We start from the raw sequence: 1,153,433 nt of genomic DNA on the forward strand, positions 1-1,153,433 counted from the left end.
AAGCCAGAGGTTTGAAGGTGCTCCTCTGCAAACCACCAGATTAGCTGGTGGGCCTCCCAAATTATCACCTGTAGCCTTAGTCACACTCATGATTGGAGACAAGACAGCAAAGCTTCCTGTCCTGGTTCAGGACAATGTCCCTGCTAACATTCTGTTAGGAAATGATCTAGTAGAGTTGGGGTTGATCTCGGATGGTCTTCCCATGACTGCTGCTGCAGTCACTAGGTCACAGGTGACACCGGGTCTGGCTGTGGGTCAGGTACCCGAGCCAAAGGCGAGGCCTAAGGCAAGAAGAAGGAAGACCAAGAAGGCCACCTCTGTGGAGGAAACACCTTCTCTTCCTGCTGTTCCGACAGCACCCATTGGGATCCATGCTCCGGACGGGCTGGGTCCAGTGGAAAACCCGAACTCAACTCCTGTGGGAGAAGAGACAGAAGACTCTCCTGTGGGAGAGGTTCTCAACCCGGAGGATCATCCCGACCTTCAATGCTTGTTAGCTGAAGGGGGACCCTCCCGGGCAGACTTCTGTAAGGGACAGAGAGAGTGCCACTCTCTCGAGGGACTGAGGAAACAGGCCCTGTCCCAGGCACAAGGAGAAGTGCCTAGGACATTCCGGATTTATTGGGAGGATGAGCTCCTTGTTAGTGAGCCCACTAAGCCTGAACCTGGTGCCCTCAAGAGGTTGGTGGTACCCCAGGTTTACAGGCCCTTCCTACTGCAGTTGGCGCATGAGGTGCCCTTGGCTGGTCATCTTGGGACCAAGAAGACTAAGCAGAGGCTCTCTGCCCATTTCTACTGGCCACGGATGGGAGTAGAGGTGGAGTCCCACTGCAGGACCTGCCCAACTTGTCAGTTGTCTGGCAAGACTGGAGGCAGTGTCATTGCCCCACTGCAGCCATTGCCAGTGGTTGGCACACCATTTGAGAGGGTGGGCATCGACATTGTCGGTCCCCTTGACCCTCCCACTTCAGGTGGACATCGGTTCATCCTGGTCTTGGTAGATCATGCCACCAGGTACCCTGAGGCAATACCCCTTCGGACTGTTACTGCCAAGGTGGTTGCCAGGGCTCTCCTGGGCATTTTCACCCGTGTTGGATTCCCCAAGGAGGTTGTCTCTGACAGAGGATCCAACTTCATGTCTAGTTACATGAAAACCATGTGGAAAGAGTGCGGGGTAACCTACAAGTTCTCCACCTCTTACCACCCCCAGACCAATGGTCTGGTTGAGAGATTTAATAAAACTCTCAAGGGCATGCTAGGGGCTTTGGAAGAACCCCTAAGGAGGAAATGGGATCTCCTCCTGCCATGCCTGCTGTTTGCTTACAGAGAGGTACCTCAAGAGGGTGTTGGTTTCAGCCTCTTTGAGTTACTCTTTGAACATCCCGTGAGGGGGCCCCTCGCCTTGATCAGAGAAGGCTTGGAAGCCACCCCTCCAGGTCCCGCCAAGCAAGTGGGGGACTATGTGTTAGGCCTCAGACGGAGGATGACACAGATGATGGGTCAGGCAACAGCAAATCTCAAGGCCAGCCAGGAATTGAATAAGTACTGGCATGACCTTAAAGCCTCGCAAGTGGATTGGACTCCGGGACAGGAAATCCTTGTGATGGAGCCTACCAAGCTTGGAGCTTCGGCAGACAAGTGGACTGGACCCTTCAGGATCATCTCCAAGATGGGCGAAGTCAATTATCTGGTTGACATGGGAGCCTCTGGGGTAGCCCCTCAGGTATTCCATGTCAACAGGCTCAAGCCTTTCCACCGGCGAGCAGAAGTCTCGTGTCTCTTGCTAGCTTCAGGGCAAGAAGAGGATGAGAGTGAGTCCCTTCCTGATTTGCTGCATAGCAACCCTCAGGATGGCTCAGTGGAGGGAGTACATCTCTCTCCGGATTTGACAACAGAGCAACAGAGGGCCTGCAGGGCTTTGCTCCAACAGTATGCCTCTCTGTTTTCACTGACACCAGGCCTTACACCGTGGTGTAGGCATGAAATTGACACTGGTGACAGTGTGCCTGTCAAAAGCAGGTGCTACCGTATGTCAGATACCGTCAGGAACCACATCCAGGCTGAGGTCGCCAAGATGTTGGATCTGGGTGTTATTGAACCCTCAACCAGTCCCATGTCCAGTCCAGTGGTCCTTGTCCCCAAGGCAAGTTCCCAGGCGGGTACCAAGGATTGGAGGTTCTGTGTGGACTACCGAGGACTCAATGCCATCACCAAAACTGACGCGCACCCATTGCCCAGGGCTGATGAGCTCGTGGACACCATAGGTGCTGCCAAATTTGTGAGCACCTTTGACCTTACCTCAGGCTATTGGCAAATAGCTCTGACGGACCATGCCAAGGAAAAGACGGCCTTCTCAACACCTGGGGGACTCTACCAGTTTAGGATCATGCCTTTTGGGTTGAAGAATGCCCCTGCCACCTTCCAGAGATTGGTCAACCATGCGCTCAGTGGGCTGGAAGCCTTTTGTGTGGCTTACTTAGACGACATTGCCGTCTACAGTTCCACCTGGGAAGAGCATTTGACACATCTGGATAAGGTGTTGCAGGCCTTGAAAAGGGCTAACCTCACTATCAAGGCCACCAAGTGCCAGATAGCTCAGGGGAAAGTTACCTATCTTGGTCATGAGGTAGGAGGGGGTCAAATCCAACCTCTCTCCAGTAAAGTACAGGATGTACAGAACTGGGAGACTCCCAATACTCAAACCCAGGTGAGAGCCTTTTTGGGCCTCACTGGGTACTATCGCAATTTCATGGCAGACTATGGGACCATAGCTGCACCCCTGACAGCTCTAACTTCACCCAAACAGCCTAGGAAGGTTAATTGGACCGAAGACTGTCAGAGGGCCTTTGATGGCTTGAAAGAAAGTCTGTGTAGGGCACCTGTGTTGTGTGCGCCTGACTACAGCCGACCCTTTATCGTCCAGACGGATGCCTGCGACACCGGAATTGGAGCTGTCTTGTCCCAGTTAGATGACAAAGGGAGAGAACATCCTATCATATTCATCAGTAGACAACTCAAGGGTAGAGAACTTAGGTGGGCTACTGTTGAAAAGGAGTGTTTTAGCATAGTTTGGAGCCTTAGGCGTTTTAGGACCTACCTTACGGGGTCTACCTTCAAGGTCCAAACAGATCATAAGCCCCTGAAGTGGCTTATGCAAATGAAGGGTGAGAATCCGAAATTGCTCAGGTGGTCCATTAGCCTGCAAGGGCTAGACTTCACCATAGAGCACAGATCATGGAAGAGTCACGATAATGCAGATGGCCTTTCCAGAAGGTATGTTGACCGTCTGGATGAGGGTGTCTATCCCGTGGGAGATTAGACACCCTCCACCTCAGTCTGGGGGGGGCGACTGTGATGCTGGAAATGCATCTGAGGGACAGGGCCTCTGAATCCTTGTCCTTTACTGCTTTTTATCGTGTGTTCCGTCATGTTTTCTGCCCAGGAGTCCATGTGGGACTCCTGGCAGGGCAGCTCTCTCTTTTGGTTTGGTGAACAGACCCATGGGATACCCTTATGGCACCCATGGGTAGGGGTACAACCCTGTGTCCCTAGTGTATGTTTTTGGGCACCTGTGGGTGGCCCACAGAGCAGGGTATGGGCTGGTGGCAGCTCCATGCTGAATTTGAAGGTGCTCTGCGTGTCCTCCATTTTGGGATACCCAGGCCCTGCCATTGGGATCAGTTGATTCCTGATAGGAAACAAGATGGCCCCTGTGGCCTCTTGCTTTCTATTGCCTGTTACCTTGTTTACCCAAAGTCCTGGGAAGCCCTGACTCTGTCCCTTCCCCCTGACTGGCTGTTGGGTGGAAGTTCCATATATGGTGTTGTTGTGAAGGCCCAGCTAGACTGACTGGAGCCTTCCCAGTGACTGTATGTTGTGGGTACCTCCTGTGGGTGGGACCTGGGTGAATGGAGTGTGTGACCAATATACACTCCTTGTTGTGGTTGTCTGGTTTCTGGCATGAGAGACAAAGACTGAGACAGCCCTGCCCGAAACTGGCCTGAATGCAGTGTGTAGTGTTGAATGGCTGGGTACTTGTCCCAATCCACATTCCTTGTTGTGAGTGTCTGAAAGGGAGGAGTGTGGCCTGAATGCACTGTGTGCCTGATTGGCTGACTGACTGCATGAATGCCCCTCTGTATGATTGGCTGCTGAGTGTGTGCCAGCAGTGTGGATGAGAGACAGAATAGTATATCTGGGGACCTCTCACCACTGTGCAGGGGGTTCAGGGAACGTTCAGAAGCGTTCAGAAGCATTCTGGAGCTGAGTCTCCACTCTAAGAGTAACTGGAACTGCTGATCCTCGACGTCCAGCTGGAAGAAGAAGACTTGCTGTGGCATTTGCTTCGACTGATCCGAAGGCTGCCGAAATCGTCGAAGACTGACCCGAGAGAGGACCTGGTAAGGTGCCCTCTTCCCATGCTCCGAGGGACCATCGAGCACCGCTCCATCTTCGCCGAAGTGCCCTGGAAGACAGACCCTCGAAAGGCTGCCGACCCAAGACGGGACCGCCGAGGAGATCGAAGTGAAGCACCCGGACATCGACGCCGTCGAAGTCCATTGCCGTCGACCAGGGTTCGCAGGTTTGTGTAACCGCTGGAGGCCCGTCGAAGTTGTGTTGCCCAGCCGTGGGAACCACTTGACGCCATGCCGCCGACGACCGGAGCCGTCCGCTCCTTTGCCTAAGAACATTCGAATCGAAGGTCTCCCTCGACCGCACCGTCGACCGCTTTATCCTGCCGGAGAAAGTCGAGGACGACCAACGCGCCGAGGAGAAACCTGCCGGTGGGTTTCCCGCCACCCGAAGACCACAAAGACTCGAACGACTCGACACCCTTGCTGGGCCTCCGTCTCCACAATCTTTGCGGTCCAGAACTATTGTCACCGAGGTGCCCCGCATGCCTCTGCCTTGCAGGACGCCGACGCTCCGACACCGACGAGCACCGCTCGGACAAAGCTGCCGCCTCATCGACGCCGTTCTACCTTGTTTGTCGACGGACGTTCGACTCCCGCTTGAAAGGGGGTCGCTCAAGAAGGATCTGTCGACGCCTCTTCGAAGAACTCGACTCCACCAGGTACATTGGGGGGGTAAAAACATTATAGGAGGGAATAAGACTTGCAGAACAATATATGGACTGGGCTTGTGCTATATCTTTATTTTACAGGTTGCCCAGGTGGGGGGATCTCCACACAGAACTGTGCCTAGTGGTAGGGGCCAGTATTCTGCCTATTGCTCAACCATCTTATTTTCTCTCCTCTCTCTATTGCTGGTTTCACTCTATTGATCTGTGTGACATTGTTACAGTATTGTTGATGCACTTTAATAAGATCTAATACAAAGGGTGGTACCACTTTAGAATTGAATATATTTGCCATTGTTGATTTTCCTGAGTACAAAGTGAGTTATTATGATAAGTGTATATAACCTTGAACATTGATTATATAAAGACTGTGTTCTAACCAATACAGTGTGTGGACATTCCTTTGTGGGGGCTTGGGGTACACTGTACTTAAGAACCAGCCCGCATCACCTCCTGAGAAGCTAGGCCTTGATTGCTCGTCCATTGCTACCGTATTAGAGAATCTTGGCCGGGGTCCTCTGTGCCTCTCCTCTACCATATAGAGAGCATAAGTACAGACACCCCCCACCGGTCGTTCCGTTTTCTCTCTTCACAACGGCCAATTAAGGATGGCATCTACTTTGTGTAAATCCATCTTGACTCCCTTTGGCGAGAGAACAAAACCAAGGAACTCAACTTCGGTGACATGGAAGGAGCATTTCTCAAGGTTAGCATACAGTTGGTGCTGGCAGGCAAAGTTTTTCAAGGACTGAGCGAACATGTTCCACATGATCTCTTTCAGAGGGGGAATACACCAGGATGTCGTCAATATGGAGCAGGGAACAGACATCGATAAATTCCTGTAATACATCATTCATGAAGTATTGGAACGCTGCGGGAGCGTTGCACAGCCCGAAAGGCATTACCTGATATTCGTACAGGCCATACTTGGTGCAAAATGCGTTTTTCTATTCATCCCTTTTCTTAACACAGATTTCAAGTTTGGCTGTGGTATAGATTTCGGGTAGCAAGCGTGAGCGCATTCGTCAGAAAAGGTCAGTCTCTTTGCACGCCAGTCTATGTGGGGATTGTTAGTTACAAACCATGGCATCCCTAAGATCAACAGGAACTGAGGAGCTTTGATGAGGTCAAACGTGATTGCTTCTTGATGTCCATACTGACACAGAAGGGTTAATTCTGTTGTGCATTGGGTTACTGGTCCCAAAGCAATTTCTGTACCGTCAACAGTAGTTACCTTTTCAGTTGTTGGTTTTGTGCATAAGGGAAGTCCCATTTCTGTTGCCAGATCTCGATCTATGTAATTACCAACTGCTCCGCTGTCTATATATGCCTCTATGGCATGCATCCGTGTCGGTCGTTGGTGATTGATCAAGGTTACTGGTAGGGCGAAATGTGAGGTCTGTGACTCATCCTTCTCGCTCGACAAGCGGACCTCTACGCTTCCCGGGCCTGGTAGTTTTCCGATTCCTTTCTATCATCTTCTTTCTCTGTAGCGCTGACCACCTTCCTTGGAGTTTTCACTGGGCATTCTTTGAGGTAGTGACCTGATTTACCACAGTATAGGCATAACTCTAGCTGTCTCCTCTTGTATCTTTCAATCTTGGTTAAAGGGGGGGTCATACTCCTCCAATCTGCATGGGTTCTGTGGTATTTTCTGATGGACGTTGAACATTATCTTTTGAACGTACGTACATGGCACAATTTTTGAGTCTACTTTGGTCTGTTCTTCGATCCTATAATCTGTGGTCCAACTGAACTACCAGGTTGATATACTCTGCACAGTCTTTAGGTGGGTCTACCACTTGAGCAGGGACATCCTTCAGGTCTCCTCGTAGGCCCCGATGAAACAATGTGGTTCTTTTATCTTCTGGCCACCCCGCTTCTACAACCACTCTATTAAAGGTGGCAATATAAGTCAGCAAATCTTGATTCCCTTGGCAGAGGTACAGGAATTTGTTATCAAGAGCTTGTCCATGCAAGTGTGGAGCAAATAGCTTTTCCATCTCTTGTTGAAAACCCCTGAAGTTCTGATGTAATGGGTCATCCCGGCTCACTAAAGGTACCGACCAGTCTGCAGCACTTCCACTCAAATATGATAACACGAAGGCCAGCCTCGTCTGGTCGTTTGGGAAGTCCCCAGGCCTACAAAGAAAATGGAGGCGGCAGTGGTTCATGAATGCTGCATACCTTCTGGGGTCTCAATTAAACCGTTCTGGTGGTGCCAGGGGTACTGCTCCTGGCAACTTTATCTGTACTGGATTGACTGATGATGGTGTAGCAATGAATGGGGTGAATCCGGGCAATGGAGCCTGCCCCGCCTGTGTTTGTAGTAGCTGTTTGCTTAGTTCATCAGTACGGTCTTTTGTGACTATTAACTCACATCTTAAGGCATTGGTTTCCTGCCAGGCTGTGTGTACCTCAGCGCTTAATTGTCCCAAAAGCTGGGCTAACTAATCAGTTTCAGATGTCTCCATAATGCCCGGGTGGTTAAGGTTTTAAGGCTTCTTGTTCTGTTACGCTCACCTGATATCCCCGGGGGTGTCTGGAAGGCTCTGAGATCTAGAACTCTGGATGCGTCGTTGCCCAGTGCTGAATAATGAATCTTAGTTATTTGTAGGACGAGCTATCTGTCCTGCATTTCTTGTGCAGGGGCGCTTGACGTTTGTTGGCGAGCTGCCCGAGTTGCTTCACTGGTGCAGTACGCCTTCCTTGGGCCCAGGCCTGCTGTGACCCCGAATCTGCTGGTAGGCAGGTAGGTTTGTTAATTGTAAGGGCCTCATTACACGTTGTGCGGTAAAAACCGCACATTAGCAGCATGGCGCTATTAACGTGTCTGCCGTCGCAAGAGGGCGCTAATAGCGCACGATCACGAGTACGCGGATACGAGCATAGCGCCATGCCGTTAATGACCCTACCGCCATGCCGGTAAAGTCCCCTAAAAGTCCCTTACCCGCTTCCACGATAGTGCAGATAGCACCTCCGCCCTCGCGCTACATGCAAATAGCGGTCACCGCTATTAGCGGTGACTGTTAAATTGCGGAACCGGAAATAGCGTCATCGCACAGGAACGGGAAAGAGCACGGCGGCCATCTTTAAAAACACAATCCATTGCCATCCTCTGCCCCAGGACCTGTTTCGAGTTGTGACCAGTGCAAAATCATCTGGGACACCTGCATCATGCCCAAGGCACAAAAAAAAACCTCTGACAGGCAGCGCAAGGAGAAATATACGCCAGAGGAACTGAACATGCTAACACAGACCCTGGCTGAGAATGCCGAGGTAGTGTTTGCTAATGACATGCGCTGGCCAACCTTATTGAAAAAAAAAGCCAAGCCATCTGGGAGGAGGTAGCTGTCAAAGTCAGTGCTGTGGGCACCAGCACGCGCACTGTGCGCGAATGCAGGAAGAGGTGGGACGACCTCAGACTGCGGGTGAGGGGCATCCTGACTGAAAACCATCGCATTGCCAGTGCCGATGAGATGGTTCACCTATCCGAATGAAGGAATGGGAGGAGACATGTTCCAACCTGATTGCCGTTGAATCCATTGAAGGAGTGGGCAGCATGGAGTTCGCCGTGGGTACCACTTCAGATGGAGGTGAGTGTACACATGACAGGATGCGATGTGAATGTACTATCCCCCCCATATGTGAGCACAGACTCCTCTCATGCATGGACACACATCCACACATGCATCCATCCCTCACCAAGTCAGTGTCAGACCCAAACATACACACATGCACACATCACCAGAGACAAGTTCCAAACACAACCATGCATGGATGAGGCACTGAACTGGCACATCACCTGCATCCACAACTACTAAGTCCCAATGGCCACAACTGCATCATTTATGTAATCTGCATTAAGTATATTGAAACGCAACCAATGCCACCCCCCTTCTCGTCCCTGACAACCTCACATACAGATGTTGAGGATGCCACTGATGCATCCCAGGCACCAGCTACGTGCAAGAGGCCAAGGGCACAGGAGCCGGAGGACACCCCAACAACATCCAGGGGCAAGGGGGGAAGGCCACACCTGACGAGCAGAAAACATCGCCACAGTGCCACTGCCAGGGCAGTAGTAGCTGCACCAGAAACTGCAGCCCCACCACCGTGGAGAACCCACTTGCACCAATGCCTGCCGCCGAGGGCCCACCATCAGCTGCGGCTAGCTCCGCTGGTGAGGCAGCCGCCACTGCCCCCCTATCCGATCCGAAGGACACCCTAGTGGAGCTTATGGTGATGCACACCCCAAGCCCCCCTAGAACCCCAGAGCCAGCCCCAACCCAGACCCCTGGGTCTGATGTGACTGTTGAGGGCAACTACCCAGCAATTATGTCCCCCATGTTACCTTCACCTGCTGCAGTGGGTGCATCAGAGGCCGCAGCATCCAGTACACGGTCACCCAGCACTGCCCCCCAACTGACCACCATCCTGGAGCGAATACATGAGCTGACTGTGCTGGTTGGCCAGCATGTCGAGGAGGCTGCCCGACTCCGGGAGAACAGCTTGGACATCTTCATTGTGTATGTGTACATTATTGGCAACAGGGTCCATTGCGTGCTCCCAAACATACACCAGTGCATTGATACCCATATCCATGTGACAGTAAGTAAACATGTTCCTCCGAATATTTGGTTGATCAGATGCTGTCTCACAGCATGTCCCTCCTGCCCATCCCCTCTTGCAAGACCTGCATCCCCTTCACCTCCGTCCTCATCACCATCATCATCCTCATCAGGTGCTTCCATTTCAACCTCAGGGGGCAGTGGCACATTCCGTCTGATACACATATTGTGCAGCATGACACATACCGTGTTGATCTTGCCCACCTTCTCATGTCCATACAGGAGAGCACCGCCAGACCTGCTAATGCACCTAAACCGTGACTTCAAAAGGCCAAAAGTCTGCTCGATCACGATGCGGGTTCGGTATGTGCACGATTGTATTCCTCCTCCTGCCTGTTCCGTGGGTTCCGTACAGGTGTGAGGAGCCAGGTCTTCAGGGGATAGCCCGCATCACCTGTGTGGGGGAAGGAACGGGGTCCTGTTACTGTTCACCTGAAGAGCGGCCTGTTCATATCACACAAATTGATATTGCATTGTGATTCAAGTACACAATTGACAGCATACATGCAGATGGTCTGGGTGTCAGCAACGTGCAAGGGGGAGGTTGACCCTGCAAGTAGACATGCCACATTGATGCCTCAAACAGTAATTGACATGTCCTGGGTGATGCGAGGTCTTCGGTGTCCCTGGGCCCAGGCAGATATGTTTCCACACTGCTGGTGTACTGCCATTCCAACATTGATGTTGCCATGCAGAGAGGCATCTCTTCAGTGGTGGAATAGGTGCGTGGGGAAATGCTATGGCTAGTGGTGATCCCTTTGCATGCATTATAGGGCACATTGCATTATTGATGTTGTGCTGGACTAATTCAGGATGCAATCTTGATGGCATGTGTGGAATTTTTGTATTTTGTGGCGTGGAATGTTGTGCAATTTGTATGTGGATGGATGTTTAATGTTACTAGACCTGGAATGTCATCTGTGTTGTGTAGCCTATACTTGCATGTCGGTTCATCTCAAGTACGTTGCCGCCTTCCCAGATGGACATTGCCGTACATCTGTATGTGCATTTTGCCCACATACGACAGGCTACACCCAGTTGGAGGACGTATCTCTCCCCCCCTTCACACCCAGTTGGAGTACGTATCTCTCCCCTCCTTCACACCCAGTTGGAGTACGTATCTCCCCCCCCTTCACACCCAGTTGGAGTACGTATCTCTCCCCCCCTCCTTCACACCAAGTTGGAGTACGAATCTCTCCCCCCCTTCACACCCAGTTGGAGTACGTATCTCTCCCCCCTTCACACCCAGTTGGAGTATGTATCTCTCCCCCCCCTTCACACCCAGTTGGAGTACGTATCTCTACCCCCCCCAGTCACATTGCCATGTACATGCCCTGCTACTCACCAAGTAGCCACGAATGTTGTCCGGTGTGTTGCTCCATGTAGCGTAGAATAGTTGAGTTCCGCGGGACCATGGAATCATGGGTTGATCCGGGAAATCGTGCACAGCAATGTGTGATTATCTTGTTGGTGTCACATACCATTTGGACATTGATAGAGTTTAATTGCTTCCTGTTTCATTGTGATGTGGGACCACCAATTCCACATGGGTACAGTCGATGGCCCCGATGCAACTTGGGATGCCTGCCAGTGAATAGAAGCCAACGTTTGTGTTTGCAATCTCCTGGGCAGTCCGTAGCATGGATATGTGTTCAGGTGCATGCTTCAGGAGGGCATCGAGTACCTGGTTCAGCGTGCGGGAGAATACTGGTTGTGAGATGCCATGCATCTGTCCCACTGTATGCTGGTAGGTGCCTGTGGCCAGGAAGTGCAGCACACTCACCACCTTCAGTAGCGGGGGGATGGCAGTTCTGATGTCTATGAGGCTCACAATGTCGTTGTGGATCATGTCCACGATGCTGGTGATGGTAGCCCTGTCCAGACGGTACAGGGTATGTATCTGCTCAGGGGTTAGGTTAAATGGACTGGCTCTGATCCTGGGGATTGGGGGGTGCCTCTGTGGTATGATTGGGTGCCGTGGTGGTGCTTGGTGTGCCTGTCTTGCCCTCCTCCTCCTCCTCCTGCATCTCCTTTGTGCTGCCTGTTGTTGTTGCAGCTGCACTGCAATGAGGTCTCCAGGCCATGTAATGCTGCCAATATTGCAACCATCTTGTTGTGGGAAGGGGTGTGGGAAGGGGTGTGGTGTGCTCCTTTTGAGCTGCCACAGTCTCCATTGCCTCCACCTGTGCTGATTTTCTCCACCTGTGGCAGGTGGGAACACTGCTCAGTTCTCTTAACAGGTGGTTCGCGATGGCGGTATTAGCGCCATGGCGGTAAGGGGTTTTAGGTGCTTTACCATGCCGCTATTAGCATGGCCGCTTGACTCGTGATAGTGTGCTATTGGCGGCATGGCGCTATTTACGGGATGGTGGGTCGCGCGCACGCGGACTGCCCGCTATTAGTGGCAGCCTACTTAGCGGTGCCGCTAATAGCGGTGAGCTGGGTCGTGATCCGCATGGGGATTTAACGTTACCGGTATTCCATTACCGTTAACGTTACATCCCTACCGCCTACCGTGTAATGAGGCCCTCAGTCTTTGTTCTGTTTATGGTGGGAATTCGTTAATGTCTTTTTCAGGTGCGAAGATCTTGATGCTGGAGTGCCGGATGGAGAGGCACGTTTCTAGGTAAGAGAAAGCGCGAAGCGCAGAGCCTTTATTGTCTTTTAAAGCTAACCTGTGTTTTCTTCTTCTCCTCACAGGCCGCTGTGGTGCTGCGAGTGGATGAGAGCGCAATGAAAAACAGGCCCCCGGAATCCGCTAAGGTAAGTACAACGCTGTGCGGTTGTTTAATATTGAAAGCGAATCTGAATATGTCTCTTTTCCTTTGCAGAAGTTGCTGTGGTGCTCTGGATAGAAGCGTGGCGTAGCGCGATGGAATTCAGGTAAGACTGATGAAATTCGATGTTTTGGAAGCACGCGTTCTAATATTGTTTTTCCCTTTCTCGTTATTGCAGGTTGCAATGTTCGAACAGCAGCTGTGGTAGCGGTTCGCCGGAAGTCCTTAAGCTAGTACTCAAAAGGTGAGTGATGTTTCTTCTTCTCTCGGTTTCTACAGATTGCAGACCAGTTGAGATGCTGAGTGCTGGATGGTGTTTTCTCAGGTAAAACAGAATAATCTTGTTCTTGTAGGATTACAGGAAGATGCTGAAGACCAGGAGCTGGACACGGTGAGCGTCATGCTGCTGGGTGCAGAATAACACGAAGCGTGTTCTGCAGTCAGGGTGTGGTTTATATAGCCCAGGTAAAGTAGTACCAGGGAAAGTAGTTCCAGGCCTGCCACACCCAAAACACTAGAGCGCATGGCTTGGTTCTTAGAACTAGACTGTGTGGGTGCTTCCATGTTGGATTTAAATGCCCATGTACATAAATGGGACCTAGTTTGAAAAGCCCTTCCTTCCTACATATGAGCCTGGTGCCAAATGTGCCAAGACTGGCTCCAGGAGCCCTTTTGCAGTGGTTTTAAGGCCCTCAGGGTTCTGTGGGAGCCTGCATGTGGCACAACTTGTGCCCCCTCACAGTGGTCATGACATTCCAAAGCACATCCCGGGTGCCACAGAGTCTGGAGTACTGTGAAGGCCTGGGACCACCAGGGTCCGTGATTGGTCCACGTATGGCATGCCTGTATGTGAGCAGATCTCCCATTGGGTCCTCCTCATTTTGGTGCGAAGGAGATTCTGGATAAAAGAAGACCCCAAACCCCATACAATGTCGATCTCTGGAGTTCTCACTGAACGAAGGATAGGATCCAAGTATCCTGAAACTAAGAAGCAGAGTCGAGGAACCGCTGGTGACCCGCTGGAAGGTTTGGCACCCTGATCCCGCTGTCGTCCCGTGGGGCCCCTTTTCATCTGGTCATCCTAGAAGGTCTGCGAAGACGCTTGGACCCATTGGAATAGTGGGACCAACTATTCTCGGCACCTTCATCAAACCATGCAAGTAAGCTCTCTCAGAAGTGTCCCTGGGCCAACCAATGGGCTGACCAGCTTACGCAGACTCTTTGCCCTGATACCACTACCGTTTGAGGAGGGCCTCGAAACTTGGTACATCGCTAGCTCTGTATTGACAGCACTCTCACACCAAATTTCATACACTTGGCGATCCCAGGTCTGAAATGAAGTGAGTGCGCCAGAACCGGAGTATACGTGGTTACTGTGTCACCCAGCCGTGGTGACGAACTTTGCAGGTGCACTGCATTTGTGCCCCTCTTGCCCCTGAAGCCTGCTGCAGTGAAACTGGCCTGATCCATCCACCAGAAGATGAGAAATCACCACTGTCCCGTTTGGGAATCATCGCTGTATCTTCGTCGCTGAAAGCCGCAGAGCTACCAAATTGCTGCACTTGAACCTGCAACGAAGTGGACTCGATTACAGAAGTTTGGTCCGGAGTGCGCCGGGGGTCAGTGAGCAATCGCAACCCTAACTGGTGGCCCTTAGTGCCTCCATCCATTTTTATGCACGTGTGGCCCCTGAGGGTCACTCTCCTTTCCACTGCTAGTGCAAACTAGCGATCTATTCCCAATCTTGGAATCAACTCTGCCCTCATGTGGATGCCATCCTCGAATAGTGGGAACCTATTCTTCTTCATCGCCTCACCTACCTTTCTGAGCTGCTATAGACCCCTGACGAGACCCCGTTTTGCCATTTGAACTACCGGCATGCGCCAGCAATGCAACTACATTTGAGCAATAGGCTCCACTCTTCTTTGGGATTGGACTGCCTCTTAGTTAGGAGTGTGTTGGATGCAGAAGGGGCTAAAGAATATTTGCACTGCCTGTTTCCTTCCCCTTTTAGGTTGTAGACCCATGTCATGCATTAACCCTTTAGACACCATTGGTCTTGTATATATGTATTTAGATGGGATTGTATTGGCTTAGTAGTATTACTGTGATCTGATTTGTGTGTTGAAACTCAAAAGCCTTGAAATAAATGTATTTGTATTTTTAAATATCTACACCTGACTGGGAGTGATTTATAATTGTCCTTTGCTCTGTGTTCATTGAGGTCTTTCAGTCACCCTCAACCCTCCTGAGACCTAGTCTTGACCGCTGCCTGTAAAAGCAAGGAAATATCGAGGTTGAGTACCACAAAAGGAAATACATCAAACACGGCTGTAAAGATTCACAGATCTTTAATACTGCGCAGTTACAAAGAAACACAGATCTGATACAGATAGCTATCTGGCTCTCGACACCCCGCAATGAGTACCAGCCAGTCACAGTGAGGAGGGAGAGGTACTGGACATCTAAACAGTCACATTATTTATACATATATTGCAATATTGTCCAGCCCTTCTACAGGTTAATAATCTGCGGTCTAGAGTTTGTGCCAAGTTCACATATAGCTTATACAATAATATGCACATGGATTACATAGGTTTGCGTTTCCAACAAGTTACAATGGCAAAGTGTATTCCTGGATTTAACAGTGAGCCTTAGCACATATCCCTTCACAATGTAGTTCTGCCAGTGTCCACGCTCAACATTTGCATTACATTGTCCTCGATGTGTGTTCGTGGATGAGGCTTGTTAGTGCAGACAATCCTTGGATCACAAGTCATGCTTGGGCCATGGTCTCATTACCTAGTCTAAACATTCGGCCCTCGGACAGTCTAACTATTAACAAGGTGTAAAGGTCGGGAAGGCTCGGTTGCAAGTTAGAAACACAATCCACATTTTAGAACAGAGAATCACATACGAACAGAAATCAAAATGGCGGACGATTCTAAAATGGCGGCGAAGTCGATCCAAAATCGGAACTTTGCAATGCGGTTTTCTTCACAGAGCGACTAGCTAAGGCCAGTATATCAGAAGGAGGCACGATATGTTTTCCCGTTTAACAAACCCTCCTTTTGGCCTAAGCCATGCACTAAACTACTATTAGTCACTTTACGAGTAACTCCACGTCTCAATGTCCATACAACCTGAATCACAGTCATCGGAGAGATCGATCGCCATAAGGTCTGTGACGGAAATTTTCCTCAACACAAATTCATTGGTCATTCTTTCTGGTGTGCGTACCTTTTGTCCTAATGTTCCCATAGTCTGTGCACAACATCCCCCTAACACTGAACATATGGCAGGAAGACATTGCATACAGCAACAGCAGAACAACAGAATACCCAGAATAATTAGTAAGACTGAAAGTAGCTTCCATCCCCAAGATCGTAAGAAGTCCCAGAACCAAGCGCTAAGATCCCAATTTCCCTCAGGAACGTGTACTTCTGAACTAAGGACGGGCAAATACTGTATAGCCTTAAAGATGGTTGGGGAGGAATCTGGTACAAAAACAAAACAAGCCAACCCCACTAATTTGCATACTCCACCACGCTCAGCCAGGATGACATCTAATGCCATTCGGTACTGTAGCGCCACTAACCTTATCACTTTCTGTTCAAAAGTCATGTTATAGAGTATGTCAGTGGTCCGGTTGATGGTTCTCTCCAGTATTCTCGCTAGTCTCCTAATATCCTCGGAATTTAGCATTTGCCCCCAGAAAGGTACGAAGGATTTCGCTACGTCACCCAGAACTTGCAACGAAGTATGGCCATTCTCATCCCGCCTTGGATGAGCTTTAGAGATTTCTGTGGTACTAGCTATAAATACCCCAGGTAACAGAATTCCTAAATAACAGGTTCCCTGTCAATCCCTAGGTAACCAAGGGAAAGCTTCATTACCGCAAACGAAGTAGACAGGTTCGCCTACATACAAAGGTCTGTCTTCACTGGTCAAGTTCGCAACATTGGTGCAACCCTTGAAATCACCCATTGACTGAGTACCATTCCTCTGTATGCAGAAAGAAACTGAGTCGGGACTATGGTTAACAGTATAGGAAGGTGGCGTGGCATCCCTATTGCCTATAGGAGCCATCTTGAAAGAGATCAGAGATTCAAAAGGTCAGGACAGTCTATCAGAAGGCCTAATAGAAGCAACATTAAGCTTGCTCCTATTTGCAAAAAGCGAGCATCCAAGGGGCGTTAAAACCCGTCTTTCAAACTCATTCAAATTTGTTCCATCAAAGTTCCCCGAGATGCTATCATTCCATCGGCCAAAGAACAGTGCCCTTAGAGAAGCATAACATGCAGTGGTTAGAGGCAAAGGATGAATATACCAGCCCAACCCCTTGTCTCCATGTTGCGGTAAATGAGAGCAGACCCAGCAATTAGACCTGTTCAAAATGGCATGTGTTGCATTCATTATAAGCAGTAGTGTGTTATTGTGGTAGCTCTGTCTGTGCTGAGAGTCTCTAGGAGATAGAGTGTGCAGATGCACAAAAGGTGTAGATACAATAGGTACATTTTCGGTGGGCAAAAGAGTTTCAAGAGGACGTACTTCTTCCATATACCAAAATCCCAAAGCAATTACTATTGTGAAACTGGTTAACATGATTACAAGAAAGCAATACGTTTTAAAAGACCATGGCCCTCATTACGACCCTGGCGGAAAGTGACTGACCTGACCGCCATAGCGTAAATAGCGTTTCCGCCATTGCACGACGGAGCAAAGTGCGGCTAATTCCGACCCATCGGGCACGAGCACTACGCCATGGCGGAAGTGCAAAGTCCGCGATGGCGGAAATGTCCCCAAAACGCCCCTCACCGCCGTCGTACGGCGCCCTAGGTGCAATTCCGCCACCCATCTTAGCGGTCACCGTAATGAGCGGCAACTGGAAAGTACGGTGACCGTAAACATACGGAAACGGAAGTAAAAACATGGGCCCGGAACGGGAAACAGCACGCCGTACACCTATAAAATCAGAATTCCCACACAACCATTAAAAATACTACCCTGAGACACATCCCAACCCGTCATCCACCCTAGTGAAAGCAATAGAAATGGGAAAAGTAGCGAAAAAAGCGTGTGACCACAAGCGGCAGGTCCACTTCTCCCGTGAGGAACTCACCGTGCTTACAGAGACCCTCCAGGAGAATGCTGCCGTCGTCTTCTCCACGCAAATGACCAGGACGGCACTTGCGAACAAGAAGGCCATATGGGCCCTGGTGGCACAGCGGGTAAGTGCGGTGGGGACCGCACCCCGCAACCCACAGCAATGCAGAAAGCGATGGGACGACCTGCGGATACGCATACGGAGCATACTATCCGCCAATCGCAACATTGCCACAGCTACCGGGGGAGGATCGGAATCACCCATCAAGTTGACCCCCTGGGAAGAAATCTGTGCCTCCACCATTGGAATGGAGAGTTTTGAGGGAGTCGGAGGGATGGAGAAAGGAGTGCAGACATCCGAAGAATCCGGTAGGTGGGCCAACTAATACAATGCCAAATCCACAATGTCCAATCATGTGAAGTACCATGTGTCCACATAGTGCAACAGTAACACATGTCCAGGAGAACGTCCACATACATTGGCCTGATAGCGCACTTTAAAACTCACATTAAATACATAAATAATTAAAAATCCTAAAAACACCCTCTACACGTGCAGCAGGCACACCCTAACTGCAGGCTGCAAAACAACTGCATCCTCATTCCACACAAAAAAGAAACCACCTCCAAGGCCCGACCCAAATCACCCTCAGGTACCACCCCAATGCATGTGATACATTGCCATTCCAATTTCAACAGACCCATGAATAACGCTCGCCCTCCTTTACTCCACCACAGGGTCCGATTCAAACGACGAGCTCCAGGACACCCCTACCAGCACACCTGCAAAGAGGGCCAAGACCAACGGCCAAAGACCCTCCACCTCAGCTGCACGCATCAAGACACGGCAGCAGCACAAATCAAGTGGCAGCACACAGGAGGGAACATCAACAGGCACCCCAGCAGCCAGCATGCCCACAACAGCACCACCACAGGTCCCCCCAATGGATGCCACAGAAGGCACTGCCTCTGGTGGCAGCAGCACCATAGGTGACACTCCATTAATGGCAGCATGCTCCGACACAGAAGACGGGGATGTCGAAGTAAGATCCATCCATGACCTGTCTCAATCCCCCTGTTTGTTTCATCCCGTACACCATGAGGATACCACGCAGGGGCACCCACAAGACGACGACTGGCCATCCCCCACAAGCCCTGTGGCAAGGCAACATGAGGTGACCAGCCCCTCTGTGACACCACCGCAAATGGCCATGGCACAGCAGAGGCAACAGTCCCTCGACCAGGTGATCGTGCAACAGCAGCAACTGGTCACGCTCCTCAAGGACCATGCTGATGAATGTGGGGGTACTAAGGCAGCCATAGAAACATCAACTGAGACGCTTAGGGCAGAAATGGAGAGAAGCACCGAGAGCCTGAGAGTACAAATGGAGAGAAGCACCGAGAGCCTGAGAGTACAAATGGAGAGAAGCACCGAGAGCCTGAGGGGGGAACTGCATGCAACGTCCAAAGACGTATGTGCTGAACTTGCCGCTGTGCGCCGTGTGCTCACTGAGCTCTCACAAACCCTTAGGGACATGCATGGACGTGAGCAGGCAGAGACATCATCCGTTGCAAGTTCCGTCCAGGGCAGCCCCCAACGTAGATCTGGGAGGAACCTGCGCTCCACAGGCAGGGGTGCCCCTGATACCCGGAGAGGGGGCTTGCAATAGCGTCTGCCCACTGACAATGAGCATCTTCGGACACTGGTGTTCGGGGGGGAGGTAGGAGGGTGGAGGGGGTGTGTTGGGCTCACTTGGGTGGCGGGTCGATGGGGTGTGTAACATAATCTCACATATGCTATAAAAAATGCACGATCATCCAATGAGATGTGTGGACATTGATCTTTGTGTACGAGGCCTTCATAGGCGTACAGTCCATATTGTGCATGTTCCAGACACACACAGTGCCACAAGTCCCGTGTCCATGTATCAGCCACCAGGCGTGAGTGCTAGAAGCATGAATCTATGAGAATCTGACGAATGTCACGGCCCTCCTGTGCCTCGCAGACTCCTTGAGGTGCTGCCACATCCCCACCCTCATCATGACCATCTTCAGGTGCTTGCAGTTCTGCGTCAGGGGGCATGGGCACATTTCTACGTACGCACATGTTGTGTAGCATGACACATGCCATGACCATCTTTGCAACCTTCTCATGGCGGTACAGGAGTGCCCCACCAGACCTGCTGAGGCAGCGGAAACGAGTCTTCAGTAGGCCGAATGCCTGTTCTATGACTACACGGGTACGTGAGTGGGCATGGTTGTAGTCCTCCTCATGCTGGTTCTGTGCGTTCCGGAGTGGTGTAAGGAGCCATCTCTTCAGTGGATACCCGGCATCACCTGTATGTGGACAATAAAGGATGTTTGTGGAATGACATTGCTACGTACGCACCCCCCCCCCCCTTCCTGCCAGGTCATTGCCGCATCACATACCCCACATTATCATGCATGAAATGAGACTCACCGAGTAGCCAGGATCTGTTCCCTGCGTGTCGCTCCATGTAGCGTGGTATAGTAGAGTTCCTCAAGACCATAGAATCATGGGTTGATCCAGGAAATCGGGCACAACAATGTGTAAAGATCCTGTTGGAGTCACACACCATTTGTACATTAAGGGAATGAAATTGTTTTCGGTTGCGGTACTGGGCCTCCATGGCATGTGGGACGACCAGTTCCACATGGGTGCAGTCGATGGCACCAATGCAACCCGGTATGCCGGCAAGTGCATGGAATCCCACTTTTGTGTTCGTAATTTCCTGCTCCGAGCGTGGTAGAGAGATGTAGTCGTCTGCGTGCTTCAGGAGGGCATCAAGCACTTGCAATAGTGTCCGTGAGAACAGTGGCTGTGAAATGCCATGCAACTGTCCGACTGTGTGCTGGTAGGTGCCTGTGGCCAGGAAGTGGAGTACAGACACCACCTTCAGTAGGGGTGGGATGGCGGTTGGGCTATCTATCATGCAGACAAGGTCAGCCTGTGTCATGTCCACAATGGCGGTTATGGTGTCCCGGTCCAAACGGTAGAGGGTGTGGATCTGCTCAGCAGTGAGGTTGAACGGATGTGCTCGGAGGCGTGGGATTGCGGGCTGCCTGCGTGGTGGTAGTGGCTGTGCTGGTGGGCCTTGCTGGCCCTGCCTTGCCCTCCTCCTCCTCCTGCGTCTCCTCTGTGCGGCCGGTTGTTGTAGTAGTTGGCGTTCGTCTTCTTCCTGAAGTTGGAGTACTTGCAGTGCTATCAGGTCCCCCAGGGCCAACATCGCCAGTCCTGCCGGTAGCATTTTGGAGTGGATGTGGTTGTGGGAGGGGGTTGGGTGTGCAATGTATGTGTTTTCAAGCTGTTTTGCCTCCACCTGTGGTGATTAATTCCACCTGTGCAAGCTGCAATCCCCTTTGGGCGAGCACGTCCCGCACACAACGCTGCAATTCGACGCATGGCATCTTGCCATTACAATCATGTATTTCATCCCGATGGCAGTGTGATATTGGTTCATATGTTCATTCTGCTATGGTCCCATTGCTTCACATACTATCTTTGCAGTCACGAACAAACTTGTGAAGGGTCAGTGGAATGTAGTACTCGATTAACGGTGGACCCTCATGCAGCACTGTACCGAGGTTCACCGACGGGCGGGGCGTCCCATTTGTGAGTGAAGCCAGTTGCCATTTTCACACACTGCCGCACTACATAGATGAATTTGTGATTTCAAGCGGTCACAGATGCCTTTTCGACGTGATGTTGCAAATGAGGAATTCGAAGGACAGCGCTTTCGGTTTTCAGCTAGCGGCGAGGAGACGCCCACAGGTCCGACTGCAAATATAACGTTCTATTGTTTAATGTCCTTGGGACAGGGGCCATGGCGAGAATGCAATGATTGATATGAATAGTATGGGATGCGCAATAGCGTAGTGGACGAAAAGGCAGGACGTTCCCAAATACATGTTACTTCACAACACTAGAATTCCGGGCTGGAGCACAGTGGATTTTGCAGACTGCATTACGCACAGACTCAATGGAAGTTTCAAATGTGATGTGAGTAAATAATCAGGCGTTTTCATACCGGGATGAGGGAATGATGTATGGATGCATGGACAGATGATTTGATGGAGAGTTTGCCATGTACAGGGCTTTTGGGAATCTATCCACCTCCCCTGCGCTATGTCATGCAGAGCTGCCATAGTGGGACCATCGTCTTTCTGCCCTTGTTGAACCCTCCCTGTCTCGACGCGCCTTCAGACACTTGTGTCTATGCACGTTACTAATCCCATCTAATGGATTCTGTCTTCACAGACGCATGCACACAAACACTCGTTTGTAATGGTGTTTTCACCTCGATTTTTATGCTTGTGATTCGCAAGTGATTTTTGGGTGGGAATAATCCTTTTGAGTGGGCTAGCATGCATATGGCTGTAGATTTAGTGTGATCATTGAAGTGAGTAATACAAATGTAGTTCTGATGGCCATACTATTCTTTTTCATTTCATTTGGGTGACAGGTATCTCCTCCCCTTTTGCCGCTGCCATCTGTATGCCACTCCTGCAGATGGCTTTTACTCCCGACACCTGCTGCTTCGTGTCAATCAGTGGAGCACCATTACGATCTTATGGGACGATCGCCAATGGGCCACATGCCCTTACGCAGTGCTAGTGGCTAGGAGCAACATATCGTCCTTTCTGCTGGACTAGTGCCTACCTAATGGGACGGCCCTGCGGTTCTAGGCGCTTCCGTGTTGCCTTTTTGAACGTGAATGTAGCCCCTGTGTACCATGATGGAACAGGGCGTCACACAAGCAGAAGCTGGTCATTTATTGCGGATGCAGCCCACAATACTGGAATGTATTTTGGGGTTCATGACCTAATGGCTGTATGGGCTTGGTGGTTTTGTGGTGCATTAAATTTCTATTCAGATATTAACCGTGTAGCGTTCTTCTTTGCAAGTAATGTAGCATATTCCTATTGGTGGAGCGGTGTATTGTAAGGAGATCTGCATTGGGTTCCGGCTTCTGAGTATAGTTGCGTGGTACTGTACTGGCCGCGTTTGCCTACGTAGCCCAGTGAGGTCAGGGATAGGGGCTGCCATTATGACTGTTTTAATGATGTCATGCTCAGGGGCGGGGGATTACCTTTTGTGTGACAGATGCCGGTCAGCCAGGTGGATTGGTGGAATGATGTGATTATCAGACTATGGCTGGTCACAGGTGCCTGTGTTTGCGTGCGTTTCTTGGAGGGGGACTGAGGTCATGTCCATTGGAATAGCTTCTGTATTCGTGCCATCTGTGCCCTGCAGCTCCCATTGGCCCTTCTTGAGATGAGCCTGGCTGCTCTGTCACTCTGCCAACTTGTGTGGTGCATGCTTATGCTGATGGTTGGTTCGTTTACTGGCAGGAGTACAGGGCTGGTGCAGTCTCACTCAGGATACTGCTTTGAATGTTGCCTTACACTGGTGTCAGTCGATGGGGGGGCCTGTTTTTGTTTGTCTCATTTTTCTGCTCATGTTGCTGTACTTGGACCTTCACATGCCTGTGCTGCATCAGTGCGGCAATGGTGCCATGGCAGATATGGATGCCCACTCACAAGGCACTTGGAGCCCCTGGATTCATTTGTTCGTTGGCATGCATGGGTGACTTGTACATTTCACTGGTTGCATTGTGTGTCTTCATTGCACCTACGAGGAGTTGTGCAATGTGGCCAGGGAGTGGTGTACAGGCACTCAGTAGGGCCGTTTACGGTTGATTCGCGATGCCGTACTTCTCACCATGGCGGAATGGTACTTTCCGCCATGCTTGATGGCGTTAGGTACATGTCCGCTAGGGTCGGAATTCGCGTACCGTTGCGCCATGGTGGTAATTACGGTTTGGCATGGCGCGCGTGCGCGTACTTGGTGCAGTTAGCGTTGGCGTTCACTACGGTGTCGCTAATGGCATCGTACTTTACGGTGACGGGTCATAATCGCACCGAGCGCTATTCGATGGCGGTATTGCATTTCCGCCATCGTTTTTCGATTTCCGCCAGGGTCGTAATGAGGGCCCATGTATTCAATTGTCCATTGTCTATAATGGCCGCACAATTACTTATTTGTTCCCTACAGGTGGAGGCGGTAGCAGGCATTGTTTCTTCAAAAACGAAAAACGCTGGAGTTCATTTGCTGGCGATCTCCTGATCGCGCGTTTTCTTAGTCCTTCCCTATCCCTGGTCAACAGTTTTTCTTTGTGTGCAAAAGTCAGGGCAAAAGACAAGCCCTATGATGATTTTCCTGGTGGCACAGTCGAACCGTGCAGTAAGTCTAGCTCTGTGGACGCAGATTGTACCTTGTGACTCCTGGTACGGTGTGATCTGCGAACAATGTGCCGTTGCTTCCTGATGGAAGTGGTGAATTCGCAACAGAACCTAATAGTGGTGAAAAAGGATCTGTAGGAGAGTGTGGAGATGAAGCGACTGTTTCCCCAGGCCCCACGGGCTCAGCGAGTGTCTCCGAAGCACTCTCAGTACTGCTCAATGCTGAGTGTTTGTTGGGAGCAGAGCAGGTAGGTTTCTCCGTATCTTCTGTATCGTGTGGCAAAGGGAAGGGAATCCTCTTGACATGTGACGCATGAATCCAGTGCTTCTTTCCTTCCACTCGGATCACCGTTTGTGTGGCCAGGAGGACCCGGTGTGGGCCTCTCCACCGGGGTGCGAGACAGGATGCTCGTTCAAACGCTTTCACAAGCACCCACTGCCCAGGTCGGATACTGTGACCTGGCCCCTCGTATTTTACTGGAAGGGCTTCTCGCACCTGTTTGTAAATCAAATACAGATTTTTAGTTAACCGGTCACAGTAATCAGAAAGAAGTACATGTTCAATATCCCTCAGGGCCCTGGGCTTTGGGACGTTCCAAATGTTAGCTGGCCTACCCATGACCACCTCATATGGGGAGAGCCCAGTCTTAATCTGTGGGGTGGTGCGCATAGATAGTAATACTATCGGTAAGGCGTCCGGCCATTTCAGTTTGGTGCCGGCACACGTCTTAGCGAGCTTGTTCCATTATGTCTCTCTACCAATCCAGCACTCTGAGCATGTCTAGCTGAATGGAACTGTTTATCGATCTGCAATCCCGCGCATATCTGCAGAATTACAGCAGCGATAAAATGCGGACCATTGTCCGACCAGATGACCCTTGGCAAACCAAACCTAGGAAAATATTCCTTAAGGATGGTTTTCACGGTTGTCATTGCTGTGGCATCTTTCACAGGAAAGGCTTCAACCCATTTACTAAAGGTGCAAATAACAACCAAAATGAATTTAAAATTATTACAATGCTCCATTTCAATAAAGTCAAAGTGGATTACTTCAAAGGGGACAGAAGGTGGACCAAAACTACCCCTTGGTCTCGATGTGCCCTTTCCCATGTTGTGCTGTAGACTAATCATGCAACTTTGGACAAAACGCTCAGCTGTTTTCGAGATTTTATCGTTCACCCAGACATTTTCTAACATCTTGCAAACTTTCCTTGCACAGATGTGGGTGGGCCCATGAGCCATTGCGACCATCATAGTAATGTATGCGTCTGGCAGCATCCATTTTCCCTCTAACTTATCTACCCAACACCCATCATCATCCAACCTCGCCAAACATTCAGCCCATTTCTTCTAGAGTGGCATCGGCTTGGATATTCTTTACAGATTCAATACCTTCATCTATGGTACAAACATTTGTGGCCTCCCTTACAGCGTACATTTCTGAGTAGAGATCAGTGGCAGTTTGTTTGGCTATCTGGTCAGTGAAAGCGTTCCCTTTTCCTACATCATTTATGATTTTCTGATGCGCTGCGCATTTCATGATCGCTAACTGAGTGAGAAGTGGAAGCGCTGAAAGTAACCATAACATCAAGGAGCCATATTGAATCCTTGTTCCATGTGAGGTCAAGAAACCTCATTCTGCCCAAAGTCTGCCGAAGTTGTGAACTACCCCAAAAGCATACTGACTATCAGTATATATCTTTACTCTAAGCACTTTGGAAAGTTCACAAGCTTGAGTCAATGCAATAATCTCTGCGGCCTGCGCAGAGCTACGCGAGATTCTTTTGGTTTCCACAATCGTGCTTAGTGTGGTGATGGCATAAGCAGCCGTGGATGTACCAACCGGAAGTTTGAAGCAGGAGCCATCGCAAAACAGCTCCCCTTGTGGGTCGTTCAAAGGTGTATCGTTCAGGTCGATCATGCCTTTAGTCTCTTGCTCTGTGGTGTAAAGGCAGTCATGTGACACTTCATCACTGCAAGCAATATCTTGCGGGAAAGGTAATAGTTCAGCCGGATTCAATACACAACACCTCTGAATAGTAATGTGCGGTGCAAACAAGATCAATTCATATTTCGTTAATCGTGCAGAGGTGAGGTGTTGTGTTTGTGTTCTATTTAATAGAACATCTACAGAGTGAGGTATCAACAAGGTTAAAGCATGGCCTAGGACCATACCCTCGCTCTGTTTTACAGACGCAGCAGCATCAGCGACAGCTCTCAAACATTTTGGCAAAGTGCATGCAACAGAATCAAGGGCGGAAGAAAAGTAACCGCACAGCCTATTCTTGCCTCCATGTTCCTCCATTAATACAGCCAAAGCACATCCATCACATTCATGCACATACAACTCGAAGGCCTTTTCATAATTTGGTGTGCCCAAAACTGGTGCGGAACACAGTGCAGTCGTCAGCAGATCAAACGCTTTCTGGTGTTCCAAGTTCCACGGCAATGGCGAAGAAATGCCCTTCTTTGTCAAAGCCAACATTGTTTTAATCACTAGCAAAAAATTGGGGATCCACTGCCTACAATAAGAAGCCATTCCTATCAAGGCTCTGACTTCCTTCTGCCTCCTTTGACAGGAGATAGCCTAAATAGGCGACCTCCTGTCGACAATATTGAAACTTTTTCAGTGAAGCTTTATGTCCATATTTTGCTAGGTGAATAAGCAACAACACGGTGCCCTCCTTACACGCACTCTCTGAGTCAGTTACTAAAAGAAGGTCATCCACATATTGATGCAATGTACAAGTGGTAGGCAACTCGAGTGTATCAAACTGCTCTTTCAAAGCCCTACTATAAATGCTCAGACTTTCCGTGTACCCCTGCAGCGCACGGGTGAATGTAAACAAGCGTCCCCTTAAGGTAAACGCGAACAGGTATCGGCTATCCTTGTGTATAGGAATGCTAAAGAAAGCATTCTTAGGATCTACGACACTAAAATGAGTAGCAGAACTGGGATCATAGTTAATATCGTTGTTACATCAGGGACAATATGGAAACTGTGGAGCAACAATCTTATTAATAGCGCGGAAACCAATGATAAAACGAAAAGGAATTGCATTATCTCCTTTCTTATACACAGGCAAAAACGGACTATTGCACAAACGACCTGCAATTTCTTCAATTACCCCACGGTGTACAAAATCGGAGACTATACACTTCAAACCTTGCTCACCATCAACCGAAATCTTATACTGAGGAATATGTGGCAACTTCACTCTGTGTTTCAAAATGATTTTAACAGGCTAGATTTGTAGAACACCGACATCATTGTCATCAATCGCCCAAAAACACTCCGGAACATCACTAAATTCCGGTGGCAAAGGTCTAATCAGGAACTGTGAGGCAGAAAGTTGCTGTGGTGAAATCGTCAAACGCACTCCATCCGAAGAACAATCAATCAACAGATTCAACCCCAACAAATTCTCTCCACAGTTCTTTGTCAAAAGAAACGGACAGTGATCCGTGAATGGACCCAGTGTAACCGGTACCGGCAAAGAAACCGGACTAACCACTGGTGTACCAGAAAACCCTACAGAAACATTGGTTTGCCCTGACAGTGGAATGTTTGGAACCTGTGAATGGTCAATGGAACACTTCTGCGCTCCTGTATCTATCAAGAATAGATGTTTCCTATTTCCGACTATCATTTCAACGTAGGGACCTTTCTGATTAACGGGAATAGGGGTTGGTTCCAAACCCTGCTTCGGGCAATCCTAGCAAAACAATATATTGTCAAAGAAGAAGGTCTTCAGAGAGATATGCAGTAGAAGGATGATCAAAAATGTTTCTATTATCCACACTCGGTGACTGATCGTCTTGTGAAAAGGGTTGTGAATTCTGAGAAAACTAGCTTCTACCAGGACCCTCTGACCCAGGGCAGCCTCTGGATCGTCTACCCATGGTACCAAATGTGTTATTCGACCTCTGCTGGAGGATCGGACATTGTGCTAGCCAATGACCCTCGTCTGCAATAAGCACATTGGTTCACGTGTACAGGGCCCAACGGTACATTACCCTGTGGAGCATACTGTCCCCTAAACTGTGTACTGCCCCCTCTACAACCTCTAACAATCTGTTGCAATAGAACTCCTTTCTCTTTTTGATCCTCCCTTTTTCACTATTGACTCGGTTTTCATAATACTGAGCCATATGCAATACTTCAGACTGAGACTTAGCTTGCCAAGTGCTCTCAGGGGTCATAATTTGCGACTGGATGTCAGGTAGCAATCCACACACAAATTTGTCTACAAATAGTCGTTTTCCAGACTCTGTGCTCCAATCTTGTCCACTAAAATCTGAAAACACTTGTTCAAACCAATTAAAGAATTCGGTAGCACCCTCAGACTTTCCTTGGACACAAGCAGTAAGTCTATCCCAGACAATCCTTCTCTCAGGGATTATGGCTTTTAGTTTTGTCAGTATTGTATCAGGCAAAGTCAGTATTACCTGTGGCGGTCTCTCATCAGCTGGTCTATCTCTATCTTGTCTAAGCATATTATCCCATGTGTCCCCTAATCCTGCTGCATCATCTACAGTCCTAATTTGTTTCCACAAATCAATGGGTAGGAGCACGGGAAATAACAAATCTATATCGCTCAGAGTGAATACCGGCGACTGCAAGACAGATCCCTGTTGGATTCTTTCTAATATCTGAGATGGATTGTCTGATGGTGTTCACTTCCTGTCTTGAGAACGGGACGTGTACAAACTGATACATAATGTGCAAGAATATCGCAGTAGTACCTGCTGCGATGTTAGCTGGAACCTCAGCTTTTGGGACAAATTCCGAGGAACCTCTCTCATAGGCAACTGAGAGATATGAAACTTCTAACTCTTACTGAGCAACAGAGCTAAATCGAGCGCTAAGGCAGCTGAAGGAGCGTCAGACGAAAAAGCTCTCTTGTAGATATTCAATAATTCTGCGGGACAACAAATCTTTCTTTTTATACATTCACCCTGTAGGTATTCTACCATAACCTGTATCACTTTCCTCTGCATTTCTGGCGTATAATGACTATACGTGTCATATACTTCTACGGGAGATATCGACATGTCTGAAATCCATCTAATTGCATCTTTCGCACAAATTCGTGTTTCCTCACTCATCGACTTACAAAGAGGTGAAGTGGGAGAATGGAACAAAAGGCTCCCACCAATCCCCTCACACCCCTGGCCTAGAGGATCGCGGCCCAGACACCCGCCACGAGAGGAGTTTGCCTATCTACCACACGACCAAATACCCTGGTACAGGAACATACGGATGTGCCCACCAGCCTGCCCACCAGCCTGCCCACCAGCCTGCCCTGCCCATGCCGACACCTGCGGCATGGATGAACTCGACTGAACCACTCAACAGTAAATGAACACATCGTTAGAGATGCCATGACGACCTAGCCAACGGTCAGCACACCCGTGCAAACATGCACACTGGACACCCCCACACCAATCCACACGAAGAACATATTCAGTGCTATGACGTAGGTGACGGACACACCCACTGACACGCATCTTTATTATTTTTCACATAGGTTTTTCAAAATGCAGAAACGCAAGACGCACAACAAACTCATCTAAAATGCTTGCTGACGCTTCTCCTACCCCGTGCATTGCAATGAGAAATATAACGAAGACATGATACTGGGGATAAAGCAATATGATACCATAACCTAAAGCGCCGTGCATCAAACATCCCCACCTATGCACCAGGCCCAAGTAGGCCGCAAGCAAGAGCCTCCATGAACATTGAACGAGCAAGAGTACAATTGCTGACCCTGCAGAATGAGCCCGGCGAGAACAGACAGTCAAGGGCACAATGTTGCAAACTCGCATGCCACAAGCCGAAGCCAAGGTCACACCTGCAAACTAAGCCAGACACACAGTGGAAAATGCAATATTAAATGTGCAGAATTCTGCCTCAACCACGGTCTACCTCACGTGACCAAGCCGAACCTGACAGGGTGCCAGGCCCAGGAGGAAGGAGGCGCCTGGATCCCACGTTTTGAGACACAGGCAGCAACAATTAAGCGACTCAATGGACATCTGCTGCGGTGGGAGTAGTCTGCCCTCCAGCATATGAACAAATCCTCGCATTGTCTGCACATACCCATAGTTATACATTGTTGCAAATGACAGGTGCACCGCGAGCTGGGAACAGCGATGGTCCCAGACTGGGGGGCTCGCGAGTGGACCAATCAGAACATGGGGCACTTATCACTGACGCCATTAACATTAGCCAATCCTCAGGGGTCTTCATGTAACAATTTTCATGTATCTAATTGAAGGGACAACCCAAGGATACCACCTGACTGACCCTCAACCACTAACAGCGTTCTCCATACGTATGCTATACTAACCCTACCACTCGAGGAACCAATCCAGAGTGGCGATAGGTTTTTGCTAACTTTCCCAGGTGACGCAATTAGCGCGTCATACTGAGGTAAAAAGGGCCTGCGAGCCCCACGAAGAGAGAGAGTGTCAGGACGGACGCGTACGATCCTTGACCCACCCTTGCCGTTTTGTTTAATAAACAGCAGAATCACCTTGCTTCTTGCGTGTGCCTCATACTCATTTTTGGGATACGATCTGCTTTTATTTTATTTTTTCCAAGTGCTCCCGTTGCGAGGAGGCCCGGCGGCGCGGCCCCCTCTGCCGCTGCCCCCTTTTGAGGACTACAGGACCATCGCGGAACTGCGAGAAGACCGGACAGCGCAATCCGGATATTGGCCTTCGGGAGCCGGTTGAGAAGTATCCCGCCCGTGGTTGGCGAGTGTCCAGACGTGGTCCAGACGAGGGGAGGTGGCGAGCTGCTTGGAGGGGTGCACACAGTCGAGCGGCCCCGCATCAAGAGAACTTGGTGAGTATGCCACGCCCAACAAGCAATGTGAAATTGTGAGGGAGGGGGGAGGAATAGAATACGGGAGGCGGGAGGTGTTACACAGGTGCGCGGCGAAGGTTTGATAAATTAGTGTTGACGGTGAAGTGAATAGTAGCTGGACAAGTGCGAGAGCATTCCGCTACGTTACGGAAGAGGAGGGGGCGGAGCACGAAAACATCACGTGCGGCCGCTCGTAGACACTGATTGGCCTAGGTCACGACCACGTGTAAGGGTGTGTGTGTGTGCGGTTTCCTACGATTTGGTGATTATTGATCAATGAGTAGATGAGGATCCCTATTGATCGAGCAGGAAACTCGATAGATAGATGACGTTTCCCTGTAGGAGGTAGCTAGCTGGTTGCCTAATACGGAAGATAATTGGCTGGTTAAGCCCTCCTGTCGAGGGGCGTATCACACGCGAGGCGACGCAGCGTGCGCAGTCCGATTATATTGTTGATTACCTTGTTCCAGGCGTGACAAGAGGACAGCTGTGGTGTTAACGGGGGTAGATTGCATGCGTATTTTGGACTTTTAAAAACATGTAAAGAACTTACCAGTAGTTTTGGAAGAGATCGGTGACGTCACCAGTAGGGCTTTCATAGGATATCTCGAACACAAGGCATTTTTTTTTTCGGAGAGTGGTGGGGAAGAGAATAATGGTAAGGGAGTGGAGACGGAGATAAACGGTAACGAGTAGATCGGGGCAAGGTGAAAAGGGGGACGTGGCTGCGCACGGAGAACGCCGGCCATGACAAGTGAAGAAAGAGGAGGAGGGGTAAAAGAAAGTGGGACGGCTGTATAAGAACGTCACACGGGGCACGCAGCCGCAGGGGGCTACGTGCGCCTCGGCCGCAGGGGGCCGTAAAGGTGTTCGGTAAAGGAAGAAAAGAAAGAAAAGCATATACAAATGCAAATGCTATATTTTACTATTTTTCCTTAGCGGACAATCGCAAGTCCCCAAAATTACGGGGCCAGGTAAAGATCTAAGATTGTATAGCATACACTGTTAGCAAGATAACCGCTACCAAATAGGGGTAGGATAACAAGTGAAGTGCTACTATGTCATACGGGACAGGATCGGGAGGGTGGGGGAACACCCTCACTACCCCGCTACAGCATATATGTAAAACACTGTCACCCCATAGGGAGAAACTGATCAAATATAGCATAGAATGGACACAGGGGACGGACAACAAAATGACGACACCATGGCCGCCTAATGGCAGTTTCGATCCATATACCCAACATTCACTGTTAACCCATCTGCATAACACATACAAGGGGAAGAAGTTGACACACCACGTGGAGGTGTTTAACTTATGGAGGATGTTCCAAGGGTCCAGACCAGGACCAAACGGGATGTTCATTATGGGGGAAACAACGGAAGAGAAGAAGATTAAGGAGGGAGAAGAGAATGGGGAAAAAGAGAGTGAAGGCACACAGAACACGGGGAACAGACAAGAGGGAGGAGAAAAGAGTAACAACCTAAACGAAAAGGAAATAAAAAAGGAACAGAGCGACGATATGCCCCTAGCGAAGGTAGTGAAAAAGGAGGAAGGGGGGTTATATCCTTTAACAGAACTACGAGAAATAGTACAATTAAGGGCGGCTGAGGGGTACTCGAACCTGGCATACAGCCCGCCACCATATACAGCTACAGGTGGCCACACGGGAGGGGAGCAGACTAGTACGACGGGATCAGCTCGTACGAAGATGCCCGCAGGGGAGGGGAGGACTGGCGAAGAGCAGGTCGCGGAAATAGGACATGATGAGTGGGTAGCTGCGCAGGTACTTTTAAAATTACGAGGTTCATTAACAGGAGAAGAGAAGGAGGCAGTAAGGAAAATGGACGAGGATAATACCAGCAAGAGTGAAATGAAAGGGGAAGAGGGGAAAAGAAAGGGGGAAGAGCTGTTACGACAAAAGGAAGAGATTTTGGAGGAACGATTAGCAGAATTAAGGGATGAGCAGAATGCACTGATCAAGCAGCTCGAGAGAGAGGAAAGAGAGAGAGCACGGGAAAGGAAAGAGAGCAAGAATGAGTTGGAAAAAATGAGGGAACCAACTGAGGAGCAAAAGAGAGAAGCCGAAAGGGTAAAGGCAGTAGCAGAAAGGGTATCCAGAGCAGCACTGCGTGACAAGAAAAGGGAGGAAGAAGAGAAAGAAAAAGAAATGGAAATATGGAAGAGGAGATTACTATCAGAAACGACAAAGAAATACGAAGAAGGGAGGATGATAGAGAGTATATTAGAGCGGGAAAGAGCGAGATGGGAAAGGAAGAGAGAAGAAGAAAGGATATTGGAAAAGATGAGTAGTGAAGTAATGGAGGAATTGAAAAAGAAAAGAGAGGAAATTGGTAGAGAAATAGCGGAGAAAAATGAAGGGGAAAGAGAAGATAGGAGAGGGGAGAGTGAAGTAAGGAGGTATGTACACAGAGACACAGAAGTAGCAACAACATCAGCACAAAGGGGAGCAATTGGTAAAGAAGAAGCGGGAGGAACGGATCTAATAGACTTAAAAACAGTAACGATTAGGGGGAAAAAGACAGATTGGGGGTTGCCATTCCTGGATGACTTTTGTAGTGAGGAAGAAGAAGGAATGGAGAAGGAAGGAAGAAATAGTGAAAGGGAAAGCCTAGATAAATTATACATCGCCCGGACAAATAGAGACTCACCATGGGCCTGCAGGAGAAAGGAAGAACTGGAGGGAAGTGAGGGGGAAGAGCAAGGAATGGCGGGAAGACAGACACGTGCAGCTACACCCTCATCATCCCGTCCAACATGCTCCACCACCCCACACTCATTACGTGCAACATGCCCACCTAAACTCGCGCCCTTCCCCCACGAATTGACACCCTATACAGGCAGGCTTAGAGACCTCCCTGGACGCAGGCAGGGAGAACGAATACACACGCCCACATTAAATAAAGGAAATGATAAAAGAAGGGGAAGAGATGGAGGAGAAACAGTTACGAGCAGGGGAAATATGGACGCAATTGACAATGTAGAAGACACGGAAGAAGAGGAGGGGTGCACAGACTCGATTTTGTGGAACCCAGGGGGTCAAACAGGACACAACTTAATGCCACTTCTGGAGAGAGGAGGGGTTAGACCACAATACGTCCCTTGGAAGCATGCAGACAAGGAGAATATAAAGTGCAGGCTCCCATCATTAAGTGGAGGTGCGGGAAAATGGATATATGAAATGGAAAAACACACCGCAGGACAGAAACTGGCAGTGGGGGATGTAAAGGGCCTTCTAATATCAATATTGGGGGATGCAGCAGATGACATCTGGAAGAGAGCAGGCTTCCCCGGGGTCACAATAACAAACACATCACACGATGGGGCACCATTCGCAAACTGCAGACATGCATTATGGCAAGCGCTGAGGGTACAGTACCCAGACACATCAGACATAGGAGCAATTACCTCACGCAAGATGCGTGAGAACGAAGATCCTGTTGATTATATCCAGGAAATTCAAGAGAAGTGGCGTATGGAAACTAGAGAACAATGGGACAAAACACCAGCAATATTCTATCATATACTAATACAAGGGCTCCCAGAAGCAGTTCAGAAACAACTGAAGAAGGTAGTGGGGATGGAAGCAAAAGCATGGCCAGAAATACAACTGACGATAGTACATCATTGTAGGACATGGCAAGAGAAGATGAAACAAAAGGAAGAGGATAGAAAAGCGGAAGACGCTAAATTGGTACAGAAAAAACTTACTAAATACACGATGGAAGGTGCACTAATAACTACACCTGCAACAATGACTCAAAACCCCACACAAGCAGTGGCTGCACAAGATCCCTCCCAAATACAATCATCACAGATTGTAGCACAACAGCTGCCACCACCCCAACCCTACACGACTAACATGGGAGGAGGATACTCAACGCCAGGAGCTGGATATTATAATTACAACAGGGGAAGGGGAGGAATGATGAGGGGAAGGGGATATGGCTATAACACACAACAGCAAGGGGGAGGATTCAGAAATTTCTACCCCACCGGGCAACCAGTATACCAGGACAATTCAGGGAGCTTTCCATGGCAGAACAGGGAACCACCGGTATGTTGGATTTGTGGATTATTAGGGCACATGTCACGCACATGTAGAATGAGACCAGGCACACCATCATGGGAAGAACAGGGACAACAGGGGCCTACAAGGGAACAGCAGGACATCCAACAACAGCAGGCACTGCAACCGGGAAATGTGCAGCAACAACTAGTAACACAACAACAGCCACAGACATATTCACTACCACAACAACAGGTAGCAATAACACAACAACGTCAAGTGCAGCAAGTACAGCAACCTGCCCAAATTCAAGACCATAACATAACCACTACCAATACACAACTACAGCAAACACAACTGGGAAGGGTGACGGTCCTGGGACACAACCCTTACACAGGAAGTGGTCAATCATTATACCCACAATAGGACAGCCCACAGACGACCTTGGTGTGTCCCATCTTGTCGGTAACACCTAATAGTGCGGAGGAACCACGCATAGAGGTAACGATAGGTGACAAAAAATTATCATTCCTTGTTGACGACGGGGCGACCCGGTCTTGCATAAGGGAAGGTAAATTTAAAATGTCAGGTGAGGCCATCAACACCCAAGGATTCTCTGGGGCTAGGGGGTTGGTTCCCTTTACTGATAACATTCCCTTATCAATAGGGGATTATGACATGTCCGTCCCGCTTTTATATTCTAGGGCCTCACCAGTAAACATACCAGGGAGAGACATAATGAGCAGGTTGAATATGACGATCTCCTTTCCGGAGAGCGGCATAATTTGCTCCGCTCCAGGAATAAACATGCTCACTGCACGACAAATTATGCAAGCATACTGTGGACAGACAGTGATTAGGGCTGAGCCAGTAGATGGCGAACTGTTCCAGTACGGAACAGACATGGCATTCGCATGGATGCCAGGAATAGAAGGAAAGATCTGGAGGAGGCCAACAGCCTATTTGTTTAGACCAGAAACACCAGCCAATGAACCAGAAGGAAAGGTGATTTCAGTGAGCATGGAGAGCATTATAGCAACTGCTGATTATATCGCAGTACATGCCCAAGACAGAGAAGGAAGAGCATGGAGGGCAGTGATAGCTCTAGCTGAGGGATGCAGGCTCACCCAGGTGTCAGACGAGGAGCTCTTTTCAGAAGAAAAGGAAGAAGGTGAAATGGTATTTATGATGAGTGTAGAAATATGGCTAAGAGTGACATACAGACAAGTGGCACAAAAAATTGCAATGGCACTTGAAACACCCACATCCACCCCAGTTCCCTTCTTTGAGGAGGATATGGCAAAAGTCCCAACATCATTATGGACTACTAGTCCCTATGACGTGGGGTGCATAAAGAGTATAGGGGGAGTAAGAATAAAATTGAAAAAAGGTGCAATACTCCCTAGAGTGAAGCAATACCCACTATCAAAAGAGGCAGATGAGGGCATATATGAAACAATATTGGCCCTTATAAATAATGGCATATTGGTACCATCAGAATCACCATGTAACACAGCCGTATACCCAGTACGCAAAGCTAAAGGAGGGTCTTGGCGTTTCATCCAGGACCTCAGGCCCTTGAACAACATAGTGGAAGCAGAATACCCCATAGCAGCAAACCCGGCCACAATATTGTGTGGCATTCCAGCAGAGGCATCACGATTTACAGTGATTGATCTCAAAAATGCCTTTTTCTCAATACCCCTGCATCCAGACTCACAAGATCTAACAAGCTTCACGTACAGAAACACAAAATGGAAACACACCAGACTGCCACAAGGGTACTGTGAGTCACCCTCAATTTTCAACAGAGTAATACAGATGGACTTGGGAAACATTGACTTGGAAAGCACAGTGTTGCAGTATGTTGACGATATAATAATTTGCAGCACAAGCGAAAAAAGATGCAGAGAGGACTCATTGAAGATGCTGACAATATTGGCTGAAAAGGGTTACAAGGTAGACAAAGAAAAGTTACAGTACTGTCAGGAACAGGTACTATACATTGGTCAGCTCATATCCCAATACGGAAGAAAGATTGCACCACAAAGAGCACAGGCAATATCAAAAACGCCGTTGCCACAAACAGTGAGGGAACTGCAGCAGTTCCTGGGACTGTGCAACTACTGTAGAGCATGGGTATTTGATTACAGCTCATACATAGGACCCCTACTTGAGGCATTAAGAGAAGCTAACAAAGGGGAGAAAAAATTGGGGTGGACAATGGAAATGAAAGAGGCCTTTGATGAACTGAAAGATGCAATATCAACTGCTCCGGTACTGGCCACCCCAGATTATGAACGACAATTCTTTATATTTTCACATTGCGACTCAGCAGTAATGAAAGCAGTGTTGGCTCAAAAAACAAGCATGGGTTACAAACCAGTAGCATTTTACAGTGGTCACTTGGATCCTGTGATGTTAGGACATTTCCCTTGCGAACAAGGTCTCGCCGCAGATGTCTTCGCGGTAGAGAAAGCATCATCAATTACAATGGGGTGCCTAACCACACTATTTGTGGAACATGCACTATTTGCAATATTGAACATGCCTAAGTCCACACTAATCATGCAGAGGGCGTCAGGTTATGAGATCATCTTATCTAGACCAGAATTATCAATTGTTAGATGCAGCACAGTTAATCCTGCAAGGTTTATAGAAGAAGTAATTGAGGAAGGTGACTATGCACATGATTGTACGCAGACTACCGAAATGTACTCATGTACTAGAAAAGTTGAAGAGGACGCGCTAAATGGAGGAGAGCTCTTGTTCATTGATGGGTCATCAACAATAGACCAAAGTGATGGGATAAGGAGAACTGGGGCAGCAGTGGTAAAAATGAAAGAGGAATTGGTGTGTGTGGCGGTGAAATGCGTACAATTACCACAACATTACTCTGCTCAAGCAGCAGAATTGGTTGCACTGATCTTGACGTTGAAGGAAAGCTTTGACAAAAGAGTGACTATATATTCTGACAGCGCATATGTCACGTCTTCTGTCCATTCAGGATTGTCCAAATGGAGGAGAAGAGGGTTTAGGAGAGCTGACGGCACCCCCGTGCAACATGCTCTCTTATTAGCTGAATTAATTGAAGTAATAAATGACCCCCAAGAATTAGCTTTGGTCAAATGTACCGCACACACTAATGGAGAAGATCATATCTCGAAAGGAAATGCAGCAGCAGACGCACATGCGAAGTATGCTGCATATTTTGGTGAGATATGGAACCCCCCAGAGTCAGAGAGAGGGAGGGGGATAGCTAAAGAGATGTTGATAAGAGAAGGGTACACCCATCTCCCAGCCACACAGATAATGGAGTTACAAGCGGCTGCACCAATGGCAGGAAAAAGAAATCTGGGTAAAACGAGGATGTACAATGTCGCCAACTGACGCACTATGGCGCCAGGGTAACACTGGAAAGTTGGTAATGCCATTGGCACTATTGAACACCGCCCTGAGCCAACTCCACCACCCAGCCCACACAGGCAAGGAAGTTATTGCAGCACGAATTAGGGAAGATTGGTTCTGTCCCGAGTTAAATTCCCATGTGACAAATTTTATCAGCAATTGCCTCACATGTCAACAGTTTACAGCCGGTCACACGCTGAAAGTGATAAAAAGGTACTATACCCCGGCCAGAGGGACCCTTCCTGCACATCCATATGGACTATGTTGATATGATCAACGTATGTCAAGGAAATAGATATATGATTGTAGTAGTATGCCCATTCTCCAGGTGGATTGAGGCAGGACCCTGCTCACATCCAGATGCATTTAGAGCAGCTAAATTTCTAGTGAGCGAGGTTTTCCCCAGGTGGGGAGTGTGCGAGGTACTGCGGTCGGATAACGGCCCGCATTTCGCTAATGAAATGTTCCAGCACATCACATCCCTACTGAACATCAAGCATAAATTTGCATGTGCATATCACCCGCAGGCCAACGGTGCATGCGAACGCCTGAACAGCCTACTGAAGGAGGCAATTGCAAAGATACAGCAAACAACAAAGAAGAGTTGGTTGTATTGCCTTCCGCTAGCTCTATTTGAGCTGAGGAATAGACCAGGCTCCGACCACCACCTCACTCCTCATTAGGTGGTGACCGGACGACAAATGCGCCTTCCTCTAACGCCAACATCAAGGGCATTCACAGACTATGTAAACACTGCAACTGTTCTTGGTGATGAAATGTACCAATATGTGTCTTCTTTGGTTACTAGTGTAGTGTTTGTGTCTCAACAGCTCGAGCGCACGCGGGGCGGGTCTAAGAGTTACCAACAAGAAGACGAGGACCAAGGACCGGAAAAGGAAAAACTGTGCAAAATTGCTAAAGGTGACCATGTGCTACTCAGCAATTTCAATAGAAAGTGGAACAGCCCACGCTTCACTGGTCCCCAACTTGTAGAGGAGGTATCTACGAGAGCAGTAAAGTTGCAGGATAAGCGTGCTTGGAATCACCTACACGATGTAAAGATCTGCAAACTCCAGACCCGCCCTAGCGTCACCAACAGGGCCATTGGAAGAACAGCAACAGCGTCACCCACGGAGGAGGAGACTTATACCACAGCTGACGACCTAAGTGTCTCCATACCCTGCCACCCCCCAGATTCCCCAGAGACAACTACTGAAATAGAAACTGGTAATTCCCATACCGCCCACCCCATGGTCACACGATCAAAGAGTAAAGAGACTGCCGCCAGTTGAGCCCCAAACCCTCTGCCCATCGACCCCCTACCCACTACAGTAACCACCCAATTGAAGGACATTGGGCCTCATTACGAGTCCGGCGTTAACCGAGGCGGTAAAACCGCCTGGTTAACGCCGGACTCGTATTACCATTCCGCCTCCGTGACTCCCGGAATTACCGGGGCATCACAACCCCGGTTTTCCGGGAATCACGGAGGCGGAATGGTGTAAATCCCCATTCCCATTGAGTCCTATGGGACTCAATGGGAATCGGGATCATGGAAACACCGGCAGCATCTTGTAATGCTGCCGGTGTTTCCTCGTCCGCCTGCAGGCGGGCGGTGTTAAACCCGCCAGGTCAGACCTGGCGGGAACATCACCTCCCGCCTGCAGGGGTCGGGATCAGGCGGTCCGGAAACAACGGTGGCGGCGGGTTTACCGCCACCGTTATTTCCGGACCGCCACGATCGTAATGAGGCCCATTGTCTTGCACATATACACATGTAAACACTTGAATGTTCTCCTTTTTTTTCTTTCTCGCACATGCAGGTACCGCGTATTATTGTATTGCTAAGAAAACAGATAACTAACAAAGTTCATTGCCCAGGAGTAGATGCTACCCTCAGACGATAACTACCCTGAAGCTCTATCACACCAATTTGTCTATCACATAAAAAGGCCAAAGTACCTGAAAAGAAGGAGGGTACGTGTCTACTACACAGCATTTATCTTGGCCATAGAACAATCAATGCCCCATCTTCACCAACACTTGCCTGCCCTAAGAGACAGATCGCTTAGATTGGCGTGGGAACAGCTCTTCGCCTGGGCACTGAACGACTACTTGATAGGGAGAGCTTGAAAACAACAACTAACACTAATAACAAGCCTATTGAGAATTTTCAGGCGGGCAACTTTAACGTCGCAAGAATAAGCTGCCGGACTGCAGCAAGGTAAGAGCAAAATGCCGGTGAGACTAGCCTCTGTAATAAAGATGATAGGGATTTTGATGATCACCGGGTTTTTGGCTGCCTCTGTATGGCAGAAAAGTTATGCTATCAATATTTTGGCTGTACCCAAACCTAATATACCCCCACCCACGGCTGAAACAGGTGTTACGTCAGGTGGTACTAGCAAGATTCCACATAAGGGAAATAGAGTTAAACGCAGCACATACTCAGATAATAAAGGTATTGATAACTACATAACAGATTTAGCACACGTCTCGATCAACATGTGGTACCAACACATGACCCAAATAGGTAAGCAGACAACAGAAGACAGCTGCTACGTCTGCTCATTGATCCCATATGCCATGAGCGCTTCTCGAACATTCGTTGCCACGGAAATAGATGAAAAGACAGCACGATGTATAATATACTTGGCACTGTTCCAAACGAAAGGGAGATTTCAAGGGACGGTGGTGAACCTGGTGTGGAAAACGCGAGACACATATCCATACGAAAACAACTTCCTCAAGACTTATTTGAGTTACCACAAGAGCAGTTTGCATGCTGGAGCATTCAGATACATGACAAGTGGCCCTGAAAAGGGAGAAACAAAGAAAGTAACACTACAATACCTACCATGTGACTGGTACGCCACTGAAGTTCCTGGTAAACAAGGATGTTGGGAAAGACCACTGGTAACAATAACAGGGAAGGTGTACATGGACAACAAATGGGACATAGGAGTGATTGGCAGCAACATGGTAACAAGGGAAAATATTACAACTATTGATGAACACAATAACAGATGTTGGACAATTTGGGTCAAGTACGTACCCATGCTGACATGGATGGAGAAGGATGAAGACCCAATAAGCATACTGCCGCTGTCTGCACCTAAGGTATGCTACCAACATAGAGGGGAAGTGGACGTGGGATACAACACCAACTGTGCAAGCGTGATGGAGTTACCTGAGGGGGGGCAGGAACAGCAGTATTAATGGACCATTACTGGGCCTGCGGAAACAAGGCATAGCACACACTGTCCCCTCTGTGGAATGGTATATGCACAATGGTACACGTTAATGTACCATCACTAGTGGTGCCCCAGAAACATGTGAATATGGCGAACTTCCCTAAAATGGATGAAGGAAACAAGAGAAAGAAGAGATCTGTAAAACCTCAGAAGGGGTCAGGGAACGAAAACAACAACAACAACAATGTCCTGAATAGAAAGAAGAGACAAGGAGAACCTCTGACAGGAAATTACCTATGGGGAAGGTCGGAAACAGCACTCACTTCAATCCCACCAGAACACAGACTATTCAGCAGAGCAGCAATGTTCTTCTCATCAATAATACATCCGGGACTACAAGCTTACGCAAACGCAAAATGGCTCCAGATAACTCGATGGGAGCTGATGATGACAATTAATTCTACAGTAAATGGATTCAATGCAATAAAAGAGGAACTGCGAGCAGTGAGGATGGTAGCACTACAGAACAGATATGTATTGGATCTCCTTACAGCAATGGAAGGAGGAGTTTGCGCAAAGATAGGACAATCATGCTGCACATTCATTCCTGCTAACGATGCTGACAATGGTACACTGACAGAAGCAGTATCACAACTGGCCAAGATGCATTCCAAAATGATGGAAGAAAGTAAAGGAGTGAAGAAGGATGACAGCTGGTTTTCAATGTTATGGTCATGGATGCCATCTTGGCTGTCGGACGGACTGAAGATTATAGTTGGATGCATAATACTGGCTGGAGCTGCACTGATCATAATAAGATTTTGGAAGGCCCGGAAGGCACGCACTACAGACGAAATGATCGAAATGGTTGGTATGCACCCCTTGATGCCGGCAGATGATGGCCAGCACACAGGCACAATAATAAAAGAGAGAGAAAAACTGTGCAAACAGATCATCACCAACCACCTGGACCCACCATCTGTGAAGCTCAAAAACCCAAGAAACCCAAGGAGCTACATAGGGAAATGGGTATACTGCACACCTGGAGGAACCTGTGTATATATGTATTGGTCATTTGAAGACCATGTCAACCACTATGGACATTTGGGAGGAGTAACTAAAATATGGAGAGTAAGAGGAGATAAGGAAAAAGATATGTTTGTGGTCGACAAGTCGACCAGAGGGGGGACTGAAGTGGGAGAATGGAACAAAAGGCTCCCACCAATCCCCTCACACCCCTGGCCTAGAGGATCGCGGCCCAGACACCCGCCACAAGAGGAGTTTGCCTATCTACCAGACGACCAAATACTCTGGTACAGGAACATACGGATGTGCCCACCAGCCTGCCCACCAGCCTGCCCTGCCCATGCCGACACCTGCGGCATGGATGAACTCGACTGAACCACTCAACAGTAAATGAACACATCGTTAGAGATGCCATGACGACCTAGCCAACGGTCTGCACACCCGTGCAAATATGCACACTGGACACCCCCACACCAATCCACACGAAGAACATATTCAGTGCTATGACGTAGGTGACGGACACACCCACTGACGCGCATCTTTATTATTTTTCACATAGGTTTTTCAAAATGCAGAAACGCAAGACGCACAACAAACTCATCTAAAATGCTTGCTGACGCTTCTCCTACCCCATGCATTGCAATGAGAAATATAACGAAGACATGATACTGGGGATAAAGCAATATGATACCATAACCTAAAGCGCCGTGCATCAAACAACCCCACCTATGCACCAGGCCCAAGTAGGCCACAAGCAAGAGCCTCCAAGAACATTGAACGAGCAAGAGTACAATTGCTGACCCTGCAGAATGAGCCCGGCGAGAACAGACAGTCAAGGGCACAATGTTGCAAACTCGCATGCCACAAGCCGAAGCCAAGGTCACACCTGCAAACTAAGCCAGACACACAGTGGAAAATGCAATATTAAATGTGCAGAATTCTGCCTCAACCACGGTCTCTCCTCACGTGACCAAGCCGAACCTGACAGGGTGCCAGGCCCAGGAGGAAGGAGGCACCTGGATCCCACGTTTTGAGACACAGGCAGCAACAATTAAGCGACTCAATGGACATCTGCGGCGGTGGGAGTAGTCTGCCCTCCAGCATATGAACAAATCCTTGCATTGTCTGCACATACCCATAGTTATACATTGTTGCAAATGACAGGTGCACCGCGAGCTGGGAACAGCAATGGTCCCAGACTGGGGGGCTCGCGAGTGGACCAATCAGAACATGGGGCACTTATCACTGACGCCATTAACATTAGCCAATCCTCAGGGGTCTTCATGTAACAATTTTCATGTATCTAATTGAAGGGACAACCCAAGTATACCACCTGACTGACCCTCAACCACTAACAGCGTTCTCCATACGTATGCTATACTAACCCTACCACTCGAGGAACCAATACAGAGTGGCGATAGGTTTTTGCTAACTTTCCCAGGTGACGCAATTAGCGCGTCATACTGAGGTAAAAAGGGCCTGCGAGCCCCACGAAGAGAGAGAGTGTCAGGACGGACGCGTACGATCCTTGACCCATCCCTGCCGTTTTGTTTAATAAACAGCAGAATCACCTTGCTTCTTGCGTGTGCCTCATACTCATTTTTGGGATACGCGGGAGGAGTTGGGGCCTCCCTGCCCGGAAGTCCACAGACGGCACAGCCGACCCCGGGAGAATTTCCCCCCGACAGAGGAAAGAACAGTTTCTGTACAAAAATAGCGCTCAAACTATCACCATCAGTTTCTTCATTCCGTAACCTTCCTTACTCCTTTCTATACTCAAAAACCCTCTCGACTTTCTACACAGTATCTCTTGAATACGCTTAAACATTCAAATCCCTCAACCCGTGTGGGAGATCTACATCATCCAGTCTGTTCCACATTACAGATAAATGAATTCCCAGTCCTTCAATAAAAACATTTCTCTCAGGAAAACTTTCTAGATTAGAGAGTGTGGCAAAAACATCAGATTGTTCACCCTTCTCCATGCACTGTCTAGCCCATGCAGTCAAATCGTGCTTTCTTTCTTTAGACACTGTATTGCGAGTTACAATCTTTGATTCCGCTCCCTTATCAACTACAAGTGGAACAGAATCACTCGGAAGAGGAAGAGTAGACAAATCTTGTACAATCGGTAACAAAGGTGCTATCACTGGTGCAGAAGACAAATCTACCAGACCCATAACAGTAGGCAAAGGCAGAGGTGCAGGTGGAGGAGCAACGATAGGAGGAGGAACAATAACCGGAGGAAGAGGAGCAATAGGAGGAGCTGGAATTACTACGGGAGGAGGAACGACAGCAGGAAGAGGTAAAGCAACAGGAATAGGTACATACGGAGGTGGCGCAGTGGCACCAGGCTTTCGTTCATTTAGAAGTTTGTCAATTAATTCATCAGACACATGAAAATCTTTAGACGGATATATTTTCTGAATGCCAAGTTGAAAAGCCCTATCCATATTTCTAACTGACTGATTGTTTACTTTGATCATACAACAACGCTTTCTCGGCATTGGACATATGTCGACGCGCATGTTTCTCTCTACTTTTAAGTTGCTGCATAGCTTCTTTCTTCCAATTTTTTAACACATCAAATCCTGCCGGTCTAGCTTTTTTCTTCAACAATATAGACTCGAAATATTCTATACGAGGAATCTCAAAGCTACCATTGGTTGGCCACTGAAGTTCGGAAGCATGTCTAGTTTGTCTGTGCCAAATATCATTAAACACTATACTACCAATGCCATGCTTACAGTACATAGTACAAGCCGGCGACCCCTCCTGTGGCGTCGGATGGCTAAATTCCAAAGATTGTCTGTCTCTGCGGAATAATGCCCTAAAGCAGCCAGACAATTTCTCCGCCAAATCAAATTATCAGGATACTTAAGAATCGGGTCACGACTCACCTGATCAAAATACTAAAGGAGGTCCAATCAGATTACTAAGGACAACTAAGGACCCTCGTGGTTGGTGATTTCGGCAAAACTGCCTGCCTCTATATATGGACCCTCGTCAAGATGCCGCCTCGGACCGCGGGCTCACCGTCCAGGGATCAGGTTGTGCAGTACTGTTGAGGTATCGCGTCTCATCCAAGAAGGGGCCCCCTTTCTCACCGTCCGAAACCCGGTCCGATAGCCGCGTCAACACTTGATATGATATGATATGATATGGCATTTGTAACGCGCCTATACACAAGTGTTTCAAGGCGCGATGAGGCAGGGAGGGGGGAACAAGGGGAAGACAGACAACGATCCTACTAGGCCAGGTATCATTCAGACCACGCAAGTGCAGGGGTAGGGGTAGGGAAAAGGCAAGGGGAAGGGGAGGGGGAAGTGCAGTACAAGTAAGTAGAATAAAATAAATAAATAAATAGGGCCAGCTGGTGGCAAGTGCAAGGTAAGTGCAGACAAGTGCTGGGAAGGGGGGGCTTTAGGGATACAGAGACAGTCCTGCAGTGCAGGGGATACCAGGGAGGCAGTGCAAGTGGAGGGTGGCTGGGCCCAGGACCGAGGTCGGTGAGAGTGGCCCAGTTGCAGATTCAGTGCAATTTCAGTGTAGAATTTAGCAGGGGAGAGGGACAGAGAAAGCGGAAGCAAAGAGGAAGGTTTTGAGGTGCTTCCGGAACCGGAGATGGTTCTCCTCAAGTTTCAGGGAGGCAGGAAGGCTGTTCCAGAGGAAGGCCCCTGCCGCGGAGAGAGATCTACCCCCAGCTCGTTGCTTTGAGAAGCGGCTGACCCTGAGGGAGTTGGAGACGGATGAGCGAAGGGCTCGGGAAGGAAGATATTTAGGAAGAGAGAGTTGAAGGTATTTTGGCCCCAGGCCCCAGAAGGCCTTGTGGATAATGCAGAGGGTTTTGAACTTAATCCTCGCAGCCACTGGGAGCCAGTGTAGAGATTTCAGTCCTGGAGAGATACGGTCCCTGGGCTTGAGGCCAAGGACAAGTGGCGCAGTTCTGTTCTGAATGAGTTGCAGAGGGCGGAGAGTGGTGGCAGGCAGATTAAGATAGAGGCTGTTACAGTAGTCCAGCTTCGAGAGAACCAGGGCTCGGGAGACAGTGAGCTTCTGGGGGAAGCTTCAACGAGATGGCGTCAATCTTGAGGGTCCCTATTCGGGCACCATCTGTAAAAGCAAGGAAATATCGAGGCTGAGTACCACAAAATGAAATACACCAAACACGGGCTATAAAGATTCACAGATCTTTAATACTGCGCAGTTACAAAGAAACACAGATCTGATACAGATAGCTATGTGGCTCTCGATACCCCGCAATGAGTACCAGCCCGTCAGAGTGAGGGGGAGAGGTACTGGACATCTAAACAGTCGCATTATTTATACATATCTGGCAATATTGTCCAGCCCTTCTACAGGTTAATAATCTGCGGTCTAGAGTTTGTGCCGAGTTCACATATAGCTTATACAATAATAGGCACATGCATTACATAGGTTTGCGTTTCCAACACGTTACAATGGCAAAGTGTATTCCTGGATGTAACAGTGAGCCTTAGCACATATCCCTTTACAATGTAGTTCTGCCAGTGTCCATGCTCAACATTTGCATTACATTGTCCTCGATGTGTGTTCGTGGATGAGGCTTGTTAGTGCAGACAATCCTTAGACCACAAGTCATGCTCGGGCCAAGGTCTCATTACCTAGTCTAAACATTCGGTCCTCGGACAGTCTAACCATTAACAAGGTATAAAGGTCGGGAAGACTTGGTTGCAAGTTAGAAACACAGTCCACCATTTTAGAACAGAGAATCACAAACAAACAGAAATCCAAATGGCGGACGATTCTAAAATGGCGGCGAAGTCGATCCATAATCGGAACTTTGCAACGCGGTTTTCTTCGCAGAGCCACTAGGCTTAGGCCAATATATCAGAAGGAGGCACGATATGTTTTCCCGTTTAACACGCCAAGCTACCTTGATTGGTCTGGCTTGTCCAAAAGGTTACCCTGTTCCAAGAAACTAGGCTGGCCTGCTGAACCTCTGCCCACCAGGTCAGAGTTCAGAAATCCATCTTAACAAGTACACATGCTGCAACAATGATTTTGCAGACTACTGGTGAGGCATATAGCATTAACCCACCAGAGTTATCTAGGGAGCGTAAACGTGACTTAATCACCCCAAATGTGTGCTCCACTATGTCTCTTGTGGCTGCATGTGCAGCTTTATATCTAACCTCAGCTGGTGTGGAAGGATTCCTGTATGGCGTCATCATGAATGGTGATAGCAGGTAGGCACTATCCCCTGAAAATGTTTACATAGTTGTTATTGGCACTAATGTCATGGTCTGTTGTTCAATGTGTGATGTACATGCATGCATACATGCGCGTGCCACTTCATAATCACCAATGAGCCAAGTGTTAACATTTTTCCCCAATTCCAGGGACCGGTAAAGTGTTGACTGGCAATAAATGTAGCTGTCATGCATGCTTCAAGGGAAATTGGCATTGACTTGCATGATCATTCCATTTGCATCACAGACAACCTGCACGTTGATGGAATGCCAGTGCTTGCGATGTGCTCCGTCATTCGGGCGCGGGCATAGCACAACATGTGTACAGTCGATGGCTCCAAGTACACCAGGAAAGTGTGCAACCGCATAGAAATCCTGGCACACTCTCTGCCTTTCCTCCAGTGTTCTCTGCATATATATGTGTCGAAGCGGACATGCAGGTGATGTTATGCAGGACAAGACCTGGTGGAGACAGCAGGATTGTTTGACCTGTGATATGCCACCAACTATGGCAGTGGTACTCTGGATGGAGCCAGTAGCAATGAAATGTAGTGCTGGCAGCTCATTTTCAAGGGGTGTAAGGGACTGGGAGCAGATGGTGGGTGATTCTAGGTCTTTCTCCCACTCCCTGACAAGGTCTTGGATGATATGGGGTGGGAACGGTACTTGGCATACACCTGATCATAAGGCATCACAAACAGCGTGGAGCGTATAGCAAAACTCTGGGGCCAGGGCATCCTCCTCCTTCTCTGTGTCCATGGACAATGGCTCCCATTATTAGAGCATTCATCGTGACTGTGCGACGTTCATATGGTGTGCATTGTGTGCTTTATACACTTTGCTATCATGTGGCGGTTGGATCACAGGGTATGCATGCGACTTTTCCCGACGTAAGGTTGCGCGTTGGATGGAATCCATGAATTTGTTTGGGTTTGCGGTGGATTGTGCGTGCCATTGCTTCGAGTGTCCCGTCCCGCAATATGCCCACATTATTCCTCATTCTGTGTCGATAATGGGGCATATGCATATTCCGGCCCCTAGTTTTTTCTCTGTGCAGGCCTCACCCACGCTCTGCGAGGAGTCTCACACAATGTGCTTGACTGCACGCACAGACGTGCCGGACCAGCCCCGGGTCCCTGCAAGGTCCGGAAAAAAGTCCTGTAAAGTCGATTCTATGAATCGACAAAGAAGGGGTTTTGGCGCAGAATGTCCCGCAAAATCCCTATTTTATCTGCAAAGTATTACATGAATCGGGCCCTAAGTGTGGGGGATTTTGGCATTGCTGCTGGATGAAAAGGAAAAGGTTCCATTTACCACAGGCATTTTTACAAATCGTTTTTTTCAAAACGGCAAGCATTTAGCAAGTGTGAAGAGAAACCCCATGTATCAAGCATTGTGTCTGTGATGTGTGAACTGTTTTTTTAAAAAAAAATCGAAACAGTGCATGTTTTGTTAATCAAAATGTTATCAAGTACTATTTATCTGTTTATTGTTGACGTTTTGTTGGTGCCACAGCGAAGGCAGCGTGTGTCTCTAGTAAAGATCTATTGAACATAAATTATAAATAAATATATATTCTGCCTATGCCCCTGCCTAGTTCTTGGCTCATTGTTAGCAAAGGGGGAGGGATCTACGTGGCTCTGTATGAGACATAGATAGGTCATGTTGAATCCTAAATAAATAATCTATTGTGGTCTTGTTTAATTGGGGGGGGGTCTCCCTATGTTGAGTATGGTCTCCCAACATAACAGTCCTTTTCAGTAGTTCACTTTCCTCCTCTACGGTTCCCTCTTGCTTTAAACCTACTTCAATCCCCCATGCTTCATCCGTCCCTACTTCTTATTTCCACCCTACATCTCTTCATCCTTTTCTCTCTAAGCTTCAAGAACGCATTGTCTGCATTCAAGTTTCTGCTTTTATTAACCTACGTTCTCTTGTACCTCCCTTTCAGTCTGGCTTCAGGCCACACCACTCTACAGAAACCACTCTTTTATCTGTCACTAACAAGCTTCTCTCTTCTCGTTATTCAAAACGTTACTCACTTTTTGTTTTTCTCCATGTCTCTGCTGCATTTGATAGAGTATATCCTCCAGGTACGTCATTTGGGGGTCACCTGGGGCCGCACATGCAACCTCTGAGGTCTCCCTTGATAACCCTGTAGTCTCCCTTTCTACCCCTAAAAAACATCTCCATTACACCTTTCATGGGCAAACTCCTGGAAACGCTGGCCATCTCCCAGCTTAATCTTCACACTGAATCTGTTGGTTGTCTCCATGACCATCAGTCTGGCTTCAGAGCTGCCAGAAGCACGGAAACTGCTCTCCTAAACATCCGTGAAGGCCTGCTCTCCAATCTTGATTCCAACACCCCATGTGTCCTCATCTTACTTCATCGCTCTTCTGCCTTCGACGTGGTCAACCATTCCATCCTGCTCAACCGTCTCTGTGATAACCTGTGCATCACCAGTCAGGCCCTTGCTTGGCTGATCTCCTTCCTCTCTGATCGACCCTCCCAGGTCCAACTCGGGTCCTTCCACTCCTCTGTCTCTACCTCTGGTGTCCCCCAGGGGACTAACCTCTCTCCCTGGCTGTTCAACCAGTACCTGGCATTTCTTGCACAACGCATTGCTGCTCTCTGCCTCAACTTTCAGTGCTATGCGGATGAAACTCATCTCATTTTCAGGCTCCCTTCAGCCACCTCTTCTCCTTCTTTCATCTCTGACTGTCTGTACACCATCCAGGAGTGGTGTGCCGCCAAAGATCTCTGCCTTAATGCCAGTAAAACAGAGATTCTCATCATTGGCACAGCTGCTCCCTCCTTTGCTGTCACACTCTGGCCGGCCTCTCTTAGCCCTCTTCCTGCTCCCACCTGTAAGGCTAAAAACTCGGGGTCATCTTCGACTCCACACTTTCCTCCTCTCCTCACATCTCTGACGTCTCTAAGAAGTCACACTACCAGGTGCACCTCCTCAGAGGCATTCTTCCTTTCATCTCCTTCCCCTAGAAGCTCGCTGTCTCCAGAGCTCTGGTTCTCTCTAGGCTGGACTACTGCACCATCTTCTTTCTAAATCTGCCTGCCTCTACTTTCCGCCCTCTGCAACACATCCAGAACAGGAGTGTGAGACTTGTCCTTGGCCTCAAGCCCAGGGATCGTATCTCTCCAGGACTGAAATCTTTGAACTGGCTCTCAGTGGCGGCAAGGATTACGTTCAAAACCCTCTGCATTGTCCACAAGGCCTTCTGGGACCTGGGACCTCAATACCTTCAACACTCTCTTCCTAAATATCTTCCTTCTGGAGCTCTTCACTCATCTGCCTCCAACTCCCCCAGGCTTAGTCGCTTTTCCAAGCAACGAGCGGGTGGTAGATCTCTTTCTTCTGCTGGGGCCTCCCTCTGGAACAGCCTTTCTGCCTCTCTGAAACTTGAGGAGAACCATCTCCGGTTCCGGAAGCACCTCAAGACCTTCCTCTTTGCTTCTGCTTTCTCTCCTCCTTTCCCCTGCTGATCTCCTGGCTGAAGCTGAAACTGCACTGGTTACTTAGCTACCATCTGATCTCTAGCCCAGGTCCTGCCGCCCCCCTACCAGCTGCACACCAGCACTGCCCCCCGGGCAACCCTTGCACTTGGGGACTGTTTCTGTATCCCTACAGCCCCTACTAGCACTTGACCCCTGATGTCTGCTCTTACCCTTGCACTTGCCACCAGCTGGTTGTACTTTTATTTGTTGTCTTTATTTATTGTGCTGTTATCCTATGTACTGCACTGCTCCCTCCCCTTTTTTCCCTGCCCTTTTCACCTTGCCCCTTCCCCTTCACTTGCGGGATCTGAATGTCAAATGGCCTAGTAGGATCGCTGTCTGTCCTCCCTCTGTTTCCCCTCCCTTGCCTCATCGCGCCTTGAAACACTTGTGTATAGGCACGTTATAAATGCTATATCATATCATGTGATGCCACTTCCTGTTTTGTCAAGGGGTGAAAGGTCATGTTCCAATACTTCCCATGATGTCACTTCAGGGTGCGGGGTCAAATAAAATCAGTTCCTGTGATGTCATCAGAGGTCAAGGGTCATGTGATGTTACTTCCGCTAGCCCTGGCATTTTGGTGAAATGACGTCCCTGCTATCCTCCTTCTCTTACCAAATTGGGTTTCAGCGGTTCTGTCCTTTCGCTCCTACCTCTCTGGACTCTATTTCTCTGTTTCCTAGGCCAGTCACTAATTCCCAATTTTTCCTCTCTTACACAGTGTTCCTCAAGGCTCGGTTCTTGGCCCTCTTCTTTTTTTCTCTTTACACCTCTCCCCTTGAATCCATTATTTTGTCCTTTGACTTTTCTTAAAACATGTATGTGGATGGTTCACAAATCTTTCTATCTTTCCCTTCTTTTACAGATTCTATTAATTCTTCCTTGTCCACCTGCCTCATTGCAGTTCAATCCTGTATGTCCGCTCACTACCTGCACCTCGATCTTTCAAAAACGAAGGTCCTTTTCTTCCCTGCCTCGACTATTCCTCCACCCCCCTTTCTCTCGGTTTCCCCTCTTCCCTTTCTATTTCCCCCTCTGCCTGCAATCTTGGCATCCTCCTCCATTCTTCACTATCCTTTTCAGCTCATATTTCTTCTCCCTATCGCTCTTGTTGCTGTCAACTGTTTAACATGAAAAAAGCTTGTCGGTTTCTTACCTTTCCCTCTACTAAACTCTTTGTCTCCTTGCTAGTCTTCTCTCGACTCTTCTACTGCTCCTGTCTCCTCCTCAGACTCCCTGTACCTCATCCTGCCTCTCTTCATTCTATCTACCATTCCTCAATTCGGGTACTCTGCTCACTCCCTCCTTGTGACTCTATCACTTTCACTCTTCACTCTCTGCACTGGCTTTCTTTCGAAAATCGTCTTCTTTTCAACTTTCTTTGTATTGTTTTTAAATGTCTCTATGGTCTTGCTCCTTCATTTCTCTCTTCTTTAATCTCCTTCTGCTCTCCAGCCCGGCCGATGTGTTCCCAATTCCTCTTGCTCTTAACTGTTCCCCATGCTCCCTGTGTCTCATCTCGTTCCCACTCATCTGCTCTTCTTGCCCCTAAGAATTGGAACTCTTCCTCTCTCATTGCATTCCACGTCCTCCCTTCCCTCTTTAAATATTGCCTACAAATCCACCTTCTATCTCATTGATCTATTGTTTTTCTGGTGTATCTGCTAATGTGTCTGTACCGCCGGTTACTATGTTGAGCGCATTCCACGTCCTCCCTTCCCTCTTTAAATATTGCCTACAAATCCACCTTCTATCTCATTGATCTATTGTTTTTCTGGTGTATCTGCTAATGTGTCTGTACCGCCGGTTACTATGTTGAGCGCTTAGGTATTGAGCACTATAAAATTCAATAAAATACAAATACAAAGAAGGGCACATATAAGTATGCTGGGTTGTAAAGTACAATTAGGGGCATATCTTATCCAAGACCCTGTAATTATGAGATTTCCAAACTGGAAATGTGGGAACGAGGCATAACATCAATTGTTTAGCTGCATAATAGTAGTCTACATGCAAAGAAACATCTTAGTACAAACACTTTGATTGTCAATAAAGCTAATAACATTGACAAGCTGGTGCCCAATGTTGTCCTCGAGCATCACTCCGTTTAAAATCATTAGTGTAAAATATGTAGAAACAGTGCTTCTGTGTTGTCTGCTGTCAGGTTTGACATGATTTGCCTGTCCTGGATTTTTTGCTCCTGCCATTTTGTTCTGTTTCACAATAGTGAAGTTTAATTTTCCAGTTATAAATGCAGGACTTCAAGTAGTAGATTTGGTAGGTGGGCTGGCCAGGAAGCCTGACAGCTCTAAAGTTGTCACTAAATTCCAACAAAGTTTTAAGTAGTGCAAAGTGATCCCTGTAAGGATATCTCTGGCCCCTCCATCGAGCCCTGGATTTTCAGCCATCAGCTGTTCGCATTCTGGCACTTGAAGATTTGCTTTTCCTATTCGTTTGGGCCTACAAAGCGTCAAACGCAAAGTGATTTTGGCTAAAAAGCAGAGACCTGCCACTAGTGAGCTACTTTCCTATTGCTACCTACTTACTATGGACCCCATTTGCAAGTTTGAAGGTAATTCTGAAGTAATTTCCGCTAAATTACAGCAAAACTCGATTACTGTCACCACCAATTGGCCCCATGGGGTTAACATTGGATTACAAGTGGTGGTAGCTCCCCATTTTTGGAGTACATAGGACTCCCGGGGGATTGTTGGCTGATTTAAGGCTGGCGGAATTGGTGCTGGAGGTAAATCCTCCACTTTACCTTCAGAAATCGGCGGATTTACTGTGTGGTAATTCCACTGGTATTAAATTTGGCCAGAAGTAAATTTGCCAAAAATCATAATTTACCACCACTTTTTCCCCACACCGCCAAACTTGTAATGAGGCCCAACATGTACAGTGATTTGGAACTCGAACTTTGTCCCTGCATTGTTTTTTTTTGCTTTATTGTATCCATTTTAGGTATCAGAATGCAAAAGATCATCTGGACTGGATAAGTTGCTTACACCAGACAAAGGACAATTTATGTTGTCTGCAGTAATGTGCTCAGCAGTTTGATTTATTTAGATTTGCAAGGTGCAACAATGACTCCTGGCCGCCAAGGGAGCTAAACCTAGGGTCCTATCTATGTCCATCTCAGGTGTGAGCAGTGCTGCCTGTGCTATTCCTTTCTCTGAATTCTGGTACTTTCGCGTTTCCATTATAAGAGCTGGGCTGCACGTGACAGAATGCGGGAAAGGGAGGCAGGGACTAACGTGCTATTTACACGTGGCTGTTTGGTGCTTTATCAATAAAGGTCCCTTGTGATTTTCGTCATTTGAAAGGTACATGCAGGTTGTTGTTAAGCATTATGTCAATACATTATGCAGTATTAAAACATAGAATGCATTGTTTTGCTTGCAAAACAAGCAGGCCGCTTTACGGATATTTGTTTTGCTCAACTCCACGAGTTCCCAATTAAAGTTGGCACGGTTTCCTCCAACCCGGGGTGGCGCAGGGGGACCGCAGTTCAGGCCCTACAGATAGTCGGGGAACACCCTCCATTGGACTCACAGCTTCCAATGACAGCCAGTGGTCGAAGTGAGCGGGAGCGGTGCTCCTCTACTTTTTTTAATTACCTTTTACAGCTGCTATACTTTTATTTTAAAAAGAAACCTTTCCGGAATGGTTTCGTTTTAAAATAAAAAAGTGTACGAAGAAGTTGAAACCTTCACTTTTAGTTCAGTGCACTAACGTTCCCTTAAACAGCAGGTGCAAGTGTTTGGGGCTTTGTATTGTGTGTGGGCGGAGACGTGATGATGGGGTTTGTGGGCAAGCCAGCAGAGAACATAGTTCCACTACTTTTTTTCGTGCACTTCGACCACTGGTGAGAGCAAGACGAAACGCGCAATTTGGTTTGACAAACATCGATATGTAGCTGAATTTGGGGAGGTATTAAACGGTGTATTCCTTTCCATAAATATAGTTTTTAATTACAGCTGCGAATGCACGCGCACATGAAGTTAAAGTGACAAGCTGTTCGCCTCACCGTTCCATTTAGGAGAACATGTTGCGCATTCTAGAAAAAGGAATCTCGAAAACAATACACAAAACACGTCACATTCACGTGGAGATGACGTCTAGCTAGTTTGCTTCTCACCACGTCTAGACGTCGCAAAGGGAAAATGGGATCCTCTTGTGTTTGGTTACCTGTAGCAGCGGAGGGCAGCGTCCATTTCCCAACACACCCGTAACCAAGCAATAGGCAGGCCACTAGGCCAGCAGAGAGGGAGCTAATCTCGAGCGCAGGCCTCGGCTGACAGACACTGGTCACGTGACGCGCAGGCACCGCAGCGCGAGGTATGCGAATAATTCCTCTCCCAGACAACTTGAAACAAGCACAGCAAGACACAATTGGCCTGCGTGTCTGCAAGCGCGTAGCTGTCTTCAAGTGATAGGCGGATTGTGGCAGGCGCTTGGTGATTTTGTGTAAGCAGGTAGAATTTCTGCAGCTTTCTGATCCCTGCGATGTTTCACATAGAAAGGATGCGCAGGCAGGAGTGTGACACACTGTCTGCTAAGATCTCTTTTGACACTCCACTTGCCAATGTCTATCACCTGTACCCACCTTCGAAGGTGGAAGGCGAAACACAAACTAATCGCACCCTCCCGCCAAAAAAGACGCAGCACGTCACCCACCTGTTGGGGGTGGATGCAGTGCCCCCGCGTGATGCCCGTAAGCCCCCACCCTCTAAGGACCACACAGCACACTTCCTTACAGTTCGGGCTTCCCGGTTGCTCTGACGCGGCTGGGAACGCCCCGTTTATTTATACAGCACGCGGCGGCGTGCAACGTCAGGCCGCCGCGTGCACGTCCCGTCACGGGGCAGCGCCACACTCCTCCTTTTTCGGGCAGACAAACAAATGCTTTACTACTATACACTGCAAACCACACAAACGCTTAACAACAACATTTTACACACCACTTGCCCAAAAACCCCTTTATTGTCAACCGCCCGGGTCCCCTTACTCAACAGTCCCCGGACTCAGGTTGATCAGCCACATGTCCCAGCACGTAATCGCTGAGGTAAGTGGGTTTCCCTCGCCCAGCCCTCTGGGGGTACCTCCCGCTTATCTCCGGCACGGGAAGTCCTTCCACAGACGTCCCCCGGACAGGGGATTCGAGTATGCTAGGGGAGCCACCTCCATCATCCGACATGTCCATCACGTCCAACTCCAAGGGGGGTTCAGTTCTGGGATCCCCAAGTTTCTTGAAGAAGCTGACATTCCAAGTGACGGCAGATCTTCCGTCAGAGGCAGTCACCATGGACCCTTTTACATCCACCACGTCCAATGACTCCGGCTCATAGGGGAGTGAGAGCTTCCCATGGGGGTGTCTGTTGCGGATGAGGACCTCGTCTCCGGGTTCCAGCCGTTGTGGACGGGGGCCCCTTCGCAAGTTCTCCTGATTGATCCTCATCCGCCGGTCCACCTCGACCTGTTGGTTGTCAATCACCCCAGGCTCTTTCTCCCCCACTTCGGGCAGCAGACCCCACGGGCAGCACTTGAACAGGGCCTCGGCCAGCGCCACCCCCGTGGATGCATGCGGTGTGGTGCGGTACACCCGCAGGAATTGATACAGAGCTCTTTGGAGTGACTGTACCTGCCCTTGTGCGATCCAGAAGGTCTTATTGAGTGTCCGCATTAGTCTCTCAGCATCTCCATTTGCCCTGGGCCACAGCGGGGACACCTTCCGGTGCTGAACCCCGCAGCTCTCCATCAGTTCAGAGAACCGTTCACTCTGGAAGGGCGAGCCGTTGTCCGAAACACAGTGTGTGGGGGAATCCATGGGCCGCAAACACCTTCTCCACGGCCACCACCACGTGCTCGAAAGCCACTGACTCCACAAACTCCACCTCCGGGTACCGGGAATACTCATCGACGATCACCAGGAAGTGGGTGCCTACGGTCGTTGATCCAAAGTCTGCATAGACCACCTCCCAGGGCCGCATGCTCCGGGGCATCGCTTCGATGGCCGGCTCTCGCTGCAACGGAGATGTCGCCTGGCACCAGACACAGGCCGCCACAAAGTCATCGACCTTCCGCTCCAGTTTGGGGAACCAAACCTTCAGCCGCAGCCTTGCCATGGTCTTCGCGGCACCCTGGTGTCCATGGTGGGCCAGGGTGATCACCTCCTTTACCTTAGACTGTGGGACCACTATCCGGTCGCCTCGAAGCAACAAGCCCGACGCTGAGAAGGACAGCTCTTCCTTGATCTTCCATAGCTGCTCTTGCCCTGTCTTGGCCTCCTGAGTCCGTCCTGCCAAGGACTCCAGCACTGACTTCCAGGAGCCCTGCTGCATGGAGTGCTTTAGGATTTGGAAACACTCGTCCTCGGCAGCTGCCGCCTCAAGCTCCGACAAGGGCATTGCGTTGGGCGTGGCCGCCTCCACCACCATTCGGATATGATCATCAGCCTCCTCAGCACAGGTGTCATATTCTACTCCCCCACGTGCTCCCGGATGCCGGGAGAGATAGTCTGCTGCATTGTTGGCCCCCCGGCCGATACACCAAGGTGACCCCATACTCCAGAAGAGCGAGCATCCACCGCTCGATTGTGGCCGGTGGCTTTGAAGAGGACCCTGCCAGAATGGGAAGCAGGGGCTTATGGTCGGTCACAACCGTCACCGGGCGTCCCAGGACATAGAGCCGGAAGTGCCTGCAGCCCCAAAGGACCGCCAGAGCCTCCCGCTCAATCTGTGAATATCTCTGTTCAGTCTCGGACAGCGCTTTGCTGGCGTACGCCACTGGCCGAACACCCCCATCACGGTCTACTTGGGTTAGCACGGCGCCCAGACCAAAAGGACTGGCATCGACAATGATCTCGGATGCTAACGCCGGGTCAAAAAAACGCCATTGTGTCCTCAGCTGCCAGGGCACCCTTGATGTCTTCGAATGCAGCTTGCTCATGTGGGCCCCAGTGCCAGGCAGATTCCTTCTTCGTTAGAGCCCTAAGGAGTTCAGACCTAGAGGCGAGGTTTTGAATGAACCGCCCACAGTCGGTGATCATGCCCAGGATGCTCCGCACATCGTACACCGACTCAGGCGGCTGCGCCTTCTTGATGTCCTGGACCTTCTTCGGGTCTGGCGATACCCCTCCCTCCTTGAATACGAATCCGAAGAATTTGATGGAAGGGCTCAGGAACTCACATTTGTCCCTATGAAGGGTGTGGCCTAGCACTTGCAGTCTCTCAAATGTCTTCGCCAGCCTTCTCAGATGGTCCACCTCGGTCCTTGCAAACACCAAGATGTCATTGCTGATGTTTATGTCATGATCTCTGCTTCCAAAAGATCAGGACTTGCCCGACTCCCTTGGAAGCAGACCCATAACCCCGGTTCCGAGCGCCAGCCAGTCCCAATTGGGACCTTTTGGACCCTGTCCTGGCGCCAGTGGCACCAGGCTCATAAAGATGCCCAGTCCCAGCGCTGGAAGCGCCAGGCTCATAATGCTTGGGTGGACTTACCTGCAGCAGACCATGCTGCTTACTTACCTGCCAGTTGAACCCCTGATCCTCTTCTGTTTGGGACTACTTTTCCTGTTGGGTGGGGCAGGAGCCACTCCCTAGGTTCAGAACACTGGAACTCTTCTGGAAAGCAGGAACTCTTTTCTTACCTAAGCGTGGCTGTGGAAGGAGACACCTAAGCACTACAGGAGGCTATTTAAACCACACCCGATGGATGAATCTTGCTTTGCGTTATTCTGCATTCTCTGCAGCAGAACGCTCATCGTGTCTTCTGCTTCTGATCCTGGGCCTAAGGGAACAAAGGCTTACCATCCTGGAATCCAGTCTTCAGCAGCACCTGTAAAGACAAAGAAAGAACAGGTTAGCACTACGGTCTTCAGTGGCAGCACATCTCTTACCTGGTCCATCGGCTGTCACCAACGCCTCGCGCTGCATTCCGGCATCTGAAAGACAAAGGCTTACCTACTCTTCGCATGCTCCGGAGGTCTTCACACTGTATTCCGGCATCTGAAAGACAAAAGCTTACCAGCTCTTCGCACGCTCCGGAGGCCTTCGGCGCTGCATCCCGCATCTGAAAGACAAAAGAAGGTGCGTTTAAAGACATTGGGCAACTTTATTACTCACGTGCCATTACTCCTTCCCACGCCGAATCCAGCGGGTATTCCAGCACCCTTCAGCTTCTCTAAAGCTCCGAACTTGTACCTGCAAGATAAAAGGGACAGTTAGTGCGCATCGTGAAGCAGGCTACAAGCGCTTACTTATGTGCTTCCAGGCGCTTCTATTCTTCACGCGGGTTCGATCATCAACTCTCATCAGCCCGCCATCCGCCATCGCCGGAACCCTGCAAAACAAGAGATAGCATTACAAAAGACTTTTAAGACATTTGAAGTGCCCAGAACTTACCGTTCGTGCAGATAACGACGGACAGCAGTCCTCTGAGGTCAAGAGGCCTGCACCCTTATCCAGTGAAGAAACTGGTTACGGCACCCTGCCCCGAGGCAGATGGAGAGCTCGGCGTTCACTTACCTAAGGTGAGGGCGTTAACCTTTGGGGTTCTACAGGAGAAGAGAAAGGGAAGAGGAGAGAGGCACCCAATAACCCCAGTTCATTAATCCCATATTTTCTATCTGCAGACATCTTACTCTTCGAGGCAGACATACAGTGCACAGAGGTCCAGCCCAAAGAGCCAACCGTGTGTTACACATCACCTTTGAAGATACGGCATTCACCCAGTCAAGACCGGCGCCTCTGCGGGAATCAGGTGAGCGTTACAGTTTAGCACACCCTCCAGATCTGCAAGGGCGCCTCGGATGGTATTCTAAATCACCTCCGCTGCCGGCGACACCCCGAAACTCAGTCTCTTGTAGCGGTATAACCCCCGGTGAGTGGTGAAAGTGGTGATATACCTCGATTCCGGGTGGAGGACTACCTGATGATAGCCCGCCCGGAGGTCCAACTTGGAAAAGAAACAAGCCCCCTGTACCTCTGCAATAATGCATCGATGGTGGGGGTGAGATGCCGCTCCCTCTTAATGGCCTTGTTGGGCAGCCTCATGTCTACACAGATACGGACAGAGTCAGGTTGCTTGGGCTTCCTCGCAACCACAATCGGGGATACCCAGGGAGTCGGGCCCTCCACCGTCTCAATGATGTCGAGGCTCACAAGGTTATCCAGTTCCTTGTCCACCTGCTCCCGGAGGTGGAACGGCACCCTGCGGTGTTTCAGGGCAATGGGCTGCACAGAGTCATCAATATGCAACCTCACCGGGTCACCAGTCATCCGTCCAATTCCACTGAAGAGGGTGGCATACTTGTCGAGCAGATCATTAATGTCCTCAAGGTACACTGAATATGTGAAGGTGACAACTCCGAGAGCCTCAGCGGCGGCACAGCTCAGGAGAGTGTTGGTGCTCACTGGCGTTATGTAGAATCGGGCCTTGATCTGCGAGCCCTCATGTTCCACCTTTGCCACGAATGCGCTGTCCAGTGGGATTGGTTCCAGTCCCCTAAATGCAAATATGCAAGCTTTCGGTGTGAGTAGCTTGGGGGGCGAGTCCAGAGCATCATAATGCCCCCTGGCCATCACATTGACCGATGCTCCAGTGTCTACCAGGACCGGGACTGGTGATTGATTGACTTCCACCACGCACCTCGGTTGTCTCCTGTTCTTGCCCCTCAGGATCCCCACACTGGAGACAAAGAAAATGTTCTCTTCCTCTTCCTCGTCGCCCTCCTCCACGTGGGCATCTTCCCTGCCCTGGTCCACCTGGGCCACGTTTGGTGGGCGTTTTTGGCACTGAAACCCAGTCCGAGCCGGGCCTCTCAGCACCATCACGGGCAGGGCTGCCTTGCACACCATTGAGAAATGGTCAGGCAGTCCGCACCTACCACACATTCTTCCGGCCGTTGGACACTCAGTCGGGTGCGGAAAGTCGTATCCGCATTTCTGGCAAGATTCACCTGCTCTTCCTGCTCTGTCACGGGGTCCTGACCCAGGCCTTCTCGATCCTCTACCACCCCACCACATGGCACACACCTCCTCAGACTTGACTGAGCGGGACCCCGCCTCCATCCTGGACGCCCGAGCCTCCGCCACCTCCTGGCACCGGCCCAGCTCGAGGATGCGGGGTAGGGTGATTCCCGGCTCCCTCAGTACTTGCCTTCTGAGTTTGCCCGAGGAGCAGGCCTGGATCAGCATGGTGCGTATCGTGTCCTCCGCATCTTCCCATGCGCATGCCAGGGAGAGGCGGTGCAGGCATCCATAGAAAGTGTCCAGCGTTTCATCCTCCTTTTGTTTGGCCAACAGCATTACAAATCTCTCATAGTCCGAGTTGGCAAGAGGGAGAAAGTGAGCCTGGAGGGCAGTCTTTGCCGCATCGTAGGAGTCATCCCCTGCTGGAAGCGACTCAAAAATCTCCTGGACCGAAGGCCCCGCCGAGTACAGCATTGTCGCCACCCTGCTGTCATCATCCGTCACCTGTGCGGCCCTAAAATACAAGGCGGTCAACCCACCTCTTCCACCTGGGCCCAATGCTGGACGGTGGGCCCGATACGTCGAACTCGGGGATGGGCTGCAGGGCCGCATGGGCACGTGCCTGGGCCATGATGGGAAGTCCTTGCTGAGCAATTGGCTGTGCCGGAGGCGGCACCGGAGCTTGACCACCGACTTGGGCTTGAGGGAGTTGTAGTGGAGCAGCCGCCTGTGGCTGCACTGGAGGCACCGGGGCCTGAGGGGCCTGTTGTTGAGCTGCTGCTTGACCCCCGTCCTGATCCTCCGAATCACTCATGGGCTTGAGCGCACAGGCACCCCCTCCTGGGATCTTGGGGGCCGCAACTCAATCACCCACCACCTCTGCACAGTCTTGGTGCCCCACCCAGGCAAATAAAAGTTCAGCCGGGGAAAGAAGGTGGAACTCCACAGGGTCTGCCACTGCAGCAGTCCACCCAGATGATGAAGAGGATGAAGATGAGGCCTCAACAGCCTGATGATGAAGGGGATGAAGAAGCACCAGCCACCTCGCTGTAGTAGCACCCAGTGGGTGTAGGAGTCCCAAAAATTGAGCCAAGAAAAGAGAATTGGGCTAAGCAGGCCCAGCCATTATAGCCCCTCTCCTAGCTTACACTCGACGTAGGAAGCCCAAATGTTAGAAAAAAATACAAAATCCGGGTATGGGCATGCAGGTATAACTGCCTGCTAGCAGTATATCCAAAAATTAGGCCTGGGTGCTACTCGCCGCCCAAACCGGAGCTCAGTGAAGATCCACGGCCTCGTAGACAAAATGGCCGCCAGCCGCGTGAGTGATGCATGGCCACGGCATGAAACGAAGCGTTCGTTCCGTTTCAGGAAAAACATTTTTTGCATATTTTCACCGCCGGGCCCGGGCATCAGCCTCCACTCGTCGCCACTGTTGGGGGTGGGTGCAGCGCCCCCGTGCGATGCCCGTAAGCCCCCACCCTGTAAGGACCACACAGCACACGTCCTTACAGTTCGGACTTCCCGGTCGCTCTGACACGGCCCGGAACGCCCCGTTTATTTATACAGCACGTGGCGGCGTGCAACATCACGCCACCGCGTGCGCGACCCATCACGGGGCAGCGCCACACCACCTACGTAGTATTTACTTATGAGTCCCTTCGCTTTAAAGTGTCAGAATACCGCGCACACACATCCCTTAGCTTTCCATTTCATACTTTGTTCGCGTCCCCATTGTGGGATTCAAGCCCTTTAATTAAGTGCCCCCTTTTTGCATACACATGCATAATTAATGGTCTGGCACTTAATGGGTTAACCAGTGGTGGAAGCGCAGAAAAGAAACTAGGGTACTCTGGCTGCATCCTGAAAGGCGGAAGTGGGCTGGTGGGAGACGTGGGATGTGTTGGAGGAGGGGGAGGAACGGGCTTAACCTATGGTTCGCCATCTTCATTGGCCCTTGTTGCATGATGGCTAGTCTAGAGATTGCCTGGATGAATAAAACATGACCCTAGATTCCTCCCCGACAGAAATCTCAAACCAACACGTTTACAAGTACACATCTTTGCTCCAACAGTGTATGCAAATTAAATAAGATACTAGTTGACAGACCTCTCTTTAGAACGTGTTAATAAGTGCTATCTGTTAATCATCATTTACACTAAAAAACATAATTAGAAACATAAACATATCGTGATTGCCATTGAATTAGAATTTCACAGAGCTCTAAACAATGCCGTTATCCTACATGAATAGTACAGGAAGTCAATCCAGCTATGACAGCTGATGTAAGTATTACTACAAGCTTTTCTTTTAATACATTATTTTATGTATACAATAAAGCGATTGGGCAAAACCGAATTTCAAACATTTGGGCAAGTCCATTCCCGTACTGTAAGCTCAGTACACTTTAGAATACACGCATTGCAAAGCCAACCGTTTTAGTTTTTGTGTAAGCATGGAATAGGCGTTGCAGGCACTGCCTCAACAGTACTACCTGGCTATAAGATGAAAACAGCTGGAAACATGGAGTACCTTGGAATATGATATTAATGTGATGTAATTAAGCGCTAAGCTAAGGCCCTGAGGCATCTAAGCGCTAAATGCCCAGCACATGCCTTTCTAATGCCTCTACACAAGCCAAAACGGTTGACTTTATGAATGTTTAAACAGGACCCCCGTGCAAGGAACAGATATAAATCAAGGGTTGAAGGCACACCTGGTTAAAACATTTTTATTACACCAGTAAATCACTCACAGCTGCAATTAAGCCATTAACTACTGTCTGCAGACAATTTAGAAATAACACTGCCTGGCCAAAGTTTGATGTTACTGCTTAAAAGAGCAATCTCAAGGAGATATGTTGTCAGAAAAGAAATCCAGAAGAATGTGTTTTGGGTGGGGAGGAGCAGGTAGTGGGTGGGAATTGCCACAGGGATCAACATTGCCATGGCAGGTAAATAAAACAACAATCTCAGGGTTCAACATAGCATGACAGGCATAGCAAAGAGCTTCATTCATTCTCCTGTGGGGCAGTGCTCTGGAAGGCCCAATCAACTTCGGTGACTGATATTGATATTTTATTTTTATCATGCTCATACACAAGTGTTTCGGAGCGCAACGAGGCAAGGGAGGGGAACAAGGGAGAACAAAACAACAATCTTACTAGGCCTAGTGACATTGAGAACATGCAAGTGCATGGGAGATGGAGAGCGGAAAGTGCAAGGGAGGGTAGAGAGGTGGAAAGGGCTGAGCAAAAAAATGAAAATAAGTAAAAACAATAAAACATAAATAAATAACAAAAAGCAACAAGCAGTGGTAGTGCAGCCAGCAAATGGCAAGTGCTAGGAATAAGGCAACAGACAGCCTAAAAAAATGCAGAAAAAGAGAGCGGGGGGCTTTAGGTTTACAGATACAGACCCCAGTGCAAGGGATTGCCCGGAGGTAGTGCGGGTGGATGGCAGGGTGAGCAGGTACCTGGGCCCTAAAGACAGAGGAAGACCAGGTGCACGATGCCGAGAAAAAAACAGATCAAAAGGGGGAGAGGAGGAGAGAAGGCAGCAGCAAAGAGGAAGGTCTTGAGGTGCTTCCGGAACCGGAGATGGTTCTCCTCAAGTTTCAGAGTGGCAGGGAGTCTGTTGCAGAGGGAGGCCCCAGCCGAAGACAGAGATCTACCCCCAGCTCGTTACTTAGAAAAACGACTGACCCTGAGGGAGTTAGAGTTGGAGGAGCGAAGGGCTCGGGAGGGAAGGTATTTACGGAGGCACAGCTGAAGGTATTTTGGCCCCACGTCCCAGAAAGCCTTGTGGACAATGCAAAGGGTTTTGAATTTAATCCTTGCAGCCACTGGGAGCCAGTGAAGAGATTTCAGGGCTGGAGAGATACGATCCCAGGGCTTGGGGCCAAGGACAAGTCTCCCAGTCCTGTTCTGGATAGGTTGCAAAGGGCAGAGAACAGAAGCAGGTATATCTAAAAAGAGGCTATTGCAATAGTCCAACCTTTAGAGAACTAGAACTTGAGAGACAGTGAGTTTCTGGAGGAAGGAGAGGAAATTAACAAGGGGGTTCTGGGAGTCCCTCTGCCAGACATTAGTCCTGGTTACGAGAGACTTAAGGAAGGAGAGGAAAGGCAGAATACCTCTGAGGAGGTGCAGTAGGAAGTTTGAATTTTTTTAGATATCAGAGATTTGGGCAAAGAAGGAAAGCGTGGAGTCAAAGATTACCCCGAGGTTCTTAGCCTCGCAGGTGGGTTTAGGAGGAGGGCCAAGAGAGACCGGCCAGAGAGTGACAGGGAAGGAGGGTGAAGGTGAGCCGATGAGGAGGATCTCCGTTTTGCTGGCATTCAGGCAGAGATCGTTGGTGGCACACCAATTCTGAATGGCAGATAGGCAGTCGATGAAAGTAGGAGAAGAGGAGGCAGAGGGAAGCCTGAAAATGAGTTGAGTGTCATCAGCATAGCACTGGAAGTCTGAGCAGAAAATGGCATTGCGGTGGGCGAGAGTTGCCAGGCATTGGTTAAAGAGCGATGATGAGAGGTTGGACCCCTGGGGAACACTGCAGGTAGAGAGGGAAATAGAGGAGAGGAAGGACCCAAGCTGGACCTGGGAGGGTTGATCAGAGTGGAAAGAGGTCAGCCAGGCCAGAGTGTGATCGGTGATGCCCAGGTTCTCACACAGACGATTGAGCAGGATGGTATGGTTGACCGTGTCGAAGGCAGAAGAGCGATCGAGTAGGATGAGGACATAAGGAATGTTAGAGTCAAGGTTGGAGAGCAAATCTTTACAGATGTTTAGGAGAGCAGTTTCCGTGGCTCTGACAGCTCTAAAGACAGACTGATGGTCGTGGCAACAGTCAACAGAATCAGAGTGGAGGCTAAAATGAGAGATGGCCAGCTTTTCCAGGAGTTTGCCCAGAAAAGAAGTAATGGAAATTGGGCGATAGATAGCCGGGCAAGAAGGATCAGCTATGGGTTTCTTGCGAAGAGGATGCACAAGAGAGTGCTTCAGAGGGGAGGGGAAGGCTCCTGAGGCAAAGTAGAGGTTGCAGAAATCAGGCAGGGCAGGAGCGAGGGTGACAATGTGGTCCTTTCTGGTTTTAGAAGAACATGGATGAATCTGTTTTGATGAGACTTTCATAGATCAGACTTTTCTAGGGACCTCGTCAGGGGAGAAAAGAGAAAAGGAGGAGGTCGGGGTGGCTGAATAAGAGTCTGAGTTCACATAAGGAGAGAAGAAAGGAGGGGGAGGGGAGGAGAGGGTGGACAGAATGTCCTGGGTTTTTTAGATTAAGTGAGAGGCAAGGGCCTTGTAAAGTGCCTGAGAGGTGACAGGAGGGGTAGAGACTGCAGCAGGACTGGCCAGCTCCTTGCAGATTTTAATGAGTTTGGCCGAGTTGTTAGATTCCACAGAGATATGGGCTTGGATGTGGGCTCTCTTCTTGGTGTGGACAGAGAGTCGGTATTGCCTTTGGAGCAGGCGAAAGGCCAGTTTGTCAGAGGATGAACCAGAAGCCATCCATTTCCTCTAAGCCACCATACACTTACGTTTAAGTGTAGCTAGGTCTTAGTGATACCAAGAATTGCACTTGGCTTTGGGCTTCAAACAGATCCTCATTACAGGGGCAAGAGTATCAAGAGTATCCGAAATGGAAGAGTAGAATATAGACAGGGCTGTGTCAGGATGTGAGTCAGCCAGAGGTGGGGGGGGGAAGGTGGCGGCGATACCCTCCAATGACCACAGATCATGGGCCGGATGTCCAAGAAGGTAGGTGGCAATGTTGGTGGTAAACTTGGCCTGGGGGGCAGAGAGGGAGAGATGAGAGGAGAGAGTTATCCCTCCAGGAGAGAGGAGTGGTCAGAGTGATGGGGAGGGGGAGGTCAGAGGTGATCAAGACATCAAGTGTGTGCCCTGCAGAGTGAGTCGGGCCAGAGGAGAGGATAGAAAGGGAGAGGGAGTCACGGAGGTCACAGAAAAGTACAGAGGAGGAACAAGGAGTGTCAAGATGGATATTGAGGTCACCAAGAAGGAGGAATTGAGTGGTTGAGGCAAGGGGGAAGGAGGAGAGTTCCGCCCACTGAGAGAGAAAAGAGGTGATCAGACCAGGTGGCCTGTAGATAGTAGCCACGGTAATAGTTGCTAGGAGAGAACGAGAGCCTGCAGACAAGGTATTCAAAAGAGGAGCATGTCTGCATGGGGATGACAGAGGCAGAAATCCACTCAGGAAAGATCAGGGCTACACCCCCTCTGGACCGGTTGAATATGGGTGCGGAGAGGATCTTGTAGCCATCTGGGAGGAGAGTGTCAAAGCTTGTGACAGAGCTGGCCATTAACCATGTCTCAGTAAGACCGAGGACATCAAGGTCAAGTTCTTCCAAGAGGTGGCAGATGTCAGAGGAGTGTTTGACATCAGAGCGAGAGTTGAGGGTGGCTAGGTGAAGAAGGTTGCCAGCCTTAAAGACCTTAAAGACCTTCTGGGAAGGGGTACAAATCAGGGGCATGCTCTGCGGAGGTGCAGAAGGAGCCAGAGGTGGGGCAGAGGAGGAGGGAAGAGAGGGGAACGTAGCCAAAGGGGGAGAGGAGGAGACAACAGGAGATGAAAGGAAATTGATGAGGCGAGGGAAACGCCTTTCAAAGAGTAGAAGATTGGCCTGAGGGCCTTGGACAATGACGGTGCCATTAAGGTAGACATTAATGATAACTTTAGAGGAGTCGAAGGGAGCCATGAGTGCTTTCCAACGGGTGCCACCATTAATGGGAGAGGAGGAGACAGTAAAAGATCATATGAAGAGTCATAGATCTGGTGAAGGAACGGCAAAGAGGATGTCAGTGAGTGTCTGCCTGGCGGAAGCGCTGGAATAGGTGCCAGCAATAGGGGGACCAGTGTTAGAGGCCAGGATATCCTTTTTGAACTTATTCCTACCAGACTTATTGAGAAGGGAAGGATACTCAATGGAGAAGATAGGAGAAACAGAAATTGCCATGGGAGTGGAAGCATGAAAATGAGGAGGGAGAAAGGAGGGTGGGGAAGGCAGGTAAGAGTGGAACAAAGAGAGCTGTGAAGTCACTGAGCCGGCAAGTTACAGAGAAGCAACATTTAAAAGCAAAGTGCAGAGCAAGTTAGCAGAGTATAGCAAGATTTGACCTTTAAACCAAAAAGCAAAAACAGAAAGATTTGACCTTTAAACCAAAAAAAACAAAAACAGCAAGATTTGACTTTTAAACCAAAAAGCAAAAACTGCAAGACTTATTTTAAACCAAAAAAGCAAAAACAGCAAGATTTGACTAAACCAAAAAGCAAAAACAGCAAGATTTGATTTCTAAACCAAAAAGAAAGAACAACAGGATTTGACTAAACCAAAAAGCAAAAACAGCAAGATTTGACTTCTAAATCAAAAAGAAAAAAACAGCAAGATTTGACTTTTAAACCAAAAAGCAAAAACAGCAATATTGGACTTCTAAACCAAAAAGCAAAACCATCAAGATTTGACTTTTAAACCAAAAAGCAAAACAGCAGGATTTGACTTCTAAACCAAAAAGCAAAAACAGCAAGATTTGCCTTCTAAACCAAAAAGAAAAAACAGCAAGATTTGACTTTTAAACCAAAAAGCAAAAACAGCAAGATTTGACTTCTAAACCAAAAAGCAAAAACAGCAAGATTTGACTTTTAAACCAAAGAGCAAAACAGCAAGATTTGACTTCTAAACCAAAAAGCAAAAACAGCACGATTTGACTTTTAAAGCAAAACAGCAAGTTTTGACTTTTAAACCAAAAAGCAAAAACAGCAAGATTTGACTTCTAAACCAAAAAGCAAAAACAGCAAGATTTGACTTTTAAACCAAAAAGCAAGAACAGCAAGATTTGACTTGTATACCAAAAAGCAAAAACAGCAACATTTGACTTTTAAACCAAAAAGCAAAAACATCAGGATTTGACATCTAAACCAAAAAGCGAAAACAGCAAGATTTGACTTCTAAACCACTGACAGCAACAGGGGAGGAAAGGAATGTTGGTTCTGCCACAGTCCCCCCGCTATACACAAATCTCTGGTGCGCTGAATGGCTGTTGAGACTATATATCTGCCAGTCAAATTAAGTGATATAGGACTGAGGTAGGGCTAGTGCAAAAATACTGTAATTCTAGGCGACGGTCTTTGGTGCCACTAACAGAGGAACGTGAGAATACACCATGTTGTCCATACATCATTTTATATGCACACGTGTAAGGATGCCTCTTTTTTCAAATAGTGTGAATGCTGTTATAAGGACTGCATTTTTTTCATTTAAGTCAGAGTGACAGTAAAGTATTCACCCATGATCACGCACTTTGGATGAACAGTAAATCAGGGATTATGGAGCAAGCTTCCCAGTCCAAGCAGCCAATCGCTGGAACTCCATACCCACTGCTCTCAGATAAGAACCCTCCCTCCTAGCATTCAAATCCGGAATCAAGGTCTGGCTGAACAACATGCCTCTCCAATAACCACCCCTGCTTACGCCAAACTCTTACTCTCTTTACTCTTTCGATTGCACTTCTGCCCAGGTTTAGCCATAAATGCTGCATGCCTCCAGACCTTCTGTAACCACAGGTCTTGGTAACATCATTTGTACTGCCATTGATTTGATTGATTTCCATGTATGTATCACAAGTCTTTTCCAGCGCCCAGTTACCTCAGGGTTCAGTGCGCGATATAAATAATAAACAAATACAAAAATACAAATACAAATGTAGGCACTTGAACACATGCCTGCAAATCTGTACTTGGTACAAAAATGTAAGTTTTGGATTTCAAGGCCTACACCAATACTGCCTCATAGATTCTTACTTGCTAAATATACATGCATAGAAAAACAAATAACAACATATAAATCCATATAGAAACATGGTGAGCCGAAAGAATATCATCCTGAATGGAAAACTCATTTCCAGGATTCAAAATAATGCAAGCTTGAAAAGTCTCCTATGTGACAGGGCTATGGTTTTGGCCCTGTCAGGGGAGGGAGGAAGCCCGACCGCGAACTTCCTTACCTTCTGCGGCACTAGTGCCAAAACGGGACCCAGGGCAGAGGCACCTCAGCAACCCCAGATAGGCAACCTCTCCGGAAGAGAGAGTAAAAGGGAAAACGTCCGCGCCGCAGCATTATGCCAGGAGGCCAGGCAACATAAGCCGGCCCGACACAGCGACCTCCCGTGAGACACTGCAGCATGGGTGCTGGCCATACAATGATAGCCAGAAGGAGGTAGGAAGTGGGGCACTGCAGAATGCCCAAAATCCAGCGCAGCGACACCGACAGGAGTGCACTGCCAGCAGAGGGTCTCTGTTGGAGCCTGCATTCAGGAAACACCCACTAAACCACGAGGGATTTTAATAATAAAGAAAAGCCTGCAGGTAGGCCCTGGCAGTGGCAACCAACTAGGCCACCAGGGATTATTTTTTGAAAGAGGCCCCCAGAGAAGCCAAACAAATTGGGAACAACAGTTCCCTATGAGCCATTACATTGCGCATGTGAGAAACGCAGCAAGATAGTCTGAGAAGGGGCAAGACCTACAAGCCCTTATAACGACCCTCAGCCCTCCATAAGGCCTTACCTTGCCCCACCCCTTGAAAACAGATAAGTGGATTGGTCAGGGCAAGTTGGCCAATCCTTGGAGGGGGAGGAGTATTTAATGATAAGTGTGACAAAATTCAAGTGTGGGTTAGTTGCTTAAGGACAGGAGATGCCTCAGTGGCCAAAAATATTTTTCATATTAAGAGGGTGTAAGTCGAGCCTGTCTCTGGGAGTGCATGTTTGGATGGATGAAATGTTAAAATTGGCTGACATGGAAAGAATGATTTATCGTTGGAAGAAAACATTGAATTATTTTGAGAAGATATGGAGTAAATTGCTGGACATGTACTATGCCTGTATATAATTTCTTTGTGGGGGGAGGGTGTGGCATATTGACTGTATATTGTTACTCTTGTATATTGTAAAATGCAAACATTGTTAAAAAAAAAAGGATAAGAGGTGTAGGATGACATCGGAGAGACTAGAGGAGGAGAGTGAGGATGGAGTGTGGAGGTAACTGGAGAGAGGGGTCTATTGAGTGGTTGTGCATGAGAGTAAGGAGGGAGTGTAGTAGGAGCAGAGTAGGAGAGATAGTTGTATTGGAGTAGTGACAGGAGGAGAGAAGAGGCAGTGGTAGTTGGTTGTATTAGAAATAGCGAGTAGTAGTGGGAGGGAGATGTAGTCGTAGTTGTAAGAAGTAGTTAGAGTAGCGGCTGTAAAGAGTAGACTATAGAGCGAGAGAAGAGGTGGTAAAGTAGAAGTAGTAGGGTGATAGTGATAGTAGCAGTAAAGGCTCAGTAGTGGTAGTAGGGATGGGGTAATAGTGAGAAGTGGTAGTGGAGTAGGAGTAGAGGTAAGAGCAGAGATGTAGCAGTAGTAGAGGAGAGGTAGTCATGATAACGAAACAAGGCAGTAGGCAGGAGGGAGGAGAAAATGACAGCGCAGAGAGTAGCAGAGTGATAGTTGGAGGTAGTGGTAGTAGTGAGAGGAGGAGTTGAGAAGAGAAGGAAAATCAAAGGGTGGAGGTAGGAAGGCGGAGTGTAACATCAGAGAGACAGTGGAGTCATGGGGAAGAGAACATATAGGAACACAGTATAGGAGAGGGTGAGGTGAGATAGTGTTTGTGTGACATGTCACTGTTACAGTGTGGAAGGAGGCACCATCCTTAAACCTGCCCCTAGAATACTAAGCAGGGCTAGAAGAGGGAAAGGTAGAAGGCTCCTAGGAAGGAAGGCAACCATCATCACAGGTAGAACACAATTATCCCTAGAAAGAATAAGGAACAGTAGGGGTCACCTCTCAGTAGAACTAACACCCGTTATGAAGCATAATCCGCTGCTTCGTTCCCTCTTGATATTGCATCTTCCCTTTTGGTGTGTGTCTGGCACTTTACCAATGCTACCTCATGCGGGTATGTTATTACTTCAATTAGTTCTCCTAATAGTAGGGAACGTTGTATTGGAGTTCCATCAGGTCTCCTGTACACTCTCCTGAGCCATCTGGCCAATCCTGAATGTACTGAAGAGGTGACATAGGCACTGTTGGAGTATATTGTCACTCTCTTTTCTATGCTGTGCTATAGAGCCAATATGAGGGCCACTAGTTCTGCTGCTTGTGCTGAATAATGAGGTGGTAGCCGGGCACTCACCACTACCTCACTTGTCCAATCCTCCTTCAATCTCACTACAGCAGCCCCCGTTCTCCTGATCCCATCACTTTGATCGATAGTTGAAGACCAATCAATATAGAGCACCTCTCCCTCCTCAAGTGCATCCTCCTCCACCTTGTGTGTCTCAGTGAATTGCTCTGTGTTTTTGGTACAGCCATGTGGCCAATCTCCTGGTTGATAGACGTCTGCCATGAATAATGCTGGGTTTACAGTTTTGCATCTTACTATCCTGAATTCTGATTTTGATAGTATGATCTCGTAACCTGATGCTCTTTGTGTTATCAATGTGCTCTTTGGTTTGTGCAGTATTGCAAACAGGGCGTGTTCCACGTAAAGAGTGGTTGTGCACCCCATTGTTATTGTTGATACCCGCTCCACTGCGAAAGCTGCAGCAGCCAATGATTGTTTGCACGGGTAGTGTCCTTTCATTACTGGGTCAAGCTGTCCACTGTAGTAAGCAATTGGCTTATGGCCCATGCTTATTTTTTGTGTCAGTACTGCCTTCATAACCACACTGTCAGTGTGTGAAAACAGGAAGAATTCCCTTTTGTAGTCTGGGGTCCCTAACACTGGAGCCTTGCATATTGCTTCCTTCTGCTCATTGAATGCTTCAGTCATCTCTTGTGTCCAGACCAGCATTTTAGCTCCTCTCTGAGCCTCTTTCAGTGCAGGTAGCAGTGGCCTGGTGTATGTGCTGTAATCAAAGACCCATGCTCTGCAAGAGTTGCACAACCCTAGGAATTGCTGCATTTCTCTAACTGTTTTAGGTTGTTGTGTGTTGTGTATTGTCTGTGCTCTCTTTGGGGCAATGTGCCTGCCGTCCTTAGATATTAGCTGTCCAATATACAGTACTTCCTTTTGACAGTACTGGCGTTTGGCCTTGTCTACCTTCTACCCCTCCTCTGCTAGTACTGTGAGCATGTGTACTGAGTCTGTCCTGCATTCTTATTCTGTCTTGCTACAAATTAGGATGTCATCTCCATAGTGTAGTACTGTGCTGTCTGTGGTGGTGTTTCCTAAGTCCATCTGAATCATCCTGTTGAATATAGATGGTGACTCGCAGTACCCCTGAGGCAGCCTAGTGTGTTTCCACTTCTGGTTGCGGTACATAAAGCTGGTCAAATCTTGTGAGTCTGGGTGTAGGGGTACTGAGAAAAAGGCGTTCTTGAGATCAATCACTGTGAAACAGGTGGCTTCTGTTGGAATGCCGCACATTATTGTGGCTGGGTTTGCTGCTACAGGATACTCTGCTCCTAAAATGTGGGTAAGAGGGTGTAAATCTTGTATAAAATGCCACAACCCCCTGTTTGGTTTGTGTAGAGGGTACACTGTGGTGTTATATGGAGATTCTGATGGTATCAGGATTCCTCTCTCAATGAGGGCGTTGATTGTTTTATAAATGCTCTCATCTGCTTCTTTGGTCAGCGGGTATTTTTTCCCTCGTGGCAGTATCATCCAGGTTTCAATTTATTCTTCACTTCCCCTATGCTTTTTATGCACCCTACATCATAAGAACTCGTGGTCCATGAGCTGTCGGGTACTCTTGCCAAATCCTCCTCCCAGAAAGGCAGTGGCGCTTCCAATGCCATTGCCATTTTCTATGCAACCACTCTGTACGTAATCTGTAACCAGAATCTCACACTCATTTCCAACATCATCTCTGTCTCCACTCTTTCTTCCGAAAACAACTCCTCATCTGTTACTATGGTCAGCCTGCATCCTTCTGCCACCGCAATTATTGCCCTCCATGCTCTCCCTTGGTCATCTGTTGCATGCACTGCAACCCAATTGTACAGGGACGAGCCCGCCCCAAATGTATAAAAGATAGGCCCCACCCCCTCAAACCGATGAAAACTTGTTGGGTTGATCAATGACTCTAATACTGCGAAAATCAGAAATTTAGTGCCTTTTAGAAAAGCGCTTTAAAGGCGATCTATTTTGTGGAGTCAGAATGTCATGCACAGTAGAGAATATGTTAAGTAGTACATGTTTATCATACATTATCAAACAATCGAGATTCGAAATTGAGCAGGGACCACATTTTGGGTAAAAATAAGTTGGTCAGACATTTCATAATTTGGTCGGCCATTTTTAATAAGACAAGTCAGGCAACTCTAAGATGGATGCTTGAGCATACAAAATGGTCGATTTCTGCTAGTCATGATGAGGTCAGTGGATAACTTTTTTTCATAGAATTTCATGAAGAGGCCACTGGTGTAGAAGGAGTTAGATGAAACATGTTCAGACTGGGTCTGAGTGACAGCTAAGGCAACCAACCAGGGATTGGAAAAGGGGTTGTCTTCAAATACCAAAGCCAATCAGGCTGTCTTATGATGATCATTGCATTACCTCACTTTTTAAGAGTATATAAGGAGCTGAAAACTGAGGGGATTTGAGAGTTCCAGATTTCTCTTCACCATGCCGTGTCCTGCTCTGCTGCAAAGAATAAACAGATGACTTTGAAACTCCAGTCTGAGTGTCTTGATGTGCTTCAGCCTCTGTTTCCTTATCCCAGGGTGCCAAGCCCCAGAGAAGGTGTTGGGACCTTCTGTACACAATCCTCTCTTGCCACAACTGCCTCGATGTCTATAGACACAAGTGTTCCCTCTTTCTCATCTAGTGGTGTCTCTGGTTTTAACAGGTACTCACCTGGCATCCTCCATACTTTCTGTGCTATTCCTGGCTTCCATGCAAGTGCCATGTCTGTCCCGTACTGGAACATTTTGGGGTCTGATGGCACCCCCCCTCTGTACCGTGTTCCCACAATATGCTTGTACAATCTGGCTTGCAATTAGCATGTGTAATCCTGGTGCAGAACATACTATGCCCTTGTCTCTGAACGAGATAGTCATGTTTAATCTGCTCATTATGTTGCGTCCCAGTTATGTTTACAGGTGCTTGTAGGGAATAGAGCAAGGATAAAGATAAGTCGTGTTCTCCTATAGATAAGGAGATGTTATCAGTGAAAGGAACCACTTCTCGAGCCCCAGAGAATCTGTGAGTGTTCATGGCATTGCCTGACAATTTAAATGTCCCTTCCCGAATACATGACCTAGTCGCACCAGTGTCAACAAGAAATGAAATGTTTTGTCACCTATTGCCACCCTTATGCGAGGCTCCTCCTCAGAATTGGATGTGACCGACAGTTTGGGACACAGTAAGTTCGTCTGTGGGCTGTCGTATTGAGGAAACATAGACAATCTGTTCCCTATGAAGGGGTTGTTCCCAACCATGGTGACCCCTCCCAACCTTCTGATTTGTACCGTTGCCACTGTGGCCAAGGGGTCTGGGGAGTGACAGTCCTTTATTTGTGCTTACTGTTGTGCTGCTTGCAAATATTGGGGTAGTGGTGCTGTCATTTGTGGTACTGTCATGGGTGATGCCATGGTTGCAGCCTGAGGCTTTGTCTGTACTGAATGTGGTATCTGTGGTTGGGTGTTCTGCATCTGTCCCTGTTGCTATATGTCTTGGGCATAATAATCATCCCGTCCTCCCTGGTAGCCCTGCTGCCCTTGATCTCCCCACCCTTCTTGTACCCTCCTAGTTCTGCATGCTCTGGAAATATGTTCTAGCTGCTCACAGGTCCAGCACTGGGGTGGTTCCCTGCTCTGGGAATCCTCCTGTAAAGTCTCCTGGTCACTGTGGCACCTGTTGGTTGTATCCCTGAAATCCTCCTGGGGTTTGATGGGATTGGGGCCTGAAGTCACACCCTCGTTGGAATCCTCCTCTCCTTCGATAACCCTGTTGGTATGTTAAACCAAAATCATATAGTGCCTCCTTATTATGAATATTGGCCTAAGCCCATTCGCGTTACGCAGAAAACCGCGTTCACAAAGTTCCGATTTTGGGATAACTTCACCGCCATTTTAAGATTCATCCGATATTTTGATTTCAACTCATGTTCCATGTTCTAAAATGGTGGACTGTGTTTTCGACTTGCAGTCGAGCCGAATGACCTTTGAGTTTGTTAATGTTTAGGTTGACCGAGAGCCGACTGTTTAACCTATGCAAAGAAACCTTCCGCTTCATACGAACTGCCATTGAAGTGTTGTCTGCGCTCACAAGCCTCATACTCGTATAAACACTGAAACAATGAGGAGTAAACTTCGATCGTATGCTTTAGCTGAACTGCATTGTAGTGACTCTTGGAATAAGGCTTACCGTGGATCTGAGAACCTACAGCATCATTGTATTTTCATGGACATGTAAACTTGTTTAATCCTTTGTATAATATTGTAACATCTGTCATGTGAACTAGGCACGAACTCTAGCCCACAAATTATTAACATGGAGAGAGGCTGGACAATATTGCTAAAATAGTATAAATATGTCTGTGTGTTTAGGTGTCCAGCACTCTCACGCCTCACTGTGTCTGCTGGTACACACTGCGAGGTGTTGGGAGCCAGATAGCTATCTGTTTTGCTTTGTAAACTGTACAGTAATAAAAGATACTTGTATCTTTTCAGCCTGTGATTGGTGTATTTCATTTGTGGTACTAAGCCTCGATATTTCTTTGGTCTTTCAGGTACCCACCCCTTCCCATGTACCCTCCTCCGATGGGCGGTGCATATTGTTGCATGGGGTGGTATGGCAGCTGTGGTTGGTATTGTAGGACTAGGACTAACTTCGCCTCATCTGCCTTTCTCTCTTCTGTCTTTTGTTTAGCTTTCTCCTGCCATAATCTGCAATGATGCACTATGATGAGCTGTATTTCTGGCCAGCCCTTAGCTTCCATCCCCACCAGTTTCTTCAAACATTTCTGTACTGGGTCTGGAAACCCTTGCACCAAGATATGATAAAAGATTTCTATCATCTTGTCCCACGGCTCTCGAGTTTCAAGGCACCAAAGCTCTTGAATCTCTTGAATATAATTAAGAAGATCTTCATCATCACACATCTTGTGTGACGTAATAGCCCCTATGTCTGACTTGTCGGGGTACTGTGTCTGTAATGCTTGCCATACTACTGCTCTACAATTTGGAAACGGTGACCCATAATGGGCTGCAGTTTGTATGTTGACCCCGGCGAAACCTGCCCTCTTCCATATGTCATCAGCTGCGTCACCCAATATCGAAACCAACAGTCCTTTGACATCACCCACTGCTAACCTGTGTCCTGCTGTCAACTTCTCCATTTCATATATCCATTTACCAGCCACCGCACCCAGTGAGGGTCATCAGCATATAACGTTTTCCTTGTCTGTGTGTTTCCAGGGCATGCACTGCGGTCTTGTCCCTCCCTTCTCTACCAGGGGCATCTGAGAGTATGCTGCTCTTTCTTCCGGTGTCCATCTATATTGTCTAATCTGGATAGGCCCTCTTTCATCCTCTATGCCTGTACATATGTCTATAGGTTCTAGTGCAGGTGGCCCCTGTAGTAGGTTGTGTGCTCTAGACAGTTGTCCCCTGGCGGGTGCTAACCTTTCCTCGTCCCTCCTACGCCCTGGAAGAGTCCTGTCCTCCCTCCCTTTTGCCCTGTAACTTGCACTCCCATGACGTCCCTTGACCCGTCCTTGTGAGGTAGGTATTGCTGTGCCCCCCTCTCTCATCATCACAGTGTTTTTTGTCATAGTCAGAGCCTTTGTCCATGCTGCTACAGAACTCTTCCGAAAAAATCAATTTCCGTGTGATTGAGCTGGAGTTATTCTTTACATTAAGATTGATGTCTGTCAGATTACATTTGTTCTCCCCCTCTCGTATCCCCAGACATGGAGCGCCCCTCTCTGCAGAACCATCCCTACGTATATAACGGCTGTCTGTTTCTCTTGCCTCTCCTTATGCCGTCTTTTCCGGTCTAACTCAAGTGCAATCTGTTCACCCACTGCCCTTATTGCTTGCTCCTCCTGCTCCTCCCGTGCCCTTTCCCTTGCCAGCTTCTCTAACTGTAACTTCTTCAGCCTTCTCTCCTCATACTTACACGTTTCCTGCACTAATATATTCCTCCTCCATTCTGCCATCTCTGCCTCTTTCTCGTCTTTCCCCTTCTTCTCCCACTCTTCACTCTCCTTTTCCTTCCACTCCCTTTCTATCTTCCCTTTCCTCTCCCTTTCCATTATCTCCAACTCCTACTCCCTTCTCCGTTCCCACTCTTCCTGTTCCAATTTCTCTTCCCTTCTCCCAGACATGCCAACATTTGTCAGGCCCTGAGAGGGAAATTTCACGACAGCAATCAGGAGAAAGTATTTTTCCCATAGGATTGCATTGGAGTTACAATTATTTTAGGCGGGAGACAGTAAAAAATAGCCCAATTTTTCATTAAAAAATTGGGAGTCTCCTGGCTAAATCGGGAGGGTTGGCATGTATGCTTCTCCATTCCCTGCCCTCACATTCTAGCCTTGCTTCTTTGTCCTGTTGTTGCTTCTTCCTCCATCTGTGCTGCTCAGTCATGCCTTCCCTGTTCCAATTTCAAACCCTCTATTGCTTTTGTTGTCCCTTCTGCTACCCCTGTTTTCTTCCCCTTTAATTTCAGGAGTATCTCTGCAGCTATCCATTTCTCCGCCCCTGTTCCCTCAAATTCTTTTTCATGTGTCGCAGCTCCTCCTCATTTTGGTCGGTGCTGCTGGCGGCTGGCCCTGTACCTCACTGTTGCACGACTTTGTTATATGGTGGTGGTTTGCATGTTGGGTTTGAATACCCATCGGCTGCCCTTAGTGTCCTCAATGGATATGTTCCCTGTTCATCATCTGCATCATCGGATATTACACTAGGCAGGACTGGAGGAGGTGCGGAAGGGTCAGAACCCTCTGCTTTCACCTCTTGCTGGTTCATCATCCATACCCCTTCTCTTGCCCCCTGTTGGAACATTCGCCAAAGCTTGAATATGGCCATGCGGTTTGCTAGTTTCTTCCCGTTGTATGTGCTCTGCAAGTGTGTCAGTAGTGATTGCAACACGTCCTTGGAGAAACTTCCGTTAGCTGGCCATGGGTTCCTGCTTTTCCCCTCAGTGTCCTTTGACCACTGCAAACTATATCTGACAATTTATTTTTTTATTAGCATTTCAGTATAAATGAATACAATACAACTTTTTAACTTTTCCTTCCAAGTGTTCATTTGTTCCTCTTTTCACCTAGCCGAACCACAAAAAAGAGAAGAAGAGCAGAAAGCAAGAGCCTAATTCTTTACAAGATGTCTCAAATTAAAACATTTCTTTAGCAGATCCATCTGCTGTGGTGTTGATTGTTGTACGTTCGGCTAGGTTTGAGCAGTTCCCAAATCCTTAGAAGCATTGTTACCTACGTTTGTAAGCCTTGAAATCAGTCTTTCCAGGTAAATACCTAGTCCTTTGACAGTTCTTTTATTCAGCTCCACATACAGTGCTTGCCACCATAAGGCCGTGTCCTGGCTACACAGTGGGAGTAAAATGGGCTGTAAATAGATTCCTCTTTCTATTTTTAATTTTCCACAAGAAATTAGCAAGTACTGTAGGGATTCTTCATGTACGTTGCAGAGATGGCAGTTAGCTGATTTTTCTAGGTCGTATTTCTTTAGGTTTTGTCTTGTCCATAAGACATTCAACCTGAAACACAACATCAAGTCCCTGTGCTTCAGATTTGGGCTCTTCCTTAAATAGTAAGGTAGCTGGTTGGAGAAATTATCAGGCTTTTTGATAGTGTATGTGATTTAGAGGCAGAATGGCTTGCCTCTGTTTGGGCTCAGTCTACAGATAGGAGTAGTGTTTTGACTCTTTTAGGTTGTAAACGGAGTGTTTCAGCCTTAGTTCCCAAGTTTTCCAGGATTGAGACACACTTTTCTCTCCACAACTTTAGAGGACAGAATATAGAGGCCTCATTTTCCTGTTTCAAGAGTTCATATTGGACTGGGCAATCCTGAAGTTCCACTTTTCTATATGTCATTAGTGCTTTTCAGATCACATGAGTATGCATTGAGTGGAGCCCTAGTTTGTGGCGGATTACACCTTTCGGCACAGAATTTGCTAGGTTTAGGAGTCTTCGCCAAACACGGGCCTATAGTTTGTCTCATATATTTCAGGGCAATCTCAGGCATGTATCTCTAGCGTATGTTATCACTGGGATTACTTTGCATTTGTAAAAATCAGCCACTGGTTGTAGCGAGAATTTCCCAAATTTCCTTTTCAGAACGAGAGCTTGTGCAATTAGTTGATCCATTTTTATGTCCAGGTTTGAAATACATGGTGTTTCACCATAATCTGCACTGACCATGATGCCCAGATACTTTGTGCTTTTTGTCACCTTGATAATGGATTGTTGCAACACCCACTTACATTTTCTTAGGTTTTTCTTTTGTCCTTTTTCAATAACCAGGATTTCTGTTTTCCCTGCATTGATCTCCTGTTGATTTTTGTCAACATATTGTTGCAAAGTGTTTAGCTTGTGCTGAAGATCTATGGCGGTAAAATAAAGCAGGATGAGATCATCCGCACATAGGAAATGAACCAGGACAGTTCCACAAATAAGCGGGTTACATGACTGCACTGGCTCAATCCACTCTTTAATATCCGAGATAAAGAAGTTGCATAGGATTGCCGCTAGGGGGCATCCTTGTTTCAAGCCTCATGTTGTTGCTGCTTCACTGAGAGTGCCTGTCTTGTCTAATCTGATCTGGAGGCTCGTGTTCGTGTGCAACACAATGATTGCCTCCAGCAGGTCTTGGGGGCATCCCTTTTTTCTTAGCTTGTACCATAAGATGCGGAGATCCACCCTGTCGAAGGCAGAGGCCATGTCGACACAAGCTATGTACATCTTCCTTTTTTTCATTCATTATTTTCATTTTCAGTAGGTTGAGTATTAGTATATTCAAACCATAATCTACCCTTTGGACAAAACCCGTTTGTCTCTTGTCACAGTTTCCTGTCGATGTTAGCCATTCATTCAATCTTTTAAGGAGCATACCTGCATAGAGTTCCACCAACACATCTAACAAGGATATCGGTCTATAGTTTTCAGGTTTTGAGCGATCTACCTTTTTAAAGATTGGGATCACAATTGCTTTCAGCCAAGAGACTGGTATTTTGTTGCTGTTGTTTATTTTGTTGAACAGATTTTCACACAGGTCAGCCCATAGGTTTGGATTTTGTTTTAGGGCGAAATTTGAGAGTCCGTTCGGTCCGAGAGCGTGGGATTTACTTGCTTTGTTTATTAAGGCAAGAATTTCATCTTTTGTAAACTCTATCTCCCAGGCTTTGGTATTTGCTTGGGGTCCAATATAATTTATATTCACGTCACTTGTCTGATACATTCTTCTGAAGTGGTCTACCCACTGTTGTTGATCAATGGGATTTATCTGTTCTGTGCCCTTTATGTTCACCTGTTTGTTTATTAAGTTCCAGAAAGCATTCACATTTTTGTTTTCTATAGCCATGATCATGAGCTCTGAATCCTGTTGGTAAAGTTATGCTGTATGAGATTTCACCCAATTTGGATGGGTTGCTTTCAGTACTTTTGCATCATTCACTGATGTTTTGTTCTTGGCCTTTTTCACAGCTCGCAGTGCCTGTGCTAGTTGTTTTTTCCTGTTAGATAACTCCTGAGCAAAGGAGTGTGGGTGTATTGTTTTCTTTAGCAAGGTTTGCCCATTTTCCCTAAACAATGTGAGACATGATTCGTATTCAACACCGCTCGTTGGTCAGGAGTTTATGGCCAAGCTTAGCTTGTCAGTAGATTTGTGGGTTATTTGCTGGTATTTAATTTTGTCTGTTATTTATACTCACTTTGTGCGGCCATATTTCTCGGGTATTTTTGCCCACCTCTTTGTTTTGATTGTTTGGAAAAATACATGTTAATATCAACAGACTATGATCGCTCTTTGCAGATGCCTGTATTTTCAGGGATTTGATGTTTTGATAAGTGACCGAGTCTACAAAGAAGTAGTCAAGGGTAGCACTGGCATTGAAAGATCTCCAGGTCTTTGCTCTCGGCCAGTCTCCTTCAACATTCTCATTAACCGTCTCGGATTTTAGTCTCTCTCATCCACTTCTGGGAGTGAGATGCCTTTTGCTGGTTGGGTTGGGAGTGATCCTTTTGTTCTTCTATGTCGCTACAATCTATATTGAAATCTCCACAGATGATAACTCGAACATCGCCAAACTCTGCACGCAGGTCGTCTATGCTTCTCATAAGTACCAATAAAAAGTTCTCTCTGTCTTTAGCTTTACTATTCCAGTAGAGATTGAAGATAGCTTTTATTTCCTTGTCTTCTTTCTGTTGATAAGATTCCTGCATTACCGTTATTTGGATAAGCGGCGAAGGCGTTATCGTCCATATCACTCTTACAGTTAGGTTATTTTTTACGATTGTCAAGATACCTGCCGATGGCCTTCCAGCTGCTCCTTTATATGCTTTGTTCAAATAACAAGCGTGGCCATCTAAGATTGGTGTGTTTAGTAGCCAACATTCTTGTAAGCATATAATCTCACATTGCAGGAGATCTTAATGTATGTTATCAAGTAGGTGTTTGAAACCTCTAGTGTTCCATGAAACAATCCGAATGACCTCTTGCTTCCCCTTTGCTTCACTCTATTTCTTTTTACTCATGTTTTCTAGGGATGACGGGAGCTAATCCCAAGATGCTGCTTCATTGATCTTAGTATTTACCTTGTTACTTGGCATCCCCCTAGCTATCTGTATGGAATTTGCTTGACCTTTGACTAGAATGTGCAGGGTATTTGGGCTTTGCAATACCGTCAGAGAGAACTTAATGGGTCTGATATCTTCCTTCTCCTTCAATGATTCAATTTTAACCCATTTCTTTCTCTCTTTTATCGAGACATTCTCCTCGCTTCGCTCCGATGATTTCTTATCTGTGTGTCTCTCTTCCATTTCTACAGGGGTTACATCGAAACCGAGGATTCACAGTTCCTCCTTTACTGACGTAATAAGATTCACAATAACCTTGGACAGGATGTGAGCGCATATACAGTCTGTTTCACGTTCATAAGGAAAGGCCACTATTTTAATGTCCTCTGATTAAATTACTCTAAGCTGTGGGACAGAGTGTAACAGTCTCATCACATTTGAACGATTCAGTATAAGGCCATCTTTTGTCTTTACAACATGCTCTCTCATAAGCTTGGATACAACTGAGCAATCCTTTTATGGGGTTGGTCCGTCCCAGGCTGCTTCTTTCTCTCAGCCTATTTGTTCCTAGTTTATACTGTGAGGTAGTTTGACTTTCTTTCTGTGATCTCTCCATTCTCGGATTGTCTAGCATTGCTTGAATAATTTGTTGTGGTTCCTTTTCCTTTGCTTTCTTTGCTTCCAGTTCTCGTTTGGTTTGCAAAGTTACAAACCGAGGTTTGTTCGGGAGCACAGACGAGGGATCCCTCTGTTCATCCCGAGACAGTGGGCTTTGAGGTGTTTCAACTTCCACATCCGTCGTGCATTCATCTTCATACACGACAATTGTAGTAATGAATCTTCTTCATTTTCAGTCACCTCTTCCAAATCAGACTCAGTCTGTTTGTTAGGCACTACAAATTGGCGTTCACTTTTTGTCAGCTTTTTTCTTCGACATCACAGTGGATTTTCATCCTATGGTGGATTTGGGAGTTCAGCTGCACCTGATCTCCAATTGGCTTTAAATTACAGATGACATTTCTGGCACCACCGTTTAGTGAAGGTTTGGACAGGGGTACGTTTTTTGTTTTTTTAGTTTGTTTTTCAACAGGTTTTCTTCTAGCTCCCATATCTTTTCCCTTTCCTTCTTGTTGAGACTTGTTGATCTCAAAGACAGTATAGACCACTTGTGAACTTTTCAAGTCTAGATTTTCTTCCAGTTTATTATCGTCTTGTGAGGGATCAGGGTTCCTTGACACTGCCATGGATGGCTCTTGCTCTTGTGTTTTTTATACCCTATTTCAGGGTTGATTGAACCAGATGACTGTTGATCAAGCTCAGCCACTTCGTCTCCTGAACATATTATCATTGGTCGTCTTCCATGATCTTTTTTCCAGCCCATTCTGAGGGGCTTGGGTGCACAAGGAGATTCCTGTTGTTCCATTTGTTACTATTTTTGTTGAGTCATGCTCAGTTGAGCTTGATTCGGGCCTGCTTGTGGTAGTTCCGAGGGTACCAGTCAAGTTGCTACTGTTTTGTCTTCGTTCTTCATTTTGATTTTTTATGTCAAGATTTTATCTCAATAGATTTGCAACATTACTAAAATGGTTTATAGCTGCGAGCATCCTCCATGAGGTCTATCAATGTTTTGAATATGACGTTCTCAGAGTCTTTCTCCCTGTTTCTTCGTTCCTTTGTCGCTTCTATGTAAGCCTCAATAAAGGTCAGTTTGGACTGCATTACCGCCAGCAAGGTGGTTTGATCGTGATAGTTTTTATGTAGGGCTTTGTAGAGTTTGAGGAACGGAGCCAAGGTGATAGTCAATATGGACCACACTGCTGCTTGGAGGTTTGCTAATTGCTCCCGTTGGATTAGAGGGTCGTGACTGTCCTCTTTTATGTGGGAGCTGTGTGGTTCCTTACAACGTCTAGGGTATTTACTTCTTCTTATGGGTCTCTGAGTGTAAGGTTGGCTTTGTTCGGAAGAAGAGCTTTGTTCAGAAGAAGAGTTGGTCCAGTTGTCTTCTTGTGTGCATGTTGGTTGGACAACTTTCTTAGGATGCTGATGTTGCTGCAATGCTTGCACTGAATTATTTAATTCTTCCGGCGAACTCCGTCTGTTTTGACATGTTTTACAGAAGAAGTGGCTCCAGAAGGCACGGCTTGTGTTTGATTTCATTTCTTTCCTGGCACCATTAACGCTATTGAGGTGTTAAGTTCGATTTTGTCTATTTGACGTTTTCCCATTCGACCTGGGGACATAGAAGTTTCTTCTGGTGATTCAGTTAGGGCCACATTTCTGACTCTTTGTACCTGTTCTTTGACTAATGGAGATTCAGGATCCTTTTAAGTTAATCTTCCATTTTGTCTTTGTCCACTTTTTCCACCTCTGTTGGCAGCGTGTCAATTGGTAAAGGCTATGCTTCGGGACTTGAGCTTATTGGTCCAGGTTAATTTTTGTTATTAAGCTTTGTTCCCTGATCACAGCAGCCCGAGATTATCAAAATCTCGTTGTCAGTCACTTCACGCCAGGAACATTTTTTACTTGAGCCAGGAACACTGTCTTATGTTTTTCATTTGTGTTTTCCAATTCCTGTCTGATTTTGTCTTTGGGCTTGAAATGCCACCTAATTGATTTCAAGTCTGACAAAGATTTTGTTCTTTGTTTTTGGCGGACTTCTTTTAGTTTCAGGTGCAGGGTGCATTGTACTGTTTGTTGCAGTGGTTATCTCCTTTGGTTTTAATGTATCCTTTGCACCCGTCTCACTAATATCTGTATCTTTTGAAATCGTCTTTGTCAGTTCATTTTTTACCTGCAGGTTTTTTTAGTTTTCCATGCTTTTCTGCATTTGTGGATCAAATGATGCACTTGTGTTTGTTTTACCCATGCTGATTTGCAGGTGCTCAGCCCCGTTTTCCTGGAAGAACCCCATCACATCCACATAGAGGGGGGATTCCGTGCATGGGGAGGAGTTTTTATCCTTCTGGAAATTTGTGCCACTGTTCCCTGCGTTTCCCACGAAGGCATCAGTCGTCAGCCCCTTCAATACACTGGCCGACTCCTCTCGGGCCAGCAAGGCCCCCATAGCTGCCCCCCCTTGCAAGGCCGCCAGGTCCAGCATCCCGGTCTGCACGGCACAAGCGCAGACTGCGCAAACTCCGATTCCTCTCCCACGACAGTAACGAACGGCTGCTGCGAGGGTCGCCAAGGGGCAAGGCTCCCACTGCAGGCACCCAGGGGAGGCATGGGGTTGATGTTGGGGGGGGGCGGGCTGGTAGTAAGTATTGTGTTAGGAATTAACGCCCATGCACCTTGCATTTCTTCTTCACACATATGCACTGCTGGCTAGTCCAAACGCCCCGAGCCTCCCGTGCCTCTCTGTGCGCATTCGGTTGTTAGAGAAGGCTGTAGGGGGTATTTCTCTATCCTGATTATGCCTCTATTTAAGTCACAAAAAGATGTTCGTAGTGGCACTTGATCACTGCTGTGGCTCGACCGAAGTTGGAGAGGCGTGCCTTGTTCAGCCAGCTCAAAGTCAAGCTCAAGGGAGAGACATTTTGTGCGGCTACATGTTCTAAGGGCGAGGTTAGCAGGGGGTATATTGGAGCTAAAGTCCATGTTAACACACTTCCTCTTATTTGCGGGCCCCTCTGCTGAGACTCGGCCGACACGAGCGAGGAGGAGTGAATGGGCACAGCACTAGACGCAGCAGCAGAATTCCTTGTCAAGCACTTACCCAGCTGCTGGCTGCTGCCTCACTCCATGAACACCACAAACACACTCGCCGCAATCCGCGTCGCTCCGTGACCAAGGGTGTTGTGGCCTTGAAGGACGACAGGACGCTGTAGTGAGTCTACTCTACTTTATTAAATAACAACTGGTGTGGATTGGTATATGTCCAAGTTCTCATCAAGCACGTACTTACAGTTCAGTTAAGTTCAGGACTTCCCCAGTTGGATCACTGAGGGAAATGGGGGCACTAGGATGGCACGCTGTAAGCTTCTAGGGCCCCCAGGTAGCCTCCTGTGGCTGTGGTGTTACACCCTAGAAGCTGTGATGTACGGCTGCTGGAAGTTCTCACTTTCTTGGCTCCTCATCAGGAGCAGCGCTGTGGTGCGACCGCTTCATCTGGCGGGCTGCCAGGTCTGAAGCGGGAAACGTTTTCCCGCGGAGCGTGGGCTCGCGAGATCACGTTACGTGCGATCTCGCGAGAACACGCTCCCGTGATCGTGTGATATCCCCACACACCTCCTTTGCTGGGAAAAAAGGATGGGTGGTCATTCCATGACGAAGTCTGAAAACTTGCTGGGTTTTCTTCTCTCTCTCTGAGGTCTGCTTAGATCTGTATATGGGGCAGGATTTCTGGAGTACCCTTGAGAAGATGTGGGTGATTCAAGTTCTCCTTCCCTTGCTCTTCGCTGTGACTCCCTGGGTGTAGTTGGAGAGTTGGGGCTTGAGAACTCGTTGCCGTGGTGTGGCTCCAAGACACCTCTTTCTGAGCGGCGAGGGTTTTCGGATGTCCCTTGGCGGTCTTGATCTTCTCCGGTGTCCCAGTGTGGTTGTTCCATGTCTTCCTTCCTGCGGTACATGGCCACTCTCTCCAGATTCCATTTCCTTCTGTCGCTGGTGCAGATGTGGTTTGACCCTCTCTCCATGACTTCTATGGGACTGCTGTACTTGGAGCCGGTCGAATTGTCTTTGTGGGGGCGGCGTATCTTCACCAGGTCACCTCTGTTAACTGCTGTGTGTCGAGCGGCTCGACGCAAGTCCCCTTGGGCCTTCATGGCTTCTTTGTTGCGCCGCATGCGAAACGCTACATCGTCCATGTTCACGTCTTCGTCGGCTCTCACTTGATGGAGCCAGGGAGGTACCAGTGAGGATGCAGCCCTTCTCCCCCTCAGCAGATGGAATGGGGAGAAGCCAGTGACGGCGTTGGGGGTGAGGCGATGTGCCGCTACTGCTTCCTTGACCGTCTTGTACGGGTCTGAGCCCGAGGCATGAGCCAGTTGTAGTGCCCCTTTGATGAAGCGGTTTGCTCGCTCAACCAGGCCATTGGCCTGTGGGTGGTATAGGCTTGCTCTCCGTTGTCGAATGTTGTTGAGCTTGAGAAACTTCTCCATTTCTCGGGAGACTAGCTGGACTCCGTTGTCTGTGACAAGTTCTTCTGGTAGACCTTCCCGCTGGAATACGGCGGTGAGTGTTTCAATGACTGTGCTCTTGGTGATGTCTGAAGTGAAGTCAGCTTCCACCCATTTGGAGAAGTAGTCAACCATGACTATCCCATATCTGTGCTCTGGGGGCATGTTGTCTAGGGGCCCAATGAAATCCAAACCTAGCTTTCACCACACCCCTTTGGGTACTTCGGTGGGCAGCATGGGGGCTTGTCTCACGGTTAGTCGCTTGTCACTGTTGGTGCACTCGTGGCAGCTTTCGACCATTTGTCTTATGTCCTGGTCCATGCCTGGCCACCAGTAGGCGTCGCGTATCCTGCGTCTGGTCATGTTGCATCCCAGGTGGCCCGAGTGTGCCCTGCACATTATCACTTTGCGGATGCCGCTGGGCGGGATGATTTGATCGCCTCTGAAGATGAGACCGTTCATGGTGGAGATTTCCTCGTTCACTTTCCAGTAGGGACGGAGGCCTTCGGGGATCGCTCTCTCGTTGGGCCATCCTTCGCGAACCCAGGTGCTGACGTGCCGTAGGGCCTCGTTCTGTTCGAACTCCTCCTGCCAGTGGCGCTCACTCAGGTCCATGTATTCGCCGTTCCTTAAGTCACTGATGGAGGCTACGACACACTCATCCTCCAAGAATGTGGTATCGGGGGCTCTTTGGCTCAGGAGTCTGGACATGCAGTCCGCTTGTGCGTTTTTCCACCCCGCAATGTGTGCTATTTCGTATGTGTATTCTTGAAGCTTTGCAGCGATCCTGGCCAGCCTCGGGGTGGCCATCTTAGTGCCGCCCGGGCTCAACATGTGGATGAGGGGTTTGTGGTCGGTGATCAGCTTGAATCTCGTCCCCCATACGTACGATCTGAAGTAGTCGACGGCCCATGCACATGCCAACATTTCCTTCTCGACCGTGGAGTAATTCTTCTCCGACGCGGATAGCGCTTTGGATGCAAACGCCACAATATTCTCAGTGTCTCCCTTCTTCTGGGTCAGGGTGGCCCCCAGGCCATACGCGCTGGCGTCTTTGGTAATGCAGGTGTCCCATTCAGGGTCGTATGGTTTCAGGCACGGCGCGTGTAGGATTCTCTTTTTGATTTCACAGAACGCCTCGTTCTGTTCCGGACCCCACGAGTAGGATGCCCCCTTCTTCAGAAGCTCCCTCATGGGAGACGTGGTCTCGGAGAATCTGGGGACGAATTTGGCATAGTACTCCGCTAGGCCCAGGAATGAGCATAGCTCCTCTTTGGACAACGGAGCCGGGGCTTCTGTTATGGCCTGCATGAGGTCTTTCTTGGGACTGACGCCGTCACTTGAGATGCAGTACCCAAGGTATTCTACCTTGTTCACTCCGAAGACACATTTTTCATGGCATAGGTGAATGCCCTCCTCTTGAAGCCTGCTCAAAACTGCCCTGAGTGCCTTGTCATGGGTCTCGTTGTCTTTGGCATACACAAGGATATCATCTTGAAAGAAGGAAACATTTGTGAGTCCTTTGAGTAAGGAGTTCATCATTCTCTGAAATGCGGATGCCGCCGACGACAACCCGAATGGCATACAGGTATATTGAAAGGTTCCGAAGGGCGTGATGAACGCTGTAAGGGGGCGAGAGGCTTTGTGCAGGGGAATCTGGTGATAGGCATCACGCATGTCCATCTTAGAGAAGATTGCCGCCTCTTTCATCATGAGGACGATTTCATTGATACTGGGGAGTGGGAAGTTATCTGTGATTACCTCTAGATTGAGGCTTCTTAGGTCGATGCAGATCCTAAGGTCGTTGCTGGATTTCTTTTTGATCAAAACTACTGGACTCAACCACTCTGAGGATTCCACGGTCTCGATGGTTCCTTCTTCGACCATCTTCCGAAGGTGGGCATCCAATGCGGGTCTCGCTGTGGCAGGTACTGCCCTGACTTTGTTTTTCACCGGTATGGCGTTGGGTTTCAGGCGAATCTTGTGGATATAGTTTCTCACCTTCCCTGGGTTCTCGGAGAACAGGTCTGGGAACATCTCCTTGAAGTTCAGCGCTGCTCCTGAGGAGACCATGAGGACCTGTTCCAGAGTGCTGGGATCCAGTTTCATGCTGAGTTTGTGTTGATCGTTCCATCCCAGTACAGCTGGGCCTTTGGGTGAGAAATACACTTTGGTGGTGGTGGACCTCCCTTTGAATTCGATCCGGGCTTTGATGTAGCCTAAGAGGTCGACAGTTGCACCACCGAACACCGTCGGCTTTTGCCTGGTCGTTCTGATCTCTACTTGTGCTCGTCCCATCATCTCCTTATACGTGTTAATGGGGAGGATTGTGAGGTCGGATCCCGAGTCTGCCATGACGCGCGTTTCCATTCTGTCAACTTTAATGGTGCAGTGGGGCTTTTCCCTCCTGGCTTGGGGGGCGTTGACCATGACAACCATGGGTCTGTCCTGCTGGTCGTCATCATCGCTTGAAGCGCAGTCACCATCGACACGGGAAACCATCTTCTCCCGCCACGTGCATGCCGGAGCCACGTGGCCGATGCGTCCGCACTTAGAGCACTCTTTATTCCTGGCGGGGCAGTCGCGATCATTCGCCAAGTGCTTGGTGCTGGCGCATCTATAGCATTTGGGTGCCTCCTTTTGCCTGGGGCCTTTGTCTCTGGGGCCGTCGCGGGACTGCTTGTCTCTGCGCCCTCTCCCTTGTAGCGCCGCAAGTTCGGGCGCGGGCAGGTGACTTCCTGCCTCTTTGCGTCTGCTGGAGGTTTCCTCCTCCGCCCTGGCAATTTGGATGGCCTTGTCAAGGGTGACCTCCTTTTCTTGTATGAGCGTGTCCTGCACTTTCCTAGAGTTGGTGTGAACGACGAGCATGTCGCAGATGACCTGTTCTGCGTTTTCGCCAAAGGCGCAAAGAGAGGCCAGCTCCCTCATCCTGGTGATGTAGTCGTCCACGGGTTCGCTCCATTCTTGTTTGCGGGTGTAGAACCTGAGCCTGTGCAGTACAACGTTCTCCTTGTTGGTGAACCTCTTCACAATGCGACGGGTCGCTTCCTTGTAGACGTCGTCGTCGTCATCATCGGCCGCAGGTATCTCCTTCAACCCAGCAAAAATGCGCTGTCCTTCAACCCCCAACGCATTTAACAGCATCGCCTTCTTCCTCACTGGGGCATACCGCGTGCCGCCTATCGCTTCCAGATAGGTGGAGAACAGGGGCTCCCACTGCATCCATGGAATTGCTGGTGTCCCCGGTGACGGGAGAAAGGCAGGGGGCGGTGTGGCGCCTTGCATGGTGGGGCCGTGGGGTCTTTAGTATCCTCGTCGCCAATTATGTTGTGGCCTTGAAGGACGACAGGACGCTGTAGTGAGTCTACTCTACTTTATTAAATAACAACTGGTGTGGACTGGTATATGTCCAAGTTCTCATCAAGCACGTAGTTACAGTTCAGTTAAGTTCAGGACTTCCCCAGTTGGATCACTGAGGGAAATGGGTGCACTAGGATGGCACGCTGTAAGCTTCTAGGGCCCCCAGGTAGCCTCCTGTGGCTGTGGTGTTACACCGTAGAAGCTGTGATGTACGGCTGCTGGAAGTTCTCACTTTCTTGGCTCCTCATCAGGAGCAGCGCTGTGGTGCGACCGCTTCATCTGGCGGGCTGCCAGCTCTGAAGCGGGAAACGTTTTCCCGCGGAGCGTGGGCTCGCGAGATCACGTTACGTGCGATCTCGCGAGAACACGCTCCTGCGATCGTGTGATATCACCACAAAGGGCAATGTTTTATGGTGAATACTCCACCGTGAAGGTAGCAGAAAGACTCATAGATGCAGCTCCTCTAGAGATTCCAACACCACAAACAGACTTGCCGCACTCCGACAATTTTATTCTTGTATGGTGGCAGGTTTTTGCACAGATGTTATATTGGTGTTACTGCTCCCACCATCAGATACATCATTAATGTTTTACGTGACCTCTAATTGAGGATTTTGACTCTGCTGCCAATGGAGAAAAGTTACAATGTAATGGTTATCACCTTCAATTGCTACGAGCCCCAGTGGCTCTGCACTATACATGGCACACTCTGCGTACCGCCCCTTCTTCACCAGCGCTGCAGTTCTCCGGCACACCACCTTAATCGTTTGCATGCGCCTTACGCACACCACCACTCGTTCACCTCTACCAATCCAAGTCCAATATGTCAACCCTCTGCACCGACCTATGGGTGACGTCACTAAGATAAAGTTTGAACAGGTAGGTAGACAAGTTGTGCACACATAGAACAATGACCTGTTGCCCCAATCCCACACAAGACTCCACAAAAAAACCCCAAAGCTGCTTTCCCACCTCTCCAGAGCAGAGTATACTTTTATTTCTTGTGACTAACTGCCCTCGCTGTGTCGCCTAATGTGTGAAATGCCTTTCTCCAGGAGACTTAACCAGCTAGCTCAACTTCTGCAATCTAGGATAGCTCCAGCTAATCCATACGGGGATACCGTCATCTATGCTCGAACTAAAACACCCAATTCATAGTAATACTTCATTTACATACTTCTATAGTCCAAGCCTGTCAAGTCTATAGTCCTGGTTTACCACCAGACTCTTTTACCTCGAAGACCGAAAGTTCCCTAGACATAGAAAAGAGACTTCTAGTATTTAAAGACTAATACTCTTTAAATACTACACAATACTATACATTACAATCAACACCTCCCCCCTCACGCACATATAACTCCCACCCTCACACCTTTAGTTGCTGATTGCCTGGACCAATACTTACATTCTGTGTTTGTGGCCATGGCTCGGCTGCTTGCTCCCCGTCAACTGCTCGCCTCGCCCTTTCGGTCTGCCTTGGACCCTACGCCAATCGCGGGCGGCACCCGCCGGCCTTTCTCTGGTTGCTCTTTTCTGTTTTTTCTCACAAAACCCACAAGGTTCCCACAGCCTTTCAGGTCAGGTGGCTAAGGAGGCAGCTTCTTGCCGGTCTGGTTCTATGAACCATCTCCTCTGCTAACAACTTGTTAAGATGGTCTCCTGGGCAAGCAGGGTGGGTTGCTAGGAGTCTGCAGATGCCGTACTCATGGAAGGCATTACTCCTACCCTATCCCAAAAGAAACTCAAGTCCAGACAAGTAGCAAGTTCAACTGAGGTTTATTACATCCAACAAACCAACAGGGATCAAATGCACAGAGGCAAATCCAGGCACAGCTCTAAGAACTCTGGCTCGCAGGCCAGTTTTGATGGAACATGACATCACAAGTACGTCACACCCTAGTCCCCTCGCCAGAAACTTTTCTCCACTCGGATTGGTTATGGAGTGGTAGTTCCCCTATAGTAGCCCCATAGCAGTTAGCGGATTGGATGTTACCATGTCAGGTGTCAGGCCTGGACCATCCCCGAAAACTGTTACTAATGGTTACAGTATGCAGACCTAATGATTGGTTAGTGGCCCCAGCTACCCACCCCTAGAGCCATAATTTGTGATTGGTCGAGCTGCGAGCCCCCAGGCCTGGGACAGAATCAATTCCCAGCTCGGGATGCACCTGTTCACTGTGCTATGTGCAACTATGTGTCAGTGTTATAACCGTGTGTAGACCATTATAGCCGTGAGAATGCTCATTTCCCAGGGCATAACTGTAGCTGGAGTGTAACAATTTTGTTGTGACCATTGTATGGTCCGTGAGACTGCTGCGCTTCCCAGCCACCAGTTCATGGCTCACTCTCAGCTTAGCTGGTTGTCGTGTTGAGAGACCACGTTTGTGAGGTCTGAAGCTCTGAATTAGATTGTATTTTATGGAAAATTGTGCACCTCTGCCATTAGTTTTACTTCAGTTCAGAAGAAGGAATGTCCCTTTGCAACATGACGACCTTGGCAGTGGCTCCATACCACACACGGCAGCTCTGGCCTGTGCGGTATTCCGCGTAGCTTCAGCTTCCTGAGACCATTATGGCCTACTATAATTTCCTAAGCCATGGTCTGGTTTCTCCTGTGTGTTCCTTCTGTATAACATCCATAGGTTAGTGTTTTATGGGTTTGTCAGGTCCCTTGACTCCTCCTGCCATTCCATAGGGTTATTTGCATGTAAGCATCTACAAGCATGTGCACGTGATCTTCTTGCTTCTGGCGGATTCTGCGTTGATGTGATGAGCTAATGACAAAATAATAAATGTGAGGGTATGTGCATGCCACTGTCCTCTACCTCATAAAACTGTATGCATGTGTTCTTCGTGTATTTGGGTGTGTGGGTGTCCCAAATGTGCAGATGGCACGTGTGCTTCATGTCTGATGCTGCTATGTCGTGTGGTCTGTAACGACTTGAGGCATGGCTTCTCAGCACTTTAGTTGATTCTGTCCATATAGTTGTCTCTGAATCCGTCTTGTGCGTCTTCATCCACTTTGGGTAATGTTCGCACTGCTCCTGGGTTGTAGGGTCGATTGAGAGGGTATTTCTCATGGTACTTGTCCATTGTGGGTGCAGTGGGGATTGGTGCGAGCTCGTACAATTGGTGGCCATATTGTCTTTGATTGTTCGTGCGGTTGGGGTGTCTTTTGGGATGCGGGGCATAGTTTGACCTCCCCTCTTCACAAGTAAGAGAGGAACGGCCCTAGCACCAAATTCCCCAAGATTCCACTTAGCCCTAAAGCCTACCTGAGAATCTCTCAGCCAAACTATTTGTGTTATCTACAATACACTCCCTGGTTCCTACTTATGAAGTCAGAGTGGTTATTTGTTGTGGACCTTGTCACACCTATTTAACAGCATGGTATACTTTCATCAGTTTAAGTTATGCAATACAATTAAGTTGTGCAAGAAACTCGGGTATGGAGATTCTTGTTTCCAACGTCCATCTTGTTCTTATGCAAGATAATAACTAGTTGGTTTTTCATGTCATGCTAGTAGACGTGGATATACACATATCTTTAAAAGGGAGATGTATTCCCTTACTGCCTTTACGTGCCACAGATGTGCTAGCTAATGGTGCTATGCCAGGTCTTTCCGTTGGAAATGCCCCATCGCATGAGAAAGGCTCCGCTGCTGTGCTGATTACACATGAAACGTGTCTGCGATGTCATTATTGTGCTGCCCGCATAGCCATGGATGTGGTGTGTGTGTGTGTTTCAGCCTGGCCGGGACTCGTAAATGGGCATTTCTTGATCATCTGAAGAAAATGCGTCCAAGGCGCTTTACATCTCCTTTGAACCAAAGGTACACGCTTTAAAAATCAAATCAACTTGTGGTTAGGCGTAGCAATGATTGATATCACACTTCCATCTCTGCCCTTAACCTCTCGCTATGAATGGCAACCGCTGATTAGAACCCCAGAAGCCAGTGCCTCCAGGTAAATGTACTGTGCTTGTAAGTGACCTCTTTTATTCACGCACCCAACAACCATTTCATTGACATATATCACACTCATTTGGCCTCAAAGTATACAGAGATGCGGCCAATACAGCTGTGAGAGGCATTATCATGTTGCCACTCAGGGCCCATTTCTCAACCTGGTCTTAAGTACCGAAAAGGTCGTTAAAAGGGTTAACGACCTTTTCGGTACTTAAGACCTATTCTGAAGGTGGCGCATTCTTCCAAAGTCGGGGCCCTATTCTCATCCAGGTGTTAAGTACCGAAAAGGGCGTTAAAAGACTTACGTTGAAGCTGCTTTGTTTGGTGTACACAAAAGTGTTCATATACATCACACAGGTGTATATGAACACTTTCATTTACACCAAACCTAACAGCTTTAACGTTGCATCCTGCAACGTTGAAGCTGCTCGCTTTAAATGAAAGTGTTCATATACACCATACATGTGTATATGAACACTTTCCTATACACCAAAGTAAGCAGCTTCAACATCCTGCAATGTTGAAGCTGCTCACTTTGGTGTATAGGAAGGTTCTCATCTGTGTTCTCGGCAGCATTTTTGTAAAATAATGAATGCTGCCGAGATTGGATTGCGCCGTTAGAACTAAAAACAGGCGCAATCCTCACAGATCACTGTCGTGCTCTACGAGGACGCCCAGGCCGACTTGAGAATAGTATTGGAGCCTGGGCATCCTCTTTTGGCGCAGTGAATCGTGCTGTTTAGCACCTTCACTGCGCCAAGTTGAGAATAGGGCTCTCGGAAGGAATGCAGCACTTTCCGAATACGTGTGGCGGTGGCTAGGATGGGTTGGAAACCAACCTAGCAACCGCTGCATTCCTTACCTGGCTTTTTGGAAGGGTATTCTTGTGGTATTCCTCCAGTTTTATATGTCTGCTAAAACCACGCACATATACTGTACCATTTTGGTGCTGTTATACTGGAGGAATGCCACAAGAAGCCTTGTTTGTTGTATATGAAAGTGTTCAGATACACCTGTGTATATGAACACTTTCATATACAGCAAAGCAAGCAGCTTCAACGTTGCATTCTGCATTCTGCAACGTGGAAGCTACTTACTTTGGTGTATATGAAATGGTTCATATACAACACACAGGTGTATATGAACACTTTCATTTACACCAAATCAAGCAGCTTCAACGTTGTAGTCTGCAAAGTTGAAACTGCTTACTTTGGTGTAAATGAATGAACACTTTCATCTACACTGGTGTATATGAAAACTTTCCTATACACCACAGTAAGCAGCTTCAACGTTGAAGCTGCTTACTTTGGTATAGAGGAAGGTGTTCATATACACCTGTGTTCTGTGCAGCATTTTTGTAAAATAACGAATATGTCGTTATTTTACAAAAATGCTGCCGAGATTTCAGGATTGCACGCGCTATAACTAAAACAGGCGCAATCCTGAAGGTGCATTGTCGTGCACTCCGAGGACGCCCAGGCCCACTTGAAAATAGTGGTCGTGCACTACGAGGACGCCCAGGCCCACTTGAAAATAGTGGTCGTGCACTACGAGGACGCTCAGGTCCACTTGAAAATAGTGGTGGAGCCCGGGCATCCTCATTTGGCGCAGTGAATCGTGCTCTTTAGCAATTTCACTGCGCCAAGTTATGCACTAATGTACAGGCCTGCCATCTAAAATGCCTCCCTACTACATGGCAAATCGACTTTTAATTTTATTTTGCAACCCCACTGATCATCTGTGTAAACATGTTTTCTTGGTACATATGTAGGAGACGTCATGCTGTTAAATGATCTGCTTGTGAAAGCCAGCCAACATGCTATACTTGCGAGCATGTTAGAGCAAGGCATTGTTAGTCCAGTGGAACTGGTTGAGCTTGTGTAATATCATCATTCGAAACCGTACATTGCCTCGTTTGAGCCCTCCTAGCGACCAATACTTGTAGGAGGCATACACATTTACCTCATTATATAAAGATTAGATTAGTAGTATAATGTATAATATCCAAGTGGTGCAATGTCCAAGGGCTGGCAGCCCTTCCTGAAAACACCTCTCTCATGCTCAGGAGAACAGGGTTTGACATCAAATGCCGAGGTAAATAAAGCAATACCTTGTGAGATTTGTGTAGGCCACCATCACATCTCTGATTCCATTTCTGACAGGCATTTTTATTAGATTGTGTCTGTCTATTAATAATATTTCCCAATACCGTCCCAACAACTCAACTGCCGTGCGGATTCCGACTGGGCAGCTCCATTTCCTAAATATTACACAAGAGCAAAGCTTATAGGCCTCTGAAACCCTTGATTTCATTTTGGCTAAAATGGTATTTGTACAACGGAGCCAATGTGCACCTATAATGTAGCCATATTCTGTTCATATTAATACTAGAACTGTTGCAGAGTGTTTGGAAAATGTTCACTTTTTGCTGCTTTCCCTCCATAGTACATCAGGAACTCCCTTCTTTTGGCTATTGTTTTGAATCTTTCCTGACCTGTGGAGGTAGGTGAAGCCTTGTTGCTCCCGTTACCTTGCCTAGCTCATCTGTTTTGGTGCACTGATCAATCACTATGGCTATCAGTGCAAGAAACAATGTTCTTCCTTGTAAAGTTCATTGTTTATTTTCCTGCACACATCATCTTCTGCGAAGTGTGGTAGGGAAATGTTCCTTTAACTTTTGTTTTTAGCAACCTTGTGGTTACTTGCATAATGTGTCTTGGATGGGCTTGTGGCAGCAGATACTTTTATACCATTTTCTTTTTTTTTGTTTCATGCACTTTTGCATTTTACTGCTTACTGCCAAATAGAGTACCATAAACTCTAAAATGGCAGTGCCACGAGATTTTCAACTGTCCTTTGGCCATCTTGTCTTTTGACCTTCTTTGCTCCCTGGAGTGTCTGGATTTTCGATATATGGTAAGCCCTTACCGGGCTTTATCGGGCAAAGTGACGATCTGTGTGCATGTCTGGCCAGATGTTAGGGGCTGGGGCTCTCTGGACCCAGTCCACATCCCTGCCAGGTGAGTCATTTGCTGGGCAGCTGCAGTGGTCAGAGGCTGTCCTGGATTGGAGAGCCCAAGCAAGTTTGAATGGTGCTGATTATTGCCATTGGTAGGTTGGGGTCAACTCCAGCCCTGATTCTGGATAAAAGGAGGACATCTGCAGCTGTTCTTCAGACACAAGCCCCTACGAAGGAGGGCAGCTCACGGATGACCCGGAACTCGTAGTTGGAAGATTACCAGCAGCCCTTTCTTCACTTGCCAGCAAAGCCCCGTCTTTGCAGACCTCCTGAAGACCTTCATCATTTTCAACCCTTGGACGGGTGGGAACAACTAATCCAAGGATTGAACATGTTATGTTATGTTACTTGCCATTTATATAGGGCCTTATATATCATTGGTATGACCTCAAAGCGCTGGTAGGTTGAATGCCCTCGGGAACCGCAGTTCATGTCAGTAGAGAGAGAGAGTATCATATAGTGCGTGGGCGTGTCGGATATGTGTGCAGCTTGTGCGGTAGGTGTGGTGCTGAGGAAATCAGTTGTATGTGTTCAGTCTGGAGGGTGGACACCCAAACTGAGTTCTGGCTGCATTAGGTCTGAGGAGACGCTTAAGCTAGCCGGAATGTGCTCAGCTAGTTGTGTTTTATTAGGATGAGGTGCTTGTGGGGTCATGTTAGAACGAGAACAGCAAGCCCGAATTTATCATGGTTCGGCTGTGTTCTAGTTGAGTGATGGTGTATAGGAGAGAGTAAACGTAGTAGTGTGATATGGTGGGTATCAGTAAAGCGTCTGTGACCAGGTACGAAAGCAGGACAGGGGGGCGTACATAGCGGCATGCGTATATAAAGCGACATGATGGATAGGGTGAATATGTGATACAGATAACATGGGGGTACAGGTACAAGGCATATATAGGAGATACGGATGTGTACCATCAGTCGCAGCATCCGTACCGTCGGCAGCATCTGCATCGTCCGTGCCATCCGCAGCATCCGTGTCATCCGTGTCATCTTTAGCATCCATGTCATCTGTAGCATCGGCACCATCCCTAGCATCTGCACCATCCACAGCATCCGCAGCATTCGTACCATCTGAAGCATAAGCACCATCCGAAGTGTCCGCAGCATCCATTACATGCACGTTCCTTCCTTTCCATGTGTTCCATCTGCACAATCCAGTCAATCCGTTCCATCCACTCTATCCGTTCTATCCACTTCAGTGGTTCCATCCACTCCATCCGTTCCATCCACTTCAGTAGTTCCATCCACTCTACCATTTCCATCCACTCCATCCATTCCATCCACTCTAACTATTTCATCCATTCCATCCACTCTGGCTGTTTCATCCATTCCATCCGTTTCATCCGTTCCATACACTATGAATGTTTCATCCTTTCCATGCATTCCATGCGTTCCATCTGTTCCATGCATTCCATCTGTTCCATCTGTTCCATCCATTCATTTCATCAATCCGTTCCATCCATTTTATCCGTTCAATCACTCCATCCGTTCCATCCACTCCATCCATTCCATCCACTCCATCCGATTCTATCCACTCCATCCGTTCTATCCACTCCATCTGTTCCATCCACGCTATCCGTTCCATCCACTCCATCAGTTCCATCCACACCATTCGATCCTTCAACTCTATCCGTTCCATTTACTCTGTCTATTTCATCCTTTCTATCCATTCCGTCCGTTCCATCCGCTTCATCAGTTTCATCCACTCCATCCGTTCCATCCACTTCATCTGTTCCATCCACTTCATCTGTTCCATCCACTTCATCTGTTCCATCCACTTCACCTGTTCCAACCACTTCACTTGTTCCATCCACTTCACCTGTTCCATCCACTCCATCCATCCACTCATCCATTCTATCCACTCTATCGGTTCTATCCAATCTATCCGTTCTATCCACTTCATCCATTCTATCTACTCCGTCCGTATCCGTTCTATCTATTTTGTGTGTTCCGTCCATTCAATCCGTTCAATCTGTTCCGTTCATTTGGTCTGTTCCATCCACTCCATCCTGTGCATCCGTTCCGTCCTTTGCATTCGTTCCTTCCTTTGCATCTGGTCTGTCTTTTCCATCCGTTCCGTCCTTTCCATCCGTTCCGTCCTTTCCATCCGTTCCATCCACTCCATCCGTTCCATCCACTCCATCTGTTCCAGCCACTCCACCTGTTCATCTACTTCATTTGTTCCATCCACTTCATCAGTTCCTTCACTTCCTCTATTCCATCTACTCCATCCGTTCATTTCACTTCATCCGTTCCATCCACTCTATCAGTTCCCTCTACTCTATCCATACCATCCTTACTATCTGCTCCATTCATTTAATCCGTTCTATTCCCCCTCCATTCCATCTCCTCCTCCGTTCCATCCACTCTATTTGTTCCATCCACTCTATCCGTTCTATCCACTCTATCCGTTCCATCCACTCTATCTGTTCCATCCATTCTATCTGTTTCATCTACTTGATTTGTTTTGCCTACTCGATCCGTTTCACCTACTCGATCCGTTCTATATACTCTATCTGTTCTATCCATTCTGTTGCGTCCATCTCACTTACTCTATCCGTTTCACGTGTTCTCTCAGTTTTGGGTACATTATCCGTTTTAGTCTTTCTATCTGTTCCCATCGACTCCCTTTGCTCTTTTATTTTCTTTGTTGAAACAACCTTGGATTTCATTTTATTGCGACTGTTCATTCGATTTGCTCTCAGCGTTGATTCCTTATGGGAAGAGCCATGTTTTCAGTAATTTGCGGAAAGACGGGTAGTCTTCGGTGAGTCGAATGTGGGGTGGAAGCGAATTCCATAGAGTGGGGGCCAAGGCTGAGAAGGAGGATCCTCCTAACCTGACAGAGTTGGTGTTTGGTATCACTAAAAGGAAGGCAGTGCTTGATTTTAGAGTATGCGGTGGGTGGTAGGGTTTAAGCTTGTCCTGTAGGTATAAAGGGCCAGTTTTATGCACTGCTCGGTGGGAGATGCATAAGGTTTTGAAAGTAACCCTTTGTACAACCGGGAACCAGTGGAGAGTTCTGAGAGCTGGAGAGGTCTGGTCTCTTGGGCCAAGGTCTAGAAGCATTTTGGCTGCAGCGTTTTGTGCTCTTTGTAATTTAATGAGGTGGTATGCTCGGACCCCAAGGTAGAGGGAGTTTGCATAGTCCAGTCTCGACATTACAATAGATTGAACAGCAGCGAATCTGTTGGGAAAGGAGAGGTATGGAAAGATGCGTCTAAGAATTTTGAGGGGGTAGTGGCAGGATTTAGAGACGTTGTTGATTTGGAGGGAGAGGGTTAGGTCAGAGTCGAGAGTGCATCCAAGGTTTTTTCCTGTGGTCAACGTGGTGGGTGGATTGCCCATGGAGTTGGCCCATGGTAGAGGTTGGGGGAGAAGCTTGGTGTTGCTGCACACCATGATTTCAGTTTTAGTGGGGTTTAGGAGGAGGTGGTTTATTGTCATCCATCGATCAATTTCAAGGAGGCAGGCTGTGAGGTCGGGCTGACAGTTGGAGTTTGAGTTGAGGAGTTTTAGGATTATTTGGGTATCATCAGTGTAGTTATAGCACAGGATATTGTGCGGGTGGATTATATCATGGAGGGTGGACATATAGAGGTTGAAAAGGAGGGCTGATAGGCATGCTCCTTGTGGAACTCTGGTATTGACTGGCCAGGCGGCGGAAGCAAAGGTGAAGAGGAGGGTTATTTGTTTTCTATTGTTTAGGAAGGATGGTATCCATTTGAGAGCTTTTCCACAGATTCCTAGGGAGTGGAGGCGGTTGAGGAGGATTGAGTGGTTGATTGTATCAAAGGCAGCGGAGAGGTCTAGAAGGATTAGTGAAGCGCATCCTGCAGAGTCTGCCGTGATCTTAAGATCATCCCAGATTGAGGTCAGAGTGGTTTTGGTTCCGTGTCGTGGTCTGAAGCCTGATTGTGCAGGGTCTAGGAGATTGTTGGATTCGACAAAGGCATGTAGTTGGGAGTATGCAGTTCGATCGATGAGTTTAGCAAGGAACCTGGTGTTTGAGATGGGGCAGTAGTTTTTGGGGTCGAGGGAAGGTTTTTTTAGAAGAGGCTTGACATGTGCAGTTTTGAAGGCGTCGGGGAATATTCCTGATGAGAGGGCGTCATTTAGGATGGTTCTTGCGTACTCTCATGCGCAGGTGAATGAGAATATTTCTTTGAGGCGGGGCAGGGGTCAAGTGGGGAGCCAGATGGTTTCCGGGCAGAGAGAAGGTTGAGAAATTTGTCTCTCGATATTGGTCTGGATAAGTCGAAGGTGGGTTGGGTTGAAGTTGCTGTGGCAGGCGGGAGGGGACTGGTAGGGCGGGTGGATTACGTGGCGGGGACAGGAGGGCCAATTTGTTGTTGAGAGAGTTTGTTCTGTCTAGAAGTGGGGAGAGAGTGAGTCGCAGAGTGACTGAGATGGGGTGGATTGGGTGGAGGTACATGGTGGTTTGGTGAATTCAGAGATGATTTTGTGGAGTTCTTGATGAAGGTACCAATCTCTGCTCGAAGACTAGCCACTGAAAGCACTCGGAACAGTCCCAGAACCATCTTGTGGGCTAGCCAGACTTCCTCGTAGACTACTTTGCTGCAACAGTCGCCATCCCCAGTTGAGCCTCGGGACTCTGCAGATCCTTATCTTATGGACCAGGAAGCGTTCCCCTGAAGTTGTAGCCCTCCACCACGAAAAGGAGCCTTTCAGGACTAGCTTCTTTGTTCTCAGCATAAAGATGGTCTTCTGCCATTTTGTTCAAGGGACCATCGCTGCTCGCCGCCTGCATTGCCTCCGATGGTTCCACTAAGGTTGGCACTGTAGTGGTGGCCCCAAAGTCAGTCTGGCCTGAGTGTCCAGCTGTCCAGAATCCAGAATCTAGTCTATCGGAACATGGAACCCTTAACTAGCCAGATCCAAGAACCTAATGCCTGAAGAGATCTCTGCACTCACAAACCCTGGGTTACCTCCAATAGAACCAAGGCAATAATCCAAAAGGTCCAGTGATGTCAGGAACGTATACAGTGATCCCTGAGTGAATCAGAGTACAGGGCGTGAGTACATATACCTGTTCTGGCCCCCCACCACATCTCCATCAGGTTCTAATGGTGTAAAGTCCTAGCCCTATATCTCCCTTGTCTAGCTATGAACTGTGCTTTTCTGGCTTGGTATTCTTCCCTGGGTCTACCCGAAGGTGGTTAGATTGGGAGAGGGTATTGTGAGGAGCCAGGAATGAGATAAGGACACAGAGAGCTCATGATTGTGGTCATAAACCTTTATTAAGTCAAAAAGGGGTTGGAAAATGCCTCACTAACCCTAATCTAGGAGATATTTCCCTACTCAAAACAAAAACAAAGGGGTCTTTTCTTTGTTAAAATATCCAATGCAAAAATATTTCCTGTGCCTGAAATCCAATCTGTCCTCCTTGGGATTCTCTTTTCACTGTATTACAATTTGGGTGCAGGTCGCAGACTCGCGGGTCACCTGCTATAATCCACTGCCAGGCTCCTTTCCACATTTACAACAATTCAAAAACTCAAGGGCATGAATCTTCCTTAAGGTTCTTCTCTTTCTGTAACTTGTTACACACACTTGACTTTGCCTGGTATATTCTCCTGCCAGGACTTCTATGCAGTCTTTCAAACACTTGTTTTGCAGTTTCTGTCAAATACTTAGCTTTGCCTGGTATAATCTCCTGACAGGACTTGGATGCAGTTACGTTTCCTTTTATCCATGAAATGATATTTGCACAATGTTGGCTTATCGAGTCTTGTTTGCTAAAGTTTGTTTCAATATTTGCTTCTTCTCTCACACATTGGGTCTCGACCCCTTTTCTAAGACAGTTCACTTTTACTTTGCTTTCTCTTCTGTGATATGGGTTCAGCGACCCGCTTGTAGCATGGTTTACAAATGTGTTAATCTCTTCACAAGCTTCACTTTGTGCGTATCTCGTGCTAAATGGCACTGTTTTTCAGGCAACCCGGTAACCCGTCCGTCGTCCCTGGGCTTACTGGGTACTTTAGGTGTCTCTCGCGTTTCTCCACTTCTGTTCTGTTCAATTTGCTGGTTCAGCGTGCATCGCAATAGCTGCTGCAACTTCACTGTGTTCTTCTTTACTGTGCCTGATTCCCACTTTTTTGCATTCTCAGGCGGCAGGCTTTCTGAATTTCAGCTTTTCTCTCTGCTGTCTGGATTCGCCTCCACATCGCTTCCCATGGCGTGACCGGTATCAGCACAGGTGGCGGCACAACTCAGCCTCTGCAGCTCTTCCTCCTGGCTGTGGCAGATTTAAATGAACCAGTATGATTGAACAACTTCCAAAGACTAGACCGCTGTATTGGTTTACCGGTCTTAGTCATCTTCATTGCTCTGTTTCTCTTTCTTGTCTGAGTTGTCACCATGCTGTTCCATGTGTGATTTTGAGGAAGCTGATGTTGGAACTCATTGGGAGTAATCATCACTACTTCTTGCCTCTTCCTCATCTCAGTTGTTGACACACTGTTCCTTGTGCGATATTGGGGAATACTTGAAGTAGACCTAGCAAGTGGTTGAGGGACAGTGTTACAATATGCCATCAGGGCATGAGGAATGGAGGGAGCATCCCTAAAAGGGAATGGGGGTATGTGACTTTCTCCTTTGATGTCGTATCATCTCCCTGAGGGTCGTCTCCCCCCATGTGATCCTGCCTCATATAGCCGCGCCTAGGGTCAGGATCAGGTAGTGGGCAGCTGCTGTCCCCTGGCCACATGAGGAGAAGCTACCTGCGGGAAAGGAGTGATGACAACATCACATTCATCACAGTATTGAAAAGACTTTCTACTTATTTTTTACTGATCTTTGAAACCGTTACAATAATGTATTGGCTCAAGCCAATACTTGTTCAACTTCCTAAAAAAGACTTTTAGCCTCCTGAAAAGAAGTATATTGAGATTTGTGACTCCAAGGGCCCTAGACCTCTTCTTTTCTTACAAAGGAAGGACTTTATAAGGATAGAACCCATGTTCTAAGGTGTTGTGTGGTGTTTGCTAACTTCTTTAACCTCAATCTGTTCGTTTTCAAAGTTTTGATTATTTACCTGGTTCTATTTCTTTATTCACTTGCTTTACTACACCTAACTTACATTGAAAAGTATTTCTAACTATGTTTAAAAGTCAAGTGTTAGGGCTCTTAGCAGAACACACCAAGGTGAATGTGTGTATATTAGTAGTGAATGTTTTAGTGATTCTTACCTGCCATTTTTAATTGATAAGAATTGTCTAAAACTTTAATAAATAACCGCAGTTGTATACATTCTGCAAAACTTGCCTCCTTAAGAGTGTTCTGTATGTGCTGTACTGAACCCTTCATCACTCTCCCGCCCTCCTAAATCTAAGCTTTGCTGTTCAGTCACATTATTCAGATAGTTTAGCTAGACAATTAGTGTTGGTCTCTGTTCATTAGAAGAGAGGGACATCTCAGAATCTGTCCACATGGCTGATTCTGAAAGTCCATCTTAAAAGTAGTCTTGCCATTGGCCAAAGTGAGTGCTGAGGTATGTTACTCCTGGAAAACCAATATTCATGTCCTTTTGTTGTTTTCCCCTTTTCCCATTGTTGTTTACAAACGTCATATTTTGCTGTTTTCATATTTTTCACATTTCACTTTTCACATTTCAAAATAACAAAAGGAAACAAGCAGTAATCACAGCTACTTAGAATTCAAGGCAATAAAAAACTCAACGTCCATGAATGCTCCTTTTTAGCGTTTCCCTGTAATGGAACCATTATTTACTATCTTTATTTATTTGGTTAATCTGTTCAAAAACCATATTCCTCGACACAATGGGCCTCATTAGGAGTTTGGAGGTAGCCATGCCGTTCTTACTGGCATGGCTACCCCCAAACGAGTACCGGGACCGGGTGCCAAAAATAGGGAATTACCCGGCCATGCCGACTTTAACGGGCCCGGTAATTCCCATTCTCAGGACCCAGACCCGGTACATCTCCATTCCCATTTGAGCCGCCATAGGGCTCAATGAAAATGGGGAGGATACTAACAATGGGCCCGTTAATGACAAGCCCGTTGTTAGCATCCTGGTCTGCTAGTGGGTCCCGCTCTGCACGTCTGGTCTGGCCAGGTGTCCAGAGCGGGACCCGCTGCAGACCTCGTAATGTGGCGGCCCGAAATGAATGGTGCCGGTCCCTTACCGGCACCGTTCATTCCGCGGCCGCCAGCCTCATAATGAGGCCCAATGTTTTTTATTTCTAGGCCATATTAGGTCATAATTATTTACATTAAAAAAAAATAGTAGAGCATTGGCACAGTGGTTCAAACCCAGCTCACACGTCCACTCCCTTTTTCAGAGTCACTGCCTGGTCAGCTAATTACCAATGTTCCAGGTCTGAAGCTTTTACAGGTATAAGTCACTATTCATCAGGCACCATCTTGGAGATGGAATTCATTGCCTATGTGGCCGAACAGTTGATAATGCAACACATTGGGCAGTGGGATTTGGAAACTAGTGAGGTGAAGGTAGCTTTCTTTTAGCCATATTGACAATGGGGATAAACAAAATAAATGCGCAGAAGGTGCTTTGCTGAGATTCAGCATATTACATAATCGTAAAGTGCACATTGCATAATGGCCAAGATTACAAATGTCAATGACAAGTTCTGTAGAGTTACCATCTCCCAAAATGCCAAATAAGGCCAGGGTAGATTAGGTTTTAAGCAGGGATGTCATTTGGGGGCTGCCAGGGATAGCAGCTGCTACCCGTGACTCCTACTCTGCTACCCCTAGACCCGTCCTTGTAATCTGTGGGACACTGGACAAAGAGGGAGAGCAGATATCTGTATTACACCTGAAAAAGGCATTTGTTAATGCAGCTAAATAAGCCACAGCTTTGTCCACCAGGAATCTAGATCTCATTAGCTGGAGAAATAACAGGAATGCAGGAGAAACCATGAAACCGCCATCACTAACAGGTTGGCAGTCCATTAGTGAAGAATGCCTGAATCATTGGGTTCAGATGTGGGCTATTTGTGCAGCTCATACCCAGAACTGTAGTGACAGGCTCTAGCTAGCTGTGAATGGGTAAGAGCAGCCAGCAGTACTCAGTGACAGCCCAGCATGAACGCAAATCTCATTAGTCTTTCTCGTTGTCTGCTTTGCACGTCCAGTGAGTCATTTGGCCTATGATGAGAGGGGTTTGCCCCTTGTGGCTTCTGCCACCAATCCTGCCTTAGTACTGTGTGATCTTATACAGATCTGCCAGACCTGCATTAGAAAGATGCAAGGTGAGATAATCAATTTACTGTTACGCTCACCTGGTATCCACAGGGACGCCACCCAGCTGGGTTACTCGCTGGTATGCTTCTCAGCTTTGCCCTGATGTGGTCTGCGGGGAAGGTTCTGCCTTGTGGTAGAATTGGGCGTGCTCTCCGTCCTGCCTTCTTTGCAGGGGCGCGTTGTCTTTCATGGGCGAGTGCGGTCCAGTTACTTCACTGACGCCAGCCCGTTTGATATTGTTCAGGAAGGTCTTATTGCTGTTCTTTAGTTTTGTTGCTATCCTGCATGACTTTCTTTGTTTAAAATGTCTCTTTTTTATCCCTTAGGTATGCAGAGCTTCAGTGCGGCGAATTGGCTTGGTTGAGCTCCGCTGGTAAATAATGGCGCATTAAGAGCGCTATGATGCAGTAAGTAAGCGCTATGTGCAGTGCAGCGAAGTCTTGCCTTTGCTAACCTGTGTTTTCCTTCCTTGTAGGTCGCGGTGTTCTTCAGCGCGAGTGGAATGTCCTTAGTGGTGCCAGCCGAGAGGCGACCAGCCAGGTAAGCCTTTTGAGCAGTTCGTAATTTGTAAATGTCTCTACAGCTTTCTTTAATGTTGCCTCTATCTTCCTCTTTCAGGTCGTTCTGTCTGGGAGACAAGCAGATTCGAGGAAGCTGTTCTCAGTAGCTGCAAGTGTTTAAAGATGAAGACTGCAGGTAAGATGCTGCTGCTAATGATGTTCCTTTTGTCTCCTTGCAGGTTCTGCTTCTCCGAGGTTCGAGGGAATAGCTGGACACAGTGAGCGTCACATTGCAAGTTGCAAAGTAACACGAAGCATGTTCTGCAGTCAGGGTGTGGTTTATATAGCCCAGGTAAAGTAGTACCAGGGAAAGTAGTTCCAGGCCTGCCACATCCAAAACACTAGACTGCATAGCTTGGTTCTTAGGAACCAAGCTATGTGGATGCCTCCATGTTGGCTGACAATACAATAAAGTAGTTCCCAAGCACATTGTTGTTCATGGTGTATGAGCCTGGCGCCATAGGCGCCAGGACTGGCCCCATGAGGGCTTTTGAAGAGGATGCCAGGCTCTAGAGGCCCGAGTCCTGACTCCACCTGGCCAATGGGTTTGCCATAGGGGGTTTTGGGCGAGGGTCGTGACAGCACTCCCCCCTAAGGCCCCTCCCATGGTGTTCCTTCTGTCTGGCCCAAGTTTGATTGGGAAGTTCTGATGGAATTTCCTGATTAGACGTGGTGTGTGGATATTCTCACTGGGCTCCCAGGATCTATCTTGTGGTCCAAATCCTTTCCAAACAACGATATAATATAGCTTGGTCCTAGAGTATTTAGAGTCCAAGATATCTTTGACTTCGAATTCTGGTTCGCCATCAACAAGTATGGGCTTAGGTGGTGTCCCAATCCGTATGCCGGGTTGCATTGGTTTCAGGAGGGACACATGGAATACCGGGTGGATGTGTTGATTAGGTGGTAAATCCAGTTTCACGGCTGCTTGGTTGATAATTGCCTTAATGGTATAGGGTCCTAAGAATCTGAGGTCCGGGTTCCCTTGATGGGTATGAATTTAGCGGCTAACCAAACTTTGTCTCCTACTTGATAATCAGGGGCCTTTTTCCAGTGTTGGTCGGCGAATCTCTTTTGTTTTTCTTTGGCATGAATAAGGTGTTCCTTTGCCCTTTTGAAAGCCTGAGTAATGGTTGTGTGTAGAGTCTTTACCGCTGGCAAATCCAAGCTGGCTGGAAGGTCTACTTCAGAGTTATGTGGATGTCTGCCATAAAGGGTATAGAAGGGCGTTTGTCCCGTGATTGATGCAAAGAATTGTTATATGCATATTCGGCTATCCATAGTAGATCTTTCCAATTCCTTTGTTCGTGGTGCAGCATGCACCGTAAATATTGCTCGAGTGTCTGATTGGTTGTCTCGGTTTGCCCGTCTGTTTGGGGATGGTGACTGGTAGATAGCCAAACGTCGATCTGCGCCATTGCACAGCATTATTTCCAGAAGTTTGAAACAAACTGGCTGCCTCGATCAGAGACCAGAACCGAAGGGAAGCCATGTAGCTTAACCACCCCCTCCAGGAACACTTTTGCTAAAGTGGCTGCGTCTGGGAGGCCTTTGAGAGGAATAAAATGGCCCATCTTCGAGAATAAGTCCACAACTACAAGGATGGTGTTGAACCCTTGGCTTGGAGGTAGATCAGTGATGAAGTCAAGGGAAAGAGTGTGCCATGGAACTGGAGGAATGTCCAATGGTTGTAGGAGACCAGATGGTTTTTGTTTCTGTGATTTATTTTCTGCGCAGACACCGCAGGACTGAACATACTGAATGATGTCCTTACGCCAGGTAGGCCACCAAAAGTTCTTTTTCACCTTAGCTAGGGTTTTGGCGATTCCAGGATGCCCTTCGATCAGTGAACCGTGATAGTTTGAAATAATATGCTGTTGTAATTCCTTCTTGGGTACATATAGGCAATCCCTAAAAAAGGGTAGGTGGTCCTTGATGGTATATTGTTCTCCTTGAGTTTGCCATGCGAGGTAGGCATCAGGATTCATTGTCCGTTGGATTTCTTTTCGTAGTTCTGCTTGTGTTAAGGCTGTCGTGATACCCAAGAGTTTGTCTTCAGGTATGATAGGTTCTGGGTCTGGAGTTGTTTATACTATTTCATCTATGCCCATGCGAGATAAGACATCCACCTTTCCGTTTCTGACTCCTGGTTGAAATGTGATTACATAATCATATTCGGCGAAGAAAAGGGCCCACCGTGATTGGCGCAAGGACTGGGCCTTGGCTGTTTTGAGATATTGAAGGTTTCGGTGGTCTGTGATGACTGTAATGGTGTGTCTGGCCTCCAGAAGGTAGTGCCTCCAGGCTTTAAAGGTGGATTTGATAGCCAGGAGTTCCTTGTCCGTGATGGCATAATTAATCTCTGGAGGTGAGACCTTTTTCGACCAGAAGGCCACAGGATGTAGCTGGCCGGTTTCCGGGTCTCTCTGTGAAAGGACAGCCCCCATTGCGAGACTGGACGCATCAGTTTCCACGATATAAGGGAGGTCTGGACGAGGATGTCGCAGGATTGGAGTGGAGGTAAACCTTCGTTTAAGTTCCTGAAAGGCTTCTTCTGCTTCTTCGGTCCAAGCAAACTTTTTATTGTTTTTTTGTAATAGTACTGTGATTGGGTGCACAATCTAAGAGACGTCTGGGATGAACCGGCGGTAGAAATTCGCAAAACCCAGCATGCTTTGTACCCCTTTCAGAGACGTCGGTGAAGGCCATTTCAGAATGGCATCTACCTTGTGCACGTCCATTCTGATGCCTCTTGTAGTAAGGATAAAACCAAGAAATTCTACTTCAGTAACGTGAAAAAAGCATTTTTCAAGCTTTGCAAACAAGCAATGTTGACAGGGCTTGGTGAGGACTGAACGAACGTGCCTGACATGATCTTGTTCCGAGGCTGAGTATACTAAAATGTCGTCTATGTACACTAAGGCGCACACATCAATTAACTCCCTTAAGACGTCATTCATGAAATATTGGAATGCCGCAGGAGCGTTGCATAACCCGAAGGGCATGACTTGATATTCAAACAAGCCGTACTTAGTACGGAAGGCGGTTTGCCATTCATCTCCTTTTCTGACTCGGACCAGGTGGTACGCTCCTTGAAGGTCCAATTTGGTATAAATCTGGGCATCTTTAACTTGGTCTAGCATCTCAGGGATAAGTGGCAAGGGGTAGCGGTTCTTCACGGTGATCTGGTTCAATGCGCGGTAGTCAATACAGGTTCTCAAGTCTCCTTCCTTTTTCAGTACGAAGAACAAAGGACTGGCTGCGGGGGACTTCGAAGGACAGATAAATCTGTTTGCAAGGTACTGGTCTAAATAGGATTTCAAATGAAGGTTTTCTGGTTCTGTGAGAGCGTAGATCCTGCCGCAAGGGATTTGTGCACCAGGAACAAGGTCGATCTGACAGTCATAGGGCCTGTGCGGCGGGCAATGTATTCGCTTGGTCCTTTCGGAAAACATCCTGGAAATCATGGTATTGACTTGGCAAGGTATTAGTTGCTCCCAGAGTTGATGCTGTCGCTCCGGGAGTCATGGGGATAAAGACGTTGGGTTTCTCCTCTTGGTAATAGCCGGCAGGGGAGCAGTCACCGGGGAAGGTTAATTTTCGTGCCCGCCAGTCTATCAAAGGGTTGTGAGCAACCAACCATGGCATCCCTACTATTAGCCTGAACTGAGGTGCCTTGATGAGATCGAATGAAATAGACTCCCGATGTCCATCCTGACACAGCAAGGTTACCCTGGCTGTGCACTGGGTTACTGGTCGGAAGCGATTTCTGTCCTATCCACGGTCGTTACCTTGTCCATAGTTGGCTTAGAACACAAAGGAAGCCCCATCTCTGCTGCCAGTTCTTGATCAATATAATTTCCAACTGCTCCGCTATCGATGTATGCTTCAACGGCATGCATTCTTGACGACTGTTGGTGGTTAATTAGGATCACTGGTATTGCAAAGTGCGAGGTCAGCAACTCTTTCTTCTCACTCGACAAACTGACCTCTACGTTTGTCGAGCTTGGTAGTTTCCCGATTCCTTAGCTTCATCCTTCTCTGTGGCCCCGACTGTTCTTCTTGGGGGTTTTACTGGACAGTCCTTCAGGAAATGTCCTGGTTTCCCACAATACAAACAAAGCTGTTGTTGTCTTCTTTTGTCCCGCTCTTGTTTTGTTAATGGAGGACGTATCCGTCCAATCTGCATGGGTTCTACATCATTTTCAGGTACACGGGGTGTGTTTTCCCTTGGTCGAACATACACGGTCCAAGGATCCGTCTTAGACCGGTCTGCCTTTCAGTCCTGCAAACGGTGGTCTAGCTGCACGACCAGATTTATGAATTCTGCACAGTCTCTGGGTGGATCAACCACCTGGGCTAAGACGTCCTTTAATTCGCCTCGTAAGCCTCGATGGAATAACGTGGTTCTTTTGTTTTCTGGCCACCTAGCTTCGGCAACCAGTCTGTTGAAGGTAGCAATGTACGTTAACAAGTCCTGATTCCCCTGTCGAATGGACAAGAGTTCATTGTCTACTGCTTGTTCCTGGGTATGGCGAGCAAAACGTTTTTCCATTTCTCTCTGGAACCCCCCAAAGTCATGTAATAGAGGATCGTCATGGGTTACCAACGGCACCAACCAATCTGCTGCACTACCACTCAGGTATGATAAGACAAAAGCTACCCGAGCTTGGTCGTTTGGAAATGCTCCAGGCCTACAAAGAAAATGAAGGCGGCACTGATTGATGAATGCCGCATACTTCCGTGGGTTGCCTGAGAACCTTTCTGGTGGTGCCAGGGGCACTGTTTCAGGTAACGTGATCTGTACCGGAGTGGGTGGTAAGGCGGGGTTATGCATCGTTGGATTGCTTCCAGGTAGAGGCGTCTGTCCTGCCAGTGATTGCAAGTATTGCCTGCTAATCTCTTCAATGCGTTCCTTGGTCACTATTAGGTCTTTCTGGAGGGCATTAATCTCTTGTCGGGCAGAATGAACCTCAGCACGAAGCTCTCCTAGTAATTGGCCCAATTGGTCCATTTCTGATGTCTCCATGGCGCCCAGGTGGATTTGTTATGGTAGGCTTCATGTTCTGTTACGCTCACCTGGTATCCACAGGGACGCCACCCAGCTGGGTTACTCGCTGGTATGCTTCTCAGCTTTGCCCTGATGTGGTCTGCGGGGAAGGTTCTGCCTTGTGGTAGAATTAGGCATGCTCTCCGTCCTGCCTTCTTTGCAGGGGCGCGTTGTCTTTCATGGGCGAGTGCGGCCAAGTTACTTCACTGACGCCGGCCCGTTTGATATTGTTCAGGTAGGTCATATTGCTGTTCATTAGTTTTGTTGCTATCCTGCATCCCTTTCTTTGTTTAAAATGCCTCTTTTTTCTCCCTTAGGTATGCAGAGCTTCAGTGCAGCGAACTGGCTTGGTTGAGCCCCGCTGGTAAATGATGGCGCATTAAGAGCGCTATGATGCAGTAAGTAAGCGCTATGTGCAATGCTGCAAAGTCTTGCCTTTGCTAAACTGTGTTTTCCTTCCTTGTAGGTCGCAGTGTTCTTCAGCGCAAGTGGAATGTCCGGAGTGGTGCCAGCCGAGAGGCGACCAGCCAGGTAAGCCTTTTGAGCAGTTCGTAATTTGTAAATGTCTCTACAGCTTTCTTTAATGTTGCCTCTATCTTCTTCTTTCAGGTTGTTCTGTCCGGGAGGCGTGCAGATTTGAGGAAGCTGTTCTCAGTAGCAGCGAGTGTTTAAAGATGAAGACTGCAGGTAAGATGCTGCTGCTAATGATGTTCCTTTTGTCTCCTTGCATGTTCTGCTTCTCCGAGGTTTGAGGGAATAGCTGGACAAGGTGAGCGTCACGTTGCAAGCTGCAAAGTAACACGAAGCATGTTCTGCAGTCAGGGTGTGGTTTATATAGCCCAGGTAGAGTAGTACCAGGGAAAGTAGTTCCAGGCCTGCCACACCCAAAACACTACACCGCATAGCTTGGTTCTTAGGAACCAAGCTATCTGGATGCCTCCATGTTGGCTGACAATACAATAAAGTAGTTCCCAAGCACAATGTTGTTCATGGTGTATGACCCTGGCCCGTAGGCGCCAGGATTGACCCCATGAGGGCTTTTGAAGAGGATGCCAGGCTCTAGAGGCCCGAGTCCTGACTCCACCTGGCCAATGGGTTTGCCAGAGGGGTTTTTGGGTGAGGGTCGTGACATTTACATGAAGTTGCCCTGCCTTTCAAGTAAACCATCTGTTGCTTTCTCAAGCAAATATATATATACATATATATATATATATATATATATATTACATGGCCACGGTAGTGGCCATGTAGTTATGGTTAAGTTGCTGTTTCCATAGGAAGAACACTTTTTAGGCGGCTTATAACTCGACTCCCACTGGACGAATACTCACCAAACTTTGCAAAAAAAGTATATGGGGCACTCTGAATTTATTTTAAAAGTTTGGTGAGAAATCGTCCAGGTGGAGGGGAGTTATAAGGGGGGTCCCAAAACATCCTTTTTTCCCATAGACTGAAAGGGGGAAACATTTTGCGCACAGCTACAGGTGAAACCGCTGGACGGATTTTGACAAAATCTGCGGCAGGTACAGGGGCTTGATCCAGAAAGCGTGCTTTTGTAAATTTTGTCACCATACATGCAGTACGTTCATCTATAATTATGAAAAAGTAGGTCTGAAAAAGTTTGTGATATCTATGTTCGCTCCGCGAGACGTCTTCTGCATCAGATGGTTTGGATGCGCTCAACATCTTGGATCCGCGTAAAGCGGAGTTACAAACAGCGTACACATGGTTTTTTCATTACCCTATTTTGCTGTGGCACAGAGCATTGGGAAAGATTCACACTATAAGAAATGGGTGATCTATGCATTTGTTCCTCGGCCGTCATGATGTAATTTCCATGGACACCTTGTACGTACAGTAAATGTGGGGGATAATAACGATAGCACTTCAATCCATATAGTGGGCAGGAAATTTGTAACACTTGACTGCATGTAGTGAATAGGAAATGTGTAACTCTTGAAAGCACACAGGTATAGGTAGGCAACATTGAAATTGACAACATGCCATGACCGTATTATTTTTTGTAAAATGCCTATTATTACAATCATTTGTATGCCGCCATGGGTGGCACATGCTACGGTGGTAGTGGCCAGGGGCTACAGTCTTCACTTATGGGTGATTAATGCACTTGATCTGGGGGTCGGTCGTCATGATCTAATGTGTATGGACATCTTGTACGCACAGTACACTTATACCTACTTACTGACGTATGTTCTACGGCCTCCTTGTACGCACAGAAAAGGAGGGGTCCAATAAGGGCAGTATTTGAGGCCGTGTATTGCACGGGGGAGTTGTTACATTTGTACGGACATGTCTGGTATTAGGGAACATTGAAATTGCCTACATGCTGTGTATACATTACTGTTTCCAATGCCTATTATTATTATAATATTATTATATATTATTATAACATGTGCCATGGTTGGCACATGTTACGGTGGTTGTGTCCAGGGCCTAGAGTCTTGGATGCATGGGCGTCGGCCGAAGGCACATTATTTCGTAAACCTCTGGGCAGAGGTACAGCAGGATAACACACCTATAGAGTAACCCCCACTACCACACATCACCAAGGTGGTTGTGGGGAGACCCTGCAGTCTTGGGTGCATGGCTAAAGCCCCTGCATGCAATACTGGAGTCATAAGCAGTGGAGTTCCAAGTTAATATGGGTGTGGTGGATTCTGGTAGTTGTTTTGATGCCCTAGTTTCTTCACTTCATGGCTGCAGACGATGGTCCGAAAAGTAAATTTATAAGCAGCTACTTTACAAGGACCATGTTTCACATATGCAGTGACGGTTGTGGATAGGACCTGAAATCCTTGCAACTTGTTTGTAAGGTGTAGGTGGTAGGTTACTCACCGCAGACGAAAGGCCAGCCTACAGGCACTGCAGCATATTACTACCACACATTAGCCGAGTACATTTACATGTGTAGAAAATGCCTGCCAATATACTTACTCCTTACTTTTTTTAGAATCCAGAAACTTTTTTTGTGTTTGGTTTTCGTACTTGGCGGAAGTATCACTTTTTCCATTTCTGTTATGAAAGAAAAAGGTGTGTTAATGTTTGCAGATTTTCCACATTACCACATTGCTTAATAGACAGTTTTTTTTTTTTTTTAGATCCTCATTTTTACTTTACAAACCAGTGTACTGTGCATTGCACTCAGTTTCTGTGTTTGCTTTTCTAATCCTTGGGTCTGGGGAAGAAAATCCTTGTGGGATTAAAAAAAACCTTCATTTCTTATGCAACTAAGTACTTCATTTTTCCTTTCAGTGCGTTCTTAATTGTTCGGATCAATGTTATGTTTGTTGCCTTCCTGCCCATTTTTATCAACAGTTAGATACCTGTAGGCTTATTCAAACTGGGCATTTGTTCCTACAGATTTTCGACACTCATTCATTTGTGTCGTTGACATATCTTGTTACCTGTATCTTTCCATTAATGTTTTCTTTGTTGCCTTCCTGCCCATTTTCAACTACAGTTGGATACCTATAGGCATTTTCTACCTGTGAGTTTGTTTCCAACGATCTGTGATAAGCATTTATTTGTGTCATTCTTCCATCCTGTTGGGTAGTTAGATACCCGTGGGCATATTCTAACTTTTTGTAGTCTTTCACTTACTTTGTTCACAATTTTGAAGTGCACATTATTTCGTAAATTTTGGCTTCAAGAACATTAAATAAGCATTTGTTAGGTTAGCTGGCAACCTCTGCTTTAGAGTACTGGTTCTATCATTACATTCAAACCATCCACAATTATTTTTAATGTATGCAGTGTAGTGACCTGCATTGGTTGTAGCTCCTGCATGCAACGTAGAAGCATAAGTATTATGTAGGCACTATGTGATTGTATTAGTAAGGTAGAGCGATTGTCTGAATTACAAATACTACTTAATCTGCCATGGTTTGCATTTTGTACAAGTTGCTGAAAAGGAATGCTCTCACAATTTGGTGTGGAAATATAAACAAATCGCTCATTTGGAATTTCTTCCTGTATCACTTTGTTACAGAGAGTGCATGTATGTTTCCACATGTACGAGAATTGTAAGATTTGATTCACAGGTATAGTTTTGTTTTCCAATACTAATAGTATGTACATTAGAAATTCTTGTGGATCTTCTTGTGAGTTCATAGTAAATCTCACCATTCCAGCACAGTCGTCCAATTGTTGCCTTACTCCATAAACACTGTGGGGGTAATTCATAGAATTCAGCGCACAAGTGGCGCACGCGGCTGTCGCACAGTGTGCGCGTGCGAATCCCTGCGCCAGCCACGTGCGCCAAAACCCATTTCTGCGCACAGCGTATTCATGGATTCCAGCTACCAAAACCAGCAGTGGCGCACAGTGGCGCAGCGACCCTGCAGCAGCGCCAGTTACGCCCCCAAGAACGCCTCTCGCGCAGGGAAAAGCCATCAAAATCCCCAATCCAGCGCAAAGGGCTGCGCTAACACTGTACCAGCACGGCAAGCGGGCTACGTGTATCACTGGGGTGCGCGGGAAGTACCTCACGTGATTTCAGCTGGGTACGTGCATTTCAGGGGTGCGCGGGAAGTTTCACACGCGATTCCATCAGGGTACGTGTGTTTCAGGGGTGCGCGGGAAGTTCCACACGCGATTTCAGCAGGGTACGTGTATTTCAGGGGTGCGTGGGAAGTTCCACACGCGATTCCATCAGGGTACGTGTATTTCAGCGGTGCTCGGGAATTTTCACATGCGATATCAGCAGGGTACGTGTATTCCAGGGGTGCGCGGGAAGTTCCACACGCGAATGTCCTGGCTACATGTATTTCGGGGTGCGCGGGAAGTTCCACACGCAAATCTCCTGGCTACGTGTATTTCGGGGTGCGCGGAAAGTATCACACGCGATTCCTTCAGGGTACGTGTATTACAGGGGTGCACGGGGAGCACCACACGTGAATTGCACATGTGGGTCCTCCCAGGTGTTCCCTCTACACCCTCCACAGCCCCTGCAGGTGGCTCACACCACAGGGGCCTACCCTGCACATGTCCTGCAGGCACCCCATCCACCATGGCCATGCCCCCCAGCCAACCCACATGTCAACTTGCACTACTGCCCACCAACGCATGTCCCCCTGCGCCCCCAGCCACCAGGGGCAGCCTCCACCAGGCCCCCACTCATGTCTCCCACCACCCCACCCCCCAGCAGTGCAGGGGCAGCCTCCACCAGGGCCCCACCCATGTCCAACGCATGTCCCCACCACCCCCACCCCCCAGCAGTGCAGGGGCAGCCTCCACCAGGCCCCCACCCATGTCCAACTCATGTCCCCACCACCCCCACCCCCCAGCACTGTGGGGCACCTGCCAGCAGGCCCCCACCCATGTCTCCCACCACCCCCACCCCCCAGCACTGTGGGGCACCTGCCAGCAGGCCCCCACCCATGTCCAACTCATGTCCCCATCACCCCCACCCCCCAGCAGTGCAGGGGCAGCCTCCACCAGGCCCCCACACCCATGTCTCCCACCACCCCCACCCCCCAGCACTGTGGGGCACCTGCCAGCAGGCCCCCACCCATGTCCAACTCATGTCCCCACCACCCCCACCCCCAGCAGTGCAGGGGCAGCCTCCACCAGGCCCCCACCCATGTCTCCCACCACCTCCACCCCCCAGCAGTGCAGGGGCAGCCTCCACCAGGCCCCCACCCATGTCCAACTCATGTCCCCATCACCCCACCCCCCAGCACTGTGGGGCACCCTCCACCAGGCCCCCACCCATGTCTCCCACATCCACCCCCAGCACTGTGGGGCACCTGCCAGCAGGCCCCCACCCATGTCTCCCACCACCCCCACCCCCAGCAGTGCAGGGGCAGCCTCCACCAGGCCCCCACCCATGTCCAACTCATGTCCCCATCACCCCCACCCCCCAGCACTGTGGGGCACCCTCCACCAGGCCCCCACCCATGTCTCCCACCACCCCCACCCCCCAGCACTGTGGGGCACCTGCCAGCAGGCCCCCACCCATGTCCAACTCATGTCCCCACCACCCCCAGCCCCCAGCAGTGCAGGGGCAGCCTCCACCAGGCCCCCACCCATGTCCAACTCATGTCCCCACCACCCCCACCCCCCAGCAGTGCAGGGGCAGCTCCCACCAGGCCCGCACCCATGTCCAACTCATGTCCCCACCACCCCCACCCCTCAGCACTGTGGGGCACCTGCCAGCAGGCCCCCACCCATGTCCAACTCATGTTCCCCACCACCCCCACCCCCCAGCAGTGCAGGGGCACCCTCCACCAGGCCCCCACCCATGTCCAACTCATGTCCCCATCACCCCCAACCCCCAGCACTGTGGGGCACCCTCCACCAGGCCCCCACCCATGTCTCCCACCACCCCCACCCCCCAGCACTGTGGGGCACCTGCCAGCAGGCCCCCAACCATGTTCAACTCATGTCCCCACCACCCCCACCCCCCAGCACTGTGGGGCACCTGCCAGCAGGCCCCCACCCATGTCCAACTCATGTCCCCACCACCCCCACCCCCCAGCAGTGCAGGGGCAGCCTCCACCAGGCCCCCACCCATGTCTCCCACCACCCCCACCCCCCAGCAGTGCAGGGGCAGCCTCCACCAGGCCCCCACCCATGTCCAACTCATGTCCCCATCACCCCCACCCCCCAGCACTGTGGGGCACCCTCCACCAGGCCCCCACCCATGTCTCCCACCACCCCCACCCCCCAGCACTGTGGGGCACCTGCCAGCAGGCCCCCACCCATGTCCAACTCATGTCCCCACCACCCCCACCCCCCAGCAGTGCAGGGGCAGCCTCCACCAGGCCCCCACCCATGTCCAACTCATGTCCCCACCACCCCCACCCCCCAGCAGTGCAGGGGCAGCCCCCACCAGGCCCCCACCCATGTCCAACTCATGTCCCCACCACCCCCATCCCCCAGCACTGCGGGGCACCTGCCATAAGGCCCCCACCCATGTCCAACTCATGTTCCCACCACCCCCACCCCCCAGCACTGTGGGGCACCTGCCAGCAGGCCCCCACCCATGTCCAACTCATGTCCCCACCACCCCCACCCCCCAGCAGTGCAGGGGCAGCCTCCACCAGGCCCCCACCCATGTCTCCCACCACCCCCACCCCCCAGCACTGTGGGGCACCTGCCAGCAGGCCCCCACCCATGTCCAACTCATGTCCCCACCACCCCCACCCCCCAGCACTGTGGGGCACCTGCCAGCAGGCCCTCACCCATGTCCAACTCATGTTCCCCACCACCCCCACCCCCCAGCACTGTGGGGCACCTGCCAGCAGGCCCCCACCCATGTCCAACTCATGTCCCCACCACCCCCACCCCCCAGCAGTGCAGGGGCACCCTCCACCAGGCCCCCACCCATGTCCAACTCATGTCCCCACCACCCCCACCCCCCAGCAGTGCAGGGGCAGCCTCCACCAGGCCCCCACCCATGTCTCCCACCACCCCCACCCCACAGCACTGTGGGGCACCTGCCAGCAGGCCCCCACCCATGTCCAACTCATGTCCCCAGCACTGTGGGGCACCTGTCAGCAGGCCCCCACCCATGTCCAACTCATGTCCCCACCACCCCCACCCCCCAGCAGTGCAGGGGCAGCCTCCACCAGGCCCCCACCCATGTCTCCCATCACCCCCACCCCCCAGCAGTGCAGGGGCAGCCTCCACCAGGCCCCCACCCATGTCCAACTCATGTCCCCATCACCCTCAGCCCCCAGCACTGTGGGGCAGCCTCCACCAGGCCCCCACCCATGTCTCCCACCACCCCCACCCCCAGCACTGTGGGGCACCTGCCAGCAGGCCCCCACCCTTGTCTCCCACCACCCCCACCCCCCAGCAGTGCAGGGGCAGCCTCCACCAGGCCCCCACCCATGTCCAACTCATGTCCCCATCACCCCCACCCCCCAGCACTGTGGGGCACCCTCCACCAGGCCCCCACCCATGTCTCCCACCACCCCCACCCCCCAGCACTGTGGGGCACCTGCCAGCAGGCCCCCACCCATGTCCAACTCATGTCCCCACCACCCCCACCCCCCAGCAGTGCAGGGGCAGCCTCCACCAGGCCCCCACCCATGTCCAACTCATGTCTCCACCACCCCCACCCCCCAGCAGTGCAGGGGCAGCCCCCACCAGGCCCCCACCCATGTCCAACTCATGTGTCCACCACCCCCACCCCCAGCACTGTGGGGCACCTGCCAGCAGGCCCCCACCCATGTCCAACTCATGTTCCCCACCACCCCACCCCCCAGCACTGTGGGGCACCTGCCAGCAGGCCCCCACCCATGTCCAACTCATGTCCCCACCACCCCCACCCCCCAGCAGTGCAGGGGCACCCTCCACCAGGCCCCCATCCATGTCCAACTCATGTCCCCACCACCCCCACCCCCCAGCAGTGCAGGGGCAGCCTCCACCAGGCCCCCACCCATGTCTCCCACCACCCCCACCCCCAGCACTGTGGCGCACCTGCCAGCAGTCCCCCACCCATGTCCAACTCATGTCCCCACCACCCCCAGCACTGTGGGGCACCTGCCAGCAGGCCCCCACCCATGTCCAACTCATGTTCCCCACCACCCCCATCCCCCAGCACTGTGGGGCACCTGCCAGCAGGCCCCCACCCATGTCCAACTCATGTCCCCACCACCCCCACCCCCCAGCAGTGCAGGGGCAGCCTCCACCAGGCCCCCACCCATGTCTCTCACCACCCCCACCCACCAGCAGTGCAGGGGCAGCCTCCACCAGGCCCCCACCCATGTCTCCCACCACCCCCACCCCCCAGCACTGTGGGGCACCCTCCACCAGGCCCCCACCCATGTCTCCCACCACCCCCACACCCCAGCACTGTGGGGCACCTGCCAGCAGGCCCCCACCCATGCCTCCCACCACCCCCACCCCCCAGCAGTGCAGGGGCAGCCTCCACCAGGCCCCCACCCATGTCCCACCCATGTCTCCCACCACCCCCACCCCCCAGCACTGTGGGGCACCTGCCAGCAGGCCCCCACCCATGTCCAACTCATGTCCCCACCACCCCCACCCCCCAGCAGTGCAGGGGCAGCCTCCACCAGGCCCCCACCCATGTCCAACTCATGTCCCCACCATCCCACCCCCCAGCAGTGCAGGGCCAGCCCCCACCAGGCCCCCACCCATGTCCAACTCATGTCCCCACCACCCCCACCCCCCAGCACTGTGGGGCACCTGCCAGCAGGCCCCCACCCATGTCTCCCACCACCCCCACCACCCAGCACTGTGGGGCACCTGCCAGCAGGCCCCCACCCATGTCCAACTCATGTCCCACCACCCCCACCCCCAAGGAGTGCAGGGGCAGCCTCCACCAGGCCCCCACCCATGTCGACCACCACCCCCACCCCCCAGCAGTGCAGGGGCAGCCTCCACCAGGCCCCCACCCATGTCTCCCACCACCCCCACCCCCCAGCACTGTGGGGCACCTGCCAGCAGGCCCCCACCCTTGTCCAACTCATGTCCCCACCACCCCCACCCCCCAGCAGTGCAGGGGCAGCCTCCACCAGGCCCCCACCCATGTCGACCACCGCCCCCACCCCCCAGCAGTGCAGGGGCAGCCTCCACCAGGCCCCCACCCATGTCCAACTCATGTCCCCATCACCCCCACCCCCAGCACTGTGGGGCACCCTCCACCAGGCCCCCACCCATGTCTCCCACCACCCCCACCCCCCAGCACTGTGGGGCACCTGCCAGCAGGCCCCCACCCATGTCCAACTCATGTCCCCACCACCCCCCAGCCCCCAGCAGTGCAGGGGCAGCCTCCACCAGGCCCCCACCCATGTCTCCCACCACCCCCACCCCCCAGCACTGTGGGGCACCTGCCAGCAGGCCCCCACCCATGTCTCCCACCACCCCCACCCCCAGCAGTGCAGGGGCACCCTCCACCAGGCCCCCACCCATGTCCAACTCATGTCCCCACCACCCCCACCCCCCAGCAGTGCAGGGGCAGCCTCCACCAGGCCCCCACCACTGTCTCCCACCACCCCACCCCCCAGCACTGTGGGGCACCTGCCAGCAGGCCCCCACCCATGTCCAACTCATGTCCCCACCACCCCCACCCCCAGCACTGTGGGGCACCTGCCAGCAGGCCCCCACCCATGTCCAACTCATGTCCCCACCACCCCCACCCCCCAGCACTGTGGGGCACCTGCCAGCAGGCCCCCACCCATGTCCAACTCATGTTCCCCACCACCCCCACCCCAACACTGTGGGGCACCTGCCAGCAGGCCCCCACCCATGTCCAACTCATGTCCCCACTACCCCCACCCCCCAGCACTGTGGGGCACCTGCCAGCAGGCCCCCACCCATGTCCAACTCATGTTCCCCACCACCCCCACCCCCCAGCACTGTGGGGCACCTGCCAGCAGGCCCCCACCCATGTCAAACTCATTTCCCCATCACCCCCACCCCCCAGCACTGTGGGGCACCCTCCAATAGGCCCCCACCCATGTCTCCCACCACCCCCACCCCCCAGCACTGTGGGGCACCTGCCAGCAGGCCCCAACTCATGTTCCCCAGCCAACATGTCATCACAATCTAGATCCCTGGTCTCTATGGTCAGCCTCCAAATGCAAAACACCCACCAGAGTATTGCATCCACCCACTCAGAAATGGCAATTACATGACAGAACACCAATTGCAAGTTTCGAAAGAAACACATGTCCCTCACATACACCTAATGGGTGTCAGTGAATCTCAAAACCCATATCATGATATGCATGAAACCAATGAGATGATACTACACATTAAAGGAAACATAAATAGATTAAAAAATAAAAAAACAGAAATGGGAATGTACAAAAAAGAAAAGAAGCATGTCCGTGAAAAAAAGCAAAACCAAAAATCATAATCCAAAGTAATGGTGTCCAAAGTCACTGTCCACAAAAGAAAATCCAATGGGAAATAATAATTGAAAGCCATTGCTCCATGGGTAAATTGTGAAAGAAAAATAAAATCCAACAGTGAACTATGTACAGACGAACAAGCCAGGGTCCATTATCCCAACAAAAGAAATGAAACCTATCTAACAACACTAACTAATAAAATAAACTATATACAAAAATGTGGCCAATGTCCAAAAGGTCCAAAATAAATAAAAAAAACAAAGGAAACCTAACACTAACTACATAACTATGTACAAGGGCAGCGGGCTAGTCTGACGGCTCACTTTTGGATGTCCCGGCCAGGGCATCATCGAACTCCTGCTCAATGTCCCGGAGGCGGTCCTCCTCCATGGCCCCGAGGGTCAGCAGGGCCGTCGACGTGTCCACCTCCAACCCCCTGCGGATTGCCTCGAGGCACTCGGCCCACCTCAGGGCCCTCCGCATGGAGTTCTCCGCCCTGACCATCGTGAGCCGTGCCTCTTCCGCCCGCTGCCGCTCCGCATCTATGGCATGGCCCAACCGCTGCCACACGGAAGACACTCCCTGTCCTGGGTCCTCCTGCCCTCCGGCCGATGCCTGCCCCTCCGATGTTAAAGGCCCCGAGCCTTCATGGCTCCCACCACGTTGCTGCTGCTGCTGTGCCTCTGCCTGTGCACTGCCTCCTGCTGCCTGCACATCCTCCGCCGGCTGGGGTGCAGTCGTTGATGTGGCCACCCCTGCTGGACGTCCGACTCCCGACTGTGGCAGGGATGCCTCCTCCACCAGCCTGGCCGCACCGTCAGAGGCAGCTCCACAGGGCACCCTTGTGACTGATGGGTGGGAAGATGGCACGGAGGACGACTGGTGCGTAGGGGGTTCAGTTGAGGAGGGGGTCGTAGCAAGCCCCATCAAACGGAGGAATCCGGCCTGGGTGACCTGTCCCAGTAGGCTGACGTGGTCAACGAGCCATTCGAGATGACGTGCAGTCTCCTCATGAAAAGACTGCAGGTCACCTCGCATGGCCCATTGACGCAACGCCACACCAGTCAGGACAGGCTCAAGCCGGACCCGGATAGCCACGTCCGCAGGCAGAGGAAGGCCAGTTGTCGTTTGCTCATCCCCTGCCTGAAAACGGGTCTGGACGTAGGCATTCCTGCTGGTGCAAGATGATGCAGGGACAGGATCAGGGACAGGATTGCACACAGGCACCTCCGCGGCGGCCTGTGCTGCCTCCTGTCCCTGGTCCTGCACTGCACCACTAGCACCAGTGGGATCCCCACCTCCAGACCCTGTCTCTGTTGCTTGCACGGCCTCCTCCTCCACCAAACCCCCCACCAACCTGGATGACTCCGTGCCATCTTCCCCCGTTGGGCCCTGTGGTGTCCCAGCTGCCCCTTCTGCTGCCGAGGAGTCCAACTCCAACCTCCGCCTCTTGGACCTCCCCCCGGCAGCTGCGGCCTGGGATGCGGCACCGGACTCCTCACTCCCCGACGAGATGACAACCTGGGAGGGGAGCCGGGCCTTGCGTCTCCGGCTGGCGATGGGATCCCCGCCGCTGTGCTCCACAGCACCTTCTCCGCCCTCTTCATCAGTTGGCGCTGCAGACAGGGAGAAATAAAACACAGGCATCAGGGCACTGTACAATGGACACATACACACATGACAGTTGTACATGAGTGGCATTGGCAAACCTCAGACATGCCATCACAATCCCCCACACACATGTCATTTCAACTCGCACACATGAGCCATACCACAGCCATATTGCAACTGCCAGCAGCATCCATACACATACAACAGCATGAGCAGGCAAAACTGAGCCAGACATCACATGCAACACAGGAAGTGCACCACACATGTACACACACCACCACACTTGCATGCATGTGTACACCTCTGCCAAGTGTCGCAGTGTTCAGATGGGCATCCATGTCACATCTGCCAATCAGGCTTCCACATCCCGCTGTCACATGCATCCATGTTGCATCACTGTTGCACCCTTGTCAAATACACACAAATGCACATGTACACAGTGCTGATACATGCAGCTGAAAACAACATACATGCATGACATCACGGACATGTCTACTTACATACACATTCATCCAAACATGTGTGCCCACACAACTGCATTTGGCATGCAAGCCTACACACACAAGCACCATCCATGTCTCACACATTACGGCCCTCGCATGTGTTAGCCCCACGGCCCTGTACACTCCCACCCATACTCGACCCCATACAAACAGATGTGCAACCTGCACACTACTGAAACATCACCACACGCACAGCTCACAATCAGGATGCATGTACACTTACCGCTCGACTCCAGACGGGTCTGCCTCTCAAGGACCTGGACGTGGAGCGCTGGGGATATGCGTTCCAGGACCCTCATTTGATCTTCCGACAAGTGGCCCCGGCGCCCCTTGGCATCCGCTGCCTTCAAGAGGCGCCGGGCCTTGTTCAGGGTCCTGGACCTGAAGTCCTCCCAGCGCTTCTTGACATGTTGGAAGTCGCGGACTGCCACCCCCTCCGCGTTGATGGCAGTCACGATGTCAGTCCAGATCCGAGTCCGTCCTTCCTTGTTGGCGCGGGAACTTCCGAAGAGGGCATCATATTGCCCCAGGACTTGCTCCACCAGGACACCAACCAGGGGCAGTAGTTCGGCCTTCTGGGCAGGAGCGTGGTCTTCTGTGTGCTTACGCGTGGCCAGCTTGATACGGAGGGATTTGGCACGTGAAAATTCGGCATGTCAGCGTGTAATTCGAGGAAAAGCCCTTAGCGCGTAAGCGCGTCTGCACGCATACGCAATTTCATTGGACAGAAGGCCCCTCAAGCGCAAGCGCCCCTGTGACATGACGCGCACAGGCGTGCATGGCCATTTCAGCGCGCGTGAATAACTGCACGTCCGCGTGTAATACGGGGAAAGGGCCCATGCGCGTAAGTGACGTGACGCGCGCGTGCGTTTCCCTCAGCATGGGTTAAAGGTGAGCGGGCCCAGCAGTTCGCTGTACGTGCCATTCGTGGAGACCGACGTGTGTTGCTGCTTCCTGTTGTTTCGCGCGCCATCACAACTTCACAGCTATCAAGGATGTATCTCTTCTTTTGGCGGGGGTATTGGCTACACGTGTTTTTCTGCATCGCGCTAGTCAGACGGTGAGTCGCACACGCTCTTTTTCCCACTGCGGGTGCCCCTGTGTATCGCACCCATTTTCGATGTCATAGTAGCCTGCGTGTCCCACGCGTACGCGTTATTCGTGTTACTGGGTGCCACCGCGTTCTGCGGGAGGTTGAATCCACGCACGTAGGCTGCAGGGTTGCGTGCACGGTTTTACTGCAGTTTTGGGGTGCCTGAGCGTTGCGTGACCCGTCACTACATCACCGGGGTCACATACAGCCTTGCAGGTGCAGGGGGGCTGTTAACATCTTGCTTCCCACCCCCTTCACCCCAATTGCCCAGGTCAATTGTGGTGTACACCTCCCATTGGCACTACTCCATCTGTGCCGGCACTACTACATCTGTGCCATGGTTGGGAGGCCACCAAAGGTGAGGGGCGCCTCAGCTGGGCGTCCTCCTCGTGGCGGGCGTGGTCGGGGACGTGGCCGTGGTGACCAGGGAGTAGGAGGACTCCAGGGTGTCCAGGGCGGCCACAGAGGGGGAAGAGGCAGGGGTGCGCCACTTGAGCACAATGTTGTGCCATGTGTCGGTGCAGTCATGCCACCACCCCCTGTGGTTCCGGGGGATGCAGCTTCTGCATCTGGCACTGGCGCCCGTGTGACCCGGCATTCCGTTCCATCGACTGCCACGGGCCCAAGGGTAGTGGTAGCTGCAGGTGCAGCTGTGGACACCGCCACCCAGGCTCGGGGTCTGCCAGCGCAGGCTGCGTTGGCACTTGAAGAGCCCTTGGTAGTTCTCCAACAGGCCAGGGGGGAAACCATAGGGGCAGGCCGGGCTGCTCAGACCAAGACACGTGTCCCTGGGGCAGTCATGTCATCTGCTGCCCCGAACAGCCAGGTGTTGGCAAGCGCAGGGGCAGATGCACCCAACAGCACCCCGGTTGTGAGTCTGCCAACCAGGACCGTTGCGGTCAATTACCCTGCCACAGCTGGTGTTGCTGCGCAGGGTCCATTAGTGGGCACCCAGCTGCCACTGACACAAGTCAGGCCTTTGGTCATCCCTCCACCTGCCACTCCATTGGCTCAATCCACCGAACCCACTGGCCATACTGGTCAGGGCGGCATTAGCCAGCCAGGGTCTGCGCCACAGTCCAAGAGGAGGAAGGTTGCACCTGCAGCAAAGGCTGGGACCCCACACACAGCCACGACCTCCTGCACGTCGAGGAAGAAGCCTTTCTGTAAGCAGGAACTGGACTTCCTCGTGGACTACGTGCGGGGCCACAGCCGTGACATGCTAGTGGGTGCCAATAGTCAGACTACAGCTGCCCAACGTGACACCCACTGGAAGCATGTTGCGGAACATGTCAGTTCATTCGGCCATGAGGTGCGCACGGCGCAAGAGTAAAAAAAGCGTTGGAATGACATCAAACGCAGCACTAAGGCTAAGCGTGCCTCTAATTACAACTTGACTCTGGTGACTGGCGGTGGGCATGCACCAGAGGAGGAAGAGCTCACTCCGCATGAGGCACTCGTTGCGGAGTTCATACCACCTGAATTGGTCGAAGGAGTGGAGAGATGCTGGACTTTGATGCCCAGTCCAGTGAGTGTTGATGCGTGTTTGTTGAGGACGTGTGTGTTTCACTTGTGGGATGTGTTGTGCATGATTGCCGCTACATGTGACGTGTACATGGTTCTGATGTGTAAGTAATGCAATGCTTCCGTCATGCATGTCTCCTCTGCCTGCGGGGACTCCATGTAGGCATGCTCCCTTGCCCCTCCTCCGCCACTCTGCACCCCAGTTCCACCTTTGCACTGGTTGCCAATGTGTACTTTCTTGTTCATGCGTCCTGTGTAGATGCTAACTTCCAGCGTAGAATCTGCCAAACGTATGCCGTGTGGTACAGCCTTAGTACTTGATGCAGGGTATCTCACTTGTACTGTGCATAGGTCAGATCTCCCGCAGGGACATGAGTGCCCATTCATGCTCCATGTGCATTGCACGCATGCCCCTATGTGTCCTTGACTGGATGATCACTGTAATACAAGTCCTTGGTTACATACATTACCTGCCATCTCATCAGCCTTCCCATGTCAACTGTGGCTCAGTCCTGCGTTGCACACATGTTTAGGGTCTGACAATCTGTGTGGCTCACAGGCCTCAGCCTGTTCAATGGCCAATGACTCTGTCCAACTGTTGTTGTGTCTTCTTCACACATGGGCGGAATCCAGAGTTTTCATCATGTGTCCTGCTTACTGTCCCTGCATCATTTGCAGTGTTGTCACTTGAATCACATTAAGCTGTTGATGCCAGTCAACACTGCCTGTCAATACACAGGTGTATGGTCAGCCTTTTGATACCATGCTAGGCATCCCTGCTTTGGTACTGGGTGGAGGGATGCTTGGCTTCTAGATATGGTACACATTGAATGCACAATGCACGTGATGTCTGAATTTGACATTGCACTGCCTTCACATTTCCTGGCACACACCATGGAGTCCTTGTACATGTAGGTAGTGAGTGGCGTTCACATTTTCTGCACTGCATAGACCCACTTCCATGGAAACTGCCACCTTTCAACAGGTCTGATCACAGAAGCAATTCAAAGCTGACCCAGCATGCATGGCAGGTTATATGTTGTGTGTCACATGTCTGCCTGATGCATTTGCTGTCGGTGTGTGTGTGTGTTGTGTGCTTCTGACATGTGTAGTGACCTTTTTTCTCTCTATTTTTCAGGTGATGACGCAATGGAGGCGGAGGATGGAGTTGTCATGCCAGACACAGGGTTGTCACCACTACATCAACCCGGCACTAGTGGGGGTCGTGGGGTGGTAGGCCATGAAAACCCCCAAGTGCTACAGTCCATCTTGTCTCTGGCTGCCTATGAGTCCAGCCTTGTTGACGACTCTGACGTCCATGTTGAGTTGGATGAGCATCAAGTCCATGTGTCAGGTATGAGTGATTCTGATGTGGACACTCAGCTGTCTGCGACAACTGCACTGAGGGATCAGACAGTCTTGGTTCCTCCGCCCGTGGTGGATCGGGACGCAGGGTCACCCTCCACACCAGTCACTGATGTGCCTGGGACATCACGTCGACGGGGGCATGTAGTCGTGCAGCCGCGGGCGGTGCCAACACAGCGAGGACCCCCGGTCCTTGGGTTCCGCAGGGGTCAAGCCCGGCAACGCGGTCGCCGCGCGTAACCGCAGAATACTGAGTGGGAGCAAGACATGACTGCCAATTCAGAACGGCAGGGGGTAGCAATGGAGAACATCGCTGAGAGCATGGAGCGTGTGGCCCGATCTGTGCTCCCCCCTGCTAGGCAGGTGCTTCTCCAGCAGCAGGCGGCACGGTCCACGGCCCGCTCGCTCAGGCTGGGCATGGCGGCCTCAGACAGGGCACGCCAGGCTGAAATGTCGTCTCTGCGTCAAGCAATTGCTGCTCACGCAGAGGCGCACATGGATGCCCTGAGGGAGGAGTATGCTTCCCTCAGATCCACTCTGGGTGTCCTTATGATGTCCCAGAGGCAGCAGGCAGAGGAGAGGTTTGCACAGCTTGAGCGTACCATCTCGGCTGAGCTACAGGCTTGCCGGGAGGTGCAGCGGTTGTCCAGCCAGGCCTTGCAGGAGGAACTCCGTGTTACACGTGCTACCTTGCAAGAGGAAGCACGTGTATCACGTGAGGTTCTGCATGCAGACCTACATCACATCGCCACACAGAACCAGGCTCACCCGTCCGGCAGACTTGCTGCCGACGAGGGGCAAGCTGCGGCTAGGCGTGGCCAGGCTGCTGTGCCACGTCCTCCTTTCCAGGATGAGCCAGACTCGGATGACCATCTATCTCCCACATAGGTCAGGCTGTGCAGGCGTTGAGCCCATGGAGGTTTTTTTTTTGGCTCAGCATCATCGCATGTGGATGTTGAGCAGCACCCTGTACCTCCCCCCTCCTGGGTGCCTCCCCTCCCCCCCGGGTCGTATGTGGCCATTTTTGATTTTTCTTTTAGTTTAGTTAGTTAAGTTTCTGTTTGATAGTTAGTTTAATTAGGTAATGTAGGTTTACCATAGTTAGTGTAATTAGTTAATAGTTACTATAGTTTAAAATTGCCCGTCTATTGTGCTTTCATGTGACGGTGCGGTGCTTTGTGGCTTTTGAAGGCATCCACTGTCTGTTCCAGCTGGGCCCTTCAGGCTTGTCTTGTGTATGTGTTTGCTGCTTGGGGTCCTTGACTCACATATGCCACTCCTGCCTCCCTTATCCATGGGCTCGCAAGGATGGTTCGGTGTCACAAACTTTTACACAAGGGCCTTGGACTGTCATATCTGTGGCATGTCTGGTGCTGTGTGACTTGTGTTTACACCCCTAGTGGGGATGATTTTGGTGTTATTGTCCACTGTTCAGCTTTTGCTAGATGGGGTGTTTCATGATTAATGTGTACATTCATTGCTATGCATTGTGTAGTATGTTTCTTATCTTTACTGTACACGTGCGTGTTGCAATTCATGCTGTAGATAGTGTTACACACTTTGGATGTGAAAGACGGACTGATGGTGTGATTTATGCTGTTACTCTCTGACATGGTCAAGTAATGAGATGCCTGAAGAGACACACACAGATGACTTTGAAGCATTAATCATGTGTTTCATGCCCTTTCTGCAGGGGGATGAGCCTCCAGAGCACCTTAGCCAGCAGACATGGCCCATTGGACGACGGAATTCTGGACACGTTTATTGGTGCCCACATGCACATGTGTGCACAAGCAGAGGCACAGGGATTGCAGACCTACATCCTAGAACTGCTGACTTGTTCCAAGGAACTCCAGGCAAGGTGAGCAGCAAAGGGGGGCCACAACAGAGCAAAGCTTGCACCAGGCGAGTTGCACATGCAGGCTTAGTCACAGCACTGAGGGTGAGCTTGGACGAATATTGGTGTTGAAGCACACAATGCAGCTCAGATGTGTTGGTGGACTGATGGCTGTTGATTGTAAGGTTGTCTGGGACACCTGCAGGGGCAGTGGCACATGCCCTCCAGTACACCAAGGTCCATTGGGGCACTTGTATCAACCATGTAGCCTTCCGAGACATGGAAAGGGGCAGCTCACAGGGACATACAGCAAGGGACATACTCGGGTGCAGTGCATTTCATTTCCATGTACTTTATGATAAATGCACTGCCAACTTTGTTTCGGTCATGGTGGTACGCAACTTGCTCTGAAGTCATGGCTTGCTATATGGGTCTGTCTGCTTACCCAGGGAAAATTGCACGTTGTGTGAATTGTGACACATTGGTGTTCCATTTGCCACGCACCCACCGGCGGCTGACTTACTGCATTGACTGTGTATGACCCGTCACAGGGGTAATGTTATATATGGGTACGAAGCATCTACATCAGATTGTCTGTTTGTAGAGTAGTTTGTTGCTATGGGGCATGTTTGGTGGTGTGTTTTTGTGTAATTGGCACGTACAGGTTGTTGACTGTGGCTCTCTTTGCAGCATTGCAGTGCTCCTGTAACCGGACCTGAGAGTGCGCAGGCAGGAGGCCAGCACTCAAAACCAGAGCTAAGTGTCTTGTTGTTTTTCTTTCAAACTGCTCTGCATAAGCTTGCTGGGGGGTGCACTAATGCATTGATGTATGTGTGATTCAATTTGGTATGTTTTTTTCCCGCTAATCGCCCGGAATCCTATGCAATTTTGAACCCTGTACCCTCTACCCGGTGTTCCTGCTTCCCGTACCTATCCAAGCAACGTTCCCTAACCCTCTTTCCCCGCTGGGGTTGCAGATGCCTGTGTAAGCCCCAAACTTGCAGGCGCCAAAACCCTAGAGGGGGTGGTTGGTTCGTACCACTCCTAAGCCTGGACTACAAAAGGCCATGACAATGATGTCCAAGTTTGTTTGGATTGTGTATGTGTTCATGCAGGTAGTACATTTTCGTGCATTCCCTACTTTCATGTGTCATTCCTCCTCCCCTCTCCTGCCACTCATTCCAGTTATCCAGTGTGCCAACACCTGTCCCGACTGCATATCCCTGAACCTCCTTCCCCACTAGGGTCTCAGGGGCCTGTGTGAGTTTGACCTTGCAGGCACCCGGGACACGGTGGGGGTGGTTGTTTCGTGACACTCCGCGCCTGTACACGGGACCTGTGACAGTACACTTCCGTTCATGGTGCATCATCCTATGTTCTGTACCACACATGGTTCACATCCTGTTGTGACATTGTTTTACTGCGCTACCTTGGTTGTTGCATCATTGTGGTAGTACTTGGCCTTTGTGAGGTACTGCTACGTCAAGTCATCTACTGGAGGGTGTTCGGGTTCGTTTTTATGCCTTGGATTTTGTGATTTTGGAAATGAGTGTGGATTCTGAGGGTGCAGGCACCTTTTTACACACAAGGTGGGAGATGGTGACGAAGGGTAAAGGTGATCCTGTGGCCAGGTGGAATTGAGGGTTGAAGGCTCCATGACCCAGGTGCAGTTGTTCAGTGGGTCATGGTCATTTGTGAGGGAGGAGGGGGTTGTTGTTGATAGTTGCCTTGCCCTGCAGTGTGATGGGAACTCTGACATTGTAATGGTGGTATCCTATGTACATGTTGTGTTGTGCTGATCAATGCCTGTTCATGTGTTGTGTTTACCTTTCAGGTGCAAGGGGATAGTTGTGGTTTGACATGCTGGGGTGCACACATGGTGAATGTTCACATGTGATGTGTAGAGAACACTGATGGTCACTTGAGTGCACATCCATATGTTGAGTGCATGTCCTTGCAGACCCACACACTTGCACTCTGATGCACTACATGTACTCCCACCCTTGCATATCCACGTGTACACTGTTTGCCTTCTGGTGGCCACTGTGTCCCTGCAGCACATGTTCTGTGACCAATTATGGATCCTGTACATGCCTAATTTGCTTTTTGATGTGGTCTGTTGCTTAGATGTGATGCTCAGGGTGTGCATCACACACAATGGCTGTTCATTGTGATGTGCGCTGAGCAGTGTGTTGCAGGAGTAGGACACAGCACACAGAAGCAGCAGTGTTGATTTTGCAATGCACAATGTGCATGCAGATAGGCATTCATTGTTATGTTACGTCTACAACTCTTGTAATGCATTTGGAAATGACTTATTTTGGGTGGGAGGTTGTTGGTCAGTCATTTCATCTGATTCCAGGTCAGGCATCATTGTCTGATGCCACTGTACATTTTGGACATGGCAATGTGTACCTTATTGTTACTGTGTTGGTGTATGGGTATTGCTTGCCATGTCATGTTGTGGTTTGGGAGGGTTTGAGTGACATAAAAGTGATGGCCATGGCCTGTTTTGCAGGTGTGTGTGATGCACTCCTTGCATGTCAGGGTCATCCGCTTCTCAGAGCAACTAGCTGGGGGTAGATCTCTCTCCGCGGCAGGGCCCTCCCTCTGGAACAGCCTTCCTGCCTCACTTGAACTTGAGGGGAACCATCTCCGGTTCGGGAAGCACCTCAGGACCTTCCTCTTTGCTTCTGCTTTCTCTCTGCCTCTCCCTTGCGGAATTCTTCACTGGAACTGCACTGGATCTGCAACTGGGCCACTCTCACCGACCTCGGTCCCTGGCCCAGCCACTCTCCACTTGCACTGCCTCCCTGGCAACCCCTGCCCTGCGGTACTATCTCTCTATCCCTACAGCCCCCCCTTCCCAGCACTTGTCTGCACTTACCTTTGCAGTTGCCACCAGCTGACCTATATATTTGTTTTTTGGTCTACTTCCCCTGTACTGCACTCCCCCCCTTCCCCTTGCACTTTTCCCTTCCCCCTACCCCTGCACTTGCACCTAGTAGTACCGTTGTCTGTCTTCCCTTGTCCCCCCTCCCTGCCTCATCGCACCTTGAAATACTTGTGTATAGGCCATATCATGTCATATGTCATATGTGTGCCTTTTGGTCACACAGGATAGCTTGTGTTTAAGTAGCTAGGGATGCAGACTATGTGGCACTTCCATGGCAACTATCTCAGGGTGGTAGGGTTGTGACAGTTGACTGTCTCTTTGTCATCATCGATTGTCACCTGGTATGTGCCAGGCCTGTGTGCACTCCGCAGGGGTGGGAGTTTAGGTGAAAAATGTGGCCACAAGCTTGGTCCGGGCTTCCTCGCCCCGTGCCCTGTCCCCTCCCATGGGCAGCGCCTGTGCTTGTGGTTGGGGATGTGGGGGCACCACCATGTCCACCGGGACACCCTGCCGTGTTCCAACATTGTGCAGGACACATGCTGCCACAATGATCCTGCACACTACTGGTGGTGCATAGAGTAGTTGCCCGCCAGAGTGGTCAAGGGAGCGGAAACGTGACTTGAGCACTCCGAATGTGCGCTCCACTATGGCCCTGGTTGCAATATGGGCGGCGTTGTATCTTACCTGGGGTGGTGTGGTGGGGTTCCGGATTGGCGTCATCATGTGGTTGCTCAGAGGGTAGGCACTGTCCCCTGGGGAGGTGATAATAGTTGAGATTATTAGGGTTTGGGTATTTGTCTGTGTGTGACTTGCATGCATGTGCAAGGGCATTTCTACTCACCTAGGAGCCATGTGTCGCCATGCTGCCCAGCTTCCAGGGCCCGGGTCAGGGCGGACATTCTGTATATGAAACTGTCATGGGTGGAGCCAGGGTAGTTTGCATAGACAGAGGTGATGATTCCCTTTGCATCGCATACCACCTGTACATTGATGGAATGCCAGTGCTTGCGGTTTCGGTAGATGTGCTCAGTGGCCCTAGGTGGACGTAGGGCCACATGGGTGCAGTCTATGGCACCGAGCACTTTGGGGAAGTGTGCCACCCTGAAAAAATCCAGGACAACGGCCTGCCTTTCTGCGGGTGTTTTGGGCATGTATATGTGCCTGCGGTCTGAGGGGCGCGCTGTCATGATTGCCAGTACCTGGTGTAGGCAGCGTGACTGCGTGGCCTGTGAGACCCCCCCACTATGGCAGTAGTCCGCTGAAATGACCCAGTGGCCAAAAAATGCAGGACATTGAGCACCTTCTCCAAGGGGCTCATTGCTAGGGAGCAAAGGGTGGGGGATGTAAGGTCATCTTCCCACTCCCCGACCAGGTCTAGGATGATGTGGGGTGGAAACCTATACCTGCCATAGACCTGGTCATCAGGCATCCCAAAAAGGCTTGAGCGTGGTGCGAGAATGCGTGCCCTGGCTATTCTCCTCCTCCTGCGGTGTCCCACGATCAGTGCTGCGACAAATGGGGCATTCATCGTAGCTGTATATACGTGTTTGTTGTTTGCGCGCACTTTTGTACTGTGCGCGGGGACGCTTCCGCCTGCCTTTGTGTGGTGGACGCGTTGACGCCTGTGTGCGTCTTTTGCCGTGCCCGGGTTTCCCGTATTCGGATCCATGAATACGGGTTGTTCGCGTGCGTGTGGGCGTTCCGTGTAGTTCCCTGCAGTACTTCCCCAGTTACGCCTTCTTTTTCACGCGTTGTTCCCCATTTCGCGTGTTACGCCCACTGTTCCGCCCACTTTGGTTGTGTGCGCCGCACTATGTGCGCTTTTGCTGTGCGCGTAGCGCACGCCGTGTATGCCTGCGTGCGCCATGGATGGATTGGGCACACGGACAGCGGGAAGCACGCACAGCGTCTTCCTTGAATCGCACGCGTGCACGTGCGCTGCGTTTCTCACGCTTGCGCTCCCTTGCGCCTGCTTGCGCATGGATTTTCGGCGCATGTTTGTTCCATGAATCGGCCCCTGTATGTTTTGTCAGGATTGCTTGTTGCATTTCTATGCAGTACTAACATTTGCAAACACAATTGGTCTGTGCTGTGCAGGTAAATATTGTTAACAATTGGTGGCATTTGAAATAGAATATTCATTTCAACATTTGCATAGCAACTTACCCCACTTTCATTTGTAAATTTGAATGGGCCAGCAAGTTCTGTACCTGAGTGCATTTTCCGGTTTTTCTGTTGCTTCTTTGCCGACGTGCCTGGTTCACATTCCCTAATAGGTTCTTCTATGTTTGTGGCAATTGATGAAACTTTAGCTTCTTTTCTTTTTTTTGCAGAATTTCCTGTTGCATTCTGTTGCATTTCTGTTTCATTTACTTTTCTTTTACCACGTTTCACTTTATCTGGAACAGGGTATTGTTTCAGATGAGGGGTGTACAGTGAACGCAATCTATTGTATTCTAGAATGCAAGGAATATCAGCTTTGACTTTACTTGAATCAAAGTTAATTAACAAAAGACCGTCAAGTGTACATAAGCGTGATAATGCTACGTAGGTCATGCCTTCCTTAAATACTGTCTTTCCTATATCTATCAATGCTTTATTTAGGGTAAGACCTTGGGATTTATGAATGGTAACTGCATATGCAAGAGTTAGAGAAAATTGCTCTCTACGTACATACATGTCTTTGAAGAGAAGAAATCGAGCAATTGAGCGCCCTATCCTTTTTACTTCTGAAACTTTATCAAAGCGAATATTTACAAACTGAATGCTGTTATCACGTGGGTATGACTGAAAGCCAACAACTGTGCCTAGTCCTCCATTAACTAGCCCTGCTCTACGTTAAGGTTACATTTAAGCATTACTCTACAATTGAATGATAATTTCAATACTTTTTCCAACCCAGCTGTGTTGGAGATTGAATGTTCTAAACTATTTAGTGTTGTTGGGGCTTGCTCACACATGGGTACTGTCAAACCATGTACGTCTAGTTTGTCTGTGGTGCTAATTTCTATTATTGCTTGCATTTCTTTCTTTAGCATTGTTTCATTGAATTTGAAGCAGCTTGCAAGAGTTGTCATTAAGGCCATACAATTGACATTTTTGTGCGCTATTTGTTCCATAACATCAGTTGCGCATGCATTATCGCCATAAAGTGCATGTATATGCCGCTTTTTCAATACAGCTTGTGCTTCTTGCGATAATAGACCAACTGTAATACTTTTTAAGATGTTGGCATAAGTGAGATCTGCAGATTGCCGCATGTTCTCAGTTAATTCTCTGTATTGGAACTGTTGCCAAAGGTTAACATTACCTATGCTACGAACAGTTTTCCGGCAGAGTTTGTGGCCTAAGGTTTTAAAAATCGGTTCACCTTTTACTGGTGTCAATTGTATAAGATCTCTGAAAATGATAATGTGTTTCCCAGCAAAGAGTTCTTCCTTATTACTTTTAAGTACTTCTTGCAATCTGAGATGAATCAAAGCCATTAGATTGGAGACCATGCTCACTTCATCTATTAGTAGCATTTTCATTTTCTTCAATACTCTCTGTAATTCCATTGCAGCTTCTGCAGAAAGTTTGTAGTAGTCTAACTTATTTTGATGCTCTACTGGAAACAGTAGTATTCGGTGTAAAGTCACACCGCCTATGTTGTAGGCCGCTAGACCTGTGGGGGCTGGTACAAAAAGCTGCCAGTTTGTTGTTTGTCAATTGCTGCAGGAACTTGCTAATAATTTTGATTAAGAATGTTTTCCCTGATCCAGCTTCCCCACTGACGTACAGCAGTATAGGTTTGTAATTTTGGCAGGTACATTCTTTATTTTCGTGCTGTATGCCATGCACAATTTGTTTTGTTACCTCTTCAAAAATGGTGCGCTGATCGTTGTTAAACTTTCCTTGTTGCACAGTTAAGTCCTCTGTATCTTCTTGATACTGATACATGGTGTTCTCTACCTCTGCCATAGCTACTTCAGCCTCATTTGCTATCAGTGGTTGTCCTAATGGCTCTTGACTTCCTGTTACAGAAGGTTTTCTACTGTCGGAAGAGTCTTTATCTAGTTGGGCCTGAATTTCTTCTTCTTGTTGCTGCTCATTGTGTAACATTGTTTTGTACTGCGTAAAGTTAAAATCGGTGATAGTGCTTTCATTTGCTTTGAAAGCATCTTCATAGCACTCATAATTATCTAGTATGTCTTCCTCTTTTCTCCATGGCTTGAAAAGTTGTAAAAGAGACATGTAATATAGTTCTTTCTGTTGAAGAGTTTTTAATGACAACTTCACATGATTAATTAAGCTTCGTTTGTTAAGTTTCACTAAGCCCCCTTCACAATCGGTTACTCTATATCTATGTTTACTTTTATCGGGTTTTACATTATTTTTGTATGCAAAGTTTTGAGCTATGTGGTACAGTCACATGCTTTCCAGAGTGGTACTCCTGTTCGGATAGTATGTGTCCAGTAAATTGTTTTTCAGAATGTCTTGGCTGTTGGGATCATTTCTGGCAATAGTTTCTATGTCCTCATATGATTTTAGCACTCTTTTTCTTGATTTTGCAGGACCAAGACTGAGCCATACTATGGTGTCTGATTTTCCGTACAAAACAGTGCCGGTTAAATGATCTGCTGCTTCATAGGCCCCACATTCTCTATGAGAGAGCATTTTTATGCCTAGGCTGTACAATTGCTGTGATAATGTTTTGTCTGATGCTAGGTCATCCCAGAGGTCTTGAAGCTCTGTTTTTTCTGCTTTTGTTAAATAGGCTGTAACATATAGTGCAACAGCAGTTGAATTGTCTGCAATGTACTCCACATCTATGTTTGCATTCCATAATAGGGTAATGATTGCATTATAATCATTGATATATTTTGATTCTTCACTTCTTTTTATGTAATAAGTGTTTTTAGGTGATTTACCTTTAACACTATGTCGAACTGAAGACATGAAGTTGTTTACTTCACCTGTTTCTGTAACTGGTCTGGGGAAACCAAAGCAGCATTTGGTGTAGTATTTATCTTTGTTTTTGTATTTACAGCGAGAATATTTGCCACATTTGTGTCTTTGAAATTGTAAAATCTGCCCATGCAGCTGACTATGACTCTGTTGTGAAGGGATTTCACATGTGACATATTTTTGGATAAACTGCAAAACAGTGCTATCACTGTCGTGGCCAAATTTCGGTGCACCTTTGATCCATAACAGCATGTGAATATGTGGTGCTCCTCTCGCTTGATATTCTTTTCTCTAAAAGAAGTGTTGCACTTCTCCAAGGGGAGGAACACTTTTATTGCAAATAAAGGGTAGCATTGCAATGAAACGATGATGGAAATATCTTGAGAAATTAACTGGATCTAGAGAGCAAAGTTCTCCAGGTCTTAATATATCTATGTTGTTTCTGTTGCTGTTTGCTATGCGTAGGAACTCATGCAAATCTCCCCATGCGTATTCTGCACAACTTAGCGTAACAAACCAAGTTGGTGGTCCAAGGTTTCTGATCATGCAATGCACGTCTCTGTGCTGTCCAAACCAGTATTCCTTTGTACTGCGCATGTTTGCAAACAAATTTGTTATACTTGATTGTAAAACCTCATATTTTTCTTGCACGTTTTGTATTAACTGCGTAGCTGACATATTTTGAAAGTGCGTTCCAGATTTAAGAATGTGTGCAACTCCATAACATAGTGTTGCTAATTCACTTTCGTACAGTAGGTGGAATATGTATTCCACATTTTGTGTAAATCTGGGATCTTGGGAATACATTCGTAATGAGCAGTATTCTGATGCCCCAATCTGAGTGTGTCTATCATCGTACCTCCCACCTTTGCCAGTAGGAAATAGCAGTGGAAAAGCACGTGCTTCTATACTTTTTTCCCAAATACTCATTGGTGACCCTTTGGTTTGTCGCATTTGGTAAGTTTCTAGTGCATCATCTATACTTTCATTGGAATGCAATGGATGAATTGTGTAATGGTCTAACAGAGTGGATACTGTAGCTGGATCCAGAAGTTTGAATTGTCCAGTTTCTGATGGCTCTTGAATTATTTCAGTTGTTTGCCTTAAGCTTTCATCAATATTTATCTCCTAGTAGTACTCATTGTTGTCTTTTAGATATTGCAATACTTGTGTAACTTTGTGTAAGTCTACTAATTGTTGCCAATTTCTTTTGTCCTTTGTTGGTACTCCATTTACCAAGATTATTAAAGAATGCTCTATTGAATGTTCCACTCCTAGAGTGTGTACATTTTCCGTTAGATCTAATGGCAAGTACACTACTTTGCCACAAATGCCTTTCACCAATTCAGAGGGAGGTAAATTTGCTGTTTTTGGATGATGGCATATAATTGCTTGAAATGGGTGAACTGTTTGAATTATTATAATCTCATACAAATTGAGCTGTTGCAGGATCTTTGGTAATGGAAAGAATTCTAAATTATTTGTAATTGCACGTGAAGGAGTGTGGTTGTTGTCTAATTTTGCAGTACATTAACTGCAACATATTAGACGTTCAGTTACTTCATATTTGCTTTCAGCTAAAAGGTACAAAGCTAATTCAAACCATTTAGAGTCTTCATTGTTTTCTATTTTGTATGCTATGTCCACATTTTTGGTGTTCCTTTTGTAAAACGTTCTGCGGCAACATACACACACATGGTTTGGTACTTCAGCCGATGACCTTTTAAATTTTAGTATTTCTTTTCTGTATGTGTGCAATAGAAGGTTGCTATGTGCAGAATTGTCGCTACTATGCTCTAAAACTGTTGCATTTTCTACGTGGCTCTCACTTCCAAAATACTTTTTTTTTTTAATCAAAAACTTTATTTGATTTTTCAAAAACATGAATAAACATAACAAATATCTTTACATTACAGGGAAGGGAAATGGAAAAAGGAAGGGTAAACAGCACCGGGGAAGAGAAGGGGAAAGGAAATAAGGGGCCATGGCTCTCAGGGCCATCAAGTCTACTATGAGGGAGCACATGAAACAACTTGTGCGTGCCAGGCTCGCGAGTCTGGCGTCGCCTTGTCCAGATAGAGCACCCTGCTCGTTACATCTCGTCGGGAGCTTAGCCATCCTGTTCCCATCTCTGCCATATTTTATCTGCTTTTCGCGGGCATCCTCTCGCAGCATACACCCTGTGTTCCATTATCACACAAATGTCCACGTCCGTGACCCATTGGTCATAGCAGGGTGTTCTCTCAGAACCCCATAGCTGTGCAATGTTCCTTCTAAGGACTGCTGTTGCGGTCGACCAGAGCAGTTTCTCATAGCGGGTCAGATCGCTTTCGTCAGAGATCCCCAACAGGAGCTGTTTGGGTCCCCTTTGCACTGGCTTGCCCATGACCCTGGAAAGCTTGTCACAACACTTCCTCCATAACTGCTGTATTTTGTTGCATTCCCATATAATGTGAAAGAATGTACCTTCCTCCCGTTTGCAGCGCAGGCATCGTGCATTCGGGACTCTGCCCCAGCGGAAGAGTGCCACTCTGGGATAGTAGATGCGATGTAGGATTTTGAGTTGGACCAGACGGAGTCTCGATGAAATGGCCACTTCCCGGGGGTACATTAATGCTTCTGTCCAGTCCTCAGGTTGAAGTGGGCCCACTTCTCGCTCCCATCTGGCTTTTAGGCTAATCAGTTCAGGCGTGGCAAAGGATGTGATTACAGTGTACATGGTTGAGGTAACTTTCCGCTGTATTTGGTCTTGGACAATGTTGCGTTGCAGCAGGGTGCAGTCTGGAATATCATTGATGGCTTGTCGGTGGGCTTGCAGTGCATGTTTCAGTTGAGTCTAGTGGTATTCCTCCGCAGGTAGAAGGGTGAATTCAGAGTGCAGTGTTTCAAACGTGACCAGTGTCTCCTCCCTTATTACGTCTCCGACTCTGGTAATACCAGTTCGGGCCCATGCCGGCCATTTGGGTAGCTTCAATATTTCGGGGAGGAGGCTGTTGTTCCACAGAGGTTGGGCTAGAGTCAATTTTGCATCCCAGCCTATGTAGCGGTGTGCTTCGGTCCAGATGCGTGTGATGTGCGTGTCCATGTTGAGAGCAGGTGTGTGGCGCCGGTCGCGATACAGAAGTTCCAAGGGGGAGGTTCCTCTCTGGGTGATGATCCTTTTGATGTGCGGCAGGTCTCTGTCCCCATGGAGCATGTCGTTTACCACCGCCATCTGACTGGCCCAGTAATAGGTCTGCAATCTGGGCAGCCCAATCCTACCCTCCCAGATGGACCTTTGCAGGGTAGAGAGAGCAATCTGCGGATGACCTCCGCTCCACAGTAGCTTACGAAGGATACGGTCTATCTTAAGGAATTCATGGTGTGGGATGTGCAGCGGAGCATTTTGCAGGATGTACAAAAACTTGGGGAGTGCGATCATTTTGAATAGGGCTGCTCTGCCCATCAGAGTTAGTGGCAGGGAGATCCAATGGCGAGTGTCCTCTGCAAATCTCGTCACAACAGGGTGGAGCTTCAGCGCTGTGTAGTCTGTAAGGCGCTTTGTGATGATTACCCCCAGGTATTTAAACTGTTCTGTCGCGATCTGGTAGGGGCAGTCTATGGAGCCGGCGGCTGCCATGTTGCCTATGGGGAATAGGATCGATTTGGACCAATTCACGCGTAGACCGCTGAAGGCTCCGTATCTCTTCAACATCTGTGTAACTCTGTGGCAGGAGTTGCGTGGGTCTTTCAAGTAGATAAGCAGGTCGTACGCATAAAGCGAGACTCTGTCCTCCCACGTCTCTGACCAGCGGAATCGTTCCCAGAGCAGTGTGTCACGTAGGAGAATGGCCAGGGGCTCGATGACCATTGCGAAGAGCATCGCCGACAGGGGGCAACCTTGTCTAGTGCCTCTGCCCAGACTGAAAGGCTCCGATCGCCAGCCATTAACCCTAGCCCTGGCCGTCGGACATCTGTACAGTAATTGTACCCAGCTCATAAAGTTTTCGCCAAACCCCATGTGCCCCATTATGTCCCAGATGGCCTCCCATCTCATTGAATCAAAGGCCTTTTCGAAGTCGATTGCCAGCAAGGCCAACGGCCCTTGTATACTGTTGGCTTTCTCCAGTGCCGCATGTAGTCTGTGGAGGTTCATGCGCGTCGATCGCTGGGGCATGAAGCCGCACTGGTCCTGATGGATCAGAGAGGATATCACCTGTTGCAAACGATCTGCCAGTATTTTAGCAAGAATTTTGGTTTCACTGTTTATGAGTGAGATGGGCCGGTATGAGTTGCAGTCGTCGGGGGGCTTGTCCGGTTTGGGCAATACGATTATTGTGGCTTCTCTTAAGTCTGGAGATAGGATGCCCGGTTCTTTTGCATGTTGCTACGTTCTCAGTAGGTGAGGGGCAATTACGCTGGTCCCTACCTTCCGCCACAATTCTATCGGAAAACCATTTGGGCCTGGAGACTTGCCAGTTTGGAGGGCAGACATAACGCATGACACCTCATCCTCTGTTATATCCCTCTCCAGCAATTCTTGTTGTGCCTCATTCAGAGTGGGGAAGTTAATTTCATCTACTATTGACGTGTCCATGCGGGTGGTGGGTTTCTTATAGAGTTCAGCATAAAAGTCTGCGAAACCCTGCCATATTTCCTGATCTGACACTAGTGGACCTGGGCCCCCTACTCGCAACTGATGAACGTGGCTGCGTCCATGCTCCTTACGTTCCAGCCACGCAAGCATCTTGCCAGCTTTGTCGCCTGTTTCATATATACGTGCCCTCATTGCAGTGTGTGCGTGTTTGGCGTTGTCAAGTGCTGTGTTCTGGAGCCGCTTCTGTGCTAGGAGTAGGGCTTGGTTCGTCTCAGGCGTGTCCTGGGTAATATGTGATTCTTCTGCCAGTTTAACCTGTTGTTCCGCCTCGTGTATCTTAAGTAAGTGCTGTTTCTTGTATGCGGACGTCCAAGATATGAGTTCCCCCCTTAGTACTGTTTTGTATGCCTCCCATAGTGACCCAGGGTCTGCTGCAGACTCAGTGTTTAACTCGAAATATGTTTCGGTCGCTTCTTGAAGTTTAACTATCAGATCCGGATTACCCAGATGGTAATTATTCAGACGCCAACTAGGCGGGGGGGTCGGTCTAGAAGTTGTGATTTTCAACACCACCGGGGAGTGATCAGAGATGCCTCTGGGTAGTAGGTATGCTTATTGTGCTCTGTGCAAGTCAGTTGATGGGATAAAGAAGTAATCAAGTCTGGACAGTGAGGCATGAGCCCCAGAATGGAAGGAATATTCCCTGGAATCAGGGTGGAGATCTCTCCATACATCACATAAACCCAGAGCATTCGTGAATGTGGCAAGTTTGGTATGTATGCCGGGGTTTCTATTGCGCAAATGAGAACGGTCTAGGGTTTTGTCCATGACTTCATTGAAGTCCCCCCCTATTATCGTAATGTCGGAGGAGTCCTCCGTGATCACGGGGGAAATGTCGGTCAGTAAAGGCGTTAATAGGGTTGGTGGTGCATAGATAGCAAGTAATGTGATGGAGTTTCCCCAGAGCATACCCGTCGCATGTATGTACCTTCCTCCGGTATCCTGTGTCACTGTGTTCAAGTGGAAGGGAAGGTTTTTATGTATCAGTATCAGGACACCACGAGAACCCATTGTGAAGCCTGCATGGAGTGCGAGTCTGTAGTTTTTGCGTTTACATAGGGAACATTCTGTACCTGCAAGATGTGTTTCAGCTAGAAAAACTATATCTGGTGCGTGCCTTTTCAAGTATTGCCCTACCAATCGGCGTTTGATTGCATTGCCGAGCCCGTTGACATTCCAGGCTAAGAATGTGAGTGTTCTGGCTGTGTTGGACCTAGTGTTATTTGATGCCATAGCTGTCTACGAACGAGAAGGTGTGCGCCACCGGTGGCGGCGCCAGGCGCCGAGTTTCTGTGCGTTCATTTGCTATTACCCCCTTATTTGACTTTAATGTATTGCGTGCTTGACTGGCCCTTTCCCTAACTAAACATAACAAACCCATAACCCCCCACCCTATACTCCTCCCAACTAGAAGCATCGGTCGCCCCAACAAGAAAACACAAGTTGTCAACCGGACAACTCACATGAAACAAACTAAATTAGAGGTACAAGTTACTCCTCCGAAACCCAAATGCAAAGTGCCTTCTAACTAAATTCCAAGGAAGGCTCTTCCCAGGGGGGTTCTCTTTCTTGCGCCTTATGCTGGTGTTTTACATGGTGGGACGCCTCCCGTGACCCAGTCGGGGGTTTGGCCTAGATGCGCCCGTTTGTTGCCACGGAGCGCTCCATCTCTTCGTTGCAGGGCGGGCTATTTCTTCAGTGTTCATCCTGTTCCGCAGCTGGCACCGGAGCCCCCCGCTCCTCCCGCTCCGGGTCTCTCCTCGGGGAGGCCCGCCGTGACTCGTGTCGGGCTCTGCCTCTCTGTCTCCGTGGTCTCGTGGACCAATCCCCTTCAATATGCACCTCGGCCCACCTCCAGGCTTCCTGTGGGTCCGTAAAGTGAACTGTCGAACCCTTATGGTGAATTTTCAGTTGGGCCGGGAAGAGGGGGCCGTATTTCACTTTTAACTGCGCCAGTTGTCTTTTAAGAGGCTCAAAGGATTGCCTTGCACGTTGCACCTCTCGGGTATAGTCCGGGAAAAAGGCTATTCGCGACCCATTGTGTGTGATCGACCCATGCGAGCGCGACATTTGCAGGAGAGCATCCCTGTCGCGATAGTTAAGTAATCTGGCGATTATTGTTCGGGGCGGAGCGCCTGGGATCGGTCTGCCCGAGGGCATCCTATGGGCCCTCTCCACAGAGAAAAACTTTGAGAAAGAGTGGGGTTCGAAAATGTCAGAGAGCCATTGTTCGAGAAATAGTTCCATGCACTGCCCCTCCTCTCCTTCTGGCAGGCCCAGAATGCGAACATTATTGCGGCGAGACCTTCCTTCTCCCTCATCAACCTTAGCTTCCAGGGTCTTCAGGCGGGTCAGGGCTTGGGCCATCTGCCTGTTGATCCCAATGATGTTATCCTCTGCTTCTGAGATACGGTGCTCGGCCTCGCAAGTTCTAGAGGTTAACTTTTGTAAGTCATGCCTCAGGAAGGAGACATCTGCTGCGATGCTGTCCATCTTAATCTCCAAGGAAGAGCGGGAGCTGGCTATGGCTGCCATGACATCCCGCAAGGAGAGGGACTCATCTTCTGGAGGGGGGTTTGTTCGTGTTGTTGCTCCCGCGAGGGCCGGGGCTGTCACAGCCGCAAACTGGTCCATGCTACTTTGGGTAGATGCTTTCCTTTGTCTGTCTTTCCCCATCTTGGTGTGCGCTGGACACAGCGGTGGGGGGATCAGCGCCTCCGTTGGTGCCGCTCCTCAGTGCCTCTCCTCGGCGGTTCCTCCCCCCAATTATGCACTATATTGCGGCTTGTCCTACAACGGGTGCAGATGTCAGGTGGGGCTTGTGTTATGGGACTCTACCCAGTTGGGGCCGTGAGCAACCCCCGCGTAGAGCACCAGACGGATCCCCCGGTTTCTGCTGGGTACTTTCCTCTTTGTTGGCTTGCGCTGTCCCTCCGCACTCTCAATCCCTCTGGCCCAGGTATTCCTTGGGATGACTGCACGGTGGTGGCGGGAAAGGCCGAGGGAGAAGGGGGCCACTTACTTGCTTGGTGCGCTCCGAAAGCGCCTCTGGTACAGGCGCAGGTCTCCTCCCGCAGGTCACTCTCCGCACGGCACTACAGCCCGAAATCATGGGGTGGAGGAGAAGACCCGCCACGCACGGGGCCGTCACCAGGCTCCGTCGGCCATCTTGGGCCTGGGTTGCAAGTTGACGGCTCACAAGTTGTAGTCCAGCAAGCTTTGTGTTCTGGCGGCCAGGAAAGCACCAGCGGTCCTCCCAGTTAGAGGTATTGGGATTTCGGGAGTGCCAGTGTGCAGGAAGCAAGTGACATCCTGGAAGTGGGTGTACTTCCCATGTACATCCGAATAGTAAATGTTTATTTGCCCCGGCGCAGTCGGGGGATGGCGTCCAGCTCAAAATGACCACCGGCAGACCAGCTCTGCGTTGTATACCAGCAGCCGAGGACCATTTCACAGCTATCGCTCGCTCCCCTCAGGCGCAGCAGCCACGCCGAGTATGGAGGAGTGCAGTCCGCGAGAAGAGGGGGCACCAGCCGACTTCGCCGGGGGCGGGCGGAGTCGCACTCACCCTGCGATGATCTTTTTTCGCCCCCCCGGGGGTGCACCAGCCCCGCGGGTCTTCACCGCTAGTGTTCGCTTTCCCCAGCTCGATCTCCGCCGCTCAGGCGCACGTCTCTCCCGCTCCCGAAGGGCGCCACGGGGACTTTGCACCCCCCGATCACGGGGACAGCTCCAGCGGTGTCTGCAATACACCGTTTCTCCAGCGGTCGGGCGTCGGAGTGCAGCTCGGCTCCTTGTTCTCGGTCCTCCTGCTCCGTTGCAAAGCAGCACAGGGGATCTCCCTCGCTGCAGGCTCCAGGAGATTTTCGTCCGTTACGGGAATCGGACCGCAGCGGCCATCTTGAAGACGGCTTCACGCGTCCTTCGCGCCGAAACTTCTCCTCGCTCTATCACCCCACGGATTGGGGTTTCTGGGCTGAAAGTTGACACAGAGCTTCCCCCAACAGCCTTTAAGCTGTTCCTGGAGTTGCGGGTCGTGTCGTCCCACCAAACAGGATGATAACTTCAGGATATTGTTGGCGGCAAGAGGAGCTCACGGGACTCACGTCTCCTGCGCTTGCATGCTGGCCACGCCCCCCTTCAAGTCCCAAAATACTTTTTTTTTAATACGGTCCATTTCTTCTTGTAAGTATTTGGGTGTACCATGCAGAAGAGTGGTATTTAAATTGCCTAATTCTGAAGCTGGACTTTTTGCACAATATATTTTATACACTAAATTTCTTACTTTAGAATGATGTACTGATATTCTTTTGATATCATGGAAGGTACTTTTGCAAATAGGCCCAGAAATGCAGGCTAGTGAATGTCCTTTTAGTCCTGTGTGTTTTCACACTACACAAATATCCATATTTTGCAGCACTTTGATTTTATTTTTGTCTTTACCTTTTACATATTGATTGAGGAACAAACGTAGTGATTTGAAAGCTTTATTTGGAACGGCACACATTGATGTGCACGGCCATTTGTATACTGGACGGTGTGGTTCTGCTGAATCGAGAGGTAATTCTGAGTTTTCAGAAGACAGTTTTGGAAGCAGTGTTTCTTGTTCCATGATGGTAGTATTGATTTTCTCATACCCACGTCCACTGCTATGGATGGCAATTGTGTTTGTTTGATTTTGTTTGTATACTTCTTCATTGAAATATGGCTCTGTGGTTGTTGTGTGACTCCATTCACCACCACAAACATGCAAAAAATTATTTTTGTTCACATTACTGAGTTTCATTTGTAGTTTGGTACTTACTTTTGTTAGTGCTTTCATCCTTTTTAACCCTAATATGAACAACTTCCTTTTCAGAAGGATTGCACTGTCCACGAGTGCTTGCAGAATTAACTTTCTACGGTATGTTTTAAGGGGTGAGGATGACTTTGGTCCTCTTCTTAGTAGATTCTGAAGGACTCTGTGACGAAACATTTTTGCTAAAATACTTTTTTTACTATGGGTTCTTCTTACACTATCAGGATTATTAGGAACATTGTTAGCTGTACTGGCAGCCGTTTCTTTTACATCATTTCTGTGTTTTGTGATACTTTCTGATGGAGGATGTACAGTTTCGGTAGTTGAGACTTCTTTTATTATGTTACCCAATTGCATTAGGTGGTTTGTTCCAAGATTCTCCCCTAACTCTACAACAGGTGGATGCTTACATTGGGTACCTTTATTTTTATTTGCTCTAATTCTGCATTCCTTTCTACGGAGCTGCTTTTTGGTAGGCATTCATTGGTGTCTGTTGAGAAAAAATATATTCTTTGGTCTGTTGTCCAATGTATGTGTGCTGTGTGCATGTGTGCCTAAGTGTGATGGGGGAAACTCTTTGGCACGGTGTGTTAACGTACAGTGACCTCTAACTATCATTTGGTAAGGCTACTTTACTGTTTGCATAGTAGTACAATGTGCTTTAGATGAGAGTACACAGTGCCCTACTTGTGCCGAGAACCATTATTAATAAGCAAAATGGCAAAAACGTGCTACCACCACTTATTTTGACAATCTAACCTTCTACGGATGTCCTATGTCATTTCAGTACTTTACTTACTTTTTTGTGGAAGATGCTAAGGTTTCTTCGGATATGTCGTCTGCAGTGTAGATGTTGTTGATTCTCAGGAGAGTAGTCTTCACTGTGAATTAAAAAAACGATATCAATTACTTTGTGTGTTTGCAGCTGTCATGATACTGCAGCCTTTACTTGTACTTCTTTCGTCATACGATTCAACTTTCATGTTTCAAACCAATCCACGTGCACATTTCATTTCACTTCATTTCACTTCTCTCTGCGCACTCTTTGTATACTACTTTCAATATGGTACTTCAAAGTCCTTCAAAATATCTATCTTTTTTTAGGGGGTTGGAAATGCCTTGTTCTTTACCAGGTGTACTATGAATAGGAGAGAGGTTTGTAAGCGATAGAGCAACGTAGTAGATGGGCAAACTTTTTGTACTTCTTAATGCAAAGCACAATGTCCAAAAATCGGGAGACCCTCCGAAGGACATGTCAGCACCACAATCGGGAGCGATTACTATTGTCATACGATCACATTGCAAGTAGCATTACTGTTGGCAGTACAGAGGACAGAACTTCCCCATTTTCACATACAAAATTAAGGTCTGCCCTAAATTATACTTCTCAACTCACACGCTTTTGGCGGGTGTCACCTGCCTTGTAATGGGCAGACTCACCCGCCAAGCCTCCTGCACGGCCATTCATTCCAATGGGCGTGTCACCCGCCAAAAACAAAATCAGCTCATTTCACCCGCACTTCACACAAAAATGGTTGAGAGCTATGCCTAAATAGGCATGCTTGCAACGTATGTACAGGTTATGCAGAAGAAAGTAAGAAAGTCGTGCAAATTATTAATGGCAAATCGGCTTTCTTGCACTTTACAAGGGGGAGCGTTGTTATGTGCTTGCTATGGAAATTTACCGGTATTATTTTGTCTATTTTAAATTATAAGGCTTCCACATGTACTCTGATTAGAATGAACATACCTGCACTCTATACTGATGCATGTGGTCATGAATGGAGCTGTATGTAGAAATTCACAATCCTTGCACAATAGCTTGTGAAGTAGGTGCTTTGCAATGGTATGCGATTTCCATTAAGAATTATCGACAGTCATTTTGAAGTGCGCAATGATGATGATGGAGTTAAAATTAGCGAGGTTCTATGTGATTGGTGGCTGATTGTGCACCCGCTTAGTTGTGTCCAATGATGGACCCGCTTTGGTACCGCTGTAGAAAGGGTGGAAGGACTGGGTAAGTGTTACGTGCCGCACGTAGGCAATGCTTGTCCGCTGGTAGGGCGTGTCACATATGGGTTTCTACAGCTAATACTGCATGGAAAGACGCCTGTAGCCATCAGCCAATCAGATGTTCACATTACTCTTTTGTGTTGAAAGACGGTGCACACACTAAAAATGGCAGAGGTGCAGAGGGTCCGTGTTTTGCTGCTCAGAGACATTTTTGTGCAAGGCTTATAACACTATGCCGAGAGTAGGCATGTGGCACACCATTTCCATGTGCAACGAGTGGAGGTGGTCTGGAGCGCTGACACTGATGCCAATGCTGCGGCAATTCTGCAAGTTTGCAGAGACGTGCGTAGAATGACCACTCCTCATGGGGTATTTTGCACTACGGTGATTGCCACTTGGGATACCTGACTTCACGTACTTTGTTGGCAGATTTGGCACAGTTGGTTGAATCAATCATGACCATCTTCCCAACATCCAAAGTTATTTTTTCTGCTTTACTCCCCAGACTACAATGGAACAACACTTCTGTTTTCTGTCCAGATCAAAGCAGCAGGAGGTGCATCATCAATCGTGGCATGCGTGCATTCATGCTGCGAGTTGGTATGTTTTTTTGTATCCACGATAACATTGCTCTGAGCAATGCGCATTACTTTGAAGGAGATGGCGTTGCACTATCCTCTTTGGGAAATGCGATGTTCTTTTGGAACATAAGGCTTGCTTTAGAGAAGGTTCTGTAATTTTTTCAAAAGCAAAGCAAGGACAAAAGCTACAAAAAAATGCATAAAATACCACATGTCTCTACGATATGTGGCCAAAAAAAAAAATGGCTCTTCTCAGAGCCTACCTTTAAGGGGAAAAGGGGGATTAGTACTTTAATGTACCGTCGTCACGCTCTGCTCCTCTACATGTCCGCAAACATGGTGGTAGTTAACTGCCAGCACATATCACCACCGGGGACTGAAGGGTGGAGCCACATGTAAATGAGAATGAGCTAGGGATTGGGCCATAAAGTTCAGTAGGTGTGTTTTGACCAACGTACTTTAGTAAGACCGTCTTCTTCCTCACAGGACACCACACAACCATGGCTTTCCATGCTCGAAAACAGATTGTCTGGATTGTGGGTGACTCATGGATAAATTGGTTGAAGGTGCATGCCGAAAGCTGCAGTTTATCTACAAATCTCGGATTTCCACATGCGGAAGTGCACTGGCATGGCGTGCGCGGCATGAGATGGCTGGACTTGGTGCCTCTTTGTGTTACTTTACAGAGAGAGCGTCCTCCAGATATACTCATCATTCATTGTGGCTGAAACAGTTTAGGCCACGTATCTGGAATTTCTTTACAACTTGCCATGAAGGAAGGACTCGCGAAGCTCATGGACATGTTTCCAAATTGTCAAATACTTTTTTCCCGTGTTGCCCAAAGACAAATATGGTTGCGTTCTACTGCATTTGGTCCACAAATGGAGAAAGTGAGACGCAATGTGAATAAGGCTGTGTATGCCTTTTTAAGAGATGTTGGTATGTCCTCTTTTCACAATGAAAACATTTTGTTGCGTAGCAATTTCACTTTCCGCAGAGATGGAGTCCACCTCACATATGCAGGCAATCGGATGTTTCTTCACAATATACAAAATGCATTGCACCCGCTTTTGCAATCACACTAACCTATCTGACAATCCGTTTCACCCAATCCACTCCTTTTCAACCCACACAACACACCACCAAAAGGCTCTTTTCAGAGCCACCACTTACTCCCAACGTACACTTTATTGCGTTTGCTCCGCTTGCACCCTCCCTTTTTGCCCTCTACGACTGTCCGCAAACTTTTGCTGAACTCCGCAGGGCTCTACGGCCTTCACTTCATAGTTCTATTGTTACACTGAGAAAGGCGGCTCTGAAAACAGCCTTTTCTCTCATTTTTGTTGTTTTTACACTCATTTATTAACAGCACTCCACACACTAGGAGAAGAGGCGAGAGGAGGGTAAGGAAGGGACACCAGCCGCGGGGATAAGAAAAGGCAACTGAACAGATACATATTAAGGGTGATCTTTATTTAGGTAAGGAGCAAATCTTCTGGTGCTCGCTGACTGTAGCCTCGAAAGCACTTTGAAGACTCTCCCCCCTGCAGAGTAATGCGTCACAATACGTGCACACTACTGTTACCTTCGAAAGGTAAGGGTCCACAGCATTGCGAATGGCTTGTGAAGCACCTGGAAGGAGGCGCTCCCCCACAGGAGTGTCTCTTGTGGTGGGAGGATCGGATTCCACCGATGCTGTGGAGGAACTCAAACGACTACGCTCTTCACATGGCACCACCTTGCGAATGTCCGCAGTGTGGAAGGAAGTGAGGTGGCGCTTCATGGTTGTCGTACCAAAACTGTACACTTCAAATCTCCTGCATCACCACCGTGAGGCAGACATTTGATGTTATCAGTGATGTCATCAATGATATTTGTGATGTCATCTTTGATGTCCTGGGTGTTAGTTTTATCAATGCATGTAGATGGTGCGAGTTATGGTTGCTTAGCTTACCATAATGAGGGAATGTGCAGTGGTTTTTGGTTTCACTGTGAAGTCTAACATTCCTTTAGTTCATTTTTTTTACTGAATGTACATATATATGTATGGCAGGGAACGAAAAGAAAGGGGCTAAACAAGTGATGCTGTAATTGATGTCATCATTGGCATTTGAGATGACATCTTTCATGGTCAGGGGTTTTTCGGTTTTAATTTGAAGCATAAAGGGGAGGTGGGAGTTTTTTTTTAGTAAAGTGTACAGGTTTTTGTTGGGGCAACTTAACCATAACGTCCCCTCAAGTTTTTAGTACTCTAATATATATATATATATATTAGAGTACTTAGTAATGTATCCACTGAAGGTAAAAAAGAAGCTATGGGAGGCTGACTGGATTGACACTATCGAGTGAGTCAGGAGGAACCACTTATTCTCGGGCTTATTGGTAGATGCCAGACCCTAAAACAACCTGCCACACTATTTGAGGAGATGTCCGAGGCATTACTGTCGTAGCCAGTGCTTACGCCCTTCGCTTTAATTTGCTCCCTACAAACAAAATTTTGGGTGCGCGAGGGGGCATAGCACGCAATCTAAGATGCTGCAGATTCTGTGGAACGGAGAACTCTACAGAAACTCTTCAACACTTGTTGTTTAATTGATGTGAATTGTCGAGGACACGCCAGATTCATTGTTCACACCTTTTAAGGGAATACAAGGTCGCCCAACCTTGCTGGGTTTGGCAACGTATCCTCACAGACAAATCCTTTTTTTTTAATTTCAATTTTTATTAGTTTTTAAAGTAGAGGTTTCAACATTCAATTACAAACATTTTCCACAAAAGGTTGTATGAAGAGTATACAAAACATTGCTCATAACATTTGGAATCATTGTGAAGCATAAAGTTTTCTCAACAACATTTCCAATGCTGTCCACCCTATGTTCGCCCCCCTCCCCTTTTTCACATATTGCCAACGGGAAGGTCGGTATAATTCAACTTTTTTCACATCAGGGCCAATATTAGAACCATAACATTGAGCAGAGGCACACATTGATACATTTTGATTTTGCAGACATTGTCAACTGTCATATAGGATGTCTATGACTTTTTGGCATGATGCGCACACATTCTTCTATGTAATGTATTTGGCTCGAAATTCTGACCATTCATTTTCAATGGAGATGCAGTCCCGGTGAAGGGCTGCGGTCAGGTTATCCATTCTATAAATATTTCGGGAGACACCTATCCATTCCGTTTTGGTAGGGAGCGTAGCCCTCTTCCACACCATAGTGAGACAAGCCTGTGCGGCCATCAGTAGGCCTTGTATCATTTTGGGTACTTTAGTGGTTGTCTCTTCTGTTTCGATTAGACCAAATAAGATCAACAATGGCTGTTTCTCCCTTTCGTCATCATCTAACTCTTTGATCCAACTAAGAACTTCTGACCAGTAAGTTTGGGCCGCCTTGCATCCCCACCACATATGCCAATAATCAGCCTTTCTCCCACAGCCCCTCCAATAGTATGGGCTCACTCCCTGATACATTTTGGCCAACCTAAGTGGGTCATACTGCCATCTGTATATCAGGTTAATGGCATGTAATTTGTACTGGCAAGATATGGATGATTTTGCTGTTCTACTACATATTTGTAACCATAGTTTTTGTGAAATCTGTCTACCCATATCTGCTTCCCATTTACTCTTCAGCGTGAGGGATGGTGTGATACAGACCTCAATCAGTGCTGAGTACATTGCGCTTATTAGGCCTTTTGAGCTTGTGCAAGTACTGAGGATTCTTTCGAACGGGGTGAGGTCCCTTTGTAGTTGGCTCTTCCATATCACCCATGTCATAACCCCCTTAAGTCTCAAGTGTAGGAACACTGAGAGTGGGCCTATGCAGAGTGCTTCTTGAAGCTCTTGAATAGTAATAAAAGTGTTGTTCCTCCACAGTTGTCCAGCTCTTTCTAGTCCCGCCTCATACCAGGCTTTAAAGCTCCCGGGATCGCGTCTCAGATCCCTGGTACCCATAGATTTCCCAGGTGGGAGGGCCATAATTCCTTCCATTCCCTTGCCTGGTGTCCACACTGCCCATATCGTTCCAATGATGGTGTGAGCTTTAATACTGTTCTGTAATTGGGGCCCTGGAACCCAGAGCCATTCTCCTACAGTGAATGGGCGGAGATGGTAGTTGTCTAGGGCTATCCATTGAGGGTCTGACTGCTGTCTGACGTGCGGGATCAGTACACGTAGTTGGGTCGCTCTGTAATACATTTCTATATTCGGGAGGCCTACCCCTGCATTGTCTTTTCGTAGTTGGAGCAAGGATCTGGGGACTCTGGGCTTTTGATTTTGCCATAGGAAAGCTAGTAAGGATTTCCTGGTGGCGGTGAAGTATTCTTTGGGCATTCTAATGGGGAGCATTTGGAACAGATAGAGTATTTTGGGCAGTATTACCATTTTTATAGCGTTTAGGCGGCAGCTCCAGGAGATGGTAAGTCTGGACCACCTTTCAATATCTCTTTGAAGGGCAAGCGATAGTGGGGGGAAGTTAGCTTGGTATAGGGGTTCAAGTTCCTGGGTGACGTTGATACCCAGGTATCTGAGTGTGGAGAGGCTGACCTTCAACCCTAGGAGAGTGAATCGTTCCACTTCAGAGTCTTTACTTTTATCGATCAGGAGGAGTGTTGACTTTCCCGTGTTAATTTTGAGGCCAGCTAGTTCGCCGTATTCTTCAATTATACATATTGCTGCCGGAACTGAGTTTAGGGGATCAGTTAGGTGTAAGAGAATATGATCAGCATAGAGGCCCAGTTTATATTCTCATTCTCCTACTTTAATTCCTTTAACCCTGTCATCATGTCTTAGTTTCTGTGCAAGTGGTTCGAGGGACAGCACAAACAGTATTGCGGACAGTGGACAACCCTGTCTTGTTCCCGTTTCCAAAGGAAACCACCTAGAGTAGCCGCCGTTCACTGTCACAGACATTGTAGGAGATGTGTACAGTGCCTTAATGGCACGACAGAGCTTTGGTCCCAACCCATTCCAGACTAATACTCTTTCGAGGAAGTCCCAGGCCACCCTATCAAAGGCCTTCTCGGCATCTAAGGACAGAAGAGATGGGTCTCCTCCCATTCCTTGTGCTTCATGTATCAGATGGAGTGTTTTTCTCATCGTGTCAGCCCCTTGTCTCCCGATTACAAAGCCGACCTGATCAGAGTGTATCAATCATGGTAGATGCATTTCAAGCCGGGCTGCGATAACCCTTGCGTATATTTTAGCATCGATGTTGAGAAGAGAGATGGGTCAATAAGAGCTGCAGTGTTTAGGGTCTCTGCCTTCCTTTGGAATGACTGCGAGGAGGGCCTGAGCAAAAGATGGGGGCGCTTGGCCTGTTTCGAAGATGTGGTTGAACAGGGTTACCAAGAAAGGGGCAAGAAGTGTAGAGAACGTCTTCCCCCAGGGCCTTTCCTGTCTTTAAGCGCTTTATGGCGTCAGTAACCTCCTCTTCCGTGACTGGTCTATCTAGGGATTCGGCCTCCATGCGTGTCAATGTGGGGAGCCCTGCATCTTTAAGGTATTTATCAATACTCCCTGATGGAGGGGGTGGGTTGCAGGTATACAAGTCTTCATAGAAAGAGGCAAATGCTTCTTGTATTCCCTCTGGGGATGTCTCTGTTGCATCTAGAAGGGTGCCGTCTGTCCTCTCTATGGAATCGACCCATCTTTCTGCGCTCGGAGACGAGCCGCCAGGAGGTGCATCTTCTTTATCGCCTTTTTCATAATATTTTTGTTTTAGATATTGCAGGGTCTGGGCTTCCTTGCTTATGATTAATATTCTCAATTCTTCCCCGAGTTCTCTGGCTTCGGCAATGTATTTGGATCTGTCATGTGGGGATGACTGTACCAGTTTCTCCACCATGTAGAGCTTTTCCCTAATATTCTTTTCTAACAGGGCGCGTTCCCTTTTTTTCCGAGCCCCTTCTTTAATGAGGACACCCCTCCATGTAGCCTTGGCTGCCTCCCATATGGACACCTTCCCAACCTCGCCCGTGTCATTAGTGATGAAAAATTGTTTAATTTCATTCTCAAAGTCTTCTCTGAAGACTGTATCGGACCATAAGGATTCATTGCATCTCCATTTAGTGTTCCAGTGGGCAAGGTCATTCCAGCCTATATCCACAGAGACCATATTGTGATCTGACCATGCAATAGGATGTATGTTTGCAGTGTGTAGTATTCGTAACAGGCCTTCAGAGAGGAAGATATAATCAATATGTGTGAGAGTGTCATGAGGGATGGAATGGAAAGTAAAACCTATGTCTACTGGGTGTAGGTGGCGCCAGCTATCAGTGAGGTTGTACAAGTTGAGGGTTATTTTGATTTCAGCTTCTTCTTGTGACTGTGGTGGGTTTTGTGCGTCCGTTTTAGTTTGCCTATCCAAAGAGCTGTTCATCCACGTGTTGAAGTCTCCTCCAAAAACTGTGTGCCCTTGTGCCATGCTAAAAACTTTCTCGGTAGTTTTGTGGAGGAATCTTTTCTGCCCTTGATTGGGTGCATAGAGAGTAGCAAAAGTGACAATTGTGTCGCAAATGTTTCCTACAACTACCAGAGCTCTTCCCTCCGTGTCAGACCAGGACTTAAGGGTCATCATACAGAGGTCTTTGCGAATTAGGATCCCCACTCCTGCCTTTTTTGAGATTCCAGAGCTCCAAAGGGAGAGACCTACTTCACGGCATGGGCTCGCTCTCTCCTCTCCTCTTTGGCAACGTGTTTCTTGAAGAAACAGAATATCTATGTTGGATCGCCGGAATTCCCTGGCCACCATAGATCATTTTGTGGGAGAGTTTAGGCCCTTTACATTAAGTGTGCATATGCGTAGCTTATCATTTCGGAATGTGGATGACATCTTGAGCATTGGGTATATGCTTAAGTGACCAAAATGTCTGTTTTAGTACCTCTGTTGTGCTGAGTAGCCATGTGATTGATTCCCTACCATTGGGATGGGTCATAATAAGCCCAGAGAGGGTCAATAATTGACCCATCTGGTCCCTATCCTGTTCCTTCATGGTTCTATTTTATATTCCCCTCACTTTCGACCCCTCCTGTCCATAAACTCTGAATTGTTCTCTCGTCCCTCCCTCCCCTCTCTCCCCTCCCCCCCTTTCTTTCGGCATCCAATCCAGCCAGGTTAACATCACCCAGTCATTCTCGGACCACCAGTGGAAGCCGCATAACAAGCGGTCCTATTATTAATATAACAATATTAACATTGAGCCCCCAACATATTGCTGGTATTACAAAAAACCATTATCTTGACACAAACTCTGACCCCGGTTTTAGTTATCATGTTGGCATCTGCCCTGCATCGGGTCCCCGTCAACAAACCCCGAGGACCTCATCGTAGCCGGGTGACTTTCGTGTCTCTTATGTCTCTCCCTTCCCCTTTCCAACACCCCTAGTTCTTCAGAGTTGCACAGTGTTTTGCCCAGCACCTGGTGTTTCATTGTTGGGCACCGGTCTCCAGTGCTCAGCTACGATGTTACCGTGATCTCCTCGTCTGGTGCTTGTTGTGTAGGCAGATGGAGTAGTTGGGAGGAGAGATTAATGTTCCATATCTGGAGAGGTATTCATCCTCCTAAACTTTCTGGATCCCTGGATCCTTTTTCGCCGCGGACCCTTGATGCAGCATTCTCTGTCCTCATCCTTCCGTTCACCTGAGGATATTCCTTCTCCCTGGGTGCCCAGTAAGTCCGACGTACAGCTGACGATATCCCTCTCTGAGATGAGTTTCGTTGTAGATCATTCCCACTCAAAAGTGAGTGAGAATGGGTAGCCCCAACTATATTTTATGCCTTTGTCCTTGAGCATTCTTGTAATCGGTAAGCACTTTCTTCTCATCGCCAGTGTGAGGGAGGATAGATCTTGATAAATGGAAATGTTCGGATCTCCCAATGCCAGCTGCGGTGTGTGTCTGGCCTTCTCTTGGATTCGAGCTCAATCCGCATAATTGTGAAATCGAGCTAATACTGATCTCGGGCCGCCTGGTCTGCTGCCAGCTCTGTGAATGCGGTCAATTTTGGGTTTATCTACTGAGTCATCTTTAAAGAGCAGCTTCAGTATGGGTGTAAGGTTTGTTTGAGATCAAGTTCGGTCTCGCCCTCCTTTTCCGGGATACCAAACACGTATGTTGTGGCGGCGTTCTCTATTTTCGAGATCATCAACCTTAAGCAGATTTCTTCTTCTTTGTATTCAGTCTCTGCAGTTCTATGATCCATCTGGGTCTCCAAGGTGTTCAGGGAGGTTTGGTTATGTTCAACTTCCTCCAGCCTCTCCTCCATTTTATCTATCCTGTGTGTGATTTTATCTATCTTGTTTCCGATGTCGGCTCTCATGCTCCTCATTTCGGTGAGTAGGTCAGCAACGTCCGCCTTGGTTGCGGCCGCATCAGATCCCGATGTCAACATATTGCTAACACTGGGCAGTTGCGGGGGTTCGTGAGGTGGTGAGAATTTAGTATTTCGCCAATTTGTTCTTAATATCCATGGACAGCGGGTCCCCAGTATTGGGATGGACAGATCTCTGCTGTGTGCAATAGAGACTAATGAGCTGTGATAACCATATATCATGAGGGCGCCTATATGTTTCAGATTTGTCTCCCAGTGTCCATAAACAGCAGGGTTGGGGTGAAGATGGTATTTCCCCTAGCAGCCAACTTCTTGCCTATGGCAATCTGTTACGAGGCACGTTGCCTGGTCTCGTGTGTATTTGTCTGGCCAATATGTAGATGGTCACTTTTTAGCCATAGAGCAAGCCAGGTGATTCCAGGTTGTTTCCAGGATCAGAAGTTGTCAGTTTTTATCTGCGTTTGTTCACTGTAGGTATTCCCGATGAGCGTGGACCATGTGCAATGGCGTGTTTGGTATGCGGTCAGTGACCAGCCGAAGTAAGGGAAGTATAGGGGATCCGAGGAGGGCACACGCCCTGTACCACAGGGGCCCAACCCTCAGTCCCACGTTGTAACGGCAAGTTCTTGAGATGCCTCCTGGATTCAAATTAAGAGCGTTCCAAGGTACGCTGAGGCCCTTTACTGTAGTTATATAATGTCCGACAAGCTGCAGAGGAATTCTGTGGTTCTGGGTATTAGAGTTGAGGGGGGTACACGGTGCGCCTGAGGAGGGCACACGCCCCGGTCCTTAGGGGCACAGCCCTCAGGCACGCGTATTAAATTATCGTCCCTTGAGATTTCCTGGGATGTCGGCTGCGTCGTGGACAAAGGCCCTGTATGTTCATATATGGTGGAGTGCCACTTACCGATGTTCCTTATGGCTGGGCAAGCTATTACAGCCTGATAGGTTTGATTGTGCAGTGTTACTGATAGTGATCTGCGTGACTGCGGGGGTCTGGGTCCTTGAGGGGGCGCTGGGGGTTGTTGGATTGAGTATTCTAGGCCACAAATGTCCCTTGTGTAGGCCTATATCTGCCTCCTCTTGTCTGCAGTTCTGCCCCCCTGGGGGTGGGCGTCCTGTCAGCAGGATTTTGGGCACAGAGGGTGATTGTGGGGGAGAGTGATTGCTACCTAGTGCGTTCCAAATGTAATTACCAATTTGGTGCTGGCGGTACAGTGTCACGCTATAGGAGGCCGCAAGGATTATTTTTTCCCTGTGTGCGCTTACGCCTGGGGTTCAAATTTGTCCCTGCACGGCTGAGCGGTACTGCGGATGGTATGTTGTAAGGGCCCCCACATCAGCCAACTCGAGATGCGTGCATGAGGCCGCCAGGCGTGGAGGGGGCCAGGTTGGGTCCAGTCGCGCTGGTGCGGTATCAGCTACTGGGCCCAGTGATTGGGAGGGTCGGGCTGCAGTTACCTGAGCTCCGTGCGGCCTTCTCTGTTGAACCTCTCCTCCGTTGCTCAGGGCAGGCCGCTCCGGCACAAGTCTGCAGAGTGCGACGCAGGCTCCCAGTGGGCGGGTTGGACAGCCACGCTATACGTCTGCGGGGTGCTCCAAATATGCGTCTCACCTGCTGGGATTCACCCGTACAGGGCCACAGAACGGTGACGCCGTCTTCCTGCTCGGTGCAGCAGTTTGTTCATGTGCTGGAGTCTCAGGCAGCGCGCTGAGCTGCGTGTGTGGGCCTGTCACGCAGGGGATCACCAGGGCTCCCGTTGGGATTATCTTAGCCAAAACTGATCCGGTTTTCGTCGGGTTTTTTCCTGGGGGCTGCCCGGCTCCTTTAGGCACTTCAAGTGGTTGCTAGGCTGGGGGGGTCTCGTGGTGGGGGCTCAGTCCACGTTTACGGACCAAAGTGCGGAGCTCAAATGAAGGATGCTTCCATTCATACGCCCCTGGTGGCCACCCGGACAAATCCTTTTAATGGTCACTGGCAGCTATACATTTTATGAAAGAGGTTTTAGTGCTTAAATAAGAAATCCATGTTGGAGAATGGTGTTTAAGATGTCATTTTGTTCAATACAGGAGAAGTCTTTTAGTATTCACTAAGCGCAAGTCTTTTTAACCAATTATTAACATACTCATACATGTGGGGTTTCACTATTAGGTTCCATTTGCAAAGATAAATTGAAACATTTTCTCAAAGGGTTGATGTTGGGCAACATACTGAAATGTGTTATCTGTTTGTTTGTAAATAACTTCTTTATGTGATTTTATCAAACTGTCAAAGTGCAAAAGCATGTTTTATCTTGCCTGTAGTTTTTAATTTTTCTTGCTTTTATTTTTGTGTGTATATGTGAAAAGTTCCTAGTGAACAATAACACATTAAATAAATAAAAAATAAATAAATATATATTTGGAAGGCCACTTCAGCGACAATGCACTTGCTTTGGGAACAAGAGGATGCGACATGGGTTCAGTTCCAGTTCTTGTGCTTAGAAGCAGGAGGAGGCTGGCATTAAGCAACATATAAAGGACCAAAGAAAATAATAAAATTGGCCTTTTCTAGGGGTGATGTCATGGAGCTGCTGCTGCTGTTTAAAATTTAAAATTAATAAAAACTGCAATTACTGTGGCCTGCTACACATCCTTCCCTTTTATCTCCCATCTAACCAAAATAAACGGTGGGTTACTTACCAAATAAGCAAAACAGAAAGGTGATGGCTGGAAGGTTTCAAATCATTCATAACCACTGGCACAGCTCTGGGCCTGAGGTGTGTGCTTGAGGCTCATTGTTATGGAGGCTGGACCTGGAGACTTAAGATGTACTAGTGACTTACAGATGTTAGGAGATGGTGTTTGAGACACAACGGGGGTCATTCCGACCCTGGCAGTAGGGGGTTAACGGCACCGGTAAGGATGCCGGTGCCGTTAACCCCCTACCGCCCTATTACGAGGTCCCTTAGCGGTTTTACCAGCCAGCCTTAGCGGGACCTGTTAAGGGACCATGGAGCTAAAAACCGGCCCGCAATTTGCGGGCCCGTTATTAGCTCCTTCCCCATTCCCATTGAGCCCTATGGGGGCTAAAATGGGAATGGGGAATGGTTTTCGAAATGGGAACTTACCGGGTCGCATAGGTCGGAATGTCGCAGTAAGTCCCCATTCCGACATCACGGACCCGGACCCGAGTTTGGAGGCAGCCATGGTGCTAATAGCACCATGGCTGCCTCCAAACTCGGAATGACCCCCAATATGTCTTGTAAGAGAGTTGAAATGCATTTAATGCAAGTATAAGATGTTCTGAGAAGGGTAATTGAGACTCACACTGTTGGGGTGTTGAAGGAAGCTACTGAAGACTGAATTTGCTAGTTTGCTTGTGGTTGATGGTGTTGGAGAATGCTGGAGACTTAAGTCACTGGAGGGTGGCACTTAGTAAACATGAAGGTTTCGGAACAAGGCATTGGATGTGTAAGGTGTTGGAGGGCAGGAGTGGGTGCCAGACATTTAAAACTGTTGACGGAGGGCCCTTAGCGACATGCAGTGGATGGTGTGGTGCCTGTGGTGAATGGTTGGGGGATGTTCAGGCTCTGAGTGACTGGTGGGAATGGTGGGAATGGGTTCCTGTGCAATGGTTCAAAGTGCACTATAGACAAGAATATCCCTGCACAAATTGTCCAAGTGTAAAAGCATGAAGTGGTGCAGTCTCTGATTGTCTTCTGGTTGGACTTGTGTTGGTCAGTTGCTGTTTCCAGTCTGTGTCCAGACATTTGGCAGGCACTGGATGTCTGCGCTTTGGGGTTTATGCCTCTTTGAGATGCTCTGTCTTTTTACAGTTTAGCCCGAGTGATGTACAATAATCCAGGTTGTGGTGTTGGACGTCTACTTAAATTCACAGTAATCTGGCAATATGGGCCTATACACACTGATATTAACACTATGGGCCTCATCACGAGTTTGGCGGTAACCCTTAAATCCGGCAGTAACGCTAATACCACTGCATTTAAGGGTCCGCCAGAGCACGAGGACAAATACCGCCGACACTTTTACAGCCGGCGCAAGTACAGCCGGCTGTAATAGCACCGGCTGTAATAGCGCCAGTATCCATTTGCGCTATTACCGAGCAATCACGAATCCGGCGTAATTGCTATTAGCGCCAGAAAAGCGGCGGAAAATACGCCAAAAATACCCCTAGCCAAATGCTGGAGGTAAAAGAACACAGGACACAGAAATAAGTGCCCAGGTGAAACCAATGCAAATCGGAGGCCTAAAAAGGACCCACCCACGCACAACACATCCTCCTCAACACCATTACACCAGCAGGAGCATGGAGGAGACAGCAAAAAGCGCCCAGGTGAAACCAATGCAAATCAGAGGCCTTCAAAGGACCCACCCATGCACAACACATCCTCCCCAACACCATTACACCAGCAGGAAGGAGACAGCATAAAAGGCCCAGGTGAAACCAATGCAAATCAGAGGCCTACAAAGGACCCACCCATGCACAACACACCCTCCCCAACACCATTACACTAGCAGGAACAGGGAGGAGACAGCAAAAAGCATCCATGTGAACCCAATGCAAATCAGAGACCTACAAAGGACCCACCCATGCACAACACACCCTGCCCAACACCATTACACCAGCAGGAGCAGGGAGGAGACAGCAATAAGGGCCGAGGTGAAACCAATGCAAAGCAGAGGCCCACAAAGGACCGGCCCATGCACAACACACACTTTCAAACACCATGCTGCCATTTGGAGCCGGGAGCCTTGGTGTTTGCATCTACCTGCTGCGCCTGGAGCTACAGAGGCCCGCCAACCAGGCCAGGGCCCTGGGAGCGCAGGTGATGGTGGGGATGAGGAGAAGGAGGAGGAGGAGAGCAGCACCAGCAAGGCGGCCAGCCATCCCCAGGGTCAGGCCAACACCCTGGGCCCTGACTGATGGACAGTTGGTGACCGAGTACAGGCTGGACAGGGCAACCATCACCCAGTTGCTGGACACAATCCAGGCTGACATCGGCAGCCGTATAGCTATCAGCACTGCAGTGTCCCCGCTCGTGAAGCTTGTGTCCGTGCTACAATACCTCGGGACTGGCAGCTACCAACACACCGTTGCCATGATGCATGGCATGGCCCAGTCCACCTTCAGTGCCATGCTGGGACAGGTGCTGGATGCACTGCTGCTCCATGTGAATGAGCACATTGCATTGCCAGCCATACAGGCACAGGTGAACCAGCTGAAGGGTCCATTCCATGCCATTGCCCAAGTCCCGAATGTCATAGCAGCCCTGGGCTGCACACATATAGCACTAGTACCACCCCAGGCACATGAGGCAGCCTACAGAAACCGTAAAAATTACCATTCAATGAATGTGCAGATGACATGTAGCCCTAACCTCATCTTCAGCCATTGCTGCGCCCGCTATCCAGGATCCACCCACGACTCCATGGTCCTGCGCAACAGTACCCTGTCAGCGTACATGGAAATGCACCGAGGCCAAAACACATGGATGCTGGGTGAGTACAAATGTAGTCCGAAATTCATGTTAAATGACATCTGATGGGGCTGGACATACACAGTGAAATCCCTGCATGCCAGCAGGAGACATAGGCAGCACCAGCACTGGAACATTCCCATCCAGGTACCTCGCACGAGAACCCTTGGACATGTTCAACACAGCAGAACACACCCAGTCTGAATGGCAAAGACATGTGGCAGCACCGTCACATATGGAAGCCCAACTACCACAAAGCCTCCTGTGTGTGTGTCGCAGTATTGCATCTCACCCTGACACAGCAGAGATATCCCACCAGGCCACCCGACAGTCACGCCAATGGTGTGCGAAAGTAGGCACATCCACAAAAGCACTAAACACAACTAGTTTGATTCACAACAATGTACATCCCTGAAACACTGACCCCTAATTGGCCAATCGCATGGCTGGAGAACTGTACATAATTGTGCCAATCAGCAAACGCAACAGCAGCCAAAGGGAATGCCAGTGACACATGGGCTAACAACATGTTGCATGCACAAGCGGATTGAAGGGTCCCCTCCTGCAGTGACAAGGGACAGAGTACTGTTACATTTAGAAACAGGGGTGTTGCAAGTAGTAAGTACTCCATTGAATCAATGCTACCCCTAGCACAGCACACACCACAAAGTAAGTGACCATATGATATCTAGTCCACATGTAATACATGAGTGTGATGCATATAACAACTCACATATACATGGATACACAGCTGCATGGCAACCTCACACCATGCATGTCCCGAAAGACCAAGGGTGGATGCCAACATTGCAATGAGATAGCATGACCTCTTCAACACAAACTTGATACTGCTGCCAATGTCACTGATGACTGAGACTTGTGCACCCACTGAAACAACCTTGTCCTCATACCTGCATTCTCTCCCCTGCAGGTGATTCTGGATATCCCCAGTACACATGGCTCATGACCCCTGTGCGTCATCCACACACTGTAGCTGAGCGGGCATACAACATTGACCATGGACGTACATGTATCTGCGTGGAGAGGGCATTTGGACTGCTGAAGGCACGCTTCCGGTGCCTAGACCGTACGGGAGGGGCATTGATGTATGCACCTGAAAAAGTTGGCAAAATGGTACTTACATGTGCCATGCTGCACAACATTTGCTGTCGCAGGAATGTGCCACTGCCCCCTGATGCTGATGTGCATCCACCTGAGGATGGGAGTGAAGATGATGATGTGCCAGAAGGTGTTGCACGTGTACACAGGAATGGGGTGAGGGAGGGGAGGTTGGCCAGACAAGGCTTGATTGAGAATTATTTTTGATATGGGTGATGGCTACATTTGACACATATCACTTGAACATTAAAGAACATTTTTTCACAATCATGACTGTCAATGCTTTGTATGAATTTTGCATGTGATTTATTAAATGTTTGACAATCCCCCCTCCCCCCAGTGAACACCCAGCACACAATCCCCCCTGCCCCCAGTAAACACCCAGCACACAATCCCCACCTCCCCCCAGTGAACACCCAGCACACATTCCCCCCTCCCCCCAGTTAACTCCCCATAACAGTGTAGGTAGGTGCATGTTCTCAGGGCACCCACAATGCCATGTCCATCTATGATGGTCGCGGGCGCTGTCCAAGTCCTGGCCCCTCTGGTGTGCGGGATCTCAGGTGACGCAATGAACGGCGCCTATGTGAAGGCTCCAGGGATCCCTCTGTGGGTGTAGTGGAGGTCGATGGGACTGACCCGGTGACCTGCAGCTGCTGGCCGAGAAGGTTGTTGGATTCCCTTGTCTGCTCTGCATATGCAGATACTGCCTCACACAACTCCCGTATCCTTTGGCCAAAACCTGTCAGGGCTGTGGTGCATTTCTCCACCACTTTCTGGGTGCACGCGTTGTCTCGGGCCATGTACTTGCAGCCATGCCGTATGGCTCCACTGATGGCCTTGATGTGCCAGCTGTGCACGTTGGCCGTGGACTCCACTTTTGCTTGTTTGGCCTCAATTATGTCCAGACGTCCCATCACGGCAGCTCCCGTGACGAAAGGTACCCCGGGTGTGGCGGGTACCGAGCTGGCAGCTGTGCGCTGCCTGGGTGGGGGGCTGCATGGGGACATGTTGGCAGCTTGGATGGGGCTGCTGCGGCCCGAGTGCCTATCTTCTGTGGTGCCATATGCCAACGTCAGGCTCTGGTGTGCGGACACGACACACATGGGGTGTGTGCTACCTGTGTGACTGGCTCTGGGCTCCCCTGAGGTGTGGCCATTCCTTCAGTGTCGCTGCATCTGGGTGAACGCAACAGTCCTGGCTGAGGTGCAGCTGGAGGTGTCTGTCCCTCATCGGGCTCTGACCCACAGGTGACTCCCTCTGCATCGAGTGTCTGCATGATGGGTTGGGGTGAGGTAGGCGCAGACCCCCTGCGGCCATGTGGTGCTGTAGCCATCTGGTTGGGCTGCGGTGTGGTGATGTGGGATGGCTCCGGTGTCAGTTTGCTTCCGGGCAGCCCCTTTGCGGGGTGGTGGTGCTGGTCGAGAAGCGCTGCCTCGGGCGCTGTGATGCAGTGGCTTCCTCACCGTCATCATCGTCCTGTGGTGATCGCTGTGTGCCTGTGGGGTACATAGGGTGTGGATTGAGTTCAGGGCGGCCTACATTAGTATAATACATTTCATGCCATCAAGTGGGATTGTAGGCAGTAGCAATCATGCATTGCACTTGCATTGTGTTCAATCCCCATGTTGTGATTGGTGGAATGTGTCAGTGTGGAGGGACACTGCACGGGCATGTTTGGGTGTCATCATCACATGCGTGATGGGGATGCACCGTGCACATGGTGCTGGTTGTTTAATCACGCACGCTCACACTCCACGTAGCTGTGCCATGGCCATGGATGTATGTCCCCTGGCCCTTGTATTGATGCAATGCACGTACAGGGGACTCTAGGGGGCACTACGGTACGGTGGTACAAAGGCTCAGTTATGGGTGTCTGCAGTGCCTCACACACATTGCATGCACATACATTCACTCAGGGTCTGCATGTGTGGTCCTTTCAGATCAATGCATTTGGGGGGGGGGCTCACCTGCAGCCTGCTGGATACCGGTGCCAGCCTCCGCTCTGCCGACTCCCTCTATGGTGCCCATGTTGATGAGCGCTGTCATCTTCTCCTCCCAGGGCGTGAGCTCGGGTGGTGGTGGTGGTGGCCCTCCTCCAGTGCCCATGCTTGCACTCCTGTGCTGGGATAGTATGCCACGTACTCTGACACGCAAGTCATTGAGGCGCTTGCGACAGTCCTCGCATCTAGGGCACGCACCCCACTGCAGACACCCTCTGGCTGATGTCCAGCCAGATCTGTGCACGACGCTGCCTGCTTGTCTTGCGCTGCTGTGCACCATGTAATTCCTCATGGTGGGTCACTGCCTCCTCCACAAGTACGGCCAGCTCCTGGTCACTGAATTTGGGTTTCCTGACCCTGTCCAGGGCTGACTTGCCCCTAGTGCGCTCCTGTGACATTTTTCACTTTTCCTGGGGGTGGATGGCTTGCAGGGGCTGTGATATTATTTCCCGTTCCTGCGTTGACACGTTTCCTGGGCGCTATTAGCGCTATTGACACGCCAGTAGCGCACGGTGCGCTGGATTTACGGGTTCTTGGGCGATTTCTACGGCGAGCGCTATTTGCATTAACGCCATGTCCTTGTGCGCGTGCACACCAACTCGTGATCTGGCGGACTTTCCACCGGTGGGTTTGGCGTTAGCAATAATACCTCACAACGGGAAATCCGCCGGATTACCGCCCAACTCGCGATGAGGCCCTATATATGGTGATCCATTCTTGTATGAAATGTACATCATGTTACAGTGATATCCTAACCATATTTGTCTTAGTGTACTGAGGAACAATGCTATGTGATGCCACTTCCTGTTTTGCAAGGGGTGAAAGGTCAGATGTCATCACTTTCTGTGCTGTCAATTGGGGGTGGCGTCAAATGACATCACTTACTGCAATGCCATCAGAGGTCAAGGGTCATGTAATGCCACTTCTGCTACCCCTGGAATTTTGGTGAAATTACATCCCTTGTTTTAGCACGCTTATATCAGTGACTTGAAGCCTGTTTTCATCTAAATAATATGTTACAGTAGTAAAATAGAGGGTCAGGTTGAACATGGCACAGAGGTTAAAATTGTTAAATTGTTTCACTTGCATTGAAGTCTTCCCAGACGTTAAATCCAGAAACGGTGAGTCTGGAGCAGAAGGTGTGTGTGTTCTCTGTGTGTCGTGTCTCCGCAACCACTCCAGTTTCTTTAATTTCTTTCTGGGGACCACCTATTCTGCAGTGTTGTTTCTGCTGGATTTCAGCAGTATTTCTTTGGAATTGCTTGACTATGGCATGTTTTGCTATGTGCCTGAACTGTCCTGTTTTTTTGTCTTTTTTTTTTTTGGAGTTGAAATTTTTATTTCAATATACAAACATCATAAGTAAACACAGAAATACAAATCATTAACAGTGTATACAATAACTAGTTCCGCCAATGAAAGAAAACGATAAAAAAGTAAAACAGAAAAGTAAGGGAAAGAAAGTCAGAAACCAAGAAAGGACAGAGAACCAGAAAGCATTTGGTTAGCCAATGGAATCACAATGCAAAATCAAAGAAATGACAAACATACATTTTAAGAAATAATTAATACAACAAGAGCATTTTTCAGCTTCAGAAACATCACATTGTGTACAGAAAATTGAATTCAACCGTAGACCTCCAGGAACCTGTTCCAAATGTACCAGAATTTCTCAATATCATCTGCATTCTTGTAAATTGCCTTCTCATTGGTTGAAATAGTCAAAAGCTCGTCTACTCATTCATCAATGTTAAAGGAGCTGTTCGACTTCCATGATCTCAATATCATCCTCTTAGCGACCATGCTGGCACGGAGTAACCAAGTTGTCTGCCCAAAAGAGATGTCATCAATCATTGATATGTCCCCTAGAATCAATAAGGTAGCCGAGAGGGGAATCGTACAACTCAAAACCAGTCCTAACCTCTCACATACGCACTCCCAGAATTTCTTCGTTGTAGGACAAAACCATATCAGATGACTGAGGAAACCTCTAGCACCCTTGCACTTCCAACAGAGTTCATTGTCCATGAGTTGTCTCTTAAACAACCTAACTGATGTCCAATAGGACCGAAAGAGAAGTTTCTTTTGTGATGCTCTAAGACCCACAACCAAGCTCACCAATCGGGTAATCTCACAGCAGCGCTGCCAAAAGATATCATCAATGTCTTCTCCTAACTCATCCGCCCAGATTACTGGCAACCTCGAATCTTCTTTCCTGAATGATTTTAGAAATCGTACATCGTAGCAGCCGGATGAGTAGCACTTCCACACAACTGTAACATAGACTAGGCAATATTTGGATCCAACAAATCATGCCCACTGAGGCAAGCAGTGACAATGGCTTTCAATCTTCTGTACTCAGCAAATGAACAACCAGCCATATCGTCAGTTCGACTCAGCTGTGTGTACGGGACCCAATTTCCTCCATCTATTAGATCACAGAGGTATTTTATTCCTGCCAAGAACCACTCTGTCCAGAAAAAAAAAAACTTCCCTTGACTTTTCAGGGCTGGATTCAGCCAAATGGAGGCATCCATGTGCAGGATGTGGTCTGCATTCATGCGCTTTGTGATGTCACACCAGCAATCTTGTAGAAAACTGGTCAAAGGATTCGCTCCCTTCGAATTATTTTTCTTTGAACTGTCCTGTTTTGAGTGCTACACTCAGGTTTGGCATGTTACACTGTTTTATGTTATGCTACACCATGCTATGTTTTAAAGCTGAAGAAATATGTGAAGCCATGTTGTGTTGGGATCAATGTGTCATTCTTCCAAAGCTTAATGCAAGTTGACAAGAATCTACCTGAGTGGTACTGTTTTTATACTTGAATCTGTATGTGCTAATTCACTTCTTTTGGGTGGGGACATGGTGGGGGAGAATATGATGTCTGTTTCCCTTTTTATTAGCTGGTTAGGTCATGTTATATTATGTTGTTGTGTCATTATGTTTTGCTTTGAATGTTTAATGTGCAAGCACCTCAAAACAGCCATAAAACAGGAAGTAACACCCCAAGAACAGGCAAAAAAACAAAAAGCAGAAGGTAGACCTAGACATCGAATTTGTTAGCTAGACCATACACCCCTGTTTTGACCTAACATTCGCATGATGGCCTCTATTAACAGTGCACAGTAAATGCAGCCCTGGGAGAAAAGGTTAATCAAAGGCTTGATCATATAAAGGATCTTCCATAAGTGCTCAGCCTCAGCCTAAGAGGATTCCTGCCTCACACAACAACATAACCGGTCCCATAAAGGTTCTGCTCCCTGGGATGCGGTGATCGAACTCCATCCCTGAGCTAAATGAGCCCATATTTCTTTCCAGCTTTCCCAACATACCATCTATAGAACCTGGCTGTTCGTGGTTGTTCGGGGCTTAGGGGAGTAAGCAGTAGGGCATGTCACACTGTTGATTTTGGGGATGTTTATAAATGCCTTGGCTCACCATGACACTGTGGAAGGCTAAAAGTCTGACCACTGCAGAGCAATGGACAGGTTTTATATCCTTAAGCACCTTGCACAGAAGCAAAGTCCTAGGGTTTTGGCAACAACAAAATAATCTCTTTGGTATTCATGACATAAATAGGAAGCTAAAAAAAACAAGGTCGTTTTGCTTGCTTTTCAGTGAGCTTTTTTCAAACTTGGCAAATTCGGATTTCTGACATGCAACCCCTTCCAACTTATGTTGGGGGCTAGGGAAGGGAGTAAGTAGAAGGGCTTTGTCTTCTGTGTCTTCTTGGGCATGACTTTAACATGCCTTGACTCACCATGAGATGAGTACGTTCCTGAAATACCTCTGGTGCAGTGAACGCCTTTCTCCAGCTTTCTCTCCTTTCAGCGCAGCACGCCGTAGAATACAGCTGTGCCCCACAATACATTTGGTCCAATTGTACACATGGCTCCTCCACTTTTCCTTCCAGTGCCTTCCTGAGCATCTTAACTATCAATCACCCTCATCCCAAATAGCTACATGACTTTGCTCCTCCCTAACACTACTGAATGTTCTATCCTACTCCTCCTTTTCCTCTCTGACAGGCAAAAAGCACGTTGACGGCATACCCTATGGCATTAGGCGCTATACAAATGCAAGATAACATAACCTGACATTGATCTTAAGCATGGTTTTAAGAGGGAGACCATAAACTCAAAAAACAAAAATGTATATTAGACTTAGTCCTCCGCAGTAGGTACAACCCTTGCCCTACTTCTCTGTGCCATTATGAATCCCTTTGATGCGTCCCTCGTTGACACACAGAAAGGTAGCCACCTTTCATGTGCCCCACTGCTTTAATGGGATGACACACGAAATAATATTTGGGAAGAAGTGATAGTCTTCAGCACCCTACCAAGTCGAAGTAACTAAAAAAATGCCTACGCAATGTGTTTTCTGTAACCAGAGCAGTGGCATAACAGACGCGGTGTAGTGTCCAATCTATTAAAAAATATGCCTGGCATTCAACTGAGAAAACATATACAAATCAAAGCGGCAATGCCGCTATGTAGCGTTAGACATTTTTCTTTCATATTGACATACTGACACTAGTCCTTTTGATTTGGTCTTGCCTTAAACTAGCAAAAATCCCTTTGTTTGCAAATATGTTTTTGATAGAAGCTCAGAATCACCATTTAGATCTCCTTTTCTGAGTAAGTGACTTATAATGCATAACTTGTGATTTATTATGTTAAGGTATTGACAGAGACAACCTCTTTTACTGGATTCTACATAAGAATAAACATGCAGTGATTTAATGAAACACACATAAATACTCGGCCAGTAGAAGAAACATTTTGTATATGCACAGTATAGACAACAAGAAAAAGAACAATGCCAGTATTGCCTCTGCAAGAACACACTCACGATTGTGTTGCGCAATAATACCAGTATTTGCCCATGTAAGAACACACATGTGATGTCTGTGCCCCGAAAATGCCCATTATTGTCCCTGTAAAAACACACCTATATATAGCCTGATAGCAGGTCCGACAGCGAGTAGAGCGCTTGCTTTGACATCTGTGCAGACCCTGCCAACGCAGGTTCGAATCCCGGCAGGGCCAAACTCAGCCTTGCATACTTCAGAGGTCGATAAATGAGCACCACACACCGTGGGTAATAATGAGCAGCCCTCATATACCTGAGGGGTTCCTAGCGCTTTATAAATGCTAAATTATTATTATTATATTACCTGTGATGGCTTTACCCCAGCGTGCCCAAGCTTTCCCCTTTAAAAACGCAACTGTGATTGATTTGCTCAAAAAATCCACGATTTACCCCTTTAAGACCAGACATGTGGGCGGTTTTGCCCTAACATTCCAGTGCCAGTTTTAGAACCTATAAAGGCACACCTGTGAAGGATTTGGCTAAACATGCCTCTATTGTCCCCTGTTAGGACACACCTGCAATGTCTTTACCACAATATACTAGCATTTACCTCTGTAAGACCACATCTGTGATGCCTTTTCCACGAAATGTTAGTGTTCCCCTCTTTAAACGGAAACCTATGATGTATTTGTCCCAAAAAGCCAGTAATTGCTCCTGTAAGAACGCACCAGAGATGGATTTGGCCCAGCAGGCCTGTATTTAGACCCATGCAAACACACCTGTGATCGCATTACTCCACACGCCAGTGTTTACCCCTTTATGAACACATCTGTGATGACTGTTCCCCAAAAGGCCCGTATTTGCCTCTGTAAGAACACACTAGAAAGGCTTTGGCCAAAGGTTCCAGTATTTGCCACTGTTAGAACATACCTGTGGTGGTGTTTTCCCCACTGTGCAAGTATATGCCCCTGGAAGACACACATGTGGCGGCTCTGCCCAGAAAATGCCAGTAGTTGCCCCTGTAATGACCCACCTGTAAAGGCTCTGCCCTAACATGCAATATTTGCTTTTCTAAGACTGCACCTGAGATGGATTTGCCCCAACATGCTAGTATTTGCCCCTGTAAAACCATATCTATATTGACTTTCCCTAGAATGCCACCATATACACATATAAGAGCACACCTGTGATGGCGTTGGCCCTGCATGACGGTATGTGTCCCCGTGAGAGCCTACCAGTAATGGCCTTGACATAACATGTCAATATTTGCGTATCTAGGAATCCACCAATGATGCTTTGCCACAACATGCCAGTTTTCTGCCCCTGTATGAACACACTCATCATGGTGTTGATCCAACATGCAATTATTTGCCCCGCTAGTAAACACCTGTGATGGCTTTGCCCCAAAATGCCAGTATTTGCTCTTTCAGAAAGACACCTCTGTGGTGGCTTTGCCTCAATGTGCCAGTATTTAACCCTCTAAGTACACAACTGCGATGGCTTTACCCCAATGTGCCACTATAGGCCTGTGTAATGACACATGTGATGGTTGTGCCCCAAAATGACAGTATTAACCTCTGTAAGAACCCAACTGTGATGACTAACCCAGCATGCCAGTATTTGCCCCTTTACAAACACACCTGTCATGACTTTGGCCCCACATGCCGTTTTTTGCCCCTGTAAAAACACACCTGTGAATGCGTTGCCTCAGAATATCCATATTTGCCACTTTAGGAACATATCTGTGATGGCACTGCCCAAAAATGCCTGTATTTGCCCCTGCAAGAATACACCTGTGTTGACTTAGTCACAATTCGCCAGTATGAGGACCTGTGAGGACACACTGATGGCTTTGGCCCTGGTGGCATTATTTGCATCTGTAAGGAGACACCTGTGTTGGCTTGGCTCAAATATGCAAATATTTGTCCTTATAAAGAAATTCCTCTGATGGCTTTCCCAAACATGACCGTATTCCCACCTGTATGAGCAAACCTGTACTGTCTTTTCCTATAATGCCAGTAGTTGCCCCTGTTAGAAACCCCCAGTGATTGCTTTGCCCCAGCATGCCACTATGTGCCTCTAAGAATCCACCTGTGATGGTTTTGGCCAAAAATGACAGTATTTCTGCCGCAGGCTAATTACTTTTCCCTGTTATTCCCGGTTATTCATCTTGGGAGGATAGCTCAAGGGCAATGTGCTCACCTTGGAAGCAAGACGACACCGAACAACACAGGTTCGATCCTCGGGTCTGCGCTTAGAAATCTCTGGGTATAAAGTGTGTTATAAATAATCTATCATATCAGTAACAATTTTGATCTAAGTAAATGGGGTGATATGAATATTTTAAACTTAATAGCATTGAATTTTGTTTTGTATTCCATAGCTAAAATGTGTGAGACAATTCTAAATGAAACCATTGGGTTTGCAGATTTATGAGGAGACCTTTTTAACATAATACATAATTCCTAAAAACCTAGCATGGACCGGGTAAAACATCTTTACATCACATGATTTACAGGTGTTGTTGAGTCCAATCAGATGGTGGACAATATGTGTATAGACAGCAAAAAAGCAACCAACTGCCAACAAATGTAGGCTCATAGGAGGGAGCAAAAATTGAAGAAATTGGAAATATACCAGAAACAATAACTGTAAATAACTGTAGTTGGACCTTGGGTACGCGTCTTACGTGGAGTATGAACACAACAGTTAAGGGTTATCCAGTGGTGGGGGGACAATTTATAACTCCAACTACATCTACAGATGACATTCTGCAAACATCTAATGCCACAACTTTCTAAACTATTACTTGGGTGAAATATGTGGAACAGGTAAGGGAAAAGGAATCGGAGAGCAAGACACCAATAGATGTGCAGCCTAACAAAGACAACGTTAGGAGGAATGTTCACAGGGCTATCATAGAAGCGAGTCAAGAAGACACGGAAAGTGAGGATGAGGTGGAGCTCCCTCAGTATTATGGATGAATAAGATGGGTGTGAATAAGAGGTTCTGGGGAGAGAAATTAGTTGACATGGTTAAATGGTAAAGTGCATACAAATGTTGAGGATGGGGTATTGTTACATATAATCTTGATAACATTGCTTTAATAATGTTACCTGAAGATGGTGACACCATTTTTAAACAACGGATAGTGCGGAAAATCCTTGCGCTGACAGTTGTCAAAGGTGGTGATATTGACTGGGGTCTGAGGGGACAAATGGAAGGGAACGGGTCAGTGTTGTCAAAAAAGAATAATATTCTCAAAATAGCAAATCCTATTAAATTTTTTGTAGCTGAGATTAGGAGATCAGGTTTTGGCAGTAGGACAACGCTTTGGATTTGTCCTGCACCTGTTAGGATTCAGCCTATGTCTAAAAAAAAAGTAAAGAGTTTGGTGTTCAGGTGTTTGTATAACAAATACCTGATCAGGTTGCTTTCGTAATTAATGCGGCGGTTGAAAATGTATGAGTGACAAATGGTCGCTTTATTTAAGGTCAAGGATTTTTTAAAGGGCACCTTGTCAAACCATTAGAGAAAGTTTGCCAATGTGTATTAATCTTTTTTTTTACCTCATTTGTAAGAGTGCCCCATGTTATTCAATGTAGATTTACCTCCTCTTTCATCAATCGACAGTGTATGAACATATCACTTTGTTCCATCAATTCATTAATAATTTCCTCCTAAACATAAAATAAACAGTAACACATTCTTGTATTTGGTCTTTAGTTTAATCTAAAACAATTTTTCTAAGCCGACATGTGTTTCGATCCTTTGGATCTTCTTCAAAGGCTTGTTATTCAAAAGTGCATTTATGTTTTCATTCTTCTCTTTTGATTGCTAGATTAACATCCATGTTTTAGTTTTCCATATTCCTTCCTCTTATTTGTTGTTCTTCCTATCCAAAAAGGTCAATTTTCCAAATACATCTGAACAGCTTTTCAGCTTTGTAAAAAAGTCCTCCGGCCTGTCAGCCTTCCTTAATTTCAAATGGTACCCAAACAAAAACTAGGTTAGCTACAAGAGGTTGAGAGAAAATTATGATCAGATGCTCCACCGACAGAGCAGAATAAATATGGAATTATTCCATTTCGGGAAGGGTAATGGATAAGAGGGTGGAGAAGGTAGCTACTGCGATTAGCTTCCAGCAACGCTTCAACCCAAAGTCCAGCACTCCCTTAACATTGCTCAAGACACTGTAGCCACTCGTTCTTCGAATATCGGATCTACCCCAAATAAAGTTGCACGCAATTAATCTATTCTGTCTTGCAATACCCTGTCGTTTAAATATTTGACTCACCTGGAAGGCTCATTGTCTGTCCTACAGGTATATGATTACAAGAAACATGGGGGAAAACTCTTGAGGTGCTTGATGGTGTAAGTTTAGTATGTGTGTGCCCACTAAACTGACCAAAGGCTGCCCATGTGGAGGACTTATAATAGGCATCAGAAATGCTTATGCTATAACAAAAAGTAAAATTGGACAAGCCCCGTCATGATAATCTAGTAGGCTTTGTTATGTTTGGGAAAGGAGAACCTCGATCCAACGTATATATTCTAAATGTATATGGCCCTGCTGGGAAAAAAACAATGGAGCATATATTTGATTCTTTAGGACAGATGTTGTCAGTTCCATCAAATAATGAAGCAAATTCTCTCTTCTTGGCTATTGGGTTCTAGACATTGGGTGGCCCATTGCTTCACTAGATGTTGATGGTCCACCAATAAGTGGGTGCAGTAGCCACATTAGAGATCTCTCTGGAGAAATGTAAAGGGAATTAAAAGGGGAAGGAATGGCTGTCATTTCTACACTGCTGGGAATTCAAAATGCTTAATGGTATGCCCACAGGCGATATTCTTACTGCCTCCAATAGGGTAACCCCAACTCAGCCTCTCTGATTACCGTAAATTGCACCTTCAGGAAGGCGTTCACACTCAATGTGACCCCACGTTTAGAGAGTAGTCCCGCTTCCTTATGCCTAGTATGGCGAACACATAAAACACCATAAGGAACATGTTGGATATGGTGGACCTATGAATAAATATGGAAAAGCTGGCCATCTCTCAGCTTAACCTCCACTCTGATTCTGTTGGCTGAAACACATGTTAACCACTAAGGGCATTGAGATATACTACAAGTACCTTGTAATAATATTGAGAAAATATTTGTATATAAATACCTTTGGAACAATTCCAATGTATGTGTGTTCATTGATGTCTGGCGCAACATTAGAATACTAACAGATTTAATTCAACTAAAATAGAACTTTGTATTTTTAATTAGTTCAAAGACGGCGAAGTCTTGAGTGCCTAAGATTCGAAGCGGGAGGATCCAGCATAGAATGCACAGGACATGAGCTCTGGTGATATGTGGCTTATGTTTTGACAGACCTTGAGTAGTACATTTAAACGTAACTTATGGATCCTGACTAATCATCTCAGACTCCACAGCCTCCACTTGTTGGGTAACAGCCGTTCTTTTCATGTCTTTAGCCGCGTACACTACAGGAGGATTTTGTGTAACTGTAGCCATTGGCACAACCTGTACTGAATTATAATCATTGCCCGTGTTAAGATGTTCGTTAGTGGATAGCCTAGACTCCTCAACAATTTCATTTTGGCTAACATCCTGAATCAGCCAACTCGTCAGGGCACCTTTTTTCCTTAAACAATTTTTTCTTTTTTTTTGGAATCTGCTTATAGCTCTTTGTACACGCAATTAACTCAGTGCTAATTCTACCCTTCTCCGGTTCCACACTACCAAAGGCAATGAGTCATAGCGCTTAGGACGAGTCTGTCTTCTTATTTGTCGCTGTTGTTTCCAGGTAAGGTAGATAGTGGCAACTTCACCATCTTCGGCTTTAGAGTCATTTTTTACCTCAAATGCTTCCTCCTGAATGGGAGTCAAATGTGGGTCATTTCCCAAAGAGGCAGGAGTAGCAGAAATCTGAGCCTGACTTTCAACTGCAGCAATTAAGTTGTCCAGTTCTTGGTCAGGGTATTCAATACTCGGCTGGCAAACATTTAAGTGTGTGACTTCCTAAAAAGGCACTTTCATAGCAAACTGAAGTGCCACTAGTTGGGCCTGCATTTCATTTTGGGAAGCACATATCTCAGATGTGGAATTAGCCATACAAGGATCTTCAGTAACAGGGCACATATTAGCATCCCACTGAGATGAACAGATATTGCAGGTTGAGTTTGTACAACTCCAGGTAATGTAGAAGGGTGGGCACAAGGTTTGGCAATATCAGTCATAACCATTTCAGGACAGATCTTTGTTCCCAGCGTGTCCCGTAGTGTGGTGTAGCAAAGAGCCAGCAGTGAGTTGTTATTATCAAAGGCTTCCATGGAAGGATCGGGGATATTTACCAGATTAATAGCCTAGGGCTCCTTGACCAGTTCTACACTCATAGGATCAGCCTGTGACATTTGACATAGGTATAGTGTGGATTCCCGCTGAAACAACAGAGTAATAGTCCCAGCTCCACCTCTCTCCATGGCTAGTTGACACGAGGAGCTTGTCGTTTGCATATTTGGCTGGTTGCCTTTTGGGCGAGTGGCAGTAGCCGCTTGAGCTTTCTTGAACGGTGCATTTTTCTATAAATTATAGGTCTTTGCTCGACCTCTGAGCTTTCCCGTCATAGTGAAACAGTTGGATGTGATTACAAATTAAAATTAAAAAGATGGTCGGATGAGCAGCATAACCCGCGGCAGCAGGGCTTAAACCAGCAACAGAATGACGGAGTGTAAGGGAATTGTAACAAATAGTTGCTCATGTTTAGGTCTCGAACAGCTATTAGCAATACAGCCACATAACGCGTGCCATATAGAACTGTTCAGCACATGCGAGTCTTCAAAACACAGGCACGTAAAGATCACAATGAAGCAAAAGAGTAATTCCAATAGAGGAAATGAGCAAAAGATTACTGCTTTACAGACACGGTGATGTTTCACTTTGGGTGCACGAAAGGAAAGGCTCCAAAGTCAGAAACAGATTAGTTGGCAAGCTGGAGAGATGTTAGTCATCCACTTAGTGACAAAGGGCATAGGTACAGTCAAAATGTACAGCTGTGCAACAGAGCTACCAGGAACACCAGAAACACTCAGAGCAGCGCTCTGCAGCGCTCCGCTTGCAGAAAGCTGTTTTAAAGATGAGCACCACCTCCACACACTGAAAACAGAAGGAAGACTGCTCCTCACCACAGTACTGCAACAGAAACCCTCCGAGCAGCACTCTGCAGCGCTCCGCTTGCAGAAAGCTGTTTTAAAGATGAGCTCCACCTCCACACACTGAAAACAGAAGGAAGACTGCTCCTCACCACAGTACTGCAACAGAAACACTCCGAGCAGCACTCTGCAGCGCTCTGCTTGGAGAAAGCTGTTTTAAAGATGAGCTCCACCTTCAGACACTGAAAACCGAAGGAAGACTACTCCTCACCACAACAGATCATCAGAAACACTCCTAGCAGCACTCTGTAGCGCTCCGCTTGGAAAAAGCTGTTTTAAAGATGAGCTCCACTTCCACACACTGAAAACCGAAGGAAGACTGCTCCTCACCACAGTACTGCAACAGAAACCCTCCGAGCAGCACTCCGCAGCGCTCCACTTGGAGAAAGCTGTTTGAAAGAGGAGCTCCACCTCCACACACTGAAAAGTGAAGGAAGACTGCTCCTCACCACAGTACTGCACCAGAAACACTCTGAGCAGCACTCTGCAGCGCTCTTCTTGGAGAAAGCTGTTTTAAAGATGAGCTCCACCTTCAGACACTGAAAACCGAAGGAAGACTACTCCTCACCACAACAGATCATCAGAAACACTCCTAGCAGCACTCTGTAGCGCTCCGCTTGGAAAAAGCTGTTTTAAAGATGAGCTCCACCTCCACACACTGAAAATCGAAGGAAGACTGCTCCTCACCACAGTACTGCAACAGAAACCCTCCGAGCAGCACTCTGCAGCGCTCCACTTGGAGAAAGCTGTTTGAAAGAGGAGCTCCACCTCCACACACTGAAAAGTGAAGGAAGACTGCTCCTCACCACAGTACTGCACCAGAAACACTCTGAGCAGCACTCCGCTGTAATCACTAAGTTGTTCATGTTTGAATTGGCTCCTTTTGCATTAAAATACCTCAAATCATTAAAGGTTATGCCCTACCACAGAAGAGAAAGCTGCATGTCAGGAGAGGAGGGAGAATCCATTAATGGAAGGGGGCCTCAACAGGGCTATTTCTGAAAGTCAATTTTAAAACCATGCTCTGGCCTGTACCTGTGAGACCCCCACCCACTGAAAACCATGATGTGCCTCTTCATTTCTCCTTCGCTCCTAACACACACTGTTTGGCTATTTTCTTTTCAAAAGCCCAAACTAATGGCTTCATCCACGCTTGATTCCTCAGATGTGTGAAATGGTATACCACAAGTAAATATATTATTTCCAATGAAAGTGAACAAAGAAATTGTACAATTCCCTCCATAAACATGCTTATTACATCCCATAGCAGTGTTACATTTAATGCACATATCAAATTAGCCGATTGTTAACCATTTTAAAAGGGTTTTTGAGAAAAGAAAATTACATTTTGGAAACCTGTTTGTCTGATCTTGAACCTGCTCATATTCGAAAAGCATCCAGGTAATTAGATGGTGACTTGCTAGTAATGGCATATGGGAGCAGCGTAGTACTGACTGTGTTGTGTATGACACAATGCCCATTCATTTAGCAGCAAGAATGACAGGAATAAGGGTTGTTGCATTGTGGTGAATAACTTAATTCCTCTAGAGTTGTCTCGTGGTTGTGTGAGGAGTGGCAAAGCCCTAGGAAGGAATGGTGTGGAGACCAGGCAGGAACACTCAGTGGACTCATGTTGCCCAAAATCGTAATTTGATGGCAGGGAGCTATGTTTACACTGTAACGTAAGCCGCTCCCCGCCGCCAATTTGTCATCATTTGCACTGCGGGGTGCAAATATAAAGGGAAAATGGTAGCATATGCGTACTCTACCTTTTGTTCTTCACATTTGCACTCTGCAGTGCAAAGTGAGTAAACGCTTCTCGAATGTTAGAGACGGTTTAATTGTAATTTTATATGCTCCCTGCCATGCTCGCATGGCAGGGAGCATGTACAATAGATCCCTATGAGGTCTGTCTGCTTTATGCTGCTGCATAAAGCAGGTGGATCCCATAGGTGTCACGTTTGACAACAGTGTTCCGGGGCAGGAGGGCGGGATGAGAGGCGGGGTGGGAAGTGACAGAGAGGGAGTGGAGTAAAGCAGTTTATGCCTGGGTTGAAGAAAATAAAGACGTGTTTAATGAGCACCCCGTCTCTATTTCCTACTGCGCAGCGAGGTGCACGATTGAGTTTGTGGTGTCAGTCAGCATTCACACTCACTCAATGATAGGGCCGACTCGGGAGCTGGGGTGCAACACCTCTTCTCTTTATTTGTCCCAAACCCGAACTGCCGCTTGCGCGGTAACCCCGCCCCTTCCCACCACGTGGGGCGCAGCCCACTAAACAGTGACGATAGAAAGAGAACTGTCCCTCTTATCAACAGTGAGGTAACAACACCACACCCTCCCGTCACTAAACAATTAGTTACGCCACCAAACTATTTCTTCGATGAGGCGATGAGGTTTCCTCCTTGTTCTCTGCGGTTGAAAATCCACTCTTGCAGAGGGCCCGGCCCATGGCTCAGGGCCCAGGTCGTTTTCAGAGTCCTCCCGGTCTCCCTCATAGGGAGCGTCTCTCTGGGAGAGAGTGTCATTCATGCTTGTGTCATTTGCGTGCTGGATGCTAGGCATCCTCCTGAAGTGAGAAGAGTTTCTCGTTATGGACCGACGGTCCCCCTCCGCGGTGATGAGTGATCCCTTTTTTTTGACAATGATGCGGTGGTTTTTCTCTGAAAGGAGCTACGTTTTAGAGCGCTGTTGAGGTTGTTGGACCACTACCAGGTCCCCGGGTGCCAGGTCGCTTTCCTTGGCCGTGCGAGTGGTGTCAGCAGCCTGTTTCATGTTTTTTTTTCATGAGGGTGTCTCTCTTCCTCATCTCAGCGTCATCCTCGTATTGCTCTTCATCGGCAGCTGCATGAGGTAGCCGCGTTCTGATCATGTGTCCGAACATCACTTCTGATGGGGACTTCCCAGTGGTGCTATGTGGGGTGTTCCTGTAGTCTCGCATGAGTTGGTACAGCAATTTCTCGATGGGTTCTCAAGTGAGGCGCGCAATTTGTGTCGTACGCTTGATGTTGCTCATGAACCTTTCTACTGTACCGTTTGCCTGAGGCCACAAGGGTGTTACCTTCCGATGACGAAAACCCATGTATTATGCAAATCTCTGGAAGTCTTGTCCCGTGAAGGGCGGTCCGTTGTCGGACTTAACTACTTTGGGTATACCGTAAATTGCGAACATCCGATCCAGTGCTGGGATGGTGTGATGTGCGGAAGTGGATGGAACTATCTGCAGGTCAGGATACCTTGAGTATTCATCCACAGCTACCAAGATGTATTCACCCCCTTCCATGGGCCCAAAATGATCGATTGCTATTTCTTCCCATGCTCCTTCAGGTAGCGCAGTCATGTTTAACGGTTCAGGTGTCGTGTGTGGTTTCATGATGGCACAGGTGGGGCAGTTCTGGAGTAGTTCTTCCACGGCTGTGTCTAGTTGGGGAAACCAGAATCTTTGTCTTAGCATCCGCTTTGTGGACACAATTCCCCTGTGTCCTTCGTGTGCTAGTTCTAAGTCAGAAACAGATTAGTTGGCAAGCTGGAGAGATGTTAGTCATCCACTTAGTGACAAAGGGCATAGGTACAGTCAAAATGTACAGCTGTGCCACAGAGCTACCAGGAACACCAGAAACACTCAGAGCAGCGCTCTGCAGTGCTCCGCTTGCAGAAAGCTGTTTTAAAGATGAGCACCACCTCCACACACTGAAAACAGAAGGAAGACTGCTCCTCACCACAGTACTGCAACAGAAACCCTCCGAGCAGCACTCTGCAGCGCTCCGCTTGCAGAAAGCTGTTTTAAAGATGAGCTCCACCTCCACACACTGAAAACAGAAGGAAGACTGCTCCTCACCACAGTACTGCAACAGAAACACTCCGAGCAGCACTCTGCAGCGCTCTGCTTGGAGAAAGCTGTTTTAAAGATGAGCTCCACCTTCAGACACTGAAAACCGAAGGAAGACTACTCCTCACCACAACAGATCATCAGAAACACTCCTAGCAGCACTCTGTAGCGCTCCGCTTGGAAAAAGCTGTTTTAAAGATGAGCTCCACTTCCACACACTGAAAACCGAAGGAAGACTGCTCCTCACCACAGTACTGCAACAGAAACCCTCCGAGCAGCACTCCGCAGCGCTCCACTTGGAGAAAGCTGTTTGAAAGAGGAGCTCCACCTCCACACACTGAAAAGTGAAGGAAGACTGCTCCTCACCACAGTACTGCACCAGAAACACTCTGAGCAGCACTCTGCAGCGCTCTTCTTGGAGAAAGCTGTTTTAAAGATGAGCTCCACCTTCAGACACTGAAAACCGAAGGAAGACTACTCCTCACCACAACAGATCATCAGAAACACTCCTAGCAGCACTCTGTAGCGCTCCGCTTGGAAAAAGCTGTTTTAAAGATGAGCTCCACCTCCACACACTGAAAATCGAAGGAAGACTGCTCCTCACCACAGTACTGCAACAGAAACCCTCCGAGCAGCACTCTGCAGCGCTCCACTTGGAGAAAGCTGTTTGAAAGAGGAGCTCCACCTCCACACACTGAAAAGTGAAGGAAGACTGCTCCTCACCACAGTACTGCACCAGAAACACTCTGAGCAGCACTCCGCTGTAATCACTAAGTTGTTCATGTTTGAATTGGCTCCTTTTGCATTAAAATACCTCAAATCATTAAAGGTTATGCCCTACCACAGAAGAGAAAGCTGCATGTCAGGAGAGGAGGGAGAATCCATTAATGGAAGGGGGCCTCAACAGGGCTATTTCTGAAAGTCAATTTTAAAACCATGCTCTGGCCTGTACCTGTGAGACCCCCACCCACTGAAAACCATGATGTGCCTCTTCATTTCTCCTTCGCTCCTAACACACACTGTTTGGCTATTTTCTTTTCAAAAGCCCAAACTAATGGCTTCATCCACGCTTGATTCCTCAGATGTGTGAAATGGTATACCACAAGTAAATATATTATTTCCAATGAAAGTGAACAAAGAAATTGTACAATTCCCTCCATAAACATGCTTATTACATCCCATAGCAGTGTTACATTTAATGCACATATCAAATTAGCCGATTGTTAACCATTTTAAAAGGGTTTTTGAGAAAAGAAAATTACATTTTGGAAACCTGTTTGTCTGATCTTGAACCTGCTCATATTCGAAAAGCATCCAGGTAATTAGATGGTGACTTGCTAGTAATGGCATATGGGAGCAGCGTAGTACTGACTGTGTTGTGTATGACACAATGCCCATTCATTTAGCAGCAAGAATGACAGGAATAAGGGTTGTTGCATTGTGGTGAATAACTTAATTCCTCTAGAGTTGTCTCGTGGTTGTGTGAGGAGTGGCAAAGCCCTAGGAAGGAATGGTGTGGAGACCAGGCAGGAACACTCAGTGGACTCATGTTGCCCAAAATCGTAATTTGATGGCAGGGAGCTGTTATGTTTACACTGTAACGTAAGCCGCTCCCCGCCGCCAATTTGTCATCATTTGCACTGCGGGGTGCAAATATAAAGGGAAAATGGTAGCATATGCGTACTCTACCTTTTGTTCTTCACATTTGCACTCTGCAGTGCAAAGTGAGTAAACGCTTCTCGAATGTTAGAGACGGTTTAATTGTAATTTTATATGCTCCCTGCCATGCTCGCATGGCAGGGAGCATGTACAATAGATCCCTATGAGGTCTGTCTGCTTTATGCTGCTGCATAAAGCAGGTGGATCCCATAGGTGTCACGTTTGACAACAGTGTTCCGGGGCAGGAGGGCGGGATGAGAGGCGGGGTGGGAAGTGACAGAGAGGGAGTGGAGTAAAGCAGTTTATGCCTGGGTTGAAGAAAATAAAGACGTGTTTAATGAGCACCCCGTCTCTATTTCCTACTGCGCAGCGAGGTGCACGATTGAGTTTGTGGTGTCAGTCAGCATTCACACTCACTCAATGATAGGGCCGACTCGGGAGCTGGGGTGCAACACCTCTTCTCTTTATTTGTCCCAAACCCGAACTGCCGCTTGCGCGGTAACCCCGCCCCTTCCCACCACGTGGGGCGCAGCCCACTAAACAGTGACGATAGAAAGAGAACTGTCCCTCTTATCAACAGTGAGGTAACAACACCACACCCTCCCGTCACTAAACAATTAGTTACGCCACCAAACTATTTCTTCGATGAGGCGATGAGGTTTCCTCCTTGTTCTCTGCGGTTGAAAATCCACTCTTGCAGAGGGCCCGGCCCATGGCTCAGGGCCCAGGTCGTTTTCAGAGTCCTCCCGGTCTCCCTCATAGGGAGCGTCTCTCTGGGAGAGAGTGTCATTCATGCTTGTGTCATTTGCGTGCTGGATGCTAGGCATCCTCCTGAAGTGAGAAGAGTTTCTCGTTATGGACCGACGGTCCCCCTCCGCGGTGATGAGTGATCCCTTTTTTTTGACAATGATGCGGTGGTTTTTCTCTGAAAGGAGCTACGTTTTAGAGCGCTGTTGAGGTTGTTGGACCACTACCAGGTCCCCGGGTGCCAGGTCGCTTTCCTTGGCCGTGCGAGTGGTGTCAGCAGCCTGTTTCATGTTTTTTTTTCATGAGGGTGTCTCTCTTCCTCATCTCAGCGTCATCCTCGTATTGCTCTTCATCGGCAGCTGCATGAGGTAGCCGCGTTCTGATCATGTGTCCGAACATCACTTCTGATGGGGACTTCCCAGTGGTGCTATGTGGGGTGTTCCTGTAGTCTCGCATGAGTTGGTACAGCAATTTCTCGATGGGTTCTCAAGTGAGGCGCGCAATTTGTGTCGTACGCTTGATGTTGCTCATGAACCTTTCTACTGTACCGTTTGCCTGAGGCCACAAGGGTGTTACCTTCCGATGACGAAAACCCATGTATTATGCAAATCTCTGGAAGTCTTGTCCCGTGAAGGGCGGTCCGTTGTCGGACTTAACTACTTTGGGTATACCGTAAATTGCGAACATCCGATCCAGTGCTGGGATGGTGTGATGTGCGGAAGTGGATGGAACTATCTGCAGGTCAGGATACCTTGAGTATTCATCCACAGCTACCAAGATGTATTCACCCCCTTCCATGGGCCCAAAATGATCGATTGCTATTTCTTCCCATGCTCCTTCAGGTAGCGCAGTCATGTTTAACGGTTCAGGTGTCGTGTGTGGTTTCATGATGGCACAGGTGGGGCAGTTCTGGAGTAGTTCTTCCACGGCTGTGTCTAGTTGGGGAAACCAGAATCTTTGTCTTAGCATCCGCTTTGTGGACACAATTCCCCTGTGTCCTTCGTGTGCTAGTTCTAAGTCAGAAACAGATTAGTTGGCAAGCTGGAGAGATGTTAGTCATCCACTTAGTGACAAAGGGCATAGGTACAGTCAAAATGTACAGCTGTGCCACAGAGCTACCAGGAACACCAGAAACACTCAGAGCAGCGCTCTGCAGCGCTCCGCTTGCAGAAAGCTGTTTTAAAGATGAGCACCACCTCCACACACTGAAAACAGAAGAAAGACTGCTCCTCACCACAGTACTGCAACAGAAACCCTCCGAGCAGCACTCTGCAGCGCTCCGCTTGCAGAAAGCTGTTTTAAAGATGAGCTCCACCTCCACACACTGAAAACAGAAGGAAGACTGCTCCTCACCACAGTACTGCAACAGAAACACTCCGAGCAGCACTCTGCAGCGCTCTGCTTGGAGAAAGCTGTTTTAAAGATGAGCTCCACCTTCAGACACTGAAAACCGAAGGAAGACTACTCCTCACCACAACAGATCATCAGAAACACTCCTAGCAGCACTCTGTAGCGCTCCGCTTGGAAAAAGCTGTTTTAAAGATGAGCTCCACTTCCACACACTGAAAACCGAAGGAAGACTGCTCCTCACCACAGTACTGCAACAGAAACCCTCCGAGCAGCACTCCGCAGCGCTCCACTTGGAGAAAGCTGTTTGAAAGAGGAGCTCCACCTCCACACACTGAAAAGTGAAGGAAGACTGCTCCTCACCACAGTACTGCACCAGAAACACTCTGAGCAGCACTCTGCAGCGCTCTTCTTGGAGAAAGCTGTTTTAAAGATGAGCTCCACCTTCAGACACTGAAAACCGAAGGAAGACTACTCCTCACCACAACAGATCATCAGAAACACTCCTAGCAGCACTCTGTAGCGCTCCGCTTGGAAAAAGCTGTTTTAAAGATGAGCTCCACCTCCACACACTGAAAATCGAAGGAAGACTGCTCCTCACCACAGTACTGCAACAGAAACCCTCCGAGCAGCACTCTGCAGCGCTCCACTTGGAGAAAGCTGTTTGAAAGAGGAGCTCCACCTCCACACACTGAAAAGTGAAGGAAGACTGCTCCTCACCACAGTACTGCACCAGAAACACTCTGAGCAGCACTCCGCTGTAATCACTAAGTTGTTCATGTTTGAATTGGCTCCTTTTGCATTAAAATACCTCAAATCATTAAAGGTTATGCCCTACCACAGAAGAGAAAGCTGCATGTCAGGAGAGGAGGGAGAATCCATTAATGGAAGGGGGCCTCAACAGGGCTATTTCTGAAAGTCAATTTTAAAACCATGCTCTGGCCTGTACCTGTGAGACCCCCACCCACTGAAAACCATGATGTGCCTCTTCATTTCTCCTTCGCTCCTAACACACACTGTTTGGCTATTTTCTTTTCAAAAGCCCAAACTAATGGCTTCATCCACGCTTGATTCCTCAGATGTGTGAAATGGTATACCACAAGTAAATATATTATTTCCAATGAAAGTGAACAAAGAAATTGTACAATTCCCTCCATAAACATGCTTATTACATCCCATAGCAGTGTTACATTTAATGCACATATCAAATTAGCCGATTGTTAACCATTTTAAAAGGGTTTTTGAGAAAAGAAAATTACATTTTGGAAACCTGTTTGTCTGATCTTGAACCTGCTCATATTCGAAAAGCATCCAGGTAATTAGATGGTGACTTGCTAGTAATGGCATATGGGAGCAGCGTAGTACTGACTGTGTTGTGTATGACACAATGCCCATTCATTTAGCAGCAAGAATGACAGGAATAAGGGTTGTTGCATTGTGGTGAATAACTTAATTCCTCTAGAGTTGTCTCGTGGTTGTGTGAGGAGTGGCAAAGCCCTAGGAAGGAATGGTGTGGAGACCAGGCAGGAACACTCAGTGGACTCATGTTGCCCAAAATCGTAATTTGATGGCAGGGAGCTGTTATGTTTACACTGTAACGTAAGCCGCTCCCCGCCGCCAATTTGTCATCATTTGCACTGCGGGGTGCAAATATAAAGGGAAAATGGTAGCATATGCGTACTCTACCTTTTGTTCTTCACATTTGCACTCTGCAGTGCAAAGTGAGTAAACGCTTCTCGAATGTTAGAGACGGTTTAATTGTAATTTTATATGCTCCCTGCCATGCTCGCATGGCAGGGAGCATGTACAATAGATCCCTATGAGGTCTGTCTGCTTTATGCTGCTGCATAAAGCAGGTGGATCCCATAGGTGTCACGTTTGACAACAGTGTTCCGGGGCAGGAGGGCGGGATGAGAGGCGGGGTGGGAAGTGACAGAGAGGGAGTGGAGTAAAGCAGTTTATGCCTGGGTTGAAGAAAATAAAGACGTGTTTAATGAGCACCCCGTCTCTATTTCCTACTGCGCAGCGAGGTGCACGATTGAGTTTGTGGTGTCAGTCAGCATTCACACTCACTCAATGATAGGGCCGACTCGGGAGCTGGGGTGCAACACCTCTTCTCTTTATTTGTCCCAAACCTGAACTGCCGCTTGCGCGGTAACCCCGCCCCTTCCCACCACGTGGGGCGCAGCCCACTAAACAGTGACGATAGAAAGAGAACTGTCCTTCTTATCAACAGTGAGGTAACAACACCACACCCTCCCGTCACTAAACAATTAGTTACGCCACCAAACTATTTCTTCGATGAGGCGATGAGGTTTCCTCCTTGTTCTCTGCGGTTGAAAATCCACTCTTGCAGAGGGCCCGGCCCATGGCTCAGGGCCCAGGTCGTTTTCAGAGTCCTCCCGGTCTCCCTCATAGGGAGCGTCTCTCTGGGAGAGAGTGTCATTCATGCTTGTGTCATTTGCGTGCTGGATGCTAGGCATCCTCCTGAAGTGAGAAGAGTTTCTCGTTATGGACCGACGGTCCCCCTCCGCGGTGATGAGTGATCCCTTTTTTTTGACAATGATGCGGTGGTTTTTCTCTGAAAGGAGCTACGTTTTAGAGCGCTGTTGAGGTTGTTGGACCACTACCAGGTCCCCGGGTGCCAGGTCGCTTTCCTTGGCCGTGCGAGTGGTGTCAGCAGCCTGTTTCATGTTTTTTTTTCATGAGGGTGTCTCTCTTCCTCATCTCAGCGTCATCCTCGTATTGCTCTTCATCGGCAGCTGCATGAGGTAGCCGCGTTCTGATCATGTGTCCGAACATCACTTCTGATGGGGACTTCCCAGTGGTGCTATGTGGGGTGTTCCTGTAGTCTCGCATGAGTTGGTACAGCAATTTCTCGATGGGTTCTCAAGTGAGGCGCGCAATTTGTGTCGTACGCTTGATGTTGCTCATGAACCTTTCTACTGTACCGTTTGCCTGAGGCCACAAGGGTGTTACCTTCCGATGACGAAAACCCATGTATTATGCAAATCTCTGGAAGTCTTGTCCCGTGAAGGGCGGTCCGTTGTCGGACTTAACTACTTTGGGTATACCGTAAATTGCGAACATCCGATCCAGTGCTGGGATGGTGTGATGTGCGGAAGTGGATGGAACTATCTGCAGGTCAGGATACCTTGAGTATTCATCCACAGCTACCAAGATGTATTCACCCCCTTCCATGGGCCCAAAATGATCGATTGCTATTTCTTCCCATGCTCCTTCAGGTAGCGCAGTCATGTTTAACGGTTCAGGTGTCGTGTGTGGTTTCATGATGGCACAGGTGGGGCAGTTCTGGAGTAGTTCTTCCACGGCTGTGTCTAGTTGGGGAAACCAGAATCTTTGTCTTAGCATCCGCTTTGTGGACACAATTCCCCTGTGTCCTTCGTGTGCTAGTTCTAGCACCTTCTGTCGCAAGCTTCTCGGAATCACTATTTTTGTTCCCTTTAGTAGTAGTCCTTCCTCTGTCTTTGCGAGTTCTTCCTTTACGGCTAATAGGCATGTGATGTCTCGTTTGGTGACCTCATTCATTGTTTCGCGGATTTGTTTTCGCTTGCTTCCATCGTCCTGTTTCTAGGCATCTTAGAATGGTCTGCATTCCTTGGTCTGTGTTAGACTCCCTTGTTATTTGATCCATGTCCAGTCCTTGTGGTGTGCTGCCGTGTACGACGTATCTTATGTACTGGTCGGCAATAGATTGTTCCGGTCCGCTCTTCTCTCTTGGGTGGCGGGAAAGGAAGTCCGCTGGGTTTTGTTCCTTCCCTGGCCGGTGTATGATCATGAATTGATAGTCTTGCAGTCTAAGTGCCCACCTGGCTATCCTTGGTGGCATTTTTGTTTGTGGATTTCCACAGATGAAGGTGAGTGCCTGGTGATCTGTCACTACTATGAATGGTTTTCTGTATAGGAAGAGATGGAAATGTTTGCAGGCCCAGACGACCGCCAGTCCTTCCTTCTCTGCCTGAGAGTAGGCTTGTTCAGTTTTGGAGAGGCTTTGGCTGGCGTAGGATACTATGTGCTTCTCCCCTCCCTCTTTGTCGTCCAACTGCGTAAGAATGGCACCTAATCCCACGGGACTGGCATCAACGATGAGTTCTCTGGTCTTCTTGGGGTCAAAATATGCCATGTTTCGGGCGTCCGAGATGCGGTCTTTAATAATTTGGAATGCTTCCTGGCACTTCGGCGACCAGGCAAACTCAGTGTTAAGTTTGGTGAGTGCTCTAAGAGGTTCGCTGATGGACGCAAAGTCTCGTATGTATCTGGTGCAATAGCTGGCAAGTCCCAAGTATGACCTGAGGTCTGAGGTCGTTGTGGGGGGTTCAGCTTCACGGAGTGCGCTAACCTTTTCGGGGTCAGGCGTCATGCCTTTTTCCGAAAATATGTGCCCAAACAATCTGAGTGTTTTCCTGCGGAATTCACACTTCTCTTTGTTCAGTGTTAGCTGGGCTTCTTCTAGCGCCATGCAGACTCTCATTAGCATGTCGTCATGCTGTTCCTGCGTCTGACCGAAGACTAGGATGTCATCGCTGTAGTTCAAGCAGTTGGGCACGTGTTTGATGACATTGTGAATTTCTGCTTGAAAGATTTCTGCTGCTGAAGATACTCCAAAACTGAGTTGCTTGTAGCGGAATAGACCTAGATGAGTGGCAAAAGTTGTTATGTATCTGGAGTTCTTGCTGAGCTCCAGCTGATGGTAGCCTTTGTTTAGGTCCAATTTGAAGAATATGGTCGCTCCATTTAGGAGGTGCACCATGTCCGTTATTCGAGGAGCTTGAAGTCGTTCTCTTAAGATGGCTTCATTGGGTCTCCTCATATCTACACATATCCGGATGTCAGGGGAGTCCCTCTTAGGCACCGGCACTATGGGGGAGACCCATGGTGTGGGGCCTTCCACTGGCTCAATGATGTCCGCTTCGAGTAATTTGGTCAGTTCATTTTCAACTTGCTGTTGAATGTTGATGGGGATGCCCCTGTAATGTTGTGCCACTGGCGTGACACGGTCATCGATGTGAAGTTCAATTTGTTTGCCCTTTAATTTCCCGAGGCCTTTGAACAGTGTTGGGAAGACTTGTTCGATGCTTTCTGTTGGATCTACGTATTTGTGCACCATGAGGCGGTATAATATGTGAATGAGTCCCATCTCTATGGCTGAGCGAAAGCTTAAGATGCACCCGCTCTCGGTAGTGGTCTCTAGCACGTGCATGGGGATGTTCTTCTCATGTTCTTTGTATCGGCAGGATGCCATGAAAAACCCTTTGCATGCTAGTGGTGTTTTTGAGCCGTATGGGTAGATGAGGGCTCGGGCTGGCTGTAGGTGAGGAGCGTTTGGTATGCTTTCATATACTTCCTCACTGATCACGTTCACAGTTGCCCCTGTATCTATTAGGAATTCGGCAGCTGTTTGATTCACTTGCATTCTTAGTATTGGGCTGTGTTCCTTTGCCGTGTTGTTTCCGAGGGCGTATAAATATCCCTTTTTCCGCGGTGTTTCTTGTTGTTTCTCCGGTCGGCGGGATCTCTCTTCCGATGATGCGCTCGACACGCTGTCTGACGGTGACTGTTCTATGAGGCACCTTACATATCTCCTGGGTTTTCTTCTTGTTCTTGAAGGGGTGGTTTTGTTCTCCCTCCAGTCTCTCCTTTCTGACCTTCTTTCCGATTGTTCATCGTGGTGTCGGTGTCGCCCTTGTTCGTGGAGTTGGTGCGCTGTCCTGTGGTGATGGGTGGGCTGGTTCTGCTCCAGCTCCATTTTGGGTTTTCCACTTCTTCCGGCTCCTCTCATTTTACTGCGAAATATCAGGCACACCGACTTCTAGTGGTTGTCGCTGCCACATGCGGAGCAGGTCTGGCCCATGGCAGGGCACGTTCCTTCATGGGGGTATTCATGTCCACGTCTGTAGCAGAAAGGGTCAGTGGTGACTCTTGCTGTCCCCTCCAACTTGTTGAGGCTTTCTTGCTTGCCGTGCTTGATCTTTTTGTCCTCCAGACCTTCCACTTGCGCTGCGAGGGCAGCGTCTGATCTTGCTAGGCGCAGAATTTCTTCTAGACTCCTCAGCTGTTGTAGTAGTTGTTTTCGGAAGTCTGTGCTTTCGCACCCCACTATGATTTGCGACCTGAGGGCCTCCTCATTTGAGTAGTTGTTGAAATCACAGTGTTTCATTTTTGCCCTTAGCCTCATGACAAAAGCGTCTATGGTTTCTCCCCTGTTCTGCTTGGTAGTGTGGAATACGTGTCGTTCATAATCCACGTTTGTGTGGGGTGTGAAGTATTCCGTGAGCGTTGTCTTCAACTTGGTGTAAGCGTCTATGGTGCCCTCCGGTATTTCGTCGAGGATGTCTCGCACGTTGGGACCTACAGCATGGTTTAGCAGGTTTAGCTTTTGTTCATCCTCTAGTGGTCCGGCCGCTTTTAGACATACTTCAAAGTCCCTCAGCCATCTTTTCCACCTTGACCCCAGGGTGCCTGTCTCTGTGAGGTCAAAATTTGCTGGTAACTGGGTTAGAAGGCTGTCCGTCATCTTTTTGTGCTCTTGTCTGGCTGGTGTTATGGGGACTGTAAGTGATTCCCTTCGGGCTGGGGTCACTGAGACTGCAGGTGACTCCTCTTCCGAGCCACTCATGGGTTCAACCCCACTTGCTTTTCTCACTTCTTTCGTGCCGAAATGTCTTTGGTGTGCGGTGGCGTCTGTACACCGCAAGGGGGCGCTGCGTTGCGAGTTTGCGCTCCACTTGTTACTGCATGGTAGTCGCTGCGCTGTCATTTTAAGATTTCTGCGCTAAGTCAAATGGCCTTATTTTTGCTCGTGTTGGGGCACTTGAGCTTACCCTTATTGGTGTGTGGGCGAGAGGTGGGAGGACCGTGTCTTGGTGGTTCCTCCGGTCGTCCTTTGCTAGCCGTTGCCGTCGACGGGAGGCCAGTGCTCCTCAACCGCCCGGAGAAGTGTATGCAGGGAGCCGACTGCTCCACCTGCGGGTGTTTCAGGAGGATTACGCCGATCTGCTTTGTCGCCGTTGGCGGGAAAAGCTTTTTTTTCTTTCCTCTCAGCCCGGAGTACTGTCACGCGGGGAGCCGCTTCTACTGCTCCACCCGCGGAATGCGCGCTTCGTCGCCACGCTGATACTCGCGTGGAGCCTTCTTTTCTTTTGACAGCGGGGAGCCTTCTCGCTCCAACCCGCCATCCTCGGGGTTCTCAACCCGCGGCTTCGGTGGCGCTCGTCCACGCAGCGAGCGTTTGGGAACTGAGGTGGCGGGCACGGCGGGGCACGTGTCCGCCTCGTCGCCAATGTGGTGTCCCACAGGTGGACCTCCTCACGCTGCCAGTCAGCATTCACACTCACTCAATGATGGGGCCGACTCGGGAGCTGGGGTGCAACACCTCTTCTCTTTATTTGTCCCAAACCCGAACTGCCGCTTGCGCGGTAACCCCGCCCTTTCCCACCACGTGGGGCACAGCCCACTAAACAGTGACGATAGAAAGAGGACTGTCCCTCTCATCAACAGTGAGTTAACGACACCACAGAGTTCAGGCTGTCCGTCACTCGGCAGCAGCAACATTACACTGGCGACGAGGCGCACTGAAGGTGCGCACGAACCCGGGTGCAGTGGTGAGTAGCATCGAAGGGAAACCGGCGGGCAGAATCTCTGCCCAGTCTACTGCGGTGAAGGAGGCGCCCCCCTCCCCACGACAAAGCTGAGGAAGGCTGACGGAGGCCCAGCAAAATGTGGGAAAGACCGGGCCGAGAGGCGGTGACAACAGGCAGAATGGTGAGAGGGAGGAAGGGAATACAAAAGACATGATGGTGCTCGTGCATCTGACGCCAATTCACAGACACACCTCTACCCTGGGAATTCCTAACGCCACACAAGTTAATCACGGTGCTCGTGCCTTTGGTAGCGGTGTAAAGATCTGAGCAGTGTTACTTTGCTCTTAAAGGGACAGCACATAGTAAAGAAGCAGACATGTCTGATCAAGAGGCACCTCAGACTGGGAACCAAGATATGCAAGCAAGGGGTCAGGATGCCCCTCAGGCTGCAATGCCTTATAGACTTCCAGATTCCTTGGCCGCCCAATTACCAGGGGTATTTGATGGGTCTGACATGAATAATATGGGGACAAGATGGGCCAAATGGATCAGGGATTTTGACTTACACATGGGGGCCACAGGACCTGTAGATGAGGAGACACAAAAATGCCTGCTCAAACTGGCGTGGGACCGGAGACCAGAGACATCATCGATGAGATGCAGCAACATCCATCGACTCTATTCAGGACCTCAAAGGTGCACTGTCGGCTTATTTCACACCACATACAAACATGGATTATTAACGCCACCTTTTCTACAGCACGCAGCAGGCGAAGGGCGAGACAATGGATGCCTACGTCATGCGCCAATGCATCAAGATGAAACATTGCGACTTTGCCAACTATTCCAACACAGAGGCCTTGCACTCCCAAATCATTGCAGGCTGTGAATCTCAGACCTTCAGATGCAAATGGCTACAAAAAGCCAGAACGCTTGATGAAATCCTTACGTTTGCAAGGGCAGAACTGGCAGTGGACACATAGGTCAAGAGTTTTAACACCACCACAGCCGCCGAGTCCATTCGCCGACTACAGTATAACAGAATGCAGGAAGAGTCCTTCTGCTACCAGTGCAGGTATGAATATACGCACAAAGGGACCTGTCCAGCGTTATGCCAAAGATGCTCCGCATGTGGTGAAGAAGGACATTTCAAATCAGTGTGTCGCCTAGCGAGAGAAAGAGGGCGAGACAGAGGGAGAGAATCTACATCCAGGTACAGGCCAAAGCCCCTGCTTGTGGCATCACAAGCATCCACTGTGGTCACTCACACGCAACCAAGACCCAAGGAACTGAACCGAAGGAGCTGGAATCAGGGGATGACAAATACAGGAGAGATCGAAAGGAGAGAAGGAGGTAAGTCACACACCCATGACTTGAGCGAAGATCAAGACGCCACGTGCATGATCTAGTTGCGCAATCTCCCTCAGACACTGACATCAGCTCCTCAGAAGGTGAACAATGAAGAAAGGATACATGTATGCATTAGGAAACGTGATCGCAACTGAACACAGCCAAACACTGCTGATGGGCTTGAACGAAAGAACAACAGAATTCTTGATAGACACCCATGCCACGGTAAATGTGATAAGTGAACAGATTTACAAAGAACTACAGAGACCATCGAGACTGAGTCCGGCGACCGTGGACATATATCCATATGGCGAAACCGCTCCATTGAAATGTCTAGGACAGTTTGAGGGCAGCTGCTGCTACAAGGCACAAATAAAAAAAATACTTATTCACGTGCTGGCTACGGAGAGTGAGAGCGGCTGCATAATCAGTTTCAAGACGGCAGTTGACATGGGCCTGATACATGTGTTGTACAAACTGATGGTGCACAAGTAATTAAATTGACCCAGTGCGCATGATCAAGGAACTATAACCAAATCTATTCAAAGGCGTAGGGAAGCTATGAAACAAACAAATAAAACTGCACATAGACGAGAGTGTCTCACCTGTAGCACAACACTACAGAGGAATACCGGTTAATATCCAACAGAAAGTGGAAGAAGAGCTTCACAAACTGTTAGAACTGTTAGAACAGGATGTAATAGAAGCGGCAACAGGGCCTACAACGTGTGTATCACCCATCGTACCTGTTCCCAAGAAGGGGTCGGAGGCCATCCGGTTGTGCGTAGATATGAGAAGGCCCAACCAGGACATTAAAAGGGAGAGACACATGGCACTGAGTATCACAGATATGATACATCTGCTAAACGGAGCCAAAGTTTTCTCTAAACTGGACTAACACCAGGGGCACCACCAGCTTGTACTGAGCCTGGAAAGCCAGAACATCACTACTTTTGTCACGCTTCTTGGGCTCTATGGATATAAGAGATTAAGCTTCGGGGTATACTCTGCCGCTGAAATCTTTCAGGCGGAAATCCATAATGTCATCAAGCACATACCCAACTGAATAAACTACAGCAATGACATTCTTGTGTTTGGGACAGACATCAAAAAACAGAGTGTGCATGGCACTGGAGGCAGCCAATCTTACCCTCAACCGGAAGAAGTGTGAATTCCCAAAGGGCATGCTAAAATTCTTCAGTCGTATCTTCACGGAGAAGGGCAGGACCCCGGATCCAGACAAGGTCACAGCGCTCAATGAGACACCACTGCCAAACAACATCTCTTATTTGGGGTCATTCCTGGGACTTGCGAGCTATTGTACGCGAAACATTAAAGACGTTGCCACCGTCAGTGAACCGCTTTGGGCATTGACCAAACAAAACGCCATATTCAACTGGTCAGAAGAGTGTCAACAAGCCTTCACCACGATTCGAGACAGGGTGGCTTGAGCCGACAACATGTCCTACTTTGACACAGAGCAAAAAAGTCAGAATTGACGGTAGACATGAGCCCCATAGTGCTGGAGGCAATCCTAGCACAGATCGATCCAGCTGATCCTAGTCATTCCCGCATTGTTGCCTATGCCAGCCAAAGCCTCTCAGCCACAGAGCAGGCCTACTCTCAGGCTGAGAAGAAAAGTCTCGCAGTGGTGTGTGGCTGTTTCTTTATGGGAAATCCTTCCGAGTATTGAGAGACTATCAAGCTCTATTGTTCCTCTATGGCAACCCAGAGGCCAAGATGCCACCCAGAATCGCGAGGTGGTGACTCAGGCTGCAAGACTACTCATTCGAGATAGTAAACTGGCCAGGCAAGGAGGAGAACCTGGCTGGTTTCCTGTCCCGGCATCAGAGGTGTGAGGGTACTCCTGAATCATCGACGGTCGATCGATACCTCTGTAATCTTGTCCAGCAGGTCACCCACAAGGGCATTGAGCCGGCTTACCTCACACAGGAATTGGAGGCAGACACAGTGTAGAGGAGGTCCCAAGCATGACCCGCACTCCAACCGTTCATTTTGAAGTACCCAGAACTTTCACGCCGAAATATGTGACGTATGAGGAGCAAATAAACCAGCAGAGACCCGCAGTGGGGTCCTGTCCGGTACCTATCAAAAGAACAGCACCTGTTGAAGTACCGACGCCTAAGAAAACCTGGACTATAAGGTATCCATTGAGAAAGCCATATCAACAAATGAAACAAAATGAAGAATGTCAGAGCACAGTCACTGAAGAAGCTAAAAAGATACTGAAGGAAGACGAATGGTGAAGTCACAAGAACCCGGACTGACTCACATATAGAAGATAGGATGAGCTGCGAATGACAAAAAGAGACGAAACCCCATGGATAAGGTACATCATGAACCTAAAGTGAAATAACGATGTCAAAATGTTAGAAGCTTATGCCATGGGCACGATGAAGATATTCAGTTAGTTTACACGTGTACATGTGCATGGACCGCAAGAAGCAAAGAATCGTGAGGCTTGCTTATGCTTAGAAGTAAGATAGATTGCGGCAAGCGCCACCTATACATATCTACCTCAAAAAGGAGCATTTTATCTAAGTATACTTCCACTATGCACAAGAGCAGAATCAACCAAAGGTTACTAAAGGTCTCAGCAGAGAAGCCCCTCAGCAAGCAAATCGAAAACTAAAGACAGAAAGAAACTCAGACGCATACAAATCGTGCCAAGAAGCCAAGGTCGTATCAGCTGAAATAGACCAACAGTAGATACAATTTATGAAGCAAAGAACAGAGTATCCTGTTCAGAAAGGTCAAGATAAGCCACAGAAGGCAGGTGGTGGGCAAAACTAAATCAAATACACGAATTGCATGGAGAATAAGACGATTTCACGGTGTCTGAAACATGTGACCAGCCAAGCGAGAAGGGATGAAACATTCACACCTACGCGTGGCCTTGCGCCATGCACAGGTATCTGAACTTTTCCAGACAGAGATGCAGTCTCGAGTCCAACCACAAAGAAATAATTGACACATGACCACCGAGGTGATGATTGATTGTAGCAATAATTGGAGGAAGGCTGTGGGAGCAGATGAGCTCCCTGCACCTGGTCGGCTATTCTGCAAGCTGCTAAGCTAGTGAAAAAGTATGAGTGGGGTTGGTGCCAACCCAATCATAATGGACCAAGTAATCTAGGGTCCTATAGTTAGTAGAACCAATGAGACGTTGTACTTTTAGTGATGTTTACAGTAGCCATTTTGAAGGTAGGGCTTAGATGCCCCACCTGACAGTGTTTTTCCAATCCCCTCACTCCGTTATCATATACAGATATAGTACCTATATTAAAGTTACCTTCTATAACCAATAGAATTGCATGCAACAATTTAAGCGTTACACGTCAGTAATGATGAGTTTTTAGGATAAAAAATGTGTTTTTTATGAAGTTCGTTGGAGTTGTTGAAGCAAGAAGGAAGATCAAGCGATTGGTCATGTTCACGAACTCTCAATTTTTTGTACTTGTCATTAAACAGACTCCCTTTGCCAAACCATTGAGTTGCCATTATTGATTGGATGTTAGAGTATTAATCTGCATCCCCATCCATCTCACGGGTGCTGCTACTCATCTTAAAGTGCTATTGGGCAACCCCCAGGTTTATGGGCCTGTTGGGGTCCTAGTGCACACTAGCGAGCCAGATAGTGTGCGAGGGACTACGATCCTGACAGTGGAGAAGGGCAAAAGAGAGGAGTCGCCTTGAGTCAGTGGATGTACGGAAGGAAGTAGACAGACTGCTACAGGTCAAAGAAGAACTAGGTCTTTCTGAGAACAACATATTGTTGAAGGGTCACAAATTAGTGATTCCGGCCTCTCTCAAGAGGAGAGTGGGAGAACTTGTGCATGAAGGGCACCGAGGAGTCGTCTCCACAAAGCACATGTTGCGCCAGAAGGTATGGTTTGGAGGTAATGCTCCACCTGTTGTTTCATCACACCAAACCGACACCCCGAACCACTATGCATGTCAGTACTCCCGGAAGGGGCATGGGAAGCTGTAGCGGCTGACTTCTTTGGGCCGATCGAAGGGGGGAAATACATGTTGGACATAATGGATGAATACTCCTGTTACCCGGAAGCTCAACTAGTGTCCTCGACTGCGACTCATCACATTATTACAGCGCTCGACCGCATCTTCTCTGCATATGGCATTCCTTGGAAAGTAAAAACAGACAATGGGTCTCCTTTCACAGGCCAAGACGTTGCAGGATTCCGTGAATACATGGGTTTCCATCATCAGAGAGTCACGCCGCTCTGGCAACAGGCCAATTGCATGGTCGAGCGATTTATGGCCAATCTGAAACAGGCCCTGCAGGTGGCTCAAACCACTCGTCAACCCTATGAGCAAGTACTCCATCAGTTGTTGAGAGACTACAAGAGCACACCTCATAGCTCCATATGGAAAAGCACGGCTGAAGTAATGTTTGGAAGGGAAGTGGGGACCATAACACCTCAATATGGACTGCAAGAAGGTGAACAACCAGATGATGCAGAATTTAGAGAACAGGACCGGTCCGCCAAACTCCGAATGAAGGAGTATGCCGATGGGCGAAGGAAAGCCAGAGAGTCTAAACTGGAGATAGGGATGTAGTGGCCGTGAAACAATCACAGACACACAAACACACCTCTGTGTTTAAAGATGAACCGCTAATCATCATAGGAAAAAAAAGGATCATGGTCATGGCCCAAAGTGACCATGGCGTCACCATTCGAAATTCCTCCCATTTTAAAAAAGTGCCTTTAACCAATCCTCAGAAATTAAGTGGAGATACCTGATGATTACTTCTCGGACAAACTATATCACACAGATCACAAAGACTTGGATGCTTCCGAAGTAGAGGACAGACCTGGACCGAGTGAGGAATAGCCTCAAAGCCTCATTCTTTTTTTTTTTTTATTGTATATGGTTACCAAAAAATATAACCTTTCACAAATCTCAAATCAAAATACATATTTAAAAAAAAAAGAATAGAGAATTTAAACAATTAACAAGCAAAGCATTCGCATCCAAACCAGTTCAAACAAAATTTAAACAATATTTAAAAGAATTTTACAGATCTATCTTACAGTCCTCAAGCATCTTGACAACAGCGATCATCTTTTGATGGGAGTGACCATCGATCAGGCTTTGCCAGAAATGGTGTCCAGTATGTTACATCAGACATAAATCTACTAAGAAATTGATGCCTGGGGTTTCTCGTGCCCTCACACTTCATCATCAGATGTTTGATTGATTGGTTTTCTGGTTTAGCACACGACTGACATAGACATAGACTTACTTAAGAGGCTCCCAAACCTCTTCTCGCCAGGATTTCCCCAGTGTGTAATATGTTCAGTCTCAGTCTGAAAAACTTATTCCATTGAAGAAATGGGCTGAACAGACTCATCATTAGTTGTTAGACCCCCTGTTGGGTAACTGTTTAATTTGGGGGGGGGTCATGTTTGACAAGGGTGTTCCAGGGTGGGAGGGCGAGATGGGAGGCGCGGCGGGAAGTTCCAGGGTGGGAGGGCGAGATGGGAGGCAGGGCGGGAAGTGACGGGGAGGGAGTGGAGTAAGGCAGTACGTGCCTGGGTTGCGGAAAATAAAGACGTGTTAAATGAGCACCCTGGCTCAGCCTATTTTCTGCCGCACAGCTCAGGAGCAGCGCCATTACAATAAGAATCTCCAGTGTCTGCGCCAGCATTTGTATGGCGGAGCGGAAGGAAGAGTTCAGCCTCCATTTCTGCCATACAAATGCTTGAAAATGGAGTCTGACATAAAGGAAAGGCGTTATAGTCTTACTCTAGGCTTTCACGCCTCTCCTTTGGAATACCCACCCCCCAAGAACATGAGATCCTTAGAGTTTTGTGTGAGGCTTTGGTCACCAGTTGGTGACCCAGAAATGCCCACGACACAGACACAAGGGAATAAGAATAAGAACTCCCAGAGTTCCAGTAACCAGAGATAAGCAAGGCCCCCACCCTCGTCTCAGCGCCAGTGATTGAGGAATTTCGGCACGAGCTTGTGAAACCCTGAAGGCTCCTGGAGCCAATTTCTTGCATGCAGTGGAACAGAGACTCGGGCTGAGCTCCTCACCCACTGCCTGAAGACCTTGACCTCTCAGAGACGTCAGATAAGTGGTGTGCAAGTGCAAGGCTGCGGGTTTTGGATGCACTGTTTTTTTAAACATTTGCACGTAAGGAACACCAGGGGAAAGGGAAACGCGGGGCATGTGATGATAACGCACATTTGTCATATGTGAGTATCTGTTTGTTGGCTTAATAGATCAATCTTTGCTTATACAAAAACCGCAAATACAGAGAAAGCATCCTGGTAATGACTCCAGTTGGTTACTCCAAACCTTTATGTTCTGGATTGTCACTCTTGTGGCGTCATGTTTCTGCAAGTTTGCGGCCTATGTTTCTGAGACTCTGGGAGACATTTTAGAGTGAGTTGGCGTGTACAATTAAAGGTGTAATGCCTCGATGCTTTCATTTTATGCTCCAGCCCATTCTCCTGATGATACAAGCTGGAGCCAGGGGCATGGAGGAGAGATAACATCTCCACCTTGCTTCCCTCCTCCGTCTTGTGTGAGCACTTCGTTTTACACCAGAAGTAGGGGTGGCCTGGGAACCAAAAGAGGCCCTGGAAATAATGTTTAAAGTGGCCACATACATTTTGAAGAAGCCCAACTCCTCTCCCATAAGAAAATGTGGAAATAAAAAAGGCAACCACACAAAAGAGGCCCTTGATGCACAGTTTTACTGCAGGCCTGTCCTCCACTGTCAGCATGAGATTTCCATTCAATGTAAACTGAATGCATTCCTACACAGTCCGCCTTACATTAGTGCCTGCTAATGAGCAGGCAGATTTGATAGGAAACCATTGGTAAACACTGCCTGCAAACCATAATTTGCAGACGTTTACTTTTTTACAAAGCATAGAGAGAATGTAAATAGTATAGTCATTTCACCTTGTTAGACCCCACAGCATGCAATTGCAAACCTTGGTGGTCCCATGCATGCATTTATTTTCAAATGCCCCCCCTATGTGTGTTCTGTTTTTGATATAGTGACAATTGTCGTAAATTGTGTCCTACACGGACAGAGAAGCCTGTGTATCTGAAAGGGTCATGACTAATGTGTTATACATTGTCAACACTGGGCAGCACTTAAGTTTCACAGAAAGTCCCTCCCTATCCAATGATTGTTTCCTAATCCTCTTTCCGGTTCCGCTAAACGCCCATTTTCTCCCTCTACCTAACCCTGTCATGATCTCTGCTTCCAAAAGGTCAGGGTTTTCCCAACTCCCTTGGAAGCAGATCCATAACCCAGGTTCCGAGTGCCAACCAGTCCCAATTGGGACCTTTTGGACCCAGTCCTGGCGCCAGTGGCACCAGGCTCATAAATATGCCCAGTCCCAGCGCTGGAAGCGCCGGGCTCATAATGCTTGGGTGGACTTACCTTCAGCAGACCATGCTGCTTACTTGCCTGCCAGTTGAGCCTCTGATCCTCTTCTGTTTGGAACTACTTTTCCTGTTGGGTGGGGCTGGAGCCACTCCCTAGATTCAGAACACTGGACCTCTTCTGGAAGGCAGGAACTCTTTTCTTACCAGGAACTCTTTTCTTACTTAGGCGTGGCTGTGGAAGGAGACACTTAAGCACTACAGGAGGCTATTTAAACCACACCCGGTGAATGAATCTTGCTTTGCGTTATTCTGCAACCTCTGCAGCAGAACGCTCATCGTGTCTTCTGCATCTGGTCCTGGGCCTAAGGAAAAAGGCTTACCATCCTGAATCCAGTCTTCAGCAACACCTATAAAGACAGGAAAGAACAGGTTAGCATTCCGGCATCTGAAAGGCAAAGGCTTACCATCCTGAATCCAGTCTTCAGCAACACCTATAAAGACAAGAAAGAACAGGTTAGCATTCCGGCATCTGAAAGGCAAAGGCTTACCTACTCTTCGGCGCTGCATCCCGCATCTGAAAGACAAAACAAGGTGCGTTTAAAGACATTGGGGAACTTTAATACTCACGTGCCATGACTCCTTTCCACATCTAATCCAGTGGGTATTCCGGCACCCTGCAGCCGCTCCGAACTCGTGCCTGCAAAATAAAAAGACAGTAAGAGCGCATAGTGAAGCAGGCAACAAGCGCTTACTTACGTGCTTCCAGGCGCTTCTATTCATCACACGGGCTCCATCTTCAACTCACTTCAGCCTGTCATCCGCCATCGCCGGAACCCTGCAAAACAAGAGACATCATTACTAAAGACTTTAAAGACATTTGAATGACTCGAAACTTACCGTTCGTGCAGTAAACGACGGACAGCAGTACTCTGAAGTCAAGAGGCCTGCGCTACCTATCCAGTGAAGAAACTGGTTACAGCACCCTGCCCCGAGGCAGATGGAGAGCTCGGCATTCACTTACCTAAGACATCTTACTCTACACGTCAGGCATACAGTGCACAGAGGTCCAGCCCAAAGAGCCAACCGGGTGCTACACATCACCTTTGAAGATACGGTAGTCGCCCAGTCAAGACCGGCGCCTCTGCGAGAATCAGGTGAGCGTTACAGAACGCAAAGCCTACCGCAAAACTCTCGCCCAGGCGCTATGGAAACCTCGGATACTGACCCCCTAGCCCGGTTACTTGGGGAACTAAGGGCAGAAGTGCATGCAGCTCGTCAGGAAACGAATGCTCTAAGAAGGGAACTAATTATTTCCAAGGAGAGAACAGACAATCTTGCTAGACAAGTGCTACAGTCACAAGCCGGACAGACCCCGTTACCCGCATCAGGGGCAAATCTTCCTTCAACATCCTCTATGAATCCAGTGCAGATCAACCTACCTGGGAATGTACCTCTGGCTCCGCCCGAACGATTTTCTGGTGACCCAAAGAGGTTTGCAGTATTTATCAATCAGTGCCGGTTGCACTTCTTATGCCGGCCAGCAGCCTTTCCAACTGATCAAGCAAAAGTAGCTTTTGTACTTTCGTACCTTAGTGGCAATGCGGCAGACTGGTCGATCCCTCTAGTTAATCAAGATGATCCGGTTCTCCATGATTTTCAAGCCTTTCAGCTTAGTATGGAAAAACTGTTCGCAAGACATTCACAGGGGCAGGCCTTGGACAATGAGCTTCTTTCATTGCGACAGGGTAATCAAGACCTTTTGGCTTATATTGCATCTTTCAATAGGCTAATAGTGGAAACTCAATGGTCTGAGGACAAAAGGATTACGCTGTTTTATAGAGGTCTACGTGGAGAGCTCAAAGACGTTTTAGCCCAAGTAGTGAATCCCCCACAAGACTGTTCGGATTATATAGACTTGGTCGTTCAAATAGATCACAGGCTGCAGAACAGGAAGGCCGATCGTTCCAAGTTTGATGCTCGAGTATTTTCCAAACCGCCAACTCCTTCCAAAGGAGTAGACTCCGGGGAACCCATGCAAATAGGGGGTCTGAAAGGTCCTCTAACACAAAGGGAGCGGGAAAGGAGGAAACAGTTGCAATTATGCCTATACTGCGGAAACTCAGGGCACTTTCTTCGAGACTGTCTGGTGAAACCTGCCAAGAAGGCAGTAGGAGCTGCAGTTACCAAAGTTACAAACTCTGAGCAGGGAAACGACCTCGCCCGACAAGAATAGAGGTCCTCTTGCCGAGCGTGAAAACCAGTTCCGTGACCTCGCATTTCGTGATACCTATGGTCCTCATTAGCCCTGATAATCCGGATCGATTACATGCAATTGAAGCTTACGTCGACAGCGGTGCCATCGGCAATTATGTGGATCATGAAATGGTTTTGAGGATGAATCTAACTCTTTGTCCCAAGGCTGTAAAGGACGTCATTACTACGGTGGATGGTACGGAGATAGCCTCCGGGCCAGTAACGCATACCACTCAAGAGGTGACGCTAGTAAGTCAAGATGGACACCATGAGAAGATCGTGTTCGATGTGATCAAGGCCCCTCAGTTTCAGATTATTCTAGGAATACCTTGGTTAGAGAAACACAATCCTCTGATCGATTGGCGAGCAAGAACGGTCCAGTTTCCAGAATGTGTCTCTACTTGTCACCCTCCACCTGGTGTTGCACTGGCCGCAATTTCTTCAGAGACTCCCCAGTTACCTCCCGAATACCTAGAATACCAAGATGTTTTCCGGAAGGATCAGGCTAACTCTCTACCTCCTCATAGGTCTTATGACTGCCAGATAGACCTGATACCTGGATCTACTCCTCCTTGTAGTAGAATTTATGCCCTCACCGAGCCTGAGAACCTTCACCTTCGACAATACCTGGATCAATACCTGGCAAATGGGTTTATTCGTCCTTCCAAGTCCCCTGCTTCTTCAGCTTTGTTCTTCGTTCCAAAAAAGGAAGGAGACCTTAGAACTTGTATCGATTATCGCTCCCTGAACCAGATCACCGTTAAGAATAGATATCCGTTACCTTTGATCCCTGAACTCCTGGACCAAGTCAGAAAAGCATGCATATATACAAAGCTGGATCTTAGAGGAGCTTACCACTTGGTACGAGTAAAAGAGGGCGATGAATGGAAGACGGCCTTCCGCACCAAGTATGGGCTATTTGAATATCAGGTCATGCCCTTCGGACTTTGCAATGCCCCGGCCGCCTTTCAATATTTTATGAACGATGTCCTCAGAGAGCTCATAGATGTATGCTCCTGCTCCCCCCCTCCCACTTCCTGGTCTTTCCCCTCCCTCCCCGCCTCCCTGCCCACCCACCCCCCCCTCTGATTGGCTGCGTCCTGCCTCCCCTCTGGCCTACTCGACGGCCGTTCCCCACGCTCGCTTCTTTTTCCAGCTGAGCGTGGAGAGCGGTCGCCGGTGGCCTGAGGGGATTAGCAGGCCTGGAAAGCCCTGCCTGGGCCTCCGTGAGTTGCTTGCTTTTTAAAAAAATAGTTAAAAGAAAGTTTATTGCCTTATTGATCTTCGCGCTCCCAGCGCGTGTGTTGCCTGCTCCTGCTCCCCCCCTCCCACTTCCTGGTCTTTCCCCTCCCTCCCCGCCTCCCTGCCCGCCCACCCCCCCCCTCTGATTGGCTGCGTCCTGCCTCCCCTCTGGCCTACTCGACGGCCGTTCCCCACGCTCGCTTCTTTTTCCAGCTGAGCGTGGAGAGCGGTCGCCGGTGGCCTGAGGGGATTAGCAGGCCTGGAAAGCCCTGCCTGGGCCTCCGTGAGTTGCTTGCTTTTTAAAAAAAAATAGTTAAAAGAAAGTTTATTGCCTTATTGATCTTCGCGCTCCCAGCGCGTGTGTTGCCTGCTCCTGCTCCCCCCCTCCCACTTCCTGGTCTTTCCCCTCCCTCCCCGCCTCCCTGCCCGCCCACCCCCCCCTCTGATTGGCTGCGTCCTGCCTCCCCTCTGGCCTACTCGACGGCCGTTCCCCACGCTCGCTTCTTTTTCCAGCTGAGCGTGGAGAGCGGTCGCCGGTGGCCTGAGGGGATTAGCAGGCCTGGAAAGCCCTGCCTGGGCCTCCGTGAGTTGCTTGCTTTTTAAAAAAATAGTTAAAAGAAAGTTTATTGCCTTATTGATCTTCGCGCTCCCAGCGCGTGTGTTGCCTGCTCCTGCTCCCCCCCTCCCACTTCCTGGTCTTTCCCCTCCCTCCCCGCCTCCCTGCCCGCCCACCCCCCCCTCTGATTGGCTGCGTCCTGCCTCCCCTCTGGCCTACTCGACGGCCGTTCCCCACGCTCGCTTCTTTTTCCAGCTGAGCGTGGAGAGCGGTCGCCGGTGGCCTGAGGGGATTAGCAGGCCTGGAAAGCCCTGCCTGGGCCTCCGTGAGTTGCTTGCTTTTTAAAAAAAAATAGTTAAAAGAAAGTTTATTGCCTTATTGATCTTCGCGCTCCCAGCGCGTGTGTTGCCTGCTCCTGCTCCCCCCCTCCCACTTCCTGGTCTTTCCCCTCCCTCCCCGCCTCCCTGCCCGCCCACCCCCCCCTCTGATTGGCTGCGTCCTGCCTCCCCTCTGGCCTACTCGACGGCCGTTCCCCACGCTCGCTTCTTTTTCCAGCTGAGCGTGGAGAGCGGTCGCCGGTGTCCTGAGGGGATTAGCAGGCCTGGAAAGCCCTGCCTGGGCCTCCGTGAGTTGCTTGCTTTTTAAAAAAAAAAAAAAAAAAAAAAAAAAAATAGTTAAAAGAAAGTTTATTGCCTTATTGATCTTCGCGCTCCCAGCGCGTGTGTTGCCTGCTCCTGCTCCCCCCCTCCCACTTCCTGGTCTTTCCCCTCCCTCCCCGCCTCCCTGCCCGCCCACACCCCCCCTCCCTTCCTCTCCCTCTGCCTATAACCTCCCCCCTCCTGGGCAGCCCTCTGCCCGGCAGCCCCTGCGGCTAAGGGCCCCAGGCCAAGGGCGACTCCCACTGTGCGGCTCCCTGTGTGTCTGCAGGTGTCCGCAGGGGACGCCAGGCGCCAGCTCCTCCGCACTCCGGCCCGGCCCACCCCACCTCACCTCACCCCCTTGATGCCTCGCCCCCCTAATCCAATTTTCCCGGTAAACTAGGGTGTTTCTCTCCTCTCGCAGGAATCTCAAACTTAGGTGGCCCTGACCCACTTCACATTACTGTTTGCTCTTCACTGTGTTAACCTAGGCTGTTTCTCTCCTCTCGCAGGAATCTCAAACTTAGGTGGCGCTGACCCACTACACATTACTGTTTGCTCTTCACTGTGTTAACCTAGGCTGTTTCTCTCCTCTCGCAGGAATCTCAAACTTAGGTGGCCCTGACCCACTACACATTACTGTTTGCTCTTCACTGTGTTAACCTAGGCTGTTTCTCTCCTCTCGCAGGAATCTCAAACTTAGGTGGCCCTGACCCACTACACATTACTGTTTGCTCTTCACTGTGTTAACCTAGGCTGTTTCTCTCCTCTCGCAGGAATCTCAAACTTAGGTGGCCCTGACCCACTACACATTACTGTTTGCTCTTCACTGTGTTAACCTAGGCTGTTTCTCTCCTCTCGCAGGAATCTCAAACTTAGGTGGCCCTGACCCACTACACATTACTGTTTGCTCTTCACTGTGTTAACCTAGGCTGTTTCTCTCCTCTCGCAGGAATCTCAAACTTAGGTGGCCCTGACCCACTACACATTACTGTTTGCTCTGCATTGTGGTAAACCAGTGCCCTCCACTCACTTCCTGTCTGCATACTCGTGTCGTTCGCCTCCCCTCCTACTCCATGGTGCTCTCCATCTCGCCTATCTACTCTAACTGCTTCTCCATTGACTATCCTGCTCTCCTCACTAAATCCGGTAGGAAAAAGTTTAAAAAGGACATCCTGGTCTCCAACCCAGGCCTCCCTATCGCTGACACCTACACGAGCGCCTGCTCCAAGGAAACTCTCACTGACATTCTCTTCTTCGTGCCTTCACCTGACCTATGGACCCTTCACATGGTCGCTGTGCTCTCTCCTTTCTCCACCTCTCCCATTAATGGTGGCACCCGTTGGGATGTCCTCTTGGCCCCCTTCCACTCCTCTAAAGCCATCATTAATGTCTATGCTAACGGGACCGTCTTGGTCCAAGGCCCTCAGGCCAACCTTCACCTCTTTGATAGACGCTTCCCATGCCTCATCAACTTCCTCTCCGCTCCCGCTGTCCCTCCTCCTCTATCCTCAGCTACCTTGCCTCCCCCCTCCCTCCCTACCCCCTCCCTTGCTCCCTCTTCAACTCCTTCTCTAACACCTCCGCAGGGTGTACCTCTGACCTGTACCCCTCCCCGGAAGTTTTTCAAGGGTGGCAACCTTCTCCACATTGCCACTCTAAATTCTCGCTCTGCCATCAAGCACTCCTCTGATATCTGTCGCCTTCTTGAGGAACTGGACCTCGACGTCCTCGGTCTCACTGAGACTTGGTTCACTGCCAGCTCTGCCACCAGCTTCGACACACTCCTACCTGACGGCTACAAGATCCTCTCCGTGCCCAGGCCCAACCGCTCAGGGGGTGGTGTTGCCCTTATCTTCCCTGAGTGGATTCCTGCCACTGTCACTCCTACGCAGACCTACTCCTCTTTTGAATGTCTTGTCTGCCGACTCTCTCTCTCTCTCCTAGCCATTCCCTTACCGTGGCTACTATCTATCGGCCACCTGGCCAAATTTCCTCCTTCCTCTCTGAGTGGGCTGATCTCTCCTCCTCACTCCTGTCCTCAACCACCCAACTTCTCTTTCTCGGTGACTTCAACATCCACCTTGATGCCTCCTGTCCCCCCACTGGTCTCTTTCGCGAACTCTGCAACTCTCTCTCACTCTCTATTCTCCCCTCTGGTCCTACTCACTCTGCAGGGCACACTCTTGATGCTCTGATCTCTTCTGACCTTCCCCTCTCCCTCCCTCTCTCCACTCCTCTCTCCTGGAGCGATCACTTTCTTCTATCCTCCCACCTCTCCCTCCCTACCCCACAGGCAAAGCCACCCTCTTCACTGCCACCCACCTTCTCGGTCATCCGACCCATGAAGCGTGTGTCAGTTGAGGCTTTCGCTGCCACCTTCTCGCCCCCTCCTCCCCCCTCAGCTGACTCCCACCCCGACACAGCCCTCTCCATGCTCTATTCCTCTATATCTGATACTCTCGATATCCTTGCCCCCGTCATGAGAATCCGCCTGAAGCCCAAAGCCAAATGTAATTCCTGGTACGACTCGGATCTCGTCACTCTAAAACGCAAGTGCAGGGTGGCAGAGAGGAAATGGCGTGCTTCATGTTCATCCTCTGACAAACTGGCCTGCCGCCTGCTCCAAAGGCAATACCGGCTCTCCGTCCTCACTAAGAAGAGAGCCCTTATCCAAGCCCGCATCTCTGAGGCATCAAACAACTCGGCCGAACTCTTTAAAATCTGCAAGGAGCTGGCCAACCCTGCTGCAGTCTCTACCTCTCCTGTCCCCTCCCAGGCCCTCTGCACTGCACTGGCCTCGCACTTCATCTCAAAAACTCAGGACATCCTGTCCTCTCTCTCCTCCCCTCTCCTCCCTCCCTCTCCTCCCGGCTCTTCCTCTTGCTCTCTTGCAGCCGCCCCTCCGCCCTCCTTCTCCTCATTTCCACCTTTTTCTGCTGACGAGGTTTCCAGACAAGTCCGATCTATGAAAGCCTCGTCTAAACAGGTTCACCCCTATTCCTCCAAAACCATCAAGGACCACATCGTCTCCCTGGCTCCTGCCCTGGCTGACTTTTGCAACCACTCATTCGCCTCTGGAGTCTTCCCATCCCCCCTCAAGCACTCCCTTGTGCACCCCCTCCTCAAGAAACCCTCTTCCGACCCCTCCTGCCCAGCCAACTATCGCCCAATCTCCATTACTCCCTTCCTGGGCAAGCTCCTGGAGAAACTGGCCATCTCCCAGCTTAACCTCCATGCTGAATCTGTTGGTAATCTTCATGACCATCAATCTGGCTTCAGAGCGGCCAGAAGCACTGAAACTGCTCTCCTGAACATCCGCGAGGACCTGCTCCTGAACCTCGATTCCAACACTCCCTGTGTTCTCATTCTGCTCGATCTCTCCTCTGCCTTTGACACTGTCAACCATGCCATCCTGCTCAACCGTCTCCGTGATCACCTGGGTATCACTGGTCAGGCTCTGGCATGGCTGACCTCTTTCCTTTCCGGTCGACCCTCCCAGGTCCAAATGGGCTCCTTCCTCTCTGACATCTTTTTCTCCACCTGTGGTGTCCCCCAGGGATCCAACCTCTCTCCCTGGCTTTTCAACCAGTATCTGGCACTCCTTGCCCACCGCATCGCCGCCCTCTGCCCCCACTTCCAGTGCTATGCGGACGATACCCAGCTCATTTTCAGGCTACCCTCGGCCTCCTCCTCTCCTTCCCTCATCTCCGACTGTCTGTCTGCTATCCAGGAATGGTGTGCCGCCAATGACCTCTGCCTTAACGCCAGTAAGACTGAGATTCTACTCATCGGCGCACCCACTCCCTCCTTCCCTGCAGCTCTCTGGCCGGCCTCCCTTGGCCCCCTCCCTGCCCCTACCTGCAAGGCTAAAAACCTTGGGGTCATCTTCGACTCCACACTCTCCTTCTCTCCTCATATATCTGATGTCTCTAAGAAATCACACTACCAGCTGCACCTCCTCAGAGGTATTCTTCCCTTCCTCTCCTTCCCCCAGAAGCTCACTGTCTCCCGAGCCCTGGTTCTCTCAAGGCTGGACTACTGTAACAGCCTCTATCTTAATCTCCCTGCCTCCACTCTCCGCCCTCTGCAACTTATCCAGAACAGAACTGCGAGACTTGTCCTTGGCCTCAAGCCCAGGGACCGTATCTCTCCAGGACTGAAATCTCTTCACTGGCTCCCAGTGGCTGCGAGGATTAAGTTCAAAACCCTCTGCATTGTCCACAAGGCCTTCTGGGGCCTGGGGCCTAAATACCTTCAACTCTCCCTTCCTAAATATCTTCCCTCACGAGCCCTTCGCTCATCCATCTCTAACTCCCTCATGGTCAGCCGCTTCACGAAGCAACGTGCTGGGGGTAGATCTCTCTCCGCAGCAGGGGCCTCCCTCTGGAACAGCCTGCCTGCCTCCCTGAAACTTGAGGAGAACCATCTCCGGTTCCGGAAGCACCTCAAAACCTTCCTCTTCGCTTCTGCCTTCTCTCTCCCTCTCCCCTGCTAAACCTGCTCAACTCCCCACTGAATTCTACACTTAACCTGCATCTGGGCCACTCTCAGCGACCTCGGTCCAGGGCCCAGCCACTCTCCACTTGCACTGCCCCCCTGGCTCCCCCTGCACTGTGGGACTGTCACTGTATCCCTACAGCCCCCTACCCAGCACTTGCTCTGCACTTACCTCGCACTTGCCACCAGCTGGCCCTTTTTATTTATTATTTATCATTTATTATTTTATTACGCCACTTACCTTGTACTGCACTTTTCCCCCCTCCTCCTCCCCCTGCACTTCCTCCTTTTCCCCTTACCTCTGCACTTGCACGATCTGAATGACACCTGGCCTAGTAGGATCGCTTGTCCGTCTTCCCCTTGTTTTCCTCCCTCCCCGCCTCGTCGCGCCTTGAAACACTTGTGTATAGGCGCGTTACAAATACCATATCATATCATATCATATGTGTTGTTGTTTACATTGACGACATCCTCGTTTATTCTTCATCGGAATCTGAACATCGGAAACACGTGAAAATGGTCCTCGAAAGATTGCGTCAACACAAACTTTTCGCTAAGTTGGAAAAATGTGTTTTCAACGTGACTGAAGTTGAATTCTTGGGATTCATATTATCACCTGGCAGAGTGCATATGGATTCAAAGAAGGTCGATGCAGTTCTCAAATGGCCATCACCATCCTCCGTAAAAGGTGTGCAAAGCATGTTAGGCTTCGCTAACTTTTACCGCAGGTTTATCCCCGAATTCTCTCGAATAGTCCAGCCCATCACTGCCTTGTTAAAGAAAAACAAACGTTTTGAATGGTCTACCGAGGCGGAACAAGCTTTCCAGGATTTGAAGACTAAATTTATCTCTGCACCAATCTTAAAACACCCTCGCCCCGAACTCCCCTTCATCGTGGAAACTGATGCTTCAAGCCTTGCCATGGGGGCAGTTCTATCACAAAAGGACCCGGTAACCAATCAGTTGCATCCCGTGGCATTTTGGTCCCGCAAATTCTCGCCTCCTGAAATCAATTACACGATTACTGACAAGGAACTTCTGGCTATCAAGTCTGCCTTTAAGGCTTGGCGGCATTATCTGCTGGGGGCCCGACACACCGTTACTGTGATTACGGATCACCGAAACCTGCAATATTTGAAGACCGCAAAAGCCCAATCCTCTAGACAACTCAGTTGGGCATTATTCTTTGCCGAGTTTGACTTCATAATTACCTATCGACCTGGTACAAAGAACGGTAAAGCCGATGCCCTTTCTCGGATGGGAGTGGAAGAACACTTGGTCAACCCTAAACCTGTACCAATCATTCCCGAACAAAGAATTCTGGGTGTAATCGCCACAGAATCCATAGAGGAAGTTAAGGATAAAGCCAGGCAACTTGTAACTCCAGCAGACATACAGAATTGGCATCTGCAGGGAAAGGACTTTGCAGTAAAGGACAACTTATTGTATTTCCAAGAACGATTATACCTACCCAGCACAGATTTACAGAAAAAAGTAATCTCTTGTTATCACGACTCTTTAATGGAAGGTCATCCCGGTATAGCCAAGACCTCAGAAAAGATCAAGCGCTACTTCTGGTGGCCGTCTTGGAAAAAAGATATCAGAGACTTTATAATGTCCTGTGGAGTATGCGCCCAAAACAAGAGTCAAAAGGAAAGACCAGCAGGCCTCTTACGCCCTATTGACATCCCACCTCGCCCTTGGCATACGCTTTCTATGGACTTCATCACCGATCTACCTCCATGCTCCGGATACAATACGATTCTAGTAATCGTGGACTTATTCTCCAAGATGGCGCATTTCATTCCGCTCAAAGGCTTGCCAACAGCAGCAACTCTGGCCCGAGAATTTCTCGAAAACATCGTCCGACTGCACGGTTTTCCTTCGGTTCTAATTTCGGATCGAGGTAGTCAATTTATTTCTCATTTTTGGCGAAGTTGCTGTCGGTCGGCTCAAATTGATGTGAGACTATCGACCAGTCACCACCCTCAGACCGACGGACAAACCGAGAGGACCAATCAAACTCTGGCACAGTATTTACGCTGCATGCTGCAACAAACTGAAAAAACTTGGAAAGATATCCTTTGGATAGCCGAGTATGCCTACAATAACTCTGTCCATTCGGGAACTGGGAAAACCCCGTTTTTTCTTTTGTACGGCAGTCACCCTCGAACCTCGGAGTTGGATCCCCTCCAAGATCTTGAAACACCAGCAGTAGACTACCTGCATTCTACAATCACCCAAGCCTTTAAGGAAGCTGTTTCTCACCTTCAAAGGGCTAAAGAACAATACAAGAAAGGAGCAGATCAACATCGGAAGGAAGCCCCTCACTATCAAGTAGGGGATCAAGTCTGGTTATCCACCAAATATCTACCTCTAAAAGGGCCACGCACATTCAACCCAAGATACCTTGGTCCCTATTCCATCACTACCATAGTAAACCCAGTAGCGGTCAAGTTGGACTTGCCCCCGCACATGAAGATACATCCGGTCTTCCACGTCTCTCTATTAAAACCCGTGCAACCTCAAACCCGACTAACCAAATCTCCAAAACCTATCCTAGTGGATGGAGAACTCGAGTTTGAAGTCAAAAGCATTCTTGACTCCAAGATCTCCAAATCTAAACTATTCTACCTAATTGACTGGAAAGGCTACGGCCCCCAAGAGAGATCCTGGGAACCTGCTGAATATGTCCACGCTCCTCGCCTAATCAAAAGATTTCACCGAACATTTCCTGACAAGCCAAAACCCCCGGAGAAGCCCGGTTTGGGAGGGGCCTTGAGGGGGGGTACTGTCATGATCTCTGCTTCCAAAAGGTCAGGGTTTTCCCAACTCCCTTGGAAGCAGATCCATAACCCAGGTTCCGAGTGCCAACCAGTCCCAATTGGGACCTTTTGGACCCAGTCCTGGCGCCAGTGGCACCAGGCTCATAAATATGCCCAGTCCCAGCGCTGGAAGCGCCGGGCTCATAATGCTTGGGTGGACTTACCTTCAGCAGACCATGCTGCTTACTTGCCTGCCAGTTGAGCCTCTGATCCTCTTCTGTTTGGAACTACTTTTCCTGTTGGGTGGGGCTGGAGCCACTCCCTAGATTCAGAACACTGGAACTCTTCTGGAAGGCAGGAACTCTTTTCTTACCAGGAACTCTTTTCTTACTTAGGCGTGGCTGTGGAAGGAGACACCTAAGCACTACAGGAGGCTATTTAAACCACACGCGGTGGATGAATCTTGCTTTGCGTTATTCTGCAACCCCTGCAGCAGAACGCTCATCGTGTCTTCTGCATCTGGTCCTGGGCCTAAGGAAAAAGGCTTACCATCCTGAATCCAGTATTCAGCAACACCTATAAAGACAAGAAAGAACAGGTTAGCATTCCGGCATCTGAAAGGCAAAGGCTTACCATCCTGAATCCAGTCTTCAGCAACACCTATAAAGACAAGAAAGAACAGGTTAGCATTCCGGCATCTGAAAGGCAAAGGCTTACCTACTCTTCGGCGCTGCATCCCGCATCTGAAAGACAAAACAAGGTGCGTTTAAAGACATTGGGGAACTTTAATACTCACGTGCCATGACTCCTTTCCACATCTAATCCAGTGGGTATTCCGGCACCCTGCAGCCGCTCCGAACTCGTGCCTGCAAAATAAAAAGACAGTTAGAGCGCATAGTGAAGCAGGCAACAAGCGCTTACTTACGTGCTTCCAGGCGCTTCTATTCATCACACGGGCTCCATCTTCAACTCACTTCAGCCCGTCATCCGCCATCGCCGGAACCCTGCAAAACAAGAGACATCATTACTAAAGACTTTAAAGACATTTGAATGACTCGAAACTTACCGTTCGTGCAGTAAACGACGGACAGCAGTCCTCTGAAGTCAAGAGGCCTGCGCTACCTATCCAGTGAAGAAACTGGTTACAGCACCCTGCCCCGAGGCAGATGGAGAGCTCGGCATTCACTTACCTAAGACATCTTACTCTACACGTCAGGCATACAGTGCACAGAGGTCCAGCCCAAAGAGCCAACCGGGTGCTACACATCACCTTTGAAGATACGGTAGTCGCCCAGTCAAGACCGGCGCCTCTGCGAGAATCAGGTGAGCGTTACAAACCCTTCCTTCTCCCCTGCACCGCCCATGGCTGACTTTTGGTGGCCTGTCTGTAGAACTTCCGGCATCCTATGAGAACCTGGGTTTTAGGGTCGTGCTTATGCGGCTTCAATGGTTACATTGAGGGTCTAACAACTAAATTCGACAGGCTGTAGGGATGTAATCATGGGCCAATCTAGCCATGATATCATGTTATGTATTTAGTATTTCTTTAGCTCACAAGAAATCATATAAATAGCTTCCCCTTCACTGTTCCAATATTATTAAGTGATCCCATATCACAAAATGGACCAGTGCATAATAATTCAAGCTGGTGCTGAGCAGAGAATTGCTGAATCAGCGGAATTGTGTTTTTTATTTTGTTCCTGCAAACTCCTCGACTTTCCATGGATTCTTTCAAGAACGTTTGAGGTCATCCAGGGGTAAAAGGTATGGCTCTGCAAGGGTGGGCAGGCTACTGCCCTCTCCCCCACAGTGCCCATAACATGCCCCCTGACCATCACAAAGTTGTCCAATCCTTTGTAGACATTGTTTACAGACAGTTACAGTTTCATCCTTTTTCAGTAGGTCAAGTCACACGCGAAAGCTATTAAAATTTCATTCTCCAACAATTAACACTAAGCAAAAGTCACAGAGTTTGATGGTGATGCTGATTGTTTCAGATTCAAATATTTTAGCAGGCGATATTATCAATAATTAACTGCCGTGTGGAGCCTACAATTATATCTCATAGGCATTCAGGACAAACCTAGACACCCTTAGCACTCAAGTGGCTTAATTTACAAAACGTTTTACGTGACGCAAATGCACTCTTTGCCGAAAAAGTGCACTCTACGCAATGCAAAACTAATTTGGCTGATTCATGGAATGAACTTTGCGCTGGTCTTTCGCACAAGGCACAATGCTTGCACGCTTTGAACGAGGCTTCAGGCAACGGCCAGAGCAAAGAAGAAGAAAGGGGCGGAATATGCAAATGTCCTAATTAAAGTAGGGTAATGAGGGATAACATGGGCATGGTGAGGGATGCGCAAACACGTCTCATCTAGTGCAAAAATACTCGTATTCACAGATGTCATTGTGCGTCCGTGCGAAGTTGAAAGGACCCACATTTTACTGCCACCCATGACCCGGCACCAAGTAGAATTGGCCAATGCAATCCAAAGTAGAAAAAGCACCATTCAATCCCATGTACATTATTCGATTATGCCTGGTCCTGCATTGCTCTCACTCATGCTACTTCATGGAAGGAGGAGTAGCCGAATGAGGAGGTGGAGGCCCTGATTCTTCCATACACACACAATTGTTTTTGGAATGCCAGATGAGGAAGTGTATGGCACATACAGCTTCCGACACGTCATCCTTGATCTGGTCATGGAGTGAGAGAATTACCTTGTGTCCCTCACCATGTGCTCACAGCCAGGGTCATCTTAAGCACTTTTGGGGCACTGGGCACGGACATCTTTGGGGGCCCCCTTCACCAAACCAAAGGAATTAAGGGATCAAGAATACTGGTCATGCCCCCCACACCCCACCCATCGCGCTCACAACCTGTAGGTTGATATACTGTCTTGCAGCATAATAAGCATGTTTACTCCCTTTAAGTCCCCTTCCCCTCTTCCTTCTTGCTATAATTAGAATGATAAACAAGTAGCATTTGAAGACCGACATTAGTAGTCTACAAAGGGGTTATTGTTCTAGTACATACAGGACTCCTTTTATCAATAACATCCAGGAAGGTAGATCTAGTATAAATGCGGGACCGTATGTAAAAGGTACACATAATCCATAATAGAGAACTCGCATTATCTGCCTCACAGAATGCAATAGTGCTCATGCATGGATAGAGACCACCAATTGGAAGGAAGTGGTACGCTACACATACCATAGCATGGATATTGGAGGCAGATTAGAAGCTACCAGGAAGGTGCCTTTATCCAGACAGACTGAGATTAGAAGTGGGATATGGTTTTCAAATCGTGTTGCCATTAGATATCAAGGGAAGGTGTGCGATATAAATATTCTCACTATTAATACACTGAAACCATGAATAAGGCTTTTATGAAGATCATATCATGAGAAGGAAATCAGTCAGAATGGCTGACAATTTTGAAAGGTTTAGGGACTGGCAATATTGAGAGGTCAGGCAATACAAGATTAAATGAGATGCCCAGGATCACACTTTGGTTAAGGGGTCAAGGTGTGAAACTGGGATTTGTGCCAACTCTGCAATTTCAACACTTTATTTTCCAGTTCTTATCATGAACTAAAACAATCTCATTTTATAAACAAAATGGACTTTGAAAGTACACAAATCACATTACCAAACATGACCAATTTTAAACAAAATAATATAGAAGGGTGTTATTCAAAATGGGAAGGATTCTAGGTTCATTCTCTCCATCATCAATGGAAGTATATAAGAACCAGCATACCAATCAATGTGATTTAACACATTTAATCTGGGTTTGTCTTTTATATTTTAAAGCTTTAAATACTTCCAAAACAATGTCTTGTGACTTTTTCATTTATAAATCTGCCTAAAAACCTTTCACGTTTACCAAAAAGCAAAAAATATTTTGTGTCAAACAAGCAGATCTTAAAATATGTTTGCCTGAGGCCTGCAACATATGGCCCACTCTCTTCTGTCTATCAAACCTTCCACACAAATGGCCTACATAAGAAGAAAGATCAAATAATGGGCTAAACGATACCAGCAGCATGCAAGAAGGCAAACCTCACAGAAGGCAGCACAGTTATGTAAGATATATTAGATGATGTGATCAGGATCACTGTATCGTCTGCTGGATACAAACATGAACGCTGTCGTTCCTTAGTCTTGAATTTGGATACTTATTCACCTCTTGGACTAACAGTTTATGCTACGGTTTATGCCATGGTTGGAAGCGATTGCCTAGGTTTTACAAAACTCTATCTGAACAAACCAATTTCTAGGCCTTCAGCATACGGATGATATGTTAGTTTTTATAGCAATCCCTATCTGGTACTAGTACATTGGTGATAATAGCAGATGTTGTTCTGCAAAACCAAGTACATATGCAGGCAGGTTTATCAACTTCAGAGATAGGAAAGGCTCAGTCCGCCTGGCTGGAATGTGATATTCTAATGTTGCATATGAACACATATTTCTGCAATGGGTGCTTCACACACTGAGCTAACTTCTGAACCATTGTGGCACTCAATTTATCAATAAGTATTTCACCATTGCCTATTGCACATGATCAACATAATTCCCACTATAAACAACTGTAAACCACAGTGGCCACAGAAAGCAATGCATGATGAATTGATCAAGGCAGAATGCACTTGCCAAAACAGAAAAGCAATGGGTTTAGAGCCTCAGCAGCACCCCATAAAATATCCTGATGTGTGCTATTTAAGACTGGTGAACAATGCAATCTTACTTCTTCAGATCAGCTAGACTTGCAAGTGCCCCTTTTGCCCTCCCATAAAAACATCTCTGCTCACAGCCAGTAACACCCCTGGTGAAAGTGCTCACTGCCTTTCATTTGTTGGCCAATGCCTCATTTAAACAGACCACAGCCATCGTTGCAGGCATTTCACAGCCCACACCAGGGGTGTTGCTAGGTCTGGAAAAGACCCGGGGCTACGCTGATGTCGGAACTGTCAGGACTGGGGGCTAGCTAACCTTTTGGTTGTAGCTCCGGAGATTCTATCCGGGGCTACAACAAAAAGATCAGTGGCTATAGCCCTCTTAGCCCCCCTAGCAATGCCTCTGGCCCACACAATTACGCTGTCTCCACCATGTCTTGTGCTGGATTATAGCACCTGTTCACAGCCACATAGACATGCTGCAAACCATGCAGGTAAGGCAAACAGTGGCTGAGAAATTCTATGCAGTTGCCCGCTTCCCACATTTACATGGAATTATTGACTGCACCCATGTTGCACTTCAACCCCCACAAGACACTGAATATATATATATATATATATATATATATATATATATATATATATATTAAGTGAAAAACCTTTGTTAAAGGGACGTTATGGTTAAGTTGCGCTACTAAAAACCTATGAAATTCAGTGAAAAAACTTTGTCAAAGGGACAAGTAAAACCGAAAAACCCTTGAAATTCGCCAGTTATGGTAAGCTAAGCAACCATAACTCGCGCCACCACCGTGCACTGCTAAGACTAACACCCAGGACATCAAAGATGACATCACAAATGTCATTGATGACATCACTGATGACATCACATGTGTATGTACTTTTCATGAAATATGTGTACAAGGGATTCTTATTATAATGTTGCGAAACAAGTGTCAAGGATCATTGCAATAAATATCATACCCTAATTAGTGCATTGAATGATGCATTGATATAAATAGCATTCTATTATGGGGTTCTATCTAGTATACTAAGCTACTCATACAGAAACATAACATTTTATGCAGTGTACAAGATGAAGGTATAATATTCGTAATGTTAATATGTTGAATAATGAAATGATAATTGTTTTCTTAATAGATTTTTGTGTACTGTGAAATATGTAATAAGTAGCTAATAAAACACACGTATTACATAATTGCATTACTATAGACAAAACACAAAGACACAAGAACACATACCAATATGGGTATTTACAGGGAAAGTGAAGTTACCAAACAAGCACAAGTAGTAGCAGAAACAATTCATAATTTAACTAATTTTCATGCAAATAAATGATTGCTCTGTTTCAAAGCTGCTATTTACCCTAGGTATATGTATCACTTGATGTGATTGGACCCTAAGGAAAGTAGTGTGAGTACAATGTATACAAATATGACCATATACAGGGAAAGTACAGCCATAAAAAAAAAAAAAACAACAGAACTATCAGAAAGTGCTCATAAGTCTATTGATTATCTTTATGCACAAAAAGGATGGCTGTCTTTCAAGTTTGTGTCTTCCCGTATGTATATGTTTCATATGATGTGACTGGACTCTAAGGGAATTACTGTAAGAACCTACTTGAAGGATACGTCTACATATAAAATAAAATTTTTAGTTTCTGACTGTTACTGAAGAAAACCATGTTGCCTAGATATGTCAGCAAAAGAAAAAAGAGTGTGCCAGACATGTGATGTCATGAGTGATGTCATCAATGACATTTGTGATGTCATCTTTGATGTCCTGGGTGTTAGTCTTAGCAGTGCACTGTGGTGGCGTGAGTTATGGTTGCTTAGCTTACCATAACTGGCGAATTTCAAGGGTTTTTCGGTTTTACTTGGAACCATAACGTCCCTTTGACAAAGTTTTTTCACTGAATTTCATAGGTTTTTAGTAGCGCAATTTAACCATAACGTCCCTTTAACAAAGTTTTTTCATTGAATTTCATAGGTTTTTATTAGTGCAACTTAATCATAACGTCCTTTTCAATAGATGAAGACCACTAACATCTTATGTCCTCAAAGTGGGAATGCCGGGTGGTAAAAAAAACAAAAAGATTTTCCTTCCTACACCGGGACGCCGGCGCCGTCCCGGTGTAAGAAGGAAAATCTTTTACCAAGATGGCCACCATGGAAAGGGAAGGCGGGGTGTATAAAGAACACAACAGGGCATGAGCGGGGGGGGAACAGGGGAGACACATGGGCATGAGCGGGGGGTGAGAGGGAACAGGGTACAAACGGGGCATGAGCAGGGGTGGGGGGGGAAAGGAAGGAAACACGGGGCATGAGTGGCGGTGGGGGGAACACGAGAGAGACACGGGGCATGAGCAGCGGGTGGGGAGGAACATGAGGGAGACACGAGATATGAGCGGGGGGTGAGGAGGAACACAAGGGAGACACGGGGCATGAGCGGGGGGGTACAGGGCACACACGGGACATGAGCGGGGGTGGGGGGTAAAGGAGAGAGACAAGAGGCATGAGCGGAGGGTGGGGGAACACGAGGGAGATGCGGGGCATGAGCGGGGTGGTGGGGTAACACGAGGGAAACACGGGGCATGAGCGGAGGGTGTGGGGGGGAACACGAGGGAGACACGGGGCATGAGCGGGGGGTGGGGGGCAACAGGGGACAGACACGGGGCATGAGCGGGGGGTGGGGCCAACAGGAGAGAGACACGGGGCATGAGCGGGGGGTGAGGAGAACAGGAGACAGACACGGGGCATGAGCGGGGGGTGGGGAGAACAGGAGACAGACACGGGGCATGAGTGGGGGATGGGGGAACAGGAGACAGATACGGTGCATGAGCGGGGGTGGGGAGAACAGGAGACAGACACGGGGCATGAGCGGGGGGGTGGGGTGCAACAGAAGAGAGACACGGGGCATGAGCGCGGAGTGGGGGGTACAGGAGACAGACACAGGGCATGGGTGGGGGCAACAGGAGACAGACACGGGGCATGAGCGGGGGGTGGGGGAACAGGAGACAGACACGGGGCATTAGCGGGGAGTGGGGGGAACAGAAGACAGACACGGGGCATGAGCGGGGCAGTGGGGGGCAACAGGAGAGAGACACGGGGCATAAGCGGGGGATGGGGGGGTACAGGAGACAGACACGGGGCATGAGCAGGGGGTGGGGGGCAACAGGAGAGAGACACGGGGCATGAGCAGGGAGGTGGGGGTACAGGAGACAGGCACGGGGCATGAGCAGGGGTTGGGGGGCAACAGCAGAGAGACACGGGGCATGAGCAGGTGGGGGGAACAGGAGACAGACACGGGGCATGAGCGGGAGGGCAACAGGAGAGAGACACGGGGCATGAGTGGGTGGGGGGAACAGGAGACAGACACGGGGCATGAGCGGGGGGTGAGGGGGTACAGGAGACAGACACAGGGCATGAGGGGTGTTGGGGGGCACCAGGAGAGAGACACGGGGCATGAGCGGGGGTGGGGGAACAGGAGACAGACACGGGGCATGAGCGGGGGTGGGGGGCAACAGGAGAGAGACACGGGGCATGAGCGGGGGTGGGGGGAACAGGAGACAGACACGGGGCATGAGCGGGGGGTGGGGGAAAAACAGAGACAGACACGGGGCATGAGCGGGGGTTGGGGGGCAACAGGAGACAGACACGGGGCATGAGCGGGGGGTTGGGGGCAACAGGAGACAGACACGGGGCATGAGCGGGGGTGGGGGGCAACAGGAGACAGACACGGGGCATGAGCGGGGGGTGGGGGAACAGGAGACAGACACAGAGCATGAGCGGGGGGTGGGGAGAACAGGAGACAGACACGGGGCATGAGCGGGGGGTGGGGGGTAACAGGAGACAGACACGGGGCATGAGCAGGGGGTAGGGGGCAACAGGAGAGACACAGGGCATGAGCAGGGGGGTGGGGGGAACAGGAGACAGACACGGGGCATGAGCGAGGGGTGGGGGAACAGGAGACAGATACGGGGCATGAGCGGGGGGTGGGGGGAACAACAGACACGGGGCATGAGCGGGGGGTGGGGAGAACAGACACGGGGCATGAGCGGAGGGGTGGGGGGCAACAGGAGACAGACACGGGGGGTGGGAGGAACAGGAGACAGACACGGGGCATGAGCGGGGGGTGGGGAGAACAGGAGACAGACACAGGGCATGAGTGGGGGGTGGGGGGCAACAAGAGAGAGACACGGGGCATGAGCGGGTGGGGGGAACAGGAGACAGATACGGGGCATGTGCGGGGAGGTGGGGGGCAACAGGAGACAGACACGGGGCATGAGCGGGCGGTGGGGGGAACAGGACACAAACACGGGGCATGAGCAGGGGGCGTGGGGGGCAACAGGAGACAGACACGGCACATGAGGGGAACAGGAGACAGATGCGGGGCATGAGCAGGGGGTGGGGAGAACAGGAGACAGACACGGGGCATAAGCGGGGGGAACAGAAGACAGACACGGGGCATGAGCGGGGGGTGGGGGGAAGGGAAGAGAGACACATGGGGCATGAGCGGGGGTGGGGGGAGGGAGAGAGAGACACGGGGCATGAGCGGAAGGTGGGCGGGAGGGAGAGAGACACACGGGGCATGAGCGGGGGGTGGGTGGGAGGGAGAGAGACACACGGGGCATGAGCGGGGGGTGGGCGGGAGCGAGAGAGAGACACGGGGCATGAGCGGGGGATGGGCAGGAGGGGGAGAGACACACGGGGCATGAGCAGGGGGTGGGCGGGAGGGGGAGAGACACACGGGGCATGAGCGGGGGTGGGGGGGCAGAGAGACACACGGGGCATGAGCGGGGGTGGGGGGAGGGAGAGAGACACATGGGGCATGAGCGGGGGGTGGAGGGAAGGGGAGAGAGACACACGGGGCATGAGCGGGGGGTGGGCGGGAGGGGGAGAGACACACGGGCATGAGCGGGCGGTGGGCGGGAGGGGGAGAGACACACGGGGCATGAGCAGGGGGTGGGCGGGAGGAGGAGAGACACACGGGGCATGAGCGGGGGTTGAGCTGGGGGAGAGACACACGGGGCATGAGCGAGGGGTGTGCGGGAGGGGGAGAGACACACAGGGCATGAGCGGGGATGAGCTGGGGGAGAGACACACGGGGCATGAGTGGGGGGTGTGCGGGAAGGGGAAAGACACACAGGGCAAGAGCGGGGGTGTGCGGGAGGGGGAGAGACACACGGGGCATGAGCGGGGGTAGGGGAAGGGAGAGAGACGCACGGGGCATGAGTGGGGGTGGGGGGGAGGGAGAGAGACACGAGGCATGAGCGGGGGGTGGGGGGAAGGGGAGAGAGACACGGGGCATGAGCGGGGTGGAGGGGAGGGAGAGAGACACACGGGCATGAGCGGGGTGGGGGGGAGGGAGAGAGACACACCGGGCATGAGCGGGGGGTGGGATGAGGGAGAGAGACACACGGGGCATGAGCGGGGGTTGGGGGAAGGGGAGAGAGACACACGGGGCATGAGCGGTGGGGTGGGCGGGAGGGGGAGAGACAAACGGGGCATGAGCGGGGGTGGCGGGGAGGGAGAGAGACACATGGGGCATGAGCGGGGGTGGGGCAGAGGGAGAGAGACACACGGGGCATGAGCGGGGGGTGGGGGGAAGGGGAGAGAGACACGGGGCATGAGCGGGGGTGGAGGGGAGGGAGAGAGACACACGGGGCATGAGCGGGGTTGGGGGGAGGGAGAGAGACACACAGGGCATGAGCGGGTGGGGGTGGAGGGGAGGGAGAGAGACAAACGGGGATTGAGCGGGGGTGGGGGGAGGAAGAGAGACACACTGGGCATGAGAGGTGGTGGGTGGGGAGGGAGAGAGACACACGGGGCATGAGTGGGGGTGGGGGGGAGGGAGAAAGACACGGGGCATGAGTGGGGGGTGGGTGGGAGGGGGAGAGACACACGGGGCATGAGCAGGGGGTGGGGGGAAGGAGAGAGAGACACACGGGACATGAGCGGGGTGGAGGGGAGGGAGAGAGACACACGGGGCATGAGCGGGGGTGGGGGGAGGGAGAGAGACACACGGGGCATGAGCGGGGGTGGGGGGAGGGAGAGAGACACACGGGGCATGAGCGGGGATGGGGGGAGGGAGAGAGACACACGGGGCATGATCGGGGGGGTGGGGGAAGGGTAGAGAGACACACGGGGCATGAGCGGGGGGTTAGGGGGGAGGGAGAGAGACACACGGCGTTCGTGTGCAGGTGGCAGATCCCACTGCTCGGCCCTCCGCTGGCCACCGTGTGCCAATGGCATGAGCGGGGGGCTGGAGGAACAGGGGAGACATGGAGCATGAGTGGGGGTGGGGGGATAAGAAGGACACACAGGGCATGAGCGGGGGTGGGAGGAACAGGAGACAGACACAAGACTTACTGTGCAGGCGGCGAGGAACAAAGATTGCAGGCATCTCTGAAGCCAGACGCACTGCACGCTTTCACCGCATCCAATGAGAGAGCACATCAGATGTCCGCAAACATCACGCAAGCAGCTTTCCCAATCACCGTCCTGTCCGCGAAGCGAACAGGGAAGTGTGTCCGCGAAGCAAACCCAGATATCACTAATTATTTTCACTTACATTTTTGTCATTTTCTTAAAAACTACTGGATGGATTTACACCAAATAAAGCAAAGCACGCTTGCGTGACCAAGCCACCACCCCTGCCGCAGATTTGGTTTAAATCCGTCCAGCGGTTTGGGCTGTAGGCGTGAGCAAAGATTTTTCCCATTACGTCTATGAGAAAAAAAAAGTTTTGGGACCCCCCTATAACTTTGCCCTCCCTGGACGAAACCTCACAAAACTTTGCAAAAAAATTCTGAGTGACCCAAATACTTTTTTTTCTAAGTTTGGCGAGGATTTGTCCAGGGAGAGCGAAGTTATAAGCTGCCCAAAAGTGCTTTTCCTAAGAAAAAAAAACTTAACCATAACTACATGGCCACTACCGTGGCCATGTAATATATATATATATATATATATATATATATATATATATATATATATATATATATATATATATATATATATATATATATATATATATATATATATACACGGATTACATAGCCACAGTAGTGGCCGTGTAGTTATGGTTAAGTTGCTGTTTCGCTGTTTCCATAGGAAGAGCACTTTTTGGGCGGCTTATAACTTCGCTCCTCCTGGACGAATCCTCACCAAACTTTGCAAGCATATGGCCCACTCTGAATGTCCTTGCAAAGTTTGGTGAGGTTTGGTCCAGGGGGGGCAAAGTTATAGGGGGGGTCCCGAAACTTCTGTTTTCCCCATAGACATAATGGGAAAAAACTTGGCTCACACCTACAGCCCAAACCGCTGGACGGATTTACACCACATTTACGGCAGGAGCAGGGCCTTGGTCCCGAAAACGTGCTTTTGTTAATTTCGTGTAAATCTGTCCAGTAGTTTTCTTTAAAATTACCAAAATGTAAGGCGCAAAAATGTGTGATATCTATGTCCGCTCCGCGAACAGGACACGGATTGGCCAAGCGGCTTACGTGATGTCCGCGGACATATGACGTGCTGCCCAATTGGCTGGGGTGAAGCGTGAAGTGCGTCCGATTTTTGGAGATGGTCGCCATCTTGGATTCTCGTCAGGTGTCCAAGGTCGGACTGGGACAAGAAATAGACCTGGACACCCAAAAAAAAGTGGGCCACCCCTCACCTCAAAAAAGTGGCCCACCCCTCGCGACCCTTGATGTCTGCCAACATCACCGGAAGTGATGCCATTTGACCCCACCCCAAAGTGACATCCCATGAAGCGATGAAACACGACCTTTCACCCCTTGACAAAACAGGAAGTGGCATCAAATAGCATTGTTCCTAAGTACTCTATGAAAAATATGGTGTGTGATATACATTTCATACAAGAATGGATCACCATATGTATCATTGATATATGTGTGTATAGATTCATATTGCAATATTGCACGTTGCTGGTGTATTTTTTTTTCAACAAAAAAAAATTGTTAAAAAAACATCAATTATTTATTTTATTTTCAAAACCGGCCCAGTAGTGGCCAGAAACCGGCTCCCACTCCACAGGGACGATTTCGGCCTGGCCACGGGCCAAAAGGCCGAGGTGCCAATCCAACCCTGCCGGTGTCCACGGACATCGCAGCAAAACATATTAAAAAAAACAACATTGCACTCATCAAACTGATCAAATAATGTTTGGGAAGGTGAGGGGTGATGAGGATGGGTTGGAATATGGCTGCAAGAAGCACAAAAACGTGTTAACTAAACAACATCTGAACGCGAAGAAAGCACGTGGCGGTGTAGACCACGCTCACGGAGTAAAGCGCATGGGCAGAACTACTTCACCTGCTCTTGATATATAACGCGCCAGTCAAAATGCGCACACACTTTCTTTTTCAAACTCGCATGTGCGCCTCATCCAAACACGGACACGCGTTGAAGAAAACACGCAGAAATGATTACCGTGCAGAGGAGTTAACGGAAAATACATAGCAGTCAAAACCACGCACACGCGCTGTAGAAAACACGTACCTGCAAAGACTGCACACACGCGATATACATAACACATAGCTGCAAAGACCACACACATGTGCTGTAGATAACACGTAGCTGCGAAGACCACGCACACGCGCTATAGATAACACGTAGCTGCGAAGAGCACACACACGTGTTGTAGAAAACACATAGCTAGAAAGACCACGCACACGCGTTTCCAAGCTCACACGTGCCTTATCCGAATACGCACACGTGCTGTAGATAACACGTAGCTGAGAAGACCATGCACACACGTTGAACAAAACCGCGCACAGGATTTAACGGAAAACACATACCAGTGAAGACCACGCACACGCGCTGTAGAAAATACATAGCTGCAAAGACCACGCACACGTGCTGGCGCTGTAGATAACACGTAGCTGCGAAGAGCACACACACGTGTTGTAGAAAACACATAGCTACAAAGACCATGCACACGCATTTCCGAGCTCACATGCGCCTTATCCGAACACGCACATGCGTTGAACAAAACTGCGCACAGGAGTTAATGGAAAACACGTACTAGTGAAGACCGCGCACACGTGCTGTAGAAAACACGTAGCTGCAAAGACCACACACACGTGCTGTACAAAACACGTAGCTGCGAAGACCACGCACATGCGCTGTACATAACATGGAGCTGAGGAGACCACGCACACGCATTGAAGAAAAACACGCAGAAATGACATGAATCCAAGCTCACATGCGCCTCATTTGAACATGCACACGTGCTGTAGAAAACACGTACCTGCGAAGACCGTGAACACGTGTTGTGAAGTGAAGAGGGGCCCTGTATGGAACCCTGCCTTCCCTTTCCATGGTGGCCATCTTGTTAAAGGATTTTCCTTCCTACACCGGGACGCCGCAAGCGTACTGCTTTGGGAAGAAAAATCTTTTTTTTAGCACCCCGGGTTCCCGCTTTGGGAACCTAGGGTGGTAATGGTCTTCATCCATTTAAAGGGATGTTATGGTTGCGTTGCACTATTAAAAACCTATGAAATTCAGTAAAAAAAAACTTTAGAAAAATCTTTTTTTTAGCACCCCAAGTTCCCGCTTTGGGAACCTAGGGTGGTTATGGTCTTCATCCATTTAAAAGGACGTTATGGTTACATTGCACTAATAAAAACCTATGAAATTCAGTAAAAAAAAACTTTGTTAAATGGATATTATGGTTAATAACCCCTGAAATTCACCAGTTATGGTAAACTAAGCAACCCTAACTCGCGTCACCACCGTGCACTGCTAAGACTAACACCCAGGACATCAAAGATGACATCGCAAATGTCATTGATGAAATCACTGATGACATCACATGTGTATGTACTTTTCATGGAATTTGTGTACTAGGGATTTTTATTATAATGTTCCGAAAAAAAGTGTCAAGGATATTGCAATAAATATCATACCGTTATTAGTGCTTTGAACGATGCATTGATATAAATAGCATTGTGTTATGGGATTCTATCTAGTATACTGAGCTACTAACGGAGAAAGATAGCATTGTGTGCAGAGTACAAGATAAAAGTATAATATTTGTAATGTTAATATGTTGAATAATGAAATGATAATTGTCCTGAAATGTTCGAAAATTCACAAAATGGGGGTGTTCTGAGGACGTTATTCGTATTGTGTGATTGCTTAGCTGTATGCAATGAGGGAATGGCACAGAGATTAAAGTGGACGCCGTCCACGGACACCGCGGCTATTCGTGGACAGGGCGTGGTACATCCGGGTTTTTCCAGGAAATCCAACATGGAAAGAAGACTGTACGGATCAGCCAATCAGATGTCGAGGTTGTGGATTTGTGTTGAAAGAGACTGTGTGTGGCGAAGATGGCAGAAGTGGAGAAAGTCAGGGTGTTGGTGCTCGGAGATATGTTTGTGCATGGTTTACAGCGGTACGCTGAATGCAGGCATGTTGCAAAGAACTTTGATGTGAAAGGAGTGGAGGTGGTGTGGAGCACTGTGCCTGATTGCAATGTACAGGGAATTGTACAAGTTTGTGCGGATATGGCCACGATGAACAGTCCGCATGTGGTAGTTTTGCACTATGGTGCTTTCCATTTGGGCAACGTCAGTGCCCCTACTTTGTTGGCTGATTTGGAACGCTTGGTTCAAGCCGTAATGAAGATCCTTCCAAATGCGAAAGTAATTTTTTCTGGATTACTACCTAGGGCAATATGGGACAATAGTTCAGTTTTTTTGTCCTCAGCAAAACATTGCTAGGTGTGTCATCAACCGAGGCATGTGTGCCTTCATGCTTAGAGCTGGTATGTTCTTCTGTAACAATGAGAATATTGATGCCAGTAATGCTGTTAATTTTAAAGAAGATGGCATTTCTTTATCTTTTACCGGAAATGCCTTTCTATTTTGGAATGTAAGGGTTGCTTTGGAGAAGGTTATGTGAAGATTTTAGGAGTAAAGTAAGAAAAAAAAAGCAAGAAAAAAAATATAAAATAACAGGTGTCTGTCAAGCATCTGTAAAAAAAAAAACGGCTCTTTTCAGAGCCAACTTCAAAGGGGAAATGGGGCACACTATTTAAATTTACATTCACCACGCTCAGATTTTCGATGTGTCCGTGGTCATGGCGGTAGTCCGCGGACATGAAAATCACTACGAGGGGGTTAGTATGTTCTATGTTACATGTATATGAAGTCAGGGATATTATGGTTAAGTTGTGCTACTAAAAACCTATGAAATTCAGTGAAAAAACTTTGTTAAAGGGACGTTATGGTTAAGTTGCGCTACTAAGAACCTATGAAATTCAGTGAAAAATCTTTGTTAAAGGGACGTTATGGTTCAAAGTAAATCCGAAAAACCCCTGAAATTCAGCAGTTATGGTAAGATAAGCAACCATAACTGCCGCCGCCACCGTGCACTGCTAACACTAACACCCAGGACATCAAAGATGACATCACAAATGTCATTGATGACATCACTGATGACATCACATGGCTGGCTCTCCCTTTTTTTCCTTTCCTGACATATCTAGGCCACATGATTTTCTTCAGTAACAGTCAGGACTAAAAATTGTAAATTACTATATTCGTAGACTTATCTTTCAAGTATGTTCTTAGAATAATTCCCTTATGGTCCAGTCATATCATATGAAACATATACATAGGAGAAGTCACAACCTTGAAAGACAGCAATCCTTTTTGTGCATTAAAATTATCAGTAGATTTATCTCCAGATGTCCTGGGTGTTAGAGTTAGCAGTGCACGGTGGCGGCATGAGTTATGGTTGCTTATCTTACCATAACTGCCGAATTTCAGGGGTTTTTCGGTTTTACTTTGAACCATAACGTCCCTTTAACAAAGTTTTTTCACTGAATATATATATATATATGTATATATCTATGTTACACAGCCACTTTAGTGGCTGTGTAGTTATGGTTAAATTGCTAATCCCATAGGAAGAGCACTTTATTGGGCGACTTATAACGTCACTCCCCCTGGACGAATCCTCACCAAACTTTGCAAAAAAAGTATATGGCCCACTTTGAATTTGAGTAGTGAGGTTTGGTCCAGGGGGGGCAAAATTAATTTTTTTCCCATAGACTGAATGGGGAAAGAATGTGCTCACGCCTACAGCCTGAACCGCTGGACAGAGTTTCACCAAATTTGCAGCAGGAGCAGTGGCTTGGTCCCAAAAGCGTGCTTTTGTAAATTCAGTGAAAATCCATCCAGTAGTTTTTAAAAAAATTACCAAAAAGTAGGTCACAAAAAATTAGTGATATCTATGTCCGCTCCGCGGACACACTTCCCTGTCCGCTCCGCAGACAGGACACCGATTGGTTAATTGACTTGCGTCATGTCCGCAGACATGCAACGTGTTCGCTGATTGGATGGTGAAGAGCGTGAAGTGTGTCAGATTATTGGAAACACCTGCCATCTTGGATTCACGGACATCTGCCGGTGTCCGCGAACATCGTGGTAAAAACATATTAAAAACACATTGCACTTGTCAAACTTATCAAATAATCTCTGGGGAGGTGAGAGAGGATGGGGATGGGATGGGATATGGCTGCAAGAAGCAAAAAAATGGGTGTTTTTTGCTGCGAAAGTCGGATGTTCGCGAACAGTCCTGAAAAGTTCACGGACACCTCAGCATTACAGGGTTTGTGAAATGCAGTTCTTGAATGGCTTATAACTTTGGCGCCACTTAATAGAACTGCATGAAATGTTGCATGTATATTTCTGACCTGATTCTGAATGGGTTTACAAAGTTCAGTGGGATTCTGTCATGAGGAGGCAAAATTAGAGGGGGGGTTCCCAAAATAATGTAATGGCTTATAAATGAGGTGCCATTTGATGAATCTACACTTAATTTGGCAAACTGATAATAGAACTAGATATAAATGTTTTTGAGAAGCTTGGTGAGATTTTGTCAAGAAGGGCCAAAATAGGGGGGATTTGCCAAAATAATGTAAAGGCTTATAAATGAGGTGCCATTTGACTTATCTACACTTCATTTGGCAAACTGATAATAGATCTAGATATAAATGTTTTTGCAAAGTTTGGTGGGATTCTGTCAAGAGGGAGCAACATTAGAGGGGGGTTCCAAAATATTGTAAAGGCTTATAAATGTGCTGCCATTTGACAAATCTACACAAAGGTTTGCAAAAAGATTATAGATCTACATATAAATGTTTTCGTAAAGTCTGAATAGATTTTGTCAAGTGGGGGCTAGGTTATACGACGATTGTATGTGCATACATTTGACATTTTTGAAAAAATAAAACATGGGTGGATTTCCAGCAAACTTGCGTAAGGACCATTCGCAAGGACCTAGAAGCATGGTTTTGGAAATGTGCAAGTGTTTTATTTTTTAACAAGTGTCATAATGTAGCTACAACAAATAGCGGTATACCTTTAGTGACTGAGGGGTAGCCTGTGGCCATGGGCAGTGGCCAGATTGTCTGGGTCATGGAATAAGGTCATGATCCAGACAATCTGGCTACTGGCCATGACCACAAGGGACAAAACATAGGATTAAAGTGGCCATGTCCACCTGGGACTGGCTTTGTGGTAAAATTATTCAAAATTAGGATATATTTGAAAGGGAAGAAACATGTGCTTGTGGTAATATGGTCATAGGGTTCTCTTTTTGTCTTCTGCAGGCTGCCATGGAAAGTGAAGAGGGGTCCTGTATGGAACCCCTGCATTCCCTTTCCTTGGCGGCCATCTTGGAAAAATCCTCTTTTTTAGTAAGCCGGGTTCCCGCTTTGGGAACCTAGGCTGCTAACAGCCTTCATCCCCCATTTCAGGGGTTAGAATGGGGGGATAACGGTCCAGAGACCTCGTTATCCACCCCCACTTCGCTTGGGCTGATAACTTGGGCTGCTGGGCCGGTATCCACCGTTCCAGTCCCTGGAACGGAGGATGAACACCACAATATTCTCATTAGCATAACACAAAATACAAATGGAGATTTTGGAAAATCTTATTGAGTCTATGTACTTTACTGAGAAATATAAAGTAGATGGAGTGTATATGTTTTTTTTTAGTTCTATTTTTTAACTCTGAAGGGTGGTTCCTAAAGGAACATTTATTTTGTTTTTGTATGCAATCTTTTTTTGGCAGGAAAGCTTACAACCAAAGGTGAGGAGGGAAATGAGGGAAGAGGCACCAAACACTAATATGGAGGGGCAGGTGCATAGGGGAAAATGTTGCACGTGTGTTATTTCTAAGGTAGGGGGCAGTGTTTCTCATGCTCCTTGATTACAGCAGTGGTTGTGTCTCGTGGGGAGAAGGGATGGCATTTATTTTAAGATAAATAGCAGTTTTGCTAAAGGTATGTACTGTGTACTAGATTGTTAATGGATGAGTAGGAATAGGTGTTGGAGCTGTGCAAGGGAAATTTTGAACTTGAAGGTTCCTAGATCAGTAGAAAATGCAGTACCGAACTGTCCGCGAAGCACAGATCTTATCATGAAGTGCGTACGTGTGCTCGGACACGTGTATCATGCCGCGCGTCAGCATATGGTCATGTGGCACTCTCTGGAAGGTCTGCAATGAAGTCAGATGTTAGTAGACATTATGGTGAATTTGCACTAATAAAAACCAATGAAATTCACTGAAAAAACTTTGTTAAAGGGACATTATGGTTAAGTTGGACTCATAAAAACCTATGAAATTCAATGAAAAAACTTTGTTTCGGGGACATCATGGTTAAGTTGCGCTACTAAAAACCTATGACATTCAGTGAAAAAACGTTGTTAAAGGGACGTTATGGTTCCAAGTAAAACTGAAAAACCCCTGAAATTCGCCAGTTATTGTAAGTTAAGCAACCATAACTCGTGCCACCACTATGCACTGCTAAGACTAACACCCAGGACATCAAAGATGACATCACAAATGTCATTGATGACATCACTGATGACATCACATGTCTGGCTCACTCATTTTTCCTTTACTGATATATCAAGGCTAGTAACAGTCAGGAACAAAAAAAAAATCACTATACTACAGTACAAGGTACTATATTTGTAGACTTATACTTCAAATATGTTCTTACAGTAATTCACTTAGGGTCCACTCAAAGCATATGAAACATATACAAAGGGGAAAACACAGACATGGAAGACAGCAATGCTTTCCATGTATGAAGATGATTAGTAAGGTTATCAACACTGTTTTATAGTTCTGTTGTTTTTTTTATTACGGTACTTTCCCTGGATATGCTCATATCTGTACACATTGCACTTACACTACTTTCCTTAGGGTCTAGTCGCAATATGTGATGGTTATACATAGGGAAGTAGTAGCTTTGAAGCAGAGCAATCATTTCTGTGCATGAAGATAATCAGTTAGGTTATGAAGACTGTCGGGTAATACTGCTGTTTTTTTGTTTACTTCAATTTCCCTGTATATGCTCTATTTGTATGTGTTGTTGTCTGTTTGTGTTTTGTGTGCAGTAATGCAATAATGTAGTAAGTGGGTTTGATTAGGTACTTATTAAATGTTTCACAGTATGCAAGACTCTAATAAGAAACCATTTATAATTATTGTATTTAACATGGCAAGATTATTAATATTGCATCTCCATCATGTCTGCTGCACACTATGCCTATGTTACTACATGTGTACCTTGGTATATTGGAAAAAACTTCATAATACAATGCTATTTGGATTAATGCATTACTTAATGCACTAATTACCTCATGATATTTATTCCAATGATCCTTGACAATTTTTTATTAACATTACAATAAAAATCCCTTGACCAGACTTTTCATGAAAGGTAAATGCACATGTGATGTCATCAGTGATGTCATCAATGACATGTGATGTCATCTTTGATGTCCTGGTTGTTAGTCTTAGCAGTGCATGGTGGTGGTTCGAGTTATGGTTGCTTAGTTTACCATAACTGGCGAATTTCAGGGGGTTTTCGGTTTTACTTTGAACCATAACGTCCCTTTAACAAAGTTTTTTCACTGAATATATTACATGGCCACAGTAGTGGCCATGTAGTTATGGTTAAGTTGCTGTTTCCATAGGAAGAGCACTTTTTGGGTGGCATATAACTTCGCTCTCCCTGGACGGATCCTCACCAAACTTTGCAAAAAAAAGTATTTGGGTCACTCTGAATTTTTTTGCAAAGTTTGGTGAGGATTCGTCCAGGGGGGGCAAAGTTATAGGGGGGGTCCCAAAACTTTTTTTTTCCCATAGACTGAATGGGAAAAAAGATTTGCTCGTGCCTACAGCCCAAACCGCTGGACGGATTTCCACCAAATTTGGACCAGGAGCAGCGGCTTGGTCCCGAAAGCGTGCTTTTGCAAATTTGGTGAAAATCCGTCCAGTAGTTTTTTTTAAAATGACCAAAAAGTAGGTAAAAAAAAATAGTGATAACTGTGTTCGGTTCGCGGACACACTTCCCTGTTCGCTCCGCGGACAGTGTCCTGATTGGCCAATCGTCTTGCGTGATGTTCACGGACATGCAACGTGTTCGCTGATTGGACGGCGTGGAGCGTGAAGCGCGTCAGATTTTTCGGTAGCGCCCGCCATCTTGGATTCGCGGACGTCCGCGGACAGCGCGGTGAAACTTTGTTCAAAATGTGTATTTAGTAGAGTGTGTTGGTGTGTAGGAGTGTTTGGGGAGGGTGGGAGTGTATGAGATAGGATGAAAGTTGTGTTTTTTATGTGTTAGACGTTCTTTTTGTGTTCGATTTGTTTGCGGACATCACGGGTCTTCTGAAATGTTCTAAATAAACTGACTGGGGGGTGTTCTAAGGACTCAATATGTGTCCGTTTTGTTCGCAAGCAAAGTGAAACTGTTCTAAAAACACTCGCGGTGTCCGGGGAGTGTTCGTAGGGGGTGTCCTGAGGACGCTGTCCGTATTGTTCTCTGTCAAGTCGAATGTGTTCTAAGAACACCCGCGGTGTCCTGAAATGTTCGCAAATAAACAAAATGGGGGTGTTCTGAAAACGTTTTTGAGAACACTCCCGGTGTCCTGAAATGTTCGTAGGGGGTGTCCTGAGGAGGCTCTCCGTATTGTTCTCTGTCAAGTTGAATGTGTTCTAGGAACACCCGCGGTGTCCTGAAATGTTCGCAAATAAACAAAATGGGGGTCTTCTGAAGACACTTCTAAGAACACTTGCGGTGTCCGGGAGTGTTCGTAGGGGGTGTCCTGAGGACGCTGTCCGTATTGTTCTCTGTCAAGTTGAATGTGTCCTAAGAACACTCTTGGTGTCCTGAAATGTTCGCAAATAAACAAGATGGTGGTGTTCTGAAGACGCTTCTAAGAACACTCGCGGTGTCCGGGGAGTGTTCGTAGGGGGTGTCCTGAGGACGCTGTCCGTATTGTTCTCTGTCAAGTTGAATGTGTTCTAAGAACACCCGCGGTGTCCTGAAATGTTCGCAAATAAACAAAATGGGGGTGTTCTGAAGACGTTTTTGAGAACACTCCCGGTGTGCTGGAATGTTCGTAGGGGGTGTCCTTAGGACGCTGTCTGTATTGTTCATTGTTAAGTTGAAAGTGTTCTAAGAGCTATCGCGTTGTTCTGAAATGTTCGTAGGGGGTGTCCTGAAAACGGTGTCCGTATTGTTAGCTGGCAAGTTCAAAGTGTTCTAAGAACACTCACATTGTTCGCGGACATTAAAAGTTTCCCATAGATCATAGTTGAAATGTTTGACTCTATGGATGTGATATGCTGCAGTGGTTGTTGCCAGGGCATAGAGTCTTGGGTGCATGGCCACCCAAGACTAAATGCCCTGGCAACAACCACCGCACCAAATCACATTCATATTTGCTTATAACTTTGGGTGAAAAACAAATGTATAAGGAACAAAGGTATTAGATACTATGGATGTGATATGCTGCTATGGTTGTCCTTATTATTGTATACTTACTGTTTGGTCTAGTAATGGGAGTCCATGTTTTTCTTCTTCATTTCTGTGATAAAAGAAAATAGCATGTTAGTATTAGTATTTTGTAATGACTTATTACATTGTATAAGCAATATACTTTTATTTTTTTTCGACCCTCATATTTAGTAGAGTACAAATCAGAGTACTGTGCAATTTGCTCAGTTTCTGTATTTGTTGCTAAAATCATTGGGTCTGTGTCTGTGGGAGAAGAATAAATCCATGTTGGATTAAAAAAAAAACCCTTTTTCTGTTATGCTACAGTTTATTTGTTTGTTTGTTTTCAGTGTTCACTTGTTGTTTCTGGCTAATGCTTTATACTTTGCTTTGTTGTATTTTTTTTGGAGCAGTAACGGATTCTTCATTTGTTTTGATATTATAAAATTTTGGAGCAGTTAGATACCAATTGGCGTATTCTAACTGTCTATTTTTTTAATATATTTTAGTGGTTTTGATTTATCTATTTGGATATTGTTAAATTTTGGGACAGTTAGATACCAATTGGCGTATTCTAACTGTGTATTTTTTGGCCTAATTTAGTGGTATTCATTTATCTGATTAGTTGTTGTAGAATCTTTGAGCTGTAAGATAGCTTTTGGAGTATTCTAACAGTTTAAATTATTTTAACACAAATTTCTAATTTTGGGACAGTTAGATACCAATTGGCGTATTCTAACTGTGTATTTTTTGGTCTAATTTAGTGGTATTCATTTATCTGATTAGTTGTTGTAGAATCTTTGAGCAGTTAGATAGCTTTTGGAGTATTCTAACAGTTTATATTTTTTAACACAAATTTACTTAAAGGTTTAAATACAGTTTATTTATCAAATTTTGGTTTTAAGAACATCAAATAAGCGTTTGTAAGATTTGCTGGTAATCTCTGCTTTAGAGTAATGGTACTATCATTACATTCAAACCATCCACATTTCTTTTTTATATATGCCGTGTAGTGCCCTGAATTGGTTGTGGCTCCTGCGTGGTAGATTATACCTATTGTTGTGAACGTTTTCTTACCAAGTGATATTTGACTATCTGTGAATCCAGTCAGCTTGCAGTTGTTTTTGGTACAATCTGCATTGTAACGTAGAAGCATTAGTATTACGTATTTACTATATGTTTGTATTACTAACGTGGAGCGATTATCTGAATTGCAGGTAGAGCATAATCTACCATGGTTTGCATTTTGTACAAGTTGCTGAAATGGAATGGATTCACAATTTGGTATTGATATATATATGAAGCGTTCATTGTGAATTTCTTCTTGTGTCACATTGTTGCACAGAGTGCATGTATGTTTCCACATGTATGAAATCTGGAAGATTTCCTTTATAGGTATGTTTTTGTTTTCCAGTACTTGTAGTAAGTACATTAAAAATTCTTGTGGATCTTCCTGTGAGTTTATAGTGAATTTCACCATTCCAGCACAGTAGTCCAATTCTTGTCTTATTCCATAAACACTATACGTGTTGTCAGGATTGTTTTTTGCGTTTCTATGAAGTACTAATATTTGCATACACAATGGGTCTCTAAAGTCTAAGTAAATGTTGTCAACAATTGGTGGTAATTGAAATAGAATATTCATTGCTACATTTGCATAGCAACTTACACCAACTATATTTGAGAATTTAAATGGTCCAGGTAGTTCTGTATCTAACTGCTTTTTTTGGAGTTTGTCTTCCTTCTTTAAAGAAGTACCTGGTTTACTTTCTCTAATTGATTCTTTTTTGTTTGTGGTACTTGATGAAGTATTAGTTTCTTTTACTCTCTTTGGAGGTTTTGCAGTGACGTCCTGTTGCATTTCTGTTTGATTTAGTTTTCTTTTACAACATTTTAGTTTTTGTGGAACAGAATATGTGTTTAGATGGGGAGTGTATAGTGAGCGAAGTCTATTATATTCTAAAATGCAAGGAATATCAGCGTTTACTTTACTTGCATCAAAGTTGATTAGAAATAGACCGTCAAGTGTACGTAAGCGTGATAGTGCTACGTAGCTCATGCCTTCTTTAAAGACTGTGTTACCAATATCTATCATTGCTTTGTCTAGGGTAAGACCTTGTGATTTATGAATCGTGACTGCGTATGCAAGAGTTAGAGAAAATTGTTCTCTGCGTACATACATATCTTTGAAGAGAAGGAATCTAGCTGTTGAGCGTCCTATCCGTTTTACTTCTGAAAGTTTGTCAAAGAGTATATTGACAAACTGAATTTTGTTGTCACGTGGGTATGTTTGAAAGCCAACAACTGTACCCAGTGCTCCATTAACTTGTCCTTGGTCCACGTCAAGGTTACTTTTAAGCATTACTCTGCAATTTAAGGATAATTTTAACATCTTTTCTAAGCCTGCTGTGTTTGAGATTGATTTTTCTAAATTATTTAGTCTTGTTGTGGCTTGGTCACACATGGGTAGTGTCATACCATGTACATCTAGTTTGTATGTGGCGCTAATTTCCATTATTGGTTGCATTTCTTTACTTAACATTATTTCATTGAATTTGAGACAGCTTGCAAGAGTTGGCATTAAGGCCATACAATTGACATTTTTGTGGGCTAATTGTTCCATAACATCTGTAGCACATGCATTATCGCCATAAAGTGCATTAATGCGCCGGGTTTTCAATGTTGCTTCTGCTTCTTTAGAAAGTATACCAACTCTCAAACTTTTTAAAATGTTGGCATAAGTTAGATCTGCAGATTGGCGCATGTTTTCTGTTAATTCTCTGTATTGGAAATGTTGCCAAAGGTTGACATTTCCAATGCTGCCAACAGTTTTACGGCAGAGTTTGTGCCCTAATGTTTTAAAAATAGGTTCACCTTTTACTGGTGTTAATTGAAGCAGATCTCCAAAAACAATAATGTGTTTTCCTGCAAGGAGCTCTTCATAGTCTGTTTTGAGTACTTCTTGTAATCTGAGGTGAATCAAAGCTAACATCAGGTTGGAGACCATGCTCACTTCATCTATTTGTAGCATTTTCATTTGTTTCAATACTCTGCGTAATTCCATTGCAGCTTCTGCAGAAAGTTTGTAATAGTCTAATTTGTTATGGTGTTCTACGGGTAATAGTAGTAATCTGTGTAATGTAACACCACCTATGTTGTAGGCAGCTAAACCTGTGGGGGCAGTGACAACAGCTGACAGTTTGTTGTTTGTCAATTGTTGAAGGAACTTACTAATGATTTTGATTAGGAATGTTTTGCCAGAACCAGCTTCACCACTGACGTACAGTAGTATAGGTTTATAATTATGGCAGGAACATTCTTTATTTTCATGTTTTACACCATATGCAATTTGTTTTGTTACTTCTTGAAAAATGCTACTTTGCTCATTGTTTAGTTTTGATTGTAGTATAGTTAAGTCTTCCTTATCTTCATACTGACACATGGTGTTTTCTACTTCTATCATAGCTAATTCTGCCTCATTTGTTATTAGTGGTTCTCCCAGTGGTTCTTGGCTTCCTGTTACCAAAGGTTGACTACTGTCAGGAGTATCCTTATCTAGTTGGGCTTGGAGTTCTTCTTCATGTTGCTGTTCATTGTGCAACATTGTTTTGTACTGTGTAAAGTTTACATCAGTTATAGTGCTTTCATTTGCTTTGAAAGCATCCTCATATGAGTCATAGTTATCTAGTAATTGTTCTTCTTTTCTCCATGGTTTGAAGAGTTGTAGCAGGGACATGTAATATACTTCTTTATGTTGAGGAGTCTTCAATGACAATTTGATATGATTAATTAAATTTGGTTTAGTGAGTTTAACTAAGCTGCCTTCACAGTCTGTCACTCTATATTTACCTTTTTTTTCATCAGGTTTCATATTATTTTTGTATGTGTAGTTTTGGGCTATTTGGTATAGACACATGTTTTCCAAAGTATTACTTCTGTTTGGGTAGTATGTGTCCAATAAATTGTTTTTTAAAATGTCTTGGCTGTTGGGATCATGTTTGGCTATTGTTTCTATATCTTCATATGATTTTAGAACTCTTTTTCAAGATTTAGCTGGACCAAGACTTAGCCATACTATATTTTCAGATTTACCATACAATGAAGTACCAATTAAACGATCAGCTGCTTCATAAGATCCACATTCTCTATGGGTGAGCATTTTTATGTCCAAGCTGTATAATTTCTGAGATACTGTTTTATCTGATGACAGGTCATTCCAGATGTCTTGGAGCTCTGTCTTTTTTGCTTTAGTTAAGTATGCTGTGACATATCGTGCAACTGCAGTAGAATTGTATGCAATGTACTGCACATCTATGTTTGCATTCCATAAGTGGGCAATGATTGCATTATAATCATTGATATATTTTTCTTCTTCTTTTCTTTTTATGTCATATGTATTTTTAGGTGACTTACCTTTAACACTATGTCTAACTGAAGACATGAGGTTGTTTACTTGACCTGTATTTGTAACTGGTCTAGGGAAACCAAATCGGCATTTGTTGTAGTATTTGCCTTTGTTTTTGCATTTGCGACGACAATATTTTCCACATTTGTGTCTTTGAAATTGTAAAATTTGTGCATGAAGATCACTATTTGTGGCTTCTGATGGAATTTCACAAGTGGCATATTTTTCTATAAACTGTAAAACAGTGGCATCACTGTCTTGACCAAATTTAGGAGCATCTTTAATCCATAAAAGCATGTGGATATGTGGTGCTCCTCTGGCTTGGTATTCTTTTCTCCAAAAGAAGTGTTGCACTTCTCCAAGAGGAGGAACAGTGTTATTACAAATAAAATGTAGCATAGCAATGAAGCGATGGTGAAAATATCTTGAAACATTAACAGGATCCAAAGAACAAAGTTCTCCAGGTGTTAGAATATCTATGTTTGTTTTGTTTTTATTTGATATGCGTAGGAAATCATGTAAATCTTCCCATGCATATTCTGCACAACTTAATGTAACAAACCAAGTGGGTGGGCCAAGGTTTCTGATCATACAACGTACATCTCCATGACGTCGAAACCAGTACTCTTTAGTACCAGGCATATTTGCTAATAGATTTGTAATATTTGATTGTAAAACCTCATCCTTTTGTTGCACTTTCTCTAATAATTGTGTAGCTGTCATATTTTGAAAGTGTGATCCTGATTTTAATATCTGTGCAACTCTGTAACATAAAGTTGCTAGTTCACTTTCAAAGAGTAGGTGGAATATGTATTCCACATTTTGTCTAAATCTGGGATCTTCAGAATACATCCCTAATGAGCGGTATTCTGAAGCTGATATTTGAATAGGTCTATCATCATACCTTCCTCCTTTGCCAGTAGGAAAGAGCAGAGGAAAAGCACATGCTTCTATACTTTTTTCCCATACTGATTGGCGATCCTTTTGTTTGACGCATTTGGTAAGTTTCCAGTACATCTTGTACGGTGTCATTACAGTGCAAAGGATGAATTGTATAATGGTCTAAAGTATTTGATATTGTAGCATGATCTAGTAGCTCAAATCGACCAGCTTCTTGTGTTTCTTGAATTATTTCAGTTGTATCTTTCAAGTTTTCTTCAATATTAATTTCTTTGTAATATTCATTATTCTCTTTAAGATATTGGAAGGCTTGTCTAACTTTATATAAATCTACCAGCTGTTGCCATAGTTTTTTGTCTTTTGTAGGTACTCCATTTACTAATATAATTAAAGATTGCTGCATTGGACGTTGCACTCCTAGAGTATGCACATTTTCTTTTAGATTTAATGGTAAATAAACTACTTTTCCACAAATGCCTTTTACCAATTCAGAGGGAGGTAATTTTGCTGTTTTTGGTTGAAGGCGTATTATTGCTTGAAATGGGTGTACTGTTTGAATTATGATGCTCTCATATAAATTAAGTTGCTGTAGAGGTTTTGGTACTGGGTATATTTCCAAATTATTTGTGATAGAACGTGAAGGAGTTTGGTTGTTGTCAAGTTTTGTAGTGCAATAACTGCAAAGTATTAAGGGCTCAGTTATTTCATATTTGTTTTCTGCTACAAGGTAGAGAGCTAATTCAAACCATTTAGAATCTTCATTGTCTTCTATTTTGTATGATAGGTCCACAGTTTTTGTGTTACTTTTATAAAAAATTCTACGGCAACATACACATACATGGTTTGGTACTTCAGCTGATGTACTTTTAAATTTTAGTATTTCTTTTTTGTATGTGTTTAGCAAAAGGTTGCCATGTGTAGAATTTTTGCTTAATTGGTTTAAAGCTATTTCATTCTGTAAATGGCTTTCACTTCCAAAATATTTTTTTGGGATATAGTGAATTTCTTCAAGTAGGTCTTTTGCTGTACCATGTAGAAGGATGTTATTTAACTTTGCTAGTGCTAAAGCAGGACTTTTAGCATAGTACAGTTTATAGACTAGATTTCTTATAGTTGAATGATGTGTTGATATCCTTTTGATATCATGGAAAGTGGTTTTACAAGTAGGTCCTGTAATGCAGGTCAATGAATGTCCTTGTAGTCCTGTGTACTTGCGCACTGGACAGGTATCTATATTTTGCAGTAATTTAATTTTGATTTTGTCTTTGCTTTTTACATATTTATTGAGGAATTGGCGTAAAGATTTGAAACATTGTTTGGGAATATTACACATTGACGTGCATGGCCATTTGTACACTAGACGTTCTGATTCAGTTGAATGGAGGGGTAATTCTAAGTTTTCAGGGCATATTTTTGTAAGAAGTATTTCTTGTTCCATTATGCTATTATTCACTTTTTCATAACCTCGACCACTGCTATGTATGGCAATTGTATTTGTTTGCTTTTGTTTGTACGCTTCTTCATTAAAATATGGTTCTGTGCTTGTAGTGTGATTCCATTCACCTCCGCTGATACTTAAGAAGTTCTTTCTGTTGATATTTTGCTTATTGAGAAGTCTTTTTTGTAATTTAGTTATTAGTTTTGTTAGTGGTTTCATTTTGTTTAACAGTAAAATAAATACATTTCTTTTGAGAAGAATTGCACTGTCCATCAATGCTTCTAAGATTAATTTCCTACGATAGGTTTTAAGCTTTGAACCTGATTTCTTTCCTGTTTTTATAAGATTTTGAAGGACTTTGTGACGGTATATTTTGGCTAAAATACTTTTCTTGGTATGCTTACTTTGCACTATATTAAAATTTGAAGAAGTAGTTTTATCTGTACTGATAGCTGATTTTCTGTTAATTGTTTTTTGGTTTGTTTTACATTTTGATAGATGAAGCAAAGTTGTTGTACTTGAAACTTCTTGTGTTTCACTAAATGATTGTATTAGCTGTTTTGTTTCAACTTTTTTTACAAATTCTGCTAGAGATTGATGCTTATGTTGGACACCTTTATTTTCATTTGCTCTACTTTTGCGTTGCTTTCTACGGACTTGACTTTTGGTAGTCATTCTTTAGGGTCTGTTGAAAAAAATAAAGAAGATATGGGTTGGGGTGTTCTGGAATGTATGTGTGCTGTGTGCATGAGTGTTTGAGTAAGATGATAAAGATGTATGTAATGGTGTGTGATTGTGCATTGGGAACTAAAACTAGTAGGGATAGGTATTCTTGAATGTATGTGTTACTAAACTGGGGTTCAGATGACAAAAAAAAGTAAGCTAGTGGTGTGGAAAAGTACAAATAGTAAATTTAATGTATACAATTAAAACAGTTGTTTGTTCTATAATATGAAAATTGTAGTGGTTCAGTTGGGTAATTTGTGTGTCCAAAAATAGAAATTTGTGGGCCATTCTGGCTGTAAATCGCTGTTTAAGACATGGACATTTTTGGACAAAATGGTACAAAATCTCTATTTTTAGAAACCGAAATAGCTCGTATTAACGTTATAGTTTATTTGATTAATAATACAAATATTATGGTGACATTTTACTTACTTTTTTTTAAAATTAACAGGTAACTTCTTACTTTTTCTTTCTTCTTTGAATTTGGCTGCTTCTTTTCAGGAAACTGGTCTTCACTGCAATTGTAAAAGCTTCAAATTAGTAACTTTGTTTGTATATAGCACTGTTTTTAATTTAGATATTGATTTTTTTAATTGAAATCCTCAGTGCCTTCTTTAAAACCATGAAACTAATTTATTTACATAAGATACATTGCATCAGTTCAGTACATATGATATGTTCTTAATGAACAAATTTTATTGAATGACTAACTGTAGCAAAAAAAATATCTTTACTATGTCTTGTGAAATGTATAATATATTAGTGAATACCACTATTTCTGTAAGTAAACTGTTCTAGGTAATAGCACCTCAATGTCATGTCTAATTTAAAGTAATTAAGTAAATATATAAATAAAAACAAAAAATATGAAATTGTATAAGTATTTTTATAAAGGTTTAAACATAGATTGTGTTTGCATGCAATTTTGTTTAAATATATGTAGTCTATATATTTCATTTAAAAAATGTTAGTTTAACATGATTTGAGTGTCTGTGTATAAAGAAAGTAAATAGTATAAAGGTTTATAAGTGACAGTTGATTTTAGGAAATTGAAAAAAGTACAGTAAATTCATTTTACAGATTTTACAAGGTAAAAGTCTGTTTGAAAATGTGTTCATCTACTATACAGAAAATATGCATACCTGAAGTTTGTGTTCATGCATATGGATATGCATGGAGCTGCAAGTAGAAATCTTGAAGACTTGTACAGTATTTCTGGTAGATGCTGCTTGCCAATGATATGGCACTTGTACTCAGAGAGATTCAGAGTACATTTGCAGTGCTGATCTATGATGATGCAGTTAGATGTAGAGGTCTTGAATGTGATTGGTGCATGGTCATGTGATTTTTGAGGTACATCCAATGATGGAATGGCAGAGAGAGTGTAGTGGAAATGGTAGAAGGGCTGTTCATGTTACGATATGTCCGCGGACATGGCGGTAGTTCGCGGACATCGGGAGTTACATCTGGGGATTTTTGGGTTCAGAAGTCATGCAAATGAGAATAAGCACTGAAAGGGATTGGTCAGGAAAGTTTGGTGGGTGTGTTGTGCCAGGAGAGATTTTCTCAGATACTCTTTTTGCTGAGAGAACAAAAGATAGCTATGGCTGTGTGTTTCAGAAAACAGATTGTTTGGATTTTAGGAGATTCGTGGATACATTGGTTGAAGGTGCATGCAGAAAGCTGTGGAGTAGCTGTAGATCTTGGATTCCCACATGTGGAAGTTCACTGGCATGGAGTACGTGGAATGAAGTGGTTGGACTTGCTACCTCTCTGTGCTACTTTGGAGACAGAGCAACATCCAGACATAATTGTAATTCATTGTGGAGGGAATAGTTTAGGACATGTGACTGGAATTTTTTTGCAATTTGCTATGAAAGAAGGACTTAGGAAGGTTATGGACATGTTCCCTAATTCTCAAGTGATATTTTCACGGATTGCGCAGAGACAAATGTGGCCTCGTTCTTCTTCATTTGGTCCACAAATGGAAAAAGCAAGGCGCAATGTTAATAAGGCTGTTTGTGCCTTTCTAAGAGATTTTGGCATGTCTTCTTTTCACAATGAAAATATTATGTTTTGTAGTACATACATTTTTCGCAGAGATGGAGTCCATCTTACTTATGCTGGCAATCAGATTTTTCTAAGAAATGTACAAAATGCATTGCGACCTTTTTTGGAATTACAACAACGATTTTGAAGTAGATGTTAAGCATTTACAATTTTTGACTTACAAACACCACCCAAAGGCTCTTTTCAGAGCCACCACTTCTTTCCAGAGAAAATTACAATGTTTGTGATGGAGTAGCAACCCAATTTTTTTAATGTTCGTGAACTGTCCGCGGACTTCTAAAAAATACAAAGAGCCCTGCTTCATTTATTTTCACTTCTATATTTTAACTGGGAAATGCGGCTCTGAAAAGAGCCTTATTTTTTTTTGATTTTTGTAATTTTGTATTTTTTTTGGTTTTTCAGACACGACACACTAGGAGAGGAGGGTAAAGGGGGGACACCAACCACAGGGATAAGAAAGGGCGAGCTGAGAGAGGAAGATGTAGAGTGGGTTTTATTTGGGTAGTGAGCAGGTCTTCTCATGCTCTGAGACGATAGTCTGTCTCAAAAGCACTCTGAAGTCGCTCCCCCCTGCAGAGTACTGTGTCACAGTACATACATACAACTGTGACCCTCGAAAGGTAAGGGTCATCAGCATTCTGTATGGCCTGTGAGGCAGCTTGAGGAAGACGCTGTCCCACAGAGGTGGTCCTTGTGGTGACAGGATCAGAAACAGAGGATGAAGTAGAGGAAATCAACCTGCTACGTTCTTCGCAAGATACAACCCTGCGAATAGCCCCAGAGTGAAATGACCTCAGGTGTCGCTTCATAGTAGTGGTCCCAAAGCTGTACTTACCGTGCTTCCCGCGACTGAGTATCATTTTACACTCATTGCAGGTAGCACGGTTCACACGAGCCTTAGGAACATTACCATGAATGGTAAATAACCGCCACACCCAAGACTCACGCCTAGTGCGGGTAGTAGGGTTTTCCTCTACCTCATTCTCATCATCCTCTTCTTCCTCCTCTGCATCCTCACTCCTGTTCCCCTCTTCAGGCCCGTGGTGGAGGGGTTGGGGGTGGTGCTGAATCAGGTGCAGCACCAAGTGGCAGTTCAGCAGCCAAGGATGCCATCTCGATGATGGTGTAGTCTGCAGGTGGCAGCAAAAATCACTGTGTTCTGAAGAATAGCCAGAAACACAATGGGAATAAGCTCTTGGGCGTGGTCTTTTATAGGGGTGCTTTTGCGCGGTTCGCGGACATGCGCACTGTCCGCGGACAGATCGAACACAAAAAAAGGATCGGAAAGTTTCAAAAGGTATATAGAAACTCAAGATTGCTATGTGGGACTTGTGCCACGGTGAGATTTTATTGAAAAATATTATGGATTAACTGAAAATGTACTTTTAAATTGTTCGGGGACACGAACAGTGTCCGCATTTCAGGACACACAATGAGCGTGGGCGCGGCCATCTGATCCGTTCGCGAACTAGTCCGCGAAAGAAGCGCCTGTCCGCAGGACACCAAGTGCACGGAGATTGGTTAGCGCATGCGCATTGATGTCCTACGGACACTGTTCGGGTTCTGAAGTAATTAAAAGTGCGTCACACGTGAAACAAACATTTCAGGACACCGCGTGTGTTCTTAGAACAGTTTAAACTTGATAGCGAACAGTAAGGGCAGATATAGTGTTCTTCAGGACACGTGTAATTTCGTTTATGTACATTTCAGGACACCAATTGTGTTCTTAGAACAGTTTCAATTGGGTAGCGAACACTACGAACATGTATAGTGTTCTTCAGGACACCTCCATTTTTGTTTACGTACGAACATTTCAGGACACCAATAGCGTTCTTAGAACAGTTTGAACTTGCTAGCGAACAGTAAGGACAGATATAGTGTTCTTCAGGACACGTGTAATTTCGTTTATGTACATTTCAGGACACCAATTGTTATGTTATGTTATGTTACCTGAACTTGTAAAGCGCACGGTCGCCCTAGGGCATCATGGCGCTGGTGAGGAAGCTATCAAACAGGAAGCACAGTAATAGTCAGAGAGCTAAAATAAAGTAGTTTTCAGGGCTTTCCTGAAAGCCAGATGGTTGGAGATAGACTTGAGTGGCAGTGGGAGGGTGTTCCACAGCCTTGCCGCAGCAATGGAAAAGGCTCTGCCACCGAGTCTTTCCCGGTTATACTTAGGAACCACCAAGAGATTGGTGTTCAGGGAACGAAGGTTGCGTTCCGGGATATAACGGACAAATTTGGTTTGAAGAAACTCAGCACCTAGGCCCTGGATTGCTCGGTGGACAATACACAGTGACTTGAACTTAACTCGCTGGGCCACTGGGAGCCAGTGGAGTTGACGAAGCACTGGCGAGATATGAGCTCCATAGGGGGAACCTGTGGCTAGTCTAGCTGCCAGGTTCTGTATACGTTGGAGACGTTGGAGAAGGCCCGTCGGCTGAGCGAGGTATAAGGAATTACAATAGTCCAACCGTGAGAGGACTAATGCAGCTACCACAGGGGGGCGCATAGCCTCTGGGATCATAGGAAGGACCCTCTTAAGTACCCTAATCTGGTGGTGGGCGGATTGGCAGACCGTAGAGACCTGATTTGTCATGGACAGGGAGGTGGAAAGAATGACTCCTAAGTTTTTTACTTTGTCCACTGGACAGGGCAAGGGGCCCAGTGAGGTAGGCCAGAAAGCAGGGGTCCATAATGACGGGCAGGGAGGGCAACCCACCAACATCACCTCAGTCTTGTCGCCATTAAGCTTGAGCCAATTTTGGTCCATCCAGACACCGACTGATGTCAAGCAGTCATGAAGAGAAGCTGAGACCTTGATATGATCCTGATCCAAACGGATCAGGATTTGGGTATCATCCGCGTAGGAATAACAATTAAGTCCATACGAGCGGATAAGGCAGACCAGCGCCCATATGTAGATATTGAATAGGATAGGAGAAAGAGAGGATCCCTGGGGGACACCACAGGTGAGGGCACAAGGGACAGAGAGAAAAGGGGGCATAGCAAGGGTCTGAGTGCGGTCTGCAAGAAAAGAGGTGAACCAAGCCAGGACTGATCCAGAGATCCCGATTTGTGCTAGACGTGAGAGAAGAATAGGATGGTCCACCGTATCAAATGCGGCGGACAGATCCAGCAGAATCAAAGCTCCAACACCACCTGCGTCCGCGAGTCTGGACATGTCATCTTGCACTGAGACAAGCACACTCTCTGTTCCTCTTCCTGGCCTAAAACCTGCCTGGGCAGGATTAAAGATCTTAGAAGATTCCAGAAAGGAGGAGAGAAGGGGCGTGACCAGAGATTCCAAGAGTTTAGACAAGAACGGGAGCAGGGATATGGGGCGAAAATTAGAGGGGATAGTAGGATCAAGAGACGGCTTCTTAAGCAGGGGAATAACCCTAGCAGATTTAAGTTCCGGCGGAACCAGACCAGACTGGCATGAATTGTTTATAGCCGCTGTGACGTCAAGCAGAATGTCTGGGGCAATAGTCTTCATCATACTTGCCGGAATAGCATCCTCTGGAGAAGAGGATTTAATTTTAAGAATCGCTGCTAGAACCTCTGCCTCAGTGAATAGAGGAAAGGTGGACCAGCTGGCAGGGGGGTCAGTGAGGGTGAGTGGCACAAGGTTAGTAGTGCCGGAAGATTGCATAGCGAGAGATTTGGCGATGTTAGATCGTATCACATCGATTTTCGTAATAAAAAACGATGCTAGGTCATTGCATAGCTTTTGCGATGGTTTAACCATCGAGGTAAGGGGTTCAGAGGAGGAGAGTGATTGAACAATAGAAAATAGTGTTTTAGGTTTACATAGAGCACTTTCAATTTGTTGGGCGAAAAAAGTGGCTTTAGCCAGCTTGACATTGGCTAGGTAAGTGGAAAGGCTGAGCTTGTACAAGTCTTTAAGCAAAGGGTCGTAACTAGCTCGCCATTTGCGTTCGGCTTGTCTAAGTAGCAGGCGGGCGTTTTTTAGCTGATCAGTAAACCAGGGCTGAGAGAGTAATCTCCGACTCTGGGTAAGTTTAGGTGGAGCGAGAACATTGGCGGCAGATAGCAGCGATGTTGAGAGCGTGGATAGAGATACAGGTCCCAAGGAGGTGCACTTAGAGACGATACAGGCCCCAAGTGCCTTGGGATCAACTGACCGCCAGGAGCGGAGTAACGTCTTGGGAGGGAGAGCTTTACAGACAGGAGTGACTAGAATAAACGGGCATGAAATCAGATGGTGATCAGACCAAGTCAAAGGCTCAATAAGGCCAGGGCCGAGTAGAGCATCGTTGGCAAATACCATGTCTAGAGTATTTCCATGCAGGTGGGTGGGTGCTTGGATCAAAGAACAGAAATGAAGATCAGAGAGGCTATCCAAAAGCAAGTTTAGTTCATCTGATCTTGGGGGGTTAAAATGCAGATTAAAATCACCTAATACCACGAGATTGGTATGCTGCAGGTTTAGGGCGGCAATAAGGTCAGCTAAGTCCTTCCCAAAAGTTCCCATAGGGCCTGGGGGGCGGTAGATAAGCAGAAGGTGGGTGACACATGATGTCGATAACACACATCGACAAAGGAGGGCTTCCATATTAACAGGCCGATTCATGGAATAATTAGCGCGGCGCAAGTGGGCAAAAACGTGCGAATCGCAGTGGAATAGCGAAAATCGCAGTGCAAGTGCGAAAATCGCACGAAAAGCAGCGCACGTCGATTCATGGAAGTCCGTGCGTGAGAAAACCAGCGGATGTGCGATAAAAAGTGCGCCGCGCACGTTGGCGCACAGGCCATCTAACAGCGTGCGCCAGGTCACAGCGAAAATCGCACAGGCCACAGTGAAATTCGCACATAGCGCGGCGCACGCAACAAAAGTAGGCGGAACATGGGCGTAACACTCGGAATGGGGAACAACTTGCAAAAAACGTGGGCGTCACGGGGGAAGTACAGGGCACAAGTGCGCGGAACGCCCACACGCTTGCCTACAACACGTATTCATGGAATAGAATAGGGCAAAAAAGCGCACGCTCAAACCAGCGCACAGGCACAAACACGACCGCCACAAGAAAGCAGGCGGTAGCGTCTCTGCGGCTGTAAGGAATGTGCGCCAAAAGGTGCGCCAACAAATAGCACCCATATACTACCATGATGAATGTCCTATACTGTGGCCCTCCAGGACAAATGACGTGCAAAGGGGTACCCACAAACACGGACACGCTGACAAAAAATATGTGTGCGTGTATACCGGGGTGCGCGGGAAGTCTCACACGCGATTTGGCCGGGTACGTGGATTTCAGGGGTGCGCGGGAAGTTCCACACGCGATTCCATCAGGGTAGGTGTATTTCAGGGGTGCGCGGGAAGTTCCACACGCAATTCCATCAGGGTACGTGTATTTCAGGGGTGCACGGGAAGTCCCACACGCGATTACAGCAGGGTACGTGTATTTCAGGGGTGCGTGGGAAGTTCCACACGCGAATAGGCTGGGCGCGTGTATTTCAGGGGTGCGCGGGAAGTTCCACACGCGAATAGCCTGGGCGCGTGTATTTCAGGGGTGCGCGGGAAGTTCCACACGCGATTCCATCAGGGTAGGTGTATTTCAGGGGTGCGCGGGAAGTTCCACACGCGATTCCATCAGGGTACGTGTATTTCAGGGGTGCGCGGGAAGTCCCACACGCGATTCCATCAGGGTACGTGTATTTCAGGGGTGCGCGGGAAGTCCCACACGCGAATAGCCTGGGCGCGTGTATTTCAGGGGTGCGCGGGAAGTTCCACACGCGAATAGCCTGGGCGCGTGTATTTCAGGGGTGCGCGGGAAGTTCCACACGCGAATAGCCTGGGCGCGTGTATTTCAGGGGTGCGCGGGAAGTTCCACACGTGATTACAGCAGGGTACGTGTATTTCAGGGGTGCGCGGGAAGTTCCACACGCGAATAGCCTGGGCGCGTGTATTTCAGGGGTGCGCGGGAAGTCCCACACGCGATTACAGCAGGGTACGTGTATTTCAGGGGTGCGCGGGAAGTTCCACACGCGAATAGCCTGGGCGCGTGTATTTCAGGGGTGCGCGGGAAGTCCCACACGCGATTACAGCAGGGTACGTGTATTTCAGGGGTGCGTGGGAAGTTCCACACGCGAATAGGCTGGGCGCGTGTATTTCAGGGGTGCGCGGGAAGTTCCACACGCGATTCCATCAGGGTAGGTGTATTTCAGGGGTGCGCGGGAAGTTCCACACGCGATTCCATCAGGGTACGTGTATTTCAGGGGTGCGCGGGAAGTCCCACACGCGATTCCATCAGGGTACGTGTATTTCAGGGGTGCGCGGGAAGTCCCACACGCGAATAGCCTGGGCACGTGTATTTCAGGGGTGCGCGGGAAGTTCCACACGCGAATAGCCTGGGCGCGTGTATTTCAGGGGTGCGCGGGAAGTTCCACACGCGAATAGCCTGGGCGCGTGTATTTCAGGGGTGCGCGGGAAGTTCCACACGCGATTACAGCAGGGTAAGTGTATTTCAGGGGTGCGCGGGAAGTTCCACACGTGAATAGCCTGGGCGCGTGTATTTCAGGGGTGCGCGGGAAGTTCCACACGCGAATAGCCTGGGCGCGTGTATTTCAGGGGTGCGCGGGAAGTCCCACACGCGATTACAGCAGGGTACGTGTATTTCAGGGGTGCGCGGGAAGTTCCACACGCGAATAGCCTGGGTGCGTGTATTTCAGGGGTGCGCGGGAAGTTCCACACGTGAATAGCCTGGGCGCGTGTATTTCAGGGGTGCGCGGGAAGTTCCACACGCGAATAGCCTGGGCGCGTGTATTTCAGGGGTGCGCGGGAAGTTTAACACGCGATTTCAGCAGGGTACGTGTATTTCAGGGGTGCGCGGGAATTTCCACACGCGAATAGCCTGGGCGCGTGTATTTCAGGGGTGCGCGGGAAGTTTAACACGCGATTTCAGCAGGGTACGTGTATTTCAGGGGTGCGCGGGAAGTTCCACACGTGAATAGCCTGGGCGCGTGTATTTCAGGGGTGCGCGGGAAGTTTAACACGCGATTTCAGCAGGGTACGTGTATTTCAGGGGTGCGCGGGAATTTCCACACGCGAATAGCCTGGGCGCGTGTATTTCAGGGGTGCGCGGGAATTATCACACGCGATTTGGCTTGGTACGTGTATTACAGGGGTGCGTGGGAAGTTACACACGCGATTAGGCTGGGTGGGTCCTCACAGGTGTTCCCTGTACACCCTCGATGGCCCCTGCAGGCAGCCCACAAAACAGGGGACTACCCTGCACACCTGCTCATGTCTCCCACCACCCCCACCCCCCGCCATTCAGGGGCACCCTCCACCAGGCCCCCACTCATGTCTCCCACCACCCCCACCCCCCAGCAGTGCAGGGGCAGCCTCCACCAGGCCCCCACTCATGTCTCCCACCACCCCCACCCCCCACCATCCAGGGGCACCCTCCACCAGGCCCCCACTCATGTCTCCCACCACCCCCACCCCCCAGCAGTGCAGGGGCACCCTCCACCAGGCCCCCACTCATGTCTCCCACCACCACCATCCCCCCAGTCACCAGGGGCACCCCACACCAGGCCCCCACTCATGTCTCCCACCACCCCCACCCCCCACCATCCAGGGGCAGCCTCCACCAGGCCCCCACTCATGTCTCCCACCACCCCCACCCCCCTGCCACCATGGGCACCCTCCACCAGGCCCCCACTCATGTCTCCCACCACCCCCACCCCCCAGCAGTGCAGGGGCAGCCCCCACCAGGCCCCCACTCATGTCTCCCACCACCCCCACCCCCCAGTCACCAGGGGCACTCTCCACCAGGCCCCCACTCATGTCTCCCACCACCCCCACCCCCCACCATCCAGGGGCACCCTCCACCAGGCCCCCACTCATGTCCCCCACCATCCCCACCCCCCAGTCACCAGGGGCACCCTCCACCAGGCCCCCACTCATGTCTCCCACCACCCCCACCCCCCACCATCCAGGGGCAGCCTCCACCAGGCCCCCACTCATGTCTCCCACCACCCCCACCCCCCTGCCACCATGGGCACCCTCCACCAGGCCCCCACTCATGTCTCCCACCACCCCCACCCCCCAGCAGTGCAGGGGCAGCCCCCACCAGGCCCCCACTCATGTCCCCTATCACCCCCACCCCCCGCCACCAGGGGCACCCTCCACCAGGCCCCCACTCATGTCTCCCACCACCCCCACCCCCCCAGTCACCAGGGGCAGCCTCCACCAGGCCCCCACTCATGTTTCCCACCACCCCCACCCCCCAGCCACCAGGGGCACCCTCCACCAGGCCCCCACCCATGTCTCCCACCACCCCCACCCCCCAGCAGTGCAGGGGCAGCCTCCACCAGGCCCCACTCATGTCTCCCACCACCCCCACCCCCCAGCCACCAGAGGCACCCTCCACCAGGCCCCCACCCATGTCTCCCCCCACCCCCACCCCCCCAGTCACCAGGGGCACCCTCCACCAGGCCCCCACTCATGTCTCCCACCACCCCCACCCCCCACCATCCAGGGGCAGCCTCCACCAGGCCCCCAGTCATGTCTCCCAGCACCCCCACCCCCCACCATCCAGGGGCAGCCTCCACCAGGCCCCCACTCATGTCTCCCACCACCCCCACCCCCCAGCAGTGCAGGGGCAGCCTCCACCAGGCCCCCACTAATGTCTCCCACCACCCCCACCCCCCAGCAGTGCAGGGGCAGCCCCCACCAGGCCCCCACTCATGTCCCCTATCACCCCCACCCCCCCGCCACCAGGGGCACCCTCCACCAGGCCCCCACTCATGTCTCCCACCACCCCCACCCCCACAGTCATCAGGGGCAGCCTCCACCAGGCCCCCACTCATGTCTCCCACCACCCCCACCCCCCACCATCCAGGGGCACCCTCCACCAGGCCCCCACTCATGTTGACCACCACCCCACCCCCCCAGTCACCAGGGGCAGCCTCCACCAGGCCCCCACTCATGTCTCCCACCACCCCCACCCCCCCAGTCACCAGGGGCACCCTCCACCAGTCCCCCATTCATGTCTCCCAGCACCCCCAACCCCCACCATCCAGGGGCAGCCTCCACCAGGCCCCCACTCATGTCTCCCACCACCCCCACCATCCCCTGCCGCCATGGGCACCCTCCACCAGGCCCCCACTCATGTCTCCCACCACCCCCACCCCCCAGCAGTGCAGGGGCAGCCCCCACCAGGCCCCCACTCATGTCCCCTATCACCCCCACCCCCCCGCCACCAGGGGCACCCTCCACCAGGCCCCCACTCATGTCTCCCACCACCCCCACCCTCCCAGTCACCAGGGGCAGCCTCCACCAGGCCCCCACTCATGTCTCCCACCACCCCCACCCCCCAGCCACCAGGGGCACCCTCCACCAGGCCCCCACCCATGTCTCCCACCACCCCCACCCCCCAGCAGTGCAGGGGCAGCCTCCACCAGGCCCCCACTCATGTCTCCCACCACCCCCACCCCCCAGCCACCAGGGGCACCCTCCACCAGGCCCCCACCCATGTCTCCCACCACCCCCACCCCCCCAGTCACCAGGGGCACCCTCCACCAGGCCCCCACTGATGTCTCCCACCACCCCCACCCCCCACCATCCAGGGGCAGCCTCCACCAGGCCCCCACGCATGTCTCCCACCACCCCCACCCCCCACCATCCAGGGGCAGCCTCCACCAGGCCCCCACTCATGTCTCCCACCACCCCCACCCCCCAGAAGTGCAGGGGCAGCCTCCACCAGGCACCCACACATGTCCCCCTGCCCCCAGGTCCTGACGATACTCAATCATGGCAGTAATGGGCAGCATACCCAGCACAAACACCCAGGCAAGGATTGCATCCACCCACATAGTGAATGCAATTACATGATACAACCCCAATGGCAAGTATGTAAATGAACACATGTCCGTCACACACACATACACAACGGGTGCAAGTGAATGTCAAAACCCATATCATGACATGTATGAAACCAATGAGAAAATACCACAAGTGAAAGTTAAAAAAACATGTATTAAAGATGAAAAATAAGTAAACAAATCAAACATACAACAATGGGGATAACAAAATAAATGGTCCATGTCCGAGAACAAATGTAAAAATAAAAAAAACAAAGTAATCCAAAAACAAATGTTGTCCAAAGCAATGTCATGTGGAAGGAAAATAATGAAAAACCATTTCCTCATGGTGAACACAATAATCAATAAAAAAAATGTTTCTTCAAAAAGCAAACTATATACACGAATATTCCAGGGTCCATGAGCCCAACACCATAAATGAAACCTACTACTACCTAATGAAAAAAATATCTACAAAAAAGTGGCCATTGTCCGAGCGGTCCAAAAAAATAAAAATGAATAAAGGAAACATAACACTAACTAACTAAATAACTATATAAAAAGGCAGCGGGCAAGTCCTGCGGCTCACTCGGTGATGTTGCTGGCCAGGGCATCATCGAACTCCATGTCGATGTCCTGGAGGCGGGACTCTGTCCTGGCCCCGAGGTCTCGCAGGGATAACCCCATGTTCAGCTCAAACTCCCTGCGAGCTTCCTCGAGGCACTCAGCCCGCCTCAACGCCCGACGCATGGAGAACTCCGCCCTGACCATGGTGAGCCGCTCCTCTTCCGCCCGCTGCCGCTCCGCACCTATCCGCTGGACCAACTGCTCCCACACGGAAGACACCACCATCCCAGGGTTGCCCTGCCCTCCGGCCGATGCCTGCCCCTCTGATCTTGATGGCCCCCGAGCCATGATGCCTCCCACGTCGAGCCTGCTGCTGCCTCCGACGCCACTGCCTCTGCCAGCACGACGGCATCCAGGCTGATGGAAACCACCGACGCCGTCGTGCACGTGCCCTGCCCGATGATGCTGTCACATCTTCCATCTGCTGGGGTCCAGTTGCTGTGTTGTCCACCCCTGCTGGACCTCCGACTCCCAACTGTGGCAGGGATGGGATCCCCACCGAGCTGGCTGCATTGGTCGGGGCAGGTCCACAGGGGGCCCTGGTGGCATCTGGGCCGGAAGACGGCAAGGAGAACGACTGGTGTATAGCCTGCACAGAGGAGGAGAGGGCCGCCAGATTGGCCAACACATGCAGCAAACCCCCGAACATGGCCAATCCCAATTGGGCCACGTAGGCACGGTGCACTTCGTGATGACGTGCGTGCTCCTCCCGGGAAGCATGCACGGCATCACGAATCACAGCCGTGCGCATCGCGACCCCAATCAGGACCTTCTCCACACGGCCAGGGGTTCCCACGTCCGCAGGTGGAGGGGAGTCAGGTGACATAGACATCCCCTCTACCTGCGGACGGGCCTGGGACGGGGCATCCCTGCTGGTGCATGGTGGTGCACTCACAGGGTCAGGGACAGCGACATGCACAGGCCCCTCCACGGTGACCTGTGCTGCCTCCTGCCCCTGGCCCTGGACTGCACCACTTGCACCAGCAGGGATGCCCCCACCAGGCCCCATGTGTGCCCCAGTGGCGGCCTCCTCCTCCTCTGTGCAAACCACCAACCTGGATGGCTCCTCACCGTCTCCCACCGTAGCAGGCCCCTGTGGGGGCTCACCCACCCCTTCCGCTGCAGCCGTGGGGCATCCCCGCCGCCTTGCTCCACAGCGCCGTCTCCGCCCTCTTCTTCACTAGCCGCTGCGTAGAGGGAGACAAAGAACACAAGCATCAGGGTACTGCACAATGGTCCCCTAGACAGGAAGCAATAGCAGATGAGCACCACTGTCAAAGTACACTTCCATCATGTCCCTCCACAACACATGGGTCAGTCCAGGCAAAACACACACAGTAACAGGCATGGTGCACGCCATGGACATTTCCATGCATGTCCAATGGACTCTTGAAACATTCAATGATATGTAACTCACATGCATCATGGCTCATGCCTATCACATGCACACACTTCACCTCAGTCACATCCATTTGGCCCCAAACACACCAAACACAGCGGATACAAGGGTAATTTGGCTGCTTCACTGAATCTGTGCATTGTCACACACATGTGTCATGCATCCATGGCATGCACAAGTCACAGACACGCAGGTCAGGCATACAGACATGGCTACCATATATGTACCTGGCATCAGCACCCATCCCTCACCCCCACCCATGTCCAGGTACAGAGACTGGCATGCTCTCATGTTCAAAATCTGCATAGGGCTCCCCTTGCGGCATTTGAACACATGCAACAACCATGTGGGTCACACATCACTGGTCGCACATGCATTACTATGATGTCCCTGCACACATACATGCATACATGGCCTATGGCACACATACAGGCAAGTATCATAGAACCAGCACACCGCAACATGCCCTGTCTCACACAGTAATGCTTGGACACTTACCGCTCAACTCCAGACGGGCCTCCCTCTCAAGGATCTGGGCGTGGAGCGCTGGGCGTACGCGTTCCAGGACCCTCATCTGGATGGAACTCATGCGGCCCCGGCCCCCCTCCACGAGGCGCCGGGCCTTCACAAGGGTCCTGGACCTCAAGTCCTCCCAGCGCTTCTTGATCTTCAGGACATTGCGGGTTGCCACCCCCTCCGCGTTGATGGCAACCACACAGTCGGCCCAGATCCTCTTCCGTCCTTCCTTGCTGGCGCGGGACGATCCAAAGAGGGCATCATACTGCCCCAGGACATGCTCCACCAGGACACCAACTTCGGTGGCAGTGAAGCTGGTGCCCCTCTGCCCCTCTGGCCTGGGGTTGCCACTGGTGCCAGATGTGGAAGTGCCCGACATGGCAACCCCAGAGGCAGGTGTGGGTGGGAAACTGGGTCCTGGGGCTGGGCTGTGGAGCGATGTAATCCCAGTCGGGAGTCTTCAGTTCCAGCAGGGGTGGACACAGCAACTGGACCCCTGCAGATGGCTGATGTGCAGGCACCAAATGGCAGGGCACGGTGGCAGCAGGCAGGCAGGCAGGCAGGCAGCAGCAGATGGCACGTGGGAGGCTGCTCGGGGCACTGGGGGGCAGTAACTCGGCCTTCTGGGCAGGAGCGTGGTCTTCCGTGTGTTTTCGCGTGGCCAGCTTGATACGGAGTGATTTGGCACGTGAAAATCCTGCACGTCAGCGTGAAATCCGAGGAAAGGCCCTTAGCGCGTAAGTGCGTCAGCACGCATACACTATTCTATTGGACCAGAGTCCCTCAGCGCGTAAGCGCGTCTGTGACGTGACCCGCACGGGTGTTCCCCACTCAGCACGTGATGACGCAGGACACGTGGAAATACTGCACGTCAGCGTGTAATTGGACAAAAGTGCGCGTACACGCGATTGGCCTATGTACGTGTATTTCATGGGTGCGCGGGCACTTACACACGCAAGTACGTCAGCGCACCTGTATCCCGTGGTGCGTGGGAATTTCCACACGATATTGGACTGGGAACTGGATTCCAGGGGTGCGCGGGTCACACGCTCGCCTAGAACACGCGCAAAGCATAAATTTGCGCACTTTAACAATAACAAGCTCAGACGCCAGGATGAACATACCGTTCCTAGCAGCAGTGGCAGTGGGCTACCAAAGGAGGAGGAGGAGGATAGTCAGGGCCAGAATATTCACACCCAGAACCAGCCTTTTCGGGATGCCTGATGACCAGGTGTATGGGAGGTACAGGTTTCCACCACACATAATACTGGACCTGGTGAGTGAGTGGGAGGATGACCTCACATCACCCACCCTGTGCTCCCAAGCACTCAGCCCCCTGGAGAAGGTCCTCAATGTACTGCACTTCTTAGCCACTGGATCATTTCAGCGGACAAGTGCCATAGTGGGTGGGGTGTCACAGGCCACCCAGTCACGCTGCCTACACCAGGTCTTGAACATCATCACTGCACGCCCATCAGTCCGCAGGCACATATATCTGCCCAGAACACCTGCAGAAAGGCATGCTGCCGCCCTGGATTTTTACGGTGTGGCACGATTCCCCAAAGTGCTAGGTGCCATCGACTGCACCCATGTGGCTCTACGTCCCCCCAGGGCATCTGAGCACATCTATAGGAACCGCAAGCACTGGCATTCCATCAACGTGCAGGTAGCATGTAATGCCAAGGGAATCATCACCTCAGTATATGCCAACTATCCCGGGTCCACCCACGACAGCTTCATTTACCGAATGTCCACCCTAAACCGGGACCTAGAAGCTGGGCGGCATGGCGATACATGGCTGCTTGGTGAGTATGTATGCCACTGCACATGCATGCATGTTGGATACTGAGCAAGGTCACAACCCCACCAATGATACCAATGACCACCTCCACAGGGGACAGTGCCTACCCTCTCAGCCCCCACATGATGACGCCAATTCGGAACCCCACCACGCCACCCGAGGTAAGATATAACACAGCCCACATTACGACCCGGGGCATAGTGGAGCGCTCATTCGGAGTGCTAAAGTCACGCTTTCGCTCCCTTGACCGTTCTGGCGGCCAGCTGTTATACGCTCCCCCAGTAGTGTGCAGGATCATAGTGGCAGCATGTGTCCTGCACAACGTTGCAACACGCCGGGGCCTGGCCGTGGACATGGTGGTGGCCCCACATCCCCAACCACATGCACAGCCGCTGCGCATGGGAGGGGAAAGGGCACGGGGGGAGGCAGCCCGTACACAGCTAGTGGCTAATTACTTCACATAGAAATCACACCCCTGTGGAATGCACACTGCCCTGGCACATTCCATCTGACAATCAATGATGACTCAACCTGACACTGATCCTGAATGTCTGGAGAATGAACCGTGAATACCATATCAGCCTGAGATTGTTCACCTGGAAGTGTCACAATGTGTGCATCCCTACCCACACAGACACCACCAATGCAGTTTTGTGGAGTTACACATTCAAGCAGCTAAAAAGAATACCCACTTGCAAAATGCAACAAGAGGACAGTGCCATGTCAGCCAACCCAACCCCAGCACCGCCACATGACACACCGTGCCATGTCATGCTATTTGCAGGTAAACAAAGTAATCCCCACAACATGACACTTGTGTCACTATGTACAGTGTCCCTATTAGAAACCTGCAACACCTGAAATGCTCACAGCAATGCCGGACCAACAACATACTTGAGCACGTACTACCATTAACATGACATCACAAATGTTACATATTAGTAGTCTCACCACCTGGAAATGCCTGCACTCCCACCACTACCAACTGTGCAGTGTTGGCGCCATGTAGAGTTGTAGGTGCACTGCTGCCAACATGGACCCCATCTCCAGACTAGAGGTCCTTGTGTAGGCCCTAGTCTGCTCCTCCATGGCTGCAAGCATGCGGGTGTGGTAGGTCTGGTTCTGGAGGATGAGTGTGCGGAGGTCCCCATGCAACAACTCACGGGATGCCCGGACCTCCGCCCTCGTTGCCTGCATCTCAGCTGAGAGCGTACGGGTGAGACGCTCCAACTGCTGTTCTGTCCTTTGGTGTGTTGAAGCCTCAAGCTCAACAAGAGTCGTCCTGAGGTGAAGGAGCTCCTGCCTCAGGGCTTCCCTGTGGCCCTGGGACTCAATGGAGATGGCCTCCTGCAGAGTCGCCAGTGCTGCCCGCCTGTCCCTGTTGGACCCCAACATGTCCTCCCTGTGTGACTGGCAGATGGAGTCGGTTGCCTGCTCTAGTCGCTCCATCAGCCTTTCTGGGGGGACAATGGAAGTGGCCACCCTATCCATGGCCTGAGCCATCATCTCGGATGATGCAGCCTGTTGGGTTGCCATACCGTAAATGGATTGCTCCCATGCGGTATTGCCAGGTGGCGTACGGCCACCACGTCGGCGGGCACCACACCTGTCTGGGGCAAGGCGAACTGCGCCTTGCTGTGCCGGCACTGCCTGAGGCTGCAGGACTGCATTCCCCCTCTGATCTGCTGGCCCAGGAACAGGATCAGATGTCGCGGAGTGTGACCCTGCATCCGTAACCACCAAAGGCGTAGCTGCCAACACTGACATCCCCATGGAGGGTTCTGACCCTGGTGCAGGTGGGTGAGACAGAACAGAATCCCTCCCTGGAACACTCACCTGCGACGGCACGTAGGTCTCATCCGAATCAACACCTGAGTACAGCTCGGGGGAGGTGCAGCCAGAGACACCCCTTGAGAGCACGACCTGCAGCACTTGTGGGTTCTCCCCCACCACCACACCACGTCCCTCACTGGTGGTTGGTCGGCCCTCGGACTCCTCCTAGGTCTGCACCATCTCCACAACCCCAGCAGTATCAGGTGCATCTTCCCCTGCAAAGACATGAAAACAAAGAAATGGAAACAGGCATTAGCACCATGGCACACAATGAGGGCTGAGAAGCAAGAGAACCAGTACTTGATTGACACATGTCCCACATGACTAAAACCCTCCCATGCATGCACCCTCACTGCGTATGAAGTGCAGGCAAATGGCACACACTGATGACACCAAGATGGAAGATGAACACATTTTCTGCATGCTGCCTGGCAGTGGCATCACACATTGGCCTGTGATTGCCAGGTGAAACACACATGCCATCACACAGATGGCATGTACCATTGCTATTGAGTGAAGATGGAGAGGAGGGCAGCACCTATTCATTCAGTCCAGTTCCCGCATGTAATTGCTTTTCTAATTCTAACAGGTCAGATTTTTCACCTGGAGCTGCCAGTCTGAAATGGTCCAATTGCACAGGGACATGTGTGTACAAATGATATCCAGGTAACAAAGTCACTCCACTTTACCATAGCCATGTCAGACATGTGACTAGTGGACAGCGACATGGCTAGTAAAAGTGGGGGAATGCAAACAATCTGACTGAATGAACAGTGAAAAATAAGCAACTATGTTGTGGCAAGGTGACACTTCAAGGGCAACTGGCGTGCAGTTGGGCTAGATGTCTACTGTTGGCAGAAGGGATACTGCTATGGCCAAATGCAGCTGCGCAGGAAGTATTGCATGAAGCACATGGCTGACCCATACGACTCAGGTGCACACACTCTCACCTGGCACACAAACAGAAGCCCTCACACACACACCATGCACATGGATGACACACACATGCATGTGCACTCACCGGACAATGTCTCGTAATCAGCCAGATCTCCCACGCCTTGGATCTGTTCCTCCGTGACGTAGGTCCCAGCGACTGACTCATGTGGAGTGAGTTCCATGTCTACTACTGGAGACCCACCTCCAGTCACTAGAGTTGCGGCATGACTTGAGGCCAGTTTACTCTTTGCCCTGCGCTTTAGGTCATTCCAGCGCTTATAGCAATCATTGGCTGTGCGCCTCACGATTCCAAGGGCACTTACGATGTCCGCAACGGTCTGCCAGTGTGCCTGGCGTTGTGCAGGTGTGGTCTTGGATCCTGCAACAATGACCATCTCGTTGTCATGTCCGGACACATACTCGACAAGTGCATTCAGTTCGTCATCCGTGAAGCTGGGCTTCCTGGACGGGCCGGACTGTGTAGCCGTGTCTGGGGCATCAGCCTGTGCCGGACGAGCACTCTTCCTCTTCCGCTTGGAAGGTGGTGGTGATCCTGAGTGTCCTGCGCCGCTCTGGACACTAGGGGCAGGAGCCCTGGTGGACTCTGTATCAGGAGTGTGGGATTGCACACTCAGCATGGGAGTTGGTGCAGGCATTGGCTCTAGTGTGATGGTGTCAGGGGGAATGTCAGCAGCATGGACTAGGACCGACACTGTCCTGGCTGGGTGTGTGAGGGCTGGGGTGGATGGAGCCGCAGCTGCCCCTGCAGCCTCTCCGCCCTGCCTCCTTGGTGCAGCAGATGACCTTGCTGCCCCAGATCCACGTGGCATGATGGCATCAACGTGCACCAGCGCACGTGTCGTAGCCCTGCTGACCTGGAAGTCAGCCATGGAGTCAGCCAGGTCTGGTGCCACAATGGGCTGGTCCAACAAGGGCTGAGCATGGATGGTGTCAGCCACATCAGCCTCAATGGGAGGGGGGGAGGGGGGATTATGGGTGCCCGTGACTGGTCCTCCACACATGGGGGGACAGGCTCACCCTGCAAGTTACGACCACGTCCCCTAACGGATCCACCACGGCCACCACTTGTGGCTCTTCCACCTTTGCCACCCTTACGGAATCCTCGCCTCCCAGCCATGGCACTGATGTTAATGTGCGTATGGGAGTGGATGTAGACTATTGTCCTGGGCAATTGGGGGTCAAAGGGGTTGGGTACCAGATGGTAATTGTACCCTAGTGCTCTAGCAAGGCTGAATGTAACCCCTGGGGAAAGATGACGGGTCACGCAACGCACAGGAGGCCCAAAAAAGGGAGATGACGTGCACGCAACCCCTCCTAGACCATGTGTGCAGAAAGAAAAACCTGCACTACGCTGTGGCACCCAGTAACACAAAAATGAACGTATGCGTGTCACACGCAGCCTAGAATGACCTCTGAAGGGGTAGGCTACACACGGGGCAAGCACAGATGTTAGATACGTGCGTGACTCACCGTCTGCCAGGTAAAAGAGCGTGAAAAATGAGCGCGTTTGGTTGGCAACACCCCCGCCAAAAGAAGATATGTACGCTGTCTGAGGAGACAGGACAACAGTAGAAGGGAACACTGTTTGAGGGAACAGGCCCAGGTAAACCAGTACAAGAGAAAAAATAGAAAAAGCTGTCAAGAGGTAACAGGGAGTACGAACTTGAAACACTGTGAAGTAAATCGCGTGTGAAACGACAAGAAGTACAGAATTCACCCACTCGCTCTCCACGAAAAGCAGTACAAGGAATTGGTGTTCTACACATACCTTATATGCAGGCCCACACGTACAGCGTCACTTACGCGGCGTGTACGTGCTAGGCCCATTCCCACCAATTACACGCTTTGTCACTTCTGCGTGTAGGTCCATTTGCACCAATTACACGCTTTGTCACTTCTGCGTGTATGTCCATTTGCACCAATTACACGCTTTGACACTTCTGCGTGTAGGTCCATTTGCACCAATTACACGCTTTGACACTTCTGCGTGTAGGGCTATTTCCACCAATAACACCCTTTGACACTCGGACGTGCCACGCAACTTTTTCCTACGCGTGCACGTGACTTCATAGACGCGCATACGCGTTTACGCGCTAAGGGCCTTTCATCGATTTACACGCAGACGTGTGGGATTTTCACGTGCAAAATCACTCACTACGTATCAAGCTGTCCACGCGTTCACACACGAAAGACCACGCTCCTGCCCAGGAGGCCAAATTACTGCCCCCCAGAGCCCTGAGCACGCTCCCACCTGACATCTGCTGCTGCCTGACTGCCTGCTGCCCACGTGCCCTGCCATTTGCTGCCTGCACATCAGCCAGGGGTGCTGTTGCTGTGACCACCCCTGCTGGAACCAAAGGCTCCCGACTGCTTTTCCGTCGCCCCACAGCCCAGCCCCAGGACCCAGTTGCCCACCCACTCCTGCCTCTGGGGTTGCCATGTCGGGCACTACAACATCTGGCACCAGTGGCAACCCCCGGCCAAGGAGGCAGAGGGGCACCAGCTTCAGTGCCAGGGAAGTTGGTGTCCTGGTGGAGGATGCCCCTGGTGGCTGGGGGGTGGGGGTGGTGGGAGACATGGGTTGTACATGGGTGGGGGCCTGCTGGCAGGTGCCCCACAGCGCTGGGGGGTGGGGGTGGTAGGAGACATGGGTGGGGGCCTGGTGGAGGCTGCCCCTGCACTGCTGGGGGCTGGGGGTGGTGGGAGACATGGGTGGGGGCCTGGTGGAGGGTGCCCCTGGTGGCTGGGGGGTGGGGATGGGGGTGGTGGTAGACATGAGTGGGGGCCTGGTGGAGGCTGCCCCTGCACTGCTGGGGGGTGGGGGTGGTGGGAGACATGGGTGGGGGCCTGGTCGAGGGTGCCCCTGGTGGCTGGGGGGTGGGGGTGATAGGGGACATGGGTGGGGGCCTGGTGGAGGGTGCCCCTGCACTGCTGGGGGGTGGGGGTGGTGGGAGACATGGATGGGGGTCTGGTGGAGGGTGCCCCTGGTGGCGGGGGGTGGGGGTGATAGGGGACATGAGTGGGGGCCTGGTCGAGGCTGCCCCTGCACTGCTGGGGGGTGGGGGTGGTGGGAGACATGGGTGGGGGCCTGGTGGAGGCTGCCCCTGCACTGCTGGGGGGTGGGGGTGGTGGGAGACATGAGTGGGGGCCTGGTGGAGGGTGCCCTTGGTGGCTGGGGGGTGGGGGTGGTGGGAGACATGGGTGGGGGCCTGGTGGAGGGTGCCCCTGGATGCTGGGGGGTGGGGGTGGTGGGAGACATGAGTGGGGGCCTGGTGGAGGGTGCCCCTGGTGGCGGGGGGTGGGGGTGATAGGGGACATGAGTGGGGGCCTGGTGGAGGGTGCCCCTGCACTGCTGGGGGGTGGGGGTGGTGGGAGACATGGATGGGGGCCTGGTGGAGGGTGCCCCTGGTGGCGGGGGGGTGGGGGTGATAGGGGACATGAGTGGGGGCGTGGTGGAGGCTGCCCCTGCACTGCTGGGGGGTGGGGGTGGTGGGGGACATGAGTGGGGGCCTGGTGGAGGGTGCCCCTGGTGGCTGGGGGGTAGGGGTGGTGGGAGACATGGGTGGGGGCCTGGTGGAGGGTGCCCTGGATGCTGGGGGGTGGTGGTGGTGGGAGACATGAGTGGGGGCCTGGTGGAGGGTGCCCCTGGTGGCTGGGGGGTGGGGGTGATAGGGGACATGAGTGGGGGCCTGGTGGAGGGTGCCCCTGCACTGCTGGGGGGTGATAGGGGACATGGGTGGGGGCCTGGTGGAGGGAGCCCCTGCACTGCTGGGGGGTGGGGGTGGTGGGAGACATGGATGGGGGCCTGGTGGAGGGTGCCCCTGGTGGCTGGGGGGTGGGGGTGGTGGGAGACATGGATGGGGGCCTTGTGAAGGGTGCCCCTGGTGGCGGGGGGGTGGGGGTGATAGGGGACATGAGTGGGGGCCTGGTGGAGGGTGCCCCTGCACTGCTGGGGGGTGGGGGTGGTGGGAGACATGGATGGGGGCCTGGTGGAGGGTGCCCCTGGTGGCGGGGGGGTGGGGGTGGTGGGAGACATGGATGGGGGCCTTGTGAAGGGTGCCCCTGGTGGCGGGGGGGTGGGGGTGATAGGGGACATGAGTGGGGGCCTGGTGGAGGCTGCCCCTGCACTTCGTGGGGGTGGGGGTGGTGGGAGACATGGGTGGGGGCCTGGTGGAGGGTGCCCCTGGATGCTGGGGCGTGGGGGTGGTGGGAGACATGAGTGGGGGCCTGGTGGAGGGTGCCCCTGCACTGCTGGGGGGTGGGGGTGGTGGGAGACATGGATGGGGGCCTGGTGGAGGGTGCCCCTGGTGGCGGGGGGGTGGGGGTGATAGGGGACATGAGTGGGGGCCTGGTGGAGGCTGCCCCTGCACTTCTGGGGGGTGGGGGTGGTGTGAGACATGGATGGGGGCCTGGTGGAGGGTGCCCCTGGTGGCGGGGGGGTGGGGGTGATAGGGGACATGAGTGGGGGCCTGGTGGAGGCTGCCCCTGCACTGCTGGGGGTGGGGGTGGTGGGAGACATGAGTGGGGGCCCGGTGGAGGGTGCCCCTGGTGGCTGGGGGGTGGGGGTGGTGGGAAACATGGGTGGGGGCCTGGTGGAGGGTGCCCCTGATTGCTGGGGGGTGGGGGTGGTGGGAGACATGAGTGGGGGCCTGGTGGAGGGTGCCCCTGGTGGCGGGGGGGTGGGGGTGATAGGGGACATGAGTGGGGGCCTGGTGGAGGGTGCCCCTGCACTGCTGGGGGGTGGGGGTGGTGGGAGACATGGATGGGAGCCTGGTGGAGGGTGCCCCTGGTGGTGGGGGGGTGGGGGTGATAGGGGACATGAGTGGGGGCGTGGTGGAGGCTGCCCCTGCACTGCTGGGGGGTGGGGGTGGTGGGAGACATGAGTGGGGGCCTGGTGGAGGGTGCCCCTGGTGGCTGGGGGGTGGGGGTGGTGGGAGACATGGGTGGGGGCCTGGTGGAGGGTGCCCCTGGATGCTGGGGGGTGGTGGTGGTGGGAGACATGAGTGGGGGCCTGGTGGAGGGTGCCCCTGGTGGCTGGGGGGTGGGGGTGATAGGGGACATGAGTGGGGGCCTGGTGGAGGGTGCCCCTGCACTGCTGGGGGGTGGGGGTGATAGGGTACATGGGTGGGGGCCTGGTGGAGGGTGCCCCTGCACTGCTGGGGGGTGGGGGTGGTGGGAGACATGGATGGGGGCCTGGTGGAGGGTGCCCCTGGTGGCTGGGGGGTGGGGGTGGTGGGAGACATGGATGGGGGCCTTGTGAAGGGTGCCCCTGGTGGCAGTGGGGTTGGGGGTGATCGGGGACATGAGTGGGGGCCTGGTGGAGGGTGCCCCTGCACTGCTGGGGGGTGGGGGTGGTGGGAGACATGGATGGGGGCCTGGTGGAGGGTGCCCCTGGTGGCGGGGGGGTGGGGGTGGTGGGAGACATGGATGGGGGCCTTGTGAAGGGTGCCCCTGGTGGCGGGGGGGGTGGGGGTGATAGGGGACATGAGTGGGGGCCTGGTGGAGGGTGCCCCTGCACTGCTGGGGGGTGGGGGTGGTGGAAGACATGGATGGGGGCCTGGTGGAGGGTGCCCCTGGTGGCGGGGGGGGTGGGGGTGATAGGGGACATGAGTGGGGGCCTGGTGGAGGCTGCCCCTGCACTGCTGGGGGGTGGGGGTGGTGGGAGACATGGATGGGGGCCTGGTGGAGGGTGCCCCTGGTGGCGGGGGGGTGGGGGTGATAGGGGACATGAGTGGGGTCCTGGTGGAGGCTGCCCCTGCACTGCTGGGGGGTGGGGGTGGTGGGAGACATGGGTGGGGGCCTGGTGGAGGGTGCCCCTGGTGGCTGGGGGGTGGGGGTGGTGGGAGACATGGGTGGGGGCCTGGTGGAGGGTGCCCCTGGATGCTGGGGGGTGGGGGTGGTGGGAGACATGAGTGGGGGTCTGGTGGAGGGTGCCCCTGGTGGCGGGGGGGTGGGGGTGGTGGGAGACATGGGTGGGAGCCTGGTGGAGGGTGCCCCTGGATGCTGGGGGGTGGGGGTGGTGGGAGACATGGGTGGGGGCCTGGTGGAGGGTGCCCCTGGATGCTGGGGGGTGGGGGTGGTGGGAGACATGAGTGGGGGCCTGGTGGAGGGTGCCCCTGGTGGCAGGGGGTGGGGGTGATAGGGGACATGAGTGGGGGCCTGGTGGAGGGTGCCCCTGCACTGCTGGGGGGTGGGGGTGGTGGGAGACATGGATGGGGGCCTGGTGGAGGGTGCCCCTGGTGGCGGGGGGGGTGGGGGTGATAGGGGACATGAGTGGGGGCCTGGTGGAGGGTGCCCCTGGTGGCGGGGGGGTGGGGGTGGTGGGAGACATGGGTGGGAGCCTGGTGGAGGGTGCCCCTGGATGCTGGGGGGTGGGGGTGGTGGGAGACATGGGTGGGGGCCTGGTGGAGGGTGCCCCTGGATGCTGGGGGGTGGGGGTGGTGGGAGACATGAGTGGGGGCCTGGTGGAGGGTGCCCCTGGTGGCGGGGGGTGGGGGTGATAGGGGACATGAGTGGGGGCCTGGTGGAGGGTGCCCCTGCACTGCTGGGGGGTGGGGGTGGTGGGAGACATGGATGGGGGCCTGGTGGAGGGTGCTCCTGGTGGCGGGGGGGTGGGGGTGATAGGGGACATGAGTGGGGGCCTGGTGGAGGGTGCCCCTGCACTGCTGGGGGGTGGGGGTGGTGGGAGACATGGATGGGGGCCTGGTGGAGGGTGCCCCTGGTGGCGGGGGGGTGGGGGTGATAGGGGACATGAGTGGGGGCGTGGTGGAGGCTGCCCCTGCACTGCTGGGGGGTGGGGGTGGTGGGAGACATGAGTGGGGGCCTGGTGGAGGGTTCCCCTGGTGGCTGGGGGGTGGGGGTGGTGGGAGACATGGGTGGGGGCCTGGTGGAGGGTGCCCCTGGATGCTGGGGGGTGGTGGTGGTGGGAGACATGAGTGGGGGCCTGGTGGAGGGTGCCCCTGGTGGCTGGGGGGTGGGGGTGATAGGGGACATGAGTGGGGGCCTGGTGGAGGGTGCCCCTGCACTGCTGGGGGGTGGGGGTGATAGGGGACATGGGTGGGGGCCTGGTGGAGGGTGCCCCTGCACTGCTGGGGGGTGGGGGTGGTGGGAGACATGGATGGGGACCTGGTGGAGGGTGCCCCTGGTGGCTGGGGGGTGGGGGTGGTGGGAGACATGGATGGGGGCCTTGTGAAGGGTGCCCCTGGTGGCGGGGGGGGTGGGGGTGATAGGGGACATGAGTGGGGGCCTGGTGGAGGGTGCCCCTGCACTGCTGGGGGGTGGGGGTGGTGGGAGACATGGATGGGGGCCTGGTGGAGGGTGCCCCTGGTGGCGGGGGGTGGGGGTGGTGGGAGACATGGATGGGGGCCTTGTGAAGGGTGCCCCTGTTGGCGGGGGGGGTGGGGGTGATAGGGGACATGAGTGGGGGCCTGGTGGAGGGTGCCCCTGCACTGCTGGGGGGTGGGGGTGGTGGGAGACATGGATGGGGGCCTGGTGGAGGGTGCCCCTGGTGGCGGGTGGGGTGGGGGTGATAGGGGACATGAGTGGGGGCCTGGTGGAGGGTGCCCCTGCACTGCTGGGGGGTGGGGGTGGTGGGAGACATGGATGGGGGCCTGGTGGAGGGTGCCCCTGGTGGCGGGGGGGTGGGGGTGATAGGGGACATGAGTGGGGTCCTGGTGGAGGCTGCCCCTGCACTGCTGGGGGGTGGGGGTGGTGGGAGACATGGGTGGGGGCCTGGTGGAGGGTGCCCCTGGATGCTGGGGGGTGGGGGTGGTGGGAGACATGAGTGGGGGCCTGGTGGAGGGTGCCCCTGGTGGCGGGGGGGTGGGGGTGGTGGGAGACATGGGTGGGAGCCTGGTGGAGGGTGCCCCTGGATGCTGGGGGTGGTGGGAGACATGGGTGGGGGCCTGGTGGAGGGTGCCCCTGGATGCTGGGGGGTGGGGGTGGTCGGAGACATGAGTGGGGGCCTGGTGGAGGGTGCCCCTGGTGGCTGGGGGTTGGGGGTGGTGGGAGACATGGGTGGGGGCCTGGTGGAGGGTGCCCCTGGATGCTGGGGGGTGGGGGTGGTGGGAGACATGAGTGGGGGCCTGGTGGAGGCTGCCCCTGCACTGCTGGGGGGTGGGGGTGTTGGGAGACATGGGTGGGGGCTTGGTGGAGGCTGCCCCTGCACTGCTGGGGGGTGGGGGTGCAGGGGGACATGAGCAGGTGTGCGGGGTAGTCCCCTGTTTTGTGGGCTGCCTGCAGGGGCCGTGGAGGGTGTACAGGGAACACCTGTGAGGACCCACCCAGCCTAATTGCGTGTGATAATTCCCGCACACCCCTGTAATACACGTACCTGGCCAAATCGCATGTGAGAATTCCCGCGCACCCCTGTAATACACGTACCCAGCCGAATCGCGTGTAGAACTTCCCGTGTACCCCTGTAATACACGTACCCAGCCAAATCGCGTGTGATAATTCCGACGTACCCCTGTAATACACGTACCCTGGCCAATCGCGTGTAGAACTTCCCACGCACCCCTGTAATACACGTACCAAGCCAAATCGCGTGTGACAATTCCCGCGCACCCCTGTAATACACGTACCTGGCCAAATCGCATGTGAGAATTCCCGCGCACCCCTGTAATACACGTACCCAGCCGAATCGCGTGTAGAACTTCCCGTGTACCCCTGTAATACACGTACCCAGCCAAATCGCGTGTGATAATTCCTGCGTACCCCTGTGATACACGTGCCCTGGCTAATCGCGTGTAAAACTTTACGCGTACCCCTGTAATACACGTACCCTGGCTAATCGCGTGTATAACTTCACGCGTACCCCTGATATGAACGTTACCCGCTTTGCGTTCCTTGTTTGGCAGCCCTGTAGACTGGTCCAGGGTTAGCACAGCCCTTTGCGATGATTTAGCGATTTTGATGGCTTTTCCTTGCGCGAGGGCGTTCTTGGGGGCGTTACTGGCGCTGCTGCAGGGTCGCTGCGATACTCTGCGCCACGGCTGGTTTGGGAGCCTAAAATCCATGAATACGCTGTGCGCGGAAATCGGTTTTAGCGCACGTGCCTGGCGCAGACAATCGCACGCGGACACTCTGCGCCAGCCGCTTGCGACACTTTTCTGCGAAATTCTATGAATTACCCTGTATGTGTATGTGAGCAAGGTATCTGGCTAACCGTGTACTTGTCTCTAAAAATAACTGCAATTCCTCCACCGCGCTTGGGGGGCGGGCGGTCATAGTGGATGATACGGTAATTGGGGGGGAGGGCTTGTACTACCGTAGGTGCCGAGCTCGGTGTCAGCCAAGTTTCGGTTAGGCATAAGAAGGCTGGTTGCCTATTTGTTAACAGGTCCCAGATTTCACCCGAATGAGCGGGAAGGGACCTTGTGTTAAGCAGGCACAGAGTGGGGGTATCCAGCGTGGGCTCAATGCTATGAGTACTTCCGGTGGGGGAGGGGGTGGGTGAGGCTGTGTTGAGGTTCCAGCCAACTGGCCACCTGGTGTTGGGTTGAGCCAAGGAAATTAGAAAATTTCTATCTAAGTAGCCCTTCCAGCATGTCCCCGCACGGACGGGCACAGACGGGCTTGCCTTAAGCGCGCCTTCGGCGCGCTGGCGGCGCGCCCGCTGCGCCCGCCCGCTGCGCCCGCCCGCTGCGCGGGCGGCCGATCCAGCACATAAGTGCCTGGAGCGGGATGGAAACGAGGCGGGAGGCGGAGGCTGAGCCCAGGGCAAAGAAAGAGGACTGTAGAGTCATCTGAGCCCAGGGGATTCCCCTCAGCACCACCGGAAGAATAAGCAGTCACTCGGAGCCTTCAATCGTTCAATAGCTTCATTCATCCAGGCATGTTAAAACACACTACTGCACAGTTGTTATAACAGGAGAACAACAATGAAATCAATAGCGCAATACTTTAAACAAAATACTTTAAACAGAATAGTTTAAAAAACCGATTTTAGGAGCTGTCCTCGAGTGGAGCAGCTTCCTCAATGTGCGCGGGCGGCCGATCCAGCACATAAGTGCCTGGAGCGGGATGGAAACGAGGCGGGAGGCGGAGGCTGAGCCCAGGGCAAAGAAAGAGGACTGTAGAGTCATCTGAGCCCAGGGGATTCCCCTCAGCACCACCGGAAGAATAAGCAGTCACTCGGAGCCTTCAATCGTTCAATAGCTTCATTCATCCAGGCATGTTAAAACACACTACTGCACAGTTGTTATAACAGGAGAACAACAATGAAATCAATAGCGCAATACTTTAAACAAAATACTTTAAACAGAATAGTTTAAAAAACCGATTTTAGGAGCTGTCCTCGAGTGGAGCAGCTTCCTCAATGTGCGCGGGCGGCCGATCCAGCACATAAGTGCCTGGAGCGGGATGGAAACGAGGCGGGAGGCGGAGGCTGAGCCCAGGGCAAAGAAAGAGGACTGTAGAGTCGTCTGAGCCCAGGGGATTCCCCTCAGCACCACCGGAAGAATAAGCAGTCACTCAGAGCCTTCAACCGTTCAATAGCTTCATTCATCCAGGCATTGTGTTCTTAGAACAGTTTCAATTGGGTAGCGAACACTACGAACAGGTATAGTGTTCTTCAGGACACCTCCATTTTTGTTTACGTACGAACATTTCAGGACACCAATAGCGTTCTTAGAACAGTTTCAATTGGGTAGCGAACACTACCAACAGGTATAGTGTTCTTTAGGACACTTTAATTTTTGTTTGTTTACGAACAATTCAGGACACCACGTGTGTTCTTAGTACAGTTTCATGTTGCTAGCGAACATTACGGGCAGATATAGTGTTCTTTAGAACACTTTAATTTTTGTTTCTTTACGAACATTTCAGGACACCACGTGTGTTATTAGAACAGTTTCAACTTGCTAGCGAACAGTACGAACAGGTATAGTGTTCTTCAGGACACCTCCATTTTCGTTTATGTACGAACATTTCAGAACACTCGCACTGTCCGCGGACACTTTTATTGTTTTAAAAAAAAAAAACGGAAACTATTCACAATACAATATAAAAATTAAACTTTATTTAACATATATTAATAATTTATGACAGAGAAGGTGAGGCAGAAACAGAAACAAAAACAGGAGAATTTGGGGTTTCAACATGATTGGTATTAGGTAAAGAAGGGATGGAAGTCTCATGAAAACGTTTTGGATTATAGAGAGGGTTTGGGGATAATTGACTGGGATATGGTGAGGAGGGACAAGTACATGTGGGGCAATGGTACGAGGTTTTTGGTTTGAAATGATTTTCTACAAAAGTTTTTAAATTATTAAAATTAGCCAACAATACATCCATTTTTTCTTCTATATTGTGAAGACTGTTATCCATAACAGGGTTTTCTGAAGTTTTTTCTATTTTGGTATGCTCTGTACAAAAAAATAATATATATGTTAAATGTATATAAAAAAAATAATAAATAAATGGTTTATATTATAAAGTGTTTACCATTAGTTTCACTATCTTGTGACATTTCTTCATGTGGGAAATTGTCCTCTAGCCATTCCAGAGTACTAGACATTTCTGTGAGAAAAAAAAAAGATAATATATTTTTTAATCTAATACAGAAAGTTTATAAATATATGAGTAAAATGAAGTACACGTACTATTTCTGGTAAGATAAGTCCTATGTATTCAGTGGGTCTGGTCTTGTTCTCAGTTCTGTTCTCAGTTCTGTTGTGTCTGTGAGGTAATTATGAGGTAATTATGAGGTAATTACGTTGGAAGCCAATTTATCTTCTTGTGGTATATTCCATTTCAGAACATATTGTATTTAAATGAATGGTTAGTGTGTTACATATATGGGTTACATTTCTTATGTATTACTATATATAATGTGTTTGTGTGCTGCTTTTTGAATTTGTTAAATGTTCCTATATTATGATATAACAATCAAACATACTCTCCCGCCACCCCCCCACAGTTTTTAGGTAGTGGTACTGTTTTCCGAACATGTCCGCGAACATTAAATAAGTTCACGGACATCAAGTTCATAAGAAGAGATCTAGTCAGTTCCATATGACATGTATATAAAGTCAAAGTCATTATTGTTAAGTTGTGCTACTAAAAAACTATGAAATTCAGTGAAAAAACTTTGTTAAAGGGACGTTATGGTTAAGTTGTGCTACTAAAAACCTATGAAATTCAGTGAAAAAAACTTTGTTAAAGGGACGTTATGGTTAAGTTGCGCTACTAAAAACCTATGAAATTCAGTGAAAAAACTTTGTTAAAGGGACGTTATGGTTCCAAGTAAAACCGAAAAACCCTTGAAATTCGCCAGTTATGGTAAGCTAAGCAACCATAACTCGCGCCACCACCGTGCACTGCTAAGACTAACACCCAGGACATCAAAGATGACATCACAAATGTCATTGATGACATCACTGATGACATCACATGTGTATGTACTTCTCATGAAATATGTGTAGAAGGGATTCTTATTATGTTGCGAAAAAAGTGCCAAGAATCATTGCAAGAAATATACCCTAATAAGTGCATTGAACGATCCATTGATATAAATAGCATCCTATTATGGGGTTCTATCTAGTATACTAAGCTACTCATACAGAAACATAACATTGTGTGCAGCATACAAGATGAAGGTATGATATTCGTAATGTTAATATGTTGAATAATGAAATGATAATTGTTTTCTTAATAGATTTTTGTGTACTGTGAAATATGTAAAAAAAAAACATGTATTACATAATTGCATTACTATAGACAAAACACAAAGACACAAGAACACATACCAATATGGGTATATACAGGGAAAGTGAAGTTAGCAAAAAAGCACAAGTAGTAACAGAAACAATTCATAACTTAACTGATTAGTTTCATGCAAATAAATGATTGCTCTGTTTCAAAGCTGCTATTTACCCTATGTATATGTATCACTTGATGTGATTGGACCCTAAGGAAAGTAGTGTGAGTACAATGTTTACAAATATGACCATATACAGGGAAAGTACAGCCATAAAAAAAAACAACAGAACTATCAGAAAGTGCTCATAAGTCTAGTGATTATCTTTATGCACAAAAAGGATTGCTGTCTTTCAAGCTTGTGTTTTCCCATATGTATATGTTTCATATGATGTGACTGTACTCTAAGGGAATTACTGTAAGAACCTACTAGAAGGATATGTCTACAAATAAAATAAAATTCTTAGTTTCTGACTGTTACTGAAGAAAACCATGTGGCCTAGATATGTCAGCAAAAGAAAAAATAGTGAGCCAGACATGTGATGTCATCAGTGATGTCATCAATGACATTTGTGATGTCATCTTTGATGTCCTGGGTGTTAGTCTTAGCAGTGCACGGTGGTGGCCCGAGTTATGGTTGCTTAGCTTACCATAACTGCGAATTTCAAGGGTTTTTCGGTTTTACTTGGAACCATAACGTCCCTTTAACAAAGTTTTTTCACTGAATTTCATAGGTTTTTAGTAGCGCAACTTAACCATAACGTCCCTTTAACAAAGTTTTTTTCACTGATATACACATATATATATATATATATATATATATATATATATATATATATATATCGCAATAGAAAAAACTGCCATTCAATCAAAGTGCATGTCTTCTGTGATGCCAAGTGGAACAAAATGCACTTGAATGCAAACTATCCAGGATGTTCGCACAATACATATTATGCCATTCCCCTAACCAACAGGGACAGGCATCGGGAACCTTTGGCAACCAGTGGCTTGTTGGTGAGTATCAACCATCACACGTACATAAACCCACTGATTTTGTCACATCCAATGCATACAACCTGAAAATGACATACCTTAAAAATATTTAATGTCTGTCATTGTCAGGGTACAGTGCCTACTCGCTATCACCATTCATGATGATGACTATCAGAAATCCCCCTACTTTAGCTGAGGCTCACCACAATTTAGCTCACATTGCCACCAGGGGCATATCGGAGAGCACATTTGGAGTCCTAAAATCATGCTTCTTTTGCCTCGACCACTCAGGTGGAGCATTGTTGTATGCACCACCTGTTGTATGCAAAATAATATTGGCTTGCTGCATCTTGCATAGTATTGCCATACGCCATGGCATACCAATAGCGGTGCAGGAGGGGTTGTGTCTGCAGCAACAGGCACTTCCCATTCCCTTAGCAGGCCAAAGACTGAGGGGACAGGGCATACGCAATGAGCTTGTGCAAACTTACTTCACATGAACAACATCCTATGTGGAAGACACACACCAAACACAAATCCTTGATGTGATTCAATGATGAAACATGACAACTACTGTTTGGCCATCAACAACACCCTGAGAAGGGCTGTCTTGGGTTGACAAGTGGTGTGGGCTCATTACCCCAAACATCTCCCCCATCAACATCCTTGACATAAATTGAAGAAAGCATGGGCCGACTCATTTGAAATTGATATTGCACTTTTGTAAGTCACTGTCCCAAGCATACTAATCCACATAACAAGGGCCACTCGGCCTCACAGACATTCCAGCGTCACTGGTATACGCTGAGTAAGAGGTCCCAGTTGCCGGTGCAATATTCCTCACCTTCATTGCCTGGCAACGCGTCACCGTGAAGGGACTAAGAAGCTATAGGTGACACTTAAGTCAGCAAGGCCTCCTTCCAGACAGGTTGCAGACTCCATGTGTGGATCCTGTAATTGACACGCCATTCCTACTGATTTGCACTACATCACCTAACCTGTCACCTGGTGACACAACAATCATAGTGTCTGACCAGGCCCTGCATGCAACACCACCAGATGTTTGATAATGGGATGAGGTTGAGGGACAGTGGGCAAAGTGGGAGTAACTGACAAAGAACCCAAATTACAACCTGTTGTGACAACCTACTGGCCATTCAAGTTACCCAGGCCTACCTCCCACCTGGATTTGTGCCACACTCTAATATGAAGCCCTCAGGCAACTCACCCCCTTCCTCTGGAAGGTGTCCACATGCAGATGCATAAACCATCAATGAACTCAGCAAACGAGGCCCTGCACTGCCACCCATTGCAAGCCTGTAGACTGTTCACTAACAGCAGCATCTCCTACAAGGCAGTCAGCCTGCTGCCCGACAGATGGCTGAACTACATATACTGTACATCATTAGGCCCATCACACACCAGAAGTGACAATATTAGTAGACTATTCTCTGCTGGAACATCAATGTAAAAGCCAGTAAACGGGCCTTTCCATCCCATGTCCAAAAACGCTTGTACCCCCAACAGCACACCGAACAGTCATGGTCACAGTTTGTGCAACAGCATTTGAGCCTCACATGCATAGAAAAGGTCAACCATGACACCAGGCTCTATACACCTTCCACTCACCACCCTACCTGAGACAGTGTGAGCAGATTCCCCTGTAACCTCTGCTGGTTGGCAGTGCATCCTTGATGGGCATACACCAGCCACCCCTCCCCTGCCACCTCAGAGCTCATGTATGCCTCTGCTACCCTAAACATGACCATCTCCCCATGATCATGATGTTCATCCAGAGCTTCCAGTAATCAATGTTATTACCTGAATACACCAACCTGATATGCGTTTTCATACCCAATGATATGAACTAAGTTGTCACTAAAAACGACAGAGCAGCTACATCGCACATAGCAACAGAGACACACACTAAGGCCACTTACATCAGCACTTCTCCAGCAATGTACGGCATACTTAACTCCTCATCAACATACAAACATGTGAAACACACAAATTGTGATGCTTGTTGCAGAACCATCCCCTTATGTGGCATTGAAGAGTAAGGTGTGTTCCATGCTCATGCATGATGGAATGGACACTTGACACAAATCATGGCCGGATATGGCATGCAAGGCCCACAGGATAGGAGTGTAAATGACATGGCCTCCAACAATTAAGGCCAGTAGATGTTAAAGAAAAAGTACACATTCCATCACTGTGCTAATAGTCAGCAAAGGGCATGAAGAAAGGGGTGTGCCAACAGGAGATGGGTATGTGGGGGCATGGGCAATGGCGTCTCTTGCTTAGTACATTGTAAAGACCCATCCTGTGGAGGCTCCACTGATGGGCCACCCTGACCGCGCAAGGCCAAAGCCTGATCCTCGTTGGTCACGCCCGCCCATAATATGGCTGCATGTATGAGTGCACCAATGGCAAGTAGGTCACAATGTTTTTCTTTTTGAGTTTCCAACATGTCAGCATGCATGCTCTTCTTGAGGCATCCATCTGCATGTTGAGAGTGTCCGTCAAGGAGGTCATCTCCATCCGGAGGTGCTCTCTTGAGGAATCCAGATGCAGATTCAGAAGGGCCCTCACGTGAGACATCTCCCACTTGCAGAGGTCCCATGAGGTCACCATCTCTTCATGCATGGGTTGCCTCAAAGAAGAGACCTCCTCACGAATGGCCTCATGCATTAGGTGGATTTCGGAGGTTATCGTGGCATTAGAAGAGATGAGATTCCCATCCAGACGATGAATGTTCCTGCCCATCTCCTGCTGGACCTCGAACTGTTGGGCTACTGTATGCAGCAAGACCTCCTCCCACTCCAAGTGGACAGCAGGCGCATGTCCCGCATGTGAGCGTGGCCTACCTCACTGGGATGAAACATTCTGACCTGTCTCAAAGAGCACACTGTCATGGACTGCCTGTCTACATTCATCCCACTCCCACCACCCTCCTATGCTGCCTCCAGGATGGGAGAGGGCAATGTTTCAGACACATACGCGGCAAATGATGCAGTGCTCCCCAACTGCCTGTCTCGCCTCAGACTCAGAAGCCTGTAGAAACACAAGGAGATCCATAGCATCGGGACTGCTGGGCGCTGGTCCGTCCACCATCCCCCTCACTTTGGCTGCATAATAATATTCGGCACCCTCCTCTGAGTATGGGCTGAAACTGGAGGGGGTTGTCACCAGGCACAGCACCCCGGGCTGTACTGGTGGCTGGTTGTGGCTCCTCCTGCACCTCCTCTGCTGCATCATCATCATCTAAACAAAGTTATACAACAATAGTCAGAGGCCCATCAAGCCAAACATGTAAGCAACAATTAAAAAGCACAAAGACATAATGGCCCAGATCCACATGCATCAGACATTTAAACTGCCCATTCAGTCATCTTCAACATCCATGTCACCCTGATCAGAAGCACTATGCCACCCCTGCCACTCCATATTTGAAATCCATGATGGTTGTGCAATCCTGATGAGCAAGTGATGAGGTATTCATTGAACTTGATCATGTGCGGAAAGTCTGCACAATGTGTTCGGAGGCCACTAACTGTGCTCTGGAGACATCTATGTAACATTCCCTATCCGTCCCTTTTGTTTCTTCTAAGAATGTGTGCGGTATAGTGAGCATTAGCCATTCACACACCCTAAAGGCAGCACATGATTCTTTACCTACAACACGAATGACACATGCAGGACAATGCCGCTATACTGTTGTCGGGCTGTCAATTAGGTATGGGAGAGTGTGGGCAGTGCACCCTGTGAAAGGGCAGAAATGACTGGGGCACATCCCAGAGCACACTGTGCCTAACATTAACTGCAAAGACTGTACACACTGAAAGGAGTAACGTAATTCCACTTGCACAACGCATCATTAGACATTTTGGTTATGAGTGTGCGAGTCCTGCCCTTCTCATGAAACACCAACCAATGCCATCTGCAGATGTGTTAGGCACACGTTGATGACATTCAATACAGAGTTCCAGCATCGCAGCTGTGATTGGAGGATTATGTGACCATGTATACACATTTCTGATAGGGATATGAAATATGGGACTTCAGGAGTACAGTACGATATTCCTGACTCCTTCATCAAATTCACTCATGCATTTTTAGTGAGACCAAAACATGCTACTGACATGTCATGGATGCTTTTACCTTTGGTAGACAACATCCCCAACACCCCTTCTCCATATTGCCCATGGGCATCTAGTTGTAAACCATCATATGCATCTCAACCATGTCTGAGGGAAGACCAACATGGACATCACTAGTGTGGACTTGCATGGACACCTAAGCATTGACACTACGAAAGTAGATAGAACATGACATGACTAATATGTATGCTGGCAGCATAAGTGCTGCAGTGAATGACATGCCCCCCCCCTACTTTTCACTGACATTGTACCTCTTCCTAGGGCACTGTCTGACCGGAGCAGTGAGGATTTACTCTGACATCATCCACTGCTAAGTGTGATGTCATGTGAGTGCACGTAGCATTGAGAGTGATCCCCACACAGGCATGCCACTGAGTCTGTGTTCAGTTACAAGTGTCATGCAGATAAGATTCACATATTGGTGTGTTACCATTGCCATGATCACATTTGCCATTAAGGAGTGGCTAAATGTCAATGACTGGCAGACCCAGTCATCAATCATCCAACATCCAAAATCCCTATCATGTGGACTGACTGCCCCTGTATGTTTAGCTGGATTGCATATGGCTGGAAGCAAATGACTCAGGACAACATCAATGCAATCATTCATTGTCATGTAATGTGTTGCACGAATGACCATTATCAGTCACATATGTCACTCACCTGATGCTGGACCATAGGTGTCCATGCCTCCCAAGCTAAACACCTGTTCACTGGTGACCTATTCGAATAGAGTGAGCTCCTCAACCTGTAGTGAGCCATCACCAGTAGCCAGAGCAGAGGCTGCATTGCTTCTAAGTTTATCCTTGATACGCCTTGTGAGGCCATCCCTGCCCTTGTGGACTTCCTCTTCTGTGCATCTTTCCACCCCACAGGCATTTATCTTATCAGTGACCTCCTACCACTTCTCCCTCCGCTGGGCCACGGTGAGAGTGCTGCCAGCCCAAGGGTATAGTTCTGCTTGTTGCTCGTCCACAAAATCTGTTAGCATGAGCAACTCCTCTTCAGAGCATGCTATTTTGGATTCCTGGGCCTTCCAATGACAAGTTGTTTACCCTGAATAGGTAAACAGTCAAGGATGAATAACGTTTACAACTTGTGGTGATTAAGCCTGTGGGACGATCCTAGGGCCATTCAGATTGATTATTTAGTTTAGGCAGGGGGTTTTAGGCAGAATTAAATGCAGTACCCCTTGGGAACACGACACACAATTAAGACTGTAGGTGTAAGCACAATCTCACCTTTGGTATAAGTCTGTACTACACAGTTTCGTGGTAGCAAGACTGAGCAGTCAGGCTTATCTCAAGAGGGATGTGAGCAGTACAAGATGTTACACAATGGACTTGCAATCACAGTGGTTCAAACAAACACTTATTCAAGGTTTCTTGGTAAAACAATATTAATTAATTTACACAATTAGTTAGAAAACATTCCACTAGCAATAAGCAGCTCAATATCACACTATAATACACTACAGTACTAAACCAATAGGTTTCTGAACAAGTTAGGCTCCCCTGAAGTGGGAGCAAAATGGCACTTCAGTAACTTTAAAAAAGGGTAAAAAGACAAAGGTTATAAGAATGAAACACAATTACTTTCTTAGGCAGGGCAAATAGTTTCAGTTCACTGCAATAGGCAGTTCAATTCAATAGGCCTGTGCCAAAGTCAATGGATCAGTATCTTGGATAGGATAGCACAGTTCTGGTAGAAAACGGTTAACTTTTTGCCAATGTTCTTAGAAGTAGTTTGTACGAAAAAGAGTTATATGTCAGATTAGGTGCGAACAAGACTCCAAAGTTGGGAAAGTTTCACAAACTTTCACCGCGGCAGAGAGGATTTCTCAACTGCATTTGCACAGTACCTTTTGAATGAAGAAAAGCTGTAGCTGAGGCAGTTGTTCCTGGCAGTTCCTGCAGATCTCGCTGTTCCTGAGCCTCAGTCGTGGGGACAAGAGGGAGGGCGTTCCTGCACTGCACAGGGATGGATCCACAAGCTTGGCAGAACGTCGGTTTAAGGTGTGAGTGACTTAAAGGCCACCAACTGGTATCCTTCTCAGTGGCTATCTGGTTTTCAACAGCACTCTGTAGAAAATTCGACCAGTATGGAGATGGTTTCCAGGAGGCTTGCGAGTTGGTTGTTCCCACCAGCTCAAGGAAAGAAGTCGTCCTTGAAGGAGTTTATCTGTTGAGGGAGTTCCAGGCAATTCGGAACTGCAGCAGGGCCTCACTGGGCAAACCAACAGTCCAGGAGTTGCAGCAGTCGTCTTCCTTCAGCTCGTCTTCGGTTCTTTCGTTTCAGTTTCAGTGGTCGACTCTGCCTTCCCATTCCCAGAGACCTGCTTTTAAACAATTTTCTCCCATTCATTCCAACCTAGCTGCCACTCACCCAGCAGGGTGGCTGTCCTTGCCGGACAGTCGGCCAGCCAATCACGTCAGAGTGCATTCAGGTCTCCTAGGAGACTAAGCACAGGGAGTTTCGGGCATCTCCCTCACATCCTGTTCACCCCAGACACTCAGGCGCCAAAGGGGGGCTTCTCATTATTAAACGCAGTTGGGACCTAACTAGAAGGGTTTAGACCACCATGATTGCAAATAGCCACCTGCAGGGACACAACCACATTTAGATACCACCACCTCTAACCCCGTACATGCGGCCAACTTGATTCAGTTGCCGTTTTGAATAAACGCTTGAACAAGCGTGCTGCAATTTTACTCCTGCCCGGGAATCTCTTATAGTTTAACGCATTTGGGACCTTATTATAAGGGCTTAGACTGCCACGATTGCAATTAGGCACATGCAGAAACATGACCTTATCCAGGAACCACCACCCCTAACCTCTTACACGCAGCCCACCTGATACAGCTGCCACCCAAGCGTGCTACCACCATAGCATTATGTTAAAACACGGGAGAAAGACTGTGAACTGATGCGGCGTAGCATTTTATTAAACGCATCACAAGCGCTGTGCAATGCTTTTCCCGCTAAGGAGCCCCTCATTATTGTACATAATTGGGACCTAACCTGAAAGGCCTAAACTACCACCAAACAATCAACCACCGGCTGGGACACAATCACATTTACTAAACACCACCTTTCACCCCGTACACGTAGCCAACTGATTCAGCCCCCACTTAAGCATGCTGCAACAGCCCCCAATGGTAAAAACAACACTCAGTCACGGAGAACTGCACATTATCACACATTAACAGCTGGTTAGCATTAACAATAGCTCACAGAATAACTTTTCCTACACTTGATTCTTTTCTCAACATTCCAATTTATTTCCAGTACAACCACTCTCCACATACTAAGGCCTTTTACCTACCGGGACTAGACAACTGACGTTATTGGTAAGCATGCCTAGCCCTACTTTAATTCATTACCCAACAGGCCCCACTGTACCAATGCTAACAGCAATCTCCAATTTTCCTTCCTTGACTTTCCCCATTTTTTCTCACACCAATCGCCTTGATATTATGACCCATGTCTTGCTCATTTCTCAAACTTAACAACCATTAAACATACACAAAATATATTGTGTTATGTGCATTGGGGCAATACGATGATTCACATATATGAATATCGTGATGAACCACACAGCTGTGGCATTATGGGAACCAAACCGTGGCCACCTAAATTTATGTTTAATAACGATGCAAAAATAATGTATTATGATGTGAATACTGCACATACGGGGCACCTGTCACGGAACCGATATGCATTTACATATACAATATGTACAACTTGGTCTCGCTGTATGTACCAACAACTATGATCATTCCAAATGTCACCATAATTTTAATTATCACAACTCACCTGGCACTCTGTCACACATGTCACCACCATGAACAGCCTTGAGAAAAACCTATGGAAAGCCCTGACAAACTAGTATATATGTCACATGAGTGACAATCATTGTGTGAAACATGGAGTAGAAATAATATTAAATCAATAAGGATTACAAACACTTACCAAGTGTGGAAATGCACAGTTATTCAAGAACAGGTATCACTTTGCCAGTGCCAGAGTATAACTATTGGATCTCAGTCACCCAAGCAATTCTCACATACATTAGGACAACAGGAGCACTGTCCTTCTGAGATCCCCATATAGGCGGCAGGCAAACAACGGAAGAAACCTACACAAGCACTTTGAGTGAACTGAATGATAGCACAGGGATCCACAGTTCTCAGAAGCTCCAAAACCTCCTTACCAATCATACAGGAACAGGATGCCTGCTGCTTACCTGAACAAGGAGTAGAAAATGGCCGACTACCTCTTATGCAGAAAGGATGATTGATGTGAAGACCCTATTCACTCCAAAGAGATCAGTGGAACATGCATTCCCTCCCAAAACAACGGCACCAGACAACCTAAGACAACTATTCATCAAATTGTAAAGATGCTATACTAAAGAAACAAATACATTTTGGGAAATATTCACCCTACAGACCTATATTGAGCAACACAAAATCCTGAGAGGACTGCGTATTATCATCTTCCCGGACTTCAGCAATCCTGAAGACATCGGCCTTGCAACACAATGGGAGAAAAATCTAACGCAGGGCTCAAGGAATATGTTGAAACGTCTTATAGAACATGCTGAGAGAGAACACCAGAGACTAATCAAAGAAATAGACCGTTTAAAGGCAGAAATTGATAACAGCAATGCGCAGGATAGCTCCAAAGAACGGAATTTCAAGATAATGGGCCTCATTACGAGGTTGGAGGTAGTCATGGTGCTATTAGCGCCATGACTACCTCCAATACCGGTACCGTGTCCGGTCCCGTTCAATGGGGACTTACCAGTCTATTCCTTTGCGGGACCGGTAAGTCCCCATTGAAAAAGCCATTCCCCATTCCCATTTCAGCCCCCATAGGGCTCATGGGAAGGTGCTAATAACGGTACCGCAAATTGCAGTACCATTATTATCTCTGAAGTCCCTTAACGGGTCCCTTCCATAACACCTGGTAAAACCAGGCGCTAAGGAAGGGACCCGCTAAGGGACCTCGTAGAAGGACGGTAAGGGATTACTGGCACCGGTGCCCTTACCGGTGCCCTTACCGGTGCCGGTAATCCCTTACCGCCCACCTCGTAATGAGGCCCAATGTATGAAATCCTCAAAAATCACCAGAATGAGGTAAAACTAAGGAAATGCCATAAGTTTGCCCGGGATGAACGTGATTACGAAGACAACAGAATATACACTTTTCCACCTAAATATGATGACAGTTACCGTAACACCTTGAAAGAAAGCATCCTCAACAGCGCCCGGCAAGTTCAGAAATAGACAGCGAGAACGAAGCCAATAATGAGGAATTGGAGCTCACAGAGACGGCAACGGTTACAGGCACTAACACTTAAGCAACAATGGAGGCAGGTCCAAGCTACACAAAAGGATATTGTTTTTTAGACGAGATCAAGAGATACAGAAAAGGCGCCAAGACTCTACTAAACACCAAGAAGGTGAGATTCCAGGAACCACTGGTTGGAGATCAAGCAAAAAGAGGAAAACAACCACGAGAGGCACAAGAGGTGGGATCAAGAAACCTAAGCAAAGAACAAGAAAACGCTGTCATGCTTACCAGATCGCAGCCAAAATTACAGCAACGGAACCCAAGTAGGTACATTTGGTACTCAGTCTTTCCAGCTATACCCCAAGCACAATGTAAATTAACATCTTGAACAAAGGGCTGTGTTTTGCCCCAACAGCAGCCATGGACCATGTGGAAGCCCACATAGAACTATTTAAATTCACAAGAAAATTTAAATTGAAAACATTTTTTGCTAAAAGGGTAAATTGGCAAACACCTACGCAAAAACACCGAGTAATAAGCACTATAGACCTGGAGAACTTGGACCACACACACTTACTGGTGAATCTTGACACAGAATCAACAGATAACAACATTGCTAAACCATCTGTGATGAAAGACCTTAACATACAAGAATCGAACTTAGACATACCTGAATTAAGAAAGAAATCAAAATTCACCCTGATTCTGTATGGAGACAATGCCATTGACATCTTCCAAATGGCAGTAACAAAAGACTTCCACCTACTAGAAGACAAAGCCAGACCTAACAAACATTATACCACAGGGAACTTGAAACCTGAAGAATTAAAGGTGCTAAAATCTCTTAAAGAAAACAAGAACATCATTATTAAAGAAGCCGATAAAGGTGGAAAACATTGTTATACTTGACAAGAGAGACTACATCAAAATGGCAAATCAACATCTACTAACACCAGGATGCTACAGGTTTCCCCCTTTCCTCCTTATTCTTGGAAATAGCAGTCAGTAAATCCTGTGGACTGGGGGTTATAGTTTCCTCTATAATTTCCCCTAGAGAGCCTCTTATGGTACTCTCTCTGGCCTTCACTGTCTGCTCCTGTTTCCTTTTGCTTGGAGGCCTGGGGGTGCTTGATACAACTCCAAGAGTTTTTAAGTCATTCCCCAACAGGACTCTCCCAGGTACTTCACTCTTCACACTAGCGGGTATCTTGACAGTCATGTCATTGCACTGGATGAGAACTGGTAACTGTGGAATCATTAGGACAGGGTCCCCAGTAATCTTACTGAGGTATTTGGGTGCCTTAGCAACGTCCCCTACCTTGAAAAAAGATTAATCCATTACAGTAATGCTGGCCCCAGTGTCTCTGATGGCAGGGGTCTCCTGACCATTCACAAGTACACTGTCTTTGTAATACTCATTAGTATTGTCTGGATGGAATTATAGACATCTAAGTTCTGCTGTTCCCACAGACCCAGGGACACCAAAGAAACACTGGCTAAGACTTTCATGAGTTCCTCAGCCAGTAGGTGAAAGTTTCGACTTTCCATTTGTACCTCTTCCTCTGGGGAGAATGCTAAGGAGACAGAGTGGATCTCTGAAGGTTTACCCTTACATCTGGGATCCCTTTTCACATTGTCAGTTGACCCACAAGCAAAACATTTTCCAAATGTTTTGATGAATGGGGGTTTGGTCTGACCTCACTCTGTTTTAGCACCAGAAGTTTCACTAGCCTGATTCGGTTTCCCAGGGGGTTTATCCTTCTTATGTTTGTGGCCCTCTTTTGGATTGGAGGTATTAGAATTTTCTTTGTTATCTTTCTTGTGCTGCTTTCCCTCATCCTTTTTCTGAGTAGTCCCAGAATCCTTGTGAGTAGCCCTGTTGGCAACTCAAAAGTCAGCAGCCTTCGCTAACTTCTTTGGATCCATTTCCTTAGAGTCAGCCAAGTGCTGTCTCAGCTCAGGAGAGCAGACATCATAGATAGATTCCAACATAAACAGATTTCTCATGCCTTCATAAGTGTTAACTCTGTAACCCTTAACACAATCATCTAAGCTTTTCAAACATTCACAGACCCACGTAGCCCAAGAGGTACCATCATGCTTTTTGAGGGTTCTAAACCTCTTAAGATACTGAGGAAGTTTTCCAAACCTAGATATCAAAGCAAATCATACTCCATCCTGTCTATTTCCACCACCTCCATTACAGCATCAGTTACAACCTGGGGTAGCCTAGACAAAAGCCAAGGAATCAGTTGATTCCCTGTAATTTCCTGAATCCCATAGTTATACTCAAAAGCAGCTAACTAATCCAAAAATATCAAGCTTAGCCGTATACATACTTACTGCATCTTTGGGCTTGCGAGGTCTCTTAGGACTGGGAGATCTAGAAGACTCTGGGAGAAAACCATTCTCAAGAGACAATTTCTTCATTTCAAGAGCATGTTGTAATTCCATTTCCCTTAATTTAAGTTCTTGATGTTTACTTTCTGTTTGGGCTGGGAGCCTTTTGAATTCTAACTCAAGTATCATCTTCTCAATAGAGACAAACTCTGGACTCAATAATGGACCTGGTAGGGTCCCTGTGGCTAAAGGTTGAGGCCTAAGAGCAGGTAGAGGTGCATTAGGGCCTACTCCTTGAGACTCCTCTGCCTCATCTAACTCTTCAATAACATTTGAGTTAGACTCTGAAACCTTGTCATCTTCATCATCATTTTCCACATTTGCTGCAGTAGTAGGTATAGCAGAGCTACTTCTCAGACTTTGAAACTCCAACAACTTTTCTATCAATTCATTATTTTTGCCTTTAACAGTGAGGTTCCTAGTTTTACACATTTCCCTTAGTTGATCAACTGTTAAAATGACAAGGGCCTCCTGTCTGTAGTTATCTATATCAGGCATGATAAAACAATTGCTGTTCTAGTGGTGCTTAGCCTTGTGAAGGTTTATTTGAACAAAAGTAAGAGCAGCACTCTCAATGTAACAACTATACTTTATCCTCACCACTTGCCACCAGTGTTAGGCAGAAATACATGCAGTACCTTTGGGAACACTACACACAATTAAGACTACAGGTGTAAGCACAATCTCACCTTTGGTATAAGTCTGTACTACACAGTTTTGTGGTAGCAGGGCTGAGCAGCCAGGCTTACCTCAAGAGGGATCTGGGCAGTACAAGATGTTACACAAAGGACTTGCAATCACAGTGGTTCAAACACACACTTACTCAAGGTTTCTTGGTAAAACATTATTAATGTATTTACACAATTTAAACTTTCCACTAGCAATAGCAATAAGCAGCTCAATATCTCAATATCACACTATAATACACTACAGTATTAAACCAATAGGTTTCTGAACAAGTTAGCCTCCCCTGAAGTGGGAGCAAAATGGCACTTCACTAACTTTAAAAAGGGGTAAAAAGACAAAGGTTATAACAATCAAACACAATTACTTTCTTAGGCAGGGCAAATAGTTTCAGTTCACTACAAAAGGCAGTTCAATTCAATAGACCTGGGCCAAAGTCAATGGATCAGTGTCTTGGATAGGATAGCACAGTTCTGGTAGTAAACGGTTAAGTATTTGCCAATGTTCTTATAAGTAGTTTGTACGAAAAAGAGTTATATGTCGGATTAGGAGCGAACAAGACTCCAAAGTTGGGAAAGTTTCACAAACTTTCACTGCTGCAGAGAGGATTTCTCAACCACATTTGCACAGTAACATTTGAATGAAGAAAAGCTGTAGCTGAGGCAGTTGTTCCTGGCAGTTACTGTAGATCTCACTGTTCCTGAGCCTCATTCGTGGGGACAAGAGTGAGGACGTCGGGAGGTTCCTGCACTGCACGTGGACGGATCCACAAGCTTGGCAGAACGTTGGTTTTAGGTGTGAGTGCCTTAAAGCTCACAAACTGGTATCCTTCTCACTGGCTATCCGGTTTTCAACAGCACTCTGTAGAAAATTCGACCAGTATGGAGATGGTTTCCAGGTGGCTTGCAAGTTGGTTGTTCCCACCAGCTCAATCGAAGAAGTCGTCCTTGAAGGGGCTTCTCTGTCGAGGGAGTTTCAAGCAATTCGGACCCGTAGCAGGGCTTCACTTGGCAAACCAATGATCCAGGAGTTGCAGCAGTCATCTTCCTTCAGCATGTCTTCGGTTCTTTCGTTCCAGTGCTCGACTCTGCCTTCCAAGTCCCAGAGACCTGCTTTTAAACAGTTTTCTCCCATTCATTCCAGCCTAGCTGCCACTCGCCCAGCAGGGTGCCTGTCCTTGCCAGACAGTCAGCCAGCCAATCACACCAGAGTGCATTCAGGTCTCCCAGGAGACAAAGCACAGGGAGTTTCGGGCACCTCCCTCACATCCTGTTCAGCCCAGACACTCAGGCGCCAAAGAGGGGCTCCAGCACTGAAGCCCACCAAAGGAAAACGAACAAAGGGACCAAACCTGGTTTGGCACACAGAGACAAACACTAGAATGACCTTTCCAAAAGGAAATGGCAAAAAAGTTGATCGGAACCTGTTTTTACACTGAGGGTGCTGTGTGACACACAAGAAAAAGATGATGTCCATGGAGTTGTCTAAAACTCCATATCTAAAGAACACAAAAGTAAAACACACATCAAAATACATGAAAGAGTGGTAAAAAAGGATCAGACTCTTTCCAGGTAAAAAGTAAATCCTAGAAATCTAGCAAAGTTGAAGGGGGTCTCAAAAAGTAAGGGAAATTAGCACATTTATGAGAATTCTCCCTAACACAGGGTCAGGCCTTTGGTAATCACATCGCGCAAGAGGCGTATAATCAAATGCAGGAAAAAGGCACTAACCAAAATGCTGAGCTAAATTTTTCCTGCAGCCCCATTCCATCTAAACATAGCCTGAGACATGTTCTTGACAACTGTCAAGAGTACACATTATCCGTAACCTCAATGAAAAGGAAAATTACAGATTTCTTTTCTAAGGGTCGAAGTCGCAGCCTGGGAATGCAGCAAATATGATCTAACGAATTCAGTACAAATGATGGAGTCAAATGTGGTAGGTGTCCTGGCTGAGCAGGAATCCTTATTACATGAATAGGACCCAAACAGTCTGCCTACCAGGCAAAATAATTAATCCTCAACAGCCTTCACCTTGAGTCCTATTTTTCTAACTTCTGCACAACCAGTTGCACAAGAATCACTAGCACAACAAGCTGACTAAATAGCAGCAAATATGTCTAAGGAGCCTCCCACAGACCAACCTCTTCCTTCAAATAAATAGCTTCAGCATGCAAACGCCCCAACTGAAACAGCTGTTAAGGCACTGAATTTCGGTTTAAATTCCTTGTAGAAGGTGTTTGAGCTTTTGAAGGGCAAAGTTCAGATGCACTCTTGACTACTTCTGGAACTTACTATGGAGGCGAAGTGCTGTGACTCGCATTGGTGGGCCATTAATCTGTGATAAAAGTAAGAGTCAAAGAGAGTCCGAGTGATATGAAGGCAGGACTAAGACAACAGGCTTCCCTTTTGTGCGACCTGCAGTTTAAAGCCCTGGTGGCTAATGATCATCTGGTCAATGTGGAGGGAAATCTGATCACCCTGATAAACTCTCCGCACTTGAATAAGAAACTGGTGGACGTGGGCCTCGACCCGCTAGAGGCAAAATACAAGAGAAATGAACTCGTATGTTCAGTCTGGATGACAGTCCTCTCTCACAATCTACTAGGGAGCATTGTGTAAGACTTGCTCACATTCTTTGTGATCTGGGTTTAAAGGAGAGAGAGCAGTGGAGAGAGAGGGGGTATAATGCCAGAAATAGCCTCTATAACTGTGCCAGAACTGTATAAAAACAAAAGTAAAAAGAAGAAAAGAAATCTTCAAAATGTAAAGAAAAGGGTCCGATTTCATATTTGCAAAAGGGCCCCAAAACAAAAAATCAAAAGATGCTGTGAGAAACCTGACAGTATTCTCCCACGTACTCCCCTGGGATTTTCCATTCAGGTGGCCAGAGAAGGGCCGTCGCTTTAGGGTCCTGACACTGGGAGTGGAAAAACGAGGCAGGATCACCTGAGTGGAGGGTCACAGAGGATTGGGAGGAGAATACCCAAGGGTGAGCCATGGTATCCCCCCTTTCTCCATTACACACCAACCCACTCTCCCTTAGCCTTAATGGGGTATTTTCAATCACACCCCATCTCACCCTCCCCATTTCCAGCAAGTACTGGGACGAGGAAGAGGGGATCGAAAGCAGTGAAGATGTCCCCCATGGTTCAAACTAATCATTCACACCTGACTCCAATCCAAAAGGTGTGGTTCTGTACAGGTGAAGGGGCGAGCTGGGGATTCATACTTGGCCAGAGAAGCCAAGGAGCTGCAGAAAGAAGGATCCAGAGGAGTACAGCGTGTCTAGACGCTGGCTCTGTGTTTGTGAGGGGCTGCAGCATGGCTAGGGAGCCCTGCCTCCAGAGAGTAGGAGTGAGGCAGCCGGTATCCTGCTGCCAGTGTTCAAGTAAATGCTAATTCCCTTGGGACATATACCTGTCCCAAGGATGTCTGAGGGGCAGGTGGTGAGACCCTGACCTCAACCCAATGCATCCAGGAGAGACTGCTCACCAGCGCTTTGCTACCCAGTGAGTTTCGCATGGGAGAGAGAGAAACTCGGGAGCGTGCAGGTGGTTGGAGAGTAAAATAGAAAAGGAAAATGTGTAAAGCGGTACGAAGCAGAAAGCAAGAAGGACAGCTTAATGAGACAGAAAGTAAGAAAGAAGGAACAAGGAAAGAGGAAAGGAGACAGGCACACTAGTAGTGCAGGAATAAAAGTGAAGTCCAGTCTAAAGGAAAAGGGTGCAAACGACAAGGAAAGGAGGAAGAAGTTCAGGTGTGCACGGAAGAGTGAAAGAAGTGTTCAAGAGGCATGATACGGAAAAGAACAGGTACAAGTGTACACAGCAGAAGGAGGAGAACATGCAAGATGCACAACACAGAGGAAGTAAATCAAAGGAAGGTGCAAGTGTACACAATAAAGTGAAAAGGAAGACAGAGAGAAAGAGAAAGACAAAGATGGTGCAAGTGTGCACAACAAAGTGAAAGGAACACAGAGAGATGAAAGGGGTGCAGGAAGCACCTGAAGATAAAAGGTACAAAGGAAAGCAAGTGTAAGAGAGGGATCGCGTTTAGGAAGAGCAAAGAGCCTGGCATTTTCGAAAGTCTCTGATTTTACCCCATGAAAGGATTTCATGTGAGAGAAACTGTAAACAAGAAAAGGGCACATCCTGACAAGCTGAACTTGTGTTTGAAACTAGAGGAGCCTAAGCCTTTGGAAGGGAACTCTTAGAGACCTACAAGAGACATGGTTGAACTGTGTGAAAAGAGACCTAAGCTTGGGGAAGGGAACCGTGAGAGCCCTAACAAGAACTGTGTGTTTGTGTTTGGAACTAATAGGATTGAAGCTTGGGGAAGGGACCCCCAAGAGACTTAGAGACAATTTGAGCTTTATTCATTTGGTACAAGAGCCCTACGTGGAATCTTCCCTGGGCTAGCTTTTTTTTGGAGTTGAACTATTTTGTACTGGCAGAACTACACCTATTGGTAAGATTACCTGAAACCAGCTGTGGTTTACATTTCTTTTTATTTGAACCGCTATTTTGTTTTGAAAAGAATTCCCACCACATTTTATCAGAGAGGGAGGGCAAGCATAGGTTTAGACACAGACAGATTTTGGTTTTGGACTTTCAGACATCAACGGCCTTTATAAGCATCAGTTGACGGAGCAAACCCTTTAGAGTTAGGGCCAGTTAGGTATTATACCAACCCGAACATTGTAGTAATTAAAGGTTTTGAAACTATAATACCTGACGCTGTGTCTCCCTTGATACCATGCCAGTCTCAAAATGCGCAAATGTAACAAATAGGATCAAAATTGAAATTCCTCTGTGCACTAAATCGGGTGCAAGATCAGGAGTTTAAAAGCTCGAGAAATGATAAAATCAAATCAAAGGATGTTGATCAGCAAACAGAACCTTGAGATCTGCAGGGTCAGTCAATCATATTTGTAACGGACTCAGAGCATCCCTCAACAAGCAATACCACGCTTCAACAAGGAAAAGACCCAATCACAAGGGAAAGATTTTGTCTAGGAATGCAAACCCACCCAATGGGAACCAATTTTCTACTGTGGAAAAAATAATCTCATAAATACTACTACAATAAAATCAACAGCAACTATCGAATCACAGACTGATGGCTCACATTTGGATGATCTCAGAACTGCAGGAATCACTAAAGACGATAAAGCTGATGATTCAAAGAACTCTTGTCATAAGTCGCAAAATTCCGATTTAGGGCCTTTGAGTAATTTGGAAAAAGAAAGCTGAATATCGAGGCCCCTCGGGCACAAATGAGATTATTAGCCAACCGTTTGCTTTCCTAAAAGTGTGGCTTAGAGAAACTGAAGTCGGGTGAACAGAAGTCGAGGTTTTGAACAGAAGTTTTATACTCTGAATAGTAAAAGAAATGCCTGACTTTTATCTTTTCTCAATTTATGATATTGATTATGTCCACTTTCCGTACAATGATTTAACAAATATTGTGTAAATTGGTTTTAAAACATGTATGGGGGCTAATGCACTTAATAGCGGAGGAATACTTCAGAAATTTGGGCTATGAGATTTTAGCTCATATCCCTGGAAAAAAGTGTGTTCCTATGATAATTTTAACAATAATAGAAATTCATTTGAATATTCAGAATCACTGTATGACGCAGAAAAAACCCAATCTGGAAAGGCAGTGAATGGGGTTTTTGATGACGTTTGGGCCTGCTCTCTTTTAGATAGTACGAGTAAAGTATGGTCTTTGTTGTCCGATATGTTAACACAAGTTATTCAGAAATTGAGTGAAAACAATACTATGCTTTAGTGAAACAGAGAGTGGACCTTCTCAGCTGGAACACGCAGGGTTTCAAGAGCTTCACAAATAAGGTAATGAGAGATGCAGTGTTTGATAACTTAATATTACTACAGGAAAACTGGTTGACAAAAACTATCAAAATGAACGGATTCACGATAGTTGAAGATTTAGCTACTAACCTCAATGGTGGCCATCCTGCGGGTGGACTATTAATAGCTACCCACAGTGCAATTGTAATAGATCTGGAAAAAATATCTACAGATCTCCAAAATATCCTGGCGGTTATAGTAGGGCTTAAAAAGGGCCTACTATTGGAGAGATTAATTATTGTGAACCTCTATTGGAACACTGCATGTTGTACTCTTAAAGTTTTCTTGGAGTCTTTGTCATCACTTTTGTTAAATGTCACCTCTGTTTATGGCCCCTTGGGGCTTGTGATAACAGGTGATCTGAATGTGTACTCTTTACAACATCATAGTGCAGAATGCAAAAATACTGCAGGAATGGTAAAAGATGGAAGAGTTTTTCGAAGATTGGGACCTTCACATCGTGAATGGGTGTATCAGGGGTCATTCAGATCTAAGACCAACTTGCAAGAATGGCTCCTCCAGTTCCATTATTGATTATCTAATTTTATCTGGAGACATGCTCTCTCTTTGTGATGTTATGTCAATAAAAAAGACTGGATATAGCTATCACAACTTGCTCACCAACTGTTGCTGCCAGCATTTGAAGCCCGGACTGAGCCCTTTGATAGTCTGGTTGTCAGTGCGGATGGGGACAGAATAGCAAGATTCAAAGCAGGTGGCTCAAAGTTAAATAGATAATTTGGATGGTATGTCAGAAGTGGAACTGGATAGTCTATACTACTCCTTGAACTTTGTAGAGTTTCTTTGGAACCAAAATATCCTTAAACGAATTGGAATCAAAATTGGTGAGATATACAAGCACACTTTTGATCAAGAAACTTGGAATCACAAAAGGGAACTAAGAAAGAGTATTTGGTCCTTTAAATCTAAATGTGAATCAAAGACAGTCTTTCAAAGGGAGAGGAAGAACAAATATAACGCCTATAAGAACTGCTCAAGAGCTCACCATTATTTGCGTATCCAAGAGATGGTAAGCTGGTGTTGAGAACCGTAGTAAATAAAAATACCTGCAATTTCTGGTTCTTGGTGAATCAAGAACAAGGGACCCAATGCCACCTCCAGACTAATCCAATAAATTAGAGTGTCTGGAAATCTCATGTGATGAGTCTATATATGAAGCCTATGGGCCTCATTACGAGTCCAGTGGTAACCAGGTGGTTTTACCTCCTCAGTTACCGCCGGACTCGTATTACCATTCTGCCTCCGTGACTCCCGGAATTACCAGGGCATTACGACCCCGGTGTCCCGGGAATTCCGGAGGCGGAATTCGGCAAATCCCCATTCCCATTCCCCATTCCCATTGAGTCCCATCTCGTGATGGTGCTGTGTTTCCACGTCCGCCTGCAGGCGGGAGGTGTTTAACCCGCCAGGTCAGACCTTCACCTCCCGCCTGCAGGAGTCGGGATCGGGTGGTCCGGAATTAACAGTGGCGGCGGGTTTACCGCCACTGTTATTTCCGGACCGCCCGACCTGTAATGAGGCCCTATGTCTGATTGTAAAAAGGGACACAACCAAGTACCCATTGAACATAATAAGGGACAGGTCGAAGTATCACAGAAGTTAGAAATAACAAGGGAGGAAGTAGCCTGATTGATGATTGAAGTCTTCGTCCTCGAGAGCTGTTAGCCCGAGTGGGCTAACTAACAGGATTTTAAAATCAGACGTTGTCATATGGTCAAGAATATTGTTGTTTACAAATATGATAAGCAATAGACAATACCCACGTACTTGGAAGACCGTTATCATTACTCCAATATACAAAAAGGGGGATCAGGGGCGATCAGGTGGATCCAGTCCACTATTGCCTGATTGCCGTTCTGGATATGGACAGCAAGATTTTTGCTGGCCATGTACTGTTGGGATTGGAAGCATGGGCCAACACCAGGGTCATTCTACACAAACAACAGGTTGTTTTTCGAAAGGGTCAGTCTACTGCCCTCCCTGGTCTGGTTGTTTACATCATATGTGGCAAAAAGCGTGGACCTACTTTATGTGGGGCTAGGGTAGATCAATCATAAGCCTTTCTCACTATTAACAGAGAGCCCTTATAGCTAAAGTTGAGGCAATGGGGACTTCCTGCAAGCCTCCAGGCAATAATAATCTACTTACATGAAAAAATACAGATACAAGTGAGGCTTGACGGTCAAGTACACTTAACCAGTGCAGTCCCAACGGAAACAGGGGTGAGGCAGGGGTGAATACCTTCCCCTTAATAATGCCCTGAGCCCTTATGCCTCGGGCAGACCCAAAATAATAGGGAACCAAACAGCACGCTGGATCACCTTTGTGGATAATATTGTCTTATTAGAATACACTCTGATAGGCCTCCAGGGTCTACTGTATGCTGTGGGGGAATACTCGGTAATTAACAATTTGCAAATTAATCCTGTAAAATCTAGCATCATCTGTTTCGGTCAATCATTTTTAAGTGAACCCTAAATAGTGAAATCATTCCCATCTGCAAAGAGGTTCTATATTTGGGCTTAAAAATTCAATCTTTCCCTAGTATTGCCTGTATACAGTCAAATATGAAGTAAAATATGGGTCAAATATGCTGCCAAATGAAAGGAATATTAGGAAGATATTGCAGATTCGCCATCATCCCACTTATAAACTTCTATAAAGGCAAGATCATTCCAACAGTGCTGTACGGGATGGACGTTGAGCCACTTGCACTTCTACATAGGCAAGGTCATTCCAAAAGTGTTGTATGGGATGGACATTGAGCCACTTGCCTGTACAATTAATTGGACCAGAATTGGGAGGTGGTGGAAAAAAGTTTTAAGTTTATCACTATCTCTACTGATGGCAAGTTTGAGATTCGAGTTAGGGTTAAACTCGTTGCAGGCTAGTCTAGATTTGAAGCTTGCAACCTCGGGGTCATCTTCGACTCCACACTCTCCTTCTCTCCTCATATATCTGACGTCTCTAAGAAGTCACACTACCAGCTGCACCTCCTCAGAGGTATTCTTCCCTTCCTCTCCTTCCCCCAGAAGCTCACTGTCTCCCGAGCCCTGGTTCTCTCAAGGCTGGACTACTGTAACAGCCTCTATCTTAATCTGCCTGCCTCCACTCTCCGCCCTCTGCAACTTATCCAGAACAGAACTGCGAGACTTGTCCTTGGCCTCAAGCCCAGGGACCGTATCTCTCCAGGACTGAAATCTCTTCACTGGCTCCCAGTGGCTGCGAGGATTAAGTTCAAAACCCTCTGCATTGTCCACAAGGCCTTCTGGGGCCTGGGGCCTAAATACCTTCAACTCTCTCTTCCTAAATATCTTCCTTCACGAGCCCTTCGCTCATCCGTCTCCAACTCCCTCATGGTCAGCCGCTTCTCGAAGCAACGAGCTGGGGGTAGATCTCTCTCCGCAGCAGGGGCCTCCCTCTGGAACAGCCTTCCTGCCTCCCTGAAACTTGAGGAGAACCATCTCCGGTTCCGGAAGCACCTCAAAACCTTCCTCTTCGCTTCTGCCTTTTCTCTCCCTCTCCCCTGCTAAACCTGCTTAACTCCCCACTGAAATTCTGCACTAAACCTGCATCTTGGCCACTCTCAGCGACCTCGGTCCAGGGCCCAGCCACTCTCCACTTGCACTGCCTCCCTGGCTCCCCCTGCACTGTGGGACTGTCACTGTATCCCTACAGCCCCCTTCCTAGCACTTGCTCTGCACTTACCTCGCACTTGCCACCAGCTGGCCCTTTTATTTATTATTTATTATTTTATTACGCTACTTACCGTGTACTGCACTTTCCCCCCCACCTCCTCCCCCTGCACTTTCTCCTTTTCCCCCTACCTCTGCACTTGCGCGATCTGAATGACACCTGGCCTAGTAGGATCGTTTGTCTGTCTTCCCCTTGTTTCCCTCCCTCCCTGCCTCGTCGCGCCTTGAAACACTTGTGTATAGGCGCGTTACAAATACCATATCATATCATATCATATCATCTCTGTACAGACACATGCTAGTCCCTTAAAGACACTCATTATATGAGGATATCGTTCTTCACCTAGAAAGAGGTTCTAGTTTGACATTACATAAGGTGAAGGAAAGTGCAATCAAAAAGTTGGAGAATTGCCACAGATCAGAAGAAGACCTCATAAAAAACCCCCTGAGGTAAAATTGGCAGTTCTGAGCAAAGATTGGATCAGTGCAATAGATCAAATGTGCAGTTACACTTTAGCCAACTCATTTTCTAATCTCGATAAAGCTAAGGGTTGTCTTCATTCATATTTAAAGCGTTTCCCCAATTCCCTTTGGAGAGTGTAATTTTTGGGATTTCGCCTAAATTTGGTACCGACGGGAAACATTTTTGCAATTCGTAAGAACATACTCTACAGAGATGATAATCGTAAATTGTGTGGGGAAACATCAATACAAAATGTAAAACATATCATGATCGAATGCCACGCAGTCCAGGCTCAGAGAGTTAAACACTTCATACGTTTCGTTGAAAGAGAACGGTGTTTAAACACTGAGGACTTTTGGGAGAGACTTTCGGTGGGACATGAAACACTCCTTTCTGTTGAAGTGTTGAGAATGCTGAATGATTTGGGTTTTATTAGATTGTGAAGAGATGTAGCATGGAAAGAAGCGCTATATAATTGCTTTATATTGTGTTGGGAGTATTGATTAGTCCTTTGTAAATGGTGTTTGTTTTTAATGTTTTATTTCCTTTGTAAAAAATGTTTATGTGAAAAGTCGATTGTATTGATTGAACCACATTAATAATTTTAAAAAGTGCTGCTTCCTGCTTTTGCCTTTCTCGTGAAGCTGTGGCTGTTCCTGGGTCGTAGGAGGTTCTGTGGCTTATTCTCTTCTAGCCCTACCGCCCCTCTGTTTAAGTTGTCCCTTGCATCCACGTGGTGGTATTGGTGTCTACTTCCCACGTTGGGTTGGTGGGCCCTTGTTACATGGTCCCCGAACTCCATCAGATCCCCTCTGATTCATGATAGGTGTAATGTGCAGAATTACAGATATCTTGCCTTCGCAGGTCTTTAAAACAACTTGCTCTGCGTGTCTGAAAAGTAAAATGTTCCACGCCCATCTTCCATGCAGAATTAGAGGTATCCTGCCTTTGGGTGTCTTAAATGCAACTTGCTATCCATGTCCAAAAAGCAAAATGCTCCACGTCCTTCATCCGTTAGTATTACGTGATGCCAATGCACTCTGCAAATGTGTCCCCTATTCACCCCCTATTCGTATTGCACCATGCTTGCATTGCACATGTGCAGGTTGTACCACGCACAGAAAAACACGTGGAAATCATGCGCTAATGGCCTTTCCCCTACATAACTGTCAAAGCTTCCACATTGAGTTCCTCATCCTGTTCCCAGTGTGAAAAACCTGAAGGTGTCTCACCCGCTAGTCCCCGGAGATCTGTCATCCAGGTGGCCTGGACACAGCCATCACTATTGGATCCAGTTCCTGGGGATGGACCAGTGGGGGAGGATCACCTAGATGGTCGGTCTTCGGGGAGTGGAAGTGGGACACCGACAGGTGAGAAGTGGTACCCACTTCCTTATGATACCCTCTTCCCATCCCATCCCATAGGATACTTCGAAGCTCTACCCCCCTTTCCGACACAAACACTTTCTTACATCATGAAAGACTAACACCAGAGCTGTTTACTTGACGTGTCCCGGCACAAGGGTCAGGCAGTGTTAGGCAATTGACCATAACTACACATACCTGACAGCCCTTTCCCTTCCCCACAGAGATAAAAGGCAGAGCACAAAAGCATACTTGGAGCAAGGACAAACGCATGAGGTAGCAGCTATTCCAGGACGGCAGTTCAATCAGAGAAGAAAGGTGGAGAGACCTTAAAGGACAACAAAGAGGGAAGGGCCCTTGCCATTTTCGACCCGAGCCCGCAAAGCCTCAGATAAAGGAATCATAAGACCGGTAACTACAACTGACGTGTGGTGTAACAGATGTCAACGGTGCACAGGACCCTCCCGCACTGATAACACAGGCGGGGAGACGTACTTGCTCCTGTGGTACCATCCTTGACTCGAGAGACAAGAAACGACAAGGAGGTCAGCACAGTCAGAGGGAGAACCGATAGATAACCGGGCTGTGTTGAGCGATGGTTGCAAACGGCAACTTGTAATGAACAAAGAACATGTGTACTACTGAACTTTGAAAATCAAGGGAAACACCAGCTACAGAGTAGTCCGGCACCACGTGTGCATCCATTCGAAAGACTCTGGTGGGTCCCCTTTTCTTGTGAATAATATATTTACAAGAGTCCATGGGAAAGGCCGACATACAGAGTTAAGGTGGTCATACGAGGGTCGAGACAAAATCACTTGTAAAATCGAAAGTCCTTAATCCATTATCAAAGTTGTGACAGTGTGAAACAGGCATGTGCGCCCGGCTGAGGGAAAACACTGTATGAATGATAAATGTGTAAAGCGTGACTGGGGGCTAGAAAGGTAACAGAAGTGAATCCCGCAAGGCATCAAAAATAAGTGAACTGTGTTAAACTGGCAAGTGTGAACCCGGCTAAGGGATGCCCGTGAATGAGAGCAAAACTTAACAACCCGTAAACATTGTGTCGATCAGCGTGAACCTGGCTGAGGGATGTGCACAGGAACAGTTGTTGGAAAAGATAGTAAGACTCTTGAATGTTACCAGTTTCTGAGATCTTGAACGGAAGGCTGTAGTGAACACAACTGAGGTAAGCCAAGGTTACAAAAGGATTGGAGCCCGGTTGAGGGGGTTCCACAAGTGAAAGGAAATCACCCTTTGGGAAGATTACTGAAAGGAACTTTTTATTTGTTGTTAATAGTACATCAGGTCCTCTGAGGTAAGAGGCTTGGTGTAAAAGAGACTTGGTCACAGAAGGCCCTAATAATTTGGAAACGAACTGTAAGCTTGTGCTGGAGAAGCCAAGAGTGTGCTGTGCTCAAGACTCCCGCCTTGTTCCGTGCTAAAAAATGTGGGGAAGGGAAACCCCAGTTATACCATCCTGACCTATCATTTTGTGAACACTTCTTTCTATTCTGATGAATATTATTCCACACTATTTTGTTAATAGGGTAATGCTTGGTAACAGATTTTTTGTATGCATAGGCCCTTTTTATTTGACAAGATGTCACTAGGACTGCCTTATTATTATTATTATTATTATTTTATGGTCGTAACTTGCTCCCATCTTAGATTTAGGTTTAGATTAGGCGTTTTCCCATCCATTTATACAGTTTAACAAACACCCTTGAACTATGATGACTTGTGTCTGTCTTTACTGTTGCCACCATGAGTTCCTAACACGGGTACTTTGAAATAGTTATGTGGAACTTAGCTACATTTCAGTGACAGAGGTGATGTGCAGTATGATAGTAAGTAGTGGATGATTACCGATGTATGTAGGTAGGTGGCCATTCCTTGAGAGGGATATGGCTATTTAAAATTGAGATGGAGTGTGATATGTACCCTTGAGTCAAGACTGATGTCTTGTTTGGATGACAGACTGCAGGTCCTCACATTGGACTCTACAGTATTTCTTTCTGTGCGGGCTTGGTACTCTCTTGAAGTCTCCTCATGTGACTTGTCAATGCCCCACCTATCTGTCTGTGGGTGTAAGAACACCCGAGAGGTGGATTAGGTCAGATATAATGCAGATGGGAAGAGCTAGGTCTTCAGTGCTTTCCGGAAGGCAAGGTGACCCTTTATGCGGCGGATGCTAAAACGGATAGAGTTTCATATTGTGGGTGTTGGACACAGAAGGAGGATCTCGCTATTCTGTTAGTTGGTGCAGAAGGGATGACAAGGAGGAGAGCTCTGCCTGTCCTCAGGTTTCTGTTGGGGCTGTAGTGGGAGAGCTTGTCTTGTAGACATTATGGGCCTGTGTTGTTCAGATCACAGTGGGTGTTGAATATAGCCTTGAGAGTGGGTTGACCGTCACTCAACTGTTAGCCAGTACAGGACACGGAGGGTGGGTGTGATGTGCGCTCTGGGGCCCAGGGCCCTATATTCACTTATAACCAGAGAATTTTGTTCATACTAAATCCTGATCAATGATTTAATTTTCATGCCTTGCGCGTGCAGCATTTATCTCCTGGTTAAACAGCAGCGCACGCCTCCCCAGGTCAGTGCTTTTTTGGCTTGTTTAACACAGCAGCGCCACAGATAACACTTACTTCTGTGTCCATTGATCTATAGATGTTTCATACACTAGCTGTAGCCTGCGTAACAGATTTCGGTTACCCTGTTAGAAATAATGCATTATGTTTGTTTTACATATAGACCCCACATCGAATATGGAAAATGGCATTCCCAAAATGTGTAATCGTGGACAAATAATGCCTCACTCTGTGCCTCGATTCTTGGCTGAAATGAGAGCACCTGGAAACACGGGTGCTAGATGCATCTAAAAAATCTGAAGGTCATTTGCCATCACTTCCTGTGATGTCATCAGTGGTCAAGGGTCGTGTGATGTCACTTCCGCTACCCCTGGCATTTTGGTGAAATTACATCCCGGGGGTTAGGGGGCGCTCTGCACATTTATCGCAGTGCAAGGTTGAGAAGGGAAAAGCAGGGTAGAGAGGAGCAGGTGCAAGTGATTAGGTTAGGCCATGGATGCAAGTGCCAGGATTGCGGTGGTGTGGGTCCACAAGCTCAGTGCGAGGAAGGGGGATGGGCTGGCTGGGGGGGCCTGGAACCCTGTACAACTCAGAGGGAAACAGGCAGCCAGTCACTGCGGCAGAGGGCGAAATTAGCAAGGGAGGGGGAGAGGGAAGGACGAGGAGAAAGGGAGGGTCTTAAGGAGCTTTCACAACTTAAGGAGATCCGGCTCAAGCCTGAGAGGGGCATGAAGACCATTCCAGAGGGACGCTCCTGTGGAGGAGTGCTATCTACCCCCCACTCTCTGTTTAGAGAAGCATCTGATCTGCAGAGAGTTGGAGCAAGCAGACCGAAGGGCTCTAGCAGGGAGGTATTTAGGGAGAGGGAGTTGGATGTAGCGGGGTCCCAGGCCTCAGAAAGCCTTGTAGATGATGCAGAGGGTCTTGAATTTGATCCTAGCAGCAACTGGGAGCCAGTGGAGAGACATTAGGGCTGGAGCGATGCAGTCCCTGGGCTTGAGGCTAAGGATAACTCTTGCAGTCGTATTCTGGACTAGTTGAAGGGGGTGAAGGGAGGATAAAGGAGGAATGAGGAAGAGGCTGTTGCAGTAGTCAAGCCTAGAGAGGACCAGCGCTCTGGAGACATCGAGTTTCTGGGGATAGGTGTGGAAAGGGAGAATGCCTTTGAAGAGGTGCAGCTGATAGTGGGCCTTCTTGTTTATGGTCTGTGATGTGAGGAGAGAAAGAGAGAGAGGAATCAAAGATAACACCAAGGTTTTTTGCCTCACAAGATGGTGAGGGGAGGGGTCCTATAGAGGGTGGTCAGAAGGCGGGAAGAGAAGTGGAAGCTGGGGTCCCGATGAGAAGGATCTCCTTATTACTGGCAATAAGGCATAGATCATTGGAAGCACACCATGAATGAATAGCAGTCAGACCGTCAGGAAAGAGAAAAGAGGAAGAGGAGGCAATACAAGGAAGCTTGAAGGACAGCTGGGTGTCGCCTGCATAACACTAGAAGTGAGGAGACAAAGAGGAGATCAGGTGGGCCAAAGGGGCAAGGTGTATGTTGAAAAGCTAAGGTGAGAGGATAGAGACTTGGGGCACACCGCAGGTAGAGATAGTGAAAGGGCAAAGAAAAGGGCCCAGTTGAAAATGGGAGGGACTGTCAGAGAGGAGGTCCAGTCCAGTGCAAGGCCCATGATGCCCAGGGTGTCACAGAGGCGATTAGTCAGGGTGGCGTGATTTACCGTGTCGAAGGCAGAGGAAAGATCAACAAGGATGAGAACAGAAACAAGAGTTGGAATCAAGTCTTCACTGGCATTCAGTAGAGCAGTTTCTGTGCCTCTAGTTGCTCTGAAGCCAGATTGATGGTTGCGGAGCCAACGGACCGATTCAGTGTGTTGGATCAATTGGGAGATGGCTAACTTCTCCAGGAGTTTGCCCAGGAAGAGGGTAGTGGAGATAAGCGGTAGTTAGCAGGGCAAAAGGGGTCGGCAGAGCGCTTTTTGAGGATACGATGCACAAGGGATTGCCTGAGGGTGAGCGGGAAGGAGCCAGTGGCAAAGGAGTGATTACAGAAATTGGCAAGGGAGGCAATGTTGTCCTTGATAGTTCTGGGGGAGCAGTAAAGCACCTCCCTGGAGGAGACTTCCATAGAGTGGATTTGTCTAGAGACCTCAACCGGTGCAATAGGCGAGAAAGAGGAGAGTAGAAGGGGAGAAGAGAGCGGGGCCAGTGGAGGCCTGTGAGATGTAGGGAAGAAGGAAGGGGAGTAGAGGAGAGTGAGGGTAGAATGCCCCGAGCTTTGGTTAGGAATTGGGAGGCCAGTAAGGTACAGAGGGTCAAGAGTGATGGCAGGGGAGAAGTGGAGACTACAGTGGGATTGGTGAGTTCCTTGCAAACAGTTCACCAGTGTTGTTAGTGGCCCCAGAGATGCCAGCTTGGATATGGACCCTCTTCTTCAAATGGATGGAGAGCTTGTATTGTCTTTGGAGCAAGCGGCAGGTCAGTCTGTCAGGGGATGTGCCGGATGCCCGCCATTTATGCGTAGCCACTTTGCACTTGCGTTTCAGGGAGGCTAGGTCGAAGTCATACCAGGTGTTGCGCTTGGACTGGCTTCATTTAGATCCTTAGGACAGGGGCAATGATGTCAAGGGAGTTGCTGATAGAGAGGTGAAGATTAGCAATGGCAGCATCAGAATTGGAGTCATCGGAAGGAGTGGAAGGGTGAATGAAAGCGGCGGCAAAAGCAGCAACTGACACTCGCTTCATTGGTTGAATGACAGAGAAGGAGACATGCAGTGCAGGCAGAGGCTTAAAGATCCAGATGAGAGAACAGTAGATCATGATCAGACCAGGAGAGAGGAGTAGTAAGAGGGTTGGAGATAGGGATGTCTGAAGAGATGAGAGCATCCAAGGTAAGTCTGGCAGAATGCGTCGGACCAGAAGAATGAATGGTAAGGGAAAGAACATCACAGAGACTGCGGAAGAGACCAGTGGCCAATTCAGGGGAATCAAGGTGGATATTGAAGTCACTGAGGAGGAGAAGCTTGGAGGTGGAGGCAAGAAGAGAAGATGTGAGGTCAGACCACTCTGAGAGGAAGAGGGATACAAGACCAGGGGACCTGTAGATGGTGGCGAGAGTGAGCAAGAGTGAAGGAGAAACACCAAGCCTGCAGATGAGGCATTCGAAGGAAGAGTAGATCTGAGTGGGAATGATAGTAGCAGGTATCCAATCAGGGAAGGTCAAGGCAACTCCGCCTCCAGACCGGTTAGGCCTGGGATTAGAGAGGATCTTGTGGTACTCTGGGAAGAGAGTGTCAAAAGCAGTGACAGAGCTGGCAGTGAACCATCTCTCAGTGTGAGCGAGAACATCAAGGTCAAAGTCTTCAAGAAGGAGACAAATATCAGAAGAGTGTTCAACAGAAGAGCGAGTGTTGAGGGAAGCTAAATGTAGCTGGTTGCCACCTTTGAAGGTCACTGCCGGTGCAGTTTCCAAGCCCTGCCCACCAGTCCATAAAGTCACCTGCCTCCCCTTGCAGGGTGAAGCCTGCGGGGGGTTAAAGGCACGGGTGTTTCTGCCTGCAGGGTGTTTGGTGCTTGCGAGGGGAGCGCCACTGGAACCTGCACAGCTAATTTTGTCCGAGGCATTTCAAAACAGGAGTTAATCATTTAACCTGGAGAGCTGACAAAGAGGATGCTGAGTGCTGAGTGCAAGAGACATTATTGCACTCAAAGTAGGTGAGAGGTTTGAGTGGTGGGAGCAATGTGACTGAATTTCTTTTGCAAGCTTCATGTTCACATTCTGTAGTGCTGTGCTTCGATCTCTGGGCATGCACTCATATGAGGACCGTAACATGATTTTCAAAAGTCTTTGAAAAACTCAAAGGCTGTCCCTTAATCGCTCTTTGACTCTCCAGCGTTTCAACATGCCCCCACTCCCTTAGACAGAACATATTATCAGTGAGGAGGAAAATGCATTCTGACCCCCTCACCCATCATCGGATACCGAAAGGAATAGGCCCAATAAATGTGCAACATCCGTTGAGGAGGCTCATAGCCTCATCAGTGAAATTTATCAATTTTTGGGCAATAAAAACATCCTTGTAAGCCTAGATTCAAGGGGGGTGGGCAATTTTACAAAGGAGGACATTCATGTTGCCAAGAACACCAAGGTATTTAACCATGATCAAGGCTTTGGCTCTGGCTCTGGTAATAAGGTCATGGTTGATCGAAGCGGGCCAGTGCAATGGGATTCAGAGGACCCACCAAAGTCGGTGGATAGCCAAATAATGCCTAGGGTCCATCCTTCCAAAACGCTCAAGCTCATACTCATTGAAAAACTGTACATACATGTGGACAAGGAAAACCTAAAAACCCAGGTCAATGGCAACCAAGGCATTCAAGCAGCCCCAATGATTATTCTGAACTCTATACCACTCTCTGGATTGATTACTATGTTATGTTATGTTATGTTATTTTGCATTTATATAGCGCCTTATATACCATTGGTATGGTCTGAAGGCGCTGGTAGGTTGAACGCCCTTGGGAACAGAAGTTCAGATCAGTAGAGAGAGTATAGAGAGTCAAAAGGTGCGTGTGAGCACCGGGTATGTGTGCAGCTTGTGCGGTATTCGTGTAACAGCTGCTTCTTAGCGGTAGGTGTGGTGGTTGAGAGATCAGGGGTATGTGTTCGTCCTGGCAGGATATATCCTGACCGGATGTGGCTGCGTTAGGCCTGAGGAGAATGCCTGGCTGGGGGGTGTAACCAGCAGTGTTTATTTAGAGTGATGTGGAGTAGGCGGCGGATGTTGGTATGGGAACAGTTATACCGAATGGTGTCATAGTATCTCTGTGTTCTAGCTGAGTGGTGATGTAAAGGAGAGAGTAAGCGTGGTGGTGTGATATGATGGGTTATATGCTTTTTCAAACGTTCTCTGCATTCCAGACCATACTATATACGTCACACGATTTTATGCGCTCCAGTCAATTCCATGCACTCCTATCCACTCCGTGCACCCTAGTCTGCTCCGGCACTCATGCATTCCAGCCGGCCCTGCGCACCCCAGTCCGCCCTGCGTACTCCAGTCTACCCCATGCATGCATTTTTGGCAGCTCCATGCGTGCACTCTTGTCTGCCCCACGCGTGCACTCCTGTCTGCCCATGCTCTACGCATTCAGCGTTCATCTGTACTCGTTCGTTTTATGTACTCATCCGCTATGCAACACGTCCGTTAACTCTGGGCGCTCGATCGCTCCAGGCATTCGTTGACTCCAGGCACTCATCCGCTTTATGCCCTCACACGTATTATCATTTTACCTGTTTTACACACTCACTCCCCTCTACGCACTCACCCCCACTACGCACTCAATCCCCTCTACGCACTCAATCCCTACTACACACTCAATCCATTATACGCACTCAGTCCCCTCTATGCACTCAGTCCCCTCTATGCACTCATCCCCTCTACGCACTCATCCCCTCTACGCACTCATCGCCTCTACGCACACATTCCTTTTACGCACTCGTCCTTCTACGCACACATCCCCCCTACGCACACATTCCCTCTACGCACACATTCCCTCTATGCACAAATCTCCTCTACGCACTCATCCCCTCTACGCACCCATCCGCTCCCCGCACCTATCCGCTCCCCGCATTCATCCCCGTCGAGCACTCGTGCATTGCACGCATTCAGCAGCAATATCCTGTTCTATATGTTCATCTCTACATTCATCTTTTCTATACCTTCCTCCGCTCCATACACTCATCCGCTCTATCCACTCGTCCACTCTATCCACTCGTCCGCTCTATCCACTCATCCGCTCTATCCACTCATCCGCTCTAAACACTCATCCGCTCTATCCACTCATCCACTCTATCCACTCATCCACTCTTTCCACTCATCCGCTCTATCCACTCATCCGTTCTATCCACTCATCCGCTCTATCCACCCATCCGCTCTGTACACTCATCCGCTCTGTACACTCATCCGCTCTGTACACTTATCTGCTCTATACACTCATCCTCGCTATACACTCATCTGCTCTATACATTCGCCAGGTCTGTACATTCATCTGATCAAGCGATCTACACACTCTCCGCACTTCTGTATTAATCCGTTATCCACAGTCATGCACTCTACACACTCATCCGCTCCACATATGTATCTGTTCTACACGCTCATTCGCTTTACGCACAACCGTTCTGCTCATTCGACTGTTTTACACACTCCTGTGTTCTACTCGCTTCTCTGTATTTACCCACTCATCCATGTTACACGTTCGACCGCTCTATACACCCAGCCGCTCTTCACACTCATCCACTCAACAAGTTCATCCATTCTATACACTCCTCTGATCTACATATTCATTCTATTTCCTCACTCATTCGAACTATATAGTTATTTGTTCTTCCACTCTGGCATTTTTCCACTCAGCCTATACATCTGTACCACCTGGTTCATCCATTTTAACTATTTCATCCACGCCATTCACTTCGTTCGCTCCTCATGCATTATGTCTATTTCAGGAGTTTAATTCTCTTTACTGTTTCCATATGATTTATTCTTATTAACCAATTCACATTGCTCTGAACTATTTAATTTGGTTAATTGTGATTGTCCTTCTAGTTTATATTAGGGGTTACTAGCTGCCAATTTCTCTCATCAGGTAGTTTGTTGGGCTGGTGTCATTGAGATGCTGTTATTCTGTTTGGGTTAGCTTGGTATGGGTTGGTTTTTTAGGGGAAGAGCCAGGTTTTCAGCAGTTTGCGGAAAGACGTTAAATCCTCAATTAGGCGGATGTGGGGTGGGAGTGAGTTCCATAGCGTGGGGGCCAAGGCTGAGAATGATGATCCGCCTAACCTGACTGAGTTTGTCTTAGGAATGACTAGGAGTCCGGCTGAACTTGATCTTAGGGTGCATGGGGGGTGATAGGGTTTTAGCTTGCCTTGAAGATATTGAGGTCCGGTTTTATGCAGCGCTCGATGGGAGATGCATAAGGTTTTGAAAGTTACTCTTCGGGCTACAGGAAGCCAGTGCAGCGTCTTGAGGGCTGGGGAGATGTGGTCTCATGGGCCGAGTGCAAGTAGCATTTTGGCTGCCGCGTTTTGTGCCCTTTGGAGTTTATTCAGTTGGTAGGCATGGATTCCGAGGTATAGGGGGTTTGCGTAGTCCAGTCTTGATATAACGATTGATTGGACCGCGGAGAGTCTGTTGGGAAAGGAGAGGTATGGAAAGATGCGCCTAAGGGTTTTAAGGTGGTAGTGGCAGGACTTTGAGACGTTGTTGACTTTGTGCGAGAGTGTTAGGTCAGAGCCAATGGTGCATGCAAGATTTTTCACTGAGTTGGAGGGGGTCGGTGAGTTCCCCATGGCTGGTGGCCAGGGTAGTGGGTGCGGAAGAAGTTCAGTGTTGCCACAGACCATGATTTCCGTTTTGCAGGGGTTTAACAGGAGGTGGCTTTGGGTCATCCAGAGTTCTATGTCAAGGAGGCAGGAGGCCAGGTCAGGTCGGGAGTTGGGTTCTGAGTTCAGGAGTTTTAGCATTAGTTGAGTGTCGTCGGCGTAGTTGTAACACAGGATGTTGTGTGAACAAATTATTGGTGGAAGGGTGATCAAGTAGAGATTGAACAGGAGGGCGGATAGGCATGCTCCTTGTGGGACTCCTGTGTCGACCGGTCGGGTTTGGGAGGTACCTATCTTTGAGGAATGAAGCTATCCATTTAAGAGCGGTTCCACGTATTCCTAGGGAGTGGAGGCGGTTTAGGAGGATTGAGTGATTGATTGTGTCAAAGGCGGCGGATAGGTCAAGAAGGATTAGTGCGCCGCATCCCGCGGAGTCTGCTGTCATTTAAGGTCATCCCAGATAGAGGTTAGGGTGGTTTCAGTTCCCTGACGAGCTCTGAAACCTGATTGTGTGGGGTCTAAGAGGTTGTTGGCTTCGACAAAGGCATTTAGATGGGAGTAGGCGGTTCGGTCCATGAGTTTGGCAAGGAACCTGGTGTTTGAGATGGGGCGGTAGTTTTTGGGCTCGAGAGGGTCAAGGGAACGTTTTTTTATTAGAGGTTTGACATGAACCGTTTTGCGAAAATTTCTTTGAGGGTTGTGGCTGGGCAAGGGTCTAGCGGAGAGCCAGATGGTTTGCGGGCAGATAGCAGTTTGAGAAATTGCTCCAGTGATATTGGACTAAAGGATTCGAACGTTGGTTGCGTAGTGGTTGCAGCTGGTGGGCAGGTCAGTATGGGGGGGGGAGTATTGCCTGGTGGATGTAAGAGAGCCAGTTTGGTGGCAAGAGTATTTGTTCTTTCGAGAGCTGTGGTGTAAAAGTGGAGGGAGAGTGAGTCGAACAGTGATTGTGAGGGGGTCGGGACGGTCGTGGTGCAAGCCGGTTTGGTGAATTCGGAGATGATTTTGTGGAGTTCTTTGCTCGGGTTTTTGCAGTTTAGGATTCGGGAGTTGTAGTGGGCTTTTTTTGCTTTCCGAATTTCGGCCTTGTACTGATAGAGGTGTCGGGCCAAGGTGGCCCTGCTCTCCTGGGTTTTGTGTTTCTGCCATTTTTGTTCTAGGTATTTATATAGTTGTTTAGTAGTCTTCAACTCAGGAGTGAACCATTTGGGAAAGAGGCCACGGCGGGTTGACGATTTGCAAGGGGGTGTGAGCCGCATCAGAGATGCGTTGAGCCATGAGTCAAAGGTGTCAGGGGTTAGTTGTTTATTGAGTTGGCAGGTAGGTGGTGGAGTTTGGAGGCGTGCGTCGGCTAGGTCCGGGACGATAATTAGTTTTTTCCAGCATTTGCGTAGATTCGGAGGTTCAGATTCGAGTACGGGAAGGGGGTTGGGTGAGTGAATGGCGAACGAGAGAATTAAGTCATCGGACCAGATGATAGGGGTTGGGGGGTTTAAATGAATCCGGGTGTTTGAGCTAAAGATGCTATCAAGAGTGTGTCCTTTATAGTGAGTCGGGTCATTTATGTGGGGATGGAGGTTAATTGCGTCAAAGCCGTCAACCAGAGAGTGTGTCATAGGGTTGGTGGGGATGTCGAGCCATATGTTGAAGTCTCCAAGAAGGATGAGGTTGGGATGGTTTAGTTGAAGGGTGGCAATAGAGTCGCAGAGGTTGTTTTCAAATTGTCTATCGTAGCCAGGGGGCCTGTAGATTATTAGGAAGCTGTGTGGGAGCGACGGGGAGAGGGATAGTTTAACGAGGAGAGATTCACAGGAAGGAATGGAAGGTTGGTTGTCGAGGATTGAGGCGTGGAAGAGAGACTGGCACAACCATCCCCTTGGCAACATTAGGGTCTGCCACATATGGATTGGGGGCAGAGTGGAGAATTCATGCTGATGGCAAGCGGCAAGAGTAAATCCAGCCCGACCACAACATCAAACAAAGTGCCTTAGGGAAGGGCGGACCCAGAATGGGGTTTCAGTAAGCCATACAATGGGTATTCTGGGTATTCTGGGAATATTCCAACATGGGTAGATCAAACAGGGATCAAATGTAGCTCCAATTCTGGTATCGATCCGCCCCACTGTAACTTCTTCCCACTCTTGCACCCTCATGGCGGATCAGTACTATGGGTCAACGAGGGTCCGGAGGGAGTGGGGGGCCCACGGGTTTATGCATGTAAATGCAATTTGTTTCTGACTGAATTGGCAATGATTAAAAAATTATTCCAACTATTGCTAGAGGAGCAGGAAAGGGAATGTAATTTATCTGTAGATTTATGGGGTGGGGAAGGGGACACAAGCCGAAATATATTTTGCTGAGTGCATCACTTGTCCACCCTGTGGCCCCTTCCAAGAATGCATGTCCTAACCCTCTGAGCTCAGGTCTCGTCAGAGGATGTAGTGTATGCTTGACGGAAAGCGACAAAATTAGAAGCACGCAGCGCGAAAAGGTGCCTTTGGACCTTCTAGCGCAAAGGAAGTGTGACTGTCTCTCAAATATACAGAAAGTAAATCCACCCATCCCAATCATACCTCCACAGATCTCTATTGGGAGGGAAGAAACGGCCCTAATACCAAAGCCAGCATGGGTGAACCATCTAGTGGAAAGGGCTATGCTTTAGTGAACCATAATGCTAACTACAGCAAGGGGACGATGTCTGGTACGGGAGGACCAATATACTTACACAGGGTCCCTAGACTGCCTCGATATTGTGTTGAAACCAGGGTGCGCTCTTGTGAACAAGTGTACTTATTGGATTCAGACATTCTGGGGTTGTTTATTTGTAACTGCGAAATGATCTAAAAGTGTACCAGGCGGCCTTATCGGGGGAAAGTTATGATTATGTCCAAATTGGTTTTGGGATCCAATTATGTGAAAAAGCATTTTGGGATTTCATAAGAGATGCTACCCCCAGCCAACTCCTCGATAGAAGTCTCATTGCATTGTGGGGGCCACACAGTTGTCTATCTTGAAAAGTGCCCCGGTTGGCCTGTGCATTCTGGTCCTAATACAATCCCGCTGGGTAATAGGACCATGGGAAACTAACCTGTGGACTTACTTGTTTTTACAAGCAAGGAGTGGTAGGCCTGTCCCACATCGATGCAGACTTTACTAGGGAAGCACGCTCCCTGGGGTCAAAGGAAGGCTAACATGGCATTGTATGTGAGTTGTTTGTCATGTGGATGAAATGTTTAATATGATATTGTTATTGATGTATTTGTGTCATGATGTACTTGTATGGACCTATGGCCGAAAATAAAGTTTTTCCTGATGAAGGTCTTCCGAGGAGGGATACAGGGGTGTGGTATTCCCCGTTGGTGGTGGAGAAGGGGCAAGAGGATAGGTAGAAGGAGGAGTGGAGGGAGAAGCGAGGAAGTTGATGAGAGACAGAAGATGCCTATCAAGCAGAAGGTTGGACTGAGAGTCCTGTGTCATGATAGTGCCATTCAGAAAGACATTAATGATGCACCTAGAGGATAAGAAGCCTGCCAAGAGTACTTCCCATCTGGTGCCACCATTAATGGGCGAAAAAGAGAAAGTAGAGAGGACAGATCTCATATGGGGAGCCCGTAGGTCAGGGGAAGCAGCGACAAAGAGGATGTCAGTGCTGCCTGGAGGAAGCATTGACGTAGGTGTTAGCAATGGACAGACCTGGATTGGGGACCAGGAGATCTTTTTTGAACTTTTTCTTTCCAGACTTGGGCAGAGGGTAGGATAGGTGATAGAGTAGCAGTTAGAATAGATAGGAGAGAGAGGGAGAGCACGATGGAAAGGAGAGAACAGAGAAATGGAAAGGAAGGGGAGAGAGATATAGAACTGCACAAGACATTTGTTTAGATCTCTTAAGTCCCAGTTGTGCAAATATTTTCCCTGGGATATCCAGGAGGGCAATCGGCTGATGAGGGGTCTTTCCGATTTCCCTTCTTTAATATCGGATTAAGTATAGATTGTTTCCATGATGCAGGGATTACACCAGCGAGAATGACCTTTTGAAATATTACATCTAAAATACCGGCCCACTGTTCAGGATGGGCTTTTAGAGTGGCATTAGAGAGTCCATCAGGCCCGGGGGCTCTAGATGAACTTAGTTTATTGATTTGTATAAGGATGGCAACATGATCAATAACTATTAAGTTCAATTCGTTTTTACAAGGACTCAGGATTTTGATAGAAGGAGACAGTTCAACAAATAGGGTAGCAAAATGAGTGATGAGTTTGTTTGCCTATTGCATTCAGTAAGAGCGATGCTGTGCCGGTGGTAGTTCCCTCTTTAAGTAATCCCCAGATCTGGGCACTAGATTTAGATGCCAGCGCTGCAAGCATGCTTTCACCAGCTTCTTAGATTTTGATTATTTTATGTTGTTTCAAAATGTTTTTGTAAGAGGTGCAAATGTTTGAGGCTTTTTTCGTTTCTCTATAGAAGTATGTGACTCAATGCTTTTTAGATCTCTTCTTATCCCAGCTTTCCTATTTTGAATGGCAGGATTGAAAGTGTGTTTTTCTGTGAAGATTGGACGAGGTCCACTTCGAGCTGTTTCAACAAATAAGTGCAGTGTTTCAGTGTAGGGGAGAGCTATTTTAGTATCCAAGGCATGAAGGTCATCATGTAACCTCTCTAATACTATGCCCAGTTTAGATGCTGCCCATTTGATCCTATTTCTGCCCTCTGAAAGTTCAATTGCAGGCCTATATTATTGTCATTGTGCGGAGGCCATTTGTGTCCACAAAGTTTCTAAGATGTTATGATCACTGTCTATTGTAGGCGTAATAGCAACATTCTGGACATGGTTGATCGAATTTGTCGAAATTAATGCATAGTCCAATATGACAGAGGATTTGTCTCTCTGACAAGTTGGGCAAGGAGGAGTATCACCTTCAATTGTTCCATTAAGCATTATAACATTTCTCTCTGACTTTAAGTTCATCCATCTAGTGGCTCTAGGTGATAACATAAACTCTTTGGCACTAATAGATTTTATGTTTAGATCTCCAACAATTAACGTTGTACATCCCTCTGATTCATTCCCAATGAGATCTAACATTTGGTTCAAAAAATTCATCATCAGATATCACAGCCGGGTCCCATTACATATTTAAGAAGGCTGTATGAGACCCCAGAGGGTTTAAGGGATTTGAAAAGTGAAGTTTTGAAAATTGTATTCACTGATGAGGGAGGCTCATAAAAGTATCTTACTATTTAGATCCAATTTTACTGCTAATTGTCATGACCCATAGAACTTGCCCTTTCTGGACTTCCTGGTCCTTGTCGCAACGGGGCTTGTATTCCTTGTTACTCCCAACATGGCCGTGCCAAGTGACTTGCCTCGCACCAGCCTTTACGTCGGACACGGCGCGTTCTATAAATTGGCCACGCCCCCGCGGCCCCGCGCGTCTCAACGCTATCATTAGGTAGTGACTAGACGTGTGTGTGCTGTTCGGCGAATTCACTATTCCTAGTTTCCTGGTCCCTTCTTCCTTCCTTCCACCTTTTCCCTCTAAATCTGCTCCCAGAATCCTCAACCCTAGCGACCGCTACTTTCTTCCTGGACATCCTGGAACTGCGACCTTCCTGGAACTCTGAACGCGCTCTGGAGCCGGACGAGACTCGAGCGAGCCTATACAAGACCCGATCCCTCCACAAGAGGAATCCTCCCGCGGAACAGAGCAAGAAGCGATCCCAGGTGAGACGGGGGGAGATTTACGACAGTTTGAGACGCCAAATGACCGACACTGATACTGCTATGGAGAAAGCAGTCCAGGACCTCATGCGTGGCATGCAAGAACTAATAACTGAAGTGCAGAACTTAAAAGCGGAGAATGCTGCGTTAAAGCAACTTGTTTTGTCTCGCGACTCCGCTAACAAGGAGAGCGTGTTACTGGGTGGAGTGGTAGACAAATATGATGGCTCGTCAAAGTCCTTACGTGGGTTCCTGGATTCCTGCTTGGTGCATTTTACTTTTAAGCCCTACTATTTTTCAACTTCCAGGGCGAAGGTGGGCTTCATAATCTCGCACCTCACAGGGAACGCATTGACCTGGGCCACTCCCCTAGTCAACTCTGGAGATGCCCTCCTGGATGATTATGATGGATTTATTCAGGCACTCAAAACTATGTTCGACCGCCCAGAACAGGTTTATAGTGCTCAGGAACGGTTACTTGATTTCCGACAGGGATCCCAGGATATGCTAACGTATGTTACTAGATTCAAACAACTGGCCAAGGAAGCAGATAGTTCCTCAGAAGCAAGTTTCACTCTATTTCGCAAGGGTCTAAATGAGGATATAAAGGATGAATTAGCCAGAGTGGCTCGTCCTAGCTCATTCCAGGCTCTTATGGATCTAGCCATGCAAATAGACTTCTGAATCCAGGAAAGAAAGGCTGAAAGAAGAAAGACCAAGATACCCTTTCAAAAGAACTCCCTTGAGACTTCTGTAAAGACCGATCCTGCCCCAACCCCTGACATAGATCCGGAACCCATGTAAATAGGAGCCTTCCGTGGACCTATTTCCACACCCACAAGAAAGGATGATAAGGATCCACACAGGCCTGCGCATGTATTGTGCCTCGGATAAACACCTTGTTAGAGAATGTCCTCTAGCCCCTCCACGGTGTTCGGGAAACGCCAGCTCCCGATCCTAGATGGAGCAAGGTGTCGGGAGAGAGATGTTTGCTCCACATCAATTCCATCCTTGAACTCTCCTGGACAAAACAATTTGGTGATACTACAGGCCTTCCTGTCGCCCTCCAAGAATAAGACCTATCCCATTCTGGCCTTGGTGGACTGCGGAGCAATGGGAATTTTCATTGATCAAGACTGGGTTGTTAGTCATCATATTCCGTACGAGACACGAAGCACCATGCAGCCGGTGGAAGTAATTGACGGAAGACCCCTCTCTTCAGGACCCATAAGCCTGCAGACAAAAGAGATCCAACTTTCCATAAACCATCACCAAGAGCGGATTACATTCGACATCATTAAGTCAGCCTATTACCCCATGGTATTGGGTATGCCCTGGTTACAAAAGCACAGTCCGTATATCAATTGGACAGCAGGATCACTATTCCTGGGCTCAGAGTTTTGTATGTCCCACTGTCTATCCCTGGATCCCTCCTCGACACCTCCTAAAGAACCACTAAGAGACCAGAAAACACCACTCATGGTTTCCAATATCATACAAGTCCCAGAGGGCTATCAGGGATATGCTGATGTATTTTCAACTGCCATAGTCCAGGCCTTACCCCCTCACAGACCTGAAGACTGTGCCATAGATACAGATCCCTCAGCAGTGATTCCCTTCGGCAGAATGTTCATTCTTTCCGACTCTGAGAAAAATGCCCTCTGAGAATACCTGGACACCAATCTTGAAAACGGCACCATAAGACCCTCAAAATCTCCAGTAGGTGCTTCCTTGTTCTTCGTTCCCAAGAAGGACACCAAGGAACTCAGACCTTGCCTTGACTATCGTGGCTTAAATCAATGCACCCTCAAAGATCGGTACCCAGTGCCCCTGATCTCGGATATCCTGGAAACTGTGAGAGGCGCCGCAACATTCACGAAGTTGGATCTCTGGGGTGCCTACCATTTAATCTGTGTCCGGGAAGGAGACGAATGGAAAACAGCCTTTAGAACACCCTTTGGTCACTATGAATATCTAGTCATGCCCTTTGGACTAGCTAATGCTCCCGCAGTCTTTCAACGTTTTATGGATAGGGTGTTTTCTGACATGTTATTCCTCTTCGTCATTGTCTATCTGAATGATATATTGATCTTTTCCAAGGATCCTCTAAAGCATGAAGAACATGTAAAGGCAGTGTTACAACGACTCCGTGAACACAAACTTTTAGCCAAACCCGAAAAATGCTTGTTTCACGTTACTTCTGTTCACTACCTAGGATTCATCCTTAGCCCAGAAGGAATTGGTATGGACCCTTCAAAGGTAAAAGCCATACTGGCTTGGCCCGCTCCCACATCTGTGAAACAAGTTCAATCCTTCCTGGGGCTTGCCAACTTCTACTGGAAGTTCATTTCTACTTTTTCCGAGATCGTTCAGCCGATCGTTGCTCTCTTGAAGAAAGACACCCCCTTTATCTGGTCTACACCGCAAGATAAAGCATTCCAACGATTGAAGACAGAGTTCACGCAAGCCCCCATCCTGGCCCAACCCGACAGAAATCGCCCAATCCTAGTGGAAACGGATGCCTCTAACTATGCCATAGGCGCGGTCTTGAAACAGGTACTTGAGGATAAACTGGAAAACCCCATTGCTTACCTCTCACGAACCCTGACTCCCAGTGAGACACACTATTCCGTCCTGGAAAAGGAACTGTTAGCCATCTGCCAAGCCTTCACTGAATGGCGACATCTACTTCTGGGTGCTAGATATCCAGTTCAGGTCCGCACAGACCATCGGAATCTTCAAATTCTACAGTCGTTGGAGTGCAGGAACAGTCGTCAGGCGCGTTGGGCCTACTTCTTTGCCCAGTACTAAATTCCAAATCACTCATGTTCCCGGATCACTAAACATGATTGCTGACGCTTTATCTCGACGTCCTGACTATGTAACCACTGAAGACAAGGCCTATCTTAAGATGTTTCCCCACACGATCTTTGTAGCTCAAGCAGTCAACCTCCTGGAAGAAATCCGAGTGCAAACCCAGTCCTCTGACCCCTGGAACGATATTTCAAGGAAGAATCCATGGAACCTAAGAGTTAAGGAAGGATATTTATTCAAGGACAATGCACTGGTCATTCCTACACAGAAATTACAACAAAGAATGATAAACCTCTGCCATGATACCCTTCACTCGGGACATTGTGGCATAACTAACACCCTCCGTCTTATACAAAGACAGTTTTGGTGGCCTGGAATGAAGACCGACGTACAACAGTACATCAAAGTTTGTGCTGTCTGCAATCAAAACAAACATGATAACAAGAGACCGGCGGGTCTTCTACTGCAACCATCGCTGCCAACAAGACCATGGGAATTCATTGCTACAGACTTCATTGTGGAATTACCACCTTCCCGAGGATACACGACCATCATGGTAACCATATACTTGTTCACTCATATGGCTCATTTTATGCCTCTGTATAAACTACCATCCTCCTGGGAACTTGCTGGAATCATCCTGGAACACATTTTCCATCTTCATGGACTTCCTTCCAAGATCATATCGGACCGAGGACCTCAATACGTCTCACAATTCTGGAAACATCTGTGTCGTATTCTAGGGATCCAACCCACTCTCTCATCAGGTTATCACCCACAAACCAACGAAGCCACGGAACGTGTAAATCAGACTCTAGAGCAATATCTTCGTTGTTTTGCCACCAAGTTTCAGGATGACTGGTCTCTCCTTATGCCCTTGGCCGAGTTTGCCTACAACAATTCCGATCACTCAGCAGTCAAGGTCAGCCCTTTCTATTGCAGTCAAGGTTTTTACCCGTCCGTTTTACGTTCTGTTCTTACACATCCCACACCAGTACCTACTCTCGACTCATGGATTGAGACTCTCATCAACATACACAAGGAAGCCAAGGAACAATTGGAAGAGGCCCAGACATGCACTAAGCGTTATGCGGACTCCAAAAGAAGACCAGCGCCTTCTTATTCTGTTGGTGATCAAGTCTGGTTGTCCTCGAAACTATAACCACGACATCTACGGCCAAACAAATTAGCCCCCCGGTACTATGGACCATTTTCCATAAAGGAAATCATCAATCCTGTCTCATTCCGGCTCAAGCTACCAGACTCCTGGAAGAGAATACACCCAGTCTTTCACACTTCTCTATTGAAACCCTACATCCGATCCACCCGGAAAACCTGTAGACCCAGTCCTGTGATTGTGGACAATCAACTGGAATATGAAGTGTCCAAAATATGCGATTCCATGTATAAACGGGGTCGACTTCAATACCTGGTTGAATGGAAAGGATATCCTCCTAGCGAGAGAACCTGGGAACCAGTTTCTAACCTAAATACCCCTCAATTGCTTAGAAGATTCCATCTCATACACTCGGGCAAACCTGGTGGAACAGGTTTTTGGAGGAGGCATACTCTAATGACCTATAGAACTTGCCCTTTCTGGACTTCCTGGTCCTTATCGCGACGGGGGTTGTATTCCTTGTTACTCCCAACATGGCCGTGCCAAGTGACTTGCCTCACACCAGCCTTTACATCGGACATGGCACGTTCTATAAATTGGCCACGCCCCTGCGGCCCTGCGCATCTCAACGCTATCATTAGGTAGTGACTAGACGTGTGTGTGCTGGTCGGCGAATTCACTATTCCTAGTTTCCTGGTCCCTTTTTCCTTCCTTCCACCTTTTCCCTCTAAATCTGCTCCCGGAATCCTCAACCCTAGCGACCGCTACTTTCTTCCTGGACATCCTGGAACTGCGACCTTCCTGGAACTCTGAACGCGCTCTGGAGCCGGACGAGACTCGAGCGAGCCTATACAAGACCCGATCCGTCCACAAGAGGGATTCTCCCGCGGAACAGAGCAAGAAGCGATCCCAGGTGAGACGGAGGAGATTTACGACACTAATAGGAGTCCAGGCTTGGGTCTACCCATAGCTTGTTTAACGGCAGGTACCCAAAAGGTTTCATAATTCACCCATATAGGTTCTTTAGTAAGCCAGGTTTCTTGGAGTGCAATGATGTCATAAGCAGCCAAGGAATGGTTTTGATTACTTTGCATTAGGTGTTTAAAGCCTCTGATGTTCCATACTGCCATCTTCAGGTTATCAAACAATGGATTTGTTTGGCATTAATGTGTTTTTCCATGGTTGGTTTCACTGATTGCTTTTTTGAGCCAGGACCATGTTGTTTCTCAGTGATGCTGTTGGGTGTCTTTAAAGTATACTTCACATTTTAAAAATTACCTCTCTTGCCCTCACAGTCAATAATTAGGAGTTCAATCGCATTGGAACATAAGGAGTCCAACCTATTACGGCTTGAGATATCTATGTCTCTCTCTCGTTGAATTCCTCGCTTTGCTGACAGTCAGCATAGAACCTTGATGGGTTAATTTCTCTCTTGCGCTCTATATCAGTTCTTTAATAATCTGAGATAATATGGTCAGTTTCACTGTGTCCATCTTTAAGTTGTTCATGAACTAGATGAATTTGATATCTTGTGATTGGATCAGTTTTAGTTTGGAGATTCCTTTGAACGCGATTAGTTTGGCCGTTCTATTATGAAATGGATCTCTTCTTTGTCTATTTTTCATTGGTAATGTTAGCATATCTGATTGCTTAAGAGCTGCCTTTCTTGTCGCATAGTCGTCTCTATTGGGAGGTAGTGACGCTGTTTTATGACATTCATTATGGATAGAATGCAAAAGCTCCCTGAGTTCGGAGCTCAATTGCTTGTTTATGATTTGATGCAAATTATCGTGCCCTAATTTGAGGGATGGGTTGTCAGGGATGTTTAGGAGCTTAGAGGGTCGAGTTCTCTTTTATTCCATGGTGAGAAAGTTAACATTTTCATCACTCGATTCCCAAATCTTCTTGATTCATGGGCACAGGAACTGTGGAGTGAGAGGATTCTTGAGTAGCTCTTTTTTGCGGTAAAGAGGAGATGAAGTAGGTCAAATAATTCATTAGATCCTCATTGCCTTCGTCCTGAGGTACAATTGTATGAGATGGTGGGGTATTAGGCGATCTATTTGAGGAGTTTTCACTCTTGGTTTGCTTTTTAGATTTGATTTGCAGTTTAGGAAGTGTTGAATCAATTTTAGTTCATGCTTTGACTATGGTAGGACATGGGGGAGTAGTCAAGGAGTCAATAAACCTTTTAGATTTGCTATTTGTTGACTTGAACGCTAGGGATTGGTTCTTAGTTTTTCTTTTGTGATGTTAGGTCGTTTTGTTTCCCGCTTTTGTAATTGAAAAACCTCAAACAATGGTTCCTGTGATTCCATGATTTCAACTATGTTTGAGGACAGCGTTGGATCAGGTTGTATTATGACATTTGATTGGTTTACAGTTTCTACGTTGCCTGTTGTCTGGGAACCAACGCCGATAGTCACAGCGGGCTGCAAGACCACACTAATTGTCAGGCGTGCTGGATTTGGTACAGCTGAAATTTGTTGATCTTTTAAAAAGAAATTGTGATGGTTATTTACTTCTGCAGCGATCCAATCAATTTTAGATGATGAAAGATTCAATAAATTGGTATGCAAATCAGTTTTGTTTTCCAATATTTCAAAAAGTTTTGTTCGTCTGTGTAGACCGCTGTTCGTAGCGGACAAGGTGTTTTCTTACAACGGAATGGGTGCTTGCTTTAGCCCAAAGGAGGGCCTCGGGGTAGGTTTTACAAATGACATGGGAGACGTTGCTGATAAGTTAAATGTTGAATTAGAAGACTCTGGGTATAAGAAAGGCAGATATCCACTTCAGTGCTGCATCCCTGATGGCAACAGAGTGGGGTATGTCTCTGAGGGTTCCATGGTAAATGGTGTCAAAAGCTGTCATGAGGTCAAGAAGGATTAGTGTCATACAAACGTCTGAGTCTGAGGTTCCTATGAGAATATCCAAGATGGAGAGTGGGCATGATTCAGTGCCGCATAGGGGTATGAAGCTTGACTGGGCGGGGTGTAGGAGAAGGTTTGATTCAGTGAGAAGTAAAAGCTGGGTGTGGGCATTTCATTTAATACATTAGGCTATGAAACAGTTGCTTGACATACGTCTGTTTTTGGCCGGTAGAAGGTGGTCAAAAGGGGGTTCATTGAGCAGGGGTTTGATGTAGGATAATTTGAAAACTTGTCATGATCTCTGCTTCCAAAAGGTCAGGGTTTTCCCAACTCCCTTGGAAGCAGATCCATAACCCAGGTTCCGAGTGCCAACCAGTCCCAATTGGGACCTTTTGGACCCAGTGCTGGCGCCAGTGGCACCAGGCTCATAAATATGCCCAGTCCCAGCGCTGGAAGCGCCGGGCTCATAATGCTTGGGTGGACTTACCTGCAGCAGACCATGCTGCTTACTTGCCTGCCAGTTGAGCCTCTGATCCTCTTCTGTTTGGAACTACTTTTCCTGTTGGGTGGGGCAGGAGCCACTCCCTAGATTCAGAACACTGGAACTCTTCTGGAAAGCAGGAACTCTTTTCTTACCTAGGCGTGGCTGTGGAAGGAGACATCTAAGCACTACAGGAGGCTATTTAAACCACACCCAATGGATGAATCTTGCTTTGCGTTATTCTGCATCCTCTGCAGCAGAACGCTCATCGTGCCTTCTGCATCTGATCCTGGGCCTAAGGAAAAAGGCTTACCATCCTGAATCCAGTCTTCAGCAACACCTATAAAGACAAGAAAGAACAGGTTAGCATTACGGTCTTCAGTGACAGCTCTTCACTTACCTGGTCCATCGGCTGTCACCAACGCCTCGCGCTGCATTCCGGCATCTGAAAGACAAAGGCTTACCTACTCTTCGTGCGCTCCGGAGGTCTTCACACTGCATTCCGGCATCTGAAAGACAAAAGCTTACCAACTCTTCGCACGCTCCGGAGGCCTTCGGCGCTGCATCCCGCATCTGAAAGACAAAACAAGGTGCGTTTAAAGACATTGGGGAACTTTAATACTCACGTGCCATTACTCCTTTCCACATCTAACCCAGTGGGTATTCCGGCACCCTGCAGCCGCTCCGAACTTGTACCTGCAAAATAAAAAGACAGTTAGAGCGCATCGTGAAGCAGGCAACAAGCGCTTACTTACGTGCTTCCAGGCGCTTCTATTCATCACACGGGCTCCATCTTCAACTCACTTCAGCCCGTCATCCGCCATCGCCGGAACCCTGCAAAACAAGAGACATCATTACTAAGACTTTAAAGACATTAGAATTACTCGAAACTTACCGTTCGTGCAGTAAACGACGGACAGCAGTCCTCTGAAGTCAAGAGGCCTGCTCCCCTTATCCAGTGAAGAAACTGGTTACAGCACCCTGCCCCGAGGCAGATGGAGAGCACAGCGTTCACTTACCTAAGGTGAGAGCGTTAACCTTTGGGGTTCTACAGGAGAAGAGAAAGGGAAGAAGAGAGAGACATTCAATAACCCAGTTCCTTAATCCCATATTTTCTATCTGCAGACATCTTACCCTTCGAGTCAGACATACAGTGCACAGAGGTCCAGCCCAAAGAGCCAGCCGTGTGTTACACATCACCTTTGAAGATACGGTATACGCCCAGTCAAGACCGGCGCCTCTACGGGAATCAGGTGAGCGTTACAGAACGCAAAGCCTACCACAAAACTCCCGTCCAGGCGCTATGGAAACCTCGGATACCGACCAGCTAGCCCAGTTACTTGGGGAACTAAGGGCAGAAGTGCATGCAGCCCGTCAGGAAACGAACGCTCTAAGAAGGGAACTGATTATTTCCAAGGAGCGAACAGATGATCTCGCTAGACAATTGCTACAGTCACAAGCCGGACAGACCCCGTTACCCGCATCTGGGGGAAATCTTAATTCTACATCCTCTATGAATCCAGTGCAGATCAACCTACCTGGGAATGTACCTCTGGCTCTGCCCGAACGATTTTCTGGTGACCCAAAGAGGTTTGCAGTATTTATCAATCAGTGCCGGTTGCATTTCTTATGCCGGCCAGCAGCCTTTCCAACTGATCAAGCTAAAGTAGCTTTCGTGCTTTCGTACCTTAGTGGCAATGCGGCAGACTGGTCGATCCCTCTAGTAAATCAAGATGATCCGGTCCTCCATGATTTTCAAGCTTTTCAGCTCAGTATGGAAAAACTGTTCGCAAGACATTCACAGGGGCAGGCCTTGGACAATGAGCTTCTTTCGTTGCGACAAGGTAATCAAGACCTTTTGGCTTATATTGCGTCTTTCAACAGACTGATAGTGGAAACTCAATGGCCTGAGGACAAAAGGATTACGCTGTTTTATAGAGGTCTACGTGGAGAGCTCAAAGATGTGTTAGCCCAAGTAGTGAATCCCCCACAAGATTGTTCGGACTATATAGACTTAGTCGTTCAAATAGATCACAGACTGCAGAACAGGAAGGCCGATCGTTCCAAGTTTGATGCTCGAGTATTTTCCAAACTGCCAACTCCTTCCAAAGGAGTAGACTCCGGGGAACCCATGCAAATAGGGGGTCTGAAAGGTCCTCTAACACAAAAGGAGCGGGAAAGGAGAAAACGGTTGCAATTATGCCTCTATTGCGGAAACTCAGGGCACTTTCTTCGAGACTGTCCGGTGAAACCTGCCAAGAAGGCAGTAGGAGCTGCAGTTACCAAAGTTACAAACTCTGAGCAGGGAAACGACCTCGCCCGACAAGAATAGAGGTCCTCTTGCCGAGCGTGAAAACCAGTTCCGTGACCTCGCATTTCGTGATACCTATGGTCCTCATTAGCCCTGATAATCCGGATCGATTACATGCAATTGAAGCTTACGTCGACAGCGGTGCCATCGGCAATTATGTGGATCATGAAATGGTTTTCAGGATGAATCTAACTCTTTGTCACAAGGCTGTAAAGGACGTCATTACTACGGTGGATGGTACGGAGATAGCCTCCGGGCCAGTAACGCATACCACTCAAGAGGTGACGCTAGTAAGTCAAGATGGACACCATGAGAAGATCGTGTTCGATGTGATCAAGGCCCCTCAGTTTCAGATTATTCTAGGAATACCTTGGTTAGAGAAACACAATCCTCTGATCGATTGGCGAGCAAGAACGGTCCAGTTTCCAGAATGTGACTCTACTTGTCACCCTCCACCTGGTGTTGCACTGGCAGCAATTTCTTCAGAGACTCCCCAGTTACCTCCCGAATACCTAGAATACCAAGATGTTTTCCGGAAGGATCAGGCTAACTCTCTACCTCCTCATAGGTCTTATGACTGCCAGATAGACCTGATACCTGGATCTACTCCTCCTTGTAGTAGAATTTATGCCCTCACCGAGCCTGAGAACCTTCACCTTCGACAATACCTGGATCAATACCTGGCAAATGGGTTTATTCGTCCTTCCAAGTCCCCTGCTTCTTCAGCTTTGTTCTTCGTTCCAAAAAAGGAAGGAGACCTTAGAACTTGTATAGATTATCGCTCCCTGAACCAGATCACCGTTAAGAATAGATATCCGTTACCTTTGATCCCTGAACTCCTGGACCAAGTCAGAAAAGCATGCATATATACAAAGCTGGATCTTAGAGGAGCTTACCACTTGGTACGAGTAAAAGAGGGCGATGAATGGAAGACGGCCTTCCGCACCAAGTATGGGCTATTTGAATATCAGGTCATGCCCTTCGGACTTTGCAATGCCCCGGCCGCCTTTCAATATTTTATGAACGATGTCCTCAGAGAGCTCATAGATGTGTGTGTTGTTGTTTACATTGACGACATCCTCGTTTATTCTTCATCGGAATCTGAACATCGGAAACACGTGAAAATGGTCCTCGAAAGATTGCGTCAACACAAACTTTTCGCTAATTTGGAAAAATGTGTTTTCAACGTGACTGAAGTTGAATTCTTGGGATTCATATTATCACCTGGCGGAGTGCGTATGGATTCAAAGAAGGTCGATGCAGTTCTCAAATGGCCATCACCATCCTCCGTAAAAGGTGTGCAAAGCATGTTAGGCTTCGCTAACTTTTACCGCAGGTTTATCCCCGAATTCTCTCGAATAGTCCAGCCCATCACTGCCTTGTTAAAGAAAAACAAACGTTTTGAATGGTCTACCGAGGCGGAACAAGCTTTCCAGGATTTGAAGACTAAATTTATCTCTGCACCAATCTTAAAACACCCTCGCCCCGAACTCCCCTACATCGTGGAAACTGATGCTTCAAGCCTTGCCATGGGGGCAGTTCTATCACAAAAGGACCCGGTAACCAATCAGTTGCATCCCGTGGCATTTTGGTCCCGCAAATTCTCGCCTCCTGAAATCAATTACACGATTACTGACAAGGAACTTCTGGCTATCAAGTCTGCCTTTAAGGCTTGGCGGCATTATCTGCTGGGGGCCCGACACACCGTTACTGTGATTACGGATCACCGAAACCTGCAATATTTGAAAACCGCAAAAGCCCAATCCTCTAGACAACTCCATTGGGCATTATTCTTTGCCGAGTTTGACTTCATAATTTCCTATCGACCTGGTACAAAGAACGGTAAAGCTGATGCCCTTTCTCGGATGGGAGTGGAAGAACACTTGATCAACCCTAAACCTGTACCAATCATTCCCGAACAAAGAATTCTGGGTGTAATCGCCACAGAATCCATAGAGGAAGTTAAGGATAAAGCCAAGCAACTTGTAACTCCAGCAGACATACAGAATTGGCATCTGCAGGGAAAGGACTTTGCAGTAAAGGACAACTTATTGTATTTCCAAGAACGATTATACCTACCCAGCACAGATTTACAGAAAAAAGTAATCTCTTGTTATCACGATTCTTTAATGGAAGGACATCCCGGTATGGCCAAGACCTCAGAAAAGATCAAGCGCTACTTCTGGTGGCCGTCTTGGAAAAAAGATATCAGAGACTTTATAATGTCCTGTGGAGTATGCGCCCAAAACAAGAGTCAAAAGGAAAGACCAGCAGGCCTCTTACGCCCTATTGACATCCCACCTCGCCCTTGGCATACGCTTTCTATGGACTTCATCACCGATCTACCTCCATGCTCCGGATACAATACGATTCTAGTAATCGTGGACTTATTCTCCAAGATGGCGCATTTCATTCCGCTCAAAGGCTTGCCAACAGCAGCAACTCTGGCCCGAGAATTTCTCGAAAACATCGCCCGACTGCACGGTTTTCCTTCGGTTCTAATTTCGGATCGAGGTAGTCAATTTATTTCTCATTTTTGGCGAAGTTGCTGTCGGTCGGCTCAAATTGATGTGAGACTATCGACCAGTCACCACCCTCAGACCGACGGACAAACCGAGAGGACCAATCAAACTCTGGAACAGTATTTACGCTGCATGCTGCAACAAACTGAAAAAACTTGGAAAGACATCCTTTGGATAGCCGAATATGCCTACAATAACTCTGTCCATTCGGGAACTGGGAAAACCCCGTTTTTTCTTTTGTACGGCAGTCACCCTCGAACCTCGGAGTTGGATCCCCTCCAAGATCTTGAAACACCAGCAGTAGACTACCTGCATTCTACAATCACCCAAGCCTTTAAGGAAGCTGTTTCTCACCTTCAAAGGGCTAAAGAACAATACAAGAAAGGAGCAGATCAACATCGGAAGGAAGCCCCTCAATATCAAGTAGGGGATCAAGTCTGGTTATCCACCAAATATCTACCTCTAAAAGTGCCACGCACATTCAACCCAAGATACCTTGGTCCCTATTCCATCACTACCATATTAAACCCAGCAGCGGTCAAGTTGGACTTGCCCCCGCACATGAAGATACATCCGGTCTTCCACGTCTCTCTATTAAAACCCGTGCAACCTCAAACCCGACTAACTAAATCTCCAAAACCTATCCTAGTTGATGGAGAACTCGAGTTTGAAGTCAAAAGCATTCTGGACTCCAAGATCTCCAAATCTAAACTATTTTACCTAGTTGACTGGAAAGGCTACGGCCCCCAAGAGAGATCCTGGGAACCTGCTGAATATGTCCACGCTCCTCGCCTAATCAAAAGATTTCACCGAACATTTCCTGACAAGCCAAAACCCCCGGAGAAGCCCGGTTTGGGAGGGGCCTTGAGGGGGGGTACTGTCATGATCTCTGCTTCCAAAAGGTCAGGGTTTTCCCAACTCCCTTGGAAGCAGATCCATAACCCAGGTTCCGAGTGCCAACCAGTCCCAATTGGGACCTTTTGGACCCAGTCCTGGCGCCAGTGGCACCAGGCTCATAAATATGCCCAGTCCCAGCGCTGGAAGCGCCGGGCTCATAATGCTTGGGTGGACTTACCTGCAGCAGACCATGCTGCTTACTTGCCTGCCAGTTGAGCCTCTGATCCTCTTCTGTTTGGAACTACTTTTCCTGTTGGGTGGGGCAGGAGCCACTCCCTAGATTCAGAACACTGGAACTCTTCTGGAAAGCAGGAACTCTTTTCTTACCTAGGTGTGGCTGTGGAAGGAGACACCTAAGCACTACAGGAGGCTATTTAAACCACACCCGATGGATGAATCTTGCTTTGCGTTATTCTGCATCCTCTGCAGCAGAACGCTCATCGTGTCTTCTGCATCTGATCCTGGGCCTAAGGAAAAAGGCTTACCATCCTGAATCCAGTCTTCAGCAACACCTATAAAGACAAGAAAGAACAGGTTAGCATTACGGTCTTCAGTGACAGCTCTTCACTTACCTGGTCCATCGGCTGTCACCAACGCCTCGCGCTGCATTCCGGCATCTGAAAGACAAAGGCTTACCTACTCTTCGTGCGCTCGGAGGTCTTCACACTGCATTCCGGCATCTGAAAGACAAAAGCTTACCAACTCTTCGCACGCTCCGGAGGCCTTCGGCGCTGCATCCCGCATCTGAAAGACAAAACAAGGTGCGTTTAAAGACATTGGGGAACTTTAATACTCACGTGCCATTACTCCTTTCCACATCTAACCCAGTGGGTATTCCAGCACCCTGCAGCCGCTCCGAACTTGTACCTGCAAAATAAAAAGACAGTTAGAGCGCATCGTGAAGCAGGCAACAAGCGCTTACTTACGTGCTTCCAGGCGCTTCTATTCATCACACGGGCTCCATCTTCAACTCACTTCAGCCCGTCATCCGCCATCGCCGGAACCCTGCAAAACAAGAGACATCATTACTAAGACTTTAAAGACATTAGAATTACTCGAAACTTACCGTTCGTGCAGTAAACGACGGACAGCAGTGCTCTGAAGTCAAGAGGCCTGCTCCCCTTATCCAGTGAAGAAACTGGTTACAGCACCCTGCCCCGAGGCAGATGGAGAGCACAGCGTTCACTTACCTAAGGTGAGAGCGTTAACCTTTGGGGTTCTACAGGAGAAGAGAAAGGGAAGAAGAGAGAGACATTCAATAACCCAGTTCCTTAATCCCATATTTTCTATCTGCAGACATCTTACCCTTCGAGTCAGACATACAGTGCACAGAGGTCCAGCCCAAAGAGCCAGCCGTGTGTTACACATCACCTTTGAAGAAACGGTATACGCCCAGTCAAGACCGGCGCCTCTACGGGAATCAGGTGAGCGTTACAAAACTGCTGGGAATGTGCCTGAAGGAAGGGATGTGTTGATGATAGATCTTGCAATTCTGACGTCACAGGTTGTGGAAAGGAGATTGTTCAGAAGAGATGGAGGGCAACGATGTCCAGGAGATCCTGAGGGATGGCTGCTGGCTAGTGGCCTAAGGAATCCAGAATGGGAGATGGGAGAGAAGAGCGGAAGGGTGTTGGGTAGGTCTGAGAGTATGGACGTGGGTGCATGGAATTGGTGCGGGAGCATGCTAATTCATAGCCGATGCTGTTGTTTGCTTCTACAGATATGTTGTGGAAGTGGTCATAGAGAGCATCAAAGAGTGTTTGAGTGTGGGATAAGGGGGGGAGTGCAAAGAGAGGCCTTGAAATCTGTACTGATATTATAGAGTGTCCTGCTGGTGTTAAGAGCGTTGGAAATTATGTTCCGGTGAAATGATTTTTTGCATTCTGATTTTCAGCTTTGTAGGTTTTAATCGGATGGGCATATAAAGTTACATTCTGAGGTTAATGTTCCAGGGGCCATTAGTTTTGAGTGCTGGGGTGAACCATCTGGGGGAGGGGCCTTGTCTGTTGGTGGATGTTCTGCTAGGAGTGAGAGGGCTAAGAGCTCTTCAGAGACATTGGTCAAAATGGCTGAAGGAGAGCTAATTCGCCTGGAGGGGATGGGAGTGTAGGGAGGCAAGCAGGGAGTCAAACAGGTCCATTGTTACTTTGACCATGGACCATGGCGGAAAGTGGGAGGAGGGTCCTGGGTTAGTCCAGGGGGAAGGAAAGTCTGCTGTCTTTAGGGTGAAGAAAACGTCTGCATATTCCGACCCGATTAGCAGCAGAGGAGGGAGCGTAGAAATCAGTGCAGAAGAAATGATGATTGTGTCCAGGGTGTGGTCTGCACAGTGTGTGGTGCCTGATGCCAGTTGAGTCAGGTGGAGGGCTCCCAGTTTTTCCAGGATTGGTGTGTCATGGGGTTATGCAGGATGCAAATCACATGTTGAAATCTCCTAGCAAGGTGAGGGATGTGTGAGTGACCAGGATGGCTGCTAAGGAGTTGCTAATTTTCTGTAGTAGTCTGTTGGTCTAAATATGAGCAAGAAGCTGTGAGTGAGTGTGGGGGTGATGTCAATTTTCACTAAGTGGGATTTGCAGTCTGAGCTGCATACTTGTTCCTCTAAGTGTGAAACATAGAGGCGAGATTTTTAGAGGATGTGAAATCCATTGGCACTGCTGGTTCTGTTGAACACGATAAGGGTGTAGCCCAGAGGGAAGGCCTTGGTGAATGGGCCAGAATTCCTGTGGGAACCAGGTTTCAGTGATGAACATGATGTCAGGTCCTTCAGAGGACGTTGAGTCGTATATGTTGTGGTTGTTTTTAGCAACATTTCTGGCCTTGAGTATGATGCATGTTATGTCCAACCTAAGATGGGCATTTGCTGTGAGGAGGGAAGGATAATGGGTGGTACTGGGGGATGGTGGTGGCTGACCACAGTTATGGTGTGCAAAGGTGTCATGGTCAAGAGGGTATGAGAGGGCTGGGGATGAGATCCCCTCGGGGGAGCCCCGTGGGTGATGGCAGTGTGTGTCAGAAGATGATTTGAGGGGGCAAGGTGGACTGGATTATGGAAGTATGTTGGAGGTGAGGGGTTACTGGGGTGAGTCTAATATATGTGAGTTCAGGGGAGTGGGCTAGTGTTCTGGGGAGTGGCTAGGAAGGCAGGGTATAATGGGAGTGCGTGTGAGAAGACACCAAGCGAGTCTATCCAATGTTGCAATTGCTATTATGGATTGTAATGGTACTGTTCACATTTTGTCAGAGGATGGGCTGCCACCAATGACCACGTTGAATCCTAAATCTGATCATAGTGTGTTCAGTTGGACTTTACTGATACTTTGCCCAACGGGTGATTATTTTGAAGGGTAAGGTCTACCAGGATCTTAAGGAAAAGTGCTGCTAAGTCTGTCTCCCTCTATCTGATTCCTGACTGTATCACCCATCACTAGCTCAGCTGTCCTTCACAGGGATGTTAGGATCGTGCCTTTGGGGACACCTATCTGTTTGATGCTCTATCTGCTTCTGTTGGTGTCTTGCCAGCAATGATGGCTATCTGTGTCCATGTGCCTTCTAGTCTGTCCCTGGCCAAGCACACTTACAATATTTGGGAGTTAGGGATGGTGCTTTCCTTCACCTCGTACCTGGTGTTATTCCCTTGTCTCCCACACATGGTCTCACCTTACCCTTCATTTCACTAGCCTTAACATGTACTTCTTCCACTTTACTAATGCCACTTTGGTCTCCCACTCCGTCTTTCCTCTTCAACACTTAGGTCTTACTTCTCGTCTACTTCCTCCCTTTCTGAACATCTGGCCTCACCTCCAAATATCCCTCTACGGCTATTTTCTTTGTTGACTAATATTCACTCCTTCCTCAATGCCGATACACTACCACTGCAATATTATGTAGTGTTATTGGACAGGTGTATGGAACAGTCAACATACTATAACACTCATGTCTGCCCCTTTAACGAGAATGAGCATAGTTGGTAGTGCAAACGTACATACTATGCCATGCTATGCAAACAATTGATAGTGATGACTTCATGGATTACAGGCTTTCATGTCTGTTTGTCAGGGATGACTATTTCAAGTTGTGATGTGACAAAGCTATGACTTTGATGTCACGGACACTTGCTGGCATGTGCAATGCACGTTACTCGGCCTGCACAAGTGACTTGTGCCATGGCATGTGTGTGAAATGTATGTGTAAGGAGTACTTGTCATGGTCATGTGGTCACAACACAGGTGACGGTTGCATGTGAATATGTATAGGCTTCATCATTGCATGTTGAGATTTTCAGATTACTTCTTGGACAGATCTTGCACAGATGTGACGTTTGTTTGAGTGTGTGTGTGAGGCTGTGGCCTTGTAAAATTCAATGCAGCATACTACTTTACCAATTACACAGACTACTCAATTCCTCTCCTCTATTCATTTTCATGCAGTCTCTGCTGCAACTGAAGAGGGAACATCTGATGAGGAGGAGCTGCAATCCATGGCAAGGGCCTCCAGACACCTAAGCAGACCCTGGCAACTATCACACACCTCCCCCGAGGGAAATGTTGCTGGGGCAGGCAGTTCATCTGATGTCACTGCTGCTGAGGTGCCTGACGTTGGTACGGGTGTGGAGGGTGAGACCTCAACAGCAGAGGAACAGGGGAGTTGTAACATCCCTACAGAGGAGCCAATCAGCGTGGAGGTCTCACCTGAGGTGTCAGGGTTGGGTGTGGCGGTGCAGGTGGAGGGCATTGTGGGCCTCTCCATGGTGTCAGGTGGGTGATCAGAGGAAGATGGGCAGGTTGAAATTCTGGGCCTAGAACAGGAGGATGTGCAGGACACCGTGGAGGAGTCAGCACATCCTACTGTCCCAGACCCATCTGCTGCCGGAATACCCTCCTTCTGTGATGCCTCCACCTAACCTAGTCCCACAGTGAGGATCGAAGAGGCATACTGTGTTGCAGAACTTCTAATGCTGTTGTCCGAAAAGGAGGCTGCAAGAAGTTATCCATAAAGCGATTGACATCATTCGTGGCCAGCTTGTCAGCCATCATGGGCAGATGTGCCACCTCTTTTTACTACTAGCAGATGCACTGCTCAGCCGAGGACTCATTGGACTGGCAATAACAACGCCCCCCCTTCCTCCACTTGCACAAGTGTGGCCTTCATGTCCCTCCGTCAGCATGTCTGTAGGTTCCTTTGCCTTTGGAGGTGGAGGTCTACGTCCACACAGAGGCAATTGAGGTGGTCCCATAGACTCCTCTGGTACATTCTGAGGAACAGTCTGTGGGTGACAACATGGCACAAGAGGCAAGTGGTGGTTAAGTACTACAGATGTCATTCATCGTATGAGAGGGAGTACTAGCGCCAGAATGGGCCTGCCAGGAAGAGGGAGTTGTTGGACAGAGAAGACAGGCCTATAGGAGACTGATGGCCAGGAGTAGGCACAGGGCATCAGTCATGAAAGGCAGGAGCCAAGGCTGATGATTCGGGCAACTGCCTCACTCCAGCTCAAAAACATGAGGCAGCAGGAGGAGCATAGGTGGCAGGCAACAGAGAAGGCAGCTGCCAGGGCCAGGGCTGCAGCATATGAGGGTTTGGAGCAGATGCCGGTTTAAATCCTGGAGGAGTGTCGCAGGGCTTCTGGGGACTTTGAGCGTACAACAAGGGAGACCATGCAGGCCCTCCAGGCAGCTACCAAAGCCCCCCTGCAGCAGGTTGAGTCTGAGGAAAGTGCAGCCTTGGCTAAGGCATTGGCGGACATTGATAAGAATTAGACCGAGGACTTGTTTTTTTCCATTGGAATAGATTTTTATTGAAAATTGATGTTTCCAGATATTTATTTTGCTTATATTTTTCCATTTTGTTTTCTGTATACTTCATAATGCAGTCATCTTACCACTTCTGTCACTTTGCTATCATTTTTTCATCTTTGCTGTGAGTATCGTTTTCTCTGACACTGATGTCTGTGTGCATTCGTATTTTGCTGCCCGTGTCACACTTAACTGTTTTGGTCATTAGATTTAGCATCCTCATGTGGCATGCATGTCAGGATTTAGAATGGCTCACTAAGCAACTCATACTTTACAGTTGACAGGTTCATGTGCAGCATATGTCCATGCATCGGGTTACTGTGCAGGCATGATTCTATTGTGCATATTACCGACATGCACTGTGTGTGCTGGATGCAGGTGTCAGGCTCACAGTCATGCACTTTAGGCCCAACATATGAACTTTTCATCCTTCTGAACTTCTGTGTCCAGTCATGGAGTCGATGCATGTGTAGCTGGACTGTGATGAGCATCCCTACTTTGCTGTATGGGTGTTAAGGTGGTGATAGCCCATTGTGGTTCATCATTGTGCTAGTCAAGGTGGTCTTACATTGCATTCCTTACACATATAGTCATGCGGTCATGCATGTTGGCAGTAGGGATGTGTGATTCTCTATGTAGTCCACTACTAACTGTGCCTTACGGTAGCCATATATGTTGCACAGAATATATATTTGATCTTGCGATGTGTCTGTTGCGAATTACCCCACTTGTCATACGGGGTTGTCAGTGTGGGGGGATGTAGGTGAGATATGTAGGCTAAGCCAGAGTTCAGAATACAATTCTTGTGCACCTCTGGTTAGTATCAGGCGCAGACATGGAGGTGTTGTCAAGTGGAAGCTTTTCTGCCTAGAGAGGCAGCTGTGTGTGACATTCAAACCAATGTACGTTTTCCTTCATGACATGAGTCACTGCACAGTGTGTGTGCACTGCACACTGAAACAGTGTTAAACAGAGTATATCTAGGCCCTTGGATCTCTACATATGTAGTGGTAGTTGTGGGGGTACATTGACACGTTACTCAAGTACACAGGTGATCATCTATGTACTGCGACATGCACAATCAGAATTTGTGCATCCTACTTACATCCATACTTCTCGAATTTCTACCAAATGCAGCAGTCACTTGTCTGATATTCACTCACAGATCACTGAACCACATCACCACTTCCTTGGCTATGATAGCATGTAAGTGGTATGATGGTCAATTGATTATACCCTATCAATGAGCCAGCATACAGTGCAGAGCCAATATGGCATAGTAGATTGATACTTAATGACATTGTGAGGCTCATGCATTTACCAAAGACACCTTTGACCATAGGCAGATGAGGACAGGTACACACGTGTGAAAGTGTACTCTCAAATATTGTATGTAGCAGGGATATGGGTGAATTGGCAAAACAACAGCTTTATATGGCAGCATTGACTTACCTGGTGAGTAGTAGGTTGTGATGACTGTCAATGTATGCTTCCATGTCAGATTTGTGGTCCCTTCTCAACTTGAGCGTCAATGTGTGAGATATTGCCATTCCACAAAACATGGGGGTTAGAGGCAATATGACGGGTCACATATCCTGTGGATCTGTTCCGTTTCAATGGGCTACCCTCCTCCTTCCATGATGTCTATTTCACCAGAGGGATAGAAAATGCACGTGTAACACCCTAAGCATCCCTCTGAAATTTGTAGTGCGGATGAGTGTGAGCCTAAGGGTGCTCCAAACTAAGCATGTGCAGCAGGTGAATGCATGGAGATACTAGCACAAGTGCCTTTGATGAGTGAAGTAATTGATTTCTCCATGGTGTACATCATGGGAGCTCAGCTGTGTAGATTTGGAATCTGCCTCACAAGTGTACAAGGGTGAATAGGGGTGAAATGAGCCACTCACATGTCTACAAACGGAAGCACCACACAATCATGAAGGTAAACAGGGGCAATCAAGAGATATACCTTGTGATAATCCTGCAGAGTCATCACTGATCCCTGTCCCGAGATCTCCTGCCACGTGGCAAGGGGACAACAGCCGCTATCTGATCCTGACCCTCAGGGTGGTAATTTTAGGGAGGATCACATGGGAGGAGACGTCTGTTGGGGGAATGTGGTGACCCCATCAGGAGAGATGCTGTATTCTTCTCTTCCCAGGGAGGACGACCCCATAATCCCTAACTTCTTGATGGCTTGTTGTCACTATTCAAATAACCCCATTGTAAAACCCCCAAACCCCTTCCTGCAAAACACTCTAGGCAGGGCACCATTCATACCTCATATGCACATAACACACACCTAACATTGCCTGTCTCTGATGTTTTTGTTCTAACCAAGAATCCTAAACAGAATCACTTCAAAAGTCCCTGTAGTCTTATGCACTCCAACTCCCATAAAGCCTCAAGTACTGAGGAAGAGGAAGAAGGAATTAATATGGATTGAAGGAAACACCAACCTAAACATGCAGACTAGTTGTAGCAAAGAAGTTTGAGTATGCAGGACATTTAAAAATGGTGTCTGCAATGCGAGAAAGGGGCAAGGAGAAGCAGGAAGCAGAACCAAGGGAGAAGGCAGCAGCACGGGAACAGACCATGCTGGAGAATGCAGGAACTTCCATGTTGCCGATCGCAAGCATTACCTATGGGCAATGTGCAAGTCCAAAGGAGACACAGCAGACCCTGTGGGAGAATTGCTGAGGCGTCGACTGCAGAGCTACTGGGAACACGGTCATGCCGAGAAACAGCAGTCTTATCGCCGGGTGAACACGGAGCTGGCAAGGGAGCTTGGAGAAGGTCTGCACAGTGGAAAACGCTATCCCAGAATGAAAACTTCACCACAGCAATGTGCAACGGGTCGGGGTTGCTACCAGACTCCAGTGAGTCTGCCCAGACATATTGAGGACCCCGGGGCATACCGAATAAGTAGAATACAAAGACAGAATTTGCACAAGTCTCCATGTATGAGATGTCAGTATGATCAAAGTTGGAGCAAGTATTGCCACAAACAAATGAATACTAAAGAAGAAGTTAAAAGACAGAACATGAACAAGTCTCCACATATGAAATATTCGTTTGGGGAAAGTTAGAACAAATAGTACCTCAAGCCAAAGAAGTATAGATACAGTGAAAGAATACAACTGTGCTATATTAGAACATAGTAAACTCAGAGAAGACGTTGTGGTGAAAGAAGCATATCAGGCAGCGAGCACTTGGGGGGAAGATACCTGGCAGAGAAGCACACCAGGGGATCTGCAAGACCCCATAAGGGGATTCCTGGCAGGGGAGTATACCAGGAAATCTGTTCGAAATACACAGAGGAATAACATATTGTGGAAATATACCTGGCAGGTGAGTATATTAGAGAATCTAAAAACCAGATGAAAGGAAGTCCTGGCAGTCGAAACACCAGGCGTGTTGAAGTTAAATACGCATGTTAACATTGTGGGACGATACCTGGTAGGAGAGTAAACCAGGGGATCAGATAAACCTACTACAGGGCTCCTGGCAGGGGTGTATACCAGGAAGTCCACTAAAGTCAGAAAAAGAAACATTCTTTCACAAAACACGTGGTAAAACAAGTATACCAGAGAATTTAAGAAAACAGCAAAGTGGAAGTTGTGAAATGGAATAAAGAACTTTTCCTTTTAAAATCAAAATGCCTGATGGAAGGGTATGCACAGAGAACTAAAGAGCACACAGAAGGATTTCTGATGGACAAGTACATCAGCTGTTCTGCTAACACATCTAAGAGTTTTATAAGAGAACCCTATATGGTACATCTTTGAGAATAGGACTCTCTTGGTTTGTGAACTCAATGCAAAGAAACCTAGAAAGAGCTGAATGGGGGACATATTGTTTACACAGAAACCTCCTGAACCAAGTATAAGGAATCAAAGAAGCCGTTGCTTGAAAAGGACACTTTTACCATCCTTAAGAAGTTGCTGCTTGAAAGAGACTATTTTGCAATCCTTCAGAAGTTAGTAGAAAGAGAAACTTTTGCCATCCTACCTGAGAAATCCAGTGGAAAGGAACCACGCTCTGGATCCAAGGATTTCTCCTTGGAAAATACTGTTCTGTTGGATTTATCTATTTGCTTTAAATGTGAACACTTTTTTCCAAGTCAGACATTTTGGTACTCCCTTAGGTGTTCATTTCTAGTGTGAAGGTCAGATTAGTATGTTTTGGACACAAGAACAGTTTACATAATTTTGATGACAAGACACAGGCTGAACATTAGTTTTAGTTCCCTAGGCAGGGAAACTCTCTTTAGGAAGGGGACAGAGAGGCCTTTATCCAACCCTTTCATTTTAATAAAGATGTCTAATGTTGAAAACATTACAACTTTGTGTCTGTCTTTCATTTCTGAGCCCCCACAACCTCCTTTGCCCTTTTGTGTTAAGCAGGCAGTGGGAAGGCTATTCTCTCAAGAGGGGTGTAATGGTGAACCAGTAGTAACCCAGATGAAAATGTCCAAAATTAAGGGAATACCCAATCAGGGTTTCATTAACAAATTTAGAGTTTAGACTAATCAAGGATGGATATTTTGTTATTTGCATCGGAAGCGGCTGCCTCTGTTGTTTCCTGTCTAAGCAGTGCGGCTTGACGCTGTAGTCTTACATGCATATAGGTGCCTTTCTCTAATGGATTGGACTGTCGTGTTGGAGCCGTGTCGGAGCCGGCTCAGAGCACTTGGAGATCTTGGAGTTTTGTGAACACTGAAGCCTTAGCAATTGAATCTGGGTGCCGTGCATCACAAGCCAGGAATTGGGAACCCCGGATAGCGAACTTCCGAGGCTCTAGTGTTGCTATTGATACATGGTACAGCGGTGGGTAAGGGAGTTAACTGCTCACCCCGTTATTTGGAAAGTAATACCAAGCCAGAAATACACACCCAGGCTCTGCAGGTAACAGGCTGACGTTTTTTTAGCCCTACAGTTTCCTTCTTTAGTATTGTTATCATTCCATTTAAGTGCAACATATACGTTGTTAAACATTTACATTGATGATCTGCCACCTTAAAGCAGCTACTAATTTGTCAGATACTACTAGATACCGCAGAGTGTGTACAGTGGTTCGGGGTCTGGGAGTGGGGAGGGTGGGGTGTCCCTCACTGCTGGCTGAGTTAGCTATCAAGGACCTGCTGTAGTTGGTGGTGTCACCCCACCTCCTTCCAAGTTGGGAGTTGGGAGGCGAGTTGAGAGCAGTCTCGGCATGATGAATCCTTTGGGACCAACCTAGCGGCCAATCCAGACCTGGATGCTTTAGTCTCGAGCTCGGAATCCACTGATGAAGAAAACTGATATCTCGAGGAAAGAGCAATTGCTATGCCAGTTCATTCTAATTCAGAAATCAAGGTCCCTCACTCCTCTATCAGAATGGCTGAAGAACAACATGAACTGAAGACGAGAATTGCAAGGGTTGTGGATGCAATTTTAGACAATGGTGGAGAACTCTCTGCCCACACAAAGGTCCCTCCATCTAATGCAGCAGGATTGGCTCAGATTATGGCAATAGAGGGGGCTCAGACAGGGCGCCTCTTAAATGTGTCATCCAGTGAGAGGGAGGATGTCAATTTTGGTGCTGCCACTTCATTTGTTGAAGCAGCTCAAATTCAAATGAGTGACTCTCAACTATCACTGCCGCCACGAAGCAAGAAGCCATTGAAGTGTTGTATAATGAGATCTACATGTTAAGAGACCAAGACCTAGCCAAACAGCAAAGAAGAAGCAAACAACCAAGGACACCAGTGCGTGGCCATATCCGAGGGGAGTTCTCCGATAGGAGCTCGGTAGTATTGAAACAGGGTCACCCTCGGTCTACTGCTCTGGCCCCTCTGTCAGCAAGATCTGTGGTAACTAGAGATCTGGGAAATGGCGTCTTGAGACAAGTTGATCTAAGGGGACCATTAGACAACTGGGTAAAAACTCTTGGCAAAGCAGATCAAGCCACGCCAAAAGAATTAAAAAATGCAGAAGGCCAAGAAGTGACATTATTCTGGGCTAATAATGACTTAAAATCATGGTGAAACAGAAAGATTGGTGAAAACACTAAAAGTGAAGGCCAAACCTTGGGCTTAGGTTACATTGGGGGTCCTCTTACAAGATCAGAAATGTGTGTTAAGCCTCCTTTAGATCCGAGTGTATTCACAGTGTTGGGTAACCTGGTTAAAATTGGATGAGATATTCCCAAAGGCGGATAGTCCTTTCCTTAACCGTACTTACTTGTTGGCTCTATTGAAGAGAATCCCCTTGCTTTCGGCAATTACTAGCAGAGACTGTTTACAGGTTGAGCTCCCAAAGTGGGATAGTGCCTCTAATTGGGCTCTTATTAAACTTAGCTCCCCTGTTTTTGCTGCTTTGTTGTTCAGAATTTCGTCATGGGATCCTCGGATAGGCAATGGAAGTCTTGGATCACCCCCAACCGTTTTGAAGCCTTCTTGGACGGCTTCAAAATATCATCACAAGGTAACTTTAAGGCGGGTAGTAAGAGATCACATATATATGATCCTGTGGTCCAAGAGAAAAAGAGAGCAATCAGAAGAGTGATTCGATGCCTCGGGGGACATTGTTTGACTCTGGAATTCCATTTAGTTGCTCTTAAACGTTTGAAGCAAAAATGAAAGAACTGGTTGAAGCGCTACACATTTAATTTGATGCAAAATGACAGAGCAACAATGCTTGAGACTTTGGTTAGAAAGGATACAAGGAATTTCTGGGATATGATCAATTCCATGCAAAAGACTCAAGGTTTCCTGCAGAGAAACCCAATTGCGGAGGGGGGCTGGATAACACACTTACAAAATGTCTATAGGGCTTCTGACCAACTGTTCTTGTGTCCATCAGTTAAGTTGGCTTGGGAATTGAATATGCCAAGGAATTGTTTTGAAAACCTGATTTATAAGGCCTCAAACTCTAGGGCAGTCGGTCCAAATGTTGTATCGAATGCACTTATAAAATCTGACCCGGGATTGTGATTGAAGGTGCTGTTTACACTGTTTGGCTCATTTCTGCGAGAGGGTGTTGTGCAGACTTCATGGTACACATCCATTATAGTTCCCATATGTAAGAGGGGAGACAGGGCTGTTCCTGAGAATTACCACCCTATCTCACACCTCGATAGCGAGAGCAAGATTTTTGCAGGTTTAGTCTTGCAGGATCTTGAGGGGTGGATTAGGAGAATGGGTTGTTTGGGTAGATTTCAGACTGGCTTTCGCAAGGGGATGGGTACGGAGTTGAATGGTTTGGTGGTTGGTTGTCTGAGAGAGGAATCCATTAGGGCTGGAAAACTGCCATTATTCTTGGCAGCCGTACATTTCTCGCAGGCTTTTGACTGCGTGAACCGTAACCTGTTTTTGCTTAAGTTGAGAGACTGGCAGATCCCGGGACCTTTGCTGTCAATTCTGATACATATTCATGAACACAACCTGTTGCGAGTAAGGTTTAATGGGCAGGGCGACCTGACGGAGGCCTTCAGTGTGCTGCATGGTCTCTGTCAGGGCTGTGCATTAGCCCTTGCCTGTTCAACCTAAACTTGGCTGATTTGGTAGATGCCTTGAAGAAGGCACTGTTTGCACCCCACCCCCCACCAGGATATCCACTGTGACAATTTTGTTCTTGATATATGACCGATGACATTATCTTGATGGATAGGACACAGTTGAGCCTCCAAAGGTTACTGGATGCCATTAAGGAATATGCTGTGGCCAATGAGTGATCTGTTAATGGGAAAAATACAAGTATAATAAGATTTTCATTTAAAAAAAAGAAAAGAAGGATTTTACTTGGCGTATTCACGTTTGGCTATTCTACCATATAATCATGCAGACCTTTTCTTGGTAAGGTTGTTAACTTATTATTTCAATTCCACAGGGAATGCAGAAATCACCAAGTATAACATGCAAAAAATAAACAGTGTCATTGATTCCAAACAAAGGTGATTGGGTGCTGGAGACACAACAAACTCCATTGTATAGCTTGACTTGGGCTTGAGAGGGTGCTGAACCCTTTGCCCCACCAAAATGTGAATATGTATTGATATAAATGTAGCTCTTCTTTCCTGCTCACTTCCTCCTCCACCCTTTATCCCCCACCCACCTCTTGGTTCCTCATCTGCCCCTGCTTTGTTCTAAAAATAAAATGGTGTGACTCAGGCTAACCCCCTTTTTGCCTTCTCTGTGTAACTCTGCTGCTCCAGTCTGTCTTTTCTGTGACCTTTGTTCCTTAATTTATCGGCCACCCCTTACATTAAATACCCTCCTATCTTTTCCTCTGTCCAATAGATGTGGCTTACAGGGAGGAGTGGTAAAGGAATGTCCAGTTACAGTCCTCTAACACCACATGCTTTTCAGAGGGCTATGGTGTTGGAGTTCTTTATTCTGTGAGGCATTTAATATAATAGAGGGCATGTTAGTGCATATGGACAAATGAGATGATGGGAGCATTAATGTGTGCAAACAGTCCATAGGTCTCATGAAGAAGAAACATGATTGTTGTGTCTGTGGGGTTTCATCTCGATCGCCCGTTTGTGAGGTGGAAGGATGATTATTACGCAGCTGTTCATTGTTAAGTGAAAATAGTGTATGTTTGTGGCAACGGAAGAATTGATAAAACCCAATATAAATCATAGATTTTGTATACATAGTGATCGTGATCATCTTCATCAGTCACAATCATTGTTGTCTTTCATAGCTGCTTCTGTCGTATGATCACGAATATCACCACATCGCATACTAAAATAAAAATATCGAAAATACTGGTTTAGTGGTAAAGGCAATCAGGGAGATGACATCTGGGGTCATTTGTGGCAATGGCTAGAGGTTTGAGTGCAGACATTCTTTTGAAACGGAACTTTGGAGAGTTGGGTATTACGATAACTATTGACTTGTAACCACAATTGTCAAGTTATCATGGTCACCTATGAATTGTGTAGTAAATCAAACAGAAGGAAAATGTTGACTTTGTGCAGAAAATATTTTACTGGCAATGTTTGCAAGGGCTCTGTTCTAGTTGGCTGGTGGAAATCTACGTGCTAAAACTGAAATGCCAGTACTTTTAGAAGATTGGGGAATCAGTCATTATCGTCTTGTATTGGTGATAGTTGATAAGTGTTTACAATCTTCAATTCTAAATCAAGTACTTCCAACATTAGAAAAATGGTGTTTTTTGGAAGACAAAGGTTTATTGGCAATGCCTTTGGAACTTCTCTCCCCCTGGTTGGTGGAGTCTTTTGTGAACATTTTTAGAAATAGGTCTTTTGGAAGTTTAATGATTGTTATCATGACCATCCTGTCCTGGTGGCACCCATTTTTTGATTGTGAGCACTGATTCTTGACATAGTAAATAGAACACATGGAAAATGGTGGTCATGTTGGAAATGACAGTTCGAAATCATGCTTGAAGGGAGTTGTCTGGCAAAGGCAGTTTGGGGAGGATTGTTTTTTCGTATGTTGATGGTCGCAATCATTGAGCTGAGAAAAAATAATCAGATGTACACGCAATTAGGATCAAGTCCTACCATGTTGCAATTTAAGTGAGATAGCAAATTTGAACATAGTATATTGTGAAAAATTGTTTACTGTTTGAAGGAACGTATAAAGGAATGGAACAGCTTTTTAAAATTCGATGTAAGGAGAAGACTTCTTGTTGGTATCTTGCCTTTTTTATTCTCATGGACACAAGTAGGCTTTTTAGCATTATAGGAGAGAAGTCTTGCTCTAAACTCACAGTGGAGCATCTGAAAATGTGAATCTTGAGCGAAATTGTGAAGCCGCAGTTTAAATACCGGGCTCAGAACCTGTGAGATTATCTCATTTGGTGCTTGACAAAGGTACTGGGTATGTTGGTCAGCTTGCTAATCAATCACAGGCATAAATGCAGTTCTTGCAAGGATGTGTTGGAACTTGAAGTTGTCAAAGGGCTTACGGGTAGATACGTGCCCACAAAGCCAAAGGGAGAAAAGTACACAAGAGGCAGGAGTGCAAGAGGTCCTGCAGACAAGAAAGTATAGGCAACAAAGGCAGGGAACAGAAAAGGGCAGGGAGTACAAATTAAACAAACACGTTAGGCTCCCTCTTGAGGTGTACACAGAAGGGGGGGAGAGTTTCCCACAGAACCAGGGAAACTCCAGCCTTCTGAGCAGGTTACTAGTATACAGCCCCACTCTGAATGCTCATGGAAAGGAGCAGCAGCAGTCAGGGCTGTCATTTCACCAAAATGCCAGGGGTAGCAGAAGTGACATCCCATGACCCTTGACCCCGGTGACATTATAGGAAGTGATGTTATTTGACCCTGCCGCCAAGTGACATCATAGGAAGCGATGGCAAATGACCTTTAGATTTTTTACATGCATCTAGCACCCGTTTTTCCAGGTGCTCTCATTTCAGCCAGATATAAGAACCAAGGCACAGAGGGAGGCATGATTTGTCCACGATTATCTATTTGAGGAATGGCATTTTCCAGATTCGACGTGGGGTCTATATGCAAAACATACATAATGCAGTATTTCTGACAGGGTAACCAAAATCTGTAACGCAGGCTACAGCTAGTGTATGAAACATCTATAGATCAATGGACACAGAAGTATATGTTATCTGTGGCATTATTTTGAAAAAGACGGCAAAAAACCAGTAGAAAAATGATGCACGAGCAAGGCCTGAAAATTAAATCATTGACCAGGATTTAGTATCAACAAAATTCCCAGGTTATTAATGTATATATGATTCAGGGGAGTGCACCTGATAATGTTATCTTTGCTGGAGTATAATACCTGGGAACGTTTTTTTCAGTATACCCAAGACACCCCCATCGTTTTTATTATTTTATTTTTATTATCTAAGCGTAATACTGGGTGCCAGAGGACTTAAAAAAAAAAAAAGACCCACAAGTTGCTTCCCACCCAGGGTCTCACTGGCAGACTTCAAGGCGCGTACTGCACACTACCCCTCTGTCAGACCCAGTGGTGACCAATGGTATAGCCCAAAATTTGGCAGCTCGTCTGCAAGCCGTGGTTAGGGGGCCCCCTCAAGCTCTTTAACAAAGCACAGGGCACGCCACACCCCTGGCCGGTCCAGACCACCACTTGTGGGGAATGTCCATGGTGATTATGCCGCAGCAGGGGCATGCACTACTGCAAGTGAAATAAATAAATATGTTTTTCAGTCAAAGCTTAAATTTTTAACGTAACATAGAGAGAAGGTGGCAGTGCCTGGTCCACGAATATACCAGCCACCAGTGGTGGCTGGTGAGTTGTTTTTTTGGAGGGTGTAAATATTTGCCACACGTATGTGATTGCGACTGAGCATATCGAGGGAGCCCGAACTAACAAAAATGGGTTGGGGGCAGCCGGGGGCTTCTTCTCCCTCCACAGAACACATGTTTTGAATAATGGGTTACAATGGTGCATTACAAAGCACCTTGTCTGGTAAAATGTGGCTAAAAGGCCAACAATCGGTTTTGTAGGGTGAAGGGTAAATCATGAAAAAAGTACAATAGATGCAAGTCCCCAAAAGTGCACAGGGCACTTCCCAATGCATTATCATGCTGGTCTCTGCAATATATGCCAGTATAAAAAACATTTGTATGCTGGCTATGCCCATACAATTCCATGCTGGCTCCACCAACATATGCCAGTATTCCCATATAAGACCATACTTATGTTTGCTTTAATACGTTTTTCTATAGTATCATTACTTGCACTGGGCACACAACTGGCTCTGCCAATATACGCCATAAGAACATATTCCCGTTGGTTTGGCCACTAATAGGAAAACCTGTCCAAACTGGTTCCAATGTAAGCCAGTCTAGACCCATAAAAAACGTATCTTGCTTGATTCATCATAGATGCTCAGTTAATAAATTAAACGTCATGCTACAGTGAAGAATATACAGGCCACTACGCCAAAACATCAGCCTAGCGAGTTAACACTATTTATCATGCTTGCTTTTTTAAAGATGAAGCTTAATAAATGTCATGCCACAGTAACCAATGTCTAGACTGACTGCACCAAAATTCCAGTCTAGCCAGGGAATGGCAGGCATGAACTTGCCTTCGCCCAAAAATACCAATAAAACATGCAAAGTCAATAAAGGAAGTGGCAAAAATGATCCAGTGAACTCCAGTCTCCTATGGCCTTACACACTCATGCATCCCCTTTCACCCACCGGTCACTCACCCATACATCTCCTCTCGCACTCGCTCACACTGGATTCACCACATAGGCACACGCCAAACCCCACTCAGAACATTCAAACACACAGTACCACATGTATGCTCATTCACCTACCAGTCACTCCCACACACATTCTCTTACATCCACTCATTGCATTATCTATACAGGCACACACCCATCCACTCATTGCATTCTCTGCACAGGCACACACCCAACCACCCAGAACATTCAAAAACACACATCACATCACTTCTCATTCACCCACCAGTCACTCACTCCTTCTGTTACATCCACTCATTTCATTCTCTACACAGGCACCCACCCACCCAGAACATTCAGAAACACACATCACATCACTTCTCATTCACCCACCATTCACTCACACCTTCTCTTGCATCCACCTGGTGCCTTCCAGGTTGCCGCTCTTTTTGCCCTCCCGCCTCTTTTCCTTTGCAGATGGGGAGCAGATGCAAGTGGATCTAGGTCAACTGGCCTAAGCACCAACCACCTTCTAAGCCCTGCCTCTTCCTTCCTGTTTTTAACTCTTAGATCAAAGGCCTCTCTCGCCAGGGCGTCCGAAGTGAAGGGCTGATGAAGAAAAGGGCAATTCCTGTTTGGACCTGTTCGGACCAGGAGTACCCAGGGCCTGACCCCCTGCTCAGATAGCAGGTAAGCATGCACCAACATGTGTTTACCCCCTCTACCCCCACAGGCCACCCTCATCCCCTCTGGTCCCCTGTGATGTTCCCTTGTGACCCCCACCCTTCTCTCATACAGGTGTTGCCTGTTTTGCTTGATGATTCTTCTACCCTGCTCTCCCCCCCACTTCTGCAGGAGTCTGTCCTGATACATTCTGGTTTCACCATTACCGTCTTCTGACCAATGCTGGATTTGACTTTTATGGACTTCATTGATTCACGGTGTGTCACCCTTTCTTAACTCTCATGCTGGACTTCCTTTGCATCTTCTACTCACGGTGGACCTGAATCATGCTATTCCCATCTTCATCTTGTTTCCTAGCTTGCAACATTATGTGTTACTACTGACTTCTGCAATTGTATTCACTCTCCCCTCTTGCTTCTCCGCTCTTTTTGACTGATTACTCTCTGTTCTCTCCTCCTCTCCCTTTCTCCCTTTTCCTATCTCCTCCCCTTACTTTCTTCTATGCACTTACTCTATCAGAATTGTCCCTGGACCTGGTATGATAGCAACCTTGTCTGTCTCCTTCCCCCTCCCCTTACTTGTATACCCCCCTCCAGCACTATCTGAAATGTCATCAGGCCTATTACGTTAGTCGCTTGTTTTGTTCCTCCCCTACCTTTCTGCACCCCTCACCTTTTGTTTTTCTCCGGCTCTACCAGAAATGTCGTCAGGCCTAGTACAGTAGTCGCCTGTCTGTTTCCATTTCCTTCCCACTCTCCCCCTCCCTTCCTTATCTATGTCTTAGCTCTTGCACTATCTGAAATGTCATCAGGCCGAGTACGATACTTAATTTCACATCCTTACTGTTCATGGCCTGTAGGAATGTCATTGTATTTTCCCTTGTTCTCTCCCTTGCCTTGAAGTGCTTTGAAAAACCTTGTGTATAGGAGCTATATAAATAAACTATCATATCATATCATATCAAATCACTCATTGCATTCTCTACACAGGTACACACCCACCTAGAACATTCAAAAACACACATCATCATTTCTCATTCCCTTAGCACCATTCACATACATACATATGACACGCACTTCACACATGCAAAACTCACATCATATTACTAAAAAAAAGCCTTCTTACCTTTTTGTTGCAGCTTCCGTCCGTCCTTCCAGACCCCCTCGGCTCCTCCGTGCTGCTCACAAACAGGAACCAGGAAGCTGCGAGAGCTTCCTGGTTCCTGCATGTGAGCTGCAAGGAAGCTGAGACAGAAGGGGTTGGAGCTGAACGTGGCATGTGACATGTGCCACATGTCACGGTCAGCTCCAGCCCCTACTGATGGGTGAGGACTGGGCGGGGGACCACCAGACCTGTTTTAAAAAAAAATGTATTTTCAAATTTGGGGTCGCAAGGGAGTCCAAGGGGTTGCAACTGTGGCCCACAGGGGTCGCAGTTGCGACCCCTGATGGCCCCCAAATGACATCTAAAGGCAGCAGTTGATGGCTGTGTCCGGAAAAGGCATGAACAAGGAAACAGTACTCACAAGACTGAATCTTGTGTGGGTCCACCAGGAACTGAACAAAGACTGCCTCCTGAAACAGGAGCCTGCACACTGTTAACAATGACACAAGGTACAATACTGAAATGCGACAAAGGAAAGGGGCAGAGATTGGCTGCTTCAAACCCAGTAGCCAAACTCGGAACAAAGGAATTACACAAGGCACACATGAAGACAAGAACTGTAATAGAAATATCCAGGGTAAAAAAGAAGTCAAAGTGAGAAAGGTTCAGGACAGAGAACCGAAAGAAAGAAGAAAGGCAAGAAAACTAGAATTTAAGTGCAGGGGTAAGGCGACTACAAAATGCAGACTGGTAGCAAGGAACAGTAATTCTGGAGTGGGATTACAAGGGCAGAACTGAAGACAGATAACAAGGAAACTGTAGCTCTGAATTGGGAAAACAAGGACAGGACTGAAGAATCAAGGAAGCAAAAGCCAGGTAACTTGGGCAATGGGAAGAGAACAAGGAATTGCAGGCAGCGAACAAGATAATTAGTTTTGGAGAGAAAGTGACTGTAGACATGGAACAGAGGACTGCAGACCCAGGGAGCAGGGCTGCAGTGTAGGGAGCACAGAGGTGCAGGGCAAAAGGCAGGGGAGTGAAAGCACAGTAGCATGGCTGCAAGACAGGGAGCACAGGGCTCTGGAACAGGGGCAAGTTCTAGAAACAACAGTACACAGCAGAAATTCAAGGATCAAAGCAACAAAGGGCTGGAAGTGAGCTCAATGCAAGAGACCTGTGGTCCTACAGGCAGCTGCTTAAATGCTGACCCACCTTGTGCTGAAGCAGGCTTACTAGCAGCCCCTGGAGCAGAACACCTGAAGGAATTTGGCCACCTCCCTCTCTGGTCCTGGGAAAGTGAAAGCAGCAGTGATCTCTAAGGTTTCTGGGGATTATAGTTCTAAGACTGCTGCAAAGAAATAGCCAGGGAATGGGAACTGCCACAAGGTGTATTATGGGACATATAGTTTGTCAAATGAAATAAGGACGTTCCAAAGTCTTGCAAATGGAAAGTAAAGACAGAAATATGAATAGTTATTGTCCGGGAAGGTTTATGGTGATGATTGAGTACCATATAACCCAAATGGGTGCCTGTGGAAGATCAACCAGAGACACTTTATGCAAACTCTTTAAGGAAGCATTCTGTTTTTCATTGTTTCCACTGCATGGGTGTCGTGTATAAGGGTGTATGTGACTCTGCAGCTTTCTTTGATAGATGCTCACTTTGAGATGCTACCTTTGACTCTAGACTGTGAGGCAATCATGTAAGCTGACACGCACATATCCAACGGTTACTTTGACCTTACCATCTTCCAGCCAATTTTTGTAGTATCATCTTTGTTCTGAAGATACAATATATTAGCACAATACCAAGCAAGATTGCTTATATTAGATGGTCTAGGCCACATAGATTCATCTGATTTTGTCTGTTTTTTTGGGCAGTGGGAAGAGCACATGACTAATGGACAACAAAACCACCATATAAGGAAAATAGTGAGGTTTATGACTGACTCACTAGTCGCAATACAAATTCTACATGATAACCAGAAACAGCTACTTTTTTTAGCAGCAGCATCCGATAAAGTGTTTCCTTTTGATACTTCATCACAAAGGGGTTGGTGGGCTGCACACTTCACAACTGTAATTTGTTTTGGTAAAATAATAGCATCTAGCAAGGTGGAAACAGAAGCATTATTTTCATGATAATGATTTCTCTTTAATATAGCGCTTTTGCCAAAGCACTGTACATAGAACATTTGCATATACAATTATCACTCAACTGATGCTGGTAGTTATTTAACAACCTCAGAAGATGAAAGTCTGAGCTGGTCTGGCTGGGATTTAAACCTGTGGCCTGAACATCACGTACGGATCTCAACAGTGAGTGCCTATCCAGCTGAGATATCTTAGTGGCTTATAGGAGAACTTGATTCTGTGAGAAAGTCCCTCTGCTTTAAAATCTGACCAAAATCATGGTCAATTCCAAAAATGTACTGTTTATCTGGATACATATTAGCACTGTTGATCAGAAAATATGCATGTTCTAGTCTGAGCTACTAATTCAGAAACCTGGGTAGAGAACACATTTTGTAACTCTGCACTTTCTATGACAGTCCTGGGGAAAAGACCACATATCCTGCAACTCGTTTCCCTTTATCATCACAGAAAAATTACTCATTGATGAAATAAATGAGATCAGCATTGTTTAAGGGTACATCAAGGTTGTCTTTCCTCAGTTGTGCAAGGTCATCAGTAATTGCTACACAGTCATGCAGCTCACCATCAATTGCACTGGGTTATACAGATATAGGATTTAAAGCAAGTTAGCATGTTTGAGTAATATGAAACAAATTCAACAATACCATTTCATATTTAGTTAAGTGAGAAAGTAAAAGGTGCTGTGTTTTAGTTTTCATTAATAATGCAGTTATAGCATCTGGTACCACAACTTCAAACGTGGATCCCAAAACAATATATTCCCATTATTGTACCACAAGTGCAGCTGCTGCAACAGACCAGAGGCGATGGGATAAAGCTACAGCCACTAAGTGTACTGCTATAATATTAGGAAACTGGACAATGATTTTTGCAATGTTTTTGGTTGAGAACTGCCAATAAAACTCTGTTCCACTAGTGGCAATAAAAAATCAATATCTGCTTATAATCTGGTAGCCATAGGGCAGGCATGTTGGAGAATACACATTTTACTGTGGTTCAAGCCTGTTCATCTTATGCTGACGATGGTAGTGGTAGTGGTGTGTTTAATGTTGTTTTTCATGCAAAGGTTCAACCAGTGCTGCACAACCTAGTATCCTTTGATGACAAGATCATATCATTTCTAAAAAAAAGTTGCTATCTGTGTGATCGTAGTGGGTTGGAGTACCTTTGGTATAGGCATTGCAGATGTAAGTTAATACCTGGGGTCCTTGTACAATGTTATGCCCTAGATAATGTTATCAACATACTTGTAACTTCTGTTTGGATGTTTTATGATCTTTGTGAGCTAGTTCAATTAACAACACCTGTGTGTATTGTTTGTAAGCATGACATGATAGTGAAGCCAGAAGGAGAGGGCCCACCTCCTGAACCAAAACAGATTTTTGTGGAAATATTACATCATCTAGTTTATTTTTCAAATAGCTGGTAAAACAGGGTTGGGGCACTGGGTACCACTTTGCAAGCCTTGTTCAGGTGTATTGTAACCCATGGTATGAAAAAGGCAATACATATCGTCTCTCAGGGTGCACCGAGATAGAGAAAATGGTGGAGCTGAGCTCTACTACAACAGAAAAGCAACTAGCTGAAGGAGGAATACTTGAAGATATGGTAGAAAATGTTTGGGACCATTAAGAAGGTGGGTAACACTACTTTGTTAACTGCACAGAGGTCCTTTATAAAATGGTAAGTCTTCTCCCTGGGCATTTTCATAGGGAAGTTAGGGGTACTACAAAAGCTGTTTGTTGGGACTGTTATCCCCTGCTTTAACAACTAATAGATCATGGGGCAGTCTCATTAACTACTTCCAGGAGTAACTGGTACTGTAGAATTCTTGACAGTCGGCTGGAGTGACCCAACCATACTTTGATGGATTCTGTGTTGGGGATATGTCCTATTTTATTGTTGTGCGAGGACCACAAACAATTGGAAACCTGGGCTAAAAATGTAGTCAATTCCCGGAGACAAGTGAACTGGGGAGTCCTCTTCCCTGCCCATCAAGCACCTATCATCTACAGACACTTCTCAGAGACAAAGCCAGAAGAAAATCAGGCGCCCAGGAGTTTCTTTTTCTCAGCAGTCTTTATTAGGTGCAGTTACAAGACACAATCTGCAAAAAAGCACTCAGTAACATTTTGCCTTCAACCTGCTTATATAAGCTATCTGGATGATGCAACATCCTTATGCAAATGACTACTTTGGCTAGAGCATGTTTCTGACAGGTCCTCTTAGCCAGATGAAACAACTCACTTCTCTATGATTGGATGACTTATCTAATGCACACCAAGACCTCATTAGCATAGTTGGCATACCCACTTTTCTTTGATGTACAAAACTGATAAGCTTATTTTTAGACTTGGCTGAACACACTGTGCTCTCATCCGTACAACATAGATAAATGCATCCAAGTTTCCCTTGCCTTTATTTGACTTCATCATTAATTTTGTCTGCTTTTCTTGCCAAGTTCCATTTTTGGCTAACAAACTTCATTACCTCACTGCAAGATGCTGTCAAATGTACCAGCCTCTGTTGTTTGTCTGAAAACTCTTGGCATGAGTCATAGGGGGGTCATTCCGAGTTGGGTGGTAAGGGTTTACGGGGACCGGTAAGGATGCCGATGCCGGTAATCCCTTACCACCCTATTCTGAGGTCCCTTAGCGGTCCCAGCAGGAACGGCTGGTCTGACCACCCATTCTTTACGTGACCCGTTAAGGGACCTTGGAGCTAATCATGGGCCAGCAATTTGCGGGCTCGTTATTAGCGCCTTCCCCATTCCCATTGAGCCCTATAGGGACTCAATGGGAATGGGGAATGGTTTACTGAATGGGGGCTTACTGGGTCCTCCAAGGTCGGAATGACCCGGTAAATCCCCATTCAGTCAGACCGAACCCGGACCCGGGTTTGGAGGCAGCCATGGCGCTAATAGCGCCATGGCTACCTACAAACTCGTAATGACCCCCATAGTCTCTCACACCTGCCTTAAAACTGAACACCATTTTGTGCCTGAGGTATCCATTTTGAAATATATTTTGTCTGTCATTGTATCAATTCTTCAGAGAACTATTATTTATGTATTTAAGAATTTCTCACTTTGTATCCCTTATTCATGATATATATTTATACACGCATGATAGGTGTGTGATATTTAAAGCACCCTTCACTTCCTGGGTCATTCAATCACAAATATGTGCAGGGCCATGCACACTTTTTACCTTTAATAAAGGCACTATAATCCTGATTTCTGCATAATAGAACCATTTGATCCGCCTATCATGTTATCTGTACTTAGTTGAGTACAGATAACAGTTAGTACTTAGTTGAGGAGGGAGGGGTTGGCACCTCCTATACACAAGTGAACTTCTATGGCATGGGTGTGCCTCCGGAACTTCCTGCAGGGTTGCTAACATATCTTTGGTGTTAGTAACAGGATGGGTTACCAGAGTTACCCACAGCATTAATAGTGGTGGATGAAAGAGGAATAATAAGCTTTCAAATCACTAGCTACAGTACCCCTAAAACATGATATAGAATGCCCATCTATAACACATTACACCTAAGGACATTCTTGATCATTGGGTATCAGGGGACCCATGATGAAGTTATCATTTTCCGGTGTTCAAATACTAACCTTTATTTGGGGCACCCATTGCCATGTTATTTGACAGGAAAGCTGGTGCATTTGGGTTGGGTAATGGGATGAACATGGGAGTCGGGGGTGAAACATTTGTCAGTGTCGGTCGTTACATTCTTTCTTCCACTGCCCCTTCTTTATGCAATGAAAACAGCTGGTGGGCTTCCAAAAATCTGTCAACTGTAGGTTCTGCACAGATCCCTCCTCTCCTCATTAACCATCATCTCCCCCTCCTCGCTGGTAATCTCTACCCCTCCAGTCAGACATCAGCCCTATGAGGTTCTGCAGCTGCAAAACCAAGCGTTTGTTCTCACAGTGTTCTTTCTTTTGCTATTGGCAAGCCAGACTGTCATTAGGCACCGTAAAAAATGCTGATAAAGGCCTTAAGCCGGTCCAGATATTTCCTGGGCAACTCCCCTTTGTACTGTTCAGAATTGTACATTTTTCCCTACTCAGTTTCTTTGGGGCAATACTCAGGAATATCAGCTGATAAACATATTTAGCACATACCAAGACTGTAACAATCCCAGGGTCAGTGACCGGCCAACAGCTTTGCTGGGTTAGCCACTGTAGGGCTTTTGTTAGCAATATCACATACATTAGTTAGTTCAGATCTGCCCATCAGGGTTAATAAAATTGAATCACTGTCTTGAGTTCCTCCGCAAACATCTGTCAATGTTTTCTATTGTTTGGAAACTTTTTTACTAGGTTCCCAATGTACCCCGGTGTCTATGGTACACGCATAGTAGCTACGTTGTTTCCTTCTTCCGAGTTCCCCTGGTCACTGTCTCTGAAGGGCTTGAATTATCAGTGTCTCTCTCCTGCAGTTGGTGCTTCCTGGGTAGGTAACAGAAAGCTGGTAGCTGGTTTGATGTACAAAACTGATAAGCTTATTTTTAGACTTGGCTGAACACACTGTGCTCTCATCCGTACAACATAGATAAATGCATCCAAGTTTCCCTTGCCTTTATTTGACTTCATCATTAATTTTGTCTGCTTTTCTTGCCAAGTTCCATTTTTGGCTAACAAACTTCATTACCTCACTGCAAGATGCTGTCAAATGTACCAGCCTCTGTTGTTTGTCTGAAAACTCTTGGCATGAGTCATAGGGGGGTCATTCCGAGTTGGGTGGTAAGGGTTTACGGGGACCGGTAAGGATGCCGATGCCGGTAATCCCTTACCACCCTATTCTGAGGTCCCTTAGCGGTCCCAGCAGGAACGGCTGGTCTGACCACCCATTCTTTACGTGACCCGTTAAGGGACCTTGGAGCTAATCATGGGCCAGCAATTTGCGGGCTCGTTATTAGCGCCTTCCCCATTCCCATTGAGCCCTATAGGGACTCAATGGGAATGGGGAATGGTTTACTGAATGGGGACTTACTGGGTCCTCCAAGGTCGGAATGACCCGGTAAATCCCCATTCAGTCAGACCGAACCCGGACCCGGGTTTGGAGGCAGCCATGGCGCTAATAGCGCCATGGCTACCTACAAACTCGTAATGACCCCCATAGTCTCTCACACCTGCCTTAAAACTGAACACCATTTTGTGCCTGAGGTATCCATTTTGAAATATATTTTGTCTGTCATTGTATCAATTCTTCAGAGAACTATTATTTATGTATTTAAGAATTTCTCACTTTGTATCCCTTATTCATGATATATATTTATACACGCATGATAGGTGTGTGATATTTAAAGCACCCTTCACTTCCTGGGTCATTCAATCACAAATATGTGCAGGGCCATGCACACTTTTTACCTTTAATAAAGGCACTATAATCCTGATTTCTGCATAATAGAACCATTTGATCCGCCTATCATGTTATCTGTACTTAGTTGAGTACAGATAACAGTTAGTACTTAGTTGAGGAGGGAGGGGTTGGCACCTCCTATACACAAGTGAACTTCTATGGCATGGGTGTGCCTCCGGAACTTCCTGCAGGGTTGCTAACATATCTTTGGTGTTAGTAACAGGATGGGTTACCAGAGTTACCCACAGCATTAATAGTGGTGGATGAAAGAGGAATAATAAGCTTTCAAATCACTAGCTACAGTACCCCTAAAACATGATATAGAATGCCCATCTATAACACATTACACCTAAGGACATTCTTGATCATTGGGTATCAGGGGACCCATGATGAAGTTATCATTTTCCGGTGTTCAAATACTAACCTTTATTTGGGGCACCCATTGCCATGTTATTTGACAGGAAAGCTGGTGCATTTGGGTTGGGTAATGGGATGAACATGGGAGTCGGGGGTGAAACATTTGTCAGTGTCGGTCGTTACATTCTTTCTTCCACTGCCCCTTCTTTATGCAATGAAAACAGCTGGTGGGCTTCCAAAAATCTGTCAACTGTAGGTTCTGCACAGATCCCTCCTCTCCTCATTAACCATCATCTCCCCCTCCTCGCTGGTAATCTCTACCCCTCCAGTCAGACATCAGCCCTATGAGGTTCTGCAGCTGCAAAACCAAGCGTTTGTTCTCACAGTGTTCTTTCTTTTGCTATTGGCAAGCCAGACTGTCATTAGGCACCGTAAAAAATGCTGATAAAGGCCTTAAGCCGGTCCAGATATTTCCTGGGCAACTCCCCTTTGTACTGTTCAGAATTGTACATTTTTCCCTACTCAGTTTCTTTGGGGCAATACTCAGGAATATCAGCTGATAAACATATTTAGCACATACCAAGACTGTAACAATCCCAGGGTCAGTGACCGGCCAACAGCTTTGCTGGGTTAGCCACTGTAGGGCTTTGGTTAGCAATATCACATACATTAGTTAGTTCAGATCTGCCCATCAGGGTTAATAAAATTGAATCACTGTCTTGAGTTCCTCCGCAAACATCTGTCAATGTTTTCTATTGTTTGGAAACTTTTTTACTAGGTTCCCAATGTACCCCGGTGTCTATGGTACACGCATAGTAGCTACGTTGTTTCCTTCTTCCGAGTTCCCCTGGTCACTGTCTCTGAAGGGCTTGAATTATCAGTGTCTCTCTCCTGCAGTTGGTGCTTCCTGGGTAGGTAACAGAAAGCTGGTAGGGGGGTTGGCAAGAATATGGATTTATCTGGAGGTGGCTACCTCCCCAGTTACCTCGTTTGGCATATTGGCACAAGGGCCTGTTGTGGGAAGCAGACCAGGGCTTTAAGGTTGGATTTGGAGTGGGTACTTGGCAGAGCTGTAGGATGCCAGGTGGCTGTAGAGCAGGTTGGGGTGGTGTCCGGGAAGCTTTCTCAGGAATGCAGCGCTGGTAGGTAGAAAGAAAAGACTGCTGTGTGTTAGATCAAACATTACTAAAGAATTTGATTATGTTTGCTGTTGTCTCCTCATCCTCATATCTTTTACTAATTGAGGATAAAGCTGAGTGGGTGCCTGCCCTGAATGGACATCTTCATTTACATTTAATTTACCATTTGATCTCATATTTTTGAATCATTTAATCCTCTCAATTTATATGCATTTAGCCTGTTTGATGCTGCCTCATACCAATCAGTATAAGTACCCCATTAATAGGACAGATGTTAACCTTTATAGATGTGGGAGCTCTCTTAAAATATGTGATATTCTCTATGTCGAACGTACCTTAGAGCAGCAATTGTTTATGCCTTATCTTTCTTACTGACGTTGGGGGTTCTAAATGGATCCCAACCATGTGTCCCACAAGAAAAGAAGACTGATATGAAGAAGTGGTGCCTTCCAACCACCCAGGTCTCACTCGATCCTTACCTCTTGCTGTTCTTCCTTTGCCTTCCTTCTACTCTCCTCCCTTCTCTTCGGGATAGGACAAAAATATCAAACCCCTTTACTGAGAACCAGAATATTGAGTGTTTTTTTGTCAAATGTTTGCATTTTCTCTGCACAAATATAGATGGCAAGTGGGGTAGGGGTATTCATTAGGAATAGGGAATGTGGGGGGCTGCGTGGGGTCTCCCCCGCATTTATTTGTGCAAAGAAGTGCAAATAAATGAGGGAAAAGTCCTGATTTTTGGGATTTGCAGTAAAGGATTCAGTATTTTCACATATATCCCTTCTCTTCCTCCCACTCTTCTCTTCCTCTCCCTCTCTCGCCCTCTCTTTCCCAACAATGTTATTCTCTCACCTCTATTCCTTACTTCTACCCTCCACTCTACTCACAGTACTCTCCTCTCCCACTACTCTCTACTACTCTTTCCTCTCTACCTCTTTCCACTCCACTTTCACTACTCTTTACTACTCACTCCTCCCACTACTCCTGATTCTCCACTCCCACTAATCTCCACTTCTCTCCTATTTCTTCTCCACTCTCCTCTCCACTACTCTGCCCTCAGTCTACACTCTACTACTATCGAATCGCCACTCCCATTACTCTGCACTACTTTCTCTTTCCACTCTACACTACACTCCTTCTCTCACTGTTAACTTCCTTTCAAACTCCCATTCACCATTTTCACTCACTCTCACTTACTCCCCTACACTCGCATGTAACCTCAGTCTCTCTCTTCATACACTGTACATGCACTCTCACATTCAAGTACCACTTTCTCTCATCAACCAATATTTCAGCTTACCTCACACGTTACCTGTAATTCTCTTTCACACTCTGCTCCAATGTCCTTCTTCCTCCTGTTTTCTCTGTCTGCCTTCTTCTACATTGACCTCACATGAGCACTCTACATTACACCTTCTTCCTACTCCCTTTGACCCTCCACCTCCCCTTTCCATTGGCTCTGAGTTGCTCGGACCAATTCTGCCTTGTTCTTCCTCAGGGGCTGGTTTACAGTGAGGAGAACCAATAAAGCAGCAATTAAACCCTGTCCCCTTTTGGAATGCTGATCTTCCGGTGTCCCACAAAGGCAGCCCGCTGTAATCAAAGTTTCTTTCAAAGCTGTACATGTGGATTACACTCTCTTTAGCTGATGGGCTGTATGTTCAGTTCTCTTCCGCAAGGAATTCTGGACTCAGGTCCGGAAAAGCTGAAGAGAAGGCATTGGCCAGCAGGTTGTATGGCAGGTATGGGGTGATCAAAAGTGGTGATTTGCCCTCCAAACTCACCCACCTTGCCTCTGGGAGAGGGCTGGCTCTGGCAAACACCATGTCAGGCTTCCTGCCCCATGCTGAGAGGTATCCCCATGGCCTCTTGACAGGGTCAGGCCACCGACCCTGTTACACTATTTAGTGTACGTGCAGTGTGCTGTAGTGCCTGTAGGTGGACTGGGCACGTCTTTGGACCTACAAAAGCTCAAACTGTTTTAAGATCCCATCTTCAACAAGTCTGTCCACGTTTACATACCAAGGTAAACCCCACTTTTCTGTGGTCCTGAGTGGAACATTTGGGGTATTTTAGAAAGGGCAAGCTCTGCTAAGTAACTGGGAGATAGGAGCGGAAGCCATTTATTTATGAAAGCCATGCAGAAGTGGAAGAGGAAAATATCTGGTAAGGGTGTTGCCCCTGGATACCCTTTCTTTCAATACCACTTGCCAAGTCATCAGAGCCTTTGAAGGAAGGGTAGACGTGGTCGAAAATAACTCAATTCACACATAGTCATATGATGCAGGTGTCTGATGTTATCCCCACAAGCTCGTCCCTCCTGTTTCGGGCTATCGTGAGCTAACTACACACCTTAGTGACTACTGACATACGTTTTAACAATTTACTCATTTCTGTCATCCCAACTGGCTGATTGCACTGATCTGACTGACTAATAACAGCCTTGACAGTGTCATGTTGTATGTGCCAATGCCTATGTGCATTTTCTGCATATCAATTCCTGCCCCAAATGTGTCCCGACACTACTCTACAGATAACAGATAATATGTAATATACTTCAAAAGCCTAAACCCCCTTTTCCCCACAATCAAGGCTGTGCTTGAGTGGTGTGCTGGCCCAAAGGTGTTCTGGGTATGTTCTATTTGAGTATTCCTGCGGGTTAGTTGTTCGTTTGTTCCTTGTGTTCTTAACGAGATATTCTTGTTGGTTGGGTGCCAGGTTTCCCCACCACCAGGCCACTAAATAACTGCCTGCAGTAACTTATTATAATGCAGAAATCCTAGCTACTGTTTGGATCAAGTCGGGGCTATTGTATGAATTTGGAATGGCATGCCAGTACTGAAGACTGTGGCACATTGCCGTTACATGTAGTATTTTATGATGACCTGACTTGAGGAAAGTGTCATTCTATGCAATATGTATGATGATACAGAAAGATGTCTCTGCTGGTAGAATGTCTGGTGTTTGTGTTTTCTTAAGTATAGTTTGTAGGTGGTGTTGATTGTGGCAGTGTGACCTGGGTATGGGCTTATTATGAGCAATAATGTCCAATATGTTTTAGGGCTCTATGGTGTGTAGTAAGAGTATTGTTGAAGGATAATGTGTAATAGGTTTTGGGCAGGGGCTTAAAGACATTTGTATTGAGTTTGTCTTTGTGTTCTATTGGCTTTTGTTTGTCTGTGGGGAGTACTGGTTCAGTTAGTGTGTTCGATGATGCCATAATTATGGTCAAGGATTCAGGTCAGGCGAGTTACCACGTGAGAGCATTAATGTTTAGGGGGCAAAGGTTGAAGCAGGTGGTTGTACTGTTGCTATTGCAAACATTTTTTCTGTTGGTAAATAATGTAGACTATGCTTTTTGGTGTGTAATTTGTAATGCAGACATTGTTTGCAATAAGCGAGTGTAATGTAGAATACGTTGCTGTTGCCTACACTGGTATTACACGTATTTTCTGTGGTATGGTGGGTCAGTAGTGCAGGCTGCGGCAATGTGCCAGGGTCCATTCCCCGGCATACTTCAATTTCCCGTAGGAATGTATGATAACCTGGCATACGAGCATCAGTATTCTGTGGAACAATGTATGATGATTTGAAAATGATGGTAAAGCAGGTAGTATGTCTCCTTTGTGTGTTTGGTATAGTTTGTGGGCAACATCATTTGTGAAAGTGTAGTTGGAGCATTGTTGTCTGCACAAAGATGCTAAATAATGCGTTGTAATAGTATGTCACAGAATGGCTGGGGACCATTTTCAAGTGGGGACTTTGGGGTAGACTCGTTTTTAGTCACTTTTTGGGTTATGTGTTGTACTTTGTTAAGTTTGGCTTATGGGCAGCGCAGGATATTTTTGTGTATTTGGCGATGATGTAGATTATGGTTTGGAGATACTGTTCTTTCATTGGGGATATTGTACTTTAATTGTGTACTGTTGCATGATAACATGCAAGAGGTGGTACTGTTTGCATTATACCTATGGTATTTGCTTTATTTCTTATTTGTATATGGTAATGTGCACACTGTTTGGCTTAAGAGCTTTTATGATAATTTGTGCATAGTAGTTGTGTACTTTTGGAACGGTGGGGCAATACATGGGTAGTGAGTTTGGGGTATTGAGTGGGGATGCTCTGAGCATAGTAATATAGTTTGCTCATCCAGAAAAATGAAAGCGAGATGCCACATAGGGATGCTGAGTGTATGGTGTTTTGACCCTTGGTAGCGGGCTATAGCAGGTGTTATTGTAATTTACAGTCATTATATAACAATCAGTTTCTGCTAGATTGTAGATCTTGGATGTGGGATAATACGCCTAAATACTGCACTATATGCTAAGATGCCACGTGATGTATTAGTCGAAAGGATTTTATATGATTAGAAAAGGAACTTGTATGTTGTGTGTTAGATTCAGTGTTACAAGATTAGGACAGAAAGATACATAAAAAATGTAGAAAATAAGGCACATTTTGTGAGGAATGGTGTAATAGTTTGTGTTCATATTAGTTGTGCTATATCATGTGTCTTGTGACTTTACTTCTCTTAATGGTGTGTTTTTGGTTTGATTTCAAAGTTTTTGAAAGTTGGGAGGAAGCCTGAACAATGCAGAAAACAATTGCAGAAATTGAAAAGATAAGTACTCTTTCTTAAGCATGCTGAGGAAGTTACGGATGTTGAATGTGAGCAAGGAAAAGATGAAGGAATTTGGTTGAGTAGATGCACAACTGCTGATGTGGTTTCGTGCAAGAAATAGAATATAGTTGGAAAAGAAGTAGCGAAGTTACAATAAATAAGAAGGATGTGCTTTAAAATAGGACAGAGCTAGTGCTCAGACAAATGTGAGTACATGCTCCCAAAACAAATTAAGTGACGTCAATTATGAAGCAGGATGTGCTAGTACTAAAGATGTTAATAGGTATAAAAGACAATCCAAGGTTTTAAAGAAGAAGAAAGTACTTCACACCTAGGTTGTGAGTAACTCAATGGAATTGGAAAAGGTCTTTAGAGACAGTAAAGTACAATATAGGAAAATATACAGATTAAGTGACCCTTGGACAATGCAGCAACTTTCAACAGCTAAAAAATATTTGGGTTTTGTTGTATGTTCCTATTTCCCCTGAAAAGCACTGAAAAGATCAATAAAGGCCATTCCTTCTGATTTCGCTCGATGGCCTCATTTGTTCTAAAGGAAGATTAATAAGAAGAATAATTTCCATTTTTTATTATTCGTTTAGAACAAATGAGACCATGGAGCAAAATCAGAAGGAATGGCCTTTTATGATCCTCTCAATGCTTTTCAGGGGAAATAGGAACATACAACAAATCCCAATTATTGTTTATATGTTGAAAGTTACCATCAATGAACAAGTATTGTTTTGCTATTGATGCATGTGGTTGCATTTATGAAGAACGAGATGGTTGTGCAATTGTGAAACAGCAAGTTGTTGAAAGGATATCATTGTATGATAATATTGCAAGATCAACTGCAGGGCTTCAGGCAAAGAAAGCATTATTAAAAAAAGTAGAAAAAGTAAAAAGGTCATTTAGTTTTTCAGTGAAATGGATTCGGTGAAATCTCCATTCGGTAAAATATTTTCGAAGAAATCACATAAATCCATTAGGAATCCCCTACAAAATAAGGGACAGGAAGATGAGATCATCAGAGAGGCGTAGCCCTTGAGTTCCCGGTTCATGATTGGACCAAGCATGGTGTATTCAAGTTTTGGGAGAGAAAATGGTTCTGATCTGGTGACTGAATTAGGAAGGGATCGGATGAAGAAAGGTTGGAAGGTTGGAAATCAGAAGGTGATTGACTGGCCACAGTCAGTCTCTCAAGAAGGGTAGATCGATGTTAATCACTAGTCTACAAGCAGAGGTTAGGTAGTGGGAGTCTTGAGCTGGAATGTTGCAGGCCATGGAGGTAATTGGGGGATCTCCACTTCCAGAGCTCTTGAAACTGCATGCAATTTGCTACGTGTGGGAGACATGGGAGCATATTGCCTCCATCTCTGTTTGGCTATAATGCTTTCTTCATTCCCATTACACAAGGACAGACGGGTAGCTTGAAAGGTGGAAGGCACGGTTTGATGACCTGGGTGTCAACTCAGTACCAGTGAAGCTATTGCAATTGGTAAGCAGTTTCTCTAATATATCAGATGTTCAAGTAAAATGTCAGGAGAGCTGTTCAGTGGTTGTTGTAAATACATACAATACGTGGGTACATAAGATGGGGAATTAGTGATAATGGAAATGCTAGAATGGATGGCTAGGAGTGTATTGGTCAGTAAGCACAAAGTAGCACCTTTGCCTTCATCATAATGGGAGTTTTGTATTCATCTTTCTCCCAAAAGGAAGCTCATGAGGTGGATGCACTGAGCGAGGTTGCTGCCTGAGGGATTTCCGAGATGATTATTTTAGACACCCACCACTGATTACATTTTGTATAAGCACTAATTAGGAACTATACATGGCTGATGCCCAAAAACATCACAGCAAGACCTGCTTTCAGGGCTGGGACAAGGTCCAATGTGACATAATTCATGTTGGGAGGGATGCAGACTAAGATTAAGTGAATTTGCTTTAGGGTGTATGAGCAGGTACACGGGGATCATGACCCGTTGGTGCTGAAGCTGCAGCCAGGGCCGTCACGAGGGGGGGGGCAGGAGGGGCAAACTGCCCCGGGCCTCGCGCTTGCAGGGGGCCTCGCGGCCCCCTATCCTAAATAGAAGGCAGCACAGTCTCCCGTGTCCATTATTCACAAGGGCGACTGTGCTGTCCCCTCTCTGCCCCTGAATTGATTTTGCTGTTTGTTGCAAATCCCTTTGGCTCCGCAACAAACATCAAAATAATGGGAGACAGCAGGGCTCAGAAGTGAGCTCTACTGTCTCCCGTCATTCAGATGACAACGTGGACAAGCTGAATGACAAGAGAGGACTCCTCCCTGTCAGTCAGTGTGTTCATGTTGCTCAGCATGACCACGCTGACTGATGGGGAAGGAGTTCTCTCCTGTCAGGCAGCATGTCTATGTGTCGCAGTGAGCTGGGGCTTTTCAGGGGTCCATGGAGGTAAGGTAAGTGTTTTTTTTATTTTCATTTAAATGTGTATATATGTGTAGTATATATGTGTATTTAAATGAAATGAGTATGTATATGTGCATGAATGTGTGCTTGTATGTTGGTGTTTATGTTTGTGTCAATGCTGTGTTTGGTATTATGTATGCGTGCATGCAAGGAGTTGTGTGACTGGTGGATGAATGCATGGGTGAAAGTGTTGTATGCGAGTGTGTGCGCCAGCCCCCACCCCTAAATTTAGCAGACCTGCGGGCCACTTAATTAAGGGGTGGGGTCATGGCATCAGAGGTGCACCTAGGCAAAATGTTCGGGGGGCAGCGGATTGGGACTAACATTTCAAATGTTGGGTGGGACCCTAAATTCAGAGCCTGTGGGGGAGGGGCAAACTTACTTGTGTGGGCACATCTAATATCTTATCACATTCGAATGAGACTATTCTGATGAAGCTTCAATGTTACAAGCAGCTAACTCTTGCCCTCGTTTCTGAACCGTTATACTTAAGGACTGCTATGAGATTGAGATATCTCATGTAACCACTTCCCTTCCAATCACTCCCCTGACATGCAAGTGCTAACCCCACATCACAATTTAAATTACCTAAAAATGTATGTTTGTGAATGCAGGTGCTAACAGTGAAATGTTTTATATGCTAGTAATTTCAGAGCTTTTTTACAGCGAAGCCCAGGCTCCGTTTAAAGTCTGTGCCTTGTTCTATCTGGCCACAGCTCTGTTGGTCAGCCTGGCAGAGGCTGGATGACAGTTTTTAAAGTAGATAGTGAGTGGGGCCAATGTGGGGCCAATAAGCCCATTGCGCTGTCGGTCTCCCCACTGAGGGATGATGTCTGGGTCTTTCCGCTTTTGCAGTTGAAATGGGCCCCCAACCAGCTTCCCCCATGTTGGCAGTCTTATGACACACACACCTACTGATAATCTGCATCTTTTAACCACCTCACTGTATTATTTTGACTTAATTATTGATTTAATCACTCCACAGGTGCCTTGGCCTATTTTTCCAAACTGTAAGGCCTGGGGTGGCCCACACACATTGCAAAGAAATGGGCCCCCACCAGCCCTGACACATCTTCAACCAGCCCTGCTCCCACTTCCCTCCCAACACCCTGAGCCCAGCTACGAAGCTGAATAGCAATTTCACCTTCCCTTTGGCCACTAGTCGTACCTTTCACCCCAGTTCAGAGGCTCTTTACTTTCATAATGCTAACCTCTTGAGAGGTGGGCCATCTAAAAGCTGAGTATAGTAGTAAGGTAAATGCACACCTAATTGGAGAAAGTATTGCGAAGTATTGTTTAAACACCCACAAGGAGTGATCTCTATATTCTTATGAGGTGCAGAGGAGGAATAGAGGGTTTTGGCACAACAACCCTATAGTAAATAAGAACAAAGGAAGAGGACCCAAGGTTGGAGTCCTCCCGTCCCCTGCACACTCTAAGTCTACGCAACAGGGGCGTAGATATTTTAGGGTAAAATTCAAAATATTTGTTTTTAGACTATCTATAGGCAAATGATTTGTCGAGACTATTAACTTAGAACAGAAGAACAATCGTTTTGGTTTATTAGGTGTTCAAAAGTGGAATGAGCACCTATTTATTAATACATAAAACAATGTGTAGTCAAGGCAGGAAAAACAAAACAACATTATAATGTCAACGTAAAGATGATTGATTGAGATTCCACTTTCTGTGGCTTGACGCGTTTCGAGGAGATTCCTCTTCTTCAGAAGCCTTTGTGGATCTACTGTCTATGCTGGGGGTCGCGTAACTAGTTAGCATGGAGGAGTCTCGTTCGTTATCGGAATTAACCAGACAAATCGCTCCACCAAAAAGCTGAGACCAGAAGTTAAGACTTTGGCTTCATCAAAGTTAGTCTGTTGATATCGCATGCATAGGCATTTGTACTCTGCATGTTTGATGCTGCTGCCACTCCATAACGAGAGTTACAGGCTGGCCACGCTTCGAGAGAGGCCTTCTGCCTCAAAGTGGGAGGGCTTCAGCCCTCCCTAGCCAGGGGCTGGCTCCACCCATGCAGCCAGGTCGAGTCAACAAAACCCAAAATATTGGGAGGGGGCTAGAGTCCGATCCGCTCAATGGTGTTGCACCCTATGTGTCTTTCACTGAAGTCCTGTTAAAAACAAACATTGGCAAAGCCAACAGTTTTGGCTTGTGCATAAGTATTATGCATTTGCCAGGCACTGCTATTAGATGCCCAGGTACTCAAACCAGTTTGCACCTGCTACCATCAACGGCCAGTTAATACCAATACATCAGTGCCTTTACCATGCCTACATAAAAGTCCAAACTGTTAGGATTGCCAATGCTTGTTTTGCTTTACCCATGTTGCACAGGACTGTGCATCAAAGTTAAAGTAAACATACTACTTGGCTAAATTGGCCCATATTGAATTTAGGCCAATCAAGCCAGTAAGAACACTTATGGTGCACAGTCTGTGGCATGGAATGTTAACTGGCTGCGAGGGCGTACATGGCAATAATGGCATATATTGGTGCAGACGGCCTGGACCACATGGGACCAACCAGCATGAATATATCTTTATACTAGCATATGTTGTGTGGGAACAACCAGCATGAATATATCTTTATACTAGCATATGTTGTGTGCAACGGCGGCATGAAATGCATTGGAAAATGTTCCTGTGCACAGTTGGTGACTTGCAACTATTGGGTTTTTCCATGTGCTTCCATACAAAACTGATTGCAAACTGTATGGATTTCTACCCAATGTTACAAAGAAAGTGCTGTAAAATGCATAATTGTAACCCAATGTTTCAAACATTTTCTTGGGAGTGAAACACCCCCTCAAATAACCCCTTTTTGGTTTGGGAACCCTCACTGTGCTCTGCCGATCCTGCATAATTGGCACAAACATTTAAGCCTCTTCAGTTCAGAAATTCACCAGCCTCCAAGGTACATCATCAATCTGTCACTGTGTATGATGTGTGTTTTAATGCGCACACAGGGCAAGGGTGCTTCTTAATGCTGGCGTCAGGCCCCACATGCTTTCATGCCATTCTATATATGTTTATGCCTATGATACAAATGTTAGTCTGGCATAAAACCTTTCTTCAGTAGAGAAATCTAACTTTGCTGTAGTTGATTTGCAGTTGTAATAATAAATCATATTTGGGTTCCTCCACACAAACTCAAGGGGAGATTTCTCGAGTCCCCTGTTTGAGAAGGTGCTGCCGCTGGGCCAGTGCGTAACATCAAAAGGGGGCCTCACAAAATGTTTTGCCCCGGGCCTCACCACATCTTGTGACAGCCCTGGCTGCAGCATATACTGAATGGTGAACCCCTTCATGTAGTCCATTATTTTGAATTCCCTGGTGTTCACTTTACCAGCAAACTTGAATGGGTCCCTCAATTGTATATCACATCAATGAGGAGGAGACAGTCACAAGGTGGGGTGTGAAGGTTAGTCATCAGTTTGGAGGTACATTTCTGGCGTTAACACATTAAGTGTTTTAAAAAGAAAGGTGGATCTGGTTGCTACGTATGGAGCAGATCTTTGCAGGATATGCTATGTGTTATTTCCTGGTAGTGGGGAGGCATTTACATTGAGTACTGATACCCCACAAGGGTCCTTGCATTTGGAATTTTCAATGGACCTCCCAGTAGATACTAGTCAACGCCCCTCCAGCATTTTGGCTGCAGCTATTGGTGAATCCTACGGCTGAGAAATACCAGGAAACATTAAAAAATATTCTGGACATGAATGCCCTTTTGGTATCCTTTGGTTAGCCTGGGTCAACCAAAGCCTTGCTATAACTTGGGCCTCTTTGATGAACCTCAGCTAATTACATGAGAGGTTGCTGAAGTGTTTATTATTATTATTATTATTATTTAATTCTTGAAGGGCGCAACCTGCCAGAAGGCCTCAGTGCGCACAAGTAAGGAAGGAACCAAAGAAAGAGCCAAGGAGATGGGGTAAAGAGAGGTGTAAAGAGATCAGAATCAAGAATCAGGATCAAGAGAGCAAGAAGGAGGACTCATCATCAGAGTTAAAACGAAAGGAACGTTTAAGGAAAGATTCCAAGACACTAAGAGTATGTAGCCTGATCAATAATGCTGGACCGTTTACCATGCTCTCCTGGTGCCTATAGAATAAGGATAATTGGGGTCATAGCATCCGGCACCCTGGGGAAAGCGGTGAAACTCTCAAACTCTCTCACGGCTAGGGTATGGGCGCCTCTCTCTGGGCTATTTGACACAAGACTTGTGGATCGGCTACTCGGGCTTCTTTTGGTGTGCAAGCATGTATACTGAAAAGGTTATGCACTTTCTAATATTTTGTAAGCAGCACACCTCTTGGAGGCATAGATATGTCTTACCATTGTTTAAAGGTAACATAGCCAGCACTTGTAGAGACACTGCAGAGATATTCCTATCCATAACTGATGTGGGAGTGCAAGAAGAGTTGTCTAATTTCTTTGAGCTCCCTGGTGTGAGAGAGGCAGACTCTATGGAGAGGCTATTTCTAGGGGCCTCGGTGTACCCCATTAGGAACAGTTATCCGCCACCGCTATGGCTTAGCTCTTGTTTTGTCTTTGTGCCTTTTGTAAATTGCCAGGAGTTTTCATAACAGAAGGGTAGTCAAAAATGTCATATGTGTTTTTATTGCTTGTGGCTGTGGGATTGTGTTTTTATTCGTGTAATGGCTATTGTGCCAAGTAATACGGATTCATTGATGAATGAGAACGTTTGGAATCAGTTTACAAAAGCAAAAAGAAGATATACATATTACAGAATATGAATATGCAGGGGAGTTGCTAGGTCTGGAAAAGACCCGGGGCTACGCTTATGTCGGAACTGTCGAGACTGGGGGCTAGCTAGTCTTTTGGCTGTAGCTCCTGAGATTCTATCCGGGGCTACAACCAAAAGATCAGGGGCTATAGCCCCCTTAGCCCCCCCCCTAGCAACGCCCCTGTGAATATGTTTGTGACATGGGTATGAGCATATTAGTTTAAGTGCACATGCATTACAGTGCTTTGTGTAAAGTGTGTTTCAGTGATTTCCGGCATGATATCATGCTGGGTGCTAAACAGGTGATGTTTGGTTAAAAAGATCAATTTTACAAAGAGCCCCTCTGTTGACTTCGAGGAATTGAACTTTGATCGGCTTCGAGTGACTGAGTACAGTGAAAGGTGACGTGAAAGGACAATTGAATCTGCTCTTTGGAGGTCATTTTGCACCACCTACTGCATGTCTGAGTGAAAATCAATCAAACTCAACCACACATTCCACACAATCCGTGCATCCCTTCCGGGAGCGTGTTTTTTTGTCTCAGATGTGTACAGTGCGTGAGAATGATACGTTTATTGAAGTCAATTCTGGGACCTAGCATGAGTTACTGGTTCAATTGTTGGCAGAGGGTCTGACAGTGTCAACGATGTGCATTGTATTTGCAAATATTGCTATTCAAAGTTTGAAGGGAAAGGAATTCCTAGCAGTCATGTTATGCAAAGTATGGATGTGTTTCCTGTTCCTGCTGTTTTGGAGCATTTGCATGTACATGAAAGTATTCTTCTGCAGACTGTACACACTTTTCAGACTGCTGTACATCTGCAATCAAAGTCATCTTCTTTATCTCTGCCGGGATGGCTCAAGGGCGAAACAGGAAAGGCTGTGTAACACCACCTCCGCCGTTGTAAGTAAACTCTTTGGCACTCAGCATAATATTGGGAATACATTGCTAGTTCTTGCTAATGGTATGCCTACTAAGAATAAGAACTGGCGATAGTTAGTGGACCTTTGTACAACAAAGACTGCTCTACAGTACCCAAAGGAGCATCATCTGTAATATGTTACTGTAAACATTGATGAAGACTTCTAAGCACTACAGTCTGCTAGTCACAATGAATTGTTGAGGAAGGGTCTATTTGAAATTATTGCTTTTTTACTGCAAGTGGCGATTTGTTTGTGCATTTTATAATTCATCCCTTGCACTCTGGTAAAGTAATGGGTGATATGACTGAAGTTTATGAAATGGCCACAAGAGGTGTATAAAGTGTGTGTGAAAAGAGTTTTGAAGCTTGTTGTTTCCCTACAGTTTTGCCAAATGTGCGCGCTGGTCAGTTAGACAAACGCTTGGCACGGCTATCAGCTTTAGAGCATTGTTCTACCAGAATGTGTTCACAAAATAGTAGATTTGGCCAAACACAGAGTATTTGTTTCATCTTTTATATGAGCGTGAAATGTCTATGTTGTGGTACAGTATGGTACATACTTTGAAAACTGGGACATGCTTTTCAAATGTCAATGCTACATAGTGCACTGGGCGATACAAAGCAGGGTTGGAAATTGAGATTCAATGAGCAGGAGCTAAAACTAGCTCCTCGGTGTCGAGCATCACCCTGTGGGCAGGAGCTAGCGCAGGGGAACCCAGGAGCTACCAGAGATTCTCCTTTAAACATTTGTCCATTTTTTATGAACATTTGTGTTGCAACGAAGCAAAAATACAATTATTACCCAATGATAAAAGGGACTGTCCAGTCAAGGTTGTATACAATAATCAAAGAAACTGCACGCATATGTTTACTGCGCCACAATATGATTTGAAAGACTTGAAGTTGTTGCCAAAAAATGAAAAAATTATTTATTAATAGCCCTTTGTTTGATGACACATGTTTCGGCACAATCCCTGTGCCTTCCTCAGATCAGGGCAATGTCTATTTGATGCCACAAAATTGTATAATTCAAAATGTGCAAAATGTCATAACGTGACGATACAGCAAAAACCCCCAAATTGGGGCAACACAAAAAAGAAATTATTATAGAATCATATGTTTAAACCATTCACATAAACACAAAAGACACAAATGGAACATTCATTGTATGATAAATTAGATCACATCCCGTAACATTACATGAAAGTCATATAGAATTCAAAAACAGCAAATCAAATAAATTAAAAAAGTTGTGTAAGTAAAAGACAATTGTAATTAAAACATACCATTCGGTCGTCGAAATTTCATTGGAAGGGGATGGATGTGGGGGTGAAAAATAATTGAAAATATAAGGTGGAGAAGCGGATAGGAGAAAAAAAGGAGAGAAAAAGACATCCAAATTAAACGAAATGTACTAAATAAAACTGCGGGGATATGTTCAATGTATAATCAGAGAAACCCAAGTGGGTCCAAAAAACTTACCCATCTACTTATTTGTCAGCTACACATTAACGTGGTTATCAAATGAGTCCCATCAGACTCTATTCGTCTTCTAAAAAGTAGAGGTAAGACATAAAGGTCTGTTTTGTGCATCAATAAATCTATGTGTACTATGTCATTTCAGCCAATTAATTTAAACAGATATATTATAACCAGTCCGTGAGTACGGTTACATGCTAGTACCGTTTAGTTTTAGTGTCGCATTGTTAAACTCTAACCGCCTTTGCGTTCATTTTCGCGGTGCTCCAACACGATTATTTCAGGGTGTATTAGATTACCTGAAGTGTGTACATGTTCTTTAAATTATTGTGACCATGCTCTGTCTTAGGTGTTCATGTTGGCGTGTATACAGCCATGAGGGTACGAAAAGAGTAATGCGGTTTCACCCGTGTAGGGGAGGGGGGGTGGGAATCTATTGCCGTCTGCAGTGCGGACCCTAGGCTGATTGGTGTGCTAAGGGGTGGGCTAGATAGCCCCCTTAGGGCTTACCTGAAAATTTAGGATTCACGCATCACGCGTCGGATTGACAGGATAGGAGTAGCCATACTGTTTCCTTTGTATATAGGATGTTACTATAGTAATCCTAGTGGTCCTACCTCTAGTTCCATCTTGTCACAGCTGTCGGCCATGCTTAAGAGCAAAAAACATTATTGTTGCTAATAAGTACGTACGTTATAGCGAGGATACTTGGGTCCTGCAGGAGTGCGTTCCTATGATACATTGAGAGATCATATATCTTGTTACATGACTTAATTACAGTATCTCAATTGATATTCCTGCAACGGAGGTAGTCAATATACACCTTATCCGGATGAGCTCCCAGAGGAGTGTTCACTCCTCCAGAGGCATTCTGGGAGATGTAGTTTCTTACGGCTCTGGAATCAGGGCAGTCATGCAAATGCCTTGCAAACTATTTCATAACACTGGGTCCGGTGTTCCTCATAAAAAATGTGAGTGTTGCTGGCTTTAAGGGAGGAATTTTATGTTTCTACGTGAGACGTATGCGAAACCATAGTTATAGTGTGTCATAAGGATTTTTTTCCCCCTAGATAATATTTGAAAAACTATTGTTTGTAGTTATCAGTTTCCATTGTTTGACGCTTACAATCATGGATATAAACATTGTTCCCAATTTACATCGTTACATCATTATTCTTAGTGCAAAATGTTCCCTTGGCGATCTGTTCAATGCAAAGAGCAGTCTGCAAAAATCATAGAAAGTATGACATTTCATTGTCTGTGTTGAGGCCAGTTTCCACACATCTGAAGAAATTGATGAGTTTGGCCTCCTCCTGGCGTAATAGCAGTTCCTGGTTGCCTCCTCTGCACCCCAGAGTCACTTTTTTTAAACCAATGAATTTGATATGTTGCTTGTTGTCCATTTGGTTTGCGTGCTGCCAATGATCAGCGAGAGGCAGATTCTTGTCCTGGCTTCCGATCACTGCCAGGTGTTCTCTAATCCTGAAACGAAGTTCACGGATCGTACTCCCTATGTAGATTTTCCTGCAAGTGCGGATGATTGCATATATGTCATGTTTACTTTTACAATTTATCTGTTCACGTATCCTGATTTGAAGTCCGTTGTCTGCTTTAAAAACATCTGTCGTCGGTGTAGCGTGTTTGCACATCGTGCAAGTGCCACACTTTCTAAAACCTGGACTCAATTCTTGTAGCCAGGTCACAGTTGCCTCTTTCCTCTCTTCTGGTAGTAGTGACGGGCTGAGACTCTGTTTCAAGGTTTTTGCTCTTCTGTAGATCATCGATGGGTGATCATGTATAAGTGCCCCAATATGGGGATTCAACTTAAGTAGATGCCAATATTTTCTGAGAGATTTCTTGATAATATGCTTGTCTGCACAGTATGTGGTAATAAATTGTACCTTGTCAGATGGAATAGGTTTAGCCCGTTGTGTCAAAGTCTGTATTCTCTGTATTTTTTGTGCTTTATTATGTGCAATCTCAATGCTCTTAGTCGAATAGCCCCTGGCTTGAAATCTTCTTGACAAAATTGCACATTCTTCGTTGAAATGAAATGATTCTTTACAGTTTCTCCTTGCCCTGATGTATTCCCCTTTTGGAGTATTCCTGATTACCGGTTCATGGTGGCAACTGGTGGCATATAGTGTAGAATTTACTTCCGTCTCTTTCCGGTATGTTCTGGTTTTCAGATGTTCTCCTGAAACATAGACATTCAGATCCAAGAAATGAATCTCTGTCTTACTGCAAATTCCTGTGAATTCAATGCCTAGTTTGTTATTGTTGATTGGAAGTCTGAAAGTTTCCAGTTCTTGTGGTGTCCCGTTCGATACGAAGAAAACATCATCGATGTATCTAGTCCATTTGACGACGTGTCTGTTGTAAGTCTCTGTAGTATAAATTAGCAAGTCCTCAAACATGCCCATTACTAGATTTGCCAGTGCCGGTGCATATTTAACCCCCTTGGCTACCCCCTTTTCTGTTTGAAAAAGATATTGTTGAAAAAGAAGATGCTATTATCTAGGGTGGCCATGAGCATTTCTTTTAGCATGCAAACGAACAGGAAATGAGATGCAGATTCCTCTTTAAAAATGTAGTCAACGGTGTCAAGGGCAAGATCATGTCCAATGGACGTATAGAGGGCCTTGACATCCCATGAGGCGAGATAGTATGTGGACTGCCAGTGAATACGTTCAATGATATGTATTGCAACAGTTGTATCTTTTAGGTTGGCTTTTACCAGTTTGACCTTGGGTCTTAATATGTTATCAATGTATTCTGATAATGGTTCCGTGGCCCAACCTATTCCACTCAGAATTGGTCTTCCTTCTGGGATGGTGGAGGAGGCCTTGTGCACCTTAGGAAGGAAGTAAATAGTTGGTAATGTCGGTTTGGGAATAAACAGAAATCTTTTTTCCTCATCTGTGATGAGGCCCTGTCGGTACCATCAGTCAATTAAATCCTTAAGGTCTTGGACAATCTTATTCTTCGGGTTACTTGTCAAAGCTTCATAACAGTTTGGAGTATTGAGATGATTTTGAGCCATCTTAATATAGTCCATACGATTCATAACAACTATATTTCCACCTTTGTTGGCTTCTTTAATGACCAGGTGTCGATTGGTTTTCAGTTTGTGAAGTGCACTCTTCTCTTGTAGTGCAAGGTTCTCCCGTTCTGTCTGACTGCGATTATTTCTCAGTTTATCTTGAGTCTTATATAGGTCTTTCGTGACTGATTTATAGAAAGCGTCTATCATATTGTCCGGAGGTAGTTGTGGTAAAAATTTGGATCCAGTGTTATGAAATAGTTTGCAAGGCATTTGCATGACTGCCCTGATTCCAGAGCCGTAAGAGACTACATCTCCCAGAATGCCTCTGGAGGAGTGAACACTCCTCTGGGAACTCATCCGGATAAGGTGTATATTGACTACCTCCGTTGCGGGAATATCAATTGAGATACTGTAATTAAGTCATGTAACGAGATAAATGATCTCTCAATGTATCATAGGAACCCACTCCTGCAGGACCCAAGTATCCTCGCTATAACGTACGTACTTATTAGCAACAATAATGTTTTTTGCTCTTAAACATGGCCGGCAGCTGTGACAAGATGGAAATAGAGGTAGGACCACTAGGATTACTATAGTAACATCCTATATACAAACGAAACAGTATGGCGACTCCTATCCTGGCAATCCAACGCGTGATGCGTGAATCCTAAATTTTCAGGTAAGCCCTAAGTGGGCTATCTAGCCCACCCCTTAGCACACCAATCAGCTTAGGGTCCTCACTGCAGATGGCAATAGATTTCCCCCCCTCCCCCCGCTCCCCTACACGGGTCAAACCGCATTACTCTTTTCGTACCCTCATGGCTGTATACACGCCAACATGAACACCTAAGACAGAGCATGGTCACAATAATTTAAAGAACATGTACACACTTCAGGTAATCTAATACACCCTGAAATAATCGTGTTGGAGCACCGCGAAAATGAACACAAAGGCGGTTAGAGTTTAACAATGCGACACTAAAACTAAACGGTACTAGCATGTAACCGTACTCACGGACTGGTTATAATATATCTGTTTAAATTAATTGGCTGAAATGACATAGTACACATAGATTTATTGATGCACAAAACAGACCTTTATGTCTTACCTCTACTTTTTAGAAGACGAATAGAGTCTGATTGGACTCATTTGATAACCACGTTAATGTGTAGCTGACAAATAAGTAGATGGGTAAGTTTTTTGTACCCACTTGGGTTTCTCTGATTATACATTGAACATATCCCCGCAGTTTTATTTAGTACATATCGTTTAATTTGGATGTCTTTTTCTCTCCTTTTTTTCTCCTATCCGCTTCTCCACCTTATATTTTCAATTATTCTTCACCCCCACATCCATCCCCTTCCAATGAAATTTCGACGACCGAATGGTATGTTTTAATTACAATTGTCTTTTACTTACACAACTTTTTTAATTTATTAGATTTGCTGTTTTTGAATTCTATATGACTTTCATGTAATGTTACGGGATGTGATCTAATTTATCATACAAGGAATGTTCCATTTGTGTCTTTTGTGTTTATGTGAATGGTTTAAATATATGATTCTATAATAATTTCTTTTTTGTGTTGCCCCAATTTGGGGGTTTTTGCTGTATCGTCACGTTATGACATTTTGCACATCTTGAATTATACAATTTTGTGGCATCAAATAGACATTGCCCTGATCTGAGGAAGGCACAGGGATTGTGCCGAAACACGTGTCATCAAACAAAGGGCTATTAATAAATATTTTTTCATTTTTTGGCAACAACTTCAAGTCTTTCAAATCTTATTGTGGCGCAGTAAACAGATGCGTGCAGCTTCTTTGATTATTGTTACAATCGGAGTGGGGGAACTCAGTGTCTCCGGTCTTCCTGCACGCACCATTGCGACACCACCTAAATGGTGACTAGAACTCAAGTCGCGGAGGTCCAAGAGTGATTCTTCCTAAAAAGTTCTCTGTCTTTTTATAAGGTTGTATACAAATATCTACTTTATTATTATTCAACAGACAGTTCTAGCACACTAGAAAATACACCCTGTAAAGGAATGCAGAGGACAGACAGTTTAATGAAGGAAAAGAGATGCACTCTGGATACTGTCAGGAGGCTAGTCAGTAAAATAATTAATTGCAATAGTTCAAGGATGCTTGGTTTCAGCACAAAAGGAGCAATGGGTCATAAAATGCCACTAGGGGCCTTCGGAATAGGACCAGCGGGACAGATCCAAAATGTATCTTGTGTTTGTAGAAGTTCTTGGTCCTCGACAGGGTCTCAGGGCGCTTTGCAGCTCCTGCGACAGAGTTCAAGATGGAAGACAGCTGCGGGTATCAGGCGGCAGGCAGTTCCCCGAGCAAGGCTGGATGGATGGCTGCAGGGGGGGTAGGAATCATTGTCTCAGTGCTGGTTGGTGGGTCTGAAGCACTGGTTGAGGTGTCTCGGACGACGTTAGCGACTGCGGCGTGACAACAGTCAGCGGTGCAGTCGGTTGCAGCTCGAGGGGCTCGATTGACTCGAAAATGTCCTTTAAGGTGGACGGGCCAAAGCTGAGGAGAGTGTTGGAGGCAACAGCTGTGTCCTTTATTTGGTTCAGAGACCCTCTGGCACTTGCCACCTAGAAGCCTGCTTGCTGAGCCCAGCAGAGCATGCTATGTGCTGGCTGGGTAAAGGTTCTGGAGCTACTGGATGGTCCTCTGGATTCAATATCTTCCTCAGTTCCCTGGAAGATGTTTAGGGGAGGGATATTGCTTGCCCCTTTCAAAATCCTGGCCTTCCTTCACTGGTGAAAGCTGCAAGGCAGACTTTACCTTCAGCCAGGAGGAATTCTTCGTGTTACTCCTTGCAAAGTCTTCAGATGATCTGTCTGTTGTGGATCAAAGGGTCAGTCTGGTTAATTGAGCTCTCTGTGGTTCTCAATTAAAGTGACAGGTCTCCCTTGAAGCTGTGTCAAGACCAGACATTTGGTCGTCGCCAAACCAAATACTTGTACCTTCTGAAAGGGGTCCCCCTGCAGGGATGACTACTGTAAATACAGAGTCCCAGACATGGCAGGCCACTCCCCTTGGTACTGGGAGGCTGGAGCTGGCTTCAGGTTGACACAGCGCATATCAAATGTTGGGGTTTTCCTGTTTTTTGTTAGTCCTGCAACCACGCCTCTCATGGGTCTGTTTGAATTAACTCTGATTAGTATGCAAAGCGGCCACTAAAAGGTAATAAAGGACATTGCGGATTCATGGGGCCTTTGTTAGTTAATTAGGCTGGCCATGGCAGGAGGAAGGTTTTGCCCTCCCCATTCTGAGATGTCTTGATGTACTCCTGGCGGTCATACCCCAACTAAATATTACATGGGGGATGGCACCAGTAGGCTCTGTCCACCCAGAGTACATAGGTCTATGTGTATGTCATGCGGTGACCATAGGAAAATGTGTGTGGATTAGCCACACACATTTTTTTGAGGTTTATCTACCATCATTCAATTTCATTTAAAAATTTTAAAAAGTCCAGGCGAGTGCACACCCACAGTGTCGATAGTTGAATTCCTCACATGCCCCCCAGCCTCAACATGTGAAACCCCACCCTACTGCATGTCTGGTTCATCATCAAGGCAAAGGTACCAGCTGAGGCCATTTGCATTTTCATGCTGGAAACCTGCCTTGTGCTGGATGTCAATATCTATCCCTGTAGGGATATGGCCCAACAGAGAAGCTTAGTGTCATGACCACTGTGAGGGGGCACACGTTGTGCCACAAGAAGGCTCCCACCAGAACCCTGAGGGCCTTAAAACCACTGCAAAAGGGCACCTGGAGCCAGTCCTGGCGCCTTTGGCACCAGGCTCAAATGAAGGAAGGGCTGTTCAAAATAGGTCCCATATATGTACATGGGCTTTTTAATCCAACATGGAAGCACCCACACAGTCTAGTTCTAAGAACCAAGCCAAGTGGTCTAGTGTTTTGGGTGTGGCAGGCCTGGAACTACTTTTCCTGGTACTACTTTACATGGGCTATATAAACCACACCCTAACTGCAGAACACGCTTCGAGTTATTCTGCAACATGCAGCGTGACACTCACCGTGTCCAGCTCCTGATCTTCAGCATCTTCCTGTAATACTGCAAGAACAAGAACAAGATTATTCTGTTTTACCTGAGAAAACACCATCCAGCACTCAGCATCTCAACTGGGCTGCAATCTGTGGAAACCGAGAGTAGAAGAAACATTACTCACCTGTGAGTACTAGCTTAAGGACTTCCGGTGAACCGCTACCACAGCTGCTGTTCCAACATTGCGACCTGCAATAACGAGAAAGGGAAAACAATATTAGAACGCACGCTTCCAAAACATTGAATTCCATCAGTCTTACCTGAATTCCATCGCGATACACCACGCTTCCATCCGGAGTACCACAGCAACATCTGCAAAGGAAAAGACAACCACACAGCTGTCATGATGCCTACCCCTGGAGCACCAGGCCAGGCCCAGCACCCCCGGGAGCAGGCATCATGCCGCCGGGTAAAAGCCCAGCGGCCCTTTATAGGGGCTCTTTGGACTTTGTCCTGGCGCCGTTGGCGCCAGGCTCATGTTGGACATCAGTCCTGGCGCCATAGGCGCCAGGCTCATAAGGGGAAGTGTTTGGTGCACTTACCTGAAGCAGACCATGCTGCACACTCACCTGATGCAGACCATGCTGCATGAAGAACCAAGCCAAATAGGCTTAGGAGGGACTATTTTTCTGAAGGAACTATTTTGTTACTTGGGTGGGGCTGTGGAAGAATACTCACCTGGAACTTCTTCCAAGGCTATTTAAGCCACACCCGGACAGCCACACGTGCTTCACGTTGTTCTGCATCCCAGCAGCTGAACGCTCACCGTGTCTGCTCCTGCACCTGGACTCCAGCCACGCCCGCCTCGAACCTGGAACAAATGTAAGGGAATAAGAGAAGAGAAAGGTGAAAACCAAGAACTATTTCAACCTTCTTACCTGCATCCGGAATCTTCATGCCAGCATTCCTTAAGGAAGACTTCCATTTAAAAGCACCTTGTTGCTTGCTGCAGCGCCGCGCTTCACTCACCTGTTCCCGAGACGCCACCCGGCTCCATCGCGGCTCTCAGTGCCTGTCGCCACATCTCTGCACTGCACCTAAGGGAGAGAAGAAGAAGAGACAAAAGGTGAGCAAGGGAACACAAGAGGAAAGCCGGATTTTCAGCCATATTACTTACCGGCTATTCTTGGTGAGCCATTCCACATCTCGGGTCGGCGCCACATCTCTGGCAGGTACCGCACCCTGGCCCCTATGGGGAAAGGACAAAAGACATTACTGGGGAATTATAAAGACATTTAGAGGGGTCGCCCTCATCACTAACTCACCTGATTTTACCCCGGCAATTTAACCCCTCAACTCATCGCCTTTGTTCTGCATCTGAAATAAAGGACAGAAAAAGACAACATAAAAGGAGGCTCACACTTGAACTTTTGCATCTTCATACTTACGGCGTATCGCTCAGTAAAGTCAAGTGGATTTGCCAGCGCCATTCTGAAAACCAGTGAAGTAACTGGACGAACGCGCGCCCCTGCACCAGAAGCAGGATGGAGAGTTCATCCTTCCAAACCATAAGGTGAGCTTAAACCAGGGGTTTTGGAGGAAGTCAGAGGAGAACGAAGGGGGAAAGGGGGAGCAAGCACATTATTCAGCAGGCAGTTAATCCCCTTTCTCATCTGCAGAAGGATATTCCTACGGGCCAGACAAGCAAGATTTGGGGGTCCTGTTCAATCGGTGGTTCGAATTCTGCGCATCACGCTTGAAGAGGCCACAGCAACTCAGACCAGACCAGCGCCTCCGTGGGAGCCAGGTGAGCGTTAGAGAACACGAAGCCTTCCTACAAATTCCCACCCAGGCGCTATGGAAACTTCCGAGACTGTCCAGTTGGCCCAACTACTGGGGGAATTACGGGCCGAAGTACACGCCGCTCGTCAAGAGACTAATGCTCTCAGGAGGGAAGTGATTGTAACAAAGGAAAGAGCTGATGACCTGGCTAGACAGCTTTTGCAAGGTCAAGCTGGACAAACTCCTTTGCCCGGTTCCGGAGGGAACCCCGCTCCTGTGCTTTCCAGTAACCCGGTGCAGATTAATCTACCTGGAAACATGCCGCTGGCCCCACCCGAACGCTTTGCTGGGGACCCGAAACGATTCGCCGTATTCATGAATCAGTGTCGTTTGCATTTCCTGTGCAGACCTGGGGCCTTCCCTAATGACCAGACCAAGTTAGCCTTTGTATTGTCATATCTCAGCGGCAGTGCTGCCGATTGGTCAGTTCCACTGGTAACTCAAGATGACCCGATTCTTCGTGATTTTCAAAGATTTCAACCAAGCATGGAAAGGTTATTTGCTCGTCACTCCCAGGGGCAGGCTCTAGATGACGAACTTCTATCTCTGTGACAGGGCAATCAAGACCTCCTTTCTTACATTGCAACCTTTAATAGACTAATTGTGGAAACTGGGTGGCCAGAGGATAAAAGAATCACGTTATTTTATCGAGGTCTACGCGGAGAACTTAAAGATGTCCTGGCCAAAGTTGTAAATCCGCCCCAAGAGTGCTCAGAATATATAGACTTAGTGGTCCAATTGGATCACAGACTGCAAAACAGAAAAGCAGATCGGTCCAAGTTTGAGACCCGGGTGTTAGTCAAGACCCACGCTAACCTCAAGGGGGCTGAAGCCTCAGAGCCAATGCAAATCGGAGGAGTTAAAGGACCTTTAACGCAAAAGGAACGTGAAAGACGACGGCAGATGCACTTATGTCTTTATTGTGGATCCTCTGGACACTTTCTACGAGATTGCCCGGCAAGGCCGCCCAGGAAGGTGGTAGGAGCCGCTGAAAAAATCCATGAAACCTCTGTATCGGGAAACGACCCCGCCCGACAAGCGTAGGGGTCCGCTTGCCGAGCTTGAAAACGAAATCTCAGACCTCGCATTTCACGGTGCCAATGGTCCTCGTAGATCCGGAACAGACTAAGCAGTTGCATGCAATAAAGGCATACATCGATAGTGGGGCTATAGGAAACTACGTGGATCGTGAATTGGTCTCCAGGATTAACCTCCCCCTGCGTCCTAAAACCAGCAAAGATGTCATCAGCACAGTCGATGGAACCGAAATTGCCTCGGGACCGGTAACACATTCCACAACTGAGGTAAAACTTGTAGGTCCGGACGGCCATCGGGAGGCAGTTGTGTTTGATGTAATCAAGGCTCCACAGTTTCAGGTTATACACGGAATCCCTTGGTTAGAGACACATAATCCTTGAATTGATTGGCAAGCGAAGAGAATAACCTTTCCAGAGTGTGCACGAACCTGCTACCCAGAAAATCTGAAGGTCAGTCTAGCAACAGTAACCTCTGTCTCCATGCAACTACCTGCGGAATACCAAGACTTTCAGGACGTCTTCCAAAAGGAACAGGCCAACACGTTACCTCCTCACAGATCGTACAATTGCCAAATCGATCTGGTGCCCGGTGCACAACCCCCTTGTAGCAGGATTTATGCCCTTACTGAGCCGGAGAATCTGCATTTGAGACAATATTTAGATCAATACCTAGCCAATGGTTTCATTCGCCCGTCAAAGTCTCTGGCATCCTCGGCTTTGTTCTTCGTGCCAAAAAAAGAAGGCGACCTTAGAACTTGTATCGATTACCGTGCATTGAAACAGATAACTGTTAAAAATCGTTACCCTCTGCCTTTGATCCCTGAACTCGTTGTCCAGGTGAAGGACGCTTGCATATACACCAAGTTATATCTCCGGGGGGCTTATCATCTGGTACGAGCTAAAGAAGGCGACGAATGGAAAACGGCCTTCCGTACAAAATATGGACTATTCGAATACCAGGTGATGCCTTTCGGGTTGTGCAACGCGCCTGCTGCCTTCCAATTCTTCATGAACGATGTCCTTCGGGAACTCATCGACGTCTGTGTTGTCGTGTATATCGATGACATTCTGGTGTACTCCTCTTCGGAATCTGATCACAGAAAACATGTCAGGGCCGTCCTTGAGAAATTGCGCCAGCACAAACTGTTTGCAAAGCTGGAAAAATGCGTTTTCCATACCACCGAGATTGAATTTCTTGGATTCATCCTGACACCTAAAGAGGTCCGAATGGACTCACGGAAAGTGGATGCCATCCTCAAATGGCCATCACCTAGTTCGGTGAAAGGTGTCCAAAGCATGCTTGGTTTTGCCAATTTTTATCGTAGGTTTATCCCACAATTTTCACGGGTGGTGCAACCCATCACTGCACTCTTGCGGAAGAATAAACGTTTTGAATGGACCGAGGAAGCTGAACAGGCCTTTCAGGAATTAAAAGCTAAATTAACGTCCGCACCTATTTTGAAACATCCGCGTCCTGATCTCCCATATATAGTCGAAACCGATGCATCCAGCTTAGCCATGGGAGCAGTTCTGTCTCAGAGAGACCCCGAAACCAACCAACTGCACCCTGTAGCCTTTTGGTCCAGAAAGTTCTCGTCACCGGAGATAAATTATGCAATCACCGATAAGGAATTATTAGCCTTTAAGTCCGCCTTTAAGGCTTGGCGGCATTATCTTCTTGGCGCCAGGCATACCATCACCGTGATCACTGATCACCGAAATTTACAATATTTAAAAACTGCCAAGGCTCAGTCTTCACGACAGCTCCGATGGGCTTTATTCTTTGCTGAGTTCGATTTTGTAATCACCTACCGTCCTGGCTGTAAGAATGGCAAAGCGGACGTGCTATCTCGAATTGGAGTGGGAGAAATGGACACAAACTCAGAACCTGTGCCGATAATTTGCGAACAAAGAATCTTGGGGATAACCACTGTACAAACCCTTGAAGACATTCAAGCATGGGTAAAACTATTCCTGGACTCTTCAGCCTTGCAGGATTGGATCAAAAGGGGGTCTGCCTTTTCAATGAACAATGGCTTACCTTACTTCCAAGGACGTTTATTTTTGCCAGAAAAGGAATTGCAAGAACTGGTTATTTCCCGTCATCACGATACTCTGATGGAAGGTTATCCTGGCATTGCCAAAACAGAGGAAAAAATTAAACGACAATTCTGGTGGCCGTCCTGGCGAGAGGATATTAAATCTTTCGTGATGTCCTGTGGAGTTTGCGCCCAAAACAATGGTCAAAAAACAAAACCGGCCGGTCTTCTTCAACCCTTAGACATTCCACCAGCACCTTGGCACACCTTGTCACTAGATTTTATCACGGACCTGCCCTCTTGTAATGGATACAATACTATTCTGGTTGTGGTGGATTTATTTTCCAAGATGGCCCATTTTATTCCGTTGAAAGGATTACCTTCAGCTTTTGTTCTTGCCAAGGAATTCCTCGAAAAATGTCATCCGTCTGCATGGATTCCCGTCCATACTAATCTCCGATCAGGGAAGCCAGTTCATTTCTCGTTTTTGGAAAAAGTGTTGTCAACTGGCACAAATCGACGTAAGACTCTCAACCAGCCACCAGCCACAGACCGATGGTCAGACGGAGAGAACGAACCAGACCCTTGAACAATATCTAAGATGTATGTTGCATCAATCGGAGGGTAATTGGAAGGACATTTTATGGGTGGCTGACTATGCATACAATAACTCGATACACTCTGGACTGGTCAGAGCCCCTTTTATACCCTATATGGACATCACCATCGTACTTCAGACCTGGACTCACCTTTGAGCCTCGAAATGCCCGCAGTGGACCATTTGCAATCTACGATTACTCAAGCCTTCAAGGATGCTACTGCACACTTACAACATGCGAAAGGGAAATACAAAAAGAATGCGGATCTGCATCGCAAGGAGGCGCCTCCATACCAAATAGGGGATCAAGTATGGTTGGCTACCAAACACTTATCGCTCAAGGGACTTAAGACTTTTAACCCAAGGTATTTAGGCCCTTACTCGATCAAAGCTATAATTAACCCAGTGGCAGTCAAGCTAGATCTACCAGCTAACATGCGGATTCATCCCGTTTTTCATGTGTCGCTTTTGAAACCAGTGCAACCAGGAACCAGATTAATAAAGCCACCAGAACCAATCCAGATAGATGGGGAGCCTGAATTCGAGGTGAAGAACATTTTGGACTCTAAGATCTCAAAATCAAAACTTTTCTATCTAATTGATTGGAAGGGGTACGGGCCTCAGGAAAGATCTTGGGAACCCAGCGACCACGTACATGCACCTCGGCTAGTAAAAAGGTTCCATCGGAATTTCCCGAACAAACCGAAACCTCCTGGGGAAACGGCCTTGGGAGGGGCCTTGGGGGGGAGTGCTATCATGATGCCTACCCCCGGAGCACCAGGCCAGGCCCAGTACCCCCGGGAGCAGGCATCACGCCCCGGGGTAAAAGCCCAGCGGCCCTTTATAGGGGCTCTTTGGACTTTGTCCTGGCGCCGTTGGCGCCAGGCTCATGTTGGACATCAGTCCTGGCGCCATAGGCGCCAGGCTCATAAGGGGAAGTGTTTGGTGCACTTACCTGAAGCAGACCATGCTGCTCACTCACCTGATGCAGACCATGCTGCATGAAGAACCAAGCCAAATGAGGCTTAGGAGGGACTATTTTTCTGAAGGAACTATTTTGTTACTTGGGTGGGGCTGTGGAAGAATACTCACCTGGAACTTCTTCCAAGGCTATTTAAGCCACACCCGGACAGCCACACATGCTTCGTGTTGTTCTGCATCCCAGCAGCTGAACGCTCACCGTGTCTGCTCCTGCACCTGGACTCCAGCCACGCCCGCCTCGAACCTGGAACACATGTAAGGGAATAAGAGAAGAGAAAGGTGAAACCAAGAACTATTTCAACCTTCTTACCTGCATCCGGAATCTTCACGCCAGCATTCCTGAAGGAAGACTTCCATTTAAAAGCACCGCGTTGCTCGCTGCAGCGCCGCGCTTCACTCACGTGTTCCCGAGACGCTGCCCAGCTCCATCGCGGCTCTCAGTGCCGGTCGCCACCTCTCTGCACCGCACCTAAGGGAGAGAAGAAGAGACAAAAGGTGTGCAAGGGAACACAAGAGGAAAGTCGGATTTTCAGCCATATTACTTACCGGCTATTCTTGGTGAGCCATTCCACATCTCGGGTCGGCGCCACATCTCTGGCAGGTACTGCACCCCGGCCCCTATGGGGAAAGGACAAAAGACATTACTGGGGAATTATAAAGACATTTAGAGGGGTCACCCTCATCACTAACTCACCTGATTTTACCCCCCCCCATTTAACCCCTCAACGCATCGCCTTTGTTCTGCATCTGAAATAAAGGACAGAAAAAGACAACATAAAAGGAGGCTCACACTTGAACTTTTGCATCTTCATACTTACGGCGTATCGCTCAGTAAAGTCAAGTGGATTTGCCAGCACCATTCTGAAAACCAGTGAAGTAACTGGACGAACGCGCGCCCCTGCACCAGAAGCAGGATGGAGAGTTCATCCTTCCAAACCACAAGGTGAGCTTAAACCGGGGGTTTTGGAGGAAGTCAGAGGAGAACGAAGGGGGAAAAGGGGAGCAAGCACATTAGTCAGCAGACAGTTAATCCCCTTTCTCATCTGCAGAAGGATATTCCTACGGGCCAGACAAGCAAGATTTGGGGGTCCTGTTCAATCGGTGGTCCGAATTCTGCGCATCACGCTTGAAGAGGCCACAGCAACCCAGACCAGAGCAGCGCCTCCGTGGGAGCCAGGTGAGCGTTACAACAGTGCTGTACTTACCTTAATGGATTCGGGGGCCTGTTTTTCATCGCACTCTCATCCACTCGCAGCACCACAGCGGCCTGTGAGGAGAAGAAGAAGAAAACACAGGTTAGCTTTAAAAGACAATAAAGGTGCTGCGCTTCACGCTTTCTCTTACCTAGAAAACGTGCCTCTCCATCCGGCACGCCAGCATCAAGACCTTCGCACCTGAAAAGAAGGAGAGAAAGACATTAACAAATTCCCACCATAAACAGAACAAAGACTTACAATTAACAAACCTACCTGCTGTTACGCTCACCTGGCTCCCACAGAGGCGTCGATCTGAACTGGACAGCTGCGGTCTCCACCAATGTGATGCGTAGGGCCGAGATAACGGACTGGACTGACCCACCTAGCTTCGTTTGCTTGGCTCGTAGGAATATTCTTCTGTAAATGGAGAAAGGGAATTAACCACCCGTGGGGTTGAGCGTAAATCCCACCACCCCCGCTGTTCTCCCCACAGATCACCTTTGATGCCCCCTCTTATAGTCTCACCTGATGGTTTGAAAAGATGAGCTCTCCATCCTGCATTGAGTGCAGGGGCACGTTGATAACCAGTTGCTTCACTGGCTCGAAGGAATTGGTGAGTTCCAGAACAATATTGACTCCGAAAAGTATGTAGTTCGTAAGAGTTCACATGTCTGACTTTTACTCTTGTCCGATTCCTTGCAGTTTGCAGCTTGACCCCAGGGAAGAGTTCCTTGTGGTAGCTGACGAAGTTCAGGTAAGGATTTGGCTTATCCTACACAGTTCAATAAAATAAGGCCAGCATGTAACCTGTGACTTGCTCCCTTATTCAGGTGTGGAGAGAAAATATGAAGTTCGGGGAATAATGCTTCCGGCGGTAAAATTAGGTAAGTCTATTGTGGTGAGAAGAGTTCCCCTTGTTTGTCCCTTCATCTCACCTTGTTGTCCTTTTGTTCCCCTTAGGGGCCGGGGTACGGCAAGGATGCAATGGAGACTGCGCCGACCCGTGAAGAGGAATATAGTACCCCCGGCGGTAATCAGGTAAGTCTATGGGGGTAGTTACTATTGCCTCTGTTTATTCCCTTGGCTCAGCTTTGCTGTTCTTATGTTCCCCTTAGGTGCCAGAGTGCGGCGGGAACGTGCAGAAGGATGCAGTGGATCGTGAGGATGCTGTGAAGGCCGGTGAGTTCAGCACGGCGCTGCAGCAGGTGAGGCGGCGTGCGTAAAATGTTTCTTTCTTCCAGCTCGAAGGCGCGGTGGATCCGGAATTCAGGTAAGGATCGAAGGTTTTGCTCTTATTCTAACCACTTCTCCTTCTGTTCCTCCCGTTTTCTAGGAGCTGCAGACTTGAGGCGGGCGTGGCAGAAGACTGGATGCTGGCTTGCAGACACGGTGAGCGTTAAGCTGCTGGATGCAGAATAACACGAAGCATGTGCTGCTCTTCGGGCGTGGTTTAAATAGCCTCCAAAGTAATCCCAGGTAAGTATTCCTCCCCAGCCCCACCCGAGTAAAAAATAGTCCCTAGTTAAAATAGTCCCTTCCAAGCCTCATTTGGCTTGGAGCCTGCAGCATGGTCTGCATCAGGTAAGTTCTGCTCTATGAACCTGGCGCCTATGGCGCCAGGACTGACTCTCCATATGAGTCTGGCGCCATAGGCGCCAAGACCGCACCCAAACAGCCCCTAGCAGGGGTTTTTGGGCTTGCTCAAAATAACTTGATGACTGCTTCCGGGGTTGCTGGACCTGGTCTGGTTCCCCGGGGGTAGGCATCATGACAGCACTCCCCCCAAGGCCCCTCCTAAAGTCGTTCTTCCCCGTGGTTTTGGTTTGTCTGGGAAATTTCAGTGGAATCTTTTCACCAATCGAGGTGCATGCACGTGGTCACTAGGTTCCCAAGTCCTTTCCTGTGGTCCGTAACCCTTCCAGTCGATTAAATAAAAAAGTTTTCACTTCACCATCTTGGAGTCAAGGATGTTCTTAACTTCAAATTCGGGTTCCCCGTCTATAAGGATGGGGTCTGGTGGCTTGGTTAGTCTTGTCCCTGGTTGCACTGGCTTCAAAAGTGACACATAAAAGACGGGGTGAATTTGCATATTAGCAGGTAAGTCCAACTTGACTGCCACCTGGTTGATAATGGCCTTAATAGAGTAAGGTCCCAAATATCTAGGGTTAAAGGTCCGCGTCCCCTTGAGAGGTATGTGTTTTGTGGCCAACCATACTTGGTCCCCTATCTGGTACTGTGGAGTATCACTTCTATGCCGATCAGCATCTTTCTTATATTTCTCCTTCGCCTGTTTTAAATGTGCAGTTACCTCCTTAAAGGCTTGTGTAATTGTAGCGTGTAGATGGTCCACTGCAGGCATTTCTAAGTGTTGGGGTGAGTCAAGGTCTGAGGTTCGAGGGTGGTGCCCATATAGGGTATAAAAGGGGCTTTGTCCAGTTCCATAATGTACTGAATTATTGTATGCATATTCGGCGATCCAAAGAATGTCCTTCCAATTACTCTCAGTCTGATGTAACATACAACGCAGTTATTGTTCAAGAGTCTGGTTGGTCCTCTCCATTTGACCATCGGTCTGGGGGTGGTGACTGGTCGATAATCTCATGTCGATTTGCGCCAATTGACAACATTTCTTCCAGAAATGTGAAATGAATTGACTGCCCCGGTCAGAGACCAACACGGACGGAAATCCATGTATGCGAGCAATGTTTTCGAGGAATTCTTTGGCCAGGATTGCGGCTGAAGGTAGTCCTTTTAAAGGAATAAAGTGGGCCATCTTGGAAAAAAGATCCACAATAACTAGAATGGTGTTAAACCCATTACAAGGAGGTAAATCGGTAATAAAGTCTAACGATAAGGTGTGCCATGGTGTAGGCGGAATGTCTAAAGGTTGTAAGAGTCCAGCTGGTTTTTTCTTTTGACTTTTGTTTTGGGCGCAAATGCCACAAGACATCACAAATTATTTAATATCCTTTTGCCAGGTGGGCCACCAGAATTGTCTTTTAATTTTAGCTTCAGTTTTTTGCAATACCTGGGTGCCCCTCCATTAGGGTATCATGATAACGGGAAATGACTAGCTCTTGTAGTTCCTTGTGTGGCAGAAATAGCCACCCTTGGTAATAAGGCAGATCATTGATGACAGAGTAGTCTGGGCCTTTCTTTACCCAGTCCTGCAGGGCTGTCGGATCAAAGAGTTGCTGGATCTTTACCTGAATGCCCTCTAGTGTCTGTAGAGTAGTCATGCCAAGAATCCTTTGTACGGAAATTATAGGTACTGGTTTTGGGTTCACTTCTGCCTCTCCCATCCCTATTCGGGATAAGGCGTCTGCTTTACCATTCTTCCAACCTGGTTGATAGGTTATCACGAAATCGAACTCGGCAAACAACAATGCCCAACGGAGTTGACGTGACGATTGGGTCTTGGCTGTTTTTAAATACTGTAAGTTCCGGTGATCGGTGATCACAGTAATGGTATGCCTGGCACCGAGAAGATAGTGCCGCCAAGCCTTGAAAGCGGATTTAATGGCTAATAACTCCTTGTCGGTAACCGCATAGCTTAACTCGGGTGCTGAGAACTTTCTGGACCAAAATGCTACTGGGTGAAGCTGGCCAGTTTCCGGGTCCTTTTGAGACAGGACAGCTCCCATGGCTAGACTGGATGCATCAGTTTCCACTATGTATGAAAGTTCAGGGCGCTGGTGCTTTAACACAGGTGCAGGCGTGAATTTCACTTTCAGCTCTTGGAAGGCATTTTCAGCTTCTTCAGTCCACATAAAGCGTTTATTTTTTCGCAAGAGTGCTGTGATGGGATGTACGACATGTGAAAAATCTGGGATGAATCTGCGGTAGAAATTGGCAAAGCCGAGCATGCTCTGTACACCTTTAACTGAACTTGGTGATGGCCACTTAAGGATTGCGTCCACCTTTTGTGAGTCCATTCGGACTCCCTTTGGGGTCAGGATAAACCCAAGGAATTCAACTTCTGTGGCATGAAAAACGCATTTTTCTAGTTTTGCATATAGTTTGTGCTGGCGCAATTTCTCAAGGACTGCTCGGACGTGCTTCACATGGTCAGATTCTGAAGAGGAGTATACTAGAATATCATCGATATACATGACAACACAAACGTCAATGAGTTCACGAAGGACATCGTTCATGAAGTATTTGAAGGCTGCTGGTGCATTGCACAACCCGAAAGGCATCACCTGGTATTCGAATAACCCATACTTAGTGCGGAAAGCAGTCTTCCATTCGTCACCCTCTTTTACACGTACCAGATGGTATGCCCCCCGGAGATCTAATTTAGTGTATATACAAGCGTCCTTCACTTGGTCTAGTAGTTCAGGGATCAGAGGCAACGGGTATCAGTTCTTAACAGTTATCTGGTTCAATGCGCGGTAGTCTATGCACGTTCTGAGGTCACCTTCCTTTTTGGGCACGAAGAACAAAGCTGAAGATGCAGGGGACTTGGATGGGCGAATAAAGCCATTGGCAAGGTACTGCTCTAAGAATTGTCGTAGGTGAAGGTTCTCAGGTTCCGTAAGGGCATAGATCCTGCTACAAGGGGGTTGTGCACTGGGTATGAGATCTATTTGACAATCATACGATCTGTGAGGAGGTAAGGTGCTTGCCTGTTTCTTTTGGAAGACATCCTGGAATTCTTGGTATTCTGGAGGTAGTTGCATGACTGCTGTGGTTACTGTGGCCAGGCCTGCGTTCTGATTTTTCTTTGGGTACCAGGTTTGTGCACAATCCGGGAAGGTTATTCTCTTCTCTCGCCAATCAATACAAGGATTATGTGTTTCCAACCAATGTATCCCCAGTATTATTTGGAACTGTGGGGCTTTGATTAGATCAAACACAATAGTCTCTCGATGCCCATCCTGACCCAATAGTGTCATCTCTGCGGTGGAATGAGTTACAGGCCCAGAGGCAATTTCAGTTCCATCGACTGTGGTGATGAAATCTGAGGTGGTTTTTCGGCAGAGAGGTAGATTCATCCTGGAAGCCAATTCATAGTCCTCATAGTTTCCTATGGCCCCGCTATCAATGTATGCCCTTACTGCATGCATACGCGATGGCTGCCCTGGATCTACGAGGACCACTGGTATGATGAAATGCGAGGTCTGAGTATCCTTCTTCAAGCTCGGCAAGCGGACCGCTGCGCTTGTCGGGCATGGTCGTTTCCCGAGTCTGACTCCATATGGCTTTTATCAGCAGCTCCGACCACCTTCCTGGGTAGTTTTACGGGGCAATCCTGTAGAAAATGTCCAGAAGTTCCACAATATAGACACAATTGCATTTGCGGTCTCCTTTCTCTTTCCTTCTGGGATAAGGGTCCTTTAACACCTCCGATTTGCATGGGTTCTGAAGCATCTGCTCCTTTGAGGTTAGCGTGGGTTTTGACCAACACCCTATTCTCAAACTTGGCTAGATCAGCCTTTCTGTTCTGAAGTCTGTGATCTAACTGGACCACTAAGTCTATATATCCAGCGCAGTCTTGAGGTGGGTTCACGACTTGAGCCAACATCCTTGAGTTCTCCTCTAAGCCCTCAATGAAATAACGTGATTCGTTTTACCTCAGGCCATCCAGTTTCCACTATTAACCTATTAAAGGTAGCGATGTAGGATAGAAGGTCCTGGTTACCCTGTCATAGGGACAAAAGTTCCATGCTAGTTTGAAAGCCCTGAAAATCCTGAAGAATTGAGTCATCTTGAGCAACTAATGGAATTGACCAATCAGCTGCACTGCCGCTGAGATATGACAATACAAAGGCTACCTTGGCTTGATCGTTTGGGAAGGCTCCAGGTCTGCATAAAAAGTGCAAGTGCCATTGGTTCATAAACACGGCAAACCTTTTGGGATCTCCGGCAAAGCGTTCGGGTGGGGCTAATGGAATATTTCCTGGTAGGTTTATTTGCACAGGGTTACTCGATAACACAGGAGCTGGATTTCCCCCGGAACCAGGTAGGGGTGCTTGTCCAGTCTGGCTTTGCAATAGTTGCCTAGCAAGATCATCAGTTCGCTCCTTTGACAAAATCAGTTCTCTCCTAAGAGCATTGGTTTCTTGACGGGCGGAATGCACTTCAGCCCTCAGTTCCCCTAGTAATTGGGCCAATTGGTCAGTCTCTGAGGTATCCATAACGCCTGGGTGGGAATTTGTGGGTAGGCTTCGCATTCTGTTACGCTCACCTGGCTCCCACAGAGGCATCGATCTGAACTGGACAGCTGCGGTCTCCACCAATGTGACGCGTAGGGCCGAGATGACGGACTGGACTGACCCACCTAGCTTCGTTTCCTTGGCCCGTAGGAATATTCTTCTGTAAATGGAGAAAGGGAATTAACCACCCGTGGGGTTGAGCGTAAATCCCCGCTGTTCTCCCCACAGATAGCCTGTGATGTCCCCTCTTATAGTGTCACCTGATGGTTTGAAAAGATGAGCTCTCCATCCTGCATTGAGCACAGGGGCGCGTTGATAACCAGTTTCTTCACTGGCTCGAAGGAATTGGTGAGTTCCAGAACAATATTGACTCCAAAAAGTATGTAGTTCATAAGAGTTCACATGTCTGACTTTCACTCTTGTCCGATTCCTTGCAGTTTACAGCTTGACCCCAGCGAAGAGTTCCTCGTGGTAGTTGACGAAGTTCAGGTAAGGATTTGGCTTATCCTACACAGTTCAATAAAATAAGGCCAGAATGTAACCTGTGACTTGCTCCCTTATTCAGATGTGGAGAGAAAATATGAACTTCGGGGAATAATGCCTCCGGCGGTAAAATTAGGTAAGTCTATTGTGGTGAGAAGAGTTCCCCTTGTTTGTCCCTTCGTCTCACCTTGTTGTCCTTTTGTTCCCCTTAGGGGCCGGGGTATGGCGAGGATGCAATGGAGACTGCGCGGACCCGTGAAGAGGAATAGTACCCCCGGCGGTAATCAGGTAAGTCTATGGGGGTAGTTACTATTGCCTCTGTTTATTCCCTTGGCTCACATTTGCTGTTCTTGTGTTCCCCTTAGGTGCCAGAGTGTGGCGGGAACGTGCAGAAGGATGCAGTGGATCGTGAGGATGCTGCGAAGGCCGGTGAGTTCAGCGCGGCGCTGCAGCAGGTGAGGCGGCGTGCGTAAAATGCTTCTTTCTTCCAGCTCGAAGGCACGGTGATCCGGTTTTTCAGGTAAGGATCGAAGGTTTTGCTCTTATTCTAAACACTTCTCCTTCTGTTCCTCCCTTTTTCTAGGAGCTGCAGACTCGAGGCGGGCGTGGCAGAAGACTGGATGCTGGCTTGCAGACACGGTGAGCATTACGCTGCTGGATGCAGGATAACGCAAAGCATGTGCTACTCTTCGGGCGTGGTTTAAATAGCCTTCAAAGTAGTCCCAGGTAAGTATTCCTCCCCAGCCCCACCCGAGTAAAAAATAGTCCCTAGTTAAAATAGTTCCTTCCAAGCCTCATCTGGCTTGGAGCTTGCAGCATGGTCTGCATCAGGTAAGTTCTAATCCATGAGCCTGGCGCCTATGGCGCCAGGACTGACTCTCCATATGAGCCTGGCGGCATAGGCGCCAGAACCGCACCCAAACAGCCCCTAGCAGGGGTTTTTCGGCTTGCTCAAAATAGCTTGATGCCTGCTTCTGGGGTTGCTGGACCTGGTGTGGTTCCCCGGGGGTAGGCATCATGACACCTGCCTACCAGCAGATTCGGGGTCACAGCTGGCCTCCTGAAGCAACTCGGGCAGCTCGCCAACAAACGTCAAGCGCCCCTGCACAAGAAATGCAGGACAGATAGCTCACCCTACAAATACCTAAGGTGAGAAAAGAACCCAGTGGGAAGGGAATCAGTCAGAGGGAGGTGGGAGATTCACCCATTAGAGACAGTTATCACAAATCGTCCCTTCTGTAATTGCAGATTCATTATTCAGCACTGGGCAACTACGCATCCAGGGTTCCAGATCTCCGAGCCTTCCAGACGCCCCTGGGGATATCAGGTGAGTGTAACACTTAGGGGCTCGTCTTAAATGGCCATTAACCATTGAAGAGGCTGGTGGTCTGTCTGGATCGTAAATTGTGGCCCAAAGTTGTAAGGTTTCAGCTTCTTTACGACCCACATGATCGTGTAAGCCTCTTTTTCAACAATGGCTACATTATTTTCCTTTTTTGTCAATCACCTGCTAATGTACGTGGCAGTTTGCTCTACCCCTTTATTTATTTGCATTTTTATTTTATTTATTTGCATTTTTTAAAGCGCTTACACAGCCCGGGACATCAAGGCGCTGCGCTAACACTACTCCAATCCCAAAATCACTGCCGTATGTCTTGATAATGAACTCCTGACCATAGTCTGGCACTTTCAGAACTGGGGCCCTGCACAATTCATCCTTTAAATCCTGAAAGGAGGTTTGAAAGGCGGGGGTCCAAGTTACAATCTAAGGCATCTTCTTAGAAGTTACATCATTCAGGGCATGCAAATGGTCCCATACCCCTTAATGAATGACCGGTAGTACCCGGTGAGACCTAGAAAGGCTCTCACCTGCGTCTGTGTGGTGGGCATGTCCCAATCCTTCACACACTGTACCTTTGCTTCTAGAGGTTGTTTCTTACCTCCACCGAACCAGTGGCATAGGTAAGTCACTGTGCCCTGTGCTTTCAGGCACTTCATGGCCTTGATAGTCAGACCTGCATTCTGCAGCACCTGAAGCACTTGTTTCAATCCATGGCGACACTGAAGTTTTCAGACCAGTTAAAACCTGGTTAACCATTGAGTGAAAGGTGTCAGGGGCATTCTTCAATCCGAAGGGCATCACAGTAAACTGATAATCTCCTTCCAGGGTTGAGAATGCCAACCTCTTTCTCACTCAATCTGTCAAGTCAACCTGCTAGTACCCTGCCGTGAGGTCAAAGGTACTCATGTACTTGGCAGCGCCGAGCTTGTCAATGAGTTCATCTGCCCGAGGAATGGGGTGAGTATTCCCCCTTATGACAGAATTGACCCTCCTGAAGTCCAAACCAAAGCAAACTTCAATCTTCACACCACTGGTCTTTTTAGGTAGCCTTACCAATGGGCTAACCCAGGAGCTTTGGGATGTTTCTATCACCCTAGGGACAGCATCTTGGAAAGTTCCTTCTTGATGGTGTCCCTGACCTTATTGGACATCCAGCTTACTCCAGCTAGCTTACTGTCTCCAGTGTCCATATCATGGGTGCACCAATCGGCGTGACCTGGAGTCAGAGAAAACAGACCAGCAAACTATCCCAGTAAATGGCAACAGTCTGTCAGTTGATGTTCTGACAGGTCCGTTGCAAGGTTGACACCTTCAACTGACCCATCTGTGGCTTCAGAGTGCTGGAGGTCTGGGAGGGGATCGATCTCATCCTCAGTCTCTCCATCAGTCACTAATGCTATGACCAAGTCATCCCAGCTATAATGGGATTTTAGCTGGTTGACATGAAAGACCCTGCACATCTGTTTAGGTCCTTTCACCTCACTGACTTTTTCCAGCACACAGTAAGACCCAGTCCACTTGTCCTGAAGGGTACTGGGTTTGACAGGCTCCATAATACACTCCCACTGTCCTGGAGAATAGACTGTCACTGTGGCCTTCATGTTGTGCCAGCGCTTCATCAGTTCCTGACTGGCCTTTAGGTTGTTCTGAAGAGAGGGTCCCAGGAATGCCCCTCCTCACCCCCATGAATATGACGGCCCAAAGAGTCAAGGACGCCCGAGTTCACTCATTATCTCGGACCACCCCCAAGTGCACCACTGACTGGCACGTATGCAGAGAGGTATTCTCTCAGAAAGCCATTCCAACCTTCTCCAGTGCATGTCCTCATGGTTACAGGTGACTCAATGGTAATTATGGATCCAGACACCATAATGGACTGCATTGACCAATGCCAAGAAGACACTGTGCTGACATCACTAGTGACAACACAGCATAGCTGCATTAGCCACGAAGAACACTCGCAACCATGCACATCTTACATAAACACTCACATGTATTCACAAAGAACATGCTTACACAGTTCTGTAGATAGAGGACAGACACATATACATATTGTCAAACCTTTTATTATTTTTCTCATTAGCCAAATGCAGCAATGCCAAACGCAAGGCAACAAGAGATCCAGAGCAAGCTTGCAGATGCTTATGGCAACTAACTCTATGGGACTACAGGCGTAGATATGGAGCATGCTAGGACCACATACAATTAACCTATAGGACACATAGCACAATATAAGTATGTAGAAATTATATTATAAGTCTAATGAAAATCACAGAAGGCCTTAAGCTGAAGAACACCAAAACGAGGGAAGCACCGAGCTCACAGCCAAGGTCAGAGATAAACAAGCACATTCCAAGCTACAAATGACAAGGGTCCAGCTGCAGGAAAACAGAATAAATCCTCATAAATGTATACCCAAAGAGCTCTTTTTTGTGGTCCACAACCACGTGATACAGCCAAACTAAACAATGGGCATTCCCCCGTGGTGGGAAGATGAGCCATTCTCAGCAACCCAGGTGAGAAGTGAAACAAATGTTGCAACATGGAGCACACTCTCATAGGCAAAGATGGTGTTATTACCAGATACATTTGGGACACATGTCACTTCACATCACCTTGAAGAGGTACACAGTGGGCTCAGAACCAAACTGGGTCCCAGTACTGTGGAGACCATTTCCAGCCAATTAGGAGAGAGAAATACAAGGGTGGATTGCAGAGGACAAGGGCCAATTGTAATTCTGCGACCCTGCAACAATTTAATAGATAGTTTTATGGGGAAGGGGTAGACTAGCCACCAGGCATGAGAAGGCCAATGAACCAAGATGCCTATAGGTAATCTATGGGGTATACTACTCCAAGCACCTAACCATAAAACGGGATAGGTTTTTGGGGGAGGGCCGAGGTGATGGTGCCATTTGGTATCAAAACTGTGAAGTGCGTCTTGTAAAATCAAGAATTACTGGAGAATCGTGATTGTCATGTATGGTCCCTGATGGCTTTTGTAATAAACAACAGTTCTAACTTTCCCTTGGCTGGGTCCTCCATTTATTCTGGGGAAATGGTTGTTGGGCCCTTGGGAGTCGGCCGAGTAAGCTCCTAGCCATCCCTAGACCTCTGGCATACTGGGTTTCTCTCCAACAAGTTGGTAGCAGAGGTTGGTAAGGCTATGCAACCTCTTATCCCGCTGCAGTGCCACGAGGGCTGCGGGACACCTCGCGAGTTTCGAGAAGACGGGGTAAGTGCACCCCCCATGCAAAGGAAGTCAGGAGCCAGCTTGCAAATATCCTGCCTGCGGCCCTTGAGGAGTCCAGCAGACCAGAAAGGTGGGGTAGCAGCTTTGGGATACCCGGCAGCCGAACAGCGTCAACAGATCATGGAGTGTAAGTATTGACACAGCCACACAACAACTGAGGGGAGAGTTAAAGTAACGGATGGTGCGATGGTAGTATCAAGTTTTGATGAGTATCATTGGAGTATTGTCAAGTATTGCATAGTAGTGTTGAGTATTGTCAAGTTTAGTAGGGAAAAGAGCGGAGGTAGGTGTCATTTCTGTGGTTGGGCCACATTCGGTCTTGAGGTAAAAGGTTCTGGTGAATAACCTAGACTATTGACTTAAGGGCGTGGATGGCAGAAGTTGTGTGAATTTTAACGCTTACCTGAAGCCTTGCGGGAGCGTTTGGACCGCTGGTGTAGTTGACTTTTCCGCACCACTCTTTGCCCAAACACGTACTGCGGAAAATGGGAAACCACTGTTGTGTTTGGAGGTGGAGGGGTTGGAATTTTGAGAAGACACTGGTTTTGGTGTGGTGGGTAGCATGCTAAGAACTCCCCAAGCGCAGCGCAGTTTCTGAAAGAAAAGGGAGTAATCACTATCATTGTGGGAGCATGCTGGACCCCTTTCCTCTCTATACACTGAATGGTGTCTCTCCTGGGGAATGGCTGGACTCACCTTCGGGTGTTGTCTTGAAGGTGGAATGGATTGATGCCAATGTCCAGTTACTTCACTGGGTGGTGCCTGTCCAGTCCTGCTGTGACAGCATGTCATAAAAGGTAAGAAAAGTCCCCTCCAAACGTGATTCTTTATGTGGTTTTAGCACTGCTTGTGCAAAAGTGTTCAATAGCGCTGCTTCATGCCAATGTAAAATGTTTGTATGGGGGCTGCGTTGTTTTGCTGGTTTAGCGCTTTTTTTCTCCTGCACGTGTGGGTCCTTGTTAGCATCCTGATGCAGGTGTGGGTTCTTCTTAGTGTCCAGATAATCCACAAGGTAAGTTTTGCCGGATGAGAACGTCTGCCATGTGATCCAACACTTTCCTGCTGTCCGTTTACTCTTTTCTTCTTCAGTTGCGGGTGTGGAGGTTCGGGATGCTGAAGAGAGCCCAGAGAGAAAGCATTGCTGGGCAGCAGGTGAGAGGGACAGCTGGAGCAGGAGCTCGGGCTCAAAATGAGGGACAGCTGGAGTGGGAGTGCAGGCTCTATAATGAGGGACAAGCTGGGTTGTGGTAAGCGTTCTGCTGTTGCTGAGTTGCTGCCAGAACAAACGCGAAGCAGGAAGTGGACCCAGGGTGTGGTTTATATAGTGCTGGGCCACTCACTGTCTGACTAGACCACTACGGGTACAGGAAGGCTTGGGACAATCAGGCAGCCATGTTGGTTGGAGAGTAGAGTTTCAGCTTACGCCTATAGCGTCGCAGAACAGTCCAGCCTTTCCCTAAGAGGCTATACCTGGGCCTAATCAGGTGTTGTGTGCAGGGCCTACTAGAGTTGGATGTAGTACAGGATGTGGCCCCGTATGTGGCCCCAACCCAGGTGGTCATTACATGAATATTGGATTTCCTGTGGGTTATGCGTTTTAGCTCGGGACATAGATGACCGCATCCCCATAAGGTTTAGCAAAGGGAGTTAGCCTAGATTGCGGAAGGTGATTCGTATGGTTAAGTCTTGTAGAGACATTTTATCTACAAGGCGATGCTGTAGGTTCAGATCGAAGACAAAGAATATTGGTATGCCCTGTTATGAGGCAGGAAGACAGCTGTGGGTTCATGTGGGTTCTTCTTTATAAATGTTTGTGTAAGTGAGACTTTAGCATTACACGCTCTGTAAGTGATCTTCAGCACTATATTGTTCAGAGAGTTGGTGACATCACCAATTAGGTTTGTGCATAGGACTTGGAAAGCACAAGGTGTTGTGGACACAGTGTTCAGAAACTTTAGATTGACAGAGGAGGTTGTCTAGTGGCGGTGTGCGGACGTGCATGTGCAAGATTGGTGGGTGTCCCTGAGGAGGCAGAGAATTGTGGAAGGGTGATGCACGGAGCATGCCTGACAGGTTGCTTTGGGCCCAGAGAGGTTCAAAGAAAGTTGAAAGAATTGCCATTGTATTGTGTTTTTTCCCAACAGCAGAGTATCAAAAACCTCGACTTGAGGTCAAGTAAGAATAAACACAATGTATCAAGGGAGTTGCGGGGGTGACATGCCCCTAAAACACTTGTCTAAGACCCTTCGACCTTATAAGTACAAGATTTTTAATTATAGCGCGGAATGGACAAAAAAAGCACTGAGGATAAATTGACTAAATCATGGCCACAATGCAGACATTTCTCCAAAGATGTGCAGCAACCACTATTGAAACACACAAAACTTTTAAGGTTGTTAATTATTATTATTAATATTATTATAAGGGAAAGAAATTAGCCAATCGTATGGCGATATTAGAACTCTGGTGGGTGTTCCAGGAGGGCAAGGGGAAGCAGCGAGACATCAATGGACGGTAAGACAACAGGAGATACCGGGGCCTGTGTCCCCGCCCTCCGTTCCCCCACCCTGGCCTGCGAGCGAAAAAGCAGAGGGCACAGATGATGAGCAAGGGCTTTACTCACTATGGGAGCTAAAGGCAGCAGAAGGGTATGCAAATCCAGTATTTCAACCTCCACCATATACCAAGGAGGAGAGGTAGAGAGGGCTCAGGCAGACAGACAGTGGAAAGGGAGCGTGCGGCGAGGTGCAGGCAAACAGTAAGGAGGGGCACAGACACAGTCTCCGGGAGGCTGAGATTCACAGAGATTTTTTGCAGTGATATGGACACGGACTCAGACCAAGACGCAAGGGGAAGTGGGGACGAGGAAAGCGGGCAACACAAACATAAGTCGACAGGAAAAAGTGCAGACAGAAGTGTGACATGGGATGTGGGAAAAGCACAGGGGATCTAAGGGAGACAAAAACGATCAGGTACAGCAGCCGAGGGATGCCTTATGCAACCTAGATTACCTGATTCCATATGTAAAAAGGTTTAGGGATCTCCTAGTGTGACAGAAAGCAGAGCCAGTAAAGGCGTACACTGACATTAAAGATGCAAGCAGACAAATCAGACAGACACAAGGAGCGAATGGGGAGATAGGGTTCACACAGTTTCCCCTATTGAAAAAGGGAGGGGGCAACCTCAATATATACCATCAAAGGACAAAGAAAAAGAAAACAAGTGTAGGCTAATTTTGTTAACCACGGGTGCGGGGAAATGGATATATGAAATGGAAAGAATGATGGCGGGCTAGAAATTAGCAGTGGGAGACGCAAAGGTGCTGCTAGTGGCAATTCTTGGGGAGGCCGATGATGACGTATGGAGAAGGGCGGTGTACCCAGGAGTAACCACCCAGGACACCGTGCATGATGGTTTGCCATTCGCAAACTGCCAAGCAGCCATATGGCAAGCTCCAAGGACACAATACCCAGATACATTAGACATTAGTGCGATTATAGCACCCAAAATGGGGGCAGATGAAGACCCCTTAAAGTATATTCAGACAATTCAAGAGCTTCGGCGCCTTGAAACACGAGAACCGTGGGTCAAAACAGTAGCGTTATTCTATCACATATTGTGCCAAGGGTTACCAGAACCTGTACAGAAGCAGTTTAAGAAATTAGTAGGCACAGAGGCAAAACCGTGGGCAAAAACACAGCTCACGATAGTGCACCACTGTTAGCTACTGCAAAAAAACACAAGGAAAAAACGCAAGAAGAAGAAGCACGAGGAAGCGAAATGAGTGCAGAGGAAGCTATCTAAATACGCCATGGAAGGGGAAGTACGGACAAGCTTGGGAGGACAAAGGATACCACAGCTGCAGTAAGCACCTCCGGGGGGGAGGATTCATGGGACAGGGGAATGTGCAGAACGGGTTTCGAGGAAGAGGGGGGCCTCTTAGCGGACAGGGGTACGGACCAAAGATACATCACAACCAAGGGGAATTTCCACTGGGGTTTCGAGGATACGGGCAGGAGATGCAGTAGGGCTCAGAGGGATTTTATGGGGGTTTCCAAGGGCAGGGGAGGGAGCCACCACAGTGTTGGGTGAGCAGACAGATAGGGCACATTTCAAGAGTGTGCAGAAGCAGGGGGATGCCACAGAATGGGGGGATGCAATACCAGCCAGCATACCAAGGTGAACATGAAGAGTATTGTAGACAGGACCAAATACAACAGCAAGGACAGGCACCGAACGCATACCCGCAGCCATACCAGCCCATGACACAGGCACCACAGATGCAAGCAGACACAGAAAAACGCACAATCAAATGATGGGACAATGGTACGTACAGACTCCATTGCAGCGCCCCCCATTAGGAACCCGGGGGAGGGTCACCATGGTGGGGTGAATAACTCATTTTCGGGTGAACGGGATGTCCTTATACCTTCAATAGGACAGACCACAGACAGACTTGATGTGTTCCAATTGGTCGATTACACCCAACCCTGCAGAGGAGCCAGGCATAGGGGGGACGATAGGCGACAAAACGTTTTCCTTTCTTGTTGACACAGGGGTGACTAAATCCTGCATCCGGGAGGGGAAATATTGGTTGTCGGGTGATGCCATGAATGCTCAAAGATTCTTTGGGGTTCCTTTCACAGACAATATTACACTTTCTCTAGGAGAACATTATCTATCCTTGCACCTACTTTACTCCCTTTAGACACCTGTAAACATTATGGGCAGAGACATTATGAGCAGACTTAACATGAACATTTCAGTCACGGACAAGGGGATAGTGTGCTCCACACCAGGGATACACCTTTTCAACATAAGGGAGGTCATTCAAGCTTATTGTGGACAAAGGATACAGAGGGGAGGTGCCTGTGGACAAGGGGATGTTAGAATATGGGACTGAGAGTGCAATAGCATGGCACTCAGGGATTCAGGGGAAGATATGGCACATTCCAAATGAGTAGCTGTTCAGACCAGAGATACCATTCGATGAAGAGGAAGGGACAATGGTCCCACTAGAATTAGAGTCAGTAGTAGTGGGAGATGAGTGGATAGCAGTGCATTGGACAGATGACACAGGGCAACCATGGCGAGCAGTGATCACCATAGCTCCCACAGTGACAGACAAAGAGTTGTTCAGGGACAACAGATCAGACCATGAGATGGTGTTCGAAATGAGTATCTCATATTGGGTGAGGATACATTACAGAGAGGTACCACATAGAATGGCGATGGCACTAAAGGCACTGCCAACCTTTCTGGGGAGGATTTGGCCAATGTACCCAGCATCTTATAGACCTCTAATCTCTATGATTTGGGGATTCTGAAGGGTGTGGGAGCAGTGAAGATCAAGATGAAGCCAGAGGGGATTATACTGTGAGTAAAACAGTACCCACTCAAGAGAGGCAGGCGAAGGGATCTGAGAAACCATTGTAGCACTAGTGAAGTAAGCCAATCTACTGTCATGACCCTTGTCCCTGGCCCTCACAGGCAAGTCAGCCTTCCAGTTAGGGCCAGGTCAAAGGCCTTAAAACCTCATCCAAGACTCTCTTGAAGTCAGTCCTGGTGCCTTTGGCGCCAGGCTCATAACCATCATGAAGACCAACATTAGAATGGGACTATTTACTTGGGACTATTTAACTTGGGGGGGTCAGCCAACATGGAGGCACACACATAGCTCAGTTACAAGGAACTGAGCTATGTCTTTTGGGTGTGGCAGGCCTGGGACTACTTTACTGGACTACGTTGGGTGTGGCAGACCTGGGACTATTTTACCTGGACTACTTTACCTGAGACTATTTAAACTGCATCCAGACAGCAGAACATGCTTTGCATTATTCTGCTGTGGGCAGCGTAACGCTCACCGTGTCCAGTTCTTTAATGCCAGCTTACCTGAAACCAAGGACCTGCAGAGAGAGAAAGAACACTACAAAACTTACCTGGAACAGTATCCTGTCTTCAATCCATCGCCGACTTCAGTTTCAGTTCCACTCACCTGAAGGTACGAACTCCATCATTCGACACTGCATGCATCCTGGAATACCATAACCTAGAAAGAGGAGAAAGAAAGACAGCATTAGTAAGCGTTTACTCACGTTTCCTCCCGAATGAAGAAAGCCATACAATTCTTACATCGGTAGTCATCTCCTGGTCAGTATCATTGCTGAAACATTACGTCGCTCGGCGAAGAACATTGCAACCTGCAAGGAGAGAAAAGACACAGGTTAGCAATATAAAAGGCGAAACAGCGCCGTGCATCGCACATTACTCAGCGGACAGCATCGCGCACACCGCGTTTTTGCCTACTGCCCCATGCTCATCTTCAAACTGCATGACAACACCAAAATACCTCTCCATACCTAAAAGGAAAGAAGCAAGACATTATTATTCGAACTAAGAGGAACATAAGAACTGCATATAAAGACTGTAAAGCAGCAAACCTACGGAGTCGCAGCAGGCTTGGATTCCCACAGGGGGGGCTTGCACCAGTGAAGTAACTTGGTCGCTGCTCGCCCCCCACATCTACGCGCCCCTGCCACGAGGAGCAGGACGGATAATCCACCTTTTAAAATATTAAGGTGAGGAGAGGGCCCAAGGGGGAGGAAGGAGTTGAGGCCGAGAAAGGGTGGGAAAACATAAAGACAATCTGGTATTGAATCCAGCTCTCCTATATTGCAGACCCATCTTTAACCAGAGGCCTTACCAAGGGACCGGGAGAGTGCTCGAGAGTGCAAATCATCCAACCAGGGCTGGGTGGCGTCCCCGTGGATACCAGGTGAGCGTAACAGAACGCAAAGTCTCAATAATATTATCCACCTGGGCGTCATGGAGACTTCAGAGACTGACCAGTTAGGTCAGTTGTTGGGACAATTACCCGCTGAAGTACATTCAGCCAGGCAAGAAACCAACGCTCTTAGGAGGGATTTGATTGTTACTAAGGATTGTACCGACGAAATAAGTAGACAATTGCTTCAATCACAGGCAGGACAGACCCCATTGCCTGGTAACATTCCGCCAGCACCTGTACCAACTTCTTCCACCAATCCAGTACAAGTAACCCTTCCTGAGGCAGTTCCTTTAGCTCCACCTGAACGATTTAAAGGGGACCCCAAGAAGTATGCAACGTTCATTAACCAGTGTCGTCTTCATTTCCTTTGTAGACCTGGGGCTTTTCCTAACGACCAAGCACGGGTTGCTTTTGTCTTGTCATATCTGAATGGCAGTGCTGCGGATTGGTCGGTACCATTGGTAAGCCAGGATAACCCGTTGTTACATGACTTTGGGGGTTTCCAGATGGAAATGGAAAAACTCTTTGCTCGTCATACCCAAGGCCAAGCATTAGACAACAAACTTTTGTCACTCCGTCAAGGAAGTCAAGACTTGCTTACATATATAGCAACATTTAACAGACTAGTCGTTGAAGCTGGGTGGCCTGAGGAAAAAAGGACCACACTATTTCATCGGGGTCTACGAGGAGAACTAAAGGATGTCCTTGCTCAAGTGGTTAACCCACCTAAAGACTGTGGAGAATTCATCAACCTTGTGGTGCAATTAGATCACAAATTACAAGACTGAAAAGCGGACCATATAAGGTTAGACACTCGAGCTGTGTATGTCCGGTCAAAGGATAATGTTCCACGTACATTGGAAAACACGGTAGAACCCATGCAAATCGGAGGTGTACGGCCCCCTTTAACTAAAACTGAAAGAGACAAGAGAAGGCAACAGCAATTATGCTTATACTGCGGAAAATCAGGCCACTTCCTCAAAGAATGTCCAGTGAAACCACCAAGGAGAACTTTTGGAGCCACAGAGAAGGAAGATAATAACAAGGAGTCGGAAAACTACCAAGCCCGGCAAGCATAGAGGTCCACTTGTCGAGCGAGAAGGATGAGCCACAGACCTCACACTTTGCATTACCAGTAATTTTGATCAATCACCAACAACCGTCTCGGATGCATGCTGTCGAAGCATACATAGACAGCGGAGCAGTTGGGAATTATGTAGACCAAGATCTGGCAGCAGAGATGGGGCTTCCCTTATACTCTAAATCGCCTACTGAAAAAGTTACTACTGTTTATGGAACAGAAATAGCTTCCGGACCAGTAACCCAATGCACAGCAGCACTAACCCTACTGTGCCAGGATGGACACCGAGAATCTATTGCATTCGATCTCATCAAAGCTCCTCCGTTTCGAATAATCTTAGGGATGCCATGGTTGGTAGCTCACAACCCTCTAATTGATTGGTGTGCCAAGAAGTTGGCCTTTTCCGATGATTGTGCTCGCACCTGTTATTAGCAAGAAAAGGGGAAAACAGACTTATGTACATCTGCTACTCCCAGTACGGTGGTGATTTTACTAGGTGTGACTAGTACTCTATCAAATGAATACCATGATTTTCAAGACGTGTTCCAGATAGAACAAGCCAATACTCTACCACAGCACAGGCCCTATGATTGTCAGATCGACCTCATACCTGGTGTGCAAATTCCTTTTGGTCGAATCTATGCACTTACTGAACCAGAAAACCTCCATTTGAAATCTTATCTTGATCAGTACCTGGCAAATGGATTTATCTGGCCATCTAAATCACCGGCAGCCAGTCCCTTATTCTTCGTACCAAAGAAGGAAGGAGATTTGAGGACTTGCATCGACTATCGCACATTAAACCAGATCACAGTAAAAAAACGTTATCCACTGCCCCTTATTCCAGAATTATTGGATCAAGTGAAAGACGCCCAAATCTATACCAAACTGGACCTTAGGGGGACGTACCATCTTGTTCGAGTGAAGAAAGGAGATGAATGGAAAACCGCCTTTCGAACCAAATATGGCTTGTATTAATACCAGGTAATGCCTTTTGGACTTTGCAACGCTCCTGCTGCATTCCAGTACTTTATGAATGATGTTTTGCAGGAGTTAATCGACGTTTGCGCCCTTGTTTACATTGATGACACCTTAGTGTATTCTGCTACAAAAGAAGACCATGTCAGGCATGTCCGCTCCGTCCTTCCTAAACTCTGCCAACATAAACTGTATGCTAAACTTGAAAAATGCTCTTTTCATGTCACCGAAGTGGAGTTCCTCGGTTTTATCCTCACACCACAAGGTATCAGAATGGATAGGCACAAGGTAGATGCCATTCTTAACTGGCCGTCACCAACTTTATTTAAAGGAATACAGAGTATGTTGGGCTTTGCAAACTTTTACCGCCGATTCATCCCAGATTTTTCCCAAATAGTGCATCCAGTTACATCACTATTGAGAAAAAACAATAAAAAGTTCCATTGGACCGAAAAGCAGAGAAGGCCTTTCAAGAACTTAAGAAAAATAATCACTTCTGCTCCAGTTCTACTGCATCCTCGCCCAGACCTCCCTTATATAGTTGAAACAGATGCCTCTAGCATGGCTATGGGAGCTGTTCTCTCACAAAGGGGCCCAGGAACTGGCCAGTTACACCTTGTGGCCTTCTGGTCATGAAAATTCTCACCTCCCGAACTCAACTATGCTATCACAGACAAAGAACTCTTGGCTATAAAATCAGCTTTCAAGGCATTGCGACACTATCTCCTTGGTGCTAGACATACTGTCACGGTCATAACTGATCATCGAAACCTGCAATACCTAAAAACACAAAGGCTCAATCATCCCGTCAACTGCAGTGGGCTCTTTTCTTCGCTGAATATAACTATGTGATCACCTACCGGCAAGGAATCCGAAACGGAAAGGCTGTCGCCTTGTCCTGCATGGGTGTTGATGAAAAGGTATACATAACTCCAGATCCAGTAGCCATCATTCCTGAAGACAAACTCCTGGGTCTTACGACAACATTGACACAGGGTGAACTCCAAAACAAGATCCAACTCTTAATGGATCCCACTTTCTCACAAAAGTGGTATACTCAAGGAGAATATTACACCATTAAAGACCAGTTACCATATTTTAGGAACCGTCTATACTTGCCAAGAAAGGTTTACAAGAGCAGGTTATTTTGGGTTATCACGCCTCCCTGATTGAAGGTCACGCTGGAATTGCCAAAACTCTAGCTAAAATAAAACGAAACTATTGTTGGCCCACATGGCGTAAAGACATCATACAATTTATCCAATCTTGTGGTGTGTGTGCACAAAACAAGTCCCAAAAGCAGAAACCAGCTGGTCTTCTCCAACCATTGGAAATTCCTCCCGCACCATGGCACACACTGTCCCTTGATTTCATTACAGATCTACCTCCCAGTCAAGGATTCAACACCATCTTAGTAGTTGTAGACTTGTTCTCTAAAATGGCACACTTTATTCCTTTTAAGGGTCTTCCAAATGCATCCAATTTAGCAAAAGTATTCCTGGAGGAAATTGTACAGCTACATGGCTTTCCATCGGTCTTGATCTCAGATCAAGGTAGTCAGTTCGTATCCAACTTCTGGAGGAAATGCTGTTCAATGGCCCAAATTGACATTCAACTATCCACAAGTCACCATCCTCAAACAGATGGCCAAACAGAAAGAAAAAACAAACCTTCGAGCAATACTTACTTTGCATGTTACATCAAGTGGAAAGAAATTGGAAGGACTTGTTATGGATAGCTGAATATGCCTATAATAATTCATTATACACCAGCACTGGACAAACACCTTTCTACACTATATATGGTAGACATCCACGTACTTCAGAATTGGATCTCCCAACCCCTTTGGAAATGACAGCGGTTAAAACCATACATACGACTATTTCCCAGGCCTTCAAAGAAGCAGCAGAACATTTACTCCAAGCCAAGAACAGACAAAGAAATTCGCTGACCAACATCGTAGTAAAGCCCCCGACTGTCAAATTGGAGACAAGGTCTGCTTAGCATCAAAATATCTACACATAAAAGGGACTCAGACCTTTCGTCCCCGATATCTGGGACCTTATTCTTTTGAATCCATAATAAATCCAGTGGCAGTTAAATTAGCCCTACCTCCCACTATGCAGATTCATCCTGTGTTTCACGTATCACTCCTGAAAATGGTACAACCTGGTACTAGGGATACAACACCACCAAAACCAATATTAGTTGACGGAGAACCAGAGTTTGAAGTAAAGGATATCCTAGACTCCAAATACACCAGGTCCAAACTATACTACTTAGTTGATTGGAAGGGATACGGCCCTCAAGACAGATCATGGGAACCTAGTGAATACTTCCATGCACCTCGCTTAATTAAAAAGTTCCATCAGAATTACCCAGCCAAACCAGGACCAGGCAGAAGTGCCACCGTGAGAGGGGCCTTGGGGGGGAGTGCTGTCATGACCCTTGCCTCTGGCCCTCACCAGCAAGTCAGCCTTCCATTTAGGGCCAGGTCAAAGGGGCCTTAAAACCTCATCCAAGACTCTCTTGGAGTCAGTCCTGGCGCCTTTGGCGCCAGGCTCATAACCATCATGAAGATCAACATTAGAATGGGACTACTTACTTGGTACTATTTAACTTGGGGGGTGTTCAGCCAACATGGAGGCACACACATAGCTCAGTTACAAGGAACTGAATTATGCGGTCTAATCTTTTGGGTGTGGCAGGCCTGGGACTACTTTACCTCGACTACTTTGGGTGTGGCAGACCTGGGACTATTTTACCTGGACTACTTTACTTGAGACTATTTAAACCTCACCCAAACAGCAGAACATGCTTTGCGTTATTCTGCTGTGGGCAGCGTAACGCTCACCGTGTCCAGTTCTTTGATGCCAGTTTACCTGAAACCAAGGACCTGCAGAGAGAGAAAGAACACTACGAAACTTACCTGGAACAGTATCCTGTCTTCAATCCATCACGCCATGATACCCCCGGGTCTGGGCGTATAACAAATGTAATAAAATAAAAAATAAAATAAAATAAATTGACGACTTCAGTTCCACTCACCTGAAGGTACGAACTCCATCATCTGAAACCGCATGCATCCTGGAATACCATAACCTGGAAAGAGGCGAAAGAAAGACAGCATTGCGAAGCGTTTACTTACGTTTCCTCCCGAATGAAGAAAGCCACACAATTCTTACCTGGGTAGTCATCTCCTGGTCAATATCATTGCTGGAACATTCCGGCGCTCGGCGAAGAACATCGCAACCTGCAAGGAGGGAAAAGACACAAGTTAGCAATATAAAAGGCAAAACAGCACCGCGCATCGCACATTACTCACCGGACCGCATTGCGCACACCGCGCTTTCGCCTACCGGCCCATGCCCATCTTCAAACTGCATGACAACACCAAAATACCTTTCCATACCTAAAAGGAAAGAAGCAAGATATTGTTATTCGAACTAAGAGGAACATAAGAACTGCATATAAAGACTGTAAAGCAGCAAACCTACAGAGTCACAGCAGGCCTGGATTCCCACAGGGGGGGCTTGAGCCAGTGAAGTAACTTGGTCGCTGCTCGCCCCCCACATCTATGCTCCCCTGCCACGAGGAGCAGGACGTAGAATCCACATTTTACAATATTACGGTGAGGAGAGGGCTCAAGGGGGAGGAAGGAGTTGAGGCCAAGGGAGGGAGGTGGGAAAACATAAAGACAACCTGGTATTGAATCCAGCTCTCCTGTATTGCAGACCCATCTTTAACCAGAGTCCTTACCAAGGGACCGGGAGAGGGTTCGAGAGTGCAAATCATCCAACCAGGGCTGGGTGGCATCCATGTGGATACCAGGTGAGCATAACACCTACTGCCATCAGAAACACCATGCAACACACCTGTGTAATGCAAGGTGCTCATGGTGGCAACAGTAAAGACCGACACAAATGATCACTGTTCAAGGGTGTTTATTAAATTGCATAAAGGGTTGGAAAAACGCCTAATCTAAACCTAAATCTAAGATGAGAGCAAGCTACGACCATCAAAATAATAATAAGGCAGTCCTAGTGGCATGTGACAAATAAAAGGGTCTATCCTAAAAAAATGCTATTGCCAAAACTTTACAGCTAAATAAATAAATAGTGTGGGTTGGTGTTTCACAATAAAAGAAAGAAGTGTCACAAATGATAAGTCAGGATAGGGTAGCCAGGGTCTCCATTCCCCACATTTTTAGCATGGGACAAGGCAGGACTCCTGAGCACAGCACACTTTAAGGTGTCCTTTGCACAAGGCTACAGTTCCGTTCTTAGGTATCGGGACCTTCGGTGGTTAAGTCTCGTTTCTACAAAAAGTCTCTTGCCATAGAAGTTCAGCTGTACCAAAACAATAAACAAACAAAAAGTTCCTTTGTCAATATTTTCACACGGGGTGACTGCTCTTCGCCTTTCAGATCTCCCTCAGCCGGGCTCAGACCCCTCTTGAATATGAATACCACGGCTTTAATTCAAGAGACTTCATCTTTTGCATTCTTAAATCTTAATGGCCCTCATTACGAGTTCGGCGGTAGCCATGGCGCTATTGGCGGCATGGCTGCCGCCGAAAATCACGTCTGGGTCCGGGTGCTCAGAATGAGGAGTAACTGGGCCATTCCGAGTTCGGAAGGCCCGGTAATTCCTCCCTTCAAGGACCGCGACCCGGTCCTTCCCCATTCCCATTCAGCCCTTATAGGGCTGAATGGGAATGGCAGAGGGAGCAAACAATGGGCCATTACGAGTTGGCCCGTTGTTTGCTCCCTCTTCCCCTTGTGGGACCCGTTAAGCATGCCTGGTTTGACCAGATGTTGCTTCCTGGGTCCCGGGAGGGGACCTTTTAATGAGGCGGTACGGGGTAAACGGCGCCGGCACCTTTTACGGCACCGTTTACCCCGTACCGCCAGGGTCGTAATAAGGCCCAATGTCTTTTTGAAATAATCGACTGCGGACATCCCTCAATCGGGATCACTCTTTGTAAATACAATATTCGTGGGGTTACTATACTTCACCCCATTCTGCCGGCATCCCTCAGTTGGGTTCACATTGCTAATTACAGAGTTCTCTCTGCTTTTGACCATACACGTTTTACTTCCCTTAGTTCCCTTTTATTCACGGGTCGAAGACTTTCAACTGCACAAGCGGTTTTACTCAACCCTTATATGACCACTTCGACCTTCTCTGTGAGGCTCTACTAGGTCCTTCTGATATCAGTAGTTTCATCAAACATAATGGGAAAGGGACAAGCCAGAGGTTTTTTGAATGAGCATCCATGTGGTGCCAGACCACTCTGCAGCTGATCTTTCCCTCCTGCTTGAAACAGTTCTTTGATTCACATCATGTTGCCGTTTGCAACCTTCGCTCAACACAGTTCTGTTTCTTTATCGGTTCACCCTCCGATTCACTGGCTGTGAGGAACTGCTGGGTCTTTCTTGTCTCCGGAGTCAAGGGCGGTACTACGGTAGCTGGCTCCCCTCTCTGCCTTGATCCTCAGCATAGGAGGGCTCTGTGTACTGTTGACATCTACTACAATACACTCTAGCTATTGTTCATGGTCTTATGTTTCCTTTTTTAGAGGCTTTGTGGGTCTGGGTTGAAAAGTGCAAGGCGACGGGGCGTTGTAGTGTTTTATACAGGATTTGCACCCTCTTAATCATATTATATAACGGAGGTCTTCAAACTATGGGGTGCGTCCACATCCAAGGGGGGCGCGAGAACCCAGCATGAAATGTAAAAAATCCATCTCTTGTATTTTCTTTTAAATTAAATGGAGGAAATGGGGAGAGCCGGCTCAGATGGTCGGATTGGCACCAATGAAAAAGAGGCCCGCAGTTACAGATGGATATTCATTACTTTAGTCACTGACTGTTTGAATAGTATGCAAGGGGGTGTCTTTTGTTAAAATATAAGCATATTGTGATTTTTAAAGAATATTTATTCAGCAACAATGGTCAAAACTATTAGCTGCATAGTGAAGTAACTCATCAAACTGGCCCACATTGGCCAGAAAAGTGGCCCATTTTAACTAGCCTACACTTGCATTTTCTATTTTTGGTACGGGCATTGCCCTATTGCCCTATAGGCCAGTCCGAGCCTGGCGGATCATCCATAATGGGCGATGGGGTGTCCACCCAGTGGCCCCCTCGCCCATTATGGAGGAACCAAAGACTCAGCCCAGTGAAACACTGAGCACTTTCTCAGCTGCTTTTTCCAGCTGAGGGAGTGCTCCTGGGCTGGCTGAACTGTCAAAAGGAAACAATGTTCCCCTTTGACAGTTCAGTTCCCCAGTCGCACATTGTCACTGAGCCATGCAAGGCTGGGGCATTTTGCTTCACCAGGCTTGCAAAGCTCATTAAAATGCTGGCTGGGGCACTGCATGTCTGTATGTGCGAGGGGGAGCTCCTGCACCTCCTTGCACATACTGACAGAGCAACCTCGAGCATTTCAGCACCCACACGCAGGCCCCGCAGAAGGTATGTTTGTGTTCATTTATTTTGCATTTTGCGTTTAAATATTGTGTATGGATGTGTGTATGCTTATGTTATGAATGAGTCTATGGTGATGGGTGCTTGTATGAATGATAGAGTGATTGCTGTGTGAATGTGTGTGTGTGTGTGCGTGTGGGTGTGGGTGTTTGTTTTGGTCCATTGAGGTAATTTTTGTGAGTGGGGGGTAGCGGTAGGAAGGAGGGTTGCACAACAAAGGCCTTTTTTGAACAATCCCCCTACCCACCTGCCAAAATAAGCTCTCCTTCTGAGGCACTGTGGAGCCCAGGGGACAGCAATGGTATTTTTCTTACTGGATATCTATCATAGATGTCCAGTCAAAAATACCATGTTTTCCTCCTTGGCCCCCCAGTGCCAATTGCAAACGGTTTGGCTTTTTACCCATTTTTTTTAAGGTATGCTCTAAAATGCAAAATTTTAACCCATTATTTAAAAAAGATTCACAGGGTTAAAACCCCAAACCACCCTTGATTGTTTCGGGCTCCCTCACTGCGCTCAGTCGCTATGGCATTTATGTGGGAAATATTTATGCCCCTCCACTTAAAAAATTAACCAGCTCCTCTGACTGTTTTGGGAATGGGGTGGGGGAGTCCAGGGATTGTGGTGGGAGCAGGATGAGCGGGAGCACTGGGATAGTGGTGGGAGCAGGGTGGGGAGAGCCCAGGGTCTGTGATGGATTGGGGAGAGCCCAGCGACTGTGATGGCAGCAGATGGGGGAGCCCAGGGACTACACTGGGAGTAGGGTGCAGTGACGGCACCCAGTAGTTCATAACGATTTGTACATACTATCCATTTGGCATTTTGGGGGTGGGGGCGGCCTGCCCAAATTTTTCTCAGAGGTGGGGGCAAGCCAAAATAGTTTGAAGACCACTGTTGTAGAAGCAGGTAATCCTTTATTTCCGAATCTAGTGACAATGTTGTGCAGCATCCAAATGGAGGTTGCCTGTTTCACTCATAGATTTGAAGAATGCTTTCTTCTCTATACCACTACACGCAGACCCACAAGACTTGACTTCATTTCTATATAGAAATAAGAAGTGGAAACATACAAGACTTCCTCAAGGGTATTGTGAATCACCATCCATATTCAATAGAGTCCTTCAGATGGACCTAGGAAACGTACAGATGGAGAGCACGGTCATACAGTACATAGATGAGATACTGATCTGTAGCAAGACAGATGAACAGTGCAGAAATGACTCAGTACACATGCTGACAGTATTAACAGACAAGGGATACAAGGTGGACAAGGCCAAAATGAAATATTGCCAGACAGAGGTACTGTACATTGGGCAGAGGATTTCCCAAAATGGCCAATGAGTGACGCCAGTGAGGGGCGGAGACAATACTTAAAACAGTAAAACCCACAACAGTCAGAGGGATGCAGCAGTTCTTGGGACTATGCAATTATTGCAGGGCATGGGTATTCGACTACAGCACATATACCAGACCCTTACTAACTGCATTAAAAGAAGCACAGAAATGGTAGAAAATAATATGATGGACAACAGAAATGACTGAAGCATTCAACAAGCTGAAGGAAGCAATATGCACAGCTGCAGTGTTAGGGATCCCAGACTATAAAAAGGAATTCTTACTATTTTCCAACTCCGATGGAGTGGCAATGACAGCAGTACTGACACAGACGTCTAGCCTATGGCACAAGCCACTAGCCTATTACAGTGGGAAGTTAGACTCATTAAATGAGAGGGCACTATCCATGCGAGCGAGCATTGGCTGCAGCCACATTTGCAGTGGACAAATCAGTGAGTATTACCATGGGATGCAGCACCACTCTTTAAGTGGAGCATGCTCTCTTTGCAATACTGGAGAGACCAATGAGCACACTGACAACACAAAGAGCATCGGGGTATGAGGTGTTACTATCCAACCGAGCTTTTAAGATAGTGAGGGATATTTATCGCTGACATTTTAGGGGAGGGTGACTAAGCACATGACTGCACAGCAAAGCTGGAAAAAATCAGTGACACTCGCAAAGTACAAGAGGACGCACTTGAGGGGGAAGACGTGCTCTACATTGATGTATCATCAACAATTGACCAAACATATAGGGGAACACATACTATTGTAATCGCATTCTTAAGTTTAAGCGCCCAGATGCCTCAGGGTTCGGTGCACAATATAAATAAATAAATAAAAATAAAATAAATAAAATACTGGAACAGCAGTAATGAGTCTGAGAGAAGACAGGACTAGTGAGGTAGTGACAAGCACAAGACTGCCATCACATTACTCAGCACAATCAGCAGAGCTAGTAATGTTAATATTGTCCTTAGAGTGCAGCAAGGGAAAGGAAATGATGATTTATTAAGATTCAACCTATGTGACATCCACATTCTGGGCTGTCACATTGGATGAGGAGGGTCTTCAGGCATGCTGATGAATCCCCGGTGCAGCATGCACTTCTATTGGGCAGTGTCAGAATCCAAGGTAGAACTTGAACTTGTACCATTAGTGTAGCCATCGAGTTCTTTCTACCAATTTAACCACCTATACAGACAAGGTAAATTACAGAGGGATCATTTAGTCAAAAGATAAGGAACAGCACACGAAGACCAGGCACTGCAGAGGGAAAAAGTGCAGGTTACTTGGAGAATCAACTCAATAATTCAGGGAAACAACAATTGGAGCAAGATCATAACACTGACCAGAGATAATATACCCTTTCTAACAGCTCTGGGTCTTCCAAAGGTATATGGCTGGATTGTAATGGACAATCTACAAGACAAAGAAATTAGATGAGGCAAGAAAAGGATGAGGAGCCAGAAAGGGGAACACAAGGAACAGAACTTACCACTTCTTGAGTTGGGAAATATTAATGTGGCCAGATGACACCCAGTGTATCATATCCCTACCCCGACGGCACGAGGACGCCTTATCAAAGAGAGGCAGTCTCTAGTCCAAATACTATCCTGGGAGCGCGAGGATGCCTAACGGCCTCACAGCGGGTTGTGGACAGTCTCAAGTTCCAACGCTCTCAGGTAATACACTGGGTGTGGTAGATCTTACAACAGACTGTAGTGATGGTATAGCAACAATCAAGATGGTGTAAAGAAGTGTTACTAGTCTGTACACAGAATAGACAAGGCAAGTTGATTCAGTACCCAGGGGAGTAGGCAGATTGAATCGTCAGACAAGCAATGAGTCCGGAAGCAAGATAGTTCGGTACACGAGTGAGCAGGCAGATTGAATCGGTACACAAGTGAGGAGTCCGGAGGGATGCTGGTTCGATACACGTAAGAGCAGGCATATGGAATTGGCAGACAAGTGAGGAGTCCGGAGACATGCTGGTTCGGTACACGGGTGAGCAGGCAGATTAAATCAGTGGATAAATGGGGAACCAAAAGGACAGTCCGAGTCTCAAAGGAGGGATACAAGGCGATGGGACAGGAGCAAGAGGGTATCACTAGAAGCAAAAATTAGGCAATGTAGAGCCGCGATTCATTCAGAATCAGAAGCGGAGAGGTGAGCAACCCGGAAGTATAAATATGTTGCCATGGAACTTACGTCCCGCCTTCAGGATTACTCTGTGTATGGAGAGCGTAATGAATGGCAGCGTCACCAGGGCAACCCATGTCCACTGATCCTATGGACCCAGTTATGGTGGAGACACAACGAGACATCAGGTGAGCACAGAATTAACAGACTTTTGTTCCCCTTGCAGTACCTAATGCCCTATATCCCGGGTTTGATTGATAAGGGACCAGTTGACATAGGAGGGATCCTGACAGTACCCCTCCCCAAAGATGCCCTCCTCTGAAGTGACCAGAATTTAGACATTAACATAGGGGTTGAATGTTCTGTACAGGTTCCCATGTCCTGTCTTCGGGACCGTAGCCCTTCCAGTCCACTAGATAAAGACGCACACCACGAGAAACTTTCATATCCAGAATGCGACGTACCTCATACTCGTCCGAACCCTGTACAGAAATAGGGGGCGGACGAACGGCAAGCGAGTGGTAGAATGGAAGGGCTTGAGGAGGGAGACTTGCAATACTGGACGGATCCGCCAAGAGACAGGCAGATCAAGACGCACCGTGACTGGATTTGTAAGAGCTGTGATAGGATAAGGACCCACAAAACGGCAAAAGTGAATGATGACCAGGTAAGCACAAATTACGAGTGGAAACCAAATCCTAGTACCCACTGTGTAGCAGGGAGCAGGAGCTCTGCGAGCATCTGCGTGTTTCTTATGATGGAACTTGGCTGCGTTTAGGTGGGTGGATACAGCATTTCGTACTTTAGTCAGATCACTATCACAAGCCAGTGCAGCAAGACTGTTCGAGGACAAGGATGGTTCCAGAGGAAGGGTACAAGGATGCCTGCCGTACATGCCATAGAAGGGCGAAGTACCAGTGGACGTATGCAGGGAATTATTGTAGGCGAATTCCGCCATGACCAAAACAGACAACCAGGTATCCTGGTGTTGGAGGATAAGGCAACGCAGATACTGTTCGAGGGTGGGATTCAGATGTTCAGTCTGGCCGTCAGTCTGCGGGTGGTAGGCCATAGAAAAATTATCCTTGATGCCCAGAGACTTAGTAATAGCCCTCCAAAACTTGGACGTGAATTGCGTTCCCCGATCAGAAATTATGATGTTCGGGAGACCAAAGAAGCGATACACCTGCCGTATTGAAATTAATCGACAGGACAGGGACATTAGGGACGCCCTTACATGGGACAAATAGGGCCATTTTCAAAAAAGAGTTGACAACCACCCATATAGTATTGTAACTGTGAACTTCGGGTAGCTCAACAATGAAATCCATAGACAAGATCTCCCATGGTTGGTCTGGAACGGGAAGAGGATGTAAGAGACCGATGGGTTTGGAGAGTACGTTCTTACATTGAGCACAGATCGCACAAGACTTTATGTATTCAGACACGTCTTCCTTCATGGAGGGCCACCAGCACCAGCGTTGTAACAGGTACAGGGCCTTACGTACCCCAGGATGTGCTGCGAACCTGGAGTCATGGCACCACTGTAGTGCCGTCTTGCGGGCATCCTGAGTGGGTAAGTATATTAACCCAAGATGATAGGGTAAACCCTTAAGGATTTTTAAACCAAGATCCTGCACTAGATTAGGATTGGAACGCACCCACTGTAATAAAGAAGAACGCAAAGGGGCTTTCAACACACAAGCACAAATGACCTGTTGTGGAAGCAGAAGGGGTTCACCCTCATGAGCACGTGAAGGAACGCCATGTATGCGGGAAAGAACATCGGCCTTAGAGTGTTTGGAACCAGGTCTATATGTGATCTCGAAATGATGCATAGAAAATAATTCATGCCACCTAGCGTGTCGGGCTGTGATACACTTCACAGATTGTAAAGCAAGAAGGTTTTGATGATCAGTGATGGCTTGCACTGGGACGGAAGTTCCTAGAAGATGGTGTCGCCAGACTAAAAAGGTGTCGCGAACAGCCAACAACTCCTTTTCAGTAATAGTGTAATTTGCCTCATACGATGTCAATTTCCTGGAATGGAAAGCCACCGGATGTAGTGTGCCTGTAACGGGACATTCCTGCGACAAGATCGCACCAACGGCCACATCGGAGGTGTCTGCTTCGACAACATAGGGCAAGGCAGGATTAGGATGCAACAATACTGGGGCCATAGTAAAGGCAGACTTAAGGAGATCAAAAGCATCATGTGCTGCCTGATTCCAGGTAAAAGTTGTTTTAGAGCTTGTGAGGGCGGTCAAGGGAGCTGACATAGAAGAGAAAGATTTAACAAAGCATCAGTAAAAATTAGAGCACCCAAGAAAAGACTGAAGTTGCTTTACATTAGAAGGCACCGGCCAGTCTAGAATAGCCTGGACTTTGGCATTCCTCATTTGTATACCAGGATCGGTGCTATCATAGCCCAAGAATTCTACTGAAGTGGCATGGAAAATACATTTTTCCAATTTGGCATATAGCTGATTCTCTCGGAGTCATTGCAAAACAGAGGATATGTGTAGAACATGGGAGTAGTATGTAGGTGAGTAGATGAGGATGTTGTCTAAATACACTACGACATACATATCCAACATATCTTGAAATACATAATTTATAAAATGTTGGAAGGTAGCAGGGGCATTGCATAGCCCGAATGGCATGACACAATATTCAAATAGACCGTATTTTGTTTTGAACGCTTTGTTCCATTCGTCACCAGAATGCATCCAAACCAAATTGTAAGCACCCCTCAAGTGCAATTTAGTAAAGATTTTGGAAGTCCCAAATTGATCAAGATGAACTGAGATCAAAGAGATTGGGTATGGGTTTTGGATGGTGATAGCATTCAGTTTGCGGTAGGCTATGCGTGGACGCAAATCGCCTTCTTTTTTGGGGACAAAAAACATGGGAGAAGCCGCTGGAGAACGTGATGGATAGATGAAACCAGTACTTCTGGACTTCTCAATGTACTGTTTAAGAATGACATCCTCTTTCTGTGTCAGAGAATAGACCATACCATTTGGTACATTGGCCCCTGGGATGATATCAATAGGGCAATCGCATGGTCTATGGGCGGAAGTACATTGGCCCCCTTGGGATTGAAAACATCTTTATACTTTGCATACCACTGAGGCAAGGAGACTGAAGAAACTGCTCCTTCAGTAGGTGCTATGCCCAACAAGGATCGACAGGGATTCATGAACTTGGTTGGTGATCCAAAGCAATGATCCTTGCAATACATTGAAACAAAACAGAGTTTCCCGGTCACCCAATCAACAGTTGGGTTATGTAGTTTCAGCCAGGGTAATCCTAGAATCATTCTGAATTGAGGTGCAGTTATTACGTCAAAACAGAAAGTTTCCATATGTCCCGAATCGGAAGTCATGGTTAAGGGTACGGTTTGTTTGGTAACCAATCCAGATAGCAGTGTGCTACCATCCACAGCATTAACCAATTCAGGACGGTCCTTCGGGACAAGAGAGATGTTGTTTTCCTGGGCAAATGAAAGATCAATGTAGCCCCTGAATCCAGTACAGGTTCACCGTACCATAGAGGACCCGTTGGGGATTTGAATGAGGCATGGATCGTGATCGGGGATATCACATTGGAGTCCGAATGCAAAAAACTCGGTAGGTGGACTCCATCCTCTACTGAGTTTTTGCGTTTACCGACTTCTTGGGCTTTTTGAGACATACCTTTAGGAAATGTTCCGCTGAGCCACAGTAGAAACATAGATTGTCGGCCTGTCTTCTCTCTCTCTCACTAGGTGTCAAAGGACCCCTAACGGCAACAATTTGCATTGGTTTGGGTTGATTATTAGAAGCGGGAGAAGGCGTAACCAGGACAGGAAGCGTGGGTCTCTTTTCTCCCTTTCTCTCTGCTCGTCGAGCATCGATCTGTAGAAGAAGATCTAAGAGCTCAAGATTGTTCTTGAGAGCCTCATAGATGCCTCTATAGAAAAACAAAGCTTTCTTATCCTCGGGCCACCCTGTTTCGGTGACAAGTTGACCTAGCGATGTAGGTAAGGAGAGGCGTGTCTCCTTTTTGCAAGTCCAGGAGTTCCAATTCAGTAGCCTGAGATTTGTACCGTGTGTCGAATACTCGACTCATAGCTTCCAATAAGGCATCACAATCAAATAGGAGAGGATTCCCAGCCTCCAACAAGGGATTGGCCGAAACGGCCACGGTACCAGCTAAGTGGGAAAGAACAAACGCGGCCTTGGTAAGGAATCTGGAAAGGCATTGGGATGGCACAAGAAATGCAAGCGACATTGATTCAGAAAAGTACGATAAACTCTAGGATCCCCATAGAATCGTTCAGGTGGTGCCAAAGGATGTTGTGTTGCCATAAGCACTGGAGCAGCAGCTCCAGGTGGAGATGGAGCCTGACCTGAACCAGAAGCGATGGCCTGAATAGGAATCGGATCAGCTATAGGAACCCTTGCATGAAGCTCGTCGATCCGAGCCTGCGTAGTAGCATGGGCCGTCTGCATGTCAGCACGCAGCTCTGCCACATGCTGCATTAACGCTGCCAAGGTCTCGTTGGTGTCCATTTTATAAGGCTTCTGATTATGTCAGAATCCAAGGTAGAACTGAAACTTGTACCCGTAGTCTAGCCGTCAAGTTATTTCTACCAATGTAACCCTCTGAACATACAAGGTAAATTACAGAGGGATCAATTAGTCAAAAGATAAGGAACACCAAATGAAGACCAGGCACTGCAGAGGGAAAAAAGAGCACATTACTTGGAGAATCAACTAAATAATTCAAGGAAACAAGAATTGGAGCAAGATCATAACACTGACCAGAGATAATACCCTTTCTAACAGCTCTGGGTCTTCCAAAGTTATATGGCTGGATTGTAATGGACAATCTACAAGACAAAGAAACTAGATGAGGCAAGAAAAGGATGAGGAGCCAGAAAGGGGAACACAAGGAACAGAATTTACCACTTCTTGAGTTGAGAAATATTCATGTGGCTAGATGACACCCATTGTATCCTATCCCTACCCCGATGGCACGAGGACGCCTTATCGAAAAGAGGCAGTCTCTAGTCCAAATACTATCCTGCCGGCACGAGGACGCCTAACGGCCTCAGAGCGGGTTGTGGACAGTCTCAAGTTCCAATGCTCTCAAGTAATACACTGGGTGTGGTAGATCTTACAACAGACTGGAGTGATGTTATAACGACAATCCAGGTGGTGTAAAGAAGTGTTCCTAGTCTGTACAAAGAATAGACAAGGAAAGTTGATTCAGTACCCAGGTGAGTAGGCAGATTGAATCGTCAGACAAGTGAGGAGTCCGAAGGCAAGCTGGTTTGGTATACGGGTGAGCACGTAGATGGATTCTGCAGACAAGTGAGGAATCCGGAGGCAAGCTGGTTCGGTACATGGGTGAGCAGGTAGATGGAGTCGGCAGACAAGTGAGGAGTCCAGAGGCAAGCTGGTTCGATACATGGGAGAGCAGGCATATGGAATCAGTAGACAAGTGAGGAGTCCGGAGACACGCTGGTTCGGTACACAGGTGAGCAGGCAGATTAAATCAGCAGACAAATGGAGAACCAAAAGGACAGTCCGAGTCTCAAAGGAGGGACACAAGGCGAGGGGACACGAGCAAGAAGGTATCACTAGAAGCAAAAACGAGGCAACGTAGAGCTGTGATTCATTCAGAATGAGAAGCGGTGAGGTGAGCAACCCGGAAGTATAAATAGGTTGCCATGGAACTAACGTCCCCACCTTCAGGAGTACGCTGTGTATGGAGAGCATAATGGACACCAGAATCACCATGGCAACCTGTGTCCACTTATCCTATGGAAACAGTTATGGTAGAGACACAACGAGACATCTGGCGAGCACCGAATTAACAGACTTTTGTTCCTCTTGCAGAACCTAATGCCCTTTATCCCCTGTTTGACAGATAAAGAACCAGTTGACATAGGAGGGATCCTGACAAGCAGATTGGTTGATGTGATACATTTCCAAGAGCAACTATCAATAGTAAAATGCCAAGCACACACAAGAGGGGAGGACCCTGTCTCAAGGGGAAATGAAGCAGCAGATGCGGAAGCAAAATGTGCTGCATATTTTGGGGACCTTCTAGAAATGGAGGCATCCTCACACACATGTGATTATGCAAGGGCAATGATACTGAAGGATGGACACAATATACTACCAGGGACACAAATCATGGAGCTGCAGGGACCTGCACCCAGGGAGGAAAAGGACACGTGGCCTAGAAGAGGATGTATAGTATCTCTGACAGATGCCCTATTGCAGCAAAATAGCACACGGAAAGTGGTTATGCCACTCGCATTATTGCACACAGCACTGACACAGCTACATTATCCAACACATACAGGGAAGGAGGTGCTTGCCGCCAATATTTGAGAAACATGGTTCTGCCCTAACTTGGCAGAACGTGTGGCCACATTCATGAGTAATTGTCTGACTTGCCAGCAGTTTACTGCAGGACATACATTGAGAGTTATGAGAGTGCCATACCTCCCCCAGTTGGTCCTTTCCAACACCTTCACGTCAACTATGTTGACATGATCCATGTCTGCCAAGGGTACCACTACATGATAGTGGTTGTATGTCCCTTTTCCCGTTGGATCAAGGCTGGTCGCTGTTCTAATCCTGACACCCTCAGAGTGATGATATTTCTGGTCCGCAAAGTGTTCCCATGATGGGGCGTATGTGAGGTCCTGCATTCTAACAATGGCCCTCACTTCACCAATGAGATGTTCCAACATATTACAAAGTTGCTGGGCATCCAACACAAATCCTCCTGTGTGTGAACACCTCAATGGCCCGCTTAAGAAATCTATAGCCAAGACTAATAAGAATTGGCTACACTGTCTGCCTCTAGACCTGTTCACATTGCTCAACAAGCCCGGGTCCAACCACCATTTAACCCCACACGAGTTGGTAAAAGGATGGCGCATGCAGCTTCCCCTGGCTCCTCCAACTAGAGCAAATAAGGATGCGCAGAACACTGCAAATGTATTGGATGAGGAAATGTATGATTATGTGATGGCTAGTGCCTCTTTTATCACTCGCCAGATACAATGACACCAGGAGTGGCATGAAATCGGCAGAGAAAGCGACAGTGTCAGAAACCCAGAGAACCTGCTCACGCAGCCACCTGTATGTCCAGGAGACAAGGTTATCCTTAGAAATGTCACTAGATTTTGGGATGCACCCAAGCTCACAGGTCCCCATATCGTCGAGGCAGTGACTGAAAGAATGATCACACTGATAGAGAAGACAGTTTGGAATCATATCAGTGACATCAAGCCTTGCAAAGCTGTGGCCTCACCTGGCAATGAGATCGACAGGGCCAACGATCCTCAGCAAGAAGAGCAAGGAGATACTTTGGAACCAGCACTGCCGAGTAGAGGACACCCAATGGTTACTCGCTCATGGGGAGCAGACTTAGGGCAAGGACTTCCTACACATCTAGTGTGAGTTTGTTATTTTTCTCTCTACACACATTCTTCGTGAAAGTGGTACTGTTTTATTGCATGATTTTTCATACTGTCCAATGATTCACACCCTGATACCTTCCAGAGCCAATTTGTCACTTCGTCAAAATGTCCAACAGATTCTGAGCATGTCCTCCTAGTGTGTATTACCACATTTTTATAGCAAATTTGGCTTAAGCTTCTCCAAAACTCAAACAAGGCAACCCATCTGTTCTTGCAGTACTCAGAGACCCTAGAATTCAAACTGTGTGGGAACAGTTATTCATCTTTGCCATAACAGATTATATGATCCCCAGGGCTTAAACTAAAACAATACTAAAACAATAATGCACAGTTTTCGTGCATTTCAGGTGGGCAGCTGATATCTTCATGCTGCACAAGGATCAACCAGCACAGGTAAACGGAAGGAGTGATTAGAAATATGCTCATCTTGTCTTGCCTCATATTTCCAAGTGGGGTTTTTGCATTTCTCTTTCGGCGAATATCCCTTGTATCTAGTGAAACCGCTGTATCCTCTACTAATGGTACCCCAAACCCAGCAGGTAGAATGACCATGTCAGGTGGACAGGGGAGCACTGTAAGCACGGTAATGAGAGGTAAGCACAGTGCTGACACAGACATGGGGGGTTTGACCTATATCTCACTGACATTGCTCGCTGGTCTAACAACATGTTGTATAAACACATGACCAAAGTAGATAAAGAAACCACTGAGGAGAGCTGCTATGTCTGCTCACTAATCCCTCATGCCATGAGTGCCTCCAGAAAACATTCATAGCAACTGAAATACCAGCCACAAGAGCACAATGCCTCATGTACCTATCCATGTTCATGCCCCGAGGAAGATTCCAAGGGGAAAACAGCAACATTGAGATGGATGTCTCAAACAACATTCCCCTATGAAGACACCTACATAAAGACTCTTGACATGATGAGCAATTTCTGGCATTTAGACCAAGCTATAAAATGCATAACTGATGGCCCGCAGAAAGGGGAGATGAAATCCATAACACAGAAGAAAATACCGTGCCCGAAGTGGGGGGTCAAGGAGATCGGAGGAGAACCAGGATATTGGGAAAGACCACAGATGGTCATGTCTGGCCAAGTGTACACATAGGAGGGATGGAATGATGGAGTAGTAGGAAGCAAAGCACACACTCTAGTACAATCACCAGTGAACACAGTGGAAGGAGAAAATGATAAGTGCCTGAAATAATGGGATGCAAGTGCCAAGTTGCTCACCTGGTTAGACATTGAAGCTGGACCGATGCCCATAATACCACTGAAGAAGCCACCATTGTGCTACAAGATTGAAGGTGCAGTAAAGGGTGAAGACAACATAGAATGTAGGTACACAGATAAACATCCAGCTATGAAGGTCGGCACAGCATTACTAATGGACCACTAATGGGCATGTTGATCCAAGGCATACAAGAAGCTACCACCAAACTGGGGAGGGGTTTGCTCGTTGGTGCACATCAATATGCAAGCACTGGTGGTGCCACAGAAAGACGTGAAGATAGACGACTTCCCAAAGCTGGATACTAATACGAGAAAGAAAAGGTCTGTGAAAGTAAATGAAAAAGGAAGAAAGAAATGGTTTGTGGAAATGAGTAGAGTGAAGGGAGACAACTATTTCTCAACAGAGTCAGAAGCATCATTAGATGATGTACCACCTGAACATAGGTTATTCAGGAGGACAGAAATATTTTTCGCATCAGTGGTTCCAGCAGTACAGGCGCATACAAACGCAAAATAGTTGCAGATAACCAGATGGGAGCTGATGCAGACAATAAACTCTACAGTAAATGGCTTCAATGCGACAAAGGAAGAGCTCCAAGCGGTAAGGTTGATGGCACTCCAGAACAGATATGTTCTAGACCTCCTCACAGCAATGGAAGGAGGAGTTTGTGCCAAGATCGGGAGTTCCTGTTGCACATTCGTTCCTGCCAATTACGGAGAGAATGGCACACTGACAGTAGCAGTGACACGATTATCGAAGATGCATGCCAAGATGGAGGAAGAAGCCAAAGGTACCGGAAAAGACCATAGATAGTTGGCGTACCTATGGTCCTGGATGACGTCATGGCTGGTGGACAGACTTAAAGTATTACTAGGGGCACTAATATTAGCACAAGTGGGACTGTGTGTGGTAAAGATCTACATTACACAATGATGCAAAACTACTGGCAAATCAATAGGGATGAAGGCGATAGGGATGTGAACATGGGAGAAGAAAGAGACAAGATAGTGGAAAAAAGAAATAGCCTAAGGACCACAATAAAAGAATGTCCGATGTTTCCGAAAGATTTCATAAAGCTTGACAACCCTTGCCCCTCCACACCCCCATGAACATGAAGGCTCAAAGAGTCAAGGACACCCAAAGTTACTCATTACTCGGACAACTGCCAAGTACACCACTGACTGGCACGTATGCAGAGAGGCATTCCCTCAGACAGCCATTCCAACCTTATCCAGTGCATGTCCTCACAGATACAGGTGACTCGACGGTAATCATGGATCCAAACACCATAATGGACTCCATGGAATAAATGCCAAGAAGCCACTTTGCTGACATCATTAGTGACAACACGACGTAGCTGCGTTAGCCGTGAAGAACACTCGCAACCATGCACAGCTTACACAAAAACTCACTCATATACACGAACATGCTTATAAAGTTCTGTAGATAGAGGACAGATACATAGCATACTGCCAAAACCTTTGTTATTTTTCTCATTAGCCAAGTGCAGCAATGCCAAACGCAAGGCAACAAGAGATCCTGAGGAAGCTTGCAGATGCTTATGGCAAATAACTCTATGGCACTATAGGAGTATATATGGAGCCCAGTAGGACCATGTACAACTAACCTATAGGACACATAGCACAATATAGGTATGTAGAAACTATATTATAAGTCTAATGAAAATCACACAAGGCCATAAACTGCAGGACACCAAAATGAGGGAAGCAGGCTAAGGCTGCACGAAGCGGGAAGACCAAGTCACAGCCAAGATCAGAGATAAACAAGCACATTCCAAGCTCCAAATGACAAGGGGCCAGCTGCAGGAAAACTGAATAAATCCTCATAAATGCAGACCCAAAGACCTCGATTTTGTGGTCTACAACCACGTGATGCAGGTGAACTGGACAATCCGTATTCATCCGTAGTGGGAAGACACGCCAGTCTCAGCAACCCAGACGAGAAGGGAAACAAATGTTGCAATGGGGAGCGTCCCTTCATAGGCAAAGGTGATGTTACTACCAGATACATTTTGGACACATAGTCACTTCATATCATCTTGGAGAGGTGCACAGAGGGCTGAGAACCGAATCGGGTGCCAAGCCTGGGGAAACCAGTTCCAACCAATGAGGAGACAGAAAGCCAAGGGTGGATGGCAGAGGGCAAGGGCCAATGGTAAGTCTGCGACCCTGCAACAATGTAATAGATAGTTTCAAGGGGAAGGGGTCTGAGGGGACTGTGTACAGGGTATCCAAACAGAAGCTCAACAAGGCTAAACCCTATTCCGTTCTGTGGCACCTCCCTGTAGGTGAACAGGAGGCATGGTAGGAGTATATCCTATTTTCTCCTCAGGTGCTCTTCCAAGCCACCTATCAGGCCTTTCAGGGTCTTGTTGAACCAATCAACAGCCCATTTGTTTGTAGATGGAAGGATACAGAGAACTGCATATCAGGATATCTGAAGTTGACTCCACACTCTTCCCATATAGCCTTCAGATATCCTGATATGAAGTTTGATTCCCCTGTCAGAAAGGACTTCCTTGGGGAATCCGACATGGGAGAATATCCCAACCAGAGCCTTCTCAGCTATGGGGGCTTTGATGCTCATTAGAGGTACAGCCTTGGGGTACATTGTGGCGTGGTCTACTTCCACTAAGATGTATCTGTTCCGGAAGCTGGTTTGAGGATCCAAAGGACCCACAATATCCGTATGTATTCTGTTGAAAGGCCACACAACCACGGGTAGTGGAATTAAGGGGGCCTTTGTGGCACCACAAGACTTGCCAGAATCTTGACAAAACGGGCAGGACCAGACAAATCCTTAACCTTTACGCCAAACTGCGACCGCTAAAAGTGTGAAGACAACCGGTCCGTTGTCTTAGTCACTCACAAGTGACCCGCTAAAGGAATCTGGTGAGCCAAATCCAAAACGAACTTCCTGTGTCACTGGGGAATCCCCAACGTCTGGTGCCCTGACCCTCAGAGTCTTTTGGCTCACTGCACAGGAGTCTATCCTCCCAGTACACTTTGAACAGTCAAGGGTCCTCGACATTTCCTTGGCCTGCTTCCGCAGACATTGCCAGAGTGGGCCACTCTTTCTGGGCTGTAAAGAAGTCAGTCTGATCTGGGCCCCCGAGCTGATGCAAACTCATCCAGCTTGGGCAGGCCCTTCAGATCTGCACCCACATGGTCCTCCACCTCAGGTTTCTGCACTGCACCAGGCAACTCTGAAGTCACTGACTCCCCTGCTACCAATGTATGGTCCTCAGTGGCTACTGCCCCCTCTCCCACAGGAATAGGCAACTCAGCAGTCTGTGGAACTGGACTAGGCGCTACCAGCCATACAGATCCTTCCAACACACTGTGGAAGCACTCCAGGCCCTAAGGCTCTGAGAGGGTTCAATCTGGCAATTTCTTTGGCCCTCAATCGGGTAGCTGCTGCGACTATGTCGGGATCTGGAAGATCATTACCCAACAGACATGGGACAGGGATGGAGTCTTCCACCGCTACATGGTGTTGGGTCGTTTCACCTCACCAGCTGAACTCTACCATCACCAAGGGGCACTCACTCTTTCCGTCGAACCCACTGACGGTACAATCAGGGCCATCAATATATTGGCCTGGCTGTACTCACTGCTGGATGACAGCAATGTCCCCAGCCACAGTGTCTCGGACCGCAGGGGTTTTGTGTCCATTGATATACACATGTTCTAAATAAAGTTAAGTATTATTTTGAACTGGGATCTCTTCTGGAGACATGGTACTGTTCCCACTCAGTGTAACCAATCCTCAATCAGCCACTCCTTGGCCTAGTGGGAAGTCCTCCTCTAGGAGGCCCTCACTAATGATGAACCTCTTCCATGAGTTCAACATTCACTACAGCTTGCTTGGGTAGGACCTTGCAAGCAGGATCCCCTTTCCTATGGTCCAGCTCCTTACACACAAAACAACCTTTGGGTGGTGAGAAGGCAGGTGTCCCAGTGTTAGGGGGGTCAGCGCTCTTTTCAGTATGTACAGCTGAACTAAGGTTTTGTGATTTACCTTTACTCTTTTGGGGACCTGACTTAGAAGAGGATTGGGTCGAACCTTTGTCCTTCTCATCCTTGTTTACTTTTTGTCTAAAGATTTCTGTTCCGATTTGCGTATGCACGCCTGAGCCTTTTTCTGGGCTCGAGTACACACAAACCTGTCAGCAGCCTTTCCAAGCTCCCTAGGGTATGTGATAGTCTTGTCCACAAGATGCTGGTGTAGGTCAACCTCACAATTCTTCAATACATGCTCACACGCAATCAAATTGTACATCCCTTTAAATGTGTCAACTGTGTTACCAGCCACCCACCAGATCAGATATTTTAAGTATGTGAACGCTTCAAATGTCTGCCCACTTTTCTTTCTGAGCTCTCGGAAGCTCTTGAAACACTGTTCTGAGGTTTTACAGAACTTCCTGAAGAGGGCAGCCTTCATGCTTTCAAAAATGGGCCTTTCCTCAGTAGTTAACTGAAGAATTGTATCAGTTCCTGCTGTCAGTAACCGACTCGTAGGGGCTGCAGCCCACAGTACCTCGTCCACCTTGTGTAGCTGAAAAGCCAGCTAGAGCACTTCAAACCAATCATAAATATCCTTCCCCACTTTATAAGCCTGCACTTAGTCTTTTGGGATGTGCCGCTGGGGCTTATCATGGGCACCCTAGTTTGAGCCACTGCTGCTGCTTTTGCTAGAGGTGGATCTGTTGGCCTCCTTCTCCTCTTCAAGCGCTAGCTTGTGCAGCTATATGGTGGCCCTGTCCTCCCCTATGGTGACCTTGTCCTGCTCTTTCTGCTCCTCTAGCACTAGTCTCCTCTCCCCCAGCAGGAGCTTTCTAGCCGCTACCTCATTTGGAGCCGGAACACCTACTGGGCCACTTAGAGATCGCGCTGACGCCTGGGACCTGCAGGATGCTGCACTAGCCCCTGACCTCACTGACACTTTATAGGGTTGAGAAACCATGCTTACCCCTGGCAGGGTGGTTGGCGAGAAACACAGCTCATGCTGTTTTCCTCGTCATCTTCCACTAACCCCTCCAGAAGGTCTTTTCCATTCAGGTGCACAGGGCCTAATCCGTCCCTTGGGGTCTTTCCCCCAACCGCTCTTGCATTCTACCCAAGCTTGGTGGCTGGTCCGCAACTTTAGGTTTATTAACCTCAGTGCTGTGGGTAAGTCCCCTCTCTTGACATAGGACGTGCAGGACATCCTTGCTCATGCCTTTCACAGTCTCTGTGTAAAGATCCATGAATATTACAGATACCTAGCATTGTCTAAACGTTGCCTGCAGCAATACTTTTATTGTTGGGTGACTAAACTGTGCACAAGGCTCCAACTAGATCCGACCACCTGCCACAAATGTGATGAATCAACTTCCAGGGCACCAGTGGTCCAGGGATGAAGATCGGTTTCTAAACCATCAATCACCCTCACACCTCTAGTACACCAGAAGTGATCCGAACAGAGTGAAAACACAAGAAATTATAAACCTCCTTGATAAATCGTGGTAATGTGGACGGAACACAGCGAAAATACAATTATTACCCAATGATAAAAGGGACTCTCCAGTCAAGATTGTATAAAAATATCTACTTTATTATTATTCAACAGACAGTTCTAGCACACTACAAAATACAACCCACCCTGTAAAGGAATGCAGAAGACAGACAGTTTCAAGAAGGAAAAGGGATGCACTCTTGATACTGACTGGAGGGTAGTTGGTAAAGTAATCACAATAGTTCAAGGATACTTGGTTTTAGCACAAAAGGAGAAAAGGGTCCTAAAATTTCACTAGGGGCCTTCAGGGAAGGACAAGGGGAACAGAAACAGAATGAACTTTGCGCTTGTAGAAGTTCTTGGTGCACCACAGGGTCGAGAAGATTTCAGGGTGCTTTGCAGCTCCTGCGACAGAGTTCAAGGCGGGAGACAGCTGCAGGTATCAGGCGGCAGGCAGTTCGGCGATCGAGCCTGAATGGACGGCAGCAGGCTGGCCTACACGGCGGTTCCAGTTCAGGAATAATTTTCTCAGTGCTGGTCGTAGGGTCTGAAGCAGTGGTAGAGGCATATCGGATGACGTTAGCGACTGCGACATGACAACAGTCAGCGGTGCAGTCGATTGGAGCTCGAGGGGCTCCACTGGCTCGAAAATGTCTTTTAAGGTGGACACTGGTTGATGCTTGTCGATGCACTCCGCCTAGCTTCTTCACTGGACTTGTGTCGTCCTTTAAGGCGGATGGGCCAAAGATGAGGAGAGTGTTGCAGGCAACAGCTGTCTCCTTGGTTTGGTTCAGAGACACTCTGGCACTTCCCACCTAGGAAGCTTGCTTGCAGAACCTAGCAGGGCATGCTGTGTGCTGGCTGGGTATCGGTTCTGGAGCTGCTGGATGACCCTTTGGATTCAGTATCTCGCTCTCTTCCCTGGAAGAAGTTTGGGGAGGGATCTTGCTTCCCTCGTAGGAAATCCTAGCCTTCCTTCACTGGCGCAAGCTGTAATGCAGACTGTACCTTCAGCCAGGGTCCAAATTAGTTATTCTTGTTACTCCTTGCAAAATCTTCAGATAATCTGCCAAAAGAGGGGCTTGACCCTCTTTTAAAGCCAAATGGGCCCGAGTGATTGTTGTAGGCTGAGCCTACCTTAATGAACCAATCCTGGGTCTCCACCAACAATCTTCTGTATGCGTGAGGTCATAACCAGAGTGCTTTGCAACAGCACTACTAAGTCCCACCCATCTTCCTGCCTCTCTGGTTAATTGAGCTCTATGTGGTTCCTGATTAAAGCGCCAGGTCTCCCTTGAAGCTGTGGCGAAACCAGACCTTTGGTCACCGCCAAACCACATACTTGTACCTTCTGAGTGGAGTCCCCCTACTGGGATGACTGCTGTAAATGCATAGTCCAAGACTTGACAGGTCACTGACCTTGATACTGAGAGGTGGGAGCTGGCTTTAGGTTGACACAGTGCATATCAAAGGTTGTTGGGGTTTTCCTGTCTTTTGTTAGTACTGCGACCAAGCCTCCTGTGTGCCTGTTTGAATGAACTCTGATTAGTATGCGAAGCTGCCATCAACAGATAACAAAGGACAGAGCAGATCCATTTAGCCTTTGTTAGTTAATTAGGTTGGACATGGCAGAACGAAAGTGTTAGGGAGAATTCTCAAAATGTGCTAATTCCTCCCAACCCTAGAGACCACCAGCTCTTCTGCTGAACTTTCAGACTCTGTACTTTTTAATTCTGTTTTTTTTCTGTGATTATTTCTTTGATTATGGAGTTTTAAGACAACTCTATAGGCATCATCTTTTTATTTTGTGTCACACAGCACCCTCAGTGCAGTGGCACAGGGAAGCCTTTTAGGGTGTCCCCAGGTTTAAATACCTTCTCTGGGATAAACTACTGTTTCCCTGGGAACGTAAGGTTAAATTGACTTTACTAGTCTTTTTAAATTCCTAGACCCAGCACACACTATCTTCCTATAGAGTGCTGGACGGGTTACCTAGTATCCCCTATGTCTAGAAACTCATATAGCAGTCAAATGCTACCCTTTCGTAATGAAATGGCTGGTGGCAGTGGTTTTACAACGAACTACCGTGATTTTTCGCAACCGCGAACATCGGTAGCTACAAATCGCGGGAGCCATGTTTTTCAAGATGGCGCCTTAAGCCCTTTTGTTTAAATGGGTCCCAGTCTTCTTTTTCACCATTTCCTTTTGAAAAGGTCCTTCTAGAGTTTGTCTCTGTGCGCCAAACTAGGTTTGGTCCCTTTGTTTCCATGCCTTTGGCGGGCTTCAGGATTGAAGATCGCCTCTGGCGTCTGAGTGTCTGGGGTGGGCAGGTAGTGAGGGAGGTGCCCGAAATTCCCTGTGCTTAGTCTCCTAGGAGACCCAAATGCACTCTGGCTTCATTAGCTGGCTGACTTTCCGGCAAGCTAGGCTAAAATGAATGGGAGAAAACTGTTTAAAAGGCGAGTCTCTGGGACTGGAAAGCAGAGTCGACCGCTGGAATGAAAGAACCAAAGACGAGCTGGAAGAGGACGGCTGCTGCAACTCCTGGACTGATGGTTTGACCGGTGAAGCTCTGCTGCAGGTCCGAATTGCCCAAGCTCCTTTCGACAGAGAAGCCCCTTCAAGGATTACTTTTTCCTTTGAGTTGGTGGGACCAATCAACTCCTAAGCCACCTGGATAACATTCTCAGAGCTGGTTAGGATTAACCAGGGGGAAGGACACCAGCTTGTGCGCTTGACGACAGCTACTCGAACTGAAGTGACTCCATTTTGTCAACGTTTTCCGACGATCCCATGCATGGCAGGAGTCCCACGATGTCGTCCCTCTTGTCCCCACGACTGAGGCTCAGGAACAGCGAGATCTGCAGGAACTGCCAGGAACCAACGTCTTCAGCTGCATCTTTTTTTGCTTCATATCAAGGTACTCTGTTAACCCAATTGAGAGAAAGCCACTCTCGCGGTGAAAGTTCACAGAACTTTCCCAACTTGCAGACCTAATCAGCTTTTGACCCAACATATGATTCTTTTCTGTACAACATACTTCTAAGACCTTTGGCAAAGACTTTACTGTTTACTTCAAGAACTGCTCTTTCCTATCCAAGACACTAGTCCATTGACTTTGGTCTAGGCCTACAGAACTAAATCGAGTCCTCTAGTAACTTAAACTATTTGCACTGCCTAAGAAAATAGTTGTGATCTATTCTGTTAACTTGTGCCTTTTCCCTCCTATTTAAAATGACTGAAATGCTATTTTTCTCCTATTTCAGGGGAGCCTAATTTACTCAGAAACGTATTAGTTTTGTGTTGAAGTTTATTTTTCTATAATATTAAGTTGCCACCTTCTATTGAATGTTTTCTAAATGATTGTGTAATAAATTAATAAGTGTTTTACCAAGAAACCTTGAGTATAAGTGTCTACTTGAACCACTGTGATTGTAAGATCTCTGTGTAACATCCTTGTACTGCTCACGTTCCCTCTTGAGATAAGCCTGGCTGCTCAGCACGCTACCACAAAACTGTGTAGTACAGACTTATAGAAAAGGTTGGTTTTGCTTACACCTGTAGTTCTAATTGTATGTGGAGGTCCCAGAAGGTACCGCATGCAATTCTGCCTAACACTGGTGACAAGCAGTGAGGATAAGTTATAGTTGTTACATTGAGAGTGCTGCTCTTACTTTTGTTCAACTAACCTTCACAAGGCTAAGCACCACTAGAAAAGCAATTGTTTTATAATGCTGGATATGGATAACTTCAAACAGAAATCCCTGATCAGTAGATCAACTGAAAGATATGTGTAAAGTCAGGTCTCTCTCTGTTAAAGCAAGGAAAACAAATTGATTGAAAAGATGTTGAATCATCAAAGTCTGAGAGGTAGAGCTATAACCCATACCCCTCAACAAATCTGTATAGTGTTGATGAGGATGATAATGATTTAGAGTCTAACTCTAATGTTATTGAGGAGCTAGAAGAGTGAGAGGAGTCTCAAGATGTTAGCCCCACTGTACCTCTACCTGCTTTAGGCCCTCAACCTATAGCCACAGGGGCCCTCCCAGGTCCAGTACTGAGTCCAGAATGTGTCTCTCTTGAAAGAATTAGACTTGAGTTAGAGTTCATAAAAGCTCCAAATGCAAACGGAAAGTAAACATCAAGAAATCAAACTCAGAGAAATGGAAATGCATCATGTTTTTGAAATGAAGAAATTGTTTCTTGAAAATGGTCCTATCCCAGAGTCTTCTAGGTTTTCCAGTCCTAAGAGGCCTTGCATTCCTAAAGAAGCTGTGAGTATGTATGAGGTGAGACTTGATATTTTGGATTGGTTGGCTGCTTTTGAATATAACTATGGGATTCAGGGTTTCACAGGCAATCAGTTGTTTCCTTTGCTTTTGTCTAGGCTCCCTCAGGTTGCAACTGATGCTGTAGTGGAGGTGGGGGAACTTGAAAAATTGGAGTATGAAAATGAGAAGCTAGCTTTAATATCTAGATTTGGGAGGACTCCTGCACAGTCCCTTAGGACCCTCAATAAGCATAATGGTGCCCCTTGCGCTACCTGGGTTTGCGAATGTTTGAAGAACTTAGATGGTTGGGTAAAGGGTTACATAGTTAACACTTTTGAAGGAATGAGAAATCTATTTTTGTTATAATCTGTTTTTGATGCCTGCTCTCCTGAGCTGAGACAGCACTTGGCTGACTCTAAGGAACTAGATTCCAAAATGTTAGCCAGAGCAGCTGACTCATGGGTAGCCAACAGGGCCACTCATAAGGATTCTGGGGCCACTCAGAAAAAGGATGAGGGGAAGCAGCACGAAAATGTGAATAAAGATATTTCTGATTCCAACCCACCAGAAGAGGCCCCCAAACCACATAAGGGTAGATCTCATGGGAAACCTGGTAGGTCTAGTGAATCCTCTGGTGTCCAACCAGAGGGAGGTCAGCAGAAACCCCCATTCCAGAGAGCATTTGGATTTGGTAAATGGTATGTCTGTGGGTCTGTAGACCATGTGAAAGGAGATCCCAGATGACAGGGTAAAACTGCAGGGATCAGCACTGCCTCCTTAGCCTTCATCCCTGAAGGAGAAGTACAAATGGCTAGTGCCCACTTTCACCTATTGGCTGAAGGACCCTTGCGTGTTCAAACCAATGTATCCTTAGAGCCCCTGGGTCTGGGTAAGAAACAGAATATGGAGTGGTACAACTACATTCCAGAGAATTCTAGAGGGTATTATATGGACAGCGTTCTTGTAAATGGCCAGGACACTCCTGCCATGAAAGACACTGGGGCCAGCCGAACAGTTGTGGGTGAATCTTTTTTCAAGCCTGAGGATGTTGCTAAGGCACCCAAAGGCCCCACTAGATTTGCTGGAGGCCCTGTCCAATTGGTTCTAATTTTATGGGAGGAAATGTCATTATAGGCCCCCTCCCTCCAATCCCTCTAGGTAGGCACACTATGCTCATCCCACGGCAGCCCATGCGCCTGTGGCAGAGGTGCCGGACAGCCTCGGGACGACACATACAAGTGCAACGTCCAGAAGAGGGCAGAATACAGACTCCATTTTGTGCTAAACCCCGACTCCATTTTGTATATGCCAAAGCAGGCCTCACAGGAAAGCCAGCCTACAGGCCTGCAGCTCTCCCCCTGGCGCCACGCACAGTTAGCCAGCTACTTCCCCCACCTCCTCCCTTCTGTGTCCCTGCAGCAGCCCGTTCTCACAGGAGACAAGGCGTGAATAGTTACTAGTTAAACACTGTTTCTCTCACCTTCCTCCTTCCATCACTGATCTTTGAATGATCGGACAAGAGCTGGGTCGGGAAAAAAATAACTCATCTCCACAAACATGTCTCTATGTATACCCACAAATGTATCCAGATGATATATAATTAATATGCGTACAATATAAACGGTGAGGCTATGGGACTAATGTAAATAGAGCTATCCTGTAGCACGATGACTATGGTAAATGTGAAGGCATAGCCTGCAATGAAATCAGAGTCTGCTTATTATCTGTTGTAGCTAAAGTGGCAATAACATGTTTTCACCTTTGTTCTAATGATTCACGTATACCCCCTCTAACCACACTGGGCGGAACTCTGCGAGCCACAGGATCTTCTCTCCCCTCTCCAGCAGCGCCACGCACAACAGTGCACCCCCAGCCCCCACCATTCTCCCTTCACAATGGTATGATGGCCAAAGGCCCTTGTCTTACTGATGCCTTAATGCAACAACTGTAACCTCTCACCCTTCTGCTAAGACCGCAACGACTACCCAACCCCTCCCTCCTGACACACGAGGTCTCCACAAACCTGCTTCCCTCCCATAGACTCCATTTAAAGAAATATAGACTACGAGACCCCTCAACCCACCGCCTTTTGATGTAACAGTTACACACCCCCATCTGTATGCGACCTCAGCTCACCCCAGATTGTTAATCCCATGTGTGGCAATATATTCTCTTCACACTAACAAACAATAAACCGTTTTCTCATGGGATCTAAGGGAATGTTTGATGAATGTGTCAATGAGATATTGTGCATAGATTAGGCACCTGGACCCATGTAGTCTCACTTTTACCGTCCAGGTCAAACGTCTAGCAATATAATTCTCATATGTCAAAACGTATAAATAATGTACCAGGTATGTGTGGCCACAAGGGCAAATGTTAGAGAGTCTATAACTTCATGATTTGGACATCACCTGACCCTGTACCCCACCCACATGAGCCCAGCTGACCCACATGCTCCACAAAGTAACCAGTTCTATGCCAGCCAATCCAGGAGCCCCACCCCTACAGCATGGATACAGCCCTGTCCCCTTCATCCAATGACCACAATTTTATGTATCCCCTATAGCACACATCATAGATGATGTGATTTTGTAATATAATGTGCATTTTCTGGTGTGTGGGCAGAGCGCTCTCGAAGTTTGCAGAGTTCTCTGCTTGCCCTATTTTACTTTTACTTTCACCTGCACTTGATCTTGGTCTCATTCCCTCCTGGAGTGTGTCCATTATTGACTCTCATTGTAGAGTTTTAATTACATTTTGGGGGACAGTCACTTTCATTTGGTGACCCCGGGACGTGAGTTCATCCTTCCGTTCCTTCTGGCACGAGACGTCCCTGACCACAGCGTAAACCCAGGGCGCGTCACCTCAAAAGAGCTGCCCGCCTACGGCTACTGGTACACCTAGACGTGCACACGCAATAGGGCGAGAGGGTACGGGTCCCGGCTTTGCAAAACCCACCGTACCGCTAGTCGGAGCCGGGTGTAGCCATTGAGTGTGGGGCGGTAACTTGACAGACCGTGTCCGAAGGGTCTCGGAAGACGGACACGTGAGTATCAAGTGCGAGCGACATTAAAAGGAATCATGGGGGAAACGGAAAAGTAGTGTAAGGAGTCAGATAAAGGGATATTGAGGATTGAGTGAAGGGGAAACTAGAGGCAAGAAAGGTTCATATAATAGAGGGAGAGTTCTTGGGCTTACTCTATTCTTTTTCTTTCTGCATATGGCCATTAGGACAGTTAAGGAGATTACAAGGTGAAAAGGGATACGGGAACCTGGCTCCACAAGGGGGTGGAAGGCAACGCCGCATAGTGCTATCTCGACTAGTACTGGGTATAAAGAGGAAAATAAGTGGAAACAGTAGGAGTCTTATACAAGGAGAAGACTCGGAATAGTATTTAGAAACGCTTCCTTGTTTTTCTTTTTTCCTTAGTTAAGGGGGTGGTGTATAACGGGTTAAGGTAGGAAATGGGCTGGTATATCAGAGAAAATATTGTAAGGGTAAATAGGGAAAGGTAGGGAGGATTTATGTTAAGTGTTATATGTGATATGTTTAATGGTCTTTGTTGTGTAATTGTCTGTTGCGTACAATGTACATGGATATGAAATGATAAAAAGCTATATTGCATAATTGTTTTTACACACTCTGTCATAGTAAGTGTGACGCATTGCAGATTACTAGATACAGTGTCATGGAGGTAACACACGAAGGAGTGAAGCATTGAAGTATTATAAATTGCATTGTTATATTGACTCATAAGGTTGTGAATTGGGAAGGCATTGTTAAGAGAGGGTGGATGCAGAGACAGCATTGTCGCACATTTGCCAAAGCTTGCCAGGATACGCAGAGAGAATAAATAAATACCATGACCAGTGGCTCACAGAGTTGAAAGGGGAAGGTTTACCCCTGATCTTGCCCCAAGGAGGGTCGTTTGAAAAGAATGTCCTAGATATGGTAGCAACCTGCCTGTTTGTGAAATACAAAGGCAAGTAGCTTCAGAATAGAAGAGAAATATTAGACTTGTGGAGGCTCTTCGAGGAAGTACCTCCAAGTAAGGCAAAGGAACAGGGCGCATCTCCCCTGGCAGCAAATAGTAGCGAAAAGGAGACAGAGGGTAAGATAGAGGTTGCACGATTATATCCCCTCCTGCCAAAACCAACAGCAGCGGAAGGGTATAGTGACCCAGTGTATGTGTCAGAACCCACATCCCCCTCCGCACCCCAACCAATAGCCCCAACACCACCCACATATGAGTGTCCAAGAAGAAGCGGACAGGTGAGTACCCCTGCAATAGATATCGAAAAGTTCACCCAGGATTTAGACTCACGATTAACAATGGCCCGGACAGAATTGTCACGATTAAGAGATACATGTGAACAAGGGAGCTCCCCTGCCACTAGAATAGAACAAACACAGATAACCCAACCACTTTAGAGGTCAACAGAGGAGGGGTGGAAAAAAGGAGAAATACTATTCCGAATTAATGATACCCCCATGAGAATAATATAAATAGACCAAGCAGTCAGCGAGGTGGGTGCAGAAGGGGGGGACATGGTGCCCGAAAGGGAGGAACAATATTGGTACGACATAGAAGAGCAAGAAGCAGAAGAGAGAAGGTTGGGATGTGCGACAGGTGGCAGGTCAGTAGAAATAGATCAGTCGTGATGGAAGAAGAATGGAATGGAAGGTTGAGGAATAGGATGGGACAAATGGCAGTGTTGGGAAAAAGGGAGTGAAGGTGAGTTTGGGGAAAGTAAGAAACAAATTACAACTACCACTAATACACTGAGGGCACGGAGACCCAATTATATACCCTGGGCCCAAATGGACAAAGCTAATTTACTAAAACCTTTACCACCGCTCTCGGGAGGTTAAAGTAAGTGGATATACGCATTCGAGAAAAACACTGGCGGGGTTCCGCTGGCAATAGGTGATGTTAAAAGCCTACTAGTATCGGTGGTAGGTGATCAAGCCAACAGGGTGTGGGCAAAGGCAGGGTTCCCCCCGGAATAACACTAGACTGTGATCGCCATGATTGGGCATCTTTTAACACACTAAGAGTGAGAGTATGGGATGCATTAACAGAAACCTTTCCAGACACGCCAGATTTACAGTCTGTAATGCACAATGAGAGAGGAGGAGGATGCCATGGCCTTCATTGTTCAGGAGCAGGAGATGTGGAGGGCAGAGACGGGCACAGCTTGGGATCAATCAACCTCCCTGTTCTATTTCATAATCAAGAGAGGGCTCCCGAAGGAAGTTCAGAAGACACTTGATAAAATAGCTGGGATAGAAGCCAAGGGCTGGCCGGAAATACAGAGCATTATAGTACACCATTGCAAACGAATCAAAGATAGAGAAAGGGAGATAGCCCAAAAGGGACTGGCAGACAAGGCAAAATTAATTCAAACACAACTAGTGAAGGTCACAGCAACAGTAGCCGCCCTCCAAGCACAAAGAGAACGAGAGGAGGAGGAAGGGCAGATAGCAATATAAGCAAGGATGGCCGCAAATTGGGCAGGGAATGGACAGGAACAATGGAATGGTGAGGAACAACATGGAGGGCCACAATGGCAAGCAAGGAGCGCCCGTGGAGGAAGAGGTGGGTATATGAGGTCCAGAGGGGGCTGGTAAGGGTACGGAGGCTATGGAGGACAAGGGCCCAGGGGAGAAGGACAAGGTGAATGCTGCAACTATGGGAGGTGGGGACATTTTTCAAGAGAGTGTCAAAGCCGCCCCATGAACCCTTATCAGAACGAACAACAGTATGGCCACCCGTACCAAGGAAGCCCACATGGGTTGCCTATGGGTGGCGGCAGGAGGGAAGAGCAACCTGATCCCAGGTACATGGATGAACACAGGGCACCTTCACAAACGCACAACACCCACAGTCCTGAAAACACATGGCCTTGGTTCACAGAAATCCCTTCATTATGACAGCAAATGGTGCCCACGCACCATTCAGGGGAGCAGCAGTAGTGTCAGATAATGTCTTTGACAATGGGGAGAACGCGAGATATTCAGCATAGGACAGCCCACAGAGAGCACTTGCATGTCCAGTGCTATCAACGACCCTCAATGCAGCTGAGGAACCACTGGTGGGGGCGGAGATAGGGAGCAAACAGTTCATTTTTATGGTAGACTCGGGAGCGGAAAACTCGTGCCTACGAGAAGGCAGGTTTCAAGTATTTAATCATAAAATGGAAACGCAGGGGTTTTCTAGGGTGGTGGTCGAGGTTCCATACACAGAAGAATTGGAGGTAACAGTGGGGGGGAAACAGTGCGAGCACCCCTACTGTATTACGAAGACTTGCCCATAAATTTACTGGGGAGGGATCTCCTTAGCAAGCTCAATATGACTATCTCATTCACAGAGAGAGGGATAGTGTTCTCAACTCCTGGGATATGTGCAATGTGAGCCATGCTAATAATACACACACAAGCCATAGCACAGCAGGTGCTTGGAATACATGTAGATCCAGACATGTTCATCCAAGGGTTAAAGGCCTTGGTGTGAGTTGTGCCTGAGTTAAAGCGCCAAGAATGGAGAGTACGAACAGAATGTGTGTTTCGACCCATAGCATTTCCCGAGATAGTGCCAGGGTTGGTGGTGTCCTTAGACTTACATGGAGTACAGGTATCAGCACAAAGGATAGCAGTGATTGCACTACACATACATGGATGTGAATGGCGAACAGTGTTGTGCATAAACGCCAACATAGCCTTGCAAGATTTATCTGACGTGGAGCTCTTCAACGACTCAGACAGCAATGGGGAAATAATAATGGAGATATCAATTCCCTGCGACATAATGATTCAGAACAGACAAGTACCAGTCCCATTTATGGCCGTAGTGAGCACACCACCAGCATTTTTTAATGAAGACATGCAACATGTACCAGCAGACTTGTGGACAACTTGCCCACATAACGTGGGATTGTTGCGTGAGGTAACACTTGTAAAAATAAAACTCAAGCTGGGGGAATTATTGCCCCGGGTAAAACAGTACTCCCTGTCACGAGAGGTAGAAGAAGGAATAAAGGAAACACTACATGCCCTACTAAAGCAAGGGATCATTGTACCTTCAAATTCTTCCTGCAATACTTGCATCTACCCCATCAAAAAGGCAAAGGGAGGACTTTGGAGGATGATGATCTACGCCCCCTCAATGACGTCATACAAAAGGAATTTCCACTTGTCCCAAACCCTGCATCGATACTGTGCAGTATACCCAAAGACGCACCATGTTTCACGTGGTGGATTTGAAGAATGCATTTTTCTCAGTACCACTAGATCCTGAGTCACAGTATCTGACAGCCTCTACCATGGGGGAGGGAGAGATATTAACATTGCAGATTGCCCCAGGGATACTGTGAGAGCCCAAGTATATTTAGATGAAGATCTTGGAAATATTGGCACAAAGAGCACGATCATTCAGTATGTAGATGACCTCTTGATTTGTGGAAAGAATGAGGATGAATGCAGACAAGATTCGGTAACACTATTGACATTACTGGGACACAAGGGCTACTAAGTGGATAGACAAAAGTTGCAATATTGTCTGACAGAAGTATTATATTTGGGCCAACTGATATCAAAAGATGGCAAACGAATAGTATCCGACAGAGCAGCTGCAATGCGAGCTGTAAGCGAGCCCAAAACAGTGAAAGAGATGCAGAAATTTCTCAGCATGTGCAATTATTGCCGTGCCTGGATATCAGAATATGCAGGGTACACAAAACCTCTCCTGCAAGCACTGAAGGAAGCACAAAGGAAAAACGCAGCAGTACAATGGACACAAGAAATGCACTCTGCCTTCAACACATTGAAAGAACTGATATCGACAGCACCCGTCATAGCAACACCAGATTATGAGCGCACATTTTATTTATTTTTGCATTGTGATGGGACACTCATGACGGCGGTACTGACACAAAAAACATTGTTGGGCCACAAGCCTCTGGCATACTACAGTGGTTCCATAGACACAGTGACGCAGGGACACTCGCCTGCGAACAAGCTCTCGCACCCGCAGCGTTCGCCTTTGAGAAAAGTGCAACAATTGTGATGGGATGCTCAGTTACGCTATACGTGGAGCATTCACTGTTTGCCATACTTGAAAGATCAAAAAGTACATTAACCACACAAAGAGCTACAACATACGAAATAATTCTATCAAGTGCTAACATACACATAGTGTGCTGTAAGACAGTGAATCCAGCCACATTTCTCACTGAAGCATATACATTGGAAGATATGCAAGAACATGATTGTGCCACATACAGGGGGGAGGATGACGGTACACCCACTGGAAATGAAGACGCACTGACAGAAGGAGAAGTATATTTTGTAGATGGATCAGCATCAATAAATTGTGAAACAGGAGAAAAACACATACGGGCGGCAGTGGTACGATTGAAGGAAGGAGAGTTTGAAGTGATTGTCCAAAAAAGAGTGCCCACCCATTTTTTAGCACAAGCAGCCGGACTAGTGGCGCTAATTGAAGTGCTGCACACAGTGAAAGGAAGTGCAGTAACAATATAAACTGACTCCGCATCCATGACCACAACAGTGCATGGGGGATTGGCCCGATGGGTAAGGAGAGGATTTAGGAGAGCAGATGGTTCCCATGTACAGCATGCAGAAATGCGTGTATAATTAATAGAGGCATTAAAGGAACCAACAATCATAGCAGTAGTAAAATGCTAAGCCCACACAAACAAGAAAGACGTCATCTCATTAGGAAATGCGGCAGCGGATGCTGCCGCCAAAGAAGCGGCTTACCTAACAAGGGAAACAACAGGTGAGAACATATTGCAAAAACATATGGAGGAGAGCAGGGCGAGGGGTACAACTCCATGCCAGTCTCTCAGATATTAGAGTTGCAGCAGGATGCACCAGCTGAGGAAAATGAACTATGGGAGAAAAGAGGATATAGTCAGTCACCAACTGAACTCCTCTGGCGACAGAACACCACAGGTAAAGTAGTAATGACAAGGAAACTACTAGAAATAGCATTCCAGTAGCATCACTTTCCCACCCACAATGCTAAACAACACATTGCCGCGGACATCCAGGAAAATTAGTTAGTGCCAGGGCTGTAAGAGCAGGTATCAAAAATGGTGCTAGAGTGTACCACATGCCAAACATACAATTCAGGAATGACTTTGAGAAAATTACGAGAAACATTACCTAGGCCAAATGGACCCTTTTGAGAACTACACATAGATATGCAGATATGGGAGAAAGATGTAATGGATCTCAGTATATGATAATGGTTGCATGTCCCTCCTCAAGGTGGGTGGAAGCAGGCTCCTGCGCACACCCAGACGTGAAGTGTGCAACAAAGTTCCTAGTAAGGGAGGTGTTTTCCCACTGGGGAATATGCAATGTCATACGTTCCAACAATGGAACGCATTTCGTCAATGATCTTTTCAAAGCAGTGACAACAATGCTGGGCATTACTCACAAATTATGCACGATTTACCACCCACAATCAAATGGCATTGTTGAGAAAATAAACAGACTCCTTAAATGTAGGCTGTCAAAATTATATTACACATTAAAGAAGAATTGGGTATATTGTTTACCATTGGCCCTATTTGAATTAAGAAACCAACCCAGTAAGGACCACCACTTGTCCCCCCATGAGATAGTAACAGGCAGATGCATGCACACAGCACACTCCTCATTACGAAGACAATCAGATGCAAACAGAAGTGCAACAGTGTTGGGGGAAGAGTTCCATGAGTATCTGAAACAACTTACAAAAGCAGCACGTATGATTGCAAAATAGCTAGCACCACCCTTCACACAAGAAAGAGCAAATGATACGGTAACAACAGCCACAGATAGCCCAAGCTGTCAGCTCATGCCAGGGGAGATGGTGTATGTGAGAAGCTTCGTACGTCAGTGGAATGCACCCAGATTCCATGGTCCATATGAAGTGGTGTGTTGCACACCTACAGCAGTGAAAGTGAAGGGCCTGAGATATTGGATTAATTTGTCCGACGTACGCAAAGCATATGACAGTGTAGGGCAAAATGACGAAGGGAACAGGTCAGAAGGAGAAACACAAATGTAAAAAGAAGAAACCGAAATATTTGATGAGACAACTGAAACAAACGAAAGGGAAGAATATGAAAATGAAATGATAAAGCGATATGTAAAATAATGTATATAAATGATAAATGTGAAAAGAGGAAAAAAATATATGTACATTTGAATAGTAGTTGCATTATAATAATAATGATGGTAGACAATTGCTCTCTCTCTCTCTCTCTCTCTCTCTCTCTCTTTCTCTCTCTCTCTCTTTCTCTCTCTCTCTCTCTCTCTCTCTCTCCTTTCGAATTTGTTGTTGAGATTTAATGATGATGTTTTATGGATAGACACAAGAATATGAATTGGGAGAAATTGTGCATAAAATATAAAGAGTTTTAAGTAACAGATACAATGAAAAAAAGTAATAAAATCGATGTATGCTTAACACGCTTTTATATCTCATTCTGAAGGAGTAACCATGGCAATGGAGGGGGCCCCCAATGTGAACAACAGTAGAGCAGATAGTAATAGGAGCAGAGAATTTAATTTAAGACAATATTCGTATGAGTGCGGGTTGTTTTTCTGTGCAGTACTTTTCTTTTCAATGTTGTTTGGTCTAGTAGTATATTGGGCCATAGCATTCATATCTATCGATCTTAATGAGGGGGTGGGGGGACAAACCTTGTTAAACTGGGCATCCATCTCATATGGGACGGGTTTAAATTGATCCGGGCACACGGGGGCCAGAGAAATGGCTCACATGATGACAATCACACAAGCAGTACTCCTGTTCCAGTAAATCCAACTGTCTATTATAATGAATCTGAGTTCAGCATATATGACAAGAATGACCCAGACCCGTAGGATTTATTTGGTTGCATGATGGCCCCTATCCATCTGTATCATCTACACCAGACACAAGTGCACAGTATACATCAGACCTAAACCGTATGGAAAACAGCGATGAAAGTATTGTCGAGAAATATGTTGCACTATATAATGAATGGGAAAAGGGGGGGCCAGATGGGATATTTCCATTACAGCATAGGGGTGAAGTAGGAACACTGGGGCGTCTGGGAGGGTATAGAATGAGAAAAAGGGGGACGGGACGGAAGAGATATGATGACTACCATGGGTGGGGACTAGATACAATAGAAGACCCACAACACCCACACCAATCTAACAAATGGTACGCTGACATGAGCACCACTGCAAAACAGACAACCAATGAGAGATATTATGTGTGCTCTCTGATACCCCATGCCTCAGGTACTCCTAAAGTACTGTTACCACTAGAGTCACCTGTTGCAGAGGCAAAGTGTCTCCATCATCTTGCACTATGCAAGCGATCACTGTTTCATTCGAAATGCTGCAGAATGAGAAGACGTGCTACGCAAAACTCCAAGGAGTAATATGCCTGAAAGAACCTGTCTTAGTGATCAAGGGAACAATATATACGGACCATAAATGGCAAAACGAGCAAATACTGTGTAAAGCAGAAGCATTACGAGAACTGTCAGACAAAAGGTGCACTGAATCCAGAGAACATGCACCCTGATGTGGACCCAACATATCACAAAGCTCACGTGGGTCACGGCCCTTGAAAAGCCATTCAAACTGCAGAAGGAGATATCCTATGAGCTGTGTTTTCACAGAGAAGGAAAAGTAAATATGGGCACAAACAAGAACTGTAGCAAAACGCTCATCATCCCAGACATGAAAAAAGGAACGGCTGCATTAATGGCTGGGTTTGCGGCAAATAGGCGTACTTGCACCTTCCACAGTCATGGAGGGGCACATGCTCGCTGGCAACGCTGCATTCGGCCCTGATGGTGATACCCGAAAGCCATATCCAAGGGGGGGCTCCAACACTCAAAGATCCAGAGCCCCTGCCAGCAACTGAAGACACCCCATATATGCCCTATCCGAGGAGAAACTGCAAAGCGCAGTCTCAAGAAAAAGAAGATCAAACTATATTTCCAAGGCATCCTCTGAACTTTTGGCACAGATTCCAAATCGGTTCTGACTGTTCAACTCCGCTGAGACGTTCGTTGCCTCCCTTGTTCCAAGCATACAGGCGCGGGCCAACACAAAATGGCTTCAGATTATGCGCTGGGAGCTGATCCAATTGGCCAACGACACAGAAGAGCGGTTTAATGTAATCAAGGTGGATCTAAGGGCTCTGCGGTTGATGACGATGCAGAACAGGTATGTTCTAGTCCTGTTGACGGCTATGGGTGGAGGTGTTTGCTGAAAAATCAGGAGCGCATGTTGCGCGTTCGTACCTTCTGCGGATGCAGACAATGGAACTCTTTCACATGTCATAGCAGCTATGCACAACCTTGGCGAATAAATGAAGGAAGAAGGAGGGGTGCAGCCCAGCACTTGGTTCGATAACATGTTTTCGTGGGTTCCTTCCTGGCTCGCTCGGAATGACTGTCAAACTATTAATACTCACCATCATTTTTCTACTTTTGATTCTTTGTGTGTGCCAATTAGGCCTTAGGTGCTGCACAAATGCTGTCCCTAATAGTGCAATGATGATGGTGACAATGGGCAGTGCAAAAGGAGTGGTACAGATGACACACGATGCACAATTACAAACAGGAGATGACACGGATCCAAAATATAGAATGACAGCCATATACAACACTGGATACATTGTGGACAGGTTATATCACACAACAATAAAAGAGCCCATGAATTAGCATGGTAAAATGAAGTATGGGTCGACCTGGAAGGGGATGGGGGTTGTATTTACATGACCTGCACCCCAGATGAATATGCCAGGGCAGGGGAGAGCCTGAGGGCAGTGTGCAGAGCATGGATGCCACGCAAGGGGACACCTGCATGGGATGAGGCAGTACAAGAGGAAGAAGAGCGTAAAAGGTTGGGTGAATTACAATATTTGTTACTTAAGTAACGAAAGGGGGGAACGTATGGGAGGAAAGGTCATTATAGGCCCCTCTCCTCTATTCCCTATACGTAGGCACACTATGCTCGACCCACAGCTGCCCATGTACCTGTGGCCAGAAGTGCCGGACAGCCTCAGGATGACACATACGAGTGCAACGTCCAGAAGAGGGCAGATTACAGACTCCATTTTATGCTAAACCTGACTCCATTTTGTATATGCCAAAGCAGGTCTCACAGCAAAGCCAGCCTGCAGGCCTGCAGCTCTCCCCCTGGCACCATGCATAGTAAGCCAGCTACTTCCCCACCACCTCCCCTCTGTGTCCCTGCAGCAGCCCCGTTCTCACGGGAGACAAGGCGCGAACAGTTAGTTACTAGTTAAACACTGTACCTCTCGTCTTCCTCCTTCCATCACTGGCCTGTGAATGACCGGGCAAGAGCTGAGTTGGGAAAAAAACAATTCATCTTCACAAACATGTCTCACCACTTGCTGTCTCTACCCTTAAGATATATACTGTGTATAACCCCCCAACCCCATGCCCCTTTTATGTAACAGATGTATGGCCCACAACTGTGTGCCACCCTGTTTCACCCACAATGCTAATCCCCTTTGTAAAGCTATGAATCCCCTCTTGTGTTTGTGTATAAGGGGGGCTGTTTCTAAGAGATGTAACAGAACGATCATTAATTAATGTGTCTATATCAATTGCAATGAATATGATTTTGTGATCTCCACGTCGGTATCCTACAATGTTGACTACATACTGTTCCCCGCCAAAGATCCTCACTAATTTATGAGATGCAAAGTGAGTTGTTTTTTATGATGTAAAATGTATGATCCACAGGCTCACTGGTTTCCCAACACTATGTATACTCACAAATGTATCCAGATGATATAAAATTCATATACGTACAATATAAACGGTGAGGCCATGGGACTAATGTAAATAGAGCTATTCTTTAGCACAATGACTATGAGATATTGTGCATAGATTAGGCACCTGGACCCATGTAGTCTCGCTTTTACCGTCCAGGTCAAACGTCTAGCAATATAATTCTCATATGTCAAAATGTATAAATAATGTACCAGGTATGTGTGGCCACAAGGGCAAATGTTAGAGAGTCTATAACTTCATGATTTGGACATAGTCTGACCCTGCACCCCACCCAGATGAGCCCAGCTGACCCACATGCTCCACAATGTAACCAGTTCTATGCCAGCCAATCTAGGAGCACCACCCTACAGGATGCATACAGTCCTGTCCCCTTCATCCAATGACCGCAATTCTATGTATCCCGTATAGCACACGTCATAGATGACGTGATTTTGTAATATAATGTGCATTTTCTGATGTTTGGGCAGAGCGCTCTCTGAGTTTTTAGAGTTCTCTGCTTGCCCTATTTTGGTTTTAGATAAACTTTACTTTTACTTTCACCTGCATTTGGTCTTGGTCTCATTCCCTCCTGGGGTGTGTACATGATTGACTCTCATTGGGGAGTTTCAATTACATTTTGGGGGACTGTCACTTTCACAATTCTGCCAGCTCTCATTCAGTGTAACAATATGAAAGTGAGGATTCCTGTCAGTATTCTGAATGAAGTGCCTCTGAGAGTCCTGTTGGGGAATGACTTAAAAACTCTATGAGTAGTGTCCAGTACCCCCAGGCCTCCCAGCGAGAGGAAACAGAACCAAACCAAATTGGCTAGAGAGGCAACATTAAGAGACCACTCTGAGCCTGTGGGAACCTCTTCAGAGACCCCCAATGTAAGCCCTTGTGTTAGTAAATTGACCTCTAACCAAGGCAAAACTGAGGCTAGAATAGTAGGGAAATGGCAGCCCCAACCAAGCTCCATCATTGCCCATCCAATTGTAAAGTTTTTGACCCCCTGCTTCTGAGGAAGAGGTGGATATACAAATTGGACCCCTCTCTAGGCCTGTGAGAGCTGGTAATTCTCAAAGCTGGTGGAAAGCCAGGAAAATAGTTCTAAGGCTAAACCCCGTAAGACTGTTGGATCTTCTATTGAAGACTCCAGTAAAAATCCTAGTATTAGGAGGGAAACTTCTAAAATAGGTATGGACAGATCACAGAGGAAGTGGGAGCATGTACCTTGCTTGACCACAACCCCTCAACCAAGATACCTGAGACCCAACCTGCTCTTGTGAGAGAGGTGGTGAGAAACCATGGAGGGCCCTCTAGGTCTAAGGTATTCCTTTCTAAGGACCCCTTGAAAAAGCCTGTTGTAGGTTCAGAGGTTGTTGCCACTTCTGAGGGACTGTTAGAACAGATCCCCTATACCTTAAATAAGAGAGATGTACCAAACAGAGTTTGTAGGTCATATAGCGTGCAAATGAAAACACCTGATAGTACGTGCCATAGAAAGGGTTACAAATGGTTGCTGGTGTACTCAGCAGGCCATTTAACCGACTTGCAACAGGAGATCCATCCTGGTGGGGATTAGATCCTCCTGTCCCTTAGTCTGGGGGGGACGAGTGTTAGGAGGTATTCTCAAAATGTGCTAATTCCTCCCTACCTTGGAGACCCCCAGCGCTTTTGCTGAACTTTGGGACTCTGTACTTTTTAATTCTGTTTGTTTTCTGTGTTTATTTCTTTGATTATGGAGTTTTAAGACAACTCCTTAGGCATCATCTTTTTATTTTGTGTCACACAGCACCCTCAGTGCAGTGGCACAGGGAAGCCTTTTAGACTGTCCCACAGTTTAAATACCTTCTCTTGGATAAACTACTGCTTCCCAGGGAATGGAAGGTTAAATTGACTTTACTAGTCTTTTTAAATTCCTAGACCCAGCCCACACTATCTACCTATAGAGTGCTGGAGGGGTTACCTAATATCCCCTATGTCTAGAAACTCATGTAGCAGTCAAATGCTACCCTTTCCCAATGAAATGGCTGGTGGCAGTGGTTTTACAACGAACTAACATGATTTATCGTGACCGCGAACAGCGGAAGCTAAAAATCGTGGGAGCCATGTTTTTCAAGATGACGCCTTAAGCCCCTTTGTTTAAATGGGTCCCAGTCTTCTTCTTTTTTTGCCATTTCTTTCTGTAAAGTTCGTTGTAGAGTTTGTCTCTGCACGCCAAACTAGGTTTGGTCCCTTTGTTTCCATGCTTTTGGCGCGCTTCAGGATTGAAGACCGATTCAGGCATCTAAGTGTCTGGGGTGGGCAGGTAGTGGGGGAGGTGGTTACCAGTCAAATGGTCGAAAACATTTGGTCGACAGACAATTTGGTCGACACCATTTGGTCGAATGCCAAATGGTCGAATTTTTTTTTTTTTTTTTTTACCCATTTTTTGTTTTTTTTTGGGGGGGTCCCCCCCCAACCCTCTTTTTTTCTTTTTTATTTGTTTTCCCCACACGAAAACCCACAAAACACATATATATAAAAAAAAAAAATTCGACCATTTGGCATTCGACCAAATGGTGTCGACCAAATTGCAGTCGACCAGTTTGTTGTCGACCAGTTGACTGGACACCGGGGGAGGTGCCTGAAACTCCCTGTGCTTAGTCTGCTAGGAGACCCAAATGCAATCTGGAGGGATTGGCTGGCTGACTGTTCGGCAAGGACAGCCACCCTGTTGGGTGAGTGGCAGCTAGGCTGGAATGAATGGGAGAAAACTGTTTAAAAGGTGAGTCTCTGGTACTGGAAAGTAGAGTCGACCACTGGAACAAAAGAACCGAAGACGAGCTGGAAGAAGACGGCTGCTGTAACTCCTGGACTGTTGGTTTGCCCGATGAAGCCCTGCTGCAGGTCCGAATCGCCCAAGCACCTTTCCACAGAGAAGACCCTTCAAGGACTTCTTCCTTTGAGTTGATGGGACCAATCAACTCATAAGTCACCTGGATACCATTCTCAGAGCTGGTCAGGATTAACCAGGGGGAAGGACACCAGCTTGTGTGCTTGACGACAGCTACTCGAACTGAAGTGACTCCATTTTGTCTGTGTTTTCCGACGATTTCATGCATGGCAGGAGTCCCCTGACGTCCTCCCTCTTGTCCCCATGACTGAGGCTCAGGAACAGCGAGATCTGCAGGAACTGCCAGGAACCAACGTCTTCAACTGCATCTTTTTTTGCTTCATATTAAGGTACTCTGCCAACCCGATTGAGAGAACGCCACTCTCGCCGTGAAAGTTCACAGAACTTTCCCAACTTGCACGCCTAATCAGCTTGTGACCCAACATATAAATTATTTTTCGTACAAACTACTTCTAAGAACTTTGGCAAAGACTTCACCGTTTACTTCAAGAACTGCTCTTTCCTTGACTTTGGCCTAGGCCTATTGAACTGAATCAAGTCTTCTAGTAACTGAAACTATTTGCACTGCCTAAGAAAGTAGTTGTAATCTATTCTGTTAACTTGTGCCTTTTCACTCCTAATTAAAGTGACTGAAATGATATTTTGCTCCTTTTTCAGGGGACCCTAATTTACTCAGAACGTATTAGTTTGGTGTTGAAGCTTATTTGTGTATAATATTAAGTTGCTGCCTTCTAGTGAATGTTTTCTAAATGATAGAGTAATAAATTAATAAGTGTTTTACCAAGAAACCTTGAGTATAAGTGTCTACTTGAACCACTGTGATAGTAAAACCTCTGTGTAACATCCTGGTACTGCTCACATTCCCTCTTGATATAAGCCTGGCTGCTCAGCTCGCTACCACAAAACTGTGTAGTACAGGTTTGCTTACACCTGTAGTCCTAATTGTATGTGGTGGTCTCAGAGGGTACTGCATGCAATTCTGCCTAACAGAAGATTTTGCCCTCCCCTTCTCACATTCTGTGACTGGATTGTCCCATTTCCTAAATCACCTCCGCCTTTCCTGATACACGTACATTCTGGGTCCTCGAGGTCTCAGCGTGCATTCTCATGGGTCCTGCGCGGGATGATGTTCAGGGGCAGAAGGGGAAGATATCACTCTGATGTGATGCCTTTGTTCTTGCAAAGGGAGATCAGATAATGCAAGCATCTTTGCAGACATGGCTTGCGTTTTAACGAAATGTGCATTCTGGGAGTGGTAGTCTTGGTTCACTTTAGTGGGACTAACACACCTCATAATAGTGATTTTAAAAGGAGAAGGAAAACGGAACTATCCAGTGACACTATTCTTGCACTGTCTGCCCTCCATTCCTCTATCTCTCACATTCTGCAGCATCCTCTCTCTCTGTCACTCCTTGTCTTTCGATTATTTACTCCAGTACCGCCTCTCTTTCTGTCTCTCCTGCCCTCTAATATATCCTGTAATGTGTCTTTTGTAAATAGAACTGCGTATAATCTGTCATGTTTGTCATATTGCTGCTTTAAAGTAAATATGCACACTACAGATGACGCAATAACAGTAAAAGATTTTGCTAAACACCGGATAAACACTGCTGTCGGCAGTTTTTGTACAGACAAATTGTGCAGACAATTGATGAACATAAAGGTATTTCTCATATAAAATACTGAAAAAACAGCACTGGAATTGAAATGAAACCAGGAAACCATATATATTTTTCCTGTATATCACACACGATATATAATTGATTTATTGAGCAGAAAGCCAGCATTTGTGATGCTAATATTCAATATCGCACCCTATGGATATTCTATACTTGTGTGACAGGCTTGTACATTTGGCACACTTAACATGCCGACAGGTGCCTCTACCTGTCGTTAGGGATGACACAATGCATTACGTACATTGGCACAGGTGTGATGCTAGCTGCACTTTCCTCAACCACCAAAATATTGAAAAACATCAAAAAGTGGTACTGGCAAAGTGTGCGTCTCAAGCCACATGAGGTTGGGGGCATTAGTGTTGCTAGAGGCCTGATGCGGCACTGCCTGGTTGGTACTCCATGCTAAACAATGTTGGTGTGGTATTTGCAGAGACTAGAATAAGAAAAATGGTCACGGTCCCTTGATGTCACACACTCTACTCTGTTGAATGCCACATGACCAACTACAAATCCCGACGTCCGGTCTCCGTGTTCACCTGCTCCTACGTCGGGCTGGTCTCTCTTCATACAAAGGGCGTCACAGCACACAAGTGCAGCCACGTTCAGCAGGCTGCGTACACGGGTGCGCAGCGCTGCTGTGACCGGGAATCACGCTCTTGCGTCTAATACGTGGTTACATTTCTGAGGCCTGAAATCGTGTAGCTCGCCCACCCACTACTAGTAGCTCTTGCTGTTACTTCTTTGTATTTAATAAAGACATTATTCCACAAAGAAGGTGGATAGTAAATGAGTAACCTTTATTGCCGCGAGCTGTGACCTTGGAATGAGGAAGCGCGCGCCTTCATGTTTCTGTAAACGGAGCTTCACGCAAATGCGCTGTAAATAGAGATTATGCAAAGACTGCCAGAGAGCTGAAAAGAATGCAGGGCAATCTTTTGTGTGGCTTCTGAGAAGAGACATTATCGGCGGGTTGTTTGACAAGTATTTGCCATGTTATTGCTTTTGTGTATAATATAAGGCGGAAGGACACTGCAGGTGGTGGCGGGAGGTGTGGCCTCCCTGGCCCCAGGGGTTGTCATGGAGCAAGGCTCAGCAGTGGTGTTTGGTGGAAGGCTCTGCTGCGTCTTCTTAAATATTTCGTAAGGGCGACTTCGGTTCCGTAACGAAGCAGTTGTCCAAGTGTATGAAAAGAAGTAGTGGAACTATGTTACTGGTCTGCACCCCCACCCCATCCACAAACCCCATTACCACGCCCCCTGCCACAACCCAAACACATGCGCCTGCTGTTTAAGGGAACGTTGAGTGCAGAGCACTGTAAGTGCAAGTTTCAACTTCTTTCCTGCACTTTTATTTTAAAACGAAACCGTTCCAGAACGGTTTATTTTTAAAATAAAAGTATAGGAACTGTACAACTTAATTAAAAAAGGGAGAGGACCACCACTCCCAACTGCCCCCACCCACAAGGCCCACTGTCCAAAGGTTTGATGATGTATGCCTGCCCTCTATAATCTGATTTAACCTTCCATTATAACTTCGCCCATTTCCATGTTAACAGGAAGAACACTGTTGAAAATATTTCACTTGGTTTGGTATAGTTGTACACATTATCATTCAGAGTTACAGGCCTGAGTCCTTGCTGGTTCCAGTATGTATATGTGAGTAGGACGGTGGCAGTAGGTGTACTCCAGTAGCACTCTCAAAGTATGTCCCTCCCAGAATCCCGTCACCATCCCCTCTTACCCGAATCCCGAAAGCTGTGGGCAAGTTGAACCCTTGCTCTAGCCTACTTTCCTCTAGGTGGCCGGGGTCAGCCATTCCAAGTCCCAAAGCAAAGGGTCGGTAGCAGCACATTTTCCACCTGTAAGTAAATGCAAAAGTAAAGAACATTAGGATAATGAATGCACCCGTGGAAGGCTTATTCTGTCCTTAATAAAACATGTTTTTATTTATAGTGTGACATAATTAATTACAAAAGCAGAATGGAGCCCTATTCACCTGGGCGCTTCAATATGTCCATACGGAAGAATTATTTGATTCAAGCCAACGATTTAGCTTAGAAGTATTATTTTTAATTTGAGATGTCAGTCAACACGTGTTTCGACCCTCTTTGGTGTTTTTCAAGGTGTGTGGTTCAATTTAGGCAGTCACTGCTGTGAGCGACAGGAGGTTCCGCGTGATCTGTGCTGATACAAGGACCTGTCTGGGCTGGAGGTCAGCTTCATGTGCCCTTGTTGGGCTATTGGGAGGATGATCAGGTGGTCAATTTGAGGCAGTGTATCTGCTGGTCGATCAGCTCTATTGCTGAGTGCTGTGTTGCTGTGTTGGGCCTGCAGAGCTGTGGCTGATGAGACTGCGATATTTAAAAAAACTTTTATTATGGTTATTATTATTATTATTATTATTATTATTATTATTATTATTATGGCATCCTTCCTTTCAATCGCATCCCCGGTCCCAACACCATAAGACAGGGTAATTAATTAAAACACAATAGAAATAGAATAGTCGTGGTGATGGAAATTGTATAAGATAAGGTTTGGGGCCACATATTAAATAAGTATACATGATAAATTCCTGAGCATGTTGTATTGTTATAATCATATTGAGTCTATTTATATTGTTCCTTTCTTGCTCTTCCTCTTGACGTTATTTTTAACAAAAACCTAGCACTCAAGATGCTGAACTACTGTCCACTCCATTTAAAAACATGTTAAAAATAATATTGTCAGTCCATTTATGCATTCTCAGATCGAAAAATTGACTTCCTATTAATGCAATCACGATAAGGGAATTAATGCCAAGTTCTGTTTGAATGGATTGTACTGAGGGTGGTGCTGGAGAGCCCGAACGAAGATGGCCACAGGTTACTAAAGCTCTTTGTGAGCTGGCTGCTGTCATACACATATCTCCCTCTCCAACCCCTGGAACGACGCAAACAGTATAAATATGGGAAGTGGAACCCCAGCAGGACTGGCCCGGAAAAAATGAGCCACATATGTAGATGCTACGAAGCCATCTGCACTCGCCACCGAAATGGGCTTCAACCGCTCAGAAGAATGCACAGTGATACGCGCAGGACTGCTCCCGCCCACCCTCGAAGATCAGGGGAGGAAAAGAGCTCTGAGACTGCAGGAATCCGACCCCTGCTGGCCCCACTCTATCCAGTAGCTACCGGAATCCACATCCTGGAGGGAACCCCTCCCCAGTAGCTCTGCCGAAGGCGGGCCTGCCTCTAACAATGCCCGGCCCCATCTCCGATGCAACCGCGGCACAGTCATGGTGACCAAGAAGGGACCGACGCTGTACCTGCAAAGGACAACAAATCAGCGCCCAACACCGGCACAAGACGATCGGACACTTCATCTAGACGACAACGGCGTAGGGCACCCCACCTTCCCCCGACCCGTGGAAGAGATTGAGGGGCGGCCCGCGCGAGGATAGAGGGCGCCCTGTCCTCCTTCTGAGAAACAACGGTGAGTGCGGGTCTGAGGTGCAGGCATTGCACGGCAGGGGAAGCGTGGGCCGGCCCCGGATCTAGTGGGGGACACACTTGGCCCAGGAGGGCACAACCATACACTACCCGACTCCCCCCAGCCACGACAGTCTGCGCTCCCCCGATCCTGGGGCGAGGCACAACTACACTGCCAAGATCCCCCTGACAGGAACTGCCTCGGACAGACCACGACCCCCCAGACTGGGCCAAAATCCCACCCGCAATACTGCAGCCCCCCGCCAGCATGGTCCCGGTTGCCAGGGGTACTTACCCATGGCAGCCCCAGGGGGCGGCGGCCATCTTCACCACACGCCTCGTGAGCGGGAAGCACAGAGAAGGAGAGTCACAATGTGTGTGGCCCAATAACGGTGCTGGAAGCAAACGGACAGTTTCAGGGACCCGGCATCACACAGGCTTCTTACTCAGCAAGCAGTAGCCCAATGTGAGCAGACCACAACATCTGCTACTGATCTGGAATCTGGCTCAATAATCCCACAGATCCCCAGCTACAGCCACGCAATACAGGATCCTGAGCTACATAAGGCCTAGTGTTGTCCTACTCACAAACAAGGAGTGCTAGCACTGCCCCCTACTCGGAGGCCCAGGACCCCCCTCCCAGTGCAGAGATCACCCCTTAGCAGGGTGGGAAGGGCCCCTTCACCTGGATGGAGGCATCAGGACCAACTCTTCCACCACCTGGCCTCCCAGACATTTTCGAGCGCTCGCCACTCCGAGACCAGTGACTGCTCAATTACCTTCAGGGCAGCACCCACGGGCATACCGGACTCAGGGCCGGCTTGGACGCCCCAACGACATAACCCTTCCGCGGCCCACATTAAGCAGGCGTACACTCCCGTGGCCAAACACTGCACGGATACGCATGGACTTACATCCCCTCTGAAGCACCCAAACCACCAACTCCGGCCCACAAGCATGGGGGCGACAGGTGGCGTAGCCAAAGCCTGGGCTGAAGACACAGGGGAAGCCTTGTACCTACCCTACCGGAGGTCACAACCCACTAGAACCCTGCACACAGTGGATCTGGGACACACTCACAACTGATGGCAGGAAATGCCTGGGGACTATGTTAAAGGAGACTGCAATCGAACGCCCAAACTCGTCAGGAGACCCAGTTACCGGGAATCCACACCAAGGAGCTCCATAAGACGCAAGGCAACAATGGACATCCCCTCGCAGCTCCAAGTCATCTTGGCAGAAATGAAGCTCATTGGGCAACGCATACAGGAGACCAACACCACAGTCCAAGATATCAAACGGGACGTCCAGGACGTCCAGACGAGGGTTGCCGCCCATGCAGAGAGAACCACTGACAATGAGCAGCGCCAAAGCTCGCTGGAAGTTAACCAGGACACAACGATGACCGGACTGGACGGTGTCATCAGAGAGGTCCAATGACCGGGCGCCAAGATGGAAGACCAGGAAAATCAATCCAGGCGGAACAAACTCAGATTGATTGGCCTCCCTGAGAATACTGAAGGCCCCAACCTGGAGTCGTTCATGTATAATTTCCTTCACCCAAGGGAGCTCATGATAGAAAGAATGCATCAGGCATATGGCGATATTAAAAGCATACAGAGCGGTCGGCCAGGTTAACATCGAAGGGGTGTCTATCAGACTATTTAATGACTACTCGGCCGAAGTCTGTCGCAGACGGAAGTGCTTCAATCCCCTCTTCGATGCACTAAGGGGCTGAGACATAAGGCACTACCTGAAATTCCCGGAGGTTTGGTTTGTCAAAATAGATCGACAGTGGCACTCGTTTGACGACCCGGAGGACGCTTGGAGATTCTTGATCTCAACCGAATACCCACGGGAATCTGATCTCAACCGAATACCCACGGGAAGCTGATCAAAGAGCACCGTCTTCACCGGCAACAGCATCTTCTGAATACTGCCGGCCAATGAACAGGGGCAGGAGACAGAGGGCCAGGAGGGGCCTCAGGGGACCGATCGGGGGTGGAAAGAGCCCACGTCGTGAACCTCCGCCTGGACTGCGACAAAGGCGATGCATCAAGAACTATTCTCAACATGACCCTGAACAATCTTAGTCTCATATGCTCTCATAAGTAGACACAGCACTTTTGGGATCCGTCAAGAGAACTTATTACCAGCTCTAACCAGCACAGACTGCACCTACATCCGGGGCAGGGGGGGGACTGCTAATTGACAAGTATGTGATCGACAGCGAGCCCATGGGGCCAAAGTGACCAGCTGGCATTCGAACCCCCACAAACATTGCTTATTCGATACCCATGACTTTGGTACCGCCGCTAACCGAGCCCAGGAACTGTCACTTGGCCTGGCCCCTAACCCACATACAACTGCCGCTGGTAACACAAGCCAGGCAAAGGACCCCAGCAGGCTTGTATCAGGGTAGGCCCCAATGAGAGGGCTATTCTTTATGCATGGAAACGAGTATGGCCACGTGCACTTGTGCTCGGAAACACCATGCATTGGCTCGTTTGCCTTGTGTTGGGTGCAATGGATATGCACCCAATGTTATAAGGGAGATGTTACTTTCTATAGTTTTGGTTTGGTTTAACGTTCAAGGCTACTTAGAACCTTGGGAGAAGGGGACGCGTTAAAGATATGGGAGGCTAGGCTCTGCTGTCACACCATACCATGCCCCATCATGCGAACATGCAGGCCAGCCACCACACTAAGGCTGACACTGCCAGACCTGCCCTGTCACTCTGATGACTAAAATCACACTGATCACTCCTAACGTGCAGGGGCTGGGGCACACCATAAAACGTAGGCAAGTCCTAAACAATCTGAGGGACCTTCAGGGGGACATTGTTTTTCTCCAAGAAACTCATCTGTATGAAGTAGAAGCAAAGAAGTTAGAGAGGGGCTGGGTCAGAGCAGCAGCCCACGCCCCCTGTCGGGGTAAACATGGGGTCTCTATTCTAGTCCACAAATGGGTGCCCTTCATAATTCACAACACAGTCTCCAACAGAGATGGGTGGTATCTTGTGGTTCAAGGTCTACTGCACCAACACCCACACTCATCAACATATATTCCCCTACGACCGATACCCCAGTGTTCTTTACTCAATCATTCGCAGCCTGCGCACCGTATATGAGACAGCTTACCATAGTTGGGGGGGACCTGAATATAGCCCTAGACCTGGACCTAGACAGACAGGGCAGGGGCCCCTCAGGCACACGTAGACCAAAGAAACTAATCACGCTCACCTCCCTGCTCACAGACCTAAGGCTGAAAGATGTGTGGAGGCTCACACACTGTACTTACAGAGATTATACCTTTTACTCCAACAGTCATCTGAGCTACTCAAGGCTAGATTATTGGCTGGCTCCTGACACGGTGTTGTATATGGTGGACGAGTGCATTATACTCACTATTACCGTTTCCGACCATGCACCCGTGAAGATTAAACTGTCCATGCCGGATGTACCCCAAAATCTCCCAAACTGGTGGTTAAACATGAGGGCCCTACCATACCCAGACTTTGTTGAACACATCAAAAGGGATACTGCTCTTTTCTGTGAAGCAAATGTTAACCCTAGGTACAATACCCTTGCATGCTGGGATGCATTCAAGGCTTTTACAAGAGGCCAATGTATCTCCAGATTGGCACATAAACTTAAACAGTGGTGTGAGGAGGAAAATCAATTAACGAGTGCAGTAAAGGCCATCGAAAAGCAACATAATAAAACACTGAAGCAACAAACGTTAACCCAGCTCCATGCCCTGTGAACAGACTCAAAAGAAATTACGACCGTCAGAGCCCAGATGTCCTTTTCAAGCTGGTCCCAAAGGTATTATTTGGAAAATGACAGACCCCTGCGCCTTACGGCACTCGCCCTGAAACAACGGCAGGCGACCATGACAATCGCTTCCATCCGGGATGGGGAGGGGAATGTAATCGTGGGTGACGCAGGTATTAACGCCAGATTTGCAGAATTATATGCAAACTTGTATGCAAAACCAAACACACTCCCACCACTGGCGATCCAGGGCATCGTAAATTCGATCCAACTGCCCACAGTCACCCAGGCGCAATGCGAGACATTAGACACCCCCTTGTCGATTGCGGACAACAGACGGGCATTTCACGCACTCAATCCAGGCAAAGAGTTGGGCCCTGATGGGATCCCTATCGACCTCTACAGAGCTATTGCCGACGACATCGCACCAAAACGGGACAAGGTATTCACAGAGGTGAGTGTGAAAGGCCGGCTCCCAAAATCTATGTTGGTCGCCAACATTGTGGTATTTCATAAAAAAGGGAGACCAGCGGACGAATGCGGATCGTACCGTCCAGAAATTGGAATCGATCCTGCCACTCCTGGTACATGCTGACCAGACAGGTTTCATACAAAAACGGGACTCGGGGGACAATGTACGCAGGCTGCTACACATTACCGCTGATGAGACGGACCAGGGAGATGCTATCCTTACAATAGATGCCGAAAAAGCAGTTCACAAAGTCCAATGGGACTTTATGTTCCTCGCTCTCGTGAACTATGGCCTCCCCCTGGCTCTGATCAACATGATACTCGATAATACACATACCCTGAGGCGACCATGACCACCAACGGCCTCACCTCTGCCCCATTCACGCTCTACTCAGGTACACATCAGGGTTGCCCCCTATCGCCCCTACTATGCGCTCTGTCTATTGAACTGGTGGTGGAGAAACTGCGTACAGACTCCGGGTGGCAGGGGCTCCGGAAAGGGGGGGTGAAACATCACGTGTCCTTCTATGCCGAAGACCTTCTCCTATACATAGGCGGTACACCCACCTCCCTCCCCGAGTGTGCTACCTCTTGCAGCGGTACAGGCCAATGGCCGGATACCGGGTCAACTGGGCCAAATCGGACATCCTGCCGCTACGGCCAGACATTCCCTGGAATCCGGGAGGAGTGGCTCCATTCAAGTTGCAGACAGATCATATCAAATATCTGGGGGGGAACATTATCGTGCACATTGCAGACCTAATGGATCTTAACTACCCACACACGGTCGAGCAAATCTTCTCAGACCTCATTAAATGGGACAAATTTCCTTTATCTCTGACGGGCAGGATCAATGCCGTCAAGTTGAACTCGATGCTCAAATTGATCTACCTATCGATGATGTTACCTTGTGGCCCCAACCCGGAATTGTACAGGACTATAGATCGTGCGCTCATGAAATTCATCTTGCGGGACAAGAAAGCACGTATCTGCTCACGGACTCTCACAGCGCCTAAAGCAGATGGCGGCCTCTCTCTACCATCGCAGAGAAGCTACTATCAGATGGCACAGGTCAGATGGGCCAAATAGTGGTTAAATCCTGATGACTGATCTCACTGGAAAGGCGTGGAGTTAACTCGGATGGCCCCACTGACACCGCTAGACTTCCTTGCCACCCCTCCAACAAAACTACCTCAGGCCCTCAAAGCACACCCAGTCATGGGTCCGACCATAAATCAATGGCACAAACTCCATTCCAATACAGGCATCAATATGAAGCTGGCACCCATATGAATGTCGATTAAGACCCTCCTGTCCCTTGACGATAAGCCCAAAGTACACCCACAGCAAGACACCCACTGGCCACAGGTGAAAATACTCCACCTATGTGATGGCCCCCAAATACACACGTTTGCGGAAGGCAGGAAAATCCTCGACCTGCATGCAAGGCAATGGCTACAGTATAACTCGGTACATACCAAGATAAAGGGCTATACTACAGGAGTCTCCAGACAGGCCTCCCCAGCTCCTTGCGAACAGGAGCTGGAGCGGCAGATAGGAACCCGCTCCCGGCTCTGCACTTTCTTTTTATTTGTTTATTTATACAGCGCTGCAGCCCATAGGCATCAGGGTGCTAACATAGAGACGTAGGACAACAAATAATGACGGGACAAGCAGGTTGCATCGGTCAGGTGACTGGTCGTAATTGGGTCAGGATGGTTACTTTAAGAGGGCCGTTTCCAGGTTTTTTCTGAATATCAGATAATTGGGCTCAAGTCGAAGATCAAGTGGGAGTCTGTTCCATTTGGTTGAGGCTAGACTGGGGAAGGCTCGGCCCAAGCCATTGGATTTGTTTACTTTTCTGGTTTGGATCAGCCCTTTGTTTCCTGATCTTAATGTTCGGCTGGGTACGTAGGGTCTAATTTGTTTTTTGAGATAAACGGTGGCGGATCCATATAGACAGTGGTGGACAAGGGACATGGACTTAAAGGAAATGCGGTCCTCTACTCCATGGCCATTCCTAATAACGTAGGGAGGAACTCAGCCCTCGCGAAGTCATGGCCGATTGACCTCGACGCTCAGATTGAGACAGGAGAGGTATACATTTTCTTCTAGGCCGCACCTGGGACCACACTGAATATAAAAAACAGAGAGATCCAGTTTAAAATCATTCAATGCCTCTATTACACGCCGTCTAAGATGCACAAATGGGCCTGGCCCGATCTTTGTTCTGTTGGCGCGGGTGTGTGGAAACAGGCACAATGGGGCACATACTATGGTTGTGCCCAAAAATTAAACAATATTGGCAAACAGTGATGGAGCAGATTTCCACCCACTTCCCAGACGTTGATCTAACAATGTCCCCAGAGGAAATGCTCTTCGGGGCAAATCACAGAGACTGGCACACAGACACCCTCATACGTAAAGTCATAAACACAGCGCTATTTGCAGCCTGCACACTACTGAAAATTAACATGAAAACAGCAACGCCACCCACAAAATCACAACTGTCCGGCATGCTAACTAAGACATGCTCTATTGAAAGGAGTGCGCTTAAGAGAACGAATCCCGCTAAAGCGGAACTTGCAGGCAAGCATTGGGAACTACTCGCCCCCACCATATGAACCCAAACACGCACGAGTACTGCACATACAGTGCACATACTGGTCCTATCCCAGCGACACACAGCTCCGGACCTACCCGCAAAACTGTGATAGTTCCCACATCCCACATCCCATACCGATGCACGCCCAGATAGGCATAAGCTATCACACCTACACAACCCTAATGGCCACCAGCACTCAAACAAAAAAAAAATACCCTAGTCTATTCCTGAGTAGCAGTAGCAGTTGTAGTAAGACCAGTTAATAGTTGGGGGGAGGGGAGAAGAGGGGGTGGGGTTATAACGAGTTTGGCCCATGAGTCAATGCCTCCGTCCAAGGACACGCTGTGACTAACGAAAGTGGACAATGGAGGGCACGGAACTGGAACCCCACCTTCCTCACAGAGGGGAGAGGGGCGGGGAAAGGGAGGGGTATAGGGACAGTTGGACATGAAAAGTACAATGTATCATTAAAACTGTGTATGCTGTATGTTGTCCAATATTGTCTACACAGTAAACTGTTTAATAAAAAGAAGTTTAAAAAAAAGGAATTTATAGTACGGAGGTCGACTTTGCCTGACCCAACATATTTCGCCATATTTTGGCCTGAAGCGTATCCAACCATTCTACCAAGAATGTCATAGAAGACTCTAGTCCATATAATATCAAAGGTACTATACTCTGATTGCAAACCATAATAATGTCTTTCAAACTATGCAATAGCCTCCATGTTGATTCATAAAGATGTTTTATTGTTATCATCGGCCAGTGTATTTCCTCTACATCTGGCTATTTGAAGCTCTGTCCTATTAGTCTTCGAAATAAGGATCCCGAGGTAAATGCAAAGCAACAAGTTCAACATAATTTTTTTATTATCTAGCCACCAGGATCAACACATTATTTTAGATGTGCTTATATGATTTTTAAGGCTGTGTTCTTCCAAATAGTTTTTCATAGCCATTATCGATCTTCTTAAACCGATTACTGTGCGATCAAGCACAATAATTTCATGTGCGTATCCTAGCCAGCCCACAAGCTTATCCCCAATCTTAGGGGGAACGTTCTGAATTCCGTTGAGCGTCTGGGGCATGTGTGAGATATATAGACATATAGATTAAAAAGAAGTGGGACCAGAACACACACTACTTGCTTTAGGACATTCGTGGTTGGAATGGTCCTTGAAAAGTGGCCACGGCTGTCCAATTGCACAGATAGCAAGATAGCTCGGAGTTTAGCACACCTTGAGGAATCCCCCAGTTATTAATCTTCTCCCACAACAGTCCTCTATCTATGCTGTTGAAGACAGCACTGCAATTTTCAATTCTTGTTTTTATAACTAATACCTTCTATATGGAAATATTTACGATCTTTGTAAAATAAGCGTGTAGCACTCGGCCTCAAAATAGTGTATTAGCTGTCAATACTTCATTTGCTAAACCCTGTGCTTGCGAGCTCTTCCAGTTTCGAAGGTAATTCTCAATGATATCCTCTGTGTAGAGATACTAATGTCAAACCTAGAGGATGAACATTTTGTCTGAAAGCTGGACAAAACCTTGTGTGATTTCTTGCTGCTCCCACACTTCTGAGTCGGAAAGTCACTGGCTCCACCCTCTCACCCGGAAACAACATGAAAAGCACCAGCGGGCAGGCAAAATGTGCCGTCAAGTGTGCTGCGGTCGGCGGACAGCGGTCTGGCAGGAGTAATTGGAGAACCAGTGAAAAACACAGACGAACAGCCTTACTGCTAATATTTTATCACTAGGAAATGGGTAGCAAGGAGAGAAAATGTACAGACTGGTTCAAAACAGAGGAAAAAAGCCCAAAGCATTTTATTGTGGGGTGCGGAACAATGCCATACAATTTGCAGAGTAATTTACCGCGTGGAGTGAATATGAATGAGCCCCCTCCCCATGGGAATGCTAACTCTATTATCATCAGAGTGAATCCCCACCATGCTAAAGTAACAACTTATTTAAAAAAAAATGGCGACTTGCTGCCCAATGAGAGGGAAAGAGAGCAGGCAATGTGACTTCTTCCTGCAGCTTGCACTACTTCACCAACAATTGACAAAAGCGAATTGTGGGATTTGTGCTAGAATCTGCAGAAAAAGGCATGAGTATCACAGGATATTGCGGCTTGCCAGGTAAATCAAATCGTGCTGGCAGAGAACAGTGCATACCAATACCTGGACACCTTTACTGGTGAACAGGATTAATGAAATTTGAGTGCAGTCACCAATCTCTCCAGATTGGGGGCTGTTGACAGTATAACACATTCTATGCCCTCACTTCAAACTATCTCAGCTAACTCTTTGATGTCTTCGTCTTTAAGGGCATTAAATAAACCTTTGAGGAAGAAATATGGGATGTGCAGAAAGAACCACACGCCTCGTTAGAGAGAATTGAGGGCCTGTTGATTGATGTTACTGCTCCTCTAATGACAAGACCTCAAAGTGGAGTAAGTAGCAGAGCGAGCAATATCGCTAAGAAGAATACAAAGAAAGATCGTTTGGATCAATTTGATATAAATCGCACGAAGATAGGAGGTTGGAAGTAAAGGACAGAGGTTGCCTGATTAATTCAACTATATGCTCGGTTTATGATAACATGAGTTGCTGAAGTAATAGGGAAGCTCTGATACAAGAGGATGACAAAACTGAGAACAGAAATCTCCACAGCAATAGAGAAGTACTAATACTAGAGCAGGAGGAAATTAATGCGTCGAGGTAGTGTGACGATCCGCTAGCCATAAACAAGTTGGTTTGCAAACTTACATCCACGACTATGGCGAAGGGACCGGGCAAAGCGAAGAAAAAAAAGAATGAAACCATCTGTAAACAAGAAGAAAAAACAAACGAGAAGCAAAAGTCCAAGTGCATTGCCTGGAGAATCATGAACTAGCTGAATCGCCAACTGGCCTCCTTTCAGTAGTGTTAAAGAAAGAATCTAGAAATTGAAAGGCGATGGCTTCCTGAAATTTAGATAATTGGGTAATCGAGGAAAATAAAACGACATCAGAGCTGGAACTCTCAAATCATTCTTCAGTATTATTGACCAGTATGGGCCACAATGAGAATGTGACTGAGGTGGAAATTGGTGATGAGCAATATGTGGAATGAATTTAACTAGATGAAGATGAAGAGATTAGTACGAATACTCCAACCCGAGACAACATAATGCGTAGCAACCAAAGTAACTGATCCACAGGCAGAGATTACTTTCACAGTGTTTGAAGGACACAGCATTTTTAGAACTAAAGACATCAGTCCGTTAAGGAGAGCATTTGTTCTTTCCATCTTATCAATGATTACATTGCTCCATACTTCAGATGATTTTGATTTTGTGGCAATAATAGAACCGGGTGACCTTCATAAATCACGTGTGCACTGCAAATCCAGCCATATTGTTAGATACATGACGTCTTTTGCACCAGAGGTTTTTGAAAAAGGGAATGACTTCTCTCTCCTAATGGCTTCCAATGATAGTGTAGTAGAACCAAGTCTGAAAATGAGACTAACATGTAGGCAACCAGGCAGAACGGTGGAAGCAGAGTGAAATTTGACATGGTGCCCTTACAGTTATAATCAGCTAATTTAAAGAATCCCTGACAGCATGCTTAAAGAGCTCAACATGATTACATGGAACCCGCGAGAGCATAGACATTTGGTCAGCAGTGACATTGGAGAAACGACTTTATGGGGCACTGATATTTTCTTTATACAACAAAGTTGGTTAACAAGGTAGAGATATATAAATGGTTACATTATATTGACCAGATTACCTCATAAGGAAACTGGAGCTCGTCATTATGGAGGTTTGATGCTGTAGATTTCGAACCGCTTTGTGGTAGAAGAAATTAAAATTGGCGGTGGATATTGTCAAACAATAGCAGCTATACCCTTGCTTTTGGTAAATCTCTATGACCCCCCTCTCCCCTTGTGGGAACTGTACAGAGTCAACATGTTAATCAGATGCCCCTTATAGCACAGTAAATGCTTCTGATGTCCCACATGCCTGATGTCTTGTGGGTTTAGGGATGAACTCATCCGCTGAGGTTTCACTTTAAGACTGAACACCAGATCCTGCTACAAAGCGTTGCTGAAGGGAGAGTAGAAATATAGGGCAGTACCCCCGGCCAAGCACTGCATGACAACTATCACACATATTACATGACCAGACCTGTATGTTTTGGACAGCTGGTAAGACTTCTCAGTTGGTTAATGGACCTGATGTTTGTACAATTTTGAGGCCACAAGTTTGATTTGAATATCAGCCTTTTATCCTTTCTTGCTTGAACAAAGCCTGTTTGGTTAAAGTAGTTCAGCAACCTGCTTTGGAAAATGTGCAGAGTCTATGCATACATATTTTGTATGTATGTGTAGTGGGGTAGAGCTATTAATGTATTTATTAGTCACTGATATATTATTAGATTTTGCAGAGCACAGAATTCACCAATGAGGGGGTCTCTTGCTCTATGACCAGGAGGGCAGAGGAAAGTCCAAAGAAGCAGATTTGATGCAATGTCCAGGTTTTTAAGGATTGACATATGTTCTTGGTTCGTAGTGGCAAGTGGCTCCTGGGCCGGTGAAAGGATTTTTCCTTTATGGGCAAAAGGTGATTTTTCTGCCCCACTAGCAACCCCATGTGTCCTGCCTATACAATCCCCTCATCCTAGATGTGTCGTCACCACTTCACTTGCATGTCTTGCCCACCACGTTCAAAAGCTTCAGTTTCTCCACCATGTGTTAGACCTCTTCATAACAAAGTAAAATTAAATCACTCTCTCTTCCACACACAATTTATAATATACATGCTGGATTAGAATCTATAACCAGATCAGGAAGGATTAGCAATACAAACAGGCGGAATCACGAAATATCTATGATATCAGTAGAATAGAAAATAATGATACTCATTCATCCTCTTCCCATACTCACTTGCCCCACCCACACACACACACACACTTTATTATTTATTTATTTAATTTATTGTGCATTTATTAGGCGCTTATAGAACAAGTCAATTCTGTTTCAAAGCACCCACAGAGCATCAGGGAGGGAACATGGGATTGGAAAACAATGAATACAGTGAAAGATAAAGACAAACCTACCATGCCTTGTGAGTATTCAGAACGTGCAAGTGCAGCGAGAAGAGGGGAAGTGGGGGGTGAGTGTAAGTGCTGCAATGTCCATGCTTGTGAGTAAGCAGCAGATGAAGTGCATAGTAAGGTAAGTGCTATTCGGTCTGGGGCTGCATTGGGTAGAAAGTGCAGGCCTGCTGATTGAGGCTGGTGGGTCCTAAGGCAAGTACTGAGAGGTAGACAGAGGCTGGGGCGATTAGGTATGGGAGGCCAGGTCCCCAAGGTACACATAAGGGCCCTGGCCACCAATCACAGCGACTGTGAGATTAGCAGAGGAGAGAAGAAGGGAAGGAGAAGGTTTAGAGGAAAATCTTGAGGAGCTTCTGGAATTTGAGGAAGTCCTGCTCAAGACAGAGAGGGAGGGGGAGGTTGTTTGATAAGAGAGAGCCAGCTGAAGAAAGTGATCAGTCACTGGCCCTCTGTTTAGCAAAATGCTTTACACACAGAGAGTTGGTGGCAGAGGACCGCAGAGGTCTAGCGGGAGAGTATTTAGTAAGAGAAAGTTGCAGGTAGCATAGTCCCAGGCCCCAGACAGCCTTGTAAATGATGCAGAGGGATTTGAATTTAATCCGTGCTGCAACCGGGAGCCAGTGAAGAGTTTTTAGGGCAGGAGATATTCAGTCTCTGGGTTTACGGCCAAGGATAAGTCTTGGTACCCTATTCTGGATTTGCTGTAGGGGTTGTAAAGTGGAAGAAAGTAGATTCAGGAGAAGGCTTTTGCAGGAGTCAAGCCTAGAGAGAACCAGGGCTCGGGTAACATTGAGCTTCTGGGGGAAAGTGAGAAAAGGGAAAAATCCTTTGAGAAGGAAGAGTTGAAAGTGGGACTTCTTGGCAATGTCCTGAGTGTGAAGGAGGAAGGAGAGCAAACAGTAGAAGATGACTCCAAGGTTTCTGGCTTCAGAAGGAGCAGGGGGAGAGCCCATAGAGGATGGACAGTGTGAGGGGAAAAAAGAGGGAGCAGGTATCCTAATGGGAATGATCTCAGTCTTGCTGGCATTGAGGCAGAGATTGTTGGAAGTACACCAGGACCTCGTGGTAGATAGGCAATCAGGGATGATGGAAGATGCAAGATGTCCAGCAGGGAGTTTGAAAAATAGTTGTGTGTCATCTGTGTAGCACTGGAAGTTGGCGGAGAAGGAGGAAATGAAGAGTGCTAGCTGAGCAAGGTAAGTATTGAAGAGCCAGGGGAAGGGATCTGAGCCCTGGTGGACACCACAGGTAGTGAAGGAAGTAAGTGAGGAGAAGGTGCCCAAAATTACTTTGGATGAACAGTCAGTTAGGAAGGAGGTAAGTTAGTCTAGTGCCCGCTCCGATATACCAAGTGTATCATGGAGTCATTTTATGAGGATGGAATGGTTTAACCATATTTAAGGCGATCGAGAGATCGAGTAGGATGAGGGCAGCAGGGAGAGTTAGAGTCCCGAGATGCAAGCATTTCTTCATGGGAGTTCAGAAGAGCGGTTTCTGTGCCTCTGTATGCTCATAACCCAGATTGATAGCCGTGGAGACCAGCAACAAGTTCAGTGTGTGAGGTAAGTTGCGGAAAGGCCAGCTTCTCCAGCAGTTTCCAAAGGAAGGGGGTGATAGAAATAGGGTGGTAGTTGGCGGGACAGGTAGGGACTTCTGAAGCTTTTTTCAGGAGGGGGCGCACAATGGAGTGTTTGAGGGAGGATGGGAAAGATCCAATGGCAAAAGAGTGGTTGCAGAGATCAGCGAGTGCAGGGGCAAGAGAGCCAATGTTATCTTTGATGCTTCTGGAGGAATAAGGGGTAACCTGTTTGGAAGAGACCTTCATGGAGAGGACAACTCTGGTGACTTCCTCAGGTGTGACAAGGGAGAAGGAGGAGAGAGAGGAAGATGAGGTTGAGGAGCCGTAGGAGGTGAGGGAGTGAGGGAGGGGTAGGGGGGAGGGTATCAAGGGTGCTCAGGATGTCCAGAGTTTTATTGGTAAAGTGTGTGGCCAATACGTTGCAGAGGGTCTAGTATGGAAGAAGGGAGAAGGAGACTGCGAAAGGGTGGGCTAATTCCTTGCAGATTTTAAAGATAATGTGGGCCCTTTTCCTGCCACAGATGGAGAGTCTGTATTTCCTTTGGATCAGGTGGCATGTCAGTTTGTCAGAGGGGGATCCTGAGGTTTGCCACTGTCGTTCCACAGCTCTGCACTTGCATTTCAGGGCTGCAAGTTCAGAGTCATACCAGGTGTTACGCTTGGTGGAGGGTTTCAGGCGGATCCTCGTGACTGGGGCAAGAATGTCAAGGGTGTTGGTAATGGCCAAATGGAGGTTGCTGAGAGCAGAGTCGGTGGTAGAGTCTGGGGATGAGGGGGAGGGGGAAATGAAGGTGGATGTGAAAGCAGCAGCTGACACTCGATTCATTGGATGGATGTTCATGGTTGAGGTTGGCAGGGCTTTTTGAGGGGCGGTCAAAGGGCGAGGGTACCCAGGTGCGAGCGGGCAATGAGGCAGTTTTCGGGGCTTTGCGAGGCAGTTGTCTGGTGTTTGTGAGCCACTTTAATTGCACACAGTGGGTGTTGTTGGAAAGAGGCTATCGCTTTCTTCCACCAACCACACTGACTCTCTGCAAGCACCCCCGATTTGGAGGGGGAACTACCGCTGGCTTTTCTTGCCATATCTTTGCTTCTCCCCTGCCTCCATGTGCATCCAGTATGCCTCCACTAAAGGAGGTGACAGAAATTGCTGCTCAAGTCACTGAAAGTGAGAGGGTGTTAGTTGCTGTTAGGATCTTTGTTATATCAAAGTGAGCTCTGTGTGGTGGTAGACCCTACACCTTCTCTTTTCACATATCAGGGATGGCAGAGAAAAAAACCCTTTGCTAGACTGTGTTCGCAGTCGAGGGAATAACATAGCTTTGGTGTCTCAGAGATGGAGAGAGAAGAGTAGTGAACCAGCCCATGCCACCTCCAAGCAGTTGGTACACTACCTAAAACACTACCTGGTGTTTCGGGAAATCCACCTAGTGCAAATTGTCTGACCAGGTTGATGACAGCCAACAGGATGTCATTGAGGCCAGATACAAAAATGGAGCCATGGCTCTGCCTCTCGCCCCCAGGCTGCCATTAGATGGAGTGGAGACAGGACCAGTGCAAGCACTAGGCAAATTAGGCAGTTACCTAGCGTGCTGGCCAGGAGGGGGCACAAAAGAACGGGTTTCCCCTCTGCTTCATGAAGTTCAAAAGAGGTGTAAACCAATATGAGTTAAAGTAGCTACATAATGTCCAACTGCAATTAGGGGGTGTCACAGTGCTCATATTTCTAGGAGTCTCTAACTTGACATTGGAAGCAGTGCAATTGCCCATTGAGCAGCAGAGTACATGGTCTGGCTCAAATGCATGGATGCCTAGCAGGAAGAAATGTTTATAAAATGACATCGTCAGGATCAGGGCACCCACACCATGGAAGTCGGAAGTCATCGTAGAACCGTCATAGAATTTCTGGTGGCAGAGCATGGGTCAGGCAAAGTACACCTCAGAGGTAGGACCCGTATCCATGTAATCTCAAAAAAGATCAAAATGTGCTCTGCTTGCAGGTTTTTACTCTGATAGGATTGTATTAGCGTAAACAACCTGCCAGATACAACCTTTAAGCAATGCTGGACGGGTGAAGACCCTGCAATTGATTTGTTGCAGTGTTTGCTCTCAAATGAAAGTCATATATTTTTATTCAAGCAACTTTAAAACTACTTAATGAATAAGTATACTTTATTTCCAGCACACACTCCATTGGAAAGTTACAATTCTTTGTATCTGTGTGATCTCACGGCTGCAAGCACTTTCTGGCAGTTCTTGAAAAGTTAACAAAGAAAAGATGGGCAATTCATTTGCAATTTTCTGTGTTAAGTTTCAAAGCAATACTGAAACGCACTGGCCAAACCTTGCTGTCCTTGCCAGCATAATTATATCCAGTGCAGGTAATACATCCAAGTTAAGCACTCTTGGTGTGAATATGTTCATGTGGAGGGTAAATGCGTAGCACCCAACCTGTCAATGTTTTATGTGAGTCTTCCGATGTGAAAATGCTGGTCAAACATTACACTTACAGTGAAAAGTATTTAACCAATTGAACATTTTGGAAGGTCACACTTGTAATTTGGTGATGAAAAAAATAGGTTGGCCCTTCCAAATTGACGTAAAATTGGGGGTGCTATTCAACATAGAGGATCTCTGATGAAACTTTGCCTGAAGTGCACTTGTTCTCCAAAGTGCCACATAAGCTGCACTGGCTTGTAATCTTAGGACTTGCAGCTTGGCTGTCCCCTCCCACCTCCTTGGATAGCCTGAGATTGGTTAGTGGGCATACTGGGCATGGCAGGGAGTGGAGACACTACAATGGGCAATGTTTTTGTATGTGTCTGTGTGTGTCTGTGTGTGTGTGTTGTGCTGGCCGAAAAAAGCCGTACTTACCACCCTATCTTCTTCACTTGGCCCTTCCATCCTCACACAATTAAGACTAGTAATGAGCTATTGACGAGACAGAGTGCAGAAAGCAGTCACATTGGAAACAGGGACCCCCTGCACCTGACCCACACCCAGCCAATACATGATCATTGGTAAGAGCTGCTTATTGTAGTAGTCGGTCATATGAAAGAAGAGCTCTCCACGCGCATGCGAGCTAGAAGACTGCATGGACCAAGAGGTAATGTATTACCTGTTCTATGCAAATGACACTTGCACTGTCACTGCCTATGCTGTGCAAGTTGTCTGCTGAGGGAGTTTGCCCTAGCTTTGACCATGCTGCACCTGTCCTAGTTTAGGAGGAAGACCTCAATTGGCCTTGCATATGCTGTACCTATACCAGTTTGTGAGGGAAGCTTGCAATACTATTTGTTGTGCCATAAATGTAGCAAACATTTGCTGCAAACAGTTGTTCTGCCAATGGTGTACTTGTGCATATTTGTGAGGGAATTGTACACTGGCCCTGACATGCTGTGCCAGTACCTGTTTCACAGGAATTGCACTGCCCTGCCAATGTTGTATTTATTTGAGAGGGAAGCTTGCCTGGCCCTGCCCATGCTGTCCATGTACCCATTTGCAAGGGAAACATATAATAGACTTGGCCATGCTGTACCTGTCCTGCTTGTGAGGGAAACATGCAACAGCTGTCCACTTTAAACCTGTACTTGTTTGTGAGGGGTTCTTGCATTGACTTTCTTTGTGAGACAACCTCCACTTGGCTATGCAGATCTGTTTGTAAAACAAGTTTACACTTGTATACATTCAGTTTCTGTTTGTGATGGAATGTTGCCCTGGCTCTGCCCATGCTGTATGTATACTTGGTTGTTGGGGAAGCTTGCAGTGACTGTGTGCATGCTGTACCTGTGTGTGGAAAGCATCAACTAGCCCTAACCATGCAGTATTTGATGGATGTTGAGGAAAGCTTTCAATAGGCTGGTCTATGTTGTACCTGTTTGAGGAAAGCCTTGAAGATCTTGCACTGGCCTGTGCCCTTCTTCTCAGCTCCACCACCACGCGGCCTGATTACACCCTGGGTCATGGTGGTGGAGCTGTCCTGGATCGAGGGTCTGCAGTGGTCTTCTCATTTTATGGAGAATCAGCTCCTTTTCCAAGATGGCAGAAGCAATGTCCGCATTGATGAAAGGGCTTTGCCTCAGCCCTACTTCCTGCCTTCAGTGCCTCTGATAGGCTGACCCCTGAATATGGCATGCTATTGGTGGGGAGATAGCTGGCGAAGCCAGCCCCCGTTGAATGACCCCAGTTAAGGACATCACCCCTGTCTGGCCTGTCATCATCCACTTCCCTTAAAGATCTTGCACTGTCATGTGCCCCTCTACTCAACTCCACCACCAGGTGGCCTAATTACACCCTAGACCATGGTGGTGGAGCTGTCCTGGATCGAGGGCCTGCAGCGTCCACCTCGCGTTATTTGGAGCAAGAGCTCCTTTTACATGATGGCGGATGTGATGTCCGCATTGATGAAAGGGTTTTGCCTCAGCCCTACTTTCCTCCTTCCATGCCTCTGATAGTCTGGTGCCTGAATATGGTGTGCTCTTGGTGGGGAGCCGACAGGCGAAGCAGGCCCTCCATTGAAGGACCCCAGATTAGGGCATCACCCCTGTCTGGCCTGTCCGGGCGCAGATGGCACAGCAGAGTCACCTCGTATGCCTCCTTTTTGTTCCTGTGTTAACATCTTAACCACGTCACTCTACACAAGGTTTCCCATTCTAGCTGATGTGCTGCACTGCACTTTTATTCCCTTTGTAAGGTAAGGAGGCCTTCCCCCTCCATTTCCCTTCTCTCCTCATTACCACTGGCCTCCCTTCTACACTACCCCCGCACCGCTGCACATTCAAGCTGCCGCCTTTTATGCTGCCTTTCAATCACTGCCACTTAACCTGGCCTCGAGCACATCCTCAGTGTCCCTGCTTCGGCCTGTTGCCTCCACATGTAGCAGTATGATCTTTCCGCCGCCCCCTCCCCTGTTAATCCCGTCCCTTCTATTTCACATCGCTATTGCCAAGTGCAGCCTTCGCTCCATTGACTGATGGGGACCTTGCATTCACTGTTCACAACAGAGCCTGTGGCTCACCCAGCGGTCCTTGCATTCTCGACATCCTCCACTCGACCCAGTTAACAAGAGGCCATTCCGGCTTGTTCCCACACTGTCACGCCTCGTGCTACACACTCCACTTGTCGAGGAATCAACAATCCATGTCTTGCTTATACTCTGTAGTTGCCCTTAACTAGTGGTGACATGTCTTAACTTGGCTGTCTGCAACCTTTGTAGCCCATATTGCACCTTCCCTGTTGTGACCTAGTAGCATTATGCTGCCTACTTAACTCACCTTGCTGTAACACACCTATGTAACCTAGCAGCCCTAGGCTGTATTGTCACTCTCAGCCTGTGCTATACAATCTATTATTGTATCTTCCTTTTGTACGTGCCTTCAGTTGTAACCACAGGTTTGACATTTCGCAGTCTGTGCTGTGTTTTGCATTTTACTTACCTGCATCCACTGGATTGACATTTCTCAGCCTCTGCTGTGTTTTGTTTTTTACCTACCTGAATCTACTGAATTTATATTCTCTCAGCCTCTGCTGTGTTTTGGATTTTACCTTCCTGCATCCACTGGATTGACTTAGGTCTTGTGTTTGCATTTTTAACTATGAGGTGATGCTTGATGTAGCCTCCTGCACCTTAGGGTGAGGCTTTCTATCTATTATTACTTTGCCTGCATACTTGATGTAGCCCCCTTCACTATGAGGTGTGGCTTTCCCAATCTGTGCACCCATTCTTCAGTCCAGCCTTGCGTTATGTTTGACCTGCAATATGATTTAATCTGCAGTTGGACTAGACAGTGGTCGACAATTTGAACCACTTCCTGCATAGTCACAATTTATTGAAAATTCACATTAGTATTTAAATATACTGTCTGTCTACCAAAATTCAATCTTTTGATTCTACATGTGATTTTTGTCACTGTATTCTTCTTACTGTTCTGCTATGTTTGCTCCACACATTTGTGTGGTATTATCATGTTATGTCATGTACCGATGTGTAAAAAATAATATAATGAATGCATCTCTATATTTTTGTATATGCACTGTAGTCCAGAAGGCTATATATCGCCTTCGGAACACCATCCACAGGAGGGAATGTTACATATAGGCATCTCTCCTCAATGGTCTTGGGTTCTTCATAAGCATGTTTTAGTGTCACCTTTCTGTCTACATATTCAATCAGTCAAGAATATGTCAACACATGTTGGGAGCCCACTTTTGTAAAATGCGTTGTGTTTGAACATGTTCACTTGCACTTAATGTACCTTTCTCCTCCCTCAGTTAGTATTTCTCCTTCCTCCCCACCTGCACGTCACTTCCCTCCCCTCTCCCCTGCATTTCATGTTACATCACTTGCACGATCCGAATGTCTCATTGCCTAGTAGGAACGTTTTTGTTTGTTTTCGTTATCCATGTTCCTCTCCTACTTGCACTCCCCCGCCCCCTACTTTTCATGTTTCAGCACTTGTATGACTCGAATGTCTCAAGGCCTACTAGGAGCATTTTTGTTGTTGTTGTTTTTCTTCATCCCTGCTGGCCCTACCTCTTAGTCTTGATGGTGCTTGAAACATCATGCCAGGTATAGGTGCATTATAAATAACCAATAAATAAATAAAGAAATGGCCCTGCCTGTTCTTTTTACCAGGGAAGGACTTGCTGGTCATATGCCTACAGTAACTGTATGTGCTGTATTTGTGAGGAAAGCTTGTACTTTTGAAAACTTGGTAGCACTGCTGCCTAGACTGTGACTTATGTGCGGCTCTGAGAGAATCTGGGCCTGCTGCTTCCCATGCCGTGCCTGATTGGTGTGTAATAGTAGCCTGAAGTGTTGCTGACCATGATGTATCTGTCCAGTTTGCAATGAAAGTGTGAGGGTCACTTGCTCTGATACACATATTGCACCTTTCCTGTATGATATGGACGTTTCAGCTTCTTCTACATGTGTTGTATTTTCTGTGTATGAATGACGTTTGCAATGTTTGTGCCAGTACTGTATATGTTTAGTAAACCTTTTTGTATTTTTGTATTTTTTTATTTATTTAAGTGCTTACGGTTTTATTACAAAACCTTTTGCACTGAAACTTTTTACAGAAGTGAAAGATACAGTAGAAATAAAATAAAGTAATACATTTCATCAGACATCATACATCATTCAAAAATAGGAAAAAAGCGTTTTCAAACAATATAAAAAAGCATGCTTTTTAAAATCCACACATTTCCTATATGTTTTCTCTGTGGGGGGGCAGATTTAGACTAGGGTATCTTACTTTGCTGCAGACCCTCCTCTATATCCAACATTCCTTTGGACTTAAGCCATATATGATGGGCAGCTGATGTCATCACAAGGGACTCTGCTCCACATAACATGCTCCAAAATTGATCTGTATCATGTGACCTATAACTTACGTACCATTTGATGTATAAAGGACCTGAGGCTATGCAGTGTGTTAATATGAGACGCACCGTCTCAGCTTCCAGTCTGCATAAGCGGAAGGTGTGTTAATTTCACTGTATGCTCAGCCAAGCTCCAGTACTTGCATAGACCTGAAGGATATCAAATCGCATCTGCATTACGAAGCATGTTAGGGCAGGAAGACACAAATTGATCAGGTACTTGTTAGGGGGTTGGGTGAACAGGCCCTGTTGGGTGTAGGCTAGATATTTTCACCTTTTAGCCAATTCTGCAATGGAAAGTACCCTATCATGGTCTAGAGTTTTGAGGCCCAATTTATTTAGGAATACAGCAACCTCATGCTTTGAGCATCTAGGTCAGCCATATTCAAATTAGTTTTGTGTGTTTCAAATTCTGTTTTCTACATAGGAACGAGGTCAAGTCCTGTGACTCTTCATGGCAGCGCTATAGAGAAGAAGGCATTCTTCAAGTCTATCACAGTGAAGTGGGTAGCTTACATCGGGATGCTGCACAGTATTGTCGCTGGATTAGGAACTAATGGGAATTCTACTTCACCAATTTAGTTCAAGGGACGCAAATCCTGAATAAACCGCCACAACCCCCCAGTTGCCTTTTTTACAGGGTACACTGTGGTGCTGCACTGCGATTCTGAGGGTACCAGAATGCCTTGCTTCATGAGTGCGGCGATTGCCTCATGAACACCTTTGTCTGCTTCTTAAGATAAGGGATACCATCTCTCCCTTGGTAAAGAGCCCCTGGTGTGACCTTTATTTTGACTGCCCCTATCCCTTTCAGTAGACCGCCCCAAGTCTTCTTCGAGAAATGGTGGTGGTGCTTTTCGCAACACGGCCATTCTCTGTGCACTTTCCAGTAATGTATTCTCACCCAGTATGTAATGCTTATGTCTAACCACCTTGTGGTCCCATTGTCCTGAAATAGTTCCTTATCTGTCACATCAGTCAACCTGTATCCCTCCCCCACTGCAATCACGGTCTCCATGATCGCCCTGTATTGTCAGTTCCATGCAATGCTATTCTCCCGTCTTTCATTATAACTGCCTTGAGTTCTATTGGGATCACCTTTCCTCCCCGTTCGTCTAAGTGGATCTCCGGTCTAAAAAAGAACTCATTGGGAATGCATAACAGCCTGACCTATATTCCTGGCAGCCACACTATCAATACTTACACTCCATATTGAAACAACTCAATGTCTACTGGCAGCCCCCTCTGTACCGTCAGCCCAAAATATGCCTGAATGAGTTCCCTTGCATTCATATAATAAATTCCGGGAGCACGCTATCCCCTGGTCTGTGAATGAAATGGTCATGTTAAGTCAGCTCATCATGTCTCTCCTCATTATGTTCACCGTTGTCTGTTGGGAGTAAAACAGTGGCATGGTCAGGTCATGTTCTCCTATAGAAAGTGGAAGCTTGTCGGTGAAAGGAACCAAATCTTTGGCTCAGAGAATCCCTGCTCATTCATGGTAATGTCTGACATTGGGTATCTTCCTTCCCTAATACAGAACCGATTCTCCCCATATCCATGAGAAAGGGAAAGTCTTGTTACCTATTGTCACCCCTATACATGGCTCCTCAGCCGGATTAGGTGTGACAGAAATAAATGAACACTTCGGGTCTGTCTGTGTGCTGTCCTATTGTCGGTATAATGACATTCCCATCCCTGTGAATGGATTGCCCCCTACAAAAGTCGCTCCCCCCAGCTTTCGCACAACTGTCGACATAGTCGAGTCGGCATCGTGCAGTCTACATGTATCATGGTTATGATTTTCTGCTGTGCTTGTTGTGATGTCTGCATGTGTCCCTGCATCTGTGATGCATGTGTCATGGGCTGATATGACTGCACTTGCATGTCCTGTGTGTACGCCTGTCACAGAGTGTATGTTTGCGCTTGCCTGTGAGCTTGGGCATAATAGTCAGTCTGCTCTGTTTGATATGTGCGTTGGTGTTGTATTCCCCCATTCTGGTGCATCCCACAACTGTTCCTACACACTCGAGATATGTGGCCCATTTGCCCACACACCCAACATTGTACGGGACCCCCCCATCAGTTTCTGCTGTCCCCCATGAAACCTCTCTACACCCTGTTGCATTTGACACCCAAACACTCTCCCCTGAGGTGCCCCTTCTCGTCCCTGTGACCACTGATTCATATCCCCTCGTCCTGCGAAGCCTCCCCCTGCTACTTGCTGTTTATTCTGTGCATGCTGATTAACTACTCCTTCTCCACTCATTATCGTTGCCCCTTCCATTGTGTACTTGTGTTTTCTCTCCTCACATTCTCTTGCATTAGTCTACAGTAGTGCACTATGGTTACATGAATTTTGGACCATAGCTTAGCCTCCATCCCCACAAGCTTCTTAAGCAGTTTTTTCACCTACTCGGAAAACCCAGGACAAAATATCTGGTAAAATAACCCCACTGTTTTGTCCCACGTCTCTCTCATCTCTAGGCGCCAACTCTCTTGAATCTCTCAAATATATTGAAGTGGGTTTTCACCCTCGCGCTTTTTGCCTGCAATAGTCGTGCTAATATCCGAGGTGTCTGGGTATTGCACCCTTAGAGCTTGCCATAAGGCTGCCCGCCACTTATTGAACAGCACGCCTTGGTGTGCCGTGTTCTGTGCAGTTACTCAGGATACACTGCCCTTCTCCGTACATCATCGGCTACCTCCCCAAGAATGGTTGAAAGTAAACTCTTCATGTCACCCTTAGCTAATGTCGCCCCTGCTGTCAGTCTTTCGAGCTTGCAAATCCATGTCCCACCCCCAGCAGTCAATGACAGTAACTTGCATCTTAAATTGTCCTTGTCCATTTGCTGCCATGGAATATACTGAGGCCGTCCATCACCCCTTTCCAATAATGGGAACTGTGTCAGTCTCGTCCCTCCGTCCTGTCTCCCCATGTGTTTAGTGGCAGTGAACGCCCTTGCCTTCTCTGTCTGTTTCTGTCCTGGCAGTGCCCTGAGACTCTGCGCATATGGAGTGATATCGTCGGTGCTGCGCAATCCACCCTTAGGATGCGACAGCCACCCTTCAATGTTCTCCTTGCCTCTGCCCATGTCTTCTTTGCCTCCCCATATTGTGTCTCTATCAGGGCTTGCTTCGCTGAAGCGGTGAGAGAGCCTTCCCTCTTTGTCGTCCTCACTCCCTTGTGGCTCCTCGTCGACCCATGGTACTACTGTCACAGTCTCCTCTCTCGTCCGCAAAGCGAAGCCTCCTTAACATTGGGTCTTTCTGCTGATTTCCCTTTGCTCCATTTCTAAGTCCTGCTTTGTCCCCCCCAATGAGGGTCCACTAGCACTCTTATCTGCCCATAGAACAGCAGTGCTGTTTTCTAACTCCTGTAGAGTTCCCCTAACCTTCTTCGTATTCTTTCACCATCCTCATCATCTAAACATGCCAAGTCTGTCTTAATCCACACCGCCCTTAAAGAGCATCTCTCTCTGCTCTTGTGTCTGTGCTGCTCGCATCTCCACTCCTATTTTTCCATGCGTTGGTGTTCTTTTACGAGCCGCTTGAGTTCCACCTCCTCTTCTCTTTTTTTATTTGCAAATGCTTTTCCCGCTCTTCTTCTGCTTTCCTCCTTGCTATGCCTCTAGATCTCTGTTTTATTTTCTCCTTTTCTTCTCTTTCTCGTGCTTCTGATTGCTCCCTCTCTTTTTGCAACCTTTTGCTTTCCTTCTTCTCTTCCCTTTCCCTTCTATGTACTTTATCTCCACCCATTCTTTAACTTCCTCCTCTGTGTTTCTTTACTACCCGGTAGTTCCTTCCCCAGTGCCCTGTCTCACTTGCGTCTTTCTTGTCCAGTTTGAGCAACATCTGGCTGCCTACCCATTAATTCCGGAACTCTCAATTCTTGGCCCCTGCCAAGCCTTGTCTTCCCCAGGTCATTCACCTTTAGATTTGCTTGCAGCTCCCTGCGCTCCTTACATACCCCGCTGTTATCTCGTGTGTCTTTACTTGCTTGCTTTGCGCCACTAAGTGCATCTCTGCAACTATATGCTGAAGGGGCGAATGTGAGATTGGTGTATTCTGCTGCTGCTGCTTTTGACTCCTTTACGGGGTAACATTCCTTACTTTCTGTTGCTGCATCTACATCTGCTGTCTGAGGAGGAGGAGGGGGAGCCGAGGGCCCTTCACCTTCCATGTCCCATTGACTCAGCATCCAATGCCGCTGGATCGAGTCCCCTTCCTTGTCTTGAACATTTTTCCATAACTCTAACATGTCCAGTCACTTGCTTAATGTGTTGCCTTTATAGGTTGTGTGCAAATAAGTGGTCAATTGTTGCTGCACACATTTGGAAAAGCTTTTGTCTTTGGGCCATGGCTTTGCCAACTTGCCATAGCAAACTGCAAGTCCATTCCGTCCTATACTTGCGTATTTTGTCTTGATACTGTGGCGGGGACTTGCATAAATGTTGGAGAGATGTATCCCTCATTTCGTCATCTTATATAACACTTGTCTATACTTAACCTCAAATCGGTTTTTCGAGATATCCAATTTTACCTAGCAATTTTTCAATCCATGATCTCAATACTGTCTTTCTAGTAACCCGTACTCAAATCATAACAGTGCAATGAAATCTTTTCCTTAGCCACTCCGGCTCACCACCATCACTACGGGAGTGCCCCACACACCGCCCCACTGAGGGCCTTCGCCCTGAAGGCTCAAATCACAGCTCCACTCATACGCTTCTCAAGCTCAGCACCAATGGCCCAACACTGAGTCTCAAAACCAATCAACAGTCTAATCACTGAAATCCACTTCCAGTGCACCCCAAGTCCAATCAAACAACATCACCGGTGGTGTCACCAATACCGTAGAGGAAATATTCTCGATGCGTGACCCTTTAGCATATATGTCTGCTTGTTAACTGCCCAAACACAACAACAAACATGACATAATATATACACTGCCATCTTCCTGCCTTACTAACAGGGTAAACCATTAAGTCACGTGGTCCCTACTCTATAGTGTCACCATATAGCAATACATCTCAGAAAGATAAATCAGGAAGCCACCTTATGTGATATAAGCTAGCTTCTCCCGCTAACACCTATTCACAGGTAAACCATATATAATCATCCATGAACCAAGATAAATTGCCTAACTCACAGGAAACCATTATTGTTTTTTTTTCAAAGTTTTCATCCGCAAGTTAAGCTGACTGTGTAAACTGATCACCCAAACCGACTGCCTAAAGAACTGGTAATCCTTACACAAAACAAAAACTGCAAAACAAAACATCAAGCGGAAAATTTCCTTCTCCCTGATTTAATATATATAGGGGTAACCTGTACTAAATCTCCGGTTCTTCACGTCAATAGATAAAGGTTATAGCAAAATGAACCAATAGATTGAGGATGACAGGATTCTATAATTCCTTATTCAATCATTTTATTTTATCAATATAAATATATATATATATGTTTAAATGCATCACAATGATTCTGCTGTACATTTCAGTGCCATAAAAACACTTTCTAAACCAATTTTATACAATCTTGGGCTGACACATTTTTCCGTCATTCATTCATACACACACTCTCATATACACAACAACTCTCCAATTTCTTGTGTAAATGGAATCTTATATTACACCATATTCAAAACAGATAATTGGGCAACCTATTCCGACCCTTTCTCTAATACATGTGTCAGTTTCCATTTGTTAATATTACAAACAGTTTTTCTGGTCAACACGTGTTTCGGTCATATATGTTGGGCACTACCATTCTTGCCCATCTGCTGTTCTAGACCTTCATCAGGACGTAAAGCGAAGATCTCATTATATCTTGCCCTATATCTTATGGACTGGAGTGAGCCCCATCATCTACAAAAACATACAATAAAATCTATAAAACCACTCATGGTGTTTTGTCATCCTCATTAATTTCTATGACATTAGCAACTCTCTCAGTAGTGTCATATATCTCACTCACCTCCGTCTCTAGTATTTGGAAATGTGGAAGATGTAATGGTATAAATCCCTTGCAGTTACCTCAGATCTAACCTATTCGGTCTGGTCCTGTGAAATAAAATGGGAGTGACCCGTTACTAGATAAAACCAATTCAACCGAGACCGCAAAATAATATGCAGAATTATGGATACATAGTTTTAATGATTACTTACAGTTGGGTCAACGGACACCATTTTCACATCCAATCCAGTGACCCCAATTACCTGCAGAGAGACACTTGGGGCCATCAAATCTTCCCCTCCGCAAGAGCGGAATACTCTGCTATAGCGCAAAATGTAATGTCTTTATTTTCTAACAGAATGACAGGGATCACTCTAGAAAAACATGAATTATCCAAGGTTCTTGTCTTCTGAGCGCGTGTCACCCAGTTTTATCCAGGTGTGACATCACAAAATCAATCTCTTTCCCTGAAACCTATCGTCATTCACATTGGTCAGTTTAGGTGAACTAAGTAAATGTTCTATAGGGGTTAATTCTACTGGATTCTGTATAGCCATATCTAGTGGCTCATCCTGGTATCACCCCGGCACGATTCAATGTATGATGTTGCAGGATTGCAGGGAGATCATTGGCTCCTGCAACATATTATATCTCCACGTAGAAGGTGACTCTGGATTGGGCAGAATCGATCCTCCTAACCCTGGGACCCTGGACAGTTACCAGGCTGAGTGTACCTTCTCAAGGTAATGAGAACTAACATGGAGGGGGGCTGCATGTTCCCTAATGTTGCCACCTCTGAACACCTAAGCCTGGGAGAGTGCATTCAGTTGGCAGTTTGTGAGCAACACTTGTATCTTTCCACCTCTGATTTGGTGGGAACAGCTTCTCTCCATCCACCTCAAGTAAATAGGCATTGTCCTGTTACTCCTGGTCACGTTTGTAGAGACCGCGAAATGGAGCTCTCTTGCCTGTAATCATGAGGAATTTAGTCTGAATTTCTCACATGTGGTTGATCATCTTGGTAACCAGGAACTTTCCCTGCTCACTACTCGTCCCTGGCTTGGTGCATTGTTTCTGCTTGCCTCTGGCTGCAGCGATTGTGTCAGCCCTTCCATGTATTCAAAGCCTTTTTCATTTCAGTGAGCCTATAGCTTCCATATTTGTCCTTGTGGGTTTTCCATGTTAGTGGAAGTCAAGCGCATGCAAGCTTGGTATACTTATACTGTGTGTCTTCTGGTATGGCTTTGCCGAAGAATGTGACTATATATAGAGAGATTGTCCATATGTTTGTCATCTACCTGCGTGAGTCTAATCGCCACTTGAGCAGAACAACTCTCTTTTTTGTTACCGGGAGTGGAGGGATAGCTTGTGGGACTTTGTTTTGTTCATATTGCTGACATTCCCCTCAACTCACAAGTCCCCAGTAACAAAAAAGAGGGTTTTTCTGCTCAAGTGGTGATTATACTGCTTTATAGGCACCATGGAGAACGTAAGTATAGTCTTGTTCTCCAATTAATTATTTAAAAAGCATTTGGACCTACCCTCTATGTTGGGTCAACCCACGAGTGGGACAACAGACAACACTGCCAACACCAATGATCTAGACACTATCAGAGAGAAAAAGAAAAAACGTGTACATCTCATGGCCAATTGATGTTGGAATATTTTAAAGCAGGAGTAATCTCGGAGGGAGTACAGGTCAAAAACGTACCAAGAGTGTTTCTAGACAACCCCAAATTTAAGATCAATATTAGTGGGGTGGGCAACAAGTGTTCTAGAGATTGGGTTATCATAATTGAAACTGCTGAGGAAGAGGCAAAAAAACAGAAAGATGAATTAGCTCTCTTGGAGACAAAACTACAAGAAGAGTCATTTATTCCAGATATAAAAACCCAACTGGAAAAGATCAATGAAGAAATCAAACAATTCAAGTCATTCACTATAGACAATAAAATTTGGAAATTAAAAATGGACATTGAAAACTATAAGGAAGAAAGGACATACCCAGTTTCTACCAACAGCTGAATACGAACCAAGGGAATTACAGGAGCCAATATATTTTGAGACATTCTAAAAAATATATGATTTTTTCTGATACCTCAAACAGTAGTGATTTAGACACTAGCAGGGTCCATCTGTGTCCAATAGGGGTGGCCAATACCAAAGAGGACAACAACAACCATTTTATCAAGGAAGAGGCAAAACGAGACAACCAGGCAACCATGCCATGCGCACATTACAATGGATGCCACAGATTCCACTTCAAAGCTTGTCATCCCAATTTAAGTGACCATATTCTCACCAAAGACAAATCCAGTTCCTTAGGAAAGGACTGAACCTTGTACCATGGACTAGAGCCAGTAGATTTCAAACTGAGGTTTAACTCAGGAATTCTTTCAGAATCCTCAGATTAAAATACTTTTTTCGAAATTCCAACAATGACAACTCGACTATCGATGTTGGCTCTAGCCTAAAACCTCTGTCAACGTTTGTCCCTTTGGCATCTATGATATCTCAGGAAATTCAAGCCTTTGAAAATAAGGCACTGAGAGAAACGGAAAAGATGTTTTCTAAGAACAAATATATTGACAATCTATCCAAGGTCGAACATGCAGTGTTAAACACCCATCCATCCTTTGTTATTAAGCTGGAGGATAAAGGCGGGTGGATAGTCCTCTGGACAAGATCGTTGTACAAATAAGAGGTCCATAAACATCTGGATGACACTACATTTTACAAAAAACTAGACAATAACCCCACTGCAAGGATAGCAGTTAAAATCAAAAGCCTCATGCGCCATGCATTCGCAGAGGGATGGATAAATGTAGACGAGAAATTATTCCTAGTTAAAATACACCCTATGACATCGGCATTCTAGTGCCTGCCAAGGCTCACAAAAATGACAAATGCCCACCAGGTGGACCCCTTGTCTCAGGAATAGGTTCTATTTTAGAATCTTTGTCTATTTATGCTGACCTTTTTCTCAGACCATTCGTACGCCAACTGAAATCTTTTGTCCAGAACACCACCGCTATGATCAAAATACTGGACCAAGTTGTAATTGGTGATAATGCCAGCTTAGTCACGCTTGACATGGAAGCACTGTATACCAGTATTCCGCAGATAGTTAGCATAGAAGCGATGAGCTCTTATCTCGATAGAAGATCATATCTTACAGTACCTTCCGAATACATCATTGAGTGCATCAGATTGGCACTAACAGACATTTTTTTCATGTATGAGGGCATGTACTATCAACAACACCATGGCACCAGCATGAGAGCCACTTTTGCCCCAGACCTTGCCAATTTATATATGGGCTATATTGAGCAATGAACTGTTTTCAACACAGACAACCCCTTCTATCTTTACATTACATCCTGGCATCGATATATTGATAACGTGTTTATGATCTGGAATGGTGGCCATGAAATGCTACCAGCCTTTTTGCAGTGGCTCAATAACCAAGATAGGTTTATTAACTTGACCATGTTTTTTGATTCACACAAAATTCCTTTTTTAGATCTTGAAATCTACAAAACAACAGATAAAAAATTGGGTACAAATGTGTTCAGAAAGCCAACAGATAAAAAATACCCTCCTAGATTATGGTAGTTTTCATCTTAAGCGACAATCTTCATTTTGGCCAATTTCTTTGCATTCGGCGCAACTGCACCACAATGGAGGACTTTGACATTAACAGCAAGCAGTTAAGTGCCAGACTGAAGGAGTGTGGTTACCCTCCCTTGGTCATCCGAAGAGCACAAAAAAGAGCATGTAATATCAATAGGCACACTTGTTTTACGACACAAGCTACACAACGAGTGGAAAAAATCACATGAGTAATGTCTTTCTCGCCCATATGCCATCAGCTGAGAAGAACAATCCTCCAAAATTGCAGTATTTTACACACAGATTACTTCAATATCAACAAACCACGGTTTGTGTTTAAACTAACACATAACCTGAAGGACAAATTGGTACTTACGTATGAGGAACCAACAGCTAGACAATTTACTCAACCTACTCTGTGGGCTTTACCTCCAGTAAAGGGGCACTTCAAATGGGGTAAATGTTCAGTTTGTGCCCTCACCAAAGACAGGAAGGTCGTGGAATTAAACGACCTATTGTGGAAATTAGATTCTTCCACCAATTGTCTTACTAAGTGGGCAATCTACGGGATCAAATTCTCTTGTAGCCTCCTGTACATAAGCAAAACTAAAAGAGAAATCCGTCAATGGATTTGCGAGCATCGCTCTTGCATCAAAAACCAAATTGCAGACAAACTGTTAGTAACCTATTTTAAGGAGGCTAAACATAATTACACCGTACTACTTTGGTTCGTCATTCAAACAGTGAAATGTCCCCCACAAGGTGGTGACAGAGACCTCTTACTGAGGAAACTCAAGCAAAAATGGATCTTTAATTTACAAACAGTGAAAAATTGCCTAAATATTGCAACTGAATGGAATTTATTAATTCACTAAATATTTATCAATATGTATGATTTAAGATTCATTGATGTTTTGAGGTTTTGCCCCATTCACCTTAGGGCTTTGTGAATATTAGGTTTACAGCCGTGCTGTGCTTAATGCTGTATTGCCATAGACAGCCATGAGGGGGTGTATTGAGTCATACTTCACATGCTTGCACACCCCAGGGTGTCGGATGTGTACGGTAGTGGAAGGAGCAAAATTCGTTCTGGCCCCGATGCATGGTTTTAATGCATTGCCATTTTGGATGGGTAGTCTGTCATCCCTTCCCAAGATGGCATCCTTTGGCTTCCATTGATGCACAATGACTAATCCCCCTCACTAACGTGAGAAGGGGGTTTAGATTCTATTAAAGACAAAGAGGCGAGTATTATGCATTCAATCTTTACTCTGAAACCACAGCAGCAAAGAAAAAAAAACTTTTACAAACAAAAAAGTTGTAAAGAACAGAACTAAATAGAGTTCACTGTCAATGTAATGGAGCTCCCCAATCCATCATGAGGACAGGTCATGCCCTGCAGGAGACCAATGAGCAGGGACCCTTCCTTATATAAGTCCATTACTCTAAACCCAACTCATCTTTCTGTAGCTGTCTTGAACCAGATGTCCACTGCACAGATCAGATGATAAACGATGGTGACAAATCCAGCGACGCTCTCGTACCACGCACTCCACATCTTGAAACTGTGAGTCACACTCCTGATCAGAACCTCAACTCGTAGCTGTAAGAACAACAAGCAAGAAGGGTGGGTGGATGGGAATAACAGCAAACCAAAAAAACGTCTTTCTTGAAACACCTGTGCATAGGCGCGCTATAAATGCCATAACATATTATATCAAGGGTGGGAGGGAGGGATAATACTCGCCTCTTTGTCTTTAATAGAATCTAAACCCCCTTCTCAAGTTAGTGAGGGGGATTCGTCATTCTATGGCAAGACAAGAGGCTCCTATTATGCAAGTTTAAAGCCCTTGCATCACATCAATCCCAACATTATTATTATACTCGTGATAATAAATTATTCCAATTATTCTTCCCTTGACCAATCAGCTGCTTGATAACATTTTCCCTCTCCTACACCGAAGCATGTTTAACTGAAGAACCAAAGGAGAATTACTACCCTTTTTTCCGAATAACCCACTTATTCCATTTGGTCAAATGGGGCAAGAGACCCCGCAAAGTGTTCCCACAGTAAAGCAACTGAGAGGTATAAGGATACTAAGACCCCCTGTAATCCCACTGAAACATTGTAAAACACTTAATAACTCATACATCAAAATGTTGTGGAAAAAACCCTGACAATATGAGGTGGAAACCCTACGCTGCCCCTACTGTTAACAAAAAAAATGACCCTCCCCTTCAGGGAGACATTAAACTGTCCCTATCTAGTGGCCTGAAATCGGAAAAACATTTTAACAGGAAGAAATATACCACCTGGATAACTTGGAAGCAGCAGCCCAGACAACCCTTCCTTATAAAACAAAATGCACTAGTCGGACACGATGTAAACGTCTCCTAGAAGAAAAAACACCTAGCTTATTTGGAGTCCCAACTAAAGGACCTGAAGACCCTGCAGACCAGACACTGCCTATCCATTGTTTACCCACTTCAGAACAGAGATAGGCCACGGGTAGAGAGGAACTATACCAGTAAACCCAACCGTAGATTCCTATAAGGCTGGGAGCAACCCCCTGCGAAGGCTCAAACCAGCTATGTCAATTGCATGCGCAGCTGAACCAAAAAACTATTGCTATCCTGGCAAAGGAGGGAACTATACTACCAGGAAATGACCAACCCTTTAGGAAACAGTCTGAAGGAAGCACACTGGGATCCACATTCTAACCTCAAGCCGGGGAACCTAGCATGCAAGGGACAAGGAAAAGAACCACTAAATTGTAACCCAAACGTACAACATCTTGGCCAAGAGAGTCATGTCTAACATTACGTTGTTCCTGTCCTGGAGATGTCTGACCTAGAACCTAGAGAAAAACTCCTGACTACAAGAGAGTCCACTAACAACTCCAGACTGCTGGCAAGCAGTATCTTCCCTAAGGAGGACGACCTCCGCCTGTGAAAAGCTGTCCCATCCTTACATTCTCAGCCCAAACTGTTGGTATTTGACCCAGGAAAGACCCCCGGAGAGGGAACAGGAAAGGGGCCGAGCCGTTCTAGGCATTGATGAGCTTGAGCCACTGAAGGAGCACAAATGTGACCTCAGGGAACAGAAACCAAAGTGTGAAACAACAGAATCTTATGAGGGAAATTGGAACTATGACTCAGCTGGAACTGACCATCTGCCCATCCATGTTAGTTAACTGAGGGAAAAACTCCCATCAAAGGAAGATGGATTACTTTCTTACAAAAGAGAGACTGCTATCCGGAAGAGCTTTCTAATCACTAGTACTCATAACCAAACAACCCCATAATTGCAGAAGGGACACCGCTAACTGACGACAAAGAAAACATTATCCGAAAACCCTCCTTGGAACTGAGGAGAGATATCACTAGTTTATTAACCTGATGAAGCATCAGACCAATGGGGAAAGGGCCATACCGAAGGGAGGACAATGCTAAGCTTAACCCATCAGTAGAACCAAGATAAGACTTGTGATGAGGAGGAAACAGAGGAACCACATCCCTGAGGTCCCACTTTATCATACTGTCCGCCGGGAGAAGGGCGCCCATAAGATAATAAACCCTTCCATTTAAAGATTTATACCAATAGATGTTAGAACTTGCAAGATCATTATATTGGACAAAAAATCCCCCCTCCTTCTCCCCCCCCATGTAGCAGGAGCATAGTTATTGCGTTCACAACTGAGAACCTATGAGGTCCCTTACATCTACACTATCATATTCTGCTTGCCTTACTAAGCTCTAGGGAAGGAGGCACAGGAAACAGACAAAAAGGGGAGGAGATACCCAAAAACTCCAAGAAAACTCTGGCCATCACATGAGGTATTAAGGAGATACTCTAGGTCAAGCAAGACCCCTGCCGGCAAAGTAGCCAATAAATTTGTGTTCAAACCCCTCGAGCAGAGGAGTAATAATGCGCACCTCTTGATGCGCTTTGTCGAGGACGGTAAGAGCCCAGAAAAACAGTGAAAGGAGCGGAGTCTATTCCCCTGAGGGGCAATATCCCAAAGAAAGCAACCTTATTTAATGTTCAAATGGGATGAAGGCACATGAGAAAAGTACTTATTCCGTTCTGTAGAAATAAAGGTGTTAATGATGCAGGTACCCACACATCAACAGGCCAAGCCAGAACCAAAGTCTGGGTGATCTGACCCAACACATTCTATAACCTTCCTTGACAATTCTCAAAGTCTTATTTACCCCCATTCCTGGGCCCTGCCCCTTTATTTGGACCCAAAGGATAACCTGAAGCAGTCCAATGCAGGAAGAGGACCACCCAAAAATGGGAGATCTAAGTTTAATTAGCCCTTTTTCTGGAGGTAAAACCCCCAGGCCACTATGTTATCAATATAGAAAAAGAAAAGGAACTGCGGGTAACAGTTACCAAATCCAAAAAGGAACTGTTGGTATTAATCCTATTCCTTTCCCTGCTTAGCCTAGGAGGGAAAAAGGTGGGGAAAGGGGTTGGAGGGGCAATGATGGGCTAAGGACTGAGTTGTCCTGTGAAAATATTAGTTAGCCAATGTACGTAAACAGCTGAAACTAGAAAATCTCACTTTTATTAGAAGAAAAAATGAAAATTCTATTATGGCTCTTAAAATATAACCACAAACTCCGCAGGTAAGGGTTACAATCCATCCAACAACTCATAATCTGGTTGAAATAGAGGGGAACATGAGAAAAAGATATTGTGCAAGCGCACCTCCAAGCTGCTCACCCTAGCAGGGTGTGGCACTCAGCAGCATACGAGGGGTTAACCTCGCCGAATAATGCAGTCAAAGCCAGAAACCGAGCAGGTCATGATATGCCTACTGCAAGACAAACCAGCTGTGCCAAAAATCTTCCAGAAGAAAAAACCCATAAAGATATAAATACATTTATCTTCTTAAAACATGCTGAAAACCAAACCATTTGTGTTCCTAGGTGCTTGTATGGAAATCACCCCGCGTACTGCGCGGTCTTGCCAGGAAGCAGGGGCGGACTGGCCTATAGGGAACTCTTTGGATTTCCCGGAGGGCCTCTGCACCCTGGGCCTCTTTTGTACATTATGTCCAGGACTGCTTTTGGTCACCAGAAATTATTTCCCGGACTTTTTTTAGTTCCCAGTCCACCCCTGCCAGCAAGACCTGACGTTGCCTTACAAAAGGCATCCCCCGCCCCCTGTGCAAAACCTGAAGCCAAGCTTTTGAAAGGTTTGCACCAGGGGCGGGGCGGGCTTTACACTCCGTTAACACTTTATTAAGTTGAAATAAAATTACAATAAAAGAAAAATAAACTAAAAACATTAAGTTCCACAGAAGATTTCAACTCAGGACCTCATGTTGTTGGGCCCAGCTCCTTACCACTTCCTAAAACCCCTAAAAATATATATATACCTGTAAATATGTGTAAGAAATGCCCCCTCTCCAACCTACATCACTGAAAATGAGGGAAAGCTAAAATAAACAAACACGCGAGCTGCGTGCCATAAATCAACTTTGTATAAGAAAAAATACAGTGACGAGCTGCGGGCCTGAAACCTAGCTTCCTGACAAGCCGCGCGCGCTCTTGATAAGGGAAAACAAACAACCACGCGAGCAGCGTGCAATAAATTCCTTCTTCATTACAAATTCACAGTGACGCGCTGCAAGCCTGAAGCCTAGCTTGACAGGCTGCGCGCGTCACTAATAAGGAATCCAAGCTAAAGAAACAAACGCGCGAGCAGCGTGTGATAAATTCCATCTATACTACCACATTATAGTGACGCGCTGCGAGCCTGAAGCCTAGCTTCTTTAGAGGCAGCGCGTGTCACTGATAAAGGGGAACAAAGCAACACAAACACGCGATCAGCGTGTAATTAATTCCTGGTGTAATAAACTTACACCATAATGACAAGAACATGCTGAGACGCAGTGCTCTTAAATTGGGGTGGGGGAGGGGGGTCTGGTAGATAAACAACACCCACCGGCGACCGCCTGAAATGAGTGCTTCAAAGGCATGGCACGCGCGGTGGGCAGCTGAGAGGAACAGTAGGTCTGAGGCAACTGCCTTAAACAAATAAATACATTCTGGTTAAAAGTGAAAAACACTGGTACATTTCCTCACAAGAGGATGCTATGAAAGCAAACACGCGGTGGGCAGCTGGGAGGAACAGTAGGTCTGAGGCAACTGCCTTAAACAAATAAATACTTTCTGGATAAAAGTGAAAAAACACTGGTACACTTCCTCACAAGAGGATGCTATGAAAGCAAACACTCCACAGAGAACACACTGAAAACAAAATAGCCAAGGCAGCACAGTAAAGAAAGGACTGTAAGGAGTAACTTAACTGTGGCATCAGCAGCAAAGAAAGAGGAGTTGGGTTTAGAGTAATGGACTTATATAAGGAAGGGTCCCTGCTCATTGGTCTCCTGCAGGGCATGACCTGTCCTCCATGACGGATTGGGGAGCTCCCTTACATTGACATTGAACTCTATTTAGTTCTGTTCTTTACAACTTTTTTGATTGTAAAAGTTTTTTTTTCTTTGCTGCTGTGGTTTCAGAGTAAAGATTGAATGCATAATAGGAGCCTCTTGTCTTGCCATAGAAACACAAACAGGAGCGCTTTGGCTTCCAGCCGATATTGACATCATGACCAGGTTTAATTAAGCACACCTGAATGCACGTCTGTTTTTCGAGGTCTCTCCATACAACGGAACATGCCGATAGTGAAAGGTAGGATTCCGTTTTCCCTTTTGTAGTTATCCGTGTTTAGGCTTCCCCGCTGCCACTACTTGACGGGAGTCTTGTTCACTATTGAGCTTAAACTTATGCTTGATACAAAGTTATCGCACAGTTTTTCAATATTAACTCATGCTAACTTCCTTGTCGACGCACGGAAAAACAAAAAACATGAATTTCGCTTGCTCTCAACCATACAGAACAAAGTAGAGTCCTCCATAGATGACCACAGGCATGCACATTATATTCCTGGGTCCCCAGGCAGATGCCAATCCCCTGCACCGAAAGCTTAATAGCAGCGCGAATAAAAGAGGTGACAAGATAAGAAATGCATTATCATTACCATTTAAAACAAATTTAAAATGCATCTCAGTGATGTACGGAGGACAAATTGCCTCGTCTCTCTTTTTCTTTCCTTAGTAACTTGGACTGCATCATCGTGTTCGTATCCGATGTGCCATCTACAATTCCCAGACCTACACACATAGTAGAAATGACAGGTGGGTAATCAGAAGTGTGCTCCCCCTTGTTTCTATTAGATTCCTGTAATAGTGGTCAGGCTTTTAATTCTTGTACATTATGTTTTTTTGTTTTTGGTCAAATAGCATCTGACGGGAGATGAGCCTCTCAACGTCTATACATTATCAATCCTTATGTGGCCTGAAGATGGCTTCAAGGGCATAAGCACACAAGGAACAGATGCGACTACACTGCGCCTCCCATTAAGCAAGAAACACATTTTGTGTTGACACCTCCAGTGGATTGATTTTTTGATATACATCATGAAATTCTCTTTTACCCGTGTCACTAACACCACTATAAACGTAGTCATGCATTAGTGATGTAATTATTCCTACTTTTGTGTAATGAAGTTCTTTGTTCCGCGATTCGCTGAGTTTTTATACATGTTTTTGAATAAATTGCCTTTTAAGTGATTCTGACCCTATGCAATTACTGATTGATGTACAGTAGTTGTGGAATGACCACACTAAATCTGACCCCCAACTGTGTGTAAAGGTGGGGTAGTTTGTGGGACTTTGTTTTGTTCATCTACCTGCGTGAGACATAAGCATGTGTTTCGTGTCTATATGCAATAAGCAAATGCATGTTCGTGTACCTTTGTGAATAGGTGGTTATGCATTTCATGTCTAAGTGTGGCTACGTCGTGATGTCAGTGATGATGTGATTGATTTCTTGATTTGTGGTCAGTCGACTTGTTCGATTGATGGCATCTCCATCTCCTCCAGATCATCAACTGGGCATGGCCTGAATGGCTGTCTGAAACATTTCTCATATCTGCAATACATTGATGATGGCGGTGAAGAGCGAGGTGTATCTATCGTGTCTCAGTCTTCGGGAATCGTTTCTGAGTCATAAGGGCCTTACTTGGACCTCTGTCACTAGCTCTGCTCCCTCCTTCCCCCAACCCCATTCTTGGGGACAAATGTAGTCAAGGTTGCCAAATGTGGCTACCTTTCACAAAATGGGCTACAACCACCACATCATCAGTATATTTTGGCTTAGAGGATATAGCCCTAATTACTCATGCTCGAGGAGATGAGGAAAGGGTAAAGCTATGAGGCGTTGGTGTAGGATTGGGGCAGTCCAGTGGAAAGGGGTGGAACAGGCAGATTGGTCATGGAACTGAGCGGGCTGTTCTGCAGCATGAAAGCTTCAGGGACTGATTCCTTCCAGTTTAGGGCTACTTTACTGTATTACAGTGCCATTTCAGCAATGGGTGGTCCAGTGCTTCTTAGTGGACAGGTATGTACAGTGGTCTGGCTGGAAGGATATTTATTTATTAATCAGTATATTGAGGAAGCGAGGATGTATTCTTTTTCACAAAGTGGGAATACAGTGTTATCTTATCTTAAAGAAACTTGTAGAGCGCAGCATACACCCACAGGCATCTTGGCACTAAGCTGAGGGAGGACCGTCCAATCCACAAGAGAACTAAAACAGGGACGTTTTCAGTGTTCGCCGAAACAATGAATGAGATTAAATATTGCGCAGGGGAGAAGGAAGCTGATTTTGGGCTTTTGCAGCAGCCACTGAGAATGCATGCCCACCCATACGAGCAAGCCTGACCCCCAGTGGCTGCATAGTCTTCAGGTCTTGTGAACGAAGAGGCCTGGATGCTATATACAAACCAAATTTATTCTGAAGGAATTCGGCCCCTAATCCATAAAAGGCCTTGTGCACTATGCATAGTGCTTTAAACCTAAGGCGTCGCTCAACAGGGACCCAATGGAGAGGCCGCAGCAGCAGGGACATGTGAGCACCCCAAGGAGGGCGAAGAACAGCCCTGGCAGCTGCATTTTGCAGCAGCTGGAGAGATCGCAAAAGATGTTTAGGAAGGGCCAAGTAGAGGGCATTACAATAGTCAATATTACTAATGACTAAGGAGGAAACAATAGGGGCGGGGAACGTACCAAGAATACAGGGAAGGACTTTCCGGAGTGTCCGTAGCTTAAAGCGGGCACTTTGGCATACAAGAGCGATCTGGTCGGTCATGGAAAAAGAAGCCAAGATTTGAATGTCTAGATCTTTCACAGAGGAAACCGGCTGACGGATAAGGGCCAAAACTCTGCAGCCAAAACTCTGGGGTCCAAAACAAAGAGGGAGTAGCCGTACCCACCACCAACACCTCTGTTTTTCAGCATTAAGCTTAGGCCAATTTCTCGCCATCCACTCACCAATGGCTAGCAAACAGTTTTTCAATAGAACTGCCGAGTCAGATTTGGTAAGATCCAACCGCACAATGATTTGGGTGTCATCGGCGTAGAAATAACATAGCCGGCCAAAAGCATGGATAATAGCCAAAAGAGGTTGATTATAAAGATTCAATAAAGTTGCGACAGAGAAGAACCCTGAGGAACACCACATAAGAGAGAAATCATCTGAGAATAATATGGGGGAAGTGAAACCACCTGAGAGTGTCCTGTGAGGAAGGAGGATAACAAAATTAGTACTTGGCCCGAGAGGCCAGCAGGGCAAAGCCGGGAGATCAGGGTAGGGTGGTCGATGGTATCAAAAGCTGCGGACAAGTCAAGCAGAATCAGAGCACCACCCCACCCTGGTCAACCAGACATGTTAGGTCATCCACAACGGAAACCAAGACCGACTCTGTGCCCCTAGCGGAAAGGAACCCAGACTGAAATGGATCGAAAAAATTAGAGGATTCCAGAAAAGTGCTAATAAGTGGAGACACCAGGGATTCCAGCAGCTTCATCAAACATGGGGGTAAGGAAATGGGGCAAAAATTGGACAGCACCGCCGGATCAGGGCCCGGCTTTTTAAGTAATGGAGTAACAATGGCCTGTTTCAGGTTGTCTGGGATGATCCCAGAAGAAAAAGAATCTTTAACAGCCTCCGTGAGATGTACCACAATGTCTCCAGAAAGATTTCTGAGCATAGATAGTGGAACAGAGTCCTGAGGGGAGGCTGATTTAAGGCCATTAAGCACAGCCAGCACTTCCTCCTCAGAGAACATTGGAAATGAGGACCACTGGGGGAGCAATATGGCGGCAGAGATGGAGTCAGAAGGGACGAGGCAGTTTTTCGATCCAGAGGGGCAAGATGAAACAATGCCTTCTCGGATCAGAGCTATCTTCTCTTGAAAGAAGGGAGAAAGAGAGTCACACAGTTCCTGGGAGGTAGAAATGGCAGGCTGGGCTTTAGACTGCACGGCAAGAGATTGAACAACCTCAAAAAGAGCCCTAGGCTGATTAATAGCCTGTTCAATTCTACTACTAAAGGAGAGTTGTTTTGCGACCCTAATAGCTTTTTGGTATTCTTCAAAGGTGGCACGTCGGAAAAGAAGACAATGCTCAGGCAGATGGGCATACCCCCATGTCCTCTCTGGCTGTCCGGGGCGAAGTTTGAGAATTTTAAGCTCAGCGGTAAACCGTGGCTCAGACCGGCAGGTCTTTATAGGACAATGTTTGAGCGGGGCCAGGCTATCGACAACAGATGTAAAAGTCCGGGAAATGGTAGCCAGTGTACAGCTAGTAGCCTTGTTAGGATCCTCAAGAATCAGAGATGTCAGATTTGGAAGAGAACGAGGACCAGAAGTAGGAAGAGACTTAATAGGCATAGAGGATGGGACCCCTGAGTGGTCCGACCAGTTAATAGGCACACATGCAAACACTTCCAGCCTTAGATGCGTTCTTTTAGAGAGTATTGAGCATGCGCACTGTTCACAGATTCTTCCCTGGTGGATGGTTTGGCTCATTGAGGCTAGGTTTGGCTTTGCATTCTGTGACTTGTAGTGTCCCTTTAAAATGGGCCCAGGCTGTAAATAAAGAAGTAGGATTGGATGCATTACCCACGCCTGATGTAGGGCACGCCCTGCAGATGGGATTCCTTGAGATTGCTTTAGGAATAAAATAGAGGTACGTATTTTCCTAAAATGATTATGCTTCTTATTTACTTTGGTTTCAGAGAGAAGTCGTACTTCATGCACATCTCATCCATTCAATGGCATGTTTAAATGTTTGCAGTTCTACTACCTTGGCCCTACTCAGGCAAAAAAAAAAATGTAGAGCTGTAACATTGTGCTGATTGGTCGACTGGCCTTTGGTGTAGATGTGTGCTGGTTTTTGGGGCCACTTGGGCTATCACAGTGTTTCCATTTCTGGCAAACCTGTAAGTAATCGTGCCCCTTCTCATGTGCATCATTGCATGCTTATTCAATGATCCATTATTCCATGCCACACTTCTGCCTTTACCCATCCATACAGCCTCGCTAGCCCATGCCCTTTCAATCATCCACCCACCTTCAAAATCTGTAAATCATCCCCACAGCACCACACAGGTGCACACTCAGCTGTCCTCACTCATGCATGCACACTCGCTCCCTCACTTGGCTTGGTTCATCATCACTCAGATGTACATTAATGGACCCGCCCTCCTGCATATCACCCATCTCCCTAGGTGTGTCTGTGTGCATGAACCAAAGAACAGCCCACATTATTCTCTTGATCAATGCGTGTTTTTTTTATTCCAGAGCCAAAAATCCCAGTTGCAACAATAACATTTTCTTTCTCCAAGGAGCAAACCCCTTGAACGTCCCTCATCCCTCCCTTGCTCCAACAGCAATATCCCCTTGTGTGCCCTTGCAGCAAAATGTACATCTAAAGATTCCATTGGTTTTGGTATGAGTGGCAGAAAAGTACACATTTTTTATGAATTCAACTTTTGAAATCAAATTAACTTTGATTTCTGAAAAACCTGTAAATGTATTTGTGTTTTTGATGATTATTTATACGAACAATGTTTTTCACTATGTCGGCATATTCGCTCTGTTTCCCAAAAGGCAGGTAGTTAGGGAAGTCTCTTTGTAATGCATACATCCCTAGTCACACTGGCTTCAATTAGTGGTTAGAGCAATTAGTTCTATACCAAATTTGGAGTGGCACTGAGCTCTGAGAACAGTCCCTGTTCTCACGGAAAAGGTAAGTGCGCCCTCTGGTGGATTTTTTGACAAATTACATGAATGGTCCAGATTGCGAGGTGGCCATGCTGCTTGCTGAAAGAAGCGGTGCTTCTTGTGGCTTGGGAGAAGGGTGCGCCTCGTCAGGAATTGTGAGTAATTGCGAAAATGGCGCTATGTGTTGTAGAGTACCACTCATGACCTTGACACAGTCGATTCCAGCGTGGTTGTAATTTGCTTGGAAAAGCGTCATGACAACTCTGTTTCTCCACAAACTTGATTTTGCGCTTGATTTTGTGGAGACCCTGATTCATGGAATTATTTGTGTGTAAAATGGGAATTTGCGTGCCTTTCTGCCCGCAAATCCCCGTTTCACACGCAACTAATTCCAGGAATCAAGATGTTTTTTTTCGGAAATGAGGACATTTGTGGCGTTTTTGAGCGCCACCAAACAGGTAGTGCATAAGTTACAGGATGACTTGTGGGACTCATGACATCTCTGTGACTACCCCCTCCTACAGAATGAATTATTCACTCTGAAGTTATGCAATGTTTGTAGGAAGCATTCTGCGCTCCATTATCCTTTGCATGGCCTCCAGGCGCTCTGAAAGATTTGTGTAACGGCCAAACCCGGAGGTATCACGCCGTTTGTACAGTAGAGGAGAACAGTGGGTGAATAAATAGACAATGGTGTCACACGGGAGATAGTTATTCATTTGTTAAGCAGCGCAGCCAGGTTTTCACACGTTTTTTTTAATGTTAAGTAGGACGGTTTGGTTCTGATGTTAGGGGGTAGTGAGTTCCAAAGACAAGGTGCAGTGCCACAGAAACGTGCGCCTCCTGCTCTGTTGCTTGTGAAGCGCCAAGTGTGCAGAGTGATGCTGTCGGGTGATCGCAGAGAGCGCAGATCTATCTGAGAAGGTGTTGGGTTGCTGCGTGCAGCAGATCAGAAGGGCCCTGAGCGCTGTGTTCAGACGTTTTTCTAAGTGTTCTGGGCTGAGAACACAGAACATTTGTGTGCAGAGCCCTGTGGTGCACCCGTGGTTGTCCCTATTTGATTGCAGCGGTAATCAGAAGGGAATGGGTCATGTCAGGCACAGCGTTGGGAAATGCCTGGGGAAAAATATGAAAAAGTACGCTCATTTAGTGCTTGTGAAAGTATGTGTGCTTGCCTGGTGTCCAGTGTAAGAATTAAGTGATCGCCCAGCCTGTGTTTCTAGCCTGTCACCCCTTTCCCACCACCCCTCACCAGTGGTGCAGCCAAGAGAGGGGACAAGGGGGACCACAGCCACCCTTATCAAATTGCTGCTTCCCCCACCCCCACCGGCCCGCCTGCCTCTTAGAGTTTTGCCACCCCAAGATTTTCAGGCCACCCCGATGAAAAATGCCTGGGGGCGCCATTTCCCTTCGCACTGAGAAAAGAGGTCACTTCTCCGACAATCGGTGGTGGCTGGTGAGTAGTTTTGAATGTATGTGCCTGATATGCATGAGTGACCGAGAGCAGAGGTGGAGCCTGAATCAAAGGGAGTCCAGGGGTGGTTCTCCCTCAGGGACATCTTGAAAAGAATGGGTTAAAAGAAAGAATTTAACAGCACTTTCTGTGACAAATTGGGTAAAAAGTCACACAGTTTGCAATCAATTTTAATGGGTAGTACCTGACAAAATCCAATAGATGTAAGTCGCAAACAGCGCAGAGGATCGTTTTCCAACACGTTTTAATTATGCCTTTGCCCACAACATATGCCACTATATAAAATATCGTCATGCTGGGTGTGCCTTTACATGTCCTTTCATGCTGCACCATTATATGCCAGTATTACCATATAAGGACTCAGAACCAGTAAAAAATGCAATGTCACAGAAAGAACGTGCATCCACGCCGACTATAGGTCAGTATACTAAGCAATCACAATTATGTTTGCTTTTATCCTTGATGCAAAGTACAGAAATGCCACGACACACAAAGAATATATGGCTAGATTCAAGCCAATGATTTGAGCCAGTCTAGTCATGTAAAAACACTAATCATGTTTGCTTTACCCTTGATGTCAAGTGAAAAGTAACAATTTGAATGCCACTGTGTATAAAAACTAAAGCATAAAAGAATGCCATGCCCCCAACAACCCCGCCCCTACATTGTGGGCAGGGGACGGACACGCATGCACACACAGGCACACAAACACTTTCACACGCACGCACATTCGCACATCACTTATACAACTCCTTGCACACACTTACACCAACAGACATACACACATACATGCATACATATATACTCATTACATTTAAAATAAAACACTTAATTGCATGCACCCGCCACATACACCTGCGCTGTAACAGGGAGGACCGCATGGCCTTTCCCTTCTCACCAGGATTTAACCTCTTAAGTGCCAAGGACGAGTATGCTCGTCCTTTTGCATAGACTTACATAATAGGCTGGCCCTTACATGCTTCCTGACAGGAGAGGACTCCTCTCCTGTCAGTCCGCATGTTCACGTTGCAGGTCTCAGCTAAGTGAAGGAACTCACTGAGAAGAGAGGACTCCTGTCAGGCAGTGTGTATACGCTCTTAGCGCAGTAATGCAAGGCAGCGGGTCCAGTCTCACCGCCGCCTCCCAGTATTATGCGCTATGTTTTTTTTACAGAGCCAAAAGGGCGCTGCAACAATGCATAGCGGGGGATGCACCCCTGCTGAGAGGCCGGATGCACAGTCCCTGCGCATATAGAGCACAGGAGGGAATGTACTGGCTATCACTCAGATGAGGTGGCGGCGTGCCACTCAACGAGGGGGCCGTGCCCACTTGCCCATGGTGGTGTGCCGCTATCCCCATTGCTTGTGCAGCCCTAGGTCAATCCAGGGCCAAACTGAACATATCAAGAAGCAAGAACACCGCCAGCATGTGCGCCACGGTAACTGCTCTCAAGATCTGTCTGCGTGTGCCATGTATGCAGCTGTGCAGTTCACCACAAAGCAACACCAGATCTCCGTCTGTCTAAACTTGTGTGAAGAACTGTTTTGAAAAACCTATTCCAAAATAGAGTATTTGCGAACAATGTTGGGTGCATTATAAAGCATAGCGAATACTTATAGATATACAGGCGATTTGTGCACAAATAGTCGCGGTATTCTGGAACAACAATGCCCACAGTCTCTGACCTATGTGATTAATACGCAACACCTCATACAACACATGCCAAAAGTATTATTTTCATTATATTTACTCACATATCATAAATACAATATGCAAAGGGTAAAGTGCAGGGTGCTCAGACATCTCTCTTAACATACACACATTATGCATACCTCATAAGGCATGCAATGCATACATTCCTAACACACATCAGACACGGAAGTATCACACCACATCCTGCATCTGGGCAAGACTAGTCTTGCCACATGATCCTTGCTAATAGCACTGCCCAACAACGCGTGAAAAGCCGCTAAATGTACAGGCATCACAAACCATGAAATGCAGACGTGTATACAAACATCACCCGCGGTGAAGCGTGGCATCACATTCGTCGTCTGACGGCACTGCCGTGTGCCTGCCTTTCTCATTGGCATGGTCGCAATGCCAACGTCTCAGGGAAACGGGCAGGGGAGCTCCATCTTATTTGCTACATAGAGCTAGGCCCCTTTTCTGTGGCCTGAAAACTCTGCTCACAAATGATCTGACGGGTCATACCCCACTCCAGCTGTGCGTTGAACTATTTGAACGAAAGATACGGCATTTGTGTTTATTTCGAGCACACGTCCATACAATCATCAGTCATAGAATATGAAACTATAAAATCATCATTTCAACAAAAAAAATGAAGGGAAATAATACAAAGACAAAATATGTATGTATAAAAACAGCGGTGTTATATTTATGTACGAATATAAATATACATAATATCTAACATAAAGATGGTTTTGTGCGGATAACCACAGCCTTCCACTAGTGAGTGCTATTATATGTGTGATCAAATATCTCAGTCCATAAAATCCTAATATCACATGCGGGCTATCTAGTATAAATAGAAAAAAAGCAGGAAAAAATCCTTTCTGACTCAAAATGACCCAACCCAAGATATCACAGTAGTGGTTGAAGTATACCATATGCTTTTAATCCACAGCCTCTCATTCTAAGGTGTTGCCTCCTAATCCAGCTCCTACTTAGACGCTAAATGACAGCAAACACCACGCCAATCGCACGTGTTGATATGCACAGCTTCTCCGCATCAGTGAGCATTCTAATCGCATATCTCTTGAAAGGAGCCTTGAGGAAGCGTTTGCGTTGGTCCTGATGAATCTGACATAGAAACATGAAATGGCGAGTGGACTCGGGACTTCCCGGGCAGCCATTGGGCTGGTTCGGCGATCCAGCCACTAGTTAACTCTGCGACTGGCAACCTGCAACATCTACACTTGGTAAAAAGGCTCTGGAAAATGAGGATTAAGGAATATCTCTATACCTTCTTACTCTGGGTGTACCTTAGCTCCCAGCTATATGGACATACATTTACTTCGACCACATAGCCTAAGGTTGCTCCTCAGTTATACTCTTCCAAGGCTGCTTTCCACCTTTGCCTAGCCTCACTCTGAATACTGCATGGATCGTCCCGTAGGGAAGCCATGTTTACTTTCTTTGCCATGTCCCGGACGTGTACAAACCATGGGTGAGATCTATCTCCAGGAGTACTTATGATACCCACGGCAGTTCTGCGACAATGGCCCAGACTCAACGTTTCCCCTAAACTGATCCAATATCGGCAAAAGGCTGCTCTCCATAAGGTTCCAGCTCTAATTTTACAACTCTATTTCTATGGGCAATACTACATTTAGATATCATTGTACTAGTGCGTACTACTTTTTGGTCGCTTTTCAGGGAGCTTTTGCAGAGTTGGCAAATTCGGATTTCTGACATACAACACCTCCCAAATGTTGGTGGGCGGACTAAGGAAGTAAGCGGAAGGGCATTTGCTGGCTGTGTTTTCTTGGGCATGGCTTCATCATGCCCAGGCTCATCATGCAGTGGGTACATTCCAGACATACCCCACTGGCACAGCTAACTCCTCCTCTACAGCTATCTCATCTCTTGGCACTGTGCCCCATCGAATACAGTTGAGTCCCACGATAAACTTAGTCCAATTGTACACAAAGCTCCTCTACCTTTTCCTTCTCAGGCCTTCCTGAGCAACTTACGTATCCGTCTCCCTTATCCCAACTATCTACTCGACTTTGCCCCTCCCTTCCACAACCTAAATGTAAAAAAATGTATTTATTGAGTTTTAGCCGAAAATTCAACTTTTCACATTACATTTCACAACACAACTCATACACACATTACATTCATTCAATTTCATACAATAAAATAAATTCATTTTATTTTTTTAACAAAACCTAATTCTTGCAACACTGTCAGGACTTCAATAGTTAGGTAAACTTCATGCCCAGCTATCAATCTCTCCCAGAAATTCTCTGAGGACAACCAATCTACTTTGTCTACGAACCGGCCAGCAACTTGGCTCTCGTCTCCCAAGACCCCCTAAAAATCAATCATTATGTGTTTTAAAGACTACTTTTTCATCTAGTCACAAAGAGAACAAACCACCTTGTGAATGTGTGTTCCGAATTGACTGAATTTCACCCGTAGAAAGCAAATTCAAGTGAAAACTTAGGCAAACCGACCTCCATCTTGAATTTGGAAAGCGCCTAAAATACATTAGAAGGAAGCCTCTTGGCTTATCATAGGTGTCAAAGGATTTCGTATATACCAAATAATGCATCTCTGCTATGGTCCGAATCTAGCCCATTCTGGCCAAGGCCTCCTTAACGCCCACAGGATTCGTGTCTAGATCTTTCTCTGAGCGATTGCACTCCTTCAAGATTTTAATCGCATAGTTCCTCAACTGTACTAAGACTAGGCTAGACCCTTTGTTTAGCAGAAGCCCAATGTCCTTGTACAGGGAAATCTTCTGAGGCACCAATATAAGTCTATACAACGAGATAGCTTTCCAGTCAATATGCATCTGCATGGATTGTAAGCCCAGCTCATACCTCAGGCTTGCTACCAGAAAGCTTTGCAGCAGACTCAAAACCTTCCTCCATAGTTTCCTATCTAGTCTAGCCCAATTCAAAGCTCGAGACAAAGGTTTTGTGTCCATTCCATAGAGCAACACAGGAATTAATTTAGTTGTGTAGAATCTTACTAAGGGATCTAATAGCCGAGGAGGCCTTGCCAACTGGATGAATAAGCAGCCCCAGTATTTGAAACAAATGAAGATTGTCCTTTGGTTGTTGGAGAGCTAGTTAAGTAAATAACCATACACTAGAAAAATGTACACTCCACTGTTGCCTCTGTGACAGGCAAAGCACTTTGACGCCATAAACTGTTGCAGGAGATGCAATACATATGCAAGATAACATAAGATAACATATAGGTAAGTAACTTTTGTCCACTTGGGAAGTCTAGCGGCCCAATTTATTGAAGTGCAACCTCAGGTAATTGAACGTTGTAGCTCCCTCTATTTTACAGTTTGCTGCTGCTGTGCCTAGCTGTCATGTTTTTTTTTTCTTTCAAGGAGGGGCACAAACCATTCCTTTTAGTTTTGGGCATTCACTGTTAATGCTTGCTCTCAACATTTGGCTCCAAAGACATGGCAATGGTATGCAAACTATTCATTTTTCTAGTGTATGGTTATTTACGTAAATAGCTCTGCAACAACCAAAGGACATTCTTCATTTGTTTCAAATGCTGGGGCTGCTGACTCATCCAGTTGGCATCTCCTCCCCTGGGCAATGTTCATGCTGCTGAACTGCTGTTAGGTTGATCAGCTTAACTAATGTTTCAGCAAATAAGATATGATCATTTCATCGTATACACTGTACCAAAGGGCGTGTGGACTCTTCTGTGACGCTCCATCCTGTGCTGCAAGCTTATGTAAACTTCCCCACCCACCTGAGGTGGATTTACCAGGGAAGTTACGCCCTCTGGCCACAACGGCAGTTGCCACTTCCGGGTGCTGGGAATGGGTGGTGGCCAGGTGAATATCACGAAAAATGTCAAAACAACCCTTATAATAGTGACAAAGCCTGTGCATGTACTAAAAGTACATTTTGGGAAAGAAGGGGACTTATTTTTATGCTTTCAAATAATCGACAGATAATGGGGAAGTTTGAAAGGCCAGAGCTGGAATGCGTGTTAAGGGTTCGTCGGCCACCTCAATTCTTCATGCTGGTTGCAGCTTCGATGCACGTGTTCCCAGGGCGTTTCTGTGGTGGTGTGTGCTCCTACGATTAAGCCACGGAACCATCTGGAATAGTGAGAGATGGACGCACGAAAGGTAGGCAACTCCATGGTTCTTACTGTGACTAGTGGAAATGCACACCTATGCTCTATGCACCAGCAGGCGATAACGCTATAAGCACCTGGCACGGATGGGAGTGGCAAGTATGAAAAGGCACTAGAAAAGCCACAGTTTTGTTTTTTTGTGTAGCCATGTGATAGGCATCTGATAGATTATCTCATACTGGCACTTCCTGGCAATAAGATAGTAGAAAACATGCACTTTGTCATTAACAGTTTGAAAAGGTTGTATGTACCTCGACATATGATCGCAGTGCCTCGCAAATGCCTTTTTAAAGCACCAAAACGGTTGGAAATGCAGATGCTTTTTTTTACAGACATTCAGTGTAAGGAACGGATGAAAGGGCAGACATATTGGCCCTCATAATGACTCCGACGGAAGCCGTGCCGGCAAAACCGGCTAGGCTGCCGCCAGAGTAATTTTTTTTCCGGCACCCGGGAATTGGCAATTCCCGGGGCATTACAGCCCCAGCGGACCCGGTGATTGCCCATTCCCGGCTGCCAGAAAAAAATGCTCCCCATTTCCATTCGAGCACCATAGGGCTCAATGGGAATGGGAATGGGGAGGCCGGATGCACCGGCAACAGTGTGAATGGTGCCGGTGCATCTGACATGGTCTGCTCGCGGGTGTCAGTTTGCCCGCCCAGTCAGACCAGGCGGGCGAAAAGGCACCCGCGAGCAGACCTCGTAGTTTGCCGATACGGTAACTACAGTACCGGCAAGCTTACCGGTACCATTGTTACCGGACCGGCAACCTTACAATGAGGTCCATTGGGCCTCATTAGGACCCTGGCGGAGAGGGTTTTACGCCAGCGTAGTGCATGGCGTACCTCTCCGCCATACTACGAGTTCCCGTAGCGCCATGGAGGTTTTCTCCGCCTGGTTTTACCAGCCGGAGAAAACCATGGCGCTACGGGACCTCGTAGTTAATTACGCCACCGTATTTTACGGTGGCGTAATTAACTCCTTCCCCACTCCCATTATACCCTATGGGGCAAGAATGGGAATGGGGAAGGGCAGAATGGGGATTGGGGATTTACCGCTCCGCCGAGGTCGGAATGGGGCGGTAAATCCGCCAACCCCCATGGCGCTATCGGCGGCTTTCCGCCATGCTTCGCGGTGCATTTAGCACTGCGAAATCCGCCTGGGTCCTAATGAGGCCCATTGTCTTAAAATTCAAGTGGCTATAGGCACACAAGTTTAAGACATTTTAATTACACTAATCATTGCTTTACCACTGAAAGTAAGTAATTACCTTTTAGAAGACTCATCAGAGATAACAATGGCAACTCCATAAAAACCCATAGTTTGATGTTGCTGCATGATAGAGCTTCCTCATAGAAATCCCAGTAAGGTTTGTTTTGGCTGGGGAGTAAAAGTAATGGGTGTAAAGGACCATAGGACTAGGATGGTCACGGGTGGTCGATGGGTGAGTAAAAAGCCAAACAACACCCATTGTATTGTATTGTATTTATTGAAGAAATGGGTGTAATTTACAAAATAAATTACTTAGAAAGTAGACAATAACCAAGAGCACAGGCAGTCCTAGGGTAAGGCGCTATTACATAAGCGCATTGTTTGTTTGAGTGACATATACCGGTTGGTGAAGGAGTCAGAGTTGGAAAATATACCAGGGACAGGGCCTGAAGGACATTGCACAATTATATAACATTTATATGTCCCTCCTTACATCCCATCTCTTGTCTATATTCCCTTCCATTGCCAATAGTTTTGACTTATTGGAAACTTTGACAGCAACACATAATAGCCAAAATAAAAAAAATGGATTCAAGAGAAGAAACAATGGGCGCCCTGAGCTGCGTGCGCTCACCACACAAAATAACTACGATAGTCACAGCAAATGCAAAGTACAAAAAAAACCAAGAAATAATGTATTATTGTTCTTGTGATTTTGATAGTTTGATTTCCGCCAACATGTGTTTCGACCTATTCAGTTATTCTTCAAGGCCATTGCCATTACACAAACTCCATATGGTTATTTGACGATGGAATCCAAATCCCAAAATGCTCATTGATGATAAACAAACTTCAAAGTCGAGTTTCAACTAAGCCAAAATAACAATGATATAGAAGCTGATGTTGCGCCTTGGCCAGAGCAAGCGGGACGCCTGTCTAGCCCACTGAGACTGTGCTGGGTTTAACAACTCAGTGCATATTTGTCAGTTCCTATCAACAACAGTTTGCTTGAATTCAGTGGTACTCGTGCTGGTCCCACCACAGAGTGTTGAACCCTTATGCTCCTTTTAATTAAGGTAACACATTGTACGATGGATGGGATGGAGAATAACTCTCACACCAAGCAAGAAGACCTACTCAGGAAGTTGGCAAATTGTCTGTTTTATTCTCAATTGTCTAAAACAGGGAGTATAATGGACATCAACGGATGTCGCACAGCACGATCTCAATGCATTTCATAAAGAAATATACTTTTATAGCAAAAACTCATCATACGTGACGTCATACTATGTGACAAACTACAAAAACCTATGCAGGATTGTGAGAGGATTAAGTGGAATATCTAAGTATAGTATACTTTCTATATGGGATAGGATTGTGATAAGGTCTCTACAATCAGGTGGGCAAGCTTACTAAAATTATAGCATTTAATGTCCAGATTCTACACACATATATATATATTGGGGGTACCCCCTGCAATCTATTCAATACGTATAGACAGCCTTATGATTACTTAGTCTACTTGAGTTAGGGAATCTGTACAGTTATAAAACAACTTGCATTTCTGCAGTGCTTCTTCGTCATGCAGTCTTCATTCCGCACATGATCTTCTCTATTCTTTACTTCGCCATCAGATTCTATATTGTCTGTGCATTCTCTTCCTTTTTCATATTTCTCAGCGTGTCACTCTCATCTCTTGTGACGTCACCAGCCTCTCCTTTTCTCATCTTCACACTTCTTCGGGGATCTCCCTCAGGAGACCGTCATCTCTTCGGGGATACATCATGTAGGGTTTTCTCAGTGGATACTTTATCTCAAAATCTCTTCACAGTATAGGTACCATTGCTGGCTTTGCACATGTCACATTTTTCGGTTTCCAACATATAGGCAGAATAGGATCAGGAATTCCTTTAGAGGCATTCAGCTACTCCTCTACATGCTCCCCTCTGGTTGATTTATCAACCACTCCTTCACCTGTCTCCACATCTTGGTATTCTTTCTTGAAAAAGTGCTTCTTTGGAGTCCAGATTTTCACTACTCCCTTCAGGGATCCTGCTGATTTTACATGTTCATCGACACTCCAGGTCATGTGGCTGCATTGTCCCTTTGGATTACAGTAGATCCATCCTCCCATGTACTTCCTGTGATTTCTAAGATGCAGGAACTTTGTTCCCGTTGGTGCTAAGATGATGGCCTCTATATATTTTCTGATTTCCTCATCTGTCAACTCCTTGGGTCCAAACCCTGATTCGACATCAATCATGATCTTCATTCCTACTGCCTTCTTTGCTGTCTTCTTAGACTGTGTGATTATTATCCTGATCACACAGAATCCAAATATCACCATCACCAATATTGCTCCCAGGAATTTTAAGATATTTGACATCCATTGTGGAACCTATGAGAAGATAGATGTGAAACAGCTGTCATCTGCAATATCTTCTGTCTCATCTTCCATCTTGTTGTGCAACTTTGTTAGCAACATTATGACCTCTGTCATGGTCCACTTTCTCGTCATCATGAGAAGGTGTGAACATGCAACATGATTCTCCAATTATGGCGCAAACACCTCCATCCATTGCTGTAATCATATCAAAGACGTATCTGTTCTGGAGGGTCATCAGCCTAATGGCCCTCAATTCCTCCTTGATCGCATTGAATCCATTTATAGCAGTATTGATTGTCTGCACAAGCTCCCATCTGGTAATCTGTAACCATTTTGCATTGGCCATCGTCTGGATCCCTGTCATGAAGAGTGTTGTGATTATTGCTGAAATCTGGCTGAACAACCTGTGCTCATATGGAATAGAAATCCAAACAATATTCTCTTTCTCAAATGGGCATCTGCCTTTGGAAACTCTTCAATGCTCAGGTCACTCTTCGGAATCACTAATGCTGGAACATGGATAGGCACTAGAGAGCATGTCCCTCCCCAATCCTCAGGCAACTTCATATAGGCTCTGGATCCACAGGCCCAGTATCGATCCATTAGGATGGCTGTCCCAGCTCCCATCTTGGAGACATCAACTATAGTCTTGCATCCTACATTAGCTCCCATGTACCGTTTTTCCTTTTCTTTGAAAGCACAATGTCGCATTTGTCAATAGGATCACCATCATTGGACCTGATTCATCTTCTACCCATGTCAACAATTTACCATGTTCGGCCCTGACTTTAAGCACTCACCATTCCATTTTTGTACTCCTCGCACATATTCTGACTTTAAAAAATGAGAGGATGAGACATCAGTCCCTCTTCCCATCCTTTCTTTGTTTTCACTTGTCCATAGACTAACATCTGAGTTTGTTCCCCAGCATCTAGGCACCCAAGGCCTTTCTTCCTTATCAGGACAGTTCATTTTCTTCATTTACTCTATAGCCACTTCATCCTGTCCTACCACGGAATATGTGAGCATCATACTCTGGGATTTCTTTGGCAATGAAAGTTCAGGCAGCATTCATGGCATAAGGTATGAGAGCAAAAACACAGCAACTCTCCTTGGAAGTTCTCTCTCTCCCCTTTTCATGTTTTGATACTACATGTTATTACCCAAATGTACTGTACTGTCTTCATATGTGTTAATCCCATTATCATCTTCCTCTGTACTTCTCCTGTGTCTAGCCAACATAATGGTTGCAGCCCACTGAAACAGCTTTAAAGCAGCTTTGCTGTGAGCAGAAAGCACTTGAGACCTAGTGTCATCTGTAATGGGCAAATCTACATGAGTGCCTACAGTGGGGAGAATCAAAGGAACTTCTGCTTCTTTTGGATCATAATAATAGAAAAGATGAATCATAAGAAACAAAAGGACACAAAGCATAACTGTGCATATGTATATTGCAAACCAACACAGTCATCCCCACCATTTGTGGCACTATGGTATCTCTTGAGTTTGCTCATTTTCTGAAATCCTGCCATTTTCAAGATTCCTCATTTTTGCTGTACTCATTTAAGGAAGGAAAAAACACTACTCCGGCAATTGCAGTATATTCAGTAATTGCAGTAACTCCTCTATGATTGCTATAAGTAGCCTCCATATTATAGGGCCCTTTTTAGGATCCTGTAAAAACGTGTGGATATCCACATCTCTTCTAACAAGTGCAGGATAAGCTTGGAGAATAAACACAAAAATAACAAGCACAATTCGATGCACATTACTCTCGGGGGGTAACCATAAACTCAAGCAAATGCGTATTCAGTAAGGAACGAATAGGGGTACTGTTCCCTCTTCCAGTTGTCAAAGCCAAATTCAGAATCGAACTCAGGCTAAATTACGATACATCAACAAATTTCAAAAGTTCATTTTCGAAGAATTCTGTGGCTCAAGAAACGAATGTGCATGCCTGCTATAATATCTATAACAAGTGTCCAATGAGAACCACAGTCCAAATGCAAATCTGCATTTATGAATCAATCCGCTGGTTTATCGTCCTTCTTCCTTGCCATCAATCGAGTCTGCACATGCTGACATTTTTCTTCTTGTCTTGCTTCGGGATCGATCGTTGGGGGTGTGATGGTCTCACCGGTGTAGAGTTTAACATCGTTGAGATGAATACAAGCTTGTCTGCCTTGAACTTTTACTGCTGAGGGAGTAATGTCCTCCACAACATAGGGTCTGACAAATCTTGGCTCATGCCACTTTCTAGTAAAGTTACGGATCAACACTGTACCTCCGGCAAATAGTTCAGGTGCTGATAATAATTTAGAAAATCCAGTTGCTGAATGGTTTTCATCTGTCTTCTGAGACCGCCCCCTTGATGCTTGAGTTGATCTGAAATGACAGAGATACTAGCAGTCATGCATGTCAAATATTAATTTAATTCCTTTCCTAGCAATTTCTCAGTGCTATGGGCATCACTTCTACTCCTCAATGGAGGAGTTAAAGGCATTCTCATTCATCTTCCTGTCGCTAACTCATGGGGTGTCAGGTGGTGATCAGATTCCTTAGGGCATATAGAGCTAGGGGTAGGCAATATATTCATCCCTTCTTCAGTGTCAATTTAAGCTTGCCGACTCTTTCCTTTAGGAGGCTGTTGAGTCTCTCACATATCCTGTTTGTTTGTGGGTGATAAGCAGAAGAAAACGTGTGCTTAATATTCAGCAATAATCCTATTTGTTCAAATAATTAACAAAATGTGGCCCATTATCAGATCTCAGCACCTCACACACTCCCCATCTGGGAAGGACTTCTTGTACTAAAAACGTCACTGCACAAGTGGCATTAGGGTGTGTACAAGGACCTGTTTTGATCCACCTGGAGAAGGGACACACCACCACTATCAGATACCTGTATCCATTACATACTTGCAGCATGTCAACATAAGCAATATGTAAATGCTGAAAAGGACCATTTGGTCAAGGAACAATTCCTCTAATTGTTTGCAGTATATGCCCAGCAGTAAACCTTTGACATATGATGCAATTTACTACATAAAATGCAACATGTTCTAACAGGTTCAGTATGAACCAGTCTTCCGCAATTGCTGCAGCAAGACTCTCCCTAGTTACATGCGTGGGGTAGTGCATCTGTTCAAGTGTTACCTTTAACAATGCTACTGGCATCACTTACTTTCCAGGATTGTCTTGTCACCATAATGCTTTGGTGGGGGAAAAAGAAAACCTCCTTCGTTTCCATAATTCCTGCTCTTCATATGGTGCACTGCTTTGAATCTCCATTAACTGGAGTGCTGTCCACATGGGGGTAACCCCTCCTTTTCTAACGTGCTAACCCTGCATGTACCGTTGATTTCACATGGGTGGAGTCACTGTACACCGTCACTTCCTGCCCTTTGTGTTTCTCGAGCACAAAAATAAGTGCTACCAATTCTGTCACTTGTGCTGAAAAGTGAGACGGTAGTCTTGCAGTTGCCAGAACCTCGAGTTCCCCATTTGCTATATGCCTCACTACAGCTGCGCCAGAATGCCTTTCCCCACTTGTCTGATCAATTTTTGAAGAACTATCAATAAAGAGAATCTCCCCTGTTGATAGTGCATTTTCTTTAATGCGTGGTATGTCATCATAAATCTCCTCATAGTTCGCACAGTCAAGCACATGCTCGTCCTCTGCCACTGGCTCATCCACGAAGATGGCAATATTCACTATTTTACACCTGACAATTTTAATCGCTGGATTTTATTTGATTACTTCATATACAGAAGCTCTCTGAGATGTCAATGTACCCTTAGGTTTCTCCAAAATGGCAAACAAAACATGCTCCACAAAAAGTGTTATAGAACAACCCATTACAATACTGGTATATTTCTCAATTGTGAGCGTGGCGGCTGCCAATGACTGTTCGCAATGAAAATTCCCTTTCATAAACAGGTCTAAAATCCCACTTTAATATGCTAGAGGTTTGTTCCCTAATGTAGTGCTCTGTGTAAGCACTGCTGTCATGACTGTCCCATTGGTGTGTGAAAATAAGAAAATCTCCTCAGCATAATTGGGAATTCCTAAAACAATAGCTGTACAAATTGCTTTCTTTAATTCTTCAAATCCTCCCTTCATTTCTTCAGTCCATTCTATTTTTTCCTTATTGACCGGTGCTTTCTTTAAAGCCTGCAAAAGGGGCCTTATATATGAACTATAGTCAAACACCCATGTTCTCACATTATTACATAGTCCCAGAAACTGTTGCATCTGCTTCAGCGTGTGTGGCTTTGCAGTTTTCATAACCGCCTCAGCTCTTTCAGGTGTTACCTTCTTTCCCTCTAATGCGTGTTTAACTGGCCCATGTACAACACCTCTTCTTGACAATACTATAGCTTCTCCTTGTCTACCTTATATCCCTTGTCTGCTAGAATAGTCATTAATTGAATCGAGTCTTGTCTACAATCATCTTCTGTTGTGCACCAAATCAAAATGTCATCTACGCACTTTATTACAGCGCATTTCAAATCAATATTGCCTAAGTCCATCTGAAGGACTCTATTAAAGATCGATGGAGACTCACAGTACCCTTGAGGCAGCCTTGTGTGCTTCGGGTGAATTTGACGAAATGAAAACAAAGTCAAGTCTTGTGAATCTTTGTGCAACAGGATTGAGAAAAACACATTTTTCAGGTCAATCACCATGAAATATTATGCTTCTACTGGGATACTGCATAGTATTGTCGCTGGATTAGGAACTAAAGGAAAACTCTGCCTCTACAATCTGGTTAATCTGTCTCATGTCTTGTATGAATCTCCGCGACCCTCCCTTTAATTTCTTCACAGCGTACACCGCGGTATTGCACGATGACTCTGACGGTACCAGAATACCCTGCTCCATCTGTGCCCTCATCTGCCTCTCGAGACATTGGGTATTGTCTTACTCGAGGTAAAATCGCTCCCTGTTTCAGCTTTATTTTAACCTCCCCTACTCCCTTAAGTAGGTCTACATCATAAGGGCCTTTAGTCCATAAAACTCTTGGCACTTTCTCCAAGTCTTCATCAAAAAATGCTGGGCGCTGTCACATTATCACCATGCGCTGTGGGATCTCCCTTTTCTCTATTCTGATCCAAAATGTAATGCTCATTAAGAACACCATTTCATCATCTGATGGATCATCTTTAAACATGTCATTGCCAGTGACGTCAGTCAATCTGTGCCCTTCCCCAATGGCGATCACTGTTCTCCATGGCCTACCCTCAACATCTCAACATCTGTTCCTTCGAGCATTGCCATTTCCCTCTCGTACTATGGCTGCATCTAATTCTAGGAGGATGGTCTGTCCCCCCTCTTCGTCCATAGGTACCTGTGGTCTAAACACAAATTCATCAGGTATCCTCATAGTCTTTCCCACTAAACCAGGTAGCCATGTTAACAGAAAGCTCACCCATTAAAGGAACATTTCGGGCTCTATTGGCGCAACTCGCAGAGCCATTTGCCATGTAAATGCCAATATAAATTCCCCCACATTCATATAGTGTATACCAGGAGTGGAGCACACTATACCTATGTCAGTAAAAGAAATTGTCATGTTCAGTTTTGTCATTAAGTCTCTTCCCAAAATATGAACTGGTTTCTGCCGTGAATACAACAATGGAACAGACATATCACACTCTCCTTTAGAAACTGGTAATTGATCAGTAAAAGTAACTCAACTTGTAGCTCCAGAGAATCCTTGAGCATTCATGGCATTTCCTGACATTGGATATTTCCCTCTCATATACATGAATGAGTTGCACCAGTGTCTGCTAGAAACAAAAAAGATTTGCCTCCTATCGTCACATCAACACTTGGCTCCTCTTGGGGGTTTGGTGTTATGGATGGTACTGAGCACATCAAGTCACCCCATGAGCTGTCCTATTGTGGATACATACATACCCCTGTACCACTGAAAGGATCCCCTCCCAACACAGTGACACAGCCTATTCTAGGTGTCAGTAATTGTCCTGTATTTGCATTCTGATGTATCTGCAAGGGGGCGTGCTGCGACTGCCCTTGCAGTGGATTCGATGGTGCTTGTTGTGATTGCTGTGGTCGCTGTGCATGGTACACTTGCAGCACTTGTGCCTGACACACTGTCTGATCTTGGGTGAATCCTTCCCTAGCTTGTGGGCTATATGCTGGAGGGTAAGCTGTCCCCTCTCTTGAGAATTGACCGTTTTGTACATATCCTTGGCTTCCACATGTGCGCACAATATGCCCTGTCATCCCACATGTCCAGCATATAGGAGGATCTCGTCTGACTAGTCCTCCTTGGTTGAACCCTCCTTGCACATTCTGTACATGCTGAAACCCATATTGAGTATTCTGAAAGCCACCCCTTCCTCTGTAGCACATTCCCCTTCCTAGTGGTATAAATCCATTCCCTCCTTGGTCTATCGGGCACTGATTATTGCCTGTGATGTACCCACTGCTTGCTGTGCACCTGACCCTTCTCCGCTCTTCAATACCACCCCTTCCATGGCATACTTTGACAATTCCTTCTGGACTAACTTGGCTTCCTCAAGTTTTCTAACATTGTCCTTCTTCCTATTTTTCTCCTGTGACAGCCAACAGTGATGCACTATAGTCAACTGTATTTCAGGCCATGTCATTAGCTCTTTCCCCAAGAATGGCTGCTAGAAGACCCATAATATCCCCTACCGTCAAAGTATTTCTTCCAATCATTTTTTCTAACTCATGAATCCCTTTTCCTGCACCTGCCGTCAGACTGGGGAGTTTGAACCTTAAATTATCCTTATCCACCTGTGGCCATGGAATATACTGTGGCCTTGCTCCCCCTTTTTTCAATAAGGGAAACTGCGTAAACCTCGACTCGTCTGCCTATCCACAGTAGGGAGAATGGTTCCTGATCGCCTCCTTCCTGGCAATGACCTTAGCCTGTTTACACATGTCGGTGACGCCCCCTTCTCGCTATACGATCGTCCTTTAGGGCAATCTGGATATGCTATTAGATCTGGCATCATTTCTTTAGGTTGCTTTAGATCAGACCATCTCACTTCCTTGTCTGCCCGCAAGCCTCCCTCATGCATCTCCTCCCTCTTCCCCATGGAAGAATTCTCTCTACTCGTCTGACATATCTAGTCCCCAACTAGTATGGCTCTCGACCCCTTCACACTTATCTAAATTCAGTCTACTTAAAGACAAGGCTCTATGCTCAAGACTGAATGGATCATTCTCTTTACTTCGTGATTGGAGGACTAGGGTTTGCTCTCCCTTCCCTTGGCTTACCGATTTGCCACCTTCTCTGAAGTCCTGATAGGCTTTATCAATCCTATCTCCGATGCTCCCTATATCGAAGTTCTCTTCTGAGGTTACTCTGGATGGCCCTGACGGTGCTCCCTGTAACGGGAGGAACTCCTCTATGTTGCTCCATTGTATTACTGGACTTGGCTCCATTAATTCCTTTTGAATGCAATCAATATGGCGTTCCTGCTGTTTTCTCTTTCGTTCCAATTATTCATCTACTTCTCTTTGCTTACTTACTTCCCATCTAACTCTTTCTTCTTCCTTTCTCATCCTATCTCTCCTTACCCCTGCTCTTTTTTCTTCCTCTACTCTTCATCTTTGTATTCTTCTATCTCTTAATTTCTGTGCTTCCTCCTCTTCTCTCTTCCTTTCTTGCTTATCCCATTCTTCTATTGCTCTCTGTCTGTTGTCATACTTCCTTTGCTCCTCTGCCCTTTCTTTCTTTTTCTGCTCTTCCTGATACATCTGTTCTTGCCGCTGTCTGCTCTTTCATTTCTGTTTGTCTTCTCTCAATCTCCTCTCTTGTTCCCTGTCTTTTTTATCCTGTTCGTCTTAATCTTCCCTTTGCCTAACTTCCTCAATGCTTTTCCCATGGTTCCATGTAATAATGTTGCCACAAAAATATCGCCATGCAAAAATATCGCCGAAAAATGGTCGTTTTTTGTGGCGACATTGTTGCATGGAACATGCGGGGGACACCCCCGCAGCCCCCACATTTTCTTTGTTTTTTTAAAATTTATTTTTTTGCCCCTGTATATATGGTCACCCAAATAATATCGCCATGACATTTTCCCGGCGATATTATTTACGGCGACCATATATGTGGTGATATTAATACCTGATACCTTTCCCATCTAGCTTGAGTAATATCTGTCCTCCCATCAATTTGTTCTGTACAAGTGTTAATTCGTCAGCTTTATCATTCTCTCCTTTCCATCTCTTGATCTCTCGTTCTATCTCTGTCGATACATTCGATCACTCGCTTTTCTCTTCCCTGATTTGGGAGACCTTAAAGATCTCCTCTTTTCTCTTAGTATCCTCTGAACTATCATCACTACTATAAGCAGGCAGTTTGTATATCGGATTACTATACCCCATTGCTGCTTTTAGTTCCTTTAGTGGATACAATCCTACATCTTGCATGCTATTGCTTTGTACCTCAGGAGAGACAAGGGGAGCAGAAGGCTCAACACCTTGCTCTTTACATTGATTAAGCATCCAATCCTCAGGTATCAGATCCTCTCTCTCTTCTGGGTACATTTTCCAAAGCTCTAAAATAGCTAACCTTTTCTCCAATGCCTTACCCCTGTACGCAGCATGCAAGTATGTGGTCATGTCTTGCAATACTGCTTTCGACAATGATCCCCCTTTCGGCCATGGCATGAACATTTTATCTGCTGTGCCTTTCACCCATTCTGCACTGTACTGTTTGAGCTTTGGCATATGTTTTGGCAATGTCTTACATAAATGCATCAGGGGACTAATGTCTCCCATTGAGACGAGTCTCAATTGACTGTCAATACTTAACAGTGTTTACACAATATATCTTTACGAAAACAACAAATATGAGTGCACTCCAACAATCGCCGCTCAAACCTCTATTTTTTGCAGTACCGACAGTTTCTCTAGATAGACTCTATGTTCCCGTGACCTTTTTTCAACTCTCCTTACACAATGGTCACTCTTCGACACCTTAATATACCACAAATACATAGACAGACAGGCTAGTCGACTCTTCACATTTATCCTCAGTGATCATCCTCTTGTTTCTGCCCCTAATTACACCCTGATCACAGGATTTGAGTTGTCATCTTATATGGACCTCTCCAATACGTAGCCTAAATTACTTCGACTGAAGTGTATGACAACTCCTTCTGAACCTCTTGGGCTAGGACTCTCGGGCCTTCTCTCTCAATTACGCACACAAATGAATCACACGTTACCTTTACCTGTAATTCTTTCTAATTACCCGTTTACTTTTAAACTACCACAATCCCATCCCCTCAGTTTGCCATTCTCCTTAGTCTACTCACCATTTGCTCTTTCAGCTCGAGGCCTTCGGTATCGGCTCCCCCCCTCCAATTGACCACTTTCGCCTTCCATCCGCAAAGCGCCTGTGGAAACGAGGAGGGATTTCGTCAAAGAGGGACCCGTCCCATCTGCCTTGATTTTCTTGCAAGAATTCTACATCGGCCGCTCTCCACAGGAAACCTCGCAATCTTACTTCTATATGTCAGATTCTCTAGTAGCACGTAAGCTGGTACCCCAGGTGCTGGCGGGTGGACTTGATTGTACCTCCCCACCCAATTAGCCCATTATCTCATCACTTATGCTGTCTGCCATTCAGATTGTCTTTGAACTTGGACTTGTAGTTGCTTCTCGTCTCTCGGAATATAAGGGAGTGTGAGCACGTTCTTATCAAGGTTCAGGCTTTCATGCCCAAATCTATTTCCATCTTGTACTCACATGATCAGAGACCATGAATCAGCCCATTTTATAGCATTTAATTGTCTTAAATGAAGAAACTTGGCTATCACGTTGTTCTCTCTTTGCAACTTAACAAGGGATGCCTCTTCTTCTCACATTCACTGTTCTTCAAGGACTGATAACCAATTTTGGCTGCTCTTAGCCTTTGACACCAGGCCAAGAAGTCTTTCTTTGGTCCATCTTCGAGCCTCGGCTTATTCTTTGCTGGGACACACACACAGCAATCAATCCTCCTTTCTCCACGGGTTAAGCTTACTAAAAATATAGCATTGAATGTCCAGATTCTACACGGAGATATATATTGGCGGCACCGCCTGCATTCTATTCACTATTTACTATGTATAGCCAGCCTTATGATTACTTAGTCTATTTGCGTTACGTCATCTGTACAATTATAAAACGACTTGCATTTTCTGCAGTGCTTCTTCGCAGATGCAATCTTCATTCCGCACATGAAAGTCTTCTCGATTCTTTACTTGCCCATCAGATTGTATATCATCTGTGCATTCTCCTTTTTCATTTTTCTCAGTGTGTCACTCTCATCTCTTGTGACATAACCAGCCTCTCCTTTTCACATCTTCACATCTTCACACTTCTTTGGGGAATCTCCCTCAGGAGACTGCCATCTCTTTGGGGATACATCATGTAGGTTTTTTTCAGTGGATACTTTATCTCAAAGGCTCTTCACGGTATAAGTACCATAACTGGCGTTGTACATGTCACATTTTCTGGTTTCCAACATATAGGCAGAATAGGGGCGGGACTTCCTGTTAACCCATTCGGCTGCTCCTCTACAGTGTAATGAATGGGCTTGTGCCAAATGTATCTTAACCCACAGAGATGTAACATGCATGCACAACATTGTTTTTACATCTCCCCCTCAGACTCTCCCCTGACCACGCTTCCGCATCCTTCGCCCTCCTCCCTCCATCTAGCTCCCTCGCCGTGCACCTTTTGGTGAACGGGCCCTTCACCTGCGACGGCCTATACCCTTCGTGCTTGTTCGCGCCATTTCTGGACCTCCTTTGCTGGGTGAGTGTTGTGCTTGGTGGAGCCACCTGGGCTCATACTTCATTAAATTTTCAGTTGGCGCTTCCTGTGCTCCATCACCGAGGGCAGGGCTCATACCCTGACTAAATTGATTGATTGATTGATTAAATTAGCCATGCTTCCTGCACATCGCTGACTGGTTCCCCACCCCCCATGACCACGCTTCCCTGTTTCTTGCCCTCCTTCCTTCCTCCCACCCACCCACCGGACTTCCATTGGTGAAAAGGCCCACTCACCTGCAAGTGTTTACACTCTCCAGGCCCGTTCACAGCAGTTCTGGACCTCATTATCTAGTTGATTTTTGTGCTTGGTAGAGCCACCTTGGTTCATACTTAATTTCATTTTATTTTGGCACTTCCTGTACTCCAGTGCCCCAGGCAGGGCTCATACCCTGGCTAAATTGAATTATTAATTAAATTAGATGCTTTCAGCACCGCTGCAACTGGTTCCTCTTCCCCTCGTTCCAGACCACGCTTCCCTGTTCCTTGACCTCCTACCGCCCTCGCGCCTGCCCTCCGCACTCCCATTGGAGAACTGGGCCCTTAGCTGACAGCCTTGCAGGCAGCCCCTGCCTGGCAGCCTCCTTGCGAAGGATCCTGAGGTAAAGGATAGCTCCAGTGGAAGCAGCTCCAGGTGGTGTCTGCCGTTGTCCCCTGGAGAAGCAAGTGCCTGCAGGCGTCAACCTGCTGTGACCAATCTGGTAGGCTGGTCATGGGGGCAGCACTTACTGCACACCACTAAACTGACCCAGCCCCCCCCCCCTGAAATCATTCCAGTACATTGTATTGTTTAGTCTCTTTCTTTGCATTACTGGTGTGTTTAAAACTAGGCCTTGTCCCTCTTTTTAGGAATGTTGAATCTGGGTGTTTTGCATTGCTGCTGTGTTAAAAACTATGCAGTTTTCCCTCTTTTTAGGAAAGGGGAACCTGGTCTTGCTTTGTGGTAGCTGTGATACTGTTAACTGTGTCTCATTAGGCTCTTCCCACTCCCTAGGTCCCCACCCCAGTGGGAGTACCTTTGTACTATTGAGTGTACCTGTCTGCTCCTCCTCTGTGACCCATCTCTGTGCATCCATGCTGTGCGGCACAGGGCTGTGCGTCCCTCCTCTCTCTTTCTCTCCCTCCTCATCCTACTTCCTCTCGCACCCTCTATGGTGATTTCCTTTTCCCACATCTTCTCTAACTGCTACTCCATCTCCTATCCTATCCCTCAGAGGTTTAAGAAGGTCATTTCGGTCTCCAACCCAGGCCTCCCTAGCTCTGATACCTATGTCAGTGCTTCCTCCAGACAGACTCTCACTGACATCCTCTTTGTCGTTCCCTCTCCAGACCTATGGACCCCTCATATGGTATATTTTCTCTCTCTTTCTCCTCCTCTCCCATTAATGGTGGCATTCGGTGGGAGGTCCTCTTGGTCTCTGTCCACTCCTCCAAGACCATCATTAATGTCTATCTGAATGGCATTGTCTTGGTCCAGGGCCCGCAGCCCAATCTCCTCCTTTTTGATGGGCATCTCCTGCGTCTTATCAACTTCCTTCCTTCTCCTGCTACTCCTGTTAGCACATCTCTGGCTCATCTGACACCCTTCTCTTGTCTGGCTACTATGCCACCCCCTTATACCACCTTTGCCCACTCTCTGTCCCCTCTGCCACTTCTTCAGGGTGTACCTCTAGCCTGTAGCCCACCATGGAAGTCTTTCAATGTTGCAACCTGTTCCATGTCGCTACTCTGAACTCTCGCTCTGCTGTAAAAAACTCCTCTGACATCTGCCACCACCTCGAAGAACTTGACATGGATGTCCTCGCTCTCACCGAGACAGGATTAACAGCCATCTCTATCACGAGTTTTAACACCCTCACCCTTGATGGCTACAAAATCCTCTCCAAACCCAGAACCAACCATCCCAGAGGTGGATTAGCTCTGATCTTTCTGGAGTGGGTCCCTTCTTCTGTCATTCCTAAGCAGGTCTACATCTCCTTTGAATGTTTGGTCTGCATGCTCTCTATCTCTCCTGGCCTCTCTCTGATGGTGGCCACCATCTCCAGGCCACCTGGTCAGGTCGCTCTCTTCCGCTCAGAGTGAGCGGACATCTTCTCTTCTCTCCTTGCCTCTACCTCTCAACTTCTCATCCTCAGAGACCTTAACATCCATCTGGATGCTTCTAATCCCTCCTCTGGGCTCTTCTACAATCTCTACTACACTCTATCTCTCTCCATTCCACCCTTTGGTCCCACACACTCTGCCATACACACCTTGGATGTTGTCATCTTCTCCGACACCCCACTCTCTAAGCCTCACACCACTCCTCTCTCTTGGACCAACCACTTTCTGCTTTCCTCTCGAAACTCTTTGTACCTCAGGCAAAGCCCACCCAGCACTGCCACCTACTTTCTCGGTCATTCGACCCATGAAGCGTGCATAAGTGGATGCCTTTGCCCCTACTTTCTCTGCTCCTCCTACTCCTCTGGCTGACTCACAGTCTGACACAGCCCTCTTTGACCTGCATCTTTCTATCTCTAACACACTGGACATCCTTGCCACTGTCATGAGAATCCGTCTGAAGTCTACCACCAAGTGCAACTCTTGGTATAACTCTGACCTTGCTGCCCTGAAACGCAAGTGCAGGATGGCTGAGAGGAAGTGGAGGTCTTCGGGCGCATCCTCTGACAAACTGGCCTGCCGCCGGCTCCACAGGCAATACAGACTCTCTGTCCTGTCCAGGAAGAGAGTCCACATCCAAGCCCACTTTTCCACAGCCTCAAACAACATGGCCAAACTCTTTAAAATCCGCAAGGAGCTGGCCAATCCTTCTGCAGTCTCCACTTCTCCTGCTCCCTCCCAGGCCTTCTGTATAGCCCTGACTTCTCACTTCACTACTAAACACAGGCCAACTTGTCCTTGCTCTCCTCTTCCTCTTCCTCTAGCTCTCTGGGCCCCCACTGGCCGTCTCTCCCTCTCCTTCGCCTTTCTCCTCTTTCTCTCTGATAACACCTGACGATGTTTCGAGACAAGTCTGATCTATGAAAGTGTCCCCCAAACAGTTGCTTCCCTGCTCCTCTAGAACCATCAAGGACCACATTGACACCCTCGCTCCAGCCTTGGCCACTTTCTGCAATCACTCTTTCGCCACTGGATCTTTCCCCTCTCTTCTCAAGCACTCCCTTGTGCACCCCTCCTCAAAAAGCCTTCTACCTGTCCTACCTGCCCAGCAAACTATCGCCTGATCTCTGTCACTCCTTTCTTGGGCAAACTCCTGGAAAATCTGGCCATCTCCCAGCTTACTCTCCACACTGAATCTGTTGGTTGTCTCCATGACCATCAGTCTGGTTTCCAAAGGCACAGAAATTGCTCTCCTGAACACCCATGAAGAGCTGCTTTCTAATCTTGACTCCAGCCTTCCGTCTGCCCTCATCCTCCTTGCCCTTTCCTCCGCTTTTGACACAGTCAATCATGCCACCCTGATCCTAAGAACCTGGGCATTATGGATCAGCCCCTGGAGTGGTTGACATCCTTCCTCCTGGACCATCCCTCCCGGGTCCAACTTGGGTCCTTTCTCTCCACCACTTCTTTCTCCACATGTGGTGTTCCCCAGGGCTCTACCCTCTCACCCTAACTCTTCAATGTCTACATGCCCCCTTTGGCCCACCTGAGCTCTCACTTTCAGTGTTATGCGGATGACGCTCTCCTTCAAGCTCCCCTCAGCCTTCTCTCCTCTATCGCTCATTCTTGACTGCCTATCCGCGATTCAGGATTGGTGCGCCTCCTTCGATCTCTGCCTTAATGCCACTAAGACAGAGATCCTTCTCATTGGGACCCCTTCTCCCGCTTTCTCTGACTCTGGCTTCCTTCCTTCGGCCCTCTTCCTTCTCCTTCCTGTGAGGCAAAAAACCTTGGTGTCATCTTTGCCTCCACTCTCTCTTTCTCTCCTCACATCACAGACCTTGCCAAGAAGGCCCACTGCCAGCTGCACCTCATCAGAGGTATTCTTCCTTTTCTGATTTTCCCCCAAAGCTCACTGTCTCCAGAACCCTGGTTCTCTAAAGGCTGGACTACTGCAACAGCCTCTTTCTCAATCTGCCTTCCTCTACTTTTCACCCTCTGCGACTAATCCAGAACAGGACTGCAAGACTTATCATTGCCCTGAAGCCCAGGGACCGTATCTCTCCAGCCCTGAAATCTATCCACTGGCTCCCGGTGGCTGCAAGGATGAATTTCAAGACCCTCTGCATCGTTCACAAGGTTTTCTGGGGCCATGGCCCACACTACACCCAACTCTCTCTTACAAAATACCTTCCTTCTTGAGCCTCTTGCTCAGCTACCTCCAACTCTCTGAGGGTCAGACGCTTCTTCAGGCAGAGAGTGGGTGGTATATCTCTCTCTTATGCAGGAGCCTCCCCCTGGAAGGGCCTCCCTGCCCCTCTCAAAATGTAGCCGGATCACCTGAAGTTCCGGAACCAGTTCAAGACCTTCCTTTTCTCCTCTGCTATCTCTCTCTCCCTCCCTTGCTGACCTACCTGTCTGCTGCGACGACTGGTTGCTTGGCCACCCTCAGAGTCTCACTGGGTACCAGGCTCCTCCATGATCAGTCTCCCTGCACTGCGTCTGGCAGGGTTGGATTGGCCCCCTCGGCCTTTCGGCCCGTGGCCGGAACAAAATCATGCCTGGGGAGTGGGGGCCGGTTTCCGCCCAGGACTGGGCCGGTTTTGAGAAGAAAAAAAAAAGAAAATTAATTTTTTTTTTTTTTGCAAAACCATAATTTTCCATTTTGTTCGTAGTGTCCTTAGCACCAAAACTATTTGATGCCACTTCCTGTTTTGTCAAGGGGTGGAAGGTCATGTTTCATCGCTTCCCGGGATGCCACTTTGGGGTGGGGTCGAATGACATCACTTCCGTTGATGTCATCAGAGGTCAAGGGTCGTGAGGCGAGGGGGGGTGGACCACTTTTTTTTGGGTGTCCAGGCCTATTTCTTGTCCCAGTCCAGCCCTGGCCTCTGGGCCGACTGCACTTTTATTGGGCTGTAACTGTAACCCCTACAGTCCCCTGCCTCCTTGCACTTACCCAGAGCAGTGCTGCCCTGGCCGCACTTAGAGCAATGCTGCCAGATTGCACTCCCCTCTTCCGTTCCACCCGCACTTGCACGATCTGAATAACACAAGGCCTAGTAAGATCGCTTGTCTTCTCCTCCCTCCCTTTGTCTTGTCGCGGCTAGAAACACTTGTGTACAGGCGTGTTATCTATATGTGCTAAATAAGAAGATGTAGTGTATCCATAGTTTTACATTTGTGAAAGCAATGTATCTGCTTGTTGGTTAGCACAGCAAGGAGGTCAAGGATTGACAAATCATACATTTTGACCATTCTCCTTTATTATCTTAATCAGGAATAATGTACCCTGGAGTAAATACCATGGCTTTTAAGCAGCACTAGCACTCAACGGGATTCATATAAGTGTAATGGCACAATTCCATCATTATTAGCAGGCCTTGTATAGTTTTTATTAGAGCAGTATTGCCCCCCTCTTCAATGCACACTTGTGCTTTAAATGGGACAGCAGAACCTGCCTATTCGAGGTGTAAGAGCTTAGAATGAGGATTTTTCAATTGCACTTGGGACAGTACATGCACTTCAGTTCTAAGAAGACCTGCTTTTAATGGCACAGAGTCTGGGCAGCATTTGGGTACACTGAAGCAGGAGCTTTTGCACCAGGAAAAGAGAGATTCCAGTTTTGCCCCACAGAGCATTGGAATTAACTCAATTCCAGGAGGAAGTAAGTAAAAATGCTACAAAATATCATAATTTGCTTCCCCGGAATGCGGGAGTCTATCCCTAAATAGGCAGAATTGGCAGCTTTGTTCAACAGTTTGTACCATTGTGAGAGGGGCTATGAATATAAAGGAGCATTTAGACAGACTTTCTTTGTTAAATGTTGGTATATTAAGTAAGGTAAGAGGGTAATGGGGCAATGCTGATTGATCTATTACTGTAACTGGTGGCTTTTCTCAAACCATTTCTTTTAGATCGATAAATATCAACGCATAGGTTTGCTGTGCTCCCCATGGCAAGAGCTGATGGTGATTCCCTGTTCCAAGAAATAGAGATTGGGGGCCAGAGGGGTCTAATAGACAGCAGCCTGAGATATCCCCAGAGTTGCCTTCCCAAACATCTGCAAATAGTGTCTTGGCCCCAGACCCAGGTCGTAAACTGGGCTGTATGGGATAAAGCAGCTGAAATGCGCCCAGGTGGAACTGGCGTGGATTAGAAAGGGTGATCTCTAGCACCTTTGAGCGCATGAGAAAGATGGCAAAGGGCACATGACAAACATGGCTGGCTCCATTCATTTGATGAGCCATTTCTCTTGGATGACCATTTATACTTTTGATGGGAAAGCACGAGCATGGTTGCTGTACATGAAGATGACGCACTGGCAGCAGAATTAGAGCTGTCTCTCGCTGATTTTGGGTTTGAGCAAAACATCTGTGTCCCCACCCACCAACTGGGCCACATATTAGATTGGGTCTCAATGAACAATGTGGATAGCCAGGACTTTCTGGTTACCCCCTGTCCTTGGTCCGACCATACCTTTGTGCACTTTTCAATTTTGGCTACGTTCCCTTTAAAAGTCAAAAACAGAAAGCCCCATACCACGCTGGCGAGGAACTTGAAATTTCTAACCCGTGAAATAAATTGAACCCTTAATCGGCTCTAATACCGGCTTTGGGGACTCCACACCTGTGTCTGATATGTCTAAAATTCTTATTGATAACCTAGACGCCATTACCAACTCCTTGGCCCCTTTAAAACCCAGAAACAACCTGGAAGGGAAGAAAAGCAAACCCTGGTTTTCATCGGACCTGCAAAAACTGAAATCAATGGGCCTCATTACACGGATGGCGGTAAGGGAATAACGATACCGGTAAGGGATTACCAGTATCGCTAAATTCCCTTGCTAATTACGACCCGGTCAACCGCTAATAGCGGCACCGCTAAGAACGGTGCCTCTAATAGTGGGCAGTTCACAGGCGCGCGACCACTCATGACGCAAATAGCGGCATGGTGCTAATAGCAGGCCATCACAAGCCATGCGGACCCGCAAATAGCGGCACGCATTAGGCCAAAAAAGGCCATACCGGCATCGCGGACCACCCGTTAAGAGACATGAGCATTGTTCCCACCTGCCACAGGTGGCCACAATCAGCACAGGTGGAGGCAATGGAGACTGGGGCAGCACAAAAGGAGCACACCACACCCCTTCCAACACCCCTTCCCACACCAAGATGGTTCAAATACTAGCAGCATTACATGGGCTGGAGGACATGATTGCATTGCAGCACCAACAACAACAGGCAGCACAGAGGAGGCGCAGGAGGAGGAGGAGGAGGAGGAGGAGGGCGAGACAGGCCCAGAAAGTCCCACCAGTGCACCTAGTCATACCCCAGCGGCAGCCACCAATCCCCAGGTTCAGAGCCAGTCCATTCAACCTCACCCCTGAGCAGATACACACCCTGTACCGTCTGGACCGGGATACCATCACCACCATTGTGGACATGATACACAACGACATTGTGAGCTTCATAGACATCTGTACTGCCACCCCCCTCTACTGAAGGTGGTAACTGTGCTCCACTTCCTGGCCACAGGCACCTACCAGCATAGGTAGGGCAGATGCATGGCATATCACAACCAGTGTTTTCACGCACACTGAACCAGGTCCTCGATGCCCTCCTGAAGCACACAAGTGAACACATATCCCTGCCACGGACTGCCCAGGAGATCTCTAACACCAAAGTTGGCTTCTATTCACTGGCAGGCATCCCAAGTTGCATCGGGGCCATCGCCTGTACCCATGTGGAGTTGGTGGTAACACATGACAATGAGGCAGCGTACCAAAACAGAAAGCAATACCACTCCATCAATGTCCAAATGGTATGTGACTCAAACAAGATAATCGCACATTGCTGTGCCCGATATCCCAGATCAACCCATGATTCAATGGTCCTGCTGAACTCAACGATACCGCGCTACATGGAGCGACATGCTGGACAACGTGCGTGGCTACTTGGTGAGTAGCAGGGCAAGCACATGGCAGTGTGATGTGGATAGTGATTGGGGGGAAGAGATGCATACTCCTACTGGGTGTGATTGGGGGGAAGAGATGCATACTCCTACTGGCTGTGATTGGGGGGAAGAGACACCTACTCCTACTGGGTGTGATCGGGGGGGCAGAGATGCATACTCCTACTGGGTGTGATGGGGAAGAGATGCATACTCCTACTGGGTGTGATTGGGGGGGAGAGATGCATACTCCTACTGGGTGTGATTGCGGGGGGAAGAGATGCATACTCCTACTGGGTGTGATTGGGGGGAAGAGATGCATACTCCTACTGGGTGTGATGGGGGGGAAGAGATGCATACTCCGACTGGGTGTGATTGGGGGGGAAGAGATGCATACTCCTATTGGGTGTGATTGGGGGGGGAGATGTATACTACTACTGGGTGTGATTGGGGGGGAAGAGATGCATTCTCCTACTGGGTGTGATTGGGGGGGAGATGCATATTCCTACTGGGTGTGATTGGGGGGGGGAGAGATGCATACTCCCACTGGGTGTGATTGGGGGGAAGAGATCCATACTCCTACTGGGTGTGATTGGGGGGGAGATGCATACTCCTACTGGGTGTGATTGGGGGGAGAGATGCATACTCCTACTGGGTGTGATTGCGGGGGGGAAGAGATGCATACTCCTACTGGGTGTGATTGGGGGGGGAGAGATGCATACTCCTACTCGGTGTGATTGGGGGGGAAGAGATGCATACTCCTACTGGGTGTGATTGGGGGGGGGAAGAGATGCATACTCCTACTGGGTGTGATTGGGGGGAAGAGATGCATTCTCCTACTGGGTGTGATCGGGGGGGAGAGATGCATACTCCTACTGGGTGTGATTGGGGGGGAGATGCATATTCCTACTGGGTGTGATTGGGGGAGAAGAGATGCATACTCCTACTGGGTGTGATTGGGGGGGAAGAGATGCATACTCCTACTGGGTGTGATTGGGGGGGGAGATGCATACTCCTACTGGGTGTGATTGGGGGGGAGAGATGCATACTCCTACTGGGTGTGATTGCGGGGGGGAAGAGATGCATACTCCTACTGGGTGTGATTGGGGGGGAAGAGATGCATACTCCTACTGGGTGTGATTGGGGGGGAAGAGATGCATACTCCTACTGGGTGTGATTGGGGGGGGGAAGAGATGCATACTCCTACTGGGTGTGATTGGGGGGAAGAGATGCATTCTCCTACTGGGTGTGATCGGGGGGAGAGATGCATACTCCTACTGGGTGTGATTGGCGGGGAGATGCATACCCCTACTGGGTGTGATTGGGGGGCAAGAGATGCATTCTCCTACTGGGTGCGATTGGGGGGGAAGAGATGCATACTCCTAGTGGGTGTGCACTGTCTGTAGTATAAATGGACATACAGATGTACGCCAATGTCCACCAAGGCAGCCCACAATGGACCGGACACAAAACCACATGCAAGTTGGAAGCTGCACAACAAAGGAATCAATCCAATACGCCAAACATGACATATCTATCCACATGCACATTGCACTTCATACCATACCCTATATGACACAAAGCAGCAACATACAGCCAATATGCAAAATGTAACTGTGCGCTGAACAACATCACAACAGATATGCGCCCTTGAGTGCATACTAATGGATCACCTGTAGCCATTGTACTGAACCACACCCGTATACTACTACTGAAGTGCCGCTTCACAGCATGGGGACATCAATTTTAGAATGGTAGTACACTAGCAGTGTGGTACAAACCTTGCCCGGGCCCAGAAACAGTAATGACCTGTCCTCACCCAGAACATGGCAATAACTGCCAGAGGCATGCATGGTGCATGTCCACTTGCAAGGACTAGCTCACCCTCTCACATTGCAGTTACACTGATCGTCTCCATGCATGCTGGGATTCGAGATGCCAATCGCAATGCAAAGTTGATTTGGGTGATATGTACAGGTTCCACTTGATGTAAACAGTAACACCTCCCCATTCTTGCACCCATGCAGGTGATGCTGGCTATCCCCTGAAGAGGTGGCTCCTTACCCCTATACGGAACCCACAGAACAGGCATGAAGAGGAATACAATCGTGCACATACCCGTACCCGCGTCGTAATTGAGCAGACATTTGGCCTTTTGAAGACACGGTTCCGGTGTCTCAACAGGTTGGGTGGGGCACTCCTATACGGCATGAGAAGGTGGTCAAGATCACCATGGCATGTGTTATGCTGCACAATATGTGTATCAGGCGAAATGTGGCAATGCCCCCTGACATTGAAATGCAACCACCTGATGAGGATGATGATGGGGATGAGGAGAGAGAAGACGGGGCTGCAGGTCATGCAGGAGGCGATGCCCAGGAGGGACGCACTGTGTGTCAGCATCTGATCAACCAAATATTCTGATTCACATGGTCCTACTCTGTTGAATGGATGTGGGCATTTGTCCACTGGGTTTTGTGGTGATGCGCACACTGGGCCCTGTCCCCCCAATAAAGCTCACATACACAATGATACGGTCCAAGCCTGTGTTTTAACTTGTCACCAGTGTGTTTAATATATTACGAGGTAAAGAAGTGCATGGACCCAACTACTCGAACACCCTTTCCCCCCTCCGCCCACAACACTCCCAAAACACCCTTTCCCCCCTGCCCCCACAACACTCCCAAAACACCCCTTCCCCCCTCCCCCACAACACTCCCAAAACACCCTTCCCCCCTCCCCCACAACACTCCCAAAACACCCTTTACCCCCTCCCCCACAACACTCCCAAAACACCCTTTCCCCCCTCCCCCCACAACACTCCCAAAACACCCTTTCCCCCCTCCCCACACAACAACCCCATTTATGGCAGGTACAACGTTGCTGCCTTGCTGTACATGTGTCAGCTACATCGGGCTGGCCCTATTTCCCATCCCCACTGCCACCATTAGGGGGTTGGAAGGGTGTGCGCCGCATAGATCGCAAGGACATCCGCCGGGGGCTCATCTGCCTTGAGCTGGCAGAGGAGGAGGTGCATGGTTGTTCTTGTTGCAGTGGGGGGTTCTGTCTGTCCATAGCATCAGCTATGCGTGTGAGGACCTGCCTCACTAGTGCCATTTCCTCGCAGAGCCTGTTGGTGCAGGCTTCCATGCCCTGTCTGATCTCCCTTGCATTCTCCCTGCACTCCTCCCTCAAGCGTGCTGCCTCATCAAAATGCTGGCCAACCAGCGCTGTTATCTCCTCCTGCCGCTGTCTGATGACGGCCATGTCATGGCCACTGTGCGTTGCTCATGGGGTGGGTGCCGCACCTTGTTCTATAGGTCCAGCATCAGGTGAGGACACCGGTGGAACTCCAGCTCCTTGCCACCATTTCATCGCCAGACTGGGCATGGCTGCTGGATTGTGATGTGGGGCGTGGGTTTGGTTCTTTTGATTGCTGGGGGGTGGGGGTGTGCTCCTGCATGGCCAAGTCACAAGTGTCCTCAACATCGGACAGCGGTGCTGTGGCTGCTGCCTCGCCAATGGAACTGTTGGCAGCAGACAGTGGCCCTTCCGTGGGTGGTTTGTGCGTTGGGGGGATCACTGGAGTGGGTGCTGCAACCATTGCTGCCATGGGTTCACGGCTTGGTGACGTGGCTGATTTGCTGTGTTTGGCCCTCTCCGGGAGTGCACTCCTCCCTGTGCCCTTCGATGTGCTCCCGATGTTGCCTGCATCCTTTCCCCTAGGTTGTTTTTTGGCGGGGGGAGCCTGTGTCGCAGTGTCCTGCTCATCGCTGTCAGTCTGTGAGCCTGTGGGGGACAAATAGGGGGATGGCATTGGTGATAGGTCAACGTGCTTCATGCAGATGTTGTTCATCATGCTGTTCTATGCATTTGGACTTCATTTGTGGGCATACAGGTCGTAGGACTGTTGGGTGGGTGGGTCATTCATGCATGGGTCTGGGTGGCACGTGTCTGTGGTGATGTGTGCATGTGTGTGTGTTGGGATGTGACCCTCACTTGGGCAGGGTTGTGTGCATGTATGTTTGTGGCCACATCCGTGCGCTGATTTAGGGTTCAGATTTAGGGGGATACCTCATCTTATACAGTGCAGTGTTTTATGTGGACACTCACCTCCATCTGACGATGTGGGCGCACCATGCTCCATTTCGCCGACTCCCTCTATAGTTTCCATACCTATGGTGCTCACGCAGGTCTCCTCCCACTCCATCAGTTTGATAGGGGATCCTCCACCACCTCCTGTGGACATGGCCAGGATCCGATTGGCAGCCAGGATGTTGCGTAAATGGAGGCGGAGATCGTCCCACCGCTTCCTGCAATCTTTCACAGTGTGGGTGGTGGTGCCCACCGCACTGACTTTGTGGGCCACCTCTGCCCAGATTGCCTTTTTCTTTATTAGGGTGACACGCTGCATGTCATTTGCGAACACAACCTCTGCGTTGACGGCAAATGTCTAAGTGAGCATGATGAGCTCCTCATTGGTAAATCGCTCCTTCCGCAGCCGCTCCGCTACTTTTTTGATTGCCTTGGGCATTGTCAGGGGGTCTTGGTTGATTTTGTATGCCACTGGTGTGGATGCAGGTCCTGGGGGCAGAGGATGGCAATGGATTGTGTTTGTAAAGATGGCCCCCGTGCTCTTTCCCTTTCTTGTGTGATGACGCTACTTCCGGTTCCGCTTATTTAGGGCGACCGCTATTAGCGGTCACCGCTAATGCTGTGTTGCAGGAGGTCGGAAGTGCTATCAGCACTTTCATGGGTGCCGCTAAGGGTCTTTACGTGGTGTTTACCGGCACGGCGAAAGGGTCAATACCGGCATGGTGCTAAGCTCGTCCCCTCGTACTCGTAATGGCACGCAATTAGCGGCCTCTCGCCTGCGCAGACACGTTGTTAGCACCATGCCGGTAAAGGCGGTATCTTACCGCCTACTGTGTAATGAGGCCCATTGTCTCTTAAGCTCTTCCATTTGTGGAAAGCCAACCAATCTCCCCAATTTCTGTATGTTTACAAAGCAGCTGCTAAAGTGTATAAATCAGAGATTTTGGCAGCCAAAAAAAACTTTCACAACTCAAGAATTCAGAATGCCAAGTCTGATGTGAAAGAATTATTTAAAATATTGAAGGAACAGGAGAACATTTACCCTCCGTTAGCTAATTCCTTAATTAAGGATGCCTCCTGGTGTAAAAAAATTGCAAAACAAGCTTAACGGCATTAGGTTGGACATAGTTTAAAAAAAGAAAAAAATAAACCTGCTTGTCTACTCCGACAGATGTTAGGCGGCAGTCTTTTGTTAGATGCCCCTCCATTCCCTAGTTTAATTATACACCTATCGGGGTTGAGGACCTGGCTACGGTTGTAGAACAGCTGAAAGCTAGCAGGTGCAAAGGAGACCCGTGCTCTTCAATGATAATTAAATCCTGTCCCCCCGTCCTCCTGGATGCTATCTGCAAATCCGTCAAGTCTTCCTTATCAGAAGGGTCCGTTTAGTGGATATGAAAAAAGCCTGGGTCACCCCCATACTGAAAAAACCTGGCCTTGATCCGGAGGTTCCCCTTAACTACAGGCCCATATCTAATACGCCGTTCTTATGGAAAATCCTTCACCGCATTGCATATAATCAAATTTCGAAACACCTCGACGAATTCCCCATCTTGAATCCCAATCAATCAGGTTTCAGAAGGGGTTTCGGAACTGAAACGTCATTACTGGAACTGAAATCAAGACTTTTGGAGCGATTGGATGAAGGTTTTCTGTCTCTCTTAATATCATTGGATTTGTCAGCTGCATTTGACTTGACTGACCACGCCATTCTGGTTTCCAGAATGGAGGAAGTGGCCAATCTTTCACCTCTCGTAGCTCAATGGATAGGGTCTTTTTTAGCCAATCGAGAAAGCAGGGTTTCTATGGATGAGGTAGCGGCTGCTCCGGTGCCAGTGGACTTCGGGGTGCCACAGGGGGCCTGCATCTCCCCATGCATTTATAACATCTTCATGGCTCCCTTCCTATCCCTTTTGGGGCAGGAGGGAGTCATGTTTTCTAACTATGCGGATGACACTCAATGTGTGATCCCACTGACTGGCTTTCATGCCACAGATTAAGGTGAACTTAATAGAGTCTACTCTCTGATAGAGAATTATATGGACGGTAATAATCTCTCCCTCAACAGAAGTAAAACTGAGTTGATGACTGTAGGCACCGCATCAATGCTAGTGAAGTTGCACCATGACTATTGCTGCTTTATGCTTGGTGAAGTGAAACTTTATCCACGGCAAAAGTAAAAATCCTAGCGGTTACTCTTGATCAACTATTGAATATGAGGTCTCACGTGGCTTGCCTTGTCTCGGCAGCTGTTTATTATGCGAAGCTGCTGGTGCACCTGAGACCTTTTATTTCCCAGGTTAATGCTGCAACCATAGCGAGAGCTATTATTTGTTCTAGGATAGATAATTATAGTAGTACTCTGGTGGGCCTACGTGAAGCAGACATCAATAGACTCCAGATCGTCCAGAATGGAGCAGTCCGAGTCTTAGTTGTCTCTCCCGTCATGACCATGTCTCAGCGTCGAGGCAGGCTCTGCATTGGCTCCCGGTGGAAGCTCGAATCCGCTTCTGCCTTTTGGTCATTACTTTTAAATGCAGATCTGGCCTTCTGCCCCTGTACTTGAAAAACCTCATCCGTAAAAAGGTTAATAGCAGATGCCTTTGGTCCAATTCTCAAGATCTGCTGTTCATACCTAGATGTAAAATGAACAAGGTTGAAAATTGAGCCTTCTTTGCTGGAACTTGCTACCTTCCGAGCTACACAGTCTTTCCTCCCTGAATCTTTTCAGAAAAAATCTGAAAACGTGGCTGTTTCCCTCCCTCCTATATGACTAGTTCTGTGTACTCTGATCTCACTTACTTCTTATTCCCCCTCTGTTTTTCTTGTTGTCCGTCTTGTTACGTGACCTAATGCCAAAGGGTCCATGGCTGCGCTATATAAATATTATAAAGTAAAAGTAAAGTACAGTACCTACATTTCTTAGAAAAGCTGTGCCCCGTCTGATGGAACAGGGCCAGCACTTGCTGGCAGTTTTAGCAAATGACCCACGGATTGAATGAGCCTTATGTCAGAGCATTCTTCCTACCCTCTTGGGCAGGTATCGATAGGGTTTCTGGTTTTCAGTATTTGTTTTGTCAGTTTGCTCTTTTTTTTACAGTGTTTTCACACTGTTAAAAGATATTTGTGGCATACAATTGAGTTCAACAGTTTGTTTCTAGTGTACATGAAACATGTGTTCATTGGTGCAGGTAAAATAACATTTGCTTCATAAACACAATGTCAACATGCAATGATAGGATTTTTGGGGATGACACCATGGACTAGATTCTGTGGCAAAAAAGAGAAACTATTAATCTTTCATTCCATAACACATTTCGGTTAATATAGCTTACATAAATATTTACAATTGTGGAGCAGAGTAATTCAACTGCTTGTGATGGAGACTGTTGTTAGGTCCTGGGGATTTAGTGACTCTCAGAAACACCTCTAACCACAAGAGAGGCAATGGTTCCCATGAATTAGCTTGGGTCTCCTTACCCTCTCCTCTGGCCAGGGTGTCTTAATCTGTGCCCTGGGGTCAGGATGTCATGTGGGAAGTGTCTGCAGGGTTGACAAGAGTAACCAAATAAATATTTGTAGCCAATTACCCTTATCCCCCTCTTGTAACGGTTACCCCAATACTACCTACCAGTTGAGTGTATAAGAGACGTGAGAACCAGAACAATTTCAGGGATACTACTTCCAGGCCCCCTTGAAGTCAAGGCTCATGAATTGATATACAAATCCAGGGTGGTGTGTTACCGTAATCAAGAATTCATGGCTAATCACCTAAACTACATACCTATGAACAAACTATTCTGTGAACAAACCACACAAACTTCTGTGACTGCTCCAGCAGTTGCAAGATGATCAATATTTTCTGGTGTATTGCTTTAAGCTTCGTGAAGTTTGCAGATGGCGTAAGCATGGCACACTCCATAGTGTGCACTGTGCCACTTCCCTCTTGGTGTGGAGAAGATGGCGAATCTCTGCCGTCAGGATCATGGTTGTTGTCCCTGGACCGCTTGATACAGCTGTGTCCATCACAGTTGCCACCAGTGCCCCAGGAGCAGTCTGCAAGTAAGTGCCAGTGGCAGGAACCCGAACAGTACCCCCTGTGCCCCCTCAGAACACTTCCCCACTGGGCAGACTCCGTTTCCACAACAACTTGGTTTATCTGGATAGTTGGCATGGAAAATTCACACTTGTGACGGGCGAACACGTTCCTAGATTCGATCCAGGCCCTATCCTCTGGAGCCTAATCCACCCAGTCAATCAAATATTGAATGGTTCTTTTTTTCATATGGGAGTCCAGTATGCGATTAACCTCATATTCTTCCTGTGACCCTACTGCAGGTGGCTTCTCTAGGTGTCTTTCTGGATAGCTAGGGAAATGTAAGACTGGGTTAATGAGCGACACATGAAAAACTGGATGGATTTTGTAATTGTAAGGAAGTATTAGCTGAAGGGTCGCTGGGTTAATGATAGTGTCAATGGCAAAAGACCTGATATTATCGGGGCTTCATTTATTTGGTGACTCGACCGGATATGTATGTTTCTTGTTGACAGCCACACAAGATCCTTTACTTTACGCTTAGGTGCTTCTTGTCTTTTTTTATTTGTGTACCTTTTCTTGCCGAATGTACTGATGTGGACTTGGTATAGGACAACGGCAGAGAACTGGGAGGAAACTCTGAGGACAGATGAAATGGCGTTTTTAGAAATGGACATATGATATGAGTCCTTGTACATGAATTCGGCTAGCCAGAGCAGAGCGACCTAATCGTTTTCTTTGTCAGACACATAGCAACGCAAATATTGACCAATACGTTGGTTGACTTGTTCTGGGTGGGTGGTAAACTGTGCTATGGTGCAAATCGATTGCCAGTAATCTGCTAACTTCTTTCCAAAGTTTAGAGACAAATTGTGATCCACAATCCCTGACGATGATGTCTCGGAGTCTATGAAGCCTAAAGATGTGTTGTACAAATTCCTGGCCAAGGACAAGGGCTGATGGGACACCTGGCAGAGCCACAAAGTGAGCAAGCTTAGTGAAGGAATTGTAATAGTCCCATTGGCCATATTTCCTCACATGGGAGGAAGATCCATGACCAAATCCATGGAGCAGGCTTTCCAGGGACCTTTGGGTATGGGGAACGGGAGTAATAAACCCATCACTTTCCCACGTGGGGTTTTGACCAAGGCATAGTTATGACAGTCTAGGATGTAGTCACGCACATCTTCTTTCTAATTCTTCCACCAGGCGAATCTCTCTATTTTGTGTTGTGTTTTACGGATACCAAAATGACCCGCTCCTTCATGGCACCAGTACAAGACAGTTTGTTGAATCGGTCTCGTGGTTGGCCATAACCTCTCGCTATGGCACAATAGTCCTTGGTCTTCATGATGACTCGGATCTTGTTGAAGTAAATCCTTGGTTAACTTTATAGTATAAGTGGTTCTAAGTATTTCTACATACTTGGTCATGATCGGAGAAGTAGCTGCTAGTATTCCTGGAGGTACTAAAGGTGGGCATGCCAAGGTTTCATTGTCCTTGCTGTGAACCCAGTATGTAAGTCACATGTAAATTGAAATGAGCAAAGAAGTGGATCCAACGGTTTTTTGTTTGGTTTATAGAAATTCCACATTTTTATGATCAGTGAGAACGAGAACAGGATGACCTTCTCCTTCAAGATGATGTCTCCAGACTGTAAAAGTGTCTTTAATGGCCAATAATTCTTTACTGAAGATACTGCAGTTTTGCTACGAGACATTTCGTTTTCTAGAATGGTATGCCACGGGATGAAGTCTGGTTTGCGGATCCTTTTGAGATAAGATTGCCCCTATGGTGTAATCAGTGGCATCGACTTCTGCCGAAAATGGTTGAGCTACATCAGGTAATTTCAATACTTGTTCAGTTGTAACTGATACCTTTCATTCTTCAAATGCCAGTTGTGCAGATGTCCCCCATTGTAAAGGGACTCCATGTCATAATAAACAGGTTAATGGAATTAGAATCTTGGAATAACCTTGGACGAATTGAAGATAAAAATTGGCGAATCCCAGGAACCTCTCTATTTCTTTATGATTCTGGGGTTCTGTTCCTTCCAATACTGCATCAATCTTTTTGGGATCCCTCTTCATCCCACTTGGGGATAGTATAGGTCCTAAATAAGTGATCCGCTCTTGATGGAATAAGCATTTGGACAATTTAGCATATAACTGATGGTTGCAGAGTCTTGTCAGCACTGATGTTACATCCTTGATATGTTCTGGAAGATTTTAGAGTAGATTAGTATATTGTCCAGATAGACTACGAAAAACACATCCAATAAGTCTATGGGCCTCATTATAAGGGTTTCGGTCCGGGAACTTCGGTACCGGTAAGCATGCTGGTACCATAATTCCCGGACCGGCAAACTACGAGTTCTGCTTGCAGCTGCCAGGTCTGACCTGGCGTCTGAACCGGCACCCACGAGCAGAGCATGTCAGATGCACTGGCACCATTTATAACGGTACCAGTGCATCCGGCTTCTGCATTCCTTATTGAGCACTAATATTTTCCGGTGCCCACGAATTGGCAAATACCAGGTCCGGCAGGGCCATAATGAACCGGTAATTGCCCATTCCTGGGCACCAAAAATAAATAAATACCGGTGGGCACGACTACCTCGTAAGGAGCCCCTATGAAGAAATTGTTGAGCAAGTACTGGAATGACGCTGGTGTGTTCTAGCAAGTCATCCAAGCAAGTTGGCCCTTGCCCTTCCAAAACCATCAAGGACAACATTGACTCGCAGCTGACTTGGTTGACCTTTGTAACTTCTCCTTTTCCACTGGAATTTTCCCAACTGCTCTCAAGCACTCCTTTGTGCACCCTCTTCTCAAGAACCCCTATGCTGACCCTGCCATTCTTTCAAACTACCGCCCAATCTCTATTACTCCTTTCCTGGGCAAACTCCTGGAGAAGCTTGGTACCTCTCAGCTAAATCTCCACACAGAAGAAATCAGTTGTTTCACCGACCATCAGTCTGGCTTTAGAGCATCCAGAGGCACAGAAACTGCTCTTCTGAACACCCGTGAAGACCTGCTCTCAAATCTTGACACTAACACTCCCTCTGTCCTCATTCTCCTTTTGATCTCCTCCATCTTTGACATGGTTAACCACAACATCCTGGTCTCATGGCTTTGTGACACTTTGGGAATCACAGGTCAGGCTCTGGCTTGGTTAACCTATTTTCTCTCGGACCGCCCATACCTGGTCGAACTTGGTGCCTTTCTATCAACTATGACCCGCTCAACCTGTGGCGTTCCCCAGGTTTCGAACCTATCCCTCTGTTTCTTCAGCGGTTACATGACTACCCTGGCACATGTATTTGCCACTTTCACCTGCCTGAAGATCGTTCTGTCTGTTCTCCCTTGTCTTCAAACCTTAATGTTTACTTGAAAAAAACCACAGAATCGCTGTCGGGCCTATTTGCTGTATCTAAACTGTTAAATGTATCATATTCACTTAATCTGCCTGTGCAGACCATTTATCGTCTCAGAAATTCAAGGGCTCTGAGCGACTGTTATTTTTTTTCTCCTTGTTCCCACCCTCCTTGAGCGCTTTGAAACACTTGCCTGTGTATAGGCGCTATATAAATAACCATTACCAAACATAAATATTAACACAGTACTAACTAACGGCATTACCAGATATTTAAAAATGTCCGCACCTGGTGTGGTACACGGTTTCCATCCATCACCAGGATATAACAATACCAGGTTGTAGCTCCTCTCAGATCTAGTTTTGTTTAAATCCGACTATGACTGGCTTCATCCAGTAGTACATGAATCAATGGCAAAGAATATTGATTCTTGATCGTAATCTCATTGAGTTGCTGGTAATCTACACATGGCAGTAATATTGTCTCCTCCTTATCTGGTATAAAGAATAAGGGGGCTTCTTCTGGGGAAGTGAAATGTCAAAGTAATCCCTTATCTAGGTTAATATACTGTTTGAATATGATGTTTTCTCGCTTGGCAAGTGCATAGGTCTTTCCATATGGTATCATGGAACCTGGTATAATTTGATCCGGCAATCGTTTGGCCGATGTGGTGGCAATTTATTAGCTTCGAGAGGGTCAAATACGTCAGCAAAGTCTGTATATTCCTTAGGAATTCCTTCATCTTGGCCTACATTGACATTAATGTTCATTGATGACGGGCAAAGGTCCCCGAAGAAGGTTCATTTTTTCCCCCAGTCTATGACTGGATTGTGGTATTCCATCCACAGACTCCCTAGTATAACCGGGAAATGAGCAGCAGTGAATAAATCAAAGGAAATAGTCTCTTGATGTAAGACAGAGCACACCATGCAGAGGTATTGTTTAATGAGACAGTGGGCCCGATGTAAAGAAAGTACCATCCACAGACAGAATTGGTTCGGTCGTAGTTTACTCGTAATGGGAATACGCTTTTTATTCTGATTTTTGTGTACTCTGTATTACTTGCATGATCATCTTCTTCTCAGAATTAAACCAATACTCCTTTTCATACTGAGTTAGTCTTTCTGCATGGCAATTACAAACTTCACCTTGTTTTTCTGATCTCCTTTGGGTAGAAGTTGGCAGTGGAGGATAACAGACAAGTGATTTAGGGAGTTCATCATTGGAACGGGATCAATCTAAAATGGCTGGGCTTATGTTATAATGTTGAAGACCGAATGGCACCTCACAATTAATTCCTTGTTTTCACGCAATTATCTTTCGTGCGCATGCACGCAACAGTCCCTTTCGGTTTTAGACACGCAGGACACACATTTCATGATTAGCACCACTTTTCGATACCGCAAAACTGAAACAGTTCATCATGCCCTGAACCTGCCAATGGTGCCAAAACATACCTTTGTAGCGGTGGGAAGGTTCACGCAAGCAAACCCGGGCAAGGGCACACAAAGCTCATGAAAATATTCGCTTGCTGCACGAAATTCTGGTGGCAGCAGGACAGTAATGGAGATGCCGCAGAACTCTCAGAAATGGAAACTTCGATTTACGGGTGGATTTCACCCAGCACTAATCAAGTTAAAATGTTCAGCAAATATGCATTTCACAATAAAACAAATAGAACCTATAAACCCAACACTGCTCAAAAAGTCCCTCCAGCAAAAAGACGACATGGCATAGTGTAACATAGCAAGTAAAACCAAAAATAATAAACATAGATTTTATTTTGAAGCATTGCAGGCATAGCAAAGATAGTATAGGCAGTATAACACAGCAGCATAGCAAACACATGGTATCTCGTAGCAAATAAGAAAAATACATATTTTACTCAGAAAAACAGGACTGAAAAGTTAGCATGCCCAAAAGATATATTACAGGATGTGCCCATACCTACACACCCACCCCTTCCAGATTTGGGATTTGCTCTTCTGGATCGTGATGGCCAAAATAAGAGTGGAGAGCTGAAGCTTAAGGTAGACCCAGAATCCCAGGGCAGGATAGCTCCAGCCTTCACACATTCACGTTCCTGCATTCAGCTCTACAGAAAATTGCTCTATTCTTTCATTACTAAGTGCTATGTCTTGATTAGAGGAAACATTTGGGCCCTTTATACTGTAAAACAACAGCAGGCTGGGATCTTAAACATGTCTGATCCTTTGAAGGAAATTCTAGCTTTGTGTTTTTTACAGTGATATCATGATGAGATAAAAACAGAATTTGAAGTACATTTTATTGTGTACACCTATGGACCTTTCATAGTAGTACTATGGATGAATCTGTGATGATTCCTTCCAGAAACCTGGTCTGGAACCATCCTCATGTGGCCAGGGAAAGGCAGATGCTTCCTGATCCTGATCCTGACCCTGGGTGTGGTGTACTGCAGGGGATCACATGGGGGGGGGGGCAGATTAGGAAGACTGGGAAACCTCCCTTTTTAACTTTCCCCGTAATCCCATACTTTTGATGGCTGTTTGCTAAACTGCAGGAGTTGAAAGAAACAACTTTGTTGGAAGGGACTACAAGTCACATAATCCCATGAGTACTGGGACGAGGAAGGGGGATAAAGAGGTATGCTGTAGCAGTAGTCAGACAATTAGGCCTATCAGCCCACACCTGAAGGAACCTGGAAGGGATAAAAGGCCCCCTCAGGTGTTGGCAATTGGAAGGAGCTGGACCTGTAACTGGAGTGCGAGCTGCAGCAATAGTGTAACGCTCACCTGAATCCCTCGGAGGCGCAGGTCCGGGCTTGGAGATTTCAGTGTCTTCTAGGGTCACGCGCAGGCCTCTGGTAACACCCTGGATAGACCCTCTCCTCACCGTAATTTTGACCTGGAGGGTGAGGTGTCTGCAAGCAGGAGAACAAGGGGTTAATGTATGTCTGGTTGGCCAATCTGACCTTCCCCTTTTCTGGACTCCCCACGTTACTCGTAGGCTGAATATGCTCACCTTATATAGGTGAAAGCGGAGCTCTCCATCCTGCGTCTGTGCAGGGGTGCTGATGCCAGTTGCTTCACTGGTTAATTGCCCAGCCTCTTGATGGCAGAGGATGAAGTCAGGGAGCAAGGCCGTCGTTAGCTGCACGAACGGTGATTGCTTGAATATGGAGTTTTATTTATATGACCCCTTAAATGTCTCTCGCCATTGCAGGTCCGGTATGTAGATAAGGTAAGCGAGAAGAATGCCGGAGCTCGTGAAGGCACGTAAGTAAAAGAATGTTATTCGAAGTTAAATGCACTTCTTAATGTCTCTTTTCCCTTTCGAAGTTAAATGCACTTCTTAATGTCTCTTTTCCCTTTTTTAGGTAGCTGTAGCAGTCGGCGTGGAGATGGACGCCGAGGTACGTGCCGGAGAATGGACAAGCCGATGACAGCTAGAAGGCACGTGAGTAGTGATGGCGTACTGTGCCCCTAATGATGTCCTTCTTGTTTTAGCAGGTGCGGACAAACAGCGCCTGACGAAGATCGAGGCGTACGTGGCACAGGTAAGCAGAATAATCACGGAGGTTCACTAACCAATGTCCTTTGTTTCCGCAGGATTGCCGGAGTATGAAGAGTGCGGCAGGCGGCTTCAGGATGCTCCGATGGACGAGGTAAGTGCTGCGCTGGTTTTGTCTTGTCCTAACCTGGTGTCCTTGTTCTCTTTCAGACGCTGCTGAAGACTGAAGACTGATCTTCCGGGAGGTAAGACTGAAGATTTCTTATTCACAGATGCAGAAGCTGAAGATTCTCTGGAGCTGACACGGTGAGCGTCCTGCTGCTAGTGCAGAATAACGCGAAGCACGTTGCACTGATCGGGTGTGGTTTAAATAGGCCACTGGAGTGCTTAGGTGTCTCCTTCCACAGCCTCGCCCAGACAAGAAAGAAGTTCCAGCTTCCAGAACAGTTCCAGTATCCAGTCCCAGGGAGTGGTGCTGGCCACACCCAGAAGGTAAAGTAGTTCCAGCCAGGAATGGATGAGGATATCATCCTACAGGTAAGTGAGCAGCATGGTCTGCAGCAGGTAGGTCCACCCAAGCACCATTCCTCTCAATATGAGCCCGGCGCTTCCTGTGCCGGGACTGGGTTCCCTTATGAGCGTGGAGCCACTGGCGCCAGGACAAGGTCCAAAAGGCCCCTGTTGGGACCGGCTGGTGCCTGGAATGGAAGTTGTGACCCTGTTTCCAAGGATGTTGGGCTGGGTCTGACTCCTTGGAGACAGGGGTCATGACAGCACCCCCCTTCAAGGCCCCTCCCAAGCTTGTCTTCTCCGGAGGCTTTGGCTTGTTGGGAAAAGTTTGATGAAACTTCCTGACTAGACGAGGTGCATGGACATATTCAGAAGGCTCCCAAGATCTCTCCTGGGGGCCAAATCCCTTCCAATCAATCAGGTAGTACAGTTTCGATTTGGAAATTTTGGAATCCAAGATGTTTCGAATTTCAAATTCGAGTTCTCCATCCACCTGGATTGGCTCTGGAGGATTAGTCAAACGGGTTCCGGGTTGCATAGGTTTAAGGAGAGAAACATGGAAAACGGGGTGTATCTTCATCCGAATAGGCAGCTCCAATTTCACAGCCACCGGATTTATCACCGCCGTGATCGTGTAGGGTCCTAAATATCTTGGGTTGAAGGTGCGTGGTCCTTTTAGGGATAAATGCTTTGTGGACAGCCAGACTTGATCTCCTACTTGGTATTGAGGGGCCTCTTTTCGATGTTGATCCGCTCGTTTCTTTTACATTTCCTTGGCTCGTTGAAGGTGAGCTGTGGCTTCCTTAAATGCTTGAGTTATTGTCGCAAGCAGATGGTCTACAGCGGGCGTTCCGAGAGCTTGAGGTGGATCCAAATTAGAGGTTCGAGGATGACTTCCATACAGCAGAAAGAAAGGGGTTTTTCCAGTTCCTGAATGGATTGAATTGTTGTAGGCGTATTCAGCAATCCAAAGGACATCCTTCCAAGTGCCCTCCGATTGTTGCAACATACAGCGTAGATATTGTTCCAGAGTTTGGTTAGTCCTCTCAGTCTGCCCGTCAGTTTGGGGGTGATGGCTGGTGGAAAGTCGTACATCAATTTGCGCTAAACGACAACAACTTCGCCAAAAATGGGAAATAAATTGGCTCCCTCGATCGGAGATTAACACTGAAGGGAAACCGTGCAACCGGACGATGTTTTCAAGGAATTCTCGGGCCAAAACGGGAGCTGTGGGTAAACCTTTCAGTGGAATAAAATGAGCCATTTTTGAAAAAAGGTCCACGATTACTAGAATTGTGTTGTATCCGGAGCAGGAGGGTAAATCCGTGATAAAATCCATTGAGAGAGTATGCCAAGGGCATGGTGGAATGTCTATTGGATGTAGCAGACCTGCTGGTCTTTCCTTTTGACTCTTGTTTTGTGCGCAGATGCCGCAAGAAGCCACAAAATCTTTAATGTCTTTTCTCCAAGTCGGCCACCATCTTTTGATTTTCTCTAGGGTTTTGCCCACCCCTGGATGTCCTTCTATTAGAGAATCATGGTAGCAGGTGATGACCTGCTTCTGTAAGTCAATACATGGCAAATATAGTCTTCCTTGGAAATACAATAGATTCTGATCTATCGTAAAATCTTTCCCTTTCAGTTGCCAATTCAATGAATCTTCAGGAGTTATTAGTTGACTGACTTTTGCTTCGATATTTTCAAGGGATAGAGTGTTGATCACTCCCAGTATCTTTTGTTCGGGGATTATTGGTATTGGCTCTGAATTAGCTGAGTGTTCGTCTACTCCTATTCGGGAAAGGGCATCTGCATTTCCGTTCTTATTCCCTGGCCGATACGTGATCACAAAATCAAATTCCGCGAAGAATAATGCCCAGCGGAGTTGTCTCGAAGATTGGGCCTTGGCTGACTTCAGATACTGGAGGTTGCGATGATCAGTGATTACAGTGACTGTGTGCCGGCCTCCCAGGAGATAATGCCGCCAGGCCTTAAAGGCGGACTTAATTGCCAGAAGTTCTTTGTCCGTAATTGTATAGTTGATTTCGGGGGCCGAAAATTTGCGGGACCAAAATGCCACAGGGTGTAATTGGTGTGTTTCGGGATCTCTTTGTGATAGCACAGCCCCCATTGCGAGGCTGGATGCGTCTGTCTCGACGATATACGGAAGTTCTGGACGAGGATGCTTTAAGACTGGAGCGGAGACAAATTTAGCTTTCAATTCTTGGAAGGCTTGTTCGGCCTCTGGAGTCCACTCGAATTTTTTATTCTTTTTCAGAAGGGCCGTGATGGGTTGAACTACTCGAGAAAATTCTGGAATGAATCTCCGGTAAAAATTAGCGAAGCCCAACATGCTCTGTACTCCTTTCACGGAAGTTGGAGACGGCCATTTGGTGATAGCGTCCACCTTTCTTGAGTCCATGTGAACTCCATTGGGTGACAAGATGAACCCCAAGAATTTGACTTCCTTTACATGAAAAGTACACTTCTCCAATTTAGCAAACAAACGGTGTTGGCGAAGTCTCTGTAGAACCGCTGCGACATGTCTTTGGTGCTCAGCTTCTGAGGATGAGTATACCTGGATATCATCGATATAAACAATTACGCATACATCAAGAAGTTCTCGGAAAACGTCATTCATAAAGAACTGAAAGGCGGCCGGTGCGTTACATAGTCCAAAGGGCATTACTTGATACTCAAACAATCCGTATTTAGTGCGAAAGGCCGTCTTCCATTCGTCACCCTCCTTAATGCGTACCAAGTGGTAAGCTCCTCTGAGATCTAGCTTTGTGTATATGCAGGCTCCTTTAACTTGGTCCAATAATTCGGGAATCAGAGGCAAAGGATATCTATTTTTGACTGTAATCTGGTTCAGGGCGCGATAATCGATACATGTTCTCAGGTCACCTTCTTTTATCGGAAAGAAGAACAAAGCTGAAGAAACTGGAGATTTCGAGGGACGAATGAATCCGTTAGCCAGGTACTGGTCCAGGTATTGCCTGAGATGTAGATTTTCTGGCTCAGTGAGAGCATATATTCTACTGCACGGAGGAGTAGATCCAGGTATTAGGTCTATCTGGCAGTCGTATGACCGATGCGGGGGCAAGGTATTGGCCTGATCTTTCTGGAAGACGTCGCGGAACTCTTGGTATTCTGGAGGCAATTGGGGGCTCTCGGAAGCGATGGCTGCTAGCCTGATATCGGGTCGAGGGTAGCAAGTTGGGGCGCATTCTGGAAACCGGATTACCTTGGCTCGCCAGTCTATCTGAGGATTGTGCTTTTCCAACCAAGGAATACCCAGGATTACTTGAAACTGCGGGGCCTTGATTACATCAAGCACGATCTTCTCCCGATGTCCATCTTGGCATAGCAACATCACTTCCATGGTGGTGTGAGAAACCGGTCCGGAAGCTATTTCTGTACCATCCACTGTAGTGATTATGTCTTTAACCATCTTAGAACATAGAGGAAGATTCATCCTGGTTGCCATATCTTGATTTACATAGTTACTGATCGCTCCGCTATCAATGTATGCTTTAATTGCATGCATGCGATCTGGTCGATCTGGACTTATGAGGACCATAGGCATTACCAAATGCGAGGTCAAGGAACTGGTTTTAACGCTCGGCAAGCGGACCTCTACACTTGTCGGGCGAGGTCGTTTCCCGATTCTAGTTTTTCAGCATTCTTATCGGAAGCTCCTACAGCCTTCTTGACCTGTTTCACTGAACAAACACGAAGGAAATGTCCGGAATTCCCACAGTAGAGGCACAGCTGCAATTGTCTTCTCCTTTCCCGTTCCTTTTGGGTTAATGGTCCTTTAACAACCCCTATCTGCATGGGCTCCACAGAATCAGTTCCTTTAGCGGAGCTCTGAGGTCTTGAAAATTTTTGGGTTTCAAATCTGGAACGATCGGTCTTCCTGTTCTGTAGCCGGTGATCTAATTGGACTACTAGGTCGATATAATCGGAACAATCTTGCGGGGGATTCACCACCTGTGCTAAGACATCTTTAAGTTCTCCACGCAGCCCTCTGTAGAAAAGCGTGATTCTCTTATCCTCAGGCCACCTTGTCTCAACCACCAGTCTGTTAAAAGATGCTATGGGCCTCATTACGACCCAGGCGGTAACGGGTTTACGGCAGCGTTAACAGCGCCGACCCTTACCGCCTGAGTACGAGGTCCCTTAGCGCCATGGCGCTTTTAACACCTGCTTTTAGCAGGTGTTAAAATCCATGGCGCTAAGGGACCATGGAGTTAATTACGCCACCGTAATTTACGGTGGCGTAATTAACGCCTTCCCCACTCCCATTATGCCCTATGGGGCAAAAATGGGAATGGGGAAGGGTAAATGGGGATTGGGGACTTACCGCCCCCGCCAACCTCGGAATGGGGCGGTAAGTCCGCCAACCACCATGGCGTAAACGTAGTTTACGCCATGGTGGTAAAGTCACGGCCCAGGCGGTAACTTACCGCCTGGGTCGTAATGAGGCCCTATGTATGCTAGGAGATCCTGATTCCCTTGTCTTAGTGATAGAAGTTCATTGTCCAAGGCCTGCCCCTGTGAGTGTCTTGCGAACAACTTTTCCATATTGGTCTGGAAATCTTGAAAGTTATGGAGGATCGGATCATCTTGTGTCACAAGAGGAACGGACCAATCTGCAGCACTACCGCTAAGATAGGAAAGTACGAACGCTACTTTGGTTTGGTCAGTTGGGAATGCGGCGGGTCTACACAGAAAGTGCAAGCGGCATTGATTGATGAATACTGCAAACCGTTTTGGATCACCTGAAAAACGTTCGGGCGGGGCCAAAGGCACATTCCCTGGCAGATTAATTTGCACCGGATTATTTGAGGTTGTAGGAGTGTAGCTCCCTCCCGAGGCAGGCAGAGGCGTCTGTCCCGCTTGTGTGTGTAACAACTGTCTGGCCAGATCATCCGTTCGTTCTTTTGAAACGATCAACTCCCTTCATAAAGCATTTGTCTCTTGGCGGGATGCCTGTACTTCAGCTCTCAGTGCCCCAAGCAATTGGGCCAACTGATCTGTGTCCGAGGTTTCCATTGCGCCTGGGTGGGAATTTTGCGGTAGGCTTCGCGTTCTGTAACGCTCACCTGAATCCCTCGGAGGCGCAGGTCCGGGCTTGGAGATTTCAGTGGCCCTCATTACGACCCTGGCGGAAAGGGGTTTACGCCAGCGTAATGCATGGCGTACCTTTCCGCCTTACTACGAGTTCCCGTAGCGCCATGGTGCTTTTTTCGCCTGGTTTTTCCGGACGGAAAAATCCATGGCGCTACGGGACCTGTTGTTAATTACGCCACCGTAATTTACGGTGGCGTAATTAACGCCTTCCCCACTCCCATTATACCCTATGGGGCAAAAATGGGAATGGGGAAGGGTAAATGGGGATTGGGGACTTACCGCCCGGCCAAGGTCGGAATGGGGCGTTAAGTCCGCCAACCCCCATGGCGGAGTTGGCAGCTTTGCGCCATGTACCATGGTGCAAATTGCACCATGGTCCTCCGCCAGGGTCGTAATGAGGGCCAGTGTCTTCTAGGGTCACGCGCAGGCCTCTGGTAACACCCTGGATAGACCCTCTCCTCACCGTAATTTTGACCTGGAGGGTGAGGTGTCTGCAAGCAGGAGAACAAGGGGTTAATGTATGTCTGGTTGGCCAATCTGACCTTCCCCTTTTCTGGACTCCCCACGTTACTCGTAGGCTGAATATGCTCACCTTATATAGGTGAAAGCGGAGCTCTCCATCCTGCGTCTGTGCAGGGGTGCTGATGCCAGTTGCTTCACTGGTTAATTGCCCAGCCTCTTGATTGCAGAGGATGAAGTCAGGGAGCAAGGCCGTCGTTAGCTGCACGAACGGTGATTGCTTGAATATGGAGTTTTATTTATATGACCCCTTAAATGTCTCTCGCCATTGCAGGTCCGGTATGTAGATAAGGTAAGCGAGAAGAATGCCGGAGCTCGTGAAGGCATGTAAGTAAAAGAATGTTATTCGAAGTTAAATGCACTTCTTAATGTCTCTTTTCCCTTTCGAAGTTAAATGCACTTCTTAATGTCTCTTTTCCCTTTTTTAGGTAGCTGTAGCAGTCGGCGTGGAGATGGACGCCGAGGTACGTGCCGGAGAATGGACAAGCCGATGACAGCTAGAAGGCACGTGAGTAGTGATGGCGTTCTGTGCCCCTAATGATGTCCTTCTTGTTTTAGCAGGTGCGGACAAACAGCGCCTGACGAAGATCGAGGCGTACGTGGCACAGGTAAGCAGAATAATCACGGAGGTTCACTAACCAATGTCCTTTGTTTCCGCAGGATTGCCGGAGTATGAAGAGTGTGGCAGGCGGCCTCAGGATGCTCCGATGGACGAGGTAAGTGCTGCGCTGGTTTTGTCTTGTCCTAACCTGGTGTCCTTGTTCTCTTTCAGACGCTGCTGAAGACTGAAGACTGATCTTCCGGGAGGTAAGACTGAAGATTTCTTATTCACAGATGCAGAAGCTGAAGATTCTGTGGAGCTGACACGGTGAGCGTCCTGCTGCTAGTGCAGAATAACGCGAAGCACGTTGCACTGATCGGGTGTGGTTTAAATAGGCCACTGGAGTGCTTAGGTGTCTCCTTCCACAGCCTCGCCCAGACAAGAAAGAAGTTCCAGCTTCCAGAACAGTTCCAGTATCCAGTCCCAGGGAGTGGTGCTGGCCACACCCAGAAGGTAAAGTAGTTCCAGCCAGGAATGGATGAGGATATCATCCTACAGGTAAGTGAGCAGCATGGTCTGCAGCAGGTAGGTCCACCCAAGCACCATTCCTCTCAATATGAGCCCGGCGCTTCCTGTGCCGGGACTGGGTTCCCTTATGAGCCTGGCGCCACTGGCGCCAGGACAAGGTCCAAAAGGCCCCTGTGGGTACCGGCTGGTGCCTGGAATGGAAGTTGTGACCCTGTTTCCAAGGATGTTGGGCTGGGTCTGACTCCTTGGAGACAGCGGTCATGACAAATAGTAGCAGAAAGCAGAAGGCACAAAGCTGGCAAACCAAGTAGAAGTGGGAGAACAAGAGGGACCCCGGAATGTGGATTCAGCAGATTTCACCTGCTTGTTTTGAGAGGATCCTCTTCCCCCACACTCTGAAATGCAGAGGCTGCACAGAGGAATGCATGCAGGAGAGCTGTCTTTCCCCATGTGACCCTGATTTCTGTGGTTGCCGTGCAGGGAACGTGTTGGAGACGGAGGCGAGGAGCAGTTGTCAAGCTGTGGGTCTCAGGAGGGGGACGGGCTCCATAAACACGTGGCCAGACCAGCGACACCTTCAGAGAGGAAGGGTGTGGGTCCTTAAGAAGCCAGAAGCAGTAGATGTGGCGGCAGAAGTCGTGGAAGAGGTACGACAAGCAGCGCAAGCGTTAAAGAAACCGGTGAGTGAAGCCTGCCATTCTAATACCTTGCGCAAGCATTGCTGGCAACAGTATTCAGTTGCCTATTCACTGGCGAGCTGAAGTTGTTTATTGAAGCTGTAATGCTTAAACAATGGAAAAGTAGCATATTAGGAAAGTCCTTTTACTTGGCTGATGAGCAAACGCTGCTTAAACCCATTGTTAAACCCTTAAGAGAATATTTATCTAATGGAGTGGTTGTGTGTCACTAATTAAGCGGAGTGCACATTGTGAAGGCCATTACTGAAAAACTAACCTTGATAAAACAATTGTTGAAACCTTTAACTTATGAAAACTACATCAAAGAGTGGTGTCTTGTGCCTAATTGTGATTCCCAAAGGAAGGCTGAATTCTATCCTTTACTTTCACACAGGCATACAATTCAATACACATTCTTAACCTTTGAAAACTATCTTAAGAAGTGGATGCTTGTGCCTAATTGTGATTCCTAAAGGAATACTGAACTCTATTATTTCCTTTAATGCTGCATACCTTTCATACACAAGACGTTCAACAGTTTAACAGTGTATCTACTATTGAAGAGGAGATACAACATTGCCCAAGCCAAGAGTTTCCCCATATTAAGAGTAGAACCAGCCTTTCTCAAAGTTAAAAAACAAACTAACTGCTAATGTGAATCTAATAGCAGTTCAACTGGCCTACGATACACGTGTGCAAGCATTGCCTGAAGCTAAGAGAGTGCACCAAGGCTTCTGGGTAATCACTTGGGCTAATAGCTGTCAGAAAGGAGAAGGTAAAGTTGGGGAAGGAAAACTGGCTGCTTGTAAAGAATATTTTGAAGTTGACACAACCTGTATTGCCAGAGACTGTGGAAGACAGAGAGAAGCGAGTCTTAAAGGCAAACCCAGGTTATTATTGTGGCAGACAGACAAGAAAGGCCAAGAGGCTGCCCCTTTTGAAGAGATCTTCAGAGGAAGAGTGCCTTGCGTACTTGAAGGTGTTGAAGTACTTTGAAGTGAGTCTTGCCTAAGATTGTCTAAAAATACAAAACAATGAAGTTATGAAAGTAGTCCAAAGTACTTAAATTGTGGTGGTATATCTGGTTGCCAGTAGATGCAAGATTGTATTAGCCTAAAGAAAGTGGAGTACTGTGAGACAAAAGTGACTGTTCTCATGGTGAATCAAGTAGAACTGACGTTGTTGAAGTGGAAGCGGCAGCACTGTAAAATCATACTGACAAATATACCATTGTGAATTCTAAAACTGTAACTAAGGAAATACTAACTGTTAACCAAGAACTATGTCTTACTGACAGTTGTAGACATTGCATTACTTTTGATCTGTGGCAAGTCTTCGTGAAGAGGTAACAAAGCATTGTGGCTGGAATCACCATTGCTGCCATCTGGTGCAAGTGGACAGTGGATATTTCACCCAGCAGAAAAGATTTGCTATCATTGGAACTTTGGTTGACAAACCTTGACTTTGACACATCAAGAACTGGTTTGAGACATTTCTTTCTTTGGTTGAACATTAACGGAATTGACATGAATCCTGGGCAAGGGAACTTACCAAGGAAATTAGAAGGTCATTCAGAAACTGTGAATGTGTTTTGTTATCTTGCATTGCCATATATTTTCTTTGTGTATTTGTTGCTTAGTGTGAGGGCCAGATATCCTGTGTTAGAGTGTATTCCCTTAGCTTTGGTTAGACAGGAAAATCCTCAGCAGAGTAGGGATACTGAGGCATTTTACTATATTTCTTTTGAGAATAAAATGGTGTGTTTTGATAAATCATCACTTGACACGAGAGGACCAAGTGAAGGGTCTCCTACCTGAGCATACCCTTATATATTCACACATTTGAGGACTCAGGTTGATCAATTCTATGGAGGATATTTTAATAAGATATTTAATTCTTAGTTTTGGTTCGCCCACTTTTGAGGTACTTAGGATTTCTTTAAAAACTGCTTCATAGATGAAAAATGCTTTTATTAGGTTTCTCTATCCACAGGGTATTAAAAGAGAGTACATATAGACGTATTTCTATTGGATACTTGTGTTTATTCGTCTTAAGAAGTAGTATCCAGTTGTTTCCAGTTTTTCTTAAGAGTTCAGTTCTCCTGTATTTTTTCTTCTGTTCTGGTCTTTATCATTATTTATCAGAATCCAGTTTAGAGGTTTTTAGGGATTCCCATCTTTTTTAGGGGGAGTCATAAATCAGAATGTCCGGCGAGTTTCAGGTCAATTATCTACTCATCTGGGGCTATTCCTGATATTGGAGCCACAAAAAGCCTACCGGTTTCAGTGGCATAGAGGCCACATTCATCAGGGCTGGGCAGACACTTAGAGGTTGATGTGTCAACATGTGCGTAGCTGGTTGGATAATGCCAGGGGATCCCACCTGCAGATGAGGGAGGGAGGGAAGAGGGGGTGGGAGGCAAGAGAAGATACAGAGAGCACCATTATAGTAGTTTTTATCACAATAGTATATTACAAAGGTGCTGTCGTGTACCAGACTTTGACGTGATCTTACCTAATTAAAGGGGTCCCCACGAGTATCCGTGTGGTTGGGAAGGTTTGATTATGTACTTCCCAAGAGAGCATGGAACACTTGTCATGCTCTGGAAACTGAAAAAAGAAAATAGTATTTTTAAACTTTTGCCAGAAGGGGCGAACAAAGTGACATTGCTTTTAAAAGCAGTTAAAAATAGATAGTGCTCAACTAAAAGGGTCATGTTGGAATGACCCCCGGCAAAATTCATACACAGGGCTCCAAAGGGTGTGCCGTACCTTCTAGAGGGCTAGGGTGGCTATACTGTGGAGTCTGCTATGCCTATCAATCATAGATACTCCCTCATCATTTTTATGGTATATACCCCTAAAGTGGAACATTTAACCCAAAGGGGAAAGGTAGAGGAAAGGGGAGAGTGGTCTCGTAAAAATCCTACTGTAGCCCAACGATGTAGTAAAGTCATAGTCAGGGATGCAAGACTGAAAGCCGGTGCGTTCGCGCCTGTTTGTTTGTTTCTTTGTCTCGCAATACTAGCAAGACCGAGCTTACCTTCTCCGCTCGAGTCGGAGTCCCAAAAAAGTCGGCTCGCGTAAGATTCCGGCCCGCGTAAGGTTGTTTGTAGCTGTACGTGTGTTCACGTACGGCCATGTTTTATGATGTATTTTCTATGCGTCCATCCTGCAACGCAGGGTAAAGCTAGGAAACAGAAAAAGGACTTGTTCCTGGTCCGCGCCATCTTGGATGAGTCTGCGCGCACATTCAGCGGGAAATAAAGCTCAAAAAATCCGCTAATTATTAAAGTATTGTGCTAAAGCCATATTCTATATGATTATTATATCTAAGAGTATGGCCCTAGGAGAGCAATTAGTTAAATGAATTAACATCATTAATACAGTTAGTTGGCATCATGCATTGGCATGAAGACTGTTACTGCCATTGTCAGAAAACACCCAAAAGACACGTAAAGTCCCGCCTAGGAAAACCACCAATCTAGAGGGTGCAGGTAATTATGAAACAGCATCAGTGCTGAAGAGACCAAACCTGTGTAGGTGGATTGTGTTTGATAAGTCCTAGAGTTAGAAAAAATTGGGTACAATCAGGACATATTGTTATAGATGGTATAAACCCAACTACATTCAATGATATCAAATGGTTCATAAAGTACAGCATAGTTTACAGACAACCATAACATAAACATGGCGGAATAAGCCAAGGTAGTTTTTTTCTTTTCTTTCACAAGGTAGCCAAAATCTGCCAGCTGGTTGGCTCATTCAGGCCCGTCTTGTCTGTTTTTAAGCGAAAAATCCATAATTGTTCTCTTTTGAAGAGTAGGTCATGAATATTTCCCCCTCTTTTGGGGACATTGACTTTTTCAATAATTGTCCATTTGAAGTCCATCACTCCATGCTGATATTCAACAAAGTGGGTGACCATAGGGGCAGTTAATTTCTTGGTGCGGATGCACGACCGATGTTCAGCCAGTCTGATTTTAATGGACCGGGTGGTCATTCCCATGTATCACTTGTCACAGGGTCAGGTGATTAGATATATAACGTTCTTGCTGTTACAGTTTGTGAAATTCTTCTGAAGCCATGGGTAGTGCCAACCGATGTTAATGGACTTAGTTCTGATAGTTCCTGTACATGCACTGCAGGAGCCACATGGTGCATGTCCCGTGGGTTTTGCCTGATTCCATAGGGTATTTACAATGGGTTCTCTTGGTTCTCTATAGGTGTGGATGAGAGAGTCTCGAAGGTTCTTCCCTCGCTTGATCGCGAATGCTGGTTTCTCAAGTTGTGACTCACCCACATTTAGGAGTGGCCACAATTTGATCACTTATTTTTTGATTTTGTTAGTTAATGGTGAGAAACTGAAGATCGTGGTAATTTTCTCTTCTTGTTCTTTTTCTCTCGTACATTGTTCCAAGGTGGTATCTCACGGAATATTTTTTGCTCTTTTTCTAGCTCTCTTTATCGTACATTTAGGGTATCCACGATCCTGTAGTTTACAGCAGAGTTGGCCTGGTTGTTGTTCATATGCCTGCAGAGTTGAGCAGTTCCTGTGGTACCTAAGGAATTGTCCAAAGGGTAAATTATTTCTCAAGCTAGATGGATGATAGCTCGTGTATTTCAAAAGAGAATTTCTCTCTGTGGTATTGTTATATACCTTGGTGTTTATTTGGTTGTTTCTTATCTCCAGACTCAGGTCTAGGAAATGAACAGATGTTTTACTATGTGTTTCAGAGAAAGTAAGGAAAGGGTTCTGTTAATTAAGCCAGGTAATGAAGGTGGTAAATTATTGTTCATTGCCTTGAAAATTCATCAGAACATCATCAATGTATCTCTTCCACATTTTTATATGTGTGCCCCAGGGGTTGGTGGTGGGGTAGATGGTCTTCTCTTCGAAGACCGCCACATATAAATTCACCAAACTTGGCGCAAAGGTAGCCCCCATCGCTGTCCCAGATGTTTGTCCAAAAAATGAGGTTTCGTACATAAAGTAATTTTTAGTCAAAGCAATTTCGGCTAGTTGCATAATGAGATTAATGGGCGTCTCGAGTGGTGGAATTGTTTCTCTAAGAATTTTTTTGATGACTTGCAAGGTCGCCATTTGCGGAATCTTGGTGTATAATTGTTCAATGTCCAGGGTGACAAGTATTTGACCTTCTATGTCAAAGGGGAGATCTTTGAGTAGCCGGAGAACGGCAGTGGTATCCTTCAGATGTGATTTCATTTCGCTCACTTTTGGTCTCAGAAAGAAGTCAACAAACTCTGACAAAGGCTCCAGAATGGAACCTATGCCTGACACTATAGGTCTTCCGGAGATTGGGGTGATTCCCTTGTGAATTTTAGGTAAGGCATAAAAAGCTGGTCTTCTTGGTGTCTTTGGGTTTTGATAGTCATATTCCTTTGTACTTACATGACTTTCTGCTAGGGCTTTTTCCAGGATTGGTACTATTATTTGTTTAATATCTTTCGTCGGATCTTTTCCAAATTGCCTGTAGCTTCTTCGTTCCTCTAGCAGGGTTCATACCATTTGTTTGTAGTCCTGTATGTCTAGAAGGACTGTGGCTCCACCTTTGTCTGCTGGTTTGATCATTATTTCCTCATTGTCGGTCAATGCTCGTAATGCCAGTCTTTCTTTTTTCGAAATGTTGTTAAATGTTTCTGGCTGCTCTTTCTCCAATTCTTCGATCTTCCTAAGCAATGCTTTTTCGAAAGTTATGGATTCTAGGGTTATTCCGTGCGGAGGTGGATAGAAGGTGGATTTCCCCCTAAGGTTGGTTGCACTTTTTCTGATTCTGTATAGGTGATATTGTCAAAGTATTGTTTCAGTCTAATTTTGCGGACTAGTTGTGCTACTTCGATTCGAGTTTGAAACGGATCATGTGTAGTGGTAAGGACAAAGGATAGCCCTTTTTCCAGAAGATCGTGCTGGTCTTGGGTCAATCTGTGACTGGAGAAATTCATCACTAGAGATTTTTCCCTAAGTTGTTTTGGAAGTCTTGAGTTGTTAGGAATTGGGTCAGTGTCTATCTGGGACACACTGGTACTTGGTCTCTGTGGCATCTCTTGTCTATCATGCATTAGATCCGTGTCCTCATTGTGCCATGTCACTGTTTTTTTCTTAAGGGCACTTTTTAGGGGGCCGTTGATATCTGTCCTCGTCTCTTGCTGCGTGTTACCCGTGGTGATTGGTTCTGCCAGGGTGCTTACCACTGTCCTCTTCCTCTGTTTCTGGTTTTTCCTTGTCCCCGATGAAAAAATTGGGGTGCTATGGGAGCATTACGATTAGATTGGTTGATAGAGGCCCTGCTAGTACTTGCTATACTGCTATTGCTTCCATTAGAGCCATTTCAAGGCAATGAATTTACCACCTTCATAACCTGGCTTAATGAACAGAACCGTTTCCTTACTTTCTCTGAAACACATAGTAAAACATCTGTTCATTTCCTAGACCTGAGTCTGGAGATAAGAAACAACCAAATAAACACCAAGGTATATAACAAGACCACAGATAGAAATTCTCTTTTGAAATACACGAGCTATCATCCATCTAGCTTGAGAAATAATTTACCCTTTGGACAATTCCTTAGGTACCACAGGAACTGCTCAACTCTGCAGGCATATGAACAACAATCAGGCCAACTCTGCTGTAAACTACAGGATCGTGGATACCCTAAATGTCCGATAAAGTGAGCTAGAAAAAGAGCAAAAAATATTCTGTGAGATACCACCTTGGAACAATGTACGAGAGAAAAAGAACAAGAAGAGAAAATTAACTAACAAAATCAAAAAAGAAGTGATCAAATTGTGGCCACTCCTAAATGTGGGTGAGTCACATCTTGAGAAACCAAGATTCGCGATCAAGCGAGGGAAGAACCTTCGAGACTTTCTCATCCACACCTATAAAGAACCAAGGGAACCCATTGTAAATACCCTATGGAATTAGGCAAAACCCACGGGACATGCACCATGTGGCTCCTGCAGTGCATGTACAGGAACTATCAGAACTACATCCATTAACATCGGTTGGCACTACCCATGGCTTCAGAAAAATTTCACAAACTGTAACAGCAAGAACGTTATATATCTAATCACCTGTCCCTGTGACAAGCGATACGTGGGAATGACTACCCGGTCCATTAAAATCAGACTGCCTGAACATCGGTCGTGCATCCGCACCAAGAAATTAACTGCCCCTATGGTCACCCACTTTGTTGAATATCAGCATGGAGTGATGGACTTCAAATGGACAATTATTGAAAAAGTCAATGTCCTCAAAAGAGGGGGAAATATTCATGACCTACTCTTCAAAAGAGAACAATTATGGATTTTTCACTTAAAAACAGACAAGACGGGCCTGAATGAGCCAACCAGCTGGCAGATTTTGGCTACCATGTGAAAGAAAAGAAAAAAACTACCTTGGCTTATTCCGCCATGTTTATGTTATGGTTGTCTGTAAACTATGCTGTACTTTATGAACCATTTGATATCACTGAATGTAGTTGGGTTTATACCATCTATAACAATATGTCCTGATTGTACCCAATTTTTTCTAACTCTAGTACTTATCAAACACAATCCACCTTACACAGGTTTGGTCTCTTCAGCATTGATGCTGTTTCATAATTACCTGCACCCTCTAGATTGGTGGTTTTCCTAGGCGGGACTTTACGTGTCTTTTGGGTGTTTTCTGACAATGGCAGTAACAGTCTTCATGCCAATGCATGATGCCAACTAACTGTATTAATGATGTTAATTCATTTAACTAATTGCTCTCCTAGGGCCATACTCTTAGATATAATAATCATATAGAATATGGCTTTAGCACAATACTTTAATAATTAGCAGATTTTTTGAGATTTATTTCCCGCTGAATGTGCGCGCAGACTCATCCAAGATGGGGCGGACCAGGAACAAGTCCCTTTTCTATTTCCTGGCTTTACCCTGCGTCGCAGGATGGACGCATAGAAAATACATCATAAAACATGGCCGTACGCGAACACGCGTACAGCTACAAACAACCTTATGCAGGCCGGAATCTTACGCGAGCCGACTTTTTTGGAACTCCGACTCGAGCGGAGAAAGAAACAAACAAACAGGCGCGAACGCACCGGCTTTCAGTCTTGCATCCCTGACTATGGGCCTCATTACGACCCTGGCGGTAAGGGGTTAACGCCAGCGTTAGCTGCGCCGACCCCTTACCGCCAACTACGAGGTCCCTTAGCGCCATGGCGCTTTTAACACCTGCTTTTAGCAGGTGTTAAAATCCATGGCGCTAAGGTACCATGGAGTTAATTACGCCACCGTAATTTACGGTGGCGTAATTAACGCCTTCCCCACTCCCATTATGCCCTATGGGGCAAAAATGGGAATGGGGAAGGGTAAATGGGGATTGGGGACTTACCGCCCCGCCGACCTCGGAATGGGGCGGTAAGTCCGCCAACCACCATGGCGTAAACGTATTACTTACCGCCTGGGTCGTAATGAGGCCCTATGACTTTACTACACCATTGGGCTACAGTAGGATTTTTACAAGACCACTCCCCCCTTTCCTCTGCCTTTCCCCTTTGGGTTAAATGTTCCACTTGGTGGTATATGCCATAAAAATGATGAGGGAGTATCTATGATTAATAGGCATAGCAGACTCCACAGTATAGCCACCCTAGCTCTCTAGAAGGTACGGCACACCCTTTGGAGCCCTGTGTATGAATTTTGCCGGGGATCATTCCAACATGACCCTTTTAGTTGAGCACTATCTATTTTTAACTGCTTTTAAAAGCGATGTCACTTTGTTCGCCCCTTCTGGCAAAAGTTTAAAAATACTATTTTCTTTTTTCAGTTTCCAGAGCATGACAAGTGTTCCATGCTCTCTTGGGAAGTACATAATCAAACCTTCCCACCCACACGGATACTCGTGGGGACCCCTTTAATTAGGTAAGATCACGTCAAAGAATGGTACACGAGAGCACCTTTGTAATATACTATTGTGATAAAAACTACTATAATGGTGCTCTCTGTATCTTCTCTTGTCCCCCACCCCCTCTTCCCTCCCTCCCTCATCTGCAGGTGGGATCCCCTGGCATTATCCAACCAGCTACCCACATGTTGACACATCAACCTCTAAGTGTCTGCCCAGCCCTGATGAATGTGGCCTCTATGCCACTGAAACCAGTAGGCTTTTTGTGGCTCCAATATCAGGAATAGCCCCAAACGAGTAGATAATAGACCTGAAACTCGCTGGACATCCTGATTTATGACTCCTCCTAAAAAAGATGGGAATCACTGAAAACTTCTAAACTGGATTCTGATAAATAATGAACAAGACCAGAACAGAAGAAAAAATAGGGGAGAACTGAACTCTTAAGAAAAACTGGAAACAACTGGATACTACTTCTTAAGACGAATAAACACAAGTATCCAATAGAAATACGTCTATATGTACTCTCTTTTAATACCCTGTGGATAGAGAAACCTAATAAAAACATTTTTCATCTATGAAGCAGTTTTTAAAGAAATCCTAAGTACCTCAAAAGAGGGCGAACCAAAACTAAGAATTAAATATCTTATTAAAATATCCCCCATAGAATTGATCAACCTGAGTCCTCAAATGTGTGAATTGATAAATCATCAAACAGTTGTCCGTCTCGCATTACTGACCCCTCACAACTAGGCCTGACTGAGTTGGAAACCATTTTGAATTCATGCATGTTAAAGAAAACAAAATGTATTCACTGCACATTTATATTCTGGTGCATGATCACAATTAGAAATGTAGGATGCTTGCATACTATGATCTTAAGCTGGACACATAAGGATAATGCCTCACACCTACTCTAGTTTGTAAAGACGAGCTTCAACGCCAATGATGGTACTTTCCTTGCCGATCTGCTGTATCAAGTTCTAATACGCTAGGCGTGTATTAGAACGTGTGTACAGGGGATTGAATGGAACACACAAGGCACTAATTAGTTTTGCTTTGATGAGATCATCAAAAACTATTATTCAATAATATTAATTCCACAAACCTATAAACAATTGTTGGGCTTACTCTTTTCTCAACAGCGGTCTCACTGTTTTCTTTTTTAGATTGTGTCTCACAGGACTGGAGCATAAAGATGATGCAACTTATCTCTGTTTTTGATGTAGGAGTCATTATCTAGTCCGTGAGATACTGCAGCATGCTGAAAAGGCTTGGGAATAACCAAACAAACAAAGAAATAAATAACTCACATTATTCAGAAAGCTGCATCAAAAAGAAGAGTATTAGTATAGCACAGGGGCCGTGCTCGGGAGCTAGGGCCCTGAAAAGTATACTCCATTGGGTACTGTAGGTATGATAGAGTACATCATCGAAAAGACATAGGGCCTCATTACAAGTGTGTCGGTCGGGTAACAACGGTGCCGGTAAGCCTACCAGCACCATTGTTACCAGACTGGCACACTACGAGTCTGCCTTGCGGGTGCCGTCCCACCTGCCAGAGTCAGACCTGGCAGGCAGAACGGCACCCACCTGCAGACTTTCACGGAAGAACCAGCACCGTTATTAACGGTGCCGGTGCTTCCATCATCCCCATTCCCATTGAGTCCTAAGGTACTCAAATGGGGATTAACAATTTACCGGCGCCTGACTTTCCGGATCGCCGGCAGGGTTGCCGCCAGACTTGTAATGAGGCCCATAGAAATTTAGTGAAAAAGCTATGGTTCACTGGGCGCTATGGTTAATTATTTCTTCAAAAAATTTTAAAATCATTAAAAAAGCAGTGTTAATGGGATGTTATTTATGGTTGCACCACCAAACAACATCTCCCTGCCACCAAAGTCTCTAGTTGTGCTTTCTAAAGCAACCATAACGCATCAACCACCTTCGTAAAAAAAACTATCAGAGTGGTGATAGAGTGATCTGCAGGGTGCTGCCGGGACTGCCTGCAATCTTTAGTGTTTCTTTGGTGCCTATTGAAGGAGGCGGTGGTACATGCTGGACCAGGCAAACTCACCTTTAATTACACCATTTGCGCATGGAGCGCCACATGGAGTAGTGACAGAGTGGTCTGCAGTGGTTAGCCATGTAATCCGGTGCAAACCCATAAGGTGAGGCCTTGGTAGAGTAACAGCACATTTCCCAGAATTGGCTGTAGTTTCAGCGGTGCTTTGCAGAGTGTAGACCGACCCCGATTTTTTCAATGGGCGAATTTATCAAGCTCTGTGTTTTTGCTCAGGATTTATGGACTTTATGACTACGCAAACTCAATAAACTTTCAAAATAACTTGCAAATTAACTGCTAATAATCTGACTACCCCGCCCACTTTGGTCACTCACTCTCTTTTTCACTTCCCACCTATACTCCTGTTTATATCGCAAACAGCGTTCACTCCTCATCAAGCATACTATACTACCAGGGGCCGCAGCCTGGCAATAGACTTGTATCCTACAAGGCAGGCCCCTGTTCTTTTTTCCTTGTGATGGCTGGGCGAGAGGGGCTTCAAAGGCTAAAAGCCTTGCAGCACCCAACCTCGCTAGGCCAAAGCGAAAATAAAATCATGGCAATGAGCAAGCATCAAGAGGTGGTAAGGGCCTGTCCTAGTGACACATTTATTGTAGATGATCTAGTGGCTGAGCTGTGGCACAACCTGGGCGATCATGGCCATGACTCAGCAGGGACGACTGGGATGATTTTGCACCTGCCACCCCGAACACCACAGGGAAGGAAAACACGCGTTGATTACGTTTTAATGAACAAATCCTGTCTCCGTGCAGTTAACATGGCCTCCCCCATAGCGGGTCATAAAATTACAGACTTCATCCCAAAATCCGGCTCCTGTACACAAATCCATCCTGTGAACCCAACTTGTGCAGCGACCTATGTTAAATGCTCACATGTAAATGATTTAAGCATGATTGAATGCACTTAATCTATCATCTCGGATCCTGTAGAAACATTGCTCTTGGCCAGTTTAGTCCAGCAAACCTGCAATGCTTGTGACATTGGATCCCATACAGAACTGACTAATCTGATTAAAAAAAAATACATGTCTGGGGCTTAAGAAGAAGCAGAGGAACATACCGGAGGCTCCCTCAAGCATACCCTCTGGGAGGTGGACGATCGCATACGCCTTACCTCCCCGACAATGTCCGAATTGAATATGATTCTCAGTTCTTTTGTGGACCTCTATGGCAACATTCAAGATGAAGTCAAGGCTCACACTCTCCTACTTTCTGAGATCAGCGTGAAACTGGAAATGCTGGGGGATGCTCACATCCTTGCTCCTGCCACTCGAAAGATAATATAACACAGATATCACATATATTAGTTAACACCACTCGAAACATAATAGCTGATGACGTAGAAGGAGGACAGGAGACTGCAAATGAATCGATTGAAGAGATTACCCGCTGAGGTGGTTTTTCACTAGGGTGTTGGTTCCAGTGGTGAAGGAAGGGGCAATACCGTGGCTTTTCCCAATAAGGGAAAGAAAACTGTCGGGTTCGAGGACGTCAGTTTGGAATCTGCTGACCCACTAGAAAAGACCTCTGATTCAGCTGTGAAGGATGGGTCCAAAGGTGGGGACAAGAAATGTAAGAAATCAAAAACCATAAAGTCTTGTAAGTACAAACGAGTCTCATCACCTACATTTTGTACCTAACTTAACAATCACAGAGACTCTAAATCACATGTCAGCCTGTGCTAGTGCAAAAGGGCCCCTACCGGATCCAATCCCTGTGTTGACTGAAACAGAGATAGCGGTGAATGGCCTGATGACAGTTAAAAGGGGTGCATCAGAGAACGGGGTATATCAGAATATTCCTGCCACCCATGTGGTGGTAGATTTGGCAGCCCAGACCTAAGGGATTTGGCCTGGAAATAAGACTAAATTACTTACAGTCCAGCATAAGCTCAACAACGGATGAACCGACCATTCCTCCTCAGGTGGTACAATCACTGTCCCTGGAAAACCACTCGTAGCACTTGTGAGAGTGTGCACAAGCTGTTCAGGAGAGTCTGCCAGAAGAGGAAAGACAGATGAATGTAGAGACTGGCTATAATTTGTATCTGAAAAGACTCCTTGGAAAGTTATACTGGCCAGATTCAAAGGGAAATTTTAAAAATCAAGTAAACGATCCTAGTAGAGTTCACTTACTGCGAGACCCCCATTGGCTGGGAGACCCTCAACCCTGAGTACCCAGGGCCCCACAATACTCAGACTGGTGATAGCGATAGTGGACTGGTGACTGAGGATTGATAGGGTTTCTCTTTTAGTCTCCAAGGGGGAGCAAGAAGCATTGATCTGCTCCCAGAGTCTGACAGTAATAATATCTGGGCAGCAGATTTTAGACCTGTTGCCAGTTTTACAAAGAAAACACCACCAGTAGAACATGGCAATAATAAGCTAGGTATAGCAAGTTTGTACAATAGTCAAATACCAATATGACTAAATAGAACAAATGTGTTGGATATTTTCGCTGAAATTGGCACCTTGAGAGCTTTATCCTCGTCAGACATAGATTGAGTTAAATTTGTCGATGGGATAAAGACAGACAATTTTGGCTCACTACTTTTTATGGATTTGGTGTTATCCAAATGTGACAGGCTGTTTCAACTAGGTTTGCAGGTGGTGCAGACAGAGGGCCACCATGTGGAGCGAAGGGTTAGGGATCTGTCAATGGTCTGTCAATTTCGGTGAATGCCAGGGAAGGTTGGAAACATGACATGGCCAGTCATGAGGGTATAGGTAGAGGGAGTCAGGATGATTGACAAGGGTTGGTGGCTGCCCTGTGGAAAAAGAGAGGTACACACGAAGGCCGAGCCTACAGTCTTTTATGCATTGTGGAACAATTGAAAACCATCTCTTGGAACACGCAAGGGAGTGGGCATTTATTAACTAAAATGGAATGCATGCCCTCCTTGTACAGTGCAGTTGTGTGTTCCTTCAAGAGACATGGTTAAACGTACTGCCTGTGTTTGATGCTTATCACGTCTTTACTCTGTAAGCGAGACTGAGTAATGGGGATCCACCCATGGGCAAACTCTGAATAGCAAGTCAAGCGAAATGCATCTACCCTTAAAAATAGCTAAATTGTTGAAAGAACTACCTTTACTGACTGTGACTACAAATCCCATAATTCCAGAAGTGCTGGGACGAGGAAGAGGGCTGAAGAGGCATGCTGTAGCGGTATTCAGGCATTTAAGCCTAGCAGCCCACACACAAAGGAACCTGGGAGGCATAAAAGGCCCTCTCAGGTGGAGGCAATTGGAAAGAGTGGAAGGAGCGGGTACTGTGACAAGAATGCGAGCTGTAGCAGTAGTAGCAGAAGGAAGAAGACACTAGGTTGGCAAACTAAGCAGATGTTGGGGAACAAAATGAGGGTCCTGTTCCCCCTAACTCTGAAGTGCAGAGGCTGTGCAGCAGAAGACGTGCGGGAGAGCTGTCTTTCTCCATGTGAGCCTGATTGCTATGGTTACCAAGCTGCAGACATGCAAGAGACGAAGCAAGAATAAATTGTCAAGCCATAGGTCTCGGGAGCAAGAAGGGCTCCCTGAACGTGTGGCCGGACCAGAGACATCTTTATTGGAGAAGGTTGTGGGTCCCCAGAGTTCCAGAAGCAGTAGATGTTGTGGCAGAAGTCGGAAGAGTGGTGTGTCCCAGCATAGCAAGTGTCTAAGAAGCCCGCGAGTGAAGCACAGCGTTCTAACACCTTGTGCTAGATTTGCCGGCAAAAGTATCAAGCTCCCTATTAACTTGCATAAGACTCAAAATGAGTAGAAGTTGTTTGTTGCATCTAAACTACATGAACAACGGAAATGTAGCACTCGAATATAAAGTGAAAGGTAATATACTTGCGTGAGAAGCTAACGTTGCTTAAATCCCTTTTTCAAGCATTTAAAAACATTTACTATTTAAAGGAGTGGTTGCGTGTCCCTAATGAAGGCGAGTGAACGCTTCTAAGACCATTACCGAATACCTACCCTTGACAATACAAGTATTACAATCTTTAACTTGTGAAAACTACATAAAAGAATGATCGCATGTGCCTAATTGTGATTCTCAAAAGAGGACTGAACTCTATCCTTCACTTTCACACAGGAATAATATTCCATACCAGTCTTTAAACCTTAAAAACTATATCAAGAAGTAGTCACATGTGCTTAATTGTGATTTCTTTCTATGGAAAGACTGAATTATTTTCTTTATCCTAACACAGTATACCTTTCATATATGAGGTTAAACTATTGAAAAGGAGAACAAGCATTGCCCTAGCCAATAGTCACCCCATACTAACACTGAAACCAACCTTTCTCAGAGTTAAGAAGAAATCTAACTGTACTGTGATGGTAATAACAGTTCAATGGCCTAAGATACAAGTGTGCAAGAATTAGCTGAAGCTAAGAGAGTAGCACCAAGGCTTCTGGGTAATTAATTGTGCTGAGAACTGGCAGAAAGATGCAGGTGAAGTTGGCGAAGGGAAACAGGCTGCTTGTAAAGACAATTCTGAAGTTGACACAACCTGTAGTGCCAGAGACTGTGGAAGACAGGTATAAGTGGGTCTTAAAGGAAAACCCAGGTTGTTATTGTGGCAGACAGACAAGAGAGGCAAAGAGGTTGCCCCTTTTGAAGAGAGTTATTCAGAGGAAGTGTGCCTTGAAGTGTGCCTTGCCTACTTGAAGTTGTTGAAGTATTCTGAAGTGTGTCTTGCCGAAGCCTGTCTAAAAGTACAAATTACTGAAGCTTTGGTGGTATATCTGGTTGTCAGTGGATGCAACAATATAGTAGTCCAAACAAAGAGGAGTACTATGAGACAAAGGTGACTGTAGTGAATAAAGTAGAAGTGACATTGTTAAAGTTGAAGCAGCAGCACTAAGAAGTCATCCTGACAAACATACAATTGTGAAACCTAAAATTGTAACCAAGAGAATATTAACTATTAACCAAGAACTGTGTATCACTAATAGTTGTGGCTATTGAATGTTTTTTGAACCATGGCAAGTCTTATTGAGGAAGTGACATAGCACTGTGGCCAGCATTACCATTGGTGCTATTTGGAGGATGTTAAAAGTGGATATTTCACCAAGGAGAAGATATTTTCTATCATTGAAACTTTGGTTAAAATACTTTAACACTGACTTTGAAATATCAAGAACTGATTTGAAACATTTATTTCTTTGGTCCAACACCAACTGACGTGACCTTGAACCCTGGGAAAGGTAAATTACCCCAACATTAGAATGTTGTTCAGAGACTGTGACTGTTGTTCATGTGAATTGTATTGCCATATTTTGTCTTTGTGTATTTGTTGCTTAGTCGGAGGGACAGTTATCCTGTTTTAGATTGTTTCCCCTTAGCTTTCATTAGGCAGGGAGATCCTCAGCAGAGCTGGGATAGTGAGGCATTCTTTAGTACATTTTCCTTAAGAATAAAATGGCTTATGGTAAAAAATTATCAAACAGTTGTCCGCCTCACACTACTGCTCCCTCACAGAGTAAAGTGGAAACTATTGGCTTTGTTTAAAAAAATAATTGTTTCCTGCCAGGATTCATTATATTACTACATTCATTTCAGCAGGGAGGGCAAGGATAGTCCTCGGATGACACTATCATTCATCTCTACCCTAAGACAACAGTGCAAAGCAATGTTATCTGATACTGATCAATATGTGAAAGATTTGGTGGAGTCTCCTGATTAAGTCAAACTTGCTTTGCATAATGCTGATTGATGCTGTACAATTGATCAGAAGGTAATTGAAACCAGAAGACACATACTGCTAGAATGCCCCACTTAACAAATAGAGAGACTGAGTTTTTTTAGAAATATGTTTTAAATGTAAATCGGGTGGACTGTGACAATGTGTGTAAGAGATGTTTAAGTGCCAATCAAATGTCCGATAGGATAGCGGTGTCAGGCTTTTTTAATGTGCTGAAATGGGGAGCGATATCGAAAGGGAAAATGATTAATTGTTTTTAGGCAGATGTGGGTTTCAACTATAACAAATGTTTTTAATAAGCTGTATGACTGTCAATTTGCACACTTGAGGATACCAAGGTTTTTTAAAGCAATTTGAGGGTTGTTTACTTTCTTAAATGATTTTAGTAGGGTTTATCTTTGGAACAATATGTTATCTGTGTGAAAATATAATTTTTGGAATCTGTATAAGAATTGTAAAGGTTTTCTTTTAAACCGTACACAATAAAAACATGTTTTTAAAGTCCTAGCTCGCCCACATTATATTCTAAACTAAATGACAAACATGTGCCTAAAATGTGTACTTTATATGAGCACCAAAAAGCGCTAAAGAAAAATAACAGTACCCCAAACTTGCTAGTCACTTTAAATTAGATGGGAAGACCAAAAACCAGAAAAGAACTGTAAACATTATTTTGAAGATACCATTTTCCATTTCACTCTGCACAACATGTGACCTCATGTGCAGTGCCTGGCAGTTGCCCAATAACTGTCCGGTTTGTGGGGTTGTGTTGTATTGCGCCTTTGACAAAATGGCCCTTTAACAAAGTTTTTTCACAAGCTTTACATACTTGTTAAGGTTAAACCAACAAAGAAATTAAAGTCTAGAAACCGAAATACAGATCTTTAGTTTGCAAAGTAATTCACTCTTTATGAAAATTTTAAAAGATATGACACCTAAATTAAGCATCATTGTAAAGTTAATGTTAACTTACCCTTCTTTTGTTTGTGTAGGTGTTAAGTTGTAAATTGTTGTTTTATTGTAGTAGTGAAAGTAATGTATTGTTTGCTTTGGCACATTTGAAGAATTTGAACAATATATTTCAGCTTTCACAATATTCTTTTCTGCTAATTATTTGCATGAAAATGATTTTAGAATCAAATATACCTTGACGAATAGCAAGACAGTTTACATTCTTAGACTTACGCCTTTTCATAAAAAACGCACAATTGAAGCTTAAACATTCAGTGAAAGTACTGATGCCAACACTACATTACACAATAAAAGTTGTCACAAAAGGAATGTAATCACAAAAATCCCAGTTGAAGAGTACCCTCAGGTGAAAAGAAACTGCAGTCTAGAGGAAGTCTATGTAAGAAAAATTGAAATGGTCAACAAGAGGTTTGTGGAAAGAGGATAAAACAAAGAAATTTTAAGAAGTGCATCGCAGAAATCAAAAATCAAATATATAATAGATTTGCTAAAGCCAATGTCAATACCTGCTTCCTGGGTGATGCGTGTCCGCAGTGGAAGAAATCACTGTAGGGTGAAATAGCAATATATCAGAGGAAAGGTATTTATCTGAAATACCCAAGAGGGCAAGGTATCAGATTTACCTGCTCCCTGGTCTACAGCAAGAAGGAAGAAGCTCTTGGTCTTGGGTGAAGCGATATTTCTTCTATCATCATGATAAGAGATATCAATATCAGGGATTAAGGTGACTCTTCCCCTACCACCTGTTTCTGCAATTAGCAATGGTCCTAGCACTAAGAGGCTGTGGAACAAGACCTTGCACCTAGAAGGGCCGTCTTGAGGGATAATAACATGGCATAAAATTGAACATAAGATAACCCAGGCAGGGTTGGGGGTGAGCTAAAGGGGATAGTACTACCAAGACAATATATATATATATATATATATATATATATATATATATATATATATATATATATATATATATATATATATCTCCCCTATGAGATACTAATGTCCTGCTGACCCTATATAAGCATAAACTTAATTGGTGTGTAAGGTGGTAGAGACCACAAGGAACGCCTGTCGAAGAAAACCCATAGCGAATCCTCCTCGGTTTATACATAGTGTGTCTGTTGTTCAGATGCCACTCTGTGAGTCCGGTGTTCAATGCGACAACAGGAGGTTCCTGTTTAGGTTCCTTTTCTAACATAACCCCTTGGCTGGAACACATCAATTATGCGTACACAGACAGGATGTGGAATAGAACAAAACTAATCTTCAGTTATGGAACAGTTAAAAAGATATTTGTGTAATACACAACCTCATTAATTGGAATTTATAGTACAGACTATTTGATGTGAACAGAATTGTGTTATGGTCACATGAAGTGAATCAATTTAGCAAGAATTAATTGGCAATGACATATTCAGATTTAAAATAAATGTGTTAGTTGTGCAATTTAATTTATAGTGCATGTAGCGATATGTGAACTTATCCACACAACATGGACATATGAGGTGAGTTAATTAATATGATCAGATTAACAATGTTATATATGCAAACATAAAATAAAAAGGTCAACATTACAATATAGAAACATAAAAAGAAATAATTTGAGAGCCAATTATCTAGAAGTAATGTTATATTAATCCCAGTTCTACTCTTACTCTTCCCATTATGACTGACCCTCCTCTACCTCCTTGGGTGGAAGAAGGGTCCCATAACAAGATTTGGTATACACTGATGCCACTTGGGTAAGAGGGAAGTTGTACCCCAGACGAGGTGCAGAGCCAATGAAGAAAAGCTTGCAAAAGGTTCCGCAAGTAGGCAGAGCCTCTCAGATGTAAGTACTGGGACGAAGAAGAGTATGTCTGGGAGTAATGAAGATTACCAGTAAGTAATTCAAATGTTATGGCATACAGCTTGAATGGCGACCATTTTAGTAGTCTCTGTTATCTAGTAGTATGAGTGTCTTCAGAAGAGGTTGCATAGAAATAAACTTTCAGAGCACTCGTGCTCTAACAGAAAAGTATGGATGAAGTTGAATGCCTGCAAGGAGATCTCCTGGAAAGACATTTACAAAATACTCACACTCGGACTACAAACATGGTCAAACAGAGGTTTAATGAATATTAGCTAGAAAAAAATAATGTAAAATATTCCATGAAAAATGCTCTTTCAAGGAGTCATTGTGCAATCTTCCTGAGACATCTTTTTCTACTAGAAAAGAAGATTCAACTGGGCTGAGAGCAACATGGAGGTCATCTCAGCACCACCAGAGACACTCTTTCCATCTGCCTGAGGATGTCAGGAGACCCACAAGAAGTATCCAGGATCAATCTAGGGACTACTAACGTGACCTCTGACCCCAAAACCACCATATTGGAAAGGCCTTTCACCTCCAAAAGGGGCTTCAACTGGGCTAAGAGCAACACAGATCTCATCTCAACACCACCAGAGACACTCTTTCCATCCGCCTGAGGCTGTCTGCAGAGGTCAGCCGACCTATAAGAACTATCCAGGATTAAGGATCAAGGACTGTTCATGTGGCCTTGGACCCCAAAACCACTATCTTTGAAAGGTTGTTCTACCTCCAAAACGGGCTTCAACTGGGCTGTGCACCACACAGAGCTCATCTCAACACCATCAAAGACATTCTTTCCATCTGCCTGAGCCTGCCTGCAGAGGCTAGGGGGCCTACAAGATCAATGTAACGACTCCTTACATGACTTCTGAACTAAAATTACTTCTGGGCACCTTTGGGTAAATAAACACTGTCCTTTAGGCGTCCATTTGCTCAGGTGCTCAGAGAAAAGGGAAGGCAGAGCTAAGGGTTGCTACTACACCCTTCTCTTTTTCATTCGGTCTTCCCTGCTAGGCCTAGTTTGCCACTGGCTACCACAAGAATGCCCCACATACAGCACACAAATAACATACAAAGCAAACTCCAGCACACCACTCCACTAAAATAACTAATTACATACACCTGCATTCTTCTCAACTGCCACTCTGCACCTGCTCACACAAAAGAAATTAATGAAATTAGCACACACTCCCCAGATGTACTCTTTCTTAATGAAGCATGGCTCAAACCCCACAACACACCTATTATCCTTGTCATGCTTTCCCCACTCAATCTCTTCCACCACATAGACGGCCCACACAAAATAGGTGGTGGCATTGCCAACATATATAAAGACACACTGACACTTAGTAATACTACACCCCATACACATCCTTTGAAACACTCTCTCACTTGGTCCCATCCATCAAACCTTTCTTCACCTCATTTATCACCCTCCTACACACAATCCCAACTTCCACACTACACTGAATTCAATACAAACAACCAGACCTCCCTCTGCACCAACATCTACCATGGCAACTTCATCCCCGGTAGTTCCCTTCAAGACCATCCTTGCTTCATTGACCCCGTATGACCTCACCACCTATCCCACACACATTGCCGGCAACACCCTGGATCTTTTGATCGCAAGCAAAAATGATGTCTCTTTGGATAATTGAACCTGGGTATCATGTTCTGTCCACTTTTCTATCCCATTTCCACTCACACTATGACACAAAATCCCACCTCCTGCCACACATCCCCCTCAGTCCCAGCCAGACAAACCCAACACATTGGAGACATAGCCTTAGCACCACTCATACCACTCCAACCCTCCCCACATGCATATCCCTCCATCCTATTCCATCAATACACCATCATCACACGGACACTCAGCAAAATTACACCCCTCAAATAACAAAAACTCCACAACAACCAGCACAAACCATGGCTCAACATTTCCCTCCTCTCAATCAAGCAGGAGGCTAGATGCCAAGAAATAGCCTGGCAAAAACACCCATGTCCCTCAACCAGGACGCACCTCAGAAACTGCACTAAAATCCAAAACAGCCACACGCAATGTCAAAGCCATCCATTATTTCCAAGAATTCAAACCCATCACCAAGCGTACCCAAAAACGATTTAACATCAAGTGCCTCTCTAAACCACCGACCACACCTTCTGCACCTCCATTCACTGCAGTGTGCAAATCCTTCATGAAATACTTAAACTCCAAAATACACACTGTCAGCACAGCCCTCCCCTCAGCTCTCCCACTCACACCCCCACTCCCAAACATTCCAACACATGGGACACCTTCCATCACAATGACACTGACACCCTCATCACCCTCACTGCCAAAATAAATCCTGCACATGACCTGGATGATGCATGCCCACCTCAAGATTCATCCAATTGCATTGCTCCCCTCTGGCTCAACATCATCAACTCCTGTCTTTCACATGAAACTATCCCCACTGCACTCAAAACTGGACAATTCTGACACCTCCTCAAAAGAAATCTCTCGACCCCACACTCCCTGAAAACTACCACCCCATTACTATCCTACCATACCTCAACAGAATCATGGAAGGCTTTGTCACTACCCAACTGCAACAACCCCTTCCAATCTGATTTTGACTTGGACACAGCACTGAGACCGCTACTGTTCACATCCTCTATGACCTCCACAGCATTGCAAATGACACACAGCATGACTCCTCGACCTCTCTTCAGCCTTCAACACAATCAACCACTCCTTTCTACTAGGCATCCTAGCCCACAGGATGAATCTCTCTGGCACCGTACTCGACTGGTTCGCCTCCTTTCTCACTGACAGGATACACTTTGTCTCCATGCTCCCTTATCGAACAGATCCCACAGGCTCCTCCCTATCTGCACTCCTCTTCAACCTATATGTTGAATCCCTTGGACAGACGCTTAGCAAACACAGCGTCCATTTCCAGCAATATGCAGATGACACAAAAATATACTTCCAAATGTCATCCCCGTCACAACTTCACACCCTCAAAACCTGTCTCTCCACCATCACCTACTGTATACCCACCCACTTCCTCAAACTCAATCCTTCCGAAAGCAGAATACCTCTTCATCCGCCCCTCAAAGCACAAACCCGACCTCATCCTCTGGATATAAGAACTCACCATGGACAACCTACACCTATCCCTCTCGACACTTGTGAAATCCCTTGGCTTCACCATCGACCCCACCCTTTCCTTCTCACACCACATAGCTTCCTGTAACCAAATCATGCAATCTACAACTGCCCCTCCTATGCAAAATCAGACGTATAGCTCCTCCTGACGGCTTCCATACCACAGTCCAAGCACTGGTTCTAGCTCAGCTGGACTGTGGAAATGCTCTCCCCACTGGACTCCCCAGCAGCACCCTTGCCACCCTGCAAGCCATACAACATGCAGCAGCAAAACACATTCTCCACCCACCCAAGCTTTCACACATCACCCCCGCTCATGCCCAGCTCCACCAGCTTCCCATACTCCAGAGAAGTGCCTTCAAAGCCATCCACCTCAAAACTCTATATTACCTTCATGACAAACTCAAACCCATCCCCCACACAAATACCAGACAAGCCAGCCAACACCTTCTACACAATCCACATGCACACAAAAACAAGCATTTGCCCACTGGGCACCCAGAGTATGGAACACCCTACAGGGCCTACACACTGCATCCTCCATCACCACTTTCTGAAAGAGCCTGAAAACATGCCCGTTTCCCCACACATAACCCTGCCCTCTGCACTGCTATCACTTGCCTATTCTAATCGTCCTATCCTTTCCTAAACACATGTTGTAACTTCTTTTTTCAAATCCCTCCTTTTGAAACTTTGAACCATGTAAGGCGCTCTGAGACCCTATGGCAAGGGTCAGCGCTAAACAAAGATTAAAATAAAATAATACATTAATAACATCGTCCCATGCAGTCACAGATTATGAATGACAGTCTACATGCGTCCGAAATCTGCAAGTTACCTTAATGACCATCCCATTTTATGTTTCGGCCGAAGAGTGAGGATTTCCAAGTCCTACAGCAAAGCACCTTCCTATGATATAGCAGAGTACAATAATAGACTCACTGAAAATAGACTTACACCACAAATACATATGATCTTCACGAAAGCTACATACAGAAGTTATCAAATGATTAAGAAAACTGCTATACATGACGCACTAGCATATCTTTAACTCTTTTAAAGAAAACAACACGTCAATGTTTCCTAACGTACTCATTTGCGAGTTTCTTGCATGTAAAGAGGCTGTGATATGCATTGCTTCAGTGGCCGGTTCTGAATAATTAGTCCTCCGCCTGGTTAGGAGTGGACTAGTGCGCTGACAACAGTGCCTGTACTCACGGAAAAGGCTAGGGCGCCATCTGGTGGATTTTGACCAATTGCAGAAATGGCCCAGATCGTGAGTTGGCTGTCAACATTGCTTTTTTTGTAACCCGTGGAGGCTGGTGGAGTGTCGGGGGCAGGTTTTGGGGTCAAGGGTGGAGAACGGCGCCGTTGGGGCAGAACTATTACACTACTTAACAATATTGAAGATATAGGATAGAATGGTAGTGTATACATATATCCTTTTCATGCCGGTAGTTATTTGGGATTCAGTTAAAAATACAAATTGCAAGTCGTCACTGTTAGGCAAGATTGTGTGCAATACCCTTTGGGAGACTACAGCAACCTTGACATCCTGCCAGTAGGAACCCAACCTTTGGTATAAGTCTGTACTACACAGATTGGTAGTGTGGCTGGGCAGCCAGGCTTATCTCAAGAGGGGTCAATGTGAGCAGTAGGGCAGTTACACAGGGATTCACAGTGACAGGTATTCAAATAAACACTTACACACAAGGTTTCTTGATTAAACAATTATTAATTTATTTAACAGTCAGTTCAATAAGCCTTCTTCAGAAGGGAGCAATATATAAGCAATACCCAAATACACTTCAAAATACACACTCTTAGTTTGTCTAAATCAGCAAGTACCCATTTGGGATGGCACACAGTTGGTTCCTACACCCTGAGGTGACTTAAAAAACTAGGACACTGTGGACATTAATATATCACTAGTGCATTTAGAGCAATACTGAGTTGGTGTCAAAGAAAAGGGTTTTGGGAATAAAACACAAGTTACACAAACATTTAAACAGTAAAAGTACTTACCTGAAGCAGGTAAGTACTTTTAACCCCCAATGCAAAGTAAAATAACCCTTTCCTGGAAGAGTGGTAAAATACAAAGTCAGAGCTAAGAAGAGTCTTTGATGGAGCCAGGCCAGCCAATGTCAATTGAGCAAATGTCTAGGTGAGCTGAAGCACTTCTTGTAGGTAAATAAAAGTCTTGCACAATGTTTTAGAAGTCTTTGTAGAAATAAAGAATCACAGAAGGGCCACAAGGCCTGTGAAGGGCAAATCTGCAAGAAACTCTGCAAAAGCAACCAAGACAAGTCTCAACTGAGAACAAGCAGGGCCACACAACAAGAGGTAAGTCCCCTTAGGGTCACAGTACCTTTGGTTAGAAGAAATGGTTCCAGCTGGCTTCTGTTCCTGCACAGCTCTGCATATCCTGTTGTTTCTGGACCTCAGTCGTGGGGACAAGAGGAAGGACGTCTGGGGACTCCTCCACTGCAATTGGAAGGTCAGCGGCAGCAATGGGCAAACTTCAATTCAGCTGCACTTGATGAGTTCATCTTGGGGTCGATTGGTCCCACCAACCCAAGGGGAGACGTCATCCTTTGCAGGGCTTCTCTAGACGAGGCGAATTCAGAGCTTCAGCACAGCAGCAGGGCTTCACTGGGCAAACCAACGGTCCAGGAGTTCCAGCAAGCGTCTCTTCCAAGTTCTTCTTTGGATTCCTTCGTCCAGTGGTCGACACTTCCTTCCAAGCAAAAAGCCTCACCTTTTATGCAGGTTTCTCCCATTCATTCCAGCCTAGCTGTCAATCACCCAGCAGCTTGGCTGTCCTCCAACAACAGCCAGCCGGCCAATCACCTTTGGGTGCATTCCTGTAAGCAAGGGGATTAAACACAAGGAGTTTCAGACAGCGGATGAAGAGTGTGAAGCAGATGAAGAGTGTGGAGCAGATGAAGAGTGTGGATCGGATGAAGTGTGTGGAGCGGATGAAGTGTGTGGAGCGGATGACATGTGTGGAGCGGATGAAGTGTGTGGAGCGGATGAAGTGTGTGGAGCTGATGAAGTGTGTGGAAACGATGATGTATATGGAAAGGATGAAGTGTGTGGAAAGGATGAAGTGTGTGGAAAGGATGAAGTGTGCAGATAGGACGAAGTGTGCGGAAAGGAAGAAGCCGATGGAACAGATGAAGTGGGTGGAAGGGATGAAGTGGGTGGAACGGATGAAGTGGGTGGAACAGATGAAGAGGGTGGAACGGATGAAGAGGGTGGAACAGATGAAGTAGGTGGAACGGATGGAATGCATGGATCGGACGGAGTGAATCGATCAAAAGGAATGCATGGAGTGCATAGAACTGAGGGAGTACATGCAACGGATGGAATGCATGGAACAGATTGAGGGCATGGAATGGACATTGTGCAAGAACGGTTGGAGTGCATGGAATGGTTGGAGTGCATGGAACGCATGGAGTAGTCACAACGGATGTCGTGGACTTAACGGATGGAGTAGAGGCAACAGTTTGAGTGGTGAAACGGATCGAATGATAGAATGGATAGAGGAACTGAACGGACAGAGTAGTGGGAACGAATGGAACTAACAGAACGGTTTCAGCGGATGGAACAAATGGAATGTATGGAACAGATGCAGTGTATGGAAGAGATGGAGTATAGGGAATAGATGAAGTATATGGAACAGATAGAGTACATGAAACAGATGGAGTGCATGGAAGAGATGAGTCCATGGAACGGATGGAGTCCATGGAATGGATGGAGTCCTTTGAAAGGATAGAGTACATGGTACGGATCGAGTGCATGGAACAGATGGAGTGCATGGAACGGATAAAATGCATGGTACGGAGAGAGTGCATGGAACGCATAGAGTGCATTGAATGGATAGTGCGCATGGAATGATAGGAAAAAATGGAGTGGATAGAACGGATGGAGTAGATGTTACGGATAGAACTGATGGAGCTGATAGACGGATGGAGTAGATGTTACAGATAAAACTGATGGAGTGCATAAAATGGAGGGAGATCATGGAACGGATGGAATGCATGAAACTGATAAAGCGCATGAAAATGACGAATACTTAGAACCGATGGAGTGCATATGACGGATGAAGTGCATGGGACGGATGGAATGCACGGAACGGATGGAGTGCATGGAACTAATGGAGTTTATGGAACAGATGGAGTGGATGGAACGGATGGAGTGAATGGAACGGATGGAGTGGATAGAATGGATGGAGTGGATGGAATAGATGGAATGGATGGAACAGATGGAGTGGATGGAACGGAAAGATCAAATCGAGATGGCAGAACGGTTGGAGTGGATAGAACAGATAGAATGGACAGAATGGATAGAGTGGGCAGAACCAAATGGAGATGGCCAAACAGTTTATGTAGATGAACGATCGAATGATAAAATGAATGGAAGGACTAATAAACCAAACAAAGAACCTGGTGAAATGTATAAACAGATGAAGCTGACTGCAGAGACTGAGTGAATACAACTGATAGAATAAATGGTTCAGATGCACGCTCGATCTCAAGCACCTACCTAAAACCACCATATCACATCACCACGCTTACTCTCTTCTGTACACCCAACTAGAACACAGCGATACTATGACACTTTCGGTATAGCTGTTCTCATACCAACACCTGCCACATACTCCCCATCATCCTAACTAAACACAGATGGCTGCAAACCCACCAGCCTAGGCATTCTCCTCAGGCCTAATGCAGCAAGAATCAGTCTCCGGATCACCCTGCCAGAACGAACACATACTCCTGATCTCCCAACCACCACACCTACCGCTAAGAAGCAGCTATCATACGAGTGCCACACCCACTGCACACATATATCGGTGCTCACACACACCTTATGACTCTCTCTCTCTTTCTACTGACTTGAACTACGGTTCCGAGGGCGTTCAACCTACCAGCACCTTGAGATCATACCAATGGTACATAAGGCAGTATATAAATGCAAAGTAACATAACATAACCTCTCTCACTTCATGCCCATGCCAGACATGCTGGAGCCAGAGGTGGTCCTCACTTGTGAATCCCACCAAAGAGAAAATGAACAAAGGGACCAAACCTGGTTTGGCGCTTAGAGTAAATCTCAAAAAGGACCTTTCAAACAAGAAATGGCGAAAAAAATAAGACCAGGCAATTTTGACAAAATGGGCACCCATGGGTGTCTTACTGCATCTACAATGGCAGTCCGCAGTACAAACACACAATGGTAGTAGAAACTAAACCACTGCCATTAGCCATTAATTGTAGAAAAGGGTAACATAAAAATGTCACCTTCTCTCTCTAAACCTTACCCCTCCCCTCCTGAACCTTTCTTTCTTAAAGGATAGTTCCGGGACTTTTTTTTTATTGTCCCTACGGGTCGGCCATGTGTTTGTAAGCATAAATCGGTAGATCGTAGGAAACTTTCCTATGGACCTTACCCGACTTTTCGCCCATTATCGCACTCGAAATCAGCCTCCATTTTGTGATAATCCTATCATTCCGCCGCATCGACCTGGCTCACCTGCCTTTGCGGCACTAAATCAAATCCCCCGCCCCTGAAACAGACTTTATCAAAACATTCATATTCCCCGCCTCTATCCGTGACGTGACTGAGCTGCGTAGGCAAACGCGCCCAGGCGTCTTCTACGCGACTCCACACAGACCCCGGAAATCAACACAGATCAGCTCACAATACAGCGCACCACAATTCGGAATATGAAACTGTACTTTGAAATCAAACCGCAAGATTGTAAATGTGGTAAAGTACATTTATTTGACATCAAATGTTTAGAGAATATTCAGCGATTTGCATTTTTATTTGCTCATGTTCCAAAAAGTTCGTATTGAGGAACGCGATGGTCCTTTGCTGTACACAGGGTCTTAGAGCATCTCACAATACAGCACCACAATTCGGAATGTGAAACCGTGGTTTAAAAGCAAACGGCAAGATTGTACATTTGGCAAAGTACGTTTATTGGACATCAAATGTTTAGAGAATATTCAGCGATTTGCATTTTTCTTTGCTCTCGATCCAAATTAGTTCGTCTTGAGGGAAGCGATGTTCGTGTGCAGTACACAGGGTGTTGGTTTACGATAAAAATAAGCTCTTCTGTCGCACTGATAATCGCATGGCTGTTCCAACAACGAGGCACTAGGCCACCACAACGGTAGGTATGTTGCATCTAACCGTTAGTACCGCGTAAGGGCATACTTGTACTTGGCGATCGTCCCATAAAATGGTCAGGGTGGTAACGTTGTTCACGCGGAGAAGCAACTGGCGGCTGTAGAAGCCGTCCGCCGGTGTCTGGTACTCGTGACACAGACAGTAGTGAATGATGTACCTAAAAACATAAAAAATGAAATTAGTCTCACCATCAGATCCTTATTAAAATTATTCATTTCATAGCGAGGACAGCGCTACTGGGTGTACACAAGTGTTTAAAGGCGTGGCGAGGCATGGAGGGGGGGGGGAGTGGAGTACAAGGTAAGTAGCATAAAATAATAAATAAATAGGGCCAGCTGGTGGCAAGTGCAAGGTAAGTGCAGAACAAGTGCTGGGAAGGGGGGGCTGTAGGATACTGAGACAGTCCCCCAGTGCAGGGGTTGACAGGGAGGCAGTGCAGGTGGAGAGTGGAAGGGCCCAGGACCGAGGTCGCAGACAGTGGACCAGTTGTAGCAGGGGAGAGGGAGAGAGAAAGCAGAAGCAAAGAGGAAGGTTTTGAGGTGCTTCAGTAAAAGCAGATGTTTCTCCTCCAGATAGTGCGCGGTAGAAAACACTATGCCACATAGAACGAACAAGTACAACTGAACCCGTCTTTAAAGCCACTGTATAGTAATGAAATTGCGGTATAAACTCATCAAAAGTTACTTACATTATATTTGCATTTTCCATTGTGTCTCTGTGTAGGGCAGACCCGAAACACCACTCCTTCTTTGCCGACGTTACTTCTTCTAATGAACGTGGCTCATCGTTTCGTTTCTGAAATTTTATTCATTATCTTTTCTTAGTCTTTCAGGATGGTCCCGGCCTGTCAAGGTCAAATCACAATAGAACCTTATATTGGGTCGTGGGCCGTTCCGCCACCCGAGCAAAACATCAAAGCAGCTGACCTTCACTTTGAGCGAGCACACATTTCTAGTTAGCTCCAGTTAGTGTAAGGGCATCTTGTCTGCGTGCCTTTTTTTTTATTGTCCCTATGGGTCGGCCATGTGTTTGTAATACGGAAACATTCTATAATTTTTGTAAAAATGATTTATATTACTGTTTGGTTTAATTGCAATGGGCCTGCAACATGAGGAGACTCGAGAGAACAGACAATCGAATTACAATCATTTAAACCGTGATGTGTATTTCTCAATGAGCTCTGCTTTAGGTGGACATGGAACAGAGGCAATGTTGGGTGGCAATGCAGTTGTCCCCTGCATAGGTTCGTTCACCACTCCATGTATGTGCCTATCGAGGACATCTACGATAAGTCTCTCAATAAACTCATATTGCATATCCTCAAACACTGGTTTGATCACCCATTGTTTACTTCTTTTAGTGAAGGCCTTATTGTAGCGAAGCGTCCCTAAAGTTCCGGTCGTCCTACTTTGTTGACGGCCAACATTATGGTTATGTGCCAAGACCGCTAGAAGAGTCCGATTTATCATGCCTTCCATGCCAAAATGCAATCTTTTGGGCCTGTACTTTAGGCACATATTGTGGAACACCTCCAAATCTCCTGTGTGGCAGAATTCCGTGAGTCCCCTCAAATCTCTTGTTATAGTTTTATCAAATACAATCTTTTCAATGGCCTTGTGAGTGGGTGATGAAGGAATCAACCACTTCTTCTTCCGTGCCTCCTCTGTGGACAAATGGCCATGTTCACATTTGTGGAAATGCTCATTTGTCGACCATCGATGTACGTTGCTACAGTGCAACATTACTGACCGCCATTTTTCCAGTAGAATTTCCAACGACCCTTCACATGTTTTTGAGCTCCACCAAAGATGGTTGCTGATTGACTTGGACCACTGTGAAATACCTTGCATATCTTTTTTTTTTCCTGCAGCCGACAATTTTTTATTGATTGATTTTGCAAGATGCCAAACGTCAAATTGGTGATTTATATTTTTGTACTGTTCTCTCATTGTCTTGGCAATTGAAACGTGTCTGTCCGTGGCTATCAGGTCGATCACCATTCCCCGCGATTGTAGTTCTTGCAATGATGCTACAAAGCCAACTTTCTCCATGGCCACTGAGGATGTACTTTGTGACACCTGCACGACCAACAAACTCACAATTTTCTTACTTTCCATGTCCTGAAAGTGGTAGGTGCAGTACTTGGCTGAAAATCCTGGACTGTCGCATTGTCCATCACCGGCTAGCCTGAAGCGTTTGCCCGCGAATGTACTTTCCATTGACATTTTTTCCATTCTCCAAGCTTCGCTGATGGCTGGAAATAGATAATCGGTTTGGTATTTGTAGAACTGAGTTTTCGCAATGAAATGGATTCCCACAAACTGAAAGAAATACTGTAACTTTTTAAAACTTGAACCACTAAAAAGTGCGGCCGCTGCACAAAGTAGATTGCCTGCTGGCAGTTGCCCCAGCATGGGTTGTGCAGACCATGCGAACGGATGATATTGTGTACAGGTGGCATGTATTTTAAGGTTAGTGCCTCGAATTGCACGAGTCACATTAATCAATGGCTCCCCACATACTTCCCCACCAACCCAATGCCCACATTTCATCATCATAATAATATCCATCAAACAGCTATCGAATACAATGAATTTGGCCTCTTTCCTTATACTGTCACTCTGCATCCCAGCTGGTTCGGCCTGTAACGTTGAGGACATGTCACTCGCATGAAAGGTACAATCTCTGATATCGTCTTCCGCTATGCTGAGTGATATTGATGGTGTTTCATTGTCGTCCACTTCATTCTCTTCCATTGCAACATCTGTTCCTTGTCCGGAGATGGGAGAAAAAAACAATGTCTTCAACTTTCGCGTGCTCTTATTTTTTGCGGGTGTGGATTCTGTGAATTGATCTACGACTGCATCCAAACTACCAGGAGGACATTCACTATCAATGGCTGGTGGTGGTATAGCTCCGTTGTCAATCACTTCATATTCTTCCCATTGGCACGATGCATCTCCAGTCTCAAGTCCCTGCCAAAAGGTTTGACAAGCAACATCTCTCGTTCGCTTCACTGTCTGTGTAGATCTAGTTCTTACACCCACTCGCAACTAGAGGACAGATTAGAAAAGGGATGTTCAGTTTAAACACAACTTACAGTATTGAACTATTGACAGTGAAAGACAACATAATATAGTGAACAGGACACTAACCTTCTTTTGCTTTCTTTTCTTTGAAACTTTCTTTCCTCGAACTTCAACATCTGGACGCTGTTGCTCCGACTCGTGTGTGCATGTCTCCACTTCCTCTCGCGCTGCAACGACTATACTTTCATGATAAGCACATCCATCACTCACTGAGGCTCCATCGACTCGCTGAAACATAGAACTTTCATTAGTATGTATAATAATATTGAAAACACAAAATGTACTTGGGGACCAATACCCATACGTACATCTCAATAGCAAAACACGAATGAACGCATTGTGTAGAACATTCAAACGACAATAGTTCACGCATTGTTGATCTAGTTAGATTGAACTGTCAAGATCCATACCTCGGGCTCCGCATAGACTTCCATTGATGATATTATTGAAGATGAGGCTTCAGCAACTCCCTGAAACACAGTAATTGCATTAGTATGGTTTTGTATTTTGTTTAAAAGAACATAAACTTTCTGCAGGCGTCAACGGCTCATCTAAATAGACCTGCACAAATGATCAGTTGTCTAAAATAAATAATGGATATCTAAATATGATTCGATTTGCTCCATCGTTGGAAGTGTCACCACCCAGAGATCTGCATCAACTACTAGGGGTGATGTTCTTGTTGAAGAAGCTCCGTCAGCTCCCTGAAACATAGTACTTGCGTTAATAAAGAAGGAAGTATAGCGGATGTAATCACGTCATTTGATCTCGCATGATTGATCTGTCAGTATCCATACCTCGAAATGCATAAGAACATCAAGGGACGCTGTAACTGCGGTGCACACTTCTGCAAGCTGTTGCGCCGACCCGTAACTGCATGCTCCCCCTTCCTCTTGGACTAATGCTCCATCGACTCCCTGAAACATAGGACTTTCATTAGTAATGAACACAATATTGAAAAAAGAAGACACATAGGAGGGCGACGACAGAAGGACATACCAATGGCTAAAAACGAAAGAAACATTGTGTGTAACAATCACGCTACAAGAATGCAAGATCTGATGATCTCCATCGATGGAACTGTCCGGAAACGTACCTCGAGCATCTGAGTGACATCTACGGTTGTCGTCAATGCGTTGGACTCCTCAGCATCTCCCTGAAAGACAGTACTTGCATTATTTTGGATAACAATAATTATAACTGAAAACAAAGACTAGAGGACGAGTACTGTGGTGTACCATTAGGTAAAATAATTACACGATCAATTAAAACTATTGATTTACATGCCTAAAACAAGTCAGTGTCAGAATAGCTAAGTAAGATTACCCGATAGGCGCTTGAAGTGGCTGATGACTGCAATAACGACACGGATGGAGAATCTTCAGCCTTCATATTGAGTGGATACATAAATGGGGAAATTATTGTTAGCTAATGCTACACACTACCGCAATGCCGAGAGATAAATACGTAAACTTGACTCACCAGTGGAGGGATGTGGACGAATAGAGTGGGAATAGCGGTTGAGAGCAATTTTCGCCTCGCTCGCGGTGTTTTCGTCCTTATTAGCAATGATGTGGAGTACATGTCTGGGCTAAAGTGCCTGCTGCAGATGCGGTATCGATCACCCCTCTTGTCCGAAAAGACTTCTAGGACTCTACTTTCTATCTCAGAGGCTGGATATCCGCAATATCGGACCCATTCTCTTATCTGATCTATTGTCTTAGGGAAAACATGCATTATAGTACCTTCAGATTTGTTATGGGTCTTCGAAGGGCAACCGCCAATGGAACAGGCAGGCATTATGGAAAGTTCTGAAAAGTAAAGATCAACAATTCTCTATGAATACCAATGTGTTAAAACATTAAATGACACATAAAAGGTTCAATGCAAGGTCCGTTTTGGTTCTTGGAACTATACACGTTATTCACATGCGGATAAGTATTTCAATAACTTTCAAAAAATAGAAAAAGTAATTTGACTAAACTCAGAACATGTGACTAGTTCCTTGCATGTACTGTCGTGAACGAAAAGAAAACATGGATGCAATTTGATGACTACTAGCAAATAGATATAAATTAAAAAATTGGACGCAAAATGATTATGGTACATGGACTTACCTTGACGAACAAACAGTTAGATGCAGGGATCAGAGTAGTTTCTTGTCGTAGAACAGGGAGCAGTTCACAGGTTGCAAACTGACGAGTTTGCTCAAAGTGGTCACGGAAGTTCACAGAGACGAAGAGCAGATAACCAGCACCTTCACGGGTTGACTAGCAAAGCGCAAAGAAGTTCTCATTAGAAATATGAAGTGGGTTATAAAGAATTCGAAACAGGGGTGTGTTTGTGAATGAATGACGTGTATATGTCGTGGCATTATGCGGTCTGCAGGGGGCCGTCCAGCGTGAGGGGGGATGCTTGGCAGGAGACACGGGGTCTGTAGGTAGACATGGGAACAACAACCCATGCTCTATAGACCACTTTGAAGTGTACATGGTCTTTGGCACCTCTTGGCCTTTATCGCTCCCTGACAGCTCCACTTGCCAGCACAAGTACCCCGGTGCGAACTGCCTTTGATAGGGCGGGGGGTGGATCGGGGCGGTGGTCGTGCAGACAAGACACAGGAAGACTCGTGAATGGAGACACACTTATGTGGATTGCAGGGGGCCGTCCAGCGTGAGGGGGGATGCTTGGCAGGAGACACGGGGTCTGTAGGTAGACATGGGAACAGCAACCCATGCTCTATAGACCACTTTGAAGTGTACATGGTCTTTGGCACCTCTTGGCCTTTATCGCTCCCTGACAGCTCCACTTGCCAGCACAAGTACCCCGGTGCGAACTGCCTTTGATAGGGCGGGGGGTGGATCGGGGCGGTGGTCGTGCAGACAAGACACAGGAAGACTCGTGAATGGAGACACACTTATGTGGATTGCAGGGGGCCGTCCAGCGTGAGGGGGGATGCTTGGCAGGAGACACGGGGTCTGTAGGTAGACATGGGAACAACAACCCATGCTCTATAGACCACTTTGAAGTGTACATGGTCTTTGGCACCTCTTGGCCTTTATCGCTCCCTGACAGCTCCACTTGCCAGCACAAGTACCCCGGTGCGAACTGCCTTTGATAGGGCGGGGGTGGATCGGGGCGGTGGTCGTGCAGACAAGACCAGTTTGCCGCAGGGCCTCACCAAGGAGAGGCCATCTAACTGAATGTAAGAGGATGGCTGCAGGATCTACTACATGGAATGCAGGGGGGTGAGTTTATAAATACCTCACCCTCCCAGGAGAATATACACTAGATTCATTTAAAAAATCAAAACAACCATTGTTAAAATATATGTTGGGCTTTATTTTAGATTTTAATTAAACATAAATAATAAACATTACACATTGTAAAGTTGAGGTTGCAGCACATCGAGGGAAAATCCGCGGTATTGTCCACTGTCACTGGGGAAATGTTGTCTAATGGCAAGTACCGCACAGGCAGGTATTACTCTCCGAACGCGGTGTCCGAGCCTCCCGTGAAGCCACCAAGTGAAGCAACGATAGGCCACCAGCCTGTACCACCTGTGAAAAAAAAAGATGCAAACTGTATTAAACTGACCAAACTTTCTTATCAATGTCGATTCAGGTAACACATGTCATTTTTCTTAGAAAAAAATTATATCTAGAAAATGCACTATATGGAACAAATTTACATGCGTTCGAATGATATGTAAATGTAATTTTATATGTGGGAGACGACCATGAAATAGTGGTGGCATCACTGACATCACAAACAGAGTATACTTACTCGTTACTCGGATTACGCGGACGAACAGTGCCGCGAAGTTCGTGCATAAGCACCATCATCATCCTCAACACGGTCCGTGAGAGGCAGGCTTCCCTGAACTCTGGCAGCTCGGTGATGCATTGCGGACTTTGCTCGCCTTCCTGCAGACTTTGCTCGCTTTCCGAAATGTAGGCCAAGCACCCGGAATTTTCACGGCAGCAGCAGTTCTCCTCCTCAGTTGGCATTAGCTCGCACCGATTGCACGTGCACCAGGTGGAGACGCCGTCCATGCGACATGGTCCAGGCTCTTCATCCGTTGACTGGTCCTCCCAACTGCCGTCCGAATCCCCATCGTTTTCACGTGCTTGACTTTCCAGTAGTTCTTCCTCGGTGTACTCGGGCTCGTACATATACGGCATTATTGTGGCCATTGTGCGGTAAAGATAGTAAAATAATTTACAGAGATGGTACAGGTGTTCACACGGGCTACAAGCGGCGAAGGTAGCTGACCAGAGCACTGAAACGAGTCACAGAATACTCAAAGTAACACAGAGAGAGGAATGGAATCGAAAATCTGCTGCTGTGTGTTGTGAAACGGTCTGTTTATACTTATTGGGGAAAGAGGCGTCCTGCCATTTCCATGGCAACACGTCAATAGCTGAGGCGCAGCGATTGTTGACACGAGACGTGCTTGAAATGGGCAGTACGCGTCTGCTGATGTCAGGCTCAGGGGCGGGGGATTTGATTTAGTGCCGCAAAGGCAGGTGAGCCAGGTCGATGCGGCGGAATGATAGGATTATCACAAAATGGAGGCTGATTTCGAGTGCGATAATGGGCGAAAAGTCGGGTAAGGTCCATAGGAAAGTTTCCTACGATCTACCGATTTATGCTTACAAACACATGGCCGACCCGTAGGGACAATAAAAAAAAAGTCCCGGAACTATCCTTTAAGCACTCATATCCCAGAGTCCCTGCACCACACTATCTACTTGTACCACGCTCTAGTCTGCCCCCCACTCTCCTGTAGCTTCGACACTGCACCCCTTTATCTGTGCTCCATTTCCCACTACACCCCTCCTTTAGGATGCTTGTACTCCTCAGCACCTGTGTTTGAGGTTATATCCTCTGCAGGCACTTTTCTCCCGTGCACTTTTCCTCAATTGAACTTGCTTACTTGACTGTACATCTCGTTTCAGCACCCCGGGCTTTTCTTCCTTTGCACTTTTATCCCTGCGCTATTCAGCACTTTCATCCCCGCACTATTGAACCTGTTCTCTCCTGTCCACTACCTACCTCCCTTCTCCTCTGCACAGCCAATATGCACCTTACTCCTGTGATGCACAGCACACGTCTCTCTCCTCAATCAGGTGCAAGACCTGCGGTTAGAGTCCAGGTTTCCTGGGTCCAGTGAAACAAAGGTCCTCCCCGCACGTTTTCTTGACGAGTCAGCAGTTTACCCACTCCGGACGCCACAACATTTATTATAAGCGTATTTTCTACAACAGAGCATCACTGAACTTGTCATGCACTGATCAGTGCGACCCACCTCTATTCCCCACGGCCATCTTGTGGAAATGGCTGAGCGAGTTAAGTCTCGGATCCCACTTCACACCCTTCGTCAGGCATGGTAGCAACTTCACTGTGAACATCTGAGCATCTGAGCTCCTGGGATCTGCTTGTGGTGACCACGTGTGCCAGTATGAGGGGCCCAGGTGCTGACTCAGGACCTCTGGAGGAACATGGTCTAGTATCTTCCTGGGTGGCTTTCCTTAAGGGGAGGAAACTCTCAGATATCCTCAGGGTAGTCGTCTTTTCCCTTCTCTGCGCAGCGTAAGGTAGTTTGTTCAAAGGTGGGCCATACGTGTGCAGTGTTGTATGTGAACAGGCAACGGGGAAGATGGGTCCTGGTTATTGGCTGCGGTTGCACCCATGCTTCTCAAGTGGTTTCCGCCCAAGCTCCAGGGGCTAGGAATATTTAGACAGAGGGATCAGAGTGTTCCCATCCATGAGGGAGTCATCCCCACCTGCACACCTGCTAAGGCCGGTGTATATGTTTGCCTCCATGCAGAATACTCTGTTCCCATTTGACCGATAAAGGGGTCAGGATCCCCGCGCATGGGGGATGGATGATGCGTCCCTCTCATGGCTGGAAGTCCAACGGTTTACATGTATTTATGCCAGTCTGCTGGAAAAACCACGCTGGCTGCGCGTTTATTATTTATTTATTTGTATTTGTGATATAGTCCGTTAAAACTTTTCACAAAAAAGGACAACATTAAATAGACTTCAATTTTACAGAATTATCTAAAACCCTAAAATGTGCACAATTACTACATTTCTACTTTGCATACACTACTTTGCTGCGCGTTATGCCTGTGGTGGCATTCGGGTCAGAACTATGTCTCCCTGTTCTCTTTGGCCTATGCCCAGGGTGAAAATGTAGAACCGCTGGCCGGTGTGTGTGCTGTAGTGATTTTTCACTTATACTCTTTCCAGGTGGGGTTCCCTCTGTGTCCTCCTTCCTCAACCCCTTGCTGTCATCCCTCGTCCACATGTTCCACCTGCGTACCCCTTCCTGCTTCTGTGACAGGATGATTTATTTAATCTTGTGCCATCCACATGCCACATTACCGTCGTATTCCCTGTGGGGCATTATCTTGCTGGCATGTTCTCGCCACCCTTTTTGGTGCCCAGTTTCGATGCCCTAATACGTTCACTGTTTGTATACCCTCCCTTTTCCCTGATGGCAATGTTTTTGCAAAAGATCAGGTCAGATGGATACCCATAAATCTCCTTATTGATGCAGAACGTGGTGTCCTTTGCTCTTTCAGAAGGTCAATGCTCTGTCCTGGACTCGCCCACTTTTCCCCCTGCTTCACCATTGGCCTAATCCTCCCTTTCAGACTCTGCTCTGATTACTGTGACTTCATTCACTCTGAACTGAGGGACTTTCAATTGAAGATGTGTGTGGAGAGGTTGCTTTACTGCTGCAGCTGCCTTTAGGTCTACACAGCCCCCACCCTAAAAACATATGCAAAACACTAGGATTCGTTTGGGGTTTGCCCTCCAAGCAGGACTTATAATCCTTTCAAGAGCTGAGAGAGCGTCTCCCTGTCTAGCAGTTCCCTCCCTCAGCCATTAGCTAGGTTTAGTATCTCCCCGCTGGATGGTTCCCGTATAAGGATATCACAGATTCCCAGCTCTGCAGACCAAGCATCGTATCACCCTTTGCTTCCTGGAATCTTCCCTTTGTTCTTGAGGCTCTACAGCTTGCTTGTTGTGGCCCCCTGGAATCTGTCCCTCTTAAGCACCGTTCAGACAAACTCTCTTCAGGGTCTCCTCGCCTCAGCTTGTGGTCATTGTTAGCTCTTTGTTCTTGAGGGTCTGGTTCTCAAAACTCGCTTCGTCTTTCTGACCCAGGTCTTATCAGATTTTCACATTAACCAGGACATTGTTTTGCCTATTCTTGTTTACATGTCTTTTGTAGCGAAGTTTGGCTCCCCATTCGTTAAAAATGAAGAGCCCCATTACATTTTCCTCTCCCTAACTGTTGCTTACAGGGTTTCAGTCTCGTGGGGTATGGGCTTTTTATCTCGTCATTCTGTGTCGACTCTCAATAGGTTTGTTAGCATTCTATTTGTTTGCCTTTCAAAGTTGTCCGGGGTCTCGCCACCAGGGGTGTGGCTGCTTCACGGGCTGAAGGGAAGAGGATTTCTAAGGCAGGCTTCTGTAGAACTGTGACATGCATGTGACTCGGACACATTAATATTATGCATGCAGTATTTGATTTTGCATCCATACAATGCCGGGTGTGGTGTCACGTGCCCCGCCAGTGGAAGGTCACGCGGCACACAGGAAATAAAGGAATCACTGGAACTGGCGTCAGGGCGCCAGTCCGGGTTTATGCAACGATCGAAGTAGTCTGTGTGTTCTTTAGCTGCGCCCAGCCTTCCCGCGCTGCGCACCAGAGGCCTACCCACCCGCGGCCTAACACTGAGCCCGAGGCTCATAGGGTGGGACATCAAACTGGCGACGAAGCGGAAAGAATCTGTGTTCTCTGCAACGCACAGCCGATCGTCTTTTCCCTCCGCGTGCCACCGCGACACAGAACCGCGTATCATCCCTCCGCCTGCTACCGCGGATGACCAACTACCTTGCAGAAGGCCGAAGAGCAGCAAGCTCTTCCCAACGCAACATCCCCGTCACATCACCCCAACACGAAAAAAAAAAAAGGAACTGGTCGACAACGCCAGTACCCGGCACGTCGGAGAATCTTTCTAACTACGACACAACCAGCAAGGCCGCAAACTTTCTAGAACATGTCCACCCCGAACTCCAGCCCCACGAGAGCCAACACCGGCCCATCATCCAGGAGAAGCCTCACACTGGACCCTCCGGATCTGGCGCAGACAACTTTCATGCCGCTGTTTGATCCTTTTACCACCGGGGCAGCCATTAGGTGGGAAATCTGGCTACAGCAATTTGAAATGCATCTAGATGCAAGAGACATTGCCATTGCGAGGAAGAAGCGCACTTTCCTCCTACTCAACATCGGAGCAGCCGCCCTGCGCCTATTTAACGCAACCCCAAATCGTGGCAACAACGATGACTACGACACAGCCAAAGCGGCGCTCACGAACATGTTCAAGCTCGATCTCAACCCGGATTACGAACGATTCCACTTTTGCATGGCACGACAACGCGAGAAAGAGACTGTCGACAAGTTCCATGCTCGCCTTCGAGAAATGGCAGTAGGTTGCGAGTTCCCCGACGAAGAATTTGCCATCCGTCTCCAAATCATCAATGGGATATCCTCAGAAAAACTAAGAAGAGCCATCCTGTCTGAGAGGAATATAAGACTCTCTCACATCCTGGAAATGGCGCGCCTCCGTGAACAAACTGAAGACCAGGTAGCGACCATAGAGGCCGCGATCCAGAGACTGCCGCTAGACAACCCTAGGCCCTCCGAGGATATCGCTGCCATCTCTAAACACCAGAGCAGTCGCATGAGACAAGGCCGAAAGCCCAGCACAGTGCAGGAACAAGACCGGAACTGCAAATGGTGTGGAGGCCCATGGCACAAAGGTGAATCCTGCCCGGCATGGGGATCCACGTGCAGGAAATGCAACCGCCTCAACCACTATGCCGCTGTATGTCTGAACCCGCCAAACAGAAACAATGAAGCGCAGCAGCCTGCACAAAATCGCAAGAAAAAGTTTGCACCCAGAGAATCCCGCCAACATGAGCGAAGAGGAAAAGCAAGAGCCGTGGATGACTCCCAAAGGTCTCCGGACACGAGCAGCAGCGACGACAGCGACGACAGCTCGTCCCCAGAAACGAGAAACAAAAACAGGCAGAAAAAGGGGAGTAAACGGACACACCGAGTACACTTGATCTCGGCTGTCGAGCCGCACCGATCACGACAGAAAAAGAGACCGTCATGCACCGTCCTGTCCAACGGAGCTCCGTTGAAAGTCGTCATCGACACCGGCGCTACAGTAAACGTTATGCCGGTGACAGCGTACTGCAAACTCCACCTGAAGCCCACTCTTCACGAGAAGAAAGTCCGACTCTATGCCTATGGGAGCAAGAAGCCTCTGCCTGTACAAGGGTCGTTCAAATCAGACTTCACATACAAAAACGCCAACCACAGAGCTCGCATCTACGTGGTAGACGCCGGATGTGAGAAGCTATTGAGCTGCCGAACCGCAGAGAGGCTGGAGCTGATCCATTTCGCATTCAACCTTCAACAGGATGAGCTTGATAGCCTGCTAAGACGACACAAGAAGCTGTTCCGAGGTATTGGGTGCTTGAAGGGAAGATCCATCAAGCTCCACATAGACCCAACAATTGAACCCAAAGCAGTTAGGCATCGCAGGATCCCGTTCCACCTAAGGGGAGCGGTGGAAAAAGAGTTAACCAAACTAGAGAAAGCAGGGATCATAGAAAAGATGTCAGGGCCTACCCCGTGGGTCTCACCCATGGTAGTGGCTCAAAAGCCCAAACAACCCGACGCAGTACGAATCTGCATTGACATGAGGCTTCCCAACGCCGCCATCGGGAGAGAACGTCACGTAACACCTACGATAGATGAGCTCATCGTAGACCTCACAGGGGTAACGGGCTTCAGTAAACTTGACCTCAGATCAGGCTATCACCAACTGAGACTGTCCAAAGAGTCGAGATATATCACTACATTCTCCTCTCACCTCGGCCTGATGAGGTATAAACGACTCAATTTCGGAACATCATCAGCCGCGGAAGTGTTCCAGCACGAAATCCGCAAAGTCATCACGGGGTTGGAAGGCACCAACAATATCAGTGACGATATTCTCGTATATGCATCAAACAAGAAAGACCACCACAAGCGACTAGCAGCAGTCCTGACAAGACTAGAAGAGGCAGGACTAACAGTCAACGCCGAGAAATGCGTGTTCAACAAGGAGGAAATATGCTTCTTCGGATACATTTTCAGCGCTAAAGGTGTATCTCCCGACCCGTCCAAAGTACAAGACATAAAAGACTCCAAAGCACCCCAGTCAGCCTCCGAAGTGAGAAGCTTCATGGGAATGGCGACGTATTGTGCACGCTTCATCCCGGATCTCGCCAGCACAGCGAGCCCACTCAGGGAGCTAACGAAGAAGGACCAAAAGTGGGAATGGACCACCTCCCACCAACAAGCGTTTCAACAAATTAAAGACACCCTATCCGAGTCCACCACCATGGCGTTCTTCAACACAGAGAAGCAGACTGAGCTTCTGGTCGACACCAGCCCGGTTGGCCTCGGGGCAGTCCTTACACAAACCGACATCGAAGGAAACGTAGTCCCCATCGCATTCGCCAGCCCGGCGCTCACAAAACCTGAACAAAATTATGCACACATTGAGAAGGAAGCACTAGCCATCTTGTGGGGGTGCCGCCACTTCAAAGTGTACCTGTTGGGCAAACAAGCAAAAGTCCTCACAGATCACAAACCCCTGATCCCGATATTCCGTGGATCCTCTCCCCACCCGCCTCCACGCATCGAGAAATGGATGTTACAGCTACAACCGTACAACATCGAGGTTGACTATCGCCCAGGAACAGACAACCCGGCAGACTACCGGTCCCGACACCCGCGACCCGCCACAGACAAAAAATGGCGCCAAGCGAAGGAGACCGACGAGCACGTCTGTCACATAGTAGCCTGCGCAAGACCACGAGCCCTGACCCTACAGGAAGTAGCCAGTGAGACAGCATCGGACGCCATCCTCCACTGCTACCATCCGATCAGGAAACTGGAAAAACTATCTCACGTCGATGGCTCAGCGCACCTTGGAGGCCCAAGTCAAGCTCAGGGTGCTATTCGGGATCAGGCACGAGCTCTCGATAGCCCCTGAGGGCATCATACTCAAAGGACACAGAATCGTACTGCCTGAGTCCCTAGAAGACAGAACTCTTCGCCTAGCGCACAGTGGTCATCAAGGCATAGTCAAAACCTCTGCATATCTCAAGTCTCGATAGTGGATGCCGAACATTCAGCAAAGAGTAGTGGAACTAGACGAGTCTTGCGCAGCATGCCAAGCATCCAGAAGACCAGAACACCCGGAACCGATCAGCAGCGCCCCAAGAAGCCGAAAATGCTGGGATGCTGTCAGCATGGACCACTGTACAGTGGCCGGCGAAGGGTACCTTCTCGTAGTGATAGACGAATTTAGCCAATACCCGGAGGTAGAACACGTGCCATCCACCAACGCAGAGACCACAATCCTCGCTCTAGAGAAGATATTCGCCACGCATGGAATACCGAGGAAGGTGAAAAGCGACAATGGACCTTCCTTCACTAGTCAAGAACTACGCAAGTACTTCAACGAGGTGAATGTCAAGCACCAACGGATCACCCCAAGGTGGCCCCAGGCGAACGGTGACGCGGAAAGATTCATGGGGTCACTCAACAAGGTCATCAGAATAGCCAAAGAACAAGAGCGCCCGTGGCTAAAGACAGTGTACCGGTTCCTGAGAACACATCGGCAAACCCCGCACTCCTCTACGGGGGTCAGCCCGGCAACCCTCATGCTGGGCATGCCCATACAAGCAGAACTACCCATACAACCCCAGTGGATAGCTCCGGAACCAGACATCCCCACCATGGACGCCACGCGGCGGAGGCGAAATGAGCGAGAAAGCGTCACCAGACGAGCTCGCCAACAGGGAGCTGACACCAGGAGACACCGTCATCGTCAGGAATCGAGCCCCACCTAAGAAAATGTCCCTCAACTATGAAGTCCAGCTATGGACTGTAAGTACCACAAACCACAGCATGATCACAGCCACCCGAGGAGGGGAGACAGTGATGAGGAACGTGTCCCATTTCAGGAAAGTACCCCCGGAACTGTGGGAAGAACAGCAAATACCGTTGAGGGAAGAAGCAGAGGTACCACACTCACCCCCCGGCCAAGTCACCCCACGAAGCCCAGTCACCCCCCAAACCTCGGGCAGTCCAGGCCAGCAAATAGAGCCAAGCCAAGCTGAGACTCCCATGATGGACGCCCCAGTGAAGAGGAACACCCGGTATCTTCTGAGAGAGAGGCCCAAACCGTCATCCCGCCTGAAGGGATACGTCGTGGACAGCATAGGCCAGCCGAAACACTGGAAAGATGAACTTAATGAATGATAATTTGGACACAGTCGTGATGTGAGACAAGGTAGGCCAAGGGCCAGTTAGTAATGTATATAATTAAATTTGTTTTCACCTGGGCAAACACCTCCAAGTTGGGGAGGAATGTGGGGTCACGTGCCCCGCCAGTGGAAGGTCACGTGCACACAGGAAATAAAGGAATCACCGGAACTGGCGTCAGGGCGCCAGTCCGGGTTTATGCAACGATCGAAGTAGTCTGTGTGTTCTTTAGCTGCGCCCAGCCTTCCCGCGCTGCGCACCAGAGGCCTACCCACCCGCAGCCTAACACTGAGCCCGAGGCTCATAGGGTGGGACATCACACCGGGTGCGCATGTGCATTATTCGTGTGGTGTGCAGCATAGGTGCCTTATTAAAACCCATTCATAAGTAGTGCTTATTTTGCTTTACTCTCGCTCAACGAAAAGGTCTCTGATGAAGAGGAGGCATCAATTAGAAATAGCCAGATTAGTATCTAGTAGCCCTCTCTCCACTCAGCTCCTCACTACCTCGTCACAGTCCTGCCACTGGCCCAACCTTCCCAGGTGTGTGATGCTTCTATCAGAGAGACACTGCTTTGTTAGCAGATGCAGGAGAACAGCAGGGTGTGATAACACGTATGCTTCTTCCGCTTGGGCGAGGTGTGAAACCGAATTGAAGAAGCATGGGTTCTACTTGCGTTTAGTTGAACATCCCTCAATTATAAGGACTGGGACTCTGTGTAACCAGGAATACTGGTAAGTGATCTAGGCATTCCAACTATTTTTTTTTCTTTTTTTTTTTTTATAACGTGCTGAATACATGTGTTCGGTCTCTTGTGTTTAAAGATTTGTATTATGATATAATCGTACATGGCATAACAACAGCAATTTATTAGTAGTATATACCTAAAACAAAGAAGAGTAACAGCATAATATTTAATTTGTATGATACATTATACAAAGGCCTAGTATGAGGATATGGTATTACTACACCATACTTTTACTTTTGGATGATAAAGAGAAAAGGGGAGGGTTGAGGGGGGAATATAAATGGACAAGACATGACGTACAAAAACAAGACATCCACGAAAGGAGTATTAGGTTTCCAGAGAGTGGATGGAAGGAGGAAAAAAGGAAGAGTGCATAACATACTTAATGTAAAAAGATGGGTAAACTGTTAATGGCTTGGCAAGAAATGTTGTAAGGGGTTTCCATTTGAGCTTATGCTTACATAATAAAGATGTAGTGGAGGCATTACAAGATTCTAATCTATGGGTATTGCAAATTACATTCCACCATATTTTATGATTAAGTTTATCTAGACTTTTGGAATTAGACTTGATGGTTCTTATGGCTAACATAATAAGTAAATCAAACAATAGCCTACCATATTTGCAAGTGATACTTGGAACAATAGTTACTACCTTCAAAGAGAATCTGAGGACCGAAGTCTAGCGACACATTAAACATGTTTTTGATGATTTTCCAAACATCTGTCCAGAACGCCAAAACAAATGTACAATCTAGGATCATGGGCCTCATTACGATTTTGGCAGTAGCCATGCCGCTACTGGCGGCATGGCTGCCGCCAAAATCGGGTCCGGGTTCCCAGAATGGGGAATTACCGGGCCATTCCGAGTTCGCAGGGCCCGGTAATTCCTCCTTCCAGGAACCCGGGCCCGGACCTTCCCCATTCCCAATTCAGCCCCCATAGGGCTGAATGGGAATGGGGGAGGGAGCAAACAACGTGCCGATTACGAGCGGCACGTAGTTTGCACCCTCTTCCCCTCACGGGACCCAGTAAGCACGCCTGGTTTGACCACGCGTTACTTACCGGGTCCCGCAAGGGGAGCTTGTAATGAGGCGGAACGGGTTTAACGGGTCCGCCTCCTTTAGCAGGTCCCGTTAACCCGTTCCGCCTCACTTGTAATGAGGCCCCATGTGTTTAAAGGAGCCTGGGGAGAGAAGGCAGCTCCAGCATTTGTCATCTAGTAATAGGCCATATTTGAAAAGAGTAGCAGGAGTCATGAAAATTCTGTGGTGAAAAAAGAACATTGTTTGCAGTATACTTGCTGAAGGAGTGATTTTAGATATATGATTCCAGACTTTGGCCCATTCAAGTTGATTGGTTGTGGTCACATAGTCTTGTTGCCAAGCCAGGAGGCAGTCTTGCAGAGTGTCAGACTCAGAGAATGGATTATGACAGAGAATTTTGTAAATTGAGGCGGCAGCACAAGTTGATTTGCAGAGGGATTGTATTCTTTCAGTATTAGGGAGCGAAATTCTATTAATAAGGGAGTCATAATTTTCAACAATAGCATTAATAATAGACAAAAACTGCTGTAAAAAGGAACGAGGAACTTTAAATCTCTCCATAAGTACATTAAAACTAATAGGTGCACCTTGAAAAATCAATTGATCAAGGTATTTAATGTTTTGAAATGTTGAAAAAAATTATTCGAAAATAATGTCGAATTACAAAAAAGTCGACTTTTTTGTAATTCGACATTATTTTCGAATAAATATTTTCCACATTTTGACTTTCGAAAATATTGCATTCGAAAATATGACTGGACACCTTCTATCCATGTACTACCAAAGAAGATTTTTGTTTCCCTCTGTCAGTGCGTCAAATCAATTTATTTCACCCTATATTTGGTTTAATCCCCTAATCAAAATTAATAATAAGTCACCTTTTTGGAGGCCATGGCTCTCTCGAAACATTTTCGAATTAATGTTAGTACAAGGTAAGTGTTCATATATGTTTTATTAAGCATTTTTGAACATTGATATTATTAACCATGTTTTATTAAGTATTTTTGAACATTAATAGTATGTACCATGAAATAGGTAGCTTTAAAATATATATATATATATATATATATATATATATATATATATATATATATATATATATATATATGTTAAATAAATATATATTTATTTTAAATATGAAATTCAAATAAATAAATAAATAATTAATTAAATAAATAAATAGCCAATTGCAAACTGGTAACGTTGAACATTTAGTATACTTTTTCTCCAATAGATGGCGCTATTGTATAAGAAATGAGATTGTTCATTTTGTTGATATATGGTAATTGAATTCTACGTAAGGTTGCGTAACTCTACGTATGCGTAGGCGCCATTTTTAAAGTTCATTCTTGCAGTGTTTCCATCACGTTCGGGTCTCCGTGCTTTCGTGTGGTTTTCTTTTTGGATTTTCAAGGATTTTCACCATTTTCCATGGATGCAATGTTTTTTTTTTTTACTGGATTCGATGGATGTATTGGTTTTTCCGAGCTATGGATTTTTTTTTCGGGTTGGATTGTGGATTTCTTTTCCTGGGCTTTCTTGGATTTTCAACTTTTTTTCCTTTCCGGATTTCACTGTTATGGATCGCACATGTGGATTTTTTTTTGGATGATATTTTTCCCTGGATTGCTTTTTGGATTTTGGGTTCCTTGGATTTTGCTGCTTGGTGTTTTTTATGGTTACTGCTTGGATTTGTCATGGTGGATTGGTGATTCTTCAAAAACGTGAGTATTGTTAACATTTTAAATTATACGCTATTGAATCTAGGTAGTTGTCTTTGTCATCTTGATTAAAATTATGTACTATTTGCTCAAGGCGTTGTTCATAGTGTCTGTATTTTTTCTTTTTTAACTCTGTGTTTGCAAGTGAAATCGCTTGTGAGACTCGAAATTCCTGATGCGATTGTTCATTGTGTAATTCTTTCAAAAAATGCCACAAATTGGGGTTACTTGTGTTGAAAGTTTTATTAATACGGCTGTGCCATCCCTCAAGTGAATTGTTTGTTCTAGGTCGCCCTTCCAAGGTTGCTTTGTAGCAATTCCATAAGTTTATATTGTATTTTGGCCTTCTTCTGGTGCCATTCCTAGTTAATTGTCCAATTCATGTATTTTCCATGTAATCTAACATGTCCGAATTTTCTTCCTCATGATTTTTAAAATAGTCAGTGTCAATTAAATGTTCATAGAAATGTATAACCTGATCTTCTTTCACAAATGCTAATCCGAATAGTTTTTTTATGTTATGTTGGAAAGTGCTGTCGTCTGTGTATTTTGTACTTATTCCAAGTTTTTGCAGTTTTTTACATATCGACTGAGCAAAATGAAAAAAGCAGCCTTGTATGCTAGAATCAGGGTACATTGAAGAAAATACCTTAATCTGTGCTAATTCAAAATCCATGATTATGTTTTTGGGTTTCGAATCTGGTACAGTGTCCTTGATTTTGTTCAACATGATTCTGTATGTTTCTTCATTTCATTTTTGTGGGCATTAAAACATAAACAAGTGGAATTAGTTTGTTATTTATTGTTCCATGTATTAAATAAAATTGTTGGAAGGGGTGTGGGCATGCTTTGAAAGTTGCGTCACCTTGCCACTGGGCACTTTCACTTAGATGCTTGAAATTGGTCGCAGTTGAAAATATCAATATTTTTTCCTCTCTTACTACAACGGTAGAATGGTGAAAATTTTCTCCATTAGCTGTCACTCTAAACACTTCTGGTATGGTGATGTCATTGGCCCTCATTACGACCCTGGCGGAGAACCATGGTGCAATTTGCACCATGGTCCATGGCGCTAAGCTGCCAACTCCGCCATGGTGGTTGGCGGACTTACCGCCCCATTCCGACCTTGGCGGGGCGGTAAGTCCCCAATCCCCATTTACCCTTCCCCATTCCCATTTTTGCCCCATAGGGTATAATGGGAGCGGGGAAGGCGTTAATTACGCCACCGTAAATTACGGTGGCGTAATTAACAACAAGTCCCGTAGCGCCATGGATTTTTCCGCCTGCAAAAAGCAGGCGTAAAAATCACCATGGCGCTACGGGAACTCGTAGTCAGGCGGAAAGGTACGCCATGCTTCACGCCGGCGTAAACCCCTTTCCGCCAGGGTCGTAATGAGGGCCATTGTATGTTGTAGGTGCTGGTGGCAGATTTTCCTTTTGCTGTTTCTTGCGGTTTACTGTTCGTTGCATATGTTTTTCACTAGGCATCTGCGCAGATATGTGTGAAGGTAACGTGTCACATACCGTTGATATTACCAAACTGCTTGCCTGACCGGGGTTTTCTATTGCCTTTCTTTTTAGCTCTTGGAGAAGTTTGTTTTATTACTATATTTGTTTTGTCCGGTAGATGGTTGTGTTCTCCCTTTATTTTTGTATTGGAACATTCAACTATAACTCGTACGGCACATTTTGATCGTCCATATTCAATGCATTTCCAGTACGAGCGTTCATTTTTTTCCAATTCCTTATTATAAATGTATCCTTTCAAAACCAGCTGTTTTCCTCCTTTTTGCGAGGTTATGTATTCAACCCTTTCTGTCATTTTCAATCTAAAATAACGGAAAAAAATGTTTTACTATGTTTGCCATACACTAATAATAATATATTTTTCGATTTAAATATCTAGTTACATATTTTTTATGTTATATTACCTGATTGTTTGCCTGACGTAGCCGAATCGAATCCACTGTAGTTCGCTCTGACTCTGGTTCTGTCAGGTAATGACAGTTGTCCACAACCGTCATCTGTTCCTTTTGTGTTTAGGCAAGGTTCTTTACTCGTGGGTGTCATCTATTGGCTTAACCCTTACTACTCTTGATTCTATGGGGTTTTCGTTAGTCATAATGTATTTTATTTACAGATTGGCAAATGGTTATGTGTTGGTGGTCGAGAGGGGGGTGGGTGAGTTTCGGCATAGAGGTAAGGGGGGCTGAGGGGGTAACCCCCTCATAAAAACGGACGATTACCAATACTTCACATCGGTATGTTAGTACTATTGTTCGACTTTTTTTTTCGACATTTTTGTTTCGACTAATTGTCTTTTCCTATTATATGTATATATTTTCGACATATTTGTTTTCGACATTTTTTTTCTCGACATTTTTGTATTTCGGCATTATGTTTTTGACATTATGACTATAAAACGGATAGAATGGTAGCTGTGCACTTACTACATTTTGTTTTTGATTTAATATAGAGACAGTCAGCTAAATTGAGGGGGGATACCATCGCTCTCTCCAGACATAACCATTGGGGGTACATCATAACATAATTCATGTGTAAACCACAATTGAGTTTGTTTCAAAACAAAAGCAATATGATATTTCCTATAATCTGGAAATCCCACTCCCCCCATTGTCCGTGAGAGTTTGAGTTTGTGAAGGGATAGTCTATGGGCCTCATTGCGAGTTGGGCGCAAAGGGTTTACCCGCACTGGTAAGGACACTGGTGCCGGTAAATACTTTGCGCCCTATTCCGAGGTCCCTTAGCGGGTCCCTCCTTTAACGCATGGTCTGACCAGGCGTTGTGGACGGGACCCGTTAAGGGACTTCGGAGCTAATAACGGTACCCCAAATTGCGGTACCGTTATTAGCTACTTCCCCATTCCCATTGAGCCCTAGGGGGGCTGAAATGGGAATGGGTAATGTTTTTTTCAATGGGGACTTACCGGTCCCTCCAAGGGGGGAATGGACCGGTAAGTCCCCATTGAACCAACCCGAAGGCGGTACCGGTATGGGAGGCAGCCATGGAGCTAATTGCTGCCATGGCTACCACCATACTCGGAATGAGGCCCTATGTTTCTTTTTCTTCCAGAGGAATTTGGTTAGACAGGAATCAATGGCTTTATAGAAATGAGATGGAAGAGAGACTGGTAGCATATATAGAAGGTATAGGACAATGGGTGTTATCATCATCTTAATGGATTCTAACCTACCCCACCAAGAGAGGTATAGAGAGGACCAGGAGTCAGTAATTTCTTGTATTCTTGATAAGAGGGCATCAGTGTTGTGTTTGATTATGTCTTTAATAGAGCCAGAAATATGAATTCCCAGATATTTGAAACCGCTTGGGCACCATTTCATACCTGTGGTCAAAATATGATGGTTGATGCAGTGAACATTAAGGGGGAGGACTTCGGATTTGTCTGTGTTTAATTTATATCCTGATACGTCAGAGAATTCAGAGATAATATGTAATATGTGTGGCAAGGAAGAGTTTGGGTCTCTAAGTAATAATAATAATATATCATTGGCGTATGCCGCTAACTTAATATGTACATCACCACAATTTATACCTTTATTGTTAGTATCAAGTCGTATTCTCTCCAAAAAGGGTTCTAGTGCTAAAATGAAAAGGAGCGGAGAGAGGGGACATCCTTGACGGGTGCCTCCATAGAGGGAGAAAAAAGGGGATATCTGACCATTGATAAAAATGGAGCCTCTTGGATTAGAATAGAGTATTCTTACCATATTTAGGAAGGGGGGCTCCAACCCATGCCACTTAAGGGCTTCAAACATAAATTTCCATTCAACTCGGTCGAATGCTTTCACAGCATCATGGGTGACCACAGCATATGCATCTTTGGAGTTCTTAATATGATCTATGGAATTTAAAATTAAACGTATATTAGAGGAGGAAAGTCTGCCTTTGATGTAGCCAACTTGATCTTGTTTTACTAGTTTGGGCATTACTGAAAGTAGTCTATTAGCCAGTATTTTTCGCAAACATTTTGCAATCTGTATTTATAAGGGAAATGGGTCTATAGCTCCGGGGGGGCTCAGGATCTTTACCATCTTTGTTGAATACTATAAGCATTGCTTCTAGAAATGACCCTCACACTTCACCATTTATAATAAATTGAGAGAATAGTTTGTTAAGCTTGGGTGCTAAGATATTAGTGAAATGCACATAGAAGTAACTAGAAAAGCCATCTGAGCCAGAAGCTTGAACTTTTTAAAGGCTTCTAATAGCCTTCTGGATGTCACTGATGGAAATAGGGGCGTTAAGTGGCTGGAGATTAGTTACTGGGTATGAAGAATGTGGAGCCGCATCCAGGAAGTTGTTGAATTGGTCATCATTGGGGGATGTTTCTGAAGAGTATGTTTTATAGAAATCTGAGAAAACTTTTAAAATATCCTCATCTAAAAATGTTCTTTTACCTAAGTTATCTTTTATGACTGTAATTTAATTTAATTTATTTTTCTTAGCTTTATATTTAAAAAGGTTATTGCATGAGTATTGGGTAACAATTTTATTATATTGAAATCTAAGTTTAGTGATAGAATGTAGAGTTGAGACTGAGTTGGTGCGTGAAAATTGTGATTCAAGAGCTTTGAGCTCTTTCAGAATATTCTCTGACTGTAGTTTGAGTTCTTTTTTCTTTTTGGCCATGAAAGATATAATGTGTCCTGGAAGGACTGCTTTATAACAATCCCAATAGTTAGTTATTGAGGTGTCTTGACTTGAGTTTTCTGAGAAGTAATAATTATGTTGTTGTATAATAAAGGAAGTAAAGGTCTCATCTTTGAGCAGAGCAGTGTTAAATCTCCATCTACCAGGAGTCCCTGACTTCTGTAGAGAAGATAGTTGTAGATGAAGCGGGGCATGATCTGAGATAGCTATACAACCAATCTTGGCATTAGTAAGATGATTTGTGAGAGATTTGGAGATGAATATGTAATCTAATCTAGATAGGGTTTTGTGAGGGTTAGAAAAGAAAGTAAATTCGGAGTCCGCAGGGTGAGTGATATGATAGGAGTCTTTGAGGCCTAATTTGGAAAGAAAGTTAGTAAATTGTGTATGGGACTATGTAGGCTTATAATGAACACTAGATTTTCTATCTAGATATGGATCTACAATCTCATTGCAGCCCCCACATACAATTAAATCATTAGCATTAGATAGGAAGACATGTTTTTTGAGGTGGACCAGAAGAAAGGATCCGGGGAGAGAGGTCCATATACATTGAGAACAGTAAATTCAATGGAATCTACAAGAAATTTGACCATTACCCATCTGCCTATATCGTCAGATTAATTTGCTAATATTTCACAATCAAACCTTTTGTTGATCAGAATTATGACACCATTCTTCTTCCCAATGGCTGCACTAGAGAAGACTTTACCAACCCAACAACGCTTGAGTTTAGCTGCTTCAATATTGGAAAGGTGAGACTCTTGAATGCAGGCAATGGAGGGTTTGTTTCTATTTAGGTGAGATAGAACTTTCTGCCTTTTTACCGGGTTGTGTAACCCTTTAACATTCCACGTTGTTACATTGAATTTAGGGGATCAACAAAATATATGACGAGACTTAAATATCTAAAAACAATGCATTGTAGCTCTGACATATTAGATATTATAATAAGCCAAAATATATAAGGTATCAGTTAAGCAAAGAGAAACTTCAAATAAGCACTTAGTATAGACACATAAGGAAGGATACGAATGGGAAATGGGGAGACTAACAAGATCAGCATGAAGAATATTGGACTTGGATAAGGAAGACCATATATGCAGGTCGATTTTCAAGGTTTTCAGTGTGCTCTGTAGGAATTTGACCGTGCTTTTGAGTTCTTGGACTCTTTCAGTGATGTCCTCTGCGTTGCTCACCCTTTGTTCTACTTCCAAAATTCTTGCCTCAAAGATAGACCATTTATCATCCATTTGCTGAAGTTTGACAATTGTTGCCTCCATAAAGGGCTTCAGAGCTTTGGTCTCGTCAAGTATGGCTCGCATGGTTGCATCTGATGTGTCATCTTTTGGCGTTGGGGACTCCATTTTTGGTCTCTTATTGGAAGTAGAAACTGAAGTTTCTTTAATTGGATTCTTTTTAGATGTCATAGTGAATATGACTAATGCGACATCTCCCTGTCTGAGATTAAAGCACATTCTTGAGAAGAATGGCCCTAAAATCCAAGATTAAGTATAGTAATGCTAAAGACCCAAACTTTAGCTCCAAATTTCTAGAAATGGCAGATTATTGAACACAATTATCACCTCAAGACAGTATACTGGTTTGCATATTTCAATGCATAAGCACTATCTTTTTTTCCTCTCTTTCTCTCTTGATTAATCGTTTTTTTCCCATGCTTGTGCTAACTTTTTATTTAGAAATTGCAACATGTTGGAGACTAGACTTTATGGGCCTTGCAAGGAAACCATTACTTAATTAGCTATTTCATTTCTTTTTCTTCAACAGGAATCAGCACATAAAAAAGTCAGTCTGTACCTTTAAATGTATGAAAACCCGGTCCTCCAGCGTGCATGAATGGTGCCGTGCCCGTGTTATGAGAGAAAACCAGGTCCCTTTGTTAAAGCGAGTCCTCTCGCTACGTGTACCGATCAGCTAACTAGAGCGTCGGGAAGCGCGTCACGCGACTTCCCGGCTTTGCAGGCCCTGCGCTCTCCACACGCCTCTCACCTTAGTCCTGGAGGACGCCGGACAGAAGTTCCCCACGGACCACCAGGGAAACCAGGACACGTAGGCACTAGGCTTTACATATTTTTAATTTACGCCATATTATAAAAGTTTAACGAAAATATTCTCTGGAGCGGGAGCTCGCCCATTAAGTGTCCATCCCGTAACAGTGCTTGGCCATGACCCCCCTGTGTTCAGTTTCTAAGCGCGGATCTGGGATTCAAACCGCTATTACTCTGCGCGCAGTGTCCCTGTGCTATCCTGCGTTAAATAAGACCAGCAACGGGTTCAAGGGAAGTCAAGGAGAGCAGCAGCAAATGAGTACCTGCAACCTTGGCATCAATGTGTACTTCATATGATGGATTTACAACAAACAGCACTCAGCACAGGCTCGCCTCTTGATTGGCAGTGAGATTATGGCATGTCAGTTTCCTGTTTTTTCTTTCATTTACCTTTTTCAATATTTTAAATTAGAGGAATTGTTGAGCCAACAATTAGCAATTTTTCCAACACTCGTTTGTATGTTCTCAGAAAGTTTGGGTTTACTTCTTTCCCCGGCACTACCTCCCACCAATTAACGGAAATGTAAATGACAAACAAGGCGGTATTGCAGAAACATGTCTTTAGTGCAAGCGCAATTAGCACACATTTTCTTTCGGTGCATTTTTGGATACTGGCAATGGAGTAGTGCACATATTGTCCTGTGCACTTGCAACGTTTCTTTAATACGCCCCACATTCTTTTGGCATGGCGCAATCCCAAACATTCCTCATAGGCACAATGTTTCTTCCTAACATGTCCAGCAGTGTTACAGAAACTTCGCAACATTGCAAATGCCATTACCGTCGGGGCAAAAGTTTACCAAATGCAAAACACATATTCGTCAATGGATGTTTGCACCAGTACAATGTTTGCCCTATACCAAGCACTAGTGTGAAGTGAGAAAATGCATTGAAAGGGGAAAGCCTGTTTTACAAACGTTTTATAAGCCCATTGAGAAACACTACGTAAATTACGCTCTGTTTTTCTCATTTGGGCACTTTTAGTCTCATTGCACTTATGCAAAGTTTATGTAAATGGGAATGTTCAGAAAAACAGCTGATTCCATACGTTTATATATTTTGTATACGTTCTAGCATCCCGTCAGTTGTTGACATAATCGCGATCTGCCAAGATTAGGGAGACAAAATACCATTGTTTACACTTCAACAGTAATGATGTTCTTACCTATTTGTTATCTTTGTATTTGCTATGGGTTCATTTTAATTTGCTATGCTACTAAATAATGTATTCCAGTTCGTCTTATAACATGAACTGTAAACATAGGCATGTTTTTTGGATCTTTGCTAGTCGGCCCGGCTTGTAGTCTGCAAAGCTGCATTCTGAAATATGACCAGTAGGTGGCAATGTGCACAAAGACTCTTGTTGACTAAGTGAGATAAATGTGACCTTAAGTATGCGGATACAAAGAAGTTAACCGAGGGATTCGTATGTATTTATTTATTGTTCACTTGTTAGGCGCCTGTCCAGAATGTAAATACCGTTTCAAAGGGCACACAGGGCAAAGGGAGGGAACAGAGTGCGAGACACATTAGTAAACACACGGCACGTCATCAGGCACTCAGTTGAGTGCGAAACGCGTTGTGTGCGGGTCGTGCTCACGGGCGTCCTGCCTCTGTTTTTGCCGCTGCTTTTCAGCCATATTTTGTACTTTTGTTTTTCTGGTAACATTAAATGCCTTCAGACCCACTGAGTTGTGAGTTGTGCTATTTTCTCTTTGACTATGGTCTTTCAATTGACCGCGCAGAGTGCGGTTCATTCTTTCCTCTTTTTGTCTCAATATATATATATATATATATTACACAGCCACGGTAGTGGCAGTGTAGTTATGGTTAAGTTGCTGTTTCCATAGGAAGAGCACTTTTTGGGCGGCTTATAACTCAGCTCCCCCTGGATGAATGCACACCAAACTTTGCAAAAAAAAGTAAATGGGCCACTGTAAATTGTTTTGCAAAGTTTGGTGATGTTTGGTCCAGTGGGGGAAAAGTTATAGGGGGGTCCCAAAACTTCTTTTTTTCCCATAGACTAAATGGGGGAAAAACTTTGCGCATGCCTACAGCCCAAACCGCTGGACGGATTGTCACCAAATTTGCGGCAGGAGCTTGGTCCCGAAAGCATGCTTTTGTAAATTTGGTGCCAATCCGTCCAGTAGTTTTCTTTAAAATGACCAAAAAGTATGTCCAAAAAATTAGTGATATCTATGTCCACTCCGCGGACACACTTCCCTGTTCGCTCCGCGGTCAAGATACCGATTGGCTAATCCGTAGCGTCATGTCTGCGGACATGTGACGCGTTCACTGATTGGCTGTTGAACAGCGTGAAGTGCGTCAGCTACTTTTGCTGCGCCTGCCATCTTTCATTTGTGTTTTGGTGTACGCGGACATCGCCGGTAACACATATAAAACAACACACCATTGCACTTGTTAAACTTATGAAATACTGTTTCGGAAGGTGAGGGTTAATGAGGCTGGGATGGGACGTGGCAGCAGGAAGTCAAAAAGTGGTGTTTTCTTGTCACCAAAGTCATACGGTAAATTGGAAGTTGCTGCTCAATATATTGTCCATTAAGTACAGGCGAAGATTTACTGCGTCTGTGTTACAATGTATTTAAAATAATATTGCAGTCAGACTGGCATCCTAGAGTTTGAAATCTGAGGCAGCCACCTGCACTGTTTGATGGAAACAGCGGGTCTGCAAGTGTATGGGAGTACGAGTTCTCATTAATGCATTCAGATATGTTGTTGCAAAGTCAGAATGGATTTTCATTCTGAGTGAAGGTCACATGCTTTGGTTTTTTGGTTGTGAGCTTAGTAGGCCCACGCATCCGACTGAACCCATAAGGGTCAATTGTTTTTTGACCTTGAGCGAAAGGGAAAATTCAGTAAGAATGCAGGGAGTGAAAGTTTGGAAAAAATACCATTTGATAAGGTTATGTATTCAAAACGTTTGTAAGACACATGTAATATCAGTTCAAGAAGATTCTTTGGTGCAAGTACATTGCTGTCTGAGTTTAACGAAGACAATGGAGACGGTAAATATCGTGTAAGTTTACTTTTGACGACTCTACACCGGAACGAGTTTTAATTTTTTATTACCAGAACAATAATTTTGGCAATGTAACTGAGGTAATATCTTTCTGTGTACTTGGCATTTTTTTTTTTTACTTATGGAGAGTGCAGATTCTCAGCGTTTGTAGGCTATCACTAGATTCACCCATGTTCAATGCTAATATTTCTTTAAAATGTCATGTATGACCACATCGATTTGTTTATCAGTTTCCACATTCTTTTTGTCTTTTTTGAAATTGTTTGGTAAAGGTTGGGTATTGATACGTATTTTCTGTTATGTATTCCGAGCAGCTACATTCTGCCGTACTGTGATTGCCATGGATTCCACATGCCAAGTGATGGCTTCTTTGCACGCCAGATGCATGTACTCGTGACGGCCCAGACCCATTTGTCCATACGCTGCAGTGGCCATTAGGAGTAACATAACATCTTTCATGGTGGTGTAGGCAGAAGTTCATGCCGACGTCTTGCAAATCACTGTGCGACCGAAGCAGTTGCTTTATCGAAAACGAATACTTTGTGTATGCGAAAAGAACAACGTGCGCCTCACGATTAACATTTTCGATGTCATCTTTGATGTCGTGGGTGTTAGTCTTAGCAGTGCACGGTGGTGGCGCGAGTTATGGTTGCTTAGCTTACCATAACTGGCGTATTTCAAGGGTTTTTCGGTTTTACTTGGAACCATAACGTCCCTTTAACAAAGTTTTTTCACTGAATTTCATAGGTTTTTAGTAGCGCAACTTAACCATAACGGCCCTTTAACAAAGTTTTTCCCCTGAATTTCATAGGTTTTTAGTAGCGCAATTTAACCATAACGTCCTTTTAACAACGTTTTTTCATTGAATTTCATAGGTTTTTATTAGTGCAACTTAACCATAACGTCCCTTTAACAAAGTTTTTTCATTGAATTTCATAGGTTTTTATTAGTGCAACTTAACCATAACGTCCCTGTAACACATTTTGTTTTTACTGAATTTCATAGGTTTTTATTAGTGCAACGTCACCATAACATCCTTTTCAATAGATGAAGACCACTAGCATCTTAGGTCCTCAAAGTGGGAAGCCCGGGTGGTAAAAAAAAAGATTTTTCTTCCCAAAGCGGGACGCCTGTGGCGTCCCGGTGTAGGAAGGGAAATCTTTTACCAATATGGCCACCATGGAAAGGAAAGGCGGGGTGTATAAAGAGAACACAACAGGGCATCAGTGGGGGGTGGGGGGGAAAATGAGGGAGACACGGGGCATGAGCGGGGGTGAGGGGAACAGTTGGGAGACAAGGGGCAAGAGCGGGGGGTGGGGGGGAAAGGAGGGAGACACGGGGCATGAGCAGGGCGTGGGGGGGAAAGGAGGGAGACACGGGGCATGGGCAGGGATGGGGGGAACAAGAGAGGGACACGGGGCATGAGCAGGAGGTGGGGGGAACAAGAGAGAGACACAGGCCATGGGGGGGTGGGCGGAACAGTAGGGAGACACAGGGCATGAGCGGGGGGTGGGGGGGAACAGGGGAGACACATGGGCATGAGCGGGGGGTGGGGAGGACAGGGCACACACGGGGCATGAGCAGGGGGTGGGGGAGCATGAGTAGGGGGTGGGGGGAACAGGGGAGACAAGGGGCCATGAGCGGGGGTGGGGGGGAAAAGGAGGGAGACACAGGGCATGAGCAGGGGTGGGGGGAACAGGGGAGACACGTGGGCATGAGTGGGGGGTGGGGGGAACAGGGGAGACACGTGGGCATGAGCGGGGGGTCGGGGGGAACAGGGCACACACGGGGCATGAGCAGAGGGTGGGGGGAAAAGGGCACACACGGGGCATGAGCAGGGGGTGGGGGGAACAGGGGAGACAAGGGGCATGAGCAGGGGGTTGGGGGAAAAGGAGGGAGACACAGGGCATGAGCAGGGGGTGGGGGGAACACATGAGAGAGACACGGGCCATGAGCGGGGGGTGGGGGGAACAGTAGGGAGACACAGGGCATGAGCGGGGGGTGGAGGGGAACAGGGGAGACACGTGGGCATGAGCTGGGGTAGGGGGGAACAGGGGAGACACGTGGGCATGAGCGGGGGTGGGGGGAACAGGGGAGACACATGGGCATGAGCGGGGTGGGAGGGGAAAGGAGGGAGACACGGGGCATGAGCAGGGGGTGGGGGGAACAGGGGAGACACGTGGGCATGAGAGGAGGGTGGGGGGGAACAGGGGAGACACGTGGGCATGAGCGGGGGGAGGGGGAACGTAGGTAGACATGGGGCATGAGCGGGGGGTGGGGGGAAAAGGAAGGAAACATGGGGCATGAGCGGGGGGTGGGAGCAACAGGGGAGACACGGGGCATGAGCGAGGGGTGGGGGGAAAAGGAGGGAGACACGGGGCATGAGCAGGGGGTGGGGTGGAACAGGGGAGACACGGGGCATGAGCGGGGGGTGGAGGAACAGGGAAAACACAGGGCACACACGGGGCATGAGTGGGGGGTGGGGGAATGGGAGGGAGACACGGGGCATGAACGGGGGGTGGGGGGGAAAGGAGGGAGACACGGGGCATGAGCAGGGGGTGGGGGGGAAAGGAGGGAGACACGGGGCATGAGCAGGGGGTGGGGTGGAACAGGGGAGACACGGGGCATGAGCGGGGGTGGGGGGAACAGGGAAAACACGGGGCATGAACGGGGGTGGGGGGGAACGGGAGGGAGACACGGGGCATGAGCAGGGGGTGGGTGGGAACAGGGCACACACGGGGCATGAGTGGGGGGTGGGGGAATGGGAGGGAGACACGGGCCATGAACGGGGGGTGGGGGGGAAAGGAGGGAGACACGGGGCATGAGCAGGGGGTGGGGGGGAAAGGAGGGAGACACGGGGCATGAGCAGGGGGTGGGGTGGAACAGGGGAGACACGGGGCATGAGCGGGGGTGGGGGGAACAGGGAAAACACGGGGCATGAACGGGGGTGGGGGGGAACGGGAGGGAGACACGGGGCATGAGCAGGGGGTGGGTGGGAACAGGGCACACAAGGGGCATGAGCAGGGGGTGGGGGGGAACAGGGGAGACATGGGCCATGAGCAGGGGGTGGGGGAATGGGAGAGAGACACGGGCCATGAGCGGGGGTGGGGGGAACGGGAGAGAGACACGGGCTATGAGCAGGGGGTCGGGGGAACGGGAGAGAGACACGGAGCATGAGCGGGGGGTGGGGGGAACAGGAGGAACACACGGAGCTTACTGTGCAACGCTCTGATGAACCGATGAACAAAGATGGCGGGCGTCTCTCACAATACGACGCACTGCACGCTTCACGGCAGCCAATAGCAAAGCACGTCAGATGTCCGCGGACATCACGCAAGCGCTTGCCCAATCCCCGTCCTGTCCGTGGACACAGATATCACACATTTTTTTCACTTACATTTTTGTCATTTTTACAAAAACTACTGGACGGATTTACACCAAATAAAAAAAGCACGCTTTCGGGACCAAGCCGCCGCTCCCGCTGCAAATTTGGTGTAAATCCGTCCAGTGGTTTGGGCTGTAGGCGTGAGCAAAGTTTTTTCCAATTATGTCTATGGGAAAAAAAGAAGTTTTGGGACCCCCCCTATAACTTTGCCCCCCCTGGACCAAACCTCACCAGACTTTGCAAAAAAAATCAGAGTGGGCCATATACTTTTTTTTGCAAAGTTTGGTGAGGATTCGTCCTGGGGGAGCGAAGCTGCTGGAAACAGCAACTTAACCATAACTACATGGCCACTACCGTGGCCATGTAATATATATATATATATATATCAGTGAAAAAACTTTGTTAAAGGGACGTTATGGTTAAGTTGCACTACTAAAAACCTATGAAATTCAGTGAAAAAACTTTGTTAAAGGGACGTTATGGTTCCAAGTAAAACCGAAAAACCCTTGAAATTCGCCAGTTATGGTAAGCTAAGCAACCATAACTCGCGCCACCACCGTGCACTGCTAAGACTAACACCCACGACATCAAAGATGACATCACAAATGTCATTGATGACATCACTGATGACATCACATGTCTGGCTCACATAGGAACATTTAACAAATTCAAAAAGAAGCACACAAACACATCATATGTACTAATACATAAGAAATGTAACCCATCTATACAACACACTAACCATTCATTTAAATGCACTATGTTCTAAAATGGAAAATACCACAAGAAAATAAATTGGCTTCCAACATAATTGCCTCACAAACACGACAGAACTGAGAACAAGAGCAGACCCACTGAGTACATAGGACATATCTTACCTGAAATAGTAAGTGTACTTCATTTTATTCATATATTTATAAACTTTCTGTATTAGATAAAAAAATATATATTTTTTTCTCTCACAGAAATGTCTAGTACTCTGGAATGGCTAGAGGAACATTTCCCACATGAAGAAATGTCACAAGATAGTGAAACTAATGGTAAACACTTTATAATATAAACCATTTAATTATTATTATTTTGTATACATTTAAAATATATATATATATTTTTGTACAGAGCATACCAAAATAGAAAATACTTCAGAAAAACCTGTTATGGATAACACTTTTCACGGTATAGAAGAAAAAATGGATTTATTGTTGACTAATTTTAATAATTTGAAAACTTTTGTGGAAGATCATTTTAAACCAAAAACCTCGTACCATTGCCCCACATGTACTTGTCCCTCCTCACCATATCCCAGTCAATTATCCCCAAACCCTCTCCATAACCCAAAACGTTTTGATGAGACTTCCATCCCTTCTTCACCTAGTGACAATCATGATGAAACCCCTGATTCTCCTGTTTTTGTTTCTGTTTCTGCCTCACCTTCTCTGTCATAAATTATTATTATATGTTAAATAAAGTTTAATTTTTATATTGTGTTGTAAATAGTTTCGTTTTTTTTTAGAAAAACAATGTAGGTGTCCGCGGACATTGCAGGTGTTCTGAAATGTTCGTAAATAAACGAAAATGGAGGTTTCCTGAAGAGCACTATACCTGTTTGTACTGTTCGCTAGCAAGATGAAACTATTCTAAGAACACACGCGGTGTCCTGAAATGTTCGTAAAAAAAAAAAAATTAAAGTGTCCTAAAGAACACTATATCTGTCCGTAGTGTTCGCTAGCAAGTTCAAACTGTTCTAAGAACACACGCGGTGTTCTGAAATGTTCGTAAATAAACGAAAATGGAGGTTTCCTGAAGAACACTATACCTGTTCGTACTGTTCGCTAGCAAGATGAAACTATTCTAAGAACACACGCGGTGTCCTGAAATGTTCGTAAAAAAAAAAATTAAAGTGTCCTAAAGAACACTATATCTGTCCGTAGTGTTCGCTAGCAAGTTCAAACTGTTCTAAGAACACACTTGGTGTCCTGAATTGTTCGTAATTAAAAGAAAATGGAGGTGTCTTAAAGAACACTATACCTGTCCGTACTGTTCGCTAGCAAGTTGAAAATGTTCTAAGAACATAATTGGTGTCCTGAAATGTTCGTACATAAACGAAATTGAACGTGTCCTGAAGAACACTATATCTGTCCTTACTGTTTGCTAGCAAATTTAAACTGTTCTAAGAACTCACGCAGTGTCCTGAAATGTTTGTTTCATGTGTGTCGCAATTTTATTTAGTTCAGGACCCGAAAAGTGTCCGTAGAACATCAACGCGCATGCGCTAGCCAATCTCCGTGCATTTGGTGTCCTGCGGACATGCGCTTCCTTCGCGGACTTGTTTGCGAACGGATCATATGACCGCGCCCACGCTGATCGTGTGTTCTGAATGCGGACACTGTTCGGGTCCCCGAACAAATTAAAAGTACATTTTCAATTAGCCATAATATTTTTCAATAAAATCTCACCATGGCACAAGTCCCACATAGTAATCCTGAGTTTCTTCACACATTTTGAAACTTTTAAAACTTTTTTTTGTGTTCGATCTGTCCGCGTCAGTGCGCATGTCCGCAGACCGCGCACAAGCACCCCTATAAAAGACCACGCCCTAGAGCTTATTCTCATTGTGTTTCTGGCTATTCTTCAGAACACAGCGAATTTTGCTGCCAACTGCAGATTTCCATCGCATCTTTGATGGCATCCCTGGCTGCTGAAATGCCACCTGGTGCTGCACCTGCTTCAGCATCACCCCCACCCCCTCCACCACCACCACCTCCCCAAGGGCCTGAAGAGGGGAACAGGGGTGAGGATGCGGAGGAGGAAGAAGAGGATGATGAGAATGAGATAGAGGAAAACCCTACTACCCGCACTAGGCGTGAGTCTTGGGTGTGGCGGTTATTTACCATTCCTGGGAATGTTCCTAAGGCTTGTGAGAACCGTGTTACCTGCAATGAGTGCAAAATGATACTCAGTCGCAGGAAGCACGGTAAGTACAGCTTTGGGACCACTACTATGAAGCGACACCTGATGTCATTTCACTCTGGGGCTATTCGCAGGGTTGTACCTTGCGAAGAACGTAGCAGGTCGATTTCCTCTACTTCATCCTCTGTTTCTGATCCTGTCACCACAAGGACCACCTCTGTGGGACAGCGTCTTCCTCAAGCTGCCTCACAGGCCATACAGAATGCTGATGACCCTTACCTTTCGAGGGTCACAGTTGTATGTATGTACTGTGACACAGTACTCTGCAGGGGGGAGCAACTTCGTAGTGCTTTTGAGACTATCGTCTCAGAGCACGAGAAGATCTGCTCACTACCCAAATAAAACCCACTCTACATCTTCCTCTCTCAGCTTGCCCTTTCTTATCCCTGTGGTTGGTGTCCCCCCTTTATCTTCCTTTCCCCTCCTCTCCTAGTGTGTCGTCTATAAAAAACAAAAGAAAATACAAAATATCAAAAATCAAAAAAAAAATAAGGCTCTTTTCAGAGCCGCCTTTCACAGTTAAAAAATAGAAGTGGAAATAAATGAAGCAGGGTCCTTTGTATTTTTTAGAAGTCCGCGGACAGTTCGGGAACATTTAAAAGATTGGGTTGCTACCCCATCACAAACATTGCAATTTTCTCTGGGAGGAAGTGGTGGCTCTGAAAAGAGCCTTTGGGAGGTGTTTGTAATTCAAAAATTATAAATGCTTAACACCTACTTCAAAATGGATGTTGTAATTCCAAAAAAGGTCGCAATGCATTTTGTACATTTCTCTGAAAAATCTGATTGCCACCATAAGTAAGATGGACTCCATCTTTGCGAAAAATGTTTGTACTACGAAACAGGATATTTTCATTGTGAAAAGAAGACATGCCAAAATCTTTTAGAAAGGCACAAACAGCTTCATTAACATTGCGCCTTGCTTTTTCCATTTGTCGACCAAATGAAGAAGAACGAAGCCACATTTGTCTCTGCGCAATCCATGAAAATATCACTTGAGAATTAGGAAACATGTCCATAACCTTCCCAAGTCCTTCTTTCATAGCAAATTACAAAAAAATTCCAGTCACATGTCCTAAACTGTTCCCTCCACAATGAAGTACAATTATGTCTGGATGTTGCTCTGTCTCCAAAGTAGCACAGAGAGGTAGCAAGTCCAACCACTTCATTCCACGTACTCCATGCCAGTGTACTTCCACATGTGGGAATCCAAGATCTACAGCTACTCCACAGCTTTCTGCATGCACCTTCAACCAATATATCCATGAATCTCCCAAAATCCATAGAATCTTTTTCCTAAAATACAAAGACATAGCTATCTGTTGTTCTCTCAGCAAAAACAGTATATGAGAAACTCTATTCTGGCACAACACAGCCACTAAACTTTCCTGACCAATCCCTTTTAGTACTCATTCTCATTTGCATGACTTCTGAACCCAGAAATCCCTGGATGTAACTCCCGATATCCGCGAACTACCGCCATGTCCGCGGACATATCGTAACATGAACAGCCCTTCTACCATTTCCACTTCACTCTCTCTGCCATTCCCTCATTGGATGTAGCTAAGAAATCACATGACCATGTACCAATCACATTCAAGACCTCTACATCTCACTGCATCATCATAGATCAGCACTGCAAATGTACTGTGAATCTCTCTGAGTACAGGTGTCATATCATTGGCAAGCACCATCTACCAGAAATACTGTACAAGTCTCCAAGATTTCTACTTGCAGCTCCATGCATATCCATATGCATGAACACAAACTTCAGCTATGCATATTTTCTGTACAGTAGGTGAACACATTTTCAAACAGACTTAACTCGTGTAATCTGTAAAATGAATTTACTGTATTTTTTTCAATTTCCGAAAATCAACTATCACTTATAAACCTTTATACTATTTACTTTCTTTATACACTGTAACGCTTACCTGGACTCTGCGGGGACACTCACGATGGAACTACGTAACACAGCTTTTCTCAATTAGTGTGCCTCCAAATCTCCCTTCAACATACCATGAAAGGTTCCTAGAACAAACACAAGAGAATTCTAAGAATTTTGACTAGCGCTTCAATGAAGTTAAACTAATCCAAAACACTAATGTCATTCTTCAGCTTTTCTCATTACCTTGGGAATTTGTGTTGTTAGCTCTCCATCCTGCATCGGTGCAGGGGCGCTAGTTCTGAAGAAGGGATATGGCGCTAATTATAGTGGCAAGGAAGGACGTTATTACTAAAGTTCAAATGAACTGGGAAGGTACTTCGAACAGATGTTCACACGGCTTGATTAAGAGTGTGAACCCTAGACGACTGTGCCTAAACTGAAGTAGCTGAAACTATTGGTCAATCCAAGGGACCCCCACTGGTGAATAGGGCTGGGAAAGATTGCTGAGTGGAGTACTTGGATGTGAGGAAAATTTCTACACACACGCTTTCGTGGAACCACCACAGGAAACGAATTTACCTCAGGAAAACGCTCACAACCACTGAACGTGCAAGCCTTTGAAAATAGTAAAATGCGTCATCAAAGGCTTGTTGCAAACAATGTGTGAAGAACACATACCAACTAAAACCAAAAGCTAAGAAAGCTCAGTAACTAATGAAGCGTAAAACTGGCTCCATTACATTGCGCGCAACATGTGTTTAGATAAATATTACAACGTAACACAGAACTTTACAATGCCATGAAAAACCATGACACTTCAGGGAAAATAAAAGATACTTGCGAAATATCCTGACTGAAACCCTTGAACCATGGAAGCCGCTCTGTGTCTGGAAAGTGACGGGGCTAACGGAGTGACAGGGAAGAATTCCGAGACTAGAGTTCCAAGACCCTACTGTGGAAAATTCTGTGACTGGAATTGTAGGAATTACAGGGAACTCCGGGGAAACAAATAACGGGAGCAGAGGGAACCAAAATGACAGAAAAGGAAGGGTGACTAGTGGCGCTGAACGTGACAGGACCTAACGCTGGACAGCGGTAAGCGTTGACTGGATTCTTTCCGAACGCGAAGCAGGGAATGCTCGAGGGGAGGGGCTTAAATAGGAGGAGAGAGAAAACAACTAGACCTACACTGCGCACGCTACCAGCATAACCCAGGCAGCCCTGTTGAGTGTCAAGATGTACTACCCATGCCTAACACTTCCTTGAGTTGTCTTTTCCTAACATCCACAAATGGTAGATTGAAGACCAATTCTTTTTGGAAGCAATTTTAGGAACCTTTGCCGTGATCATGACAGTATTCCCCCCCAAGGCCCCTCCCAAGGTGAAACCTTCTCCCTTTGGTTTGCTAGGATTATTCAAATGGAAGGATTTAATTAATCGGGGAGCGTGAAGGTTTTCAAGGGGTTCCCAGGTTCTATCCTGCGGCCCATAACCCTTCCAATCCACCAGGTAATACAATTTTCTGCGAACCATCTTAGAGTCCAAGATAGCCTTAACCTCGTACTCTGGTTGGTCACCTTCCACAATTACAGGAGCCGGTGGACCCTGAATTCGAGTATTTGGACTTACAGCTTTCAACAAGGACACGTGGAATACCGAATTAATTTTCATGTGTTTAGGGAGTGTCAATTTCATAGCCACCGGGTTGATGACCTTCTCAATGGCAAAAGGACCCAAAAATCTAGGAAGAAATTTCCTGGATCCCTTCAACCTCAGATTCCTTGTAGCCAACCACACTGAGTCTCCCACCTTGTATTCTGGGGAGTCTCTTCGTTTTTGATCAGCGAACTTCTTCTGAGCAGTCTTCGCCAAGCACAACTGTTTTCTGGCTAGGTGAACAGCGGTTACTATATTGTCATGCAGAGTCTTTATAGCTGGCATTTCCAGAGATTCAGGTGGATCATGAACCGAGGTTCGTGGATGTCTACCATATACAGTGAAGAATGGGCTTAATCCAGTCGAGGAGTGTACGGAATTATTGTAGGCATATTCTGCAATCCACAATATTTTTTGCCAAGAGTCGTCAGTTTGGTGAAGCATGCACCTGAGGTACTGTTCCAACGTTTGATTTGTGCGTTCTGTTTGTCCATCAGTTTGTGGGTGGTAACTTGTGGACAAACGTATCTCCATCTGAACCATCTTGCAACATCTTTTCCAGAATTCAGAGACAAATTGGCTTCCTCGATCAGACACCACAATGGAAGGAAAGCCATGCAGCTTTACGATGTTTTCCAAAAATACCTTGGCTAGGACCGACGCAGTAGGCAATCCCTTCAATGCCACAAAGTGTGCCATTTTGGAAAATAGATCCACCACCACCAGGATGGTGTCAAATCCTTCACTATTGGGTAAGTCTGTAATAAAATCTAGGGAGAGTGTGTGCCAAGGAAGAGGCGGAATCTCCAATGGTTTGAGAAGACCAGCAGGTTTCTTTTTCTGCGATTTATTTTGAGCACAAACTCCACAGGTCTTGATGAATTGAATTACATCCTTACGCCAAGTTGGCCACCAATACGATCTCTTGACTCTTTCTAAGGTTTTAGTGACTCCCGGATGTCCTTCCATTAGTGCACTGTGGTAGTCTGCAATCACCTGCTCTGTAGCTTTTGAGTTGGCAAGAAAAGTCGCCCCTTAAAAAAGGGCAATTCTTCCTGCACATAACAATGTTCCTTCTCAGATGCCCATTTTTGCAACTCTGCTGCACTGATATTGGCTTTGATTTTAGCCCTCAATTCTTCAAATAAAGAATCTGTAACATCCATGACTCCAAGCACCTTTTCAACTGGAATTATCTCCACCGGAGTTGTGGCACTGTAAGCTTCTTCTCCTTTACCAATTCGGGACAGAGCGTCGGCCTTTCCATTACGGATACCAGGCCGAAATGTGATAACAAAATCGTACTCAGCAAAGAAAAGAGCCCATCTCAACTGTCGCGAAGATTGTGCCTTTGCCGAGCGCAAGTACTGCAGATTCCGATGATCTGTGAAAATGGTAACGATGTGTCTAGCCCCTAGCAGATAATGTCTCCATTCCTTCAGTGCACACTTTATCGCCAACAATTCCTTATCGGTGACTGTATAATTCAATTCCGCTGCTGAGAACTTTTTTGACCAAAAGGCCACAGGATGTAATTCGTGCGAGATAGGATCACGCTGCGACAAAACTGCGCCCATGGCGACGTTGGATGCATCGGTCTCTACCACAAAGGGAAGATCCAATTTAGGATGTCGAAGGACCGGGGCTGCAGTGAATTTCTCTTTCAGTTTCTGGAAGGCCTCACCAGCCTCATTTGTCCAAGCAAAGGTCTTATTCTTTCGCAGCAACGACGTGATAGGATGAACCAGCTGAGAAAAATCAGACACAAATCGTCGGTAAAAGTTAGCGAATCCCAAAAAACTTTGGACTCCTTTAACTGATGTTGGAGCTGGCCAGGATAGAATTGCGTCAACCTTTCTGTTGTCCATTTTCACCCCGTCCAATGACAATATGAATCCCAAAAATTCTACCTCTGGAACATGAAAGTGACATTTCTCCAATTTTACATACAAGAAGTTTTCCTTGAGGATTTGAAGAACTGAAGTTACATGTTTGACATGTTCCCGGGGGTCGGCAGAAAAAATCAGGATGTCATCAACATATATCACAACACAGATATCCAGAAGCTCCCGAAAAATGTCATTCATGAATGACTGAAACGCTGCTGGAGCATTACATAATCCAAAAGGCATAACCTGATATTCGAAGAGCCCATAACGGGTGCGAAAGGCAGTCTTCCATTCATCTCCAGGTTTAATGCGAACGAGATGATATGCCCCACGAAGGTCAAGTTTGGTGAAGATCCTAGCTCCTTTCACCTGGTCCAGCAACGTGGAAATCAGAGGCAAGGCGTATCGGTTCTTTATAGTGATTTGATTTAGGGCCCTGTAGTCGATGCAGGTTCTCAGGTCCCCTTCCTTTTTGGGCACGAAGAACAAAGGCGACGCTGCTGGGGATTTGGATGGTCGAATAAATCCATTGGCTAAATACTGGTCCAGATACGTTCTCAAATGGAGGTTTTCCTTTTCAGTTAATGCATAGATTCGATGACACGGGAGTTGGGCTCCTGGAACCAGATCTATTTGGCAATCATAAGGTCTATGAGGGGGCAGGACTTCAGCTTGCTTCTCCTCCTGAAAAACATCCTGGAACCGTTGATATTCATAGGGCAACAAACCGATGAGACCCAATGTGATTTCTGGAGTGTTCGGCGGTAGTTCCTTTTCCTTAACATGTTCTGTCCCATTACAAGTTTCTTGACACTCTGAACTAAACACCACAGTCCTTGCACGCCAATCAATGACAGGATTATGTCTTTCTAGCCAGGGAATTCCTAGAATGATCTGGAATTGTGGCGCCTGAATAAGGTCAAAGGAAATCTCCTCCTTGTGTTCCCCCTGGCAGAGCATTATGATATCGTTAGTGCGTTGTGTAACTGGACCTGACACAAGGGGTGTACCATCCTCTCCAGAAACATTTTCTGCTTCCAACTTATCAGTTAACGGAATGCCCAATCTGCTTGCCAGGTTTAAATCCATATAATTGCCGATGGCCCCACAATCAATGTAAGCGTTTAGCGTGAATTTTTTTGTAGGACAATCCCGACTGAATAGGATGACTGGAATCACAAAGTGTGAGGTCGCCGAAACCTTCTTCACGCTCGACAAGCTGACCTCTATGCTTGTCGGGCACTTAAGTTTTCCGGAGTTTGCTCCTTCTTCTCCTGACTAACACCGCCCAGGGGTTTTCGTGAAGGTCTCACAGGACAGTCCTTCAGGAAATGACCAGCTTTTCCACAGTACAAACAGAGCTGTTGCTGCCGCCTCTTTTCCCTTTCAGCTTGGGAGATAGGACCACGAATGACACCCAGTTGCATAGGTTCGGCATGGTTTTCTGACGACACCCTTCCAGAGGTTTCCTTGGGGCGAACAAAATATGCCCGACTCTCTGGGCGACCTCGATCCATTCTTCGATCTTGAAGTCGGTGATCCAATTGGATGGTTAAGTCTATGAATTCGGCGATTCCTTCTGGTGGGTTCACCACTTGTGCTAGGACATCCTTCAGTTCACTCCGCAACCCACGGTAAAACAAGGTGGTTCTTTTCTCTGAAGGCCAATTGGTTTCTGCAACTAGTCTATTGAAGGTGGCTAGACCTTGGGTGTGGCGAGCAAAAAGCTTTTCCAGTTCACGTTGGAAGTCTTGAAAATTTCTCAACACCGGATCATCTCTATTGACAAGAGGAACTGCCCAGTCAGCCGCGTACCCCCCAAGGTAAGACAACACAAAGGCCACTTTAGATTGGTCTGTGGGAAACGTTCCCGGCCTGCATAAGAAATGTAGCCTGCACTGATTTAGAAACACTGCGAACCTTTTTGGATCCCCAAAAAAGCGCTCTGGGGGGGCCAAGGGAATATTTCCTGGCACGATTACTTGGACAGGTACTGATGGTGCAATTGGGGCTGAAACTTGGGGGTTCCCAGAAGGCAACGGAACCTGACCAGCTTGTGACTGTAATACTTGGCGGGCCAATTCCTCAGTTCTATCCCTGTTTACCACTAATTCTTTCCTCAGAGCATTAGTTTCGGAACGTGCTGCATGCACTTCCGCTCTCAATTCCCCCAACAATTGGACCAACTGATCAACCTCAGGAGTTCCCATGATGTCCAGGCAGAGTATGTTTCAGTGGGCTTCACGTTCTGTAACGCTTACCTGGACTCTGCGGGGACACTCACGATGGAACTACGTAACACAGCTTTTCTCAATTAGTGTGCCTCCAAATCTCCCTTCAACATACCATGAAAGGTTCCTAGAACAAACACAAGAGAATTCTAAGAATTTTGACTAGCGCTTCAATGAAGTTAAACTAATCCAAAACACTAATGTCATTCTTCAGCTTTTCTCATTACCTTGGGAATTTGTGTTGTTAGCTCTCCATCCTGCATCGGTGCAGGGGCGCTAGTTCTGAAGAAGGGATATGGCGCTAATTATAGTGGCAAGGAAGGACGTTATTACTAAAGTTCAAATGAACTGGGAAGGTACTTCGAACAGATGTTCACACGGCTTGATTAAGAGTGTGAACCCTAGACGACTGTGCCTAAACTGAAGTAGCTGAAACTATTGGTCAATCCAAGGGACCCCCACTGGTGAATAGGGCTGGGAAAGATTGCTGAGTGGAGTACTTGGATGTGAGGAAAATTTCTACACACACGCTTTCGTGGAACCACCACAGGAAACGAATTTACCTCAGGAAAACGCTCACAACCACTGAACGTGCAAGCCTTTGAAAATAGTAAAATGCGTCATCAAAGGCTTGTTGCAAACAATGTGTGAAGAACACATACCAACTAAAACCAAAAGCTAAGAAAGCTCAGTAACTAATGAAGCGTAAAACTGGCTCCATTACATTGCGCGCAACATGTGTTTAGATAAATATTACAACGTAACACAGAACTTTACAATGCCATGAAAAACCATGACACTTCAGGGAAAATAAAAGATACTTGCGAAATATCCTGACTGAAACCCTTGAACCATGGAAGCCGCTCTATGTCTGGAAAGTGACGGGGCTAACGGAGTGACAGGGAAGAATTCCGAGACTAGAGTTCCAAGACCCTACTGTGGAAAATTCTGTGACTGGAATTGTAGGAATTACAGGGAACTCCGGGGAAACAAATAACGGGAGCAGAGGGAACCAAAATGACAGAAAAGGAAGGGTGACTAGTGGCGCTGAACGTGACAGGACCTAAAGCTGGACAGCGGTAAGCGTTGACTGGATTCTTTCCGAACGCGAAGCAGGGAATGCTCGAGGGGAGGGGCTTAAATAGGAGGAGAGAGAAAACAACTAGACCTACACTGCGCACGCTACCAGCATAACCCAGGCAGCCCTGTTGAGTGTCAAGATGTACTACCCATGCCTAACACTTCCTTGAGTTGTCTTTTCCTAACATCCACAAAGGGTAGATTGAAGACCAATTCTTTTTGGAAGCAATTTTAGGAACCTTTGCCGTGATCATGACATACACACACACTCAAATCATGTTAAACTAACATTTTTTAAATGAAATATATAGACTACATATATTCAAACAAAATTGCAAGCAAGCACAATCTATGTTTAAATCTTTAAAAAAATACTTATAGAATTTCATATTTTTTTGTTTTTATTTATTTATTTACTTAATTACTTTAATTTAGACATGACATTGAGGCGCTATTACCTAGAACAGCTTAGTTACAGAAATAGTGGTATTCACTGGTATATTATAAATTTCACAAGACATAGTAAAGATATTTTTTTTGCTACAGTTAGTCATTCAATACAATTTGTTTATTAAGAACATATCATATGTAGTGAACTGATGCAATGTATCTTATGTAAATAAATTAGTTTAATGGTTTTAAAGAAGGCACTGAGGATTGCAATTAAAAAATCAATATCTAAATTAAAAACAGCGCTATATACAAACAAAGTTACTAATTTGAAGCTTTTACAATTGCAGTGAAGACCAGTCTCCTGAAAAGAAGCAGCCGAATTCGAAGAACGAAGAAGAACTAAGAAGTTACCTGTTAATTTGAGAAAAAAAGTAAGTAGAATATCACCATAATATTTGTATTATTAATCAAACATACTATAACGTTAATACAAGCTATTTCTGTGCCTAAAAATAGAGATTGTGTACCATTTTGTCAAAAAATCTCCATTTCTTAAACAGCGATTTACAGCCAGAATGGCCCACAAATTCCTATTTTTGGACACACAAATTACCCAACTGAACCGCTACAATTTTCATATTATAGAACAAACAACTGTTTTAATTGTATTCATTAGATTTACTATTTGTACTTTTTCACACCACTAGCTTACTTTTTTTTTGTCATCTGTACCCCAGTTTAGTAACACATAAATTCAAGAATACCTATCCCTACTAGTTGTAGTTCCCAAAGCACAATCACACACCATTACATACATCTTTATCATCTTACTCAAACACTCATGCACACAGCACACATACATTCCAGAACACCCCAACCCATATCTTCTTTATTTTTTTCAACAGACCCTAAAGAATGCCTACCAAAAGTCAAGTCCGTAGAAAGCAACGCAAAAGTAGAGCAAATGAAAATAAAAGTGTCCAACATAAGCATCCATCTCTAGCAGAATTTGTAAAAAAAAGTTGAAACAAAGCAGCTAATACAGTCATTTAGTGAAACACAAGCACAAAAACTTTGCCTCCTCTATCAAAATGTAAAACAAACCAAAAAACAATTAACAGAAAATCAGCTATCACTATAGATAAAACTACTTCTTCAAATTTTAATATAGTGCAAAGTAAGCATACCAAGAAAAGTATTTTAGCCAAAATGTACCATCACAAAGTCCTTCAAAATCTTATGAAAACAAGAGAGAAATCAGGTTCAATGCTTAAAACCTATCGTAGGAAATTAATCTTAGAAGCGTTGATGGACAGTGCAATTCTTCTCAAAAGAAAGTTATTTATTTTACTGTTAAACAAAATGAAACCACTAACAAAACTAATAACTAAATTACAAAAAAGACTTCTCAATAAGCGAAATGTCAACAGAAAGAACTTCTTAAGTATCTGCAGATGTGAATGGAATCACACTACGAGCACAGAACCATATTTTGATGAAGAAGCGTACAAACAAAAGCAAACAAGTACATTTGCCATACATAGCAGTGGTCGAGGTTATGAAAAAGTGAACAATACCATAATGGAACAAGAAGTACTCCTTACAAAAATATGCCCTGAAAATTTAGAATTACCCCTCCATTCAACTGAATCAGAATTTCTAGTGTACAAATGGCCATGCACGTCAATGTGTAACATTCCCAAACAATGTTTCAAATCTTTACGCGAATTACTCAATAAATATGTAAAAAGCAAAGACAAAATCAAAATTAAATTGCTGCAAATTATGGATACCTGTCCAGTGCGCAAGTACACAGGACTACAAGGACATTCATTGGCCTGCATTACAGGACCTACTTGTAAAACCACTTTCCATGATATCAAAAGGATATCCACACATCATTCAACTATAAGAAATCTAGTCTATAAACTGTACTATGCTAAAAGTCCTGCTTTAGCACTAGCAAAGTTAAATAACATCCTTCTACATGGTACAGCAAAAGACCTACTTGAAGAAATTCACTATATCCAGAAAAAATATTTTGGAAGTGAAAGCCATTTACAGAATGAAATAGCTTTAAACCAATTAAGCAACAATTCTACACATGGCAACATTTTGCTAAACACATACAAAAAAGAAATACTAAAATTTAAAAGTACATCAGCTGAAGTACCAAACCATGTATGTGTATGTTGCCGTAGAACTTTTTATAAAAGTAACACAAAATCTGTAGACCTATCATACAAAATAGAAGACAATGAAGATTCTAAATGGTTTGAATTAGCTCTCTACCTTGTAGCAGAAAACAAATACGAAATAACTGAGCCCTTAATACTTTGCAGTTACTGCACTACAAAACTTGACAACAACCAAACTCCTTCACGTGCTATCACAAATAATTTGGAATTATACCCAGTACCAAAACCCCTACAACAACTTAATTTATAAATTTATATGAGAGCATCATAATTCAAACAGTACACCCATTTCAAGCAATAATACGCCTTCAACCAAAAACAGCAAAATTACCTCCCTCTGAATTGGTAAAAGGCATTCGTGGAAAAGCAGTTTATTTACCATTAGATCTAAAAGAAAATGTGCATACTCTAGGAGTGCAACGTCCAATGCAGCAATCTTTAATTATCTTAGTAAATGGAGTACCTACAAAAGACAAAAAAATATGGCAACAGCTGGTAGATTTATATAAAGTTAGACAAGCCTTTCAATATCTTAAAGAGAATAATGAATATTACAAAGAAATTAATATTGAAGAAAACTTGAAAGATATAACTGAAATAATTCAAGAAACACAAGAAGCTCGTCAATTTGAGCTACTAGATCCTGCTACAATATCAAATACTTTAGACCATTATACAATTCATCCTTTGCACTGTAATGACACCGTAGAAGATGTACTGGAAACTTACCAAATGCGTCAAACAAAAGGATCGCCAATCAGCATATGGGAAAGAAGTATAGAAGCACGTGTTTTCCTCTACTCTTTCCTACTGGCAAAGGAGGAAGGTATGATGATAGACCTATTCAAATATCAGCTTCAGAATACCGCTCATTACGGATGTATTCTGAAGATCCCAGATTTAGACAAAATGTGGAATACATATTCCACCTACTCTTTGAAAGTGAACTAGCAACTTTATGTTACGGAGTTGCACACATATTCAAATCAGGATCACACTTTCAAAATATGACAGCTACACAATTATTAGAAAAAGTGCAACAAAAGGATGAGGTTTTACAATCAAATATTACAAATCTTTTAGCAAATATGCGTGGTACTAAAGAGTACTGGTTTCGACGTCATGGAGATGTACGTTGTATGATCAGAAACCTTGGCCCACCCACTTGGTTTGTTACATTAAGTTGTGCAGAATATGCATGGGAAGATTTACATGATTTCCTACGCATATCAAATAAAAACAAAGCAAACATAGATATACTAACACCTGGAGAACTTTGTTCTTTGGATCCTGTTAATGTTTCAAGATATTTTCACCATCGCTTCATTGCTATGCTACATTTTATTTGTAATAAAACTGTTCCTCCCCTTGGAGAAGTGCAACACTTCTTTTGGAGAAAAGAATACCAAGCCAGAGGAGCACCACATATCCACATGCTTTTATGGATTAAAGATGCTCCTAAATTTGGTCAAGTGATGCCACTGTTTTACAGTTTATTGAAAAATATGTCACTTGTGAAATTCCATCAGAAGCCACAAATAGTGATCTTCATGCACAAATTTTACAATTTCAAAGACACAAATGTGGAAAATATTGTCGTCGCAAATACAAAAACAAAGGGAAATACTACACCAAATGCCGATTTGGTTTCCCTAGACCAGTTACAAATACAGGTCAAGTGAACAACCTCATGTCTTCAGTTAGACATAGTGTTAAAGGTAAGTCACCTAAAAATACATTTTACATAAAAAGAAAAGAAGAAGAAAAATATATCAATGATTATAATGCAATCATTGCCCACTTATGGAATGCAAACATAGATGTGCAGTACATTGCAGACAATTCTACTGTGGTTGCACAATATTTCACAGCATAGTTAACTAAAGCAGAAAGGACAGAGCTCCAAGACCTCTGGAATGACCTGTCATCAGATAAAACAGTATCTCAGTAATTATACAGTTTGGGCATAAAAATGCTCACCCATAGAGAATGTGGATCATATGAAGCAGCTGACCGTTCAACTGGTTTCTGCATTGTATGGTAAATCTGAAAATATAGTATGGCTAAGTCTTGGTCCAGCTAAATCTAGAAAAAGAGTTCTAAAATCATATGAACATATAGAAACAATAGCCAAACATGACCCCAACAGCCAAGACATTTTAAAAAACAATTTATTGGACACATACTACCCAAACAGAAGTAATACTTTGGAAAACATGTGTCTATACCACATAGCCCAAAACTACACATATAAAAATAATATGAAACCTGATGAAAAAAAAGATAAATATAGAGTGACAAACTGTGAAGGCAGCTTAGTTAAACTCACTAAACCAAATTTAATTAATCATATAAAATTGTCATTAAAGACTCCTCAACATAAAGAAGTATATTACATGTCCCTGCTACAACTCTTCAAACCATGGAGAAAAGAAGAACAATTACTAGATAACTATGGCTCATATGAGGATGCTTTCAAAGCAAATGAAAGCACTATAACTGATGTAAACTTTACACAGTACAAAACAATGTTGCACAATGAACAGCAACACGAAGAAGAACTCCAAGCCCAACTAGATAAGGACACTCCTGACAGTAGTCAACCTTCTGTAACAGGAAGCCAAGAACCACTAATAATAAATGAGGCAGAATTAGCTATGATAGAAGTAGAAAACACCATGTGTCAGTATGAAGATAAGGAAGACTTAACTATACTACAATCAAAACTAAACAATGAGCAAAGTAGCATTTTTCAAGAAGTAACAAAACAAATTGCACATGGTGTAAAACATGAAAATAAAGAATGTTCCTGCCATAATTATAAACCTATACTACTGTACATCAGTGGTGAAGCTGGTTCTGGCAAAACATTCCTAATCAAAATCATTAGTAAGTTCCATCAACAATTGACAAACAACAAACTGTCAGCTGTTGTCACTGCCCCCACAGGTTTAGCTGCCTACAACATAGGTGGTGTTACATTACACCGATTACTACTATTACCAGTAGAACACCAGAACAAATCAGACTATGACAAACTTTCTGCAGAAGCTGCAATGGAATTACGCAGAGTATTGAAACAAATGAAAATACTACTAATAGATGAAGTGAGCATGGTCTCCAACCTGATGTTAGCTTTGATTCACCTCAGATTACAAGAAGTACTCAAAACAGACTATGAAGAGCTCTTTGCAGGAAAACACATTATTGTTTTTGGAGATCTGCTTCAATTAACACCAGTAAAAGGTGAGCCTATTTTTAAAACATTAGGACACAACCTCTGCCGTAAAACTGTTGGCAGCATTGGAAATGTCAACTTTTGGCAACATTTCCAATACAGAGAATTAACAGAAAACATGCGGCAATCTGCAGATCTCACTTATGCCAACATTTTAAAAAGTATCAGAGTTGGTATACTTTCTAAAGAAGCAGAAGCAATATTGAAAACCCGGCACATTAATGCACTTTATGGCGATAATGCATGTGCTACAGATGTTATGGAACAATTAGCCCACAAAAATGTCAATTGTATGGCCTTAATGCCAACTCTTGCAAGCTGTTTCAAATTCAATGAAATCATGCTAAGTAAAGAAATGCAACCAATCATGGAAATTAGCGCCACAGACAAACTAGATGTACATGGTATGACACTACCCATGTGTGACCAAGCCACAACAAGACTAAATAGTTTAGAAAAATCAATCTCAAACACAGCAGGCTTAGAAAAGATATTAAAATTATCCTTAAATTGCAGAGTAATGCTTAAACGTAACCTTGACGTGGAGCAAGGACTAGTTAATGGAGCACTGGGTACAGTTGTTGGCTTTCAAACATACCCACGCAACAACAAAATTCAGTTTGTCAATATACTCTTTGACAAACTTTCAGAAGCAAAAAGGATAGGACGCTCAACAGCTAGATTCCTTCTCTTCAAAGATATGTATGTATGCAGAGAACAATTTTCTCTAACTCTTGCATACGCAGTCACGATTCATAAATCACAAGGTCTTACCCTAGACAAAGCAATGATAGATATTGGTAACACAGTCTTTAAAGAAGGCATGAGCTATGTAGCACTATCACGCTTATGTACACTTGACGGTCTATTTCTAATCAACTTTGATGCAAGTAAAATAAACGCTGATATTCCTTGCATTTTAGAACACAATAGACTTCGCTCACTATACACCCCCCACCTAAACACATATTCTGTTCCACAAAAAGTAAAATGTTATAAAAGAAAAATAAATCAAACAGAAATGCAACAGGATGTCACTGCAAATCCTCCAAAGAGAGTAAAAGAAACTAATACTTCATCAAGTACCACAAGCAAAAAGGAATCAATTAGGGAAAGTAAACCAGGTACTTCTTTAAAGAAGGAAGACAAACTCCAAAAAAAGCGGTTAGATACAGAACTACCTGGACCATTTAAATTCTCAAATATAGTTGGTGTAAATTGCTACACAAATGTAGCAATGAATATTCTATTTCAATTACTACCAATTGTTGACAACATTTACTTACACAGTAAGACCCATTGTGTTTGCAAATGTTACTATTTCACAGAAATGCAGCAAATAATCCTGACAACATGTATAGTGTTTATGGAATAAGACAACAATTGGACTACTGTGCTGAAATGGTGAAATTCACTATAAACTCACAGGAAGATCCACAAGAATTTCTAATGTACTTACTACAAGTACTGGAAAACAAAAACATACCTATAAATGAAATCTTTCAGATTTCATACATGTGGAAACATACATGCACTCTCTGCAACAATGTGACACAAGAAGAAATCCCCAATGAACGCTTCATATATATATATCGATACCAAATTGTGAATCCATTCCATTTCAGCGACTTGTACAAAATGCAAACCATGGTAGATTCAGATAATCGCTCCACGTTAGTAATACAAACACATAGTAAATACATAATACTAATGCTTCTATGTTACAATGCAGATGGTACCAAAAACAACTGCAAGCTGACTGGATTCACACATGGTCAAATATCACTTGGTAAGAAAACCTTCACAACAATAGGTATAATCTACCACGCAGGAGCCACAACCAATTCAGGGCACTATACTGCATATATAAAAAAGAAATGTGGATGGTTTGAATGTAATGATAGTACCATTACTCTAAAGCAGAGATTACCAGGAAATCTTACAAATGCTTATTTGATGTTCTTAAAACCAAAATTTGATAACTAAACTGTATTTAAACCCTAAGTAAACTTGTGTTAAAAAATATAAACTGTTAGAATACTCCAAAAGCTATCTAACTGCTCAAAGATTCTACAACAACTAATGAGATAAATGAATACCACTAAATTAGACCAAAAAATACACAGTTAGAATACACCAATTGGTATCTAACTGTCCCAAAATTTAACAATATCCAAATAGATAAATCAATACCACTAAAATATATAAAAAAAAATAGACAGTTAGAATACGCCAATTGGTAACTAACTGCTCCAAAATTTTAGAATATCAAAACAAATAAATAATATGTTACTGCTCCAAAAAAATACAACAAGCCAAAGTATAAAGCATTAGCCAGAAACAACAAGTGAACACTGAAAACAAACAAAGAAATAAACTGTAGCATAACAGAAAAAGGTTTTTTTTTAATCCAACATGGATTTTTTTTTCTCCCACAGACCCAATGATTTTAGCAACAAATACAGAAACTGAGCAAATTGCACAGTACTCTGATGTGTAATGTACTAAATATGAGGGTCCAAAAAAAAATGTATATTGATTATACAATGTAATAAGTCATTACAAAATACTAATACTAACATGCTATTTTCTTTTATCACAGAAATTAACAAGAAATACATGTACTCCGGTTAATAGACCAAACAGTAAGTATACAATGATAAGGAGAACCAAAGCAGCATATCACATCCATAGTATCTAATACCTTTGTTCCTTATACATTTGTTTTTCACCCAAAGTTATAAGCAAATATGAATGTGATATGCTGCACCCAAGACTCTATGCCCTGGCAACAACCACCACAGCATATCACATCCATAGAGTCAAACATTTCAACTATGGTCTATGGAAACTTTTAATGTCCGCGGACATTATGAGTGTTCCTAGAACACTTTCATCTTGCCAGCGAACAATACGGACAGCGTTTTCAGGACACCCCCTACGAACATTTCAGAACAACGCGATAGTTCTTAGAACACTTTCAACTTGACAACGACCAATACGGACAGTGTCCTCAGGACACCCCTCTTTTGTTTATTTGCGAACATTTCAGGACACTGCGAGTGTTCTTAGAACACATTCAACTTGCCAGCGAAAAATATGGACTAAGCCTTCAGGACACCCCCTACGAACATTCCAGGACACCGCGAGTATTCTTAGAAACGTCTTCAGAACACCTCCATTTTGTTTATTTGCGAACATTTCAGGACACCGAGAGTGTTCTTAGAACACTTTCAACTTGACAGAGAACAATACGGACAGCGTCCTCAGGACACCCTACGAACATTCCCCGGACACCACGAGTGTTCTTAGAAGCGTCTTCAGAACACCACCATCTTGTTTATTTGCGAACATTTCAGGACACCGCGAGTGTTCTTAGAACACATTCAACTTGACAACGAACAATACGGACAGTGTCCTCAGAACACCCCCATTTCGTTTATTTGCCAACATTTGAGGACACCGCGAGTGTTCTTAGAACACATTCAACTTGTCAGCCACAACCCCCATTCATATTTGCGAACATTTCAGGACACAGCGAGTGTTCGACAACGTCTTCAGAACACCCCCATTTTGTGTATTTGCGAACATTTCAGGACACCGCGAGTGTTCTTAGAACATATTCAACTTGACAACGAACAATACGGACAGCGTCCTCAGGACAACCCCATTTTGTTTATTTGCGAACATTTCAGGACACTGCGAGTGTTTTTAGAACAGTTTCAGTTTGCTTGCTAACAAAACAGACACATATTGAGTCCTCAGAACACCCCCCATTCAGTTTATTTAGAACATTTCAGACCGAACACAGATATCACTAATTTTTTTACCTACTTTTTGGTCATTTTAAAAAGAACTACTGGACGGATTTTCACCAAATTTGCAAAAGCACGCTTTCGGGACCAAGCCGCTGCTCCTGGTCCAAATTTGGTGAAAATCCGTCCAGCGGTTTGGGCAGTAGACGCGAGCAATTTTTTTTTCCCATTCAGTCTATGGGAAAAAAAAGTTTTGGGACCCCCCCTAGAACTTTGCCCCCCCTGGACGAATCCTCACCAAACTTTGCAAAACGATTCAGAGTGACCCAAATACTTCTTTTTCAAAGTTTGGTGAGGATCCGTCCTGGGAGAGCGAAGTTATAAGCCGCCCAAAAAGTGCTCTTCCTATGGAAACAGCAACCTAACCATAACTACATGGCCTATATATATATATATATATATATATATTTGTAAACGAGTCGGGGGAAAAAAAGGAGGAAAAAGTAAAAAAAAAAGGTAGGAAGTCTCTTAGGCCATGTGCGGGACCTCTGATTCTCTAAATATATTATTGTGCTGTTACTCATGAGTGTAATTAAGAATGCAAGAATTTCACTTGCATGCATTGTGAGTTAGTCTTATTTATACCTTTTTTTCTTGCCTGTAATCCCCACCCCCACACTCCTTACTGGCCCTCTGAGGCGGTTAAACTGGTTAAGTTGGCAAGTCAAACAACTTCATATACAATAAAATGATAAAATAATGTGAGTGCTCCTGTGCTCAAATTAGTGTGAGCGTAGTGCAATGCTCTTCAACTTGTGATGATTTTTTCTGGTATGTGTGAGGTCTACGCATGCTGTTTTTTCCTGGACACGGACATTTATTGTGTCTTCCAGTATAGGGCGGTACGATGCTGGCGTGTATTGTGCGCTTTTGGAAGTGGTGTTTTCCTCTGTGGACGCAATGATGGGTTGTACCGCATGCCCTTGTGAACACATTGCAGTTGCTGACAGAGAATGCATGATATTAGTATGCATTGTGTGTCTGTGGATAACGACAACATGAATAGTAGTACATGGATAAGTAGTGGCAGAGCGCCAACTCAGCCCCACACTACTACTAAACCAGCAGTAATCTCAATCATAAATGTGAAATAGGCAAAATCTGACCAGTATAAATCATTCACCTCTTTTGGTGCCTCCGGCTTGCTTCGATGGCTGCGTGGCTACCCATGTGTTTCCCCTTCGGCCCCGCTCAGCTCCTGCACTGGTCACGTGCTGTTGCAGCTCTGGTCGGTTGCTCCCTCTCTTCGGAAGGGGTATTTCTTTGCCTGGAACTCTGCAAGGTGTAAGTTTCTCAGTGCAGCTTTTCTCCCCTGCTGTCTTTTCAGTTCTGGTATGTGGGTTGCTGTTGTGGTTTCTCTTATTGGGCCACTGTTGTTGGTTTTCTGCATCAGGCTGGTGGTCTCTGCAATGGGTTGGAGACACTGGAGAGTATATGAATTCAGAGGCAAGAGAGGAGATAAGGATCTGCCCAAATACATACTTGCACAGGCAAGAGGGGCAAAGATTGGGTCTAGGGTGCTTTGTGACAGGTCCCTCATTTTCTCTCTTGAGGCACTGGCCTTGTTACATACCTCAAGCCTTTCCACTCTTTCCTTTGCGTTCCCTCCTTGTTCACGGCTATTGGCTGCCTGATTCGCCCACCGAGGTGGGTAGTTACTTGAGTTTTGAGCTGCCTTCAGGCATTGGCCGAAGAGCATAACATCTGTGACGAGTAACACTTTCTCTGGGAGTCCAGGCTTTACTATCATGGGCATCTGGATCTCTTGGACAAGCACCCCCAAGGTTACAATGGCTTGGGGGTAGATATCGACATCTCCATGGACATAGATAATCCTGACTTTAATGCCAGGGCTCAAATCTTTCAGAGTGATTAGGTCTGCCTGCACTGTGCTTTTCCTGCCCCTGGATTGCAGGAGTACCTTGGTTGGAAGCCCCTGAATCTCCATGGGATAATGAAACTTTTGTTTAGATTCTCCCTTGATATATTCTGCACAGGCTCCCAGTTCTGGCTCTCACTCTTCTTCCGGAAATAAGTTTGTAAAATATTCCAGATGTGGTTTCCCCCCTTCCACCGAATCAGACCTTTCACTTCCTGGTCTAGCTGCGGTTCACGTAGGAGACCAATCTTACTCCTTGCATTTTTCTAGGTAGAAACTGACCAATTGCCCTGGTGTCCCTCAGACATAACATCTAGTAGGTTTGATTGAGGCGGAAGTCCTCCTATTTGCAATTCCCCAGGGGTTGTTGTTTGGAGTTTAGGTTCCATAGGTGTTGGGATTTGGGGACCAGACTTTTTAACCAGAGGAACTTCATCTATTCCTCGTATGGATGGTCTTGGGGCAGTGAGTTATCTTGGATTTCCACTGGACTCTCAGGTATACATGGCTCTCCGATGGGCATTCATGGTCTGGATGGCTTCCTGCAGTGTGGGCTCATGATGCCTTTCGGAAATATGGGGTAAGAGAATCTATAAATTGCTCCAACAGCAGCATCTCTTTTACTTCTTTAAATGTTTCATCTATCAACCACTTATTCAGTAGGTCTCTTACTCGATAAGTGTTGGCTAAGTATTTCCCATTGACAAAGGTGCAGGTGCCGGAGGCAGAACTGTTAATGTTTTCAATCTGTTAGTTTCTCAAGGATGCTCTTCTTCAGATCATCATAGGGGTTCAGCCATCCAGATTCAGAGCCTGGAATTCTTGCTTCTCAGGTCAACAACGGGGTAATGTACCTGGTCCAAGGTTTGCGGTGAATCCCAGAAGTCTCTGCTAGCCTCTCAAAGTTAACAAACAAGGCAGACATACATCCCTAGTACCCAATGTTTGTAGGATAGTTGTTCCTACTACAGGGAGCTCTCAACTCTTCACCATTACACTTTGCAAAGTGGCCAGTGAATCCTGCTGTTGGCGGCTGATGTTCAGTTAACCCTGGACCAAGTCCCATAAGAGGTCTTCCATTTTCTTTGGATCAGTACCTTGAGGAGTTGGTTCTCTCTCCACAACAGGAGGGGCGGGATTAGTTCTTCTTCCTCATCTCAGCTAGAGGGATCCCTCTACTGTCTGAAAATACTGCTCCACTGAAGATCTGGTAGTCAGCGACCACTATCTTGGGCCTTTCGCCACAGGCTAGTCTTCTTCTAGGCTTCCCATATTTATTCTATCAAACTTCTGCTGGATCCCTGTGCCAGGATAGGATTTACTTCTAATGGGTTAATCTGTACTGTTTGCCGAGCTCTCTCTGTTTCACCCTCAGTATCCTCTATTTCCTCAGGTACCAGGTCCAGGCTTAGGAATGCTAACTCCACTTCTACCTACCAGACCTCTCAGTGCCAATGCTTGTTAATGGGAGTTTCCCAGGAATCCTCAGATTCAGATGTCTCATCTGTGTTGTTAAGGCATAGCCCAACCTTTGTGTCGGGTTCTATTGCATCCCATTCCTGACACTATGTGTCACAGGTAGCTCAGAAAAACCCTTGTTGTACTATGCTAATGGAAATAATGGACATGTGTATAGTATAGAAAAAGAAAAAATGACATAACCAATTTTCTGTCACACAAGAACTTTCTGGAGCATACAATAAGGATCATAATCCATGCACCTTCATAACTGTCTACAGTCTCTACAGACCCCTTTCCAAGCCAGGCATCAATAAAAGACCCAAATGGCACATGCACACCATCACACAGGACAGCCCTTCAACCCTTTTTACTTTTTACTTTTATGATTCTAACACTCCCTCATTGCCTGCTTTTAAACACTCACACAACCATCTAGCAATCACTTCCAAAAAATCTACATGTAACCCTATCAACATATTAAACTTCCACACACCAGCTGCCACTTAACAATGTTCTAGAAATATTTTACATCTACCTTTCCCTTATACAAAAAAATTGTACACAGTGCTGCTATGAATGCACATATGCATGTGCAGTGAGAGAAATGCTGAAGGGAGCCCGGAAACAAAGTGCCAAGGAGTACCAAAGTCAGAGGCCACTGCCTAAGTCCTAGGGCAGAGCAATTCCAAGAGTGGGGTACACAGCCGGCAGGCAGTGGGTCTGCAAGCACAATGCTAAAGAAAGGGTGGTGTTCTGATGTCGAGCAGGCATAGGGCCTACAACCTTTCAGGTTTATGAGGGACCAGGCCACCAGTTTCAATGGCAGTAGCATCGGTTTATAGGGAAGGGAGAGACAGAACGTTTTGAGAAGTTTCTGAAACTTAAGGAAGTCTGGCTCAAGTCTAAGAGGTCCAGGGCGCCTGCTCCAAATAGAGACACCAGCCAAACAGAGAGTCCTGCCTCCTGCTCTCTTTTTCAACAAGGGTTTAACAAGCAGAGAATTTAAGTTAAAGGTGTAGAGGGCTCTAGCAGATGAGTATTTAGGAAAGACAAAGTTGTAAATAGCGTGGTCAAAGGTTCCATAAACCCCTCTGGATAATGCACATGGTCTTCAATTTCATCCTTGTGGCCACCAGGAGCCAGTGTAGAGATTGTAGGGCTCCAAAGATATGATTTATGGGCTTGAGGCCAAAAATGAGTCTTGCAGACCTATTCTGGCTGAGCTATTGATATTGATATTGATATTTTATTTCTATCGCGCTCGTACACAAGTGTTTCAGAGCGCGACAAGGCAAGGGACAGGAACAGGGGAGAACAAAAAAACAATCTTACTAGGCCCAGTGATATTGAGAACAGCAAGTGCATGGGAGAGGGGGAGGGAAAAAGTGCATGGAAGGTAGGAGAAGTGGAAAGTGCAGAGCAAAGGAGAAATAGATAAATAATAAGAAATAATTAAATAAATAATAAAGGCAACAAACAGTGGTAGTGCAGCCAGCAATTGGCAAGTGCTGGGTTTAAGGCAGCAGACAGGATAGGTCTGATAAGTGCAGGAAGAAAAAAAGGGGGGGCTGTATGGGTAAAGATACAGACCCCAGTGCAAGGGGTGGCCCGGATACAGTGTGGGTGGGTGGCAGGGTTAGCAGGATCTGGGCCCAGAGGACAGAGGGTGGCCAGGTGCATGGCGCCAAGAGAGAACAGATCAGCAGGGGAGAGGGTGAGCGAAGACAGAAGCAAAGAGGAAGGTCTTAAGGTGCTTCCGGAACCAGAGATGGGTTCCCTTAAGTTTTAGAGTGGCAGGGAGGCTGTTCCAGAGGGAGGCCCCAGCTGAAGACAGAAATCTACCCCCAGCTTGTTTCTTTGAAAATCAAATGACCCGGAGGGAGTTAGAGGTAGAGGAGCGAAGAGCTCGAGAGGGGAGGTATTTGCTGATGGATAGCTGAAGGTATTTTGAACATAGGCTCCAGAAAGCCTTGGGGACAATGCAGAGGGTTTTGAATTTAATCCTTGCATCCACTGGGAGCCAATGGAGAGATTTCAGAGCTGGAAAGATATGATCCCAGGTCTTGAGGCCAAGGACAAGTCTCACAGTCCTGTTATGGATTCATTGTAGAGGGCAGAGAGTAGAGGTAAGTAGATTTAGAAAGAGGCTGTTACAATAGTCCAACTTAGAGAGAACCAGAGCTTGGGAGAACATGACCTTCTGGGGGAAGGAGATGAAAGGCAGAGTACCTCTGAGGAGGTGCAGTAGTAAGTTTGACTTTTCAGAGATATCAGATTTGTGGTCGGAGAAGGAAAGTGGGGAGTCAAAGATGACCCAGAGGTTCTTAGCCTCACAGGTGGGGGTAGGAGGAGGGCCAAGGGAGGCCGGCCAGAGAGTGAAGGGAAAGGATGGTGAAGGTGTGCCAATGAGGAGGATCTCCATCTTGCTGGCATTCAGACAAAGATCATTGGCGGCACACCAATCTTGAATGGCAGTTAGGCAATCAGAGATGAGAGAGTGAGAGGAGGTGGCCGAGGGCAGCCTGAAAATGAGTTGAGTGTCATCAACGTAGCACTGGAAATTTGAACAGAAAATGGCAATGCAGTGGGCGAGAGTTGCCAGGTATTGGTTGAAAAGCTAGGGTGAGTGGTTAGACTACTGGGGAACACCACAGGTCGAGAGGAAGATAGATGATAGGAAGGACCCAAGTTGGACCTGGGATGGTCGATCAGAGAGGGAAGAGGTCAGCCAGGCCATAGCCTGATCAATGATACCCATGTTATCACAGAGACGGTTGAGCAGGATGGCATGGTTGACCGTGTCGAAGGCAGAAGAGAGAGGAGGATGAGGACAGAGGGAATGTTAGAGTCAAGGTTGGAGAGTAGATCTTCACGGATGTTCAGGAGAGCATCCGTGAGCTGAAGGTGATGTAGGGAATAAAGGGAGAGGTTGAGGAAAAGGCTGTTGCAGCAGTCCAGTCTACAGCCCTAGGAAACACTGCAAGTAGACAGTGAGGTGGTGGAGAAGAAATGGCCCAGTTGCAGCTGCGAAGGGCAGTTAGTGACAGAAAGAGATCAACCAGCCCAGTGCTCGGTCCGTAATCCCAAAGTATCATTGAACTGTTTAATAAGTGTGGAATGGTTGACCTTGTCAAAGGCGAAGCAAAGATCGACAATCACTACCCTCAATTTTACTGCAATCATAAATACCATATACACCTTAATTATATCATTCCACCATATTACAAATACAATATACTCCCCTTATTGTACCTATACTAACTATACATATATTACTATGGTGATTGGGGCCAGCACTCACACGAATCTGGCCATCGGTCACAACCACCACAATACAATTAAACCATATAACAAATATGTTGGCAAGAGTGAAAACCGGAGAGATGATCTCGAAGACCTGGGAGATTCAGAGAGGTACTAGGCAGGGATGCCCGCTATCACCGATGTCATACATTTTAGGCTTGGAACCAATTGCCATCTATTTTAGACAACAGTTCTTCGACGAAGGTATCAAACTGGGCAACCAACACTCCGTAATATCCCTATACGCCGACAATGTACTCTTGTATATGAAAGACCCACAAATAAACGCACAAGTCATACTAGACGTCCTCGACAACTACGCACTTTATTCAGGAATCAAGTTTAGCAGATCGAAATCCTGTGCATTCCCGCTGGCACGACTCAGAGGCCTGGCAAAAACTGATTTACCAGTAGTGGGGATAAAATGGCAACCCGAAGCATTCCGATACCTTGGAATAAACATCCATCACACCCCAGAGCTCACACACAACCACAACACCGAAATGGCGCTGAAAGGACTCTGCAACTCTATGAAATTCTGGTTGAAATTGCCACTCGTAATGATGGGTCGGGCGGCCATTACAAAAATGATAATTCTCCCACGCTTCTTATACTTCTTCACGAACATTTGTTACTATATTCGCCCCACCTTCTTCAAGACACTTGAAATATTAATCTGGGACTTCCTATGGGGCCCTACAGACATAAACTACCCCTCTCAATTCTCACGCTGCGACACAAAGAAGGCGGAATACAACTCCCCGACTTTCAGATGTATTACTTAGCTGCACAGCTCAGCCATGTGACAAGGTGGCTTCAAGACGAACAGAACAACAAGTCTGAGCTACTAAGGCAAATACCCTCCAATCTTTTCCCCAAGGAAGTACTCTGGAACCCACTCAAGCAGACACAGAATGTCCCCATGATTGCGAAATTGGGCAGACAGATCTGGACCAGAACTCGCTCCATCCTACAATCGAGCCATCCATATTCACCCAATTCTCCTATCCTAGCTGATGCATGCAAAACCACGATGGACCTAAAGGTAGCGAGAAGTTGGGAGAGAGCCGGGATCTATGTATGGGGGACATGTGTAAAGAGGACAAATTCAGAGACTTTGAATCGATGCAGGAGGTTGAGGGACTCTCCAGCGGCCAATTTCTATGGTATCATCGACTCAAACAGATCGTCAGAAGCAAATGGGACAGCTGGCCCGAGGAACCCACCCCGGATCCGTTACTACAGGAGATGTACGAGCTAGCTGATGGATGGAAACCGGTGACCCGCTCTACAGCCGACTGATGGACAAACCCAACCCCAAAGGCATAGCACTCAAGGAGAGATGGGAAGTGGACCTGGGCATCACACTAACCGACAAAGAATGGGAAAGAATTTTATTGTACCCAAAAGAGGTGTCCCGCAACGCCAGATTCAGGCAGGTACAATTGAATACCCTCTACAGGACGTACATGACCCCACAGCGGGTGGCTAACTTCAACAAGAAATTCTCACCAAATTGCCCCTGGTGCGGCAATGACACAGCCGATATGATCCACATGTTTTGGACCTGCAATAAGGCAATGAAACTCTGGTCCAGAGTTAGGCAGACTTGCACAACTGCTGGCATAACCAGATACGAGTGGGACCCGAAAGTCTGCTTATTAGGAGGTCACCCCAGAATAAGCAAATACAGACATTTAGTCAAACTGATGTACCTATCTTGCATCCTTTCGAAAAGAACCATAGCAATGGCCTGGAAGTCCCCAGGGGGTCTGAGGTATGAACGCTGGATTAAGGAATTGGAAAGGTGGACCGAGGCAGAGACCAGAGCATGGCAGGAAGGGGCCAACTATGGAACAGACGAAGCAAACAACACCCTTGAATCATGGAAGGCCCTCCTAAGAGGTGTGCCCTTTACCACAGACCACAAACCCCCCTGAAGGGAACCCCAGAAACAACATAATGCCAGGAAGAGGCTTACCTAAACTCCCAAAGACTCCCGACTTGGCCCAACCTCGGCACCCAAACTCACGAATTCACCTACCTCTGCCCCTGTATAGACACTGAAGATATCACAACATCTAATGAAGACTGTTTTGTTTGTTTGTTTAATACCTTATTTCTTGTTAAATGTTATCTACATTTAAATGCCAATAAAATACATTTAAAAAAAATACAATACACCTTGAAATATCAATACTCAAGCCCCCAATCACAATAATGACCATAAACAGAAAAATTCACAGAACATACCCCAGCACCTACACAACTTTTTTTACCTATAAAAAGATCTCTTTTTCTCCACAAAATAACCCCAAATATATTTTCCAGACTCCTTTTGCTCACCACACTGTCCACGCACAAAGGCCATGATCCTCACATCCAAAATAGCCACTGTTTAAAAAATGATGACTCACCTCACATTTTCAAACATCCAACAAGCGTGCGCCTCTCTACAAAGTTTAGTGACAATTCATTGAATGGCGACAAAGTTATAAGCTGCCCAAAAAGTACTCTTTCTATAAGTTCAGCAACTTAACCAATAACATTATTACCATTCATTATATAACCATTTCTCCCTCACCCGATGATCACTTTATATATATTCCAAATCCTCACATTTATGTTTCTCGTTCTGATACATCATCACTTTGATAAATACATTTATTTTTAATGCTATACATTTCTTCTATGGTATTCTGTGATACATTCCTTTTTTTAAGCCCCAATTAATAATCTGCAGACTACACAACTAATCTGGGTCTGTTTATGAAATTGATTGTCAGCACACATCACGGACTGTCTTCACATGTACAGTCTCACATAACACAATTTTAATTATTCCATAGGCAGCACACCAGTTTCCGAACATTAATTTGCATGCACGCAGTGTCTCCCACTTAATGCGGTCCTTGAACACCCGCCGCCAAACACATCCCCAGATGTCATCATGTAACCGCCCCTGTGCAGCATGACGGAGTGTCCGCAGACAGTGTCCATCACCGTGGACAGTTTGAAACTTCATTTTCAGCCAATCTGCAACATTTCAATTTCAAAGTGTACCCCACCAGAGCTCCTAGACCCGTTCATACTTAATCTGTCAACTTTTTACAACTTTCCAAGGCCTCTTTTTGGCTTGGTAGTCTGCAGACAGTTCCTCCAAAGGGACCCACCCACTACGGTTAGTCATTTATAATCTGGCACACCAGAATACAGAATCTTCCAGGAGAACTACTTCCAACACACATCCAGAGGTTCAAAAATCGCATCTCTCATGGCCATCCCTCCTTCCCAGCGGCCATCACCACCACCACCACAACCACCAAGTTAAAGGCCTGGACAGGGCAACAGGTGTGGTGATGTGGATGAGGATAACAAGCAACAGTAAGAGTAGGTAGAGGAAGTGCCTACCTCTAATGCCCGGAGAGAGTCATGGGTTTGTTTGTTTTTTACCACCATTGGGGGAGTCCCAAAGGCTCAGGCTGCCCAGATGAAATGCTTTCTGTGCAGGGTCATACGTATTCGCAAACAACCTGAGCAGTACTCCTTCGGCACCACCTACATGCGCCACCACACCAAATCCAACCAGACAGATGCTCTCAGAAAGTCTGTTCCCTTTTCACAGAGAAGCAGTCCTCTTCCTCGACCCCATCTTCCTCAACCACTTCTGCCACGACACAAAGTACTCCTGTGGAGCAGAGGATCTAGCCAGCTCCCTAGCAGGCCATACAGGAGACTGTCAATCCTTACGTTTCAAGACTCACACTCCTCTGTATATACTGCGACACATCGCTCTTCAGGGGGGAGCAATATCAAAATGCTTTCAATGCAGCAGTCAAGGAACATGAGAAACACTGCCCCCTACCTTATATTTAAGGCCCACCCAACATATTCCCCTGTCCACCTGCCCCTCCAGATCTGTGGTTGCTACCCCTTTCCTCCCTACCCGGCCTCCACTCCCCCACTTTATCTCCTCACCTCTCCAACAAAAAAAACAAAATCCAAAAAAACATAAAAGCCAGAAAGACAAAAAAAGGTTCCTTTTGGAGCCACCTTTAACGGTTAAAAAATCGAAGAAAAAAAATCAAAGGATCTTTTACAGCCTGTAAAGTCCACAGACATTATTATAGTGCACGGACACCTGATAAATTCCAGACGTGGAGCAGGGGAATTAAAATCAATTAACTTGTTTTTCATTCAATAATTGTGGCTCTTAAAATAACCCTTTTTTTACTTTCTGACTTCTATATATGTTTTGATTATTTGGTTTTATATACTTAAGTAACAAAAGTTCTACTATACTAAACTTCATTATTTTTTCTAACTTCCACAAAATGTGCTCCTAATTGTTTTTCAAGTTTTTCCTTTTTACTTACTAGAAGTACTAAACAATGCTTCAAACCATATTTTATATGTTCACAGAAACAGTAGATTTTGAAAATTTTCAACAAAAATCTGATTGCCAACATCACTCCATCTCTTCAAAAAATGTTGACAATATGAAACTTAAAATGTTCATTCTGAAAAGTTGTCATTCCAACATCCTGCAAAAAACCACATACAGCTTTGTTTATATTGTGCCTTGCTTTCTCAATTGGTGGACAAAGTACATTTGAACACTTTCACATTTGTCTTTAAGCTATCCAAGAGAAAATAATCTTGAAATGTGAAAATAGTTCCATCAACTATGGAAATGTATCCTTCATTACAAACTGTAAATTTCAATTATATAGCCCAAACTATTGCCACCAAAGTGAACTACAATAATGTCCAGATGTTTCAAAGTAACCATACCCTCGCAAAATGGGGCAATTCCACGCATGTTATTCCTCAAACTCCAAACCTGGAAACTTCAAATTCTTGAAATTCAAGATTTCCAGGTAATCCACACTCCTCACAGTACACCTTAAGCCAATGGACCCAAGCATTGCCCAGCAACCAGACACTCTGCTTCCTCAAAGCCATAGCCATCGTCACTGCACACAACAAAGATAACACTTGCTGGCCAGTCTTCCTGTACACCACACCCACAAACCCAGTAGGAACCCTTTTCATGCCTCGCATCTTTAAAATACCTGGATTCAACATATACAGGCCGATTCATGGAATTAATGTGCCCCGAAAATTCCGGCGCAAGCGTGCGAAAACGTGCGATTCGCAGTGAAAAAGTGAAAATCGCAGTGCAAGTGCGAATATCGCAGGGAAACCATTGCACATCTATTCATGGAAGTCCGTGCGCGAGTAAAATCAGGGATGTGCACTGAAAAAGTGCACGGCGCACGCTGGCGCACAGGTCATCTAACGGCGTGCGCCAAGGCCACAGCGAAAGCGCACATAGCGCGGCGCACATAACAAAAGTAGGCGGAACACGGGGCGGAATACTCGGGAGGCGGAACAACTCGTGAAAATGTGGGCGTCACGGACGAAGTACAGGAGGCAAGTGCGCAGAACGCCCACACGCTCGCCTACAACACGTATTCATGGAATCGAATAGGGCAGGCCAGCGCATGGGCAAAGACGCGCACTGACGCAAACCCGTCGGCCCCAGGAAGGCAGGTGGTAGCGTCCCTGCGCAGGAAAAAAATGTGCGCCAAAATGTGCGCTAACAAAAAGCACGTATAAACAGCTCTGATGAATGTTCCATATTGTGGCCCCCTAGGACAAATGACAAGCAAAGGTGTACACGACAAACAGCGACACCGCTGTGTGAAAAATTAGCTTGTGCGTGTATTTCGTGTGTGCGCGTGAAGTTCCACATGCGATCGTGCCTGGGGGAGCGGGATACGTGTATTCCAGGGGTTCGCGGGAAGTTTCAAATGTGATAGGCCCTCTGCGAGTGGGGTGTGTGTATTCCTGGGGTTCGCGCGAAGTTTCACACGCGATTGGGCTGGGTGGTGTAAATCTGGGGTGCGTGGGAAGTTTCACACGCAATCGGGAAGTTTCACACGCAATTGGCCTTGGTCGAGCAGGGAACGTGTATATTGGTGGTGCGCTGGAATTATCACACGCAACAGGCCCTGTGCGAGTGGGGTACGTGTATATCTGGGGTGCAGCGGAGTCCTACACCTGAATTGGCAGTGTGGGTCCTCCCAGGTGTTCCCTCTACACCCTCCACGGCCCCTGCAGGCAGCCCACACCACAGGGGACTTCATTTTCCGCAGGCAGCCCATCCACCATGGGCATGCCCCCCAGGCAAGCCACATGTCAGCTTGCACCACTATTACTACTGATCACCAATGCATGACCCCCTGCACCCCCACCCCCCAGTAGTGCGGGGCACCTGCCAGCAGGCCCCCACTCATGTCCCCCTGCAACCCCACCCCCCAGCAGTGCGGGGCACCTGCCAGCAGGCCCCCACTCATGTCCCACTCATGTCCCCCTGCACTCCCACCCCCAACCAGTGCGGTGCACCTGCCAGAAGGCCCCCACTCATGTCCCACTCTTGTCCCCCTGCACCCCCACCCCCACCAGTGCGGTGCACCTGCCAGCAGGCCCCCACTCATGTCCCACTCATGTCCCCCTGCACCCCAGCCCCCACCAGTGCGGTGCACCTGCCTGCAGGCCCCCACTCATGTCCCTCTCATGTCCCCCTGCACCCCCACCCCCCAGCAGTGCGGGGCACCTGCCAGCAGGCCCCCACTCATGTCCCACTCATGTCCCCCTGCACTCCCACCCCCAACCAGTGCGGTGCACCTGCCAGCAGGCCCTCACTCATGTCCCACTCATGTCCCCCTGCACCCCCACCCCCACCAGTGCGGTGCACCTGCCAGCAGGCCCCCACTCATGTCCCACTCATGTCCCCCTGCACCCACAGCCCCCACCAGTGCGGTGCACCTGCCAGCAGGCCCCCACTCATGTCCCACTCATGTCCCCTTGCACTCCCACCCCCAACCAGTGTGGTGCACCTGCCAGCAGGCCCGCACTCATGTCCCACTCATGTCCCCCTGCACCCCCACCCCCCACCAGTGCAGTGCACCTGCCAGCAGGCCCCCACTCATGTCCCACTCATGTCTCCCTGCACCCCCAGCCCCCACCAGTGTGGTGCACCTGCCAGCAGGCCCCCACTCATGTCCCACTCATGTCCCCCTGCACCCCCACCCCCCAGCAGTGCGGGGCACCTGCCAGCAGGCCCCCACTCATGTCCCCTTGCACCCCCACCAGTACGGGGCACCTGCCAGCAGGCCCCCACTCATGTCCCCTTGCACAACCACCCCCCACCAGTGCGGGGCACCTGCCAGCAGGCCCCCACTCATGTCTCCTTGCACCCCCACCCCCCACCAGTGAGGGGCACCTGCCAGCAGGCCCCCACTCATGTCCCCTTGCACACCCTCCCCCCAGCAGTGCGGGGCACCTGCCAGCAGGCCCCCACTCATGTCCCCTTGCACCCCCACCCCCACCAGTGCGGGGCACCTGCCAGCAGGCCCCCACCCATGCCCCACTCATGTCCCCCTGCTCCCCCAGCCCCCACCAGTGCTGGTTACCTGACAGCAGGCCCCCACTCATGTCCCACTCATGTCCCCCTGCACCCCCACCCCCCAGCAGTGCAGGGCACGTCCCCCTGCACCCCCACCCCCCAGAAGTGTGGGGCACCTGCCAGCAGGCCCCCACTCATGTCCCACTCATGTCCCCCTGCACCCCCACCCCCCAGCAGGGCGGGGCATCTTCCAGCAGGCCCCCACTAATGTCCCCTTGTACCCGCACCCCGACCAGTGTGGGGCACTTGCCAGCAGGCCCCCACTCATGTCCCCTTGCACACCCACCCCCCACCAGTGCGGGGCACCTGCCAGCAGGCCCCCACTCATGTCCCCTTGCACCCCCAACCCCCACGAGTGCAGGGCACCTGCCAGCAGGCCCCCACTCATGTCCCACTCATGTCCCCCTGCACCCCCACCCCCCAGCAGTGCTGGGCACCTGCCAGCAGGCCCCCACTCATGTCCCACTCATGTCCTCCTGCACCCCCACCCCCCCACCAGTGCGGGGCACCTGCCAGCAGGCCCCCACTCATGTCCCACTCATGTCCCCCTGCACACCCACCCCCCAGTGCGGTGCACCTGCCAGCAGGCCCCCACTCATGTCCCACTCATGTCCCCCTGCACCCCCAGCCCCCACCAGTGTGGTGCACCTGCCAGTAGGCCCCCACTCATGTCCCCCTGCACTCCCACCCCCAACCAGTGCGGTGCACCTGCCAGCAGGCCCCCACTCATGTCCCACTCATGTCCCCCTGCACCCCCACCAGTGCGGTGCACCTGCCAGCAGGCCCCCACTCATGTCCCACTCATGTCTCCCTGCACCCCCAGCCCCCACCAGTGCGGTGCACCTGCCAGCAGGCCCCCACACATGTCCCACTCATGTCCCCCTGCACCCCCACCCCCCAGCAGTGCGGGGCACCTGCCAGCAGGCCCCCACTCATGTCCACTTGCACCCCCACCAGTGTGGGGCACCTGCCAGCAGGCCCCCACTCATGTCCCCTTGCACAACCACCCCCCACCAGTGCGGGGCACCTGCCAGCAGGCCCCCACTCATGTCTCCTTGCACCCCCACCCCCCAACAGTGAGGGGCACCTGCCAGCAGGCCCCCACTCATGTCCCCTTGCACACCCACCCCCCAGCAGTGCGGGGCACCTGCCAGCAGGCCCCCACTCATGTCCCCTTGCACCCCCACCCCCCACCAGTGCGGGGCACCTGCCAGCAGGCCCCCACTCATGTCCCACTCATGTCCCCCTGCTCCCTCAGCCCCCACCAGTGCTGGGCACCTGCCAGCAGGCCCCCACTCAAGTCCCACTCATGTCCCCCTGCACCCCCACCCCCCAGCAGTGCGGGGCACCTGCCAGCAGGCCCCCACTCATGTCCCCCTGCACCCCCACCCCCCAGCAGTGCGGGGCACCTGCCAGCAGGCCCCCACTCATGTCCCACTCATGTCCCCCTGCACCCCCACCCCCCAGCAGTGCGGGGCACCTGCCAGCAGGCCCCCACTAATATCCCCTTGTACCCGCACCCCCACCATTGCGGGGCACCTGCCAGCAGGCCCCCACTCATGTCCCCTTGCACACCCACCCCCACCAGTGCGGGGCACCTGCCAGCAGGCCCCCACTCATGTCCCCTTGCACCCCCACCAGTGCGGGGCACCTGCCAGCAGGCCCCCACTCATGTCCCACTCATGTCCCCCTGCACCCCCACCCCCCAGCAGTGCGGGGCACCTGCCAGCAGGCCCCCACTCATGTCCACTTGCACCCCCACCAGTGTGGGGCACCTGCCAGCAGGCCCCCACTCATGTCCCCTTGCACAACCACCCCCCACCAGTGCGGGGCACCTGCCAGCAGGCCCCCACTCATGTCTCCTTGCACCCCCACCCCCCAACAGTGAGGGGCACCTGCCAGCAGGCCCCCACTCATGTCCCCTTGCACCCCCACCCCCCACCAGTGCGGGGCACCTGCCAGCAGGCCCCCACTCATGTCCCACTCATGTCCCCCTGCTCCCTCAGCCCCCACCAGTGCTGGGCACCTGCCAGCAGGCCCCCACTCAAGTCCCACTCATGTCCCCCTGCACCCCCACCCCCCAGCAGTGCGGGGCACCTGCCAGCAGGCCCCCACTCATGTCCCCCTGCACCCCCACCCCCCAGCAGTGCGGGGTACCTGCCAGCAGGCCCCCACTCATGTCCCACTCATGTCCCCCTGCACCCCCACCCCCCAGCAGTGCGGGGCACCTGCCAGCAGGCCCCCACTAATGTCCCCTTGTACCCGCACCCCCACCAGTGCGGGGCACCTGCCAGCAGGCCCCCACTCATGTCCCCTTGCACACCCACCCCCACCAGTGCGGGGCACCTGCCAGCAGGCCCCCACTCATGTCCCCTTGCACCCCCACCAGTGCGGGGCACCTGCCAGCAGGCCCCCACTCATGTCCCACTCATGTCCCCCTGCACCCCCACCGCCCAGCAGTGCTGAGCACCTGCCAGCAGGCCCCCACTCATGTTCCACTCATGTCCCCCTGCAGCCCCACCGCCCACCAGTGCGGGGCACCTGCCAGCAGGCCCCCACTCATGTCCCACTCATGTCCCCCTGTACCCCCACCCCCCAGTGCGGTGCACCTGCCAGCAGGCCCCCACTCATGTCCCACTCATGTCCCCCTGCACACCCACCCCCCACCAGTGTGGTGCACCTGCCAGCAGGCCTGCGGGGCACCTGCCAGCAGGCCCCCACTCATGTCCCACTCATGTCCCCCTGCACCCCCACCCCCCAGCAGTGCGGGGCACCTGCCAGCAGGCCCCCACTCATGTCCCACTCATGTCCCCCTGCACCCCCACCCCCCACCAGTGCGGGGCGCCTGCCAGCAGGCCCCCACTCATGTCCCCTTGCACCCCCATCCCCCACCAGTGCGGGGCACCTGTCAGCAGGCCCCCACTCACGTCTCACTCATGTCCCCCTGCACCCCCACCCCCGAGCAGTGCGGGGCACCTGCCAGCAGGCCCCCACTCATGTCCCCTGCACCCCCACCCCTCACCAGTGCGGGGCACCTGCCAGCAAGCCCCCACTCATGTCCCCTTGCACACCCACCCCCCACCAGTGCGGTGCACCTGCCAGCAAGCCCCCACTCATGTCCCCTTGCACCCCCACCCCTCACCAGTGCGGGGCACCTGCCAGCAAGCCCCCACTCATGTCCCCTTGCACACCCACCCCCCACCAGTGCGGTGCACCTGCCAGCAAGCCCCCACTCATGTCCCACTCATGTCCCCCTGTACCCCCAGCCCCCACCAGTGCGGTGCACCCGCCAGCAGGCCCCCACTCATGTCCCCTTGCACCCCCACCCCCCACCAGTGCGGGGCACCTGCTAGCAGGCCCTCACTCATGTCACACTCATGTCCCCCTGCACCCCCACCCCCCAGCAGTGCGGGGCACCTGCCAGCAGGCCCCCACTCATGTCCCCTTGCACCCCCACCCCCCACCAGTGCGGGGCACCTGCCAGCAGGCCCCCATTCATGTCCCCTTGCACACCCACCCCCCACCAGTGCGGGGCACCTGCCAGCAGGCCCCCACTCATGTCTCCTTGCACACCCACCCCCCACCAGTGCGGGGCACCTGCCAGCAGGCCCCCACTCATGTCCCCTTGCACACCCACCACCCAGCAGTGCGGGGCACCTGCCAGCAGGCCCCCACTCATGTCCCCTTGCACCCCCACCCCCCACCAGTGCGGGGCACCTGCTAGCAGGCCCTCACTCATGTCCCACTCATGTCCCCCTGCTCCCCCCCCAGCAGTGCTGGGCACCTGCCAGCAGGCCCCCACTCATGTCCCACTCATGTCCCCTTGCACCCCCACCCCCCACCAGTGCGGGGCACCTGCCAGCAGGCCCCCACTCATGTCCCCCTGCACCCCCACCCCCCCCAGTGCGGTGCACCTGTCAGCAGGCCCCCACTCATGTCCCACTCATGTCCCCCTGCACCACCCACCCCCCACCAGTGCGGTGCACCTGCCAGCAGGCCCCCACTCATGTCCCCGGCACCCCCACCCCCCACCAGTGCGGTGCACCTGCCAGCAGGCCCCCACTCATGTCCCACTCATGTCCCCCTGCACCCCCATCCCCCAGCAGTGCGGGGCACCTGCCAGCAGGCCCCCACTCATGTCCCCTTGCACCCCCACCAGTGCGGGGCACCTGTCAGCAGGCCCCCACTCATGTCCACCTGCACCCCCACCCCCCAGCAGTGCGGGGCACCTGCCAGCAGGCCCCCACTCATGTCCCCTTGCACCCCCAACCCCCACCAGTGTGGGGCACCTGCCAGCAGGCCCCCACTCATGTCCCCTTGCACACCCACCCCCCACCAGTACGGGGCACCTGCCAGCAGGCCCCCACTCATGTCCCACTCATGTCCCCCTGCTCCCTCAGCCCCCACCAGTGCGGGGCACCTGCCAGCAGGCCCCCACTCATGTCCCCTTGCACCCCCAACCCCCACCAGTGTGGGGCACCTGCCAGCAGGCCCCCACTCATGTCCCCTTGCACACCCACCCCCCACCAGTGCGGGGCACCTGCCAGCAGGCCCCCACTCATGTCCCACTCATGTCCCCCTGCTCCCTCAGCCCCCACCAGTGCTGGGCACCTGCCAGCAGGCCCCCACTCATGTCCTACTCATGTCCCTCTGCACCCCCACCCTCCCAGTGCAGTGCACCTGCCAGCAGGCCCCCACTCATGTCCCCTTGCACCCCTACCCCCCACCAGTGCGGGGCACCTGCCAGCAGGCCCCCACTCATGTCCCACTCATGTCCCCCTGCACCCCCAACCCCCACCAGTGCGGGGCACCTGCCAGCAGGCCCCCACTCATGTCCCCTTGCACCCACACCCCCCACCAGTGCGGGGCACCTGCCAGCAGTCCCCCACTCATGTCCCCTTGCACACCCACCCCCCAGCAGTGCGGGGCACCTGCCAGCAGGCCCCCACTCATGTCCCCTTGCACCCCCACCCCCCACCAGTGCGGGGCACCTGCCAGCATGCCCCCACTCATGTCCCACTCATGTCCCCCTGCACCCCCCACCAGTGCGGGGCACCTGCTAGCAGGCCCCCAGTCATGTCCCCTTGCACACCCACCCCCAGCAGTGAAATGGCGATCCCACGACACAAACCAAAAGTCAACTAGTACATCAACACATGTCCGCCACATGAAGGCAGGCGGTAGCATCCCTGCACATTTAAAAAATGTGCACTAACGAAAAGCCGTATGTACAGCTCGATGAATGTCCCATACTGTGGCCCTCTAGGACAAATGACGTGCAAAGGGGTACGCAACAAACACGGACACCCGCTGTGTCAAAAATAGCGTGTATTTCGGGTCCTCGCGGGAAGTTTCACACGCAATTGGGCCTGGGCGAGCGGGGTACGTGTACTTCAGGGGCTTGCGGGAAGTTTCACACGTGATTGGGGCTGGCCGAGCGGGGTACGTGTACTTAAGGGGCTCGCGGGAAGTTTCACATGCGATTGGGCCTGGGCGAGCGGGGTACGTGTACTTCAGGGGCTCGCGGGAAGTTTCACACGTGATTGGGCCTGGGCGAGTGGGGTACGTGCACTTCAGGGGCTCGCATGAAGTTTCACACGCGATTGGGCCTGGCCGAGTGGGGTACGTGTATCACTGTGGTGGGCGTGGAAGTACCGGAGGCAAATACGCGGAACGCCCACACGCACACGCAAAAAAAGTCACGCTAATCCGGAAACACGTACGCAAGCAGGAAGCAGGCATACGTCGACCCGCGCAGCATATAAGTACGCGCAAACAACAACCAAGCTCAGACGCCAGGATGAATATACCGTTCCTAGCAGAAGTGGCCGAGGGATACCGCAGGAGGAGGAGGAGGATAGCCAGGGCCAGAATTTTTATACCCAGAACCAGCCTTTTTGGGATGCCTGATGACCATGTGTATGGGAGGTATAGGTTTCCACCTCACATAATACTCAACCTGGTCAGTGAGTGGGAGAATGACCTCACATCACCCACCCTCTGCTCCCAAGCACTCAGCCCCCTGGTGAAGGTCCTTAATGTAGTGCACTTCTTGGCCACTGGATCATTTCAGCGGACAAGTGCCATAGTGGTGGGGGTGTCACAGGCCACGCAGTCACGCTGCCTACACCAGGTCTTGGCCATCATGACTGCATGCCCATCAGTACGCAGGCACATATACCTGCCCAGAACACCTGCAGAAAGGCAGGCTGTCGTCCAGGATTTTTACAGGGTGGCACACTTCCCCAAAGTGCTAGGTGCCATTGACTGCACCCATGTGGCTCTACGTCCCCCCAGGGCAACTGAGCACATCTATAGAAACCGCAAGCACTGGCATTCCCTCAACGTGCAGGTAGTATGTGATGCCAAGGGAATCATCACCTCAGTATATGCCAACTATCCAGGGTCCACCCACGACAGTTTCATTTACAGAATGTCAACCCTAAACCGGGACCTAGAAGCTGGTCGGCATGGTGATACATGGCTGGTTGGTGAGTATAAATGCCACAGCACATGCATGCATGTTAGATACTGAGTAATGTCACAGTCAGCCTCCAGTCCTTGCTGTTTTTCTTGGGAGTAAGCAGTCATTGTGAGGAGCTGCACTACGTGCTCAGTCCTCTTTCTTTCTTCATTGGCATCCTGTTTAAAACTCCCTCCAGATCGCATAGCGCGGCACAGAGTCCGGAGCTGAGTCCAGTCAGCCTCCAGTCCGCTTACATCGTCGATGAGGACACTTCCAACGTAAGGCATAAAATTGTCGGATTACCGGTAAGAGGAAAGTATGGTTACTGATGTATGGCCGCAGACGCGGCAAACAACTTTGAATGCTCGGAATCGGTCCGAACTTTCGTTCGCAGCCGATGCTTCCATTTCAACAGCTGGCGCGAACATTATTGCTCCATCTTCCCGCCCCCCTCATCCCACATTCGCTCGATTGCCCCCCTGTCCTGCTTGTCTGCTGTGGCAGACACACCTTGCCTTTCCTCTCCCTCATCTCCCCCTCCCCTTCCTCCCCTTCCTTCCTTCCTCCCCTTCCTAATACAGTACAACTTACCACCGCAAGTCCGCCTCGCTGTCTTTCGCGAGTTTCTGTGATGAGCATAAATGAGGCCGACTCGAACACCGACTCGAATGCTGCCCCAGCTGATGTGAATCTTCGTGAAATGTTGTTGGTCGACGTTCCGGCTGAAGCATTGACATTGCAGTCCTTGAATGTTAAATCTTATGTACTCCTGTCTGAAACAGTCGGACATGTCATTGCCGACATAACGACCAATCAACCGGAAAATCTCCCAGGATTGGATGTGAACAAAAACTTAAATCAGCTGCCATCCCAGGCACATATAGATGAAATTGATCGACCAACACAGACTATGCTGCCCGACTCCTTACCTGAAGTTTCCCAATCAAATATGTTGGGTGGTGTGGGCAGGGAGACTGTGGGAGAGGTGTGCTCAAATACAGCCCCACTCGATCTTGACCCAAATATAGCGTTATCTGCGGTAAAAGATCATCATCTACCTGTGCCACCTGCGCCAATGGCGATGATCGAAATTGACACCGCCTCCTTTCTATCTTCGTTTGATGTTACAGACACTGAACTTCTGGCTCTAAAACTACCAAATGGTTCAGGGATCCAAACAAACTTTTCCTTTGTCCCGCCTTTAAACAACGATTCTATACACAGCCCTACAGACAGCAGAGTTGTTGCTGAGACTACGATGTCTCGAACTGAGGCAGACGTATGTGGAAGAGATGTTTCATGCCAGCTTGACTCCCTTCCACCAGCGCCCTCGTTGCCTTCTCTTCTGACGGGCCCTTCTACGAAAACCCACAAAAAAGTCTTTGGATAGACTTAGCAGGAGGTGAAGCGCGGCTAACGGAGAGGCTGACTGCAGATTATCAAGCAGTTAAAAACAAATGAATACACAGCTTCTCTACGGCCCCACAGAATGTATCGCTCCCAACAAAAATGTTGTTGGCAAATAGCAAAAAAGGAGTGAAGTTCGCGCAAGATCCTAATGGCACGCTTAAATCTTGGACAAGTACACCCCATCGAAAAGAGTGTCAGAATATCCAAAATATTCATACTACTTTTAAAAGAAAAACACAATCAAGCTCCTCCAAGGAACCGACTGAGAACCTACGATTCCACTGCAGTACTAAAGTATTCCAGCAAGCTCAGCAAGCGACAGGAAATTAATGTTGCTCCAGCAGACATGATGAACAGTCAAATCCTGAATCTGAATCTGTTAATCACTCAAAAGAGAATTTATCGGTTGCAGCCGGAATTCAAATTCATAACAATGTCCTGGCGGCAACATCATTGGCCTTGATTCCTTTTATCAAACTCATGGAACAAGTAAACGAGACTGTGAAATATCAAAATGCCTTGCTACACAATCTGACAAATAAAGTCTCGTCTTTGGAACAAAACAACATTCACTTAATGTCTAGAGTTGAACGGGAAGCAGAAATCTCATTTCAATGCAAAACCGCCTTGGAGACATTGCTATGAAGGACCACACAGACAAAAACGATCAAATGGAGGCGATTTTAGAAATCATGAAGTTGTGTTGCCACTCATTCTCCAGAAATAAGACAGACATGGAACATCCCCCTAATGAGAGACCTCTATATCGCACAGAGAAATTAAATGCGAAAACAAGGGCAAAGATAGACCAATGTAGTTCGTCTGACATCCCTAAGCACATAACTGTCCCAGGAAAGAACTTAGAGATACCTTTACTGGATAAAGCAAACAGTGAAATCATTGTCATTGCTGACCCACATTTGACTTCTACAGCTGAAAAAGAGTCAAATGGTATTCTTGCAAACAAACCACACGAAGGGTCTGGATCAGACCAATGTAAAATCAATCCGCTTGAAGCAATAGCAGTGGAAGTTCAACTCCCAAACCACACAGCTGCACCGAGTTCCAAAGGACCCGTTACTTCCTTCGACATTTTTACTGGAACGGCATAACTGTTTGTTCCTTCGATTACATCGAAACAAGGTGAAAAATCTATAAAAGTTCCAGCCAAAAAACAATCAACAAATAAGCAGCAAAATAAAACGAACAATGTCAGAAATAAAACAAAACAGTTTGTGAAAAATCTTTCAACTCCTCACAAGTTGGGCCTGTTCTCACGTAATACACCAAACGATAAACAGGATGATAATGAGTGTGTGCAAGTACATGCCGAAAGAAATAACTAAAATAAGTGTAGTAGACCCTCCTAATCCAAATAAAAGACGAAGACTGGATTCTAACACTAGCTCAAAGAAAACTGATGTAAGTGTTACTGACTTATGTGATCTGTCCACATATTCAGCCGAATCTGACGAATTGCAACAATCAACACAAGAAGAAGAACTTCACCGCTCGGCCATGAATCCTCCTCAAGGCCGGAGAAAAATCCACCAAACGGAAATACCTAACGAAGGAGAAAGAAAGAAAACTCGCTTAAATGCAAATCAAAATTGCCTAAACGAGGATTCACAAATCTACAGCAGAAAGGATGACAATGCTGTGGCTCAACAAAAAAAACTGACCTCCGTAAAATTAAATCCTAAGATGACGGCAGCCCAATGGCAAAAGCAAAAACATTTGAATCCTAAAGAAATTGTGTCTGCGAAATCTAGACTGGAACAAAAACTATGGAGACTTAGGCTCGAGAATATTTTCCCAGATGCAAATGAAATTAACTTGAATCGCAAAAATGTAATGCAATTGCTACACAACTTTCTGTCACTGAGAACGATAACGTCAAACGACATAGCCATTGTGGAATACATCAACGAGGACTCTCTAGATATGGTCTATCTACATATCACTTCCCAGGCAGTAGAAAACACCTTGCTCACTGCAAAAGACGAGCTGTTGTCATACGGATTCGATCTGACATTGGAAACAAAACATCGAAGAGACGGCTTCAGAAAAGCAGTGTCAGCTGCTGGCGAGCAAACCCATGAACAACGTCGTGAGGCGTTAAGGAAACAATTTAACATCCAAGAAAGAACAGCCAGTAACCAAAATATCTCCTCCCAACTTCTAACACAGACTCGCTCGAATAGAACTTAGCTATTGCAAACTAAGGAGGACGGAAATGGCCTTATATCATGGAACACTAGAGGTTTCCGGCACTTGTTCCAGAATTGCGACATCTCGATGAAAACCAACTTCGCAGTATGTCTCCAGGAAACATGGCTGCGGGAGGCGCCGTCTAGAGAAGGATATTCAATCATATTAAACCCGGCTGGGAAAAATCAATTCGGTCGACCGTTCTCTGGTCTTCTGACTATGATAAATAACGCATCAGGCTGGGAGATTTTAAAATCATTTTCTCCAAACTTGTTTGTGCAAGGATTAATCCTTCAAAACAGTCAGAGATCAAATGTACCATTCCATCATCTACTAATTCACAACACCTATTGGAATTCAGCCATGATATCCTCATCTCATTTCATTCAATCAATTACAAAATTGATCGATGATAACATGGAATTATGGTCTGACCTACAAGTCATATTATGCGGAGACCTGAATTTCTTGTGGTTTGATGAGAATTTGATAATGAAAAAATTCAAGCATCAAGCTTACTCGACATGCAGAGGCTATCAATTTCACTCAGCCATGATTGCCAGGAACTGCCATATGCTCAACGGTCAAACCAAAGGTGATTGTCCTCTGAATATTACTTGGCAGCGTGATGGTTCACGAAAAATCATGGACTACATTTGGGCATCAAATAAAATGCTAAATGAGATTATACAGCTGAAGGTCTTGAAATCATCAAGCAGTGACCATAATCCACTTGAACTAACTCTAAAGGCATATTTCCCCAGAAATGAAGAGATCTTCAACCAACCAATTGAGGTGAATCAAAGAGGCAACAGACTAAAAATAAATAGCAAGCAATTGCGGAAATTAAACGAAATGATAACCTCAGAGGAGAGCGCTTTATGCGACAAACTAAACTATCCTGCGTTGATAGTAGACTTTCAAATCAAGTTTAAACATCCAAATTGCTGCTCCTATCAAAAGAAATATGAATTTAGTACACCGGTGTCTCTTAAAAAATAACAACGCTGTGATCTCAGGAAATTAAATAAAGAGTCAGATCCAAATAAATTGTTGCAAAGGAAACATCTAAAGACACAATATCGAAACTGGTTGAAATGCTTCAAAACGATGAGAGATCAAGAAAGAGGTGAACGAATTCTGAAGCTCATTATTTGCCACCAAACAAAGGACTTATGGAACATCATAAATAATAAAACATTATTCCAGCAGGCTAAGACCCATCATGGTATATCTAAGGCCACTTGGGAACAGCACGTTGCCAAAGTTTTTGGGAGCGTCACTTGGGAACATCAGCTGAGCGACGAAAGACTTGATGAAGTCCAGTCTTGGAATGTAATTGAATCAAAAGAAGATATACCTGGACCTGCTGGCCTTTCCAATGTCACACTGAAAGCAAACAACGAGCTGTGGACAACCTTCATTTTCCATCTACTTCTAACAATTGCAGCAACAAAAATGATACCTAAATCTTGGAACTCAGCCATCATAGTTCCCATTTTCAAAAAAGAATGCCGCGACGTTCCGGCCAACTATCGACCAATTGCTCTTTTAGATATCCTGGGGAAGATATTTGCGTCTTTCCTACAACAGAAGTTGTCAAAGTGGGCTATGTGTTCTGGTCACTTCGACTTACGTCAGACAGGTTTTACCAAAGGCGTAGGAACAGAAGTGAACTTAACTATACTAAACCTGCTGAAATTAAATGCTTTACAACAAGGCAAGAATCTCTTTATTGCCTTTATTGATATGAAACAGGCTTTTGACTCCTTAGATCGAACAAAATTGTGGAAAAAACTGACAAACTGGTCGTGTACATCTGAATTACTGCAGCCGATAATGGCTCTCCACAAAGATACCTCAGTTAGAGTGCGAATCAACGAAGCAGGTGAGCTGACTGATAAAATAAGAACGAATAAAGGAGTCAAACAGGGGTGCCCTTTAGCTGCCCTGCTATTCAAACTTTTCATATCTGATATATCTGAAGCATTTACACAGACATGCTGTTTCCCCCCGAGGATAGACAACAACAGCATTAGCTGGATAATATATGCAGACGACATTGCCCTATTAGATGCAACACCGATTGGACTCCAGAGACTGTTATATGCATTGGAAAGCTATCTATCAGACAATTTGCTGCAAATCAATGTAGAAAAAACAAAGGTCATGTCGATCGGAACTACATCCAAAAGATTAACAAAGAACTTTAGTTGGAACCTTGATGTACTTCAGATCCAACCTGTATCATCTATTAGATATCTGGGCATTGTTTATAACATCTCAATAAGAGAGCATGGGTGGATCTGCGACCTGAAACAACGTATGTTGACATTTGCATTACAAGGATCGAAGCTACATGCCGAATATGGGAAATTTACCCTCAAACCTGTACTAACCTTTTATACACAAAAGGTTATTCCCTCAATCACGTTTGGAGCTGAGGCTGGATGGAACCTAGATTATCATATATGGCCAACCCTTGAAGGTCTCTTCTGGAGACGCATTCTCAAACTACCAAAAGGTGTTTGAATGATTTCTATTAGACATGAACTCAGACTTGAATCAATGCATAACATAGTTGTCTGGAAATCTCTGGCCATGTTCCGAAAGATGTCACTAAAGGACCAGGCTCCGGCCTACAAAATTTTCGCAACTATGATCCATCAACAACACTGCAGCATTACACAAAATTGAACTAACGGTCTAAAACGGATTTTGGATACTGCAGATGTAACGTGGGAAACCTTGATAGACACTCCCCAAATTGCGAAACAAAAACTAAGGAAATGGAATTGGATAGAGAACTTAGAACGGAGAAATCTTCTATCTACGTCGATCGACCTAGGCTCTCTAACAAATTGTCTGGACCACCTACCAAGATACCTACAAAAATTCCCTTCAAGAAAACATTGTAATCAATTTCTGAGACTGCGGCTGAACGCACACACAACAAAGGAGATTCTATGGAGACGAAAAGCCCCCAAAATTGTGAATAATCTTTGTAGGTTTTGTGAAATCACAGTCGAATCTGGAAAACACCTAGTCATTGAATGTCCAAAAATTAAGGAACATCGAACTCGCTATTTGGGTGCCTTTGCTCCAATTGACAGGGGCATGGACAAATGGTGGTACCATATACTATCTGGATCAAATGTGCCACTGACATGTGCAGTTTGCGATTTATTGGAACATATTCTGAATGAGGACCAGTGTCAATCAGAAAGATCCCCTTTCCTTTCTTCATTGAATGATTGTCATTGAAAGACTGTAATTTCCTTGTGTTGTCTTTGTTCTCTTGTTTTTCTTGTCCTCCTGTGGATTTATGTTTATATATGTGAAAGCAAGATCGTCTATTGTTTATTGTAATTGAAGTTTATTTGTAAACTAATTGTTACAATTAAAATTAAAAAAAAAAAAGTAATGTCACAACCCCACTAATGATACCCATCACCACCTCCTAAGGGGACAGTGCCTACCCTCTGAGCACCCACATGATGACGCCAATTCGGAACCCCACCACGCCACCCCAGGTTAGATACAACACAGCCCATATTGCAACCCGGGGCATAGTGGAGCGCACATTCGGAGTGCTCAAGTCACGCTTTCGCTCCCTTGACCGCTCTGGTGGGCAGCTGCTATACGCTCCCCCAGTAGTGTGCAGGATCATAGTGGCAGCATGTGTCCTGAACAACGTTGCAACACGCAGGGGCCTGCCGGTGGACATGGTGGTGCCCCACACCCCCAACCACATGCACGCCCACTGCGCATGGGAAGGGAAAGGGCACGGGGTGAGGCAGCCCGTACGCAGCTGGTGGCTAATTACTTCACCTAAAATCACACCCCTGTGGAGTGCACACAGCCCTGGCACATACCAGCTGACTATCAATGATGATGATTCAACTGACTGCCAACTGTCACAACCATACCAGCCTGAGATGTTCACCTGGTAGTGTTCCATTGTGTGCATCCCTACCTACACAAACACCACCAATGCTGTGTCATCAAAAGACATACTTCTATGCTGGTAAAATCATTACCCCCTTACAAGATACAACATGACAAGAGTGCCATCTCACCCAACACCTCCCCATCACCGCCCCCCCAACACACCATGGCATGTCATGCTATGTGAGAGCAAACAAAGGAATCCCCAAAACATGACACAAGTGTCACAAAGTACAGTGTCCCGATGGGAAAATGGCCACACACAATGTGCTCCCATTAATGTAGAACTGACAACACACATGACCAAAGACTTACCACAATACAATGCAGCTAGCCACCCCAAACATAGCATTCACATGACAGTACTAAGTTAAAGGATACGTAGACTTACAACCTGGCGATGCTAGCACATCGACCACCCCCAACTGTACAGTGTTGGTGCCACGCAAATCTGGAAGTGCACTGCTTACAACATGAACTCCATCTCCAAAGTAGACGGCCTTGTGAAGACATGTGGAATGAACCTGCAAATTAGGAGGGAGACATGGATGCACAAGCACACATCAATACACCATGCAGTGTACAATACTACAACAATATGCACTAGGAATGTATAAACAGTATTGACTACAGACTGCCCACGCATGTCATGGGAGTCCAACGTCACTGTGTAAGTTACTGTCACTTGGGCACACCCTTTACAAGCCCATGGTAACGGGAAGCAGGAGGGGTGTGTGTCTCACGGACCCAAGCATCTAACCCAAACTCAGGACAAGCCTGCATGTGCCCAGCCACAATACAGTGGATGCCCACGGGAGCCACACAAGGCAACACACTGTAACAAAAAAGCAAACATCAAAAATCAAAAATCAAAAACCAAAATCCAAAAATCAAAAATCAAAAATGGCCATGTGGGGCCAGGGGGGTGGGGAGGCCACCCAGGAGGTCCGAGGACAAGGTGCACACCAACAGCCACCTGTGTGGATGTTGCGAAAAAAAAAACACCTCCATGGGCTCATGGCCTGCACGGCTACGCTAATGTGAGAGATTCTGAATCGCTGTGCTCGCTCTCATCACCCTGTGCTGCTGCCGCCACAGGAGGTGGTGGTGCTATGGGAGGCAGCCCACGCAAAGCCCTAGTCTGGTCCTCCATGGCAGCAGGCATGCGGGTGTGGAAGGTCTCGTTCTGGAGGATTATGGTGCGGAGATCCCCATGAACCACCGGACGTGATGCCCGGACCTCCTCCCGAGTTGCCTGCATCTCTGCTGAGAGCGTACGTGTGACACGCTCCAGCAGCTGTTCTGTCCTCATGACAGTGGAAGCCTCAAGCTCCACAAGAGTCTGCCTGAGTTGACAGACTTCTACCCTCAGGGCTTCCTTCTGTCCCTGGGACTCTAAAGAAATGGCTTCCCGCAGAGTGTCCAAGGCGCCCGTCTGTCCCTGTTGGATGCCAACATGTCGTCCCTGAGTGATTGGCAAATGGAGTCTGTTGCCTGCTGTAGTTGCTCCATCTGCCTCTCTGGGGGGACAATGGAAGTGGCCGCCCTCTCCATAGCTTGAGCCATCATCTCAGATGCTGCTGCCTGTTGGTTTGCCATACCGTATATGGATCTCTCCCATGCGGTATTGCCTGGTGGCATACGGCCACCGCGTTGGCGGGCACCACACCTGTCTGGGGCAAGGCGAACTGTGCCTTGCTGTGTCGGCACTGCCTGTGGCTGCAGGACTGCATTCCCCCTTTGATCTGCTGGCCCAGGAACAGGATCAGATGTTGCGGAGTGTGGCCCTGCATCCGTAACCACCAAAGGCGGACCTACCAACACTGACATCCCTATAGTGGGCTGTACCCCTGGTGCAGGTGGGTCGGACAGAACAGAATCCCTCCCAGAAACACCTACCTGCGAAGCCACATAGGTCTCATCATCCGAATCAACACCCGAAAAGAGGTCTGGTGAGGTGCACCCAGAGACACCCCTGGAGAGAATGGTCTGCAGCAAGAGTGGGTTCTTACCCACCACCACACCCCGTCCCCCACTGGTGCCCGGTCATGCCTGAGATCCCTCCTGGGTCTGCACCATCTCCTCACCCTCAACAGCATCAAGTGCGTCATCCCCTACAGAAACATGAAAGACAAAAAATGGAAACAGGCATTAGCACCATGGCACACAATTAGGCCTCACGAGTTACAGAACCAGTACTTGATTGACACATGTCCCACATGACTATAACCCTCCCATACATGCACTGTCACTGAGTTTGAAGGGGAGGAAAATGTCAGACACTGATGACACCAAGATGGAAGAGCAACACATTAGCTGCATGCTGGCTAGCAGAGACATCACACATTGGCCTGTGAGTGGCATGTCCAATCCACATACATGACCATGCCATCACACAGATGGCATGTACCATAAGCATGTCACATATCGTTTGACAATGGGGCTCAGATATGCGTAGTGAAAGTGGGGGGATTGAAACAATCAGCCTGAATGAACAATGAGAAATACAGAACAATGTTGTTGCAAGATGCCACTTCAAGGGCAACTGGCGTGATGTTGCACAAAAAGTCTACTGTGGGCAGAAGGGATACTGTAATACCCAAATCCAGGGGCGCAGAATGTTTTGGATGAAGCACATGGGTGACCCAAACCACTCAGGCACACACACCCTCACCTGGCACTCAATCAGAACCCCTCACACACACAACATACACATTGATCACACACACATGCATGTGCACTCACCGGACAATGCCTCGTAATCTGGCAGATCTCCCACACCTTAGATCTGTTCCTCTGTGACGTCGGTCCCAGCAACAGACTCATGTACAGTGAGTTCAATGTCCTCTTGTGGAGACCCACCACCAGTCACCAGTGTAGCGGCATGACTTGAGGCCAGCTTTTTCTTTGCCCTGCGCTTAAGGTCATTCCAGCGCTTGTAGCACTCACCAGCTGTGCGCCTCACTGATCCAAGGGCACTTATGATGTCTGCGATGGTCTTCCAGTGTGCCTGAAGTTGGGCAGGTGTGGTCTTGCACCCTGAAGTGATCAACATTTCGCTGTCGTGTGCGGACACATACTGCACAAGTGCATCACGTTCGGCATCATTGAAGCTAGGCTTCCTTTGCGTGCCGGACTGCGTAGCCATGTCTGGGGTATCAGCCTGTAGTGGACAAGCATTCTTCCTCTTTTTCTTGGAAGGTGGTGGGGATCCTGAGTGGCCTACGCCGCTCTAGCCAGTAGGGGCAGGAGCACCGGTGGACTGGGCAGTTGGATTGTGGGAATGCACACTGAGCATGGGACTTGGTGCAGGCATTGGCTGAAGTGTTACGTAGTCAGGGGGAACGTTAGCAAGATGGACTGGGACCAACACTGCCCTGGCTGGGAGAGTCAGAGCTGGGGTGGATGGAGCTGCAGCTGCCCCTGCAGCCTCCCCACCCTGTCTACTCGGGGCAGCAGATGACATAGCTGCCCCTGATCCACGTGGCCTGGTGACACCCACTTGCACTGCCACACGTGGCCTAGACTTGGTGACCTGGAAGTCAGCCTGGGAGTCCCCCTCTGCCAGGTCAGGTGCCACAATGGGCCGGTCCAACAAGGGCTGATCAGAAATGGTGTCAGCCACGTTTCCCTCAAATATGGGGGGGGGGGCATAGGTATCCCTGACTGGTCCTCCACACATGGGGGGCTAGGGGTACCCTGGAAATCCCGGCCACGTCCCCTACCACGCCCACCACGGCCACCTCTTGAGGCTTGTCCACCTTTGCCACCCTTACCGCTTGGTCGCCTCCCAACCATGGCACTGATGTTGTTGTGCGTATGGGAGTTGCAGTAAACTATTGTCCTGGGCAATTGGGTGTCAAAGGGGTAGGGTACTAGATGGAATTCATACCCTAGTGTTCTAGCAAGGCTGTATGTGACCCCTGGGGAAAGATGACTGGTCACGCAACGCACAGGCACCCCAAAAACAGAATATAACGTGCACGCAACCCCTCGTAGACCACGTGCATGAAAAAATGAACCCGCACTACGCTGTGGCACCCAGAAACACAAAAATGAACGTACGCATGTTACACGCAGCCCACAATGACCTCTGAAGGGGTACGCGACACACGGGGCAAGCACAGTTGGTAAATACGTGCGCGACTCACCGTCTGCCTGGAAAATGAGTGTGAAAAATATGCACGTGTGCGCGTTGGCAACACCCCCGCCAAAAGAAGAATTGTACACTGTCTGAGGAGACAGGACAAAAGAAGAAGTGAACGCTGTTTGAGGAAACAGGCCCAACAGAAAATCATAAAAAAGCTGTCAGAGGTAACAGGGAGTACAAACTAGAAACGCTGTGAAGTAAATTGCGTGTGAACCGACAAGAAGTACAGAATTCACCCACTCGCTCTCCACGAAAAGCACGTACAAGGAAATGACGTCCTACACGTGTCTTTTGAACTGGCTCACACGTCCCACGTCACTTCCGCGTATACGCGCTAAGGCCCTATCCTCCAATTACACGAGCTGACACTCGGACGTGCAGTTCTTGGACGTGTAACATGCACCTGTGTACAGGGAAACGCCAGCGCACGCACGTCACAGACGCGCTTACGCGCTAAGGGCCCTTGGTCCAATGAAATCGCGTACGCGTGCTGACGCGCTTACGCGCTAAGGGCCTTTCCTCGAATTACACGCTAAGGTGCAAGATTTTCACATGCCAAATCACTCCGTATCAAGCTGGCCATGCGTAAGCACACGGAAGACCACGTTCCTGCCCAGAAGGCCAAATTACTGCCCCCCAGAGCCCTGAGCATGCTCCCACCTGCCATCTGCTGCTGCCTGCCTGCCTGCTGCCCACGTGCCCTGCTATTTGCCGCCTGCACATCAGCCAGGGGTGCAGTTGCTGTGACCACCCCTGCTGGAACCGAAGACTCCCGAATGGAGTGCCATCTCGCTCCACAGCCCAGCCCCAGGACCCACTTGCCCACCCACTCCTGCCTCTGGGATTACCATGTCGGGCACTACACCATCTGGCACCACTGGCAACCCCCAGCCAGAGAGGCAAAGGGCCACCAGCTTCACTGCCACCGAAGTTGGTGTCCTGGTGGAGCAAGTTCTGGGGCAGTATGATGCCCTCTACGGAAGTTCTCTCGCCGACAAGGAAGGACGGACCCGGATCTGGACGGACATCGTGACTGCCATCAACGCAGAGGGGGTGGCAGTCCGCCTATTCCATCATGTCAAGAAGCGCTGAGAGGACTTCAGGTCCAGGACCCTCAGCAAGGCCCGGCGCCTCTTGAAGGCAGCGGATGCTAAGGGGCGCTGGGGTCACCTGTCGGAAGATCAGATGAGGGTCCTGGAACGCATATCCCCAGCGCTCCACGTCCAGGTCCTTGGGAGGCAGACCCGTCTGGAGTCGAGCGGTAAGTGTACATGCATACTGATTGTATGCTGTGCGTGTGGTGGTGTGCCAGTAGTGTGCAGGTTGCACATGTGTTTTTGTCGGGCCATGTATGTACAGGGCCGTGAGGCTGACACATGCGAGGCCTCTCATGTGTGACAAATGGATGGTGCATGTGTGTGTGAGCTTGCATGCAAAATGCTGATGTGTGGGCACACATGTTTGGATGACTGTGTATGTAAGTTGGGATGGTTGTGGTGTCACACATGGATGTCGGTTCCTGCTGCATGTGTCTGCACCATGTGCATGTGCATGTGTGTGCATTTGACAAGGGTGCAACAGTGATGCAACATGGATGCCTGGGACACTGATGTGTAGAAGACTGATTGCCAGATGTCACATGGGTGCAAAACTCATCACTGCGACAGTCGTAGGAGGTGTACACATGCATGTGAGTGTGGTGGCGTGTGTGCGTGTCTAGTGCACTCCTTGTGTTTAATGTGATGTCAGGCTCACCTTTGGCTGTTCATGCTGTTGTATGTGTATGGATGGTGTGGGCTGTTGCAATATGGCTGTGGAATAGCTCATGTGTGTGAGTTTAAATGACCTGTGTGTCGGGGATTGTGATGCCATGTCTGAAGTTTGACAATGACACTCGTGTGCAACTGTCATGTGTGTATGTGTCCATTGTACAGTGCCCTGATGCCTGTCTCCTATCTCTCCCTGTCTGCAGCGTCAACTGATGAAGAGGGCGGAGAGGGTGCTGTGGGGCACAGCGGCAGGGATCGCACCACCAGCCGGAGACCCAAGGCCCGGCTCCCCTCCCAGGTTGTCATCTCGTCGGGGAGTGAGGAGTCCGGAGCCGCGTCCCAGGTCGCAGCTGCCGAGGGGAGGTCCAAGAGGCGGAGGTCGCAGTTGGACTCCTCGGCAGCAGAAGGGGCAGCTGAGACCCCACAGGGTCTGACGGAGGAAGATGGCACAGAGTCATTCGGATTGGTGGGGGGTTTGGTGGAGGAGGAGGCCGTGCAAGGGACAGAGACGGGGTCTGGAGGTGGGGATTCCACTGGTGCTAGTGGTGCAGTGCAGGGGCATGGACAGGAGGCAGCACAGGCCGCCGTGGAGGTGCCTGTGTGCAATCCTGTCCCTGATCCTGTCACTGCATCATCTTGCACCAGCAGGGATGCCTACATCCAGACCCGTTCCCAGGGAGGGGATTGGCTTACACCAACTGGCCTTCCTCTCCCTGCGGATGTGGCTATCCAGCACCGGGTTGAGCCTGTCCTGGGTGGGGTGGCGTTGCGTCAACGTGCCATGCGAGCTGACCTGCAGTCTTTTCATGAGGAGACTGCACGTCTTCTCGCATGGCTCGTTGACCGCGTAGACTAACTGGGCCAGCTCACCAGGGCCGGATTCCTCCGTTTCCTGGACCTTGTTCCGACCCCCCCTCAACTGAACCCCCTATGCCCCAGTCGTCCTCCATGCCATCTTCCCACCCATGTATCACCTGGGTATCCTGTGGAGCTGCCTCTGACCCTGCGGCCAGGCTGGTGGAGGACACATCCCTGCCACAGTCGGGAGTCGTACGTCCAGCAGGGGTGGCCACATCAACAACTGCACCCCAGCCGGAGGAGGATGTGCAGGCAGCAAGAGCCAGGGCACAGGCAGCGGCACAGCAGCAGCAGCAACAAGGTGGGAGCCATGATGGCTCGGGGCCTTCATCATCGGAGGGGCAGGCATCGGCCGGAGGGCAGGAGGACCCTGGACGGGAAGTGATGCAGAGCGGCAGCGGGCGGAAGAGGCACGGCTCACGATGGTCAGGGCGGAGAACTCCATGCGGAGGGCCCTGAGGCGGGCCGAGTGCCTCGAGGCCATTCGCAGGGACCTGGAGATCCGGATGTCATTGTCCCTGCGAACCCTCGGGGCCATGGAAGAGGACCGCCTCCAGGACATTGAGCAGGAGTTTGATGATGCCCTGGCCCGGGACATCAACCAGTGAGTCGTTGGACTTGCCCGCTGCCCTTGTAAATAGTTAGTTAGTGTTAGGTTTCCTTTCGTTTATTTCTTTATTTTGGACCGCTTGAACACTGAACAACATTTTTGTATATAGTTATTTTTATCAGGTAGTAGTATTTTGTAGGTTTCATTTATTGAGTTGGGATCGTGGACCCTGGATTCTTCGATTGTACATAGTTCTACATTGGATTAATCTTGTTTTATATTTTTTCTGTGTTCACCATGTAGCAATGGTTTTTACTTTGTTTTCAACCTTGCATTTTATTATTTGGACTGTGACTTTGGACACCGTTCCTATTTGGATTTCTTTGGCTTATTATTTCTTGTTTTTCATTATTTACCGGACATGGACCATTTCTTTTGTTATTCCCATTGTTGTGTGTTTGATTTATGTTCAGGTTATCTTCAATATATGTTTTTTAATACTTCCATTTGTGGTATTATCTCATTGGTTTCATGCATGTCATGATTTTTGTTTTGAGATTCACTTGCACCCATTGTGTGTGTGTGACGGATAGGTGTTCATTTACATACTTGCCATTGGGGTTGTATCATGTAATTGCCTTTTCGATGTGGGTGGATGCAATACTTGGTTGGGTCTTTGTGCTGGGTATGCTGGCCATAAGGGCCATGATTAAGGATTGTCATGACCTGGGGGCAAGGGGACATGAGCGGGGGCCTGCTGGCAGGTGCCCTGCACTGCTGGGGGTGGGGGTGCAGGGGGACATGAGTGGTACATGAATGGGGGCCTGCTGGCAGGTGCCCGGCACTGCTGGGGGTGGGGGTGCAGGGGGACATGAGTGGGACATGAGTCGGGGCCAGCTGGCAGGTGCCCCGCACTGCTGGGGGGTGGGGGTGCAGGGGGACATGAGTGGGACATGAGTGGGGGCCTGCTGGCAGGTGCCCCTCACTGCTGGGGGGTGGGGGTGCAGGGGGACATGAGTGGGACATGAGTGGGGGCCTGCTGGCAGGTGCCCCTCACTGCTGGGGGGTTGGGGTGCAGGGGGACATGAGTGGGACATGAGTGGGGGCCTGCTGGCAGGTGCCCCGCACTGCTGGGGGGTGGGGGTGCAGGGGGACATGAGTGGGGGCCTGCTGGCAGGTGCCCCGCACTGCTGGGGGGTGGGGGTGCAGGGGGACATGAGTGGGACATGAGTGGGGGCCTGCTGGCAGGTGCCCCTCACTGCTGTGGGGTGGGGTGCAGTGGGACATGAGTGGGACATGAGTGGGGGCCTGCTGGCAGGTGCCCCACACTGCTGGGGGGTGGGGGTGCAAGGGGACATGAGTGGGGGCCTGCTGGCAGGTGCCCCACACTGCTGGGGGGTGGGGGTGCAGGGGACATGAGTGGGGCCTGCTGGCAGGTGCCCCACAGTGCTGGGGGGTGGGGGTGCAGGGGGACATGAGTTGGTGACCAGTAGAGCAAGGTGACATGTGGCCTTGCTGGGGGGCATGCCCATGGTGGATGGGCTGCCTCCGGGACATGACCAGGGGTGCAGGGTAGTCCCCTGTGGTGTGGGCTGCCTGCAGGGGCCGTGGAGGGTGTAGAGGGAACAACTGGGAGGACCCACACTGCCAATTCACGTGTAGGACTCCCCGGCACCCCTGTAATACACGTACCCAGCCCATTCGCGTGTGAAACTTCCTGCACACCCCTGAAATACACGTACCCAGGCCAATCATGTGTGAAACTTCCCGCGCACCCCTGAAATACACGTACCCAGCCCATTCGCGTGTGAGACTTCCCACGCACCCCTGAAATACACGTACCCAGCCCATTCGCGTGAGACTTCCCACGCACCCCTGAAATACACGTACCCAGCCCATTCGTGTGTGAAACTTCCCGCGCACCCCTGAAATACACGTACCCAGGCCAATCGCGTGTGAAACTTCCTGCGCACCCCTGAAATACACGTAACCAGGCCAATCGCGTGTGAAACTTCACGCGCACCCCTGAAATACACGTACCCAGCCCATTCGTGTGTGAGACTTCCCGCGCACCCCTGAAATACACGTACCCAGCCCATTCGCGTGTGAAACTTCCCGCGCACCCCTGAAATACACGTACCCAGCCCATTCGCGTGTGAAACTTCACACGAACCCCAGGAATACACGTACACCACTCGCACAGGGCCTATCGCGTGTGAAACTTCCTGCGCACCCCTGAAATACACGTACCCAGCCCATTCACGTGTGAAACTACCCGCACACCCCTGGAATACACGTACCCAGCCCATTCGTGTGTGAAACTTCCCGCGCACCCCTAAAATACACGTACCCAGCCCATTTGCGTGTGAGACTTCCCGCGCACCCCTGGAATACACGTACCCAGGCCAATCGTGTGTGAAACTTCCCACGAACCCCAGTTATACACGTACCCCGCTCGCACAGGCCCTTTGGCGTGTGGAATTTACCGCAAAACCCGTAATACACGTTCCCCGCTTGCCGTTTGCTGTTTGGCAGTCCGGTAAAATGGTTTTGGGTTGGCACAGACCTTTGCGCTGGATTGGGGATTTGGATGCCTTTTCCTTGCATGAGGGCGTTCTTGGGGGCGTAACTGGCGCTGCTGCAGGGTTGCTGCGCCACTCTGCGCCACGGCTGGGTTTGGAGGCTAAAATCCATGAATACGCAGTGCGCTGAAATGGATTTTATCGCAAGCGGGTGGCGCAGTCTATCGCACGGGAACACTGTGCGCCAGCCGCCTGCGCCACTTTTGTGCGAATTTCCATGAATTACCCTGATAGTGTCCAGGGACTACTGCTTTGTCCATGGACGGCATGATCAATTGAAGGGGTGGGGAGATTTAAACTCAATTTAAAGCATTTATTTTACAATGGTGGCTCTTAAAAGAGCCTTTCCTATTGTTTGGTTTTCAATTTTATTTCTTCCCATTTTTATGTCCTACATCTACTAAGAAATGCTTCAGTATACACTCTACATATTCCCTTTTAACTTGGTTACAGAACTTTTTCAATGCATTTTTAACATTCCAAAGAAAAATCGGATTGGCAATATCAGTGAAATGCACTCCATCGCTCTGAAAAGTATTTACATCATGCAACTTCACATTTTCATTCTCAAAAGATGCCTTCCTGAAACCATATAAAAAAGCACATACACCTTTATTGACAAGGTGTCTAGCTTCTTCCATTTGTGGAGAAAACAAATGTGGACATCTCCATATGTGCCTTGGATTGATTTGAGAAAAAATGATCTTTGCAGATGGAAACAGTACTGGACTTAGATATCCCAAACTGTTGCCTCCACAATGCACAACAATAATATCTGGACATTTAAAGTGAGCCATACTCTTAAAGATTGGCAATACGGTCGCCCAGTTTAACCCATAAACTGCATGCCACCAAACCTCCACTTCTTCCAATCCAATAGTAGCAGAGATGCCACAAGATTCAGTGTAACTCTTCAATGAATGCATCCAACAATCTCCCACCAACCACACACTCTGCTTCTTTGTAGCCATAGCTACAGACATCTTCACTGCATCCAACAAAGAAAACACCTGCTACCCTCTCTTAATGTCCACCACAACAACAGACCAGATTGGCTGATACCTCAATGTCCGCGGATCTTCATGACTGTCTGTGGTCACCGCAGTCCCCTTTCCATGTCTGGCACCCTTAAAGGACCCGGATGGCATGTGTGCTGCCCACAGACTACTGCGATGTCAGTGGACACCATAGCACAGGGCAGCTCTTCTACCCATACTGGCCACAACCACCACAATAGAATTAAACATTCACCACTTGTTTTCACCTACAAAAATGGCTCCATCTTAACTTTTTACCAGTACCCCACCCAAATGTGTTTTCCTCACTTTTTTCCACACTGTCCACAGTCAGCGGTGATGTCCGTGGACTCAGCGGCACCTGAAAACCTTTTTTTCACCTATAAAAACAGCTCCATATCAACTTTATTCCACTCCCCCACCCTTTCCAGGCCCTCTTTCAGCCACCAAATAACCCCAAATATGTTTTCCAGACTTTTGCTAACTGCGCTATCTGCGGACACCGGTGGCTGTCCGTGGATCCAACATGGTGACCGTTTCCAAAAATTTGACGTAGCTCATGTTTTCCAACAACCAATCAGCAGGAGCTTACGATGTCTGCTGACATTACACCGGACCCCGATTGGCCCAGAGGCATCCGCAGACCCTGAATCAGGAAATGAGTCAGTGGACTGGACCCAGATATCACCAATTTATTTGTACCTACATTTGGCCACATTTATAAAAGCACGCTTTAGGACCAAGCAGCCACTCCTGCTGCAAATATGGTGAATATCCATACAACGGTTAGGTCTCAAGGCACGAGCAAAAACATGTTTCCACTGTGTCTAAGAGGATTTTCACAAAATCATTCTGAGTGGGCGATATACTCTTTTTTGCAAAGTTTGGTGAGGATTCGTCTAGTGGGGGGTGGAGGAGATTTTATAAGCCGCCCAAAAAGTGCTTGATCTATGAGTTGAGCAACTTAACCATAAGTACAGGTTCGCTACCGCAGGCCCTGTAATATACATAATAACATTAAACATATTTTCTGACTACCGAAGAAGACGATTAGGGATGTTATAGTTTAAAATAGATGTCAAAAGTGATGTGGTAAAATAAAAATATAGAGTTTAAGGTAGTTTCAAACATTGAGAACAAGTCATGGGACGCAAACATGGATGATAAAGTGAAAACAGAGAAAGGGTGCGCGATACATAATTGCGTACATTTATTGAAAGTAGTGTTTTCTACAGTGGCCACATATGGCACTAGCAGGGGAATATGCCCTGGTTTGTCCCACCAGAACATTCAAGTTAATTCCTCCAAATCTGACTTTTCACTGTCGTGGTGAAAAAGGGTAGGTTGCAGTGTAAAGTGCATTGAAATGTATGTGATGGTCTATCGAAAATACAGTTATATTACATCGATATGAGATGCAAAGCAGGTGCACTGAAGATTCATTGGGAAATCTTGGTAGTCTCGGGAGGATAGCTAAGGGGCAACGTGCTCGCCTTGGAAGCAAGATGACACGAAGCAACACAGGTTCGATCCCGGGTCCACGCTTGGAAACCTCTGGGTATTAAGCACATTATAAATAACTTATCATATCCCATCAAATACTGTGAGAGGTGACTATTCCTGTAAAGCTTTGGAGTCACATGGGAAGATACAGTGCTTTATTAGATCATCAGCCTCTCTTATTTCTTGCTAGAATCTGCAGAATTGAAAGGATTTAGAAAGGGCTTCTGGTTTGATTCCTTAAGGGGCTCCAGCATAGTTTCCAGTCTAGCTTTCTGAAGCTAAGTTTTATGCTTTTCAAGAGTCACTAATTAATTAATCACCCCTAAAACACAGCCGTGAGAGACTTTAGTAGCTCTGTTTGCACACGCAGGCATTCTTATATAAGAATGCTTTACCTTCATTCTGATAGTAAAGATAAGACATCGCGTTTACTATTTGGTGAGAAAACTTTACTTTCCCCACCATTTGATGAAGTTCTGCAAACTTCTAATACAGGAGTTGTAAGAGTCAAATTCCCTTTGTGCTTTTCCATCCATTTTTCAAACTCAGCCTTTGTGCTGTTTAAAACTAACTAGGCATCAAGGGACAAGCATAGCGTTTTTTTTAAAACCAATAGAAAGAAGAGATGTTTTATCTAACGTGCAGCAACCTTCGTCATTTTTATTCAGGTTGTAGCCAAGACATGTGCTTGAATTTTCATTGGGGATTCAGTGTTCTCCTCTATGAAACAAGAGACAGGCATTCCCGGTAGACGGAATCCTTTCACCTGAATTGGGAATCCATAACTATGATTATTTAAGAATTGAAGATCCTTCCAGGAAAAATGTACTGTGACTCTGTGCTTAATTTGTAAAAATAAGTAAATGCAGGGCCAAAATTATTTCTAGCAGGCCTATGCAACATCAGGGTGTTAGATTGCCACCCTCGGCTGTCACTAACCGCTGCTTCCCAAAGTGTCAATGAATTTCAGGTTTCAGCTTTGATTCCCACCGTTCCGTTGAGTCTAATGGATGCACTGCCCATATGAGATGCCTGATTGATATATAGCAATCAACATAACATAATATTACAGTATACAGTTGTTATCTTGGTGAAAAGACCTTGAATCCAGAGGGTGGCTCCCTTCCCCTGGATTCTTCTATGGGATGGCAATGTACCTTTACCAACAATTCTTTTGTGTCTATACTTGGTTGACAATACTGCTGTTTAGGCAACACAGTCTGCAGCAATCTTTCCTTAACACAAGTTTCTTCTTTGTCCAACAAACACTGTCTTTCCTAAACATTTCTTGAAGATTTTCAAATTGCCTGGTATACTCCCCTGTCAGGACTCTTCGTGCATTTCTAACTGCCCAGTCTACTCTCCTGCCAGGTCTTCTCTTGTGTCTCCAGCTGCCTGGTATACTCCTCTGCTAGGACTTATTATGTGGTTTCAACTCCCTGGTATCCTTCTCTTGCCAGGACCTCTTATGTAGTTTTGATTGCCTGGTATCTTTCCCTTTCCAGGACTGCTTATGTTTTACAGTTCCTCTTTATCACCAAACTGCATCTACCATTCTTGGCTTTGTAAATCTGTCTCATTAAATGCTCGTTCAATCTCATCCCCACACTTGTATTTCATGCATTCATTTGTTACTGGGGCCTGGATCTGTACTTTGCCTTTTCTGTTTTCAAACAATCTTCTTGTTTCTGTATTAGCAAACTCACAGCATTCAAATAGTTATTGGCGCGATCGCCGAAATGCCCCGGGGTCCCCATTTGTTTTGAGCTGACTCAGCGGCTTTCTGTAGCATCTTCGGTCTTGTTCGTGCATCTGCTCTGTGGTTCCGCCACTCGCTTCCCACTCTGGGCTGTTTGGGCATCCTTCTGGCTTCCTTTGCGGCTCTGCTCTCACAAGCCTGCTACATCTCAGTTCTGGGTAAGGAGCACGCTGCCTTTTTGAGCTGCAAACTGCTCAGGAACTCTCTCGCGGCTCATGCATCACCACGGCACGTCCTGCTCGCGCACTGTGTATCTCCTTCCATGCTGGTGAACTCCACTTCTCCACCACACCGGCTTGTGTCTCCAGCATTCGCAAGACTCTGCTGAGCATCCGGCGTCTTCTCCCGTTGTACCACACATCATAGTGTGGTTGCCATCTTTAGATGTACCGCACATAGATGGTTTCTTTGAACATCTAGCATGCACCTTGAACTTGAGGCTCTTGTTACTTTGTGCCAACTCCTAAATCAACCTCATCTCAGTACTTATGTGGTTGTGGGGTTTGGAGTCCAATGGCATGGGTAGTATAGTTCAGTGGCAATGCACTCATCTTGGAAGCAAGAAGACGCAGAGCGACACAGATTAGAATACCGGGTCCGCGCTTAGAAACCTCTCTGGTATTGAGCGCGTTATAAATAACCAATTATACTATACGTATTCTATGGCTGTCATTGGACACACAGTATTTGGATAGTTTCTCTCAATTGTTTTACATGAAAGAACAGTCTCACAAAAAGGTGAACCAGAAGCAAAAAGGGTTTTGTTGGAGCTTTTATCCTTCAGGGCATAGATGGGAGTTTGACCAAAAGAATATTGGAAAGAGGTTTCTTTACTTCCTCTACAGGGGGGAACAAATACATGGCAATAGGCCATTAGGGTATTGAGCATTAGGGGGCCTTTCCCATTGGTAAGGGAGGGATACCTCGTCTAATCCAATGAAGCCATGATATTGCACCAGTAGTTGTCTCCTCCCATGTGATCCTCTCTTATGTAGCCACACCCAGGGTCAGGATCAGGGAGTGGCTGACATTCCCTGGCCCCATGGGAAGAGGTCACCACTGGGGAATCTGTGATGACTCCATTGGATGCATCACAAATGGCATTGGGGACAGTGCTGCTGTGATTGCAGTCATGTGCCAGTGTGTATAAGCCATAACCAAACAATGTGATTGGTAAAAAGCGATGGACTAAACGTAACCACTGGCATTGCTCTGGTAAACCTTCCAAACAATTGTTTTTAACCAATCTGTGCTACTGAAGAAGGGGAGCAGCCAAATGCAAATCAATCTTGTTCCTTCCACAAATGGGAGCTGTCCAACCCGAACTTCTACGCCATGTCCCGTTTGCATGGAAACACAAGCAACAGCAGACATGTTTCAGCCTTGTTGGTCCTCATCGATGAGATGCAGCTTGCTTCACTAGGGCGGAGAGAGCAAAATACCTAAGACTGAACCAACCATTTTTTCACTTTGGGAGGCCAACTATAACCAAACAATGATGGTCTGGAGGATTGCCCACATCAATATCAATGGTTATGATTAATTCCAAACCTTACAATCATCACCATTCAGTTTTACTTAAATCAACCCCATTGGGAAAGGTGTGTCCAGACTTGGGTTGCAATTCTGCTGTGTCTAGAGACCACAACTGCACCTCAAGGATGATGCCCCATGAGGCTGGAAAATGTCTGGGGTTGCTTGTGGTCTCATGCCAAAGGGATGTAACTTTGCACTTCAGACTAATCTGCCCTTTTTTCACTGAACTGCACAAGATCTTCCTCCTGGTTTAATTTTCACAGGATCACTGCCTTTATCAGTCCAGCACTTCTGGAGGTTGTTGTGGAAAATGGAAGTGAGGAATAGGCTTACCAGCAGGCCATCTCGGTGTGACATCACAACACCCCCAAACAATTCCCCCAGACCAAGGAAAAAGCTATTGAAGAGTCAACAAAAAGGTATGTGTCCTGTATGTTTGGTGATTTTCTTGCTTACCCATTTGTCATTCTCGCCCTTGGCTTGCTTCTTGGATTTCAATTACTTTTGATGATTTGGGCTGGCATTTTGGAGTTCTTTCATGTGTTTGGACCATGGCCTGTACTATGATGATGGATCTCAGATTTACTTCAACAGTTGTGTTATCTCAGACTATCCGGCCACAAACCCTGCGCCCTTAGTCTTTTGGCCTATTACTTTTCTGTGATTGCTTTCTACTCATGTTTTCCTGGCTACTGAATTTCCCTGCCTCCTTGGACATTGAACTTTACCAGTTCGCAGGACTACTCCCAGGGAGGACCTCCTACCACGTGGATTCCAGCCCACATGGAGAACTCTTGCTGTCTTTAGTCCCGTCCTCATGCCGACCTGGCAGGCCCCTGCATTATCTTCTTCGTTTGATAAATTTCCTTTGTTTTAAATTGTTCTGTTATTTTTGCTCTCATGCTATTCGGTAGGTCTTCCTGCTCTTTGGACAATCTATGAACTATGTACCTTCCCTTTCCAGCTAAATCATCCTACTGACCCTGGACAGGTATAAAGTGTCACATCCACCCCTACGGGGCACTCGCCTACAGGCTAGAGGCTCTACCCTCGTTGGCGCGCCACATGGAGTCAGCGTCTTCAGCACACACCAGCTACTGCCTATTATGCCTGTGTGCAACCATCTTGATGGAACTGCGGATGCACAGAGGATGTCTGCTCCATCTGGGAGCATGCACAGTGCACAAAACACTGCAACTAGTTTGCGGAAATAAGATAATCATCGTTTCCATGCTGATCCCTGTTTCAGGGACTGCCGGAGACATGGGCACTGCCTACGGTGAGTTGCCACCCTCTATCCTTCTCTCCAGTCTCCTCAGTTGCCTTTCTTTTCCTACCTTATCTGTGCCTTGTCCATTAGTCCTACGCCCCTTGCCTTCCTCCTGCTTGAAGTCTTGTTCTTCCTCTCTGGGCTTCCCTAATCCTGTTACTTCCTGGTTCTCCAGTGTTCTGTTCCCTTGGAACCTACGTTCATCTGGTTCATCTGTCTCCTGGGTCCATCCTTGGGAGACCAAGCTGTCCATCACAGTGGTAACATTGTCCCTGCTTCATGTGAATGGTGGACAGCATTTAAGTATTGTGGGTCAGGCAGCACATTACCGCCAATCTCTGGTGCTTGCCCGTGGTTTACCCTCTTTGTCCAACTATGGAGAGTGACGCCTGCCATGCAACCCCTCATCTTGCCAGAAGGACCACAGGTATGCGCTTAAAGCCAGATGTGCTGCTTGACATAGAGGTCTATCTTGGTGAAGATAGGGAAGGGGCTCTGCTATACCACTTGCTTACTTAATATTCTTTATTTCTTTACAGGGAGGGTGTTCCTGACTGAGGCAGCTTCCCCATTCACCTGGGTTGGTAGGGGATCTGCAAGCATTTTAGATCTCCATCTCTGTGCATCGAGTGCCCTTCTGCTCTACTAATGCACTTTTATCTGTGCAATTGCAGTCATGTGCCATCAGGCATAAGCCAGCCTGTGTGAGAACCAGTTGCCTGGAATGAGCCTGTGTATCTGCAAGCCCACCCCGCTGCACACTAGATGACAAATGGACAGTGCCTACCTTAACAAGGCACAGCATGTGCCTGCTGAGTGTCCCTACATGCCTGCAGAACAGGATGAGTGCCAGAGCTGTCAGTGCCATGCAGCAGCCATGCCACTGACATTGCCACATGTTCAGTTCTGCATTCCTGCTGAGTGGGTCAGCTGCCATGGGACTAGGTTGCCTGCTACTGCCCACACTGCACGCCATTCACCCTACTGCAGCAGTGATGCCAGTTACTACAGTATGATAAGGTGTTCCTGCCGGGAATCCCGCGTTCCTGTGGCTCTTGATTTCCTGCGGTCCAGCTTACCCTCGATTCTGGCACTCCCTCCGGTACTGACGTAGTATGGTTAGGAAGGTCTCCCCTAGCCCCGGGTCTGAGAACTGAACTCAGCCAGAAACCAGGATTCCTCATCCAACGCCACAGGAATAGGACCACGCATGAGAATATTGTGGTGTCAGAACAGTGCAAGCACTGACGTGGACGCCCAAGAAATGAAATGGAACAGAGCAGAGGGTACTCAGAATGACAAAAGATAAAACAGGAAACAGAGGCAGGACCTGGATAAGGAAAAGGGGTCCAAGGAGTAGCACAAGTTAGGGAAGGAGGCAGGTGGCAGAGAGGCAGTAAATAATTAGTCTAGGAGAATACAGGAACAAGGATTCAGGCAGCGTCAATTTCCATGGAACAGGGAAAGTTGTGCTGCACAGAAGGCAGTGCCAGAGTTCCTTAAATGCCCATGCATCACAGTGAGGCTCCGAGACTTCCCAGAAAACCATGGCAACCACAACAAGCCATGTGTACTGTGCATGCATGTAAACTGGTTGCCGGTCTCCCGCGCATGCACACAACCACAAAATGGCAGTGGCCAGTAGAAGGGCTCATGGTGCAGGTCCACGCTGTAATGGACTCTGCGGAAGACGGTCCCGGAGTCGCCAGCGGGTCCTCTATGGAAGGTAAGTGCAGCACCACAAGGAAAGCAGTGCCATGATAGGCTGCCCACCTCAAAGGCCAGACATAGCATCACATTTCCACGGGCAATGCAGGAAGAAGCAACGTATTAACCAGGGGGCATGGATGCCAGAAGCAGGTTCCCAGAAATGGTCACAAAAAGCATAACCCTTCAAGAAGATCAGGAAATACAGTCGGCCACTGCGAATGCCAGAATCACAGATGTCAGCCACTTCATACTCAGGAGCGCCAGACAACATAACCGGATCAGGACAGGGTTTCGGTCAATGGAAGTGATCTGGAAGATGCTGCTGAACATGAACACACAGGGTGTATCTTCCAAGAAGAAGGCAGGGTAAGATGAAAAGCAACTGCAGAAATCCGGTGAGAAATCTGAAAGGGACCAACAAATCAAGAGGCAAGCTTCCGTGGCATGTTATGTACAGCTAAATTTTTGGTGGAGAGCCACACCATATACCCTGGTTTGTAGTCTGGTTCCAACAAACGGCATTTGTCAAGAGCAGCTTTATAAGTCGTCTTGGCAGTTGCATGTTGTGATGTATTTCTTGCAGTTGGAGGACCAAATCGTTGCTAGATACCGCTGGACCAGGGACCACTGTCAGCGTGGGCAGTACTTCAGGAAGAAACCCCATACAACAATAGTAGGGACTCATCCTGATTGCAGAATGGATGGTGTTGTTGTAGACAACTTCCGCCATAGGGAGATTGGTACTCCAGTCAGTCTGCATACCACATGAGAAGCATCGCAGATATTTCTCCAGGGTCTGGTTGGTGCGCTCTGTCCAACCATTGGTCTGTGGGTGGTGTCCAGAGCTGAAAGCAGTTGAGATCTCGATGTATTTACACAAAGATGTCCAGAAACGAGACGTGAACTGAGAACCCGATCAGAAATTATTTTTTTGGGAAGGCCATGTAGACGGAAGACATGATTAAAAAACACTCCAGCCATGTGCACAGAAGTTGGAAGGCCAGAGAAAGGCACACAATGGGCCATCTTGGAAAAACAGTCCTCTACAACTAATGTACAAGTGAAACCATTTGACAATGGAAGGACAACAATGAAGTCAGCAGAAACAGTATGCCATGGGAGGGGAGGTCCTTCCAAGGGCTGTAAAAGCCCAACTGGTCATTTATGGTCAGTCTTAGACTGTACACATACTGAACAAGTAAAAGTAAGGGCGCCTGGCGGAGTCCTGATATACCCAGGGGGGCACATATATAATAATCAAAAAAATCAGGATGTGAGATCCTACAAATCAGCAGGCTATGGTTCTGAACAGAAGAGTTTATTTCAGAAAACCACAAGTGTTATAGTTCAATTAGTTTACATAGCTTTCGATAAGCACGAAAGGCTCAAAAGGAAACGGACAATAGTGATTGAATTTGGTGGAAGTACAGATTGCGTATTTACCTCTTTTGTGTTGAGGTACAGAGTTCCACCTAAAGGCACAGTAGTATACAACAGTTAGAGGAACATGTACTTATACAATAGTGCACCCGGGACATAGGGTGGTCCAGGGTACCGTAAACACGGGGTGTACACAACATAATCTACAAGACATACACGAAAAAGGGTATTTGCAGTTGTGTCACTGAGGATCGACACGGGTGTGTTTCGGCCAGGAAGGCAGAATTGTTGTCTGGATGGCATTGGCCTTCTTCAGGATGAGCACCAAATGTGGTGTAGTCCGTTTTGTCTGTGAATAGAGAAGGATTTGTAAGGATCTCTGGGTCTGATTGTGTTATTTAATGTTTCATTACTGTGGCCTAGTGTTGCCATATCGAAGGACAGCTAACCTGCTGCTGTGTTAGCAGTGGTGATGCTGTACAGAATCATCTAGGGGAAATAGTGGATGGTAGGTGCATGGATTGCACTGGGGGAGCCGTGGGTTCCTGAGGTAACGATTTGGTCAGGATCCAGTCGGCTAGAGGAGGGCCTAAGACGGTCCCTCGTCTGAAAAAAAACAAAGATGGACGTGAGTGTGAAGCTTCGGTACCAGCGTCTAGGACTAGAGTGAGGGCGTCCCTGGTTCGATGGACACTAAAGGATGTGGTGGAAACCATACATACATGAACGCTCCAGGGCGTGTCGGCAACATGGTGTCAACTATTGCCTTAAGTGATCTAGGGCGTGGAGGGTATTATAGACCCATTCAGGTAAAAATAAATATAAAAATTAGTGCAAAAGTGGTGTCTATGTTGAGAAGTGCATTCAAAATGGTGGTGCGTCTGTGTTCTACAGATGGGTCACAGTGCGCAGGAAGGGCCGAAAGCAACCCGCAGTTACTGTGCATATCATACCTTAAATTTTAACTGTGAACTTTAATCTGTGACAATACCAGTTTCTGTAGTTCTGGAGTCGTTATATATAAGAGTTCTCTGTGATACAGTAATCCATCTCACATACGGGTGTCTTTGGTCCGAAGGATATTGAGGATTAAGGGATCATGGTTGGTGGCCATTCTGACTTTGTCCATCGAAGGCTGTACTGTAGCAACAAAATGTCTCACAGGAGATAAGACAAATCCTGGGGATTCTCTCTCCTCATTATTCAACAAAGATCGGGACAAGGCATCTGCCCTTTTATTATGTAATCCCAGAATGTACGTGACAAAAGGTCATATTGCATAAAGAAGAATGCCCCTTGTGCCTGTCTGCTGTTCCTACATTGCTGGGTGCATGAATACTTTAAGTTCCGGGGGTCAGTCTTTGAACACAGTTTTAATGGCAAGAAGCTCCTTTTCTATTATGGAATAATTAATTTGCTGGTAGATAATTTCCTGGACAAGTAAGCTACTGGTAATTCAACATGTGGCTGAGGATTGGCTTGGATGAGTACAGCACCCAATGCTTGATCTGACACTTCGGTTTTCACAATAAACAGTAAGGTGTTATCAGGATTATGTACAATGGGAGCTGAAATAAACGACTTTTTGCAAAGAATGAAAAGCTTGGGTTGCCTTCTCGGTCCACTGAAAAGGCCGTTTGGTAAACAACAAACAAGTTAACTCCTTAGGCTATTCCAGAAAGTCGTGTATTGTGACACTGGTCAAGGTACACCCGAACTGGGTTGTGAGGACAAAGCAATGCAAAAAGTTAAGAAGTTAACACAAGCTATAATGTAATAGAGACAAACAGTCAAACACTTGGAGAGGTACAAGGATGATTATGTTGAAAGGCGTATAACAGTGTTAGTCAGGATGCACGTGTCATCATTATTTATGCATCAAACAAATGTTAACCAAGAAAGAGGGAAAGAAACCCACCTGTGATGCCAAACATTTTTAGTTTTGTCTATTAGGTGGTGCTGAAAGCGCTATCTTTAAGTCGGAACTATTGTCATTAAAATAAGAGCTTTAACATAAGAGTTTCAAATGGGGGCTTTGAATGAGGGTCTCTAAGGCTTTTCAATGCAGATGACATGTGAGGATGGATTTGTGCTGTTTGGCTATGTGTCCCACCCATTTAACGCCCATCTTTAAGTCAAATCTATTTGATTTTCCTCCCATTTCCACCATCTCCACTTTAAATCACACCCCTTTTTGCACTTTTTACCTGCATTTGTATTGTGTGTTGAATTTGTTGCCATATGATAATGTTAATTAAAAGGTTATTTGACTGGATTGATGCTTTAAAAAATATTTACTACAGCTTTTAAGCTATTTTACATATTTTCATGTATTTTGTACTAAAAATAAACAAGTTACTGTTCTAGATAGGAGGATCTATCTGTCTTGGGAGGATAGCTCAGGGGCAACGCACTTGTTTGGAAGCAAAATGATGCGGAGCAACACATGTTCAATCCCTGGGTCCATGCTTACAACCCCTAGGAATTAAGCACGGTATAAATAACCAGTTATAAAAATTATAATTTTTTGTTTTGAAAAAAAAAGCTCTAAAAATATCCATGTGCTTACTTGTGGGTGTTTTTCTAGTGTTTAGTTAGATAAGAAGTACCTAATTGAATGAGTGATGTCGGTAGAATGTGATTGGCTTTGAAGTATGTGTTTTTTTCCCAGGGCAGCCATTTTCTTTCAGCATTAGAAGAGAGAGGTAAGGCTGTTCATTTTGTATTTATTTGTCCTACTTGGGATCTCTAATTCAGTGCCCCACAGTCATCAGGCGGCGCTAGACCAAGTCTGACAGCGAGTCCCTTCAAGTGCATGACTGCAGTAGGCACACGACACATGGTGGGGTTTCCTGTTCTGCTTTCCCCTTACAAAGAGGATGTTAAAAAAACACACATCCCAGTGCGGGTTCGTCGAACTGTTTGGCAGCCAGTTCACTGAGTGGATTTGGCAAACTCTCAAACACCAGATGTGTACTTTTATAAAGCAGGTTAGAATTTCCAGGCAGGGTTTGGTTGCCCTTTGTCCTGCTGGGCAGCAGTGCTGGTTACGTACCATCAAGGCCATTTTGTAAACGCTCCGACGTGTTCGTGAAACCTGTGTGGTTCCTTCAAAGTGGTACCTCGTTTCTTCTTTTATTACAGCACAACAAGACACAAGAGTCTACCCCTGCTCGTCTTGAATGATGGCTTTTAGCAACCAAGCGTATCTCAGCAAACATTGTAAGCGGAAACATTCTGAACGGTTAGTGGAGCCTGTAAATACTCTCAGCATTAGAAAGGAGCCCGTATCGAGCAAAACAGGCCTCATTAAGAGTTTGAAGTTAGCCATGCCTGTAGTACAAACTTTCGAAAAAATCCGGCACCCGCAAATAGGAAATTACTGGGGTATTCTGGCCCCGCCGGACCCGGTAATTGCCCTTTCACGGGTGCCGGAATCGGATGATCCCAATTCCCATTTGAGCCCAATAGGGCTCAATGGGAATGGGAAGCCTGTAGCATCGGCCCAATCATTACGGTGCGTGTGCTACAGGCATGCTGTGCTGACGGGTGCCTTTCATTCCACCAGGTTAGACCTGGCGGAATGAAAGGCACCCACGAGCACAACTCGGAGTTTGCCGGTCCGGATACTACGGTACCGACAAGCTTACTGGCACCGTTGTATCCGGACTGGCAAACTTGTAATGAGGCCATTGCCTACATTCAGAAAGGATCACACTTTGAATATCTATGACCCAGCTGTGATCGAGACCTGCATCTTCGCCCCAGAGACAAACAGTGCACGGGTTGGGAACCGTTTAACCATTTAAATGGCTAACCCAAGATGCACACATAACTACTAAAGAGGGGAGAAAAGAACAATTGTGCAGCCTTGAGGGCAACTTTTGGCGAGTTAGAAAGTTTAATATTTTTTAATTCTTCTTTTCTTTGTCGGAGTAAGGGGCTGCGGTATATGGTGTTATACGCTGAGACTGCCCAGTGTCGTTAAGAATACTAAATCAAGAAAGAACACCTTATGGTTCCCTGCGCCCTTTACTTTTGAAAAAAAGAAAGAAATCAAATTGAAGCTCCTTTATGTTTGAAGTTTATAATTTTATAAGGTTGCAGATTCAAAACAAAACAGAAATCAGTAACATGTTGCTCCACTCGTTATAAAAGAAAATTGTACATTGTGCAGATCCTTACATGCTTCTTAAATTTCAAAAGTTTGCAATTTGCTTTGTTTCCTTGAAAATATCAAATACATGTTATTTCACATGTGTATAGTCTTAAAGAGAAGGTTACTTAAAAGTTCTATAAGTGCTTTGCATAATGTTATATGCAAGTACCCTCGACACGTGTTTCTCCAGATGGGGTAATCTGGTTCTTCAGGGGGGTTTTTGAAAGATAGGTTTCGTGGTCAGAAGAATATATATTCAAAAAATGGTTGTTGGTGGATGTTGGAAATGCTCCGGTATTTCATAATTCTTTCCTTGTGTTGGGAGGTATAGTCATCCCTTTAGTGTGGACATCCCTTAAGTAAGGCTCTGAATGAGTTTGGATGGACTCATTCCTTGCTTGGTTAGCAAAAGTAGGTGGTGAGCTGCTCCTCGGCCTGATAACCGCCGCTGTGTTGCCCACCCAGGTCAGGGGCTGGTACCGCCCATGAGAAGGTGGAGGCCACTAAGAGGTTGTGGACCCAAATCGTAACAGCAGGTCACAATCTAAAAAGCCTTCACTCCAGAATATTAACACTTAAATGAGAGGCTGATAACACAAGTGCGAGGAATGGGTAGACAGGAATGTACGCTATCATGACACACGCTACTGCTGGGACCCTCCTCCAAACCGAGCCCTGGAAGGAATCGGAGCATTCCACTGGGCACTGGTGCGTAAACTGCTTGGGACGCAGTTGCAGTTACACAACAGGACTCATTAACAATACTGTCACATTTCAGTGTGGCAAACCATGTTTCCCAACCTTTATGGTGCCAAGAGGGACTAAACATTATCATTCTCAATGGTCAGTCAGTATTTTCTAACACACATTTGTCTGATACTTTTAACAGTATCTCCCTTTCACTTTTTTTGTTTGCTAGTGTAACATTCAACATATATGTCCAGGTTGCATTACATGGTAAGTTTTACAAAACATACATATGCTTCCTTGAGGGGTTGTACAAATTATACAGTGGGATTTTGGTGTCAATTGAACGTATACTGCTGTATTTCATTTCTAGAACAATGTTTCCCTCCTATGAGTCTTTTCTCTGTTTTCATAAGGGATTGTATACATTATATAACCTAATATTTACATCAACCATGTGGCGATAAAACATGTGTGTCTTCATTCTTTCAGTGTATTGTATTTAGTATCCATTCTCCTACACGTATCGCTATACCTCATAGTGCATGTGTGGTCTGTTGGCGACAGGACCACATACATTATTTAGAATTTATTTAAAAAATGTCAATCACTAACCTATAAGTGGTCCCCACTCACCCCATCTCCTACATAAAATATACAGTGGACATGGATGAAGACCCTATAACAAAACCATTGTAATTCACTGAAAAAACCTTAGTAGAAATGCAGTTAGGTTGCACAGATTTAACACAACAAAATCCTTGAAATTCAACTGTAATCGTCCCATATTTAAATGTGTTAGGTTGAGAGATCCTGTTCTTCCATTTAAACTGGTACTGGCTATGCAGCAAATAATTTGTTTATTTGATTACATGTATTCAAAGTGTGCTTTTCCTCACACTAGGCCTCTGCTTGATGCAACCCAGTAATTCCATTGTTAACCTATGTGACAAATTCCCCTGCCTGATTTTGGGGCGGATCTCAGATCTGTCTATCCAAAATAAGCCCACCTCTCAAGAAGTGAGTGCACCCGTTTCTTGGTGTAAAGGATTATTGTCCCATATTTGTACCGGTGCCTGCACTGGCACGGTTGGCTGAAGCATGTAGGTCTGTGCAGCCTCAGACTCCGGGTTCTGTGCAACCCGTACCTGCTGTGATTGCACAGAGCCTGGGGCATTTGCCATGGTCTGGGGTTGCATTTGCTGGGAACGACGATACAGAAACCTACTTACTGGTCCACTTGGATTAAAATACTGTGACCTACTCTGACAATCTCTCAACACATGCCCCATCCTCCACAATGACCAACACTGGACCTTGTACAGCCCCCCTTAGTTATCTCCCAATTGCCAGCTTAACTGAGGCCTCCAAATGACCCACCTCCTCTCGGAAATCCTCCTCTTCCCCTCAGAAATCCTCCAATTTGCCATTGATCGGGAATATACCCGTCCATCCACCCCTGTGCCGTACTTTGTTCAATACGTTCATTTTTTTCCAATTGTCCCTGATGTCCCTCCATGGATCCATAATTATTGCTACATCCAGAATGATTTTAGCTAATTATTTCTGAAAAAGCTTAGCTTCTGCATTTTGTGCCTGTTCAGTACTCTCCTCTTCCTTTTCCTGTCTTTTTTTGCAAAAATTCACAATGTGCACTTGTCCAAATCATGATGAACTTCTTTGGGAAGTCCCTTTTTTAACATGTGGTAGAAAATAGCTACATTTTAATCCCATGCTTCTCCTGTCTCTGCTCTCCACATTTCCTCAATCAGCTGAATATGTGTGGCAGGATCATCATCAATCTTCATCGGATTAGCCAGAATAATTTCTGTTTGGCGTACCAGGATACATAACCATCAGGGCTCCCCATACCTCTGCCCTATAATTATTAAAGGGGGCCTCATAGTGTGTGTTTGTGTCTAACTGCACTCCAAAGTGCCCTGCTCGCCTCCAAAGTTTGTCTGATTGTTCCTCCATTAAAGCCGTAAATAAACTTTTCATGTCCCATATGGCCAATGCATAAATCCACTTCCCACCCCTGCAGTGAGTGAGGGAAGTGTCTTCATCAAATTATTCCGGTCCATGTGTGACCATGGGACATAATGCACTTTCCCTTGTTCCTATTGGAACACCGGAAATTGAGTCACTCTGGTTTTTACTAGGGCTTTCCCTGCCTTTCCCTTATATCTTACTACAGCCATAGAGGCACCACGGTGTGTCCTAAGACCCGCATGGTGTGTTTTCTGTAGAAGCCACTGCTGCTGGAGCGGGTGGTGGGGCTACCCCACCCTGTTCTCCCTGCTTTGGTTCTACTTCCTATTCCTCATCTTGTTCCATCGGCACAGAACCATAATCAATGCTATCCTGGGGTCCCGGTTCCTGTTCCCTCTGTTCAAGTCCTGTACCTAAAGCAACACTTTCTTCTTCATGTTCCACTCATACATCTTTTGATAACTGACTTATCAAGCCTAAAGAGGACCTGTCCATACTTCCACCTCGCTCCACCTGCTTCTTCTACCTACCTATTCCCTTTTTCCCACTCGTCGCTTCTTTGCTGCCGCAACAGCACTACCTCTTCCTCCGCTAGTCTCTATGCTTCTGCCAAATTGCTCTGCATTTGCTTTTCCACTACCATTTGCAATCTATCCTCTATTCTCACAGTAGGAGGCACGATTTTCTTTTTCACCCATTCATCTCTCTCGCTCCTCCATCATTAGTCTCTCTGCTAACGCAGATGTTGGAGGAGTTATTCTTGTTGCGCCCCCCTTTCTCAATCTCTCTGTTGTACTAACAACCAAAGGTGTTACCCTTCCACCCTCCTCAGTATCTCATCTTTCAGAGACCCTAGCTGAAGGAGGCATTACCTGTCTGGGTTCCAACTCAGAGTTTGTGTACCCCTCTGCAGGTGTCAAAGGATACCACCCACACAATGGTGCGGCATAAGGAATCTTTGCACCCTCCTTTCTCATCCCTTTTTCCTCAATTTTAGTACTGTGGGCCTTCCCGCCCTCATCATACACCCTCCATAGTTGTACAATATTTGGACATTTAACTAATTCTGATCCCTTGTATCTAGTAACTAAAAAGGTATGCATGTTCTCCAACATACCCTTATTAAATGTGCCCACTTCAGGCAAAGAATGAAACATTTAATCCTTATTTTTTCCTACCCATTCATGGTGGTACTTCAAAATGTTTACCGTATACCCTGGAAGAACCTGACGCAAATGATCAAGTGGGGTCTCCATACTCCAAACCAGCCTATTTCTAACAACCTTATTCCAAAAATCAACAATCTAGACTCGAAAGCCGAACACGCGGCACATTCTAAACAAAAAAAATCACCTTTTTCTCCCCAATTTCTTAATTTCTTAAAGTTTTCTCACAGTCACTCATTTTATTCACTCTCATCACAATCACCTCACTAAATATCCAGACCTTTCTGTGCATTTTAAGAACTTTTGGTTTCACCCTAAGGTACCCAGGGTGATTCAGACGCGGACCCCTTGCTCACTGTGCTTAGAGAGGACAGCTTCACCTCACTGATGAGGCCTGACTAGGCCAAAACACTTGTCTGGGGTTTCTATTGGTACTCTTAATCAGAGGAGAATTGCCTAGCCTTTTGGTGGTGGACTGCCCTTGTGGGTGGGACAAAGACTGGGAACCTTCCCATTGAAGAGGTTATTTGGCCATGTTTGTTCTCGATAGAGGGGCTCCCAGACCTTTCTGTGCCTTTTTAGGAACTTTGTGTTTCACCCTAAATTACCCTGGGTAATCCAGACATGGACCCCTTGCTCACTGTGCTTAGAGAGGAACAGCTTCACCTCACTGATGAGGCCCGACTAGGCTGACACAATTATCTGGGGTTGCTGTTGGTACTCTTGTTCAGAGCGGACTTGCCTAGCATTTTGGTGATTCCCAGTGGGTGGGACAAAGACTGATATGCAAATGGATATTTCTCCTCTATGAAAGGGTTGAGTGAGATAAAACGGTGTTGTAGATCCTCCCTAGTGGGAGCCTTCCCATAGAACAGGTTATTTGGCCATGTTTGTTCTCGGTAAAGGGGCTCCCAGACCTTTCTGTGCATTCTTTGTAACTTTGAGTTTTACCCTAAATTGCTCAGGGTAATCCGGACATGGGCCCCTTGCTCACTGTGTCTGGATTTGTTGTTGGTACTCTTGTTCAGAGGAGAATTGCCTAGCAGGGCTGGACTGCCCTTGTGGATTGGACAAAGGCCCTCATTACAACCCAGGCGTTAAGGGGTTAACGGCGCTGTAAAAGTTGGCGGCGCCGTTAAACCCTTAACGCCTGATTACGAGGTCTCTTTGCTGGTGGCACTTTAACGCCTGCTTTTAGCAGTTAAAAAACCAACCCGCAAAGGGACCTAGGAGCTAATTACGGCACCGTGATTTACGGTGCCGTAAATAGCGCCTTCCCCAGTCCCATTGAGCCCTATGGGGCAAAAATGGGAATGGGGAAGGGCCATGGCGGCATGGGGAATTACCGCCCCGCCAACCTCGGAATGGGGCGGTAATTCCCCATTCCGCCATGGCGGAGTCGGTAAGTTACCAGCATGGACCATGGTGCTATTTGCACCATGGCCCAACGCCTGGGTCGTAATGAGGGCCAAAGACTGATATGCAAATGGATATTTTCCCTCTGTGAAATGTACAGTTACCTAAAACATGGTTGAAGTCCCTCCCGAGTGGGCACCTTCACACAGAACAGGTTATTTGGCTGTGTTTGTTCCCGGTAGAGGGGCTCCCAGACCTTTCTGTGCACTTTTAATTATACTCTCCGCTCTTACACAAAATTGCATATTATCAATAACACAATGCCTTGGCCAAAATCCTCTTTGATTTCTCTTACTCGCTTCTACAACATTTTTTACTACAATGTTTCTTTTTCAGAGTATGGAAAAATACCCTTCATAACTTTCACTAACCAAGAAAAGAAAATAATAAAGAAGGTAAAAATACATAAGAACAAGGACTTCCAACACATACCAATTCATCCACTCTTTGAAAAGCACTCACACCTTGCAATCAACCTAATTTAACTAACTCCACACTCTGAAACTCTCTGAAACACTTGTGCATGAGCGTGATAGAAATAAAATATAAATTAAATTCAATTAAATTCAAAACACACCTTATTACCCTGGCAAAAAAATGAAGAAAAAAACCCAAACTTTTTTCCCCCTATCACCCTCTTGGTTTTCCCAAAAAAGTGCACTCACATAAAGGAGGCATCCTTCGAAGCGCTCCGAAGTGGTGCTCCTTCAAATCACCATGGCACCACTCCTCAGGGAGCAGACAAGCCTCTGACCAATATGGCACCTGTACACCTCTCCTTTTAATGTGCACACAGAGAAAAGCCTGTTCCGATTTGTGCCGACTGGAAACTGCCAGCATCTCAGAAAGCCTGGATATCAAGTCTGGGTCACCAAATGTCAGGTGGTCATCCGATCTCTTCATCTAAAATATGCCCACCTCTCAAGAAGTGAGTGCCCATTTGCCAGTAAAGCAAATTTATTGTATACCAATGACTGGGAGTGGCTAGATGACTCCTTAGAGATAGAACTAACCCGATTCTCCTTGAACGACACAACAGTTACACTTTATGTGCATTGTTGCAACATTTAAGACACTCCCACATATTTTATTACAAAGTCATGCCCCCAAATTTGATTGGTTAACCCTATACAAGTAAATCTAATCCACAAAATTCCCATGCTCTTATTGGATACATTCACCTAAACACTACCCACTTCAACATACATTTATATTAGATCATATTTACAAGTACAACCCCTTTTGGGCTCTTTACATAATTGATCATGACATCATCCCATGATTACTTATTCATCTACAACAATCTTGATTTATTACAAGTTCCATCTGATCAGGGACCACTAACCCCAGGTGGGATGCACATGGCCTTTTACATAAAACTTCATCAATATGAGGAGGGAGAGAAATACATAAGTTTACTTTGATCCAGCAATAAACATCTTATCTTCCCAGCCTTGCTGGTGTCCTTGATTTATCTTGTTTCATGCTAATTTGATGTGACTGCCATTTCAGCCCACATAGCCTGTGGCCCACATCCTAGTCATCTTCCTGAGAACCTAATTGAAACCTATAAACCATTTGCAACCTCTGCCCTTAAGCACCTCTTGCACTTGGTTTAATAACTGGCCCCAAGTCGATGCTGCTATGTGGCCACATTCCCTGGTCACTGAATAACAAGCTCCACTGTTCTCAGGAAGAGTATATCCCTTATCCACAACAGCACTAAGTCATCGACCTATGATTAACTAGCACTTCATTTTGTCCTGGTCTTGAATGACCATTTGACACTATCACAACTGGTAAAATGCAGTTAGCTGCCTTCCTCCTTCCTTTGACCATGGTCAACCAACTCTCCAGGTCACACAAAGTTCATTTCACCAATCCAGGCTTCTGCGGACTAACCAAACCCCAGCTATGAGAGACCTGCAGTATATGGCCTCGCCATGTATTCACCATGCACTCCCTGTTTCTCAAATATCCCAAACACATCTCACTTGAAAGCCCCCATGTATATAAACTCGTCATTGTGTGTTTATGACTACCTCATTCCCTCACAGTGGCTTCCCATCCACATATTTTTCCTATTGCATGTGCATAGAATGCTCCTCTCTTTCCATCTCTAGGCGCTACATTGCATATCACACAACTACATTATATTCACACTGTACCTGCATAATTGTCATTATGTTGCTACGTGTATGCAAATCTAAAATGTATCAAACTACATACAAAATAACAAAATAACACTAATAGTAACCCTCATCCTATTCCAATTAACTATACTAAATACATACCAGATTGCAACATAGTGCCAACACCGCGTCTACCCCAGTCATCAATACGGTGCGCACAATGTAAACCTTTTTTCTACATTGAGATCAATATCGACCATGCCAACACTAACCTAATTGGTAGATGGTGGGCCTGTGTGCCGCCACAATCCATGTGATGATGGGCTTAGGAGCAGCATTGCAAGAATCCCCTGGCTACTCCATCCATGCCACATGCAGAAGACAATGGTTCATCCTAAGCAACTGTAGATACTCCTGCCCCTGTAAGGGAATAGAGGATTGACTGCCCCACATAACCCCACAGGCCCCACGGAGCTGGCTGTACCGGCATGCTCAACTCCTAAATCCCATATTAATATACATAGAGAAAGAGAGGGTCTCTAGGTGGGCTGGGAAAGTTTACAGCCCTCATCAATCCCTCACACAAGGCCTCCACTCTCATAGAGTTAAGGAAAGATAAGCTAAGTATTCCCCCTAAGGGCAGGGCCAGGCTGTGACAACAAGTTTGAAGATCATCCAAGGGGAGGGGAAAGCAAGAAGCAAGATCCACATCAAAATTGAAATCATCCTCTGTGACTGGGCCAAAGAGCCAATCCTTATACTGGTTAGCCAAGGTGGCAAAGACAGTTAGGAACTCCAAGATGGTGGATGCGGTTCTTGAAGCAGCATTCAGAAGACTCAAGGAACCCACCCAGGCCCAGAGAAATAATACTCACAAATCCCCTATACAAAGCCTGTTCACTTACACCAGAAAGAGGCAGGGGAGGTGAACTGAAGGAGCTGGAGAAGGTCCTGCAGCAGAAGCTGAAGCAAGGGAGAGGTGACTGACATATACCCCATTGGAAGCAAAACAGAAAGTGATGGCTGGAAGGTTTTAAATTAATCATAACCACGGGCAAAGCTCTGGGCAACCCTCCAGACCATAGTTTTTCAGCCTGCCAAGCCATCACAGAAGGGGAAAAAACCATATGCAAATCAGGCTTGGTCCTACCCTAATAGGGGCAGTCCAGCCCGAACTGCTAGGTCACATCCCTTCTGCACGAGACCACAAGCATCCCTAGACATGTTTCAGCCTTGTTGGGCGTCTTCAGGGAGGAGTAGCTTGGGCCTCTAGGCCCGGTAGACTCGGGACCCACGTCTGGGCATACCCGTCCCACTCGGGGTGACTTTAGCAAAACAGAAGGTGATGGCTGGAAGGTTTTGAATTAATCATAACCACGGGCAAAGCTCTGGGCAACCCTCGAGACCATCGTTTTTCAGCCTGCCAAGCCATTACAGAAGGAGAAAAAACCATATGCAAATCAGGCTTGGTCCTACCCCAATAGGGGCAGTCCAGCCCGAACTGCTAGGTCACATCCCTTCTGCACGAGACCACAAGCATCCCCAGACATGTTTCAGCCTTGTTGGGCGTCATCAGTGAGGAGTAGCTTGGGTCTCTAGGCCCGGCAGACTCGGGACCCACGTCTGGGCATACCCGTCCCACTCGGGGTGACTTTAGCAAAACAGAAGGTGATGGCTGGAAGGTTTTGAATTAATAATAACCACGGGCAAAGCTCTGGGCAACCCTCCAGACCATCGTTTTTCAGCCTTCCAAGCCATTACAGAAGGGGAAAAAACATATGCAAATCAGGCTTGGTCCTACCCCAATAGGGGCAGTCCAGCCCAAACTGCTAGGTCACATCCCTTCTGCACGAGACCACAAGCATCCCCAGACATGTTTCAGCCTTGTTGGGCGTCATCAGTGAGGAGTATCTTGGGTCTCTAGGCCCGGCAGACTCAGGACCCACGTATACCCCATTGGAGGCAGGGGAGATCAAGAGATGGGAGGCTAGAAGAGAAACCTACACAGTTGGGCTAAGAAGAAGACAGGAGTATACAGGCAAGACCCAGGAAGCCAGGTACACACACACAATGCAGGTAGGACATTAAAGGGATAAGTAAAGGAAGGCTCAGTGGGCTGGGGAGACGAGAGAAGAAGGTTGAGAGGCGATTTATCCAGAAATTTGGGAACAGACAGGCCCAAAGGGTCAGGAAAAAACAGGGACAGAGGGCTGGGAGAAGACAGTGCCAGACAGAAGTAGAACAGGCTGAGAGAGAAATGTTAACACTGTAACATTGAACACATAGCAGCTCTATTGAGATCATCTCTGATTTTATTCCTCCCATTTTAATGTTTTAGTAATAATTGGTTTATCACATCCACAGAGCTCCAACTTCCCTTGGGGTCTTGAAGAAGGCGGCCATTACCATTCTCTGCTGAAATGTCCCGTATGTACAACCCCGGCACCACTTTGGGGTTTGTCGACCTGTTGGGGACGTAGACCTTGGATGTGTTTCTAGATCTACCATATTTCATATCTATAGTTGATTACAATATTGGTGTTCATGTACCCTAGTCAACTTAGCTAGATAGGGTCAGCAGCATAGGATTGAGTCCCTATACTTGTGAAAATTAGATTGACTTGTAATTCAAGCCAAGTATCCGCTGTCATGTTCTCCCTTTGACCTTTGGTTTTTCTAAAATGTTTCTTTGTTGCAAAGTTGATGATTTACATATATGCTTCATTGCTTGCACAATAGGCTGTTCAGTATGCAATATTTGTTTAAACATACTTCTAAATACAACAGGTCCTAGTTGTGGTTTTACTGTCTTGCTATTCAGATGCTTTGTCTGTATAATTTGTAGCAGAGTACATTACATTTGTGTTTTGTATTTGTGTAGGACCCAAGGGCCTACTGAATAAATAATTAATGTTATATTCATTAGTGTGCCTTCTAGTAGATTAATTCTAACAAAGTTCACGACAGCCACAGGCTCCCAACGAGATTGTGGTTTTGCAAAATCAGCTTCCCAATTGGTTCATCAAGGGGATTACCCTTCATGTGTTATAAAAGTATCACAGGCCACCTGGAAGGTTAATGTGGTGTCTTGTTAAAAGTATAATAGCATTGTACTGATGGCCTGGGAAAACCCCCAAATTACAGAGAGTATCAGGAGTCAGAAAAAAACAGACTAAAAACAGAATACGACAAAGTGAAAGTGAAAGGCGAACCCCAGCTTTATTAACATCCAAATAAGGCAGAAACAACATACAAGCAAAAAAGCTTCTGGACAAAACAACATATTTTAAGGCGAACAATTATTATTGCTGATGTTACACTACAATCTAGTTTGCCAAACCCTACAGGGTGAAGGGGTTGGTTAGTAAGAATAACTATATATATGTTCTAAACCTCTAATTGGATAATCACGTTCTGATGACTCCTCCTGCGACAACCTCTAAATCGATAAGAGTGAATACACATCCTTATTGGCATAGGGGGTTTTGATTGATTGACTTTCTGTTGACCAACCTTGGACAGCTATATAAACACAGAATGGTGTCCCATGACAAGTTATAGCTATTATTTTGGTTAAGTCTAATACTGGTACTCGAACGGGAATCAATGATGGCTATACCCAGGAATTCATTAGCATATTTTTTTATTAATCAATAAAGATGTAAAAACAGGCAAGACAATACATGTTTATGATTGCCATATTCCTATACCCAATATAAATGCATAACCACATATTAGCACAAACAATACAAATACAAAAGGCCAATTCAGAAAAAACACGAACATTCCGTGTGCAAACAGCAAAAGACCACTCAATACATCATGTCAAATAAAGGGTCCCATGAGATAATGTCCCTGCAAAAATGTCACCTGGCAAAAAAGTCACCAAAAAATGGCTGTTTTTGGCAGGGACATTAGCACAATGAACATGCGGGGAACACCCCCCCAACTCCCAAATCCTTTTTTTTTTCAGGGGGACCACCGCTCTCCTTGACCCCATATATATGGTCACCTTAAATAATGTCATCACAAACTTTTCCCGCCGACATTATGTATGGCAACCATATATATGAGGACAATATTACCGGATACCAAATAAAGTGCATGAGGTATAAACAGGAATAGTTCAGGTTCACTGAATAAGCATTGAAACCAAAATCCTGAATATGGCAATGGTCATAGTAGCATTGATCTAATGACTCTGTGCATAGAGACACTTAAAGTCCGTACAATGTAAACAAGAACAGTGCAAAATCGCATACTCTACTCAATAAATGTTCAAAAATGTTTGATCCTGACTGTGACAATGGCCACAGTGTCAATAACCTGGTCTACTAGAGGATAGTAAAAAGAGCACATGATTCAATTACACTCCCCATTGGATCCCAATGTTCCAATATACCAATGACCTATTACTAGTTTCAACTGAACAATTCTCTAAAAACAACAAGTGCATTGATGTCCGTCTTCTTCGGGACCTAAAATATTCCTATAAGTTAGTTCCCCAATGACTTCTTTCAACGTGGATATACGTCTTGAAACATGTCGGATGCTCCCAATTGATTCTAATACAACACACAGATGAAAACAAAAAACGTAAAATTGTTAAAATCATCCTGGCCAGTACTCCATCAGTCATTCCCGTTCATTCTCCTAGATAGCTTACACATAAAGGAGGACTAAAATGTTACCTCTCATTTAAACTGCCACGTGGAATGACTCCATTGAAATTGTTAATTTAAATTGCAGGAAAAGAATGACCTGCAACAACACAACACATAGCTAGGGTAAAAAACCTCTAGTTGTCGTGCCACAATACCATTTCTTACTTATGCACCCATCTCACATTAAGGCAGGAAAAACCCAAATGCAACTGAGCCGCAGGGCTACTTCCTTAAACCAGAGAAAACTTTATTATCATCCCCCAGAAGATGTAACACATTCATCTCGGCATAGACAGTAATGACAGCAGTATCTGTGAACAATTTATCTTAACGACCCATCCTGCTAGATTGTAATAGCATGTGGAGTATGATTAAATGGACTAAACTCTTACCACATGTTGAACATGAACAAGACACAAATCAACTTCCAAACACCCGGCAAACACCGGGTCGGTGTCTAAAATTGATTTACGCAGCTCACATGTGTAACTCCTCCTCTCATAGCAACTGCTAGAGAGCATCGAGCAGTCGGCCCCATCTTAAAACAGTAAAGCCTTTCATAAACGCAACGTGGGTATCACGTATTAATCTCTCAATGTGTGGTAGTTAATCTCAAAACACCTCAAAATGTACAAGGTATAAACAAATAGTAGATTAACCACTTTGCAAATTTCTTCATAATTACACACCTCATCTATGAATGTCCGCTGAATAACCTTGGACAACTGACAGGTCTTCAAGACATGAGCCAGACAGGAGTAGGGGAGAGAGGTCCACGGACTTCTTTGCTTTAAACTAAAAAATATACCATCCCTTATTCCTAGGCTATCAGTCAGAGTGTGTTCTCTGTAGTTGGACTTGTGTGGCGTCTCGTGTCTGGGAATGTGCATGATGAGTGAGGCAGGTGTCCTATCTTTGTCCATTGCTAATGAGTAGACATTGTTCTTCAATTATGGATCACGTGTAGTGAGACCGTGTGTGGAATTATTTCACCATGCATTTAGTGGGATTTTAGCTGATAGTAGTGCAAGTGTTATGGTTTTTTCTACCACTAGGGGTTCCCGTGATCCATTCCCCATGAAGTTCTTGGGCTTATAATTATCCTGCACCTTACTTACAAAGGCTTGTAGTTCTTCTAATTAATCTAAGAATATATGGCTTGTGTCTTGGAACTTGTTATCTCATGCTCTCTCTGAGACGCTTGGATCCTCCTTAATCTTTTAGTAACCTTGGCTTGGTTTGCACAGCTCCTGTCTGCGCTCTGCATGGATCTCTGTTTTGGAAATTTAGCATTTTGAGTTCTCGTGAAGCCTTGAGGGCCGTCGTTTCTTAGAAGCATGCTGCGGTTTCCATTTTGGAAAAGATGGCTACCCATTACTGTTGTTTTTCTATGTTAGTGAGCTATATACACATGTCGCTGATGTTGCATTCAACTTATATATTGCTTATGCTAGTGTTCTTCATGTCTTTATGGATGCCATGGTATCATTCTTCATGTGTAAATGCATATTTGACCTAGTGCTTCTTTCTTCATGTTGTGTGCCTATTTGCTTTGTGCCTAGTGCATGCACATGTGATGGTGCAATGTTAGCTTAGTTTTACCTGTGTCATCTTATGCTTAACTTGTGTTCATCTCTTGCTGTGCCTGTTTAGGATATGGGCCGTATGGTTGTCTTAGTGAGTTTTTCTCCTGGGTGATAGTGGCACAGGGAGGGGCAGTAGCTATGGATGATGTATTTATCTGCCTCTTAACATTCCCCCTCTCTTTGAGTCCTGGACCACATCCTCCTTCATGTCTTCCTCCATAAAGTGCTCTTTAGATATCCATACCTTAGCCACCCCCAGCCCCTTCAGGGTGCTTGTATGTGTGACATGTTCGTCTATGCTTCATGTCATATAGCAGCATTCCCATTAGAATCACAATACCAGTGCTCTGTATAATGTTGAGGGTCTTGAGAACAAGTAAACATTGATCCTGGAGGGGCAATAGTGCTTCCCATTGTCTGGGCACCAGGCCGGTCATCTTTTTGGATATACTCATGTATGTGAGCATCCAAGTTTATTACTATTTCCATTCCAACAGCCCCTTTGGCAGCTTTTTTGCAACCGTGTATTGAAATTATTAGAACACAGAAAGCCAGTAGTATAAATGCTAATATAGCTATTAATATTTTGAATGTATTAGTTAGTCAGGTGGGTATCTATGAGAAGAGGTAGCTAAACAAGTCATCATTTCAATATCTTACACCTCCTCCACATTATGTGTGTAATTCTCTCAAGGTGGCTATAGCCTCTATGAGGGTTCCATTTTCCCCATCATGGGCAGGGCATATGTGCACACGCCCACTCCATGGCTGTTATTAGATCGAGAATGTACTTGTTCTGGAGGGTCATAAGATAATCGCCTTCAGCTCTTCTTTTATGGCATTAAAGCCTTTGCTGATTGCATTTATTATTTGCAACAACTCCCATCTGGTTATTTGTAACCACTTTGCATTCATATATGCCTGCAAACTGGGAGTAAAAAAAGCCAAACAAAATATTGCTGTCCTACTGAACCATTTATGATCATCTGGTATGTTATTATAGGACTCTTTTGATTTAGTCGAAAAATAGTTTTCCCTTTTTCTGCATTTGTGGGTGATAGACCCTTCATTCCTTAGATGTGCCTTCATTTGGGGGGAATCATCAATCTGTACTTCACTCCGAGGCATTACTAGAGATGGTGTATTTATTACTACTATGGAGAATACACCTCCCAGTTTGGAGGGAGATGCATATATGCTTTTAAACCACAGGCCATATAGTGGTCCATGAGTACGGTGGTGCCAGATTTCATATCTGGTATATCCAATATTTGTTTGCACCCCTCATTTACGCCAACTTTCACAGGACCATTATTTCTAAAACATAACTTCGGTGCTTTCATTTTAGTTATGTTTAGTGGCCCTGCTTCGTCTTCCACCCATGTCAAGTGTTTGGTAGCTTGTTTCCATTCTTCACGTCAGACTTCATCTGCATTTTTTATCACCTCTATGGATGCAGGCACCATTGTCTCTGCTCTGCATCCCATTACTCTGTAAACCCATTCTACCGAGAAGAATATTTTTCCAGTCATTCGCAATTATGGCCTATTAAAACAATAACGTATCGACCTTCCCTTGGCATCCCTGCATTTTAATATTTCAAGAGCCACTATCGGTACTTATCTATCAGACGTGCTTCAACATTATCCATAATGTGTTTCTCTTTTATATAGTTATCTACATATGGGAAGTCTGCTGAGGTCACATATTTTATAGCAGCCAATTGTCCTTCAAATTATTCTCTTGTCAGGCATAGTGCAACATGTACCAAGCAATGTGCTCTAAATTCAGGTACCTCTTGGGGTATTAATATTGTAGTGACAGTCATGGCATAGGGTATGAGGGAACACACAAAACAGCTCTCATCAGATGTCTCTCTCCCCACTCGGCTCATATGCTGATACCACATATTGTTTGTAACATGAACCGACTCATCAATATATTTAGTCACATGCATTGAGTCATCTAGCACATTTCCCTTTAGTCTTTTAATCTGTGTGTATAGTATAGGGAATTCATTTTTTGTCATTTCACTTGTCACCGTAGCAGTACTTATATTACTGTATACTGGTCTAGCTACATTGTAAAGAACCACTTCTCTTAATGTCATAAGAATAACAAAGTAGAGGCTACAGAATGTAAACAAGTCAGCTATAAGCATTATGGCTAATTTTATTTATTTATTTATTGAATATTTGATTGGTGCCTATACAGCAAAAAGTGTTTCCAGATGCCACAAGACAAAAAGAGGGGGTGGGGCAGAGGAGAAAATAATAACGGTCCTACTAGGTCTTGTGACATTCAGATTGTGCAAGTGCAATATCAAGAAGTGCAGAGGAAGGGGGATGATCAGGGTGAAGGGATGGGATAGGGAGAGGGGGAGGAGAGAGAAGTGCAAGAGGGAGGTGGCCCCAGGGGCTGGGCAAGTGCTTAAGGGAGCCCATGAGGGCAAGTGCACAGTGAACCAGGGTGGCGGTCGACTAATGCGACGAGGGGGTTGGACCAGACTCAATAGGCTTGTCAGGGAAGGGTGTCTGAGGGCAAGTGCTGGTAAAGAGGGGTGAGGAGAAAGACTGGTTGAAGGAGGGCCTGGCTCAAGTAAGACTCATAAGGGACACAGGTAACCAGTCCCAGCAGCAGGTTGACACTAGCGAAGGAGGGTAAGAGGGAAGGAGGAGGAGAACGTAAGGTCTTGAGAAACTTCCGGAACTTAAGGAGATCTGGCTCAAGTCAGAGAGGGGCAGGGAGGCCATTCCAGAGGGAGGCTCCTGCCAAGGAAATAAATCTACCCCCCACTCTCTGCTTGACAAAACATTTGATCTGCAGATAGTTGGAACTAGAGGACCAAAGGACTCTAGCAGGGAAGTATTTAGGGAGAGAGAGTTGGATGTACCAGGGTCCCATGCCCCATAAAGCATTGTGGATGATGTAGAGGGTAGTAAATCCGATCCTTGCAACCACCGGGAGCTATTGGAGAGATTTTAGGGTTGGAGAGATGCGGTCCCTGGACTTGAGGCCAAGAATAAGTCTCTCAGTCCTATTCTGGATTAGTTGCCAGGTCTGTGATGCCCAGGTTATCACAGAGTCGATTTAAGAGTATGGAATGATTGAGCTACGCCACGGAAATAGCAGACACCTTATCCGCCAACAACCTCGACCTCCTGGCAATCACTGAATCATGGCTGCACGAAGAAGCAGGCCCAGCACTCTCAATAGCCATCCCTGAAAACTATCAAATAATCAGAATGGACAGACCCAACAACAGAGGAGGCGGTCTAGCCATCGTAGCAAAGACTAACCTCGAGCTAAGACCATTGGCTCAATCACCCCTCAAATCTTGCGAGCTCCTCACAGCCAAATTACCTATCTCCAACTGCCGTACTTTAAGCATTTACCTAATCTATAGGCCACCTGGTCCCATTGGCACATTCGAGGCAGACTTATCCAGCCTCCTAGCCAACAATACTAAAGAAACCTCTCAAATACTACTACTAGGTGACCTGAATCTTGGTTTGAACGATCCTGATGACAAACCAGCACACGCTATAGCCAACATGCTGGCTGAACACGGCCTACTCCAAAAAGTGTGTACCCCTACCCATAATAAAGGTAGGACCATGGACTGGATCACCACCTTGAACTGCGATACCACCATCACCAAAACCACTCCTCAGCACTGGACAGACTACTACCTCATCGACTTCATATTATCACTCCACAAAGAAGTCAGTAAAGAAAGAAAAATTCATGGCACCACCACTGCCCACTAGAGCAAAAAAAAAAAAAAACGCCTGACAACCTCCTACCACTACTGCTGCCAACCCTCAATGCTCTCCCCGACAACGTAAACCCAGAGTGCCTAGTAGAAAACTACAACACTGCTATGAAGAAAGGACTAGAAATCATTGCCCCTCTAAAATTGCAAAAAAGCAAACAGCAAGCTCACCTGAATGCCTGGTTCACCCCCCATTTGAAAGAACTAAGAATGCGTAATAGGTATCTAGAAACCCAATGGCGCAATACCCAAACAGAAGAAAACAAACTACAACTTTAACTTTTCGCAAATAACTACAAAATAGAAATCTTACTCACAAAAAAGAACCTATTTAAGGATAGAATCGAAAAATCCAGCTCCAATACCAGGGAACTATTTGCTATCCTAAGGGAACTGGAATCCCCCATACCCCCACCAGATAACATAACTAAAGACAAACAATGGTGCACCAGCATCCAAAACGCCCTAACCAACAAAATCAAAACTCTCCAATCTAAAATCGCTCTAAAAAAAGACTCCCTAACCACCAGCAAATCACCTCCTAGAAACCATGCCAAAATAACTAACCCATCAGCCCCGAATCTCTTCAGATTCGCTAAAATCTCCATTCTAGAAACAGAAATGGTTATTGCCTCACTCAAACCATCCAATTGCAAAGGCGACAACTGCCCACCCCAGATAATCAAGGATGCCGCCAGGGACTTAGCTCCCTTCATAACCAAACTGATCAATGCATCCTTCTCCACCTGCACCATACCAAGCAATCTCAAAGAATCCTGGGTTCTGCCTCACCTCAAGAAGCAAACCCTAGACCCCGCTATTCCCACTAATTACAGGCCCATCACCACGGTGCCGTTCCTGTTAAAGATAATAGATAGAGTAGCATACCTACAAATCCAGCAATATCTAGAAACTCACAAACTCCTAGGCTCCCGCCAACCCGGATTCAGACCGCAGTATGGTACTGAGACAGCCTTAATTGATCTAAAAACCCAGATCAATGAGATTAACGACAAAGGAAACACCGCCATGCTACTTCTCCTCGATCTGTCGGCGGCCTTTGACCTGGTAGATCACACAGTCCTGTGCGAACACCTGGCCTCGGCTGCCCACTTTTCAAAAGAGGTCATAGCCTGGATCCAATCATTTTTGGACAACCGAACTATGAGAGTCTTCTCCTCACTAGCCTCAGCAGACCCCATCAAAATAACCTGCGGTGTACGCCAGGGCTCCTGCATCTCCCCAACCCTCTACAACATCTTTACCAAGCCCCTATTCGTTAAGTTGGACAGACTGTGTGTCACATACACTAATTACGCAGATGACACCCAGATCCTCATACCCCTTTCGGGCAACTTCGACTCAGATACGGCCTTGGTAAACAAAATATATCTCATTATTCAGGCATGGATGGCCACACACGGCCTATGCCTGAATGATGATAAAACCGGAATCCTGCTCCTCGGCACCAACGCCAACCTAAAAAACTACAAGGCATTCAACATTGATGGCAACATCATTACAGTTTCCAAAACAGTGAAAACTCTAGGCTTTCACCTTGACTCAGCCTTGTCACTAAAAAAACAAGTAAACTCACTAGCATCCTCCACCGCCTACACGTGCAAGCTTATTAGGGCTAGTAGAGCATTCCTTTCCCAAGCTAACTGCATCATCATCGCCAATGCCCTAATACTTTCCAGACTTGACTATTGTAATGCCATGTACCTAGGAGCCAACAAATACATAACCGACAAACTTCAAACATTGCAAAACAACGCCCCAGAACAGCCCTTAACCTACCCTCCAAAGAATATATCTCTAACAAAAGAAGAGAACATAAATGGCTCAAAATCTGTATCACATCTCACTCAAAACAGCATCACACACATACAAATGCTTAAATAACGCAGCCTCCCCCTATCTCGCAACCAGAATAGCCAAAAGAACTTCCACCCGCCCCACCAGAATGATTAACTCTTACTGCCTACAGATACCCAAATTCAAACACAAGAAAACGGGAGGCAGCAGCTTCCCTGTCATGGCAGCCCAACATTGGAACGCTCTCCCACCCAACATCAGAACAGACCAATCCTACTACAGCTTCAGGCAAAACACTTTCACCTGGTTACAATCCAATGATCCCCACGACTGAACTGTGCCCCCCTCACTAACAGACCACAGCCAACTGGACTGTATATATGTGTTTTCCTCAACTGACCTGCCAAAACGTAATTTACTATATGTATATATGTATATATGCCCTCTCACCAGCCTATCCGAATTATAATGTTCTACTTTGTACTAAATTGTGCCTTGCAACTAAGTTTTTATGTAACCTTATTTTCCTGCTCTCTGTTGTGCCCTGTTACCTCTGGGTTTTGTGCGCCATATTAAATAAACAAACAAACAAACAAACAGACCGTGTCAAAGGAAGAAGACAGATCAAGGAGGATGAGAATGGAAGGAGAGTTGGAATCGAGGTTTGAGAGTAAGTCCTCACATTGTTCAGGAGAGCATTTTCCATGCCTATGGACGCTCTGAAGCCAGGCTGGTGGTCGTGGAGACAGCAAACAGATTCAGTGTGATGGATTAGTTAGGAGATGCCCAACTTCTCCAACAGTTTGCCCAAGAAGGGGGTAATGGAGATAGGGAGGTAGTTAGCCAGACAGGAAGGGTCCGCAGGGAGCTTTCTTAGGAGCGGGTGCACAAGGCAGTGCTTCAAGGGTGAAGGGATGGAGCCAATGGCAAACAAGTGGTTACAGAACTCAGTCAAGGAGGGAGCAAGAGAGGCAATGTTGTCCTTAATAGTTCCAGAGGAGCAGGGAAGCACCTGTTTGGAAGAGACTTTCATAGAGCACATTGTACTGGTGACCTCATCCAGTGCTATGGGTGAGAAGTAGGAGAGTAGGGGGGAGGATTGAGGGTGGCCAACGGAGGCCTGCATGCAGGCGGAGGAGGGAGGGGAGTAAAGGAGAGAGAGGACAGGATGTCCTGAGTTTTGGCAGTGAAATGGTGTGCCAAAGCTGTGCAGAAAGCCTGGGAGGGAAGAGGAGAAGTGGAGATGCAGTAGGATTGGCAGGTTCCTTACAGATTTTGAAAAGTTCAGGCGTGTTGTTTGTGGCCACCCTTTGCAAACAACTAGGAGTGCTATTGCTCCTTAATGCCAAAAGAGAATATCTAATATCGTTAAACAGTCCCATTCTTTCCACCAGAAAAAAAGTTCCTTTTAGACTCTTTGAGCAGTACATATTCACAGAAAAAAATTGCATTATTATGGCAAGAAAGTTTCTTTCACAACTAAAATAGGCCTTTATATTAAACAATAATACGGCAAGAGAGATATTCCCTACTCCTAAAAAGGGATAGATGTTCATCAAATACGAGAAAACCATTACAAATATAATTGTTATAGAAAGCATTTGATACTCTTTTTTTGCCATGCTTTGTTTCATGCGAGTTTAATTGCAAAAATAAATGACTTCATTGTCTGTGTATCTATAAAGGAATCAATGTCTTTTACTCTTCTTGCTGCTGCTTTGCTCTCATCATGGACCTCTTCTGGACCCTTCTTGTTTCCTCTTCACTTTCACTTTCTGGGTTGGCAGGCGGGGGGGTCTCTCCTTTGTATGGTTTGACATCATCAGGGTGTAGCTAGGCCCACCTTCCATGGAGATTCACTGCTGTCAGTGTAACCGCTTCTACTATAAAAGGTCCATTAAAATTGGGCTTGTGCCACTGTCTAGTAAAGTTCTTGCAAAGCACTAGATTTCTGGGAAACAAAATAAATGTCCTGAGTAAGGCTGTGGGATCAGCTTGTTTGTTTGCTTCATTAGTCTTCTTCAACTCCCTCTGCTGTGCTCAAAGCTGTCAAGGCATAAATTTAATATTCTCCGTCACAGCCATCAAAAAATCATGTATTTCTGTCCCAATAAAGTAGATACACTCTCTGTGTCAGTGTGAGCTTGAGTGAGAGGAGCAAGGGGTGTGTGCATTCGGCGTCCCATCGCCAGCTCACGTGAAGTCAGGTGATGGTGTCAGCCAGGCTGATTGCATAATGCAAATAGGGCTAAAGGAAGGCAATAGAGCCAACCTTTTTCAGTGGGACTTTTAGCTTGGCAATTCACTCTTTTAGGAGGCCATTGAGACATTCGCAAATTCTGTTTGCTTGTGGGTGATAAGCAGGCAGAAATCTATGCTTTGTTTGCTTGTGGGTGATAAGCAGGCAAACATCTATGCTTATTACCCAACATAATAGCGATATGCTCAAATATTTTGTTTACAAAATGCTGTCCATTGTCAGATCGGAGCAATTCGCACATTCCCTACCTTGGGAAGACCGCATGTACGAGCAACTTCACAGCACATATGTCATCTGGATGTGCGCATGGACCTGCTTCAATACATCAGGCAAATGGACATACAACTGTAGCTGTTGCAAAATTTTGATCATATCTACATAGTCAATATGCACGTGCTGAAATGGTCTGGTAGGATGGGGTATTACTACTTTCAATGTTTGCAGGGTGTGTCCAGCAGTGAATTGTTGGCATGTTAGACAATTTACAAGGAAATTTAAAACATGTTCTGCCAAGTTTGGAACAAACCAATCCACTGAGATCAATACTGCAAGACACTCTCTTGATGTGTGTGCTGCAATTGGTCTAATGCTACTTTGAGCAGCCCATCTGATATGATTAATGCAGCAGGGCCTCAGATGGGCGTTCAATCGTATTTTCACTGTTCATGTTTCTCGTCCTCCCATAACACTTTTGTCTTCACCAGCCACATATATTGATGTTACTTAGCTCTCTATGGCTTCCCAAAGCCTTTTGGCCCTCTGATATGTTTAATGCAGTGCTGCCTCTGTTGGGCGTCTGCTGGTGATCAGCTTTTTGACTTTCCTGGTTCCCGCAACCCTCTTGGTTTCTCCAGGACTCAGGGACACCGTCGCTTGCCCCCTCCCCCGTGTTACCTTTTCCGGAGTTTTTGCTTCCCTTTTACTGCCCAGCTCGGAAATTGGTACCCTTTTCATGCAGAGGTTGGTGTGCCAATCTCTCTGCTGCCGCCTGGTCTCTGCATCGCTTAACATCCCCAGGCCCACTACTGCTCCAGTGTGGTTGTGCCACCAGGCGAGACAGTCTCTCTACCATCTCTTTCTCGGCTTCGGCTTCATTACCGCTCAGGACGCGTGCCTTCCGGCATCTTGCCCTGGGATCCACTCACTCTCCATGCTACCACCAGCTCCATGGTCTAGCATGGCTACACCCCACCTGGGTGTCTTTCCATCAGAACTTTGCCTCTGAGTAGGATTATTTCTCCTCCATTCAAAGTTCCTCCTCTTTTTATGTTAGTTGCCAATAATGAAAGGGGTGTGTTGTTACTCTTTGACTGTTGAGTTCAGGGGGAATCCAGCATTACCTGAAGCCAAAGAGATTGAAGTAGGGTCACTGCTATTTGAATCCAAAACAGAAGCAACATCAGTCATTTTGATTAATGCATTCTTGATAGGGAGTTCCCCATAGGAATGGGAGGCGCGCACCGTAGCAAGTACCTTCAAGTACCGCTTGGCCGCTCAACTTTTGTCTCCTGAATTGAAAAAAGACTTTGCATCCGAGCTCAAGGACTTTTATATATTAAGGACTGCATTTACCAGCAGGTGAACACCCTATTATCCAGCCTTAAGGAGTAACTAATGTTTCCTGATATCATTTAATGACCGCTTTTTCTGTTTGTTTAGGCTTGTGTGCTCTACTGCTGCCACGCCCTTTTGAAGGCATGTATATAATCAGAAGTGCACGCGCACCGCACGCGCACACCATAGCAAGTACCTTCAAGTACCGCTTGGCCGCTTAGCTGCGGAGCTGCGGAGCTACGCTTTAATAGTCTCATATGAGCAAGTAGTGATCATTGTATTTTACCAAATTCTATACATAGTATTACAGGAGAAATAATGGTTGATTGCAGTTTTTAATTACTTCATTACTTAATATTTTTATTTTATTTTATTATTTTACTTACCGAAGAGCACTGCCAACGTATCGAATGTTGCTCAGAACAATGTTGAAATTGAATCGAATGCTGACAATTGTCACGCTGAAACAAGCGTCAAAGTTATAACAGATGTAGAAAAAGGACTCCATGGCGAAAAGCAACTTATTTCAGATAACATCATATTGTAAATAATGAAATCACCCGTCAACAAAAAAAAAAACGCAAAAGCCACAATTAACATGTGTGCAAGAAATTGCAGAAAGTGACTTTTCAATCCATGCTAGTGTTAGAAACATAACTACTTCTTCAATCACAATATCCCTAGATTACAATGTGCAATGTGCCATGGACTCCAGTATTTCATCTACTGCCTCCTACATACAACCCACCCCGAGGCGTCGTTTGCCATCCATGGAGCAAATTACAGAACAAACTAACGATGGATTGATTGAAATTACTCTTACTGCATTGAACACAATGATTAAAAGCTTATTTAAGTTGTTTGACTCTCTCAAGTTGAAGCTCAAACTTCAATCATGCCAAATTAAAAAAATTGTAGATTGGATTGAAAAAAAACCTTGTTTGCCCAATCCATCAAAGCCATCCCTCCAACCTATAGGAGGTAGAGATATGCTAACACAGAGCGTACAAAACACTGTAGAATGTGCTTTGCCGACATTTGCACAAATAATTTGTCCGGTGGAATGTGGAGAGGTCATAGCTGTCGAATCAAACTCGTCCTGGATTAGTGTAGAAAACCAACCTGCTGACCTTCAACCACCTCCCAGTCAAGAAATCTATGACATTTTTAATAAACCTTCCCATGCCAAAGGACGTCTGAGACATTTAATTTCAAAACCCTATCAAAATACTTTCAAGCCAAATAGAACCTTGAAGGCCAATACTCGAACACCAATGATAGATCTTACGAAACCCGTTTCATCTTGCAACAAACCTGATGCAATCCTGAATGTGGCTTTAACAGTTGATACATCCTCGGAAAGAACTCAAGACAAGCTCATAATGAATCAACAACCTCCAATAAAAATGCCACCTTTAGTTCACTCACCACTGGACCAATTAGTTGCAATCACAGAGAAAGCAGTGGCTGAGCAAGCGAACGTACTAAAGGAGAATGTGTTGCCGAAGAAAGCCGCTACTACACAGTTGGCGGCGCCAACAATACAAGCCTCACACGAACCACAAGAACACCTAAATATAGATGATCGTACAGGACTCATCAAAGCAGCGGTAGATAACTATCTCTTACAACGGTTAAATGACATAACCCTAGCTTCCACCATGAAGACCGCCGCTGTAGAAAAACCTCAACAAAACTGCAGAGCTGAGCATCATTTAAATACAAACCAACTAACGTCCACGGCGCAAGATCATAATGCAGACATACATTCACTAATTCCTCCCAAGATACAACAGCGATCCAATACAATGGAGACACGCACTCGCGATCAAACAAAAAGAGATGGCTATGAAAAAGTATCCAAAACAATGGAGAAACTTACGCACAATCAAATAAGAAGAGATGGCAATGGAAAAATATTCAGGAACAAGCATAAAAAAAACAACTTCCTAAATGATCACACACTGATACTTAAATGTCGGAATGCTCTGTATGAAAAATATGATCTTTGTATGAGTAGCATTTTGAACATATTTAATGAGATACATGAATTGGAGGGTGTCACGTCTTCTGAAATTGACCAGGTCGAATTTTTTTGTGGCAGGTCTAGTTTGAACACTCTCTGGAGGGCCAAAATGGTACTTTTTCAGGATGGGATTCCTTTTGGCACAAGATCCAGAACGACTAGTCCATGAGCCTAAGGATCTGATATCTACAAGAGAACAACCACCATCATCACAGACAATACAACCAGATTGTCAGTGCGCATTTTGTGAACTCGAACCAAAAGCATAACCATTACCCGATGCGCCCAGGAAAATGGTGTCCCTACTTAGTTGGAATTCCAGAGGGCACTACCACCTGCAATCAGACCAAAATAAAGGAATAAATGGCTTCGAGATAGTCGCCATTCAGGAGACGTGGATGACAACAGCGCCGATTTGGGATGGCCATGAAATAACCTTATTACCCGCGATACCTGCTGTGAAAGGATGACCGATGGCGGGCCGTTTAGTTGCTGTCAAAATCAGTGAAGGTTTCACACTACAACCTTGGTGTCTAAGAACAATTTTACTCAATTGGTTAAAATATCAAATGGCAGCCAAGATATAGCTTTGATCAATCTATATAGAAACCCAGTTGCCATCTCTGATAATGCCTTCTACGGAGATTTAGCCACTTTGCTTGAAACTGTAGCCAAAACAAACAATATCATGGCGAACATAGTTGTAGGCGGTTTCAATCTTAATAGCATGGATCCAGACATAAGAAACAACCTACAAGGAATTATGAGACTGAAAAACTTTATGCAAGATGGATGCCTGATAATGGCGAATGGCTCTCTGCCGGGAGACATACCGGCTCAGCCCACTTGGCAAAGAGGATCCGCGAAAAGTATCATCAATTATATACTTCTCTCAGAAGATCTGTTTATGAGGGTAATGAAATTCGCATTTATAAATCAGTGTACAAGTGACCATCATATGTTAACTCTAACCTGGTCTTGGGGTGATGATTCTAATATACAACAACAATGGATGACAAAGAATCTCATCATTAACAACGCCAAATCCCGCTTTAGGTGGACACATGAAAAACTAAATATGCTGGATGCTGCTCTACAAATGTATCAATCGGGACCCAATTTTGAGTCATATGTGGGCAGATTAGAGCCGTTCAAAAATCTGAATAACTTTCAAGACCTCACGACAAAGAAACATAGTTATGACTATTATCTTCAACAAATAAAGACAACTTATAGAAAGGCTTTAAGATCTATCTGTAAACTTCCATATGACGAAAGACAACAAGCTAAAAAATCTATCAAATGCAGATATAGAAATTGGACCCATTCATATAAGGCTAACATGTTTCAAAAAGATAGTGAAACTTTCATGTCTTCAATTTATAGTAAAAATGATTCACAAATATGGATGCTGCTAAATGAAAGAACAGGGCAAAAGCAAGTGAACACTCAGCTGAATGGTGTATCGGAAGCTCAATAGGTAGCACACTTCTCTGCATTATGTCTAGATGAAAAATGTGATAATTATCAATACATAATGCAATATGATTCATCGTGGAGCCTGGAATGCTCGGAGGAAATCATTGAAGATTTAATAATCAAATTCTCAAGCTCACGTGCAGCAGGCCCTGATGGTCTCACAAATTATATGATAAAAGAACATCCGAAACAGTGGGCCATCATCCTTATCAACATTTTTAAAACATATACTTCAAACACAAAAGATCCCAAATTCATGGTGTACATCTCTCATCGTCCCCATTTTCAAGTAAGGCGATCAAGGAGCGCCGTCAAATTATCACCCGATAGCACTCCTCGACACGCCTGGGAAAATCTTTACACGCCTAGTATTGCGAGATTTAAATCTTTGGTTAGATGAAGCCAAACAACGGGATACATACCAAACACGATTTGTTGCAGGTATGGGGACTGCGATCAACCTACTCACATTGAATCCATTAAAAAAAACAGGCCCATACTTCTAAAGTTCCTATTTACTTTGCTTTCATTGATTTGCAATCCGCTTTTGATTCTGTATTGAGGGTAAAATTAATGGATAAACTGATCAAAGCACAATGTCTACCAAGTCTAATGGACATCATTTATAAATTACACTCCGCTACATCGGTGCAGATTAGATTATCAATAATGGGCCTTCTGTCATGAGCAATTTGAACTGCAAGAGGGCTGAAGCAAGGCTGCATACTTGCCTCAGCCCTATTTAACCTTTTCATCCATAATGTAAAAACAATCTTTGCGAGTATTGATTCCGATTCTTCGAAGATGAATAAGGCGGCGATACAAGCTCTTTGGTATGCAGACGATCTCGTCCTTATATCAAAGACCCAGACGGGGCTTCAGAGATTACTGACAGCTCTTACTCAATACTTTGACAACAATGAACTTGTCATCAATTTAGAAAAATCTCAAATTGTTATGTATGCACCTAAATGCTCATCTCGAAACAGGATGGAATGGAAAGGCAAAAATGTGAATTTAGAAATTGTACCTAATTATACTTATTTAGGACTTGCCTTTGATGGCATTCCAACTGCTAATTCACAGATGACTAGTATCGGAAACAAGGTGACCCCAGCCATATCTCAAACCAAGCTAATCCTATACAAATATGGCAAATTTTCAATCAGTCCAGCAATTTTATTCTGGCATCAGAAAATCACCCCAACATTTCTGTATGGCCTTGAATCAAGTATTATCATTAAAGGCAACTACTAATTTGAAGCCAAATATTGGCGATCAATTTTAGTTGTCCCTCAATGTATTCGGGACCTTGGCTGAGATATGAGCTGGGCCTGAAACAAGCCAAATACCATTGGCAACTATGTGCCCTCTTCCGCAAATGCCTGGTATATTCTAAAACTGACACAGTATTAACAACACTTGCAAATTACATGTTTTCATCTAAGCATCAATTTGTACAAGAATGGACCAAAATTGTTATGGGAATCATGACGATTGCTGATGTATCTTTGGAAACTTTGATTACCGCCCCTGCTAGAGCCAAAAAGAAGATCTTTCTACAAGACTGGATGAACACACGATCAATTTGTCTAACCTATAAACATTTTATTCAACAATGTTTTGGTGAAAACAAACTTGGCACTATAGAGCCCTATTTGTGTAAGGCTCCAAATCCTCAAATATGTTCTGCCATTTTGAGATTACGTTTGAATCTATGGCCCACCCGTGATCTCATGGCACATCAGAAACAGATTAGTCAAGAGGAAAATTATTGTCGATTCTGTGCCAATGCATCAACCAAAGAGACTCATGAACATCTGGTTACAGTTTGCATAGCACTGTCTGATTTGAGAGGTAAGCATTTTGAAAAATACATGGCTCAGATGGCAAATGTGCCTCCTGAATATAGATGGGCCATGAAAGTAGCAACAGGAAATATGAGCATTCACATAGCCACAATCAATTTTCTTAATGCATTACATTGTATGATGAGAATAACACTGTAGAAATGTAAAAACCACTAGGTAAAGACATTAATATCATATGTATAATGTAATCATTGATTGTGTATGCAAATGCCGATACAAACAATAATTGTGATGACAAATTTGTTCTAATAGCCCTAATGTGATTTTAGAGGTGAGAAATATATAGCACCAAGTATACTAATATGTTATAATAATTAACATTATTCTTACTAATCATTCATTTACCATTTTGTTATGCTGTTATATTTTTGCCATTGTGATGATCATGATATCATTGTAAGATAGTAAGTGTGATTTTTCATTTTTATTTTTTTTGTAATTCATTTATTGTATAAATTGAAAAGTTGAGAAATCAGCTAAATCAATTTAAAAAAATGAATGGGAGGCCTTGCCACATAGAAGGGAGTCACTCACAGTAAGAGCCCACTTTCCCATACCCCAAGGGAGGGTTTTGCTTGGGGCTCACCTCCCTAGTCTCAAAGGAGGTGGCTCCCCACTGGGTAGAAGGGACAACTAGTCAGAATTTGTCACAGATCACACATGGTGACATGCACAAGCCCTCTTTGGGTGCCTGGTGGTTATCAATTCATATGTATTACCATCATGTTGCAGGTTACTGTAGTGTAGGTCAATTTCACCTGTGGTAGGAAGCTTTTTGGGCCTTCACCAGAGGGCATTGAAGGATTTTGTTGTTAGAAATATAAAGATAAATGTAAGCAAATACGTTTTAATATGCACATGGCCCAGTTGCCTATTTCTTCCTGATAGTCACCATTGGTACCAATAGTCTCCTCCAGTTGGTTGAAGAGCGGTCGCAGCGGCCACACCACCATGGACGACCCTTTTTACAAAGCATTGCTCTACACCAAGGGTATGTTCAGTCATAAAGGGGTTGCGAAGGTGTGGGTATTGGTGGAGCAAACTTGATATACAGAGTACTGGGCAGCTGTGAGGCAGTGGACTATATGCTGGAACAGGAAATAGCCTACCAGCTCAGAGTGCAGAGATGCATAACAGGCTGACTATGGAAGAGGCATCACACAGCATCTGTTTTGCACAATGTACAGAGCTAGGGCAAATTGTGACAGAACCGATGGACAACTGGGTGCCAGCTGGAATTGTTTTCCTGTCACACACCAGAGGAATACTGGTCTCCCACGAAGTGTATAGGGCAATGGCACACAGAGAATATTGAAGCAGAAGCAAGTTGGATGATGTCAGCACCTACTCGTCATGCCATATTAGAAGATTATACTAGCAGAACTCATTACTTTATCACCAGCGCTTCTCTCTGAGACACAGAACACATCTACCTCTGTGAAACTCTAAGCTCTAAATATAACCACCTCCATCCATTTCAGCAAACCTGTAACACGTTATCAGATGACTACCTGGAAACATGATTAGTCCACCACAGCACACAGCATGAGCAGAAAGGCCAGGGCCATACAGTTTGCAGATGCTGACATTGAGGTCAGGGTAGAGGAGATCGTGATGATAGGCTTGAACAAGTTTGGTGTGGGGGTGCAGAGGGGCAACTGCCTGGAGAGAAGGGATATCCACTCCAGGCAGGAACATCAAAGGGGCCATGGGCAAAGCTGTCTCCACAGTGCGGATGACTCAGGATGATAGCATGGAAAACATGCATCATAGGATATGAACACGTGCGTGCATTAAGTATGCCGTTGTTCCTGCTTCATGAGTGCTTAATGCAGACAAGCGACTGGTTCTCAACGTTTGCACTTATGTCCAATAAACTAATGGAAGTGTTCACACGTGCACACTATCCATGTGTTGCCAATTAAAACCTGTCACACATTGTTACTCCACACAGTTTCACGTTCTTCTTAAACAAAGCATGCAGGAGCACATTATGCAGGGTTCACGAAAACATACACACGGGACTGTGCCAATGTACACAAAGACATAATAATAAAAGGCATGTTCGTAGTACAATAACTACAAAACATGCCAAACATGTTGTCAAATGCCGTAACCATTCCACTTAACCCATCTGCGCCCGATGCTACACGTGACACTTGTGTAGGCAACATTCACCTGCAAGAGGCACATGAGTGGGCACTTACATGTGGGCACCTGAGTGGCTTTAATTGTCCTGCATATTCGTCACAACTGTAAATGATATTTAGAATGCCATGTAGGTCATTTGTGTGATCAGTTGCAGTGCTTTCCCCCATCCTTAGTTGGCCCACAAAGCAATCGGATAAACCAGAGTATTAATTCCGCCAAGGTGTAGCATATCTTAACTTTCATTTCTGTGGTATTTCACATTTTATTTCAGTCATTAATTGTAACATTTAATACGACACAGGCTTCAACGCGAGCGTAACATCTTTGTTTCTTTTCTTTCATTGAAGTACATGCGCTTGGTTCAGATCTACTATTATTCCTCTTGCGTAATTATGTATGAGCTATGGCCAACATATACACATAGGAACAAAAAAAAAAGCAGTAAGAGTTTTATTCTTACTGACGCGCATCAAAGAGTGCCCAGAGAGTGCTGTTGGCCTGTGGAGACCGCTGGCTTTCCCTCTGGATCATCAATTGGACTTTTTTCATGCAAGGGCGTGGGAAAGGTATTAAGCGTCTTTAGACTAACTGGACCCTAATTCAGTGCACTTATTGGAAGATCACTACAACACTTATTCACTTTTATTTTCTCTTTTGTTTTTGTAGTTCAGGTATTTCGACTAATTGCATTAAGAGAACTAGCCCTGCCCCCTGCCCGCCTGAAAATGATATAACAGCCTGGCGCACGCACCTGCGTACGCGCACTGAGGAGTGCCCAGAGAGAGCTGTTGGGCTGTAGGCGGGTGTAGCGGTAGGTTCTTCTTTTCTTTGTTTGCTTTAGTTGCAGAGGCTTTGAGAAGGAGATAATATGAGGAAGAAAACTAAAGTACTCCTTGGCCCACTTCATCGCCGCTGATATTTTCCTCTCAACATAATAGTATGTCTCCTGCAGTGGCGCTACCGCTTCTGCCATCGCCGGTTAGGATGCCGCCACTTGGGGATTCGATGGGCGTCACTCTGGTCGGCCATGGTCTGGATGCGAAAGTAGCAATTGGTATCAAAGGTTCGGACACTGGGCCTCATCACGAGTTGGGCGGTAACGCCGGCGCTATTAGCCCCGGGGGGTTTGGTGGTAGGGCTATTAACGCCGGCGCTAATAGCGCCGGATCACGGGTTTGGCGGAACGGGTATTGCCCATTCCCCACTGATCCCATTCGGGAATTCCCCATTCCCCTTTGGGCTCAATGGGGAATTTTCACGCTCTTACCCCTGGCGGATTTCCTGCCAGCGGTATGAGCACGAAATTTCAGCGGATTTCCACCCAGCTCAGAGCTGGGGGGAAATCTGCCAAACCCGTGATTTGGCGGACCCTTAAATGCAGCGGTAATAGCGCTACCGCTGCATTTAAGGGTTACCGCCAAACTCGTGATGAGGCCCACTGTCTCCGGTATGGAGGTGGTGGTGAGTTCACTTGCGCAGTTGGGAGAAAATCAACCTATGGGGGGAGTCGAGAGACTGAGCACTGTTTTAATATTATCATTTGAGCAGCTCTTATTTGAACATGCCCCTGATTTTTTGTACGGGTGAAGTTTCATTACTTGCCATACAATTGGCCAAACGAGCCGGTAAGAATGAAAACTAGCCCCTAAGATTCTCAACAGTTTGCCAGTTCATCAGTTCTAATCGAGGAGGACCGAATCCTGTCGTTGTAGCTATCTTGAACCTGCATAATTTGCTATGTTTAGAATTTAACACCCAGATGAGGCACCTACTTGCTTAATATTAGTAACAACCTTACCACTTTGGTCATCCTACCGAAGGAGACTGCATGCCTGAACACCTTGGGTTGTCCTATGCAGGATTTGTCCCGTCCCCATGATGAGTGTAAGGGTGCATCAGTCTAGACTGGGGGTCTAGAGGTGTGCAAAAAAAAAGAGATCCTATTAAACAAATCATAAGGCAGGAAAAAGATACTGGGAGCATTTCCGAATGTAGAGAAAGAATTCATGGCCAAGCATCAAGTGTACTATGGGTAGAGGACATCATAAATAAAACAGCTATGCAGTCCTCCCAACATGTCAGGACGTGGGAATACAGACGGTTGGTGGTCCTGCAGATGATAAGGCCCCGTGTGTGGGGCCTGTGATTGCTGGGTCCATGACTAAGCCTGTCAGCACTGATTTGAGGGATTTCACAGAGGGAAGGTGCTGCTGACTTTAATCATTGTGGGGTGGATCCGCCTCATTGTGCATTGCAACCCATGAGAGAGTGTTTAGACCTTCCTTCAAGTAATTATGGAAGAGATTATTTCTTCAAAGATCCGACCTACTCACAATTTATGAGTCTTACATTGAACTATATGTTCGAAACAGGGGGTCTATATCATTTGAATAGAGGTACCATACTTGTACTATTTAATGAAATTCCTTCCCTGAGGTTACATACAACTATAGATATTAAATTAGTTGATTTTATACACTTGCGAAGATATGACTATGTTAGATTTGTAATTCCCTCTAGAATGGTCTATGAGATCTTGTTGAATGAAACTGAGAATCTTCAAAAACTGGGTTATGACTTGAGACCTTATCCATCCCAAGTTGGTTATAAGGAGTCCAGGGGTGGGGAGGGAAGGATCCTACCCATCAATAAGGTTGCCTCAAACGAAAGGATTGGGACAGCCAATGTAGATTGTTCTGTGGGGAAGGAGAGTTGGAGGTGGCTTACTGTCTCCTTAAGAGAATCCATAGATCAATTAAAGGAATTGAAAGTGAAACTTCAGCATGGATTTTACTATACTCTCTTGGAATGTTCAGGGTTTTTCTGTTTTGTGCACTAATACCATCTTGTGCGATTACCTCCGTACCCATACCCTCTTCTGTCTGCAAGAAACTTGGATTACAGGTCTTCCCCTCTTTGAAGGATATGACATAGTCAGGGAATCGCCCTTACAGGGCCCGAGGGGCCGGCCTTCAGGGGGCCTCCTGACTGCTCTTCAACAAGGCAGGGGCCTTAGCATCACCGATTATTCGGTCTTATGCAAGGGTGTTCTTGCGGTATTCATTAAAGTGGATGGTTTCCCCAACCTTGAGAATCTTCTTTTGTTCAAAACCTATTGGGTTAGGAAGGTAATATGTCATTGATCCTGCAGAAGATTGACCAAAAGATTGACGAGTGGTGTCTTCTATGTCTGGCTGGTTAGGTGACTGTTTTAGGTGATTTTAATGCTGATTGTTTCTCAGCCGCCCTTCTGGAGTCTGATAGTGAAAGATATCCTGTTTCATCTTACAATGCTGGGCGGGGATGAGCGAGGTGTGGGACATAGCGGCGGAAAATTATACAAGGGCAATTGGGGTGTTTGAATCTGGAAGGATGGGATCTCCATTTACTTCATTCTGATAAAGAGAGTGACGAACGAAAACTGGATACATGGTTTGGCTCTACCGCTTCTACCTGCATTAACTATACATTTGTTTCTGCAGCTTTGTACAACATGAAGAGTTATTTTGAGGTGGTTCGAAACGACTTTAGTGACCATGCGATGTTGATCGCTGGCTTTGAATGTAAGAATCCCAATTGCAGAGCATTGTTCTATAATTGTCAGATTAAGACAAACTCTCAAGGTAGTCATTTTAGATGGAAGGATAAGAAGATCTCCTCTTTCAATATGTCTATTTTAAATGATTTCGAGAACTTGTCACTAGAATTAAAGAGGTCAATCTATACCTCTTTCCCTTTAAACAGTACATTGAGAGGGTGTTGCTGAAGAATGGTAAAAGAAGGAAGTTAGGGGTCCCTGGTAAAATCCATCCCCGATATCCAATACATGAAAAGGATTGCTAGGAAAGAGATTAGGCAAGTAATCGCCTTTTGGGTTGGGTGATCCTGTGTCTTTAAATATTAAGATCAAAGGAATTAAGCAGAGATTTAGGAATTGGTCCAAGATGTATAGGGCCAAGGTGTTTCAAGCTGATAGTGAGGCCATGTAGTTTTCTCTACAGGAAGGTAGCTTGTGCACCTTCTGGGGATTAATTAATGACTTGGAAAGAACTCAAAGTCTAATCCAAGCAAATCTAATCAGGTAGGAAATATGGGATTCTCATTTTAGGGAACTCTACAAAGTAGGAGTGCAACCCCTCTTTTCTCCATACACGGAGAAGGAAACTACTTGGACACTCCAGTTTACTCTGGAAGATGTTGCTAAAAGTATATTGAGTGCAAGTTGTTCAAGAGCTGGGGGGCCAAACTCCTTAACATACACTATATTTAAACAGAATGTCGACCTATGGTCAAGTATTCTCTTTATTCTCTTTACCGATATCGTGAGGATCTGGAAAATTCCAATCGCCTGGAAAACCTCTTACGTCTGTCCAATATTTAAAAGGGGTGATAGCTATCCCCAGGTAATTATAGCCCCATCTCTATAATGGTTGCAGATTCAAACATCTTTGCTGCAATTGTTCTGGGACATGTAGAGGATTGGTGTAGTGAGAATAACATACTCCACATATTTCAGCTGGGTTTCTGTAAAATGATGGGAACCAATTATAGAGGCTTGATTTTGGCCAGTCTACAACAGGTGGCAGGGAATGACTAACGCTCTATGGACCTGTCCAAGGCATTCAATTTGGTTGATTGCCATAAGCTATGGCGAAAACTAAATGAGTTAGTAATGCCTGATGGACTGCTAAATGTTTTGATTTGTTTGCATAGAGTATCCTCTGTGAGACTCAACAATGCAGGTCTAATGTCTCGGCTAATTCCTACTTCTAATGGTCTAAGGCAGTGATGCTTATTTGCTCCAACATTATATAATATCTATGTTTCAGTTTAGTGCTTTGGTTTCTAAAACTGTTTATATGAAGAACTCAACCCTGGGTATGATAATGAGCATGGTTGACCGATGGGTCGGGAGCAACTGAGTTGGTATGCAAATGTCAAGTGTTCTCCAATTCAAAATTGCAATGAGAGGGAAACTGGTCTTTCTCAAATGAGAGCAAATGGTTGTTACCCTGGCTGCTAAATCTACCGCAGCCATTTTTTCCTGAACGTACTTGAAAGAAAAATGGCGCCTACATACATCTGCCATTTTGTGGGGAATTCCATTGTGTGGGACTATCTCAGAATTAAATTCAATATAGTAAGTACTTTTGAAGTTGTTGGCCGATGGACCAAAATTCTGAGGTGGGACAGATGCTGTCAGCTCTGTGGTAATGGTGAGGTGGAAACTGTACAACATCTCTTGACAAACTGTGAAGCACTTGTGTTGCGTAGAAGGGCTCTTTTGTTGTCAGGTTTGGATTCTTACTACCCCCTCCTGCCCTAGTGGGACTCTTTATGTGGTTCCATGTTATTTCATCGCCTGTAATTTCATCCCCTGTTATTTTAACGTGCACATTCCATCGAAAATGCTAATTTGTTTGGGGGGGTTACCCCCTCCAAGCCCCCCCCCTGCACTTATTTTTGCTATTGCCTATCCGCCGAAATGCTTATCTGCCCTTTTCCACCCCCCCTAAAAAATTAGATGAGCACATTCGATGGAATGTGCACTTTAAAATGCCTGAGGATGAACATGCAGGCGATGAAAGTACGTTGTACCCTTTATGTCTGGAACTCATGAGGGACTGATTGTCTTTCTCACTATCCTGTGGAGAGATGTATATGGCATATTTCAAATTTTAACAGATTGAATGTGTTGTTTGATCTATTTTCTTTTTTGTCTAGACGAGGACTTGATTTAAGCAAAGAGATGTATTAATTTTGTTTTATGATGTCTGTGTTAAAAGTTATTTGTGTGACACACTTTAATTTAAAAAAATAAATAAATCTATGTTTCTGATTTAATTAAAGCTTCCTTAGTTCCTCCCAAAATTGGTAATATTCAGATCTCCTGTGCCGCCTATGCGGATGATTTTGTATTAATGGATGCTACACTGATTGGTCTACACAGACTTTTAAATTGCTTTAATGAATATATGCAATTGAATAATTTGGTAATCAACCCCTTAAAAACAGTTATACTCAATTGTGTAGAACTTGCAAGAAATGCTCATTTGCTTGGTTTATTAATAACCAAGAACCAAGCCAAAGATCACATGATCTATCTGGGCTATCCCATTGTCGGTCACCCTAACAAAGAATTCTATAGGGCTTATTTGAGGAATAAAGCTTTTTATTAGCAACGCAAATGGTCAAAGTGGATATAAAGTATGGATATTTTTCACATGTTCTGGCAATGAAGTATTACATTGGAAAGTTGTTCCAAGGCTTCTATATGGTTTGGAATTTTTCCCAGAGTGGATCCACGTGGAGCTGGATATCTATGAGGCCCTAATCTGGAGGAAAGTCCTGTTTCATCGTCCCTGCTGTGTGACCTTTGATGCATTAAGATATGAATTAGGTCTGCAATCACTGGCAAGCCTGGTGGACTGGAGACGACTGTCGCTCTTGAGTACATTATAGTCACGCCCTGTATCCAATCTATATGGGCTTCATGGAAGAGTGGCTAGGGAGGGTGTGAGAAATAAAAGTTTTATCCGAGAGCTATGTGCTAAAGGTCTATCAACCCTTGAAAAAATGGGGTCATCACAGAAGGTACTGTTAACAAATCCCAATTTTGTAAAAAAGAAAAATCTGATTTTTTATTGGTCTAAAACTATAGACTCCACTGTAAGATCAAAGCTATATGTGCATATAAAAGAAGTTGGAATTTTAGAATCGTATTTGATTGGATTCCCAGGGAAATGTGCCAGAAACAATTGTATGCGCTTTCATTTTAATGTTTTATTAACAAATGAAATTCTTAGTATTAGGCTGGTAAACAAAACGTGTGCGTCTTTTTGCAGGTTTTGTCAGGACAGCTTAGTAGTTGAATCCTTGAGACATCTATTAGATTACTGTGCTACCTTGAGGTCTCTGCGAATTCTCTATTTTTGAAAAATATGTTTCTAATCTCTATTTTGTGTCACTGGATTGGATTTGGTTGAATATGTTGCATGGTAAAAATTAGCTTATTTAATTAAAAATGTTTTAATTGTATATAGTTTCACAAAAGAAAACTTTTTACAAAATCGCAAAACCGAAATTCTATACTTTATCTTGATCTTAATCTTATTCTCTCAATGTTAATACTATCAATCTATCTTCAGCTTCAATAAGTAAATATTCATAACAAAAGAAAGAAGCAAGGGAAGAAAGAAGGAAAAAGAAGAGTCGAAAAGACAGAGCTTCTTAGAACTCAAACAACACTTTGCAAAATTTCTCAGTCAGGTAATCCTATATTGAGAATTCCATCTGGTCTAAGTGATATCTTATCGAGAAAGTCTATGACTGCGCATGTCAGCATAAATCTGTTTCCGGACAGTATTACTGTCCACCATTCATTCAAATCTTCGTTCAAAGGGGCAAATTTGCCCCAAAAAACATTCTCTATGTTTTAATAGAAGAACATCTGGTTATCACATGTTTTAGGGTTTCAGTTTCTTGATTGCAAAACCGACATCGGTCGTCAGGGATCTGTAGGTATTTTTTTGCAAATATTATTTCCTTTGTAGACAGCAGGTTTAAACGGAACCTCATAAATTTGTTGCGATGGTATCTCGATGGAAATTTGTTCAGATATTTGGCTAATTGGTCCACTTCTCAACTTTCACAAACTGCATCAAACCTTAGTTTCATTTTTTCTTTTTGGGAGATGGTGTTGGTCCAATCATAATATTTCATTTTTTTTTTTAATGGCACAAGGATTTTCGTGAAGTAGTCTTAGAGATGCTCCTATTTGCAAAATCTGTTCCATTAATTTCCCTGACCAAACTTTCAGTAGACCTTCATATGGTTTTTCAGGGGTTTCTTTTAAGATCTTAAACTGTGGTGCTGAGTCCAGCATTGTCAGATTTCTTAGCAGGGACATATTCTTCCACATGACTGATGATTCGAGAGACTGTAAGCCCAGTTCATATCTGATGGCAAATATAGAGGTGTTTAACGGAAGTCCCAGAACACGTTTCCAAAACTGACCTTCTAACAATGGCCATATTTTATTGTCCAAGTTGAAGCCAGCCTCACTGCCAAATGTGACAGTCGCTACCACCTTTTGGCGATAGAACATTAAAGTTGGGATCAGGCAGAATTTACCATACTCTCTATGTAACTTTGCTCCTTGGAGTTTCAAACTATTCATTTTTTATTTTAAATCATCCCACCACTGTTGTTCTCGTACTGAGGTGTTAAACATGATTCCCAAATATTGAATGTTCTGTGTTTTGACTAGTTCTTGTTCAGTAGCAAACCATCTGAATCTTTCTTCCCTTTGGACTTTGATTAAATCCAAATGCTACTATTTTGGATTTATTGGCATTCATTTCCATTTCATTTTTCCATAAGTAGATTTCTAGTTCAGTTAGCAGTCGCTGTAGTCCAATTTGGGTAGTATCTACTAGAACTAGGTCATCCGCATATGTGACCCAACTAATCTGGTTGCCATTTATTTTTGATGGAAAGGTCTTGCCATTCATGAGGGCCTCAGGTAAATCTGCTATATATAGTTTGAAGATAAGAGCTGCCAAGGGACAGCCTTGTTTTACGCCCCTTTTCGTTGGAATGTTGGCAGTTAATTTCCCTTTAGCATTTAACCTGATTTTTATTGAGGTGTTTGTATGCAGTTGTTTTATCATCCGGAGAAGGTCCTCTGGACAGTTCCATTTGTGCAATTTACCCCACAGGATTTCTCTGTTTACCCTATTGAAGGCTTGGCCCATATCGATAAACGCCAGATATAAGTTTCTTTTGGTCTTGAGGGCTTCCAGTTTTAGAAAGTTTAGTAGAGCTAAATTCAGTTCCACTCCGACACCCTTGGTAAAGCCTGTTTGTCTTGGGTCCAAGATGTCGGTATCCTCAGCCCATTTAGCAAGTCACTTTTGGAGAAACGTTGCGAATATTTTACCGATCACGTCTAGTAAGGCAATCGGTCGGTAGTTGGCCGGGTCTGCCCGATCTCCTTCTTAAAGATTGGCACAACTACCGCCGATTGCCAAGAATTAGGTATTGTCTTAGTTTGTGCAAATTTTTAAATAGGACCTCGATAAAGATTGCCCAACTGGATTTATATTTCTTTAACATCAGATTTAAGATCCCATCAGGACCGGCGTCACCTGAGTTTTTAAGTTTAGCAATCACATCTTCGATCTCTCCTCTGGTGAGGGGAAGTGACCATGCAGTGTCCATTTCTCTGACCTTCAATTTTTCTAGTTCCTTTGTAGATTGCAATACTGCAGATAAATGTACTATCCAGGCAGACTCAATTACCCCATTTTCCATGTTGGCCTTTTGTGATTGAGAGCCTGCATTTATAATTGCCCATGTTTCGTGGCTCTTCCCGCTACAGATCAGTTTTAGCATTGTTTCTGCTTGATCTTGGATTCGTGCTTGCCTGAAATTTAACACCCAGTTTCTATATTTCTGTATTGGTTTTTTCCAGAATTTTTTAAATAGTTCATTTGGGAGGTCTAGTTTTAACCTCTTTAGATCTTCTTTCAAAGCTTTTTTTTCAACCATCATTTTTTTGTTGAACGGGTGAGTATGTCTCTGATGATCAGATTTGAAGTCACTCTTTGCTGACTTATAGAGGACTAATAAAGCATCATAGTCTGATGTACTCCTGTTCTCTATTTTATAGGCACTAAATTCCTCATTTCTGCTGGCATCATTCTGAGTCGATTTAGGCCTTGGTTTATTTCCAATGTTGTGTTATAGGTTTAATTTGTCCTAGTCATAGCAGAAATGGTATCCCAAAAAAGTACAACGGCATCGTGATCGCTGTTACGCATCTTCTTTATCTTTAGGTCTGTGATCTCCTGTCTAAAGTTACGTGTTACCCAAATGTAGTCTAACGTTTTATCGGAGTTGTCACAATGCCATGTGTGGCAAGCTGGAATATCCCCGACAGTTTGATCATTGAGCATCTCACAATTCCTTGAGTTCATGGCATTGAGCCAGCAATTCCCTCCATTGAGAGCACTTTCTCCAGAAAGATCTTTTATATATCCATCATCATTTACCCAAGAATAATTCAAGTCTCCACAGATTATAATTGTATAGTTTTGGAAATCGAGTATGAAATCATCTACTAGTCTCAATATAGAGGAGAGACATTTTTTTGTAGAGATCTTTGCTGGATTCCAATAGACATTTATAAGCAGTAAATTATTATTTGGTCCAGCTTCATCCTGCATTGTTTGGATTGTTACGCCTTTGGGTGGTGGGACTCTAGTAAACTCCACCCTGGAATGTCTTTCATCAATATCAATAGCCCAGAAAAGGGGCGGCCAGAGGAATTTTTAGATACTCGATTTAGATGTACTGTATAACCTTGGCATACTGGAGGGGTCCGCATCCACGTCTCCTGCAAGCAGATAAGGGAATACTTGTCCGTTTTTAGTTCATCATCTTGTAATAAGTGGAAAAATCCACGGGTATTCCATGAAATTAAAGAATGGTGGTCCACTTTTCTTGTCGCATTATCCTAGCATCTTGTCTTCTCACATCATCTCAAAGTTGTCGAGTAAACTGTTTTGTTGTTTTTAGTCAGAGGCCTGTTCGGGCTATTTTCAGACCACTCTTGCTCAAAAGGCGCCTGAAGCGAGCGTATCCCAGCTTCGTTCTCACTGGGTCTGTTCAATCTTGACGTATTAACATCATGTACTTTTCTTGGGGACTTAACATCACAATCACTGGCGATCTCCAATCTCATACCCCAATGTGAGTAGATCCATTTTGGCAGCTTTAAGAATTTTGGCAATCAGGTGAGATTGTACATGTAGCAAAACTCGGTCAGCGCACCTCTCTGACAGATATTCCACTATTTTGATGGCGTCTGATTGAATTGTTCTTAGTGATGGAACACGGCTCAAGAGGTCCATTATATTTTTTCTATTTAAATTTATTTCGGTCTTATCCTGAAGAATATACTCCAGTTTCAGTTTTGTATGTTGTTAATTTATTTACTTCTTCTGGAACTAATGTTTTGGTGCATCCCCACATATTTATATGATGTTGACCGGATTAGTATTGCCGGTCTGCTGGAAGGACCTATGTGGGAAACCCACTGCGTTATCTTAAAAATATCTGTGAGTAATCAAAGTATGTGGAAAAAAGTTCTTGGTTTCGATGAAGTAAAATATATATGTATTTATTGTTGATACATCATATTTGTAAGGCCGTTTGCAACTATTTTACTGTCCAATGCATTTCGGTCTATCCTAGACCTTCTTCAGGGACTGATAACAATAAAGAAAACAATAGAGAATGGTAAATAACTAAAATATTAATAAGTCTGATCATTCCAAATTATATGCATTTTATCTTGTGTATTTTCACTTCAATGCCATAACGTTTTATATACTTTTGCTTTAAAACCATGACATTATACAATATGAATAAATGTACCTGTACCATGTTGCTTAATAACTTGAGCCTTGTTTATGTTTAACTTTCTTTTTGGATATACTCCAATTCCTGCTCCGCCTGAGCGTTCTTGTCTGGGTTTTGCTGGTGTGAAACCTCTCAAAGTCTTCCTGTGTGTTCTGGCAATCTAAGTTGTAACAAATGTAAATATAAGGTCTAAAGGGGAATTGTTATTAAATGGATGTTAAGTCAATATTCTAACTATTAGAACTTTGCCTCCCCGTGATGGGATTCTTACCTGTGATTGGGTAGTATTGCAGCCGTAGGGCACCTCGCTCGCGTAGATACGCGTTGCTGGTAGCCCTGGGTGTTTATGTATTGAAAAAATGGCGCCATTTTGAAGTAGTGTTATTGTTGCTGCATTGTTTGTGTATTGTTGGTAATGTGTAAACTTTGTAATAATACCAAACTCATAATTCTGAGCACTCCATTCGTATTTCTCAGACAATAAGTGCCCATACACTGGGTCAACCTTATATGACTCGTGCTCAACAAAACGTGTTGTTCAACAAAACCTGTATATATTATAATACAATCTTTTATACTAAGGTGGTTCTGCTAAGATACATCCCCACATATTGTCATGATTTTTCCTGGGCCTTGGTGAATTTTGGATTTAATGTTTTTGATGGCATCCACATCCAGTGGGTTAAACTCATCATTTTGGGTGAGACCTGTTTTTACACTCTCCGGTGTATCCATTCCTTTCCATTCCATTCCATTCCTTTCTCTTCGAGATGCCTGGTGTTCACTTCAAATTGCCTATATAGGAGAGAGTCGCTTCCAATTTTTACTGACAGCAACTTTTTGCTTGAATGAGCAGGGCTGAGCCTCTGAGTTGCACTCAATGCCTTAGGCGACTTCTCAGTGACTTCATCGTCACTTGGATAGATTGAAAGATTTACCAAGTCTTCCGACGTAAACAAGTTGATTTCTTCACATGACTCCTCCTCGAGTTTGGCTCATTTATTCGGATTGCCAGTCAGATTTGATGTTTTTTGCTCCACTGGTAGATTTGGCTTTGTGTTTTGACCGTTGTTTGTTTTTGCCATCTGGTTGCCACGTTCAAACATAGAGATTGAAGGTGGCATTGTGAGATTGCATACAAACTTTTTGGAACGGCCAGTCTGGCTTGTCTTCCCAGTCCCAGCTTTTCTTTTGTTCGTAGCTTTGGCCAGAACTGTTTGTTTGGATGTCACAGATCCTGTAGTGGTGAGAGCACTTTTGCAAAAAATTTCGAAGGACGTTGTGACCAATGGGGCGGACATCTTCATCCTTTCGTCTGGTCTGAATCCTGGAGCTATAGATGCAGGGTTAGAGGCCATTAGCTCTGTGACGTCTCCTTCTCTATGTTTGGGAGAGCTCCTCTGTTTTCACTTGCATCTTTAATGTCAGAAGCTTTAGCCAGTTAAGAAGCCGTGTCAGGGATTTGAGAGACTTCACAGCCAGCTTGGAGGGGTTGAGGCTCTGCCAAGCCAAGAGATGCATATGTTAAGTTCTCTTTGTGAATTATTGGAGCTCCTGTGTGCGAAGATGTAATACAGGTGCCTCGCTGGTAGTCAGATCATTGCCAGTTCGGATTTGCGTTATGTCTCATCCATTTGGTGTTCTCCATTTTCGCTTCCATCAGATCTCTATTTTGTGTTTGTTCTGAGTTGGCAATGTCACTTAAGCGATGTTGCCATTTTGATGAGTTTTCAGCTTCTACGTTTAGACTTTTTTATTTGGCTTCATATAATTTCTAAGGCACTAATTTTGGTGTTTATTAGTGCTAACATGGAGGTCTGATCTTTTACCGCTTCGTGTAGAGACTCATACAACTTTATGAATGAAATCAGAGACATTGATGTGGCGGCCATCACGTTGTTATGTATTTGTAAACGTGCAGCAACTGATAAATGTTGTTTATTAGCTTGCGTCAAGTCATCTGTATTAAGTTGAGAACTGAGTTTCTCACTGTGGATGGTTGCGAAAGAGGACTGATCTATGTCGACATCGTCATCACTTCCCACATTGGAAGGACGCGACTTGGAAAGATGTCCCTTCTTTTCCTTCGAATGGATGGATGGTCTCCAAGATTCGCTCACCACAGAGTTTGTTTCAAGACTGATTTTCTCACTCATCCCGAACCTACAATTACTTGGGTCTCCAGCTTTCTTGTTTTTGACATTAAATGCAGTTATCGGCAAGAATGAACAATCAGGAGCAGCATTTTTCTTTGTTTGTCTACTGGAACTCTTCAGTTTCTTTTTTACAAGTAGGTAATCCGCTATTAATTTTTCTGATAGTCTTGCTTCTCTGGTGGCAAAGTGTACAAAAGGGATGGTAGGTGGGCTTAGCTCTTTAATATTAGGCATGGAGCAAAGAAGGTTTGACAGTTCAGGATTTTCAACACTTGCAGCAGAGGATTTTAGCTTCTCAATTGCTGGTAACTTTGAAACTTGGGCCCGGAAAGTATCCTCGTCCACTGAACTGCAAAGTGAGCCTCGTGCACTTGCATTATCAGGTGCATTATCAGGTGCAAAGGGCAGTGAAACATCTTTTATTCAGCATTTTCTGATTTGTTAGCTCGTCTTCCACAGAATCTAACAGGCCGATTCATGGAATCAACGTTCGCCGAAAAAACGGCGCACGCGTGCGAAAACGTGCGATTCGCAGTGAAATAGCGAAAATCGCAGTGCAAGTGCGATTATCGCAGTACAAGTGCGATTATCGCACAGAAAACATCGCACATCTATTCATGGAAGTCCGTGCACGCGCAAAATGTGGGATGTGCGCTGAAAAAGTGCGCGGCGCACGCTGGCGCACGCTGGCGCACAGGTCACCGAACGCCGTGCGATAAGGCCACAGCGAATTCGCACATAGCACGGCGCACATAACAAAAGTAGGCGTAACACGGTGCGTTACACGCAGAATGGGGAACAACTCGTGAAATTGTGGGCGTCACGGGGGAAGTACAGGAGGCAAGTGCGCAGAAAGCCCACACGCTCGCCTACAACACGTATTCATGGAATCGAATAGGGAAAAACAGCGCACGGCCAAAGACGCGTACAGACCCATACATGTCCGCCACACGAAAGCAGGCGGTAGCGTCCCTGCGCAGGAAAAAAATGTGCGCCAAAGTCCTACACGCGCGAGAAGTTCCACATGCGATCGGGCCTGGGGGAGCGTGTGCGTGTATCTCAGAGGTGTGCGAGAAGTCCCACACGCGATCGGGCCTGGGGGAGCGTGTGCGTGTATTTCAAAGGTGCGTGAGAAGTTCCACACGCGATCGGGCCTGGGGGAGCGTGTGCGTGTATTTCAGAGGTGCGCGAGAAGTTCCACACGCGATTGGCCTGGCCGCGTGTATTTCAGGGGTGCGCGAGAAGTTCCACACACGATTGGCCTGGGCGCGTGTATTTCAGGGGTGCGCGAGAAGTTCCACATGCGATTGGCCTGGCCTCATGTATTTCAGGGGTGCGCGAGAAGTTCCACACGCGATTGGCCTGGTCACGTGTATTTCAGGGGTGCGCGAGAAGTTCCACATGCGATTGGCCTGGGCGCGTGTATTTCAGGGGTGCGCGAGAAGTTCCACACGCGATCGGGCCTGGGGGAGCGTGTGCATGTATTTCAGAGGTGCGCGAGAAGTTCCACACGCGATTGGCCTGGGCGCGTGTATTTCAGAGGTGCGCGAGAAGTTCCACACGCGATCGGGCCTGGGGGAGCTTGTGCGTGTATTTCAGAGGTGCGCGAGAAGTTCCACACGCGATTGGCCTGGCCGCGTGTATTTCAGGGGTGCGCGAGAAGTTCCACACGCGATTGGCCTGGGCGCGTGTATTTCAGGGGTGCGCGAGAAGTTCCACATGCGATTGGCCTGGCCTCATGTATTTCAGGGGTGCGCGAGAAGTTCCACACGCGATTGGCCTGGGCACGTGTATTTCAGGGGTGCGCGAGAAGTTCCACATGCGATTGGCCTGGGCGCGTGTATTTCAGAGGTGCGCGAGAAATTCCACACGCGATTGGCCTGGGCGCATGTATTTCAGGGGCTTGCAGGAGGTTTTAAAAGCGATCAGGCCTGGGGGAGCGGGGTACGTGTATTTCTGGGGCTCGCGGGTGGTTTCACACGCGATCGGGCCTGGGGGAGCAGGGTACCACTCACCGTCTGCCTTGCGTGTAGAAGAACGCGTAGCCAACACCCACCCGCTGTGAAGTGATAGCGTGTGAAGCCCAACGCCTGCAAAACACACGCACCGCACCCCACGAAAAGCAACACTCGTGCGCGATACGTCACAGACGCGCATACACGCAAAGGGCCTTTGGTCCAATGGAATCGTGTATGCGTGCTGACGCGCTTACGCGCTAAGGGCCTTTCCTCGAATTACACGCTGACGTGCAGAATTTTCACGTGCCCGATCACTCCGTATCAAGCTGGCCACGCGTAAGCACACGGAAGACCATGCTCCTGCCCAGAAGGCCGAATTACTGCCCCCCAGAGCCCCGAGCAGCCTCCCACGAGCCATCTGCTGCTGCCTGCCTGCCTGCTGCCACCGTGCCTTGCCATTTGGTGCCTGCACATCAGCCATCTGCAGGGGTCCTTTTGCTGTGTCCACCCCTGCTGGAACAGAAGACTCCCGACTGGGATACCATCGCTCCACAGCCCAGCCCCAGGACCCAGTTGCCCACCCATGCCTGCCTCGGGGGTCGCCATGTCGGGGCAAACACCATCCGAGACTACTGGCGACCCCCAGCCAGAGGGGCAGAGGGCCACCAGCTTCAGTCAGAAGGAAGTTGGTGTCCTGGTGGAGCTTGTCCTGGGGCATTATGATGCCCTCTTCGGATCACCACGCGCCGACAAGGAAGGACAGGACAGGATCTGGGACGACTTTGTTGTTGCCATCAATGCGGAGGGGGTGGCAACCCGCAACATCAAGCAAGTCAAGAAGCGCTGGGAGGACTTCAGGTCCAGGACCCTCATAAAGGCCCGGCGCCTCGTGGAGGGGGGCCGGGGCACCATGAGTACCATCCAGATGAGGGTCCTGGAACGCGTACGCCCAGCGCTCAATGCCCAGATCCTTGAGAGGCAGACCCGTCTGGAGTCGAGCGGTAAGTGGCCAAGCATTGCTGTGTGAGACAGGGCATGTTGCAGCATGCTGGCTGTCTGATACTTGCCTGTATGTGTGACATAGGCCATGTACGCGTGTGTGTGTGTGCAGGGACATCATGGTCATGCATGTGAGACCAGTAATGTGTGAAGCACACGGTTGGTGTATGTGTTTAAATGTAACATGGGGAGGCCTATGCGGAATGGACACATGAGAGCATGCCAGTCTCTGTTCCTGGACATGGGTGTGGGTGAGGGATGGGTGCTGATGCCATGTACATGTATGGTGTCCATGTCTGTGTTTCTGACCTGCGTGTCTGTGACTTGTGAATGCCATGGATGCATGACACATGTCTGTGACAATGTTCAGATTCACTGATGCAGCCTAGTTATCCTTGCATCCACTGTGTCTGGGGTGTACGAGTCCAGATGGATGAAAGTACGTTGAAGTGTGTGCATGTGATAGGCATGACCCATGATGCATGTGAGTCCAAAAACAACATTGTATGCCTCAAGTGTCCCTTGGACATGTTTGCTTATGTCCATAGCATGCGCCATGCCTGTTACTGCATGTGTTTTGCCTGCACTGACCCATGTGTTGTGGAGGGACATGATGGAAGTGATCTTTGACAGTGCCACTCATCTGCTATTGCTTCCTGTCTAGGGGACCATTGTACAGTACCCTGATGCTTGTGTTCTATGTCTCCCTCTACACAGCGCAAAGTGAAGAAGAGGGCGGAGACGGCGCTGTGGAGCTAAGCGGCGGGGATGCCCACACGGCTGCAGCGGAAGGGGTGGGTGAGCCCCCACAGGGGCTTGCAACGGCGGAAGACGGTGTGGAGCCATCCAGGTTGGTGGTTTCCACAGAGGAGGAGGAGGCCGCTACTGAGCCGCACATGGGGCCTGGTGGGGGCATCCCTGCTGGTGCAAGTGGTGCAGTCCAGGGGCAGGGGCAGGAGGCAGCACAGGTCGCCGTGGAGGTGTCTGTGCATGTCACTGTCCCTGACACTGTGACTGCACCACCATGTACCAGCCGCAGGTAGGGGGGATGTCCATGTCATCTGACTCCCCTCCACCTGCGGACGAGGGGACCCCTGGCCGTATGGAGAAGGTCCTGATTGGTGTCGCGTTGCGCATGGCTGTCATTCGTGATGAGGTGCGTGCTTCCCGGGGGGAGCACGCACGTCATCACGAAGAGCACCGTGCCAACGTGGCCCAGTTGGGAGCGGTCATGGTCGGGGGTCTCGTACATGTGTCGGGCACTCTGGCGACCCTCTCCTCCTCTGTGGAGGCTATGCGCCAGTCGTACTCCATGCCGTCTTCCAGCCCAGATACCACCAGGGCCCCCTGTGGACCTGCCCCGACCAATGCAGCCACCTCGGTGGGGCTCCCATCCCTGCCACAGTCGGGAGTCGGAGGTCCAGCAGGGGTGGACACACCAGCAACTGGACCCCAGCAGATGGAGGATGTGACGGCATCATCGGGCAGGGCACGTGCACGACGGCGTCGGTGGTTTCCATCAGCCTGGATGCCGTCGTGCTGGCACAGGCAGTTGCGTCGGAGGCAGCAGCAGGCTCAACATGGGAGGCATCATGGCTCGGGGCCATCAACATCAGGGGTGCAGGCATCGGCCGGAGGGCAGGAGAACCCTGGAATGGGAGTGGCTTCCGTGTGGGAGCGGTTGTGCCAGCAGATAGGTGCGGAGCGGCAGCGGCAGCGGGCAGAGGAGGAACGGCTCACAATGGTCAGGGCGGAGGACTCCATGCGGAGGGCGCTGAGGTGGGCTGAGTGCCTCGAGGGTCTTCGCAGGGAGTTGGAGCTGGATACTGCATTATCCCTGCGGGACCTCGGGGCCAGGGAACATGCCCGCCTCCAAGCCATTGAACAGGAGTTCGATGATGCCCTGGCCCATGACAACAACCAGTGAGCCGTTGGACTATCCCGCTGCCCTTGTAAATAGTTATGTAGTTAGTGTTAGGTTTCCTTTGCTTTTTTATTTATTTTGGACCTTTTGGACAATGGGCCACATTTTTGTATATAGTTTTATTTTATTAGGTAGTATTTTTATGTAGGTTTCATTTCTTCAGTTGGGATCATGGACCCTGGTTTGTTTATCTGTATATAGTTGACTGTTGGATTTTATTTTATTTTTTTTGATTTACCCATGGAGCAATGGTTTTCGGTTTTGTTTTTACCTTGGATTTACTTTCTTGAACTGTGACTTTGGACACCTTTCCTTTGGATTATGATTTGTCGTTTTTCATTATTTTACGGACATGCTGCTTTTGGTTTTTGATTCCCATTGTCATTTGTTTATTTCTTATTCCATTTATGCTGTTTTTAATACATTTTTTTCATCAAACTTCAATGTGTAGTATCATCTCATTGGTATCATGCATATCCTGATATGGGTTTTGAGATTCACTGACACCCATTGGGTGTATGTGAGGGTCATGTGTTCATTTCCAAACTTGCTATTGGGGTTCTATCATGTCATTGCCATTTCTAAGTGGGTGGATGCAATACTCGAGTGGGTGTTTTGCATTTGGAGGCTGACCATAAGGGCCAGGGATCTAGATTGTGATGACATGTTGGCTGGGGGACATGTGTGGGGGCCTGCTGGCAGGTGCCCCGCAATGCTGGGTGGTGGGGGTCCAGGGGGACATGAGTGGGAAATGAGTGGGGGCCTGCTGGCAGGTGCCCCGCAATGCTGGGGGGTGGGGGTGCAGGGGGACATGAGTGGGACATGAGTGGGGGCCTGCTGGCAGGTGCCCCGCAATGGTGGGGGTGCAAGGGGACATGAGTTGGTGATCAGTAGTGCAAGGAGACATGTGCCTTTGCTGGGGGGCATGCCCATGTTGGGTGGGCTGCCTGCGGGACATGACCAGGGATGCAGGGTAGTCCCCTGTGGTGTGGGCTGCCTGCAGGAGCCGTGGAGGGTGTACAGGGGACACCTGGGAGGACCCACACTGCCAAATCACATGTAGGACTCCCCGGCACCCCTGAAATACACGTACCCTGCTGAAATTGCATGTGAAAATTCTCGCGCACCCCTGAAATACACGCACACGCTCCCCCAGGCCCGATCGCGTGTGGAACTTCTCGCGCACCCCTGAAATACACGCGCACAGGCCAATCGCATGTGTAACTTCTCGCGCACCTCTGGAATACACGCGCCCAGGCCAATCGCATGTGGAACTTCTCGCGCACCTCTGAAATACACGCGCCCAGGCCAATCGCGTGTGGAACTTCTCGTGCACCTCTGAAATACACGTGCCCAGGCCAATTACGTGTGGAACTTCTCGCGCACCCCTGGAATACACGCACACGCTCCCCCAGGCCCGATCGCGTGTGGAACTTCTTGCACACCTCTGAAATACACGCGCGCAGGCCAATCGCGTGTGGAACTTCTCGCGCACCCCTGAAATACACGCACACGCTCCCCCAGGCCCGATCGCATGTGGAACTTCTTGCGCACCTCTGAAATACACGCGCCCAGGCCAATCGCGTGTGGAACTTCTCGCGCACCCCTGAAATACACACACACGCTCCCCCAGGCCCGATCGCGTGTGGAACTTCTCGCGCACCCCTGAAATACACGTGCACAGGCCAATCGCATGTGTAACTTCTCGCGCACCTCTGGAATACACGCGCCCAGGCCAATCGCATGTGGAACTTCTCACGCACCTCTGAAATACACGCGCCCAGGCCAATCGCGTGTGGAACTTCTCGTGCACCTCTGAAATACACGTGCCCAGGCCAATCGCGTGTGGAACTTCTCGCGCACCCCTGGAATACACGCACACGTTCCCCTAGGCCCGATCGCGTGTGGAACTTCTTGCGCACCACTGAAATACACGCGCGCAGGCCAATCGCGTGTGGAACTTCTCGCGCACCCCTGAAATACACGCACACGCTCCCCCAGGCCCGATCGCATGTGGAACTTCTTGCGCACCTCTGAAATACACGCGCCCAGGCCAATCACGTGTGGAACTTCTCGTGCACCTCTGAAATACACGCGCCCAGGCCAATCGCATGTGGAACTTCTTGCGCACCCCTGAAATACACGCACACGCTCCCCCAGGCCCGATCGCGTGTGGAACTTCTTGCGCACCTCTGAAATACACGCGCCCAGGCCAATCACGTGTGGAACTTCTCGCGCACCCCTGAAATACACACACACGCTCCCCCAGTCCCGATCGCATGTGGAACTTCTCGCGCACCCCTGAAATACACGCACACGCTCCCCCAGGCCCGATCGCGTGTGGAACTTCTCGTGCACCTCTGGAATACACGCGCCCAGGCCAATCACGTGTGGAACTTCTCGCGCACCCCTGAAATACACGCACACGCTCCCCCAGGCCAGATCGCGTGTGAGACTTCTCGCGCACGCGTGTTCCCGAAACCCGTAATACACGTTCCCCGCTTTGCGTTTGCTGTTTGCCAGTCCGGTAAACTGGTACAGGGTTGGCGCAGCCCTTTGCGATGGTTTTGCGATCTTGATGGCTTTTCCTTGCGCGAGGGCGTTCTTGGGGGCGTAACTGGCGCTGCAGCAGGGTCGCTGCGCCACTCTGCGCCACGTCTGCTTTTGGAGGCGAGAATCCATGAAAACGCTGAGCGCGGAAATTGATTTTATCGCACGAGGCTGGAGCAGACATTCGCACGGACACGCTGTGCGCCAGCCGCGTGCGACACTTTTGTGTGGAATTACATGAATCGGCCTGTAAATGTGTTCTATTAGCCATCTCATCTTCATGATTAGAGTCAAACAGTGGAATAAGCAATTTGTCCGTGCATTTGCTAATTTCCAAGACAGCGCGGTCTGAGACATCGGACCTTGGGGGATCAGTTTCCCCGAGATTGAGCATAGCATCAGCAGCGGCGGTGTCTTTGTTAAAGCCGATAGGAGATTCTACTATCAGTCCAGTCATGCCTGGATAGGTTGAGCTGAAATTTGCGCTTGCATTCCAAGTCATCAACATTTTTAATCCAATACGAGGTAACTGTGTGACTGGAGTAGAGCATGATATGTTAGCAATCCTTGCAATGTATGTGCATCAGTACAAAGTATTTTAGGACAATCCATTTCGTGTCGAGCTTGCGTCGTAAACACAGCATCGCTGTTTTCATCGACATCGACATTGCCAACATCAGCGCACTCACCTTGAAGTGTCGACCTTCCAACTCCGGGCTCCGGTCGATGCTGTGATTGCTGCAGTGATTTCTGGCATGTGAGAGGACCATCATCAGGTTTCAAGTTTTTGACATTGCAACTTCCAAGTTCTAAGTTCTAAGTTCCAAGTTCCTGTCTACAAGCCTTCCGGAACTCTGGCACTCCGGCACTCCGTTCCTCCGAACTCCGGGCTCCGTTCGCCGCTCTGCCCCGAAGACCCAAAGACTCGGCTGACTCCGCGCCCGCTCCGTGGATGCCGGGTTGTTTAATAGGCAGCAAGGAAAGACTGATTTGGCACCAGCTCTGCCTCCAAGCACTCGTAGCAGCAACGTAGCACAGTAGCGCAGTGCAGTCAGACCCAAAGACTCGGCTGACTAGCTTATTCAGATTAATTTTACATGAGAATTTTGTTTGTTTTAACATTTTTCTAAATATGAACTCGGGAATTTTGTATCATATTTGTAAATGGAAATTAACTTGTTTTGACACTGTTTTATTGTTTTGTAAAGGTTTTTTGTGTAAAACCATAAAAAAATACATAAATAAATAAAAATTATTCATAGGCCCCTTTCCAGCTCTCAGTTTGGACATTTTGGAACACTTACGCATTGAATGGAAACAAAATTGCGCTTTGTTGAGAGACTCTTTTTGGAAATAATAGTATTTAGATTTTTACGTTTCCTCAGATCACTTTTATAACACAGCTATTGGGAGAACAGGTAGAATCATGACCTTCTATTTTGAAATCCTTGTCAGGCTTGTGACCTAGGACGCTTTCATATAATGTTAGGGCTCTATATATTACGGTGCAGCCTGTTTGTGGTCATTTATTTGTATCTTCTTACGGCTGGCTGTGGACCGTTTTTGTAATTTTCTTGAGTTAGCCATACACCTCTAATAGTCATGGGATCCTGACTTCCAGCAGATGCTTTGGCGTCCATTGGGAACCCCAGTCTCGCTCTGCAGAGAGATGCAGTCTCATGAAAGTAGTTTGCAGTAGTCTTTGGGGAAATATCACCTGCCCAATGCAGATGGCTCCAGCTGGCCCATGAAGTGGGGACTTGGGCCTAGAGTTATGTTGTGTGGCACCCTTGCCAGATCTCACTCAGGTTGCTATATGCAATCAAGAAGACATCGTTCTGCCTTGGATTCTTTTTTCATCCCGCCCTCCTTATGACTTTCAGAAGGCACTCTCTGCTTTTAGTAAGATTTCAGGATTGGCCTGCCACCCAGTGGAGCGTGGCTCTCACCAACTATTCGAGTTACCGATTTAAATTCCAAAATCACCATGACTCAGTGCAAAAAGAATACACATGAAGCTCAAAACCTCTTATGTAACTCATTTTTTAACACTGACCACTCGTAGGACAGTCAAAAATGCAAAATCGTATGGCCTACGCAACTCTGCTTTTGAAATTTCCTTAGCAAATTAATGTGCAGTGTTTATGTAGGTTTTGGTCCAGAAAACCAACTAACAATAAAACCCATCCAGAACATTTTATTGCAAATTAGTATCCACTAATGCCAGGATTAAAGTAGAATCTGCACATCTGCATGCAGGTTGCATGTCCTCAGGTTAGGTATCAGAGGTGTGTGTTAGGCAACTTCCAGTCAACAATGTACCTGCAGAATATTCAATATCAGAGAATTCAGGCAGATGCAGCAAGTAATCTGGAAAAAGGCACTCTGTGTCCAGCAAACCAATAGGCTTGGTCCATTCCAGAGATAAAACCATTGGAGGAAGATTGTTTAGGCCACACAATAGAGGGAGTGGGTGCTAGCTACGTGGTTATTTTATAATGACCCCAGGTATGATGACTTGTGACCAAATATATGACAATCACAAGCAACACTACCGTCATCCCGGCATGGACTGTCATTACTGCCCCCTTGTGGAAGACCACATGGGATACCATTCGACACTGTTTACAGGACCACGTACAGCTCATAAGAGGTGAGGCATGTGCCAGCAAGGCAAAATAAACTCCTGGAATTTCTCTTGGTACACAGACCATACACTACTGGTAGTAAATGTATGAAAAGGATGCAATGTGTGTTTTGCACCACGTGCCTCCACAAGCCTTCTCTCAAAGGTAGAGAGACTGAAGAATTGGGCAACACAGTTCGCCTGCAAGACAAGGTATTGCGGCAAAATATTGAACAAAGATGGTGAATCCTATAATAACCCCCAATGTTTGGTATTATGGGTTCAGGGGCTGCAGGCGTTTCCCCCGCTTCCGATGGAAGGAGTGCAGCACCAATTAATAATAAAGTATTAAAAAAAAGAAGAAAAAACAGGACCCTGCGATGGAGGCGCCTACCCACTTTAGGGGTAGGAGACTTACGTCGCAGGGAGATGTGCGAGCAGAGGTTAAATCCGGAGTGAAGGTATGTAAGAAGAGGCAAAGGTAAGTAGGGAGCGGCGGGGACGCGGGTAGGGGGAAAGCGGGTGGGGGGAAAGCCGCAGTGTGATCTATGTGCTCACTGCACAGCGCAGTGATCACATAGCCCCCTAGAAAGAAAACCTCCTACACCTCACCTCCCTGGCCCACTTTCAAATTCTTGGTGGCCAGGGTAGTGTGAAACAGGCACTGAAATCTCTACCTTCTCATTCCCATGCCAACCACCCTGCCCCCTCTGCCAAAGAGAAACATTCCAAGGAAGTGGCTGGGTCATGGAGAAAATGTTGAGTGGCCCATGACAGGGCAACATTTTGCCCCTCTGCTGCTGCTTTCATGGCCTCCCTGAAATTACAGAGGAATATGTTTGCCAAACCAACATGTGGCAAAATATGCCATTTATTTTGCTAGTGCAAACTCCATTCTGATGATTGACAGACAACCTGATCCTCAATGGTTGTCTCCCGATCATGGTCAGTGAACGGAGGATAGCACAGGGGCAACACGCTGGTCTTGGAAGCAAGACCACATAGAGCAACAGAGGTTCAAATCTGGGATCTGCACTTAGAAACCAAACTCAGGAACGGTATTAGGCATGTTATATAAAAACAATTAAATTAAATGGTCTCTCTACGCAGTCCTGGCAATCACTTAATTGGTTGTACCAGGAAAGTTTGCCCTTTGCCAAAAAACTGTCCAAAGATGTTGGTCAAAAAGGTGAATCCATCAGTTTGGCCAGTTTGTTCAGGCATGGAAAATCTCATCCTCATATCCTTTTTAAAACACCCCATTCAGACCATGTATGTATTTCTGTCTCTGTAGCATCGATCTCTGCCTTAATGCCAGTAAGACAGAGATCCTTCTCAATGGGATGCCGGCACCTGCCTCCCCCTCCACTCACTGGCCAGCTTCCTTGGTTCCCTTCCTCACACTGACCTATGAGGCCAAAAACCCTGAGGTCATCTTTGACTTCTCTCTCTCTTCCTCTCCACACATCACGGACCTTGCCAAGAATTCCAACTTTCAGCTCCATCTCCTCAGGGGCATTCTACCTTTCCTCACCTTCCCCGAGAAGCCCAAAGTCTCCAGAGCCCTGGTTCGCTCTAGGCTGAACTACTGTAGCAGCTTCTTCCTCAATATGCCTCTATCCCGCTCCACCTCCTTCAACTAATTCAGAATAGGACTGCAAGACTTATCCTTGGCCGCAAGCCCAGGGATCGCATTTCGCCAGCCCTGAAATATCTCCACTGGCTCCCGGTGACTGCAAGAATCAAATTCAAGACCCTTTGCATCATCCACAAGGATGAGGCCTGTCTGGGGCCTCTCAACATCCAGCTTTCCCTCTCTAAATACCTTCCGGCCAGAGTCCTTCAGTCCTCTGGCTCCAACCCTCTGCAGGTCAAATGTTTCTCCAAGCAAAGAGTGGGAGGTATATCCCTCTCCTTGGCTGGTTCCTTCCTCTGGAAAAAGCCTCCCTACCGCCCTCAGACTTGAGCTAGATCTTATCAAGTTCCAGAAACTTCTCTAGACCTTCCTTTTCTCCTCTTCCTTCCCCCTCCCCCTCCTATGCTAACGCTTCCCCCTGCCTGCTGCTGCGAATGGGGCCTGGTCCCTTCAGAGTCATGCAGGGACCAGACCACCTCCTACCAGTAATAATAAAGTATTAAAAAAAAGAAGAAAAAAACAGGACCCCGCGATGGAGGTCCATACCCACTTTAGGGGAAGGAGACTTACGTCACAGGGAGATGTGCGAGCAGAAGTTAAGTCCGGAGTGAAGGTATGTAAGAAGAGGCAAAGGTAAGTAGGGAGCAGCGGGGACACGGGTAGGGGGAAAGCCGCAGTGTGATCTATGCTCTCACTGCACAGCGGACAGCATCCCCTGCCAGCACTTGCCCTCTGGCTCCCTTCGCCAGACTATCCCAAGTTGGTCCTTCTTCACCCGCATTTATCCACACTTCCCCTTCTCTTTCCCCTGGCACTTACTGCCTTGGCCCGCTAGCACTTGCCCACCCCCTCCCTTTGGGTACTCCACTGCTGCACTTATCCCTCTACCCCCACCCCCTGCACACTTACCACCTCCTCATGCACTTGCAAGGTAGGATTGTCACAAGTCCTATATAACTGTGCTGTTGTTCTACTTTCTTCCCATACTCCCCCCACCATCTTGTCTTGCAGCACCTGCAAACGCGTGTGTATAGGTGCATATAAATGGCCAATAAATAATTACTTTCTTGCAGCTACACCCCCTGAAATTCCCTAACTCATTAGCTTCATTTGCTACACTAGGTCATGGAGGGCCTCTATTATCTCAACATCAAAAAATGGAGGGACATCCTCCAACTCAATTACTGCCAACTATTACCCATTTACTTCAAACTTGGCAGACTCTGCAATCACTTATTCACATAGTCATGACTCTCCTCCTAACAAACTTGCAAAAGTTACGTCTTATCAACTGATCATCACTAAGATTACCAGATCTCCTAGGGATCCCAGTGAAGGCGATAACTATACAGATCCATACCTTTATCGAGAGCTTTTCACTCTTGGATTATTTGCAAGTGGGACTTTAGCCAGAAGGAGCTCACTGTCATTGCAGGTGCAAAAATGTGTTGTGTGCGGTGGATGAGGGGGGCTATAGGCCCAGATCTTCTGGTTGTAGCCCTGGATAGAAGCTCAGGGGCTACAACCAAAAGGCTAGCTAGCCCCGAGTCCTGACAATCACGACATTAGGTAGCCTCAGATCCTTTCCAGACCTAGCAAGACCTCTGGCTGGTGGCCCTCCCTGGTGACCTGTTAATGGCGACTGACAACAGCAGTGTCTGCTTCGGTATACTAGATGAACTGTCGTGTTGAACTCAGGGACCTCCTACTTATATTCATTTTCATCTGACTCTTGAAAGGAATCCTACTAAGCACTCGAAGGTTCACGGCTGTCATCATTTCCTTGTTTGTTCACATTTATCCTCTGGGCAGAATGGTCTCCATTTTTTTTGTTTAATATTCTGCGTTGATCCTACCATAGATTATACTAGCTGGGGTACCCGGAGTTGCCGTGTCCTGATCGAGTGGTGTTTCTTGTGCCCTGGAGGATGTTTCTCTTGTCCTCTTGACGGCAAATCTTGCTTCAGTTTGCTCTGGCATCTCATTTGCCCTGGAGAAAGTTGCTCTTGTCCTCATGTCGGCAAGCCGTGCTGCTGTTTGTTGTTGTGTTTCAAAAGCTCTTGATATTGATTTTCGTTTTGCATCACATGGAGCTTTTTCAAGATTATGCTCTCTTCTTGTGAATGAACTTAAGTAAACTGTAACCTCGCCATTTCCCATATTTGGAGTGGCATGAAAAAAACTTTAAAAATAGTTTTTTTTAATTCCCTTTAAAATGTTTTATTTTTAATTCCCTTGCTCCAGACACTTTTACAAATGTGGCCTCCTTCTAGTACCTACTGTAGTGACTCGGGTGAGCATCAGTAAATGAGGGTGTCTACGGAGTGAATTTTTTGCATCCAAACATAGACTACAATCTTGCGCCAGACAAATGAGGAATTCATGCAAAATTTGGTAGCAGTGGGTTCAACAGTGTGGATTTGTATAGCCGGACAAACATACACATAAAACCCAAACATTTTTTGCATATAATATTTTTTGCATCCAAACATAGACTACAATCTTGCCCCAGACAAAAGAGTAATCCGTGCAAACTTTGGTAGACTTGGGTTGAACCGTGTGGATTTGTATAGCCGGACAAACATACACACATACATACATTCTGCTTTATATATAAAGATTTTGGCTTGATGACAGATTGAAGCAGAAGTCTCCACCGCAATACATTCCTGATGCTGGTAACTGAACTGGATATGTTTGTACAGGGAAAGGCTCAATGCAAACATGACTGAGATCTTAAAGCTTGATGATAGATTGGACCTCTGGTGTGAAAACATTTTACCGGGGTTGATGAACCCTGACCATACTTCACTGAAGATGTCAAAACCCTTGGATTCCTTCTAGCTAATAAGCTGCCTTTGATAGCCAATGATAATGCAGTTGTGAGCACATGTTCTTCACGCCTATCTCTATTTTCCTTGTGACAGAATTTCTGTCTGGAGGAATGGTTCAGTGACCGCTTTCACACAGCCCTACTTCTTCTGAGGAATGTTTTATCATTTTCCACCTGGGCTGGATAATGTAACTTTTCTATAGCAATACACATTTGTATAATAACAGATTTTTACAGCCACCAAAACCTTTAAGGGCGTTGTCCCCTTCAGCTCATTCAAGCACCACACCTGGAGTGCCATCAATAGGAATTTAGGTGCAGTTGGGATATTTCCTTGAGAGCAAAGTCTTCACCATAAGGGCAGTCTGGAAGTAAAACAGACATCCTTAGGACACGAGGCCCTAGGTAATAACGTTACAACCACTCACCCAGAGAAGATCATGGGGAGTGTAAGGCTGACCCTGGAAACTTACAAATTAGTCTTAGATAATAACACTATTGGTAGCCACCGCACATCGTAACCTGGCATACTCCTTCAGGAATGTAGGCGCCTAACCACTTTATAGATCATCACCATAGTAAATAAGGAAAGGCATATGCCACCCCAATGGCCCAGTGTCTGGCTGAATTCACAAGTCTCCATGGAAAGCTTCTTCATCGGGCATTAGGAGGCATTATTATGTCATCCCTGTGGTCAGGTAAAGTTCCACTTAAATTTAAATTGGAGCCTTGCTTAAAAGAAACCTCCCTTGATCCCACAGATCCTGAAGTTTAAGATTGATCCCCTTTTTGCCCTTTTTCAGCTTAGCTGCTGGAAGCAGCAGTGTTACAGTAACTGTGTAACTGCACATGTATGCATAGAATAATGCCCTGTCTTGTATTCCTTTCTGCAGATTAAAATCCCAACCCCAGACTTTCAGTACATTTCTTTCTCTTCCAATATTGATGCACCGTGCTCAACAGCGTGTGTACATGCGCACATGGTGGTGATCAGTAATGGTGGCTGTCTCATACAAACATGGCAGCCATAATTACAGTGGGTTTCTATGGTTCCCATCTGCTCTTTTGTAGAATACAAACAGAAGCAGTACCCATAGGGATCTAAGCCACTATGCCCGAATAACAGTCTGATACCGGCAAAGGTTCTGGCCGATGCACTGCACAGAGTGGCCAAATTGACGGATTGGATTTAACACTCTGTACCCTGCTTTATTCATGGGACCTGGATCAAAATGGCCCATCAGTAAAGAAACATGTGGAGTACTCGTCTCCGTAGGTTTCACCAACTCCAAGACATTTTACAGTCTGATCCAGCTGACGGCCCTAGTTTATGGCAATTGCCTCTCTTTCGGTACGCCAGATTATCTAGCAAGTCAATTGAAAAAATTAGAAAATGCCCTTACCTGTCTTGTATCCTGCAAGAGTAATGGAATAGACCTTTTCAACTGGAAAGGCTCTCCACACGCTGAATGTAACCAATCAAATTAGACACAAAGTTCTTTGCATAATCTGAATTTCCATAAAAATATTTAGATCCTTCTGTTCCATCATTCGTAAAAACTGTTTAAATGTAAATGAAAGACTCCCTGCTTATCAACTCGATTCAGTCTTCAAGTACCAATAAACGCTTTTGTGGTGAACGCGTACTACACAAATGAAAATCTGAAAACATTAGATAATACTGAGCATTGTGAATTTAAAAGAGCACATTTTTTAATATTCAAATGCAAAACGTATCAGCCCTTTGTGGTCTATTGTGCGCTAATTTGCATCAATGATGTTAACTGACGAAATTCCAACAACTGACATATTTTACTTTGAATTATTTCAGTTATAATGCAAACCTTGTGTGCAGAGCTTTTCCTATTCAAATATGTTTTATTTATTTATTTTATTTATTACATTTGTTATACGCCCAGACCCTTGGGTAAAACGGCGTGGTTAGAGGGCGAAAATTCACATGTTATACACAATTATTCACATACTGCACAATGCAGACATTCAAGAACATGATTATATTCAGTTACACAAAGATGGTGGCTACAGGTTGAATAGGGCAAATTTACACCCACTCAATGCAGTTATCCTTTCTTCTAATTAAAGAGCCAAGTTTTGAGTGTTTTTTTAATCCTGAGAAGGAGCCCTCTTCTTTGATGTTATTAGGGAGGGAGTTCCAATGTTTGGGGGCTAAGTATTGGAAACTGCTGCCCCCTGCTTTAGTATTCTTGTAACGGGGTATCTCTAGAAGGCGGAGGTTGTTTGACCTTAGTGTTCTTGTAAATACTTGTTTTTTAATAGCTTTATTTAAATACTTAGGAGCTGTGTCCTGATGGCATTTGTAGGTTATGCACAGTGTTTTAAAGATGATTCTTTCTGCAACAGGTAGCCAGTGGTGATCTTTCCTGATCTTAGATATATGGTCTGAATTCCTGATGCCTAAGGCTGCTATTAGGGCTTTATTTTGTATAAATTGTAGTTTTTTTCAAATTAGATTTTGAGGTACCTAATAGTAAAACATTACAATAGTCGAGTCACGAGAGAATCAGTGCTCTAGCCAGAGTAACGCAGTTAGCAGGGGTGAGGAATTGTGTGCTTAACGCAATTAATTTCGCTGTGTATGATGTGGTGGACGAGAGACTACTGATGTGTTTAGTCATGGAAAGATTAGCATCCAGGTAAACTCCTAGAGTTTTTACTTGTTAAAGTAAATGCTATATAATGAACACATTTTAATATTGAATGTATTATAAAAATTAAATGTACTCAAAGCTCCACAGCAATTTACTCGGTTTTGCACCTGTTTAAGACAAAAATATATGTATGAAAGGTTTTAAGTTTCAAATCTAATAGTATAAACAGAGAAAAATACTTGCTAATCAACTTCTGATTTCTTTTCTTAGGCATAGTGATCAATGTAAATTCAGTTATAGAAAAATTAATGTTTTTTTATTTCCTGCTAGAGAAACTTAATTCCATGCTCATTTTACCTAATTTTAGATTTCTTTGAAAATAGCAGAGTTTATGCTTTGAAAAACAGAAGGGCATGGTATAACACGTATTCTAAAGAATTATCACATATTTATTTATTGTATTTATTTATTTCTTTATTTGCATACTGCACCGAAAGCCTGCGTGCATCGGGCGCAAGAATTACGCACTAGATACAAACAGAAAAGACAGGACAATCAGATCCAATTTAGGGAGAGTCAGGAGGAAGTTAGTTACTTGAAAAGGCAAGTTTTGAGAGCTTTATGAAAATCCTTAAAATCTACCTCTAGTGTAAGCGCAGGAGGAAGTGAGTTCCACACATTTGCTGCTTTTACTGGCAACTATCTTCCAAAGCCTTTCGAACTTTTAAAGCCCGGACAAAGTACCTGCAGCTGGTTGGACGAGCAAAATGCTCTAGCTGGTATGTAGCAAGGAGTCCATGACTTAAGGTATGAGGGAGCTGTTCCAAAGATGCACCGGTCGATCAGAGTGCATGCTTTAAAGTGTATACATTGCTGTATAAGGAGCCAGCGGTGGTCCCTCCTGTGATCTGAGATATTGACCCTTCTTGTGATTTTTTTTGACAACGTGTATAGCGTCATTCTGGAGAACTTGCCATTTTTTCACGTTGGCTGATGAGACTCTGATCAATAATGAGTTGCAATAGTCGAGCCTTAACAAGATAGATGCTCGTGCAATGATTGCACAGTTGTTTTCTGTGATGTATGGGCAAATGTTTTTGAGCAGGTAGAGATGGTAATTGCAATTTCGGCTCACATGGCCTTTGACCTTTTCTTGCACTTGGATGATGCTATTCCCAATTTGAAAGCTTTTGTACTCTGCGCTTAACTTAGCCAATGCTTGCAGAGATCCAAAATTGAGGAGCTCTGTTTTACTACCAGTCAAACAAAGGCAATTTTTGGACATCTAAACTTCAATTTGTTCGTTAACATTGGCTAAGGCAGCAGAATCAGAGGTGTAGTGACCGCTAATTTCCAGAACTAGCTGGGTATCATAAGCGTAGTTTGTGAAGAGTACCCCCAGACCATCTAGGAGCGAGCATAGCAGCCTAATGTAATGTAGGAACCCCACAGAATTCTCGACTCTCCATTTGTAAGAAAAGAGTGGAACCAACCGACGGCCTCTTCAGAGCAATTTGCAAGGTGACATAACGAATGCAAGAGACGGTCATGGTGCACTAAATCGAAAGCCGCCGACAAGCCCGGTAAGATAAGCAGCCCAGCTTTTCCCTCATCCATGATTCTCAACATGTGGGACTGCAGATCTACGAGAGCTGTCTCTGTGCTATAAGAAGGCTGAAACCCTGGCTGCCTGTTATGGAGGATACCATTAATTCCACATAGTTTTGAAACTGAGATGTGACAAATTTGTCAAGGATCTTAAGATGAAAGTTACAGTTCATAATGGGTCTGAGATTACTCGGTTCTTTTGGATCAAGGTTAGGCTTGTTCAGAAGACGGGTAATCGTAACTGCCTTGATACCATCAGGGACCGAGCCAACTTTAAAGGAGGCATTCACAAATCTGGTTAAAAAGAGGGCAAATTGTTCACTATGATCAAGAAATAATTTTGACGGGAGAATGTTTTCCAGGCAAGAAGTAGGACGCATGGAAGATAACATTTTTTTCATGTCCGATATAGAAATTGGAGATAGGGAGAAAGTGGGTTGTTTGTGAGAACTGAAGTCTGGGGTCTGAGTGTTGTTAGGCAAAATGGAGGAGTCCACAGAGTTTTTAATTGTATCCCTCGCATTGGTGTTTTTAGCTTCAAAAGCAGCCTTGACCGTTATACAATCCTGGTTGATGGGGTGAAAGGGGGTATGGAGTGCCTTTGATTTTTCTAGTGATTTTAGAATCTCAAAGAGTTTTCCTATACAGTTAGAAGATTTGTCAATCAGGGTGTTAAAGAAATCCTTTCTAGTATCCACTATTCACTATTTTAAGTTTATATGATTTATCAACCTTTTTCCAGGCGGTTCTATTTTAGCTATTGGAATTCAAGTTTACGCTTTTGTCTCTTTAGATCACTGAGCTCTGGAGTAAACCATTTTTGGTGTCCAATATTATCACTTACAAGTTTGGATCAGAGGGAAGCGGTTTTATCCAGCATCTTTATAAAGTTGCTGACAAAGGAAGACACAGGGTGGTCAGCAGAATCAGTACTTGATGTGCCAGCCACGATGGAAACTAGACAGGCTTGAAGGTCTTGGGGAAGCACATTTTTGAAGTTACGACTGATGACCTGTCTTAGAATGGTTAATTGGTGTAGAAGGTGGGCCTGCATGTAGGATATGGACATCTATGATGTATTGATCTGACCATACGCATGGACTAGTCCTGTCAATGTTAACATTGACATTTCTGTTGACTACCCAGTCCAGAATATTGATTTTCCCCGTAGTGGGTTCATTATTTCGGACTTGTTAATGAATGTTCGATAGAGCAGAAACTAAACATGTATGGATAAGAGAGATTGCTAAGAATTTGGGTGATTTCTTTGTTAAAGCCGTGCATGGGTGATAGTGGCTGGTAAATTAGGACAAGGTTGGTGAAACTGTGATATGTCGGAGTCATTTTGACAAGGAGGATCTCACAATGTATATTCACATACATTGAATGACGAAGACATTATGATAGGATCACTGATAGATATTTAAAGGTGTTTGATAGAAGGAAATTAAAGGAAAGAACATGCTGTAAATGACTCTTTGGCATCCATCATCCTTTCCAGATGCTTCAACTTCAAACGTACTGATATTTCTTCATACAGGCAATTCATTATAAACATTGTTCTCAAATTATATTCCTCCAGATGTTGATTCAGAAATATTCTCTTATACTTCATTAAAGTTTCAGGATTCATAACAATTTGGGATTTTTTCAGATAAAATACAATTACAACAAAATAAGTGTAATGTCATTCTAATGAAACAATTGAACAAAAAAGTATAGTCACTTCAAAAGAAATAATCAACACAATGGGCCTCATTACGACCCAGGCGGATTTCGCGGTGCTAAATGCACCGCGAAGCATGGCGGAAAGCCGCCGATAGCGCCATGGGGGTTGGCGGATTTACCGCCCCATTCCGACCTTGGCGGAGCGGTAAATCCCCAATCCCCATTCTGCCCTTCCCCATTCCCATTTTTGCCCCATAGGGTATAATGGGAGTGGGGAAGGAGTTAATTACGCCACCGTAAAATACGGTGGCGTAATTAACAACGAGGTCCCGTAGCGCCATGGTTTTCTCCGGCTGGTAAAACCAGGCGGAGAAAACCTCCATGGCGCTACGGGAACTCGTAGTATGGCGGAGAGGTACGCCATGCACTACGCTGGCGTAATACCCTCTCCGCCAGGGTCCTAATGAGGCCCAATATGTAATAAACTAAAGAAATGTGACACAATATATCAGAATGTGCAACACAATAATGAAATTAAGATTCCTTTATATATGCCCATTTTATGCAGCAATCTTACTGCTTGCACCTTTCCTCATTAGCCAAGACACAGTAGTCCCCTATTCTCAGTGGCAGTTGGTGACATTTTTAAGTGAGGCGGTGTAAATGCTTGCTTGATTGTGTGGGAGCAACTGAGCATAGCGATGGAGCCGGAACCAGCCAAGAGTGTTCTGAGGAAGGTGAGATTCGCCCCCTGAGAGTTATTTTTAATAATGCATTAAAAAGGAGCATTTTACAGCACCATTTAATAAAATATTGAATTAAAAAGGTGCCTTTTACTGAGATTTTTCTGTGAACAAATTGGGTAAAAAGCCACACAGTTTCAATCTGTTTTGTATGGTAGCGGATTTTTATGATGCATTTGCCCACAATATATACCAATTTTACTGTGCTCATACATGCCCATATATGCTGCACCAATATATGCCAGTATTACCATAAGAGAACATACTCCCTGTTGACTTTGCCAGTAAAAATGACATCCCACAGTAATACAACATGTCCAAACTGGCTGTATGCCAGTCTAGCTATGTAATAACACTTATGTTTGCTTTAATCTTCATGCCTACTAAGAAATGGCATATCACAGTTACAGAAACTGGCCAGAGTGGCGGCACCACCAATGTGGGCCAGTCTAGCCATGTAATAACACGTATCATGTTTGCTTTACCCTTAATGCCCAGTAGCAAATGACATGCCACAGTTACAAAACATGGCCAGACTGGCTGCACCACCAAAGTGGGCCTATCTAGGCACGTAAAAACACTTATCATGTGTGCTTAACTTCATGCCCAGTAACAAATTCCATGTGAGTTAGAAAACAATGCCAGATTGGCTGCACCATCAATGTGGGCCAGTGTAGCCACGACTCATCCACAAATACAATGTGCATACATAAAAACAAACTCTATCTCTCATTCATTCACCCTCACATTCATGCAGCAAACATGCATTAATTCACCCTTGCATTCATGTAACATTTAGACAAACACACACAGTGTAAACTGGTGACATTTTTAAGTGGAGGGGTGTAAGGGATTGCCTCGATTATGTGGGAGCGGCCAAGCATAGCGAGGGAGTCTGAATCAGCCAAGGGGGATTCAAGGTGGTTTTTCTCCCAAGAAAATATTTAAAATAATGCTTTAAAATATGCATTTTCTATTGAAGACTGGATAAAAAGTTACACAGTTTGAAATCAGTTTAGTATGGTAACACATGTAAAGAAACAATAGGGGGAAGCCACCAACAGTGCACAGGAGCATTTTCATGATGCCTTTGCCTACAATATATGCCAGTATAAAACCGTGTTCATGCCGATTGCATCCATACATGCCCATGCTTGATGCACGAATATATGCCAGTTTTACCATATAGGAACTTAGTCCTGTTGAATTATATTCTACAGTAAGAAAAGATGTTCAGACTGGCTGTACCAACATGCCAGTGTAGCCACATAATAACAATTATCATGTTTGCTTTACCTTCATGCTCACTAACAAATGGCATGCCACAGTAAGAAAACACAACTAGAGTGGCTACACCACCAATGTGGGCCAGTCTAGCAATGTAATACAACTTACCATGTTTGCTTTACCCTTCATGCCCAGTGACAAATACCATGCCACAGGTACAAGCCATGGATAGACTGGCTGCACCATCAATGTCGGCAAGTCTAGCCACATAATAACACTTATGTGTGCTTTACCCTCCATGCCTTGTTGCATATTCAATGTCAATTACAAAACATGGCTGCACAGCACCAATGTGGGCCAGGCCAACCAAGTAATAACACTTAGCACCAGCAAATAAAACAATGCCACCAGTAGCCCACACTCCCCTGCCTATTTGAAGGCCTGCTCTCCCTTCACCCACAACTGTGCAGACAGCCCCACTCACACATTCGGGAAACACAACTCATTCACAAATGCAATTCACTTACATAAAAACACATCCTCTCTCTTTCATTTAGTCACCCACACTTCCATTCAGCATACACGTTCTCCTTCACCTACATAATCATATAGCATTTAGACAAGGACACACAGTAGCAACTGTTGAGATTTTTAAGTGGAGGGGCGAATAGGCTTGCCTTACTCATGTGGGACTGGCCGGGCATAGCGAGGGGCCCCAAATCAGGCAAGGAGGATTTGAGGTGGTTCCCCGAGAACATTTTTAAAATAATGAGTTAAAAAGGTGCCTTTTACAGAGCATTTTCTGTGAAAAATTGGGTAACAAGGCACACAGTTTGAAATCGATTTTGTTTGGTAGCTCATGTAAATATATAATAGGTGCAAGACAGCAACAGCATTTTCATGATGGTTTTACCCACAATATATGGAAATATAAAAATAAATGTCATGCTGACTGTGCCTGCATTAATATATGGCACAGTTACGCTATAATAACTTACTCCTGTTGACTTTGCCTTACAAAATGGCATACCACAGTAAGGAAAGATGTCCAGATTTGCTGTTCCAATGCAGGCCAGTCTAGCCACATAATAACACTTATCATGCTTTACTATTCATGCTCAGTAACAAAATACCATGCCACAGTTAGAAAACATGGCCAGACTTGTTGCACCACCAATGTGGGCCAATCTAGCCAGTTAATATCACTTATCATGTTTGCTTTATCCTTCATGTCCAGTAATAAACTCTATGCCACATTTGCAAAACATGTCTAGACTTGCTGCACCGCCAATGTGGGCCAGTCTAGCTGCGTAATAACACTTATCATGTTTGCTTTACCCATCATGCCCAGTAACAAATGCCATTCTACAATTACAAAACATGGCTATACGGGCTACACCACCAGTGTGGGCCTGTCTAACCACATAATAACACTTATTATTTTTGCTTTAACCTTCATGGCCAGTAAAAAATTCCATGTCAATTAGAGAACATAAAAGAACGAAATGCTTATTCCCCAGTCTATTTGTAAATAGTTAACATATCAGTTTTTTGACTGTGCAAATATTTATGTATCCTGATCAATACCATTTTCTAAAATCAACTTTTTTATGCTTGACTTGAATGTATGTTTGATTTATTCAATTCAAGATGAATAATGCCAAGGTGCAATAGTGTGACCAATAACAGCTATTTACAAATGCAATAATCTGATGTGTACATCTGGACAATGATTAAACAGAAATGTACAACAATTCAGCAGTATAGAATGTTCACCTTCTTCAGGACCAAAACATATTGGGCCTCATTATGACTTTGGCGGTAGCCATGCCTGCCGCCGAAATCGGGTCCGGGTCTGGGTTCCCAGAATGGGGAATTACCGGGCCATTCCGAGTTCGGAGGGCCCGGTAATTCCTCCCTCCAGGAACACAGGCCCAGACCTTCCCCATTCCCATCGGTGCCCCCAAAGGGCTCAATGGGAATGGGAGAGGGTGCAAATAACGGGCCGATTACGAGTGGCCCGTTTTTTTCTCCGTCTTCCCCTCGCGGGGGACTCCCTCTTCCCCTCGCGGGACCCGGTAAGAACGCCTGGTTTGACCAGGCGTTACTTACCGGGTCCCGCGAGGGGAGCTTGTAATGAGGCGGAACGGGTTTAACAGGTCCGCCTCCTTTAGCGGAGCCCGTTAACCCGTTCCGCCTCAGTCATAATGAGGCCAATTATCTTTATGTAGTCCCGTTGATCTATATACTATATGGTCGACTCCTGCAAACTGAAACTGAAAAACAGAAAACAAACAGAAGGTTCTTGTTATGGGACCCACACAATGTGCTGGTAATGTTAAAGATAAAATATGGACCTATTTGGTTACCTATATTCCCGTGGAGCTTCAACAGATAAACTTTTCAGGAAGAGTTGGACTTTAAGAATTCAAGTCCACCTAAACATTGCACATAAAAGGAAACAACAGCAATACTTCTTGTTTCTTTGACATATTTAAAAAGGCAAGTATTTTTTTTTTTTATTTCTTATTTTTAATCAAAAATGATTTTTACAAGAATAGTACAAAAATATGATTCAGAATACTTTTTTGCTTTTTTACAAACATGTGAATTGATTGCAAAGTACATGATTTTAAAATTCATAGAAACCATTTTATATTTCATTACTTTAAAAATGCAATCGAAATTCAAGCATCACATGTAGAGCGCAAGCTCAGACGGTTCAAAAACTCTATAGATGCAATAAATATGCTCATGTTAGCAGAATTTAACAAATAGGCCCATCTCAAGCTCGGCTGTATGTTGGCCACCACAGACATATGTTTTCTGTAAGCATTAAACCTTGTTGCACACAAAGCAGGACATTCCACTATAATGTGCTCTAAGGTTTCTTTTTGATCTAGTTTTTGACAGAACCTGCAAAAGTTATCTGACATTTTTATTTGTTTCCGCTGTGCCAAGATGTCTCGAGTCAGCCACAGATTGAAACGCATTCTCATAATCGCTGTGCGTACTTGAGGAGATGGAGATTTTAGTAAATACTTTTCAACAGTGCCCATTTTTTTGTCCGGAAATAGTTGACTCTTAAAATTTCTGTATTGCAAACAGACAATGCGATTCACCAACCAATCATGCAAAAAGATTTTTTTCTTAGCTCGAACTGGATTCTGTATTAGAGTTTCTAAATCTACTTCGGCTGCAACCATTATTTGATAGACGTAGGTAGTCCATACAACTGCAAATTGGTGATTTGATTTAAGTATATATGTCGCTAATACAGCCAAAATTGAATCAGCTCCAATGTTCATCAAGCATTTCCTAAGAAATGCACACAGCTGCCAGTGATATATTATATTTGAAAATTGGAGCTTACCTCTCTTAGTATTGCCGAGCTGTTTCTAAATGAACCTAATGAAATAAATCAAAGACAGAACAGATACATTAGCCCAAGGGCCACATCATCCAAGTACCTATTAATAAAAAAGGACAGTCGTTACTTTACTTGCTTTCCAATTGTATTCGCGCCTCAAATTGGTTGTGATGAGTCATCAGCCGCAACGGTGAACTGAAATGTTTTTAATGTGTGCTACATACAGACACCATGGTCGACCATAGAGTACTAGAAGCAGTATGTGAAACGCTGTGGCCCCCTTGATGGCAAAATTGGTGTCCATATTGTAATGGAGAAAAAGTCATAATAGAATGATAGCTTGTTAAGGCTGACCAGCTAATCAGTTAAGCCATGAATATGCGTACTAGGTTTGTATATCCAAAACTGTTCATGATGAGAAAACATTGCATCAATTGAATGTGCGCTGTTTTTGAGGAAATGGTTTCAATAATCCACCACTTAAAATCGCTAGATTTGTGTTGAAAGTTCAAAGTGCGGCACTAACGTTTACCCAACTTGTTACATCTAATTCTGGACTTGGGTTCCAGAAAGGATACGTGTTTTTACTGGTCTTTGTGCTTGCCCAATATATCTCAATTTGCAAAGGCATTCTATGCAGTAAATTGCTTCCTTTATCCTACAGAACGTAAAATGGTGTAATTGCCATTCGATGGTACCAATAGAGAAAGATTTTGTACACTCAGTTGTAGAACAACCAGCACAATTACTGCAAGGATAGTGTTCTTGTATTGGTTCCAAATAAGTTAATGAGCCTTGACTGCTGCGAAGACTGTGCTCAACATATGTAGAATGTATTAACATATCCCGCAAGTTTTTGCCTCTTCTGAATACAAAAGTGGTTTTCAATGACTCTGAAAAGATGGAATCAAAAATAGACCAGTGGTTTCGAACGATTTGCCGAATCTTATTAGAATGGTTATTAATATTAATCATACAAACCAATTTGGGTTCTAGTCTGCTGGCATTCTCAAGCAGATTAAGTAGAAAATCCCAGCCAAGATAGCTTGCTCTTTTGTCACTCGTTTTCACTAACTTACGTGGGTAGCCTCTGTCAATAAACGGAGATCTAATTCCAAGGCAAAGTGTTGGTATTCCACGGTGGAAGAACAGTTCTGCCTAATCCTGATTTATTGACCAAATGGCAATTTGTCATGAAGGGCCAGGGGGAGGTGTGGGGTGGCTGGAAACTTCAATACTCCCATAATGTGTTTCCAGCTGAAGGCTTTCTGAATAATGACACTGAGAGTTTCTGATTTCTTTGAGTTATGCAAAGATCCAAAACGTCTAGCTGTCATTACTAGAAGCCATGGTAAACTGAATGTTATTATTAACTCCATTCAACCACTTATTAGAAAACATAGACAGATTGCCTGCACAGCACCTTTGTGAGCCAGTTCAGCCTACTAATAACACTTATCATGCTTGCTTTGCCCTTAATGGAAAGTAAAAAATAAATCAATGCCCCAAGCCCCAATTTGAAGGCTTGCACCTCCTTGCCCAACACACAGGCACACATGCCTGTCATGTCATGACTGGGGCGAAACTGCCTCCCTCATCGTTATGTGTGTGAAGGCCCACATTAGGGCCTGAACCAAGGGAGGTGATTTTGGGCTCGGGAGGGGATGGGGAAAGGGGGCACAGATCAGTTCTGTGTATGGCGTTGTAAAATAAAGACGTGTCTTGTAATACTAGCCATTGTACGCCTCTTCATTGGTTACATGCCTCACCCCCGAGCGGTCCTCAGGGTGGTTAAGACCAGATTCAACACTGACAACGAGCGGTTTCAGGACAGGACTCATGCCTCAGATGACGACACGCTCCTGCCAGAGGGCTCTAGCGGCGCCGCTCCAAAGAACTGGCTGCTGTGCCCGCAGTGGTGTGACACATGAGGGTGCCGTCAGGCACGTTCCATATGTGTTGGTGCACCTCCCATCACACACGGCCCACGGCAGGGTCACTGTAAGGTACAGCAGGGAGGGGAAAGCAAGATGCTCCTGCAAGACACATAGAGAATGCAGTGTGAGTGGCCACGGCGGGACACACATGCCCAGACCCGGTCAAGACAGAGGAAAATAAAACATAACACATAAATAGAAGGAATACAAAGGGCAAGGACCAAAGGAGACCCCCCTCCAGCAAAACAGAAGAAAGCTAAGCACACCCTGAAGTCAGGGAGCGCGTGTGCACATGTGCCCCGCCACCCCCAAAGAAGCATGAGGGGTATCAACTGGCAAACAAGAGGGCAGGAAGAGACCCCTCAGCTGCATAAGCAGATTAATGCTCCCATAGCACTTACATCATGTCACGAGATGACGTTGCCTCCACATCATGCAGCAGTGCCACAGGACCCATCCTCCCCTCAGGCGGGGGAACTCAAATACTGCCCCTACCACATGCATTTCACCTGCATGACACCAGAAACCTGGGGCCACAATGGACAACATGGTTAAGAGATTTAAAATTCTACGTTGGAGCTATAGGGCTCAACGACGCTGAGAGGCAAAATAATACCAGTGGTCAAGGACATTGCAGGTGAACTACTCAACCTCCTTGAGATGGCATCATTCCAGGACCTACACACAAAACTGAATATTTTGCACCTCATACCAACGTTGATTATGAAAGTCACATTTTTCACACGACGCGCCAAGACAAAGGAGAATCCCTAGAATCCCTAGACAACTTATAATAAAGTTGAAACACTGTGAATTCCATCGATACTCCAACGAGCAAGCTCTGAGATCCCAAGTTATTGCCAGATGTAACTCAAGCTTTCTGGAAGAAACTCTTCCAGAAGCAGAGGTCACTGGAAGAGATCCTAGCCTTGGCACGCATGGAGGCGGCAGTAGAATCACAGCTGTATAACCTGGGCATAGTCACGATACAGCCCAAAGCACCTGAACCTGACACCGTCAACAAATTATACACTGCCCCAAATCTGCTAGCCAGACGCTCGGATGCCATGTGTTTTAGATGCGGATATCAATAGCCTCACACACGGGAATGCCTGGCTCTGAGTCAAAAATGCACCGCTTGTGGGGGAGACGACCACTTCCGTGCTCTTTTCAAAAATGCGCCCCTAGATCCAGCCAGCAGAAGATCACGGAAGACAACACTGGTGGGCGCACACAAGGCGTGGCTAGACAGTAAATCCAGAAGACCCAGGTGGGACATGCACAAATACAGCAGATCCTACGCACGAGAAGAACATAGGCCATCCGAAGGTTACAGACACGGGGGCCGCAGACGATACGTCCGATACATTGAGATGCAGACACCCTCCAGCAGCAATTCGCCCTCCTCGGGTGATGACCAACGCAAAAAAGGATACGTGTGGGCGCTGAACAACAACACAGTAAAACAACATAGCCTGTTCCTCATGCTCCATGTAAATTACACCCCCTGGAATTCCTTATAGACATGGGGGTGACATTCAACATCATTAGCGAAGAGGCCTACAAGTCACTCTCTCGACCCCCGATGCTCAAGAGATCTACTGTCAATGTCTACCCGCATGGGTTGACCTCACCACTGCCATGCAAGGGAGTCATCACTGCCACATGTACCCACAAGTCTCACACTGCAGAAATCCCACTGCATGTACTCAAGACTAAAGTGAACAGTGGATGCATTCTCAGCTTTAAAACAGCAGAGGAAATGGGCCTTGTACGCATTCTATACCAGCTGATGACCCACAAATACTTTGCAAGACCAGAAGACATCGAAACAGCATTCCTGAAACTATTCAGGTTACTGGGAAAACTCAAAAAACTGAAAATCAACCCAGATATCAAGCCTGTCGCCCAACATTACAGGGGCATACCCTTTTATATACAATGGCAAGTGGAAGAAGAGATTGACAAACTATTGAAGCAACAGGTCATCGCGCCAGTGGCCAGGCCCACTCCCTGGATGTCACCCATAGTCCCCGTCCAAAAAAAACACTAGATGGCTCCATCAGGCTATGTGGGGACATGTGGAGAGCAAACAAAGCCATTGAGTGGGAAAGGCTACAAGCACCCAGGATAACTGATATGAACCACCCACTACATAGTGCCAAATCTTTTTCCCAGTTGGACCTAACAAAAGGATATCATCAGCTTAATATTGCCCCCGAATGGTGTTACATTACGACTTTCATAACCCACATACATCTTTTTCAATACAAACGGCTCAGTTTTGGCATCTCACCCGCTGCAGAAATCTTCCAAGACAAAATCCACATTTGTCATGTCCCCAACTGCCTCAACTATTCAGACAATGTACTCGTATTTGGCAAAATGAAGGAAGAGCATGACATGGCTCTTCCCCGCGTAAGCGCGGCACTCTAAGAGGCTGGTTTGACTCTCAACAAAAGCAAATGTGAATTCCGGAAGGATTCGCTCAGCTTCTTCAGACACATATTCTCTGAGAAAGGGATGCAACCTGAACAAAACAGGGTGGGAGCACTGAACAACGCCCAGCCACCACAAAATGTCTTGTAACTCTGTTCGTTCCTAGGTCTTGTGCGCTACTGCTCAAGATACCTCCAGGATTATGCAACGATCAGCAACCCCTCCGCCTACTCATGCGAAAGGAACGACCCTTTGCATGGTCGGCGGACTGCCAGCTAGCTTTTGAGACTATCCGAGATAACATCTCCATGGCTGAGGACATGGCGTACTTCAATGCGGAAAGTAAAACAGAAGTAATAGTTGACACCAGTCCAGTTGGTTTGGGGGCCATATTAACACGGTGAGACCTTGCAGACTCGAACAACAAGTTCAACGTGGCATATGCAAGCAGGAGCCTCACACACATGGAACAAGTGTACTCCCAGGCAGAAAAGAAAAGCCTGGCAGTGGTCTGGGCCTGCAAATATTTCCATCTCTTCCAATATGGCAAGGTGTTTACCATTGTCACAGACCACCAGGCTCTCCTAACAATCTACAGAGACCTAAAAGCAAGAATGCCACCGAGAATAACACGGTGATGTTTGAGGCTACAGGACTACAAATTCAACCGCATACATCATCCGGGCAAGGAGGAGAACCCAGCTGTCGAGACACCCCACAGGAACGGCGCAATCAGGCCTCTCTCTTGCAGATGCGTACATCAACTATGTGATCCATCACCGACAGCCCCTACCTGTTGACTGGACCACCCTTGTGAAACAATCACAGCGGGACACCGCCCTTGTGATCGTGGCCCACTGCATCAAATCAGGAAAGACAAACTACCTAAAGAGTTAGTGAGAGATGACATAAGATGTCTGAAGTTAGTTAAGGACGTACTGTCAATCGTGGACGACCACATCATCATGAAGGGCTGCAAAGTGGTAATACCAGAAGCGCTCAGAGAAAGGACGGTCATGCTGGTGCACAAATGCCACTAGGGTAGTCTCCACGAAACGTCTCCTATGACATAAGTATGGTTCCCCAAACTAGACAGCATAGTGGAAGATGTGATAGGCTGATGCACCATCAGCTCTCAAGTAGCTCAGCCCCTTCATTCGAACCCATTTCCCGGAAGGAGTCTGGGAAGAACTGGCCGTGGACTTCTTTGAACCACTACGAAATGGAGCATACGTACTAGTACTAACCAACAAGCACTCACGTTTTCCAGACACCCAGCTGATCCACATCAGCCACATGCATCAATCCCGCCCTACATTGCATGCTATCAACTTACAGGATACCCAAGGTCATAAAGTCAGACAATGGCCCGCCATTCACCAGCCATGACTTTAAAAACTTTTCACGCTAAATGGGGTTCCAATACAGGAACACAACACCACCATGGCCTCAAGCTAATAGCAACATCGAGAGATTTATGGCTAATGTCAAAAGAACACTACAAATAGCCAATATCCTCAACAAGCCCTTCGAGCCAGCCCTATACCAGCTCTCATTCATTCACCTGTGTATTCATGCAGCATACACACTCTCATTAACCTCTGCATTCATATAGCATTTAGACAAGCAAACATACATACAAAGAAGTACACAAACATTCATGCACACACGCACTCAGACAACCCACCTTGCATGCACACATACACACTGTCAGCAAATGGTGGCCCTGTGCTCATAAATATTAAAGGTGACATCTTTCTTCTGCGTGTACATCAATGCGGAAGCAGGTAGAATGAGTAACATGGGACAAGTCACTGCATGTATTATGACACTGATTGCCATTTTATGACACTCCTATAATGACTGTTATTCATTAAGCCCTAGTGTTATTTTTTCCTTTAAAATTGCAGCAGACATTTACAGTTGAGACAATAATCAATATCCTTTCTACTAATGCCAGTGCAGGTTTAGGGACATGCACAATGTAGAATGCTGAGATCAGATTTGTTCAGCTGCTTGCGGCACTGGTCGAAGGGCACCCAGGCAGCCATCTTTGGATTGAACTGGTTAAAACTAGAGTAAACAATAAAGCTTTGATTACCAGCAGAAAGACGTAAAGGGGTGGTGGACCAATGCCCTTCACCTGAGGAGGATGAGACCCGATGCTGTCAGCTCTGACACGGTGAACCAGAAGTGAATGGACACGTGATAACAAGAAGTGAAAAATGACAACAGTTGATAATGAAATGATTCATTGTTCTGGGGGAAGCCAAACCAAATGGAAATTAAGTAAAATAGCGAGAGGTGGAGCCCCTGGGAGTTTAAAGATGAGGTGAGCTGGAGGGTGGGTTGGGATGTTATGCTGTCCGAGTCTTAGAATAAAGCATGGATTGTTCATTACGCTGATGACTGCCTGGGTGATGATTTCTCGGTTTGTTCCACTTGCAAACAAATTAACATCCATTTAATATTGCACTTACCTGCTCTGCATATAAAAAAAACACAATTGTTATTCATTCACCCACACATTCATGCAGCATACATGCTCACATTCACCCGCATATTTATGCAGTATTTAGACAAGCACATATACATAAAAACAAACACACAAACATTCAGACACACACAAACAGACAACCCCCTTTGCCTGCAAGCATACATACAAATACATTTACAAATAAATGAACATTAATTTGACATTTCAGTGACCTGCTTGTTTCTTCAGCACACTGCCACACAGAAACATGACCAGGTGGCCTGCCCACTCTGCATAACATGCTGACTGACAGCAGAGAACTACTGTCTACTCCATTAGTGCAATAATGGGATGAGGCGGGCCAGACTTCCTACTGCCCGCCGACCTCTCATTATTGGGTGCTACTGGGTGTTTTGCGTTTTTCTTTCTTTTTCAAGGTCCCTGCTTTGAGAATGAAAGAAAAACAACTTAGGGGAGGATGCTGCTGTTACCGTTTGCTGTGCCTTTAAGGTAGACGCCTGCCACACACGGGGGCGTAGTTAATGACAAGGAGTTGGGGGGAGGAGTGTGGGCACTGAAGCGCCAGTTTCCTGTTGTATTTCAATGAAGCAAGTTCATATGTTAAATGCTCCACCAGGTCTACGTCCTACTTACTGCGTAGGCCCAGTCCGGCTACATCTGGCGATGAGGGTCTTCTCCCGTTAGCCGGCATCTATGCCCGTGGGTGATTCCCACCGCTCGTCTTCCTCCCACGCGAGTGACTCCCACTCGCGTGTCCTCCTCCTGCATGCGCAGCCGGTAATTCCCACCAGGCTGCCTCCTCCTGCCTTCACATGACCACCCGCAGACCTCCAACAACAGCGACCGCACTGTGCTGCGCAACAGCGGACAACAGCCAGCCATACCACACTTACACATAACCGAGCGCCGGCCCAAGATACGGTTGGCGCTCGCGATGTTCCAGCAGCCCAGGGGGCAGAGCAACCCACGTAACAGAGGGTTGCCACAGACACCCGCACCAGCCCAAATCTCGCCTCCAGCGCGGGCGTGCCCACAAGGTGACCGTACTCACCCGCTCATCGCATACAAAGCGAGCGGGCTGCCACAGCAACGGAGAGCGGCCCCACCTGCCGCGGGCCTGCCACGAGTCGGCGCAATCACCCAGTGCCCCACAAGGTCACGAATCCTACTCGCAGCGGCCCCACCCCTGCAGACAGCGCATGATCCGGAGCCTTCCCAAAGCCTGCAGAGGAACCAGAAGCTCACACCAAGCCCAGAGGACCAGGCATCAGACACAGTGAGTCGATCCTCTCTGCAGGCCCCATGTCTTCTCTTGTCTGACATTTCCAGACTAATATAAAGAGGAGGGGTGCCTAAACCTACACACTCACCACTGGTTTACAGCCCACATGCTCTCTCATACAGGGGTGTCTTTCCCCATCTGCCGAGTGGAATAGAGCTGCTACCATCAGCAACCAAGGCTCCCTGACCCCTGTGCGCAGCATGAAGTCCATACAATTGTGCATGCCCCTTCCTTTCTCCATGATTCCTCAAGCCAATAAAGGCCCTCGGTGGACCGAGTGGATGGAAGACTTTTACCACTTCGTCAGGGGGTCGGGAGATGGAGACTCGCCTCACTTACGAGACGTTTTCCTCAATTTGGTGGTGGGGTGAAAACAATCATCAAAACCATACCCATGGCAGATCAGCTTGATTTTGCCTCCCTAATTGCTGCACTTGACAGGCTGCTGATCATTGAACCAAACCAGAACTATGAAAGATATCTCTTTAACCAATGCACGCAGAAGCCGCAGGAAACGGTGGATGAGTATATAACTCACCTGAGGGTCAAAGGGGCACACTGCCAATTCGATGCTTTTTCCCTGGATGAAGCCATAAGCCTGCACATTATTGAAGGCTGCCTATCACCCACACTTAAGGAGCAACTCCTAAAAAAGCCCCTCACCATCCCAGAAGTCAGTGAACTTGCCAGAATCTTTGAAAGGGTAGACGCCCAAGCTGCATCAATGGCAGGCACCCCCACACCGAAACACGACACCATATAGCTCATTGCTGCAGTCCAACAACCACCCTCTTGGCCAGGAGACAGAGGTGGAAACCCTTACAGACAGCCCAACCAGCAAATGCCCAGACAACAGAGACAGTGCTACCGATGTGGTATGGCATTCCCACACTCAGGGTCCTGTCCAGCTCTGTCACAAAGATGTGCCAACTGCGGTCGAGAGGGCCATTTCCAATCCGTCTACAGGGAAGGAAAACCATTCCCTACCATGAGACCCCATGCTCCCACCAGGATGCCATATCGACCACCGCAACCCCAATACTTCCAGCAGCGGTTCTACCAACCCAGCCAATGGAGGCATGTCAGGGCTGTCGATGAATACCAGTACTAAGATTACCGGCAAAACTATGCAGGCCACGAACAACTGCCTCAACTGATTGATGAGTACGACAAACCCTCAGAAGGATAGCAAGAAGAAGAAAACTATTACATGCCGATGCCCACGGGTGGCGCCTTATACTATGACTCGCCTACGCACGACGAATACGTCAACCTCATCCAAGACAGCGACGAAGCCAAGAAGGCTCCACGGATCCAGGTCAAGATGGGCAACTGTCTGTTTTACTTTCTGGTAGACTCTGGGGCAACCGTGAACGTCATGGGGGAACAAGACTACCTGAGAATACCTGATGCACCGACATTTGAGTTGACCCGCTCCAGGATCTTCCAGTGGGGCACGGCCAAGCACCTATAACCCATCAGACATTGCAGACGCTGCCACCTCCTCAAAGGAAGGCAGACCGACACAGCTATACACGTCATTCGATGTCCCACAAAAGACTGATGCCTCCTCAGCTACTACACAGCTTCGAGCCTAGGGCTTATTGACATCCATGTCGAGGCCGATGATGTGACAACGTGAGACAGGATGTGAGACAGGCTGTGAGACAGGTCATCAGGCCAATCACTGGAGCACTAAACTACAGTGACGACATTCTTGATTTTGGAGCGTCCAAAGAGGCTCACAATGCGGCTCTCCTTGCCACCTGTGCAGCAGTCCAGGCTGCGGGCCTGACTCTTAATATAGACAAATGTTGATTCAGCAAGTCGAAGTTGAAGTTCTTCGGACACATCCTCTCCAGCGAAGGGATGATGCCCGACCCGGAGAAGGTGGATACCATCACCAAACTCAAAGAACCACAGCAAGTGGCAGACGTGTGATCCTTCCTGGGTATGGCGGGGTCCTCTGCCAGGTAAATCCCACACTATGCCTCAATCACTGAACCACTTAGGAGGCTACTACCGAAATAGGCCGTGTTTGAATGGTCCCCAACGTATCAACAAGCATTTGAGTCCACCAAGAAGGCCCTAACGGAGGCCCATCACATTGTGGATTTTAACCACTCCTGGCACACTGAATTAATCGTCGATGCCAGCCCGGTGGGCCCGGGTGCCATCCTGGCACAGACAAGCGATGAAGACATTAACCCCGGACACATAGTAGCCTACGCTAGCAGGGCCCTGTCCACAGCGGAGTCCGCCAACTCCCAGGCTGAGAAGGAGAGCCTGGCCATCGTCTGGGCCTGCAAACATTTTCATAACTTTGTTATTGGCAAGAAATGTACACTGATAACCGATCATCAGGCCCTGCTGTCACTTTTTGGCAACGCACGTACCAAGATGCCCCCGAGCATCGAAGGCTGGGGCATCAGGCTGCAGGAGTATGATTACGACATTGTGCAATGGCCAGGGGGCAATTTGAACCCAGCAGACTACCTGTCCTGCCACCCTGCGGGCCCTCCTGTCACCCGAGGGGGTGATGTTGCCTACATTGACTGCGTGGCTACTAGCTCCCTCTTGCCTGCCCTTTCCTTGGACACAGTCGAGGCCGCGTCCGCTGCTGACCCGACTACAGCCCTTGCCATCAGCCTTACGAATGCCAACAAATGGAAAGACTACAGATGAGCGATGCTGGCACACCCGGGGGTGTACAAGGAGGAAATAGAGAGGCTGGCGAGAGTTCCGTCTGAACTGGCCATCAAAGACCACAACATACTCATGAGAGAGTGCCAAACCGTCATCCCTGCCGCCCTCCGCACTGACGTGATCCGAACTGCCCACTAGGGACACCGGGGAGCCAAAAAAACAAAAAGACAATTAGACTGCCATGTCCGGTTCCCCTTTCTGGACTCGCTAATCGATGAGTGGATCAAGAACTGCCTGGTAGGCCAATGCACAGCACCGGCCGAGCCCCCTGTGCCCTTGCAACCCACACAAATCCTGGAACGGCCATGGAAGAGGGTGGCCATCGACTTCTACGGGCCTCTGGAATCCGGGGAGTATTTCCTTCTCCTGATTGATGAATACTCTCGATTCTCCATCGTTAAGAGGCTGGCCACCACCGCATTTCCCCAGGTAGCAGCCACCCTGGATGAGGTGCTCAGTGAGTGCGGTATCCCGAGGGTGATCAAGTCAGACAACGGCCCGCCGTTCAATGGCCACGAGTTTGAAGCGTTGGCGAAGCACCTCGGCCTCAAACACCTCAAGATAACACCCTGATGGCCACAGGCGAACGACATGGCAGAATGCTTCATGGCATCAATAAAGAAAACACTTCAGAGGGCTAGCATAGAGGCCACCAAACCCCATCAAGCCCTATGTCGGCTCCTGCGAGATTATCACAACACCCTGCATGAAGCTACTAACAAAACCCCAGCAGAATTGATGGTTCGGTATGACGTACACACATGGATCGTAAGAGACTCCTCGACCCCAGGTGGCGCTGATGCCGAGGTGACCCAGAGGGATGCTGAGGTAAAAGAGAAAACGAAACAAGAGTCGGACGCCAGGCCCAAAGACTTACAAATAGGAGATGAGGTTCTTGTCCAACAGCCCATGGTAAAGAAAACAGACTCTCGGTTCGCCCCGAACCCCATGCACGTCACGGCTGTCAAAGGGACGATGATGAAGGCTCAAAATGAAGACAAAGCGATCACGAGAAACAGCTCCCTGTTCAAACACTATGTCAAACGGGAAGACTGTGAATCTCCACCACCGGAACCGGATCCAGTGTCATGGGAGCCAAGAGATGACCTGTGGGTCCCACCAGGATGGGACGTGGGCCAAGAAGGGCCCTTGGCTGACCACCCAGGAGAAGGAGACACAGGCGACCGCCAAAGCAGACCCCAGTGAGTGACGAAGAGGCCGTTATGCTGGGTCGAGGAATGTTAGCCCTGACCTTTGAACATTTGTCCGGGGGTGGTGTTACCGTTTGCTTTGCCTTTAAGGCACACGCCCGCCACACACAGCGGCATAGTTAATGAGGAGGAGTTGGGGGAGGAGTGTGGGCGCTGAAGCGCCAGTTTCCGGTTGTATTTCAATAAAGCAAGTTCATATGTTAAATTCTCCGCCGGCTCTGTGTCCTCCTTACTGCGTAGGCCCAGTCCGGGCTACATATGCTCCCTTGTGATGAGGCAAGCAGAAGAGTCCCCAGGGCAATAAAGCACCTGGGTGGACTGTGCTGCCTGGCACTGTTCTACTGCTTTGGACTGGGAGTTACAGTTCAGAGCATTAGCACAGTGTCACATCTCTCACTGAAAGTGATGGGGTGCTGCCCCCCGCCCTCTTGAAGGTGCCGCCAGTGCCTATTCTTCTGAATTCCTTCCGGTGCAAACCAATGCAGTAGTTCCACCATTGTACTGTGCAGCCCCCACCCCTTTCCCCCCGCACTTTCCCCTTCCCCCCTACCCTGCACTTGCGTGATCTCAATGTCACCTGGCCTAGTAGGATCGCTCTCTCTGTCTTCCCTCTGTTTCCCCTTCCTTGCGTCATCGCGCCTTGAAACACCTTGTGTATAGGTGCGCTATGAATGCCATATCATATCATATCATTCCGAAATGCGGAGTATATAGATTGTAACTCGAAGAGTTATTGCCCTAGGTGGGCACAATGACGGTGGTGGAGGCCTCCATTATTAAAGGGTGCGCTCATGTGTGAAGTCCTTGCTGGTGGCAGGCTAGCACGTATTTCGCTCATTTTTTGAAACAGAAATAGTGCCACGGTTTTGGCATTAATTTTTTTATGAAACATGAAATAGTGTAATACTGCACATAAAAGAGTGTGAGCAGTTTGGAGTTGCTTTAATCAGTTAAGCGCTGTAAAAACATGTAAACAAGAAAGAAAAGGCAACATAAATATTGGGTCATCCTTATAAACAAGACACAAAAGGCACGTGTCCGGGAAACACAAGGGGAAGGAAAAGAGGAACCAGATACAATCACAATTACTTGAAATGTGCTTCCTCTGTGTAACATGAAACTCGAGCTTATGTGTCCAGTGATCCGTCCTGTGGGACGTTTCAGGTTTCCGAAGGCTATGTGACTCCCCCAACAGAATTTGCAAAACAGGAGGTAAGAGTAGGGGTGTCTTTGCCAGGGTCAGACTGGGGCAAGAAATCAGCCCGGGCACAGAAATAAAAGTGGCTCACATTTGCGTAGTGACCTCTCATGACATACTATTTAAGTATTAACTGGGGGTGTATTTCCAGCAATAATTGTGGCAAATGGTGCACCCTAAAGCACACAGGCCCAGAACAAGGTTCAAAAACTCCACCTTGGCCCACGGAACTGGTCTGTTGGGTCACCCCTATGGCGTTGCCCTACAGGCAAATCTCAGCCTATTTATGACACACGGGGACTGTCTTCTCGTCAGTGAGTTTCTTCCCAGGAGGATAGCTCAGGGGCAACGCACTCGCCTTGTGGAGCAACACAGGTTCGATCCCCGAGTCCGCGCTTAGAAACCTCTGGGTATTAAATTACTTTATAAATAACCAATACAAAATAAAAATTCCCTTAGTGCAGAGAGCTATTCTTTATCTTGTCACACTTTAATTTCTTAGAAAGCAAATGTTTCTCCACCAAACCTCGAGCACGAAGAAGCTTACCACAGAAGTCACTCACGAAATATCAAAGAACAGAAATGGGCGTGAAGACTGACATAAGCACGCGATGCAGTCCCTCCGACCGCACCCTGATATTCTACCCAGCCCTCATAATACCACTATTTTTATCATAATAGTCTGACCACTGGGTACTTAAATATTATCCCTCCTGACCAGAGCAGGGGGCCCATTTCAATATGTTTGCAGACTCCCTTTGCCTTGCAGTTGGGAGATACAGTCAGAGGCCCCCTGCTGGTTGTGTACATTATAATGAAGTCAAAAGAATACAGCAAGGTGATTAATAGCTGCAGATCATCTGGGAACACACAGCCAGCAGGGATCTAAAGCACTAAATGTCTGGCTGAAAAGCTATTAAGCACATTCTGACAGCTTGGTGCTAATGTCATGAAACCGGAGTAAAAAGGCAACAAGATGATAAGTAAGGGGGTGACGGCCCGAGGGCGTCAGCAAAGGTAGCCTGCAATGTCCACACTACACATGTTAAATACCTCGAATTAAAGGAATATGTTTCCTAAGACTGCAAAAATGGGGCAGCTGTTCAGGCCCCCTAAGAGCCCCAGACCAATTTCAACTGGAAATGTTGAAAGGCCCCGACGCCGTCCCTGCTCCTCAGACTGTTGTTGAGGGTTACTTGTAGAGCTCTCAAGTTTCCCTTTGCAATCAAGTGAAAGGCACCCAGTCCATGTTTTGCTTTTGAATTCCTATTTTAAATGAAGGAAAACTAGAAAACGACAAGTCCCACAATTCAAAAGGAAACCATTTGTTGTTCTGCTCATGCATGGCAAGGGAAAACGGGACAGCTCTGTTATGCGTTGCTATGGGTTTTGTTTTTAAAGGCAGTGGTTGTAGTTCTATTGGTACAAGTCACTGTAATACTGTCACTTTGTCAGAGATCTATCAACACGCCCACATTCCGAACTAACAACATTCTTATTTGTTTTGTTTTCAAGAGAAACCTTATCTGACTCACTGATTGGCACTGAAGGGCCAAGTAGGAATATAATGAAGCGTAACTCAAGCCATTAGACAGGGATTCCCTGTCTGATCTTTTAATAGGATTGCACGTGGTGATCGAAGGGAAGGCGCTCTGATTGAGGGTCTGCTGCATCTGTTATGAAAAGCAGACTGGGCTCCTTGCCGCTTCAAAGGTAGCCCTGTTTCTGCTGTTTTGTAAAAGATGAAATGAATGAGCCGCGAAGCATGATGGTCGCAGATCGGCCTGTGCATATCAATCAGCCAGGCCTGCCAAATGGGCGTGTGTTCTTTCAAGCCTCATGCGCTGGTTGAAGTGCCCCTCGTTTGCCATCAATTTGGGCTGCACAGAAAGTGCACTTAAGAAAGGCCCACTCGCCGTGATTTTGAACTGGCCCACTAATTGGCCTATAGGCTTCGGCCATTGGCCCACATAAGAACACTCCATCAAAGTAAGTTTATTCGGATACATCCATCAATACAAAACAGCAGCAATATAACAATAATAAAATGCATTTCTCTTAATAAATAGCAAAGGCATCACTCGACAAAACAGCAAAATATTCCCATATTAATAATTTGACATTAGACAGGCAGATTCAGGAGAGAGTGTGCAAACAACGTTTCCTGGCAGTCCAAGCCTTCCTTGGGTAAGATAACAATGTCCATGTGACACAAGCGAGCCTGCTTGCAGAAGAAAGACCAATGCAGGGAATGATCGTCTACTTTCTCAAGGCCAAATAATATGGTCACAGCAGGACAACATGCAGAAGATTTTCAACTGCTGATTTACAACAAGGGCATTCTGAGGCCTGCACATGGCCCTACCAGCACACTGTGTTGGCGTTCAGCAGTAGGCGATCAAATTGGCTCTCCTTGCAATCCAGTAATCTACTGGCATATTGCTTTGTGTCAAGTAGGGTTGTAAGGCGTTCACATTAGTCACAATGGTGTGTTTCCAGTTAGAGACCAGGAAGAGCTCGATCGATTCGCGCCTCCCCTTAACCAGAAAACAAAACATCTTTTTTTTCGTACCACCCTGGATCAACAAATCAGCAGGTGGGAAGAGGCTAAGAGCATTTAGCTGAGTCATACAACTATGAATGGACTTTAACCAAGGAATGTTGCGCCAGGCGTCTCTTCCGACGAGGTCCTGTATGATGTCTTGAGTTACCCTTGCCTTAGAGTACAAGAGTTTTTTCATACCCCTAAAGAGAGGCCTCATAGTTAGTAGCCGTCCTTGTTTGAGCATTGTGGACATTCAGAATCAGGTGAAGCGGTTGCCCCTGACACAGATGCATGCAACGAGTCACCCCCCCCCCCAGTGACTGGCTTATTCTAATTTGTTGTTTGTATATGTGTGCATCACCATTTCAATTCGCTGAAAAGTGAATTCCCAAATAATGGAACTCATCCACCCTCGGGATTACAGACCCATTACTAAGCAACTTGTGCATTTGGATTTTCTCTTTCTCCCCGCGGCACTTGCCATGACAGCTAACTTTGTTGTATTAATTTGCAGGTCCAAATTTGTCATGAAATCTGTGTACACATTGATCAGTTTCTGCAAAGCGTTTGCGGTGCGAGCAATAAGAACCATATCATCGGCCTCAGATAACAGATCAAAGGGTTTATTGCCTAGGCGTGCATAATCTGCATTTGTGTCTACAAGTGCTTCATAGATATATAATGTAAAAAGAACAGGGGCAAAGACACAGACTGCTGAATAATGATGGAATCAAGAAACTGAAAAGCAGCATTAAGGCACCAGTATATGCCTTAAAATGCATGATGGAGCAATTAATACATAAGGAAATTGCGTGCAAGCCTCTCTCTCTGGGCCAGCATTCGTATTGTGATCACCAACATTGGGGTGAGGGCAAGGGCAGCAAAAGCTATACCCCACAGAGACTAGCTATGTGCACTGGTTCACACTTTTCAATATACAGTAGGCATTGTACAGCATCATGAATGGAACTCTTTAGCTGCCAGGTTTACACATCCTCCAAGGGCAACAGGATTTTCCAGAATGGATCATGTCGTTTAAGCTTGCTTACATCCTTGGCCTTGCCAAGCATCGAGGAAAGCTATATGGAGCTGATTCACCCATAAAACTATCTTTAGGTGTAAGTTACACCTGGCAGAAGATTTAGGGACATGTGGCTTAATCAATGCTTGAACACAGCCCTCACTAAACCTCTGAGTACATCGACACAGAACTTTCTCCCAGGATAGAAAAGTGGGGCTTTCCTCCCATTCACTAAAACAACACATATGCATTGTGATGAGGGGATGACCTAGGAGGTAACCAGGGGGCTGGGTGCCTCCCTGTGCCAGTGGCCGATTGATTTGGGGGAAACCCCGGGTAGGAATCCCCTGGTCAACTCTCCTTGTTCCCTGATAAATGGCACAAGATAGTCATAGAAACCAGAATGAATCCAACCCCTTCCCAACAAAAGGAGCTTAAGGCTCTCTCTAATCAGATCCAAATTCTCACAGTTAGAACATACACCTGTCCCTTTAAATGGAGTCAGTTTCATTCGGGTGTTTGTAACAAGGATTCTAATATTATTACAAGTAAGCCTGGAACATCAAGGAAGTCGTTTCATAGCTTTAAAATGATGCACAGTGAACCTGGAAGTCCTGCAGATGCAACGCCGAAAGCTTGTGGCTTTTAAACCACAGATTACATCGGGAAATAAAGTTACCGAGGCATAGTTTCCCAGAAGAGCATTCTCTCACAGAGGATACCATGTTGGAATGCCATATCACGTGCACAGCGTCCCCACAATTGAAAAGCTAGGGCACATTACCAAGTGTTTCCCCAGCCTTTAAGCTATGTGCTGGAGGAATACAAGATCAAGACTCAGCAAAGTCAGCAATAGAGAGGCTCAGGGAGGAGAGAGTACATTACAGAATGAAGGACAGACCAGCTATAGGCTTAGCCCAGCCATTTAAGCCTGAGGTGTCTCCAGAGCTACCAATTAACAGCAACCAACCCTAGCCCTGTCCCAATTACAGACCACATGTGCAAACTCTTACTAAGAGTCCCAAACAGATAAAAGAAAGTATAAAACCCAGAGGTCCCAGTCAGTCAGTGTGGGTTTTTGGAGATGTTTGTGGCGGTGTGCAGTCATAATGTCAAAAAAATAATATGGAATTGCAAAACTTTCTAAACAATATTGTCGAAAAAAAAAATGTTGAATTTTGTATTTTTTCATTTACATTTTTTTTGGGTTCCGGGGGTAACAAAAAGTGGTAAATAAAAGGAGGGGTTGGAGGGGGAACCCCCCATTTCGAACAAAAAACAACCAAAAAAAACATTCGACATTTTTTTTCGACTTTGTTTTAGACATTATGACTTTCGATATTATTTAATTCGACTTTATGACTATAAACGGTTTGTGGCAGGCGGCCAGAGAGCATTGGAGAGTGAGACAGGGAGCCATAGGTGGTACTGGAGACAAGAGAGGGAGAAGACATGGGAGAATGTGGTAACAGCAGAGGAGGATGGGGAAGTGGCAGAGGAGGAGGTGGTAGTAACAGAGGAGGAGGTTGTTTAGAGCAAGGAATACGTGGTAACAAGAGAGGTGGAGGAAGTTGTAACAAAGAAGGTGATGAGTACAACAGAGGCATAGGTTGTACCAACAGAGGAGGAGATGGTAGTACAGTGGGAGAGGGGCTGGCCATAACAGATGAGGAAGTGGGGGTACAGTAGAGGAAGAGGTGAAGATATCAGAAGAAATAACTACCAAGAAGGAGAAGTGTCATCCCTAGCCAGAATAGGAAGGTAAGAGGAAGCCAGATTGGCCGTAGGCAAGATGAGGACACAGAAGGAGAAATGGTAGTCAGACAACGAGAACAGAGGTATAGTAGTCAGGGCAATAGTCGGAAGACCCTCAGCCCTGCAGAAGCAGGGTGCCCAGCCTGACAAGAGGCAAGGTTCTAGGAAATGGAGGTGGAAACTGTTGGACTCTCCTCTTACCATAGAGAAGGCTACCGCTGTACCTTCAGCTGTCAAAGGGATGGCCCAACTGACAAAGATACTTTTTTTGCTTTGGTTAAACGAGGCCAGAAGAAAGGTTTTTTTTAAACCCCTGGGAAACCTTCAATGGACTACGAAACTATCAAGCATTTGGAACCCACGATAAACCTGCAGTGCCACAGGGAGGTAAGATGTTATCAAACCTAGAGAGAGTATTTTTTGTTTTCCTAGCTGGTTCCCTTCATCCTGTTTAATGTCTAAACCAATAAAACCATATGAACTATTCTTTCTGAATCCCTTCTATTGTCCAGCCTGCATTGGCCTCCTAACAGCATATAAACAGCTGACGAAACATCTGCCAGTGACGCATTAGACATAAGTGAAGAATTGCAAATAACTTATTTTTCTCATGCATAAAAACACTTCTGACCACACAACTTCACTTACTTCCTCCATCACACTGATTTCCATACAAAAATGTTTTACTTTGCCACTCTACAAATCACATTAACCCCAGTAAATGCCAGGTGTGAGTTAGTTAGGCAACGGGCGAACACGATGCAAAATACACGTTTTGTCATTTCAACTGACGCAACCCCTGACACACCCTCAAAGTCACAGATATATCCTTTAACCCACCCATTCCAGGTCAGTTACAACAGCACCAATTTTGCCACCTGCTAGAATGTATGCCATGGCATATGCTCAAAGTACACCTGTATGCATGGAGAAGTCACAGGCATATCCCATTTTTTTTTAATGAATTAGGTGGGCATTTCACTGGCATAATTTGCACCTTTTTCCAAGAGTAGGTTTTCCTTATAGCTGGAAAATAGCTTTGTGAATTGGCCCTTATGTGTTTCTTAGGCAGAGGCATGGATGCTAACTGATGCAACACCTGTGTAAATATGTGTTTTCGCAATAAGGGTCTTAATTCACAGAGAGTTTTCCAATGGGGTCTTGGGCGCATAGATAATTATAATATCCAGGTATGCAGACAGTCCATCGAGGTGGCATGCCTTAAGCTTTCGAGTGGGTGACTGTACCTGAGAACACAACACGACTTTGGCTTTGAATACCTGGATACTATCACAAGGGGCTATGCACAGTCACTTTACTTTGACTGAAGAGCAGTTGCATTGTGGGTTGCTGCCTATAAAAAGAACTGGTGCATGCCAAACATTCCAGAGGGCCTGGACTGTAGGGCACCCCTTGAAATCGTCCTCAATTTCATGTTGTTTTGTCAAATCTTTATTCCCAACTTTTAGAGTGAAGGGCATTCGTAGGAGTGCGGATGCATTGGAGATTTGTAAAAACACTGGTGAGCCTGGCATGGTATACCCAGTGGCCAAATGTCCACACAGGGCATGACTACAGAGGTCTAGAGTGATTAATGCTGTGGGTAGCACCACCAACTAAGAACTTTTTAGCTGTATTAGCCTCAGAGTAATTTTGGCAATCTTTTATTGGATTTAAAGCTATGTATGTTTTACTAATGAGTGTTTACATGTCCAGATGTTGTAGTGATGCATTGGAATTCTTTTTAAACCTCATTTGTATGATAAGCATAAATACCGAATAAAACTGGAAATCAATCGATCATCTTTATAATACTGTCAGTATACAATACTGTTCCCAGACTCCTCCCATATCATGGTATATTCACCCATTATGATCATAATCATCTGATAGCCTGTATGGTAACATTTTACAGTACAAATAAGATTCCCCCTCCTTCGGGTCTATCAGCGTTAACACACTAGATGAAGAAAATAGTATAAAGGACATATTTTCTGATTGCATGTAGTTGACATGCCTTGTGTTAATTAGACTATACCACTTATATCTCTTCGTATGTTCTCTCTGTGACGCATTCAACATGATTAATGAAATAAGTCAATCCCTCTTGTGTGATGGTTGGTATTTCCTATCAGCAAATAAATAACGTATTTTAAATTGTTATTTTCCTATTTACACAACCACTGTTTAGAAACTGCACAATTAATGGTATTTTATTTTATTTCCAAAGCTTTATATTGTGGGCTTCACCATTGCTCATCCTTAGCTCCATCAGGAACTTAGGTAAGTAAACAGACATGGTTGACATGTTTGGAATATCTTATTATCTTATGCACCAAAAATGTATTTAAACCAGTATGTATTTTCAAATACTAGATCAATGAAACTTTCATAAGCTTATTAAATCCCTGTATTGTTCAATGTTGATTTTGGTACCAGCCTATTAAATAGCATGTGACTAATCAGTGCAATTAAATACAATCAGTGAAAGCTCACTGTATAATTCTGTTCCATCCAAAATCACTGTCTTTGATGTCTACTGAACCCATCAAAATCCTCTCTAAATAATAGCTCAGCTATCTTTTGCAAACTCGCGTCAGTTCACACAAAACTTTGATATTGATTGAAAAAAATACAAGTCATTGTTTGTCTGATGGTCAGGTACAGTGCTCTTCTTTAAACAAATATAACATTCACTGCCCTTAATACAATTAGTATGCACTTGAAGAGTTGAAGAAATCACGAAACTAAGTGTACCAAATTATAGAGATAAAATACAAAACTATGTTATTTTGGTTCTTCGTGAACTTAGAAAATGTACACTATCATTGTATTTGCAGAAGTATGATCAGTGTCTGAACATATTAGTAATGTACCATTTTATACTAACAAGTAATCTTGTCATTTGGTTATTATGGATTACAAAAAACAAATATGGGATTTGCAACATTGGAATTGTCTTTGGCCTACTCCAGATCATCTAGGAACCAATTATTATTATCCTTCTGTATCTAGTTAACATTAGATGAAATTAATAATTTCTCGCCATAGTTTTTTCCACTTAAAACATTAATTTATACTTGAAATATAATGATAGCGTCTCTAATACTCGTGAATAGAAACTCAAAACATGTGTTGCTGAAACTGTAAAATGTTTGCCGCTGCTACTATAGTTGAATTTCTTATTTCTTTTCTATGTATATGCATGAATTTTAACTGTGATTGTTGTTATATTAATTTGTTTTATTTTTTTTCTCTAGTGTTAATTGGATATTGAATATGTAAATTTCTGAATTTTTCTTTTTCTTTTCTTTGATTTGTTTTTCTTACTGGTGTACTCGTGTAAAGGTTCAATAAATGCATACACAATTAAAAAAAAGAAAAATAGAAACTCATAACGAATGCCCTCATGCCTTTATTTAGAATTCATGAATATGTATTCTCTTGTTGAGTAATTTTTGAGCATTAAATATAGTAAAGTCAAACAAGAAGCCGTCATTAATACTAGCAATAATGTGGTTGAACATAGTCCTAGCATCCTACTCTTCTCCTATTCACTTCTAGAAATACAAAGCCTGCATTCAGTCAACATTGTGTATAGCCATCTAAAATATGTGATGCTATTGCAGTCACTGTAACCCATTAAAAGGAAGGGTGTAAAAAAGGTATCTCAAAAGCCAATGGCTCCTAATGGTAATGACCTGAAAGGCATTCTAAACTTAAAGAGCTCTCCTCTGGCGTGTTATGTTTGTTTTGGACTAAAGCACATACAAGCTCACTAAAGATGAGATGGCTGCAGAACTAGAGGCATATTTTGTAGGCTTACATTCATCTGCATACTGGCAATTGTAGGCTTCCATTCAGGATGTAGAAATTAAAGCAAGAATCATTCTCCTTTTGCTCAACTGCATTGTCAGTTTGACTTATTATGCAATTTCAGCACATTTCAAGACATGTGTGTTATATTTAACCTGTGTTTTTACACTTTTGACAAGTGTGAGGGGTCAGTAAGGCAAGGCGGACAGCTGCTTGTAGATTTCTCAAAATATGCCATTTTATTAAAGAAAATATAATGAGAAAGTACCTTGCTTGCCCTACTCAGATGAATTCCCTACCTAGACTAAAGGCTAAGGGAACATTCTCTAGCATGTGTAAACTGGCCCTCACACTAAACAACAAACCTACAAAGGAAATGATATGGCGGCAACACAATATAATAAAACATAATAATACAATATTCTAATGGCCTTCTGCTATCCTGGGTAAGGTCCCTTCCCCAGGCTTTAAAGTCAATTCAAAATGTTAAAAAAAGAAAGGTTTTGAACCAGCTCTTGAAATTTCTACGTGAAAACAAAGGTTCATCAAACAAAAATCCACTGCTAACAATTATTTGTTCCTGGATGAAAAGATCCCCTTTCAACTTCCATAAAAGAATAGCACCAATGGCAATCCTGGTTATGATGATAGATTGTCTCTTCTTAAAGATAATTTCCGACAGTTCAAAATAAGATGTACTATTCCTAAAATGTCAATAATACACAATTCTGTAGGACTTCTTCAGTTACAACTTTACATTTGGTATATTTGTCAGGATGTTTTCCCTGTGCTGCTGCTTCTATTTTCAACAAGCACACTTCTACTGTTGGTGCAATGCGAACAGTCACCTTTGTCCCACAGTACTCAGTACGTTACTGCTTCAACCACTTCAATGTGACTTCTTCTGGAAACTTAATATACCACCACAGTTCAAGTGTTACTACAACTACTCCAGTACTGTTGAATTATTAGGTAGATTTTGACCAGACACTTCATCCTCTTCAGGTAGGCAAGGCACTCTTCCTTTTAATGGCTTTCCTAAAGGAGGCGGCCTCTTTGCCTTTTCAGTCTGTCTAACTACCACAAAAACAACCTGCTTCAGCTCACAAGACTCTCTCCCTTTTAGCTTCAGCAGTCTTTTGTACCAGAGGTTGTATTTTAATTCAAAGTATTCTTCACAAGCCTTTGGTTCCTCTTTCCCAGTTGTGTTCCTACATTTCTGACACTTATCAGGCCAAGTAATATCCAGAAGCTTATGTTCCACTCTCTCAGCTTCATGTAACAATCGTGTGCCTGTTTCCTATACCACTTGACTGTTAACAACTTCACAAGATAGATGGCTCTTTAACTCTTGGCAAGACAGGTTTCACTATAAAAAGGGTAGCCCCATTGGCTTGGGTAATGCTTGCTCGTCTCTTCAGAGCTTTAAATGCTTTACTTCTTGAAAATAGAATAAATGTCACTTCTGGATACAGTATAAAGTACAGTCTTTCATTTGAAAACACAAGAGGGCACATGCAACTTCTCTCTCAAGTAGTTTTTAAGGTTTAAAGTTGAATAAAATCTTGTATTGCTCTGTAATGGTAAAGAATGAAGTTCATACTTCTTTGGGAATTATATTCAGGGACACACAATCTCCTTTGATGCCATTTTCACACTCTGTTACTTGTAACTCGTACATAGACAAGATTTGGTATTCAGTAATGTTATAGGATGCATTCCATTATATAAATTTGGGGAAGGCGACCACTCCGTTAAACAGCAAACAGTCTTTAGATACATCAACAATGGTTTTCAAGTTCTTTAATTGCTCATGAGAACAGTGATCTTCAATGTTATACACAAGGGCTACAATAGCATTGAAGGTTAGACTTCTGATATAACGAATAGCTTTCCTCGCATTAGACGCTACTCAGTTAGGAGCTGGCTACACTTACTGGCAAAGCTCACGCAGTATATTTGAAGGCTGTGCTTCACTCAACGGGTTCAGTGACACTGGTTTTGCGGGTCGCACTGCTTCCCCGACTTCCTCTGCCTCTTCTACTACTTCTGGTTCGCTTGGGACCCACACCCTTCTCCAGCACAGGTGTCTTCGGTCCAACCACTTCATGTGGGAGTTCCCTTTTCTCCCGAGACCCTCGGCTTTCCTTCTGCTTCTGACCTTAATCTCCTGCACTTCCTCGACTCTGCAATCACTGCAACACGGCTCACATGGGGAAACCTCAGCCTTCTGCATGTCTTCCGCTCTGCAGCCTATGCATTTAATATTTTGGGAGAACACGACACTCTCAGAGCTTGTAGGTGAAATGTGCTGTATCCACACTCCGGTATCCCTTCTGTTCTTACACTTTCTTGTGATTTGCCAGCCTTGTGCTTCTCCTCTGCTACAGCTACTAGAGCCATCCATCCACTTCTCATTCCAGCTCCTACTGCTCCTCCTTTCCTGCTGGGGCCTTTTATGCCTCACAGGTTAACTGAAAGGCTTCAGGTGTAGGCTATTAGCCTTAATTGCCTGACTACTACAATGGCTACTAGGCTTTATTGTCAGACTAATGCATATGATTCTTTAGCCCTCTCCCTAATCTCAGTATCTCTATGATCCTGGGACTTGTAGTTTCTTCAAAACAAGTTAGGGTTTTCAACTTCTACATTATTTATAAAGGTAGATTGCATTCCCTTAAGGCTTTTAACAGATGGGCTATGAGATTGAGCTATTATGCTTACATTGTACCTTTGGGTTTGAGGAAGGTGTTTAGTCTGGCATACCAAAAAAGATCTTTCTTTTGGTACAGCTTGTTCTGATTTTATAATCTTGGAGTTCACAAACTTAGATCTCATATAAGGATGAGAGACATCACAATTACAATAAGCTATAACCTATTTAGGTACAGTTGTAAGAATATTCCTATCAGAGGAAAAATACTGTGCCTCATCCAACTGAATCTCCTCACCACCCTGGGCCCTGTTTCCTCCAGGTGATGCTCCCACAGTACACCACCCTCAGGGTTGGGATCAGGAAGCGTCTGCCTTCCCCTGGCCACTGGGGAGGAGACTTTAGTCAGGGTTTCAATGAGGGATATGTAGGATTGTTCACACAAGCCTGTCACTCATCTGCTTTGACTCTGCCCGTATCCCCAATCCATCACACCCCTTCAAGGAATCCCAGGTGTATTTTCCTTTTTCCAGCATTGGGTTAAAGTGCTTATTTATTTATTCATTGGATATTTGTAAGGCGCCTATACAAGCCACGTGGAGCGCAGACTCCATGGTCCCCGTGCCAGCATCTCTACATTTGCGGCATTCATTATTCGGCACCCTAAAATGGCCACCGCCCCGCGAGTGAGATAACATCCCACTGCATTTGTTTGTATTTGTATTTATTTTATTTGTAAAGGGCACCAGGCCTGAGGGCTTCTGTGCTTACTAAGTTGCCAAGCAACAGGCAACACGTGATGCCGTTGTCATCTGTTTTTGACAGACCTTCATCCGCCGGCAGGCGGAAGCCGGCCATTGTTTAACGCCGGTTAAAGTCCCTGTCTTGAGCCTGTCTGATTCTAGAGTCCTGGAGAACTGGCCAGGACACTCTGCCCATCTGTTAATCCGCACCCTACTTGCCGCACCTCACTCATTGGGAGGTCATCCCTATTGTCTGCCAGCTTTGGACGGCGCACACGCTTAAGGCGGTAAGACTGATATAATTCGGCATATAGCACTACAATGCCCTTTACCTCTGTGTCTCTACACTAATCACATATGAGCCTTCGTGATCTATTATTGCTTATCACGGCCCGCATATCGTGCGTCCTCCTGTTCCAAGCATACTTGCCTCATTGTACCTTGTGGTCCATATGGAATTTACCCTAGTGGATCAGCCCAACTGCTTCTCATATGCCACATGTGTCATAAATGAACAACCCAATTGTATTGTTTATGTTCCATCTGACTCAGCGGAACAGTGCCCACTTTATTTTAGCTGAACTACGTTAATGCATTCCATGTGTCCCACCTCATTTGACTGCATGACTCTTCCTATGTGCCTATGCAATTTAGCTGTACTAAGTATCTGCATTTTATATATCTCATTTGACTTTACTTGAACTGTTCAATTGTATCCTATATGGCCCATCTGATTTAGAGGAACAGTGCATACTCATCCTATGTGCCCATGTAACTTAGCTGAACTACGCATCTGCATGCTATGTGCCCCATTTGACTTTATTAATCTGCACATTTGCATCCTATGCGCTTCATTCCGGGTATGTCAATCATCCCTTCACCTTATCTAGCCCAAACTAATCTTGAGCTCAGAAAGTAAGGACTTTACCAGACTCTCAGCGCCTCCTCTACCTCGGCTGTCAGCTCCACTAGACTATCATAATTGGTGGTCCCCCACACCTCCAGTGAACTGTAAGCTATTACCTTTTGCATATCCTGCACCCTCTTTCCACATTGCACTAGTAACGACCTAAGAGCCCACCTCATGGACGACGCCATACATTGCTTTACCTCAGCTCATTGTGCTCAGTGTTACAACAGATGCGCATCTGATTCTCAGCTGTTTCCTTTAGAAGTCTGCACTCCCTGTAACAGCCTGCCATTTGATGGTTGCTTATAGCCCATATGTGCCCTCCCACTTGATTGTTCCATTAAGCCCATACCTGCCTGCTATTTGACTATTCCATTTAGCCCATATGTGCCCATATGTGCCTGCTATTTGATTATTCCATTTAGCCCATACGTGCCTGTTATTTGATTACTCCATTCCGCCCATATGTGTCTGCTATTTGATAGTTGCTTTTAGCCCATATGTGCCCTCCCATTTGATTGTGGCATTTAACCCATATGTCTACCTAGTCTGCTGTACTTAGATTAAGTATTCAGGGCACTCCCCTCTGTACATACGCCTCAGCGCTGCCCAAGGATAAGTATATACCTCCCTAATTGTATTACACCATGAGAATCATAACGCTTCGCCTTTGGTTTGCTACCTACCTGCTGTTCCATCCATCCTAGTGGCCGGCGCTAGCCTCCACCTCTATACTAAGTCAACAACCCCTACAACCACTTCCTCCTGCACTATAATGGAGCAAGCTAACCTCACCAATGGACCCTGGACTGGACCTACCAGAGAACCCCTAAGCATACCTTGTAGCAAACCCACCAGAAATTCCAGACTCAGAGCTAGACTAACAAGATTACATGAACTCTTGACCAGATCCCTCCCTGTCACCAACAAAAAGAACCACCATCCAACAAACTAGCACTGCTAATTGTATAACTAGGTCACTGCCAACCTCCTCCATCAAAACCAAACAAAGTAAAATCAACACGGCAGCCCCCCCCGCTCAAAGGCGGACTAATAAATACCAGATCCCTAACGGCGCATGCCACTGACATCTGCAAATTTATATTGACTAATAATTTGGACTTCCTCGCCATCACAGAGACCTGGCTGCATGAGGCAGCTGGACCCCTACTATCTCTAGCAATCCCAGACGGCTACACGATTCTGAGACAAGATAGAAACAACATACGATGCAGAGGCATTGCCATCATTGCCAAAATCAGCCTAAACATGAGAACTACCTCCACTCCAGACTCTAAATCCTGCAAAGTGTGCGCTATAAATCTCCCAATGCACAATTCCCAGACCCTCACTATCTACCTTATCTATAGGCCCCCGGCCCGGCGGGTACATTCGAAGAAGACATTAATTGTCTACTATCTACTAATCTTAACATCTCCACACAACTGGTCATTCTTGGAGACTTTAACCTAGGTTATAATGACCCATTAGACAAACATGCCATCAATGTGGCCAATACCCTCATTGAATTATGACTAACCCAAAAAATTGCAGAACCCACCCATAATAGAGGGAGAACCCTCGACTGGTTAGCTGACTATAACTGTTCTGCCTCCATTACCTCTATCTCCCCACAACTATGGACGGACCATTACTTGATAACCTATGATTTATCTACCACTAGGCCACTCCCTCCAGTAGCCAATATGGCACCTTCATGCCCTCCCAGGAACAAAAAAAGTATCACTAAGGACAAAGTAATTCCTGCCATTCTACCTACCCTAAACCAACTCGATGAACATCTAGACCCAGAGATACTCATTGAAGAGTATAAAAAAAATTATACAAACCACTCTTGATAACATCGCTCCTCGAAAGCTGAGACCAAGAAACCCAAAGCCCACCTAAATTAACGGTTCACCCCCGAACTGAAAGATCTCTGTCAATTTAAAAGAAGTTGCAAATCCACCTGGAGACTCACCCCTTCAGAAGACCACAAAAACAAACTAATAGAAATATCTTCACAATGCAAAAAGGAAATCATCCTGGCCAAACGCAACTCAAATAATGAACGTATCTCTTCAGCCAACTCTAGTATGAGAGAGCTCTTTGCTATCTTAAAGGAACAAGAGTCGCCTACTCCCATCCAAAATATATGCACAAAAGACAAAGCCTGGTGCACAGAGATACAACACGCCCTGGCCAACAAAGTTACCATGCTTCAAAATAAAATAGCAGCTAAGAAAGCAGCACTTAATCAGCCTCCTATAAATAACTCTATGATGCAAAACACTACTACCCAATTTAGATTCTCAAAAACATCTATCCGGGAGGTGGAGAAAGTCATCCTTTCTCTTAAACCATTCAATTGCCAAGGCGACTTGTGCCCTGCACAACTTATAAAAGGTGCCGCTAGAGAACTTTCCCCCTTCATAGCTAAACTAATGCATCATTCACCTCAGGCACCGTACCGTCCAACCTGAAACAATCATGAGAACTGACATTGCTAAAAAAAACAATCCCTAGAACCCCTCATTCCCACTAACTACCGCCCCATCACAACAGTCCCCTTCCTGTTAAAAATCCTAGACAAGATTGCATACACCCAAATCCAAAAATTCCTAGAAAAACACAAACTCCTAGGAGTAAGGCAGTCTGGCTTCCATCCACAACATGAGACCGAGAGCGCTCTCATCGATTTGAAGATTCAAATTGATGAGTTAAGAGACAAAGGTCAAACAGCTCTCCTCTTGCTCTTAGATGTCTCGGCTGAATTTGACCTTGTAGATCACAAAGTTCTCTGCACATTTCTCCAAAGAAGCCATAAAATGGGTTGAATCTTTCCTTAGCGAAACGACCATGAGGGTGTTCTCCCCCTCAAATGCAGCAGACCCGATCCCCATTTCATGTGGAGTTCCCCAGGGCTCTTGTTTATCTCTGACATTATACAACATATTCACTAAGCCCCTTTTTGATGATCTGGACCTTCTTGGTATCACCTACACTAACTATGCAGATGATACCCAGATTCTCCTCCCACTTTTGGGGGATTACAACAAGGATTTGGCCTTGGTGAATAGGGTGTATCTCATCATCCAGGCATGGATGGCTACTCAAGGTCTATACCTGAATGATGACAAAACAGAGCTAATCATTCTTGGCACATACTCCAATCTCAAAAAACTAGGCCAGAATTACTCTGCCTTTGAAATCGATGGGAATTCTATTAAGGTAGCCAAGGAAGTGAAGACGCTAGGCTTCCATCTAGATGCCACTCTCTCCTTCAACAAACAGGTCAACTCACTAGCCTCAGCCACAGCTTACACATGTAAGCTCATCAGAGCAGGTAAACACTTTATCTCTAATGAGAATTGCATGATTCTAGCTAGAGCCCTTGTTCTACCTAGACTCGATTACTGTAATGCCTTATATATTGGAGCCAACAAACACATCCTACACAGACTACACATTCTACAAAATAATGCCCTGAGAGCAGCTCTTGGTATCCCCAGACGATCACACATTACGATGATAAGGCGCAATAATAATTGGCTGTCGACCCAAGACAAAATCCTATTGAAAGTCGCTTTCCTAACACACAAAGCCGGGAACAACATGGCTCCTCCCTATCTAACAGATAGATTCTAGAATTTCGGACCCTCCAGACCCTCTAGAATTTCCAATGCCAACATACTTATCATCCCTAGATTCAAATTGACCAAGGTTGGAGGCGCTAGCTTCCCCGTCCGGGCGGCCCATGCATGGAACTCACTGCCCCACTCTATACGTGAGGAGAAATCCTACCTCAAATTCAGATCTAACTACATCAACCATCTGTAGCAATCGATCAACTAGCCAATACCTCCCCCCTTCACCTTTGCTGATATAACACCTGTAAACTGTAGAATATTATGTACATAATTTACTGTATCAATTCCACGACCTGTATATATCCCTAGCATCATGTGTAATTATGTTACTATGTAACCGAAACTGCATAATACTTTGATTATAATTATGTAACTATGTAACCTAAACAGTATAATACTCTATATATGATCTACTGTATCACTTCTACGACCTATATATAGTTCTAGCATTATGTGTAACTATGCAACTATATAACCTATGCTTCGCATATCCTTTACTGCTTCGCGCTCTTACCTCCGGGTCTGGTCCGCATTATAAATGAATAAAACAAACACACAAACAAACAATAAATGGTGTTTCAAGGTGCCACAATACAAAAACAGGGGGCGGATGGGGGGGGCAAGGGAGAGCATAATAGCGCTGCTACTAGGCCTTGTGATATTCGGATCATGCAAGTGCAGTAACAAGAAGTGCGAGGGAGAGAAGGGGAGTGCCAGTCGGCACGAATTGTAAAGTGCTAGGGTGATAAGGGAAGTGCAGGTTAGAGAGTAGAGAATGCAAGTGAAAGGGGGTGAGGAGGGGGAGAAATGGGACACAGGGGCTAGGCGAGTGCTAAGTGGCGGTCAGGAGGGCAAGTGCCAGGGATTCCTTGAGGTGCCAGGGGGAGGGTCCCCATGCTAAGTGTGTGGAGGGGGGTTGACTGGGTGGGGGGGCCTGTTGCCCTGTAGGGGGCCTGAATAGCAGTCAGACAGTCCGGGATGAGAGAGGAGGAAGAAGAGGCAGTAGAGGGAAGCTTGAAGGAGAGCTGCGTGTCATCTGCATCACACTATAAGTAATGAGAGAAGGAGGAGATCAGGTGGGCCAGAGGGGCCAGGTAGATGTTGAAGAGCCATGGCAAGAGGATAGGATGCCGCAGGTAGAGAGAGTGATAGGGGAGAGAAAAGGGCCCAGTTGAACTTAGGAAGGATGATCGGAGAGGAATGAGGTCAATCAGTCAAGTGCCATGCCCGTGATGCCAAGGGTGTCACAGAGCCGATTTGTCAGGGTGGCATGATTGACCGGGTTGAAGGCAGTGGACAGCTCCAGCAGGCTAAGAACAGATGGAGAGTTGGAATCAAGATTTTAGAGCAGGTCTTCACAGGTGTTCAGTAGAGAGGTTTCCGTGCCTCCGGCTGCTCTGAAGCCAGATTGGTGGCTGTGGAGACAACCAACAGATTAATTGTACTGGAACAATAAGAAGATTACCAGCTTTGCCAGGAGTTTGCCAACGAAGGGGGTAATTGAGATAGGCTGGTAGTTAGCCAGGCAAGATGGGTTGGAAAAAAGCTTTTTTGAGGAGAGTATGCACAAGGAAGTGTTTCAAGGGAAGAGGAAAGGAGCGCATGGCAAATTAGTGTTGACAGAAGTCGGTCAAGGCAGGTGCAAGGGAGTTAATATTGTCCTTGATAGTTCTGGGGGAGCACGGTAACACCTGTTTGGAGGAGATATTCATTCAGAAAAAGAGGAGAAAGAGGGATGGAAGGGGGGCAAGTGGAGGAGAGTGAGGACAGGATGTCCTGAGGTTTGGTTTGAAGTGGGAGGCCAGTGAATTACAGAGGGGCAGGGATGGCAGGGGAGAGGTGGCGACTGCAGAAGGATTGGTGAGTTCTTTACTGATTTTAAATAGTTCACCCATGTTGTTAGTGGCCGTAGAGAGGCTTGGATGTGGTTCCTCTTCATCGAGTGGATCGAGAGTCTATATTATCTTTGGAGCAGAAGACAGGCAGTCTGTCAGAGGGTGTGCTTGATGCCTGCCACTTCTGCTAGGCAACTCTGCACTTGCGTTTCAGAGAGGCTGGGTCAGAGTCATACAGGTGTTGCGCTTGGAGGCAGGCTTCATGCAAATCCTCATGACTGGGGCAAGGATGTCCAGGGTGTTTGGTGATAGAGAGGTGATGATTTGCAAGGGCAGGGTCAGTGTGGGAGTCCATGGTAGGAGTAGGAGGTGGAAGGAAAGTGGCGGCAAAAACAACAACTGACACTCACTTCACCGGTCAAATGATGGAGAAGGAGACTGGCAGTGCAAGCAGAGGCTTAGCCAGGGGACCTAAGAGATCCAGGTGAGAGGACAGGAGATGTCTGATGAGATGAGAGCATCCAAGGTATGTGTGGCTGAGTGCATCAGACCAGAGGGATGAATGGTGAGGGAAAGAAAGTCACAGAGGCTGCAGAAGAGTCCAGTGGCCGAATCAGGAGAGTCAAGGTGAATACTGAAGTCTCAGAGGAGGAGAATCTTGGAGGTGGAGGCAAGAAGAGAGGAGGTGAGGTCAGACCACTCTGAGGGGAAGAGGGAGACTGGACTAGGGGTCCTGTAGATGGTGGCGAGAGTCAACGAGAGGGTTGGAGAGAAACCAAGCCTGCAGACAAGGCATTTGAAGGAAGAGTAGATCTGAGTGGGAATGATAATTGCAGAGACCCATTCAGGGAAGATCAACACCACTCCACCTCCAGACCAGTTTGGCCTGGGCTTAGAGATCTTGTAACCTCAGGGATGAGTGTGCCAAAGCAGTGACAGAGCTGAAAGTGAACCACGTCTCAGTGAGAGCAAGAACATCAAGGTCAAAGTCTTCAAGAAGGAGACAGATATCAGAGGAGTGTTTAACAGCAGGGCGAGTGTTGTTGGTAGGTAGGTTGAAGCTGATTACCGCATTTGAAGTTCTTCCAAGAAGCGGTACATTGGTGTGGTATGCCTGTCAGTGGTGGAGAAAGGGCATGAGGAATGGCCACCAGAGGAGTGGCAGGAGAAGGGAGGAAGTTGATGAGAGATGGAAGATGCCTATCAAGAAGGAGGAGGTTGGGCTGAGAGCCCTGGGCCATAACAGTGCCATTCTGATAGACATTAATGATGCATCTAGAGGATGAGAAGCATGCCAAAAGTATTGCCAACTGGTGCAACCATTAATGGAGGACAAAGAGAAGGGGGAGACGGTAGAGACCATTTGGGCGGTCCCTTGTCCAGAGAGGGAACGACAAAGAGTATGTCTGTGACAGTCTGCCTGGAAGAAGCATTGAAGTAAGTGTCAGCGATGGGCAGGCCTGGATTGGAGACCAGGAGATCTTTCTTGAACATTTTCCTTCCATGCATTCAAAAGAGAGGTAGGAAAGGTGATAAAGTAGCAGTTAGAGTAAAGAGGGCAAATAGAGAGCACCATCGAGGAAGAGGATAGAGGGATGGAGAGAGAGAGAGAGAGAGAGAGAGAGAGAGAGAGAGAGAGAGAGAGAGAGAGAGAGAGAAGGAGAAACTGCATGAGGTATGATGAACTCACCAGGCGGCCTAGCAGCAAGACAGGCACAGACGTGTCAGGTGCACAAGAAGTCCCAGGTCGCCAAAAACAGATGTTGTGCTGCTCCAGCAGTAAGGAGGGGGGAAGCCCCTGGGCCAAGCACGAGGGTGGAGTGATATCTGACAACTCTTGATGGTGGAGGTGCCGCAAGGTGTCAAGAGTCAGAGGCCGTAGGGACTTCAGGCAGATCCAGGTGGCCAGGCGGCCTAGCAGCAAGACAGGCGCAGACAAGAAAGGAACTCCAGAACAGTGAAGAGAGTCCTGTGGCAGGCGGAGGGCGAGCTCAGCGAAAGAGGCTTCCTTATTGAACTGGTGGAACTGAGAGCTCTAGAGCACCCTCTGACTCCTTATGCCAGCGACGGTGGTGTATCAGGTTGGAGAGGTTCATATAATTATGAGTGCGCTCTCAAGTGATAAACTCACAAGGAAGCTCTGCAGTGCACAAAGGCATGTGCTGCACCAGGTGCGATGACTGCTTGACAGGACTTCAGGCACAGACAGATTTCTCAGGATGGCAGCTGTGGACTCTATTCGTATAGCCAGGAGCGGATCACTTGCATCTCCTTTGGATCCCATGCATAGGGTTTTGCTGTGACTCAAGTCAGGGTGGTGCCCACGGATTCATTCAAAACTCAGGATGTCTCCCCTGAGGTTAAACATGAAGCAGAGGATGAACTTGGGCATCTGTATTATACAACGGTGCCTTGCTTCTTGGTCAAGACACTGCCACTTCAGCTCCAGAAGAAAAGGTGGGTGTTGCTGCTAGAGTGTGGGTTTTACATCAGCAGAAGTGTTTAGATGGACGCACTGGTGCTGCTAAATTGACTTCCTTAAATACTTGAATACATGTTATCATGGAAGGGCTGAGTAAAGCCCCATCAATTGATCCTTCTAATGCCATTACCCGCAGGTTTACAACATTCTTGACATCCTTAAACAACATCAGGATCACGCAAGAACCAGGAAACAGCTCTCGCATTCTGTCCAGCTGAAGTAAGCATGAAGGCAGAGAAATCAGTAGATGTCACAAATATATTCTGTGGGTACAGAATCAGGGTTTGCTCCCTCATTTCTCTTGTGCTTGCTGCTGTAATCAGCGCTGCAACTTGCCCAATGTGCTCCTCTCTGTCTCCTGTGGGCCTACAGGCTAGTGGAGCTCCCTGCCAGGGTAGCTCAAATATGGCGGCCTTCTGACCTCCGAACTCCTCCAACTCTTGCGGACTCCCTCTGCACTGCTGGGCCCAGCTCACAATGGCTATTGATCACAGCAGGTGAGGGGGCTGCAGCAACACCAGGCCCGAACTCCCCTTGCACACTGCGCCATCTCAGCTAAGATCTGTGCTTCCCCTACTGAACACTGATGCCAGCAGGGCCAGGCCCCTGCTCTCCTGCTCTCCAGCAGGCGGCTGGGTATCTGCAGGGGCTCTGCTCCTTTGTCCCCAGCCACTCACTCAGACGCCAGATCTTGGCTTATATACCTTACTGCTGGGAAATGAAAAAGCCTTCTGGAAATATGGTAGGAAACAATCAAATTGGTTTCTGCAGATTTGCCCCAGTTCCAAATTGATTTTCCGGACATTTGGAAGAGCACCAAATTGAGACCTGATTGAAAATATATCAGCCATTTGCCCCTTTTTTCGTAACTGATCATGCTGTTTGTGGGTTTATATCTGTGTACCTGATGTGTACTGCTGATCATGGACACTTTTAGAAATACTCCCATTTTGCATAGGCAAATTTAGGGGCAACAGCTAATCCGTCCCCTTCATGCAAACCCTGTTGCATGCATACATGTATGGACAGCGCACATGCAGCACCAACAAATACATGCGCATTGCTCTGTGCATCACTCTTGTGAATCACACACACTTTTCGTGTGTGAAAATTACATTCTATGAAGACCTTCAAAATAGCTTTATGTATTGGGCCTAATGTGTCCCCTTCCTACTGGACCACTTAGCTCAGAAGCTATTCAAACCAGAATACCACAAACCACAGTTATGTGAGTCAAATTCCTAGGCACAAAGCATCTAAACACTGATGTTCTTCCTATTTGCTTAGCTCGGCGTGGTTTTGCGTGTTGGAAATGCAGCTTAAGCATATAACAGAAGGATGGAGAGCCACGGGGAAAGGCATTGGCACATTGGCCATCCCATCCATCCAATGAACGCAATGTCCTGCACCAAGTCCCTTAAAATCCACAACCCCTGCTTTTATTTTTTAATTCTACACATGAACTACATCATAAGCTATCACATAGCATTGTATTAGTGTATTACATTGTAAAAAAAAAAACTATCCGAGGTGTGAATGATTACAGCATTTCGAAAAAAATGTTTGGTGTGAATAATTGCAGCATTATATAAAACAAATGTATCACACATGGAAGAAACACAAACAAACAAGCAACTTCTTATTTGCCTATACTGTTCTATACCATGTCCCAAAATATTAATCCCTAAGTCATTGCTATACACACTGGTTATTTACAAGTTGTGTTAGTAGATCAGTCCTGGGAAGAGTATGTTAGCCTCTCCATCTAGCCTTACATGTTTCGCTCCTTTATGATGTTAGGGGAACTTCTTCTTGAGGCAATGAGCAATATTAAGATGTTGGGAAAAAACACCTCTTCATACAATTCTGTGACTTCTGTGAAATAAAATGAATAATCAAAGTTTTGTGTTAGAAAATGTAGGCCTTGCTAATTCTTAAAACTGTCACCTGCTCTACAGGGACAGTTACTTACTTAACCAACTCACCCAAAATATACTCTTGCCCCTCAAAAAAGGTTAAAGCAAATGTTTTTTTGTAAAATGGTGCATGTCACCATTAATACACTTAAAGCTTCTTTTCAGTAAATAGCATGTTAAACGTTCCTACATCCCTGTACTTGCCATGAAGGGCAAGAATCATGCAAATAGTCCTCGCCCTTCATAAACTCTCCTCACCTATGTGAGTGGGTGAGTGGGTGAGGAGATTTTGTGAGCCCTGAAGTGGACATCTACCTGTCGATCAGAACACTTGCTTTGACCATTCAGCCACAGTCCAGCCTCCCAGAAGCAATTTCAAGTAACCTCCGATAAAGTGTGCATTTTACACAAAATAATAAATAAAACTCAGAAAAATATATATTTATGGGACAAGTCATGTATTTTATGCACATTGAAAAACCCTTAAGAGATACTAAAAAGCATAGACACAATGGACCACACAGCACACTTTGGATTCTAACATTCATATGCAAAGGAATGGGTGACGGAGAGCAATGCACCATAACACAGACCCAATATTAAAATACTTAGGAATTCATTTGAACTGCAATTCATCCTGCAATTCCACCTCTTATTTGCTTTTGTTGAAATCGTTGGAAAGCATACAGAAAAGACATGTTTCTGTGGAAGGTACATGCAGACTCTTTGGTGGGAAGATCCCCCCTCTTTAAAATGACTTCTTGTCTTAGACCAAGATGATCCTATTGATTAAAACAAACACTTTAGGAGAATAGGAATACCACTTACTCCTACAGCACCGTATTTCACTAAAACCAAACAAACCACTTAAAAAAGTCAATACAAAGAGACCTGATAAATAATTCGATATGTGGGTAGTGAGGTAAAGGTAGAATGTCAGAAGTGCTCTAATGAAAACACACTGTTTCACCCCTTATTACCCTCTGCATTAAAGGAGAAAAAGAAATAAACTCACTTTCTTTGTTGTTTGGAGAAAATAATAGTTTGTTTATCTATGCAGTTGAAAAAATCAACATAGAGTGAACAGTTCTCCAAACAGCATAACATCACACGGTTTAATGAAACCAACCGTACAGGCTTATAGGATATATTTACAAACACATGGGGTCACATAGTTTGACACAACAGTCGTGTAGGTAACGCAAACCTAATCAAAATACATAGTTTGTTATGGTGATTCATATACTTCAGTATAAAACAACACAATTAGACAAAGTAAGCAACAACAGAAAAAAAAAAAAAACAGAAAAAAAGGGGTTCGTGAATTGACAATTGGTAGTGGACAGTGACAATGCACTGTTGTTCGGGGTGCGTCTACACCAAGGTGTTTCGGCCGTTTAGGTGGACCAATTATGTCCCAGCATATGTACGGCCTTCATCAGGACGAAGTGCTGCACGGGGTGGAATAGGTGCTGTGGATAATTATTTCCACTGGCACGAATTTCTAGTATTACGCCAGGCGTGGGAAGGATCTTAGTGTAATCCTCACTTGTGAGGATCTTGGAGTGGGATGGACTCTGATTTTAAATATGCGGTCCTCGCGCGGAAACCTTTGTGCATGAATCACGAATAGCGGGCCAGTGGAGAGCGCTGTAGAAATGTGCTGACTCACTCCGGGGCTCGAAAGGGGCCTGGCGGCATAGCGTTGAGCACCGGAGTGAGTCAGCGAGGACCGCATATTTAAAATCAGAGTCCATCCCACTCCAAGATCCTCACAAGTGAGGATTACACTAAGATCCTTCCCACGCCTGGCGTAATACTAGAAATTTGTGCCAGTGGAAATAATTATCCACAGCACCTATTCCACCCCGTGCAGCACTTCGTCCTGATGAAGGCCGTACATATGCTGGGACATAATTGGTCCACCTAAACGGCCGAAACACCTTGGTGTAGACGCACCCCGAACAACAGTGCATTGTCACTGTCCACTACCAATTGTCAATTCACGAACCCCTTTTTTTCTGTTTTTTTTTTTTTTTTCTGTTGTTGCTTACTTTGTCTAATTGTGTTGTTTTATACTGAAGTATATGAATCACCATAACAAACTATGAGGCCGATTCATGGAATAATTAGCGCGGCGCAAGTGGGCAAAAACGTGCGAATCGCAGTGGAATAGCGAAAATCGCAGTGCAAGTGCGAAAATCGCACGAAAAGCAGCGCACGTCGATTCATGGAAGGCCGTGCGCGAGAAAACCAGCGGATGTGCGATAAAAAAGTGCGCGGCGCACGTTGGCGCACAGGCCATCTAACAGCGTGCGCCAGGTCACAGCGAAAATCGCACAGGCCACAGCGAAATTCGCACATAGCGCGGCGCACGCAATAAAAGTAGGCGGAACACGGGCGTAACACTCGGAATGGGGAACAACTTGCCAAAACGTGGGCGTCACGGGGGAAGTACAGGGCACAAGTGCGCGGAACGCCCACACGCTCGCCTACAACACGTATTCATGGAATAGAATAGGGGAAAAAAGCGCACGCTCAAACCAGCGCACAGGCACAAACACGACCGCCACAAGAAAGGAAGCGGTAGCGTCTCTGCGGCTGTAAGAAATGTGCGCCAAAAGGTGTGCCAACAAATAGCACCTATATACTGCCATGATGAATGTCCCATACTGTGGCCCTCCAGGAAAAATGTCGTGCAAAGGGGTACCCACAAACACGGACACCCGCTGACAAAAAATACGTGTGCATGTATACCGGGGTGCGCGGGAAGTGTCACACGCGATTTGCAGGGTACGTGCATCACAGGGGTTCGCGTGAAGTTATTCACGCGATCGGGCCTGGGGGAGCGGGCTACGTGTATTACAGGGGTTCGCGTGAAGTTCCTCACGCGATCGGGCCTGGGGGAGTGGGCTACGTGTATTTCAGGGGTTCGAGTGAAGTTGCTCACGCGATCGGGCCGGGGGAGCGGGCTACGCGTATTACAGGGGTTCGCGTGAAGTTCCTCACGCGATCGGGCCTGGGGGAGCGGGCTACGTGTATTACAGGGGTTCGCGTGAAGTTCCACATGCGATCGGGCCTGGGGGAGCGGGCTACGTGTATTACAGGGGTTCGCGTGAAGTTCCTCACGCGATCGGGCCTGGGGGAGCGGGCTACGTGTATTTCAGGGGTGCACGGGAAGTTCCACACGCGAATAGCCTGGGCGCGTGTATTTCAGGGGTGCGCGGGAAGTTCCACACGCGAATAGCCTGGGCGCGTGAATTTGAGGGGTGCGCGGGAAGTTCCACACGCGAATAGCCTGGGCGCGTGTATTTCAGGGGTGCGCGGGAAGTTCCACACGCGCATAGCCTGGGCGCGTGTATTTCAGGGGTGCGCGGGGAGTTCCACACGCGAATAGCCTGGGCGCGTGTATTTCAGGGGTGCGCGGGAAGTTCCACACGCGAATAGCCTGGGCGCGTGAATTTGAGGGGTGCGCGGGAAGTTCCACACGCGAATAGCCTGGGCGCGTGTATTTCAGGGGTGCGCGGGAAGTTCCACACGCGAATAGCCTGGGCGCGTGTATTTCAGGGATGCGCGGGGAGTTCCACACGCGAATAGCCTGGGCGCGTGTATTTCAGGGGTGCGCGGGAAGTTCCACACGCGAATAGCCTGGGCGCGTGTATTTCAGGGGTGCGCGGGAAGTTTTACACGCGAATAGCCTGGGCGCGTGTATTTCAGGGGTGCGCGGGAAGTTCCACACGCGAATAGCCTGGGCGCGTGTATTTCAGGGGTGTGCGGGAAGTTTTACACGCGAATAGCCTGGGCGCGTGTATTTCAGGGGTGCGCGGGAAGTTTTACACGCGATTTCTGCATGGTACGTGTATTTCAGGGGTGCCGGGGAGTCCCACATGTGATTTGACAGTGTGGGTCCTCCCAGGTGTACCCTGTACACCCTCCACGGCCCCTGCAGGCAGCCCACACCACAGGGGACTACCCTGCATCCCTGGTCATGTCCCGCAGGCAGCCCACCCAACATGGGCATGCCCCCCAGCAAAGGCACATGTCTCCTTGAACTAATGAACACCAACACATGTCCCCTTGCACCCCCACCCCCCAGCACTGTGGGGCACCTGCCAGCAGGCCCCCACCCATGTCCAACTCATGTCCCCCACCACCCCCACCCCCCAGCACTGTGGGGCACCTGCCAGTAGGCCCCCACCCATGTCCAACTCATGTCTCCCACCACCCCCACCCCCCAGCCACCAGGGTCACCCTCCACCAGGCCCCCACCCATGTCCCCTATCACCCCCATCCCCCAGCCACCAGGGGCACCCTCCACCAGGCCCCCACTCATGTCACCCACCACCCCCACCCCCCAGCCACCAGGGTCACCCTCCACCAGGGCCCCACTCATGTCTCCCACCACCCCCACACCCCAGCAGTGCAGGGGCACCCTCCACCAGGCCCCCACTCATGTCTCCCACCACCCCCACCCCCCAGCAGTGCAGGGGCAACCTCCACCAGGCCCCCACCCATGTCCCCTATCACCCCCATCCCCCAGCCACCAGGGGCACCCTCCACCAGGCCCCCACTCATGTCACCCACCACCCCCACCCCCCAGCCACCAGGGTCAGCCTCCACCAGGCCCCCACTCATGTCTCCCACCACCCCCACCCCCCAGCAGTGCAGGGGCAACCTCCACCAGGCCCCCACTCATGTCCCCTATCACCCCCACCCGCCACCATCCAGGGGCAACCTCCACCAGGCCCCCACTCATGTCTCCCACCACCCCCACCCCCCAGCAGTGCAGGGGCAACCTCCACCAGGCCCCCACTCATGTCTCCCACCACCCCCACCCCCCAGCAGTGCAGGGGCAACCTCCACCAGGCCCCCACTCATGTCCCCTATCACCCCCACCCGCCACCATCCAGGGGCAACCTCCACCAGGCCCCCACTCATGTCTCCCACCACCCCCACCCCCCAGCAGTGCAGGGGCAACCTCCACCAGGCCCCCACTCATGTCTCCCACCACCCCCCACACCCCAGCAGTGCAGGGGCACCCTCCACCAGGCCCCCACTCATGTCTCCCACCACCCCCACACCCCAGCAGTGCAGGGGCACCCTCCACCAGGCCCCCACTCATGTCTCCCACCACCCCCACACCCCAGCAGTGCAGGGTCAGCCTCCACCAGGCCCCCACTCATGTCTCCCACCACCCCCACCCCCCAGCAGTGCAGGGGCAACCTCCACCAGGCCCCCACTCATGTCCCCTATCACCCCCACCCCCCCACCATCCAGGGGCAACCTCCACCAGGCCCCCACTCATGTCTCCCACCACCCCCACACCCCAGCAGTGCAGGGTCAGCCTCCACCAGGCCCCCACTCATGTCTCCCACCACCCCCACCCCCCAGCAGTGCAGGGGCAACCTCCACCAGGCCCCCACTCATGTCCCCTATCACCCCCACCCGCCACCATCCAGGGGCAACCTCCACCAGGCCCCCACTCATGTCTCCCACCACCCCCACCCCCCAGCAGTGCAAGGGCAACCTCCACCAGGCACCCACACATGTCCCCCTGGCCCCAGGTCCTGACGATACACAATCATGGCAGTAATGGGCAGCATACCCAGCACAAACACCCAGGCAAGGATAGCATCCACCCACATAGTGAATGCAATTACATGATACAACCCCAATGGCAACAATGTAAATGGACACATGCCCGACACACACACATACACAATGGGTGCAAGTGAATGTCAAAACACATATCATGACATGTATGAAACCAATGAGAAATAAGTAAACAAATCAAACATACAACTATGTGGATAAGCAAATTAATGGTCCATGTCCGAGAACAAAAGTCATAATCAAAAAAACAAAGGAATAAAAAAAATAAATGTCGTCCAAAGCAATATCATGGAGTATGAAAAAAAAGGAAAAACCATTTCCTCATGGTGAACACAATAAGAAATGAAAAAGAAGTATCTACAAAAAGCAAACTATATACAGGAATGTTCCAGGGTCCATGAGCCCAACACCATAAATGAAACCTACTACTACCTAATCTAAAAAATATATACAAAAAAGTGGCCATTGTCCGAGCGGTCCAAAATAATAAAACAAATAAAGGAAACCTAACACTAACTAACTAAATAACTATATACAAAGGCAGCGGGCAAGTCCTGCGGCTCACTTGTTGATGTTGCTGGCCAGGGCATCATCGAACTCCATGTCGATGTCCTGGAGGCGGGACTCTGTCCTGGCCCCGAGGTCTCGCAGGGATAACCCCATGTTCAGCTCAAACTCCCTGCGAGCTTCCTCGAGGCACTCAGCCCGCCTCAATGCCCGACGCATGGAGAACTGCGCCCTGACCATGGCGAGCCGCTCCTCTTCTGCCCGCTGCCGCTCCGCACCTATCCGCTGGACCAACTCCTCCCACACGGAAGACACCACCATCCCAGGGTTGCCCTGCCCTCCGGCCGATGGCTGCCCCTCTGATCTTGATGGCCCCGAGCCATTATGCCTCCCACGTCGAGCCCGCTGCTGCCTCCGACGCCACTGCCTCTGCCAGCACGACGGCATCCAGGCTGATGGAAACCACCGACGCCGTCGAGCACGTGCCCTGCCTGATGATGCTGTCACATCTTCCATCTGCTGGGGTCCAGTTGCAGTGTTGTCCACCCCTGCTGGACCTCCGACTCCCAACTGTGGCAGGGATGGGATCCCCACCGAGCTGGCTGCATTGGTCGGGGCAGGTCCACAGGGGGCCCTGGTGGCATCTGGCCCGGAAGACGGCAAGGAGAACGACTGGTGGATAGCCTGCACAGAGGAGGAGAGGGCCGCCACATTGGCCAACACATGCAGGAAACCCCCGAACATGGCCGATCCCAATTGGGCCACGTCGGCACGGTGCACTTCGTGATGACGTGCGTGCTCCTCCCGGGAAGCACGCACGGCATCACGAATCACAGCCGTGCGCATCGCAACCCCAATCAGGACCTTCTCCACACGGCCAGGGGTTCCCACGTCCGCAGGTGGAGGGGAGTCAGGTGACATGGACATCCCCACTACCTGCGGACGGGCCTGGGACGGGGTATCCCTGCTGGTGCATGGTGGTGCACTCACAGGGTCAGGGACAGCGACATGCACAGGCCCATCCACGGTGACCTGTGTTGCCTCCTGCCCCTGGCCCTGGACTGCACCACTTGCACCAGCAGGGATGCCCCCACCAGGCCCCATGTGTGCCCCAGTGGCGGCCTCCTCCTCCTCTGTGCAAACCACCAACCTGGATGGCTCCTCACCGTCTCCCGCCGTAGCAGGCCCCTGTGGGGGCTCACCCACCCCTTCCGCTGCAGCCGTGGGTGCATCCCCGCCGCCTTGCTCCACAGCGCCGTCTCCGCCCTCTTCTTCACTAGCCGCTGCGTAGAGGGAGACAAAGAACACAAGCATCAGGGTACTGCACAATGGTCCCCTAGACAGGAAGCAATAGCAGATGTGCACCACTGTCAAAGTACACTTCCATCATGTCCCTCCACAACACATGGGTCAGTCCAGGCAAAACACACACAGTAACAGGCATGCTGCATGCCATGGATATTTCCATGCATGTCCAATGGACTCTTGAAACATTCAATGATATGCAACTCACATGCATCATGGCTCATGCATATCACATGCACACACTTCACCTCAGTCACATCCATCTGGCCCCAAACACACCAAACACAGCCAAAACAAGGGTAAGTTGGCTGCTTCACTGAATCTGTGCATTGTCACACACATGTGTCATGCATCCATGGCATGCACAAGTCACAGACACGCAGGTCAGGCACACAGACATGGCTACCATATATGTACCTGGCATCAGCACCCATCCCTCACCCCCACCCATGTCCAGGTACAGACACTGGCATGCTCTCATGTTCAAAATCTGCATAGGGCTCCCCATGCCGCATTTGGACACATGCAACAACCACGTGGGTCACACATCACTGGTCGCACATGCATTACCATGATGTCCCTGCACACATACATGCATACATGGCCTATGGCACACATACAGGCAAGTATCATAGAACCAGCACACCGCAACATGCCCTGTCTCACACAGTAATGCTTGGACACTTACCGCTCAACTCCAGACGGGCTTCCCTCTCAAGGATCTGGGCGTGGAGCGCTGGGCGTACGCGTTCCAGGACCCTCTTCTGGATGGAACTCATGTGGCCCCGGCCCCCCTCCACGAGGCGCCGGGCCTTCACAAGGGTCCTGGACCTCAAGTCCTCCCAGCGCTTCTTGATCTTCTGGACGTTGCGGGTTGCCACCCCCTCCGCGTTGATGGCAACCACACAGTCGGCCCAGATCCTCTCCCGTCCTTCCTTGCTGGCGCGGGACGATCCAAAGAGGGCATCATACTGCCCCAGGACATGCTCCACCAGGACACCAACTTTGGTGGCAGTGAAGCTGGTGCCCCTCTGCCCCTCTGGCCTGGGGTTGCCACTGGTGCCAGATGTGGAAGTGCCCGACATGGCAACCCCAGAGGCAGTTGTGGGTGGGCAACTGGGTCCTGGGGCTGGGCTGTGGAGCGATGTAATCCCAGTTGGGAGTCTTCAGTTCCAGCAGGGGTGGACACAGCAACTGGACCCCTGCAGATGGCTGATGTGCAGGCACCAAATGGCAGGGCACGGTGGCAGCAGGCAGGCAGGCAGGCAGCAGCAGATGGCACGTGGGAGGCTGCTCGGGGCACTGGGGGGCAGTAACTCGGCCTTCTGGGCAGGAGCGTGGTCTTCCGTGTGTTTTCGGGTGGCCAGCTTGATACGGAGTGATTTGGCACGTGAAAATCCTGCACGTCAGCGTGAAATCCGAGGAAAGGCCCTTAGCGCGTAAGCGCGTCAGCACGCATACGCGATTCTATTGGACCAGAGTCCCTCAGCGCGTAAGCGCGTCTGTGACGTGACCCGCACGGGTGTTCCCCACTCAGCACGTGATGACGGAGCACACGTGAAAATACTGCACGTCCGAGGGTCATCGCGTGTACTTGGACAAAAGTGCGCTTACACGCGATTGGCCTATGTACGTGTATTTCAGGGGTGCGCGGGCACTTACACACGCAAGTACGTCAGCGCACCTGTATCCCGTGGTGCGTGGGAATTTCCACACGCTATTGGACTGGGAACGAGATTCCAGGGGTGCGCGGGTCACGCGCAAAGCATTAATTTGCGCACTTATCAAATGACAAGCCAGATGCCAGGATGAACATACCGTTCCTAGCAGCAGTGGCAGTGGGCTACCAAAGGAGGAGGAGGGGGAGAGTCAGGGCCAGAATATTCACACCCAGAACCAGCCTGTTCGGGATGCCTGATGACCAGGTGTATGGAAGGTACAGGTTTCCACCACACATTATACTGGACCTGGTGAGTGAGTGGGAGGATGACCTCACATCACCCACCCTGTGCTCCCAAGCACTCAGCCCCCTGGAGAAGGTCCTCAATGTACTGCACTTCTTAGCCACTGGATCATTTCAGCGGACAAGTGCCATAGTGGGTGGGGTGTCACAGGCCACCCAGTCACGCTGCCTACACCAGGTCTTGGACATCATCACTGCACGCCCATCAGTCCGCAGGCACATATACCTGCCCAGAACACCTGCAGGAAGGCATGCTGCGGGCCAGGATTTTTACGGTGTGGCACGATTCCCCAAAGTGCTAGGTGCCATCGACTGCACCCATGTGGCTCTACGTCCCCCCAGAGCCCTGAGCACGCTCCCACCTGCCATCTGCTGCTGCCTGACTGCCTGCTGGCCACGTGCCCTGCCATTTGCTGCCTGCACATCAGCCAGGGGTGCTGTTGCTGTGACCACCCCTGCTGGAACCAAAGGCTCCCGACTGTCACCCCACAGGCCAGCACCAGGACCCAGTTGCCCCCCCACTCCTGCCTCTGGGGTTGCCATGTCGGGCACTACGACATCTGGCACCAGTGGCAACCCCCGGCCAAGGAGGCAGAGGGGCACCAGCTTCAGTGCCAGGGAAGTTGTTGTCCTGGTGGAGCATGTCGTGGGGCAGTATGATGCCCTCTTCGGAAGGTTGCGCGCCGATGGACGTCGTGACTGCCATCAACGCGGAGGAGGTGGCAGTCCGCGACTACTAATGTGTCAGGAAGCGCTGGGAGGACTTCAGGTCCAGCACCCTCAACAAGGCCCGGCGCCTCATGATGGCAGCAGATGCTAAGGGGCGGGCGGGGCCACTTGTCGGAAGATCAGATGAGGGTCCTGGAACGCATATCCCCTGCGCTCCACATCCATGTCCTTGAGAAGCAGACCCGTCTGGAGTCGAGCGGTAAGTGTACATGCATACTGATAGTAAGTTGTGCGTGTGGTGGTGTGCCAGGAGTGTGCAGGTTGAACATGTATTTTTATGTGGCCAAGTAGGGGGGGTGTACAGGGCTGTGAGGGTGACACATGCGAGGGGTCTCATGTGTGACACATGGATGGTGCTTGTGTGTGTGGGCTTGCATGGCACAGGATGTGGAGGAATGATTGTCAGGTGTGACATGGATGTCGATGGAGACACTGCGACAGTTGGCGGCGGTGTACACATGCATGCAGGTTTGGTGTTGTGTGTGCATGTGTAGTGTACTCCCTATGTTGCATGTGATGTGCGGATGACCTTTGGCTGCACATGCTGTTGTATGTGAATGGATGGTGCTGGCTGTTGCATCATGGCTGTGGTATGGCTCATGTGTGCAAGTTGAAATGACATGTGTGTTGGGGATTGTGATGCCATGTCTGAGGTTTACCTATGCCACTCATGTATAACTGTCATGTGTGTATGAGTCCATTTTACAGTGCCCTGATGCCTGTGTTTTCTTTCTCCCTGTCTGCACCGTCAACTGATGAAGAGGACGGAGCAGGTGCTGTGGAGCACAGCGGCAGGGGTCGCACCACCAGCCGGAGACGCAAGGGCCAGATCCCCTCCCAAGTTGTGATCTCGTCGGGGAGTGAGGAGTCTGGTGCCGCGTCCCAGGCCGCAGCTGGCAAGGGGAGGTCCAAGAGGCGGAGGTCGGAGTTGGACTCCTCAGCAGCAGAAGAGGCAGCTGGGACCCCACAGGGCCCAACGAGGGAAGATGGCACGGAGTCATCCAGGTTGGTGGGGTGTATGGTGGTGGGTGCCCCTGCACTGCTGGGGGGTGGGGGTGGTGGGAGACATGGGTGGGGGCCTGGTGGAGGCTGCCCCTGCACTGCTGGGGGGTGGGGTGGTGGGAGACATGGGTGCGGGCCTGGTGGTGGGTGCCCCTGCACTGCTGGGGGGTGGGGGTGGTGGGAGACATGGGTGCGGGCCTGGTGGAGGCTGCCCCTACACTGCTGGGGGGTGGGGTGGTGGGAGACATGGGTGCGGGCCTGGTGGTGGGTGCCCCTGGTGGCTGGGGGGTGGGGGTGGTGGGGGAAATGAGTGGGGGCCTGGTGGGGGCTGCCCCTGGTGACTGGGGGTGATAGGGGACATGAGTGGGGGCCTGGTGGGGGCTGCCCCTGGTGACTGGGGGGGTGGGGGTGATAGGGGACATGAGTGGGGGCCTGGTGGGGGCTGCCCCTGGTGACTGGGGGGGGTGGGGGTGATAGGGGACATGAGTGGGGGCCTGGTGGAGGCTGCCCCTGCACTGCTGGGGGGTGGGGTGGTGGGAGACATGGGTGGGGGCCTGGTGGAGGGTGCCCCTGGTGGCTGGGGGGTGGGGGTGATAGGGGACATGAGTGGGGCCCTGGTGGAGGGTGACCCTGGTGGCTGGGGGGTGGGGGTGGTGGGAGACATGGGTGGGGGCCTGGTGGTGGGTGCCCCTGGTGGCTGGGGGTGGTGGGAGACATGAGTGGGGGCCTGGTGGGGGCTGCCCCTGGTGACTGGGGGGGTGGGGGTGATAGGGGACATGAGTGGGGGCCTGGTGGAGGCTGCCCCTGGTGACTGGGGGGGTGGGGGTGGTGGGAGACATGAGTGGGGGCCTGGTGGAGGCTGCCCCTGGTGACTGGGGGGGTGGGGGTGGTGGGAGACATGGGTGGGGGCCTGGTGGAGGGTGCCCCTGGATGGTGGGGGGTGGGGCTGGTGGGTGACATGAGCAGGTGTGCAGGGTAGTCCCCTGTTTTGTGGGCTGCCTGCAGGGGCCGTGGAGGGTGTACAGGGAACACCTGTGAGGACCCACCCAGCCTAATCGCGTGTGTAACTTCCCACGCACCCCTGTAATACACGTACCAAGCCAAATCGCGTGTGAAAATTCCCGCGCACCCCTGAAATACACGTACCCTGCTGAAGTCGCGTGTAAAACTTCCTGCGCACCCCTGAAATGCATGCGCCCAGGCTATTCGCGTGTGGAACTTCCCGCGCACCCCTGAAATACACGCGCCCAGGCTATTCGCGAGTGGAACTTCCCGCGCACCCCTGAAATACACGCGCCCAGGCTATTCGCGAGTGGGACTTCCCGCGCACCCCTGAAATACACGTAGCACGCTGGGAGACATGAGTGGGGGCCTGGTGGAGGGTGCCCCTGGTGGCGGGGGGGTGGGGGTGATAGGGGACATGAGTGTGGGCCTGGTGGAGGATGCCCCTGCACTGCTGGGGGGTGGGGGTGGTGGGTGACATGGGTTGGGGCCTGCTGGCAGGTGCCCCACAGTGCTGGGGGGTGGGGGTGGTGGGAGACATGAGTCGGGCATGAGTGGGGGCCTGGTGGAGGCTGCCCCTGCACTGCTGGGGGGTGGGGGTGGTAGGAGACATGGGTGGGGGCCTGGTGGTGGGTGCCCCTGGTGGCTGGGGGGTGGGGGTGCAGGGGGACATGAGCAGGTGTGCAGGGTAGTCCCCTGTTTTGTGGGCTGCCTGCAGGGGCCGTGGAGGGTGTACAGGGAACACCTGTGAGGACCCACCCAGCCTAATCGCGTGTGATAATTCCCACGCACCCCTGTGATACACGTACCCAGCAAATTGGCGTGTGATAATTCCCACGCACCCCTGTAATTCACGTACCCTGCCAAATCACGTGTGATAATTCCCGCGTACCCCTGTATTACACGTGCCCTGGCTAATCGCATGTAAGACTTCCCGCGTACCCCTGTAATACACGTTCCCTGGACAATCGCGTGTTGAACTTCCCGCGTACCCCTGTAATACACGTTCCCTGGACAATCGCGTGTTGAACTTCCCGCGTACCCCTGTAATTCACGTTCCCTGGACTATCGCGTGTTGAACTTCCCGCGTACCCCTGTAATACACGTTCCCTGGACTATCGCGTGTTGAACTTCCCGCGTACCCCTGTAATACACGTTCCCTGGACTATCGCGTGTTGAACTTCCCGCGCACCCCTGAAATACACGTACCCTGGCACCCTGGCTAATCGCGTGTATAACTTCACGCGTACCCCTGATATGCACGTTACCCGCTTTGGGTTCCTTGTTTGGCAGCCCTGTAAACTGGTCCAGGGTTAGCGCAGCCCTTTGCGATGATTTAGCGATTTTGATGGCTTTTCCTTGCGCGAGGGCGTTCTTGGGGGCGTTACTGGCGCTGCTGCAGGGTCGCTGCGATACTCTGCGCCACGGCTGGTTTGGGAGCCTGAAATCCATGAATACGCTGTGCACGGAAATCGGTTTTAGCGCACGTGCCTGGCGCAGACAATCGCACGCGGACTCTCTGCGCCAGCCGCTTGCGACACTTTTCTGCGAAATTCTATGAATTACCCTGTATGTATTTTGATTAAGTTTGCGTTACCTACACGACTGTTGTGTCAAACTATGTGACCCCATGTGTTTGTAAATATATCCTATAAGCCTGTACGGTTGGTTTCATTAAACCGTGTGATGTTATGCTGTTTGGAGAACTGTTCACTCTATGTTGATTTTTTCAACTGCATAGATAAACAAACTATTATTTTCTCCAAACAACAAAGAAAGTGAGTTTCTTTCTTTTTCTCCTTTAATGCAGAGGGTAATAAGGGGTGAAACAGTGTGTTTTCATTAGAGCACTCTTCTTTGTACCTATTCAATTGTAATTTTTGTCTTAAAGTAACCCTCCTGGGTAGAATAGGTCCATAACCAGGAGCCCATTTTTTGAATCAGAATGTCAGAAGTGACAGAAATTGAGAGGCACAACTAGAGATAGACAGAGAGAGAGAGAAAGAGTGGGCGAGACAGGGCGAGCAAGTGAGAGAGAGAGAAAGAGAGACATAAGGACAGAGAGAGAGACAGAAAGAGAGAGAGAGCAAAAGAGAGAGATGTGTGTATATTAATTAGGCGTTTTTACCTCCAAGGTTCTTACACATTAGATTGGCTCTCATAGTTAGAAGGCCTCTGAGACGGAATGAATGCAAGATATCTAGGTAGGAACCAAAGCTCAGCTCACCAGCCAGCCTTATTTTGGCACCTATTTTCAAATAAATTATTTATTTTAGATTTTTAAATCAAACTGTAAAGGAGCAGCTGAATGCCTCTGCGGGAATTCCCGCCCCTATTTTGCCTATATGTTGGAAACTAGAAATTGTGAAATGTGCAACTCCAGTAATGGTACCCATTACACGAAAAGCCGTTGAGACAAGGTATCCACTGAGAAAACACTATGTAATGTATCCCCGAAGAGATGGTGGTCTCCTGAGGGAGGACCCTGAAGAAGTGTGAAGATGTGAAAGAAGAGACTGGTGATGTCACAAGAGATGAGCATGACTCACTGAAAAGGATGGCCGAAGAAGAAAAGGCATAGACCTTATGGAACCTGATGGCGTAGTAAAAAATTAAGAAGACGTTCATGTGCAGAATAAAGATTGCACGTGTCAGAAACACTAGAGAAGATGCAAGTCATTTTTATAACTGTACAGATGGCCTAATGCAAGTAGACTATGTATTCATAAAGGCTGGCTATACGAAGTGAATAGACTGCAGGCAGTGCCACCAATATATATAATCAGATCTACCTCATTTTGACGACCGGTGAACGATATGAATGTTCACTGGAGGTTATAGGCACCAGCAGTCTGAGCCCTACAGGACATGCAGTAAATAGATGAAAGGCATTCAAGCACATACTCGGCACTGAGGGGCTCCATTGTTAGACGCTCATTAACGGCAATAGATCACGGCGAACAAAAAGTGGAAATAACACAACAGACAACTCCCCCTTTTGATCCGATATAAAGTCATGTGATGGGGATCTTATAGCTACAAAAACAATTACCTCTATGCCAATGCAACCTTGCTATTAACAATTTGAACAAGGCAAATATGTCTGCCTTGAGTCTATGCCAAAAAGGGTGCACTTTCTAATGGAGTCCCTCAGCTGTTTCGGCGGTAATGGTCACCGCTTGCTCTGCACCTTTGTTTTAAAACTCTTTGGTTTGTTGGGGACGCATTGGTGTGACCAAGCGGCGCGGAAAGCCGCGAAACGCGTTAACGTTCCCTACGCGCACAATATTCTTTGCACTTTGGGAGAGCCAAACTTTGATGGCTTTTTAACTTGTCTGTGCTGTTTGCAAGGCACTAATAAAAACTGTTATTTTAACTCGATTTGGTGTCCGGACTTCGTTTACATTGGAGAAGTGAAGAGTGCTAGTCACCCTGCCTGATTCAATCAGTACGAAAAAGATATATATATACATATATATATATAGAATCTGATATTCAATGTCACAACTTTAGTAACCTCGACTCATGGAGAAAGGAGGATTGATAGCTGAGTGTGTGTCGCAGCAAAGAAATAAGCTGAAGCGTGAAGATGGACCAAAGGAAAACTGCTTGGCCTGGTGTGAAAGGCTAGGGCAGCCAAAACTGGTTATCAGTCATTGAATAACAGTGAACGTGATAATGCAGAGGCATCTCTTGCTTGTTAAATTGCAAAGAAAGAACACCATGAGTGACACGTTCTTTATTCAAGACAATTAAATGCTACAAAATGGGCCGATTCATGGTCTATGATCAGGTGAGTCCAAGATGGAAATAGAAATGGGCATGCAGACCTGAACCTTGATAAGAACATGCTAACACTCCCTTATATTTCCAGAGACGAGAAGCAACTACAAGGCCAAGTTCTAAGACAATCTGAATGGCAGACGGCTTGAGTGATGAGAGAGGTGGGGCTTTTTGAGTGGTGAGGTGGAGTCAAGTCCACCAACCAGCACCTAGGATACCAGCTTATGTGCTGCTAGAGAATCAAATATTCCAGAAGGGTACAAGCGTGCCAACCAATTGTAAGAGGCCACATAATGAAGGGCCTTAGTTTGAGAGCCAATATTATATTGTGTGTCTACTAAGGGAGGGCATGAGTTGTCCACCTGACTATAGAGACCCAATCACAATACCAGCACTTATAGAAAGTCTACTTAGATACTCCACTTGAGCCTATCAAATTCGCGCATAGGTTTTCTTAGTTTGCCACGTAGTATGACGTCACGTATGATGAGTTTTTGCTATAAAAGTGATATTGTTTTATTAAATACATTGAGATCATGCTGTGCGATTGCTCTCTCGAATGAGCTTCCAGGCAATCTTAGGCTGAAAAGTAACTACCTTTCCTTTAGAAAGCAGATGAAAACATTACTCTTTCGGTAATCTGTTACATACTCAGCTTCGGACTCTTATTGAGTCCATCTCTTCTCTGTTTTATGTAGTCCTGGGATCTCTTCTCCCTTCGTGTTTTTGTCACGCCCTGATGCTTGCGAGCTGCGACGCGTTACAAATATATAAAGTAATATATAAAGTAAAGTGCGATGTCTATTGATGTCCATTGTACTGCCTGTTTTAGATGATTGAGAATAAAACAGAGATATATGCCAACTTCCTGAGTCAGTCTTATTGTTTGGTGTGAGAGTTATTCTCCATCCCATCCATCGTACAATGTGTTATCTTAATTAAAAGGACCATGAGGGTACTTTTTTTTTTTATTTAAAATATATTAGTTGTTTTTAGTTCGTTTTACAAACTTTTACAACAATTTTTACATTTCTTGAAACATTTTCTGTTCACATTATTCTTTTTTCCACAGTTAACGTTTGCTATATACAAAATTTCACAATAATTCATATATCTTTTTCATTACATATAACAAATTCTAAAATCATATTTACACTTCATAATCACAAATTACAATATCGCCGCTACTTTACTAAGCACCTATTGCATGTATGCTGTTGACACCAGCCTTTCATTAGCTGTTTGCCTGTGCCCAGACAGTATGATTCACCAATTGCAGTTATAGTGGGAGATTAAGTAATTTCCATTGGCGTTGTTGAGTATACATTCAATCGCATACATTTATTAAAATTTCACATATGGTGAACTACTGCATTTACTGGAGCCTTTTAAGTTAAGTCCCCATGAATTACATTTGCCCTTGTGGCATTGCTATCAGGGTTTAACATTAACCATGTTACTGGTCAAACGCTGTCGTTCCATGGTTTGCAGAATAGCTCAAGCGTGTCATTTACAGGTCAGGTCTCACCCATGCCTTATATTCAGCTAATTTCTTTTGAAGTTGCGTATTAATAATGCTTAAGAACCTTGGCAATGAAAGAATCAGCGTTACATTTGTACCCCACCTGCAACGAATCCACAGCCATTCTCTCCCTAGTGTCGTGATATCAGTTTTATTTTTGCCAAAGAAAGTGATACGATGTGTTTCAAAGTGCCTACAATAAACAGTGAGATGCTTAAGAGTTTCCTTTATGGAGGGATTGCCAGAGAATCGACATCCACCATGTGCAATTTCTACGGGCGTGATTCTCCAATATTGGATTTTTTCAATAGTCGGAAACTGATTTAACTTAAATCGTAAGTAAGTGTCCCGTTCTAATTTTGCCGGGAATTGCATCAAATATCTTGCTCTTGGGGTGTATCTAGTAATAAACTGTGCTATTTCTGTGTACATTGTCAACGTTGAAAGGGTCTCAAGGGTAATTCTCCAATCATATTCATATAGCTTTTTTTTTTAACATATGCTGGGCGCAGCTGCAAGTCATCAATTGTTGCATGGATATTTGATGATAAGTTCACCATTTCCCCATAATATTTTTTTATAGATTTGGGAGGGTTCTCTGTGATCATGGTTGACAGATTTTCATACAGAGAGTTTTGTGGTGGAGTAAGCATTTTTGAAAGATTGTTAAGACGCCTCCAGTGAAGGCGAGCAGATAGGGATATGAGACCAAGTTCATGTCGTATCACTGCACTCGGGATTGCATTAGATAGTCTTAACGTTTTTTTCCATATCACGGATTGAGCCTGGTTTAGCTCTGGTCCGATGTTTATCAAGCACATGTCCAGACTATATAACACTATTGCTTCTACTTTTAACGTGTAGTATTCAAATAGAGGAGACATAGAGTACTTGCAGTATCTATTGAATATAATTTTCATTTGCGCATATAGTGGTTTGATCTTATCTTGAATGCAAGCTTTCCAGGAATCTTGAAAGCATGTTTTTGTCCTTCATATGACGTTCCAGTTCCTTTAGAATCAAAATAGAAAATACTTTTTCTGAGGTGTCTAGCAGTGTGATTGCTCTATAACTGGCTGGATCTACTCTGTTTCCTTTTTTCCAGATAGGCACTACTATGGCAGTATTCCAAGATGTAGGGATTGATTTGGATTTGAAAATGTTATCGTATTTGATTTTGCATATGGAGGCCCATAATCCAGGATCTTGTTTCATGACGCATGCCGGGATGCCATCGGGCCCCGGTGCCTTTGAGTATTTGAGGTTGGTTATCACCCATTTAATATCTAGTTCTGACCACGGACAAACAGATACAGTTGTATAGTTCGTATCGCATGAATTTGTTTGCTGGAACGCGAGAGGGAGTTGGTATTTCCTTTTTATGAATGTCGTCCAAGTTGACGCAGAGATTGGAGATGTCATTGCTTCTGATTGTTTGTCTACACCACTGCGGAGCATCGCCCATATGGACCTCCTGTTGTTTGTGCACAGAAATAGGACCATGTTTTGATTATTTTTAATTTTTGCACTCCATTTGATGTTGCGAACTTTGTTGGTGAAGTTATTACAAATTTTCTTTTTTTGTATTAGATAATCTTCAATATTGGGACAACTTTTCTTTAATTTTCGTAAAGTTCTGTTTTTCAAACATTTCAATTTGAGGATTGCATCATTACAAAGTTTGTGAGGCTGTGATTTTAATCTATCAACGTCACTGGTTCTTAATAAGACAGTGGATGCAGTCGTCTCCATGACTAACTTCTCTATGCACTTAATGTCATATGAATGCCAATTAGACTTTGTTAGTGCGGAAGTAGAAGCTTTTATTACTTTGTTTACTTCATGACATAATCGGGCATTCCATTTTATCGAGATGTCCGGACGTTCAATTTCAACAAAGTCCAACCCTAAGTCCTTTGCTAATGCTGGTACTTTCATACCAATATTTGTGCCAATAATTAGGTGATCCCCCAGTTGTACATCTACCGTATATACCAGTGATGATAACTGTAGCAAATTTTGTGATGCAGCCAAAAAATCAATTCTAGAAGTACTTTTATCTCGCTGCCATGTGTATTGAGTTGCGTTGGAATCAAAGTCTATCAGATAAATATCCCAGCTTTCCAAGAACCGTCTCCATCTGTTGCCATTCTCCTGTGACTGTGATTGATATGCAGAGAGCCCATGTGACACGCTTGCAGCTTCATACCTACTGCAGCATGCATTGAAATCCCCTCCAATGATTGTATGATTCGAGGGATGGCGTGAGTGAATATCCTCCAGAATTGAATTTAACTGTTCCAGCATGCACTCTAGTGATATTCTGGCTGGATTCCACTATAAATCAATTATGTAAAATGGACGCCACGAGTCGTTACATAAAGAAAGCAGCACTACTAGCGTAAATTCTGTACTTTGAATCATCTCTGACTTTACATTTAAACTATTGTTAATGCAGATGGCCAGCCCTCCAGCCGGTCGCCCTCCCCTGCCAGACTTGGCTTTAGTGAGAAATGTCGTAAAGCCATTTATAACCCAGTCCTGTGTGTTCATCGTTTCCTGTATTAGAATTATCGATATCTCAGAATGAGCAGGAATTTTATCCTGCCATGTTATAAAGTTTTTGAAACCACAGGAATTCCAGGAGCAAATTGATATTTCGTTGTTACGATGTAAGATGTGCTACCGGCTTTACTTCATTTAGAGTTTTAGCTAAAGGAATCAGCCATGACCAGTCTTTGATCGTGGCAGTTAAGTTGGCCGGTTGTGTAAGTGCTATAATTTCTGGCTCTCTGAGGGGTTGATTGCCATCAGCTTGTGTGTCAGCCATGGAATATTTAGGTGGTTGAAATTGGAGAAAGTTTTTAGCTGCTTCATGCGATTCAAATTGAAAAAGTTCAAGTCCCAATAACTCAAAATCCATGCAGTGTTCTAAGAGCAGTTTCGTAATAATTAACGAGTGCGTTTTACATACATTCTATTATTGTTGGAGTTAAACAGTTCCACCCAGTCAATGTCCTCTGATTTCAGATTTCTGAGCGATGGTATGAGATTGAAGATGTGCATTAGATGAGAGCGATTAATTTGTTTCTTGCCATTAACATCTTCATCGCTTTGCCATTCGATGATGTTCTCCATATTTTATCTACTTCTCTGGTGGCATTGGATGTGATTTCCTGTTGGCATTCAGAGCTCATTTCCTCCTCGCTCTGTTCCGGGACAGTACGCGGTTGATTGGCTCTTGTATTGCCACTTGGTTCTTTTTTGGGGGGCTCCAGTTTTTCTGTACAAATATTAGCATGTGCAGATTGTGATGTTACCTTCTTTTCTGTAGATGTTTTTTTCTCTTTAGGTTTAATTTCAAGCTGTGATTTAGCATTAGTATCTGATGGTTTTTTACTCCCCTTCACTTGATTAAAGGCGGAGAGTTGTAGCTGTTTAGATGGTTTAGATTCGATAGCCGAAGCACCTTCAATACTCATTGCGGCGGGTACTTGTGCCTCCCTGCAGTTGTGCATGGCTGTCTTCTTTAATTGTGTTGCCATTGTGGTGATATGTGTATCCTTCTTGATTTTGGTCATTTTTTGTTTTTTTGTGACACTCTTTATTCCTATTTCTACTTCCTTTTTTTTCGTTTAGCATTTTATTTTTCTCTATTTGCAGGGCTTTTTTACTTTCATCATCTAGCTGTTCCAAGTCCAGCACACCCACCTCTCCTGAGGTGCTTAGCTGGGTGTCTGTCATGTCCACACCTTTAGTATCATCCTGGGGCATGATTACTGATTGTGCAGTTTCAGACGCTTTAGTCTCTTTTTTAGGGCAAAGATTCCTTTTTAATTGGCGTGTGTGCATACGCTTTTGTCTTCTTGACATATAGGGTCCTGCTGAAAATCCCTTTTTGTTTTCGATAGGGACCTCATTTGTGAGGTTAGCAATTGTTGCCTCATTAACTTCCTGCTGTTTGTGCTCAATTATCTTTAATAAAAGGGACGGGCTATCACTCTTCTCTCTGCTGGGGGAGGGAAAGCTAGATGTAGGGCTTTCCGAGCTGCCTTCCAGGTTGCAGAAAACTATGTTTGTTAGTAGAGTAAGTTTTGAATCCAACATATCCAATTTAATTTGAATTGAATCACTAAATATCGATGGTTCAGCAGAGGCCTCTGCCTGTGTACTTTTGTTCAACGTCGTTTTTTGTTCCAGCACTTTAGAATATGATCTAGATGACACCGCAAATGGTTTTTCCGAGAGGTTTGTTTGTACTGTTTTGGAATGCCGTAAGAGAACTGCAGTTTGAGTGGTCGGTTAGGACACTTGGGTTATTTTTCCTGTGGTGGAGTTGCTTGATTTAGGTTCACCAACATTCTTTAATCCCAAAATATACCCCTCTATTTTGCTGATCTTGTTGAGGGTTTCTTTAGCTGTTTGTTTGAGTTCTCTGATTTCAAGGTGGGTGAACTCATGCCCCTTATCAAGCAAATTCAAAATTCTGGTTATTACAGGGAATGTTGCTTCTGCATTCTCAAAATCATTGAGTGCATTTGTCATTCCCATAGTTGGAATTTGGGAGGCTTCATGAGCTGCCAGGAGATTTTGTTTGTAGTCTACGGGACTGGAGCATGCTCTAGCCCCATCAGTCGTGGCTGGATTTAGTTCGTAGTTTTGAGGATTATTGCCATTCGTGGCAAAAGATGTTTGTATTAAGATTGGATCTGAGTCATTTAGTCCCATTGGAGGGATTTGCAGACGATCAGAGTTGGTGCAGCTCGCACCAAATAGATGTACTTCTTCAATGGTTCCATGTCTCGGATTTGCAGGAGTCGAGGGCCCTAGTGACATACGTACTCGTTTTCCCAGCTCAGCCATTATAGTTGGAGCTAGCATAGATTCATCAGATATGCCCTGTTTCAAGAGGCCACCTGACCCACTATTTGGTGCATTGGTGTGTGGGTCTTCACGTATACTCATAAAACTGAGTTGCACAGAGTGTTCACCATCAAACATTTCCTTCAGAGGGAACGGAGGGATTCCATGTGGATGCGCACATGGTGTATGTACTTCTACACTTACAGTTACAGGATTGCCTTTGATTGCATTACCATTATTTTGATCTGGCAACATTTGTGTCTTTTCTGTCTCAGTGAGAGGTGTGGGTTGTGCGATTTTCTCACCCACCTTGTTTCTTAGCCCACTGGCCATATTTTCCTCTCGCTTTGGATGGACTGCTACGGCTGTTTTAACAACCTTGCAGGCCTAGTAATATAGCTCTGTCACTTCGTATGCTAATTGAAAAGTGCTGGTGTCACTTACTTCTCAGTAGTAGTTATGGTAAATTTGCATACAAACCACTGGCTCACCTTATCAACAATAAACATTAGCTTCCAATTTTCATATGCACGTGATTACCCAGATGAATAAGGGCGAGAAAAAATGAAAGTACTCAGAGCCACCTCACCACCGTCAACGCCCGAACAGCCCAAACGGCACTTCCAGGCACTTCTGTTGTCAACAATTGGAAAAAGTCAATTACAGTTATAGTGCTTCAACAAACTCCAATTCTACTAGTTCAGTGGACACGACTCCAAATACCTCAATCAGTTAATAGGTACCCACTCCTTGCACGATGCACCCCGCACAGCGAACAGCCAACAGTACTCGTGGTACTCGCTAGGTGCGCACCGCGGGTGCGCAGGAGTAGGCGATTATAATAGATGCAGGAAGAGGCGCGGCCAGGAGAGGGGCGGACACTCTAGAATATGTAAACACAAACAAAGGTAATGAGAAGTAGCATAGACAACAAACGTCACAAGTTAGCCGTGCCCCACTCAGGCGCGACGTGCAAAGAACATGAAAGGTACGTTGTAACGTTCAAATCACTAACCGCCCCTTTGGAGCGTGCTATGCAAGAGACACCAATTATGTGAAAGCAGCGTCATAAATAAGTCCAATGTGAAGAGCCAATGTCTGTGTAATCACCTTTAAGCTTCCTGGATTGAGGTCAGGCAAGCAAGTGTAGCCGTTAAAGACGTCCTCTTGGGAAATTCGAGCAGCTTGACATAAGGTGGAGAGGAGAGTCGAGCAGCCGGTCCACACAGCCAACAGTACTCGTGGTACTCGCTAGGTGCGCAGCGCGGGTGCGCAGGAGTAGGCGATTATAGATGCAGGAAGAGGCGCGGCCAGGAGAGGGGCGGACACTCTTTAAGCTTCCTGGATTGAGGTCAGGCAAGCAAGTGTAGCAGTTAAAGACGTCCTCTTGGGAAATTCGAGCAGCAAATTCGGTTAAAAGGACCATAAGGGTACACTTTGTAGCATGCCGGATGGTTTGGTAACAAGACCCATCCACCAGTAGACTCCAGTGCTTCGGAGAATTGTGCACCCTTCGATATCTAGCTGGAAGATTGCAATGTTTCCTCCGGAGAGCGGCCGATATCGAATTCTTGCAAGAAAATCGAGACAGTTTGGACGGTCGCTCTTTGACGAAATCCCTCCTGGTTTCCACAGACACTTTGCGGATAGAAGTTGTAAGTGGCCGAGTGGAGGGGGAGTCCATACCGAAGGCCTCGAGCTGAAAGAACGAATGGTGAGTAGACTAAGGGGAATGTCAAATTGAGGGGATGGGATTGTGGTAATTAGAAAGTAACGGGGAAAGTAACAGGTAACTTAGAAAGTAACAGGGAAAGTAACACGTTGTTTAGAAAAGTCACAGGAGATGTCTTTTGTATGTAACAAGATAGAAGGCCCGGGATTCCTAACCCAAGGGGGTTTTAGAAGGAGATGTCTGTGTATTTGTGATAAGTGAAGTGTCAAAGGGTGACAATTGTGTAAGGAAAACTATGAAAAGGTTGAAAAGACATAGGGCCTCATTCCGAGATTTGAGGTAGCCATGGCGCTATTTGCGCCATGGTTGCCTCCAATACCGGGACCGGCACCGGTCTTGTTCAATGGGGACTTACCGGTGCAGTCCGACCCTGGCGGGACCGGTAAGTCCCCATTCAACAAACCATTCCCCATTCCCATTTGAGCCCCCATAGGGCTCAATGGCAATGGGGAGGGTGCTAATAATGGGCTTGCGACTTGCAAGCCCGTTATTAGCTCCCTGGTCCCTTAGCGGGACCCGTAAAGGACATGTGGTCAGACCACACATTCCTTACGGTCCCCGCCAAGGGACCTTGGAATAGGGCGGTAAGGGATTACCGGCACCGGTCTCCTTACCGGTGCCCGCTATCCCTTACCTCCCAAGTCGTAATGACCCCCATAGTATCTAGAGAAATTGTCTGTACTGACTTAGAACTAGACTGAGATTAATCAAAAATCAAGGTTTTGAGCAGCGATTGTTGGAGCGCACTCATATTAGTTGTTTTCATGAAAGTATTTTTGTAACCACTGATAAGTATTGACAGTCAATTGAGACTTGTCACAATGGGAGATATTACTCCTCTGATGCATTTATGTAAGACATTGCACAACACATGCCTAACCAAGGATAGTTTTTTTTAGAGCTTTGGAAGATATACCAAGACGAGAGAGAGGATCCGCTACCTGAGGAGTGGATGCTTAATCAGAGTAAGGAGGAAGGTGCCAAGCCTTCTGCTCCCCTTGCCTCGACTGAGATGAAAGGCGATAGTATGGAAAATGCAGGATTGTATCCGTTAAAGGATCTGAAAGTGGCGACGGGTATAGTAATACGATATACAAACTGCTTGCTTATAATAGTGACGATAGTCCAATGGCGACCAAGAGAAAAGAGGAGATCTTTGAGTTCTTACAAGACAGGGAAGAGAAAAGAGAGTGATCAATTATATCGACAGACATAGACTGAAAAATCAAGAGATGGAAAAGAGAAGGATAAAGCTGATGAAGTAACACTCGTACAGAACTAATGGATGGGAGGAAAGATATTACTCAAGTTAGATGGGAAGAGCATTGATGAAGTTAGGCAAAAGGAAGACCAAGAAAAGCAGGATAGGAAAGGCAGGGAACGAGAAAAGAGATTAAAAGAAGATGAGCAGAAAAGGAAGAGCAGACAGTGGCGAGAACAGATGTATCAGGAGGAACAACACAAGAAAGAAGGAAGGGTAGAAGAGCAAAAGAGATATGATCACAGACAGAGAGCAATAGAAGAACAGGATAGGCAAGAAAAGAAAAGAGAAGCAGAGGAAGCACAAAAATTAAGAAATAAAAGGATACAGTGATGAAAGAAGAGGAAGAGAGAAGAGCAGGGTTAAGGAGAGAAGAAATGAGAAAGGAAGAGGAAAGAGCAGGATGGGAAGCAAAAAAGCAAAGAGAGGTAGATGAAGAATTAGAACAAAAAAGGAGACAGCGGGAGCCCGAAATTGACTGCATTCAAAAGGAATTAATGGAAACAAGTCCAGTAATACAATGGGGCAGTATAGAAGAGTTCCTCTCATCACAGGGAGCAATGTCAGGGCCATCTAGAGTAACTCTAGATGAGGACTTTAACATAGGAAGCCTTGGAGATTGGATTGACAAAGCCTATCAGGATTTATGAGAAGGCAGCAAATCAGGAAGCAGAGGGAAGGAAAATAAAACCCTTGTCTTTCAATCATGAAGCAAAGAGGATAATCAGTTCAGTCTTGAGCATAGAGCCTTGTCTTTAAGCAAACTAAAATTAGATAAGGGTGAAAGGGATGAGAGTCACACTACTGCTAGGAGTACAGCACACATTGGGTACATTGCAGTAATCAGCACCAGATGCACCAAGGAGGGAATGGGTTTATACCACAAGGTAGAGGCATGGGGTATAGAGGAAGGGGTGGATTGCAAAATAATCAAGGTGGGTTTCAGAACGCACAGAATGAGAGCCAGAATGTGCAAGCAGGGTTTAACCAAGGAGGGCTAGGCAGACAGGGTCTTCCTATATGTTGGACATGTGGGATGACAGGGCACATTGCGAGCGTATGTAGAAGCCAAGGGTATGTACAAAATGATCGTTTCTCAAGAGGGGGGACAGCTTATCCCCCAGCATATAGCTCATAAGTTAGGGAAGGGTTCGCCCAAGACCAGACAGTGTATCAGGCACAAGCGCCGCAAATACAACAGGCACAGTAACTACAGCAACCACACCAATCACATCAAACACCATTGAATCCACCGCAAGGGCAGTCACAGCACGTCCCCATGCAGATACAGCAGAATGCAAACATGGGACTATTACTGACACATAGAATAGGGGGTGTCACTGTAGTGGGATGGAATTCTTTCACAGGTACAGGGGTATGCATGTATCCACAATAGGACAGCTCACAGGTTGACTTGATGTGTTCAGTACTATCTGTGACACCAGACCCTCAAGAGGAACGAAGGGTTAATATGACAATAGGAGGCAAATCTTTTTTGTTTTTAGTAGACACTGGTGCAACTCGTTCATGTATACGAGAGGGAAAGTATCAAATGTTGGGAATTGCCATGAATGCTCAAGGATTCTCTGGAGCTATGAGTTGAATTCCTTTTACTGATGAATTACCAGTGTCTATAAGAGAGTGTGACATGTCTGTTCCATTGTGTATTCATGACAGACACCAGTTGATATCTATGGAAGAGACTTAATGACAAAACTTAATATGACAATTTATTTTACTGTCAAAGGTATAGTGTGCTCCACTCCTGGGATACACTTTATGAATGTGGGCGAATTTATGTTGGCATTTACAGTACAAATGGATCTGCCAGGTGTGCCAGTAGAACCAGTAGATTTTATTTATGGGGTGAGCATTCTCTTTACATGGCTACCTGTTTTAGAGGGAAAGAATATGAGAATACCTGATGAATTTCTGTTTAGACCACAGGTACCTATGAGCGAAGAGGGCGGAGAGACCATACCCTTAGAGTTGGATGTAGCCATAGTATGAGGGGAAATGACAATGCTCGAAGGAACGGATTATGATGGTAGGCCATGGAGAACAGTGATTGCCATTGAGGAAGGGTGCAGATGGCTGACGTCACTGACAATGACATGTTTAGGGATGACCCGATAGACAATGAAGTAGTGTTCTTTATGAGCATTATATATTGGATCAGAATAGGGAAAAGAGAAATCCCACAGCGTATGGTGATAGTGTGACAGCGCCGCCCAGCATTTATTGGGGAGAAGGCCCCAAGCACTTTATGGACTATATGCCCTTACAATGTAGGCCTTTTGAAGGGTGTAGGGGAGGTTAAAATAAAGCTGAAACCAGGAGCTATTTTACCTTGAACAAGACAAAACCCATTGGCCCTCATTACGACCCTGGCGGAAAGCGACTGACCGGAGCGCCACAGCGTAAATAGCGTTTCCGCCATTGCACGAAGGAGCAAAGTGCGGCCCATTCCGACCCATCGGGCACGAGCACCACGGCATGGCGGAAGTGCAAAGTCCGCGATGGCGGAAATGACCCCAAAACGGCCCACACCGCCGCCGTACGGCGCCCTAGGTGCAATACCGCCACCCCTCTTAGCGGTCACCGCAGTGTGCGCCTACCGGAAAGTACGGTGCCCAGAAATATACGGAAACGGAAGTTAAAACATGGGCCCGGAACGGGAAACATCCCGGCGTACACCTATAAATACACTAAAACCACACAACCACTAAAATCACTACCCTGAAACACACCCCAACCCGTCAACCACCCTAGCCAAACCAAGAAAAATGGGAAAAGTAGCGAAGAAAGCGTGCGACCGCAAGCGGCAGGTCCACTTCTCCCGTGAGGAACTCACCGTGCTAACAGAGACCCTCCAGGAGAATGCTGCCGTCGTCTTCTGCACGCAAATGACCAGGACGGCACTTGCAAACAAGAAGGCCATATGGGCTCTGGTGGCACAGCGGGTAAGTGCGGTGGGGACCGCACCCCGCACCCCACAGCAATGCCGCAAGCGATGGGACGACCTGCGGATACGCGTCCGCAGCATACTCTCTGCCAACCGCAACATTGCCACAGCCACCGGGGGAGGTCCTGAATCACCCATCAAGTTGACCCCCTGGGAAGAAATCTGTGCCTCCACCATCGGAATGGAGAGCATAGAGGGAGTCGGAGGGATGGAGAAAGGAGTGCAGACATCCGAAGATTCAGGTAGGTGGGCCAGATAAAACAATGCCAAATCCACACAGTCCATCCATGTGAAGTACCATGCGTCCACATAGTGCAACAGAAACACATGTCCAGGAGAACGTCCACACACATCGGCCTGCAAGCGCACGTTAAAACCCACAATAAATACATAAATAATTAAAAACCCCTAATACACGCACTACACGTGCAGCAGGCACACCCTAACTGCAGGCTGCCAGACAACTGCACCCTCACTCCACACACAAATCAAAGCACCTCCAAGGCCCCGACCCAAATCACCCTCAGGTACCACCCCAATGCATGTGATACAATGCCATTCCAATTCCCACAGACCCATCAATAACCCTCGCCCTCCTTTACTCCACCACAGGGTCCGATCCAAACGACGAGCTACAGGACACCCCTACCAGCACACCTCAAAGAGGGCCAAGACCAACGGCCAGAGACCCTCCACCTCAGCTGCACGCATCAAGACACGGCAGCAGCACAAATCAGGTGGCAGCACAGAGGAGGGAACATCAACAGGCACCCCAGCAGCCAGCATGCCCACAACACCACCACCACAGGTCCCCCCAATGGATGCCACAGAAGGCACTGCCTCTGGTGGCAGCAGCACCATAGGTGACACCCCATTGATGGCAGCATGCTCGGACACAGAAAACGGGGATGCCGAAGTCAGATCCATCCATGACCTGTCCCAATCCCCCTGTCTGTTCCATCCCGTACAACATGAGGATACCACGCAGGGGCACCCACCAGACGACGACTGGCCATCCCCCACAAGCCCTGTGGCAAGGCAACATGAGGACAACAGCCCCTCTGTGACACCCCCGCAAATGGCCATGGCCCAGCAGAGGCAACAGTCCCTCGACCAGTTGATCGAACAACAGCAGCAACTGGCCACACTCCTCAAGGACCATGCCGATGAATGTGGGGGCACTAAGGCAGACATAGAAACATCAACTGAGACACTTAGGGCAGAAATGGAGAGAGGTACAGAGACGCTAAGGGCACAAATTGAGAGAAGCACCGAGAGCCTGAGGGGGGAACTGCATGCGACGTCCAAAGACGTATGTGCCGAACTTGCCGCAGTGCGCCGTGTGCTCACTGAGCTCTCGCAAACCCTTAGGGACATGCATGGACGTGAGCAGGCAGACACATCATCCGTTGCAAGTTCCGTCCAGGGCAGCCCCCAACGTAGATCTGGAAGGAACCTGCGCTCCACAGGCAGGGGTGCCCCTGATACCCGCAGAGGGGGCATGCAATAGCGACAGCCCACTGACAATGAGCATCTTTGGACACTGGTGTTCGGGGGGGAGGTAGGAGGGTGGAGGGGGTGTGTTGGGCTCACTTGGGTGGCGGGTCGATAGGGTGTACAACATGATATCACATATGCCATAAAAAGTGCACGATCAACCAATGAGAAGTGTGGACATTGATCTTTGTGTACTAGGCCATCATAGGCGTACAGTCCATATTGTGCATGTCCCAGACACACGCAGTGCCACGAGTCCCGTGTCCATGTATCAGCCACCAGGCGTGAGTGCTAGAAGCATACATCAATGAGATGCTGACGAATGTCACGGGCCTCCGGTGCCTCGCAGACTCCATGAGGTGCTGCCACATCCCCACCCTCATCATGACCATCATCAGGTGCTTGCAGTTCTGCGTCAGGGGGCATGGGCACATTTCTACGTACGCACATGTTGTGGAGCATGACACATGCCATCACCATCTTTGCAACCTTCTCATGGCGGTACAGGAGTGCCCCGCCAGACCTGCTGAGGCAGCGGAAACGGGTCTTCAGTAGGCCGAATGCCTGTTCAATGACTACACGGGTACGTGAGTGGGCATGGTTGTAGTCCTCCTCATGCTGGTCCCGTGGGTTCCGGACTGGTGTGAGGAGCCATCTCTTCAGTGGATATCCAGCATCACCTGTATGTGGACGAGAAACGTATGATGTGGAATGCCATTGATACGTACGCACACCCCCCCCCCTTCCTGGCAGGTCAATGCCAATTCACATACCCCACATCATCATGCATGTAATGAGACTCACCGAGTAGCCAGGATCTGTTCCCTGCGTGTCGCTCCATGTAGCGTGGTATTGTAGAGTTCCTCAAGACCATAGAATCATGGGTTGATCCAGGGAATCGGGCACAACAATGTGTAATGATCCTGTTGGAGTCACACACCATCTGTACATTCAGGGAATGAAATTGTTTTCGGTTGCGGTACTGGGCCTCCATGGCATGTGGGACGACCAATTCAACATGGGTGCAGTCGATGGCACCAATGCAACCCGGTATGCCGGCAAGTGCATGGAATCCCACTTTTGTGTTGGTTATTTCCTGCTCCGAGCGTGGTAGAGAGATGTAGTCGTCTGCGTGCTTCAGGAGGACATCGAGCACTTGCAATAGTGTCCGTGAGAACAGTGGCTGAGAAATGCCATGCAACTGTCCGACTGTGTGCTGGTAGGTGCCTGTGGCCAGGAAGTGGAGTACAGACACCACCTTCAGTAGGGGTGGGATGGCGGTTGGGCTATCTATCATGCTGACAAGGTCAGCCTGTGTCATGTCCACAATGGCGGTTATGGTGTCCCGGTCCAGACGGTAGAGGGTGTGGATCTGCTCATCAGTGAGGTTGAACGGATGTGCTCGGAGGCGTGGGATTGCGGGCTGCCTGCGTGGTGGTAGTGGCTGTGCTGGCAGCCCTTGCTGGCCCTGCCTTGGCCTCCTCCTCCTCCTGCGTCTCCTCCGTGCGGCTGGTTGTAGTTGGTGTTCGTCTTCTTCTTGGAGTCGGAGCGCTTGCAGTGCTATCAGGTCCCCCAGGGCCAACATCGCGAGTCCTGCCGGTAGCATTTCGGTGTGGTTGTGGGAGGAGACTGGCTGTGCAATTTATGTGTTTTCAGGCTGTATGGCCTCCACCTGTGGTGATTGATTCCACCTGTGCAAACTGCTCTCCCCTTTGGCCGAGCACGTCCCGCGCACAACGCTGCAATTCGGGGAATTGTATCTTGCTATTGCAATCATGTATTTGTACCCGATGGCCGTGTAAGATTGGTTGATATGTTCATTCTGCTGTGGTCCCATTGTTTCACATACTATCTGTGCAGTCGCGAACTGACTTGTGAGGGGTCAGTGGAACGTAGTACTCGAGTAACGGTGGACCCTCATGCATCACTGCACCGAGGTTCAACGACGGGCGGGGCGTCCCATTCGTGGGTGAAGGCAGTTGCCATTTTCACACACAGCCGCACTCGATGGAATAATTAGTGATTTCAAACGGCCACAGATGCCTTTTCGACGTGATGTTGCAAATGAGGAATTCGAGGGGCGGCGCTTTCGGTTTCCAGCTAGCGGCGAGGAGATGCCCACAGGTCTGACTGCAAATGTAACGTTCTATTGTTCTATGTCCTTGAGACAGGGCCCATGGCGAGGGAGCAATGATTGATATGAATAGTTTGGGATGCGCAATAGCTACGTGGGCGATGAGGCCGTCCGTTCCCAAAAACATGTTACTTCACAACACTGGAATTACGGGCTGGGGCACTGTGGATTTAGCAGGCTGCATAACGCACGGACTCAATGGATGTTTCTAATGTTATGTGAGTAATTATTCAGGCATTTTGATCCCGGGATGAGGGAATGATGGATGGATGCATGGGCAGGTGATTTGATACAGAGTTTGCCATGTACAGGGCTTCTTGGGATCTATCCGCCTCCCCTACGCTATGTGATGCAGGGCTGCCATTGTGGGACCATCGTCCATCTGGCCTTGTTGAGCCCTCCCTGTCTCGAGGCGCCCTCAGACACTTGTGTCCATGCACGTTAACATTCCCATCTGATGGAATCTGTTTTGACAGACGCATGCACAGGTACACTCGTTTGTGATGGTGTTTGCACCTCGATATAGATGGTTATGAGTCGCAAGTGGTTTTGGGGTGGTGATGATCCTTTTGGTTGGGCTAGCATGCATATGGCTGTGGATTTCGTGTGATCATTGAAGTGAGTAGTTGGAATGTAGTTCTGATGGCCATTCTGTTCTTTTTCTTTTCTTTTGGTTGACAGGTATCTCCTCCCCTTTTGCCACTGCCATCTGTATGCCACTCCTGCAGATGGATTTTACTCCCGACACCTGCTGCTTCGTGTTAATCAGTGGAGCAGCATTATGATCTTATGGGACGATCGCCAATGGGCCACATGCCCTTACGCAGTACTGGTGGCTCGGAGCAACATTTCGGCCTTTCAGCTGGACTAGTGCCTCCCCATTGGGACGGCCCTGCGGTTCTGTGCGCTTCCATGTTGCCTTTTCGTACGTGATTGTGGCTCTGTGTACCATGGGGGAACAGGGCGACACACAGGTAGTGGCTGGTCATTTCTTGCGGAAGCAGCCCACAATGGTGATTGGTGTTTTGGAGTTCATGGCCTGATGGCTGTATGGGCTTGGTGATTTTGATGTGCATTAAATTTCTATTCGGATTTGGCCCGTGTAGCGTTTTTCTTTGCAAGTGATGTGGCATATGCCAATTTGGGGGGCGATGTATTGTGAGGAGATCTGCATCGGGTTCCGGCTTCGGGGTTTAGTTGCGTGGTACTGTACTGGCCGCGTTTGCCTACGAAGCCCAGTGAGGTCAGGGATGGGGGCTGCCAATATGACAGTTTGAATGTTGTCATGCTCAGGGGCGGGGGATTGGGTTTTGTGTAACAGATGCCGGTCAGCCAGGTGGACTGGTGGAATGATGTGATTTTCGGAATATTGCTGGTCACAGGTGCCTGTGTTTGCGTGCGTTTCTTGGTGGGGGACTGTGGTCATGTCCATTGGGATGGCTTCTGTATTCGTGCCATCTGTGCCCTGCAGCTCCCATTGGCCCCTGTTGTGTTTCTTTTGTTCGTTGGCATGCATGGGTGACTTGTACATTTCAATGGTTGCATTGTGGCTTCATTGCACCTACGGGGAGTTGTACTTTGTGGGCAGGGAGCGGTGTACAGGCACTCAGTGGGGCCGTTTACGGTTGATTCGCGATGCCGTACTTCTCGCCATGGCGGAATGGTACATTACGCCATGCCTGATGGCGTTAGGTACATGTCCGCTAGGGTCGGAATTGGCGTACCGTTGCACCATGGTGGTGTTTGCGGTTTGGCATGGCGCGCGCGCGCGTGCTTGGTGCAGTTAGCGTTGGCGTTCACTACGGTGTCGCTAATGGCTTCATACTTTGCGGTGACGGGTCATAGTCGCACCGAGCGCTATTCGATGGCGGTATTGCATTTCCGCCATCGTTTTTCGATTTCCGCCAGGGTCGTAATGAGGGCCATTGTCTCAAGAAGCAGATGAGGGGATTTTTAAGACCATTTCAGCACTGATGGAGCAGGGTATTCAGTACCGTCTGAATCATTGTACAATACCGCGGTGTACCCTGTGAAGAAATCAAAGGGAGGGTCTTGAAGATTCATACATGATATGAGACTCATTAACCACATTGTAGAGGCAGAAGTTCCTTTAGTTCCTAATGCAGCAAAAATATTATGCAGTATACCAATATTTTACGGTGGTTGATTTGAAGAATGTGTTTTTCTCAATCCTATTTATTAGGAAAGATTTCATAATTGTAGGTAATTTTCCTTCCATGTGGCAACCCCCAAACTTTTTGCTGTTGTTTTACACCCTGATCTAGACTTTTCCAGAGAAGCGCAGCCTTCCGCCGCACTCCTCTGGGCTTTCGCTCAATTCTTCTGGGGAAACTGACATGCCATTAAAGCAGTCAGTACTGGGAGACTTTGTTTCCCTTAGTCCTTTCCTCATGTCGCAGCTTTTGAGCAACATGAAACAAGAGTGCACCGTAATTTACATTACCGCGCTCTTGGGTCTCTAGTCATTCCAAAGGCCCTAGAAACTCTTGCTGGACTTATTATGAAATGTGCAAGTGTGTCACGGATGGGACTGGTGACAGCTATCATTTCTTTGTGTTTTCAACCCCTTTTTGCCATGTTAACCACACTTCCCGAGTTTGGCCCAAATGGGTGGCCTGGCCTCCAAAATGGCCATGCCATGAGGTTCTTTGTCCTGCCCGCTGACCGTCTTGCCCCTTCACCTTCACCCAGGTCGAGCCGACCCAGGGCAGTCCTTATTTGGTCATGCACTTTCCCGCGAAACACAACGCTTTTGCGGGCTTCTGCATGCCTTGTGTGTGCCTGGGATGTCTGTTCCCAATACACATCCTGGGTGCCATAGAGTCTAGAGTGTCCTGAATGCCTGGGACCACTGTGGTCCGTGATAGGTCCACGTATGGTGTGAGTGTTTGTGAGCGGATCTCCCATTGGGCCCTCTCTGTTTTGGCGCGAAGGGAACTTTGGATAAGAGGAGGCTGAAAACACCACTACCAGGTCGATCTCCTGAGTTCTCACGAACAAAGGATAAGGAGCCAAGTATCCTGCAACTAAGAAGCTGAGTCGAGGAATCGCTGGTGACCCGCTGAAGGTTTGGCACCCTGCACTGCTGTCGTCCTGCGAGACCACTTGGCCTCTGATCGTACGAGAAGGTCTGCAAAGGCGCTTCGACCCTTTAGAATAGTGGGAACAACTATTCTCGGCATCTTCACCAAATCCTGTACGTAAGACTTCAGAAGCGTCCCTGGGCCATCCAGTGGACTGACCAGCCTATACAGGAATCTTGCTCTGTCACTGCCGTCTGGCTGCTGCTAAATTCTGAGTCCTCGACACTCTCACACGATTCGTACACTTGCCGTTCCCAGGTCTGAAGTGAGACGTGTGCTTTGGGACTGGAATACACACGGCTGCTGAGTTGCCCTGCTGTGGTGACAATCTGTGCGTGTTCGCTGCATTTGGGACACCCTCGACCCTGACTCCTGCTATCGTGGAATCTACACGGCATCGAAACATCCTCCTGATCGCATCTGAACCTCCTAGTACCGAAACTGAACCACAGAATCCTGGGTCTGCCTGCATCAGGGACCAGTGAGTAGTCAATAACCTAAACCGGTCACCCTCCCGCAGGAGCCTGTGATTTTCCATCGCTGGTGTAAACCGCAACCCTTTCCCGCGCTCATGCCCTGCTTCTGCCCACAAGTGAAGGCCTCGCTTGAGTAGCAGGGATTTGTTCATCATCGTTTCGTTCACCTCTCTAAACTGTCTAATTTCCCTGAAGAGACTCTCCTTTGCCTGTTGGCACCCGCGTGTGCAGGTACTTTTGAGCACAAGGCTCCACTCTTCGTAGGGATCAGACTTCCTTCTAGTTAGGTGGCCTCTGATATCGAACTGGGTCTAACGATTACTTGCACTGCCTGTTTTCCCTCCCATCTAGGTGGTCTGCATATTTCGTGCTTCTACTTCTTTAGACCCCTCGGTCTTGTATATATATTATAATGATTGTGATGTGTTGGTTTACTGGAGTTTTACCGTGATTCTTTACTATGGTCGATGTTACAAAGCCCTTGTAATAAATGTGTCTATATTTTTAATATAACACCTGTCTGGAGTAATTTGTAAGCGTCCTTGCTTTGTGTGCTCATTGCGGGCTTTCAGTCACCCTGACCCCTCTTGAGACCTAGTCTTGACCGCCGCCATCGCTACCCTGATTGGTCTGGCTTGTCCAGAGGTTTCCCTGTTCCAAGAAACGAGGCTTCCCTTCTGAACCTCTGCCCCTCCAGGACAGAGTTCAGCGATCCATCTTAACACTATTGCATAAGGACTCACAAGATTTGCCTTTGTTTATATTTCGTCAAATTCGTCGGAAACATACTTGTTTGTCTTAAGGATATTGTGAGTCTCCATCGATCTTTAATAGAATACTACAGATGGACCTAGGTAATATTGATTTGAAAAGCACAGTGATACAGTACATAGATAACATTCTGATTTGTAGCACAACAGAAGATGAATGCAGACAAGATTCGATTCAGCTAATGACTATTTTAGTAGACAAGAGATATAAAGTAGTCAAAGAGAAGTTATAGTACTGTCAAGAAGAAGTGTTGTACATAGACCACTTGATCTCACATGAGGGAAAGAGGGTAACACCTGAAAGAGCAGAAGCGATTATGAAAACTGCAAAACCACATACAGTGAAACAAATGCAACAATTTTTGGGAGTAACTATGCATGGGTGTTCATGCACAAGAACCCTTTGCAGGCTTTGAAGAAAGCACAGGTCAATAAAGGGAAAATAGAACGGACTGAGGAAATAGGGGGAGGCTTTGAAGAGTTAAAGAAAGCAAATTGTACATCTCCTGTTTCAGGAATTCCCGATTGTGCTGAGGAGTTTTTCTTTTTTTCACATAAAAATGGGACAGTAACGACAGCAGTTCCCATACAAAGGAATACATTAGGGTACATTAGGGTACAAACCTCTGGTATATTACAGTGGGAGTTTAGACTCGGTTATGAAAGGGCATTCTCCTCACAAACAGTCATTGGCAGCCGCTGCGTTCACAATTGAGAAATCTACAAGTATTGTAATGAGTTGTTCTATGAAGCTTTGCCATTTTGGAGAAACCCAAGGGTACATTGACATCTCAGAAAGCTTCTGTATACAAAGTGATGATATCAAACCCAGCGATTAAAATTGTCAGATTTAAAATAGTTAACCTGCCACCTTTGTAGCTGAGCCAGTGGCAGAGGGCGAGCAGGTGCATGATTGTGTGAATTATGTAGAGTTCTTTGACGACATACCACGTGTAAAAGAAAAAACATTAGGGCAGGTGAAATTCTCTTTATTGATGGTTCTTTGAAAATTGATCAAACAAGTGGAGAAATGCATTCTGACACAGCTGTAGTGAGACATAGAGCAAATGGTGAGTTCGAAGTTGTAGCCAGTACAAGACTACCGTCACACTTTTCAGCGCAAGCAGCAGAATTGGTAGCGCTTGTGCAGCACTGGAGAAATATAAAGGGCAGGAAGTGACGGTGTACAGGGACTCTGCCTCTATGACGTCAACCAGCAGGATTAGTTTGCTGGAAAAGGAGCGGCTACCTCAGAGTGGACTATGGAGAGAGAACTCTTTATGATATACTTCATGATTATTATTTGAGTACTGATCTGATAGAAGTGATAAGTAAGAGAAATGCAGAGGAAGATAATGAAGGGATAAACACTTGTCTAGACAGTAAAGCACACATGGGTAATAACATGTGGTATCAACACGTGAAAAATGTGGGAGAGAAAACATCTAGGGAGAGTTGCTATGTCTGCGTGCTTATACCCTATGCCATGGATGCGACAAGAACTTTAATTTCTAGAGAAATCCTGGAGGACGATGCCAGATCTGTCGTTCATCTTGCAGCATACATGACAAAAGGCCAATTTCAAACAAGCTGGGCCACTTTGCTATGATCATTTCCGTTCCAGGATGATTATTATCAAGACTACACAGATGGAAAAGGTATCTGCGTGGAAAAGCCTGAGAAAGGACACGGCGAGGTAGTAGTTGCGGAGATGAAGAAACTGAATTTTCCTGATAGAACATAAGTATCAAGATGGCCTGGATGTTGGGAACGAAAGCAAGTCTTAGTTTATGGAAAAGTGAAATCTAGGAAAGGATGAAAAGGAGGCCTGATGTCCTGCACAGCTCATCTAGTGAAGTCAGAATATCTGCCAGAAGTACAGAGAGTTAACAATGCTTGTTTAAAGTCATGGGCTAGCCACGCCAGATTGTTCACATGGGTAGAAGATGAATCAGGCATGATGATGGTGGTTTCATTGATAACTGCTAAATTATGCTTTCAAAGAAAGGGAAATAATTATGTGGGAAGAAATAAAGGCTGCAAGACTACAGCTGATGTCAGTAGAATGGGAGCAGGGACAGCTATCTTGATGGATTGATATTGGGCTTGTGGGTGGAGGGCTTACATGAACCAGCCCAAGGATTGAGGAGGGACGTTTTCCTTTGTGCTCATACATGTTCCAGCATTAGTGATTCTTAAAGGTGACCGGAACATTGGAGAGTTTCCAAAAGCAGATGCCCATTTGAGAAAGAGAAGATCACTCAAATTCCTCAACCGATCAAGGAGGGAGAATGACTTTACAGCAGAATTAATATAAGCCTTTGATGCCATTCCCTATGAGCACAGGTTGTTCAGCCAGACTTCAGCTATATTCACGCCAGGGATCCAGAAGATGGCCAATGCCAAATGGCTACTGAATACCAAATGGGAACTCGTGCAGACAATCAACACTAACATAAAGGGATTCAATGTGATCAAGGAAGAATTAAGGGCCATAAGGCTGATGACCCTCCACAACAGATATGTCCTTGATATGATCACAGCAATGGATGGAGTTGTTTGCATCACAATTAGGCCACCATGTTGCACTTTCACACCTTCTCACGATGACGAGAATGGGACCTTGACAGAGGCCATAATGTTGCTGACAAACCTGCACAACAAGATGGAAGATGACACAGAAGATATTTCAGATGATAGCTGGTTTGCGACTATCTTCTCATGGGTTCCACAGTGGATTGCAACTATTTTAAGGGTTCTTGGAGCAGTACTGGCAATGATAATGTTTGGATTCTGAGTGATCAGGATAATAATCACACAGTGTAAGAAGACAGCAAAGAAAGCTGTAGAATGAAGATCATGATCAATGTTGAATCAGGGTTTGAACCCAAGGAGTTGACAGATGAAGAAATGAGAGAGTCCATAAAGACCAGCATCATAGCACATGAGGGACCAAACTTCCTACATCTAAAGAATCACAAGAAGTACGTGGGACAATGGATCTACTGTAATCCAAATGGCCGATGCAGCTACTTGACCTGGAGTGTTGATGAACATGTAAAATCAGCAGGATCCTTGAAGGGAGTAGTGAAAATGTGTATTCGAAAAAATGCACTTTTTCAAGAAAAAATACCAAGATGTGGAAACTGGCAAAAGAGTGGTGGATAAATCAACCAGAGGGGGGAGTGTAGAAGAGCAGCTGAATGCCTCTGCAAGAAGTCCCATCCCTATTTTGCCTATATGTTGGAAACCAGAAATTGCGACATGTGAAACTCCAGTAATGGTACCCATCACACGAAAAACCTTTGAGACAAGGTATCCACTGAGAAAATCCTATGTGATATATCCCCGAAGAGATAGTGGTCTTCTGAGGGAGGACCCAGAAGAAGTGTGAAGATGTGAAAGAAGAGACTGGTGATTTCACAAGAGATGAGCATGACACACTGAGAAGGATGGCCAAAAAAGAAAAGGCATAGACCTTATGGAACCTGATGGCGAAGTAAAGAATTAAGAAGACATTCATGCGTGGAATAAAGATTGCACGTGTGAGAAACACCGCAGATTTCCAGGTTGTTTTATAACTGTACAGATGCGGTAACGCAAATAGACTTTGTAATAATAAAGGCTGGCTATAAGTACATTTATGTATATAGTATCGGTATATTTGATGTCACAATTTTAGTAAGCTCGACCCGTGGAGTAAGGAGGATTGAGAGCTGAGTGTGTGTCGTAGCAAAGAAATAATCCGAAGCGTGAAGATGGACCAAAGGAAAACTGCTTGGCCTGGTGTCAAAGGCTAGGGCAGCCAAAACTGGTTATCATTCCTTGAAGTGCAGTGAACGTGGGAACGCCAAGGCATCCCTTGTTAATTTGCAAAGAAAGAACACCACGAGTGCCACGTTCTTTATTCGAGACAGTTAAATACTATAAAATGGGCCGATTTACAGTCTCTGATCAGGTGAGTCCAAGATGGAAATATAAGTGGGCATGCAGACCTGAACCTTGATAAGAACATGCTCACACTCTCTTATATTCCCAGAGACGAGAAGCAACTAAAAGGCCAAGTTAAAAGACAATCTGAATGGCAGACGGCATGAGTGATGAGAGAGATGGGGCTAATTGGTTGGGGAGGTGCGGTGAAGTCCACCCACCAGCACCTGGGGTACCAGCTCACGTGCTGCTAGAGAATTGAATGTTCCAGAAGGGTACAAGCATGCCAACCAATTGTAGAAGGCCAAATAATGAAGGGCCTTATAGTTTGAAAGACAATAGTATATTGTGTTTCTAATAACTGTTGAAGATGACTTGCACTAAGGGAGGGCGTGAGTTGCCCACCTGACTATAGAGACCCAATCATAATCCCAGCCCTTGTAGAAAGTATATTTAGATACTCCCCTTAAGCCTATCACAATCCTGCGCTGGTTTTCTTAGTTTGCTATGTAGTGTGACTTATTGAAGTGATGTTTTTTTATGAAATAGTTGAAAAGACTTCTCCACACCTCAAAAAAGCACCACACTGAGTATTTGTGAAGGGTAGGTTGGTTTATTATATTAAATTGAAAATGCCCTTTACGGAGGACACATGTTTCGACGAACCAGTGTCTTTTTCAAATCAGGGCTGATGGCAATGCTGATAGGTAGCATAAAGACAGTGAACATATAGCAAAATAGACGGATATGCATTACAATCATAGGTCATGATAAATCAAATCGAACAAGACCCATAGCGAAAAAACAAATCATGGTGTGGTGTAGTCACAGAGAAATAAGGAGGGGTGAAGAGTAGGGAGGTCAAAGGTAAGTCATATTGAGAAAAAACACAAAAACGTTATTAGCAAATACATAATCAAAAGAAAAAAGACAATTGCTTGAATGATTGACATTTTTTGAGATTTTTGCCCTTGTCGGCCTTACCTAAATCTCAAGTCAAAAGGTTTCAAGTGGGTGAAACACACAGTCATGGGTTAAATCCCCCTATGAGAAATCATATCAAAGATAACATCAAAAATAGCACATTATAGGTATGTGTGGTTTAAAAAGCCATAGCTTTTAAACAGAAAGAATTTGTGTTTATGGAGTGTAATTTATTCAAACTAAAATATTCACCAGAAAATGTTATGTGTGCCTATCAGAAAAACAAGTTTGTCTGACACAAATAGGTTGAAATCACCGTAAAGTGCGCACGAACGGGCGAGCCATAGACATTGATGTGAAACTATAAGTTGCCGTGCAGTTATTAAATCATTTTACTAAGCAGTAGAGAAGTTAGACTAAAACATGAGCGAGCGTGCCGGGAAGCGGCCGAAAATCATGGTCGGATTGCAACCAAGCGCAGTAGCGCTTGTGACATGATATAATTATATCTGATAGAAAGATAGTATAGCGCTGAAGCCTACCTCCTGGTCCGCTGAAGTCTGCTGCCGTCTGGATTGTGCAGAACGCTGCACTGGCACAGTTTACATAGGTTGTCATGGCAACCCAAAGTCCTACTACTATTTCCATTGAGCCTCATCTAGGAAGTCAGGCAAGGAACAAACAAGCGCCATGTTTTGGGCTCATAACCGATGACAATGTTACAGAAACACCCGTGAAGTGATGTTTAGGTGGGTTTTCAAGGGCTTATTGGTTGCAATATATTTACAAAGTGTTTTAGTTCCAAATAAGAGTAGCAGGCAGAGAAATGTACACAGAACCTATACTACGTGTTATCCGATATTAATGTATGTCATTATACATAATTTCCTGTTGAGCTACAGATATCAGATTTATAAGACATACCTTAGTAAGGTGTGAAAGGAGTGTTAACAGGGCGCTTTGTTAATATAAAATCCCTGTCATACTATATACTGCATATCGTATGTTTGTGAGCATAATAGACAAAAAATAGAAACCTTAAAGAAAATGCGCCATCTCGTGGTCTCGGTTCAGACCAAACTCTGTCGCTCTGAATTTGCATATGATGCGGGCTTCACACTGGCGAAGGAGGGTTTCCCTGTCTCCACCTCTCTCACCCAGGGAAGCCTGTCTGAGTCCGATGAACCTGACATCCATTTTGTCATCCTGTTGATGCTTGGTTTGCCAATGTTGGGCAAGCGGTAACAAGGAGTCAACTTTACTCATGGCATAAACCTGTTCACGTATTCTATATCTTAGTTCTCGTATGGTGCTGCCAATAAATATGCACGCACATGTGCAGATTATCGCATATACAAAATATTTGCTGCAGCAATTTACGGTATCCTTGATTGAAAAGGTTGTTCCTCTCGAGTCCTTGAAGGTCTCTGTATTTGAGTGCGCTAATTTGCACATGCTCCATGATCCACATTTCCTGAATCCTATAGGTAAACCAGGTAACCATAGTTCTTGTCTTGGTGTAGGCAGGTTTGGGAGTAGAGATGGGCTAAGCATGCTTTTCAAGGATCTTGCTTTTTTTAAAAATGAAATTGGGTTGGTCATCAATGAGGTCTTTGAGGTGATCATCAAGTTTAAGCAAATGCCAGTTTTTGTTGAGTATTTCAAAATTGTCATGCGAGAACGTTGTGATGAAGCTTACTTTATTCTGTTCCTCAGTTTGCTTGTAATTCTTGGGTTGTAGAGTTACATTCCTGTCCATCGCGACAGCTTTTGCTTGTGCCACATCTATGCACTTTTCATTGTAGCCTCTTTGACAGAATCTGTGCTTCAAAAGATGGCATTCCTGAGCAAAATCATTGTCATTGCTGCAATTTCTACGGGCTCTTATGAATTCCCCCTTCGGTATATTCTTAACCACTGTTTTCAGGTGGCAGCTTGTGGCAAATAGTGTTGAGTTGGCCTCTGTTGCTTTGCGAAAAGTTTTAGTCACGAGTTTGCCATCCATCACGTATATTGTTAGGTCAAGAAAATCTAAGCTGGTGTTACTCGAATGTCCTGAGAGTAAGATCCCTTCTGTATTGTTATTTAGACGACCCCTGAAGTCGATTAAATCTTTGTCATTTCCATTCCAGATAAGTAAAATGTCATCAATGAATCTGGTCCACATCACAATGTTGTCTTTTGCATTCAGATCTGTGTATACATACTTGTCCTCAAATTTGCTCATAAATAAATTGGCTAGGGCTGGTGCGTATCTTACGCCCATAGCTACTCCCTGTTTCTGCTTGAAATATCTTTTGTTGAAAAGAAAAATGTTGCTATCCAGAGTTGTTGTAAGCATTTCTTTGAGCATGGTCACGTAGTGGTAGTGTGAAGCAGTTTCCCCACTAAAAGTATAGTCTATGGTTTCAATGGGTGCCTCGTGTTTAATCGAGGTGTATAGGGCTCGAACATCCCATGTAACCAGTTTGTATGTGTCTTGCTAGTCGATCGATTGAGGTTTCTTGATGACATCAGTAGAATCTTTACAAAAGGCTCTGGTGTCTGGTACACGGGGGCTTAATATGTTGTCAATAAACTCACAGATTTTTTCTGTGGCCCAACCAATACCGCTGACAATCGGAATTTTGTTGAAGGCTTTATGCACCTTGGGTAAAAAGTAAATGGTTGGGACCACAGGATGCGGGACAATTAAATAAGTTTGTTCTTTATCTGTAATAAGGCATCTCCTTTCCCACATCATAATTTGCTCCAGTATCTGGTTTGAGATTTGAACAGTTGGATTTGTCCTGAGTTCCTCATAACAAAGGGGGGTTGTCAGGTGATTTTCGGCCCTCCGTATGTAGTCAGCACGATCCATGATGATGATTTTTCCCCCTTTGTCGGCTTCTTTTATAACGATGGACTTATCCTTTTGGAGATTTTTAGGGCTTTTGCCTCCTCTACAGATAGGTTGTTGTTTTTGGTTTGAAATCTATTTCTGGATTTACTCTTCCTTTCAAACAGATTATGGATGTCCTTTTGGACTACTTTTTCAAATGCATCAATCATGTTGTCTTGGCCAAATTGTGGTGTGAATTTGGACCTCAGCCTCAAATCGGGTGTTGGAATACTTATAGGTTGGATTTTCAAATCATGGAGGGTTTCATGTAATTCCAAATCTTCTGTTTCCAGAGTTCTTAGCAGCTGGATATTCTCAATATCTTGTATAGAAAGTGGTGTTGGTGTTGGCCTTTCTTGCCTTGGCTGATATTTATGAAATACATTGAGATCATGCTGCACAATCCCTTTCAGGGGTGTTGAGAGTCCTTTCTTTTCTTCCTCTGAATGAGTAAACTACTTTATAGACGTCACTGGGACATGTGAGATTACCCCCATGCACTCTTCAAAGTCTTTCCTTCCAGTGCTTTGATGTGACTACCGGAATGAGGGAGATTACTCCCGATGCACACTTCAAAGTATTTCCTTACAGTAGTTTTGATGGGATTACTGGGATGAGTAAGATTAGTCCTGATACACTCCTCAATGATGCACTCCTTCTAATGAGTACTGTTATGAGGGAGATTACTCCCAAAGAATTACTCAATGATGCACTCCTTCTTATGAGTACTCTGAGGAGGGAGACTACTCTTGATGCATTCCTTAATGATGCACTCCTTCTTATGGCTAATATGCCAAGGGAGATTGCTCTTGATGCACTCAACAATGCATTCATTCTTATGAGTACTATGATGAGGCAGTTTACTCCCAATGCATTCCTCAATGATGCTCTCCTTCTTATAAGTGCTGTGATAAGGTAAAGATCAATCCTGATGCAACCTTCTACACCGAACACCCCTACCGTGTCTCCCGGGGGTCCCATTACCTTCTCATGGAGGCAGCCCTGTCTCTGATTCTTCCTGGGGTGTTGGCAATGGTTCTTGCCTTTCTTTGCTTCTTTGCTCTTTGCCCGTCAGCCCTGCTTCCACGAGGCCTGAGAGCAGTCAGTCTCAGCATTGTTGTTGGACCACCAGGTCCACCTCACTGAGGTCACGCTAACCGCCACTCCCCCTACAGCTGCTTCTCTGGTCAGCTTTTCCTCCTTCTTGGGTCTGCTCCACAGACCGCTTCTCATCAATCTGCTGCTGGGACTTCTCCTCTTGCAAGGTTTGAACTTCCTGTGGTTTCCAACTTCCTTGCTGGACACTCTCTGATTCAAGTCTTTTGTCAGTTTTTATATCTGAGCTGGCTCCTCCCTATAACACTGTCAAGGTCTGTCTTTTGTTTCCATGGAATGATTTGTATGTCTCCACAGGGCTTCTTCGTCTCAGCAGCTTGTTGAGAGGCCCTGGTAATCTTTATGAATCTTCTGGGCCTCCTCGTCTCAGTACTTGGTGAAGTGCTAATGCCATAATATAGCACTGCTTTGGAAAAGAGTGTTGCGAATACCACTTAGCTCACCAATTCAGACCTTGCGTATGTAATTGGGCTTAATCTCATTAAAGGCGATAACTACATGGAAACCGCTAGCACTGTATCGCAAATGTCTAGACCCACCAGTGAAAAGTAGATTCACAGCTATAAAAAACGCGCTCAAATAAAGCAACGATTTGACATTACAAGAATGGAAAATAATATGCAAACAACTATTGCAGACCTAAATGAAACTGACCAATCATTCATGGAGAACCCCGAAAAGATCAAGAGGAAGCTTTATGCGATGGAATGGATCAACACACATAACGAGAGACAAAAGTTAAAACTATATGGCAAATCCTTTCCTGAAAGCAGAAATCTAAATACAATATCAAAATACCTAGAAATGTTCCTGAATGCACTGTTCAGAGATCACTATCTGAGGTTCAGGCTGAATCTGTTTCCCAATGGAGAAATCCTTAACGCAAGATCAAAACAGCCTAAAAAATGTAGACTATGTCAAAACGACGAAACAAAAGAATGACTAAAGCATCTGACACAATAAGAACACAACTAATTGCTGGGATTACTAACATCTATGTAGGTCGAACAGCAGAGGATTGGTGGCTTGAGTTACTGAGAGGACAACGAATATGACTTACCTTAGTGTTGGTGAAACTCTTGTTGGCAATCTTCAAAAAAATACAAATTTTAAAACCAACAAGTCACCGACCAAGTGACCTAACAGAACCTGACAAATGGAAAATTAATTTATTTTGTTTTTCTTTTCTTTCTCTCTATGTTCTCTCACTGCTGATTGCAACCGATCTGAGAGGTTCTTTTTTAACCAATATGATGGTAACATAAAAGGCAAAAGGTTTGTAAATCACAATCCAATAAAGCCTAAAATAAAAGAAAAAAAATAGTACCTTAGTATTATAGGTAGTTGTGTGAGAATGTGGTGAGGAGCTTGGGTGGGGTGTGAAAGAAAACGCGACCAGGGAGGCAAGCCATGGAATGAATGTCCCTATCTCCAAGAGGGGAGTCCTCCCGGGAAGGTCCTCCCACATGTTGCCACCCTAGGGGGATAACTGGTTAGCTGCCAAATGTCAGATTTGTATGTATATATAACTTTCATGTAAGCTCAAGCTCCCAGTTACCTCAGGGTTCGGTGGGCTATACAAATAATAAACTAAACTAAACCACCCTAGCCTTACAGGGAAGGGCTCCCGTATGGGGAGAAGTGACGCCATCACATGATTTGTCACACAGGACATTAAACGCTTTACTGGAAAGCTAATGGCTTCCCAAGATTTGTTTTATCCTTTTCACCTGGGGCGTTATTCATAAACATTTGCACCAGAGCATCTAGTTATGAATTACAACGCTTAAAACTAGGACAAATGTGGATCTCCCGGAGCATCTGTTAGATGCACCTGAGCAAATATTTGTCAACTACATTTGCACGTGAGCCTCTTAAAGATGTTCCAGGGAGCTTCAGATTTGGTCTAGTTTGAGACTGTGGGAATGAGTTAGATGGTGGCAGAAGCACATCTTATATGCTCAAGCATGTTCTGATTTGCTCCAGCACACATCTTTGTGAATCGTGCCCCCAGAAGTCAAACACTCTCCAAAATGGGTTTCATGGAGGGAGGGATACTTATTCCATCAGATTTATTTAGCAATGCACATTCAAATTTGGCAAAGACATAGTACTTGTTTCAAGTGTGATGCGCTTGTAAGAATGAATGTCCTCGAAAGACCAGCTGAACAACTTTTTAACAGCACCATCCAAAACGTTTTTGTTTTACTGTTGTATATACCAGTATACCTCCCATATCCTATCAATCTCCCCGATCTATATATACCCCATTTCATTACCCTCCATATTTTGGAAAATGTATGGAAATACTACAGCTGGCATTTTGACTGCTGGCATTTAAAAATCAGCAAAAAGAGAGAACTAACAGGAAGAGAAGAATGGGAAAATGTCTAGTGTGTTGGGACACAAGGCATGCAGATTATTTACGACGTAGACTATTTAACTACGCCTTTTTGATATCTATATTGAACCACTGGGAGATTGGTTGACCAAAATGGATATCAGTATACACCAGTAGACCAATAATATTCAATTAAACCTAATAAAAGTGACATCCCCGATGAAATCCTTCACCTTGGGGAGTGACTTGGTGCAATTGTGTATTGGATGTCCTTGCTTTCTTTCAAATTAAAATCAATCTAAAACTTGGTTTCTTCTTCTTCCTCCTCATCGGCATGTTTTCAGGAAAGGTATACCCCACGCTCCTCTTTGGATATCACTTGGTCCCCTGTGTTACATTTCTTGTTCTCCCCCTTGATTCTCGTCTGAGAATCTTGTTTATTTTCATTTGTCTTTGTTTTGCCAAGTAAGATCTTTTGTTCTCCTTTGGATTTCGGTCCAGCTGTTCGGTCTTTGGTTCTTTCTCCTCTGGGTAGTGGCGATTCTGTTTTCATGGGCCTACCAGCAGCCTCCACCTCGGCCCCTCTAAGGTATTACTCTCTGCTGCTCGTCTTGTTTCTGGCATATGGAAATTCGAACATATTACCCTTATTTTAATATATCGCTTTTTTTAAAAATATATGTTGTTTCACTTACACGTGGTGGTGTTGGGACAGCGCTTTTATTTATCCAGATTAACTACGCATCTGCGGGGGCCTAAGAAAGGCTAGGTGCACTGATATCCTACGGTCGGACACATCATTTTTCAAACATTCTCGTTACGCGGCTCTTGTTTTTTTTCCTTTGGCGCCCCTTGGACTTGGAATTCTTTTCTTTTTACAAATGTGTCTTTTACCCTTGCCGCCAGAGAAGCTCATGAAACTCACTTGACGAAGAGACCTGGCGGAATCAGCTAATGTCTGGAGACAAAACTTCATATACCATAGCTGTGGCATCTTTTTTCCAGAACATATTCCCGGATAAAACCGAGGGAAAATGAGGAATGTTATGCACAGAACTTATATTGGCAGTGGTATGAACTGGAAACAAGCAAACATTTTCTATTAACTGGAAACAAGCGAACATTTTCTTCCACCAATTTACCTCTGTTTTTCTTTTCTGACATATTCTCTCTCTATCTCTTATTGTTTCTTTTCCCTTTTTCCTCTTTCCCTCTTTTGATGGGAGTCTCATGCTCAATCTTTTTTTTTTAAAAAACATTGGCTTATATTGCTTGGAAGGATTTTCATGTTTTATCTTGTAAAAACTGATAATCAGTTGAATCAAGTAAATACATTTTTTCTAAACTCACTTGTTTAGAATTGCGTACTCTTCATTTTACTTTGTTTTTAGTGATGATAGTCTTATTTTATTTTTGTAGCGGTTTGGTTTTGTTGTTCAGTTTATTGTACACTATAATGTTATTGTTAACTGTATTTGCATTGTCATCTTTTGTGGTTTTATTTTGCAGCAGCCCACTGACTTTTTGGTCCAGGGTGTTTGCACTTCGCATATTTGGAAAAACAAATAAATAAATACATAGGAGCGGAAATATGATAGCGGCAGCAGGAACACATTGTGGTAGCAACTGTGTAGATAGCAATCTAAGGCAAAAAAAAGAAGAGCTTCTCACCGCACTAGCAAGGACGCTTATGAAAATTGTAGATTACAGCAAGTCATTGTAGCTGATTGGCCAAATACAGTCAACTAAGGCAGGGCAATGGCAGCAGGAAACGGAGACTGGGATATAGTGAAGGATGGATGAGATGTGAAAGCCATTATTGAAATCAGTATTGAAACCAGTATTGAAACCAGCGAGAGCCTTGTCTCTGACTGAACGTGAATATGAATGTGTCTCTTGCATGCACTGGACATGTAAACAGCTGTCCGTTGTCTAATGTCAAGGACTTTATTGAACACATTGCAAAATTGCACATTCTTCACAGTGGCATATGACACCACGCAGAAATAGAAATGCTAGTGGATTGATTTCGAGATATGCCATCCACAACATGATGGCGAATGAATGTACATTTTACCAGGCAACCCATGAACAAACAGGATCAGAACAATGCTTCGAGAACACCTGGAAAAGAACCGACTCTCAGTCTAACAAAGGGACTACGGGTTGATTGTCAAGCATCCTTGAGATGGGGAATTGAGGAAAGGAGCAAGCGTCAGCAAACAAGCACAATTAAAAGAAACCATGTATTTATTTATTTATTCATTTAGTATAGATTAGCCTATATGGTTTTTTGTACTATAAAATCTATTATCAACACAATTTATACACCCCGGAATTTACGCCAGTACATATATAAATACATGAGATACAATTATTTCACCATTTAAATCAATACATAAAAGATTCCAAAATGTCCATTGGATTTGCACCAGTATATGTACATATATTTTAAAAAAAAACATTAAATACTTTTCTAGATAACATTTCCAGAATATCTAAAATAGTTTTGACATTGGGTCGATTCATGGAATTAATGTGCGCTGAAAATTCCCGCGCAGAGGTGCCAAAACGTGCGATTCGCAGTAAAAGTGGGAAAATCGCAGTGCAAGTGCGAAAATCGCAGGGAAACCAGCGCACATCGATTCATGGAAGTCCGTGCGCGAGAAAAACATTGGATGCACGCTGAAAATGTGCGCCGCGCACGCCGGCGCACAGATCATCCAACAGCGTGCGCCACGGACACTGCGAAATCGCACATAGCGCGGCGCACATCACAAAAGTAGGCGGAACATGGGGCGTAACACTCGGAATGGGGAACAACGCGTGAAAATATGGGCGTCACGGGGGAAGTACAGGAGGCAAGTGCGCGGAACGCCCACACGCTCGCCTACAACTCGTATTCATGGAATCGAATAGGGCAAACCAGCGCACGGTCAAATACGCGCACAGGGCCAAACAAGTACGCCACAAGAAAGCAGGCGGTAGCGTCCCTGCGCCTGAAAAAAATGTGCGCCAAAATGTGTGATAACAAAAAGCACCCATATACAGCCATGATGAATGGTCCATACAGTGGCCCTCTAGGACAAATGAGGTGCAAAGGGGTACCGACAAACACGGACACCCGCTGTGTGAAAAATAGCGTGTGCCTGTGTTCCTGGGTGCGCGGGAAGTTCCACATGCGATTGGCCAGGGTACGTGTACTTCGGGGTGCGCGGGAAGTCCCACAAGCAATTAGCCTGGGTACAAGAGCCGCGTAACGAGAATGTTTGAAAAATGATGTGTCCGACCGTAGGATATCAGTGCACCTAGCCTTTCTTAGGCCCCCGCAGATGCGTAGTTAATCTGGATAAATAAAAGCGCTGTCCCAACACCACCACGTGTAAGTGAAACAACATATATTTTTTAAAAAAGCGATATATTAAAATAAGGGTAATATGTGCGCGGGACGTTCCACACGCGATTAGCCTGGGTACGTGTGTTTCGGGGTGCGCGGGAAGTTCCACACGCGATTGGCCTGGGTACGTGTACTTCGGGGTGCGCGGGAAGTTCCACACGCAATTGGCCTGCGTACGTGTACTTCGGGATGCGAGGGAAGTTCCACACGCGATTGGCCTGGGTATGTGTACTTCGGGGTGCGCGGGAAGTCCCACACGCGATTAGCCTGGGTACGTGTACTACGGGGAGCACGGGAAGTTCCACACGTGATTAGCCTGGGTACGTGTGTTTTGGGGTGCGTGGGAAGTTCCACACGCGATTGGCCTGGGTACGTGTACTTCGGGGTGCGCGGGAAGTTCCACACGCGATTGGCCTGGGTACGTGTACTTCGGGATGCGCAGGAAGTTCCACACGCGATTGGCCTGGGTACATGTATTCCGAGGTGCGCGGGAAGATTCACACGCGATTTCAGCAGGGTACGTGTATTTCGGTGGTGCCGGGGAATGCTACACGTGATTTGGCCGTGTGGGTCCTCCCAGGTGTTCCCTCTACACCCTCCACGGCCCCTGCAGGCAGCCCACACCACAGGGGACTACCCTGCACCCCTGCTCATGTCCCACAGGCAACCCATCCACCATGGCCATGCCCCCCAGCCAACCCACATGTCACCTTGCACTACTGATCACCAACACATGTCTCCCAGCACCCCCACCCCCTAGCATCCAGGGGCACCCTCCACCAGGCCCCCACACATGTCTCCCACCACCCCCACCCCCCAGCAGTGCAGGGCACCCTCCACCAGGCCTCCACACATATCTCCCACCACCCCCAACCCCCAGCAGTGCAGGGGCAGCCTCCACTGGGCCCCCACTCATGTCTCCCACCACCCCACCCCCCAGTATCCAGGGGCACCCTCGATCAGGCCCCCACTCATGTCCAACTCATGTCTCCCTGCACCCCCACCCCGCAGCAGTGCAGGGCACCCTCCACCAGGCCCCCACACATGTCTCCCACCACCCCCACCCCCCAGCAGTGCAGGGGCAGCCTCCCCCAGGCCCCCACTCATGTCTCCCACCACCCCCACCCCCCAGCATCCAGGGGCACCCTCCACCAGGCCCCCACTCATGTCCAACTCATTTCTCCCTGCACCCCCACCCCCAACAGTGCAGGGGCAGCCTCCACCAGGCCCCCACTCATGTCTACCACCACCCCCACCACCCAACAGTGCAGGGGCAGCCTCCACCGGGCCCCCACTCATGTCTACCACCACCCCCACCCCCCAGCATCCAGGGGCACCCTCCACCAGGCCCCCACTCATGTCTCCCTGCACCCCCACCCCCCAGTAGTGCAGGGGCAGCCTCCACCAGGCCCCCACTCATGTCTACCACCACCCCCACCCCCAGCAGTGCAGGGGCAGCCTCCACCAGGCCCCCACTCATGTCTACCACCACCCCCCCCAGCGTCCAGGGGCACCCTCCACCAGGCCCCCACTCATGTCCAACTCATGTCTCCCTGCACCCCCACCCCCCAGCAGTGCAGGGGCAGCCTCCACCAGGCCCTCACTCATGTCTCCCACCACCCCCACCCCCCAGAATCCAGGGGCACCCTCCACCAGGCCCCCACTCATGTCTCCCACCACCCCCACCCCCCAGCATCCAGGGGCACCCTCCACCAGGCCCCCACTCATGTCCAACTCATGTATCCCTGCACCCCCACCCCCCAGCAGTGCAGGGGCAGCCTCCACCAGGCCCCCGCTCATGTCTACCACTACCCTACCCCCCAGCAGTGCAGGGCACCTTCCACCAGGCCCCCACACATGTCTCCCACCACCCCACCCCCCAGCAGTGCAGGGGCAGCCTCCATCAGGCCCCCACTCATGTCTCCCACCACCCCCACCCCCCAGCATCCAGGGGCACCCTCGACCAGGCCCCCACTCATGTCCAACTCATGTATCCCTGCACCCCCACCCCCCAGCAGTGCAGGGCACCCTCCACCAGGCCCCCACACATGTTTCCCACCACCCCCACCCCCCAGCAGTGCAGGGGCAGCCTCCACCAGGCCCCCACTCATTTCTCCCACCACCCCACCCCCCAGCTGCCAGGGGCACCCTCCACCAGGCCCCCACTCATGTCCAACTCATGTCTCCATGCACCCCCACCCCCCAGCAGTGCAGGGGCAGCCTCCACCAAGCCCCCACTCATGTCTACCACCACCCCCACCCCCCAACAGTGCAGGGGCAGCCTCCACCGGGCCCCCACTCATGTCTACCACCACCCCCACCCCCCAGCATCCAGGGGCACCCTCCACCAGGCCCCCACTCATGTCTCCCTGCACCCCCACACCCCAGCAGTGCAGGGGCAGCCTCCACCAGGCCCCCACTCATGTCTACCACCACCCCCACCCCCAGCAGTGCAGGGGCAGCCTCCACCAGGCCCCCACTCATGTCTACCACCACCCCCACCCCCCCAGCATCCAGGGGCACCCTCCACCGGGCCCCCACTCATGTCCAACTCATGTCTCCCTGCACCCCCAACCCCCAGCAGTGCAGGGGCAGCCTCCACCAGGCCCCCACTCATGTCTCCCACCACCCCCACCCCCAAGAATCCGGGGGCACTCTCCACCAGGCCCCCACACATTTCTCCCACCACCCCCACACCCCAGCAGTCCAGGGGCAGCCTCCATCAGGCCCCCACTCATGTCTCCCACCACCCCACCCCCCAGCATCCAGGGGCAGCCTCCACCAGGCCCCCACTCATGTCTCCCATCACCCCATCCCCCAGCATCCAGGGGCACCCTCCACCAGGCCCCCACTCATGTCCAACTCATGTCTCCCTGCACCCCCACCACCCAGCAGTGCAGGGGCAGCCTCCACCAGGCCCCCACTCATGTCTACCACCACTCCCACCCCCCAGCCGTGCAGGGGCAGCCTCCACCAGGCCCCCACTCATGTCTACCACCATCCCCACCCCCCAGCAGTGCAGGGGCAGCCTCCACCAGGCCCCCACTCATGTCTCCAACCACCCCCACCCCCCAGCATCCAGGGGCAGCCTCCACCAGGCACCCACTCATGTCTCCCATCACCCCCACCCCCCAGCAGTGCAGGGGCAGCCTCCACCAGGCCCCCACTCATGTCTCCTGTTAGGCGGAAACCTGTGCAGTTCCCTCTGGGACCACTGCAAAAGATTTAGGACTACAGGTGTTTGGCAGTAAACCCACTTGGTAGCAGTCTGTACCACACAGATTCACTTGGTAGCTGTGGCTGAGCAGTCAGACTTCCCTCAAGAAGAGTTAAGCAGTATGCGGAGTATACAATATAGGGCAATTCTACACAGTAAGACACGCAAACACTCAACAAGGCTTCAGTGTAAAGATATTAAGGTATTTATTTATAACGAAACATCTATCGAAAACACTATGGCACTATCACGGCAAACAAGTCAAATATAATTACTCTACGAAGAAGAAACGATCAATCCCCCTAACAATATTTCGACAAGTCTAGGTTCTACCGGCACCACTTATTTGCAGACAGAGGTGTATGCCTCAACCTAGATGGCACTCTAATATTAGTTAGGACGGGAGAGAAAAATAAGCAGGTTACGAAATCAACACAGTTCAATACTTCACGGGAAAAATGCAAGGCAAGAAGGCAAGAACCACAATAGATCATAAAGTTCAGAGGCCAGGCCCAATCGGAGAGAGGCAAGGCGATATGTCGCAAAAAGTCTCTTAGTGGAAATGCGTTTGAGTCTTTGCAGCAAATTGTTATTGGAAGATTTAAACCAGTTCAGAACAATACGTGAGAAAAAGCTTGGAGGCGACCCAACGGAAAGGAGAGGATTAAGACACCTCGCTCGATCCGATCGAAAGGGAAGCCAGGCGGACACGGTACCTTGTTGTGGAGGGCAGCTCCGGCGGGGGCAGTTGTTCCTGGTGGTGGATGTACGTCGGGTCTTTGCCAAGAGTAGAGATGATCTCGTCGTCGAAGAAAAGTGAAGTCCGGTGCACCACCAGGCAAGAGACCAGCCGCGGAGTGCTCCGTCACAAGGCACCACCTTTTGGTTGCGGTACTGGGGTAGTGGCTATCCGGTTGCCAAGGTGCTCTGCCCGGGCAATTCGACCACTGCATCCTGAGGTGAAGAAAAAGCAAAGGGGACTGGTTGTTCCCACCAGTCAGGGGAAGAGACTCTCCGGCAGGGAGATCTCCTCTGTCGTCGGGAAGTGGTGAGTCGGTTCAGCAGGGCTCCACCAGAGGTGTCGTCGTTGCAGGTCGGCTCAGCTTTACCCTCGTCGGATTCTTAGGTCCTGTGGGGACTTCTGAAGATCCAGTCCCAAAAGTCCTGCTTTTATGCAGAAAACCCCCATTCATTCAGCCCAGCTGTCAATCAACACATGCTAAGTGGTGAGCGGGGAGGCTCACCACTTGGGCCAATCACACCAGAGTGCGACCGGAGTTGGCAAGGCAACTCGGTCCAGGGTGCCTAAACCCCCTCCCACACCCCTGTGGTAACCCAGACAGAATGGCACCACTTTGGAGGGTCTCTGTACAGAGGCCCGTCAAAAGTGGAACAAAGGGCTCAACCTTTGGTTTAGGAGTCACAGAGACGAACACAGACGCCATTTTAAAAACCGAGTTCTGGCAGAAAATACCATCCGATAAACTTATTTAAGATAAGTAGACCGGTGGTACGTTAGAGATTAACGAGGAAAAAGTATCAATCTCTAACAATGGGCAGAATCCCATAGGGTTATATTCGGGGTCGAATATAACAAGTAGTTTCCACTGCCACCAGCCAAAACTCGACGAGGGGGGATGGGACAGTGCCCCCTCGAATAACAGACCTAGGAGTAATCGAATTACCCCTACTAGTATGTCCACAATAGGATGGTTTGTACTAGTTCTGTTAGTAAATTTAGGTCTAGTAAAGCCAATGGTGACTTTACATGCCCGGGGAGACAGTAGTCAGTCCCCGGGTATGGAGTCTATGATGGAGGTCCGCTAGGACGCCCCAGTGTTACGGCACGTAGGGTGCGGTGTAACACACATAGCAAAACATATGAGACCCTGTGGAGTAAAAGACCCCATAGCCCATAGAACACATTGACATTCAAAGGAATTACACACATTCATGTCCAAGAGTGGGAGAAAAAGAGTCTCACTCTTGGCAGGATGGAAAAAAAAACTCCAGAAATCCAGCAAAGCTGCTGGGGGACTCACTAGGTTAGGAAATTCAGCCTAAACAGAGAATTCCCCCTAACACTCGCCCCCCAGAATAAGGGACAGAAGGATTTAATCCACTCCTGGATGAATCTCATACCTCTAGTCGATGACATACATCCTAGAGAGACCATCAGCATTTTGGTGGTGACACCCTGACCTGTGCTCAATGGTGAAATCAAACCCTTGCAGGCAGATTGACCATCTCAATAGTTTTGGGTTTTCCCCTTTCATTTGCATTAACCATCTCAAGGGTTGGTGGTCAGTCTGAATGACAAAAGTAGAACCATACAAGTACGGCCTAAACTTCTTCAGAGCCCACACGATAGCAAAGCACTTTCTTTCGATTGTTGCCCACCTTGTTTCAGGATCCTTCAGCTTGCAGCTGATGAATCAAACAGGGTGCTCCCTACCTTTCCCATCCAGTTGACTGAGTACGGCACCTATTCCTACATTTGAAGCATCTGTCTGCACAATGAAGTGTTGGCGGTAATCAGGAGCTCTGAGTACTGGGGCTTGGCAAAGAGCCTTTTTCAGGTTTTCAAAAGCCTGATTGCACTCCTCGGTCCATCTAATCTTTTTAGGAAATTTGGGCGAGGAGATGACATTCAGTGGAGAAGCTATGGTCCCATAGTTCTCTATGAAATTCCTGTAATACCCAGTGAGGCCTAGGAAGGCTCTCACTTGGGTTTGAGTAGTAGGTGTTGTCCAATTTTGCACAGCTTCGATCTTACTGAGCAAAGGCCTTATTTCTCCACCTCCTACCTCATGTCCAAGATAGACTACCTTACTCTGTCCAATTTGGCATTTACTTGCCTTTATGGTCAGATTGGCTCGTCCAAGAGCCTGCAAAACATCTCTCAGGTGGGTTACATGTTCTTCCCAGGAATTGCTGAACACTGCAATGTCATCCAAGTATGCCATGCAGAAGTCCTCCATCCCATTCAGAACCTGGTTTACCATCCGTTGAAACGTAGCAGGTGCATTCTTCAATCCGAAAGGCATTACCTTAAACTGGTATAAGCCAACGGGGGTAGAAAATGCAGTTTTCTCCTTGGCATGGTCTGTCAGGGCTATTTGCCAATAGCCTGACGTCAAGTTAAATGTGCTGAGGAACTTGGCGGCGCCAGGTTTATCCACCAACTCATCTATTCTTGGCAAAGGGTGGGCATCAGTCTTGGTGACTGCATTAAGAGCTCTATAATCCACGCAGAATCTAAGTTCTTTAGATCCGGCCTTTGGTACTAACACAACTGGGCTAGACCATGGACTCGTAGAGGGCTGTATTACCCCGAGATCGAGCATCTTGCTGACCTCACCTTTGATGTGGGTTTGTACGTTCTCTGACATTCTGTATCCTCTGCTTTTGACCAGCAGACAGTCACCAGTGAGTATGTCATGCTGGCCCCAAGGGGTCAAGCCTGGCGAAAGCGAGAACAGAGAGGCAAACTGATTCAACATAGATTTGCACTCTTCTTGTTGCTCGGGTGTCAGATTGGAGGAGAGATTTACTCCTTCAATTTTTTCATCTAAAGGTAAGCCTCTGAGGAGATCCGGAAGAGCTTCACTCTCTTCTTCTCCTCGGATGATGCTAGAAGCAACGCTCCTACATCGGGTCTTGAGACATACGCTTTGAGTCGGTTGGTGTGAAAGACTGTCGGAGCCTCCTTGGGATTGCCCAAGTCCACCAGATAGTTGACCTCTCAGAGTTTACCCACAACTCTGAAGGGTCCCCTCCATTTATCTTGCAAGGCCCTCTGCCTTGTTGGGATCATAACGAGAACGAGCTGGTCTTGAGCAAACTCAACCATGTTAGCCTTTTGATCGTGCCAGTGCTTGACCAATGCTTGTCCAGCTTTCAAGTTATCGCTTGCTTCCTTCATCATGTGCGACATTCTCCTCCGGAGACCTATCACGTAGTCAGTCACTCTGACTGACTTGGGGGAAGCAGCACTCTCCAACCCCTCCTTAAACAGGGCCAATGGACCTCTGACGGGATGACCATAGAGTAGTTCGAAGGGAGAGTAACCTACTCCCTCCTGAGGGACTTCTCTATAAGCAAAGAGAAGGCATGGCAGTAGAAGGTCCCACTTACGCTTAAGGGGTTCTTCTAAAGCACCTATCATGCTCTTCATGGTTCGGTTGAACCGTTCTACCAACCCATTGGTTTGTGGGTGGTAAGCTGTTGAGAACTTGTAAGTAACTCCACAGGTTTTCCACATGGCTTTCATGTAGTGGGACATAAAGTTTGACCCCCTGTCAGAGATTACTTCCTTAGGAAACCAGACCCTAGTAAAAATACCAAGGAGGGCCTTAGCCACAGCCGGAGCTGTAACAGTCCTCATAGGAATTGCCTCAGGATACCTAGTAGCATGGTCTACTACAAGTATAAACCTGTTGCCTGAGGAGGTTGGAGGATCAAGGGGACCAACAATGTCAATCCCTACTCTCTCAAATGGGACTCCCACAACTGGGAGAGGCACTAAAGGTGCCACATTCTTGGAGCCAACCTTACCAGAGGTCTGGCAGGTGTGGCAGCTCCTGCAGTGTTTTTCCACTTCGGCCCCCATCTTCGGCCAATAGAAGTAGAGAGAGAGCCTTTCCTTAGTCTTCTTGAAACTCAAGTGACCAGCCAAAGGAATCTCGTGGGCTAACTGCAAGAACTGTGGTCTGTTCTCTTGGGGTACTACAAGTCGTTTGTAGTCTCCAGGTGCAGACTCGGTCGGTTCACTGTAGAAGAGGCCATCTTCCCAGTGCAACCTGTATTTCCCAGGCTCTTGCCCTTCAGCCTGAGCTTCTGCCTGGTGGCGAAGACCTTCCAGAGTTGGACATTCCCTCTGTCCCTTACTGAAGCCTGCCCTGCTGGGTCCACCTTCTGCCAGTAAAGACTGCAGCTCAGGATGGTCAACAGGATCCAGATCTCCAATGAGTTCCTGGCCTTCCATTAGCTCTTCCTCAGAGTCTAATTCTACCACACAGGGTTGTACCTCCCTCTCAGCCTCGGCTGGAGGTGGAGTTACGCGTGTAACTTTGGACAACCGCGGGGAAGTCCGTGTTGGCTGCACTGGAATGCTGGCTGCTGGTTTTGGGATAGAAGTCTTAGGTTGCCATTTCGCTTCTGATTTCTTGGAGACAGCGGCTGACAATTCCAGTGGAGCAGGAGTGATTTCTTTCTTCATCATCTCCTGGAGAGTACCGTGCATGGTCCTCTCTCTTGCGGGTCTGGTTAGTTCCTGTTACCGTTTACTAGGAGGTCTGGGAGTATGCGATACAACTCCGAGAGTTTTCAAATCGTTACCCAACAGTACGCGTCTTGGTACCTCACTCTGTATGCTGACAGGTATCTTCACAGTCATGCCGTTACACTGGATGAGAACTGGTAATTGGGGAAGCATCTGCACAGGCCCTCCAGCTAACTTGGTGAGGCGTTTGGGTGCCTTAGCAACATCCTCAGCCTGAAAAAATGATTTATCCACCACAGTTATGCTGGCCCCAGTGTCCCTAATGGCAGGAGTCTCCTGACCATTCACCTGGACACTGTCCTTATAATACTCTTTAGTATTATCAGGGATGGAATTATAGACATCTAAATTCTGTTGTTCCCACAACCCCAGAGATACTAAAGAAACGCTGGCTGAGACTTCAATGGGTTTGTCAGCTAGCAGTAGAAAGTTTCCACTTGCCATTTGGACTTCCTCCTCTGGAGCGAAGGCTAAGGAGACAAGCTGGACCCCTGAAGGTTTACCCTTACATCTGGGATCTCCTTTCACGTGGTCAGTCGAGCCACAAACAAAGCATTTACCGAATGCTTTCTGGAATGGTGGCTTGTTCTGACCTCCTTCCGGTTTGGCACCAGAAGGCACACTATTCTGCTGTGGTTTTCCGTGTGGCTTACCCTTCTGGTTTGGTTTGGGGCCCTCTTTGGAATGTGAGTTATTAGAATTCTATTTTGAGTCTTTTTTAGGCTGTTTTCCCTCATCCTTTTTCTGAGTTGCCCCAGAATCCTTATGAGTAGCCCTGTTGGCAACCCATAAGTCAGCAGCCTTAGCTAGTTTCCGGGAATCCAATTCCTTCGAATCAGCCAAGTGCTGTCTGAGCTCAGGAGAACAGGCATCATAAATAGACTCCAACATAAAAAGATTCCTCATACCCTCATAAGTGTTCACTTTGTAACCCTTAATCCATCCCTCTAGGTTTTTCAACCCTTCACTCACCCAGGTAGCCCAAGGGGTACCATCATGCTTTTTGAGGGTTCTAAACCTCTTAAGATACTGGGAAGGGGTCTTCCCGAATCTAGCTATTAAAGCTAGTTTCACACTTTCGTAATCCGTCTTATCCGCCTCCCCAAACTCCATTACCACATCAGTCGCAACAGGAGGGAGCCTAGAGAACAACCAGGGAAGTAAATCATTCCCGGCGACGTCCTGGAGCCCATGATTGTACTCAAACAGTTTTAACCAATCCAACACATCCAATCTCGGTTCATACATACCCACTAATTCCTTCGGCATCCGGGGTCTTTTGGGACTGGAGCTCCTAGAGGAACCAGAGGAGAGAGAAGCATTTTCCATAGACAACTTTTTCATCTCTAACTCGTGATTAAGTTCTATTTCCCTGAGTCTTAACTGAGCTTGCTTCTGCTCAGCCTGGGCATTCATCCGTCTGAACTCGAGCTCTTGGTTTCGTTCGGATTGAGCCAAGAACCGTTTGTATTCTAATTCGAGCTTCATTTTTTCGAGTTCAAAATAAGCAGGGTTACTTGTGGGACCTGGTATGGGCCCCGTAGGTACAGCTGGTAAGGCAGGTAGAGGAGCAGGGGAGACAGTTTAGTTAGCCTCTCCTTCCTCTTCAGCCTCTTCATCGCTATCATCAGAATTACGATTTAGATCAACACCATCACTGTTATCTACATTTGCTGGAGAAATTGGTTCCTCTGAACCAGTACCCAGACTTTGGTTCACCAGCAATCTCTCTATTAGTTCTAACTTCTTGCCTCTTACAGGAAGATTCTCTTGCCTACAGAGAGCTCGCAAACTCTCAGTATTTTCGCCTGACAAGGACTCTTGACTGTAAGTTTCCATCGCAGACATGTTTTTGAAAGTTGCTTTTTAGTGCTAAGCTTTGTGGTTAGTTATCCTAAAGTGTCGAAAAGCACTCTAAACTGTATACTCGATACAAATCCCACCGCTGTACACCAGTGTTAGGCGGAAACCTGTGCAGTTCCCTCTGGGACCACTGCAAAAGATTTAGGACTACAGGTGTTTGGCAGTAAACCCACTTGGTAGCAGTCTGTACCACACAGATTCACTTGGTAGCTGTGGCTGAGCAGTCAGACTTCCCTCAAGAAGAGTTAAGCAGTATGTGGAGTATACAAAATAGGGCAATTCTACACAGTAAGACAAGCAAACACGCAACAAGGCTTCAGTGTAAAGATATTAAGGTATTTATTTATAATGAAACATCTATTGAAAACACTATGGCACTATCACCGCAAACAAGTCAAATATAATTACTCTACGAAGAAGAAACGATCAATCCCCCTAACAATATTTCGACAAGTCTAGGTTCTACCGGCACCACTTATTTGCAGACAGAGGTGAATGCCTCAACCTAGATGGCACTCTAATATTAGTTAGGACGGGAGAGAAAAATAAGCAGGTTACGAAATCAACACAGTTCAATACTTCACGGGAAAAATGCAAGGCAAGAAGGCAAGAACCACAATAGATCATAAAGTTCAGAGGCCAGGCCCACTCGGAGAGAGGCAAGGCGATATGTCCCAAAAAGTCTCTTAGTGGAAATGCGTTTGAGTCTTTGTAGCAAATTGTTATTGGAAGATTTGAACCAGTTCAGAACAATATGTGAGAAAAAGCTTAGAGGCGACCCAACGGAAAGGAGAGGATTAAGACACCTCGCTCGATCCGATCGAAAGGGAAGCCAGGCGGACACGGTACCTTGTTGTGGAGGGCAGCTCCGGCGGGGGCAGTTGTTCCTGGTGGTGGATGTACGTCGGGCCTTTGCCAAGAGTAGAGATGATCTCGTCGTCGAAGAAAAGTGAAGTCCGGTGCACCACTAGGGAAGAGACCAGCCGCGGAGTGCTCCGTCACAAGGCAAAACCTTTTGGTCGCGGTACAAGGGTAGTGGCTATCCGGTTGCCGAGGTGCTCTGCCCGTGCAATTCGACCACTGCGTCCTGAGGCGAAGAAAAAGCAAAGGGGACTGGTTGTTCCCACCAGTCAGGGGAAGAGACTCTCCGGCAGGGAGATCTCCTCTGTCGTCGGGAAGTGGTGAGTCGGTTCAGCAGGGCTCCACCGGAGGTGTCGTCTTTGCAGGTCGGCTCAGCTTTAGCCTCATCGGATTCTTAGGTCCTGTGGCGACTTCTGAAGATCCAGTTCCAAAGCCCTGCTTTTATGCAGAAAACCCCCATTCATTCAGCCTAGCTATCAATCAACACATGCTAAGTGGTGAGCGGGGAGGCTCACCACTTGGGCCAATCACACCAGAGTGCGACCGGAGTTGGCAAGGCAACTCGGTCCAGGGTGCCTAAACCCCCTCTCACACCCCTGTGGTAACCCAGACAGAATGGCACCACTTTGGAGGGTCTCTGTACAGAGGCCCGCCAAAAGTGGAACAAAGGGCTCAACCTTTGGTTTAGGAGTCACAGAGACGAACACAGACGCCATTTTAAAAACCGAGTTCTGGCAGAAAATACCATCCGATAAACTTATTTAAGATAAGTAGACCGGTGGTACGTTCGAGATTAACGAGGAAAAAGTATCAATCTCTAACAATGGGAAGAATCCCATAGGGTTATATTCGGGGTCGAATATAACAAGTAGTTTCCACTGCCACCAGCCAAAACTCGACGAGGGGGGACGGGACAGTGCCCCCTTGAATAACAGACCTAGGAGTAATCAAATTACCCCTACTAGTACGTCCAAAATAGGATGGTTTGTACTAGTTCTGTTAGTAAATTTAGGTCTAGTAAAGCCAATGGTGACTTTACATGCCCGGGGAGACAGTAGTCAGTCCCCGGGTATGGAGTCTATGATGGAGGTCCGCTAGGACGCCCCAGTGTTACGGCACGTAGGGTGCGGTGTAACACACATAGCAAAACATATGAGACCCTATGGAGTAAAAGACCCCTTAGCCCATAGAACACATTGACATTCAAAGGAATTACACACATTCATGTCCAAGAGTGGAAGAAAAAGAGTCTCACTCTTGGCAGGATGGAAAAAAACAAACTCCAGAAATCCAGCAAAGCTGCTGGGGGACTCACTAGGTTAGGAAATTCAGCCTAAACAGAGAATTCTCCCTAGCATCTCCCACCACCCCCACCCCCCAGCATCCAGGGGCACCCTCCACCAGGCCCCCACTCATGTCCAACTTATGTCTCCCACCACCCCCACCCCCCAGCATCCAGGGGCACCCTCCACCAGGCCCCCAGAAATGTCTCCCACTACCCCCACCCCCCAGCAGTGCAGGTGCAGCCTCCACCAGGCCCCCACTCATGTCTCCCACCACCCCCACCCCCCAGCATCCAGGGGCACACTCCACCAGGCCCCCACTCATGTCCAACTCATGTCTCCAACCACCCCCACCCCCCAGCAGTGCAGGGCACCCTCCACCAGGCTCCCACACATGTCTCCCACCACCCCCACCCCCCAGCAGTGCAGGGGCACCCTCCACCAGGCCCCCACTCATGTCCAAATCATGTCTCCCTGCACCCCACCCCCCAGCAGTGCAGGGGCAGCCTCCACCAGGCCCCCACTCATGTCTCCCACCACCCCCACCCCCCAGCATCCAGGGGCACCCTCAACCAGGCCCCCACTCATGTCTCCCTGCACCCCCACCCCCCAGCAGTGCAGGGGCAGCCTCCACCAGGCCCCCACTCATGTTTACCACCACCCCCACCCCCCAGCAGTGCAGGGGCAGCCTCCACCAGGCCCCACTCATGTCTACCACCACCCCCACCCCCCAGCATCCAGGGGCATCCTCCGCCAGGCCCCCACTCATGTCTCCCTGCACCCCCACCCCTCAGCAGTGCAGGGGCAGCCTCCACCAGGCCCCCACTCATGTCTACCACCACCCCCACCCCCCAGCAGTGCAGGGGCAGCCTCCACCAGGCCCCCACTCATGTCTACCACCACCCCCTGTTAGGGAGAATTCTCTGTTTAGGCTGAATTTCCTAACATAGTGAGTCCCCCTGCAGCTTTGCTGGATTTCTGGAGTTTGTTTTTTTCCATCCTGCCAAGAGTAAGACTCTTTTTCTCCCACTCTTGGACATGAATGTGTGTAATTCCTTCGAATGTCAAGGTGTTCTATGGGCTATGGGGTCTTTTACTCCATAGGGTCTCATATGTTTTTCTATGTGTGTTACACCACACCCTACGTGCCGTAACACTGGGGCGTCCTAGCGGACCTCCATTATAGACTCCATACCCGGGGACTGACTACTGTCTCCCCGGGCATGTAAAGTCACCATTGGCTTTACTAGACCTAAATTTACTAACAGAACTAGTACAAACCATCTTATTGTGGACGTACTAGTAGGGGTAATTTGATTACTCCTGGATCTGTTATTCGAGGGGGCTCTGTCCCATCCCCCCTCGTCGAGTTTTGGCTGGTGGCAGTGGAAACTACTTGTTATGTTCGACCCCGAACATAACCCTATGGGATTCGTCCCATTGTTAGAGATTGATACTGTTTCTCGTTAATCTCTAACGTACCACCGATCTACTTATCTTAAATAGGTTTATCGGATGGTATTTTCTGCCAGAACCCGGTTTGTAAAATGGCGCCTGTGTTCGTCTCTGTGACTCCTAAACCAAAGGTCGAGCCCTTTGTTCCACTTTTGGCGGGCCTCTGTACAGAGACCCTCCAAAGTGGTGCCATTCTGTCTGGGTTACCACAGGGGTGTGGGAGGGGGTTTAGGCACCCTGGACCGAGTTGCCTTGCCAACTCCGGTCGCACGCTGGTGTGATTGGCCCAAGTGGTGAGCCTCCCCGCTCACCACGTAGCATGTGTTGATTGACAGCTAGGCTGAATGAATGGGGGTTTTCTGCATAAAAGAAGGGCTTTTGGGACTGGATCTTCAGAAGTCGCCACAGGACCTAAGAATCCGACGAGGGAAGAGCTGAGCCGACCTGCAACGACGACACCTCCGGTGGAGCCCTGCTGAACCGACTCACCACTTCCTGACGACAGAGGAGATCTCCCTGCCGGAGAGTCTCTTCCCCTGACTGGTGGGAACAACCAGTCCCCTTTGCTTTTTCTTCGCCTCAGGACGCAGTGGTCGAATTGTCCGTGCAGAGCACCTCGGCAACCGGATAGCCACTGCCCCTGTACCAGGACCAAAAGGTGGTGCCTTGTGACGGAGCACTCCGCGGCTGGTGTCTTCTCTGGTGGTGCACCGGACTTCACTTTTCTTCGACGACGAGATCATCTCTACTCTTGGCAAAGACCCGACGTGCATCCACCACCAGGAGCAACTGCCCCCGCCGGAGCTGCCCTCCACAACAAGGTACCGTGTCCGCCTGGCTTCCCTTTCGATCGGTTCGAGTGAGGTGTCTTAATCCTCTCCTTTCCGTTGGGTCGCCTCCAAGCTTTCTCACGTATTGTTCTGAACTGGTTCAATCTGCCGATAACAATTTGCTACAAAGACTCGAACGCATTTCCACTAGAGACTTTTGGGACATATCGCCTTGCCTCTCTCCGAGTGGGCCTGGCCTCTGAACTTTATGATCTATTGTGGTTCTTGCCTTCTTGCCTTGCATTTTTCCCGTGAAGTATTGAACTGTGTTGATTTCATAACCTGCTTATTTTTTTTTCTCTCCCGTCCTAACTAATATTAGAGTGTCATCTAGGTTGAGGCATACACCTCTGTCTACAAATAAGTGGTGCCGGTAGAACCTAGACTTGTCGAAGTATTGTTAGGGGGATTGATCATTTTCTTCTTCGTAGAGTAATTGTATTTGACTTGTTTGCCGTGATAGTGTCATAGTGTTTTTGATAGATGTTTCGTTATAAATAAATGCCTTAATATCTTTACACTGAAGCCTTGTTGCGAGTTTGCTTGTCTTACTGTGAAGAATTGCCCTATATTGTATACTCCACATACTGCTTAACTCTTCTTGAGGGAAGTCTGACTGCTCAGCCACAGCTACCAAGTGAATCTGTGTGGTACAGACTGCTACCAAGTGGGTTTACTGCCAAACACCTGTAGTCCTAAATCTTTTGCAGTGGTCCCAGAGGGAACTGCACAGGTTTCCGCCTAACACTGGTGTACAGCGGTGGGATTTGTATCGAGTATACAGTTTAGAGTGCTTTTCGACACCTTAGGATAACTAACCACAAAGCTTAGCACTAAACAGCACCTTTCAGAAACATGTCTGCAATGGAAACTTACAGTCAAGAGTCCTTGTCAGGAGAAAATACTGAGAGTTTGCGAGCTCTCTGTAGGCAAGAGAATCTTCCTGTAAGAGGCAAGAAGTTAGAACTAATAGAGAGATTGCTGGCGAACCAAAGTCTGGGTACTGGTTCAGAGGAACCAATTTCTCCAACAAATGTAGATAACGGTGATGGTGTTGATCTAAATCGTAATTCTGATGATAGCGATGAAGAGGCTGACGAGGACGGAAAGGCTAATGAAACTGTCTCCCCTGCTCCTCTACCTGCCTTACCAGCTGTGCCTACGGGGCCCATACCAGGTCCCACAAGTAACCCTGCTTATTTTGAACTTGAAAAAATGAAGCTCGAATTAGAATACAAACGGTTCTTGGCTCAATCTGAACGAAACCAAGAGCTCGAGTTCAGACGGATGAATGCCCAGGCTGAGCAGAAGCAAGCTGAGTTAAGACTCAGGGAAATAGAACTTAATCACGAGTTAGAGATGAAAAAGTTGTCTATGGAAAATGCTTCTCTCTCCTCTGGTTCCTCTAGGAGCTCCAGTCCCAAAAGACCCCGGATGCCGAAGGAATTAGTGGGTATGTATGAACCGAGATTGGATGTGTTGGATTGGTTAAAACTGTTTGAGTACAATCATGGGCTCCAGGACATCACCGGGAATGATTTACTTCCTTGGTTGTTCTCTAGGCTCCCTCCTGTTGCGACTGATGTGGTAATGGAATTGGGGGAGGCGGATAAGACGGATTACGAAAGTGTGAAACTAGCTTTGATAGCTAGATTCGGGAAGACCCCTTCCCAGTATCTTAAGAGGTTTAGAACCCTCAAAAAGCATGATGGTACCCCTTGGGCTACCTGGGTGCGTGAAGGGTTGAAAAACTTAGAGGGATGGATTAAGGGTTCCAAAGTGAACACTTATGAGGGTATGAGGAATCTTTTTATGTTGGAGTCTATTTATGATGCCTGTTCTCCTGAGCTCAGACAGCACTTGGCTGATTCGAAGGAATTGGATTCCCGGAAGCTAGCTAAGGCTGCTGACTTATGGGTTGCCAACAGGGCTACTCATAAGGATTCTGGGGCAACTCAGAAAAAGGATGAGGGAAAACAGCCTAAAAAATGACTCAAAAGAGAATTCTAATAACTCAAATTCCAAAGAGTGCCCCAGACAAAACCAGAAGGGTAAGCCACAAGGAAAACCACAGCAGAATAGTGTGTCTTCTGGTGCCAAACCGGAAGGAGGTCAGAACAAGCCACCATTCCAAAAAGCATTCGGTAAATGCTTTGTTTGTGGCTCGACTGACCACGTGAAAGGAGATCCCAGATGTAAGGGTAAACCTTTGTTAGGACAGTTTTTCTGAAGTCCAGTTAAGGGCCTAGTAAAACCATTCAACTGAGGCAGTACAAGACTCCACTCTTAGTATAAGACTGTACCACCTGAGTACATGGTAGCGTAGGCAGAGCAGCCAGGCTTATCTTAGGAGGGAGAGAGGGCAGTAGATACAGTACAAGTGAAAATTGTAATACAAATGATCCAAAGAAACACCGAAACACTATGGGCCTCATTCCGAGTATGGCGGTAAGGGATAGCGGCCACCGCTAACGAGAGCGGTGGCGGTAATCCCTTACCGCCATACTCCGAGTTCCCTTAGCGCCATGGTGCTTTTAACACCTGCTTTTAGCAGGCGTTAAATACCATGGCGCTAAGGGACCTTGATGTTAATTACGCCACCGTAATTTACGGTGGCGTAATTGACGCCTTCCCCACTCCCATTATGCCCTATGGGGCAAGAATGGGAATGGGGAAGGGTAAATGGGGATTGGGGAATTACCGCCCCGCCAACCTTGGAATGGGGCGGTAATTCCGCCAACCACCAAGGCGCTGCCGGTCCGGGTACGGCGTCAACCAAGGCGTTAATAGCGCCATTGGTTAGCGCCGTACTCGGAATGAGGCCCTATGTATTATAAAAATAAAGGATTTATTTAAATACAAGTAGGCCCAGATAAATCTAGGGGTTAAGTAAATACTGAAACATTATATGAAATCACAATATAAAACACAACACTATACTTGAAAGTACACAGACCCAAGTATAGACCTTATTTGGAACACCTAACAGTAGTTCTAGGGAAGTCAAAACCTTGTTATACACATTAAGTATAGGCCAAGCCTATTCTTTGGGAGCAAAAGACCAATGGTTACTTTTAGATTACTTTTGGTAATACAAGGACAGTAGGCCCTTCCAGTTGTACAGTGACTCTTGGAACAAATCACATAAACAGTCAACTGGACAATATACTTTTGGTGAATAGTGAAACACTTATTCTAGGTGCAGTAAAAACCTATAACTACTTTTGTCATAACACACAGTTATACCAGGTGAGCAAAACCCAATGGATGTAATATATCATTACAGATGCTTTGGAAATCAGGGAACCCCAGATTGAGGTAAGCAGTAACTCTTGTAACTTGTTTTGGATGGCACACAGCTAACACAAGGTAAGTAAAACCCACTTACTTTAACTTCACAATGAAGGAGAAAGTAAAACCCAATGTCACACTTTACTGAATAGATATTCTAGGTAGGCAACAACCTAATGTAGACTTATTAAAGACAGGCTAGCAGCAAGGCAGGGGAAGCAAGACCCAGTTGGGGGACACTCATACAGTTATCCTAACAGGACTAACCTGGTGATACCAACAGTTGGAGGACACTCATACAATTACCCTTAAGGAATAATCTGGTGAAACCAACACATTACTTTTGTAAAGAGGCACAACCTAATCACAGGAGAGTAAAACACCTTCACATCTACTTTCTTTTAGACTGGCAAAACAGTGGCTAAGGAAGGAAAGATGTTAACCATACTTTTAAGAATAGTGCATCACACATCCAAGATCAGTAAGAACTTTTGTAACTGTTCACTCTTAGAATTACAGTTACCAACCAACTCTTTACAAGTAAGTAAAAACACTTGATTTCTTTTCTAGGCAGAAGTCCCAATCCCTTCAAAGTCTTTTCCCTTAGAGCATGAGTGTTCTCAGTAGCAGAAGGGGGGTCACTAGGACTAGTGACCAACAGGCAGTGTTAGAATAAGTTCTTTAGTAGCAAAGGTCAGAGTTTCCTGAGGAAAACTGGCAAACAAGTGAGTACTTTTACTTCTAGGGTTAGAAGAGGGTCCAGGGGCTTCACAGAAGACACCCCAGCAGGATTCTAGCAGCGGGACTGGGTGTACTGGACAAGGGACCTCCCAATCACAGAAAACACCCCAGGACTACACAGAAATCCCAACAGGCTTATGGTAAGTATATACCCAAGCCAACACAGTACCTCAGCAATGAAGAAGAGATTGCAGCAGGAGAACTTCAGGGAGTGCAGCCAAATACCCGGTCACTGGATTCCTTGTCCTGGAGACTAAACACAAGACCTCAGAAGGGACTTTGCAGCAGGGATCGATGAAGAAGGCTCTAGGCAAGATTTCTCTCACGGCTGAAAGCGGTTCTGCGGGTTTGGCGCCTTTTCAAGGAGCATAGAAGAAGACAGAAAATTGCGGTTGAATTCTCGTCGTTTAAAAGGTCCAGCACTCTTGTGAGGGGACTTCTTGGACTTGATTCGTGTCTCTGGAGATAGACCAAGATGCCCACGAAGTTTCAGCGAGATTTGGAATTCGGAAGACCATGCAGCGCACAGTGGCAGGAGTTCCCAGGGTATTGGGGTATTGCAAGAACGCAAGGTCGCAGCAACCCGTGGGATGGCTCAAAATGCAGGTCGTCTTGAGTCTAGTGGGTCTCACCAGGCTCTGGGTTCGGGTCGTCGTTTTCGGAGACCCCAGGTCGATCGGAAGGAAGGGCTACAGCAGGCTCTGGTTACAAAGCAGGCTCTCCGGCCGCTGGAAATCATTCCCGCCGCTTTTCCTTCGTCATCCTCTTCGGTTTTCTGTTCCAGTGGTCGACATGACTTCAGCTTCCAGGTTTCCAGTATTTATCAGGAACTGCAACACAACCTCTGCATTCTCTCCCTGCATTTTACAAGAAAGGGGCGTTTGGCTGTCCAATCAGGACAGCCAACCCCCACTGGGATTTGGCCCAGTTGAAGGAAGACCTAAGACAAAGGAGGGGGAAGTTTGGGACCCCTCCCCCACTTCCTGTGCTTACAGACTGACTGGAGCCTGGGTGGGGTGTCCAGGGGACTCCCGCCAAAGACAAAACTCAAACAAAGGATTTTCCCACCCTGGATGTCAGGGGAAGGAACAAGAAACGACAAGAAACACTAAAATGGCAGAAAAAGAAGACAGGGGCCATTTTGGTAAAAATGAGCACCCTTAGGTGCCTTTACTGCAGCTGTGATTACAGCACGCGGTAAAGGTGCACCAAATTAGTAAAAGGTATCACTGCCACCAGCCATTAAAGGTAAGCTTGTCACTGTAACATAATTGTTACAGTTTAAATGTGAAAGGGGATACATTGTATCTCCCCAACACTCCACATAAGGTGGGGTGTGCTGGTTTCACAGAAGTAAATGTAAAAGGGATCCAAAGATCATTTCTACCCTTGGGAACTGTAGTTCACTCAAGGTTAGCACAAGAAAGTTAAAGGGGGAGCCCCTAGGGCAACCCAGCAACAACAGGCACTTATTGCCAATAAGTTGTTAGACATGATAACTTTAAAAAGACACTATGGAGAGTCTTAAAAATGACACCCATAAAAAGAGTTAAAGACAGGTGAGTGTGGAAAAAGGTTCCCACTCACTGAGGTATTAATGGAAAATATCTCACTAGAAAAGCAAAAAGTTCTGGAGTTGAACTAGGCAAGGAAGATTTACCAGCCCTGTGGAAATCTTACCTAACACTCGTTCCCCCCAGACTAAGGTACAGGGGAAGCTAATCCTCACCTGGATAGATCTCTTGTTTCTAGTCGGTTAAACTGTTTGCTGAGTCAACTAGCAATCTTTTTGTAACCCTTGCTGTGATACTTTTTCTTATATTAGTTATCATTTGCAAACTATATGACCTACAAGTAGTGTTGGGCACTTTACTCTTGTCTAAGGTATAGGGGATCTGATTAAACAGTCCCTCAGAAGTTGTGACAACCTCTGAACCTACAATAGGCTTTTTAAAAGGGTTCTTATAAAGAAATCCCTTAGATCTAGAGGGGTCTCCATGATTCCTCACCACCTCTCTCATATGAGCAGGTTGGGTCTCAGGTATCCTAGTTGGAGGGGTTGTGGCAAAGCATTGTACATCCTTCCACTTCCTCTTAGATCTGTTTTTACCTTGGTTAGGGTTTTCCCTTCTAACTCTAGGATTTACAAGGGGGTCTTCAGCAGAAGAGCCCACAATGTCAAGGGGTTTAGCCTTAGACATATCTTTTCTGGATTTCCACCAGCTTTGAGGTTTACCAGTCCTCGAAGGCCTAGTTAGGTTTCCAACTTGTCTATCCACCCCTTCCTCAGAAGCAGTGTGGGTCAAAGACTGTAGAATTGGAACTGAAATCGTAGAGCATGGTTTGTGCTCCCATTTCCCTAATTTTCTAGATTTTGATTTGCCTTTGTTAGAGGTTGCCCTGCTAACATTAGGACTTACAGTAGGATTCGCTATAGAGGATCCTACTGGTTTAGAGTGGTCTCTTGAAACAGAGACCATAGCCTTGTCAGAACACCTATCCATCTCTCCTGTAGGAGTAGTTGGAGTCACAGGCTTTTTATTAGAAGGCCTAGTAAGAAAGCTACTCTTAGGTTTCTTATAACTCTTTTTGGTTTTCAGTTTTTCAGGCCTAGAAGTTACATTCTGGGCACTCTGAACTAAAGGAGAACACTCAATTCCTACCTTGGGGTCAAGGAAACTCCTTGCCCTCTTAGGGTTGTTAAAAACACCTTAGCTTTGTACATCCATCTGGATCACCTCCACTGTAAGTGGGTTTTTAGGCGTATCCATGTTTAGAGTTTTAGGAACCATTTCCACTGTAAGTGGGTTTTCAAATGTTTCAGCCACTACAGGTTTAACTGAAGGGGCCTTTATCCTAAAGGACATACACCACACAGGGCGTGTGACATGAACACTAAGGTTCTTGTCAGGTTCAACAAAGTCTTTACACAGTGTTATAGATTGGACAGGAATATATAAGTTTCTATCCACAGGGCAAACCACTTCCGCTCTAGGTGGGTTTTCAAGAGGTTCTATAAACTCAGTGTTAACTGAAGGTGGGGTCGCAACAGTGACCTGGTTAATGGTATTATACCATATGGGTACTAGGACAGAAGTTTTTAAGTTTCTGGGGACTAGTTGAACCACTTCCACTACATGTGGTTTTTCAAGAGGCTCTATCACCTTAGCAGCAGCTAAAGGTGGGGTCACAGGAGTGACCTCTAGCTTTGTGGGCTTAGGGGCTTTGTCCCTATTTGAAGTTATGGGTGCTACACCCAAGTGCCCTTCAGAGTGGCAGTTAATGCCTTTTATCTCTAAAGAGGGGTCTCCTAAGGGGACCTCTCTTACTTCAAGTTTAAAAGCCTCAGCCTTTTTACAAGGGGGCTCAGCTGAGTCTAAGACCACAGCTTTTCTGCTATAGTCAGTATTGACAGATTTCTTAAGGGATGAGGAGACAGCACTTTTTGACCTACATCTATGCTCAGAGTCCTTTAAGGAGTATAGATATGTAGAAGCTTTTTTTCTTATATCTATCTATGAGAGCTGTTTTTACCCTATCCCAGTTACCTATTTCTACTTCAGGTAAATCCAAGAGCACATGGTAGTCCCTCTTGGGAAGTCTAAAAAGAACCCAGGGTATTCTATCACTCTCACACAGACCAAACCTTTTACAAGTGAGGTCAAAAGTTTTCAGCCATACAACAATGTCACACTTCAGATCATACTGACTCACCAATTCTGGGAATCTGGAAGCTGTAGACACAGAGGACCTGGAAAAAGAAGAGGGGTGCAGAAAATGGTCTTCAACAGACCTGTTATACTTTTTCTCATATTCCCACATCTTCATATTGTTTTCCCACAGAAATTTCCTTATATTCAGTTCCTTAGATATCTCAGAGCACATGGTAGGCAGTAAGGTAGAGGCAGGAGAAGGAGAGGGGGGTGAACTAACATCCTCCTCATCAGAACCCTCATATTCCTCCTCTGAGGAGTTTGGACAGCTGTCTGAACCCTCATCATCCTCACTCCCAGCAATATTGTAAGAAGTGGACACAGGTTCACTGGAACCAGGCATATGGTCCCCTAACCTTTGTAATAATTCAAGCTTACTTCCTTCACAATTGAGGCCCTTCTCTATACACATTATGACCAAATGTTCTATTGCAGCATAAGAGGAGTCCTCAAGCCTAAAGCAGGCCATGGTGTTGGTTCTTGTGTTAAAGACAATAAGTACACTTTACCTTGGCTAAACCAAACCTACTGGATGGTTTCCTTTGGACACAAAGTACATCAATAATCAATGTAATGCAATCCACCTTTATCCCAGCGCATGCCAACAGTGTTAGGACAGTTTTTCTGAAGTCCAGTTAAGGGCCTAGTAAAACCATTCAACTGAGGCAGTACAAGACTCCACTCTTAGTATAAGACTGTAGCACCTGAGTACATGGTAGCGTAGGCAGAGCAGCCAGGCTTATCTTAGGAGGGAGAGAGGGCAGTAGATATAGTACAAGTGAAAATTGTAATACAAATGATCCAAAGAAACACTGAAACACTATGTATTATAAAAATAAAGGATTTATTTAAATACAAGTAGGCCCAGATAAATCTAGGGGTTAAGTAAATACTGAAACATTATATGAAATCACAATATAAAACACAACACTATACTTGAAAGTACACAGACCCAGGTATAGACCTTATTTGGAACACCTAACAGTAGTTCTAGGGAAGTCAAAACCTTGTTATACACATTTAGTATGGGCCAAGCCTATTCTTTGGGAGCAAAAGACCAATGGTTACTTTTAGATTACTTTTGGTAATACAAGGACAGTAGGCCCTTCCAGTTGTACAGTGACTCTTGGAACAAATCAAATAAACAGTCAACTGGACAATATACTTTTGGTGAATAATGAAACACTTATTCTAGGTGCAGTAAAAACCTATAACTACTTTTGTCATAACACACAGTTATACCAGGTGACAAAACCTAATGGATGTAATATATCATTACAGATGCTTTGGAAATCAGGGAACCCCAGATTGAGGTAAGCAATAACTCTTGTAACTTGTTTTGGATGGCACACAGCTAACACAAGGTAAGTAAAACCCACTTACTTTAACTTCACAATGAAGGGGAAAGTAAAACCCAATGTCACACTTTACTGAATAGATATTCTAGGTAGGCAACAACCTAATGTAGACTTATTAAAGACAGGCTAGCAGCAAGTCAGGGGAAGCAAGACCCAGTTGGGGGACACTCATACAGTTATCCTAACAGGACTAACCTGGTGATACCAACAGTTGGAGGACACTCATACAATTACCCTTCAGGAATAATCTGGTGAAACCAACACATTACATTTGTAAAGAGGCACAACCTAATCACAGGAGAGTAAGATACCTTCAAATCTACTTTCTTTTAGACTGGCAAAACAGTGGCTAAGGAAGGAAAGATGTTAACCATACTTTTAAGAATAGTGCATCACACATCCAAGATCAGTAAGAACTTTTGTAACTGTTCACTCTTAGAATTACAGTTACCAACCAACTCTTTACAAATAAGTAAAAACACTTGATTTCTTTTCTAGGCAGAAGTCCCAATCCCTTCAAAGTCTTTTCCCTTAGAGCATGAGTGTTCTCAGTGGCAGAAGGGGGGTCACTAGGACTAGTGACCAACAGGCAGTGTTAGAATAAGTTCTTTAGTAGCAAAAGTCAGAGTTTCCTGAGGAAAATTGGCAAACAAGTGAGTACTTTTACTTCTAGGGTTAGAAGAGGGTCCAGGGGCTTCACAGAAGACACCCCAGCAGGATTCTAGCAGTGGGACTGGGTGTACTGGACGAGGGACCTCCCAATCACAGAAAACACCCCAGGACTACACAGAAATCCCAACAGGCTTATGGTAAGTAAATACCCAAGCCAACACAGTACCTCAGCAATGAAGAAGAGATTGCAGCAGGAGAACTTCAGGGACTGCAGCCAAATACCCGGTCACTGGATTCCTTGTCCTGGAGACTGAACACAAGACCTCAGAAGGGACTTTGCAGCAGGGATCGATGAAGAAGGCTCTAGGCAAGATTTCTCTCGCGGCTGAATGCGGTTCTGCGGGTTTGGCGCCTTTTCAAGGAGCACAGAAGAAGACAGAAAATCGCGGTTGAATTCTCGTCGTTTAAAAGGTCCAGCACTTTTGTGAGGGGACTTTTTGGACACGATTCGTGTCTCTGTAGATAGACCAAGATGCCCACGAAGTTTCAGCGAGATTTGGAATTCGGAAGACCATGCAGCGCACAGTGGCAGGAGTTCCCAGGGTATTGGGGTATTGCAAGAACGCAAGGTCACAGCAACCTGTGGGATGGCTCAAAATGCAGGTCGTCTTGAGTCTAGTGGGTCTCACCAGGCTCTGGGTTCGGGTCGTCGTTTTCGGAGACCCCAGGTCGATCGGAAGGAAGGGCTGCAGCAGGCTCTGGTTACAAAGCAGGCTCTCCGGCCGCTGGAAATCATTCCCGCCGCTTTTCCTTCGTCATCCTCTTTGGTTTGCTGTTCCAGTGGTCGACATGACTTCAGCTTCCAGGTTTCCAGTATTTATCAGGAACTGCAACACAACCTCTGCATTCTCTCCCCGCATTTTACAAGAAAGGGGCATTTGGCTGTCCAATCAGGACAGCCAACCCCCCACTGGGATTTGGCCCAGTTGAAGGAAGACCTAAGACAAAGGAGGGGGAAGTTTGGGACCCCTCGCCCACTTCCTGTGCTTACAGACTGACTGGAGCCTGGGCGGGGTGTCCAGGGGACTCCCGCCAAAGGCAAAACTCAAACAAAGGATTTTCCCACCCTGGATGTCAGGGGAAGGAACAAGAAACGACAAGAAACACTAAAATGGCAGAAAAAGAAGGCAGGGGCCATTTTGGTAAAAATGAGCACCCTTAGGTGCCTTTACTGCAGCTGTGATTACAGCACGCGGTAAAGGTGCACCAAATTAGTAAAAGGTATCACTGCCACCAGCCATTAAAGGTAAGCTTGTCACTGTAACATAATTGTTACAGTTTAAATGTGAAAGGGGATACATTGTATCTCCCCAACACTCCACATAAGGTGGGGTGTGCTGGTTTCACAGAAGTAAATGTAAAAGGGATCCAAAGATCCTTTCTACCCTTGGGAACTGTAGTTCACACAAGGTTAGCACAAGAAAGTTAAAGGGGGAGCCCCTAGGGCAACCCAGCAACAACAGGCACTTATTGCCAATAAGTTGTTAGACATGATAACTTTAAAAAGACACTATGGAGAGTCTTAAAAATGACACCCATAAAAAGAATTAAAGACAGGTGAGTGTGGAAAAAGGTTCCCACTCACTGAGGTATTAATGGAAAATATCTCACTAGAAAAGCAAAAAGTTCTGGAGTTGAACCAGGCAAGGAAGATTTACCAGCCCTGTGGAAATCTTACCTAACAACCTTCAGGGGTCCAGCTTGTCTCCTTAGCATTCGCTCCAGAGGAGGAAGTCCAAATGGCAAGTGAAAACTTTCTACTGCTAGCTGACGAACCCATTGGAGTCTCAGCCAGCGTTTCTTTAGTATCTCTGGGGTTGTGGGAACAACAGAATTTAGATGTCTATAATTCTATCCCCGATAATACTAAAGAGTATTATAAGGACAGTGTCCAGGTGAATGGTCAGGAGACTCCTGCCATTAGGGACACTGGGGCGAGCATAACTGTGGTGGATAAATCGTTTTTTCAGGCTGAGGATGTTGCTAAGGCACCCAAACGCCTCACCAAGTTAGCTGGAGGGCCTGTGCAGATGCTTCCCCAATTACCAGTTCTCATCCAGTGTAATGACATGACTGTGAAGATACCTGTCAGCATACAGAGTGAGGTACCAGGATGCGTACTGTTGGGTAACGATTTCAAAACTCTCGGAGTTGTATCGCATACTCCCAGACCTCCTAGTAAACGGTTAAAGGAGCTAACCAGACCCGCAAGAGAGAGGACCATGCGCGGTACTCTCCAGGAGATGATGAAGAAAGATATCACTCCTGCTCCACTGGAATTGTCGGCCGCTGTCTCCAAGAAATCAGAAGCGAAAAGGAAACCTAAGACTTCTATCCTGAAACCAGCAGCCAGCATTCCAGTGCAGCCAACACGGACTTCCCCGCGGTTGTCCAAAGTTACACCCGTAACTCCACCTCCAGCCGAGGCTGAGAGGGAAGTACGACCCTGTGTGGTAGAATTAGACTCTGAGGAAGAGCTAATGGAAGGCCAGGAACTCATTGGAGATCTGGATCCTGTTGACCATCCTGAGCTGCAGTCTTTACTGGCAGAAGGTGGACCCAGCAGGGCAGACTTCAGTAAGGGACAGAGGGAATGTCCAACTCTGGAAGATCTTCGCCACCAGGCAGAAGCTCAGGCTGAAGGGCAAGAGCCTGGGAAATACAGGTTGCACTGGGAAGATGGCCTCTTCTCCAGTGAACCGACCGAGTCTGCACCTGGAGACTACAAACGACTTGTAGTACCCCAAGAGAACAGACCACAGTTCTTGCAGTTAGCCCACGAGATTCCTTTGGCTGGTCACTTGAGTTTCAAGAAAACTAAGGAAAGGCTCTCTCTCTACTTCTATTGGCCAAAGATGGGGGCCGAAGTAGAAAAACACTGCAGGAGCTGCCACACCTGCCAGACCTCTGGTAAGGTTGGCTCCAAGAATGTGGCACCTTTAGTGCCTCTCCCAGTTGTGGGAGTCCCATTTGAGAGAGTAGGGATTGACATTGTTGGTCCCCTTGATCCTCCAACCTCCTCAGGCAACAGGTTTATACTTGTTGTAGTAGACCATGCTACTAGATATCCTGAGGCCATTCCTATGAGGACTGTTACAGCTCCGGCTGTGGCTAAGGCCCTCCTTGGTATTTTTACTAGGGTCGGGTTTCCTAAGGAAGTAATCTCTGACAGGGGGTCAAACTTTATGTCCCACTACATGAAAGCCATGTGGAAAACCTGTGGAGTTACTTACAAGTTCTCAACAGCTTACCACCCACAAACCAATGGCTTGGTAGAACGGTTCAACCGAACCATGAAGAGCATGATAGGTGCTTTAGAAGAACCCCTTAAGCGTAAGTGGGACCTTCTACTGCCATGCCTTCTCTTCGCTTATAGAGAAGTCAATCAGGAGGGAGTAGGTTACTCTCCCTTCGAACTTCTCTATGGTCATCCCGTCAGAGGTCCATTGGCCCTGATTAAAGAGGGGTTGGAGAGTGCTCCTTCCCTCAAGCCAGTCAGAGTGACTGACTACGTGATAGGTCTCCGGAGGAGAATGTCGCACATGATGACGGAAGCGAGCGATAACTTGAAAGCTGGACAAGCATTGGTCAAGCACTGGCACGATCAAAAGGCTAACATGGTTGAGTTCGCTCAAGACCAGCTCGTTCTCGTTATGATCCCAACAAGGCAGAGGGCCTTGCAAGATAAGTGGATGGGACCCTTCAGAGTCGTGGGTAAACTCGGAGAGGTCAACTATCTGGTGGACTTGGGCAATCCCAAGGAGGCTCCGACAGTCTTTCACACCAACCGCCTCAAAGCGTATGTCTCAAGACCCGATGTAGGAGCGTTGCTTCTAGCATCATCCGAGGAAGAAGAAGAGAGTGAAGCTCTTCCGGATCTCCTCAGAGGCTTACCTTTAGATGAAAAAATTGAAGGAGTAAATCTCTCCTCCAATCTGACACCCGAGCAACAAGAAGAGTGCAAATCTATGTTGAATCAGTTTGCCTCTCTGTTCTCGCTTTCACCAGACTTGACCTCTTGGGGCCAGCACGACATACTCACTGGTGACTGTCTGCCGGTCAAAAGCAGAGGATACAGAATGTCAGAGAACGTACAAACCCACATCAAAGGTGAGGTCAGCAAGATGCTCGATCTCGGGGTAATAGAGCCCTCTACTAGTCCATGGTCTAGCCCAGTTGTGTTAGTACCAAAGGCCGGATCTAAAGAGCTTAGATTCTGCGTGGATTATAGAGCTCTAAATGCAGTCACCAAGACTGATGCCCACCCTTTGCCAAGAACAGATGAGTTGGTGGATAAACTTGGCGCCGCCAAGTTCCTCAGCACATTTGACTTGACGTCAGGCTATTGGCAAATAGCCCTGACAAACCATGCCAAGGAGAAAACTGCACTTTCTACCCCCGTCGGCTTATACCAGTTTAAGGTAATGCCTTTCGGATTGAAGAATGCACCTGCTACGTTTCAACGGATGGTGAACCAGGTTCTGAATGGGATGGAGGACTTCTGCATGGCATACTTGGATGACATCGCAGTGTTCAGCAATTCCTGGGAAGAACATGTAACCCACCTGAGAGATGTTTTGCAGGCTCTTGGACGAGCCAATCTGACCATAAAGGCGAGTAAATGCCAAATTGGACAGAGTAAGGTAGTCTATCTTGGACATGAGGTAGGAGGTGGAGAAATAAGGCCTTTGCTCAGCAAGATTGAAGCTGTGCAAAATTGGACAACACCTACTACTCAAACCCAAGTGAGAGCCTTCCTAGGCCTCGCTGGGTATTACAGGAATTTCATAGAGAACTATGGGACCATAGCTTCTCCACTGAATGTCATCTCCTCGCCCAAATTTCCTAAAAAGGTTAGATGGAACGAGGAGTGCAATCAGGCTTTTCAAAACCTGAAAAAGGCTCTTTGCCAAGCCCCAGTACTCAGAGCGCCTGATTACCGCCAACATTTCATTGTGCAGACAGATGCTTCAAATGTAGGAATAGGTGCCGTACTCAGTCAACTGGATGGGAAAGGTAGGGAGCACCCCGTTTGCTTCATCAGCCGCAAGCTGAAGGATCCTGAAACAAGGTGGGCAACAATCGAAAGAGAGTGCTTTGCTATAGTGTGGGCTCTGAAGAAGTTTAGGCCGTACTTGTATGGTTCTACTTTTGTCATTCAGACTGACCACCAACCCTTGAGATGGTTAATGCAAATGAAAGGGGAAAACCCAAAACTATTGAGATGGTTGATCTGCCTGTAAGGGTGTGATTTCACCATTGAGCACAGGTCAGGGTGTCACCACCAAAATGCTGATGGTCTCTCTAGGATGTATGTCATCGACTAGAGGTATGAGATTCATCCAGGAGTGGATTAAATCCTCCTGTCCCTTAGTCTGGGGGGGGGGCGAGTGTTAGGGAGAATTCTCTGTTTAGGCTGAATTTCCTAACCTAGTGAGTCCCCCAGCAGCTTTGCTGGATTTCTGGAGTTTGTTTTTTTCCATCCTGCCAAGAGTAAGACTCTTTTTCTCCCACTCTTGGACATGAATGTGTGTAATTCCTTCGAATGTCAAGGTGTTCTATGGGCTATGGGGTCTTTTACTCCATAGGGTCTCATATGTTTTTCTATGTGTGTTACACCACACCCTGCGTGCCGTAACACTGGGGCGTCCTAGCGGACCTCCATTATAGACTCCATACCCGGGGACTGACTACTTTCTCCCCGGGCATGTAAAGTCACCATTGGCTTTACTTGACCTAAATTTACTAACAGAACTAGTACAAACCATCCTATTGTAGACGTACTAGTAGGGGTAATTCGATTACTCCTGGATCTGTTATTCGAGGGGGCACTGTCCCGTCCCCCCTCGTCGAGTTTTGGCTGGTGGCAGTGGAAACTACTTGTTATGTTCGACCCCGAACATAACCCTATGGGATTCGTCCCATTGTTAGAGATTGATATTGTTTCTCGTTAATCTCTAACATACCACCGATCTACTTATCTTAAATAGGTTTATCGGATGGTATTTTCTGCCAGAACCCGGTTTGTAAAATGGCGTCTGTGTTCGTCTCTGTGACTCCTAAACCAAAGGTCGAGCCCTTTGTTCCACTTTTGGCGGGCCTCTGTACAGAGACCCTCCAAAGTGGTGCCATTCTGTCTGGGTTACCAAAGGGGTGTGGGAGGGGGTTTAGGCACCCTGGACCGAGTTGCCTTGCCAACTCCGGTCGCACTCTGGTGTGATTGGCCCAAGTGGTGAGCCTCCCCGCTCACCACGTAGCATGTGTTGATTGACAGCTAGGCTGAATGAATGGGGGTTTTCTGCATAAAAGCAGGGCTTTTGGGACTGGTTCTTCAGAAGTCGCCACAGGACCTAAGAATCCGACGAGGGTAGAGCTGAGCCGACCTGCAACGACGACACCTCCGGTGGAGCCCTGCTGAACCGACTCACCACTTCCCAACGACAGAGGAGATCTCCCTGCCGGAGAGTCTCTTCCCCTGACTGGTGGGAACAACCAGTCCCCTTTGCTTTTTCTTCGCCTCAGGACACAGTGGTCGAATTGCCCGTGCAGAGCACCTCGGCAACCGGATAGCCACTACCCCTGTACCACGACCAAAAGGTGGTGCCTTGTGACGGAGCACTCCGCGGCTGGTCTCTTCCCTGCTGGTGCACCGGACTTTACTTTTCTTCGACGACGAGATCATCTCTACTCTTGGCAAAGACTCGACGTGCATCCACCACCAGGAACAACTGCCCCCGCCGGAGCTGCCCTCCACAACAAGGTACCGTGTCCGCCTGGCTTCCCTTTCGATCGGTTCGAGTGAGGTGTCTTAATCCTCTCCTTTCCGTTGGGTCGCCTCCAAGCTTTCTCACGTATTGTTCTGAACTCGTTCAATCTGCCGATAACAATTTGCTACAAGGACTCGAACGCATTTCCACTAGAGACTTTTGGGACATATCGCCTTGCCTCTCTCCGAGTGGGACTGGCCTCTGAACTTTACGATCTATTGTGGTTCTTGCCTTCTTGCCTTGCATTTTTCCCGTGAAGTATTGAACTGTGTTGATTTCATAACCTGCTTATTTTTTTGTCTCTCCCGTCCTAACTAATATTAGAGTGTCATCTAGGTTGAGGCATACACCTCTGTCTGCAAATAAGTGGTGCCGGTAGAACCTAGACTTGTCGAAGTATTGTTAGGGGAATTGATCGTTTTCTTCTTCGACGAGTAATTGTATTTGACTTCTTTGCCGTGATAGTGCCATAGTGTTTTTGATAGATGTTTCGTTATAAATAAATGCCTTAATATCTTTACACTGAAGCCTTGTTGCGTGTTTGCTTGTCTTACTGTGAAGATTTGCCCTATATTGTATACTCCACATACTGCTTAACTCTTCTTGAGGGAAGTCTGACTCCTCAGCCACAGCTACCAAGTGAATCTGTGTGGTACAGACTGCTACCAAGTGGGTTTACTGCCAAACACCTGTAGTCCTAAATCTTTTGCAGTGGTCCCAGAGGGAACTGCACAGGTTTCCGCCTAACACCCCCACCTCCCAGCATCCAGGGGCATTCTCCACCAAGCCCCCACTCATGTCCAATTCATGTCTCCCTGCACCCCCACGCCCCAGCAGTGCAGGGGCAGCCTCCACCAGGCCCCCACTCATGTCTCCCACCACCCCCACCCCCCAGCATCCAGAGGCAGCCTCCACCAGGCCCCCACCTATGTCTACCACCACCCCACCCCCCAGCAGTGCAGGGGCAGCCTCCACCAGGCCCCCACTCATGTCTCCCACCACCCCCACCCCCCAGCAGTGCAGGGGCAGCCTCCACCAGGCCCCCACTCATGTCTAACACCACCCCCACTCCCCAGCAGTGCAGGGGCAGCCTCCACAAGGCCCCCACTCATGTCTCCCACCACCCCCACACCCCAGCATCCAGGGGCAGCCTTCACCAGGCCCCCACTCATGTCTCCCATCACCCCCACACCCCAGCATCCAGGGGCACCCTCCACCAGGCCCCCACTCATGTCCAACTCATGTCTCCCTGCACCCCCACCCCCAGCAGTGCAGGGGCAGCCTCCACCAGGCCCCCACTCATGTCTACCACCACCGCCACCCCCCAGAATTGTAGGGGCAGCCTCCACCAGGCCCCCACTCATGTCTACCACCACCCCCACCCCCAGCAATGCAGGGGCAGCCTCCACCAGGCCCCCCACGCATGTCTCCCACCACCCCCACCCCCCAGCATCCAGGGGCACCCTCCACCAGGCCCCCACTAATGTCCAACTCATGTCTCCCACCACTCCCACCCCCCAGCAGTGCAGGGCACCCTCCACAAGGCCCCCACACATGTCTCCCACCACCCCCACCCCCCAGCAGTGCAGGGGCACCCTCCACCAGGCCCCCACTCATGTCTACCACCACCCCCAGCCCCCAGCATCCAGGTGCACCATCCACCAGGCCCCCACTCATGTCTACCATCACCCCCACCCCCCAGCAATGCAGGGGCAGACTCCACCAGACCCCCACTCATGTCCAACTCATGTCTCCCTGCACCCCCACCCCCCAGCAGTGCAGGGGCACCCTCCACCAGGCCCCCACCCATGTCTCCCACCACCCCCACCCCCCAGCATCCAGGGGCACCCTCCACCAGGCCCCATTCATGTCCAACTCATGCCTCCCTGCACCCCCACACCCCAGCAATGCAGGGGCACCCTCCACCAGGCCCCCACTCATGTCTCCCACCACCCCCACCCCCCAGCATCCAGGGGCAGCCTCCAACAGGCTCCCACTCATGTCTCCCAGCACCCCCACCCCAGCATCCAGGGGCACCCTCCACCAGGCCCCCACTCATGTCCAACTCATGTCTCCCTGCACCCCCACCCCCCAGGCAGTGCAGGGGCAGCCTCCACGAGGCCCCCACTCATGTCTACCACCACCCCCACCCCCCAGCATCCAGGGGCAGCCTCCACCGGGCCCCCACACATGTCTACGACCACCCCACCCCCAGCATCCAGGGGCACCCTCCACCAGGCCCCCACTCATGTCTACCACCACCCCCACCCCGCAGCATCCAGGGGCAGCCTCCAGCAGGCCCCCACTCATGTCTCCCACCACCCCCACCCCCCAGCATCCAGGGGCACCCTCCACCAGGCCCCCACTCATGTCCAACTCATGTCTCCCTGCACCCCCACCCCCCAGCAGTGCAGGGGCAGCCTCCACCAGGCTCCCACTCATGTCTACCACCACCCCCACCCCCCAGCAGTGCAGGGACAGCCTCCACCAGGCCCCCACTCATGTCTACCACCACCCCCACCCCCCAGCATCCAGGGGCACCCTCCACCAGGCCCCCACTCATGTCCAACCCATGTCTCCCACCACCCCCACCCCCCAGCAGTGCAGGGGCAGCCTCCACCAGGCCCCAACTCATGTCTCCCACCACCCCACCCCCCAGCATCCAGGGGCACCCTCCACCAGGCCCCCACTCATGTCTCCCACCACCCCCACCCCCCAGCATCCAGGGGCACCCTCCCCCAGGCCCCCACTCATGTCCAACTCATGTCTCCCTGCACCCCCACCCCCCAGCATTGCAGGGGCAGCCTCCACCAGGCCCCCACTCATGTCTCCCACCACCCCCACCCCCCAGCAGTGCAGGGGCAGCCTCCACCAGGCCCCAACTCATGTCTCCCACCACCCCCACCCCCCAGCATCCAGGGGCAGCCTCCACCAGGCCCACCACTCATGTCTCCCAGCCAACATGTCACCACAATGTAGATCCCTGGCCCTTATGGTCAGCCTCCAAATGCCAAACACCCACCCGAGTATTGCATCCACCCACTTAGAAATGGCAAAAACATGATAGAACCCCAATTGCAAGTTTGGAAATGAACACATGTCCCTCACATACACCCAATGGGTGTCAGTGAATGTCAAAACCCATATCATGATATGCATGAAACCAATGAGATGATACTACACATTGAACTTTGAAGCAAAAATATGTATTAAAAGCAACATAAATTGAATCAAAAATAAACAAACAATATTTGAAATTTAAAAAAAAAAACAGCAGGTCCGTGAAATAATGCAAAACCACAAATCATAATGCAAAGGAAAGGTGTCCAAAGTCATTGTCCACAAAAGTAAATCCAATGGAAAATTAAAATCGAAAACCATTGCTCCATGGGGAAATCATAAAAAAAATTGAAAATCCAAAAGTCAACTATATACAGATAAACAATCCAGGGTCCATGATCCCACCCGAAGAAATGAAACCTATCTAATAACACTACCTAAAAAAAAATATATATACAAAAATGTGGCCCATTGTCCAAAAGGTCCAAACAAAATGCAAAACCAAAGGAAACCTAACACTAATTACAGAACTATTTACAAGGGCAGCGGGCTAGTCCGATGGCTCACTTCGGGATGTTCCGGGCCAGGGCATCATCGAACTCCTGCTCAATGTCCCGGAGGCGGTCCTCCTCCATGGCCCCGAGGGTCCGCAGGGCCGTCCACATGTTCACCCCAAACTCCCTGCGGATTGCCTCGAGGCACTCGGCCCGCCTCAGGGCCCTCCGCATGGAGTTCTCCGCCCTGACCATCGTGAGCCGTGCCTCTTCCGCCCGCTGCCGCTCCGCATCTATGGCGTGGCCCAACCGCTGCCACACGGAAGACACTTCCCGTCCTGGGTCCTCCTGCCCTCCGGCCGATGCCTGCCCCTCCGATGTCGAAGGCCCCGAGCCATCATGGCTCCCACCACGTTGCTGCTGCTGCTGCGCCTCTGCCCGTGCACTGCCTCCTGCTGCCTGCACATCCTCCGCTGGCTGGGGTGCAGTTGTTGATGTGGCCCCCCCTGCTGGACGTCCGACTCCCGACTGTGGCAGGGATGCCTCCTCCACCAGCCTGGCCGCACCGTCAGAGGCAGCTCCACAGGGCACCCAGGTGACTGATGGGTGGGAAGATGGCACGGAGGACGACTGGCGCATAGGGGGTTCAGTTGAGGAGGGGGTCGTAGCAAGCCCCACAAACAGAGGAATCCTGGCTGGGTGACCTGTCCCAGTAGGCCGACGCGATCAACGAGCCATTCGAGATGACGTGCAGTCTCCTCATGAAAAGAATGCAGGTCACCTCGCATGGCCCGTTGACACAACGCCACACCAGTCAGGACAGGCTCAACCCGGACCCGGATAGCCACTTCCGCAGTCAGAGGAAGGCCAGTTGTCGTGAGCTCATCCCCTGCCTGAAAACGAGTCTGGACATAGGCATCCCTGCTGGTGCAAGATGATGCAGTGACAGGATCAGGGACAGGATTGCACACAGGCACCTCCGCGGCGACCTGTGCTGCCTCCTGTCCCTGGTCCTGCACTGCACCACTAGCACCAGTGGAATCCCCACCTCCAGACCCCGTCTCTGTTGCTTGCACGGCCTCCTCCTCCACCAAACCCCCCACCAACCTGGATGACTCCGGGCCATCTTCCCCCGTTGGGCCCTGTGGGGTCCCAGCTGCCCCTTCTGCTGCCGAGGAGTCCAACTCCGACCTCCGCCTCTTGGACCTCCCCCCGGCAGCTGCGGCCTGGGACGCGGCACCGGACTCCTCACTCCCCGACGAGATCACAACCTGGGAGGGGAGCCTGGCCTTGAGTCTCCGGCTGGCGGTGCGATCCCCGCCACTGTGCTCCACAGCACCTTCTCCGCCCTCTTCATCGGTTGACGCTGCAGACAGGGAGAAATAAAACACAGGCATCAGGGCACTGTACAATGGACACATACACACATGACAGTTGCACATGAGTGGCATTGCAAACCTCAGACATGGCATCACAATCGGCAACACACATGTCATTTCAACTTGCACACATGAGCCATACCACAGCCACATCACAACTGCCAGCACCATCCATACACATACAACAGCATGAGCAGGCAAAGGTGAGCCAGACATCACATGCAACACAGGGAGTGCACTACACATGCACGCACACCACCACACTTGCATGCATGTGTACACCTCAACCAACTGTCGCAGTGTTCTGATGGGCATCCATGTCACATCTGTCAATCAGGCTTCCACATCCCGCTGTCACATGCATCCATGTTGCATCACTGTTGCACCCTTGTCAAATACACACACATGCACATGTACACAGTGCTGATACATGCAGCTGAAAACAACATACATGTGTGACATCACGAACATGCCTACTTACATACACATTCATCCAAACATGTGTGCCCACACAACTGCATTTGGCATGCAAGCCTACACACACAAGCACCATCCATGTCTCACACATGACAGCCCTTGCATGTGTTAACCTCACGGCCCTGTACACCACCACCCATACTCGGCCCCATACAAACATATGTGCAACCGGCACACTACTGGCACATCACCACACGCATAGCTTACAATCATGATGCATGTACACTTACTGCTCGACTCCAGACCGGTCTGTCTCTCAAGGACCTGGACGTGGAGCGCTGGGGATATGCGTTCCAGGACCCTCATCTGATCTTCCGACAAGTGGCCCCGGCGCCCCTTAGCATCCGCTGCGTTCAAGAGGCACCGGGCCTTGTTCAGGGTCCTGGACCTGAAGTCCTCCCAGTGCCTCTTGACATGTTGGAAGTCGCGGACTGCCACCCCCTCCGCGTTGATGGCAGTCACAATGTCCGTCCAGATCCGAGTCCGTCCTTCCTTGTCGGCGCACACACTTCCGTAGAGGGCATCATACTGCCCCAGGACTTGCTCCACCAGGACACCAACTTCCCTGGCACTGAAGCTGGTGCCCCTCTGCCTCTCTGGCCGGGGGGTTGTCAGTGGTGCCAGATGTTGCAGTGCCCGACATGACAACCCCAGAGGCAGGAGTGGGTGGGCAACTGGGTCCTGGGGCTGGGCTGTGGAGCGATGGAATCCCAGTCGGGAGTCTTCGGTTCCAGCAGGGGTGGTCACAGCAACAGCACCGCTGGCTGATGTGCAGGCAGCAAATGGCAGGGCACGTGGGCAGCAGGCAGTCAGGCAGCAGCAGATGGCAGGTGGGAGCGTGCTCGGGGCTCTGGGGGGCAGTAATTCGGCCTTCTGGGCAGGAGCGTGGTCTTCCATGTGCTTACGCGTGGCTAGCTTGATACGGAGTGATTTTGCACGTGAAAATCCTGCACGTCTGCGTGTAAATCGAGGAAAGGCCCTTAGCGCATATGCACGTCAGCACGCATATGCGATTTCATTGGACCAAAGGCCCTTAGCGCGTAAGCGCGTCTGTGACGCGCGTGGGTGTTTCCCTCATAACACGTGATGACAGAGCACACGTGGATTTCCACCAATCGCGTGTGAAACTTCCTGCGCACCCCAGAAATACACGTACCCAGGCCAATCGCGTGTACTCTCACTTCCCTCCAATTACACGCGATGACACTCTGACGTGCAGTTTTACCACGTGTGCTCTGTCATCACGTGTTATGAGGGAAACACCTGTGCGCTTCACGTCACAGACGCGCTTATGCGCTAAGGGCCTTTGGTCCAATGAAATCGCATATGCGTGCTGACGTGCATACGCGCTAAGGGCCTTTCCTCGATTTACACGCAGACGTGCAGGATTTTCACGTGCAAAATCACTCCGTATCAAGCTGGCCACGCGTAAGCACACGGAAGACCACGCTCCTGCCCAGAAGGCCGAATTATTGCCCCCCAGAGCCCCGAGCACGCTCCCACCTGCCATCTGCTGCTGCCTGACTGCCTGCTGCCCACGTGCCCTGCCATTTGCTGCCTGCACATCAGCTAGGGGTGCTGTTGCTGTGACCACCCCTGCTGGAACCGAAGACTCCCGACTGGGATTCCATCGCTCCACAGCCCAGCCCCAGGACCCAGTTGCCCACCCACTCCTGCCTCTGGGGTTGTCATGTCGGGCACTGCAACATCTGGCACCACTGACAACCCCCCGGCCAGAGAGGCAGAGGGGCACCAGCTTCAGTGCCAGGGAAGTTGGTGTCCTGGTGGAGCAAGTCCTGGGGCAGTATGATGCCCTCTACGGAAGTGTGCGCGCCGACAAGGAAGGACGGACTCGGATCTGGACGAACATCGTGACTGCCATCAACGCGGAGGGGGTGGCAGTCCGCGACTTCCAACATGTCAAGAAGCGCTGGGAGGACTTCAGGTCCAGGACCCTGAACAAGGCCCGGCGCCTCTTGAAGGCAGCGGATGCTAAGGGGCGCCGGGGCCACTTGTCGGAAGATCAGATGAGGGTCCTGGAACGCATATCCCCAGCGCTCCACGTCCAGGTCCTTGAGAGGCAGACCCGTCTGGAGTAGAGCGGTAAGTGTACATGCATCATGATTGTAAGCTGTGCGTGTGGTGATGTGCCAGTAGTGTGCCGATTGCACATATGTTTGTATGGGGCCGAGTATGGGTGGGGGTGTACAGGGCCGTGAGGCTAACACATGCGAGGGCTGTCATGTGTGAGAGATGGATGGTGCTTGTGTGTGTAGGCTTGCATGCCAAATGCAGTTGTGTGGGTACACATGTTTGGATGAATGTGCATGTAAGTAGGCATGTTCGTGATGTCACACATGTATGTTGTTTTCAGCTGCATGTATCAGCACTGTGTACATGTGCATGTGTGTGTATTTGACAAGGGTGCAACAATGATGCAACATGGATGCATGTGACAGCGGGATGTGGAAGCCTGATTGGCAGATGTGACATGGATGTCCATCGGAACACTGTGACAGTTGGTTGAGGTGTACACATGCATGCAAATGTGGTGGTGTGCGTGCATGTGTAGTGCACTCCCTGTGTTGCATGTGATGTCTGGCTCACCTTTGCCTGCTCATGCTGTTGTATGTGTATGGATGGTGCTGGCAGTTGCGATGTGGCTGTGGTATGGCTCATGTGTGCAAGTTGAAATGACATATGTGTTGCCGATTGTGATGCCATGTCTGAGGTTTGCCAATGCCACTCATGTGCAACTGTCATGTGTGTATGTGTCCATTGTACAGTGCCCTGATGCCTGTGTTTTATTTCTCCCTGTCTGCAGCGTCAACTGATGAAGAGGGCGGAGAAGGTGCTGTGAAGCACACGGCGGGGATCGCACCGCCAGCCGGAGACGCAAGGCCCGGCTCCCCTCCCAGGTTGTGATCTCGTCAGGGAGTGAGGAGTCCGTTGCTGCGTCCCAGGTCGCAGCTGCTGGGGGGAGGTCCAAGAGGCGGAGGTCGGAGTTGGACTCCTCGGCAGCAGAAGGGGCAGCTGGGACCCCACAGGGCCCAACGGGGGAAGATGGCACAGAGTCATCCAGGTTGGTGGGGAGTTTGGTAGAGGAGGAGGCCGTGCAAGCAAGAGAGACGGGGTCTGGAGGTGGGGATTCCACTGGTGCTAGTGCTGCAGTGCAGGACCAGGGACAGGAGGCAGCACAGGTCGCTGCAGAGGTGCCTGTGTGCAATCCTGTCCCTGATCCTGTCACTGTATCATCTTGCACCAGCAGGGATGCCTACGCCCAGACCCGTTTTCAGGCAGGGGATGAGCTCACGACAACTGGCCTTCCTCTGCCTGCGGACGTGGCTATCCGGGTTGAGCCTGTCCTGACTGGTGTGGTGTTGCGTCAACGGGCCATGCGAGGTGACCTGCAGCCTTTTCATGAGGAGACTGCACGTCATCTCGAATGGCTCGTTGACCGCGTCGGCCTACTGGGACAGGTCACCCAGGCAGGATTCCTCCGTTTGATGGGGCTTGCTACGACCCCCTCCTCAACTGAACCCCCTATGCGCCAGTTGTCCTCCGTGCCATCTTCCCACCCATCAGTCACCTGGGTGCCCAGTGGAGCTGCCTCTGACGGTGGGGCCAGGCTGGTGGAGGAGGCATCCCTGCCACAGTCGGGAGTCGGACGTCCAGCAGGGGTGGCCACATCAATGACTGCACCCCAGCCAGCGGAGGATGTGCAGGCAGCAGGAGGCAGTGCACAGGCAGAGGCGCAGCAGCAACGTGGTGGGAGCCATGATGACTCAGGGCCTTCGACATCGGAGGGGCAGGCATCGGCCGGAGGGCAGGAGGACCCAGGACGGGAAGTGTCTTCCGTGTGGCAGCGGTTGGGCCACGCCATAGATGCGGAGCGGCAGCGGGCGGAAGAGGCACAGCTCACGATGGTCAGGGCGGAGGGCCCTGAGGCGGGCCGAGTGCCTCGAGGCAATCCGCAGGGAGTTTGGGGTGAACATGTGGACGGCCCTGCGGACCCTTGGGGCCATGGAGGAGGACCGCCTCCGGGACATTGAGCAGGAGTTCGATGATGCCCTGGCCCGGAACATCCCGAAGTGAGCCGTCGGACTAGCCCGCTGCCCTTGTAAATAGTTCTGTAGTTAGTGTTAGGTTTCCTTTGGTTTTGCATTTTTTTTGACCTTTTGGACAAAGGGCCACATTTTTGTATATATTTTTTTTTTTAGGTAGTGTTATTAGATAGGTTTCATTTCTTCGGTTGGGATCATGGACCCTGGATTGTTTATCTGTATATAGTTGACTTTTGGATTTTCAATTTTTTTTATGATTTCCCCATGGAGCAATGGTTTTCGATTTTAATTTTCCATTGGATTTACTTTTGTGGACTGTGACTTTGGACACCTTTCCTTTGCATTATGATTTGTGGTTTTGCATCATTTCACGGACCTGCTGTTTTTTTTTTTAAATTTCAATTATTGTCTGTTTATTTTTGATTCAATTTATGTTGCTTTTAATACATAATTTTGCTTCAAAGTTCAATGTGTAGTATCATCTCATTGGTTTCATGCATATCATGATATGGGTTTTGACATTCACTGACACCCATTGGGTGTATGTGAGGGACATGTGTTCATTTCCAAACTTGCAATTGGGGTTCTATCATGTTTTTGCCATTTCTAAGTGGGTGGATGCAATACTCGGGTGGGTGTTTGGCATTTGGAGGCTGACCATAAGGGCCAGGGATCTACAATGTGGCGACATGTTGGCTGGGGGACATGAGTGGGGGCCTGGTGGAGGCTGCCCCTGGATGCTGGGGGGTGGGGGTGGTGGGAGACATGAGTGGGGGCCTGGTGGAAGCTGCCCCTGCACTGCTGGGGGGTGGGGGTGCAGGGAGACATGAGTTGGACATGAGTGGGGGCCTGGTGGAGGGTGCACCTGGATGCTGGGGGGAGGGGGTGGTGGGAGACATGAGTGGGGGCCTGGTGGAGGCTGCCCCTGCACTGCTGGGGGGTGGGGGTGGTGGTAGACATGAGTGGGGGCCTGGTGGAGGCTGCCCCTGCACTGCGGGGGGTGGGGGTGCAGGGGGACATGAGTTGGACATGAGTGGGGGCCTGGTGGAGGGTGCCCCTGGATGCTGGGGGCTGGGGGTGGTGGCCGACATGAGTGGGGGCCTGGTGGAGGCTGCCCCTGCACTGCTGGGGGGGTGGGGGTGATGGTAGACATGAGTGGGGGCCTGGTGGAGGGTGCCCCTGGATGCTGGGGGGTGGGGGTGGTGGTACACATGAGTGGGGGCCTGGTGGAGGCTGCCCCTGCACTGCTGGGGGGTGGGGGTGGTGGTAGACATGAGTGGGGGCCTGGTGAAGGCTGCCCCTGCACTGCTGGGGGGTGGGGGGGGTGGTATACATGAGTGGGGGCCTGGTGGAGGCTGCCCCTGCACTGCTGGGGGGTGGGGGTGCAGGGAGACATGAGTTGGACATGAGTGGGGGCCTGGTGGAGGGTGCCCCTGGATGCTGGGGGGTGGGGGTGATGGGAGACATGAGTGGGGGCCTGGTGGAGGCTGCCCCTGCACTGCTGGGGGGTGGGGGTGATGGGAGACATGAGTGGGGGCCTGGTGGAGGGTGCCCCTGGATGCTGGGGGGTGCGGGTGGTGGTAGACATGAGTGGGGGCCTGGTGGAGGGTGCCCCTGGATGCTGGGGGGTGGGGGGGTGGTAGACATGAGTGGGGCCTGGTGGAGGCTGCCCCTGGATGCTGGGGGGTGGGGGTGGTGGTAGACATGAGTGGGGGCCTGGTGGAGGCTGCCCCTGCACTGCCTGGGGGGTGGGGGTGCAGGGAGACAAGAGTTGGATCTGAGTGGGGGCCTGGTGGAGGGTGCCCCTGGATGCTGGGGGGTGGGGGTGGTGGTAGACATGAGTGGGGGCCTCGTGGAGGGTGCCCCTGGATGCTGGGGGGTGGGGGTGGTGGTAGACATATGTGGGGGCCTGGTGGAGGCTGCCCCTGGTGGCTGGGGGTGCAGGGGGACATGCGTTGGTGGGCAGTAGTGCAAGGTGACATGTGGGTTGGCTGGGGGGCATGGCCATGGTGGATGGGGTGCCTGCTGGACATGTGCAGGGTAGGCCCCTGTGATGTGGGCCACCTGCAGGGGCCGTGGAGGGTGTAGAGGGAACACCTGGGAGGACCCACACGTGCAATTCACGTGTGGTGCTCCCCGCGCACCCCTGGAATACACGTACCCTGATGGATCGCGTGTGATACTTCCTGCGCACCCCTGAAATACACGTACCCTGCTGCTTTTGCGTGTGATACTTCCCACGCACCCCTGGAATACATGTACCCTGTTGCTTTTGCGTGCGATACTTCCCACGCACCCCTGGAATACACGTACCCTGATGGAATCGCGTGTGATACTTCCTGCACACCTCTGAAATACACGTACCCTGCTGCTTTTGCTTTTGAAACTTTCCGCGCACCCCTGGAATACACGTACCCTGCTGTTTTTGCATGTGATACTTCCCGCGCACCCCTGGAATACACGTGCCCTGATGGAATCGCGTGTGTTACTTCCCACGCACCCCTGATGTACACGTACCCAGGACAATCGCGTGTGAAACTTCCCGTGAACCACTGAAATACACGTTCCCCGCTTGGCGTTTGCTGTTTGGCAGCCCTGTGAACTGGTCCAGGGTTAGCGCAGCCCTTTGCGATGATTTGGGGATTTTGAAGGCTTTTCCTTGCGCAAGGACGTTCTTGGGGGCGTAACTGGCGCTGCTGCAGGGTCGCTGCGCCACTCTGCACCACGGCTGGTTTCGGAGGCTAAAATCCATGAATACGCTGTGCGATGAAAAGGATTTTTTCGCACGTGGCTGGCGCACTGTATCGCACGGGGACACTGTGCGCCAGCCGCGTGCGCCACTTTTGTGCGAATTTCTATGAATTACCCTGTAAACTTCATCTTTGTGATTTGATATATCAAAGGGCCATCATTTCCACTGAAAAGGCACTCCCATACTGCATCACATACTCCATCCAGATTGGGAAAAATTCCCCATGCGGGTGCAGTCTTTCCCATATTACTATTAAGCTTTCACATACTATTAACAAGTGTTTGCCAACCAATCTACAAAATCTTCTGTCCCAATGCAGTCCCTCTCTGGATCCCATTACTTCCAAAGTCTTAACAGTATTAGGTTGTATTGTTAGATATTCTTTTGAAATACAGTTTACTTGAAATACCTTAATATATAAAGGTGAATTATTAACCAAGGAATAATGAAGAATATATTCTCTGCTCAGAGACTTGCCTGCCAGATTAGTGAATGATTGCTCTGCATCTAAATCATTCACTGTGCTTTAAGATTGTTTCAAATCCTAGAAAGGAGATATTTATGAGATGGAAACCAGTGTGAATGAACCAACTGCTTGCCTCTTTGCCTAGAATACCCTACCTGGAAGCTCTCATGCTTTCTAAGTTACCATTATAGGAATTAGCAATATAGTATACTGATGAGTCAGGAACGGAATTCTTAAGTTTCCAGTTAAGAAAGGCGTCGAACAGTTAGCAAACTGATAAGGCTGGTGATTCCAAAGTTTGCTTCTAAGTATTCCAAGGAGAGATTACTGGGAGGACCCTTCTAATCTCTGTATTTTGGAGATGTACTTATATCCACATATTGCCTCTCCATAAGGAATAACTAGAGGGATTTTAGCTTCCAATGGGAACATTTGGAAATCCCACACAAAAGAGGTCCAGGTTGAAGAGGCCTACTGGGAAATCTCCAAAGTACCCTATAGGCCAGTCCAGCCCTGCTTCTATACATCAATTACTACTCAACTAAGCCTACTGTCAATTGTGACTTCAAGGTAATCATATTTTAATTGGTTATTTACAACGCGCTAAATACCCAGAGATTTCTAAGCACAGACCCGGGATCGAACTCCGTGTTGTCTTGCTTCCAAGGTAAGCTCATTGGCACTGAGCTATCCTCCCGAGCTATCCTCCCGAGACTGCATTACCACCATATCTAGTATTTGTGTTCCAATGTTCCAAGCGTTATTTTTGGATGACCTATTGTATCCATATTGAAATACCATGATCTTGGTTTTCTTTGTGTTAATGCTTAATGCATTTTTGGTGGAGTTGGAGTACAAGTTGTTAAACTGTTGTTGTAAGCCATAGGAGGTGCAGTCTAATTGAACCAGGTTTTCGGCGTATCCGAGCCACTGAATGCCAGTAATGCCTAGTCCTAGTAAAAAAAAATATAATAATCATTGCGGTGACCTTTGAGTTCAAAACGAAAGAAAACTCTTGTCCAAGAAATCAATCACTCCAGGATTTAACAAAAGCAAAGTATAAGTGACATGCCTTGTTCACGTAGTTAGATGAATGCTTTCTGCAATGACTAAAACTGAAACCTGATGGGCAAATGCAAAGTGTTGGAAGAATGTGGGTGCACTGATGAGCAAAGACACCCTGAATAGTGTCACAGCTATATGATATCAAACAGGATGCCTGCTCACCTAACTGATCGCGGTCATGGGCATATTCCTAAACTTCTGATCACAGGCTTTAAGCTCGCAGGTGGAGAGCACAATACACGATGAGCTGAGTTTGTTCTTAGATTCTGAACTTCTTGTGCTTAATACTCAAGCCAACATATTACTGGAAAAATTGTAAAGCCGAAGTGGTAATAAGGCCACTGAATACTGTGCACATTATAGTACTCTAGGTGTGTGGCCTTTTTCTTTACTGTATAGCGGTTTGGGGGCGGTGCATTCGAGTAACGCACTTGTCCTTGGCTTCAGTATGTGCATGGCAGTGTACACTAGCAATGGCACGTGTGTGTTTAGTAATATTTACTAATGGCAACGCGTGTAACCATGTTAAACCATTATTCAAATATAATTTTCTGGGGGATAACTCCCATGAACCTCACTTGTTTGGTTTAGGCAGGGACATAAGTAAACCCTACCTGTTAAAAATTTCTCCAGGTGCCACTGAGTCTCAGGGCAAATGCACAACATCTTTCACTTCGGGCTTGCCTCAGAAGATGTTGAATCAAACTGTTTCATTTTCAGAGGGATATAGTATTTCTCTAATAGTTTAATTCTATTGAAAGAGATGTGGTTCTTATGCTCGCAGAACCAACAGTCTAACATTGTTTCACAGTACCATTGAGAGACATGCGACTGACTTTGTCACCATTACTTTCGAATTTTAAATAGAGACGGTATTTCCTTGCTGCCACTAATGGCCTGTGACAGATAAACCAGCAATAAACTCGCCATAGATGTCCTGGGAAACACGGACAATTTGGTGGCTACGTCCCCGTCAACTGGAATTATAGTAACATGTGAAGACCCCAGCATTCTGAATTGTGTTCTAGATATGAATTCATCAGTAACAAATAAGTTATCTAGATATAATTTATTTAGCTTCTGCAGTTCACAAGTAAGTACTTGATAATGTGTGCAGGGTCAGTTTGATATCCTATCTAAATAAATGTGGGCTGAATATGGTGCTGGGCGGTGATATAGCTCAGGAAGTTGATAACATGCCCAAACAATGACCCTCACTGAGTCAAGCATGTTGCTCGTTACATGTGGTTTTGAAAGAAAGGTCGACTCTAGGCACCTGGTTCGCAATGATATTCTCTTTAGCTGCACATGCTGACACCGATAAGGCTTTATAAACCATAATATACCATGAAGTCCGGCACACATAGCCTGCTGCAGTTCATTGGGAGACTCAGTATACCCAGCTACCATTGGTCTATCTACCGTCGTACATTTAAGCATTAATGAGTGACCTAACCTCCTTATAAAAGGGCACAGGGACCTTCATGGGAATATTATTGAACAGATACAAGAATTTAGGTAGGAGCACCGTTGTTATAAGTGAAATCCCACTCATGAGGCATATCTGGATTCTGGTCCAGCACACTATTCTTGCTTGGGTCGATTACAGCAAAGACGTGTGATTGCTATCATATAGAATCATGCCACCATCACCCCCAAGTATCCCATCCAGTTGGGACACTATTTGAATCCCACCTCAGCACATACCACCAAGCGGGGTATCCTCTGTCAACAGGAATATTTTGGATTTGGACCAGTTAATTTGCAAGCCAGATACAAGGCTGAACATGTTCAACTCGCCAACTAAGGGGATAAGCAAGGTTCGGTGCTCCGTACATGTAATCACAGGTCATCTAGATGTATGGAGGTTATCACCTTTTGAGGATAGAGGGATAGCCCTGTGTCCCGATGTTTTATCTACAGTGCACAGTTTAATCATTCAATAATAATGCCAATATAAGAGGTGAGGCATGCCTACCTTGTGCCCTGTGAAAAGGGAAATTGAGGAGAAACTGTCCCATTTATAAGAACCTAGTAAGATTAAGGGTCCGCCAGGTAACATTACATACAAAAAGATCAACATGGATCAATAGAGTGAAAGATGACAGGATTCTGTTTCAGTTTACAAAATCTTCTCACAATGTACTGTTTTATTTACATAGCACAAGTAATTAATGCTTACTAATAAATGTTTTATATAGTAAAAAAGAAACTCAACCAATAGACAATTTCTCCTATCATACATCATTCATACCTCACTCATGCATACTATCTTTATACCAACATATATTCACACAAGGATATTCATTATCCCTACACAATATAATAAACATTTTTAGTTCAAATTCAACATTCTCGTATCGTTTCAGATGTGCCTCTATGTTATTGTTACGGAGAGTTTTTTGTTTTGTAGACACGTGTTTCGGTTGTAGTCCACTGTGGGCGGAGACCACCTTGCCCCAATATTCTAAACAACCTTCCTCAGGACAGAATACAACTAGCCAATATGTGTTGCCTCGTGATAGGATGGATGAGCCTCTGAATCTTAAAAAGTAATAAAAATAAACTACATTACCGTGTCATCTTGAATCATTTCTGAGCATTTAATGGTTGTAAACAGCAGCCATCATCTGTATGTTGCTTAACTCAAAACTCACCTCCACTGTATATTCAGCGGGTGGCGGCTTGATAATGGAGTCTATCCCTCTATTCGATTTGTCTGTATGAGGTGTAGCCATAAACTGCCTTTGCACACCTACAAAGTAAAGAAAAAGCGTACATACAATATATGTAAGCCTATTATGCAGACACTCTACTTATTCATTGTGTAATAATCTAAATCTGAATGAGAAATACTCACTGGTAACTTTGATCCAAAAAAGCGTATTTTATGGCGCTGTAATAACTGCTAAAAACTTTGAAAAACCCCAGCTTGTTGGAGATTGCTGTAAAGTATCATGTGCATTCACATCATGTGCACTAGTGGTGCCATCGACAGATGCATCCACCTGCAGAGGAAGAAAACAAAAGAAACACAAGGACCCTATGTGGCACTTGCACTCAATATTGGTTCGCAGATATTCTTGGTCACAAATGAACTACTCACGATTCCAACCATGGCCCCAACATATGAGGAATTGACGGGAATGATTCTGAGATGTCGGTCTCCCAGTCGGTGGAGACAGCATGTAACCGGAAGGGTTTTAATGTGGAGTGATTGAATGCTAAATAAAGTAACAAGGCACCTCGAATGTTGCCCCTGTATTAGTTATTAAAGTCAAAATGGGGCAAGGGGGGGGGCCTTATTTTTTTTGTTATAGGGGGCTTGACTCGAAAAGGAAATTTACATAGAAGGAAACATGCAAGGGAGTCAGCAGCTACCCGTTTTCAACCATATAAAACAGGTAGGCCTAAAGAAGCAGGTAGCTAGTTTGTACAAATACTAGCTATTTGAGGTCACAGACAGTTTTGAAAGATTTTTTTGATAATTCAATGTATTCATAGGTTTAGACACACATCTAAAATCAGTAAGTTCACAAAGACACAATTGAACCTTAAAAAACACATTTGAACCCTATTGGGCAATAGAAGGAGTTACAAACTGTTTTATAATCCACAGTCAAGAGAGGGTTAGTAACAGATTTATAGTGCGAGTTCAAATACTACTTGTAAAATAGTAGTATGTAATTGTTGTATTAGTTGGTCAGCTCATAAATTAATTAACCCAGCAAACCGTACCTCTACTCGAGAATAACCGCAGCGTTGGTGTTCGCGTTTGTGTTCGCACCAGGCATCAGTCGTATCTTAGTTTACAAAGCCGTTGCCCTGTAGTTCTAATATCATAGAGAGTAAAGCAAGGCTACTGTTCACTAACGTAAACAAAAAAAAGAATTCTGAACTGTTTCCATCTTATATACGATATCAGCAGGATAAATGAAAGTTATTGCAAATGAAAACGAAAGATTGCGCGTAACTGGCACTTGTAAATATCTCGTGAGACAAATCTCTGCTGGGCCCTATGGGCTTGTGGGACTTGTAGTCCAATCAATTTCAAAAAGGTGCCCTTGCAGGGTCAATTGATGGTGTATGATGGATCACATAATATTGTATGTGGCAGGATGTGAACAAATCCATAAGCCAGCTGCATCACCACGGCCTAATCGTGTTGCGGCCAGAATTCCTCTGTGTGCTAAAGATGATATCTTTTACTTCATATTTAGAGCATTCCACTCTACGGATACATTCAATCCGTGACATAGCGTGTCCAAACGGTAAATCCATCGTTGTTCCATCTTGTGCAGACTGGTGGCCATGTCTCCACCTCGATTTCTAAGTCTGATTGTCTGTAAAATGAACCACTTCATATCAGTGTCTTTATGGTTATTCTTAATGAAGTGGTCAACTAGTAGTTTATCTCGTATTTGATTGCGGATGCAGGACCCATGTTCGCCTATCCTTGCTCTCACTTCTCTGGTGGTCTTCCCCACATAGAGCGGATTACAGGGACAGGTAATGATGTAGACAGCATTTTTGGTGTGGCAGTCGGTGTGATTTTTCATTGTCCACGTGATGATATTGTATTGAAATACATGTTTAGTTTCTGTCGTGGCACATGCCACACAATTCCCACATTTGTGGTGCCCAGTTATGGGCGGGAGTCCCCATTGGTTCAGTAGTGTCACTTCTTTTGGGCCCTCTCTACATGTGTGAACCAACTTTTGACTCAGATTCATGTTGCGTTTAAAAGCAAACAAGTGCCACATAGGCTCCTTGTGTTTGTTTTGTTTTCTTCCTCTGCAGGTGGATGCATCTGTCGATGGCACCATTAGTGCACATGATGTGAATGCACATGATACTTTACAGCAATCTCCAACAAGCTGGAGTTTTTCAAAGTTTTTCAACGGTTATTACAGCATCATAAAATACGCTTTTTTAGATAAAACTTACTAGTGAGTATTTCTCATTCAGATTTAGACTAAATACAAAATGAATAAGTAGAGTGTCTGAATAATAGGCTTACATATATTGTATGTACGCTTTTTCTTTACTCTGTAGGTGTGCAAAGGCAGTTTATGGCTACACCTCACACGGACAAATTGAGTAGAGGGATAGACTCCATTATCAAGCCACCACTTGCTGAATGTACAGTGGAGGTGAGTCTTGAGTTAAGCAACATACAAATGATGGCTGCTGTTTACAAACATTGAATGCTCAGAAATTATTCAAGATGACACTGGGCCTCATTACACGGTAGGCGGTGAGCCATGGCGCTATTAGCGCCATGGCTCATGCCGGTAAAATACCGGCACCGCCTTGGCGGAAAGGGGATTTACCGCCCCATTCCAAGGTTGGAGGGGCGGTAAATTCTCCTTCCGCCATTGCCCTTCCCCATTCCCATTTCTGCCCGATAGGGCTCTATGGGAATGGGGAAGGCGCTAATTACGGCACCGCAATTTTGCGGTGCCGTAATTAGCTCCGAGGTCCCTTAGCGGGTTGGTTTTTAACGCCTGCAAAAAGCGGGCGTTAAAGCACCAACCCGCTAAGGGACCTCGTAGTAAGGCGGTAATGGTTAACGGTCACTGTTACCATTAACGGTGGCCGTTAACCATTACCGCCATCCGTGTAATGAGGCCCACTGTATTTTAGTTTATTTTTATTACTTTTTAAGATTCAGAGGCTCATCCATCCTATCACGAGGCAACACACATTGGCTAGTTCTGTCCTGAGGAAGGTTGTTTAGAATGTTGGGGCAAGGTGGTCTCTGCCCACAGCGGACTACAACCGAAACACGTGTCGACAAGACAAAAAACTCGCTGTAACAATCACAGAGAGGCACATCTGAAACAATACGAGAGTGTTGAATTTGAACTAAAAAATTGAATTGTATTGTGTAGCGATTATGAATATCCTTGTATGAATATATGTTGGTATGAAGATAGTATGCATGAGTGAGGTATGAATGATGTATGATAGGAGAAATTGTCTATTGGTTGAGTTTCTCTTTTACTATATAAAAAATGTATTAGCAAGCATTAACTACTTGTGCTATGTAATTAACAGTACATTGTGAGAAGATTTTGTAAACCGAAACAGAATCCTGTCATCCTTCACTCTATTGGTCCACGTTGCTCTTTTTCTATGCCCATTAATAAGTATCCTGTCCATGGTGCATGATACAGCAAATTGATCCAGGAGAGAAATGCCTTGCTGTATCCCATTCTACACAAAACTTGATATAGAGAGGGCCATTTAATGATCAAATTGAATGTTTTCTCGTCGTTAATGTTCAAGTTCACTAATGAGATTGGACAATACTATTGGCATCTCTTGTTATCCTGTCTCGGTTTGAGGAAGATTGTAATGAGGGCCTCTATAGTTGATGTAGGAAGGGATCACCATGTCAAGGTGTTGTGGTATAAGGTGGCTAGCTTCGGCAAAAATAGAATGAGGATTTCTTAGTAAAATTATGTTATTAGGCTGTCGGACCCTGATGTCTTACCAGATGCCACCTCTTTGTTGGCCTGTTTAATTTTGGGGAGGAGGATAAGGGAATTCAGTGCCTATTTATGCAAGTCCTCTTTCCCCGTTCCAATGTTGTCTTGTGTAGTTAGGAATTCATATCTTCCAAAGTTGCCATATTTTGCAAATTGTGTAATGTGTGATATAGTATATGTAAACTGCTTGATTCACTTGTGCCTCCACCTCACCACAGTAAATGAGGGATTGTCTACTTTCCAAAATTAATGATTTGAGTTCTCTTGACAAATTTTGCCCGGCCAGTTGCCCTCACCATATCTTCTTGTTTTGACTTTAAGAGATAGAGACCTGACAAAATAATTGGACATGCCATGGAAGAGTGCAAGACTTTCGTCTAAGGGCAGGCGGGTAATATCATACATCATGTTCAGTTCTCCTCTGTTCTAGATCTTCCAATTCTACCTCTAGCTAGCCCATTGTTGCTCGAATAAAATGTAAGACTCCAGCCTTTCTGGCAATACACAGCCCCCTTATATAAACTTTGAAGGCATCACATACAATGGCAAAATGTGCAACAGACTCTGTATTTGAGTCAAAGAAGAAATTGATTTCATCAGCAACTGTATCACTGACATCGTGTAAATAACCCATCAGGTTTGAACCACCAGAAGCGCATGTCCAGGGACAACAAAGGGAGACAGACAATTAAACCTACAGAGGAATGATAAGATAATATGCAGGGGGGGGGTCTTGCATTCTGTGCTGTCTGCCAGTATATGTCTGAAGGATAAACACACATCTATCTGAGAAAATTATTCAGGGTCCGAAATGCAGAATGTGTATTATGTCAAGTGTGGATGTAGTGTGCACCAAATATCTGTGAGGGCAAAATTAGATATTTGGCCTCAACGGGCTCAAGCTGCACAAGATCGCATGCCAGGTGTTTTGGAAGGCATGTCAACTGTCATAACTAAGACTGTATTTACATCTCCACCTATTAAGAATTCTGAGCAAGCGAAGTAAAGGCATTTGAAGTAAACCTGGTGAAAAACTAGGAATCCATTTTATTCAACTTTCGCCATTAACGAATCACACAATACAATAAATAAAACACAGCACAATACATAAGACACTATACAGCAAGATATAAAAATTTACAAAACATGATGAAATCACATTAAAATTGCCTATTAGGTTTCCCAAGGACAGCTTTAACAAATTCATAGATGTTCATTATAACATTAGAATCATAAATAGACAGTAAGAACTTGATTGCATCTGCCGTAGTTCTAATAGGATTGTTAATAAAGTGGCCCCTAAGAAACAATCTGCTAATATCAATCAGCCGGTTGCGGATCAGCATGAAGTGTAGCATGTTTTCAATGGTCCCACATCCACAAGAAAAGAGCCTGGTATTGGCTAACCAAACCTTATGCCCCCTCAGGGGAAGAACGTTCAGTCTGACCATTAAAATAATTATTCTGTGTTCTGCATACCTCAGTTTTACAATAATATTATCCACCTGGGTCACCAGACGAGACATCTCCAAATATTTTAGAGAATGTACGTTCATGCTATCCCTTATCATAATGTCATAGTCGAAATACTTAGCTCTCTTTTTTTGCCCAACATATTTATTTTACCATTAAAAAGCTCCATAAAATCCAAGCCTCAGCTATTACACAGAGCTATACACGATTTAAGCCACAAATATGTTACTTGTGGGAACTGCAACATCATATCCTCCATTGCATTTTTAATATTTGGATTTTCTAGGCTGCAGGTGAATAACCTTATAGCAAATTAAGACCCTAATGCTGGGAACTCCCAATTCAACCCGGAGAGCTTCCCCTGGCATGCTGGGCCCAAGTGCGAGTATCCTCCTTAGGAAGCCATTTTGTATTTTATCTAATGCCGCAGAGTCCGAATGGCTTCATAGTTCGCAGCCATAGCAGTCTGCAGCATTTACCTTGGCCTGCAAAATCTCGAGGCATTTGTAGAATCTGGCCAGGCCCCCCAACCCCATACATAGCTTAATTTCTAGCATTGCCAAGTGGGATCCCAGCTACAGCTTTTCCTCAAACATGGCCCCCAAGCAGTTATGGGAGTCCATCACCCCAATGTTCACCGTACTTATCATACATACGTGATGGAGAGTTTTTATTGCCAAAGATAACAGTTTGGGATTTTGACAGGTTTAACTTAAGACCATAAGTCTCAAAATAGTGCACCGCAAAGCTCAAGATACAGCCAAGGTCCTTTGGTGTAAGATCCAACAGTGTTGTACGATCAACATATAGAAGAGCAGGGTAGCTGCAGTCATTTAGGACAGGTGGAAATATTGATCTCTGCTGGCTAGGAGGATTACAATCTGACAAAAAAATAATAAATAGCATGGGAGTTAATGGGCATCCCTACCTGACACCCATATTGGTTCCACACTCCAAGAGCATCCTATCGGTACCACAGCTACGAACAGCAGCCAAGGTTTTGCAGTAGAAGCAAATAATCAGCTGCACTAAACCCCAAAGAACTCCTAATTTGAGTTAGTTACTCCAAAGAGTTGCCCGATCCAGAATGTCGAAACTTTTGCCAAATCAAGAAGTCAAGTCTAAAAATGCTGCATTAACCCGACCCTGCCAAATTCCCACATAATTCTCTAGCATTGTATTGAGAACAAAACAGTGATCTATTGTCCCATATCCCTTCCTGAGTCTTGCTTTGTAGATTGGCAATATACTATTCACCTTAGCCCAGTCCTCTAATTTTCTAGCAAGAGAGTTTGCAGAAATCTTACGAGCCGTATCGAGTAGTGATATTGGGTCATAACAATGAGGATCACTACGCGATCCTTTATATATACAGGGACAAGCAGGTGTACCCATGCTTTGCGCTGTAATTCCTATTCCAGTGCTAGTTTGAATTTCATTTAATGAACTAAACCAATGCTTCTTTATAGACAATATTGCTAGTCTCTCCTGTAGGAGAGAATGTGAACAAATTGTTTTTGTTTCTAACTCTGGAGCAAGCCACATAAAGCTGATCATGAGAAAAGCATGAATCCCGTAAATCAATACCAGCTACTCTGAGTTGGAGCGTTGAGATTGTGCAGCAACTTTATTGGTGTCCCGATCTGAAGAGTGTAAGCATGAAGTGCCATACCTGTACGTGTATGATGGAAGCATGTAAGCTTCATACTGTTGAGATGGCATACATTCTTCAACTTCTGTGGGAAATGAAGTTTCTGTAATTATCATGAGAGATTTGCCACAATGTAACAGACAACGTCACTTCAGATAATATTGAAGAGATATGCACCGTTTCCTGTCACCCGCATTACTACAAAAGCACTGTTTTGTGTCACTCGCATTACTTTAAAAGTGAGTGCCGCTAATGTCAGCCAGAATGCTGATAGTGTGGAAAGTGTAGGAATAATTAATTGCTGAAGTGTTCCTGAACTGCTGAATTTTAGAAACAATGAACGTCGAACTACAGCAGAACTATGGCGCGAAGAGCCATATGGCAGGGGTAAGCATTGCAGACCGCTTAAAAGAAAATCTGAAAAAGGTATATTTTATACTTGGTTCAGTGTCTACACACATACATATGCCAAACATTTTTGAACAGACACACACACATTTCCAAGCATTACAGACTGCTGAATACAAAAAAAATTTGAAAATGTATATTTGACGATTTTTATACTGTCCAAACCATGAAACCTATCTGCATGCCAAATTTAGGTTTGTAGCATGTTGGGAAGTATGCTGAACATTTCGAACAGACACACACACATATCCCCAAATGTCCCTTTTATGTATGTAGAGATAATCACACTCCTGGCCCATGAAGCTGGATAGACTTAGATGTGGGCAATCTCGTTAAATACACCCACTAAAATGGGGTCCCACCAATCTTGGAAAGATATGTACATGTCTGACCTTATACCATCAAGGGGCTTTGCCTGTTTAAGTAGCAGTGATCGCTTTTAATATTTCTTCAAGAACAAAAACTACTATGCAAACTTAGTCCTCCATAGAATCTGCGACTATTAAGCTGCCACATTAAAAATAATATCTTTATAAGGTAGTGCCTCAAACGACTCAAGAGGGAGACCCAACAAACATGCAGTTACTGCAGGCAATAACGGCACTACGGACATCGCTTGAAACCAAAATCGATGAGGTTAAAACAGACATACAATTGATCAGGCAAGATGCCCGCAACCTCACTGAAAGAGGGACCTCAGTGGAAGCTACTCTACAGGACAACGTAGACAGCACGACGGAACTCAAATCCAAGGTTCAGGACCTCGAACTAAAGGTGGCAAGGCTGGAGGCAAGGTCGGAGGATACGGAGGGGAGGGCCCGCCGCAACAACATCCGAATCCTTGGGGTCCCGGAGGCCATGGAAGGCCCGGACCCAACAGAATTCATAGAGACGATGCTACAACAGGAAATCGGGGCCGGCAATTTGTCTCAGGGATTCTCTATAGAGCGAGCCCACAGGTCCCTACAAAAAAGACCTCCGCCGGGCTCACACCCACGCCCAATGATTGCCAAACTCCTAAACTTTAGGGACAGAGAGACAAAACTAAGATTCTCCAGAGAAGGAGGGGAAATTAGGAGACAAGATGCCAAAATAGTGGTGTACCCGGACTACACCCCCACTGTACAACGCACGAGAAACTCCTTCATCCCTGTGAAGGCAAGACTACGTGAACTCAACTTGAAGTATATGTTGATGTACCCATCGCGCCTTAAAGTGATAGACAAAGGTAAAGCGACCTTCCTGGACACCCCGGAGGCAGCAAACATGTGGCTCGAACACAACAACCTTGCAGACGGTAAGGAAGGAATGGCAAGAGGAACCTCAGGACATTGAACGCCCGAAGAACCGGGCGGAAAGGACTGATGTCAGCACAACAGGTTGATAAATAAACCAAGGCACGGCATGACAAACTACAGCATCAAGGAAGCAATAATGGGCAGGAACACACCAACCCACACGACAAGACGTCAACGCACCCCCTCAAGACACTTGTAGGCATACCGCCGACACAACACTCGCACCGGGAGGCCTGGAAAGGCCCAGAAGGCTCAGGAGCCCCTGAGCGCTGCAAGTTGGAAGCAACTGCTGGGGGCAGTTCAAAGTTGCACTGTTTGCTGTTCTCATTCACCAGAATGAACGTTACTACTGTTGGTAAGTCTCCAAAGGGAAAGAAAAGAGGGGGAGGAGGGGCCGACCGAAGGGAAAGGGAAACCAGTGCCTCGGCCCACATAGGGAAGGGACCTTCGACATCAGGCCCGCAACCACAGACATTTAAGAGAGAGAAGCAGAATAATTACCATACCCACCTTAAACCACCATGACCACTAGGACAATTAAGATATTGACATGGAATGTGATAGGCCTGGGGACATATCTCCGCAGAAACAGAATTAAGACCTATCTGCACAGGAAGGGGGTGATGATAGCACTCTTACAGGAGACCCACTGCTCCGCGGACTCAATGGCCAAACTCCAAACACATTGGGGAGGGCAGGGATTCGGTACTGCTTATTCCAGATATGCTAGGGGAGTATATACTTGGATACACCCACAGCTCCCTTTCCGCTTGACCAAATCAGAAATAGACCCGGAAGGTAGATTCGTAATGCTATGGGGACATATAGAGCAGATGGAAATATGCATCTTGAACTCCTATTTTCCTAATAGCAATATACCGGCCCACTTGAATTCGTTATACCCCAAAATTGCACAACACAGAGACGGTCTGTTCATCTGGGGGGGCGACCTCAATTGCATATGCAACCCAAACCTAGATAGATCTATCCCCCTCCTGAAAGGTCCGTCAGCAGCAACAACAGCTCTGACTGCAATGATAGACAGACTGGACCTGGCAGACATATGGCGAGAAATGCACCCAGCTGTAAGAGGATATTCATACTATTCTTCCCCGCACAACCTATACATGAGGTTAGATCATATCCTCATTGGCAGGGAACACCTACCTCAGGTGGAAGGAGCGCAGTACCTAGGAAGGACCATCTCTGATCACTCCCCTCTCCTAGTAACATGGAACCACAATGGCCCCAGACCCCCAATTCCCATGTGGAAAATGCCGGCTGAGGCTCTTAAAGACCCTGCCTTTAGAGAAGAACTGCAAGAATCCATAGATAGCTACATAGAAATGAATGTGGGAAGCGTGGAACACAGTAGCACAGTATGGGATGCCCTAAAAACGGTGATAAGAAGGGAGACCATTGCAAAGGCCGGTGGAATCCGGAAATTGCTCAGGAAGGACTTAGACCAGCTGGAAAGGGAGATCGGAGAACTGGAAGCGGCCCCCACAGACACCCGGGAAAGGGAATCAGAACTTCGGAGGCTCAGGGGCGAGAATGAAACAGCATGGCGCAGACTAGAAAAGTTTGACCACACAGTCAAACAAACAGAACACATATAGAGGCGGACAGACCGGGCAGGCTGCTGGCTTGGCTATGCCGCAGGGAACACCCTAGACACCCCACCACATCGTTGCGAGACGGAGCAGGGAACATACACCACACACAGCAGGGCATCAATGAAGTCTTCAAAGAATACTATGCACACCTATATTCACACGCGGAAGAGGTCCCCCAAGAACTGATCATGGACACGCTGGATGAGATTGGGCTCCATAAAATGCCTACTGAACAGGCCTTGGCACTAGATACAGAAATCACACCTGAGGACATAACCGAAGCAATTAGGTCCCTAGCCACGTGTAAGGCACCTGGCACTGACGGGCTGCCCTCAGAGTTTTATAAAGCTTATGAATCCTCCCTCACACCCCTGCTACACAAAGTATACCAAGAGGCATATGAGAGGGGGATACTGCCGGAAAGCATGAGAGAAACACTTGTGGTCCCAATCCTGAAGCCAAACAAACCGGCAGACCTGTGCGACTCATACCGCCCACTGGCAATGCTAAACTATGATGTGAAAATTTTAACCACCATATTGGCCAAGCGCCTGTCTAGAATAATAGGCGACATAATACATCCTGATCAGAATGGCTTTATGCCGGGGCGCAACACGTCAATGAACCTGCGCAGGCTGCAACACATTATAGCGCAAACTAGCGAAGATGAGAGTCCCAGTGCATTACTATCCATCGATGCCATAAAAGCTTCCGACTCCATTTACTGGGAGTGGCTTGTGGCTGTGCTCAAGGAATTTGGCTTCGGACCCGGATTCATTAGATGGGTTAAGATACTATACGCCAGACCAAGAGCAAGAGTAAAGTCAGGGAAGCATGTGTCAGACGCCTGGGGCATACAAAGAGGGACTAGACAAGGTTGCCCACTATCCCCAATGCTGTACGTATTAGGGCTGGAACGCATAGCTATTTATTTCCGGAAACAGTTCTTTGACGCCGGCATAAGACTAGGAGGAGTGGACCACATCATCTCGCTCTATGCAGATGACGTCCTTATATACGTCAGGGACCCACACCTCAACATGCCAACTATACTAGAAGTCCTGGACAACTACTCCAGAGTCTCAGGGATCCAATTCAGCAAGGCAAAATCCTGCCTGTTCCCTCTAGCGGCCCTAAAAAATGAGGACGTAGAAACACTCCCGGAGGTTGGGATAAGATGGCAGACCACCACATTCCGATACCTAGGAATCCAAATAATGCACACCCCAGCACTGATGCATGAACATAACACAAAAGCAGCGGTCCCGGCTCTGCGCAGATCCATGAACTTTTGGTCAAGACTCCCCTTATCTATGATAGGAAGGGCATCCATAATTAAAATGATTGTTTTACCGCGATTCCTATATGGGTTCCAGAATGAACACTACTATATTAATAAACCCTTCTCCGGCTGCTCGAGACGCTAATAAGAGAGTTCATTTGGGGGAAAAACAGACATAAGATAGCGCTGTCGACACTTACCCTACCATACACACAAGGCGGCATCCAACTCCCAAATCTAGAAAAATACTACCTAGCAGCTCAGCTTAGCTTTGTAATTAAATGGTTATCCGATGAGCCCACAGATGAAACACCCCTGCTACAGACCATGAGTCTCCCGCTCACTTTGAAGGAACTGGTCTGGGCACCTACGAAACTGCTGGAAGCGGCACCCCTCATAGTCACCTTGGGGAGGGAAATCTGGCGTAGAACAAGGACACTTACCCGCACGCAGAACGCTTATGCACCAGTAGTACCCTTACTCGCAGACCTGTACACAACGGTCACTGATCTAAAACAAATCAGATTATGGGAAAGGGGAGGGGTTTACACCTGGGGAGACCTTTACGAAGAGGGCGTCTTTAAAGAATTTGCCATACTACAGGACAGAGAGGGCATCCACACGGGCCAGTTCCTCTGGTACCAGAGGGTCCGCTCCACAGCACGATGCAAATGGGAAGCATGGCCTGCGGAACCGGACCCGGAACCATTACTTACGCTGCTATACAATATGGGGGAGGGCAGTAGACCAATACCTCAAATATATAGACACCTAACCCCCGGAGCACGGAAATGAAGGGTAAATGGGAAACGGATGTAGGCAGAGAAATGACAGAGGAGGAGTGGAATAGGGCGCTTGCATTCCCCAAAGAGGTGTCCAGAAATCATAGATTCCGACAAATACAGATGAATGTGTTGCACCGAACCTACCTAACCCCGAAACGAATAGCTAAGTTTAACAAACAAACGCAGTCACACTGCACCTGGTGCATGAGGGAGGAAGCGGATCTAATCCACATGATGTGGGAATGCCCCAAGTCTAGGACGCTGTGGAATAGGGTAAAACAGACATGCGAGAAAACAGGCATGACCAACTACAAATGGGCACCTGAGGAATGCCTACTCGGAACCTATCCTAGGCTAGCCAATCTGCAACACATAGTCAGGCTCATGGACATAACGTGCATACTGGCCAAAAGAACCATAGCCATGTCCTGGAAAAGATCCGCAGGACCACAATACAAAGCATGGCATAGTGAAACAGAGCGATGGGTGTCGGCTGAGACCAAGGCCTGGGGAGAAAGTGTCACTAGATCTACGGATGAGTCCAGCAGAGCTCTTGAGGCATGGAAAGAACTTACTAGACACATGTTTCTCCCCTCGGACGACAAGCCCCCATGAGCCCATGACCCGAAACGAACTTACCTGCAAGACAAGAAAGGGCAATCCCAGACAAATGACTGGAGACAACGCTGGCCTTGGGAAGGTATCCCCCCTACACCCTCCCTGAGTATGCTACCCAACTTCCCTACACCCCCTCCGCCCCCGAAACAAGAGACGCTGAAACATATGGACATGGCAAGAAGACAGTTACTGTTACTCGTTATTTGTTGCTTGTTATATTGTTAAGGCTAAACCGAAAAGCATTGTAAAAGAGTATGCACAAGACGCATCTGCAAAACTTGTAAGTGATATTACTGAAAATGCCAATAAACAAATTTAATGTAAAAGGGAAGAGGGAGGGAATTAGAAGGGCTGGGGGAAGGATGGAAGTGGGGTTGGGGGTTTGGGAGTTTGTGCAGCTGTGGGGTTTGTATGGTTTTCTCATCCGGCTTAGACCTCCCTACAGGTATTTGAAAGACGAGAAGGGGCAGGGTTGGAAATGGGCAAGTGGGCATTGGGATTATTTGGGAATGGCTGAGATGAAGATAGTGGCTCTGAATGTACAGGGCCTGAATTCACCAATGAAAAGACGCTCAATATTGAGAAGGATCTCAGAACTTGGGCTAATATAATATTCCTTCAGGAAACACATCTACTCAACAAAGATGAAGGGAGGATGTCACAGAGGGCCGTTCCCAGACAATACTCTGCATCCAGCGGGACGAAAACAAAGGGGGTGGCAAGCGTGATAGGAGCTACAGTGGCATTCAGGAAACAGTTCCTTAATAGGGATCCATAGGGAAGATATTTACTACTCAAGTGCCCACTGGGAGAGCAAACATATACACTAGACGCTATATATGCTCCAAATGAAAGACAGGATCTCTTCCTCTGGCTGCTTCTCCAGGAAATATGGAGCTGGTGTGAAGGGCAGGTGGTTATCGGAGGGGACTTCAACTGTGTAATGGATCCCATATTAGATAAAACTCTCCCCCCTACAGCTATAGAAGAGAGAAATCGCCAAGCTCGCGGGAAACTATTCCGGGAATTGGTGGTGGTAGAAACCTGGAGATTCCTTCACAATACCAAAAGGGACTACACCCACTATTCGGCAGTCCATAAAGGATATTCAAGAATAGAAATAATCCTAGTCTCAGCAACACCAATACCCCAAGTGATAGAAATTGGAGTCAGTTATATCACCGTCCACGCCCCCTGTGACAATGCATATCGAAATAGCCAAGGATAGACTACAGACCCGAAAACAATAGAGACAGAAGGAGATTATCTTGGGGGACATCGCCCTTAGGGCACATATGGAAGAAGTAATTGCCAACTATTTTAGAGAAAATGACACTGTGGAAATGGACTGGTAGGTGGTTTGGGACACTGGAAAGGCGGTAGTTCGGGGAGAATTCATATCCCAAGCTGCAGTTTAGGTCAGGAGAAAAGAGACAGCTGGGAAGAAATTGGAGGGGAAGGTTAAACCCTATTAAATACCAAGCAAACATATTACATTCAAGGGGGCAACGTGAATTTGTTCCTAGTAGCCAAGCTACGGCAGCAAAAACCCGAAATGATATCGCCCAACTTCGGGTTGACTGGGGCACATTATAAGCGGATGGGGACAAATTAAGGGTTATGGAAGCATTTCACACAGGCTTACTGAAACAGGAAGGATTGGATCCGGTTTTCCAGATAAAATATGTGGAGGAGCTACAACTGCCCCAGATAGCCAACAGGGATAAAGAAATCCTATCACGGCACAAGAGGTCAACGACGCAATATCAGCCCTACCGGGCAAAAAAAACCTGGTCCTGACAGATTCGGGAATGGGTATTATAAAACCTTCGGAATGCACTTAATCACCCCGTTAATGCGCCTATTTAACAAGATAAGAGAGGAGGGAGTGATCACAGAGGATATGGGAAAATCTACCACAGTACTAATCCTTAAACTAGGCAAAGACCCAACAGACTGTGCTAATTATCACCCATATCCTTACTAAATAGCGATGCCAAATCTATGCCAAGGTCCTCGCAGGTAGACTGACGAGCGTCCTACCGGGGATAATTCATGAAGACCAGGCCGGATTCATTATTGAAAGACATACGCAGGACAATATACGGAGAGCAATAGATATAACAGACCTTGAGACTAGAAATTCTCCATTGCAGCCTGGACTGGGGATACTAGCGGAGGGTCCTGGGAGCGTTTGGTTGTGGACCAGAGTTCACAATGATGATATTAGAAAACCTCCAAATACCCATGATGAACTTCCTGGTCAATGGGCGACACACAGCCCAGGTCGAAATCCAACGAGGGACACGTCAGGATGTACACTGTCCCCTTTAATATTTGCTATGGCTATGGAGCCGTTGGCAGCCATAATTAGACAAGACCAGGGGATCCAAGGGGTGGTGAGTGGAAAAGGGATACACAAAGTAGCACTGTATGCAGACGACATATTGTCATATTGCCTGAAAGATACCAGACTTTCACTACCCAAGGTGATGGAGAGACTACAGGAATTTGCGACTGTGTCTGGGTTCACCATAAACTACACCAAGTGTAAGGCCCTTAATATAACGGAAGATCGGGGAGATATAATAAAACTAAGTACAGATTATCCACTGATCTGGGAAGGCAAGAGTATAGAATATCTGGGGCTAAAGCTAACAAAAGGATATAACGATTTCTATGGGGCAAACATAACCCCTTTATGGAGAAGCTTGCTGGAAGATTTCCATAGATGGGACACGCAGGAAACTCTCCTGGTTTGCTCGAATAGCGGCAGTTAAGATGACATTACCTCGCCTGATATATGTGGCGAGTTCACTCCCGATAGAGATCCCAGCCCGATTAATCAACAGTCCGAAATGATCTCCTTCATAAGGCAAAAGAAAAAGCCAAGGATTCACAGAACAGTCTTACTCCGTCCATCGGTCATGGGAGGGTTGGGGGTCCCAGAGGTGAAAAGATATATCCTGGCAGCCCAAATAGCGCCCATGTTGAAATGAGCAAAAGAAGAGTCACAAAGGGTTGGTGCAAACTAGAACAAGGAGTCACATCCATACCACTGAGAACACTACATGCTATGAGAAACAGAGCCTGTGGGGCGGGGGGACCATTACTGGAAGCAACCAAAACAACATACGGGGATGGGATCAGGCGTTGAAATGGAAAAGAACACCCGGGGGCCTAGAGCCATACACACTAATGTCCTATAATATTGACTTCACTACGGGACAGAAAGTAGCATTCTGGAATGCTTGGGCAGTATCAACACCCGACACTGGGGGATTTCTTCTTCAATGGCAATCCACTGCTTTTTGAGGAGTGCAAGCAGAAGTTCCATATAGGAGAGAGAGAAAGATACAAATATATACAAATTAGGCACTGGATCTCTCAGAGGGAGGTAAGAGAGGCAGGTATGAGGACACTGTTGGGAATCAAATTAACCCTTTGAGAAGGCGTAGTGGCTAAAGGAATATCAAGACTATATATATTGCTGGACAGAACACAACCAGGGGAGAAGCTCCCCTATATGAATAGATAGGAAAGGGACATAGGTGGCCCTATTACGGAAGAAGAATGGGGTCAAATATGGAGGGGAGCGCATAAAACATCCAAATGTACAGCCATTAAAGAAACAGCATACAAGATTTGTTAAAGGTGGCATTTGACCCCCCCCATCATCATTTGAAAGGGATAAACGCAAACTATTCCCCTTTATGTTGGAGTCAATGTGGAGAGGTTGGGGTCCTATATCATATGTGGTGGACATGCCCCAAAGCCAAAAGCTATTGAAAAGAGATACTGGGCCATATAAGAGAGATCACGGGGACGCAATTACTGGACTCACCATTGATGAACCTGCTGGGGATGGAGGTGGAGGAAGTCTATGCTGCAAGTGGCGCAAACGCTACCCTAATTACGCACTTCTTGATGGCAGCCCGAATGATGCTAGCCCAGGGATGGAAAACAATAGAAAGACCCGTAATAGCTTGGTGGTGGGTAAAATGTGCCCGCCATGGAAAAGGTGTATGCACTGAGGGCTGAGACATATCAGACATTTCTGAAAGTCTGACTCCCTTTCCACGAATATGTCAAGGAAAGACAACACTATTATTATAAACCCACCTCACTTAAAAATGTACAACCAATCCCAGAAGAACAATATCTATGCCACAAGTTAGGGAAGGAATGGGAGGGTGGAGGGAGGACGTTATTATCAATATTTGGTTATATAATACAAAAGACTCATGATCACAGAACACATAACAGACCTAACACAATCACTAAATTTATTAACGATGCAACTCTGTAACTAGATAAATTAATCCAACGAGAAAAAAAAAAAAATAAATATGGTAGTGCCTATGCCACAGTCCTCTCTTTCCCTGCATCCGGAACCCTGGGCAACAAGACCCCATAACCCTTTCATATAATTTCCCCTAACCATCCTGTCCAAGTTATCCCATTGTAACTGAATACAGATGTTCTACTTTTCTTTTTGAAGTTTTTTGTAGGACAATTTTGAATTATATAATTTTCTTTAGAATTTGTTTTTACTCACTACCATATGGAATAGTTCCTGTTTTGCCCTCAGGGAATTCTTGTCATACCATTGGGAATGTTGTCTCAATTTCGCATCAGGTCTAGTTGTCAGACTTGGTACCTTACAATAATCATGTGAGATTAGACTTGCCAGCTCCTCGTAGGCCACTATTACTAGACCTGGGCACCTGGATAAATAGTGTATAGCTGATGTCCATTTACTCATGTCATCCTTACCTAAGATTACAGCCAGCTCATCGTTAGACAACTTTAGGTAGTCAGCATGTTTAGGATCAGCCACCTGTCATCCAGGATTATATTTGTCAGAGACCTCCACTTTCCAGGTCAAGACAATAGGGTTGTGATCACGTATGGCCTAGTATGGACAGTAAAATTACGAACATGTGAGTATGAAAAGCAATCTATCAGGCAATACTCTAGTAACAAGGCTCTAGTCCTTGATCTAAAAGTCTCTTTGGGGGATTATCCCCCACACATCTTCCATTTAACTCTGCTAACGAAAATTGTGGCATAAATGAGTCTCGGAGATGTCCGCGTAGGTCCCCTTTTGCCATACAAACATTCCACTCCGGGATACCACAACCCATTTTGAATTCCTTCCGTCCCGTATATTCCTCATATAATCGGCCAATGGATTGTTCCAAAGCTTCCAAAATTGACCTGTCAAAGGGAACAGCAGTAGAGCCCAAGCTCTGGCCCAATCGAAGGCTTGCTGGCCCTTTAACTGGGGGGGTGGAGGTGTTTAACCGAATAAAGCGGGCCCAGAACTGAGTGCACACTCAAAAAGCCCCCTACCTGCTCAGGCAATTGCACATGCAGTCATATCTGCAGATTCTAGTAGTTCATCTCCTACTGTTGATAAATTGCCAACTGCACTCTCCAGTGGGATTAAACAGTCTTTGCCTGGAGCACATATGGCTGCAACACCCGCCATCCTCATCCATAGCTTCTGAAACACCAACTGCACTGCCTGCTCTGCCAGCGTGGCATTGTGGCTTCGGGGGACCCAATGATTGTCGATTTAGTATTTTTGCTAGCTGTCTTCAACAGATCTTGTCTGCTTATGCCTCTCGGTTTTCTTCCTGTAATCTGGGCAACATTTTTAGGTTAGGCTTTATACCCATGTTAAGAGCACTGTTCCTAAATACTCAGTGCCAGAAATAAGCAAAATATAATAAACAGTCCTCTATTGGGCACAATATTACATCTCAATTAATACCCCACACTGCTGTTCTCAAAGACATATACCCAAATACCTTAAGAATCAGATGGGAGTCAAATTAGAGCAGCTAAAAAGAGCACCTGCTAATTGCTGCTAGCAGGAAAGTTTTGTTAAGTACCGGGCCTATAGCCAAGTCAGGGCAAAGTAAGGGCTGGAATCAGAGGCCCACAGAGCAGTAATCAGGAGAGCCCGATGCCACTAGCACAAGTGGGGGGTGGCACGCTTCAATTGTCACTCCATTAGCATGCCTGCCACTTACTGCTTTTTCATATCCTCAGGATCAGGCTCATCCAGGCTCTCAAACTAGTGGCTAATGACTGAGGTGCCTAGCAGGCCTACCCGGCCAACCTGGACATAGCTCCTGCAGACCCCTGGCACCAGCACCAGAAAAACACTTGACTGCCTGCCCTTCCAATGGCGAGCAACCTGTGTCCATCACCCTTGTCCTTCGCCTGTGTCCCTCGCGTACAGGCTAGAGGCTTGCACTGTCCTATGTCATTCCGCTGTGGCCATCAGATCACACTGTAAGTTGTTGTAGGAGCAACAGGAGCTACATCCGACAGCCTCTGAGCCCATAAGTGGGAGCATAGATAATGAAAATCATTATATGAATACAACAGAGAATTCCATTAACAGTCATTGGGGTCAGTAATTGATTTAATGAGATGAAACTATAGGTTTGGGTTTACCCATATCAAGAAGCCTTCTGCATGGGATGTGACGTAGGAGGACCGTTTGGAGTTTCCCTTTCTTTTAGCCGATTTAAAGGGGCCAAGATCAGACATAGACGTTTCCTGCAACAGAATGACTGGATGGTGCCCGAAGTACGCTAGTGCCTTCCTTCATATAATAATATCTTTCAACCCCCGTACATTCCAAGAGATTGTAATTGTAATTGTTTATTTGTAAAGTGCTTATACACAAGTGAAGTGCTTCAAAGCGCTTCAAGGCGCGAAGGGAACAAGAAAATACAGAAGACATTCGTAGGCCTTGAAGTTTCCGAATGATAAAACAAAAAGTGACTAGCATACTAGGCCTGACGGCATCATTACTAGTGCAAATGCAAGACAAGAAGGAAGGAGAGAAGGGGGGAGGAGATGGAGAAGAACAAACAATCCATGAACTACCATACTAGGACAACGTTTCAGATAGTGCAAGTGCATGACAAAGAGTGAGTTGATAGCGAGGGCGGGGTGGAGAGAAACAGAATATACAGAACAAAAAAAATACCATACTAGGCCTGGCAAACTAGGCCTAGTATATTCAGGTCATGTAGGTGCGCAGACAGAAGTGCAAGGGAGGGGGAAGGGAACAAGTGCGCCCAGTCCAGCAGGGCCCTGGGTTAAGTGCAGAGAGGTTACCCTTCCTATGGAAAAAATTCCAAAGTGCAGTAGTGCTGAGGCCCAGAGGCAAGTGCAAAGACTGGCAGGGGAGCCTGGGACCTGTGAGGCTCTGGAAGTGCACCTGGCGACCAGTCAGCAAAACTGAGTGGAGTTAGAGAAGAGAAGGAGGAGGGAGGTAGGTGAGAAGAGAAAGGAGGTTAGCAAGGGAGGGGAGAGAGAAAGAGGAAGAAAAGAGGAAGGTCTTGAGGCATTTTCTGAACTTAAAGAGATCTGGCTCAAGACAGAGAGAGGCAGGGAGGTTGTTCCAGAGGGAGGCACCTGCAGAAGATATATATCTACCCCCAAATAGCAGCAATAGTATTGTGAACAGAGAACATTAGTAGTTCAGCAAGATGTCAACTTGACAGCTTCTCCCATGCCATCCATATTTCACCCAATGTGTAGCAGACCCATGTATTAGGTGTGTAAGAGTATTTAGCATTATTTTGTATGCAGTACCACTGCATGGGTTTGGTGCATTGCTATAATGTGGTACAGCAAGGCATGTCTTACCAGTGTGACATGGACATGTAAATGAAAAACAGGCTATTCAGTCAAAAACGATTTCTACATTTAAAATGCAAATAATTTTTTTCACAGTTAAAAGCATATATTTTTTTTCTCCACCTGAAATTCCTCTGTTGCAGGAGACACATTTGAGGATTAATGAACTAACCTTATTAACAATACTAATGATTCTAACTCATTAATAATATAATGTGTTCTCCAGTGCAAAATAAGATGGAAAATGACAGGCTCTGAAAGTCATTTTAAACGCGCATCCAGATTTGTTTTTTCTTTGCTTCTATCTGCGCTCTGTCCACAGTATTTGCAGGAAGCAAAGACTCAAATAAGCAGGAAATCAGTTTGGTTACAGTTGCAACTGTATGAGCCAAGCCATTGTTAATGAGAAGGAGGTTAGGACATGATAGAATTTCATTGGTTGAACTCATTTGGCAGGCTGTAACAGAGCTTTGCTAATGAATCTCGGGAAAAAAGACAGCAGAAGACTTTTTATACGGCTGGGTATTGCCCTGATTGAAAATGCAGATCCCAGTGCACTGCTCCAGAAACTGGGAATTCCAGTCAATAAGCCCAGGTATGTGTGACGCCAGATGCTCGTCCTTGCTGGGGTGATTTAAGAAGAATTCATTGAACCACTTCCAGAAGGCGACCAGCCGACGAACTTCACATGCTGGACAGGCCTGGTAATTATATTACAGAGTGTGGGGGCAGTGTGTATGTGTGTGAAACTATTCAGTCAGCGTGGAAGAGGGAACTCCAGTGTTTTATCAACAGGTTTAATGTTGCGAATTGAAAATGTTCTTGCCGCTCTTTCATTTTGTTACAGATAAGGTTGTTACTGTGCAATTTCCATTTATTTCTGTACAAAGAGTAAGATCGTGTTGAAATGCCAATTATTATAATACACAAAAAATATCTGAAAGCAGACAGATAGTGTGTTTTATTTTTCTCTTTTATTTGTGCATCTACCATTACAGTACTGATGATATGGGGAGAAGTTTAGACAGTGCAATTGTCATTTGTAAGCTAGCTAAAAGAAGACTTAGCGGTAGCTGTGTGCATGATTCCATTCAGTATATAAGTGTATGTTTTCTGAACTGAACATAATAATAATATAATGAAATAGACTACTGCTGGAGGTACATGAGTCAGCAGAAAGAGAGGCCCTGGACATAGTTCACCGATGTAGATACGTTGGTGATAAATACCGCATGTTAGCTCGCTGCCGTAGATAAGACAGCGAGGACAGCCCATGGTGGCACTCCAATTGAAAATGTGGTGTTCCTGAAATGTAAGCCTGAGGCCTCTCTAGTGATCACACGAACAAACTAAGCAAAAATAAGGTGTTCTGGATATTGGGGCCACATATAAAACAAAGGAATTATGCTCACCAGAAATACCACCAATAACGCATTCCAACATAATGCATACCACTAAATGTATCAGTGTGCTGAAATAATGTATGTATACTTTAGTACTATGTACCAAATCTAATCTGAATGCAAAGAGTGATTATTACTGAATTATTTTCATTTTAGCGGTAAGAAAATACCGCTAGGCCCCAAATCTATACAAAATACCCTACATATTTATGGTCCGTTGCAGGCCGGGAAAGTGATCATAGAGCACCTACTGGGCATGGCAAGTGTGTCTCACACTGCCATCTGTACATTAAAGGGAACCCATTTCATAATAACAGTGTGTCACCAAAAACGAATTTCAGAATGTCACAAAGGGAAACCACATTCTCAGACTTAGTGCAATATTTAGAGGCAAAGTTGTTTGCACATGGGACGTGGTCATCGAACAGTACTTCAGAATGGCATGACCGCACTCAGGGTGAGGTGCAGAAAGAAAAACTAGACAATATTTTTGCAGAAGGCAGCATAATTCAGGTCTGCCTTACAAGGTTATTGAATGCAGCTGATAAAAGTGCAGAGAAAGACTGTTTAATACGTCTATGCGCCAAAATATGGTTTATTTTGAATAGGTCCCTGCAAATGCAAGAAAATGATACCCAGCTAATTAACAGGAAAGACTGACTTAGATGGGGCAAGTAAAAAAGAGGAGATGTTAAGAACTGAATTAGAAGGATGTCAGAAAGACATGCAATTAAAACGCAGAGATGTTGATATTCAGTTGTCCAAAAGCAAGAAACAGTTTGAAGGCAGTGAGCAAGAATTGGTACACTTAAAAGCCTTAGTGGATCACATTAGACAGGATAAAGATGAGATTGTTTCAGAAATGCAGATTTTACAAAAAGAAAATTTTGAAAAAGAAAGTGATCTCCAAGGTGCAGAGCAAGAAATGGTTCAAATGATTCAAGAAAGAGACAAGAGAAACAAAGAATTTAATGAATGCCAAATGCAAATGTGCGACATGCAGGAGGTAAAAAATAAAATGAGTGATGAAAACAACTATCTGCAAAATGAAGCACGCAGGTTCCTTAAAAAGTGCAAAGACTTAGAACAACAAATGTGTATTCCCAGGTCCCAGGAGAGGCGGCAGGGTACTACATTCAATGGAGTGGAGGTGAATTCTAGTTCTGCCCAAAGAGCTAGTGCTCCAGTGAGTGGGCCGGTGACTGACCATGGTTGCAGCGCCCTTGGGGGATTTAATACTCCCGTTGGGGGCAGCCACCAATCCCATACACCTGGAACCAGGATTGAGTCACCAAGTAGTGCAATTCCATGCTCTGATCAAACCATTTAAAAAAGGAGGGGAATGCTGCACTCCAGATACCTAAGGAACAGTACAGACAATATTGTCATTTAACTTTAGATGCTCCAACGGCCAGCATCATAAGGGGATTAAATGAACAGCAGAATATGACATTTGTGGAGTTTGAAAAAGAAATAAGGCATCATTTTTCTCCTTTCCAGTCATTACAGGAGGCAAAGAAAGTTGCTTACACACTTACTGCTGGGCCTAATACATCCCCTCGCCAGTTTTTACAAGACTTAAAAAGAGAATTTTCTCGCTTTGATGTATCTTTTGACCCCAATTCTAATGAATTTAAAACCGCCTACTTCTATGGGCTACAGAAAGACATCATATCCCAATTGGTTCGTGAATTTGATCGTGACAAGTCCCTTGAGTGGATTGTGCATCAAAGAACAAAACTATATGAGGTACTCTATTGTCAGGGTAGAGAAAGTGATAAAATGAAAGATACTAGACCTAAATCTAAAGAACCCTCAGCAACAGTAATGGAAATCAGGTCAGCCAAAATGTCCCTTGAGTCTGCTCAAAGTCCAGGTAAAATTTATTCGGCACCTGAACAAAGGGTTAATCAACAAAGGTAATCACACTCTGCACCAATGTTTCAATCACATGATCCTAGTAATAGGGAGAGCTACATCAGTCCTAGGTATTTAGGAGATGGGCCCCGGGCAGGCTATCAGCCTGATATGTCAGGTATGAACTATAATCAGAGACAAAATCAAGATCAAAGAAATGATGGTCCCTACCAGACATTGGGGACACAGAGCAAATTTGATCCCAACACCATGATATATGGTAATCAGGATAGACCACGATATGTGGATCGATTTGCTGATAATGGGAATCAACATAGGGGTCAGTACCCACAACATGAGAGACAGGACATGAGACAGAACAGGAATTACACTCCACGTCAGTACAATGATTCCCCACCAGGGGACTACAACCAAAGGATGGGTGCACCCCGCTCCCCTCCACAAATGAATCAAGAGTTCAGAAACTATCCCAATAGAAATCACTCACCTGAGAGGTATCAGAATAGATCTAATCAGGGAGAAAGCAACCAATATTGATCTAGGCCACAGAGGGAGGATTATAGAGAGATGGAAAGGTTCCAGTGCCTTGAGGCCCAAGTGAAAATGTTAGCTGAACAAATAGGGAAGCTTTGTACAGCACAAAAACAGTCATCAAAGGAGGGGGCTGATGCCCATACCAATGACCGGGGGGCTTCTTCTGAAAAGTGACTAAGTACTCATGATACCTACAGCGCCGAAAAGACAGATTGCTCTGATGTAATTTCGCATAATGACTCTGAGATCTCTAATGATTTAAAACTGAAAATGCCAGTAAATGAACATGTAACAGAAAGTGCAAATATTTCTAAAAGAGAGGTACGGTTTAACCTAGAGCTAAATCAAACATTGGAGAGTTGTACAAATGAAATAAGAAAACCTGAAACTCAAAGAGAACAAAGAGACAGATTTAAGAAAAATGACTCATGCATGGGGAATACCAGTAAACAGGGAGTAAGTGGGGATGCTATGATTTCTTCCCTGGGCAGTCAAAACAATGACCAAACACAGGCAGAAAAAGGAAATACTCCAAAGGAGGGTACATGCAAATCACCTGAAGAATTCTTTGAGCCACACATTTTTGAAGAGGCTGAAAGGGCTGGTACCACACTAAATGATCACAAATGCACAGAATTAAACAATGACAGATTGCTGAATGATGTTGTTACACATGTTCAGTTGGAGGGTTGTAATGTGGCCTCTGATGATACCTGGATGGATAGGCGAACAGTGGCCACACTCGAAAAGAACCTCTGAACATGGAGAAATGAATAAAGTCTCTCGCGCAGAAATGGGTAAAAAGGAGGGAAAAATGTCTTTCCATTTACCAATGTGCTTAGCCAAAAGTGAAAAAGGCCTGAGAAAGATGAGTCCTGAAATCAGTAAGAATTCACACTTCTTATGTGTATTAGAGGAAGTTGAGGACAGGTATTATGCTCCCATCACTGTAGAAGAAAAATGCCAAACATTTGCAATGATTGACACTGGCGCACAGGCCACAATTATGTCCAAGGAGCTGGTAAAGAATATCAATGAAGGGAGATCCCCACAGAATCAGATCACAGTGAAGGAAAATCAAGGTCCAGTGCATAACTTAAATGGGGAGGAGGTGCCCATCATAGGTGTAACTGAGGTTGACATAAAAATAGGAAAGCAAAGAATGAAACAAGAGGTATTGATCACATCTATTTGTGAAATTCCATTTCTGATGGGGACAGATTGCCTGAAAAGATTGTCTCCTCTCATAGATGGGGTGAATGGAGTGCTGTGGTCCTTAACCAAAAAACCATTGAGACCTAAGAAACTAAAATCACAAAACAGCAACATAAATGAATGTCACACCGTTGCCAAAACAAATTATGCTGTGGAGATATATCTCCAGAATAGTTGCATACCTAGTGTCACTATTATATTAATGTGTCAAGACAAAATGCAGAGCAACAATGAAAAACTACCTGTACAAATATACTTGGACCCAAGGAAAAATTGGCAGACCGCCATAGATGAGCACACATTACGTTTTTATTTAAAAGAAAAGATATGCAAACAAAATATTACTCCTAAAGCAGATTCAGAAAAATACATTACCTCTCTTGCTGAAATACACATGGAAGATGAGCAACCGTCGGTTCATGTTAGTATAAATGACTGTTTTAAAACAATAAAAGTCACGTTAGAGCTTAAACAGGAGAGGAGCTTCATTAATGAGAAATTGTTGCAAAAAATAATGGAGATGGAGGAAATTCCGAAATTTAGGATTAAAAACCGATATGTTTCTGGGCTGGACAGTCCAGACTTTGAAAACCGAAAACAATTTACCATAATGTATGGATAGTGAGTGGAGCACAAAATGATTTTTACATAGGCAATGACATCATGCACAGAATGTGTATGGTGTTAGATTTCCTTAATCAAAAAATATGGTCATGCCTAGGTGGACCGGCACCTGAATTTGAAGACAAAAGAAGGGCTTATCATTGTGCACAACTGGTACCTTATGCAATCGAATTACAAATAAGGAAAGATACTATTATTCCTGCATTTACAAAACAGTTTGTAATAACACTGAAATGCAAAAATGGACAGCAGATGAAAGACTCTGATGTATTTGTGTGCCTGAATGAATCCATAAAACAGCAAGACCTGGATTATGAATACATTCCATTGGTAGATATTGGTGAAGGGCCTGTAAGAATTATGGTAAATAATAAGGGTTGTCAAGATATTCACTTACAGGAAAACCCCCATTAGGAATGGCCATACAAAAATCACATTATACTGCAGATCTAAATAACATGGTGATTGTAAATATCCCTGAAAAGTATGTAGATGCCTTGGGTGAGTTGCCAGAATACCTGGACTCTCAGCCCAAAGGAATATTTAGAATTCATTCTTATGATTCAAGTGAGACAGTGTGCTGTTATCAAGAGAGTTGTATAACATTTAATTTAAGTGAAAATGAAATGGAAAATCAGCCCATTGAAATGGAAGCTGACATGACAAAACATTTAAAAGTGGCAGCTTTACAAAGAGACACAGCCACAGAGCTAGAGGAAAGCGCCGAGATTCCACTACCAGAACATTTTCTGGAATTTTCCAAAATGGCAGAAGAGCAGATCTCCTTAGCGGATGCGTGTGACAACAATGAGGATAGAAACGAATTGAGGAAGATATTTATGGAATTTAAAGATGTATTTGCAAAAGATGCCTATGATTGCGGGTTAACTAAGTTACATGTGGCCACACTTCCGGAAGGGTGTAGCAGAAGTCCAGTATTTGTACGCCAGTATAGACTACCGCTGGCATGTTTAGAATCATTGGCAGAGATTATTAAAAATTTAGAATCGCGAGGAATCATCAGGCCTATCCATAGCACATCGAACACGCCCATTTTAGGTGTGTTAAAGCCAAATGGTCATTGGCGGCTTTGTGGAGATTTGAGGGAGTTAAATAAATGAGTACCAGTGTCCAGATGGCCACTGCCATTCATTGATCAGGGCCTAGCTCAGGTACATGGTTCAAAAGTGTTTACCACATTAGATCTCACCTCTGGATATTGGTGCGAGCCATTGGCAGAGGAGATACAGAATTTATTTTCCTTTACATTTGACAGGACTCAATACGCATGGGTTAGAACTCTGTTCGGGTACGTTAATAGTGGGAGTGAATTTGGAATATTTCTGAGGAAGGCCATGCCTGATGCAGCGGAAAGAGGAACCATAGTTTATGTGGATGATGTCCTGATAAAAAATGAAAGGTTAAAAAACCATTTTGATGAAATAAGGCATGTGCTTGGCCAATTGCAGAAAGCAGGCGCCAAAGTGTCTTTACAAAAAGCACAATGGTGCAAGAAAAAAGTGAATTTTCTAGGCCATGAAGTAACTGAACATGGACTAAATCCACAAAAGAAGAAAATAGAGGCCATACAAAAACTAAAAGACCCTAAAAATGTGAAAGGGGTGAAATGTTTATTAGGAATGACAGGCTATGACAGAAAGTTCATTGAAAATGATGCTGAAATCACTCAACCATTGACTAAACTGCTAAAACTAAATCCACCCTGGAAATGGGAGAAAGAGCAGTCTGAGCCAGTGCCAAATTGAAGGAATGTCTTGTAAAGGCACCATGTTTAGCATACCCCATAAAGGATAGGGATTTCTTTATAGAAATAGGTTTCTCTGAACATTGTATGTCAGCAGTGTTATCACAAATACATGATGTGAATCACAAAACCATTGCCTATGCAAGTAAAGCATTTTCCCAAGTTGAAATGAAATTCAATGAATGTGAAAAGGCCCTATTAACCACTGTGTGGGCGCTACAACATTTCCGCCCTATTGTTCAGGGAGAAAAGGTGATTATTGAAACAAATCATCAACCTTTGCAATTCTTAGAGAGTAAAAGAATTAGGTGAGGTAATCTAGCGCAGTCCAGAATCACTTCATGGACGGTAGCATTACAAGGTTTTCCTGTAGAAGTGAGATATGGCCAAAATAAAAAGAGCCCAATTGCTCAAAGTTTAGCAGATTTACACGACTGTGCAGCTGAACAAGCATCAAACGAAATGGAAATAGAACCTAATTTACAGGAGTTTGAACAATCACCACACAAAGCTTTTGATGAAAAAACATGCAAGGACTTGCCAACTGTATATGTCGATGGCTGCGCTTTTCACATTGAAAATGACAGTAATAAACAATTAGTGTCAGGAATAGGAAATGTCTGGTTGAAATGTGAAGGTATCCCCAGCATAGGGATGAGAATTGGAGCTAGGAGCAGTCAAGTAGCAGAATTGGCAGCCATTTATAAAGCAGTTGCTACTGCAATTGATAATAAATTTAGTGAAATTGTCCTGGTGACTGATTCTGACTATGCACGAAACAGCTTTGTGGAATATCTACCTGGCTGGAAAGCGAGAGGCATGATTACATACAACAAAAAGCCACTTAAACATGGAAAAATGATACAAGCCATAGGCAAATTAGTGTCAGAAAATAATTTGACAATATACTGGAGAAAAGTTTGTGGGCATTTAAAAACTCCAGGAGAGGATAAAGAGGGGAACGATAAGGCAGACCACCTGGCTAAAATTGGGGCTGTGATGGGAGAATTGCTACCTATTGAACATTTACTGGGTGAAATACAGATTGATGCAGTAACACGTTCTAAAGCACCAAAGGAGACAGAACAATCAGTGGTACAATGGAGTTACAACACTCCAGACCAAGATTTGATTGAGGCACAAAAGAATGATCAAATTTTGGGAATCTATTATAACCATTTGATAGATCCTGGACAAAATCCTTTAACAGAAGATGATTGTGTGGGAAAAGATGAATTGAGGGTGCTATTAAAGAATAACAAATAAATTAGACTGCAGGATGGACTCATGGTTAGAGAGTCCATAATAGGACAGATACAATGGGTCGTACCCCTTTCATTTAGAGGGCTAATGCTACACCATGCACATGATGCCATAACTGGAGGCCACAGAGGTTCACAAAAAACATTGGAAATACTAAAATATTATGCTTATTGGCCACATATGTCCCAAGATGTGGAATTGTATACTAGAGGATGTCTAGTATGTGCCCAATTTAAACCTGCTTCACCAATGCACAGAGCTCCACTAATGAAAAGAGGCCTAACCCTTCCATGGTCAGATTTGCAAATAGACTATGTAGGGCCTTTAAAAAGGTCAGGCAGAGGAAACCGTTATATTTTGAGTGTGGTATGTTTGATGTCGAAGTGGATTGAATGTATTCCTGCACCAGATTGTAGTGCGCAAACAGCAGCCACATTGCTAGTGAATCATGTGTTCTCAAGGTTTGGGTTGCCACAAAGAAGTCATTTCACAAGTGCTCTAATGAGCAAGGTATGGCAAATACTGGGTGTGAAAAGGAAACTACATATTGCATATCGGGCCGCTTCTTCAGGTGGAGTTGAACGGGGTAATAGGTCTGTTGTGGACATTTTAAAGAAATGTGTAGTTGAAGCAGGTTCCAGATGGGATTTACGTTTACCGTTGGTTTGGATGGCAATCAGATCACCTCCTGCCAAAGCAACAGGTATTAGCCCACATGAGGTCTTGACAGGTAGGAAAATGGTGTTGCCGCAACACCTGCTATACAGAACACATGAGCAAAACTTGTAAGCGCGTCTACAGTTCATGAATACATTGATGAGCTGAGGAAGCATTTACAACATGCATTTGCTTTTGTACAGAGAAATCTGGAAAGGGCTGCTGACGGTTCTAAAACATATTATGATAAAAAGTCAACAGTAAAGGAATATTGTATAGGGGATCAGGTGTATAAATTCCATTTTGGAAAAAGTAAACAGAAAAATTCCAAATTCCTAGCAGCCTGGCAGGGGCCATTCCGAATTATAGATAAAGTCTCTCCTGTAGTTTACAAAATATTAAAGACTGAAGGTGAAACAGAAATAGAACAGTTTGTGCATGTAAACCAAATCAAGCCATGTCATCCAAGACATGAGATAAAACATCTGGAGCATGTAGAAACAGATAAAGTCCCTTGAACACAAGAAGGTAAAATAAATGAGTACAGTCAGGAGGCAGTGACAGAGAAGTTAAATAAAGATGGTTGATTATAATGGCACATAAACACTGTAATATATGTAAATATATATATAATATAAAAAAGAAGCTGAAGTTTATGGAGTCGGTGTGCAGAATAAAAATGCATTAAATATTGAATGTTGTTTTATGTATGCTTGTTTTCTATAACCTGTGTTTAATTTCAGAAGGCGAAAGAAAAAGGGCGAAATATTTTACAAAGCATGTTTTATTTTTGGCAAAAGGGTGAAGTTAGTATTGTGCTATATTCCTAATCTGTTTCTTTTCTATTTAATTTAGAATATTAACATATTTGTACCGGAGGTCACGGGAGACGATGGAGTCCTGAAGTCCCCTGGATGAAGATCGAGTGATGCCTGTCTCCGGATGGAGGTGAAGACAAAATAACCGTAATGCCAAAGAAAAGTTGACTTCTATAGAAAAGGATCCAAGAGTACGAAAATGGAAGAACACCCAAATGAGCCAAATGATGTGACATTGCTGGTCGGAACATATCAGAGGCAGACAAGTGTCCTGGCGTATGGGGTTCCACGTATTTATTATTTTAATTAATTATTTTAATCTGTTATGTTAATTCTTTGTTTTAGTTATTTGTTTTATCTTATTGTTTTTGATTGACTTCAAGTATAAAATTGAAGCACTGAACTATGGACACTTCCATTGGGAAGGAACATATGGACCCAAAGATGAATTTTGATATTATGTTGATTGGACAGTGGTTTTTCAACTTTTTCGTTTTTTTGCATGTGAATATGCATTTTGTTGGATTGCTACATTTTAAAAAAAGGAAGGGAGCAAGTTGATTTTCCTCTAATTATGGCTTGGACTGCCAAATTCTCAGAAAAAGGAGGGAATATGTAAGAGTATTTAGCATTATTTTTTATGCAGCACCACTGCATGGGTTTGGTGCATTGCTATAATGCGGTACAGCAAGGCATGTGTTGCCAGCGTGACATGGGCATGTAAATGAAAAACAGGCTATTCAGTCAAAAACGATTTCTACATTTAAAATGCAAATAATTTTTTTCACAGTTAAAAGCATATATTTTTTTCCTCCACCTGAAATTCCTCTGTTGCAGGAGACACATTTGAGGATTAATGAACTAACCTTATTAACAATACTAATGATTCTAACTCATTAATAATATAATGTGTTCTCCAGTGCAAAATAAGATGGAAAACGACAGGCTCTGAAAGTCATTTTAAACGCGCATCCAGATTTTTTTTTTCTTTTCTTCTATCTGCGCTCTGTCCACAGTATTTGCAGGAAGCGAAGACTCGAATAAGCAGGAAATCAGTTTGGTTACAGTTGCAACTGTATAAGCCAAGCCATTGTTAATGAGAAGGAGGGTAGGACATGATAGAATTTCATTGGTTGAACTTGTTTGGCAGGCTGTAACAGAGCTTTGCTAATGAATCTCGGGAAAAAGGACAGCAGAAGACTTTTTACACAGCTGGGAGAAAGACCTGGCTGGTGGCTGGGTATTGCCCTGATTGAAAAAGCAGATCCCAGTGCACTGCTCCAGAGACTGGGAATTCCAGTCAATAAGCCCCGGTTTGAGTGACGGCATATGCTCGTCCTTGCTGGGGTGATTTAAGAAAAATTCATTGAACCACTTCCAGAAGGCGACCAGCCGACGAACTTCACATGCTGGACAGGCCTGGTAATTATATTACAGAGTGTGGGGGCAGTGTGTATGTGTGCGAAACTATTCAGTCAGCGTGGAAGAGGGAACATGCTGACTCATGTACCTCCAGCAGTAGTCTATTTCATTATATTATTATTATGTTCCGTTCAGAAAACATACACTTATATACTGAATGGAATCATGCACACAGCTACCGCTAAGTCTTATTTTTAGCTAGCTTAAAAATGACAATTGCACTGTCTAAACCTCACCCCATATTATCAGTACTGTAATGGTAGATGCACAAATAAAAGAGAAAAATAAAACACACTATCCGTCTGCTTTCAGATATTTTTTGTGTATTATAAAAATTTGCATTTCAACACGATCTTACTCTTTCTACAGAAATAAATTGAAATTGCACAGTAACAACCTTTTCTGTAACAAAATGAAAAGAGAGCGGCAAGAACATTTTCAATTTGCAAGTAGATGAACTAATCATGAGGCTAGACTGCAGGCAATGTGCCAATATATATATATGGACTTACACACTTTTGTCTATAACACAACAGTCCTCTCTCCTTGTCACATACCAGACGAAGCCCGAGCAGGGTGAAATGCGTCGTTCTCCCTTTTTTGCACTAAACTGTTGCTGCCTTCTTTGTCCATGCATTTTCAATCAATAAAGGACACTTTGGCTGCACGGTAAACACTGTCTGTCTGTGGATTTGTTTGAGATATCAAGTTTTTCACTATGAGCACAGCCGGAGTGCCGTTGCGCCCCTGATTGGTTTCCAGTCTTCCCTTTTCGTTTAATATATATGTATATATAGGAATGTATAGAATCTGGATGTTCCATGATGCACTTTAGCAAACTTGGACCCCGTGAATGAAAGGTCTGAAAGTGTGACGCGGTTGAATAAACAGCTAATGCCGAAGGAAGATTCAAGAAAGGCTTGGCTGGCCCAGTGTCAAGAGTCAGGCCGCTGAGAGCCTGGTTATCTGCTTGAGAAGATACAATGAACATGAGAAACAAGTGTAGCTCCTGTTTGAGGTGTAATGGAAAAACACTTGAAGTGCCAACGTTTCTTCATGCAACGAAGGAGCTCAAAATGTGGTCTATGGATAGTCACATGGTCAGATGAAAATAAACTTTGGGTCAAGCTACACTGAGACCAGAAGCTAAGGCCATGCTCACACTCCCTCCCTTTTATTCCCAGAGACGAGATGCTACTACAAGGCCAAGTTCAAAGACTTAATTGAATGACAGACCACAGGGGTGATCATGAATGTCAGGCTAATTGGGTGCAGAGGCATGACCGAGCCAACCCTCCCAGCACCTGGGGTACCAGCTTGCGTGCTGCTAGCGAGTGGAATATTCCCAAAGGGTACAAGCGGACCAACCAATTATAGAGGCAGGGTCTGACTGGGACAAGAAATAGGCCCGGACACCCAAAAAAAAGTGGCCCACCCCTCGCTTCAAAAAAGTGGCCCACCCTGCGCCTCAAAAAAAGTGGCCCACCACGCGCCTCAAAAAAAGTGGCCCAGCCCGCGCCTCAAAAAAAGTGGCCCTCAAACCATCATCCGTGAATCGCCTACCACGCTTCTCACTGCGCAAACATGGACGTTTCTACAGTATCAGTGCCATTAATGAAACACAACCTTTCACCCCTTCACAAAACAGGAAGTGGCATCAAAAGCAGACTAATATGGTTATGATTTCACTAATGTGATATGCATTTCATACAAGAATGGATCACCATATGTATCATTAATATCTGTGTGTTTAGATCCATATTGTCAAATTACTGTGAATGCAAGCAGACGTCCAAGGCCAAATGATAATATGTTATTGTAAAGCACTTACGCTTAAGCCATTTTTTATAGAACAAATATGCATACAATATCACCCAACCTGTCTTGGTACTCATTTATCGACCTCAGAAGAATGAAAGGCTGAGATGGCCTAGCTGGGATTCGAACCTGCAGATCACACACACATCACAGCAGCGAGCGCTCAACCCACTAAGCTATCATATCGGCTATAGTAAAATGAGCATCTGCAGGTATGGTGCAAATGTGGCCGCATTTCAAGCCTGTGTGCAATGCATCTACTTTTCAGGCTCTGCCCACGGTAGTGCTTGTGTGATGAGGGCCTCAGCAAATACAAGTGCATGACACAAGGCAATGGCGCCTGACCGTTGAGGGTAGTTTCTAAGATCCCAACGTGCAGTCTCTAGTAAATCACGTCCATGACAAGCTGCCAGCCAATCCCCCAGGGCCACTAGCACCTGATGGTAGGCTGATGTCAGCTGGATGTCAAAGCCAGCTTGAAAACAACAAAGTCACATCAGTAAAACACTGTCAGTAAAGGCCCTGTTTCTGGAACACCACCACCAAGGCATGGTGCTTCAGGCAGTCCCGGCCGTTTCCTCTGCTTATTAGGACGTGGGGGGCCCGAGAAGCATGTGAATGAAAGAAGGGACATGCATAGCGCAGCACTGTTAACTGAATCGCCTCAAGGCGCTTCCTGGCCACACGCCCACAGGGATTCTGGGAAATCGACAGACCAAAGGAGGTCGAAATTGTAATGCAAAGATCCCTGTTAAGCAGGATAGATTTAGCACCGACACAGCAAAAGTAAGATTCTAACAACAAAATGTCAAAAGAGAAAACAAAATTAGCTTTGATGAAGGAAGGATGACTGCTTTGTGGGATGGAAAGGACATCACACCCCTCCTGAGATTTGTTTTAGCGAGTAGGTCCTCTTTAAATTCCATGTCCGCGTACATGTTCCAGATATCATTGATATGACCAAATTAAAAGACTAATTGGAGCATTGTTCACTATTAGTTGCATTTCCATATTTAATTTGGTGACATAAAATGGAGGCTCGTATGCAGGCATAACGTTGCCCACAACTACCTCATGCAAATAAAAGGTACCAAAGGACGTGGGAATCATATTGAAACCACAACACAGTGTGGCTAGTGAAATGTGCGTTCGCCTCCAGCTATACAAGGTTGACAGGCTCAGTAACAAAAATCAAATTTAAAGTTATAGGGGCAGATTTTCAAAACCTTTTTGGTACAAGTGATGAAACGTCATGTGCTAGCTGGGAGCATACAGGCCTGCGGTCAGAGGTGTGCTCGCTCGGTTGTCGTGGACACGGCATAGGCAGTAAAACTGTCCATAAGCCGGAAATGGTTGAAAAGGCTCCTGATTGCTATGTGCCTAATTTAAACTGCAAGTGCTATTTTCAATAAGCAAAATGCGGAAGTACATCTATGTATCAATTCCTATATTATAAACAAACCAACTTTGCCCCCCAGACAGGAGAGTCCTGCGTGTGTTATACCTGCCAGTTCAGTCTTCGGGCGCCGTCAAAGCGAGCAAAAGGACATCAGCAGTTTAGATGTTCTCCAATCAGAAATGACAGAAAAGATTCTAGTTTAAAGTGCAAGTACTACTTTTAAAATTAAAATAAAAGTAGGCAATGCAGCCACCTACATTAAGAACAAACCAACGTTACCGCAATGCAGGCGATTCCCGCCTGTGTCCCAATTTCTCCCTTTTCCTTCTCTCCAACCTCTCCCTCACGGATGTCATTGGGCATTGCTGAGCGAGATGCTGACATGTCAGGCAGTTATCCTCTGCTGACTGCTGAACCTGGTCCTCAGTGTGCCTGTGCTGTACCTTCCTGCCTAGCAGGTAATGCCCCATTGCAGCTCCACAAATCTGCGACCGCCAGGGTGTGCTCATGAGAAAGTCATCTGTAGCGATCAGATCCTGCCTCTGACTCTAGCACAGGGCCCTTCAAACCAGCATAAACAGCTCTCCACGCTCTTCTAGATCCGGGCCAACAGACCTAGAACCATCACTCAATGTTTACGCATCGACCTGGTGCTGTGCTGACCAACACACATTTCTTGTGACCAGGGGTGGACTAGAAAGCAAAAGAGGCCCTGGAAATAATTTTCAAAGTGGCCCCATGTTACAGATTTTCAGCAAGCCCATCCCTTTCCTATGGGAAAATTTGAAAATACCACAAAAGAGGCCCAGGGTGCAGAGGCCTACCGGGAAATTTCCAGAGTTCCATATGGGCCAGTCCACCCCTGCTTGAGAACCTCAAAAGCCACAATTCTGATGCCTAAGGGCTCACCACAGGCAACCAATGATAGCCAAGAGTAAAGCCTTCAAGAAGCTTGCAGGCAGAGAATGTCTTTCCGAAAGTCGCTTCTGTCCGAAAACCCAGAACTGTTTTTTGAACAATTCCTGCAAAATGAAACTAGCAAGAAAGTGACACGCCACCCGCTGCAGTGGGCAGGAGTGCCAGTCATGTGGCATTGTCAGAAGTGTGTGTATGAGAATCCTTGTTCAGGTTTAAGCAGCTTCACCATGCAGCAAGCAGGCTTCTCAGTACACACTTTATAAAGATTCTCAACGTGTAATGCATCTATTTCAACATTTACTACATATTCCAGGGTATAGCATATTCATTTTAATGTGCGCCTGTTTTCTCGTTTCTACGTTATTAGAAGGAAGTACATTACTTAGCGGTAATTGACTTAGTTGCAATCACTTTGTTTTTGTTTTATTTAATTGTGTTATTTAATTTTTATTTGGGGGGTTCTCTCATCCCCCTTCACTACCACCCCTACACCAAGCCCTCAACCCCATTACCCCTCGCCCCCACCACCCATTTTACCCCTTAACCCTCAAATACATGTACCACATTCGAAGTAATTTTAAGTGTTTGCAACAAAGTAAATTACTTCCTCGAAACAACGGGAGACCGCCCTGGGAATTGCTTACATTACAAACAATGTGAATCCGGCTCATTAAGCAAACACATGTATTCCTAATGCCTTCCCATTATCCAGCACTTTGCCCAAATAGTCTAGCAACGGAGTTTAGATTAGTAAAGGAACCCAGTCTTCCAATATGTGGGGAGTGCTTTTTGGCACCGGGAAATAAACATTATTTGATATTGGTATGTAACTCCCATATCACTGCTTTCGCTTCCATGCCAGAGGTTTGAAACCCGGGAGCCAATCATTCTTTCAGGATGATAACATGATGATTACCATTACCTAGGACAACAACAACACACATAATTCCAGTGCTTAGAAGTAGGATGAATCTGGCGTGAACTGCTATATAAAAAGGCGGCAGCTTTATAATTCTAGAGTGGCTACTACCGACCACCTGCATGACTGTGAAGAATGGGACTCAACAGTGGGGCAGACACGGGCCAGGGGCTGGTGGAAGTGGCTCCCATATGTGTTTTAAGCGTCAGACCCTTCCTAACAACTTCTGCCTCCCACCCTCCGCCTTAATAGGTCCAAGAAAACAATCCGAAGTTGTTCTGGCTCTGTTGGCTACGAGAATAGTACACAAGTCACACTCCTTACCTCAGGCTCAGTGACTGACTGACTGACTGGCTGGCTGTTGGCTGGCTGCTGTCTGTGGCCGGCACTGGCACTGGGCACTGTCTGCACTGCTGGCCGCCTCAGTGCTGCCTGGTGGGTCCTCCTGTGTGGGCACTGGCACTGTCGGCCTCCAAGTGGTCCACTGGTGTGTGCTTGCACTGGGGCTAGCAGCATAATGGTGGGAGTATTGGGTGGGGAGGGGCAGCCTGCCCACCAGCCGAATTTTCATTGGGTTATTCCTTTGTCCACGGCGCCGGCGGCCCCGGGGCCCAGCCCAGCCCCCAGGCACAAGTTGAAGACAGTTGCTTTCAACTTTGCAAAGAAGTGTTACTTACTTCCTGCAAAGTTGAAAGCAAGTGTGAAATGTGTCACTGTGTTGTGTTCTGACAGTGCCGGGCCCGGCCCTAGCTCAGCGCCGTGGAGCCCTCAGCCCTGCAGGCTGCACGGGGTCAGGACTCGGAGGGAGGCAGGTGTTACAATTGATTTGCAATTGCTTCAGCCTGCCTCCCCCACAGATCAAACAAGTAACGTTCTCTCTGGCCGCCGCAGGCCAGAGGCTCGTGAGCCGGCGAGCACACACACGGCACGGCAGGCGCACCGGCCCCCTGCAGTGACTGCACGGCCGCCCCCCGCCGGCCTGGTGGCCCAGGCCCACCGACGCCGTGACTTGAATGAATCATGCACATACATCTGCAGGCATCATAAATTATGATGCATGCATGATGCAATCATCAAAGCAAGGTAACATCTAGTGTTACCTTGCTGCTATGATGATTGTGCTGCAGACTCAGACAGTGCCGCCGGCGCGGCGCCTCCCCCTCCTGGGCTGGCTCTCTGCCATGCCCTGCTGCGCAGCCCAGCCCTGATCCCAGGCGGCTGAACCCCCCCCCCAGAATACCCGCGACGCGAGCTCCGCACATCGCGGCTCGCGGCACACTCACACTAGGCCGGCATTCCAATAACAAAAACAAAAAAAAAAAAAAAATCTTTTAAAAAGAAAACCGGCCCAGAGGTGGCTGCCGGAAAACCGGCCCCAGGGGACCCCAAAGTCGATCGGCCACGGGCCGAAAGACCGAAAGGGCCAGTCCGACCCTGTATAGAGGTCCACGAAGCAGAGGGCCCTATAGTTTGAGAAGCCAATAGAATGTCAGGTATTTGTATGACGCTGAAGATGACTTGCACTTAGGATGGGCTTAGTTGTCCACCTGACCTTAGAAACTCAATCACAATCCTAGCCTATATAGAAGGTATACTTAGCTGTTCCCTTTGAGCCTATCAAATCCCCTGGTAGGTTTTCGTACTTTGCCACGTAGAATGACGTCAGTAGTTACGAATCTTTAGTATACAAACTTTGTTTTTTCATGTAATGCTTTGAGAGAAATTGAGCGAACTTCCGTTGTTGATCGTTGTAACTCCCTGTTTTAGATCATTGTTAATAAAATAGTTGTGTTTTGCCAACGTCCCGAGTCGGTCTGATTATTGATGTGTGAGTAAGGTCTGCATCCCCATCCATTTCAGATACTGTTACCTCATCTTAAAGGACGCTAGTGGGTTCCCTTGGAAGCAGGAGAGTATGGTTCAGATCCGTCGACTAAGTAGGCTTTTAAAACATTCAGAATATCGGCATCCTCCACCATTTAGCTGGAGGATCGCGAGGCTTCCTGCGGAGAATGGCCGATATAGACATTCTTACAAAATAAGAAGATACAGATAGGATGGGTCCCTCTTTCACGAAATCCCTCCTGGTTGCCACAGGCGCTGAGTGGACCGTAGGCGACAGTGGCCGGTTGGAAGAGGAGACAATCTTGAGGGTCAGGAGCTGAAAGGCGAATGGTGAGTAGATCGAGGAGACTGGCAAAAAGTGAGACAAAATGGGGATTGTGGTAATAGACAGAAGTAACAGGAGGTTGGTTGTTTAATATATGACAAAGAGCATCAAAAATATATGAGGAGGAGCGTCAAGAGGAGCCCAGAGTCCTAAGCTCAAGGAGCTTTTAGAAGGAGTTATTTCAAAACCCAAGTGGGTATTTAGGCGGCACATAGACAGGTCTATGAGAGGTAAGAAATCACACTCCCATCCGAGTATTTTTAGGGGCAAGAGATAGCAGCAAAGAACACTGAAGAGATATATGTTGAAGTCGACTAGTCTCTCCATTTGAGTATTTTGTGTATTGAAAAATGGAGTGTTGAAGAGTGACAAATGATAGGCTGGGTTAAGTAGAGATCAAGGTTAAAATCTATCCATTTAGTCATTGTCAGCGCCGACTGAACAGGTAGATTGGAGTAAAGTGAGAAGCAGAGGCTTTAAGCGGCAACTGTTGGTGCGTGCTCATATTTGTTATTTTACTGAAACGTATTTGTGTGTAAAGCAATGCTAAGTATCGACAAGCAATTGAAACTCGTCATAATGGGGGATGTTACTCCACTGATGCATCTTTGCAAGCAACTGCCAAAACACGCGGCCAAGCTTAAACAGTACAGTGCAGAATGGGTTATGGGTACAGCAGATAAAATGTTTATGCCATGGCCGCAAGGGGCATCGCAATGCAACACATGACCACATACTTGCACACTGCATACACAGTAAAGAAATTGGAAAAGAAGTTAGCTAGTTAAGAGCTCTGGAAAATGTACCAGGAGGAGCGAGAAGATGCACAGCCTGAGGACTGGATGCTTAATCAGTGTAGGGAGGAGGGTGTTCAGCCTTCTGCTCCTCTTACTGTGTCTGAAGTAAATGGCGATAGTACAAAAGATGTCGGATTGTATCCATTAAGGGAAATTAAAAGTGGCGACAGGATACATGAAACGCCTGCTTATAGCAGTGACGAGAACCCAGGAAGGACTAAAGAAAAGGAGGTGATAGCTAAGGTATTATAGACAAAGAGAAAAGTGAACTACCAAATGTGACCCTAGATATAGAATGAGAAATTCAAAGATGGAAAGCGGAAAAAGAAAGCTGACGAGATAATGCTCGTACAGAATGAATGGATGGGTGGACAGATACTGCTCAAGCGTGATGGGAAAAGTATTAAGGACGTACGGCAAGGGCAAGATCAAGACAAACAGGATAGAAAAGACAGGGAACAAGAGAAATTATTGAAAGAGGATGAGCAGAAAAGGAAAAGCAGACAAAGACGAGAGCAGATGTATCAGGAGGAGCAACTAAGAAAGGAAGAAAGAGCTGAGGAGCAAAGAAAGTATGATAACAGGCAATCGAAGAATGAGACAGGCTAGAAAAGAAGAGAGTAGAGGAAGAAGAACAGAAACTATGAGATAAAAGAATGCAAAGATGAAAGACAAAGAGGTATGTAGAGCAAACAAAGGAAGGGAAGAGAAAAGACAGGAGGAGGAAAGGGTTAGATGGGAAGCAAAGAAACAAAGGGAATTCGATGAACAAATGGAGTGAAAACAGAGACAGAGGCCATGCAATATTTATCGCATTGAAAAAGAGCTTTTGGAACCGAGTCCAGTAATATCAAGGGGTGACATAGAGGAGTTTCTCCCGTCGCAAGGAGCAATGCCAAGACCGTCTAGGGTAAACCTAGATGGGAATTTCAAGATAGGAAGTATTGGAGATAGGATCAATAAAGCTTATCAGGAGATGAGCACAAAAGGTGAATCGAGAAGCAGAGGAAAAGAAGATCGATCTATAGTTGCCCAGTTACAAGGCAAGGAGGGAAGTTCATTTGGTCTCGAGCATAGAGCCTTGTCTTCAGACAGGCTGACTTTAAACAGAGATCAAAAAGATGAACGTCATACTATTTGGGGACTGGATATGTCAGATGAAGACAGAGAAACCTTCCATGGTAAGGAGGGAGAAAGTGCACACGGTCCCAGGGGATGTTTGCAGACAGACAAGGAAGTGAGATGGTCGGATTTAGACAAACCTAAAGATAGGACGCCAGAGCCCACAGCATACCCAGAGTGACCTAAAAGATGATTGCATAGTGAGAGGGGGGAATCGCCACCATTTGCGAATAGGTTGAGGTCATTGCCAGGAAGGAGGCAATCAGGAACTATTGTCGCCACTATGGATAGGCAGACGATGGTTGCCAATTGCGGATTTGGGTTTTCGCAATTCCCATTGTTGGAGAACGGAGGGGACAGACCACTTTATATTCCCTGGCCCCAGATGAACAAGGATAATTTGAGATGTAAACTTCCAAGCTTAACGGCGGGCGGAGTAAAATGGATTTATGAGCTAGAGAAGATGACAGGAAGAAATACTCTAGCCATAGGAGACATTAAGCTTCTCCTAGCAGCTATTCTTGGGGAAAGGGCTGATGACATTTGGACAAGAGGAGGTTACTCAAGTGTCACGGTACAGAACACAGGTCATGACGAAGCGCCATTTAATAATTGCAGGGAGGCTGTTTGGAAAGCGCTTAGCATACAGCATCCGGATATGTCGGATATGGGTGCAATTATGGCTCATAAAATGAAAGATGACGAAGATCTGCTTGATTATATTCAAAGCATTCAGGAATGGTGGACCTTGGAAACGAGTGAGATGTGGGGGAAATCAATACCAGTATTTTATCACATTCTGTGTCAGGGATTGCCAGAGCAAGTACAAAGACAACTCAAGAAATTAGTGGGAATGGAAGCGAAGCCGTGGACAGAGATACAATTGACTATTGTGCATCATTGACGATTGTTGCAAGAGAAAAATAAGAAGAAGGAAGATGCTAGAAAACCTGAGGAAGATAAGTTAGTTCAGAAGAAGCTGTTGAAGTGCACCATTGAAGGGGTGGTACTGACAAGCGGAGAAGGGTGGGGAATGCAGCAAGCAGTGGGTACATCGCAGGCGAATAAACAATGCCAATCAAATCAAGGAGGGAATGGGTTTACGCCGCAAGGCAGCGGAATGGGTTTCAGGGAAGAGAGGTGGCTTAGAGAATGATCAGAGTGGTTTTCAAAATAACCAAGGTGGGTTTCAGAATATGCAGAATGATAATCAAAATATGCAGGGAGGGAAACTTAGAAGATTCCCTCCTGTATGTTAGACATTTGAAATTACAGGGCATATTGCACAAACATGTAGAAGCCAAGGGTATGTTCAGAATGGGCAATTCTAAAGAGGGGGGACAGCTTAGCCAAGGGTATGTTCAGAATGGGCAATTCTAAAGAGGGGGGACAGCTTAACCTCCAGCATATAGTTCACAAAATAGGGACAGGTTCGCCTAACATCAGACATTGTATCAAGCACAAGCACAGCAAATGCAACAGGCTTTGCAACCACAGTAAGCACCATTGAATCCACTGCAAGGGCAGTCACAGCATGCACCCATGCAGATTCAGCAGACTGCCAATACCTACAACAAGCCCATGACCTAATGAACACCTACACTCCTCTGATGGACGCACACCTGTATGGCACCTGTATGGCACAACATTAATACCCCAGATGGGTGTCCTGAGAGGAGGTTGGACTGTACATCGGTTGCAGGCAATTATGGGGAATGGAACAGCTTGCTCACTAGGAACATTGGTCTCCAAGCAGGAAAACTGGCTCTCAAAAACACTACATGATATTGGCTTCCCATGGCGGAGTGTGTGTACCTACTGGATCAAAGCAGTGTGTATCAATTCCCATTGTTGGAGAACGGAGGGGACAGACCACTTTATATTCCCTGGCCCCAGATGAACAAGGATAATTTGAGATGTAAACTTCCAAGCTTAACGGCGGCCGCAGTAAAATGCATTTATGAGCTAGAGAAGATGACAGGAGGAAATACTCTAGCCATAGGAGACATTAAGCTTCTCCTAGCAGCTATTCTTGGGGAAAGGGCTGATGACATTTGGACAAGAGCAGGTTACTCAAGTGTCACGGTACAGAACACAGGTCATGACAAAGCGCCATTTAATAATTGCAGGGAGGCTGTTTGGAAAGCGCTTAGGGTACAGCATCCGGATATGTCGGATATGGGTGCAATTATGGCTCATAAAATGAAAGATGAAGATCTGCTTGATCATATTCAAAGCATTCAGGAATGGTGGACCTTGGAAACGAGTGAGCTGTGGGGGAAATCAATACCAGTATTTTATCACATTCTGTGTCGGGGATTGCCAGAGCAAGTACAAAGACAACTCAAGAAATTAGTGGGAATGGAAGCGAAGCCGTGGACAGAGATACAATTGACTATCGTGCATCATTGACGATTGTTGCAAGAGAAAAATAAGAAGAAGGAAGATGCTAGAAAACCTGAGGAAGATAAGTTAGTTCAGAAGAAGCTGTTGAAGTGCACCATTGAAGGGGTGGTACTGACAAGCGGAGAAGGGTGGGGAATGCAGCAAGCAGTGGGTACATCGCAGGCGAATAAACAACGTCAATCAAATCAAGGAGGGAATGGGTTTACGCCGCAAGGCAGCGGAATGGGTTTCAGGGAAGAGAGGTGGCTTAGAGAATAATCAGAGTGGTTTTCAAAATAACCAAGGTGGGTTTCAGAATATGCAGAATGATAATCAAAATATGCAGGGAGGGAAAATTAGAAGATTCCCTCCTGTATGTTAGACATTTGAAATTACAGGGCATATTGCACAAACATGTAGAAGCCAAGGGTATGTTCAGAATGGGCAATTCTAAAGAGGGGGGACAGCTTAGCCAAGGGTATGTTCAGAATGGGCAATTCTAAAGAGGGGGGACAGCTTAACCTCCAGCATATAGTTCACAAAATAGGGACAGGTTCGCCTAACATCAGACATTGTATCAAGCACAAGCACAGCAAATGCAACAGGCTTTGCAACCACAGTAAGCACCATTGAATCCACTGCAAGGGCAGTCACAGCATGCACCCATGCAGATTCAGCAGACTGCCAATACCTACAACAAGCCCATGACCTAATGAACACATACACTCCTCTGATGGACGCACACCTGTATGGCACCTGTATGGCACAACATTAATACCCCAGATGGGTGTCCTGAGAGGAGGTTGGACTGTACATCGGTTGCAGGCAATTATGGGGAATGGAACAGCTTGCTCACTAGGAACATTGGTCTCCAAGCAGGAAAACTGGCTCTCAAAAACACTACATGATATTGGCTTCCCATGGCGGAGTGTGTGTACCTACTGGATCAAAGCAGTGTGTATCTGTGCCAGACTCCTTTGATGAAATCTTTGAATATGCTGCTCGCATCACCTCCCTTGGGGCCACCCCCAAGTGTACATCCAAGGACTTTCTGCATGGAATAAAAAATAAGTTCAGTTCATTCTGGGGAAATCTGTTTAATATGACATGCATGCTGCTGGCGGTTTTATATGCAATAATCATGTGCAAACTACTTTGGTGCCTCATATGAAAGTGTTGCCAGACCCTTGGACCCTTCTTGATCATGGCTCATATCCCCCTCACATCCTGGAATCCAGACTCCTTAAACAAAGAACTTTACAGACTGGCACAGAGTGCGGAATGATGCCGGTCTCCAACCCAGTTGATGTGGCCACTTTTGGGACCAGAAGGGGGCTGTGGAATTGGCAGTAGCCATATGTCAATTGTTGTTTACTGTTGGTTTTCATTTTGCCAATGTATTGCATGACTTACATGTTTCCCAAATGTATTTTCCACCTTGCACTGCATATGACTGTTTATTTGCTGCACTGTTTATGCTCATGGTTTATTTCTGTCAAGTATTTGCAGAGATGGTATATGTATTTTGTTTCTGGCACACTGAACATCGCTGATCATTGACATTGTGTCTTTAGTGTGTGTGTGTGACCCTGCATTGTGTTCAGTTTCTGCCATTGGGTTTAGTCCACTCTGTCCCCTGCACCTGTGGTACATGGGGGGGGTTGTGGAATTCCTCCAGCCCTGGGAAAGGACTCCAAAAACCAGTTACCCCTGTTGTTAAACCTGTTCCCTACCCAACTACCAGAATTCCAGAGTTAGAAATCTGCCCTGACCTTTTTACCCACTTGTCCTACCCTGTAATATCCATCCCCACTTTGTCCCATCCTCCTTAAGCCCTGCAAAACAAGTTCCACTTGTGTCCATCATGTGGTGGGTGGATACCTGTACTACATTGTGTAATTACTTGAGAATGAGTAAAATTTTAATCTCCTCTGACCTGGGAATCACACTGAATCTAGTTTCGACTATTCTGGGAATGGGTGGGGGCGGGCTCTAGGAGGGTACTTGTCCTCCACCCTGTAATTACCTGAAAATGTGTGCCCATCCCTGAATCCCATCTCCCCTGGAAACCACACAAAAATGTGTCCATAGCAACAGCCAAACAAATCAGTTGCATGTATTTCCTGGGTGGGGTCCGGCCCTGGAGTGGGCGAGAGAGACAGCCTTATGTAAGCCTGTGGAGAGAGGGCTGCTCTCTTCTCTTTCTGCTGCTGGTGGTGGTGTGCTGACAGGGGGCAGCAGAGCTCAGGAAGCCCCTTCAACAGGTAACCATGTCTTTCCTCTTCATCCTTCCTCACCCTTTCCTCTTCAACCTGCATTCCTACCAGTAGGGCTTATGGACTCTCTGCCTTGCCTCCCTGTCTCTCTCTGTCTCTGTCCCTGTCTCCCTTTGTCTCTGTGTGTGTCTCTCTCCCTGTATCGGTGTGTGTGTGTTTCTCTCTGTCTGTGTCTCTGTCTCTCCCCGTGTCTGTGTCTCTTTCATTCTCCCTGTGTCTGTGTCTCTCTCCCACTCCGTGTGTCTCTGGGTCTGTCTCACTGTGTCTATGTACCTGTCACCCTCTCCCTGTGTCTGTGCCTGTCTCCCTCTCCCTGTGTCTCTTTCTCCATGTGTCTGGGTTTGTCTCTCTTTCCCTTTCTTTCTCCCTTTCTTTCTCTCTCCCTTCCATTCTCTCTTTTCCCCCTCACTGTCCCTACCAGCCCCCCTCTCCAACTCCAACCCTTGCCTTTCTCCCTTGGGGGTCACTTCCCCTGTGCATCCTAGGATACTTCCCATGCCCCGGGTCCTATGCCAGTGGGTGTGACCAGCCATTATGCCTGCCATCAATTCTCCACCGTGTGCCTGCCACCCAGCACAGGCAATCACCTGTGTCCAGTCTGTCTAATTTATCCTGCTGGCAATGAGTTTACTCCTCTTCCTGTAATAAAACTGTTCCTGATTTCCACTTTGGTGCCTTCATTGTGTTCCCACTTTTCAGGGTAGCCTGCTTGTTATTGCCAGATGGGTAATCCAGTCCATCTGCATACACAACACAACAAAACACATGCTCACCGGGTCTGTTGACACCCTGGTCCAAAACGGTGGCGCTGCCTATGGTCTCCCACAGAGCCTCCCCCATTTTGGCCTGCCTCCCACTTCCACACATGGAGTTAAGGTCTTACTTACATCTAAACTCTGGAAATGCAGGATGATTTTGGGCTCAACAGGAAATGGGGCCCCCTTGGAGTGTCACTTGACCATAGGGTGTAATTAGGTTGGAAGGTAGAGGATGTGTAATGTGTGTGGCACTTCAGATGTGATACCACCTATTTAATTCAGCTGCACCCCATGATTGGTGGTTCACTATAACTTTTACCCTGCTTGCTCTTCTCATTCTGTCAGTTTGTTCTGCATTTGTTAGATAGTCTTCCCACTATTTGATCACATCTTTAGTCTCAACAACAAGCTATCACCTGGTAAACAATGCTCGATTTTCTTAATTGTGTGAAACGTACAATATATATAAACAGCAGGTGGAATCTTGCAACATTTTGCAATTCACTCAAAATGTCAAAGACAATTTTTATAATGATAGGGGAAGATATACTCTCATTCGTATTTTGTTGGACTTTTTGAGCTGCAATATTTTTGAAAAAAAAATCGATTTATGAAAACATAATGGGCCTGATTCATGGAAGAGTTTTATAATAGCGTAATCCCATAGGAAAACGTTCAATGAATCATGCCAAATGTGTCTGTGTTTGAGTGTATGTAATATTCTAGGAATTTCGAAAAAACATGCATTTTCTTGCTACCTTGAACATCCTGCACAACCTTTACCTCTCTTTAAAGTGTAATAAATTAAACAGCAGGGTCGGACTGGCCCTTTCAGTCTTTCGGCCCGTGGCCGATCGACTTTGGGGTCCCCTGGGGCCGGTTTTCCGGCAGCCACCTCTGGGCCGGTTTTCTTTTTAAAAGAATTTTTATTTTTTTTTGTTTTTTTTGTTATTGGAATGCCGGCCTAGTGTGAGTGCGCCGCCGAGCTGCGATGTGCGGAGCTCGCGTCGCGGGTATTCTGGGGGGGGGGGTTTAGCCGCCTGGGATCAGGGCTGGGCTGCGCAGCAGGGCATGGCAGAGAGCCAGCCCAGGAGGGGGAGGCGCCGCGCCGGCGGCACTGACTGAGTCTGCAGCACAATCATCATAGCAGCAAGGTAACACTAGATGTTACCTTGCTTTGATGATTGCATCATGCATGCATCATAATTTATGATGCATGCAGATGTATGTGATGATTCATTCACGTCACGGCGTCGGTGGGCCTGGGCCACCAGGCCGGCGGGGGGCGGCCGTGCAGCCACTGCAGGGGGCCGGTGCGCCTGCCGTGCCGTGTGTGTGCTCGCCGGCTCACGAGCCTCTGGCCTGCGGCGGCCAGAGAGAACGTTACTTGTTTGATCTGTGGGGGACGCAGGCTGAAGTAATTGCAAAGCAATTGTAACACCTGCCTCCCTCCGAGTCCTGACCCCGTGCAGCCTGCAGGGCTGAGGGCTCCACGGCGCTGAGCTAGGGCCGGGCCCGGCACTGTCAGAACACAACACAGTGACACATTTCACACTGGCTTTCAACTTTGCAGGAAGTAATTAACACTTCTTTGCAAAGTTGAAAGCAACTGTCTTCAACTTGTGCCTGGGGGCTGGGCTGGGCCCCGGGGCCGCCGGCGCCGTGGACAAAGGAATAACCCAATGAAAATTCGGCTGGTGGGCAGGCTGCCCCTGCCCACCCAATACTCCCGCCATTATGCTGCTAGCCCCAGTGCAAGCACACACCAGTGGACCACTTGGAGGGTGCCAGTGCCCACACAGGAGGACCCACCAGGCAGCACTGAGGCGGCCAGCAGTGCAGACAGTGCCCAGTTCCAGTGCCGGCCACAGACAGCAGCCAGCCAACAGCCAGCCAGTCAGTCAGTCACTGAGCCTGAGGTAAGGAGTGTGACTTGTGTACTATTCTCGTAGCCAACAGAGCCAGAACAACTTCGGATTGTTTTCTTGGAACTATTAAGGCGGAGGGTGGGAGGCAGAAGTTGTTAGGAAGGGTCTGATGCTTAAAACACATATGGGAGCCACTTCCACCAGCCCCTGGCCCGTGTCTGCCCCACTGTCGAGTCCCATTCTTCACAGTCGTGCAGGTGGTCGGTAGTAGCCACTCTAGAATTATAAAGCTGCCGCCTTTTTATATAGCAGTTCACGCCAGATTCATCCTACTTCTAGCACTGGAATTATGTGTGTTGTTGTTGTCCTAGGTAATGGTAATCATCATGTTATCATCCTGAAAGGATGATTGGCTCCCGGGTTTCAAACCTCTGGCATGGAAGCGAAAGCAGTGATATGGGAGTTACATACCAATATCAAATAATGTTTATTTTCCGGTGCCAAAAAGCACTCCCCACATATTGGAAGACTGGGTTCCTTTACTAATCTAAACTCCGTTGCTAGACTATTTGGGCAAAGTGCTGGATAATGGGAAGGCATTAGGAATACATGTGTTTGCTTAATGAGCCGGATTCACATTGTTTGTAATGTAAGCAATTCCCAGGGCGGTCTCCCGTTGTTTCGAGGAAGTAATTTACTTTGTTGCAAACACTTCGAATTACTTCGAATGTGGTACATGTATTTGAGGGTTAAGGGGTAAAATGGGTGGTGGGGGCGAGAGGTAATGGGGTTGAGGGCTTGGTGTAGGGGTGGTAGTGAAGGGGGATGAGAGACCCCCCAAATAAAAATTAAATAACACAATTAAATAAAACAAAAACAAAGTGATTGCAACTAAGTCAATTACCGCTAAGTAATGTACTTCCTTCTAATAACGTAGAAACGAGAAAACAGGCGCACATTAAAGTGAATATGCTATACCCTGGAATATGTAGTAAATGTTGAAACAGATGCATTACACGTTGAGAATCTTTATAAAGTGTGTACTGAGAAGCCTGCTTGCTGCATGGTGAAGCTGCTTAAACCTGAACAAGGATTCTCATACACACACTTCTGACAATGCCACATGACTGGCACTCCTGCCCACTGCAGCGGGTGGCGTGTCCCTTTCTTGCTAGTTTCATTTTGCAGGAATTGTTCAAAAAACAGTTCTGGGTTTTCGGACAGAAGCGACTTTCGGAAAGACATTCTCTGCCTGCAAGCTTCTTGAAGGCTTTACTCTTGGCTATCATTGGTTGCGTGTGGTGAGCCCTTAGGCATCAGAATTGTGGCTTTTGAGGTTCTCAAGCAGGGGTGGACTGGCCCATATGGAACTCTGGAAATTTCCCGGTAGGCCTCTGCACCCTGGGCCTCTTTTGTGGTATTTTCAAATTTTCCCATAGGAAAGGGATGGGCTTGCTGAAAATCTGTAAAATGGGGCCACTTTGAAAATTATTTCAAGGGCCCCTTTTGCTTTCTAGTCCACCCCTGGTCACAAGAAATGTGTGTTGGTCAGCACAGCACCAGGTCGATACGTAAATATTGAGTGATGGTTCTAGGTCTGTTGGCCCGGATCCAGAAGAGCGTGCAGAGCTGTTTATGCTGGTTTGAAGGGCCCTCTTCTAGAGTCAGAGGCAGGATCTGATCGCTACAGATGACTTTCTCATGAGCACACCCTGGCGGTCGCAGATTCGTGGAGCTGCAATGGGGCATTACCTGCTAGGCAGGAAGGTACAGCACAGGCACACTGAGGACCAGGTTCAGCAGTCAGCAGAGGATAACTGCCTGACATGCCAGCATCTCGCTCAGCAATGCACAATGACATCCGTGAGGGAGAGGTTGGAGAGAAGGAAAAGGGAGAAATTGGGACACAGGCGGGAATCGCCTGCATTGCAGTAACGTTGGTTTGTTCTTAATGTAGGTGGCTGCATTGCCTACTTTTATTTTAATTTTAAAAGTAGTACTTGCACTTTAAACTAGAATCTTTTCTGTCATTTCTGATTGGAGAACATCTAAACTGCTGATGTCCTTTTGCTCGCTTTGACGGCGCCCGAAGACTGAACTGGCAGGTATAACACACGCAGGACTCTCCTGTCTGGGGGGCAAAGTTGGTTTGTTCATAATATAGGAATTGATACATAGATGTACTTCTGCATTTTGCTTATTGAAAATAGCACTTGCAGTTTAAATTAGGCACATAGCAATCAGGAGCCTTTTCAACCATTTCCGGCTTATGGACAGTTTTACTGCCTATGCCGTGTCCACGACCACCGAGCGAGCACACCTCTGACCGCAGGCCTGTATGCTCCCAGCTAGCACATGACGTTTCATCACTTGTACCAAAAAGGTTTTGAAAAACTGCCCCTATAACTTTAAATTTGATTTTTGTTACTGAGCCTGTCAACCTTGTATAGCTGGAGGCGAACGCACATTTCACTAGCCACACTGTGTTGTGGTTTCAATATGATTCCCACGTCCTTTGGTACCTTTTATTTGCATGAGGTAGTTGTGGGCAACGTTATGCCTGCATACGAGCCTCCATTTTATGTCACCAAATTAAATATGGAAATGCAACTAATAGTGAATGCTACAATTAGTCTTTTAATTTGGTCATATCAATGATATCTGGAACATGTACGCGTACATGGCATTTAAAGAGGGCCTACTCGCTAAAACAAATCTCAGGAGGGGTGTGATGTCCTTTCCATCCCACAAAGCAGTCATCCTTCCTTCATCAAAGCTAATTTTGTTTTCTCTTTTGACATTTTGTTGTTAGAATCTTACTTTTGCTTTGTCGGTGCTAAATCTATCCTGCTTAACAGGGATCTTTGCATTACAATTTCAACCTCCTTTGGTCTGTCGATTTCCCAGAATTCCTGTGGGCGTGTGGCCAGGAAGCGCCTTGAGGCGATTCAGTTAACAGTGCTGCGCTATGCATGTCCCTTCTTTCATTCACATGCTTCTCAGGCCCCCCACGTCCTAATAAGCAGGGGAAACGGCCGGGACTGCCTGAAGCACCATGCCTTGGTGGTGGTGTTCCAGAAACAGGGCCTTTACTGACAGTGTTTTACTGATGTGACTTTGTTGTTTTCAAGCTGGCTTTGACATCCAGCTGACATCAGCCTACCATCAGGTGCTAGTGGCCCTGGGGGATTGGCTGGCAGCTTGTCATGGACGTGATTTACTAGAGACTGCACGTTGGGATCTTAGAAACTACCCTCAACGGTCAGGCGCCATTGCCTTGTGTCATGCACTTGTATTTGCTGAGGCCCTCATCACACAAGCACTACCGTGGGCAGAGCCTGAAAAGTAGATGCATTGCACACAGGCTTGAAATGCGGCCACATTTGCACCAGACCTGCAGATGCTCATTTTACTATAGCCGATATGATAGCTTAGTGGGTTGAGCGCTCACTGCTGTGATGTGTGTGTGATCTGCAGGTTCGAATCCCAGCAAGGCCATCTCAGCCTTTCATTCTTCTGAGGTCGATAAATGAGTACCAAGACAGGTTGGGTGATATTGTATGCATATTTGTTCTATAAAAAATGGCTTAAGCGTAAGTGATTTACAATAACATATTATCATTTGGCCTTGGACGTCTGCTTGCATTCACAGTAATTTCACAATATGGATCTAAACACAGATATTAATGATACATATGGTGATCCATTCTTGTATGAAATGCATATCACATTAGTGAAATCATAACCATATTAGTCTGCTTTTGATGCCACTTCCTGTTTTGTGAAGGGGTGAAAGGTTGCGTTTCATTAATGGCACTGATACTGTAGAAACGTCTGTGTTTGCGCAGTGAGAAGCGTGGTAGGCGATTCACGGATGATGGTTTGAGGGCCACTTATTTTGAGGCGCGGGGTGGGCCACTTTTTTTGAGGCGCAGGGTGGGCCACTTTTTTGAAGCGAGGGTTGGGCCACTTTTTTTTGGGTGTCCGGGCCTATTTCTTGTCCCAGTCCGATCCTGTTAAACAGGCTGCGTTCCGTGCAACATGAACAGAGCAGTAAACAATCAATAAATGATGGGGGTATGACAATGTCTGAGAAGGGTTCGCTGAAGCAGCTGAAAGCTTGGCATGCTTCACCGCTAAGACCCTCAGAATGGCCTGGAGTCAAAATGAAGCTTGGGCACCTGACCCCATGATCTGAAAGTCTTGGGGAGACCAACATGGTTTGTGGTGATAAATATTCTGCGTATGAAAAATACGTCTCTAGGTATAGACACGTTCCTTGTACTTAAAATGATCCAATAATATCCATAAACACTGACGTGAATAGGAGCGATTATACAACAAAATCCCTTAATTTGACAGAAATAACCCTCCTTTGGTACTTTATGTCTTCTGAAATGCCTACATTTTTAGCAATCATATTTTCACTCCTGCATTGCACATAACAATTTAGACAAGGGGTCTGCAACCTTTGGTTGTCCAGCTTTCTTGGCCTACAACTCCCATCAGCCCTAGCCAGCATAGTCATGAGAAAGGATCATGGGAGCTATAGTAAAAAAACAGCTGGGGAACCACAAATTGCAAATCCCTGATTAAACAATGTGGCCATTCCATCAGCTGCCATATAAAGTACATGATATTTCCTTTCCTACACAGGTGTTGTGCTCACTTTCCTCTCTGGGTTGCTATCCTCGATCCCACTAGCTGCCAAAAAGGGCCAGGATGGGGGGAAGGAGATTGAATGCTTTAAACGCGGCAGAAACACATATCTGGCAGCTAGCTTATCCTATACAGCAAAAAATGCTCTCTTTATCAAGTGCAAGAAGAGCGGCCATTTTGTGTGTATGTGCAGGGAGAGCTTAATAAATGCTGTGGAAGCTGTGATTCCCAGCCGGCGGTATGAGCAGGAGGTCATTTAACAACCTATGTATGCTTCGGCACGACATGTGTTTGCGATTAAGGCCATGATGGAAGCTAAGAAGGGTTCCATAGACAGTTTCCTGGTGAATAGGAGAGGTTTGACCATGAAGGTTGACAGCGGGTCCCTGTGGACCATCATATTCTTGAAGACATACACTGATGAGTGTGTAGGTGACATAGGTGATCTGAGTGCCCATGACATAAAGCTGTATGCCTATGGAGAGGTGGAAATTGATTTGTTGTGCAAACCTGAAGCACAGATTTCTTCTATGCTGGTACTTGTATAGTATGCGATCCCAAAAAATGAGTGCCAGACAATATTCCAAATACAGTTAAGACTGTTTATTATTTATAATTTGTTTAGATGTATTCTTCATGTATTGATTTCATACATTCATACATTTCTATTTTGCACATTGCATAGTCCTGTTTTGCATATTTTGTTTTGTGTCATTATGCATTTTTCATTCCATTTTGCACACACGTTTTCGTGCTTTTGACAATGTTATAATCTCCCAAAACGTGTTTCCCCTCAAACTTAGTCGTGGTTCCTCAGGAGAGATTCTAAACCAAAAAAAGTAGAAAAACCAGAAGTCTAGTTTATATTTCATTTCACAATAAAAGACATTTTTGTATAGAAATCATAAGAAAAAAGAGAAAGAACAGTTTTGATTGAAGGAAAAGGACCTTGTGTTCAAGGTAAATTAGTTCACTCAACCTTAAACTTCAGTTGCTTTGTGTGTAGTTATTTTGTTTGTTAATTTCTGTCTCTTTATATAAAGTTGTGATAAAATTATCAGAACTGTTGAATATGTTAGAGTTCAGAAGGGCTAATTATTTAACAGTACTCTTAACAGTTTATAGTAGTTACATGAGTTAATCTTAAAAAAATGAACAACTAAAATTTAATTCAGTGACAAAAGCAAGGTTGAGCAAGAAACACCCCTCATTCCAGTAAGTGTTCTGTTGCAGCCGCTGGCTGTGGATGTGAAGGGGCCAATATAAGGTTTGGGTTTATATTTGTCTTGATTGATTATCACTCCAAATGGACGGAGTGAAGATGCGTGAGGGAGGTAATGATGGTAGAGATGAAAATATTGTTTTATAGAGAAGGGTTTCCACTGGACATTGTTACTGACAATGGTTTGCAGTTCTGTTCAGAAGCCATGAGGAGTTTTGTGGAAGGATATGCCATAAGGCATAAGCGCACTGCGCTGTATCATCCTAGGGTGAATGTATTGGTGGAGCGTATGAATAGGTTCATCAAGGGAGCCATTCAACTGGCCATCAGCTATGGTTTGCCATGGCAAGAAGTGCTGCGTCATATGATGTGGGGGTATTGCACCACTCCCCATTTAGTTACAAAGGTATCACCATTTGTATCACTTATGGGCTGCGAACCAGGTATAGGGTTGTTCCCTGGCTGGTTAGGGTTGGTAGTGGGAGTGCAAGTGGATAGGCAGAAAATTGCCAGAGTAATCAATGAGGCGAAGGAGCATGACAAGAGGTTTTTTGACTCTGAGAAGAAAGTCCGTAGCAGGGAATGGTCTGTAGAGATTCTGTTTTGATTCAGAGCTCCAGACTGGCAAACAGGAGAGTATGTTTTAAAGACATAAGAAAATCACTGCTGTTAGAGAGTGGTGATAGTAGAAGGTCGTGAAGTGTAGTCAATGTGAAGATTGGTGCCCTGCAGTGGGGTGTGCAGTGATGGGGAGGAGAGTGATTGACAGCTGGGAGAGGATTTGAGTACAAGTGTGAGGACAAGTATGAGGTTGAAAAGGCCACCATCCTGGCAACAAGATCATGTGTGTCCTTGAAGGTTAGCAACCGGACTGTGAATTCCTCATTCAGTTCATTCAGTGTTTTTTTGCACATAGTTTTCCACAAGTTGTACATACCCCTTAATGTTAATTTAGTTATAATTAGGTTTATGTCACATACATATAGACATTTCTATATTTAGAATTTTGCATGGTTTGCAGAAGTTACAGGTTTAAGATTGGTATTTCATTGAAGGGAGGTATATGTGTTGTGACGTGTTAGTTCTGATACAGAGCGCACTTGGCTGGAATGTGCCACAGTTGGAGGGGCTTGATAACACTAGTATGAAGCGCTCCTACACACTGCGGGCCTAATAAAGAACTTACTGAAATTCGGCTCCGAGGCTGATTTCATCACCCTCCCACTTCAAAGACCTCCACCAGTGGCTTGTCAAAGGGATATGCCTCTTCACTGGGAAGCAAAATGTAATTTCAGCCACACTTTACTGGTCATTGTAGCATGGGGTTCTCTTTCAACGACTACGCCCGCAGATTGCGTGCGGGCTTAGGTGCAAATTGCAGTAGCAGCTGTTAGCTGCTAGTCAACAGAGAGCTTTGGTACTCAAGCTCATTGTTTCAGCATACTGACAAAGTCAGAGTATTAAGCACAAAAAAACTGCTTCTAAGATAGATCAGAAAATAATTATTAGAATCAAGCGGTAACATTGCGCTTGAAGTCTATAATTATAAAATTTCGAACGTTACGAATAAACTCACAAGCCAATAACAATTAAACAAAATTGTACTTTAAAAAAAAACACCACCCTAAGTTTTATTTCAACTGTGTGCGTTTTGAATTTGACATTATTAAACGTTGACTCGCTTAACGAGGTAATCGGTTCTGGTGACATTATGACAAGGCAGCTACTTTCACGTAAGGCCAATCCATGCGTTTCTCTCCTTTTAATTCCTCATTAGAAACACATTAGCATCTATTTTAATGTAAACGGAAAGAAAGATCTGCATAATTCAGTTGAAGCTGCTGTGCAACTTCGGCAGTTAGAAATAACATTTAATACTTTAGCTAGTTTGAAAGCCCTCTTTTTATGTTGGTTTCCATAGTTACATCTCAAAACTTTCGGAGAACTGTGGTGTGTGAGCCTTGTTTTCGTACTGTGGTTATGTTGCTTTCTAACCAAGAGCACCTTTCAATCATGAACGGCATGCCATATAAAGATCAGCAACAGTACAGATGGAGGACATGAATGTACTGCAGCAGAAAAGAACCAGGAAGTAAATATTCGTACCCAGCAACAGAAAATGGCTGAATGATTACTGGCAATCTTCATTACTATGAGCCCTACTCCATAGCTCTTAACTCACACACTTTTGGCAGGTGGCACCTGCCTTGCAATCGGTTGACTCACCCATCAAGCTACCTATACGCCCATTCGCTTGAATGGGCTCTCAACCCAAAAAACGGGTGTTTTTACCTGCCTTGGCAACACAAAAGGCTGAGAGATATGCTAGTCTTCTGTCAAAGTCCTAATTATATAAGGCTCCATATCGTGAGACAGACCTTTCACAATCCCTGCCCAATCAACCATGGCAGACTGACTAGACTGAATTCTTTTCTCCCTATTTGATATCTTATTTTATTAAAAAAAAAGAAAAACAAAAGTCCTCCCCTCACCACTTGGCTTGTATTGATGGCGATTCTGGACAGTAGCCCAGGGTGAGAGGAAGATGAGAGCTGTGACGAGGAAGTAAGGGACTAAGACTCAGAGTAATGTAGATTACTGGTAAGCAATTGGCCCAGTACCTCCTCATCCATCTTCCTCGTCACAGTCCTAATTATATGCAGGCTTACCAAGCCCTGTACAACAAAGAAAGACACACCAAAAGATGATGCACACCAATGGTTTAATAGCAGGCATGTCAGTGATTATTGGCAACTAACACTGCTGACACAAATTGAGTAGAGACAGGTGCTCCCAATTGCAGTTTGTAGTGTTTGATTAATGTTGACGGCACTGCCCAGGTCGCAGTGCGACCGATATCCTGAATGGAAGCCCTACCCCATTATGCCCAAAAGGTGGCAACTCATTGAGGGTGAACAATGCCGGATAGGACCTGGAAAATCCACACGTGGTTACTTATAAGCAGTAACAATTGCCAGCTTAATCTACTGATTTATAGTGGAGACAGATGGCTTATTCCCTGTCTTTGAAGAGCCAAACATAACCAACAGGGACTGACCTTGGCATATCTCTTCCCTATGCCGGATGTAAATGGATAGTTCCCTAGCCAAGTCTATGGGATGAGTCTCCCCATTTCCCTGACACAAAACCGGAAGTACCACTTCCCGTTGTAGATAAAACAGACATCCCTTTACTTAGAATGGAAAACGGAAATTGAAAAATAACTCTATCCTAAATAAGCTGGGCATAAGGCTTCTCTCGCACAAATACTCAATTTTCCACATCCTGTGGGATGTATCAACCCACTGATCCAAGCCCTGCAACTTCACTGTGCATTGCTGGCAGCAGAAACATCATAATGGCAACTGAAAGCATGCTGCTCGCTAGAAATCACCAGAAATTGCGCAGTGAAAACCTGAAAAATAGGCCACATCTACTTTTGCCTATGTCAGTGGTAACACATGAGACCACTGCCAAAAACCACCATCAGGCTACCCACAAAGTAGCCTGAAACCACTTGAAAATAGCAATGCTGATTGAAAAAGAAACACAGCTGTTTGAAAATCCGTTTTCTTGATTGTCAAGAATTGCTAAAATCATGGCTCACAAATCACCTAAAAGATCCAACCTCTTTGTTGGGTGTTCCACTTTACTCTACTGCAAGAATCCACATCAATACAATGTCAGCAAGAATCATATGCTATCAGAGCAAAATTCCCTTTTAAAGATACTGATGGAAAGACAGCTGTCAAAATGGGTATAGTACCGTTACTCGCCTCTGTCAGGTGCTGGTGATTTATAATTCTAACAGGAGAAGTGGTGTTTTTGAAGTTAAACATGCCAAAAAAGAGAATTCCATCAAAATGCCATATAGAGTGCCACACATTGATTTAATGTGGAAAAAGACTGGATTTAAAGATATGTTGCTTATTTTAAATGTATAATGTATTTTTTTTACAAGGAACTATGTTGCAATAGATCAGAAAGTAACCTGATGCAGTTAAAACTCCAAAAGGCTTGCTTTCCCTGAGAACGCTTCACACCTTGGGCCTTCCCACCAAAGGGGAGGATGTCGCATGGACATGTTAATTAAATGTGGAGGGGATTCCTCTGCTGGCAGGAGAAAAGGACAATAGAGTCTTTCAACTGAATAGAATATGCTAAATTCGGGTGTAACTGACAACTACTCCCTGTCACGGAGTTCCCCCCTTCTCACCTGAGACCGATCCTTGCTGGGCTCCGTGGGCGGTGTCTTCTTGCGGACAGACCTGGACTTGAATTAGGCTGAGCGAGTCTCTTCCGACTCCAGCGTGCTTTTAAGATTCCGGGATGCAGCAATCCGGGGATTCGGGAAACGAAGAAGACGTGCTGATAGTGCACGAGTCCAGGAAGCAAGGGGAAAGGGAAAGGGGCAAGGGATGGAAGTAGAAAGCTAGGAACCAGGAAAGCAATACAGCGAACTACGGAGCACACGTCTGATCGCTACTTGGCAATAGCGTTGAGACGCGCAGAGCCACGGGGGTGCGATCTATTAGTAGAATACATTTCGTCCAACGTATAGACTGCGGAAGGTGTGTCACACTGGACGGCCATGTTGGGAGTGTCAGGGAATGCAAGGCCCGTTGCGATAAGGACCAGGAAGACCAAAAGGGGCGTGTTCTGTGGGTCATGACAGCATGCCTCCTCCGAAAACCTGTTCCTCCAGGTTTGCCTGGGTGTATGAGGTGGTATCTTCTGAGCAGTCGAGGGGTATTCAGATTAGAAAGTGGTTCCCAAGTTCTTTCACCGGGGGGATATCCTTTGCATTCAACCAGGTATTGAAGCTGACCCCGTTTATACCTGGAGTCGCATATCTGGGACACTTCATATTCCAGTTGACTGTCCACCACCACAGGAGTGGGTCTGCAGGATTTCCGGGAGGATTGAATGTAAGGTTTTAATAAGGTGATGTGAAAAACTGGGTGAATCTTTTTCCAGGACTCTGGTAGCTTGAACCAGTATGAGACTGGGTTTATAATTTCCTTGATGGAAAACGGACCATAATACCGGGGGGCCAATTTGTTTGGCTGTAGATGTCGGGGTAGTAATTTTGAGGACAACCAGACTTGATCTCCAACTGAATAAGAAGGCCCGGGTCTTCTTTTGGAATCCGCATATCTCTTGGTCTGTGTTCTGGCCTTCTCTAAGTGCTCTTTGGTCTCCTTATGTATGTTGATGAGTGTTCCAATCCAGGAGTCGACAGTAGGTATCGGTGTGGCTTGTGGAAGAACAGAGGGCAGAACTGATGGATGGAATCTTTGGCTGCAATAAAAGGGACTGGTCTTTACTGTTGAGTGATCGGAATTGTTATAGGCGAATTCAGCCATGGCTATCAGGAGCGACCAGTCATCCTGAACCTTAGTGGCAAAACATCGAAGATATTGTTCCAGAGTCTGATTAGCACGTTCTGTGGTCCCGTTGGTTTGAGGGTGATAACCTGATGAAAGAGCGCGTTGGATTCCCAATATTTGACAGAGGTGTTTCCAGAATTGTGTGATGTACTGAGGTCCTCGATCGGAAAATATCTTGGAAGGAAGTCCATGAAGGTGGAATATGTGCTCCAGGAAGATTCCAGCCAGTTCAGATGAGGATGGTAGCTTACTGAGGGGTGTGAAATAAGCCATATGAGTGAACAAGTCAATGGTGACCATGATGGTGGTGTACCCTCTGGAAGGCGGTAATTCCACAATGAAGTCTGTCGCAATAAATTCCCATGGCCTTGCTGGCAGTGCGGGTTGTAGCAGAAGACCCGCCGGCCTCTTGTTGTCATGTTTATTCTGACTACAGATTGCACAGGCTCGGACGTATAGTTGTACGTCAGTCTTCATTTTAGGCCACCAAAATTGTCTTTGTATGAGGTGGAGGGTGTTGGTGATGCCACGATGTCCGGAGTGAAGGGTATCATGACAGAGGTTTATTATTCTTTGTTGTAATTTTTGTGTAGGAAAGAGCAGAACGTTGTCCTTGAACAAATATTCTTCCTTGACTCTCAGGTTCCATTGATTCTTTCTTGAAATATTCTTCCAGAGTTCAGAGGATTGGGTTTGTACTCGGATTTCTTCCAGGAGATTGACTGCTTGAGCTACAGAAATCGTGTGAGGAAACATCTTAGGATAGGCCTTATCTTCGGTAATTTCATAGTCAGGCTGTCGAGATAAGGCGTCAGCAATCAAGTTTTGTGATCCAGGAACATGAGTGATGTGGAACTGGTACTGGACAAAGAAGAAGGCTCAACGAGCCTGACGACTGTTCCGACACTCTAATGACTGTAGAATTTGAAGATTTCAGTGGTTCGTGCGGACCTGGACTGGATATCTAGCTCCCAAGAGTAGCTGTCGCCACTCGGTGAAGGCTGGGCGGATGGCTAAAAGTTCTTTTTCCAGGACGCAGTAGTGTGTCTCACTGGGAGTCGGGGTTCGTGAAAGGTAAGCAATGGGGTGTTCTAGTTTATCCTCAAATTCTTGCTTCAACACCGCTCCAATGGCGTAGTTAGAGGCATCCGTTTCCACAAGGAATGGTCGATCAATTTCGGGTTGGGCCAGAATGGGGGCTTGAGTAAATCTTGTCTTCAAAAGTTGGAATGCCTTATCTTGGGGAATAGACCAGACAAAGGGGGTGTCTTTCTTCAGGGGAGCAACAATCGGTTGAACAATCTCAGAGAAGGTGGGTATAAACTTCCGGTAGCAATAGGCAAGCCCCAGGAACGATTGAACTTGTTTCACGGACGTGGGAGCAGGCCAGGATAATATAGCCTTTACCTTTGAGAGGTCCATGCCAATTCCCTCTGGAGTAAGGATAAATCCTAGGTAATGAACAGAAGCAACGTGAAACAGACATTTCTCGGGTTTGGCCAAGAGTTTATGTTTACAGAGTCATTGTAGTACTGCCTTTACATGTTCTTCATGCTTTAGAAGATCCTTGGAGTAGATAAAAATGTCGTCCAGGTAGACGATGATGAAGAGGAATAGCATGTCAGAGAACACCCTGTCCATAAAACGTTGAAAGACTGCTGGGGCATTAGATAATCCAGAGGGCATGACCAGATATTCAAAGTGACCAAAAGGTGTTCTGAAGGTTCTACGTTATTTCGACGAATGATTTTACATCGTGGGATTTTTCATCGCCACCCTTTCATCGCCAAAAACTCCTTTTTTAATTTTTTTTATTTATGGGGGGCTTTGCCCCCCCAAAGCCCTCCCTTACTTAAATAATCATACCCCAAACCGCACCAAACACCCCCCCCCCCCCCAAGTAAAAAAAAAGGTTTTGGGCGATGAAAGGGTTGGCGATGAAAAGTCCCACGATGTAAAATCATTCGACGAAATGCGTGTATACCGTTCTGAATGCTGTTTTCCATTCGTCTCCTTCCTGGATACGAATCAAATAATAGGCACCCCGGAGGTCCAGTTTCGAGAAAATCACAGCGCCTCTGACCGCTTCCAGGATATCCGAGATTAATGGTAAGGGTACCGGTCCTTGAGGGTGCATTGATTTAATCCACGATAATCGAGGCAGGGTCTGAGTTCCTTAGTGTCCTTCTTAGTAACAAAGAACAATGAAGCTCCGGCTGGAGATTTTGAAGGTCTTATGGTGCCATTCTCAAGGTTGGTATCCAAGTATTCTCGGAGGGCCTTTTTCTCAGGTTCGGAAAGGATGAACATCCTGCCAAAGGGAATCACTGCTGAGGGATCCGTGTCTATGGCGCAGTCTTCAGCCCTGTGAGGGGGTAAGGCCTGGACTATGGCAGTTGAGAACACATCAACAAATCCCTGATAGGCCTTAGGAACCTGCACGATATTGGAAACCATGAGAGGTGCTTGATGGTCTATTGGTGGTTCTTTGGAAGGGGTCAAGGAGGGATCCAGGGTTAGACAGTGAGACATACAAAACTCTGAGCCGAGGAATAGTGAACCTACTGTCCAATTGATATACAGATTGTGTTTCTGTAACCAGGGCATGCCCAGTACCATGGGGTAATGAGCTGACTTAATAATGTCGAATCGAATCCGCTCTTGGTGGTGGTTAATTGAAAGCTGGATCTCTTTGGTCTGCAGGTTTATGGGCCCCGAAGTGAGGGGTCTTCCATTGATTGCTTCCACCGGCTGCATGATGCTTTGTGTTTTGTTTGGGATGTGGTGACTAAAAACCCAATCTTGATCAATGAATATTCCCATAGCCCCGCAGTCTACGAAGGCCAAAACAGGATATGTCTTATTCCCGGAGATTGATAGGAAGGCCTGTAGTATCATTAGATTGTTTGGTCCAGGAGAGTTTAAGGATGGAATTGATGTGGAGCATACATCTCTCTCCCGAAGCCCTGCTCCACCTAGGATCGGGAGTTGGTGTTTCCCGAGGAGGGGCCAGAGGGCATTCTCTAACCAAGTGTTTGTCTGAGGCAAAATACATGCACAACCCCGTATTAATCCTTCTCATCCTTTCTTGCGGGGATATGGGTCCACGGAAGGCTCCTATCTGCTGGGTTCTGGTTCGGTGACTGATCCTGGGTTTGTGTCAGATTTGGAGGTACTCTCAAAGGACACCTTCGGAGGGTTTCCTCTAGATTTTTTCTTCTCTGCCTTCCTTTCCTGGATGCGAAAGTCTATTTGCATGGCAAGGTCCATAAGAGCCTGGAATGAGTTCAGTCGGGCCACTCTGGCTAACTCATCTTTAATCTCCTCATTTAGTCCTCTCCTGAAAAGGGTAAAACTTGCCTCCGGAGACCAATCAGCTTCCTTGACCAAATGCTTGAATCGGGTTACATACGTGAGCACATCCTGGGATCCCTGCTGAAAGTCTTGGAGGCATTCCTGGGAGGTAAAGACCTGCTCTGGGCGATCAAACATGGTATTTAGGGCCCGTATGAAACCATCGTAGTCATCTAGGAGAGCGTCGCCGGAGTTAACTAGGGGTCTAGCCCAGGTTAAAGCATTTCCGGAAAGGTGAGAGATTATGAAACCCACCTTAGCCCTGGGAGTGGAAAAGTAATAGGGCTTAAATGTAAAGTGGACCAAACATCAGTCCAGGAATCCACGAAGGGTTTTTGCCGACCCATCGTATTTGTCAACAATGCCGCCCAGTAACGCACTTTCTTTTGCGGCTGAATCACAGGATAGAACTAATTGCTTGAGAGCAGCGTTTTCCGCCTTTAAATTCTGCACCTCGGTGGTTAATTCTTGCATACCTCGTATCAGGTCCTGGACGGCCGCTTCCATGTCGACTTCGAGTGCGGTCGGTAGGCGTCTCAAACTGTCACGGAGTTCCCCCTTTCTCACCTGAGACCGATCCTTGCTGGGCTTCGTGGGCGGTGTCTTCTTGTGGACAGACCTGGACTTGAATTAGGCTGAGCAAGTCTCTTCCGACTCCAGCGTGCGTTTAAGATTCTGGGATGCAGCAATCCGGGGATTCGGGAAACGAAGAAGACGTGCTGATAGCGCACAATTCCAGGAAGCAAGAGGAAAGGGACGGGGCAAGGAATGGAAGTAGAAAGCTACGAACCAGGAAAGCAATACAGCGAACTACGGAGCACACGTCTGATCGCTACTTGGCAATAGCATTGAGACGCGCGGAGCCGCGGGTGTGCGGTCTATTAGTAGAATACATTATATCCAACGTATAGACCGCGGAAGGCGTGTCACGCTGGACGGCCACGTTGGGAGTGTCAGGGAATGCAAGGCCCGTTGCGATAAGGACCAGGAAGGCCAACAGGGGCGTGTCCTGTGGGTCATGACACTCCTGGCAGGAGGACAGGCCATGTGACCTTGAGTCAGCCCGGACCCTGGAGTTGGAGACAAACCACTCATGTGAATTGAATTGAAAGCAAATGTATGTTTTATACAAATGCTTGTAGCAAAGTGTACCGAACTGACAAAAATGTAAAATTTTGAGAGTGTGAAAATGAAAAATTCCCTCACGATTTAAGACTAAGCCGGACTCCATGAGATGTTCTGAGACCAAACCCCGGATATTATTAATATTGCAGCTGCAGTGTTTTTGCTATGAACATAAGAAATTACAGAGATATGCTCAGATGGAGTGTGCATGCCTGTGTAAAATTTGGTGCAGAACCAATATTAGGAAAACCACCAAAAGCGCGAATAAGTGGTCATTTCTGAACCCAAGGTCGTAGGAACATGGGACTTTAACAGAGACATGCCTTAATTAAGCTGTGATGTGTATATGTATTATGAACAACTTGTGTATCTGGGAAATATGTGTTTTGGGAAAAATAGAGTTTCTATGAAAAGGCAAAGGGGCGGGATTTCAGTTAAGCCATAAAACACAGTATCACTCTGACATATATGACACACTGCTCCTGTCTCAAATCAGGGGACAGGAAATTCTCTGGCCTATCAGGATCATTAGAGGGTTGGGCATAGAGAGTCAGCCTCCCCATCCCTTTTGGAAACTCATAAATAGGGACTGCTGAGACCCAGATAGGAAACACCCTTCCACTACTCTACTGATTTCTTGGCGCAGCACCCTGCAGGAAAACTCCAGACTCCAGACAGAGATCCGGACAACTCCAGAACCAAACTCTAGAACCCTGAAGTAGAGGCCTAGCCAAAACTGAACTCTTTGCAGCAGGCCTCATAATCTTTTACAACCTAATTCTAACCCCTAAACTTCCCAGGGGCATCTCAAAATCCAACAGCCTGGCTGAGCTGTTTTGCTTCTAGCTAAGAACCCTGTGCTAGAACCAAGATCCAGACCCAGAAAGCAGCGCTGTATCCAGAACCCGTCAGATCCAGTACAAGAGGCCGTGCAGACTGCAGTGCAGTGCTGAGAGCAGAACCCAGAGTGCCTGAGACCTGTCCGGTGGCGAGAGTGAAGACAAACCCTTGACCAGCTCTTTGACGAGGCCCATTCCATTCCCAAGCCTAGGAGTGAGTATCTAGTCTAGAACTGTGCATAGTCATCTCTTAGTCTAAAGTAATCTTATCCCATCCATTTCAACCTGTCCCGAACTACATTATAGAATCTTGTGTCCATCCTGTTGATTCCAATCTGTAAAGCGCAATCTGTCATTTTGAAATCTTGACTTTATTTCTGAAAATCTACCTTCACGAAACCCTCAGGAACCTTTGAACCGCACGTACTAGAACCGTAATTTAACTGTTATTTTGAAGCTAAGATCCCAAGCTTTCCACATAACCCATTCCAATTCCTTATAGTTGTTTCATAATCTCCTTTAGTGAATTAAAATCATTTTGGCATATTTTCCGATTCATTGCAATCACATTCAAAAGTATTTTTGCCTGTTTTAAAATCATACCTGTTTTCTCTAAGCTTGCTGGGGGGAACTGGGATTGAACTGCATTATTGATTGTATTCTTGAAACCTGTGTGCCCTCATTTTCATCTCTCATATTGCATAATAGCGGGGGCAGTGAGTAGTCACAGGGGAAAAAGTGACCATATTATCTTTTGATTGAAATCATATCTAGTTTATTTCTGTGCTGCATTCTTTCCCATTCTTGCATTTCCTTGAACGATACAAGTATGCTCTGCTACCTTATTCTCCTATTCCTACTCCTTACTGATTAAAGAGATTGTTGATATTTTAATATTACCCATTGTTGATTACTTTTCATATTCATAGGTGTGCTATTCAGATATTATTTTGTTCATAAAAGTGTGATATATATATTGTTTAATTTTTCAAATAAACCTTTTAATTTGCAAAACAAACCTACTTCTTGGCTCAGTGAGGTCAGGGGGATGCAAAGAGAGGGGCGTTATATAAGGGTTCATCATCCAGATTTAAAGAACTTTTTTTTTTTTAATTCTTTTTTATTATTGGTAACAAAAAGGTCAACAGCACCATTGCACAGTTCATTTCAAAGATACAACAGGGATAAACGTGGTCAATGCAGGTTTAAAAAACAATATTATGGTGATAAATCATCAGTAATCATATTGCATAGGTAGACCCTAAACGGGCTCCAAATGTCTTTGGGTTTGCACATCGAAGGTTGGGCCAAAACATACTGCTCCTCTGATTCATTCACATGTGTCAATTCTTGTAGGAATTGGTTTAAGCTAGGTGGAAGGGGGCTTTTCCATTTCAATAAGATACATTTTTTGGCCACCGCACTTGAAATGTTAAATAATCTTCTGATTTTTTCTGAATGCGTGCCTATATCCCCTAACAAATATTTCTGCGGGGTCAGATCGGGGGAAACCTGCGTTATGTCCTCCAAGACTTCAGCCACTGACCTCCAGAACCCCTTAACCACCGGACAGTCCCAGTACATATGAAAGGAGCCGGCCTGAGGCGCATTGCATTTAGGGCAGGCATCCGAGGATTCCGGTGCAAATTTGGCAATCCTGGCTGGCGTGTAATGCAATCTATTTAGAATTTTAAATTGGATCAACCTCAGGCCAGAGTTAAGCAAGACTTTCTTGGGTAGTGAACAGTATCTGGCCCATTTCTTCTCCTCGATGGGGACTTGTAGGTCCGCCTCCCACCGTTCCCTTATCTGATTCACTGTGGGGGTGTGGGTCTGAACCTCAGTATACAGCCTAGAGATTCCCAGGCCATTCCTGGCCATCACCAATTGTGTGCATGGATGCGGTGGAGGTTCATCCGGGAAGAGAGGCCACTTCTTCTGAAATGCTGCTCGCATACGGTAATATTGAAGTGTTTTTAGTGGACCATCTCCCAGCGCCCTCAACAACAAATCCAGGCCCAAAAAGACGCCATTGACAAACATATCACCAATTTCCATTTCACAATTCGGGTCCCAAGATTCCTGTATGCTCGTATCGTGTGTAGGAGGAATACCCGGATAGTCCCAAAGAGGTATCTCGGGGTTATAGGGAGTCTCCAATTTAAGCCTTTTGAATATAGCTTCCCATGCCCTGACTGTGCAGCTAACTGGATTGTATTCACAGGTGTCTTTGTATCGTGAGTCAAATATGACTGATTGTATGTTAGTGGGATGTGTAGTGTTTGCTTCTATCCATGCATGGGGGGCGTTGTCCTCATCGTTATACCAATATTTAGCAAATTGAGCCTGGGCCACATAATAGTAAAGCTCGAAGTCAGGGGCGGCTATGCCTCCCCAAGAATATGGTTCTACCATTTTTTCACAGCTTATCCTAGCTGTCTTGTCATTCCAAAAAAATGTTACCGCCATGGATCTGAGTTTGGCGAAGAAGGTCCTCTAGACCATATAGGGATATTAACAAATAAATAAAGAAGTTTAGGCAGGATAACCATTTTAAGAATAGCAACTCGTCCAGCCAAAGAGATCGGGAGACGACCCCACATCTGGAGCTTGGTGGTCAAAGTTTGCAGGGCGGTCTCGTAGTTATCTGAGTATAATGTAAGCTTATTCCTGGAGACAAGAATCCCCAGGTATCTGATATGGTCGCCCGACCACTTGAGTCCATCTGTTCCCGTAGGGCACCGGGTGGCCGGTGTAAGCGGAAATATCTCCGATTTGGCCCTGTTTATTGTGTACCCAGAGTACTCAGCAAACTCCTGCATCTCAGCCATAATGGGTGCTATATTGAGATCAGGCTCCTTGACATATAACAAAGTGTCGTCCGCATAAAGCAATATTAGTTGGGTAGATCCCTTCATTTTGATCCCTCTATCTGCATGTCTTAGTCGGACCGCAGCTGCCATTGTCTCAATGGTTAATGCGAACAGCAGGGGCGAAAACGGACATCCCTGTCTGGTTCCCCTTCCCAACTGGAACATCTGGGAAATGGCTCTATTGGTCACGACACAAGCTCCGGGCTCAGTATATAGTAATTTCACATATCTTATGAAGTTGGGCCCCATCCCAAACGCCTCCAGCACCTCAAGGAGATATACCCACGAGACCGAATCGAACGCCTTTTCGGCGTCAAGGGATATGGCCACTGCGCTCCTAGCGGGATCTATTTGCGCCATTATACCAAAGAGTCTACGGAGGTTCAGGGCCGTAGATCGTGCAGGGATAAACCCGTTCGGATCCGAATGTACTAGGGTAGGAACCGCCGGCAAAAGTCGATTTGTGAGGACCTTTGCAAATATTTTGGCATCGGTATTTATGAGTGACAGGGGCCTATAAGGCGAAATGTCCTGTGGTGGTCGCCTAGGCTTATGGAGTACTGTAATGATAGCTTCTCTCATGGTGGGGGATAGCTTGCCGAACTCCAGTGCCTCCTCCCACACCTCCAACAGTATCGGAACGAGTGTTCCTCGTGAAACTCCTTATAGAATTCAGCCCCCAACCCGTCCGATCCCCGTGCCCTGCCCGAGGCCATAGCCTTGACTGCTTCTAAAATCTCATCCGCAGTCACATAATGCTCTAACGCTAGGCGTTCTTCGTCAGGGAGTTGAGGAAGGGAGAGAGCCTCAAGGTACATCCTAATTTCTGCAAATGTTTTCTTATCTTTATTGGAATATAATTCCTTGTAGAATTCCATAAATTACGTATTAATATCCTCATCTCTGAGCAGTATCGTCCCTGGGTTGTGCGTATACTTGTTGTCTGTGTAGGCTGCCTATCGTGTTTGAGTAGATTGGAAAGTGTTCTGCCAGCCTTGTTGCCCTCCCCATATCTGCGCGCGTGTATAGGGGCCGCCACATATCGGACCTCCCTCATATCGAGCTTATCAAACTCTTGAAGGTGGGTGTGTATATCGGCCAATATTACCTTGTCTTGTGTGTTTGTGTATGTTTTCTCCAGAACATCTAGTTTGCCTTCGATAGTGGACAATTCGGCTCTGGCAGCCTTCAGCATACCCGTAGTTTTGGACATCAACACACCCCTTATCCAAACCTTGAAGGATTCCCACACCGTTGAGCACTTGTCCACCGATCCCATATTATTGGACAAAAACTCTGCGATCTCAACATGGAGCGCCTCTACTGTCCCCGGGTCTCCCAACATTCCACCCGGCATCCTCCACCTCCTAGCAGGACAAGGGGCATTCTCGAACATTAGTTCCAACAATACTGGGGAGTGATCTGACAATGTTCGAGGAAAGATTTTGCACCCCTCCACTCCAGCCATCAGAGACATGGAAACAAACCAATAGTCAATCCTAGACTCTGAGTCGTGCACTGAGGAATAGAACGTATACCTCCTGTTATCAGGATGAGTCTCACGACATACATCAGCCAGAAAAAGCTGTGACAAAACATGCCTCAGGTTCAGTGCTGCCCTACTGGGGGTTCTAGCCGCCTTCGAGGATCTATCAAGAACCTGGTCCAAAGCCAAATTGAAATCCCCCCCCATATCACATTCAGAACATCAAGTGACACAATCATCTGGTATATATTCATATAGAAAGCAGAGTCATCGATGTTGGGCCCGTACGTGTTGACCAGGAGTATTTGTTGAGTAGCCACCTCCCCCCAGACCATGACGTATCTGCCCAGAGGATCAACCTTGTGACCACCCACCCTGAACCCAAGGCCCGGATGAATAAGGATAAGCACCCCTCTGGACTGGGATGAATAGTCAGTGTAGAACCTCAGAGGCCCCACCTGGGAAATATATGGGCATTACTTATCCCCATCGCATGGGTTTCTTGTAGCATCAGGATATGGGGATTATGTCTGGAGACATAGTTGGAAACCTTCCTGACCTTAGCCTGATTATTTAATCCCCGCACATTCCACGTCAGGAGTTTAACCTTAAGTCCATAGCCGGGGCTCTGAGATGAAGCATTAACCATTGTCAAACACAACAGGGTTACAGCAATTGTGCAATATACTCAGTGCCAGCCTTAACGCGACCACATTTTTACTTTTCAACCAACAAAACACTTCAAACCACCTTTCACCTGAACATGGCTCCGTAAGGCGGCACCGACCCCCAACAAGATGCCACCATGATACCAAACCAGAGCTAGAGTCTCCAAGTCCCACATTCCGTCCCACCCCCCCACCCTCATCATCATCCCTAACTTGACGATGTGTCCAACAAAACTTATGGAATATTCCACGGGTAGCCATGTTGCTCCACATGGCCGCCGATCAGGTCCAACATCTCCATCATCCAAATTGCCTGATACAGTTTGAACGAGCACTTATCTTAACTATGGCCTCAGAAAGAGTTAACAGATAGGTGTTTCTTAGTCTGCAGATCTGGGTCTGTTATTTTGGGCCGGTCTGCCCCCTCTGGGAGGAAGGGGTATGGACGTTTCAATATATTGCGTGGCTTCGGCCGGGGACTCAAAGAAATGAGCTCTTCCTGCATGTTGAATCCTCATTTTGGCTGGGAAAATCAAAGCATATGGGATCTGGCGCTCTCTTAAGAGCCTCTTAACTGGCTCGTAGGATCTTCTGCTTGCCTGGACCCCCGCAGAGAAATCTGGATAGATGTGTATGTGACTTTCCTCATATTGGAGAGTACCCGCCTCTCTCGCCTTCCGTAGGATTGTGTCTCTGTCCCTATAATTGAGGAGTCGTGCAATTATAGTGTGCGGCGGTGCGCCTGGTTTAGGTGCTGGAGCCAGTGTGCAATGTGCTCGCTCCACCAAAAAATGTTCGGAGAATGTCTCTGGTCCAAACAGGGATTTCAGCAGTGTCTCGAGTTGCTTTCCCATTTGACCTTTGCCAAAGGATTGCGCTACGCCCACCACACAGATGTTGTTTCTCCTCGAGCGCAATTCAAGGTCTTCGCATTTATTCTGTAGTTTCGCCATGCTTTCCTTAATTTGAGTGATGTCGCGGCTATGATGGGCAATGGTGTCTTCGTTAGTGCTTATTCTGTTTTCAGTTTCTGTTACACGCGCACTTTCTTTCTCCACTCTAGCCTTTAGAGAGCCGATGGTGGACACTATGTCATCCAGCTTCGTATTGACTGCACGAAATCCATTCTGCACTATTGTTGTTAAGTTGTCCACACTATCACCGGATTCTGTATTGAGGGCTTCATTAGCGTCAGTATGGACGTCCGCCATCGCAGCCTGATTCTGACTGCCAATATAGGCGTCCTTTGGCCTCTCTTTTGCTTCCCCGGAGTCTTGGCGCCTTTCCCCGACCTCTGTGGTTCCCCCATAATGCTGTCGAGTTGACCCCCGAAACAATACAGTATATTACTTGCCGCGTTTTTGTCTGCCGTTCACTCTTGCTCCGTATGGTATATCCCAGCAAGGGGGAGGATCAGGTTCACCAGCCGGCACCAGGCATTACTAATGGACTGTGTCCCCCCACGTATTGCACGTTAGGATTACCACGTGTGTGGTACTCTGTAGTCCTGTGGTGCCTAAGGGGCCCACCGCCGCCCCGGGCTGCCAGATGCTTCCAATTGTCTTAGGATCTCACCGCTGATAAGTTCCCCGAGCGGGGTATCTGTGTTTTTTTTCCCGACACGGGGGGAGAGGGATGCCAGCATACGGGGTATTATGGCACGTATTGTGGCGCGCCCGGCGCCTGGAACAAGCCACGGAGCCCCACAGCGGTCCAAACAGCGCCGGCACAGGAGGAGGGCCTCTGCTAGTATTGGGGCCCCAGGGGGCCACGCCCGGGTACCTGGAGACGCTCCAATCACCCCAGAGTGCTGCGTGCTACACCGGGCCTTGCTGGTCTAGCACCGTGGGAAGATTGCATATGCCAGAGCAATCAGAATTGTTCCCGGGCCAGCGCTGCCGCCTTCTCCCAACAACTGCACGTCTCTGCGATCCCCCCTCCGCCGTGTATTCAGCCTCCTTACTTGGGCCCACAAACGTGTCGTTGTCTCAGCACGATCACGTGTCGCAGCCTCGTAGTGTGCTGCAGGATCTATGAGGGGTTCGCTGGAGCTCGGCAGTCACGGACCACCACGAGCTGGGGCCGCACTCAAGTGTGCGCTGTTTCGCCTGGTTTCTCCGTCCGTGTCCCAGCCAGCCTCACGGATGGTTGCATAGCAGCGGCAGGGTGCTGGGCATGGGCTGTAGTGTAGGCTCTGCCCACCTGGGGCCTCGCTCGCTCAGCCGCGGCCCTCGAGTAGGGATTCCCCGGAGCTTGGCGTCTGATCGCTCTCGCCGCGTGTGATAGACGATCTGAAGGTCGCTCTATCTCCGACGTTTCTGGTCTCTGGGCTACAGGAGTTTGCCTGACCCCCACGGGTGGACAGGCTACCAGCCCACACCGTTTGGGCTCAGCAGGCAGTGCTTAAACGGATATTCTGGCGCAGGATATCTCAGTGGAGCGGGAGCTCTGCAATCAGGTGGCCATTCCTGTCGTGCGTAACAGCGCCCCGGAGATTTAAAGAACTTTGACATAAAAATATATAAATAAGGGCTTCCATTGGGCACCCCATACTAAGCATTGATTTAGTTGGAGTGCTGGATTGAAGTCACTTACAATCCTACGACTGAGGATGCTAGAGAGGGGAAATGTCAACTTGGTTATCAGGAGTCAAGCAGGTCCTCTTAGAGATTCTCAAAAAGGTCACCCTGGAGACATCAGTGCACCAACGGTAGGTCGAAGCAAAACCTTATGATGATTAGGCAGCCTCCTATGCTGAAACACTGAAAGAGTTTGTTCACCAGTTTCCTAATGTCAGACATCCACCTCTGGAGGAACGAAAAGCTTGGTACAAATTTCAACTTTTAGCAATAAACATTTTCTTCACTTTTACCCTCCCAGGTGAAAGTCCCCTATCAGTGACTTATCTTTGGGACTTGCTTCTTCTTTGTCAACCAAAATTCAATTTCAGCTGCACTTTATTGGTCACTGTTTGCAAGGGATTCTCTCTGAACGACTGTGCCCACACATTTTCAAACATAGAGGACAGACTAGACTGAAGTCATTTCTCCATGTTTGATATCTTTCTGGGCACTGGTTTCTTAGAGTGAACAGGGTAAAGTTGAACAAAAATCCACCCTGAAGGCAATCCATGAACCTAAATGGATTAATGGACAGTAGGGATGCCCCTTTCGCACGGCATCACGTATCAAAGTGTCATCAGTGGCGTTGGTATGAGCTTAAGGTGATGGGTTTTCTTGATCCTTGAAAACAAAGTGCTACCCCTTTGGAGAAGCCCGGACACTTCAGGCCACCCTTTCAACATCCAGACCACCAGGTGTAGAGACTGGAGTGCATCCTGGCTCATCTGAGGAAAATACAATGCGGGCCCCCCAAACCTCTGACAAATGTGGCGAAACAGCAGAGGACTGAGTTGGAAGGACACTGGGGTAGGCACAATCCTGCTTGGGAGATCTGCATACATATTCTCCTTCAAAGAAAACAACAAAGATAGGCTGACACACACCTTTATTTTGTAAACAGTACTGATTTTGGTGGCGGTGAAGTAGATTAAATTCAAATTTAGGGGGCACGGGAGAAAAAAATGACTATAACACCATAAGTCGTCAGAACAATTACAAAACAATAAGTGTCCTCAACTGATGGACCCTCCCGTCCCCTGCACACCCTTAACGCTGGCAAATGCCAGCCAAAAGTTGAAGTAATGTATGGAGATTTGATCTTATTCAGTGAATGTAAATGTGATTATAATTCAGATAGATATGGTTTGTCTAATTTCAACTCAATCCTGAAATTCATGGAAATATTTCATTAATCATCAGTGTATAATCCAAAACAATGATAAAGAAGTATAGAGCTCAACGAGTATCGGGAAAATAAATCCCTTCATCAGGAAAAATTGACTTTACATTCAATCAAGTAATGATGATTCTTTAATACTCCAAGGGTAAGGTACAAGGTAAGGGAAAGGTTGTATCCGTTGCTTGGGTAACATTCAAAATATTTGATAATCTGTGATAGGAAAGCAACTGCATAGAAAATCACCTGCATGTTAGGATGTTCAAACATAGTTGGTTTACATCTGTTTCATGAATTCCTCTTGTAAGCAATGCCGCTGTCGGGCATGCATCTAGACCGGTGTAATATAAATGTTTGGAGCCCAGAAATAGCCAGAAATACCCACCAGTTAGTATCATTAAACAATATCAATGAAATATAAAGTTAACCATAAACTTATTGAGGAAAACAGACAAGGTAGTGTTTGCAGCAACACAGTTTGCTTCCATTGATGAAGATTCACAAAAGCACTCGTCAACCAGCACTGCTACTTTCAATTTGTTGCAACAAAAGCTGATAAGAGTGGAGTTGGTCAATTAGTATTGCCAGTTAATCTGGAGACCCTTGCCAAAGCCCTCCCTATTATGGTTCTCTGATCTGGTCCCAGATACTACCTAACCTTCAACCTCCACCTCTGGCTCTGACCATCCCCTCACCTGTCAAACGAGGGGATGGGAGACTTTTCTCCTGTTCTTTATTTCTGGATGTTCAGATTTGAAAAGGCACAGTCAAGGCCGCGTGCCAGAATGTACTGAAAATATTTATAGACTCAATTCTCGAAGGCGTGGGAATGCAGAAGGGCTCTATTGGCCTGGTCCTGTTGGACATACACACTGCTTAATTTCCAGAAAGAGTGGCACCCAGATGCACAAGAGCAAGGAGAGTGACTGGCATGCCCCCCCCTTTAGATCCTTGCAAGGGGTAGGCAGGTGAGAACATGATTGAGGGAATTCAAAGGCAGATCTAGTAATGGTTACTTGGTTTGTACACTATGGCTGAAATGCTTTGTTGCAATAACATCACCATAGAAAGCAGAAAATACCTGCACAAGTCAAAGAAGGGGAGAAGTGCAAGAAATAGATATTTTTCTTAAGCTTGTTTCCCTCTCCCAAAGGGCATAGATGGCACAGCTGGGGTCATCATGATCTTCCATCAGAAGAAGAGAAGAATCAGTTTCTCCTTCGGTCCCAAAGTCCAGAATGGAGCTGGACTATTTAATGGCAATTTTTCCCCTGCATGCGGTGGACTGAAACATCAGTCAGGATAAACCTGGAGAGGGGGATGATGATGATGAGAAGGAAGGCCCTTTCAAGGGTAAGCGCAATAATAAAGAAAAACACCCCGAAGTCCGGAGGCACATCTAAGGGAACCTGCAGTTCCAAGAGCCAGTTGAGGGCATGGACCAGTAAACGTGACCTGTCATGATACAGAGCTCGACTATACATAGGCCAAAATCAAATGAGTGCCTTAACACTTCTTTATTAGGGTATCTTACAGGAAATAACTAAATCTACCTACTCCTTTAGGGCCAGGAATAGGCACATTATAACTTAACCTGTGTCAGGATAATCAATCAGCAGGTTAGGGGCAATTCTCAGGGTAAAGTCAAATAGTAAGCTCAAAAGTTTTCAAAGTAGTGGTTCCTTGTTTTTTTAAGACTCAGTGCTTGCCTTTCTCAGCAGTCTATTGAGATAAAATCAGTGTGTTGAATAGTTGAAGATTGTTCCGAACAACACATAAAGAACTACAAATGAAATATCTCTCGCAAATCCTCTGCATGGATGTTATTCCACACTTCCCTGTCTTTATTTATTTTCTTTATTTCTTTATTTCTAAAGTCCCGGGAGCCCGTGGGCATCAGGGCGCTAACATTGATACATGGAAGACGAACGTTAAAGACAGGACATAGAGGATTCTAAGCAGCAGAGAAGGGGGTTATTTGAAAAGCAAAATTTTAGGCATTTCCTGAAAGCTCTTAGATTGGGTTCTGCTATCACAGCACAAGGCAGTGAGTTCCATAGGCAGCTGCTCTTACTGGCCATGCCACTTACATCCTTGTAGTTCAAGCTGATGATCTGTGTTTTGTTAGATGATCTCAGGTTTCTGGATGGGTGGTAACGAGCTATTAATGATTTGAGGTAGACTGCGGTGGAACCGTAGGTGCATTTGTGGACCATTGTTCCTATTTTAAAGTTGATACACTTCTGAATTGGCAGCCAATGTAGACTCCATCTGTGGATAGAGATAAGTTCCCAATTTGTTATCTTCTTGAAGGCACGTAATGTGTCAATTTGCAGCACTTAGCATTGTTTAATGTTAAGGGTTGAGGCTTCGATCAGAAGTGAGTTACAATAATCGAGTCTTGAAAGGATGGTGGCTTGAGCAATAATAGCACAATTGTTTTTGGTGATGTAAGGACACATGTTCTTGATAAGGAAAAGGTAGTAATTACAATTTCTGCTCAGTTGTTTCACATAGGCGTCTGAGTTTAGGGAGGCCTCCAACTGGGTACCAAGGGTTTTAACCTTGTTCTGTACCAGGATGATATTGGTTCCAATTTAGAAGCTAGTGAAGTTATGTTTAGGCCCAAGAAAGAGTAGCTCTGTTATATTTCCATTAAGGGGGAGCCAATTTGCCTCCATCCAGGATTCAATTTGATTGAAGATGTTAGAAAGTGATGCAGAGTCTATGGCATAGTCACCGGTAATTGGTATGATTAACTGGGCCTTGTCTGTGTAGTTCATAAAGAATATTTTCAGATCCTCTAGGAAAGAGCACAGAGGTCTGATGGTTGAATAATATGGGCAACAGACTTGGCCCTTGTGGGATTCCACACCAGAGTGGGGATGTAGGGGAACAGGCTCCCCCACTGAATCCTGGATTCACGGTCTGTTAGAAATGAGTGGAACCATTTGACAGCTTATTCTGAACAGTACCCCACCTGACCTTTGTCAGTGATATTCAGCATGTTGAATTGTAGGTCCACTAGTGCTGTATCTGTACTGTGGCCTGGCCGAAAGCCTGATTGTTTGCTGTGGTGGATGTTGTTTTCTTCTACGAAAGATTGAAATTGCAGGTATGCAGATTTCTCAAGAAATTGGAGAAGATAGTTACAGTTAGTAATGGGTCTAGGGTAATTAGGATCCTTTGGATCTCAATTGTTTTTTTCCGGAGTGGCGTGACCGGTACTGTCTTAATGGATTTGGGAATCCTTCCTTCTCTAAAGGAAGCCTTCCTGAATCTTGTGAGGAATGGAGATAAGAGTTATTTATGTTCTAGAAGGATTTTAGGAGGACTAATGTTTTCTGAGCATGCGGTGGGCCACATTGATGTTAACTATTTCTCCATTTCCACTGTTGTTATTGCTGAGAAAGGGAAAGATAGTTGGTATTTCAATTTACAGTCAGTGTGCTGTGGATTAATGGGTTTAATTGCCTTAATTAGTGATTCTTTTATTTTCTCTCTTGTACTGGATATGTTGGCTTCAAATGCCATCTGAACTAATGCAGCATCTTGGTCAGTGCTTTAGGTTTTTCAAGGAGCCTTAGAGTCTCGAAGAGCTTTCTGGAGTTGTTAGCTGCATGGTTTATTTGTTGGTTGTAGTAATCTTTTTTAGTTTCTACAATTTTCTTTTTATATTTTTTTGCCGCCTATTTCCATGCTTCTTTGTTTTCATCGGTCCGAAGTTGAGAGCAGACTAAGTGTTCCACCGAGTCTAGATCTGTTGTCTCTACCATGATTGGATCAAAACATGATACTATTTCCTTGGAATTTATCCTTTTGAAATTGCAGTTTGTGACTGTTTTAGGAGGATTGTAGGGTTTAACTTGACCCTCAGTGAGTAAGATGTGAAATTCATGATGATCCATTCAGATACAGGGCCTGGTCTGGCTAATGTTCATTTTTAGCTTTCTTGTCTCCCAGTCTAGCATGTGGTTTTTGTCTGTTGTGGGTTCATTATTCATCAATCACTTGAAAATATATGTTGTGTAGGGCTTTCTCCAAATCAGTAGCTCCCTTGTCTGATTTATCGCCTTTCCATTGATTTATGTCCCCCAGGAATAGGGTGAAGCGGTTTGGGCCCTCTAAGGCCCTCTAAGGTGTTAAGGATCTGAGTTATTTCCTCATTAAAGTCTGCCATTGCTGCCGGTGGTCTGTAGATTAAGACAATGTTTATACAGGTATTGGGTTTGATATCATTTTAGCAAGAAGCATTTTGTAACCATGGCACGATACAGGTGTTATAAACAGTCATGGATCTTTCCTTTGAATGATTGCAACACCTCCTCCAATACCTACTAGATTTATTGCCTGGCCACTGGTGTCTCTGATCCAAGTTTCTAATAGTATGTCAAGATTGTTATCTATCATTGTGAATACCACATGCATTGTTATTATGGATCTCGTGTTCAGAAGCGCTGCTTTTAATGTTCTCCCTGTTCATGTCGAAGATTGGTGCTCCACTATTTTCTTGGGACTGCTGGTTATAGACTAATCGTCTTCTGAGGGGCAGTTGTTTTAATATTGGTCTCTTGAGGGATAATGTTAGTGATTGTCTGGGGATATTCAATAATGATAACTTTAACATCAAACTTATTAAGTGCTGTGGAAGTGATAGTGCCCATTCCTTTGTTGATTTTAAGCTTATGGGGGAGCAAAAGGTCTGATGTGTTAGTTGGCACCTGAGAATGTGTTTGTGTTTCCACTATGTTGTCCTTCGTAGGGCCCATAGGTGTAAGTTATTCCTCAATTTGGTTGTGAGAAACAGGTTGGTCGGAGGGGTGTGATGCACCAACTGATGCATCCATTTTTGTCAGTTATGGTTTATTTATGAACACCACACTGGCTAGCATTAGGAATTCTCCAACAAGAAAACCCATGTCTATTTTGCCTGTGTGGGGTGTCCTGTACAACAAAGGGACATTAACGTGCTGCAGCTTACCTGAAACTGGCCAGAGTGACTCACCGATTCGCTGTGTACGCCGAGGACCGGTGAAGACCGGCTGGTTGCTGAAGTGCCTGACGTTTTTATATGTGCGCCTTGGATAGTTCTGGGAAATGTAGTTTCCACACGGAGCTCTGCTCCGAGATATGGCTTGAGAATGCTTTCTCTCTCTGCAGAAATATCACTGAGCCCTAGAGCAATCAAATATGAAGCACTTAACAGCACGTAAAGGGAGACAGTGCTCATAGCTATAATGAAATCTAAATGGAATCTCACAACAATTGAAGAAACGTTACCTTCCCTTCTATCTTTTCTCGGTATCCTCCTCCTGCTCTTTCACTCACCACTCACCGCCTGAATTTCCTTTTCTCTTCTTGCTCTCACCTGCTTCTGTATTTACCTTACCTCTCTGTTATGTTCATCCTTCTCTTTCATTGTCTTTTCACTGCCTTCTCTTTAAGCAGCTCCTCCTTTGGCACCTAAATGTTAAGGGTTGGCTTCTTCAACTCATCCTCGACGGTTCCTTTAACCACCTTCTCCTCAGTGTCTCTCACCGCCTCCTCTAAGATATTATTAAACAGAACCAACTTTGCAATCTATCTCTTGCAACCCTCTGTATCAATCTCTCCCCAACATGGCTAAATTTAAGTTATTGTTGTAGAGTATTGTACATGTACAGTGTGAGGTGAGGGTACCTCTACATGACAACCATCCGCATTAAGGAGAGTAGACGTGCAATTCCTTTGGACCAAAATGTTGCTATTTTTTATATTGTTTCCATAGCTGTTACTATGTTGCTACACTAATATTCCTTTTTGATTCTGCTTCACTTTAGGCATCTCTCCAAGATCACAGATGAGCTGCTGTAAAAAGATAGGACCATGTGGTAGGTAAAGGCAATACTTTTGTGATATCTTGAGATGAAAGGGACAACAACTGTTTACTAGCATGCTTGCTAATCTCTGTACTACAAGTGGAAGACTGCAAGGTCTGTTGCAATATATTGTTGTGGTGACCCATCCAGAGTTGATGTTTTGTATTATAACCATGCCTTATTCTGACTCCCTGGGCTCCCCACGTGCATTATGTTTGGGTGGTAACCAGAACAATAAAGAGTTATTTTAGTAAAACCTAACTCTGTAAGCTAGGCCCTCTGATCTGCAAAATCAATTAAACGTCTGGATAGAGAGAGGGAAGCCTTCAGGGATGTTCTGTTCATAGACAATTCATAGCCAGAGCGCTAGTCCTTTCCAAAGTTGACTACTGCAATGCGCTATACTTGGGAACCAGTCAGAAAAACATCAACAAACTACAAGTCATACAAAACAACGCCTTGCGAGCAGCCCTGAACATACCCAAACAAGAACACATCTCGGACGCCAGACGCACCTGCCATTGGCTATCCATACCACAAAGAATTGAATATAAAACCATCTCACTCACACACAAATGCCTAGCTAACCAAGCACCCAGATACCTATCCGACAACCTCAAGCACCACACCCCAGCGCGCCCTACCAGATCAGCTCAAACACACTGCTTAAATATCCCAAGATTTAAGCTCCAAAAAGCAGGTGGCTCCAGCTTCCCCGTGCTTGCCTCCAAACTTTGGAATTCACTTCCACTCGAGCTGAGATCAGAACCGTCCTTTCACAGATTTAGACACAACACCAAAACTTGGCTTCTATCCAAAGAAACTGCCTAGCCCTACCGCACTAGCATGCACCAAGACTGTAAATTTGTAAATATGTAATCGATTTGTACATTTCTGCTGCATTATTCTTGTTGTATTCATTATTCTTGTTGTATTCATCGCAAGCGCCTGGATGCCCTAGGGCCAGGCGGCGCTATACAAATAATAAACTAAACTAAACTAAACTAAACTAAACCATTGCACTAGATTAGACAAAGTGTGTTATTAGCTGTTCATTGAGAAATGTACTGTACGGTAGATTGTTTCAGGTGAAGGATCTTGCTTCCCTCTTGGAGGTCGTGGCCTGGGTCCAATGATGAGTTCTTCCTTCTGCTCCGGGTGAAGCCTTCAGAGGATGTGCCAAATGGACTATAGGGATTAGTGTAGGCTAAACCTACCTTACTGAACCAATCCTGGGTCCCAACCAACAATCTCCTGTATGTGTGAGGTCATATCCAAAGTGTTTTCCAGCAGAAAAGGTGAAGGGGTGAAAACATGTAATACTAAGTCCCACCCATCTTCCTGTATGTTATGGATAAAAGGGTGACTCTGTTTAATGGAGCTCTCTATGGTTCCTGATTAAAGTGACAGGTCTCCCTTGAAGCTGTGGCAAGACCAGACTTTCTGCCTCCATCAATCCACATACTTGTACCTTCTGAATGGGGTTCTCTCTGCAGGGATGACTACCGTAAACACGCAGTCCCAGACATGGCATTTCACTGTCAATCAATACTGAAGGCGGGAGCTGGCATCAGGTTGACACAGTGCATATGAATGGGTTTTGGGGGTTTCCTGTCTCCTTTGTTAGCCTCTGCAGCCAGGCCCAATGTGGTGAAGCCTTCAGAGGATGTGCCAAATGGACTATAGGGATTAGTGTAGGCTAAACCTACCTTACTGAACCAATCCTGGGTCCCAACCAACAATCTCCTGTATGTGTGAGGTCATATCCAAAGTGTTTTCCAGCAGAAAAGATGAAGGGGTGAAAACATGTAATACTAAGTCCCACCCATCTTCCTGTATGTTATGGATAAAAGGGTGACTCTGTTTAATGGAGCTCTCTATGGTTCCTGATTAAAGTGACAGGCCTCCCTTGAAGCTTTGGCAAGACCAGACTTTCTGCCTCCATCAATCCACATACTTGTACCTTCTGAATGGGGTTCTCTCTGCAGGGATGACTACCGTAAACACGCAGTCCCAGACATGGCATTTCACTGTCAATCGATACTGAAGGCGGGAGCTGGCATCAGGTTGACACAGTGCATATGAATGGGTTTTGGGGGTTTCCTGTCTCCTTTGTTAGCCTCTGCAGCCAGGCCCAATGTGGGCCTGTTTGAATTAAACTCGGATTAGTATGCACATGCTGCCACCATATAAGGAGCTCAACAATAGGAAATGGTGGATCCAACCAGCCTTTGTTAGTTAATTAGTCTGGCCATTTTTTTTAAATGTATTTTGTAGTTCTTATATAGCACTACTCACCCGTGGGCCTCAAAGATCAGCAGGAGGGTTTTCCCCCCAACCCCTTCTGAGATGACATGGTGTACTCCTTGCTGTCATATTCCAACTAAATATGACAGGGGGGCAGAGACATTGGGCATTTAGAGGACCAAAATGAATTCAATAGGAGAGTGCAGAGAGATGGAGTGCCCCTTGAGGGAGGTGGGCAGGCTAGATGGGGTTATAATAGGTACGGTATGAGTGAGAGGTGCAACCAGGGTGTCATTTTAACATATGTATGAAGTGAGGGAATGAGAGAAGAGTAATGTTTTAGAGGAGTGGTTGGTGGGATGTTTGTGAGGTCATGCAAAGCCTCAAAGAGAGAGAGGAAGAGCGGGAACAGTCATAAGAAAGAATAAGGCACTTAGCAGGCTGGTAGCATGATAAAATTAAGGTATTGGAAGGGAAGAGTTAATGGAAAGTGACTAGGGGACCACAGAGGGGTCATGCATTCTATGTCAGGGGGGCATTGGAGTATGTTATGTTATGTTATCTATATTTGTAGAGCGCACGGTCGCCAAGGGCATCATGGTGCTAGAGAGGAGAGCTGCTCACGGAAGGGAGAGTCAAAGAGTGGAAAGCTAAAACAAAATGGTCTTAAGGGCTCTTCTGAAACCAAGGTGGTTGGGAACACTTCTTAACACCAATGGAACATTGTTCCAGAGTTTAGCAGCTGCAATGGAGAAGGCCTAACCGCCAACCCTTTCACGATTGAACCTTGGAACAACAAGAAGGTTAGTGGTGGAGGAATGTAATTCACGTTCAGGGATATATCGGAAGAATTTTGTCTGCAGAAACTCAGCTCCTTGGCCATGGACCGCCCGGTGGACAATACATAGCGACTTGAAAAGGACACGCTGGCCCACCGGAACCCAGTGAAGTCGGCGGAGGACTGGAGAAATATGAGCTCCAGAGGGAGTTCCAGTGGCTAGCCTGGCCGCCAAGTTCTGCATGCGCTGAAGCCGCTGTATTAGGCCAATCGGCTGCGACAAATATAAAGAATTACAGTAGTCCAAACCTGAGAGAACTAACGCAGCCACCACGGGGGGCGAATGGCTTCCGGTATCATGGGTAGAACCCTCTTAAGGACCCTGATCTGATGGTGGGCAGCTTGGCACAAAGCAGTCACTTGGTTAGACATAGAGAGGGAGGCAGAGAGAATGACACCCAGGTTTTTCACTTTACTAACTGGACTAGGAAGAGGACCTAGAGAGGTGGGCCAGAAAGCATGAGTACATAGTGAAGAATCCGGAGGGCAACCCACCACCAGTACCTCAGTTTTGTCGCCATTGAGTTTAAGCCAGTTCTGATCCATCCAGTCACCAACGGCTCTCAAACAGTCATGAAGGCATGACGACACCTCAGCTTGATCTTGGTCTAATCGGATCAGAATTTGAGTGTCATCAGCATAAGAATAACAGTTGAGGCCGTAAGAATGGATGAGGCAGACCAACGCCCAAATATAGATATTGAACAGAATCGGGGAAAGTGAGGATCCCTGTGGGACACCGCAGGTGAAGGAAGAGGAAGAAGAAAGAAAAGGGGGCATAGCAAGAGTTTGTGTGCCGTCTGAGAGAAAGGAGGTAAACCACGCAAGGACTGGGCCAGATATCCGATCTGAGCCAGGCGTGACAGCAGGATGGGGTGATCAACCGTGTCAAACGCAGCTGACAAAGCTAACAAAATCAAAGCACTGACTCTGCCCGAGTCAACTTGCCTGGACATGTCATCCTGCACGACAACAAGCACACTTTCAGTACCTCTCCCTGGCCTAAAGCCTGCTTGAGCAGGATTGAAGATTTTAGAAGATTCCAGGAAAGAGGATAGAGGCTTCTTAAGAAGGGCGATAACCTTTGCAGATTTCAGCTCTAAAGGAACCAGTCCTGACTGGCAGGAGTCATTGATGGCCGACGTAATATCTGCTAGTAGGTCTGGGCCGATCTTCTTCATAATGGTGGCGGGAATAGCATCCTCAGAAGAGGATGATTTAATTCTCGAGATAGCCGCTAGGACCTCTGCCTCAGTAAAAAGTGGGAAAGTAGACCAATTGGCTGAGGGATCAATGAGAGGTGCAGGTAATGACATGATGGCATCTGGAGCCATTATCGCAGGAGATTTCGCAATATTTGAGCGGGCCACTTCAAATTTATTGATAAAAAATGAGGCAAGGTCGTCGCACAGCTTTTGAGAGGGCTTAACCTTGGAAGTAAGGGCCTCAGAAGAGGCTAATGAGTGTACAATAGAAAACAAGGTTTTGGGCTGACATAAGGCATTTTCGATTTTCGACTTTAGCCATTTTAACACTGGCCAGATAAGTAGAGAGACCAAGTTTGTAAGAATCTCTGAGCGTAGGATTATAGCTTTTTCACCATTTGCGCTCTGTTTGTCTAAGTTTCAGGCGAGCAGATTTAAGCTGATCTGTGAACCAGGGTTGGGAGGGTAGCCTGCGACCTTGAGTCAATTTTAATGGGGCACAAAGATCTGCAGCGGCCACGAGAGATTGAGAAGTGAGATTTAGTAGTAGTAGTGGTTGGGGCACTTGGCCCATCCAGCCGTTACCAGGACCAAAAAGGTGATGTCTTTGTGGAATTGTGTGCTTTCCTTCTGCACGGATCTCTCTGCAAGACGCCATGGGAAGTGCTGGTTCAGTACATGAGTTGGAGATAAATGAGTAACACAAGGGTGTAGCTGGTGACTCAATTTGGAGGCACAGGGCAGTAGTCACCAATATAATGCAATATATAACTTAACAGGGTCACTGGTGGCCAAAATGTATGGATACAATGCACTCAATAATTTTACTGGGCCACTACAAAAATATAATTCTACAAAGCCACAGAAAACCAGTACAATGCAATATATAATTTAACAGGGCTTCTATCAACCAAGAAATGCATGGATACAGGACCCCTCGTGACCAAAAATGCAAGGATTACGCGGTTGGTGGAAGAAAGAGTCAGAGTTAGGATATTGAGAGGGGTTGCACTAACTGGGAGTGACATGTGGACATCTTGGGTTGGGAGCAAGGAGGGCAAATCAGTTGCACAACCAAACAGTGTTCACCATTGAACAAGCTGTCTTTCCCCTGACCTGCATGGGTCACAGCAAGTGGTCCTAAGTGCCCCAATCAGTAGATGAACAGCCACTGCTGAGGTGAGGCTCAAGAGGAAGGGCTCACATTGTCTGCATGGCTACCATGATGGTCTGGTGTAAGCAACCCAAGGAGCCGCTGGACTGCAGGCGAACATGGAGCTGCCTCATAGCACCAGTATGGATGCCTTGCAGATCTATCTGCAGCTGAAGACACAGATGGTAGGGTTCAGCAGCAAGAAGTATGAGATGTAACCGCTGGGGTTGGGGGGAGGTGAGAGGTTTATGCTACCCCAGTCACATTGTCCCAAGAGCAGCAACCTGTGAAGGATCACCTGTTGGCAAGGGGACGCTTTGAACACAACGCTCAATTGAGCTGTGCTGTCTGTCTCAGGGTATCTAAGGTCTTCATCATATTTCAAACAATTCAAATACTATAAACAGAACTGAACGACACCAACAACTTTTGTAACCTCTATGACCTTTACCATTTCTCATAACGTCATTCATACTCTGCTTCCAAAAACAGTATCACTACTTGGATACAATTACTGTCAGAAACAACAAGCTCTCAAACACACATTCGCCCTTTTTTAATAGTCAGATTGGGATTCTGTGGGCTAGGGCCTGGCACACAAGACACATGAGGGGCTCCTGAGTTCTCACCCGCCCTTTATCATACAGCATTGCATAGAACTACACTAGTTAGGTCCACTTCCTGTAAAAAGCTTCATTTCCTGTTCCTGGTGCCCATTCTAGTCTTTGGGTGTGGCTGTCTAAATAAGCCACACCCAGTCAGCATCCTGTGCTTCGTGTGACTTTCTGTTTCCACACTCACTGCAGCTCCGAAGATCCTCTGCTGACCTGGAATCTTCGATCCGACTTCTTCTTACTCCACCTTACCTTCGCTTGGTAGCAGTTCAGCTTCTTCTGCCCGCCGCGCGCGCCACACCTTACCTGCGAGGACTCAAACCCGTGGCGTGCTTCCTTCCAGCTACTCGCCACTGCTTACCTGCAGGAACTCCAGCTCGCGACCGCTTCTTATCCTTCACTGCGTCCCCAGCGCGGGGCCAGTCAGCGTCGCAGCAACGCTAAGCTTACCTGGGAATTCCTTGGCACGGCCTTTCTACCCACGCATCTCCAAACACGTGCCTTCTTCCCCGCTCGAGGTACCTAGCTGCACGGCTCACCTCGAACTCGCCCCTGGAAGACTAAAGACAATAAAAAGACAATTACCAAAAACTGCACCACAAACTTACCTGCAACCGCAAGGTCTTCAGTCAGGATTCTTTGATCCATGCCGACAACAGCTGCCGCAACCCACGATCTGAAAAAGAAAGGAAAACACTTATAAGAGGACAATCGCATATGAAGACATAACCAGACAAATACTTACCGAACCAGTGACGTAACTGGTTAGGAGACACCTCTTGTTCCAGCACCCACCCCTGCTTAGCTCAGGATGGAGAGCTCATCAAAACATTAAACAAGGTGAGCCCGATTGAACTCACACCCAGGCACTCGGGAAAGGGGTAGGGTGTGACACTGCAGTTAGAACACTAAACCCATGATTGTTTCCACAGGCATACCTTTGTGGCACTGAAGAACACTAGAACAGGCAACCCGAACTCAGTCCAGGGGTCCAATCCATCGCTCCTGCAGAATTCAGGTGAGTGTGACAGAACACAAAGCCACCTCAAACTATTCTGCCTGAGCGATGGAAACCTCGGAAGTAGATCAGTTATCCCAAGTCCTGGGGGAGCTACGGGCGGAGGTGCATGCAGCCCGTTCTGAAACCCGTGCACTCAGACGAGAGTTAGTTGTGAACAGAGACAGAACTGAGGAGTTAGCACGGCAAGTGTTGCAAGCTCAGGCTGGCCAAGCCCCTCTGCCAGGAGGAACATCCAAAACTCCGGCTTCACAAGCTTCAACCCCTGTGCAAGTAGTTATTCCCGGCAGTATACCATTAGCACCTCCTGAGAGGTTCACTGGGGACCCAAAGAAGTTTGGGTATTTATGAATCAATGTCGTCTGCACTTTTTGTGTAGGCCAGGAGTATTCCCAACTGATCAATCTAAGGTAGCATTTGTATTGTCTTATCTGGGGGGTCATGCTGGAGACTGGTCAGTCCCCTTAGTGAATGGGGATGATCCCCTATTACGGAACTTCCCGGGGTTTCAGCTGGAACTTGAAAAGCTTTTTGCTCACCACACCAAGGGACAGGCCCTAGATAACAAACTGCTTTCCCTTCGCCAAGGCAGTCAGGATCTACTGGCGTATGTGGTGACTTTTAATCGCTTAGTGGCGGAAACCAATTGGCCCGAGGAAAAGCGCACTACCCTGTTTTACAGAGGCCTGCGGGGGGAGTTAAAAGACGTTCTCACACAGGTGGTTAACCCCCCCCCCGAGGGGTGTGCTGAATACATAGATTTAGCCATACAACTAGATCATCGGTTACAAGACCGGAAGGCAGACCGCTCCCGCTCTGAAAACAGACCGTTTTATGTGCGCGCTAAGGACTCGCCGGTAAAACAACCGGCAGACACTCACCCCAAACCCATGCAGTTAGGGGTCCTCAGAGGCCTTCTCTCCAAAGCGGAAAGAGACCGTCGGCGGTCGGAACAACTATGTTTATATTGTGGCCAGCCCGGTCATTTTCTCCGGAACTGTCCTGCTAAGCCACCACGTAAGATGGTAGGTGCCATGGACAATGGTGAGGAGAAAGGCGAATCGGGAAACTCCAATGCCCGGCAGACCTAGAGGCCAGTCTGTTGAGCATGGTCAAGAGCTCTCTGGTCTCACATTTTGCTATACCTGTGACCTTGATTGATCAACAACGCCCTCGGTAACTATATGGATCAAGAATTGGCTGGTAAAATTGGACTGCCCATCTGTCCAAAGACCACTCCAGAGAATGTCACGGCAGTAGACGGAACGCAACTGCTGTCAGGTCCTGTAACGCAATGTACAGTGCAGCTAGTAGTGATATGTCAAAATGGACACGGAGAAAGGTTGTTGTTTGACCTGATCACAGCACCGCAGTTCCAGTTAATCCTTGGAATACTGTGGTTAGAGAAGCACAATCCCAGTATTGATTGGCGAAGGAGAACGATCACTTTTTCTGACGAATGTGACAAGGGGCATATGGAGGAAGAACATAAAGCAGAACACCAGTTACCAGTCAGTCAAAAGTTAGTTTCAACCCTGGGAATAGTGGGAAGCCTCCATTCTGAATATCTGGAATTCCAAGACGTTTTTGGTAAAGAGCGAGCCAACGTCCTGCTGCCCCATCATTCATACGATTGTCAAATTGACTTAATACCAGGAGCTCAAGTACCATGCAGCCGCATATACGCTGTAACAGAAAAGGAGAACGATCACTTGAAGACTTACCTAGACCAATATCTGGCAAATGGCTTTATCCGACCCTCAAAATCTCCCTCGGCCTCCCCCCTGTCCTTTGTCCCAAAAAAGGAGGGAGATCTAAGGACATGCATAGCCTACCGGGCGCTGAACCAAGTAACAGTAAGAACAGGTACCCACTGCCTTTGATCCCAGTGTTGCTGGACCAAGTCAAACAGGCACAGATGTTCACTAAACTAGACCTCCGTGGAGCGTACCACTTGGTGCGCGTAAAGAAGGGAGACGAATGGAAAACTGCGTTTCGCACCAGGTACAGGCTCTACGAATACCAAGTAATGCCCTTTGGGCTGTGCAACGCCCCAGCGGCCTTTCAATACTTTATGAATGACGTACTACGTGAACTGCTAGACGTCTGTGCAGTCGTATACATCGACGACATACTCATTTACTCTACGAATCTGCAAGAACATATAACACACGTACGAGTAGTACTCCAGAAGTTGAGAGACAATCACTTATATGCCAAACTCGAGAAGTGTTAATTCCATGTTACCGAAGTGGAATTCCTAGGCTCTACTCGGTTAAGCCCATTCTATATACTATACGGTTGGCATCCATGAACTTCTATATACGACCCGCCTGAAGCCATTGAAATGCCGGCGGTCAAAACCTTACATGAACGTATAAAACAGGCCAGTCAAGAAGCCTTACACCATTTGGAAACGGCTAAAGAAACTCAAAAAACCTATGCCGATCGTCAACGCAGGCCAGCACCTAATTATCGAGTGGGTGATTCAGTGTGGTTGGCATCCAAGTACATCCCACTAAAGGGATCTAGGAAACTCCAGCCAAAATATCTAGGACCTTTCACTGTGGAAGCCATAGTGTCGCCGGTGGCTATGAAATTAACCTTGCCATCTCACATATGCATTCACCCGGTCTTCCATGTGTCCTTATTGAAGCCAGTCTACCCAGAGACTCGTCTGCAAGCACCTCCTGCCCCAGTGATAATCGAAGAAGAAACCGAGTACGAAGTCAAGAAAATATTAGACCCCAAGGTGGTTAGAAACAAACTATACTACTTGGTAGATTGGAAAGGATACGGTCCAAAGGATAGGTCCTGGGAACCCAGTGAAAACATCCACACACCTCGTTTGCAAAAGCAATTTCATTGAAACAGTCCCTCTAAGCCAAGAATCATACACGCATCCTTGGGAGGGGCCTTGAGGGGGAAGACTGTCAGAAGCAAAAAGCTCTCAAACAGACTTTTGCCCTTTTTAACTTTTTAATAGTCAGATTGGGATTCTGTGGGCTAGGGCCTGGCACACAAGACACATGAGGAGCTCCTGAGTTCTCATCCGCCCTTTATCATACAGCATTGCATAGAACTACACTAGTTAGGTCCACTTCCTGTAAAAAGCTTCATTTCCTGTTCCTGGTGCACATTCTGCATGGTGCGGTCTAGTCTTTGGGTGTGGCTGTCTGTATAAGCCACACCCAGTTAGCATCCTGTGCTTCGTGTGACTTTCTGTTTCCACACTCACCGCAGCTCCGAAGATCCTCTGCTGACCTGGAATCTTCGATCCGACTTCTTCTTACTCCGCCTTACCTTCGCTCAGCTTCTTCTGCCCGCCGCACACGCTACACCTTATCTGCGAGGACTCAAACCCGTGGTGCGCTTCCTTCCAGCTACTCGCCACTGCTTACCTGCAGGAACTCCAGCTCGCGACTGCTTCTTAGCCTTCACTGCATCTCCAGCGCAGGGCCAGTCAGTGTCGCAACAGCGGTAAGCTTACCTGGGAATTCCTTGGTGCGGCCTTTCTACCCACGCATCTCCAAACTCGTGCCTTCTTCCCTGCTCGAGGTACCTAGCTGCACGGCTCACCACGAACTCGCCCCTGGAAGACTAAAGACAATAAAAAGACAATTACCAAAAACTATACCGCAAACTTACCTGCAACCGCAAGGTCTTCAGTCAAGATTCTTTGATCCACGCCGACAACAGCTACCGCAACCCACGATCTGAAAAAGAAAGGAAAACACTTATAAGAGGACAATCGCATATGAAGACATAACCGGACAAATACTTTCCAAACCAGTGACGTAACTGGTTAGGAGACACCTCGTGTTCCAGCACGCACCCCTGCTTGGCTCAGGATGGAGAGCTCATCAAAACATTAAACAAGGTGAGCCCGATTGAACTCACACTTACACCCAGGCACTCGGGGAAGGGGTAGGGTGTGACACTGCAGATTAGAACACTAAACCCATGATTGTTTCCACAGGCATACCTTTGTGGCACTGAAGAACACTAGAACAGGGAACCCAAACTCAGTCTAGGGTTCCAATCCATCGCTCCTGCAGAATTCAGGTGAGTGCGACAATGACCCACTCTTCGTATAAATTGCTCTCCCTTAATTTACATATCTCAATTATCCACTTGAAGGGTGAAGTTGAAATCTTAAAGTTAACTTGGTGTGCATGGTGGCTGAGAGAATTATGCTAGTACTCTGATGGTTTCATCGAAACAATATTTGATTTGTGTGAGTGCATTAACGGATAGTGTTCTCTGGCAGTAGTTGAATCTATCTCTTATCTTGTGCAGGGGCTTCCTGGGATCTCTTGTACCAATTATATCAATAAAGAGTTCCCATAAAACCATATGGCATCTTAAGCAGTGATAGGGATGGTAGAATGAGCACCTGGGGAGACTTTGGACTCACTACTAACAAGATGTGCATTGGAGAGGTATAGTTCGAGTGGTGCTAGTGTGCATCATTTTGAACTGTTTATACATTGACCTGTTTGCAACAGTGAGGCAATAATTGAAGTGGGGCATGAAAGGCACTACCAAACATCTAGAGTTGACACAGACGGCAATGTCACCATAGAGACAAGGATCAGATACAGACCTTCAGATCAGGTCAGATGTGGGCTTTCTATGTAAGTGTGGCTAGGAACGTCCCCTTGAGTGGCAGGAGAACACCAAGCTATAAAGCAGTCTGTACGATACTGTGATAAATTCTGTCTCAGATCGGGTACAAGGATTGAATTCAAAATGGATTGGTTTAGAATTGCCACAGTAGTTTTGCAACTATATAGACACTACTAGGGCTGTCCTGGTTGGATTGTGGATCCAGTGTGCAATTGCGTATTGGAAAAACTCAAGAGCTTTGGCACAGGAAAACAGCTGGTGCTGCACATTGTTATTTTGCAGGTCCTGTATTATTCGAGCATCGACCTAGGTGCTGACAACTAGAGAATATATGTCCTAGAATATTTGCGTATCAAGTCAAGTGTTGGTGAGGAAGGAGTACAAGGATAGTTTTGCGATGCTATTATTCAGAGATTACAACTGCCCTTGTTTTTCTCCAAATGACTACTCAGTATCCTGAAATCACACAGGGATCCTAGAAAAAGAAGCTTGGTCACTATCTTAATGGAGCCTCTGGACCAAATGAAGCTGTGGACAGGCCTAAATCACCTTTAATGCACACTCTGTGGGAAGGCGTGAGGCACTTGAGAATTTAACAGGTTTGACATGAGAGGAAAGTGATGGATTTAATTCAATGTGTGTGTTGCATACAAAAGCTGGATATACATTTCCTAAAATGAGCTGAGTTCCTGAAAGACATAACTTTGGAATGGGTTACCAAAAGCAGTATGAACAAAGAACGACATACAATCTGTCACAAAGAAAGTGCAATGTTCAATCAGGCATATAAATCGATGTCAGCAAGCAAAGGCCCATTTGGGCTCAGAGGAATAGGGAAACCACATAGGAAGAAGACCAATTATCATTTCATGGCAGGCCAACCATGGTGGTGAGTAGAAGGCTCCTGGCAGAGCTGAAAATCAAAGCAGAACATCACCAAAACACCAACATAGCTTATGTTCTTGTTCCCATTGCCCTTCTCCACCCCAGGAGAAAATGTGCATTTATGCAGATAACCTCATGCAAAACAAGCGAAAGCATATAGAAAATGTAACAAAGCAACCCTTGCAAATGGGCCAGGGAATAAGGGAATAACACTAGCATTTATGTAAATACAATCTTGCTTTCCAGGGCACACTTGTTATGAAAATCGTTATTTTATACCAATAACAGAGGCGTGCATAATTGCATGTTCAAATCCTCTGCAGAAAGTGCAAAAATGGTGTTTCCAGTGGTCTAAAGTAGAAAGAATAGAAATTCGTAGCTCTAGACTAATAGCGGGCACAGAGAAAACCCTGTAGCCTACTGTGAAATGGTAGCACTTTTGAGGCTATGGCCCCCCTTGCAGGATGAGTGCGAGGGACCCCCAAGCCCACATCCAGTATGTTCATATTCCTTCAGACCTACCTAGCCAAACTGCAGAGGAGACTGGGCAGAAAGGTGGATGAACAACAGGGCCTGACCCATAGATCTCAAGGAGACAGTTCTGCCCTCACCGAAAGATAGACAAGCCAGAACGCTCCTTAAAGCAGTCATAGTTGATTGCTATCCATACCATTTTAGTGTGCATCAAAATCACAAAGGACACAGGAATTGGGGTAAATTAATCGGCTGCAGAGGTCCAAAGCTTGGATGTCTAACACCCATCTTCACAGCGTTAGGCATAGGAATATTGTTGGTCTAAAGGAGAGGATCGTTAAGGACAAAGATGCATAGCCCCACAAAAAGGCCAAGCACCTAAACCCCCTGTCAACATCCCACATACTTTCAGACTTTAGTTGAGGTTGTCTCCAGAGGGCAATGCTCTTAAGAAGCTGCAGACAATAGGACAAAGGGAAAGGATGGCTGAACAGCCACTTGTAAATATTGATCACACTATATGCAAGGACCTGATAAAAAGACTCGACAGGAAACTCACTGCTCTCACCAAAGGAGTTTTGTGTGGGATCACCACTTTGTGCCAGGCAACAGCCAGCCCAGACTCATCAGGCCGATCTATAAAGAGATTTAGTCCCTGGCGCCAAGGAGTCCTGCAAAAGTTACTCAAAATGGACCGAAAGGGATCAGCGCTCTACAGAATTCAGGATATCTTGCATGCAAGAAGGTGCAGAGAACATTGGAGGGCCAAGGATCCAAGGTGCCATCCATATTGGAAATTACATGTGGAAATCTGGTTAATGTGTGGGTTCGGTTACAGCCAAATTCAACAGCACTGGAATACAAGGGTGCACAGGCAAGAAGGGAGCCACCAAAACTAGATCATTTATAGATTGTTAAACTTTGAAGAACACCCTGGGGATCACTTTAAAGGGTGGTAAGGCCTACCTGAAGAGTCTATCAGAATGCATACACTGCCTGAGCGTCTGGATCCCATCTGATAAAGGCTGGCAAGTGAGTAATAAGATGTGATATTATCACCAGCAAATAAGCCTCACAGAAAGGTGAAACATGCTAAGTGTCATCAGGAAACAAATTGTGGCAAATGTACACAAATCACAGTGAGTAAATATGTATGAAACAACATGCACACTAGCTCCCAGGTTGTGCAGGTAGGTGATACAAATAGTTATAGGTTTCAGCAGTAAGCACTTAGAAGCTCCTTATGATTACAGGGAAAATCAGCAAGTTCCTCGCCACAATTGCTGTTACATGTACAGGCAGAACTAAGCCCACATGTAGGACAAGCAATGACAGGGTCTGTGAGCTTTTACACTTTGTGGTATTTAAGGCAATTTAAAGGCAATACTCACAAGGATAAGAAAAACCACTTGGGGTGCTAATGATGACCACAAACCCTGCCAATCAATCATGGAACCCAAAAGCTTCTAACAACAAAGTAATGGTAACTAAATACATAAGAGTTTTGACAAGGGGCAAATGGGAATAGCACTTACAGGACAGAAAGGAAAACAGGCATTAACACCAGAGCAGGACTAAACAGTGTGCCACATCCAACTATCAATAGGAATCACTCCAAGGGGGATGTACAGAAGAAAACCAGGGCAGACAGAGGGTGTGACACATGGGAAACACAATTACTATCCCACAAACAGCCAGTGCTGGTCTGAATAAAACAGTCTTTTAAAGCTCGCAAATGATCACATACCTCAGGTGTGATGTTTGCTAGCACCTGCCACCTTTTCCTGCAAGTGAAGAGATGAAGCAGTGTGCAAGGCATTATATGAAGCTTAGTCTTTTGGATAAATGAGGATTTGATTTGAGGAATTTGTAGTGCGCTGGAAACGGACCAAACCCTATAATGGTGCAGTTGACTTTTTTTTTAAAGAGGATTTTGAAAATTATAATAAACCAACTTTCCAACCAGGAGGGAAACCGTTGCAATGGGCCAGAAACAGCTAAACTTAATTTAAACAAAAAAGTTTTCAGAGCTTTACGGAAATGACACAGGGAGTCCAGAAACCTAATTTCCCTGGGTAAACTGTTCCAGAGTCGAGGTCCAAACACAGAGAGTCTTCTATCCCCTCTAGACACAAATGTAGATGAAGGGATAACTAACAGCGCTTGGTCCCTTGAGCGTAAACATCTGAATGGTTGATACTGCTTAAGTTTAACCTTCAGATAATTCAGTGCTAGATTGTTCAAATACTTAAATACCAGGCATGGTATCTTGAATTTAATGTGATCCTCAACAGATAGCCAATGAAGTAAACGTTGTGAGGGTGAGACATGAGAAGTTTTATTTAATCCACAAACCAGCCTAACCGCTGTATTCTGCGCCCTTTGCAGTTGCTGAGGTGCTTTTTTGGAATGCCCACCCATTGACTATTACAATAGTCAAGGTGGGCATTTGTAAGTGCTCCCACCACCATAGCATGATCCCCTTCCGGGATATAAGGTAAAGTTTGCCGAAGAAGCCTCAGGGAGTAAAAAATAGCTTTCCCTACCCAGGTTGTCCTGCCAGATGCAGCCCAGTTTTTTAACTTTATTGGAAAACTTAGGTTCTGCTCCTAATAATTTAGGAAGTGACTGATTCTTTATAGTGGCCGAAAGGTGCTCAGGGCCAAACAGGATAAACTCAGTCTTGGCTGCATTCAGTTGTAATTGGTTAGAGGCCATCCATTCATTAATCTCCTGAAGGCAATCACTAATCTTGGCAAAGGTTTCCTCGACCTTGTCAATTGTGATGAAAATCTGAGTATCATGAGCATAGGATTGGAAATGTATTCCAATGCGTCTCTGAATTTCCATGACCAGTCAGAGATATACATTAAAAAGGAGTGGCGACACTGATGACCCCAGTGGACCTCCAAATTCCACGATACTGGGGTCTGACGTGAAAGCTCCCAGTCTGACACATTGTTGACGCCTCTCCAGGAAAGATCTAAACCATTGAATAGCGTGTTCAGAAACCTTCCCCACCGTCCTCAGTCTCTCTAAAAGGATAGTGAGGTTAACCGTATCAAAGGCGTCTGACAGGTCAAGCTTCACCAAAAGTGAAAGCTTGCCCTGATCAGCCACTGTCATGATCTCTGCTTCCAAAAGGTCAGGGTTTTCCCAACTCCCTTGGAAGCAGATCCATAACCCAGGTTCCGAGTGCCAACCAGTCCCAATTGGGACCTTTTGAACCCAGTCCTGGCGCCAGTGGCACCAGGCTCATAAATATGCCCAGTCCCAGCGCTGGAAGCGCCGGGCTCATAATGCTTGGGTGGACTTACCTGCAGCAGACCATGCTGCTTACTTGCCTGCCAGTTGAGCCTCTGATCCTCTTCTGTTTGGAACTACTTTTCCTGTTGGGTGGGGCAGGAGCCACTCCCTAGATTCAGAACACTGGAACTCTTCTGGAAAGCAGGAACTCTTTTCTTACCTAGGCGTGGCTGTGGAAGGAGACACCTAGGCACTACAGGAGGCTATTTAAACCACACCCGATGGATGAATCTTGCTTTGCGTTATTCTGCATCCTCTGCAGCAGAACGCTCATCGTGTCTTCTGCATCTGATCCTGGGCCTAAGGAAAAAGGCTTACCATCCTGAATCCAGTCTTCAGCAACACCTATAAAGACAAGAAAGAACAGGTTAGCATTACGGTCTTCAGTGACAGCTCTTCACTTACCTGGTCCATCGGCTGTCACCAACGCCTCGCGCTGCATTCCGGCATCTGAAAGACAAAGGCTTACCTACTCTTCGTGCGATCCGGAGGTCTTCACACTGCATTCCGGCATCTGAAAGACAAAAGCTTACCAACTCTTTGCACGCTCCGGAGGCCTTCGGCGCTGCATCCCGCATCTGAAAGACAAAACAAGGTGCGTTTAAAGACATTGGGGAACTTTAATACTCACGTGCCATTACTCCTTTCCACATCTAACCCAGTGGGTATTCCGGCACCCTGCAGCCGCTCCGAACTTGTACCTGCAAAATAAAAAGACAGTTAGAGCGCATCGTGAAGCAGGCAACAAGCGCTTACTTACGTGCTTCCAGGCGCTTCTATTCATCACACAGGCTCCATCTTCAACTCACTTCAGCCCGTCATCCGCCATCGCCGGAACCCTGCAAAACAAGAGACATCATTACTAAAGACTTTAAAGACATTAGAATTACTCGAAACTTACCGTTCGTGCAGTAAACGACGGACAGCAGTCCTCTGAAGTCAAGAGGCCTGCTCCCCTTATCCAGTGAAGAAACTGGTTACAGCACCCTGCCCCGAGGCAGATGGAGAGCACAGCGTTCACTTACCTAAGGTGAGAGCGTTAACCTTTGGGGTTCTACAGGAGAAGAGAAAGGGAAGAAGAGAGAGACATTCAATAACCCAGTTCCTTAATCCCATATGTTCTATCTGCAGACATCTTCCCTTCGAGTCAGACATACAGTGCACAGAGGTCCAGCCCAAAGAGCCAGCCGTGTGTTACACATCACCTTTGAAGAGACGGTATACGCCCAGTCAAGACCGGCGCCTCTACGGGAATCAGGTGAGCGTTACAGAACGCAAAGCCTACCACAAAACTCCCGTCCAGGCGCTATGGAAACCTCGGATACCGACCAGCTAGCCCAGTTACTTGGGGAACTAAGGGCAGAAGTGCATGCAGCCCGTCAGGAAACGAACGCTCTAAGAAGGGAACTGATTATTTCCAAGGAGCGAACAGATGATCTCGCTAGACAATTGCTACAGTCACAAGCCGGACAGACCCCGTTACCCGCATCTGGGGGAAATCTTCCTTCTGCATCCTCTATGAATCCAGTGCAGATCAACCTACCTGGGAATGTACCTCTGGCTCCGCCCGAACGATTTTCTGGTGACCCAAAGAGGTTTACAGTATTTATCAATCAGTGCCGGTTGCATTTCTTATGCCGGCCAGCAGCCTTTACAACTGATCAAGCTAAAGTAGCTTTCGTGCTTTCGTACCTTAGTGGCAATGCGGCAGACTGGTCGATCCCTCTAGTAAATCAAGATGATCCGGTCCTCCATGATTTTCAAGCTTTTCAGCTCAGTATGGAAAAACTGTTCGCAAGACATTCACAGGGGCAGGCCTTGGACAATGAGCTTCTTTCGTTGCGACAAGGTAATCAAGACCTTTTGGCTTATATTGCGTCTTTCAACAGACTGATAGTGGAAACTCAATGGCCTGAGGACAAAAGGATTACGCTGTTCTATAGAGGTCTACGTGGAGAGCTCAAAGATGTGTTAGCCCAAGTAGTGAATCCCCCACAAGATTGTTCGGACTATATAGACTTAGTCGTTCAAATAGATCACAGACTGCAGAACAGGAAGGCCGATCGTTCCAAGTTTGATGCTCGAGTATTTTCCAAACCGCCAACTCCTTCCAAAGGAGTAGACTCCGGGGAACCCATGCAAATAGGGGGTCTGAAAGGTCCTCTAACACAAAAGGAGCGGGAAAGGAGAAAACAGTTGCAATTATGCCTCTATTGCGGAAACTCAGGGCACTTTCTTCGAGACTGTCCGGTGAAACCTGCCAAGAAGGCAGTAGGAGCTGCAGTTACCAAAGTTACAAACTCTGAGCAGGGAAACGACCTCGCCCGACAAGAATAGAGGTCTTCTTGCCGAGCGTGAAAACCAGTTCCGTGACCTCGCATTTCGTGATACCTATGGTCCTCATTAGCCCTGATAATCCGGATCGATTACATGCAATTGAAGCTTACGTCGACAGCGGTGCCATCGGCAATTATGTGGATCATGAATTGGTTTTGAGGATGAATATAACTCTTTGTCCCAAGGCTGTAAAGGACGTCATTACTACGGTGGATGGTACGGAGATAGCCTCCGGGCCAGTAACGCATACCACTCAAGAGGTGACGCTAGTAAGTCAAGATGGACACCATGAGAAGATCGTGTTCGATGTGATCAAGGCCCCTCAGTTTTAGATTATTCTAGGAATACCTTGGTTAGAGAAACACAATCCTCTGATCGATTGGCGAGCATGAACGGTCCAGTTTCCAGAATGTGTCTCTACTTGTCACCCTCCACCTGGTGTTGCACTGGCAGCAATTTCTTCAGAGACTCCCCAGTTACCTCCCGAATACCTAGAATACCAAGATGTTTTCCGGAAGGATCAGGCTAACTCCCTACCTCCTCATAGGTCTTATGACTGCCAGATAGACCTGATACCTGGATCTACTCCTCCTTGTAGTAGAATTTATGCCCTCACCGAGCCTGAGAACCTTCACCTTCGACAATACCTGGATCAATACCTGGCAAATGGGTTTATTCGTCCTTCCAAGTCCCCTGCTTCTTCAGCTTTGTTCTTCGTTCCAAAAAAGGAAGGAGACCTTAGAACTTGTATAGATTATCGCTCCCTGAACCAGATCACCGTTAAGAATAGATATCCGTTACCTTTGATCCCTAAACTCCTGGACCAAGTCAGAAAAGCATGCATATATACAAAGCTGGATCTTAGAGGAGCTTACCACTTGGTACGAGTAAAAGAGGGCGATGAATGGAAGACGGCCTTCCGCACCAAGTATGGGCTATTTGAATATCAGGTCATGCCCTTCGGACTTTGCAATGCCCCGGCCGCCTTTCAATATTTTATGAACGATGTCCTCAGAGAGCTCATAGATGTGTGTGTTGTTGTTTACATTGACGACATCCTCGTTTATTCTTCATCGGAATCTGAACATCGGAAACACGTGAAAATGGTCCTCGAAAGATTGCGTCAACACAAACTTTTCGCTAAGTTGGAAAAATGTGTTTTCAACGTGACTGAAGTTGAATTCTTGGGATTCATATTATCACCTGGCGGAGTGCGTATGGATTCAAAGAAGGTCGATGCAGTTCTCAAATGGCCATCACCATCCTCCGTAAAAGGTGTGCAAAGCATGTTAGGCTTCGCTAACTTTTACCGCAGGTTTATCCCCGAATTCTCTCGAATAGTCCAGCCCATCACTGCCTTGTTAAAGAAAAACAAACGTTTTGAATGGTCTACCGAGGCGGAACAAGCTTTCCAGGATTTGAAGACTAAATTTATCTCTGCACCAATCTTAAAACACCCTCGCCCCGAACTCCCCTACATCGTGGAAACTGATGCTTCAAGCCTTGCCATGGGGGCAGTTCTATCACAAAAGGACCCGGTAACCAATCAGTTGCATCCCGTGGCATTTTGGTCCCGCAAATTCTCGCCTCCTGAAATCAATTACACGATTACTGACAAGGAACTTCTGGCTATCAAGTCTGCCTTTAAGGCTTGGCGGCATTATCTGCTGGGGGCCCGACACACCGTTACTGTGATTACGGATCACCGAAACCTGCAATATTTGAAAACCGCAAAAGCCCAATCCTCTAGACAACTCCGTTGGGCATTATTCTTTTCCGAGTTTGACTTCATAATTACCTATCGACCTGGTACAAAGAACGGTAAAGCTGATGCCCTTTCTCGGATGGGAGTGGAAGAACACTTGATCAACCCTAAACCTGTACCAATCATTCCCGAACAAAGAATTCTGGGTGTAATCGCCACAGAATCCATAGAGGAAGTTAAGGATAAAGCCAGGCAACTTGTAACTCCAGCAGACATACAGAATTGGCATCTGCAGGGAAAGGACTTTGCAGTTAAGGACAACTTATTGTATTTCCAAGAACGATTATACCTACCCAGCACAGATTTACAGAAAAAAGTAATATCTTGTTATCACGATTCTTTAATGGAAGGACATCCCGGTATGGCCAAGACCTCAGAAAAAATCAAGCGCTACTTCTGGTGGCCGTCTTGGAAAAAAGATATCAGAGACTTTATAATGTCCTGTGGAGTATGCGCCCAAAACAAGAGTCAAAAGGAAAGACCAGCAGGCCTCTTACGCCCTATTGACATCCCACCTCGCCCTTGGCATACGCTTTCTATGGACTTCATCACCGATCTACCTCCATGCTCCGGATACAATACGATTCTAGTAATCGTGGACTTATTCTCCAAGATGGCGCATTTCATTCCGCTCAAAGGCTTGCCAACAGCAGCAACTCTGGCCCGAGAATTTCTCGAAAACATCGTCCGACTGCACGGTTTTCCTTCAGTTCTAATTTCGGATTGAGGTAGTCAATTTATTTCTCATTTTTGGCGAAGTTGCTGTCGGTCGGCTCAAATTGATGTGAGACTATCGACCAGTCACCACCCTCAGACCGACGGACAAACCGAGAGGACCAATCAAACTCTGGAACAGTATTTACGCTGCATGCTGCAACAAACTGAAAAAACTTGGAAAGACATCCTTTGGATAGCCGAATATGCCTACAATAACTCTGTCCATTCGGGAACTGGGAAAACCCCGTTTTTTCTTTTGTACGGCAGTCACCCTCGAACCTCGGAGTTGGATCCCCTCCAAGATCTTGAAACACCAGCAGTAGACTACCTGCATTCTACAATCACCCAAGCCTTTAAGGAAGCTGTTTCTCACCTTCAAAGGGCTAAAGAACAATACAAGAAAGGTGCAGATCAACATCGGAAGGAAGCCTCTCAATATCAAGTAGGGGATCAAGTCTGGTTATCCACCAAATATCTACCTCTAAAAGGGCCACGCACATTCAACCCAAGATACCTTGGTCCCTATTCCATCACTACCATAGTAAACCCAGTAGCGGTCAAGTTGGACTTGCCCCCGCACATGAAGATACATCCGGTCTTCCACGTCTCCCTATTAAAACCCGTGCAACCTCAAACCCGACTAACTAAATCTCCAAAACCTATCCTAGTTGATGGAGAACTCGAGTTTGAAGTCAAAAGCATTCTGGACTCCAAGATCTCCAAATCTAAACTATTTTACCTAATTGACTGGAAAGGCTACGGCCCCCAAGAGAGATCCTGGGAACCTGCTGAATATGTCCACGCTCCTCGCCTAATCAAAAGATTTCACCGAACATTTCCTGACAAGCCAAAACCCCCGGAGAAGCCCGGTTTGGGAGGGGCCTTGAGGGGGGGTACTGTCATGATCTCTGCTTCCAAAAGGTCAGGGTTTTCCCAACTCCCTTGGAAGCAGATCCATAACCCAGGTTCCGAGTGCCAACCAGTCCCAATTGGGACCTTTTGGACCCAGTCCTGGCGCCAGTGGCACCAGGCTCATAAATATGCCCAGTCCCAGCGCTGGAAGCGCCGGGCTCATAATGCTTGGGTGGACTTACCTGCAGCAGACCATGCTGCTTACTTGCCTGCCAGTTGAGCCTCTGATCCTCTTCTGTTTGGAACTACTTTTCCTGTTGGGTGGAGCAGGAGCCACTCCCTAGATTCAGAACACTGGAACTCTTCTGGAAAGCAGGAACTCTTTTCTTACCTAGGCGTGGCTGTGGAAGGAGACACCTAAGCACTACAGGAGGCTATTTAAACCACACCCGATGGATGAATCTTTCTTTGCGTTATTCTGCATCCTCTGCAGCAGAACGCTCATCGTGTCTTCTGCATCTGATCCTGGGCCTAAGGAAAAAGGCTTACCATCCTGAATCCAGTCTTCAGCAACACCTATAAAGACAAGAAAGAACAGGTTAGCATTACGGTCTTCAGTGACAGCTCTTCACTTACCTGGTCCATCGGCTGTCACCAACGCCTCGCGCTGCATTCCGGCATCTGAAAGACAAAGGCTTACCTACTCTTTGTGCGATCCGGAGGTCTTCACACTGCATTCCGGCATCTGAAAGACAAAAGCTTACCAACTCTTTGCACGCTCCGGAGGCCTTCGGCGCTGCATCCCGCATCTGAAAGACAAAACAAGGTGCGTTTAAAGACATTGGGGAACTTTAATACTCACGTGCCATTACCCCTTTCCACATCTAACCCAGTGGGTATTCCGGCACCCTGCAGCCGCTCCGAACTTGTACCTGCAAAATAAAAAGACAGTTAGAGCGCATCGTGAAGCAGGCAACAAGCGCTTACTTACGTGCTTCCAGGCGCTTCTATTCATCACACGGGCTCCATCTTCAACTCACTTCAGCCCGTCATCCGCCATCGCCGGAACCCTGCAAAACAAGAGACATCATTACTAAAGACTTTAAAGACATTAGAATTACTCGAAACTTACCGTTCGTGCAGTAAACGACGGACAGCAGTCCTCTGAAGTCAAGAGGCCTGCTCCCCTTATCCAGTGAAGAAACTAGTTACAGCACCCTGCCCCGAGGCAGATGGAGAGCACAGCGTTCACTTACCTAAGGTGAGAGCGTTAACCTTTGGGGTTCTACAGGAGAAGAGAAAGGGAAGAAGAGAGAGACATTCAATAACCCAGTTCCTTAATCCCATATTTTCTATCTGCAGACATCTTCCCTTCGAGTCAGACATAGGCCCTCATTACGACCCTGGCGGATTTTTTCCGCCATCGGCGGACTTTTCCGCCATGGCGCAAAGTCCCTTTACGCCATGGCGGATGGCGGACTTACCGCCCCATTCCGAGGTCGGCGGGGCGGTAAGTCCCCATTGACCCATTTACCCTTCCCCATTCCCATTTCGGCCCCATAGGGCTCAATGGGAGTGGGGAAGGTGTTAATTACGCCACCGTACACTACGGTGGCGTAATTAACACCGAGGTCCCATAGCGCCATGGATTTTTACGCCCGCAAAAAGCGGGCGGAAAAATGACCATGGCGCTATGGGAACTCGTAGTTGGCGGTAAGGGGTCGGCGCAGCTAACGCTGGCGCAAACCCCTTAGCGCCAGGGTCGTAATGAGGGCCATACAGTGCACAGAGGTCCAGCCCAAAGAGCCAGCCGTGTGTTACACATCACCTTTGAAGATACGGTATACGCCCAGTCAAGACCGGCGCCTCTACGGGAATCAGGTGAGCGTTACAGCCACCTTCAAAAGTTCAGTATAGACTGCCAACAGAGCCGTCTCCGTACCGAATTTCGGACGGAACCCAGACTTTAAGGAATTCACGAGAAATTCCTCTTCAACAAATGCTTGCAATTGTTGAATCACCACTTTCTCCAGTATCTTCCCCGGCCAGGGAATGCCTGCAATGCAGCGATAATTCTGGAGAATCAATGGATCCAAATTGGTTTTTTTTAGAAGAGGGGTTAATGTGGTGTGTTTAAGTATGTCAGGCACTGATCCTTGATCAAGCGATTTGCTAACAAAAATAGTAACAAAAGGGACAATTTCTTGCTTGCAACTGCCGATAAAGAAAACAGGCAGTCATTAGTTAGTTTCAGATTTTTCATAATTGCACATATGTTATCCTCCATCACATGATTAAAATTAAACTGTTTTACAGTTCCTGGCCGTAAAACAGGCCAAAACAGGCTGGCTGCCAAAAAAACAATGTAGATCTGGAATGGAAGTGAAATGGAAAATATAAGTTTAGAGCTCCTAAAACTCCACATTCATGTGTTAGAAGATTTGGAAGGAAGGCCTGATAAGGGACAGACCCCAGAGCATGCCCCAAGTGGTGGAAACAAAAGTGAAGAGAGGGAATCGGGACACTGAGATTACTAAATCTAATATCCAATCTCTGGCATCACAGTATGTTTCAAGGACCATTCGGATACTCTGCCTTAAGCAAAATTAGATGGTCCAGGAAAAGTGCCAGAGGACTTTAGTCAGAGCTGTCAATCTGAAAGACCCACTAATCCCCGACAATTTATGTTACAATGGTTTACATGTTACCATCCAAAGTAAGATAGAATAATTGGCAGGGCCGTGCATCACAATCTTAACTGCAAAGGACCAGACCACGCTGCTCCAGGAGATTTACATTAAACAACCATTTTCTGCCTGCAACAGTTCTGCCCTGATAGTGCTCCAGTCGGACTTGGTCTCATCTGACTTCATCGCAAAGTAAACGAAGAATCCTTCCATTCAATGATGTTGGCTTTGGGAGCCATCAGAAGAGATTCTGCTTCATGTCATATTTTAAAATAATACCATCCCAGTACCACAAGTCCTGCTGCATGCACTCCACACACAGGTGATCTAGCACAGTGCAATGTAGGAATCCTGGATGAACGTGGACAGCAGCTCATGGTCTACACAAGTATCACGAGTGAAAGAGATGCTGCTCCCAGGAAGGTTATCACTTCCAAGCAGCTTAATTTGAGCTCCATGCCCTCGGTTTAAGAGAGATTAACATGAGGGTGATCTACATCATGTGTGACATTTTGTTGCCCTAACAATTTATGGTGATGCACAGTCTGGGCGAAGATGACAAAAGACATTTGAGAATACACCAGGTTAGACACAAGAGGAAAGTGATGGTTTACAATATTTTGAGTGTTAGATAAGATTTAAATCCTTAAATAATTAGAGTAATTGAAAAACATAAGTGAAGGTTTTGAGGAATATGTAATGGTGGTGCAACTTTTGGATGGCCATAGAAACATTACCAATATAGAAGCCCAAACGACGAATTATGAGTAAAGGAGGATCCCACACTAAAGGAGGTCCTTCCAGTAGGAAAGGAACTGAAAACACTGAAGAGGTTCAAATGAGTTAAATGAGAAAGATAAAAATAAATTAAAATAATAAAACAATATGGAGAAAGAAAGATAAAGAACAGATAGGCCATACATCAGAACCAGGAAATGGGCTGTGAAATGCAGCGTGGTGGAGCTAGGCAATGGAGAGAAGGATGGATATTTTTTAGGTACAGGAAGCCAGCCGATATAGTTAATTCATATGTATTTTGTGCTTCTTGAGTAATGTGATGCTTCAGGTGTGGTAGAAGGGGACACATAGGCAAATGTTGCAGGAATCTCTTAAAGACACAATGGCCACTAAACTTTCTGATTAAGAGCTAGCAGTATTGCTGTAATGGGAAAGGCAAGAAAGGTACAACAGACTTCTCCAAGTAGTTTTATATGACATTGACTTTCTGGTAGAGTCAGGGGCGTAGATACTGACAAGTCTGGTTAAAGTACTCAGAGAACTAGTTGTCATCGAAATCTATTTCAATAAATCATTTGGGAGGTTTTAGAAATACCCTCATTCAGGTTGTGGGCATGTTTGAAGAAGAAATCAAATATAGGACTACGAAGATAATTGGCAGGATTGGCATAACATCAAAGTGTTTCCCTCTTAGAGTGAGCACATCAAAATAACTTTGGATCACGTTAAATCCCAGTACCAAAGATGTGGTTAAGTACCAAAGATTTGGTTAGTAAAGTATATAAGGATGAACATGTGAAAGAATTCCAACGATAATACAATAGACAAATGTTCTTCTACTTTTTTGTAGTGAATAGGCTATAGGAAGGTATTTGCATATTGTATGATCCTCAAAGAGGGAACACTGTTGGTGACACAGAGCCAGAGAAGTGCTACTTGCCCAGAAGACTTGCTGTGACAGAAAGCATACAAACAAAAGGGAGTAGGCATAATTGAGAAAGTAGAAGGCACACCGTGAATTTCACTCTTCTAGATTGCTCGCAGACAGGATCTGTTTCTAAGTATTATGGACATTGATGAATTCTATTTTAAAAAATTAGCAGATAAAATGGTACATTTCAGAATAAAAAAAACACTCCTTTTACTTTGAGGCAGGCAAGCAAGAAGCAATTTGAAGCCAGAAGATAGGCTCAGGTGTTGAAGAGATATATTTCTCTAGAATGATTAAACCTGATTCTAAATATAGGAAACATGAGCTGTTTTATCTCAAATAAGGGCACACATTCTGAACGAATAACAGCACATGCATCAATGGATCTGATGGATGCTGAAACAAAATACTCCAATATTGGAAAACATGATCCAACAATCACCTGGGCTATTAAAAAAATCAAGATAGTGAAAAAGGCAACATATAGAATGCTAGTTGCCCTACAATGTTTCTGCTAGTGGTGGACATCTCCATGTTCCTGTGAGATCCTGTACTTACTTTTGTGCTTCATCTCGGTCTACCTGACGACGTTCTGACTGCTTTTTGATGCCTGACTTGTTGCTTAATCTCAGAATGCTATTTGGATTCCTCCTTGTTACCTATCAGTGGCATTGTCTTTGCTCTGCTCTGTACATTGGTCTTTCACTCAACTTGCTCAGCCTTTGGCCCCCTGATCGTTACCATTTGGTATTTTGTTCTGTCATATATTGAGCCTTGAGTTGCCGATTTCTGGTGTCCTTTAGCTTTAATCTTATTCAGGAGGCCCTTGCTCTGTCACCAACTCCACCTCTTATGACCCTGGTTGCTGTTCCTTACTTTAAGTAGTTTGTTTTGCCTTTGGGATCAAATGAACACTTTGTAGTTCCCACCTTCCTTGCATTCTCTCCTTGTCCCCTTGTGACTTCTGTGAACTCCCAGTTCCTGCTTCTAGCCAGCCTCTGGATTTCCTCATGCCGGCCGATAAGGCCCATTATCAGACATTTTTCTTTTATCACACAACATGCCGGTGTGCGGGTTCCTAGAACTATGGATTCAGGCTTGGTGGGTTTCTTTATGGTACCTAGGTTGTGGGTTTTACTCTGACGTTTGTAAAGTACGTGATTTTTATGAGGGACTCCAAGTGGCGTTGGGCAGTGGCTATTGCCTTTCTACTCACTTATCTTTATGTTCCCCCTGCAGATGGTGCGAGCGTGCAGACAGCCATTGTTCCTTCCCACCTTTAGGTCCAGTCCCTGCCTTGCCCTGCAACTTTGGTTGGGGGCATGGACTGGGAGGCTTCAGGGTCAACCCTGGTGGACACACCGCAGTTCTGGCATAAATTGGTATACAGTGTAGGGCATGCTTGTTGTTAGCATCGATAACGATATGGACTCAAACATCCAATACTGAGGTCCACATAAGTTGGCTGAATAGGTCAAAGTGGCAAATCTGGAAACTCACTGAAATATGTAAAGCCCAAATCACATTTTCTGTTGGAGTGAATAATTGAAATCCCTCAATGTATTTTTGTTTTCTTTTGAATTTGCATTTGCATGATTAATTCTCTTGTTTTGTTTATTGTCTTTCTAAATGTTGAAATCATTATGTTAAATAGTGGTGTTAGTGACTATTTGTGGTATTAGTGACTATTTGTAACTTGTGATATTGTTTGTTATGCACATGTTGTTATTGTTATTGGTTAAATTGACTAACACATTTTTTTCATGTTTATTGTTGTTTTTTAACTAACAATATCATTTGAAATGTCATGTTTGTAAATAGATATGGTTGATGTTGTCCTCAAATTGCAAACATATTTATTTTTCATCCCTTAAATTAAAGATAATTAAAGATACATGTTTGTACTATGCATGATTTTTTCTGAATTGGTTGGTCTCAAAATAAGTTCTTCATAGCTTTCTTCCTGCATTCCCTGTACTGTGTTTCCCTTGAACCCTCACTGGGCTTCATGCATCTTCTTGAACTCTTAAGTACTGTCTCTCTTCCAACCCCCTGTGTTACTTGCACTCCTCCTTCTGACCATTGTGGTACTGCCTTTCATCCTGACCTGCCTGTACTGGCTGTGCTCACGGCCCATTGCAGACTGTTACAGTGTCACCACCATTCCCACCATTTCCCCAGCATCCTAAATAGCAACCTCATCCCCACCAATCTCACCAACTACACCTGCAGCAGCAACATCTGCTGGGTGAGGCAGACTGTCTGTACTCCTCACCCCAAAATGCTCATAAACTGTGCCTCTTGCCCATTTGACTCAAAGTAGGAGGATACAATAATCTGGTTCAGTGTACTCCTCCAGCACCATATTAGATTCCTCCCCCTGTCTCCCAGCCACCCCCAAACCCCTAAAAAAGAAGTCCTTTTTAATCTTTTTTATCTAAGAAAATAAATAAAGGAAGGTTTCTCTAGCAAATAAAAACTGTCTTCCCAAATAAACTGCCTTCCAAAGTAAGAAAAAAGCTACCCCTTCTTAAGTAACAAAGTTTTCATATTCAATTCACAACACAAAACAAACAAGAAATGGCTGCCCAAATAAATTGACAAAGTGCCTAGCACACAAAGAAAACAAGAATTCGTTTATGAGACACAAATAAAACAGAGTACCCAAAGAAAAATGCAAACCTGCCTAACCCCTCAAAAATCTCTCCTTTTCCAACTCCTGATGTGGATCAGCATTGCATACCTTTCCCACAGCCAGGCAAAACCTGCAAAGAAACACAAAGTTGCTGCTTCTTTGTACAGGCTCCAGAGCTTGTTTTTCTGCCTAAGAATTCACCCAAATCCAAACAAGAATATTTGAATCCGACATCACTATGATGATGTGGACCGAATCCTCCCACAATGCGCAAAACCGGCCGAACTAACAACAGAAATTCAGAAGTCGTAATTCTTCGGTGGGCTCCCATGGATTCACCCAAATTCAGTGATTGGCCCTGCAAGGATTCATGGCAGACTTGGGGGTTTTGGGGAGATTCACCAAGGCTTACCCACAGCATCCAGCCTAGTGTAGGTCAAAGCACTGTGGGCCAAATTAAAAAAAACAAATCCAGCCCCCTGCCCTAAGCCCCCCTGTTGCCTACAGCTTCACTGACTTCTGCTGCCCCCTGCCCCCCTGACACCTGGTGCTCCCTGGTCCCCTGCCTTGGCTACCCCCGTGGATTCTGCTTCCTCCTTACCCCCTGAAACCTGCTACCTCCATGACTATATTGTCCCTGACACCCACCTGGGTAGGTGACACCTTTGTATTGCTCAGGAAACACCCCATGTCAGGTGACACCCTGTATTGCCCCTGACACTCCACTTAACAGGACACCCCCCAGTCATACCAATGTTACTGCGCTGTGAAAACCTGACTGTTGAGTAGCCCTGTCCAAACCCCCCACCCCCTGATCCTGGAACCAGTATCCATCAACTGGAGCCTCCAAACTCCCTTGCTTGACCCAGAGTAGCTGCATCATCTGTTGCCCACAAATTGCTAGTCATTTGGCCAATTGCCTAACCTGTGGCCACTGCCTGTGGACAACTCCATGTCTGATCAGTGTTCCTTTTCCATGTGTCATGAACTGGACATTTGGAGCCAAGAAGTATGCCAAGACCATGTACTCAAACTTAATACATTTTATTAGGGATTGTGTACAGGGGAGGGCCAACTGAAATGTAAACAGGATGTTTCCCAGTAAAAATGACAAAACAACAGTGTCTTCTTCCTTCGGTGTCTCTTGCAATAGTTATCTCAATTTTAGGGTGCAAGTTCAGACTTTCAGATCTCAGCTACTGTTTCGAAATGTCTCAGGGAAGTTACCTCAATCCCCAATCCAATATGTTGCAAACTTTTCTCCTGCTCCTCTGAGCCTAGTTGCAGCCTTTCCAGGGTCCCATAGCCCAAGACTAAACCAATCCTTAATGTTCTTTTGAATCTTCGGGGGTGGTTTAGGGAACTTGTTGGGGTCAGCAAGGAGAGAGGCAAAATGACTACTCTGCACTAGCCTCCTTCTTCACTTTGTTCTTTCCACAACTTCTTGGAGCTATCACTAATCTCCCTGACCCCCAATGGAACATCCTTCCCCTTTTTAAACCTACCTTGTGCCATCTCAAACCTCCTATATCTAAATGAGTAATAGGTCTTCAGCTCCTTGCCCCTCCTTTCTATATCTTCCTCAACTCTCTTCCAAAGCTCATCAACCCTTAAATCATCTTCACTCTGGTCAACTGCAGTTGTATCACACAGTTTCCTCATGTTCATCTATACCATCTTGCTGCTGATTTCTCAATGTCTTCTTACTACTACTTTGGCCTTTTGTCAGTGCCTCTCACTCCACTTCGGGTATTACTTTCTCTCGCCAACCTTCTAATATTATTCCAACCTTCAACTCCACTTCAAGTTTTATTACCTTTTTTGTGTTATTTCTACTTCCCTCTTTAACTCCACTTCAGGGTTCTTCCCCCTTTCTGCCATCTGTTCGTGCTACTGATTTTCAACCCTCTCTTGGGTTTACTTCTTCCCTGTTTTCTTCTATTACCAATATTAACTTAGAATCCACTCCAATTTTCCTTCAGTCCTTTCTTTCAAGTACTGTGTGGCAAGCCACTCCTGAGTTTACCTCACCAGCTTTTTTACTCCACTTTGTGTACTGGCCTACAGACCCCTCTAGGGTTTGCCTCAGTCCTCTTTTCCTCTACTTCAAGTATTGGCTCACAAGCTCCTCCTGGGTTTGCCTCAGCCCTCTGTTAGGTTGGCATCATGGAAGGAGACACAGAAAACAGATTCAAAGTTGAACAATATTTTATTAAATAAAGGTCAGGATGTATTAAGGCCTAACTTGCCCTATACTAAGGTGGGATTTACCTACCTGAAGAACCTAAGGAATGTCAATGTCAGCAAGTTCAAAATACAAATCTGAGTGTCAAAATCCTATACTTGCCCTCACAACTAATACAAACGCATGCATAGGGACATCAATCATAACTCAAGTAGTAAACATAAAGTTCTGAGCTACTTCCAGCTCTGGCTTACTTGTCAGCCTTCTCTCCCAAATGTCATTAAGTTCACCACAAAGTTCAATCTCCCTTCCTTTGAATGTTAGAGGAAATACAGTTTTATAAAACTTAGTGTGCCCTTACCCAAGTTCAACACAGTTCCAAAGTAACACCATTTTAGGACACCAAAACTCAGGGTTCCCTTCCCCAAGCTTAATGTTGATATGCAAAAGGAAATATCTTAAAGCTTTGAGTGTTGGAACTGAATTTACCCAACTCAGGGTTCCTTTCCCCTTAGTCTGAATATTATCAAGGGTTGTAATGCTTCTTTCAACACAGCAGGCTTCCTTGTTGACATATGAGAATTCTCTGGTCAAGGTGCAGTTTCAGACCACACAGTCCACCTATTACAGGTCACGCAACCAGGATCATAACATTGCTTTTCCATCATCCTTGATTCACAAGTGGTAGTTCTCTGGTCTTGGCATAGTTTCAGACCACACAGTCCACCCATTACAGGTCACACAACCAGGAACCTTCAGGTTTACTTCAAAGTTCAATATTAGACTTAATGGTCAGTTTCTTAAACTCCAGCTTCAATTTTAACACATTGCTATCTTTACTTCCATTTAGCTTTCTTTTGATTTTCACTCCAATGTTCATTAAGCTTGGTTCATTTTATACCATTGCATTCAAATATCCAATGTCTTTTGGCTTCTGACTTTCAGTTCTGTATTCAGAATAAAGGTCAGCTTACTTGCTGCATTCCAAATAGAGTTATATAAATGCACTTTCATTCAATTCAAACACTATGATATTCAAAAATAGTTATTTTCACTTGTTTTATTCAATTCACTCTTCAATACCAGCAACGTGATCCTTTTCGTTCATTGCCCTTCTGCAGTTTCTCTCTCTGGCAGACTCCAGTCTTCAAATTCTCTCTGGCACCACTCCTCTTCAGCAATCTCTAATTTACAGCATTATCCAAACAGACACCACCTACTCCTGTCAACTCCCAGCCACACTAGACTGGGCTTATATAGCAACACTCCCCCTCCCCCTGATTCGATTTAGGGCTAATAGTATCCAGCTGTGAGCTTAAAGGGTGTGAGTGTTGTGTTTGGCTGGTCTCTCTCACTTCCTGGTATTCAGATTGAGGCTTAGAGGGTTGGGCTGACTCTATAAAAACCCTGGTGATTATTTTGAAATTCTGTATGCAGGCCGGAGTTGAGGAGGCAGCATGTGTGACAGACCACATGCTGTGCCGCTGTGGGGCAGATAAGTGGGTTAAGGGTTGTCTAGGGATGTTTGGGTTTCTCCTAGGGTCTCCCTGTCTGTGAAAGGTTTTGTTAGGTCTTCCTGTGCTTTGAAGGGACAACTTAGCATCCCTGATCCGTTCTGGGTTTTCTAATTGGGAGAGAATGGTATTGTGAGAAATGTAGTCCCTCTGAGGGTGGTTTTGTGTGATCTTGACATATGGGTTCGGCGACCGGTTTTCTGGTGACTTCTCGGTCTTAAAGAAAGGGATTGGATGGTTTTCCAGGTTCACTGTTTTCCTAGTCCACAATTTGGCTTCCTGGATCCAGTTCGGGTTTTGGTTTTGTTTCTCTAGGACATTATGGGAAACGTATTTTCCCATTATTAGTTTATCTCAGAAGCCGGCTCCCTGAGTTTCTTGGCTCATGACTACTAGACAGAAGACCCAGAAGGGGACGTCATCACATATGCCTAACAACATTGGGCACACACCAGGACTATGTCAAAGCAATGCTGCACCAAGTTCACGGTGGAAGAGCTGGAGATCCTGGTGGATGGAAATGTGAAGGTGGCTGCACAGATCTGAATGATTTTTCCATTGCGGAAAAGTCTGCGACGGAAAAGGTTGCATGAGAAATGTACGAACCACAAAAGGTTTGTACATTTCCCATGCGAACATACATTAAAAACCCCTACAAACCCACACCCCACCCACATCCACACCACACCCACAACACACCCCCACCCAAACCCCCAACATACCCACACCCCAACATACCCTCACCCTACTTACCTTTGAACACGCTCTGTGTCCCTGCAACGCCAATTCCCTTTCACTTCCATGATCGAGAACCGGCGCTGCAGGGTCCTTTTCTTTCTTTTTTTTTTTTTGGGCAGCTGCAGGGGTTTCCCCCGCAACCACCACTCACTATACTTTAAAGTATAGTGAGCGTGGTGTTGCAGGGGACACCCCTGCAGCACCCGTTTTTTTTTTCTCGGGTGTGCTGCAGGGGTGGCCCTGTACTATACTGTATTGCATGGTGAGCGGGGTATTGCGGCAGACACCCCTGCAGCCCCTGGCTTTTTTTTTCATTTGGCATGGGGCTAGGGGGGGTGTCCCCTGCAACCCCTGCTCACCCTAGTGAGCGGGGTGTTGTGGGGGACACCCCCCCAACCCCAAGTCTGACCCCACCGAAACACCTAAACACATACCACGAATGATTTTAACTTTTGGTAGTTAGAACTTTCGTGGTGTGTGTTTGAGGTCTTTTGGTGGGGTCGGTAATTTATATTCAGTAATTTCGTACAATAAAGGCTGCATACCTGATAGGTCCCATACGGTTGAAGATCCTGTAATGCCAGTACAACAATATCTGGAAGGCCATCCTGCAAAATGTAAATGCTGTACAACACCACGCAGGGTGACCCAGAACCAGAAGCACAGGCAGGAACTGAAGACCTCTGTAAAGTGCTCCATTGCTTCTCAAAACTAAGTCTGCGCACAATAAATACAATAATAATACAATAATAATAATAATAATAATAATAATAATAATAATAATAATAATAATAATAATAATGTGTGTCCAAAAGCTTCTTTCAAAACCCCTTAGGTAGTAAATGCCCACATGAGGTGGTTCACCACTGCAGGTTCTCACCGTCATTGATTTCAGAATCCTCAAGGGAAATTGGAGGAGTTGAGACTGGGGATGAAGGTGAGTCCACTGCATGCATGAGGCATAGTCATCTTTGGGAATGGCCAAGTCCTTCAAATCCCACCAAATATGGACATGAGATCCCAAAACACCTCGCCCACATGGCTACCCTTTTGGACATTTGACATTAAAATTGTATGGACCACAAGGCATGTCCCTGCTGCCGTTCTGCATGTGCCTGTGCGCGCATACTACTACTTCCCATGTACACAGGAAGATGAAGTCTATATGAGATGAAGCAGGTGAGTGGGCACACATGTCTGCACTCATTGACCCAACCCATGACTAGCAGCCTCATTGAACAATAGTCATTTTCACATAATATGCCAGAAAAGTGGTCAACTCAACAAAATCCCACACCCCTTTACAAACCCACCCAGGCATATGGGATCACAGCTGAACTGCACCCACTGTACTCATTTTAATTTGTGTATTTCAATATGTAAACGTACTCCCAGTGATTCCCATGTGCCTGGAGAGTGAGCAGACACATAGAGCAATAAAGGAGGGTACAGTCAGCAGGGTCAATATGCACATAACATGTGGTGCACCACCAATGCCAGCTGTGAAATGCATGGCTGCTATATCAGCGCAGGTCCAGCTGCATCAGTCACAGGTCAGCTGTTCAAGCTGTGTCTCACTTCTAATGGAATCACACAGAATACCCAAGCCTCAAAATGCTGAATAATACATTATGCACACATAGGGTAAAAAATCATTGGATGCTCCATGGAAGTCACATGCAAGTGTGCATTCAAGACATGGGGCCTCATTACGAGGTTGGAGGTAAGAAACAGTTCTTACCGGCACGGAACAAATACCATGTCCGTGTAGGAAAGAGCCCGCTAACAGTGGGCTACTATGAGTTCACGTGCACGAGCGTAGAGGCATGCCGGTATCGACAGTACCGGCATTCCTCTTAAATCCCAAAAAGGCCCCTTGGCGGCATCATGGAAAGCGCAGACAGCACTACCACCACCGTCCTCCCCTAAATAACGTGACCGCCATTAATGGATACGGCATTAGCGGGCATCGCTATTAGTGGCCATCTTGAAAAACACAATCCATTGCCACCCTCACTACACAGGACCTGGAGCCTATTTCTGACTGCAGAAAAAAGCCACCACCACCAGCATCATGCCTAAGGCTGTCAAAAAAAGGCGCATCCCGGCAGCGCAAAGAGCGCTTCACAGAGGATGAGCTGACAATGCTCGCAGAGACACTGGCAGATAATGCAGAGGTTGTCTTTGCCAACAACTTCAAGAGAGAGGCAGAGATGAAGAAAAAGGAGATCTGGCAACTTGTTGCCCAAATGTCAGTGCAGTAGGGAACACCCCCCGCACAGTCAAGGATGTGCGCAAGCGATGGGACAACCTGCTCCTGAGAGTCAGAAACATAATGTCGGCAAACCGGAGCCAGGACCTCGCTACTGGCGGTGGTCCTAGGTCCCCTATCAAACTAAGCCGGTAGGAGGAAATCTGCGCCAGCACTATTGGCATCGATGCAATAGAAGGTGTGGGCGAGATGGAACGTGGCTCCACCTCATCGGCGGATGGAGGTGAGTTTCCTAAGAAAACACTGTAATGCAAAGTATGATGATAGTCCACCAATTTGTCCGTCCCAAGAGGCAATGCATGGCCCATTACATACTCATTGACACATCCCTGCCTAGATGTCGTCCTCAGCACAGAAACATCCACATGCATGCAGCATGGCAAAATGCCATACCTGAGACACACCACACAAATATGAAAACGGCATAAGTCACACTGCACGCAGTCCACAACAGAAATGCATGTCAGACAGCATACGCCAGCTCCCACATGTGTGACCCTGACGGATGCCTGCATGCTCCACCCATATAGCAAGCAACGTGATTGTCAAAATTCCAATACCTAATCCCTTCTAATGTGCAGAACAGCAATAATACCAATGTATGCATGATGCTTGTCGAACCATCACTGATGCCGTCCCTCTCTCGGTCCCCCACAGGCTCAGATCCTGACAGCGAGGCCCTGGACTCAGCCCCACAGGCAACAACTCCCCAGAAGAAGGACAGGGAAGAAGCCTATAGGCCTTCGACATTGAAAGGGCCAGCCAAGCAACGACAGGCACAGAAGGGGCAAACACTGCAGGATGCCATGGCACTCGTGCCGCTAAGGGCCACTGCTACAGTCCCCACAACATCTGTGTCCCCTGCACAGAAGACAGTGGCCGATGGGCCCCTTCCAGCTGTGAACAGCTCTGTTGGGGAGGCGGCAGCCACGGCACCCCAGACAGACGAGGATGCGGAGAGCCAGGGCCAGGTGTGTGTCCCTGTGGAGGATGACTCTTCGGACTTACCTGCCACACCCAGTCCCGCACAATCCCCCATGTCACATGATTTTACTCCAACAATGACACCACACTGGAGCAGTCTGGAGGGGAGCCAGGTCAAGGGAGCATGAGCCCCACAGAGGAGCCACACTGATTTGGGAATTTGCCATATGCACCATCCACCTCCACTGGTGTCCGGACTGGGATGCAGCAAATGGAACATACGGTGCAGCACCAGGAGGAGCTGACAGCCCTAGTCAGGCAGTTTGCTTCCGACGATGCCCAGGCAAGACAGGAGGGGCGGGACAACAAGGCGTCCCTGAGACAGGCCAGCACTACGCGTATATGTGAGGAGGTGTCTGCTCTGAGGCAGGTCCTTTCCCGCATAGCAAATTCCTTTGAGGCAGAGCGTCCGGCCCCCAGACTGGAGCAAGCGGGCACCCCATCATCATCCAGCTCCACTCAAACCAGCCCCCTTCGCAGGTCTGCATGCACCTTGCGGCGATCGGACATGCTGCCACCTGGTGCGAGAAGTGGACAAATGTAGATGGGGCAGCCTGATTAAGGCAATAGATGCAGAAACCTGCAGCATTTGCTTGGACACCATGTGTGGGGGAGTTGTGGTGGGAGGGGGAGAGGGGAGAGGGTGTGTGGGGGCAGGGGGAGAGGGTGTGTGGGGGAGTTGTGGGGAGAGGGGGTTGGGGAAGAGGGTGTGTGGTGGAGTTGTGGGGGCGGTAGTGAGAGAGGGTGTGTGATGTGGCGGGTTTGAGCACTTTGCACTATTTAACAAGCCGCCCACATCTTCTTCATCCTCTTCATCATCACCTGGTGGTTGCAGTTCAATGTCAGGGGGCAGGGGCACGTTCCGTCAGATACACATGTTGTGCAGCATGACACATGCCATGATGATCTTGGCCACCTTCTCATGCCTGTGGAGGAGTGCCCCACCCGACCAGTTAAGGCAGCAAAAACGTGCCTTCAACAGGCCAAAGGTCTGCTCAATGACCACACGGGTACGGGTATGGGAACGATTGTAGTCCTCCTTGTGTCTGTTCTGCGGGTTTCGGACAGGGGTGAGGAGCCACAGCTTCAAGGGATAGCCACTATCACCTGCATGTGAGCAAAATAAGGTATGTGTTAGTCCAAGGTTGTCCAACATACGGCCCGCGGGCCACAATGCGGCCCGTCAAGCCATTTTATGTGGACCGCGAGGCCGTATATTGGACAACTATTGAGTAAAAAAAAAAAAATAGATATCTTTTTTTTTTTAAAATGTGCGCAAAACTGTAACTTCCTCTGGTGACCCCATGGGGTCAACAGAGGTAGTTACAGTCCTCAGCTACAAAGTGTTAATTTATTTATTTATGCAATGTTTGTTGGATATCCGACAAACATTGCATAAATAAATAAATTCGTCAAGAAGATCTTGGGACTTGATGATGGAGGAAGGAGAGACTAATTTGTATCACAGCATAGTGAGGGGTACCTCGGGAATACCATTCATTTTCAGTGAGCGCGGGTCCATACAATTGCCCAGTACTCCCACAAACTATAAACAATGGGATTAATATAGTAGCAATTACTTTGCATTTAAAATATCCCATTTCAGGCAAGTAGGACCCACCATGCAAGAGAGGAACGGGCTCCGGCCCGTTCATTCAGCATTGTCATTGAGGAGAACTCTGAGATTCAGGGGTGGTGGAGCATCGAGGTCCAGGATGATTATGATGGTGTCAATGGGGCCAGCGCTGAGCAGCTCCGCTCAGGAGGGCCATGGGCCCGTGTGGGGCCGACAGGCCAGTGGGCAGACTGCAACAGGCCTGCTTGAGCCATCCTGCTATTTATACAAATCTCGGGCCGAGCAGGGCCTGATGGGAGAAAGGAACTGCGCTACAATCTGCTCTTCTGCTCGGCTCTGCCTGCTGGAGCTTCCCCCTACACACGAGACAGGCAGCTCTGCAGATGCTCAGAGCTTCTGGAGGTGTGGGGGGTTGGGGCTGGGTCAGGGCCTGCCTTCTCACCCTCTCTTAGCGGGGCTTCCCAGAACTGACCCAACCCCTGCCCTCTTGCATGCAACTCATACTTAGCTGGCAGGGGAGAATCTGATCTCTTTCTGGTAGTGGGGGTACAGGTAAAGTGTGCACTAGGCCTTCTAGGTTGCATACTTTAAGATTGTGCTCACATTGCGTTTCTTCAATTAGGTTCACCTTTGGGTGATCGCTTTTCCACATTTTATCTGTTGAATTGAATTATGCTTCTTTCATCACCACAGAAGTAATGTGTATTACAGAGATAAGATGCCATATGTATTGGGCACACTGCACATGCTCAGGCAGCATCAATCATGCTTTGTACAGGACAATGCTGGCCTAAATTGGGAACAGCCAGCATAGACATGTTGCTACTGGGGCATATTTTGGGTACAACCAGCATGACAATGTGTTACATCAGTGACAGTGCTGTCTTACACTGTGGACACATTGATCATTAAAATGTGTTGTGTTGTAAAATGTTCTTTTCTGCTGTTGGTGACATAGAATTTTCATTTTCCCCTTTAGAACTGATTGTACACTTATGGCTTTTTGGTCACCTTTTCTGCTGTAAAATGCACCATTTCAACCCCATATTTGAAAAAGAATTCTTGGGGGCGGGGAGACCCCTCCAAGCCCTCCCTAGAACCTTGTAGCTCCCTCGCCACGCTCGGTCGCCCCCATTATTTCAGAAAAATATTACTAACCTTTGATCACTGCCCATGACACCAAAAGCTATCTTTGGGACTGCATGGCTATGACTGCCTATGATGCTATTGTGGCAAAGGTCACACAATATTGCTTTTTAATATACTGCTTTGGGTGAGGTTGTTGACTTTTGGCTCGCCGGCCCACTGGGTGACAAAAAGTTAATGCTTCGGCCCCACATTCAAAAAGGTTGGACAAGCCTGTGTTAGTCGATTCATGATGGACAGCTGTACTTATCACACATGCCTGCAGATATTTGCTGGTCACATGCACATGTCCCTGGTTGTATGCCCACATTTGTCCTTCCCTCAATGTGTGCTGTGCCATGATCTTATGGTGTGGATTGGATCTTCAAGATGAAACACGGTGTACACTGCCTTGATGTTGCTCATGCATTGTGGACTCATACCGCTGTGTTTGTGATATATATGTGAGGTGTAGTGTTCTGTATGATTTTCTAACTGGCAGCATTGGCAGTAGTCTCTGCATTATTTGGCATTCTTCGCTGATTATTCCCATGGTGACATGCTGCACTACTGTGGTGGTGGCCCTGTGACAAGCAGTGGATTCCCTTGGTGGTTTTGTTTTGTGCACTCTCATGGATACTTGTCCCGTGTAGTGATTTGCTGCAGACATGTACATTGTGAATACTCACAGCATGTTGCTGGATTGTGTTACGGAGGGTGAGGTCCGATGATGGGTGGTGCACGTGTTGTGGGATGTGTGGTGGTTTTAAGTTTGGCATGTTGTGATAGGTGTGCAGCTTACTTCATTACTATGGAAATTGGTTGTCCTGTTCAGATTGGGATGCTTTGGCGCACAGTGTTTTGGGATGTGCACATCGTGCTGTCAATACAACAATGACACCATGGTGGTGTGTGCATCTATCCCCCCATTTCACTGCCATGTGCCTGTCATGCAACTTACCAAGCAGCCAGGCACGTCGTCCTGCATGTCGCTCCATGTAGCGTGGTAGCCTGGAGTTGCGGAGGACCATTGAGTCATGAGTTGATCCGGGAAATCGGGCACAACAATGTGTGATGATCTTGCTGGAGTCACATTCCATCTGTACATTGATTGAGTGACATAGCTTACGATTGCGGTAGGCCACCTCTGTTGCATGCAGGACCACCAATTCCACATGGGTGCAGTCAAGTGCACCAATACAATTTGGCATGCCTGCCAGTGCATGGAAGCCAACTTTTGAGTCAAAGATCTCCTGGGGAGTCCATGGTAGGGATATCTAGTCCCTTGTGTGCTTCAGGAGGGCATCCAGCACTTGGTTCAGCATGCGAGAAAATAAGGGTTGTGATATGCCATGCATGTGCCCCACTGTGTGCTGGTAGGTGCCTGTGGCCAGGAAGTGGAGCACAGACACTACCTTCAGTAGAGGGGGGATGGTGGTGCGTATTTCAATAAGGCTGGCAATGTCGTCGTGTCTCATGTCCACAATGGTGGTGATGGTGTCCGGTTCAGACGGTACAGGGTGTGGATCTGCTCAGGGGTTAGGTTGAATGGACTGGCTCTGATGCGAGGGATTGGGGGCTGCCTGCGTGGTACCACTGGCTGCACTGGTGGGGCTTGCTGGGCCTGTATCACCCTCCTTCTCCTCCTGTGTCTCCTCTGTGGTGCCTGCTGTTGTTGTTGTTGCTGGTGTAGCAATGCAAGCATGTCCTCCAGCCCCTGTATTGCTACTACTAGTGGAATCATTTTGGTGTGGAAAGGGGTGTGGTGTGTGGGTGTGCTCCTTTTGTGCTGGGCCAGGCTCCATTGCCTCCATCTGTGCTGATTGTGCGCACCAGTGGGATGTGGGAACACTCACATAGTTGTTTACGGGTGGTTCGCGATGCCGGTATTGCCAGCATCCCGGTATCCCTTTTTAGTGCCTTCATGATGCTGGCATTTGCATGTCCGCCTGACTTGTGATGTCCTCCTGTTAGCGGCATCCCGGTATTGCCGGCCCAAAGGGCCGCGTGCCCACACACATGCCGCTATTAGCGACCACTGTATCAGCAGCGCTGCTAATACCGGGTCCTTGAGTCGGAATAGCCCGGAGTGGTATGCGGTGCCGGTAATCCCTTACCAGCATCGTTTTTCCATTATCTCCAACCTCGTAATGACCCCATGGGCTTTTTGTAGCAGATGAGGTAGAAGGAAACTGTCATTCTGTCGCATGGCTCACATGCTCTGAATCCCAATGCAAAATGAATATGCCTTTGAGATGCACAACACTTCCAGAAATCATTCGCTACACACACTCCATGTGAGTATGCATGCTGCAGCAGTTCGTGGAAATTATGTGTCTAGTCAGTTTCAAAGTGGTGACATGCACAGTTTCCCTGTCCCATTTCCCGCAGCTGATTTAATGTGTCCTGCATGCACGGTAGGGTGTGACTGTATAGGTGAAATGTCTAGATGTCCATACAACAAAATCCATGCCACCACTTACCTACATGATGCTAATTCCATGCTCCTATGCTGCAGGGCAGGTGTGTCTGATACATGCATCAGATTGTCTGACTTGCCCTCCCATTAACTGTTTAGACACACCCATAGGTCCCGCTTAACACTATGATCTCAATGTATTAAATAGTCTGGTTGATGACACAGAGCCAGACAGTGCAGGAAATGATGGCCCATTAATAGGCAGCATTCATGCCTGAGTACACAAAAGGGAGAAAGGAAGCAAGGTTCATGACATGTCCAATCACTGTATCGTTCTATGCAAATGACACGTAGGAAACAAAAGGTGCCAATGACAGCTGTAACACTGGTCTCCACCTGAACATGTACGAAGCAAGCCATTGCAGGCTATTGTGTAGGTGGGAGGCTGGGGCCATGGAACGGGAGTACCAGTTGTACCTCCCATTCCTCCACCACCATTTCCAAGACATAGGCATACTGCCAGCATGATATTTCCATTGAGGCCAAAACATATACATTGCCATGCAGTTCATAAGTGAAAAGCAGGGTGATGCCACAGAAATCCAATCTAAAAGACCCTGGAATGTGCACATGGCTCTGCATATGGCATGCAGCATGTAGAGCATTGATGGTACATACCAAAACACGAGGTTTTCAATTGGATTTACACATGACAATATCACTGAGGGTCCCTGTTTGCATTTAAGTACAGAAGTAAATTTACAACTGTGTGTCATGTACTCCACAGCGGTTATAGGTGCAAGTTTCGAATGCATAGGATTGAATGCCAAAAGGGTCGAATCAAAAGAACCTAAAACTAAAGGGTTGAATTTTTTTTTTAATTATTTTTTTTGGTGGGGGGGGGGTCCTCCCCAAAACCCCCTTTTTTGTGGTAAAACCACTTTTTTTTCAAAAACGGAAACCCAAAAAAATATATTAAAAACAAAAATTCGACCCTTTGATTTTAGGTCAAATTGAGTCGACCCTTTGGCATTCGATCCTTTTGTATTAGGTACTTTAACTGGACACCCTCCAAAGCCCATGACAGAAATCTATAGGGTAGCATGGAGTGCCGGATGCCAGCAACTCCACAGTGGAATGGAGACATCTGTTCAGGATGGTGTAGAGCCATTAGGGGTTGAAAAGACCTACCTTTCTATTGCTACTCTATGGATGCATGTGCTGGAGTAACTTTACTAAAAGGGATGAGCAACGAATGCACTGGGCAATGTCGATCTGACGGACTGTTTCACATGCCCTTCGGTAAACACATGAATAACATAGGACCATGTCCTGTGTGCCATGACACAATGCATAGCAATATAATGATGATGAACTGCCACCGGCTTGTACAGTGCAGTCTGTCATGCCCAGGGTCTACTGATTCACATACCCATTATTGCAATTCAACATCACTCCAGCCATGAACCATCAAGTGTACGGTTCACAGTGTGCATCACTGTCATACATGCATGGGTGTGGTATATGTGTATTATGCTCACATTGTGCCGTGTATCTTCAAAATTGACACTGTGCCCTTGTCCACAGGGGATGGAGATGACACAGCAGAAGAAGAGGATGTGGGGTAAGAGTTTGACAATGGTGATAACAACATGGAGTGGGCAAGCCAACCTAGCCATTGAGACCGTGAACTTCACAGGGCACTGTCCCACCAACATATGACACTACTGAGATCCAGCCTTCCTCCAGCAGTACTGAACAGCTGCATGGCCACAGTGAAAGGTGCACTGCCACCACTGGCATGGACACCATAACTGTGGTCCCATGTGACATACCGCAGCCAAGGGCGGAGGACCCTCTTGTGGTGGTTGAGGAGATCACCAATCCCCTGAATTGGTCTCTCCCAAGGCCAGGCAGGGAGTGTGCTGAACCTCCTCTAGGGACCCTTAGGCATTGGGGAGCAGTAATCCACCATCTCCAGCCCACTTCCTGTAACCATTCCACCTGACTCTTGACACACATCATTGAGAGACTGTCAGCCATGAGGCATCCCAGGCACAGGTTGAAGGGAAATGCTGCCAACCTGCTTGGCCCTTGGTCCATATTTGGGGGATGTTCAACAGTCCCCTGGGAATGTTCACCACATATTGGGGGTGTACCACCCACGTAGGGGTGCACCACATATTGGTGGTACACCTCTACGCTAAAAGCCCTACGCAAAGAGAAACGCATGCAGAAGCCCGCTGGAGAAAAAAAACCTTCTCCCCACAACAAAAACCTCCTTACTGACCTCACCAACAGTTACAAAAAACAAATCATTCAGGCAAAAAAAGAGACCCTCAGCGACAGAATAAAAAAAGCAAATTCTAATACCAGGTAAATCTTCTCCATCCTTAGAGAATTAGAATCCCCTATTGCACCCTTAGATTCCTGCACCAAAGACAAAGCCTGGTGCACAAACATTTAAAATGCCGTATGCAATAAAATCACAAAGTTACAAGACAAAATAGCAGGCAAAAAAAACTCACTCCACAACATTGCCCTCTCCACGCAAGAAAGCATCCTTCAGGAACTTGCCGCCAACCAAACCAAACCTCTTAACCAATTCAGCTTTAGAGCCATTTAGATTGTGAAAACTAAGAATATCATTACGTCGCTTAAACCCTCGCGATGCCTTGGTGACACCTGTCCAGCCCCTATTATCAAAGAAGCTGCACACAAACTAGCCCCCTTCGTCACATCATTTATCAACGCATCATTCAAATCATGTTCTGTGACAACCAACCTTAAAGATGCTTGGATATTACCTCTCCTAAAAAAAGTAAACCTGGACCCTAATGTCCCAACGAACTATAGGCCCATAACAACTGTCCCGTTCCTCCTCAAAATCTAAGATAAAGCTGCATATCTACATATCCAATCCTACCTGGAGATCAACAACCTACTAGGGACAAGACAATCAGGATTTAGACCGAGACATGGAACCGAAACGGCTCTCCTTGATCTCAAAAATCAACTAGATGAGCGTAAAGATAGAGGAGACATTTCTATTCTCCTACTCCTAGACCTATCAGCCTCATTCGATCTGTTAGATCACAAGGTTCTCTGTAACCACCTCAAATCGACTGCCAACTTCTCCACAAAAGCCACTGTGTGGACAAACTCATTCTTGAATAAGAGAACTATAAGAGTCTTCTCACCTACATCAGCAGCGGATCCAGTCCCCATCACCTGTGGAGTCGCCCAAGGGTCATGTGTTTCCCCCACTTTGTACAATATTTTTACAAAGCCTCTGTTCGATATCTTGGACAAACTAGGGGTCTCATATACCAACTACTCTGACGACACCCAGATCCTTATCCCAATCCAAGGAGACTATGACAACGACACCAACCTCATAAATAAAGTCTACCAAATCATCCAAACCTGGATGGCTACACAAGGCCTATTTCTTAACAACGACAAGACTGAGCTCTTAATCATCGGGTCCACTAGTAAACTTAACAAATTATCCCTTTTGTACAATTCCATCACTATTGATGGCCTCAAAATCAAGGTAGCCAAGGAAGTTAAAACCTTAGGTTTCTACCTGGATTCAGCTCTCACCCTCGACAAGCAAGTAAATGCTACAGCCTCAGCAACTAGTTACACCTGCAAACTCATTCACACATGCAAACCATACCTGTCCAGAGACAGCTGTACCACCATAGCGCGAGCCCTCATCCTCTCCAAATTAGACTACTGCAATGCACTGTACCTAGGCACTAGTAAACACAACACTAACAAACTCCAAACCCTGCAAAACAAAGCCCTTAGGACAGCATTAGGCATTCCTAAAGGGCAACACATATCTGACCAAAGAAGAGCCGTCAACTGGCTGGCCATCAACGACCATATCAAACTTAAAACTTTGAATATTACACACAACTGTATGAATAATAAAGCTCCTGCATAACTCACAGAGAAATTCACAAAGTACACCTCTGATCGACCCATCAGAAAGGCTCAATCAAATAGTATCAAGGTCCCCAACTTCAAATTGAAAAGAACTGGAGGGTCCAGCTTCCCAGTACTAGCAGCTCATCTTTTGAATTCCATCCCAGATTCACTTAGAGCTACGCCTTCCTTCCATGTGTTCAAAGCTAATGTCAAACTCTGGCTTCACACCAATGACTGTTAAAGCTTCAACGGTACCGAATATTCTGTATATTTAATGCAAAAATACTTGAAACTGCAACATATCCTATTTGCAAGCTATATGACACTGTATCATAAGAAATTTTGTATATGTGAAACTATAACATTAGCAATGTATAATATCTATGTACCTGTAACCTAAGATTCTACTTTCTGCAAGTGCCCAATTGCTTAAGGGCCCGGTGTGCTCTATAAATAAATAAACAATACAATTGGAGGTGACCAACTGGCTGAGGGCCAATCTACTTAAGGAGGTGTGGGCAGCAAGGCAACATACCAGGGAGGATGCCTAGATTGCCCAAGAACGGGCCTTTGAAGCAGCTGGTCACGCTGCTGGAGCATCTGCAGAAGCCTGTGCTCAGGTAAGGGTGGATTCCAGGCTTGTCAGAGAGCAGGTGGTTGTGTGCGCATCAGAGGCCTATGCTGGACCCAGGGAGTTTTCCTGACTGGCCCGAGAGAAGGCATCTCCAATGGCTGTGGTCTCTGTGGAGGCCTACCGTGGGGCTTGTGGGGAGGCCTGATTGACTCGAAAGCAGGCCTCTGCTTCCACTGCTGAGCCCTAAACTGGGATCAGGCAGGATACCAGACAGGCCGAAAAGAGCCGGACTCTACACTGGAGGTGGCTGCTGCAGAGGCCTGTGCTCAGGCCAGGGAGGATGCCTGATTGGCCTGAGAGCAGTTTGTTACTTCATGAGAGGCCTAGACTAGGGTGAGAGAGGATGCTCAACTGGTAAAGAGCTGGCGTCCAGGCACAGCTAGGCCGCTTGCAATGCTTCCAGTGCCTCCACAAGTGCGGTGCACCATTTGTCATGCAGCATGGGTCCCCAGTGCTGCTGGATGGAGGAGGCCAGCCTGCGACTTAGCCAGTCACAGGTTGAAATCAAAGACCTGTTGACCCACCAGGAACAGACCCTTGCCCACATGCACGAATATGTGGGTAGGGATTCTGCCCCACCTCTACCTCATCCATTGTCACCTCTGCTCCCTCAGAACACCAGTCCTTAGTGGGACCTACCCGAGCAAATGTGCAGTTGGCAAATTCTCTGCCCACCAGCACCAAGAAAACAGGGCCCTCACAAGAAGCTTCCACGGTGGGGTAGACACACCACCCTCCAATGTCCCTTAGCTTATTAGACTTCCCCATTCTGAGTTGGAATGCTATTTGTTTACTCTACAGATGTCGAGATTTTTGGGACCCTGTTTCAAGCTGTACATTTTTTTAATCTGAATGTAGCCTGCTCACCCCTGAACTTGTTTTTGCTCTTTGTGCTTTCATGGACTATGAGCAATTTTAGTTTCGGACATGCTTCTTTCCCCAGATATTTGTCAACAAATACTAATGATGCAGCAGATTACCATCCTTCATTCCCTGTGAAATAGATACACTGGCCCTCACTGTAACTCTGGCGGTAGCCGTGCCCTTATTAAGGGCACGGCTGCCGCCGGAGGTGTTTTTTTTCCGGCACCCGCGAATGGGCAGTACCCGGGTCAGGCCGAGTTTGGCGGACCCGGTAATTGCCCGTTCGCGGGTGCCGTTATGGCCGGCCTCCCGATCCCCATTCTGCCCAATAAGGCAGAATGGGGGTTGGGAGCATGGTTGCACCGGCACCGTTTATAACGGTGCTGGTGCAATCATGAGTTCTGCTCGCGGGTGCCGATATGTACGCCTGGTCAGACCAGGCGTGCAGTCCGGCACTGGCGAGCAGAACTCGTAGTGTGGTGGAGAGGTAACAACGGCGCCGGTAGCACTACCGGCGCCGTTGTTGCCTTTCCGCCACACTCATAATGAGGCCAGTCACTTATGTGTTGTGTCGCGTATCCTTAGGTGGTGTTTGATATGATATGATATGTTGTTTGTAACGCGCTTAATACCCAGAGGTTTTTAAACGCGGCTGGGGGATCGAACCTGTGGTGCTCGGTGTCGTCTTGCTTCCAAGGTGAGCACGTTGCCCCTGAGTTATCCTCTCGAGATCAGAGGGATGGGGGAATTGGTGTGGTATCTGCCTTCATTTGCGGTGATGCTCTCTCGCCTCTTTCTAGAGAAGCTGATTACTAGTTTATCACACAACACAAGCCCATCAACGTTGCCCGGTGCTGGCCATGTCTTGATTGCTGTCTGTCAAGCCCATTGGTGTCATATTCGGAGTCTGCACCTTCAACGGCATCATTGGGCATGGGGATGTTGCGTCTTATGGACATATTGTGCAACATACAGTACATGACCACAATGCGGCAAATCTTATCTTGCAGTATTTGAAGGCACCGCCTGATTGGTGCAGGCTCGGGAAGCACTAAAGTCCTGTCCAATGATGGTGCAGGAGTGGGCCGTGTTGTAGTGCTGCCCTCACTGATTTACGGAATTGCACAGTGGCTTCATCAGACAGGGCTGACTGCATCACCCCGGGAGTGCAACGGATGGACTACACTCTTGTTCCTTAGAGGGGATTCTGGATGGTACAGGATTTACATTCTAATGGGTGAGGATTCATGTATTGCTTGGTGCTACAAGGTGTTGCCCATTGCCCATATGCCTCAATAGAATACAGGTGACACCATCAGGGACCAGCGCACGTTCATGTGTAGGCACGTGGTGTGTACATGATGTTCTTTTGGAATCAGTTGGAGGTTCCAATGTGGCACATCTAGCTTCAGGGTATGTTGGATTATCTGGGGCTCACTATGTCCATGGGCCCTGGCTCTGCATTTGCCCTAAGGCATGCATGGAAAGGTATTCATATCCTCTGGCCTGTACACTGGTTATTGTGGGCCTGCAAGAGTGATGATAAGATCCCATAAGTATGTGGATACTGGACATGGTGGCTGGACTGGACGGCTATGTCACACAAGCCATTGTGACAGACAGGGGCATGTCCACGAGTGGCATTATGGGTTAGCATGCTAGAGGTGTGATTGGCATGCATTCAGGGGTTGAAGTCATTTTGAGAGTACACAGTTCTAGTTTTGCTGTGAGTATATGAAACGTGTCCTACCTGAAAGCAGATGGAGAGTTAGCCATAGAAGCTGTGGTACAGTATAGTCGTTCTATTGCACAGGGGGGTTCTCTTCTACCTCTGGAGCTGGGAGTGCATATGTGCCAGTAGATTGCAGTCAGTGGTTTGGCAGCTAGTGGTAGTGATCCACTCAAGGCACTATAATGGTCATGACATGGGGTCAGATGTCAAACCCGTTAGTGTAATGAGCTCCCACCCCTTACGAATTTCCTGTGGAGCCTGTGACATCTGGATGCCATCACTTATGTGCATGCAAAGTGGGTTCTCCTTCAGTCACTTGCAATGGTGTGTGTGTGTGATTATATGCATGCACTCACATGGTGGTATGTTGTCATGTACATACCCAAAGGTCATGCCCGCATTGGTGTCGCCCCCACTCCATGATGTGTGGCAGGTTGGTTTGGGTCAAGATTATGGAGTCATGGGTGAAGCAAGGAAAACTGACAAACATGTGCATGAAGAGTATGGGCCTCATTCCGAGATTGGAGGTAGTCATGGCGCTATTTGCGCCATGACTGCCTCCAATAACGGGACCGAGTCTGGTGTGGTGCAATGGGGACTTACCGGGGTAGTCGATCCTGGCGTGACAGGTAAGTTCCCACTGCACCAACCATTCCCCATTCCCATTTGTGACCCCATAGGGCTCAATGGGAATGTGGAAGGCGCTATTTACGGGCCTGCTAATGGCAGGCCCGTAATTAGCGGCCTGGTCCCCTAACGGGACCCGTAAGGGACGTGTGGTCCGACCACATGTCCCTTGCGGTTCCCATTAGGGGACCTCGGAATCGGGCGGTAGGGGATTACCGGCACCGGTCTCCTTACCGGTGCCCGGTATCCCCGACCGCCCGACTCGTAATGACCCCCTATGTCTGCATCACAGACCATCTGCGCATTGATTGTGTTTTGCATGCATCTGTTGATGACGACATGCTCTTGGGCCCGGGATGGTACAAGGGCTACATGTGTGAAATCTTGTGCTCAATCCACATTGGATAAGCCTGAAGTTGCATAGAACTGGGATTTATCTGATTTAGGACTACATGTTTGATGGGGAAGGCAATCTGGTAGTGTATCTGTTGCATCAAGGTGGATAACATCTGTGTGATAACGCAGGAGAAGTATGACTGGGTGATGCCATGCACCATGGCCACAGCATGTTGGAACCTGACTCTGCCGTAAAAATGAAGCATTGTGAAGAGGAGTTTCAATGGGCAGAACGTTGGTAGCTGTGTCTCTTTCAGGCTGTAAGATTTCTGTCAGTAGGCTCAACATGGTGGGCATGTCGAGGTGGTGAGCGATAAGGACCTGTTGGTCTGTGAGGTGTTTGTGGGAAATTCTGGGCTGGTACACGCCCTGAGGGTAGGGCCTTCTGGCTGTCCTATCCTTCATGTCCTGGGATTGCTGCTGGGGTAAAGACTGAGGTGCAGAATGATGGGCTGCCTGGGGTTGGGACTGGGATCCAGGCAGATGGACTGCCTGAGGTAGGGACTGGGGTCCAGGCTGATGTGCTGCCTGGAGTGGGTGTTGGGGTCCAGGTTACTGGGCTTCCTGCTGTAGGAAGCTGTGGTCCAGACTGATGGGCTCTCTGTGGATGGAAGCTGGGGTCCAGGCTGGTAGGCTGCCTGGGGTGGGGGTTAGGGATGGGGTCGAGGTTGATGGGCTTCCCGGGGTAAGCACCAGGATCTAGGCTACTGCTGCTGCTGGGCCAACTGTGCCTGGAAATGGTTTCCGCTTAGTGTCCTCAGTTGGAGCAACAATGGCAGTTTTCCTTTCATGCTTAGAAAAGTGAGCCTGCTGTAGCCTGTGCTTATTATGACGTGCCCGCCATCATATTAGTGGCTCTTCGCATGTGTGAATTGTTTTGAGTGTTGCATGACTGGTTATGAAGATCGGTGCCTGCTCTGCGCATGCCCAAATGTACTCTTCCAAAGGGTACCTGCTCTTTTTTCTTTTTCTGGAGTAAACGTAGCTCTCAAATTGAAAAGATGAGGCTGGCGCAGGTGGGTGAATCAAAGCGTAAGCTTTATTTAATGCAGGCCCGCATAGAGGACCCATCCAACTGTGGCTCCGCCAACTGTCTCTCTGTCCTGCCTCGCGCCCGCTCCACAAGGAAAACAAACGCAGGCACGAGGCAGGTCAGAGAGACAGGTGCGAGCCCATACAAACAAAACAACATCCCTACATATCTCCCCCCTTTAACATAACTAAGATAACAATAAAGAACATTAATGAATATAAATTTTCATTTTTTTTTCCAGAATAAAAACATAGAAACAAAGCTATGGTTTCATTTTAAAACTCTATGCAGTATAATAGACCTCTAGAATTTTAACAACACAGAATATTGCAATCAAAATATTCTCTCAGCCAACCTGGTTTCTTTATCATCCTTCCTTTAGAATTAACACTCTCACTCTCATTACACGTCACCACCTGACTATCGTCACTTTCTTCCCTGCACTGATCATTGACTCTATTCTGACAATCTTCATCATCATCATCATCAGGTTGATGTACTTCCTTAGCTTTTGCCAACCTTCCCTGTGACCAAACTTCACCTCCTTCTACAACAACAACTCCATCCCTAATGGCAGAAATTCTCTTAGGGCCAAGAAATTTGCTCTCAGTGCACTTTTCCACAAACCTGGTATTCTTTATAAAAACCTCCTCACCTACACTCCACTCACGTGCCTTCACTTTCTTCCTGACATTAAAGTGTTCATTGTTCCTCACTTGCCCTTCTTTTATCAACTTCATTATTCCTTCCCTATCCACCACAACTGATTTAGCCAAACCAAGCCAACCTGGACACAACTTTGTGCCCGGTTCTCTCCCTTTGAGGGACACAAACAGAGCAACACCAGCAATGGAGTGTGGAGTGGTTACATAACTCCACGTCACATGTTTTAACACCTCCTTCCATGGATGCCCCTTGTTCAATGCCATCTGAATGCCTCCTTTGAGATATCTATTCACTCTCTCCACCAGCCCATTTGCTCTAGGATGATATAGAGCCGTTTTTTGTGTGCTTTATACCATAACTTGACAGAAAAGATTTCATTTTCGCTGAAACAAACTGCACTCCATTATCCGTTACTAGCTCAGATGGAATACCCTCTCTCATAAAAACTCCTTCCAAAAATGTAATCAACTCACTTGCTGTTACTTCTCTCACCGATTCCCACTCTATCCATTTAGAAAGAAAATCTACTAATACCAACAAGTATTTACCACTCTCCCCCAACCCTGCAATGGGGCCCATGATATCAACAGCCAATTTCACCCAAGGCTGACTCAGAATGGCATTAGGAATCATAGGAGTTTTCCTCTCCACAATTTATCATTCATCCAATACAATTCATCTTTAACTTCCCACCATATCTGGAAGTTTTTGTCTAAATCTTTCTTTTCTGGCCACCCTTCCATGGTCCATGTCTTCAACAATTCCAAATCATTATCTTTCTGCCCTTCTTGGGACCACACCTCTTGTGTAACTGCATGCTCCACTTCCGCTACCACAGCTTCATCCAACATCTCCTCTTTCATTTTCTCCCCAGTCTCTCTTTCTTCTTCTCTCGGCAGTCTCGACAGATAATCTGCGACTACGTTCTTCTTCCCGGGTAAGAAACTCACTTCAAAGTTGTACAATTGCAATCCCAACCCCCATCTGTTGATTCTAGGCGATCCCATCGCCACCTGGCACCCTCAAACAACTGAACCATGGGTTTGTGGTCAGACCTCACCACAAATTTTCTACCCCACAAGAAATACTTAAAATGGTGAATAGCCCAGAACTTAGCAAGTGTTTCTCTTTCTATGACAGAATATTTGGCTTCAGCCCCTCTCAGTGAGCGTGAAGCAAATGCAATCACTCTCTCCTCATTATTCTTGTTGTACTGTACTAGAGTTGCACCCAACCCTATGCCGCTAGCATCCACAACCAACACACACTTGTCATAAACCATGAATTTTCCAATTGATGGTGCACTTCTTATTGCCTCCTTAATGCCCTTAAACGCTTCTTCACAATCACCAATCCATGTAAATTTCACCCCCTTTCCAAGGAGTTCCCTCAAGGGCGTAGACAAACTCGCAAAGTTTTCCACGAACTTGTGATAATATTCTGCAAGTTCTAGGAACGACCTTGCATGTTCCTTGCTCTCCGGTCTGGGTGCATTCTTGATTGATTCTACCAGGCTCTTTTTAGGCTTCACTCCACTTTTATCAACAAGATGCCCCAAAAATTCTACACTTTCCACTTTTATTCTACATTTACTCCTCCTTACTGTCAACCCAGCTTTATCCAATCTCTTCAACACTCTCGCAAGAATTAAATCATGTTCATCATCAGAGTTAGCATAGACAAAAATGTCATCTTGAAAAACTACTACATTTCGTACACCTTCTAACACAGTTTCCATTACTCTCTGAAAAACAGAGGCCGCTAACGCCAGTCCAAATGGCATTCTGCAATATTTAAATGTTCCCAACGGGGTCACAAATGCCGTCAACCTTTGACTTTCTTTCAGCAAAGGCACCTGATGATACGCCTGGGACAAGTCTATCACTGAAAACACATTTGCACCCTCAAGCGTGGTAAGTTTTTCTCCGATGTTGGGAAGGGGATGCTTTTCAACTAGAATGTTCCTGTTCAAATCCCTTAAATCCACACATAACCTGATGTCACCATTAGACTTAGCTGCTACAACCACTGGTGAAAGCCATTCAGAGCTCTCTACTCTTTCAATAATCCCTTCTAGTAGTAGCTTTTGTATTTCTTGCTTCACCTTTTCAAACAGATTATGTGGTATAGGCCTAACCTTGTGTACTTTGGGCACCGCACCTTTCTTTAGGACAATACCATGTTCAATGTCTTTCAACACCCCCAAATCCTCTGAAAATACTCTGGGATACTTTTTTTCCCATATGTCTTCACTTCAGCCACTGTCACTGGACATTCAGCACTAGCTTGGATTCGTATACCCAGTTTTCTTTGTTCGGCCCACCCTAACAAGGATGATCCTTCTTGTGTGACATATATGTCCGCATCACAACTGCAACCTTTGTATTTTATAGACGCTTGAAACTATCCAAGAACCTTGATCCTAATATTACCATATGCATATGGTTCGATCATGTGTTCACTTAGTTGCTCTACCTTTCCTTGTACACATCCTTCATATGTCTTCCTCGATATAAGAGTCCATGGCGAACAACTGTCAACCTTCATTGTCACCACCCTGCCCTGGATCAGGAAGACATCCGTTCGTCCTTTCCCTTCAGGGTACAATTCAGCAACTTCCAATACATGTTTGCCCTGAAGCGGAACTGCATGGCTTTCTTCCTGTTCAGGAATACCTATATCAACACTGTTAACTTGCCCCAACTCTTTGCAAACCCTAGAAAAATTACCTCTCTTCTTGCACTTCAAACAGTTTATGTTTCTTGCCGGACAGAATACACTTGAGGCCACATGCCTATTGCTGCCACACTTGAAGCACTTGATTTCTCTGAAACAATTTGGTTTTCTTGAGTTAGAGTTTCTAATTGCAGCAACCTCACTCCAAGACTTATTTGCTTTCATATTTATCATGTACTTGCTCGTTTGCTCCATACTTCGTGCCATTTCCACCGCCGCTTCCAGTGGAAGATCTCTGGACAATAGCCTTTCCTGTATTTTGGCACTATTTGTGCAGCCTACCAATTGATCCCTCATCAGTGAGTCAGTAAGAGTACCAAAATCACATGAATGACTGAGAGTTCTCAATGCAGCTATGAAGTTTTCAACTGGTTCTTGTGGTTCTTGCACCCTTCTGAAGAATTTATGTCTCTCAAATGTAATATTTTTCCTGGGTTCGAAATGGATTTCCAGTTTCTTCTCAGCTATGCTATAAGAGTCAGTCTCTCCTTGAATGCGGTGGTTCAGGCAAACCATCGTACACGCTGCGCCCTTCCGCCCCTATGTTGTGCAAAAGAATGGCTTCTTTCCTCGCAGCTGAAAACTTGTCTCCGCCTAGAGCAACCAGGTAAGTGTAAAAAAGCGTCTTCCACCTGTCCCATCTGATAAAGGGTGTGCCTGCCTCTGGTAGAAAAGGTGGAGGTGCTGCCATGCTCGCTGCAGCCGTGCTGGATGCTTATATTTCTTTGTTTCCTACTGAAGCTCTGCCTTGGTTGCTTTTATGCAGCACTAAATGAGTTTCCTCTCATTAACTCTGGGGCCTAGAGGGGTTAATATGTCACTCTTTTCCACTAAAACTCTGCCTTGGTTGCCTTCATGCAGCACTTAAATGAGTTTCCTCTCATTGAGTCTTGGGGCCTTGAAGGATTAATGTTCCAACTTTACCCCACTAAAACTCTGCCTTGGTTGCCTTCATGCAGCACTTAAATGGGTTTCCTCTCGTTGAGTCTTGGGGCCTTGAAGGGTTAATGTTCCAACTGTACCCCGCGCCTGCGTGGCTTTATAACTTCCAACTCCCCTCCTCCCCCTTTCTCCTCACCTCGATCTGCAAGCAATCAGGAGCAATCCTTCGCTCCAACGCCTTCGATGAACAAGGGAGGGGCAAAGCAGCTGTCAGCTTCTACCGCACACAAGCGGCACCTCCCCGCGATCCTTCGCAGGGGGAGGATTTAATTCAGAAACGGGACGCGTTCCCGCTGGGAACAGCTGACAGCAGCACCTCCCCGTGATCCTTCGCAGGGGGAGGATTTGATTTCAGGACTGCGCCGGGAACAGATGACAGTTCCTTTCCTCACCGACAGCCGCCGACTCCTCTCCGCTCCTCATAAAGAGCTCACAGCAGCCGACAGAAGGAAGAATATCCCAGAGAGTTTCCTCTCCGGCGGGCCTGCGTTTCACCTCATCGCCATTTGAAAAGATGAGGCTGGCGCAGGTGGGTGAATCAAAGCGTAAGCTTTATTTAATGCAGGCCCGCATAGAGGACCCATCCAACTGTGGCTCTGCCAACCGTCTCTCTGTCCTGCCTCGCGCCCGCTCCACAAGGAAAACAAACGCAGGCACGAGGCAGGTCAGAGAGACAGGCGCGAGCCCATACAAACAAAACAACATCCCTACACAAATCTAAAAATGTTTTTTTGTAAGGGCCAAAAACATTCAATAAAGTCCCTCCAATTCTCATCCAGATCTGCATGTAGCACCCTTTGACACCATAGGCTTCAATTATGCTGACTGAATACCAGAGACATTCTCTTAAAATGTAATATTCGTTCCTGCTGTTGTAGGCCTATCAAAATTACACACTCAACGGATATTTATATCTTCGAGTTTATTGTTGTCAAAGTATCTTCTACCCACTGCACAGTTGAATAGCTTCTGAAAGACTTCATGAATATGTAACGCAGCCAGCATATGCCTGTTCCTCAAAGAGACAAGAGCAGAGTGTGTACAGTGTTCTTTCGTGTCCCTCGGAGCTTTTAGATTGAAGCTCGGCTATTTTCAGTAAAGCTAATTTGGGATTTCACCTGTCAGCCCTTGGGCAATTTCTGTGCTGCTATAAGTGGAAACAACCTAAATGGTCTGGGGGGGAAAGTGGGTGGTTGTCACGATTCTGAGGGCTCACCACAGTGAAAGTAATTGTCCACACGTGCGATTTACCTGGCATGGGGACTCGGATTGAGATCAAGTAAAAAATAGATTACGGCGTTGCGGCAAGCTAAAAATAGCTTCCTTCTCGGGGTCTTGACAATTAGGCGAGGCAGAAGAAGTAGGTTAAGCGTGTGAAGCAAAACACTGCGCAGTGCCTGCAGTGACAACAGCGTCTGGTCAAAGTGTCTGCGTGCTGCACGCGCCAGCCACCAAGCATCGCCCTTCAGGTGAAATCTTGTTATGAATGAGCAAAGCGAGCTGTAAACTGTGTCCATTAGATTCTATCAGAAACAAAAAGACCCCTTGAACGAAAGCGGCCATTGTGTGAGCAGTTTTTCTCGCCGCCTTTATTAATGTTCATTAAAATAGGAAAATAAAATAAAAAGAACAGAAATGAGTAGGATTATCTATCGTCTACTTTGTATTCCTTAAACGAGTATAATTAAAAGTAAGTATAGGCTTTGGTAACATATGTGGATTAAAAAATCGTTTATCTACGAATGAACCTTAGTGCAAAAAAAATAATAGAGCAGATACAATAGACCTAATTCTTCAAAATGGTTTCTCATCCTACACCCCTGGCCTCACTCACGTGAGACAATTCTGTGAGTATGCGACAACAGGGAATCTGCCCACGTGTTGCACAGCCAGATGTGATGCACTTGCAGTATGAGGCCAGGACTCCTTCCTGGGCACCATTGTCAGCGAGATGCAGGACTGTGGAGGGACTTTCCATTGTAGATGGAAAAGCCGAGGATGGCATATATGGCAGAAGTTTTACCTTTCCATGTTTTTGTTCCGTTATAAAAAAATATATTGTTTTATCATTATTTCTATTACAATTGACACAGGAAGAGAGCAGCGCTTACATTAATCCCAACTGGTATTGCTGGTTCCCAGATGCATCTTCATCCATTACACCTTTGACAGACATGTCATTATGCAAAAAACTACATTTGCTGATGGGAGGCTCAGCAGCTCACAGGTTGGCGCATGGGTTTACCAATGGCAAAGTTGCAGGGCTTCAAAATGCTCATTCTGTCACAAGTCTCTCCCCTTCTCACCTGTCTTTCCTGTTAACTTGCGACCTTCTTTTGTGACTTCTTCCGCACGGTCTGGGATTTGTATAAGGCCGCGCGCGGGTCTTCGGATTCCAGCGTGCTTCGTTCAGATTGTCCAGGACGGAACCAGGAAGGAACAATGTCCGCACGCGGATGCACGGAACCCGTGGCTCGAGCGCGGGCGAAAATCCAGGAAAGTTTGGGAAAGTTGAGGGATGAAAGGAAAAGGAGGAGGAATCAAGGAACTGGAAATAGAGATCAGGAAAATAGCCCCGAGCAAGCTCCGGCAGCACACGTCCAGCTACGGCGAGCAGTAGCGTTGAGACGCGCAGAGCCGCGGGGGCGTGTCTGTTTTGTAGAACGTAGAGCGTGTAACGCAAAGACTGGTAAGCAGCGTTCTGCCTCAAGCGGCCATGTTGGAAGGATTACTGAGTTCAATCCCCTATGTGTCAGGGACCACAAAGTCCAGAAGGGACGCAGACGGCGGTTCATGACAGTATGCCTCCTCTGAAGTCCAGCTCCTCCGGGTTTGCCCGGATGTATAAGATGGTATCTTCGAATCAGCCTGGGAGCATTCATGTTTGACACCGGTTCCCAGGTGCGCTCACTGGGAGGGTACCCTTTCCATTCGACCACATCTTGTAGTTGACCACGTCGGTATCTAGAGTCACAGATTCTGGAAACCTCATATTCGAGTTGGTCATTGATAATCACTGGGATAGATCTTGGAGCCGTTTGAGAGGGTTGAACATGTGGTTTCAATAGAGAGGTGTGGAAGACAGGATGGATCCTTTTCCATGATTCTGGTAGCCGAAGTTGAAAGGCCACTGGGTTGACGATTTCTTTTATAGAAAAGGGGCCGTAACACCTGGGAGGCAGTTTATTTGGTTGCAGATGTCGAGGAAGGAGTTTCGAGGATAACCAGACTTTAATGCCTACTGAGTAAGAAGACCCAGGTCTTCTTTTGGAGTCGGCATGATGTTTAACGGCTTTTCTGGCCTTTTCTAAGTGTTCCTTTGCTTCTTTGTGTACATTAATAAGGGTTTCAATCCAGGAATCAACCGTAGGAACTGGTGTAGAGTGTGGGAGAATGGAAGGTAGAACTGACGGATGAAATCCTTGACTACAGAAGAAGGGACTGGTGTTGATAGCTGAATGATCCGAATTGTTGTAGGCGAATTCGGCCACAGGTATTAAGAGTGACCAATCATCCTGGACCTTGGCGGTGAAGCAACGAAGATATTGTTCCAGAGTTTGGTTTACACATTCAGTGGCTCCATTGGCCTGTGGGTGATAACCTGAGGACAAGGCACGTTGGATTCCCAGTATACGACATAATTGTTTAAAGAACTGGGATATGTATTGGGGTCCTCGGTCAGAAATGATCTTGGAGGGTAGCCCATGAAGCCAGAATATGTGTCCAGGAAGATTCCGGCGAGGTCAGATGAGGATGGCAGTTTGTCTAAAGGTGTAAAATGAGCCATATGCGTGAACCAATCAATGGTAACCATGATAGTTGTGTATCCCTTGGAAGATGGTAGTTCCACGATAAAATATGTGGCGATGAATTCCCAGGGTCTTGTTGGTATTGCTGGTTGAAGCAGTAGACCTGCCGGTTTCTTATTATCATGTTTGTTCTGATTGCAGACTGCACATGCCTGGATATGGATCCGGACATCCTCTTTCATCCTCGGCCACCAAAATTGTCTTTGTATAGAACGGAGGGTGTTGGTGATGCCATGGTGCCCTGAATGAAAAGTATCATGACATAGGCTTGTGATCTTTTGCCGCAGTCCAGGAGTGGGGATGACCAAGCGATTGTCCTTGAACAGATATCCGTCCTTTGTCTTGAGTTTCCATCAATTGTTTCTCTTAAACTCCTTCCAGGTTTCAGAGGACTGGGTTTGAATTTGAATATCCTCCAGGAGGGTGATTGAGTGGGCAACAAATATTGTGTGGGGAAACATCTTAGGAAAAGTCCGATCTTTCAGGGTTTCGTAATCAGGACGTCTGGAGAAGGCATCTGCTATTATGTTGTGTGTTCCAGGGACATGATGGATTTGAAACTGATATTGAGCAAAAAAGAAGGCCCAACAGGCTTGATGACTGTTTCTACATTCTAGGGGTTGCAGGACTTGAAGATTCTGATGGTCTGTGCGGACCTGTACTGGGTGTTTGGCTCCCAGGAGAAGATGACGCCAATCAGTGAAAGCCTGGCGGATGGCTAGCAGTTCCTTTTCCAGGACGGAATAATGAGTTTCAATGGGAGTCAAGGTGCGAGAAAGATAGACGATGGGGTGTTCTAACGTATCAACAAGTTCCTGTTTCAGGACTGCCCCGGTGGCGTAGTTGGAGGCATCAGTTTCCACAAGAAAAGGGCGATCAATGTTAGGTTGAGCTAAGATGGGAGCTTGTGTAAACTCCGACTTCAAGCGTTGGAAAGCCGTATCTTGGGCTGAGGTCCACTGAAAGGGGGTATCCTTCTTTAGCAATGTAACAATAGGATGTACAATCTCCGAAAAGGTTGGTATAAATTTTCGATAGAAGTTAGTAAGCCCCAGGAAGGATTGAATTTGTTTTGCTTGTTTTACAGTAGTTGGAACGGGCCAGTATAGAATGGAATCTACCTTTGAGGGTTCCATTCCAATCCCCTTAGGGCTAAGAATGAATCCGAGATAGTGAACAGTTGATACATGGAAAAGACACTTCTCGGGTTTGGCCAGGAGCTTATGTTCACGTAGATGTTGTAAAACTTCCTTAACGTGTTCTTCATGTTTCAGATGGTCCTTGGAGTAAATCAGTATGTCGTCCAGATATACAAGGACAAAGAGGAACAGCATGTCAGAAAACACCCGGTCCATAAAACGTTGGAAGACCGCTGGGGCATTAGCAAGTCCGAAGGGCATAACCAGGTATTCAAAATGGCCAAAAGGTGTTCTAAAGGCTGTTTTCCATTCGTCATCTTCCTTCATACGAACTAGATGGTAGGCACCCCTGAGATCTAATTTTGTGAATGTTACTGCACCTCTTACTGCTTCCAGGATATCCAAAATGAGAGGCAATGGGTAGCGGTCCTTGAGAGTACACTCGTTAAGGCCACGGTAATCTAGACATGGTCTAAGCTCCTTGGTAACTTTCTTTGGAACGAAAAATAACTAAGCCTCCGCCGGGGACTTGGATGGTCGTATGGTGCCATTTTCCAAGTTGGTATCCAGGTAATCCCGGAGGGCCCTTTTTTCCGGTTCTGATAAAATAAACATTCTCCCACAAGGGATCACTGCTGAAGGCTCAGTATCGATGGCACAATCCTCAGGTCTGTGAGGAGGAAGAGCTTGAACTATGGCAGTCGAAAATACATCTGTGCAAGCCTGATAGGCCCTGGGAATTCAGATGATGTTAGAGACAGTGACTGGACTCTATTGGATTTCTTGTGAGTTTTCAGAGGACTTTGGTAAGGAATCTAGGAATAAGCAGTGGGACATACAGTGTTCAGAATCAAGAAACAAGGAGCCTGCTGTCCAATTGATGTAGGGGTTATGCTTCTGTAACCAGGGCATGCCTAGAACCATCGGATAGTGGGCAGATCTTATGATGTCAAGCTTGATCCTCTCTTGATGGTGATTTATAGAGAGTAGGATCTCTTTAGTTTGAAGGGTTATGGGTCCTGAAGATAGGGATCTTCCATCAATTGCCTCTACTCATTGCATCGTCTCTTGAGTTTCATGTGGAATGTTGTGAGTAGTGACCCAATCATGATCGATGAATATATCTATGGCTCCGCAATCCACTAATGCCAGAATGGGGTAAGATTCTTTCCCTGAAGGCGATAGAAAGGACTGAAGAATCACGAGTTTGTTTGGGCCAGGAGAATTCAAGGAAGGAATTGATGTGGAGCAGACATCATTCTCCCGAAACTGTGCTCCATCTAGGATAGGGAGCTGGCGTTTCCCGAAAGCCGTGGAGGAGCAATAGGACACTCTCTGACAAGATGTTTATGGGAGGTGCGCAATACATGCAGAGTCCAGTGTGAATACGGCGCATCCTTTCTTGTGGGGTAAAGGGTCCACGGAATGCCCCCAGTTGCATGGGTTCTGGATCTGAGGTCGGAGAAACTGTGGGTTCTGGGCTAGAAGGGTGGTCTGTGACAGCTTTTTGGAATGATGACTTCGACTTCTTTTTCTCTGCCTTTCTTTCCTGGATTCGAAAATCAATTTGCAAGGAAAGGTCCAAGAGGGCCTGGAAGGAATTAGGGCGAGCTACCCTGGCTAGGTCGTCCTTTATTTCTTCATTCAAGCCTCTGCAAAAGAGAGTGAAGCTAGCCTCTTGGGACCAATCAGCTTCCTTCATAAGTTGTTTAAAATGGGCGACATAGGTAAGCATATCCTGAGATCTGTGTCGAAAATCAAGTAGATGTTCCTGAGCGCTGTAAACCTGCTCAGGATGATCAAACATGGCCTTTAGGGCTTCCACGAATCCATTGTAATCATCCAGGAGGGCATCGCCCAAATTGACTAGGGGAGTTGCCCAGGTTAATGCGTTGCCAGTGAGATGTGATATCATAAACCCCACCTTTGCTCTAGGGGTGGAAAAGTAGTAGGGCTTCAAGGTGAAATGCACCAAGCAAGAATCAAGGAAGGCACGAAGGGTCTTTGGAGAGCCATCATATTTGTCCACCGCTCCTCCCAATAACACACTTTGCTTGGTAGCAGAATCACGAGACAATACCAGCGGCTTTAAGGCAGCGTTCTCAGCCTTAAGGTTTTGAACTTCTGTGGTTAGTTCCTGCATGCCTCACATGAGGTCTTGACTTGCGGCTTCCATCTATGTATCCGTATCGATTTCTAGGCGTCTCAATCTGTCGCAAGTCTCTCCCCTTCTCACCTGTCTTTCCTGTTTACTTGCAACCTTCTTTTGTGACTTCTTCCGCACGGTCCGGGATTTGTATAAGCCCGCGCGCGGGTTTTCGGATTCCAGCGTGCTTTGTTCAGATTGTCCAGGACGGAACCAGGAAGGAACAATGTCCGTGCGCGGAGGCATGGAACCCGTGGCTCGAGCGCGGGCAAAAATCCAGGAAAGTTTGGGAAAGTTGAGGGATGAAAGGAAAAGGAGGAGGAATCAAGGAACCGGGAATAGAGATCAGGAAAATAGTCCCGAGCGAGCTCCGGCAGCACACGTCCAGCTACGGCGAGCAGTAGCGTTGAGCCGCGCAGAGCCGCGGGGGCGTGTCTGTTTTGTAGAACGTAGAGTGTGTAACTCAAAGACTGCTAAGCAGTGTTCTGCCTCAAGCAGCCATGTTGGAAGGATTACTGAGTTCAATCCCCTATGTGTCAGGGACCACGAAGTCCAGAAGGGACGCAGACGGCAGTTCATGACACATTCTGTTGTGTTGAGCTGTGTATTGTGTGAATAGGTTAACATTTAAATATTATTTTATCATTGTATCTATTACAAATGACTCAGAGGGGAACCACACTACCTACGTTTATTCCAAATGGCATTGCTGTTCACAGATGCATCTTCATCCATCACGCCTTTGACAGCTATGACATAATGCAAAAAAGCCATAATTTTGGAGGGAGACCCGAAGCTTAGAAGTTTGAGCAGCCATTTATCAATGGCAAGGTGTCAGGTTCAGGCTGGCTTACTTTCTAGAAAACACTCAACGTGGAAGGTTGAGGTTTCCATTGAAGAAAATAGGTACACTTTTTAAATTTTAATGTTTTTGTATTGTTATAAAAATATGGTTTTATCATTATTTCTGCTACAAATGACTCCCATGGAAAGAGCAGCAACTTTGTTTATCACAACCACCATTGCTTGTTCCCAGATCAGATTAATCCTCACCCATTGCATCTTTGACATGAATCTTGCAATGCAAAGAAGTTATGTTTTATGAAGGTAGACCCACTAGCTCAGAGATTAGAATATGAGTTTATCATAGCAAAGTTGCAGGTTCAAGTTCACTCACTCATTGCCTTGATTATACTGAGCCTGGTAGAAAGAACTGAGCATTAGTAGAAAATAAATGGGTGGCATTTTTACTGTTATAAAAATATTGTTTAACCATTATTTCCATTATACATGACTCACAGAGAGAGAGCAGCAACCTATGTTAATCCCAACTGCCATTGCTAGTTCCCATATACATCTTCATCCATTTCATGTTTGACAGCTATTTCATGATGCAAATACCTATGCTTCTTGACTGGAGAGCCAGTAGGTTAGGGGCTACAGTCTGGGTTTATCAATGGCAAGGTTTCAGGCTCGTGTTCATTCATTGGCTTGCCAATGCACAACCTGGTAGGTTAATCTTTGCAATCTGAAGAAATAGGTCAAATCTTTTTTTTTACTGCTGTAAAATATTGTTTTATCTTTATTTCCATTGCAAATGACTCAGGGAGAGAGATCCGCACCTATGTCTATATCAAATGGCATTACTAGTTCCATACCTTATGGAGAGCTACTCAGAGTCAAAAGAAACTGTACAACACAAGCATAATTTGAATAAACATGCAAACAAGACCATCATTAAATTTAAACAAAGAGGATAACGACACATGCATCTAATTAATACTTACCAAAAAACAAAATCAAGAACAAGAGAAGATCTTCTCCAAAACAAACCTACATTGGCAATAACAAAGGAACTACAAAAGGTGGGAATCATCACCACATAAATCACCAACAACTCAATAATCAAAAAAGCACTTAAAAAAAACTGGAATATCCTAAAAATGGACACAAATCTTAATGCAATTTTGGACAACCAACCCAGCATTACATTTAGAAAATCCCAAAATCTCAAAGACATGCTGAGCCCATCTCACTTCACATTAAAGAAAAACCCAACCACTGATCTTCTAAAGATGTGGCTTAAGCCACCAGCAACAGGGAACTACAAATGTGGCAACTGCCAAATCTGCTAATATTCAGAAAATGGAAAGACCACAATCCAAATTTCAAATAGACACATGAGACCAATCAAGCAACTAATAAACTGCAATAGCAAATATGTTATATTTGGACTAATGTGCACTTGTAAAAAACAATATATAGGAAGAACCATTAGACCGTTAAAGACAAGAATTGGAGAACATATTAGAGCTATCAAAAATCAAGATTTGCAATCACCACTGGCTTTCCATTTTTTAGAGAAATGTGTGCCTGCACAGATACAAGACATATGATTTTTTGGGCTGGAAAAAGTTGAATTGCCTCCTAGAGGAGGCCACCTAGAAAAACTGTTACAACAAAGAAAGGCGTATTGGATTTCTGTTATGGACACCTGCCATTCTTGTCTCAACACGGACATGGAAATGCACCAATTCTTCTGATGTACTGTGAAGCCAAGTACTTTTCACCTAAATATGCCAAAATGTATTAATGTTTGCATGTTTGTCTCAACATACTAGCTAGTCAATACATGCTTTATTGGTGATAACTTTGGGACTACAATTTAATCAAAAATCCAATTTTGTGAATATAAATAAAAAGGCGTAAACAACTAAGCTCAATAACAGAAATAATGTAAAGGAAAAAAGAGTAAACAACCCAAACAGTGCCTAACAACCTTTTGAAAGACAACTGGAAAAACCAGTGAGTATGTTTTTTAACATATTTTGGATCACAATAACAATATAAAATAAAAAATTGGCATACATTAGTGTGCATAACAGTAAAATATGAAAATAATTTATACCGTGGGAGAAACTGTAGATGTTATCTATAAAAGCATTTCCTAAGCAAGGATCTGATTAGAGCTACACAACGTATTGAAATATACCAAGGGCCAAAACCAGCGAGTATTTTCAATTATATATATATATATATCTATATATATATATATATATATATATATATATATATAGATATATATATATATATATATCTTTTCAATAGTAAACACTTGCAAGTTCAATAAACAAACATTTTACACAACTGTAAAAAATCAATATTTGGTTTGTCTTAGGTTTCTCAGAATCTGACTGAAGGCATTAACCTCCTGATGAACTGTTGATCTAAAGATGGGAAAACATGTGTTGAGGAAAACTATAAGTGGAGGAAAACTATAAGTGAATGAGTATGAGGCAATACTCATAAAAACAAACATAAATTGTTTGAGTCAGTCATCAAATATATAAGCAATAAGAATATACAAGCTAAAAGAAGGATTCAAAAGAATATATTTTTGAAATTGAATGAACTAAATTCAATAAATATATGCAAAAGTAAATATTGTAAAGGGGCGTCACATATAAGACATGTTTTTAAAAAAATTAAAAGAGTGAATTAAGAGAATTCCTTTTACCTTATGTAAAGCTTGAACACAATGTGAAAAAGATTTTCGGATTTATGCTATCACAGTAGTCAAGTACTATCTAATGCAAAACAGATGAATAATGTTATATCATTACTGAATAAAATTCACAATCTGGCGCAACAAAACAGGATCCTATCGTGTTTTGTCAAATAGTATCAAGGTTCTGGACAGCCTCAGGACCCTTTGAATTCAATATTGCAGCCTGATTTTAATCGTACACAACAACATATACAATTAGCAAAAGAAAGGGGACTCGCCAACTAATGTTTAAGTCTGACCTTACCTCTATTTCTAGTTCCATGCTTGGATTATCCTATAGGGTGAGAGGACAATGCCCAAAGTACCAACAATTTACTCTAATATGGGCCAGTATTTGGTGAGAATGGGGGAAGGGAAGTTTTGGGCCAGAATGGGCATGTTCCATAAGTTATTACACTGGTTTTAACCAATGTTACTAAGCAAAAATGCTTTCAGATTTTTTTACCAAAGACACACTCGTAAGTAGTTTTCAAACAGTCTTTTGTCAAAAGTAACAAATTGGAATGCGTGACTATGACCTGTTTTTCAATGGTGCCTGGAATCACATTATTATTATTATTATTATTATTATTATTATTATTAAACACTTAATCCAAACACGAATTTAACGGAAAATAATAATTCATGTACAATAAGGAGCAAACAATTTTCTCCAGAATGCCTTCATGTTTTCTCATTGAGAATAATCTGTCAAAGTAATCTAACCATGTAAAACAATGATAATTGCTCTTCATTTTGTCTACCTTCTTACATGATTACAATAATTATATTTTGACTTCATCCATTTCTAATTACTAATGTTTTAGGGGGTAATTCATAGAATTCAGCGCACAAGTGGCGCACGCGGCTGGCGCACAGTGAGCGCGTGCGAATCCCTGCGCCAGCCGCGTGCGCCAAAACCCATTTCCACGCACAGCGTATTCATGGATTCCAGCTACCAAAACCAGCCGTGGCGCACAGTGGCGCAGCGACCCTGCAGCAGCGCCAGTTACGCCCCCAAGAACGCCTCTCGCGCAGGGAAAAGCCATCAAAATCCCCAATCCAGCGCAAAGGGCTGCGCTAACCCTGTACCAGCACGGCAAGCGGGCTACGTGTATCACTGGGGTGCGCGGGAAGTACCTCACGTCATTTCAGCTGGGTATGTGCATTTCAGGGGTGCGCAGGAAGTTCCACACGCGATTTCAGCAGGGTACGTGTATTTCAGGGGTGCGCAGGAAGTTCCACACGCGATTTCAGCAGGGTACGTGTATTACAGGGGTGCGCTTGAAGTTCCACATGTGATTCCATCAGGGTACGTGTATATCAGGGGTGCGCGGGAAGTTCCACACGCGAATGTCCTGGCTACGTGTATTTCGGGGTGCGCGTGAAGTTTCACACGCGATAACAGCAGGGTACGTGTATTCCAGGGGTGCGCGGGAAGTTCCACACGCAAATGTCCAGGCTACGTGTATTTTGGGGTGCGCGGGAAGTTTCACACGCGATATCAGCAGGGTATGTGTATTCCAGGGGTGCGCGGGAAGTTCCACACGCGAATGTCCAGGCTACGTGTATTTCGGGGTGCGCGGGAAGTTTCACACGCGATATCATTAGGGTACGTGTATTCCAGGGGTGCGCAGGAAGTTCCACACGCGATTTCAGCAGGGTACGTGTATTACAGGGGTGCGCTTGAAGTTCCACACGCGATTCCATCAGGGTACGTGTACATCAGGGGTGCGCCGGAATTTTCACACGTGAATTCAGCAGGGTATGTGTACTACAGGGGTGCACTTGAAGTTCCACACGCGATTCCATCAGGGTACGTGTATATCAGGGGTGCGCGGGAAGTTTCACACGCGAATGTCCTGGCTACGTGTATTTCGGGGTGCGCGTGAAGTTTCACACGCGATAACAGCAGGGTACGTGTATTTCGGGGTGCGCGGGAAGTTCCACACACGATTTCAGCAGGGTACGTGTATTACAGGGGTGCGCGGGAAGTTCCACACGCGAATGTCCAGGCTACGTGTATTCCGGGGTGCGCGGGAAGTTCCACATGCGAATGTCCTGGCTACGTGTATTACAGGGGTGCGCGGGAAGTTCCACACGCGATATCAGCAGGGTACGTGTATTACAGGGGTGCGTGGGAAGTTCCACACGCGAATGTCCTGGCTACGTGTATTTCGGGGTGCGCGGGAAGTTTCACACGCGATTCCATCACGGTACGTGTATTACAGGGGTGCGCGGGAAGTTCCACATGCGATATCAGCAGGGTACGTGTATTACAGGGGTGCGCGGGAAGTTCCACACGCGAATGTCCAGGCTACGTGTATTTCGGGGTGCACGGGAAGTTTCACACGCGATTCCATCCGGGTACGTGTATTACAGGGGTGCGCGGGGAGCACCACACGTGAATTGCACGTGTGGGTCCTCCCAGGTGTTCCCTCTACACCCTCCACGGCCCCTGCAGGTGGCTCACACCACAGGGGCCTACCCTGCACATGTCCTGCAGGCACCCCATCCACCATGGCCATGCCCCCCCGCCAACCCACATGTCAACTTGCACTACTGCCCACCAACGCATGTCCCCCTGCACCCCCAGCCACCAGGGGCACCCTCCACCAGGCCCGCACCCATGTCTCCCACCGCCCCCACCCCCCAGCAGTGCAGGGGCACCCTCCACCAGGCCCCCACCCATGTCTCCCACCACCCCCAACCCCCAGCAGTGCAGGGGCACCCTCCACCAGGCCCCCACCCATGTCTCCCACCACCCCCACCCCCCAGCAGTGCAGGGGCACCCTCCACCAGGCCCCCACCCATGTCCAACTCATGTCTCCCACCACCCCCACCCCCCAGCACTGTGGGGCACCTGCCAGCAGGCCCCCACCCATGTCCAACTCATGTTCCCCACCACCCCCACCCCCCAGCACTGTGGGGCACCTGCCAGCAGGCCCCAACTCATGTTCCCCAGCCAACATGTCATCACAATCTAGATCCCTGGTCCCTATGGTCAGCCTCCAAATGCAAAACACCCACCTGAGTATTGCATCCACCCACTCAGAAATGGCAATTACATGACAAAACACCAATTGCAGGTTTCGAAACAAACACATGTCCCTCACATACACCCAATGGGTGTCAGTGAATCTCAAAACCCATATCATGATATGCATGAAACCAATGAGATGATACTACACATTGAAGTTTGATAAAAAAAATATGTATTAAAGGAAACATAAATAGATTCAAAAATAAAGAAACAGAAATGGGAATGTACAAAAATGAAAAGAAGCATGTCCGTGAAAAAAAGCAAAACCAAAAATCATAATCCACAGTAATGGTGTCCAAAGTCACTGTCCACAAAAGAAAATCCAATGGGAAATAATAATTGAAAGCCATTGCTCCATGGGTAAATTGTGAAAGAAAAATAAAATCCAACAGTGAACTATGTACAGACGAACAAGCCAGGGTCCATTATCCCAACAAAAGAAATGAAACCTATCTAACAACACTAACTAATAAAATAAACTATATACAAAAATGTGGCCAATGTCCAAAAGGTCCAAAAAAAATCAAAAAACAAAGGAAACCTAACACTAACTACATAACTATTTACATGGGCAGCGGGCTAGTCCAACGGCTCACTGGATGTTGTCATGGGCCAGGGCATCATCGAACTCCTGTTCAATGGCTTGGAGGCGGGCATGTTCCCTGGCCCCGAGGTCTCGCAGGGATAAAGCAGTGTCCAGCTCCAACTCCCTGTGAAGACCCTCGAGGCACTCAGCCCGCCTCAGCGCCCTCCGCATGGAGTTCTCCGCCCTGACCATTATGAGCCGTTCCTCCTCTGCCCGCTGCCGCTCCGCACCTATCTGCTGGCCCAACCGCTCCCACACGGGCGCCACTCCCATTCCAGGGTTCTCCTGCCCTCCGGCCGATGCCTGCACCCCTGATGTTGATGGCCCCGAGCCATGATGCCTCCCACGTCGAGCCTGCCGCTGCCTCCGACGCAACTGCCTGTGCCAGCACGACGGCCTCCAGGCTGATGGAATCCACCGACGCCGTTGTGCACGTGTCCTGCCCGATGATGCCGTCACATCCTCCATCTGCTGGGGTCCAGTTGCTGGTGTGTCCACCCCTGCTGGACCTCCGACTCCCGACTGTGGCAGGGATGGGATCCCCACCGAGCCGGCTGCATTGGTCGGGGCAGGTCCACAGAGGAGGAGAGGGTCGCCAGATTGGCCGACACATGTAGGAAACCCCCGACCATGGCCGATCCCAACTGGGCCACGTCAGCACGGTGTTCTCCGTGATGACGTGCATGCTCCTCCCGGGAAGCACGCACCTCATCACGAATTGCACCTGTGCGCAACGCAACACCAATCAGGACCTTCTCCATATGGCCAGGGGTCCCCTCGTCCGCAGGTGGAGGGGAGTCAGATGACATGGACATCCCCCTACCTGCGGACGGGCCTGGGATGGGGCATCCCTGCTGGTGCATGGTGGTGCAGTCACAGTGTCAGGGACAGTGACATGCACAGGCCCCTCCACGGCGACCTGTGCTGCCTCCTGCCCCTGGACTGCAACACTTGCACCAGCAGGGATGCCCCCACCAGGCCCCATGTGCGCCTCAGTAGCGGCCTCCTCCTCCTCTGTGGAAACCACCAACCTGGATGGCTCCACCCCGTCTTCCGCCATTGCAAGCCCCTGTGGGGGCTCACCCACCCCTTCCGCTGCAGCCGTGGGGGCATCCCCGCCGCTTTGCTCCACAGAGCCGTCTCCGCCCTCTTCTTCATGTGGCGCTGTGTAGAGGGAGACATAGAACACAAGCATCAGGGTACTGTACAATGGTCCCCTAGACAGGAAGCAATAGCAGATGAGTGGCACTGTCAAAGATCACTTCCATCATGTCCCTCCACAACACATGGCTCAGTGCTGGTAAAACACATGCGGTAACAGGCATGGCGCATGCTATGGACATTTGCATACATGTCCAAGGTATTCTTGAAACATACAATGTTGTTTTGGAACTCACATGCATCATGGGCCATGCCTATCACATGCACACACTTCACCCTAGTTTCATCCATCTGGCCTCGTACACCACAGACACAGTCGATACAAGGATGACTAGGCTGCATCAGTGAACCTGAACATTGCGACAGACATGTGTCATGCATCCCTGGCATTCACAAGTCACAGACACACAGGTCAGACAAACAGACATGGACAGCATACATATACATGCCATCAGCACCCATCCCCCCCACCCATGTCCAGGAACAGAGACTGGCATGCTTTCATGTGGCCATTACGCATAGGGCGACCCATGTTGCATTTGAACACATGCACCAACCGTGTGGTTCACACATTACTGGTCTCACATGCATGACGTCCCTGCACACACACATGCATACATGGCCTATGTCACACATACAGGCAAGTATCAGACAACCAGCACACTGCGACATGCCCTGTCTCACACAGCAATGCTTGGCCACTTACCGCTCAACTCCAGACGGGTCTGCCTCTCAAGGATCTGGGCGTGGAGCGCTGGGCCTACGCGTTCCAGGACCCTCATCTGGATGGGACTCATGCGGCCCCGGCCCCCCTCCACGAGGCGCCGGGCCTTCAAGAGGGTCCTGGACCTGCAGTCATCCCAGTGCTTCTTGACATGTTGGTAGTCGCGGACTGCCACCCCCTCCGCGTTGATGGCAGTCACGATGTCCGTCCAGATCCGAGTCCGTCCTTCCTTGTTGGCGCGCTTACTTCCGAAGAGGGCATCATACTGCCCCAGGACTTGCTCCACCAGGACACCAACTTCGGTGGCAGTGAAGCTGGTGCCCCTCTGCCTCTCTGGCCGGGGGTTGCCAGTGGTGCCAGATGTTTCAGTGCCCGACATGGCAACCCCAGAGGCAGGTGTGGGTGGGCAACTGGGTCCTGGGGCTGGGCTGTGGAGCGATGGTGTCCCAGTCGGGAGTCTTCTGTTCCAGGAGGGTTGGACACAGCAAATGGACCCCTGCAGATGGCTGATGTGCAGGCACCAAATGGCAGGGCACGGTGGCAGCAGGCAGGCAGGCAGGCAGCAGCAGATGGCTCGTTGGAGGCTGCTCAGGGCTCTGGGGGGCAGTAATTCGGCCTTTTGGGCAGGAGCGTGGTCTTCCGTGTGCTTACACGTGGCCAGCTTGATACGGAGTGATTTGGCACGTGAAAATCTTGCACGTCTGCGTGTAAATCGAGGAAAGGCCCTTAGCGCGTAAGCGCGTCAGCACGCATACGTCATTTCATTGGACCAAAGGCCCTTAGTGCGTAAGCGCGTCTGTGATGTTTAGCGCACGGGTTTTTCCCTGGGAGGGCTTGTAGATCCCACGTGCCTTTACATTGCTCTGTACGTGCTTTTCGTGGGGTGCGGTGCGTGTGTTTTCCAGCCGTTGAGGTTCACACGCTATTACTTCACAGCGGGTGTTGGCTACGCGTTCTTCTACACGCAAGGCAGACGGTGAGTGGTAGCCCGCTCCCCCAGGCCCGATCGCGTGAAAAACTTCACGTGAACCCCCGTGATATACGTAGCCCGCTCCCCCAGGCCCGATCGCGTGATAAACTTCACGCGAACCCCCGTGATACACGTAGCCCGCTCCCCCAGGCCCGATCGCGTGAAAAACTTCACGCGAACCCCCGTGATACACGTAGCCCGCTCCCCCAGGCCCGATCGCGTGATAAACTTCACGCGAACCCCCGTGATACACGTAGCCCGCTCCCCCAGGCCCGATCGCGTGAAAAACTTCACGCGAACCCCCGTGATACACGTAGCCCGCTCGCGCTCCCCCAGGCCCGATCGCGTGTAAAACTTCACGCGAACCCCAGGCACAATAGCAGTAAGGGACATTCATCATTGCTGTATATTGGCGCTTTTGTGATGCGCAGGGACGCTACCGCCTGCCTTCGTGTGGCGGACGTGTTTAGGCCTGTGCGTGTCTTTGGCCATGCTCAGCTTTGCCCAATTCGATTCCATGAATACATGTGGTTCACGTGCGTGTGTGCGTTCCGTCTGCTTCCCAGCAGTACATCCCAGTTACGCCCTTATTTTCGCGCGTTGTTCCCCATTCCGCGCGTTACGCCCCGTCTTCCGCCCCCTTTTTGGTGTGTGCGCCGAGGTTGTGCGCTTTCACTGTGCGCGTCGCGCACACCGTTCGGGATGTTTCAGTGACGTGTGCGCCATGCACGGGTTTGGCGCACATCCCGAGGAAAACACGCGCAGGGACTTCCATGAATCGCACATGTGCGAGTGCGCCTGTTTTTTCGCGCTTGCGCCTGCTTGCGCATTGATTTTCGGCGCACTTTTGTTCCATGAATCGGCCCCTTAAACTCTTTTCTATGAATTTTCATACATAAAATGGTGAAATATTTGTGGAATTAGAATCAGTATTTAAACAGTTGTTAAAAAGAAATTCGATGTTCTAATCGAGTCATAATGATGTACAAGCTTTCCCAAAATGCACATGTAAAAAACCAACCATTTTGTCACATTATATGAAAACATGTCTCGCTGTTTCTGGTTTGTCCACCTGCTGACATATTCAACAAAATCTGTCTTCGGCACAAATTTGCAGCTGTGCCCCTTGTATTGCTCTTAGCAGTAGCTGATTAGTTCTTAGCTGCAAAATCAGCCTACAAACTGCAGGGTCTGAACACTGCAGCAAATATAGCTGAGTTCATTTATATTGATGTACAACAGTAGATATGTGCGAAAAGTTCTTTAATTTAGATAGGTGAAGATAGTTATTACACCAATCACACCTTTCCAACCTTCTTCTGAAGGCTCCTTTCAACTCTACGTTACTTTTACCTAATGTCCAATTCATCTACTTATGCATTTCAAAATAGAGCCGTTCAAAGTTTTTTTCCTCTTACAACTTTCTCAGTACTATATTGTGCACCCATCTTTGTCAATAATGGACTCTTCGGAGAAACTCTAGATTTAATATACAATTAGCTTCTTCTTAGCAGCGTCATACCTCTCAGTGAAATAAGCTCATACTCTACACGCAGGTACTCCATGTGTGTGGACAATGGAAATCCTAAAATTGAACGGCAAAAGAAGTCCTCTAGTTTATTTAGCCAAGTGTAATCCTTCATGGCCAGGGCTTCTAACCCATGAAGTATTGTTGGGCAAAAAGTCTGTTTGTATAGTGTCAATATCACCTCCATGGAATAACCGGCAAAATGTCTGGCAAACCTACGCACCTGGTACATAAATTGATGTGCTTTCAGAGTTTTCTTTTCTATAATTCTGTTATAGTTAGCCTTGTTGCTAATTTTGAGGCCCAAATAGCGTAATTCTCTGTATAATCTAGGGTTCCCATTGCTGTGCTCATTGTGACCTTGTGTACCTTTCTCCCTATTGCTAGCATGATATGGGTTTTATCTAAAGTTATGGTCAAATTGTTTTCCTCAGCATAATCTCATTTATCATTTTCTTAATTCCCGTGCGATTCATGGAAGCTCCTGCGTGTGTTTTTCCCGAAATGTGTGCCAAACCCGTGCGTGGCGCACACATCATTGCAACATCCCGAACACTGTGCACGACGCGCACAGGGAAAGCGCACAACGTCCGCGCACACACCAAAAAGGGGGCGGGACACGGGGCGTAACACGCGGAATGGGGAACAACGCGTGAAAAAGAAGGCGTAACTGGGGAAGTACTGCAGGGAACTACACGGAACGCCCACATGCACGCGAACAACCCGCATTCATGGATTCGAATAACAGAAACCCGCGCACGGCAAAAGACGCGCATAGGCGTCAACGCGTCCACCACACGAAGGTAGGCGGAAGCGTCTCCGCGCCCAGTATAAAACAACAAACACGTATATACAGCTACGATGAATGCCCCATTTGTCGCAACACTGATCGTGGTACAACGCAGGAGGAGGAGAATAGCCAGGGCCCTCATTTTTTCACCCCGGAAAAGCCTTTTTGGGATGCCTGACGACCAGGTCTACGGCAGGTATAGTTTTCTACCTCGTATCATCCTAGACCTGGTCAGGGAGTGGGAAGATGACCTTACATCCCCCACCCTCTGCTCCCAAGCATTGAGCCCCTTGGAGAAGGTGCTCAATGTCCTGCATTTTTTGGCCACTGGGTCATTTCAGCAGACTACTGCCATAGTGGGGGGGGGTATCACAGGCCACGCAGTCACGCTGCCTACACCAGGTCTTGGCAATCATGACAGCATGCCCCTCAGTCCGCAGGCACATATACATGCCCAGAACACCCACAGAAAGGCAGGCCGTTGTCGAGGACTTTTACAGGGTGGCACACTTCCCCAAAGTGCTCGGTGCCATAGATTGCACCCATGTGGCCCTACGTCCACCTAGGGCCACTGAGCACATCTACCGAAACCGCAAGCACTGGCATTCCATCAACGTACAGGTGGTATGCGATGCAAAGGGAATCATCACCTCTGTCTATGCAAACTACCCTGGCTCCACCCATGACAGTTTCATATACAGAATGTCCGCCCTGAGCCGGGCCCTGGAAGCTGAGCAGCATGGTGACACATGGCTCCTAGGTGAGTACAAATGCCCGTGCACATGCATGCATGTCACACACACACAAATACACAAACCCCAATAATCACAACCATCATCACCTCTCCAGGGGACAGTGCGTACCCTCTGAACAACCACATGATAACGCCAATCCGGAACCCCACCACACCACCCCAGGTAAGAAACAATGCGGCCCATATTGCAACCAGGGCCATAGTGGAGCGCACATTTGGAGTGCTCAAGTTAAGCTTCTGCTCCCTTGACCGCTCTGGCGGGCAGCTACTCTATGCACCCCCAGTAGTGTGCAGGATCATTGTGGCAGCATGTGTCCTGCACAATGTTGCAACACGGCAGGGCGTACCGGTGGACATGGTGGTGCCCCCACATCCCCAACCACAGGCACAGGCGCTGCCAATGGGAGGGGATAGGGCACGTGGCGAGGAAGCCCGGACCCAGCTTGTGGCCACATTTTTCACCTAAACTCCCACCCCTGCGGAGTGCACACAGGCCTGGCACATACCAGGTGACAATCGATGATGCCAAAGAGACAGTCAACCGTCACAACCTTACCACCCTGAGAATGTTGCCATGGAAGTGCCACATTGTGTGCATCCCTAGCTACTTAAACATAAGCAATCCTGTGTGACCAAAAGGCACACATGCAAGGTGTGAATCACACAGACCTGCAAAACAGGCCATGACTATCACTGCTATGCCACCCAAACCCTCCCAAACAACAGCATGACATGGCAAGCAATAGCTATACACTAACACAGTACCAATAAGGTACACATTGACATGTGAAAAATGTAAAGTGGCATCAGACAATGATGCCTGACATGGAATCAGATGAAATGACTGACCAACAACCTCCCACCCAAAATAACTCATACCCAAATGCATTCCAACAGTTGTAGTTGTAACATAACAATGAATGCCTGTCAACATGCACATTGTGCATTGCAAAATCAACAATGCAGCTTCTGTGTGCCGTGTCCACCTCCTGCAACACACTGCTCAGCGCACAGCATAGTGAACAGCCATTGTGTGTGATGCACACCCTGAGCATCACATCTAAATGACAAACTACATCAAAAATCAAATTATGCATGTACAGGATCCACAATTGGTCATAGATCATGTGCTGCAGGGACACAGTGGGCCCCAGAAGGCAAACAGAGTGTACATGTGGACATGGAAGGTTGGATGATAGTGCGAGTGTGTGAGTCAGTAGGGACATGCACTCAATATATGCATGTGCAATCAAGTGACCATCAGTGTCCTCTACACATCACATGTGAACATTGACCATGTGTACACCCCAGCATGTCAAGCCACAACTATTCCCTCACACCTAAAAGGTAAACACAACACATGAGCAGGCATTGATCAGCAGAATACATCATGTACATAGGATACCACAATTACAATGTCAGGGTGCGCATCACACTGTAGGGCAAGGCAACTGTCAACAACAAAACACCCCCCTCCCTCACAAATCGCCATGATCCACTGAACAACTGCACCTGGGTTATGTAGCCTTCATCTTTGAAGTTCACCTGGCCACAGGATCACCCTTCCCCTTTGTCACCATCTTCCACCTTGTGTGTAAAAAGTGTACAGCACCCTCAGAGGCCACCTTGACTTGCAAAAACACCAAATCAAAGAGAACTCAAAGCAGGCCAACACAGAAGCCAAGCAAAAAGCCTGCAGGCAGCAAAACAAACCAGAAGAGCCTCCAGTAGATGACTTGAAGTAGCAGTACGTCACAAAGCCCAAGTACTACCACAATGACATAACAACCAAGGTAGCACAGTAAAACAATGTCACAACAGGATGTGTACCATGTGTGGTACATAACACAGAATGATGCACCACAAACTGATGTGTACTGTCACAGCTCCCGTATACAGGTGCAGGAGTGGCACGAACCAACCACCCCCACCGTGGTCTGGGTGCCTGCCAGGTCAAACTCACACACGCCTCTGAGAACCTGGTGGAGAAGGAGAGTCAGGGATATGCAGTCGGGGCAGGCATTGCTATACTGGATAACTGGAATGAGGGGCAGGAGAGGGGAGTAGGATTGACACGGGAAAGTAGGAAATGCACAGAAATGTACTACTCACATTAACACATACACAATTACACCAAACTTGATCATCATGCACATAGTAACAAATTACTCAAATGGAAGACAAAGAGAAACTTATCTCTGGGGTGAGTGCTGGCCTCCTGCCTGCGCACTCTCAGATCCGGTAACAGGAGTAGTTCAATGCTGTAAAGAGAGCCACAGTTACTAATCTGTGCGTGCCCATAACACACAAACACACCACCATATATGCCCCAAAGTAACAAACTACTCTACAAACAATCTGGTGTGGATGCTTCGTACTCATACATAACATTACCCCTGTGATGGTTCATACACAGTCAATGCAGTAAGTCAGGCGCTGGTGGGTGCGTGGCAAATGGAAGACCAATGTGTAGCGATTCACACAACATGCAATGTTCCCTGGGTAAGCAGCCAGACGCATATAGCAAGGTATGACTTCAGAACAAGTCGTGTTCCACCATGACCAAAATAAAGTAGGTAGTGCATGTGTCAAATTCTACATGGAAATGAAATGCACTGCACACGAGTCTGTCCCTCGCTGTCTGTCCCTGTGAGCTGCTTCTTTCCATGTCTTGGAATGCTACATGGCTAATACAAGTGCTTCAATGGACCATGGTGGACCGGAAGGTATGTGCCACTGCCCCTGCAGGTGCCCCAGACAACTTTCCCATCAACTAGCCATTAGTCCACCAACGCATCTCAGCTGTATTGTGCGCTTCAACACCAATATTTGTCCAAGCTCACCGTCAGTGCTGCTACTAAGCATGCATGTGCAACTGGCCTGGTGAAAGGTTTGCTGCGTTGTGGCCCCCCTGTGCTGCTCACCTTGCCTGGAGTCCCTTGAAACACGTCAGCTGTTTTTGGATGTATGAGCGCAATCCCTGTGCCTCTGCTTGCGCACACATGTGCATGTCGGCACCACCAAACGTGTCCAGCTTCCAGACGTCCAATGGTCCATGTCTGCTGGCAAAGGTGGTCTGGAGGCTCATCCCCCTGCAGAAAGGGCATGAATCACATGATTAATGCTTTGAAATCAACTGTGTGTGTCTCTTCAGGCATTTCATGACTGGACCATGTCACAGACGTACATCAGAAATGACACCATCAGTGCGTCTTTCACAGGCAAAGTATGGTACACACTATCTACGGCATGAATTGCAACAAGCACATGTACAGTAAAGATAAGAAACATACTAGACAATGCATAGTAATTAATGTACACATGAATCATGAAACCCCCCATCTAGTGAAAGAAGAACAGTGGTCAATAACACTGCTATCATCCCCACTAAGGGTGTTAACACAAGTTGGACAGCAGCAGACATGCCACAGATATGACAGTCCAAAGCCCTTGTGTAATAGGCTGTTACACCAAACCATCCTTGCGAGCCCATGGATAAGGGAAGCAGGAGTGGCATATGTGAGTCAGGACCCCAAGCTGCAAACACATACACAAGACAAGCTTGAAGGGCCCAGCTGGAACAGACAGTGGATACTTTCAAAAGCCACAAAGCACCACACCGTCACATGAAAGCACAATAGACAAGCAATTTTAAACTATATTAACTAATTACACTAACTATGAAAAACCTACATTACCTAATTAAACTAACTATCAAATTGAAACTAAACTAACTAAACTAAAAGAAAAATCAAAAATGGCCACATATGACCCGTGGGGGGGGGGCACCCAGAAGGGGGGAAGTACAGGGTGGTGCTCAACACCCACATGCGATGATGTTGAGGAAAAAAAAACTCCATGGGCTCATCACCTACACAGCCCGACCTATGTGGGAGATAAATTGTTGTCAGAGTCGGGCTCTTCCTGGAAAGGAAGACGTGACACAGGAGCGTGACCACGCCTAGCCGCAGCTTGCCCCTCGTCGGCAGCAAGTCTGCCGGACAGGTGAGCCTGGTTCTGTGTGGCAATGACACTTAGGTCTGCATGCAGAACCTCCCGTGATACACGTGCTTCCTCTTGCAAGGTAGCACGTGTAACACAGAGTTCCTCCTGGAAGGCCTGGCTGGACAACTGCTGTACCTCCCGGCAAGCATGTAGCTCAGCGGAGATGGTACGCTCAAGCTGTGCAAACCTCTCCTCTGCCCGCTCCCTCTGGGACATCAGAAGGACACCCAGAGTGAATCTGAGGGAAGCATACTCCTGCCTCAGTGCCTCCATGTTGCCTCTGCGTGAGCAGCAATTGCTTTATGCAGAGACAACATTTCAGCCTGGCGTGCCCTGTCTGAGGCCGCCATGCCCAGCCTGAGCGAGCGGGCCGTGGACCGTGCCGCCTGCTGCTGGAGAAGCACCTGCCTAGCAGGGGGGAGCACGGATTGGGCCACATGCTCCATGCTCTCAGCGATGTTCTCCATTGCTACCCTCTGCCGTTCAGAACTGGCAGTCATGTCTTGCTCCCACTCAGTATACTGCGGTTGCGCACAGAGACCGTGTTGCTGGGCTTGACCCCTGCGGGACCCAAGGACCGGGTGTCCTTGTTGTGTTGGCACCGCCTGCGGCTGCACGACTACATGCCCCTGTCGACGTGATGTCCCAGGCACATCAGTGACTGGTGTGGAGGGTGACCCTGTGTCCCGATCCACCACAGGCGGAGGTTCCCACACTGTCTGATCCCTCACTGCAGGTGTCGCGGATAGAGGAGTGCCCACATCAGAATCACTCACCCCTGACATATGGACTTGACGCACATCTGACTCGACATGGACGTGTTCATCCGGGCTGGACTCATTGCCAGCCAGAGACAAGATGGACTGTAGCACATGTGGGTTTTCGTGGCCTACCACCCCACTACCCCACTTGTGCCGGGCTGCTGTAGTGATAACAACCCTGTGCCTGGCATGACAACACCATCCTCTGGCTCCATTGCGTCATCATCTGAAAAGTAGAGAGAAAAAAGGTCACTACACATGTTAGAAGCACACAACACACACACACAGACATCACACAGACACCAAACACATCAAGCAGACATGTCACATACAAAATAGAACCTGCCATGCATGCTGGGTCAACTTGACATTGCTTCTGTGATTAGGCATGTAGAATGGTGTCAGTTTGCACAGAAGTGGGTCGATGCAGTGCAGCAAATGTGTACGTTACTCACTATCTACATGTAAAAGTACTTCATGATGTGTGTCAGAAAATGTGAAGGCAGTGCAAGGTCAACTTCAGGCATCACGTGCAATGTGCATTCAATGGTTAGCATGGCTACTAGCAAACCACCCCTCCCCCCAAGAGCAAATGCAGGGATGGCTAGCATGGTATCTAAAGGCTGACCATAGACCTGTGTATTGACAGACAGTGTTGACTAGCATCAACTGCATCATGTGAGTCAAGTGATAACACAGCAAATGATGATGGGACAGTAAGCAGGACACATGATGAAACCTCTGGAGTACACCCACATGTGAACGAGACACTACACCAGTTGTAGTCATTGGCCATTAAAAAGGGTGAGGCCTGTGACCCACACAGACTGTCACACCCTAAACATGTGTGCGACGCAGGACTGAGCCACAGTGGACATGGGAAGGCTGATGAAATGCCATGCAATGTAGGTCACCCTGGACTCGTACTACAATGATCATCCAGTCAAGGACACATAGGGGCATGCGTGGAATACACATGGAGCATGAATGGGCACTCATGTCCCTGCGGGGCATCTGACCTCTGCACAGGCCAAGTGAGACACCCTGCATCAAGTACAAAGGATGTACCACACAGCATATGTCTGGCAGATTGGCCGCTGGAAGTTAGCATGTACACAGGACGCATGAACAGGGAAGTACTCAATGGCAAAATTGAAGCAGGCCAGTGCAAAGGTGGAATTGGGGAGCAGAGCGGGGGTGGAGGGGCAAGGGAGCATGCCTACATGGAGTACCCGCATGCAGGCAGAGGACACATGCACGTCAGTCATGCTATGACATAGTCCCTGGGTTGAGAGGAAGGTCACCCGACGTTACATGCAGAAGGGCCAGTGAGCTGGAACATGGACTGGAGGGGCATCCTTGTGACCAGCATGTGAGAAGGGTGCAATAGTGGTGATGCGGACAGTCCCCGTCCGCTCCACATGTCCACCATCCAGCAGAGCAGCCATGCATCAGGGAAGCATTGCATCACTTGCACATCAGAACCATGTACACGTGACATGTAGTGGCAGTCATGCACAACACATCACACAAGTAAAACACACATGTCCTCACCAAACTCGCAGCAACACTCACTGGACTGGGCATCAAAGTCCGGCATCTCTCCCACTCCTTCGACTGATTCAGATGGTATGAACTCTGCAAGGAGTGACTCATGCGGAGTGAGCTCTTCCTCCTCAGGTGCAGGCCCAATGCCAGTCACCAGAGTCAAGTTGTAATTTGAGGCACACTTAGCCTTAGCGCTGCGTTTGAGGTCAGTCCAACGCTTTTTGCACTCTTGAGCCATGCGCACCTCATGGCCGAATGCACTCACCTGTTCCGCAACTTGCTTCCAGTGGGTATCACAGTGGGCATCCATAGTCTGACAATTAGGACCCACTAGCATGTCACGGCTGTGGTCCCGCATGTAGTCCACAAGGAAGTCAATTTCCTGGTTTGCAGAAAGGCTTCTTCCTCGACATGCAGGAGGTTGTGGCTGTGTGTGGGGTCCCAGCCTGTGCTGCAGGTGCCACCTTCCTCCTCTTGGATTGTGGCGCAGACTCTGGCTGGCAAATGCCGCCCTGATCAGTATGGCCAGTGGCACCGGTGGATTGAGCCAAGGGAGTGGCAGGTGGAGGGACGGCGAAAGGCCTGACTTGCGTCAGTGGCAGCTGGGTGCCCTCTAATGGACCCTGCACAGCAACATCCGCTGTGGCAGTGTCATTGACCGCGACTGTCCTGGTTAGCAGACTCACAACCGGGGTGTTGTTGGCTGCATCTGCCCCTGCACTTGCCAACACCCGGCTGTTCGGGGCAGCAGATGACATTACTGCCCCAGGGACACGTGTCTTGGTCAGGGCAGCCCTGCGTGCACCTACGATTTCCCTCCTGGCCTGTTGGAAATCTTCCAAGGACTCTTCAAGTGCCAACGCAGCCTGCGCTGGCAGACCCTGAGCCTGGGTGGTGATGTCCACAGCTGCACCTGCAGCTACCACTACCCTTGGGCCCGTGACAGTCGATGAAACGGACTGCCGGGTCACACGGGCGCCAGTGCCAGATGCAGAAGCTGTATCTCCCGGAACCAGAGGGGGTGGTGGCATGACTGCACCGACACATGGCACAACATCGTGCTCAAGTGGCGCACCCCTGCCTCTTCCCCCTCTGCGGCCACCCCGGACACCCTGGAGTCCGTCTACTCCCTGGTCACCCCAGCCACATCCCTGACTACGCCCGCCATGAGGAGGATGCCCAGCTGAGGCGCCCCTCACCTTTGGTGGCCTCCCAACCATGGCACAGATGGAGTAGTGCCGGCACAGATGGAGGAGTGCCAATGGGAGGTGTACACCTCAATTGTCCTGGGCAATTGGGGTGAAGGGGGTGGGATGCAAGATGTTAACAGCTCCCCTGCACCTGCAAGTCTGTATGTGACCCTGGTGATATAGTGACGGGTCACGCAATGCTCAGGCACCCCAAAACTGCAGTAAAACCGTGCACGTAGCCCTGCAGCCTATGTGCATGGAATTAACCTCCTGCAGTACGCGGTGGCACCCAGTAACACGAAAAACACATACGCGTGGGACACGCAGGTTACTATGACCTCGAATATGGCTGTGATACACAGAGGCACCCGCAGTGGGAAAAATAGCATGCGCGACTCACCGTCTGACTAGCGTGATAATGAAAAACACGCGTAGCTAATACCCCCGCCAAAAGAAGAGTTACGTCCTTGATCCGCTGTGAAGTTGTGATGGCGCGCGAAACAACACAAAGTAGCAACACATGTCGGTCTCCACGAAAGGCACGTACAGCGAACTGCTGGCCCCGCTCACCTTTAACCCGTGCTGAGGGAAATGCCTGCGCGCGTTACGTCACTTACGGGAGTAGGCCCTTTCCTCGGATTACACGCATTCACACACAGACGTGCAGTTTTTTCACGCGCGCGTTGAACCACTATGCCCACGTTACAAGGGAAACGTCCGCGTGCATCGCGTCACAGACGCGCTTACGCGCTAAGGGCCTTTCCTCGAATTACAAGCTGACGTGCAATTTTTTCACGTGCCAAATCACTCCGTATCAAGCTGGCCACGCAACAACACACGGAAGACCACGCTCCTGCCCAGAAGGCCAAAATATTGCCCCCCAGAGCCCCGAGCATGCTCCCACCTGCCATCTGCTGCTGCCTGCCTGCCTGCTGCCCACGTGCCCTGCTATTTGGTGCCTGCACGTCAGCCAGGGGTGCAGTTGCTGTGACCACCCCTGCTGGAACTGAAGACTCCCGACTGGGATACCATCGCTCCACAGCCCAGCCCCAGGACCCAGTTGCCCACCCACACCTGCCTCTGGGGTTGCCATGTCGGGCACAACACCATCTGGCACCACTGGCAACCCCCAGCCAGAGAGGCAGAGGGCCACCAGCTTCAGTGCCAGGGAAGTTGGTGTCCTGGTGGAGCAAGTCCTGGGGCAGTATGATGCCCTCTTTGGAAGTTCGCACACCGACAATGAAGGACGGACCAGGATCTGGATGGACATCGTGACTGCCATCAACGTGGAGGGTGTTACAGGATTCCCCTTTTCTCACCTGTTTTCTCTGTTTTGCGGAGTCCTTTGTCAGGGTTTTTTTTTCGAGCAGTTCGGGTCTTGTACAAGCCCGCTCGGCCGTCTTCGGATTCCAGGATTCGTTCAGCTTCTTTGTCCGGGATCTAGGAAACTCCAGGAAGCTTGGAATGGAGACAGCACACGGAGGCGGTCTGTGCGGAATGCAGAAGAGACAGGATCAAGGAAGGTAGTAGGAAAGGAGAAGGAGGAAGGTCCGGGGACCAGGAAGCAACACAGTTCAGGAGAACGAACCACGGAGCACGTCAGGCCACAGCTATCGGTAGCGTTGAGACGCACGTAACCGCAGGGGAGTGGCTAATTTATAGAACGTGCTGCATAGGACGTAAAGGTCGATAGACCGCGTTCCGTGTATACAGCCATGTTGGGTGTACTACAGCGAGTAACCCCTGACGTGCCAGGGACCAGGAAGACCAGAAGGGGCGTGATCGATGGATCATGACAGCATGCCCCCTTCTAAAATCCGTTCCACCGGGTTTACCTGGATGTATTCGGTGGAACCTTCTGAGCAATCTGGGGGAGTTTAAATTCGAGACTGGTTCCCAGGTACGTTCACTGGGTGGATAGCCCTTCCATTCCACCAGGTATTGAAGTCGGCCTCGTCTATATCGGGAGTCACAAAAACGAGAAACTTCATATTCCAGCTGGTCATTGACAATCACAGGACTAGGTCTAAGAGTAGTCCGGGTGGTTTGGATGAATGGCTTCAACAGAGATTTGTGAAAAACCGGATGTATCTTCTTCCAGGAGTCCGGAAGTTGGAGTCGAAAGGCCACAGGATTAAGGATTTCTTTTATAGAGAAGGCCCATAATACCGGGGAGCCAACTTATTCGGTCTGAGATGTCGGGGCAGAAGTTACGAGGATAGCCATACTTTATCCCCAATAGAGTAAGAAGGTCCTGGTCTTCTCTTTGAATCTGCATAGTGCTTGGTTTGGATTTGCGCACTCTCAAGATGTTTCTTGGCGTCTTTCTGTACATTGATGAGTGTTTCGATCCAGAAATCGACAGTTGGAACAGGTGTTGGGTGTGGAAGAACAGAAGGTAAGACCGAAGGGTGGAATCCTTGGCTGCAGAAAAAAGGGCTGGTCTTAACAGCCGAATGATCCGAATTATTGTAGGCGAATTCGGCCACTGGTATTAAAAGTGACCAATCATCCTGGTATTTGGTAGAGAAGCAACGAAGATATTGTTCAAGGGTTTGATTCACTTGTTCTGTGATACCGTTGGTTTGGGGATGATATCCCGAGGAAAGAGCTTGTTGGATCCCTAATATCCTGCAGAGGTGTTTCCAAAACTGAGAGATATACTGTGGTCCTCTGTCCGATATGATCTTGGAAGGAAGTCCATGCAGTCGGAAGATGTGTTCCAGGAAAATACCAGCAAGTTCTGATGAGGATGGTAATTTATACAGAGGAGTAAAGTGAGCCATATGAGTGAATAGGTCAATGGTGACCATGATAGTGGTATAACCTCTGGAAGGTGGCAATTCCACAATGAAGTCTGTAGCTATGATTTCCCAAGGTCTTGTTGGTGGAGTTGGCTGGAATAAGAGACCTGCTGGCTTCTGGTTATCATGTTTGTTCTGATTACAGACGGAACAAGATTGAATGTACAGTTGTACGCCTGTCTTCATCTTGGGCCACTAAAATTGTCTTTGTATTAGACTGAGGGTGTTGGAAATACCACGATGACCGGAGTGAAGAGTATCATGGCAGAGATTTGTTGTAGTTTCTGTTTGGGGATGACCAGGTTAGTATCCTTGAACAAGTATCCGTCCTTGATTCTTAAGTCCCATTGATTCTTCTCTGAAAGTCCTTTAAAAGTTCTGAAGTCTGAGTTTGCATGCAAATCTCTTCCAGGAGGTTGTTTGCTTGAGCTACAAATATGGTATGAGGAAACATCTTGGGATACGTCCGATCCTCCGGAGGTTCATAGTATGGACGACGAGAAAGTGCATCAGCTATTACATTTTGGGTTCCAGGGACATGGTGAATCTGAAACTGATACTGGGCAAAAAAGAAGGCCCACCGAGCTTGGCGACTATTCCTACATTCCAGGGCTTGCAATACTTGTAGGTTTCGATGATCCGTGCAGACATGGACCGGAAATTTGGCTTCTAGAAGTAAATGACGCCACTCTGTGAAGGCTTGCCGGATGGCTAGCAGCTCTTTCTCTAGGACGGAGTAATGGGTTTCACTAGGAGTTAATGTCCGAGAAAGGTAGGCGATGGGATGTTCCAAGTTATCCTCGAATTGCTGTTTTAGAACGGCTCCAATGGTGTAATTGGAGGCATCTGTCTCCACTATGAATGGTCGATTAACATCAGGCTGAGCAAGAATGGGAGCTTGTGTAAATTCAGACTTTAACAGTTGGAAGGCTTTCTCTTGGGCCATGGTCCAATGAAAGGGAACATCTTTTTTCAATAAGGCAATTATTGGTTGGACAATCTCGGAAAAGGAAGGTATCAATTTCCTATAAAAATTAGCCAAGCCCAGGAAGGATTGTATCTGTTTCACTGAGGCGGGGCTAGGCCATGAGTTTATTTTCGCGTAAGCCTTGTAAAACTGCTTTCACATGTTCCTCGTGCTTGAGAGGGTCCTTCGGAAATATTAGAATATCATCCAGATAGACAATCACAAAAAGGAACAGCATGTCCGAGAACACCCGATCCATGAAACGTTGGAACACCACTGGGGCATTAGAAAGTCCAAAGGGCATGACCAAGTATTCAAAATGCCCAAAGGGTGTTCTAAAGGCTGTCTTCTACTCGTCACCTGCGGTGATACGAATCAAATGATAGGCGCCCCTGAGATCCAGCTTGGTGAACACAACTGCGCCTCTTACTGCCTCCAGGATGTCTGAGATCAAGGGCAACTGATAGCGGTCCTTGAGAGTACATTGGTTTAGACCTCGATAATCCAGACACGGTCTGAGTTCTTTAGTGTTTTTTTTAGGAACTAAGAACAGGGAGGCCCCTGATGGAGATTTAGATGGTCGCATGGTGCCATTTGCGAGATTAGTATCCGGGTATTCACAAAGCGCTTTCTTTTCTGGTTCTGATAGGATGAACATCCTTCCAAATGGAATCACCGCGGAAGGTTCCGTCTCAAAGCACAATCTTCAGGTCTGTGGGGAGGTAAGGCCTGAACAATGGCGGAGGAGAAAACATCGGAATATTCCTGGTAAGCCTCCGGGACCCGAATGATGTTTGAAACTGAGATTGTGTTCTGATGAGTTGTAGGAAATTCCTTAGATGGTGTAGAATCAAGGTCTGGATGTAAGCAGTGGGACATACAAAACTCAGAACCCAGGAACAAGGATCCCGCTGCCCAATTAATATAGGGGTTGTGTCTTTGAAGCCAGGGCATTCCCAAAACCATGGGGTAATGGGCGGACTTGATGATGTCAAATCTTATCCTTTCTCGATGTTGATTTATAGCAAGTTCGATCTCCTTGGTCTGTAGAGTTATAGGTCCGGAAGAAAGGGGTCTTCCATCAATTGCTTCCACAGGTTGCATGATAGTCCGGGATTCATAAGAAATAAGGTGTTTTAAGACCCATTCATGATCTATGAATACCCCCATAGCTCCACAGTCGACCAGTGCCAGGATGGGGTATATTTCTTTCTTGGATGTTGTCAAGAAGGCCTGTAAGATTACCAAGGAATTTTGTCCAGGAGAGTTCAAGGATGGAATAGAGGTGGAGCAGACATCTCTCTCCCGAACCTGCGCTCCGTTTAGGATCAGGAGCTGACGTTTCCCGAGCGCCGTGGGGGGGCAATCGGACATTCTCTTACTAAATGTTTGTCGGATGCACAATACATACATAATCCAGTATGAATCCTTCGCATCCTCTCTTGTGGTGTAATGGGTCCACGGAAGGCCCCTAATTGCATAGGTTCAGGCTCATTGCTTGGAGTAGAAATGCCTTCTGAGCTCGAAGGGGTTCCAATGGGGTTTTTCTGGAGTGGTAATTTGGTTTTCTTCTTTTCTGCCTTTCTCTTCTGAATGCGAAAGTCAATCTGTAGAGCGAGATCCATTAGGGCTTGAAAGGAACCCGGGCGTGCCACTCTAGCTAGTTCGTCCTTGATCTCTTCGTTTAGCCCTCTTAGAAATAAAGTAAAACAAGCTTCAGAGGACCAATCCGCTTCCTTAGCCAGCTGTTTGTGTCAATCTGGAAAAATGAATACCCTTCATTTGAATGATAGATGTAACTTGATGGCCGTGGGCCAACCGTCTTATGCACCGAATTATAGAAATATAGACTGTTATGCTTGACCAACAAGCGGTCATTTTAAACGTAGCAGAATCGCCATTTTGCTTGTTAACCATTGCTCATTGCTTTCTGTCTAAAAACTGCTTTGCAGCTTGCAATTCCTGCGGATTCTGCTTACTCTGCTCAACTGTTAACATTGTTGTCTGAATATGAAAGGACAAGGTCGGGGGACTGAAGAGTTTGCTGAACTTCTCATGAGTAGCCCAGAAAGGAATGCCCACGCTCCCTCTCTGTAGCCTTGGGAGGAAGCTGCAGGGCATTTAATCACTTCACAGCTGCCAGCCAGTCTCGTACGATGGTAGAATATGTTAGAATAATACAGTTAAAGGCTTGAATTATGCTTCTCTTACGGCCCCCCTTCTCAAAAACCCTTAGAACGTGTCGGCTCCCAGGACACGAATAGTACCTCATAGATAGCAAAGCTTGGAATGTGGCTCTTCCCCCGTGTACAGATTGCTTCCGAGAACAGAACCACCGTGTTCTAAAAGATCCCTCCGCACTTTCTAAATTGCACATTGTTACTATAATAGACATCAAAAGCATTATGATCGTCATACTCGTCGGATATGTCCATCGGCATCCCGAGTTCAAAGGAACTTAATACAGAGGGGTGTTGAACATGACTTTGCTGATTGTATGATATGCATTTTGTATATATGTAACTGATGTACGTAATTCGCTCTCTTGCGTCCCTCGAGGTCTAGGAAACTCACGTCACGGGGCGTGAGATCAGAATTGGCCAATTGATACTATCTTTTGCTTGCAACAAACCCTAGCATTGGGAATTTGAAACCTCGTGTCTGGCGCATCTTTTCGTGTATGGTCATTGCCTTGTTTCTATAGCACGAGGGACTCCTAGGGTCCCCTTTCAAGATGGCGCCCGAATAGGGACCCTCCCCCACTTTCCCCATCGTATACATTGTAATGGAGTAAAGGCGGAAGAACGGCGAGGACGGGACGGTCGATCCGGGATCAAGAAGTGTACGGGGCGCCCTGTAGAAGAGAGGAGAGATTCCTTCCGCAGATCTGCACACATCTGATCCCTGATCGACGTACCGGGCCAGAGGGCAAAGGGGGCGAGGGTCCCGAGACGAGGCAGAAGCCAGAGAAGCGCAGACACGACGTGGGGAGAGGGTGTGTTAGAACAGGCGACTTGTTTTATCAGGTGAGTCATTCCCCGATTCAAAGAGAACCCTGATTTTTGGTAGAGTGTTGATTTTGAAAACTCAAATGTCCAGGTAAAGTTGGCTAACCAAAGGGGAAGGTTAAAGAAACATGCCTGGAGTACTGTCCACTTTAGCGGGGCTTTTCAGCTGCGGTAGACAGTCCTTGGAATATGGCCAAAGTGCACCGCCTGGGGGAACGCCTGCTTATAATATTTTGTGAAATTTGGCATAGGCAAACTAGAAAGCAACCCGACCATCAGTGGCCGATTAATGGTAGTTTTGAGATGGGGAGGATAGATAACCTAGAGAGGGTGTTGATTAGAAAGAAAGCGCGACCTGCAGCTTTTGAGACCGTCAAAGATTGGAGGAGGGAAGCGATGCTCCGATTAAGGAGTAGAGAGAAGCATGCGCGTAGGCATAAAACGAAGCTTGAGATAGCAGAAGAGAAGGAAGAGGAGGAGTGGACTGAGAGTCTAAGACGGGAAGGGAGACGAGACCAGATGAACATAGACAGAATATAACCGCAGCGGGAACTACACATAGCAGATTAAATAATGGAACATTTGTTAACTAACACGGGTCGAGGCCCAAAACCAGAATCGAAACCAAACACGCCAGTAGTGACTGCGCGGGCCCAACCAATAGCTCTCATACCCCCTCCTGCAGCCCGAGCACTTCCCCTCACGCAAGTTTTAACCCAAGCCCCGCCCACAGCACGAGCACTCCCACAAGCGCAGACCACGGACACACAATTTCCCAGCACCCAGCAAGGCCCTTCACAGTTGCCACCTGTGTCACTTGTCCCATCCGCACCTCCCGCTCTAGAGACAGATTCAGCACCATCCGCCCCTCCCGAAGTCGAGATTGAGACTGGGGAGGCCAGAGGCGGGGCTGAAGGAACAGGATTTGGACGGGTAACTCGGAGCGCGATCAGCAAAGAGAGAAAGATTGAATTACGGCAAGAGACAGAAATGTACATAGAAGGAAATGATGAGACGGCAGCATTGGACTCATTGTATGGGTACCGAAGAAGAGACGAGAGACAGGTAGTGTTGGAATGCATGGGGAAATTTTTGGTGGGAGACTGGAAAAAGTTGCTTGACAAATTACCACCACAATGATTGTTAGATTTGAACCAACTAGCATGTTGTAGAATAAAAGACGAAGAAGTGAAGGAACATGTGGATAGACTTTTTGATCTTAAAAATGAGTTGGATAATGAATATGCCGAAATGTTTGCTGCACCTGGGTACAGGGGTTGGGATATTAGAAGAGAGGGGAGAGGGACGGTAGAATCATACATACAGTGGAGACATTCAATGTCATCTGTACCTAGAGGCGACAAGCTGAAAGTATGTATACGAGAAGCGATAAAGTGGGTGTCGAATCCTAGTATCCCAACAATGGTCATACATGACATATTTGACGACTATTCTATGCCAATGAAAAGAAAGGCATTGCAATCGATGGCTGAACATTTGATAGAGAAGGATATAAAAAATAATAAGGCTATCCCACCTGAGATACTAGCGGTATACAAGAGAGCATTCGAGTGAAGTACAGGAGAAACGGGCCTATCACTGGACTTAGGAATACTATTGAACCTAAGAGAAGGGGGAGGGATCGTGAGTGGGGCATTTCCAATGAGAGAGGTCCCGCCCACGTTTGTACCAAAGGTAGAGATCCCTGCGACGGGTACAGTAGGAGCACAGGTAACCCATTTCACCGCTCAGTATGTGCATGTCCCCTTTTCCAGGCAAGAGGTGAATACTATAAAACAGACGATTCCCGATATAAGAAAGAATCCAGCAGGTTTCTACAAGGAAGTAGAGTCGACCCTGAGATCAGCAGTGCTTACTATGAGCGATATAGATTTGATTTTCCCAGTCATTTTGCCAGCAGATATATGGAAACAGATGAGGACGGTAGATGACGTGGGGGTTTTTGGCGCCACATGGGCGGAGTTACTAGTGGAGGACAAAAATAGAAAAGTAGGGGAAAATCCGGGAACCCGCATAGCAGATCTACCGGAACGGATAATGCAGAGATTGAGGGAAATAATTCCAGAAAAAAGGATTCAGTGGGACAAATTAACTACATGTGTACAGGGCAAGGTTGAGCCAGTAACAGATTATTTCAATAGATTTGAAGGAGTATTCACAGACTTCAGTGGGCAGGATGTGAGCACAGAGTCGGGGAAAAGGCTATTTGTTGATAAATATGTGAGGGGACAAATATTGCCAATTCAAGATATGTTAATGACGTCGGAAAGTTCCTGGGCAGCAAAACCGGTGAGTGAGATATTACACATAGCCCAATACTACGAGAATAGGGTAAATGTGGCGAAAGAAAGAGAGGTAAAAGATAGAGTAAATTTAAAAACAAGGGTGTTGCTGCAGCAGGTCATTGGATACAATAGAGGTAGAGGTAATGCACAAGGCCGGGCAAATTTGGAAAGAAGGGAGAAGATTAACACCAGAACGCATAGAAAGTATTTCTAGTATGCTTATTCCAAAAACTCAAAAAGGAGTGAGAGCTGTAATAGGCATGGCCTCTTATTGTCGGCAGTGGATCAGTAATTTTGCGTTGATTGTGAAGCCGATGATAAAGTTGACTAAGAAAGATGCAGAAATGCCTTTACAGTGGGATGAGGAATGTCAGAAAGCGTTTGAGCAATTGAAAGCTGCATTGTGTGCTGCGCCAGTTTTAGGCACTCCTAACTATAAAAAGATCTTCAGACTATTTGTGAGTGAGAGTGAAGGATGTGCATTGGCGGTTTTGACACAGGAACAAGGTGAAAGAAATAGGCCGTGCAGCTATTTTTCTTGCAAGCTGGACCCTGTAGCGCGCGCACTACCACGATGTTTGCGATCCGTCACAGCGGCTGCTGCGTCAGTGAAACAAATGGAAGGAATGGTATTGGGGCACACTTTAATTCTGATGGTGCCACATGCTATAGACGTTCTTTTAAATAGGACGCAAACGCAACACCTCACCTCAGCTAGACTGACAAGATATGAGCTCTTCTTGTTTGCACCCCACATCCAAATTATGAGGTGTAGCACATTGAATCCTGCAGAATTAATGCCACTGCCCATAGCGGAAATTGGTGACAACGAATCACCACCCCATGATTGTTTAATGATCACTGAAGAAGAAACAAAGGGAAGGATTGATTTGAGCGATATCCCGCAAAAAGAGCCAGATGGGGAGTTATTTTGCGATGGCTCTTGTTTTAAATTACCTGATGGCACATCAACGGCTGCATATGCAATTACTACCCTAAAGAGAGTTGTAGAGAGCAGAAGGATCCCCTACAATTCGGCACAAGCCGCAGAAATAATAGCACTGACCCGAGCCTGTGAACTCTCTGAGAATCTGAATGTAAATATTTATACTGACAGCCAGTACGCCTTTGGCGTGGTTCACAATTTTGGTCGACTTTGGGCTGAGAGGGGTTTCTTGAAATCACATGGAGCCAGGATTCAGCATGGCCCTTTGATTGTGCGATTGTTTTCTGCGCTCACGTTTCCAAAACGCCTAGCTATAGTAAAGTGCGAGGCGCATAAGAAAGTAACATGCAGAGTGGGAGAGGGAAACACGTTTGCAGACAGGATTGCGAAGCAAACAGCCACAGATTTGAGGAATAATATGATGACAGTACAGACTGAGGAAGTACCTTGTATGATAGAGAATGGAGTTGCCACAGTCAAAGAAATGCAGGCTGAGGCCACGACCGAAGAGATTCAGGGGTGGGCTAAGGGCTCTGCTGAGTTAGATTTGGAAGGATGTTGGGTGGACAAGGAAACAAAGAACTGGATGTTGCCAAATTGTTACGTAACTGCAATGGTTATAATGGCGCATAGCCCTACCCACATTTGCGCAAAGAAAATGGTACAGCATTTATCCACAGTATGGAAGAATGAGCACATAAAAAAGAATGCAGAAAGGCTAGTGCAGAATTGTATCACGTGCCTGCAACACAATGTAGGAAAGGGAACCGTGACTCCAGCAGGTTGTTTCGGCCCACCCTCTATGCCGTTTGAGGTGGTCCGTTTTGATTTCATAGAAATGGAAAGGTGCCAGAACTACAAGTACGTTTTAGTGGTAATCTGTGCATTCAGCAAGTGGGTGGAGGCATATCCTTTAAAAGACTACTGCCATGTCCACAGCAAAAGTAATGCTGAAGGAGTATTTCTCCCGGTTTGGGTTGCCTCATGTCCTGTGGTCAGACAACGGCCCCCACTTTGTGGGCGCAGTAGTGCTACAGATCTGTGCAGGTCTGCAAATAGAGAAGCAATTCCACAGTTCCAGGCATCCCAGTTCTGCTGGGCTTGTGGAGAGACACAACGGAATCCTGAAGTCAAAGATAGCGAAAAATTTGCGCTGGGGGCAAGTTGAGTTGGGTGGATGCATTACCCCTAGCGCTGTTGTGTATGAGCACGTCTGTGCAGGCTAAGACTGTGCTCTCCCCTTATGAGATTATAATGGGGAGACCAGCAAATGTATGGTGCGCACCGCAGCCTAGAAAATTATGTGAGGTCGAGCATCCTATGTTAAGCACTTACTGTGGACTTTTAATACAAAAGTTGCGTTTGATTCATCAGCAGGTGCAGGAGGCATTGCCGATGCGATATACAGGACCAGGACACTCACTGGAGCCTGGGAGCTGGGTGCTAATCAAGAACTTTGAACGGAAGACAGCACTAGCACCCAGGTGGCGTGGCCCCTATCAAGTACTTTTGGCAACACAGACAGCCATCCGAGTGGACGGACGTAAGGCATGGATCCATGCTACCCATGCCAAAAGGTTCCCAGCGTCACTGAAAACTTTGCCTGATCCAGACGACGAGAAAAAGACAACGGTCTTGGAAACGAAAGAAACTATTGCCAGTCCAGTGCCACAGCATCAGCCGGAGCGAGAAGTGAAAGTTGAAACAAAGCGCAAACGAGAAGTGAAACTCGAAACAGAGTTTGAGGAGGCTGCCAGTAAGGGGGAAGGGCGAAAAGTGCCCCAACGTTGCTCAGCGGAAACAACATCACTGCCGAGCGACACAAACCCTGCATTGCAAACACGAGCAGAAACAACACGTGTACCCCTTTGGCACCCACCAGTTCTGGTCTGTTTTCCCCAGTCAAATTTGCAACGTTGGCACAACCTAGAAAATTTCCCATTGACTGAGTTCCATTCCTCTGTATGCAAAAAGAAACTGAATCGGGGCTATGATTAACAGTGTAAGAAGGAGGCATGGCATCCTTATTGCCTATTGGAGCCATCTTAAAGGAAATCAAAGATTGGAAGGGATGAGACAGTCTGTCAGAAGGCCTAATAGAAGCAACGTTAGGTTTACTCCTGTTTGCAAAAAGCGAGCGTCCCAGGGGAGTCAAAACACGTTTCTCAAAACTATTCAAATTGGTGCCATCAAACTTCCCTGAGATGCTATCATTCCAACAGCCAAAGAACAGCGCTCTAAGAGAAGCATAGCGAGCAGTTGTCAAAAGTAAAGGATGAATATACCAACCTAGCCCCTTATCCCGGTGTTGCGGTAAATGTGAGCAGACCCAACAGTTAGACTTATTAAAAATGGCATGCGTAGCATTCATGATAAGTAGTAGAGTGTTTTTGTGGTACCTTTGCCTGTGCCGAGAGTCCCTAGGGGATAGAGTATGCAAATGTACAAAGGGAGTAGGACCAATAGGTATACTTTCAGTAGGTAACAAAGGTCTAAAGAATGCGTTTCCTCAAGGTACCACAATCCTAAGGCAGTGACTATTAAAAACCCAAATATCATTATAAAAATACAGCAATACATTTTTGGGGCCCAGGCATTTTGTCCATTGTCCCGGTTGGTCACCCCCTTATTTACAAGTCCCATACGAGCGCTGGCGGTAGCAGGCATTGTAGTCTTCAGACGAATACCCCAATGTTCGTTGCTGGCGACCTCCCGGTCGAGAGACTTCTTAGTCCTTCCACAACCCTAGCCAACAGAATCCCCTTTCTCAAATTTGGGCAAAAACAAGCCCTCGACGATCCTTTTCTTCTTCAAATGCACAGCCAAACCGTGCCGTAAGTCTATCAGATGCACAGCAAAACTGTGCCGTAAGTCTATTTTCTTGGACGCAAATTGTACCTTACTTTTCCCGGTACTGATTGAACCGGAAACAATATGTCATCACTTCCTGCTGGAAGCAATGTGTCGGAAACAAGTGAAGATGCCGAATTTGAAATAGCAGTTTCCGGATGCAAAACTTTTGGAGAGTGTGGAGACAAAATGGCAGCTTCCGAAAGCCTCATGGGCTCAGAGAGATTCTCTGACACACTCTCAGTGCTACTTACTGCTTTGGGATCATTGGTTGCAGTATCAGCAAGGGGTTCTGTTTCTTCTGTAACGTGTGGCACAGGATGAGGAAGTTTCTTGATGTGAGACGCGTGTATCCAGTTCTTTCTCCCAGAGTCCCGCACCGCTGTCTGGGTGACCAACAGGACTTGCAACGGCCCACGCCAGCGAGGTGCAAGGCAGGAGGCGCGCTCAAATGCTTTGACGAGCACCCAGCTTCCAGGCCGTATGCTGTGGCCCGGGCCCTCGTATCGCACAGTTAAAGCTTCTCGTACCTGGTGATAAATCAAATACAGGTTTTTAGTCAACTGGCTGCAATAGTCTGAAAGTAATACATTTTCAACATTTCTCAATGAATTGCATTTAGGAAGGTTCCAAATATTGGCAGGTCTCCCCATTACCACCTCAAATGGAGAGAGCCCAGTCATAGTTTGAGGGGTAGTACGCATGGATAACAACACGATCGGTAAGGCGTCCGGCCATTTTAGTTTAGTGCCGGCACATGTCTTAGCGAGCTTGTTCTTGATGATACCGTTGTGTCTTTCTACTAGTCCGGCGCTCTGAGCATGTCTGGCCGAATGGAACAGTTTGTCAATTTGTAATGCCGCGCATATCTGCAGAATTACAGCAGCGACAAAATGTGGACCATTGTCCGACCAGATAACTCTTGGTAGCCCGAACCGCGGGAAGTATTCCCTTAACATGGTTTTTGCAGTAGTCATGGCTGTAGCATCTTTAACAGGGAAAGCCTCAACCCATTTACTAAAAGCGCAGCTAACCACCAGCACATATTTTTTATTATCACATTGTTCCATTTCAATAAAGTCAAAGTGTATCACTTCGAAGGGGACAGAGGGTGGCCCAAAACTTCCCCTCAGAGTTACTGTCCCCTTTCCCACATTGTGTTGTAGGCAAATCATGCAATCCTGGACGTAGCGCTGGGCAATTTTTGAAATTTTGTCATTTACCCAAACTTTCTCTTCCATTTTGTCATCTTCTGGGCACATACATGTGTAGGACCATGGGCCATGATGACCATCATCATTATATACGCGTCAGGGAGTAGCCATTTCCCTTCCACCATATCCACACAACACCCGTCATCATCAAGTTTCCCCAAGCCTTCAGCCCACCTTTTGGATTCTTCTAACGTGGCATCAGCTTGGATATCCCGTACAGACCCAACACCCTCATCCATTGCATAAGCATTTACAGTCTCCCTTGAAACGTACATCTCCGTAAGGAGATCGGTAGCAGTTTGTTTAGCTATCTGATCAGCGAAAGCATTCCCTTTCCCTATATCATCTGTAACCTTTCGATTTGCTGCACATTTCATAACTGCTAACTGAGTAGGGAGCGCAAGCGCTGAGAGTAGTTGTACTATTAGGGAGCCATGTTGGATTTTGGTGCCATGTGAAGTTAGGAACCCTCTCTCTGACCAAAGTCTCCCAAAGTTGTGAACCACCCCAAAGGCATACTGACTATCAGTATATATATTTACTGCAAGCCCATCGGAAAGTTCACAAACTCGGGTCAATGCTATAATCTCTGCGGCCTGCGCAGTATTATGCGTGATTCTCTTAGTTTCCACAACCATGCTTAATGTAGTGATTGCATAAGCAGCTGTGGATGTACCATCCGGAAGTTTGAACCAGGAGCCATCACAGAACAGCTCTCCTTGCGGATTATCCAAAGGAGTGTCTTTCAAATCAATTCTACCTTTTGTCTCTTGTTCGTTAGTATACAGACAATCATGTGGCTCTTCATCGCCGCAAGTAGTATCTTGCGGGAAAGGTAGGAGTTAAGCCAGATTAAGAACACAACACCTCTTAATTTGAATGTGAGGAGCAAACAAGATCAATTCATATCTTGTCAACCGTGCAGAAGTGAGGTGTTGCGTTTGAGTTCGGTTCAGTAGAACATCTATAGAGTGAGGCACCATCAGGGTTAGATCATGGCCTAGGAACATTCCCTCACTCTGTTGTACAGACGCAGCAGCGACAGCTCGCAAACATCTTGGCAAAGCGCATGCTACAGGATCAAGGGTTGGAAGAAAAGTAACCGCACGGCCTATTCTTCCCTCAATGTTCCTGCGTTAATACAGCCAAAGCACATCCATCACATTCATACACAAACAACACAAAGGCCATTTCATAGTTTGGTGTGCCCAAAACTGGTGCAGAGCATAATGCAGTCTTAAGCAAGTCAAACGATTGCTGGTGTTCCGCCTTCCATGGTAATGGAGAAGAAACGCCCTTCTTCGTCAAAGCCAACATCGGTTTGATCACTAGTGAAAAATTTGGGATCCACAACCTACAGTAAGAAGCCATACCTATCAAGGCTCTAACTTCCTTCTGTGTATTTGGGACAGACATGCCAGAAATGTGTTTTATTCTTTCAGGTATCAATCTTCTTCCCTCCTTTGACAGGAGATAGACTAAATAGGTGACCTCCTAGCAACAATATTGAAATTTTTTAAGCAAAGCTTTGTGACCATGCTTAGCTAGATGGATAAGCAATAACACAGTGCCCTCCTTACAGGCGCTCTCAGAGTCAGCAGCTAAAAGCAAGTCATCAACGTACTGAAGCAATGTACAGGTAGAGGGCAATTCAAGGGTATCAAGTTGTTCTTTCAAAGCCCTACTATAAATGCTAGGACTCTCTGTGTACCCTTGAGGTGCACGAGTAAATGTGAACGAGCGTCCCCCTAAGGTGAACGCAAACAAGTATCTACTATCCTTGTGTATAGGAATACTAAAGAAAGCATTCTTTAGATCCACCACACTAAAGTAAGTAGCTGGAATCATGGTTAGGATTGTCGTTAAATCAGGCACAATTGGAAATTGTGGAGCCACGACTTTATTAATGGCATGTAAATCAATTATGAAACGGAATGGAATTGCATTATTGCCTTTCTTGTACACGGGTAAAATCGTAAAATCGGACTATTACACAAACTTCCTGAAATTTCTTCAATCACCCCGCGATGCACAAAATCGGAAACAATGCATTTCAAAGCTCGCTCGCCCTGAACTGAAATCTTATATGGGGGAATGCGTGGCAGCTCAATTCCATGTTTCAAAACTATCTTGACAGGTTCAATCTGTAAAACACCAACATCATTGTTATCAACAGCCCACAAGCTCTCTGGTACATTAATGAATTCTGGCGGCAAAAGTCTAGTCAAGAATTGCGAGGCAGAAAATTGCTGTGGTGAAATCATCAAGCGCACTCCATCATAAGAACAATAAATCACTGCATTTAATTCTTTTAACAGATTCAACCCCAGCAAGTTCTCTCCACAATTTGAAGTCAATAGAAATGGACAGTGGTCCGTAAAAGGACCCAAACAAATAGGTACCGGCAAAGAAACCGGACAAACAACTGGTATGCCAGAAAACCCTACAGAAACATTGGTTTGCCCTGACAGTGGAATGTTTGGAACCCGTGAATGATCAATGGAACACTTCTGTGCTCCAGTGTCTATCAAAAACTGATGTTTCCTATTTCCCACCATCATTTCAACGTAGGGACCTTTCTGATTGACGGGAATAGGCGTAGGTTCCAAACCCTGCTTTGGGCAATCCTAACAAAACAGAATGTCATCAAAAGGAAGCTCTTCAGATAAATATGCAGCGGAAGGATGATCAAATATGTTCCTGGTGTCCACACTCGAAATCTGATTATCCTGTGAGAAAGGTTGCTGAGGATCCTGTGTAAACTGACCTCTACCAGGGCCCCCTACCCCCGGGCGACCTCTGGATCGTCTACCCATATTTCCGAATGTATTATTTGACCTTTGTTAAAGGACGGGGCATTGTGCTCGCCAATGACCCTCTTGACGACAATAAGCACACTGGTTAATGTTCACAGGACCCAATGGCACATTCCCTTGCGGGACATACTGACCTCTAATCTGAGAACTACCCCTTCTGGGGCTTCTAACAATTTGCTGCAATAGCACTTCAGTTTTCAAATCGCCTTTTCGTTTTTCAACCCTATCTTTTTCATTATTGACACGGTTCTCGTAGTACTGAGCCATATGCAGCACTTCTGATTGGGATTTCGCCTGCCAAGCGCTCTCAGAAGACATAGTTTGTGACTGGATGTCAGGCAGAAATCCACGTACAAATCTGTCCACAAACAACCTTTTCCCAGACTTTGTGCCTAGGTCTTGTCCACTGAAATCTGAGAATACCTGTTCGAACCGATTAAAGAACTCGGTAGCACCCTCAGACTTTCCTTGGACACAGGCCGTAAGTTTGTCCCATATAATTCTTTTCTCTGGAATTATGGTTTTCAATTTAGCAATGATTCTATGAGGCAAAGTTTATATCACCTAAGGCGGTCTTTCACCAGCTGGCCTTTCTCCATCGAGTCTAGTTATATTTACCCATGTATCTCCCAACCCTGGCACGTTGTCTATAGTTCTCACTTGCTTCCACAAATCTACAGGCAGGAGGAGTACAGGGAATAACAGATCAATATTGCCTAAGGTGAATACTGAGGATTGCAAGACGGACTCTATTTCTTTATAGAATCCTGTCGGATTTTTCCTAATATCGGGAATAGATTGTCTAATAGTATTCACTTCCTGTCTTGAAAACGGGACGTGAACGACCTGTGATACATAATGTGCAGGAATGTCCACAGCGACTATACACCGTGCAGCATCGGCCGCAACCTCAACCTTCGGACAAATGTCGGAGGAACCTCTCTCATAGGCAACTGAGAAGTAGGTGACTCCGAACGCTTACTAAGCAACAGAGCCAAATCGAACGCTAAAGCAGTCGAAGAAGTGTCAGGTGAAAAAGCTCTCTTGTAAATACTCAATAACTCAGTGGGACAACTAATCTTTCTTTTGACACAATCATCCTGTAGGTACTCTATTATTACCTGTATCACTTTCCTCTGCATTTCTGGCGTATACTGACTATATGTGTCATATACTTCAACTGGAGTTATCGACATATCCGAAATCCATCTAAGCACGTCCTTCGTACAAATTCGTGCTTCCTCAGATATCGATTTACGACAAGGAAGGAACCGTTTCTGTACATACATACTTTCCTCTTCGTCATCCTCATTCTGCAACTCTTCTAACTCCTTTCTATACCCAAATAACCTCTCGACATGATCATTTACTTTCTCCACAGTGTCTCTAGAAAACACTAAAGTATTTAGATCCCTTAACCCTTGCGGGAGATCTGTATTATTTAATTTTCCCCACATTACTCATAACTGAATCCCTAAACCTTCACTAAAAACATTTTTCTCAGGAAAATTATCCATATTACAAAGTGTGGAAAAAACATTAGCTTGATCATCCCTCTCCATACAATGCTTAGCCCATGCAATTAACTCATGTTTCTTCTCCGGTGGTACAGTATTGCGAGTGACAACCTTTGACCCTGCACCTCGATCGATTACAAGCGGCTCAGGACCACTTGGAAGAGAGGGAGCAGGCATATTCAATGGAGGTACTGTAACTGGTGCGATAAGAAGAGGTGGAGGAGCTGGAGGAAGGGGAACATTAGGAGGAGCAGGAACAACTGGAACAACAGCAGGTAGAGCAGGAATAACAAGAGGAAGAGGCAAAGCAGCAGGAAGAGGAACATACGGAGGTGGCGCAGAGGCACTAGGCCTTCGTTCATTTAATAATTTATCTATAATTTCATCGGAAGCATGGAGGTCTTTGGAAGGATATATTTTTTGAATTCCAAGTGAGAAAGCCCTATCCATACTCCTAGTCGATTCAGAATGTTTATCTTGGTCATACAATAAGGCATTTTCGGCGTTCGTCTTGTGACGGCGCACATGCTTTTCTCTACTTTTAAGTTGCTGCAACTCTTCTTTTTTGCAATTCTGCAAAACATCAAATGCTGCAGGTCTAGCCTTTTTCTTTAATAGAATTGACTCTAAATACTCAATACGAGGGATTTCAAAACTACCATGGATTGGCCACTGAAGTTCGGAGGCATGTCTGGTTTGTCTGTGCCAAATGTTATTAAATACTATACTTCCAATGCCAGGCGTAGGTTCCAAACCCTGCTTTTGGCAATCCTAACAAAACAGAATGTCATCAAAAGGAAGCTCTTCAGATAAATATGCAGCGGAAGGATGATTAAATATGTTCCTGGTGTCCACACTCGAAATCTGATTATCCTGTGAGAAAGGTTGCTGAGGATCCTGTGTAATCTGACCTCTACCAGGGCCACCTACCCCCGGGCGACCTCTGGATCGTCTACCCATATTTCCGAATGTATTATTTGACCTTTGTTAAAGGACGGGGCATTGTGCTCGCCAATGACCCTCTTGACGACAATAAGCACACTGGTTAATGTTCACAGGACCCAATGGCACATTCCCTTGCGGGACATACTGACCTCTAATCTGAGAACTACCCCTTCTGGGGCTTCTAACAATTTTCTGCAATAGCACTTCAGTTTTCAAATCGCCTTTTCGTTTTTCAACCCTATCTTTCTAATTATTGACACGGTTCTCGTAGTACTGAGCCATATGCAGCACTTCTGATTGGGATTTCGCCTGCCAAGCGCTCTCAGAAGACATAGTTTGTGACTGGATGTCAGGCAGAAATCCACGTACAAATCTGTCCACAAACAACCTTTTCTCAGACTTTGTGCCTAGGTCTTGTCCACTGAAATCTGAGAATACCTGTTCGAACCGATTAAAGAACTCGGTAGCACCCTCAGACTTTCCTTGGACACAGGCCGTAAGTTTGTCCCATATAATTTTTTTCTCTGGAATTATGGTTTTCAATTTAGCAATTATTCTATGAGGCAAAGTTTATATCACCTGAGGCGGTCTTTCACCAGCTGGCCTTTCTCCATCGTGTCTAGTTATATTTACCCATGTATCTCCCAACCCTGGCACGTCGTCTATAGTTCTCACTTGCTTCCACAAATCTACAGGCAGGAGGAGTACAGGGAATAACAGATCAATATCGCCTAAGGTGAATACTGAGGATTGCAAGACGGACTCTATTTCTTTATAGAATCCTTTCGGATTTTTCCTAATATCGGGAATAGATTGTCTAATAGTATTCACTTCCTGTCTTGAAAACGGGACGTGAACGACCTGTGATACATAATGTGTAGGAATGTCCACAGCGACTATACACCGTGCAGCATCGGCCGCAACCTCAACCTTCGGGACAAATGTCGGAGGAACCTCTCTCATAGGCAACTGAGAAGTAGGTGACTCCGAACGCTTACTAAGCAACAGAGCCAAATCGAGCGCTAAAGCAGTCGAAGAAGTGTCAGGTGAAAAAGCTCTCTTGTAAATACTCAATAACTCAGTGGGACAACTAATCTTTCTTTTTACACAATCATCCTGTAGGTACTCTATTATTACCTGTATCACTTTCCTCTGCATTTCTGGCGTATACTGACTATATGTGTCATAAACTTCAACTGGAGTTATCGACATATCCGAAATCCATCTAAGCACGTCCTTCGTACAAATTCGTGCTTCCTCATATATCGATTTACGACAAGGAAGGAACCGTTTCTGTACATACATACTTTCCTCTTCGTCATCCTCATTCTGCAACTCTTCTAACTCCTTTCTATACCCAAATAACCTCTCGACAAGGTCATTTACTTTCTCCACAGTGTCTCTAGAAAACACTAAAGTATTTAGATCCCTTAACCCTTGCGGGAGATCTGTATTATTTAATTTTCCCCACATTACACATAACCGAATCCCTAAACCTTCAATAAAAACATTTTTCTCAGGAAAATTATCCATATTACAAAGTGTTGCAAAAACATTAGCTTGATCATCCCTCTCCATACAATGCTTAGCCCATGCAATTAACTCACGTTTCTTCTCCGGTGGTACAGTATTGCGAGTGACAACCTTTGACCCTGCACCTCGATTGATTACAAGCGGCTCAGGGCCACTTGGAAGAGAGGGAGCAGGCATATTCAATGGAGGTACTGTAACTGGTGCGATAAGAAGAGGTGGAGGAGCTGGAGGAAGGGGAACATTAGGAGGAGCAGGAACAACTGGAACAACAGCAGGTATAGCAGGAATAACAAGATGAAGAGGCAAAGCAGCAGGAAGAGGAACATACGGAGGTGGCACAGAGGCATTAGGCCTTTGTTCATTTAATAATTTATCTATAAATTCATCGGAAGCATGGAGGTCTTTGGAAGGATATATTTTTTGAATTCCAAGTGAGAAAGCCCTATCCATACTCCTAGTCGATTCAGAATGTTTATCTTGGTCATACAATAAGGCTTTTTCGGCGTTCGTCTTGTGACGGCGCACATGCTTTTCTCTACTTTTAAGTTGCTGCAACTCTTCTTTTTTCCAATTCTGCAAAACATCAAATGCTGCAGGTCTAGCCTTTTTCGTTAATAGAATTGACTCTAAATACTCAATACGAGGGATTTCAAAACTACCATGGATTGGCCACTGAAGTTCGGAGGCATGTCTGGTTTGTCTGTGCCAAATGTCATTAAATACTATACTTCCAATGCCATGCTTACAGTACATAGTACATGCCGGCGACCCCTCCTGTGGTGCCGGACGGCTAAATTCCAAAGATTGTTTATCGCTGCGGAACAACGCCCTGAAGCAGGTAGACCATTTCCCAGGCATATCAAATTATTGGTGTTACCTGGTCAATAATTGTGTCTGCAGATACAATGCGCCAAATTCAAATTTTCAGGGTTGAATTAAGAGTCGGGTCACGACTCATCTGAACAAACCTAAGGAGGTCCAATCGGATTTCAAAGAATCTTACCTAACTAATCTTACCTCGTGTATGGTGATTTCGGCAAATCTGCCCACCTCGATAAGTGGACCCTCGTCAAGATGGCGTCTCAGACCACAAGCTAATCGTCCAGGGATCGGGTCGTGCAGCGCTGCTGAGGTGTCGCATCTCGTTCAGTGGGGCCCCTTTTTGTCACACTGTCCGATCCCGGTCCGATAGCACGTGTCAACCTTCAACAATCTGGCATCAATCTTGAGGGTCCCTATTCGGGCACCAACTGTGAAAACAAAACCAAAATATCGAGGCTGAGTACCCCAAAAGGAAACACACCGAACACGGGTTACAAAGGAACATGCAAAGTACTTTATTTTATACTGAATCCAGTTACAAAAACAGAGCAAAATCAGATAGCTATCGGCCCTCAGTACAACACAACGAACTCCATCGTAGTTCAGTGTGTTCAGTGAGAGACGCTGTACATTAGAATGCATTGGCTTTTTATACACTTTGTGGGCACGGTGTCCAGCCTCACTTAGGGTTAACATTCCCTTAATACATCACCGATCTAGGGTTCATGCCAAGTCTCGAACAACCGCATATAACTGGTTTGCTTTTAATACATGTATCAAAAAGCCTATACAGCAACTGTGTAATCTGGGATTTTCCATGTTAGTCTTCTTAAACATTAATACAATGTGGTTAAACAAGTGTTCTATGTTCAGTATTTGAATACATTGTTTTTATAGTATACGCGTGGATTAGTTTCTTTACACGAGTAATCCCTTACACACAAGTCAACGAAGGACAAGGTCTCAGTTCACAACCTCAACAAGTGGCCTGCAGGCAAGTTACATATTAGCTATGTACAGAGGTCAAGACAGCCATGTTGTATTTTGGAATGACATTGTCCACCATTTTAACTCACAGGGTGACTTTTACAAAGCGAATCCTAAAATGGCGGATTGGCCTAAAATGGCGGCTTACATTGATTTTAAGGTCAGGTCCTTGCAACATGGATTCTTTCGCAAGCGACTTTCGAGCAGCTTGGCGTAGGCCAATATACATATATTTATTGCAATAGGAGGCACGATATAATTTCTCTTTTGACACCATGTCTGTAGTTTTACACTGCCACTCATGTGCAACTGTCATGTGTGTATCAGTCCATTGTACAGTGCCCTGATGCCTGTGTTCTATCTCTCCCTGTCTGCAGCGTCAACTGATGAAGAGGGCGGAGAGGGTGCTGTGGAGCAAAGTGGCAGGGATCGCACCACCAGCCGGAGACGCAAGGCCCGGCTCCCCTCCCAGGTTGTCATCTCGTCCGGGAGTGAGGAGTCTGGTGCCGCGTCCCAGGCCGCAGCTACCGAGGGCATGTCCAAGAGGCGGAGGTTGGAGGTGGACTCCTCTTCAGCAGAAGGGGCAGCTAAGACCCCACAGGGTCCGATGGAGGAAGATGGCATGGAGTCATCCAGGTTGGTGGGGGGTTTGGTGGAGGAGGAGGCCGTGGAAGGGACACACACGGGCTCTGGAGGTGGGGATTACACTGGTGCTAGTGGTGCAGTGCAGGGGCAGGGACAGGAGGCAGCACAGGCCGCCGCGGAGGTGCCTGTGTGTAATCCTGTCCCCGATCCTGTGACTGCATCATCCTGCAACAGCAGGGATGCCTACGTCCAGACCCGTTTTCAGGGAGGGGATGAGCCACAACAACTGGCCTTCCTCTCCCTGCGGACGTGGCAATCCGGGACCGGGTTGAGCCTGTCCTGTCTGGGATGGCGTTGAGTCAACGGGGCATGCGAGGTGACCTGCAGTGTTTTCGTGAAGACACTGCACGTCATCTCGGCGGCCTCGTTGACCGCATTGACTTACTGGGACGGGTCACCAGGGCTGGATTCCTCCGTATGCTGGACCTTGTTCCGACCCCCTCCTCACCTGAACCCCCTATGCACCAGTCGTCCTCCATGCCATCTTCCCACCCATGTATCACCTGGGTACCCTGTGGAGCTGCCTCTGACCCTGCGGCCAGGCTGGTGGAGGACACATCCCTGCCACAGTTGGGAGTCGGACGTCCAGCAGGGGTGGCCACCTCAACAACTGCACCCCAGCCGGAGGAGGACGTGCAGGCAGCAAGAGCCAGGGCACAGGCACAGCAGCAGCAACAAGGTGGGAGCCATGATGGCTCGGGGGCTTAAACATCCGAGGGGCAGAGGGCAGGAGGACCAAGGGTCTTCCGTGTGTCAGTGGTTGGGCCAGGCCATAGGTGCGGAGCGGCGGCGGGCGGAAGAGGCACGGCTCACAATGGTCAGGGCGGAGAGGCACTGAGGCGGGCCGAGTGCCTCGAGGCAATTCGCAGGGAGTTGGAGGTCAACATGGCATCGTCCCTGTGAACCCTTGGGGACATGGAAGAGGACCGCCTCTAGGACTGTCATGATCTCTGCTTCCAAAAGGCCAGGACTTACCCAACTCCCTTGGAAGCAGACCCATAACCCAGGTTCCGAGTGCCAGCCAGTCCCAATTGGGACCTTTTGGACCCTGTCCTGGCGCCAGTGGCGCCAGGCTCATAAATATGCCCAGTCCCAGCGCTGCAAGCGCCGGGCTCATAATGCTTGGGTGGACTTACCTGCAGCAGACCATGCTGCTTACTTACCTGCCAGTTGAACCCCTGATCCTCTTCTGTTTGGGACTACTTTTCCTGTTGGGTGGGGCAGGAGCCACTCCCTAGGTTCAGAACACTGGAACTCCTCTGGAAAGCAGGAACTCTTTTCTTACCTAGGCGTGGCTGTGGAAGGAGACACCTAAGCACTACAGGAGGCTATTTAAACCACACCCGATGGATGAATCTTGCTTTGCGTTATTCTGCATCCTCTGCAGCAGAACGCTCATCGTGTCTTCTGCATCTGATCCTGGGCCTAAAGGAAAAAGGCTTACCATCCTGAATCCAGTCTTCAGCAACATCTATAAAGACAAGAAAGAACAGGTTAGCACTCCGGTCTTCAGTGACAGCGCATCTCTTACCTGGTCCATCGGCTGTCATCAACGCCTCGCGCAGCATTCCTGCATCTGAAAGACAAAGGCTTACCTACTCTTCACGCGCTCCGGAGGTTATCGCACTGCATTCCGGCATCTGAAAGACAAAAGCTTACCAACTCTTCGCACGCTCCGGAGGCCTTCGGCGCTGCATCCCGCATCTGTAAGACAAAAGAAGGTGCGTTTAAAGACATTGGGTAATGTTAAATACTCACGTGCCATTACTCCATCCACGCCGAACTCAGTGGGCATTCCGGCATCCTTCAGCAGCTCCGAACTGGTACCTGCAAAATAAAAGGACAGTTAGTGCGCATCGTGAAGCAAGCAACAAGCGCTTACTTACGCGCTTCCAGGCGCTTCTATTCCGCATACGGGTCCATCCTCAACTCACTTCAGCCAGTCAACCGCCATCGCCGGAATCCTGCAAAATAAGAGACAGCATTACAAAAGACTTTTAAAGACATTTGAAATACTCGGAACTCACCGTTCGTGAAGTAAACGATGGACAGCTGTCCTCTGAAGTCAAGAGGCCTGCGCTACCTATCCAGTGAAGAAACTGGTTACAGCACCCTGCCCCGAGGCAGATGGAGAGCTCGGCGTTCACTTACCTAAGGTGAGAGCGTTAACCTTTGGGGTTCTACAGGAGAGGAGAAAAGGAAAGAGATAGGGACACCCCAATAACCCCAGTTCATTAATCCCATATTTTCTATCTGCAGACATCTTACTCTTCGAGTCAGGCATACAGTGCACAGAGGTCCAGCCCAAAGAGCCAACCGGGTGCTACACATCACTTTTGAAGATACGGTAGTCGCCCAGTCAAGACCGGCGCCTCTGCGAGAATCAGGTGAGCGTTACAGAACGCAAAGCCAACCGCAAAACTCTCGCCCAGGCGCTATGGAAACCTCGGATACCGACCACCTAGCCCGGTTACTTGGGGAACTAAGGCCAGAAGTGCATGCAGCTCGTCAGGAAACGAATGCTCTAAGAAGGGAACTAATTATTTCCAAGGAGCGAACAGACGATCTTGCTAGACAATTGCTACAGTCACAAGCCGGACAGACCCCGTTACCCGCATCAGGGGCAAATCTTCCTTCAACATCCCCTATGAATCCAGTGCAGATCAACCTACCTGGGAATGTACCTCTGGCTCCGCCCGAACGATTTTCTGGTGACCCAAAGAGGTTTGCAGTATTTATCAATCAGTGCCGGTTGCATTTTTTATGCCGGCCAGCAGCCTTTCCAACTGATCAAGCTAAATTAGCTTTTGTGCTTTCGTACCTTAGTGGCAATGCGGCAGACTGGTCGATCCCTCTAGTTAATCAAGATGATCCGGTTCTCCATGATTTTCAAGCCTTTCAGCTTAGTATGGAAAAACTGTACGCAAGACATTCACAGGGGCAGGCCTTGTACAATGAGCTTCTTTCGTTGCGACAGGGTAATCAAGACCTTTTGGCTTATATTGCATCTTTCAACAGACTAATAGTGGAAACTCAATGGCCTGAGGACAAAAGGATTACACTGTTTTATAGAGGTCTACGTGGAGAGCTCAAAGACGTTTTAGCCCAAGTAGTGAATCCCCCACAAGACTGTTCGGACTATAAAGACTTAGTCGTTCAAATAGATCACAGACTGCAGAACAGGAAGGCCGATCGTTCCAAGTTTGATGCTCGAGTATTTTCCAAACCACCAACTCCTTCCAAAGGAGTAGACTCCGGGGAACCCATGCAAATAGGGGGCCTGAAAGGACCACTAACACAAAAGGAGCGGGAAAGGAGAAAACAGTTGCAATTATGCCTCTATTGCGGAAACTCAGGGCACTTTCTTCGAGACTGTCCGGTGAAACCAGCCAAGAAGGCGGTAGGAGCTGCAGTTACCAAGGTCACAAACTCTGAGCTGGGAAACGACCTCGCCCGACAAGAATAGAGGTCCTCTTGCCGAGCGTTAAAACCAGTTCCGTGACCTCGCATTTCGTGATACCTATGGTCCTCATTAGCCCTGATCATCCGGATCGATTACATGCGATTGAAGCTTACGTCGACAGCGGTGCCATCGGCAATTATGTGGATCATGAAATGGTTTTGAGGATGAATCTAACTCTTTGTCCCAAGGCTGTAAAGGACGTCATTACTACGCTGGATGGTACGGAGATAGCCTCCGGACCAGTAACGCATACCACTCAAGAAGTGACGCTAGTAAGTCAAGATGGACACCATGAGAAGATCGTGTTCGATGTGATCAAGGCCCCTCAGTTCCAGATTATTCTAGGGATACCTTGGTTAGAGAAACACAATCCTCGGATCGATTGGCGAGCAAGAACGGTTCAGTTCCCAGAATGTGTCTCTACTTGTCACCCTCCATCTGGTGTTGCTCTAGCAGCAATTTCTTCGGAGACTCCCCAGTTACCTCCCGAATACCTAGAATTCCAAGATGTTTTCCGGAAGGATCAGGCTAACTCTCTACCTCCTCATAGGTCCTATGACTGCCAGATAGACCTGATACCTGGATCTACTCCTCCGTGTAGCAGAATTTATGCCCTCACCGAGCCTGAGAACCTTCACCTCCGACAATACCTGGATCAATACCTAGCGAATGGGTTTATTCGTCCTTCTAAGTCCCCTGCTTCTTCAGCTTTGTTCTTCGTTCCAAAAAAAGAAGGGGACCTTAGAAGTTGTATAGATTACCGCGCCCTGAACCAGATCACCGTTAAGAATAGATATCCGTTACCTTTAATCCCTGAACTCCTGGACCAAGTCAGAAGAGCATGCATATATACAAAGCTGGATCTTAGAGGAGCCTACCACTTGGTACGAGTAAAAGAGGGCGATGAATGGAAGACGGCCTTCCGCACCAAGTATGGGCTATTTGAATATCAGGTCATGCCCTTCGGACTTTGTAATGCCCCGGCCGCCTTTCAATATTTTATGAACGATGTCCTCAGAGAACTCATAGATGTATGTGTTGTCGTTTACATTGACGACATCCTCGTTTATTCTTCATCGGAATCTGAACATCGGAAACACGTGAAAATGGTCCTCGAGAGGTTGCGTCAACACAGACTTTTCGCTAAGTTGTAAAAATGTGTTTTCAACGTGACTGAAGTTGAATTCTTGGGATTCATATTATCACCTAGCGGAGTGCGTATGGATTCAAGGAAGGTCGATGCAATTCTAAAATGGCCATCACCATCCTCCGTAAAAGGGGTTCAAAGCATGTTAGGCTTCGCCAACTTTTACCGCAGGTTTATCCCCGAATTCTCTCGAATAGTCCAGCCCATCACTGCCTTGTTAAAGAAAAACAAACGTTTTGAATGGTCTACCGAGGCGGAACAAGCTTTCCAGAATTTGAAGACAAAATTTATCTCTGCACCAATTCTAAAACATCCTCGCCCCGAACTCCCCTACATCGTTGAAACTGATGCTTCGAGCCTTGCCATGGGGGCAGTTCTATCACAGAAGGACCCAGTAACCAATCAGTTACATCCCGTGGCATTCTGGTCTCGCAAATTCTCGCCTCCTGAGATCAATTACACTATTACTGATAAGGAACTTCTGGCTATCAAGTCTGCCTTTAAGGTTTGGCGGCATTATCTTCTGGGGGCCCGGCACACCGTTACTGTGATTACGGATCACCGAAAACCGCAAAAGCCCAATCCTCTAGACAACTCCGTTGGGCACTATTCTTTGCCGAGTTTGACTTCATAATTACCTATCGACCTGGTACAAAAAACAGTAAAGCTGATGCCCTTTCTCGGATGGCAGTGGAGGAACACTTGACCAACCCTAAACCTGTACCTATCATTCCCGAACAAAGAATTCTGGGTGTAATAACCACCGAATCCATAGAGGAAATTAAGGATAAAACCAGGCAATTTATAACTCCAGCAGAAATACAGAATTGGCATCTGCAGGGAAAGGACTTTGCAGTAAAGGACAACTTATTGTATTTCCAAGAACGATTATACCTGCCCAGCACAGATTTACAGAAAAAGGTGATCTCTTGTTATCACGAGTCTCTAATGGAAGGACATCCCGGTATGGCCAAAACCTCAGAAAAGATCAAGCGCTACTTCTGGTGGCCGTCTTGGAAAAAAGATATCAGAGACTTTATAATGTCCTGTGGAGTATGCGCCCAAAACAAGAGTCAAAAGGAAAGACCAGCCGGCCTCTTACGCCCTATTGACATCCCACCTCGCCCTTGGCATACGCTTTCTATGGACTTCATCACCGACCTACCTCCATGCTCCGGATACAATACGATCCTGGTAATCGTGGACTTATTCTCCAAGATGGCGCATTTCATTCCACTCAAAGGCTTGCCAACAGCAACAACTCTGGCCCGAGAATTTCTCGAAAACATCGTCCGACTGCACGGTTTTCCTTCAGTGCTAATTTCGGATCGAGGTAGTCAATTTATTTCTCATTTTTGGCGAAGTTGTTGTCGGTCGGCTCAAATTGATGTGAGATTATCGACCAGTCACCACCCTCAAACCGACGGACAAACCGAGAGGACCAATCAAACTCTGGAACAGTATTTACGCTGCATGCTGCAACAAACTGAAAAAACTTGGAAAGATATCCTTTGGATAGCCGAATATGCCTACTACAACTCTGTCCACTCAGGAACTGGGAAAACCCCGTTTTTTCTTTTATACGGCTGTCACCCTCGAACCTCAGAGTTGGATCCACCCCAAGATCTTGGAACACCAGCAGTAGACTACCTGCACTCTACAATCACCCAAGCTTTTAAGGAAGCCGTTTCTCACCTTCAAAGGGCTAAGGAACAATACAAGAAAGGAGCAGATCAACATCGGAAGGAAGCCCCCCAATATCAAGTAGGAGATCAAGTCTGGTTATCCACCAAATATCTACCTCTAAAAGGACCACGCACATTCAACCCAAGATACCTTGGTCCCTATTCCATCATTACCATAGTAAACCCAGTAGCGGTCAAGTTGGACTTGCCCCCTCACATGAAGATATATCCGGTCTTCCACGTCTCTCTTTTAAAACCCGTGCAACCTCAAACCCGACTAACTAAATCCCCAAAACCTATCCTAGTTGATGGAGAACTCGAGTTTGAAGTCAAAAGCATCCTGGACTCCAAGATCTCCAAATCTAAGCTATTTTACCTAATTGACTGGAAAGGCTACGGCCCTCAAGAAAGATCCTGGGAACCTGCAGAATATGTCCACGCTCCTCGTCTAATCAAAAGATTTCATCAAACATTTCCTGACAAGCCAAAACCCCCGGGGAAGCCCGGTTTGGGAGGGGCCTTGAGGGGGGGTACTGTCATGATCTCTGCTTCCAAAAGGCCAGGACTTACCCAACTCCCTTGGAAGCAGACCCATAACCCAGGTTCCGAGTGCCAGCCAGTCCCAATTGGGACCTTTTGGACCCTGTCCTGGCGCCAGTGGCGCCAGGCTCATAAATATGCCCAGTCCCAGCGCTGCAAGCGCCGGGCTCATAATGCTTGGGTGGACTTACCTGCAGCAGACCATGCTGCTTACTTACCTGCCAGTTGAACCCCTGATCCTCTTCTGTTTGGGACTACTTTTCCTGTTGGGTGGGCAGGAGCCACTCCCTAGGTTCAGAACACTGGAACTCTTCTGGAAAGCAGGAACTCTTTTCTTACCTAGGCGTGGCTGTGGAAGGAGACACCTAAGCACTACAGGAGGCTATTTAAACCACACCCGATGGATGAATCTTGCTTTGCGTTATTCTGCATCCTCTGCAGCAGAACGCTCATCGTGTCTTCTGCATCTGATCCTGGGCCTAAAGGAAAAAGGCTTACCATCCTGAATCCAGTCTTCAGCAACATCTATAAAGACAAGAAAGAACAGGTTAGCACTACGGTCTTCAGTGACAGCGCATCTCTTACCTGGTCCATCGGCTGTCATCAACGCCTCGCGCAGCATTCCTGCATCTGAAAGACAAAGGCTTACCTACTCTTCACGCGCTCCGGAGGTCATCGCACTGCATTCCGGCATCTGAAAGACAAAAGCTTACCAACTCTTCGCACGCTCCGGAGGCCTTCGGCGCTGCATCCCGCATCTGTAAGACAAAAGAAGGTGCATTTAAAGACATTGGGTAACGTTAAATACTCACGTGCCATTACTCCATCCACGCCGAACTCAGTGGGCATTCCGGCATCCTTCAGCAGCTCCGAACTGGTACCTGCAAAATAAAAGGACAGTTAGTGCGCATCGTGAAGCAAGCAACAAGCGCTTACTTACGCGCTTCCAGGCGCTTCTATTCCGCATACGGGTCCATCCTCAACTCACTTCAGCCAGTCAACCGCCATCGCCGGAACCCTGCAAAATAAGAGACAGCATTACAAAAGACTTTTAAAGACATTTGAAATACTCGGAACTCACCGTTCGTGAAGTAAACGACGGACAGCTGTCCTCTGAAGTCAAGAGGCCTGCGCTACCTATCCAGTGAAGAAACTGGTTACAGCACCCGGCCCCGAGGCAGATGGAGAGCTCGGCGTTCACTTACCTAAGGTGAGAGCGTTAACCTTTGGGGTTCTACAGGAGAGGAGAAAAGGAAAGAGATAGGGACACCCCAATAACCCCAGTTCATTAATCCCATATTTTCTATCTGCAGACATCTTACTCTTCGAGTCAGGCATACAGTGCACAGAGGTCCAGCCCAAAGAGCCAACCGGGTGCTACACATCACTTTTGAAGATACGGTAGTCGCCCAGTCAAGACCGGCGCCTCGGCGAGAATCAGGTGAGCGTTACAAGGACATCGAGCAGGAGTTCGATGATGCCCTGGCCTGGGAAATCGGGAAGTGAGCCGTCGGACTAGCCCGCCGCCATTGTATATAGTTTGTAGTTTTAGGTTTCCTTTATCTTTTTCATTCATTTGGGGCACTTGGACTATGCCCCGCCTTTTGTATATAGTTCTTTATTAGGTAGTTTTTTTTGCTAGGTTTCATTTCATTCGTTGGGCTCATGGACCCTGGATTACTTCTTTGTACATAGATGAACAGTGGATTTATCTATTATTATTTTTCTCACCATGGAGCAATGGATTTTACTGTTTCTGTTTCCTTTGGATTTGATTTGGCGGCCGTAGACTTTGGACACATTTTCATTTCGATTTATTTGGATTCAGACTTCATGTTTTTCTTTTTGTGTTTTGGACATGTTGCATTTCATCTTTTTTTCAAACTTTTTTTTCATGTTTTCATTTGATTACATTCTTTTGTGTTCAATACATTTTGGTTTATTACTTTGATGTGTGGTATTCTCTCATTGGTTTCATGCATGTCACGGTGTAGGTTTTCACAATCACCAGCACCCATTGTGTGCGTGTGACAGACATGTGTTGATGTACATTCTTGCCATTTGGGTTTTATCATGTAATGGGCATTTCAATGTGGGGTGGATGGGATACTTGGTTGGGTCTTTGCACAGGGGTGGCGTGCGGTGGGATTTGGGAGGCCATGAGGCCCATGATTGTGGATCATGATGACATGTTGGGGGGACATGAGTCGGGGCCTGCTGGCAGGTGCCTGTCAATGCTCGGTGGGTGGGGGCGCTGGGGGACATGAGTCGGGGCCTGAGCCTCACTGCTGGGGGTTGGGGGTGCTGGGGAACATGAGTCGGGGCCTGCTGGCAGGTGCCCGTCACTGCTGGGTGGGTGGGGGTGCTGGGGGACATGAGTCAGGGCCTGAGGCTCACTGCTGGGTGGGCAGGGGTGCTGGGGGACATGAGTCGGGGCCTGCTGGCAGGTGCCTGTCAATGCTGGGTGGGTGTGGGTGCTGGGGGACATGAGTTTGGCCTGCTGGCAGGTGCCTGTCAATGCTAGGTGGGTGGGGGTCCTGGGGGACATGAGTCGGGGCCTGAGGCTCACTGCTGGGTGGGTGGGGGTGCTGGGGGACATGAGTCGGGGCCTGAGCCTCACTGCTGGGGGGTGGGGGTGTTGGGGGACATGAGTTGGTGATCACTAGAGCAAGGTGACATGTGGGCTGGCTGGGGGGCATGCCCATGGTGGATGGGCTGCGTGCAGGACATGACCAGGGGTGCTGGGTAGTCCCCTGTGGTGTGGGCTGCCTGCAGGGGCCATGGAGGGGGTAGAGGGCACACCTGGGAGGACCCACACTGCCAAATCACGTGTGGGACTATCCGTGCACTCTACTGGATACCCCGCTCCGACAGCGAAATCGCGTGTGAAACTCCCTGTGAACCCCAGTAATACACATACCCCGCTCGCACAGGGCCAATCGCGTGTGAAACTTCCCGCGCACCCCCCGAAATACACGTACCCCGCTCGCACAGGGCCAATCACGTGTGAAACTTCCCGCGAACCCCCAAAATACACATACCCCGCTCGCACAGGGCCAATCGCGTGTGAAACTCCCCGAGAACCCTAGTAATACACGTACCCCGCTCGCACAGGGCCAATCTCGTGTGAAACTCCCCACGAACCCCAGTAATACACGTACCCCGCTCGCACAGGTCCAATCGCGTGTGAAACTCCCCGCGAACTCCAGTGATACACGTACCCCGCTCGCACAGGCCCAATCGTGTGTGAAACTCCCCGAGAACGCCAGTAATACACGTACCCCGCTCGCACAGGCCCAATCGCGTGTGAAACTCCCCGCGAACCCCAGTAATACACGTACCCCGCTCGCACAGGCCCAATCGCGTGTGATTCTCCCCGCGCAGGGGTGTACATGTATTCGGAGGGGTGCGTGGGGAGTTTTACAGGCGTTTTCGTGGTTGGGGGGCTGTATGCTGGTCCACTGGCCTGTGCGCCATGTACGGGATTTGTGCGCTGTGCATGGTGCATGGGGAGGAGTTGGGGGCGTAACTGGCGCTGCTGCAGGGTCGCTGCGCCACTCTGCGCCGCGGCTGGTTTTGGATGTTAAAATCCATGAATACGCTGTGCGCGGAATGGATTTTGGCGCATGCGGCTGGCACAGACTGTCGCACGCGCACACTGTGCGTCAGCCGCGTGTGCCACTTGTGCGCTGAATTCTATGAATTACCCACATAATCATCTGCGTATAACATTGCTGCTATTGATGTTTTACCTATTAAGGGGGACAGTTTACGCTTTCACCTAAACGGTGTGGAAGGTCAGCTATATATAGGTTGAACAATGGAGGAGCAGCACACATCCTTGCTTTACGCTGTTTATCAATACTGGTGCAGACAACAAACCCTCATTGTTCGAATGTACTCTGACACCAGTCTTCTCATGAAGAGCAATGACTATTTGCAACAACCATCCTGGACAGACCAGTTTTCACATTTTTAGCCACTGCTTTACTCAATTAACCTGATCGAAGGCAGAACTGAAGTCGACATAGGTAATGTATAAAGAGGTTCTGTCTCTAAATCAAGGCCCATGTATCAAAGAGTCTAACAACCTGATGCACCATGCACAAGCCTGGGCGATAACCATTCTGAAAAGGGTATAATATATTACCTGATTCAACCCAGCTTTGCAACTCACGTAGCACAAAGGAAGCAAACAACTTACCTGTGACGTCCAACATGTACAGCAGTCGATAATTGCTTGGTGTCAATCAGTCTCCCTTTTTACACACCGGGACTAAAATGGACTGCTGCCATGATTCAGGAACATCACAGTTGTTGCAAACTTTCTTAAAAAAAAGGTACAGAACCCTGGCCCACCTTTCCAGATCTTTTATGAGTACTATGTTGGCCCAACCGTTTGGGCCTGGGGCTCTTGAACATTTCAAATTTACTATTGCCTCAACAATGTCAGCTGAGCCAATCGAAAGAGGCCACCGCCCAATTTCCTCAGTACTAAGTGTTGGCAAAGGAACTTGCAGGAACATTTTGGAGCTTATGTGATTCAGCCATGCTTTTTCAGTAATTGGATTGACTGATTGTGCTGGTTTATCTCCTTTAGCTAGAAACAACACCTGCCATAATGCACAAGTGTTCCGGTCTTAATGGTTGCTAATGATTATGACTATGGATGCCTTATATCTTTTTAACCAGTTACAATATTAATTTTTCCTTTTTCTGATCTTTTCAAGTCTAGAACTACTCAATTTATTAATACTCCTGATGTCCCTTCGTAATACCCGTTTTTCTTCCCTTATTACAAGGTACCATATACAATTTACCTCTTAGCCCTCACTCCCAATGAGCCATCAGTTTTAACCGAGCTTCGATCTCGTTAGTTGCAAGGCTGTTTAATTTAATTGAGATCGTATCTTTCATGTTGGAGATTCTTACGCAGGCTTTATCTATGTTGGCTTTAGACCAGCATAAACGAGTACCTGCATGATTTACTACAACTTCTCCTGCATCATAACATCTTTCATTCTTTTCACCAATGTTAAAACTGAGGTAGAGGATTGAATGATCACTGTATGTATTAGGTATTTTCTGCAACTCAATGATTTGTTCCACCAATGCGTTACTCCTAAAGTAGTAATCCGGTGTTGCTGACCTTGTACCTGCATGCCAAGTGTGCTTACCTGGCCAATCACCTTTGGTTCGTACATTTAACAGTACTAAATCCCACTCTTTAATAAAACCCAGCCATTGGTTTCCTCATTCATTGGAAGACTTATATTTCATTTTACTCTTAGCCATAACGTTGTCATAAATAGCAATCTGACCATTGTCCTGACATCTTGAGTTCAAGACTCCCCCCAATAAAACAACATCATTTTCAGACGAGTTGAACCACTGAGCCAATACCATATCTATATAATCAAAAACATAATTAGAATCAAAATCTCCTGCGGTTACATAAATGTTAATAACAAGCATACGCTTTTTGGCCTGACTAAACCCTTCCACCACCTTAAATGCCAATACAATTCCATTCTTCTCATCATGGACAATTCGGGTGGAATTGATTACATTTCTTACCCCGACTAAGAGCCCACCATAAGGAAACCTTTGCTCCCTTCTTTTGTACACACTTGGTGGATGCGATACTAATCAAGATGGATAGGAAAGGTTAAGCAGGTGCCATGTAACATGAAAATGTCATGTTGCAACAATGTATCCAAGAACCTCTCTCAGCCAACAGGTGCGAATGTCCCCTCATGTTCCAACATGCTATTTTGCATGTTCAATGTGTGGGAGCACTGTGGGTCAGCAAAATTCTTCACAGTTGTTCCCAACCTCATACATTTTTTGTATTTTTGGGTATTAGGTTGGGCGTTCTTTTGTCACTCATTGAGCATTGCTTTCTGTTGACCCTAGAATTTTGACAGCAATGGGTCACTGTGGTAACTTTTACTTCTTTGTCCAATGCCTGCCACAAATAACCTGGAGATTCGTAATTAGTGCATATTAATAATACAGTTTTAGGTAAAAAACAGTGAACCCTCGAGATTTTGTCTTCATTACTTTTTAATGGCTCAATGAAGTCGAAATCACTTGAGTTTGAAAATTCTTAACATAGATATTCTTTGAAATAGCTTTAACAGTTGAGACCGATTGATGCACTTTTTAGAATTGTCTGCTGGATCCGGGGCAGTTGTTAAAATTATAAATCAAGAGCTGGTAGTTCAGATGTCTCTTAAGTCTTGCAACTTTCCTTGTCTGTCAGTTATAACATTATTGCCATTTTCTTTCATTCTCTTTAAATGTCCTGTGGGAAGAACACGAGAACAATCATTCCTTTCCTCGATTTCTTCACTCTCAGTCACTGCTGTGTTTCCGCTTATTGTATCTTTAACCAACCAACTGGTTTATGTTCCTGCGTCTGAAGGGACCTTCTCTTAGGACATGCGTCCCTCTTACGCGGCTTCTGAGATTTTATTTGTGGTAATACTGCTATTCTAGAGTTTAAAGGTTGGTTGGTTGGTTGAGGCATTATTAAATCGAGTAGCTTGTGTCACTTGCTTGGTAGCTGCTTGCAGTTGGTGTTTTCTCATCCACTTCTCCTTACGTGTCGATTAGTAAAACGGAGAAACTGCAGAGTCATCAGCTATGTTATTTCTAGTTGGGTGATATTGTATGTAAATATGTGCTCTGTAAAGCGCTTTGGATGAAAGCGCTATATAAATAACACATAATTATCATTATCATTACCTAATTGAGAAAATGTTTCTATTTTCAGGCGCAAATATTACCGAATCTTTTCACAATTCAATTCGAGCTTACTTAATTTGCTTTTACCGCTTGTCTCAATACAAGTGCCTCAGTCCCAGCAACAATCGCAAAATGGACCACAACAGACAACTTGTGCACTCCGCACCTGTAATGTGATCTTATAGTTTTTACAGTTGAGTTCAGTGAAGGCTCCTCCTCTGGATTCAAAGGAAATGGCAAAAAGACTTGAGTGAATACGGGACCCAGCCACAACAGACCACTTGGGCACCCACTTGTGCACACCGTGCTGCGCTCCATGCCTCTAATGTGGTCTTATAATATTTCCAGGTGAGTTCAGTGACGGTTCCTCCTCTGGATACTAACAAAATGGCAAAAATACTTCAGTGAATACAGGACCCAGCCACAACAGACCTCTTGTGCAACCACTTCACCATTTTAAGCCCAGTCTGTTTCTTTGCTAGTTCCCAGACACAACTTCATCAATTACACCTTAAACAGAAATGTCATAACGCAAAAAATAATGCTTTCTGAATGGAGACCCAGAAGCTCAGATGTTAGCGTGTGGGTTTACCTGTGACAAGTCTGCAAATTCAATTTGTTGCTTGGTTTGAAAACACTTAACTTGGCAGGTTGTGTTGTGCATTTGGAGGTTATAGGTAAAGTTTTACACTGTTATATTTTTGTACTGTTATAAAATATATTTTTATCATTATTTCTATAACAAATGACACAGAGCATTATAGGAGCACCTATGTTAATCTCAACTGGCATTGCTAGTTCCAAGATGCGTCTTCATCCATTACCCCTTTGACAGCTATGTCATAATGCAAAACGTTTCATGTTCTGTAGGGAATCCCAGTAGCTCACAGCCTGAAGCATGGGTTTACCAGTGATACAGATGCTGGTTTAAGTCCTTTTATTGGCTTGAAAATACTCCACCTGGTAGTTTCAGTTGTGCATTAGGAGTAAATAAAAGTCTGTTTTTAATGTTTTTTTGCTGTTATAAAAAAGTTGTTTTATCATTATTTCCATTAGAAATGGGTCAGAGAGAGAGCAACGCCTATATTTACCCCCAACCTGCATTGCTAGTTCCCAGGTGCATTTGCATCCATTAAACGTTTCACAGCTATGGCATAATTAAGGCTCCCAGTTTTATGGTGTTTATTTTTGCACTATTTCCATCTGTATTTATCCATATTTATTTCCCAGTAATTTCTTTCTGCATGCATCCATATTTATTTTTTACTATGTAAAAAAGTAAGATGTAACTAGGATTTTTCCACATTTATTTACATTTAAAACACATTAGAATTGGGATGTCTGCAATGAGAAGCTCCTGGAGCGGCCTTCCGGCACAGCAAGACAACGGCTGCATATCTGCAGCCATTTAAACACCTTAAAAAGAAATTACATTCCCTTTTCAACCTTTCTGTTATGTTACTTTGCTCAGCAATTGACCTGCCATGCATGTTTCACAACTTAAAGACCCAACCAAGAAACATACATTTCTGTTTTTAATCCATTTTCTTTACAAATAAATACTGAAAGGAAAGTGATTACCGTCTGTATTTATGTGTAAAAATCTGTTACATTGGAAAACAGGAAGCCTTAGTCATAATACAAAAAGCTGTGCTCTTCAAAGCGGGATCCAGCAGCTCAGACTCTAGAGTGTGTCAGTTTCCAGTTGCAGACTCTAAATGCACCCATTGCCTTGACAATGCTCAACCCAGTGGGTTGAGCTATGCATTGGGTGGAAACACAAAACAGTTTTAGTTTTAAATATTTTTTACTGTTATAAAAATATAGTTTTCTTTATACTTCTGTTACAAATTAGTTAGGGAGAGACAGCAGCACCTTTGTTTACCCCAAACCGGCATTGCCCTAGTTCCCATATGCTTCCTCATTCATTACACCTCTGACAGCTAGGCCATGATGCAAATGTCTAGGCTTTCAGACACAAGACCAAGTAGCTCAGAAATGGGTCCATGGGTTTGCCAACGGCAAGGTTGGAGTTCATAGCCCTCATTGGCTTGGAAATATTCAAGCTTGTCATTTGCACTGAGCATTGAGGGGAGCTAGGAAAAAGGTTCGTTTTTTAATGTTATTTCACTGTTATGAAAACATTGTTTATATCATTATTTCTACTACAAACGACTCCGAGAGGGAGAGCATCACCCATGTTCATCTGAACTGGCATTGCCAGTTCCCAGATACATCTTCATCTATTACACCTTTGACAGCTGTGTCATAACGTAAAAAGCTATACTTTCAGAAGCGAGACCCAGTAGCTCAGAGGTTAGAGCATGGTTTTACAGTGGCAAGGATGATGGCTCATTACCATTTATTGGCATTACAATACTCAACCTGGTAGCTTTAGCAGTGTATTGGGAGAAAATAAGTTAAAAGTTTAGATTTTACTGTTATAAACATGGCCGGCCAGATAATTTGCGTTGACAAGTATGTGAAATTATGTGCAGGGCCTCTTAATTTTCATTTGATAACATCACGGGAAGTGACATCACAGGATGTGACATCACAAGATAATAACCACTACGTATGTAGGCAGCAGCGAAAACATGGTAATCCGAGAGGAGAATTTCCATTAACCACACTAGCAAAGTATAAAAGGTGCCCACCTGTTAAGCCAAACAATTTATCATCAAATATTCCAAAGAAAACAAAATCCAAACATGAGACGTGCGCTTTAACGGCACTTTTATGTGTTCTTGTGGGCAAGCATCTGGATTGCAAACATGACAACCTAGTGTGGAACACTTGAGCAAGCACACTAATGCTGTCCTCAAAAACACAGAACCGGGGTTTCATCTACCTGTCAAAAAAAGTGGGCGTATGCTGTCCACCCACATGTATCGACTTGTGCCATGAAAATCAGTACAGGGCCAGAACCAGAGAAAATATCCCCTCCAGTCTCCAGATGACAACCTCTCTTGTCACATCCTTGGTAAATATTCATGGCTCACTTGCATGCTTCATGTGTAATGTGAGGAAAATGTTACATTCTACTTAAGCACTTTTTGGCTTGGTAAATATAAGCATGTGGAAACAAGGCAAATAGCTAAAAAGGTTTTGTGCAATATGTTTAATTGTGCTGGAGGAAGGCACAGATTGTAGGCAGCTAACTGCTGCTTTGCATGTGCTTTCAAAATAAAAATTCCCCTTTGAAGTTCTTAACACAACAATGGTCTCCTAAATAGGACATCAATATTTAAATTGCACCCACTTTAAACGCTCTGCTTTAAGAAAGAAAGTGGTCAGCAGTGCTTATGAGGCCCCCAGAGCCTATTGGGCTGCTGGGTGGGGGGCGGGGGGGCGTTTGTCTCTCTAGAGTCGCAGCAGTAGGTTGACAGGTGACAAGTAGCCTCACCAGAAGAAACAAAATAAACCTGGAGGGACAGCCGCTTTTGAAAAGGATTTGCTGGCAAGCTTCCCCATCAGCATACAGGCTGCAGCGTGTGCTGCCTGTGTACTCCGAGGGGACTGCAGCAAGCGTATGGACTCTGAGCACATGGCCCACGCTGCAGCCTGAAAGAGGAAGCCAACGGCTCCCTCTGCAAGGAGCCCTGGCAGGTGCGGGGGCAAAGTGCAGCCGCACATGCTGCACACACCTAGCGCTGGCCCTTGTTATAAAAATATGCTGTTAACATTATTTCCATTACGATTGACTCAGAGAGGGAGAGCAGGATCTACGTTTATCACAACTGGCAGTGCTAGTTCCAAGAGGCATCATCATCCATTACACCGTTGATAACTTTACATAATGGAAAAAGATAGGCTTTCTGAAGGGAGACCCAGCAGTTCAGAGGTTAGAACATGGGTTTACCACTAGCAAGGTTTCTGGCTCCATTCCACCTATTAGCTTCAAAATGCTCAACCTGGTAGAAATAAGTAAAAAGTGTAGTATTTTGTGTGGTTTTATCGTTATAAAGATATCATTGCTTCTTCTTCAAATGACTCAGAGAGAGAGACAGAGAGAGAGAGGACACCTAAGTGTATCATAAAAGGCATTGCGAGTTCCCAGATGCATCTTCAACCATTACACCTTTACACATTAGCTCGTAGGTTAGAGGGTGGGTGTGTTAGTGGCATGTTTGCAGGTTCTATGTCCACCTGTTACCTTCCAACAACTCAACTTGGTCAGCTGAGCTTTGCGTTGAGAGAAAATAGGTAACCTGTTTAGTTTTTAATGTTTTCTACTATTATACAATATCTTTAATTCCATTACAAATTACTCAGAGAGAGAGAGAGAGAGAGAGAGAGAGAAAGAGATAGACAGAGAGAGAGAGAGAAAGAGAAAGAGAGAGAGAGAGAGAGAGAGAGAGAGAGAGAGAGAGAGAGAGAGAGAGAGAGAGAGAGAGAGAACACATGTGTTATCCGAACCAGCATGGCTAGGAGTTTCCAGATTCACTTTGATCCATTACACATTTGACAGCTATGTCATAATGCAAAAAAGCTATACTTTCTGCAGGGAGACCTTGTAGCTCAGGGATTAGAACATGGGCTTATCTTTGGAAAGGTTTTAGTTTCAAATCCAGTCAATGGCTTGAAAATACTCAAGCTGGTAGGTTGTGCCGTGTGTTGGGAGGAAACCAGAAAAGGTTTTAGATTATAATATATTTCTATTGCTATGAAAATATGTGTCATCCTTATTTCCTTTACAAATGACTCAGCGAGAACCCAGCACTTATGCGTATCCCAATCAGGACTGCTAGTTCCGGGGTACATCTTCAGACATTACACCTTTTACAACATTGTCATAATCCAAATAGCTATGCTTTGTAAGAAGAAACTCAGTAACTCAGACATTAGAACATGTTTTATAAGTGACAATGTTGTATGTTCAAGTCCACTCAGGGGCTTGCAAATATTCATCCTGGTAATTTGGACTTTGCATTGGGAGGACACAGGTAACACTTTTAATGTTTCTTTTACAGTTATAAAAAAAATATTGTTTTAGCATTATTTTCTTTACAAATTACTCAGTGAGCGAGAACAGCATGCACCTTTATCCTAACTAGCATTGCTAGTTCCCAGATGCAGCTTCATTGATTACACCTTTGACAGCTCTGTCATAATGCAAATAGCTTTGCTTTTTTTTTTAACAGAGTCCCAGTAGCTCAGCTGCTAGAGCATGGTTTACCAATGGCAAGGTTCCACATGCAAGTTTACCCATTGGCTTGCAAATACTTAATCTGTTGCGTTTATCTGAGAAAATAGGTGGCATGTGTAATGGTTTCTATTATAATAATATTGTTTTAACGTTGCCTCCATTACAAATGACTCAGTGAGTGAGAGAGAAGCCCCTTGGTGTATGCCTAGTTAGTTCCCAGATGCATCTTCATCTATTACACCTTTGACAGCTATGTCATAATGCAAAACGCTATGCTTTCTGAAAGGAGAACCAGTAGTTCAGAGGTTAGAGTGTGGGTTTACCAGTGGCGAGGTTGCAGGATCTAAGTCTACCCATGCCTTGGAAATACTCAACCTGGTGGGCTGAGCTGTACGTTGGCACGAAGTAAGTAAAACTTTTTGTTTTTTTACTGTTGTAAAAATATTGTTTTATATTTGTTTCCATTACATATTACTCAACGAGAGCAGAACCTTAATTTACCCAAACAAGCATTGCTAGTTCTAGGCTCAGACTGTCCCATCGGGCAATAGGGCAATAAGTGCCATCCCTCGTTTCTAGTATGGGTCAGAATAGGCCACATTTGTGGGCAAAGTAGAGCAGTTTCATAAATAACAACACTAGGTTTAACCAATATTACTATGATAATATTCTTTCAGATGCATTTTTGCATAACATTTAACCTAGAAACATCCGCTTAGGTAGTAGTCTTTCTGTTCTGAAAAGTAATGAATAGCCATGCGTGATTGTGGGCCACTAGTTAATTGGTCCCTGGACCGATTTATGTTCCCAGTCTTATGGTGCCAGTATCATTCGAATTTGCAGAAGTCCATCAATAGTTTCACTGTTGGCACAGGCCAGGAAGACCTTGCTATCAACAGATCACAGTAAAACCCTGAAATCCCAACACTTGGTAGAGCAGAAGGGACTTCTCTATTGGGGGTATGTGAATCCAAAAGGTGATGGAGTCAATTGTTATCAGCTACTGGTTCCAAAACCTTTTCAGAAAGCAGCAGTGGAGTTAGCGCACATGCATCTGACTGCAAGACATCTGGGTTTAGAGAATGTTAGGAAAGATTTCGTAATTGTAGATAATTTTCCTTCCATGTGGCAACCCCTAAAGTTTTTGCTGTTGTTTTTCACCTTGTTCTTGACTTTGCCAGAGAAGTGCAGCCTTCTGCCGCACTCCTCTGGGCTTTCGCTCCTTTCTTACGGGGAAACTGACATGCCCTTAAGACAGTCAGTACCGGGGAACGCTGTTTCCCGTAGTTTCTTTTATCATGTTGCGGCTTTCGTGCAACATGACACAAGAGGGCACTGTAAGCTAAGTTACAGCTCTCTTGGGTCTCTAGCCTTCTACAGGCCCTAGATAATCGTTTAGGATTGTATCTGATCGGTGCAAGTGATTCAGGGACAGGAATGGTGGCAGCAATCGTTTCTTGTGTTTTGAGCTCCTTTTGGCGTTCTAAGCGTGTTTTCCGCGCTTAACCCAAAATGGTGGCCTGGCTCCCAAAATGGCCAGACCACGAGGCTCCTTTGTCCTGTCCGCTGACCGTCTTGCTCCCTTCACCTTCCCCAGGTCGAGCCGACCCGGGGCCTTCCTTATTTGGGCATGTACTTTCCCGCGAAACACGGATGCTTTCGCGGGCTTCTACATGTCTTGTGTGTGCCTCCAGGATGTGGGCTGGGATGTCTGGTCCCAATACACATCATGGGTGCCAGAGAGTCTAGGGTGGTGTGAATGCCTGGGACCACCGTGGTCCATGATTGGTCCACGAATGGTGTGAGTGTTGATGAGCGGATCTCCCATTGGGTCCCCTCCGGTTTGGCGCGAAGGGAACCGTGGATAAGAGGGGGCTGGAAACACCACTACCATGTCGATCTCCTGAGTTCTCACGAACAAAGGAATACAGGAGCCAAGTATCCTGCAACCAAGAGGCTGGACCGAGGAATCGCTGGTGACCCGCTGAAGGACTTCTCCTCTGCACTGCTGTCGCCTTGTGAAACCCTTTTCACCTTTGATCGAACCAGAAGGCCTGTACTGGTACTTCGACCCTTGGAATAGCGGGAACAGCTATTCTCGGCATCTTCACCATCTCCTGCCAGTAAGCCTTCGGAAGCGTCTCTGGGCCGTCCAGCTGACTGACCAGCTTACAAGGGAGTCTTGCTCTGTAACCGCCGCCAGGTTGTGTAGTATTTCGAGTCCTTGTCACTCTCACACGCTTCGTACACTTGGCGTTCCCAGGTCTGAAGTGAGTAGTGTACATTTGGCTCAGATACACACGGCCGCTCCGTTGCCCTGCTGTGGTAACAAACTGTGCGGGTTTCTTCAATTGGGACGTCTTTTTACTCAACACGACGACGAGGCGTTCCCTGCTCTTCTGAACCTGCCAGCTACTGAAACGGACGCGGAGAAGCCTGGGTCTGCTTGCATCGGGGACCGGTGAGTAGCATAGCTAGGATCTGGTCGCCCTCCTGCAGGAGCCCATTGCTTTTCCCGGCTGTGTCAAATAGCACCCTTTTCCGTACTCGCGCTCTGCTTCTGCCCACTGTGGAGGCTGCGCTTGAGTCGCGGAACTTGTTCTTCTTCTTTTGTGCACTAAACTGAACTGCCTGATTTCCCTCTAAGAGCTTCTCCTTTTGCCCGTTGGCACCAGCGCGTGCAGGTACTTTTGAGCACAAGGCTCTACTCTTCGCAGGGCTCGGACTTCCATCTAGTTAGGTGCCTCTGAAGGCGAACTGGGTCTAAGCATTATTTCGCACTGCCTGTCTTCCTTCCCTTTTAGGGGGACTACCCATTTCGTGCATATAACGCTTGAGACTTGTTGTATTTGTATATATATTGTGTTGATATGGTATGTGTTGGTTTACTATCGTTATATTGTGATTTTCTCGCTACGGTCATTGTTTTAAAGGCCTTGAAATAAATGTGTATATATTTTTAATATAACAACTGTTTGGAGTAGTTTGTAAGTGATCTTGCTTTGTGTGCTCATTCAGTCACCCTCACCCCTCTTGAGACCTAGTCTTGACCGCCGCGATCGCTACCTTGATTGGTCTGGCTCGTCCAGAGGTTACCCTGTTCCAAGTAATTAGGTTGGCCTTCTGAACTTCTGCGCCACCAGGACAGAGTTCAGAAATCCGTCTTAACAGAGAAGACACAAAGGAATGTATTGATTCTACTAGCTGGGGGTCTATACCCACATTGAGCAATTTTGAGCTGTCTGACCCAAGTACATTCTAGTCATCAGGGACTATGCCACCAGTACCCTGAGGCCTTCCCACTGTGAAGCTACACCCCAAAACCACTCCTGAAGGGGTTGATCCCTTTTTCAACTGGGTAGGTTTTCCTCAGGAGATCTTTACAGCAGCAGTTGTACGACACAATTAATAGGGCATATGAAAGAATTCATAAACATTAAGACCTTACTTTAAAAAAAATATTTATTGTGCACTAGCTAGATTTTATAACTTTTAGTACATTTAACAAAAACATATACCAAAAGTAAAAACACATTTGCAGATCATCAATTAAAACAGTCAAAAACAAAAGAATAAAACATAAGCCACCAAGTAAGGAGAGGAGAAAAAACTGGAGGAGAGAGAAACAACAAAGGACAAAGCGAGAAAGGAAACACATAGTATATTACACAATGTAATTTAAGCTTCATAAAACTCATTACTCTCTTAATTTTCTCCCCTCTCCATAGATATCAATTTACCAGCAGTTTAAGTTCCTTCAGAATTCTAACCACTTCTGCAGTCAGAAAGGTCTCATTACCTGATGATAATCTGTACCAAAACCCATCAGTATTTAACCAGCGTACATCATGGACAAACCTACAAAGTCTTTCAACCCTCACATCCCAAGTGCCAGAACAGCTAGATAGTAGGTGTCTAATTGACTGACATTCTACCTTGTCACATTTATCACAGATGGCACCAATAGGTCCTTCCTTATCACTAACGGATAATATCTCCAAAGTAGGCAATAGGTTTAGGCAAAATCTCAAGAAATATGTCCTCATATATGGGTCAGATGATTTTTTAAAACAGGCCGGCAAGACTGACTGTCGTTTCTCCAGCACTGTAAAGGAGGCTGAAAACTTTGCCTTCATCGTAAAGTCTATCGTGCCAAGCCAATCCCATTTTTTCATCCGTTCCTTGACTTTAGAGAGATTTTGGACAAGGAGGTCAGCACATCAGTCAGACCTAGACAATGGGCCTCATTACGACCCTGGCGGAATGGGTTTAATGGCGCCGGTAGAGCTGCTGGTGCCGTTAAACCCATTCCGCCCTATTACGAGGTTCCCTTGTGGGACCCGCTCTGGGCGTCTGGTCAGACCAGACATCCTTTACGGGTCCCGCAAGGGGACCAGAGAGTTAACAACGGGCCCTATGGGGGCTCGAATGGGAATGGGGATGGGTACATTGAATGAGGAATTACCGAGTCCTCCAAGGTTGGAATGGCCCGGTAATTCCTCATTCAAGGAACCCGGACCCGAGTTTGGATGCAGCCATGCCCTTATTAAGGGCATGGCTACCTCAAAACTCGTAATGAGGCCCAATATCTGACAGCATTGTAGCTTAAATTGAACCAAGAACCCGTTGTTTACACGCTGCATTGAGAGGGCCAAATCCTCATACAGAGAACTCTTCGGAGGATCTAAGATCAATCTATACAGGGAGATCCACCTCCACTCCATCCATGATCTAAGAGACGAAAGACCCAATTCGTATCTGAGGCAGACTATTGGGACTCATTTAGGGAGACCTAAGGTTTGCTTCCATAGTTTGGCCTCGATTACATCCCATGCTAAATCCATAGCTATTGAGTTATAAACAAACCCAAAAAGTATTATAGGAACAACCTTTCCTATATAGAATCTTACAAGTGGCAGTATTGAGAATTTGCAAAATTTGGATTTAATTTTCTTCATTTGTGCTCCCAGCTTGATGACTTTCGAGTCAATAGATAGGAGAAGACTGCTTTTAGTTGGGAAAGATACAATTGAGGGCCCCAAATAGGTCAGTTCTGACACAACCTCTATGGGTAAATAGTCCAATTTCCAGGTGTAGGAACTACCTTTTTCGGATGTTTAAATATTAGTACCCTGGACTTTGTTGGATTGATCGATAGATTATTGTTCTGGGCATAGGTCTCCAAAGCGGACAAGAGACGTTGCTGCCCAACCTGAGAATGATCTAGGATTACAGCGTCATCTGCATAGGCTAACCAATTCATTTTTGTGTTTCCAATGCAGGGTGCTACTAGGCCTATATTCTGCAGCCACCCACATAAATCAGCCATGAACAGAATGAATAGAAGTGGAGCTATCGGGCATCCCTGATGCACTCCTCTCTCGATCTTAATAGGTCTTGACAAAAATCCAGATCTGGAAAGCCTCACACGCATTGAATTATCGTGATGTAGCTCTCTCAAGATCGATAATAGATTGGGAGGGACCACCCAGCCGTCCAATTTCTTCCACAATAAATTCCTTTTAATTGTGTTGAGTGCTTGGGAAAAGTCAATCCATGCCCCAAAGAGGGGAGGGCCACCTTTTTGAAAAGAATTTGTGCTTAAACAGCTCAAAACTATGCCATTAAGTGATGTTTGACAATCCCTTCCTGAACCCTGTTTGTTGCCTGGATCCCCTTAGATTTGGGCCAAGTCTCCAACTCCCCCAATATTAGGCCGACAAAGATTTTGCTGTCGGCATCTAAGAGGGAAATTGGACGATAATTTGAGGCCAATAGTCGGTCTCCCTTCTTATAAATTGGTATAACAATGGATTGTTTCCATATTTCCAGTAATTTCTTCAAGGAAATGATGTTATCAAATAGCTGTTTTAAAACCCGCGCCCAGGTTAATGGGTCCATTTTAAGGATTATGATATGATATGATATGATAATTTATTTATATCACGCTCATACACAAAGTGTTTCAGAGCGCGACAAGGCAAGGGAGGGAAACAGGGGAGAACAAAACGATCTTACTAGGCCCATTGACATTGAGAATGCACAAGTGCATGGGAAAGGGAAAGGGGAAAAGTGCATGGAAGGGGGAGAGTGGAAAGTGCGGAGCAGAGAAGAAACATAATAATAATAAATAAAAATAAATAGATAGTAGAGGCAATAAACAGTGGTAGTGCAGTCAGAAAGTGCTGTGTTTAAGGCAGCAGACTGGGTAAGTCTGATAAGTGCAGAAAAAAGAAGAAAATGGGGGTGTGGGGAACTGTATGGGTACAGATACAGTCCACCAGTGCAAGGGGTGGCCAGGAGGCAGTGCAGGAGGGTGGTAGGGTGAACAGGTACCTGGGCCCAGAGGACAGAGGGTGGCCAGGTGCACGGTGCCAAGAGAGCAGTTCAGCAGGGGAGAGGGAGAGCAAAAGCGGAAGCAAAGAGGAAGGTCTTGAGGAGCTTCCGGAACCAGAGATGGTTCTCCTCAAGTTTTAGAGTGTCAGGGAGGCTGTTCCAAAGGGAGGTCCCAGCCGAAGACAGAGATCTACCCGCAGCTCGTTTCTTTGAAAAACGACTGACCCTGAGGGAGTTAGAAGTAGATGAGCGAAGAGCTCGAGAGGGGAGGTATTTGCGCAGGGATAGCTGAAGGTATTTTGGACCCAGGCCTCAGAAAGCCTTGTGGACAATGCAGAGGGTTTTGAATTTAATCCTATCGTCCACTGGGAGCCAGTGGAGAGATTTCAGAGCTGGAGAGATACGATCCCAGGGCTTGAGGCCAAGGACAAGTCCCGCAGTCCTGTTCTGGATTAGTTGCAGAGGGCGGAGAGTAGAGGCAGGTAGATTTAGAAAGAGGCTGTTACAATAGTCCAGCCCAGAGAGAACCAGAGCTTGGGAGACAGTGAGCTTCTGGGGGAAGGAGAGGAAAGGCAGAGTACCTCTGAGGAGGTGCAGTAGGTAATTTGACTTTTTAGAGACCTTAGAGATGTGGGCAGAGAAGGAAGGTGTGGAGTCAAAAATTACCCTGAGGTTCTTAGCCTCGCAGGTGGGGGTAGGAGGTGATTGAATTACTGAGTTCATTAGGACCTACCGCTCTTGAAGAAGAGGATTTCCTTATTAACATTTCAAGGTCTGAGCTAGTAAAGGCGAGAGACCACTTAGATATAATTTTTGTCTCAGAGGCTGATGCATCAATAGATGCATAAACCTCTGAGAAGTGGTGGATCCAGACCTGTTCTTGAATAATGCAATCCTGTTTCTGGTCATAAGAGTCATTATTGAAAAAACCATTGTCCAGAAATTTCTGGAGTTTCTTAGGGACAATGCGTGGAGCATTCTTCTCCATCTTGTTGGAGTACCAGATGCCTCTATGATCGTATCCATTTTCTATAGTTATTATTGACAGCTCTAACACCTTCTCTGTTAGTCTCTGCATCGCTGTGAGATCTTCTTAACAACACCCTTTGCTTTCTCAGACTTTTCTTTTGTTCTACAATTTGTACATTGAAGGTGTGTTTATGGACCCTATGTAGTTTCTGAGGGTGGGCATCTGATGAGGTCAAATTTGAGAGGAAGGAGGAGAAGCCCCCCGGGTTACAGTATCCCGACAATTGTTGTTCAGAGAGTTGATCAACCATAACATTCAGTTTATGATTGAGGAGCTTCCCGACTCCATCAAATGTCCTAATGTAATTCCCTGCCCGGTTGGTGGTCAATTTATGGTCATAGACAGGGACAACTAAGTCATCATCAAAGCACAGAGTTGCCTCCAACATTGCATAATCATTTCCCTCCCCTATGTGGAATCTTGAGCAACTCTGAAAGATGTTTCTGGAGGCAAATAGATAGTCTATCGTTGAGAAGGATGTTCCCCTGTGCCAGGTCGGTAGACTCTGAATGTCCCCCCAAATGTTACCATTAAACAAATGAAGATCCCAGTCCCGCATAAAATCTACCCAGGTTGTGCCATTACTGGTTTTAGGATGGACATGTCCTGTAGATGGATCCTTTATGGCGATACACTGCGGGTTTAAGTATCCAGCAATAATAATTTCATCTGCTGGATATTTAGAGGAGCACTCAACCAGAAAGTTTGAACGACATTGCAGGTACTCATTAAGGGAGTAAGCACGGGGTTCCAATACAAGTTTACAACTATCCAGCTTGAACCCAATTTGCTGCTTCTTTTTGTTACCCTTACTATTAAGATGCCATCTCTTTCATTAGATAGTATACTAGAAGCATTAAAGGCATCATTGTTACAAGCCATAAACAGTCCCCCCATTGGTCTGCCACCCGCCGAGCCCTGTGCCAGCTGTTGAAAAGAAGAAAACCCATCAATCCCCACCATACAGGTTAACCAAGTCTCCTGAAACAGAATTAAGTCAAAGGTCTTAAATATTTGAGTTTTTCTGGGCTCTTGAGAGAAAAAGGCATATCCTCTGGTATTCAATGAGAGTACATTAATCTGGGTCTTTACTATTTTCAGGAAGACTTGTGAGATTATCTGAGGTACCATTTGCCACTTATTCAGTGGGACATTACTTACCTCACTAAACCATACCCAGACAGATGAACTAGTAGAAAGAGTCAATCAGATCTTGAAAGAAATTCTAAGAGGTCTAGTTGATGAAGTAGGGACAAATTGCATTGCCCTGATACCATGGGCCTGCAAGCATTCAACCAGTTTTCACCTACCAAGTTCTTATATGAACAGAATCCATGAGGGTTGTTGGACGTGATGCAAGAAGAATGGGAAGACCCAGTTAATCGGCATACAAATGACCATCCATTGATACAGAACACAAAATAGCATATGAAGAAGGTCAAAGAATTAGTGGAAGTACATCTCCAGGCTGCCCAGGCAAGACAAGAAAAATCCTATAATCAGAGAACCAAACTGGACATTTGGCTCTCTGACTATAGTTTCAATGTAGGGTACACAGTGATGGTCCTTCTTTCCACAACCCGGAATAAGTTGCTGTTCAGATGCCAAGACCCATACATTATCACTGAAGTGTTATCTAAGCTAACATATATTAAGTCCAGCAGGCTGACCAGAGCACATTAACAAACTTAAAGCCTGGACGGAGAACAGCAACCCTCTCCTAGTAGCACTGTATGAGAACAATACCTGGAAAACCCCTCTACCAGTGAAAATACATGGGGTGACAATCCCTCTGCCTACCTATGCAAAACTATAAAGACCTGGCTGAATTTCTAATCCCCTACCTAGACACATTCTCAGGAAAACCAAGGAGAGAACAAGGATTTGATAACACCATTAAAACACTACCTGGAAGGATAACACGACTAAAACCATACCGGCTCCCCGAAGCGAGAAAATAGATTTCACAAGTGGAGGTAAAGAAATTGTTGGGCTTGGGGGTCATTGAGAGGTCCCACAGCAACTGTTCATCACCAACAGTGCTGGTACCAAAATATAATGAAAGCTGGAGATTCTGGATTGACTTTAAATTGCTAAATGAGAGATCCAAATTTGATGCATATCCAATGCCTCACATTAAAGAGTTGGTGGAAACCTTGGGCCATGCCAATTTCATTTCTGCTTTGGATTTAACCTAAATGGCAAGAAAATTACCTTCTTCCACCCTAGGTGGACAGTATCATTTCACGGTCTTGCCTTTTGGGTTACACTGGGCTCAGTTACATTCCAAAGCTTCATGGATAGTGTTCCGGAGCCATGTGGGGGGTTCCGCTGGGGCCCATCACGACATAGTAATCCTCAGTGAAGCCTGAAAATAACACATAATCCATTGCTATGAAGTAGGTAATTGCCTCAGGAATGCCAACATCATGGCCAACCCTGCCAAATGCCAGCTCATGCTACCACATATGAGCAAACTAGAGGCAGTGCAGAATGATCCCTGCTGAAAGATATTTTTTTATTTTTTATTAAATTAAAGTATTACACAGTTGTGCTAAGACAACTTTTCAACACACATCCAGCCCAAAGAAGCAAAAGAACATCCATACCATCCATCCCTCAAGTCCCCACCCAACATCCACAATCGCCAGTCTCCATTCACTCACCATTTACACCAAGATCTACAGAGTGGGCCTTTCTCTGAATTCAACACTCAAACAAACCAAAAAGAAGATGGCAGCCATTCCCCACCCAACAACTACAGTCACCCTCTCCATCCACTCTCAATACATGCCAAAGGCTTCCAGGATCAATACTGTCTTTCTCCACAGAGTTGTGAAAAACACAATCCAAGATTTGTTGTTGCCATTTATCAATAAGGACCACAATGCCTCTTCCTCAAGATCATGGTCCATTCTAGCGGCCCTAAGGGTACCATTCTCAATGCTGCCAATGCCTTGCAGCTCATGAGTAAATGTTTTACCGTTTCCAAATAGGAGTCTCCACATAAGCGGCAAAGACGATGATTTTGTGGTGTCTTAGTCTACGCTATGGTAATTTAATGTGTTTTAACCGCATTCATTTTTAGCCTCAGGTAATCCCAAATCAGGGAATTACCGCCAAACTGCTGATGTTAGCCCGTTGTCTTTCTCGAATCATAATATAACTGAGAAATTGGGCACTGTTACACTTGGTTTGGAGTTCCATGATTTGCAGATCATAATAAGATGCAACAACTCCACAGCCTCTGTGACTGAGAGTTGCCCCGGGAGAGTGGGGGAGACGCCTCTGCCGAGAATAGCCTAGGCCACGAGGTAATCTGTTGTCAAGTTGAAGGTCTGTCGGACCATGGTCCCGGAAGTTGAGTTTTTGAATGTTTTTTGTTTCTTGATTGATTGTCTCTCTCTCTCCACATCCTATCACATGTACCTGGAAATGTAGATTTTGCATATGTCCCGCTCCCCTCCAGTCCACCCCTTTCCCCAAACTTTCCCCTCCTTCCCCACGTCCCTACCCGGTATTGCAGAGAGATAAGTGTAATGTTGTTTTATGTTTAAAATCAATAAAATCTTTGATAAAAAAAAAATAAGATGCAACAACATTCTTTGTGGTCTCGGCTTTATAATGCTGAAATTGAAGTGTCAAAGTACTGTCCGAGGCCACGGCATGCCACCTAACGGAAGCAGAGATGATATTAGCCAAATTGCTGGCCCACATGTAAGGGACCTTAGTCTGCGCAGCTTCAAAGATAAGCTGGTTTAAGCTAACATTGGAAACATTGACCAGGTTCCAATGGGTATTAAGGCAAGAAAGCTAAAAACTTGCCCCACATGAAACCATGCCAAATTCGAGATAAATCATTTCCACCAGTGTGCAAGTCGGGAGTGGGAACAGCTTCCTCAGCAGTACTCCCTCCACTTTAGAGAGTTCTGCAATGTTTCCAAAAGCCCAACTTTCCACTCCATATACGAGGATTCGCAAGAGCTTAGCTGAGTACAATTGTGCCAGGATCCCCACTGAGTAGCCCCCATCTTTGCGTGCCAGTTTATTCGAGGAACCCATGACCTGAGTACATTTCAATTTAAGATCTTCCATATGGCAAGTGCCAGCTACATTTCGGTCAAATAGAATTCCAAGATATTTCTATTCAGTGACCAGTTCCAGCTGGCTCCCATCCAAGCTCCACCCTGGGTATTTGATTTTACAATAAGGGGGACTAACGGGTTCTATGTTCATTCATCGCCAAAAAAACGCATAACATTTCTTTTTTTTTATTTGGGGGTGTTACCCCAACAAACCCCCCTTCCCTTTCATTTATTCTCTATCCTCCTCCCCACCTCAACACCTTATATGCCCCCGTTATGAACCTCCCCATATTGTTTGATTATTTATTTTTTGGGCCAAAGATTTTCGAATGAACGTTGTACCGTCTAAAGACCATGACCTTTGTTTTATCGATGTTAATTACCAAAGAATTAGAGTCAGAAAAAGTCTTAAGCAGGTTGAGAGCAGCTCGAAGGCCAGCCAGGGTAGGGTCCATCAAGACTATATCGTCTGCATACCCCATCCACAGGAGCAGGGAATTTACCAACTTCGGAGAAATCGAAGTAGGGTTGCTCAATGCCGCTCCCATGTCAGCTAAGTACAAATTAAAAAGGATGGTCGCAAACATGCATCCCTGCTTCAATCCTTGATAAGTGGGAATCTAAATTGATGCGCTATCTGATCTAGCCTGACCTAACTCTGGTGTCATTGTGAAGAGCAATTATCATTGAGAGCAGGCCACCAGGGATATTTCAATCCAGGAGTTTTTCCAGAGCCTACCCCTGTTCACAGAGTTGAAGGCCGCACTGTAGTCAATAAATGCCACATAAACTGACCTCTGATGAATACTCCATGCCTGCTGAATAATCGTTGTCAATGTGAGGCAGTTAGTAGTAGTACTTAATCCCCTCTGAAAGCCCGTCTGATTTAAGGGTATGGGATTAGAGCCTTCTGCCCAATTCCATAACTCGCTTAACAGTAAGCGAGAAAAGATCTTAGAAGAGACATCGAACATTGCGAGCAAGTGATTGTTCCTGGGCTCAGTATGACCGCCTTTCTTCCAGATGAGTACAATAATACTAAGGGTGAGGGAGTTGGCAGGGCCCCAGTCCCTGGACCTCAGATTTGTGCCCAGAATACCTGTGTGCTTGCTAATGCTATCTGTTACACCATGCCTTGCAACCTCACATCTGTAAAAAGCCTGTTCTTGTCTATTTCAGTACTAGCAATCCCAGAATGCAGTTCCTTACAAGGAGAGAGCTCCGTGAGGGGGAACACTGATGCCGTATCAGAATCTCGCCTACATGATAACCTCCAGGGTACCAAACAGAATGTGGACATCCACAGGCAGCAGGACAGTGACCCATATGGCCAGAGAATAAGGGGGTGGAATTAAGAAGAGGGTTTAAAGATGTTGGCCACTTTAACCGGGACCCAGGGGAAACTAAGAAGCAAGATCGGCTTGAGAGGTCATTCAGAAGCCAGAAACAATGGGGAGTGGGAAGAAACAGGTGAACAGAAAGGACCGGGTATAAAAAAGCAGCAGGGCCAGAAGTAGATGAAGGGTGTCCTGGTGAGGTCAGGTAGAGAGGTGGCAGACCGAGTCCATTTGTGGAATAGAGTACTGGTGAGGTATTGTGTGTAAGATATAGTTATAGAGAGAGGAAACGGGGAGAAGAGGAAAGAGGGAGACTTATGTAATTTCTGGAAGGTGAGACTGAGTGAGTGGAAGGGGGTGAAAAAGAGAGAGTAAGTGAGGTGGAAGAGAAGGGAGATGCGTGTTGAAGGTGACATTTGAAGTATATGAGGGAGGAGTAGTATGGGAGAGAGGGAAATTGGAGGGACAGACAGGTGTGAGGAAGAGAAAGGGAGAGAGAGTAAGATCAAAGGGAGAGGCATTAGAGAGAGAGAGCATAGGTGGGAGAGAGCGAGAGTATACAGAAGAGTAAGGGAGACTGGAGGGGGAGACAGGCAAGAAATGTCAGAAAGGGAATGCATTGAGCTTTAGGCTATCGCTATCTGCCTAATTTAGTATCATATAATAGGGGTAACCTGGTATTAGTATCAAATCAAAATCTGGGAATCAGGGAAGTCTGAGCTAGGGAGGAGGGCACTCATGAAAGTTTGAGCGATAGCCCTCAGAGTCCCATTGGTCTGGCCCTCCTGCAGTCCAGTTTTCATCAAGTTTTGAGTGTTAATTTGACTGTGCAAAATTTTGAGGCCATCTGTGACACTATTCAAGTGGAATGACAGGATATCAGTCACTAAAAACACACTGTTAAATGTAGTAAGTAAACAATCTGGTGATTCAAAACAGTAAAGCTTCATTTCACACTGTAATAGGAACATATTTACATGCTCATGCATAGTATGGCTTTGTAAATTATATCATGGTTGGTGTCATTCTCATTTACCAGAGCCATGTTATACAAAACCTGATCAACTTGTCATATTGAAATATGATGTTACGCAAAGAGCAAACTCTCACTCATCCCCTGTCAGTCATAGGAAGCAGATGCCAGTAGGCTGCAATTATAATTAGGGGTTGTACATGTCCTAAACTTAAGTTGCTTATGTAAAGATATAGTGAATTTCCATATTAGTTCAAAGGAAAGCGAACCGTGACAGTGCAAACACTGAGGTGAGCTGTAGAAGCTGTAGAAGCCGGAAGCGGTTTTTCAATGTGCAGCAGAGCTGCCTTTCTGTTCACCTTATGAATGACAGTCAATAAGAGAGTGAGATGCGCAGAACTGGTCTTGGGTTTCTACGCTGCAACACAATCTTGGCTAGTTTTCTGTGTCATTCCTCAGATTACATGTCTGCAGCTTTCAGAGTGAAATTGGCTTCAGTTAATTGGAAACAAAGAGTAAAACCAGTGCAGCTGATTAAATGATTGACACCCACTTTTTAGGATTGAATTAGCTAACAGAAGAGCAGGGCGGAACCAAATGAGAAAAGGTGGGGTCCTAATCCTTTTGCTGCACAAGGCAGCAAGGCCCTACTTCACAGAAGCAGCCGGAGGCCACGTCACTCCACATTCAGAAGGGGGAAGAGTTTGGAGGACCCAGTTGATGCCACAGGAATTTATTACCTGGATATGCAACAAACAGCTAATTTAATGGATAGGCCATGACAGTAGAGCTAGTTTTTGCCAATTCCTCCAGTTCTGATGTTTTATGCTTGCTTCAATAAATTGGAGGGAAAACCCAGATTACAGATCTGAAGGTCTTTGGAAACAAGAAGCAACCAGCTTTCAGGTGCCTTCACCCTGAGGCAGTAAATTGCTTATTGGGTTAAAAATGAGCACTTAGACAATTTTCTCAAATTCAAATTCTTTGATTTTTTCAATATTTTGTGGGCTGCAAAATGTCATTTTACACATAATTTGCAACACATATTTGGTTTTCCTTGGTTACACCATTAAGACTGACTGGGCCTCATTATGACCCTGGTGGAATGGGTTTAACGGTGCCGGTAATGGTGCCGGTGCTGTTAAACGCATTTCGCCCTATTACGAGGTTCCCTCGCGTGACCCGCTCTGGATGTCTGGTCAGACCAGAGGTCCTTTGCGGGTCCTGCGAAGGGACCAGGGAGCTAACAACGGGCCCGTTATTAACGGGCCCGTTGTTAGCTCCCTCTCCATTCCCATTGAGCCCTATGGGGGCTCAAATGGGAATGGGGATGGGTAAATTGAATGAGGAATTACCAGGTCCTCCAAGGTTGGAATGGCCTGGTAATTGGCAAATAGCGGCATGGCTACCTCCAAACTCGTAATGAGGCCCACTGTGTGTATTTTTGCTATATTAGCCTTTTAATCACCTCTTTGCTGGTGTCACTAAGTTTAGCATGGTACAAGGTTTGGCCCAGTGCATAAAAAAAGCCTGTTCTACCACCGTGCTTCTTTGGCCATGATAAGTGGATCCCTCAAAGCACAGAGGAAGGGAGAGAGAAATCCTTACAGGGGGATTTAAAATGCTTTAACTGTAATTCTGTAATTATTTTAACCATGGTTCTAAAGGGCTTTTTGGTTCTTCTTAGTTAACTGCCCCTGCAACTGATTATTGACAGAGGTTTTAACTCTTTACATCTCAACGGCTATTTATTGGTTGGACTGTAGAACCTCACCTCTCCCCTGACTCACCAACCCACACAGCATCATGATTGTGGGTATGATTTCAGGTTTTACTGTGCTACTATGTTTACACACACACACACATATTTTATTGCAGTTAGTTTTAACACTTTTGAAGTCAATAGAAGAGTATGATGCTGGGTATTCACCTGCCTACTTTATTGCTAATATTTGGAACTATATATATCATTTGACTATACTACTTTGAATGCTCATATTTTATATCTACAAGAGATTAAATATACTAATGCTAAAAAAGAGTGAGAACATTGTTAATGTGCTTCTGTTTATGAGTATAAAAGACACTATAAGTGCAAATACTTGTTGGCTAAATGATAAAACTTTGTAAGGAATATGTTGATACATAGGATGTTATTCATCAATGTAAGGGTAATAAAAATTGGTTCCCAGATACTCTAGACATAGACCCACAAGAATATTGCTGTCAAATAGTACGCCAGTTAGATGCGCAAGGGCAGTGGTTTCTATTGCACCGAATGGAGAGAATCAACTCTGTGGAGGGGCTTGCATCGGGTACAGTACAATTCTCTGCCACAGATCCAGGTTGGCCGCCTTTAGGTGAAGGTTAGGCTCTGGCATGCATGGTATGACATAAATCATGACACTATGGTGAGAAAAGTTGTGTTCCTCATCGGTAGTAAGTCCTGGTGGTTTTCTCAAGGGAGACTGGATTACAGCTGTTTCACTCCCATAGTTATTACCTTCTCGGGCAATGGACACTGAGGAAAGGGGAAGCGGCAGGGATTTGGGAGAATCTGAGAGTGACCAACACCTTAGGTGCTAGAGTAGGTGAATACACTAGAATAATTATCAATAAGTGTTGATTCAGGAATTACTGAAAATCCACACATAGATATGGGGGAACAGGAAATTGTTGTGCGGCTGGCTGTTGGGCCATGGAGGTTTGTGGACCCTATACAAAAATGGGATCTGGTGGGGTCAAGTCAGCTTGATATTTCTGTCACGTATTAGATCAAACATTCGTGAAAAATCAATTACATCCTCTTCTGTTCCCTCGTCCTGCTTAGCATTTATTAATTGAGAGTACTGCAGAGGTGTGCCAGCCCCACAGCTTTCCTCTCTAATGGTTTTTTGCTTACCCTTAGATTTTTTATCAGCATTTTAGTTTCTTGTTGGAATCTTTTACTCCTTACTTCTGAGGGATCATGACTGCCTGTTGCTTCCTTACACCAATTGAAATAAGCACTACATGGTTTTGGGAACATTTTCCCTTAAACACGCTTCAAATTTAAAACTCTATTGATATGGAAAGTAACTTAACCATGAGTTAGTTGCGTCAATTCATTTGCAGCTTTCTCTAGGCGGCCCCTGCTCTCTTATCACTCTAGAGGCTTTTTTTCAGATGTGGCTGATCGCCTGGCTCCTCCTAGTTTTTGTAAAGCCAAGAACCATTCCTCCAAACCTTGGTTCTCGGATGAACTCAGGGCGAAAAAATTGCGCTGTAGACAGGCAGAGAGGAAACGGAGAAACGGCTGAACACCTGAAGCTAAACTCACCTTTCGCCGTCTTCTGACTGGCTACCAAAAAGCAATGATGGCTGGCAAAATAGCTTCTTTCATTATGAAGGTGGAAAGTGCCATCAACAAACCTAAGGCCTTGTTTGAGTTGGTACAATCCCTTTCTTCCCCTACAAAAGCAGGTTATTTGATAGTCCCTTCACAGGATCTATGTAATTCTCTTTCTCTTGTTTTCCTCTCTTAGATCGAATCTATTCGTAATGATATCAGAGATGCGGTCACTCGTCCTCCCATATTGCCCGCCTCTAGTGCTACATGGTCCTCCTTCCGCTGTTCTCGGATACAGACATACTCATTACGACCAAGGCGGTAAGGGGTTAACAGCGCCATAAAAGGTAGTGGCGCCATTAACCCCTTACCGCCTAATTACGAGGTTCCTTTGTGGGCCCCACCTTAACGGCTGGTTTTACCAGCCGTTAAGGAAGGAACCCGCAAAGGGACTTTCGAGGTAATTACGGTACCGTTATTTGCGGTACCGTAATTACCACCTTCCCCATTCCCATTGAGCCCTATGGGGTAAAAAATGGGAATGGGGAAGGGCCAATGGTGAATGGGGAATTACCGCCCCGCCAACCTTGGAATGGGGCGGTAATTCTGCCATCCACCGTGGCGCAATCGGTAAAATACCGGCATCAACCATGGCGCTAATAGCGCCATGGTTAACGCCTGGGTCGTACTGACCCCCACTGCAAGCTATTCACCTTCTCAAATCCGCCTCCCCGTCTGCTCAAAGACATCTCAGGAGCCTTGATTCCTCATATGACCATTGTAATCAATGTGTGATTTCAAGAAGGACTGATTAATAGCCCTCTGAAAAATGCTCTGGTGCTTCCTTTCTTGAAGAAGCCATCTTTGGATCCTGGGTAGATGACCAGTTTCCATCCGATCTCTCTGTTGCCCTTCTCGATGAAGGTTGTAGAGTCTCTGGTGTCCCCTCTTCTCTCATCCTTTCTGGAATCATCCGGCTTCTTTGATCCCTTTCAGTCTGGCTTTTGACCTGGGAGGGGGATTGAATCTGTCCTCAACTCAGTAATGGACGATCTGGCCCACCTGGTTGATCAGGTTGGGGTGGGCGCAGTATCACTGTTAGATCTGTCTGCTGCTTTTGATACGGTGGACCACCCCACCCTGCTTTCCCGGCTGGCGGTGTCGGTATCTCGGGCCAGGTGCTGGACTGGTTTTCTGCTTTTTTGGCAGACCGTTCTCAATCTCCTATCTTGTTTAATATGTATATCCGACCACTGATCCTTCTCATTCTATCTCACAGCTTTAGATATTAGTATTATGCCGACTACACGCAGCTCCTGGTTCGTTTGGACCTCATTCACTCTGACACTGCGAGCGGCTGAGAAGATGTCTAGAGGACCTTGGTTCCTGGATGGCAGCAAACTGGCTAGAGCTCAATGGCAATAAGATGGAGGTGCTTGTTGTTGGAACTTCTAGCACTCTTGCCTTCTGGATGCCAGAGTTTTGGCCTGCTTCCCTGGGCCCCTGTCCTCTACCGTCCGCCTCAGTGAAAAATCTGGGGGTAAAAATATCTGCCTCTCTATCTATGGCTGACCAAGTGGCGGCGGTGTGTAAATCTTGTCACTTTAAACTTCAAACTTTACGTAAAGTGCCTTATTTTGTGCCATCAAAATGTCATGCCCCGGTGGAGGCCGCACTGGTGCTTAGCACGACTGAATATTGCATTTCACTTTACTTTGGGCAACCCTGTTGCTGCATCAATCGGCTCCAGCTGCTTCAAAACGCTGCTGCCAGAGCGGTGCTGCACCCTCCTTTTCGATCACATATGTCCCGCTCCTGAGACAACTTCAATGGCTTCCCATTGAGAAGAGAATTATCTATGTGTAGTCTATGTGTATCGTGCACTGAGCCTTTTATCAGCTTGAAGCAGAAAATATCCAGGAAAAGTTCCCACAGTATATTTCCGGCTCACCCCCTGAGCTCCCAGGCCACTTTTTTTTCGTATCAGACTAACCCACATAGGTGGCCGGGCTTTTTCAGTGTTGGCTGCAAAGGCATGGAATGACCTCCCACTGGTCCTGCGAGCCATGAACGATCATCCTCTGTTCCGCTGCTCTCTGAAAACACTATTGTTTTAGGCTGTAGGTTCCTCTGTTGCCGCCGTCCCTCTTGCTCCCTTAGCGCCATCATGCCTTCGGGAGAACGTGCGCTGTACAAATGCATATAACATAACATAACTTCCAGCGCCACCTGCTGGTACACATTTTCCCCACATTAAAATATGCTATTCTTTCAAATACCTATACACTCTACTGATGTATTTGTCATAAATATCATGTGCTGAGGTGCCCTTAGATGGTATCAGCGTCTCCTTGCAATATCCAATACCCATTGTTTTACCTAGGCCTGATAAACCCACTATTAGACTTTTTCAGGGAGTCCCTCAACTACTTTAAGATAATATCTTACTGCCGGTAAAATAGCTAAGCGGGTTGAGTGCTCGCTGCTGCGATCTGAGCATGATCTGCAGGTCGGAGGTTCGAATTCCGGCAAGGCCAACTCAGCCATTCATCCTTCCGAGGTCGATAAATGAGTACCAATTTCGTTTGGGTGATATTGTATGTAAATATGTGCTCTGTAAAGCGCTTTGGATTAAGGCGCTATATAAATAACACATCATTATCATTATCATTACTCTGTCGATACCCACCGAGACAAGGACATGTCTACTTTTCGTTGGCCCTGATGAGAAAAAAATGGGAATGAGAAAATGGGAATGCTCTCATAACCGGCCCTGAGAAGAACACTCCACAGATGTGGACGGGATAAACATTAATTCATACCCCATTCACATGGCTTCGGTGTCTGGCCCATGTCGGGTCATGATCTTGCCCTTTGGCTGTTAGGAGCTATCTACCATACTTATTGACTATGGGCCTCATTACGAGTATGGAGGTAGCCATGCCACTTTTAGCAGCATGGCTACCCCCATCCCGGGTACCGGGTCCAGGTTCCTGGAATGGGGAATCACCAGGCCATTGCGACCTTGGACCCAGACCGGGTACATCCCCATTCCCATTTGAGCCCCCTTAAGGCTCAATGGGAATGGGGAGGATGCTAACAACAGGCCCGTTAATGCTAGAGGGTCCCGCTAAGGACACATGGTTTTACCAGACGTCCTTAGCGGGACCCGCGAGCAGACCTCGTAAAGAGGCGGTAGAGGGTTAAATCCCCCAACCATAACCCTATTGTAACCCTTATTCTAACCCTAGACCCAACCCTAACCCTATTGTAACCCTTAATCTAACCCTAGCCCCAACCCTAATCCTAACCCTAATATAACCCTTAATCTAACCCTAGCCCCAACCCTAACCCTAACCATAACCCCAACTCTAACCCTAACCCTAATGTAACCCTTAATCTAAACCTAGCCCCAACCATAACCCTAACCCCAGCCCCATCCCTAACCCTAATATAACCCTTAATCTAACCCTAGCCCCAACCCTAACCCGACCCCTAATGTAACCCTTAATTTAATCCTAACCTCAGTTTCGATTATACCATCGAATTATAGTCAATGAAAAGGTAATTCAATGGTAGTGCTTTTCGTTGAATATAATTCGATGGTGTGGCATTAGATGAATTGACTAGATACCCTCACTGACTATCCTAATTCCAAATAGCTGACTGCATGCATTGATTGACTGATTTAATGTGTCATATAATATGTTCTGATACCAGACCTGTGTGTGTTTTTTTATCAAGACCAGACACAACCCTCTGCAGATGCCCCTTTTTATCTTACTGACCTATGTACTTTTTATTGTCCCCTTATAAAGTCCCATAGCTCCCCTCTGTACCTGAGCTTGCTACGTCATTCAAATGTGGTCCCCTGTGTAATTCAAAGGAAAGTACCACATATAGTCAGGCTCCTCTGGACCACCCCACTGCAGTTATAATGGGACTCCTTAACTCTCGGTTTTGGTGTCACAAGGGTTCTGGGAAATAGGTGCTGCAAGCTGGTGGTGTCCTCTCAGAGCAGCAACATATCCGTGGCCTGGCTCAAGATTGCCAGAGAAACAAAACTTGCACAATATTATTTGAAGAGCAGCAAAGGACAGAGACAGTTTATTGCCTTGCAATGCAAACTGACACCATGTCCCTTTAAAACCTGAATTCCAAAATAGGAAACCCAAAGAGTGGACTGGACTATCCCTGAGAATACACCCTGTCTGCTTTCGGAGCAGAGTCTCTCTAATTCCTTTCTCTGTCTCTTTACCAGACCATCAACATCATCTAACTCAGAACCTTCTAGCAATGCCTGGTGGTCGAAGTGGGCGTGAGCATTTGGAGCGGTGCTCCTATAGTTTTTTTTAAATTACGTTTACTGTTCATATACTTTTATTTTAAAAGAAACCATTCTGGAATGGTTTCGTTTTAAAATAAAAGTGTAGGAAGCAGTTGAAGCTTACACTGCACTGAATGTTCCATTAAACAGCAGGTGCATTTGTTTGGGGGTTTGTATTGTGCGTGGGATGGGGCGTAGTGATGGGGTTTGTGGGGAATGGAGCAGGCCAGAAGGGAACATAGTTCCACTACTTCTTATCGTACACTTCAACCACTAGCGGTAACCTCGGATTACCCAGCTCCTTTGTCACATGCCAGTAGCTTTCCAGATGCACATTCAATCCCATCACTGTTTAATTTTTAAGTGTCCAGATCACATTGTCATCATGATATCATGGCCCGCCTCACAATTTCTTAATGTCCCATGTTTTCAAACCTTTGAACATGCCTACACTTTTTGAAGTAAGAATTCTACATTGCACCCATGCATATAGGTCTGCACCATGATCATTTTTTGCTGCACACAATAAACCTTGCACACGTCAAATGAAAACCTGTCGTACACAGGATAATGCTTGATAGGCACATGGCAGAAAGGAAGCTTACTGCGTTTTGTCAAGATGATGCTTTTTAGCTTGCATCACAAGAAACGAGTACAAACCATTAGAATGTCTCACCCACCACGTACTCGTTCTCGTTAAAGCATCCTGTTTGAAGCATTTAGCCAGCCTAACTAAGGATGCTGAATGATGCCAATGTTCTGCTTAGTGCGGTACAAAAAGGAAAAACAGGGAAGGCAGGTCCTAATCAGGAAATGAGCCACGAGCATGCGGGCCATTGCCACATGCTATGCTCGGGCCTGTAACTATGGGCCCCGGGGCTATTACCTTATGCGGTAATGGCCCGCAGGCGAGGGGACTTATTGCTATTAGTACTCCGGCCTGTTAGACCGGGGTATTAATGGTTTACCACTTCCCATATAAACACAAGACACTCCACTCAAGCTGAGCTGTAGGTGAGGTTAGGCCTAGCTCAAAATGTAAAGAAGCCATGGGAAGACCAAGGGGAAGATTAGAGACCTTCGTCCAGAGATGCTCTTTGAGTCGAAAGCAGTCCACTCACAAGCCCGATCTTCAACCTCCATGCCATAAAGCACTGCCAGTAACACCTTTGCTTTAAAGAAGTAAATTTATGACCTGATAGTAAATCTACAGAATGTAACCAATAATCTGCGCATTTGATAGGCAAATTGATCAATCTTGCCTTGTCGGTTAGTTAAGACTGAAAGCTGATTCGGCTGAGCAGCAATCTCAAAGCCTAAGTAAGGGACCTTTCTTACTGGAATGACTTCTGCAGAATCTAAATACCAGCTAAAACCATAACAACGTCCCACTTTTTCTTTTCGAAACCAAATAATATATATACGTTGACAAGGAATTCAGGAGTCGCTGAAGGCCTAATGGTGTTAAATCAAATAACACAACATCATCGGCTGAGGCCATCCAGCAAACCTTCTGTCCACCAACCTCTGGACTAATTGTAGGAAAGCCCCCACAGACGCTCACACCAGAAAATATACAACCCACTAGGGGAAAAGGCCCAATACACCTTTTGCTAGGATAACATGTTTTATTTCCACACAAAAGGAAAAAGCAGCAACAAAGAACTCAGCTGCTGCGGAACGTTCTGGCAAAATCAGTACATTATAACGATACATAGCATCATCAGTGATGTCACCATATACAGTAGAAATCTGCGCTGCTGGTTGGTGAGACCCTACACACAGGTCACCTGCTCCATGGGGGATGTCAAGCCATTGATCCCAACCCTGTCCGTTCATCTTCTTCCATGTGGGCTATGCTGCAGTCGTCATTGGTCAGCAGTCAGACAAATAACAATTATATTGCTAACTAATACACATCTATTTTTATGTAACTTTGCACCTGGTACGAACAGACGGGTCCAGGGGGAAAGCTGAGGTCATACTAACTCATACACTTCACTCGCTCCCAGACTGGCTGGAATTTCTCCAAGGCCTCTCATCCTCATTCTGGGCTAAAATGTCATCCCTCCCTACACCTTGCAGGACAAATCACATGACCTAGGAGTAAAGGAAGGAATGCCCTGATTTCTGATCTTTCTGATCAATCAGGGGGGTCCATTAGGACTATGGTCAGTGGTCTGTGGTTATCTGGTACATTGGAATTCAGAGGTCCTAAAGCCAGGGAATTGTGGTGCTATAACTTAGGATTGGGACTGGTGGGGGTTGGAGGCCCATGACCTCCTTCTCATGGGATTGCACCATTCACAGACACTCAGTCCTCCTCCCATGGCCTTGTAGGGCACATTCTTCCCAGGGCAGGAGGGTTGGCAACATTTTAGGACATCAAAGGGTTTTATGGGACTGTGCAGCTCTGGTCTTTCTCATCAGTGTGTGTGAAACAACCTGTTTCCTTGCTCATGTTCGCAGCCTTGGCCTGGAGTGCTGACTGTCACGCTACGTTTAAGCTTTGTGCCACTAAAATGGCTGCTATTCCCGTATGTGTACTACACCTACAAAACATGCAATAATGTAATTGTGTAGGGGCCCTAAGGGCACCCCAATCCCCACTGGTCTCTTACAGTATCTGTGGCGGCCTTTGCCTTATCCTAAAGTGCTTTGGGGTGCAGAAAGATTATGTTCCCTTCCCAACATTCCCCCCTTTCGTTAATTCTACATTAACAAACTCCCCAATTAGCCCATCCTTATGTGTCCCTCGCCAGGGGTCGTCCTCCAACCTTTCAACCTCTACATAAGGTGGTGACCCCTTCTTTGGAACCCATGCTCTACATACATGACATAAAGTCTGACCAGATTGGGTATTACAAGTCAGGGTTACAAGTCATATATATATATATATATATATATACACATATACATCCCCCATCTCCTGCTAAATCAACCCAAATCTCAGTATAATGCTCAGAGTCAGGTGGGGTGATCCCAGGGTGTGCAGTGCTCCTATTGTCTGCCTCAAGGTGCCGTTCTCTGTGTCGTTTGGATGTATGAACGTGCAGCAGGGATTGCCTATTTTTCGGCCAACCTCTTCTTCCATTGCCATGAGCAGATCAAGCACTTACGAGTTCTTAAGGGTCCTCAACTTTATGGCACGCATCTTGACCTTTATTGCGTTGAGGCCTTGTTTTGTGTCATTCACCAGCTGTATGACCTCCCATCTGATGATTTGGATCCACTTTGCATTGAAGGTTGTTTGAACCCCAGGCAGTAGTAAATATGCAAAAAAATGTTCTTCTTTGCTAAACAGTCTATATCGATTAGGTATTTCTTTGAGCAATATGGAGGAGTCTTGAGACAGATAATTAGATCTTTTTTTCTGTGTAACTTGCAGTTCTTTTCTTTCTAAGGCAAGACACAGAAGTTGGGGCATGGTAGCAGGTTTCTGGTGGGCTCCATTGTGGCTGGAGCTGGGGTCAGGACAAGCAAATTCTTCGATCCCACTGCAAGGTGTTCTTCAGGGATCACAAGGATTGCTGAGTGCAGATTGGCCAGTGAGCCATAGCCCCTTCATGATGGTGGGAGGTGCAAGAATGCCTGCTGTCAACACATCCAATAGTAGTCCATTACTGCAGCTGTACCTTTTTTGAGGTCTGAGATAAACAGTGTCTTATTGCATTTTATATTAGCCCCCACGAAAACAATTCCTTCATTATAAAAGCATAGTTCATGAGTTTCTTGCTACTGCACTGTTACTGGCTTTTTCATTGCTTCGACCCACGCTAGTTTTGTGACATGTTAATTCCAGAATTGTGCACACATTGGGGGCCTCATTACGAGTTTGGCGGTAGCCGTGCCCTTATTAAGGGCACGGCTATCGCCAAACTCGCTACTGGCACCTGAGAATGGGCCATAACCGGGCCATTACGAGTTGAAGGGGCCGGTAATGGCCCATTTGCGGGTGCCTGTGTGGGCGGGCTCCCGATCCCCATTCCGCCCCATAGGGCAGCTGCTGTGGAACGTTCTGGCAAAATCAGTACATCATAACGATACATAGCATCATCAGTGATGTCATCATATACAGTAGAAATCTGCGCTGCTGGTTGGTGAGACCCTACACACAGGTCACCTGCTCCATGGGGGATGTCAAGCCATTGATCCCAACCCTGTCCGTTCATCTTCTTCCATGTGGGCTATGCTGCAGTCGTCATTGGTCAGCAGTCAGACAAATAACAATTATATTGCTAACTAATAAAGATACATGGGGCGCATGGTTACACCAGCACCGTTTATAACGGTGCCAGTGCAATCAGAAGTTCTGCTTGCGGGTGCTGCTCTGCACGCCTGGTCTGACCAGGCGTGCAGAGCGGCACCCGCGAGCAGAACTCGTAATGTGGTGGTATGGTAACAATGGCACCGGTAGCACTACCAGCGCCGTTGCTGCCTTACCACCACATTCGTAATGAGGCCCATTGTAATCACTTGAGGATATACTTCATTTCCAAATCCCAGTAACCCTCCTGCAGCGCGGCTCATTCATGTTTCTTGCCACTTGCTGTCTACGTATTTCACTCTTCATAAGAGCATGTATGGCCTCTGCAGACACTGGGTGCTTTTGGGGTTTTGTTAGCATTGCAGCTGATCAAGATCCATAGTGTCTAATTGCACACTTTGTGCCTGGAATGTGCCTCGCAGCCTACACAGTGCCAGATGAACCAGGCTGTGAGCCTCTAAAATTGGTAGTTCTTGTGATATTAATACCGTGGGTGCCCTTGAAGCATGTGGTATCAACAAACAGACAGAACAACTTCCATTCACTCTTTTCTTTCCCACCGAACTCATCTCTGCGTACCAACTATTTGAGAATTCTGGATGATGTACATCTTCTATTGTATCTAAGCCTAGTCCATTATACTTATCAGAACTATATTTTCTAAGTTGCCTTCTCTTTCAGGTTAAACTCATGTTATATATACTTTCAAGCGACCTGGAGAGAGAGAAAGTATCACGAATGGGACTGTCACTTCTCATTTCATTATCAACATTGGTGTCTATCACCACAGTGTCGTGTTTGTAAAGTTTTCTGGTCACATTTACATCCTGAATTCCCTTTTTGTCACATTAGCATCCTGAATAGACCCATTAATGGTGGCATTTATTTGTATATACTCCCCTCTTTTATATGCTCTCCCAATATAAAAGTACATGTCAAATATATACTTAGCCCAAACATAAATATTGCAAATAGCCCAGCAATGTAATGCATTTCACATAAATATTAATAGGAAAACCTCGACATATAACTATACACATTACTTTTCCTTACATAAATGGAACTGTTGGAGCTCGCTGGATCCATTGCGATGGCCACCTAAAAAGGAATCTTTATTTATGAGAGGTAGATGAGAGGAGGAGGGATATTAAGCAGTACTGTGAGATAGATATAGCAGAGGGTCAGAGAGAGAAGGAGGAGGAGGAGAGAGAGAAAGTGTGGGGAACTGTAAGAGTGCGATTCCTGTGCAAATGTAGTGCGTAGCAGCATTGTGTGGCAGTTTTGGGTGATGCTTCGTTATTCTTTCAAAAAAATGGTGCTTGTGCAGTCAGGAAGGGGGGAAGTTCAATATTTGGGGAAAGGGGTAGTTCAATCCGTTGGTGCAGAAGTGCCTTTCGGACATCAGAGAGGTGCCCCCAGTAAAGTAGCTCTTTAACCGTAACAGCAAGGGTAGTAGTGTAAACGACCCGAAATGGACCTTTATACCTGGGCTGATTCCATCGGCAAATAATATTCCTAATATAAATTAGATCACCAGGAAAGAACTGCAGAAGGGCTGACGTTGCAGGCGTGTCTGCTGTGGCATTGGTTGCTTCATCTGTCTGGGAGGTGCAATCTGTTGGGAGGCACATTTATTGCCTTTGTTAAATTCCTCCCCCAAAATGGATGCTGCTCTATGAGCATCTGACGCTCGCCTGACAGGAGAGAGCGGCATGTGGATGCGGTGCCCTATGACCACTTTGTGTGGTGAAAAATGGTGGCCTTTACAGGGCTGTGTGTGCAAACTGAATAATGAGAATGGGAGGCAGTGCACCCAGTTCTTTTTTAAGGTGGTTCACAATTTCGACAGCTTGCTATTAAGCAGCCTGTTTATCCTTTCTACGACCCTGTTGGCCTGTGGGTGGCAAATGGTGCACATCTGATGCCTGATGCCTAGTAATGTTGAAATCTCTTTGAAGAGGTGATTGAAAAAATGTGTGCCATTATCTGACCTCAATACATCACACACACCCCATTGAGGGAACACTTCCCGTGCAAAGAATTTGGTGGCATACTTAGTGTCAGGATGTGTACAAGGGCCCACCTCCACCCATCATGAGAAGGGACAAACAACTACAATAAGGTAACGAGATCCATTAAACATTTCACCTGTGTCTGCATAATCAATGTGTAGTTTGTCGAACAGCCCAGTAGGGTGGGGCAGGGTGCCTCTGATAGTCCTTACTGTGAGCCCTGTGTTGTAAGTTTGGCACGTATTGCAATGTGTGGTCATGTTCGTCAATTTCTCTTGTAGGTTGTGGATGAACCAGTCTTTCTGAATGTCTGCTGCGATGTGCTGTTTGGAAACGTGTGATGGATGGTGTAACTGGTTGAACGCTAATAGTAATACCTCATGGGGCATCAACACTTTCCCTGATATTTCCTGTCTTTTAAGAGATCTGTCAGAGACTGTTAACACCCCCTTTTCACCCAAAGCTCTTTTTTCTCCTGCGGTGCCCGTCCCTGCAGCTCGATCAATTGTGCAATTGATAGGGCATTGTATGAGTTAGGCAACTGTTCTGGGTTAGGTGTCAGTATGGGATACTCTGTCACTTGTAGCACTGGGAAGTATGCTGCAGTTTTCGCCGGCGCCTCTGCAGAAGCATTACAGAGCGAGACCACATCTGTGTTATTAGTGTTGGTGGTGCATTTTACGACCGCCACGACAGATGGCTGGGAGAGTGCATGGATCAGTTTGTCCAGTAATGCGCATGTTGCATGGGGGATTGCCCACCCTCCTGAATCCCCTTCTCTTCCACCATGCAAGACCTCTGTGTACTGTGGTGATAACATATGCCAAGTCAGAGTAAATAGTCACGTGATACCCTTGGGATGCTTGTAGTGCCTCAATAAGCGATATGGGCTCTTCTGCTTGAGCCGTGAAATGCATTGGTAACCTCTTCTGCACAAGTGTCTCGTATTCCCCATCTACCAGACAGACCACTGCCGCCCCACTGTGTCGTAAGCCTGTGGCCTGTTCAATTGTTGCTGACACGTCAATGAAAAGGACCTCACCTGCTTCAAGTGGTTTGTCATGTTCTTTAGGGATATCATCTTCCTTGCCCTCATAAGTGACACAGTCATGGTTGGCCAAGTCTTCATAAGAACACATTTCAGTTAGGAAAGTGGCTGAGTTAAGAGTTGTACATCAAAAAATGTGAATGTTTGGACTGGATATAATGATCTTGCATGCAGACGCTGGCAACACGGTCAGTGTGGATTTAGAATGTTCTAATATGGCAAACACTGCGGGCTCAACATACAACGTTACAGAGCACCCCATAACAATAGTTGAACTTTTCTCAATGGCAAAGGCCGCTGCAGCAAGTGCTTGCTCACAGGCAAATTTCCCCATAATCACTGAATCTAGAACAGCAATGTAATAGGCCAACGGCTTGTGGCCTCTTGAGCTTTTCTGTGTCAGAACCACAGTCATCAGTTGTCCATAAGAATGGGAGAATAGGTAGAACACTTGCATGCAGTCTGGGGGTGCCAACAATGGTGCAGTTGAAATGACCTTCTTGAGATACTTATTTTTTTTTTAAATTTGGTTGGCTGACAGAGTGAACCTTTCAAATACTTTATCTTACAATTAATATTTACAGATAATTCATATTTACAGATAATTTGATGACTCTTAAAACATTCACATGAATCATAAAAAGTACATTAATTCAATGTACCAACATGCAAGCTAAGGAAAAATAAGTCTCAAATACTGACTGCGGATATGTGAGGACAGGCAGCGCGTTAAGTAATCCGCCATCTGTCCAAGCCTTTTGTGACCAAATATTAGGACATTGAAATTACGGTATGAAGTGCATTTCTCTCTTGTACATACCCAATTATGTCTATACAATTTGAGCTTGAATTTGTCTGGATTAGTTAATAGCTCATCAATTGATAGATTGACAGAAGTGATAATATCTATCACATTAATTCTCCACGTAGATGGGAATTTATCTCTTGATGTCAACAAATACCAAGCCACAGTACAGTTTGCGATATAACACTCAGCATGCATTTTCTGAAAAAGGCACATATTCTCCAGGCCACCTGTGCAGCTAAGGAGACTGAGCCTAATTCGAACCTCACCAGGGCCATGGGTACACAATTGGGAAGTTTCAAAATGGCCCTCCAAAAACAAGCTTCTATTGTCTCCCATTTAGTAGTGGTCCAAAGCAACATAGCTTCCACTCGATATGTAATAGTGGGTATGACTTTTTGTTGGAAAAACATCATAATATGGGAGTATGAAAACCTAGCATATTTAAAGGCTAGAATCTTAGCTTGGGAGGTTAGGTGTGTACGTTTTGATTCAACAGTTGTCTGGAAAGTTGACCTAGCAATATTACCACTGAAGAGCACACCCAAATATTTATACTGCTCTACAACCTTTAAATTCAAATGTTGTAATTTCCATTGAAATGTGTTTGATTCCTTCCCCACTTTTGCGCTGCATATAACAACTTCGGTTTTCTCTGTGTTGGTCATAAGATTGTTATCTTTTGCATATTCCTCAAGTTTTGAAAGCAGATTCTGCAAACCCCTGGGTGTTTGTGATAGCAAATCTAAATCGTCTGCGTATAGCAGCCAGGCCAGTTTTTGTTGGCAAAGTTTGGGAGTATCTGCTATTGCCTCATCTTATTTCCACCCAACGTCCTGTATGATAAGATTAAACAGCGAGGATGCCAAAATACAACCTTGGCGCAAACCATGATATGTTTGTACAGGGGACGACAGCAAACCCTGTAGGGTGAGCCGCACTTGAATAGAAGTGTCTGTGTGTAGTCATTTTATCAGGGTGAACAGTGTGGGGGGGACATTCTTCGGAAATTAATTTATTAAACATTTTCTGTTGGTCAATTGAGTCAAAGGCCATGCGGAAATCTGCAAAGGCCATATATAGTGGCTGTTTCTGTGCAGCCCCCTTTGCTCTTAACATATCCAGTGTTATTATATTGGGAATGGTGCCGAGTCCTGCCACAAAACTTGTCTGAAAGGGGTCTCGATTACCAGAATCTATAGTCCATTAATTTAGTTGTTTCAGCATAATACGACTATAGATTTTCCCTGTTGCATCAAGGAGAGCTATTGGTCTATTGGTCTGTGGTGTGGTACGGTCTCCCTTTTTATAAATAGGTATTACAATTGAGTGTTTCCTGGAGATCATTGAAATTAGTACACATCTCTTCTGTCCGTGTTATTTTGTTGATGCCCTTCTGAGTTTCCTTGAGGCGCTGCAACAGTGGTCTAGTGTATGCTGCATAATCAAGTATCCATGCCCTGCAATAATTGCAAAGTCCCAGGAATGTTTACATTTCCTTTACTGTTTTGGTCTGTAAGGTGGCATGTACATAGGCGTTGCAATGAGGAATTATTCTTTTGCTATTGACAGAAATTAACTGACCCAAATAGAGCACCTCCTGGAGGCAATACTGTAATTTGCCCTTGTCAACCTTGTATCCCTTGCGGGATAGAAGTTGCAGGAGTTTGCCTTCTTTATCCGGTAGATCGCTGTGTCGCATGGGGGAGTAGATGCTACAATTATCCCCTGATTTAATTGGGCCACAATAGTGTCCCATTTCCCTTCCTCTGCCTCCCTCGACAAGGGGTACTGTATTACTCGGGGCAACACAGCACCTGGTTTCAGAGTTATTCGAACTGCGGGCACTCCCTGCAAAAATTCAACATTGTTGGCATTCATTGTCCAGAGCCTCTCAGGGACCTGCTCTAAGTCTGTTTCAAAGAAGGGTGGGTGGGGCTCCTAGAGCCATCGGGGGAAATTGCACTTTTTGGTAGTCCACCATGATATCACAGGGAATAGAAATTGCTAAAACAACCTTGCCATCATCTGGTCTATCTTCAAACAAGTCTACATCTGTGATTTCTTTGAGAGGCATTGTAGGGTCAATACACAACACTGTGCACCACTCTCATCCATCTGAGTCAGTCCCAATTACAACAGTCCATTTAGCAGATACCACCAGACTCTGCAAATCTAGGGACAATATTGGTCCTGCCACAGGTCCATAGGGATACCACGGACCACTGCCTCTCCTCCCCTCACATAAATCATTACCATTGCTCTCATAACACATGCCCGGAGTCGAGCACACTATCCCTTGATCTGTGAAAAAAACAGTCATGTTCACTTTACTCAATAGGTCTCACCCCAATAGATTTATCGGGGAACTCTCAGAATATAACAAAGGTGCACATACCGCTTTTCCTCCTATTTTGATTTCAAGTTCTTTTGTATAGGGAATCGTAGCAACAGCCCCAGAGAAGCCCTGCATGTCAAGAGTTTCATCTGATAGTGTGAAGTTTCCCCCACTGATGCATGATTTAGTGGCACCTCTGTCAACCATGAAGATGAATTTCTTGTTGCCTATCTCAGCGCTCACCAAGGGTTCCTCGTTTGGGTGGACTGTCATGAACAGGAATGGGCACGCAAGAGTTTTCTGTGGGATGACCTAGTCAGGGTACTTGTTTGTGCCCAGGAACACAAAAGGGTTGTTCCTGATCATGCCCACTCCTTGGTAGGGTACAACTGTGTCATTCAGCACCACATCTGCCATTGGCATGCCACTCCCATACATTGTGTTGTTTTGGTGCATTGGTGGTTGTGTCATGTGCTGGTTGGTTCCGCCCCTGTGCTCCTGGTTGTTGTGAGTATATGCCTGATGTATTTCATAGAGAATGGAGGTCACCCTTGGGGTTGGTACCTGTGGTTTGAGCAGTGTGTGGTAGTTGTTACTATATGGGCTGTATCCCACCCCCTGCCTGCTCCTACATTCTCTTGCGAAATGTCTCCACTTTCCACAGCTCCAACATTGTGAAGGACCCATGCCTGCTCCCCGAGGTCCTATACCGCCAAATACCTGTCTTCCCCCTCTGAACCCGCCCCTCCCACACTGCTGACCCCCTTGCTGCCACTCCTGGTAGCGGTGCCAGGTTCACCTCCCTGCTGTCCTTGTCTTCCTCCTGTCCAAAAAGCAGCTATTCTCACATCTGGGTGTGACAATGTCTGTCCCTCCACCTCTGTTTGTGCATTTGATGATACCACCCCTCAACTGCTATCTTTGCCAGCTTTTTCTGCACTCATTTTGCTTCCTCAGCCTGCAGCCTCTGAGCCATTTCCTTTTCTCGCACCTTTATTCTCTTATGATGGTATATTTTGTATTTGTATTTGTTTATTATTTGTATCCTGCACCGAACCCTGGGGTAACTGGGCGCTGGAAAAACTTGAAAGTTACAGGCATAGCAAAAATGATGAAAATAGATAAGGAGACCAGTGGTTACAGCTAGGTCTGAGGGCACAAGCATGAATCAAATGACGACAACAGATAAGAAGACCAGTGGTTACAGTTGGGTCTGAGGATGCAGGCATAAGACAAAAGAAGACATAGGTGGGGAGACCAGTGGTTAAAGTTTGGTCTGAAGACAGTTATTCAAATGTAAGAGTGTAAGGAGGGCGTGGGTGGGTGGGGGGGTTTCATCGACTGGGCGTGTCACTAAGCCAATTTATTACTCCAGTTTCGAAGGTAAGAAAGGATGGTTCTAGTCTGTGGGAAAGGGGCAGTTAATTCCAGCATTTGGCAGCTTGGACAGGGAAGCTGGCACCACCTGCAGTTTTTAGATTGAACCTAGGAACTGCGAGGCAGTTGGATTGGGCAGATCTGGTGGGCCGGGATGGTTGGTATTTGCTGAATTTACCTGCCAGGTATTTAGGGGCAGAATTTGACAGGCATTTGTGTGTGATGGCCAGAGTGCGGAGTGCGATTCTATCGCGTACAGCAAGCCAATTGGCTTCTTGTCTAAGAGTTGTAAAGTGGCTCGATCTGGGGATGTTAATTGCTGCTCTCAGGGAGTTGTTTTGTAAGGCGTCAAAATAAAAGGAGGAAAAACCTGTGTCTCCCACAAAGTGACATTACAAAGGCAACAAAATACTAGCCCACCCGAAATAACCCCGCGGCCCCCACCAGTGACACCCACTGAGAAAAATAAATAAATGAAAAGATGGCAAGGTGGTACACAACAAACGTTGCCAGAACGCCACTGATAAAGGCCACCACAAACCTCGAAGGTGTCCCACCCTACCAAACCAGCTAGCTGAAGCTGCCCAGAACGAGAGCCACATCCTGGCACACCAAACAAGCGACCACAGCGCCCAAATTGACATTGAACGCTTTTGTAATACACAGGAGCTTGCCAAATTGCCAGCTGTCCCATCTGGCACTAGCATAACGAGGACAGCACCACTACCAGAGCCAGCACAAGAGTGCACCCACCCTGCCAACACCCAGCCACCCCGACCAACGCAATACGAGATGGGGGAAGCAACGAGAGGGACACGAGAATGCAGTGGAACCCACGCCCAGCCGCACCAACACCACCACAAGGACACGCACAGGAAATAAAGAGAAGACAGACATGGAAAGCTGCCCAAACTCATGTGTACCAGCAGCAGAGAAGACCCGTACCAGACAGGACCGGCAACAGCAAAAGTAAAAGCAACGCCACCCATACAAACCAGAGGACCAAAACACAGCGATCTGCCCCCAAAGACCGCATGCAAGTGCACCGCGACTCCATACCCGAACTAAACACCGGCCACCATGACTGACCTAGCACAAGCAGATGCCGACGCAAGTGCGCAAGCCCTAGCAGACTTGGACCCCACGTCATATGCCACCGTCATGAGAAGGCCCAACCCATTCGCCTTGATCCCGCACCACGACCAAGGAACAAGATGCGAGGAACGATCAAAGAATTTGAGGACTTTCTAGGTGCAATTGGGAACAAAGACCCGCCAAACAAACTCAGCATATTTAGGAACTTGGTAGGAAAAGAGGTAAAGGACATCATCAAAACTATCCCAGCTACAGACAAAACCACGTACCAATGTCTCCTCGATGCAGTAAACGACAAACTCATAGTAGGATCCAACAAAGACTACAAACGCCTTGCATTCAATCAAATCAGGCAGCGTCCACACAAATCGATTGGAGAGTTCGTCACACGTCTCCAGCAGAAGATAGGAGACTGCGACTTCGCCAACTTCAATGATGAAGAAGCTATAAGACTAAGGATCATAGAAGGGTGCACCTCGTCAATGTTCAGGAAACACCTTCTCATAAAGCCCCTACGCCTAGCGAAAATACTGAATATGGAAAAAACATACAAGAGTTGACGCACAGGCAGCCGCCATTGAGAGGAACGTTGAATGCGACGCCATCGTGGCCCTCACGGAAGAGCAATCGCAACACTCTGAGCCCACTCGACCCTGGAGAAGGAGGAAACCGAGAAGACCCTGGCGAGAAAGCCAGAGCAAAGAGCAATGCCACGGGCAAGGGTGGAATAACACCCACAGACAACCATACCCAGCTTTTGGACGAACATGCTGGAGTTGTGGCCAGGAAGGTCACCTTCAAGGAATGTGCAGAACTGGACCACCCACAAGCTTGGCATGCCAACCCACACCCCAGGAAAGATACCCGAGTACACCTAGAGCACGGTTAGATGTCAGGAAAGACATCAAGGACATGGACACCAGCCCACCCAGAGGTCTCAGGCATGCACACCACCTCTACCCTGAGTTAGCCCACCACAAAGGGGACGGACCGGCACTTGGCACACGAGCCCCACCCGTTCTGCAAGAGGACTATGAGCTTTGCCATCGCCCAGTACCCTTTGAAATATCGTACGGGGGGAAATGGAAGTCACAGAAAACCTCAGTACAAGGCAACAGTACCAGACAAGGGCAGAAGAATACCCCCTAGACAAACCCCAAGACCATGCCGTCCAATGGAGGACGGCACAGACAGAGCAGCCTAAAGGACGGTCACGACGTGACCCAACCCAAGGACACCACAGAGTGCCGGACACCATCCGCATGATACCGAGTCCCGCCAGAGGACACAGCCGTCTCAGTCACCGGACGGCACTACAGAACGTACTCATCAGCGTCCACTATAGGTCATTCAAAGTAACCCACAAGAAGGACCATGTGCCCGAACAAGATGCGGGAGACACAAGCAAAACCAAAGGACAGACGAACCGCGCAGATCCCAGCCTAGCGACAGGGACAAAGAACAAGTGACAAGTATGAAGAGGAACTACGGCAAAATGGCGCCAAATGACTCCCTCCTCCACGAGTTATACTTTGAAGAGCATGAACCAACGGAGAGAGAGGTGATCGAGATGGAGGAAAAAGAGAGAGAGGAGACTCATGAAACGCTGCAACGAGAGAGTGCAGAGGAGACCCACAAGCAACCAAGCAGGCCCCATCAAACCACAAAGAGACCCCAACAGCTCATCGAGCAAATGTAACCTGGGAAGTCTCATGTTAAGCAAGGGGGAGGTGTTGTAGGTGGAAAAGGACAGAGCCCCTTTACGAGGGGAGCTTGAGACCATGGGAGGGAGCGGGAGGAAAGGGAGGAGCAAGGGAAGAGGGAAGGCAGTTGCAACGTAGACGTGTATAAAGGAAGGTTGAAGGGAAAATGGCTCTGTGTTTCTATGAGGTGCATGGATGATGATGAGTACTGAGTGCCACCCCAACAGCTTGAAGTCTATTTAAGTTCTGTTCAGACGATCCTAGGAAGAGTGTATTACAATAGTCAATTTTAGACAACGCTAGTGCTCTGGCCAGCGTTATGCAGCTGCTAGTAGATAAGTAGGGTTTGCAGCTGTAAGTTTACTTGTTTGTGTAGGCAGTGGAGGATGCCACAGCACTGACCTGTTTTTATAGGGATAGCGCCGAGTCCAAGTAGACTCCCAGGGTTTTTATATCCTTGGCGACTTTCATACAATTTCCGTCTATGTTAAAGGATGTGTACTTTTGGTCAACTTTATTTAGTTGCGCTTGAGTACCGACAATCAGAAGCTCTGTCTTTTCATCATTGAGGCACAGACTATTGATTGCCATCCAAGCCTGGATTTCTAGGTATATTTCATTGATTAGCTTGGAGTCCTCATTGTAGTGGCCAGTAAGTGGGATGAGGACCTAGGTGTCATCTGCGTAATTAGTATAGATGACACCCAGGTTATCCAGGCGATCAAAGAGGAGCTTTGTGAATATATTGTAAAGCGTAACGCAAGAGCCTTGGGGGACTCCACAGTGAATAGGGATCGGATCAGCGGAGGCAGTAGGTTAGAAGACTCTGGTGGTTCGATTGAATAAAAAGGATTTGATCCAGTTGGAGGCGTTGGATGAGAAGGTCTGCTGCTATGGTGAGATGTCTGGTGAGGATTTGGTGGTCAACTAGATCGAAAGCCGCAGACAAATCTAGCAGCAGAAGGATTGCCAGTTTACCTTTGTCCTTTGCCTCATCCATCTGGATTTTCAGATCCAAAAGCACTGTTTCCATTCCATGCCTTGGCCTGAAACCAGATTGTCTGAGGCCTAATAGGTTGTTTACATCCAGATGTTTCTGGATTTGTAAGTATGCAACTCTATCCAAGATTTTTAGAAGGAAAAGCACAGTGGTGATTGGCCTATAATTTGTTGGAATGTTTGGGTCTAGGTTGACCCAGGCTTTCTTAAGATTGCTGGGAACTTGGTTGGACTTGAATGATGAATTTATGAATGTAGCAATGAAAGGGGCCAGTTCTTTGGCTCCTTCCTTGATTGTAGAGCACAGGTGTCTCCTTGGCAATGAGATGGTTTCAGGCTCCTAATGATGTCTTCCACTTCTTTTGCGGACACCTGGGAGAATGCAAAAGGTGGGTATTGGGGGGGCGACTGCTCTTGAGCTGTGTCAGCAAGCTGCTTGGAAGAGAGAGTGCTCTTTTTGGCTTCTATCTTTTTTTGAAGTAACGCTATTTTGTCGGATAGGGCTTGTTGAATTTTAGTACATCAGTTCGCATCCTTGGTGCAGATCTCAGTGGGAGGTGCAGGTGATTCTAATTCTTTTAGGATGCTGAAAAGTTCCTTAGTGCTTGATTTGGCATTAAGTATTCTAGTGTTATAGGTTTCTTTTTTAGTGGATAGGATAGCGGATTTGTAGGAGGCCTCAGCTGAAGCGAACAAGGCTTTGTTATGGGCGGTAGGTGACTTACACCAAATGGATTCAGCCATCCTTTTGGTGTTCGCTAGCCTTTTTAGTTCAGGTGTGAACCACTTATTGAGGTGGGCAATTGGTTTGGCTTTTTTTAGCTTGAGTGGTGCAGAGACGTTTTGGGGCTGATTCAAGGGTATCATTGTAGAGGTCCACTAGCTTATTTGTGTCTAGGTTCTTATAATTGGAGGCATCAAGGATGTTGTTGATAAGAGGCCGGAGACTTGAAATTGTGATGTTACGAGAAATTCTAGACAGGCTAGGGGGTGCCAGGGTCGGGCTGGAGGGTGTTGACCCTTGGATGGTGAACAAAAAGAAGTGGTGGTCAGACCATGCGACAGGCTCATTCTGAACTATTGTTAATGAGCAATTGAGGTCTGAGACCCAGTCTAGGATCCGACCCTTGATGTGTGTGGGTTCTGTGACTATGTTTGAAACCTAGTTGTGAGATGGAATTTTCTAACGCTGAGGCCTGAGTGTCATTGGAGTCGAGAAGTCCTAGATTAAAGTCCCCCAAGAGGATAGTTTGGGAGCCGAGCTTGGAGTTGGCAGGAAGGAGGTCAATGATGTCTTCCTCGAAGGAGGAGATTGGACCTGGAGGGCAGTAGATAAGGTGCATAAGAATAGTTTGGGTGGGTGAACGTGTGATTTTGACAGAGAGAAGTTCTGCAGATGGAAGGCTGGAGTGAGAGAAGGCTCTGAGGCCCAGATGGGTTTTCGTTATAAAGGCTACTCCTCCTCCTTTACCTGAATTTCTGTCAGCCCTAATGATGGTGTATCCCTCAGCGAGGGCTAAGGAGATTGCTGGGCCTGCTGCTTGGTGGAGCCAGGTTTCGGTAATGGGAAAAAAGTCCAGACCGTTGGTTGTGATAAGGTCGGCAACATTGAGGGCATGGGCAACTAGCGAGCGAGCATTAATGAGTGCTCCTTTGATAGTGGGAAATTGAAATGAGGCTGACGGCCTTTCTGGGCTCAGTATTCCTGATGAGGATGGTGAAGAGGTCACTGTGGGGACCGTCGTGGTGATGATAGGGATCAGTGAGGTCGGAGGCTGTGAGACTGCAGCTAGACCGGAGCTTGGCAAGTGCTTGTTGACCTTGGGCGTTGTATATCGGGTGTGTAACCTTGGGTTTACTTTGTGGTTGAGGAAACGAGAGCCTAGCCTCTGGTTTCTGATGTCTACTGGGCATAGGATGAGTGGTGCGGGAGGTGTGGCGAATTGGTGAATCCATTCAGTTGGGCTGAGTGATGGACTGGGTGGATATATAGAGAAGGAGTCCTCTGTGACAGAGCATTTTATAGCCCGATGGCGAGGAGTTAGGACATGCGTAGGGGTGATAGTGTTGAACAATGGGACGAGGGAGGCCATGGCGAGTGTGAATATTTGGAATGCAGCCATGGTCGGGGTGGTTCTGGTGTGGGTAATGACCAAGAAGTGGAGTTGCTAGACTGGATGGGAGATAGACAGCTAGTGAGTTGTGTGGGCACGGAGTGGTGAGTGTCAGTCACCTAAGGCTAAGCCCTAATAATTGCCAGGATCAGGTTGTGATCTAGGAGTATGCTGGGGCCTGTATCAAGTGGTCACACAAGACGCAGGTAGGAAGGATGCTATAGCAGGGAGGACACAGTACACATATGAGAATTGAACAGCGTAGGCAGAAACAAGTAATTATTCAGAGCGTCAAAGTAATAAACTGGCAATGGGAGGGTAAAAAACGATCAGCATGTAAGGTCGCCTATCTATGACTAGGCAGGCACAGGTCATACAAAACAAGGCATATACTGTTCATGACATGGGTGGCCGGGCAGACAGGTGGTCAGATTGGTGGTTAGGTAGTGTGTCAGGTTAGCAGTGTGAACCTGTAAGGCAGGGAGTGGGCTGGTGCACAAAGAATTAGGAAACGATACACAGTGGGGATAGGATCAGTGTAGGCTGGTACAGGTTGCTTGGGCAAATCAGGACTGAAGAATTGGAAATATGATCTCGCAAACTGCAAAGGACACAGGAGTAAACTAATGCGAGTAGTGCATAGATTACATGTGATTGCTAAGGAACATGGGGCGCAAATTGTTTAGGCAATGCAACAGTATTCTCATAAACCAGCTATGCATACATACTTGGGTGGAGCAAAACTATTACACAGGAGTATACTAATGCGAGTTGTGCACAGAATACACGTGATTGCTAAGGAACATGGGGCGCAAATTGTTTAGGCAATGCAACAGTATTCTCATAAACCAGCTATGCATACATACTTGGGTGGAGCAAAACTATTACACAGGAGTATACTAATGCGAGTTGTGCACAGAATACACGTGATTGCTAAGGAACGTGGAGTGCATATTGTAGTGGCAGTGCAAAGGTATTCTCATAAACCAGCTAAACATACATAACAAATGATGCTAGTTAGTGAAGCGTGTGAAACATAGGTTGAGCAAAACTATTACACAAATCTGTTAGCACTAAATCACGATTGGCGGAAGGTGAAGCATGGTGGATATGATCAAGGCGATGCTGTGAAGTGAGATATTGCTACGGCACACAAGCACTAGGGAGTGGCCATGGGGTAGTGGTGAGGGTAGCAACAAAGTACAACAAAATCAGGACAAACAGAATAAACCCACAGCCTCACATAGCAGGAGCATCATTTTCCTGAGACAAGGAGAATTACAAGGCCATAGGAGAATGGCAGGGGAACGGATGGATGTTTGGAGCAGCTGAGGTCCTGCTCTGAGCTTGGGGAGTCGTGACTGGCAGAAAGGCGGTACGGGCGAGCAAACGCTGATGTGCAACAAATGTCCAGGAGAGCTGTGAGGCATTAGAGTGCAGCATTTGGGTGGGGGTTGTAGCAATATAGTGGCGAGACTGGTAGTTTTGTGTGCATGCAGGTGACGGCAAGAGATGCAGAACCTTGCAATATGATTACTCAGCAGATGGGGTGTCTTTTCGGCTGGTCGGGTGTCACTCGATGTGACTCGGTAAATGTTTTCTGGGAACTGTAGCCCGTATTGAGTCAGTGGCCTGAAGTCTAAGCAGGGCGAGGTGCGATACGGTCGGAGTAGAGGTGGGTGAAATACAAATGAGCATGTAAATATAGCCTACCTTTGGCGTAGAGGTTAATAATATCTCGTAATGCGCTCCAGTGCGCAAACAGGCACAAAACAGGAGCAGTTTAATCAAATTATTTGTATACATTTGTGCCCAGGGCGCATAGTGTGCCCTGTCTAGGCCTCTATGCAATAACAGCATCTGGGTACCTGTATTCTTCCATTCTTTATGTCCAACTCTTCACTTATTCCTTGCAAGTGCTACCCGACCAAACCTATTCCTTAACCATGGTCCCCATAAACTTTCCACCCACAGCGCCACCTCTGGTGTTTGCACATCTCCTTCGTCATCCTTGATCTCATCCACTGTATCCCATTTGTCTTCCCTCAGCTCTCTGTTTGTGTCCCTGTCGGAACTCACTGTCCCGTACCCCGTGCTTCCCGCTCGCCCGTCACCACATCCCTCCTTCTCATTATGTACATCCTTTATGACCATGCTGTCTAACCTAAACAAAATGTCTCCCGCCCTCCATTCATCTACCGCGCGCCCCTTCTTCCCTCCTCCTTTCTGTGCCACCCTCAGACTGGAAAGTTCTACTTGCGTGACCTCCAATGGCTTTTCTATCTCCTTCGGTACATTACTGTCCTGGGGCGGGATAGCACTCAGTGTCGGTATGTAGGGAGGTGGGGCGGTAGCCCGGACGTGCACGTATGTTGGGTTTGTATACCCCGTGGCTGGGCAGGTGGTAAGTCGGTAAAGCCTCTTTGTTGTCATGCACATCGAATCTAGGGCGGCCCCTTCAGTATTTTGGATCCCACCCCATCAGGGTCCTCCACATCCTCTATCATTTTCCAACAAATCCAATACCTCTTTCGTTTTTTGAAGCTGTTTGCCTTTATATTTAGCAGCTAAAAACATGCTCATGTGGTCAAGTATCCCTCTATTATGGGTGCCCTGCTCTGGCCAGGAGTGGGGCACCCCTCACCCTTGTGTCTCTACCACCCATTGTTTATGATACTTTTCAATGTCATCCCTGTACAATGGTAATGCACCATACATGTATTCTAATGGTGTCCCCCTTCCCATCTTCCAATTTGCATGCCCCAAAAAGCACAGCCCTTACTAATATACGCTGTGCGCACTTCAGTTACAGAGGTCTCTACCAGTCCACTGTCCCTACCTCCCCGTCGCCTCCTGTGAACCCCTCCCTTTCCACCCCCTTTTCCACACACACACACACACACACACACACACACTAATTCACCAAATGCTCTCAGAACTACCTATCAACACTGGCTGCCCTCTGGCCTCCGCCTCGTACACAAAAACTCAAAATACACTAAAACCACAAGCTAAAATAACAAGCTAAAACAACAACCACTCCTTCCACTGAGCCCACTAATAACACAGAGCTCCTAATTTTTCCTTTTTTCTCCTTGTTACAAAACAAATGGTGCCATCATCTTCCCTCACTCAGGAAGGCTCCCTACACTCCAGTTTTTTTCTCTGTAAAATCCACTTAAATAAAAAAAAAGGCATAAAAAACGGAATCTTGCCATGTGGCCTCACCACACCTTATTTTCACTCATGCATGCCATACTCCCCCACCCACACTACCCCTTGTAGTTATCCCTCGCAAGGGGTGTACTTACATCTGCATGTTCACCCTAGCTCCTCCGTCACCTGGTCCCAATAACGACTTGCACTCTCTCAGGAGTCGCGCCCCGCTCCAAACAGCAGACAGGAATTCTGTGAAAAAGCCTCCTGGACACCTCTGCCGGTTAGCGCGCTTGGGACTGGTTGCTGCAGGTGGGCGCAGCCCCTTCAGAGAAGCGGCCTGGAAGCCTCCATCATCATAGGGGTCATTGGGATCGCGTCAGGGTCACCAAATAAAGGAAAGCCCCCAGACAATCACACCAGAATACAACCCACTAGGAAAAAAGGCCCATTACACATCTTGCAAGGATAACAAGTTTTATTTCCACACAAAAGGAAAAAGCGCCAACAAAGAACACTACTGCCGCTAAACGTTCTGGCAGAATCTGCATGAGCGGTACATTATAACGATACACAGCATCATCAGTGACGTCATTACATACAGTGCAAACCCACACTGCTGGTTGGTGAGACCCTACACAGAGGCCACTTGCTCCATAGTGGATGCCAGGCCATTGGTCCCAGCCGCGTTCGTCCATCTTCTTCCATGTGAGCGATGCTGCAGTCATCATTGGTCAGCAGGCGGACAAATAACAATGATATTGCTAACTAAGAAAGATACATCTATTTTTGTGTAACATTTCAGCTTGTATGAACAGACAGTGGCTCAGTGGGAAATCTGAGCTCATACTAACTCACACACTTCACTTGCTCCCAGACAAGCCAGCATTTATCCAAGGTCTCCCACCCTCGTTCTGGGCTATAATTGCATCCCTCCCTGCACCTTGCAGCACAAATCAGGTGGCCTAGGAGTGAAGGCAGGAGTATCCTGCTTTCTGATCTTTCTGATCGATCGGGAGACAGGTTTATGGTCAGTGGTCTTGGGTTATCTGGTACATTGGAATTCAGAGGTCCTAAAGGCAGGGCATTGAGGTTCTATAACGTAGGATTGGGACGGGTGCGGGTTGGAGGCCCATGCCTTCCTTCTCATGGGATTGCACCATTCACATTCCAGGGACGACATTTGGGGGGTCACCAGGGAACTGTGACCCATAGGGGCCACAGTTGCAACCCCTGGCACTCCCTTGTGACCCCAACCTTTAAAAAAAAAGAAAACACAGTTTTTTTTGGGGGGGGGGGGTTGCCAAAAGAAATGGGTGTTCCTGGTGTAGCGAGCCCTCCCGCGGCATGGGGGGCCCGCCACACCAGGTCTGGTGGATCCCTGGCCCAGTCCTCACCCATCAGGGTGAAGGCTGTGCCGGGGACACGGTCAGTAGGGTTTGGCGTTGGAGCTGACCATGGAATGTGGCATATGCCACGTACAGCTCCAACCCCTTCTCCCTCGGCTTCCTCGCAGCTAACATACAAGAACCAGGAAGCTCTTGCAGCTTCCTGGTTCCTGTTTGTGAGCAGCAGAGATGCCGAGGGGGCCTGGAAGAAGGGACAAAAAGCTGCAAGAAAAAGGTAAGGCGGCTTTTTTTTGTACTATGATGTGTATTTTGCACGTGTGAAGTGCGTGTCAGATGTATGTATGTGAATGGTGGGTAAATGAGAAGTGATGGTGTGTGCCTATGTAGAGAATGCAATGAGTGGATGTAAGATAATGTGTGTGTGAGTGACTGGTGGGTGAATGTGTATGAATGTGATGGTGTGTTTTTGAATGTTCTGGGTGGGTGGGCGCTTGTGTGCAGCGCTTGTGTAGAAAATGCAATGGGTGGGGGTAAGAAAAGGTGTATGATTGAGCTACTGGTGGGTGAATGAGTATGATGTTTTTGAATGTTCTGTGTGGGTGAGTGTGTGCCTGTGTATAGAATGCAATGATGTATGTAAGAGAAGGTGTGAGTGAGTGACCGGTGAGTGAATTAGCACACATGTGGTAGTGTTGGTTAGAATGTTCTGGGTGGGGTTTGGTGTGTGCCTGCTTGGTGAATCCAGTATGAGCGAGTGTGAGGGGAGATGTATGGGTGAGTGACCGGTGGTTGAAGGGGGATGCATGTGTGTAGGGCCCTGGGAGACTGGGGATCACTGGAGTATTTTTGCCACATCCTTTATTGACTTTGCATGCTTTACTGGTATGTTTGGGCAAAAGCAAGTTCATGTGTGCCATTCCCTGGCTAGATTGGCATTTTGGTGTAGTCAGTCTAGCCATTGCTTACTGTGGCATGACATTTATTACTCGTCATCTTTAAAAAAGCAAGCATGATAAGTAGTGTTACCACGCTAGACTGATGTTTTGGCGTAGCAGCGTGTATATTCTTCACTGTAGCATGACTTTTTATTAACTGAGCATCTATGATGAATATCTAGACTGACTTACATTGGATCCAGTTTGGACAGGTTTTCCTATTGTGACATGTCACTTTTAATGGCCAAACCAACGGGAGTATGTACTTACATAGGAGTACTGGCATATATTAGCAGAGCCAGTTTTGTGCCCAGTCCCAGTAATGATACTATAGAAAAACGTCTTAAAGCGAACATAATTATGGCCTATTATGGGAATACTAGCATATGCTGGTGAAGCCAGAGTGGAAATGTGTGGGCACAGTCATCATACAAAGGTTTTTTATACTGGCATATATTGCAGGGACCAGCATGATAATGCATTCGGAAATGCCCCGTGCACTTCTGGTGACTTGTATCTATTGTACTTTTTTCATGATTTACCCTAAACCCTACAAAACCGATTGTTGGCCTTTTACCCACATTGTTGGCCTTTTATCCACATTTTCCAGAAAGTGTGCTTCGTAATGCATCCTTTTAACCCATTATTCAAAACATTTACTCTGGGGAGGGAGAAGAATCCCCCTGCTTTCCCCAACCCATTTTTGTTAGTTCGGGTTACCTCGCTATGCTCAGTTACAATCACATACTTGTGGCAAATATTTACACCATCCAAAAAACAACTTTAAGCCACCACTGGTGGCTTGTATATTTGTGGACCAGACACTGCCCACTTCTCTCTGTTAGGTTAAAGATTTAAGCTTTGATTGAAAAACATATTTACTTCTTTCACTTGCAGTAGTGCATGCCCCTGCAGCGGCATAACCATCATGGACATTGAGCACACATGGTGGTCCGGACCGGCCCAGGGTGTGGCATGCCCAGTGCTTTGCTAAGGAGTGTGGGGCGGGCCCACAGCATGGCTCACAGGGGAGCTGTCAGATTTTGTGCTACACCATTGAGCACCACTGGGTCTGACAAAGGGGTAGCGTGCCATGCGCACCTTGAAGTCTGCCAGTGAGTCCGTGGGTGAGAAGCAACTTTTGGGTTTTTTCAAGTTTAAATAACTGTATGGTGCTATGCATTTATGTGTGAAGCAATGATATTACATTAAATGGTGTTTTTTTTATAGTCTTCTGGCACCCAGTATTACGCTTAAATAATAGAAACTATGGGAGGACCTTAGGTATATTGAAAGAAACTTTCCCAGGTATTACACTCCAGCAAAGATAACATTATCAGGTGCACTCCCCTCTTTGCACGCAGACCGGTCTAATAGGTTTCTTCTATTGTAGTGGTAGCTGAATCATACATACATTTATAACCAAGGAATTTAGTTGATACTAAATCCTGGTCAATGATTTAATTTTCAGCATTTTTTCTCCTTGTTAAACAGTAATGCACGCCTCCCCAGGTCAGTGCTTTTTTTGGCTTAACACAGCAACGCCACAGATAACACGTACTTCTGTGTCCATTACACCAGCTGTAGCCTGAGTTACAGAGTTTGGTTACCCTGTTTGAAATACTGCATTATGTATGTTTTACTTATAGACCCCACGTTGAATCTGGAAAATGGCATTCCCCAAATGTGTAATTGTGGACAAATCATGCCTCCCTCTGTGCCTTGGTTCTTATATCTGGCTGAAATGAGAGCACCTGAATTCACAGGTGCTAGATGCATCTAAAAAATCTGAAGGTCGTTTGCCATCACTTCCTGTGATGTCACTTGAGGTGGGGTAAAATTAAATCACTTCCTGTGATGTCAATGGGGGGGTCAAGGGTTGTGTGATGTCACTTCCGCTACCCCAGGCATTTTGGTGAAATGAGGTCCCTGACTCAGTCCTCCGCAGGGCACATTCTTCCAGTGCACGAGGTTTAGAAACATTTTAGGACAATAAAAGGTGTTATGGGGCTGTGCAGCTCTGGCCTTTCTCATCGGTGTGTGGGATACAATCTATTCCCCTGCTCATGTTCGCAGCCTAGGCCTGGAATGTGGACTGTCACGCTACGTTTAAACGTTGTGCCACAATATGGCTGCTAATTTCTAAGATGGCTGCTATTCCTGCATGTGCAGTACATGTACAAAACATGCAATAATGTAATTGTGTAGGAGCCCTAGGGCACCCCCACCCCCTGGTCTCCTACTGTATCTGCGGCCGGCAGCCTTTGCCTTATCCTAGTGCTTGGGGGTGCAGAAAGAACGTGTACCCTTCCCAATATAATGAACGCTGCTTTTTTCAGTACATCCCCTAGGTCTGCCTGCTATAGATTGAATAGGCAGGGTGTCAGGATATAACCCTGTCTCAGCCCATGACAGGTTTGAATCGAGCTCGTCAGGCTCTCCTGTCCATTCAATCTAATCTGGACTAATGTATTTTCATGGATCTGCATGATAATGGCTAGCAGCGGCAAAGGCCGTCCCCATTGTTTCAATTACTGCCATAACAGGTCACGATTGATGGTGTCGTAGGCCTGTGAGAAGTCAATCAGGGCAGCAAAGAGGGGGGAATTGCCTTTAGATCAAGCACCAGTTTACAGGCCACCTATCACCGAACCATTAAGATTCATAGACTTCCCCCTTCTAAAACCAGTTTGATGTTTCTGTACCCCTCTTGTTCTCAACACCGAGGTTCTCAGCTCAGTCAGGACCAAGGGCTCAAAAATCTTGCTATCTGCATCAAGTAGGGCGATTGGTTGATAGATGGACTGGCACGATCGCCCTTCTTGTAAATGGGGACAATAATGAAGGGATTCAAAGATGGAGGTGTTTGCACAGTATTAAGAATATCCAAAAAGAGAAACAAGAAAGAATGTGGGACCAGAGCACCTTGTCCATCTTTAGGATTTGGTTAGTCAGGCCATTCGGCCCAGCGTCCCTGGAATTAGATGTCTTATAATAAGTAATTCTGTAACGGTCACATCAATTTTTAACTCCCAATATAAGCTACATTTTTTATAAAATAACAGGCTATACAGTACCTCATATGTTAAAATCACCATGGAAGGCATGGAGTCCAAATTGGCATCTTACAATGTAGCACATTCTGGCATGCTTTCACGTCATGTAAACGTGTCACTTGACATAATAATAACATGCATTAAAATTGTATTGAATGCATGCAACTAAGTGTTTCTTTACAAATATAAAGCGCATGCATCACAATATACCACGCTTTGTCGAGGATTCAAAAGAAAGAAAAATGAAAAGAAATAATGCATGTCGGCGGGCTGGTCATCTTCCTACAATTATGCTTGGATTGAGCTGTATGCATTCTGAAATAAAATAATAGTTTTCCTCAAAAGTGTCTTTTCTTTGTAGAGGACATTCTATTAATACAATTCTACATAACTTATATAAAGATGATGTAGAGGGCTAGTTAGTGAGAAAATACTTAGGAGCCTCAGGGTTCTTCTTGAGGTTACCCTATTCCTGTTCATGCCATAGGTCACAGGTTATAGCCTCAGGAAGACTATTAGGAAGGAGGGAGTCAGTAGAGACTGGAGGGTGGGACACACCAGGCACACCCTCTCATTCAGCGTCCAGGCACCAACTCACGCTCGCACAACAATCACCCACCTAACACTCTTAACATTCCACTCAGCTCCACGTCGGCCTGTTGTACATTCCAGCAGTGGTCATTCCCAGAGTGAAACACCTCCCTTCTATCCACAAACATACACAGAGAACAGGATTCAACACCTTTTCCCTACCTACTGCACATGCAACAACACAGGTTGAGATCCACCACACATATATAATCACAGGGTTGGGCTTGACCACACATACACCCCGGGTTTATGTAGGAAAAGAACAGGGTTGGCCAAGCATCTCTCTAAGGCATGTTACAACATTGGAGGCAGTAGCCTATGGCCATGACATTGGCTATAATCATCTCAAGATGATTAAACATATGAAATGACATTTGACAAATGAACCCAGCTCACACAAGCCTGAAAGACGAGTTGCCGTGTTGATCTTAATGGAGTCTAAGCATGACAGGTGTATGTTCACCTTTTCACACCTGGTCTCAGTGAGCCATGGGTGAAATTACATGTCAAATAGCAATGCCTCTTTCCCCTTTGTACTTGACAGGAAGAAGCTCTGTGTAGAGAATGAGTCTACACTAATGCAGTATGAACACAACTTGGTGACTGGATCCCCCATTTCCTTTGTACCGACAGAGTGCCAACCCGTAATATTGTTTCTCTCTTCAAGAGACAAGCGAAAAGCAATAGGATATCAGTTGCATCCCGTACCAGCTTGCATTGCCAACTTGTCCACCACAAGATTACACAGAAAACTGTGGTATAATTATAAGAACATTGCTATGTTGAAGTTACCAATTGGATTTGACATGCCCATGTACCCCGCTTCAGATTTATACCTACACACTTGATGAAATTAAATTGGGTGAGCAGTACGACTACCTGTTGCAGAGAGTCACAAATTATAAGTACATCATGGAGTATTGCTCACTGAACACAGAGGAAGGGTGCACTCAGAAATGCAAGGTGCAAATTGATGTCTTGACTCAAAGCTAATGGTTCCCCCCCAGAAACCATTGTAGTTCTGACACTTCAACAAGCAGTACTCACAGAAGTGATAGCGTTTGGACCTCACTGTCACTCTGGACTGGGCACAGCCTCCGCTATGGATATCATGCAGTGAACGCCAACTAGGATGCAACACTACACACTGCCTCGAGACAGCAGAACAGAATGCTTGATGTAGAGCAGTGGTCGAAGTGGGTGGGAGCGGTCGGGAGCGTGGCGTTCCTCTATTCTTTTTTTAAGTTGTACTGTTCCTATACTTTTATTAATAAACTTTTCTGTAATGGTTTAGTTTTAAAATAAACGTGTAGGAAGAAGTTGAAACTTGCACTGAACATTCACTTAAACAGCAGGTGTGTTTGGGTTGGGGTTTGGATTGCATGTGGGAGGGGCGTGGTGATGGGGTTTGTGGAGAGCGGGGACAGGCCAGCAGGGAACATAGTTCCACTACTTCTTTGCATACACTTCAACCACTGATGTAGATGGAAGCCCGGGGCTCTCTTCTGGTGTACATCCACTAGCAGCACTACCACTCTGAGATGTCTGCAGTGTCAGCAATGGCATGACATTGTCTGCTACTCTGAAACCATGCAGGGAACCCTGCTGTTACGTTGTTCATATGACCCCGGGTCCCCCGCGTGAGCAGGCCCTGCCCTCCCATACCTAAGGAAAGAGGCTGACACAGGTCTGCTCGTTACGGGTTCCCGGCGCGCTCTGACGCGCTTCAGGCTGCCCCTTTATTGCTGCGCATGCACGACAGTGGACCTTGCCGTCGCGCGCACGTGACTCTGTCACATCCCTCCTTTTTCCTAACAAAAACAACTTTTGCAGTTTATCATTGACTTGGTGTCAACGTGACATATATAATATGTGCATTATACAGTAAACAGTGTCACAGCCCAACGTGGGCAAATACCATCAACTTTTGGTCCTCGCTAACACAGGTCCAAGATGTAGTCCTTGAACCTGGTCGGACACCTCTGTCCTTCGCGGCGGGGGTATCACTCTTCACCTAGTTCCGTGCCTGAGCTATGTCCTCCTGGTTCGGGGTCTCCTGAGTCCTCCACGAGAGTCGGCCCACTCGCCACGGCTCGAGCCGGGGACACGCCGACAGCAGGCTCTTGCCAGAGTTCTCTTGGGGCAATCTTCTTGAAGAAACATGAGTTTCTTGTAACAGTTCCCCTTTGGTCGGCCGCCATCAGCATGGACCTGTTGACCTGGGTTACCACTATGGAGGTAGGCTCGTAGTTGAGGGATAGCTTCCCCTCTGGGTGTCGGTTCCTCACTAGGACGGTATCCCCTACTTCAATGTCAGAGGGTTTCACGATCCACCTGCCGTTCTCTCTCTCATTGTGCGCCCGTTGGTCTTCAAGTGTCTTTTGATCATCATTGACGCCTGGGGGTCGGCCATCGGTCTCTGGTATCAGCCTCGGCGGGCATCGGTTGAACAAGGCCTCCGCTGGGGCCATCCCTGTAGACTGATGGGGCGCTGATCGATACTCTCGAAGGAATTGATATCGGTTTCTCTTCAGTTCCCCCCCTTGATTCTGGGAGATTCAAAATATCTTATTGAGGACACCCATGAAGCGCTCCACCCCTCCATTGGCTCTTGGCCAGGCTGGAGTCACTTTCCGGTGCATGATGCCACAGTCACGCATGAATTCTGCAAACTGTCTGCTGTGAAACAGCGGCCCGTTGTCCAAGCATATGATCCAAGGAAGTCCATGGGTCGCAAAGATCTTTTCCATCGCTTGTATGGTTTAATCACTTGACGTTGATTCGACTATCTCCACCTCTGGATAGCGTGACCACTGGTCGATAAGTACTAAAAAGTATATACTCCTCCAAGTGGATCCAAAGTCAGCATGCACTGTGCTCCATAGGCTTCCGCTCCGCATCATCGACTCAATGACGGCTTCTTATTCACAGGTGCGGCTGCCTGGCACCAGATGCATTGCCGAATGTAGTCATCGACTCTTCCCTCTAGTTCCGGAAACCATACTTTGGTTCTCAGCCTTGCCGTGGTCTTTGCAGTGCCCTGATGGCCACTGTGGGCTAGTTCTATCACCCTCCCAATCAGCTTCCGAGGTACTACAATTTGTCTCCCACGAAGTAGCGGCCTTCGTCAGACCTTGACAGCTCGTGTCGGGCTCGCCACAGTGACTGTAGATCACGCTGGGTGTCTTTATCCCTGCGGGACATGTCTGAAAGTGCTGATTTCCAGTCACCACTGTCGACAGCATCCTGGACGAGTTGGAAGCATTTATCAGCCTGCGAGGCCTCGGTCAGTTCTCCTAGTGTCAGGGCTATTGGTATGGCTGCATCTATCACCTGACAATCGTAATCCTCACAGCCCCCCACTGACTGCATATTCTGGGAGCTGTTACCCCTGGGGTGGCGGGATAGGTAGTCCGCCGGGTTGTGGGTTCCTGGGTCTGTATTGCAGCTACACTCCATACTCCATGAGGGCAAGCATCCACCTCTCTATCCTCAGTGGCAGTTTGGAGGATTACTCCGTTAGAATGGGGATCAGTGGTTTGTGGTCGGTGATGACAGAAACCTGTTTGTCCAAAATATAAATGCAAAAATGTCTACAGCCCCACAGTATGGCCAGCGCTTCCCTTTCTTTTTGGGAGTACCTTTGTTCGGTGTCTGTCAACAACTTGCTGGCCTATGCAATGGGTTTCATTTGTCCGTGCCAATCAGGCACGGTTCCTAGCCCCACCGGGCTGGCATCCACAACCAGCTCTGACTCGTTCTCCGGGTCGAAGAATGTCATAGTCTCATCTCCCATAAGGGTGGCTTTAATGGTGTTGAAGGCCGTCTGTTCGACGGTAGACCAGGTCCAGGCTGTGTCCTTCTATGTGAGGGCCTGGAGTGGTTTGGAGAGTGAGGCCAGATTTTGGATGAACCTCCCACAATATGTTACCATCCCTAGGAAGCTCCTAACCTTTGAGGGGTTTTCCGGTGGCCTTGCGTCCTGAATGTCTTTCACCTTCTGTGGGTCTGGTGAGATCCTGTCAGAGTGGAAATTGAACCCAAAAAATACAATACTTCCTTTCAGAAATTCACATTTTTCACGATTTAGAGACAAACCCAGGTCTCAGATTCTTTGCAATGTCTTTTCCAGCCTGGTCATGTGTTTTGTTTCTGATGTCACGTACACCAATATTTAGTCACTTAGGTTGATTACGCCCTCTAGGCCAGCAATGGCGGCCCTGATGATGTTTTGGAACACCTCGGTGGCAGAGGAGATCCCAAAGCTCAAATGTTTATACTGGTATTGTCTGTTGTGTGTTGTGAACGTAGTTATATACTGGGTGTCCAGGTGCAATTCATGTTGGTGATAACCAGAACACAAATCGAGCTTCGAGAAAACCTTGTCACCCTGTAGCTCACTCACTAC

General features: G+C 46.7%; 1 long non-coding RNA gene across 1 annotated transcript; it reads left to right on the plus strand.

The window, feature by feature from the left end:
- Nucleotides 1-509,953: 509,953 nt before the first annotated feature.
- Nucleotides 509,954-535,333, plus strand: LOC138498598 (uncharacterized). The gene is made up of 2 exons (XR_011278774.1): nt 509,954-510,314; nt 534,829-535,333. It is a non-coding gene; the product is annotated as an uncharacterized lncRNA (long non-coding RNA).
- Nucleotides 535,334-1,153,433: the final 618,100 nt, after the last annotated feature.

The sequence above is a fragment of the Ambystoma mexicanum genome, chromosome 5q (assembly GCF_040938575.1).
Source record: "Ambystoma mexicanum isolate Mex_15411 chromosome 5q, UKY_AmexF1_1, whole genome shotgun sequence".
Taxonomy (NCBI): domain Eukaryota; kingdom Metazoa; phylum Chordata; class Amphibia; order Caudata; family Ambystomatidae; genus Ambystoma; species Ambystoma mexicanum.